General features: G+C 43.0%; 2 protein-coding genes across 4 annotated transcripts; one reads left to right on the top strand and one right to left on the bottom strand.

The window, feature by feature from the left end:
• Window positions 1-51761: 51761 nt before the first annotated feature.
• Window positions 51762-931356, top strand: GUCY2C (guanylate cyclase 2C). 2 transcript variants are annotated; one of them, XM_089687691.1, is made up of 29 exons: window positions 51762-51960; window positions 119558-119576; window positions 122829-122833; window positions 144883-144983; window positions 145074-145141; window positions 149574-149786; window positions 185112-185230; window positions 217096-217192; window positions 218618-218732; window positions 237748-237883; window positions 251921-252006; window positions 286879-286990; window positions 287073-287154; window positions 359348-359453; window positions 422327-422389; window positions 542448-542516; window positions 550781-550885; window positions 592713-592799; window positions 605061-605193; window positions 606992-607129; window positions 651125-651213; window positions 689862-689953; window positions 692258-692416; window positions 775629-775821; window positions 788097-788271; window positions 868324-868422; window positions 922205-922299; window positions 922579-922655; window positions 930633-931356. In XM_089687691.1, the coding sequence occupies exons 1-29, from the start codon at window positions 51762-51764 to the stop codon at window positions 930805-930807; spliced, it is 3207 nt and encodes a 1068-aa protein (XP_089543817.1). In that variant the 3' UTR covers window positions 930808-931356. The 2 variants fall into 2 exon arrangements, with proteins under 2 accessions (XP_089543817.1, XP_089543816.1); XM_089687690.1 differs by lacking the exons at window positions 119558-119576; window positions 122829-122833 and having other exon boundaries at window positions 144871-144983.
• Window positions 931357-988191: 56835 nt separating this feature from the next.
• ATF7IP (activating transcription factor 7 interacting protein) lies at window positions 988192-1130585 on the bottom strand. Of its 2 annotated transcripts, none has more exons than XM_089687693.1 (16): window positions 1130301-1130585; window positions 1070638-1072010; window positions 1065244-1065333; window positions 1056790-1056935; window positions 1045493-1045627; window positions 1045194-1045259; window positions 1036441-1036529; window positions 1032077-1032162; window positions 1027323-1027466; window positions 1026621-1027208; window positions 1022767-1022837; window positions 1016868-1016937; window positions 1004989-1005141; window positions 998626-998808; window positions 996850-996950; window positions 988192-989971 (listed from the first exon to the last, which is right to left on the bottom strand). In XM_089687693.1, the coding sequence occupies exons 2-16, from the start codon at window positions 1072001-1072003 to the stop codon at window positions 989555-989557; spliced, it is 3705 nt and encodes a 1234-aa protein (XP_089543819.1). In that variant the 5' UTR covers window positions 1072004-1072010; window positions 1130301-1130585; the 3' UTR covers window positions 988192-989554. The 2 variants fall into 2 exon arrangements, with proteins under 2 accessions (XP_089543819.1, XP_089543820.1); XM_089687694.1 differs by lacking the exon at window positions 1130301-1130585 and adding an exon at window positions 1078510-1078588.
• Between the last annotated feature and the right edge of the window lie 22848 nt (window positions 1130586-1153433).

Raw genomic sequence — 1153433 nt, forward strand, 5'->3', positions numbered from 1 at the left:
TTCCATAACAGTGACCCTACCTCATTAAAATTTATGGATATAGAGGTAATATCCCCGCATTGGAAGGGACTTCATAAGACTAGAACTGTTTCCCAGGCAGAGACCCGTTGGGTCTATGAACTACGTACCCTTTACCCTCATGGACACAATGTTGAGGTGGATATTAACTGCTTCATTGCTAATAGTTAAGACAATGACACATCCCCCACTGTGTTCACCACATACTTCGAGATATAGTGAAAGGTTTTTTACATATATTTTATATATTTTTTACACGATTTTTCTTAATCTTTTGGGTCATAGAGATATTATGTATATGTTTGTGATAAAGTGTTTAATAAGTGCATTTTCTGAACCTTTTGATACATAGCACCTAAATAGGTACCTTTAGTCATGGATGATCTAGCGAATATTAGGGGTATCAAATGGGGAAATGGGACACCTTTATACATTAAATTATAGGACCACATGTTTGTGAATTCCATATCCTATTCTGTATCAGCCTTTAGGATGGCGGAATAGGGACACTCATCCGGTTTAAGATTTTCCGCTTAGCGGAGAAATTCCCCTTTCTCTGTGATTATTATATAATCTCACTATAATTATGGTAATATGATCCATGACAAAGGGTAATTCATGATGTCAATAGGAAAATGCCATATTTTAATATTATACGTGTGTATCCTTTTAAATGCCTGTGTGCGTCTATGGGATTTTTAATGTAGAGATTGTTGATTCACTTTGCATATGTTTTTGGACATATGTTGGCCCACTTAACATATGGCTTTTACATATATATGGGTAACCGATTCTAGCACCTATGCCATGGATATAACTAGCATAATAAGGGGTATCTAGCTCTTGCAGCACCTTACTTATACGTTCTTTAATATTGTCTGTTACATATTTGAATAGTGGCTTACATTTTCGGCCACTTGCCTGGGGGGAGGGTATATAGTAAGATCGGATGACTCATGTTTCTCTGATCGGACCGCTCACCCTTCTGTCACCAGCCATGGGCAACCGACACCTGATTTATGTGCTTTATTTATATCCCCTTGGCAGTAGCTGTTGTTTTTCACAGCTCACTGCCTATGATCCATGGCAATATGGCGGCGATCGGGCGGTGCATGCGCAGATCATTTCTGCACAGCCACAACCCATGGCAAAATGGCGGTCATTCGCGCATGCGCAGTTCCACTTTTCGGATTCCGAACGATAGAGCGGGATTTCCGCCCATGCGCGAATCGCATTTAAATAGGAAGTCTTTCTGTCACACTGCTAATGGCGTCCCCCCTTTGATGAAGTGCCGTAGCACGAAAGGCCTCAGGAGGAGCCAGTAGCAAGTGTGACTTCCTGACCACTGGGACCACGAGGAGGTCCGGTGGTCTCTGATTCTTACCTTTGCCGGGTTAGTACATGTTTTATTTATCTTTCATACTTACCAGTCCGCTTGATGGCCGATGGTATTTGTGTGCACATGTGACCCTGGCTTAACTACTGTTGATCCAATAAAGTTCTTGAACCTACTACACTATTGGCGTTCCCTTTTTTCTTTGACCCTCTTGCTGGAGGGTTTCAGATCTACATCTACCACTTCTGGGGTACCTGGAACCAGGAGGGGGACCCCTGTCTACCTATCTTTTGGGGCAAGAGGGCTCTCTGGACCTGGAGGTATATTACTGCACCCAAGGCTGATGTCATTGTTTGAGAGGGATGATCTATGTGTTCTTTGGATCTGCATGCCTGGCTGGTCATCTGGATAAAATTACATACATGCGCATTTAAAATGCGCGGTCGGTGAGTGCGCATTTTTTCTGTTTGATTCCAGTCACCTAATGAGGAGGAGGCCTTCACATGTTTATGATCACTTTATTGTGAAAGGACTTTATGAACTATTTTACCTTTACTCATTTAATTATTTTATTTAATTACATTACAGCGCTGCTCTATATATACTTAATATTCTTGTTAGGAGGTCCAGTGATTCCTTGGAGTGTTTCAGCAGCTGATTTTTTGAGCGCTCGCTTTACTTTTATTCCATCAATATAAGACACCTGTCCACAACCTCAAACAGTCACACTCCAAACTCCACTATGGTGAAGACTAAAGAGCTGTCGAAGGACACCAGAAACAAAATTGTAGACCTGCACCAGGCTGGGAAGACTGAATCTGCAATAGGCAAGCAGCTTGGTGTGCAAATCAACTGTGGGAGCAATAATTAGAAAATGGAAGACATACAAGACAAGATATATAATCTCCCTCGATCTGGGGCTCCACGCAAGATCTCACCCCAAGGGGTCAGAATGATCACAAGAACGGAAAATCCCAGGACCACACGGGGGGACCTAGTGAATGACCTGCAGAGAGCTGGGACCAACGTAACAAAGGCTACCATCAGTAACACACTACGCCGCCAGGGACTCAGATCCTGCAGTGCCAGACGTGTCCCCCTGCTTAAGCCAGTACATGTCTGGGCCCGTCTGAAGTTTGCTAGAGAGCATTTGGATGATCCAGAAGAGGATTGGGAGAATGTCATATGGTCAGATGAAACCAAAATAGAACTGTTTGGTAGAAACACAACTCGTCGTGTTTGGAGAAGAGAGAATGCTGAGTTGCATCCAAAGAACACCGTACCTACTGTGAAGCATGGGGGTGGCAACATCATGCTTTGGGGCTGTTTCTCCGCAAAGGGACCAGGACGACTGATCCATGTACAGGACAGAATGAATGGGGCCATGTTTCGTGAGATTTTGAGTGCAAACCTCCTTCCATCAGCAAGGGCATTGAAGATAAAACGTGGCTGGGTCTTCCAACATGACAATGATCCCAAACATACCGCCCGGGCAACGAAGGAGTGGCTTCGTAAGAAGCATTTCAAGGTCCTGGAGTGGCCTAGCCAGTCTCCAGATCTCAACCCCATAGAAAACCTTTGGAGGGAGTTGAAAGTCCGTGTTGCCCAGCGACAGCCCCAAAACATCACTGCTCTAGAGATCTGCATGGAGGAATGGGCCCACATACCAGCAACAGTGTGCATAACGCACTAGGCTGGTGCACCTTTTTGTTTTTTGTTGTATTTTTTTTTGGACCCCACCTGAGGAAAACTGCAAGGTGTAGTGAACGCTAGATGAACTGTGATAATTCCAGTGAGAAAAAACATCAGGAATAGAGACCATCCACGTCCACTAGAGGTTTTACATTTGCAGTCAGAAGAGTTATTTACTTTCTCTCCTTTCTCAAACCCAAGTTTTTCATACAGGAGTAGATGGGCTTAGTTTGAGAAGGAAGTCTTCAGGTCAACAGGACTGTCTAACAGACTGATTTCAGCTATACGTAAAATCAGAAACCTTGTTACCTGTAATGTCTATTTTTAAAATTTTAATTTTTTTCTTTAGTGCCACTTGACAAGGATCAGTCTAAATATTCAGAAAATCCAGGACTTACAACATATTTCTTTACTGCTCTGGCTGACAATTCCAGGATTAAAAGATTCATGCGAGGGTAACTTAAAACTGAACTTCCTCTTTAAAACAAATGTTTGATCCTGAGCATACAGTAACCAGATAGCCTTGAAGAGTAACTTTTACAGCCTCATATAAATAAATTGTTAATCCACCAGAACATTTATATCTTAGCAAAATATTATTTATCTTTTTTATAACGCATGAGTGGAACACAAACCCTACTGACTATGAGGAATTATTATGGCCTGGTGTAACAAAAGCAAACATTCCCTTTTTTGCTGGGAAATGATTATGAAACAACAGCTCATCCTTATCCCTATGGTGTTTGTGGCTGTTAAACCTGGCTTTTAAGGGTAATTGTCAAATTCAAACACCACCCTTTTTTGCCACAGCTCCCACCTCCCCAAATCCCCCACACATACATTTCTCATCTGGTTTGTCCGAAAGCAAACTATAGACAAGTGCAGATTTGGAAGAGCAGAGCAATGGACATGTGTTAGGATTACAATACAAAGATAATAAACACACAATCATTGTACAATAACACACAAACACACTATAGAAGGAAAAAAATGCAAAACATTTACAGCTCACATCAAAACACAGAGTGAGTGTGGTCTGGGGCCACATCCACCACTGTCATTCATTTGGTCAGAGAAAGTGTTTGCACCTGATTAATTCTCTTCCCACCTGCGTTAACCTTTGGTATACAGGCCCCACAAATCAGAGTCAGAAAAAAAGCCACAGTGAAGTGTACCTGTGCAGCATACAACAGAACATTGAACAGGGATGTGAAAGGGAACCCCATTGGCAACATTTATTGGCATTATGGGCACAATTCACTCCAGATTATTGCATGAGTTAAGGCAGTCACATGACCACATCTCGCATGCAATACTGAAAATGTCAATTAACTTTTGCTAGTATGCGGGATTTCCCATAAATCGGAAAAACACTCAGGAAATCAAACCGAAAAAGGCTTTAGACCCCGGTCACATCAAAGCCGATTTAGAAATTGTGCGACTTACAGTGAAGATGGCGATTTCCTTGCGATTTGCAAGACATCTGACATAGATATCTATGCAAATTGCCACAAAAGTAGTACATGTACTACTTTAAAAATCAGTGTCGGAAACTCACCCATGTGACTGCTCTAATAGCAGACAATAGGGTGCGATTTGGCATGCGATTTACAAGTCGCATTTCATGCAAATCACATGCCAAGTTGCATTCAATGTGACTGATATTAGAGCGTTCATATTGGTGTGGTTCAAACTTGGTTGGAGCCGCAACAATTTCTAAAGTAATGAATACACTACTTTTTATGCGATTTGCAGAGAGATCTGTGTCAGATGTCTTGCAAATCACACTTTAAATCAGCATGTCCCCTGACTTTGAAATCATGCGACTTCACTGTAAGTCATGTGACTTGACTTGACATGTGACCGTAGTGTAAGTCGTACCACTTCAAAATCTGCTTTGATGTGATCGGGGTGGCCCCTAGTCACATCGGGTGCAATTTGACATGCGATTTGCATGCCAGGCGACTTGCAAATCGTAGGCGAAGTTGCACCCTATTATCCACTATAGGCACCATTCACATCCAATCTGATTTTGAAATTGCGCAACTTCACTGTAAGTTGACCAATTTCCAAATCGGATTAGATGTGACTGTGGTGTTAGCCACCGGTCACATCGGGTGCAATTTGGCATGCTATTTGCAAGTCGCAGGGCATGCAAATCACATGCCAAGTCGCATCCAGGGTGCATGATTTCAGGTGCGATTTGGGAATTGAAATTGTACCTGATATCGGATCTAATGAATATGGATGTGAGAGTCTTAACATAAGCAATTTGCTGCAGCACAATTTCAAAAGTAGTTCTTGTCTAACTTTTTCTGCATTTTGTAGCGATTTCACATCTAGACTACAATAGAAATTGTAATGCAAAACTATTGAAAATGCAATAACTCATTGGTAAATCTTCAGAAAACACGGTGAAATTGCCAACAAAAAGCACAATTTTAAATTGCATCTAGTGTGAACGAAACAGGCAATTCAACAAAGGAAATAAATCTTTGAAGGCATGCGGTATCTGCGTGCTTGGATAAGGGTCTGTTATGGATTTGGGGGGGGACTCCATGCTATTATTTTATTAATTATTTTTTTTATAACCTTTACTCTCTCTCTCAGCTCTTGGCTTGATAAACCCTTCCAAAAAGGAGGTGGAGTATAAACCAGCATTATCAAATCAATCATTAGTCCAGGCCCTTATCTCACCTCATCGTTTGACAGTCGCATAAGGTGCAGCATTGAAGGTGTTTAACAGACAAGGCCTCATTCTAGTTCACATTCTAGGGATCATTTAGACAGAAAGCAAAGATGCTGCCACCAGCAAATCTACGTTAGGGTAGTCACCCAGGGAGATCATGCAAATTATTTGCCTTGGTTGGGATTCAAACCGACGCCCCTAGTACTGTGAGGCAGCAGTGCTAACCACTAATTCACGGAGCTGTTGAACACTAATCCCGCCTGTGTTTCTGTGGTGTGAATCAACCCTAAGTCCCTGGGCAAGGTCAGTGTAACTAGCCAGATATCTCAAATGTGACACAAATGTTGTACTATGTTGCCAATTCAGATGTATGTTGGTTCTATGTATCCCAATACAAAGGACTGCAATACTAATACAGGCGTACCTTGGTTTACCGATGCCTCAGTTAACAGATATTTCAGTTTACGAAGGAAAATCCATTGAAAATAATGCTTCGGTTTACAATTTTTTTCACAATACGAAGTGTATGTCGGTGCTGATTTTTAAATGCAAATGCCAGCCTTTTTTTTTTCTTCACTATAGTTCACAAGCTTATCTATCACTTTCCCCGAAGTTACAGAAAACTTTGTATCTTTTAATAAACTAAAAGTAAACATTGTTTCCTTTAGGGAAATAAACTCAAAGAAAACTTTCTCTTTTAGCTGGGGGAAAGTGACAGCTGAATTTCTGAACTATAGTGGGGCAGGCTAAAACATTTAATGTGAAAATGGCTTAATGTAGTGTAACGTGTAATAAACTGCCTAAATCTCAATCAATTGACTTGAAACTTTGCACTGCCAAAGTTCTCAATGTCCCAAAGATGTGCTAGAAGTTTCCGAGATTTCAGCCTTCCACAATTGAAATGGGGGACATTAAGCTTGTTTTCTGGGGAGCTTAATGTGGCTTGACGTACAAAAAAGAGCTTAGATATTTACCAATTTCCCCCAAACTTTACACATTAGCAGACTCTATATATGGCAACATATTCTGAAAATGTCAGATCATTTAGTAAATCACACCAAAAGTTATTCACATTAAGCTATATTTTACAATGCTAAACCATTTAATGTGGGCAGCTGTCAAGGTCCTACCTTTCCTCAGGGAAAAAGCTGCTTCATGTGCTGGCATCCATCTTAGGTGTCTGCAAAGCATAGTGGGATCCTTTATACTTTCAGCCCCCTGCGGCTCCTCCCCCAGGAAGTGGCAGCTTATCACATATAAGTCTGCTGTTTGTACCTGTCCATTGCATTCGTGCCCTGTCTGTTGCACAGCAGCAAGCTCCTGTTTAGTTTCTCATTGCTCTCCTGCATACCGACTCGGCTTTGGCAAGACTCCTTCCTGGCTTCTGACCCGGCTCTGGCGACCATCCTTCCTGGCTTCTGACCCAAGCTCTGGCGATCATCCTTCCTGGCTTCTGACCCCGGCTCTAGCGACCATCCTTCCTGGCTACTGTTCTACCAAGTCATCCACTGTTGCTGTTGGACTTGCATAGACTCTGTCTTGTTTTTGTATAATAAACTTACCTTTAATTGCACCTCCTTGTGTGTCTGGCTCCTCGCTCCTTGACACTACATGAATGCCATGAATCATGATGGTGCAGGTACGCCCTCGCTCCCTATGTTGGTTGCCAGACTTGATCAGCAGGATCTCTTGTTGGTTCAGTTCGCTCAGGCGTTGCAGATGCTGCTTGCACGCACAGCACACCTTACTCCTGGTGCTATTAGGCCGGTTGTCACTCCTGTGGTCGCTTCCGCTGTTGCTCCGGTTGTTGCGCCTACCTCCACATCTGCTGCCGCACATGCGGTGCCCAGAGTTATGACTGGTTCAGCCCCCCTTCCACAGCGCTTTGGGGGTGAGCCGAGTCAGTGTCGGGGTTTCCTTAACCAAGTGGGCATATATTTTTAATTGATACCCCACTCTTTTCCTATGGAGAGGTCAAAGGTGGGATTCCTAATCTCGCTGCTCTCGGACAAGGCCTTGGCCTGGGCAAATCCCTTATGGGAGAACGATAACCCTGTGATTCACGAGTTTGCCGGTTTTGTTGCCTCCTTCCGTATGGTATTTGATGTGACTGCTCTCTCCGCCTCTGCTGCTAAGCTGCTCATGTCCATGCATTAGGGTTCATGAACCGTTGCCGAGTACGCCATAGAATTTCGTACCCTGGCGGCAGAGCTGGGTTGGAACAATGAGGCTCTGGTGGCTGCTTTCTCTCATGGTCTCTCAGATGCGTTGAAGGACGAGATTGCAGCCAAAGAACTGCCTGTGGAGCTCAAAGCACTCATTTCCTTCCTAATCCTGATTGACACCAGGCTCAGGGAGAGGCCTTCACTTAAGGAGCGTCTGCAGAGGCCTCCTAACTGATTGGCGCCTACGTTTTCTGTCCCACCCGTTCCTCCCTCTCCTCCCACGCCTCCTGGGGATGGCTTGTCTGGCAGTGAGCCCATGCAGCTGGGGTTTGCTCGCCTTTCCTAGGGGGAGCGGGCCTCTCGGCGTCAGGCGGGTCCCTGCCTGTACTGTGGTCTCGGTGGGCATTTTCGGCAGTCCTGTCCGTCCGGGAAACACTCGCACCTCAGATCCTGTCGGGGCAGATCTTGGGTGGAGTTTCCTCATCCCCGGTTTCCCGCAAAGATAAACCGCTAATCACCGTTGTCCTCTCTTGGGCGGAAGGCACGGTGACGGCCCAGGTGTTGGTAGACTCTGGTGCTGGCAGGTTGTTTATGGACAGTTCGTTTACTGCCCAGTACTCCATTCCTCTGCAGCCTCAAGTTACTCCATTGGTCCTCGAGGCGATAGATGGCAGGCCCCTGCAACTGCCGCAGGTTACCCACGAGACCCTGCCGATTGAAGTAGCTATTGGGGCTGTTCACAGGGAGTTGGCCTGTTTCCAGGTAATTTCTTCCCCGCACTACTCCATGGTTTTGGGATATCCCTGGCTTCAGAAGCACAATCCGACCTTTGATTGGCGGTCGGCCGAGATTCTCTCGTGGTCTCCACCGTGTGGGGCCGGTTGCATCCGTGGACCTGTTAAGGTATTGTGTGCCTCCTCGGACTCTGTGTTGCCTACTGACTTTGGGGAGTACCTGGACGTGTTTGACAAGGTGTGCGCCGGTGCACTGCCTCCTCATCGTCCATACGATTGTGCCATAACCTTACAACCCGGTGCCACTCCTCCACGTGGCAGGGTGTATCCTCTTTCGGTTGCGGAGAATCAGGCCATGGAGGAGTACGTTGCGGATGCGCTTTCCCGGGGGCACATTCGCAAGTCTACTTCTCCAGCAGGAGCTGGCTTTTTCTTTGTGAAAAAGAAGGGGGGTGAATTGAGGCCTTGCATTGATTTTAGGGGTCTCAATTGAATCACGATTAAGAATGCTTACCCAATTCCGTTGATTACCGAGTTGTTCAACCGCTTCAACAGAGCAACGGTCTTTACTAAACTCGACCTTAGGGCTGCGTACAACCTCGTACGGGTCAAGGAGGGTGTCAGGGCAGGAGCGGTGGAATGGGCAGGCAGGCCTAATGGTAGGGTCACGCAGCGACTGACAACAGCCGCTACTCACAGACCAGAGTCCCTCAGGGTGCGGAGTCTAAGCCCCAGGCTGCCCTTCACCAGGGCCCCTGATGGTGGGGATGGACTTGACGCAGCCTGAGACCAGGTCGCGGCCCCCGAGTAACCCCAGCTGCGGTAACGACTGCCACCAAGGGCGTACAGCTGGTGGGAGCCAGATCGAAAACATATAGCGTGGTCGGACAGGCCGGGTCGATAACAACGGAGCAAACAGTACAAGACGGTAGACAAGAATACTCAGGTCACGGGCCGGGTTCAGCAACGGGAGGTCAGGTAATGGGATAAAGCATAGAATAGTCCTGTCTAAGCTGAGTCAGTTACCAGGAGAGCAACGAGAACAGAACAAGAGCTTGCGGCAAAGGAACATACAGGACACAAATGCAAAGAGCAACTGCAAACAGCAGGCTTAAATGTGATCAGCCACACCCTTCTGGAGGAGGAGCCGCAGAGGCCTGAAAGCATAAAGGCTCCCACCATGCTTTGCAGGAACTTAAGATGGATACCAGCACATGGAGCAACACAATCTCTGAGGAAAGGTAGGACCTTGACAGAGGGCGACGAGTGGAAGGCCGTGTTCAACACCAGAACCGGCCACTATGAATCCCTGGTTATGCCCTTCGGGTTGTTTAACACGCCCGCGGTCTTTCAGGAGTTCATTAATGATGTCTTTCGTGACTTGTTGCAGCAGTGCATGGTGGTTTATTTGGACGACATCCTGGTTTACTCTGCGTCTATGGAGTCTCATATCCAGAATGTTAAGCGGGTGCTGCAACGGTTACGTGAGAACGAGCTTTTCTGTAAGGTTGCCTTTTTGGGCTACATCATTTCCGCTGAGGGATTTTCCATGGACCCTCAGAAGGTTTCGGCAGTTCTGCAGTGGCCTTGTCCCAGTGGTCTTCGGTCCATTCAGCGCTTTGTGGGATTCGGCAACTATTATCGGAGGTTTATCAGGAACTTCTCCATGCTGGCCAAGCCTCTCTCAGATCTGACCAAGAAGGGCAGTAATCCCCACGAGTGGTCATCCGATGCCATCTTAGCTTTTGAAGCTCTGAAATCCACCTTCGCTTCGGCTCTGATACTGTCTCATCCCAATCCTGGGTTGCCTTTTGTCCTCGAGGTTGATGCATCTGAGACGGGAGTAGGCGCCCTCCTGTCTCACCGTCGGTCGCCCGATGGACCCCTACTTCCCTGTGGGTTCTACTCCAGGAAGCTTTCCTCCACAGAATGTAACTATCAGATTGGAGACAGGGAGTTGTTGGCCATTATTCAGGCTCTCAAGGAATGGAGGCACCTGCTCGAGGGTTCTGCGGTTCCGGTCCTCATTCTCACTGACCACAAGAACCTGACATATCTCTCGGAAGCTAAGAGGTTGACGCCCCGTCAGGCCAGATAAGCTCTGTTCTTGTTGCGTTTTAACTATGTGGTCTCCTATTTGCCTGGCTCCAAGAATGTCAGGGCTGATGCCTTGTCGTGGCAATACTCTGAGCTGTCCAGGGAGGACTCTGAGCCGACCTCGGTCATACCTCCAGATCAGATCCTGGCTGCCATTCGTACCAGCCTGACTTCTCCCCTTGGGGAGCAGATTTTGGCGGGTCAAACTGATGCTCCCTCTGAGAGACCAGCTGGTAGATGTTTTGTACCTGAGGGATTGCGCACCCGCTTGCTGCGTACCTACCATAATTCCAAGACTGCTGGTCATCCAGGGAGGAACCAGTTGTCCTGGGTCATTTCTCATTTTATTCTGGTGGCCATCTCTCCGTTCCGACATTGCCTCATATGTAGTGGCATGTTCTGTCTGTGCCCAGAATAAATCTCCTAGGCATCTTCCATTGGGCCTTCTGCAACCCATTCCCAATGGGGAGCGTCCCTGGTCACACCTGGGCATGGATTTTATTGTAGACCTCCCTGTGTCTCAAGGCCATATGGTCATTCTTGTGGTCATTGATCGTTTCTCCAAGATGTGCCATTGTGTTCCGTTCAAGAAATTGCCGACTGCGCAAGAACTGGCTATGGTTTTCGCCAGGGAGATCTTTCGCCTGCATGGGTTACCTAAGGTGATTGTCTCGGACCGTGGGAGCCAGTTTGTGTCCAGGTTCTGGCGTGCCTTCTGCTCCCAGTTGGGTATCAAGCTCTCCTTCTCTTCGGCCTACCACCCGCAGTCCAATGGGGCTGCGGAGCGTTCCAACCAGACCCTGGAACAATTCCTTCGCTGCTATATCTTAGACCATCAAGACCATCAATTGGGTTGATCTCCTGCTATGGGCAGAGTTTGCGAGGAACTCGGCTGTCAACTCCTCCTCTGGGATGTCTCCCTTGATGGCCAACTATGGGTTCCAACCCGCTGTATTGCCTGAGTTGTTCTCGCCACAGGACATTCCGGCTGTGGAGAACCGTCTTGCTGCCCTGCGTTCCTCGTGGGGGCAGATCCAGAGGTCCTTGAAGGACTCGGCTCAGCGCCAGAGGCTCCAGGCTGATCGTGGACGGTTGCCCGCTCCTTCATACCAGGTCGGAGATCGGATGTGGTTGTCCACTCGTAACCTCAATCTTCGGGTGCCCACACCGAAACTGGCTCCCCGTTTTCTTGGTCCTTTCCGCATACTCTGCAGGGTGAACCTGGTTGCCTATGCCCTTGCTCTTCCTCCTGGGATGCGTATCTCCAATGTCTTCCACGTATCCCTGTTGAAGCCTCTGGTCTGTAATCGCTTTACTGCCTCTCCGCCTCGGCCTCGTCCTATCCGGGTTGACGGTCGTGAGGAGTATGAGGTGAGCCGCATCCTGGACTCTCGGTTGGTCCGTGGTCGGGTGCAGTTCCTGGTCCATTGGTGTGGTTATGGTCCCGAGGAACGTTCCTGGGTTCCTTCCGCGGATGTTCATGCTCCTGCCCTCCTCCACGATTTTCACGCCCGCTTTCTCCAGAAGCCTTATGTTGAGCCGTGGAGGAGGAGGGGCCCTTGAGGAGGAGGTACTGTCACGGTCCTACCTTTCCTCAGGGCTTGTGCTGCTCCATGTGCTGGCATCCATCTTAGGTGTCTGCAAAGCATTGTGGGATCCTTTATGCTTTCAGCCCCCTGCGGCTCCTCCCCCAGGAAGTGGCGGCTTATCACATATAAGTCTGCTGTTTGTAGCTGTCCATTGCATTCGTGCCCTGTCTGTTGCACAGCAGCAAGCTCCTGTTTAGTTTCTCATTGCTCTCCTGCATACCGACTCGGCTTTGGCAAGACTCCTTCCTGGCTTCTTACCCCAGCTCTGGCGACCATCCTTCCTGGCTTCTGACCCCGACTCTGGCGATCGTCCTTCCTGGCTTCTGACCCCGGCTCTGGCGACCATCCTTCCTGGCTACTGTTCTACCAAGTCATCTGCTGTTGCTGTTGGACTTGCATAGACTGCTTGTTTTTGTACAATAAACCTACCTTTAATTGCACCTCCTTGTGTGTCTGGCTCCTCGCTCCCTGACAACGGCTTAATGTAAAAAGAGCTTAACGTACCATAATGTGCCTAAATCTCAATCAACTGACTTGAAACTTTGCACAGCCCAAGTTCTCAATGTCCCAAACATGCCCTAGAAGTTTCATAGATTTCGGCCTTCCACAAAGAAAATGGGGGACATTAAGTTTATTTTTGGCGGAGCTTAATGTGGCTCAATGTACAAAAAAGAGCTTAGATGTTTACCAATCTCCCTAAAACTTCACACAATAGAAGACTCTATCTATGGCAACATATTCTGAAAATTTCAGATCATTTGGTAACTCACACCAAAAGTTATTCACATTAAGCTATATTTTACAGTGCTAAAACATTTAATGTGAACAGCTTAATGTAAAAACAGCTTAACGTACCATAATGTGCCTAAATCTCGATCAATTGACTTGAAACTTTGCACAGCCCAAGTTCTCAATGTCCCAAACATGTCCTAGAAGTTTCATAGATTTTGGCCTTCCACAAAGAAAATGGGGGACATTAAGTTTGTTTTTTGGGGAGCTTAATGTGGCTCAATGTCCAAAAAAGAGCTTGGATGCTTACCAATCTCCCCCAAACTTCAAAAAATAGAAGACTCTATCTATGGCAACATATTCTTAAATTTAAGATCATTTGGTAAATCAGACCAAAAGTTATTCATTTTACAGTGGTACTAAAGGCTGTTTTTGCAAAAAAATAACAAACGTGATGCTTACTTCCTCGGTTTCAGTTGGATTTGCACAGATCAACCTGGATCCTCCTCTTCTCGGGTCCCTCTTCTGTGCTCCTGGCCCCTCTTTCCTCTTCAGTGCCCCCACAGCAAGCAGCTTGCTATGGGGGTACCCGAGCTGTGTCATAGCTCCGTGTGTCCATTCAGACACAGAGCCCTGACTAAGCCCCACCCCCTCTCTCCTCTGATTGGCTACCTGACTTTGACAGCAATGGGAGAGAGAGGAAACTAAGCTAAGTGTTAGGGGGGCTCAGAGGGGCTGCTGCACATAGAATGCATTAAGATAAAAAACCTTCTGCCTTTACAACCACTTTAAGCTGTATTTTACATTGCTAAAACATTTAATGTAAACAGCTTAATGTAAAAAGAGCTTAACGTACCATAATGTGCCTAAATCTCAATCAATTGACTTGAAACGTTGCACAGCCCAAGTTCTCAACAACCCAAACATGTCCTAGAAGTTTCATGGGTTTTGATCTCCCACAAAACAAGTGAGTGACATTAAGCTTGTGTAGCCCCTACCACCTTGTGTAGTGGCCATAGCGTGGGACAGCCAATGGGGGAATATTATGAGTGTGTGTTTGTGGCTCACCAGCCAATCACTGGGGATTTCTTGGTTTTTGGTGCATGTTTGGGAAGTACATTCTTCCAAGTTCCAAATACCAGTCAATATTGGTACAAAACCTTCAGGCTTCTGCTAGAAAGCTGAACATGAAGAGGAACTTCATCTTTCGGCATGACAACGACCCAAGCATACATCCAAATCAACAAAGGAAGGGCTTCACCAGAAGATTATTAAAGTTTTAGAATGGCCCAGCCAGAGCCCAGATTTGAATCTGATTGAAAATCTGTGGCGTGATCTGAAGAGGGCTGTGCACATGAGATGCCTTCACAATCTGACAGATTTGAAGAGTTTTTGCAAAGAAGAGGGGCAAATATTGCAAAGTCAAGATGTGCCATGCTGAAAGACTCATACCCCAAAAGACTGAGTGCTGTAATAACATGAAAAGGTGCTTCAACAAAGTATTAGTTTAAGGGTGTGCACACTTATGCAACCATATTATTTTAGTCTTTTATTTTTACTTCCCTCCACCAAAAAGATTTCAGTATATTTTTCAACTGAGTTGTACAGTTTATAGGTCACATTAAAGGTGGACATTTTTCTGAAATTAATTTTTTTTTGTCTCATTTTCTTACATCACAGAAACCTGACTTTTTTAACAGTGGTATGTCAACTTTTTATATCCACTGTATATATTCATGAGAATGGCTATGTGCTCAATCTTAGTACAGTCTACCTCCAGGCTTGGCCAGGTGAGGTAATGCTTATGTGCGGGAAAGGTTTGACTAGGACTCAAGCCTAGAAGGGGCCTCACATGCTGATTGAGGAGGAGAATGAGAGAAGCTGGATGGCTACTGGAGGTACCTGGTACTGGAATGGACCTAAGGGGCAAGTCTGTCTGACCTATTAAAGATCACATGACTATCCATATTTAGCTGTTCCTCTAATAACCAGTGCCAGCTTGTGCTCCTATTGATTCTGCACTGTGAAATACTGAAAGGGTCTGGTGAGTCTGGAATTCTTTTCTAATATAGTTTTGACATGAATGTTCTAAACCTTATGCCCTATCTCCCAGTTATGGAGTTCCCCAATAAAGAATTCAAAGATGTACTTAAACTGACTGGCGCCCAACATTTCTTTGATTGCAGATCCCTTCACTGGCCTAGGATCTGTCCGAAAACATGTCAACCTTTCCTGCCTTTGAGGGTCCACGCTATGTCTCTCGGGGTCAGGGGGGTGCTGTACTTATTTTGAGGGGAACTAATTGTGGCTTAAAGTAAAAAAGAGAGCATGGATGTTATCCAATTTCCACAAAATGTATACAATAGAAGACTCTATCTATGCCAACATATTATAAAAATCTCAGGTTGTTTGGTAAAACAGACTAAAGATTATTAACATTTAAAGGAGAACTCTGGGCAAAACCTTTTTTTTACATGTTCTTGTTGCTTATCTTCTGCCTTCACTGAATATGTAATCCATCTTCTTGTTTTCTAAGTAGTTCTGAAATAGCCTGAAGATCTTTAAATCAAACCCTTAATTCCCAGTGGTTTCCTTCTAGTAAGACCGATCGCTGCTATGCTTCCTATTCCCACAGACACCGGTCTTGGTACGTCCCATCTGTAGTTCTGTTCTCCAGCAAGCAGGGATGTATTTACATCCCTGCTTGTTGCAGTGGGCGGAGCAAGATACACAGACTGCCGGTCTGTAGCGGCCATGGAGGTGGTGTCCTACGAATGACAGCCCCCCTGGGCTGCTCTGAAGGCTGCATCCAAGGGAGTCTGTAACCCATGCTGCCTGCACATTGGGGTAGCATCACAGCTGGCTCAGAATCCTCTGTTTGCTGTACCATCTGAAGACCAGCTTTTGGAAGACCAGCTTTCCGGTTCTGGTAGTCGCTGCCCAATGTCCCCCAGTGAAATCACTGGTTGCTACGACTGCCTTGGTGTCTAGCAACCAGTGATGTATATGCAAAGCTGCATAATTCACAGCCAGGAGGCTCCAACTTTATTCTATTGATCTGCTCCACCTCCTCCATTGTCCGCCCTGCTTACCATGACTATGGAAGAGTCTGAGAGCTGTGAGTGATTAGGGGAGCCAGGAAGAGAGACAGAGGATGGCATTCGATGCTGAAAGAACAAGAGAGTGTAACTAGAGATGGGGGGGGGGGCAGCCTGAGCAGAGCAAGCAGCTGGAGGAAGCAGGTGAACATCCTACACTGGCAGACCTGCAATATCCTCCATGAAAATTCTGCCTTCTCTGCTGCTCTGCATCAACAGCCCTCCTCTGCCTTTACTGACAACTGAGAGTATGGGAAAGGCTGACAGGCTTTAGTGATCGCTTTGCTTCATCTCCTTGTGCTGTGAGCTGAGCAATTGTAGCCTGTCATGCCTTGATATGCAGTGACATTGAGAGTCTCGTTCCCCAACTCCTTATTTCTCGCTCCCTCTTTCTCTCTCCCCTCCACCTCTCTCCCCCCCTCTCTTTATTCCTCCCTCTCTCTCCCTCCTCTCTCTCTCCCTCTCTCACCCCTCTCTCGTCGTCCTCTCTCACCTCTCTCTCTCCCTCTCTCACCCCTCTCTCTCTTTCCCTCCCTCTCCCTCTCCCCCTTCTCTTTCTTTCATCAGCCACATTTAATTGGTTCCGGGCTTACCGATGACTCCGGAAAGCTTTTAAATTACCGAATCCGCCGGTGAAACCACTTTTACCCACTTGCACTCCTGAGGATTTACCCCCCTTAATGACCAGGCCTTTTTTTTGCTGTTTGGCGCTGCACTAATTCAAATCATAATTGCGCGGTCATGCAATGCTGTACCCAAACGAAATTTACGTCCTTTTTTCACACAAATAGAGCTTTCTTTTTGTGGTATTTTATCACCTGTGCGCTTTTTATTTTTTGCGCTATAAACAAAAATCACGAAAATTTAAAAAAACCCCAATATTTTCTACTTTCAATTATAAAAAATATATCGTAAACTCAAAGTTAGTCATAAATTTAAGCCAAAATGTATTCTGCTACATGTTTTTGGTAAAAAATCCCAATAAGTGTATATTGATTGCTTTGTGCAAAAGTTATAGTGTCTACAAACTATGGTATAGATACTGTAATTTATCCAATTTTTTGCTATACAGCGCTGCACTAGTTTAACTGACAATTGCGCGGTCATGCAAAGCTGCACCCAAAAAAAATGTATGTCCTTTCTTTCACACTAATAGAGCTTTCTTTCAGTGGTATTTGATCACCCGTGTGCTTTTTATTTTTTGCGCTATAAACAGAAAACCCCCAAAATTTAAAACAAAAAAAACAATATTTTTTCATTTCCGTCATAAAAGATATCCAAAAATCTCAAATTTCATTTCCGTCATAAAAGATATCCAAAAATCTCAAATTTCGTCATAAATTTAGGCCAAAATGTATTCTGCTACATGTTTTTGGTAAAAAAAATCCCAGTAAGTGTATATTGATTGCTTTGTGTGTAAGTTATAGCATCTACAAACTATGGTATAGATAATTTGAAATTTACACAGCTTTTACTTTCTGACCGCCCATCACATCTCTTGAGGTGCTAAAATACCAGGATAGAACAAACACCCCCAAATGACCCCTTTTTCGGAAAGTAGACACCCTAAGCTATCTGCTGAGAGGCATATTGTGTCCATGGAAGATTTATTTTTTTTCCACAAGTTTCTGGAAAATGACAAAAAAGTTTTATTTTTTTACACAAAATTGTCATTTAAATGATTTATTTATTGCACAAGCCATGGGTATATGTGGAATTGCACCCCAAAATACATTCTGCTACTTCTACCGAGTATGAGGATACCACACGTGTGAGACTTTTTGGGAGCCTAGCCACATACAGGAGCCTGAAATCCAATGACCACTTTGAAAGCCTGAAGGTGCGTAACTTCTTTATTTCACTTCCTCACTACCTATCACAGTTTTGAAGGCCCTGGAATGCCAGGATAGCACCAACCTCCCCCCCAAATGACCCCTTTTTGGAAAGTAGACACTCCAAGGAATTTAAAAAGAGGCATAGTAAGTATTTTGCAGATCTCATTTTTTCTCACAAGGTTTTGAAATATAAAAAAAGAAAAGAAAAAATATGTTTTTGTTTTCTTTCTTCATTTTCCATAAACTTGTGGCAACAAACGAGATCTGAAAAATACTCATCATGCTTCTTATCAAATGCCTTGGGGTGTCTACTTTCCAAAAATTGGTCATTTGGGGGGGTTTGGTGCTATTCTGGCATTCCAGGGCCTCCGAAACTGTGATAGGTAGTCAGGAAGTGTAATGAGGAAATAAAGCCCTTTAAATGCCTGAAGGTACCGTATTTTTCGCTCCATAAGACGCACTTTTTTCCCCAAAAAATATGGGGGAAAATGTCTCTGCGTCTTATGGAGCGAATACTGACCAGTCCTCCACCTGTCACCGCCGCCGTGTTGGTGCCAGAGGCTGTCCCATCCCAGTGCAGCCTGTCCCCTCCCACTGCAGGCTGTCACCAAAGTTCACCTTGCCCTCTCTCAGCGGGCTGTCCCCGCAACTCTTCATAGCAGGCAGTCCCCTCGCTGAACCCAGCCAGCTTGCTCTGCAGTCCGGTCCGCCCTGCAGGCGTGGCCTGTCCTCGGAGCTCGTCCCCGCTCCTGGCATGTCTATGTACTGAGCTCCCAGCTCTGCAGTCCGGTCTGCGGGTGTGGCCTGTCCTTACAGCGCCTCCCCTTTCCTGGCATGTGTCCATAGTGTGCTCCCTGCTCTACAGTCCGGTCCTATCTGCTGGTGTGGCCTGTCCTCGGAGCTCAGTGCGCCCCCTGCCTTCTAAAGCCTGCCTTCTGTAAGTTAAAATGACAGATGCTGTGAGTTGTAGTCCTTTTCCTTGGTGTATGGTGTCAGATCATTTGATATTCTGGGTGGAGGGGCCCTGTTGGGACTTTATATGATGTAGTATGTCCGCAGTCTCTGGTCATCTCCTGTACTGTGTCCGCAGTCTCTGGTCATCCCCTGTACTATGTCCGCAGTCTCTGGTCATCCCCTGTACTGTGTCCGCAGTCTCTGGTCATCCCCTGTACTATGTCCGCAGTCTCTGGTCATCCCCTGTACTGTGTCCGCAGTCTCTGGTCATCTCCTGTACTATGTCCGCAGTCTCTGGTCATCCCCTGTACTGTGTCCGCAGTCTCTGGTCATCCCCTGTACTGTGTCCGCAGTCTCTGGTCATCCCCTGTACTGTGTCCGCAGTCTCTGGTCATCCCCTGTACTGTGTCCGCAGTCTCTGGTCATCTCCTGTACTGTGTCCGCAGTCTCTGGTCATCCCCTGTACTGTGTCCGCAGTCTCTGGTCATCTCCTGTACTGTCCGCAGTCTCTGGTCATCCCCTGTACTGTGTCCGCAGTCTCTGGTCATCCCCTGTACTGTGTCCGCAGTCTCTGGTCATCCCCTGTACTGTGTCCGCAGTCTCTGGTCATCCCCTGTACTGTGTCCGCAGTCTCTGGTCATCCCCTGTACTGTGTCCGCAGTCTCTGGTCATCTCCTGTACTGTGTCCGCAGTCTCTGGTCATCTCCTGTACTGTGTCCGCAGTCTCTGGTCATCCCCTGTACTGTGTCCGCAGTCTCTGGTCATCTCCTGTACTGTGTCCGCAGTCTCTGGTCATCCCCTGTACTGTGTCCGCAGTCTCTGGTCATCTCCTGTACTGTCCGCAGTCTCTGGTCATCTCCTGTACTGTGTCCGCAGTCTCTGGTCATCTCCTGTACTGTGTCCGCAGTCTCTGGTCATCTCCTGTACTGTGTCCGCAGTCTCTGGTCATCTCCTGTACTGTGTCTTCAGTCTCTGGTCATTTTCTGTACTATGTCTGCAGTCCATTGGTTCAGAATATATTTTTCCCCAGTTTTCTGCCTCTAAAACCTAGGTGCGTCTTATGGTCAGGTGCGTCTTGTGGAGGAAAAATATGATACTTATTGGATTTTGGGATCCTGTACTTGGCTAGACTGCCAACATGTCTCTCACATGTGGTACCCCCATACTCGGGAGAAGTAGCAGAATGTATTTTGGGGAGTAATTCCACATATACATATGGCTTGTGTGAGCAATAAATTATTTAAATGACAATTTTGTGTAATTGTTTTGTTTTTTTTTCGTCGTTTTCCAAAAACTTGTGGTAAAAAAATAAATTCTTCTATTGATTCAGCATGTCTCTCAGCAAATAGTATGGGGTGTCTACTTTCCAAAAAGGGGTCATTTTAGGGGGTGGGGGCATTTTATGCCCAGCATTAGAAGTTTATGCCACACATCACTCACTCTTCTAACCACCTGAAGACCAAGCCTTTTCTGACACTTTTTGTTCACATTAAAAAAATCAGTATTTTTGCTAGGAAATTAAAGTGAACCCCCAAACATTATATATTTTTTTAGAGCAGACACCCTAGTAAATAAAATGGTGGGTGCTGTAATTTTTTATCTCACATATTACTTACACAGCGATTTTTCAAACACAATTTTTTTGAAAAATATACACTTTTTTAATTTTAATGCACAAAAACACAATATATTGGCCAATTATTTGGTATGATATAAAATATGATGCTATGCTGAGTAAATAGATACCAAACATGACATGCTTTAAAATTGCGCATGCCCTGTGCAATGGCAACAAACTGCACACATTTTTAATATCTATAGGCAACGCTTTAAAAGCCTTTACAAGCTACCATTTTAGATTTACAGAGGAGGTCTAGAGCTATAATTACTGCCCTTGATCTGACATTTGTGGCGATACCTCACATGCATGGTGCAATCGCTGTTTCCATAATGGCACAGGGTCAGCGTTCACGACCGCAGGTGAGCGCATGCGCAGGTGGGCAAGGGTACTTTTTTTTTCCCTTCTGATTTATTTAATTTTTTTACACGGTCCCGTTAATTTTTTTTAATCACTTTTAATGCTATCTCAGGGAGGGGGAGGGGGGGGCATTTTCTTCCGCTGCTTGTAAAAGCAATCCTGCAGCTAATTAGCCACTAGGAATGCTTTTACATGAAAGCCCATCGCCAGCTGAAAAAAATGATACCAGGATGATGCCTGCAGCTGCAGGCATCACCCTGGTATAACCATTCAAAGTCCAGTGATGTACCAGCACATCGCTGGTCCTTGTTGGGTGTATATGCTATGTTCTTTTTATCTTTATGCAGCCTGTGGGCTGAATGAAAAAAAAGAGAAGAAATCTCTGCCAGAAAAAGTGTGTGGTATGCCCACCATTAGAATACCTCTCTGCATCCACCCACTTCTAATAGTGGGCACACATGAAATATGCCAACAAATATAAAATATATATACCGAAGCATAGGGGCCATCCACCCACTGGCCACCCCAGGCCCCCATGCTTCAGCATATATGCTCTTTTTTTTTAACTGCGGATGAAAAATCTCATCCGACAGCACTGCACACACCTACTTATGTCTATTCTGAAAGCAAGACCCTGTTGCTGTCAGAATAAACAAGTCGGTGCTGCAGTTTGACATTCCTGCAAAGAAATCAACAATGGTTAACAATAAAACATTAACTCAATAAAACAACTTTATAATTGAAATATCTCTGCAAGGAAAAGTGTGTGGTGGTATGCCCACCATTAGAAAACCTCCCTTCATCCACCCACTTCTAATGGTGGGTACACATGAAATGTGCCAACAAATATAAAATATATATGCCGAAGCATAGGGGCCATCCACCCACTGGCCACCCCAGGCCCCCATGCTTTGGCATATATGCTCTTTTTTTTAACTGCGGATGACAAATCTCATCCGACAGCACTTCACACACCTACTTATGTCTATTCTAAAAGCAAGACCATGTTGCTGTCAGAATAAACAGGTCAGTGCTGCAGTTTGACATTCCTGCAAAGAAATCAACAATGGTTAACAATAAAACATTAACTCAATAAAACAACTTTATAATTGAAATATCTCTGCAAGGAAAAGTGTGTGGTGGTGTGGCCACCATTAGAAAACCTCCCTTCATCCACCCACTTCTAATGGTGGGCACACATGAAATGTGCCAACAAATATAAAATATATATGCCGAAGCATAGGGGCCATCCACCCACTGGCCACCCCTGGCCCCCATGCTTTGGCATATCTGCTCTTTTTTTAACTGCGGATGAAAAATCTCATCCAACAGCGCTGCCCACACTGATTTATGTATATTCTGAGAGCAAGACCCTGTTGCTGTCAGAATGAACAGGTCGGTGCTGCAGCTGAAAGCATTCCTGCAAACAGAAATGGTTAACAATAAAACAGTAAAAGTAGAACAATCACAAAAATGACAACAAAAAAACTATAACTATGTTTGGTTTTTAAATTTTTTCATTTTTTGGGGGGATTTGTACTTTTAATTTTTTTTTTTCAAACTTTAAACATTTTTAAAACTGATGGTAGGGTCTCTCCAAATGCGATAGCCAGTTTCCTGACTACCTAACATCTTTCGAGACCCTGTGTAAATGTGCCCTGAACTGTGCCGTGCTGTACCCTATACTAATAGTTCACTAGTGTATGGTAGAGGCGGAAGCAGGGCTTGACGCAGAGGCCAGGTTCGCCAGGACAGGAGGGACAACAAAAGCGACTGTCACGCCTAATTCCACGTTTGCTACAGACACATCTTTTTTGGGGTCTTCTTTGGGTTGGGGTACCAGGAATGGTATCTGGAAAATGTCTCTCATGCAGCCGGCTAACTGCATCTGGGATGGGGGTTTTGGGCACAGCACCTTCTGGATACAAAAGGGCCCTGATGATCTCTAACTGGAATTTTAGGTAGAATTCACTATGTCCAGTTGCTTTGTAGAGAACAAAAGCGTTATATAAATCCAATTGAAATAAATAAACAGACACTTTTTTGTACCAGCGTCTGGCTTTTCGGGAAACTAAGTACGGCTTCATCATCTGGTTGTTGTACTCCACCCCTCCCATGTTAAGGTTATAATCGTGAACACAGAGGGGCTTCTCAACAACACCAGGTGCCGTGGCAATTTGGATGGTTGTATCTGCGTGAATGGAAGACAGGAGGTAAACATCCCGTTTGTCTTTCCACTTCACTGCGAGCAATTCTTCGTTTCTCAAGCAGGCTTTTTCCTCCTTTCTAAGATGGGTATTTACAAGCCATTGGGAGAAGCCCCGGCGATTAGATTGCACAGTGCCACATGCGCAAATTCCCAGATTGAACAAATGTCTAAATAGTGACACCCTTGAATAAAAATTGTCCACGTCTAAGTGGTACCTCATATGGAAAAAGGATGACACCAAGTCCCAAACTATCTTGCCACTGCTCCCCATGTAGTCTGGGCATCCGGGGGGCTCCAAGTGACTATCTTTTCCCTCGTAAATCCGAAACTTACATGTATAGCCTGTTGCCCTCTCACAGGTCTTATACATCTTGACCCCATATCTGGCACACTTGCTGGGGATATACTGTTTGATTACAAGGCGACCAGAAAATTGAATGAGGGACTCATTGATGCAGATGTTTTTATGGGGAGTATACACATCTGCAAATTTTTGGTTAAAGTGATTTACGAGGGGCCGAATTTTGTGGAGCCGGTCAAATTCAGGGTCACCCTGAGGACGACTGAATGTGTTGTCGTAGAAGTGCATAAAACGCATTATCATCTCATATCTATGCCTGGCCATAGCAGTAGAGAACACGGACATATGAACAAGCGGGTCTGTGGACCAATACAACCGCAATTGATTTTTTTTATTAATGCCCATGTTGAGGGTTAGGCCCAAAAAAACTTTAAATTCGGAAACCGTAATGGGTTTCCATGCGAATGGTCTGGCAAGGTTGAATTTGGGTTGGCGGCGATAAATTGTTGTACATATAAATTGCTTTGATCCACAATCAATGCATAAAGATCATCTGTGAAAAACAGCTAAAAACAATCAAGGGGAGTATTTAAATTTGCTGTTTCCACCTGAATTCTGGGTTGGGCAGTGAATGGGGGAAGTAAGTGTGCTGCAGAATTTGTGGGCTGCCAATCGGGATTTGCAAGCAAAAAATTTACCGACAAGTGCTAACAGAGATCAGGCCTGATTCTGTGAACACTGCGGTTTTGTGTGTAATGTATCAAGTGACAGTTATCTACTGACAGTGCACTTGCTGGAGAAGAAGGAAGGGGGTGTAGGGGCTAAACGCAGGTGCTGGCAGGTGTCGGGGCTGATCCCGCTAACACTGCGTTTGATCCAATCAGACACTATACTAGCAATGGAGGTTTAGCGTGCAAGTGAGCGTGTTTCTGGCAATCAAGGGGCAAATGTGATTACTTGTGTACTAGCGGGCAATCTGACGCTATCTGGGAGGGGTGCTAACTGACGCTAACACTATCGGAAGTCACCAGTGACACTAATACAGTGATCAGTAAAAATCTGTTCACTATAATCAATGACACTGGTGACAGGGCAGTGAAGGGGTTAACTGGGGGGGGGGGCAATCAAGGGGTTAAATGGGATTACTGGTGTACTAGTGGGCAAACTGGCGCTGGGAGGGGCACTAACACTATTGGAAGTCGCCACGGACACTGATACAGTGATCAGTAAAAATCTGTTCACTGATCAATGACACAGGTGACATGGCAGTGAAGGGGTTAACTGGGAGGGGGGGCAATCAAGGGGTTAATTGGGATTACTGGTGTACTAGCAGGCAAACTGGCGCTATCTGGGAGGGGCGCTAACACTATTGGAAGTCGCCAGGGACACTGATACAGTGATCAGTAAAAATCTGTTCACTGATCAGTGACAGGGCAGTAAAGGGGTTAACTGGGGGGGGGTGATCAGGGGTTAAATGTGTCCTAGCATGTTCTAACTGAAAGTGTAGTGCTTTTGTACTCACAGTTCTTCTTCTTCTTCTTCTCTCTCTGGGACGGAATGTGCCCAGGCAGAGAAGAATGACATCATATCCTGTCCTGTGTAACTGTCAACACAGGACAGGATAAGACAGTGGCCGATCATCCGATTTCAGCCAGACATCACTGGCTGAAACCGAATGATTGATCCCTCGAGGATCAAATCGTGACACCCGCGGGTCGGTGGGCGTGCGCGCCCCCTGCCCGCGAAAACCTCGGAAACGCAGAGCACGTTTAAAAATGTGGTTTTGCGCAGCCGTGCCACCCTGCAAACGTTTTAATGCAGTGGCTGGGCGGCAAGAGGTTAACCAATGCAGAATCACACATAGTACAGATATTGTAGTAGTATTTTATTGTTTTTGTCCACTATTTCTGTGGTGCTATGGATTAGAATGTACATACTTACTACCCTCACTACCTCCTGTGTAATGGAATTGCCATGTGTTCTTTCTTCCAGATGGTGCTTTCTATCATATATATAGGGACTGTAACAGACTCAACTGGGAAAGGGCTTTTGGAGGGGACTGCAGGTTAGCCTCTTGCTCATTGACTATGGGTCCTGTCATTGGATACAGACTGAAGTTTTCCTCCAAGATCACTTTCATGTTTTGGTTTATATAGTTTCATAGTTAAATGTCTTCTTGCAAACTAACTTGTTGCAATATGAAGGTAGCATTGACAGAAATTAAGAGATATGAACTCATGTCCCCAATGTCATATTTAAAAAATTGTGAATGTTCACTCCTTTTTTTAGAAAAACGACTGAATTTTTCAGGATATAGTTGAATAAATTAAGTTTTTTGTTGTGTGAGGTTTGTTTGAGGAATGGAATAAAATAGTTACATCAGATTAACTTTTGTTATGTTTTATCAAATGACCTGCAATTTTCAGGATATGTTGTAATAGATAGAGTCTTGTATTGTGTGAAGTTTAAGGGATATTGGTTAACATCATCAAATTCTTTTTTGTACGTTATGCCACATTAAGCTCCCCAAAAATCAAGCTTAATGGCATTCATTTTCCTTGAGGGAAATCAAAATCCATTAAACTTTTAGAATACTTTTGGGAAACTGAAAAGTTACAAAGAAGTTCCAGTCTCCTGTGAAAAAAATAAAAGTCAGCAGCTACAAACACTGTAGTTGCTGACTTTAAAAAAAACAACCACTCACCTGTCATGATCCAGCGGTGTATTCACCCCCTAGCCTGTTTCACCCACAGTCTTCTTTCATCAGTGCTGGCATATTAACCAAGAGCACCTGGCTGTAACAGCTTGCGGCTTCCCAGCCTGGTGCCCAGTGCATATGCATGAGGAGCGCTGCGCATCGTGAATGGTCAAGCAGTCTTCTGGGACCTGTCATGTGTTTCCCTGAAGACTGCAGAGGAGAGGGAAGGAGAACTTCCGCTTTCGATCGCCTAGGCAGCCGGAGTGGATGTGTGAGCAGTTATCTGTCAAAATTGGGTACCTGCTCTACCTGCTTGGGAAAAGTGGCAACAAGTTGTGCAAAGTTTCAAGTCAATTGATAAAGGTCTAAAAGCATTATGGCACATAAACCTATTTTTACAATAAGCTGTTTACATTAATTTGGAAAAAAAATTATTACATCTGAATAACTTTTGGCATGTTTTATGAAACAACCTGAATTTTTCACAATTTGTTGGTACATGTAGAGCAGGCTTCACTAAATGGCGGACTGCGGTCCATACACGGACCAAGTGATAGTTCAGTCCGGACCTCGGCCACATCACCCAGCAGCCTGAGCGGACTCCACTCCTCCCACCACTGCAGATGTTAAGGATTACTGCCCTACAGAGGGTGGGGAAAATGGCAAGGTAGACGGGGACCTGGACCCCCCCCCCCATGAACACTCTCCCCGCAGCAGAGCGGGCGGAAGGAATGGAAGGTCTACAGGGGGAGCAGCAGCTGCCCTCCCCCTAAATACACTCGTCACCACTGAACCCACTGCAAGGAGGACCCGAATCCCCTCCCCCCCACATTCACCCACCTGCCACCGCTGTTGAAGTCACAGCAGAGTGGCCTGGAGGAAAGGAAGGTATACAGGAGTATGCCAAACCTCTTCCCCCCAATGCACTTGTCCACCACTGAACCCACAGTAAGGAGGAGGGCAGGAGGCATGGAGCCTAGTGGCAGCAGCAAGTGTGCACACCCAGAAGAGGAGTCTACCCTGCCACTCTCCCCACCCTCCACAACACTGAGTTAAGCTAGGGGGAGATTATGGGGGGGCTGTGATGTCAGAGAGGGAGCTGTGATATAGGGGGCTGGGAAGTGAGAGGGGGGAGCTGTGAAGGATGAGCTCTGATATGAGTGGCTGTGAGAGAGGGGAATTGTAATACTTGGGGAGCTGTGATGTGATAGGGAGAATCTGTGATATGGGGGCTGTGATATGGGGGGGCTGTGATGGGATATAGGGGGCTATGATGTGAGAATGGGGAGCCGTGATATAAGGGGCTGTGATGAGAATGGGGGGGGCGTTGTGATATGAAGGTTTGTGAGAGGGGGTCAATGTGAGAGGGAGAAGCTGTGGTATGGGGGGGCTGTGATGTGAGAAGGAGGAGCTGTGATGCGGGAGGGGGAGCTGTGATATGCCAGGCTGTGATGTGAGAAAGGGGAGCTTTGATGCGAGATGCGGAGCTGTGATATGGCAGACTGTGATGTAAGATGGGGGAGCTGTGATATGGGCGGGCTGTGATGTGATATGGGTGGCTGTGACGTGAAAAGGGGGCTGTGATGTGAGGGGGTGCTATGATATGGGGGGGCTGTAATGTGAGAGGGGGCTGTGTTATGAAGGGTTTGTGATGTGAGGAGGAGGGCTGTGATGTCAAGAGGGGGTGAGCTGTGATGTGGGGGGTTGTGATTGCAAGGGCGACTGTGATGTGAAGGATGGGTCTATGATTGCAAGGGGGATGTGATGTAAGCGGGGCTGTTATTTTGGGGGCTTTGATGTGAAAGGGGGTTGTGATGTAAAGAGGGTTGTGATTGGAAAAGCTGGACTGAGGACATTAATTGAAAAGGGGCTGTGAAGTTAAAGACCTGAGTCATAGAAGAAAAATGAGATTCGGACCTCTGCAGAAAGAAAGTACTAAAAACCGGACCTTCATGAATTTTAATTCAGTACCTGGGATGTAGTCTTGTATTTTGTGAAGTTTGGAGGAAATTGGTAAACATCTAAGCTCTTTTTTGTACGTTAAGCCACATTAAGCCTCCCAAAAAAGCTTAATGTCCTCCGTTTTCCTTGTGGAAGGCCAAAATCTATAAAACTTCTAGGACATGTTTAGGATCTTGAGAACTTGGGCTGTGCAAAGTTTCAAGTCAGTTGATTGAGATTTAGGCACATTATAGTACGTTAAGCTCTTTTTACATTAAGCTGTTCACATTAAATGTTTTAGCACTATCAAATATAGCTTAATGTTAATAACTTTTGGTGTGAGTTACCAAATGATCTGAAATTTTCAAAATATGTTGCCATAGATAGTCTTCTATTGTGTGATGTTTGGGGGAAATTGGTAAACATCTAAGCTCTTTTTTGTACGTTAAGCCACATTAAGCTCCCCAAAAAACAAGCTTAATGTCCCCCATATTCTTTGTGGAAGGCCGAAATCTATGAAACTTCTAGGATGTGTTTGGGATGTTGAGAAATTGGCCTGTGCAAATTTTCAAGTCAATTGATTGAGATTTAGGCAGTTTATTACACGTTAAGCTACATTAAGCCATTTTCATATTAAATGTTTTAGTCTGTCCCAGCTATGGTGAAGGAAAAAAAAAGCCAGAATTACATTTAAAAAGCAGCACCATAATAAATAAAAAAAGGCGTGGGGTCCCCCTCCCATTCATACCAAGCCCTTTGGGTCTGGTACGGATCTTAAGGTAAAGCCCCACCCCAAAATAAAAAAAAACGGCGTGGGGTCCCTCCTCCCATCCATACAAAGCCCTTCGGGTCTGGTATGGATCTTAAGGGGTAACTCCACGCCAAAATTTAAAAAAACAACAACGTGGGGTTCCCCCCAAAATCCATACCAAACCCTTATCCGAGCATGCAACCCAGCAGGTCAGGAAAGGGGGGGGTGAGCGAGTGCCCCCCCCCCTCCTGAACCATACCAGGCCACATGCCCTCAACATAGGGGGGTGCTTTGGGCAGGGGGGCTTATCAGAATCTGGAAGCCCCCTTTAACAAGGGGGCCCCCAGATTCCGCCCCCCCACGTGAATGAGTATGGGATACATGTTACCGCTACTAATTCACAAATAATTCCTTTAATAAAAGAAAGTCCTCCGAAGTAGATCCAACGTCAATCATGGTGTAAGGCGCCGGCGACCCGAAAAACAAAACAAAAAAAAAAAAGGTTCTGCTTCTGACAATGGCTGCTCAGCCCTCTGCTGTAAGCTTGGGTGACCGTTCTTAAATATGTAAGGTAGTGTTAGATGTGCTTCTTAGCAAGTCTGATTTTTGAGACTGATTCCTGGATTGTGCCTGGTTAGTAAATTTGATTTTGCGTCTGCTTGTTGACGCTTTCTTTAGTAAATGTCTTTGCCATCTAAAAGTAGACGGTCGCTATCAAAAAGTAGACGTTAGCCCACGGAAATGCTCCTAAGCACATTTGTAAATCAGGGTCAGCATGTCAAAAAAAGGCCTGGTCCTTAACCGTTTCAATACCGTGCAATTTTACACCTTCCTGCCCAGGCCATTTTTCAGGTTTCAGCGCTGTCACACTTTGAATGACAATTGCGCGGTCATACAACATTGTACCCAAACTAAAATTTTATCATTTTCTTCACACAACTAGAGCTTTCTAATGGTGGTATTTAATCACCGCTGGGGTTTTTGCTAAATTAACAAAAAAAACCCAAAAATTTTGAAAAAAAACACATTTTTCTTTGTTTCTGTTATAAAAGTTTACAAATAAATAATTGTTCTTCATAAATTTAGGCCGAGATGTATTCTGCTACATGTCTTTGGTGAAAATAACCCAAATTAGGATGTATTTTTTAGTTTGTAGGAAAGTTATAGAGTTCACAAACTATGGTATAGATCTGAATATTGATCAATCCTGAAGTACTGACGGCCAATCTAATTTCTTGAGGTCCAAGAATGTCAGAATAGTACAGATATCCCCAAATGACCCCTTTTTGCAGAGTAGACAGTCCGACGTACTTCATAAGAGGCATGGCGAGTTTTTTAAAGTTAAAAATGGATAATAGTGAGCGCTCTTATAACACAGCAGCTAAAGCACCTAAGGCAACCACAATGCCTTTGAATGTAAATGTAAACGAAGGTAATATGGTGCAGCGCTACAAGAATGAAAACTGAAGACAGTCAGAAGTCAATGTAATAGTATCCGTGGTTTCTTATATAGGGTGCAAACTTCCAAAGCTCTTGCGGCCTTAAATAATAGCAATGCGCACTCACCAGAAACGCATGGGTTATGCGCATGTAAGAATAATCATTCCAGATGTCAGATCCTCCAACATTCAGATGGCAAGCATCCCTCTCACGGTGGGTCGCCGAAGACTCAAAGCCAGATCCTGAGGTCCTCCTTAAGGTATATCAGGCACTTCACAATGGTGGTGGGACTCTCTCCACTGAGTGGTAATGGCACCTTCTCTGTGGGGGTAACAGCTCCACAAGGGAGCCCCAGAAAAAACACAGGTGCCAGAGATAGTGTAGTATGTTTAAGAAAATGTATTTGCCTTAGCATAAAATATAGGGTAGCATGCAAATCCAGACCCATACAGGTTAAATAAGGATAAGGTAGCAGTGACTGACCCTAGTAAAGATGTCCGCCGAGCCTCCTCGTGGCTCCGGCGGTGCGAATGACGTCACGCTCTGTACAGCTCCTCCTTAGGCCTTTCGTGCCAAAAGCACATCATCAGAGGGGAGGCTGTACAGGAGCGTGACTGACGTCGGGAATTTATGCAGGGGAAGACGGCGCGTGCGCAGTTACGGCGCAGCCATCTTCCCGAAGTTGTAGACAGTGCGCATGCGCGTTGATGGCGGCGCCATTTTGCCGTGGATCCGCGATACTGCTGACAGAAAGGAAGGGACAGGGAGATTAATCCCATTAACCATTCAGGTCTAGCTAAAAGCTAGCCAGCCCTAGACCCCAGGGAACAAATATGTGGCTGGTATACACACATCTTCCTTATATTACAAAAGATCATAAAGTGACAGTGCTCAAGTATTTGTATGATATAACAGTGGTGTCTATGGCCTTAAAGTGGCCCCACGGTGATTGGCAAATGACTATATTGATGGACCACGGCAAGGTGGGTGCACTGGATATACATAATATGACAAATAACAAATACACAGTAAATAATAAAATATAGAATATAATGCATAAATAATATAAGAATAAAAATGATGTAAAAGTTGGTGCCTCACTCACTCTGTTACATAGAGTATGAGCGAATAAAAATGAAAAAACCATTGCACATAAAAGTGTGATATAGCACTCTATATTCACATATCCAATAAAAACGTAAATACTCTACAAAATTAAACACAGTATAAAATATGAATTTTGGGCACAGGTTAAGAGAAAGCATAAAAGGCATAGTGTATCATTCAGATATTGGCAATGAAGCAGTTAACATCTACTTCTATATTATGGCCTGCGGGATGTAATGTGTTAAGCTCAAACACCCACTTTGTTTCCACTTGGGAGACTGCTCATGTTTTATTTATACCTCTCCAGTGATGGCCAATCACATCTATGCCAACAAATTTCAAAGATGATGGGTCTTTGTTATGATGAATCCGGTAATGGTTGGATAATGAATGCTCTCTAAAGCCCTTTTTTATATTGGATACATGTTCACGCAAGCGATCACGTAAAGTAGAGTTTTTTAAAGTTGTATTTTTTTGTCATAATTTTTCGGCAAATGAAAAAATTAAAAAAATTATTTTCACTATTTTTTTTTTTTACATACTGTCACCAGTGCAGTATAGCATCATCATATAACTGGCATGGCGGTGAACAGGGACACTGACTGGTGACAGTATGAAAAAAAAAAAATATATATATTTTTTAATTTTTTTTAATGTTTTTATTATATTTAATTTTTTATTACATTTTTTTTTTTTTTAAAGATTTTTTTTCATATTTTACTATGACCAAAGTAGTACAATGTTACCATAGTAACATTGTACTACTTTGGGGAAGTGATCAGTATTTTTTTTTATTTTTTTATTTTTTTTAGAATTACTTTGCTGATTATTGCTTTGCAAGCATTTACCTGAATGAAATCGATTCATTCAGCTTTTTTTTTTTTTTTTTTTTTTTTTGTGCTTAGCTGTGATTTGGTCACAGCTAATCACATGACATGTGCATGTGATTAGCTGTGACCATTCACAGCTAGGCACTAGTATACAATGGATGGCATCATGAATGAAGCCATCCATTGTATACAACTGTCATGTGACCTGCTGTGATTGGTCACAGCAGGTCACATGGTACCAGCAACGGGAGCCGGTACTCGGATCTGTCATCGGCCGTGTCCGAGGTGCATGGCCGGTGACAGATCGCACTGCTGCACCGCTCTGCATTAGCGCAAACGGCGCATGTGCGGGAGCACGCCAAATGGCGTGCACCCGGAATGCAGGGACACATTTGAAGCCGCCAAACGGCCATTGGCCTGGCTGCTAATGGTTAATCACTTGCCCTCCAGAAGATTTAGCCCCCTTCCTGACCAGGCCATTTTTTGCTGTTTGGCACTGTGCTATTTCAACTGGTAATTGCACGTTTGTGCAATGCTGTACGCAAACAAAATGTATGTCCTTTTTTCACACAAATAGAGCTTTTTTTGGTGGTATTTGATCACCTCTGTGGTTTTTAATTTTTGCTCTATAAACAAAAAAAGATCGCAAATTTTGAAAAAACAAAAGATATTTTTCACCTTTGGTTATAAAAAATATCCAATAAACTCAAAGTTAGTCATAAATTTAGGCTAAAATGTATTCTGCTACATGTCTTTGGTAAAAAAAAATCTCAATACATGTATATTAATTGTTAATGTGAAAGTTGTCACCAAACAATGGCATATATATTGTAATTTACATAGCTTTTACTTTCTGACTGCCTATCACATATCTTGAGGAGCTAAAATGCCAGGACAGTACAACCCCCCCCCCCCTTCCCCCCAGGTGCACACACGCAAGGAGGCAAGGATGTTTTTTTTTTATTTTTTTTATCATTTTTACACTGTCCCTTTTATTTTTTTTATCACTTTATTGCTATCACAGGGAATGCAAATATCCCCTATAACTTCAAGGGGCATTGTCATATATTAGTTTTTGAGAAATCTGGGGTCTATCAGACTCTAGATATCTCCTCTGTTCTTACATTATCTAATCTCACTAAGATCGGTGTGATCAGATGCTTTCCCAATTTACAAATGGCGCTGTTTATATCGTGTGAAACTGAAGTGATAAAATGCTGGTAGCTTCCAGTCTCTTAGACTATAGAGATGGTTGGAGCCATTCTGGTCTCTGATCAGCTCTATGGACTGCCAGCTGCATTCTCAGATTCCCCTGTGGGACAGGGGAGCCCAAGAAAACTGTAGAAGGCAGCAGGAGGGGGGGTATCTGTCCCTTCCCACTGCTCGTAAAAAAAAAATTCAGCAGCTAATTGGCCACTAGGATTGCTTTTACATGAAAGCCGACCGCCAACTGAAAAAAACGATACCAGAATTATGCCTGTAGCTGCAGGCATCATCCCGATATAACCACTCAAAGTCCAGTGACTTACCAGCACATTACTGGTCCATGTTGGGCATATATGTAACAGCAGAGAACACGGGCATATGATGAATTGGCTCTGTGGATCAAGAAGACTGCAATTCATTCTTTTCTGTAATGCCCATGTTGAGGGTTAGGCCCAAAAGAGTTTTACATTCAGAAAACGTGATAGGTTTCCATGCGAATTGTTTGGAAAGAGCTGAATTTGGGTGGGCAGCCATGTATTGTGCGTATAAATTGCCTTGGCCCACAATCAATTGGTATAAATCTTCTGTGAAAAACAGTGAGGGGCTAAACACTAGTGCTGGCAGTGAACTAGGCCGATCCTACTAACTCTGCGTTTTTAGGGACACTGTACAAAGGAGGCGCTAGTATAGTTCTGTACGTGATCAATATCTTGATCCGTACAAACACTATACTAGTAATGATGGTGATCAGCAACCTATCGCATGAGTGCGATAGTGTGCGGCAATCTAATGCTAGATAACCCTGGCTGAGTGGGGCGCTAACTAACCCTGACGTTATCTGATGTCGCTAGAGGCAGGAATGCAGTGATCAGTGAAAAATTCTATATACTGACACTGTACTAATGGCACTGGTTGGGTGCCGGGTGATCAAAGGGTTAATAGGGGCGATCAAAGGGTTAAATGTGCCAATCGAATGTGTGTGTAAAATGTAGTGGTGCTTTTACTTCTCTCCCTGGACTGACGGGTGGGGGAGGTCAGGGTTCACACCCCAAAATCGGAAGCGACACAAGATTACGTCGCTTTGCCAAGCGCTTCTGCTTGCCCGCAAAATGCGGGTAAGAGGTTAACCCCTTCATGCCTAAGGGTAAAACAAATCTTAATGCCTAAGCACAATTCTGCAACGTTGACGTGATAGTAAAACCATACATATCACCACAACTACTTTGTACATCCAGGTGGATTATACCTTGATTTTTTCAGGACAAATTTGGCTTTCTTTTGGTGGTAAATGGTAATGGATAGCTCCTGATTTTTTTTATTATCAAAGGAAAACTGGAACCAAAATAGTAAAAAAACATTTTTTTTTTTTAAATTTAGCTGTGTTTCTTGTTAGGACCATAACCTACCACCAAAGAACAACCCAAAATAAATTCTCCAGCTCTTGACGATCGCAGCAATACCATATATGTGCATGTTATTTGTTGTTTGTACCCGTAGTACAGCCCAGAAACAATAGTGTATATTTTGTTTTTTTTTTTTTTTTTGTTTTTTTACCTAAAACACACTGACATTAACACTAACTGACACCATTTTTTTTAAATCCTGACCTTTGACCCTGACCCAAACACTAATCCTGGCACTGAACTAGATCAAACCTTGATCTAGGTATTTTTCTTTATTTTTTATTTTATTTTTTAATATTTATTTATCTTTATCTTTTTTTTTTTTTTTTATACAAACATTTTTTTCTCTTTATGCCATGAGGTAGAGAGAGAAAATGTATCTCTCTTCTCCATTCACAGAGAGAAAAAAAGCAAGGGGGCCGGGCTGTACAGTGACTGATCACTGTGATGGCCAATCACAGCAATCATGTGACCCGGAATCGGGAGTCCCGGGTCCCGATCGTTAGAACGGGACCCGGGGATCTCGGTGACACCGCGGTCTCTGTGCTGGGAGCGTGCTGAGTGGCACGCTCCCAGCCAGGGGCGGACTGACAACTCATGGGGCCCTCGGGCAAGAGAGGATCATGGGGCCCCTGTGTCTTTGCCCAAACTCAAAAAAGCCTATGAAAAAGGTACCAGGGGCATCTCATGGGGCCCCCTACTGACCCCGGGCCCTCGGGCAGTGCCCGAGTTTCCAAATGGTCAGTCCACCCCTGCTCCCAGCAGAAAGACAGGTACGCAAATATGTGGCCCCACGGAAAAAAGCCCAGTTCCATGAGGCCGCATTTTTGTGTGACGTTGGCATCAAGGGGTTAACAAGTAGTTAAAAAAGAAAAAAAAGAAAACTCTTTAAAAAAAATTCTCAATATGTTTTTTTTTTAACTTTAAAATTTTTTTTTTTAATACCTTTATCAGAATAGTACAATGTTACCACAGTAGCATTGTACTACTGTGTGTGTGTGTGTGTGTGTGTGGGGGGGGGTGATCAGGGATTTTTTTTTTTACACTTTGCTTTGCAGGAGAAATAATGAAAGGGCCAGGAACTGAATGCACAGCATACGTGTAGGGCCTGCATGACTGAGTTGGCTGGGAAGGCTAGGGACAGAATTGCGGATAGGTCAATTTAAAAGGGGATGGTAAGACTTACTTTATTGGTGGTCGAGAGGGTGGGTCCAAGTGCAGTTGGGAGTGGAAGATGTGGCTTAGTGGAAGGGAGTAGTTCCTTGAGGGTTAGTGGAAGCTTGGTCTGAGGAGAAGAAACTTGCATTAGTAAGTGCTCGCAGCCGTTTAGCTGTCATCGACTGGGATGGAAGTTATTGAACTTTTGCTCGCCCGTTTTCGGACAGCCGCTATGGTTAATGGCCCGCAGTGGCTGACTGCTCTTGTTCCGCCTGCCCCAGTGCAGTTATGGGCAAGGAGGTCACAGCCTCCTGCACGTCTTAGTCCTGAGGTGACCCCTAGGGTCAGCCAGCATTCTGGGAGCCCCTCTAGGCACCCTTCAGCCCCAAAGGCTAAGAGAAGGACTCCTCTGGCTGCTAGTGGGGCTGGGAGAAATCCCCATTGTGGGCGGCACCCTTCCGGGGGGTCTACTGCTATGGCATCCTCCCGGTCCTCTTCTCCTGGACAGAGGGATCATGCAGTTGGCGCTGGGGGTACCCTTACCCTTCTGGCAGTGTGGCCCGGCGAGGGAGCTCTGTTACAACTGGTTAGGGGCTTGATCCGGGGGGAAGCCGAGACCATCTGCGGCAAAAGATCTGGTCGGGGGCTGGTTGGCAGTCGGGCGCCATCAGCAAGGCTTCCCTGGCAGGATGATGCAGCTGTGCAGCACAGGAGGATCCAATCATGCGGCTTGTCAGTGAGGGAGGCAGCGGCCGATGACATCATCACAGGGCACCCTGTCACGGCAACCGCTTGTGTGGCAGAAGACCAGAGGAGGGAGGATCGCTCGGAAGGAGAACTGTCAGACTCTGAGGCTGGAGACGCACAGGAGCCAGAGACGGATGGGACCGGAACTCAGTGGGGATTCGGAGTGACGGCTGTGCGGCTTGTGGATCTGGGGCAGCCTGGTAAGTCCATGTGTCAGTGGTTGTCTGTACCCATTGTCCCTTCTTGTGTCAGTCAGGGTATTGCTGGGGGGCTTACGCATTGGGGTAGGAAGCGTGGGTGGACCCGTGGCTCCTGTTCCTGTGGGGGCTGGGCAGGATATGTGTCTGTCTAATGTCCTCCTGGCATTATTGATGGGATGTAGGGATTTATTGGATTGGAGGGCTTCTGGTGCGTCGGCTTTGACCAGTTGTTCACCGGTTTTGGCGAGGACGTTGTCGGGGGAGGGGGGTATGGCTGCTGTGGGTTCGGCTCATTTGCTGTCAGTGTCCATCTCGGTGGTAGCCCCCTCAGTTCCACCTGTGGGGGGTGCTGGGGTGTCCCTTAGCTCTGCTGTGTCTGATTCGTTGGCGGTTTTGCCCTCCTCCGGTGACTCGGTGTGGGACGTTGCTTTGCTTCATGATTCAACATGTGTGGGGGCTAGCATGTCGGACTCTGCGTGCCCCCTTGGGGCTCACCTGCAGTGCAACAATAAGGAAAAGATTTGGAACGGGGAATATAGTGAAATATTTTTCTTGAAGCCCTTGGAAAAATTTAATTTGGATAAATTTAGGGTGAATGAGAGCAGGAGGGATGAGGATGAGAAGCGGGATTTTCGTCTTATTCCCCAAACTTTCCCTAACTGGCTTCAAGGGTTCAACATTTTAGCTAGTGTCATTGGGGAAAAGGCGTCAGAAAACTGTTTGGCGCTTTTCTGTTATTTGGACTCCATTAGTGAGGCCCAGAGGGTATATGGGGGTGTGGCGTGGTTGCGCTTTGATGAGCATTTCCTCCAGCGAAAGGCTTTTAGACCCTCCATTAGGTGGGATCATAAGGATATCAGCTTGTGGATGAAACTTATGTCCCTGGCTAGGGCTGCTCCCTCTCCCTTTCTTGGGGGGTCTGTGGGGGTTGCTGCCTCTTCACTGTTGGCTGCAAAGCGTAAGGGGTTTTGCTGGCAATTTAATGAGGGGGCGTGTCGATTCAGGGGATCTTGCCGTTTTTGCCACAAATGCTCTAGTTGCAGAGGTTCACATCCATCATCACGCTGTTTTAAACTAGGCAGGTGGAGGTCGACTGATCCTGGAAAAAGGGATGATGCCGGTGAGGGTGGAAAAGCTGTCGTCATTCTTAAGTAGATACCCGGATCGGGCCGTGGCCCTGTTTCTTCTACGGGGCTTTACCAAGGGTTTTGAGATTCCAGCATCATTATCATCTGTTCCCCCGGTGGCGGCCAATTTCAAATCTGCTTATGCGCATTCAGATATGGTTTCGGCAAAATTGCGCAAGGAGGCGTCCCTGGATATAATGGCAGGCCCGTTTGCTCTTCCGCCTGTTGATCATTTAGTCATTTCTCCACTGGGGGTGGTCCCTAAAAAGGAACCTAATAGATTTCTCCTCATTCATCACCTGTCCTACCCGAGGTGGTTCGGTGAATGACGCAATTAATGATTCCTTGTGTTCGGTTTCTTACGCGTCTTTCGATGTGGCGGTGGGATGGGTGCGCAAGTTCGGTAAAGGCACTCTTATGGCGAAGACCAACATCGAGGCGGCATTTCGGTTGTTGCCGGTCCATCCTGACAGTTGCCGATTGTTGGGTTGCAGGTGGCAGGGACAATTTTATGTTGACCGTTGTTTGCCTATGGGCTGTGCGATTTCCTGTTCCTACTTTGAAACGTTCAGTTCCTTCTTGGAGTGGGTCGTTTGTGACTTGTCTGGTCTGCGATCAATCATTCACTACTTGGATATTTTTCTTGTTCTCAGCCCTCCCAATGATAGGACTTGTTTAACGTTATTGGTTACGTTACAGCACATGTTACAAGTCTTTGGGGTGCCGTTGGCATCGGAAAAAACTGAGGGTGGTAAGGCTACTTCGGCATTTAGTTTTGCGTTGCTTGCGTTTTAATGTTTTTGTGTATGCTGTGCATGTTCCTGGGCTGGAAAACAATGTGGCTGATGCACTTTTGCGCTTACAGTTGGACAGGTTTCGCCAGTTGGCACCGGAGGCGGAGCAAGTCAGACAGCCGTGCTCTAGTCATTTGTGGGATGTCGTATTGCCAACATCGATGATCTGATCTGTTGTTCTGTTGCGGACTCTACCTGGGTGGCTTATGATTGGGTGTGAGTGGCGTTCGTTGGTAAGTTCATTGGGGGGCTGTTTTGGTGATGAAAGGCTGCATGCTCTGTTATATTTTATCAGACAGAACTGTGAGAAGGGTGTTTCCATGTCAGCTCTGAGTCAAAAGATGGCCGGCCTGGCATTTCTTTTCTGGTTGGCAGGCATGGAGGACGTTACCAAGTCCTTTTTGGTGTTTATGGAATTGTTCGGATACCGTAGGGGCCGTGGGGTGAGGGATTCACGCCGTCCTATTTTGTTTGAAATTCTTGGGGTCTTATCTGACTGCTTGCCTACGGTGTGTTCGAGTGCTTTCGAGGTTGGGTTGTTCCAATTGGTGTTCGCTTTGGCCTTTTTTTGGGGCTCTGCGGGTGGGGGAGTTGGTTAGTCCTTCTGTGTGTAGGGACGGTGGTTTGTCTTTTTCCAATGTGTTGGTTGTTGTTGGTTGTTTTACTTCTTTACCAGTCTAAAACTGACCAGTTAGGTCGTGGGGCCCGGGTAGTTTTGGGTAGGGTTTCAGGTTTTTCCCTTTTGTCCGGTAGCTATTGTTCTCGCTTGGTTGCCTCTTCGGCCTGCGGGGCTAGGCCTTTCTTGAGACATGCGGATGGATCCGCACAGTCCCATTTTAGGTTATACAGTGTTCAGGAAGTGCCTGGTGGCGGCTGTTTTTATGCCATCAGAGTACACTTCTCATTCATTTCGGATAGGGACTGCCACAGAGGCTGCCTGGTGGGGCTTGGGCGACCAGATCCTGCAGCAGATTGGTTGGTGGGAATCCCAACGCTTTCGTTTATATGTGCGTCCGCATCTCTTGTAGTTGTGGTTACTGTGTTGTGTTTTTTCCTTCCTACTGTGGGTCTGTGCACTGTGCTCTGTTCTATGTCCTTTTTAGGGTCGTATTGTTGTTGGTGTTTTTTTGCGTTTTGTATATTATTTGTTTGGTGTCTGTGTTGCCTCACCTTAGTTTATGGGTCTTGGGTTTGCTGTTTATGTTTTTCAGACTTTTGCTTACTTTAGATACTTGGCACTCTTACATTTTTTGGGGTGCTCAGAGGGGGTTTTCCTTGCTGTGAAGCCAGGGTGAGGTTGACCGCTTTTCCGGGTATGCTGCGGTCTACTGTTTTCCCAGAGGTTCAGCATTATGCCAGACATGATCGCCCCCCGGATGTTTTGTTATTGCACGAGGGTGGGAATGATTTGGGTATATGGTCCACGATGGAGTTGATCAGGGACGTGAAGTTGGATTTTTTCCGTCTGCGCACGTCATTTCTGGGCACAATTTTGGTATGGTCTGATATCATTGGGAGGGTTGCTTGGCTTGGGTGTACGTTCTATTGCTAGGCTTAACAAAGCAATAATTAAGGGAGGTGGCTAGATTCTTTTGCTGGAATGGGGGTTTGGCGGGTAGGCACATGGAATTGGAAAGAGATAACTCAATTTATTTGAGGGGCGATGGTGTGCATTTGACTGCTGTTGGCACCGATATGTGGTTTTTAAGTTTGCAGGACGGCTTGCAGCGGGCTGTACGATTGTGGTGGGCCGCCCAGGCATAAGGTTTCATGCTGGGTGTTTGTGGCAGGGGTCTCAGGTTTGTGTAGACCAGTATGGTGCAGAATAGTATGTGGAGTGCAATGGGTAGGGCCCATCTCGGTATACCTTACCTATTGAAGTGACAGCAGTTGGGGCTATCGGTCATTGGGCTGTATCAGGTGTCAGAAGGGTCAACAAGTTGTCCCTGAGCCGGTGTAACTGCGGCTAGGGGCCGGAATGGGAATGTGGTGGATGATGCAGCCAATGCGGTAGTAAAAAGAGGGCCTTCATGAACCTGAGACAAAAGGAGAGGGTCAGAATTTATTTTTATTGCTGAAAAGTTGGTTATAAAAATTTGTTTTGGTTAATTTATGGTTATGTTAATTTATGTTTTGTTAATAAGGGCTGCTATGGCCATTTGAAATCCAAGTAAGTGTTTGGTGTCTTTTATTAAGGTATAGGTTTATGGGTTATGGTAAGGTGTCATGGCAGCCATACCTCAGTCAAGATCATTTCTTCTGTTACGTCAGCAATACCTCAGTCAAGATAATTTCTCCTGCAATGCAAAGCTTGCTGCCAGAACCAAACTCATTCATGAACTGTCTTAAATAACAACATAAAAATGTGTATAAAAATTATACACATTTTGGATTATATTGATTACTTGGCACATTGGTGTACATATATGAAGATTTCTTGAGCTATATTAATTTTTAGTACAGATTGACTTTATTATATTTACATATTTATAGATGTATTTATTTATTAATATGTTAATATATTAGATTGTTTGAGGATTTTTTAGCACATTTGGTATTGGAAGTATTTAAAATTTTTATACGCATTATTATGGTGTTATTTAATATAATTTAATTAAATTTAACAATTAGTATAATCTGGTGGAGCGCGACACATATTTAACCTCCTTAGCGGTTTTCCCGAGTGTAGCTCGGGGTAAAATTTCAATACCAAGAGCGGTAACCCCGAGCTACACTCGGGCTTACCATGCGGCATTGCTCAGGGGGTCCCTGCAGCACTTACCTTGTCCTTCGCTCCCGCAATGTGTCCCCTGCAGTGTCCCCGGCCATCTCCTCTGGCCGATGCCGGCATCCGGCTTCCGTGTTCCGGTCCCTGTGACATCGGGACATACGGGTGCCGGCGGGAAATTTGAAATTTTTAAAAAATGTCATTTTTGCTGTCATTGCTGTTTCAATGAATTTCACATACATTTTGTCCCTACTGCTTTGTCCTGTGCCCTGCCTGCATTTTGACTGTTCTTTCTGCCTGGAAACTTAGAAAAGTCCATGGCGTCCAAAAAGCGTCCCTTTACGTCAAAAGCGGTTTTAGAACAGCGATAGTAGATCAGAACCACTTGCAGAATTGAGTGATAATGATTTGTGGGGAAATTCGTCATCAGACACTAAAAACGATTTTGCGACTTTGCTCAGCGATGTGCGAATTTGCCTCTGTATTTCAAATTTCAGTGTTTTTGGTTTGATTATATTATTGAATTAAATTTATTATTATTATATTATTATTTTTTATGATTATTTATTAAATTATAATTTATGATTTTGGGTTTCAAGTTTTATCATATCCGGAATGTTTATTAGACTCTTGTTCGTACAGATTTCAGTGAGTTATTCCTAAAAATTACAGCCTACAATTAAAAATACATATTTCCATGCAAAAAAATGGTACCGCTTTCAGCACAAAAAATCGGAAAGAATCATACCGCCGAGGAGGTTAATGTTATCATCAATCAATTTTGCATAGTTTTATGGGTATGTGTATGTTGATGCACCACAATAATAGGTATAAGTAGTAATTTTAGTTAATAAATCAACTAATTTATTTATTTAAATACCACTTAGTAGCTCACAAGTATACACACATATTATTTCCATTCATGAACTGTAATGAATGTGTTAAGTTTTGACAGCTAAGGATAGTGATCTGTGATTGGCTGGAGCTGGTCACATGGTACAGGGTGCATCACAGCATGTAACATGTGACAGCTGTGGGCCAATCACAGCTCACTAGGAAGAGAAGCTCAGCTGTTATGAATTAGCTTTGCTTACACAGTGATCATGTGATCGCATTGCAATCACATAATCACCGGGTCCCATTCACCGGGATCTTCATTCTGCTGTGTCCGCTGGACACAGCAGTCGGAAGGGGGGAGCGCTGCACCCCCCTGTGTTAGTATAGCCAGAGTGACGTACAGGTACGTCGCTTTGCCTGTAGCTGTCACTCTGCCACAGTACATTGCAGGCAGGCAGGCAGACGGGAAGCGGTTAAACCAGAACTTTATTCTCGCAGTCAACATTGACTATTTTTAATTCTTATGCTGCTAGCATTAGTAAATACATATGAACGTATATCATATTGACTCGTTTTGAACTTTTTTAGCATTTCTTCTGTTACTTCCTGGTTTCCATGCCTAGGCAAATTATGTCATACATACCAGGAGTCTTCAGGAGGGGAGAGGGGTTTTCTCAGCTAAGTACACCCTCCTGCCTGCATTGCTGAGCGAAGGGCTTATGGATTCCAGGAAGTAAATGCTACATGAACCATGTGCCCTTACTCATGATGGCCACAGCCAGAAATGCCTGGGGGTGTTTTTCAAAGTAATCTCTCAGCAAAATAAAGCATGGAGACATGGATGGATGGGTGAATTTGCTTTAAATATAAAAATGAACTAAACTGTGTTTTTGGTTTGTGGTGCTAAAATGCAGTGAAGTTCCACTTTAAGTGGATAGTGTTATAGAGTTATTATGCAAATACTGTGACCCTACTTGCATATGGTAATATTGCATTGCCTTATACTTCCTGTTTCCTGTTCTATGCTGACCTGGATGTAGTTCTGTGTACAACATGATTCCTCATACCAGCATCTTGTGTTGTCTGCATTCCTGTACATGAAACATGGTGTCAGAAGTGACTTGAATCAGGACTGAGCCTCTTGTTTGGAGCACAGCAGCTTTGGGAAACACAGGTTTGTGAACTACAGCCTGAGACTGAGGATTTTCTGATATTTGATAGCTCAGAGGCTTACTGACAATATGACTGCCATGAACTGCATACCTCCCCCAGAGGGGATGAGTGGGGATTGGAGCAGCAATTGGGAATGTTTCAGAGCTGAATTTGAAGATTATTCTCTGGCTACAGGCTTGAATGAGAAATCTACAGTAGTGCAGGCAGCAACTCTGAGAAGAGTCATGGGCAGTGAATGCAGGCATGTGTATAAACACAATCTGACCCTCACAGCAGATCAGCAACACAATGTTACAGCCATTCTAAATGCAATGGAAGCTTATTTCAAACCTGCTAAAAATGTCATTTATGAAAGGTATGTGTTTGGATGCTGCAAACAAGAAGAGGGAGAATCTTTTGATAACTTTGATAACACGCTTGAGAGAAAAGGCAGCAACTTGTGAATATGGTACACTCAGAGATGAACTGATAAGGGACAAAATTGTTCTTGGTATTGCTAGCGAGAGCACACGCAGGCGCCTCCTAAGAGAACATGAGTTATCTCTAAACACGGCCATTGAGACGTGCCGTACAGCAGAGCTCACTGACAGACGTCTGAAAGTTATGGAACAGGGCAGACAGCAGACCGACAGCATAAACATTGCAATGCAGCATCGCAACATAAACAAACTTCAGCAACGCCGCCTGATGAGCACAAATACTGCCAACCCTACAGCTTGCAAATACTGTGGGACTGTGCATCAAAGAATTAAAGAGCAGTGTCCAGCTTATGGGAAGTCTTGTAAGTCTTGTGGAAGAACAAACCATTTTGCTAACGTTTGTTTGTCAAGTAAACGACGGCCATCAATAGGCAAATTACACAACGTGGAGAACACATCCGCATATGAGGAAGAGACACACACCACTGAAGTTATATACAGCAGTGAATTGATCGGCACTGTGCAATCCAGAGGAAAGAAATGGTTTGTCACTTTACATTTAAATAATAAGCCCCAATCCTGCCAGCTCGATTCAGGAGCAACTTGTGATGTAATGTGCTTAAGAGACAAAATGGTGTTAGCACCAGAAGCACGTCTACTGCCAAGTGACACCAGGTTAAAGTTATACTCAGGTGCGATTATGAAATCTCTAGGGCTCTTCAAGACAGAATGTGCCATACGTGGACTAACACACAAGCTGGAGTTTGAAATTGTGGAAGCCTGCCAAAAGCCATTGTTGTCTGGCTCAACCTGTGAGTGTCTAGGGCTGATACGTTTCTCCGTCCCTGCAGAGCTTAATGTGATGGACAATCTATCCAAGGGGCCCTTGACAAAACAACTGCTGCTAAAGGAATTTAGTGATGTGTTTACTGGGCCAGTGGAATCTGTACCAGGGGAAGTTCATTTCGACCTTGATGTGAGTGTCCCTCCAGTCCAATGTGCACCACGCAATGTGCCGGTGGCATTAAAACAAGCAGTTAAGGTACAGCTTGACCAGTATGAGGCCAATGGACACTTGGCACCAGTGAGTGACCCAACTGACTGGATAAGTAACATGGTGATTGTAAGGAAGCCAAATAAGCTACGAATATGCATAGATCCCAAATTCTTAAATATGGCACTGAGACGATCTCACTACATCATGCCAACTCTCGAGGATGTTTTGTACAAGCTGCCAAAGGCACGTCTGTTCACACTTGTTGATGCCCGGGATGCATTTTTACAGTGTAAGTTGGATGATGCAAGTAGTTACATGACAACCTTCTGGACTCCGTGGGGCAGGAAAAGATGGCTCAAACTGCCTTCTGGAGTATCAGTTGCACCAGAGGTGTATCAACGTAAACAACATGAACTATTGGCTGGACTCGGTGGTATTGAACCAATAGCTGATGACATCCTTGTGGTTGGCTGTGGGGACACAGATGAGGAAGCAGAGCAAGATCATGATGGCAAACTGCTGGAACTGATGAATCGTTGTAGGCAGGTAAAATTGAGACTTGGCATTAAAAAACTGCAATTCAAGGTCAAAGAGGTCCGCTTTCATGGACACATTCTAACCTGGGAGGGTTTGAAGGCTGACCCAGAAAAAATCAGAGCCATACTGGATATGCCGCAGCCAGCAAATGTGAAATCCCTGCAACGCTTCATTGGATTTGTTACCTACCTAGCAAAATTCCTACCACACCTCTCAGAGGTCTGCGAGCCATTGAGAAGGCTTCTGGACAAGGACGCTGTTTGGCATTGGCTTCCTAAGCATGATAATGCAGTGCAGGACATCAAACGCTTGGTCACGGACACACCTGTCCTGAAGTACTATGACGTTACAAAACCTGTAACTATTCAAAGTGATGCAAGCAAAACTGGACTTGGGTGTTGCCTATTGCAAGCTGGCCAGCCTATCGCTTTTGCTTCAAGGGCACTGACTCTTATGGAACAAAACTACGCACAAATAGAAAAGGAGTGTCTGAGTATAGTGTTTGCCTGCCAGCGCTTTCATCACTACCTCTATGGGCGCGACGAGATCACGGCAGAAACTGACCATAAACCTCTGATTTCTATTTTCAAGAAACCACTTTTGTGTGCACCCAAACGTCTACAGAGCATGTTGCTCACATTACAAAACTATTGCCTAAATGTTGTCTATAAACCTGGTCCTGAAATGTACATTAGTGACACTCCTAGCAGAGCTACAGCAGCAGGTGGTACACCTGAGTATGCACAACACATAGTTTGCAATGTTCAACGGGACCTGGATGTCCTGTCACAGATTAATCATTCAGACTATTTAAACGTCACGGACCAACGATTGCTTCAGATAAAACAGCACACTGAAACTGATGAGAGTTTGCAGGCTCTTAAATATGTTGTTCTGAATGGTTGGCCTGATTCCAAGTTGGAAGTGCCATTACTTGTGAGAGAATATTGGACTTTCAGAGATGAAATCGCCATTCAGGATGGTATACTGTACAAGGGGCCAAGGGTCATCATTCCTAAATCTTTAAGATCAGAGATGCTGACTCGTATTCATGCCAGTCACATTGGCGGAGAAGCATGCTATAGGCAAGCACGTGATACCCTATACTGGCCCAACATGCAGAATGAGATTAGAGACTTTGTTAGCTGTTGCTCGGCATGCAATGAATATGCGCAGGCACAACAGAAAGAACCTATGATGTCGCATGTGCTGCCCACCTGGCCTTGGCAAATTGTAAGCATGGACTTGCTGAATTATGCTGGCCAGGATTTTCTACTAATTGTTGATCACTATTCTGACTTTTGGGAGATTGAGCTACTTCCCGACCTGTCTGCTGATACTACCATCAAGCGTTGTAAAGCACAGTTTGCACGTTATGGCCAGCCGGATAGAGTAATCTCGGATAATGGACCTCAATTTGCATGTGAGCAATTCAGACGGTTCTCTAAAGATTGGGGATTCGAGCATGTTACCTCATCCCCGAGGCACCCGCAAGCAAATGGCAAAGCGGAATCGGCTGTCAAGATAGTGAAGAATCTTTGTAAGAAGGCCAAGTTTGATGGTACTGATCCGTGGAAGGCCATTCTACATTGGAGGAACACCCCATCTGAAGGCTTGGACAGTAGTCCTGCACAGCGCTTGATTTCTAGGAGACTGAAGACTTCATTGCCTGTGGCAAACATATTACTTGATCCTTGTGTGGTTACAGGTGTCCCGGCGAAACTGCAGCGGAGGAAACAGATTGCCAAGCTGTCATACGATGTGTCTGCTAAAGACTTACCTGAACTAAGCATTGGAGAGCCAATCCGTATGAAGCCGCTTCCAGGTGACAGGACCGGTCGCTGGAGACTAGGTTCCTGTGTGCAGAGAGTTGCTCCTCGATCATATCTTGTGGATGTAGAAGGCAGTCTTTACCGCCGCAATCGAGTGGACCTGCGTAAGGCAGAACGATTCACCACACAAGCCTATGAGCATCCTGCACGTGATCCTCCTGAGGTGCTCAATGCCCCGAGTCCTACTGGACCATATACTCAAAGCAGAGAGAACTCTGCTGTCATATCGGGATACAATGAGGATGACAAAATGCAGCCACATATCCCGTCAAGTTCTTCTTTGCCAAACACACCAGCCAGGAAAGAGGGTAGCTCCTTATCAACACCTTCTGGAGCTGAACGGATTTCCCCAGGCAAAATCCCTGTGGTCTTGCGTAGTGGTCGAGTTTCAAGACCACCAGATAGACTCAATCTGTAGTGTATCTACCAGTAACACAGTATGCCATGTTCAAGACTGTTCAGGATCTGTTTTAGTTTAATTGTTTATAAGGTTTGAATTGGATGTAAAAAAGGGAGATGTTATAGAGTTATTATGCAAATACTGTGACCCTACTTGCATATGGTAATATTGCATTGCCTTATACTTCCTGTTTCCTGTTCTATGCTGACCTGGATGTAGTTCTGTGTACAACATGATTCCTCACACCGGCATCTTGTGTTGTCTGCATTCCTGTACATGAAACAGATAGTTACCATCAATGTACTTTGGCAGCATAGTTCCTGTGTTCAGTAAATCAAGCTTTATCACTTTAAGTGATCTTCCTACAGTTTATGCTGATCTCTAGTGTCATTTTATGCCTAGTCCTTATTACTAATCACCCTGTATGCTAAACTGTGTCATTACCATACTTAATCCATTTCTAAACTTAATTTGTTACCAACCATATCAGTTGATAATGTATTAAGTTTGCCTTTACTAACTGGTTCAGTGCTTGATTTCTTTGATATAGTACTGGGAGCTCACTGAAACCAGAGACAACCACATTCTTATGCTATTTCACCTGTGTCAATGGCGACACTTTACAATGTGAGTGTTTTTATGATGTTTTATATAACAAATTAGTCTGATGGATTTAAACTATGTAAGCTCCCCTCTTCTTTTCCTTTTGAGCGATTGATAAGTGTGCTGTTATGAAAGATGTTATAGGATCAAGAGACTGCAGAACGTTACTCCCAGAGCAACATGCGTTTTTGCTGGTTTATGATCTTACCAGCATATCGCTCTGGTGAGTTTATTCTATGGTGGAATGGCACTTCTTTGGGGTGACATCAGAAGATTTAATTTATAATGGAAAAGTTTTTTTTACTGGTGGACTATTTCATATACTTAATAGACACTATAGTAAATGAGTACTTTTTGTATTATGTATGAAATATATGGTATTGTTATTTAAATAGGTTCTCATACAGTTATTTTGCACATTGATCGTTTGAAATCTATAAGGATATAATTGAATATTGATTATTTTTGCACATTTTTGTATATTGCACTTTTATAGTTATTGAGTATACAAAATACTGGGTTGGTTGTGTTTGGAATTTATGAATCATATGGGGTTTGTTATATTATATATTTTGCACATTGATTTTAAGCACTTTATAAAGATACCATTGGAGGTTATATAATGTGGTTTGAGGTTGCACATCTTTTTTTATTTTTGTTTCTCCTTTTGCACATTGCACTTTTATATCAGTGAAGTATACTACATAGAATATTGGGTTTTGGTTTCAGTGCATGTAGCACTGTTGTATATTTATTATTATTTTTATTGTTTGATGGTTACATCATTACCAACAGCAGCTTCCTTCAGTGATTTGACCAGGTTTGATGCACTTATATTTATACCTCTTACGTTTGGAAGGTACAGTGCACTGACAAGCTGATAAATACAGTTGTGTCCAAAATTATTCAACCCCCACTGAAATTGAGTGTTTTGGCCAGTTTGACATTGCTTTTGATCATTCAGTCATCTTGCTTACATTTACATTAAAGAGGCACTTGTAGGTCAGACAAATATAACATAACAGTTATAATGAAATAACCACAAATGTCTTTTCTGTGCTCACAGCATTATCAGTTTTATTCAACCCCCAAGTGACATTCAATCTTAGTACTTAGTACAGCATCCTTTTACAGTTATAACAGCTTTTAAACGTGAAGCATAGCTTGACACAAGTGTCTTGCAGCGATCTACGGGTATCTTCGCCCATTCTTCATGGGCAAAGGCCTCCAGTTCAGTCACATTCTTAGGCTTGCGCACTGCAACTGCTTTCTTTAAGTCCCACCAGAGGTTCTCAATCGGATTTAAGTCTGGTGACTGCGATGGCCACTCCAAAATGTTCCAGCCTTTCCTCTGCAACCATGCTCTAGTGGACTTGGAGGTATGCTTGGGATCATTGTCCTGTTGAAAGGTCCAACGTCTCCCAAGCCTCAGGTGTGTGACGGACTGCATCACGTTTCCATCCAATATCTCCTGGTACTGAAGAGAATTCATGGTACCTTGCACACGCTGAAGCTTCCCTGTACCTGCAGAAGCAAAACAGCCCCAAAGCATGATTGACCCTCCACCATGCTTCACAGTAGGCAAGGTGTTCTTTTCATCATAGGCCTTGTTCTTCCTCCTCCAAACATAGCGTTGATCCATGGGCCCAAACAGTTCTAATTTTGTTTCATCAGTCCACAGAACACTATCCCACAACTTTTGTGGTTTGTCCACATGGCTTTTGGCATACTGCAGTCGACTCTTCTTATTCTTTGGAGACAGCAAGGGGGTACGCCTGGGAGTTCTGGCACGGAGGCCTTCATTACGCAGTGTGCGTCTTATTGTCTGGGCTGAAACTTCTGTACCCACATCTGACAAATCTTTTCTCAGTTCCTCAGCAGTCACACGGGGACTTCTCTCCACTCTACGCTTCAGGTAGCGCACAGCAGTCGAAGTCAGCATCTTCTTTCTGCCACGACCAGGTAGCGTTTCAACAGTGCCCTTTGCCTTGAATTTGCGAATGATGCTTCCTAAGGTGTCTCTTGGTATGTTTAACATCTTTGCAATCTTCTTATAGCCATTGCCCTTCCTGTGAAGAGAAATCACCTCTTCTCTTGTCTTCCTGGACCATTCTCTTGCCTTCACCATGTTTGTAACCACACCAGTAAATGTCTAGAAGGAGCTGAGTATCACAGTCATTTTAAAGCTGCCTAATTGGTGCTTATTATGCTTGATTGCTGCTCGGTGACATCCACAGGTGTTTTCAATACCTGATGGAAAGCACCTGTATGAACCTCTGTTCTTCAGAGTGGTAGTCTTTAAGGGGTTGAATAATTGTGGCAATGAAGAAACCACATAAGAACCATTTACTACTGTATTACATAAACAATTGATGTCATTTTAGTTGCATTTGGGTAGTTACAACGTCCTTGTAGGATTTGATTCTGAATACAATTCCAAATGTACACTATAGTCCCTAAACCCCTTTACAGCATTGGGGGTTGAATAATTTTGGACACAACTGTAGTTGCTTTGAACACCATAAATGAAGAGCAGCACTGTACTGATTTTGGAGCTGGCAGATCATATCAGAGGTCAAAATCATTGAAACCATCTTTAATCAAGATAAGTAATTTTTCTGCATTTTATGTGTATATACATTTATTGTCATAGTCAGGCTATTTAGAATCCCATCATTTGACAAACAAGTATCATTTTTGTGAAAGCTTCATAGGTGTCCACTGGGTAATGTAATCTTTGAGCTTATCAACCCAAGAATGTAACCCAAGAATGAAAAACATATTTAAAAAAATTCTTCTAGATAACAGATCAAGCAAGAACTGCAAGGAAACACGATGGAGGCAGAGTATCCCATTGCAACCTATTCTGTTTCTTTGCATTTCCTTTCCAGTGCCAGTGATGGCCAACATGTAGTCCTTAGCATGTACATTCAGTATAGAAACAATCCTAATTTTACATAAACTATGTTTTTTAATTAAATAATAGTTAGATGACTTTTTCATTAGTTATCCAACTGCTTACTTGTTCAGTGAACTAGATGCTCAAAGCAACAACAACAACAACAACACACTGTAACATACACACTCAGTCTAAGTGGCATAAGTAAGCAAGAATCTAACCACCATTTAAAACATGCATTGTCCTCAGTGTATCAATAAAAATCAACTCTTTTATTGGCATGTACAGCTTTCTGCCAAGCTTAAAGGCTCTGACCTTTCTCTGTACAAATAGACAGCCTTAAAAAAAAAGTACATATTGTGTTATCTAAAGCTGTTAATAGGTGACCAGGCAAGTCTAAAATGGGAGTTATAGGAAGAAGCAGGTGATCACCAGACCTAGCAGTTCCTCTTATAAAGAGGGCATCACTGACATCTTCACAAACGGTTTAGTGAACTTAACTGATGTAATATGGTAAAGTCAACAGTATGTCTTTTTGTGCACATTCTTTTATGGCTACCAGCTCAGCTAACATCAATGTGCAAAAATGGCAGCTATACACTCCATGTGATTATGCTGAATGACTCAACAACAGAGTGGAATCTAGAAGCTATTAAAACAGCAGTGGAACTTGGATTTACAATACTCCACAGGGAACTACAAAAAGAAGGTATGGTCAATGTATTTGTGTTAGTATCTTTCATACCTCTAATATAATTAATATAAAGTTTTCTGTGTCATAGTGCAAAACAAAAGGTAAACACTGACTGATAATTTGATCATAAAGAAATTATTTTGTATATCCTTCCTTACTTAGGCTAGGTTCACATTTGTGTGGGTGGTTGTGGGTGTGAGACAATGTGTAAATCGAACCTGCTCCCACAACCGCAACCACCTGCAGCCAAACTACATTGCTCTTTTGCAGAAGTGTGGGACTGTCAATCATTCTTAAAAACACCCCCACGCATCTGAAAATGCAATGCGGTTTTAGTTGCGGGAAACCACATGGTGCAAAAAATGCAGAAACCTTTTCCGTGCATAAAATACAGGAAAAACAGCCCATTTAAATGAATGGGTTGTTGTGACCACGCAAACCCAGCTCGCAGAGCCACTTAAGTGTGAACCTAACCTTACAGAATACAATACAAAATACATTTTTTAAATAAAAAATTAATAAATATCAAAATAAATTATTTAGGAATTTCAAAAACTGAATATACAACCCCAAATAGGGCTCCTGGCAGCCTAATTGTGTTCTTTCCACACAATTAATCATTGTAATCTAAAGTGAAACTGAGGTTAGGTGATTGCAATCTAAAATTTGTTCTTGGAAGAAAAGCTAACAAGAAAGATGTTTGCGGGGTATGCAGGATCTCAGTAAGCACCCTTATCAGAGCTATTTGGGGAAAAAAGCTGTAGGGCTTGGCTGGAGTTTATATGCTAGCATGCAATATTGTTCCTTTGAGAGAAAAGGAGATATATTTGGATCCAATACAGTGTAATTTCCTTTACATTACAAACCCTAGATGAAGGGTCCCTTCTCTTTTCTAAATTCCTATGGCATCAAACGTGAGCTTCCAGATTTACTTCCAAGCTTATTTATTTATTTCAGGCATTTATATAGCACTCTCAATTTATGCAGTGCTTTACACATATATATATTGAACATTCACATCAGTCCCTAACCCTCAAGGGGTGTACAATCTAGCATGCAATATTGTTCCTTTGAGAGAAAAGGAGATATATTTGGATCCAATACAGTGTAATTTCCTTTACATTACAAACCCTAGATGAAGGGTCCCTTCTCTTTTCTAAATTCCTATGGCATCAAACGTGAGCTTCCAGATTTACTTCCAAGCTTATTTATTTATTTCAGGCATTTATATAGCACTCTCAATTTATGCAGTGCTTTACACATATATATATTGAACAATCACATCAGTCCCTAACCCACAAGGGGTGTACAATCTATGGTCCCTAACTCACATTCATACATACACATATTAGGGACAATTTAGACAGGATCCAATTAACCTACCAGCATGTCTTTGGAGCATGGGAGGAAACCAGAGTACCCAGAGGAAACCCACACAAGCACAGGGAGAACATGCAAACTCCATGCAGGAGGCGCCATGGTCGGGAATCAAACCCATGACCCATTTATTGCAAGGTAGAGGTGCTAACTACTAAGCCACTGTGCCGCCCTACTTAAAACCTTCTAGAGCTTTAGGCTGGATAAATGTCATATAAGACAGGGCTTTCCAACCATTAACATACATATACCTACATGAATTCCTGCATTTATTGTCACCTTATTTCAGTTACCCCTTGACATAACTACAACTGTGACCATTGCTTATCAATATTTTCTAAGCAATTCCTTATTGTATTTTAATGACAAAAAGTATTTAAATCTTTAATATACCGTACATTAGTTTTTAGATTGTAAAATATTAGAATGGAAAGGATCAGAATAGAATAGAATAGCAAGCCTTTATTATTGTATAAAGAAGACACTACAAAATGTGAATGCCATGCCACAAACAATGCTTTGCACACACATGAATACAACATAACAACCCACAAATCGCAATGCATATGAATAAATTAAATCAGTAACTTAAATACTAAATTAATCTTATTTAATTGTTACTTGCTGTACACTTGTTTATTAACACTCAGTGCATTTCTAACCCTGGGAAAGAAACTATCTCTAAATCTGTCTTTTTTCAATTCACCAGTAATGCCAGCTTCAGGGCAATAATTCAAATAAATAATCATCCTGGTACAAAGAATCCTTTGCAATGCAACTTGATCTACCCAGGCAGCAGGAACTAAAAAAATTATTTGACAGTCAATAATGTTTTGTGCGGAAAAAATATTTTTTTGGCAAACTAGCTTTGTCAGCTGCTGAGCAACTGACCTACCACACGAAGACACAGTATGCTAGAATGCTCTCAATAGAACAATAGAAGTAAAGGTTTCCCAGCAATTTTTCATCCACACCACATTTCCTGAGCACTTTCAGGAAATGCAGCTGCTGAAGAGAAGAGATCAAAGCTGTGCTATGCTTCCTAAAATCAATAATACGTTCTTTTGTTTTAGCAATAATAAACATCAAATTATTAACTGAACACCATTCTACAACTTTCTGAACCCACTCTCTTTAAGGCATGCTATCTTCCCCTGTAATTAAACCCATTACCGTAGTATCATCCACAAATTTGATAGTGGTATTAGTGGCGTGAATAGGTGTACAATCATAGGTGTAAAGAGCATAAAGTATATTACACTATTAACTTTAAAAGGAAGAAGTGATCACTGAACTTGTCATAATTACTGCTTGGGGTACATATACCAGTGGTTGAGAATTAGCAAAACGTAGTCTTAGCTCTCTGGTCTATGACTCCCATCTGGGCTTTCATTGAAGCTTCTGGGGCTATAGAGACAATTATAGTGTTCATGGATACTGAGAGAAGGCATCTTGTGAAACAGGCATGATCAGATTGTATGGACATACACAGAGAACACTAGGCATAAATACTGCATGTGATAGATATAAAATAATGTGGTTTATTAAGGAACAATGCCAGTGAAACCACAATGTAACAAGCATAAACCAGTAAAGCTTAATGACTGAAAGTGATTACACAGAATACACTAAACCAACTAACCAATCTAACTATGTACAGATGGCAGGATAAGACTAAGAAGAGTAGTCAGGATCAGAGTCAGGGTCATACATGGAAGATCAGGCAGAAGGAGCAGGGAGCAAGTCTGGACAGGGAGAGGGTATACGGGAGTAGGAACCTGCGCGTTTCAGAGAATATTAAACTATTCCCATACCTTCCTCTTGTCTTAAAATTATGAGGTTCACAAAGAAACAGTTCATAAGACAAAGATGTTGTCGTATATCAATGATGGAGGACGTATGACCAGTATATATTTATATATGTACTTTTTCCGCAGCAACTAGCAGTTCTTTTCCAGAGAGATGCATTTATTCGGATAAAGATACTTGTTACAGATGACAGAAATCCAGCTGAATACTTGTAAATATTACAATGAACAACAACCCTCAATGTCCCATTTAAGATACTTCATATCAAGCATAGAGATACTACACCGTCCAGCATACGTCAGATCTATAATATGCACCTAGGTAGCTTCCATGCATGCAATAATGTGAGTTATGATCTATACCTATGCTCCAATATTAATGACAGGAAAAATCTCCTCTCCCAGCGGAGGTACAGACAAGGCAGATGACCGGATACTTAGAACCTTCCTGTGCCCTGTCATATTTAACCAAAAATAAGCTTCCTTAATATATACATTTTTCCCATTCAGTACAATGGCATGCACTCTGATTGGCCACTGTTAGGAGCCCCTGTGATCTTCTGGGTGACAGGTAATACCTTTTGGGCTTGGACAGCTGAAGTAAAGTTGTCTAGATATTTCCTAAAGTGCATTCTTTTACTATTAATTAGATAAACAAGTTACCCTTTGAAGAATGCTATTTACCATACTTAATACCTTGGTTGGCCAACTCCTTTCATGTCTGACTGAGCTATCTGCATTCTATCACCCTTGAAAATTTGCAAATTACCTACTTTGAAGTGTAACAAGTCGACCCCCCAGAGTGCCCAGGTTATCTTGCATAAAATTAACATAGCAAAGAGTTCTTGGCTGCTTTTGTTGTATAAAATACATCTAGCTCAGTCATATTCTGGTTTGGTCAATAACTTGAGAATACACCACATAATATATATACAGTGGGGATCGAAAGTTTGGGCACCCCAGCTAAAAATTTGTATTAATGTGCATAAAGAAGCCAAGGAAAGATGGAAAAATCTCCAAAAGGCATTAAATTACAGATTAGACATTCTTATAATATGTCAACAAAAGTTATATTTTATTTCCATCATCTACACTTTCAGAATAACAGAAAACAAAAAAATGGCGTCTGCAAAAGTTTGGGCACCCTGCAGAATTTATAGCATGCACTGCCCCCTTTGCCAAGCTGAGACCTGCCAGTGTCATGGATTGTTCTCAATCATCGTCTGGGAAGACCAGGTGATGTCAATCTCAAAGGTTTTAAATGCCCAGACTCATCTGACCTTGCCCCAACAATCAGCACCATGGGTTCTTCTAAGCAGTTGTCTAGAAAACTGAAACTGAAAATAGTTGACGCTCACAAAGCTGGAGAAGGCTATAAGAAGATAGCAAAGCGTTTTCAGATGTCAATATCCTCTGTTCGGAATGTAATTAAGAAATGGCAGTCATCAGGAACAGTGGAAGTTAAAGCAACATCTGGAAGACCAAGAAAAATATCAGACAGAACAGCTCGCAGGATTGTGAGAAAAACAATTCAAAACCCACGTTTGACTGCACGATCCCTCCAGAAAGATCTGGCAGACACTGGAGTTGTGGTACACTATTCCACTATAAAGAGATACTTGTACAAATATGGTCTTCGTGGAAGAGTCATCAGAAGAAAACCTCTTCTACGTCCTCACCACAAAAATCATCGTTTGAACTTTGCAAATGAACATATAGACAAGCCTGATACATTTTGGAAACAAGTTCTGTGGACCGATGAGATTAAAATTGAACTTTTTGGCCGGAATGAGCAAAGGTACGTTTGGAGAAGAAGGAGCACAGAATTTAATGAAAAGAACCTCTGTCCAACTGTTAAGTATGGGGTTGGATCAATCATGCGTTGGGGTTGTGTTGCAGCCAGTGGCACAGGGAACATCTCACGAGTAGAAGGAAAAATGGATTCAATAAAATTTCAGCAAATTTTGGATGGTAACTTGATGCCATCTGTGAAAAAGCTGAAGTTAAAGAGCGGATGGCTTCTACAAATGGATAATGATCCTAAACACACCTCGAAATCCACAGGGGATTACATCAAGAGGCGTAAACTGAAGGTTTTGCCATGGCCTTCACAATCTCCTGACCTCAACATAATTGAAAATCTATGGATAGACCGTAAAAGAGCAGTGCGTGACAGACAGCCCAGAAATTTCAAAGAACTGGAAGACTTTTGTAAGGAAGAATGGGCAAAGATACCTCAAACAAGAATTGAAAGACTCTTGGCTGGCTACAAAAAGCGTTTACAAGCTGAGATACTTGCCAAAGGGGGCAGTACAAGATATTAACTCTGCAGGGTGCCCAAACGTTTGCAGACACCATTTTTTTGTTTTCTGTTATTTTGAAAGTGTAAATGATGGAAATAAAATCTAACTTTTGTTGACATATTATAAGAATGTCTAATCTGTAATTTGATGCCTTTTGGAGATCTTTCCATCTTTCCTTGGCTTCTTTATGCACATTAATACACATTTTTAGCTTGGGTGCCCAAACTTTCGATCCCCACTGTATATATTACACACAATATACTACACTTCCCACCAGTTATTCAGAAGGTTGCTTTTTTTGGATACAAGCCAAATAACCTACCGCTATATATTTGAATTGGGTAGAGAACACAAAAAAAGCTTATGCAAATAGTGTACTTGGTGAAAACTGAAGCCAGGAGCTAAAAATGCCAAAAATCTGTGGTGTACCCAGGATATGACATGTGCCATGGACTCAATTTGACGTGAGGCACCACTCAGGGGCAGCACTAGGGGATGTTTGGGTGTGCTGGTTATAGCACCCCCAAACATTTGATCGCTCCTCCATCAGATTAGCAGATCAAAGCCCCCCTATTCTATTGTGAAATCCTCTGTTTTTTTTATTGTGAAATACTTTATGTTATGGCACCACACAGCATCATGTATTTCGATGGTGCATGTACCATGGAAACTCATGATGCTGATCCAGGGCAGGTGGCATCCAGTGTCACCCCCAGCATTTAGAATAAGATGGATGTCCACCTTCGTCCACCTGCTCTGCCTCCCACCCTCTGCCATGCTGTACTAATATTATGATAGATCACTGATGTGACGGTGCTTGAGTAGTCTGATTTGGGGGGTTCTGAGGACACTGATGTGAGGATGTGAGTGGACCTGAGGACTTTGGTGTGAGGGAGCTTTGAAGACATTGATGTGAGGGGGCTCTGGGGATTCTGGTGTGTGGGGTTCTGAGGATTCTGATGTGAAGGGCTCTGATTACACTGATGTGAAGGGGGCTCTTAGGACAATGATGTGGGGAAGCTCTGATGTAAAGGGGACTCTGAGGACTCTGATGTGAAGGGCTCCTGATATAAAAGGGGGGCCGTGAGATGAAATCTCACTGACTTACAGAGGCAGGGGAGAGCAACTGTGTGATGTTCACAGCAGTTGAGTATTGCTAAGGCAACTGGCCGGAGCCTGAAGTGACTGCACTGCCGCTTAACACAAAGGTGAATTAGACTGCACTATACTGCAGAAAGCATGTTGGGTTAACAAATCAACAACTCTCTGTTATGGATATATTGTTAATTATAAGATTATTGAGTTTGACTTGCATTTTTGATTTGACATTATGGTAAGATGTTTGGACAGGGGTAGCTTCAGTGCTAGCTATAGGGGCTATTTTTCATAGATACTTTCCTGATGCAAGTCAAGAGCACTAACTACTGAACACCTATGCATTCTGTGCATTGTGAGTGTGTTGTTCAGTTTTGGTATATCTCACATGGATTAGCCTTCTTCGTTATGTAATGTGTTTTGGTGAGCAAAGATGCAGCACCTCCCTAATAAATGTATTACTCAGACAGCTATGAAACATACTGTATACCTTCTGTGCTGCACTCTCATGAGTTACCACCCACTTGGTGAAACCTGCTTTGGTTTTAGAAAAAAAAGTGTTATATATTGAAGTCTTTTAATTTCTTGGCTCTAAAGAAATACATTAATTACATTAAACCTGAAACCTGCTGAATTATAAATTTGCCATTTTCTCCCCCATTTTAGTGTCCTGAATAAGAATAAGCATCTATATATTTTATAAATATTGATTATTTTGTTATTAGAGATTTATTTTTATCATAAGCAACAATATTACTAGAACAGTGAATACTTTTTGAAGTATCTATCTATGCTGATTAGATATTTATTAATGAGTGCTGACTAGTAAACACAGCTTCCTGGGTGAATTCTGTATATGTTTTGTGAGTCATTGATGGGTAGGATTGTAGATATTTTATGTTATTCACTGTTTTTATTTTATGTTATTCAGCCATCAACTCACTTCAGAGTTGATGACTGATAAGCAGTAACCAAACTTTTGTTTTCTAGAATTTAAATCGGCCTAAGCTCTAGGTTCTGGAGTCCAGGGGCTTTGCAGAACTCTGGGTGGGAATAAGCCTTCACTCCCAGGACCACATTTAAGGCCCTTTTCACACTTGCGGACCGTTCGTTTCATCAGTTCAGTTAAATTTTATCAGAGAAAAAACAGATGAAGTCTACATAAGTTTTTCATCATTCTTTCATCAGTTTACCATTCATTTACCATCAGTTTACTATCAGTTTTACATCAGTTTTTACATCTATAGCAATGCAAAAATGGACAGTTTGTCCATTTACATCCATTTTTTGTCTGTTCCGTTTTTTGATGGACCAAAAATAGGGCTTTGATCCACTTAAAAAAACGGATGATGACGGAAGTGGACATAAATGGATGTAAACGGATTATCATCTTTTTACATCCGTGTTTACACAGAAAAGTATTGATATCCTTCTTTATCCATCAACAGGTTCATGAAAAACGGACAAATGGTCCGCAAGTCTGAAAGGGACCTTACCCGATTGCCTGATTGCTCATTATTAGTCTCAGCTGTGCTCAGGCCTTTTTATATGTCAAGTGACTGACAGGGCTGTCTTTCTTGATCTCTCTACTGTAGGAGCCTGTTGCTGGGAGTGCTGACAGAAAACTAAAACAGTATATGAGAAGCCTGTTTGTTTTGGGGAACCTATTAGGGGGATCTCTAAGGGATATACCCTTTAAAGAGGAAGGCTTATATTGACCTATTTTGAGCACAAATGATTCACTGACGTGGAACTGCGAATATTGGATGAGTATAGCACGAAGTTGAGGAAGAAGAAAACATTATTTTGCTTTGCGTTATACCTTGTTTTTGCACGTATTCACATGGTGTATAAAAGGGAGGGGGAGTCAACATATATATATTGTGACAGTATGAACGGCGAGGTGATAGATGGACGCAATGTGTCACCTCGCATGCGATCATACTTTGAGGTTTAAGGTGGAGTTCACTTTTTCGGGCCACAATGGTAGAGGTGGTTTCAGACCGGATTTTGTGCTCCACTGATGACCATCAACAGGTGGTATAAATAAGACAGGGCTGGAGCAAGGAGCTGCTAGTGGACTGGGACTCCGAGAACCATTCCTGAGAGAGCTGTGCATGAAAGTGATGGTTATACCACAAGAGAAAAGGATGGCTTCTTGTTTTGTTGGTGACAGGTAGAAGCCCTTCACCAGTGAGAGAGGAAAAACTTCCATGTTTAGTTAGTGCCTGGATGGCAAGGATTTATTTTGTGTTTTGTTTGGTTTTGATATTTTGCACCCTTTAATAAAACTGACGACCAGTCAGATTTTAAAGAAAGCCTGCTGTGCGGTCTACCATTTTCCTAGGGAAGGTGATCCCCCACATGAGCTAACCCCACTATATATATATATATATATATATATATACACACACTCATGGCAAAAAATACTGGCACCCCTGCATTTCTTTCAGATAATAGACCGCTTCGCCCAGAAAATTGTTGCAATCACAAATGTTTAGGCGTTCTCATGTTTATTTCTTTTGCTTGTATTGGTATGACAGAAAAAAGTGGAGAAACAAAAAGTCAAATCTGTCACATTCCATGCAAAACCCCCAAAATGGACGGGTCAAAATTTTGGCATCTTCTAAAAATTGTAAGAAATAATTGCATTCCAAGTTTGTGATGCTCCTGTAATTTGTAATTAAACTCACCTGTATCAATGAACAGTTACTAACAATATAGAAATCACAACAGCAACCAGTTAAAATGGTGAAAAATTTACTCAACCTGTTTGTTGTGTGTCTTCGTGTGCCACATGGAGCATGGAGAAGAGCAGCAAATAATTGTCTGAGGATTTGAGAAAACAAAATTGTGGAAAAGCATGGACAATCTCAAGGTTACAACCTCCAGAGATCTTAATGTTCCCGTGTCTACTATACACAACATTGTCAAGAAGTTTACAACCCATGGCACTGTAGCTAATCTCCCTGGACATGGATGAAAGGGAAAAATTGATCTGAGATTGCAACAAGGGATTGTTTGAATGGTGGCTAAAGAACCTCAATCAACTTCCATACAAATTGAAGCTGACCCTCAGGAACAGGGTACAACTATGTCAGCTCGCACTATACGTCGCAATCTGAATGAGAAGGGATGCTATGGTAGGAGACCCAGGAGGACCCCACTGCTGACACAGAAACATAAAAAAGCTATATTGGAGTTTGCCAAAACTTACCAGAGGAAGCCAAAACCTTTTAGGGAGAATGTGCTGTGGACAGATGAAACAAAATTACAGCTTTTTGGTAAAGTCCATCATTCTACTTTGGTACGTTTTCAGAAAAAGTAATGAGGCCTTTAAAAAAAGAATACAGTCCCTACAGTCAAATATGGTGGAGGTTCACTGATATTTTTGTGGTTGCTTTTCTGCCTCAGGCACTGGATGTATTGACATGGCATTATGAAATCTGAAGAATGAATAACAATAAAGTGTAGGACAACAGACTAAAACAGCAATGGGCAAACTACGGCCCTCGGGCCGTATACGGCCCGGCGGACCTTTTACTCCGGCCCGCGGAGCTAGGCTCCCGCTAGGCTCCTCTCACAGTCCGCCCTGAAGACCGGTGTAGCATGAAAATCTGTCTCCTATGAGGATCTGTCCCCCTCGACGTATCTGCGCATGTGCCGGAGATCGCCGATCGGCTGCTAATGCCTGAAACTGGCACATGCACAGATACGTCGAGGGGGACAGATCCTCATAGGAGACAGATTTTCATGCTACACCGGAACGGTGCGGGAACACTGCGAGAGGAACGCGCGGAGCAAAGGTAAGTGAATTGACACAGGGGGGACATGGGGACTTAATATGGGGGATGAATTAATATGGGGGATGAATTACTATAGTGGGGATGAATTACTATATGGGGGATGAATTACTATATGGGGGATGAATTACTATATGGGGGATTAATTACTATATGGGGGATGAATTACTATATGGGGGATGAATTACTATATGGGGGATGAATTACTATATGGGGGATTAATTACTATATGGGGGATGAATTACTATGGGGGATTAATTACTATGGGGGATTAATTACTATATGGGGGATGAATTACTATATGGGGGATGAATTACTATATGGGGGATGAATTACTATGCTGGATGAATTACTATATGGGGGATGAATTACTATATGGGGGATTAATTACTATGCTTACTATGGGGGAATATTACTATACTTACTATGGATGACACATACACATCATTCATCTACTCTTGGTCCGGCCCCCGGGTCTAATATATGAACCCATTGCGGCCCTCAAGTCAAAAAATTTGCCCACCCCTGGACTAATATCTCATATAAAAATAAATATTAAACAATAATTAAAGTCCCAGGAAAAAGTCACTTATAACACCATTGTGCAATGTGTATATGATAAATATTCTCTCTTCTTCAGTGTCAACTGTGTCACTACCATTAGGTGAAAAACCTGCTCACCTCAATTTATGAACTCATCAATAGGTCATTATGCGCTGAACATGTGGACAGACTTGTGTACCCCCTCTGTGATCTTCCTCCAGCACTCTTCCAGCACCGCCACAATCCTCCAGCTGACGAAAACAGAAAATTGGAACCATAGTGCTTTGTATTTATAAAACAATGTATTAGTGCCCAGATTAAAAACACTTATAAAATGTAAGTAACAAGCCAGCATATAATGTATAATTTCGTTATATGGCTCACCACCAAAACTCTCTTAGATGGTCATCAGTTCAAAATGTCTAGGGCTCAGCTCCTTCCACCTTAATGCTTTATGTACCAGATCTGGGCTTCCTCAGAAGGCAGGGAGCCTTTCTTCATTGGGATTAAATGTGGAATTTGATTTACACTATTTTATTAGTAATAGTTAGTGTACTATGTTATTAAGTCATATTTTGAATGAATTGTCCTTTTATCATTATTATGCTTTTTACAATTTACAAAGTGTATATTATTTCCAGCATGCAAGTTTTATTTGATATTTTTTCTGTTTCACGTGTTTTATGAGGGTTACTATAAACCATATATTGGTTAATTGTATAATATAGAGTGAGCTCCACTGTACTAGGGTAATACCATATTGCATATTAAGTTTTTTGATATTTTTTCTGTTTCACGTTTTTTATGAGGGTTACTATAAACTATACATTGGTTAATTTTATAATACAGTGTTTCTCAATCTTTTTTCAGTCAAGGCACCCTTTAAAATTATGGACAGTCTTGAGGTACCCCATTCTAAAATAGGGTGCCTCTAGACTGTTCATAATTTTAAAAAGGCACCTCATTCTGAAATGTGAAAAACTGTTCTAATAGTTTTATATAATGCAGCAACATCCACACACATAGGACACCCAACATTGGAGGTGATTTATTCTTCCAAAGCAAATACACTTTTGCACACGTGTACTGACTAGTATTCCAGTGTTTCTCTTTTCCCTCAGTTTTTCTCCATTACTGAGCTAATGTGACGCCAGCACTGAAGGAAAGGGACAGGGGAGGGTCAAACTAGGATGCTGTGCAGGCTGCCGACATCCTCCTTATCAACTGATGATGTCATTGGTTGTCAGAATGCCGGCGGCTAGAAGGTCGTAATGGTGCACAATGAAAGTTTTGAGCAATTTTTAGACATTTTGCCAAGGCACCCCTGAAGAAACCTTGAGAGTTGAGAGAGGCAGCTATAATATATAGAGTGAGCTCTACTGTACTAGGGATAACAGCATAACATTGATTATCTTGTTACAATGGCATCTGAAAATGGGTTGGATAAATTAGGAAGTAAGTAAATGTGTTGTCCATTGAGCTGATTTGTTGAAAGCAGACAAAATGGCCAGTGCAGTTTGCTCTGTATGGGGCTGCATAGCCGCATACTGGTCAGGATGCCCATGCTGACCCATGTCCACAGCCAAAAACACCTACATTGGTCATGTGAGCATCAGAACTGGACCACGGAGCAATGGGTGAAGGTGACCAGGTCTGATAAATCATGTTTCCTGCGTGTGCATCGCTGAGAGATGGCATCAGGATGCACTATGGGAAGGAGGCAAGCCAATGGAAGCAGTGTGATGCTTGGGCAATGTTCCTATAGAAAAACTTTGATACTGCCATTCATGTAGATGTTCTTTGACACATACCGCCTACCATAACGTTGTTGCTGACCAAGTACACCCCTTTATGGAAACATTATTTCCAGATGACAGTGGCCTCTTTCAGTGGGGTAATGTGCCCTGCCACACAGCAAAAATAGTTCAGGATTAGTTTGAGGAACACAACAATAAGTTTGAGGCTGAAACTTGGCCTCCAAATTCTCCACATCTCAATCCATTGCTGGAAAAACAAGTCCAATCCATGGAAACCTCACCATGCAACTTACAGGACTTAAAGGATCTGCTACTGACAACTTGGTGGAAGATACCACAGCATATCTTCAGCTCCTGTTTGTTACCATGTTACATAATTACAACTTGTACTGTAGATCATAAGCTTGATCACTTTTTAGTAGGTTTAGTTTTTGTAAAGATTTTTTACATTTAAAATTGAACATTGTACGAAATGGACAAGCACTGAATGAAAACCTGTAGTGAATCCTGAGCTATGGCCCCAATCCATTATCTGGCAGTTCCAGGTGCCTGCTTGCCTCCTAAGATACATTTGCTCTGTGTTCCAATAAGTGACCGATTCCTGGTCTTATTCTGGCTCACATATCTTCCTTTTGGTCACCAAATGTGATGGATTTTCTCTCTTGTTCACACTTCTTTTTAATCATTCTCTCACACCTCCATCTCATGCACTTGTAACACTACCCCCAAAGGGGCCACTTGATAATGCTTGCCCCAATAGGTTGCCTTAACCTTGCAAGCCTCCCAACACCTCTGACACTCTGGGTTCAGACATATTTCAGTAGTATAGAATATTAATGCATTTAGTACAGGAATAATGGGTTTTGGTTATGCAACCCCAGTTAATGCATAAAAGCAGAACACTGGTAAAATAAGAAGCATCAATTAGCAATGTTTAACAGGTTATACAGTCATGAGTAGTAAGTTTCAATGATTTAATTACAACTCCAGCAGCAAGGGGGGAGGGGAGACTTGTTAATTTATCAGCTCCCTCCATGTTACTGGCACAGCAAAGCAGAGAATGATGTAAATGTATACTCTGGCACAAATAGATATAAGTACCCTAAGCTGAATAACAATGGCCTTAGAAGAGAAGAGGTCCCTTTAACCGATTCCCCGCTGCCCTATGCTAGAAATTCTGCAACAGGGCGGCAGGGCTGCCCAAAATCATATATAGTTAGTCTGGCTGAAAAAAAGAAAAAAGTCCATCCAGTTCAACCATTAAAAAAAAAAAAGTTATAATCCTATACTCACAGTTGATCCAGAGGAAGGCAAAAACCCCAGTAAAGCATGATCCAATTTGCTCCTGCTGGGAAAAAAAATCCTTCCTGATCCCTTGAGAGGCAATCGGATATTCCCTGTGTCAACTTTACCTACAAATGTTAGTATCCAGTTATATTTTGTGTATCTAAGAAAGAATCCAGGCTTTTTTTGAAGCGATCCACTGAGCTGGCCAGAACCAACTCTTGAGGGAGTCAATTTTACATTTTCACAGCTCTCACTGTGAAGAAACCTTTCCGTGATTGGAGACTACATTTTTTTTTCTCCAGATGTAAAGAGTACCCCCTTGTCCTCTGTGATGCTCTCAGGGTAAATAGCTTTACACTGAGTTCACTATATGATGTTTTTATACATGTTGATCATTTCCCCCCTTAATCTCCTCTTCTCAAGAGAGAATACATTCAGTTCCTCTAATCTTTCCTCATAGCTGATCTCCTACATGCCTCGTATCAGTTTGGTTGCCCTTCTCTGTACTTTCTCAAGTTTCCCAATGTTCTTTTTGTGAATTGGTGCCCAAAACTGACCTGCATATTCCAGATGAGGTGTTACTAATGATTTGCACAGGGGTAATATGATATCTCTCTTTCTGGAGTCTATACCTCTTTTAATACAAGATAGGATTTTGCTCGGTTTAGAAACCGTAGCTTGGCATTGCATGCCATTATTAAGCCTGTGATCTACCAGAACTCCCAGATCCTTCTCCACCATTGATTCCCCCAGTTGTACTCTCTCTAGTAAGTATGATGCATGCATATTCTTATCCCCCAACATTAAACTTCATTTGCTACATAGTTGCCCAATTAAACAGTGCATTGAGGTCGGCATGTAAATTGAAAACATCCTGTAAGGACATTATACCACTGCACAGCTTGGTGTCATCTGCAAAGACTGAAATGGGATTTTTAATCCCAGACCCTATATCATTTATAAGTGTATTAAAAAGTAAGGGTCCCAACACTGAACCTTGGGGTACACCACTGACAACCCTAGACCATTCAGAGTATGAATCATTAACCACTACTCTTTGAATACAATCTTTTAGCCAGTTTTCTATCCATTTACATACAGATTTTTCCACGCCTGTAGACTTTACGTTACACATTAGCCGTGTGTGGGGAACTGTGTCAAACACTTTTGCAAAATCCAAGTATACCACGTCCACCGCCACCCCTCTGTCCAAGGTTTTGCTCAACCCCTCATAAAAATTAATCAGATTTGTTTGACAACTTCTGTCTTTCATGAATCCAGGCTGTCTGTTGCTTAAAATATTTTTTTCCAGCAAGAACTCATCTATGTGATCTTTTATTAAACTCTCCAGTATTTTCCCAACTATAGAAGCTGAACTAACAGGTCTAGAATTACTTGGTAAAGATTTTGACCCCTTTTTAAATATTGTCACCACATTGGTGGTATGTCAATCCAGTGGTACTATGTCAGCCATTAAAGAGTCCCTAAAAATGAGAAACAATGGCTTTAAAGCTTTAAAATGACAGAGCTCAATTCTTTAAGGACCCGTGGGTGTATGCCATCCGGTCCAAGTGCTTTATTCACCTTTATACTGTCTAAATATTTTTGGATCATATCAATTGTGAATACACACACACCAGCTAGGGGCGGGCGCACTACCCTACTCGCGCCACCACCATTGGCGGCTACAGATGTTAATCACAGAATCTTAGCCAGAGATTGCCTGCCGGCACCCGGCGATTGCCGAAAAACAGTGAAAGGGGAGAGACCTGTGTGGAAAAAAATACAGGTCACTCTCCTGCCAGCAGTAGCATGCTGCTGTGTATTCTTAGCTCTGAATCCCGCACCAGTCCCCTGCTGTAGAATATATCTGCTCTCCCAGCATCCTTCTGGTTCACCAGCTGTCTGATAGTTGTAGTTCAATCAGGACTCCGAAATACAGTAATTAGGCTATAGGACAACAAATCTCAGGATCCTCTGCTGTCAGAAGAACTGGATTCACTCTGCTAACAGGAAGTGATGTAGCAGTCCCAGTACTGGGGACTAGGGTAAAAGGATTAATAATAGTCTCATCTGGAAATGTCCCTGAAAGGCATAATAATATAGCCAGCACCTGGCTACACATGTATGCTTTCACTTTGTGTATTAAATTGGGACAAATATGTGAATAATTTATGGCAACTCTTCTTATTCAACTAACTTTGGTAATTACGCTGTATTTGTGCTGTATTCCACATCATTAGTACTCAGCGTATATTAATGCATTTAAAAATTGCAAGCAGTGCCCTGCTCCTATCTGAATTTACTGAAACTGTTATCACAACTTGTATACACAATATAGCTATAGCAAGTAGACAGAATAAAGCAAATTAGTTCACTCACTTATGAATAGCATGATTTGCCAAGAATTATGTGTGAACATTTTACAATTTTCAGTTAAGTTATAAATATCAGTATTTTCTTTTCTTGAAAAATACTTTATATATTTACATGATGGTGTACATGCGCTAATACAGGAATTAAATTTACTATATATACTAATCCTTCCCGCTGTATTTGGAAAAAAAATATGATTAAGCTGGTGTTTGACTTTAGTTTTGGTCAAAAAGTGTTTTTCCATCATCTGGCTATACCATAAATTTTTTATGTAAGCCACTGAAATGTTATTACTTGCAATACACTAAAGTGGACATTAGCTGGCAGTGGCCTGCTATTCAGGGTTACTCACATTAACAGAACAGCCCTTTGGAACTTGTAATTCTAAACAGCAAGACTTAGCTGATAAGCAGAGTGCTTAGGATTACAATTCCCAGTAGAGGTAGCATGTGGGTGGGGGCATATAAATATCAAAGCCCGGGAGAATGGCAAGGAGAGTGCGGAGGGAAATTGAAGGGGAAGGAGGAGTACTGACTGCTGAAGTGCTTAATTGAGAGTGAGAGAGCGCCAAGAACTCACTGACCACTTGGACTGCAACATTGCTAAGAAGGCAACTCTGACAGCAGGAGATAGATCGGTATGCCAAGTCTGATGGTCCGTGGACTGTCTCTATCCATCAGGAAAAGATGGATCACTGCAATCCGCCGAACCACATTGATCGGGTGAGAGAGGCCCATGCCTCCACTAAAAAAGTGAACATTAATAGTTCGCCACCTGCTAGCACATAGTTGTGAACATTACATACAGTTGCCCCTGTTTGCAGCCTAGTTATACCAGGGCCATTGTTGGAATATATCTGCAGTACAGTTATCGTTCAAGCTGACCTCAGGACATACAGTTACAGATCAAGATACTGCAGTCTATTTCCCTCTCTACAGAGCAGGATTCCTACTACTGTTCACCTTTTGCCTTTGACATTCAGAGGGAGTTGTCTTTGTCCATAGACAATTATGTCAATTGTTGCTATTTACTACTTCAACCTCAATTCATGGTTAGAGCTCCTAAAGGGAACCTTACACTATTTTGTTTACCATCAATCAGGGAAGTGTTGAATCATCTTCTTTTCCCTTACTGTCTTTGATGTGACCAACTTGAGGAACTATCATCCCCCCCCTCCCTGCCTGGACACAACTTCATACCGATTGGACCCCAACAGGTGTGCAAAAGACACTATAGAACTCTTAAAGCTACCAATTATAACTGAGATTTCTCTATTTTATATTTAATCCTTATCTGGTTCTGAGGACCCACAGTGAGCTTATCTGTCATTGATAGTCATTCCTGGGATTCAACAGTCCCCTCCGACTAGAGCCAATGGATAATTTCTGAAAGCAGGCCTGCTAACAGATACTGTTGTTTTATCGTGAATGGTGTTACTTTTGCTCATAGTTGCCAAGAATGATCAGATTTGCTGCCAATACCAGTGTTACTTTGTTATTCTTGGCTCAGTTACCTCCAAATTCAATACAAACTTCATTTTGGTTTATACTACTCTGTGTGTGAGTCCATTTTACAGGTTTGAATTATCTGGGTTACCATTGCACGGTGGTGTCAGCAGAAGTTAAGCTTTCAACGAAAGGTCCAAATTGACAGGGAACCCAAAAATTACTCAGCAATCCCTAAGGGGGTAGTGCTACATTTCCAAAACATGTTGCCAGAAAACTTTTGAAAATACTTCCAGGCACAAACACTTTACTTCATGTACTTCATGGGGGGGGGGGGTGACCCTGCAGGTCCACCTACTACAGGTTGACTACAGGAAATTAGCGGAGTCGGTGGATACAAAACCAGACACTCTGCACAAAGAGAGAGCAGCAGTGACTGGTCTCTATGAAGCTCCTGCGCAAGAGAAAAGTTTCACTCTAGACTACTGTACGGATACATGTGCCTCTTGTGTATATAGCCCCTATTCACACCTGAGCAGTTTTTAGTATGTTTCCCTACACCTGACTATGCTTAACATGAAGAATTCTGTTCCTTGTAATCGTGCCTGTTTACATTCTAACTACTCAGTTGCTTGTACAGTTGCAAGAAAAAGTATGTGAACCCCTTGGGATTACGTGGAGTTTTGCATGAATTGGGCATAAAATATACTCTGAACTTCATCTAAGTCACAACAATAGAAGAACACTGTCTGCTGAACATAATACTACACAAACATTAGATGTTGCCATGGTTTAATTGCACATAACATGTAAACATTCACAGTGCAGGGAGGAAAAAGTATGTGAGGCCCTAGCTTAATGACTTCTCCCAGAGCTAATTGGAGCCAGGAGTGAGCCAACCTTGACTCCAATCAGTGTGATGATATTGGATGTGTTGCTGACAGCTGTCCTGCCCTTAAAAAACACACACCTGTTTTGGGTTTACTGGTTTCAAGAAGCACTGTCTGATGTGAACCATGCCTTGCAGAAAAGAGCTCTCAGAAGACCTACGATCAAGAATTGTTGACTTGCATGAAGCTGGAAAGGGTTACAAAAGTATCTCCAAAAGCCTTGATGTTCATGCGTCCACGGTAAGACAGACTGTCTACAAATGGAGAAAGTTTAGCACTGTTGCTACTCTCCCTAGGTGTGGTCGTCCTGTAAAAATGACTGCAAGAGCACAGCGCAGAATGCTGCATGAGGTAAAGAAGAATCCTAGAGTGTCAGCTAAAGACCTACAGAAATCTCTGGCACATGCTAACATTTTTGTTGACACATCTACAATAAGGAAAACATTAAACAAGAATGGAGTACATGGGAGGACACCACGGAGGAAGCCATTGCTGTCCAAAAGGAATATTGCATCATGTTTGAAGTTTGCAAAAGAGCACCTGGATGTTCCACAGCATTACTGGCAAAATATACTGTGGACAGATGAAACCAAGATTGAGTTGCTTGGAAAGAACACACAACACTATGTGTGGAGAAAAAAAGGCACAGCGCACCAACATCAAAACCTCATCCCCACTGTAAAACATGGCGGAGGGAGCATCATGGTTTGGGGCTGCTTTGCTGCCTCAGGGCCTGGACGGATTGTTGTCATTGATGGGAAATGATTTCCAGAGTTTATCAAGACATTTTGCAGGAAAACGTACGACCATCTGTCTGCCAACTGAAGCTCCGCAGAGGATGGGTGATGCAACAGGACAATGACCCAAAGCATACAAGTAATTCAACAAAACAATGGCTGCAACAGCACAGAATACGCCTTCTGGAGTGGCCCAGTCAGAGTCCTGACCTCAACCTGATTGAAATGCTGTGGCATGACCTTAAGAGAGCGATTCACACCAGACATCCCAAGAATATGGCTACACTGAAACAGTTTTGTGAAGAGGAGTGGTCCAAAATTACTCCAGATCGTTGTGCAGGTCTGATCTGCAACTACAGGAAACGTTTGGTTGAGGTTATTGCTGCCAAAGGAGGGTCAACCAGTTATTAAGTCCAAAGGTTCACATACTTTTTCCTCCCTGCACTGTGAATGTATACATGTTATGTGCAACTAAACTATGGCAGCATCTAATGATTGTGTAGTGTTATGTTCAGCAGACTGTGTTCTTCTATTGTTGTGACTTAGATGATGTTCAGAGCACATTTTATGCCCAATTCATGCAAAACTCCACGTAATCCCAAGGGGTTCACATACTTTTTCTTGCAACTGTAGCTCTATACCCTATGCTTGAAAAAAGTACATTTGCTACTTTTGAGTGTAATCATGTTTGTACCCATAGACCTTAATGGGAGTGCCTGTAAACATGTGAAACATATGTGCATGGTTTTGAAAAACTGCTTGATATCTGTGCAAAAGTGCTTACACAAAGCTTGCATTTATGCATGCAAAAACACACTAAAAACTGATGTAAACTCCCCAGAAATACACTCTGTTCAGTGGTGAAGGCAAGCTTATATAGTATTGGATTATCCCAAAGTTCGGCTTTAAGAATTAGTATTGATTTTTGCTTTTTAATTTTGGCTAAGCACAACTAATTGCAAAAACATAACCTCATGCAATACATTGGAATGTATAATTCCGAATATAATTTAAGCATATGCTTAAAAGATATCTAAACCCTAGAACAAAAATGTAATATATTGCAGCTTACCAGTCCTTAGATGTGGCAGCAGCATTAGTTTCTCTACATTTATCAGCATGTACTGAAAATACCTGCTGATCTTACCAAAAATGCAATGTCCCTGTAACTTCCTGAGAGCTGAACTAGAAGCAAAACTATTATCTTTCTTTCAATCAATCTTCTCCAAACTATTAATTTCCCCTCCTCCCAATGTAGAGGAAATGAACAGAGCAAAATGGGTTTGTAGTGTAAATGAATAGAGTAGCCTATGGTGTCAACACTGTTACTCATCAGTTACAATACAGTGAGTGACCATTATCACCCTAGGGCAGAAATTGTGTTACTGGTAGGATCACCTGCTGATAATCCTGCTGCCTGGTAGGGAACAACAGAGATGACGAACCACCATAGTGTATGTTTGTAATGGCTTTGAGGACATAGCGATCATAGTAAGAACTGTTTGAGTTACCACTGTGCATAGAGGCACACCAGAAATACTGGTGTATATCAAGTCCTGCACAATTTTTTTTCAAATGTGTTTATTCATCAACTTATATACCACAATATATTGAAAAACAAAACACAGCACTGTTATAACACATAGACAAGTGCCATTTAGCATGTAATGATCATAGAACAAAACCACAGACACTCACTCACTCAATCATTTATATTTGTCCCAAACCAAGCTGCTGCAAACATAATTACTTTCATACAAACCTGAGATGAATGTTGTAACGGGATAGTAACCATTATTATTTATATACTAGAACCCTATTCTCTGCACAAAGCAATAGAAATTTGCTGAAACCATGGATCCCAAATTTTATTGCACTCATTTGAGCAACCATGGCCTGTTTCATTCCGGTCATCTATGGTTAATTCGGGCACATATTCTTGTAGGCAGATGCAGTCTGTACTGCCCTCTGTAGGTGTCTCTACATTTGAGCCGCAATGCAGAAGGGGAATGAAGTTGTGCGGAACCTAGTTCCTCTATGATTTCCTGTGGTCATCAGAGCATAGCTGTCTGATTGGATGCTGGTGCCCTGCTTGACCTCTGCTGCTATCTTTGGTGAGGGCAGTGCTTATTTAAGACACTGGCTCCCTGGTGTGGTGGGCATTTTATGAGTGGTTTGTTTACAGACAGGTTCCTTGTCTGTAAGGGAAAGTGGTTGAAGTTAGGAAGATGTTCCAGAGGAGTAGGGACAGTGCAGGGACTACGCCTATCCTCTGCTATAGAAAGCCTCCTCTTTGGGTATGGACCAGCAAGGCTGCATTCCTGTTCCTTGTTGAAGATGCTGTCCAAAGTTAACGGACAGCTGCTACAGTTTTGTGAGTGGATCCGGATGGCTGTGCTACCTGTCAATCCTCTTTGTACCATGTTGGAACTTTCTGTAAGACACAGTTCACCTTACTTGATTTTTGCCACTGACATACCATGCTGCACCCTTCTCACACTCTGTTTTAGAGCATGAGATACTAAAAGGGTTGTTTTCCTGCAGATTTCAACAGGTTGTAGGCATTGGTGAGAACTTTGGACTGAGTGGAGTCTCTCAGCAAAAAAGTGTCAAACTGGGTTTGAACAGTGTGCCATAAAAAAAATGCGTAAGAAATTCTTATGTGTGAATTATGTTAGATCTGTTAACAGTTGGAAAGATAAGCTGGTGAAAACACTTTGAGATATAATTAATCCACATGGAGACCCAACAAATTGTATCAGGGTACCCACATTGGTTTTCCAATTTGATTTGTACCACAGAGGGAGGTGTGGTGAGATGTTGAGGTTGCTCTACTAAAGGCAACTGGGCCCTTCGCTTTGCAAGGAAAGTTGTATTATGCAAGGGAATTTTACCCAGAACTTAGTGAATATGGTGAAGTATCACTCTGCAGACAATACCCAATCATGTGCAAAGAAAATAAAAAGAAACAGCATTTTAGCTTGCACATACTTAGACAATAGATATCATTAGAACTTTATCTCATTCAATTGCTCAATGGTAATTCCCTTCCAAAGTGAACAGTATATATGCTTTTAGTAACCCCATAGTGTGAATTGTTTTAGAACAAAAAATGTCTTATGCTATTGTTTTGCTTGGTGTCTAGTAAAGGTTACTTTGCGTATAAGCAAGGAAGCTTAGACCTCTGTGGTATCTTAATGTACTTTTACTAAACAAAAATTCTGTACATAGAAATAATTACAATTATAGGAATGCAATACAAGATTGGCAGATATGCATAAAACACACACAATGCTACCTACTTCCCAGCAAAACTACATTCCGTATGCAACAGGAAAAGTTACTTATAGATTATAGAGGCTTCACAATCTCTGTAGGCAACGCGGACCCCATGCTTACTCTAAAATGGTTGCAGGAGACTGGGCTAAAAGTGTCTTCAGGTTCTGGCAGAGATCTTCCTTGGTGTTAAATCATCATAGAGTCCTCATTTTCAGCATCTGTTGTTGGATTTTTGTTTGGGAAGTTTTTCCATCCTACATGGGTGTAGCTCCTTTTGCAATATTGTGTTTCAATGGGAGCAACATTCTCCAATTCGACCTCTAGATAGCGCTGTTGTTTCATATATGCCATAGGTAGGCAGTATATGTCTGAAGGCCAAGCTATTGTTAAGCATTGATTAACTTGACTTGTTGTTTTCAGTTACATAATTAAATGTAGACCAATAGAAGAACCTAACATACAACAATGGTATCTAAGTTCTTGTCATGCTTCCGTGCACATCGGTCCGGCACCAGGTTTTACCTCCTGTCCGAGTTGCTCAGATTCCTGCCAATCCACTCTGAACCTAAGTATTATTAAGCCTGTGAAACTGTGTTTTAGTATTCGAGCAACGTGTCTCCACGTAGAAGCTGGACCCCTCTTTTCCTTGTGGTGTTTACTGACGTTTGAGTATTTTCAGATTTTTTGTGTGTTTGATTCTGTCATTGTTCCTAGTGTTTCCCCCTGACTGTGCACCTGTACCCCCTTGCTCCCGATACCTGGATCCCTTCCTTTCATGTTGTTGTGTGTGTCCTTCCCAGCATTGTTTCTTGTTTGTTTGCCCTGCAGCCCTTCCCAGCTTGCTGCAGTTGTTTACCTTGATTCCTTGTATTGTGTGTACCCCATGTCCTTTCACCATGCCATTTGGTTGCACTGTGCCTGCACTGGTGTATTAGAGAGTCGCAACATGGGGGGCTGTCAAGCAGTACAACATCCACACCTCCAGTGGCTCTGGTGAAGACCAGGTGGCTCCTTAGATCCTGCAACTCTGACACACCGCTGTTTGTGTGTGGTTACACTTCTCCTGTAGCTCCTGTATATGAGGATCGATACCCAGGTGCACCTGTTTATTTGTTTACACTGGCTTACTAGCTCTTGAGCTGCAGTCTCAGGTGATCTTACCCTCTGATTGTGACAGTTCTCATTGTTGTAGAAGATAGCTTGTTTAATTGTTACCAAGGCATTGCTGAACACTTGTTTAATGTGTACCTCTATTTTGAATCTTTTTTTTTTTGTTTGGTGTATTAGCTAGAGCCTTTTAATTTTTGACTGCATGTGTATTTATGAGAGTTCTGCTCACTTTCTGTTCTGTTGATGCACTTTTCACCAGACAGGAAGTGAAGGAAACTCTCCAATGCCAATACAGTACTTGGGATGAGCTCAAGGTCCGTTCCAAACACCATTCTGACTGAATTTTGTACACGTTTGGCGGGAGACAAATGTCATGCATAATACCATTATTACTTCATCAGCATCAGGCTCCGACCATTACAACCTTGGCAGACTGACGACACCTGAAATCTTAAACGAAATAGTCGTGCGCTGGAGCGATTGTAGCGTAAATCCAAATCTCAACAAGCATTCACCCTATATAAATCTGCTTTCTTAACATACAATTTCTCCCTTCATGCTGCCAAACAAGCCTACTTTGTCACTCTTATTAATACCTTGTCATCCAGTCTTCGTCGTCTCTTCTCTACTTTTAACTCTCTACTTTCTCAACCTCCACCCAGTACCTCAATCAGTGCTCACGAGATTGCAAATCATTTCAAAAACAAGATTGATGCAATTCGTAGGGGCATCACCACTGCACAGACATCCATCCCACTTAGCATACCTTATACTAAACCTCCCTCAACAATTTCCTCTTTTGACCTTGCTAGTACCGAAGAGGTCACTAAGGTTTTCTCAGAAGCCCATCTCACTACCTGCCCCCTGGATCCTGTCCCTTCACAACTATAACTGTCACACTCTTCTTCCATTCTATGCTCCCTCACTCACATCTTCAATCTTTCCCTCTCTACTGGTGCCTTCCCCTCCCCTCTAAAGCATGCGCACATCACTCCCATACTTAAAAAGCCCTCCCTGGACCCCACCAACCTGAACAACTTAAGACCCATCTCCCTGCTGTCATTTACCTCTAAACTCCTAGAACACTTAGTCTACATTCGCCTGAGCTCCCACCTCACCGACAACAACCTTCTTGACCCTTTACAGTCTGGCTTTCGCTCACTACACTCCACTGAAACTGTCCTACTAAAACTCACTAATGATCTACTAACTGCTAAAACCAATGGCCACTACTCCATACTCTTACTACTTGACCTCTCTGCGGCTTTTGATATGGTTGACCATCCCCTCCTCCTCAAAAAACTCCACTCTCTTGGCCTCAGAGACTCTGCTCTCTCCTGGTTCTCCTCCTACCTATCACAGCGCTCCTTCAGTGTTACCTATAATGCTGCCTCGTCCTCTTCACTCCCCCTTTCTGTAGGGGTCCCTCAAGGTTCTGTCCTTGGACCCCTTCTCTTCTCCATCTACACCTCCTCCCTTGGTCACTTGATAAACTCCCATGGCTTTAGGTACCATCTCTATGCTGATGACCCATAAATTACAAATTAGGCGATGATCCAAAGGTATCCAGAGTTTCCCTTAAGGGATGGATGGGTGCCGCTCATGAAGTAACAGGATGGCTCCCTCTCTGGAATCCTGGGACTGGTGGTGGGTGTCTAGGGAATTCATACTCCACCTTATGTTATCAATCCAGCAATCAATTACAAGGGGCAACAGAAGCTCCAGGTTAAGCCAAAGAGTGAAGTAGTAATCAGTTTTCTTAGAACACATGTAATGTACAACTGATGGTTTATTCAACTTGGCTTCCAGCTGGTTTCCTAGGTCGCCAGGTACCCAGTGACTCCCGGCTCGCTCAGTCAGCAGCAGCAGGCGCACTTTCCGTGTGAACACTCCCCCTTCTCCGCTCCGTCTGCCTCCAGCGAACTCTCCATTCCTCGCATGTCTGCTGCCCGCTGAACTTCCCACTCTAGGCTTACTTATAAATGCAGCAACAAAGGAAAACGAAGTCTGAAATATAAGTTCGGTCACTCGGAGTACAGCTGCTCCTCCAAGCTCTGCTCTCCGGTCAAATCCAGCCTCTTTCTTACTCAATTTATACCATATGGACTTGGCACAAATATTTTAATCATTCTATATCAGTTTTTTTTATCTTTCTAATGCCTTTCTTCTTATTTTTGATGGGTACATCTTTTCTTCAAATATTTTATAAATTTCCTTGGCTTGATCTTCAGCTGACTTGATCTTCACTAAAAACTTTATGGTACAGTTGTGCTTAATTCTTTTTTTATCTCAGGGCTCAGTCACATATTAAGTTGGGGGGTGGTAAAACCCTGCAGCTGAGTCACTTAGCAAATGTAGCACCTTCCTAGTAAGGTGCTAGTATAGATGTTTGTAGGTAAATTTTGTTGTTTTTGGGGCTCCTGCATTCAGGAGTTTTGGTTCGCTTTCAGAAAGAGGCAGCGGCTTATATGGCTCCCTACTACAGCTCCAACTTTACAAGTAGTTCTTCTGCATTGCACTCTGATGCTCTGGGATGACAGGTCAGCAATCCCAGGCCAGGATCTACAGTCACTTGTCTGCATTCTACTGGTAGATCGCAATCTGCTGACCCCCAATCTAAAAAAACGAGGTCCACATGTAGTCAATCATCTTTTGTGTCAAACAGAATTAACATTCTTAGTTCAAATATTTTCCTTTCCTGAGCAGTTTTGAAGTTTTCTTTGAGGACTAAAACATTCATGTCCTTCATAGTGTGGTCTGGTTGTGAGAAATTATGTCCCACAGGTGTGCCGAAATCATATTCCTTATGTTTCCTGTATGTTCCTATGATATTAAAGGCCCTTTTGTGCGTTTGACACTTTTTGATAATTTATTTGGCTGCAGAGTTTGCAGCGTTTTTGGTTGCAGAGCTTGGTTCCTTTATTTGTGACTTCATAATCAGAATTACGCTTCCTGCAGATTAGTTTATGTCTGAGGTTGGTTGGTTGCCTATAAGCCAGTATTGGGGTTTGTTGAAATATTTCTTTCAGAGTTTCCCCCTCTATTATGATCAGTTGTAAATCTTTAATTATCTCTTTGGTTACTAGAGGTATAATTTTATTTTTTTTTCTCATTGTATTGAAGGAGATTTTCTCTTTGGGTCTTAAGGGCCGGATTTGCGCTTGTGTTGATGGTTTTGCCCTTGAAACCCTTCTTATGGAAAGAATCTGCTAGCATTCTGAGATGTTTATTTCTGTCTTCTGGGTCTGAGCATATTCAGTGGTATCTGATGGCCTGGCTGTGTATGATAGCCCGTTTGGAGTATTGGGGTGGAAACCATGGAGATAGTTACATCTGTTATTGGGTTTCCTGTATATTGAGGTGTGCAGCTTGCCATCCCTGATGTATACTGTGATGTCTAGGAAATTGACGTGTGTCTTCACCTTCTCTCCATATGATGAAAATATCATTCATATGCAGTAGCAACACCATCTATATGGCTTTTGTTGTATGCTATTTAGGAAATTGTCCTCCTGGTAAGCCATAAATAGGTTTGCATATTGGGGTCCCATTTTACTTCCCATAGCAGTACTTATACACTGAAAATAGATGTCAATATTGAAAGTGGAGTAGTTGTGTGTAAGAATGGATTCAATGAGCTGTGTCACAACCTCAATGGTGTATTTGTGGTTTGATGAGGATGATAAGAATCTGTGACATGCAGCAATGTCATCCTTGTGAGGGATATTACTGTCCAGAGATTCTGCATCCTTGGTGACTAGAAGTATATTTGGTGGTAACTGATGTATATTGTCGGTCTTGTTCAGAAAATTAGCTTTGTCTTGCAGGAAACTGGCAGTATTTATGATTAATGGTTTTAACAATTTATCTGTAAGGTCTGAAAATGCAGTAAATGTGTGCATACCAGTTATGATGGGTCTGCTTGGATTTCCTGACTTGTGGATCTTGGGCAGTAGAATGTAGAATGTACAAATGTAGAAGACCCCAACTTCTGGAGTATCCAGAATGGCACTGATAAATTCTGAATGTAGGTGGGTTGGTAGTCTTTTAATGAAACCTTTTAATCATTAAGTAAAAGTCTGGTTTGGATTATAATCCAGTTTTTTTAAAGTAAGCAGTATTTGCCAGTTGCCTATGGCCTTAGTGCATTTGTTTGTATCCATCACAACAACTGCCCCCCCCCCCCCCCCCTTTATCCACTGGTTTAATGGTGATGGCTTGATTATTGCATAAATTGTTCATAGCATTTTCGCTCCAGTGGTGAAAGAGTGTATAAACTTTTCTGCTGTTGGGTGGACTTCAGGGATGTAACTTGCAGTCTGAAGCTGTCAATATAGGTGTCCAGATTGGGGTTACATCCTTGTGGAGGTGTGAAGTTGCTGCTTTTTCTTTTTGTCACATTCTGTTACTACTATTATTACTAAATCTAGAAATTCTATCACCTTAGCATTCAAGGGCAATGTAAATTTAAGGTATGTTTCATTAGCATTTAAGTAGGTTACACCTTCATGAATAAGTGCTAGTTCACCTTGCATGTGCATATGATATAATCAGTCAATTGTTTATGGGTTACAAGGTTCAAACTGAATAGGTTGCCAGAAAAATAATCTTTTCCTTAAGCCAACCCATAACTAGTTTGGCAGAGCTTGGTACGAGTCTTGTCCCTATAGCTGTTCCCTTAACCACTTGCTGACCGCACTATAACCGAATGACGGCTACAGCATGGTAGTCCAGTTCTGGCAGGGTGTCATGACGTCCTCCCAGAACCATACCCGGCGCTCTCTGTGATCGCTGTGTCCTATGGACACAGCTGATCACATATCATGGTAAAGGGCCAATTACAGTGGTCCTTTACTCCGTGATCAGCTGTGTCCAATCAAAGCTGATCATGATGTAAACACAATTGCCAGTTATCGGAAGTACTTTTCTCACGCTGTCATGGGAAATGTGAAAGGAGACATCTACACTGATAATCAGGGCACTGATTATCAGTGCCCTGATTATCACTGCAGCCCCAACAGTGCCCATTATTGCTGACAATTAATGCCAATCAGGGTCCATCAGTGCTGCCAATTATTGCATAGCAGTGCTGCCAATCAGTGCCCAGCAGTGCTGTCAATCAGTGCCCAGCAGTGCTTCCAATCTGTCATGTACCTGGATAGTGAGCCTGACATGAAGAGGCAGGCCTCCCGTACAACTCCTGCTCAAGGACTGCTGATGATGAGACAACAGTCACAGGGGCACGGTGGGGTATGAGTGCCTATGATCAGTAATAGCTGGTAAGCTGATGAGTTGTAGGCAGGGAGCAGGGTTCTGATGCAGCCATGCTGGATGGATGGATACTCGAGAGCAGCGTGCTGAGGTTGCAGGGTCAGACGAGCTGGGTTTGGTATTGGTCATGCAGATCAGGCTTAAAGCGGCAGGAGGAAGAGTAGTAAGGTCACAGGCCAGGTCAGCAACAGAGGGTCAATAAGACAGGAGCAGAAACATAAAGATAATCCAAGGCAAGCCAGAGGTCAGGGCAGGTAGCGGTCAAGCGGAGGTCAGGAACAAGCTGGTTCGGTATCAGGAGACAATCACAGGAATTAGGGAACACGAGCAGGAATAAGCTCATATGGCAATGGGACAACTACTGCAGCCAGTTTAAATAGCCCTTTTGGCGCCAGCATTAGGATCACTTGCAATCTGTTTAGTGTTTTGCAAAGTAGCTTGTTGCAGATTTTCTCTTTGTGCCTTGGCTGAAGTGATGTGCTGAAGTGTGCCAGTACTTAATTCAAGATAATACTTTACGTAAGATCTTAATTGCCCATGTCACCCCAGCTTGTGCTACCCCAGCCTGTGCTTGCCCCTAAAGGTGGTCTATATTTATACTGAGATGGGTGAGAGTAGTACTTGCCAATTAATTAGTCAGGAGTTCATAAAAGACACATGGCTAGCAGAGCAAACTTCCCACACTAAATCAGACTACAGGAGAGCAGGAGGGCAGAGTTGTAAAGATTAGAGTCAGCTCATAATTTAGGGGAGACAAAAAGAGAGAGCAAAAATAAACTTCATAAACACAATAATAGCGACAGGGCTACAGATGTTTAAGAATAGCATAGGTTACCATGGAGAGCAGTGATAGTAATGAGTCAGTTTCCATCAGAGGGGGTTGTTGAGAACCTTGTTACAGTTTAATTCCATTACCAGCAGATGTGCTGTTATTAACATAGTACCAGAAAGGTCCGTTGAATCGACTATGCACATGTGCTGGATGATCAATGATGGATGTTAATGGTGTATAAAATTGCCCATGCTTCTGTGTGCTTTCACTCTATGACTAAGCTCTATATGAGCAAAATGCATTAGAGTGAAGAGTGCTAATGTTGTCAATAGGGATCAGCATTGGATTCGCCACTACCATGGGTTCAATGTGAATATCCTGTGCAAGCAGTTTGTGAAGCCAGCGAACAAATGCAAGAATCCACCATTTGCCACAATATGTAGTTTAGCCTTTCACCTTAAGTCAGATAGTTTAGAAGGGCTAATAAAGGGTCTTTTGGATTAGCCAACCCCCTCACTAAAGTAGGGTGGGTTCCCAGCAGCCATATTGACAATGTGCTTTTTGAAGTACATTGGAAGAAATTAGTTTAAGACTTGTAGGTACTGGCAGGTCTCTTAAAGTACAGTAGTTGTAAACCCTAATTCAGAGGTTTCCAACCTTCTGACTTTCCTGGGCCACAGAAGAAGAGGAATTGTGTTGGGTCATACTTATGATACACTAACTGGTAGCTGATAAGCAGAAAAAGTTGAGCAGATCACACGTTAAAAAATCACTGATATAGATAATGTACTTATCTGAGTAATAAAACTTCATTTTTTTGTAATATTTTTTATTAAAAAAGTAAAAGAGGGCAACATAAAACTAGTGAGATATTTGACACTGTTTTAGATAAACTAACGCACCAATGTCTTGTTCGATGAATGTAGCAATTCTCAATAATTCTCAAGGTGCTCATCATATATTTTGGTTCTAATTTTGCCCTTCATGTACTTCACCTTTGAAAACAGTCGCTCACAAATATAGGTGCTGCCAAAAATTGATGATGTGAATAAGGTCATGATTGTGAAGAGTGGGATATTTTTCTTTGGCAAGATAAAGCTTATAAAAGTTCACGTATTTGCAAAGTGTAAATGCATTTTTACAAAAAAGGTGGTGCAACTCAACCCACTGCTGTATCGGTACATACTTTTCTTAAAATAAATGTACTAATTTTATCTGTAACATCCACAGTGGGTATTTGGTAGTCCTCTTGGATGCAGGTCTGATTCATTTTATTAAAAGTTGGTTTCTCAGTCGCAAATTCCCTCTACTGTGCTGAAGGCCCACATGAGCAGCAGGGAAGGTTAGTACTTCAAGCACATATTGGGCCACCAGCTTCTTAGCATTTTAGTTACAGTCTTGCCTTTCTAGTTCAAGTTTGGTAGACAAGGCGACAGAGATAGCCTTACCAGGAAAAAAAATAAAAACAAAAAATTAAACCATAAAGTTTGAAACTTGTAAGTAACATAAAAAAAATAGTTTAAAAAAATTGTACTGTGGGACATGCCCAGACCATAAACTAGAGGACGGGGGCTGTTTTTGACAGCATTTGGTTCTGAGCACTATCAAAAGGTTAAGATTCTTCAATTTCTAGTTACAGATACCATTGACCTCTCACTTAAGACCTCTGAACAAGGAGTCTCAGATGTAGCTCACCCTCATTGTTTTCCTGTGACTACATGAAATTGGAATCTGAAACTACTTTCTGAACTCATTAGAGACTTCACTCTGCTATCATCTACAAGGTGGTATTCCTGTATCCATCACCTCTGCCTTATTTTGCAAAGAACCCAAAGTTTTTCATAGGGACAATGTGATTTTAAGGCCTGGAACGTTCTTCTTGGCTAATGTATTACCCATATTTACATTGCTGTCCTTGCTGTGTTTGCTTGAACAGGACAGGGACATATTTACAATGAAAAATATTTCGAGAAGTGAATAAAATAAGAATACATTTTTATAAATAAATAATAAAAGGTGTAAAAATACTCATAGGAGCTTGGAATATTTTACTGTGGGGGCCACACATGACACTGAATGTTAGCCACCAGATGCCTCTCTCATATGTTTGAAACACTGAAGGAAAATTTAGGGAAGGACAGAGAGCCAATGGTCATAGGATTCTATACTTAACTGTTTTCTATAGCCTGCCCATTCAGATGGTTGGTGAATCCCCCCCTCCATTTGCTGCTGTGTGTTCTTCCCCCTTGCATTGTGGAAAGAGGGTCAGCCTTTGGCCATAGGTTTTCTCCCTGCAGCTATGACTCTAATGCCCTGGCTGTGGTGCATTTAAAAATATTAATACAAAGTCTACCCTCTTTCCTTCTCCTTCTCATTACCCTAACTCAAACCCTTCTCTTCATATTCCTCCTCTGCCCCCTGCTACCTCATTGCATGCCACCTGCTTCATTTTAATATATGCTTACATTATAGATCAGCTTTCTTTATTGCAATTTTTACTATGTATATCCCTGGTATCTTTTAACATTCTCTCATGCAGTTGAGACAACTGAAGCTCATGTGAGTGTGTTGTTATTATGTGATGTTGTGGTATTTACTCATATGCATATCTAGACGTCATTTTTCATCATTATGGCTATGTTTTTTACTTATTCTTGTAATCCTGCTGAAGGGAGAGTGGTGCTGCCCATGAAACATGTTGGATGTCTTGATATGACTTTTTCCAACAGATAAAATTGTCTTGGACACTTTTATCTGGTTTTGGTCTTGCTCTTCTCCTGTATTTCTATGGTTTGATATGCTGGTGGTGGACAGGGATGACTTTCTGGGCAATTAAAGCAGCTGAGGGATTTTTGGCAAAATAATGGTGACTGAGAACAAATTGCACAAGCCATAGACTCATGGAAAGAAGTAATTGTACAAGCTGCAATAGGAGCAAATGCAAAGCCAGTAGTTTGGCTAAACTGGATGGATGAGTGACATTTATTTATTCCACTCCAGCAGCAGACACATTAAAAAAGACCCACACTGCAGAGCTCTATGGACTGGCCTGGTGATATCAGAGGCATGTTATGTTATTTCTGCTTACTCCTTATTGCCAGTTTTCAAGGCTATGGCATGATTAGTAGAAGAGGAATAAAAAGGTTCATTAGCAGCACATGCAGGGAAATGGCAGCTCTGCAACTGGAAGGAGTAAGCAGAGAAATACAGAGAAATACTTTGTCAGCCACTTCACTACATGCTGCATGATGAGCCACTGGCAGCATAATAACAAAACTCCAGCTCCCACAAGTTTATTTTCATGCCATTATCAGGAGGAGGAGGATAGGAAAAAGGATGAAAAGGAAGAGTAGAGGGAAGAGAAGTGTCAGGAAAATTGTGTGAGGAGCAGTGCACGGTTTGTACATCCAGAATGCTGGAGGTGATTGTAGCCGTATTAGTGCATTTGCGACAGAAACAATTGAGTACTGTCCATGATATTTTTTTTATTTGCACTAACATACAATTTTGGAGGACAAGCTTTCAGGGAGTGTCCCCTTCTTCAAGGTCCAAGCAGTACTATACAAATCACAAAGTTTTAGCAGAAGGGGGGGGGGGGAAGACAACACTCACATCACAGAGGGAGTCAAGCTTGAGCTGATAGTCATAAAACTGTTGGATAATGATTGAGGAATCCCATGTCCAAATTCAGGCTGTTTTCTCTTGTGTCAAATAGAATTATCATTCTTAATTCAAAAGTTTTTCTTTCCTGAATGGATTTGAAATTTCCTTTTAAGAAATAAAATATTGAGGTCTCCCATTGTGTGGTTTGGTTGTGCGAAATAGTGTCCCACAGGTGTGCAGAAGTCATCTTCTTTATGTTCCTTGATGGTATGTCTGTGCAAATTCATCCTTGTTTGCAACTTCTGTCCTGTTTCGCCAACATAAGATCCTTTGCTACACTTTCTGCACTGGATAAGGTACACAACATTACTAGAGGTGCAGCTGTATGATCCAGAGATACTGAAGATCCCTTTTGAGTGTCTGTGCAACCAAATCAATCCATCAAAAAGTGTCCGTTTGCAGCGTTTTTTATTGCAGGGTTTGCTTCCATTATTTGTGACATCTTGATCGGAAGGAAGTTTCCTACTGATTAGTTTATTTCTGAGGTTGGGGGGTTGTCTGAAGGCCAGTATTGGGGGTTGCTGGACTATTTCTTTTCAGAGTTCCATCCTCTGTTATGATGGGTTGTAAATCTTTGATTATTTTTCTTATCCCTTCTAGTGCTGGGTTGTATGTGGTTACTAGAGGTACACGGTTGTTTGTTTTTTTTCTCTTTGAACTGAAGTAGATTTTCTCTTCGGGTTCTCAAGGCTGTGTTTATGCTGGTGTTGATAGTTTTGTCCTTGTAACCTTTCTTATGGAAGGCGTCTGCTAGTGTCCCGAGGTGTTTATCTCTGTCTCTTAGGTCAGAACATATTCAGTGGTATCTAATGGCCTGACTGTGTATGATGGCACGTTTTGTGTGTTGGGGGTGGAAGCTAGAACTGTGGCGGTAGTTGCATCTGTCAGTGGGTTTCCTGTATATTGAGGTGTGAAGCATATCATCCCTGATGTATACTGTGAGGTCTAGGAAGTTGACCTGTGTGAGTATTCCATTTTTAGTTCGATTGATGGATGAAAAGTGTTGATCAATGAGTAAAATTGTTTTAGGTTTTCTTCACCTTCTGTCCATATGATGAAAATATCATCAATATAGTGATAGTATCTGTATGGTTTTTGTTCCATGCTGTTCAGGAATTTTTCCTCCAGATCAGCCATAAATAAATTGGCATATTGGGGTGCCATTTTGCTTCCCATCGCAGTACACATACATTGAAGATAGATGTCTTTATTGAAGGCAAAGTAGTTGTGTGTAAGTATGAATTCAATGAGCTGTGTAACATCCTCAGCAGTGTATTTGTAGTTTGGTGAGGATGATAAGGATCTGTGACATGCAGCTAATCCATCCTTGTGAGGGATATTACTATACAGGGATACTACATCCATAGTCACTAGAAGTGTATTAGATGGTAATTGCTGTATGTTGTTGTTCTTGTTCAGAAAGGCAGTTGTGTCTTGCAGGAAACTAGCAGTATTCTTGACTAACGGTTTAAAAAAATTTTCTACAAAGCCTGAGATTTGTTCGGTGAGTGTGTTCATACCTGTTATGATGGGTCTGCCTGGACTTCCTGGCTTGTGGATTTTGGGCAGCATGTAGAAGTCCCCGATTTCTGGATGATCTGGAATTGCATTTATAAGTTCTGAATGTAGATGGGCTGGAAGTGTTTTAATGAGACTTTTTAATTGCTATGTAATGTCCTGGGTCGGATCATAATCCAGTTTCTTATAGATTAATATGTGACGATTAATATGTGACGAGCGCGGCGTCAGACCCCAGCCCTTGTCACCAAACTTGTGACCGAAGGACTAGCCAATCTAAAACCGCGATGTCACGTGCGTAACAATGCCACACCCAGCTGCACCCTGCACACCGATTTTCCAGCTAATTGGACCACAATCGATGTACCGGCAGCCTGAATGCAATTGTTACTGGGTCAGGTTAATTACGCAATTAACCCTTCACACTGCCACCACCTCTCTTTTTTTTTTTTTTATACAGAGAAAGAGGAAACTCAGCAATACACTAGGATGAATGGTTAACTGTCAGTATCCAGCTATCTCAACAGACTGGTTATACGGAGGGTTAAATACTCATAGTAGCGCTCTCCAGCGGCAGGGATTCGTAAGTTACATTCAGGAGCTATAGAAACAGTTCAACACTTTTAGAAAGTAAGATTCATTACCAAAAGGTCGAAAGTGTGCAGTAAAAATATTTCAGAAAGAAGATGTAACCGATTTTATATATTTATATACACACACACACACACACACACACACAGAGCATAACCGCACAGCAAACAGATAACAGAAAGGAGTTTAAAGGGTTAAAGTACTTGCCAGTCAGCCTTGATTTTAAGCAGCTTCAAGTCTCATGACCAAAAGGTTGCTTTGATCTCCCACTGTTAGTTTCGATATTAACCTCCCTGGCAATATTCCTGAGTGTAACTCAGGGTAAAATTTCAGTACCACAAGCGGTAACCCCGAGCTACACTCGGGCTTACCATGTGGCGTTGCTCAGGGATTCCCTGCAGTGCTTACCTTGTCCTTCACTCCCACGATGTGTCCCCTGCAGCGTCCCCAGCCATCTCCTCCGGCCGATGCCGGCATCCGGCTTCTGTGTTCCTGTCCCTGTGACGTCGGGACAAACGGGCGCCGGAACCGGCGGCAAATTTGAAAGTTTTAAAAAATTTAGTTTTTTTAAAACGGTTATTACATAGCAAAACATTGCTGTTTCAAAGCATTTCACATACATTTTGTTCCTAATGCTTTGTCCTGTGCTCTGCCTGCATTTTGACTGTTCTTTCTGCCTGGAAACTGGGAAAAGTCCATGGCGTCCAAAAAGCGTCCCTTTAGGTCAAAATCGCTTTTAGACCAGCTAGAGAACAGCGATAGTAAATCAGAACCATTTGCAGAATTGAGTGATAATGATTTGTGGAGAAATTCGTCATCAGACACTGAAAACGATTCTGCGACTTTGCTCAGCGATGTGCAAGCTTGGCACTATATTTCAAATTTCAGTGTTTTTGGTTTGATTATATTAAATTTATTATTATATTTTTTATGATTATTTATTAAATTATAATTTATGATTTTGTGTTTCAAGTTTTATCATATCCGGAATGTTTACTAGACTCTTGATCGGACAGATTTCAGTGAGTTATTCCTAAAATTGACAGGCCTACAATAAAAAAACTACATATTTCCATGCAAAATAATGGTACTGCTTTCAGCACCAAAAATCTGAAATAATCATACCGCCAGGGAGGTTAAGGCAGGGAAATCTTCTTTTCTCTTTCTCTGCGAGATGTTGCACGCAGAAACTCCTCACTGCTTTGTGGGACACCATTTCTCACAACCAGACCACACAATGGGATACCTCAATCTTTTAGTTCTTTAAAGGAAATTTGAAATCCATTCAGGAAAGAAAAACTTTTGAACTAAGAATGATAATTCTATTTGACACAAGAGATAACAGCCTGAATTTGGACATGGGATTCCTCAATCATTATCCAACAGTTTTATGACTATCAGCTCAAGCTTGACTCCCTCTGTAATGTGAGTATTGTCTCCCCCCCCCCTTTTGCTGTGTCTTATCTCTAGCCTTTTTTTTTCTCATCTCTTCTAACATTCTGCTAAAACTTTGTGATTTGTATAGTACTGCTTGGACCTTGAAGCAGGGGACACTCCCCGAAAGCTTGTCCTCAAAATTGTATGTTAGAAACAATTGAGTACTGTCCGTGATACTTTTTTTTATTTGCACTGTTGCAAATGCACTAATACGGCTACAATCACCTCAAGCAAAATGGAAGATACTGCATATAGCCGCATAAAGAAGCAGTTAACCAACCTAATCACAAAGGAAACACAGATCAACAGAGATATTTTCTTTCTCTCACAATGCAAAAAGAGGAATCTCATACCACAAGGCCTCCGGATTAAAAATCCTTGTGTAAATACAATCAACTTTCCTTATGCACAAGGACTTTGCAGATGCACCAGCGAGAGATTAAGGTATAACCTCATCCACAAATTGTATGGAAAAAGGGTAATTATCAGGATACAAAAGCAGTCTTTGTTTGAAACCCTAACATCATTGGACCCTACCAACATTAACCAAATCAAGAATGAATTGGAAACTTTACAAAGACAAAACACAAAAACTTGCCATGAATGGGAAACAAAAAAACTTCAGAAGCTACACCAAGAGCAGACCTTTTGGATACAACCTAAACATAAAAGCAACCCAACATCTATACCTCCTACTATCAGTGACCTGGAATCTAATCCGGAATCCCAAGGTATCCCTTGTGTAAATGCTGACCTGACTGAAAATGTGGATATAACTGTCAGAGCTCCAGGGTGTGACCAGAGGTATGTGACTGACGCAGGGAAACACAGGCTTCAGATATGTTATAAATATAATTTATTAACACTAACAATACATAAACGCAGTGCAATACTAAAACATAACACAGTGCACACGAACCTAACCAAACCACGCACAGATAACAGTACATACAATGCAAGCGTCGTCAGGCAGGCCGGGATTATCAACAGGAGGTCAGAACGTATGGGGTTAAGCAGGAGAATGGTCAGACAAAGCCAGGGATCAGGAGCAGGAGAATGGTCAGACAAAGCCAGGGATCAGGAGCAGGAGAATGGTCAGACAAAGCCAGGGATAAGGAGCAGGAGAATGGTCAGACAAAGCCAGGGATCAGGAGCAGGAGAATGGTCAGACAAAGCCAGGGATCAGGAGCATGGTCAGACAAAGCCAGGGATCAGGAGCAGGAGAATGGTCAGACAAGCCAGGGATCAGGAGCAGGAGAATGGTCAGACAAAGCCAGGGATCAGGAGCAGGAGAATGGTCAGACAAAGCCAGGGATCAGAGCAGGGTCAGCAACGAATCAGACAGGAACAGGAACAGGGAGCAGGAACAGGATACAGGGCCCAGGAGAAACACACACCAAGGCCGAGTCTGCAGGTCTGGCCATCCCTTAAATACATCAGTATAAGCAGTTTCAGGTGTTTGGCTGGCTGCAAGGTTGAGTCTCTGATTGCTGGGAGCACCCGCTGGCCAGCCCTGGTACTGCAGCCCATAAGGCAGGTGAGTCCCACCATTGCTGGCCAGTCCATTCCTGACAGTACCCCCCTTCAAGGAGCGGCCTCAGGACGCTCCAAACAGTCTTAGCTGGGCAAAATGTTCCACCGCCCGGGTCTGGTAACTGGCGGGATAGCAAAGACTGGCACACCGGGCAGGACTCCGGGCAGCGGCACACCGGGCAGAGGCCCATCGGGCAGAACTCCAGGCAGAGGCACACCGGGCAGCGGCACACCGGGCAGCGGCACACCGGGCAGCGGCACATCCGGCTGGACTCCGGGCAGAGGCACATCGGGCAGGACTCCGGGCAGAGGCACATCGGGCAGGACTCCGGGCAGAGGCACATCGGGCAGGACTCCGGGCAGGGGCACATCGGGCAGGACTCCGGGCAGAGGCACATCGGGCTGGACTCCGGGCAGGGGCACATCGGGCTGGACTCCGGGCAGGGGCACATCGGGCTGGACTCCGGGCAGGGGCACATCGGGCTGGACTCCGGGCAGGGGCACATCGGGCTGGACTCCGGGCAGGGGCACATCGGGCTGGACTCCGGGCAGGGGCACATCGGGCTGGACTCCGGGCAGAGGCACATCGGGCTGGACTCCGGGCAGAGGCACATCGGGCTGGACTCCGGGCAGAGGCACATCGGGCTGGACTCCGGGCAGAGGCACATCGGGCTGGACTCCGGGCAGAGGCACATCGGGCTGGACTCCGGGCAGAGGCACATCGGATCACCAGGCGGGGCGGCAGGCAGCGGGCCCCCAGGCGGGGCGGCAGGCAGCGGGCCCCCAGGCGGGGCGGCAGGCACTGGGCCCCCAGGCGGGGCGACGGGCACCGGGCCCCCAGGCGGGGCGGCGGGCGCTGGAGCCCCAGGCGGAGCGGCAGGCGCCGGAGCCCCAGGCGGAGTGGCAGGCACCGGGCACCCAGGCGGAACGACAGGTCTCGGGCACCCAGGCGGAGCGGCAGGCGCCGGACCCCCAGGCGGAGCGACAGGTCTCGGGCCCCCAGGCGGAGCGGAGGGCGCCGGACCCCCAGGCGGAGCGACAGGTCTCGGGCCCCCAGGCGGAGCGGCGGGCACCGAGTCATGACAGTGGGCTCCGAGTCAACTGGGATGACCGCTGGCACTGGGTCAGACATTGGATCGTCTGGCTGGACAGCGGGCATCGGGTCACCAGGCATCAGGTCATTTGGCTCGACAGCGGGCACCGCGTCATCTGGCAAGGCAGTGGGCTCCGAGTCAACTGGCATGACCGTGGGCACTGGGTCAGACATTGGATCGTCTGGCTGGACAGCGGGCATCGGGTCACCAGGCATCAGGTCATTTGGCTCGACAGCGGGCACCGCGTCATCTGGCAAGGCAGTGGGCATCAAGTCACCAGGCACGACAGTGGGCTCTGAGTCAATTGGCACGACAGCGGGCACCGGGTCATCAGGTACCGGATTGTCTGGCTCGACAGCGGGCATCGGGTCACCAGGTATGACAGCGGGCACTGGGTCACCAGGCATCAGGTCATTTGGCTCGACAGCGGGCACCGCGTCATCTGGCAAGGCAGTGGGCACCGAGTCACCAGGCACGACAGTGGGCTCTGAGTCAATTGGCACGACAGCGGGCATCGGGTCATCAGGTACCGGATTGTCTGGCTCGACAGCGGGCATCGGGTCACCAGGTATGACAGCTGGCACTGGGTCACCAGGCATCAGGTCATTTGGCTTGCCAGCGGGCACCGCGTCATCTGGCAAGGCAGTGGGCACCGAGTCACCAGGCACGACAGCGGGCTCTGAGTCAATTGGCACGACAGCGGGCACCGGATCAGGTACCGGATCGTCTGGATCAACAGCGGGCATCGAGTCAACTGGCCTAATACGATCATCAGGCTGGGTAGAAGCATCAGGCTAAGTAGAGGCATCAGGCTGGGTAGAGGCATCAGGCTGGGTAGAGGCATCAGGCTGGGTAGAGGCATCAGGCTGGGTAGAGGCATCAGGCTGGGTAGAGGCATCAGGCTGGGTAGAGGCATCAGGCTGGGTAGAGGCATCAGGCTGGGTAGAGGCATCAGGCTGAAGTGCGGGTGCCGAGGCACCAGGCTGAACCACGGAAGGCCGGTTCTCAGACGGCAGGCTGACCGGTTTGGATACTGGCAGGATGGTACTGGTTGGAAAGAATTTTCGCTCTTTTCTAGTTTTAACTACTGGAGCACTGCAAGTAAACGCAGGTCTGCAAATGAATGGAGCAGCTGGAGACAGAGAAGAGCTGGAGGATGGAACAGGGGAGGGAACAGTTGCTATAGAGGGCTTCTTTACAGGGTTAAAGGCAGGATAGGTGCAGCGAGTGGGAACAGGGTACTGACATGCGGTAGATAGCAGGAGGAGCTGTTGGGAATGCAGGAATAGAGCTTTGAGGAAATAGATTAGAAGCAGGACTGGGTTTTTGTAAGCTGACTGAGGCTGGGTGCAACAAATCTGTCCATGTCTGCAGTATGGGTTGAACAAAGCTGAGCTTACACAAAGCCTGTCTGACCAAAGACTGCACTGCGTTTATACAATCCCTTAATACCTGTGGTGAACATGCAGAATAACGCTCCAGAAAGTAATCCACATCATCCTCTAATAACCATACCAGGGACTCTACCTGGTCGGCACTAAATGGTGGCAAAAATTCATCCCTGCATTCGGGGGTACCAGATGAAACCAACTCCGCACAAATCTGAATCAATGGCTGCACCTCAGAGAATTCTGTGCCCTGATCTACTAGAACATGAGCGAGCCGTATACATTCTAGCAGTTCATCCCGGGGATACTCCTTCAGAGTCTGATAAGCATACTCTCTGTCATCAAACACTAGCAGATATAAATACACAACCTCATCAAGATCCATCTTTCCCATCAACAAACCAAGATGGCTTCCCTGTGCAGCCACTTCTGGTCAGGATTGGCCTTGGTGTAATGTCAGAGCTCCAGGGTGTGACCAGAGGTATGTGACTGACGCAGGGAAACGCAGGCTTCAGATATGTTATAAATATAATTTATTAACAATACATAAACGCAGTGCAATACTAAAACATAACACAGTGCAAACGAACCTAACCAAACCACCCACAGATAACAGTACATACAATGCAAGCGTCGTCAGGCAGGCCGGGATTATCAACAGGAGGTCAGAACGTATGGGGTTAAGCAGGAGAATGGTCAGACAAAGCCAGGGATCAGGAGCAGGAGAATGGTCAGACAAGTCAGGGATCAGGAGCAGGAGAATGGTCAGACAAAGCCAGGGATCAGGAGCAGGAGAATGGTCAGACAAAGCCAGGGATCAGAGCAGGGTCAGCAACGAATCAGACAGGAACAGGAACAGGAACAGGATACAGGGCCCAGGAGAAACACACACCAAGGCCGAGTCTGCAGGTCTGGCCATCCCTTAAATACATCAGTATAAGCAGTTTCAGGTGTTTGGCTGGCTGCAAGGTTGAGTCTCTGATTGCTGGGAGCACCAGCTGGCCAGCCCTGGTACTGCAGCCCATAAGGCAGGTGAGTCCCACCATTGCTGGCCAGTCCATTCCTGACAATAACAGAGGAACTTGGAATCATCAACTTGTCAAATCATAAACTTTCTGAACCAGAATTAACCATCCTCTCCAAAGGCCTTACATTCTGCCCAACCACCAAATTGGATCATTTACAATTATTGTCAGATATGGAGGATTTCTTCAGGAGACTAAGGCTCAAAGAATATTTCCACAATAATGAAAGGAATCCTAGGACAATGGAGTGCTACACAAAGAAAAAGAACAGCTGCTTCACACCTCCACAAGGACGCAACCCCAAACTGGACACCTATATTGATAGCTTCAGATTGCGAGCTACATCCCTGATATCCACCCAGCAAAAGAAAATTCTGTACAATCTTTCACCACTAGAGCAAAGGGATATACACGATTTGCGCTATAAGCTGGAAAATGCCATCTACTATAAAAAAAAAAACTGGATTATGATCCGACCCAGGACTTTACATAGCAATTAAAAAGTCTCATTAAAACACTTCCAGCCCACCTACATTCAGAACTTATAAATGCAATTCCAGATCATCCAGAAATCGGGGACTTCTACATGCTGCCCAAAATCCACAAGCCAGGAAATCCAGGCAGACCCATCTTTACAGGTATGAACCCATCACCGAACAAATCTCAGGCTTTGTAGAAAATATTTTAAAACCGTTAGTCAAGAATACTGCTAGTTTCCTGCAAGACACAACTGACTTTCTGAACAAGATCAACAACATACAGCAATTACCATCTAATACACTTCTAGTGACTATGGATGTAGTATCCCTGTATAGTAATATCCCACACAAGGATGGATTAGCTGCATGTCACAGATCCTTATCCTCACCAAACAACAAATACACTGCTGAGGATGTTACACAGCTCATTGAATTCATACTTACACACAACTACTTTGCCTTCAATAAAGACATCTATCTTCAATGTATGGGTACTGCGATGGGAAGTAAAATGGCACCCCAATATGCCAATTTATTTATGGCTGATCTGGAGGAAACATTCTAGAACAAAAACCATACAGATACTATCACTATATTGATGATATTTTCATCATATGGACAGAAGGTGAAGAAAACCTAAAACAATTTTACTCATTGATCAACACTTTTCATCCATCAATCGAACTAAAAATTGAATACTCAAACACACAAATCAACTTCCTAGACACCACAGTATACATCAGGGATGATACGCTTCACACCTCAATATACAGGAAATCCACTGACAGATGCAACTACCTCCACATTTCTAGCTTCCGCCCCCAACACACAAAACGTGCCATCATTAACAGGCCATTAGATACCACCGAATATGTTCTGACCCAAGAGACAGAGATAAACATCTAGGGACACTAGCAGATGCCTTCCATAAGAAAGGTTACAAGGACAAAACTATCAACACCAGCATAAACACAGCCTTGAGAACCCAAAGAGAAAATCTACTTCAGTACAAAGAGAAAACAAACAAACAACCGTGTACCTCTAGTAACCACATACAACCCAGCACTAGAAGGGATAAGAAAAATAATCAAAGATTTACAACCCATCATAACAGAGGATGGAACTCTGAAAGAAATATTCCAGCAACCCCCAATACTGGCCTTCAGACAACCCCCCAACCTCAGAAATAAACTAATCAGTAGGGCACTTCCCTCTGATTAAGATGTCACAAATGATGGAAGCAAACCCTGCAATAAAAAACGCTGCAAACTGTGCCACCAAATCAATCCATCAAAAAGTGTCAGACACTCAAAAGGGATCTTCAATATCTCCGGATCATACAGCTGCACCTATAGTAATGTTATGTACTTTATCCAGTGCAGAAAGTGTAGCAAAGGATTTTATGTTCGCGAAACAGGACAGAAGTTGCAAACAAGGATGAATTTGCACAGACATGCCATCAAGGAACATAGAGAAGATGACTTCTGCACACCTGTGGGACACTATTTCGCACAACCAAACCACACAATGGGAGACCTCAATATTTTATTTCTTAAAAGGAAATTTCAAATCCATTCAGGAAAGAAAAACATTTGAATTAAGAATGATAATTCTATTTGACACAAGAGAAAACAGCCTGAATTTGGACATGGGATTCCTCAATCATTATCCAACAGTTTTATGACTATCAGCTCAAGCTTGACTCCCTCTGTGATGTGAGTGTTGTCTTTCCCCCCCCCCTTTGCTTTTGCTGTGTCTTATCTCTAGCCTTTTTTTTCTTGTCTCTTCTAACATTCTGCTAAAACTTTGTGATTTGTATAGTACTGTTTGGACCTTGAAGAAGGGGACACTCCCTGAAAGCGTGTCCTCCAAAATTGTATGTTAGTGCAAATAAAAAAAAATATCATGGACAGTACTCAATTGTTTCTGTCGCAAATGCACTAATACGGCTACAATCACCTCAAGCATTCTGGATGTACAAACCGTGCACTGCTCCTCACACAGTTTTCCTGACACTTCTCTTCCCTCTACTCTTCCTTTTCATCCTTTTTCCTATCCTCCTCCTCCCGATAATGGCATGAAAATAAACTTGTGGGAGCTGGAGTTTTGTTATTATGCTGCCAGTGGCTCATATATATATATATATATATATATATATATATATATATTTTTTTTTACACAAAGTTGTCAGTTTATAAGATATTTCTTATATACTCAAAAATACATTTTGCTACTTCTCCTGAACATGACAATACCACATGTGTGAGACTTTCACAGCCTAGCTGAAGAAAGGATAGACATAAGATTACCTGTGGTTTTAGTAGAGCAATTGTCCGCAGACAAGAGCATTGGACCAGGAAGCATGCAACAGCCACAGGAATCATCCAGGCAGCAGGCAGGAATATGGTGGATAAACAGGCCAGGGTCAGAACAGGCAGCAGGCTGAAATCCAGGAAGCAGGAAGGAGCATGGTCCATAAAAAGTCTTGGGTCAGTACAGGCAGCAAGAGGAAATATGGTCAGCATAGCCAAAGTATTGGTTCAGGCAGCAGGAAGGAACATAGCCTATAAAAAGTCTTGGTCCAGTACAGCTAGCAAGAGGATATATGGTTAGCATAGCCAAAGTATTGGTTCAGGCAGCAGGCAGGAACGTGGTTCATACAAGGTTCTGGGTCAGTACAGGTAGCAGGCAGATATATGCACAGTATTGGTTCAAGCAGCAGGCAGGAATATCAGGCTTAGGGCCTCGGTCAAGTAAGGGAACAGGGGTAGAGGCTTCGTCCTACCCAATTTCTTCAAATCCTCCGGACTAACAGACCCTGATACTGGAATTACAAAACGCGTAGCAAACAAAAAACTGTTTTTCTCTACTCTGAAGCCCCTCAGATAATAAGAATGGAGAAATGGCAGGCTGTTAAAAAAAAGGGGAATTAATATTTTAGTGGCCTGTGATAACATCGGAAGCAGTCTCTAATGCATAGGCCCGGTTAGGAGTGACATTGGGGACAATGAAAACTGGTGTCTCTCCCAACTCCCGCTCTGTTGCATACCCTACATTTTTTGGTGTCTTCTTCCTGTTTCTGATGGTGGAATGTTCTCAGCGAAATGGCGTTCATGAAGTCTGCTGACACAATCAGAGCAAATGCTTTCTGCTGGAGATTCTTCCTGATAGATTAGGGCAGTGACATCTATAAATTTGAGGAAGGTGGTGGGCCTTTCCATTGACTTTTGATAGGTGATGTGTGCATTAAAAATGGCCATATGGAAAAAGTATACTCCAACTTTTTTATACCAGAAGAGGGACTTCCTTGTTGATAAATAGGGCTGTAGCATCTGATAGTTTAAATCCACCCCCCCCCCCCAATGAATCGATTGTCATTTGTAGGTACACTCTGGTTTTCGGATGGGACCTTGTCTTCTGTGAATTTCCACCATGGTGTCATTGTGGATGGTGGACAGGGCCTAAACATCTTTTATCCCTCCACTTCACGGTCAACACTTCCTTGTTCCTCAGACTTGCAGATTACCTCTTTGTAGTCTTGTGTTCACTAGCATTTGTGGGAAGCCCTTCCTGTCTAGTGGTACCACAGGCCAAGGTTTTCTCATTGTACAGGTGGCAGAAAGGGGCAGGCTTGTGTAATAAATATCTAAGTAGATGTGATACCCTTTTGGAAAAGCGGAAAAGCCAGGTCCCAGACAAATTTTTCCACTAATGCCAATGTAAGTTGGGCACCCAGGGGGCTGGAGCTGGGAGTCTTTGCCTTCATACACGTGGAAGGCATGTACATATCCGTTGTACTTTCACAGAGCTTGCTGAGCTTCAGTCCATACCTGGCCCTTTCGCTGGGAATGTATTGCTTGATTCCCAGCCTGCCCGTAAAGTGGACAAGAGATTCGTCCACACAGATATCTTGGGCTGGGACAAGGTTCAGCAAATATTTTAGAAAAAAATTAATAGAGTTTGTCATAGCCAGGCTGATCTTGGGGAGGGCACGGTGAATTATCACTGAAATGCAGGAAGCGCATTATCATGTCATAGCATAACCTGGACATTACAGCTAAAATGATGGAAATGTGATGGATGGGATGGGTAGACCAATATGAATGTAATTTTTTTTTTCTGTAAACCCCATGTTGATTGTAGGCCCCAAAATCAATTAAAACTTCTTTATTGTTTGGCATTCAAATGGATCGGCACAGTATGAATTGGGGTGTCTGAGATAAATTGTTGGGCAAAAAAGGTTAGTCTGGTCCACAATAAATTGAAGAAAATTATTAGGAAAAAATAAATTAAAAAAAAAATCAATCGGGGAAAACGTTTGTGTTGGGCTGCACTCCTGGCTATACGGTGAATGGGGGGATTGTAACTGATCATGAGCTTTAAGGCAGCCATAATTGGTTTGGTAGAGCACCTGGCAGGTATGTTTGGGCCCTGACTCTTGGGGTCTGGCGTGATATTCCAGTGCTGTACTGGGCCTTTCATCCTGGTGTAACAGACCCCAGACACCCACGACTGGGTATTTGTCAAGAAGCTGCTTCTCAGGCTGTGGAACACGAGACCAGTTGTCAGGGACCATCGCGACGCATGGGTCTACACAGGTGTAGGTGTCTGCCAAGACATGTAGGTGGCAGGGCACTAGGACCCAGGCGCACCCGTCGTCTTGACAGTACTAGGCAGGCACAAGGACCTAGGCGGCGCCTGTCAGGTGCAGGGCGGGCTATTTAAACCAGCTCTGCACAAACACTTGTTGCCGAATGGTCTTTGTATGCTGTTACCTGTGTTGTGAGTATCTTGATCTGGATTGTTTGACCTTGCTGCCTTCTCCTGTTCTGACCCTTGGCCTGCCTGACTCTGCTCCTGGATGTTCCCCTTTAAATCTGATCTTTTGGTATTGACCCTGCGTGTGACCCGACTATCCTTTGCCTACCGTTTTGTACCTCACCGACCCGCTAGTTACTGACCCGGCCTGTATGACTCTGATTTAGCTCATCCATCCATCCATCCCGCAGGGATCACTAGGCTCCCTCACATCAGACTCTTAGCCCCCTGGAGCTCCTGTCAGACTCCTCTACCCCTGTTGGAGATACCTAGCAGCTGCGACCTGGTACCGGAGCGCTCCAATTCCATCCCCACCATCAGGGGGCCTGGTGAACAAGTGCTCTGGTGCTTAGACTCCGCACTCTGGGGAGGCTCTGCCAGGGGATTGATAGAGGTGCTGTCAGGCAGTCCGTTACACCAGTGCTTCTGGCTATTGTTAACACAAGATCCAGATAACACCAGATTTGAAGTAAACCAGAGGCAGACTACTTTATTTGAACACAGATACAAGATATATACACTCAGGGGACAATCCCCCCTCCCTGCATAATGACACAGGGTGGGGCAAAATACATTTAGTAACAAGAGACACACAGGTATTTAAACTTCACACCAGCAGACAGTCCCATCAGGAGAGAGGGCTGCTGGAGACACCCCCTACTAAGCTAATACACATAAAACACATCCCATAATAGTTTGCTCCCAAGCCAGACAAACATTAGAACAATGGGATGCAGCCACATAACATTAAACAATCAACAACCCCCACCCCACCTATCTCCTAAACATGTCTACGCAGTCTGAGACAAAGCCCACATATTAGGATAGATCACCCTGTACCCCTAACAGGCACAGGGTGATTTACACATAAGAGGGATATGGGGAGCTTAGACAGGGGTCTCCCCACCTCTCCAAAGTGAGCTGGGTTCCATGGGTCCCCCACCCAAAGTGACTCCCGTTACATATCTCCCCTTTTGGCAGGGGATTAACACAGGAGAAGACCCCAAACGGGTTGACACCGAAGTTAATCTGTACTTCCAGTCCCCCAATGCCAGCACCCACACAGTACCCCAAGCAAATTGTCCCACACAAAGCATTACTCACCCAGCCAACCTCTGCCTCTCTTGTAGAACATACTCGCCGCTGGGGCAAAGTACGGACTGGTCCTTCTCCCTGAAGTCCTCTCAGCCGCTGGAGAGAATACAGGGTGGCTGGGCCGACTCCATCATGCTGTTGGGGATCTGGGCCGACTGCCCAGCCTCCCTGGGGTATCCAGGTGGTGACTGTAGTCTCATCCACTTTGCAAACACTGGGGGATGTCCATCCAGTCAAAGTAAGGCTGACATCCTCCTGTCCCAATGCCAGACCCTTTTCTGAGGTTGTGTCAGTAGAGACCAAAGTACCATCCACGGACATCAGCTCAGGCTGCAGTTGTGAAGTGCCAATTGCATCATCTTCCTGTAGCTCCTGATTGTTGTGGGCAGAGGTCAACAATGCCATGCCCTGATGCCAGCTCTTCTGCTGCTTCCTCCTCAGCAGATAAGTCAATTAAATCCCCAGTCTCTGGAACTGGTGTCTGGGGATAGGGGTTCACCATCTCCTGTCTGTGGAACTCAGAAGATGTTACCAGTGCTGTCAGCACTTCAGGTTTGGGGATGGCAATCTCTGGAATTTCCACTGCTGATTCTTGGGCATGCTGCTGAACATGTTTTAGCAGTTGCCTGTATGCCCTTTCCAGATGCTGTTCTTTCATCAGCAGGTATCCCAGATCTGGTTCAAGCTCTGAGACCCCTGTGATGCCGAACATAGCCTGTCTTCTCACATGTCCTCAAGGGTAGGTTCTCCTTTATCGCCAAACACAAAATGATCAGTAAGGCTCTCTCACAGCAATCCAGGGCCACCAAAGTCATATCCCTCCGGAGAGAATTCTGTTGTCACCCCTAAATATTTCTGCTCTGCGTTCCATTGCAGAGCCCGATATAGGTTGTCCATCTCCTGCTGGACCCGCCCCTCCAAATCAGTCACTCATTGCTCCTGGGGTCACTCTCCCAGGAATGGCATCCGTAATTCCCATTGGTCCCTGGCCCGTTCCCTTGGGGTTGTATTGCACTTGCCTTTGTACATACCAGCAACCTGGAGGGCTCCAATCCAAAGCACCACCCGAATCTGCTGCCTGAGCTTCAGGTACTCATCCGCAGGCACAGTCCTGGGGTATGATGTAAGAACGATCCGCAGCAGCCCCGGGAACTCTGATGCCAGGTCCATATCTCCACTGGGGTGACTAACATCTACTTTCCTGATCTTGAATCCCGGTGGTGGTTTTGACGTGTTCACAGCCAGGAAGCACAATCCCATCGCTTGCCACTGATGTAATGGACCCCAGACACCCACGACTGGGTATCTCCATCAAGAAGCTGCTTCTCAGGCTCTGGAACATGAGACCACTGAATCTGGCTATTGTTACCCCAAGATCCAGACGACACCAGATTCGGAGTAAACCAGAGGTAGACTACTTTATTTGAACACAGATACAAGATATATACACTCAGGGGACAATCCCCCCTCCCTGCATAATGACATGGGGCAGGGCAATCTACATTTAGTAACAAGAGACGCACAGGTATTCAAACTTCACACTAGCAGACAGTCCCATCAGGAGGGAGGGCTGCTGGAGACACCCCCCCCACTAAGCTAATACACATAAACACATACATCCCATTATAGTTTGCTCCCAAGCCAGACAAACAATAGAACAATGGGATGCAGCTGCATAACATTGAACAATCAACAACCCCCACATCACCTATCTCCTAAACATGTCTACACAATCTGAGACAAAGCCCACACAATATTAGGACAGGTCACCCTGTACCCCTAACAGGCACAGGGTGATTTACACATAAAAGGGCTATGGAGAGCTGAGACAGGGGTCTCCCTCCCCTCTCCAAATTGAGCTGGGTTCCATGGGCCCCCCACCCAAAGTGACTCCCATCACACCTTGTGTCTAGCTCTGTTGGTGTTCGCTGATTGACCACTGGAGTGTATGGTGCTGCTCATGGTTGCCTGCTCTTCAGAGTGCCTCCTCCTCTGATTCGGTCATCAATCCACAACTTTCTACTGGCTCGTAATTGGATGGTGAGAGCTCCCCACTGCTCTTGTCCATCATACTTTGGATTTTAAATGCCTCCTCACTAGTGTAATATTTTTGGACATCTTGGCTGTATGACAGGTAAGCTTCTGATGGGCAACTGTGATGGGTACACTGCTGATTGTGTGTAAGGATGAGAAGTTGGTAACAGCAAGTTACCGCTGTTTGTTTACATTTGTGCTCAGCTGTGATAGGACACAGCCGATCACATGATAAACAGCCAGTTTCATTGGCTGGTTACCTTCATCGTAGAAGCTGTGGCCCTGATTTACTAAGACTTGAGTCTACCAGCAGACTCTGAACATTCAGGCAGACTCAATTAAATCAATCAAGACCTGTCAGTCTTCTGAGCGGCGTATAGCAATCTCATTGACGAACATCTACTTTGCTATTAGTAAATGTGATATCGCGTCTGGCACATTTTTAGGTGCAATACCGGCTATGTTCACTAGATGGCGCACAAGCACGGGCTTTGTCCCGTTGGCATTTTTATGTTAGCAAAAGAGAATACTTAGAATGTAACATAATTAGTACACCTATATTTTTTTTTTTGCTGTTTCTCCAAAATGATCAGACAACTAATGCATTTACTAATGAATGTCATACATTCTATTTTCAAATGTTAAACATTTTCACACTTATATCTCAAATATGTCTAGTTCTAATTTCCCAATATAATTAATGATATATCTTCATTCTCTTTAATCACGTAACTATTCTATGTTAAAGTCAAGTGCAGCGCTATAAATGCATGTGATCAATAATGAACGCATGTAAAAACCAAAAAGTGCAAATAATTGCAATAATTATGTAAAATGGTAAATGGTGCTAAAATAAGTTCATATAATCATTCCTGAATAATGGAATGTCCTTCGTGTGAGAGTACCAACTCAGAGAGTGCCTATGAATGGCACGTGTGGTTTCTCCGTGACGAACAGTAGTGCATGAACTCGTGAAAGATAAACCACCCTTGGGACTGGTCTACACTCACCAGAACAAAAGTATTAATGCGCATGGGTTATACACATCACACATCTGGGGGTGCAGTGGTACGCTGGCAGCTATGGGTTAGTCATCCAGTTCCAGCCATCCATCCGGGTGGGTGCCCAAATGGTCAATGGGGAGGAATTAGCCCAGCCACAGGAGCCAGAAAGGTGCTTAATAGTGTAGTACACTGTCACAAGGGTAGATGACCTTTCACGAGTTCATGCACTACTGTTCGTGGTTATATTTATCTTGTGTAATACCATTTTAGTAGTCTACATAATTTTACCAGCGCTCGCTTTATCATTTTTAAACAATGTAACTATTCTGCATTGTAGCTCAAACTATGTCTCCCACAGTGGTTTAGTGGTTAGAGCTCAGAACTTACAGCACTTTGGTCATGGGTTCTAATCCCAGTATGGATGCTTTCCCTGTATGGATGTGTTTCTGCCAACCCTCAGAAGACATGCTGTTAGGTTCATTGGACCTACAGTTGCAAGAAAAAGTATGTGAACCCATTGGGATTACGTGGGGTTTTGCATGAATTGGGCATAAAGTGTGCTCTGAACATCTTCTAAGTCACAACAATAGAAGAACACAGTCTGCTGAACATAATACTACACAAACATTAGACGTTGCCATGGTTTAATTGCACATAACATGTAAACATTCACAGTGCAGGGAGGAAAAAGTATGTGAACCTTTGGACTTAATAACTGGTTGACCCTCCTTTGGCAGCAATAACCTCAACCAAACGTTTCCTGTAGTTGCAGATCAGACCTGCACAACGATCTGGAGTAATTTTGGACCACTCCTCTTCACAAAACTGTTTCAGTGTAGCAATATTCTTGGGATGTCTGGTGTGAATCGCTCTCTTAAGGTCATGCCACAGCATTTCAATCGGGTTGAGGTCAGGACTCTGGGCCACTCCAGAAGGCATATTCTGTGCTGTTGCAGCCATTGTTTTGTTGAATTACTTGTATGCTTTGGGTCATTGTCCTATTGCATCACCCATCCTCTGTGGAGCTTCAGTTGGCGGACAGGTGGTCGTACGTTTTCCTGCAAAATGTCTTGATAAACTCTGGAATTAATTTTCCCATCAATGACAACAATCCATCCAGGCCCTGAGGCAGCAAAGCAGCTCCAAACCATGATGCTCCCTCCGCCATGTTTTACAGTGGGGATGAGGTTTTGATGTTGGTGTGCTGTGCCTTTTTTTCTCCACACATAGTGTTGTGTGTTCTTCCCAAACAACTCAATCTTGGTTTCATCTGCCCACAGTATATTTTGCCAGTAGTGTTGTGGAACATCCAGGTGCTCTTTTGCAAACTTCAAACGTGCTGCAATATTCTTTTTGGACAGCAATGGCTTCCTCCGTGGTGTCCTCCCATGTACTCCATTCTTGTTTAAAGTTTTCCTTATTGTAGATGTGTCAACAAAAATGTTAGCATGTGCCAGAGATTTCTGTAGGTCTTTAGCTGACACTCTGGGATTCTTCTTTACCTCATGCAGCATTCTGCGCTTTGCTCTTGCAGTCATTTTTACAGGACGACCACACCTAGGGAGAGTAGCAACAGTGCTAAATTTTCTCCATTTGTAGACAGTCTGTCTTACCATGGACACATGAACATCAAGGCTTTTGGAGATACTTTTGTAACCCTTTCCAGCTTCATGCAAGTCAACAATTCTTGATCGTAGGTCTTCTGAGAGCTCTTTTCTGCGAGGCATGGTTCACATCAGACAGTGCTTCTTGAAACCAATAAACCCAAAACAGGTGTGTGTTTTTTATGGGCAGGACAGCTGTCAGCAACACATCCAATATCATTACACTGATTGGAGTCAAGGTTGGGTCACTCCTGGCTCCAATTAGCTCTGGGAGAAGTCATTAAGCTAGGGCCTCACATACTTTTTCCTCCCTGCATTGTGAAGGTTTACATGTTATGTGCAATTAAACCATGGCAACATCTAATGTTTGTGTAGTATTATGTTCAGCAGACTGTGTTCTTCTATTGTTGTGACTTAGATGACGTTCAGAGAACATTTTATGCCCAATTCATGCAAAACCCCACGTAATCCTAAGGGGTTCAAATACTTTTTCTTGCAACTGTAGTTACATGGCTGAGTTTCTGCCCTTAGATTATAAGCTCCTTGACATTTATGAACATTAAAAAAATGGACATCAATTTTCTGGGTTGTGTCAGTGCCAGGAATATTGGTCAATCAATTATGATTTTGCCTAATGACTATAAAGTGGATGAATGTTACCTGCATCCTGTTCTTCTGCCAATTAGGAAATGTGCAAGTTTCATGCTGTGTATATTTCATTGTAACTTTTCTCTTCTTTTAAATCTGTCTCCTTATACAACTTGACCCCCACCCCATCATCACCTGTCCCATATGCAAATCTATGGATCACCGCCCCACTCTTTTTAACTATTTACTGATCAAGTGAATGTGTCTCATTTTCTATCAGCTACAGCTCAGATCTCACATTATTATACAATTGCTGATTGTATATCACCACTATTCTGATTGAATTCACAATCCCTGGTCAGTCCCGTTCCCTTACCTCTAATAATCTTTAGGACCAGTTCACACTACATGTGTTTCGGTTGCTTTTTTGGCATCACAAACGCACAGAAAGAAGGTTATATGGTTGTCAATGTCATAGTTCACATCAGCGCTTGCATTTTCAGTGCATTGCAGGTGTTGTAAACAAAGTTGACCACGCTGCATTGTTTCTGCACAGAACTGTACTGGAACACATTGAAACGTCCTTTAATGTACTAAAATGCACATGTCCCTAATTAAATTGAATAAAAAGAAAATAGAAAAAAACTAACTGGAAGGGATACAAAAATGCAATGCAACGTGTCCAAAACGCATCCAAAATGTACTGGAACACACTAAACATACATGCCAAAAGGGCATGCAAAAACACATCAGGAACACATCTAGACTGTTTCTATAGTGTGAACTGGCCCCTAGGACTTGTTCACACCATTGGTGGTGCAGAAACGCATGCAAGAACACACATTTTTCAGCACAGCAAAGAAATGCAATGCCCTTTGCAGATGTGCGCGGTTAGGTGCAACACACTTTTAAAATAATATGCCTGCAGTATTTTTGCATGTTCCCACACATTAGGCAGCCCATTGAAATGAACGAGCTAAGGAAAAAAAAGTAAAAAATGCCCCACACAGGTCCTCTGGCCTGTACAGCATGTATGAGTGGGTTGTTTATGTGGCTAGAGCCACCTGTTACACTATGGGGACACAGCAGCTGTATGAACACAGGTTTTAATCTGACAGGTGTGAAGGTGTGGGGAAGTGGCCCTGAATGCTCACTGTCTGTGTTCAGGGCTGTACACCTGCACCCATATGCTTGTCATATTATGACCTGCAGCAATTCCATAGTGTAACATAGGTTGCCTGCAAACGGCGATAGCCACAAAACAAACCACTGATTCACACTCTATAGGCCACAGCACCCATGAGCCCCAAAACCTCAATTACACCTCAGTTACACACAGCTTTATTTATGAACACAGTACAGTTTTATCATTTAGATTTCACAGAAATATGGTTGGGATGTCCATTAATAAATGGTTTTAGTGTATTTTTACCATAAATATAATTTGGATATTTTCTCTGGCGGTGGGGGGCTGTCAGGTATGCTGTACGGGGCCCCATGATATCTAACAGTGGCCCTGGGTGTATGCTTGTGTCTGTGCCACCTGTATAGTTAGGAAGAACCTTGAACCTCTGCTATGTACCTCAATGGATCTAGGAATTGGACATGTTTTCAACCGAAAATACAACAATTATTAGTAATGTTTCCCCAGCAAATGAGGATCAGCTCCTCGGTGGAGAACAGCGATCTCGCCATGTCCAAATGTGGTCTGGAATTCCACAAAAGAACAATTCACAAAACTAAAAAATAGACTTGCAAATTACCACTAAACTATCCTAACTACACTCCCATCCACTCACACTCCCCACTTCCACTTGCGGGTGTGTGCAAACATCCTTCCGCCAACATCATGAGGTATTTTCGTTATGACTGCTGCTCTAGCGCCTCCTCCAACAGCCGTCTTGGTGTTTATTTGTGCACCATAGGAATTTTACATGTGGCTCCATTGTGTATATGACATTCGCAAATATATGTTTGCAGTTCTATTGTAGATTTGGCATTGGTGAATGTATGCTTGCAGCTATACTGTGTATATGACATAGGCTAATGTATATTTGCCAGTAAAGGCCCAAAGTCAACATAAATTGTGGGCCCAATTTATTACTGTATTTATTACTGTTAAATTGTGGGCCCAATTTGTTACTGTTTTGGTTTGTTATTTTGGACATACTTTCACATGTGCGCTCTAACAAGGAAGATTTGGGCATATTATATAGCTAGCAAAAATCAGTGTTAGGGCTGCTAGTACAATTCAGATACTTATATAGCGCTGTCAATTTACACAGCGCTTTACATATAGATGTGGTAAATTCACATCAGTCCCTACCCCTCAAGGGGCGTACTAAGGGCCCTAACTTACATTCATACATATACTAGGGCCAGTTTTGACAGGATCCAATTAACCTACCAGCATGTCTTTAGAGTGTGAGAGGAAACCGGACTACCCAGAGGAAACACAGGCACAGGGAGAACATGCAAACTCCAGGCAGGAGGTGCCGTGGCTGGGATTTGAACCAACAACCCTAGTACTGCCCGGTGGAAGTGCTAACCATTTAGTCACTATACTTCTAATGAACTGTGCTTTCACAGGTTACAGCAGGAAACAAATGGTTAATATTAATCACTTTGGCTTATTCACAAAAGCTGCAGATCGAAATATAAAAATACATACGTGCCAAAATAAAAACACCTCCCACCTCCCCAAATCTCCCACACATACATTTCTCACCATGTTTGTCTGAAAACTGCATTTCATTCTAAATAAAGCAAACTTGGAAGAGCAGAGCAATGGACATGTGTTAGGATTACAATGCAAAGATAATAAACGCAATCATTGTACAATAACACACAAACACACCTTAGAAGGAAGAACATGCAAAACATTTACAGCCCACATCAAAACACACCACAGACAAGGACATGCAGAAATAATGTGCCTGTACAAGGCAAAATCGGCCGCTACTGCATCTCTTTATATAAGGTAGGCCACACCCACCACTGTCATTCATTTGGTCAGAGAAAGTGTTTGCACCTGCTTAATTCTCTTCCCACTTGCGTTAGGCCTTGGTATACAGGCCCCACAAATCAGAGTCAGAAAGAAAGCCACAGTGAAGTGTACCTGTGCAGCATACAACAGAACATTGAACAGGGATGTGAAAGGGAACCCTATTGGCAATATTTCTTGGCCCTATGGGCACAATTCACTCCAGATTATCGCATGAGTTAAGGCAGTCACATGACCACATCTCGCATGCAATACTGAAAATGTCAATTCACTTTTGCTAGTATGCGGCAATTTCCATAAATCGGAAAAACACTCAGGAAATCAAACATAAAAAGGCCTTACACCGCGGTCACATCAAAGCCGATTTAGAAATTGTGCGACGTACAGTGAAGATGCTGATTTCCTTACGATTTGCAAGACATCTGACACAGATATCTATGCAAATCGTCACAAAAGTAGTACATGTACTACTTTAGAAATCAGTGTCGGAAACGCACCCATGTGACTGCTTTAATAGCAGACAATAGGGTGCGACTTGGCATACGATTTGCAAGTCGCATGCCATGCAAATCACATGCCAAGTCGCATCCAGGGTGCACGATTTCAGGTGCGATTTGGGAATTGAAATTGTACCTGATATCCAATCTAATGAATGTGGATATGAGTGTCTTAACGTAAGCGACTTGCTGCAGCACAATTTCAAAAGTAGTTCTCATCTAACTTTTTCAGCATTTTGTAGCGATTTCACATATAGACTACAATAGAAATCGCAATGCAAAACACAATTGAAAAACGCAATAACTCATTGGTAAATCTACAGAAAACACGATGAAATTGCCAACAAAAAGCACAATTTTAAATCACATCTAGTGTGAACCAAGCAGGCAATTCAACAAAGGAAATAAATCTTTGAAGGCATGTGGTATCTGCATGCTCAGATAAGGGTCTGTTATGGATTGGGGGGGTGCACTCCATGCCATTTATTTTATTTTTTAATCCTTTTCTTTCTCTCGTTAACTCTTCTCATGGTTTGACAAACTTTCCCAAAAGGAGGTGGAGTGCAAACCAGCATTGTCCAATCAATTATTCCAGGCCCTTATCTCATCCCATCGTTTGACATTCACATAAGGTGCAACTTTAACCTCCCTAGCAGTATGATTATTTCAGATTTTTGGTGCTGAAAGCGGTACCATTATTTTGCATGGAAATATGTAGTTTTTTTATTGTAGGCCTGTAATTTTTAGGAATAACTCACTGAAATCTGTCCAAACAAGAGTCTAGTAAACATCCCGGGCATGATAAAATTTGAAACACGAAATCATAAATTATAATTTAATAAATAATCATAAAAAATAATATTATAATAATAAAACATTAAATAATATAATCAAACCGAAAACACTGAAATTTGAAATAGAGCGCCAAGTTCGTACATTGCTGAGCAAAGTCGCAAAATCGTTTTCAGTGTCTGATGATGAATTTCCCCCACGAATCATTATCACTCAATTCTGCAAGTGGTTCTGATTTACTATCGCTGTTCTCTAGCTGATCTAAACCCGCTTTTGACCTAAAGGGACACTTTTTGGACGCCATGGACGTTTCTCAGTTTCCAGGCAGGGAGAACAGAAAAAATGCAAGGAAGGGCGCCGGACAAAGCACTAGGGACAATATGTATGTGAAATGGGTTGAAACAGCATTGTTTTACTATGAAAAATTTGTTTTGAAAAAAATGACATTTTTTAAAATTTTCAAATTTCCCGCCGTCGCCCGTACGTCCCGACTTCACAGGGACCGGAACACAGAAGCTGGCATCGGCCAGAGGAAATGGTCGGGGATGCTGCAGGGGACACATCGCGGGAGCGAAGGACAAGGTAAGCTCTGCAGGTACTCCCTATGCAGCGCTGCATGGTAAGCCCGAGTGTAGCTCGGGGTTACCGCTTTTGGCACTGACATTTTACCCCGAGCTACACTCGGGAATACCGCCAGGGGGGTTAAAGGTGTTTGAACAGACAAGGCCTCATTCTAATTCACATTCTAGGGATCATTTAAACAGAAAGCAAAGATGCTGCCACCAGCACATGTATGTTAGGGTAGTCACACAGAGATCATGCAAATTCATTGCTGTGGTTGGGATTCAAACCAACAACCCTAGCGTTGTGAGGCAGTAGTGCTAACCACTAATCTACAGAGCTGTTGAACACTAATCCTGCCTGTATTTCTGTGGTGTGAATCAATCCTAAGTCCCTGGGCAAGGTCAGTGTAACTAGCCAGATATCTCAAATGTGACACAAATGTTGTGCTATGTTGCCAATTCAGATGTATGTTGGTTCTATGTATCCCAATACAAAGGATTGCAATACTAATATAGGCGTACCTCAGTTTACCAATGCCTCGGTTAACGTAATTTTTGGTTTACGAATGAAAATCCATTGAAAATAATGCCTCGGTTTACACAATTGTTAATTTTTTTCGCAATACAAAGTGTATGTTGGCGCTGATTTTCAAATGCAAATGCCAGCCTTTTTTTTTTCTTCACTATAGTAAACAAGCTTAGAAGTCACTTTCCCCGAAGTTACAGAAAACTTTGTATCTTTTAATAAACTGAAAGTAAACATTGTTTCCTTTAGGTATATAAATTCCAAGAAAACTCTCTTTTAGCTGTGGGAAGTGACAGGTGAATTTCTGAGCTATAGTGAAGAAAAAAAAAAAAAAAAGGGAAAATTACATTTAAAAACCAGCACCATAATAAAAACGGCATGGGGTCCCCCCTCCCATCCACACCAAGCCCTTCAGGTCTGGTATGGATATTAAGGGGTAACTCCACACCGAAATTAAATAAAAAACAGCTTGGGGTTCCCCCCAAAATCCATACCAGACCCTTATCTGAGCATACAGCCCGGCAGGTCAGGAAGGGGGGGGGGGAACGAGCGAGCGCCCCCCCTCCTGAACCATACCAGGCCACGTGCCCTCAACATGGGGGGGTGCTTTGGGGCATAGGGATCTCCCCCCCAAAGCACCTTGTTCCCATGTTAATGGGGACAAGGGCCTCTTCCATTAGTGGGATAATTGGTTGGCCGTTTTTCGGGATTTTGGCACATTTTGTTTATCAGTAAAGTTGGACATTTTTTTTTCAAATTTACTGATAAAAAATGTGCCAAAATCCCAAAAAACGGCCGACCAATTAACCCACTAACGGCCCGAAAATCGTTCGATTTTTTTTCGGCAGAAAAATCGGCCAATTTTAGACCCATCTATGGCCTGCTTTTGATGGGTCTAAAATTAGCCGTAAAAAAAAAAAAAATGGCTGATTTTCGGGCCATTAGTGGGTTAATTGGTCAGCCATTTTTTTGGGAATTTGCCACTTTTTTTAATTGGTAAATTTGGATAAAAATCGGTCGATTTTAGCGGCAATGATTGGCAAATTGGCTGATCTTTTTGCAGATAAAAAATCTGCGCATGAGCCATGACCTGCAAGAAAAAGAAGGAAAAGAATAAGAAAAAAGAAAAATGCAGGCCATAGATGGGACGAAAACTGGCCGTTTTACGAAAAAAAAAAAAAAAACACCACACACACACGACAAATTGGTTGTTCAATGGGCCGACGTTACCACCAACGGTAAAAAAAATTGTCCAATTTTTGCCCCGTCTACAGCCGGCAAATATAATAGCGAAGTAATTACTTCTGTCCCTGCAGAGAGCTGCGCTATTATATTTGTCATTAAAATGTATAAAGGTTGCAACATTGTATCTATATGTATCCGAATAAAAACATCTATATCCAAAATGGATACAAATAGATACAATGTTGCAGTCTCTATACTTTTTAATGTCAAATATAATAGCGGAGCTCTCTGCAGGGACAGAAGGAAAGTTTCAGCTGTCATCGGGATTTCCCACTGACAGCTGAATTTTAAATTATTTCCGTGAATTAAATTAAAAAAAAAAAAAAAAAAAAAAAAAAACAGCGTGGAGTACCCCCCAATATCCATACCAGACCCTTATCTGAGCATGCAGTCCGGCAGGTCAGGAAAGGGGGGGGCACGAGCGAGCGCCCCCCCCTCCTGAACCATACCAGGCCATATGCCCTCAACATGGGGGGGTGCTTTGGGGCAGGGGGGGGCTACCCCCCCAAAGCACCTTGTCCCCATGTTGATGGGGACAAGGGCCTCTTCCACACAACCCTGACCGGTGGTTGTGGGGGTCTGCGGGCGGGGGGCTTATCAGAATCTGGAAGCCCCCTTTAACAAGGGGGCCCCCCAGATCTCAGCCCCCCCCCTCAGTGAATGAGTCTGCGGTACCTGGTCCCGCTACTCATCCACAAAAAAACAAAGTGTGGTGTAAAAATAACACAGTACATGGTCTTTGACAAGTCCTTTATTAAAACAATGTCCCCTGAAGTAGATCCAACATCAATCACGGCGGTGGCGATCCGAAAAGAAAAAAAAAAAGTTCCGGTCCCGTCGGAGGCTTCCAGCCTTCCGAAAAAAGTCTCGCTGACAGTTCTTAAATAGGTTAGGGGCGGGGCCAGCCGGGGACATCATCCGAGAAACCCCGCCCCATGTAACATCATTGATTTTTTTCGAATCGCCGCCGCCGTGATTGACGTTGGATCTACTTCGGGGGACATTGTTTTAATAAAGGACTTGTCAAAGACCCTCTACTGTGTTTTTTTTACACCACACTTTGTTTTTTTGTGAATGAGTAGCGGGACCATGTACCGCAGATTCATTCACGTAGGGGGGGGGGCGGGATCTTCCAGATTCTGATAAGCCCCCCGCCCGCAGACCCCCACAACCACCGGCCAGGGTTGTGGGGAAGGAGCCCTTGTCCCCATCAACATGGGGACAAGGTGCTTTGGGGGGGGGCCTGCCCCAAAGCACCCCCCCATGTTGAGGGCATGTGGCCTGGTATGGTTCAGGAGGGGGGGGGTACTCGCTCGTCCCCCCCCCTTTCCTGACCTGCCAGGCTGCATGCTCGGATAAGGGTCTGGTATGGATATTGAGGGGGTCCCCACGTTGTTTTTTTTTTTAAATTTCAGCGTGGCGTTCCCCCTTAATATCCATACCAGACCTGAAGGGCTTGGTATGGATGAGAGGGGTAACCCACGCTGTTTTTTTTTTTTTTTTATTGCGGACCTTTATTTTTACATTCAGCTGTCAAAATAAATATTATCTAGACCTTCGAAATAAGTAAAATCATTACAGAAATAATTATAAAGGATAAGAAACAAAAATAGAATCACTAGAACTAAGGAAATCAAATTAGAATACATAAAGATATGCCTAGTGCTGTTTGTTAAACACAGTAGACGCGACCCAGTGCCGGCTGTCAGAGGAATCCACACTGAGATTTACTATTGAGCAGTGGCTAAAAAGCAAGCGCCCACAGAGGACGTCTAAAATGTGTTCTGCACATGCGCATTTATATCAGCCAAATAAGCTGCACGAGCGTCTAGTTTTTCACTGTGTCAATTTGCTTATTAAAAACAAAACACATTTAAATTTTTTTTTTAAATGGCAGATATTGTTTAAAGTGAAGTCCTGATATTTGGCAAAGCAAATTTCAAAGTGAACATGTCTCTGCAGTGATTTTTCATGGTGTTAGACATACCTCTTACCAAGTCTGCTTTGTGAGTCTAATTCCTGGTGTGTGTCTCGTTAGTAAATTCGATTGGGCGTCTACTTATGGACGCTGCTCAATAGTAAATCTCTTAGCGGGGTAAAAGTAGATGGTCACTCGTAAAAATTAGACATTAGCCCACGGATATGCGCCCAGGCACAATAGTAAATCAGGGTCATAGTGTCCAGGGGACACAGCACAGCTGGTATCACCGCACTGCATGCCGCAGAGGGTGTGCATGAGGGGCGTGGCCAGAAGGACATCATATGACACCCTTCCGAAGGGACGAGAGGCCTGCCCAGCCATAATTCTGCCATAGGTCGGGCAAGTTAAACAATGTACTGAGCTGGCCAGAACTAATTCTTGAAGGGATCTACTCCAAATTTCTATAGCTCTTACTGTGAAGAAGCCTTTCTAATACGTAGAGGTTTCATTTTTTTTCTTCCAGATGTAAAAAGTGACCCTTGTCTGTTTGACAATTTTAAGGTGAACAACTCCGGTCCAAGTTTACTGTATGGATGACTAAAAGCAGAGTTCCAGCCTTTTTTTTTTTCCAAAAAGAATTTTTATTGGAAGAGTTAAGGCAGATCAATATGAATACAAATATGGGTTACAGTCCAAACACAGACACAATATGCAGCATCCCGTTTCGCAGACGGGCTATGGGCTTGAATTGTAGTGCAAGGCATAATAAGATATAACTTTATATCCAAAAGTGTATAGCAAGCCATCAGATACAAAAGGTGCAATAGGTAAATTATATGTATATTAATTACCTCCCATCTACTTGTAGGCCCTTATGTTGATGGGATGTGAAATGCCGGGAAAAGATATTACATCTTGATAAGTGTGTTATAATTTGTGTGTCCATTTTGGGAGAGTGTGATCTACGTGAATCTAGTCACACCTGTATGAGAGATTACAAGTTATATTTTGTTGGGATATATGATTGATAAACTCATACAAATGGTGTGAGGGAAAGAGGAATCAGAGAGATTAAAAGAGAGAAGGAGATGCAAAGTGAGGTAGTAGGGGGGAATATAAGGAGACAGAAAAAAAAAAAAAAGGGGGGGTGGGGGGGGACTGGGTATGGAGTAGAGGGGATGTTAGAAGGGGCAGCCGCAAATAAAATAAATCACTCCATTCTAGACGAGCCAGAAAGATAGTTACTTAGCCAAGGAGCCAATATGTGCGAGATCATCCAATGGGTTAAGATGTGGGTCAAAAACCTGAAAAGGTAGGTTATGATGTTGAGTCCCAATCCGTCTAAGTATGCATCAAACGCGTCACAGATGGATAGGGTGTCGTATGACACAACATTGTATTCAGTTATTTAGTCAGGGGGTGTAGGCTGTTCATGCATTAGTAGGTGATTAGTGGTAGTGGTTTTGAAGCGACTCCAACAAGCCCATGTCTTCCTGAATCTCTCGGGATGGTCTTTTGCTACAGAAATCAGTTCCTCCATTTCCTCAATTTTGTGGATCCTAGCAAACCATTCTCGAATAGTGGGAACATGTGTTGTGCACCAGTGAACTGGGATACATTGTTTTGCTGCATTTACCATGTGCATGGTGAGTGATCTACAGTACATTCGAAATGGAAGTGTGGAGTGGTGGAGCAAGAATTGTGCAGGGGAGAGGTCTAGGGAGTACGTAGTTACTTGCGTGATTATGGGTTGAATTTTTTCCTAGAAAGATTGCAGCAGTGGGCAGTCCCACCCATGGGCGGACTGACTACTCATGGGGCCCCCGGGCAATAGGGGATCTTGGGGCCCCTGTGTCCTTGCCCACACTCCAAAAAGCCCAATGAAAAAAAAAGGTACCAGGGGCATCTCATGGGGCCCCCTACTGACCCCATGCCCTCAGGCAGTGCCCGAGGTTCCAAATGGTCAGTCCACCCCTGGTCCCACCAGATATGCAATAGTGTACCTGTCGCCTGGTGGCATCTCCAGCACGAATCTGAAATTTTAGGGTCAAATTTGTGAAGCAGGGACTGAACTCTGTACCATCTAGAGTATAGTTTAAAATTGTTTTCTTGTGTTGAGACACATATGGAACATTTATGTATATGGTCGTAAATGTGATCCCAGTCTTCTGGCGATAGTTGGAGTTGTAAGTCAGAGCTCCAGGCCTTGCAGGTTTTCCTAGACGGAAGGTCACTAGTGTTTGAGGCAGTAGCTTAGATACGACATGTCTCTGGGGAGAGTTGGTTGAGCAGTTTTTCAAAAGGGGTGAGTGGTCTAGTGTAATCTTTTAGGTGTGAGGAGCTATGTATAAAGTGGTGGAGCTGTCTGTACATTCACGGCGTCAGGGTTAGGGATGGCCATTTTTCAAAAGGTGGTCTCTGAGTAAAAATGTCCCATCTTTGAAGAGTTGATGCAGATTCAAATTGTCTGGGGATTTGACCTGGTGAGAAAGGCACGAGACATACCAGGGGGTTGGGGGAAGTGTGGGTTCATTTTGATAGGAGTGAGTGGACCAGGTGTTGAAGAAAAACCTGTTTTCTGACTTATCAGATGATAACACGATAGAGTAGGGCCTGTAAGAAGGTGTTCCCTGAACACAGACGGGATGTGGGAATTGTTCAGCCAGGGGGAAGTGGTGAGCGGGGTCCCCAAAAATGCAGCTTCCAAATTAACCCAAGCCTTACGGTTGCGGTTTGTAGACCAATCTACTATTCTTGCCATGTGACAGGCTCTGTAGTAGCGGGTGATAATCAGGCAGTCCAGTACCTCCGCCCGTCTTAGGCATGATAAGTTGTTCAATAACAATTCTGGGGCGTTTATTATACCATAGAAACGAGGTACATAATGTTTTATAGGACTTAAAGAAGGAATTGTATCTTGGGTTAGGGAAACAATGAGGGCCTGGGATTTATTGAAGTTAATTTTAAAATTGGCCAAATACTGGAATAATTTGAACTCGTGTAGTAAGTTAGGTAGCGTAATATGTGGGTCTGTCTGGAAACGTAAGATGTCAATCGGCAAAGGCAGCTATTTTGTGGATTTTGCCATTGATTAAAATTCCTTTGATGTTGTCATTCTGTTTAATGCAGTTCAAAAAAAGTTGTACAATAAGAATAAATAGGAGGGAGGGAAATTGGACATCCCTGTCTGGTCCCATTGCTTATCGAGAAGGCATCTGAAAGGAGGCCATTGACTCTAACTTTAGCCATTGGTGTTGTATATAAAGATATGATAAAGTTCAAGAGACGTGGAGGAAGCCCAAGGCCAGTCAGAACGGCCTCCATGTAGTCCCATGCCAATCTGTCGAAGGCCTTCTCAGCATCTAGAGAGGAAGAAGACAGATTGTTTCTTCTGTGTCAACCAATGATGTACATTTATCGCCCTGATCGTATTGCCTCTTGCCTCTCTACCGGGTTCAAACCCTACCTGGTCAGTGGAAATAATGGGGTCTATGATGTGTAGTAAACGATTGGCTAGTATTTTGGTGAAAATATTTAGATTAACGTTCAGGAGGGAGACTGGACGATAGTTAGCTGGCGATGTCTGGTCCTTATTTTCTTTCGGTATAAGCATGATGTGGGCTTCAGAAAGATGGCACATGGACTGTCCTGGGGTATCTAGTGAATTGAAGGCCTTTAGGAATGGGTGTGCGAGGATGTCTATGAAGGATTTGTAATATGTGGTTATAAGTCCGTCTGGGCCTGGGCTTTTACCTGGTTTTAATTGTGCGATAACCTTTTGTAGTTCTGTCAGTGTCAAAGCTCCATCTAGTTCTCTTGCTTGTGATTGGGAGATAGTTTTTGGAAGATATTGGGAGAGAAAAGTCTGGATAATGACCTTACGTGGTCTAATATCCCCTGTCGGTTTTGGGGCTAAGGGTAGGTTGTAGAGGGTAGTATAAGATTTCTCAAATTCAGCTGCAATATACGCAGAAGTTTTAAGTGACCTCGTTTGGAGTTGAATTGATGAATGGTGCGAGCCACTTTTTTAGATTGCAAGGCCCTGGCTAAAAATTTGCCGCTCTTATTTCCATGGTCATAAAAGTTTCTAAGATAAAGTAAAATTACGCTTGGTTTTCTTTTCCACTATGTCTCAAAGTTGTTTGCGTGCCTGATCAAGTTCAGTCGCAGAGTTTACAGCCTTGGAGTGTTTATGTGAGCATTCAAGGTTACATACTTTATGAAGTGTAGAAGTAAAAGATGCCCGAGCTATGCGTTTGAGAAGCAGTGATTGAAAGAAGGAGCCCACGTATCACACATTTGTGTGCTTTCCATTGAATGAGAGGTGTCGTTTCCGGGGACGTATTTTCCTTAAAATAATTGGTCAGAGATTCATGAATTTGGAGGGTAACGGATGAGTCCATAATGAGAAAGGGATCTAATCTCCATGTTTTGGACGTAGGTGGGGCATCGGGAAGATGTATGGTCATCATGATCAGGTGATGGTCAGAAAGAATCATTGGTTCAATAGAGGCCGACTTTAATGTGTGTAAGTCTTTGAGATAGTCAATTCTGGAATAACGCTTGTGAGGTGCGGAGAAAAAAAGTCTAGTCTTTGTCAGAGGGGTGTAGGGTACGCCATGTATCATGGAGAAGAAGGTCATTCAGTTCAATTTTAATCTGTTTAAGTGCTCGGAAGGGTTTCGATGAGGAGCCTGTCGAAGTGTCTTCCAATGGATTCGAGGCTACATTAAAATTGCCCCCAAGAATCAGGATACCCGATTGAAATGTTGCAAGTGTTTTAGAAACTTTATGGAAAAAGCTCACTTGTGCCGTATTGGGGCTGTAAATGTTGGCTAAAGTAAGCGGTTTGTTGTAGAGGGTGCCTTTAAGAAAGAGGAACCTTCCCTCCGGATCTTTGAGAGAATCAGTAATTGTGAGCGGGAGTGTTTTGGAGATCAAAATGCACGCACCTTTTGCTTTCACCTCTGTGTTAACTGAATGGTAGACTGTCAGGTAATTAACATTGGAAAATTTAGGGATATGATCAGCACGAAAGTGAGTTTCTTGGATGAAGAGCACGTCTGCTCGCAAGCTTTTCATGTAAGTCAAGAGTTGTGAGCGTTTCTCAGGTATATTTAGACCTCTTGCATTAAGAGATGCCACAGAAAGTGTATGGTGGGCTCGTACGGATGTGGTTTTAGTAGAAATTGTCTTGGATGGCAGAAAAAGTATTACTCAAGGTCTATATTGTGCAGCAGATGGCTGAGAAAAAAGGGAGGGAAACGAGAGGAGAGGGGAGGGGGAAAGGAAAGAAGAAGGAAAAAAAAAAAAAAAAAAGACACCAAACAGCCCCCCCAGGGGGCAGAGAAAATGAAAAGTAGAAATAGGAGTGAGAAAAAAAAAAATAGAGAGGAAGAGTCAAGAAATCAGAAAATAGTAGAGGTAAAAAGTGTTAGGTGTCCACAATAAAAACCCATACAAATATGGTGTTATGTGGTCCTAAAACTTCTCTTACGAACAAAATCCGGAGACAGTGTAGTCCGGCTACGCCGTCCTGTATTGAGAATCGTATGTGTTGGTGAGGTACTTAATGTATTGTGGGTGGATGTGAAATTCAAATCGGAGATGTGTCGGACCCAGAGGCGTCCGCTGTGGGGGGGGGGGGGGGGGGTCATGGGAGAGTCCCAGGAAGACTGTCTAGGACATACTAGGTATATCAAGGACGAAAAGTATGTGTAAGATAGGGTCCAATAGAAGGTAGCACACGGAGATAGTTGGATTTCAGCAAATTTTTTTAGGGAGAGGTATTCAATTTGTAATAAGGGGGCACGGGTAGGAGATGTTATATGTAGAGGTGTGTTGGTTAGAATAGTGTGAGTAATCGTGTGTAAATCTAGGGATGCTCACTAATAAGTATGAAGGTATGGTATTCTGTTCAAACAATTTTATTAACAATAAACCAGAATGACATAAACAAGGAGACATTACTAATGTACACTGGACATTGAAGTGGCAGTAGGACATAAAAAATGAATGAAGGTCACAGTAGAAAGGTCTATACATTTCTGACGGAAACAGGTAGTTAAGAGTTGATAGCAAATTACGTTATTGTTTCAGCCAATCAGAGTAGTGTCTCGCAAGGGCATTAAAGAAATAGGGGGAAGTTTGGAGGGGGGTCAGACAGGGGTGGAAAGGGGGAAGGGGAAGAGGAACAACAATGATGACTCCATGAGCATTCATCAAGTTTACAACAGCCCCTACGTGCTGCGTATGAAGGGCTATTGACAATACCCTTGGCGCACAGTACACAAATCAAGGGAGAAGGAGTGATTCGTCAAAGTTAGGCGGGAGGAAACGCTCTACCCAGGGGCTCCATATGCGCAAGAATTTAGGGATCGTGTCAAGAATTGTGCCTTCCACCTTTGCATGTATCATGGCTTGTGGTATGCTGGTTTTGACGGCCGCGATACTTAGGGTGAGGGATTTCCAGGATTTCGCTATAACCTGCTTGGCTGCCATCGTAACTTCCATAAGGAGCTTGAATTGCGAATTGGAGATGCCAGGGGGGCATTGATTGAGTAGGGCTGTTGTTGGGTCGGGTCGTAGAGTGATAGTGCTAAGTGTAGATATCATGGTGAAAATTTCATCCCAAAAGATTCGGGCCACTGGGCAGTCCCACCACATATGGTAGTGTGTTCCTGGGTCCGTACAGCCTCTAAAACAGTTGGGCGAGTAATTAGGGGTAAATTTTGCGATTCTCGCTGGGACCAAGTACCAGCGGGTTAAAACTTTATAATTAGTTTCCAATGCTACAATGTTCTGCGAAGATGATTTTGTGTTGGCCCAAATGTGGTCCCAATCAGATGGGTCGAATCTCTTACCTAAATCCACTTCCCACCTATGGGTATACAGGGGGGGGGACAACAACGACGTGGTAATCGAAGTAGTGAAGAGTGAGTACTAAGCAGGAGATAAGCCCACGTCTATGTGGGTCTTTGCAACAGGCTCGTTCAATGAGAGACATGGCGTCTGGTCGATTGGTTATTGTAGCGTAGGGGGCGTAGAAGTGTTGTAGCTGTAAGTATCTGAATATCTCGGAAGCTGGGAGGCTATGTGTTTCCCGCAGCGAGGCAAAGGATTTAAACTTATTCCTCTGTAGGAAAGGATGTGTACGGAGCAAATTAGCAGAGGACCAGGCTTTGAATAAAAGAGGTGTCTGCCAGGCCGGGGGAAAAGCTGGGTTTCGGAGACATGAGAGCATAAGATTATGTAGTGATTGGAGGAGGAGATAACGGGTTTTCAGTTTGTCCCATAAGGATAAAAAGTGAGAAGTGATGGGGTTGGTTATAGAACGGCGGTCTATTGGCCTCAACCAGAGTAAGTTAGCTGTAGATAAGGGGTCACATTCTATCGATTCAAGGGCGACCCATTGAGGGATTTTGAAGGTTGCATGATATTTAGGTAACTGGGCTAAATGCGCTGCTTGATAGTATTTGCTGATGTCGGGTAAGCCTAGACCTCCATTGAGCTTAGGGCGATATAAGGTGGAGCGAGGTATACGAGGACAAGTATTGCCCCATACATAGGAAAAGATGCAACGCTGCAGTGTGCGGAGGTAGTGAGGGGGGACTGGGACGACTCTAAACAGATATAGAATTTTTGGGAGGATTGACATCTTGATAACTGCTATTCTGCCTAGCCATGAGAGGGGAAGGGAAGACCATTTGGTCAGAAGAGCAGAAAGATGGTTTAGCATCGGAAGATAGTTAGCTGCGTAAAGGTCTGATAACTTAGGAGTCAGTTTGATTCCTAAGAAGGGGATATGACACTGTGACCAAGGGAATGGTAAAATCTGCTTCAGATGCGTCAGCTCTATAGGGGGGAGAGAAATGTTGAGTGCTGTTGATTTATTGGGGTTTATTATTAGACCAGAGAGCGAGCCAAACACCTCGAGAAGCCGGAGTAGGGAAGGAGAGGAAGTCAATGGAGATGTGAGAGAGCAAGACGTCATCCACAAAGAGACATAATTTATGATGTGTGCCCCCTATCTCGAGTCCCCTGACATCCAGGTTAGCTCTGATTAAGAGGGCCAGAGGCTCTATAGCCAGGGCAAAGAGCAAGGGGGACAGAGGACAGCCCTGTCTCGTGCCTCTAAAGATCGGAAACTGAGCTGACCTGTGCCCCAGATACCTAATTCTGGCCGAGGGCTCTCGATACAGCGAGAAGATCCAGGTTAAAAAGTGTGGGCCAAAACACCAACGGTGCAAAATATAGTTGAGGTATGGCCATGAGACTGTATCGAATGCTTTCCGGATATCTAAGGACAGGAAACAGGCGGGAATATTGCGAGACCTGGCTAAATTTGCCAAAAGAGATGCACGTCTGATGTTATCTCCCGCTTGTCTAGTTGGGATAAAGCCCACTTGGTCGTTATGAATTAGAGAGCCAATACACAGGTTAAGACATGAAGAGAGGATTTTTGCTAACAGTTTGATATCAATGTTAAGGAGAGAGATTGGCCTATAATTGGATCACTGTGTGTCATCAGAATTTGGCTTTGGGATCATTGAAATGTTCGCTTGTACTGTTTCATGGTTGAAGGTTTGGCCAGATAGTAAAGTGTTAAAAGCATTAGTGAGGATAGGTGTGAGGAGATGAAATTTTTTATAGTAAGTGGCTGAGAAGCCATCTGGTCCTGGGTGTTTACGTAGTTTTAGACTTTTAATAGCATCTAAGGTTTCGGCTGGGGAGATGGGTTGCTCAAGTGTCGCTAATTGGCACTCTGAGAGTTTCGGGAAAGAAATGGAAGTTAGAAGGGTATCAGCTTGTGTGGGGTCAAAAGGTGTGGAAGAAGAATAAAGCTGTGACAGGTGTTTATGGAAAGTCTGTAGAATGTGTTCTGGGTTACTAGTGAGGTTGCCAGAAGAGGTGCGTATCCGGATAGGTCTAGTGAGCTGGTTGAGCCTGCGAAGTGAGAGGGCCAGGAATGTATTGGATTTATTTGCCCTAGTATAATATTTGTGCCTAGATCTATGGAGTGGGAGTTCCGCTTGATCTGTGAGAAAGAGATCTAGAGCCAATCTAGATTGCTCCAGGGCCTCACGGTTGGTAGGCGTAGGAGCCGCCTGGAAGGCTTGATGGGAACGATCATAGGTTTGCTCCAGTGAGAGATGTTGTTGTCTTTTGGTTTTATTTAAGAAGGATGCTTTGCTAATGCAAAACCCTCGCAATACCGGTTTATGCGCTTCCCATAACAGGAGAGGGGAAATATCAGGCGATTGGTAAGGAGAAAAATAGTCTTTAAGGGCTGCTTCGATTTCTAGACAGTGAGCTGGATTTGCAAGCAGGTAATCGTTAATGATCCAAGAGGATTCAGCGGGGGGATGGGGCTAACAAGGTCATAGTCGTGAATACGACGCAATGGTCAGACCAAGGGATTGAAATTATTTCAGAAGTCAGGAGCCGGGGGGGAAGAGGCGGTGGTAATGAAAATATGATCTATCCTGGAGAATGACTGGTGGGGGTGAAAATAGAAGGTGTATTGGCGTTTAGTCTGGTTGAGTTCCCGCCATGTATCTATCAAAGAATAACGTTGTAGTATGGCTTGGAAGGTTTATTTAGAGGCAGGGACAGGGAATGGTTGAGGAGATTTGTCAAGAAAGGGATATATTACACTGTTAGAGTCTCCGCTAACAATTAAAGTTCCGCGCTTATGATGGTCTATAACCGAGAGTATGTGGGAAAGGAATGGTAAAGGGTCTTGGTTTGGGGCATAGTATGCAACAATGGTGACATCTACGTCTAGGAGTTGCCCTACTAACAGGAGGTAACGACCCTCCGGGTCTTTGATTTTGGTGCATAGCGTGAAAGGTGTTGTGCGATGGAAGGCAATCAGTACCCCCCTGCGTTTGGTGGTGGCAGAGGCTGTATAGACCTGAGGATATCAAGGGCCAAAAAAAAACAAAAACAAAAACAAAAAACACTTAGGGGTGGAGTTGGGAGTGAAGTGTGTTTTCTGTAGACAGACCACGTGAGCTTTAAGCGTAGCAAAGGTTCGGAAAGCCTTTTTACGTTTCTGTGGAATATTAAGGCCCTGTACATTCAGGGTAAGGATATTTAACGAGCCCATGGGGAAGGTGCATAGTGGTTTGGATAGCATGGCACTACCGCCTGACGATTACTGTGGGGGATGAGAACGTTGGAGTATGTTGCGCAAAGTCATGGAGTCATGTTGGGGGGAGGGAGGAGGGGTACGGTATGAGAGAGGTAACATGAAAGAAGGGGTGTAGGAGGCCATTTAAGGCCTAAAAGGTGGGTTCCCAAGGACACCCTGGATCAGGGTGGGCTAGGGAGCAATAGTAGCCCAAATGTTATTAAATAACCAATAACACGGGCTAGGGTGGAGTGTGCAGGTACGCAGAGCATGAGGATGACAGCAATGTGATTAATAAATGGTGGCGAGGTCCCGGTAGAAAAAAAATCCAAGAAAATCAGGGTGTCCCAGACTCAGACGGCACTAGCAGTATTAGTGAGACATCTTGGGTGTAGGGGTGTGGCATCACATGCCGCCAAAGCCTAGGCTCCCAAATATAAACTAAAATGGAACCCAGGAGGGCGGGTGCAGAACAATCCCCAGGTTGCGGGGCAACCAAAATTTAACAGGTAGAGGGAGAAAGGATATCAATGGTGTTAACCGCGATGATAGTCAAAAGAGTACACCGTTTGGTGTGTGGCGAAAAAAAAAAAAAAAGATAAGCGTGGGACATAGTTCAGTCCATGGTATCTTGCGAAGATAGGCCCGGAGACGAAAAACGCCCTCTTTTGTGGAGGCTGAGTTGACCGTCCGTGCGTCGTGATGCTAACGCCCTGTGAACTCTATCCAATTCTAATCTTTCGAATGGGATAGCTGGGGAAAGCTCTTAGAACAGAGCTGTTACCGTTGATTGGACATCGACAATCGTTTCCGGAAGGCCACGGATACGTAGGTTTGAGCACCGTGCTCGGTTTTCAAAGTCCTCCAGTCATGTTAATAATGTTGCGTTTTCGTCACGCAGGAGATCAAGGTCATCCGTATGTGTCTGAAGCGAGGCGTCAAGACCGTCTACTCTGTTCTAGGTCCACAGTGCGTTGTTCTAGTTCACGGATTTCCCTAGATAGCGTGGCAGTGATGCAGTCCAAGGTTTGCTTCAAAGCTTTGTGTAGTATTTTTTCAAAGTGTGACAATAGGTCAGGGGGTGTAAGGTCAGGCGTCAGGGCTTGTGCAGGGACATCTGTTTCAGTGTCAGACTCACCCTCAGACGTGCAGGGATGGCTGGGCTGCGGATCCTGCAAGGCTGCATATGCCCCTGCCGCCCGCTTGCTTCCACGAGCTGGGGCGGTGGCCATCTTTGTGGAGGCCTTTGCCAGGACCTCTTTGATTGTTTTGGTTGAAGGGGGGACCTGGTGCTGGGGTGCCCCCTTAACCATTTTGCTGCTTGTCGGGGGGGGGGCTGTTGTGCTGATCTCAGCCCCCCTGCTCTCCCTCCTCAGCCTCGGTGCAGTGTAGACAGCGGTGGGCGGGCCTGTGCACGGCTCACAATGGGGACAGAGTCCCCTGTCGGATTTCTGACCTGTTGCGGAGGATCCGCCGTAGACCAGGGTGGATCAGACCCTGGGAGGGTTGCCTCGGGGATCGGATCCCCCCAGGCTGTATTGCGGGCCGGGACCCACTGCTCCTCGTCACCCGACGGGGAGACGGAGCCTCATTGGGACATGTCCGTCCCGCCGGCCACGCATGCGCACTCCGAAGGTATGGTATTCTGAAGGACGGTTCCTATGTGTCTAGTTGTATGTAAAACTGTCTTGGGAAGGCATCAAGGTGGGGCTATGTAGCAGGATGTGATGTGTAATAGTCATACATTTACATTACTATAGTATCACAAGATAAACAGTATACATTAATAGTAAGTTTCGTTCTCTAGTTGCCCATGAGCCATAAAGTGCGATCACAAAAGACAATGCAAAAAGGTCTCATACTGTGTCAGTTCAGACTTAAGATATCAACCTTATATGAAACCTTGCAAGGAAACATCAATTAAATAAAGCAGTAAGATTCAGGGATGTAGGCCGAGGGCAAACCATCTGGTTAAACTGCATCCCTGAAACCCTGAGAGAAGAGAAATATTGGCCCCAACTGCGGCGTTCCACGTAGTGCAGCAAGCCGTTACCACAGGTGCAGGTCAACCCCAGAATTAGCAAGGTTGTGATTAACTGCTTGAGTGGCATCGTGATTCTGTGGCCTGTTGAGAGTGTGGTCCATAATAATCTATGTACACATATCAGAAACGTGCACAACCATAGAGTGAACCGGTAGTATGCATAACAGTTAAAAAAATCCTATGCCTTAGACATATCTTAACACCTTGGCCAAGGGCAGTTAGGAGGTTTGCATTTGAAGATGGCTTGGAACCTGGGTTTTGAAGGTGATCACACTACATACTGGGAAGAATGTGAAGGCAGCCAAAATATTGGGGGGGGGGGGGGGAAGTGTATGAGTGCATTGCATATAGTATCTCAGGTGTTCATGTGTAAATCTGGGGATGATCATGAATGTGTAGGAAAGTATGGTATTCAGAAAGGTTCCTATGAGTTCATATGTAGTTAAGAAGCTCATGAAGAGACACTATGGGTAGGATGTGTATCAAGGTATGGCATGGTCACACAATAACAGCACCACAGAACCACAATATAAGCATTAAATAAGTGAGAAGGCTCGTTCTGGAATTGCTCATGGACCATAAAATGTGTTCCCAAAGGGCAATTGCGAGAAGGCCTTAATAAACCGTAGCAGTTCAGACTCAAAATCTCAAATCGTATAAAATCCCCTGTATATCAATTGCAAAATGCAGTGAGATTCAGGGATGTAGGCCCACTTCGAGGCAACTGAGCAGTCTGCATCTCTGGATCCTGAACAAAGAGAAACTCCGGTCTCAACCAAGGCTACCAGTACAATGCAGTAGGCCATTACTGTCCAGACAAAAACTCCAGAACCAGTAAGATTATGAACCGTGGTTCTATTAGCACCGTTACAATGCAGCCCGCAGAGAGCAAAAGCTAATATAATATGAGTATATACATTCGAAATTGGCATACATAGGATGAACAGATAGTATACATGAGAGTTAGAACAATCTAATGCGATACACATACCCTAGCATCTTAGCCAAGGTCGGACAGAAGGTTTTCAATTGAAGGTGAAATGCAAGGGTTTAGGAGAAAATCACACTATATATTAGGTCTGGTGTGGAAGTAGCCATAGGATGGGGGAAGGGTGATGCACGGGTGGGTGGGGGAGGGGGAAAGGAGAAGTGTCATTCGTGACGTGCCTTGCGATGAGCTGGTGAAGCTGGTAAACTGTCCCCAATGATGAGCCTTCGTCGTACAGGAGAGGACGAGGTGTGGTGGGATGGTCTGCGTCGCCTTGCTCCGCCAGGGTGTCCAGCGGATTGGGCCTCCATTGGGTCTTCATCTGTCTGAGATGGGAGGTGAGATTCACTGGACCAGTTGGGCAAGTCCACTATTGGGATATCTAGAACCTCGCAGAATGGTGCGATATCTTCCGGGAATCTCAGGATAGCTGATCGCCCCATGTGCGTTGCTGAAAAGCCAAACGGGAATCTCCAGCGATATGCTATACCTCTGGAACGTAGTAGATCCAGTAGAGGGCGTAAATGCTTTCTGCGTTGTAGGGTGAAATGGGAGAGATCTTGAAATAATTTGATTTCTGCTCCGTTATATATCACGCGGTTTCGATCTCGCGCTCTGCGTAATATTTCTTCCTTGAGTCGGAAGTCGACTAAGCAGCAAATTATATCTCTCGGGGGATCAGTACCCCTACCTTTAGGACGTAGAGCCCTATGGAGGCGTTCGATCTCAATAGGAGGCTCCTGTGGTCTTTCCAAAAGATCATTAAAAATGGTTAAGAGCATTTGGGTGCGTTGGCCCGATTCATTTGCTTTAGGGACACCACGTACCCTTAAATGATGTCGTCTTCCCCTATTGTCCAGGTCCTTGATATGACGATCAAGCTCTCTTAGGTGCATAGTGTGTGTATCTACCAGTTTGCACATATCATGGATGGCAAGGTCTTGCGTGATAACTTTATCCTCCACTGCTTCAAGCCTTTGAGCTACTGCCTGCATATCGATATGTAGTTCTACAATTGCTGCAAAGAGGGTCTCTTTAATATCTGATGCTACTGCTTTCAAATCCCATATAGTGAGAGGGGAGGCTGCAGAATGGCAGGCTGTGGGTGCTGAGGCTGGGCTCTTGCTCTGCAAGTGGGACACTTTGTGAAGCGAGTGGGAGGAGGCAGCATGCGAGGAGGCCTCAGTGTGCTCTGGGGTCTGGGACCAGAATAAATCCGGAATGCTGCGACTGGCAGGTCTGCTCGTCTGGTGGGGAGACCGCGATCATGGGGCGGCGGGTCTCCTATCCGCTTTCCCCATGTCAGCGGTGTCTCTCCCTGCTATGGTCATGTGTTCCTACCTCCGTGTGTCAGGGCTCTGGGCACTAAGCTGCCATCTTCTCTGGGCGCGTTGTGATTATATGCAATTTGCAGGCCACCACAAGCCTCCAGGCACAATAGGGGCTGTGTGTATGATGATATAGGCCTCCGGGACTACAGACACCAGTCACAGTCCCCGGAGCACCAGCAGAGGTAGGCCGCAGTAGGCTCCAAAAGGCCAGGTATGCCAGCTGCTATTGAGATGGACCCAATCCGATTCGCTACCCTCATCCAGGCACGGGGAGGGTTGGGAGGATCTCCAGTGTCCACCAAAGGCTCTCCGCTGCCTGAATGGTAGCTGATTATAGGTGGAGGGTGTGATGCGGTAGGTCACTGTAGGCCCCGCCAGGCTGGGCACAATCGTCACCACAGAGAGGGGCCAGAGACACCCTGCCTCACTCCTCCAGGTGCTGGGAGGATCTCTGGAGCCCACCAGAGGCCCTTCAGTGCCCGGATGGCGGCGGATTATAGGGGGAAGGTGCGATGCGATATGCCGCAGTAGGCCTCGCCAGGCCGGGCACGATCAGTGCCTCAAAGAGGGGCCAGAGACACCCCGCTCTACTCCTCCTGATGCGGGCAGGGTTGGGGAGACCTCCGGTGCCCACCGATAGTTCACCGCTGTCTGGATGGCTGCAGATTCAGATGAGAGGCACCAGAGCCTGTGATTATGTGTCCGCCCTGGTCGCCATCTTGGACACGGCCCCCGACTTTTTTTTTTTTTTTTTTGATTGGTCACAGCAGGTCACATGGTATTGGCAACGGGGCCGGTACTCAGATCTGTCATCGGCCGTGTCCAAGGTACACGGTCGGTGACAGATCGCACTGCTGCGCGGCTCTGCAGGCAAGCAAACTGCGCATGCCCAGGAGGACGCCATATGGCGTCCACCCGGAACACTAATAGATTTTGCACGGCGCCATTCGGCCATTGCCGGCTAATGGTTAACCAGAACACTCAAGTCTTTCTTTACCACTGCTAGGAGGTGGCTAGGGGGCAGAGACAAGGGTGACTCAGAAGGGGGGAATTCCTGCACCTGTTCTCTGAGAAAAAATGGAAATGGTACTTTTCTCTTTCAATAGATTTTTATTTTCAATTTTAATAAAATACAAACACCTCCCTGAATTGCACAGGAGGAAAAAGGAAAACAAAACAAAAAAAAGTGCAATATTTCCATCAATGAAGACATATAGGCACATTCCAATGTGACCACCATAAGTAAGGGTACAATAGTACCAATCTGACAGTATATAAAAGGTTCCTCATGGGATTATATGTTAACAATAACAGTAATTAAAGAAAATATGGAATGAGAGAAGGGAAAAGAAAATAGAAAAGTGTGAGTAGGACAAGATAGAGAGAAGAGGGAGGGAAAAAAAAAGGGGGTGGGGTAAGAAAAGAGAAAGTAGAGGAGCGCCCCCCTCCCAGGTAGGTGGATTATCCCAATTCACTGAGAATTCGATAGGTATCTAAGCTATGGGACAGAAGAAAAGAGACAGGAGGCGACCGTCTGAGTGTAGTAATAACACTGTATTTAATAGAAAAGGATTAAAAACTCACAAAGGAAGTAATAAAACAAGCTCATCTGTGTATATGAGAGATGACTGTTCCTCAAAACGTCCTGCAGGCGCCACCGGTGGTTGGTGCAATAGCAGCTGGGCTGATGGAGATGGTGAGAGACACTGTAGTGGTCAATCCTACAGAGTGGTGGTGTTGTAGAGGCAATCCAGCGGCGTTTGTGCAGGAAGGAGCCTAGTAACCAGCCTGGAACACACCAGCAGGATGTGACATCACAGGAAGAGCAGAGGGTCAGTAGGGAGGAAGAACACAGACGTGGGAAAGTCAGGCTACGCGCTCGGAGCCTCTAGCTCCTTCTAAAGGTCCTCACCATGGCTGGTTTCATCAGCTGTCCTCTCTCCCTGGCGCTGGCATCTTCAGTGTGGACACCCGGCTGTGACAGCTTGCGGCTTCACAGCTGGGTGCCCACTGCGCATGTGCGAGAAATGCTGAGCTTTTTCCTGTGAGTCGCACGAGGTACCTGTAAATTTAGTGGCCAATATATCCAAAGAAAGGTACACTAGTGAAGAGACCTACAGGATTCTGAGTATGTCAGATGAGAGCAAAGGGGAAGCCTCATTCACAGAATACGAACCTGTAGAGAGCAGCGGCACCCTGACAGATAAGTCAGATGATGGAGAAGAGGTCCCTGCTAAGGTCAGGCATACCCGATTTCATGCCCAGGTTGCTAAGGTGTTAGAATTGTGTGATGATTCTCATATTCAGCAGAGTGCTAGCACTAGTGCCATGCTACCTTTTGGTGAACTGGTGAGCACCAGCAGCCTACTACATTCTGGCTTTTTACATACCAGCACTGCAGTATCACTTGGTGACATGGTGAGTCCCATAAGTGAAGTACAAGCTTGTGAGGTGGCTAGCACAAGTAGTGTACCACAACCACCAATAATGCAAACACAGGTCCGTAGAGCCCATAGTGTGCTCCCGGTCGTGCTTGCAAACCTTAATTGGCAGCCCACAGATTCTGCAGCACCCGTACTTCCCCTATTCACTGCCTAACCCCAAATTCAGGTGGAAACAGCAAATTTAACTAATATTAAGAGTTTACTTGTGAGCCACTGGAGTATATATTATAAACAATTGATATTTATTATGTCACAGGCTCCCTTGCTCACCCTCACAAAATGCGTGCCAACAAAATGAATGCCAACAAAATAATAAATTATAGGGTGCCGCGCTCTATTAAATATCCTAATCTATATGTTAGACAAAACTCTGTACATGATTCCAAGTATATGGTATTCTAATATCTACATGAACTACCACCATAAACATGCATATACAGTATAGCAGTAAAATGCTTACCTGAAACCAGCAGGATTGGTACACCAGCAGGTCACCCTAGGAAATAGCGCAGGCTCACCTGAGGTGCGGGGTCTAAGTATTAATCGGTTTTCACCAGAGCTCCTAGTGGTGGAGATGGATTTGGCTGCGTGTTAATACCAGGTCTCAGATCTCAGGATCACCCCACCAGGGAATGAGCAAGCTGGAAACCAATAGCGGATCAAACAGGTTAGGGATCAAACTGAAGTGGAGTCAGTCACAAGCCAAGGATCGGTCACAAATGGTAGCGGATGAGGCAGAATCTTAGTCAGTAACAAGCCAAAGGTCGATAGCGAAGATGTAGACAGCAGCAGGAAAGGCAGAGGCATGGCTTTTATCAGGAAGTTCATGGGAGGAGCAAGGAGTTCAACGGTTCAACAGAAAACAAGGCACAAGGCAGGATTGTCCAATAGATCTGGCAGAGTGTTGTCCAGCATCCCAGGTAGCTCAGTGAGAAGAAACATTGTCTCTCACCGCAGAAGGCCCAGGTTCGATCCCAGGCCCTGACAGTACTCCCCTCCTCACAGGACGTCTCCTGGATGTCTTAGGAACAGGCTTGTGGGGAAACCTCTGGTGGAATTCTCTTGTTAATCTAGGAGCATGGACATTTTCCTCAGGCTCCCAAGAATTTTCCTCTTGCCCATATCCTTCCCATTGGACAAGATATTGCGTTTTTCCTCTAAACATCCTAGAGTCAAGAATCTTTTCCCACCACATATTCTTCTTCACCCTGTACCTCAACAGGTGGAGGAGGTGGAAGAATTCTTCCAGAGAAAGGATTTTCATGAAATGGTTTGAAAAATGATGCATGAAAAACAGGGTGAATCTTCATACTGTCAGGAAGTTTTAAGCAAAAGGTGACTGGGTTGATCTGAGCAGAAATCTGGAAAGGTCCCACAAACTTTTGGCCCAACTTTGCAGATGGAACATGAACCTTCAGATTTTTAGTAGATAGCCAAACCTTGTCGCCCACGTGAAAGGTAGGAAGTGATCTGCGATGACTGTCGGCAGCCTTTTTATAACATTCCTGAGCCTCCCCCAAGGTCCTCATCAACTTCGCCTGAATCTCCTGCAATGTAGTTAATCTGTTGGCAACAGCAGGAATTTGAGTTGCGATAGGGAGATCAGGAATAAAAACTGGATGATACCCCGTATTGAGGAAAAAGGGGCTTTGGGAGGTGGAGCTATGTTTAGCATTGTTATAGGCAAACTCTGCCGTAGGTAAATAGTCCACCCAGTCATCCTGAAGATAACTGACAAAACACCGAAGGTACTGTTCTAAAGTTTGATTGGTCCTCTCTGTCTGACCATTAGACTGTGGATGAAAAGCAGAGGACAGGTTAACAGTTACCCCTAAAGCTGAACAAAAGCTTTTCCAAAATTTTGATGTAAACTGTACTCCTCTATCAGATACCACATCATCAGGAATTCCATGTAATTTAAAAACATCTCGAACCATCAACTCTGCAGTTTGTTCAGCAGAAGGTACCCCCTTAACAGGTATGAAATGAGCCATTTTAGTAAGGCAGTTCACGACTACCAAGATAGTAGTCATTTCTTTTGAGGGAGGTAATTGTCCATAGAAATTGACCCCCAAGGTCTTGATGGAACAGGAAGTGGCTGGAGCAACCCCAAAGGAGAAGCTCGGGGTGTCTTATGACGTGCGCACGTCAGACAAGAGGCCACATAGCGTTTGATATCCTTCTTGTAACTAGGCCACCAGAAGGAACGTGACAGAAAGTCATCAGTTTTGAAATCCCAAAGTGTCCTGCCAGTTTGGAGTCATGAACTAATTTGAGGACTTCCACCCGAGCAGACTCTGGTACATAGAGACGATGTGCTAGAGTCCAAAAGCCGTTCTTGTACTCAAGGTTTATGTCCCTAGGAGGATCCCTGAGAAGTGGGTCATTCTCATACCCCTCTTTGAGAAGACTCAAGAATGTTTTTGCACTTGTGGCCCCTAGGAAGTTCTTTTGAGTTAGGATTGAACATTTGGAGTTTCCCTCCTAGGGAGGCTCAGACAGCATCCTTGATAAAGCATCGGCCTTACCATTCCTCGATCCAGGTCGATATAACAAAATTGAATCTGAAAAAGAATAAAGACCAGCGTGCTTGTCTGGAAGACAGTCTCTTGGCCGAGCGAATGAATTCCAGATTTTTATGGTCAGTGAGAACAGTTACAGGATGATTAGCCACTTCTAGCAGATGCCTCCATTCAGAAAAGGCTTCCTTAATTGCCAGTAGCTCTTTATTCCCAATGTCATAATTTCTTTCGACTGAGAAAATCAAACGAGAAAAGTAGGCACAAGGATGAAGCTGCATTTTTTTCATCACTTCGCTGAGAGAGGATAGCACCCACAGCAGAATTGGAAGCATCCACTTCCACTATAAAGGGTAGTTCAGGATCGGGATGTACCAAAATTGGTGCGGAAGTGAAAAGAGTTTTCAGCTTTTTAAATGCAGCCTGTGCCTCAGGGGTTCACATGAAGGGTATCCCCTTCTTCGTCAGCTGTGTGATTGGAGCTATCACTTTAGAAAAATTTCTTATAAATTTTCTGTTAAAGTTGGAAAACCTGACGAAACGTTGAATTTCCTTAACATTTCCAGGGGCTGACCAATCTACCACTGCTTTGATCCTCTCGGGATCCATGCTCACTCCCTCTGGAGAAATGATATAGCCTAAGAACTGGATCTGGGTTTGTTCAAACTCCCATTTCTCCAATTTAATGTAAAGTCTATTTTTCCTTAATCTTTCAAAGACGGTGCAAACATGTTTGCGATGCTCCTCCCAATTATTGGAAAAGATAATATCATCCAGATAGGCAATTACAAATTACGAAAACATTGTTGATAAAATGCTGAAACGTTGCAAAGTCCAAACTGCATCACCAAGGATTCGAAATGCCCATACCTGGTTCTGAAGGTGGTTTTCCATTCGTCTCCTTGAGGTTATATGCCCCTTGTAAATCAAGTTTTGTAAAGATTTTGGCAGAACGAAGTCTTTCCAACATTTCTGAGATCAAGGGTAATGGATAGCGGTTTTTAATAGTGATTTTATTCATGTCTCTGTAGTCAATGCATGGACGCAAGGTGGAGTCTTTCTTTTCAACGAAGAACAGGGCTGCTCCTGCAGGAGAAGTTGAGAGTCTAATAAAGCCCTTCTCCAAATTCTCATCGATCCACACCCTGAGTACTTTTAATTCAGGTTCCAACAGATTGAACAGGCGGCCAAAAGGTATTTCTGCCCCTGGGAGCAGCTCAATGGGGCAATCATATGGGCGATGAGGGGGTAATTGATCCGCATTTTTCTTGTCACAGACATCCCGGAACTCATGGTAATGTGTGGGCAAATTGTCATGACTGGATAGCCACTATATCACTTTACTATTCCTTGGTTTGTGACGAACTTGGTCGGCAAGGTTTTTTGCAATATTTTTTACAGGAAACAAGGCACAAGGCTCAACAGGAAACAAGCACAAGGCAGGATTGTCCAATAGATCAGGCACAGTGTTGTCCAGCATCCCAGGTAGATCAGTGAGAAGAAACATTGCCTCTCACCACAGAAGGCTCAGGTTCGATCCTGGGCTCTAACAACTATCTAGTAATCATCAGATGGTGAATAAGGCCATATGAACTACAGTCAATGAGTGACACAGAGGTGGGAAAAACCAGGATAGCCATAGGTGCAAGACTGCTCATGGGTCTAGCCCAATAAGCAGGATCACGCACATAGCAGAAAATCCACCCCTGGTGCCGCCCCCTATCAGCAACAGAAGTGGGGCCAACTAAGCAAAGCTAACATGTCCACAAGGGCCTAGGCCCCAGTAAAAAAGGTAATGTATCACGTGACTACTCAGGATCTGGAATCTAACAAAAAAGAGCACTCAAGGGTAATGTCGCCTGTACTGCAATAATGGGAAAAAAGTAGAAAATGCCACAGGATACAAAATGTCAGCTCACAGAGACTTCCTGGAAACATTGAGCCTGAAGAGATCAAAGTGCTTGAGAGCTGTTTTGACTCAAGGGAGGTGACTTGCGTGAATATTGGGATCCCCGCAAAAATGTAGGGATAGAGGCCTCCTCAGCCTGGGATTGTGACAAGTCAAGTTTCAGTTCCTGGAAGTGGCGACGAAGATCCGCAGGAGAAGAAGCCTGGAACTAACTACCTTGATAGGAAAAGGAGAGCTTAAACAGAATGTGGAGATTATCCCTATGTGCCCTATTCTCTACATCTTCCAATTTATCCTTTAACGTGTCCAGCTCTGCATGTAAATCCTCCACCTCCTGCTCATGGCCTTCCAGGACTGTAGTTGCCAGATCCATACGCTGTTCTAATTGATGAGCACGACGACCCAATTCCTTTAGACCTTTTACCAGATTGGAGGACAGCTTGCGAGAGGCAGCTGTAATCTCTTCCCACACAATGGAGCAGAATTTTTGTAATAAAGCTTCAGGATTGTGCTCAAGAGAACTAGTTAAAACAGAGGGAAACTGGTGTTGACTATCCTCACCTGAGTCCAGATCCCCTGTGAGCCGCGTGGTGTCATCAGGCTCGGGAGGGCTGGGCACCATCTTGTCGGGCTGTCGGAGCAAGGAGTCTTTTTGCTGGGCCAGGTGTTTTGGCTTAGTGTGCTGGATTGCCTCAGTAGGCCTCGATCCTCCGGATCCACGTATGGAGCTCCAGCCAGCTTCAATCTCCCCTCCGGTCGTCAGCCGCAGCTCAAAGGGGGTCCTCGATGCTAGCGAGGCCCAAAGCGCTAGCTGCAGGTCCTGGGTATAGCGTAGGCCAGGTCAGGGCCTCGGTTAGGCCATGACAGGCCTCATAGGCCATGATCCGCCAGAATCGCGGGTGGGGGTCAATCTGACCCGGGTCCCTTCAGCGGTCGGCAGCTGATGTCCACGGGGATCCCCAAGATCAGTGGGACCCCGCTGTGTCCAGGATGGACACTGATTATATGAGAGGCAGCGGAGCTCTCCCCCCAATGCGACCACTCCCACCGACATCTTGGACACACCCCCCCAAGGGATTTCTTTTTAGGTTTTAATGCTGATGAACCTTGTAACTGGGGATGGGTATAGGACTCGGGATACTCCAATAAGTGTAAGTTCCAAAGAGGAGTATGTGGACCCCAACAACTGCTGTATTCTCAATCTAAGCCAGGAGGTAGGAATGTAAACATTTGGAGTAGATAACAGAAAAAGCTTACAGGTGATGGTTGCTAAGTGGTTTCCAACTATTTTCTACGGCCCTGTCCAGCTCTCCTAGAGTAACTGCCTGTCTCTTGGAATCTCAATGTTCTTGTGACTGTGCTGGGAGACACAGCAAACCTTCTGGCAATGGCATGTATTGATGTGCCATCCTGGAGTAGTTGGACTGCCTGTGCAACCTCTGTAGGGTCCAGGTATCATCTCATGCTACCAATAGTGACACTGACCCTAGCCAAATGCAAAACTAGTGAAAAACAGTCAGAAAAGATGAGTAGGGAGAAAAATGTCAGTGGCCTCCACCTCTAAAACCATTCCTGTTTTGGGGGGTCGTCTCATTGTTGACCATCTAGTACACCTGTTGTTAATTTCATTAACACCAAAGCAGCTGAAACTGAATAATAACCCCCTTGCTACTTAACTGACCAGAACAATATCCCAGGAGTTTAATTGAATTGATGCTATACTCTGATTAAAAAGTGTTCCTTGATAATTTAATGTTAATTTTTTTGATATATATGCTGTGATATACTGGCCTCCTGGATCCATATCCCGCTTCCTGCATGACTTTTCCTCCTGGCTACCCTTCTTCCTCTCCTCTGAGCTACCCACCATCATCCTTGGGAATTTCAACATCCCTGTCAACCTCGATAACCCGGCCACATCCCATCTCCTCCACATAACCTCCTCCTTTGCACTTGCACAATGCATACAATCCACCACCCACTCCGACGGTAATATCCTTGATCTCGTCTTCTCCAACCGCTGCGCTCCCCACAACCTCACTAACACCCCCTTCCCTCTCTCTGACCATAACCTGATTACCTTCTATATCTCCTTGTCCTCCAACGCCTACCCCTCCAAATGTCACACTACTACCAGCCGTAACCTCCGCAACCTTAACCCTGCCCCCCCCCCCCACTCTGCAGCTGATCAACTCCATGACAGCATCCTCCCCCTGTCCTGCCCCGACTTGGCTATGACTGCCTACAACAATGTGCTGTCAACAGCCCTTGACTCACTAGCGCCTTTAACCACACGCAACAACAGACCCCGACCGCTCCAGCGCTGGCAGACTGATCACACCAAAACCCTCAAACGACACAGTCATGCCCTGGAGCCACTATGGCGCAAAACCAAATCCCAACAAGCCTTCACCCGCTACAAATCTGCCTTCCACACCTACACCTCCTCCCTCCACGCAGCCAAACAAGCCTACTTCCTGACTCTCATCAAGGCCCTCTCCTCCAATCCTCGCCGACTCTTCTCCACCTTCAACTCTCTACTCTCGCCACCGCCACCTCCACCCAGCACCTCACTGACTGCCCTTGAGATTGCCAATCACTTCAAAACAAGATTGACACAATTTTCAAGGACATCGCCGCAACTCACATGCCCTCTCAACCCGTCCCCTCTCACACAGCTACCCCCTCATCCCCCCTCTCCCTCGACATAACCCGCAGGGACTTCGTTGCTGCTCAAACTCCCTCCAACCCTGTTCCCCCTCACTCAGCTACCCCCTCATCACCCCTCTCCCACGGCCCCACCACTGCTCTGACCTCCACTTCCACCCCACCCTTCATTCCTCATACTGAAGCCCCCCCAACACTTCACACCTTTGACCTTACTACCACTGAGGAAGTCTCCAAGATCCTCTCTGATGCCCGCCTCACCACCTGCCCCCTCGACCCTGTCCCCTCACAACTCCTACAACCTCCCTCCCGCTCCATCCTACACTTCCTCATCCACATCTTTAATCTCTCTCTCTCCTCCGGCACTTTCCCCTCCCCTCTGAAACATGCACACATCACCCCTATACTTAAAAAGCCCTCCCTGGACCCCAATGACCCGAACAACCTCAGACCCATCTCCCTGCTCCCATTTACATCCAAACTCCTCGAGCGCCTAGTCTACACCCGCCTATGCTCTCACCTCAATGACAACAACCTCCTCGACCCCCTACAGTCCGGCTTCCGTCCCCTACACTCCACCGAAACTGCCTTACTCAAACTCTCCAACGACCTGCTAACCGCCAAAGCTAATGGCCACTATTCAGTGCTCCTACTCCTTGACCTCTCTGCAGCCTTCGACACAGTCGACCACCCCCTCCTCCTCAAAAAAACTACACTCCCTTGGCCTCAGAGATTCTGCTCTCTCCTGGCTCTCATCCTACCTGTCACAACGCTCTTTCAGCGTTACCTATAATGCTACCACCTCCCCCTCACTCCCCCTCTCTGTTGGGGTCCCTCAAGACTCCGTCCTTGGGCCCCTCCTCTTCTCCATCTACACCTCCTCCCTTGGCCAACTCATACATTCTCACGGCTTCAACTACCACCTATATGCCGACGACACACAAATCTATCTCTCAACCCCCCCACCTCACCCCCTCAGTCTCTGCCCGAATCACACACCTACTGAGCAAAATATCTGGATGTCGCTCCACTTCCTTAAACTGAACCTCTCCAAGACCGAGTTTCTTGTCTTCCCCCCAGCCCGGACACCACCCCCCATTGACTTCTCCATCATGTCCAACAACGCCACCATCAAACCTGCCCCGCAGGCCAGAGTATTTGGTGTCATTCTGGACTCCAACCTATCCTTCCAGCCCCAAGTCCAATCTTTAACAAGCTCGTGCAGACTCCACCTCTGCAACATCGCCAAAATCCGCACGTTCCTAACCCCAGAAACCACTAAACAGCTCATCCACTCCCTCATCATATCACGACTCGATTACTGCAACTCCCACCTTACTGGCCTGCCTTGCCGCTGGCTATCCCCGCTTCAGTCGATCCTGAATACGGCAGCCAGACTCATTCACCTTTCCAACCGCTCCATCTCCACCACCCCCCTCTGCCAATCCCTCCACTGGCTCCCGATTGCGCAACGGATCAAATTCAAAATCCTAACACTGACGTACAAAGCTGTCCACCATACTGCCCCGAACTACATCACTGACCTAATATCCAAGTACCACCCAGCACGCACACTCCACTCCTCACAAGACCTCCTTCTCTCTAGTTCCCTGGTCTCCTCCTCCCATGCACGCCTCCAGGACTTCTCCAGGGTGTCACCCATCCTCTGGAACTCCCTGCCCCAACCCATCAGATTATCACCTACTCTCCTCTCCTTTAGGCGCACCCTGAAAACCCATCTCTTCAGGGAAGCCTACCCCACCCCCTGCTAACACACCGACCTCCTCCACTCTTCCTACCACTCCATCCCCCACAGCTATCTCCTCTTGTACCTCCCTCCTAGATTGTAAGCTCGAAAGAGCAGGGCCCTCAATCCTCTCATGTTTTGCATTGTATTGTTATTGTTCTGTCACATGTTCTGTCCCCCTTTGTAATGTACAGCACTGAGCGAACTATCGCTGCTTTATAAATACTGTATAATAATAATAATAATAATATATATAATTTTTTTTTTTTCTGGGTCTTGAGTATGCAGTCTAGTTTTGGTCACCAATTTTCAGTACAGATATCCTTGAATTGGAGAGAGTCCAGAGAAGGGCAACAAAGCTAATAAGGGGGCTGGAGGGCCCTAGTTATGAGGAACGGCTACAAAAATTAAACTTATTCTTCCTGGAGAAGGTGCTTAAGAGGGCAACTGATTACAATATACAAATCTTTAAATGGTCATTCTAGCATTGGGAGGAAACTATTTAATCTAAGATCACTATAAAAGACACACAATGAAGTTGGACAACAGGCAGTTCTATCTTAAACATTGGACGTCTAATTGACCCCCTTTGCTTAGAAGCATAGAAAAGTGACTGCAGAAAAAAATACCAAGTGGTCCATTGAGTCTGCCCTTTTATTTTTTTTATAAATGGGTGTTTTTGTATTTTTTTTGTTAACTTTTTGGCCTGACTATAGATCTACAGTATGTTTGTTCCAAGCATGTTTGAAGCCACCTACTGTTGACTGACTCACTACCTCTGCTGGAATTCTATTCCAAGTATTAAATACCCTTTCAGTAAAATAATACTGTCTAAGATTAATTTTGAACTTGCCTCCTGTTAGTTTGAGGTGTTCTTGATATTGGTTTGAGAATCCTGTCCTCTTGAACCTTATCCAGCTCCTTGATGTGTTAAAGGTTTCAATCATGTCTCCTCTTTCCCTTCTTTCCTCTAGATGATACATACTATATTTATTTCTTGAAGTCTGTCCTGATTTGTTTTAACTAAAGATTTATATAGAAGAATCAGGACCTCCTTCCTCTTACTGGCGACCCTTCTGGTGATGCATCCTAGAATTCTATTCACTTTTCCCACTGTGCTCATTTTGCAATAATCTAAGAAAAGAACTCCCAAATATTTTTCCTCTGTAGTGCTGGCCAACACTGTACCCCTAATCTTGTACCCTGTCAATTGATTCCTTTCCCCTAGGCAAATTATTTTATATTTAGAAACCTTGAACTGCAGTTTCCACTGTTTTGACCAATTTTCCAACAATGCCAAAGTATGTTCCATGTTACAGACACCTCCATGGATATCATACCTTTTTGTCATCAGCAAAAAGGCTTACCTTATCCAACAACCCTTTAGTTATATCATCTACATATAGATTAAATAGAACAGGACATTGTTCAGAGCCTTGTGGTACACCACTAGTGACTGGTCTCTAGTTTTTCTTCCTTTTACTCTTAATAATTTGCCAGGCATATAATCTAGTTGCCTCCTGGCATTTAATATAGTTGCCTCCTTTGCCACTGATTAAAGTGATTGTAAACTAATTTATTTAGTTTAAAATAGAAATGAAAGGTAAAACATCTGTGTATACAGTAGATATAAAAAAAAAACATTATAAATACCCTTTTCCCCCTGTTTTAAATAACCAATCACTTAGCCCTGAAGCTCTTTATGCAGTTTAGGATAGGGAGCTGGTGGAGAAACAGTGGCACACTGATCTTCCCAGGGAAAGGCTGTGCAGGAAGGGAATGTCAGGACAAGTGTGATCATTGGAGGGGAGCAGGCTCAGTTCCCAGCACAACTAGAGAACTGACCACAGTGTGCTCTCCTGCTTAGTATAGTTAGTTTTTAAAAGCAGGTGGACTGGCAGGAACACCTGGGACTTCACACAAAGGAAGCAATATAAAGTAAACAGGATACCTTTTCATACAAGTACATGGTACAGCAGGCACATATAAGGAATATGAAATGTTGGGTTTATATACTCTTTAATGACTCCTGTCATTTTACTGAAACCTTTCAATTATTTTTTTTAGAGATTCTCTCATTTCAGCAAAATTTGTCCTCTTGAAATCAAAAACTTTTGTTTTTGTAAATGATTTGTCAGTTCTTGTTTTAATATCAAACCAAAGACATTGGCGCTCAATAGAACCCACATTTTATCCCACCTCAGCATCAGACAGTCGATCCCCATTTGTCAGTACTGGGTCCAAAATATGATCACCTCAAGTTGGGCTTTTTACTGTTTCAGAGAAACCCCATATATTGCCTCCATTACATCACAGCTCCTGCTTGTAATAGTAGTTTGAGAATTCCAGTTCATGTCAGGCATGTTGAAGTCATCCATAATTAAAACCCCTCCCTTCATTGCAATTTGAGTTATTTCGTCAATCAACAAGTTATCATAGTCTTCAGTCTGTCCTGGGGGTCCATATACTACACCAATTTAAAGTGAATATCCTTCTCTAATTAGAAGGCAGACCCAGAGGGTTTCATTTGTTTTTTGAATTAACGTTAGTGTTCCGCTATTTTTGACTTATGGCAGCTCCACCTCTCCTCTTCCCTACTCTGTTATTCTTGTATAGTGTGTACCCTGGTATAATTATTTACCAATAATGTGAATCATTGAACCATGTCTCTGTAATTGCAGCAAGGTCCAAGTTGTCCCTAGACATAAGAGCTGCCAGCTCACAAAGCTTGTTGCCCACACTATGAGCATTAGTGCATATGACGTGGCAAACATTGCTGTCTACTGCTTTATTTATAGCACCCAAAGCTTTGCATGAAGCGTCTACTCCATCTGACCAGTCCATAGCAATAGAAACACTTACATTTATTTTAACTAGCTGGGGACATAAATGCTCCTAATCAATTTTTCTCTGCCCCCATTTCTCAGTCTCCATAAAGAGTACCATTCACCTGCCCATGCAATTGCATAGGGGGCTTGTTAGCCTCCTTGTGATAGCAATAAATATAAATGAAAAAAACAATAAAAAAGATAAAAAATTTTAATTTTAATAAAGTAAATAAACATCAAAAGCGCCCCCTTCACCCTCATGCATTCAGTGAGAGCAAAAATTATAGGGTCACAATTCATGGTTAACGCTAAACTTATAACCTGTAAAGTCTTTCAAAGCATCACCTATGAAAAAGTTTATGTACTGTTGGCCATTTAACAAGAGCACACAGTTTTGATCCCTGACATGTTTTGTACCTATTTACTTACTTTACTACATCTTTTCACCAAAAATTAATTTGAGTGTGTTTTAGTGTATTTTGTCCTGAAAATATGCATTTGATAAACATTTATGGAAATATTGTGTGATATAAAAAAAATTGCAACATCCATCATTTTAGTTTCCAGAGCCTCTGCTTTCAGAAAAACTGCATTTAATGTTTGAAGGGGGGGGGTTCTAAGTAATTGTCTAGCAAAAATGCTGATTGTAACGTGTTTGAAGAATTAAAGAATTGTCCGAGACATGAAGTGGTTACCAATTCAAAGCCCGGCCAATTCTGACATTTCTCATACGTATAAAAATCAGCATTCTTTTGCTAGAAAAATACTTAGAACCCCCAAAACAATATATATTTACTGAACACTAAATCCCTAGAGAATAAAATAGTGCGTATTGTAATTATTGTATGTCTCACAATATTTACGCAGCGGTTTATCAAGATCAAATGTTCAGGAAAAATACATTAATGAATTTTAGTGCACAAGAAGACAATATAATACCAAATTTTGGTAAAAAAAAAGATGATGCTACACCAAGTAAACAGATACCTAATATATCATGCTTTAAAATTGCATATGCCAGTGAAACGGCGACAAACTATAGTACCTAAAAATCTCCATAGGCAATGCTTTAAAAGTCTTTAAAGGTTGCCAGTTTAAAGTTAAACAGGAGGCCTGGCACTAGAATTATTGCTCTCACTCTGAAGTTTGTAATGATACTTCACATATGTGGTGCTATTACCGTATACAAATGAGTGCGGGACCTACATGTGCATTCATATTTGCATGTAAGCATGAGGGGGCGAGGGCACTTTTTTTTTTCAATTTTATTATTTATTTTATGTAAATTTATTTTTTCACTGTCTCTTTAATAGTTTTTTTTTTTAACTTTATTTTTAACTTTATTGCTATCACAAGGCATGAACAACACCCCTTGTGATAGCATGGGCCATGACAGGTCCTCTTTATGATGAAACCCTAGATCTCTCCTCAGCCTTCCAAAGCAACCAATCAAATTAATATTGGTTTGAATGACTGCTTTATAAGGCAGTAATGGCTTGTAAACAAAGAAACACACCAGAAGTGATGAAATCCTTGTTAAAGGATCCTGCTTAAAATGTAAACATTTATAAATTGACATCTTTACATCTTTGTTTTTACCATTTATTTAGAATATTTTTTTTATACATAAACAGAAAGTGTGTGTGTGAGAGAGAGAGAGAGAGAGAGAGAGAGACTGACATAAGCTTGTGTACTACTGAGCATGAGCTATTGATCTCTGTAAACAACAAACCTTTTCTTTTAACAAAACAGTTAAGATTAGGTTGGTAAATGTTCACCCTCTGGCTTGAAATAGGTAATTATTGCAAATATTAAATGCAATATGAATATTTATTTTTATCTGACTGAAAAAAATGTAATATATAATTTTTTAAATTGTACAATAAAGTCCTAAACAAATTGCTTGAAAGAAAACAAGTAAAATCTAATACATTATACAAACAAATATTATACATTCCCTTTTGAATTTAATTGTGTTAAGAAATGTGAATGCAAGCATAGAGCTGTAATGTTTCTCTTATTTCTTTTTTTGTTTAAATAGAAAAACATATAGCTTTAAACATAGACTATCAGGTCTTCACAACTGATATCTACTCCACACAAGGTTGTTTATCCAGTGGCTGTGAAGGAGTTGAAAAGCTCAAGAATCTTAAAGTAAGTCTTTTCTTAAACAGGAACATATCTCAACTATTAAATGAAGAATTAATGCCTAAAGACATCAATCTATGTTTCTTTTTTTCACAGCACTATAACTCACTAGGTTGTGCAATTCTTGGCCCATCTTGCACCTATGCCACCTATCAGATACTCTCGTGAGTAAGAAATACAGATAAGTATGAAGCAAAATAACTAAATTAATTTGTGACACAAATAGGTAATCATGGTTCATTTATTAAAGCTAGATATTACCTAGAAGTTGTCAGAATATAGAAATGTGCATACATTTTTTCTGCTTTTAACACAATAGAGGCTTTGCTGCACATTTATTAGCTGATACCAAGTGGCACGTTAATCTGTGGAACATCAACATACAGAGTATAAGCTTTAGGGTGCGTTGCCATAACATTTCCAAGACACCTCAAAGTTCATATATAGACAAAACAAATGCACCTGACCCTTACTCCACTGCAATGCATGCAATAAGAAACAAGAGTCAAAAGTGCTGGAAAAATGCAACACCCTCCAATGCACTAAAAGAAAATAAATGCATATCAACACACAAACCAAATCTTTGTGCCTGATAGACATAAATCTATCCTGTGGATTCCCTAAATACATCACTTCGAATGTCACACTTTAAAATGAAAAATGTTTGCAGATCCTCTTTGGTCATTTAAATGGTATGTCTGGACATAATAAGAAAAACAAAATAACGTATGCAATACATCTCGGCAATACATGCACACCGCCACCAGTTTATTCTCTTTAACCACTTCAAGACCGGACACTTTTACCCCCTTCCTGACCAGGGCAATTTTCAGCTTTCAGCGCTATCACGCTTTGAATGACAATTACGCGGTCATGCAACGCTGTACCCAAATGAATTTTTTACCATTTTTTTGAAACAGATAAAGCTTTATTTTGGTGGTATTTATTCACCGCTGGGATTTTTATTTTTTTTGCTATGTAAATGAAAAAGTCCAAAAAGTTTGAAAAAAAGTGTTTTTTTTTATAAAATTTTGCAAATAAATAATATTTAATCATAAATCTTTGCCAAAATTTATTCCGTTATCTTTTTAGTAAAAAAAAAAATCCAAATTAGTTTATAACAAAAATTATAATTTTTAAACATTTTTTTTACATTTTTATTTTATTTTTTTATATTATTTTTTATTTTTTAATTTTTTTTTACATACTGTCACCCTAGCAGTACAGTGTCACCATGGTGACACTGTACTACTTGTGGGGGGTGATGAAGATTTTTTTTTTTTTTTTTTTTTTTACACATTGCTTTTACACCCATATAGGATGTAAAAGCAATCATTTCTCTTTCTCTCTGTGTGCATTCATGCACTCATTGAGAATTACTGAGTGAGCTGTGAGTGGTCACAGCTTGTCACATGGTACAAGCCTGTTGTGAATAGGCTTGTACCATGTGACCTCTGTGATCATTCACAGATTTCACACGTAGTAAGCAATGATGTCACAAATGACATCTTGCTTACTACTTTGCATGTGATCACTGATTGGCCAATCAGTGATCACATGATCGGGACCTCGTACAGAGGTCCCGTCCGACGATCGGTGTGTCACTGTGTTCGGAGGACACAGCGGGCACCAGATCGCGGTGCTGCGCGCTCCCAGGGAGCGCACACAAGCAGGGTGCGGGGAGGCCGTTTATAGACGGCCACCCGACCCTGCAGTGCCACCGTCCGGCCGTTTATATGCAACGGCCGGTCGGGAAGTGGTTAAACTAGCTGCAACTACAGAAACCTATTGAGCACCCAACTTCCTGTAGTGAACTGACAACAATACCCATGCTGCTGCAGAATCCCTAAGATTGTTTCAGCCATGCTCAATTCTCTTTTGCTGTTCTAGAACTCCTTCCCCGTTCCTCATCCCCTATTAAACAAAAAGGTATTGTTCTACAGTCCAGGGGGTAAGATCTACAGCGGGGCTGAAATGACTGCTTGGGATTTCTGTATGGCAGAGGCAGCATTTTCAGCTCACTATTGGAAGTTATCGCCTAAGCTCCCACCTCACCGACCACAACCTCCTTGATCCCCTACAATCTGGCTTCCGTCCCCTACACTCCACCAAAACCGCCCTACTCAAACTCACCAATGACCTGATAACCGCCAAAGCCAAAGGCCACTACTCAGTGCTATTACTCCTCGACCTCTCTGCAGCTTTCGACACGGTCGACCACCCCCTCCTCAAAAAAAACTATACTCTTTGGCTCTCTTCCTATCTATCACAACGCTCCTTCAGTGTTACCTATAACACTGCCACCTCCCCCTCTCTGTTGGGGTCCCCCAAGGTTCTGTCCTCGGGCCCCTTCTCTTCTCCATCTACACCTCTTCCCTAGGTCAACTGATACACTCCCACGGCTTCAACTACCATCTCTATGCCGATGACACTCAAATCTATCTCTCCACCCCTCACCTCACCCCTTCAGTCTCCGCCCGAATCACTAGCCTTCTGAACGACATATCAGACAGAATGTCACTCCACTTCCTCAAACTAAACATTGCTAAAGCCGAGCTCCTAGTTTGCCCCCCAGCCCACGCCCCCCCCGACCTCTCCATCACGACCAACAACACCACCATCAGCCCCACCCCGCAAGCCAAAGTACTAGGTATCATTCTAGACTCCAATCTGTCTTTCCAGCCCCAGATCCAATCGCTGACAAACTCATGCAGACTCCACCCCCGCAACATCTCCAAAATACACTCGTTCCTAACTTCAGAAACCACAAAGCAACTCATCCACTCCCTTATCATATCTCGACTTGACTACTGCATCTCCCTCCTCGCCCGCCTACCCCAACACAGGCTATCCCCGCTTCAGTCTGTCCTAAATTCTGCGGCCAGACGCATCCACCTCACCAACCACTCCGTATCCACCTCCCCCCTCTGCCAATCCCTCCACTGGCTTCCAATTGCCCAATGCATAAAATTCAAAATATTAACATTGACGTACAAAGCTGTTCATAATACTGCCCCAAACTACATCACCGACCTGATATCCATCTACCACCCAACACGCACTCCTCGCTCCTCACAAGACCTCCCACTCTCCAGTTCCCTGGTCTCCTCTTCCCATGCCTGTCTCCAGGACTTGTCCAGGACTTCCCCCATCCTCTGGAACTCGCTACCCCAATCCATCAGACTGTCACCTACCCTCCTCACCTTTAGGCGCACCCTGAAAACACATCTCTTCAGGGAAGCCTACCCAGCCCTCACCTAATTGCTGATCTCCTCCGCTCTTCCCACACTCCATCCCCCACAGCTATTTCCTCCTGTACCACTCTCCCCTCCCTCCTAGATTGTAAGCTCCAAGGAGCAGGGCCCTCGAACCCCTTGTGTATCACATTGTATTGTTACTGTACTGTCTCCCACTATAATGTACAGTGCTGAGCAAACTATTGGCGCTATATACATACTGTATAATAATAATAATCCTGCATTCTGGCAGGATCAACAAACATGTTATATACTTGCAGCATTTAAAGAGAAAACACATGGGGAAATATGCATGTATTGCAGATATGCATTGCATGTTTTTCTTTACCCTCAGACTTGTGTATAGCAGGGCAAACAAAAACAAAACCCTTGTTTTATTACTTTGAAAACACAAGTATAAAAAATATTTAGGTTGGGTGCAAGACTAATGGTGGTGCCCTCTGTAAATAGCAAAAAATATCACATGCCAGCAATCCAAAGTGGAAAATTTTATATAGCTGAGTATAGTGTTAAGCAAGGTTTTGGAGACATTATTATTAATATTATTATTATTATAATCCAGGATTTATATAGCGCCAACAGTTTGCTTTGAAAAGCAACCATGTCCTACTAACCTCATGCAAAAGGGAGTTTTATAGCAATTGCATACATGCAATGTGTATGACAGAACATACACAATATAACACTTGTTTTAGACTGTTAATTATACTGTCTGTAATGCTATGGTTTGTGATGGCCAATTCTACCATCTTTATTCTAGACCTTTACATTTTTAAAACAGATTTATATGTATTTTCGGAAAATGTTCCTGCTTGCTGATCTATGATTTATAAAACTACTGGGCCATTGAACAGAATATTTCAAAAGCACAGGAATGACATCTTATTGACCCTAGAGTGTCACTGTGAGTGCCAAATTAAACCAGTCACTGTCCATTTTGTCTGGTGCACCGTCACATCAATTGCAAGCTATAGTAATGACCCTAAATGCTGGTGTCATCCCTGTGCACGTAACACAGGTATGCCCAGCGACCTCAATACCATGTTGTCACTTTCATGCTTTATATCTTTAATATTACTATGATGTTACTATGACATAACTGTGCTCTTCTATTGGCACTCATGCTATGCTAACATAATAATGCTTCAGCACAGTGACAGGTGTGGAATTTTACAACACTTCTATAGCACACTATTTATGATTTTTTATTGATTATTATTATTGCTTACATTTTTTGCTGATTGTATACACCATGTATAATAAGGGTATTGGCACTGACATTCTAACTCTTGCATATATTGTTTCCTGTTAATTCTATGTTGTGTTTTTTTGTAACTAGGCTGAAAACCACATTTGGTGTCCCACTACTTTCAGCAGGAAGCTTCGGTCTGTCTTGTGATTACAAACGGAATCTCACTCGTATTTTAATTCCAGCTAGAAAGATAACCTATTTCTTTTATGAGTTCTGGAAATATAGTGGACATTCAATAAAGCCAGTGTGGAATACTGTTTATATATATAAAAGGGAAGGCCATGCAGAATCCTGCTACTGGTAAGTAATACATGTACCCTTCTAAAGGAGACATGAAAATTAGTATCTATCTTAAGGTGGTCATACACTATACAATCTGATTATACAATCTCCTTTAGATTTATCAAAACTATATAATATGAACAACAATATGAAGGAAATTTCAATGCTGTGGCACAAGAGAAGGATGATGGAAATACGCAATATATACCCAGGAATAATCAAACCATGAAGTATAATGTGCATGTTCAGAATAGATATGAACCCCTTAGACAAGCATATACACCGGTCTCACCATATGGACTATCTTACACCCCACCTAATAGACCATATGGCCAGCCCCCAAGGAATCATATACCTTATAGAGGGAATTCCTATAAAGGAGGCTACAGGGCTGGGTTTCAAGAGGGGTTATGGAGGCCCTCCATAGAGAGGCAACAAAAGACGAAGGGGTAAGGGGGGTTACTATGCACCTCCAAGGGGATCCCCAGAATATTGAAAACATACAGAACAAAATTACACTCAGAATCAACCAAGAAACGTAGAGGGAGTCAGAGGAGAGAAAAGAAAAGAGAGGTCTTAATGAAAGTTATTTTCAATTTGAGTGATGCCACACTTTCAGCAGAGGAAATTTTAATTTAAAATTTAGGCCTCAAATATGCCCCACCCAAAAACATAGATAAGTTTAAGGTATATATGGACTTACAGAAATTTATGAGAAAACTGAATATGAAAAAGTTTTTTCTAGGAAAAAGTGTGTAATGTGGCTCCAGAGGAAACACATTACCAACATAGTGGATTGAGGAATCGGTCCACTTTCAACCCTAAATCCACTAGCAACCAATCTTTAGATGTGTTCACAATGATGGTCGAGAAAGAAATAGAGAATATAGAAGTCAACCAAAAAAATTAAACGGGGATTAAAGGAACTGGAAAAAAAGAGAAAAATTATTAGTAGACCGGTCGACAAAGGGTGGGGGGGGGGGGGGGGATAGTTGTTCTTAATAAGGATGACTATTTGAGGAAATTAAATAGATTGGTTTTGGATAAAGAAATATAAGAGAGATTAATAGGTGACCCTAGAAATAAACTGAAGGGAAACTAAAAAAAATGGTTAGGCAGACCCAAAAAGAAGGTATTTTGAATAAGAAAGAAGCCAAGTATATATTTCCCGAAGCACCAAAAACACCCATTATTTACCAAGTCCCAGAAATTCACAAGAACATCAAGGGCCCACCAGGAAGACCCATAATCAATGGAATCACTTTTCTCCAGGGAAGGAGAGTATTTGAATCATTTTTTGCATCCCATAGCACATAATTATCCTTCATACCTTAAAGATATTAAAGATCTTATTAAGTTATTGTTGACAAAGAAAATTAATGATAAATGCATACTAGCTAGCATTGATGTTAATTCTTTGTATACTAATATTAAACAAAAAGATGCATTATCCTCAGTAGAGTGGGCCCTAAACAGAGATACACCCATGAAACCCTGTGAACCCCTGTGACCCCTCTACCTGCAGAGGGGAGTGTCCAGGATGGCCTCTGTGACCTTTTGGTTCAACTAGTAGTGAGCATATAAAAGAGGGAGCAGACATTTGGTCAGTTGGCTCTGAGGAAGAGGCAAGTCCTTGAAACGCATCAGACTATTGGATGTCTACACTCCCTATTGCGGACTGTTTCTCAGCGCGGTGTTGACCCAGCTGTTCTTTTATGTCATGCCTTGACTTTATTGTCGTTTGTGAGTACAACACCTAATTTATTTCGTATTAAACATTTTTTATGGTAATGCACTAGGCCTGTGTGCCCTCTGCTTGTTATTTCCTCATTCAGTATATTTTGGATTTCCCCGGTCTATTGAGGGCAGCAAGGTGTGCATGTTCCAGGACATTCTTAATGTGGTTGTAGCCAGCATCGAGTCCATCACCAAGCGCAGGGGCATTTGTGTTTGCTGGTATAAAGTAGATTATGGTATGCCCTTCTGCACCACTTACAATAGACAGTATAAACAAATTGAAAGGGCATTAACAAAACACTGGCCTATTCTAATGAAATATCAAACATTAGTTACGGTTCTCCCCAAACACCCTCAATTTGTTTATAAATGCCTACCTACACTGAGAGATAAATTAGTAAAAAGTGTATCTGATCCACCCACAGGGGCGGACTGACCATTTGGAAACTCAGGCACTGCCCGAGGGCCCGGGGTCAGTAGGGGGCCCCATGAGATGCCCCGGGTACCTTTTTTCATAGACTTATTTGAGTTTGGGCAAGGACACAGGGGCCCCATGATCCCCTATTGCCCGGGGACCCCATGAGTTGTCAGTCCGCCCCTGTCCACCCATTAACCTTTTTGGATCAGACAGGTTTGTTAAAATGTGATAATTGTATGATATGTATATCTTGTACACAAGGCAACACAAAGACTACCCATTTTCAATCCAACAATACAGGAAGGAGGTATGAAATAAAAAAATTCATCACATGCAGTACCACACATGTTACTTATCTCCTAGAGTGCAGATTGGGATTACAGTATGTGGGTAGAACCACAAGGGAACTTGGGGTCAGACTTAGAGAACATGTTAATAACATTTAAAAAGGGCGTCCAACATCATAGCTTGTCTAACCATTTCAGAACACATCATAATACGGATCCAACTTCATTAAAATTCTGTGGCATAGATAGGGAGGCGAAACATTGGAGTGAGACTAGTATGAGGCAAACCATCTCGAGAAATGAATCTCAGTGGATATACTACTTGGGCACTATGGCCCCCAGAGGTCTTGACATAGAGATGGACATGAACTGTTATGTTTCTAATTTTTTAAAAAATATTTTTACATTTTTTATTTATATTTTTAGTTGTTCGGCTGATTTATGGTACATGTAGTACTTATGGAGCAAGATCTTTCTAAGCATTTAATGTTAGATGGGCACATGAGGGTATGCAGTTACATAGATCACCAGTAGGGAGATCTGTGGAGCATCTCAACTTATATTTCCACTATATCTTTTATCTGTAATTGGTGTTGTAGCGAAGTCCAGTTGGACTTCTATATAGCATAAAGTTAGCCCAGGATTGTGATATATGTAATTTAGAGTTTTCTGTTACCAGCTTAACCCAAATGTGTCGTACAGACATCGGGGTATACACTTATGAGAGTACCAAGATGGCGGAGGGCATTCTCTCCAGTCCTCGTGACTTACGGTTTCCTATTGAGAGTAGCAAGATGACTGACGTAACACATCTGGCCAAGCAATGCAATAGCTGGGTGTAGTAGGCAGAGCTACAGTGTATAAATGTATTTGCCAATCACCACGGCCCTATGCCTCTGAGGACTCCCAGTGGGAAGGGTGAAACGCATTAGTTACAGACCGTGATGACGTCACTACTGGTGTTTGAAGCTTTCCAAACTGACGTTTATGCTATTTTTACTCTGGAAACATGTGAGTGCAATAAATGTGTATCTACTTTTATTTAATAAATGGAATCACACTATTTGGATGCCTTCCTCCATTCTTTGCATGCACATACTCCACATAATGTTACCATGTCGGGATGATAGAGGATGACAAGCATCATTCGAACCAGGAGGATTACAAGACTCAGCAGAACTGCACATGCCCCACCAAAGCATGAATGACTCTTGTTTTCATTATAGGAGTCCAATACAGCTGGCGAGTTAGTGGGCACACAGGTGGGGAGCACTGAGCATGAATCCCTTATTGTTTGTGGAAGAAGCACATGCACCAATTTATTAATTATTTTCACATCAAGGACTTTATTTCTTTATTGAATTTATGTATAATGGTTATCTAGTTTATGCCATTTCTTATCAATTGTATTTGGGCAGCGCTTTCATATGTATGTTGTTTATTGGCGAAGGTTATACCTTTGGAGAAGCAGCAGCCTACCAATTCATTTTTTTATTTTTTATTTCATTTTTAAAATTAAATACACAATATTTGCTTATTTGTCCTGGGCGCAGGTAAATTACTATATATAACAGAACGGCACGCCTAATCTATCCAATAAATCTGTATGCAATCGTGAAGGCCCTTGCACTGTATACTTGATGGTAGAGCTAAAGGAGATTGTAAAGTCAGCTGCATGTTGTTGTAGTGGTGATGAATGGAGGAAGGTGCATTAGTGAAGAAATGTGCATTGTTGCAATGTTGATGGATACAGAAAAGCACTTCTGTGCATGTGGCGGCAGGTGTAGAAGGGTGTGTCAATGCAGTGTTGGTGGGTGAAGAAGTGTGCATTGTTGCAGTGGTGGTTGCAGAAGGGCATGTTAGTACAGTGGTGGCAGATGTCGAAGGGTGAATCTGTGCAATTGTGGCAGCTGGAATAGACCATGTTGCTGCAGAAGTGTGCATTGGCGGTTGGTGCAAAAGGGCACATTGATAGATCTATAGGCGTTTGGGGGATTTTACCAGGGAACTAAGTGAAAACTGTAAGTGCAGATACACCCATAATGCAGTGCTGCAACACATTTTTTGTAATAGGAGGTCATACTTCTGCTGTAACTTGTTACATTTAATGAAATTTAGCCAAACTGACTTCTAATTTTGCTTTGGTGCATAGCTGGCAGTACTGCAAAGTTAAATAAGACAAATATTAGTCATATAAGCTGATTGTGATAAGAGGGACGCTTTTTTTTTTTTTTTGCAAACTGTTGGTAAGGCCAGCTGTGTTCAGCTGTTCCCAGCTACCGTTTCCTAACCATAAGGCCATTCCTACCTTCCACCATCATGTGAAAGGTAATATTTCCAAATCACTGGACCATGGTCAGTTTGAGGATCCACCTGACCATGGACATTTGCTCCAACAAATATGGGCAGAAACATTATAAATCATTCATGACCCACTGGGTAAATCCGCTTCCTGAAAGGAAGCAGGGCAAGGCACTCCACTGCAGCAGGTTGTGTCGCCTCATGTCCTTTCAGCTGGTGATTTTGACAGCTCAGTCACCTCCATATCATTCTCCTCAATGCCTCCTCCTCCTCCTTTAAGGAGTCATCCTTTAAATCACCATTCCCCTGCAAACATCCAGAAGACTTTGCAATGGCTTGTGCAAAATGATACACCAGTGTTGCAGCTGGTATGCCTAGGGGACAGAAGCCACATCAGGGCAGAGATTCAGTCAGCTCTGCAGGGGCAGGCTCAGAAGTAAATAACCACAAGCCATCTAGTGCCAAGAAAAATCATGTATAACAACAGCACCAATTTGCTCTCTGCTCTTCAGCAGTGAGTAAAATCCCTGCGCTACCTCAATAATGAGAGAGAGAAAACAAAAACCCACACAAGCAGAAAATAAAATAAGTTGTGATGATAGTGGCTGCTGCTAACATCAACTTGTGTTCCCACAATAGTAGAGCAAATTAAACATACATAAGTGATGTAGCGCTGCTATATAATAGCTACAAAAAATGAAAAAGTGACATAACTGAATAAAACGTCCATAATGAGTCCATGAATGTAAAATCAATCAATTAATATTATATAATACATATTCTTTCATAATTCATGTGTTTTCTTCTTGTGCTGGTATACCAAACACCATCAAGTGAAACAGTGCACATAACTTATAGTGCCACCTCAGTGCTCACAGAACTCTCACCTCAGAGTACATGGAAATGAGCTTTATAATTAGAGATGAGCGAAGTATTCAAAAATTCGATTCGGCGAATTCGAGGAATAAATTCGATTCGAGGCGAATATATTCGCTGCGAAATTAACTTATAAAAAGGGTGTTTCTAGGCTTCAGAGAGCCTTTATATTAGTGCAGAACACTGTACCCTTAATTTAAATGCCCTTGGAGTCTGCTGGGGAAGAGAAATAATACTGTCAGTCAGTATGACATGCAGATGAGTGCCGTCGATCTTAGAATCACCGCACACTTCACTCATTTGGGCAGTCACGGGGCCAAAACCAGAGTGTGGAGCCACAGTGTGGCGGTGGAGGCAGCAGCAATGGGAGGCCATACAGCACCCTATGACAAAATGGAACCCACCAGCAGTGTGAGGAGACCTAAAAGTGGCACATGGCAGAGTGTGGCGATGGAGACAGCAGCAATGGGAGGCGGTACAGGGACCCATGACATACTATGGACCTGGCAGCAGCATGAGGAGGCGGTACAAGGGCCCATGACAGATTACGGGCCTGGCAGCAGCATGAGGAGTCGGTACGGGGGCCCATGGCAGATTACGGGCCTGGCAGCAGCAATGGGAGGCCCGTAATCTGCCAGCACCCTATGACAAAATGGAACCCACCAGCAGTGTGAGGAGACCTGAAAGTGGCACATGGCAGAGTGTGGCGATGGAGACAGCAGCAATGGGAGGCCGTACAGGGACCCATGAGACACTCTGGACCTGGCAGCAGCATGAGGAGGCGGTACGGGGGCCCATGGCAGATTACGGGCCTGGCAGCAGCAATGGGAGGCCCGTAATCTGCCAGCACCCTATGACAAAATGGAACCCACCAGCAGTGTGAGGAGACCTGAAAGTGGCACATGGCAGAGTGTGGCGATGGAGACAGCAGCAATGGGAGGCCGTACAGGGACCCATGAGACACTCTGGACCTGGCAGCAGCATGAGGAGTCGGTACGGGGGCCCATGGCAGATTACGGGCCTGGCAGCAGCAATGGGAGGCCCGTAATCTGCCAGCACCCTATGACAAAATGGAACCCACCAGCAGTGTGAGGAGACCTGAAAGTGGCACATGGCAGAGTGTGGCGATGGAGACAGCAGCAATGGGAGGCCGTACAGGGACCCATGAGACACTCTGGACCTGGCAGCAGCATGAGGAGTCGGTACGGGGGCCCATGGCAGATTACGGGCCTGGCAGCAGCAATGGGAGGCCCGTAATCTGCCAGCACCCTATGACAAAATGGAACCCACCAGCAGTGTGAGGAGACCTGAAAGTGGCACATGGCAGAGTGTGGCGATGGAGACAGCAGCAATGGGAGGCCGTACAGGGACCCATGAGACACTCTGGACCTGGCAGCAGCATGAGGAGGCGGTACGGGGGCCCATGGCAGATTACGGGCCTGGCAGCAGTAATGGGAGGCCCATAATCTGCCAGCACCCTATGACAAAATGGAACCCACCAGCAGTGTGAGGAGACCTGAAAGTGGCACATGGCAGAGTGTGGCGATGGAGACAGCAGCAATGGGAGGCCGTACAGGGACCCATGAGAGACTCTGGACCTGGCAGCAGCATGAGGAGGCGGTACGGGGGCCCATGGCAGATTACGGGCCTGGCAGCAGCAATGGGAGGCCTGTAATCTGCCAGCACCCTATGACAAAATGGAACCCACCAGCAGTGTGAGGAGACCTGAAAGTGGCACATGGCAGAGTGTGGCGATGGAGACAGCAGCAATGGGAGGCCGTACAGGGACCCATGAGACACTCTGGACCTGGCAGCAGCATGAGGAGGCGGTACGGGGGCCCATGGCAGATTACGGGCCTGGCAGCAGCAATGGGAGGCCCGTAATCTGCCAGCACCCTATGACAAAATGGAACCCACCAGCAGTGTGAGGAGACCTGAAAGTGGCACATGGCAGAGTGTGGCGATGGAGACAGCAGCAATGGGAGGCCGTACAGGGACCTATGAGACACTCTGGACCTGGCAGCAGCATGAGGAGGCGGTACAGGGGCCCATGACAGATTACGGGCCTGGCAGCAGCATGAGGAGTCGGTACGGGGGCCCATGGCAGATTACGGGCCTGGCAGCAGCAATGGGAGGCCCGTAATCTGCCAGCACCCTATGACAAAATGGAACCCACCAGCAGTGTGAGGAGACCTGAAAGTGGCACATGGCAGAGTGTGGCGATGGAGACAGCAGCAATGGGAGGCCGTACAGGGACCCATGAGACACTCTGGACCTGGCAGCAGCATGAGGAGGCGGTACGGGGGCCCATGGCAGATTACGGGCCTGGCAGCAGCAATGGGAGGCCCGTATTCTGCCAGCACCCTATGACAAAATGGAACCCACCAGCAGTGTGAGGAGACCTGAAAGTGGCACATGGCAGAGTGTGGCGATGGAGACAGCAGCAATGGGAGGCCGTACAGGGACCCATGAGAGACTCTGGACCTGGCAGCAGCATGAGGAGGCGGTACAGGGGCCCATGACAGATTACGGGCCTGGCAGCAGCATGAGGAGTCGGTACAGGGGCCCATGGCAGAGTGGCGAAGCGTAAGCAGCTTAAATTGAAGGCCATACAGAGGCCTATGTTAAAAATAATAACATGTTTGGGGCATGATTCATGGCGGATTTAGTCAGTTGTGTCAGGAACTGGTGGTTTGAAATCCAGACTAATCCACGCCTGATTCATTTTCACAAACGTGAGTCTCTCCACACTTTGGGTGGACAGTCGTGTCCTCCGCGGAGTTACAATACCTCCTGCCGCACTAAACACGCGCTCCGATGCCACGCTAGTGGCCGGGCATGACAGCCTTTCAAGGGCAAATTCAGCTAGTTTGGGCCAAAGGTCAAGTTTCGTTGCCCAGTAGTCAAGGGGATTGTCTACCTCGGTTGGCAGGGTGCTGTCCAAGTAGGCCCAAGCCTGTTGTTTGAGGTCCTGCTCCAGGTCCACCTGATGCTGCTGCTGCTGCGGCTGGTTAGTAGTTTCCTCACTGCGCTGGTGAAGAAAGCTACTCATCATCGACTGCAGACTGAGGCAGCCGCTGCTGGTGGAGCTGCCACTGCTCCTACCACCCCACCCCTCCCCTGCTGCCATGGCAGCGGAACGCGAGCGCACAGGGCCCACAGTGTCTGAGGATGGACGTTGGCGCAAAAAGGCAGAGACCAACTGACTACATAGGTGGTTTTTATAGTACGTTATTTTGGCCTCCCTCTCAGCAGGTGTGAAAAAGACCACCATTTTTGAACGGTAGCGAGGGTCCAACAAGGTGGACAGCCAAAAGTCATCCCTCTGTCTGATGGTTATTATTCGGCTGTCGCTACGCAAGCAACCGAGCATGCTATGGGCCATTTGTGCCAAGGAATGCGAGGGACTCCCTGCCTCCATCTCCACAGCATACTGCCACGGTGCGTCTGGGTCCTCTGTCTCCTCCTCCTCCTCTACCAGATGCTCCTGCTCCTCCACTCCTGTCCGCTGAGTGGAAAAACCACCCATTTCACTCAATAATTCCTGAGCACCAATGTCCTCCTCTACCTCCTCCTCTTCTTCCTGTCCTGCCCCCACAGGGGTCATGTGGCGTTGAGATCTGTGCGCCACGTCTACCGCACCCTGACCAGCCATTGTTAACAGCATTTGTTCCAGGACGTGCAACAGAGTAATGACGTCGTTCATCCCATAGTCCTGCCGACTCACGAATAGCGTGGCCTCCTCAAAGGGCCTGAGCAAGCGGCAGGTGTCACGCATGAGCTGCCAATGGCTGACATCTAAGTTACACAGGGGAGTACCTTTATCCGCTTGTAACATCAGGAAATCGGTGATGGCCTTTCGCTGTTCGTAAAGGCGGTCTAACATATGTAGGGTTGAATTCCACCTTGTTGCAACGTCGCAGATCAGGCGATGCTGTGGAATTCCGTTCTGCCGCTGCAGCTCAAGGAGGGTGTGCTTTGCGGTGTAGGAATGGCTGAAATGCATGCAAAGTTTACGTGACATTTTAAGGATGTCTTGCAGTGGGATGGTGGATTTTAGGAACCGCTTGACAACCAGATTGAACACGTGAGCCATGCATGGCGCATGGCACAACCTTCCTTGATGCAGAGCAGACACCATGTTCTTTCCGTTGTCGGTCAACATGGTTCCGATTTTCAGTTTGCGCGGAGACAGCCATCTGTCGATTTCTCTGTTCATTACACTCAGAAGTTCCTCCCCTGTGTGACTACGTTCGCCAAGGCATACCAGGTGCAGCACAGCGTGACACCGTTGCGCCCTGCACATGTGATATGCCGGTCGGGTAATGGGACTTGGCACGGGGGTGGCGGCTGAGGACACGGCGGAAGAAGAGGTGGTAGAGGCGGACATCTTTGCTGGACCAAGGACGTGCAAACGTGGAGGCAAAAGCGGCGTGACCTGTCCAAGTTGCTGGTGCGGCTGTGCCGGCACCACGTTCACCCAGTGGGCCGTAAATGACATGTACTGTCCCTGACCGTAGTTACAGCTCCACACGTCGGCGCTGCCGTGCACTTTGGCAGAGACCGACATGCTCAAAGACTGGCCCACCATCTCTTCTACATGTGAATGCAGGGCTGGCACTGCCTTTTTGGCGAAGAAATGCCGGCTTGGCACTCTCCACCACGGCTCGGCACAAGCCATCATTTCTCGGAAAGGTGCTGAGTCCACCACTTGGAAAGGGAGGGACTGCAGCACCAGCAACTTGGACAGGAGGACGTTCAGCTTCTGCACCGTCGGGTGCGTGCTCGCAAACTGTTGTCTCTTGGAAACGGATTCCAAGAAAGACTGCTGACGGAATCCGTGAAGAGGAGTAGCAGGAGAAGGAGCATCTGAACGAGCGGAAGATGCCAACGAGCGACAACTCCCCTCCGCAGAGGTGTTGGAGCCTTGACTGGCTGATAGAGGGCGATTGACGTCGGGTGACGGAGCAAGTAACGGAGCGGGTGATGGAGCGGGGGCTGGGGCAGGCAGAACCGCCGTATCTTTATCACGGTTTTCCCAGGCCACCAAATGGCGACGCTGCATATGCTGACGCAACGCTGTAGTCCCAACATGGGCCACCTGGCCACGCTTGACTTTCTGGCCACATAGTCGACATACGGCTACGTTTACTTCCTCGGGCGGCTTGACGAAAAATTGCCACACCGCCGAGTAGGAAACTTTGCCCCCGCTACTCCTCACTGGCTGACTGCTACTTCCTCCGTGCACACCGGCACCACTACTGGCCGTGGTGGTAGGCTGCAGTGGAGCTGGTGCTCTACTCCGTGCCTCCACTGACACTGCTGCGACCCTGCTGCCTCCTGGGCAACCCACTGACTGTTTTGCTCGCTGCCAAGTTGGCACCCTCTTCTCCTGATGATGCAGAAGCAATAGCCTGATGACGACGAGGCTGCCAAGTGCGATCAGCCTCATCATCATCAATTAGGGTCTCCGCCTCACTACTAGCCCCCTCGGCTGCGTGTGGGTCAGGAGACAGACCTGTCTCTAGACCGGCTACCGAGCCACTCTCCTCGCCAGTACTTCTTCGCCTGGCTGCTGAAGAGGCGGATGTCTCCCCCCGTTCCTGACCGCCCTCTGTTAGCTCTTCCTCACTGTACAGTGGGGCTGAGCCCACAGCATGCGATACTTCGCTTGGTGAGGGAACACCAAAGGACAGGGGCAGGTAGAGGACACGTGATTTCAGTGGGCTTGCTCCCGGGCCATGCCAACTAACGGTTGTGTCTGACGTACCCACCGACCGTTGGCTGTAGGTGTCAGAGGTGACCTGGGAAGAGGAAGACGACCGAGCCAACCAATCGATGACGGCAGGGTTGTCGGTGGAGACACGACCGCTGGATGACACTGGGAGCACTGGCCTCTGGCTGCGACTAGTGCTGCCTCGACCCCTTCCTCTGCTGCCACGTCTGCTCGCTCCTGAAACGTTGCCTCCTCTGCCACTCCTCTGCGTGTTGTCTGCCATACTCTTTAATTCAACGATTCTGTGTCCCTGAGTAACGATTCTGTGTCCCTGAGTAACAATTCTGTGTCTGTCCCTGAGTAACAATTCTGTGTCCCTCAGTAACAATTCTGTGTCCCTCAGTAACAATTCTGTGTCTGTCCCTGAGTAACAATTCTGTGTCCCTGAGTAACAATTCTGTGTCCCTCAGTAACAATTCTGTGTCCCTTAGTAACAATTCTGTGTCTGTCCCTGAGTAACAATTCTGTGTCCCTCAGTAACAATTCTGTGTCCCTCAGTAACAATTCTGTGTCTGTCCCTGAGTAACAATTCTGTGTCCCTGAGTAACAGTTCTGTGTCCCTGAGTAACAATTCTGTGTCCCTGAGTAACAATTCTGTGTCCCTCAGTAACAATTCTGTGTCTGTCCCTGAGTAACAATTCTGTGTCCCTCAGTAACAATTCTGTGTCCCTCAGTAACAATTCTGTGTCCCTCAGTAACAATTCTGTGTCCCTCAGTAACAATTCTGTGTCTGTCCCTCAGTAACAATTCTGTGTCCCTCAGTAACAATTCTGTGTCCCTCAGTAACAATTCTGTGTCCCTGAGTAACAATTCTGTGTCCCTGAGTAACAGTTCTGTGTCCCTGAGTAACAATTCTGTGTCCCTGAGTAACAATTCTGTGTCCCTCAGTAACAATTCTGTGTCCCTCAGTAACAATTCTGTGTCCCTCAGTAACAATTCTGTGTCTGTCCCTGAGTAACAATTCTGTGTCCCTCAGTAACAATTCTGTGTCCCTCAGGAACAATTCTGTGTCCCTCAGTAACAATTCTGTGTCTGTCCCTGAGTAACAATTCTGTGTCCCTGAGTAACAATTCTGTGTCCCTGAGTAACAATTCTGTGTCCCTCAGTAACAATTCTGTGTCTTTCCCTGAGTAACAATTCTGTGTCCCTGAGTAACAGTTCTGTGTCCCTGAGCAACAATTCTGTGTCCCTGAGTAACAGTTCTGTGTCCCTGAGTAACAATTCTGTGTCCCTGAGTAACAATTCTGTGTCCCTGAGTAACAATTATGTGTCCCTCAGTAACAATTCTGTGTCTGTCCCTGAGTAACAATTCTGTGTCCCTGAGTAACAGTTCTGTGTCCCTGAGTAACAATTCTGTGTCCCTGAGTAACAATTCTGTGTCCCTAAGTAACGATTCTGTGGCCCTATAGTCTCTTTGGCCCTAACTCTGTCCCTAATACAGAGAGGTCTGTCTCTCTTGAATGACCGGAGGCTAATGGAGAATTCTAAGATGGCCGCAATTTATAGCTCGACCATTACACAGTGCTGGCTGGCTGGCTGCTGATTGGCTAATGCGATCACATGTCATGAATGAATGCATTATGGGTCAGCGCGCCTTGTCTGCGCGCCTTCCCAGAGATCCCCGCTCCGTCGCCACACATGTCGCCGCCATTTTTGGAAAATTTTGATTCGCGCATCCGAAGTCTGCTAATTTTCGGATTCGGCGCGAAAATTTTTCCTAATCTTCGAAACGAATTCCACTTGGCCAAGTTCGATTCGCTCATCTCTATTTATAATATCAAATAGACAAAAGGATTCTTCACTTTTTTAATCCACAACCAAGTGATAGTAATCAGACACCTTTTGAGCTTTCAATAGATTGTCAAACCAGAGCCAGGGATCGGTCCCTTTAAGGGTGATGGAGGTCACACATTTTATATCTATTCATGTCTGCCCAGAGCTAAGCCCCTTACACGTTACATCATGCCCACCTGACTTTATCCCTCTGATACCAGCACAAGAAGAAAACACATGAATTATGGATGCATCGTTATTACATAATATTAATTGATTTTACATTTATGGATTCATTATGGATGTTTTATTCAGTTATGTCACTTTTTCATTTTTTGTAGCTATTATATAGCAGCACTACATCATTTATTTATTTTTTTAATTTCCTGAATAGGCATCCTGGCTTACTGGATCTTCTGAGGCAAGCCAGAATAGCTTGTTGCCATTTCAGGCAGTCATATCCAGCCAGTGTGCAACTGGGTGAAATTCTGCAGGAACTCCATGTGCATGCAAACCAACTCATATGTGACATACCCACCTGGTGTAACTCTACTTTTGGCTTGCTGCAGTAGCTTCACATGTATCAACAGTACCTTGCAAGTATGACACTAAGACAGGCTCAGGGGAGCTGAGTTTTTTCCCCATGTTAGTGGCTCCATATACAGGATGCATGCAGCCATTGCTGTATATTCTGGTGCAGTGGCAAGTGCAAGCAGGGCCGCATTCTCAGATGATAGGCCAGGCACTAGTAGCAGAGTGTCATGCCCACAACAGTGAAGTAGGGCACATACTAGCCTCCCAGACATTCTTTTATATCCCACATGGCTGCCTGCTAATTCAGCAGAACCTGCAATTTCCCCTATTACACCACAGCCGGGCCCTCAAAGACAGACAGAAGATGTTTTATTTATTTTTATTATATTATTATTTTTTTTTTCATTTATTTTTTGCTGATGATCTGCTAAATTACATTTTGGAGCAGTGTAATCTGTATGCCAGTCAATATATTGCCAGCAATCCTAATTTGTCATATGCCTGCACATTAGAGTGGAAACCCCTCTCCTCTCAGGCCTACTTTGAACATGGGACTGACAAAAAAAAATGTCCATGCCTACTGGGCTACCTAACCTATACATCATATGCCAGTCTATTCATCTTGTATGACCAGAACACGCTACGAGATGAGGTTTTTACATTTCAATAATAATACCCAGGGTCCTCCTCGAAATCATGATGATTATGACTAACTATTCATAATTCGGTCCCTAACCAACTTTTTCTGCTTTACCTTCAAGGAAATGTTTACTCCCAACAAAATTTCTTGTGTGGATAAATCCCTAGTCCACTTTACCAGGAGGCTTGGCATTAAAGTGGAATCTTCGCTTATTTGCCTCCTGCCCTCCTCCACTGCCATATTTGGAACCTTTTAGAGGGGAGGGGAGGGAAAAGCAGGTACCTGGTTTAGACAGGTGCCTGCTCCCATTTCTGGCTCAGTTTGCCGCAGCAGGTCACAGGTCCCAGGAGACTGCTGGACCAATAAGGAGACGTGGCACGACTCACACGTGCAGTGGGCACCAGGCTGTGAAGCTGCAATCTGTCACAGCCTGGTGCCCACAGTAGAGATGTCGGTGCCGTGGAGGACAGAAGGAGAGAAGGGATTGCGTGGGTGAGTACATCGCTGGACCCCAGGACAGGTAAGTGTGTGTTTATTAAAAGTCAGCAGCTACAGTTTTTGTAGCTGCTGACTTTTAATAAATAAAAAATGGCTGAAGCAAAATAGTATATCCCTAGTAACTGGACCAAATATGGGGTACAATTCTACAAGGCATGCAGCAGGGCCACAGGAAATAACTACAACTTAAAATTTTATGAGGGAAAAGATAGCCAGCTAGACTCCCCTGGATACCCTACCTATATGGGGACAAGTGGCAAAATTGTTGGGAACTTATAGAGCCACTGTTTGAGATGGGTTACCATCTGCATGTAGATAATTTCTATACAAGTATCCCACTATTCCACCATCTCCATCCAAACAAAAACTGTGGCCTGTGGGACAGCACGGGCCAACCGCAAGGGCTTCCCACAAAGATTGGCCACCACAAAACTAAAACGAGAGGAAACAGCCAGTTTGTGGAATGAAGAGATATTAGCCCTAAAGTGGAGAGACAAAAGAGATGTCTATATCCTTTCCTCCATTCATGATGACACCTGGGTAGCAGTGACCGTAACATGATTTCATTTATTGTTAACTGTAAACAGCAAGCACATACAGAAAAAATAAAAATGCTCAATTTTAAGATAGCTAATTTTCCAAGGCTGAGAGCTGCTCTCCAAGACTTAAACTGGGAGGGAATATTGGCATCGATGAACACAACACAGAAATGGGAGTTCTTCAAAAAGACTGTATGTGAACACACAAGTTTAAAAGGCTAAAAATCAAACCTATGTGGCTTATGGTCAAAGTTAAAAAAGCTATAGATAATAAGAAAAGAGCTTTAAATAAATATAAAAATGAAGGAATGCTATCATCGTTTAAACATTCCAAAGAATATAACAGAATATGCAAAAAGGAAATAAAGGCCACAAAAATTGAAAACAAACAACAGATTGCAAAAGATAGCAGTACCAACCCCAAAAAAGTCTTCAAATATATTAATAGTAAAAAGGTCAGGTCCGAGCATGTAGGCCCTTTACAAAATAATCTAGAGTGGATGACTGGGGACAAACAGAAGGCAAATTTATTAAATACCTTCTTCAGCTTTGTGTATACAAAGGAGCATGGGGGAGCTCTTGTCCATAAAGGGCATGGTATTGGCACAGCTCCAGATGATCCACATTGGCTCACAATTGATATGATCCAAAAATATTTAAACAGAATAAAAGTGAATAAAGCACCTGGACTGGATGGACTACACCCACGGGTCCTTAAAGAACTGAGCTCCGTAATTTCAAAGCCATTGTTTCTAATTTTTAGGTACTTTTTAATGACTGGCATAGTACCACTGGATTGGCATGAGGTCAATGTGGTGCCAATATTTAAAAAGGGGTCAAAATCTTTACCAATTAATTATAGACCTGTTAGTTTCACTTCTATGGTTGGGAAGATACTGCAGAGTTTAATAAAAGACCACATAGATGAGTTTTTGGTGCAAAAAAATATTTTAAGCAACAGACAGCATGGATTCGTGAAAGACAAAAGTCAAACAAATCTGATTTCTTTTATGAGAAGGGGAGCAAAACCTTGGACAGAGGGGTGGCGGTGAATGTGGTATTCTTGGATTTTGCAAAAGCTTTTGACACAGTTTCCCACACACGGCTTAGAAAAATCTGTATGTAAATGGATAGAAAACTGGCTAAAAGATCATATTCATAGAGTAGTAGTTAATGATTCATACTCTGAATAGTCTAGTGTTGTTAGTGGTGTACCCCAAGGTTCAGTGTTGGGACCCTTACTTTTTATTATATTTATAAACGATATAGGGTCTGAGATTATAAATCCCATTTCAGTCTTTGCAGATGACACCAAGCTGTGCAGTGGAATAACGTCCTTACAGAATGTCTCCAATTTACAAGCCGACCTCAATGCACTGTTTAATTATATAGCTACTGTATGTGGCAAATAAGGTTTAATGTTGATAAATGTAAGGTTATGCACTTGGGGGCTAAGAATATGCATGGATCATACATACTAGGGGGAGTACAACTGGGGGAATCAATGGTGGAGAAGGACCTAGGAGTTCTGGTAGATCACAAGCATGGCATGCAATGCCAAGCTGCGGTTTCTAAAGTGAGCAAAATCCTTGCTTGTATTAAAAAAGGTATAGATTCCAAAGAGAGAGATGTCATTTTACCCCTGTACAAATCATTAGTGAAACCTCATCTGGAATATGCAGTTCAGATTTGGGCACCAATTCACAAAAAGAACATTGGGGAACTGGAGAAAGTACAGAGAAGGACAACCAAACTGTTAATAGGCATAGAAGAACTCAGCTATGATGAAAGATTAGAGGAACTGAATTTATTCTCTCTTGAGAAGAGGAGATTAAGGGGGATATGATCAACAAGTATAAATACATCAACGATTCTTATAGTGAACTTGGTGTAGAGTTATTCACCCTGAGGTCATCACAGAGGACAAGGGGGTACTCTTTATGTCTGGAGGAAAAGAAATGTAATCTCCAAACATGGAAAAGTTTCTTCACAGTGAGTGAAAATGTGGAATAGACTCACTCAGGAGTTGGTTCTGGCCAGCTCAGTGGATTGCTTTAAAAAAGGCCTGGATTCTTTTTTAGATACACAGAATATAACTGGATACTAAGATTTATAGGTCAAGTTGATCCAGGGAATATCCAATTGCCTCTCTGGGGATCAGGAAGGAATTTTTTCCCCTGCAGGAGCAAATTGGATCATGCTTTGCTGGGATTTTTTTCCTTCATCTGGATCAACTGTGGGTGTAAGATTATAACTTTTTTTTTTGTTTGTTTACAAATGATTTTATTTCCAAAAAATAGACCGTAGAGTGACATTACAGCTTTAAACAGTATGTAAAACAGAAACAAGGCACCACTGAAATGTACATTGCAGAAAGTACAATCATGTAGAGTAAAGAAGAAGAGAAGAAAAGAGAGAGGGAGAAAAGAATTTAAGTACATGAGTAATATAAGTAGAAATGTAGATAGAATTATACTACTAACAAAAGAGTGACTTTATCAATCCAAACATGATTTTTCCCTAATCATGAAGTAAATGTCTGAGTTCTCCAAAATTCACATTTTCTATCGAATAAGTGCATCTTGTCGAGTAAAGTGTAATGAATTCTTTCCATGAGCATCACAGCATCAATCCTATGCAGAACAGAGGCCAATGGTACTATGGGAGATTTCTAATGTAGGGCAATAGCCCACAGGGTGGATATACAGTACAAATGGTGTGGATCAGCCTCATAACCTCAGCCTGAACTCCCGAGATATGAGCTCCCAGTAGGCAGGACTGCACAGTCAGATGCACAGGTACACCCGCCAGCGCAAAAGCCACCTCCGAGATCTTACGCCAACCAAGGAAAGGCTCGGGCAGGCCCAAAATGTATGCACCAGAGTACCGGCAAGGCCGTAGCCATGAAAACAAAGGGGAGACATGTCTGGATACAAAACATGTAGTCTGGATGGGGTATAATACCATCTGGTTAATACCTTGAGGGCTGTCTCATAGACAGAAAGGGATGTGGAGCTCTTACGTATGTTATCCACTATAGAATCCCAATCTTCATCCGAAAAGATGGTATCACTATCAGTTACCCATTTTTGTCTATAAAGAGGGGGTGTGGGAAAAGAACTAACCAAAAATTGGTGATACAAATCTGAAATAAGACCCCTACCCCTAGGAGAGTCACGGTTAATACATACGAAAAACAAAATCGGAGATGAAGATATAAGACCAAAATGTGAACTAAAAAAATGTCTGATTTGTCGATAATGATGATATTCACGGAGTGGGATATCAAAGGTACTATAAGAACCTCCTCTCTGAAAGTCAGATAACCTAATAAAGGATCTATCATACCACCAACGGAATGCCTGTGGAGATGAAAAAGCTGTCATAAAATTCAGGTCGCCAAAAAATTATGAACCTGGAGAGACAGAGGAGACCAAATTCAGTCTAAGTTTACATCGAGACCAAAGCATCAATGATTGGGCCACAATTGTATTATGGGTCCATAACGAGCAGGGGGGAATTCTAGACCACAATATGCCTGGTAGATAGAATGGAAATATAAACTGGGATTCAAATCTGATCCACGGGATCTGGGAGTTAATAGTCGCCCATTGTGATAATTGTGTGAAACGGGCCGACAGGTAGTAAAGCCAGAAATTGGGGAGACCGAAAACCCCCACCCATTGCGACTGGTATAGGACCGATGAAATAAAACGAGGACGTTTATTACGCCAAATAAAACTGTTATTGGACCATTGAAAGCGATCTAGGAATGTTTTCGAAACAGGGAGTGGGAGTACCCTAAAAAGACAAAGTAATTTAGGCAAGACATTCATTTTAACTGCCGTGACTCTGCCCAAGAGTGAAATAGGGTATCCATGCCAGATCTTCAATAGTGTAGAGAGGCGTGGCACACATGGTGGGTAATTAGCATCAAATAGTTTTGAATATCTAGGAGTGAGGTTATTACCGAGGTATGAAATCCGATCTGTGGCCCAGCGGAATGGAAAGGAATTGCGGAGAGATGCACTCAGGGAATCAGGAACATCGATAGGCACAACTACTGACTTAGTAAAATTTACAGGATTGTTAACTCATTGTAAAATTGTAAAATTTACAGTAAGACCTAATACTGAAGCAAAATCCTTCAACACTGTGCATAAGTTAGGCAATGATACAAACGGATTAGTAAGGAAAAGCATAACATCATCAGCATACATACATATTTTGAAATGTGAAACCAATAATGGGTAACCAGAAATGTCCGAATGTGATCTTATTGCAATTGCCAAGGGTTCCAACACTAGCGCAAATAATAAGGGCGAAAGAGGGCATCCCTGATGGGTGCCCCTGTCCAGTGTAAAAAAGTCTGAATTACAGCCTGGAAGTCTTATTCTTGTTTTGGGGGAGTCGTATAAGGCATGTACACCAGATAGAAATTCTGCACTAAAGCCCATCTTCTGCAGTAATGAAAATAAATAGGGCCAGAGAACACTGTCAAAGGCCTTGTTTATGTCGAGGCTCAGCAGCAAAACCTCTTTAGAATGTAAATTGGCATCCTGAATAATATTTAGTGTGAGATGAATATTGTCCGTAATAAATCTATATGGGATATTATCCGGAGAGATAATAGGGGACAACCTATCTGCCAGAATGCGGCTGAATATTTTCAAGTCATTGTTCATTACCGAGATTGGTCTATAGTTTTGAGGTAGATGATGGTCTTTTAGTGGTTTAGGTAACAGAGACATGTTAGCCAACAGCATCTCTTCAGGAAACCTACCTCCCTGCAAAACATCATTAAATAAGGACATCAAGAATGGAGCCAATGTAGGGGCGAAATGTTTATAATAACTGGATGTAAATCCATCAGGGCCCGGAAGTTTTTAGTTTGCTAATCGCACGGGTTATTTCCTCCAAAGTACATGGGGCATTGAGCGCGGATATCTGAGTGGATGTAAGAGCAGGGAGGGGTATAGCATCTAACCATGAGCCGTTTGGAGAGACGGAGGTTGGTTTTGGGGGCGCTAATAGGGTGGAATAGAAATTTTCAAAAATTCCCAGGACTTCATGGGGAAGAGAGGAGATACTGCCAGATTTAGTACGTAGCTTGTAGATATGTGGGGGTCGTATAGAGTGGTTTAACTTCCGTGCAAACATAGTAGGGTTACTATGTAATAAAAATGAGGCCTTTGACCAGCGCAGAGCTTTTTCAGTTTTCTTAGAAAGTAAAGTATTCAGTTCTAGGCACTTTTGCGATAACATCGTTTTGTTAAGGAGAGATGGATTACCAATATGGGCTCTATAATGTGCTTCCAATTCTCGAGTAAGGTTCTGAATTTGTTTCCATTGCTCTCTATTTTTAGAAGAAGCCATGGAAATGAGGCGGCCTGCCAGACCGCTTAATGGGCTACCCACAAAATGGCCGGGGAGATATCAGGAGTTGTGTTTGACTGAAAGTATTCTTGACTGGAGGTAACTATTGCTTGGCGAGAGGTAATATCTGTAAGCATAGAGTCGTTAAGTCGCCAGGAATAAGGAATAGGTGCTAAACCTATGGAAGTGATAGCGCAATAATGTTATGATCTGACCAGGAGCTTAAGTGAATGCAAGCTTTCCTACAGTTAGCTAGCAGGATGGGGGAACAGTAGATATAATCTAGCCTTGCATAAGAGTCATATGGGTGGGAGTAAAATGAATAATCTCTGGCTCCTACATTGTGTGCCCTCCGGGAGTCCACCAGCTGAAGTGCATCCAACCGTTTGATGAGAGATTTAGGGAAGGCTTGGGAGGATGATGAGGCCGAACTTCGGTCTAAAAGGGGATTAGCAACCAAATTAAAATCACCTCCCACCAATAAATGAGGGGATAGAAACCCGTCAAGAATTTTGAAAAAGTGGGAGAAAAAGGATGCTTGCACCGAATTTGGTGCATAGACATTGGCGATCGTGAGTTCACAACCCGAAAGGGTACCTTTAATAATGATAAATCTGCTCTCAGGGTCGCGATAAACATGTTGAATATCAAAGGGAAATCAGTTATGTAAAAAAATACTACTCTTAGAGGAGTGTAAGGTGTAGAACCCCTGTCTGTAAGATCTATGGAAGTATGTCAGGTGATTAGCGGTTGCAAAATGAGTTTCCTGTAGTAAAATAATTTTTGCCCCTAGGCGTTTGTACTGAAGGAAGGAAGTTTTACGCTTGTTAGGTGAGTTGAAACCCTGGGCATTATGTGAGATACACTGGATTACCATGGCAAATAAGAGTCACATTGTTCAGCATTAAAGTAATCATCCGAAAAGTATCCAATGTATTTGTCTAATTAGTGGAACATCTGGAACCACATCAATTAAGGCAAAATCAGCCTGTATCAATTTATGGAGCATCCAAGTCACAATATAGCGACCAGGAGGTCCACAAACCGGTGAATAAGCAAGTTCATGTACCAAAATTATCACAGAAATAGAAACATAAAGCAATAGGAATGGAGCTGTAAGAGCCCCAACAACTAAAGAAAGCACAATTAACCATGGATCAGGTAGGCCATCCGCCCTTCCTGAAAAGACAGAAAGAATAAACATCAAAGGGCCAATCGGGCCCAAACTCTGCCACCGTAAGACATGGGAGGTGGATCGGCCAACACGCAACAGGGCGCTGACTTCTCCAGCCATGCTAGGCAGCAGGGTGGGGTAACATTTCCAAGAGTCCTACAGCACCAGCATACGGGCGCTATGTGAAGGCCTGATGACCTTTGCTGAATTTTTGCTCGTTCATATAGACTAAGAGGAGATCAAACATAATACACATATATAAGTATAAAGAACTTGCAGCCTTGACCAAAAACCCATCCAAAGAGTGAATGACATGTAACTAAGCAAAATCCTTTCATCCTGGGTCTTGCCTGACTCTCCTCCTTTCCCTTCGTGTGGATGGGGTGTGACAGATTGGAGATACTCGGGGAGTGGAAGTAGGGCGTCGAGGTGAAGGAGCATCCACCAGGCCTAATTTAGCCAGAATTTCACAGCCTTCAGAGAGAGATGTAGCTATATATTTGCTACCATTGTGCAGGACTATCAGCTTAAAGGGGAAGCCCCATTTGTAACGAATACGAACCGAAAAAAGGATGGATGTGATTCCTTCATTTTACTGCGTTTCTCCAACGTAGCCGGAGAGACATCTGGGAATATTTGCAAAGTTGAGCCTTCAAAAGTGATTGTTGAAGTATTGCAGGAAGCCCTAAGTATATCTTCTTTGGTCAGGAAATCTTTCATACATAGGACAATGTCACGAGGTGGTTTATCAGTAGGAGATTTTGGACGCAGAGCTCTATGGATGCGATCACAAGCAAAGGATCCAGTATCGTGGTCCGGAAGGAGGGATCTGAATAGCTTGGTTGTAGTTTGTAAAAGGTCAGTCAGTCTCAGGTTATTCCTGCAGTTGCGGTTGTCAAAATCTTAAACTTGTGCCTGCATAAAGGCCGTCTGTACAGTAAATGATCGTGATCTCTGGAGAGCTCGCCATAAGCTAAGCTGAGCTCATCGTGTTTGGTTTCTAAATGGTCAGTTCTGGAGCACAACGTGGCTATTTCCTGAAATTTAGTGGCTAACTTGGTGTACATAGTTTCCAGGCAAGATTCCAGATCTCCTTTTGTAAGTTGCTGTGCGTACTCACTGTCCTGAGCTGAAGGATGGGCTGCGGTATCCTGTGTGGAGCCGGATGGAGATGCTCTTTCGGTGATATCCTGAGACATGCTGCAAATCTCGTTTGTTTTAATTAAATATGTCATAAGGGATTTTTGAGCATTACCCCTACTTTTCTTTTTGGTGGACGGCATGCAGGAAATCTCCTGGGGGTGATCAATTGAATTATGTATAATCAAGAGTAGTATTGACCCCAGGGGATCTAACGCCTGGTACCGGTGCAAAAAAAGTAGTTACATAGATGCAATCAAGCTTCAATTTCTATATTGTACAATTTCCATATTGTAAAAATTAGATTTAACATGAAGAAGTGAGGGATGGATATCAGCTGTAGTAGTTATGTGCAGTAGGAGCAAGGGAACCAGACGCTGGTCCGGCCTCTGTTATGGGGTCAGATGAGGTACAGGAAACCACGAGGTACAAGATTTCCCGGGCACCAGGATCCAGAGTGAGTCAGAATATGTGTAGGGAGGCCAAATACCTGACTCCCAGGCCACTGCAAGCCCCCAGGCCCAATTGAGGCCTTGCTGGCAATATCTCAGGCCACAGATACCAGCCACTGCCACCGGAGTACCCACAGGGGGGCTGATGGGTGCTGCATGCCCCCCCACACCATCTGTGCTCACAGGAAGGATGGATGGACTCCAGGTGTGGGCCAGGCTGTGTCGCGGCAGGCCTCACTAGGGGAGAGACCCGCTCCGATCCCCTCCTCCAGGTATGGACAGGACAGTGGAGGCCTCTGATGCCCGCCAAGGGCTCACCGCCACCCGGATGGCCGCGAATGAGATCGCGGTAGGCTGCAGATGAGATTGCGATAGGCCGCGGCAGGCCCCGCCAGGCCGGGCACGGCAGCTGCCTCAGAGAGAGGCCAAAATTGCTCCGCTCCCCTCCTCCAGGTATGGGCAGGGTCAGGGAGAGCTCTGATGCCCATTGGTGGCACGCCGCTGCCCAGATGGCAGTGGATTAGTGGACGAGGCGCCGGAGCTGTGGATTATGCGGCCGCTCCGGTCGCCATCTTGGACACGCCCCATAACTTTTTTTTTGAATGGGTTAACTGGATGGACTTTTGTCTTTTTTTAGCCAGACTAACTATGTAACCTCAGTGGAACTTCAAACAAGACAAGGTCCCATCCAGAAACCAAAATGCATACACGACTATAACCAGTACGTTAAGGGGTGGGGGTGTTTATGAATGACTAGATGTTACAGTCCTACTTAGCCACCAAGAGAAATCTATTGGTATAAAAAGATCACCATCTACTTGTTTCAGTTAGCCCTGTACAATTCGTATGTCATCTTTTCTGCACACAAAGATCCCTAACCTACCGGAAATACCAAGAGGATATTGTTACAGTCCTTCTCTATCTGCATGGTCATGCCTCTGAACAAATTTGCTCTGATTCAGTGACCAGACTCCATGAGAGGTATTTTCCCTATATATTCCCTCATACCCAATAGGTCGCAAACCCGCCAAAAAACTATCGTGTATGTTCCAGTAATGGAATTTGCCGTGACACCCAATACTACTGTACCTGATGCCCCTCCCAACCAGGCCTCTGTATTGGAGAGCGAGCTTCCGGATTTATCACACAACACTACACTATTAGTGACGTATATGTGAAGTGAAAATATTTTTCCAGTGTCCGCTCTCTGCTTTCCCTGTATGTCCTGGACTGTTTATTGACAATGCCTCTGCTTGCCACCTGAACTGACCCTGGACTGTTTATTGACAATGCCACTGCCTGTCGCTTGAACTATCAATCACGTTTCTGCCTTCCACGTGAATTGACCTCGACCATGTTTTTTGCCAGCCTCCTGAACTGATCTTTTTCCCTGCCACTGTATTAGTGGGATTCAAGACAACACAAGGGTCTCTTGTATGTGAGGTACCCCAGAATAGTTTTTCTGAGTGGAAAAAAACTAACTTTTTGGCTTTGTAATTCTCAGATTAGAGTCTGCAGACCAGAGGCTTTGAAGAGATTTGGGTGGGAAGAAGCCTTTACCGCTCCAGGTCTTACCTGACCGAGTCCCTAAGCCTGATGTTTCTGCAGCCATCTGACCTTGGCCTGTTAATTAACCACTTGCCTACTGGGCACTTATACCTCCTTCCTGCCCAAGCCAATTTTCAGCTTTCGGCGCTGTCGCACTTTGAATGACAATTGCGCAGTCATGCAATACTATACCCATATGCAATTTTTATAATTTTTTTAACATAAATAGAGCTTTCTTTTGGTGGTATTTAATAGCCATTGGGTGTTTTATTTTTTTGTGCTATAAAAAACCCCCAAAAATTTGTTTATATTATAAACGTTTGCAAACAGGTAATATTTCTCCTTCATTGATGTGCATTGATGAGGTTGCACTGATAAGCAGCACTGATGGGCACTGATAGGCAGCACTGATGGGCACTGATGAGGTGGAATGGATAGGCAGCACTGATGGGCACTGATAGGCGGCATTGATAGGCAGCACTGATGGTGTCTTGGACTAGGTCACTTACAGACCATTTACCATGATCTACCAGTGAGCCAAATTAATATGAGAATACGTGCACGTGGAAGTAAGACACTGACACTTCGCAGTTTGCCAACTTCCTAAAATTCTGTTTTATTGAGGAACTAACAGTATCATTTATAGGGCATATGATGCAGGCAAAGCATATACATTGATTGGGTGAGAAGTCCACTGGGTTTCTGCGTGTTCTTCCATCCGTGTTGATATCTTCCAATCATTGTCCCCAAAGAGACTCATTCCCTTTTATGGGGGTTGTTTACATAAAAGATACTTTTCTCCTAATGAGTCACCAAGGGTGAGACTCCGGATGAAGGCGCCATCTTAATTATCATCATTGTTCTGTCAACCTATATCTGATTGTTTACTTGAGAGTAAGGAATTTAAAGAGCAAGAAACAGACATTAGCAAGACTATAAAATTGTCATTTTACTGATCATCTAATAAAACGTGGACTGTCTATCACAATACACTACAATCCCCCCTTAAAATGGCTATTTTATTCCTGACTGTCCCTATGTCTTCTGATGTCCTAACTGCCTGGTGGCCCTCCCTCTGGAACTCTTTTAAGACGCATTTAGAGCCCCTGAGTGGCCAATCCATCCCTAGAGTCTCGATACGTCCTGAGAAGGCCACAGTCAGGCACTGTCTTTCCCTGCTTATAGTTGTCTGTTAGGGGGGGGGGAAATTTGTAGCATTCCCTTTTTTTTTTATAAATCTGAAATATGATGATCAGGGGCCATGGTCTGTAAGGGAGTATAGGATTCCCTTTCTTCACGGGGGAATTCAACATTGTTATAGTTCAGGAATGTAGGGGAGATCTCGTTCACAGCTTTCCCTATTAGCCTCTTAATGCAAGGGATCACACAGCAGGCGACTATTGCCATTAGAATGATAATACCCAGGATAACCACCCCTGCTTGGGCGAGGGCTTTCTGCCAGCCACTCAGCCATCCAAACCACTGATCCCAGGGATGTGTAATACCAGAGTTTTCCTTAAGTTCATTTGACAGGTCCTCCAACCTCTTGATGGCCAGTGTCACCTTCCCATTTGGGCCTGTGTTATCTGGGATATATGTACAGCAGGTCATGGTCTTTGGTATCATTTTACAAACCCCCCCTTTTTCAGCTAATAACATATCGAGTGTCATACGATTTTGAAAGACCATGTTAGAAGTAGCCTCCAACTGCTCTGCTATCCCCTTTAAGGCATCTTGTGTGTAGTTTGCAAACTGTTGTTGATTATAGTAGATGTAGTTTATCCAATCTACATTCTTGTTCTCAGTGATGAAGAGGAATAGGGATTCAAATCCTGCGGCCACCTGGTCTCTGGCCTTGAATTCATCGGGTACCCCCCTTGGGACTCCTATCGCATCTATATAGACATGGGGGTCAAAACTCCCTTGTGGGGCACTTCGTTTGTGCTTGGTTGCATGGGGGGGGGTTGGGCGGCCCCTTAAGTAAGGGATCTGAGAGGATGTGCAATGGCATTATGGCATTGGCAAGGGTACAGTTGCAAGAAAAAGTATGTGAACCCCTTGGGATTACGTGGAGTTTTGCATGAATTGGGCATAAAATGTGCTCTGAACGTCATCTAAGTCACAACAATAGAAGAACAAAGTCTGCTGAACATAATACTACACAAACATTAGATGTTGCCATGGTTTAATTGCACATAACATGTAAACATTCACAGTGCAGGGAGGAAAAAGTATGTGAACCTTTGGACTTAATAACTGGTTGACCCTCTTTTGGCAGCAATAACCTCAACCAAACGTTTCCTGTAGTTGCAGATCAGACCTGCACAACGATCTGGAGTAATTTTGGACCACTCCTCTTCACAAAACTGTTTCAGTGTAGCAATATTCTTGGGATGTCTGGTGTGAATCGCTCTCTTAAGGTCATGCCACAGCATTTCAATCGGGTTTAGGTCAGGACTCTGACTGGGCCACTCCAAAAGGCGTATTCTGTGCTGTTGCAGCCATTGTTTTGTTGAATTACTTGTATGCTTTGGGTCATTGTCCTGTTGCATCACCCATCCTCTGCGGAGCTTCAGTTGGCGGACAGATGGTCGTACGTTTCCCTGCAAAATGTCTTGATAAACTCTGGAATTCATTTTCCCATCAATGACAACAATCCGTCCAGGCCCTGAGGCAGCAAAGCAGCCCCAAACCATGATGCTCCCTCCGCCATGTTTTACAGTGGGGATGAGGTTTTGATGTTGGTGTGCTGTGCCTTTTTTTCTCCACACATAGTGTTGTGTGTTCTTCCCAAACAACTCAATCTTGGTTTCATCTGTCCACAGTATATTTTGCCAGTAGTGCTGTGGAACATCCAGGTGCTCTTTTGCAAACTTCAAACGTGCTGCAATATTCTTTTTGGACAGCAATGGCTTCCTCCGTGGTGTCCTCCCATGTACTCCATTCTTGTTTAATGTTTTCCTTATTGTAGATGTGTCAACGAAAATGTTAGCATGTGCCAGAGATGTCTGTAGGTCTTTAGCTGACACTCTGGGATTCTTCTTTACCTCATGCAGCATTCTGCGCTGTGCTCTTGCAGTCATTTTTACAGGACGTCCCTGCTTAGGGAGTGTAGCAATAGTGCTAAACTTTCTCCATTTGTAGACAGTCTGTCTTACCGTGGACACATGAACATCAAGGCTTTTGGAGATACTTTTGTAACCCTTTCCAGCTTCATGCAAGTCAACAATTCTTGATGGTAGGTCTTCTGAGAGCTCTTTTCTGCGAGGCATGGTTCACATCAAACAGTGCTTCTTGAAACCAGTAAACCCAAAACAGGTGTGTGTTTTTTAAGGGCAGGACAGCTGTCAGCAACACATCCAATATCATCACACTGATTGGAGTCAAGGTTGACTCACTCCTGGCTCCAATTAGCTCTGGGAGAAGTCATTAAGCTAGGGCCTCACATACTTTTTCTTCCCTGCACTGTGAATGTTTACATGTTATGTGCAATTAAACCATGGCAACATCTAATGTTTGTGTAGTATTATGTTCAGCAGACTGTGCTCTTCTATTGTTGTGACTTAGATGACATTCAGAGCACATTTTATGCCCAATTCATGCAAAACTCCACGTAATCCCAAGGGGTTCACATACTTTTTCTTGCAACTGTACATTCCCCTCTCCATTTCCCTATCAGTCGGGTCCTAATCTTCTGATCACCACAGATCCAGAATATATCCCCCAATGATATGACCTGGTTCTGGGTTATATCTGACCGGGCTGTACTATAAGCAGCACAGAATCCCTTTGTGAAGTTCCCCAGGAACTTTCCTCCTCCCTCATAGTTTGCATAGCAGGTATAATTACCGGGATATATAGTTAACCCATTTGGGGCCTTTTCGTCTCCTTGGATTAGGGGGTAACGTTTCTTCCAGTCCTCACATAAAGACTGGTTCGTAGAGACGTTAATATACAGGCTTAAGACACACTCCTCTATGGAATCTGGTAGGGTTAGTGGCACCGTCCCCAGATGTGGTCTGGCATGCCCACACACATAGCAGTTGGACTTATTATGCGAGTTTGCATTGTATCTCATCCATTCTAACCACAGATTAGTGTCTGAGAGGCCGGTTTCTACTGCTATAGTATCTTCGTATGTAGGGTTTGCTATGGCCACCATCTCTGCCAACGTTTTGATCTTTGGCATAAGTGGGTTATAGGTGGGAGCAGTATCTCTGGAAGATTTCCATCAGTTTGATCTATACATATCCCTTATCCAGAATTTTCCCATCACTCCCCCATGTCCCCAGTATCCCAACAAGTAAAATTTTTTTTTTTTTTTTTTTTACCCTTTTTCTCCCCACAAGATCAATCCCTGGCTGTGGTTATTTCCCTCGAGCCACCATTACTGCGACTACGAGTTCCCCTCGTCAGTCACCATTACTGCGACTGCGAGTTCCCGGCACCCTCTCTCATATCAGGGTGTATCCTGTCCACTCCTGACGAGGAATATTTTGCCGTAATTCTCCCCTCCCTCACAGGCGCATCAACAACAACCCAACCAATCACACTGGTACACACAGACAACACAAAAGACAAGACATATCACACTGGTAGATGACGTTACACTGACAGGTGGGTTCAAAGGAGCCCCGGGCAAGTATACCTGTCACTTTGCTGATCAACGGACAGCCAGACGGGTGAGTAGTCCCGCTGGGCAATTCCAGACTACGCAGGTAAGGAATTATTAGACATAAAAATTCACTTACCGCTTTTGGAGGTGATCAGTCTCCGCGTCTGGAATGCTCCACGGTCCCCCTCATCCACTCTGGGTTGGCTGATCCCGTGTTCAGAACCCGGGCTCCACGCTGGGCAACAAATGTCTTGGACTAGGTCACTTACAGACCATTTACCGTGATCTACCAGTGAGCCAAATTAATATGAGAATACGTGCACGTGGAAGTAAGACACTGACACTTTGCAGTTTGCCAACTTCCTAAAATTCTGTTTTATTGAGGAACTAACAGTATCATTTATAGGGCATATGATGCAGGCAAAGCATATACATTGATTGGGTGAAAAGTCCACTGGGTTTCTGCGTGTTCTTCCATCCGTGTTGATATCTTCCAATCATTGTCCCCAAAGAGACTCATTCCCTTTTATGGGGGTTGTTTACATTAAAAGATACTTTTCTCCTAATGAGTCACCAAGGGTGAGACACCGGATGAAGGCGCCATCTTAATTATCATCATTGTTCTGTCAACCTATATCTGATTGTTTACTTGAGAGTAAGGAATTTAAAGAGCAAGAAACAGACATTAGCAAGACTATAAAATTGTCATTTTACTGATCATCTAATAAAACGTGGACTGTCTATCACAATACACTACAATGGGTGGCACTGCTGGGCAGCAGTAATAGGGTGGCACTGCAGGGCACAGATGGGTGGCACTGATGGGTACAGGTGGGAGGCACTGATTGGTACAAGTGGGTGGCACAGGTGGGCAGCACTGCTGGGCACTGATCAGTGCCAATCCCTTCGCTGACAATGGCTGGTTCTTGGCAGTACTTTCCTCACGCTGTGACAGCATGAGGAAAGTGCAGCCGATAACTGGCAACTGCATTTTCCGGTGATCTGCTGTGTCGTTGGATACAGCTGATCACGTTGTAAAAGGTCGCCATGATTGGCCATTTACTGTATCCCGTGATCAGCTGTGTCCGTAGGACACAGCGATCACCTATGGCGCTGGGGGTGTGCGGGGAGCATGTTCTGGAATGACGTCTATGGACGTCGTCCCAGAACCAGACAACCACACTGTAGCCGTCCTTCGGCTATAGCGTGGTTGGGAACTGGTTAACCTTGCCTCTGCCTGCCACCTGAAGTGACCACACCACTGCCCGCTACATGTACTGCCTGCTTATGGACCATGTTCCTTGCTACTGCCAGGACCAATACTTTGGCTGTGCTGATCATGTCTCTGCCTGCTGCCTGGACAATTCCTTTGGCTGTTGCTGACGAAATCTCTGCCTGCTTCCTGGACCCATGCTTTGACTGTGCTGGCAATATCTCTGCCTTCTGCCCGTACTGATTATGGACAGTATTCCTGTCTGCTGCCTGGGCAATTCTTTTCCCTGTCCCTGACCACATCCCTGCCTGCTGCCTGGACCAATGCTCTCCTCTGTGGACAACTGCACTACTAAAAATCACAGGTAATCTTTTGTTTACCTTTTGCTCAGCAGAATGTATTTTTGGGTGTAATGCTTGGTATGTACATGCTGTATTAGAAGCCTGAAGGTGCTACTTGGATGTTGGGCCTCAGTATGTGGCCAGGATGTGGAAAAGTCTTACACATGTGGTATCCCCATACTCAGGAGAAGTATCAGAATGTATTTTGGGGTGTAATTCAAGGTATGCACATGCTATGTGTTAGAAATATCTTATAAATGGACAACTTTGTGTAAAAAAAAAATTAGTTTTCATTTTCTTTCCACATTCTCCAAAAACCTGTGGAAAAAAATGACATGTTCAAAAGACTCATTAGGCCTCATAGAATATACATTGGCATGTTTGACTCTCAAAAAGGGGTAATTTTGTGGGAAATTATATTGTCCCTGTGCTTCAGGGGCTTCAAACGTGTAATAGGTAGTCAGGAAATTACAGTAAATGTTTAATTTATGCCTCTAGAACACCTGACAGTGCTCCTTGCATGTTGGGCCTCTCTATGTGGCTAGGCTGTGAAAAAGTGTGGTATCCCCATACTCAAGAGGAATAGCAGAATGTGTTTTGATGTGTAGTTGTAAGTATGCATATGCCATGTGAGAGGAATAACCTGTTAATATTACAATTGTGTGGGAAAAAAATGTATTTCTTAATTTTCCAAAGAACTGTGGAAAAAAATTACAGCTTCAAAAAACTCACCATGCTTCTTACTAAATACTTTGGAATGTATACTTTCCAAAAAGGGGTCATTTGAGGGGTATTTGTACTGTCCTGGCTTGTTAGTGTCTCAAGAAATGAGATGAGGCCATCAGTACATTAGGTTTGATCAGGTGTGATCAACTTTCACTGATGGGTACCATAGCTTGAGCTAGGCTCTATAACGTTTACACAGATCAAATAATATACACTGATTGGTGTTATTTTTTTACCAAAGCAATGTAGCGGTATAAATTTTGGTCAAAATTTATGAAGAAAAATTACTTATTTGCAAAATTTTATAACAGAAACAAAGAATTTATTTTTTTTATTTTTGGTCTTTTTTCATTTATAGTGCAAAAAATTAAAAACAACTGTGCTGATTAAATACCACTAAAAGAAAGCTCTATTTGTGTGAAAAAGGGCAACAATTTCATTTGGGTTAAGTGTTGCATGATTGAATAATTATCATACAAAGTGTGAGGGCACTGAAAGCTGAAAATTGGTCTGGGCAAAATATCTACTTCTTTTATTACTGCCCCAGGCCCAAACCGATCTGCTTCCATACTCCTTCGACAATATGGCATATGCTTAGCTGCTGTCTCTAAAACATGGCAATGTTATTTTTAGTGATGGGCTGAACACCCCTCTATTCGGTTTGTGGTCGAACATTTAAGCCTACCAAAAGCTCGACAACGAACTTCGAACAGGGACAATTTACTTAGTGGTATCTTACCACATCTGAGTATGTGGTAAGATAGCGCACAGTTAGTAAAATACTGCATGAGTTTTATTATTAAGTCATGCGGTATTTTAGTAGTGAAACATTCATTCATGTTTCAGCTGCCAGTGGAGTTCCCTTCTGACAGCTGAATGTCAAAAGAATTGTCGGCATTGCCTGACAATTAAAATTAAACCAAAAAAAATTATTGGGGTCCCCCCCCTCCCATCCATTCCAAGCCCTTCTGGTCTGGTATGGATTTTAAGGGGAACCCCCATGCCAAAATGTAAAAGAAAATGGCGTGGGGGTCCCCCACAAAATCCATACCAGACCCTTATCTGAGCATGCAGCCTGGCAGGTCAAGAAAGGGGGGGATGGGCGAGCGACGCCTCCTGAACCATACCAGGCCACATGCCCTCAACGCGGGGGGGGTGCTTTGTGGCAGGGGTCCCCCAAAGCACCTTGTCCCCATGTAGATGGTGACAAGGGCTTCTTCTGGCCAGGGTTGTGGGGGTCTGCGGGCAAGGGGGCCCCAGATCCCCCCCCATGTGAATGAGTATGCGGTACCCATTCACAAAAAAAAAGTGTAGTGTAAAGAAAGACAACAGACAGTCTTTGGCAAGTCCTTTATTAAAAATAAAAATAAATGTCCCCTGAAGTAGTTCTGCTGCTACCGCTGACCCGAAAAAAAAAAAAGCTCCAACCTCGATGCTGGCTCCTGCCGTCTGACAGTTCTTAAATAGGGTGATGATGTCACAAGGGGGTGAGATCATCCCCACACCCCCTTGTGGCATCATCTTGCCCTGTGATGCAATGCTTTGGCCAGGGCGCAGTGCATTGTGGGACGTGGTGTAGAATAGCTCGCAGAACGCTCGTACTGTTTGTGTGTTCAGTGAACAAACGAACGGCCCATGTTCGAGTCAAACTTACGTTTGACTCGAACATGCAGCCCATCATTAGTTAATTTTCATTGGCTTAACAACTGCCTCATCTCGGGAATGTGGGTTTGTGCTTTGGTGCTGTTTTTGTGCACACTGGGTTGACATTAAGTTGAACTTTGCACACAAAATGGAGTGGTCCTTTTGCCACTGTTTGACAATTTGTATGACGTGAATATCAATAACATTCTCTTTTTTTATATACGGCACTTTAGACATTAGCTATATTGCTTCTATTGCTACACAAAAAACTGTTGTCTTTGAAAAAACTACTAATAAAGACTTCTTGGTATGAAAATTAACCATATTGGGTTGCTGCTGCTGTATTTAAGCAAATGATGCTGTCTCTGAGAGTTGTAATGTTCTGTGAAACTACTGTATATACAGCTATCCCTCAAGCATTTATTCCAAAAATATTTTTGTATTTTTAATGTTACCTTTTGAGCTGCTTGAAAAGATCCTGTCTTTATCTGTACGATAATTAAAATATTTTTTTTTGCATTGGTACATGTCCCCGAGGCCAGCCTCCCAAGACCTTGCTTGACAATACGTTACCTATTAACCTAGAAAATTGGCATTTCAACATAGAAATATAAACTGCTCATTTGCCACATCCATAATTATTTGTACATCCATAGAAAAAGAGCAAATGGACTTTACTGTCATTGAAAGGGAACACACTTTTTTTTTTATAAAACATAAATCTTTATTACAAAAAGTAAAAAAATACAACAGGTTGAATAGCCATGTTAAAATCAAGAAGCCTCACATTGCATACTAACAAGCTTAACTGCTGACTCACTAGACCACTACATACAGTGTACTACGGTACTAGAGAATACACTTAAAATGTTTAACTTGTATATAGATGTGTAATGTGGTTGTGAGTCCTCATGGGTCAATACACTGACCCATGAGGACTCATGACCACATTACACATCTATATACAAGGTAAATATAATGCAAAGGGGTACTATAATTAAGAAAGAAGGGTAATTTTTACTACCACAATTCAGAACCAGAAAATGTTATATTATTTCCTCAGCTCAGTGAGTAAGCAAAGTCCTGTATAGTTTGCTGACTATAGGGTATCATGGGAGAAGGCGCTATAAACCCCTAGATACAATTGGTAAGAAAAGAGGTCCAGTGTGGTGATGTATTGGGCTGGGCATGGGATACCTTTTAAACATAGACACTTCATTATGATTTCCAAAGTCATTGTAGCTATGCGGGGGTGCCATTGGGCTTTGGTACTAACACAATTGGGCCTAACCATTTGCTCTACAATACTTCAGTAACATCTATGGGCTTCCAGGATGTGATACATTTTTACGGTCTCTCCAGTGATTCAACAAATTGACATGGCAAACCTGCCTAGTGTTTTTTCTTTCCAGGCTGGTGTATCCTGTGATTTACTTCCCCTACCTTTTCCCTAATATATTTTTTAAAATATTTTTATCACAAAAATCTAGCCATAGAATTGTGCATGTATGGCATTATTAGATCTACAGTAGTGTTAGTGGGGTATTTTATTGTACAGAATACTTTAATAGCGAACTACCGAGCAGCAAGACTATGCATGCTAGTTCTTGATAATGGGAATCCTGTGCCTAAAAACATGCTCTAGATGCCAATAACAAAATATTATTTCTTTATATAATGTATCCTGACAAGATGTGATAATGATTTGGTATTCTCTAATGTGATTTTTTGACAGGTATATTAATGCATTGGAGCCTACTGTCTCCTATTTCACTGGAGCCTTGAATTTCAGACAAATCTTGAAAGAAAATGATGTGAAAAAGGTTGTAGAAAATCCAAACCGAAAAAGCAATGGTATATCACTAATACATTTTTAGTGTTTTTATTAGTTCTAAAGGAAAAATTGCTGTTTGATATGTCAATGTGCCCAATCATTTTCTATCAGTCCTCAATGAGTGTGCAGGCACCAGAGAACAGACCTGACTTTTTTTTCCCCAATGCACTACAAAACAGCTCTAGTGTTGTCACATGTACTGTATGTGTTAAAGTGTCAGGTGCTTGTTTACCGTGTACCTGTGCATTGGGGGCCAAAACTGGAGCTTCTCCAAAATACACGTACAACATGGTATTACAATGCATGCATGTAGGTGTGAAACTGCCAAAGCAAGTTACAACTGTAGACCTGTCTGGGTAAAGGAGGTTGTAAGCAGCTAATATTATTAACACTGTTAATCATATCTGAGCTCTGTTCCTGCTTCCTGAAATCAGTGGCATGTCTAGCATATCTGGCCTTCAGAGTAGATCATTTTTTTAACCTCACCCCCCACCATGCACCAAAATTATTTTCAGTAATACTCACAGAATTTAACATCCATCATGCATGTTGTGGTTGGCAGTAAAACTGGCCCATGGTTTGCAGACAGCAGAAGTTGTAAGTGCGGTTACAACTGTATGCAGATGTAATGAACTTAGCAAATCAATCCACTCTACATGCAAGAGCTGAGAGATGCTTTGTGAAAGTACTTAGGAGGGGAGGCCTTCAAAGGAAAAATGTGGCACATGTGGTGTACCACCAGCCAAACACCCAGGGCTGTGCCCATTAAAGAAGGTGTCACTTTATGGTGGATGGGTTGTAGTGTGGAAGTAAAATAAGATCCATCATTGGTGTGAATGGCAGTAATTGTAAACCCCCCCACCCCACTGGTGTAAGTGGCCAGAATATTCCCCCTTCATTACTTGTCAATAGTGATAAAGTTTAACACCCAATCATTGGTTATCAGTGACAGGCTCAGACTATAATAATAACCCCCCCTCCAGCATCTGTGATCAGTGGTAGGCTCTGGCTGCAATAAAACCTCCAGCATCAGTGGTCAATGACAGGCTCAGGCTATATTAACCTTCCACCAGCATCAGTGCTTAGTGGAAGGCTTAGGCTGTAATAGCCACCCCCCATCTCGAGCATCAATAGTCAGTGGTAAGCTCAGACTGTAAAAGACCTCCCAGACATCAGTAGTCAGTGGCAAGCTCATACTGTAAAAATAACTCCCCTCAGCATCATTGTCATGCTCAGGATGTCATAACCCTTGCCAGCATCAATGGACAGTGGCAGGCTCAGGCTGTTATAAGCCTTAGCATTGGTTGTCAGTGGCAGGCTCAGTCTGTAATAACCACTCCACCCCCTCTCTCACACTGTTGCCTCTCTCTCCTTCAAGACTAAACTTTTATTGCTGGGCAAACATCACTTCACCTGACAGTTCTTCTTCTTTCAGTGCCAGGTGCATGAACACAGAGAGCACTCTTGCACCTGCCAAACTGTAGCCACTCCACATGTCACCAATGGCTGCACAAGGCATCCTCTGAGTGATTATAACCACTGTGGACCACCCTGTCCTCCCCTAGGAACTCCACTACTAGAACTCAGATGTGGACACTACACTGAGACCACCCACAGGCAGTCCCTGCCAGGGCTCCTCTGCTGACCCCATGTGGGTCTGGGCATGGTACAGGACATGGTACTGCCTGTATCCCCTATCAGTGGCCCTGAGGATGATTACCTATAAACAAAATAGAAAGTTCAGTAGCACTTAGCCCTGGTATCCAAGCAAAATAAACCTACTTAATATATTCATCTAATATATCAGTGAAAGTAGAGGCCTCACTTGCAAATAGATGAGAAATACAGCAGGAAAATCAGGAAAGGACAAAGCAGCCATAGCTTTACAGAGATTCTAACCCTTCCCAACACCAGTAAATTGGTCTTTGGCTATGACAGTTCAGAACTAATATCTTTTGCCAACTAACAATGAAAACCAGTTCCTTTAATTATGAACATTTATCAATAAGCCTGACCCTATCACTAAAGTAATGTAACCCCTAAACGAACACCTATTGTTCCTGATTTAAAAGTACTATAACAAAAATATAGGATATTTAAAGGATAAGTTCACCTTTTGGGAATATGTTACATGTTCCACCCATTTTTAGGGTGGAACATGCAACATGTTCCCATAGTCTCCCTGTACGATCTTTCAAATTTGAAAATAGCACGGCTGTGTGGGGCTCTGCCCACATGATCGCATAATTCATTCACGGACTTAAGTGAATGAATGAACTTCCAAGTCCCTGCAGCCTTAGCGGCTCTCGGCTTGTAGTTTTCAATGAACTATCACGGCGCTGTGGAGCACCGTAGTAGTTCATTAAAGCTTCCTGTCAGAATATCTGCTTGCTCGTAAATCCCTTACGGCAAGCAAATTTTCTGACAGGTGTGCAGGAGACCTGCATGGCATCAGCGATCTACTGATCACTGGTCCAATGCTTTCCAGGCTCCTGTAGACAAAAATTATAAATGCACATTTTTTTACCTGCACAAAAATGTGCATTAATTATTTTTGTCTAAAAGGTGAACTTATCCTTTAAGTCTGAAAGCCCAAAAATGATTAAATAGTTTTTAAACAGATGCATTACTTACTAAGGAAATTGTAAAATAGCAGTTATTATTATAACGACATACTGAGTAGAGAGTTCCGCCATGATTGTGGTTCCTATGCATATGCAAGGGAGTGATGTCATCATGGCTTGGCCATTCAAATGACCAGAGCCTGCAAACATGGAAGGAACACTGGGTGAAGATGGAAGCCCTGTCAGCAGTGACTGTGCGCCGCTGGAGAGCTTCATTTAATGTGTGATGCATACTAACTCATTATGCCCTTATCTTGCAGGGTGGTTTTTTTTTTCATAGCTTGCTACCCCTTTAACACACATTGTAACATGCATTAATTTTGGTTGCATTGTCCACGCATCTCAACAAAGCAGTTAACGGACAAGCAGCATTTTTGCTAAAACAGCACATTACAATGCTCAGTATGTGTTGTGTGTTCAGAAGCTACTGTATTGTGTGCTGGGGCTATCTACAAAAATGCCATTGACAATTAATGTAACCATAATGCACTGTACATACAGGCGAGCACTGATGCACAATATGGTAACGCATTAAAAAGTAAATTCTACATTTTACTACAGAAATTATAATAGAAAAGGTTTGAGTGGCTCACCAGAATAAATTAAAACTAAACAATCCAAATGAATTTGAAGTGCAGACTTTCAGCTTTAATTCAAGGGGTTGAACATAAATATCAAGTACAAATTTTAGGAACTGCAACCACTTTTATACACAGTCCCTCCATTTTCAGGAGCTCAAATCTAATTGGACAAATTAATATGATCATAAAAAAAATGTTCATTTTTTATTATTTTGTTGAGAATTCTTTACTGGCAATGACTGGTAATGTCTATGGGTTCCAGACTTCAGGCAAAGACTGGGTTTCCTCCTTTCTTATGCTTTGTCAGGTTCTAACTGCAGCTGTCTTCAGTTGTTCTTTGTTTGTTGGTCTTTCTGCCTTTAGTTTTGCCTTCAGCAAGTGAAATGCATGCTCAGTTGGGTTGAGATCAGGTGATTGACTCAGCCATTGCAGAATATTCAACTGCTTTTCCTTCAAAAGCTCCTGGGTTGCTTTTGCAGTGTGTTTTGGATCATTGCCCATCTGTACTGTGAAGAGCCATCCAATCAACTTTTCTGCATTTGGCTGAATTTGGGCTGACAGTATATCTCTAAACACTGTAGAATTCATCCAGCTGCTTCTGTCTTCTGTCACATTATCAATATACACCAATAACCCAGTGCCACTGGAAGCCATGCATGCCCATGCCATCACACTGCCTCCACCATGTTTTCCAGATGACGTTGTGTTCTTTGGATCATGAGCTCTTCCAAGCCTTCTCCACACTTTTTTCTTCCTGTCATTCTGGTACAGATTAATCTTAGTTTCATCCGTCCAAAGAATGCATTTCCAGAACTGGTCTGGCTTTTTTAGATGTTTTTTGGCAAAGTCTAATCTGGCTTTTCTATTCTTCAGGCTTATGAATGGTTTGCACCATTCATAAGCCTGAATGACGTATTCTCTTTTTTTTTTTTTATTTAAATATTTATTCATTTTCAAATATGACAATACAAAATCCAAAAAGGAAATACAAAAACATTCTCATAAAACCACTTATTTCATATCATTTTCCTCCCCTTAACCCCCTTCCTTCAACCCACCTCCCCCCTTTCAGTGGACCCCTGGCATCTATCTGATTAACTTTTATCTCACATTCTCTGGATACAAAGATTTAAAAGAAAGAAGAATACATTTCTATATATTTTTTTTTGGTACTTAATTACAAATTTATTTATTTCACCTTTACCTTAAACTCCTCCCATTTCTCCCATTTCATATAATATGCCTCCATTCTATCTTCCTGTATATAATATAATTTCTCCAATCTAGCAATCTGATCCACCCTACTCATCCAATCCTCTTCCCCTGGTGCCTCAACTTTACGCCAAAACCTAGGTATCAAACTTTTTGTTGCATTTAGATAGCACCATATACCCAGTTCTTTATATTTATTCACTGGTATTTTCGTATTATAAAAAAGGCAAGTTTCAGGGTCCAGTCCAATCTCAATTCCAGTGATAATCCTAATTTGATTTATAACCTTTCTCCAAAATACTTGTATTTTTGAACATTCCCACCATATGTGATATATTGTGCCCAGCCCTCCACACCCTCTCCAACACCAAGGTTGTTTCTCCCCACTCATCTTGTGCTCTATCGTCAGTGTTTTATACCACCTTATCAAACATTTGTAGTTCATTTCCACCTCACGCATACTGACATTCTCGTGTACCAATCTATATATTTTTCTTTGTGTGTGCTCCTCCCACTCCACCCCTAAATCCTTTTCCCATTTTTCTATGTACCTTAATTTTACCTTATTATCTAAATCAGTGAGAATTTTATATATTTTAGCAGTGCTGTGCTTCCCATCACCTCGAACTTCCAAATACTTCTCAAATAAATTCCAATCTTTTCTAATTCTAAGAGGCTTCATCAATTTCCCCACAAATTGTTTCAATTGATTATACCTCCATATATCTATCTTTGTGAAAATCCCTCCCTCTTCCCTTTTCAAATCCTCCAGTGTTCTTAAGTTTACCCCCTCCATTACATCTCTCAACTGAGCGTCTTCCTTCTTGATCCATTTTCCTGTAATCTCCTCTTTACCTGGGGGAAAAAACTCTGAATTTCTTAATGGCATTAACAGTGAATTAAAATCCCAATTCCTCTGTTTGTGCTTTCTATCCCACTCCCTTAATACCATCAAAGTATAAGGACTCATACTCTCAGCTAATTCTCTAAACTGTGTTGACACCCAAACAATCCTACTCAAATCCTTTCCACTGAGTGTGTTTTCTATTGTGACCCAATTTTTACCCTCTGAATTGTGCATCCAATCAAAAATTCTTGCTAGTATAACTGCCTTGTAATATCTTCTAAATCCGGCACTCCCAACCCACCTTTTTCTTTATTTCTACTTAGCACTTCGTATGATACTCTAGGTTTTTTATTTTTCCATATATCTTGTTACCATTCTCTTAATTATCCTAAAATACAGCTCTGGGAGTTTAATGGGAATCATCTGGAATTTATACAGGATCTTGGGGAGAATTACCATTTTTATCAAATTAATACGCCCTAACCAGGAAGGATTTCCTCCACCAATTTTCTTCAATTCTCGTTTAACAATGGGATATAATTAGCTTTATATAGGTTTTTCTGTGAAGAAGTGAGTTTCACTCCCAGGTATTTATTTCTCTATCTTTCTATATAAAGGGAAATTCTCTCTGTATCTTTTCTTTTTCACTCCTTGGAAGATTTATATTTAATATCTCTGTTTTACCCGGGTTAATTTTTAGGTTTGACAATTCCCCATATTCCTTCAATGTTTTCATTAGGTTTGGAAGTGTTATCCTAGGGTTTCCAATATAGAACAATAAATCGTCCGCAAATGCGGCTACCTTATGCTCTATCTTTCCTACGCTAATTCCCCTTATATCTATATTTTTCCTAATTGTTGACAGCAGGGATTCCAAAGATAAAACAAACAACAATGGGGACAGTGGGCAACCCTGTCTGGTTCCGTTTGACATCGCAAAAATCTCTGATCTCTCCCCATTTACCATTACCATCGCGGAAGGTCCTTCATACAACCTTCCAATCCACTTCCTCATCCTAATACCCAATCCCAGAACCTCTAATGTATCCATCATGAAGCTCCAGTTAACCCTGTCAAACACCTTCTCCGCATCTATCGAGAGCAACACTACTAGATTTCTTCCTTTTCTACTTTTCTGCATAAGCATCAGGGATCTCAAGCCATTATCTCGAGCCTTTCTTCCCCTAACAAAGCCCACCTGATCCCCACTCTGGCATCAGATCTTTTAACCTATTCGCCAAGACCTTTGCATACAACTTCGTATCTGTGTTCAAAAACGATATCGGTCTATAGCTTGAGCACTGAGAGATATCTTTACCTTCTTTATGTATTAGAACCAACTGGGCCAGTAGGGATTCCTGTCTCATCTCCATCTATCCCCCTAACGCATTCATATATGTCTTTAACTTAGGTAACAGTAAGCCACTATATTTTTTATAATACCTCACAGTATACCCATCTGGACCAGGACTTTTTCCCGTCATAAAGCTTTTTAATGCTATTTTTAATTCTTCCTGTGTAATTTCAGATTCTAAGGAGTTTAATAGTTCTCCACTTAATTTTGGTAGTCCTGCATTTCTTAAATACACCCTTCTTTTTTCAATATTTACCATTTTATCCTTATTTGTAGCATCATTGGGGGCAATGTTATACAACTTACTATAGTAATCCTTGAATACCTTTGCGATATCTTTGGTTGAGTGGACTAACTCTCCCTTGGAATTTTTTATTTTATCTATATAATTCCTATTCTTCTTTTTCCTCAAGGCTCTCATTAGGTACTTTCCCGGTCTATCTCCCCATTTATATCTTTCCCCCGTAATTTTATTAAAAATTCTCATTTTTTCTTCCTCCATCGCTTTCTCTAGTTCTTCCCTCTTTTTTATCACTTTTTGCTCTATCTCTTTCATTATATTATTTTTATGTAGGAGTTGCATCTCAGCTAATTCGTTTAAAAGCCCACTGATCTTCTCTCGCCTTTCCCTTTTTTTTTTTGCCCCAATCGCAATAAAGATTCCTCTTATGTATACTTTATGCGCCTCCCACACTGTAGCCAATGATACATCTCCTGTTTCATTCTCCTCAAAAAATCTCTTTATCTCCTCTCTAATCTTCCGTTCAGTGTCTTGGTCCATGAGAAGTGCCTCATTCAACCTCCATGATAGACCTCCCGATGACTTCCCTCCCCATCTTAATTTCATTACAACAGGAGCGTGATCCGAAAAAGTCATTGCCTCTATCTTTACCCCAACCAAATCCTCAATGAGTCGATGGTCTATCAATATATAGTCCAATCTAGAATATGTCTCGTGTACTCTAGAGAAGAAAGTATAATCTCTATCCCTCATATTCACAATTCTCCAACTATCCACCAGTTGACTCTCTCTCATCACCTTCTTCAATAATCCCATTGACTTATTCCCCCCTCTCTGCACTAAAGAAGTTGTATCTATTTGTGAATCCATACATAGGTTAAAGTCTCCAGCCACTATTAAATATCCCTTTCCAAAGTCCATCAATTTCTTCAGAACCCCTTTCAAAAACATCTCCGGCTTCCTATTTGGGCAATATATGTTAGCGAGCTTGCACTCAATGTCCTGCAGTTTACCCTTCAAGAACAAAAACCTCCCATCCGGATCCGTCTTCCTATCCTCCAGTTCAAACCTAATATTATTTTCAAATCCTATAGCTACCCCCTTCGCTCTCTTAACTGGGGAATCTACATAGTACCATATCGGATAGTATCTAGAGTTCAACTTAAGGTTTTTTTTTAACTCAATGTGCGTTTCCTGTAAAAATACCACTGAGGCCGCTCTATGCTGTAGTTCTCTAAATAGCCTAAATCTTTTACCTGAGCAATTTAACCCATTTACATTATGGGTTACAAACTGTACTTCCTCCATATTTCATTTGTCTTCTTCCTATTTTACCATCTACTTTCTTCTTCCCAATCCTTATACCTCTTCTCTTATGCAGGATGTCAGCTTTAAAACCCCCTCTTCCCCCTCCCTTACCACCTCCCCCCCTCCCACCCACTCCCTCCTCCCCCCCAGCCCCCCACCCCCCAACCCCACCTCCCTTCCCTCCCTCTCCCACCCCTCCCTTATTTAGGCTTTCCATTTGCCTATTCATCTTTTGAGGGCCCCACCCCTCCATAGATTTATGCCTTGGGGTTGACTATGAGTCACCATGCATAGCTAAGTTCAAAAATTCAATTCCAAATAGAAACGTGATGATAGGTGACAGTCTATATATAGCGAACGGACGATATTCGTTACATCAATGGTGAAGAAATGAGAATAGGTTGCACTAACCAGATAGCGCTATGTTAAGCATATAGATGATAAGGTCATCTGGGTATGAACATCTGGACCCAGGTGTTCTGACTAGTAGCAGCATATATCACAGCATGTCAGCAGGGTTTCTGAATAGCAGAGTTCTGATTGAAGACCACCAGAGGGAGCCAGCAACCAGGATCTCTTCAGACCAGGTATCCCAAAGTGTATGATGTATTCACAGACCAACAGAGGGAGATAGAGCTCTGGAGAGTGTCCAGCGATTTCCTTGGGGAAAATTTGCTCAAAAAAAAAAGAGCCAGAAAACAAAAATATCTAAGTGCAACATTGCTTTATTAAAATGCAGAGAAATGGTAAACAATGCAACTCACATGATATGCAAAAGGCCTATTGGCCCGACAGAAGAAGTCTACGTGGATAGAAAGTCACTGAGGGTAGCTTTCTGACATGTTTCGTGCCAGGCACGTTCTCAAAGAAAGCTGGCCCCCTCAGTGACTGATCATTCATATATAGGGGAACACATGCCCTTCAATTAGTTCTAATTGGCGTTCCCGCCACTCGTGCATGCGCAGTTCGCGCCGGCGGTGGCCATTTTGTTGAAGCTCAGTATATGTCATAGCTTCTCAATGAGGACATAGCAGGTAATTAGAAGGAGTGTGTAGATAGTCACTCTACTTCTGCTTGTCTTTTTCCTTAACAATAATATGTCAGACCGCTGTTAAGCCTTGCAATATGCCGAATTTAGAACAAGAGAGGCTGTATGAATCCTGAAGATAGGTATTTGGGAAAATATGAACTTATAAGGAGGACCCAGTTATAAGTAATCTCCTATTAATTCAATATGAGGATCTATTTATTTAACAACCCTGTGGAACTACAGGTGCCAGAATCTCCTTCAAAGGCATGTGCACAACCTCACATCAATATTACACAATACAATAATATAGAGCTTTTTAAGAGACATAAAAGATACACAATAATATAGAATTAAAAGATACTAAACAAGTAATAATGGACTTGAAAACTATTAAGATCCAACAACCGACTTATGTTTTAACAGCCGACGTAGCTTCATTGTACAGCAACATCAAACATTCAGATGGAATGCTGGCGGCTAAATTATACTTGAACACAGCAGTAGATATCCCAATTCTACAAAAAGACTTTATATTAGACCTTCCTGACTTCGCCATGAAGCATAACTATTTTTGGTTTGGAGATAAATACTACTTGCAGATTACGGGCGTTGCCATGGGGGCAAAATTTGCCCCCAGTTTAGCTAATTTGTTCATGGCAAATTGGGAAGAAGAAATTATCTATTCTAGAGACTGACCGGATGTTATGTTTTACAGATGCTATATAGATGACATTTTACTGCTATGGAAAGGGGATGAATTTTCTCTAAAGAATTTTTTTAAGACCCTTAACTTCAATAATCTTAATATTAAGTTGACATACGAATACAGCTATTTAGAAATCAATTTCCTGGACTTAACGCTTTTTATTGAGGATAACAACATTTTAACTAAAAGCTTTTTTAAAAAAACAGATCAGAACGGTTTTATCCCAAAAAATAGCTGCCATCACCCAAGATGGTTGAATGGGATCCCAAAAGGACAGTTTCTGCGGATACGTAGAAACTGTAACAAATTAGAGGACTATAATGTTCAAGCTAATATACTCAAATCACGTATTGTGGAAAAAGGATATGATAGTTGTATCCTAGATAAAGAAATCGAAGAGGTGGGAAATATAGACAGAGAAAATCTCAAAAAAGACAAACGGTATAATGAAAGATTTTGTCCTTTCACCACTCAGTTTTCCGTCCATTATAAGGTTTCTAGAATCATTAAGAAACACTGGTCTATACTTAAGAATGACCCCATACTGGGAGAGGCTTTACCTGAACATCCAGAGATTACATTCAGGAAAGCCCCCCCCTTGAGAAATATGTTAGCACCAAACATTGTGAATTCACCTAGACAACTCTCGTTTAATTTTAATCTGAACCGAAAAGGTTTTTACCCTTGTAATCATTGTATGCTATGTACCCATAATGGTATTCACAAAAAAACGATCAAAAGTTTCCAACCGAATGTCACCGGGAAAACTTATGATATTCAAACGGTAATAACATGCTATAGCACTCATGTAGTGTATCTACTCGAATGTAGCTGTGGAAAACAATACGTCGGTAGAACCACCAGACGTTTACGAGACAGGCTTAGAGAACACCTAACTAACATCAAAAAAGGATACAAAGACCATTCTGTCTCAATGCTTTTTCGCACTGCACACAATAAAAATCCACACAATCTTAAATTTATGGGGATTGACATTGTCAACAGCCACTGGAGAGGCATTTTTAAAAAACGAGTAGTATCCAGGTTAGAAACAAAATGGATATACCTACTACGTACCTCAGCACCATCCGGCCTCAACATAGAATGGGATATCACAAAAATAGAGCAGAAACAAGCCACCTAAAATGACACGAATAGCTGGTGTCATTATCATATCTCCGACTCACTTGTATAAGTGTGGATCCATAAACCCAGAAAATGCATACTAAACAATATGGTAGTGTGACAAGAGCACCCCTACCTGGAAACAGAAGGTTACTAAATGATCCACGCGGAGTAATATGAATTCAAAAAATTCAGACAATACTTTATTTGATCACATAGATCATAGGGAGGTTAAACATAAGCACCGTGAACATGTCAAACAAATAAAATCATGTTAAAAAGCACTAGGCGTCTTCATTATAGGGTCATTTTAGCAAGTAGAGCACCATATATGGCAATATAGGGTAATGGTGAGGTAATTCTCCTAGATTTCCATGAATTTCCAGCTTATATTAGAGTAAGCCATGTATACAGCAGTAAACATAAAATTAGTGAAGCGCTTGTATCTCATGAATACAATCATGTGTCTCCATAAAGTATAATAGTAAATCAAAGTGACCACGATATATATTAAAAATATGTGAACTCCCTCTAGTGGATAGAAAAAATAATGTCAACCGAAATGACTATAATGGCTAAATATCACACATTAAGAACCTAAATAAGTAGTGCATAAATCAGATATACTAAACAAAGTATATATACATGAAAACAGAATAATTGGCCACATACAATGGTGTCTAAATCAAACATAACTAATATATGCCATAAGTGAAAAAGACAATATCAAAGGTGAAAAAACATGTGAGTGGTTTACTTTGTCACTTTTTACTTTGCCTATTAAAACTTACTACACTATGGAAGGCTTTCTTATCTTTTTATGAGTTGCATAAGAGAGGAGGAGGATTAAGGAGTCTGCCAGAGGAATACACCACTGAGGTGGTAACTGCTTTGAGGCCCTGTGTGGGTCGAGGAAGGGAGGTGAGCAGGCATTGCTGCCATTTGAAGGAGAGTACTTGCACTTAGAAGTGGAGATCACGTGTGTGTTCCAGCTTAAAGCACAGTCACATGCATGGAATATTTTTTCACCTTTCATATTGTCTTTTTCACTTATGGCATATATTAGTTATGTTTGATTTAGACACCATTGTATGTGGCCAATTATTCTGTTTTCATGTATATATACTTTGTTTAGTATATCTGATTTATGCACTACTTATTTAGGTTCTTAATGTGTGATATTTAGCCATTATAGTCATTTCGGTTGACATTATTTTTTCTATCCACTAGAGGGAGTTCACATATTTTTAATATATATCGTGGTCACTTTGATTTACTATTATACTTTATGGAGACACATGATTGTATTCATGAGATACAAGCGCTTCACTAATTTTATGTTTATTTCTTGCACTTATTGGTATTAGTTAAAGTGACAGCAGCTGTATTGTGTCAGTTATTCCCATGAGCGCAGGAGGATCCCATACCATGTATACAGCAGATATATTCCCAATATACGTCAGGAACCTCCTGGTATGTGAAAGCTGGAACACAAAAAATACACAATGTATGTATGAGAATATAGGAGCTAAATCGCATCCAGGCCTCATCAAGCGTCCCTCTACAGAAATTAGTGGACACTTCAATTACCTTCTCAGTTGTAAGACTGTCATACCCGCTTCTCAAATATAGGGACTTCCTGGGTAGCCACCCCAAGTGAAACAAAGTCCACAGTACCAAATGATTCTGGGGATATATATAGAAATAAATATAAATGTATAAATCACAGGCATCAAGTAGACCCTGAAAAAAAGGAACACAATATGGGTATATTACCATCAATGAAGATCAAGAAGACTCCCGTCGACTTGAAATAAGATCAGGTCCTTGATGCTTGTTCAGAGGTGCATATGGGGGTGGGAAGCCAGGTAGTCACAGTACGTAGATTCCAAACACATATAATATGTATGTAGCAGGCCGTGAGAACCTAAGTCTATATACCCAATAAAGGGTTTCCAAAAATTACTCAATCTGAGAAAATTGAAGCGGTTTCATTAGGATATGGCTATGTCACAGCATACAATGCCTAAATAGGATAGCGTGTATATATGTATATATATGTTATCCTCTGAAGAGGATTTCAAAAAATTCCCCGTGTATACAGGGTAAATTAGGCCCATATGAGATGTGCTTTTTAACATGATTTTATTTGTTTGACATGTTCACGGTGCTTATGTTTAACCTCCCTATGATCTATGTGATCAAATAAAGTATTGTCTGAATTTTTTGAATTCATATTACTCCGCGTGGATCATTTAGTAACCTTCTGTTTCCAGGTAGGGGTGCTCTTGTCACACTACCATATTGTTTAGTAGAATGGGATATCAACTGCTTTATAGATACCAGTTGAGGAGAAAGGTATTATACAGGATCTAATACAGAATCACGACATACAGTTTTAATGAACACCTTATTACAGCACAAGATATATTGCTGTTTATGATAAAACATTTCGAACAGCAACAATGCAGCGTGATGCTCATTTTTATACTATTAATTTGAGCGTTAGGGGAGAATGCTGGAGGCCAATTAACATACCATATATCTACTACTAATTACCAATGAAATATGGGCACTGCCAGTATTTATTTATGACAGATCCTCTTTGCTGCTTGTTATTTTATTTTATACCATTTTTATCAGGATTTTTTAGATTGGGGCATCTATATTATTCTTATGGATTTATTTTATTTTTACATTTTATTATTGTTTTTTTAATAATTTTATTTCCATATCATATATGTGATTCATAAACTTTAATCGTCGGATCACAATTTTTAATTCTATATTATTGCGTATCTTTTATGTCTCTTAAAAAGCTCTATATTATTGTATTGTGTAATATTGATGTGAGGGTAAGGGTGTGCACATGCCTTTGAAGGAGATTCAGGCACTTGTAGTTCCATAGGGTTGTTAAATAAATAGATCCTCATATTGAATTAATAGGACATTACTTATAACTGGGTCCTCCTTATAAGTTCATATTTTCCCAAATACCTATCTTCAGGATTCATACAGCCTCTCTTGTTCTAAATTCGGCATATTGCAAGGCTTAACAGCGTTCTGACATATTATTGTTAAGGAAAAAGAGAAGCAGAAGTAGAGTGACTATCTACACACTCCTTCTAATTACCTGCTATGTCCTCAATGAGAAGCTATGACATATACTGAGCTTCAACAAAATGGCGCGAATTGTGCATGCACGAGCGGCGGGAACGCCAGTTAGAACTAATTGAAGGGCATGTGTTCCCTATATATGAATGATCAGTCACTGAGGGGGCCAGCTTTCTTTGAGAACGTGCGTGGCATGAAACATGTCAGAAAGCTGCCTTCAGTGACTTTCTATCCACGTGGACTTCTCCTGTCTGGCCAACAGGCCTTTTGCATATCATCTGAGTTGCATTGTTTACCATTTCTCTGCATTTTAATAAAGCAATGTTACACTTAGATATTTTTGTTTTCTGGCTCTTTTTTTCTTGAGCCAATTTTCTCTAAGGAAATCGCTGGACATTCTCCAGAGCTCTATCTCCCTCTGTTGGTCTGTGAATACATCATACACTTTGGGATACCTGGTCTGAAGAGATCCTGGTTGCTGGCTCCCTCTGGTGGTCATCAATCAGAACTCTGCCATTCAGAAACCCTGCTGACATGCTGTGATATATGCTGCTACTAGTCAGAACACCCGGGTCCAGATGTTCACACCCAGATGACCTTATCATCTATATGCTTAACATAGCACTATCTGGTTAGTGCAACCTATTCTCATTTCTTCACCATTAATGTCACGAATATCGTCCGTTCGCTATATATAGACTGTCACCTATCATCACGTTTCTATTTGGAATTGAATTTATGAACTTATCTATGCATGGTGACTCATAGTTGTGTGTGCTATACACAATCTTGCATTTATATATGCTCAATATCATTTTCTGAGTAGTATACATATTTCTACATTTATATTTGCATAATATCATTGATGGGAGTGCTGCATGTTTGTTTTTTATATATATTTGTCATTCTAAGAGGTTTTCTGAGGTTTTACCTTTTCTTGCTAGCTGCTCCACTACACAGATCTAGCACTCGTTTCTTTTAGATATTTAATTATATCTCTTGGTTTCTCTATTCCACTTCTTTGTTGTATCCTTCCTAGTCTATATACACCTTCTAGATTCACCACTTCTGTTTCTGGTTTATCCATTATAGAGTTTATAATTTTACATATTATGCTTCGTATCTCTTCTCCCTTTGCGGCCTCTGGGACTCCTCTTACTCTGAGATTGTTTCTCCTATCTCTATTTTCTTGTACCTCCATCTTATAAAGTAGTTTCTTTTGCTCTTTCCTGATACCAATTGTTCTTTTTTCCAGTTCAGATATGTCTTGGGTATGGTTTTTAACTCTTTCCTCCGTCTCCTCTACCCTCAATAACATCTGCCCCAGGTCACTTCGGATATTTACCAGTTCTTGCTTTATCATTTTTTCTAAATTTTTAAACATATCCGCCATCTCCTTCTTGTTTGGTACTTGTAGCTCATTTTCTAGTTCTCTTATCTCCAAATTTTCTGTTGTTTGTTGGCTACTATATTGCGTTCCCACCGAGGGCTTAGGGCTACCTTCCAAGCTTATTTCCAGTTCACTTTTTTCCCTAACAGCTTGAGACCTTTCTGGAGTCACATTACCTTGAGACGTATATTTTTTTATTGTACCTGTCTGAGACCCCTTTAGCCCACTACTTTTAACACTTTTGTTTTTCATCTCTTAGACTCATCTTTTCCTCCTTCTTCTCTCCTTACTCTCGCTTTAAATACTGGAACCACAATAAGATCTAGACACTTTAGGCCTGGGACTCAGATTTCAATCCTCTCTTTAAATTGTCCACTTTTCCAATATATTTCCTTTCTGTATCTTCTTGTCATTTCATTAGATCACTTGAAGACTCCCCCAGGGAATCCCCCCTTTTACTAGTCCTCTTTATCTTTCCAGCAACAATATACTTTTATGCAATTTCGGCCGCCCCAAGCTGCCCACACTCACCCTCTCCTTACGATTCCCTCCATTGGATTTATTAAGACAGTGCAGGCCTCCAACAAAGAACTTCAATCATCTCTTTTTCTCTTCAGGGGGATTCCTCTGGGCTTCTCCTCCAGCAGTTCACTTCCCAGTCCTCTCTGGTTAGAATCTTTTCACCCAGGGGTGCTAGGGGCTCACTGTCCATACTGTATTACTATGCTGGGGGGGAAAAACATCAGCGTCTTTCCATTTTCTCGGATGCCGGCCGGCTTTTCCCCTTCCCAGAGCTCCTCTGCGGCTGATCGCGAGATCACGCCCCGTCTCTTCGTCCTCCCAGCAGCCCCCCTCCTCGGGTCGTTCTTCCTCCAGCGTTCCTCGTCTCTGCAATCTCTCTCTCCGCCACACCCGGGACCGCCGACCTTAAGTCCCTGGCTCAGTGCCTTTACCCCAACAGGTATCCAAGGCGAAGCGGAGGCATCAGGGAGCACTCACCCCGTGCTCGTCTACGCCGCCATAGCCAGGCTCCGCCCCCGAAGATCTTCCTTCCTGGCGTCCTTGACGTCTTCTCTTGATTGTAGACTTTGACAATGATACGCCCAACTCCTGGAGAGTGTCCTTCACTTGTCTGGTTGTTGTGAATGGGTTTTTCTTTAACATAGAGAGGATCATGCGCTCATCCACCACTGTTGTCTTCCATCAATGCCCATGCCTTTTTATGTTGCTGAGCTCATCATTACATTCTTCTTTCCTCAGAATGTACCAAACTGTTGATTTGGCTACTCCTAATGTTGCTGCTATCTCTCTGATGGATTTGTTTTGTTTTTGAAGCCTTACAATGGCCTATTTCACTTGCATGGAGAGCTCCTTTGAATGCATGATGTAGGTTCACAGCAATAGATTCCAAATGCAAAAATGCAAATACCACACTTAGAATCAACTCCAAACCTTTTACCTGCTTAATTGATATATATATATATATATATATATATATATATATATATTATATTACATAATATAATGCAATGTAGTAATGTATGTACACTATGTAATATGCCCAATTGAGCATTGCTGGTTTGTCTGGGAGCATTCCAGCATGCATATAAAGAGGGGCATAATTTCCTGATACATTCAGCACAAAAATTCTACTATTTAAAATCTCATTTCACCTTTTTAGGCAGAATTTCACCTTTCATAATAAATAGAAGCCCTTTTTAATGTCTTTTCTGCCCTCCAGCTGTTGGTGAACTACAAGTCTCATCATACCTCTGCCTTTGGGAGTCATTCTTGTAACTGTCAGTTTTGCAATGCATCATGGGACTTGTAGTTCTACAACAGCTGGAGGGCCACAGTTGCCCACCCCTGCCTTAAAGGCTTCTTATCTCAACTAGAGAGAGACTTTGTGCAATTCGAAGAATAGCTCCAAAAGCAGTTAAGTGACAAAAATGTAAATGACCAGGTGAGACAAGAGCTAAACACATTAAAATCTGAACACAAATCTGTGTAGAAGAAATTTGATGTACAATGCAAAGTCTACAACAAGAACTGAGGGAAGAGATAGTGATATTAAAAACAAAAATTAAGCTCAACAATCAGGAAAGAGAATCCAAGGGAATGGTTTCTACAGACAAAGTGCCCACCAACAAGCAACAGACCGCTGAGACTAATCAACTTCCAAAAATGAACAAGACAAAGACCAGTAATTGCCAAAACAACTAAAATAATCTGGAGACCACAAAGACAATCAATAATCCACAAGAACAGGCAACAAACTCCTGAAATAATTTAATGATAGCCTCAAATGGGAAATACCTAAACACTAAACGGCTCTTCCCAGGAACAAGAGTCACGAAAATTCATTGTTCAACAGAACAGACAACAAGAGTCATCAATGATCCATATTGCACTAACCCCCATAATATCATTATACACACAGGCACAAACAACATCCTGGGACAAAAGGAGCTATCATGGACAAACTACTACAACTAACATAGGCTGCACAACAAAAATTCCCACACTCCAGAGTAATACTGTCTTCCTTTGTTCCATGGAAGGACATACCAAACAAAATAATCCAGTGTATCAACACAGAGCTGGCAGACAAAACTAGGTCAAAGCCTACCATTCACCTGGCACAACATCATTCTATAATGCCCCAAAATCTCTATGACAACAAATACCTGAACACACAAGGGGTCAGTCATCTGGCAACATGATTTATAGACATAGTACTGGATAGAATTCACAATCCAGGATCTGGCACAAACCATTCAGACAAACACAATTACAATTACAAGAAGACCCCAAACCTCTCTATTAATCCAATACAACAAAAATAAAATCAACCCAAAAACAGAGCCACGAAGATGGCAAGAATGGAAGAAGCCGCCTACACTAAGATAGACATCAAGACACCCACAGAGCAGAGACATGGAGGAGATAAGGACCCTCCTCAGCACATTATGCAATAAACCAATGTGACTGAGCTCAAAAGCAAAAAAGACAGCGACAACCACCCATAATCCAGTTTGTCCAAGGTAATTTACTCATTACAAGGTATATAAACACAAAATTTCATCATTAGTAATCAGTAGCTGGAAAATTAAGTGTCTTTACGCTTCAGCCTTTAGATGCAAAGTAAATGATACAGATTTCAAACAAAGACTATGTGAGACTGACATACAAATTCTCCTGGAAATATGGACCTGGATGAAGCACTAGTACCTACTGAATCTGTGTTGGAGCCTGAGGCTCTACATCCTCTACAGACTTACCAATGGAGACTCTCTCGGAAGATACAAATTAAGCTCCCACATAGGGAGCAGTGTGATAGATTATACCATCACAGATACTGTGTGAACCCTGCACTGATAAATCCCTTTACAGTCAGTCCAAAAAGGAACTCCACTCCACACTTGTCAGACCACAACCAACTATTGCTATATATTAAATTTTCAAATAAACTCTCCAAATCTCCATCGGACTTCTGTCTGCAACCTGCCACTATCATTTAAATGGTCCATACAGTCTATCACAAAATACAGAGAGGTAGCTGACAGACCTGACATCAAAAACAGCTTGAAAACTTCCAAAACAACACCTATTAGTTAAGCCCATGAGGTGTGAATCAGGCAGCAAAGGATTTCCACAATATATTACACACCATTGCCGAAACAGCCCAGCTGAGAAAAGTCAACTACAAGAAACCATCCAACAAACAATCCAATAAATGCTTTGACAAAGAGTGCAAAGCACTAAGAAACACCCTAGAACATTCTCAAATAACAAACACAAATACCCTGGCAACAAAGACCTAAGGATAGCCCATGGCATTCTACAGAAAATTACAAACAAGCCCTAAAAAGAAAAAATAAAACTTCATCTCCCACAGTCTACAACAGTGTCAAGGTCCTACCTTTTCCCAGAGGTTATGCTGCTCCATGTGCTGGCATCCATCTTGGATTTCTGCAGAGCATGGTGGGAGTCTTTTATGCCTTCAGGCCTCTGCGGTCTATCCCCCAGAGGGGTGTGGTTGATCACATATAAGCCTGTTGTCCTCACGTGCCCTTTGCATTCGTGTCTTGTGTGTTAGTGTGACTATAGCTCTGTTTATACTCTCGTGGCTCTCCTGGAATCTGAGTCAGCTTTTGACTGACCATTCTCTGCGTTTTCCATTGATCTGACCTTCCGTTGCTGAACCCGGCCTGTGACCTGTTATTCTTGTCTACCGTTCTGTACCGTCTGTCCCGTTGTTATCGACCCGGCCTGCCCGACTACTCTTTGTCTATCTGGTCCCTACCAGCTACACGTCATTGGCGGCGGCCACTACCGCAGCTGGGGTGTCTCAGGGGCCGCGACCTGGTTCCTGGCTGTGTCAAGTCCATCCCCACCATCAGGGGCCATGGTGAAGGGCAGCCTGGGACTTAGACTCCGCGCCCTGAGGGACTCCGGTTTGTGGGTGGTGGTTGTCGTCAGTGCGTGACCCTGCCCTGAAATTACACGAATGCCATGAATCCTGACGGTGCAGGTACACCCCAGCTTCCCATGTTAGTCGCCAGACTTGATCAACAGGATCTCCTGTTGGCTCAGTATGCTCAGGTATTGCAAACTCTGCTTGCACGCACCACGCACCTTACTCCAGTTGTCACTCCGGTGGTTGCTCCCGCTGCTGCTCCGGTGGTTGCACCCACCTCCGCGTCTGCTGCTGTACCCAGAGGTATGACAGGTTCAGCCCCTCTTCTCAAGCGCTTTGGGGGTGAGCCGAGTCAGTGTCGTGGATTCCTCAACCAGGTGGGCATTTATTTTGAGTTAATACCCCACGCTTTTCCGACTGAGAGGTCAAAGGTGGGTTTCCTCATCTCGCTGCTCTCAGACAAGGCCTTGGCCTGGGCAAATCCCTTATGGGAGAGGAATGACCCGGTGATTCACGAGTTTTCCGGCTTTGTCGACGCCTTCCGTAGGGTATTCGACGTGCCGGCTCGCTCCGCCTCGGCTGCCAAATTACTCATGTCCATGCATCAGGGTTCATGGACTGTTGCGGCCATGCATCAGGGTTCACGGCCTTCCAACCGACTGCTGCCTGCGTTTTCTGTCCCACCCATTCCTCCCTCTCCTCCCACGCCTCCTGGGGATGGCTTGTCTGGTGGTGAGCCCATGCAGCTGGGGTTTGCTCGCCTTTCCGAGGGAGAGCGGGCTGCGCGGCGTCGGGAGGGTCGCTGTCTGTACTGGCTGTCACTGATTGGCTGTCGCTTTCGGCAGTCCTGTCCAGTCCGTCCGGGAAATGCTTGCACCTGAGATCCTGTCGGGGACAGATCTTGGGTGGAGTCTCCTCATCCTCGGCGTTCCGCAAGGATAAACCACTGATCACCGTTGTCCTCTCTTGGGCAGAGGGCTCGGTGACGGCCCAGGCGTTGGTAGATTCTGGGGCCGGCGGGTTGTTTATGGACAGCTCATTTGCCGCCCAGCACTCCATTCCCCTGCAGGCTCGAGTTACCCCATTGGTTCTTGAGGCGATAGATGGCAGGCCCCTGCAACCGCCGCAGGTTACCCACGAGACTCTGCCGGTTGAAGTAGCCATTGGGGCGGTTCACAGGGAGTTGGCCTGTTTTCAGGTAAATTCTTCCCCGCACTATTCAGTGGTTTTGGGGTATCCCTGGCTCCAGAGGCACAATCCGACCTTTAATTGGCGAACGGCCGAGATTCTCTCGTGGTCTCCACAGTGTGGGGCCGGGTGCATCCGTGGGCCGGTTAAGGTGTTGTGTGCCTCCTCGGACTCTGCGTTGCCCACTGACTATGGGGAGTACCTGGACGTGTTTGACAAGCTGCGCGCTGGTGCCTTACCTCCCCATCGTCCTTACGACTGTGCCATATCCTTGCAAACCGGTGCTACCCCTCCGCGTGGCAGGGTGTATCCCCTCTCGATTGCGGAGAATAAGGCCAATGGAGGAGTATGTTGCGGATGCGCTTTCCCGGGGGCACATTCGCAAGTCTACATCCCCAGCAGGAGCGGGCTTTTTTTCGTAAAGAAGAAGGGTGGTGAATTGAAGCCTTGCATCGATTATAGGGGTCTCAATCGAATCACCATTAAGAATGCCTACCCTATTCCATTGATTACCGAGTTGTTCGACCACCTCAAGGGAGCAACGGTCTTTACCAAACTCGACCTTAGGGCGGCGTACAACCTCGTACGGATCAAGTAGGGGGACGAGTGGAAGACCGCGTTTAACACCAGAACCGGGCACTATGAATACCTGGTGATGCCCTTCGGGTTGTGTAACGCGCCCGCAGTCTTTCAAGAGTTCATAAATGATGTCCTTCGTGACTTGTTGCAGCAGTGCGTGGTGGTCTACTTGGATGACATCCTGGTTTACTCTGCCTCCATGGAGTCCCATATCCAGGATGTCAAGCGGGTGCTGAAACGGTTACGAGAGAACAAACTTTTTTGTAAGCTCGAGAAATGTGAATTCCACCGATCCCAAGATGCCTTTTTGGGCTACATCATTTCTGCAGAGGGATTTTCCATGGACCCTCAGAAGGTTGCAGCGGTTCTGCAGTGGCCTCGTCCCAATGGTCTTCGGCCCATTCAGCGCTTTTTGGGTTTCGCCAACTATTATCGGAAGTTCATCAGGAACTTCTCCACGCTGGCAAAACCTCTCTCAGACCTAACCAAGAAGGCCATCGTAGCTTTCGAGGCTCTGAAATCCACCTTCGCCTCGGCTCCGATACTGTCTCATCCCAATCCTGAGTTGCCTTTCGTCCTCGAGGTTGATGCATCCGAGACGGGAGTAGGCGCTCTCTTGTGTCAGCGTCGGTCGCCCGATGGACCCTTACTTCCCTGTGGGTTCTACTCCAGGAAGCTTTCCTCTGCAGAGTGCAACTACCAGATTGGAGATAGGGAGTTGTTGGCCATCATTCTGGCTCTCAAGGAATGGAGGCACCTGCTCGAGGGCTCCACGGTTCCGGTCCTCATTCTTACCGATCACAAAAACCTGACATATCTTTCGGAGACCAAGAGATTGACGCCCCGTCAGGCCAGATGGGCCTTGTTCTTGTCACGTTTCAACTATGTGGTTTCCTATTTGCCTGGTTCCAAGAATGTCAGGGCTGATGCAGTGTCGCGGCAATACTCTGAGTTGTCCAGGGAGGACTCGGAGCCAACCTCGGTCAGACCTCCGGATCAGATCCTGGCTGATATTCGCACCAGTCTGACTTCCCCCCTTGGGGAGCAGATTTTGGCAGCTCAAACTGACGCTCCTCCCGAGAAACCGGATGGTAGATGTTTCATACCTGAGGCATTGCGCACCTGCCTGCTGCGTACCTACCATAACTCCAAGACTGCCGGGCATCCGGGGAGGAACCAGTTGTCCTGGGTCATTTCTCGTTCATTCTGGTGGCCAACTCTCTGTGCCGACATCGCTTCTTATGTAGCGGCATGTTCGGTCTGTGCCCAGAATAAATCTTCACGGCATCTCCCATTGGGTCTTCTGCAACCCAGTCCCAGTGGGGAGCATCCTTGGTCACACCTGGGCATGGATTTTATTGTAGACCTCCCTGTGTCTCGGGGTCATACGGTCATTCTCATGGTCGTCGATTGTTTTTCCAAAATGTGCCATTGTGTTCCGCTCAAGAGATTACCAACGGCGCAAGAACTGGCCACGATTTTTTCCAGGGAGATTTTTCGCCTGCATGGGTTGCCCAGGGTAATTGTCTCGGGCCGTGGGAGTCAGTTCGTGTCAAGGTTCTGGCGCGCCTTCTGCTCCCAGTTGGGTATCAGGCTCTCCTTCTCTTCGGCCTAATACCCGCAGTCCAATGGGGCTGCGGAGCATTCCAACCAGGCCCTGGAACAATTCCTTTACTGCTATGTCTCGGACCATCAAGACGATTGGGCTGATTTCCTGCCATGGGCGGAGTTTGCCAGGAACCCAGCTGTCAACTCCTTCTCCGGGATGTCTCCCTTCATGGCCAACTATGGGTTCCAACCTGCGGTATTACCTGAGAGGTTCTCACCACAGGACTGTGGAGAACCATCTTGCTGCCCTGCGTTGTTCATGGGGGCAGATCCAGAGGTCCTTGAGGGACTCGGCACAGCGCCAGAAGTTTCAGGCTGATCGCAGACGGCTGCCCACTCCTTCATACCAGGTCGGAGATCGGGTGTGGTTGTCTACTCGCAACCTCAATCTTCGGGTGTCCGCACCCAAACTGGCCCCCCATTTTGTTGGCCCTTTTCGCATCCTCCGCAAGGTGAATCTGGTTGCCTATGCCCTTGCCCTTCCTCCTGGGATGCGGATCTCCAATGTCTTCCATATATCCCTGTTGAAGCCTCTGGTCTGCAATCGCTTCACTACCTCTCTGCCTTGGCCCCGTCCCATCCGGGTTGACGGTCAGGAGGAGTATGAGGTGAGCCGGATTCTGGACTCTCGATTGGTGCGCGGCCGGGTGCAGTTCCTGGTTCATTGGCGCGGTTATGGTCCCGAGGAGCGTTCCTGGGTTCCTTCTGCGGGTGTTCATGCTCCTGCCCTCCTCAACGCTTTTCATGCCCGCTTTCCTCAGAAGCCTTTTGTTGAGCCGTGGAGGGGGAGGGGTCCTTGAGGAGGAGGTACTGTCAAGGTCCTACCTTTTCCCAGAGGTTATGCTGCTCCATGTGCTGGCATCCATCTTGGATTTCTGTAGAGCATGGTGGGAATCTTTTATGCCTTCAGGCCTCTGCGGTCTATCCCCCAGAGGGGTGTGGTTGATCACATATAAGCCTGTTGTCCGCACGTGCCCTTTGCATTCGTGTCTTGTGTGTTAGTGTGACTGTAGCTCTGTTTATACTCTCGTGGCTCTCCTGGAATCTGAGTCGGCTTTTGACTGACCATTCTCTGCGTTTTCCATTGATCTGACCTTCCGTTGCTGAACCCGGCCTGTGACCTGTTATTCTTGTCTACCGTTCTGTACCGTTTGTCTCGTTGTTATCGACCCGGCCTGCCCGACTACTCTTTGTCTATCTGGTCCCTACCAGCTACACGCCATTGGCGGTGGCCACTACCGCAGCTGGGGTGTCTTGGGGGCCGCGACCTGGTTCCTGGCTGCGTCAAGTCCATCCCCACCATCAGGGGCCCTGGTGAAGGGCAGCCTGGGACTTAGACTCCGCGCCCTGAGGGACTCCGGTCTGTGGGTGGTGGTTGTCATCAGTCAGTGCGTGACCCTGCCCTGACATTCAGTTAGAAGAGTAAAACTCTTTCTGGGAAATATGGAAAATTATTGGCTCAGCACCCAAGAAATATGACCACATCCAAGATGGCAACATCTGGCTCAACTACTTTAAGAATCTCTATAAAGATATTTCAGAAGAGGCGCTAACTGTGCAACAAACAGACATCATCAAAAGACTAAATGATATGAAGGAAAAAAATCTAGGACTTCCAAAACCCCCTAGTTGTACCGGTTACACTGCAAGAAATAATGGAGAAAAACACCTACAGACTAAAAAGGTAAGTGGGATGGATTTATTCCTGCGAGAAATGAATAAACATCGCTCCCCAGATGTACATGCTGTAATATGAAAATTGTTCAACATGGTCCTAAGTGCTGGTTATTACTCTAAAGTATTGAACTAAGGCCTCATACCACCCATCCATAACATGGAGACCAGTAGCACCTAGACAGCTATAGAGGGATATGTGTCAGCAGCACACTGGGAAAACTATTCAACAGTATCCTGATCAAAAGGATACTCAACTTCCTTACACAACATAACGTCCTCAGCAGGCAGGGTTCATGCCAAACCATCTTACCACAGACTACATCTATACCTTGCTCAGTAACACGTACCTGGTATGATGAGAAAGGCCTCTCTTCCACCTCTGACTTGGCATCCCTGATAGTGTGGACAGAAGGTGCTGGAGTGCAGAGTGGCACAAGTGCTTATAAGTCTTGCTAGCACAGCAGGTGACCACACCAGGCAGGGGTGGTTTCCAGAGATCTTCAGTGAAGTAGGCAGGCTAGGTGGCAGCTGGTGAGCAGCAAACCAAAGCAGGCTGGCAGTAGCAGACAGGCAATGTGTATACTGGTTGCAGACAGTGGGTAAGCAGTCACAACCAGTTGGCAGGAAGATCCTGACAACAGCAGGAGGAATAGCAGAGTCAGGCAGGCTGAATCATACACTGGCAAGACAGATCAAGTACAGGGGCACAGGCAAAAGTGTGGTCCAGCTACACTGGATCAGTAGCCGATCAGTGGAGCAGTAGTAAATGTGGCAGGCAGAAGTGGTAGTCAGAAGGCAAGCTGAGGTCAGTACAGGCAGAATTCAGGGAGTAATCAAGACGATCCGGGTCAGCAACTGGAGTCAGGATACAGGATCAAATGTTCTCAGGACACAGAAGGCTGAAAACAAAGCAGCACTGTACCAGAGCACTGGCTCAGTTTAAATAGCCCATTTGGCACCACTATCTGTCACGGGTGCACATGAGCATGCCGCCATGCATGGGTATGCGCATAGATGAGCGTGCTCGAATATTCGCGCATGCGCATGCACATGCACATAAGTATAAGCATGTGCCAAATTACTATGTCCATGAGAAGGAATGTAGAATAGCTTGTGAAGATGCACAGAAGTCTGTCCAGAGGAGCCATCTTCTCTACTGGCATGCCCATTCTGACACTCAATCTCATTAAAACCATGTTCACAATACAAAACATGGAATGCTATTCGCTTTTTTGTGAACTTTTGATTCAGTGTGGCACCCAGGCCTATTCCTCAAACTATTAGAGAGTGGAATAGGAGGAAAAACATATGATGTCATCAAGAGTTTATATATTGAGAACAGCTGTAGCATAAAGATGAATGAGAAAAGAACACAGCACTTTCAACAGGACCGTGGAGTCAGACACGCCTGAAGTCCAACCCTTTTTATCATCTACATCATTGAACTGGCTGCAGCTTAAGAATCCTCCACAGCACCTGGGACATCATTACATGACACTGAGATGAAGTTCCTGTTGTATGAAGATGAACTTCTATTACTGTGATCAACAGAGAGAGCCTAGAAGTGCTGGAGAAATCCCGTGTGACATGGGCACTACCTATCAACTTAAAGAAAACAAAAATCGTGGTGTTCCAAAGGAACACAAGGGCACAAAATCTAACAAAGGGCCCTTCCTTTACATTAAGCAACTGCACTCTTGATTCAACTAACAGCTACACATACCTCGCACCTAGAAATTAACCAATCAGGAAATTTCAAGCCAGCCATAGACGCTCTAAAAGTCAAGGCCTCTATGAGCCTTCTATGCTAGAGTCTGGCTTATATATTTAATAGCGTCATTACCCCAATCCTTCTTTATGGTAGTGAAGTTTGTGGTCCTGTTACCTACCCAGACCATTCCAAATGGACTCAGCCCGACAAAAATATTTCATATGGAATTCTGCAAGCACCTACTCCAAGTCCATTGGAGCACCTCCAACAGTGCTTGCTGTACTGAGTTTGGCAGATTTCCCTCACTTCTCACAGAACAAAAGAGTGCTCGACCATATGAAAACAGCAGTCCTAACTTATACCACCATAAAGCCTTACTGACTAATAAGGACCAGCCCAAGTCATATGGCCTGCAACAACTCATCAGTGCCTTGTCTATCCCATACTCCCAGCAATTCAGCCTGACAAAATCTCAAAAAAATAAAATAGCAAACTCCAAAAAACTAACTATTTACGAGTCACGGCAGAGAGTGACCCCATACCTGGAGGTGCTACAACACACCAAAGACAGACAGACCCTGTGCCTGTACAGACAGAGCACCCACAGCCTGGAAATCGAACTAGGATGGCATAGACAGACCTACAAGCCCAGGGAGTTTAGACTGTACCAGTAATTTGACCAGGGGGTCCTGGAGGATGAAGACCACTTCCTGATACATTGCCCCAAGTACTAATCTATGTGGGCCACTTACTTGCTGCCACTACCTGCCAAAAAAAAGCGTATTTGAATTTGAGAGAAAGAGGCAGTGAGAGACAGAGAGAGAGAGAGAATGAGAGACAGAGAGAGAGAGAGAGAGATAGTGTGTTAAGTGGGAGGGAGATAGTGTGATGTTAGGTCTCCGTCCCCCAAGCTTTGGTGCAATGCCACACTGCATTAGTTGTCTTTTTTTAAACTTCTTTCCTTGATTTTCATTTGGTAAGCCTGCCATGAGCCCTATCCTAGAGTGGCAACTCCCATTCATCATTCTGTATCTGTGGAGTAGCATTATCACTGAGTCTGCTTTCCTGTTTTGGACTACAAACACCACTTCCTCCTCATCTCTATTACAAGGAGGCAGATGAGGAGGAGGGGCGCTGCCAGTGGTGTATTTTGGTTTTGTGCTGCCCTAGGCAAGGCTAAAATCGGGCACCCCTGCATCTAAATTTGCCCCACCCTTTCATCTGCAAACTCCACCCCTTCCTCTTTAGGTGCCACCTCTTCCTATTAGAGCTCCACCCACTGACAACGATAGGGCGCTTTTCCTCCCACTGACACCAATGATGGGGCACGATTCCTCCCACTGACACTAATGATGGGGCACTATTCATCCCACCGACACCAATGATGGGGCACTATTCCTCACACTGACACCAGTGATGGGGCACTATTCCTCCCACTGACACCAATGATGGTGCCCCATCATTAGTGTCAGTGTGTGAGGAATAGCGCCCCATCATTGGTATCAGTGGGAGGAATAGTACTCCATCATTAGTGTCAGTGGGAAGAATCGTGCCCCATCATTGGTGTCAGTGGGAGGAATCGTGCCCCATCATTGGTGTCAGTGGGAGGAATCGTGCCCCATCATTGGTGTCAGTGGGAGGAATCGTGTCCCACCATTGGTGTCAGGGGGAGGAATAGTGCCCCATCATTGGTATCAGTGGGAGGAAGTGCCCCATTATTAGTGTCAGTGGGAGGAATCATGCCCCATCATTGGTGTCAGGGGGAGGAATAGTGCCCCATCATTGGTATCAGTGGGAGGAAGTGCCCCATCATTGGTGTCATTGGAAGGAATAGTGCCACATCATTGGTATCAGTGGGAGGAAGTGCCCCATCATTAGTGTCAGTAGGAGGAATAGTGCCCCATCAGTGGTGTCAGTGGAAGGAATAGTGCCCCATCTTTGGTGTCAGTGGGAGGAAGTGCCCCATCATTGGTATCAGTGGGAGGAATATTGTCCCATCATTGGTGTATCGGGGCAGTGGGACAGGAGGAGCACAAAGGGATAGGTGAGGGGCAGTGGGACAGGAGGAGCACAGAGGGACAAGTGAGGGGCAGTGGGACAGGAGGAGCACAGAGGGACAGGTGAGGGGCAGTGGGACAGGAGAAGCATAGAGGGACAGGTGGGGGGCAACGTGATGGGGGGCATGGGACAGGATCAGGGCAACAGAACAGGAGTAGCGCAGTGGGACAGGAGGAGCACAGTGGGACAGGTGAGGGGCAGTGGGACAGGAGGAGCGCAGTAGGATAGGTGAGGGGCAGTGGGACAGGAGGAGCCAGAAGGATAGGAGAGGCACAGTGGGACAGGAGGAGCGCAGAGGGACAGGTAGGGGGCAGCGTGACAAGGGGCATGGGACAGGAGAAGTGCAGTGATTCAGGAGAAGTGCAGAAGGATAGGTGAGGGGCAGTGGGACAGGAGGGGCGCAGAGGGACAGGTGGGGGGCAGCGTGACAGGGGGCATGGGACAGGATCAGGGCAGCGGGACAGGAGGAGTGCAAAGGGACAGGTGAGGGGCAGTGGGACAGGAGGAGCACAAAGGGACAGGTGAGGGGCAGTGGGACAGGAGGAGCGCAGAGGGACAGGTAGGGGAAAGCGTGATGGGGAGGCATGGGACAGGATCAGGACAGCAGGACAGGAGAAGCACAGTGGGACAGGAGAAGTGCAGAAGGATAGGTGAGGGGAAGTGGGACAGGAGGAGCGCAGAGGGACAGGCGGGGGGGCAGCGTGACAGGGGGCATGGGACAGGATCGGGGCAGTGGGACAGGAGGAGCGCAAAGAGACAGGATAGGGGAGTGGGACAGGAGGAGCGCAAAGGGACAGGTGAGGGGCAGTGGGCAGGAGGAGCACAGAGGGACAGGTGAGGGGTAGTGGGACAGGAGGAGCACAGAGGGACAGGTGAGGGGCAGTGGGACAGGAGGAGAGTAGAGGGACAGATGGGGGGCAGCTTGACAGGGGCATGGGACAGGATCAGGGCAGCGGGAAAGGAGAAGCACAGTGGAACAGGTGAGGGGCAGTGGGACAGGGGTAGCGCAGTGGGACAGGAGTAGCACAGTGGGACAGGTGAGGGGCAGTGGGACAGGAGGAGCGTAGTGGGACAGGTGAGAGGCAGTGGGACAGGAGGAGCGCAGTGGGACAGGTGAAGGAGCACAGAAGGACAGGAGGAGCGCAGAAGGATAGGTGAGGGGCAGTGGGACAGGAGGAGCGCAGACGGATAGGTGGGGGGCAGCAGGACAGGAGGAGTGCAGAGGAACAGGTGAGGGGCACCTGGACAGGAGGAGCACAGAAGGACAGGTGGGGGGAAGTGGGGACAGATGGGGGGTAGTGGGACAATGTGGGGGACAGGAGAGGGGAAGTGGAACAGGTGGGGGGCAGTGTATCGGGGGACAGTGAGACAGGAGTGGGGAAGCACCAGTCCTCCAAGCACTTACCTGTCCAGCAGCGGCTCCTCCAGATGGTGTCAGCATCACTCCAGGACGGCTGCCTGTGTCCCTTCTCCCCCAGGATCTCCGGTGGCAAAAGAGCGGGTGGGCTCCTCCACCCTGACCTCGTCCTCTTCTGCTTCCTCCTTCGCTGGCACCTTCCTGCACATCCCGGCACACTGACAGCGGGCCCCGCCCCTCACGCGCTTCGAGCGCTCACCGCTGATCCGCCCAGCACTCCGCTCTCCTCTGCAGCCGGTCCTTTGGCCCGGGTGACCCTCCTTGCTGTACCCTCAGCCATGGCGGCCCTGCCCCTGTCCCTTTCCCATGGAAGTCTCGCTTCCATGGGAAAGCTGGGGCGGCACTGCCGCCATGCCGCCGCCCTAGGCAAATGCCTTGTTTGCCTCATGGCAAACATGTCCCTGGGTGCTGCTCATAGAAGATAGCTGAAGAAACTGAAAAACAGTGTTTGAGATATCAGCTCAGTGCACAGTATGTTTGAAGGGTATTGGAATTCTGGCACGATCAACTGGTATTTTCTGTACTTGAAAAAAAACACTTATGCAGCCACCACATTTAAGGACTGTTGTGCTACAATATATTGAATGTTTGTTTTGGGGTTTTAATATCATTAAAATACTGTGCGGACAATTTGGATGATATCTGCGGATGAGGTTGGTGATGTAGCTAGGGGCAGTGTTGTGGATGGCTTTGTACTTTGTGGTTAGTACTTTTTTATACGTTGGGCTAGTAGAAGTCAGTGAAGGGATTGGCAGAGAGGGGCAGCAGTCGCTGATCGGTTAGTAAGGTGAATAAGTCTAGCAGCAGCATTCATAATAGACTGAAGGGGGTATAGACTGTGTAAAGGTAGTCCATTGAGGAGAGAGTTGCAGTAATCAAGGCAGGATATAACCAAGGTATGGGTTGCAGTAATCAAGGCAGGATATAACCAAGGTGTGGAAAAGTTGTTTTGTGGCTTGTTGTACTTGACTGCCTAGTGAATAATTTTCCCTAAAATGGATATACAGCCTGGAAAATCAGAACTTCCAAGTACTGTATGCTTGTACTTGGTCCATTACCAGGCAGTTAAAGAAAACCGAGGAAAACAACCCTAAGGCTAGGTTCACACTAATGCAGTGTGGTATATCGCAAGTGATTCGCACAGGAACCGCACCGGATTCCTGATCAAATCACATGCGATTTGTGTGCAGTGCGATTGCATCGCACCCGTACCAAAAAGGTGCAGGAGCCATTTTTGCATCCGCACTAGAATTGGATCACATGGGTATTCACACCTATGCGATCTGAATCTGCACATCGCACCGCGTTTTGGGGTGTTGTTAACTTAACATACACACCCGCATCGGTTCGCATGAACAGGGTGCGATTCTGATGTGGTGCGGAATTCGCACAGAAAACACTGCAAATTCTGTACCACATCAGTGTGAACCCAGCCTCAATCTCCAGCCTTCAAAAACAAGTTATTGTAACAATGGAAACACTTTTCTGTTGTTAGGTTTTCAATAGCACACTGAAAACATTGCTGATCACTCATTTTGTATAGCAAGACAAGTTATTTTCTCTTGACCTATACAATACGTTTTTATAATACTCATAAAAGAAAAGGTAATTAAGCATTCAATCACATTATAGAAATTTTATATCTTCTTAAAATCAAAGTATTTAGTACATAAACATTGATACTGTATTTTGCAGTGCTCCTTATGTGTGGCTCACCATCAGATGTTGAAGCCCTGTCAAAAAAAGTGGTATTTCCTGCAGAAATGGTTATCATTCTGATTGACATTTTTAAGTAAGTACTTATTTATTGTAAAATATCTTGAAGAGAAATATATTTTATTTTCTAAGATGGTAGTTCTAGACTATTGTTTTTTTCCATGAGCAAAAATGTGGTTATAACAGAATAGATAATGTTAAAAAGAATGTAGTGTTTTGTATATATTTTTTCTTTATCATCTCATATACTGTATAGATTGTGTTCTAGACCACTTGTAACATGTTTAAAAGGGTAATCTAAGAGCTAAATGTTCTAAACACTATGAAGCTGTGTTCTGTACAATATTTTTTCCACTGCTGATTACTGAAAATGTAAAATTAGATATTAAAAAAGAAAAAAAATGCTCATTGAGTATACATACCCTGCTGCTCCCTACAGTGGCTAATCTATAAATATTTATATTTAATATAACTGTTTTGGGGGCTATGAGAGATAACCCTCTCCTGGCAGGTTACATCCACTTTATTTCTGTAGCATCTGGGTAAACTAAAGGATCTGAGCTTCCATTTGGATGAGAGCTAGTGAACTTTCATGAATTCTCTCTACAATATTATCCCCTCTAAGAAGGGCCTTTTAGCTTTGCAAATGGGATCCTTTTCTGTGAACTCCTTGTCCCCAGACAGTTAACTTACTTCCTTTCTTGCAGTAATGCCGGTTCAGTCTTGGGTTATTTGTCAATGCTTTATTATAACTTGAGTTGGAGGGATGAGAAGGTGGAATAGCCAGATTGTAGTCACTTATAGCTTCTTCTCTTGACAGTTTTACCAGACAGGAACTCTCCAACAGCAATACAGATACAGTAGAAAAATTATTTTCTTTAATAGGCAAACGCAAATTTTTCTTTGTCAGATTAATTAATTCTGTCCCTACATGATTAGGAAAACATTTTTGGCTTGAAAAAAACTTTAAAGCCTAGTACACATGAGTCGAATGTCGGGTGGCATCGTCCAGTTCAATAGAAACTGGCCAATATTCGGCCCGTGTGTACGGCAGCTGGTCCGTCAGAAGCAGGCCGCTCGGCTTCTGTCAAAGGGGCATGACTTAAAAAGCTTCCTGATCAGCGCTTTTAGCAGATGGCTGAGAGTACTGAACAAATGTTTTGGCGGTGTGGCTGTCCCCCATCAGATCACAATAGTATAGCAGGGGAGATTGCTGTACTAACATTGGATAGTTGGTAAAGCAGCTCCTCCTGCTGAGCTGTCAGTTTTTTTTTCATAAAGCCTGCTGGGTTGAACGGAAACAAAAAACTAGTAGTGTGTACTAGGCTTAAGGCTTGGCTTGGTTCAACCTCCTGATGACAAGTCACCAAGAATTGTCTAGCCTGCAAGGCATATCACATCCCTGTCTGTCATAGCAATATGCAGCTAGATAGTCTGGCATATAGCGTAGCACAAGGCACTCTGAAAAAGTTTTTTTTTATGTTTTTTTTTCTTCCAACAGCCCTGTGTACTATGAAGATAGTAGCTTTCAGCCATACATGAGAAATGTGTTGGTGCTAACAATGCCTCAATCTAATTTTAGTGAATTGTCAAACGGTTCAAATACTCACTGGGAGGTAAGTCACAGCAATTCATCAAAAGAGCATTTTATTCAGAAAGAATAGTTTTAGAGGAGAAACATACCTGGCATACAACTTTTTTTTTGTTGAAATCAGTTATCACACAAAATAGACATGCAATGAAAATATGTTTACATACAATGATGCACACAAACCATAAAATAGTTGAAAGAGGTTGTGGCAGGCTTGATGCATAATTTTAAAGAATTTCTTAAAGAAATAAGATAAATTATTTCCTTTTACTTAGAAGTCGCTTGTAGTAGAGTGCCCCTTGACTCACCATGCTCAGATATACCTCTCCAGTAGAGACAAAATTCATTAGATAGATGTGACCACTTAAAGTGATATTAAACCTCCAGTATTTTTAGTTTAACATAAAGAGCACAGTGAAATAAACATTCCCCAGTAAACTATTTCTTAATATTCTTACCCAAGCACTTTCAGTTTACAACTTTTAATCGTGCTGGGTCCTGGTCTCCCACTTCTGTTTCCCTGAATGTTTGGTCTTCATAGGAAAGAGTTACAGTGGACAGTGCAGTCTCAAGTCTGTCTGTTAGCTCAGAGAAGAGAAGGGGAGAAGGAAGGAATTGCAGGAAAGTTCCTTGTCATCCAAGGCTACAAGGCTGTGTGCTTCTATTGATACATGCAGGGACTACACAGTATCTGGAGATCCAACTCTAGTCCCTGCATGCAAGAGTGGCTCCTTAGAATGCTGCAAGAAAAAGGAGCTGTCCTGAAATAGGAAACCTGGGGCATCAGTCACGGCACCAGCTTATACTGCAACATAGGCACGGATTAAATGATAAAGAAGCTGCATACTCAGTAACTGATTAAATCAGCTTCTGAAAGTGGCTAAAAACTGAAAGTTTAATATCCATTTAAATCAATAGGTTGGTCAATTTGGGCCAAACTTACCACAGGCTGTTAAGTTGCCTCTTGTGACTGCAGTCTGCTCTGATCCACAGGATTTGAAGGTCTGTACCTCCCACATAATGCACAGGGAAATGACTGGGAAACACAACGTTGTTTAGCTATTGAACAGTCTGTACTATATCTGACCTGTGACAAAAGTCAACTGACCAACCTATCAATTGCCTCTCACACCCGTTCACCCCTTATGGACCAGATAAATGTTTACATTTCTGCTATGAATCTGCTTATTCATCAATAACTTTGTAATTACTAAAGATAACAAGGTAATATATATATATATATATATATATATATATATATATATATATATGTAATTTTTTTTTTTTAAGGACAAGGCTTTCACTTCATGATATTGTTTTGCAGCAAAGATTTTGTTTTCTCACAATCCGTAGACAATAAAACACACTTTTTCTTCTTTCTTTTTTTTCAGTATAAGTTTAAAAATATTTAGTTAAAAATAAAAAGTGCTACTGCACATAAAAAGTAACAAACAGAACATGAATGTTTAAATATTAAAAGTTAATAAAATAGAAACAAACAGAAAATTAGCAGGACAATAATACACTGCTCAAAAAAATTAAAGGAACACTTTTAAATCAGAGTATATCATCAAGTCAATTAAGCTCCTGCGATATAGATCTGGTCAGTTAAGTAGCAGAGGGGGTTGTTAATCAGTTTCAGTTGCTTTAGTGTTAATGAAATTAACAGGTGCACTAGATGGACAACAATGAGGCAACCTCTAAAACAGGAATGGTTTTACAGGTGAAAGCCACTGACATTTTTTTCCCTACTCATCTTTTCTGACTGTTTTTCCTTGTTCAAATATTTTATTGGCATTTTAACAAGGGGAAAAAGACAAAAGACATTGGAAATATACATTTCTCAGACATGAAATCATAGATATTGGCAACTGCGGTAGTAATGTCTTTACAGAGAAGGGGAGAGGGGGAAAGGAAGGGAGTGCTGATATAGCAATATGACGTTTCATATGACATAAAGTGAGCAAAAGCTGCAAGCAAAAATACAGACAGAATTTTGACAAATGGAGAAATGTGCTCAACAACGCTTCGTAAGGGGATCATAACATCGGAGTATAAAATTATACAGGATGGTTAGAGAGAGAGGGGTCAGAGGGTAGAAAAAAAAAGAAAAAATAAGGGAGGGGGGAAGGGGGAATAGATTGGGGAGGTCAAAAGGAAAGTGGGGAAGGGTGGGATGGGGTAAATGACTCCACAATTGGCAACAGTGAATGGGGTAATATGTGAAATCGGTAGGAAATGATAGCAGAGTGGTATAAAGTATATGTGTTTATCATGGGTTAAGAAATGAGTCATCAAAGTTTGGCAGGAGAAAACACTCTACCCAAGGGTTCCAAACATTCAGGAATTTAGGGATAGTATCTAGGATAGTAGCTTCCACTTTAGCGTGAATCATAACCTGAGTAACTTTATTCTTAACAACTGCAATGCTTAAGGAGGGAGATTTCCAAGATTTAGCTATGACCTGCTTGGCTGCTGTAGTAACTTGTAGAATATGTTTGAATAGCGAGTTGGTAACACCGGGGGGCGTAAGTTGAGTAGAGCTGTAACTGGATTCGGCTGGAGCGTTTTTGCTCTAAGTTTGGACAGTATGCCGAAGACATCAGCCCAGAAGGCTTGGGTGATTGGGCAATCCCACCAGATATGAAAATGTGTACCCAGGTCAACACAGCCTCTTTACCAGCGGGTTAAAACTTTATAATTGGTTTCAAAAGCTACAATATTTTGTGATGATGACTTGGTGTTGGACCAAATGTGGTCCCAGTCACAAGGGTCCAATTGCCGGCCATGGTCCGTTTCCCACCTATGAGAGTATGAAGGAGAAGACGTGGTGACCGAGGCTGTGAGAAGGGAGAACAGCCATGAAATGAGGCCTCGTCTATGGGGGTCTTTGTGACAAGCCCTTTCAAAGGGAGACATGGTGTTCGCTTGGTTGATTGTTGTAGTGTATGGGGCGTAAAAATGTTGCAATTGTACGTATCAAAATATTTCGGAAGCTGGAAGATCATATGTCTCATGAAATGAGGCAAAGGATTTAAACGTATTCCTCAGCATGAAGTAATAGGTCCGGAGAAGGTTGGCTGCGGTCCATAGTTTGAATGTGAGTGGTGAAGACCATGTTGGGGGAAAGGCCAGATTTCGGAGATATGAGAGCAAGGGGTTATGTAGTGATTGCAGGAGATGGCGGGATTTCAGTTTATCCTAAAGCAACAGAAAGTGAGATGTGATGGGGTTTGTTATCGAGCGGCGGTCTATGGGTCTTAACCATGGAAGGTTAGCAGTAGACAAGGGGTTGCATTCTATGGATTTGAGGACAACCCATTGAGGGATTTTGTGGGTCGCATGATATTTTGGCAATTGTGCTAAGTGTGCCGCCTGATAGTACTTGCTAATATCTGGGAGACCAAGACCGCCGTTAAGTTTGGGGTGATATAGGGTTGAGCGAGGTATGCGGGGGTGGACAGTGCCCCAGACGTAGGAAAAAATGCGATGCTGTAGGGTGCGAAGGTAATGGGATTGGGAGAACTCTGAATAAGTATAGAATTTTGGGGAGAATTGACATCTTCACGACTGCTATCCTGCCTAGCCATGCAAGTGGTAGGGAGGACCATTTTGTCGTAAGGGTAGTAAGGTGGGTTAACATAGGAGTATAGTTAGCTGCATATAGATCTGATAAATTGGAAGTCAGTTTTATACCCAGAAAAGGAATAGAGTGCTGGGACCAGGAAAACGGGAGAATTAGTTTTAAATGGGCCAGATCTCTAGGGGGGAGAGATATATTAAGTGCTATTGATTTCTGGGGATTAATTAAAAGGCCAGAGAGTGAGCCAAACCTCTCGAGGAGCCGGAGGAGCGAAGGAATAGAAATCAAGGGAGAAGTGAGAAAAAGTAGAACGTCATCCGCAAAAAGACATAATTTGTGGTGAGAGCCACCTATCTCGAGTCCAGGAACATCCGGATTAGCCCTAATCAGAAGGGCCAACGCGAAGAGTAGGGGGGACAAAGGGCATCCCTGTCTGGTGCCACGGGAAATTGGAAATTGAGCAGACCTATGTCCCAGATATCTAATTCTGGCCAAGGGCTCACGGTAAAGTGAGAAGATCCAGGATAAAAAGTGAAGGCCAAAGCCCCACAGGCGCAGAATGTAGTGCAGGTATGACCACGAGACTGTGTCAAACGCCTTCCCGATGTCTAAGGACAGGAAACAGGTGGGAATGTTGCAAGATCTAGCTATATGTGCTAAGAGTTGCACGTCTGACGTTATCACCGGCTTGTCAAGTTGGAATGAAGCCCACTTGGTCATTATGGATTAGGGATCTTATGCACGAGTTGAGGCGCGTGGAAAGAATTTTTGCTAGTAATTTGATATCTATATTGAGGAGGGAGATTGGCCTATAATTGGACCACTGTGTATCGTCTGAATTCAGTTTTGGGATCATAGAGATGTTGGCTTGCACTGTTTCTGGGTTGAAGGTATGGCCCGATAGTATGGCATTGAAAGCATTAGTAAGGACAGGCGTTAGGAAGTGAGCAAATTTTTTGTAATATGTGGCGGAAAAGCCATCAGGTCTTTGGCGTTTATGAAGCTTTAAGTATTTGATAGCGTTTAAGGTTTCAGTTGGGGTAATGGGCTGCTCCAAAGCTGTCAGCTGGTGCTCCAAAAGCTTCGGAAAGGAGAGGGAGGCCAAGAGAGTGTCAGCCTGCGAAGGGTCAAAGGGTGTAGAGGAAGAGTAGAGTCATGAAAGATGTTTGTGGAAGACTTGTAGGATGCGTTCTGGGTTAATAGTGGGGTTGCCAGAGGAGGTGGATAATCGAATGGGTCTGGTGATCTGATCAAGAATATGAAGCGAAAGAGCTAAAAAGGTACCAGGTTTATTTTTTGTGTAATATTTGTGCCGGGATCTGCGAAGTGATAGCTCCGCCTGATCCATGAGGAGAAGATCAAGGGCCAATCGAGACCGTTCCAGAGCTTCTCGGTTGGCTGGAGAAGGGGTCGCTTGTAAGGCTTGATGAGATTGGTTGTAGGTTTGTTCAAGGAGAAGGCATCGTTGTCTTTTCTCTTTATTTAAAAAGGATGCTTTGCTAATGCAGAACCCACGTAGAACTGGTTTATGTGCTTCCCAAAGTAGGAGGGGAGATGTCTGGGGTCTGGTTTAGAGATAGGTAGTCTTTGAGAGCGGCTTTGATATCCAAGCAATGTGTCGGATTTGCTAACAAGTTGTCGTTGATGATCCAGGGGGAGTCAGGAGGGGATGGTGCCAGAGAGGCAATGGATGTAAGTACAGCACTGTGGCCTGACCAGGGAATAGGGAGAATTTCAGAGGCCAATAGCCGGGGGGAGGAGCTAGCAGCCATAAGGATGTGGTCTATTCTTGAAAAGGTCTTATCGGGTTTAGTTCTCTCCAGGTATCTATCATGGAAAAACACTGTAATATGGCTTGGAAGGTTTATTTGGAGGTAGGTGGGGGGGGGAGTTGAGGGGATTTGTCTAGGAAGGGGTATAAGGAACAGTTTGAATCCCCGCAAACAGAGTACCACGTTTATGGTGATCAATAACTGATAATAGGTGAGAGAGAAACGGTAGGGGACCTTGGTTCGGGGCGTAAAATGTAGTGATGGTGACTTCTACATCCAAGAGCAGTCCGGTAAGCAGGAAATAACAACCTTCAGGGTCTTTAATCTCATTATACAGTGTAAAGGGTGTCGTGCGATGGAAAGCAATGAGTACCCCTCTGTGTTTGGTTGCAGCGGAGGCTTTGTAGACCTGTGGGTAGCGGGGGCCAAAGAACTTGGGTGTAGAGGTAGGAGTGTAGTGTGTCTCTGTAGTCAAACTATAGGAGCTTTATGTGATGCAAAAGAACGGAATGCCTTATTGCGTTTCTGTGGTATGTTGAGGCCCTGAACATACAGGGTGAGAATATTTAAAGAGCCCATGGGGGGAGTGTTTGGCGTATTGGATAATAAGGTATTACCAGCTGGAAGGGAATCTGGTAGTCCCGGTAGAAAGAAGTTGGGTGGTATAGGAGGCTAGATAGGGTTGTGGAGTCATGTAGGAGGGAGGGGGGAAGGATAGTTAGGGAAAGGTGTCAGGAGGAGGATGTAGAGGGCCATTCTAGGCCTAGAAGGTGGTCCCCAGTCACCCAAAAACAGGGTGGTCTAGGGAACAGTAGTAGCCCAAGCAGTATTAAAGTTACAATACTACTGGGGCTAGTGGTGAGTGCACAGGTACGCGGGCTGTGGGGACGACAGCATTTGGATAAATGGTGGTGAGATCCTGGGGAAAAGGCAGAAAAATAATTTCCCAAAGGAGCCAAGGGGTCCTGAGTCCGGGCTGCACCGGCCGTCAAGGTAGGCCAGTAGGGATGAGGAGATGTGGTTTCCTGTGCCACCAGAACTGGGGTCTTCGTACATATATTTAAATACAACCATTAGAAAATAGTGCAAAAAGTAACATGTAAGGCACAACAAACTCTCAAAGATATAGGAGAGAAAAGAATCAAGATAGTCTTTAACTTGCGGGAAAAATAAAAAAGATTTTTCCCAATACATATAAAAACATAAAAAATAGGAAAAAAGACAAAATGGGCCCTGAGGGCTAGCATAAGGATACATGATGCCAGCATCTGAGTGAGGGGTGAGAAGAACAGACACCATGGGTGTCAACTACTGGATTGGCAGAATTCAGCGTTGTCATGTGTAGGTGGTAAGGCAGGGGTTGATTTGCGAGACTCAGTCCATGGAATCTTGTGGAGACGGAGTAGGTGATGAGAAACGCCCTCGTTTGTGGGTGTTAAGTTGACCTTTGGTGAGGTGTGGAGGGTGGGATTTCTGTGGTGAGCAAGACGTAGATCGCCGTCTGGAGCTTTCTGACGGTTTTGTTGGTGGGTGTGGCTGGAGGTTCCGCAGTGTGTCCAGTAATTCATCAGGGGTCTTGCAGATGTAGTCTCAGGTCTGGTAATGGAAACGCGAAGGGGAAGCTCCATTTATATGGTATACCATGTTGCTGGAGCGCTTGCAGATGAGGTTTCATAGCCCCGCGTTTAGGGATAGTGGAGGGGCAGAGGTCTTGAAACAATTGGTAGGTGTGACCCTGGAACGTTAGAGATTCCGCATTGCGGGCTGCTTGTAGGACTTGCTCTTTAGTGCGAAAAAAGTGGAGTTTGGCTATAATATCGTGTTACGGGCCATCAATGCGTCGTGGAGCTAGTGCCCTATGAACCCTGTCCATTTCCAGGCATTCTATTGGAATAGCGGGGACAAGCTCTTGGAACAATGCTGTGACGGTTGATTGGACATCAATGACCGATTCTGGGAGGCCATGAATTCGCCTAGCCCAGTTTTCAAAGTCCTCAAGACGTGTTTGCAGTGCTTCATTTTCATCGTGCAGAAGGTCAAGGTCATCTGCATGTGTCTGAAATGAGGCGTGAAGGTCATCCACTCTCTGTTCCAGGTCAGCAGTGCATTGCCCTAGTTTGTGGATTTCTCTGGACAGCTTGTCTGTGATTCGGTCAGAGGTTTGTTTCAGGGCTGCTTGTAGGACTTGCTCTTTAGTGCGAAAAAAGTGGAGTTTGGCTATAATATCGTGTTACGGGCCATCAATGCGTCGTGGAGCTAGTGCCCTATGAACCCTGTCCATTTCCAGGCATTCTATTGGAATAGCGGGGACAAGCTCTTGGAACAATGCTGTGACGGTTGATTGGACATCAATGACCGATTCTGGGAGGCCATGAATTCGCCTAGCCCAGTTTTCAAAGTCCTCAAGACGTGTTTGCAGTGCTTCATTTTCATCGTGCAGAAGGTCAAGGTCATCTGCATGTGTCTGAAATGAGGCGTGAAGGTCATCCACTCTCTGTTCCAGGTCAGCAGTGCATTGCCCTAGTTTGTGGATTTCTCTGGACAGCTTGTCTGTGATTCGGTCAGAGGTTTGTTTCAGGGCTGCTTGTAGGACTTGCTCTTTAGTGCGAAAAAAGTGGAGTTTGGCTATAATATCGTGTTACGGGCCATCAATGCGTCGTGGAGCTAGTGCCCTATGAACCCTGTCCATTTCCAGGCATTCTATTGGAATAGCGGGGACAAGCTCTTGGAACAATGCTGTGACGGTTGATTGGACATCAATGACCGATTCTGGGAGGCCATGAATTCGCCTAGCCCAGTTTTCAAAGTCCTCAAGACGTGTTTGCAGTGCTTCATTTTCATCGTGCAGAAGGTCAAGGTCATCTGCATGTGTCTGAAATGAGGCGTGAAGGTCATCCACTCTTTTCCAGGTCAGAAGTGCGTTGCCCTAGTTTGTGGATTTCTCTGGACAGCTTGTCTGTGATTCGGTCAGAGGTTTGTTTCAGGGCTTTGTGTAACATTTTTTCAAAGTGCATGAGAAGGTCAGGAGATGTAAGGTCAGGAGTAGTAGCATGTGTAGGGGTCTCTGGGTCGATATCTGACTCACGATCAGACGTGCAGGAATGGCTGGGTTGTGCTGTTTGCAGGGCTTCATATGTCTGTGCAGCATTCTTGCTGCCAGGTGCGGTGGCCATCTTGGAGGAGGCTCGAGCTAGGGCCTCCTTAATGGGTTTGCTGGGTCGTGGAGCCTGATGTCGGGGCACTCCCTTGACCATGCTGGTACATGCCAGGGGGGTTGCCAAGGAGACCGGAGCCGCTTATATTGGTGTGCGAGCCGGAATCTGTGAGCTGGTGGCTGTCGTCCCTGCGGTGTGACAGAGCCTCAGGGAGATATATCTGTTCCGCCGGCCGTGCATGCGCACTCCCTCTTTCTGACTGTTTTTCACTAGTTTTGCATTTGGCTAGGGTCAGTGTCACTACTGGTAGCATGAGACAATACCTGGAACCTACAGAGGTCCAACTCCTCAAAGATGGCACATCATTGCCAGCAGGTTTTTTGTGTATCCCAGCACTGTCTCAAGAGCATGGAGGAGATTCCAAGAGACAGGCAGTTACTCTAGGAGAGCTGGACAGGGCCATAGGAAATCCTTAACCCATCAGCAGGTCCGGTATCTGCTCCTTTGTGCAAGGAGGAACAGGATGAACACTGCCAGAGGCCTACAAAATTACCTCCAACAGACCACTGGTGTGAATATCTCTGACCAAACAATCATAAACAGACATCATGAGAGTGGCTTGAGGGCCTGACGTCCTCTAATGGGCCCTGTGCTCACTGCCTGGCACCATAGAGCTTGATTGGCATTTGCCATTTAACGCTAGATTTGGCAGGCAGCCACTGGCTCCCTGTGATCTTCACAGATGAGAGCAGATTCATTCACATGTGACAGATGTGAAAGGGTTTGGAGAAGCCATGGAGAACTTTATGTTGCCTGTAACATCGTTCAGTATGACCGTTTTGGTGGTGAGTCAGTGATGGTATGGGGAGGCATATCCATGGAGGGATGCACAGATCTCTACAGGCTAGACATTGGTACCCTTACTGCCATTAGGTATCGGGATGAAATCCTTAAACCCATTGTCAGACCCTACACTGGTGCAGTGGGTCCTGGGTCCCTCTTGGTGCACAACAATTCCCAACCTCATGCAGTGAGAGTATGCAGGCAGTTCCTGGAGGATGAAGGAATTGATACCATTGAATGGCCTCCAAAGCTTGTCTGACCTAAATCCAATAGTGCACTTCTGGGATATCATGTTTCAGTCCTTTCGACACCGCCAATTTGCACCTCAGACTGTCCAGGAGCTTAGTGATGCCCTGGTCCAGATCTGAGAGGAAATACCCCAGGACACCATCTGTTGTCTCATTAGGAGCATGCCCCAATGTTGTCAGGCATGTATACAAGCACGTGGGGGCCATACAAACTACTGAGTACCATTTTGAGTTGGTGCAATACAATTTTAGCAAAATGGACTAGCCTGCTTCATAATTTTTTCACTTTGATTTTCGGGGTGTCTTTGAATTCAGTCCTCTGTAGGTTGATAATTTTAATTTCCATCAAGCGATGGGACATCCTTACATTCCCAACATATTACCCAGTCCATATCAGTATAGATATCCAGCATGATATTTTTCCCCATTGAGATCTGATGTATTTTCAAAGTGTTCCTTTATTTTTTGAGCAGTGTAGTTGAAGAAAGAATGAGAATAAGAAGTTAATTAGGCTTAATAAGAATTTAAACAGGAACATTTTATTAAAAAAAAAAAACCCAAAAAACAGATTTTTTACTTTTCAGGTTCCTTCAACTGCCATCATTTGCAGATCTAAGTTCATTCCTTTGATCTGCAGATGAATGAACAGAAAGATACAAGAGTAACAATGTGTAACTTTGTATCTTTTTTATAATCATGATCTGGAGCTGTGTTGTTTATAAACACTGATTCACACAATTTTCTTGACAGGTACAGCTTCCGACTTCTCCTCTGAGTGTATTGTAATGCCAGCTATGATTAATCACAGCCAACAATTACAGTATACTGGAAAAGGGGGTCCCAGCAGCTGGGAATAGAGACCAGACATGCTACACATGCCCTGTGTACAACTATTAAGTGTTTTTGGGTGTGCGTAACACACCCAAACTCTGAAACTAGTTAAAGTGGTCACATCTATCTGGTGAGCTTTGTCTTCACTGCGGATGTGTGGAGGAGTAGACACTGATTGCTGCCACTGTTTTTTGGAGCACACATTTGATATGGAACCATTATGGGGAATTAAATTGATGCAAGCACCATGCTTGCACCACTCTCCTAAATATAAGAAAACTGAGCAAATGCTGCTCCTAATTGACAAAAGGAGTGATTTGTTAATTAGGAGTGATCAGTTCTCTGCTCTGCCGTGTCTGACAGGCACAGCACAGAGAATGGAGAGCTGGAGCTGCATGCTCTGATCTCTCTGTCTCTCTCTGGAGGGGTAGTTTACTCTGCATGTTTAGCTTGTGTAGTGTAATCACTGCTTGAGCAGAGAGAGGGATATGAGCTGCTGACAGCGCACATCCTGTACAAAAAGTCACACCTGTTGGGAATCTAGAGCAGTAGTAGTATAGTTTACATTCAGTACTACTATATTCCCTTTGTTAATTAAGGGCAGATCTGTGCTATTTCATTCCGAAACATAAACTGGCGCAGGCTGAGCAGATGGACCTGAAATAGGTCTATCTGCTTAGTTAATGTGGTGCACACCACTCCTGACAATTTTCTGCTCCTTTATAATAGCACAGGAAGTGTAATTAATACCCTGGAGTATATCTGTGAAACGTTTTCAACACTCATGTACGCATTTGTCAGCACCTTGTGCTTAATGACTTGAATTTATTTTGCCATTTATCGCATTATTGATTCATACGCTTAAGCATTTTTCTTGTGCCTTGCAATAAGGTGGAAACCTTTAATTTGGAAGGCATGTGGTCTGGTATGGTTCAGGAGGGAGGCACTTGCTGCCCTCCTTTTCTTGACCAGCTAGATTGCATGTCTGGGTAAGGGCCTGGTGTGGACTTTGGGGAGAACCCCGCACTGGTTTTTCCCTTTTTTGTTAAATTGTGTACTTCCCCTGAAAAAAAAAAAGAATGCATAGAGTATCCCATAAAATTAATAACACAACCATGCAGCATGGGTGTCAGGAAAAGGAGGGCTGCAAGCATGCACCTGCCCCCCATTCCTGAACAATAGCAGGTAACAAGCTTTCAACATTGGGTGGGTACCTTGCAAGGAGATGCAGTGAAGCCTTGCAAAGCACCTTGTCTGCATCTTGAGGGGGTGAAGGCTTCATTCCCACATCCAGTTCCAAAGGATGTGTGGGTTTGTGGGAGGAGACTTATCAGAATCTGAGACTTGACAAAGCGCAACTGCGCGAAACATGTCGTCTTGGTAACCCCACATATGCTCCCAGCTGAAGCCAACGCCGGACACTGCCTTCGTTTGCCATGGTGACACCACCCAGGACGCTGGTACGCTGACACCACGTGATTTGAAGCCGACAGGAGCATTCTCTGATCTCAGCTCCCCTCAGAGCGGACGGGCCGTCCATTGGAATCACACTGTCCACTTCAGGCTGGTTAATTTTATTATACTTGCTACTTTATCTCACCCAATAAAGATGCACCTCCACTAAGGTGCTTGTCTGAGAGCATTTTCCACAGCGCCTTTTTTTCCAGTTCTCTTCATCATGCATATGATTAACAAGGCAGCAGTGGTGAGCTCATGATTAACTGTTCACATGTTTCCACCTGGAGTGGCCTCTCTGCGCTCATTTGTATGAGTTTTCCTTATCAGAATCTGTAGCTGCTCTTATAATAAGGGGGCCACCCAGTTTTCCCACTCCATCCTTAAAGGAATGAGTACTGGGTACCAGTGGTGTATTTAGGTTTTGTGCTGCCCTAAGGCAACACAAAAATCACTGCCACCCCCCCTCCCCAGTGCACCCCCACTGTCTCTAGTGCGCCAACGTTTGCTGAGAGGAACTTAGCGGTCGGCCACATCTTTCAGTGAAGGTGTCAGTTAGTGGCATGAGCGGCGAGAAGGTGTCATTAGTGGTATGAACGGCGAGAAGGTGTCAGTTAGTGGTATGAGCGGTGTGAAGGTGTCAGTTAGTAATATGAGCGGTGCCTAGGTGTCAATTAGTGGTATGAGGGTGCCTAGGTGTCAGTTAGTGGTATGAGCAGTGTGAAGGTGTCAGTTAGTGGTATGAGTGGTGTGAAGGTGTCAGTTAGTGGTATGAACAGTGCCTAGGTGTCATTTAGTGGTATGAGTGGTGCCTAGGTGTCAGTTAGTGGTATGAGCGGTGCCTAGGTGTCAGTTAGTGGAATGAGCGGTGTGAAGGTGTCAGTTAGTGGTATGAGTGGTGCCTAGGTGTCAGTTAGTGGCATGAGTCAGTCACTTAGCATTCCCTGGTCAGTCTCTATCAGCTCTCCGCCCCCCCCAATAGTATACATGGTATACACAGTAGTAGGATGGAGATCACTCACCAGGCCTGGTGGAGGGGCGGAGACTGAGGGGGGGAGCCATGTACTGCTGGTATGTATTCTCCTAACAGCCACATTTCCCTTCCCTCTTCCATCTCTGTGACAGAGATCCCTGCCTCCCCTCCCCTGGACACTGCCATCCTTCAGGATCATCAACTCAGCCCTGGCTCCCCACCACCATCCACTGCGGAGAGCTCTGACAGCCTACAGCCTGGTCGGGGGCACTGCATGCTGGGAGTTGTTGTCCTTCCTCCGCCTCCGACCTGCCACCTCCTTAGGAGCGAACTACAATCCTGGCAGACTGTGAGGGTAAACACTGTCAAGCGGTGGGTTGTTGTGACAGTGTGAAAATTCTTTGGGAAGCGGGTTGCTGTAATTAACAAGAAGCTACATTACTGGATGACATCAGAATCAGATTTAGACCAGGGGACATTATTTACTTTCGTTTTTCAAATAGAGGACTGTCATGGTGTCTATGTGGCTATTGTTTGTAAACAAACCAGCCAGGGATCCTGGGTGACATCTTTGACTAAATATGGTAATTTTTCTTCCTACCACCACAAAATAACAGATCCCTTGCTAGTTTTTTTTACACAGAGGAACCAGCCAGGGATTTGTCATTTTGTGGTGGTAGGAGGTAAAATGATCATATTTAGTCAATGATGTCACCTAGGATTCATGTTTGTTTTGTTTACAAACACCAGCCAGAGAGGAATCTATCATTTACCTGGCCAGGGATCTGTAATGCCAACAAACTAGCCAGGGATCTGTCTTTTAGTTTCAGCAGTGCTGCCACATCTACAAGACAGATCACTGGCTAGCTGTTGTTTGCAAACAAACCAAACAGGGACAATAGATGACATAATTGATGAAATATGATCATGATCATATTTGGATATTGACATCACCCAGAACCCCCAGATGGTTTGTTTACATGTAGCAGGCAGTTGGAGATCCATAATTTTGTGGCGTTAGTGCAACAGGTCAATGTCATTGGGAGGCAGGTCATTGTTACAGTAGAGAAATATCATCAGATGGCATCATGGGTATGTGATCTTCCCTTCCTCCCAAGTTTAGTCCCTAAGACTGTCAGAGGGAAGGTCATTAGCCCTTTGTGTGCTCTGACACAGGCTGGCAAAGAATTACACAAGGATTTATACTTAAGGATCTAGTGAGCGAATAGGGCACTGGAAGGGTGCAGGCAAGATATCAATGGAAAGGGAAGGGTATTAAAAGAACCATTTCCAATTCCAACCTTTTCCAACTCAGTTTTCCAACTGGAAAAAAATTTAAAACTTTAAGACATCAATCCAGCTTGCTTTTGAAGTGTAAATTGATTGTTAGCAATCACACACAATTTTTCTGTGGATTCATATTGAATAAAGGATTTTCATGATTCTGCTGTGAAAATGTAGAGGTTAATATTATAACTGTATATTTTTTAATCTATAATATTATTATTTTATATCTAGTAATAAAAAAAGTATCTAGTAATATCTAGTAATAAAACAAATATATGTGTCAACTGTAAAAACAGTGTATGTTGTGGTACTGTTAAAGTCTGTCTTTTCTAATGTATTTGATATTCAGTGAGAGTAGCCTGAGATGAAGACAGACACAGTTTTTGTTTTATCCATCTGTGTTGTATTTAAGTGCAACTTATAACATCCAAGTGAGAGATATAATATCGACTTGTCAGAAACCCCCCCCCCCCAAAAAAAAACTGAATCACTGAGTTGGAAAGAGGATCACCCCCTTGTGTCAGTATTTTGTTGAACCTCCTTTCGTTTTAATTACATCCTTTAGTATGTTGAGATATGTCTCTACTAACTTTGCACATGTAGACTTTGCAATATTTGCCCATTCTGCTCAAATTCAGTTAAATTTGAAGCTGACCACTTGTGGACTGCAGTCTTAAAGTTATTCCACAGATTTTCAATGGGATTTAAGTCTGGGCTCTGACTAGGGCATGCAAGGACATGTGTGTTTTGACAAAGCTGCCAAAACTGCATCTGGCCTTTCTTGAGGAGTGGCTTTTTTCTTGCAACTCTCTCATACAAGCCACATTTGTGGAGAATTAGTGATATTGTCACATGCACAGAATGACCACTCTTTGTCAAAAATGTCTGCTACTGCTAGGCCTCTTGGTAGCCTCTCTCACCAGTTTTCCTCTAGCTCTTTCATCCAATTTGGAGCGATGTCCTGATACAGGGAGTACTACCAAATACCTTCCACTTCTTAATAATAGCCTTCACTGTGCTTCTAGGCATTGATAAATCCCTTGCATATTTGTTTTTATCCATCTCCTGACCTGTGCCTGTGTATAACTTTATCCAGGAGATCTTTTGACAGTGTCAGGTCACCCATCCATAGTTGATTGATTGCTTCATTTGCACTAGCAGGAAATGAATGATCCAGAAAAACTCCTTTCATAATGAGCTAATCAAAATGACCACAGCTACACCTGATTGAGTTTACAAGTACATTTTAGGATAGGGGTGATCTTTTTTCCGACACAGTGATTCTGTTTTTGAATTTTTTAAATGTTGTTCTGATATGTTGGTATTATATCTTTTACTTGGATGTTATAAGTTGCACAGCTGGATAAAACAAAAACTGTGTCTATTTTAATTTCAGGCTGCAAACAATTATTTGGGGGGGGGGGGGGTGTGATTCTTTTCTATTCCATATATATATATCTATATATATATACACACACAAACACACTATATTGCCAAAGGTATTGGGACACCCCTTGAAATCATTGGATTCAGGTGTTCCAATCACCTCCATGGCCACAGGTGTATAACATCAAGCACCTAGGCATGCAGACAGCTACTACACACATTTGTAAAAGAATGGGTCACTCTTAGGAGCTCAGTGAATTCAAGCATGGTACTGTAATAGATTGCAACCTGAAGTGCACAATGTGCAGAAGTCGCCAACTGTCTGCAGAGTCAATAGCTAAAGACCTCTAAACTTCATGTGGCCTTCAGATTAGCACAACAACAATGCGTAGAGAGCTTTATGGAATGGGTTTCCATGGCCGAGCAGCTGCATCCAAGCCTTACATCACCAAGAGACATGCAATGCGTCAGATGCAGTGGTGTAAAGCACGCCACCATTGGACTCTAGAGCAGTGGAGAAATATTCTCTGGAGTGACAAATCATGCTTCTCTGTCTAGCAATCTGATAGACATGTCTGTATTTGGCATTTGGCAGGAAAACGGTACTTGCCTGACTGCATTGTGCCAAGTGTAAAGTTTGGTGGAGGGGAGGTGTGGGGTTGTTTTCAGAGGTTGGGCTTGGCCCCTTAGTTCCAGTGAAGGGAACTCTTAAGGCATCAGCATAGCAAGACATTTTGGACAATATCATGCTCACAACTTTGTGGGAACAGTTTGGGGATGGCCCCTTCCTTTTCCAACATGACTGTGCACCAGTGCACAAAGCAAGGTCCATAAAGACATGGATGAGTGAGCCTGGAGTGGAGTCCTGACCTCAACCCGATAGAATACCTTTGGGATAAATTAGAGCGGAGACTGCGAGCCAGGCCTTCTCGCACAACATCGGTGCCTGACCTCACAAATGCACTTCTGGAAGAATGGTCAAACATTCCCATAGACACACTCCTAAACCTTGTGGACAACCTTCCCAGAAGAGTTGAAGCTGTAATAGCTGCAAAGGGTGGGCCAACTCAATTTTGAAACCCTACAGACTAAGTCTGGGATGTCATTAAAGTTCATGTGCTTGTAAAGGCAGGCGTCCCAAAACTTTTGCCAATATAGTGTGTGTATTATATATATATATATATATATATATATTAGTTATGTATATGGATTGAACTTGAAAGAACCAGTGTCTTTACACCATTGTTTTTATATCATTAATTGATTTAGAAAGATTACAATTATTACTGCTCAACACAGAGTGCGTAGGCCCAGATCCCCAGTAATCTGCCAGATCTCTGCTTCATGCTCCAAAGAACAGCATTGCACCGGAAGCATGAGTGCAGCTGATTGGAGTGCTGGGTAGAGGACAGACCACTGGATTCCTAAGCCACTGTCTCTGTGTTAAGCAGTGGTCCGCCTCCCTAGTATGCTGCTAGCACAAGGTATGTTAATCTGTGCTGCATCACAAAGTAAATAAGTGAAAAAAAGTCAGACATCTTTATTGCTGTATATGAGCCTGACTACATTACAGTAATACATGTTGAAGCTTCAATTGGGCTTTAAATAAAGGGGAATATACTTTCCAAAATTGCATCCAAAACACATTTACATTTTACACTAAGGGCTCGTTCACACTTGGCTGTTTTACCAACGCTTGCCAAACGCCCCTATAGCGCTTGGCAAGCGTTGGTCCGGCGTTTGCGGAACGTTTTTTAACGCTCGGCAAATGCTCCGCAAATGCCGCATGCACAGTTTAGCGGCGGTTGCTAGGCGTTTGCCAAGTGTTAAAAACACCCCACAAACGCCTATAATGCAGTTTGAATGGTGTTACCGCTCCGCAAATGCCCCGCAACCGCATCGCATCGAGCGGCACCATAGACTAGAATAGGAGGCTTCAACGCCTCCTGACTCGACCAGAGGCATCCGTTTTGCCACGATGCGACGCGACGCGACGCGACGCAAATGCTCCCGTTAGAACAGCACCATGTGCTGTAATGTGCAGAATTGGCAGAGGTGCTTGGGAAACGGTAAAAACGCTTCCCAAATGCCTCTCTGCCGCCTTCACACAATGCTAGTGTGAATGTAGCCTAACAGTTCATAGAAGGTTGGTAAACATATTAATTTATTCAGATGTGTTTTGCCATCTGACATGCTGCTAGCACAGGGTATGTTAACCTGAGCTGGAGCCTAAAGTAAGTAAAAAAAAGATACTCCAATCAGCCATTGCATTATGACCACTGGCAGGTAAAGTGAACAACATTAAATAGCTTGTTACAATGGGTGTGATATTAGGCAGCAAGTGAACATGTTATCCCTGACGTGTTGAAAGTAGAAAAAAAGCACAAGCATAAAGATTTAAGCAATTTTGACAAGAGTAAAATTATAATGGCTAGATAACTGGGTCAGAGCAACTCCAAAACTGCAGCTCTTGTAGGATTTTCCCGGTCTGCAGTGGTCAGAACCTACCAAAAGTGGGCCAGGGAAGGAAAACCAGAGAACTAGTGACAGGGTCATGGGTGGCCAAGGCTCCTTCATGCACATGGGCTGAAGGCTGGCCGTGTAGTCTGATGCAATAGAAGAGCTACTGTAGCTCAAAATGCTGAAAAAGTTAATGCTGGTACTGAGAGAAAGGTGTCAGAAAACACAATATATCGCAGTTTGGTACATATGGGGTTGCTTAGCAGCACACCAGTCAGGGTTGTCATACTGACCCGTGTCCACAGCCAAAAGTACCTAGAATGGGCACATGAGCATTAGAGCTGGACCATGAAACAGAGGAAGAAAGTGGCCTGGTCGGAAGAATCACGTTTTCTTTTAAATCAGGCAGATGTTTGGATGTATGTGTGTCGCTTACCTGGGGTACAGCTGGCACCAGGATGCACTATGGGAAGAAGGCAAGCTACCGGATACCACAGAATACCTTCAGAGGTCTGGTGAAGTCCATGTTTCAATGGGTCAGGACTTTTTACATGGTAAAAGGGGAGCCTAATTAATATTAGGTTGGTGGTCATAGTGTTATGGTGGGTGGTCATAATGTTATGGCTCATCAGTGTATGAATTACTATTTCTTCAGCCTGACTACAATAAATATTTAAAGAAAAACGTCAGAACTTTAATTCATGATATTGAATTTGATGCACTGGTCATGTGTGCATGTGTAAATACAGAAGCACTGTACAAGAGAAAGGCTGAAAGAAAAGATTACTTATTATTTTTTGTATCTATGATGCCTGCTAATATCATTCCTATTAAAGAAAATAGAACACCATTCTGATCCCGTTTTCTCTCTCAGGCTTCATTTATATAGTATTGGAGTATTGGAACTGACAAAGGAGTAAACAGTTTTTACAAGAACTGTATTCATAGATAGTTTTGTTGGGTTGATAATATCCAAGTATTTTTTTCTCAGAGCTCATAATCTGTATTTTTTTGCAACTTCATCCCAAAGTTTTTGTCTAATTTTAGTTACAAGATGACTATGCTGCTGGCTATCTAGATGCGGTGCTCCTCTTTGGCCATGTTCTGAAGATGTTTCTGAGGACAAAAGATATCAATACAAACTTCAGCTTCATAGATCAGTTTCGGAGCATCTCTTTTCAAGGTTAGCTGTGACAGCAAAGTGTCAAAATGCATGCCTAGTTCAAGATATTACGTTTATTTAATAAGGAAAAGAAATAGCAAGGCAGGGACTGGGGAGCACATCATTACACTTTAAACTGCATTATTAAACATGTCAAAACCTGATTCATTTTAACTGGACATATGATTAAACATTTATAAGCAAATGCTACAAAAAAAGAAGCATATTAAAACAGTTAGTACATGCAGATATACAGTAAAAGCAGCTGAAGAGAGCAGCACAGTGGCTTAATGGTTAGCACTGTGCAGCCCTAGCGGCCTTGGTTCAAATTCCTACCAAGAAAATATCTGTGGAGTTTGCATGTTCTCCTTGTGCTTGCATGGGTTTCCTCTCTTACTAGCTCAACTTAGTGCATCCAAGATTGCTGCACCACCTCTTAAGCTCTTTAGCCACTCGCCCTCCAGAGGATTTACCCCCCCTTCCTGACCATGTACTTTTTTGCGATATGTGCGTGCCCCCTACCTGGAAATGCAAATCATGTATATATACATGATTTTGCGCAGCTCTGCTGCCCTGTAGCAGTACTTCTGCTATAGGGCTGTGGGAAAGGGTTTAAGCCCCAGGGGGAAAAAGTGCTACACAAATACAAATTAAATTATATGAACATCTCAGCTTTCCTGTAACAGTTGACCTTAAACCTTAACCACCTCTTTAATTTCGCTACTGGAACTTTATGGTGGTGGATAACCTCACTGACCAGTATGGATACACAGAGGTTGACAGGGACAGGCCAAGTTCAGTATTTGAAGGAAAAGTTACAGTTGTGTTCAAAATAATATCAGTGTGTTGAAAAAAGTGAATAAAGCTCAAAATCCTTCTAATAGCTTTTATTTCCATACACACAAATGCATTGGGAACACTACACATTCTATTCCAAATCAAAACATGAAGAAAAATATATCAAATGTGTGTTGTTCCTCTAAAAATAAAATTGAAGAAAAGTGAATATTAGACTGTTCAAAAAAATAGCAGTGTTTGTATTCTTCTTTACAAACTCAATTATTCACTATATAAACTGAAAAATGTTTGAAGATTTTGCTTTCCTTTGAATCACTTAATATTTAGTTGTTTAACCACTGTGTTGCATGGAGTCAACCAACTTCTGGCACCTGTGAACAGGTATTCCAGCCCAGGATGATTGGACTGCATTCCACAGTTCTTCTCTATTTCTTGGTTTTACCTCAAAAACTGCATTTTGGATGTCACCCCACAGATCCAGGGATTGGGCTGGCCACTCCATAACGTCAATCTTGTTCTTCTGGAACAAGATGTTGCACGTTTACTGGTGTGTTTGTGGTCGTTGTCTTGTTGGAACACCCATTTCAAGGGCATTTCCTCTTCAGCATAAGGCAGCATGACCTCTTCAAGTATTCTGATGTATTCAAACTGATCCATGATCCCTGGTATGCGATAAATAGGCCCAACACCATAGTATGAGAAACATCCCCACATCATGATGTTTGCGCAACCATGCTTCACTGTCTTCACAGTGTACTGTGGCTTGAATTCAGTGTTTGGGGGTCATCTGACAAACTGTCTCTGGCCACTAGACCCAAAAAGAACAATCTTACTTTCATCAGTCCACAAAATGTTGCGCCATTTCTCTTTAGGCCAGTCAATGTGCTCTTTGGCAAATTGTAACCTCTTCAGCACATCTCTTTTTTTCAACAGTGGGACTTTGCGGGGGCTTCTTGCAGATTCCTCCCTTCTTCTCACAGGTAACTTTAGACCTTCTTTGACCTTCCTGGAGCTGATTGTTGGCTGAGTCCTTGCCATTTTGGCTATTCTTCTATCCATTCGAATGGTAGTTTTTCACTTTCTTCCACGTCTTTCAGGTTTTGGTTGTCATTTTAAAGCATTTACGATCATTTTAGCTGAGCAGCCTATAATTTTCTGCACTTCTTTATATGTTTTCCCCTCTCAAATCAACTTTTTAATCAAGGTACGCTGTTCTTCTGAACAATGTCTGGAATGACCCATTTTCCTCAGAATGTCAGAGAAAAATGCACTGTAACCAGCATGTACAACATTTGCTGCCTTCCTTCCTAAATAAGGGCAATAATTGCCACCTGTTTTTCAAAGAATGAATGACCTCACTAATAGAACTCCACACTGCTATTATTTTGAACATGCCCCTTTCAATTAGTGATTCAATTACACAGAATCAGCAGCATGCATGTCATGACTGTTGGGTCTGTTGGATTTCTATTACTCTACTACACCTGCTAGTAAATTATTTGCCATGAAGAAATATCATTTCTACCAAAAACAGTGATTGATCAGGTTAGTGATGTCTGACTGCTATTATGTGAGATGGGGAAACAGCTCTCATTGTTTGAACACTGTGTGGAAGTAAATTAATGTTTTGACTGACATTCTGTAGTTTAGCCAGAAGATGTCACTGTTTTTCTAACACAGCCTCAGACTGCATAGATATTTGTATATTCATGAAGAGGTGGGGTTTTGCACACAGAGTTGGAGAGAACAGGAAGGAGAGAGAGAAGCCATGTTTTGGAGCATGGTGAATAAGGGGCCATGTGAGCTGAGAATCTGATGACATCCAGGTGTGAAAGCGTCCCTCAGTAACCAGAGATTGTTGCCAGGAATGCTGATGAGATTGTTGCCAGGAAGCTGATGAGATTGCTGCCAGGAATGCTGATGAGATTTCTGCCAGGAAGGCTGATGAGAGCAGAGGAACTAAGCAACATATACAGCAAGACCGCATGCTTGTTGGAGAGACATTTGTTCTGTTCAGAGTTACCAGCAGATTATAAGCAGACCCGGGTCGGTAAGATCGTGCACGCACCTCATTTCAGTATTGGCGCCTTGAGACTGAGTCCAGGCCTATAGTTAGTTAGTTAGGGTCTCTGTTTGTGTCAGGCCACAAGTGTTGTTACTGATTATTGGAAGGACTCCACAACTTAAAGTGACATTTCACATTGGAGAGCTGATAAAATCCTACAAACTCAAGCCAGACTGGCGTTTTGCTCAGAAAGAATACTCAGGCACATGCTACAGGACCAATTATGGGAGGGGGAATACTGTAGATTTGTGTAAGATTGTAAGCTGTTGTGCTGCACCACAGGCTAGCCCATACTGTACACCCATACACTGATTCCTGCTCTTTTAGGGTAATAACAGGTAAGGTGTGGCAGCTTATTTGTGCCCGCCAGTAGGTAAATTACTTCACTTTCTACCTTCATCCATCAGAAGGCGCCATGCTGTGCAGCACAAGGGTCTCAGCCTTTGGGCTGGGTGTATGTAAATTTATTGTAGGTTTCCAGCATTTGTGGTTGTGCTTATTTGCCACATCTAAGTAAAATTCTGTTGTGGCAAAAGCTGGTGTTGGGGTTGCTTTCCTCGTTCGTGACTTCACTGTATCCTGGGGAGCCCACCGCGGTACATGGCTTACAACTTGGCGTAGTTGGCAGGATACAGTGACTGTTATGGACGGGAATGCGGTGGGAGATCCCCGGCGCCAATGGCACCGGTCCAGGACCCAGCTCAGGGTGCGCCGGTGCAAGGCCAAGTTGCCCCAACACCGCTGATACAGCTTGCCCCCGCCCTGCCCGTACCAGTAGGGTACATTCCCATGGGGGTGCTGTTGAGTCACCTGCCAAAATTTGACGGTAAAAATATGACGTTGCAGGACTGGACTGAAAGAGTGCGAAGTGCGGTTAGAATGTGTAACCTGACATCTGAGCTGAGGGCAGAGGTTGCATTGGGGGCTCTAGAGGGTGACGTCAGACGGACAGTAATGGTAAGGCCCGAATCTGAGAGAGGCACCCTAGAGAAAATCTTCTCCCTGCTGGAGAAAGCCCAAGGGGGGCATGCTAAAGTAGTGCAGCTGCGGAGCCACTTCAACTGACCACAGCAAGAGGGCGAGACCCTGATGCAGTACTCCAATGCCCTAAAGGAGACGCTAAATGAAATACAGCGGCGAGATCCAGAGGCCATGGGAGCTTTCCGGGAGGTGGACCAGCTACTATGAGACCAGTTCATAGTGGGGCTCTCCAACAAGTTCTTACAGGACAAATTGCAAGAGATGACCCGGACGGTGCCCAACATGACATTCTACAGAATCTACTTAGCCGCCGTGGAGAGAGAGGAGGAGTGCATACCTGTGGCGGCGAGAATAGTGAGTAGTACCCATGCTGCAAGAGGTCAGTCTGCATCTGACGACTCAGAATCCTTAAAGGATGTGGTCCAGGACCTGCGGACAGAATTAAGAGAACTTCGGCTGGAAGTGTCCCAGATGAAGGCAGAATCTCCCCGGTCTCCGGAAATGACCTCAGCACCTCGCGCCACTCCACTCAGGATAACTCAGCTGCGGGGGCACATCAAAAGGGGACCCCTCTGTTGGGCTTGTCGACAGTACGGCCACATGGCCAGAGAGTGCCCAGAACAGATGAAGTCAGAGCCGACGTTAAACTTCTGACCACCACAGTAGCTGGGCGTCCTGCGGCAGTATACCAGAAGCTAAGCCCTAAGCATGAGGAACACGACCTGTATGCCAGCAGCCCCGTTATGGAAGCCGAGTTGGAAGGCCAGAAGGTACGCTGCCTAGTTGATACAGGGTCGGAGTGCACCCTTATGCCTCTGGAGTTCTTCAAAAGACACTTTGGATATATGATGGACCCGGAAGACGGAGCGTCATCAAGCTGAAGGCTGCCAATAACAGAGAGATGGACGTCCGAGGAATAGTCTGGATGCGGGTCCGGCTGTGTGGGCAAGATTTCAGCAAGAAGGGGGTCGTGCTGGTGGATCATTCGTCCCGGAGAGGGATGGACGTGACACTAGGTATGAACATGCTGAGGGACCTAGACCATCAACTTTATGCCAAAGAAGGGCCGAGGTATTGGCAACGGGCCACCACACACCGGCCAACCCAGAAGGGTCTACAGCAGGTGGTGAGGAGCTGTAGTCTGGAAAAGGGCGACATGTCCGGTCGACCGATTGGACATGTGAGGGTGCCGCGGAGGACCCCGGTGAAGATCCCGCCTCGACATGAGCGAATATTGATGCTGCCGGGACTGGATGACGACTGAATGGACTGGAGGTCCTGATTGAGCCCGCTTACCAAGAAGAAATGCAGACTCATCCACTGGTAGCCCGGGCCCTCGCTATTGTGAAGGATGGATGTGTGCCTGTACGCTGCCTCAACATTGAAGACTGTGAGTTAACCGTTCCTGGGAATACCTTGCTTGCCAAAGTTTATGTGTCTGAAGGGGATATTCCTCGATGGAGGAGCTTCACGCTACGGGCAGATAGGAGATCAGCCTGGACCTATGCTGTAGAGGTCCATCAAAGGGAGACCCCGACAGCGGAGTGGAACGGTCGAGTGATCATGGCCTGGATAGGGGTGGACTGCAAGATCCTGACTCCAGGACAACAGAAGTTGCTGGAAGACACCGTTTGGGAGTTTCAGGAGGCCTTCTCGAGACATGATGAGGACTTCGGGTGTGCCTCCACCATCGAACACAAAATCCCCACCGGCAATGCTGCACCGATCAGGGAACATTACCTGCAAATCCCGCATAAAATGTACCAGGAGGTAAAGGATATGGTGGCCAGCATGTTGGAAAACCAGGTGATCCAGGAAAGTCAAAGTCCTTGGGCTGCTCCAGTAGTCTTGGTGCGAAAGAAAGATGGGAGTCTCCGTTTCTGCGTGGATTATCGGAAGATGAATGCCCAGACCACCCGGGATGCCTGCCCCCTTCCGCGGATTGAGGAGTCATTGTCCGCCCTGAGTCATGCGAAGTTCTTCTCGACTCTTGACCTGGCCAGTGGGTATTGGCAGGTACTGGTGGCCAAGAAGGACAAAGCGAAGACGGCCTTCATCCTACCTATGGGTCTCTACAAGTTCAACCGGATGCCATTCGGCCTGTCCAATGCCCCAGGAACATTTCAGCGGTTGATGGAGCATTGTCTGGGAGATCTCAGCTTCGAGTCTGTATTAATATACCTGGATGACGTAGCAGTGTTTGGGGCCTCTTTTCAGGATCACCTCCAGAAACTGCGACAGGTCTTAGGACGGCTGCGAGACCATGGGCTCAAAATCAAGTCCAAGAAGTGCCAACTGTTTCGACAGCAGATAGAGTATTTGGGACATTTGGTCACCCAGGAGGGGGTAAAGCCAACCCCGGACAAGGTGGAGGCCATCCAGAAGTGGCCCCAGCCGAGTACACTACGAAAGGTGCGGGCGTTCATTGGACTGGCCGGCTACTACAGGAGGTTTATACCCAAGTTTGCTCATTTGGTGGGCCCGTTAAATGAGTTATAAGGGGCACTGCAGGGGGCCCAAAGAATCGTCCCTCGAGTGGGAACCCCAGCAACAAGGGGCCTTTGAAGCAGTAAAAGGGGCGCTGATCAGTGCCCCGATTCTGGCTTATGCGCAGTTCGACACCCCATTCCTGCTGTACGCTGTCGGAAGTCTACATGGTCTGGGGGCTGTGTTATCCCAAGTCCAGGATGGACGTGAGAGAGTCATTGCCTATGGCAGCCGGGCTCTGAGGGAGTCAGAGCGCAACCCCGACAACTACAGCTCCTTTAAATTGGAACTACTGGCACTGGTGTGGGCCATGACTGAAAAGTTCGTGGAGTACCTGACTGGTGCAGAGGTGACTGTGATGACGGACAACAACCCGTTAGCACATCTGGAAAATGCCAAACGCGGGAGCAGAGGTGGTTGGCTCGCCTTTCTAAGTACCAATACCACATCAAGTTCCGGTCAGGTAGGGAGAACAGCAACGCTGACCCATTCTCCCGCGTCCCTGTAGGGTTGTCAGCTCAGAGTGCCGATGAGGAGCTAGAGGACACTGAAATTCCTGACCTTGGTCGATTACCCATGTTCCAGGACGTGGCACATTCAAGTGGGGTGGTGTCCGGGATGCCATTGGTGCTGGGAAAGACATTGGCTGATTGGGAGAGGGTCCAGGATAGCTGCCCGGACCTGTGGAAAGTGAAAGAATGGGTCTGGACCAAGATCTGGCCTCGGTCAGAAGAGCGGGCTCGTCTGACTCCAGGAGGGCCAAAAGTTGTTGAGGCAGTGGGATAAGCTAACTGTTACCCAGGGCCTCCTGTGTCGGACCATATACTTGCAGTCAGAGTTGCAGTACCGGCGACAGATTGTCATCCCCATGTCATTGGGACCGGAGGCTGCCCGGGAGGCCCATGAGAGGGGTGCCCATTTTGGGAGCGATAAACCGTTCAAGTGGCTCCAACGGCTCGTGTACTGTGCCGATTTGGCAGACATGGTGGCCGAGACATGTCTTAAGTGTCGGCCCTGTGGGCTGAGTAAGAGTACTGAACAGCGGGCTCCTGTCCAGGCCATCCGGACATCAGCACCCCTAGAGCTCCTTATGATCGATTATGTGCAGATTGGGTACTCTACCTCGGGACACTCGTACTGTCTAGTCATGACATATCATTTCACAAAGTATGCGGTGGCTGTACCCACCGGAGACCAGACGGCAGAGTCGGCCTCTGAAGTGGTCTTCAAACACTTTATACAGGTGTTCGGGTGCCCACAGAGAATACATTCGGATCAGGGGGCATGTTTTCAGGGTACTCTAATGAATGAGTTGTACCAACTGTACGTGATCGAATGTTCCCCCACCACCCCGTATCACCCCCAGGGAAAAGGGGCATGTGAGCGGTTCAACCGTACCTTGCTCCAGATGCTGTGGACTCTGGAGGACCGTCAAAAAGCTTGGTGACCCGAATACCTAGCTGAAGTGATGTGGGCCTATAATACCAGGGTACACAGTACCACATATGCTCATGTTTGGGAGAGCCGGACGGGAGATTGAAGATCTCCACATGCCCGATCCGATGGAGCCACCACCAAGAAATACTACTGCCTGGGTGCAAGAGCACTGCCGCCGGCTGAGAGCAATCCACAAGGTTGTGGGGGAGCGCCTTAGACAAGTGGTATACCCCAATCCAAGACCAGTGCAGAAGGAGGGGTATGCCCCGGGTGATTGGGTGATAGTCAAAGCCAAGCGGCCATCTGGAAAGTTGGATGGGTGGTGGGAGGCGGTTCCTTACACGGTGAAGAGGAGGGTAGACCCTGCCATCCCGGTCTATGAGGTTGAGCCAATAGGGACTGGGGGGCCCTCACAAAACTTGCACCGTAACATGTTGAGGCATTGTAATTTTGATGAACCAGTGTGCGTGGAGGGGATCCTCCTGCTCAGAGTACTGAGGAAATCCCCTTAGAGGAGGGGGAGGAATGGTGGGTTGTCCCTGCCCCGGTACCCACAGAGGCTCCAACCATAGCAAGTTTGCCACCAAGGGAAAGTGTTGAGCAGTCGGCAGCTCCTCTCCCATTAAATGTGCCTGACGTCCCCAGTGCTTCTGAGCCTGTCACTCTACGAAGGTCATCAAAGCCCAATGCTGTTGTGCCCCCACAGCGTTATGCCCAGAATAAGTTTGTATGGGGAGGGTTGCCGAGGACGGCAACCTCTAGTGGGGTGGCATGTGAGATGGGGAAACAGCTCTCATTGTTTGAACACTGTGTGGAAGTAAATTAATATTTTGACTGACATTCTGCAGTTTAGCCACAAGATGTCACTGTTTTTCTAACACAGCCTCAGACTGCATAGATATTTGTATATTCATGAAGAGGTGGGGTTTTGCACACAGAGTTGGAGAGAGAGAAGCCATGTTTTGGAGCATGGTGAATAAGGGGCCGTGTGAGCTGAGAATCTGATGACATCCAGGTGTGAAAGCGTCCCTCAGTAACCAGAGATTGCTGCCAGGAATGCTGATGAGATTGCTGCCAGGAAGCTGATGAGATTGCTGCCAGGAAGCTGATGAGATTGCTGCCAGGAATGCTGATGAGATTGCTGCCAGGAAGGCTGATGAGAGCAGAGGAACTAAGCAACATGTACTGCAAGACTGCATGCTTGTTGGAGAGACATTTGTTCTGTTCAGAGTCACCAGCGGATGCAAAGCAGACCCGGGTCGGTAAGATCGTGCATGCACCTCATTTCAGTGTTGGCGCCTTGAGACTGAGTCCAGGCCTATAGTTAGTTAGTTAGGGCCTCTGTTTGTGTCAGGCCACAAGTGTTGTTACTGATTATTGGAAGGACCCTACAACTTAAAGTGACATTTCACATTGGAGAGCTGATAAAATCCTACAAACTCAAGCCAGACTGGCGTTTTGCTCAGAAAGAATACTCAGGCACGTACTACAGGACCAGTTATGGGAGGGGGAATACTGTAGATTTGTGTAAGATTGTAAGCTGTTGTGCTGCACCCCGGGCTAGCCCATACTGTACACCCATACACTGATTCCTGCTCTTTTAGGGTAATAACAGGTAAGGTGTGGCAGCTTATTTGTGCCCGCCAGTAGGTATATTACTTCACTTTCTACCTTCATCCATCAGAAGGCGCCGTGCTGTGCAGTACAAGGGTCTCAGCCTTTGGGCTGGGTGTATGTAAGTTTATTGTAGGTTTCCAGCATTTGTGGTTGTGCTTATTTGCCACATCTAAGTAAAATTCTGTTGTGGCAAAAGCTAGTGTTGGGGTTGCTTTCCTCACTCGTGACTTCACTGTATCCTGGGGAGCCCACCCCGGTACACGGCTTATCATTATATTGAACACAACTGTAGCATTGGCACTTTACCTAGCGGATTTAAATGTAAAAATTAAAAAAAAGTAAGGCTTTTTATTGCAGAAGAGACACACAATGGATACTAAGATGCATGCAGTTATGTTATCCCATGCCAGTCAAAATGCCTGAGGACTGGAACCCAAAAGAACCCTGCTGTCTTTAGCTCTGTGTCATGTCATATTTATAATATTGGGTTTGTTATAAAAAGCTATCTCCTCTTTTGTGGCAGGTTAGATGGACTATTTTAACCTTGTATGTCATACTATCAACTGTTAGTAGCCAGGCCAAGTAACAATCATCTCATGGGTGACCTACAGTAAGTAAGGGCTCATTCACACTTGACTGTTTTTCCAACTCTTGCCAAACTCCCCTATAGCGTTTGACAAGCGTTGGTCCGGCGTTTGCGGAGCGTTTTTAACGCTCCGCAAACGCCGCATGCGTGGTTTAGCGGCGGCTGCTAGGCGTTTGCCAAGCATTAAAAATGCCCCACAAACGTCTATAATGAAGTTTGAATGGTGTTAATGCCCCACAACCGCGCCGCAACCGCATCCCAACTGCACCGCAAACTGAGCGGCACCATAGATTTGAATAGGAGGCTTCAACTCCTCCTGACTCGACCAGAGGCGTCCATTTTGCCGTGATGCAACGCGATGCTAACGCTCCCGTTTGAACAGCACCATGTGCTGCAATGTGCAGAATTTTCCCAGGCATTTGGGAAACTGTAAAAATGCTTCCGAAACGCCTGTCTGCCACTTGCTAACAAGGCAAGTTGATGGTGAGGTCTTATGCCTCTCATGTTGATTAAAAAGCTAGTGTTTTGTAGCTAAAATACATACATTTAAAGCTGAACAGGACCCATCAATTAAAAGTGGAACTTTATTCAGAAAATTAAGTTCGATAGATCACTTCATATTGGTCCCTTTTGCAGGTATAGCTATGTAAAACATTAAAACTAAGTGCCTATACTGTTTAAAATCCAGTAATGCACTTGCTTGCCCTACTCTGAACATGCTCTAGCTCTCTATTCTCAGCACTGTGCTTAAAATCAGAGCCAATAGAGGCCCATCAGCTGACAGCTTTAATATTTACTGTTGCTCAAGGGGAAAGACCCAGATGGTGCTGAGGGAACACACACAAGGGAGGGAGTAAAGAAAAGCAGAAGAGCTGACAGGACAAACCCTGCTGCCATATATATATCATCTTTGCTGGATTCCCTGATATCTCTGTGAACCTACACAGACTATCCATATTATTCTCTTTCTTTCTAAGTTGGAAACCATTTTTTCACTCAAGTGGATCCTGTAAATAGACTCATCCCAGTTTATTGTGTTCTTATAGGTTTCTCTATAAGCTTGCTTAGATTGTGCAAGTTTTGACCTTCTATCTCACACAATATTTCTCTTAAACGTTTGTGCATTGATTATTATTGTTGGTAACGAGAGATATTGTATGGGATCTTTATAGTACAGTATAACTAAATTAAAAAATTATTAAGGCTTTTGTAGGATCACTTGCAACACTTTTTCATTTTTCTTTTTTTCTTTTTTGCATTTAATATGCAAAACTTTTATTTTTATTTTTTCACTTATTGTTTTTAGTCCCTACTTATCTTTGCTCCTTATTATTTATATCCTAGCTATTTAGGCAGCTAATGGTGGTATTTATTTTCCTGCCAAAAGCAGACCCTCATCTCCATGATTAAGTCCCCAGGGCAGGGAAAAATATGTTGGGGACGTGGCCTGGATGAATCCAAATGAGGCTGCTTTTATTTGCTGACCACTTGGGCTGGGCAAAGTGTGCAGCACCTAGGCTGTCTCTTCCTATTTTTGCAGCATGCTTCGGGTCTAGACAGACCTCTCCTCAGCCTGCACCCTCACTAGTCAGCGGCATCTGACCTTGATAGCCTGAGCGGGGACCCTTAGAGTGTTACTAAACCCAGGACCCTGCATTCACTGTATATGGTCTCCCACAGTACACAGAACATGGAAGTGCAATTATTTTAGTAAAAATAAATTTTCTCATCAGCAGTATATATCAGTCTTGCGACTTCTATCAATGTCCAGCTGAGCACTGGTTAATCTTGTAGGATGATTTTTCATTCTCCTCTGACTGTCCTATGAGGCTGCATGACCCCTGACCCTCTGTCTGGACAGTGCGGATTGGCCTTGTGCTGATCACATGCACCCTCCCAAGAAAAAGAAAAAAACTCTCTAGCAGTCACATCAAACTGAGTGTGCAGAGTGTACCCAAGGCTGTGTTCTATCAGGAGATTATATGGGGAACCTGGAAGAAGGGGAGGATCAGAAAAGACAGAATCAAACATCCTTTTTACACAATGAAGATTATTAACCCCTTAAGTTCCACAGTGAGTATAACAAGCATGCTTTACTGCATATACAGACTGATTTTACTGTTGTAGGTTTAGTAACACTTTAAGCATTTATCGTCTGCTGCCCAGGAAACAAAAAACAGTGTTAAACTTACAAGGATAGTGTCTTATCTTATCTCCCTGAAATTCTATCATTTCTCCCTCATCAGCAGCCTGTAAAGCTTCTGTCAGCTTACCTCTCTACTCTCTCTACCTCCAAGACATACAATTAAGGCTGGAAATGTACATATTTTAATTAGAGAAAGTGACATATAGTTTCTGAGAACAAGGAAAGGGAGAGAGTTTCCAGTAAGGAAGTGACTGCTCTGGGCTTCAACAAAATGGCAGCCTTCAGCAAGAAGAAACAGGAGCAATGCTGGAGTCACCACACACACTAATTTTGGTACATTAATTATTAGGGCTCATTCATACCATGGTGTAGAGACATCAGTTTTTCTGCACACAGAATCAATTGTTCTCTATGTGCCCTGTTCACACCACAATACTAGTATCACAAGCAGATTTTTTTCTGTGCAGGAATGTGTGCAATGCGTATAAACCTTATTGACACGCACATAAAAACTGATGTAAACTGATGTCTCTGCAAGTGAAATCAGTGCATCAGTTTCCATCAGTTTTTCTGCACGTATGGTGTAAACAAGGCCTTAATGTTGAATGTTTTGTTAAAGAACATTCATTATTATCGAAGTGCTATAGGCAAAGTTCCGCTTTAACTGTTTCCCAAGGCATGTTGTGCTTCATAACTGCCACATCTGCTTGTGCTCTCCAACGATCAAACTATCAAATGGCTGGAGTCATAACTGACTACTTGCAAAGCACCATGTCAACTGCAGATCAAACAGAGTCTAAGATGGCAGGTTCCTTAGCTTTAAGGAATGGGAGGGGTTTAGTTCCACTTTAACCTCCTTGGCGGTGTTCCCGAGTGTAGCTCGGGGTAGAATTTCTATACCAAGAACGGTAACCCCGAGCTACACTCGGGCTTACTATGCAGCGTTCTCTTGGGGTCCCTGCAGCACTTACCTTGTCCTTCGCTCCCACGATGTGTCCCCTGCAGCGTCCCCGTCCATCTCCTCCGGCGGATGCCGGCATCTGACTTCCGTCGGAACGTTCGGGCGGCGGAACCGGCGGGAAATTTGAAATTTTTAAAAAATGACATTTTTACTGTCATTGCTTTTTCACTGCATTTCACATACATTGTGTCCCCACTGCTTTGTCCAGCGCCCTGCCTGCATTTTGACTGTTCTTTCTGCCTGGAAACTTAGAAAAGTCCATGGCGGCCAAAAAGCGTTACATCAAAAGCGGTTTTAGAACAGCGATAGTAAATCAGAACCACTTGCAGAATTGAGTGATAATGATTTGTGGGGAAATTCGTCATCAGACACTGAAAACGATTTTGCGACTTTGCTCAGCGATGTACGAATTTGCCTCTGTATTTCAAATTTCAGTGTTTTTGGTTTGATTATATTATTGAATTAAATTTATTATTATTATATTATTATTTTTTATGATTATTTATTAAATTATAATTTATGATTTCGTGTTTCAAGTTTTATCATATCCGGAATGTTTAATAGACTCTTTTTCGGATAGATTTCAGTGAGTTATTCCTAAAAATTACAGCCTACAATTAAAAACTACATATTTCCATGCAAAAAAATGGTACCGCTTTCAGCACAAAATTCCTGACATGATCATACCGCCAGGGAGGTTAAGAATGTCACTGCAGTTGTGAACATCAAGTCTATATTACATTTAGTTAAATATTGTAAAATGACTGATGTGTTTCCTAACAGTCCAAAACATTTGTGGCTTTGTAAACTAATCAATGCTCTAAACTGTAAAAAAACAACAACAAAAAAACAAAAACAAACTCTTGGTTATTGTGTGATATATGACAACATTATTTATTTATACTGAAGAGCCATAATGTTTATCTACTCATTGCACTGTAGTTTACACCTAAATATTCATTTGTTTTTTCATTCATTAGGTGCTTCAGGTCCAGTACTACTTGATGAGATGGGTGATCGAGATCTAAATCTGACTCTTCTCTACAGTTCTGTGGCAAAAAATAAAGTATGTAAATGATGCTGAAACAGGTTAGACATTAGAAAATGTTTTGTGTGAAGTTATAAAAGGAGAGAAATTACATGCAGTATCATCTTTGAGGTAGTATGTCTAGAATTATCCATGGACCAGGATTGTCACATCGTTGGTTTTTCAGTGTATGAAACAGTAGCAAACAAGGAGGAAAAACCAATAAATGTAAACAGTTGCATAAGAACAAGAGTATCCACTGACATAGCCCAATCCAGCTATTATTTTTCAGATCATGGAAAAGTGCACACATATATCTATGAGCCATTTTTAGACACTCTTGGGGTGAATCATTCTCAATTAAATAAATACTTTTCTGGGATGTCTTTTGTCTAGACTATTCTCTTTCCTGAACATAAGGATGGTGTTGGGGGGGGGGGGGGGTCTGTGCAGACCAGAAACAATATGTCACAGGTTGATTTATACATAAGTAGTAACAAATTCAGGCTGCCACCGAAGTGTTCAAAACAGTGTTAACATGTTTTCTTAGGCTGGTTCTTACAGTTTTGACTCTTCCCATAGATAATGCTTTCAACATTTACACTTGATCTAAAATTTTTTTAGTTATTGTAATGGCTTTCAACCAAAGTCCTATTCCAGGAAATAGCATGGAGGTTTCCATAAATTTCTTTGGGAAGACCATTGGAGTCCTGGGTAAGGATTCCTCTTTTTCCTATTAAGCAGCTCACTTGATTGGACTATCCCCCAGCCATGACACTTGACTGTTAGCTTGGTACTGGGTTCGTATAGTGCTATGCAGTTCTTGCCTTAATGTAATCTCAAAGCAGACATTTTGATTTATATAGATTCATTGGGGACACTAATAAACCTAAAAGAGTCCTGCCAGTGAGTGGTTGACCAATGGCAGTGCACAGCTTTATCCATTATTGGATAAGTCTAAAGACAGGAAGTCTTCAGTCACCAAATCCTAAGGGGTATTATACACCTACCACATTATGCTAATTTCAGCACCATTACCCTCACTGCCTCTACACTGAGTATTTTATACAGAAAAAGTACACTAACAGGTGGTGAATAAAGTTATATGACCACTCCCAGGGCCAGTTTGAAGTCTTAGCAGCCCATAAATGTTCAAGTACCCTAGATGGAACTACTTGCCAAGTAGTCCCACAAAGTGGTTCTTAAAGTGGTTCTAAAAGCTCAAGGTTTTTTACCTTAATGCATCCTATGCATTAAGGTAAAAAAAACCTTCTGGGTGCAGCCCCTCCCTTATACTTACCTGGGCCACATCTCGATCCAGCGATGTGCACAAGAGCACCTACTCACCCGGGTCTCTCTCTGCTCATCGTCTCTCACTGCTGTCAATCACTGCCAGTGAGCCCATGAGGAGAGAGCGTGGTCAAGCCACGCTCTCTATGTCAATGGACACACAGAGCATGGCTCAGGAGTAAGCCTGCTTGAGTACCCCCATAGCAAGAGATTTGGTACTGGGGCACCTGGCAGGGGGGAGGAGCCAGGACTGTCGACAGGGGACCCAAAAAAAAAGAGGATCGGGGCTGCTCTGTGCAAAACCACTGTATGGAGAAGGTAAGTACAATATGTTTGTTATTTTTTTTTTAATTATTTCCTTTAGAATCACTTTAAATTTGGTGTAAAATATGAAGTTTTTTTTACCTTCATGCATTTTATGCATGAAGGTAAAAAACCTTCTGTGTGCTACTCCCCCCACAGCCCCTCCTAATATTTACCTGAGCTCGGTCTCAATCCCACGATGTACAGGTAGCAGCAGCTCCCCCGGGTCTGTCTCTCCTCATTGGTTGAGACACAGCAGTGGGAGCCATTGGCTCCCATTACTGTCAATCACAGCCAGTAGGGAGAGAATGGGGGGAGGGTCTGAGATGCACTCTGTGTGTCTTAGGAGCACGCACCAGTGCATCCATAGTAAGCAGCTTGCTATAGGGGCGCTTGGCAGGGGGGAGGGACCAAAAATAGGGACCAGAGAAGAGGAGGATCGGGCCTGCCTTGTGCAAAATCATTACATAAGACAAGTAAGTATGATATGTTTGTTATTTTTTTTAAGCCTGAGCCTTTAATATCACTTTAATACTGAGACTGAATCTGAACCTGAAACCATTTAAATTTCAGTCTCTCCCAAAGCTGCAGTGGATACTTACCTTCTGTTCTCCAATTTTGCACCTTCCTATTGCGCTCCACTATTTCTGTCAGGTGTTATAGTTACATAGTTAGTCTGGCTGAAAAAAGACAAAAGTCCATCCAGTTCAACCATTAAAAAAAAAAAAGTTATAATCCTATACCCACAGTTGATCCAGAGGAAAAAAAAACCCAGCAATGCATGATCCAATTTGCTCCTGCAGGGAAAAGAAATCCTGAGGAAAGGTCTTTTCCAGGATGGGGGGGGAATGGACCAAAAATGTGTTTTCTTGATTACAGCCCAGTACTTAATACAATAAAAATTAAAGTGATGTTTTTCCACCTATGCTCAAGAATCCCTTGTTTAGCATTAGGTGTGTATTTAAGCCGATGATTTATTGACTGTGACTATGGTAAAGGGAGCCTTAGACAAATACTAGCACAAATCTTCTATTGATTTTCCAGATTACTCACAGCAATCAGTGAAGCACCTAATCAGTGGGTGCTGGCGTACCATGATATCTCCGAAATAGTTAGAAAAATCTAGGACCGAGGCTAAAGGCAGGCTCCAGGTTACTCTTATTTTTTCCCTGCAATGTGCCTGGATTGGAGTGGCATGCCAAGCAGCGTCTTTGATAAGGTATCTGAAATAAACAACTACCCCCTGTGCTTTTTGGAGAAGCAAGATACTGAAGAAAGTGATGCACCAATCCTTCCCCACAGCTGATGTCACACCCATCCCATGTGTGCTGTCCAAGCTGGTCAGTGACCGTTTCAGGATTACACACAGCGTCCCCAGCTCTTTGGATACAGTCAACAGCTGCATTGCTTCCATTGGTGGGTCTAGTAGGAAAGGGTTACAGTGACGGTGCCATTCTGTTTTGATGAGCATCACTTTCTTCAGTATCTTGTGAGTTTTTATCACTGCTATTCTATTAAAGGTTGTTTTTAAAACTCCATTCAGATGGCTCTTCCCTTGTTTTCTTTCTTACAATTCTACTACAGAGCTGGCTTATTCTGGGGATAGCTACTGCTGATGCTTAGTTTTTTATGGACTTTTTTTATGGACATTCTATGGACTTTTAGCTGAATTGGACTGATTATTTTGTATGTTGCATTTTGCCTATGTGGCATTTTATTGCATGGGCAATTAACCCCGTCTTCACAACCTTTCCAAAACTGAGCTTCTAGTATTCTCCCCAGCCCGTGCCCCCCCCCGACTTCTCCATCAAGATCAACAACACTACCATCAGTCCCATCCCTCATGCCAGGGTACTAGGTGTAATCCTAGACTCCAATCTGTCCTTTCAGCCCCAGGTCCAATCACTGACAAACTCTTGTAGACTTCACCTCCGCAACATCTCCAAGATACGTCCGTTGCTAACCTCGGAAACCACTAAGCAACTCATTCACTCCCTCATTATATCACGCCTTGACTACTGTAACTCCTTCCTCACTGGCCTACCGCAGGCTATCCCCACTCCAGTCTATCATAAATGCTGCTACCAGACTCATCCACCTTACTAACCACTCTGTATGTGCCACCCCTCTTTGCCAATCCCTCCACTGGCTTCCGATTGCCCAACGGATAAAATTCAAAACACTAACACTAACGTATAAAAGCCGTTCATAACACTGTCCAGAGACAAGGTCGGTGATGTAAATACATCACCGACTGTCAAGGTCCTACCTTTTCCCAGAGGTTATGCTGCTCCATGTGCTGGCATCCATCTTGGGTTTCTGCAGAGCATGGTGGGAGTCTTTTATGCCTTTAGGCCTCTGCGGTCCATCCCCCAGAGGGGTGTGGTTGATCACATATAAGCCTGTTGTCCGCACATGCTCTTTGCATTCGTGTCTTGTATGTTCGTGTTGCAACAAGCTCTGTTTCTACTCTCGTGGCTCTACTGGAAACTGACTCGGCTTTTGACTAGACTATTCTCTGCGTTATCCCTTTATCTGACCTCCCGTTGCTGAACCCGGCTTGTGACCTGTTATTCTTGTCTACCGTTCTGTACTGTCTGTCCCGTTGTTATCGACCCGGCCTGTCCGACTAGTCAAAGTAATGTGTTCTAAAGCTAACCCATCTGCATGTACGCTATGCTGCCCCTAATCAATCAAATGTAAATATCATTGATGGAGAAAGTAAATTGGTCAACAAGAGGATGATATCCCCCCCCCCCAAGTCAAAATGAAAGTGTGTCTGTTTATTTTGAGGCTGATAGTGGGAAATTTTCTATCAATTTTTATTAAGCTCTCAATGGGTAGGCCTAGAAACAAAACTGTACAATTCATATTGGCCTGTCAGTTTAGATAGGGGTTTGCTAAATTCTTTCCAGAAAGAGGAGATACTACGGATGACCATATGACACAGAAGGTGGATCCAGCATGATAATGACATCTTCAGCCCCTGTTACCATCCTCTGGGTGAATGGCATTCAATGTTTCACCTGTGTAATACCAGCGCATGAGAATTTTGCAACTAGTTTCTTTAAAATATGTGCATGATGAGCTTTAGCGTACCTGTCTTTAAATGAACTTCCAAATTGAGAGTGGGAATACAAAATGTTCTTGTTCGCCCATTTTCTTATATTAGGCATGGGTAATGCTAGCATTGGGCACACTGGGTACACTGGGTACATGTTCCACATTACTTGCTTGGTTCTCTGGATTTCAAGGTCACAATAGCTTGACTTCTGGGGGAGGGGCCAGAACATGGCACCAGCAGGACACTAGAGCTTGGAGATCCCAATGCCTGTGGTACTATAGAAGCTTTCTGAAACCCCCCTACTCGCTTACCCTCCGTGGTGGTGGGGTGGGGGTGTACGCAGTGTGGAGGAGGCAGTTTTTCCCTGGAGCCCTGGAAGAGCATTGGTGATGCCTGACTAGCAAAGCACCGGACACAGCACCCACGTGACTGCAGAGAGGAGCACTGGGAACTGGCACAGGACACCCGAACGCCGTGGAAGGGCTGTTTACACGGGATGCCAAGGACAACCGCCACCGACTGAACCAAAGAAACGGGAGCCTCGATACCCATGACCCCTCTAAACCACCCTCTAGTCCACCAGTGACCCCCCATTACATCCTCAGTAGGACCACAGCAGGACCCCAAGACATCCCATATACAGAGACCAGAAGGAAAGGGTGAGTGGCTGCGAGTAGCATCAAAAAAGAGAAAATATAAATAAAAGCTGTTTTCTGTTTTTTTTTTTTTATATAAGGGGGACGGAGGTGGACTCGGGTGCTTGATGGGACTATTTGAGTCAAAGGAAGAAAAAGGAATAATATCAAACATACTATTTGAAAGAAGGGGTATAAAGAAGAAATAGACATCTACATGGATATCTAATGCCCAAGTTTAATTAGCGTGAATTTGAAGATAATATTCTGACTTAGAGAAGGAAAGGAAATAATCATCGTAATGAAGAGTAGATCAGCAAAAGCCGGAGGAACAAAAACTCCACGGTCAAGTACAATAAAGAAATATATGCTCCTACAGGAGAAAAGCCCAGTGGTGAATCCCCCTGTGAGACAGAGGGACAAGGAGAAGTTAAGAACTGAGAAATAATACTGGGGATCAGGCTAGACTGTCACTAGGAGTACCGAATTTAAATCAGACTGAAGATTCTATAAATATGGAAACAAGGATGGACACTAGAAATAGTGAAGAACAAGGAATAAGTCTGCAATGCCTACAAAAATGGAAATTGCAGAGGTGTTTGCGAAACTATAGCACTCAATAAAGAATTAATTGACAGTATTACACAATGATCTGGGGCAAGTTTTATCCCGAGTAGAAGAAATGGAAGAAAAATTAGAGAAACATGCGCAAGTAATTATTAAGATAGAAGCGCAGGTGGACTAAATGAAAAAAGAGCAGAGGGAACTGGCATACAAAATGGAAGATCAGGAGAATAGAGATAGAAGGAATAATCTGAGGATCCGGGGCCTACCAGAAGCTTACTCAGGAGAAGATCTATGGGATAAAATGAGGAAAGTATTTAATCAATAATGGGTAGATCAGTGACAGAACATCTGAAAATAGATAGAATACATAGGATTAAACGTCCCCAAGGAGTGGCACTAGATGTCCCTAGAGATGTGTTTGTGAAATTACATCATTATGAATTACGGGGAATCCCAGAAGTGAAATGTGGAGAAGCGAGTTTTAAAATCTATACGTATGTAGCGCCAGAGACATTGGATAGAAGGAGATCTTTGAAACCATTATTAGAGTTAATGCGGAAAAAAAATGTTCGGTACAAATGGGGCTTTCCAGCATGCCTGATTGGGAGGAAAGATGGACAATTGGCAAGACTGAGATTCCCAGAAGACCCAAAAGCCTTTTGTGAAAAACTTGATCTACAGATAATAGATATCTCCGGATGGTCTGTTGGGGTTAAGGAGAGTGTAGACCTAGGAAAGGAAAAGTGGTAATTAGGCTCTAAAAAGAAAATATGATAGAAAGGTCATAAGTAGTAGTGTGTTTTCCCCCTTTCTTTGTTTTATGTCTGCTGTCTTGTTTTTGTTTTCTTTCTTTTTTTCGTTATTCAGATAATTGGTACAATGGTAGAACATAACTGAAAGGTAGGACAGGGGTGAGGTTGAGGAGAGGAGAAGAAAAAAAAATTTTTTTTGTTTGTTTGTAGGGCATCGGAAGGCTCAATAGAGGTTACATGGGACCGTGACCTAAGGATTGGAATAGCTGTTGGGTCTGGTGTACGTGTTCTAAGTCTTACCCTGATGAGGAATCGATAGTGGGAGAAACCACAGTAGACTCCAGGGCTAGGATATGAGCCAAAGGGTTTTAAAAAGAAGGGGGGGGGGGTTGGAGGGGAGAGAAGGGGGATTAGATTGGTTGGGGGGGAGGGGGAAGGGAGGTAAAGGTCACTCTGAAAATGTATGCCTGTTCCAAAATGTATTCAGTCGTACTCCATGATGTTGGAATAAGGAGGAAGAAGAGTCAGTAGTAGGAATGAGTAATTTTATGACATATAATGTGAAAGGTCTGAATACCCCAATAACAAGGCAAAAGATCCTTAGGGAAATACATCAGCATTCTGTTGATGTGGTATTTTTGCAAGAGAAGCATATATCACAAGATACAAATGTTAAATTAACTTCCAAATATTACCCTACGTGGTATTATGTAAAACATGCAAAAGGGGTAGCAATTGGCCTAGCAAAAAACGTAAGATTTATTGTGGAAGACAGGCTGGTAGGTTGGTTCCTATTTTTGAAAGGGAATTTACAAGGAATAGATTGCACATTAGAAAATATTTATTGTCCTAATAAAAACACAATGATATATCTAGAAGGCCTGGTAAGAAAACTCTTAAAAAAATAATACATCAGTGTCAATTGATGGATCTGTGGAGAATTAAAGATTATACCTTCTTCTCACCAGTGCACGGGATGTATTCAAGATCGGATTACATAATGATAGAGCATAGACTCTTGGAATCAGTATTAAATTTCAAAATTGAGGTAATGCCATTATTAGACCATGCACCTGTCACAATGAGACTAAGGTTGGGAAAGGAACAGAATAGAAGCAATACATGGAGATTAAATGAGACACTTCTACAGGATGCTGAGCTGGAGAAGAGAATAAAGAAGGAAATAGAGCTATATTTTACACTTAATGAAATTGAAGAAGTATCTTTTGCAACACTCTGGGAAGCGCATAAGGCATATATTAGGGGACTCCTGATATCGATGGGGGCTGAAAAAAACTATTTGACTTAGAACAATTACATAAGAGGAAACTAGAAATAGAGATACAACAGAAGATTACTCATAAGAGAGAAGAGTTGAAAGATCTAATGGAACAGGAAACAAAAAGAGTTTTTAATATGGTGGCAAAAGAAAGATACCAGTGGGGGAATAGACCAGGGAAATATTTGATAAGAAGGTTTAGGGAGAGGAAATCAAGAAATTATATTGAGAAAATAAAGGAAGAGAGCAGGGAAATGGTATTTTCAACCACTGATATCGCTAAAACGTTCCAATATATTATAGTAAGTTATATAAAATAAAATATAGGAATCCGAAAGAACTAGAGGGAGAAAAAAGGAAAGAAGGCAGGTATACTTGAAGGAGGTTAGACTACCTAGCATAGAAGAAGAAAGATTAGTAGCCCTAGATAAATCAATAACGCAGGAAGAAATTTATGCTGTATTAAAGAGTACAGCCACAGGAAAGAGCCCCGGTCCAGAACCAAATGAACTACAAATGTTTAGCAAGGTGGTACATCGCCCCTAGTGTGGCACATAATTTACGAGCAAAGAGTTCACTTTGATGTTGGAGGGGATGAAGGGGACAATGGCACATATTTGATGGGAATGTCCTAAAATACAGGAATTTTGGCAAGGAGTAATACAACAAATACAGGAGATACCGGGTATCGGTGTATTGAAGGACCCTTGGGTATGTTTATTTCAAAATTCAGAATATACAGTGAAACAAAATAAGAACATAAAGATATTTTGTTTATTAAATGAGGCTAAAGGACTAATCCCTAGATTCTGGCAGATACAGCAAACCCCAAAATTAAAACATTGGATAATTAGAGTGGAGTATATACATAGGATGGAGGAATTATATCACACTGGAGAGGATAAAACTGAAAAATTTAAGAAAACCGGGGGCAGATGGGAGGACTTTAAAACCTCTATGAGATATTGGAAACTAATTAGTGTGTAAAAGGGATTGATAGGGAAAGAAACAAGCACCCTAATAGTAGTCAGAAGGTAGAGAAGGAGAAGGGAGTGAAAAAGCAATATAGTAGGCGTAAATAATGAAACAGATACAAAAAGATACAGGAAAAAGAAATATGAGGAGGTGAGGTGGGTGGGGGAAAAATGTAAAATATGTTATGGAAATTGTGTTTGTCATGTTTCGAAATGTGTTGTATTTATAATTTAAAAGTAATAAAAATATAATTAATAAAAATAACAATAGCTTGACTTCTGACTCCATTGTCTGTCAGACCTCAGATACAGTGGCAGTGCAGGGCTGAGGGAACCTGTCCAAGGCTCCTCAGCTCTTATGTAATTTGTCGCTTGACACAGCCAAGAGGAAAGGAAGCCTGGGAGGACCTTCTCTCACTCTGCAGGGTGCCACTTTATTTGAGGTTCAGTGAGCACATCTCAAGAAGGCAGGGAAAATTTGTGTTGGGGCGATTTTGGCTTAGGAAAAGTGATGGGGAAGGTCTGTACTAAAGGAGATAGGAGCTTGGGAGGGGGGGGGGGGATTTATGATGGGAGGAAGGATTTTTGCTTTGGGGATGGAATTTTGCCTGTGGGGAATTAAGCTTTCAGGAGAGAGATTTGTACTGGGAGGAAGGGGAATTTTTTCTTAGGGAGGGAATTTGTGCTAGCGAGAAAGGGATTTTTGTTTGGGGTAGATTAGAAGGATGCTTTGCTTTGAACCTTTGCTGACATCAATTACTGACCACTGGGTAAATGGCATGCAGAAATTCAGATGTGTAATGCCAGTGCATGATAATTTGAAAAACATTTTCTTTAAAGGTTGTGCATAGTGCACTTGTGTACCTGAGTAGGGGGATTTTCTTCGGGGGGGGGGGGGACGATTTATTATTTTTATTATTATGATACAGGATTTATATAGCGCCAACAGTTTGCTCAGCGCTTTACAATATAACAGGAGACAATACAGTTCAATACAAGAGGGATAGGAGAGCCCTGCTCCTTGGAGCTTACAATCTAGGAGGGAGGGGCTAGTGGTACAAAAGGTAGTAACTGTGGGAGATGGACTGGTAGGAAGAGTAGTAGATTCCATTATTATCTGAGGGCAGGATAGGCTTCTCTGAAGAGATAGGTTTTCAGAGATCGCCTAAAAGTGAGCAGAGTAGGCGATAGTCTGATAAATTGGGGTAGAGAGTTCCAGAGGCTGGGGGAAGCTCTGGAGACATCCTGGAGATGAGCATGGGAGGAGGAGACAAGGGAGCTAGAGAGCAGGAGTGGAGAGTATGGTTTAGGTGATATCTGGAGACAAGATTGGTGATGTAATTTGGGGCAGAGTTATAAATGGCTTTATATGTTATTGTTAATGTTTTGAATTTTATCCGTTGGGCAACAGGAAGCCAGTGGAGGGATTGGCAGAGAGTGGTGGCTGATGCAGAACGGTTAGTGAGGTGGATGAGTCTGGCAGCAGCATTCATGATAGACTGAAGAGGGGATAGCCTGAGCATGAAGTAGGCCAATGAGGAGGGAGTTACAATAGTCAAGGCAAGAGATAACAAGGCAGTGAATAAGTTGCTTAGTTGTTTCCGAGGTTAAGAACGGGCGTATCTTGGAGATGTTGCGGAGGTGAAGTCTACAAGATTTGGACAGCGATTGGATTTGGGGCTGAAAAGACAAATGGGAGTCTAGGATTACACCCAGCACCCTGGCATGAGGAGAGGACCTGATGGTTGTGTTATTGATCTTGATGGAGAAGTCAGGGGAGGGGGCACGGGCTGGAGGGAATACTAAGAGCTCAGCTTTGGAAAGATTGAATTTGAGGTAGTGGAGTGACATCCATGCCGATATGTCGCTTAGTAGGTTAGTAATGCAAGAGGAGACTGAAGGGGTGAGGTGAGGGGTAGAAAGATAGATTTGTGTCATCAGCATAGAGATGGTACTTACAGCCATGGGAGTGACCAAGGGAGGAGGTGTAGATTGAGAAGAGAAGGGATCCAAGGACGGAACCTTGTGGGACCTCTACAGAAAGAGGGAGTGATGAGGAGGAGGCAGAGTTATAGGTAACGCTGAAGGAGTGCTGCAATAGGTAGGAGGAGAACCAGGAGGGAGCAGAGTCTCAGAGGCCAAGAGAGTGGAGTTTTTTGAGGAGGAGGGGATGGTCAACCTTATCAAACGCCGCAGAGAGGTCAAGTAGTAAGAGTATGGAGTAGTGGCCATTGGTTTTAGCAGTTAGTAGATCATTTGAGTTTTAGTAGGACAGTTTCAGTGGAGTGGAGTGAGTGGAAGCCAGACTGTAAAGGGTCAAGAAGGTTGATGTCAGTGAGGTAGGAGCTCAGGCAATTGTAGACTAAGCGTTCTAAGAGTTTAGAGGTAAAAGGGAGCAGGGAGATGGGTCTTAAGTTGTTCAGGTTTGTGGGGTCCAGGGAGGGTGTCAGGGCTCCGGGGTGAGACCAGAGGTATGTGACTGACGCAGGGAAACGCAGGCTTCAGATAAGTTATAAACAATATAATTTATTAAAGACTAACAATACAAACATAAACGCAGTGCAATACTAAAACATAACACAGTGCAAACGAACCAAACCAAACCACCCACAGATAACAGTACATACAATGCAAGCGTCGTCAGGCAGGCCGGGTCAATAACAATCGGGCAGGTAGGTACAGGGGGTCAGGCAGAGAATGGTCGGGGTCACAAGCCAGGGATAAACAGGAGAAGTCAGCAGAGGTCCGGATCAGGCAGGGTCAGCAACGAATCAGTCAGACAGGGACAGGGATGCAGGTAACAAGATACAGGGCCCAGGAAAAACACACACCAAGGCAGAGACTGCAGGTCTGGCCATCCCTTAACCGTTTCAATACCGTGCAATTTTACACCTTCCTGCCCAGGCCATTTTTCAGGTTTCAGCGCTCTCACACTTTGAATGACAATTGCGCGGTCATACAACACTGTACCCAAACTAAAATTTTATCATTTTCTTCACACAACTAGAGCTTTCTTTTGGTGGTATTTAATCACTGCTGGGGTTTTTATTTTTTGCTAAATTCACAAAAAATACCAAAAATTTTGAAAAAAAACCCACATTTTCTTTGTTTCTGTTTTAAAAGTTTACAAATAAATAATTGTTCTTCATAAATTTAGGCCGAGATGTATTCTGCTACATGTCTTTGGTGAAAATAACCCAAATTAGGATGTATTTTTTAGTTTGTAGGAAAGTTATAGAGTTCACAAACTATGGTATAGATCTGAAAATTGATCAATCCTGAAGTACTGACAGCCAATCTAATTTCTTGAGGTCCAAGAATGTCAGAATAGTACAGATATCCCCAAATGACCCCTTTTTGCAGAGTAGACAGTCCGACGTACTTCATAAGAGGCATGGCGAGTTTTTTGAAGTTGTATTTTTTTGTCATAATTTTTCGGAAAATGAAAAAATGAAAAAATTATTTTCACTATTTTATTTTTTACATACTGTCACCAGTGCAGTACAGCGTCATCATATAACTGGCATGGCGGTGAACAGGGACACTGACTGGTGACAGTATGAAAAATGGCGTGCACCCGGAATGGAGAGACACTTCTGAAGCCGCCAAACGGCCATTGGCCAGGCGGCTAATGGTTAAATACACCTGCATGATCAACTTCAGGTGTTTGGCTGGCTGCAGGGTTGAGTCTCTGATTGCCGGGAGCACCCGCTGGCCAGCCCTGGTACTGCAGCCCACAAGGCAGGTGGGTCCCACCATTACTGGCAAGTCCATTCCTGACAGTACCCCCCCCTCAAGGAGCGGCCTCAGGACGCTCCAAACAGTCCTAGCTGGGCAAAATGTTCCACTGCCCGGGTCTGGTAACTGGCGAGATATCGGGCAGGACTCCGGGCAGCGGCACACCGGGCTGGACTCCGAGCAGCGGCACACCGGGCTGGACTCCGGGCAGCGGCACACCGGGCTGGACTCCGGGCAGCGGCACACCGGGCTGGACTCTGGGCAGCGGCACATCGGGCAGGACTCCGGGCAGCGGCACATTGGGCTGGACTCCGGGCAGGACTCTGGGCAGAGGCACATCGAGCTGGACACCGGATCACCAGGCGGAGCAGCAGGCGCCGGGCCCCCAGGCGGAGCAACAGGCGCCGGGCCCCCAGGAGGGGCGACAGGCACCGGGCCCCCAGGCGGGGTGACAGGCACTGGGCCCCCAGGCGGGGCGACAGGCACCGGGCCCCCAGGCGGGGCGACAGGCACCGGGCCCCCAGGTGGGACGACAGGCGCCAGGCGCCAGGCCCTCAGGCGGGGTGACAGGCATCGGGCCCCCAGGCGGGGCGACAGGCGCCGGGCCCTCAGGCGGGGCTGCAGGCACCGGGCCCCCAGGAGGGGCGGCAGACACCGGGCCCCCAGGCGGAGCGGCGGGCACCGAGTCATCAGGCACGACAACGGGCATCGGGTCACCAGGCATCAGGTCATTTGGCTCACCAGTGGGCACCGCGTCATCTGGCAAGGCAGTGGGCACCGAGTCACCAGGCACGACAGTGGGCTCCGAGTCAACTGGCATGACCGCGGGCACTGGGTCAGACATTGGATCGTCTGGCTGGACAGCGGGCATCGGGTCACCAGGCATCAGGTCATTTGGCTCGACAGCGGGCACCGCGTCATCTGGCAAGGCAGTGGGCACCGAGTCACCAGGCACGACAGTGGGCTCTGAGTCAATTGGCACGACAGCGGGCACCGGGTCATCAGGTACCGGATCGTCTGGCTCGACAGCAGGCACCGGGTCATCTGGCACTGGATCGTCTGGCTCGACAGCGGGCATCGGGTCACCAGGCATGACCGCGGGCACTGGGTCATCAGGCATTGAATCGTCTGGCTCGACAGCGGGCATTGGGTCACCAGGTATGACAGTGGGCTCCGAGTCACCAGGCATGACCGCGGGCACTGGGTCAGACATTGGATCGTCTGGCTCGACAGCGGGCATTGGGTCACCAGGCATCAGGTCATTTGGCTCGACAGCGGGCACTGCGTCATCTGGCAAGGCAGTGGGCACCGAGTCACCAGGCACAACAGTGGACTCTGAGTCAATTGGCACGACAGCGGGCACCGGGTCATCTGGCGCTGGATCGTCTGCCTCGACAGCGGGCATCAGGTCACCAGGCATGACAGCAGGCACTGGGTCATCAGGTACCGGATCGTCCGGATCGACAGCGGGCACTGGGTCATCAGGCATTGGATCGTCTGGCTCGACAGCGGGCATCGGGTCACCAGGTATGACCGCGGGCACTGGGTCATCAGGCATTGGATCGTCTGGCACGACAGCGGGAATCGGGTCACCAGGCATGACAGTGGGCAACGGGTCATCAGGTACCGGATCGTCTGGCTCGACAGCGGGCACTGGGTCATCAGGCATGATAGGATCATCAGGCTGGATCAGTTCATCAGGCTGGGTACAGACATCAGGCTGGGTACAGACATCAGGCTGGGTACAGACATCAGGCTGAAGTGCGGGTGCCGAGGCACCAGGCTGAACCACGGAAGGCAGGTTCACAGACGGCAGGCTCACCGGTTTGGATACTTGCAGGATGGTAGTGGTTGGAAAGAATTTCCGCTTTTTTCTGGTTTTAACTACTGGGGCACTGAAAGTAAACGCAGGTCTGCAAACGAATGGAGCAGCTGAGGACAGAGAAGAGCTGGAAGATGGAACAGAGGAGGGAGCAGTTGCTACAGAGGACTTCTTTACAGGGTTAAAGAAAGGATAGGTGCAGCGAGTGGGAGCAGAGGACTGGTATATGGTAGTTAGAGTATACTGGGCAGTCACTGGGGGTGCTGTCGGGGATGCAGGAAGAGTGCCTTGAGCGGAGGAATGATGTTGTAAGCTGACTGAGGCTGGGTGCAACAAGTCTGACCATGTCTGCAGTATGGGTTGAACAAAGCTCAGTTTACACAAAGCCTGTCTGGTCAATGACTGCACTGCGTTTATACAATGTTGTATACAGTACCTGTTGTGAACATGCAGAATAATGCTCCAGAAAGTAATCCACATCATCCTCTAATAACCATACCAGGGACTCTACCTGGTCTGCACTAAATGGGGGCAAAAATTCATCCCTGCATTCGGGGGTACCAGATGAAACCAACTCAGCACAAACCTGAATCAATGGCTGCACTCCAGAGAATTCTGTGCCCTGATCTACTAGAACATGAGCGATCCGTATACACTCTAGTAGTTCATCCCTGGGATACTCCTTCAGAGTCTGATAAGCATATTCTCTGTCATCAAACACTAGCAGAGATAAATACACAACCTCATCAAGATCCATCCTTCCCAGCAACAAGCCAAGATGGCTTCCCTGTGCAGCCACTTCTGGTCAGGATTGGCCTTGGTGTAATGTCAGGGCTCCGGGGTGAGACCAGAGGTATGTGACTGACGCAGGGAAACGCAGGCTTCAGATAAGTTATAAACAATATAATTTATTAAAGACTAACAATACAAACATAAACGCAGTGCAATACTAAAACATAACACAGTGCAAACGAACCAAACCAAACCACCCACAGATAACAGTACATACAATGCAAGCGTCGTCAGGCAGGCCGGGTCAATAACAATCGGGCAGGTAGGTACAGGGGGTCAGGCAGAGAATGGTCGGGGTCACAGCCAGGGATAAACAGGAGAAGTCAGCAGAGGTCCGGATCAGGCAGGGTCAGCAATGAATCAGTCAGACAGGGACAGGGACAGGGATGCAGGTAACAAGATACAGGGCCCAGGAAAAACACACACCAAGGCAGAGACTGCAGGTCTGGCCATCCCTTAAATACACCTGCATGATCAACTTCAGGTGTTTGGCTGGCTGCAGGGTTGAGTCTCTGATTGCCGGGAGCACCCGCTGGCCAGCCCTGGTACTGCAGCCCACAAGGCAGGTGGGTCCCACCATTACTGGCAAGTCCATTCCTGACAGTGGGCTTTTTAAGTATGGGAGTGATGTGTGCATGCTTTAGAAGGGAGGGGAAGGCACTGTTAAGAGAGGGAGAGATTGAAGATGTGAGTGAGGGAGCATAGGATGGAAGAAGAGGGTGACCGTAGTAGTTGTGAGGGGACAGGATCCATGGGGCAGGTAGTGAGACGGGCTTCTGAGAAAATCTTAGTGGCCTCTTCAGTAGTAGCAAGGTCAAAAGAGGAAAGTGTTGAGGGAGGTTTAGTATAAGGTATGCTAAGTGGGATGGATGTCTGTCCAATGGCAATGTCCCTACGAATTGCATCAATCTTGTTTTTGAAATGATTTGCAATTTCGTGAGCAGTGAGTGAGGTACTGGGTGGAGGTGAAGGTGGAGAAAGTAGAGAGTTAAAAGTAGAGAAGAGACGATGAGGACTGGATGACAACCTATTGATGAGAGTGACAAAGTAGGCTTGTTTGACAGCATGGAGGGAGGAATTGTATGTTAAGAAAGCATATTTATATAGGGTGAATGCTTGGTTAGATTTGGTTTTACGCCACAATCACTCCAGTGCACAACTATGTCGTTTAAGATTTCTGGTGTCGTCGGTCTGCCAAGGTTGTAATGGTCGGGGCCTGATACTTTGTGTTGTTAGAGGAGCAAGTGAGTCTAGTGTAGATGAAAGCAAACTGTTGTAGACAGCAGTGGCCAGGTCAGGGCAGGACGGGAGAGATTCTGTCAAAGAGCTGGTCAGTTGCAGAGTGGAAAGGAGCAGGGTTCAAGTTGTGAAGGTTTCTGCGGGTAATTGTTTGCTGCTTGGAGGGATAAGTGTTTGAAGATGAGGACACTGTGAAGGTGATGAGATTGTGATCAGAGAGTGGGAAGGTGGTGTTTGTCTGGTTGTAGGGAGTGCAAAGATGGGAGAAAACAAGGTCTAATGTATTCCCATCAGAGTGAGCGGAGGACTGTGTTCATTGTGCTAATGCAAAAGATGATGTTAGGTTGAAGAGTTGGGATGTAGCCGGGTTGTTGACATTAATGGGGATGTTAAAATCTCCGAGAATGATAGTGGGTATTTCAGAGGAGAGAAAGTAGGGTATCCAGGCGGAGAAATCATCAGTAAAGCACAACACCAGTCCAGGAGGCTGATAGATCACTGCAAAAGAAATGGGAGAAAACAGCCGAATGCAGTGAGTCACAAAAGAAGAGAAGCATAGAGAGGGAGGGTTACGGAGGACTCAGGGGCGGACTGACAACTCATGGGGCCCCCAGGCAATAGGGGATCATGGGGCCCCTGTGTCCTTGCCCAAACTCAAAAAAGCCTATGAAAAAGGTACCAGGGGCATCTCATGGGGCCCCCTACTGACCCCGAGCCCTCAGGCAGTGCCCGAGTTTCCAAATTGTCAGTCCGCCCCTGGGAGGACTTGAAAGGTATAAATCAAAAATGCAGCGCTAAAACACATATAACTAACAGTATATCTGACATAAAATGAAATGCAAAGTGACAAGTGATAATTCATATATCAAAGCGTTGAAGATGAGCGCAATAAAATCGTGCATCATCTTAAATTAGACGAATAGCAGTGAGGTAAACGCACATTATAAACATATAGCAGTCCATAAAATAACTTTTCCTTATAGGTGCCAAAATTATCCTGGAAATAGACTCCAGACCTCTCAGTGGGACCCTCACAGCAGACTGGGACAGCTCCTTGGTTTCACTTACCCCGGCGGGTCACGCATCACTGCAGTGACGGCTACTTTTAGCTGATGGTAAATGATTACCCCCTGATCACTTATGACATACTTTTATATTACACCCGGCTTCACATCAGGTCAGCACCAATGGATGTCCACCTTTAAGGAGCTCCAGGAATAAGCCACCAAACAAAAGAGCTCATATGGTGTAGTATGTTTTATTGAGCCAAAGGTATTAGTAAATCAGCTTAGTTCAGCCATTGCAAATGGTATTGCAGCTATTATCAGAAATTGCAGAAGTACAGCAGCTAAATTCAGCAGTTGTAAATGGTAATGCAGCTATATGAGGTAATTGCAGAGATTCCAATATATAAAAATAACAAAGATGGCTGGCAGCCTAGGGTGTGGACCTGGCAGCGAGTGACGTCAGCGCGGCAAGCTCCTCCCTGACCCGTTTCGTGCACCAGCATGTTGTCAAAGGGGTGGCTTGCTGCCAACGTTCGCCATTTTAAATAGCCCTCCGAGCATGCGCGAGTTGGGCGCCATTTTGCAGAAGTCCGGCAGATCAGCCGCATCACTGCTGGGACCTGGGCCAGGAAGAAACCAAATGGCATAATCTATACTCTATAAGGAATACACTAGTAGATCGAGCTGTGTGTACAAATAATAAAATAAGAATAACAGAAAAAAGCGGAGCCTTGACGAGTTTTGAAAGCCACTCGTGACCACGTGCCATTTTCCTGTAGCCTGGGATTTCATCAATTGCTGTTATGGTGGCCATTTTAGCGTAGCCCACGTTTTCAATACTAATGTCGCCATTTTACTGTGGTTTCGTTTGTGAGAAAGACATGACACCACAATATGCAAAACAATCTCGGAATATGCAAAACCTGATATCGAAAAATGTTTGCCCTTTATAGGCATGTTATAGCAGCAATCAAAATTTTATAAATATATGTAAAAAACTTTTATAAAAATATATATATCAAAAATAAATGAGTGATCCTAGGGGTAAAGTCTATACATCAACTTCCGATAGTACACCATATTTAAAAAGGTAAAAAAAAAAGGGGAAGAAAGGGTCTAGCGACTTTTATTGACCTACATAAAAATATTGCTAATAGTAAAAAAAATTTAAAATTGAAATAAAATAAAATTCAATATCATCTCAAAAGAGAAAATGATATGTTTACTATCCATCAACGTAAAATAACTATAAAACATTCCATAGAGATGGTTATTATGGGCCAATATGAAAATATAAAAAGATAATATGTAATATAAAAAGATAGTATGTAATATAAAATTATGTCATAAGCGATCAGGGGCTAATCGTTTACCATCAGCTAAAAGTAGCCGTCACTGCAGTGATGCGTGACCCGCCGTTTACACAATAGGAATCAAATTAAAACATATCAATAACAACTAGAAATCTAGATAAAGATTAAATATTACCTCTAAATAAACTTATTAATATTATAGAATAGAATTAAAAAATAGACCAGGATAACCAGAAAAATGCGAAACAATAAAATCACCGATAAAATTATATATTAACTGCTATCAATAAAGCAGTTGATATCCAATTCAACATTATGCCCTAAGGGAAACAAAGATTTGACCTCATAAATCCATTTTGTTTCTAACATCGAAACAGCTTTTCTTTTATTATTGCCCCTCCAGCAATGTCCAATGAGGTCAATTCCCACAAATTTAAGATCCGTTGGATTCCTATGGTGATAGTACCTAAAATGTTTGGACTGGGCATGATCTTTCAGTCCTCTCTTCATGTTGTAAACATGTTCACGCAGTCGATCGCGCAATCTTCTAGTTGTTCTCCCAATATATTATTTGCAGAGACATTCTAACATGTATACAACATAAGTACTGTTGCAGGTGATTAAGTTCTCCATTTCATAACTCTTATTAGTAACATTGGACTTGAAATTACTAATTTTCCTTTTCCTGGTCCCATTGCAGGTACATATTATGAAATACTGGTAAAGAAAAGGATCAGAGGCTCATTAATATAATATATCGCCAGACGTATATTTTCTGCTCCAAGGGGTTTTTTTTCACCGCGGCATGCGGGCTGTTAACCACCTTAGTATTGATGTGATTGTGTAAATTGCTGGGTCCTCCGTATCTTGTAATAAATATAGGGTGCCTTGCACCTATATAGTGAAACATACTGTCCCCATCCTGTAACAAATAGGTAACATATGGACAGTCAATCAATGTATATTCCTTGCAGTAAACGTATTAAATGGCAGACATGCGCCTTATTCCTTGTTGCTGTGCAACAATTTACTCATCACCCAAGCCATATTCCTTCAGAGTTTCCTATATCTTGGTTACCAGGCGTAGTCCTGGAGGCAGCCGCCACCATCAGGACTATTATCCGGTGGGTTCTGCTCCTCCCTTGGTGCTTGTACAGCCTTGCACCACCGTGGCCAGCATGTATGGCTGGCTTCCCTGCTGGTCAGTGTGTATGGTTCTAATATTACGCAATGATTACATGGATAAAAACCCTTTAACCCCCCAAGAGTGTAATCCTAGTAGGCGGGTTAACTACATTATGGGCTATTTGGTGCCTAAGGGTCAGGGCTTTTCGGAAAACTATTTCTGGCTAATCAGAAAGGATACTACCCAAAACTGGGTCTTGCTTTAAGATCCCCCAATTTTTCTTAAGGATCTTCACAATATCTCTATGTTGAACTGAGAAGCCGCTTATAAAGGAACAAACTCATGAAGCTTTGACAGTATTGTTGGTTACCAGAAGATCATCCTTATTCAATTTAGCAACCTCATCAATATTTTTATAAATGTAGGGTGTTTATCAAGGTCCTACCTTTCCTCAGGGATTGTGCTGCTCCATGTACTGGCATCCATCATAGGTCTGCAAAGCATTGTGGGATCCTTTATGCTTTCAGCCCTCTGCGGCTCCTCCCAGTAGGTGGCGGCTTATCACATTTAAGTCTGCTGTTTGCAGCTGTCCATTGCATTCGTGTCCTGTCTGTTGCTGTTGGATTTTAGACACATATAATACTTCTTCTAGTGTCTTGAGGCGATTATGAATGAAAGACCAATTGAAATAAAAAATGAAGTGTGATTTTATTCTATCACACAATGGTGCAAAATAACAATGTAAAGCGTATTATGAACAGTTCCATGTAAATAAAACTACTGTAGAAATAACAAACAAAAGTTTAAAGACAAAGTCACCATTATCTGTCATGGCTGTCCTGGCCATGTGCAATTCTCCATGTCCTTGTCCTTCTAATACTTTGTGAAGAAGCAGGAAGTAGACGGAAGTGATCTCGTAACAGTATGCACCTGTTGCAGCTTCTCAGACATGTATGTATGTGTATGCAAGTGTCAGTGTTAGCGTGTGGGTGTCTGTGTCTCTGTCCCTAATGGCCCCCTTTATGCAGCATGAATGTGTCATAACGAGAGATTCTTAATACCTTGTATGGCATAGAAGGGAGGGGAAGACACTCACATAATGTCTTTGATGGACAGGAACATATGTATGGTGATGTACATAATATTATAAGCTAATGATGTAACCCTCAGCTATATATTTAAAGAATAATATAGCTTAAGAACATATCAATGTATAATCACTAAACTATATATGTATCAATGTTAGAAACGTATACTAAATACACACAGATACTATTAAAATACATAATGTAATAGTAAGTCACTTCTAATAACCTTGACATATACTACCAGAGACGTATATGCCTAAATATAGTATACTCAGCCTTCAGCTAGTTAGCTGTCTCAGCTAACTTACCCATATTTACTGTCTCAGCTTAACTTGTATATCTTTTGGTCTCAGCTATAATTGAAGAATTGTAATACTACCATTTGTCAAAAGACCATTCACACATATTAATATTAATTATGACTAATCATAAAAACCAAATATTTTGCAAGCTTGCCATCAATATAAGTGCCGAATCATAATTTAGATTTATTAACAGTTGCACAGCAGCAAGCTCCTGTTCAGTTAACTCTTTGCTCTCCTGGATACCGACTCGGCTTTGGCTAAGACTCCTCCTGGCTTCTGACCCCGGCTCTGGCCACCATTGTTCCTGGCTTCTGACCCCGGCTTTGGCTACGATTCCCGCTGGTTCTCGACTTGATTATCCTGGAAGACGACCTCGGCAGGAGAACTTCTGTCCTACCAAGTCATCCGCTGTTGCTGTTGGACTTGCATAGACTCTTGCCTTGTTTCTGTGTAACTAAATCTACCTTTAATTGCACCTCCTTGCGTGTCTGGCTCCTCGCTCCCTGACAGTGTTGTAACCTTTACCAATGAATCTATTCATTAAGAATACTGGCTTGGATATAAAAGTCATCCAAATTATTACAGTTCCTCCTCCTCTTAGGAACTGTCCTTTACGGATGTTATTCAGCCACAAAGGATGGTGTAAGCTATCCATGGGGGATGTAACTGTTATGATCCGTACATTTAAAACAAGTCTTAGTAATGATTCTATTGTCGTTATTGATGAGAGTTAAATCTAAAAAATTGATTTCAGTATGGTTATATTGGTATGGGAGATTAATATTATAATTGTTAGAATTCAAAGTATTAAAAAAATTAATTAGAGCAAATTCACTGCCTCTCCAAAGTAAAAAGATGTCATCTATATATCTCCTATAGAAGGTAAATTCCGGCCATTCTCTGGCGTAAATAATATCTTCCTCCCAGTATGACATAAACAAGTTTGCAAGGCTGGGTGCAAATTTTGCACCCATCCCCACTCCAGTAGTTTGCAAATAGTACTTATTGTCGAACCAAAAGTAATTGTGGTGCATTGCAAAATTTAAAAGCTCTAATATAAAACCTTTTTGTCTTTGTGGGATGTCTTCTGCTTTGTCTAAATAAAATTCAGCAGCAATCATCCCATCATTATGCCTAATATTACTGTATAATGAAGCCACATCCGCTGTTACAAGATAAGTGGATGCGTCAATTTTAATATCTTTTAGGTCAATTAACATTTGCTTCGTGTCCCTAAGATATGCTGGAGTGGTAGTTACTAGGGGTTGAAAAAAGAAATCAATGTATTCCCCTATACGTGAGCAGAGAGATCCAATTCCACCTGGAGGGTGTAAAGGATCTTTGTGTATCTTCGGTAGACAGTATAATACAGGAAGTTTAGGTGCAATAGGACAAAGGAATTATTTTTCTTTTTTATTGATGATCCCATTATCATAGCCTTTTATGATCAGAACTTTTAACACTTTTTTATAAGGTAATAAAGGATTGTTTGATAAAATCTTATAAGTATTTCCATGTACTAAAAAATCTTGTACTTGCTTCATGCACATAGATTTGTCTAGTACCACAACACCACCTCCCTTATCTGCAAGGCGTATTACAAGGTCTTTATTTTCCAACAATGTTTTGATACCTTCATTGATGTTCTGCTGTTTATGCCAATTCTTAATTTTCAGTTTATCTAGGTCCTTAGTCATCATGCTTCTAAAAATATTAATATGGGAATGAGGTGGGGGATTAAAAAGAGATGCATTTCTGAGATGTGAGTTCTTAATTTCAGTTCGACGTGCACTTTCTCTAATCAATGGATTACTTATAAAGTGTCTCTTAATTGCCAGTTTCCTAGTAAATTTGTGCACGTCTATAGATGTCTGAAATTTATTAAGCTTTGCTCTAGGTGCAAATTTAAGGCCTCTGTTCAATAAGCTTAATTTTTTGGCTGTTAGATTAGTTTGGCTTAAATTGAAGATGCCATTTTTATTCAGGTCTTCCTTTTCTTTGAATCTATTTGCCCTCTTTCCCCCTTGTTTTCCTCTATTCCTGAATTTCTTTTCCGTGGTTTGCTTCCCCCTAAAAAATGGCCCTGTTGTGTAATTGGGTACTAGAATTTTGCTGAAAATCTCGATGTGGAGTGTATACATTAGAATCATTATCGGGACCATTGTATTCATAATCTTAATTGTCATAATTGTGGTTCCGATAACTACCACACTGTTGATAGTATGATCCACGATTATTGTTACGAAAGTGAGGTGAAGAGTAAGAATTGCTATAGTCGTGGTAGGGTCTAAAATTGTTATTCTTAAAATAATTTTGTTGTACAGAGTGGTCAGTCCTTCTGGGACTTCTCCAAGAATTATTCCTTGGACTAAACTGACCTGGGTGTCCTTCTATATTGGACCTAGGTCTATTAGATCTCATGAATTGTTTATATTCATTATTTGGTTGATACCTAGGATTTTGAGGGTGGGTTCTTAAATCCCTGTCACCAATATCTCTTTCATTATAATCCTGAATAGTTTCAAACCTATTTTTTACTGGGATTTTGTATCTTGGATTCCCATTTCTGGGAGGTGTATTATATAATTTCTGTGGTGTGTGAAAAACTTTATTGGCTCTATTGTGGGAGTTATGTATATGAGTTACATTGGACCCATTCTTATGAATAGTCCTGCAAGCAATAGAGGGATGGGGGGTTGGATTCTCCCCGGATGAATTGAGTAGAGTAGGTTGTTTGGTTACTTGCCATTTAAATACAGTATTACTTTTGTAATCATTAAGGTCTCTGGAAAATGTTTTCTTTTTCTTAATTTTTTGTTCTTTATCTATATTTTCCATATATGATTTGAGCTTATCAGACTCAACCTTATACTCTTCCCTATTCAAGTGGGGGACCAGTTTCTTCCTGGTTTTATTAATTTCTGTATCCAAATAATCAGAAATTTGATAATATCTAGTCCTAGATTATTAAAAATTTGATACCATTTGATATCGCTATCCTCCGTTTCAGGTAGGAAATCACATCTTAAGGACCTCGGGACTATTCCTTCTTTTACATGTTTTTCAAGGAATGAAATATCCCATAGTGTTCTGATTTCTGAGGTGGTATGATTAGCTAAATGGATAAAGAGACCATGTAGGTCATCACTTTCTCTGAAATAGTAGATCTATTAGATCTAAGTTCAAAAACATCCATCCTAAAAGATTACTAAAATTGCTTAAAATGTTCAAAAGGGCTATTAGCAGCTCAGCTAATAGAGGTAAAAATTGTAGTCTAAAAATGAATAAGCGAGCGCTTCTTAAATAGAAATAAAAGCCGCTTGCATAAGGAAAAAACCTCTAAATCCTTAAAAACATATAAATAAAAAATACAGCGCTAAAACACATATAAATAACAGTATAGCTTGCACTCACCAGACACACAATCAAATTGCGCATAAATATGACACTCAGAAGGGCACTAGTGGGCATCTGGGATTAAGGGATAAGGCACTTCTCAGGTACTTAGTGCACCCTGGAAACGGACTCCAGACCTCTCAGTGGGACTCTCACAGCAGACTGGGACAGCTCCTTGGTTTTACTTACATCGGCGGGTCATGCATCACTGCAGTGACGGCTACTTTTAGCTGATGGTAAATGATCAGCCCCTGATCACTTATGACATACTTTTATATTACATACTATTTCTTTATTACATATTATCTTTTTATATTTTCACATTGGCCCATGATAACCATCTCTAGGGAATGTTTTATAGTTATTTTATGTTGATGAACAGAAAACATATCATTTTCTCTTTTGAGATGATATTGAATTTTATTTCAACTTTTAATTTCTATTTTTACTATTAGCATTATTTTTATGTAGATTAATAAAGGTCGCTTGACCCTTTCTTCCCCTTTTTTTTATACCTTTTTAAATATGGTGTACTATGGGAAGTTTATCTATAGACTTTACCCCTAGGATCACTCATTTATTTTTGATATATATATTTTTATAAAAGTTTTTTACATATATTTATAATATTTTAATTGCTGCTATAACATGCCTATAAAGGGCAAACATTTTTCGATATCAGGTTTTGCATATTCCGAGATTATGTTTTGCATATTGTGGTATCATGTCTTTCTCACAAATGAAACCACAGTAAAACGGCGACATTAGTAATGAAAACGTGGGCTACAATAAAATGGCCACCGTAACAGCAATTAATGAGATCCCAGGCTATAGGAAACTGGCGTGTGCTCACAATGAGTGGCTTTCAAAACTCGTCAAGGCTCCACTTTTTCCTGTTATTCTTATTTAATTATATGTACACACAGCCCCGATCTACTAGTGTATTCCTTATAGAGTATAGATTATGCCATTTGGTTTCTTCCTGGCCCGGGTCCCAGCAGTGATGCAGCTGATCCGCCGGACTTCTGCAAAATGGCGCCCAACTCGCGCATGCGTGGAGGGCTATTTAACGCGGCGGACATTGGCAGCAAGCCATCCCTTTGACAACGCACTGGTGCACAAAACGCGTCAGCGAGGAGCTTGCCGCGCTGAAGTCACTCGCTGCCAGGGCCACATGCTAGGTTGGCAGCCATCTTTGTTATTTTTATATTGGAATGCAATTTCCTCATATAGCTGCATTACCATTTACAACTGCTGAATTTAGCTGCTATATTTCTGCAGTTCTGCACTTACCTGCAGTACCATTTGCAAATACTGAACTAAGCTGCTGTACTTCTTCAATTTCTGATAATAGCTGCAATACCATTTGCAATAGCTGAACTAAGCTGCTATACTAATACCATTGGCTCAATAAAACATACTACACTATATGAGCTCTTTTGTGTGGTGGCTTATTCCTTGAGCTGCTTAAAGGTGGACATCCATTCGTGCTGACCTGATGTGAAGCCGGGTGTAAGTGAAACCAAGGAGCTGTCCCAGTCTGCTGTGAGGGTCCCACTGAGAAGTCTGAAGTCCATTTCCAGGGTATACTAAGTACCTGAGAAGTGCCTTATCCCTACCGGTTCCTAGATGCCCACTAGTGCCCTTCTGAGTGTCATATACATGCGCAATTTGATTGTGTGTCTGGTGAGTGCAAGCACACCTCTTTTCTTATCCACAGAAGTCACCAGCACCTTATTAATGCAATTCTAGTGAGAAGCAACCATTATCCCCAGACACTGGATGATTTAGGCACCTATAAGGAAAAGTTATTTTATGGAGTGCTATACGTTTATAATGTGCGTTTACCTCACTGCTATTCGTCTAATTTAAGACGATGCACTATTGTCACTTTATTGCGCTCATCTTCAGTGCTTTGATATATGAATTATCACTTGTCACTTTGCATTTAATTTTATTTCAGATATATTGTTATTTATATGTGTTTTAGCGCTGCATTTTTTTATTTATATGTTTTTAAGGATTTAGAGGTTTTTTCCTTATGCAAGCTGCTTTTATTTCTATTTAAGAAGCGCTTGCTTGATTATTCATTTTTAGGACTTGAAAGGTGCTCAGTGGGGATGGAAAAAAACTAACCCCACCTCCTTTCCGATCACTGGGTCTGGGTGCGTGGGTCCAGAGGAGGCCTCCATAGGAAAGTGCTGCTGGAGAAGAAGAATCTGCTGCTTAAAGCCAGGTTTCTGTAATTGCTAGTAAGTTAAGGGAGCGGGAGACAAAAAGGTCATGGACAGAGGTGAGCTTATTACAGACAGAGCAGGCATTCCAGAGTGCACATGAATAAGGGAGGGTGGTTTTTGGGAGCATGGGGACTGATATTAAATTGAGGGGATTGCAGCTATTCCTGGAGGAAAGAGGGTACCTGGTGTGGGGGTGAAATAATGGAGGACCAGGGTTTGGGGAGATATCCCCAGAGGTTAGGAGAAGAAGAAGGGTGAGGAAAGTAACATGGGAGTGGGATGTACACGAGTGTGCATGCCTTCCAGTCCAGACATTATCATAAGTGATAAAGTGTGTGTTACACGAAACGCGTTAGAGAGGTGCCCCTAACCTTTACCAGCACACCACAGGGCTTTACCTATGGCCGGTGTCTCTATGGAATTTTTTATGTAGGTGTCTGACTTTTTTGTTTCTCTTTGCTTTTGATGTCACCTTCACCTGGATTAATAAATACTACACTATTGGAATTTTTCTTCTCTTGGGCTCGTTTTTTCATTGGCAAGCCCTACTTCTCCTAAGATGCTTCTTCATACCAGATCTATGCTTACTGGCATGATCCCCTGATGGCTGAGATCTGTACTGAGGGATATTATATACCTGTCCTGATGGTTGAGATTTCTACTACTGGATACTGGTAACCTGTCCTGGATGGATGACCCCTGGTGGTTGATTCCTGCCTTGATGACTTCAGCCGTGTGAAAGGTTCCATTCCCTGAGTACCAAGGAGTAGGTCTTATATACTCCAACGCACAATCATTTGTGCTGTCTGGTTAGTGCAATAGACATCTATTTTCACAGCCACAGCAATCACGGATATTCGCTATTTATCATGTGGTCTAGAGCACAATTTTCACCATATTCACCTTATGGGATTTTACCATAGACTGGTTTTTCACCATTTAGCGTTGTTAAATGCCAGTTTGATTACTATTGTTTTGTTTACTAGATATATTCATATATGCTTATATATTGCTTATCATTATTCTACCGCTGCATATTTTTACTTGTTTACATTCTTATTGGAGGTTCTTGAGGTTTCCCTCTTTATCCTGGCAGCTCTTTACCCATACTGCAACCCAGCGCCAGGGGTGGACTGACAACTCATGGGGCCCCCGGGCAATAGGGGATCATGGGGCCCCTGTGTCCTTGCCCACACCCAAAAAAGCCTATGAAAAAGCCAATGAAAGGTACCAGGGGCATCTCATGGGGCCCCCTACTGACCCTGGGCCCTCGGGCAGTGCCTGAGTGCTCGAATGGTCATTCCGCCCCTGCCAAGCGCTCATTCAGCTTGTCCATTTATACTCTGTATATTGTACTTACTGTATGTTACATACTGTACCTATAGTTGCTGTACTCTGTACTTTATATACCCTGACCCTTGCACTCTGCATATTGGACTGTACAAATGTTTCTTAACCACTGAACTCTGCATACTAGTCTTTGTTATACATACTGCTGACCCCTGCACAACAACAATGCCCCTGTGGGAATGGTTTATTTAGCAATGCAATCAGAGTCTAATATATTTCTGAAAACCCTTTCTACAGAGGCCCTCTTTGCATGCCGTTTCAAAGGAAGTAAATTCCAAAATGCAGCTTCCTTTTTAAGGAACTACCAAAGTGTCTTACATTCATTTTACTCAAAAAAGCCTTGCTTGTTATATAGAATGTTTTCTTACCTAGTTACATAGTCCATCCAGTTCAACTTTAACATCTGTGTAAATACTGTTTTCCATATCCCTATACATTGTGTTTTCTAAGAAACACATCTAAACGTTTTTTGCACTTTTTTACATTCTCCACTAACACTACCAACTGTGGGTGGCAGTTGCACATCCTTAACACCCTAACAATAAAGATCCCCTTACACAGTTTAGGATTGAACCATTTCTCATCCAACTTCATAAGTATCTCTTATCCAGGAGGAATAAGTTTACATTTGTTGTTGTTCCTCATAAGGGAGGCCCTCGAGCCCCCTTATTAGCTTTGTTGCCCTTCTCAGGATTATCTCCAGTTCAAGCACATCCTTCCAGAGGACTAGTGACCAGAACTGGATGATGATACTCAAGAATAGCTTGAATCAGAGTTTTGTAAATTGGTAGAATTATAGTTTTAACTCTTGAGTAAATACCCTTTTAATGGATCCTAATAGTCTGCTAGGGCGCTTCCCTGGAGAACATGTACCAAAGCAATTTTTTTTTTAACTCTGTTTGACAGGGAGCAGTGCTTTTAGTAATGCCTAAAGTGAAACAGCACCCAGATATTAGCCCCTCATATGATGAGTAAAGGGTACATAGTACCCCTACTCATTCAACAAAAAATATAAAGTGTATATAAAGACAGACACAGTTTTTGACATTTCCTTTCATAAAAAAACACCCAAAAAATGTCCCACTATGTACATCCATGGTCAGTGATGTCATCTGTGTTATAAATCTCAGTCAGTCAATCACGATGTCTGGTGCCTACTGATTTTTTTTTTAATAAAAGACAAAAACAAATATAATATAATATATTATATAAAATATAATTTTCTATAATATATTATATATATATATATATATATATATATATATATAATATATTATATTAAAAAAATGGGTCCTAGTGTTCTATCACCCTTTAGGATAGGCCAATTTTTAAAATAATTTTTTTTATCTGTTTATACTGGAATTTGAATTATGTAATGAAACCCAGTTCCTCTTGTTTTTTTGCTTCACTATTTTTACCTTTACCCATGATCAATCCATTTCCTTTATTTGTTTAATTTTATTCATCAACATGTCATTGTTTTATTCTTTGTCCCTAAATTTATTTCTTAGAATATTGGTCTAGCCAAAAAAATCCTTCGCTCTTTTTAAATTCCTTTTTATATGTACAGTTTGTCCCCTGGGAATACTGGACAGCAATCTGGGATAGTGATAGCTCTTAACAATAATATACCTGTTCCTGTCAGTGGATTTGAAATATGTGCTGGTATAGATGGTCCTTCCTTTTACCCCTATATTTATATCCAAAAATCTTATATTCTGTCTATTCACTGCTGGTCACATACTTGACCGGAGGCTGAGGTGACGAGAGGACTCCCCTTACGGCTAAGTGCAAAGCACCCCTTGAAGGTGGTGACAGAAGGTGCTGTGCCCAAAGAAGCTCAGGTTGCCAGTGATGAGGTTGCCTAGTGGTTCCAGAAGAGAAGACACCCAAGAACAGAGACGACATGGCAGATAACTCTCTGGAAGACTGGCAGATCCTGACAGCTGGGCAGAATAGGAAGTGTAGTCGAGAGCCAGGGCCAAGGGTCAGACACAGGCTATCAATCAGGAACAGAGGCAGAAGCAAAGTCAAGAACAAGCCAGGGTCAGACACAGGACATCAATCAGGAACAAGACAGGAACAGATCTGTGTAGCAGGCCGGGGTCAGAGCCAGGAGAGAAACATGAACAGGTCAGGGTCAAGCTGCATTGGTAATGGGTAATCAAGCAGAGTAATAAGCACAGGAACAGAATTGCTAATCCAGCAATTACTGAGAAGAACTGCAGTCCTTATAAAGGCCACAGATGCAGATGCACCACTGTGTGACATGCGACATTTTTGTACAAATTAGCTCGGCCATATTGAGCATTGACACATTTGCCAGGATTTCTCCACGTTCTTCCCTGACATTGCCCACAATAATTTATTACCAAACCTATTAATATTGGCTTCCTCAAGATAAGAGGGGATTTTTCATCCCCCTCTCCTATCTATCCATGCACAAATTCACTAAACTGGGTTAAAATTTCACACCCTTGGCCGCACTTATTTGTTGTGAATAAAATTTCCCAGAAAAATATTATATTTCAAACAAAAAAAAAATCAAGCAATCTAAGATAAATTCTTTTTGTGTAGTTGACAAACTATTTTCAGATTCCAGGACAATCCTAACATCTTCTGTTCCATGCTAATGTTTAATTATTGTATACAAAGTGGACACATCTGCATTTGCAAGTATAAATTCTTTGTTATATCGATTAACATCTAAAAGTTGTAATTAATGTTTTTGTCCTTTGCATATGCCTTTGTGGAAACAAGGGGAGACTGCAGGAAACAATCAACATACAGTTAGGTCCATGTATATTTGGACACAGGCACAATTTTATTTTTTGTTGTTAGGTATTTAACAAATATATTCATACTATAGTTATAGATATATAGTTAATGGATATGGGCTGAAAGTGCACACTCTCAGGTTTAATTTGAGGGTTTGTACATCCAAATTGGAGGAAAGGTTTAGGAATTGCAGCTCTTAAGAGTAGTCATGCCCCCTTTTTCAAGGGACCAAAAGTAATTGGACAATTGAATCAAAAGCTGTTTCATGGCTAGGTGTAGGCTACTCCTTCATTATTTCTTCATCAATTAAGCAGGTAAAACGTCTGGAGTTGATTCTAAGTGTGGTATTTGCATTTGGAATCTATTGCTGTAAACCTACATCATGCGTTCAAAGGAGCTCTCCATGCAAGAGAAACAGGCCATTGTAAGGCTTCAAAAATGAAACAAATCCATCAGAGAGATAGCAGCAACAATAGGAGTGGCCAAATCAACAGTTAGGTACATTCTGAGGAAAGAAGAACGAATTGGTGAGCTCAGCAACATAAAAAGGTATGAAGACAACAGTGGTGGATAATCGCAAGATCCTCTCTATGGTAAAGAAAAACCCATTCACAACATCCAGACAAGTGAAGGACACTCTCCAGGAGGTGGGCGTATCATTGTCTACAATCAAGAGAAGACTTCATGAGAGCAAATACAGAGGGTTCACCACAAGGTGCAAACTATTCATAAGAGTGAAGAATAGAAAAGCCAGAGTAAACCTTGACCAAAAAACATCTAAAAAAGCCAGACCAGTTCTGGAAAAGCATTCTTTGGATGGATGAAACTAAGATTAATCTGTACCTGAAGAACAAAAGTGTGGAGAAGGCTTGGAACACCTCATGATCCAAAGCACACAACGTCATCTGTAAAACATGGTGGAGGCAGTGTGATGGCATGGACATGCATGACTTCCAGTGGCACTGGGTCATTGGTGTTTTCTATTTATGTGACAGAAGACAGAAGCAGCCGGATGAATTCTGCAATGTTTAGAAATATACTGTCAGCCCAGATTTAGCCAAATGTAGAAAAGTTTATTGGACATGTAAGGGAATTCTTGTGAGACGGCTGGCTAATAGACGTGTGCATGCACACAGAAATGGCGATGCACACGCACGGCGAAGATTGGTTCCAGACGGACTATTTAAAGGGTGCCTCTGCCTGTGCTGAGTGCTGACTGGTCTTCAGCTGTTCCCCGTTTCCTGCTAATTCTTGTGTGACTACCTTGTTGCTGACCCGGCTTGTTCCTGACCTGACTCTTGATTACTCTCCTGCTTGATACTTGTTCCTGACCTCGGCTCTGCTCCTAACTTTGGCTTGCTTATTATTTGGTACCTCACTGTCTGCCCGTTGATGACCACGGCTATTCCTATGACACTGCTCCTGTCTCCCATCCCAGCTTCCTGCCTTGCTCTGGTGCATGCCTGGTGATCTACCATACCAGCACTGCATATCGCTACTGTTCCTGAATCGGTGGTCCATCAGTCTTTTAAAGGACTGCAGCTGCAAGTGCTGCAGACAACATCTGCTGGCACTCTTGTCCCCCTGGTCCCTAGACACCCTCTGTTCCACTTCCAGTGGGGTCAGGGCTAGTGACACAAGTGAGGCCGACCTCATCATTTCAGTCTCCAATCAGGTACGTGACAGGACAGCGCTTCACAGTACACATGGACAATGATCCAAAACACACTGCAAAAGCAACCCAGGAGCTTTTGAAAGAAAAGAAGTGGAATATTCTGCAATTGCTGAGTCAATCACCTGATCTCAACCCAATTGAGCATGCATTTCACTTGCTGAAGGCAAAACTAAAGGCAGAAAGACCCCCAAACAAAGAACAACTGAAGACAGCTGCACTTAGAGGCTGGCAAAGCAGAAAGGAGGAAACCCAGTCTCTGGTAATGTCCATGGGTTCCAGACTTCAGGCAGTCATTTCCAGTAAAGGATTCTCAACAAAATATTAAAAATGAACAGTTTATTTATGATTATATTCAATTGTCCGAATACTTTTGGTCCCTTGAAAAAAGGGGGGATGGCTATTCTTAAGAGCTGTAATTCCTAAACCTTTACTCCAATTTGGATGTACATACCCTCAAATTAAATAAAATAAAGTGCAGCGCTAAAATATGTCAGAAAGTTCGTTCTTAAAAAATTTGTTATCAAAAGTTCATGAGATATTTCAATTGATGACAATCAGATGGTAGACACAGCTGTGAAGGATCCAGTAGAAATGACAGAAATGCGCACTCACCGACCGCGCATAGGAAATGCACATGTGTGTATTAAAATCCACAGGTATCGTTCTCCCTCAGGAAGGGGTGTCATCAGGGGATGATCTGCTGGGCTCCCAAGACCTCTTTAGGATCAGGATAAAGCGACCAGGAGAGGGCTCCCTCCTCTTGGTGTGGCTGTGTCTGCTGGTCTGGTAACCCCTCAGTGAGGGGCTGCAGCTGCTTGAACTCCGGCAATGCTGGGTGTTGGATCTGGGACTCTGGAATCTTGGTCTGGGATGATGAATATTCCTTACTCTTTGTTATCCTAAAAAACATTAACTACCTCTATTATATCATATACTTGTTGATTCTGTTTTAAATTTTTCTGAGTGTAATTTTCTCTTCTTTTTTGTGATAACTCTTGAAAAACATCAAATCTAATGTAATGTATGCAGATAAGTTACTAATGCTCCCTTCTCCTTTTATTTCCCTTCATATTGCGATTTTTCCTTTTTTTCCCCTCATAATATTCATGAGAGGGGTCCCCTTTATCTATAGAAGAAGAGGCTGCTCATTGGGTTTCCTTTTCCTCATTTTGGTTCTGCCATGTTTATACTTTATTCTCCTTGAACTCTCTTATATTTCTTTGGAATTTTTTTCTGTTAGTGTGTGCTATTTCATGATCAATATTACTCAGATTTTTCTTTAATTTTACTGAAAGCTCTGTATATTCTTTTAAATCCATAAATTGCTCTAAATTTATTTTTTACATTCTTTTATGTTAGCATTCAAAATATAATGCTCTAAAAAACCTGTGATGCTGGATGATACTAGAATTCACCTTTAGACCAGAACACCTGCCTTATTACAGAAACACCATTTATCTTTCTGTGGCAATGCTTTGTTTGAATTTTAGTTTATAATTAAGTCATTTTGCTCACCATAACATGTTCTAGCCTGGTCAGTCCCAGCCTCTGGCACATGTGGGCTTTATTTTCCAATGATGCTCTTTAGCCAACGTCTAGCCCTGCAAATTATTTGATAATTTCACAGTAGGTTTCCATGTCTACATTGTATGAAATGTTATTAATTAGAAATTATTACAGAAATATTCTAGTTATTTTTTCCTGGAAAAAAAAAACAATATAACATAAAATGTAATTTCTCATTAGTTTTAAGAAGGCCCATAATAGCCTTCCTAAAACAGAAGGTGCTTGCAGGCCTCGCTTCCATTGCAGATCCAAAAAATAAGGGGTTTATTGCTTAATTAAAGATAGTGAGCAGACCTAAGCAAATTATTCTTTTCTGTTCATGTGGTCAAATACACATCCAGAACCACTGTTTATAGTACATATACAGCACATATTAGAGAGCCATGTATTTCATACAGCTTGTTACTTGACCATCATCAGTGCAGGCTAAAGGAATATCTTGCTTGGCTCTGCCCACTATCTTACAATGAGGAATAACCCACTTATTTTTTTAATCTGTGATGAAAGTGAAACCTGCAATTACCTTCCTTTTAAGAAGTCTCTACTGTGTTTCTCAGTAATTAAGTGGGCTCCTTTAAGGCCACCTCATAATAACATGTCTGCTTGTCTCATCAGTATACAGAACTTCTTCGGTTTGACACCAGCACCAATGCAACAACTGTAGTGGATTTACGTCCTTCATTTACCTGGAAAAATCAAAGACTCCCAAGTGATGTTCCTGGGAGTGGTAAGCTCTTCTCTCCTTTTTAAAGGAGGTTGCATTGTAGCAATAAACGTACCTGTATTTTTAATGTTTTTTTCTGTTTCAGGTCCTAACATTATGACAATTGCAGTCTTCACTCTGGCAATTGCTATCATACTTATTCTCATCACTGCACTTCTTGTGTTTCGGTAGGTCCTTTATTTGAAGTGTTTAGAACTAAATATATTAATCTGCCCCTAAGAAGCAATAGCAGGCTCCATCCAGTGCCTGTGCATAGTATCAGATTTCATCCAGATTCTCCCTAAACTCTTGTGTGTTCCAATATGCAAAAAACAAATGTCTACTTGGCCCCTCCCCTTCTACACTGCTTTACTGACTCTTCAGTAGAGGCAGGAGTTAAAAGCCAAGCACTCGCTCTGTGTTTCATATTAGTTTGCCCTGGGTTAGTGGGTCCATGCATACTCTAGAACAGTGTTGGGCAACTTAAGGCCTCAAATGCAGCCCCTGATATGACTGGAGGGCTGCATAATAGTTTTGTTTTTGAAAATGTACCACTATCATTTATTAGGGTGCCATTCATAAAATATTCAGATAAAAGTGTTCAACCTTTATTTTGGACAAACTGGCTAGATTGCTATATTTTGGCAGTTGGTGATTATTGGGAGGTGGGATCATTTTAAAACGGATTTAAGTAATTTATTCAATTAGATTTTTTGGATACTTTATTGTTAGTATAGTTTATAAATAAGGAACAACTCATTGCATGCCTGCATTTCTGTCTCTTTACTATTAAGTCGCTATTTGTACTCCTTTTTTCCTTTTTGTATTAAATACCTCAAATAAAATATAATTAACTGCTGAGACTGAAACAGCTTGACTGAGGTTGCGGAGACCGAAACAGTTTTGAGTGGAGGTGGCCGGGAAAGGAGCAGCCTGGGAAAAGATTGCAAGGAACAGAACAGGCTAGGGAAAAAAAGCAGCTGGGAATGGAGTTGGCTGGGAGAGAGGTAGCCAGGAACACAGCAGGCTACCAGAGAGAAGGCTATTAACAGAGAATACTAGGGGAAAGGCAACTAGGAATGGAGCTGACTGGAAGAGGGGTGACTGCTAACAGAGCAGACTGGGTTAGAGGTGGCCTGGAACATAGCAGGCTGTGGGAAAAGGACTGCACATAGAGCACTGGCAAACCACATTTCAGGGCTCTGGAAGGAAGCTCATAGTACATACAGATACCTGAACCTACTGTTGCTCCTGATTAAAGGTGAATAGGACTTGGATCCTCAAATTATTAAAAATCAACAAACCAAGAGAATAAGCTATCACAATCATATAAAACGTAGATAGACGTTACCATATCTACTAACATAATAACAACAATGCAGAGTACAAAAGTACCTTAAGAATGTTACAAAATTGTCCTTTTGTTAATCAAAACTTTCCAAAGCCATTTGTTAGCATTGCTAACAATAATTTCCTACCTACTTCATATTTCAGACTTGGGGTATAGTACCCCAGTGACATTGAAAGGTCATTCACAGTGAAGGCAAAATCTGAGCACTGAAAGCTTAGATAAACCCAAAAACAAAACATTTGATATTTTGCAGCTTACCAATCCTTAGATATGGTGGCTTTCATTTGAGCAAAACAATACTTTTGCTAAAAATACAATAAAATCATTATTAGTGGACACAAACACATGACAAAATACACCATTCTTCCTATATCCCCACTAAATATAAAATCTAAAACTGTATTGAGTTAATAACAAATATTTGTAAATCCTAAATTGCGCCTTTTTTTGCTAAATGGTAAAAATCAAAGATACTCAAAACTGAAAATAAGCAATTTATTTAAAAAATCTGGAGGTTATAATTTTTCATTTACAGCTGATTTTGTAAAAGCACACAACCAAACATTTTCTTAAAGCATATGACCTGTAGAATAAAAAAAAAATGGCTACTGATTTTTTAGGACCCGCAATAATTGCGCAAATGTTTATCAAATCACCATTTTCAGTAAAAATACATTAAAATCATTTTACACTAAACTAAAAGTTTACTATTATTCATTGATGAATGAACATAGGAGTGATCAGTACCGATCACTCACTGTGTTTATTCAAGGAGGGGTTGGTAAATATGACAAGTTTACCAGCCCCCCTGCTCTCCACCCTGATACTGATTTCCCACCCCAGCAGCAGCTGCAGCAGGCGGGAGAGGGAAAAGGGGAAGCAGGCCAGCACTGCTACGGGGATTGGGGATGTGGGGGATCGATGCTACTGGGGGGGAATTCCAGGTTGGAGAACCATGGTGGGGATATATTTTGCGCATTTTATGTCCCCTGACGCTCCCCTACTGTAGCTGAGGCCAGCACGAGGGGGAGGAGGGAAGCCAGTCAGCAGCGGTGCAGAGAAGAGGCACTGGGGGATGGGGGAGGATGGGGCCAATATGGGGGAGGGGGGTGTCAGAGCAGCTGGGGGATCTATTTGCAGAGTTAAGTCCTCTGTGGCTCCCCTACAGCTCTCAAATCTGGAGGGATGGAAGACAAGACAAGAAGAGAAGAAACTGACAGTTGCATGGGAGACACAGGGCAGAGCAGCAGCAAGCAGTATTGGAAGGGGGGGGGTCACATTTTAGGTAAATGTCTGTCTACCTGGCCAGCTGGAAGCAGTTCTGTAGGTCAATATGCTGTCCTGACCTGGCAGTGGGTAATTATGGCAAACACAGCTCCCCAGCCCACTCATAAATATCAGACTGAAAAAGGAGAACAAAGTGTAATTTTTTTTTTTACTTTTTGGTTTTCAGAAAAGAGCATGTAAATAGGGAAGCAGCAATGTCTAAATATTTTTAACAGTATGCTTTGTGAAAATGAACATGTTTTGCACTAAGTTGGTTGTATGTCAATTTAACTGCAAAAGTGGAAATACACTTTAAAAGAAAGAACCTTATCTTTATTGTTTCCCATCATCTCACCATGTAGTAAAAGGGAACAAAGGCAGGCTTGACTTTCATGGATTTTTAAAAAGTTTTTACATTTCACAGATGTTAAAATCTGCATTTTTTCCAGGAAATTACTTAGCACCCCCAAAAAGTATGTTCAGAAACCAGCGGCCCTGAAGAATAAAAACGGTGGCTGTTGCAATTTTTTATGTCACTTAAAATTTGCAAAGCCATTTTTTAAATGAAAAATTTCAGGAAAAAATACATTTAAATGGATTTTAGTCCACACAAACACAACACCCATTTTTTTTTATTAAAATGCGAAATATGATGCATTTAGTAACTAGATACCAAATATGTCATGATTTAAAATTGTGTATGCCTGTGAAATAGGACAAACTACGGTACCTAAAATTGTCCATATACAGTGTTTTTAAAAGCTCTTACAGGTTTTCGGTTTAGAGTTAAACAAGAGCTATGATGCTAGAATTATTGATCTCATTCTAATGTTCATGGCAATACCTCACACATATGGTGCAGTCACCATTTACATATGCATGTGCTGGACCTAGGAGCACCTAGGGGTGCTTTTAAAAATGTTTTCATTATTTTTATTTAGTTTGTTTACATTTTTTTACACTTTTTTTTGTTTAACTTAATTTTTCTCACAAGTGAACGAGCCCCTTGTGATAGCTTTGGGCAGTGACAGGTACTCTTTATGGGGACATCAGGAGGTTATTAAAACCCAGATGTCTCACATAGTCATAGTCATAGTTCGTCCATCCAGTTCAATCAATAGAAGGGAAAAAAAATGATATACAATCATATAAATACATGATCCTATACCCATGGTTGATCCAGATGAAGGCAAAAAAAACCCCAATAAAGCATGATCCAATTTTCTCCAGCAGGGGAAAAATTCCTTCCTGATCCCCCAAAAGGCAATTGAATATACCCTGGATCAACTTTACCTATAAATATTAGTATCCAGTTTTATTTTGTGTATTGAGGAAAGAATCCAGGATGTTTTAAAACAATCTACTGAGCTGGACAGAACCTGATCTTGAGGGAGTTTATTCCATATTTTCACAGCTCTTATTGTGAAGAAGCCTTTCCGTATTTAGGTTAAATCTTTTTTCTTCCAGACATAGAGAGTGCCCCTTGTCCTGTGTTATGACCTTAAAGTGATTAACCATAAGCCAAGTTCACTATATGGATCAGTTATGTATTTATACATGTTGATCATATCCCCCCTTAATTGCCTCTTCTGAAGAGAAAATACATACAGTATCTCTAATCTTTCCTCATAGCCGAGCTCCGCTATACCTTTTTATTAGTTTGGTTTCCCCTCTGAACTCTCTCCAGTCCCCCAATATCATTTTTGTGACCCATCTCCCTGCTCCCGTTTGCCTCCAAGCTTCTCGAAACGCCTTCTCCACAACTGTATGAACTGCTACCTCACCGACAACAACCTTCTTGATCCCCAACAGTCTGGCGTCCGCCCACAACATTCCACAGAAACTGCCCTACTAAAACTCACTAATGACCTACTAACTGCTAAAACCAACAGCCATTACTCCATACTCATACTCCTTGACCTTTCCGCTGCCTTTGACACAGTTGACCACCCGCTCCTCCTCAGTAACCTCCACTCCATCGGCCTCTGTGACTCTGCTCTCTCCTGGTTCTCCTCTTACCTTTCCCAGCGCACTTTCAGTATCACATACAACTCCTCTTCCTCTGCTCCTCTTCCTCTTTCTTTTGGGGTACCCCAAGGTTCTGTCCTTGGGCCCCTCATTTTTTCTCTCTATACCTCCTCCCTGGGCCAATTTATAATCTCCCATGGCTTCCAATACCACCTCTGTGACACCCAGATCTATCGCTCCACCCCCTCAATCTCCTCAACTATCACAAATCTACTAAGCGACGTATCAGCATGGATGTCACATCACTACCTTAAACTCAATCTTTCAAAAATTGAGCTTGTAATATTTCCTCCTCCCCGATCCCCCACTCACCACTTTACCATTAAGATCAACAGCACAACCATTGGTCCTTCCCCTCATGCCAGGGTGCTAGGTGTAATCCTAGACTCTGACCTCTCCTTTGGGCCCCACATCCACTCACTGGCTAAATCCTGTCGCCTCAACCTCTGGAACTTCTCCAAAATCCGCCCCTTTCTGACCAATGACACCACAAAACAACTTATCCACACCTTGGTTATATCCTGCCTTGATTACTGCAACTCCCTCCTCACTGGTCTATCGTTACACAGGCTATTCCCCCTTCAATCCTTTATGAATGCTGCTGCTAGACTTATATACCTTACCAACCAATCAGCGACTGCTGCCCCTCTCTGCCAATCCCTTCACTGGCTTCCACTAACCCAATGTATAAAATTCAAAATACTAACCACAGCTTATAAAGCCATCCAAAACACTGCCCCTAGCTACATCGCCAACCTCATCCACAGATACCGGCCAAATCGCCAACTCCGCTCCTCCCAAGATATCTTCCTCTCTAGCTCCCTCATCACCTCCTCCCACGCTCGCCTCCAGGACTTCTCCAGAGCCTCTCCTATCCTCTGGAACTCCCTACCACAGCATGTCCGGTCAGCCCCCACCCTGTCTGCCTTTAGGCGATCTTTGAAAACTCACTTCTTCAGGGAAGCCTACCCCACCTCCACATAAGAACTGTACTTGAATCACCTCCACCGGATCATCCCCCGCAGCTACCACCTTTTGTATCACTTCTCCCTTCCTTTAGATTGTAAGCTCCACGAGCAGGGCCCTCCTATTCCTTCTGTACTGAAATATATTGTAATTGTACTGTCTCCCTTATATTGTAAAGCGCTGCGCAAACTGTTGGCGCTATATAAATCCTGTATAATGATAATAATAATAATAACTGGTGCTCAAAACTGAACTGCATATTCTAGATGAGGACTACTAATGATTTATACAGGGATAAAATGATCTCTCTCTCTGGAGACTATACCTCTCTTAATACAAGAAAGGACTTTGCTCAGTTTTGAAACCGCAGCTTGGCATTGCATGCCAGTATTAAGCTTGTGATCTACCAGAACACCCAGATCCTACTCCACTATTTATACCCTCAGCTTTTCTTCTAGTGTGTATAGCCTCCAAGTGCATAATTTTACATTTATCAACATCAAACCTTATTTGTCACATAGTTGCCCAATTAAACAGTGCATAGAGGTTGGCTTTTAAGTTGGAGACATCCTGTAAGGACATTATTCCACTGCATACAGGGGCGGACTGACCATTTGGAAACTCGGGCACTGCCCGAGGGCCCGGGGTCAGTAGGGGGCCCCATGAGATGCCCCTGGTACCTTTTTCATAGGCTTTTTTGAGTTTGGGCAAGGACACAGGGGCCCCATGATCCCTATTGCCCGGGGGCCCCATGAGTTGTCAGTCCGCCCCTAACTGCATAGCTTGATCTGCAAAGACTGAAATTATACTTTTAATCCCAGACCCTGTATCATTTATAAATATATTAAAAAGTAAGGGTCCCAACACTGAAACCTGGGGAACACCATAAATAACCTTAGACCATTCAGAGTATGAATCATTATCTACTACTCTCTGAATACAGTCTGATTTTTCCAACCCTGTAGACTTTACCTTACACATGACACACAGACGTGTGTGGGCAACTGTGTCAACGCCTTTGCAAAAACCAAGTATACTATATTCACAGCCTCTCCTTTGTCTAAGTTTTTGCTTACCTTTTCATAAAAAGGCATCAGATATGTTTGACAACTTCTGTCTTTCATGAATCCATGCTACCTATTGCTTAAAATGTATTTTTTCTAGCAAGATCTATGTGGTCATTTATTAAACGCTCCAGTATATTTCCAACTATAGAAGGTAGACATACAGGCATACAAAGCAGATGGTAATGACTTTGATCCCATGAAGGCTTCGCTTATCTGTGATGGGAATGTACAAAAGATACAAACTTTTTGGGAGGAGGTGGTTGAGTTAATTTATGAAATAGCAGGAGAATATATACAGGTTGAGCCTTGGAAAGGTTTGTTTCATTGTACAGAGAAAACTATCGCACAATACCAGAGGTCCTTTGTTCCACACTTATTAAATGCTGCTATAAGCCTGATCCCTAAGTCTTGTCGATCACAAAAAATTTCGAGCATGAGAGATTGGGTTCTGCAAATTGCCCAGACATGGTTTATGGAGGAGATTATATACAGTATATAGGGGAGGATTTATTAGAGAAATATCATGCCATCTGGGAAAAATGGTTAGAGTTTAAGAAATCAAAGAGGCGTGTATATGCTGAATACATGAATTGAGAAGGGGCTGGAGAAATAATATTTGGCGAAGATAGAGGTTTTGATATTTGAGAAGTTTGAGAAATGCATGTCCTGGGTTGGGGGAGGAGGTTAAAGGAAGGGACTGTTATTAAATTATAATTTTTTTTTTTTGAGGGGGGAGCATCAGGAGGTAAGGGTTTACAAGATGTTTAAGGTTTAAAGATTGTAGAATGTGATTGATGATTAAAAATTTGTATTATCGTATGTTGTTTCTACAATAAAGGAAAAAAAGAGAATGGAAAAAAAAAAATGGAAGACTTTGATCACTTTTTAAATATAGGTACCACATTGGCCTTATGGCAATCCAGCGATACTATGCCAGTCAAATAAGAGTCCCTAAAAATTAAAAGCAGTGGCTTTGAAATGACAGAGCTCAATTCTTTTAGGACACATGGGTATGTGCCATCTAGTCCAGGTTCTTTATTCACCTGTATTCTGTCTAAATATGTTTGGATATGAGCTCCCTGTGCTCCTTTGTATACACAGAGCTAAAGAAATTGCTTAATAAATTTGCCTTCCCTTTGTCCCCAGTCACCCACTCAAGATTATTTTGTAAAGGACCTACATGCTGAGACCTGACCTTTTTTCTATGAATATAGCTGAAGAAGTTTTTGGGGTAGTCCTACTTTCATTTGCAATCTGTCCCTCATTTTGATTTTAGAGGCCTTGATTTTCTATTTACATATTCTGTTATACAGTATTTGTTGTAAAGTTCAAACAATTAGTGTTCCTTCATTTTTATATTTTTTAAAAGTTTTTTTTCTTATTATTTATAGGTTTTTGTTAACTATGGTCATGAGTAGAGATGAGCGAAGAAATGAAAAATTCGATTCGACTGATTCGGCGAATTCGTGGACAATATTCGATTCGAGTCGAATAAATTCGCTGTGAATTTAACTTAAAAAAGGGTGTTTCTAGGCTTCAGAGAGACTTAATATTAGTGCAGAACACTGTACCTTTAATTTAAATGCCCTTGGAGTCTGCTGGGGAAGAGAAATAATACTGTCAGTCAGTATGACATGCAGATGAGTGCCGTCGATCTTAGAATCACCGCACACTTCACTCATTTGGGCAGTCACGGGGCCAAAACCAGAGTGTGGAGCCACAGTGTGGCGGTGGAGGCAGCAGCAATGGGAGGCCATACAGCACCCTATGACAAAAATGGAAACCACCAGCAGTGTGAGGAGACCTGAAAGTGGCACATGGCAGAGTGTGGCGATAGAGACAGCAGCAATGGGAGGCCGTACAGGGACCCATGACACACTCTGGACCTGGCAGCAGCATGAGGAGGCGGTACAGGGGCCCATGACAGATTACGGGCCTGGCAGCAGCATGAGGAGTCGGTACAGGGGCCCATGGCAGATTACGGGCCTGGCAGCAGCAATGGGAGGCCGTACAGGGACCCATGACACACTCTGGACCTGGCAGCAGCATGGGGAGGCGGTACAGGGGCCCATGACAGATTACGGGCCTGGCAGCAGCATGAGGAGTCGGTACGGGGGCCCATGACACACTCTGGACCTGGCAGCAGCATGAGGAGGCGGTACAGGGGCGCATGACAGATTACGAGCCTGGCAGCAGCAACTTGGACAGGAGGACGTTCAGCTTCTGCACCGTCGGGTGCGTGCTCGCAAACTGTTGTCTCTTGGAAACGGATTCCAAGAAAGACTGCTGACGGAATCCGTGAAGAGGAGTAGCAGGAGAAGGAGCATCTGAACGAGCGGAATATGCCAACAAGCGACAACAGTGGCCCATGACAGATTACGGGCCTGGCAGCAGCATGAGGAGTCGGTACGGGGGCCCATGGCAGATTACGGGCCTGGCAGCAGCTATGGGAGGCCCGTAATCTGCCAGCACCCTATGACAAAAAATGGAACCCACCAGCAGTGTGAGGAGACCTGAAAGTGGCACATGGCAGAGTGTGGCGATGGAGACAGCAGCAATGGGAGGCCGTACAGGGACCCATGAGAGACTCTGGACCTGGCAGCAGCATGAGGAGGCGGTATAGGGGCCCATGGCAGATTAGGGGCCTGGCAGCAGCTATGGGAGGCCCGTAATCTGCCAGCACCCTATGACAAAAAATGGAACACACCAGCAGTGTGAGGAGACCTGAAAGTGGCACATGGCAGAGTGTGGCGATGGAGGCAGCAGCAATGGGAGGCCGTACAGGGACCCATGAGAGACTCTGGACTTGGCAGCAGCATGAGGAGGCGGTATAGGGGCCCATGGCAGATTAGGGGCCTGGCAGCAGCTATGGGAGGCCCGTAATCTGCCAGCACCCTATGACAAAAAATGGAACACACCAGCAGTGTGAGGAGACCTGAAAGTGGCACATGTTTGGGGCATGATTCATGGCGGATTTAGTCAGTTGTGTCAGGAACTGGTGGTTTGAAATCCAGACTAATCCACGCCTGATTCATTTTCACAAACGTGAGTCTCTCCACACTTTGGGTGGACAGTCGTGTCCTCCGCGGAGTTGCAATACCTCCTGCCGCACTAAACACGCGCTCCGATGCCACGCTACTGGCCGGGCATGACAGCCTTTCAAGGGCAAATTCAGCTAGTTGGGGCCAAAGGTCAAGTTTCGTTGCCCAGTAGTCAAGGGGATTGTCTACCTCGGTTGGCAGGGTGCTGTCCAAGTAGGCCTAAGCCTGTTGTTTGAGGTCCTGCTCCAGGTCCACCTGATGCTGCTGCTGCTGCTGCGGCTGGTTAGTAGTTTCCTCACTGCGCTGGTGAAGAAAGCTACTCATCATCGACTGCAGACTGAGGCAGCCGCTGCTGGTGGAGCTGCCACTGCTCCTACCACCCCACCCCTCCCCTGCTGCCATGGCAGCGGAACACGAGCGCACAGGGCCCACAGTGTCTGAGGATGGACGTTGGCGCAGACAGGCAGAGACCAGCTGACTACATAGGTGTTTTTTATAGTACGTTATTTTGGCCTCCCTCTCAGCAGGTGTGAAAAAGGCCACCATTTTTGAACGGTAGCGAGGGTCCAACAAGGTGGACAGCCAAAAGTCATCCCTCTGTCTGATGGTTATTATTCGGCTGTCGCTACGCAAGCAACCGAGCATGCTATGGGCCATTTGTGCCAAGGAATGCGAGGGACTCCCTGCCTCCATCTCCACAGCATACTGCCACGGTGCGTCTAGGTCCTCTGTCTCCTCTTCCTCCTCCTCTACCAGATGCTCCTGCTCCTCCACTCCTGTCCGCTGAGTGGAAAAACCACCCATTTCACTCAATAATTCCTGAGCACCAATGTCCTCCTCTACCTCCTCCTCTTCTTCCAGTCCTGCCCCCACAGGGGCCATGTGGCGTTGAGATCTGTGCGCCACGTCTACCGCACCCTGACCAGCCATTGTTAACAGCATTTGTTCCAGGACGTGCAACAGAGGAATGACGTCGTTCATCCCATAGTCCTGCCGACTCACGAATAGCGTGGCCTCCTCAAAGGGCCTGAGCAAGCGCAGGTGTCACGCATGAGCTGCCAATGGCTGACATCTAAGTTACACAGGGAGTACCTTTATCTGCTTTTAACATCAGGAAATCTGTGATGGCCTTTTGCTGTTCGTAAAGGCGGTCTAACATATGTAGGGTTGAATTCCACCTTGTTGCAACGTCACAGCATGAGGAGTCGGTATAGGGGCCCATGGCAGATTAGGGGCCTGGCAGCAGTTATGGGAGGCCCATAATCTGCCAGCACCCTATGACAAAAAATGGAACACACCAGCAGTGTGAGGAGACCTGAAAGTGGCACATGGCAGAGTGTGGCGATGGAGACAGCAGCAATGGGAGGCCGTACAGGGACCCATGAGAGACTCTGGACCTGGCAGCAGCATGAGGAGGCGGTATATAGGGGCCTACGGCAGATTAGGGGCCTGGCAGCAGCTATAGGAGGCCCGTAATCTGCCAGCACCCTATGTCAAAAAATTCAACACACCAGCAGTGTGTGAGGAGACCTGAAAGTGGCACATGGCAGAGTGTGGCGATGGAGACAGCAGCAATGGGAGGCCGTACAGGGACCCATGACAGACTCTGGACTTGGCAGCAGCATGAGGAGGCGGTATATAGGGGCTTATGGCAGATTAGGGGCCTGGCAGCAGCTATAGGAGGCCCGTAATCTGCCAGCACCCTATGTCAAAAAATTCAACACACCAGCAGTGTGAGGAGACCTGAAAGTGGCACATGGCAGAGTGTGGCGATGGAGACAGCAGCAATGGGAGGCCGTACAGGGACCCATGACAGACTCTGAACTTGGCAGCAGCATGAGGAGGCGGTATATAGGGGCCCATGGCAGATTAGGGGCCTGGCAGCAGCTATAGGAGGCCCGTAATCTGCCAGCACCCTATGTCAAAAAATTCAACACACCAGCAGTGTGAGGAGACCTGAAAGTGGCACATGGCAGAGTGTGGCGATGGAGACAGCAGCAATGGGAGGCCGTACAGGGACCCATGACAGACAATGGACTTGGCAGCAGCATGAGGAGGCGGTATATAGGGGCCCATGGCAGATTAGGGGCCTGGCAGCAGCTATGGGAGGCCCGTAATCTGCCAGCACCCTATGTCAAAAAATTCTACACACCAGCAGTGTGTGAGGAGACCTGAAAGTGGCACATGGCAGAGTGTGGCGATGGAGACAGCAGCAATGGGAGGCCGTACAGGGACCCATGACAGACTCTGGACTTGGCAGCAGCATGAGGAGGCGGTATATAGGGGCCCATGGCAGATTAGGGGCCTGGCAGCAGCTATGGGAGGCCCGTAATCTGCCAGCACCCTATGTCAAAAAATTCAACACACCAGCAGTGTGTGAGGAGACCTGAAAGTGGCACATGGCAGAGTGTGGCGATGGAGAAAGCAGCAATGGGAGGCCGTACAGGGACCCATGAGAGACTCTGGACCTGGCAGCAGCATGAGGAGGCGGTATATAGGGGCCCATGGCAGATTAGGGGCCTGGCAGCAGCTATGTGAGGCCCGTAATCTGCCTGCACCCTATGTCAAAAAATTAAACACACCAGCAGTGTGAAGAGACCTGAAAGTGGCACATGGCATGAGAGACTCTGGACCTGGCAGCAGCAGGAGGAGGCGGTATAGGGGCCCATGGCTGATTAGGGGCCTGGCAGCAGCTATGTGAGGCCCGTTATCTTGCAGCACCCTATGTCAAAAAATTTAACACACCAGCAGTGTGAAGAGACCTGAAAGTGGCACATGGCAGCAGAGTGTGGCGATGGAGACAGCAGCAATGGGAGGCCGTACAGGGACCCATGAGAGACTCTGGACCTGGCAGCAGCAGGAGGAGGTGGTATATAGGGGCCCATGGCAGATTAGGGGCCTGGCAGCAGCTATGTGAGGCCCGTAATCTGCCTGCACCCTATGTCAAAAAATTTAACACACCAGCAGTGTGAAGAGACCTGAAAGTGGCACATGGCAGCAGAGTGTGGCGATGGAGACAGCAGCAATGGGAGGCCGTACAGGGACCATGACAGACTCTGGACTTGGCAGCAGCATGAGGAGGCGGTATATAGGGGCCTATGGCAGATTAGGGGCCTGGCAGCAGCTATGTGAGGCCCGTAATCTGCCTGCACCCTATGTCAAAAAATTTAACACACCAGCAGTGTGAAGAGACCTGAAAGTGGCACATGGCAGCAGAGTGTGGCGATGGAGACAGCAGCAATGGGAGGCCGTACAGGGACCATGACAGACTCTGGACTTGGCAGCAGCATGAGGAGGCGGTATATAGGGGCCCATGGCAGATTAGGGGCCTGGCAGCAGCTATGTGAGGCCCGTAATCTGCCTGCACCCTATGTCAAAAAATTTAACACACCAGCAGTGTGAAGAGACCTGAAAGTGGCACATGGCAGCAGAGTGTGGCGATGGAGACAGCAGCAATGGGAGGCCGTACAGGGACCATGACAGACTCTGGACTTGGCAGCAGCATGAGGAGGCGGTATATAGGGGCCCATGGCAGATTAGGGGCCTGGCAGCAGCTATGTGAGGCCCGTAATCTGCCTGCACCCTATGTCAAAAAATTAAACACACCAGCAGTGTGAAGAGACCTGAAAGTGGCACATGGCATGAGAGACTCTGGACCTGGCAGCAGCAGAAGGAGGCGGTATAGGGGCCCATGGCTGATTAGGGGCCTGGCAGCAGCTATGTGAGGCCCGTTATCTTGCAGCACCCTATGTCAAAAAATTTAACACACCAGCAGTGTGAAGAGACCTGAAAGTGGCACATGGCAGCAGAGTGTGGCGATGGAGACAGCAGCAATGGGAGGCCGTACAGGGACCCATGAGAGACTCTGGACCTGGCAGCAGCAGGAGGAGGTGGTATATAGGGGCCCATGGCAGATTAGGGGCCTGGCAGCAGCTATGTGAGGCCCGTAATCTGCCTGCACCCTATGTCAAAAAATTTAACACACCAGCAGTGTGAAGAGACCTGAAAGTGGCACATGGCAGCAGAGTGTGGCGATGGAGACAGCAGCAATGGGAGGCCGTACAGGGACCATGACAGACTCTGGACTTGGCAGCAGCATGAGGAGGCGGTATATAGGGGCCTATGGCAGATTAGGGGCCTGGCAGCAGCTATGTGAGGCCCGTAATCTGCCTGCACCCTATGTCAAAAAATTTAACACACCAGCAGTGTGAAGAGACCTGAAAGTGGCACATGGCAGCAGAGTGTGGCGATGGAGACAGCAGCAATGGGAGGCCGTACAGGGACCATGACAGACTCTGGACTTGGCAGCAGCATGAGGAGGCGGTATATAGGGGCCCATGGCAGATTAGGGGCCTGGCAGCAGCTATGTGAGGCCCGTAATCTGCCTGCACCCTATGTCAAAAAATTTAACACACCAGCAGTGTGAAGAGACCTGAAAGTGGCACATGGCAGCAGAGTGTGGCGATGGAGACAGCAGCAATGGGAGGCCGTACAGGGACCATGACAGACTCTGGACTTGGCAGCAGCATGAGGAGGCGGTATATAGGGGCCCATGGCAGATTAGGGGCCTGGCAGCAGCTATGTGAGGCCCGTAATCTGCCTGCACCCTATGTCAAAAAATTTAACACACCAGCAGTGTGAAGAGACCTGAAAGTGGCACATGGCAGCAGAGTGTGGCGATGGAGACAGCAGCAATGGGAGGCCGTACAGGGACCATGACAGACTCTGGACTTGGCAGCAGCATGAGGAGGCGGTATATAGGGGCCCATGGCAGATTAGGGGCCTGGCAGCAGCTATGTGAGGCCCGTAATCTGCCTGCACCCTATGTCAAAAAATTTAACACACCAGCAGTGTGAAGAGACCTGAAAGTGGCACATGGCAGCAGAGTGTGGCGATGGAGACAGCAGCAATGGGAGGCCGTACAGGGACCATGACAGACTCTGGACTTGGCAGCAGCATGAGGAGGCGGTATATAGGGGCCCATGGCAGATTAGGGGCCTGGCAGCAGCTATGTGAGGCCCGTAATCTGCCTGCACCCTATGTCAAAAAATTTAACACACCAGCAGTGTGAAGAGACCTGAAAGTGGCACATGGCAGCAGAGTGTGGCGATGGAGACAGCAGCAATGGGAGGCCGTACAGGGACCATGACAGACTCTGGACTTGGCAGCAGCATGAGGAGGCGGTATATAGGGGCCCATGGCAGATTAGGGGCCTGGCAGCAGCTATGTGAGGCCCGTAATCTGCCTGCACCCTATGTCAAAAAATTTAACACACCAGCAGTGTGAAGAGACCTGAAAGTGGCACATGGCAGCAGAGTGTGGCGATGGAGACAGCAGCAATGGGAGGCCGTACAGGGACCATGACAGACTCTGGACTTGGCAGCAGCATGAGGAGGCGGTATATAGGGGCCCATGGCAGATTAGGGGCCTGGCAGCAGCTATGTGAGGCCCGTAATCTGCCTGCACCCTATGTCAAAAAATTAAACACACCAGCAGTGTGAAGAGACCTGAAAGTGGCACATGGCAGCAGAGTGTGGCGATGGAGAAAGCAGCAATGGGAGGCCGTACAGGGACCCATGAGAGACTCTGGACCTGGCAGCAGCATGAGGAGGCGGTATATAGGGGCCTATGGCAGATTAGGGGCCTGGCAGCAGCTATGTGAGGCCCGTAATCTGCCTGCACCCTATGTCAAAAAATTTAACACACCAGCAGTGTGAAGAGACCTGAAAGTGGCACATGGCATGAGAGACTCTGGACCTGGCAGCAGCAGGAGGAGGCGGTATAGGGGCCCATGGCTGATTAGGGGCCTGGCAGCAGCTATGTGAGGCCCGTTATCTTGCAGCACCCTATGTCAAAAAATTTAACACACCAGCAGTGTGAAGAGACCTGAAAGTGGCACATGGCAGCAGAGTGTGGCGATGGAGACAGCAGCAATGGGAGGCCGTACAGGGACCCATGAGAGACTCTGGACCTGGCAGCAGCAGGAGGAGGTGGTATATAGGGGCCCATGGCAGATTAGGGGCCTGGCAGCAGCTATGTGAGGCCCGTAATCTGCCTGCACCCTATGTCAAAAAATTTAACACACCAGCAGTGTGAAGAGACCTGAAAGTGGCACATGGCAGCAGAGTGTGGCGATGGAGACAGCAGCAATGGGAGGCCGTACAGGGACCCATGAGAGACTCTGGACCTGGCAGCAGCAGGAGGAGGTGGTATATAGGGGCCTATGGCAGATTAGGGGCCTGGCAGCAGCTATAGGAGGCCCGTAATCTGCCAGCACCCTATGTCAAAAAATTCAACACACCAGCAGTGTGAGGAGACCTGAAAGTGGCACATGTTTGAGGCATGATTCATGGCGGATTTAGTCAGTTGTGTCAGGAACTGGTGGTTTGAAATCCAGACTAATCCACGCCTGATTCATTTTCACAAACGTGAGTCTCTCCACACTTTGGGTGGACAGTCGTGTCCTCCGCGGAGTTACAATACCTCCTGCCGCACTAAACACGCGCTCCGATGCCACGCTACTGGCCGGGCATGACAGCCTTTCAAGGGCAAATTCAGCTAGTTGGGGCCAAAGGTCAAGTTTCGTTGCCCAGTAGTCAAGGGGATTGTCTACCTCGGTTGGCAGGGTGCTGTCCAAGTAGGCCCAAGCCTGTTGTTTGAGCTCCTGCTCCAGGTCCACCTGATGCTGCTGCTGCTGCTGCGGCTGGTTAGTAGTTTCCTCACTGCGCTGGTGAAGAAAGCTACTCATCATCGACTGCAGACTGAGGCAGCCGCTGCTGGTGGAGCTGCCACTGCTCCTACCACCCCACCCCTCCCCTGCTGCCATGCCAGCGGAACGCGAGCGCACAGGGCCCACAGTGTCTGAGGATGGACGATGGCGCACAAAGGCAGAGACCAACTGACTACATAGGTGGTTTTTATAGTACGTAATTTTGGCCTCCCTCTCAGCAGGTGTGAAAAAGGCCACCATTTTGGACCGGTAGCGAGGGTCCAACAAGGTGGACAGCCAAAAGTCATCCCTCTGTCTGATGGTTATTATTCGGCTGTCGCTACGCAAGCAACCGAGCATGCTATGGGCCATTTGTGCCAAGGAATGCGAGGGACTCCCTGCCTCCATCTCCACAGCATACTGCCACGGTGCGTCTGGGTCCTCTGTCTCCTCCTCCTCCTCCTCTACCAGATGCTCCTGCTCCTCCACTCCTGTCCGCTGAGTGGAAAAACCACCCATTTCACTCAATAATTCCTGAGCACAAATGTCCTCCTCTACCTCCTCCTCTTCTTCCTGTCCTGCCCCCACAGGGGTCATGTGGCGTTGAGATCTGTGCGCCACGTCTACCGCACCCTGACCAGCCATTGTTAACAGCATTTGTTCCAGGACGTGCAACAGAGGAATGACGTCGTTCATCCCATAGTCCTGCCGACTCACGAATAGCGTGGCCTCCTCAAAGGGCCTGAGCAAGCGGCAGGTGTCACGCATGAGCTGCCAATGGCTGACATCTAAGTTACACAGGGGAGTACCTTTATCCGCTTGTAACATCAGGAAATCGGTGATGGCCTTTCGCTGCTCGTAAAGGCGGTCTAACATGTGTAGGGTTGAATTCCACCTTGTTGCAACGTCGCAGATCAGGCGATGCTGTGGAATTCCGTTCTGCCGCTGCAGCTCAATGAGGGTGTTCTTTGCGGTGTAGGAATGGCTGAAATGCATGCACAGTTTACGTGACATTTTAAGGATGTCTTGCAGTGGGATGGTGGATTTTAGGAACCGCTTGACAACCAGATTGAACACGTGAGCCATGCATGGCGCATGGCACAACCTTCCTTGACGCAGAGCAGACACCATGTTCTTTCCGTTGTCAGTCAACATGGTTCCGATTTTTAGTTTGCGCGGAGACAGCCATCTGTCGATTTCTCTGTTCATTACACTCAGCAGTTCCTCCCCTGTGTGACTACGTTCGCCAAGGCATACCAGGTGCAGCACAGCGTGACACCGTTGCGCCCTGCACATGTGATATGCCGGTCGGGTAATGGGACTTGGCACGGGGGTGGCGGCTGAGGACACGGCGGAAAAAGAGGTGGTAGAGGCGGACATGCTTGCTGGACCAAGGACGTGCAAACGTGGAGGCAAAAGCGTCGTGACCTGTCCAAGTTGCTGGTGCGGCTGTGCCGGCACCACGTTCACCCAGTGGGCCGTAAATGACATGTACTGTCCCTGACCGTAGTTACAGCTCCACACGTCGGCGCTGCCGTGCACTTTGGCAGAGACCGACATGCTCAAAGACTGGCCCACCATCTCTTCTACATGTGAATGCAGGGCTGGCACTGCCTTTTGGGCAAAGAAATGACGGCTTGGCACTCTCCACCGCGGCGCGGCACAAGCCATCATTTCTCGGAAAGGTGCTGAGTCCACCAGTTGGAAAGGGAGGGACTGCAGCACCAGCAACTTGGACAGGAGGACGTTCAGCTTTTGCACCGTCGGGTGCGTGCTCGCAAACTGTTGTCTCTTGGATACGGATTCCAAGAAAGACTGTTGACGGAATCCGAGAAGAGGAGTAGCAGGAGAAGGAGCATCTGAACGAGCGGAAGATGCCAATGAGCGACAACTCCCCTCAGCAGAGGTGTTGGAGCCTTGACTGGCTGATAGAGGGCGATTGACGACGTCGGGTGACGGAGCAAGTAACGGAGCGGGTGATGGAGCGGGGGCTGGGGCAGGCAGAACCGCCGTATGTTTATCACGGTTTTCCCAGGCCACCGAATGGTGACGCTGCATATGCTGACGCAACGCTGTAGTCCCAACATGGGCCCCCTGGCCACGCTTGCATTTCTGGCCACATAGTCGACATACGGCTACATTTACTTCCTCGGGCGGCTTGAGGAAAAATTGCCACACCACCGAGTAGGAAACTTTGCCCCCGCTACTCTTCACTGGCTGACTGCTACTTCCTCCGTGCGCACCGGCACCACTACTGGCCGTGGTGGTAGGCTGCAGTGGAGCTGGTGCTCTACTCCGTGGACGTTTGGCTCCACTGACACTGATGCGACCCTGCTGCTGTCTCCTGGGCAACCCACCGACTGTTTTGCTCGCTGCCAAGCTGCCACCCTCTTCTCCTGATGATGCGGAAGAAATTGCCTGATGACGACGAGGCTGCCAAGTGCGATCAACCTCCTCATCATCAAGTAGGGTCTCCGCCTCACTACTAGCCCCCTCGGCTGCGTCTGGGTCAGGAGACAGACCTGTCTCTAGACCGGCTACCGAGCCACTCTCCTCGCCAGTACTTGTTCGCTTGGCTGCTGAAAAGGCCGATGTCTCCCCCCGTTCCTGACCGCCCTCTGTTAGCTCTTCCTCACTGTACAGTGGGGCTGAGCCCACAGCATGCGATACTTCGCTTGGTGAGGGAACAGCAAAGGACAGGGGCAGGTAGAGGACACGTGATTTCAGTGGGCTTGGTCCCGGGCCATGCCAACTAACGGTTGTGTCTGACGTACCCACCGACCGTTGGCTGTAGGTGTCAGAGGTGACCTGGGAAGAGGAAGACGACCGAGCCAACCAATCAATGACGGCAGGGTTGTCGGTGGAGACACGACCGCTGGATGACACCGGGAGCACTGGCCTCTGGCTGCGAATACTGCTGCCTCGACCCCTTCCTCTGCTGCCACGTCTGCTCGCTCCTAAAACATTGCCTCCTCTGCCACTCCTCTGCATGTTGTCTGACATACTATTTAATTCAACGATTAGGTGTCCCTGAGTAACAATTCTCTGGCACTCAGTAACAATTCTGTCTGTCCCTGAGTATGAATTCTGTGGCCCTGAGTAACAATTCTGTGTCTGTGCGAGTAACAATTCTGTGTCTGCGCGAGTAACAATTCTGTGTCTGTGCAAGTAACAATTTTGTGTCTGTGCAAGTAACAATTTTGTGTCTGTGCGAGTAACAATTCTCTGGCACTCAGTAACAATTCTGTCTGTCCCTGAGTAACAATTCTCTGGCACTCAGTAACAATTCTGTCTGTCCCTGAGTAACAATTCTCTGGCACTCAGTAACAATTCTGTCTGTCCCTGAGTAACAATTCTCTGGCACTCAGTAACAATTGTGTGTCTGTGCAAGTAACAATTCTGTGTCTGTGCAAGTAACAATTTTGTGTCTGTGAGAGTAACAATTCTCTGGCACTCAGTAACAATTCTGTCTGTCCCTGAGTAACAATTCTCTGGCACTCAGTAACAATTCTGTCTGTCCCTGAGTATGAATTCTGTGGCCCTGAGTAACAATTCTGTCTCTGTGCGAGTAACAATTCTGTGTCTGTGCAAGTAACAATTTTGTGTCTGTGAGAGTAACAATTCTCTGGCACTCAGTAACAATTCTGTCTGTCCCTGAGTAACAATTCTCTGGCACTCAGTAACAATTCTGTCTTCCCTGAGTAAGAATTCTCTGGCACTCAGTAACAATTCTGTCTGTCCCTGAGTATGAATTCTGTGGCCCTGAGTAACAATTCTGTCTCTGTGCGAGTAACAATTCTGTGTCTGTGCAAGTAACAATTTTGTGTCTGTGAGAGTAACAATTCTCTGGCACTCAGTAACAATTCTGTCTGTCCCTGAGTAACAATTCTCTGGCACTCAGTAACAATTCTGTCTGTCCCTGAGTATGAATTCTGTGGCCCTGAGTAACAATTGTGTGTCTGTGCAATTAACAATTCTGTGTCTGTGCAAGTAACAATTTTGTGTCTGTGAGAGTAACAATTCTCTGGCACTCAGTAACAATTCTGTCTGTCCCTGAGTAACAATTCTCTGGCACTCAGTAACAATTCTGTCTGTCCCTGAGTAACAATTCTGTCTGTCCCTGAGTATGAATTCTGTGGCCCTGAGTAAGAATTCTCTGGCACTCAGTAACAATTCTGTCTGTCCCTGAGTATGAATTCTGTGGCCCTGAGTAACAATTGTGTGTCTGTGCAAGTAACAATTCTGTGTCTGTGCAAGTAACAATTTTGTGTCTGTGAGAGTAACAATTCTCTGGCACTCAGTAACAATTCTGTCTGTCCCTGAGTAACAATTCTCTGGCACTCAGTAACAATTCTGTCTGTCCCTGAGTATGAATTCTGTGGCCCTGAGTAACAATTCTGTCTCTGTGCGAGTAACAATTCTGTCTCTGTGCGAGTAACAATTCTGTGTCTGTGCAAGTAACAATTTTGTGTCTGTGAGAGTAACAATTCTCTGGCACTCAGTAACAATTCTGTCTGTCCCTGAGTAAGAATTCTCTGGCACTCAGTAACAATTCTGTCTGTCCCTGAGTAACAATTCTCTGGCACTCAGTAACAATTCTGTCTGTCCCTGAGTAACAATTCTGTCTGTCCCTGAGTATGAATTCTGTGGCCCTGAGTAAGAATTCTCTGGCACTCAGTAACAATTCTGTCTGTCCCTGAGTATGAATTCTGTGGCCCTGAGTAACAATTGTGTGTCTGTGCAAGTAACAATTCTGTGTCTGTGCAAGTAACAATTTTGTGTCTGTGAGAGTAACAATTCTCTGGCACTCAGTAACAATTCTGTCTGTCCCTGAGTAACAATTCTCTGGCACTCAGTAACAATTCTGTCTGTCCCTGAGTAACAATTCTCTGGCACTCAGTAACAATTCTGTCTGTCCCTGAGTAACAATTCTCTGGCACTCAGTAACAATTCTGTCTGTCCCTGAGTAACAATTCTGTCTGTCCCTGAGAATGAATTCTGTGGCCCTGAGTAAGAATTCTCTGGCACTCAGTAACAATTCTGTCTGTCCCTGAGTAACAATTCTCTGGCACTCAGTAACAATTCTGTCTGTCCCTGAGTATGAATTCTGTGGCCCTGAGTAACAATTGTGTGTCTGTGCAAGTAACAATTCTGTGTCTGTGCAAGTAACAATTTTGTGTCTGTGAGAGTAACAATTCTCTGGCACTCAGTAACAATTCTGTCTGTCCCTGAGTAACAATTCTCTGGCACTCAGTAACAATTCTGTCTGTCCCTGAGTAACAATTCTGTCTGTCCCTGAGTATGAATTCTGTGGCCCTGAGTAAGAATTCTCTGGCACTCAGTAACAATTCTGTCTGTCCCTGAGTATGAATTCTGTGGCCCTGAGTAACAATTGTGTGTCTGTGCAAGTAACAATTCTGTGTCTGTGCAAGTAACAATTTTGTGTCTGTGAGAGTAACAATTCTCTGGCACTCAGTAACAATTCTGTCTGTCCCTGAGTAACAATTCTCTGGCACTCAGTAACAATTCTGTCTGTCCCTGAGTATGAATTCTGTGGCCCTGAGTAACAATTCTGTCTCTGTGCGAGTAACAATTCTGTGTCTGTGCAAGTAACAATTTTGTGTCTGTGAGAGTAACAATTCTCTGGCACTCAGTAACAATTCTGTCTGTCCCTGAGTAAGAATTCTCTGGCACTCAGTAACAATTCTGTCTGTCCCTGAGTAACAATTCTCTGGCACTCAGTAACAATTCTGTCTGTCCCTGAGTAACAATTCTGTCTGTCCCTGAGTATGAATTCTGTGGCCCTGAGTAAGAATTCTCTGGCACTCAGTAACAATTCTGTCTGTCCCTGAGTATGAATTCAGTGGCCCTGAGTAACAATTGTGTGTCTGTGCAAGTAACAATTCTGTGTCTGTGCAAGTAACAATTTTGTGTCTGTGAGAGTAACAATTCTCTGGCACTCAGTAACAATTCTGTCTGTCCCTGAGTAACAATTCTCTGGCACTCAGTAACAATTCTGTCTGTCCCTGAGTAACAATTCTCTGGCACTCAGTAACAATTCTGTCTGTCCCTGAGTAACAATTCTCTGGCACTCAGTAACAATTCTGTCTGTCCCTGAGTAACAATTCTGTCTGTCCCTGAGAATGAATTCTGTGGCCCTGAGTAAGAATTCTCTGGCACTCAGTAACAATTCTGTCTGTCCCTGAGTAACAATTCTCTGGCACTCAGTAACAATTCTGTCTGTCCCTGAGTAAAAATTCTGTGGCCCTAATAACGTTTCTGTGGCCCTAAGTAACAATTCTCTGGCACTGAGTAACAATTCTGTCTGTCCCTGAGTATGAATTCTGTGGCCCTAACTAGCGTTTCTTTGTCCCTAAATAACGATTCTGTGGCCCTCATTAACAAGTCTGTGTCCCTGAGTAATGGTTCTCTGTCCCTAAGTAACTTCTCTCTGTCCCCAATTCTCGTTTCTGTGGCCCTAACTCTGTCCCTGTCCCTAGTACAGAGCGGTCTGCCTCTGTTCAATGACTGCAGGCAAATGAAGATTTCCAAAATGGCCGCTATATATACCTCGACCATTACACAGTGCTGGCTGGCTGGCTGCTGATTGGCTGATGCGATCACATGTCGTTGAGGAATGCATTATGGGGCAGCGCGCCTTGTCTGCGCGCCTTCCCCGACATCCCCGCTCCGTCGCCGCACATGTCAGCCGCCATTTTCGGAAAAATTTCGATTCGCGCGTCCGAATTAGGCTGTTTTTCGGATTCGGCACGAATCGAAATTTTTCCGATATTCGACTCGAATTCCACTTCGGATACTTCGATTCGCTCATCTCTAGTCATGAGCCACATAGGTTTTATTTTTAGCCTTTTAAACTTATTTCCCATGGGAACATATTTTGCAGTGTGTTCTCATATAGTCAATTTGACATATGCCCATTTTGTTCTGTGTTCTTTGATGCCAATATTCCCTCCCAGTCTAAGTCTTGGAGAGCAGTCCTGGTCTTTGGAAAATTTGCTCTCTTAACCACTTGCTGTCCATCCGCATTGTACTGCAGCAGGCAGAGCGATATACCCATACTTCGCTCTGCTCTTCTGGGGTTTGGAGTGTGCATGCGCAGGTGCATGTATATCAACAGGTCCCGGCTAATTTTTTTTTGCCCAGGATTCTGCTGATCTGCAATGAAGGAGAAGCAGAGCTGTATCTGTATTTGTAAAAACAGGCACAGGATTTAGCTTGATCTTCTCTCCCTGGTATCATTTCGAAATGGTATCTAACCCTATGATCACCCCCCTGTCACCCAGCCAGTGCCATTATTACAGTGTCAGTGTATAGTATTTTTCATTGATCACTGTAACACTGTCATCCCTCCCAGCCAGGGTCAGCTATTGCACTCATGTTATAGGTCACTGATCACTGCTATTACTAGTATAGTGTTTGTATGGCTCAATATATTGATCACAAACAGAACTATACTAGTGCCCCTTAGTATTAGTGTCCCCAAAAATGCAGTGTTAGCAGGATCAACCCCATTTGCTGCCAGCACTTGCTCTGACCCCCACCTCACCCCCAAAAGGAAGTGCAGTGTCAGTGTAATTTCTGATCACTTTCACCTGTGATACATTGCACACAAAACCATAGTGTTAGCAGAATAAAACCTGATCTCTGCTAGCACTAGCAGGTGAATTTTATTTGTAGTGGTTAAAGCAGTCTCTGACAGCCAGATGCTCTTTTTCCCATGAGTTGCATTAGGTACCTGTAAATTTAGAGCCCATAATAGGTACACTAATGAAGAGGCCTACAGGATTCTGAGCATGTCAGATGAAAGCGAAGGGGAAGACTCTCTGACAGAATCTGCCTCAGAATACAAACCTGTAGAAAGCAGCGGCACCCCGAGAGGTATAAAGAAATTACAGCAGCAACCAGTTAAAATGGTGAAAAATTTACTCAACCTTTCTGTTGTCTGTCTCTATGTGCCACTTGGAGCTTGGAGAAGAGAAAGAGCAGCAAAGAATTGTCTGAGGATTTGAGAACAAAAATGTTGTAAAAGCATGGACAATTTCAAGGTTACAAGTCCATCTCCAGAGATCTTAATGTTCCTGTGTCTACTCTGTGCAACATTGTCAAGAAGTGTACAACCCATGACACTGTAGCTTATCTCCCTGGACCTGGACGAAAGAGAAAAATTGATCAAAGATTGCAAGGAAGGATTGTTGAAATGGTGGCCAAAGAACCTCGATCAACTTCCAGACAAATTCAAGCTGACCTTCAGGTGCAGGCAGAGGAGTCCCTAGGGTTGGTGTCACCCGGTGTGGGAACACTTGGCGACACCCCCTACGACGAGCCCCACAGAATGGATCGGATCTGCGGATTAAGCATAATGGATCGGACTCCGATCCTTTATGCTCAATCCGCAGATCCGATCCATCCTGCGGGGATTGTCGGCATGCAACCTATACGGGCTGACACCGGACCCGCTCCAAGAAAAGGTAAGATGTAAAGAAAGCAGACAACCCTTCAGGATGGATCCGATTGTCGGCTTGCTTTGTCACCCCGTGCGGTCGGTGTCACTCGGTGCGGACCGCACCCCCCGCACCTGCCTCGTGACGCCACTGGGTGCAGGGTACAACTGTCTCAGCTAGCACCATACGTTGCCATCTGAATGAAAAGGAACATTATAGTAGGAGACCCAGGAGGACCCCACTACTGACACGGAAAAATATAAAAGCCGAATTGCACAGTTTGACAAAACTTACCTGAGGAAGCCAAAATCCTTGGGAGAATGTGCTGTGGACAGACTAAACAAAATTACACCTTTTTGATAAAGGCTGTCATTCTACTCTTTTCAGAAAAAGCAATGAGGCCTTTAAAGAAAAGCATACAGTCCCTACAGTCAAACATGATGGAGGTTCACTGATGTTTTGGGGTTGCTTTGCTGCTTTAGGTACTGGATGTCTTGACTGTGTGCATGGCATTATGAAATCTGAAGACTACCAAAGAACTCTGGGGTGCAATGCAGGGCCCAGTGTCAGAAAGTTGGGTCTCCATCATGGGTCTTAGAGCAGGAGAATGACCCAAAGCACATGTCAAAAAGCACCAAGAAATAGTTTAAGACAAAGCGCTGGAGGGTACTGAACTGGCCATCAATGAGTCTAGATCTCAATCCCATAGAACACTTGTGGAGAGATCTCAAAACAGCAGTTAGGATAAGGAACCCTTCCAATCTAAGAGGCCTGGAGCAGTTGGCAAAAGAATAGTGATCCAAAATTCCAGTAGAGCGGTTTAAGAAATTCATTGATGGCTACAGGAAGTGAAAGTGTTAATTTTTTTTTTCAATGGGTACATATACTGTGGCAGGGCGGCACCGCTGCGCGAAATCACATATATATACACGTGATTTTGCATATCGGGTAGGGGGCGCGCGACCGCCCTACCCGCGACAACGATCGCACCCGCAGGTGTCAATCACCGGGATGTCAGTGACTCCAAGTCAGTTCCTCCCCAGTGTCAGAATTAGAGATGAGCGAATCGAAGTATCCGAAGTGGAATTCGAGTCGAATATCGGAAAAATTTCGATTCGTGCCGAATCCGAAAAACAGCCTAATTCGGACGCGCGAATCGAAATTTTTCCGAAAATGGCGGCTGACATGTGCGGCGACGGAGCGGGGATGTCGGGGAAGGCGCGCAGACAAGGCGCGCTGCCCCATAATGCATTCCTCAACGACATGTGATCGCATCAGCCAATCAGCAGCCAGCCAGCCAGCACTGTGTAATGGTCGAGGTATATATAGCGGCCATTTTGGAAATCTTCATTTGCCTGCAGTCATTGAACAGAGGCAGACCGCTCTGTACTAGGGACAGGGACAGAGTTAGGGCCACAGAAACGAGAATTGGGGACAGAGAGAAGTTACTTAGGGACAGAGAACCATTACTCAGGGACACAGACTTGTTAATGAGGGCCACAGAATCGTTATTTAGGGACAAAGAAACGCTAGTTAGGGCCACAGAATTCATACTCAGGGACAGACAGAATTGTTACTCAGTGCCAGAGAATTGTTACTTAGGGCCACAGAAACGTTATTAGGGCCACAGAATTTTTACTCAGGGACAGACAGAATTGTTACTGAGTGCCAGAGAATTGTTACTCAGGGACAGACAGAATTGTTACTGAGTGCCAGAGAATTCTTACTCAGGGCCACAGAATTCATTCTCAGGGACAGACAGAATTGTTACTCAGGGACAGACAGAATTGTTACTGAGTGCCAGAGAATTGTTACTCAGGGACAGACAGAATTGTTACTGAGTGCCAGAGAATTGTTACTCAGGGACAGACAGAATTGTTACTGAGTGCCAGAGAATTGTTACTCAGGGACAGACAGAATTGTTACTGAGTGCCAGAGAATTGTTACTCTCACAGACACAAAATTGTTACTTGCACAGACACAGAATTGTTACTTGCACAGACACACAATTGTTACTCAGGGCCACTGAATTCATACTCAGGGACAGACAGAATTGTTACTGAGTGCCAGAGAATTCTTACTCAGGGCCACAGAATTCATACTCAGGGACAGACAGAATTGTTACTCAGGGACAGACAGAATTGTTACTGAGTGCCAGAGAATTGTTACTCAGGGACAGACAGAATTGTTACTGAGTGCCAGAGAATTCTTACTCAGGGACAGACAGAATTGTTACTGAGTGCCAGAGAATTGTTACTCTCACAGACACAAAATTGTTACTTGCACAGACACAGAATTGTTACTCGCACAGAGACAGAATTGTTACTCAGGGCCACAGAATTCATACTCAGGGACAGACAGAATTGTTACTGAGTGCCAGAGAATTGTTACTCAGGGACAGACAGAATTGTTACTGAGTGCCAGAGAATTGTTACTCTCACAGACACAAAATTGTTACTTGCACAGACACAGAATTGTTACTTGCACAGACACACAATTGTTACTCAGGGCCACAGAATTCATACTCAGGGACAGACAGAATTGTTACTGAGTGCCAGAGAATTCTTACTCAGGGCCACAGAATTCATACTCAGGGACAGACAGAATTGTTACTCAGGGACAGACAGAATTGTTACTGAGTGCCAGAGAATTGTTACTCAGGGACAGACAGAATTGTTACTGAGTGCCAGAGAATTCTTACTCAGGGACAGACAGAATTGTTACTGAGTGCCAGAGAATTGTTACTCTCACAGACACAAAATTGTTACTTGCACAGACACAGAATTGTTACTCGCACAGAGACAGAATTGTTACTCAGGGCCACAGAATTCATACTCAGGGACAGACAGAATTGTTACTGAGTGCCAGAGAATTGTTACTCAGGGACAGACAGAATTGTTACTGAGTGCCAGAGAATTGTTACTCTCACAGACACAAAATTGTTACTTGCACAGACACAGAATTGTTACTTGCACAGACACACAATTGTTACTCAGGGCCACAGAATTCATACTCAGGGACAGACAGAATTGTTACTGAGTGCCAGAGAATTCTTACTCAGGGCCACAGAATTCATACTCAGGGACAGACAGAATTGTTACTCAGGGACAGACAGAATTGTTACTGAGTGCCAGAGAATTGTTACTCAGGGACAGACAGAATTGTTACTGAGTGCCAGAGAATTGTTACTCTCACAGACACAAAATTGTTACTTGCACAGACACAGAATTGTTACTTGCACAGACACACAATTGTTACTCAGGGCCACAGAATTCATACTCAGGGACAGACAGAATTGTTACTGAGTGCCAGAGAATTGTTACTCAGGGACAGACAGAATTGTTACTGAGTGCCAGAGAATTGTTACTCTCACAGACACAAAATTGTTACTTGCACAGACACAGAATTGTTACTCGCACAGAGACAGAATTGTTACTCAGGGCCACAGAATTCATACTCAGGGACAGACAGAATTGTTACTGAGTGCCAGAGAATTGTTACTCAGGGAAGACAGAATTGTTACTGAGTGCCAGAGAATTGTTACTCTCACAGACACAAAATTGTTACTTGCACAGACACAGAATTGTTACTCGCACAGAGACAGAATTGTTACTCAGGGCCACAGAATTCATACTCAGGGACAGACAGAATTGTTACTGAGTGCCAGAGAATTCTTACTCAGGGCCACAGAATTCATACTCAGGGACAGACAGAATTGTTACTCAGGGACAGACAGAATTGTTACTGAGTGCCAGAGAATTGTTACTCAGGGACAGACAGAATTGTTACTGAGTGCCAGAGAATTGTTACTCTCACAGACACAAAATTGTTACTTGCACAGACACAGAATTGTTACTTGCACAGACACACAATTGTTACTCAGGGCCACAGAATTCATACTCAGGGACAGACAGAATTGTTACTGAGTGCCAGAGAATTGTTACTCAGGGACAGACAGAATTGTTACTGAGTGCCAGAGAATTGTTACTCTCACAGACACAAAATTGTTACTTGCACAGACACAGAATTGTTACTCGCACAGAGACAGAATTGTTACTCAGGGCCACAGAATTCATACTCAGGGACAGACAGAATTGTTACTGAGTGCCAGAGAATTGTTACTCAGGGAAGACAGAATTGTTACTGAGTGCCAGAGAATTGTTACTCTCACAGACACAAAATTGTTACTTGCACAGACACAGAATTGTTACTCGCACAGAGACAGAATTGTTACTCAGGGCCACAGAATTCATACTCAGGGACAGACAGAATTGTTACTGAGTGCCAGAGAATTGTTACTCAGGGAAGACAGAATTGTTACTGAGTGCCAGAGAATTGTTACTCAGGGACAGACAGAATTGTTACTGAGTGCCAGAGAATTGTTACTCTCACAGACACAAAATTGTTACTTGCACAGACACAGAATTGTTACTCGCACAGAGACAGAATTGTTACTCAGGGCCACAGAATTCATACTCAGGGACAGACAGAATTGTTACTGAGTGCCAGAGAATTGTTACTCAGGGACAGACAGAATTGTTACTGAGTGCCAGAGAATTGTTACTCTCACAGACACAAAATTGTTACTTGCACAGACACAGAATTGTTACTTGCACAGACACACAATTGTTACTGAGTGCCAGAGAATTGTTACTCAGGGACAGACAGAATTGTTACTGAGTGCCAGAGAATTGTTACTCAGGGACAGACAGAATTGTTACTGAGTGCCAGAGAATTGTTACTCAGGGACAGACAGAATTGTTACTGAGTGCCAGAGAATTGTTACTCGCACAGACACAAAATTGTTACTTGCACAGACACAAAATTGTTACTTGCACAGACACAGAATTGTTACTCGCGCAGACACAGAATTGTTACTCAGGGCCACAGAATTCATACTCAGGGACAGACAGAATTGTTACTGAGTGCCAGAGAATTGTTACTCAGGGACAGACAGAATTGTTACTGAGTGCCAGAGAATTGTTACTCAGGGACAGACAGAATTGTTACTGAGTGCCAGAGAATTGTTACTCAGGGACAGACAGAATTGTTACTGAGTGCCAGAGAATTGTTACTCGCACAGACACAAAATTGTTACTTGCACAGACACAGAATTGTTACTCGCACAGACACAGAATTGTTACTCGCACAGACACAGAATTGTTACTCAGGGCCACAGAATTCATACTCAGGGACAGACAGAATTGTTACTGAGTGCCAGAGAATTGTTACTCAGGGACACCTAATCGTTGAATTAAATAGTATGTCAGACAACATGCAGAGGAGTGGCAGAGGAGGCAATGTTTTAGGAGCGAGCAGACGTGGCAGCAGAGGAAGGGGTCGAGGCAGCAGTATTCGCAGCCAGAGGCCAGTGCTCCCGGTGTCATCCAGCGGTCGTGTCTCCACCGACAACCCTGCCGTCATTGATTGGTTGGCTCGGTCGTCTTCCTCTTCCCAGGTCACCTCTGACACCTACAGCCAACGGTCGGTGGGTACGTCAGACACAACCGTTAGTTGGCATGGCCCGGGACCAAGCCCACTGAAATCACGTGTCCTCTACCTGCCCCTGTCCTTTGCTGTTCCCTCACCAAGCGAAGTATCGCATGCTGTGGGCTCAGCCCCACTGTACAGTGAGGAAGAGCTAACAGAGGGCGGTCAGGAACGGGGGGAGACATCGGCCTTTTCAGCAGCCAAGCGAACAAGTACTGGCGAGGAGAGTGGCTCGGTAGCCGGTCTAGAGACAGGTCTGTCTCCTGACCCAGACGCAGCCGAGGGGGCTAGTAGTGAGGCGGAGACCCTACTTGATGATGAGGAGGTTGATCGCACTTGGCAGCCTCGTCGTCATCAGGCAATTTCTTCCGCATCATCAGGAGAAGAGGGTGGCAGCTTGGCAGCGAGCAAAACAGTCGGTGGGTTGCCCAGGAGACAGCAGCAGGGTCGCATCAGTGTCAGTGGAGCCAAACGTCCACGGAGTAGAGCACCAGCTCCACTGCAGCCTACCACCACGGCCAGTAGTGGTGCCGGTGCGCACGGAGGAAGTAGCAGTCAGCCAGTGAAGAGTAGCGGGGGCAAAGTTTCCTACTCGGTGGTGTGGCAATTTTTCCTCAAGCCGCCCGAGGAAGTAAATGTAGCCGTATGTCGACTATGTGGCCAGAAATGCAAGCGTGGCCAGGGGGCCCATGTTGGGACTACAGCGTTGCGTCAGCATATGCAGCGTCACCATTCGGTGGCCTGGGAAAACCGTGATAAACATACGGCGGTTCTGCCTGCCCCAGCCCCCGCTCCATCACCCGCTCCGTTACTTGCTCCGTCACCCGACGTCGTCAATCGCCCTCTATCAGCCAGTCAAGGCTCCAACACCTCTGCTGAGGGGAGTTGTCGCTCATTGGCATCTTCCGCTCGTTCAGATGCTCCTTCTCCTGCTACTCCTCTTCTCGGATTCCGTCAACAGTCTTTCTTGGAATCCGTATCCAAGAGACAACAGTTTGCGAGCACGCACCCGACGGTGCAAAAGCTGAACGTCCTCCTGTCCAAGTTGCTGGTGCTGCAGTCCCTCCCTTTCCAACTGGTGGACTCAGCACCTTTCCGAGAAATGATGGCTTGTGCCGCGCCGCGGTGGAGAGTGCCAAGCCGTCATTTCTTTGCCCAAAAGGCAGTGCCAGCCCTGCATTCACATGTAGAAGAGATGGTGGGCCAGTCTTTGAGCATGTCGGTCTCTGCCAAAGTGCACGGCAGCGCCGACGTGTGGAGCTGTAACTACGGTCAGGGACAGTACATGTCATTTACGGCCCACTGGGTGAACGTGGTGCCGGCACAGCCGCACCAGCAACTTGGACAGGTCACGACGCTTTTGCCTCCACGTTTGCACGTCCTTGGTCCAGCAAGCATGTCCGCCTCTACCACCTCTTTTTCCGCCGTGTCCTCAGCCGCCACCCCCGTGCCAAGTCCCATTACCCGACCGGCATATCACATGTGCAGGGCGCAACGGTGTCACGCTGTGCTGCACCTGGTATGCCTTGGCGAACGTAGTCACACAGGGGAGGAACTGCTGAGTGTAATGAACAGAGAAATCGACAGATGGCTGTCTCCGCGCAAACTAAAAATCGGAACCATGTTGACTGACAACGGAAAGAACATGGTGTCTGCTCTGCGTCAAGGAAGGTTGTGCCATGCGCCATGCATGGCTCACGTGTTCAATCTGGTTGTCAAGCGGTTCCTAAAATCCACCATCCCACTGCAAGACATCCTTAAAATGTCACGTAAACTGTGCATGCATTTCAGCCATTCCTACACCGCAAAGAACACCCTCATTGAGCTGCAGCGGCAGAACGGAATTCCACAGCATCGCCTGATCTGCGACGTTGCAACAAGGTGGAATTCAACCCTACACATGTTAGACCGCCTTTACGAGCAGCGAAAGGCCATCACCGATTTCCTGATGTTACAAGCGGATAAAGGTACTCCCCTGTGTAACTTAGATGTCAGCCATTGGCAGCTCATGCGTGACACCTGCCGCTTGCTCAGGCCCTTTGAGGAGGCCACGCTATTCGTGAGTCGGCAGGACTATGGGATGAACGACGTCATTCCTCTGTTGCACGTCCTGGAACAAATGCTGTTAACAATGGCTGGTCAGGGTGCGGTAGACGTGGCGCACAGATCTCAACGCCACATGGCCCCTGTGGGGGCAGGACTGGAAGAAGAGGAGGAGGTAGAGGAGGACATTGGTGCTCAGGAATTATTGAGTGAAATGGGTGGTTTTTCCACTCAGCGGACAGGATTGGAGGAGCAGGAGCATCTGGTAGAGGAGGAGGAAGAGGAGACAGAGGACCTAGACGCACCGTGGCAGTATGCTGTGGAGATGGAGGCAGGGAGTCCCTCGCATTCCTTGGCACAAATGGCCCATAGCATGCTCGGTTGCTTGCGTAGCGACAGCCGAATAATAACCATCAGACAGAGGGATGACTTTTGGCTGTCCACCTTGTTGGACCCTCGCTACCGTTCAAAAATGGTGGCCTTTTTCACACCTGCTGAGAGGGAGGCCAAAATAACGTACTATAAAAAACACCTATGTAGTCAGCTGGTCTCTGCCTGTCTGCGCCAACGTCCATCCTCAGACACTGTGGGCCCTGTGCGCTCGTGTTCCGCTGCCATGGCAGCAGGGGAGGGGTGGGGTGGTAGGAGCAGTGGCAGCTCCACCAGCAGCGGCTGCCTCAGTCTGCAGTCGATGATGAGTAGCTTTCTTCACCAGCGCAGTGAGGAAACTACTAACCAGCCGCAGCAGCAGCAGCAGCATCAGGTGGACCTGGAGCAGGACCTCAAACAACAGGCTTAGGCCTACTTGGACAGCACCCTGCCAACCGAGGTAGACAATCCCCTTGACTACTGGGCAACGAAACTTGACCTTTGGCCCCAACTAGCTGAATTTGCCCTTGAAAGGCTGTCATGCCCGGCCAGTAGCGTGGCATCGGAGCGCGTGTTTAGTGCGGCAGGAGGTATTGCAACTCCGCGGAGGACACGACTGTCCACCCAAAGTGTGGAGAGACTCACGTTTGTGAAAATGAATCAGGCGTGGATTAGTCTGGATTTCAAACCACCAGTTCCTGACACAACTGACTAAATCCGCCATGAATCATGCCCCAAACATGTGCCACTTTCAGGTCTCCTCACACTGCTGGTGTGTTCCATTTTTTGTCATAGGGTGCTGGCAGATTACGGGCCTCCCATAGCTGCTGCCAGGCCCCTAATCTGCCATGGGCCCCTATACCGCCTCCTCATGCTGCTGCCAAGTCCAGAGTCTCTCATGGGTCCCTGTACGGCCTCCCATTGCTGCTGCCTCCATCGCCACACTCTGCCATGTGCCACTTTCAGGTCTCCTCACACTGCTGGTGTGTTCCATTTTTTGTCATAGGGTGCTGGCAGATTACGGGCCTCCCATAGCTGCTGCCAGGCCCCTAATCTGCCATGGGCCCCTATACCGCCTCCTCATGCTGCTGCCAGGTCCAGAGTCTCTCATGGGTCCCTGTACGGCCTCCCATTGCTGCTGTCTCCATCGCCACACTCTGCCATGTGCCACTTTCAGGTCTCCTCACACTGCTGGTGGGTTCCATTTTTTGTCATAGGGTGCTGGCAGATTACGGGCCTCCCATAGCTGCTGCCAGGCCCGTAATCTGCCATGGGCCCCCGTACCGACTCCTCATGCTGCTGCCAGGCCCGTAATCTGTCATGGGCCACTGTTGTCGCTTGTTGGCATATTCCGCTCGTTCAGATGCTCCTTCTCCTGCTACTCCTCTTCACGGATTCCGTCAGCAGTCTTTCTTGGAATCCGTTTCCAAGAGACAACAGTTTGCGAGCACGCACCCGACGGTGCAGAAGCTGAACGTCCTCCTGTCCAAGTTGCTGCTGCCAGGCTCGTAATCTGTCATGCGCCCCTGTACCGCCTCCTCATGCTGCTGCCAGGTCCAGAGTGTGTCATGGGCCCCCGTACCGACTCCTCATGCTGCTGCCAGGCCCGTAATCTGTCATGGGCCCCTGTACCGCCTCCCCATGCTGCTGCCAGGTCCAGAGTGTGTCATGGGTCCCTGTACGGCCTCCCATTGCTGCTGCCAGGCCCGTAATCTGCCATGGGCCCCTGTACCGACTCCTCATGCTGCTGCCAGGCCCGTAATCTGTCATGGGCCCCTGTACCGCCTCCTCATGCTGCTGCCAGGTCCAGAGTGTGTCATGGGTCCCTGTACGGCCTCCCATTGCTGCTGTCTCTATCGCCACACTCTGCCATGTGCCACTTTCAGGTCTCCTCACACTGCTGGTGGTTTCCATTTTTGTCATAGGGTGCTGTATGGCCTCCCATTGCTGCTGCCTCCACCGCCACACTGTGGCTCCACACTCTGGTTTTGGCCCCGTGACTGCCCAAATGAGTGAAGTGTGCGGTGATTCTAAGATCGACGGCACTCATCTGCATGTCATACTGACTGACAGTATTATTTCTCTTCCCCAGCAGACTCCAAGGGCATTTAAATTAAAGGTACAGTGTTCTGCACTAATATTAAGTCTCTCTGAAGCCTAGAAACACCCTTTTTTAAGTTAAATTCACAGCGAATTTATTCGACTCGAATCGAATATTGTCCACGAATTCGCCGAATCAGTCGAATCGAATTTTTCATTTCTTCGCTCATCTCTAGTCAGAATGTCCGCCGCAGTCCTGCCATAGGTCACTGATCGCTGCCATAAGTCGTTGATCGCCACCATTATTAGTATAAAAAAAATATAAAATTCTAGTATATATACCGCCATTTGTAAACGCTATAAATTTCACGTAAACCAATTAATTTACAGATATTGAGATTTTTATAGCAAAGACATGTTGCAGAATACATTTTGGCCGAAATTTATGACAAAATTTTATTTTTAAATTTTTTTACTGGACATGTTTTATAGCAAAAAGTCAAAAATATTTTTTTTTCTCAAAATTGTCGAACTTTGTTTTTATAGTGCAAAAAATAAACACACAGTCGATCAAATACAGGAAAGAAAGCTCAATTTGTGAGGAAAAAAAGATGTAAATTTCTTTTGGATGCAGCGTTGCATGACTGCGCAATTGTCAGTTAAAGCAACGCAGTGACGTAACACAAACTGCTTCTGTAACCGCTTCCTGACTGCCCTATAGCAGAAATACTGCTACAGGGCGGTACGGGTGTGCAAAATCACATATACAGTGAGGAACAGAAGTATTTGAACACCCTGCGATTTTGCAAGTTCTCCCACTTAGAAATCATGGAGGGGTCTGAAATTCACATTGTAGGTGCATTCCCACTCTGAGAGACATAATTGAAAAAAAAATTCAGGAAATCACATTGTATGATTTTTAAAGAATTTATTTGTCTTGCACTGCTGAACATAAGTATTTGAACACCTAAGAAACAGCAAGAATTCTGGCTCTCAAAGACCTGTTACTGTGCCTTTAAAAAGTCCACCTCTACTCCACTCATTAATCTAACTTAGTAGCACCTGTCTGAGCTCTTTAAAGACACCTGTCCACCCCACAGTCAGTCAGATGCCAACTACTACCATGGGCAAGACCAAAGAGCTGTCAAAAAACACCAGAGACAAAATTGTGGACCTCCACAAGGCTGGAAAGGGCTACGGGGCAATTGCCAAGCAGCTTGGTGAAAATAGATCAACTGTTGGAGCAATTGTTCGAAAATGGAAGAGGCTATGCAAGATCTCACCTCGTGGGGTATCACTGATGATAAGAAAGGTGAGGAATCAGCCCAGAACTACAAGGGAGGAGCTGGTCAATGACATGAAGAGAGCTGGGACCACAATTTCAAAGGTCACTGTTGGTAGAACACTACGCCGTCATGGCTTCAAATCATGCATTGCACGGAATGTTCCCCTGCTCAAGTCATCACATGTCCAGGCCCGTCTGACATTTGCCAATGATCATCCATCTGGATGATCCAGAGGAGGCATGAGAGAAAGTCATGTGGTCAGATGAGACCAAAGTAGAACTTTTTGGTCTAAACTTCACTAGTCGTGTTTGGAGGAAAAAGAAGGATGAGTTGCATCCCAAGAACACCGTCCCTACTGTGAAGCATGGGGGTGGTAACATCATGCTTTGGGGGTGCTTTTCTGCGAAGAGGACATGACGACTGCACTATATTAAGGAGAGGATGAATGGGGCCATTTATTGTGAGATTTTGAGCAACAACCTCCTTCCCTCAGTAAGAGCATTGAAGATGGGTCGTGGCTGGGTCTTCCGACATGACAACAACCCAAAGCACACAGCCAGGATAACCAAGGAGAGGCTCCGTAAGAAGCATATCAAGGTTCTGGAGTGGCCTAGCCAGTCTCCAGACCTAAATCCAATAGAACATCTTTGGAGGGAGCTGAAACTCCATGTTGCTCAGCGACAGCCCCGAAACCTGACAGATCTAAAGGAGATCTGTGTGGAGGAGTGGGCCAAAATCCCTGTTGCAGTGTGTGCAAACCTGGTCAAGAACTAGAAGAAAGTTTGACCTCTGTAATTGCAAACAAAGGCTTCTGTACCAAATATTAACACTGATTTTCTCAGGTGTTCAAATGTTCAGCAGTGCAAGACAAATAAATTCTTTAAAAATCATACAATGTGATTTCCTGAATTTTTTTTTTAATTCTGTCTCAGAGTGGGAATGCACCTACCATGTGAATTTCAGACCCCTCCATGATTTCTAAGTGGAAGAACGTGCAAAATCGCAGGGTGTTCAAATACTTCTGTATATATGTGATTCGCACTCCCATGGTTTTCACGCCCCACCCAGATATCGTCAGATTGCCCTCCAGTATACCAGTAATCACATTTTACCCCTTGACTGCCAGGAACACGCTCAGACACAATAAACCTCCATTGCTAGTATAGTGTCTGAACGGATCAATATCTTTGATCAGATCAGCACTATACCAGCGTTCACATTAGTATAGCGTCCCCAAAAATGCAGCGTTAGCGGGTTCAGCCCCGGCACCTGCCAGCACCTGCGTTTAGCCCCTATGCTTACCCCTCCCCCTACTCCCCCAGTAAGTGCAGTGTTAGTAGGTTACTGTCACTTGATACATTGCACACAAAATTGCAGCGTTGGCAGAATCAGACCTGATCTCTGTTAGCACTTGTAGATAAATTTTGATGACTTTCATGTGCAGAAGAGTGCCAGTACTAGTGCCGCTCTACCTTTTGGTGAACTGGCGAGCACTAGTGGCCTAGTACATCCTGGTCTTTCACATACCTGTTAGATTGTAAGCTCCAAGGATCAGGGCCCTCCTAACCCTCTTGTATTGAACTGTATTGTTGCTGTATTGTCTCCCGTTATATTGTAAAGTGCTAAGCAAACTGTTGGCGCTATATAAATCCTGTATAATATTAATATTACCAGCACTGCAGTATGACTTGGCAAAGTGGCGAGTACGATAAGTGTAGTACAAGCTGGTGCGGTGGTGAGCACAAGTATTGTCCTGCAACCACCAAGAATTTTTACACAGGCCCGTAGAGCCCCTAGTATCCTTCCGGATGTGCTTGCAAATCCCGATTGGCAGCCCACAAATTCTGCAGCAACCGTACTTCCCTCTTTCACTGCCCAACCCAGAATTCAGGTGGAAACAGCAAATTTAACTACTCCCCTTGATTTTTTTGGAGCTGTTTTTCACAGAAGATCTGTATGCATCGATTGTGGATCAAAGCAATTCATATGCGCAAAAATTTATCGCCGCCAACCCAAATTCAAACATAGCCAGACCATTTGCATGGAAACCCATTACGGTTTCCGAATTTACTTATTTTTTGGACCTAACCCTCAACATGGGCATTACTAAAAAAAATTAATTGCGGTTGTATTGGTCCACAGACCCGATTCATCATATGCCCATGTTCTCTGCTGCCATGGCCAGGCATAGATATGAGAGTATAATGTGTTTTCTGCATTTCAACAACAACACACTCTGTCATCCTCGTTGTGACCCAGAATTTGACCGGTTCCACAAAATTCAGCCCCTCGCAAATCACCTTAACCAAAAATTTGCAGATGTCTATACTCCCCAGCAAAAAATCTGTGTTGATGAGTCCCTCATTAATTTTTCAAGCGTGCCAGATATGGGGTCAAGCTGTAGAAGACCTGTGAGAGGGCAACAGGCTATACTTATAAGTTTCGGATTTATGAGGTAAAATATAGTCACGTGAAGCCCCCCGGATTCTCAGACTGCATGGAGAGCAGTGGCAAGATAGTTTGGGACTTGGTGTCATCCTTTTTCCATATGGGGTATCACTTTAACGTGGAAAATTTTTATTCAAGCATGCCACTATTTAGAAATTTGTACAATCTTGAAACTGGCGCATGTGGCACCGTGTGACCTAATGTGTGCCCACCATTAGAAGTGGGTGGATGCAGGGCGGTATATTTTAATGGTGGGAATACCACACACTTTGTCTGGCAGAGATTTCTTCTCTTTTTATCATTCAGCCCACAGGCTGCATACAAAAAAAAAAAAAAAAAAGAACATAGCATATATACCCAACAAGGACCAGGGACGTACTGGTAGATCACTGGACTTTGAATGGTTATACCAGGATGATGCCTACAGCTGCAGGCATCATCCTAGTATAATTTTTTTCAGCCGGTGATCAGATTTCATGTAAAAGCAATCCTAGTGTCTAATTAGCTGCAGGATTGCTTTTACAAGCAGCGGGAGATGACGCCCCCCTATCCCGCTGCCTTCCACGGCCTTCTCGGGCAATCCCTTGCCATTGGGGGGACCTGAGAATGCAGCCGGTGTTTCTGCCAGCTGACCATAGAGCTGATTGGAGACCGGAATGGTGCCAATCATCTCTATAGTCTAAGAAATCGGAAGCTACGAGCATTTCATCACTTCAGTTTCGCAGGATATAAACAGCGCCATTTGATCACACCGATCTTGGTTTGATTGGATAATGTAAGGGCAGAGGAGATATCTAGAGTCTGATAGACCCCAGATTTCTCAAAAAAGATTATATGACAATGCCCATTGAAGTTATAGGGGATATTTGCATTCCCTGTGATAGTATATCAAAAGTGATAAAAAAAATGTAAGGGGCAGTGTAAAAATAATTAAAAAAATAAAAAAACAATGTAAAAATGCCTTGCCCCCTTCACGCGCGCACACCTGTGTGTTCGAGTGTTGACACTGTGCCAGTATGTAATGCATGTGAGGTATTGCTGCGAACGTCAGATCAAGGACAGACCTCCTCTGTAAATCTAAAATGGTAGCTTGTAAAGGCTTTTAAAATGTTGCCTATGAATATTAAAATTGTATGCAGTTTGTCGCCATTGCACAGGGCATGCGCAGTTTTAAATCATGTCATGTTTGGTATCTATTTACTCGGCATACCATCATCTTTTATATTTTACCAAATAATTGGGCAATATATTGTGTTTTTGTGCATTAAAAGTAAAAAAAATTTAATTTTTTTTAAATTTGCTTTTGAAAAATTGCTACATGAGTACTATGTGACATAAAAAAAATTGTAGCACCCAACATTTTATTCACTAGGGTGTCTGCTTTAAAAAAATATATAATGTTTGGGGGTTTAAATTAATTTCCTAGCAAAAATACTGATTTTTTTTCATGTGAACAAAAAGGCCCTGATTTACTAAGAATTGAGTCTACCAGCAGACGCTGAACATTCAGGCAGACTCAATTCAATCAATCAAGACCTGTCAGTCTTCAGAAAGGCGTCTAGCAAATCTGGAATCATTAGTAAATCCGGAATCATGTCTAGCACATTTCTAGATGCAATGCCGTATATGTTCGCTAGGTGGCGCACAACCAAGGGCGTTGTCCCGTTGGCATTTTTCTGTTTGCATATGAGAATACTTATAATTTAAAATAAAAAGTACACCTATATATTTTTTTTTTTTTTGGGTTGTGTTTCTCCAAAATGATCAGACAACTAATGCATTTAATAATGAATGTCAAACATTCTATTTTCAAATTTCAAACATTTTCACACTTATATCTCAAATAATTGGGAATGTCTAGTTCTAATTTCGCAATATAATTATATATCTTCATTCTCTTTAATCATGTAATTATTTTATGTTAAAGTAATAGTGCAGTGCTATAAATGCATGTTATAAATCATAAAAAATAAAAAAAAAGGCAAATAAGTGCGATAATGATGTCAACTTGTAAATGGTGCTAAAAATAGTTCATATAATCATTCCTGAATAATGGAATAAAATATCCACGTGGAGTAATAAAAATAATAGCAAAGTGAGTACCAAGATGGCGGACGTTCCTCAATGGCGGTGGCGTGGTGTCAGCAATAGGACTCCACCCAATGCATTTCATGTACCAACACGTCCTCAGGGGCACATCAATAGGACGTGTTGGTACACAAAACGCATTGGGTGGAGCCCTATTGCTGACGCCATGCTGACACCATTGAGGAGCGGCCGCCATCTTGGTACTCACTTTGCTATTATTTTTATTACTCCACGTGGATATTTTAAATTGTTGCTCGTGACCATTATAATAAAGTACTACACTATTAAGCACCTTTCTGGCTCCTGTGGCTGAGCTATTTCCTCCCCAGGACCATTTTGGCACCCACCCTGATGGATGGAGCTGGATGACTATCCCATAGCTGCCAGCATACCGCTGCACCCCCAGATGTGTGATGTGTATAACCCATGCGCTGTAATACTTTTGTTCTGGTAAGTGTACACCCGTCCCAACGGTGGATTACCTTTTACGAGTTCATGCACTACTGTTCATCGCAGATAAACCACACGTGCCATTCATAGGCACTCTCTGAGTTGATACTCTCACAGGAAAGGACATTCCATTATTCAGGAATGATTTTATGAACTTTTTTTAGCACCATTTACCAGTTTACATCATTATTGCACTTATTTGCACTTTGTTGACTTTACATGTGTTTATGATTGTTAACCCGCATTTATAGCACTGCACTAATACTTTAACATATTACTTTGACATTATTCAGGAATGATTATATGAACTTTTTTTTAGCACCGTTTACCAGTTTACATCATTATTGCACTTATTTGCACTTTTTGGATTTTACATGCATTTATGATTGATAACATGCATTTATAGCTCTGCACTATTACTTTATCATATTTCTATTCAGGAACTGTTGCCAATACCCTGAGTGCTAGCTGCTACCTTCATATCTATACCTATATTTATCTTGTGTAATACCATTTTAGTAGTCTATATAATTTTACCAGCGCTTGCTTTATCATTATTTTTAAACAATGTAAATATTCTACATTGCAGCTCAAACTCTCTCTCCTACAGTGGCTTAGTGGTTAGAACTCAGAACTTACAGCACTTGGGTCATGGGTTCTAATCCCAGTCATGTCTGCATCTCAGTTTGCATGCTTTCTCTGCACAGGTGTGTTTCTGCCAACACTCCAAAGACACGCTGTTAGGTTAATTGGGCCTAGTATATGTCTGAGTTTTTGGTCTTAGATTGTAAGCTCCTTGACATTTGTGAATGACCAAAATATGGAGATCAATTTCCAGGGTTCTGTCAGTGCCAGGAATATTGATCAATCAATTAAGATTTTGGCTACTGACTAGAAAGTGGAAAAGTAGTGAATCTTACCTGCATCCTGTTCTTCTGACAAGTTTGAAACTTTCAATTTTCCTTCTGTTTATATTTCATTACAACTTTGTTTATCTTTTCTAAGGCTACATTCACACTAGCTTTGTCAGCAGGCGTCAGACAAGCGTTTTTTACACTTCTCAAATGCCTATGAAAATTCTGCACATGGCAGCACACAGTGCTGTTCACACTGAAGCGTTAGCATTGCGTCACGACAAAACTGGCACCTCTTGTCGAGTCAGGAGGAGTTGAAGCCTCCCATTCAAGTCTATGGTGCCGCTCCTCAAATACCTGGCAGACGTTTGCGGTGTGGTTGCGAGGCGTTTTCGGAGCGTTAATACCATTTAATTTCATTATAAGCATTTGTGGTGTTTGTGGTGCAGTTTTAATGCTTGGCAAATGCTTATCACATGCCTCAAAACCGCACATAGGGCATTTGAGGAGCATTAAAAACGCTTTCCAAACACCTTTCAAATGCTATAGGGCCATTTGGCAAGAGTTAGAAATAAAGTCAAGTGTGAACAAGCCCTTAAACCTCTCTTCTTATACAACTTGACCCCCCCGTCATCACCTGTTCCATCTGCAAATCTATGTATCACCGCCCCACTTATGATTTAACTATTTATTTACTGAGCAAGTTAATGTGTCTCATTTCCTATCACCTCCAGCTCAGATCTCGCATTTTTATACGATTCCTGATTGGTTCTCACCACTAGTCTGATTGAATTCACAATTCCTGGTCAGTCCCGTTCCCTGACCTATAATAACCTTTAGGGCCAGTTCACACTACACGTGTTTCAGTTGCTTTTTTTGCATCTAAAATGCACAGAAAGAAGGTTATATGGTTGTCAATGTCTTAGTTCACATCAGTGCTTGCAGTTCCAGTGCATTGCAGGTGCTGCCAAAAAAGTCGAACAGGCTGCATTGTTTATGCATAGAACTGTACTGGAACGCTGTAAAATGCCCTGGAACGCACTAAAACACACATGTCCCTAATTAAATTTAAGAAAAAGAGAGGGGAAAAAATTAATTGGAATGCATAAAAAAATGCACTGGAACACGTCAAAAACGCATCCAAAATGCACTGTAACACACAAAAAACGCATCCAAAATGCAGTGGAACACATCAAAAACGCATCCAAAATGCTCTGGAACATGCTAAACATGCATCAAAAAAGTGCATGCAAAAACGCATCTGGAACACATCTAGACTGTGTTCTGTAGTGTGAACTGGCCCTTAGGACTTGTTCACACCATTTGTGGTGCAGAAACGCATGCAAGAGCACGTTTTTTCCAGCACAGCAAAGAAATGCAATGCTCTCTGCAGATGTGCTCAGGAACCATGATGAAAACTTTATTGCACCTCCACATGTCTAGTAAACAGACGCATTCACAGCCACCAAAACGCATGGTACCACACTACTGTGCGGTTAGGTGCAACACACTTTTAAAATAATATGCCTGCAGTATTTTTGCATGTTCCCACACTTTATGCAGCCCATTGAAATTAATGAGCTGAGAAAAAAAAAAGTAAAAAAATGCCCCATTCACACAGGTCCTCTGGCCTGTACAGCATGAATGAGTGGGTTGTTCATGTGGCTGGAGCCACCTGTTACACTATGGGGACACAGCAGCTGTATGAACACAGGTTTTAATCTGACAGGTGTGAAGGCGTGGGGAAGTGGCCCTGAATACTCACTGTCTGTGTTCAGGGCTGTACACCTGCACCCATATGCTTGTCAAATTATGACCTGCAGCATTTCCATAGTGTAACATAGGTTGCCTGCAAACGGCGACAGCCACAAAAACAAACCACTGATTCCCACTCTACATGCCACAGCAGCCATGTGAATGAGCCCCAAGACCATTACACACACAGCTTTATTTATGAACTCAGTACAGTTTTATTATTTAGATTTCACAGGAATGTGGTTGGGATTGTGTCCAATAATGTTTTTAGTGTTTTTTTACCAGAAATATAATTTGGATATTTTCTCTGGCAGTGGGAGGCTGTCAGGTATGCTGTACGGGGCCCCGTGATATCTAACAGTGGCCCTGGGTGTATGCTTGTGTCTGTGCTACCTATAGTTAGGAAGAACAATAACTTCTTCTATGGAATACCTTGAACCTCTGCTATGTGCCCAGGGGCGGACTGATAACTCATGGGACCCCCGGGCAATAGGGGATCATGGGGCCCCTGTGTCCTCACCCACACTCAAAAAAGCTTATGAAAGGTACTAGGGGCATCTCACGGGGCCCCCTACTGACCCTGGGCCCTCGGGCAGTGCCCGAGTGCATGAATGGTCAGTTTGCCGCTGTATGTACCTCAATGGATCTAGGAATTGGACATGTTTTCAACTGAAAATACAACAATTAGTAATGTTTCCTCGCCATGTCCAGATGTGGTCTGGAATTCCACAAAAGAACAATTCACAAAGCTAAAAAATAGACTTGCAAATTACCACTAAACTCTCCTAACTACACTCCCATCCACTAACATTCCCCACTACCAGTTCCGGGTGTGTGCAAACGTCCTTCCACAAACATCATGACGTATTTCCGGTATGACAGCTGCTCTAGCCTCCTCCAACAGCCGTCTTGGTATTTTTGCACCATAGCAATTTTCCATGCGGCTCCATTATGTATGACATTCACAAATATATGTTTACAGTTCTATTGTGGATTTGGCATTGGCGAATGTATGCAGCTCTATTGTGTATATGACATTGGTGAATGTATGTTTGCAGCTCTATTGTGTATATGGCATTGGTGAATGTATGTTTGCAGCTCTATTGTGTATATGACATTGGCGAATATACATTTGCAGATAAAGGCCCAAAGTCAACATAAATTGGGGGCCTAATTTATTACTGTTAAGAGGATTGTAGAAAAAGAATAGCTAGCTGCACATTGAACACAACCTATTCATTGGTACATAACATGGTCTTGTGTTGCAATAGGGGGCTTTTGGTTTGTTAGTTTGGACATTCTTGCATACAGGGGCGGACTGACCATTTGGAAACTCGGGCACTGCCCGAGGTCCCGGGGTCAGTAGGGGGCCCCATGGGATACCCCTGGTACCTTTTTCATAGGCTTTTTTGAGTTTGGGCAAGGACACAGGGGCCCCATGATCCCCTATTGCCCGGGGGTCCCATGAGTTGTCAGTCCGCCCCTGCTTGCATATATGCACTCTAACAAGGAAGATTTGGGCATATTATATAGCTAGCAAAAATAAGTGTTAGGGGTATTAGTACATTCAACTAGAAAATGAAATAATCCCCCCAAAAAATACATAGTCCAAATGTTTATTGATCAAATACACATTCCACTTTTTTTTGGACAGCAACAACAAGTAGGTACATTCAATTTCTTGGTGAAAAAAAAAGCAGCATTGAAGTTGCTAAAATAGAACGGTCCTGCTCATAAGAGCTTACAATCTAAAAGATTATACTTCTAATGAACTGTGCTTTCACAGGTTACAGCAGGAAACAAACAGTTAATATGAATCACGTAGTAGGCTTATCTATCCACAAAACAGGCTGCAGATCAAAATATCAATATAAAAATACATATGTGCCAAAATAAAACACTTCCCACCTCCCCAAATCCCCCACGCATACATTTCTCATCAGGTTTGTCTGCTTTATTTAGACTGAAATGCAGTTTTCAAACTATAGCCAAGTGCAGATTTGGAAGAGGAGAGCAATTAACGTGTTAGGATTACAATGCAAAGATAATAAACACACAATCATTGTACAATAACACACAAACACACCTTAGAAGGAAAAAAATGCAAAACATTTGCAGCCCACATCAAAACACAGCGTGAGTGTGACCTGGGGGAATTCACCACAATATCTCTTCCTCCCCAAACCACCACAGGGAAGGACTTGCAGAAAATAATGTGGCCTGTACGAGGAAAAAATTACCCACTACTGCAACTTTTTATATAACATAGGCCACACCTGTGATGATCGCACGTCAGACCCTTGACCTTCTCACCAAACTCATGACAGAAGGACTAGCCAATCTGAAACCGCGATGTCACGTGTGTAACAATGCCACACCCAGCGATTGCTACTAGGTCAGGTTATCTACGCAATTAACCCTTCACACTGCCACCAACTCCTTTTTGTACAGAGAAAGGAGGAAACTCGGCAATACCAGCAATAGCACTATGATGGTTGAGATAATCGTCTGTATAGCACTGTCACCGCAGACAGGTTATACAGAGGGTTAAACAAACACAGTATTATTATTATTATTATACAGTATTTATATAGTGCCAAAGGGTAGCTCTCTTTTAGAGGCAGGAATTCGTAAGTTGCATCAATGAGCTATAGAAACAGTTCAACACTTTCAGAAAGAAAGATTTATTACTAAAAGGTGAAAAGGGTGCAATAAAAAGATGTAACCAATATATATATAAATATACAGAGAACAACAGCACAGCAAAGAGGTAACAGAAAGGAGGTTAAAGGGTTAAAGTACTTGCCAATTAGCCTTGGGTTTGCAGATCAAGTTTCAGAGCGAAAGGGCACAGTCTCCCAAGGTGGTTCTGATGTTAAAAGGGAGAATTCTTCAACTTCACTTTCTTAGCCCTGACAGCCCATTTTGTTGTCTCCCAGCAGGGGGTGTCTCTGAAGCCAAGGACCAATGCCTCATTTAGGGCGGGATTGTCTGGGTGGAGACCCCAACTAGAACCAAAATCTCTCCTAACTCATATTTTGGCTCATAACTTTTCCTAGGCCCAAGTACCATTCCACCCGCGGGTAGATTAGTATGCAGACGCATCTGAGGATCGATTACATATGAAATATGAAATACATATTTGAAGGGTTCAAGAGATGTAATTTTCTGATTTCCTAGGTATTCCAGTCAGGGAGTGTGACCTATCAAACTGTTTTTCTTCTCGTGGGCAATCTGAAGATAGGCCTGGTTTTTATGTAAGTCTCTCATATTCCAGGATATGAGACATAGGGTAAAAATGGATTTTAAAAGTGTTATCTAGTCTCTACTCCTCTGGAATGTGTTTGAACTCAGGGGAAGGCTTGGGTGATCTTTTTATGATGTGCTAGATTGCACAGGTTCCTTGGACAGCGAGGCCCCAGCTCCCTTGGGGGTTTTATAGCTTGGGGCTCTCTGCTGTGCTCCAGCCTCCTGTGACACTGCCAACACACAGGCCATATGTCATTGTGGCTGAACAGAGAGGAAGAATGAGAATGAGGATGAGGGGGATATGTTTGTACAAGATGGAGGATCCTTTGCCAAGATGGAGATTGGAGCCAAAGTGGTTGAACTGCGTCCATCTCTGTGGGCATGATTGCTACAACACCCACCACTGTCATTAATTTGGTAAGAGAAAGTGTTTGCATCTGAATAATTCTCTTCCCACCTGCGTTAACCCTTGGTATACAGGCCCCACAAATCAGAGTCAGAAAGAAAGCCACAGTGAAGTGTACCTGTGCAGCATTCAACAGAACATTGAACAAGGATGTGAAAGGGAACGCCATTGGCAATATTTATTGGCACTATGGGCACAGTTCACTCCAGATTATCGCATGAATTAAGGCAATCACATGACCACATCTCGCATACTGAAAATGTCAATTCACTTTTGCTAGTATGCAGGATTTCCCATAAATCGGAAAAACACTCAGGAAATCAAACATAAAAAGGCCTTACACCCCGGTCACATCAAAGCCAATTTAGAAATTGTGCGGCGTACAGTGAAGATGCCAATTTCCTTGCGATTTGCAAGACATCTGACACAGATATCTATGCAAATTGCCACAAAAGTAGTACATGTACTACTTTAGAAATCAGTGTCGGAAACGCACTCATGTGACTGCTCTAATAGCAGACAATAGGGTGCGACTTGGCATACGATTTGCAAGTCGCATGCCATGCAAATCACATGCCAAGTTGCACTCAATGTGACCGCTATTAGAGCGTTCATATTGGTGTGGTTCAAACTCGGTCGGAGCCGCAGCAATTTCTAAAGTAATGAATACACTACTTTTCATGCGATTTGCAGAGAGATCTGTGTCAGATGTCTTGCAATTCACACTTTAAATCAGCATGTCTCCCGACTTTGAAATCATGTGACTTCACTGTAAGTCACATGATGTGACCGTAGTGTAAGTCGCACCACTTCAAAATCCACTTTGATGTGACCGGGGTGGCCCCCAGTCACATCGGGCACAATTTGGCATGCGATTTGCATGCTAGGCGACTTGCAAATCTTAGGCGAAGTCTCACCCTATTGTCCACTATAGGCTCCATTCACATCCAATCTGATTTTGAAATCATGCAACTTCATTGTAAGTTGCCCAATTTCCAAATCGCATTAGATGTGACTGTGGTATTAGCCCCCGGTCACATCGGGTGCAATTTGGCATGCGTTTTGCAAGTCGCAGGGCATTCAAATCGCATGCCAAGTCGCATCCAGGGTGCATGATTTCAGGTGCAATTTGGGAATTGAAATTGTACCTGATATCGGATCTAATGAATGTGGATGTGATTGTCTTAACATACGCGATTTGCTGCAGCACAATTTCAAAAGTAGTTCTTGTCTAACTTTTTCTGCATTTTGTAGCGATTTCACATATAGACTACAATAGAAATCGCAATGCAAAACACAATTGAAAACACAATAACTCATTGGTAAATCTACAGAAAATATGGTGAAATTGCCAAAAAAAGCACAATTTTAAATCGCATCTAGTGTGAACCAAGCAGTCAATTCAACAAAGGAAATAAATCTTTGAAGGCATGCGGTATCTGCATGCTTGGATAAGGGTCTGTTATGGATTTGGGGGGGGGGGGGGGGAGGACTCCATGCCATTATTTTATTAATTTTTTTTTTAAATCCTTGCTCTCTCTCGCTCACTCTTTTCTCTCTCTCAGCTCTTGTTTTGACAAACCTTCCCAAAAGGGGGTGGAGTGCAAACCAGCATTATCAAATCAACCATTAGTCCAGACCCTTATCTTATCCCATCTTTTGACATTCACATAAGATGCAGCTTTAAAGGTGTTTGAACAGACAAGGCCTCATTCTAATTCACATTCTAGGGATCATTTAGACAGAAAGCAAAGATGCTGCCACCAGCACATGTATGTTAGGGTAGTCACCCAGGGAGATCATGCAAATTCATTGCCATGGTTGGGATTCAAACCGACAACCCTAACGCTGTGAGGCAGCAGTGCTAACCACTAATCCACGGAGTTGTTGAACACTAATCCTGCCTGTATTTCTGTGGTGTGAATCAACCCTAAGTCCCTGGGCAAGGTCAGTGTAACTAGCCAGATATCTCCAATGTGACAAAATGTTGTGCTATGTTGCCAATTCAGATGTATGTTGGTTCTATGTATCCCAATACAAAGGATTGCAATACTAATACAGGCGTACCTCAGTTTACCAACGCCTCGGTTAACAAAATTTTCGGTTTCCGAATGAAAATCCATTGAAAATAATGCTAATTGTTAATAATTTTTTTCACAATACAAAGTGCATGTCGGCGCTGATTTTTAAATGCAAATGCCAGCCTTTTTTTTTCTTCACTATAGTTCACAAGCTTAGATGTCACTTTCCTCGAAGTTACAGAAAACGTTGTACCTTTTAATAAACTAAAAGTAAACATTGTTTCCTTTAGGGATATAAATTCAAAGCTTTCTCTTTTAGCTAGGGGAAGTAACAGCTGAATTTCTGAGCTATAGTGAAGAAAAACAAAGGGAGAATTACATTTAAAAACCAGCACCATAATAAATAAAAAACGGCATGGGGTCCCCCCTTCCATCCATACCAAACCCTTCAGGTCTGGTATCGATATTAAGGGGTAACTCCACGCCCAATTTAAAAAATATAAATAAAAAACAGCGTGGGGTCCCCCCAAAATCCATACCAGACCCTTATCCGAGCATGCAGCCCGGCAGGTCAGGAAAGGGAGGGGAACGAGCGAGCGCCCCCCCTCCAGAACCATACCATACCAGGTGCCACGTGCCCTCAATATGGGGGGGTGCTTTGGAGCAGGGGGGCTCCCCCCCAAAGCACCTTGTCTCCATGTTGATAGGGACAAGGGCCTCTTCTCCACAACCCTGGCTGGTGGTTGTGGGGGTCTTATCAGAATCTGGAAGCCCCTTTTAACAAGGGGGCCCCCAGATCCCGCCCCCCCCTACGTGAATGAGTATGGGGTACATGGTACCGCTACTAATTCACAAAAAAACGGAAAGTGCAGTGTAAAAAAACACAGTACATGGTCTTTGACAAGTCCTTTAATAAAAGAAAAATCTCAAAGAAGGACCCCCGAAGTAGATCTAACATCAATCACAAAGCCCGTGGCCGGCAACCGAAAAAAAAGGTTCCACGTCCGAAGCTGGCTGCCAGCCTTCTGCTGTGAGTCTGGGTGACAGCTCTTAAATATGTAAGGGGTGGGGCTACCCGGGCACATCAGGCATGTGATCCCACCCCGTGTGACATCAATGATGTCACATGGGGCAGGGTCACTCGGATGATGTCCCCGAGTGGCCCCGGGGACATCAGGCATGTGATCCCACCCCATGTGACATCAATGATGTCACATGGGGCAGGGTCACTTGGATGATGTCCCCGAGTGGCCCCGCCCTTTACATATTTAAGAGCTGTCACCCAGACTCGCATCAGAAGGCTAGCAGCCAGCGTTGGACGCGGAACCTTTTTTTTTCGGTTGCCAGCGGCGGGCTTCATGATTGACGTTGGATCTACTTCGGGGGACATTCTTTGAGATTTTTCTTTTATTAAAGGACTTGTCAAAGACCGTGTCCTGTGGTTTTTTACACTACACTTTTAGTTTTTTTGTGAATTAGTAGCGGTACCATGTACCCCATACTCATTCACGTAGGGGGAGCCGGGATATGGGGGCCCCCTTGTTAAGGGGGCTTCCAGATTCTCATAAACCCCCCACCCACAGACCCCCACAACCACTGGCCAGGGTTGTGGGGAAGAGGCCCTTGTCCCCATCAACATGGGGACAAGGTGCTTTGGGGGGAGCCCCCCTGCCCCAAAGCACACCCCCATGTTGAGGGCATGTGGCTTGGTATGGTCCAGGAGGGGGGCGCTTGCTCGTCCCCCCCCTTTCCTGAGCTGCCGGGCTGCATGCTCGGATAAGGGTCTGGTATGGATTTTGGGAGAGGGGATCCCACGCCATTTTTTTTACATTTTGGTGTGGAAGTTCCCCTCTAAATCCATACCAGACCCGAAGGGCTTGGTGTGGATGGGAGGGGGAACCCCACACCATTTTTTAAATTATTTTTTTTATTCCCTGCAATGTTTTTACATTCAGCTGTCAGTGGTGAACTCCACTGACAGCTGAAACATGAACGCTGCATTGGTTTTCACTACTAAAACGCTGCATGACTTGATAAAATAACTCATGTGGGATTTTAGTAGTGACAACCATGTGTTAATGTTTCAGCTGTCAGAGGGGTTCTTCACTGTCACGACTTGCTTTAAAAAACTATTTTTTTACACATTTTAAACTTTTTTTGAAATGTCAGATATTGTTTAAAGTCCCGATATTTGGAAAAGAAAATTTCAATGTGAACATGTCTCTGCAGTGATTTTTCATAGTATTAGACGTGCTTCTTAGCAAGTCTGCCTTTTGAGACTGATTCCTGGATTGTGCCTGGTTAGTAAATTTGATTTCACGTGTACTTGTTGATGCTTTCTTTAGTAAATGTCTTTGTTGTCTAAAATTAGACGGTCGCTATTAAAAAGTAGATGTTAGTCCACGGAAATGCGCCTAGGCACATTAGTAAATCAGGGTCAAAGTGTCAGAAAAGGCTTGATCTTCGGGTGGTTAGAAGAGTGAGTAATGTATGGCATAAACTTCTAATGCTGGACATAAAATGCCCCCACCCCAAAATGACCCCCTTTTTGGAAAGTAGACACCCCACTCTATTTGCTGAGAGGCATGTTAAATCAATAGAAGAATTTATTTTTTTACCACAAGTTTTTGGAAAATTACAAATTATTTTTTTTTTACACAAAAATGTCACTTAAATGATTTACTGCTCTCACATGCCATGGGTATATGTGGAATTACTCCACAAAATACATTCTTCTACTTCTCCTGAGTATGGGAGTACCACATGTGTGAGACGTTTTGGCAGTCAAGCCAAGTAAAGGTCCCCAACATCCAATAAGCACCTTCAGGCTTTTAAAGGGTTTTATTTCCTCATTACACTTCCTTAGTACCTATCAGTTTCAGAGGCCCTGACATGTCAGGATAGAACCAAACCCCCCCAAATGACCCCTTTTTGGAAAGTAGACACCCCAAGGAATTTGATAAGAAGCATGGTGAGTAGTTTGCAGATCTCATTTGTTGCCACAAGTTTTGGAAAATTAAGAAAAAAAAAACAAAAACATATTTTTTGTTTTCTTTTTTTTAATATTTCAAAACCTTGTGAGAAAAATGAGATCTGCAAAATACTCACAATGCCTCTTTTTAGGGGGGGGGGGTGATATCCTGGCATTTCAGGGCCTCTGAAACTGTGATAGGTAGTATAGGTAGTGAGGAAGTGAAATGAGGAAGTTACGCACCTTCAGGCTTTCAAAGTGGTCATTGGATTTTAGGCTCCTGTGGCTGGGCTCCCAAAAAGTCTCATACATGTGGTATCCTCATACACGGTAGAAGTAGCGGAATGTATTTTGGGGTGTAATTCCACATATACCCATGGCTTGTGCGAGAAATAAATAATTTAAATAATAACTCTGTGTAAAAAAAAAAAAAATGTTTTTGTCATTTTCCAGAAACTTGTGGAAAAAAAAATAAATCTTCCATGGACTCAATATGCCTCTCAACAGATAGCTTAGGGTGTCTACTTTCCAAAAAGGGGTAATTTGGGGGTGTTTGTACTATCCTGGTATTTTAGCACCTCAAGAAATGTGATAAGCAGTCAGAAAGTAAAAGCTGTGTAAATTCCATTATCTATACCATAGTTTGCAGATGCTATAACTTTCACACAAAGCAATCAATATACACTTATTGGGTTTTTTTTTAACCAAAAACATGTAGCAGAATACATTTTGGCCTAAATTTATGATGAAATGTTAGGTTTTTTTGGATATTTTTTATGACCGAAATGAGAAAATATAGTTTTAAGAAATGTTTTTGTTTATAGCGCCAAAAATAAAAAGCGCATAGGTGATTAAATACCACCAAAAGAAAGCTATATTTTAGTGAAAAAAGGACATAAATTTAATTTATGTACCGTATTGCATGACCGTGCAATTGTCTGTTAAGCTAGTGGAGCACTGTCTAGCAAAAAAAATGGCGTAAATTGCAGTATCTATACCATAGTTTGTAGACGCTATAAAGTTCACACAAAGCAAATAATATACATTTATTAGGATTTTTTTTACCAAAAACATTTTGGCCTAAATTTATAACTAACTTTGAGTTTACTATATATTTTTTATAGCCGAAAGTAAAAAATATTGTTTTTCTTCAACATTTTCGGTATTTTTTTGTTTATAGCGCTAAAAAGTAAAAGTGCATGGGTGATCAAATACCACCAAAAGAAAGCTCTATTTGTGTGAAAAAAAGGACGTAAATTTCTTTTGGGTACAGCATTGCACGACTGCGCAATTATCAGTTGAATTAGTGCAGCGCCGAGTGGCAAAAAGAGGCCTGGTCAGTAAGGGGGGTAAATCTTCTGGAGGGCAAGTGATTAAATTGAGGGTGCCAATAATTTTGTCCAGTCAATTTTGGGAGTTTTTCGTGGAATGTGTCAGATTTGGCTTTTTCTTTCTCCACTTTTTTGTGTTATACCAATACCAACAAAAGAAATAAATATGAGAATGCTTAGCCACCTCCCGCCCGCCATATAGTACAATGACGGGCGCAAGGCGGTTCTCTCGTTCTGGGAGGATGTCATATGACGTTGTCCCATTCTAACCACGCATGCGCGGCTTCGGGAACACGCAGCGCAGCGATCGGTGGTGCGCTGTGTCCAATCACAGCTGATTACATGTAAATAGGGAAATGCCGGTTATCGGCATCTCTCTCCTCACGAGCTGTCACACTGACAGCTCAAGAGGAGAGCAGAGCCGGTAATCGGCATCCCTCAGAGGGGACATGTGCACTTAAATTTGTGCGTAACTTGCGAGCCACTATTAAAGTTTTCTCTGGATCGCTTACATAAATCACATACTCAAACTGTGTGTGTAGAAAACAATAATACCACCTATATGTCACGCTCCCAATATACAACAAACTTAAAATATATCATATGATGATAACTACAAAATATATATCCAAAAACAGAACAAATAATATTATGCCACCTTTTGAATTATACTCATAAAAATGTGAATCTCATAATAGTCCCAAAAAATAAAAATAAAATAAATCAAACCAAAAACGTCCCATTGATCAAATAATAAAAGATAAATAAATAAATAAATAAATAGTCCAAAAAATTGAAGTGATTGCGTGATCCAAAAGTAACAATAGTGACTTTTTGTGAATCCTTACAATAGTAAAGTTGTACGCTCACCTCCTTGCAAGCCTAACAGATAGGCTTAATGCACTTTTTGTTCACATAAATGGAACCTGCTATAATTTGCTGCAGCATGGGTTGAATGGGCTATATATAACCCTTTGTAATTTACAAAGTGTCAAGGTCCTACCTTTCCCCAGAGGTTATGCTGCTCCATGTGCTGGCATCCATCTTAGGTTTCTGCAAAGCATGGTGGGAGCCTTTTATGCTTTCAGGCCTCTGCGGTCCATCCCCCAGGCGTGCTTGATCACATTTAAGCCTGTTGTCTGCACTTGCTCTTTGCATTCGTGTCCTGTATGTTCCCTTGCAGCAAGCTCTTGTTCTGTTCTCATTGCTCTCCTGGTAACCGACTCGGCTTGGACAAGACTATTCTCTGCTTTAACCCTTTACTTGACCTCCCGTTGCTGAACCCGGCCCGTGACCTGAGTATTCTTTGCCTACCGTCTTGTACTGTCTGCTCCGTTGTTATAGACCCGGCCTGTCTGACCACGTTTTCCCATCTAGCTCCCACCAGCTGTACGCCATTGGCGGCAGTCATTACCGCAGCTGGGGTTACTCGGGGGCCGCGACCTGGTCTCAGGCTGCGTCAAGTCCATCCCCACCATCAGGGGCCCTGGTGAAGGGCAGCCTGGGGCTTAGACTCCACTCCCTGAGGGACTCTGGTCTGTGGGTAGTGGCTGTCGTCAGTCGCTGCGTGACCTTACCTTAGGCCTGCCTGCCCATTCCATCGCTCCTGCCCTGACACAAAGCAACTGGACGAAGTGGATCCTTCCTGAAGTTTCAGGAAGGGATCATCATGGCGCTTTTGTATCCAGAAGGTTATGTGGACCATTCCCCAAATAAAAGATACAGTGAGCCAGCTGTATGAGAGGCATTTTGCTGGTGTCCTCTCAGGTACCCCAACCCAAAGGTTACCCCAAAGAAGATGTTGTGTCTGTAGCAGACATGCAATGAGACACAACACCCTCTTGTTTTGTCTCTCCTGTCCTGGCTAACCTGGTCTCTACATCAAGGACTGCTTCTGTCACTACCACACATTATTAATATAGGGCAGGGGTCTCCAAACTTTTGAAACAAAGGGCCAGTGTTCTGCCCTTCAAACTTTAAGGGGGGCGGATTGTGGCCAGTGGGAGTAGAAAATGCCCTGGCATCAGTGGGCATAAACAATACCCTAGGCTTGGTGGTCAGTGGGAGGAACAGTGTCCCATTGTTGGTATCAGTGGAATAATTAGTTCCCCATTTCTGGTATCAGTGGGAAGAACAGTGCCCCATCGCTGCTGTCAGTGGGAGGAACAAAGCCCTGATGCTGGTGTCAGTGCTAGGAACAGTGTCCTATCGCTGGTGTAAGTGGGAGGAACAATGCCCCATCATTGGGGTCAGTGGGAGGAACAGGGCCCAATCGTTTGTGTCAGTGGGAGGAATAATGCCCAATCATTTGTGTCAGTGGGAGGAATAGCTCCCTATCGTTGGTGTCAGCGGGAGGATTAGTGCCCAATCGTTGATGTTAGTGGGAGGAATAGCGCCCCATCATTGGTGTCAGTGGGACAAATAGTGCCCCATCACTGGTGTCAGTGGAAAGAATAGTGTCCCATCATTGGTATAAGGAATAGTGCTTCATTTTAGTGGAAGGAAAAGTGCCCCAAGGGCCAGGTAAAAGCAAGCAAAAGGCCACATCCGGCCCACTGGCTGAAATTTGAGGACTGGTATAGGGTACAGCATGGCACAGTCTAGAGCACATTTTCACAATTCTCACACAAGGGTTTTAAAAGGTGTTACTGTAGATACTCAGTAAACTGTCTATCATATTTTGAGAGACCCTAAAATCAGAAGCTAACATATGGACTGGGCCCTCATTTTTGTGGCATTTTAAAGGCACATAAACACAAAAAAGGTTATTGTGTATAAAACGTATTTTAAAGTTTTATTTACAGAAAATGTTTAAAGTTCTTTTTAGGGATTTCACAACTTTTCACCTGAAATAAATAACCTTGCAGACGAGAGCTCAAAATCATATATTTATTAGCGATAATACAATTGTATGAGAGCACCCATGCCCTGCCCATCAGATGCTCTGGTTACATTGATTACAGTTCTCATTTTTATAGGGGTCCTTTAATACATGTTACACCCTTTTTCATTCCTTATCAGTTTACAACATTTATGATGTATAGCGGACCAGTCTGCACATTTTATCAGTATCAATGGTGTGTTCGTTCTTCGCACGCCCAATAGTGCAGTGGACCCGCATGTGCTCAATGCAGCTGAATACACAAAAACAACTGAATATATATGTTTTAAAATAAAAGTACATATTTCTTTATATGCCTTATAATAGCCATTTCTAAAGCAATAAACTTTGCTCTAAAGCACTTATATATATATATATATATTGACTTAGTTGAACACTCTTATCATTACTATTTCTCTATATATAGTATTATGATGTAGGATATAGTAAGGATCACCTTTATTCCTATTCGTTATTCCCTCCTTTTGATCCTTATTAATCATACATATCACTCCTAGTACACAAATGTGCACTGAAGGGCTTATTCCTTAATTTCAGTATTCTTAATTTCTTATCATATATTAGGTTTCCACAATTACAAGCAGATAAGGGACATGCAGTCCAGCTGATCCACACATGACCATTAGAAAGGCTGCAGAGAATGTCAAGGCTCCCTACATTCTTCTTCTGACCACTTGCCAATCACTAGACCCATCTCCCTTTATCATCCACTGGTTACGAAACTCAGTAGCATGACACTCAGAGGTGGTGAGCCCTGTGATACCTTGCTTGTCTCTCACAGGTATGGCTCTCCACCTTCTGCGTCCTTTTGCCACTCGGCTCTTCCCCAGTGGATGTTACAAAAGCTTCCTTACTAACTTGCCTTTAGGTGGACAACATCCCATCCCTGTCCTTTACCGGGACATACAGGTAGTCTAGACCCACCTGTATGTCGGAGGAATGCCTCCAACCAGGGCAGGCACATAACAAAAAGATGCCGTCCTTATGCAATCACACCACACCAGCAAGCACTCATCTTTATTTGATTTCACGCTTAGCGATTCGCAAAGCTTTCACACGATAACTGAAGAATATTTTCAATTCTCATTTTCTTGTAAGTCACCCCTCCTTTCCCAGGCACATAGTCACTACCTCAGGTGCACTCTATCAGACCCGAATAGACGTTGGTCCTGCTCATCTGCTATGGTACAGTTGTGGCCAAAATTATTCAACCCCCAATGCTGTAAAGGGGTTTAGGGACTATAGTGTACATTTGGAATTGTATTCAGAATCAAATCCTACAAGGACGTTGTAACTACCCAAATGCAACTAAAATGACATCAATTGTTTATGTAATACAGTAGTAAATGGTTCTTATGTGGTTTCTTCATTGCCACAATTATTCAACCCCTTAAAGACTACCACTCTGAAGAACAGAGGTTCATACAGGTGCTTTCCATCAGGTATTGAAAACACCTGTGGATGTCACCGAGCAGCAATCAAGCATAATAAGCACCAATTAGGCAGCTTTAAAATGACTGTGATACTCAGCTCCTTCTAGACATTTACTGGTGTGGTTACAAACATGGTGAAGGCAAGAGAATGGTCCAGGAAGACAAGAGAAGAGGTGATTTCTCTTCACAGGAAGGGCAATGGCTATAAGAAGATTGCAAAGATGTTAAACATACCAAGAGACACCTTAGGAAGCATCATTCGCAAATTCAAGGCAAAGGGCACTGTTGAAACGCTACCTGGTCGTGGCAGAAAGAAGATGCTGACTTCGACTGCTGTGCGCTACCTGAAGCGTAGAGTGGAGAGAAGTCCCCGTGTGACTGCTGAGGAACTGAGAAAAGATTTGTCAGATGTGGGTACAGAAGTTTCAGCCCAGACAATAAGACGCACACTGCGTAATGAAGGCCTCCGTGCCAGAACTCCCAGGCGTACCCCCTTGCTGTCTCCAAAGAATAAGAAGAGTCGACTGCAGTATGCCAAAAGCCATGTGGACAAACCACAAAAGTTGTGGGATAGTGTTCTGTGGACTGATGAAACAAAATTAGAACTGTTTGGGCCCATGGATCAACGCTATGTTTGGAGGAGGAAGAACAAGGCCTATGATGAAAAGAACACCTTGCCTACTGTGAAGCATGGTGGAGGGTCAATCATGCTTTGGGGCTGTTTTGCTTCTGCAGGTACAGGGAAGCTTCAGCGTGTGCAAGGTACCATGAATTCTCTTCAGTACCAGGAGATATTGGATGGAAACGTGATGCAGTCCGTCACACACCTGAGGCTTGGGAGACGTTGGACCTTTCAACAGGACAATGATCCCAAGCATACCTCCAAGTCCACTAGAGCATGGTTGCAGAGGAAAGGCTGGAACATTTTGGAGTGGCCATCGCAGTCACCAGACTTAAATCCGATTGAGAACCTCTGGTGGGACTTAAAGAAAGCAGTTGCAGTGCGCAAGCCTAAGAATGTGACTGAACTGGAGGCCTTTGCCCATGAAGAATGGGCGAAGATACCCGTAGATCGCTGCAAGACACTTGTGTCAAGCTATGCTTCACGTTTAAAAGCTGTTATAACTGTAAAAGGATGCTGTACTAAGTACTAAGATTGAATGTCACTTGGGGGTTGAATAAAACTGATAATGCTGTGAGCACAGAAAAGACATTTGTGGTTATTTCATTATAACTGTTATGTTATATTTGTCTGACCTACAAGTGCCTCTTTAATGTAAATGTAAGCAAGATGACTGAATGATCAAAAGCAATGTCAAACTGGCCAAAACACTCAATTTCAGTGGGGGTTGAATAATTTTGGCCACAACTGTATGTATTGTGCATTCTCCAATTGAACTCATTGCCTTGACACACTCCTCATTGAATATATGAGCTTTCTTAATCCTGGCTTCTCTCCATAGGGGCCTGATTATTATTAATGACATCACATGTGGGCTTTAGGGAACCTTCCCACTTTTCCAATATGCATCCTCCATCATTCTTCTCACTAGGCCCTCCACTCGATCTCGATTGGATCTGAAATCATTACCCCCCAGGTGTATAATCACAGCATATGGGTGTGGGTGAGGATAGGGTACTACTTTTCTTATGAGGTCTCATAATCCTCTCCACACTAACCCTGGCCTCCCCTCTCACCTTACTCTGACTCCGTGTTTTTCACATCCCAGATTCTCTAGGCCCATCCAAAGAGCCCTAGCATATGCTCTATACAGTCATGGCCGAAATTGTTGGCACCCTTGATATTTCTCCAGGAAATCATGTATTTCTCACGAAACGTATTGCATTAACACATGTTTTGCTATACACATGTTTATTCCCTTTGTGTGTATTGGGACAAAACAAAAAAAGGGAGGAAAGAAAGCAAATTCGACATAATGTCACACAAACCTCCAAAAATGGGCTGGACAAAAGTATTGGCACCCTTTCACAACTGCGGATAAATAAGAATGTTACAAGCATGTGATGCTCCTGTAAACTCACCTGGGGCAAGTAACAGGTGTGGGCAATATAGAAATCACACCTGAAAGCAGATAAAAAGGAGAGACGTTCACTTAACCTTTGCATTGTGTGTCTGTCTGTGCCACACTAAGCATGGACAACAGAAAGAGGAGACGAGAACTGTCTGAGGACCTGAGAACCAAAATTGTGGCAAAATATCAACAATCTCAAGGTTACAAGTCCATCTCCAGAGAACTAGATTTGCCTTTGTCCACAGTGCGCAACATTATCAAGAAGTTTGCAACCCATGGCACTGTAGCTAATCTCCCTGGTCGTGGACGGATGAGGAAAATTGATGAAAGATTGCAACGCAGAATAGTCCGGATGGTGGATAAGCAGCCCCAAACATGTTCCAAAGACATTCAAGCTGTCCTGCAGGCTCAGGGAGCATCAGTGTCAGCGCGAACTATCCGTCGACATTTAAATGAAATGAAACGCTATGGCAGGAGACCCAGGAGGACCCCACTGCTGACACAGAGACATAAAAAAGCAAGACTACAGTTTGCCAAAATGTACTTGAGTAAGCCAAAAGCCTTCTGGGAAAACGTCTTGTGGACAGATGAGACCAAGATAGAGCTTTTCGGTAAAGCACATCATTCTACTGTTTACCGAAAACGGAATGAGGCCTACAAAGAACAAAACACAGTACCTACGGTAAAATATGGTGGAGGTTCAATGATGTTTTGGGGTTGTTTTGCTGCCTCTGGCACTGGGTGCCTTGACTGTGTGCAAGGCATCATGAAATCTGAGGATTACCAAAGGATTTTGGGTCGCACTGTAGGGCCCAGTGTCAGAAAGCTGGGTTTGCGTCCAAGATCCTGGGTCTTCCAGCAGGACAATGACCCCAAACATACGTCAAAAAGCACTCAGAAATGGATGGCAAAGAAGCGCTGGAGAGTTCTGAAGTGGCCAGCAATGAGCCCAGATCTAAATCCCATTGAACACCTGTGGAGAGATCTTAAAATTGCTGTTGGGAAAAGGTGTCCTTCCAATAAGAGAGACCTGGAGCTGTTTGCAAAGGAAGAGTGGTCCAAAATTCCGGGTGAGAGGTGTCAGAAGCTTATTGATGGTTATAGGAAGCGACTGATTTCAGTTATGTTTTCCAAAGGGTGTGCAACCAAATATTAAGTTAAGGGTGCCAATACTTTTGTCCAGCCCATTTTTGGGGTTTTGTGTGACATTATGTCATATTTGCTTTTCTGCCTCTGTTTTATATTTGTTCCAATACATACAAAGGGAATAAACATGTGTATAGCAAAACATGTGTTAATGCAATACCTTTTTTGTGTGAAATACTTGATTTTCAGGAAAAATATCAAGGGTGCCAACAATTTCGGCCATGACTGTATATAAATGAATGTCCGACAATTAAAATGGGTTTTTCTTCCATTGGTTGTTGCATCCAGGGTCTTGGATTGGGATGCTGACTTCGTCCACTGCTGGTTGATGATAGGTCAATTAATGCAGGTTTAGTCCATTCCATTTCAGGATACATCTGGTGAGAAACTGTGATTGGAGGGCTTTGTGTACTGTTAACCTGAGGCTTTTCATGGAGCATAGGTTCATGCCTTAAATACATCCCCAAATACTGATATGATATATTTTTTGTAATTTATGTTAGTCATAGCATCTGAAGCAGTCTCTATTGAATAGACCTTACTTTCTGTAGATCTTTTCTGTCTATGTCATTTTCGTTCCTTTAACAAATCAGACATATTCACTGGTCTTGAGGCATAAATAACTTCTGCTATGACACAGGTACCATTGACTTTTAGGGGCAAACTTTTCCTTGCTTTCTGTCCACACACAAAATAATATGGGTTAGGTAGGACTCTTGCCCCAACATTTTTTAATTCTGACATCACTAATTTAACTTTAGAGATCTATTATATTTGTTCACATCACTATCTATATAAGTTTCATTACACTCGTCTGGTAAATCCAAAGCCTTTAATGATTGCTTCAAGGTTTTATTAAAACAATTGGAGCAATCATCTTTACACGGACACATAGTCTGATTCAATACATTATAACACCCATTTAATATAACTTGGATCTCACCTGGCTCCTGATAATAATCTGTGATACCTACCCTAGTTGTCACATTTAAAGTGATACCTATCCCTTTTCCTGATATACCCTGGATTAACAGGTATGCCTCTGTTTCCCTATTACAGTCATGCTCCCATTCTTCTGGCGGGTCAGGCATGACAGGTTGCTGGGTTCAACACATTACACCTTTTAATTGTTCTATTACTTGGTGTGAGTAATGCTAGTTTATATCTGGTCAATCTGGCAGCAGACAGATGTTTAGTATTGATATTATTCAACACCTGTTCTACTGCATGAGGGACCGTTAAAATCAAAATATTTCCTAACACTATTTCATCAGTTTTTTCCACCATCACTTCTGCAGCAGCTGTGGCTTTTACACATGGTGCTGCTGCACAAATGACAGGATCTAGTGGTTGAGAATAATAACCTACCGGTTTGTATTTGTCTCCATGTTTCTGTGTTAACACTCTAGATGCTTGATTGTTTGCCTCATGACAAAACAGATAGTAATCATTCTTGTACTCAGGCAAAGCCAAACATGGACTTGTCATAATAGCTTCCTTTAATGTTTCTACTGCTTGTTTTTGTTTTTCTGTTAAGTCAAAATGTGTAATTTTACTAGATGTCAATGTATATAAAGGCTGGGCAATCGGTGACATATTTGGGATCCAGGTTCTGCAATAACCTACAAGACCCAAAAATGCCCTGAGTGCCTTTTGATTCTTTGGTAGGAGGTATGCTTGTATTACAGCCTTCTTCTCTGATGTTAAGTGTTTACCCCCCTTAAAGATACAATATCCCAGGAACACCACTTTTTCCTGGCACCATTGTAACTTTTCTTTTGAGATTTTACATCCTTGCTCTGCCAAAAATCGCAATAAACTCAAAAAGGATCTCTCACAATTTTCAAAAGGTATCTGCACATAGGCAGAGAACATCTACATATTGCAGCAAGGTACATCCTGGGGGTATCCGCCACTGATCTAACGCCTGTTTTAGTGCTTGATTAAACACACTAAGTGAGATGGATAAGCCTTGTGGAAGCCGCTTCCAGGTGTAAGCAGTATTTTCGAATTGAGATGAGAAAAGATATGTACATGACTCTTCTAATCTTACTGAAAAATATGCATTTGCAATGTCTATCACTGTGGAAAATGATGTGTCATTAGGGATTTCAGAGAGCATTGTATTTGAGTTTGGTACCAAAGGGACACTCTCTTTTATCACCTTATTTATTGCTCTCAAATCTTGTACCATTCTATACTTAACAGGTGCAGCACGGTCTAAAGGTTTCTTCTTTACTGGGTATAGTGGTATGTTGCAAGGAGAATTTACCTTCTCTAACAATCCTTTTTCTAAATTCATTTTAATCTGTTCTCTGATACCGTCCTTCTGCTGCTGGGATAATGGATACTGAGGCAGTCTTGGCAGTCGAACTCCTGGCTTTACCTCTACATTGACTGGAGGCACATTTAGCACCCCCACATCCTCTCTTGAGGTGGTCCAGAGCATCTCTGGCAACTCTTCAAGCACTGGGAGATATTCTGGGTGTGATGCTGCTGCGACTAGCACATGTAGACTGTCACATACATCTTGTTCTATTTCAGTCAATGGTGAGGTTGCAAAGACTCCCTCAGGTGTATAAGTTATAGTACATTGTAATTTTGACAAAATATCTCTTCCCAGCAGGTTATAAGGCACTGTATCAGACAACAGGAAAGTGGATTGTAAGGAAACATCTCCTAATTTTATTTGGAGGGGAGGGGTTTCCTGTAACATTACTGTAGAACCATTCAGTCCTACAACTGACACACTATGCCCTGCAGGCAGAGGGGGAGCAGACTGTGTTGATATAACACTTTTGCTGGCCCCTGAGTCCACAAGGAAAGTGAGTTCTTTTTCCCCAAAGAATGGCATCTTTTCCAGTGTTAACCTTACAAATGCATAATTACCGTCTGTTTCTGATATTACTGGCAAAACTGGGGTTAGTAACTTTCTTTTGACCCATGGCTTTCTGACTTGCTTCCTTGGTCCCCGACAATCTCGGGCCATATGACCAATTTTACCACAGTTGAAGCAAGTTAGATTGGGGAACCATTTTCTTCCCCCCCCCTTGCTCAGGTCCCTTTGGAACCTCACTGGTCAACATCAAAAGCTGAGGCTTTTTCCCTTCCATATCATCCATATTCTTTTGTATATTGGATGCTATGGTGGTCAAAGCTTGTAGGCTCATAGTTTTCCATTCTGGATAGTGTATAGTCAGCTTATCTCTGATGGGTTGGTGCAAACCTGTTCCCCACATGGTAACAAGCATAGGCGCCAAGGCAGTAGAGTCTGCATCCTGTACTGTCTCTGTGGCAGCTATTTTAAATCTGTCTGTGTATTCATGTACTTCTTCTTTACTACCCTGTGTAATTGTACTCACCTTGGTCCAGGAAGCTGCAGGGAATATTTTACTTATTTCTGCCTTTAGCTTAGTGCACTGAGTTATTGCCATCTCAGAGGAATCTTCTGGGGTCACCAGTGTATTCCCCAAATCCTCTGGCTTGTACAACCCTGCTTCCCATATCATTAACTCATAATCACTAATCCCAGCTACTCCCTCAATAATGCGACACATGTCTGTCCAATTTGTTGCATAGCTTGTTGCTATATTACATATTTGTTGGGCAAACAAGTAAGGACTGTGTCTTGGATTTCGGATAGTATTCAAGAAGGTATTCATGTCCCCAGGAGTCCAGGGGACATGATGAGTTATTACTTCTGTTAATTTACCAGCTTGGTCAAATACTCTTTGCTCCCTTACTGGGTTTATTCTGTCTACCCCTTTTCTTCCTCTCCTAAGATTGTAATAGGGCCCCCTACTTACCTCCTGTGTGGTATCCAGAGTGTCCTCCTTTTCCCATTCCTCATCAGGCGGCAGAGGGGGATATAAAGGGATATCATATGGATTCTGTCCTCCTAATGAGGTACTGTATCCACTTGCTTCCCTTATTGTTCCCATATTCGATTCCCTTTTTTTCCCCCACTCCCTCCTTCCACTGGGGGCTTCTCTTAGGTGCAGAGGGAGCTGCTGCATATGGGGGTGGACAACTACTACTAGTGTCCTCACTACTGCCTGGAGACACTCCCTCTATTACTGGCTTGTTGGGTCCCTTATGAGTGTTTTGCTAATAAGTGGGTACTCATTATCAATTCCTCTGATATGTCACCCTCTTCTTCTACCTCTTTTGGCACCACTGCCAGTAAGAGTTTTACTGACTTATTGTAAGATTCACTATTCCATCGTGCCCAAGCTGCCATTTCATTTGGGGCTGTCATTTTACTTTTAAAATTATGAAGTAAGGCTATCCAAGCACGAATATCATATGTTCCTTGGATTGGTATGGGTTAGTCTGCGATCTGTGTCAGTTTGCACTATTTCTTTAAAAATTTTATTACCCACGGGGGCATGTCCAAGATGGCGACCGGAGCGGCCGCAAAATACAGAGCTCTGGCGCCTTAACTTGTAATCCGCTGCCATCCATGCAGCAGCGGACTCCAGCGGGGCACCGGAGGCTCTCAGTGGTATCCCCTGCATCTGAGAGAGGGACTCCGGGCTGTGTTGCCTCCCTCTGTGAGGGCTGACGTCCGCGGGCTGCTGTGGCCGCATGGTCCTGGGCTCCGGCGCCTCGGACATAAATCTATTGCTATACGGACAGTGGTGGATCATCCGGAGGGCATCGGAGGCACCCTCTGCATCCCCTGAGTCTGGGAGGGATGCACCGGGGAATATTGCCCCTCCCTGTGGCAGCGGACGTCTGCGGCCTGGTGCGGCCTACTCCTTCCGACCCAGATTCCTTCCATCCGGGCCACAGTGAGTACAGGTGGCAGGGGGGCTGGTAGATACTGGCCATCGGGTCCTCCTCCAGTGATCCGGGGTCTGGGGCTCCCATTTTTTATCCTGGACACCATCTCCCTCTGTGACCATGGCCCCTGCTGGGCTTGGATGCCCACTGTGGCCGTTACACTGCTGTCGGTGGGGTGCTGGGGCTCCCTGTATCTGTCCTAGAGGACCCTGAGACCAGCATAAGGTGATTTCTGTTACACTGAGGTCTCTCATCCCTCTCAGACCTTGTGGTGGGAATTGGAGCCAGTATCTGGGTCTTGGGCCTTATTAATGGTGCATGCCACAGCCTATGTCCACTCTACATTTCCACTGATTGCTAATTATCTTTACAATATAAAGAATTTGCAGATAAGCCTGATAGCCTCTATGTAACTATAACCTTAAACCTGTTACGGGCGTTATAGGTCTCCTGGGGTTATTATCTCCCTTGGCTATCCAATTTTCAGTTGATCACCCCCAGGAGACTCCTTGTATGCCGTCCACCAAGAAAAAAAAGGGACAAGCTCAAAAGTCCCTTACGACATACCTACTTAAAACACATGAGATTTGCAGCTTGTCTCAAGATAATACAGAACGAGCATCCCCATCTGGTCCCATGCAGGATACTGCAGCTCACCCATCAGCTCTGGATAGTGATTATGCACAGCAACTTACAAAGGGGGACTTGCAATCTTGCTTGGAAACTATGTACACTAAGCTGGCCGCTAAATTCCAATCAGAACTCCATAAGAGCACTAATGTTCTCTCTCAGGAAATAGCCACATTGGGCTCCAGAGCCGACCGCTTAGAAACCAAACACAATGAACTCAGCCTGACTTATGGTGAACTTTCCAGAGATCACGATCACTTACAAACGGCCTTTTCACAATTGCAGGCACAGGTTGAGGACCTTGACAATCGCAATCGCAGGAATTTGCGAGTCAGGAGAATTCCGGAGTCAGTGTCTGACCTTTCACAAACCATAACCAAGCTAATCAAGTCACTCCTTCCGGATCGCGACCCTGGGTCCTTTGCTTGTGACCGCATTCATAGAGCCCTGCGCCAAAAACCTCCTAATGATAAACCGCCTAGGGACATTGTTCTTTGTATGAAGGATTTCCTGACCAAAGAAGACATACTTAGAGCTGCTTGCAATACCCCAACGATCACCTTCGAAGGCTTGGTTTTATAAATCTTTCTGGATGTTCTCCGGCTACGTTGGAGAAATGTAGAACAATGAAGGAAATTACAACTGTCCTTTTCTCAGCTCGTATCTGCTACAAATGGGGCTTTCCTTTTAAGCTGATAGTTCCACATAATGGGAGCACATATACAGTCAGGTCCATAAATATTGGGACATCGACACAATTCTAACATTTTTGGCTCTATACACCACCACAATGGATTTGAAATGAAACGAACAAGATATGCTTTAATTGCAGACTGTCAGCTTTAATTTGAGGGTATTTACATTCAAATCAGGTGAACGGTGTAGGAATTACAACATTTTGCATATGTGCCTCCCACTTATTAAGGGCTCAAAAGTAATGGGACAATTGACTTCTCAGCTGTTCCATGGCCAGGTGGGTGTTATTCCCTCATTATCCCAATTACAATGAGCAGATAAAAGGTCCAGAGTTCATTTCAAGTGTGCTATTTGCATTTGGAACCTGTTGCTGTCAACTCTCAAGATGAGATCCAAAGAGCTGTCACTATCAGTGAAGCAAGCCATCATTAGGCTGAAAAAACAAAACAAACCCATCAGAGAGATAGAAAAAACATTAGGCGTGGCCAAAACAACTGTTTGGGATATTCTTAAAAAGAAGAAACACACCGGTGAGCTCAGCAACACCAAAAGACCCGGAAGACCACGGAAAACAACTGTGGTGGATGACCGAATAATTCTTTCCCTGGTGAAGAAAACACCCTTCACAACAGTTGGCCAGATCAAGAACACTCTCCAGGAGGTAGGTGTATGTGTGTCAAAGTCACCAATCAAGAGAAGACTTCACCAGAGTGAATACAGAGGGTTCACCACAAGATGGAAACCATTGGTGAGCCTCAAAAACAGGAAGCCCAGATTAGAGTTTGCCAAACGACATCTAAAAAAGCCTTCACAGTTCTGGAACAACATCCTATGGACAGAGGAGACCAACATCAACTTGTACCAGAGTGATGGGAAGAGAAGAGTATGGAGAAGGAAAGGAACTGCTCATGATCCTAAGCATACCACCTCATCAGTGAAGCATGGTGGTGGTAGTGTCATGGCGTGGGCATATATGGCTGCCAATGGAACTGGTTCTCTTGTATTTATTGATGATGTGACTGCTGACAAAAGCAGCAGGATGAATTCTGAAGTGTTTCGGGCAATATTATCTGCTCATATTCAGCCAAAAGCTTCAGAACTCATTGGATGCTGCTTCACAGTGCAGATGGACAATGACCCAAAGCATACTGCAAAAGCAACCAAAGAGTTTTTTAAGGGAAAGAAGTGGAACGTTATGCAATGGCCAAGTCAATCACCTGAACTGAATCTGATTGAGCATGCATTTCACTTGCTGAATACAAAACTGAAGGGAAAATTCCCCAAGAACAAGCAGGAACTGAAGACAGTTGCAGTAGAGGCCTGTCAGAGCATCACCAGGGATGAAACCCAGCGTCTGGTGATGTCTATGCGTTCCAGACTTCAGGCTGTAATTGACTGCAAAGGATTTGCAACCAAGTATTAAAAAGTGAAAGTTTGATTTATGATTATTATGCTGTCCCATTACTTTTGGTTCCTTAACAAGTGGGAGGCACATATGCAAACTGTTGTAATTCCTACACCGTTCATCTGATTTGGATGTAAATACCCCCAAATTAAAGCTGACGGTCTGCAGTTAAAGCACATCTTGTTCGTTTCATTTCAAATCCATTGTGGTGGTGTATAGAGCCAAAAATGTTAGAATTGTGTCGATGTCCCAATATTTATGGACCTGACTGTATAGCCACATCCCTTCCCAAAGGCAGAGAAATCCTGATCAAATTGGGCTTGGCAGGCGCCCCATCGCCTCAATGTCCACCTTCCACCCCTCGAGTCTCTCCCATTTGGCAAACTCCATCTCCACGTAGGGATAGAAGGAGAGTCCGACAAGACCTTGCTCACTTGCATATTACCTACTGTTTTGATAGTCTTTTATAGGATGCTGCAAATTGTTACACGTTTATATATCATTATTTTTATTTTTGTTCTACTATTTAGCTACTTGGACATGCAAAAATCTAGCATGGGTTTTCGGACCCACATTTTGCTGCCCATATGTTCATGGAGATTCCATCACCCTATATGGCTAAACAACATCCCAATGGGACAGTTTCTCAGATTAAGGAGGAACTGTTCCAACCTGTATGACTACTATAACCAAGCTACCACCCTCAAAACCAGCTTTACAGAAAAAGGTTATAACGTTGAAGTTTTAAACCAAACCATAGAGGAAGCTGGTTCCCTGAATAGATCAGACTTATTGACATCTGGAAAAATAAGATCAGAATGTTTTTGTCCCTTTATAACAGACTTTTCCACCCAATATAAAGATGTGGTGAAAATTATCAAAAATAATTGGGTTATACTTAAGAATGATCCAGTGTTGGGAGAAGTATTACCTGAATACCCAGATCTACACCTTTAGTAAAGCACCTTTACTTAGGCTTATGTTGGCCCCGAACATGATAGACCCACCAAACAATATGTCTTCTTCGTTTGGTTTAAATGGGTTCTACCCGTGCAACAAATGTGTCGCTTGTCGATACAACGGCCCCCACAAGAGTAATATTAAGGAGTTTATATCAAATACCACGGGTAAACGTTATATGATCAACCCACTAATTACGTGCAATAGTACACATACAGTGTACCTATTAGAATGTTCTTGTAAGCTACAATACATAGGGAGGACTACGAGGAGACTAAGAGAACATTACAACAACATAAAGAAAGGCTATAAGGAGCATTCACTCTCCAAGCACTTCCGAGATTGTCATCATAGAGACCCAACTCATTTAAAATTTACCGCCATAGATCTTATCAAACCACAATGGAGAGGAGGACACAAAAGTAGAGCAGTCTCGCAACTTGAAACAAAATGGACCGTAGAATTAAAATCTTTGTCCCCCCATGGTCTCAATATAGATCTAGACATAAATTGTTTTATTGATAATAGCTGATTTTCAATACATTCTATTCCATTTTTCCTCTTGAGTATTTTTATTAAATTTTTTCATATTTTCATTATTATTTGTCTTTTACCATTCAAGATATTTGTAGTTATATTCATCCCCTATACTCTCCATCGCTAGAATTTTGAGATCTTACCTCCCATTATTTTAGTTCATACTGTAAATTTTATATCAATTATATTCTATTTGCAATTTTATTTTTATTTTTTATCATAATATATTTTTATTTATAATATATACATTTATCATACCTTTTAATTCTTTGTCACATATATATGATTTTTTTATATTTTATATTTCATATTTGTTGTTTTTAGTAACATTAGTTTATGGCATTTATTTGTGTTTTATATATGATCCAGTTCTATTTATGTTTTATTGTTTAATTGTAAATGTCCAATCGGATGTGGACATATTAATTGATCTCTTTATGCTAATTTATTCTGGAATATGCTCTTATAATATGGAATACTTAAACCAGTTGTATTTGTGGCACTATAGTTTGCAACCCTGTGTATATTGCTATTGTAGAATCCACAACAAAATGGAGTCCAGGCATTCTGTATATACATAAAACTGGTCTCCTATACAATGGCGATTTACTTTTGATCATTGTATTGCTATTGAAAAATCCACAACAAAATGTAGTCCATGTATCCTGTGTAGTATACACATAAAACTGATCTCCTATATAATGGTGGTTCATTCTCTGCCATTATATTGCACTGTTTTAATTCTATTTCCCCCAGTAGCTATTTATATGCGATATGCATTCAGTCCATATCCGGTTGGATCTAACACTCTATTGGTGTTTATGAAGTGACGTTTCGTCACCTCCCGTTGGCAAATCCGCACATGCGCATAACCTGGAGGTGACGTGGTCACGCGTGCGCACGCTGCTCCGCATAATGCGGCTAATGACATGTCCGAGCATGCTCCCGTCCCTCAGTGCGGCGCATGAGATTGTGCCCGCACATGCGCGGATGCCTATTTAAACTCGGTGTCTTCTGGGGGGCTTCACCCCTTTGACAAAGTGCTTGTTGCACGAAACGCGTCAGAGGAGCCCACCACTTTGACGCCGAGCTGCACATGGCCACGAGGAAGGCCATCTTTTAACCACATGTGAGTTTTCTACTTTACTCTGGATTTATTTCATATCTGAATAAAACATACTACACTATTAGTACCATTTTCTGCCCTTGGCTTGTTCATTGCGAGCCTCATAAGGTGGAGCCACTTGGGAGTGTGGAGTTAATGCCTAGAGCTGCCTGATGAGTCTGTGAGCGGAGTGAGACCCCCGAGTGTGAGTTATCATCTTGTGCGTCCACAGTTGAGCCTGATGACACCGCAGCCCTGGACCAGATCCTGATGACTCCATCATAAGGATTTACATATAATGCTTATATTATATATACTTATGGTAAGTGCATCACCTCACCAAATCTTGGCACCAATATTATGGTCATGCAGCACGGATCACCCTGCATTATGGACATCATTATTCTGTGATTGGACTTACTAGCATTGTCACGATATCACTAATATTGCAGACACATTTTTCACTGCACTATTTTTGCGCTCACACCAGCGCCCACTTATACTATAGTTTTTATTACATGTTTATTACATTTATTTGGGAGGGAACAGGTGTTACCGCTTAGTAAATGTCATAGCCATCCTTACAGTGTAGCAATCTCCATGTGTAATCTCCAGGACTGAGCTGTCGCAAAAGTGACCTTCATCCCGATTTGCTCTGATTCATCAGGAGATCTATTCATGGATTCCCAGCTGAATGGATCAGACAAGGCCTGTGCAAAAGGGAGTTTTAGCTGTAAAACTACACAACAGATAGAAAAGTTAATATCCTTGAGAAGTCTGCAAATGGTTTTATTAATACAAGTGGTACTGAAAAGGTTGTGATAGTGGTACACAGCTGAAGTTTGGGTACTCTTAGATTGTAAGCTCTAATGAGCAGGGCCCTCTGATTCCTCTTGTACCAAATTGTATTGTAACTGTAATATCTGCCTTTATTTTGTAACGCGCTGCACAAGCGTTTGGCGCTAAATAAATCCTGTATTATAATATTAATAATAATAATACAATGTTCTGCAAAAAGTCTTGTTTTCTTTGGTGAAAACTGTTGTTTTTTTTTCTAGAAAGTACCGCAAAGCCCGTGAACTGCAACAGAAGAAATGGTCCCATATCTCAACAGAGAAGATTTTGCCTCTAGAAACAAATGAAACCTCCCCAGTCAGTCTAAAGGTACAGTATTAGCATTTTTTTTGTAATTTGAAAACTTTTGTTTTGCACAGCATTAAAAAAAAAATAACTTGTCATGTTCATAACAAAAGAAGCAAATTGGTAATATGTACTTTGCAAGCTGAAAAGGTGGAAAAAACAGAGTGTTAAACTCTTTAGTTGTATATGCTGCTTGGCCCATTGCCTAAAAGCCCATGGAAGCCTATTGCTGCTAGATGCTAAGGGGGCAGAGAAAAATTCGGCAGTTATGCTTACTAGCATACCTGGGAACGTACCAGAATTGACATGAAGAATTTTGATCAGGTTGCTGGAATCAATAAGGGCAGCATGCATGACATTGTACACACTCTTATGCTTGTGACTGCTCTGTGCCCCATTGCAGAAAGTAGATAAGGAGTGTGTGCAGTTGCACAGCTGACTGGGGAAGTGTAGGAAGAGCGAAGTTGGCGAGGCACAGTGATCAGTAAGTGTGAACCTGAGAGGCCAAAATGGAGATGGTGGCCCCATCCTTACTGGTGGTTCCCAGCGCAGCTAAAGAACTGACCATGTTGTGCTCGCATGCCTAGTGTGTCACTTTTTGATAAGAAAGCAGAGGGACTAGCAGAAACACCAGGGATTCCACACAAATAAAGCAATACAAAGAGAACACAATACTTTTTTTCATACAAGTACATGGTACAGCAGGCACATATCAGGAATATGAAATGTTGGGATTACATGTTCTTTAAGGGTTCTTAAGCCGCACAGAAAAAAATCACAGTTAAAATTATTGGCTGGGTTCACATCTATGCAGGTTGTGATTCATGCATTTTTTGGCGTGTATTGCTGTGCATTTGCATTTATCAAACATGTTTTTTATGTGTTTTGCTTTTTGTTATTGTTGTCTAATAGGAAAGTATGACAGTTCTGTTCATGTAATGCGACTTTACACTCTCTGGCGCTCAAAGTCTCATCAAAGTAGTGCAGGAACGTTTATGTGTCCAATGTCACTTTTTTTTTGCTAATAGGAAACTATGACAGTTCTATTCATATAGTGCTAGTACTTTAATGTGACTTTACACTTTCTGGCACTCAAGTAGCATCAAAGTCACATCAAAGTAGTGCAGGAACCTTTATGTGTCAAAAGTTGTATGTTAGGGTTAAGGGCTAGGGTTAAATGTTATGGTTAGGGTGAACGGCTAGGGTTAGGGTTAATTGTTAGGGTTAGAGGTAATTGTTAGGGTTAGAACTTGTGACTTAGGACACATAAAAGTTCATGCACTACTTTGATGCGACTTGAGTGCCAGATAGTATAAAGTCATATCAAAGTCACACTACATGCACAGAACTGTCATACTTTTCTATTAGCCCCTCCCCCCACACAAAAAACATGTAAAACACTATCTGCTGTAGAAAAAAAGCCCTTGAACCTTTCCAAAAAACACACCTGCTCAAAACACACAGATGTGAACTAGATCCATAGGAAATCATGTTAAATGGAGTGTATGTAGGATATTGTGTTTATATATATATATATTTATATATACATGTAGTGCATATTCACATTAGTAAGGATTCCTTACTATGTTAATTTATGTGCAAGGTAATTACCGTACCTTTGTTATATTGCATTAACCTGTTTTTGGATACATATGTGAAGAGTCAGGGGGAGTTTCAGAGCAGATTATTTGAAAATCTACCAGCATTGTAAAATGCAAGTTTGTGTGATTAGATTTGGAAAGGAATTTCAACGTGGGTGTCGTGTCCACCTATGCACAAGGATGTTAAAGATTGCAATTTTGCCATAAACAAGACAAGGAGTATCTATTTGGTCAATTTTGATCAATGGGAAAAGGTGCATATTAGGGAAGGTTTTTTGTTGAGTTGGGTCAGGAGAAAATGTGATAGGAGAAAGTGGGTCCTCTGAAGGTTTTTGATGATTGCATGAATATTCTAGGTACCCTGTCATCTGCTTTCTCTGTACATCTGTTTTATGAATTGTTTCTGAGCTGATTAAATGCATCTCTCTGGAAAAGAACTGTTGGACTAGTTGCTGTGGGAAAATACATTTATAAATATACACTCATCCGTCCTCCAATGGAGATAAGTGTAGAAACGCATAGGTGTGAACCAAGGCTTATGCAGATACCTTGTAGGGACTTGCATTAATTGCTTGTGGTTTTTAGGTGAGGGCTGGCAGATTGCTATATTTATTACATTAGTTAATTTTCCCTGCAGTATAATTAAAGGCATTTTTTTTTTCGTTTTGGATAGAGGGCAGAGACACCTGTCAGTTTTTATTGCTGTCTGTGTCCCCATTAGGAAAATTCATCCTCTCTATTTGTCCTGTTTACAATTATCATTGAAAGTTAAATAAATCACTAATTTTGTGTTGTTCCCAGAACAGTAATGGATAGGAAATCTTCCAATGGGGACACTAGTTCTAGTGACTTGGGGGTCCCAAAGGAATTCCCTTAATTTGCAGGGATTTCCTATCACTTCTTGTTTGGCTATGGGATAGGAAGTGAAGAGGAATCTCCACAATGGGACACAGATTATACAAAAGAATCTGACAGGGGTTATAACCCTCCCTTATTCTATCCACAATAAAAAAAAATGTTGCCTATAGTTCTACTTTAAGCCATTGTTTATTGATCTCAGTATAGTAGTTTAATATGCTGCCATCTTGTGATTATTTTTGTTATAACACCATCTTTTTCTGTGTTCCCTCCCATTTTTATAATGTATATCGTCCTTCCTCTCGCTCATCCATGTCTTTATGAACCTTACTTTGTGCACTGGTGCGCAGTCATGTTGGAACAGGAAGGGGCCATCCCCAAACTGTTCCAACAAAGCTGGGAGCATGAAATAGTCCAAAATGTCTTGGTATGCTGACACCTTAAGAGTTCCCTTCACTGGAACTAAGGGGCCCAACCCTTGAAAAACAACCCCACACCATAATCCCCCTCCACCAAACTTTACACTTGGCACAATACAGTCAGGCAAGTATCTTTAGCTATTCACTCTTGCAGACAGTTGGCGACTTCTGCGCACTGTGCATTTCAGCACGCGCAGACCCCGCTCTGTCATTTTACGTGGCCTACCACTATGTGGCTGAGTTGCTGTTGTTCCCAGTTGCTTCCACATAATACCACTAACAGTTGACCGAGGAAAAGGGGGTATATGGTTCACAGTGCTAGCAGCCATTAATCAGTAGGAACACCATAATAATAGCATAAGAGTAGGATCTTTGTAGTTTTTCACCAATGTTTATTACTTATTAACTACGTCTGCCTCCTAGTAGAACAGACTCTCATCCATGAGAATGGGCTAAAGTCACAAAAGTCCATTTTAAGATCAGCGTTAAAATAGCTCATGTTAAGTTAAGTGAATAGCTAGGTGTTAAGGAGCTGGCACCTGCTGCATCCTTAACAACCATGAGTCATTTGCTGTCAGATGGATCCTGCCAATGAAAGTAAAATATAGCCAAAGAAGAGCTGGCATTTAAAAAAAAAAAAAAGGAGGGGAGAAGATCTCCCAAAAGGCCTGGTTTGGATTTTGAGGGAAACCCCATGACAAAATAAGAAATAGTTGTGGGGATCCCCCAAAAGCCATACCAGACACTTATCAAAGCATGCAACTCAGCAGGCCAGGAAGGGGGGGACAAGCGAGCACCCCCTCCAAACCATACCATGCCACATCCTTCAACATGGGGGGTGCTTTGGGGGGGCACTCTCACCCCCAAAGCACCTTGTCTCCATGTTGATGAGGAGAAGAGCCTCTTTCCCAAAACCCTGGCCCAGTGGTTGTGCGGGATCAAGGGGTGACTTATTGGAATCTGGAGGCCCCCTTTAACAAGGGGACCCCCAGATCTCAGCCCCCTCCCATGTGAATGGGTAACTCTACTCATTTAGTATACAAACTCATAGCGCTACCCCTAACGTGTTATTCACAAATAATTATAAACACATCATACCACTTGCAAATAAGAATGAGAATTAAAACATATACAGTTGCAAGAAAAAGTATGTGAACCCCTTGGGATTACGTGGAGTTTTGCATGAATTGGGCATTAAATGTGCTATGAACATCATCTAAGTCACAACAATAGAAGAACACAGTCTGCTGAACATAATACTACACAAACATTAGATGTTGCCATGGTTTAATTGCACATAACATGTAAACATTCACAGTGCAGGGAGGAAAAAGTATGTGAGGCCCTAGCTTAATGACTTCTCCCAGAGCTAATTGGAGCCAGGAGTGAGCCAACCTTGACTCCAATCAGTGTGATGATATTGGATGTGTTGCTGACAGCTGTCCTGCCCTTAAAAAACACACACCTGTTTTGGGTTTACTGGTTTCAAGAAGCACTGTCTGATGTGAACCATGCCTCGCAGAAAAGAGCTCTCAGAAGACCTACGATCAAGAATTGTTGACTTGCATGAAGCTGGAAAGGGTTACAAAAGTATCTCCAAAAGCTTTGATGTTCATGTGTCCACGGTAAGACAGACTGTCTACAAATGGAGAAAGTTTAGCACTGTTCCTACTCTCCCTAGGCGTGGTCGTCCTGTAAAAATGACAGCAAGAGCACAGCGCAGAATGCTGCATGAGGTAAAGAAGAATCCCAGAGTGTCAGCTAAAGACCTACAGAAATCTCTGGCACATGCTAACATTTTTGTTGACACACCTACAATAAGGAAAACATTAAACAAGAATGGAGTACATGGGAGGACACCACAGAGGAAGCCATTGCTGGCCAAAAAGAATATTGCAGCACGTTTGAAGTTTGCAAAAGAGCACCTGGATGTTGCACAGCACTACTGGCAAAATGTACTGTGGAAAGATGAAACCAAGATTGAGTTGTTTGGGAAGAACACACAACACTATGTGTGGAGAAAAAAAGGCACAGCACACCAACATCAAAACCTCATCCCCACTGTAAAACATGGCGGGGGGAGCATCATGGTTTGGGGCTGCTTTGCTGCCTCAGGGCCTGGACGGATTGTTGTCATTGATGGGAAAATGAATTCCAGAGTTTATCAAGACATTTTGCAGGAAAACGTATGACCATCTGTCCGCCAACTGAAGCTCCGCAGAGGATGGGTGATGCAACAGGACAATGACCCAAAGCATACAAGTAATTCAACAAAACAATGGCTGCAACAGCACAGAATACGCCTTCTGGAGTGGCCCAGTCAGAGTCCTGACCTCAACCCGATTGAAATGCTGTGGCATGACCTTAAGAGAGCGATTCACACCAGACATCCCAAGAATATTGCTACACTGAAACAGTTTTGTGAAGAGGAGTGGTCCAAAATTACTCCAGATCGTTGTGCAGGTCTGATCTGCAACTACAGGAAACGTTTGCTTGAGGTTATTGCTGCCAAAGGAAGGTCAACCAGTTATTAAGTCCAAAGGTTCACATACTTTTTCCTCCCTGCACTGTGAATGTTTACATGTTATGTGCAATTAAACCATGGCAACATCTAATGTTTGTGTAGTATTATGTTCAGCAGACTGTGTTCTTCTATTGTTGTGACTTAGATGACGTTCATAGCACATTTTATGCCCAATTCATGCAAAACTCCACGTAATCCCAAGGGGTTCACATACCTTTTCTTGCAACTGTAGGGGGTTATTTACTAAAGCTGGAGAGTGCAAAATCTAGTGCAACTATGCATAGAAATCAATTAGCTTCCAGCTTTTATTGCCAAAGCATAATTAAACAAGCTGAAGTAGTAAATCCCCATATAGTGTTCAAATAAAAGTGACCAATATCCCAATAATGCATTCTCTACAATAAAGTGCTGGTGCGTAAATAAATCCTGTGCAATCTTACAGGCACTTGTGCTGGTGTGCTACATATGCAATGATGTCAGTATAGTAGATAAAAAAAATAGAACCCCTGAGCTATTAGTACTTAATTAAATACATAAAAAATAAGTCAAATTGAATCAGGAAAGCTGAAAGCTGCCACCCAACTGTGCAATCACTCCACTGTGTTAATGAATCTAAAACAAATATTGGTGAAGCACTTCCAATATGGCATAACAAATCAAATATCATATATCTTCATACCATAACTCATAAGCAGATCCCCCCAGTATTCCGTATCCGTGCAAACAAAAAATATATATAGCTCTTAAAGTATAAAAAACAAAAAAATGTACAGTCCAATGTAGGAGTCCCATGCACCAACCAATTTCCTTGCAATCTTCAGTCGATATATTCATTCTTTTCAGAACAGCAATATGACTTTCTTCAGCATGAGCAAACACCACCATGCCCTTCACCACACCTCATGGGTTTTTCTTCACCTTATATCATGGACCCCACTGCAAATGGAGGGTCAATTGCACATTTATATTAGAGACCACGATCCTCTTCAGCATGCACCTGGTCATTACCAATCTCCCAGGAATAGATATATTAAAAGGAAGCAAAGAAACATCTAATAGTGCAAACTGCTAGTTTATTTCCATAAGAAAGTTAAAATTTCACTCACATGGTAAAAAGTTTATAGTGGCATGGAACAGGCTATTAGCATAGCATTTGGAAAGTCGAGCATTAGTTGTTAACAACGCGGCAGCCGGCTTACCGAACCGCTCCTTAACAACTAGCTATTTTTTCACACAGAATTCAGATTGGTCGATCAATTGTTGACTGATTTGAATCCTAATCATGCAGAAAATGTGGAATTTATTAGAAAATGAATAAACAAAACTGAACAAAGTTCAATATAATTCATTATCATTGTAATTCGTATACATCTGAATCTCCGAATAACCAAAACATTTTTATGAATTTAGATTTGGACAGAAGCGAATTGCACATGTCTAACACTCAACAGCCTTACAGCTATAAAGCTAACACATTGATAAAGAAATAGAGATCATCTGCCTATCTATACTGTGAGAGTAGCGCTAGGTGCAAGAGAAGAAATGAGGGATTATAGGAAAAAAATGGAACAAGTAGAAAAGATATAAATATGGTTGGAAACAAGAACCATCATCAATGGTAATGCAGGGCAGTGGTGTATTTTGGTTTTGTGCTGCCCTAGGCAAGACTAAAATCGGGCACCCCCCGCATCTAAATTTGTCCCACCCCTTTCTGTTTAAGATCCAACCCTTCATATGTAAACCACACCCCTTCCTATTTAGGCTCCACCTCTTCCTATTAGAGCTCCGCCCACTGACAACGATGGGGCGCTATCCCTCCCACTGACATGAATGCTGGGGCACTATTCCTCCCACTGACACCAATGATGGAGTACTATTACTTCCACCCTGACAACAGTGATGGGGCACTATTCCTCCCACACTGACACCAATGATGGGTCACTATTCCTACCACTAACACCAATGATGGGGCACTATTCTTCCACTGACACCAATGACGGGGCATTATTTCTTCAAATGACACAAATAATAGAATAAAATAATCTAATTCTGCGCTGCTATAAATAGATAACATTACATACAGTGTTTATAATTAAAATAAGAAATGTATATTAAGGTAATAGAAAATTAATTAATAAAAAGAAATATATAAAAAAAAAAAATTATCAAATTTATCATCCTATCAAATCATTATTTGTGAAATCTCCATATAAATGTGCCAATATTTCATTTATGAATCACCAGAAAAATAACAATAAAAAATGTAATGAGAAATACAAAAGGTTTACTTTGAAAAAAGCAACAATAGTGTCCCAAATTGTGCTGCCACGCAGCTGTACTATTTAGCAGTTTTTATTTACATGTTATGTTATAATGTTATTTGGTATCATCCACACACCCCTGCTGTTTCTGACTAGTTGGTTGCTTCCACCCTTCATTTCCTGTTGTAACCCATTTTTGTTTAGTGGTTATCAAGATACTGTAGAGTGAGGAAGCTATGTGACATCACTGGAAATTTACCTATGAAAACACCTTTATGTTCATACCTTTGCTACCTTGAAGCATAAAGAAGCATTGGAAAACACCTATGAAGTTGTTATTCATTGAGTAAACTATCTGTTAAGGTGATCATTCAACTTGCTGCACACATTCTGACAGACTGGGTCTAAACAAATCTCACCACAAGTACAACCATGCCAAGACAGAACACAAATATAACTGTGTAGATGAGTGTCCAGCCAAAACAAATATACTCTCCTTTGATATGCAGATAAGATCTTTGCAGGAATGTAGTAAACCTGTGTGGCTGCAGGGCTGTGAGGGAAACGCCCTCCTCTAATCCTCTCCTTAATCCTCTGTTTTACATTTCCTCATGTGTCTCATGAAAAAGAGAAACAAAGAATATGGTGTCTTATCCTAGGTATAAAATCAGCTTTAATGTGCTTCCACAATGCACTCACATTTCATATAATTTATTAGCGCTTATAAGTGTGACAGAAATCCACAGTTTACAATGAAAGAAGATTGGAGGGTGTGTATCCACACACCTTCAGTACTCGCCTTATAGAAGATAGATTGAGTGGTGACCTCACTGCAGCTCCCCAACGCGTATCGCTACAGGGATTGCGTAGCTTCTTCCGGGGGATGATGAGTGTCACCATGCTTAATTGCCTTATATAGTAATATTCCGGCGCCATTTTGTTGAATAACTCCTGGGTGCGGCCATGTTTTTGGGGTCTGTTAACTTACCAAATACATTAGTGTAATGAGTCTAATTTTTGTGCACTTTTTGATTGCATTTACTCGCTTTATAAGCACTGTGCACTTTTAGATTGAATTTCTTGAGGGTATTGGAGCGTGGTAATTATTTAAATATTTTGTTGATAAACGCACATCATATGAGAGTGGGCATTTTTTACCAGCGACCTAATACTCACATTTTTAAATATACCTCAGTGGCTCACAAGTTAATTTATTGTTTTTTAATTACATACAGGGTGTTGTTCATTCCAAACATCTAATAAAATATGCACATATTATCAAACCAATACAACGATACATAAACGATACCTCTTAGACAAAAAAAAACTGCACATTTTTTTGGCAGGTTAAAAAATGTGCATTTATTATTTTTGTTTGAAAGAGCCTGGAAAGCATTGCACCAGCGATTAGCAGATCTCTGGTGCCATGCAGGTCTCCTGTAGATCTGTCAGAATATCTGCTTGGCTGGCCCGTACGGAATGTATGACCATGCAGATATATTGACAGGAAGATTTAATGAACTACCACAGCACTCCACAGCACCATGGTAGTTCATTGAACACTACAAGCCAACAGCCGCTAAGGCTGTTGGGACTTGCAGTTCATTCATTCACGAAAGTCTGTGAATTCCTCCCACTGACACCAACGGTGGGGCAGCACTATTCCTCTCACTGATACCAACGGTGGGGCAGCACTATTCCTCCCACGGACACCAACGGTGGGGCATTATTCCTCCCACTGACACCAACGGTGGGGCATTATTCCTCCCACTGACACCAACGGTGGGGCATTATTCCTCCCACTGACACCAACGGTGGGGCACTATTCCTCCCACTGACACCAACGGTGGGGCACTATTCCTCCCACTGACACCAACGGTGGGGCATTATTCCTCCCACTGACACCAACGGTGGGGCACTATTCCACTGACACCAACGGTGAAGCACTATTTTTTTCACTGACACCAACGGTGGGGCACTATTCCTCCCACTGACACCAACGGTGGGGCACTATTCCTCCCACTGACACCAACGGTGGGGCACTATTCCTCCCACTGACACCAACGGTGGGACACTATTCCTCCCACTGACACCAACAGTGGGGCACTATTCTTCCCAATGACACCAACGGTGGGGCACTATTCCTCCCACTGACAACAACGGTGGGGCATTATTCCTCCCACTGACACCAATGGTGCCCCGTCATTGGTGTCAGGAATAGTGCCCTGTCCTTGGTGTCAGTGGGGGGAGGAATAGTGCCCCGTTCTTGGTGTCAATGGGGGGAGAAATGGTGCCTCATCCTTGGTGTCAGTGGGGGGAGGGGGGCATAGTGCCCCATCATTGATGTCAGTGTGGAGGGGAATAGTGCCCCGTCATTGGTGTCAGTGGGGGAAGGAATAGTGTTCCATCATTGGTGTCAGTGGGAGGAGGAATAGTGCCCCATCGTTGGTGTCATTGGGGAGAGGAATAGTGCCCCATCGTTGGAGTCAGTGGGGGGGAAATAGTGCCCCATCATTGGTGTCAGTGGGAGGAATAATGCCCCATCATTAGTATCAGTGACCCCAATGATGGGGCACTATTCCTCCCACTGACACCAATGATACTTAACTTGCTGACCCCTGCTCCAGCCTAGGTGCTGCTGCAGCCAGCATACCTGGTTTCAGGAGCACCATCTGCACGGCACACTTACCGGGCGGTCAGCTGTCCTCCTTCATTCACTCCTTCCGCTCCCTTACTTGATGTTCGTGCTGCCGCTCGGCTCCGCCTCCTCGCAGGTGATTGGCCGCCTTTGTGCCTTTCCTGAGCTACAGTTCTGGCGCCCAATCACCGGTGAGGAGGCAGAGCTTGCAGAGGGTGTCATCCCGCCCACACATTGTGTCCAGGCACCAGACCTGTGGACCTCTCTACCCCTCCTCCAGCAGTGCTTCCTGGACTGGATCGTTGTGGGACTGGGACCGGAGCAAGGTAAGACAGAGCAGCCCCCTGCCCGCCCCTGTACTAAATGTCCCTTCCGTTGGAAGGGGGGGCAGCGGCACCACGCCACCCCCCTAAAAAGTGCCGCCCTAGGCAAACTCCTTGTTTGCCTCACGGCAAATACGCCCCTTATGCAGGGGTTTTACATTCAGCTGCAGCTGGCAGTTCCATTAGGAGGAATAAGAAGGTAGATGGGCAAGCTTTTTCATGTTATGACCTTTTGTAGTGAACCTATGTTGATACTGGGAGGAGGGTTAGCACTTGAAAAACCATGATATCAGGCAGGCATCTGAACTGTCATAGAGTTAAGTGTAGAGGGGCAGGCCAGACCTTGTGTCAGGGCTCTGTCCTCGGCAGAGGTGTTAGGAGACCTGGCACCCCTGCTAGTACCTTGCATGGCCGCAGAAGTTCCCATCAGCTCAAATTTGGCTCCAAACGGCCTTTATAAGGAAGCCCTGCCCTACTCTCAGGTGCTGGTTGATCTCTGGCTTCCCAGTACCTTGTTCCTGTGCTATTGTGATCTGTGATTTCCTGATACCGACTCGGCTTGCTCTTGGACCTGTCTGCTCTGCTTAACCCCTGATCTGACCTCAGCTTGGCTAACGGATATTCCCTCTTTGCTCCTTTGTGTATGACCTCGGCTATCCTATCTGACTACGTCTACTCTGATTCCCACCTGGTATCTGACCTTGGCTTTGAACTGGCTATCCAGTAATCCTCTGTTCCCAGGAAGGGCTTGCATACCTCGCACAGGTGCCACCTGTCTGCAGACCTCATCTCAGTGCATCAGCTGTGCTCCTGGGTGGACCACCAACAAGCACTCCTACAGGCGACCTGTGCCACTTTGGGCCTGACTCCTGCTGTCCCACTCTCAGGGGAGACTGGAACTTAGCCGCAAGGGAAGCCCTCTCTCCATGGGCCTCTCACACCAGGTACGTGACACCTTGTAATTGGCAGCTCATTAGGCACTGTGGCAGTGCGGAGTGGCAATGTAGGTAGCAGTCAATGGGCTAGTCTGAGCACATGCTACGGGACAATATTCCAGGTACTACCAAAAATGACATTGTGGCCCTGATTTACTAAGACTTGAGTCTACCAGCAGACTCTGAACATTCAGGCAGACTAAATGAACTCAATCAAGTCCTGTCAGTCTTCTGAGAGGCGTCTAGCAATCTCATTGACGATTGTCTACTTTACTATTAGTAAATGTGGAATCGCGTCTGGCACATTTTTAGGTGCAATACCGGATATGTTCGCTAAATAGCGCACAAGCGCGAGCTTTTTACCGTTGGCGTTTTCCTGTTTGCATAAGAGAATACTTAGAATGTAACATAAAAAGTAGACCTATATTATTTTTTTTTTTTTGCTGTTTCTTCAAAATGATCAGACAACTAATGCATTTCCTAATGAATGTCATACATTCTATTTTCAAATGTTAAACATTTTCACACTTATATCTCAAATAATTTGGAATGTCTAGTTCTAAGTTCCCAATATAATGATATAGCTTCCTTCTCTTTAATCATGTAACTATTCTATGTTAAGGTATTAATGCTCATGGGTTATACACATCACACATCTGGGGGTGCAGCGGTATGCTGGCAGCTATGGGTTAGTCATCCAGCTCCATCCATCCATCAGGGTGGGTGCCAAAATGGTAAGGGGAGGAATTGGCTCAGCCACAGGTGCCAGAAAGGTGCTTAATAGTGTAATACACACGTCCCAAGGGTGGTTTACCTTTCACGAGTTCATGCACTACTGTTCGTCATGAATAAACCACACGTGCCATTCATAGGCACTCTCTGAGTTGGTATTCTGACACAAAGGACATTCCATTATTCAGGAATGAGTATATGAACTTTTTTTTAGAACCAGTTTACATCATCATTAATGGGCGGCACAGGGGCTTAATGGTTAGCACATCTGCCTTGCAGTAAATGGGTCATGGGTTCGATTCCTGACCATGACACCTCCTGCATGGAGTTTGCATGTTCTCCCTGTGCTTGCATGGGTTTCCTCAGAGTACTCCAGTTTCTCCCACACTCCAAAGACATGCTGGTAGGTGTATTGATTCCTGTCCAAATTGGCCCTAGTGTATGAATGTGCGTTAGGGATCCTAGATTGTACACCCCTTGAGGGTTAGGGACTGATTTGAATGTGCAATATATGTGTAAAGCGCTGCATAAATTGACAGCACTATAAAAGTACCTAAAATATTGCGCGGCCGGCACCCGGATGGACGTGCTTTGCTAGCAGCTCCGTCCACCCGCCAGCATTAAGCGGCACACTCCGGCTCTGGGGACAACAAACGGCTCTCAGCCCTACCTAACAGACACCCGCACCTCGGTGATCATGCCCCGCAGGAGGAAAACCCCGGGGAAACTCACCAATTTCTTCCCGGCCATCGGGTCGGGAATCCAAGATGGCGCCCGCAGCAGCATGCAGGGAGGCAGAGGCAGCCACGAGGAGGACTACAGGGACCAGCAGACAGATCCCAGGCTGAGACAGTCATTGTATCCAGGGGACCCTGGTGAGTTATCACCTCCATTATCCCCCACATCCAGCAGCCCAGCCAAATCTCGGCCACGACTAGACCATGACCCTGACCCCTCATATCAGGCCTTAAATCTTCCACCTCAGCCACCTCATGCACCATTTCCTGACATAGATGCGTTCCCTGCATCTGATCAACCGCTGACAGAAATCTGCATGAAAAATATGCTATCATCACTACGGCAGACCCTGCATACAGATATCTCCACATCGCTCAACCAAATTACTTGCGTTATAAATCAACAAGAACGCAGAATACAACACATTGAAACAAGTATGGAAGATATCATAACGGCACATAATGATCTGATTGACGCTCATACGGACCACACCTCTGACATCGAACAAATCAATCTAAAATTAGCCGACCTAGAGGACAGATCACGCCGCAACAACATTAAATTTAGAGGGATACCTGAATCAGTTACCAACGAGACACTGCTCCCTTATCTACAACAATACATCAAAACCCTCATCCCATCGATTCCTGACCTGGAGCTTGCGATTGATCGGGCCCACAGACTACCCAAACCTTCATTCCTACCAGCGGCTATTCCAAGAGATGTATTGGCCCGTATACATTTTTACCATATCAAAGAGAGAATCATGACAGCGGCCAGAAACCCACCACCACTCCCGCCAACGCACGCTAATCTTAGATTATATGCGGATCTATCAAAAGCCACACTTCTCAACCGGAAAAAAATGATTTCCATTACCAAGGCCCTAAGAAATCATAACATAGCCTACCAATGGGGTTTCCCTACAAAGCTAACAGTGCGGCACCAAGGCAGGCTTTTCACAATCAGATCCCTTGAAGCAGGCCTAGATCTACTTAAAGCATGGAATATCATACCCATAGACGCACAGGGAACTGCTCTCCCTCCTATTCAACATATGGAGGCGTCATGACTAATAACGGACAACAAGATACACGAAACTAAGCTATATAGAAACTCGTCCCCAGAGATTCTTTTTCAATACCGAAATACTGGCGATCGGCCTAAAATTGCTGAAACTCGCTCTACAAGTTTACACTTGGCCTGACCCCATAGGTGGTCAAGATTTGTTCAACCCCCCAGTTTTGAAGTAGCTATGGAAGCTACTCGATTTCCTTGTATTTTCCAAAAGGTCTTTTTTATCATTTTATGTTACCCTCCCCCTCCTCACACGTGGCACCATTTCTTATCTACCCTCAATCTCAGATCTAATCACTTCGAATTTACATGGAAAACTAAATTCTGCTTACCATTCGCACCCAATATATGCTGCAGTGATATAAATTTTATCTCTCACAAACGGACATCCATTGAAAAACACCTCTATCAAATAACAAACCATTTAATTACACACCTCAGGAATAGACTATCAAATGATTAACATCACATCCCTCAATGTACGAGGCCTTAATTCTCCCTTCAAGAGATCAATGCTCTCCAAAGAAATAAGGAAATCCCAAGCCGACATTATCTTCATACAGGAGACCCACTTAGCCACGGGGAAAATTCCAAAATTACAGCTTCATCACTTCTCCCAAATATTTATGGCAACTGAAACCAAAAAGAAGAATGGAGTTCTCACCGCCATTAAAGACTCTATCTCACTCCGTACTATTTCAAGCATAGCCGACCCACATGGCCGATATCATATCTTAGTGTGTCACATAAATGATATGATCTACACCCTAGTGAATGTTTACGGCCCAAACAGTAAACAACTGTCTTTTTTCCGCAAGCTTTACAAAATCATATTACGCCACAAACAAGGCAGACTCATCATTGGAGGCGATCTTAATGTAATGGGTAATCCGCTCTTAGATTCATCTTCCAATAAAAAACCCACCAAACTTAACTTTAATCATTTCCTACATGATCACGATCTATACGACATATGGAGATGTCAACATGGCACCGAGAGAGATTACACCTACTACTCCCCTCCTCACCTCTCGTACTCGAGAATCGACAATTTCATCACCGACAAGTGGACATTACAACATGTGAGATCATCCAAAATCGGAATCATAACTTGGTCAGACCACGCTTCGATCAGTATATCCTTAGACGACGATCTACGCTCCGCAATCCCACCTATTTGGAGATTGGATTCTTCACTTCTGAACAACCCAGAAAACCAGAAGCATATCCTAGACGCCCACAAATTTTTTTTCGACACAAACTCTACCCCAGATATCTCAATCACTACACTTTGGCTAACATACAAAGCCTACATGAGAGGTATCCTCATACAATTGAAATCCCGCACAAATAGACAGAGATCCCAACAGATTGACCAACTACTGACCTCCATCCGCTTACATGAAACAATAAACAAACAGACCCCAAACCCTTCTACATCCGCGGCCCTAAATTTAGAAAGAAACAAACTACGTTCTATTTTACTCCACAATTATGATACTAATCTTCAAAAAACCAAAACCAAATTCTATGCTGTAGGAAACAAGGCAAACTCACTCCTCGCAAAAATTGTCAAACAAAAGCGAATCAAAGCTAAAATCTCCACAATCCAACATCCTAACACTCACACCACATTAACTAATCCGCAGGATATAGCTAATGCTTTTGCAATATATTACCAGAAGCTATACAATATAAAAGATGACCCAAATACAACCCAGCCAACGACTCTCTCCATTAGCAACTTCCTACAGGACATAAATCTCCCCCACGTTACCCCTCCCCAACTTGAATCGCTTTCTGTACCAATATCACCATCAGAGATTAAGAAAGCCATAAACACTCTCCACCTAAACAAATCGCCAGGGAACGACGCCTATACTAATGAATTTTACAAGTCACTAGAACCCAACCTTACTTCTCACCTATCTGCACTGTATAACCATGCCGCAACCAATGGGGAATTCCCCTCTGACATGCTACAGTCCATAATCACTACTATCCCAAAACCGGGCAAAGATACCCAATTCATACAAAACTACAGAACGATTTCATTACTCAATATGGACATAAAAATATACGCCAAAATAATTGCCCTACGATTGCTTCCATATTTACCTACGCTAATCCACCCAGACCAAGTGGGATTTATACCTGGTAGACAAGCTCCTGACGCTACAAGACGAATTATTTCCCTACTACATCATCTTGAGACCAAAAATCAACCCTCCATCCTCCTATCATTAGATGCAGAAAAAGCATTTGATCGAATACACTGGAAATTTATGAACCTCACTTTACAAAAATTTGGAATAACAGACTGGATGCTCTCAGCGATCCTATCTCTCTACTCCAAACCCACTGCCAGAGTACTGACCAATGGCACACTCTCACAGCCTTTCTGCATATCAAATGGCACCAGACAAGGATGCCCTCTATCCCCCATAATTTTTGCCTTACTTATTGAACCATTGGCAACTAACCTTAGAAACGACCCAACCTTCACGGGAATTACACTCCACCAACATGAACACAAACTTAGTCTTTTTGCAGACGATATTATCCTTATGGTTACGAACCCCTATAATTCACTTCACTCAATACGTACACATATACACAGATACGCGGATGTCTCATACTACAAACTTAATGAACCAAAATCATCTATACTAAACCTGCACACACCTATTGAAACCCAAGCCTTAATATCCACACATTTTCCCTTTACCTGGGAAACACATAGCATACCCTATCTAGGGATCAAACTCACTGCCACTACTAACCAACTCTACGCAACTAATTTCAAGCCTTTATTGGAAACCATTCCTCAAGAACTAAAATGCTTATGCACATCCACACTGTCAACTCTAGGTAGAGTAGCGACCATGAAAATGTGCATATTAGCTAAAATACTATATATATTTCGGACGCTTCCTATACCAATCACCCACACCTTTTTCGCTAAACTTCAAGCTATATTAAACAAATTTCTTTGGAACTCTAAAAGACCCAGATGCTCTACGAACCTATTACTACGTCATCCCTCCATTGGTTGAGCGGGTCTCCCTCACTTAAAATCATATTACCAAGCTGCTTTACTGGACCAGCTCTACTTCTGGTGGCACCCTACCGATGAAAAGATTTGGACCAAAATAGAAACCTCCTTGGGCCTACCACACTCAATAACAGACACATTATTCATACCCAGAGCAGCTCAACCTAAAACCCTACAAACACACCCCTGCATACAGGCTTCTCTAAATGCTTGGTCTGATTTCTCAACCCGCGCTCAAGGAAACACAAGCAATGTAAAAATCCCTACCCCCTTCTCATCCCTACACTTCCTTACTCCTCACTTAAACATATCAACATGGAGAAGCCTAGGTATACTTCACATAAAGGATATTTACACATACCACAAATTAGACTCCTTCTCTGTTATCCAGCAGAAATTTCGTCTTCCTGATAGGGAACAATTTACTTATATGCGCATATCCCACTCCATTTACAAAACACAAATACCATTTGAAATAGAAATTCCTGCAACCGCACAGCACTTCTTTCAAAGGCAACAGTATCCTAAGAAAGGAATTTCGACTTTCTATTCACTCATTACCGAGACACAATTCACTACATATACCTCTTCCTTAACCAATTGGGAACAAAATCTCTGCCAAACAATAACCCCAAACATTTGGGAAAAAACATTCGCCATCACCTTTAAAGCTTCCAAATGTAGTTCCCATTGGGAAACATATTTAAAAATACTACATCATTGGTACTTAACCCCAACCAAACTATCCTTATTTTACCCTCAACATTCGCATACATGCTGGAGACATTGCGGAGAAAAAGGAACACTTCTACACATTCTCTGGACATGTAAATCGCTCAATTCGTACTGGAACAAGGTCTTCCAGATAATCTCCTTACTCACAGGAACTTTAGTAACTCCCAATCCCGCCTTGGCGCTTCTCCACATTGGAATAGACACATTCCCTATATATGTACGCACCATTATCATCCACATTTTAGCAGCCGCAAAAACTAACATCACCAGACTATGGAGATCCATCACCATCCCATCAGTGTCCCGCCTCATATCTGACCTTAACCTCCAATGCGCAATGGAGAGAAGAATAGCAATTTACAATTCCTCCTTCCACAAATTTACAATCCATTGGTTGCGATGGTTAAATAATCCCAGATGCGTAATAAAATGATATGAGTACAATACTTCCTACCCGTACTTCATTGGTGCTTTTCCTCCCCTCCCCCCTCTTCATGTTTTTTGTTCTTACGTTCCTTTCCCCCCCTCAACCTCATACTTCCCCCATCCCTACACCTCACTAGTTCTCTAGAACGGTTCACAATATACTGAGCATACCTCTCATGTAAATAAATTAAGGACATATTGGTTCCCCGGCCACTAGGTGGGGAACCCCCTCTTCTCTCTTAACTCTTCTTTCCACATATTGTTTCTCTCAAATGTGAATCGAACAAGGTTGATCCTCTCATATTATTTTGTTCTTTTTTCTTCTTTGTATGTTGAAATTTCAATAAAAATATTTGAATATAAAAGTCAGCAGCTACAGTTTTTGTAGCTGCTGACGTTTAAGAAACTCAAAAAAAAAAAAAAAAAAAAAAAGAGTACCTAAAATAAATCATTGCACTTTTTGGATTTTACATGCGTTGATGATTGATAACATGCATTTATAGCACTGCACTATTATTTTAACATATTTCTATTCTGGAACTGTTGCCAATACCCTGAGTACTAGCTGCTACCTTCATATCTATACCTATATTTATATTGATCTTGTGTAATACCATTTTTGTAGTCTATATAATTTTACCAGCGCTAATTATCATTATTTTTAAACAATATAACTATTCTACATTGCAGCTCAAACTCTGTCTCCTACAGTGGCTTAGTGGTTAGAACTCAGAACTTACAGCACATGGGTCATGGGTTCTAATTCCAGTCATGACTGCATCTCAGTTTGCATGCTTTCTCTGCACGGGTGTGTTTCTGCCAACACTCCAAAGACATGCTGTAGGTTAATTGGGCCTAATATATGTAAAAAATCGGTTGTTCATTCAGCTGACGTTACCACCAACAGCAAAAAAAATTGTCTGGTTTACGGCTGGCATTTTTACTTCTGTCCCTTGCAGAGAGCTCCGCTATTATAATTTACATGAAAAATATTGCGGTTGCAACATTGTATCCATTTTGGATACAGATGTTTTTATTCGGATACAAATAGATACATTGTTGCAACCGCAAGACTTTTCATGTAAAATATAATAGCGGACTGGAATTCTTCTTCTTCCCAACTTTACCAATAGAAAAAAAATGTGCAAAAACCCCGACTACATGGCCGACCAATTAACCCAGTAACGGTGCAAAAATTGGCCAATTTTTTTTTTTGGCCGATTTCCGACCCATCTATGGCCTGCATTACATTGTAAGCTCCTTGACATTTGTGAATGCCCAAAATATGGAGATCAATTTCCAGGGTTCTGTCAGTGCCAGGAATATAGATCAATTAATTAAGATTTTGGCTACTGACTAGAAAGTGGAAAGGGAGTGAATCTTACCTGCGTCCTGTTCTTCTGACAAGTTTGAAATTTTCAATTTTCCTTCTGTTTATATTTCATTACAACTTTATTTTCTCTAACGGTGCATTCACACTAGCTTTGTCAGCAGGCATCAGACAGGCATTTGGGAAGCGTTTTTTATGCTACTCAAACGCCTATGAAAATTCTGCACATGGCAGCACACAGTACTGTTCACACTAAAGCGTTAGCATTGCATCACGGCAAAACTGGCGCCTCCTGTCAAGTCAGGAGGAGTTAAAGCCTCCCATTCAAGTCTATGATGCCGCTCCTCAAATGCCTGGCAGACGTTTGCGGTGTGGTTGCCAGGCATTTTTGGAGGCTCAATACCATTTAACTCCATTACAGGCATTTGTGGTGCAGTTTTAACGCTTGGTAAATGCTTATCACATGCCTCAAAACCGCACATAGGGCGTTTGGGGAGCATTTGAGGAGCGTAAAAAACGCTTCCCCAACACCTGTCAAACGCTATAGGGGTGCTTGGCAAGAGTTATAAATAAAGTCAAGTGTGAACGAGCTCTTAAACCTCTCTCCTTATACAACTTGACCCCCTCCCCCACCCCCCCGTCAACACCTGTTCCATCTGCAAATCTATGTATCCCTGCCCCACTCTTTTTATTTAACTATTTATTTATTGATCTTGTTAATGTGTCTCATTTCCTATCACCTACAGCTCAGATCTAGCATTATTATATGATTCCTGATTGTATCTCACCACTAGTCTGATTAAATTCACAATTCCTGGTCAGTCCCGTTCCCTGACCTATAATAACCTTTAGGGCCAATTCACACTACATGTATTTCAGTTGCTTTTTTTGCATCCAAAACACACAGAAAGAAGGTTATATGGTTGTCAATGTCATAGTTCACATCAGCGCTTGCAGTTCCAGTGTGTTGCAGGTGCTGCCAAAAAAGTCAAATAGGCTGCATTGTTTATGCATAGAACTGTACTGGAACGTGGTAAAATGCCCTGGAACGCACTAAAACGCACATGTCCCTAATTAAAATTGAGAAAAAGAGGGGAAAAAAATTAACTGGAATGCATAAAAAAAATGCACTGGAACACGTCAAAAACGCATCCAAAATGCAGTGGAACACATCAAAAATGCATCCAAAATGCTCTGGAACACGCTAAACATGCATCAAAAAAGTGCATGCAAAAACGCATCTGGAACACATCTAGACTGTTTCTATAGTGTGAACTGGCCCTTAGGACTTGTTCCACCATTTGTGGTGCAGAAACGCATGCAAGAGCACGCATTGTCCAGCACAGCAAAGAAATGCAAGGCCCTCTGCAGATGTGCGCAGGTACCATGATGAAAACTTAATTGCACCTCCACATGTCTAGTAAACACAGATGCATTCACAGCCACCAAAAACGCATGGCACCACACTACTGTGCAGTTAGGTGCAACACACTTTTACAATAACATGCCTGCAGTATTTTTGCATGTTCCCACACGTTAGGCAGCCCATTGAAATTAATGAGCTGAGGAAAAAAAAGTAAAAGATGCCCCATTCACACAGGTCCTCCGGCCTGTACAGTATGAATGAGGGGGTTGGCTGGAGCCACCTGTTACACTATGGGGACACAGCAGCTATATGAACACAGGTTGTCATCTGACAGGTGTGAAGGCGTTGGGGAAGTGGCCCTGATTGCTTACTGTCTGTGTTCAGGGCTGTACACCTGCACCCATATGCTTGTCAAATTATAACCTGCAGCATTTCCATTGTGAAAACATAGGTTGCCTGCAAACGGCGATAGCCACAAAAACAAACCACTGATTCCCACGCTACAGGCCACAGCACCCATGTGAATGAGTCCCAAGATGTCAATTACACACAGCTTTATTTATGAACTCGGTACAGTTTTATCATTTAGATTTCACAGGAATATGGTTGGGATTATGTCAATAAAGTTTTTAGTGTATTTTTACCATAAATATAATTTGGATATTTTCTCTGGCGGTGGGGGGCTGTCAGGTATGCTGTACGGGGCCCTGTGACATCTAACATTGGCCCTGGGTGTATGCTTGTGTCTGTGCCACCTGTATAGTTAGGAAGAACCTTAAACCTCTGCTATGTACCTCAATGGATCTAGGAATTGGACATGTTTTCAACTGAAAATATAATTATTAGTAATGTTTCCCTGGCAAAAGAGGATCAGCTCCTTGGTGGAGAACAGCGATCTCGCCATGTCCAGATGTGGTCTGGAATTCCACAAAAGAACAATTCACAAAACTAAAAAATAGACTTGCAAATTACCACTAAACTCTCCTAACTACTCTCCCATCCACTAACACTCCCCACTACCACTTCCGGGTGTGTGCAAACGTTCTTCCGCCAACGTCATGACGTGTTTCCGGTATGACAGCTGCTCTAGCGCCTCCAACAGCTGTCTTAGCGTTTATTTGTGCACCATAGCAATTTTACATGCAGCTCCATTGTGTATATAACATTCGCAAATATATGTTTGCAGTTCTATTGTGGATTTGGCATTGATGAATGTATGCTTGCAGCTCTACTGTGTATATGACATTGGCAAATATATACTTGCCGGTAAAGACCCAAAGTCAACATAAATTGGGGGCCCAATTTATTACTGTTAAGAGGACTGTAGAAAAAGAATAGCTAGCTGGACATTGAACACAACCTATTCATTGGTACATAACATGGTCTTGGTGCAATAGGGGGCTTTTGGTTTGTTAGTTTAGACATACTTGCATATGTGCGCTCTAACAAGAAAGATTTGGGCATATAATATAGCTAGCAAAAATAAGTGTTAGGGGTGCTAGTACATTTTTTTTTAGATACTGTACTTATATAGCGCTGTCAATCTATACAGTGCTTTACATATATATGTGGTAAATTCACATCAGTCCCTAACCCTCAAGGGGCATACTATCTAAGGGCTCTAACTTACCTTCATACATATACTAGGGCCAATTTTGACAGGATCCAATTAACCTACCAGCATGTCTTTAGAGTGTGGGAGGAAACCAGAGTACCCAGAGGAAACACAGGCACAGGGAGAACATGCAAACTCCAGGCAGGAGGTGCCATGGTTGGGATTTGAACCAACGACCCTAGTACTGCCAGGTGGAAGTGCTAACCATTTAGCCACTGTGCTACATTCAACTAGAACATGAAATAATCCCCCAAAAATACATAGTCCAAATGTTTATTGATCAACTACACATTCCACATTTATTTGGACAGCAACAACAAGTAGGTACATTCAATATTTTGGTAAAAAAAAAAAAGAAGCAGGATTGATGTTGCTAAAATAGAACAGTCCTGCTCATAAGAGCTTACAATCTAAAAGATTATACTTCTAATGAACTGTGCTTTCACAGGTTACAGCAGGAAACAAACGGTTAATATGAATCACTTAGGCTTATCCACAAAACAAGCTGCAGATCAAAATATCAATATAAAAATGCATACGTGCCAAAATAACACCTCCCACCTCCCCAAATCCCCCACACATACATTTCTCATCATGTTTGTCTGAAAACTGCATTTCTTTCTAAATAAAGCAAACTTGGAAGAGCAGAGCAATTAACATGTGTTAGGATTACAAAGCAAAGATAATAAACACACAATCATTGTACAATAACACACAAACACACCTTAGAAGGAAGAACATGCAAAACATTTACAGCCCACATCAAAACACAGTGTGCGTGTGGCCTGGGGCAATTCACCACAATATCTCTTCCTTCCCAAACCACCACAGACAAGGACTTGCAGAAATAATGTGGCCTGTACAAGGCTAAATCAGCCACTACTGCATCTCTTTATATAAGGTAGGCCACACCCACCACTGTCATTCATTTGGTCAGAGAAAGTGTTTGCACCTGATAAATTCTCTTCCCTCCTGCGTTAACCCTTGGTATACAGGCCCCACAAATCAGAGTCAGAAAGAAAGCCACAGTGAAGTGTACCTGTGCAGCATACAACAGAACATTGAACAGGGATGTAAAAGGGAACCCTATTGGCAATATTTCTGGGCCCCTATGGGCACAATTCACTCCAGATTATCGCATGAGTTAAGGCAGTCACATGACCACATCTCGCATGCAATACTGAAAATGTCAATTCACTTTTGCTAGTATGCGGCATTTGCCATAAATCGGAAAAACACTCAGGAAATCAAACATAAAAAGGCCTTACACCCCAGTCACATCAAAGCCGATTTAGAAATTGTGCGGCGTACAGTGAAGATGCCGATTTCCTTGCGATTTGCAAGACATCTGACACAGATATCTATGCAGATCTCCACAAAAGTAGTACATGTACTACTTTAGAAATCAGTGTCAGAAACGCACCCATGTGACTGCTCTAATAGCAGGCAATAGGGTGTGACTTGGCATACAATTTGCAAGTCGCATGTCATGCAAATCGCATGCCAACTCGCATCCAGGGTGCACGATTTCAGGTGCAATTTGGGAATTGAAATTGTACCTGATATCGGATCTAATGAATGTGGATGCGAATGTCTTAACGTAAGCAATTTGCTGCAGCACAATTTCAAAAGTCGTTCTTGTCTAACGTTTTCAGCATTTTGTAATGATTTCATATATAGACTACAATAGAAACCACAGTGCAAAACACCATTGAAAATTCAATAACTCATTGGTAAATCTACAGAAAATATGGTGAAATTGCCAACAAAAAGCACAATTTTAAATCGCATCTAGTGTGAACCAAGCAGGCAATTCAACAACGGAAATAAATCTTTGAAGGCATACGGTATCTGCATGCTCGGATAAGGGTCTGTTATGGATTTTGGGCGGGGGGGGGGGACTCCATGCCATTATTTTATTAATTTTTGTTTAAATCCTTTTCTCTCTCGCTCACTCTTCTCATGGTTTGACAAACCTTCCCAAACGGGGGTGGAGTGCAAACCAGCATTATCAAATCAATCATTAGTCCAGGCCCTTATCTCATTCGGTCGTTTGACATTCACATAAGGTGCAACTTTAAAGGTGTTTGAACAGACAAGGCCTCATTCTAATTCACATTCTAGGGATCGTTTAGACAGAAAGCAAAGATGCTGCCACCAGCACATGTATGTTAGGGTAGTCACAGGGAGATCATCCAAATTCATTGCTGTGGTTGGGATTCAAACCAACAACCCTAGCGTTGCGAGGCAGCAGGTGAAGGAAAAAAAAAGGGAGAATTACATTTAAAAACCAGCACCATAATAAATATAAAACGGCATGGCCCCCCCCCCAAAATCCATACCAGATCCTTATCCGAGCATGCAGCCTGGCAGGTCAGGAAAGGGGGGGGGGACGAGCGAGCGTCCCCCCCTCCTGATCCATACCAGGCCACATTCCCTTAACATGGGGGGGTGCTTTGGGGCAGGTTGGCTTATCAGAATAATTTCGGCGTGGAGTTACCCCTTAATCCATATCAGATCCGACGGGCTTGGTACGAATGGGAGGGGGGACACCACGCCGTTTTTTATTTAAAAAATAAAATGAAAGATCAGTTGTTCAATCAGCTGACGTTACCACCAACGGAAAAAAAATCAGCCAATTTTCGCTTGTCTATGGCTGGCAAATATAATAGCGAAGTAATTACTTCTGTCCTTGCAGAGAGCTGCGCTATTATATTTGACATTAAAAAGTATAGAGGTTGCAACATTGTATCTATTTGTATCCGAATAAAAACATCTATATCCATAATTGATACAAATAGATACAATGTTGTAACCTCTATACTTTTTAATGTCAAATATAATAGCGCAGCTCTCTGCAGGGACAGACTTAATTACTATTAATAATAAAAAAACTGCATGGGGTCCCCCCTCCCATCTATACCAAGCCCTTCGGGTCTGGTATGGATATTAAGGGGGATCATGCCGAAATTAAAGAAAAAAACAGCGTGGGGTTCCCCCTAAAATCCATACCAGACCCTTATCTGAGCATGCATCCCGGCAGGTCAGGAAAGGGGGGGGGCGAGCGAGCCATACCAGGCCACACGCCATACCAGGCCACACGCCCTCAACATGGGGGGGTGCTTTGGGGCAGGGGGGGCTCCTCCCCAAAGCATGTTGATGAGGACAAGGGCCTCTTCCCCACAACCCTGGCCGGTGGTTGTGGGGTCTGCGGGCGAGGGGCTTATCAGAATCTGGAAGCCCCCTTTAATAAGGGGGCCCCTAGATCCCGGCCCCCCCCCCCTACTGAATGAGTCTGCAGTACATGGTACCGCTACTAATTCACAAAAAAAGCAAAAGTGAAATGTAAAAAAACACAGTACAGGGTCTTTAATAAAACAAAGTCCCCCAAAGTAGATCCAACGTCAATCACGGCGACCCGAAAAAAGAAGAAAAAAAAAGGTCCGTTCTAGACTGAGGCTAGATGCCTTATGTAGGAGCCAGGCTCGCTGCAAGTTCTTAAATAGGTAAGAGGCGGGGACAGCTGGGGACATCATCCGAGTGACCCTGCCCCATGTCACATGCTTGCCGTGATTGACATTGGATCTACTTCGGGGGACATTGTTTTATTAAAGGACTTGTCAAAGACCCTGTACTGTGTTTTTTTACATTACACTTTTGCTTTTTTTGTGAATTAGTAGCGGTACCACGTACCGCAGACTAATTCACGTGGGGGGGGCGGGATCTGGGGGAATCTTCCAGATTCTGATAAGCCCCCCCGTCCGCAGACTCCCACAACCACCGGCCATGGTTGTGGGGAAGAGGCCCTTGTCCCCATTAACATGGGGACAAGGTGCATTGGGGGGGAGCCCCCCTGCCCCAAAGCACCCCCCATCTTGAGGGCATGTGGCCTGATATGGTTCAGGAGGGGGGGCGCTCGCTCACCCCCCCCCCTTTCCTGACCTGCTGGGCTACATGCTCGGATAAGGGTTTGGTATGGATTTTGGGGGGGAACCCCATGCTGTTTTTTCTTTAATTTCGGCGTGGAGTTACCCCTTAACATCCATACCAGACCCGAAGAGCTTGGTATGGATGGGAGGGGGGACCCCACATCGGTTTTTTTAAAAAAAAATTTATAATTCCCTGCAATACTTTTACATTCAGCTGTCAGTGGGGAACTCCACTGACAGCTGAAACATGAACGCTGCATTGGTTTTTACTACTAAAACACCGCATGAGTTGATAAAATAACTCATGAGGGATTTTAGGAGCGACAGCCATGTGTTAATGTTTCAGCTGTCACTGGGGTTCCCCACTGACAGCTGAATGCAAAATAATTTCCTTTATTAAATAAATAATAAAAAAAACAGCGTGGGATCCACCCTCCCATCCATACCAAGCCCTTGGGGTCTGGTATGGATATTAAGGGGTAACTCCACGCCGAAGTTAAAAAAAAACCAGTGTGGGGTTCCCCCCAAAATACATACCAGACCCTTATCCGAGCATGCAGCCTGGCAGCTCAGTAAAGGGGAAGGATGAGCGAGCGCCCCCCCTCCTGAACCATACCAGGCCACATGCCCTCAACATGGGGGGGTGCTTTGGGGCAGGGGGGGCTCCCCCCTAAAGCACTTTGTCCCCATGTTGATTGGGACAAGGGCCTCTTCCCCACAACCCTGTCCGGTGGTTGTGGGGGTCTGCGGGCGGGGGGGTTTATCAAAATCTGGAAGCCCCCTTTAACAAGGGGGCCCTCAGACCCAGGCCCCCCCCCACATGAATGAGTCTGCGGTACATGGTCCTGCTACTCATTCACAAAAAAACAAAAAAGTTTAGTGTAAAAAAAACACAGTACAGGGTCTTTGACAAGTCCTTATTAAAACAACTGATCTAACGTCAATCACGGTGTCACGCGTCAGCGACCCGAAAAAAAAAAAAAAAACGTTCCGCACTCGACGAGGCTTACTAGCCTTATGCAGTGATCGAGGGTAACATTTCTTATATAGGGAAAGGGGCGGGGCCAGCCAGGGACATCATCCGAGTAACCCCGCCCCGTTGATGTCACATGGGGTGGGATCACATGCTTGATGTCCCCAGCTGGCCCGCCCCTTACCTATATAAGAAATGTCACCCTCGATCACTGCATAAGGCTAGTAAGCCTCGTCGAGTGCGGAACGGTTTTTGTTTTTTTCTTTTTTCGGGTCGCCGGCGCGTGACACCGTGATTGACGTTGGATCTACTTCGGGGACATTGTTTTAATAAAGGACTTGTCAAAGACCCTGTACTGTGTTTTTTTACACTACACTTTTGTTTTTTTGTGAATGAGTAGCGGGACCATTTACCACATACTATTTCACGTAGGGGGGGCGGGATCTGGTGGCCCCCTTGTTGGCCAGGGTTGTGGGGAAGAGGCCCTTGTCCCCATCAACATGGGGACAAGGTGCTTTGGGGGGGGAGCCCCCCTGCCCCAAAGCACCCCCCCATGTTGAGGGCATGTGGCCTGGTATGGTTCAGGGGGGGGTCGCTCATCGACCCCCTTTCCTGACCTGCTGGGCTGCATGCTCGAATAAGGGTCTGGTATAGATTTTGGGGGGAACCCCACGCTGTTTTTTTTTTTTCATCTTCGGCGTGGAGTTACCCCTTAAAATCCATACCAGACCCGAAGGGCTTGGTATGGATGGGAGGGGGGACCCCACTCTGTTTTTTTTTCTTTATTTTTACATTCAGACATTTATTTTTACATTCAGCTGTCAAAATAAATATTATCTAGACCTTCGAAATATGTAAAATCATTACAGAAATAATTATAAAGGACAAGAAACAAAAATAGAATCAATAGAACTAAGGAAATCAAATTAGAGTACATAAAGATATGCCTAGTGCTGTTTGTTAAACACGGTAGACGCGACCGAGTGTCAGCTGTCAGTGGATTCCACACAGAGATTTACTATTGAGCAGCGTATAAAAAGCAAGCACCCACAGACGATGTCTAAAATGTGTTCTGCACATGCGCATTTATATCGGACAAACACACTGCACGCGCGTCTAGTTCTTTACTGTGTCGATTTGCTTTAAAAAAACTATTTTTAACACATTTTAAATTTTTTATGAAATGGCAGATATTGTTTAAACTGAAGTCCTGATTTCTGGCAAAGCAAATTTCAATGTGAACATGTCTCTGCAGTGATTTTTCATGGTGTTAGACGTGCCTCTTAGCAAGTCTGCTTTTTGAGTCTGATTCCTGGTGTGTGTCTCGTTAGTAAATTCGATTGGGCGTCTACTTGCTGCTCAATAGTAAATCTCTTAGCGGGGTAAAAGTAGACGGTCGCTAGTAAAAATTAGATGTTCGCCCACGGAAATGCGCCCAGGCACAATAGTAAATCAGGGCCTGTATGTCAGCCCTGGCTCTCATGTCTTGCTTGCCTATCTATGGTGTATCCCTTTGCGGTTATCCAAATGTATCAATTCTGCAAATTGAACAAGTAGCCCATTCACACAGTTCGAAGTGCTAAATCATTTAAAGCATTTAAGGTACTTCGTGTCCCTTCATTTCAACAATCACTTCTACGTAGTATCTATGGGAAGGGCCATGGTTGTCACAAAGACTTGACTTTCAACATGTTTGCCTTTGTTCATCTCTATTACATGGCGGACTGATGGGACTAGAAGTTTAGAAAAGGTAGAACATTTTTTGTGCTGTCTGTTTATATCATAGGAAGTAAAAAAGGGCCTGCATTTTTGGGAAGATCAACAAGTATTTTCTACACTTGCTAAAAATACAAACTAATGCAACCACATCTATGGAGTGATATGTTTCAATATACTACATTTTTGTTTTTAGGTTTAGGTATACTGTACTTTGATTGGACTGTGGACTTCCCTCAACCATTATTCTTCTGTTCACTCAACCATCAATCATTTTTCTTTTGCCATCACAGCTCCTCTGCTTTCCACATTCAAGATCCCATTTTAATACCCCACCCTGATTCTGTGATATCTTGTGCTCATGGCTGCTTATGGTTTTGTGCCTAATAACATGTTTCTACCTTATGATCTTTTCTCTCCTTAACCCAAACTTATGTCCCACCTTTGATATTTTGTGTTTTTCATGTTGCCTTACAACACTGTTTGTTTTCCATAGTAGAGTATAAAAAAGGGCACTAGTCCCTTTTACTCTTTTTGCCTTCTTAGCTCTGATGCATACTTTTTTCATTTCTATAAAAATTTCTGCATTAACATGCCCCTTAGTGTCTGTTTCCTGTACACTAATTGCTCTATCCTACTGCACCTCAGTTTGCATTTTAAAGACATACAGTATACCATCACAAAGGAATTACAGTGGATTCATCTGGGCTTTTTCACAATGTTTTCTTCACATTTATTTTGTTCTCAACTCTAACATGCAAACCAAGCTGACAGTTAAAGTTACATTAATGCATTATAATAAAATATAATGATAGGTGGAAAAAAGCAGAAAGACAGGCTTTTAAGGCACCCAACACAGTCTAATTAATAAAATCAACTCAGTATACTGCGCAGTGCTCACAGTAACCAGGTGCCGCTCCAGACTCTGGGGTAGATGCCAGCTTTGAAGTCAGTATCTTTCCCCAGCCTGGACCTGCTGAGTGATGACAGCCGACAATGGATTTCAGTCCGCTGTCAGCTGAAAATGGGTCACAGGAGTGCAGAACAAACTACACTCATGTGATGTATAGGAGATGTACAGCCAAAAAAGTGTTGGCTGTACTTCTCCTTTAAGGAGTTTGAACGAGGCCAGAGTTCTCCACAGAGGCACTGCTGGAACAACAGCCTCTGCTAGTTAAGAGATGCAGAGCTCCTGACCATGTAACAGAACGAGCTCTGCAGCCACTACCAAACTTGCTGCACATCTGACTAAACAGAATTGCTATTGTAGCCCTGTTTGGGGGGGGGGGGGTTATGTGAAATGGCCCACACCAAACAGGCTATGGCGCTAACCTGTATATGAGTAGGCAATCCTGAGCCTTCGCTATATGGAAGAGGGGGTTGTGATAATACAAATGGCAGTGCCTCCACCTAGAATAGGGATCCTGCAATTGAGGAGACTCACCCCTTTCTAGGAATGTAACAGGTAGACAACTTAAAGTAACTATGCATAGCACTATTATGGACAACTGGTGCATCTTTCTATTCCCACCTCTGTGGGAGCCTAGGATTTAGGCACGGATGTGATGATACTGAGCTTAGGAGCTTTGTGAAATACTAGTGACCTAGTATTGTACATTTGAATATTCATGCATATTGTATCTTGAAACATGTGAGTGCAATACCAGTGTGTCTGCTTTTACTAATAAACAGAATTACACTATTTTGGATGCCTCTCTCCATTCCTTACATGTATATATCTATCGGCTCTACATTTGAATCACTGGGAATGACAAGCAACATTTAATCAGGAGGACTACAAGCTCCAGCATGACTTCCCCACCAAAAGCGTGAAAGACTCTTCTTTCACCATAAGAGTCCATTAAAGTTGGTGAGAGAGGGGGCACACAGGCATGGAGCACAGAGCACTTATCACCTTCTGGATGTGAAAGGGATTTTTATTCATTTGATTTCACATTTGGGACCTTATTTCACTATTGTTGTGTGTTCATTATTTATTATGAAGCATGTTTTTCACTTATATTGAGGCAGGGCTCCTGCTATTTTGTGTATTATATTTTTCCTTCTTTTGTCTTTTCCTGTTTCCTTCAGGTCCTTGGGGCCCGTCATCGCAACTCCCTCCACCTTCCTGGGGAACTGACCCTAGATTCTTTACAGTCTTGCTTGCCTTTGGTAGGCTGTTGCCTTATGTATTTGTCCCTTTTCTCTATCCCTTACTTCTGTCTTCCCTTTCCACTCTCTAGGTACATTTACAGTAGGCCCCTTATTTTGGAGCAGCCATGTGTTCGGTGGTCAAGCTCCCTCACTTACATGTCCCATATAGTTGCAATGCTTTTGACATTAGGTGTGGTTTTTGGCCTTGTTTCATTCCTGACTACATCTTTCCTTTCTCTCTCTCTACCCACTCTTACCTTCCCCACAGATTCATTTAAGTGGTCACAGTGACTGCAGCCGAGAGTGTTATTTCACATCTTTTGCCATGGATTAAGGCAGGTTCTGACAGGCTCTTGTATGGGTTCCTTCCCTAATTTTTCCTGAGGTTTATTTAAAGCTTATACTCCCCTACCTATTATGGTCACAAATCCTAGAAGGATCTACTCACAATATATTCATCGCTTCAATTCTCCTATTACAAGGTCTAAAGTTTTCCACACCTTAAATCGCAACAAATGGACATTGTCTGCCTACAACAGACCAGGTTTTCCTCCTTGTCATCACCACGATGCCTATCCCTGCATTTCCCTTCCTTCTGTACATCATCAGGTCCAGAGAAAGACAGAGGAGTCCTAATAGAGTTTTGATGCCATCTTATGTTGTCCTGTGTCCTTGAGATCACTGACCTGACTGGAGGATATTTGATACTACAGGGTACACATTGTGATCAAGATGTCACATACGTTACCTACTATGCCCCTAATAAATTTTTTAAAGTGATATCTCATCACAGAAAGGAAATACTCATTTTAATGGAGGATTTGAATATTATCTTGTACTCAGGATACTACTCAGGAAGCCCAGATGCCTTCTCCAAACTTTTGGTCTTGTGGACATCTTGTCAAGGTCCTACCTTTTCCCAGAGGTTATGTTACTCCATGTGCTGGCATCCATCTTGGATTTATGCTGAGCATGGTGGGAAGCTTTTATGCCTTCAGGTCTCTGAGGTCCATCCCCCAGAGGGGTGTGGCTGAGTACATATAAGCCTGTGATCCGCACATGCTCTTTGCACTTGTGTCTTGTGTCTTTGTCTTGCTACAGCTCTGTGTATATGCTCGTGACTCTTCTGGTATTTGACTCGGCTTGTGACTAGACCATTCTCTGTGTTTTCCTTCGATCTGACCTTCCGTTGCTGAACCCGGCCCGTGACCTGTGATTCTCTGTCTACTGTTCTGTACTGTTTTGTCCCATTGTTGTTGACCCAGCTTGCCTGACTACGCTATTGTCATTCTCACCAGCTACACGCCATTGGCGGCGGCCATTACCGCAGCCGGGGTGTCTCGGGGCCGCGACCTGGTTCCTGGCTGCGTCAAGTCCATCCCCACCATCAGGGGCCCTGGTGAAGGGCAGCCTGGGACTTAGACTCCGCGCCCTGAGGGACTTCGGTCTGTTGGTGGTGGTTGTCGTCAGCCAGTGCGTTACCCTGCCACTAGGCCTACCTGTCCGTTCCACAGCCCTGCCCTGACATTACACAAGTGCCATGAATCCTGACGTTGCAGGTACGCCTTCACTTCCAATGTTGGTCGCCAGACTGGATCAACAGGATCTCCTGTTGGATCAGTTCGCTCAGGCGTTGCAAACTCTGTTGGCACGCACCGCGCACCTTACTCCTGGTGTTATTAGGCCGGCTGTCACTCCGGTGGTCGCTCCCGCTGCTGTTCCGCTGGTTGCGCCTACCGCCGCGGCTGCTGCGGTACCCGCGGCGCCCAGAGGTATGACTGGTTCAGCCCCTCTTCCACAGCACTTTGGGGGTGAGCCAAGTCAGTGTCGTGGTTTCCTCAACCAGGTGGGGATTTACTTTGAATTAATACCCCACGCTTTTCCGACTGAGAGGTCAAAGGTGGGTTTCCTAATATCGCTACTCTCAGACAAGGCCTTGGCCTGGGCGAATCCCTTATGGGAGAGGAATGACCCAGTGATTCACGAGTTTTCCGGTTTTGTCGATGCCTTCCGTAGGGTATTCGACGTACCGGCTCGCTCCGCCTCGGCTGCCAAGCTGCTCATGTCTATGCATCAGGGTTCACGGACTGTTGCCGAGTACGCCATAGAGTTTCGTACCCTGGCAGCAGAGGTGGGTTGGAACAATGAGGCTCTGGTGGCTGCGTTTTCTCAGGGTCTTTCTGATGCATTGAAGGACGAGATCGCAGCCAAGGAATTGCCTGTGGAGCTGGAAGCACTAATTTCCTTCCTGATCCTGATTGATACCAGGCTCAGGGAGAGGCCTTCACTCAAGGAACGCCTGCGGAGGCCTTCCAATCGACTGGCACCTGCGTTTTCTGTCCCACCCATTCCTCCCTCTCCTCCCACGCCTCCTGGGGATAGCTTGTCTGGTGGTGAGCCCATGCAGCTGGGGTTTGCTCGCCTTTCAGAGGGAGAGCGGGTCGCTCGGTGTCAGGAGGGTCGCTGCCAGTACTGTGGTCTTGGTGGGCACTTTCGGCGGTCCTGTCCGGTCCGTCCGGGAAACGCTCGCACCTGAGATCCTGTCGGGGACAGATCTTGGGTGGAGTCTCCTCGTCCCCCGGCGTTCCGCAGAGATAAGCCACTGATCACCGTTGTCCTCTCTTGGGCGGAGGGCTCGGTGACGGCCCAGGCGTTGGTAGATTCTGGGGCCGGCGGGTTGTTTATGGACAGCTCGTTTGCTGCCCAGCACTCCATTCCCCTGCAGGCTCGAGTTACCCCATTGGTTCTCGAGGCGATAGATGGCAGGCCCCTGCAACCACCGCAAGTTACCCACGAGACTATGCCAGTTGAAGTAGCTATTGGGGCTGTTCACAGGGAGTTGGCCTGTTTCCAGGTGATTTCTTCTCCGCACTATTCGGTGGTTTTGGGGTATCCCTGGATCCAGATGCACAATCCAACCTTCAATTGGCAAACTGCCGAGATTCTCTCGTGGTCTCCACAGTGTGGGGCCGGGTGCATCCGTGGGCCGGTTAAGGTGTTGTGTGCCTCCTCGGACTCTGCGTTGCCCACTGATTATGGGGAGTACCAGGACGTGTTTGATAAGGTACGCGCTGGTGCCTTACCTGCTCATCGTCCTTACGACTGCGCCATATCCTTGCAACCCGGTGCCACTCCTCCACGTGGCAGGGTGTATCCTCTCTCGGTTGCGGAGAATAAGGCCATGGAGGAGTACGTTGCGGATGCGCTTTCCCGGGGGCACATTCGTAAGTCTACTTCCCCAGCTGGAGCGGGCTTTTTCTTTGTAAAGAAGAAGGGTGGTGAATTGAGGCCTTGCATTGATTATAGGGGTCTCAATCGAATCACCACTAAGAATGCATACCCGATTCCATTGATTACTGAGTTGTTCAACCGCCTTAAGGGGGCAACAGTCTTTACCAAACTTGACCTTAGGGCGGCGTACAACCTCGTACGGATCAAACAGGGGGATGAGTAGAAGACCGCGTTTAACACCAGAACCGGCCACTACGAATACCTGGTGATGCCCTTCGGGTTGTGTAACGCGCCCGCAGTTTTTCAGGAATTCATAAATGATGTCCTTCGTGACTTGTTGCAGCAGTGCGTGGTAGTTTACTTGGATGACATCCTGGTTTACTCTGCCTCCATGGAGTCCCATATCCAGGATGTCAAGCAGGTGCTGCAACGATTACGTGAGAACGAACTTTTTTGTAAACTTGAGAAGTGTGAATTCCATCGATCCCAAGTTGCCTTTTTAGGCTACATCATATCTGCGGAGGGATTCTCCATGGACCCTCAGAAGGTTTTGGTGGTTCTGCAGTGGCCTCGTCCCAATGGTCTTCGGCCCATTCAGCGTTTTTTGGGTTTTGCCAACTACTATCGGAAGTTCATCAGGAACTTCTCCACGCTGGCAAAGCCTCTCTCAGACCTAACCAAGAAGGTCAGTAATCCTCACGAGTGGTCATCCGAGGCCATCGTAGCTTTCGAGGCTCTGAAATCTGCCTTCACTTCGGCTCCGATACTGTCTCATCCCAATCCTGGATTGCCCTTCGTCCTTGAGGTCGATGCATCCGAGACTGGAGTAGGCGCTCTCCTGTCTCAACGTCGGTCGCCCGATGGACCCCTACTTCCCTGTGGGTTCTACTCCAGGAAGCTTTCCTCTGCAGAGTGCAACTACCAGATTGGAGATAGGGAGTTGTTGGCAATCATTCTGGCTCTCAAGGAATGGAGGCACCTGCTCGAGGGCTCCGCGGTTCCGGTCCTCATTCTTACCGATCATAAGAACCTGACTTATCTTTCGGAGGCCAAAAGATTGACACCCCGTCAGGCCAGATGGGCCTTGTTTTTGTCGCGGTTCAACTATGTGGTCTCCTATTTGCCTGGTTCCAAGAATGTCAGGGCTGATGCATTATCGCGGCAATACTCTGAGTTGTCCAGGGAGGACTCTGAGCCAGCCTCGGTCATACCTCCAGATCAGATCCTGGCTGCCATTCGCACCAGTCTGACTTCTCCCCTTGGGGAGCAGATTTTGGCGGCTCAAACTGACGCTCCTCCCGAGAGACCGGAGGGTAGATGTTTTGTACCCGAGGGGTTGCGCACCCATCTGCTGCGTACTTACCATAACTCCAAAACTGCCGGGCATCCGGGGAGGAACCAGTTGTCTTGGGTCGTCTCTCGGTTGTTCTGGTGGCCAACTCTCCGTGCCGACATCGCCTCTTATGTAGCGGCATGTTCGATCTGTGCCCAGAATAAATCTCCACGGCATCTTCCAATGGGTCTTCTGCAACCCATTCCCAATGGGGAGCGTCCTTGGTCACACCTGGGCATGGACTTTATTGTAGACCTCCCTGTGTCTCGGGGTCATACGGTCATTCTCATGGTCGTCGATCGTTTTTCCAAAATGTGCCATTGTATTCCACTCAGGAAATTACCAACAGCGCAAGAACTGGCCACGGTCTTTTCCAGGGAGATTTTTCGCCTGCATGGGTTGCCCAAGGTGATTGTCTCGGACCGCGGGAGTCAGTTCGTGTCCAGATTCTGGCGCGCCTTCTGCTCCCAGTTGGGTATTAGTCTCTCCTTTTCTTCAGCCTACCACCCACAGTCCAATGGGGCTGCGGAGCGTTCCAATCAGGCCTTAGAACAATTCCTTCGGTGTTATATCTCGGACCATCAGGACGATTGGGCCGATCTCCTGCCTTGGGCAGAGTTTGCCAGGAACTCAGCGGTCAACTCCTCCTCCGGGATGTCTCCCTTCATGGGTACCAACCCGCGGTATTACCTGAGAGGTTCTCACCACAGGACATTCCGGCTGTGGAGAACCATCTTGCTGCCCTGCGTTCTTCATGGTGGCAGATCCAGAGGGCTTTGAGGGACTCGGCTCAGCGTCAGAAGTTCCAGGCTGATCGCAGACGGTTGCCCGCTCCTTCATACCAGGTCGGCGATCGGGTGTGGTTGTCTACTCGTAACCTCAATCTTCGGGTGCCCACACCCAAACTAGCTCCCCGTTTTGTCGGTCCTTTTCGCATTCTCCGCAAGGTGAATCCGGTGGCCTATGCCCTTGCCCTTCCACCTGGGATGCGGATCTCCAATATCTTTCATGTATCACTGTTGAAACCTCTGATCTGCAATCGCTTCACTACCTCTCTGCCTCGGCCCCTTCCCATTCGGGTTGACGGTCATGAGGAGTATGAGGTGAGCCGGATCCTGGACTCTCGATTGGTGCGCGGTCGATTACAGTTCCTGGTTCATTGGCGCGGTTATGGTCCCGAGGAGCGTTCCTGGGTTCCTTCCGCGGATGTCCATGCTCCTGCCCTCCTCCGCGCATTTCATACCCACTTTCCTCAGAAACCTTTTGTTGAGCCGCGGAGGGGGAAGGGCCCTTGAGGAGGAGGTACTGTCAAGGTCCTACCTTTTCCCAGAGGTTATGTTACTCCATGTACTGGCATCCATCTTGGATTTATGCTGAGCATGGTGGGAAGCTTTTATGCCTTCAGGTCTCTGAGGTCCATCCCCCAGAGGGGTGTGGCTGAGTACATATAAGCCTGTGATCCGCACATGCTCTTTGCACTTGTGTCTTTGTCTTGCTACAGCTCTGTGTATATGCTCGTGACTCTTCTGGTATTTGACTCGGCTTGTGACTAGACCATTCTCTGTGTTTTCCTTCGATTTGACCTTCCGTTGCTGAACCCGGCCCGTGACCTATGATTCTCTGTCTACTGTTCTGTACTGTTTTGTTCCATTGTTGTTGACCCAGCTTGCCTGACTACGCTATTGTCATTCTCACCAGCTACACGCCATTGGCGGCGGCCATTACCGCAGCCGGGGTGTCTCGGGGGCCGCGACCTGGTTCCTGGCTGCGTCAAGTCCATCCCCACCATCAGGGGCCCTGGTGAAGGGCAGCCTGGGACTTAGACTCCGTGCCCTGAGGGACTTCGGTCTGTTGGTGGTGGTTGTCGTCAGCCAGTGCGTTACCCTGCCACTAGGCCTACCTGTCCGTTCCACAGCCCTGCCCTGACACATCTGGAGGGAACTGCATCCCAAATTCCAATACTTTACTTATTATTCTAACCCACATAACAGTTTTTGCAGAATCAACCATGGTTCCATGTACCTGAACCATTTAACTTTAGTGGAAAGGAAATCTGGTCGGATCACTACCTCATCATTTGCCTCGCCATGTTTGTTGGCCTGACTTGCCCCACTAATGGAGATTAAAAAATTCCTTCCTATGGCTCAAGCAACATATCTCCAAATTTAGTCTCATATTCAAACTTTTTTTCCGTTAAATTTGACTAAGTGTCTTCTGTAGTTTCACTATGGGAGGCCCAATAGGCCATTATCCAGGGCCACCTAATTCACCGCACCTCATCTAGAAAGCATGTAAGGGAACGTAAGATAAAGGAGTTAATCTCCCTCCTAACTACACCCCAGTCTTGGAAGTCGTGGTCTAGATCTCCTTTCTACAGAGAAGGCTGAAAAAGCCTTATGGTGGACCAAACATTAGTTCTACACATATGCAAACAAAGTGGGAGTGATGCTTGCCAAGAAACCTAACTCTGCAGCAAGGTCAAATAAACCGTTATAATTAAGAACAAGCGATGGAGGTCTTACCTCTGATCCCTCCAAGATTACCACTTTGCAGACTTTCTTTCATGCCTATAAAACAATTCTACTCCCTCCTCTCAAAAAGAACTGACCTTTTTTTTCCAAAAACCTGCAACTCCCATTGCTTTCTGGAGCCGCTCGTGATGTCCTGGAATGCAGTTGTTACCTAGATGGAAATTAAATCCCTGAACCCTATAAGGCCCCAGGCCTGGACTGGTTTTCTGGATTGTATTATAAGAAATTCTTGCCTGTTCTGATACCCACCTAGCCAAAATTGTCAATGCTTTAAAAAGGAGCTCTATACCATCCCTGGACCTGCTAAGATCGCACATTACTATGATTTTTAAGAATATGGACAAGGCGCTTGACTCTCAAACCTTTAGCCAATTTCCCTCTTGAATGTGTACCTGAAGATTCTGGGAAAGGTCCTGAGCATCCAAATCAACTGATACCTTCACTCACTCTTTCATAGGGACCAGGTGGGTTTTGTCCCAGTGTGACAAGCCAGGGACAACATCCACAAGGTAATCCACTTGATCCACATACTGAACCATTGCAAGATACCTGGTTTCCTCCTTTCATTAGGCATTTTCAAAACTTTTGATTCCCTTTCTTGGGGTGATTTACAATACCTCTTGAAACCATATGTGGCTCCTGCTGTTGTCTCTGCCAATTAGGGCGGGAATGCTGCTGCACACAGAAGGTTTTTTTTACCTTGCATGCATAGAATGAATGAAGGTTAAAACACTTGAGCATTTGCAACCACTTTAAGCTAACAAGCTAACCCCTACCTACTCAACTCTTATTGTATCTAATTATTGTCCTCTACTATGTTCCTTAACCTTTCTTATGCAGTTGTGGCAATTCCCCTCTCTCTCATGGATAGGTTGCGATAATGCGATTAAAATAATGATTCTGCCTACAGCCCTTTATTGTTTTAGCACCTTGCCTATTTAGGTCCCCTCCTTTTACTTGTGTTTTTTACAAAACAGGATACTCACATGCAACATGCATTTAAGCTTATAAATGCCCTAGAATCCCTTGTTACACTCCAAATTTTTCAGCTGTCTATATTAAATGCTACTTCTGATGTTCCACTTTAGGTACTCCTGGAGCTCTCGACCTGTGAACCCTTCCCTGTTACTGCCCTGCCCTGACTCCAACACAAATTACACCCACTCTTATTGAGCCACTTAACCTCCCTAGCAGTATGATTATGTCAATATTTCTGTGCTCAAAGTGGTACATTTTTTTTTTGCATGGAAATATGTTGTTTTTTTTATTGTAGGCCTGTCATTTTTAGGAATAACTCACTGAAATCTGTCCGAACAAGAGTCTAGTAAACATCTCGGGTACGATAAAATTTGAAACCCGAAATTATAATAAAATAAATAATCATAAAACATAATAAAATAATAAATTTAATTAAATAATATAATCAAACCAAAAACACTGAAATCATAAATATAGCGCCAAGTTAACACATCACTGAGCTTAGTCGCAAAATCGTTTTCAATGTCTGATGACAAATTTCCCCATGAATCATTATCACTCAATTCTGCAAGTGCTTTAATTTACTATTGCTGTTCTCTAGCTGGTCTAAAACCACTTTTGACGTAAAGGGACGCTTTTTGGACGCCATGGACTTTTCTCAGTTTCCAGGCAGAAAGAACAGTAAAAATGCAGGCAGGGCACAGGACAAAGCACTAGGGACAAAATGTATGTAAAATGCTTTGATACTTGATGCTTTGATGTTTTACTATGTGATTTTAGTGTATTGAGTGAATGTCACTTTTAAAATTTTTGAATTTCCCACCGGTTCCGTCCCGACGCTCACAGGGAACGGAGGAGATGGCTGGGGACACTGCAGGGGGGACATCGCGGGAGTGCAGGACAAGATAATTGAAACAGGGATTCCGGAGCAATGCTGCAGGGTAATCCTGAGTGTAGCTCAGGGTTACCGCTTTTGGTACTGAAAGTTTACCCCGAGCTACAGTTGGGAACACCGCCAGGGAGGTTAATGCTGCATAGCTTGAAAACCTGGGATTTTGCCCACTACTCTGGCAGTCTGATGTCTCCTTTTTTACTGCTGTTGCTGATCTTGAATAACCCTCTGTTTCCATCGCATATGGAAAAACCAAGGATGTTTACATGGTGGTCTCCTCTTTACCATTTACACTTCCTAAGCAACAGTCACTCCGTGGCCCATTGGGAATGAGATCTTGTGACTTCGATAGATTTTGACGACTGGAGCAAGGCCTGGTCAACCATAGTGAAATGTTCCTGTAATACTGCTACCCTTGAATCAGTCTACAAAGTCCTTTTGAGGTTGTATTGGGTCCCTGCCCACATAGCTCATGCAAATCCTGTGTACAGTGATAGATGCTTCAGGAACTGTGACCAGCTAGGGGATGTCCTACATATTTGGTGGTCCTGCCCACGGTTGATTTGATCCTGGTCCAGGGTCTTTGGCCTACTGCATGTTTTATTCCACTTATCTATCCACAAAAATGCCAAATGGGCCCTGTTACATTGTCCAATTCCGGGTCTTTTTCACATTTCAACAAAACTGGCAACCTACTTATTTCTATCCACCAAACAAGCTATAGCTAAAATCTGGAAGAAATCCTCCATTTCCTTTCAGGCGGTAAAAAAGTGCATGATCACCTTAATGATTAACAAAAAAATGTCCAATGTTCGAAATTGTCAGCAGGGGTTGGACTTTTAGAGTGGGGTCCAGATCCACATGGAACCCAGAAACAATCCAGCAACTCCTAAGGGGGTAGTGCTACACATGGGGGCTTGTCCAGGACTTCCCTGTCCAGAGAGCCTGTGAACCCCAGGAAGAAAGCATGGAACCCAGGCAGATCACTGCCTGGAGCCAAGAGGAGAATGGAAGACCAGAACAGTGTGTGGTGCTGAGCCTCCCTGGAGATGACTAGACTGAAGAGTGGGTTGAGCAGATGCTAACAGCTTGCATCCTTGATCAGGGAGTGAGTATCCTTGACATCAGAAGTATTCCAGATGTTCCTAATGTGCTGATACTGATGGACTGGAAAAAAGGAATTCCTCCTCTACTAGAATGAGAGAATGTACACCTGTCTGATACAGTAATGGCCCAGGTGCTTTAACCAATCCTCCCTGATGGCAGCACAGATAGTTCAAGGAAAGGAACCCCGGAACCCAAGGCATCCACCTCAGCAGACATAGTGTGAGGCATACCTGCTACTTCACTGCCTGAAGTGGGAAAGTTCATAGAGACCCTGTTAAAGAAATCTACCTCTGTCACCAGTCACAATTACTGGAGGCTGAGATTTTTCTCTAGTAGGAATTCCACTCCTCTGAGGGAGATTGAGTTCAATACGTGGGTCTATCAGGGCCTCCAGGCTATCGAGGATTGGAAGTAGCCAATGCTGTGAAGAGACGGAGAGTCATGGAAAGCCTACGGGCTCCTATTTCTGACATTGTGTGTAAGTTGAAATGGATTAAGCCAGGCTGTATTTGGGCGAGTCAAAAACTGTATAGAATTGACCTATCTGTTCAAACACATGTATCAGTGAGAAGGAGAGAAATTGACTACATGCAAAGGCTGTACAAGATCCTGCACCAGGTAGTTGTCCAAGGGGGAGTAAAGGTGGTTGGCATTAGCAAGGCCCTCTGGACCCAAGTACAAGAGGGGGGTCAGCCACTCGATCAGATTGCACAGAAGCTGATAGTCAGTTACCCTTATTGGGCTCTGACCTATTCCAAGCTGTTGAAGACTACCAGGAGGAAGAAGCTTTGATGGTGGCCAAGGATAGGAAGACAGAAGCTCAGAGTGGAGCCCGATACAGGGACCACAGAGGGAGTGCCTGAGGCACAGGTCATGGCCTCAATGGATGACATTGTGAAGACCCTATCTGGCTCAGGCCCAAGCCATGATTCAACAGACCTGTGAGGTCCAAAGAACAGTGGGACAGGTGATAGAAGCTCATGTCGCCATGCAGAAAACTGTCAGTGCTGAGGAAGAGGAGACTGCTCCACGAAACACATCAGCCACAAGAGGATCCTCATGAGATTGGGAGCTGATCCTGTGTATTGATGCTTTTTTAATCTGATACACCTTTGTTGCCACAGTGTTTGTGAATATATTTTAACTTTGGATTTAAAAAAGCTATCATCCTAGGTAATGCACTAGGCTGTTGTGCCCCCTTTTTTTCCTTGTCTTTATGGAAATGGAACAAACAGTGTTGGCATTGGCAGCCGGACAAGGGGAATCCAGCCCTGGATACTTCAGACGTTGCTTTCAGTGTGGAGAACCAGGGCACTTTTGGGCCCAATTCCCACAGACGGAGCCAATGGCTGACATTACGGCTGAAGTGATACAAGTCTTAAAGAAATTGTTCTTTCCAAATTCAGCGGAAAACTTCTGGGGTCTGAAGTGATACAAGTCTTAAAGAAATTGTTCTTTCCAAATTCAGCGGAAAACTTCTGGGGTCCTCAGTGAAGGAACCAGCTGAGGGCCTAAAGAATACCTTGAGCTCCAACTCTCAGGGAACACAGACTTTAGACACTAAAATCACTAAGACTTCTACTAGCAATTGTTCTTCCAAGTCCATTCAGCTCCCAACTTTGTTGACTGGAACTCTGGCTCAGGGAAATTAATACACACCACTCCAGAAAATCGGGAATACCAAATCCCAAGAAGCAAATCACTCAGTCTGGGAAAGCTCAAATCAGAATTGCAAAGCTTACTTCCAGATGAGTTAGTAGGCCCATCTCCAGTGGTCTCCATTCAAGTGGTGGAAGTGTACACCAATGCTTTGCTGTGCACTGGAGCCCAAGTAACCCTACTATATAGGGATTTATTTGACAAGCATTTGAAACACATACCGTTGTGGTAACTGGAAGATCTAGAGATTTGGAGAATCAAAACCCAGAAATGTCCCTACGATGGCTACATACCCATCCAACTAATTTTCAGCCCAACCTTGATGGGGAAAACTGAGACCTTTGACACCCTGGCAATAGTCTGCCCTAGGCCTTTGGGGATAAAACAGTGTTCCCTATTAATTGGGACCAATACCAACTTAGTCCAGCAGCTGCTTACCCCATTGGACGAACAGAACACTTTGCCACTAGAAAGCATTCCCCCACAGTTACGTCAGGTTTATTAGAGAGTCATTCGAGAATTGAGGGCTCCAGAAGAGGAAATGGGGAAGGTTTGGAAGATTGGGCCTGAAGAGAAAGTGCTCGAGCCGGTTGCTGTCACATGTGTGCAAGCCCGAGTCAAATTAAGCCAGGGTCCTTCGTAGTGTTGGAGACTGAAAGCGGAGGAGAGACGGATGGGATAGAGATAATCCCTGAAGTGATCACCACAAGGGCCCTACAGTGGAGCCAGGGTAATGTGTATGAGTCTGTAACAACACCGCTGCTCCCATAACTCTAAGACCTTGAGCTCTGTTGGGGCAAGATTCCCCTCTGTCAGAGGAGTGGAAGAGAGAGAGGGAGACTGACAAGCGGCGAGAGAGTGTTTTCCAGGAATGACTATGATGTTGGGTGTGCCAAGAGTGCTCAACATTGAATTTGATTAAAGGAAGACAAAACATTTCAGGAGCTGGCCCAACGGGTCCCTCTGGGAGACCTAGAGGATCTCGGGGAGCAGTGGAATCCAGGAGTCCCTTTGCCTCCACTATTGTAGTATTACGCAAGAAGAATGGTACCCTACAAACGTGCAATGATTATAGAACCTTGAACAAGCGGAGTATCCCAGATCAAGAGACAACCCCACGGATTGAGGATGCCTTGCAGTGCCTTTCTAGAGCCAAGTGCTTTAGTGTGCTGCATTTGAAGACAGATAGAAAATTGCTGTCATGAGCCCACTAGGGTTTTTCGAATTTGAGTGCATGCCTGAAGGCCTATCTGGGGAACTTTCCAGAGGCTGATGGAGTGTGTGGTAGGGGACATGAATCTGACTGAGGTCCTAGTTTATCTGGATGACATAACAGTGTTCGGGAGAACCTTGGAAGAGCATGAACAGCGATTGGAAAAAGTGTTCCAGAGGCTTCATGAGGAAGGACCGAAATTATCCTTGGAAAAATGTAAATTCTACCAGAATTCCATTACCAATCTGGGCATGTATTCTCTGCAGATGGAGTGTCCACTGATCCCTGCAAGATTGAAGCTGTGACTACCTGGTCCATGACCCAATAACATTACTGAATTGAGGTAGTTCCTGGTATTCTGTTCATACTACCATCGGTTTGTGGAGGGAATTGCTAGAACTGCTGCACCCCTCACCAACCTTCTAAAAAATATGGAAGGGGGCACTAGTGAGCCAAACAAAGGTCCCCCAAAGAAAGGACCTTGAAGACCTCGGGAATCTATTATTGGCCAGTGGCAGTGTGAGCAGGCCTTCATCAAGCTGAAAAATCACAAAAAAGAAAAAGAAAGCGCCAATCAATAATATCAATACTATAAAGCAGCAAACCTCTAACCCAAATTTGGTGTAAAATCAAAAATCGGAATGCGCTAAAATGATATAAAAAAATCCATATATTGTGCAAAAAAAGTCCAAACACCATAAATTCAACATATGCAAAATTCCCCAGTGAAACAATTCATAAATTATTATTAGTGCGAAAAGTCCAACTCCCCAAAGAAATTTCCTCTTAAACGTATTATAACACCGTGCTCAATCCACCACCAGATGAATGGAATAAACTCACCAGAGCTCAATGCTGATCAAATTATAAATCAGCACAAGCGTATTTGCTCTGGGAGCGATGAGAGAATTCAAATCATGAAGCAATACTCTGTGGTTTGAAATCATCCAGATACCAGGAGCAATACTCTGCAGCCACTCTGAAATATGGCCAGGACCCTTTATATACCGATCATCCTCCAAGTATATGGCAATACCACTCAGGAATAAAGGAAAGGCATGATGGTGCAGTAAGTAAAAACTGTTTTTATTTATTTAAAATCTCATATTACTCACAAGTCAAGTGTCCACCTGACACTGGTATAAAAACAACAGGATAGAGGAATGGACGAGCCCTGCTCACCGCGGACACCTTGCCGACAGCCACAGGGAACGTCCCGACGTCATCCAATAGGCTCCACCCTACGCGTTTCGTCACTCTGACGTCCTCACGGAGCGGCATCATGTCGCTCCGTGAGGACATCAGAGTGACGAAACGCGTAGGACTAATTTGGCTGGCTAATTTCTTTGTTAGATATATATATATGTTATATCAAACGTTATCAGTTTGTGTCTTTTTTTGCTGTTCTTGGGGACTAAAGACTTTAAGAGGGAGGAGAGTGTAACACTCTGCTAATAGGATGCAGGATGTTAAAATGTACACAAGATGGCAGTGTTCTGCAGAACCTTGGCATTCACACTCTGTATAGCAGCCCTATGGAACTTGTATACTGAATCGCAGTACTTTGCTAAAAAATAATGTAGTAGATAACTACATTTTCCAGAGGAGCTGGCTTGTGGGCAGGGGCATATATATATATATATATATATATATATATATATATATATAAAAGCCCGAGAGATGAGACAGGAAGTGAGAGGGGAGAGATCTGGAGTGAGGAGTGCACTCTTGTGGAAGGATCAGACCAGGCCGTGGAAAGGGAGAAAGAAAGGAGGCAAGGAGAGTCCGCTGATCACTGACCTTGCCGCATCATAAAGAAAGTTTATCTGCTAGCAGGTGACCGGACAGAATGCTGCAGGCAGGACTGGAGAGTCAAAAGAGAGAGAGATCGCTAGAGTTCGCCAGACGCCATCCCTTGGGTGAGAGTGTTCCCTGTCCTTGACAATGCTTGGGACTCTAACACCTGCTCTTCTTTTGCTATTTTCCTGCACACAGTTGCAGACACTGCAGATAATTATTAGAAGTTGCGGCCTAGTTCCTTTAGCTGCTATTATCTGACTACACTTAGCACAGCCTTATCAGAACAGATAGCAGGATAGTCAGTCCACTGGCTGAACCACCGCTGTGTAACCATCATCAATTCACTCTGCTAAGGAGGCCTTTTCCCTATTGTGCCAAAAATCTTGTAGCCTAAAGAAGAGTTACTCTGTGCCACCAACCACTTTTACCACATTGACCACTTGTTGCTTTAGATTCGCTAGTAACTAGTGCCTTAAAGGAACATTACATCTGTAAAATTGCTGCTGACAGGGGGAGTGTTATTCTTCTTTCTTTTTATTGCACTGTTCCTCAGAGAGTTACAGTCCACCCTTCCCTTCATTGTGCACCAACTGAGCCCCATCACGCACGCAGTAGACTCTTCCTTGCCTTTAAAGAATATTATTTGTTTTGGGGTAAAGAGCTCTTTTCCTTCATGCTCCTTGCCATCGGGCCCTGAGGGCCCAAAGTGAACTAGTCTACCTGTTTGATAGTCCTAGCTGCTCACTGGGGACTGTAGGACCACCTCAGGTTGAAGGTATTGGGTTAGTTCCTGAAAATCAGGCCTGCTAATACTAATTGAGATTCTGTGATAAGTAACAATTGATCTTACACATTCTGTTTATGCTGTGTAACCAAGTCATATTGAAGATTGCTATAAACCTCTTACTGAATTTACTTCAATCTGTGTGTGAATACACTTGATGGTGGTGATTTATTTAAGTTACGAGTGTACTGTGGTGTCAGCAAGGGATGAGCTTTGAGTGGGGTCCAGATCCACAGGGAACCTGAAAACAATCCAGCAACTCCTAATGGAGTAGTGCTACACACACTACATTTTTCTTTACCTCTACTCCTGGACACCCTGTACTTTCCTCTCTACTTGCTTCATCTTTCTTTGGTACATTCAACCCACTGGGATATCTGGTCTTAATGGACCTCTATAGGTTACTGGATGATGACCAACCAAACTCCCGAAATGTAATTTTCAGTTGATTTTGTTTATGTTTTCAATTTAGTGCAATTGATAACCTGTGCAATTGATCTTGTCTCCCTGCATGGGCAAACCTGAAGCTCGCTCTGTTATCATTTTTTTAAAAAAATTTAAATATTTATTAGTTTTCCAGATAAAATACATATTTCCATCATATTCTCATAAAACATACAAAACCATTATTTATTTCCCTTTCTATATCTATTTCCCACACCCTCCCATCCAATTCCCTTCCATCCCTCCCTCCTCACCATACTACCCACCCTGCATTTCTCCACGTCTTCCCTACAAAAGTAAGAGGCTCTTTCACATATCACACCCTATAGCTTCCTATATTTCGCCTTCAGTACAAATTCTTCCCATTTTTTCCATTTCACATAGTATAATCCCATCCTGTCTTCCTGCATATGGTAAAGTTTTTTTCCATCCTACAAATCTGGTTCACTCTATCTACCCAATCTTCTTCTTTCGGCACCTCTGTCTTACGCCAGAACTTGGGTATCAAACCTTTTGCTGCATTTAGATAGTACCATATACCCGATTCCTTATATTTATTCACTGATATGGATATTTATTCACTGTCTCTGGATCCAATCCCATATTCATACCAGTAATCATATCAATTAAATGAACTATTATCTTCCAGAATACTTGAATTTTTGGACACTCCGACCATATGTGATATAACGTGCCTATCTCTCCACACCCCCGCCAACACCATGGTGAATTCTTCCCACTCATCTTATGTTCAACATTTGGTGTAATGTGCCATCTTATCAAGCACTTGTAATTTATTTCCACCTCTCACATACTTATATTCTTGTGAATTAATCTAAATATTTTCTTCTGTTTATCCTCTTCTATCACCGCCCCCAAATCTCTTTCCCACTTCACTATATACATTGGCTTTGTGTTTGTGTCTAATTCAGTGAGGATCTTATATATTTTAGCAGTGCCGTGTTTCCCATCTCCCCGTGATTCCAACAGCCTCTCAAACAAATTCCAATCCTTTCTAGATCTCAAGGGCTTCGGAAGATTCCCAACAAAGTGTTTTAATTGGTGATACCGCCACTCATCTATCTTAGTTAAAGTTTCTCCCTTTTCCTTTCCCAAATCCTTAAGTGATCTCAATCCCCCCCCCCCCATTATATCTCTCAATTGGACATCCTCCTTCTTAAACCATTTTCCTGTAATCTCCTCCCTACCTGGAGGAAAAAACTCTGTGTTCCTCAGTGGCATTAATAGAGAATTAAAATCCCACTTCATATATTTGTGCAATATATCCCAAACACTTAAAACATTTAAAGTATATGAACTTGTGCTATCTTTTAATCCTCTATAGTGTGCTGGCACCCATATAATTTTACTCAAATTAGTTCCACTAAGTTCATTTTCAATTTTGACCCAACTTTTCCCTTTTGGATTATGCGTCTAATCAAAAATTCTCGCTAAAACTACTGCTCTGTAATATCTCTTAAAATCTGGCACTCCCAATCCACCCTTCTCTTTATTTCTACTTAAGAATTCATAGGATATTCTAGGTTTTTTATTCCTCCATATATGTCTTATCATTTTTTTAATTGCCTTAAAGAAAACCTCTGGGAGTTTAATTGGGATCATTTGAAATCTACATAGGATTTTGGGGACAATTACCATTTTTATCAGATTTATGCATCATATCCAACACGGGTTTCCTCCTTCTAACTTCTTTAATTCCTCCTAATCTCATTTAACAGTGAAATGTAATTTGATTTATACAAGTTCTTATACGAAGCTGTGAGTTTTACCCCTAAATATTTTATTTCTCTATCTTTCCATATAAATGGGAATTCTTTTTGTATCTTTTCTTTTTCACTATTTGAAAGATTTATATTTAAAATCTTAGTTTTTGTTGGGTTGATTTTTAAGTCTGATAGCTCCCCATATTCCTTCAATATCTTCATTAAATTTGGGAGTGTTATCCTGGGGTTAGCCACATAAAGCAACAGGTCATCCGCAAAAGCAGCCACTTTATGTTCTATATCTCCTATCTGTATTTTATATCTATATTCTTCCTAATTGTTGACAGTAAGGATTCCAATGACAAAACATACAACAATGGGGACAATGGGCAACCCTGTCTTGTTCCGTTTGACATCCCAATAGACTCCGACATTTCCCTACTAACCATAATAACTGCAGAGGGCTTCCTATACAACTTTCCTATCCACTCTCTCATTCTAACTCCCATCCTCAGGGCTTCCAAAGTGTCCATCATGAAGCCCCAATCAACTCTATCAAATGCCTTTTCGGCAAGAATTGAAAGCACCACCATCGGAGTTTTTCCCTTTCTACTTTTCTGAATAAGCAACAGAGATCTCAGCCCATTGTCTCTGCCCTCCTTCCCCGGAACAAATCCCACCTGATCTCCATATATCCATTCGGGCATTAAATCTTTCAGCCTATTTGCTAAGACCTTTGCATATAGCTTAGTATCTGTGTTCAATAATGAAATTGGTCTATAACTAGAGCACTGAGAAGCATCTTTTCCTTTCTTTTCGATAAGCACCACATGAGCCTGTAGAGATGCTCGCCTCATTTCCATCTCTCCCCCCACACAGCATTCATGTATATCTTCAATTTAGGTATTAACAATTCATTGTATTTTTTATAGTACCTCACAGTATAACCATCTGGCCCTGGGCTTTTTCCCGTCGTAGTACTTTTTTAATGCTACTTTTATTTCTTCCTGTGTAATTTCTGAATCTAGGGAATTCAATTGTACTTTGCTTAATTTTGGTAGACCCGCGTTTTTAAATATATCCTTCTTTTTTCGATATTCGCATTTCCAGTATTATTTAAAGAGTCGTGGGAGATAATATTATACAACTTACTATAATATTCCTTAAACACCTTAGCAATCTCTTTAGTTGAATGAACCAATTCTCCCTTGGAGTTTTTTATTTTTTCTATATAATTCCTATTTTTCTTTTTCCTCAGGGCTCTCATTAAGTACTTTCCTGGTCTATCTCCCCATCTGTACCTCTCACTTAATACTTTATTGAAGGCTCTTCTCTTCTCCTCTTCCATCAAAATCTCTAATTCTTTTTTCTTTTTTATTACCTTCTGTCTTATCTCTTTTGTTCTATTTTTGTGTATCTGTTCCAAATCAAATATTTCCTTTAAAAGCCCACTAAGTTTCTCTCTTCTCTCTCTTTTCTTTTTTGCCCCAATCGCGATCAGAATTCCTCTTATGTAAACGTTATGGGACTCCCACACTGTGGCTACCGACAAGTCTCCTGTATCGTTCTCCCTAAAAAAATTGCTTAATCTCTTCCCCAATCTTCTGATCAGTCTCCTTATCCAGGAGAAGTGCCTCATTCAAATTCCATCCTGAACCGCCTGTCAACCGCCTTCCCCATCCTAGTTTCATTGTAACAGGGGCATGATCCAAAAAAGACATTGCTTCTATTTCTACTTTAGCCAAAAACTCAATAAGTTGATGATCTAACAATATATAATCCAATCTCGAATACATCTCATGTGCATTTGAGAAGAAGGTATAGTCTCTATCCTTCATATGCGTAATTCTCCAGATGTCCACCAGTTGGCACTCATGTATCACCTTCTTCAAGGTGACACACCTCCTTCTCTCTGCACAGAAGATGTTGCATCCATTTGTGGATCCATATAGAAATTGAAGTCTCCAGCCAATATCAAGCGGCCTTTTTTAAAGTCCATCAATTTTTTCAATACACCTTTCAGAAATATCGCCGGTCTCTTATTTGGGCAATAAATGTTAGCTACTGTATACTCAATTTCTTGTAGTTTACCTTTTAAAAATAAAAATCTCCCTTCAGGATCTGTCTTTCTATCCTCCAACTCAAACCTTATATTCTTTGAAAACCCTATTGCTACTCCCTTTTCTCTCTTCATTGGGGAATCTGCGTAGTACCACGTTGGATAATATCTAGAATTCAACTTAACACTTGACTCTATCTCAAAATGTGTCTCCTGCAAAAAAAACACCGAAGATACTCTGTGTTGTAACTCCTTAAATAACCTAAATTTTTTCCCAGGACAATTCAACCCATTTACATTATACGTTATAAACTGTAGTTCTTCCATCCTTCTTATATCTCTATTCTTCACCTCCATCCCCTCTCTTCCTCTCTCTTTACTTTTATACCTCCTCCCTTCATGCAGAGTGTTAGCCTTAATAACCCTCCCCCGCCCTCTCCCACCCACCTTCCTATACTACCCATTTCCCAGTCCATTCCCTCCCGCCCCCCACTCCGCTCCCCCCTTTTACTACCCTACCCATTTTTAGACCTCTAATGTGCCTACTAATCATTTGTGGGACCAAACCCACTTTTGATTCAAACCTTGGGGCTAAACTCCTTCCAACCTTCCCAATTACCCTCTGTCTATCTATTTAGCTCAATAAATTTCCGCCAAACTCCTAAAAAAACGGAACTCTGAAAGAGATACCATAAAGAGGAAGAAAGAGAAGAAAAAAAAAACACCCCCCCTCTCCTCCTTACTTCCCCCTTCTAACAAACTGCCAGTTCTCCTTTCTCCTTCTTCCCATCCAGAAATCTCTATTCTTTGCAAATTAAGTCTATCACAGAAGTCTCTCAAGTCCTCAGGGAATCTCAGATAAGCTGTAAATCCATTCTTCCATCCAATTAGGCACGCTGGAGTACCCCATCTATAATGCACATTCTGTTTTCTCATCTGCTCTAACAGAGGTTTCAAAGATCTCCTTCTCCACAGAGTCTCAGGTGTTAAATCCGCAAAAATCTGAGTGTTTATTTCTCCATACTTAATAATTGTTCTTCCCTAGATCTTCCTCCAAATCTCTTCCTTATCCCCATACTTATGGAATTGAACAATTATGTCTCTCGGTTTTTCCTTCCCTTTTTTTGTTGTTGAAACTTTCCTGTTCTAAAGACTTCATCCAATTTAACCAACTCTGTATCAGGTCTGTCCATTATGGAGTTTAAGATTTTAAAAACTAATTCTTGTAATTCTTCCCCTTTTGAATCTCTGGGACTCCTCGTATCCTAAGATTACTCCTCCTATCCCTGTTTTCTTCTACCTCTATCTTATAAAGCAATTTTTTCTGAACTTTCCCAATAACTTTTCTAATTCGGAAATATTTTGGGCATGATTTTTAACTTTTTCCTCCGTTTCTTCCACTCTCAATAACAAATGCCCCAAATCTTTCCGTATAGTTGCCATTTCTTGCTTTATTGTTTTTTTCCAGATTTTTGAACATTTCTGCCATCTCTTTTTTATTCCGTACTTGTAGATCACTTTCAGGTGTGTATTTTTGATCGGGACGTGTATTTTTTGATCGCACCAGTTTGGGACCTTTTGAGCCCCCTTCCTTTAGCGCTTTTGTTCTTTATGTCTTCTTGTAAAACTTGTTCTCTTCTAAGAAACCAGGGTAAGTACATATTAACAATATACAGTCAAGTCCATAAATTTTGGGACATCTACATAATTCAAAAATGTTTGGCTCTATACACCACCACAATGGATTTAAAATGAAACTAACAAGATGTGCTTTAACTGCAGACTGTCAGCTTTAATTTGAGGGTATTTACATCCAAATCAGGTGAACGGTGTAGGAATTATAACAGTTTTCATTTGTGCCTCCCACTTGTTAAGGGACCAAAAGTAATGGGACAATTGGCTTCTCAGCTGTTCCATGGCCAGGTGTGTGTTATTCCCTCATTATCCCAATTACAATGAGCAGATAAAAGGTCCAGAGTTCATTTCAAGTGTGCTATTTGCATTTGGAATCTGTTGCTATCAACTCTCAAGATGAGATCCAAAGAGCTGTCACTATCAGTGAAGCAAACCATCATTAGGCTGAAAAAACAAAAAAACCCATCAGAGAGATAGCAAAAACATTAGGCGTGGCCAAAACAACTGTTTGGAACATTCTTAAAAAGAAGGAACGCACCGGTGAGCTCAGAAACACCAAAAGACCCGGAAGACCACGGAAAACAACTGAGGTGGATGACCGAACAATTCTTTCCCTGGTGAAGAAAACACCCTTCACAACAGTTGGCCAGGTCAAGAACACTCTCCAGGAGGTAGGTGTATGTGTGTCAAAGTCAACAATCAAGAGAAGACTTCACCAGAGTGAATACAGAGGGTTCACCACAAGATGTAAACCATTGGTGAGCCTCAAAAACAGGAAGGCCAGATTAGAGTTTGCCAAACGACATCTAAAAAAGCCTTCACAGTTCTAGAACAACATCCTATGGACAGATGAGACCAAGATCAACTTGTACCAGAGTGATGGGAAGAGAAGAGTATGGAGAAGGAAAGGAACTGCTCATGATCCTAAGCATACCACCTCATCAGTGAAGCATGGCGGTGGTATTGTCATGGCGTGGACATGTATGGCTGCCAATGAAACTGGTTCTCTTGTATTTATTGATGATGTGACTGCTGACAAAAGCAGCAGGATGAATTCTGAAGTGTTTCGGGCAATATTATCTGCTCATATTCACCCAAATGCTTCAGAACTCATTGGGCGCCGCTTCACAGTGCAGATGGACAATGACCCAAAGCATACTGCAAAAGCAACCAAAGAGTTTTTTAAGGGAAAGAAGTGGAATGTTATACAATGGCCAAGTAAATCACCTGACCTGAATCCGATTGAGCATGCATTTCACTTGCTGAAGACAAAACTGAAGGGAAAATGCCCCAAGAACAAGCAGGAACTGAAGACAGTTGCAGTAGAGGCCTGGCAGAGCATCACCATGGATGAAACCCAGTGTCTGGTGATGTCTATGCGTTCCAGACTTCAGGCTGTAATTAAGTGCAAAGGATTTGCAACCAAGTATTAAAAAGTGAAAGTTTGATTTATGATTATTATTCTGTCCCGTTACTTTTGGTCCCTTAACAAGTGGGAGGCACATATGAAAACTGTTGTAATTCCTACACCGTTCACCTGATTTGGATGTAAATACCCTCAAATTAAAGCTGACAGTCTGCAGTTAAAGCACATCTTGTTCGTTTCATTTCAAATTCATTGTGGTGGTGTATAGAGTCAAAAATGTTAGCATTGTGTCGATGTCCCAATATTTATGGACCTGACTGTATACTAGGAAGCTAGATTTGACCTACTATTTGTCCATTTGCACTTTCATTTCCTCTTCTAGGGTCAATCAACCACTTTTCCTCTTCCACACCTTCACATCCCCCCCCTTTTCTCCTTTACACAATATTTAATTATATCACACAGTCCAATATGCAGCTAGCCTAGGCCGTTCTCACTCACGCTCCTCTCTCTCGATTCTCCTGTGAGGCGGCTCCAGGCTGCAGTTGTCAGATATTCCTCCTCTGTTCTATTTCTTGGGGGGATTCCTCCAGGGTCTCTTCTTGTCTTGTGCAGCTATCTGTAGACCTCTAACAGGCGAACTGAGGTACAGGCTGGGAGACGAGTTAGGGAGCGGATCGGCGTCTCCTTCTCCTCTCGGGACACCGGCCGGCTTCTCCTCCTCCGAAAGCTCCTTCGCGGCTGACCACGTGGTCACGCCGCGTCACTCCGTCTCCCCGGCAACCCGATGCTCAGTCCTGGACACAGGTAGGTCTCCGGTATCTTCCGCTAGGAGGGCTCTTGGGGTGGCTGGAAGCGGAGTTTGTCGGAGAGCACTTGCATCATGCTCTCCTGCACCGCCATGTTCAGGCTCCTCTCCTCCTGCCCTCTCCCTCTAGCTGTCACTGTCTTCAGCTCTGTTATCTTTTAGCATTCAAAAAAATGTTTTGCGGAAAAAAGACTAGAAAACCTATTTGAATAAAACACCAGGACCAGATGGTTCCTAAAGTTCTTAAAGAACTCTTTAATGTTAGCTGTAAACAGCAAGCACATACTGTACAAACACTTTAAGCCCAGTATACACGATGAAAATATCAGAAGAGTAACCGTTCATTTTTTTTTTGCATGCTTTTCTCATATCGAAAGTGCACAGGTTACTAAAGTTACAAAAATTTATGTAAAAAGTGATGTAATGTATTATATTGTATTTTCTGGAGAAAACTGTACTGATTAAATGAAAATCGTACATTATGGTATTGTACGAAATACATTTTCATGCTTGTCCCTTTGAATCATTTCATACAAAAGCTGTGTACTAACGATCGGATCACCATACGATTGCTTCAAAAGCTGTATTTTTCATACGATTTTCTGAGCACATTTGCCAAGGCTGAGGGCTGCTCTTCAAGACACAGACTGGGAGCAAATATTGGCATAGAAGAACACAGAACAGAAATTAGAATTGACTACAAAATATATTCCCATGGGCAATAAGTTTAAAGGTTAAAAATGAAACCTATGTGTCTCATGGCAAAATTTAAAATAGCTATAAATAATAAGAAAAGAGCCTTTAAAAAAAGATTCAAAAGGAACGACAGATAGCAAAAGAGAGTAGGACAAACATTAAAAACATATTTAAATATGTTAATAGTAAAAAAGTCAGTTCTGAGCATGTAGGCCCTTTACAAAATAATCTAGAGTGGGTGACTTGGGACAAAGAGAAGGCGAATGTACTAAATACCTTCTGCAGCTCTGTATATGCAAAGGATCATAGGGGAGTTCAAGTCCATAATGGGGATGATATTGACATAGCTCCAAAGGAACTACTTGGCTCAAAATTGATATGGTCCAGAAATATTAAGGTAGAGTAAAGGTGAAAAAGGCACCTCGACCAGATGGCATACACCCACATGTCCTAAATGAATTGAGCTGTCATTTCAAAGCCATTGTTTCTAATTTTTAGGGACTCTTTAATGGGTAACTTCACTTTCGTGGGAAAAAAATAGCAGTTAAAAAAATATTAATATAGCATATACAATTGTGACACAAGTCATATTGTAATTGAATTTTATTAAAAATTACCTTTCCTTTTCAAACTGCAGCACTGTCATTTTCTGTAAAATGCAATATAATATGGCTACCTGGAGGTGTCCTAAACACAGAATTGCCCCCCAGAAACACCATTTCCTGCTTGTGTGAAGGACTTACTGATTTTCCCAGAAGCCTGCACTAAGATACAAGTCAGATGTCAGGCATCCCTTGAAACAAAAATGTCATTTATGGTGAGATACTCCCAATAGGAAATCACATCTAAAGGGAGGCAGACCCTGCAATGTTTCTTATTAAAGCCCTGCAAGTGCAGTCACTAATTAATAATTATGAAACCACTCCCATTAGATCCACTTTCCACATGGACACAGAAACAAACTGCTCTTTCTTCAGAATAACAAAAGGTAGGAATCCGCAACAAAGTTTGTTCAAATCCTTGCAATGTACATAGATCACCCAGAGTGGAATGTTTTTCTCAGCAAAAGTGGATTTATTCTTTTATGACTGGCATAGTACCACTATATTGGCATGAGGCCAATGTGGTTCTTATACAGTATTTAAAAAGAGATCAAAGTCTTTAAGTAGCTACAGGTCTGTTAGTTTAACTTCTATAGCTGGGAAGATACTAGAGAGTTTAATAAAAGACCACATACTGTACATGAGTTTTTGCTAAAAAAAAAAAATTTAAGTAACAGACAGCATGGTTTCATGAAAGACAATTTGTCAAACAAATCTGACTTCTATTTGAGGAGGTGAGCAAAGGAGTGGCTGTTGATGTAGTATACTTTGGTTTTGCAAAAGCATTTTACAGTTTCCCACACACGGCTAATGTGTAAGGTAAAGTTTACAGGGTTGGAAAAATCAGGCTGTATTCAGAGAGTAGTAGTTAATGATTCATACTCTGAATGGTCTAAGGTTATTAGTGGTGTTTCCCAAGGTTCAGTGCTGGGACCCTTACTTTTTAATATATTTATAAATGATAGAGTCTGGGATTAAAAGTACCATTTAAATCTTTGCAGATGACACCAAGCTGTGCAGTGGATTAACGTTCTCACAGGATGTCTTCAACTTACAAGCCAGCCTCAATGCACTATTTAATTGGGCAACTATGTGGCAAATGAGGTTTAATGTTGATAAATGTAAGGTTATGCACTTGGGGGCTAAAAATACATACTAGGAGGAGTAGAGGAGGATCTGAGTGTTCTACTAGATCAGTGGTTGGCAAGCCGCGGCTCGCGAGCCACATGCGGCTCTTTACAGGCTTTAATGCGGCTCTTGTGTGCCGGGCGCCCGCTCCCCTCCCTCCTCTCGGGCAGCAGGGACTCTGCAGCGTGATCCAAAAAAAAAACAGCCAGGGCAGCGCGCTCAAATGCAATGATTGGCCAGTCTCGCTGCCACTCACATCCTGATAGCCAGTGATTGGCTGTCAGGATGTGTGTAGGCGGGGCAGCGTGACGAACCTGAGAGGAGCTAGGCTCCTCTCACAGTCCGCCCTGAAGACCGGAACGGCGCGGGAACACGGCTAAAGGAACGCGAGGAGCAAAGGTAAGTGAATTAACACAGGGGGGACTTGGCTTACTACTTGCTACTTACTTACTACTACTATATGATGAATTAATATGGGGGATGAATTACTATAGGGGGGATGAATTACTATATGGGGGATGAATTACTATAGGGGGGGATGAATTACTATATGGGGGATGAATTACTATGGGGGATGAATTACTATATGGGGGATGAATTACTATATGGGGGATGATTGTAGCCGTATTAGTGCATTTGCGACAGAAACAATTGAGTACTGTCCGTGATACTTTTTTTATTTGCACTAACATACAATTTTGAGGACAAGCTTTCGGGGTATGTCCCCTTCTTCAAAGTCCAAGCAGTACTATACAAATCACAAAGTTTAAGCAGAATGTTAGAAGGGATTGAGAAAAAAAAAAAAAAAGGGCTACAGATAAGATATATCAAAAGCGAGGGGGGGGATACAACACTCACACAGAGGGGGTCAAGTTTTAGCTAATAGATGGTCATAAAGCTGTCGGATAATGGTTGAGGAATCCCATGTCCAAATTAAGACCGTTATCTTTTGTGTCAAATAGAATTATCATTCTTAGTTCAAATGTTTTTCTTTCCTGGATGGATTTAAATTTTCCTTTCAGAACTAAAATATTGAGGTCTTCCATATTGTGGCCTGGTTGTGAGAAATGGTGTCCTACAGGTGTGCAGAGGTCATCTTCTTTATGTTCCTTGATGGTATGTCTGTGCAAATTCATCCGTGTTTGCAACTTCTGTCCTGTTTCACCAACATAAGATCCTTTGCTGCATTTTCTGCACTGGATAAGGTATACAACATTACTGGAGGTGCAGCTGTATGATCCGGAAATATTGAAGATCCCTTTTGAGTGTCTGACACTTTTTGATGGATTGATTTGGTTGCACAGCTTGCAGCGTTTCTTATTGCAGGGTTTGCTTCCATTATTTGTGGCATCATAATCAGAAGGAAGTTTCCTACTGATTAGTTTATTTCTGAGGTTGGGGGGTTGTCTGAAAGCCAGTATTGGGGATTGCTGGAATATTTCTTTCAGAGTTCCATCCTCTGTTATGATGGGTTGTAAATCTTTGATTATTTTTCTTATTCCCTCTAGTGCCGGGTTGTATGTAGTTACTAGAGGTACACGGTTGTTTGTTCTTTTCTCTTTGTACTGAAGTAGATTTTCCCTTCGGGTTCTCAAGGCTGTGTTTATGCCGGTGTTGATAGTTTTGTCCTTGTAACCTTTCTTATGGAAGGCGTCTGCTAGTGTCCCAAGATGTTTATCTCTGTCTCTTGGGTCAGAACATACTCGGTGGTATCTGATGGCCTGACTGTGTATGATGGCACGTTTCGTGTGTTGGGGGTGGAAGCTAGAACTGTGGAGGTAGTTGCATCTGTCAGTGGGTTTCCTGTATATTGAGGTGTGAAGCGTATCATCCCTGATGTATACTGTGGTGTCTAGGAAGTTGACGTGTGTGAGTATTCCATTTTTAGTTTGATTGATGGATGAAAAGTGTTCATCAATGAGTAAAATTGTTTTAGATTTTCTTCACCTTCTGTCCATATGATGAAAATATCATCAATATAGCAAAAGTATCTGTATGGTTTTTGTTCCATGCTGTTCAGGAATTGTTCCTCCATGTCAGCCATAAATAAATTTGCATATTGGGGTGCCATTTTACTTCCCATCGCAGTGCCCATACATTGAAGATAGATGTCCTTATTGAAAGCAAAGTAGTTGTGTGTAAGTATGAATTCAATGAGCTGTGTAACATCCTCAGCAGTGTATTTGTTGTTTGGTGAGGATGATAAGGATCTGTGACATGCAGCTAATCCATCCTTGTGAGGGATATTACTATACAGGGATACTACATCCATAGTCACTAGAAGTGTATTAGATGGTAATTGCTGGATGTTGTTGATCTTGTTCAGAAAGTCAGTTGTGTCTTGCAGGAAACTAGCAGTATTCATGACTAACGGTTTTAAAAATTTTTCTACAAAGCCTGAGATTTGTTCGGTGAGTGTATTCATACCTGTTATGATGGGTCTGCCTGGATTTCCTGGCTTGTGGACTTTGGGCAGCATGTAGAAGTCCCCGATTTCTGGATGATCCGGAATCGCATTTATAAGTTCTGAATGTAGGTGGGCTGGAAGTGTTTTAATGAGACCTTTTAATTGCTTTGTAAAGTAAACTATGAAACTATATATTATAGACAGACCATTATTCATATTTTTAAGGACAAGTTACTGACTGGAATGGCAAGGTTACCAACACCCCATAACATTTGTTACTGACAAAACACAGAAAAGTTACTGACAGAGCATGTAGTTAACTGCCTATCTGAAATATGACAGAAAGTTCCATTATAGGACTAAGACATGCAATATTTAAAGGCTAAGTTCACATTTAAGAGAGCAAACATGCACTTATACTGTATTTGTAGAAAAAATGTGCATTTATAATTTTTTTCCTCCAGTCACCTATAAAGCTGTGCACCTGTGATCAGTGGATCACTGGTGTAATGTCAGGCTCCTGCAGACACTTTCTCCAGCTTTTTGGGCTTTCAGTTAGAAAGCTGAAGGAAGTGTCCATTGACAACAAATGTGCTGATCAGCCAACTCATAGTCCATGGAGAATTATAAGCATGTCTGCCACTTTGGTCTCTGCTAATGAATGACGTGGTTGGGCGGGTGGAGCACTAAGCTTTGCCAATTTTGTGTGACAGTGGTTGTGGGGGAGAGGAACCCCCGAACACTGTCACAGGGAGGGGGGCTCTGCTGGTGGAAGGCAGGTGTTCCCATAGAGACTGCCAGTGCTCCCAGATAATGCTCCCACAAAAATGCTCCCACAAAGACCATCAGTGCTTCCAGAGACTGTTCCCACAGAGACTACCATTACTTCCAGAGACTTCTCCCACAGAGACTGCCAATGCTCCCACAGACTGCTCCTATAGAGACTGCCATTGCTTACAGAGACTGCTCCCATGGAGACTGCTGGTGTTCCCAGAGACCTGTACCACAGAGACTGCACTACAGAGGCTGATCCCACAGAGATTGCCAGTGTGCTCCCACAGAGACTGCCACACAGAAGAAGACTGCTCCCAAAAGGACTGTGTTACTTAATCCCGACCCCTGAACTCTGTGAATTACTTATTCCTGACCCCTGAACTCTGTTCATTACTTAATCCTGACCCCTGAACTCTTTGCAATACTTAATCCTGATCCCTGAACTATGTGTGTTACTTAATTCTGACCCCTGAACTCTGTTTGTTACTTAAGCCTGGCCCCCTGAACTCTGCATTACTTATTCCCGAGTCCTGAATTCTGTGCATTACTTATTCCTGACCTCTGAACTATGTGTGTTACTTAATCCTGACCCCTGAACTATGTGTGTTACTTAATCCTGACCCCTACAATGCAATGCTTAATAATGACCCCTGAACTCTGTGCATTGCTTAATCTTGACACCTGAACACTGCATTACTTATGACTCCTCCAAGGATAAGTTCACCTTTATACTGTCAGTGTAAGCTGTTTGCTTGTACCTCGTATGAGCAGTCAGTTACACAATGACAGGGAGAAACGAAAAAAACTACCTAGAGTGCTCAACAGCGCCCTGGTAGTTAATTAAGAACTACAAGCTGACAGCCACAAAGGTTGTCGGTACTTGTAGTTCTCCCATTTTCAGAACTATGTGAATAAATTATGTGGCCATGTGGGCAGAGCCTCACACGGCCACACTCTTTTCAAATAGTGACAGCAGGTACGGGTAGAAGATCCCCGACCTACTATCACAGGGAGTGCTGGGATCAGGAAGCGGCTGCAGGAGCGGGAACATGTTACATGTTCCACCTTAAAAATCATGTAACTTTCCTAAATCCTGACCCCTGAACTCTGTGCAATACTCAATCTCGGCCCTACCGCACGTTATGTTGCATATCTATTTAGTCGCCGTAACAACATCTTTTTATAATTTACAAAAAATTGGGTATTATATTGTGTTTTGTGTGCATTAAAATTCATCAAAGTGTATTTTGTCCAAACAATTTGCATTTGAAAAACCGCTGTGCAAGTATTGTGTGATATAAAAAATTGTAAAATTCACCATTATATTCTCTAAGGCCTCTTTTAAAAAATATATATATTGTTTGGGGGCTCTAAGTAATTTTCTAGCAAAAAAAGATGATTTTTACATGTAAACAAAAAGTGTCAGAAAAGGCATGGTCTTCACACTTGTTTCTTTTTTTATACTAAAAAAAGTAAGCATAACTTTTTTGTTCTGTATATATTTGAATTCTGTATTTTGTATTGAATTCAGCATTAAATTGTTAAATTGACATATAAGCATTTGGTGCAAAATAAAATTTCCTAATAAGCCTGCAAAGTGTCCATAATTTTTGCCACCATTGTATATTGTACACTCCCAGGCACGGAAGTTTTTTTTTTTACTATAATTGTACAATCCCAGGTACAGAATGTTTGTTTTTTACCTTATTGAATAGAATGCATTAAGGTAGCAAACCTTAAGGCTTTACAACCACTTTAAACCTTGGGAATAAAATAAATTACAGTTTCTTATACACATTTTAAATTTACTGTTGTGGTCATTACCTGAAAAAAATTCAAAATGCTCAAGTGTGCTTGTTTGCCGTTCCATGTTTAGATTCCTGTATTTGATAAAGCATGTTTAAATGTTTCTTTTGTAGTCCTCTGTATTTCAGGGAAGGGGGACTTTGCACATACTAGTTGGCTTTACAGGAGCGACCATAAGCATTTAGTACTCAACTTCCCTGTGCTCCCATACTTCCCCAATTCACAGCTGCTTGTATAGGCAAAGTAAACAGGAAGATATGCAGATGATGGTAAAGTGTAATGCAAGCATCTCTATTAGCTGTAAAGATAGTCTCTTTTCAATCAGTTGTAATGTAACACTCAAGAGTTGCAGTACCAGAAAAGTTATTATGCAATACTACTAAGCAAGAAACAGTACCTGAATATTTATTAAGAATATATTACATTCATGTGCAAGTTTTGTCCTATTAGTGTTGTAATCTGAAAAAAATGGTTCTTCATTGCTGCGATATTGAGAGTTTTTGTTTGCCCTCTAGATTGATGAGGATAAATGGCGTGACTCAGGACCACGACTGCGCAAGGGAAAATATGACAAGAAGGTATGCAAAACAATCTATTCCCTTAAAGGCTAATTTTACATCTGTTTCAATATTTTTATAAAATTTTTCACATGAAAAAAACACAATAGGCATATAGTTATTACTCAAGTACAGGATCGAGTGGAAGCCCGTATTGTAGGCGCAATAAACTTCAAACCAAAATGTGAGCATGATATTGATAACAAATTTGTGCATATATACACAAATCATATCATAGAATGGAAGTATCACCAACATTGCTCAAAATTAGTAAAAAAATTTAATGTAGGCTGCAGGCAATTCCAGATGGAAAGGGACAAGTCCCAAGCGAGAGGTGTACGCATCGAGGTACAAAGGTTAAGTAGAACCACGAAAACCAGTATTGTACGGGAAAGGTATTATCCAATAAGAAGCAAAAAAACATCACCTGTAAAGGAAAGGAGAGAAAAAAAGAAGAAAGTGAAGGAAAAATGAGAAAAGGGAAGAGAAGGAAAGAGTCCATGACCCTGTCTGGATGCCTTCTCAACAGGTTCATTAAGTAAAGCTACTCTGGGGTCCTTAACAACAGTTATCATTGTCACAGAATATATTAGGGCATGAACTTGTATCCAGAAGTGCTTTACCTTGTGGCAAAACCACCATATACATTGAGCCTATGTGCCTGCAAATCCAGAAGCATAGAGGTGAAAAACCTTGATACATTTTTGATAGATGCTCGGGTATCAAATAACAGTGAGAAAGTACATTGAAGCCTTCTTCCAAAAGGGAAACATTCATAACTCCCTTATAAGTCCTAATTGACCAGTCCTTCCAATCATCTACGTCTATCTCAGACCCTGTGGCCCTGATTTACTAAATTGAGTCTACCAGCAGACGCTGAACATTCAGGCAGACTCAATTCAATCAATCAAGACCTGTCAGTCTTCAGAAAGGCATCTAGCAAGCTGATTGAAAAGAGTCTACTTTGTAGACTCTTTTCTGTTCATAAATACGGAATCGCGTAAGACACATTTCTAGATGCAATGCTGGATATGTTCGCTAGGTGGCGCACAACCGCAGGCCTTGTCCCATTGGCTTTTTTCCGTTTGCATATGAGAATACTGAAAATTTTAAATAAAAAGCACACCTGTTTTACAATTTTTTTTTTGCTGTTTCTCCAAAAATTATTGACCCACTAATGCATTTCCTAATGAATGTCATACATTCTATTTTCAAATGTCAAACATATTCACACTTTTATCTCAAATAATTTGAATGCCTAGTTCTAATTTTCTAATATAATGATACATCTTCATTCTATTTAATCATGTAACTATTCTACATTGCAGCTCAAATTCTGTCTCCTACAGCTGCTTAGTGGTTAGTACTCAGGACTTACAGCACTTGGGTCACGGGTTCTAATCCCAGTCATAGCTGCACCTATCTGGAATTTGCATGCTTTCTCTTCACGGGTGTGTTTCTGCCAACACTCCAAAGGGCCCATTCACACTTGACTTTATTTCTAACTCTTGCCAAACATCCCTATAGCGTTTGGGAAGCCTTTTTAATGCTCCTCAAATGCTCCCCAAATGCCCTATGCATGGTTTTGAGGCATTTGATAGGCGTTTGCCAAGCGTTAAAACTGCACCACAAATGCCTGTAATGAAGTTAAATGGTTTTAACGCTCCGTAAACGCCTCGCAACCACACCGCAAACGCCTGCCAGGAATTTGAGGAGCGGCACCATAGACTTGAATGGGAGGCGTCAACTCCTCTTGACTCTACATGAGGTGCCAGATTTGCCGCAATGCAACACTAACGCTTCAGTGTGAACAGCACTGTGTGCTGCCATGTGCAGAATTTTCATAGGCATTTGAGAAGCATTAAAAACACTTCCCAAACGCCTGTCTGAGGCCTGCTGACAACGATAGTGTGAACATAGCCAAAGACATGCTGTTAGGTTAATTGGGCCTAATATATGTCTGAGTTTCTGGCCTTAAATTATAAGCTCCTTGACATTTGTCAATTCCCAAAATATGGAGATTAATTTCCAGGGTTCTGTCAGTGCCAGGAATATTGATCAATCAATTAAGATTTTGGCTACTGACTAGAAAGTGGAAAGGGAGTGAATCTTACCTGCGTCCTGTTCTTCTGACAAGTTTGAAACTTTCAATTTTCCTTCTGTTTATATTTCATTACAACTTTGTTTCTCTTCTCTTAACCTCTCTCTTTATACAATGGTCACTGTTTGTGTTCAGGGCTGTACACTTGCACCCATATGCTTGTCAAATTAGGACCTGCAGCATTTCCATAGTGTAACATAGGTTGCCTTCAAACGGTGACAGACACAAAAACAAACCACTGATTCACACTCCACAGGTCACAGCACCCATGTGAATGAGCCCCAAGAACTCAATTACACACACAGCTTTATTTATTAATTCAGTACAGTTTTATCATTTATGGTTGGGATTGTGTCCATTAATAATGTTTTTAGTTTATTTTTACCATAAATATAATTTGGATATTTTCTCTGGGCTGTCAGGTATGCTGTACGGGGCCCGTGATATCTAACAGTGGCCCTGGGTGTATGCTTGTGTCTGTGCCACCTGTATAGTTATGAAGAACAATAACTTCTATGTAATATCTTGAACCTCTGCTATGTACCTCAATGTATCTAGGAATCGGTCATGTTTTCAACTGAAAATACAATTATTAGTAAAGTTTCCCCTGCAAATAAGGATCAGCAACTTGGTCAAGAACAGCAATCTCGCCATGTCCAGATGTGGTCTGGAATTCCACAAAAGAACAATTCTCATAGCTAAAAAATAGATTTGCAAATTACCACTAAACTCTCCTAACTACACTCCCATCCACTAACACTCCCCATTACCACTTCCGGGTGTGTGCAAACGTCCTTCAGCAAATGTCATGACGTATTTCCGGTATGACAGCTGCTCTAGCGCCTCCTCCAACAGCCATCTTGCTGTTTATTTATGCACCATAGCAATTTTCCATCAACATGGGGACAAGGTGCTTTGGAGGGGAGCCCCCCTGCCCCAACGCACCCCCCCATGTTGAGGGCATCTGGCCTGGTATGACCTGCCGGGCTGCATGCTCAGATAATGGTCTGGTATGGATTTGGGGGGACCCCACACCTTTTTTTTTGTATTGTGGTGTGGGGTTACCCCTTAAGATCCATACCAGACCTGAAGGGCTTGATATGGATGGGAGAGGGGACCCCACGCTGTTTTTTTTTTATTTTTTTATTTTTTTTTTTTATTGCCAACCTTTATTGTTAGATTCAGCTGTCAAAATATATAGTATCTAGACCTTCGAAATATGTAAAACCATTACAGAAATAATTCTAAAGCATAACAAACAAAAACAGAATCAATAGAACTAAGGAAATCATTTAGAATACATAAAGATATGCCTAGCTACAAATAGTGCTCTTTGTTAAACACAGTAGACGCGATCGAGTGCCGTCTGTCAAAGGACTCCACACTGAGATTTACTATTAAACACCATCTAAAAAGAAAGTGCCCACGGCAGACGGCTAAAATGTGTTCTGCACATGCGCATTTATATCCATGCATAGACGCTGGAAAAGCGTCTAGTTCTTGACTGTCAGGAATTCCTTTCAAAAACTATTTTTTACACATTTAAAAATTTTTTGAAATGTAAGATATTGTTTAAAGTGAAGTCCCGATATTTGTGAAAGCAAATTTCAATGTGAACATGTCTCTGCAGTGATTTTTCGTTGTGTTAGACGTGCTTCTTAGCAAGTCTGCTTTCTTAGACTGATTCCTGGATTGTGCCTGGTTAGTAAATTCGATTTTGCGTCTACTTGTTGACGCTTTCTTTAGTAAATGTCTTTGCTGTCTAAAAGTAGATGGTCGCTATTGAAAAGTAGACGTTGGACAACGGAAATGCGCCTAGGCACATTAGTAAATCAGGGCCTACGTGTTTTCCTATTCAAGCACGTTGGGTAATTTACCATGAGAGTAACAAAATGTTTGTATAGCTCTGAGATGCCTCCTCTACGATCCTCACTGTGATAAAATCTGCTTTCAATAGCTATGATCTTTGCAAGGACCTAAGATAATGTAATATTTGTTGTGAGCATTAAGTCTCGGAGCCCAGCATGTCAAGCTGCTGAGTAAAATAGGAAGTCAGACACAAGCCCCTATGATCAAGGAAATCTCAAGTGCAACAAAGATCTTTTGTCCAGTACCACTGAAATTCATGGGGGCATAGGCCAGGTAGGAATGCTAGGTTATTAAAAAGATGCACTACAGGCATGTTGGGGTATTGGAGTGAGGTCAATTTACAGGAGTCCCAAAATTGCAGAGGATGGGATAAAGCAGGGCAAAGGATTGCCCTCCTTTGCTTAGATGGGATCCATATAAGGAGATTGATGGGCTAGGGAGTGCAGGCCTGAGCTTCCAAAATTATCCAATCTGGTCTGTAGGATTTGGAATATATTTAAGACAGTTGAGTAAGTTGAGCGACACTATAACTTTTATTAAGGTCTAGGACACCCAGCCCAATGGGCTCTCCTGTTGTATAAAGTGAGCGGCTCAAAAGTCTGTGACCCCGACAGTGCCAGATGAATTTCAAAGGTCAATTTCGGAACCACACGGGTAAGGTGTGCAAATAATGCAAAATTCTGGGCAATAGCACCATCTTAATAGCAGCAGTCTTACCCATATAGGATAAATTACCCAAAGAGGATCACATGTCATGTCCTGTAGTAATTGTGGAAATAAATGCAAATAGTTGGCCTTATAAAGGGATGTCATGGTTGAAGTCAATTTAATCCATAAGTATGGCAGGGATCTCAGTTGCCAGGAAACTGTATTATTATTTCAAGCTCTGCAGAGCATCCTCATCCAGGTTGATGTTAATGGCTTCTGATTTTCCCCATTTTACCTTCAAGCCTGAAATATTGTGAAAGTGAGCTAACAGATCCATGAGCAATGGGAGGGATGAATTGTGCAGAGAGGTGAGGAAAAGGGAGCAAATTATAGATTAACAATGCGCATTTATGCTGTTTCCCTCCACTCTCCACACCAGGAATATGTGATGTGACCGAATGGCTATAGCTAAGGTCTTGATAACGATGACAAATAATAATGGGGGGAGGGGATAGCCATGTTGAGAACTCGATTAGCATTTTTTTCTGCTCCTAGAAGCTAAAATTGTTATCCTATATGTCCATGCACACTACTTTATGCTAGAAGTGTTTTTCAAGCTTCAGGGTTTAGGAGCAGAAAAAAATTATTTTTGTAGAGTTCTTGAGCAGAAAAAAAATACTGAACATTCCTTAACCCTACTAAAATGCTCCTAACAGATTTTTTTGAGTTTTGTTTTTTTTTCATGTACTGTAAAAATGCTAATAAAATGCTAACGCTCCTAAATGCTACTACAAGCTGGCACAAAAACGCTATTATCAGTGTTTTTCGTCCACTGTGTTTTTTCTGTGGAAATCAACATCCCGTTTCACACCTGCCCACCGTCTCAAAAAGATTGGAGAGTGCAAATGAGATTGATAGCCCATCAAATTTGATCAGGTGCCTGTTTCTGTGGTATAAAGCCGATCTGCTCATCAGCGTACGCTGTTATGTAGTAAATCCTAGAGTAATACTACCGAACCTCGTGAGAATACTAAACCACTACGGAGAATTATCAAATTTTAAAATTAACCTTTCAAAATTGGAGATATTGGATATTAATATACCAAAAGCAGAAAGACAGTCTCTACAAGAAAAGTTCCCATTTACCTGGAGGGATAAAGAACTTAATTACTTATGAGTAAAGCTGACTCCATAACTTAGGAATAGAGTTACATACTTAGTCTGGCTGAAAAAAGACAAAAGTCCATCCAGTTCAACCCTTAGAATAAAAAAAAATTATAATCCTATACCCACAGTTGATCCAGAGGAAGGCAAAAAAACCCAGCAAAGCATGATCCAATTTGCTCCTGCTGGGGAAAAAATTCCTTCCTGACCCCCTGATAGGCAATCATATATTCCCTGGATCAACTTTGCCTATAAATGTTAGTATCCAGTTATATTCTGTGTATCCAAGAAAGAATCCAGGCTTTTTTTTAAAGCAATCCACTGAGCTGGCCAGAACCAACTCCTGAGGGAGTCTATTCCACATTTTCACAGCTCTCACTGTGAAGAAACCTTTCCATATTCGGAGATTACATTTCTTTCCTCCAGACGTAAAGAGTGCCTCCTTGTCCTCTGTGTTGACCTCAGGGTGAATAGCTCTACACCGAGTTCACTATATGAACCACTGATGTATTTATACACATTGATTATATCCCCCTTAATCTCCTCTTCTCAAGAGAGAATAAATTCAGTTCCTCTAATCATTCTTCATAGCTGAGCTCCTCCATACCTCTTATCAGTTTGGTTACCATTCTCTGTACTTTCTCCAGTTCCCCAATGTTCTTTTTGTGAATTGGTGCCCAAAACTGAACTGCATATTCCAGATGAAGTATTACTAATGATTTGTACAGGGGTAAAATGATATCTCTCTCTCTGGAGTCTATACCTCTTTTAATATGAGAGAGGATTGTGCTTGCTTTAGAAACCGCAGCTTGGCATTGCATGCCATTATTAAGCTTATGATCTACCAAAACTCCCAGATTCTTCTCCACCATTGATTCCTCCAGTTGTACCCCCCCTAGTATGATGCATGCATATTCTTAAAAATATATACCATTATTAAATGAGATTAAGGATGAGCCGAGGAAAATCTCAAAAAGATCACTTTCCTGGTTAGGACGAATAAATATGGTGAAGATAGTGATAGTGCCTATAAATTCCAAATGTTACCAATATACTTGCCACAAACGTATTTTAGAGTTTTAAAAAGAATGGTAATGAGATATATATGGGTAAATAAAAAACCTAGGGTGAAATACGAGGTATTATGTAAAGACAAAATAAATGGGAGTTTAAATATGCCGGATCTTAAAAGATATTATTTTGCAGTATTATCACAAATAATGGATTGGGTATATAATGCACGGGAAAAAAGTTGGGTAGGAATTGAACAAACATTAAGTGAAGCACAATTAAATAAAATTATTTGGGTTCCACAACAATATCAGATATTTTTGGTAAACAATAGCACTTTAACAAAAAATGTATTTAAGGTATGGGATTTAATTCCTAAACAACATGGATGGGGGTTTAACTCAACAATAATACCACTAGAAGGAACAATTTTTTTTTCAGCCAGGTAAAACTATTATAGCAGGAACTTAGATTAAATATAGAAATACATGATTAAAGGATATTATGAGTAATGGAGAAATAGGCACGTTACAAGAGTTGAAACAAAAAAAGTACACGTTTTATGTACTTGATGATTAAAGCACTTTGTCACAACTCTTCTACAGCCATTAAGAGATTAAAAATATGTATCCATTTGAACAATTGTTAAACTCAGATGGAATACAAAAACATGCTACTTCACGTATTTATAAGATACTTACTATAACATCTGAACAGGTTATACCAGCATTTATGGTAAAATGGGAAAACAAGTTGGGAATTCAGTTGAGTGAGCAACAGATAGAATTTAGAATTGCACATGGAGCAGTGGGCCTGAATACTATAGAGATGAATTAAAAATTGCTGAGAAGATGTATATTACACTTAGTAGAGCTCATAAAAGCATCCAGAGAATTCTATGTATTGTTGGAGGAGATATGGGATGTAGGGTATGTTCTGTCTCTCCAATCTAAGCATTGATAGTGTGATCTCTGTAACTTACAGTTGTGATGAGATAGCGATAACTTCAACCTCAGTTGGATACCACAGTCAGTGACTCAATCGATAAGACATCTTGTGAAGTTTATTCCATAAACTGAGAGAATCTTACAACAATGAACATTCGATAGGTCAAAAGATCATAATGTGATCTACTTCATGACATGAGGCTAGAGCTGCAATGCATTTCCGGGAAAGGGGAGGGCTATCTATACAGCATTAACTAAACCAAAGGAAAGGGAGGAGCAGAAATAAAATACAGAAACACTTAAAAGCATATGACAGTCATGTGAAACATGACGCTCCCCGGCAAAATCTGTTATTTCTATTATATTGAACTTTAGTTCAAGTCCAATATACATAATGAAGATTCTTTCCAGGAACATCTGCAAAACAAGAGGGAAGGGAAGAACAAAGGAAAGCAATGCAAACATTTAGCAAAATACTTGCAGATGTTGATCTCGAAAGTCCAGGCTGAGACATGGAAATACATATTCTTTGGGCAAAAGAAGTACTAGTTCCTTTATATGCCTGAAGTAAAGGTGTGCAGAACCTTCTTTCATGGTGGATATAGCCAAGATGTGTCCAGGAATGCAGTAGTAGGTACTGAATGACTGCCGCGGTCAGCAGGGTTGAGGCTAGTGGGAACATAGTGCCATTGTTCAGGCGTAGAGAACTTCCTTATGCATTCCACTCTGTTGCCAACATACATGTAGAAATGTCTTGTGCGATTGTGTATATATCCTAGAACTATTTTGCTGTCTGTATAAAAGTCAAAGGAGTCTATTTCAACATCTGTTTCAAGTTCTATAAGCTCAGCAATTTCCACAGCTGCACAAAGTTCAAGCCTTGGAATAGTATGTGCAGGTTTTGGTGTGAGCTTGGTCTTGCCCATGATAAATCTTACACCCACTTCACCACTGGGATCCGTAACTTAAAGATAAGCCACTGCAGCAATGGCTTCGTTGGAAGCATCAGAGAAGACATGAATCTCTCTTCTGGTGGCATTCTTTAAGGATGCTTTGGTGTAAGAGCATGGTATCTGTAGTTGTTCTAATGCTTTTAGAGACTGTTTCCAGGATTCCCACCTTGTTTTTCCTTGGGTAAGGGGGTTTCCCAGTCTGAGCTTTCAGAAGTAAGTTGTCTCAGCAGTATCTTACACTGAATGGTGAGAGATGTAATGAAACCTAACGGATCATAAATGCTGTTTACTGTAGATTATACTTCTTGGTTTGTGAAGGGCTTGTCACAGGCTGATGCTTGAAATGTGAATGTGTCTTGTTTAACATTCTAAAGCAATCCAAGACTGCGTTGTGTAACAGAAAGAACAGATCCTAGTTGGAATTTCTTCACACTGACAGCATGGTCATCAGAAGGAAAGGCTATCATGACCTTGTCACTGTTAGAGATGATTTTGTGAAGTCTGAGGTTTGCAGTGGCAAGCATGTTCTGGGTTCTAGTAAGAAGGTCAATAGATTCTTCTTCATTGGGCTTTGATTTGATTTGAGTTCTTTGTCTACATAGAAATTCTTTTCGACAAACTGTCTTGCATCAGATCCAAATTCTTTCTCACCCTCTTGAGCTGTTTTCCTCAGTCCATAAATTGCTACTGCGGTTGAAGGACTGTTACCAAAAACATGTACCTTCATTCGATAGTCTATGACTTCATCATTGACATCATTATTGCGGTACCATCAGAAACTGAGGAAGTTTCTGTAGTCTTCACAGACGATGAAACAGTGGAACATCTGCTGAATGTCAGCCATAATAGCAATTGGTTCTTGTCTGAAGCGAAATAAAACTCCTATGAGATTGTTGTTCAGATTAGGCCCAGTGAGAAGATTGTCATTGAAGGAGACACCTTCATGACGAGCACTTGAGTCAAAGACCACCCTAATCTGATCAGGCTTGCGAGGATGGTAGACACCAAAGCATGGTAGATACCAACATTCTTCTCCTTCCATAAGAGGAAGTGCAGGCTCAGCATGATCTCTCTCAAACACCTTCTGCATAAAGTCCACAAAGTGCTTTTTCATTTCAGGCTTCTGGTTCAAACTGTGATTTAAAGAAACAAACCGTGATTCTGCATGTACCCTGTTGTTTGGTAGTCTCTTTCTTTGGGTACGAAATGGTGCTACCCAACTGTTGGAATCATCTTGGTAGAACTCTTTACTCATGGTTTTCAAGAATTCTTTGTCTTTTATGGTAGCTGCCAACTCATTGTCTTTAGTGGTTACCTGGAACACTGTGTTGCCGATGTTGTCATCCCAGAGATTAAGAGCTTTCTTATTGTCTTGTATGATGTGCTGTTGTGCACCTTTTTCAAACAGTCTTTCTTTCACAATATATTTATGTGGTCGTAGTGCAGAACAAGTTGTTCGTCCATTTGACAGGAAATGTGTTTTAAAGGAAGAGACTGAGTAGGACCTCCTGTCCTTATCTAGGCAGACATTGCCTATGATGACTCATCCTAGATCCAGACGCTGAGCATATGGTGCATTGTGTGGACCGTTGATTTGATGACGAACTTTGTGCACCCTTAGGATGTCCCAACCAAGTAACAGCAGGATATCGGCACTTTCATCGAGGGCTGGTATTTGGTTGGTTATGTGCTTTAAGTGAGTATGGTAAAAATCAGCTTCAGGAGTAGGGATCTCCTCTTTGATTCTTAGAATCTGGTTGCACTCAGTGATAGTGGGCAAAGATATTTCCACATTGTCATTCAGAGGAGCAACTACAAGACCACTGGCTCTCCTACCTAAGACTTCTGTAGTGCCGGAACAAGTGCTTAGAGTATAAGCACTTTCTTAGAGCAGAGCATCTCCAGTTATGTTCAACAGTTCAAAAAACTGTGTTCTTGCAAGAGATCTGTTACTCTGATCATCCAGAATAATATACAGTCTTATGGCCTTTTCAGGTTGACCTTTTGGGGTATACACGGACCAAGCATATCTTTGCACAGGATTTGTCGCAGAATCCTTCTGCACAGACCTCTGTACATGTAGAGAACACTGGGGTAGTAGGTGCTGCTTGATCTGGGCACTCCCCACCTTGCTTTGCCTCAGGAAGATCGTGAGTGTAGTAGAGTTGTGCGAATATTGATGAAGAGCTTGCACATGGTCATCACTGTCACACTCTATACATTTGATGATCGCTTTACAGTCCTTTGCAAAGTGTTCTGTGGAGGCACAGCAGTGGTAGCAAACCCCAAATTTCTTCAAACGTTCCTTGCGTTCTTGGAGGGTTTTATTTCTAAAGCCGATACATTTCTTAAGTGGATGTGGTTTATGTATTGGACACTGGCGATTTGGGTCCTCAATTCTCTTTTTTTGATCAGTCTTTTCAAGAACTGTAGCAGGTGCAGGTAGAACATTAGTCCTTTTCACTAACGCTGGACCTCTACGGTCTCTGTGCGACATACGTGTGTTCATAGGTCTTGGAGAGAGTGTACTGAGAAGGTTACAGTCCCCATATGAGAAACTTGGGTCATTCTTAGTGTCTGCAATTCTTTTGATGAACTCGCAGAAGTAGGAGTAAAGACAACTCTATGTTCTTCCTTATACTTTGATCCAAGCGCTGCCCATCTTTCTTGAATTCCATATGGTAGCTTGAGAACAGTAGATTTGACGCCATGAGAGGTGTCAAGGTAACTGAGACCAGGTAAGTTGATGTCAGCCTTAGCAAGCTGAAGCTCTAACAGAACATCGCTGAGTTCTTGAAACTTTAGATTGTCGCTAGCAGAAATCCTTGGGAAGCTTTGCAATTTTTTGAATAAAGCATCTTCAATGGCCTCTGGGCTGCCAAAGGTATGTTCAAGTCTGCCCCAAGCAGCAATAAGGCCTGCAGCAGGGTTGTCAATATGAACTGCTTTGAGCCTCTTTATGCTTTCAGTAGACTGGGGACCTAGCCATCTGATGAGTAGATCTAATTCCTCTGTGGCATTGATATCTAGGTCACTCATTGTGGCCTTAAAAGTGGATTTCCAGCCTCTGTAATTTTCAGGCTTGTCATGAAACTTGGTGAGGCCTGTCTTAACATGCTCTCTGCGGAGCATGTATTTAGCAAACTGTGACATGTCCGTGTTTTCATATTTTGGGTGCATAACTGCAGGTGGAACAGAGTTGATTGTGATGGTTGGTGGACTTACATGGAGTGACTTGGTTAACATATGTTGCTGCTAAGGCATTCAATGCCGGAACTGGCTTAAAGTCCATTGGCATGTTGGTTTGTAGAGTAGTGCGTTTGCTAAGAGGTACTCTGTTGGTGCCAAGTATGATGGACGGTCTATTAAATACAGACCAGTATCTGCAGCAGCTGAGATGCAGCAGTCTGATGTGTTGGATATAAGGGCAAATCGTCTTGAGGTACAGTAGGTGCAGAGAAGAGACTTTGAGTACTTTGGCTGCAGTGACAGGAAGCTGATGTTCTGGAGAGGTGTGTGAAGAATCTGAGACATAAGATACAACTGAGTGTCTGGAACTGTTGTCTCTTTCGTTTTCACTTAGTGGCTTGTTCTAAGACCCTTAACCTTGCTATGGCTGTGGCATGCTCACATTGTTTTTCTAAAACTTCAATTTCTGCCTTTTGACGTGTGGCTTCAGCTTCTTTCTCTGCTTTTTGATGTGCGGCCTGAGCCTCCATTTCTGCTTTCTTATATGCGGCCTGAGCCTCTTTCTGCTTTCTGATGTGTGGCCTGAGCCTCCATTTCTGCTTTTTTATATGCGGCCTGAACCTCTATTTCTTGCGGCCTGAGCCTCTCTTTCTGCTTTCTGATGTGCGGCCTGAGCCTCCATTTCTGCCTTCTTATATGCGGCCTGAGCCTCTATTTCTGCTTTCTTTTGGGCGAAAGCTGCCTGAATTTTTGAAGCTTCAGCATCAGCACGGGCTTTTATTAGTTGTTGACTGAGTGTAGAAGACCTTGAGTGTAGGGATTTGGAAGATCTTGAGCATCTAGTAGATGCAGAGCGATAAGATCTAGATTTTTTAGAGCTGCGTTATTCTCACTTCTGCCTTTGTCTTTGTTCGCACCACTAAATTGTCTTTCAAGATTGAGCTCCTCAAAACTCATTAATTCTTCCAATGACCTTTTGAGTGTTGTACCGCTTTAACAGAGCAATATATTTAACACAGTCTTTGATAATTCTCATAAGCAACATTCAATTGCAGGATAGCACCCTCTAGTTGTATTGGTTCATGAGATTGTTGAGAGAGAGAGCAGACATGCATTTAACAGTAATAGACCATAAGTCAATAATATTAGACAGCAATTCTAACTTGTCAGCATTAAGATTTTCTTTCACTTTCAAGGTTGGATTTCTTAAGCGGTTTCTCTTTTATCTAAGTCCTGCTCTGGATGAAGCTCTGATTGTGGTTGTGTATTGGTTTCCCCAGACTGTATATTACTTTCCTGAAACATCATGTTAGCAAGGAGAGGGGTTGATAAAAAGTTTACAGAGAAATGTATCACTTTTTCTGTGGGTGAGCTCAAGTTTCCTAAGCAATGATTGCAGAAAGGTTTTCTTTTTCTTTCTTATAAGTTCACAGACAAGCCATGTGGTAATGCATACAGATGCAGTGAATAAACTTGCAGTTGTAAAACATTCACATCAATAATTTGTCCTGACACTGATGAGTGTTATGCTGGGATATACTTGGAGACATGTACAGACTTGCGTAGAGGTGGCTGCACTCTCTATAGCTGTTATATCCAGTATCCATATAACATCTCACTGTGTATTCTAGCTATCCAGTATCCATATAACATCTCACTGTGTATTCTAGCTAGCAAGGATTCTTATGAAGACATTTCACTGATCTTTTGACTAGCCAGGATCCTATGAGGCATTCCACAGATCTTTTGACTAGCCAGGATCCTATGAAGCATTCCACAGATCTTTTGACTAGCCAGGGTCCTATGAAGCATTTCACTGATCTTTTGACTGTTCTGCCTCTCCAATCTAAGCATTGATAGTGTGATCTCTATAACTTACAGTTGTGATGAGATAGCGATAACTTCAACCTCAGTTGGATACCACAGTCAGTGACTCAATCGATAAGACATCTTGTAGATCTTGTGAAGTTTATTCCATAAACTGAGAGAACTTTACAACAATGAACATTCGATAGGTCAAAAGATCATAATGTGATCTACTTCATGACATGAGGCTAGAGCTGCAATGCATTTGTGGGAAAGGGGAGGGCTATCTATACAGCATTAACTAAACCAAAGGAAAGGGAGGAGCAGAAATAAAATATAGAAACACTTAAAGGCATATGACAGTCATGTGAAACATGACAGGGTACAATAAAACACATATGGTGGGAATGCCCCAAAATTCAGGAATTCTGGCAGGAGATAATACAACAAATAGCTGAGATTACGAGGGAAAGTATATTAAAAGACCTGTGGGTATGTCTATTTCATAATACTGATCTAACAAAGAAACAATATAAAAATGTGATGATACCCCATTTAATTAAAGCAGCAAAAGGGCTGATCCCTAAATTTTGGAAGGCCCAAGAGATCCCAAGAATGAAAGACTGATAAAAAGAGTAGAATTAATATACATGAATGAAGAACTTTTATTTTAGTGTGGAAGATAAAATGGGTAAATTTAGGAAAATATGGGAAAAGTGGGGAGAATTCAAAACTACACAGAGATTGGTAGAACTGATGGAGTAGAAGAGAAAAGGGAAATACAGGAATGAGAAGTAAGGGGTAAAAAGTTGATATAATGATAAGAAGATACATCTGATTTAGAAGTAGATAGTAGGTGAGCGAAAACTATTAGAGGGAAAAAGACAGGGAAATTGAGGGGGAAGTAAGGGTGGAGAGGGGGATTGGGTAATTTTTAATAAATGTCTGACTACTGTATATTAATGTATTTATGATTATATTGGTTTTGTAATTAATAAATATATAATTTAAAAAAGGCTGACGTGCTCAACATGGATGTAGCGGGCAATAAAGCTGTTCAGCCCAGTAGCAATTTTAGAGAGTAATTTTAAATCGGTGTTTATCAATGAGATTGACCTATAGTTGGTCACATCCTTGTTGGGTTTTGGCTGATAAAAGCTCTATTGTAATGTACATCCATTGGACCACCCTCCCTGAGAGCAATAAAATATTTCACCAGATGTGGGAGTAATATTGGGGTACATTTCTTGTATTACAGGGCCATGAAGCCATCGGGCCCAGGAGCCTTAGGTGATTTGAAATGCTTAATGTCCTGGAGGCCTCTGACAGAGGCCTTATGTGCTGCCCAATTAATCTGTGGGGAAGTTTGTGTCGGGTCATTTGTTTTAAAGAATTCCTTCAGATGCAAATCAATGTTGAAGCAGATGAAGGGGTTGCTCAGTAGATTAATTCAGTCTAAATGAGTAGGAAGAGTTAACACTGCAGACGGCAGAGACTGTCACTATAACTGGGGGGTGATGGGACCAAGGTACCTTTAGACTTTTAGAGGAGACAAGCAGAGATATGTCCCAGGAGGGGGTGAAGATGTGGTTGTTCCTGGAATAGGTGGAGTGTATGTGCGAGTAATATGAAAAATCACGATTAGAGTGTCTAAATTCCCTGTGGGCTAATTTTACTTCTAAGAACCTCAGTATAGCTTTATTAAATTAAAAAACCTAAGTACAGCAAATCAGAAAAAATGTCACTTAAGGGCTTATTCACACTGGCATAAATACAGGCATATGGGTGTACAGTATAAAATAATTCTGTGCCTGGGAACCCTAGCTGTCCATTGGACTATATCAACACAATACGCTGTACGTGGGTATATCATATAGCAATATGAATGAGTCCCCACCTTATAAAATCCCCACCCTATAATTAGTGGCAAACAAATCCTAGGAAATAAATCTCCAAAAATTACAAATACAAAAATAAATGAATAAAATTAAATAAAATAAATAAGATGAAATGAAAAAATGAAGTAAATATAGTCCTATTCACAAATATAGTGGAATTACTACCCAGTGTCATTAAAGTCCAAAATTATAAATAAATAAAGCAATGTCCAGACTCCAACTTGATAGTCCTTTAGAGATGTTGAGCCCTTCCTCTGGCTCCCAAGAAGTTGGAGAATGCCTAGAAAAAAAAACAAACTCACAATAGTGTATTACCTCAATACCTGGTATATAACAATATTCCATATCACTCTATTTAGTGCAAAAAAATGTGCAAAAAACAAAAATTTTTTGTGAAATAAACCAACACTGTGCAAAATCAGTGATGTGCTTCACTCTGTGCCAAAAACAACTCCAGTGATGTGTCACCTCTACTGAAATCAGCAAATATACCCTTACCAGAAATCATAAGATAAAACGCCTTGTAAAGCAATAGAAGGTATCATCAGAAACGCTTCTTCTCCTCTCCTCCACTCCTGAAGCTTTCCACTTTTATTACCTTCCCATCATAGTACCACATGAGCCTTGCCCAGATCTCATAAAGATTCCTCCAAATCGTATATAGGTGAAAAGCAATAATATAATAGTATAACACCGTTTGGAAAATGGAACAATACCTTTTAATCAATCTGCTTACATCAGACAAATAAAAACAAGCGTAGTAAGTGTATTCCCAGTTCAAAGGGTTACCAGGCAGCTTCCAGGTGGATTTCTCTGCGGTCTCCAGACTCTAAGATGGCCACCGTACCACTTCCGGTTCCTGCTGTACGTCCGACGTCACTTCCTTTGATGCGTTTCGTCACATCCGGGACTTAGTCATAAAGGATAGACACGTCGGAACCACCAGCCGCAATTTATCTCACTCCTCATCCTATTAGCGATGCATCGGCCGCCATATTGGATCAGGGAAAATTGCCCAAACTCCAACTATTGCCCAAATTCCAACTATTTTTTTAGCAAAATGGAAGGAGACAGAAATATTTGGAAAGTACAGGAAAGAGGAAAGAATTGGTATTATGGAAGAGCTATATGGATGATATCTTGGTTATGTGGGATGGTTCTATGCAGTCTTTACAAGAATTTTTTCAGATCTTGGAAAATAATGATTTGAATCTTGAATTTTCCTTTAATGCTGATTTATTGTCCGTAAATTTTTCAGATTTGAATATTTTTAAAGAAAACGACAGATTATGTACTAAAACTTATTTTAACCGCTTGCCACCCTGCCACTGTATATATACGTGTGCAGGGCGGCAGTGGAGCGCAAAACCACGTTTTAAAACGGGCTCCGCGCTCCCGACACTTTCGTGGGTAGGGGGCGCGCGTGCGTGCTCCCGCCGACCCGTGGGTGACACCATTCGATCCAGGAGGGATCAATCATTAGATTTCAGCCAGTGATTTCTGGCTGAAATCAGATGATCGGTCCCTGTCCTATCCTGTCCTGTGTTGACATTTACACAGGGCAGGATATGATGTCATTCTTCTCTGCCTGGACACATTCCGTTCCAGACAGAGAAGAAGAAACAGTAAAAGTGAGTAAAACAGCACACTGACAGAACACACTAGATGACACATTTAACCCCCTGATCGCCCCCCCTCCCCCCCAGTTAACCCCTTCACTGCCCTGTCACCAGTGTCACTGATCAGTGAAGCGATTTTTACTGATCACTGTATCAGTGTCGCTGGCGACTTCCGATAGTGTTAGCGCTCCTCCCAGATAGCGCCAGATTGCCCGCCAGTAATCCCGTTTAACCCCTTGATCGCCCCCCCCAGTTAACCCCTTCACTGCCCTGTCACCAGTGTCACTGATCAGTGAACCAATTTTTACTGATCACTGTATCAGTGTCGCTGGCGACTTCCGATAGTGTTAGCACCCCTCCCAGATAGCGCCAGATTGCCCGCCAGTACACCAGTAATCCTGTTTAACCCCTTGATCGCCCCCTCCCCCCCAGTTAACCCCTTCACTGCCCTGTCACCAGTGTCACTGATCAGTGAACCAATTTTTACTGATCACTGTATCAGTGTCGCTGGCGACTTCCGATAGTGTTAGCGCCCCTCCCAGATAGCGCCAGATTTCCGCCAGTACACCAGTAATCCCGTTTAACCCCTTGATCACCCCCCCAGTGCCCGCCAGTACACCAGTAATCCCGTTTAACCCCTTCACTGCCCTGTCACCAGTGTCACTGATCAGTGAACCGATTTTTACTGATCATTGTATCAGTGTCGCTGGCAACTTCCGATAGTGTTAGCGCCCCTCCCAGATAGCGCCAGATTGCCCACCAGTAATCCCGTTTAACCCCTTGATCGCCCCCCCAGTGCCCGCCAGTACACCAGTAATCCCGTTTAACCCCTTCACTGCCCTGTCACCAGTGTCACTGATCAGTGAACCAATTTTTACTGATCACTGTATCAGTGTCGCTGGCGACGTCCGATAGTGTTAGCGCCCCTCCCAGATAGCGCCAGATTGCCCGCCAGTACACCAGTAATCCCATTTAACCCCTTGATCGCCCCCCCAGTTAACCTCTTCACTGCCCTGTCACCAGTGTCACTGATCAGTGAACCAATTTTTACTGATCACTGTATCAGTGTCGCTGGCAACTTCCGATAGTGTTAGCGCCCCTCCCAGATAGCGCCAGATTGCCCGCTAGTACACCAGTAAACCCATTTAACCCCTTAATCCCCCCCCCAGTTAACCCCTTCACTGCCCTGTCACCAGTGTCACTGATCAGTGAACCGATTTTTACTGATCACTGTATCAGTGTCGCTGGCGACTTCCGATAGTGTTAGCGCCCCTCCCAGATAGTGCCAGTATGCCCGCTAGTGCACCAGAAATACCATTTAACCCCTTGATCGCCCCCCTCCCCCCCCCCCAGTTAACCCCTTCACTGCCCTGTCACCAGTGTCATTGATTACAGTGAACAGATTTTTACTGATCACTGTATTAGTGTCACTGGTGACTTCCGATAGTGTTAGCGCCCCTCCCAGATAGCACCAGTTTGCCCGCTAATGCATGGGATTTTTTTTACCAAAAACATGTAGCAGAATATATTTTGGCTTAAATTTATGACTAACTTTGAGTTTACGATATATTTTTTATAGCTGAAAGTAGAAAATATTGTTTTTTTTCAAAATGTTTGTGGTTTTTATGTTTATAGCTCAAAAAATAAAAAGCGCACAGGTGATAAAATACCACCAAAAGAAAGCTCTATTTGTGTGAAAAAAAGGACGTAAATTTTGTTTGGGTACAGCATTGCATGACCGCGCAATTATCATTTTAATTAGTGCAGTGCCAAACAGCAAAAAAAGGCCTGGTCATTAAGGGGGGTAAATCCTCAGGAGCTCAAGTGGTTAAAGAAACGGACAGAAACGGGTATATACCGACAAGTAGCTGCCACCATCCCACAATAGTATACCGAAAAGCCAATTTGTTAGGATTATGCGCAATTGTTCAAGACTTAAAGAATATATTGAACAAACTGAGATGATTAAAAATAGATTCATTCAAAAGGGTTATAATCCAGTGATATTAGAAAAAACTAGGTTTGAAGTAAGTAAAAATTATATTGGGGATATAATTTTTACTCTTCTCTTCCACAATACCAATTCTTTCCTGTACTTTCCAAATATTTCTGTCTCCTCCCATTTTGCTAAAAAAATAGTTGGAATTTGGGCAATAGTTGGAGTTTGGGCAATTTTCCCTGATCCATCACTGGAGTTTTTTTTGGCACAGAGTGAAGCACATCACTGATTTTGCACAGTGTTGGTTATTTCACAAAAAAATTTAGTTTTTTGCACTAAATAGAGTGATATGGAATATTGTTATATACCAGGTATTGAAGTAATACACTATTGTGAGTTTGTTTTTTTTTGAGGCATTCTCCAACTTCTTGGGAGCCAGAGGAAGGGCTCAACATCTCTAAAGGACTATCAAGTTGGAGTCTGGACATTGCTTTATTTATTTATAATTTTGGACTTTAACCTCCCTAGCGGTATTTCCGATTGTAGCTTGGGGTAAAATGTCTGTACCAAAAGTGGTAACCCTGAGCTACACTCGGGCTTACCATGCGGCGCTGCATAGGGAGTCCCTGCAGAGCTTACCTTGTCCTTCGCTCCCGCGATGTGTCCCCTGCAGCATCCCCGGCCATCTCCTCTGGCCGATGCCGGCATCCTGCTTCTGTGTTCCGGTCTCTGGGACGTACGGGCGCCGCCGGCGGCGGGAAATTTGAAAATTTAAAAAACTTTAATTTTTTTCCAAACAAATTTTACATAGCAAAATATTGCTGTTTCAACCCATTTCACATACATTTTGTCCCTAGTGCTTTGTCCTGTGCCCTGCCTGTATTTTGTCTGTTCTTTCTGCCTGGAAACTGAGAAAAGTCCATGGCGTCCAAAAAGTGTCCCTTTAGGTCAAAAGCTGGTTTAGATCAGCTAGAGAACAGCGATAGTAAATCAGAACCACTTGCAGAATTGAGTGATAATGATTCGTGGTGAAATTTGTCATCAGACACTGAAAACGATTTTGCGACTTTGCTCAGCAATGTGCAAACTTGGCGCTCTATTTCAAATTTCAGTGTTTTTGGTTTGATTATATTATTGAATTAAATGTATTATTATTATATTATTTTTTTATGATTATTTATTAAATTATAATTTATGATTTCGTGTTTCAAATGTTATCATACCCGGGATGTTTAATAGACTCTTGTTCGGACATATTTCAGTGAGTTATTCCTAAAAATTACATCCTACAATAAAAAAAACTACATATTTCCATGCAAAATAATTAGAGATGAGCGAAGTATTCAAAAATTCGATTCGACTGATTCGGCGAATTCGTGGAAAAATTTTGATTCGAGTCGAATATATTCGCTGTGAATTTAACTTAAAAAAGGGTGTTTCTAGGCTTCAGAGAGACCTAATATTAGTGCTGAACACTGTACCTTTAATTTAAATGCCCTTGGAGTCTGCTGGGGAAGAGAAATAATACTGTCAGTCAGTATGACATGCAGATGAGTGCCGTCGATCTTAGAATCACCGCACATTTCACTCATTTGGGCAGTCACGGGGCCAAAACCAGAGTGTGGAGCCACAGTGTGGCGGTGGAGGCAGCAGCAATGGGAGGCCATACAGCACCCTATGACAAAAATGGAAACCACCAGCAGTGTGAGGAGACCTGAAAGTGGCACATGGCAGAGTGTGGCGATAGAGACAGCAGCAATGGGAGGCCGTACAGGGACACATGACACACTCTGGACCTGGCAGCAGCATGAGGAGGCGGTACAGGGGCCCATGGCAGATTACGGGCCTGGCAGCAGCATGAGGAGTCGGTACGGGGGCCCATGGCAGATTACGGGCCTGGCAGCAGCAATGGGAGGTGGTACAGGGACCCATGACACACTCTGGACCTGGCAGCAGCATGGAGAGGCGGTACAGGGGCCCATGACAGATTACGGGCCTGGCAGCAGCATGAGGAGTCGGTACGGGGGCCCATGACACACTCTGGACCTGGCAGCAGCATGAGGAGGCGGTACAGGGGCGCATGACAGATTACGAGCCTGGCAGCAGCAACTTGGACAGGAGGACGTTCAGCTTCTGCACCGTCTGGTGCGTGCTCGCAAACTGTTGTCTCTTGGAAACCAAGAAAGACTGCTGATGGAATCCGTGAAGAGGAGTAGCAGGAGAAGGAGCATCTGAACGAGCGGAATATGCCAACAAGCGACAACAGGGGCCCATGACAGATTACGGGCCTGGCAGCAGCATGAGGAGTCGGTACGGGGGCCCATGGCAGATTAGGGGCCTGGCAGCAGCTATGGGAGGCCCGTAATCTGCCAGCACCCTATGACAAAAAATGGAACCCACCAGCAGTGTGAGGAGACCTGAAAGTGGCACATGGCAGAGTGTGGCGATGGAGACAGCAGCAATGGGAGGCCGTACAGGGACCCATGAGAGACTCTGGACCTGGCAGCAGCATGAGGAGGCGGTATAGGGGCCCATGGCAGATTAGGGGCCTGGCAGCAGCTATGGGAGGCCCGTAATCTGCCAGCACCCTATGACAAAAAATGGAATACACCAGCAGTGTGAGGAGACCTGAAAGTGGCACATGGCAGAGTGTGGCGATGGAGACAGCAGCAATGGGAGGCCGTACAGGGACCCATGAGAGACTCTGGACTTGGCAGCAGCATGAGGAGGCGGTATAGGGGCCCATGGCAGATTAGGGGCCTGGCAGCAGCTATGGGAGGCCCGTAATCTGCCAGAACCCTATGACAAAAAATGTAACACACCAGCAGTGTGAGGAGACCTGAAAGTGGCACATGTTTGGGGCATGATTCATTGCGGATTTAGTCAGTTGTGTCAGGAACTGGTGGTTTGAAATCCAGACTAATCCACGCCTGATTCATTTTCACAAACGTCAGTCTCTCCACACTTTGGGTGGACAGTCGTGTCCTCCGCGGAGTTGCAATACCTCCTGCCGCACTAAACACGCGCTCCGATGCCACGCTACTGGCCGGGCATGACAGCCTTTCAAGGGCAAATTCAGCTAGTTGGGGCCAAAGGTCAAGTTTCGTTGCCCAGTAGTCAAGGGGATTGTCTACCTCGGTTGGCAGGGTGCTGTCCAAGTAGGTATAAGCCTGTTGTTTGAGGTCCTGCTCCAGGTCCACCTGATGCTGCTGCTGCTGCGGCTGGTTAGTAGTTTCCTCACTGCGCTGGTGAAGAAAGCTACTCATCATCGACTGCAGACTGAGGCAGCCGCTGCTGGTGGAGCTGCCACTGCTCCTACCACCCCACCCCTCCCCTGCTGCCATGGCAGCGGAACGCGAGCGCACAGGGCCCACAGTGTCTGAGGATGGACGTTGGCGCAGACAGGCAGAGACCAGCTGACTACATAGGTGGTTTTTATAGTACGTTATTTTGGCCTCCCTCTCAGCAGGTGTGAAAAAGGCCACCATTTTTGAACGGTAGCGAGGGTCCAACAAGGTGGACAGCCAAAAGTCATCCCTCTGTCTGATGGTTATTATTCAGCTGTCGCTACGCAAGCAACCGAGCATGCTATGGGCCATTTGTGCCAAGGAATGCGAGGGACTCCCTGCCTCCATCTCCACAGCATACTGCCACGGTGCGTCTGGGTCCTCTGTCTCCTCCTCCTCCTCCTCCTCTACCAGATGCTCCTGCTCCTCCACTCCTGTCCGCTGAGTAGAAAAACCACCCATTTCACTCAATAATTCCTGAGCACCAATGTCCTCCTCTACCTCCTCCTCTTCTTCCTGTCCTGCCCCCACAGGGGTCATGTGGCGTTGAGATCTGTGCGCCACGTCTACCGCACCCTGACCAGCCATTGTTAACAGCATTTGTTCCAGGACGTGCAACAGAGGAATGACGTCGTTCATCCCATAGTCCTGCCGACTCACGAATAGCGTGGCCTCCTCAAAGGGCCTGAGCAAGCGCAGGTGTCACGCATGAGCTGCCAATGGCTGACATCTAAGTTACACAGGGAGTACCTTTATCCGCTTTTAACATCAGGAAATCTGTGATGGCCTTTTGCTGTTCGTAAAGGCGGTCTAACATATGTAGGGTTGAATTCCACCTTGTTGCAACGTCACAGCATGAGGAGTCGGTATAGGGGCCCATGGCAGATTAGGGGCCTGGCAGCAGCTATAGGAGGCCCATAATCTGCCAGCACCCTATGTCAAAAAATTCAACACACCAGCAGTGTGAGGAGACCTGAAAGTGGCACATGGCATGAGACACTGTGGACCTGGCAGCAGCATGAGGAGGCGGTATATAGGGGCCCATGGCAGATTAGGGGCCTGGCAGCAGCTATGGGAGGCCCGTAATCTGCCAGCACCCTATGTCAAAAAATTCTACACACCAGCAGTGTGTGAGGAGACCTGAAAGTGGCACATGGCAGAGTGTGGCGATGGAGACAGCAGCAATGGGAGGCCGTACAGGGACCCATGAGAGACTCTGGACTTGGCAGCAGCATGAGGAGGCGGTATAGGGGCCCATGGCAGATTAGGGGCCTGGCAGCAGCAATGGGAGGCCCGTAATCTGCCAGCACCCTATGTCCAAAAATTCTACACACCAGCAGTGTGTGAGGAGACCTGAAAGTGGCACATGGCAGAGTGTGGCGATGGAGACAGCAGCAATGGGAGGCCGTACAGGGACCCATGAGAGACTCTGGACCTGGCAGCAGCATGAGGAGGCGGTATATAGGGGCCTATGGCAGATTAGGGGCCTGGCAGCAGCTATAGGAGGCCCGTAATCTGCCAGCACCCTATGTCAAAAAATTCTACACACCAGCAGTGTGAGGAGACCTGAAAGTGGCACATGGCAGAGTGTGGCGATGGAGACAGCAGCAATGGGAGGCCGTACAGGGACCCATGAGAGACTCTGGACCTGGCAGCAGCATGAGGAGGCGGTATATAGGGGCCTATGGCAGATTAGGGGCCTGGCAGCAGCTATAGGAGGCCCGTAATCTGCCAGCACCCTATGTCAAAAAATTCTACACACCAGCAGTGTGAGGAGACCTGAAAGTGGCACATGGCAGAGTGTGGCGATGGAGACAGCAGCAATGGGAGGCTGTACAGGGACCCATGAGAGACTCTGGACCTGGCAGCAGCATGAGGAGGCGGTATATAGGGGCCTATGGCAGATTAGGGGCCTGGCAGCAGCTATAGGAGGCCCGTAATCTGCCAGCACCCTATGTCAAAAAATTCTACACACTAGCAGTGTGAGGAGACCTGAAAGTGGCACATGGCAGAGTGTGGCGATGGAGACAGCAGCAATGGGAGGCCGTACAGGGACCCATGAGAGACTCTGGACCTGGCAGCAGCATGAGGAGGCGGTATATAGGGGCCTATGGCAGATTAGGGGCCTGGCAGCAGCTATGGGAGGCCCGTAATCTGCCAGCACCCTATGTCAAAAAATTCAACACACCAGCAGTGTGAGGAGACCTGAAAGTGGCACATGGCATGAGACACTGTGGACCTGGCAGCAGCATGAGGAGGCGGTATATAGGGGCCTATGGCAGATTAGGGGCCTGGCAGCAGCTATAGGAGGCCCGTAATCTGCCAGCACCCTATGTCAAAAAATTCTACACACCAGCAGTGTGAGGAGACCTGAAAGTGGCACATGGCAGAGTGTGGCGATGGAGACAGCAGCAATGGGAGGCCGTACAGGGACCCATGAGAGACTCTGGACCTGGCAGCAGCATGAGGAGGCGGTATATAGGGGCCTATGGCAGATTAGGGGCCTGGCAGCAGCTATAGGAGGCCCGTAATCTGCCAGCACCCTATGTCAAAAAATTCTACACACCAGCAGTGTGAGGAGACCTGAAAGTGGCACATGGCAGAGTGTGGCGATGGAGACAGCAGCAATGGGAGGCCGTACAGGGACCCATGAGAGACTCTGGACCTGGCAGCAGCATGAGGAGGCGGTATATAGGGGCCTATGGCAGATTAGGGGCCTGGCAGCAGCTATAGGAGGCCCATAATCTGCCAGCACCCTATGTCAAAAAATTCTACACACCAGCAGTGTGAGGAGACCTGAAAGTGGCACATGGCAGAGTGTGGCGATGGAGACAGCAGCAATGGGAGGCCGTACAGGGACCCATGAGAGACTCTGGACCTGGCAGCAGCATGAGGAGGCGGTATATAGGGGCCTATGGCAGATTAGGGGCCTGGCAGCAGCTATAGGAGGCCCGTAATCTGCCAGCACCCTATGTCAAAAAATTCTACACACCAGCAGTGTGAGGAGACCTGAAAGTGGCACATGGCAGAGTGTGGCGATGGAGACAGCAGCAATGGGAGGCCGTACAGGGACCCATGAGAGACTCTGGACCTGGCAGCAGCATGAGGAGGCGGTATATAGGGGCCTATGGCAGATTAGGGGCCTGGCAGCAGCTATAGGAGGCCCATAATCTGACAGCACCCTATGTCAAAAAATTCTACACACCAGCAGTGTGAGGAGACCTGAAAGTGGCACATGGCAGAGTGTGGCGATGGAGACAGCAGCAATGGGAGGCCGTACAGGGACCCATGAGAGACTCTGGACCTGGCAGCAGCATGAGGAGGCGGTATATAGGGGCCTATGGCAGATTAGGGGCCTGGCAGCAGCTATAGGAGGCCCGTAATCTGCCAGCACCCTATGTCAAAAAATTCTACACACCAGCAGTGTGAGGAGACCTGAAAGTGGCACATGGCAGAGTGTGGCAATGGAGACAGCAGCAATGGGAGGCTGTACAGGGACCCATGAGAGACTCTGGACCTGGCAGCAGCATGAGGAGGCGGTATATAGGGGCCTATGGCAGATTAGGGGCCTGGCAGCAGCTATAGGAGGCCCGTAATCTGCCAGCACCCTATGTCAAAAAATTCTACACACCAGCAGTGTGAGGAGACCTGAAAGTGGCACATGGCAGAGTGTGGCGATGGAGACAGCAGCAATGGGAGGCCGTACAGGGACCCATGAGAGACTCTGGACCTGGCAGCAGCATGAGGAGGCGGTATATAGGGGCCTATGGCAGATTAGGGGCCTGGCAGCAGCTATAGGAGGCCCGTAATCTGCCAGCACCCTATGTCAAAAAATTCTACACACCAGCAGTGTGAGGAGACCTGAAAGTGGCACATGGCAGAGTGTGGCGATGGAGACAGCAGCAATGGGAGGCCGTACAGGGACCCATGAGAGACTCTGGACCTGGCAGCAGCATGAGGAGGCGGTATATAGGGGCCTATGGCAGATTAGGGGCCTGGCAGCAGCTATGGGAGGCCCGTAATCTGCCAGAACCCTATGTCAAAAAATTCTACACACCAGCAGTGTGTGAGGAGACCTCAAAGTGGCACATGTTTGAGGCATGATTCATGGCGGATTTAGTCAGTTGTGTCAGGAACTGGTGGTTTGAAATCCAGACTAATCCACGCCTGATTCATTTTCACAAACGTGAGTCTCTCCACACTTTGGGTGGACAGTCGTGTCCTCCGCGGAGTTACAATACCTCCTGCCGCACTAAACACGCGCTCCGATGCCACGCTACTGGCCGGGCATGACAGCCTTTCAAGGGCAAATTCAGCTAGTTGGGGCCAAAGGTCAAGTTTCGTTGACCAGTAGTCAAGGGGATTGTCTACCTCGGTTGGCAGGGTGCTGTCCAAGTAGGCCCAAGCCTGTTGTTTGAGGTCCTGCTCCAGGTCCACCTGATGCTGCTGCTGCTGCTGCTGCTGCGGCTGGTTAGTAGTTTCCACACTGCGCTGGTGAAGAAAGCTACTCATCATCGACTGCAGACTGAGGCAGCCGCTGCTGGTGGAGCTGCCACTGCTCCTACCACCCCACCCCTCCCCTGCTGCCATGGCAGCGGAACGCGAGCGCACAGGGCCCACAGTGTCTGAGGATGGACGTTGGCGCAGACAGGCAGAGACCAACTGACTACATAGGTGGTTTTTATAGTACGTTATTTTGGCCTCCCTCTCAGCAGGTGTGAAAAAGGCCACCATTTTTGAACGGTAGCGAGGGTCCAACAAGGTGGACAGCCAAAAGTCATCCCTCTGTCTGATGGTTATTATTTGGCTGTCGCTACGCAAGCAACCGAGCATGCTATGGGCCATTTGTGCCAAGGAATGCGAGGGACTTCCTGCCTCCATCTCCACAGCATACTGCCACGGTGCGTCTGGGTCCTCTGTCTCCTCCTCCTCCTCCTCTACCAGATGCTCCTGCTCCTCCACTCCTGTCCGCTGAGTAGAAAAACCACCCATTTCACTCAATAATTCCTGAGCACAAATGTCCTCCTCTACCTCCTCCTCTTCTTCCTGTCCTGCCCCCACAGGGGTCATGTGGCGTTGAGATCTGTGCGCCACGTCTACCGCACCCTGACCAGCCATTGTTAACAGCATTTGTTCAAGGACGTGCAACAGAGGAATGACGTCGCTCATCCCATAGTCCTGCCGACTCACGAATAGCGTGGCCTCCTCAAAGGGCCTGAGCAAGCGGCAGGTGTCACGCATGAGCTGCCAATGGCTGACATCGAAGTTACACAGGGGAGTACCTTTATCCGCTTGTAACATCAGGAAATCGGTGATGGCCTTTCGCTGCTCGTAAAGGCGGTCTAACATGTGTAGGGTTGAATTCCACCTTGTTGCAATGTCGCAGATCAGGCGATGATGTGGAATTCCGTTCTGCCGCTGCAGCTCAAGGAGGGTGTGCTTTGCGGTGTAGGAATGGCTGAAATGCATGCAAAGTTTACGTGACATTTTAAGGGTGTCTTGCAGTGGGATGGTGGATTTTAGGAACCGCTTGACAACCAGATTGAACACGTGAGCCATGCATGGCGCATAGCACAACCTTCCTTGACGCAGAGCAGACACCATGTTCTTTCCGTTGTCGGTCAACATGGTTCCGATTTTCAGTTTGCGCGGAGACAGCCATCTGTCGATTTCTCTGTTCATTACACTCAGAAGTTCCTCCTCTGTGTGACTACGTTCGCCTGGACCTGGCAGCAGCATGAGGAGGCGGTATAGGGGCCCATGGCAGATTAGGGGCCTGGCAGCAGCTATGGGAGGCCCGTAATCTGCCAGCACCCTATGTCAAAAAATTCAACACACCAGCAGTGTGAGGAGACCTGAAAGTGGCACATGGCATGAGAGACTGTGGACCTGGCAGCAGCATGAGGAGGCGGTATAGGGGCCCATGGCAGATTAGGGGCCTGGCAGCAGCTATGGGAGGCCCGTAATCTGCCAGCACCCTATGTCAAAAAATTCAACACACCAGCAGTGTGTGAGGAGACCTGAAAGTGGCACATGGCAGAGTGTGGCGATGGAGACAGCAGCAATGGGAGGCCGAACAGGGACCCATGACAGACTCTGGACCTGGCAGCAGCATGAGGAGGCGGTATATAGGGGCCCATGGCAGATTAGGGGCCTGGCAGCAGCTATGGGAGGCCCGTAATCTGCCAGCACCCTATGTCAAAAAATTCTACACACCAGCAGTGTGAGGAGACCTGAAAGTGGCACATGGCATGAGAGACTGTGGACCTGGCAGCAGCATGAGGAGGCGGTATAGGGGCCCATGGCAGATTAGGGGCCTGGCAGCAGCTATGGAAGGCCCGTAATCTGCCAGCACCCTATGTCAAAAAATTCAACACACCAGCAGTGTGTGAGGAGACCTGAAAGTGGCACATGGCAGAGTGTGGCGATGGAGACAGCAGCAATGGGAGGCCGAACAGGGACCCATGACAGACTCTGGACCTGGCAGCAGCATGAGGAGGCGGTATATAGGGGCCCATGGCAGATTAGGGGCCTGGCAGCAGCTATGGGAGGCCCGTAATCTGCCAGCACCCTATGTCAAAAAATTCTACACACCAGCAGTGTGAGGAGACCTGAAAGTGGCACATGGCATGAGAGACTGTGGACCTGGCAGCAGCATGAGGAGGCGGTATAGGGGCCCATGGCAGATTAGGGGCCTGGAAGCAGCTATGGGAGGCCCGTAATCTGCCAGCACCCTATGTCAAAAAATTCAACACACCAGCAGTGTGTGAGGAGACCTGAAAGTGGCACATGGCAGAGTGTGGCGATGGAGACAGCAGCAATGGGAGGCCGAACAGGGACCCATGACAGACTCTGGACCTGGCAGCAGCATGAGGAGGCGGTATATAGGGGCCCATGGCAGATTAGGGGCCTGGCAGCAGCTATGGGAGGCCCGTAATCTGCCAGCACCCTATGTCAAAAAATTCTACACACCAGCAGTGTGAGGAGACCTGAAAGTGGCACATGGCATGAGAGACTGTGGACCTGGCAGCAGCATGAGGAGGCGGTATAGGGGCCCATGGCAGATTAGGGGCCTGGCAGCAGCTATGGGAGGCCCGTAATCTGCCAGCACCCTATGGTAAAAAATTCAACACACCAGCAGTGTGTGAGGAGACCTGAAAGTGGCACATGGCAGAGTGTGGCGATGGAGACAGCAGCAATGGGAGGCCGAACAGGGACCCATGACAGACTCTGGACCTGGCAGCAGCATGAGGAGGCGGTATATAGGGGCCCATGGCAGATTAGGGGCCTGGCAGCAGCTATGGGAGGCCCGTAATCTGCCAGCACCCTATGTCAAAAAATTCTACACACCAGCAGTGTGAGGAGACCTGAAAGTGGCACATGGCTTGAGAGACTGTGGACCTGGCAGCAGCATGAGGAGGCGGTATAGGGGCCCATGGCAGATTAGGGGCCTGGCAGCAGCTATGGGAGGCCCGTAATCTGCCAGCACCCTATGTCAAAAAATTCAACACACCAGCAGTGTGTGAGGAGACCTGAAAGTGGCACATGGCAGAGTGTGGCGATGGAGACAACCCACCGACTGTTTTGCTCGCTGCCAAGCTGCCACCCTCTTCTCCTGATGATGCGGAAGCAATAGCCTGATGACGACGAGGCTGCCAAGTGCGATCAGCCTCATCATCATCAATTAGGGTCTCCGCCTCACTACTAGCCCCCTCGGCTGCGTGTGGGTCAGGAGACAGACCTGTCTCTACACCGGCTACCGAGCCACTCTCCTCGCCACTACTTCTTCGCCTGGCTGCTGAAGAGGCGGATGTCTCCCCCCGTTCCTGACCGCCCTCTGTTAGCTCTTCCTCACTGTACTGGATGACACCGGGAGCCCTAGCCTCTGGCTGCGAATAGTGCTGCCTCGACCCCTTCCTCTTCTGCCACGTCTGCTCGCTCCTAAAACATTGCCTCCTCTGCCACTCCTCTGCATGTTGTCTGACATACTCTTTAATTAAACGATTCTGTGTCCCTGAGTAACAATTCTGTGGCCCTAAGTAACGGTTCTGTGGCCCTCAGTAACAGTTCTGTGTCCCTGAGTAACAATTCTGTGTCTGTGCGAGTAACAATTCTGTGGCCCTAAGTAACAGTTCTGTGGCCCTCAGTAACAATTATGTGTCCCTGAGTAACAATTCTGTGGCCCTAAGTAACGGTTCTGTGGCCCTCAGTAACAATTCTGTGTCCCTGTGTAACAATTCTGTGTCTGTGCGAGTAACAATTCTGTGGCCCTAAGTAACAGTTCTGTGGCCCTCAGTAACAGTTCTGTGTCCCTGAGTAACAATTCTGTGTCTGTGTGAGTAACAATTCTGTGGCCCTAAGTAACAGTTCTGTGGCCCTCAGTAACAGTTCTGTGTCCCTGAGTAACAATTCTGTGTCTGTGCGAGTAACAATTCTGTGGCCCTAAGTAACAGTTCTGTTGCCCTCAGTAACAATTCTGTGGCCCTAAGTAACGGTTCTGTGGCCCTCAGTAACAATTCTGTGTCCCTGTGTAACAATTCTGTGTCTGTGCGAGTAACAATTCTGTGGCCCTAAGTAACAGTTCTGTGGCCCTCAGTAACAGTTCTGTGTCCCTGAGTAACAATTCTGTGTCTGTGCGAGTAACAATTCTGTGGCCCTAAGTAACAGTTCTGTTGCCCTCAGTAACAATTCTGTGGCCCTAAGTAACGGTTCTGTGGCCCTCAGTAACAATTCTTTTTCCCTGTGTAACAATTCTGTGTCTGTGCGAGTAACAATTCTGTGGCCCTAAATAACAGTTCTGTGGCCCTCAGTAACAGTTCTGTGTCCCTGAGTAACAATTCTGTGTCTGTGCGAGTAAGAATTCTGTGTCTGTGCGAGTAACAATTCTGTGGCCCTAAGTAACGGTTCTGTGGCCCTCAGTAACAGTTCTGTGTCCCTGTGTAACAATTCTGTGTCTGTGCGAGTAACAATTCTGTGGCCCTAAGTAACAGTTCTGTGGCCCTCAGTAACAATTCTGTGTCCCTGATTAACGTTTCTGTGGCCCCAAGTAACAGTTCTGTGGCCCTCAGTAACAATTCTGTGTCTGTGCGAGTAACAATTCTGTGTCTGTGCGAGTAACAATTCTGTGGCCCTAACAGTTCTGTGGCCCTCAGTAACAATTCTGTGTCCCTGATTAACGTTTCTGTGGCCCCAAGTAACAGTTCTGTGGCCCTCAGTAACAATTCTGTGTCTGTGCGAGTAACAATTCTGTGTCTGTGCGAGTAACAATTCTGTGGCCCTAAGTAACAGTTCTGTGGCCCTCAGTAACAATTCTGTGTCCCTGATTAACGTTTCTGTGGCCCCAAGTAACAGTTCTGTGGCCCTCAGTAACAATTCTGTGTCTGTGCGAGTAACAATTCTGTGTCTGTGCGAGTAACAATTCTGTGGCCCTAAGTAACAGTTCTGTGGCCCTCAGTAACAGTTCTGTGTCCCTGAGTAACAATTCTGTGTCTGTGCGAGTAACAATTCTGTGTCTGTGCGAGTAACAATTCTGTGGCCCTAAGTAACAGTTCTGTGGCCCTCAGTAACAGCTCTGTGTCCCTGAGTAACAATTCTGTGTCTGTGCGAGTAACAATTCTGTGGCCCTAAGTAACAGTTCTGTGGCCCTCAGTAACAGTTCTGTGTCCCTGAGTAACAATTCTGTGTCTGTGCGAGTAACAATTCTGTGTCTGTGCGAGTAACAATTCTGTGTCTGTGCGAGTAACAATTCTGTGTCTGTGCGAGTAACAATTCTGTGGCCCTAAGTAACGGTTCTGTGGCCCTCAGTAACAGTTTTGTGTCCCTGTGTAACAATTCTGTGTCTGTGCGAGTAACAATTCTGTGGCCCTAAGTAACAGTTCTGTGGCCCTCAGTAACAATTCTGTGTCCCTGATTAACGTTTCTGTGGCCCCAAGTAACAGTTCTGTGGCCCTCAGTAACAATTCTGTGTCTGTGCGAGTAAAAATTCTGTGTCTGTGCGAGTAACAATTCTGTGGCCCTAAGTAACAGTTCTGTGGCCCTCAGTAACAATTCTGTGTCCCTGATTAACGTTTCTGTGGCCCCAAGTAACAGTTCTGTGGCCCTCAGTAACAATTCTGTGTCTGTGCGAGTAACAATTCTGTGTCTGTGCGAGTAACAATTCTGTGGCCCTAAGTAACAGTTCTGTGGCCCTCAGTAACAGTTCTGTGTCCCTGAGTAACAATTCTGTGTCTGTGCGAGTAACAATTCTGTGTCTGTGCGAGTAACAATTCTGTGGCCCTAAGTAACAGTTCTGTGGCCCTCAGTAACAGCTCTGTGTCCCTGAGTAACAATTCTGTGTCTGTGCGAGTAACAATTCTGTGGCCCTAAGTAACAGTTCTGTGGCCCTCAGCAACAGTTCTGTGTCCCTGAGTAACAATTCTGTGTCTGTGCGAGTAACAATTCTGTGTCTGTGCGAGTAACAATTCTGTGTCTGTGCGAGTAACAATTCTGTGTCTGTGCGAGTAACAATTCTGTGGCCCTAAGTAACGGTTCTGTGGCCCTCAGTAACAGTTCTGTGTCCCTGATTAACGTTTCTGTGGCCCCAAGTAACAGTTCTGTGGCCCTCAGTAACAATTCTGTGTCTGTGCGAGTAACAATTCTGTGTCTGTGCGAGTAACAATTCTGTGGCCCTAACAGTTCTGTGGCCCTCAGTAACAATTCTGTGTCCCTGATTAACGTTTCTGTGGCCCCAAGTAACAGTTCTGTGGCCCTCAGTAACAATTCTGTGTCTGTGCGAGTAACAATTCTGTGTCTGTGCGAGTAACAATTCTGTGGCCCTAAGTAACAGTTCTGTGGCCCTCAGTAACAATTCTGTGTCCCTGATTAACGTTTCTGTGGCCCCAAGTAACAGTTCTGTGGCCCTCAGTAACAATTCTGTGTCTGTGCGAGTAACAATTCTGTGTCTGTGCGAGTAACAATTCTGTGGCCCTAAGTAACAGTTCTGTGGCCCTCAGTAACAGTTCTGTGTCCCTGAGTAACAATTCTGTGTCTGTGCGAGTAACAATTCTGTGTCTGTGCGAGTAACAATTCTGTGGCCCTAAGTAACAGTTCTGTGGCCCTCAGTAACAGCTCTGTGTCCCTGAGTAACAATTCTGTGTCTGTGCGAGTAACAATTCTGTGGCCCTAAGTAACAGTTCTGTGGCCCTCAGTAACAGTTCTGTGTCCCTGAGTAACAATTCTGTGTCTGTGCGAGTAACAATTCTGTGTCTGTGCGAGTAACAATTCTGTGTCTGTGCGAGTAACAATTCTGTGTCTGTGCGAGTAACAATTCTGTGGCCCTAAGTAACGGTTCTGTGGCCCTCAGTAACAGTTTTGTGTCCCTGTGTAACAATTCTGTGTCTGTGCGAGTAACAATTCTGTGGCCCTAAGTAACAGTTCTGTGGCCCTCAGTAACAATTCTGTGTCCCTGATTAACGTTTCTGTGGCCCCAAGTAACAGTTCTGTGGCCCTCAGTAACAATTCTGTGTCTGTGCGAGTAAAAATTCTGTGTCTGTGCGAGTAACAATTCTGTGGCCCTAAGTAACAGTTCTGTGGCCCTCAGTAACAATTCTGTGTCCCTGATTAACGTTTCTGTGGCCCCAAGTAACAGTTCTGTGGCCCTCAGTAACAATTCTGTGTCTGTGCGAGTAACAATTCTGTGTCTGTGCGAGTAACAATTCTGTGGCCCTAAGTAACAGTTCTGTGGCCCTCAGTAACAGTTCTGTGTCCCTGAGTAACAATTCTGTGTCTGTGCGAGTAACAATTCTGTGTCTGTGCGAGTAACAATTCTGTGGCCCTAAGTAACAGTTCTGTGGCCCTCAGTAACAGCTCTGTGTCCCTGAGTAACAATTCTGTGTCTGTGCGAGTAACAATTCTGTGGCCCTAAGTAACAGTTCTGTGGCCCTCAGCAACAGTTCTGTGTCCCTGAGTAACAATTCTGTGTCTGTGCGAGTAACAATTCTGTGTCTGTGCGAGTAACAATTCTGTGTCTGTGCGAGTAACAATTCTGTGTCTGTGCGAGTAACAATTCTGTGGCCCTAAGTAACGGTTCTGTGGCCCTCAGTAACAGTTCTGTGTCCCTGATTAACGTTTCTGTGGCCCCAAGTAACAGTTCTGTGGCCCTCAGTAACAATTCTGTGTCTGTGCGAGTAACAATTCTGTGTCTGTGCGAGTAACAATTCTGTGGCCCTAACAGTTCTGTGGCCCTCAGTAACAATTCTGTGTCCCTGATTAACGTTTCTGTGGCCCCAAGTAACAGTTCTGTGGCCCTCAGTAACAATTCTGTGTCTGTGCGAGTAACAATTCTGTGTCTGTGCGAGTAACAATTCTGTGGCCCTATGTAACAGTTCTGTGGCCCTCAGTAACAATTCTGTGTCCCTGATTAACGTTTCTGTGGCCCCAAGTAACAGTTCTGTGGCCCTCAGTAACAATTCTGTGTCTGTGCGAGTAACAATTCTGTGTCTGTGCGAGTAACAATTCTGTGGCCCTAAGTAACAGTTCTGTGGCCCTCAGTAACAGTTCTGTGTCCCTGAGTAACAATTCTGTGTCTGTGCGAGTAACAATTCTGTGTCTGTGCGAGTAACAATTCTGTGGCCCTAAGTAACAGTTCTGTGGCCCTCAGTAACAGTTCTGTGTCCCTGAGTAACAATTCTGTGTCTGTGCGAGTAACAATTCTGTGGCCCTAAGTAACAGTTCTGTGGCCCTCAGTAACAGTTCTGTGTCCCTGAGTAACAATTCTGTGTCTGTGCGAGTAATAATTCTGTGTCTGTGCGAGTAACAATTCTGTGTCTGTGCGAGTAACAATTCTGTGTCTGTGCGAGTAACAATTCTGTGGCCCTAAGTAACGGTTCTGTGGCCCTCAGTAACAGTTCTGTTTCCCTGTGTAACAATTCTGTGTCTGTGCGAGTAACAATTCTGTGGCCCTAAGTAACAGTTCTGTGGCCCTCAGTAACAATTCTGTGTCTGTGCGAGTAACAATTCTGTGTCTGTGCGAGTAACAATTCTGTGGCCCTAAGTAACAGTTCTGTGGCCCTCAGTAACAATTCTGTGTCTGTCCCTGAGTAACAATTCTGTGGCCCTAACTAAAGTTTCTGTGGCCCTAAGTAACAATTCTCTGGCACTCAGTAACAATTCTGTCTGTCCCTGAGTAACAATTCTGTGGCCCTAATAACGTTTCTGTGGCCCTAAGTAACAATTATCTGGCACTCAGTAACAATTCTGTCTGTCCCTGAGTAACAATTCTGTGGCCCTAATAACGTTTCTGTGGCCCTAAGTAACAATTCTCTGGCACTCAGTAACAATTCTGTCTGTCCCTGAGTAACAATTCTGTGGCCCTAATAACGTTTCTGTGGCCCTAAGTAACAATTCTCTGGCACTCAGTAACAATTCTGTCTGTCCCTGAGTATGAATTCTGTGTCCCTAACTAGCGTTTCTTTGTCCCTAAGTAACGATTCTGTGGCCCTAATTAACAAATCTGTGTCCCTGAGTAATAGTTCTCTGTCCCTAAGTATCGTTTCTCTGTCTCCAAGTATCGTTTCTGTGGCCCTAACTCTGTCCCTGTCCCTAATACAGAGCGGTCTGCCTCTGTTCAATGACTGCAGGCAAATGAAGAATTCCAAAATGGCCGCTATTTATAGCTCGACCATTACACAGTGCTAGCTGGCTGGCTGCTGATTGGCTGATGCGATCACATGTCGTTGAGGAATGCATTATGGGTCAGCGCGCCTTGTCTGCGCGCCTTCCCAGACATCCCCGCTCCGTCGCCGCACATGTCAGCCGCCATTTTCGGAAAAATTTCGATTCGCGCGTCCGAATTAGGCTATTTTTCGGATTCGGAAATCGAAATTTTTCCGATATTCGACTCGAATTCCACTTCGGCTACTTCGATTCGCTCATCTCTAAAAATAATGGTACCGCTTTCAGCACCAAAAATCTGAAATAATTAGACCGCTAGGGAGGTTAATGACACTGGGTAGTAATTCCACTATATTTGTGAATAGGACTTTATTTACTTCATTTTTTCATTTCATCTTATTTATTTAATTTAATTTGATTCATTTATTTTTGTATTTGTAATTTTTGGAGATTTATTTCCTAGGATTTGTTTGCCACTAATTATAGGGTGGGGATTTTATAAGGTGGGGACTCATTCATATTGCTATATGATTACTTACACTTTCAAGGGTGAAAGTTTTCTATGAATATTGGGATAGTTTAGTAGATCTATTGGGTACCGTATTTCACATTTATATTGTACGTGGGTATATGCCAATAAGTGCCAGCACTTGCTTTTGCAGGCACATGTGTATGGATGTAATTTCCTGAACATGAAACTTCATTACAAATATGGCAGGTGCTGAAGGTCCAAAGAGGATGTGGAAATAATATTGAGGTAATTACAAATGGTGGAGAAGGAGAATGGGTATTTTTCAGTCAGAGGATATGCAAAAATAAAAGGAAAAGTGTCAAGACAGCAGTGTAGCATGGTGACGTCACATGAAGCTCCATCCAAGATGACAAAATCTGTTGGGTGGAGCTTCATGTCATCTTGGATGGAGCTTCATGTGACGTCACCACGCTACATGCCCCTTCTGGCCAGAACTTCCATACACCGGGATTGCTGCAGCTCCGGTATTGCTTCCTTGACGGCTATGCAAGTTTCAACTATTGTGAGAGCATTGGTTTACTTTTAATAAAGTTTTATGTTTGGGTATACTACACTATTAGTGCTTATTCTTCGCATGATTCATTGGCGGTAACGCAGAGTTGAAGCGGAGCCAAGGAGACTATCTCTGTGCCACAGACCAGAGGGTAGTTAACCCCTAAAGCGCTGTTGACTTTTTTAATGAAAAAGCCCAATAGCTCTGGTAAGAGCTCTTGCATGTCTGTTTTTCACAAACCTTATAGAATTATCATCTTCCTCCCTTCTTGATGCACTGAATGTGGTTTTTGTTGGACTTTTTTTCTGATGGACTTTCACACTAATTAGCACTTTTTTTGTATGAATCAATTGTTTTTCACACTATCCAGCGCTGCACTTTTTTTGTTATTTATTATGTTGAGGGATTGTATCCATTTCTATGTCAGCTGCTTTTCATGTATTGTTTAATCTGAGTGCAAAGATTTATTTTGGTTTTGAGAATATACACTATATTGCCAAAAGTATTGGGATGCCTACCTTTACATACACATGAATTTTAATGGCAACCAAGTCTTAATCCATAGGGTTCAATATTGAGTTGGCTTACCCTTTTCAGCTATGACAGCTTTAACTCTTCTGGGAAGGCTGTCCACAAGGTTTAGGAGTGTGTCTATGGGAATGTTTGACCATTCTTCCAGAAGCGCATTTGTGAGGTCAGGTACTAATGCTGGTAGAGAAGGCCTTGCTTGCAGTCTCTGCACTAATTCATCTCAAAGGTGTTCTATTTGGTTCAGGTCAGGGCTCTGTGCAAGCCAGTCAAGTTCTTCCACCCCAGACTCGGTCATCCATGTCTTTATGGGCCTTGCTTTGGTGCGCAGTCATGTTGGAACTAAGAGTTCCCTTCACTGGAACTAAAGGAACAAGCCCAACCCCTGAAAAACAATCCCACACCATAATCCCCCTCCACCAAACTTTACAATTGGCACAGTGCTGTCAGGCAAGCACCATTTTCCTGGCAACAGCCAAACCTAGACATGTCTGTTGGATTGCCAGACAGAGAAGCATGATTCATCACTCCAGAGAACATGTCTCCATTGCTGTAGAGTCCAGTGGCGGTGTGCATTACACCACTACATCTGACGCTTTACATTGTATCAGGTGATGTAAGGCTTGGATGCAGCTGCTCGGCCATGGAAACCCATTTCATGAAGCTCTCTACACACTATTGTTCTGCTAATCTGAAGGCAACATGAAGTTTGGAGGTCTTTAGCTATTAACTCTGCAGCCAGTTGGCGACTTCTGCGCACTATGCGCTTCAGCATGCGCTGACCCCACTCTGTTATTTTACGTTGCCTACCACTTTTTGGCTGAGTTGCTGTTGTTCTCAGTTGCTTCCACTTTGTTATAATACCAACTAACAGTTGACCGTGGAATATTTAGCAGCAAGGAAATTTCATGGATGAACTTACTGCACAGGTGGCAACCTATCAGTAAAACGCTTGAATGCACGAAGCTCCTGAGAGCGACCCATTCTTTCACAAATGTTTGTAGAAGCAGTCTGTATGCCTAGGTGCTTGATTTTATATACCTGTGGCCATGGAGGTGATTGGAACACCTAAATCCAATGATTTGGAGGGGTGTCCCAATACTTTTGGCAATATAGTGTATATACAGTTAGGTCCATATATATTTGGACACAGGCACAATTTTGTTTTTTTTCAGGTATTTACCAAAACATATTCAAGCTTTAGTTATATAATGGATATGGGCTGAAAGTGCACACTCTCTGGTTTAATTTGGGGGAATGCACATCCAAATTGGAGTAGCCACCCCCACTTTTTCAAGGGACCAAAAGTAATTGGACAATTGAATCAAAAGCTGTTTCATGGCCAGGTGTGGGCTACTCCTTCATTATTTCTTCAATTAAGCAGGTAAAAGGTCTGGAGTTGATTCTAAGTGTAGTATTTGCATTTTGAATCTATTGCTGTGAACCTACATCATGCATTCAAAGGAGCTGTTCATGCAAGTTTAACAGGCCATTGTAAGGCTTCAAAAATGAAACAAATCCATCAGTGAGATAGCAGAAACATTAGGAGTGGCCAAATCAACAGTTTGATACTTTATGAGGAAAGAAGAACGCACTGGATGTCCACAGAAGACAACAGTGGTGGATGATCGCATGATCCTCTCTATGGTAAAGAAAAACCCATTCACAACATCCAGACAAGTGAAGGACACTCTCCAGGAGGTGTGCGTATCATTGTCAAAGTCTACAATTAAGTGAAGACTTCATGAGAGCAAATACAGAGGATTCACCTCAAGGTGCAAACCATTCATAAGCCTGAAGAATAGAAAAGCCAGATTAGACTTTGCCAAAAAACATCTAAAAAAGCCAGACCAGTTCTGGAAAAGCATTCTTTGGCCGGATGAAACTAAGATGAATCTGTACCAGAATGACAGGAAGAAAAAAATGCCACTAGTTTAAGAAATGACGACAGTAGTTGTAAAAAGTATCCTTGAGTTAAATGGTGAAAAAAGTCCCGTTGTAAGTGTGATCTGGGGCGGACTGACAACTCATGGGGCCCCCGGGCAATAGGGGATAATGGGGCCCCTGTGTCCTTGCCCAAACTCAAAAAAGCCTATGAAAAAGGTACCAGCGGCATCTCATGGGTCCCCTTACTGAGCCCGGGCCCATTGGCAGTGCCCGGGTGCCCGAATGGTCAGTCCACTCCTGAGTGTGATAGAAAAAAAATGCCCCACGTCAGTATAAGTGGAAGAGAAAATGTGTGTGTGTGTGTGTGTGTGTGTGTGTGCCAATGGACCTCAGATCAGACCCCCCTCCTTTTTCCTTAACACCTTCAGACCTTAGATCATTCCACCTTCCCACCTCAAATCAGCACCCCCTTGTTCTTTAACATGTTCAGACCCCAGATCAGTTCTGCCCTTTCCTCCTTTACTACGTAAGCCATCATGTAGGCAGGTGCCCATTGTGTGCTTTGATTTCAATGTGTTTTGCCATGCTATTGCATTTATGGTGTGATGTCTCTTTAAATATCTGGCTGATTGCTGCAGGAGTCCAGGGTGTGACTTCTTCCGCTTCAGATGTGACACATTCTCTGTGTAAATTTGGAGTATAAATATCTGTAGAGGACTGCCCCCAGGTCAGAGTCCTATGGGAGTAGAGCCGTGAGGACCTACTGCTACAATGTGTTTTCTATTCTGCATTATTTCTTCCTCAAATGGGCTTGTTCTATAGGGAATCCAGCTTCATATGCATTTGTTATAGACATTATTTATTACAAGTATGGGCCGCACTGTGTTCTTTGTGCACCTTATGAAACCGCTAGGGATAATGTTATGTTACTTCAGCACAGCCGTAGTGGCAATCCGATTATGTGATTTGTCTGAATATGTGTGGAGAGATTAATGAAGAATTCATCTGTCATTTGTTTAACTGCCTCAGTAAAAAGGAACTTTATTGATGAGAAGAAGTGTCCGTGTCTTTTACTTACTTCAGGAGAACTAAAGTAGAGTTTATGTAACATTGGTGTACTTAGAGAACCTCACACTAGTAATCAAGCCATGCAACCCTATGGGTTGAGGGACCTTAAGCTGCAATTGGACAGTGTACAAAGGAGATTTCCTAACTTAAATACATCTGCATTATCACACACTTTAATCTTCAAGATTAAGATGCACTACCAAGGATTATGGCCAGTCTGGAGATGGAAGGCAGTGACCAGGGGTGGACTGACCATTTGGAAACTCGGGCGCTGATCGAGGGCCCGGGGTCAGTAGGGGGCCCCATGAAATGCCCCTGGTACCTTTTTTCATAGGCTTTTTTGAGTTTGGGCAAGGACACAGGGGCCCCATGATCCCCTATTGCCCGGGGGCCCCATGAGTTGTCAGTCCGCCCCTGGGAGTGACCATGGCAGGTGACTGTGTCCGTACTGGAGTGGGAAGATAGGTGCACTTTATATCCCTCAGCTCACAGCTGGACTTCCCATACTGGGATGCACTGAGGCACAAGGTCCCCTGAGTTGCCAGGCCTGGAAGGTCATGGACCAAGGCCTTGCAACAAGTGTAAAGTAGTAGCTTCTTAAAATATGTGAAAAGTGAGATGAATTCAGTATACAAGTGACTCTGGAGTTCATGTAAAGTGCCTGTGGAGACATGGGGACTCTGTGCCCCCATCTTGTAATAGTTTATTCACCTGGTAGAGATATAGTGGAAGGGGAGATATTGTGTCTGTTTGTTCCTGGCCAGACATGGGGAACCGTAGTGTGAAGAGTTAACTAATATGGCTGCTTGTCTCTGACCTGCCCTGCAGAGCGCACAAGTCTTATATATGCATTGGCTTCAGTACACGTAGCACCTCCTGGACTCAAATCAGTCTCCAATTCCCTTTCCTCCTGAACATCTTCAGACATCAGATAAACTCCCCACTTTCCTCATTAACCCATTCAAACTTCAGATTAGCCTCCTTTTCTTTTTAACTTTTAGACCTCAGATTACCTCCCCCCCTCTTTATCTCTTTAACCCTTTCAGACCTCACATCAGTCCTCCTCCACAACTCCTTCAGAAAACGAATCACATTAGGGAAGTCTGTTGTAGTCTTCTCTTGCAACTTTCTGATATGATGCTTCATTCTATGACCAGAAACAGAAAGTGGCAATAGATTTCCCCACTCTGCTGTGCTGATCTGCTGTGAGCTGTGTTGCTAGCATCAGGTGGTGGAATCAGCTTTCCTGCACCTGGCACCAGGACATGGGAAACAGCATGGTGGGCAGCAGAAGCTGGATGGATGGGCAGCCCCAACAGACTACAAGGGCACTGACCATATCTGCAGCTGGGCCCAGGCACTCCCTGTTCCCTGGGGAAATCAGGCCCCCCTGCTGCATGGGCTGATATGGTGGTAGTTCTGCCACTGGCAAATAACGTTTGAAAGCTTTTTTTAAGGAAAACTATGCTTAAAGCAGTATTAAACCCAAAAGCAAATATTTATTATATTCCCGATATGATGGCTGCACCCATTTTCTTTCAAGGCTTTTTTTCTTCTATTTTTATCTGGTGATCCAGCCAATAACTCTGTTTTTCAAAAGAATAAGCTCTCTTGTGAATGTATCAGTTACAGGAATGAGACAATATATAAACAAAGTGTTGTGCCAAAGGGAAAATGAGAAAACAAATATTCCACATATCATAAAACCCTTTTAAAAGTTTTTAATATACTTAAAAAAAATCACTCACAAATAGTTAAACCAGTTACTTAATAAGAAAAACCTTACAATTGTTATATATATACAGCATTTCTACCATCACTTTTGGTTTACGCAATGACATCAGCATGCTGCTCCACCATATGTATTCATAACTCTACACCCTTAGTAGTTGCTGAAGATTTGGGTCCCCCTATAGACCTGCACAGCCAGGCAACATGCATTCCTCTCCAGACTTGCACTCCAGAGACAGTAAACAATCCTTGACCTTGTGTTTTTTGTTTTTTTTTTCTTGTTTTTTTTTTTGTATTAGGGGATTTGAACTTGGATGGGAATGAGGGAATGGGATGCCCAAGGAACTGCAAACTGAGGACAACTTCCTTAAACTATGTACAAGTGCTCAGAATGGTTTCTCTTCTTTGGAGAGCTGTCCAGCCTCTCCTGGTGTACCACCCCAAACCCAAGATAGTTCTCCTCTATCCACCTATCTCTGGAAATTGGCATTTAGAGTCTGTAACTTTGAAGCACAAGCCAGCTGGGGGCTAGTTGGGTTCCCACCCAAATGCCCTCTCCCCTACTCCAGTCCAGGAGGTGTCATTCTTCTGCAAGCTGCAGATTGGTAGCTGCCTTCAAGCCTTCTGCTGGTTTGGCTCCTTCCTTAGTCTCAGGGGACTGGTGAGGTCCAGCTTCCCTCCTTCCAAAATCCTTCCTGGAGGCAGGCCCCTTCCCACTGGGTCTCCTCCCAGGCTCCACACTCTAATTCCTGCTCTCACATCTTCCACCCAAACTCTCCTGCCACTGAGCAGGCTCAGTCACTCTTACGTTTTGTCCTAACCCCATGCCAGGCCTCCTGCTTGGGGATTGTCCAGGATCCCTCAACAGTGCAGACCAGCTCCTCCTCACACCCACCCACTGAGTTCTAGAGTCTTATCCAAGTCTCTAGATCAGGGGAAGGTAATCTTCAGAGCCTCTCAGTCCTGACCCACATTTTACCCCCCTCTGACTATTCTCCCTGGCTGCTATTCAGCCTTGTAACCAAAAAAATAACTAGCTAGCTCCCCTAGCTAACTAGGAGGGTGCTACACATTTCTTCACAAATGACTTCTTCTGGAGCATGGATGCCATGCTGCATCTTATATACCCAAATCCTCCCAACCAAGCCTCGCTTTAGATTGCCTTGCAGAAAAAACAACCGGGACCAAACCTCATTATGAAAGTGGCCATAGCACACCATGTTTTATTATGACACCAAATAGCCAAGCAAGGCCACATTAAAAAGTCATACTGAGAACACAAATGGAATAATAGAGGCCAAATCGACGCCATCAGGTGGACAAAAAATAGCTGTGAAAATGCGAGGCAATTCAACAGGGAAAACTGTGTCATTTCCTTAATACAATAGAATATAAATGAAAAAAAATTAAACCAAATAAAAATTTATAAAAATTCCATACATTTAAAAAATGAAACAAAATAATGCAAAACAGGATAAAATGTAGGAATATAAGGGATATCCAGACAACGGGCATTGAACCACATCCTCAAAACACTATCCCAATGAGAACGAGCACAGAAAACATACCCTAAAAATTTCTTAAAGGGACCCCAACAATCGTTATGAAAATTGGGTTTTAAACCCTATGACGTTCTCTTCACTAATTTAATAAATCAAAAGGGAAGCTGCAAAGATGAAACACCCAATGTCATGCATTAATAATTAAGGCATTCACGTCCCAATCGATGTTTAGCCCATAGGGTGAATATGATTTGACAATGTATATCCACCTAATTTCCAACTTAGAGGTCTCCCTCCTGGTGGCACTCCCTCTCCAATGTGGGGTAGATTTGTTTATACCCAAAAACACTGTACCTGAGGGGTCATTGTTGTGAACCTCCGCATAATGCTTCGGCACACTATGACCTTTCAAGCCCCTCTTAACACGGGTAATGTATTTTTTTAACCATACATTCAGTGCCACTGTGGGCCTGCCCAAATATTGCAGGTCACATGGGCACTGCAACATATAAACAACATTGGTGGTGGTGCAAGTGACAAAATAGTTAATAGTAAACATTTTAGCTGTCACAGTGAAGGTAAAGATGTTAGTTTTCCTAGCTTTACATTCATTAATAGTGCATACCTGACCTGAACTAACGAATTGTGTCCCCCAAAGTGTCAGCATCCTACCCCTTATCAATAAATCTATCTTTCAGAATATTAACCTGAGCCATAAATTCCTCTAATTTAATACAATTGTATTTTAAAAGCATAAACTGACTGTGAGGTACTGATTTAAACCCTCTCAGTAGTGTTAAATGTCTCCATAAATAACTAAAGAGATTCAAAACTGCCACCTCAAAAGAGGAGGATGTCATCAATATATCTAAGCCACACACCAACTCAGGTCTATATTGGGCAAGATATCATCCTCCCACTTGGTCATGAACAAATTGGCCAAGTTGGGGGCATATTTAACCCAGATCACTACTCCCTTAGGGCCGGCTCACACCACCAAAATGTACTGCAGATCAGTTCAGGATGTGTTTCTGCATGTGCGTTTTTAACACTTTTTGATGCGTTTTATTGCTTTTTTATGCATTTCTGAATGCTTTTCTTCTTTTTTCTTGTTTTTTTTTCCACTGTTCTGGCGTCCTGTGCATTTATGATGCGTTCTGGTGCATTTTTTATGTGTTTTACCACATTTCAGTACAGTCCAGTGCAGGAAAAATGCATCATGTTATACTTTTTTTTCTGGAATTGGAATACATTGGAACTGAAATATAAAGAAAACAATACGGCGCTTTTTTAAAAATATCATGCAAGCCACTCAATATTGTATGGCCCAGATGTACAAAAAACCATATGCACAAATATATATATCATCGGTGTGAGGTGAAGCAAACAGATATAAGGATTTCATGCATTAAGGTGACACAGATGTAACTTAGTGAATAGTGTCCTTGTGTATCAAACAAATTCCATGCAGATGTGAACTGCAATGTGCCAATCCTCTATAGCTGGGGTGCCCCCTCACCTTCCTGCCCAGGCCCCTAAGGACCAATGAGCCTTGGGTAATGAGTTGAGTGTCCCTCCGGATAAAAGGTGGATCCCTCCGGCAGTAATGGTGGAACTCCCTCCTCTTGGCTATATCATTAATGGTAGATGGTACCGGTAGTAACTCTTCAGCATATGCTCTCCAACACGGTCACCAGTAAGGCAAGAGAGACTCATATAGTGTAAAACCTTTTTATTAAATTCCAGAAAAAACTAAAAACCTACTTACACAAAGCTGCAAGCAGACAGGCCTTCACACCACTCAAAGGGTGTACTGTATGTCAGGAAACGGAGCACCAAGATGGCGCCCGCGCCGGATGTGACGTCAAGCCGTTGATCGTCAAAAGCTCCTCCCACTAGCGTATCTACGCGTTACATCACTAAGACACGTGACTTCGTCAGGATATACGCCTTCTGCTGGTGGAGCTTAATTTATCTAGCCGATTGGCCAATCAACATTCCTAATAGGTGGATCTCAGCCACCATTAAAGTGAAGTGCAAACCCCGATCACAGGAATGGGCACGCTTAAGGCGGCCCTCTACGGATACATACGGCAATATATGAATGCAATGCCTAAATGCATAGCAAGTGGGGTACTTTTGAATTAATAATGAATAAAATGTAATTAAACATGTGTTAAATAAAAGGTAATTATACCAAAATAGGGATAAATACTGTTGTACGATAGTACACAGAAAGTATAAATGAAGGATAAGAATAGAGTAGTAAAAAACCGAAAAATGCTACAAGAGCCCTCTTATACAGTACACCATTGTAATGGCTACTTTATATGACATATTTGTATATATACATATAGACACTAAGAATACCTAATATATAATAAAGACCTTAGAGTCATGAATAATGGGATGATTAGGACCTGATTAAAAATTACTGATGAAGCAATTCAGGTCGAATTCTACATTAAGACCCCTTGGGGCTTGAGACCTCATAAGGAAAATCCATTTGGATTCAATTTGGCTAATTGATCGAACCTTATTATTCCCTCTCCAGTGACTTTTAAACTTCTCTATACCCCAGAATTTAAGTTTAGAGGGATCGCTATGATGGTGGGTAGCAAAATGTCTGGAAACACTATGTTTAGAGTGGCCCTTTTTTATATTTTGTGCATGTTCCCTGATCCTCTTCCACATAGGCCTCTTTGTTCTTCCTATGTACTGTAACCCACACTCACATTGTAGGCAATACACTACTCCCTCAGTGTGACATGTTATAAAATCCTTAATGGTATATGTCACTCCTGTGGTGGTTGCTTGAAATTGTTTCGTTCTCATGTTAACCCCCTTTGTTGCCTTACACGCGTAACATGTAAAAGCCCTTTAGATCAAAAAGAGTAGTACTACGATTAGTCTGAGGAGGATCGATCACATTTTTAACTATACTGGTTCTAATATTAGGGGCCTTCCTGTATATAAATTTTGGTTTAGCAGGTATAACCTTTTCTAAATGAGGGTCCGATTGGAGGATGGGCCAATATTTCCTAAATAATTTCTCGATTTTCTTATAATGCATATTATGGTCCAAGATAATAGATACATGGTCATCTAGATGTTCCTTCCTTTTCTTGTCCCTAAGTAATTGGGCTCTATCCATTTTCTCCACTTCTTCAATCTTCCTAGAAATAAAGTGTTTACTATAGCCTTTTTGTTCAAATCTATCACCTAGCTTTTGGACCTGGTTATTGTAATCTTCTATAGTAGTGCAATTTCTCCTCAAGCGGACAAATTGCCCTTGGGAATATTCAGGAGCCACTGGGGATAGTGGCAACTGTCCAAGGCAATGTAGCCATTACGGTCTACATTTTTGAAATAAGTGGTGGTGACCAATTTGTTTCTTTTAATTGAGATATTGAGATCTCAATTAAAAGAAATTGCATAATGATTGTTGGGGTCCCTTTAGGAATTTTTAAAGGTATATTTTCTGTGCTTGTTCCATTTAAGATAGTGTTTTGTGGATGTGGTTCAATGCCCGTGGTCCGAATATCCCTATTATTCCTACTTTTTATCCTATTTTTTTTTTTTATTTATTTTAGCGTTTTTTAATTTTTGAAAAAAAATTATAAATTTTTATATGGTTTAATTTTGTAATTGTTTTGTACATCTATATTCTATTGTATTATGGAAATGACACAGCCTACCTTGTTGAATTGCCTTGCAGTCTTACAGCCATTTGTCCACACGATGGCACAGATTTGGCATTTAGAGTTTTTATTGTGGCCTTGATTGGCTATTTGGTGTCATAATGAGGCCATGGTGTGCCTGGTCCCTGTTGTTTTTTTTCTGCAAGGCAATCCAAAGCGAGGCTTGCTTGTGAGGAGTATATAAGGCAATGATACAGCATGACACCCCTTTGACCGGAAGGAGTAATTTGCGATGAAATGCATAGGATGGAGCAGCATGCAGACGTCATCGTATAAACCAGAAGTAATGGTAGAAATGCTGTATGTGCTGGTTGTGAAGTTTTTCTTATCGCACAATTGTTTTTAACTGTTTGTGAGTGCATTTTTAAGTATAATAAATACTTTTAAAAGGGTTTCATTCTATGTGGAATATTTGTTTTCTTATTTCCCTCTGAGTGCTGGTTGGATGGTGAGGTGAGGAAGACACATTGGATATTTGCTATCGAGGCTACTGAATATCGCCAGCGGGAGTGATGTGTTCTGGATGCCGATTAATTTTCGAGCCATTATTGACGCTTTAATTAGAGGGTCCTCTAATGCTGGTAAGCTTACAGCTGTACCTTCAAGGTGGTAGTTTTTCCAGAAAGTAGTGGTGGTGTAGTATTGTTCACTTATCTTCATATGGGACTTTGACTGCATCCTGCAAGTGGACTGTCCTTCAAATGGATATACTGTATACGGACACATCGTGCTATCTTTTTTGTTTTGTTTTTCATCTTTACAAATAAATTTAGGTCTGTTTCTAATTTATTTTAACAGGAAAAAAAAGATGAGGGAATAATAGGAACCTTCACTGATTGCCTCCTCACTTTAAAAGTGTTGCTGTCTAAACCATAAGTCAGAGCAGAAACCAACAAATATTGCATGGACGAGTAAAGCCAATTCCATGAGACAAGTGGTTAATTGGACAGCAAATGAGCCTTGTATCAGATTATAGTAAATAAAAATTATATTTTTCAGTTTTAGCAAAATCATTTGCAGTAGCATCAAAAAAGTAACACACCGCGTGGTTCAGCAACCACATATAGACATACACAACTTCAATTTAAAAACAATGTCAATACAGATGTCCGGACGTCAATACTGGTATACAGTATATGTTTATAGGTCTTGCAGAACCTCAACCCAAATGGGATATTACATTATCAATGAGTGAACATTAGAGCTTTACAAGAATATCATGCATACACATATATACCCCTGGGCCCATCTAATACACTGGTAAGTGCATGGATGAAATGAAACAAGAAAGTTGAGATCTCAAGATACGTAACCACGGAACAGAAAAAAACAATTGACGTGGTCAGTTAGTGGTAGACTAGTCAAAGCAATTCCAAGTCCCAAAATCAGCTGTAAAATAGTACGCTGCATGAGACGGTGAATGAAAAGCCCTTCAATCGTATCAAACACAATTTCCAGTTAGGCAGCAGGAGGTAGTGAACTCATTGGTACTGACATACAGCCACTTAATCATCTGTTACCCCTTATGAGGGTCTTATGCAATTCAAGGTGCAAAGTGTGGACACCTGTATGGAAGGTGAGCAGTCTCCCGCTATATGTAAGAAGTCAATACCGAGTTATGTACAGCAATATCTGTTATAATGTGGGATACTGGACACAATGTGCATACCACTGTGCAAGGTAGTTGGACATCTGCTTCAATACAACCCTATAACAGGGTCCAAGGAGTCATATATGCAAAATGTGGTTGACTCATTCACAGGTCTTAAGGTGGCGTCCCACCGATGCTAGCAATCGTCTTCCACCCGATAATGTATGCAACGGGTCTGTGCTGTAAAGTTCTTGATTATCCCAAGGTGCCTCTATGTGGGTATAGGGAATGGTCTTACCGCTATGCAGTCATCTCCGTTGCAGTGGTATGTACGATAGCTTGCCGCCAAGTGTCCAAGAAAGCCGCATCCTGGATTGTAGTGTCTCATCCGTCTCTCTGTCCATAGTATACTGTCACCTTCGTGGTCGGGCCAGTGGGGCGTGATAACGTGACATCACGGACGTCTCATGACATCAACGCATTTCACTTATGTACAAGTGTAGCTTCGTCAGGATAACTTGTAGGTGGCACCATTACTCATTTTAAATGTTGGTTTGTCCCACCTCTCTCTACACTAGATTGTTCTCTTAAAGGTGACATTGAGTTTTTAATACCTGATCAGGAAAATAATACAATGTTAGTCAAACCTAAATCATTGAGTAAAAAATCAACTGGATATAATTTCTAAGTTCTTCAAATACTGAGGATATACTGTAGTTATAACATGCATCATCCTCTAATATTGATTTCACTGTTTATATTGGATATAAATTCAAATATCAATTCTCATTCTCAACAGAAAATAAAGAATATATTGCATACAGCTTATTCTTAAAAAAAATATCTAAAGGTTCGGTTTGGTATTAAGGCCAAGTGGAGACAGAAATCTCAATTTATAAATCCACCATTTTTCTTTTTTAAGTAACACCATATTGAAATCACCTTGTCTCTGAGATAGTTTTAGGGCAAAAATGCCCTAATCTTCATTTCTTCCAGGCTACCTTGCTGGAATTTTAAAAAATGTTTAGCAAGTGGTTTTTCCTTATTCCTAGGATTCCTATCTTTAATTTCTCGTAGATGTTCTCCTATTGTAATTTTCAATTGTCTCTTAGTCTTACCAATATGGATTTTATTACAAGGACAGGTGATCATATAGAGCACCCTGCTGGTAGAGCAATTGATTAGTTCTCTGATTTGAAAGGTATTTTCACTTTTTGAATCCTGAAAGAAATTGGACCGATCCACATATTGGCAAATCTGACACTTCCCACATGGGTACATTCCTCTTGTTCTAGGGCAGTCAGAAAGCCAATCACATGGTGATGTCTTAACAGATTCAGAGTGGATCAGAATATCTCTAAGGTTTTGTTCTCTTCTGGCTACCATTTGGGGAAACTGTCCCACAATGGTGTCCAGGTCAGGGCTATTAGACAATATTTCCCAATGCTTCTGGAGTACTTCTCTTACTTTATCCCACTGGGATCCAAAGTAGGTAATTAACCTTACAGGGCCACTGGAATTTTCCCATTCTTCCCTAGTTTTCTCGGTAAGTAGGCTATTTCTATCATAATTAGCTACTTTTCTTTCAGTTCTATGTAATTGTCTGTGTAAATAGCCTTGTTCTCGGAAGCGGGCATAGAGGTCTCTAGCCTCATTTTTATAGTCGGCCTGTCTAGTGCAGTTCCGCTTGATGCAGAGAAATTGTCCCACTGGGATTCCATTTGTTAGACAAGTTGGATGGTGGCTATCTGCTTGTAAAAGTGTGTTTTGCTGCTGTATCTTTTCCGTAGGTATGTGTAATCAATTGAATTTCTTCTATAGATATGGAGAGGTCAAGAAAGGAAATCTGTTTACTATCATATGTATAGGCTAAACAAATGTTTTTATCATTCTGATTCAAGTAGTCCATAAATTGAACAAATGTTTCAATGTCTCCTTTCCATAATACAAACACGTCATCGATTGTACCTAAGCCATGTAAAAATGTGGCTTTGGTACATCGATGAGGTGTATACATCCTGTTCTTCCCACATGCCAAGATGAAGGTATGCATAAGCTGGAGCCCAAGGTGCACCCATGGAGGTACCTCTAACTAGTTGATAGTATTTTCCAGAAAATTTAAAGAAATTATTATACAGGGCTAACTCCAAAAGATCCAAAATAAATTCATTTTGGTGGCCCATTTGTGGAAAATAGTGACTGAGGAAGTACTCCACTGCTTTTAGTCCAGAATGTTGGGGAATCGAGGAGTGATTCAACATCAATCCCTATCAACCACAATTTTCTTCCACTTTTAAATCAGCTATTTGGGACAGAACATCACTAGTATCCTGTACAAAAGATTTTATTTGGCACACCATATCTTTTAATAGAAGGCCAAGATATTTCCCAACCCTCTCCAGTGGTCCCTTAATCTCAGAAACTATAGGTCTTCCTGGGGGATTTGTTAAGTTCTTATGTACTTTCGGTAATATGTAGAAAATTGGTATATTGTAGTCTGGAACTTTAACCACTTGCCTACCAGGCACTTATACCCCCTTATTTACCAGGCCAATTTTCAGCTTTCAGCACTGCCGCACTTTGATTGACAATTGCGCGGTCATGCAACATTGTACCCATATGAAATTTTGATCATTTTTTTCTCACAAATAGAGATTTCTTTTGGTGGTATTTAATCGCCACTGGGCACTTTACTTTTTGCGCTATAAATAAAAAAAGTGCAAAAAATTTGAAAAAAAAAAAAAAGTTTCTTTGTTTCTATTATAAAATTTTTCAAACAGATATTTTTTCTCCTTCACTGATGTGCGTTGATGAGGCAGCACTGATGGGCACTGATAGGCGGCACTGATAGGCAGCACTAAAGGGCACTGATAGGCAGTACTAATGAGGTGGCACGGATAGGCGGCACTGATAGACAGCACTAATGAGGTGTCACGGATAGGCGACACTAATATGCAGCACTGATAGGCGGCACTGATAGGTGACACTGATGATGGGTACTGATAGACGGCACTGACTGGCATCACTGCTGGGCACTGACTAGCGGCACTGACTGGCACAACCCCTGGGCACTGACTGGTGGCACTGACTGGCAGCACTGCTGGGCTGCACTGGTGGGTGGCACTGGTGGGCAGCACTGGTGGGTGGGCACAGGTGGGTGGCACTGGTGGGCACAGGTGGGTGGGCACAGGTGGGTGGCACTGCTGGGCACAGGTAGGTGGCACTTCTGGGCACAGGTGTGTGACACTGCAGAGTGGCACAGGTGGGTGCACTGCTGGGCACAGATGGGTGCACTGCTGGGCACAGGTGGGTGATCTGCTGGGCACAGGTGGGCGGAGCTAGTGGGCGCACTGCTGGGCACAGGTGGACGGAACTTGCGGGTGGCACTGTTGGGCACCGATCATCAGGGCACTGATCATCAGTGCCCTGATGATCGGTGCCGATCCCCGCTCTGGCAACTGCCGAGAACTGACAACGTGAGGAAAGTGCAGCCGAGAACCGGCACTTGCATTTCCCTCTGATCAGCGTGTCATTGGACACCGCTGATCACGTGGTAAAAGGCCGCTGTGATTGGCCTTTTACCACATCACATGATCAGCTGTGTCCGTAGGACACAGCGATCACGGAGATCGCGTTCTGGGAGGACGTCATTTGACGTCCACTCAGAACTGGCCGGCCGCAGTGTAGCCGTCATTCGGCTATCTGCGGTCGGCAACTAGTTAAGGTAATTCAATTCACGATTGGTGATTAGGGCTGCTTCCTTTGCCATATTTAGTTTCTCATTGATCATATCTGCGAGAGCAGGGAAGGGATTAACATCTACCTGTTTATATGTCTTACTGTCATCTAATTGTTGTCTTATTTCTTTTAAATAGAGTGTCTCACTCAGTAAGACATTTCCTCCTTTATCACTTCTCTTGATTAGGAGATGCTTAGTTTATCTTAATTCAGGAAGTGCCTTCCTGAATTAAGATAGTTGTCATTATTACTTATGGTCCAGTCAATTTTATCTAAATCCCTTTGTACCAATTCCAGGAATAAGCTCAACCATTTTGCATATATGACTCCTTGGACTCTATTATGGGGTTGTATTGAAGCAGATGTCCAGCAACCTTGCACCGTAAACAGTGGTATGCTGCCACATTGACCCTGATTTACTATTGTGCCTAGTAAATCTCTTTTTCCGTGGGCGAACGTCTAATTTTTACTAGCGACCGTCTACTTATAACCCTGCTAAGAGATTTACTAAAGAGAAGCGTCAACAACTAGACGCCAAATCAAATTTACTAACGAGACACAGATCAGGAATCAGACTCAAACAGCAGACTTGCTAAGAGGCACGTCTAACACCATGAAAAATCACTGCAGAAACATGTTCACTTTGAAATTTGCTTTGCCAAATATCAGGACTTCACTTTAAACAATATCTGCCATTTAAAAAAAAAATTAAAATGTGTTAAAAAGTTTTTTTTTTAAGCAAGTCGACACAGTGAAAAACTAGACGCTCGTGCAGCTTATTTGGCCGATATAAATGCGCATGTGCAGAATACATTTTAGACGTCCTCTGTGGGCGCTTGCTTTTTTGCCGCTGTTCAATAGTAAATCTCTGTGTGGAATCCTCTGACAGACGGCACTGGGTCGCATCTACTGTGTTTAACAAACAGCACTAGGCATATCTTTATGTATTCTAATTTGATTTCCTTAGTTCTATTGATTTTATTTTTGTTTCTTATCCTTTATAATTATTTCTGTAATGATTTTACTTGTCAAAGACCCTGTACTGTGGTTTTTTACACACTTTTGCTTTTTTTGTGAATTAGTAGCGGTACCATGTACCGCAGCCTCATTCACGTAGGGGGGGGGGGCGGGATCTGGGGGCCCCCTTGTTAAAGGGGGCTTCCAGATTCTGATAAGCCCCCCGCCCGCAGACCCCCACAACCACCAGCCAGGGTTGTGGGGAAGAGGCCCTTGTCCCCATCAACATGAGAACAAGGTGCTTTGGGGGGGAGCCCCCCTGCCCCAAAGCACCCCCCCATGTTGAGGGCATGTGGCCTGGTATTGTTCAGGAGAGGGGGGGCCCTCGCTTGTCCCCCCCCTTTCCTGACCTGCCGGGCTGCATGCTCAGATAAGGGTCTGGTATTGGGGGGGGGCTCTGTTTTTTTTTTTAATTTCGGCGTGGAAATATCCATACCAGACCCGAAGGGCTTTCTTTTTCTTTTTCTTCTTTTTCCTATTCTTTTTTTTTATTCTTCTTTTTCATTTTCTTCTTCTTTTTCTTCTTTTTCTTGCAGGTCACGGCTCATGCGCAGATTTTTTATCGGTAAAAAGATCGGACGATTTGCCGATCATTGCCGCTAAAATCGGCCGATCTGCAAAATTGGCCGATTTTTATCCAAATTTACCAATAAAAAAAGTGGCAAAAAATGGCCGACCAATTAACCCACTAACGGCCCGAAAATTGGCTGATTTTTATCCAAATTTACCAATTAAAAAAGTGCCAAAATCTCAAAGAATGGCCGACCAATTAACCCACTAACGGCCTGAAAATCAGCCGATTTTTTTTTCGTACGATTTTAGACCCATCTAAAGCAGACCATAGATGGGTCTAAAATCAGCCAAATTTTCAGCCGAAAAAAAAAGGCCGTTAGTGGGTTAATTGGTCGGCCCTTTTTTGGGATTTTGGCACATTTTTTATCAGTAAATTTGGAAAAAAACTGCCGATTTTGCTGATCATTGCCGCGAAAATTGGCCGATCAGCAAAATCGGCCGTTTTTTTTCCAACTTAACCGATAAACAAAATGTGCCAAAATCCCGAAAAACGGCCGACCAATTATCCCACTAATGGAACGGGCCCTTGTCCCCATTATCATGGGGACAAGGTGCTTTGGGGGGGAGCCCCCCTGCCCCAAAGCACCCCCCCATGTTGAGGGCATGTGGCCTGGTATGGTTCAGGAGGGGGGGCACTCGCTCGTCCCCCCCCCTTTCCTGACCTGCCAGGCTGCATGCTCGGATAAGGGTCTGGTATGGATTTTGGGGGGAACCTCAAGCTGTTTTTTATTTAATTTTGGCGTAAAGTTACCCCTTAATATCCATACCAGACCCGAAGGGCTTGGTGTGGATGGGAGGGGGGACCCCACGCCGTTTTTTGTTTATTATGGTGCTGGTTTTTAAATGTAATTTTCCCTTTTTTTTCTTCACTATAGCTCAGAAATTCACCTGTCACTTCCCCCAGCTAAAAGAGAAATTTATATCCCTAAAGGAAACAATGTTTACTTTGAGTTTATTAAAAGGTACAAAGTTTTCTGTAACTTCGGGGAAAGTGACTTCTACGCTTGTGAACTATAGTGAAGAAAAAAAAAGGCTGGCATTTGCATTTGAAAATCAGTGCCGACATACACTTTGTATTGCGAAAATTATTAACAATTGTGTAAACCGAGGCATTATTTTCAATGGATTTTCATTCGTAAACCGAAAATTACGTTAACCGAGGCTTTGGTAAACTGAGGTACGCCTGTATTAGTATTGCAATCCTTTGTATTGGGATACATAGAACCAACATACATCTAAATTGGCAACATAGCACAACAATTTCACCGTGTTTTCTGTAGATTTACCAATGAGTTATTGCGGTTTCAATTGTGTTTTGCATTGCGATTTCTATTGTAGTCTATATGTGAAATCACTACAAAATGCTGAAAAAGTTAGAAAAGAACTACTTTTGAAATTTTGAAATTGTGCTGCAGCAAATCGCTTACGTTAAGACACTCATATCCACATTCATTAGATCGGATATCAGGTACAATTTCAATTCCCAAATTGCACCTGAAATCGCGCACCCTGGATGCGACTTGGCATGCGATTTGCATGACATGCGACTTGCAAATCGTATGCCAAGTCGCACCCTATTGTCTGCTATTAGAGCAGTCACATGGGTGCGTTTCCAAAACTGATTTCTAGCCCTGAAGGTTATTAGAGGTAAGGGAACGGGACTGACCAGGAATTGTGAATTCAATCAGACTAGTGGTGATATACAATCAGCAATCGTATAATAATGTGAGATCTGAGCTGTAGCTGATAGAAAATGAGACACATTCACTTGATCAGTAAATAAATAGGCCCAGGGGTGTATATGTGTATGCATGATATTCTTGTAGAGCTCTAATGTTCACTCATAATGTAATATAGCCATTTGGGTTAGCTTCCGCAAGACCTACAGTATCTCACAGAAGTGTAAATATATATAATGTCTAAACCACTGGCAACAAACGTGAGTACACCCCTAAGTGAAAATGTCCATGAAGTTGCATCAACTTTTAAAAGATGAATCGCTCTTACCCAGAGACCTCCTTCTAATCAAGTGGCCATCCTTAACCTTGATGCCATGGATGTACAGACAGCTCCACCACTTTGCACATAGCTCCTCACATTTTAAAAATTAAACTAGGCCACTCACCCCATTTGAAAAACTTTGCTCAACTGACTCTCCCCAGAGACATGTTATATCTAAGCTCTACACATGCCTCGAAGACACCATTGACCTGCCTTCCAGGAAAGCTTGCAAGGCCTGGTGCTCTGACTTACAACTATCGCCAGAAGACTGGGATCACATTTACGAACATATACACAAAGGGTCCATATGTGTTTCTACACAAGAAAACAATTTTAAACTATACTCTAGGTACAGAGTTCCATCCCTGCTTCATAAATTTGACCCTAACATCTCAGATTCGTGTTGGAGATGTCACCAGGCGACGGGTACACTCTTGCATATCTGGTGGGAATGCCCATTGCTGCAGCCTTTCTGGGAGAAAATCCATCCCATAATCACGCAAGTAACCTCATATTCATTAGACTTCTCCCCCGCACAATTCTTGCTCCACCACTGCACGCTTCCATTTAGCATGTACCGTAAATCACTTGCCATGCACATGGTCAACGTGACAAAACAGTGTATCCCAGTCCACTGGCGCTCAACACATATTCCCACTATTTGAGAATGGTTTGCTAGGATCAATAAAATTGAGGAAATGGAGGAATTGATTTCTGTAGCAAAAGAACATCCCGAGAGATTCAGGAAGACTTGGGCTTGTTGGAGCCATTTCAAAACCACCACTACCTATCGCCTCTTAGTTCATGCACAGCCTATACCCCCTGACTGAATGATTAGACACTATGCTATTTTAGGGAATGCCCTGTCCACCGAAGACGCATTTGGTGCATATTTGGTTGGGTTGTGACTCAGCATCATGGCCTACATTTCAGATTCTTGACCTACGTGTTACCCCTTTGACTGACCCGGCATACATTGCATCCTAAACTATAAGACTATTTTTTTTTTGGCTTGTACCAAATGATGTGAATTATTTTATCCACAATTGTCCACCTTAATATCCCCCTTACTCTCTACCCATTCCCTCCATTTCCCCCCCCCTTTTTTTTTTCTTTTTGCCTCTCATTAACCCCCCCCCCCCCACCACTACCTCACTCTACATTTCCATCTCTTTCTCTAGCTATTCTCCTTTCTGACTTTTCTTTATCTCAAGTTTTTTTATGCGCCTTCATTATTCATAACAACAAATATGGCATTTCATCTCGCATACAGGTGTGCCTGATTTCACATGGCTAACACGCTCCTAAAATTTGTATGTACATTGCTATACCTTACTTTTTCTAATAAAAATATTTTTGGAAAAAAAAGAAAATATCCAATTGGGTCCAAATAGCCATTTTCCCTCCCCAGTGTCATTAGTGTTACAAGGTCTCGTTAGTGTTACAAGGTCTCAGGTGTGAATGGGGAGCAGGTGTGTTAAATTTGGTGTTATCACTCTCTCTCTCATACTGGTCACTGGAAGTTCAACATGGCATCTCATGGCAAAAAACTATCTGAGGATCTGAAAAAAAAAAATTGTTGCTCTACAAAAAGATGGCCTAGGCTATAAGAAGATTGCCAAGACCCTTAAACTGAGCTGCAGCATGGTGGCCAAGACCATACAGTGTTTTAACAGGACAGGTTCCATTGAGAACAGGCCTCCCCATGGTCGACCAAAGAAGTTGAATGCACATGCTCAGAGTCATATCCAAAGGCTGTCTTTGGGAAATAAACATGTGAGCGCTGCCAGCATTTCTGCAGAGGTTGAAGGGGGGGGGTCAGCCTGTCAGTGCTCTGACCATACGCCGCAAACTGCATCAAATTGCTCTGCATGGCTGTTGTCGCAGAAGGAAGCCTCTCCTAAAGATGATGCACAAGAAAGTCTGCAAACAGTTTGCTGAAGACAAGCAGACTAAGGACATGGATTACTGGAATCATGTCCTGTGGTCTGATGAGACCAAGATAAAATTATTTGGTTCAGATGGTGTCAAGTGTGTGTGGCGGCAACCAGTTGAGGAGTACAAAGACAAGTATGTCTTGCCTACAGTCAAGCATGGTGGTGGGAGTGTCATGGTCTGCTGCCGGCACTGCGGAGCTACAGTTGATTGAGGGGACCATGAATGCCAACATGTACTGTGACATACTGAAGCAGAGCATGATCCCCTCCCTTCGGAGACTGGGCCGCAGGGCAGTATTCCAACATAACGACCCCAAACACAACTCCAAGACGACCACTGCCTTGCAAAAGAAGCTGAGGCTAAAGGTGATGAATTGGCCAAGCATGTCTCCATACCTAAACCCTATTGAGCATCTGTGGGGCATCAATGGATGCCCCACAATGGAAGGTGTTGGAGCGCAAGGTCTCTAATATCCACCAGCTTCTGAGGTCATCATGGAGGAGTAGAAGAGGACTCCAGTGGCAACTTGTGAAGGTCTGGTGAATTCCATGCCCAAGAGGGTTAGGGCAGTGCTGGAAAATAATGGTGGCCACACAAAATATTGACACTTTAGACCCAATTTGGACATTTTCACTTAGAGGTGTACTCCCTTTTGTTGCCAGCGGTTTAGACATTAATGGCTGTGTGTTGAGTTATTTTGAGGGGACAACAAATTTACACTGTTGTACAAGCTGTACACTCACTACTTTACATTGTAGCAAAAAGTCATTTCTTCAGTGTTGTCACATGAAGATACAATAAAATATTTACAAAAATGTGAGGGTTGCACTCACTCCTAGGAGATACTGTATATACACATACACTATTATTGACGTTCAGACGTCTTTGTTGACATTGTTTTTAATTTTATGTTGTTTATGTCTACATGTTGTTATGGTTGCTGAACACTGTGTGTTACTTTTTTGATGCTACTGCAAATGATTTTGCTAAAACTTAATAAATATAGTTTTTATTTACAATAATATGATACAAGTCTCGTTTGCTGTCCAATTAACCACATGACTCATGGAATGGCTTTACCCATCCATGCGATATTTTTTGGTTTCTGTTTCTAATTTAACATATGGTGTTTAGTGCATTTCTTTAGCGAAACACTTTGTTTATACAGTATATGTTCTAATACTATCTTATCGTGTTTTTGCAGCTTATACAATTATTCCATCATTTATTTTGTGTCACTTTTATAATTTTTTCTTGGTACACTAGATCAGTTTCCTTTTCTGTTTTTTTCTTTTATGTTCTAACAGGAATGAGACAAACCATTTAACACTGACAGGGGTGCTAACATTAATCAGTTTTTTAAAAATTTTATTTACCGTATTTGCCGGCGTATAAGACGACTGGGCGTATAAGACGACCCCCCTACTTTTCCTGCTAAAATGTAGTGTTTGGGCTATACTCGCCGTATAAGACTACCCCTCTTCCAATGCACACCAGTGGGAGGAATAGTGCCCCATCATTGATATCAGTGGGAGGAATAGTGCCCCATCATTGGTGTCAGTGGGAGGAATAGTGCCCCATCATTGGTGTCAGTGGGAGGAATAGTGCCCCATCATTGGTGTCAGTGGGAGGAATAGTGCCCCATCATTGGTGTCAGTGGGAGGAATAGTGCCCCATCATTGGTATCAGTGGGGGGAATAGGTGCCCCATCATTGGTATCAGTGGCAGGAATAGTGCCCCATCATTGGTGTCAGTGGGAGGAATGGTGTCCCATCATTGGTGTCAGTGAGGGGTGGAATAGTGCCCCATCATTGGTGTCAGTGGGGGGAGGAATAGTGCCCCATCGTTGGTGTCAGTGGGGGGGGGGAATAGTGCCCCATCGTTGGTGTCAGTGGGGGGGAGGAATAGTGCCCCATCGTTGGTGTCAGTGGGAGGAATAGTGCCCCATCGTTGGTATCAGTGGGAGGAATAGTGCCCCATCATTGGTATCAGTGACACCAATGATGGGGCACTATTCCTCCCACTGACACTTGCTGACCCTGTTCTAGTACGGTGCTGCTGCAGCCAGCATATGTGGTTGCAGCAGCACCTCTACACAGAGCACTTACCTGTTGCTCCGGCACTCAATTTTCGCGGGGCCGCTCGGCTCCGCCCCCTCGCCGGTGATTGGCCGCCTGTGTGCCTTTCCTGAGCTACAGTTCTGGCGGCCAATCACCGGTGAGGAGGCGGAGCCGCGCAGCCGCACGAACATCCAGTGGCCGAACTGAAGGAGACGCCGCGCTTCCTGGACCGGATCGTCGTGGGACTGGATCCAGGTAAGAGACGTCAGCCCCTGCAAACCCCTGTACTTAATGCCGCAGCCCCCCTAACATGTGTACCGGCGTATAAGACGACCCCCGACTTTTGAGAAGATTTTCAAGGGTCAAAAAGTCGTCTTATACGCCGGCAAATACGGTATGTAAAACCTTTATCACTAAAGGAAAAAAACTATTTTCTGTAACTAAATAAAAAAGAATGGCGCAAAGGGAATGTGATGGCTCCTGGTATATTAAATAAAAGTCCAATGGTATAATACAGTCCAACAGCACTTTTGGCAGCTAAAGGATGAGTTCACCTTTCGTAACATGTTACATCCATATTCAGGGTGTAATATGTATCATGTTATGAAAGGACCGGCCCCCACTTTGCTCCGATCACTTATTTTGACACCTAACGGGGGATCTTCACTGTCACAGTTGTTAAAAACGTGGCCGTGTGTCACTCATTCACAGTATTCTGTGAATGGGAAAATGACAAGTTTCGACAGCCTTTGTGGCTGTTGGCTTGCAGTTCATAAAGAACTACGACAGCACTGTTGAGCACTGTGGTAGCTCATGAATTCTTCCTGTCTGTGTGTATCTGCTTACCCGTACATGGTACACCCGCGCAGATACACTAACAGGTCTGTAGGTTCTGCATGGTTTACAGGCTCCCAAAACAAAAAATAGTATATGCACATTTTCTTACCTTGCAACAACTTGCAACAAGCCCTCATTCCCTTCTGTAGATACAGTTGTGTTCACAATATTAGCAGTGTGTTGAAAAAAGTGAATAAAGCTCAAAATAACTAATAGCTTTTATTTCCATACACACAAATGCATTGGGAACACTACACATTCTATTCCAAATCAAAACATGAAGAAAAATATATCAAATTTGTGTTGTTCCACTAACAAAATTGAAGAAAAGTGAATATTAGACTGTTCAAAAAATAGCAGTGTTTGTATTCTTCTTTACAAACTCAAACATTCACTATATAAACTGAAAAATGTTTGAAGATTTTGCTTTCCTTTGAATCACTTAATTAATATTTAGTTGTATAACCACTGTTTCTAAGAACTGCTGTACATCTGTGTTGCATGGACTCAACCAACTTCTGGCACATGTGAACAGGTATTCCAGCCCAGGATGATTGGACTACATTCCACAGTTCTTCTGTATTTCTTGGTTTTGCCTCAGAAACTGCATTTTTGATGTCACCCCACAAGTTTTCTATTGAATTAAGATCCGGGGATTGGGCTGGCCACTCCAATCGTCAATCTTGTTAGTCTGGAACCAAGATGTTGCACGTTAATTGGTGTGTTTGGGGTCGTTGTCTTGTTGGAACACCCATTTCAAGGGTATTTCCTCTTCAGCATAAGGCAGCATGACCTCTTCAAGTATTCTGATGTATTCAAACTGATCCATGATCCCTGGTATGCGATAAATAGGCCCAACACCGTAGTATAAGAAACATCCCCATATCATTTCAATTAGTGATTTAATTACACAGAATCAGCAGCATGCATGTCATGACTGTTGGGTCTTTTGGATTTCTATTACTCTACTACACCTGCTAGTAAATTATTTGCCATGTAGAAATATCATTTATACCAAAAACAGTGATTGATCAGTGATCATTGGTTAGTGATGTCTGACTGCTATTATTTTGAACACAACTGTATGTGCATAGTACATAATTTCTTCTTAAAACTTTACAACAAAGATATTGAAAGTACAGCTCTTTTCCACTTTACTTTCTATTGCTACAGGATTTTTTCAGCCTTCCATGTTTCTAATGTGAACAAACACCAGGTGCTTGTAAGCTGCAAACTGCCTTAAGGCTGGTACACATGGGTCGAATATTGGCCGGTTAACCACTTGAGCCCCAGAGGATTTACCCCCCTTAATGACCAGGCCTTTTTTTGCTGTTTGGCGCTGCACTAATTCAAATGATAATTGCGCGGTCATGCAATGCTGTACCCAAACAAAATTTACGTCCTTTTCTTCACACAAATGGAGCTTTCTTTTGGTGGTATTTGATCACCTGTGCGCTTTTTATTTTCTGCGCTATAAACAAAAAAAACACGAAAATTTTGAAAAAAAAACAATATTTTCTACTTTCAGCTATAAAAAATATATCGTAAACTCAAAGTTAGTCATAAATTTAAGCCAAAATGTATTCTGCTACATGTTTTTGGTAAAAAAAAATCCCAATAAGTGTATATTGATTGCTTTGTGTGAACGTTATAGCGTCTACAAACTATGGTATAGATACTGTAATTTATGCCTTTTTTTGCTATACAGCGATGCACTAATTCAAATGATAATTGCGCGGTCATGCAATGCTGTACCCAAACAAAATGTACGTCCTTTTTTCACACAAATAGAGCTTTCTTTTGGTGGTATTTGATCACCTGTGCGCTTTTTATTTTTGGCGCTATAAACAAAAAAAACACGAAAATTTTGAAAAAAAACAATTTTTTCTACTTTCAGCTATAAAAAATATATCGTAAACTCAAAGTTAGTCATAAATTTAAGCCAAAATGTAATCTGCTACATGTTTTTGGTAAAAAAAATCCCAATAAGTGTATATTGATTGCTTTGTGTGAACGTTATAGCGTCTACAAACTATGGTATAGATACTGTAATTTATGCCTTTTTTTGCTATACAGCGCTGCACTAATTCAAATGATAATTGCGCGGTCATGCAATGCTGTACCCAAACAAAATTTACGTCCTTTTTTTCACACAAATAGAGCTTTCTTTTGGTGGTATTTGATCACCTGTGCGCTTTTTATTTTTGGCGCTATAAACAAAAAAACACGAAAATCTTGAAAAAAAACCAATTTTTTCTACTTTCAGCTATAAAAAATATATCGTAAACTCAAAGTTAGTCATAAATTTAAGCCAAAATTTATTCTGCTACATGTTTTTGGTAAAAAAAATCCCAATAAGTGTATATTGATTGCTTTGTGTGAAAGTTATAGCGTCTACAAACTATGGTATAGATAATTTGAAATTTACACAGCTTTTACTTTCTGACCGCCCATCACATCTCTTGAGGTGCTACAATACCAGGATAGAACAAGCACCCCCAAATGACCCCTTTTTGGAAAGCAGACACCCTAAGCTATCTGCTGAGAGACATATTGGCCCTGATTCACTATTGGGCGTGGGCGCATATTTATCGGCTTAAGCCCAATTTTCATGGGCGTCTGTCATTTTTTACCCTGCAACCTAATTCACTATTGAGCAGAGCCCATAAGCAGATGCCCAATCTAATTCACAAAAAGACACACGCCCGAAATCAGACTCACAAAACAGACTTGCTAAGAAGCAAGTCTAAAACCATGAAAAATCACTGCAGAGACATGTTCACTTAGAAATTTGCTTTGCCAAATATCAGGACTTCACTTTAAACAATATCTGCTATTTCCAAAAAAATTAAGAATGTGTTAAAAATCGTTTTTTACAAGGAAATCGACACAGTAAAAATCTAGAAGCCCGTGCAGTGTCTTTGGCAGATACAACTGAGTATGTGCAGAACACATTTTAGACTTCTGCCATGGGCGTTTGCTTTTTAGCCTGGGACTGGAGCGGAACCTTTTTTTTTTTTTCTTTTTTCGGGTCCCTGCCGCCGCCGCTGCGATTGACGTTGGATCTACTTCGGGGGACATTGTTTTAATAAAGGACTTGTCAAAGACCCTGTACTGTGTTTTTTTTACACCACACTTAGTTTTTTTGTGAATAAGTCTGCGGGACCATGTACCGCAGACTCGTTCACGTGGGGGGGGCGGGATCTGGGGGCCCCCTTGTTAAAGGGGGCTTCCAGATTCTGATAAGCCCCCCGCCCGCAGACCCCCACAACCACCGGCCAGGGTTGTGGGGAAGAGGCCCTTGTCCTCATCAACATGGGGACAAGGTGCTTTGGGGGGGAGCCCCCCCTGCCCCAAAGCACCCCCCCATGTTGAGGGCATGTGGCCTGGTATAGTTCAGGATGGGGGGGCGCTCGCTCGTCCCCCCCCCTTTCCTGACCTGCCGGGCTGCATGCTCGGATAAGGGTCTGGTATGGATTTTGGGGGGATCCCCAAGCTGTTTTTTTTTTATTTCAGCGTGGAGTTCCCCCTTAATATCCATACCAGATCCGAAGGGCTTGGTACGGATGTGAGGGGGGACCCCACGTTTTTTTTTTTTGTACATTCAGCTGTCAGTGGGGAACCCCTCTGACAGTTGAAACATTAACACATGGCTGTCGCTCCTACAATCCCGCATGAGTTATGTTATCAAATCATGCAGCATTTTAGTAGCGAAAACCAATGCAGCGCTCATGTTTCGGCTGTCGGCGGAGTTCCCCACTGACAGTTGATGTAAAAGTATTGCAGGGAATTATAAACAATTTGTAAAAAACCCGGCGTGGGGTCCCCCCTCTCATCCATAATAAGCCCTTCGGGTCTCGTATGGATGTTAAGGGGTAACTCCACGCTGAAATTAAATAAAAAACAGCATGGGGTACCCCCCAAAATCCATAACAGATACTTATCTGAGCATGCAGCCCAGCAGGTCAGGAAAGGGGGGGGGGGACAAGCGAGCGCCTCCCCCCCTCCTGAACCATACCAGGCCACATGCCCATACCAAATTATTCAAACATTTGTAAACAGACCAATTAACTGAAATGGTTTGGCATTTGTACCCCAAATATGACGTTCCCTGAGGCATTGGTAAACCGAGGTATGCCTGTATTAGTATTGCAATCCTTTGTATTGGGATACATAGAACCAACATACATCTGAATTGGCAACATAGCACAACATTTGTGTCACATTGGAGATATCTGGTAGTTATACTGACCTTGTCCAGGGACCTAAGATTGATTCACAGCACAGAAATACAGGCTGGATTAGCAATGTAGCTCCGTGGATTAGTGGTTAGCACTACTGCCTCACAACTCTAGGGTTGTCGGTTTGAATCCCAACCCTGGTGAGGAAGTAGCATGATCTCTGTGTGTGGCTGTCTTCAAATAGATGTTCTGGCAACATCTTTGCTTTCTGTCTAAATGATCCCTAAAATGTGAATTAGAATGAGGCCTTGTCTGTTGAAACACCTTCAAAGCTGCACCTTATGTGAATGTCATACAATGGGATAAGAGCCTGGAGCACTAATAGATTTGATAATGATGGTTTACACTCCATCCACTTCTGTGAAGGATTTGGCAAGCAAAGAGCTGACAGAGAGAGGCAAAGTCGCACCCTATTGTATGCTATTAGAGCGACCACATGGGTGTGTTTCAAACATTGATTTATATAGTATGTAGTATATAGTAGTACATGTACTACTTTAGTGGCAATTTGCATAGAGATCTGTGTCAGATGTCTTGAAAATTGCATTGAAATGGTCAATTTTACTGTAAGTCGCAGGATTTGTAAATCAGCTTTGCCCAGAGTGTAATGTTTGGTGAAGTTTGATTTCTGGAGTGTTTTGCCAATTGATGGGAAATTCACCATACTAGTCAAATCAATTTGTCATTTTCAGTATTGCATACAAGATGTGGTCATGTGACTGTCTTAACTCATGCGAGAATCTGGAGGGAATTGTGACCATAGTAGCAATAAAGGTTCCAATTGGGGTTCCCTTTCACATCCCTGCTCAATGTTCTGTTGTATGCTGCACACGTACATTTCACTGTATATTTCTTTCTGATTTGTGGGGCCTGTATACCAAGGGTTAATGCAGGTAGGAAGCGGATTCATCAGGTGAAAACACTTTCACTGACCAAATTAAGGTCAGTGGTGGGTGAGGCTTCATTGGGTGTGGGGCCTTGTTTGGCACACTCCAAATACAACCTAGCTTATATAAAGACGTTCAGTAGTGAGTAATTTGGCCTGTTACTAGGCCGGGTGGTTTTTGACTAAGTCCTTGCATGGTGTGGTTTGGGGGAAGAAGAGATTTTGTGCTGAATTGCCCCAGACACCACTCAGGCTGTGTTTGGAAGTGGGCTGGAAATGTTTGCATATTTTTGGCCTTGTAAAGTGTGTTTGTGTGTTATTGCACAATGATTGTGTTTTTTCTCTTTGCATTGAAAGCCTCACACATGTCAATCGTTTTGTTTAAAATCTGCTCTTGTTTTAATTTTGTTTGCTTATTTAGACTCCAATGCATTTTTCTGACAAACCTGCTGAAAAATGTATGTGTAGGGGGTTTGTAGAGGTGGGAGGGGATTTGTAGAGGTGGGAGGGTTTTTTTTCACATGCTTTGTTTTCTTGATATTTTGATCTGTAGACTTTTTTTTGTGAATGGATCTTCATACTAAGTGATTGTGTAAGTAAATCTTATGTGCACGAAAATGTTATTTGATTCATCTTCCCCTTTGTTTCCTGCTATAACCTGAGCACACACAGTTCACTAGAAGTATCTTTAGATTGTAAGCTCTTATGAGCAGGAGTGTTTTATTTTTTCCACGTGAATCATATTTTTGGGACTCACCAAGATATTGACTGTACCTACTTGTTCCTGCTGACCAAATAAATGAAGATATATTTGATCAATAAATGTTTGACCGATGTTTTTGTGTTTATTTTATGTTCAATATATGAACAACCTTAATAGTTACTTTGTATACTTATATAATCTGCTCAAATGTAGCTTGTAAGAGCGTGAATATGCAAGTGTGTGCAAACTGGCTTTTTCAAAACCAAAAAAAAAAAAACCCACTTGCTCCACAATATTGTTATGTACTAATGAATATGTCACATTCACTGTGCAGCCAGCTACCGGTTTTCTACAATTCGATTTACAGTAATAAAATAGTCCACACTTTGTTGATTTTTGGCCTTTGGCAACAAATATTAGCCAAGGTTAAAAAAAACAAATCAATAAGAAACACACATTTGCGAAAGCTATCATAGCCGTGCATAGAAATGCGCGATTGCAAACAAATAAGCACCAAACAGGTGTTCAATGGCGCATGAACGGCTATCCTGGAAGTCCGTCATCTGGTGCGCGCGCACCCGGAAGTGATTGTGGGGAGTGTAAGTGGATGACAAGTGGTTGGAGGTTTTGTGTTGGTTGAAAATTTTGATAACTTTATTGGCATTTGGACATGGCGAGAGCACAGTTCTCAACTGAGGAGATGATTCTTATATGTAAAGTAAGTGTGGCCATTGCAAATATGTTTATAACATGTGAGGGACAGGTAATTGCAATTTTGTGGATGGGGCCTAGCAGAATCTCACTTGGTGCACATGCTACTTATCTGTACATTAGCTCCTGGGTATTGATGGGTCAATGATATTAACCACTTGCCTACTGGGTACTCCTACCCCCTTCCTGTCCTGGCCAATTTTCATCTTTCTGCACTGTTACACTTTGAATGACAATTGTGCGGTCATGCCACATTGTACCCATCTTAAATTTGTATCAGTTTTTTCAGACAAATAGAGCTTTCTTTGGGTGGTATTGACTTGCTGCTGTGAGTTTTACTTTTTGCTCGATAAACCACAAAATAGCTCATAATGAATAAAAGTCTGTTTATATTATAACATTTGGTAAACTGATAATTTAGCAACACTGATGTGCGTTGATGAGGCAGCACTGGTGGGTGGCACTGCTGGCCACAGGTGGGCGGAACTGTTGGGTGGCACTGGTGGGCACTGATCATCGGGGCCGACCCCTGCTTTGATAACTGCTGGTTCTCGGCAGTACTTTCCACACATTCTGACAGCGTGATGAAAGTGCAGCCAAGACCCGGCAAATGCATTTCCCGGTGATCAGCGTGTCATTGGACATGGCTGATCACATGGTAAAAAGCCGCTGTGATTGGCCTTTACCACATCACGTGATCAGCTGTGTCCTTAGGACACAGCAATCACAGAGAGCGCGTTCTGCCAGGATGTCATATGACGCCCTCCCAGAGCTGCCTGGATGCAGTGTAGCGTTATTCGGCTATCTGCGGTCGCCAAATAGGAAACCAGCTAGGCCTTCATGGCTAATCTTTGAATATCTGGACATGTATACTGCGTATAATGCATTACATTCTACAATGTGTTGGTGTACATGGTATTACAGTGTGCAATGCGTTGCTGGATTCTGCATGACAGTGGATAGCGTATCACAGTGTGCAATGCGTAGCTCCAGCCTGCATGACAGTGTACAGTGCATTACAGTCTACAATGTGTGGGTGTACACGGTATCACAGTGTGCAATGCGTTGCTCCATCCTGCATGACAGTGTACAGTGCATTACAGTCTACAATGTGTGGGTGTACACGGTATTACATTGTACAGTGTATTACAGTGTGCAATGCGTTGTACACTGCAGTGTGCACTAAAGCATTTTACACTCATGCACTGTACACACTAACGCATTTGACATTTCTAGTGTGCAATGCGTTGGTGTGCAATGCCTTGGACAGTACAATGCATTTGCAGTATTGGTGTATGTTTATTAAGCACAGATAATTACTCTGATTTTAGTTATCAAGGAGAAGTCTTCTCTGTCCCCCTGTTTATGAGGTGGAGGACAATTGTTTTCCGAAGAAGAGAGGAGACATTTTTTCAAGGAGATCTGTATAGATTTCCAGAGATATATGTAGATGGTTGAGGGGCTGCATGTGATCTCCGGAGATAATTGTGATTAACGATCACCTGAGTTAAACCAGTGAATGAAAAGTGTAAAAAAACATGGATTGAAAATAATCTGCACTGACCACTGTGCTTTGTCAAGCCACATATTGGCACATTCTGGTGTCACACAGATGCGATGTGAAATTTGCAGTGTTTTCTGTGCAAGCGCTGCACCGCATCACAACCGCAACCCCTTCATGCCACCTGCTGCGGCTTTCTAGGTGAAGTTACCAACACACCAATATTGGTACACAAAGCGTATTGCAATTTGCCAAATTGGATGGCATGCCTATTCACACCCATGTGCATACCCTGAAAAAGGGTCCTGCACATTTTTGGCCCGGATGCGGTGCAATTTGAGGTGTGCAAAATGTTTGTCTCTAATTGCAACGCACACAAATTGCATGTGATTTGCCCAGGAGTGCGGTGTTAGACCACAATGCATGTATGTGAAGCCAGAATAAAAGGATGTGGATTTTGTCTATTTTTACTTGCGCATGTTAACATTATGTAAGTGCATTTTTCTTCTGTTTAACATGCTATAGAAATGCAACATGCATTTGGATGTAGTGTTTTTGTATGTGCATTTTGGAAGTATTCTAAACACACATTGACCCTAGGGCCACACCATATCTTATGCAGGCCAAAGATGGGTCGAAAATCGGCCGATTTTTCGGCCGAAAATAAAATCGGCCGATTTTCGGATCGTTAGTGGGCTATTTGTTCGGCCGTTTTTCGGTATTTTGGCAGATTTTTTTTTTCGGTAAAGTTGGAAAAAAAACGTCCGAATTTGCCAATCGGCCGATTTTCGCGGCAATGATGGGCAAATCGGCCGATTTTTTACTGATAAAAAATCTGCACATGAGCAGTGACCTGCAAGAGGAAGACAAAAAGAAGAGGATGAAGAAGAAGATGATGAAGAAGAGGATGATGATGAAGAGGATGATGATGAAGAAGAAGAGGATGATGATGATGAACAAGAAGAGGATGATGAAGAAGAGGATGATGATGATGAAGAAGAAGAAGAAGAGGATGATGATGATGAAGAAGAAGAGGATGATGATGAAGAAGAGGATGATGATGCAGAGGATGATGATGATGATGATGAAGAAGAAGAAGACGATGAAGAAGAGGATGATGATGAAGAAGACGATGAAGAAGAGGATGATGATGAAGAAGATGATGATGAAAAAGAAGAGGATGATGATGATGAAGAAGAAGAAGAAGAGGATGATGAAGAAGAAGAAGAAGAAGAAGAAGAAGAAGAGGATTATGGTGGTGAAGAAGAAGATGAGGATGATGAAGAAGAAGAAGAGGATGATGATGAAGAAGAAGAAGAGGATGAAGAAGAAGAAGAGGATGATGATGATGAAGAAGAAGAAGAGGATGATGATGATGAAGAAGAGGATGATGATGAGGATGATGATGATGAAGAAGAAGATGATGAAGAGGAAGAAGAGGATGATGATGATGAAGAAGAAGAAGAAGAAGAAGAGGATGATGAAGATGATGAAGAAGAAGAGGATGATGAAGAAGAAGAAGAGGATGATGATGAAGAAGAAGAGGATGATGATGAAGAAGAAGTAGAAGAGGATGATGATGAAGAAGAAGAAGGAGGAAAAATGAGAGGAATTCCAGTATGGCAAAAAGTGTCCCTGCAGAGAGCTCCGCTATTTCTTTGACAGTTCCTTGACATTTACAGCGGTTGCAACATTGTATCTATTTGTGCACCTGCAAGAGGAAGACAAAAAGAAGAGGATGAAGAAGAAGATGATGAAGAAGAGGATGATGATGAAGAGGATGATGATGATGATGAAGAAGAGGATGATGATGATGAACAAGAAGAGGATGATGAAGAAGAGGATGATGATGATGAAGAAGAAGAAGAGGATGATGATGATGAAGAAGAAGAAGAGGATGATGAAGAAGAGGATGATGAAGAAGAAGAGGATGATGAAGAAGAAGAGGATGATGATGAAGAAGAGGATGATGATGCAGAGGATGATGATGATGATGAAGAAGAAGAAGACGATGAAGAAGAGGATGATGATGAAGAAGATGATGAAGAAGAAGAGGATGATGATGATGAAGAAGAAGAAGAAGAGGATGATGAAGAAGAAGAAGAAGAAGAAGAAGAGGATGATGGTGGTGAAGAAGAAGATGAGGATGATGAAGAAGAAGAGGATGATGATGATGAAGAAGAAGAAGAAGAAGAGGATGATGATGATGATGAAGAAGAAGAAGAGGATGATGATGATGAAGAAGAAGAGGATGATGATGAAGAAGAAGAAGAGGATGATGATGATGATGATGAAGAAGAGGATGATGATGAGGATGATGATGATGAAGAAGAAGATGATGAAGAGGAAGAAGAGGATGATGATGATGATGAAGAAGAAGAAGAGGATGATGATGAAGAAGAAGAGGATGATGAAGAAGAAGAAGAGGATGATGATGAAGAAGAAGAGGATGATGATGAAGAAGAAGTAGAAGAGGATGATGATGAAGAAGAAGAAGAAGAAGAAGAAGAAGAAGAGGAAGAAGAAGGAGGAAAAATGAGAGGAATTCCAGTATGGCAAAAAGTGTCCCTGCAGAGAGCTCCGCTATTTCTTTGACAGTTCCTTGACATTTACAGCGGTTGCAACATTGTATCTATTTGTTTCCGAATAAAAACATCTGTATCCGAAATGGATACAAATACATTGTTGCAACCGCTATAAATGTCAAAGAACTGTCAAAGAAATAGAGGAGCTCTCTGCAGGGACACTTTTTGCCGGCTGTAGACGGGATGAAAATCGGCCGATTTTTTTTTTTACCATTGCTAGTAACGTCGGCTGCTTGAACAACCGATTTTTCATTTTTTAAAAGAAAAATCGGCTGTTTTTCTCCCCGTCTATGGCCTGCATAAGCATTAGTGTGCCTGGGGGAGGGGGGGACCTTTGGCCTTTCCAAACACAGTAGATGCTCCAAGAATGTTTCCTTGAACTCTTGAAATGGTTAAAAAGGAAAGACACTCTAGATAGCCTGCACTGAGAATTGACTGTCATGATGACGTGTCAATGATTATTTGCTCTCATTTTTCAGGAGTGGTAGTGCTTGCGGTTGAAGGTGGTAGAAATCCACCTTCACGTCCTCCACTCACCTTCACTTGTGGCCAGTGGATGTTTTGTGGCCGCAGGCAAGAACTGGCATCGAGGACCTGCATAATGACCCTGGCATGCCAGAGGTGGTTTGGAAGCAGCACAGCAATTTGACCATCCCTTTCCTCTATGTTGGTTTTAGGGGTGCAGAATTGCTTCTCGTTCGTGAACGGACTGTCGCCGGATATCAGAGTCCCCATATTTTCAAGATATGTTTTAGCCATGTTGGCTTATTTTTATGTTATTTTCCAAGTGTGTCGCACCTAACCGCACAGTAGTGTGGTGCCATGCGTATTTGTGGCTGTGAATGGGGCTGTTTTTAATAGACGTGTGTAGGTGCAACAACGTTTTCATCATGGTACCTGCGCACATCTACATAGGGCATTGCATTTCTTTGCTGTGCTGGAAAATGTGTGTTCTTGCATGCGTTTCTGCACCACCAATGGTGTGAACAAGTCCTAAGGGCTGGTTCACACTATAGAAACAGTCTAGATGTGTTCCTGATGGGTTTTTTTCATGCCCTTTTGGCATGCATGTTTAGTGTGTTCCAGTACATTTTGGATGCGTTTTGGACATGTTTACATTGCATTTTTGTATCCCTTCCACTTATTTTTTTCTATTTTCTTTGTATTCAATGTAGTTAGGGACATGTGCGTTTTAGTACATTCAAGGACGTTTCAATGTGTTCCAGTACAGTTCTGTGCAGAAACAATGCAGCGTGGTCAACTTTGTTTACAGCACCTGCAATGCATTGAAAATGCAAGCGCTGATGTGAACTATGACATTGACAACCATATAACCTTCTTTCTGTGCGATGCTGAAAAAGCAACTGAAACACATGTAGTGTGAACTGGCCCTAAAGGTTATTAGAGGTCAGGGAACAGGACTGACCAGGAATTGTGAATTCAATCAGACTAGTGGTGAGATACAATCAGCAATTGTATAATAATGTGAGATCTGAGCTGTAGCTGATAGAAAATGAGACACATTCACTTGATCAGTAAATAGATAGTTAAAGAGTGGGGCGGTGATCCATAGATTTGCATATGGGACAGGTGATGATGGGGTGGGGGAGGGGGTCAAGTTGTATAAGGAGACAGATTTAAAAGAGAAAAAAGTTACAATGAAATATACACGGTATGAAACTTGCACATTTCCTAATTGGCAGAAGAACAGTACGCAAGTAACATTCATCCACTTTCTAGTCATTAGGCAAAATCATAATTGATTGATCAATATTCCTGCCACAACCCAGAAAATTGATCTCCATTTTTTTGGGATGTTGCCAAGACTGGGATTAGAACCCATGACCCAAGTGCTGTAAGTTCTGAGCTCTAACCACTAAACCACTGTGGGAGACACAGTTTGAGCTATAATGTAGAATAGTTACATTGTTTAAAAATGATAAAGCGAGCGCTGGTCAAATGATATAGACTAGTAAAATGGTATTACACAAGATAAATATAACCACGAACAGTAGTGCATGAACTCGTGAAAGGTCATCCACCCCTGTGACAGTGTACTACACTATTGAGCACCTTTCTGGCTCCTGTGGCTGAGCTAATTCCTCCCCAGGACCATTTGGGCACCCACCCTGATGGATGGATGGATGGAGCTGGATGACTAACCCATAACTGCCAGCATACCGCTGCACCCCCAGATGTGTGATGTGTATAACCCATACACATTAATACTTTTGTTCTGGTGAGTGTAGACCAGTCCCAAGGGTGGTTTACCTTTCACAAGTTCATGCACTACTGTCCGTCACGGAGAGACCACACGTGCCATTCATAGGCACTCTCTGAGTTGGTACTCTCACACGAAGGACATTCCATTATTCAGGAATGATTCTATGAACTTATTTTAGCACCATTTACAATATTACATCATTGTTGCAATTCTTTGCACTTTTTGGTTTTTACATGCATTCATTATTGATCACATGCATTTATAGCGCTGCACTTGTCTTTACCATAGAATAGTTACGTGATTAAAGAGAATGAAGATATATAATTATATTGGGAAATTAGAAGTATATAAATTATTTGAGATATAAGTGTGAAAATGTTTAACATTTGAGTACAGAATGTATGACATTCATTAGTAAATGCATTAGTTTCCTGATCATTTTGGAGACACAGCAAGAAAAGAAATAGAAGAAAATAGAAAATTCTAATACAGGTGTACTATTTATTACATTCTAAGAATTCTATTTTGCCATCATAAGAACGCCAATGTTAAGAAAGCCCGTGCTTGTGCGCCATCTAGCGAACATATCCGGTATTGCACCTAAAAATGTGCCAGAGGGGATACCACATTTAGTGATAGCAAAGTAGTCAGTAGACGCTCGTCAATGAGCTTGCTAGACGCTGGTCAGACGACTGATTGATTGACCGGAGTCTGCCTGAATGGTCAGTCTCTGCTAATACACTCACATCTTAGTGAATCAAGGCCATTGTGTCCATGGAAGATTTATTTTTTTTCCACAAGTTTCTGGAAAATGACAAAAACTTTTTTTTTGTTTTTTTTTTACACAAAATTGTCATTTAAATGATTTATTTCTTGCACAAGCCATGGGTATATGTGGAATTATACCCCAAAATACATTCTGCTACTTTTACCGAGTATGAGGATACCACACGTGTGACACTTTTTGGGAGCCTAGCCACATACAGGAGCCTGAAATCCAATGAGCACTTTGAAAGCCTGAAGGTGCGTAACTTCTTCATTTCACTTCCCCACTACCTATCACAGTTTTGGAGGCCCTGTAATGCCAGGATAGCACCAAACCCCCCCAAATGACCCCTTTTTGGAAAGTAGACACTCCAAGGAATTTAAAAAGAGGCATGGTAAGTATTTTGCAGATCTAATTTTTTCTCACAAGGTTTTGAAATATAAAAAAGAAAAGAAAAAATATATTTTTATTTTCTTTCTTCATTTTTCAAAAACTTGTGGTAAAAAAATAAATTCTTCTATTGATTCAACATGCCTCTCAGCAAATAGTTTGGGGTGTCTACTTTCCAAAAAGGGGTCATTTTGAGGGGTGGGGGCATTTTATGCACAGCATTAGAGGTTTATGCCACACATCACTCACTCTTCTAACCACCTGAAGACCAAGCCTTTTCTGACACTTTTTGTTCACATTAAAAAAATCTGTATTTTTGCTAGGAAATTAAAGTGAACCCCCAAACATTATATATTTTCTTAGAGCAGACACCCTAGTAAATAAAATAGCGGGTGGTGCAATTTTTTATCTCACATATTACTTACACAGCGATTTTTCAAACGCAATTTTTTTGAAAAATATACACTTTTTTTAATTTTAATGCACAAAAACACAATATATTGGCCAATTATTTGGTATGATATAAAAGATGATGCTATGCTGAGTAAATAGATACTAAACATGACATGCTTTAAAATTACGCATGCCCTGTGCAATGGCGACAAACTGCATACATTTTTAATATCTATAGGCAACGATTTAAAAGCCTTTACAAGCTACCATTTTAGATTTACAGAGGAGGTCTAGAGCTATAATTACTGCCCTTGATCTGACGTTCATGGCGATACCTCACATGCATGGTGCAATCGCTGTTTCCATACTGGGAAAGGGTCAACGCTCACGACCGCAGGTGTGCGCGTGCGCGGATGGGCGAGGGTCCTTTTTTTTTTTTTTTTTTCTGATTTATTTAATTATTTTTACACTGTCCCTTTAATTTATATTTTTTTAATCACATTTAATGCTATCTCAGGGAGGGGGAGGGGCTTGTAAAGGCAATTCTGCAGCTAATTAACCACTAGGAATGCTTTAACATGAAAGCCCATTGCCGGCTGAAAAAAATGATACCAGGATGATGCCTGCAGCTGCAGGCATCACCCTGGTATAACCATTCAAAGTCCAGTGATGTACCAGTACGTCACTGGTCCTTGTTGGGTGTATATGCTATGTTCTTTTTTTTCTTTATGCAGCCTGTGGGCTGAATGAAAAAAAAGAGAAGAAATCTCTGCCAGAAAAAGTGCGTGGTATGCCCACCATTAGAAACCTCCCTCAATCCACCCACTTCTAATGGTGGGCACATATGAAATGTGCCAACAAATATAAAATATATATGCCGAAGCATGGGGGCCATCCACCCACTGGCCACCCCAGGCCCCCATGCTTTGGCATATATTCTCTTTTTTTTAACTGCGGATGAAAAATCTCATCCGACAGCACTGCACACACCTACTTATGTCTATTCTGAAAGCAAGACCCTGTTGCTGTCAGAATAAACAGGTCAGTGCTGCAGTTTGACGTTCCTGCAAAAAAATCAACAATGGTTAACAATAAAACAAACTCAATAAAACAACTTTATAAGGAAAGGTGTGTGGTGGTATGCCCACCATTAGAAACCTCCCTCAATCCACCCACTTCTAATGGTTGGCACACATGAAATGTGCCAACAAATATAAAATATATATGCCGAAGCATAGGGGCCATCCACCCACTGGCCACCCCAGGCCCCCATGCTTTGGCATACATTCTGTTTTTTATGCGGATGAAAAATCTCATCCAACAGCGCTGCCCACGCTGACTTTTGTCTATTCTGAGAGCAAGTACTTGTTGCTGTCAGAATAAACAGGTCAGCGCTGCAGCTGAAAGCATTCCTGCAAACAGAAATGGTTAACAATAAAACAACAATAAACCAGTGAAAGTCGAACAATCACAAAAATGACAACAACAAAAAAAACTATAACTATTTTTGGTTTTTACATTTTTTTATTTTTTTGGGGGGTATTTGTACTTTTATTTATTTTTTTTATTTTTTTTAACTTTTTTTTTCCAAACTTCAAACATTTAAACAGCTGGTAGGGTCTCTCCAAATGCGATAGCCAGTTTCCTGACTACCTAACATCTTTTGAGACCCTGTGTAAATGTGCCCTGATCTGTGCCGTGCTGTACCCTATACTAATAGTTCACTAGTGTATGGTAGAGGCGGAAGCAGGTCTTGATGCAGAGGCCAGGTTGGCCAGGACAGGAGGGACAACAATAGCGGCTGTCACGCCTAATTCCACGTTTGCTGCAGACCTGACATCTTTTTTGGGGTCTTCTTTGGGTTGGGGTACCAGGAATGGTATCGGGAATATGTCTCTCATGCAGACGGCTAACTGCATCTGGGAGAGGGATTTGGGGCGCAGCACCTTCTGGATACAAAAGGGCCCTGATGTTCTCTAACTGGAAATTTAGGTATGATCCACTATGTCCAGTTGCTTTATAGAGAACAAAAGCATTATATAGAGCCAATTGAAATAAATAAACTGACACTTTTATGTACCAGCGTTTGGATTTTCGGGAAACTAAATACGGCTGCATCATCTGGTCATTGAAGTCCACCCCTCCCATGTTAAGGTTATAATCGTGGACACAGAGGGGCTTCTCAACAACACCAGCTGCCGTGGTAATTTGGACGGTCGTATCTGCGTGAATGGAAGACAGGAGGTAAACATCCCGTTTGTCCTTCCACTTCACTGCAAGCAATTCTTCATTTCTCAAGCAGGCTTTTTCCCCCTTTTTAAGACGGGTATTTACAAGCCGTTGGGGGAAGCCTCGGCGATTAGATCGCACAGTGCCACATGTGCAAATTCCCAAATTGAACAAATGTCTAAATAGTGGCACGCTTGAATAAAAATTGTCCACGTATAAGTGGTACCCCATATGGAAATAGGATGACGCCAAGTCCCAAACTATCTTGCCACTGCTCCCCATGTAGTCTGGGCATCCGGGGGGCTCCAAGTAACTATCTTTTCCCTCGTAAATCCGAAACTTACATGTATAGCCTGTTGCCCTCTCACAGGTCTTATACATCTTGATCCCATATCTGGCACGCTTGCTGGGGAGATATTGTTTGATTACAAGGCGGCCAGAATATTGAATGAGGGACTCATCGATGCAGATGTTTTTCTGGGGAGTATACACATCTGCAAATTTTTGGTTAAAGTGATTTACGAGGGGCCGAATTTTGTGGAGCCGGTCAAATTCAGGGTCACCCTGAGGACGACTGAGTGAGTTGTCGTAGAAGTGCATAAAACGCCTTATCGTCTCATATCTATGCCTGGCCATGGTAGCAGAGAACACGGACATGTGAACAAGAGGGTCGGTGGACCAATACAACCGCAATTGATTTTTATCATTAATGCCCATGTTGAGGGTTAGGCCCAAAGAAACTTTAAATTCGGAAACCGTAATGGGTTTCCATGCGAATGGTCTGGCAAGGTTTGAATTTGGGTTGGCGGCGATAAATTGGCGTGCATATAAATTGCTTTGATCCACAATCAATGCATAAAGATCTTCTGTGAAAAACAGCTCAAAAAAATTAAGGGGAGTATTTAAATTTGCTGTTTCCACCTGAATTCCGGGTTGGGCAGTGAATGGGGGAAGTACGGGTGCTGCAGAATTTGTGGGCTGCCAATCGGGATTTGCAAGCACATCCGGAAGGACACTAGGGGCTCTACGGGCCTGTCTGCGAATTCTTGGTGGCCGCGGGACACTACTTGTGCTCGCCACCGCACCAGCTTGTACTGTACTTATGGGACTCACCACGTCACCAAGTGATACTGCAGTGCTGGTATGCCTACGACCAGGACGTACTAGGCCGCTGGTGCTCGCCAGTTCACCAAAAGATACTGCGGCACTAGTACTGGCACTCTGCTGCATATGAGAGTCATCATGCATTTGTACCACCTCAGCAACCTGTGAATGGGATCGGGTACGCCTGACCTTAGCAGGGACCACTTCCTCGTCGTCTGAGCTAGCTGTCAGGGTGCCGCTGCTGTCTATAGGTTCGTATTCTGAGCCTGGTTCTGCCAGTGAGTCTTCCCCTTCGCTCTCACTTGACATGCTCAGAATCCTATAGGCCTCTGCACTAGTGTACCTTTGCTTAGACATTTTGGCCACTAAATTTACAGGTACCTAGTGCGACTCACGGGAAAAAGAGCGCCTGGCTGTCAGGGACTGCTTGAACCGCTACAAAAAATTTACAGACAAGTGCTAACAGATATCAGGCCTGATTCTGTGAACACTGCGGTTTTGTGTGTAATATGTATCAAGTGACAGTTATCTACTGACACTGCACTTGCCGGGGGAGAAGGGTGGGGCGTAGGGGCTAAACGCCGGTTGCTTGCAGGTGTTGGGGCTGATCCCGCTAACACTGCGTTTTTGGGGATACTAAAGTAATGTGAATGCTGGTATAGCGCTGATCTGATCAAAGATATTGATCCAATCAGACACTATACTAGCAATGAAGGTTTAGCGTGCAAGTAAGCGTGTTCCTGGCAATCAAGGGGTCAAATGTGATTATTTGTGTACTAGCGGGCAAACTGGTGCTATCTGGGAGGGGCGCTAAAACTATCGGAAGTCACCAGTGACACTAATACAGTGATCAGTAAAAATCTGTTCACTGTAATCAATGACACTGGTGACAGGGCAGTGAAGGGGTTAACTGGGGGGGGCGATCAAGGGGTTAAATGGGATTACTGATGTACTGGCGGGTAAACTGGCGCTATCTGGGAGGGGCGCTAACACTATTGGAAGTCGCCAGCGACACTGATACAGTGATCAGTAAAAATTGGTACACTGATCAGTGACACTGGTGACAGGGCAGTGAAGGGGTCAACTCAGGGGGGAGGGGGGGGCGATCAAGGGGTTAGACGGGATCACTGGTGTATTAGCGGGCAATCTGGCGCTATCTGGGAGGGGCACTAACACTAACGGAAGTCACCAGCAACACTGATACAGTGATCAGTAAAAATTGGTTCACTGATCAGTGACACTGGTGACAGGGCAGTGAAGGGGTCAACTCAGGGGGGGGGGGGCGATCAAGGGGTTAGACGGGATCACTGGTGTATTAGCGGGCAATCTGGCGCTATCTGGGAGGGGCACTAACACTAACGGAAGTCACCAGCAACACTGATACAGTGATCAGTAAAAATTGGTTCACTGATCAGTGACACTGGTGACAGGGCAGTGAAGGGGTCAACTCAGGGGGGGGGGCGATCAAGGGGTTAGACGGGACTACTGGTGTATTAGCGGGCAATCTGGCGCTATCTGGGAGGGGCGCTAACACTAACGGAAGTCGCCTGCGACACTGATACAGTGATCAGTAAAAATTGGTTCACTGATCAGTGACACTGGTGACAGGGCAGTGAAGGGGTCAACTCGGGGAGGGGGGGGGCGATCAAGGGGTTAGACGGGACTACTGGTGTATTAGCGGGCAATCTGGCGCTATCTGAGAGGGGCGCTAACACTAACGGAAGTCGCCAGCGACACTGATACAGTGATCAGTAAAAATTGGTTCATTGATCAGTGACACTGGTGAGAGGGCAGTGAAGGGGTCAACTCAGGGGGGGGGGGGGCGATCAAGGGGTTAGACGGGACTACTGGTGTATTAGTGGGCAATCTGGCGCTATCTGGGAGGGGCGCTCACACTATCGGAAGTCGCCAGCGACACTGATACAGTGATCAGTAAAAATCGCTTCACTGATCAGTGACACTGGTGACAGGGCAGTTAAGGGGTTAACTGGGGGGGGGAAATTAAGGGGTTAAATGGCTTTATTGGTGTACTGGGGGGCAAACTGGCGCTATCTGGGAGGGGCGCTAGCACTATTGGAAGTCGCCAGCGACACTGATACAGTGATCAATAAAAATCGCTTCACTGATCAGTGACACTGGTGACAGGGCAGTGAAGGGTTAACTGGGGGGGGGGGCAATCAGGGGGTTAAATGTGTCCTAGACTGTGTTCTAACTGTCAGTGTGCTGTTTTACTCACGTTTAAATGTCTCTTCTTCTCTGTCTGGAACGGAATGTGTCCAGGCAGAGAAGAATGACATCATATCCTGCCCTGTGTAAATATCAACACAGGACAGGATAGGACAGGGACCGATCATCCGATTTCAGCCAGAAATCACTGGCTGAAATCTAATGATTGATCCCTCCTGGATTGAATCGGATCACCCGCGGGTCGGCGGGAGCGCGTGCGCGCGCCCCCTGCCGGCGAAAGTGTCGGGAGCGCGGAACCCGTTTTTAAACGTGGTTTTGCGCTCCACTGCCGCCCTGCACACGTATATACACAGTGGCAGGGCGGCAAGCGGTTAAACAGAAACTTGCCGACAAGTGTGTACAGCAGTCTGTCTGGCTTCTGTCAAACGGGCATGCTGGAAAACCAGTGTGATGGATCGCCTGGAACCCCGCCTGGGTGATTCCGTCAGAGAACTACCTCCTTGCCACTGGGACACAGGATCAAGATATTATAGCCAGGCATTGCCCCCAAGGACTAGAGGACACTAGCTTAGGTGTAACTGGAACTCAACTTCACACAGAATTTATACCACACAAAATCAGAAAAGAGCTTGACCACATGATCCTACACAATGCAACCTGTAAACAGTAATATCACCAGTACATCTAACAGTACATCTAATTAACAGCTAACATTTAACAGTGATCTAATCAAAGAGTAATCAAATTAACAGCCAGGCACCCAGACAAGCCAGGAGCCCACCCCAGAGAGTCCAGCAACAAGTCTACACCGCTGGATATACAAAGTACATTACACATGCTGTCTTTCAGGTGTTTTCACTTGTGTAATCTGTCCACTAAAAAATTCATCATAAGACAATACTCATACAATAGTCCAACAGTCTGAAACCTCGCGTGTGCCCCCTACCCAGGAGTGCAAAATCACGTATATATACCCCTTTAGTAGTATATCTGCTATAGAGCGGTCGGGAAGCAGTTAAAAAAATAAGGTTCTTTTCCTAAGAATTTTTTTTTAAATTCTACCCATCTATTGCCAGTTTTAGGCCCCATTCACACCTGAGTGTTTTGCAGCTCAAAGGTGGAAGTTCCAAAAAGTTCAACATCCAAAATTTGTATGGTATTCAATTGTGCCTGTATGTGCACCTGAGTGTAGTGTCACTTGAAACTTGCAGCTTGAAAAAGTACATGAGCTTCTTTTGAGCTACAAGTATCAAACCTCAAGTGCTTTTGTTCCAATAGACTTTAATGATAATGCCGATAAAATGTACATATAGTGCTTTTTACCCCAGTAACGAGTTTTGCATTGGGTAAAAATAATTTTTAAAAATGCTCAAACCTCAGATGCCTGCAAACACTTTAATAAAAGCCTGCAAAACCGTTAAAGATGCTCAGTTCAAGTTTGAATACAGCCAAAAAACAAGTTGTGAGTGCATGTTTTTTATCATTGTACATAAAGCAAAAAAAGAAAAAGAATGCATATCGTAGGCATACAGTGCCTCCTGCACCTCCACCCAGCCCACTCGGAGTCCATGAATCTCAGATGAGGTTTGAAGAGCTTCTGCGATAAGTTCTACTACCAGGGCAAAGAGGGTTGGACAGAGCGGGCAGCCCTGCCTAGTGCCGCAAGCCAACAAGAAGGATGCTGAAAGGCTACCCCCAAGTATTATTGATGCAATGAGTTGAGTATATAAAGTATGGAGCCATTGAATGAAGCGTAGATGCCCCATCCTACGCAACACCTCCCAAAAGGAATGGCCATTTGACCATGTCAAATGCCTTTTCGATGTCAAGAGAGGCAACAGCCCTAGTGTGGAGGTGCTGTGTGTGTATGTTGGTAAACAATCTATGAATGTTTATCTCTGTAGACTTGCGGGGCATAAAACCAGTCTGATCTGAGTATATGACGGAACCTATAACCCTGCCAAGTCTGGTATTTAAGAGTTTTGTTAAAATTTTGATATCCGAATTAAGGAGGGCAATAGACCTGTAGGAAGCACAGGTCATAGGGTCCTTTGAACTCTTGTAAATTAGAGTAATATGGGCAGTATTCATAGAGGGGGGTTGTGAATCATCCTCCAAACACTTTGTGAACAGGGAAGCCAATCTAGGGGCTAGAAAGTCACCATGACCCTGATTTACTATTGAGCCTAGGCGCATTTCTGTGGGCGAAAGTCTAATTTTTACTAGCGACCGTCTACTTTTACCCTGCTAAGAGATTTACTATTGAGCAGCGTCAACAAGTAGACGCCCAATCGAATTTACTAACGAGACAAAGATCAGGAATCAGACTCAAAAAGCAGACTTGGTAAGAGGCACATCTAACACCATGAAAAATCACTGCAGAAACATGTTCACTTTGAAATTTGCTTTGCCAAATATCAGGACTTCACTTTAAACAATATCTGCCATTTCAAAAAAAAATTTAAATGTGTTAAGTTTTTTTTTAAGCAAGTCGACACAGTGAAAAACTAGACGCTCGTGCAGCTTATTTGGCCAATATAAATGTGCGAACACATTTTAGACGTCCTCTGTGGGCGCTTGCTTTTTAGCCACTGTTCAATAGTAAATCTCTGGCTGGATTCCTCTGACAGCCGGCACTTGGTCGCGTCTACTGTGTTAAATAAACAGCACTAGGCATATCTTTATGTATTCTAATTTGATTTCCTTAGTTCTAGTGATTCTATTTTTGTTATCCTTTATAATTATTTCTGTAATGATTTTACTTCTTTCGAAGGTCTAGATAATATTTATTTTGACAGCTGAATGTAAAAATAAAGGTTTGCAATAAAAAAAAAAAAAAAACAGCGTGGGGTCCCCCCTCTCATCCCTACCAAGCCCTTCAGGTCTGGTATGGATATTAAGGGGGAACTCCATGCCGAAATATAAAAAAAAAACAGAGTGGAGTCCCCCCCAATATCCATACCAGACCCTTATCTGAGCATGCAGCCCAGCAGGTCAGGAAAGGGGGGGGCGAGCGCCCCCGCCTCCTGAACCATACCAGGCCACATGCCCTCAACATGGGGGGGGTGCTTTGGGGCAGGGGGGCTCCCCCCCTAAAGCACCTTGTCCCCATGTTGATGGGGACAAGGGCCTCTTCCCCACAACCCTGGCCGGTGGTTGTGGGGGTCTGCGGGCGGGGGGCTTATCAATATCTGGAACCCCCCTTTAACAAGGGGGCCCCCAGATCCCGTCCCCCCACGTGAATGAGTCTGCGGTACATGGTCCAATGTCAATCACGATGTCATGACGGTGACCCGAAAAAAGAAAAAAAAAAAGTTCCGCACCCGTCAGAAGCTAACCAGCGTTATGCAGGAGACAGCCTGACAGTTCTTATATAGGTAAGGGGCGGGGCCAGATGGGGACATCAAGCATGTGACATGGGGCGGGGTCACTCAGATGATGTTCCCGGCTTGCCCCGCCCCTTACCTATATAAGAACTGTCACACTGTCTCTCCACAGAGACTAACCAGCGTTACGCAGGAGACATGGTGACAGTTCTTATATAGGTAAGGGGCAGGGCCAGCCAGGAACTTTTTCTTTTTTTTTCTTTTTTCAGGTCGCCGTCGTGACATCGTGATTAACGTTGGATCTACTTGGGGGGACATTGTTTTAATAAAGGACTTGTCAAAGACCCTGTACTGTGTTTTTTTACATTACACTTTTGCTTTTTTTGTGAATTAGTAGTGGTACCATGTACCGCAGCCTCATTCACGTAGGGGGGGCGGGATCTGGGGGCCCCCTTGTTAAAAGGGGCTTCCAGATTCTCATAAGCCCCCCGCCCGCAGACCCTCACAACCACCGGCCAGGGTTGTGGGGAAGAGGCCCTTGTACCTATCAACATGGGGACAAGGTGCTTTGGGGGGGAGCCCCCCTGCCCCAAAGCACCCCCCACATGTTGAGGGCATGCAGCCCCCCCCCTTTCCTGACCTGCTGTGCTGCATGCTCGGATAAGGGTCTGGTAAGTATTTTGGGGGGAACCCCACACTGTTTTTTTTCTTTAATTTCAGCGTGGAGTTACCCCTTAATATCCATACCAGACCCGAAGGGCTTGGTGTGGATGGGAGGGGGGACCCCACGCTGTTTTTTATTTATTATGGTGCTGGTTTTTAAATGTAATTCTCCCTTTTTTTTCTTCACTATAGCTCAGAAATTCACCTGTCACTTCCCCCAGCTAAAAGAGAAAGTTTTCTTGGAATTTATATCCCTAAAGGAAACAATGTTTACATTGAGTTTATTAAAAGATACAAAGTTTTCTGTAACTTTGGGGAAAGTGACTGCTAAGCTTGTGAACTATAGTGAAGAAAAAAAAAGGCTGGCATTTGAATTTGAAAATCAGCGCTCACATACACTTTGTATTGCAAGAAAAAATTAACAATTGTGTAAACCGAGGCATTATTTTCCATGAATTTTCATTCATAAATCAAAAATTCCATTTACCGAGGCGTTGGTAAACCGAGGTACTCCAGTATTAGTATTGCAATCCTTTGTACAGGGATACATAGAACCAACATACATCAGAATTGGCAACATAGCACAACATTTGTGTCACATTGGAGATATCTGGCTAGTTACACTGACCTTGCCCAGGGACCTAGAATTGATTCACACCACAGAAATACAGGCAGGATTAGTGGTCAACAGCTCCGTGGATTAGTGGTTAGCACTACTGCCTCACAACGCTAGGGTTGTCGGTTTGAATACCAACCATGGCAATAAATTTGAATGATCTCCATGTGACTACCCTAACATACATGTGCTGGTGGCAGTATCTTTGCTTTCTGTCTAAACGATCCCTAGAATGTGAATTAGAATGAGGCCTTGTCTGTTCAAACACCTTTAAAGTTGTACCTTATGTGAATGTCAAACGATGAGATGAGATAAGGGCCTGGACTAAAGATTGATTTGATAATGCTGGTTTGCACTCCACCCCCTTTTGGGAAAGTTTGTCAAACCATGAGAAGAGTGAGCGAGAGAGAAAAGGATTAAAAAAAAATTAATAAAATAATGGCATGGAGTCCCCCCCCCAAATCCATAACAGACCCTTATCCGAGCATGCAGATACCACATGCCTTCAAAGATTTACTTCCTTTGTTGAATTGCCTGCTTGGTTCACACTAGATACGATTTAAAATTGTGCTTTTTGTTGGCAATTTCACCATATTTTCTGTAGATTTATCAATGAGTTATTGAATTTTCAGTTGTGTTTTGCACTGCGGTTTCTATTGTAGTCTATATATGAAATCGCTACAAAATGCTGAAAAAGGTAAACAAGAACGACGTTTGAAATTGTGCTGCAGCAAATCGCTTATGTTAAGACACTCACATCCACCTTCATTCGATCCGATATCAGGTACAGTTTAAATTCCCAAATCGCACCTGAAATCGTGCACCCTTGATGCGACTTGGAATACGATTTGCATGACATGCGACTTGCAAATCGTATGCCAAGTCGCACCCTATTGTCTGCTATTAGAGCAGTCACATGGGTGCGTTTCCGACACTGATTTCTAAAGTAGTACATGTACTACTTTTGTGGTAATTTGCATAGATTTCAGTGTCAGATGTCTTGCAAATCGCAAGGAAATCGGCATCTTCGCTGTATGTCGCACAATTTCTAAATCGGCTTTGATGTGACCAGGGTGTAAGGCCTTTTATGTTTGATTTCCTGAGTGTTTTTCCGATTTATGGGAAATGCCGCATACTAGCAAAAGTGAATTGACATTTTCAGTATTGCATGCGAGATGTGTTCATGTGACTGCCTTAACTCATGCAATAATCTGGAGTGAATTGTGCCCATAGGGCCAAGAAATATTGCCAATAGGATTCCCTTTTACATCCCTGTTCAATGTTCTGTTGTATGCTGCACAGGTACACTTCACTGTGGCTTTCTTTCTGACTCTGATTTGTGGGGCCTGTATATCAAGGATTAACGCAGTTGGGAAGAGAATTAATCAGGTGCAGACACTTTCTCTGACCAAATGAATGACAGTGGTGGGTGTGGCCTACCTTATATAAAGAGATGCAGTAGTTGCTGATTTTTCGCCTTGTACAGGCCACATTATTTCTGCAAGTCCTTGTCTGTGGTGGTTTGGGGAGGAAGAGATATTGTGGTGAATTGTCCCAGGCCACACTCACGCTGTGTTTTGATGTGGGCTGTAAATGTTTTGCATGTTCTTCCTTCTAAGGTGTGTTTGTGTATTATTGTACAATGATTGTGTGTCTATTATCTTTGCATTGTAATCCTAACACATGTCCATTGCTCTGCTCTTCCACATTTACTTTATTTAGAATGAAATGCAGTTTTCAGACAAACATGATGAGAAATGTATGTGTGGGGGATTTGGGGAGGTGGGAGGTGTTGTTTTGGCACGTATGCATTTTTATATTGATATTTTGATCTGCAGCTTGTTTTGTGGATAAGCCTAAGTGATTTATATTAACCGTTTGTTTCCTGCTGTAACCTGTGAAAGCACATGAGCAGGACCATTCTATTTTAGCAACATCAATCCTGCTTTTTTTTTTTTATTTTTTTTTTTTCACCAAGATATTGAATGTACCTACTTGTTGCTGTGCAAATAAATGTGGAATGTGTATTTGATCAATAAACATTTGGACTATGTATTTTGTGGGGGGATTATTTCATGTTCTAGTTGAATGTAGCACAGTGGCTAAATGGTTAGCACTTCCACCTGGCAGTACTAGGGTTGTTCGTTCAAATCCCAACCATGGCACCTCCTGCCTGGAGTTTGCATGTTCTCCCTGTGCCTGTGTTTCCTCTGGGTACTCTGGTTTCCTCCCACACTCTAAAGACATGCTGGTAGGTTAATTGGATCCTGTCAAAATTGGCCCTAGTATATGTATGAATGTAAGTTAGGGACCTTAGATAGTACGCCCCTTGAGGGTTAGGGACTGATGTGAATATACCACATATATATGTAAAGCGTTGCGTAAATTGACAGCGCTATGTAAGTATCTAAAATGAATAAATGTACTAGCACCCCTAACACTTACTTTTGCTAGCTATATAGTATTCCCAAATCTTTCTTGTTAGAGTGCACATATGCAAGTATGTCCAAACTAACAAACCAAAAGCCCCCTATTGCACCACAAGACCATGTTATGTACCAATGAATAGGTCGTGAGAGAAAACACAGGTGGCGCACACACCTAGTGCATTATCCAAGGTTTATTGTAGGAATTAAATCATAAAAACATACTCACAGACGAAGCATGTATCTAAAAAGCATAGAAAAATGACAATGGCCACAACGGCGGGCAAGGTGTTCTCACAGTCAGTGCGGTCAAATGGCTGACGCGTTTCGGGGACGAATCCCTTTCCTCAGAGCTGATGACCAACCATATTGGAAGCAGCCTCTGAGACATCACTTGATAGGGGAAGTTACCTCTAAGTCAGGGGCGTATTTGCTGCGAGGTTTTGCCTCGCAGCAAATACGCCCCTGACTTAGAGGTAACTTCCCCTATCAAGTGGTGTCTCAGAGGCTGCTTCCAATATGGTTGGTCATCAGCTCTGAGGAAAGGGATTCGTCCCCGAAACGCGTCAGCCATTTGACCGCACTGACTGTGAGAACACCTTGCCCGCCGTTGTGGCCATTGTCATTTTTCTATGCTTTTTAGATACATGCTTCGTCTGTGAGTATGTTTTTATGATTTAATTCCTACAATAAACCTTGGATAATGCACTAGGTGTGTGCGCCACCTGTGTTTTCTCTCTATCCAGTGGCTGATTTCCCCGTCTGAGGAGGGCTGCACCCCTGGAACATTTCCTTTTGGTTGTCGCTGTCCTGGTACCCTTGGCTTCCCTTTTGGCTGTGCATATCCTGAGGCGCTGGAGAGTACATACGCTAATGAATAGGTCGTGTTCAATGTGCAGCTAGCTATTCTTTTTCTACAATCCTCTTAACAGTAATAAATTGGGCCCCCAATTTATGTTGACTTTGGGCCTTTACCCTCAAATATATATGCCAATGCCAAATCCACAATAGAACTGCAAACATATATTTGCGAATGTCATATACATAATGGAGCCGCATGTAAAATTGCTATGGTGCACAAATAAATGCCAAGATGGCTGTTGGAGGAGGCACTAGAGCAGCTGTCATACCAGATATACGCCATGATGTTTGCAGAAGGACGTTTGCACACACCCGGAAGTGGGAGTGTTAGTGGATGGGAGTGTGGTTAGGAGAGTTTAGTGGTAATTTGCAAGTCTATTTTTGAGCTTTGTGAATTGTTCTTTTGTGGAATTCCAGACCACATCTGGACATGGCGAGATCGCTGTTCTCCACCAAGGAGCTGATCCTCATTTGCCGGGGAAACATTACTAATAATTGTTGTATTTTCAGTTGAAAACATGTCCAATTCCTAGATCCATTGAGGTACATAGCAGAGGTTCAAGGTTCTTCCTAACTATACAGGTGGCCAGGGCCACTGTTAGATATCACGGGGCCCCGTACAGCATACCTGACAGCTCCCCACCGCCAGAGAAAATATCCAAATTATATTTATGGTAAAAATACACTAAAAACATTATTAATGGACATAATCCCAACCATATTCCTGTGAAATCTAAATGTTAAAACTGTACTGGGGGGGGGGGCGCGGTTTTCCGCGAGCGGAGATGGCAGCTTAATCCCTGAGCTCCCGCCGGCTGGATTCAGCCTCAGCTCAGCACGGAGGAGATGGGTGAGACAGCCTTTCCTAAACATGGGGAATTCAGACCGGACATCCTCCAGTGCCCGATCACGGTCCCCACGGGGCCCTAATCAGCAGAGGAGGCACATAAAGGAGCTCTTCCGCTCCCAGCAGGGAGAAGGGCCGCAGCCCTCTCCATCTCCATCCCCCTCCCTTTGCAGCTGCAGACACGAACAGCTCTCCCTGCTCTGCTGCACACGCTGCTCTGGATACAGTGCCTCAACATGATTTCTCTTCTGCCACCCAATCTCTATCACTAACGGATCTCCAAGTTGTGGCTGCTGACATCAAAATCACTTTAACTACCACACTAACGCCCTTAATGAATTGCTTGAAGATATTCGGTCAATAGGCTCAAGATTGGATCAGGTGGAGTCCTCTACCAGACACAATGAGGCTGCCATAACTGATATACAACAACAGTCAGCAATACACACCACGACTATTTCCAGCTGTCATACCGAAAATACGTCATGACATTTGCGGAAGGATGTTTACACGCACCCGGAAGTGGTAGTGGGGAGTGTAGTTAGGAGAGTTTAGTGGTAATTTGCAAGTCTATTTTTTAGCTTTGAGAATTGTTTTTTTGTGGAATTCCAGACCACATCTGGACATGGCGAGATCTCTGTTCTCCAGCAAGGAGCTGATCCTCATTTGCTGGGGAAACATTACTAATAATTGTATTTTCAGTTGAAAACATGTCCAATTCCTAGATCCATTGAGGTACATAGCAAAGGTTCTTCCTAACTATACAGGTGGCACAGACACAAGCATACACCCAGGGCCACTGTTGAATATCATGGGGCCCCATACAGCATACCTGACAGCCTCCCACCGCCAGAGAAAATATCCAAATTATATTTATGGTAAAAATACACTAAAAACATTATTAATTGACATAATCCCAACCACATTCCTGTGAAATCTAAATGATAAAACTGTACTGAGTTCATAAAGCTGTGTGTGTAATTGAGGTCTTGGGGCTCATTCACATGGGTGCTGTGGCCGGTAGAGTGGGAAACAGTGGTTTGTTTTTGTGGCTATCGCCATTTGCAGGCAACCTATGTTACACTATGGAAATGCTGCAGGTCATAATTTGACAAGCATATGGGTGCAGGTGTACAGCCCTGAACACAGACAATGAGCATTCAGGGCCACTTCCCCACGCCTTCACACCTGTCAGATGACAACCTGTGTTCATACAGCTGCTGTGTCCCCATAGTGTAACAGGTGGCTCTAGCCACATGAACAACCCACTCATTCATGCTGTACAGGCCAGAGGACCTGTGTGAATGGGGCATTTTTTACTTTTTTTTTTTTTCTCAGCTCATTAATTTCAATGGGCTGCCTAACGTGTGGGAACATGCAAAAATACTGCAGGCATATTATTTTCAAAGTGTGTTGCACCTAACCGCACAGTAGTGTGGTGCCATGCGTTTTGGTGGCTATGAATGGGTCTGTTTTTAATGGACGTGTGTATGTGCAATTACATTTTCATCATGGTACCTGCGCATATTTGCAAAGGCCATTGCATTTCTTTGCTGTGCTGGAAATGTGTGTTATTGCATGTGTTTCTGCACCACCAATGGTGTGAACAAGTCCTAAGGGCCAGTTCACACTATAGAAACCATCTAGATGTGTTCCTGATGCGTTTTTGCATGCCCTTTTGGCATGCATGTTTAGTGTGTTCCAGTACATTTTGGATGCGTTTTGGACACGTTGCATTGCATTTTTGTATCCCTTCCAGTTAGTTTTTTCTACTTTCTTTTTATTCAATTTAATTAGGGACATGTGCGTTTTAGTACATTCAAGGGCTTTTCAATGCGTTCCAGTACAGTTCTGTGCATAAACAATGCAGCGTGGTCAACTTTGTTTACAGCACCTGCAATGCACTGAAAATGCAAGCGCTGATGTGAACTATGACATTGACAACCATATAACCTTCTTTGTGATGCTGAAAAAGCAACTGAAACACATGTAGTGTGAACTGGCCCTAAAGATTAGAGATAAGGGAAAGGGACTGACCAGGAATTGTGAAATCAATCAGGCTAGTGGTGAAACACAATCAGCAATCATATAATAATGTGAGATCTGAGCTGTAGCTGATACAAAATGAGACACATTCACTTGATCAGTAAATAAATAGTTAAAAAGAGTGGGGCGGTGATCCATAGATTTGCATATGGGACAGGTGATGATGGGGTGGGGGAGGGGGTCAAGTTGTATAAGGAGACAGGTTTAAAAGAAGATAAAAAAAAGTTACAATGAAATATACACAGCATGAAACTTGCACATTTCCAACTTGTCAGAAGAACAGGATGCAGGTAAGATTCAGCCCCTTTCCACTTTGTAGTCATTAGGCAAAATCTTAATTGATTGATCAATATTCCTGTCACTGACACAACCCAGAAAATTGATCTCCATTTTTTTAACATTCATAAATGGCAAGGAGCTTATAAGCTAAGGGAAGAAACACCACCATGTACTAGGCCCAATTAGCCTAACTGGATGTTTTTGGAGTTTTGGCAGAAACACATCCATACAGGGAAAGCATGCAAACTGTGATGCAGCCATGACTGGGATTAGAACCCATGACCCAAGTGTTGTAAGTTCTGAGTTCTAATCACTAAGCCACTGCAGGAGACAGAGTTTGATCTCCAATGTAGAATAGTTACATTGTTTAAAAATGATAAAGCAGGTGTACTACACTGTTAAGCACCTTTCTGGATCCTGTGGCTGAGCTAATTCTTCCTCAGGACCATTTGGGCACCCACCCTAATGGATGGATGGAGCTGGATGACTAACCCATAGCTGCCAGCATACCACTGCACCCCCAGATATGTGATGTGTATAACTCATGTGCATTAATACCTTAACATAGAATAGTTACATGATTAAAGAGAAGGAAGCTATATTATTATATTGGGAACTTAGAACTAGACATTCCAAATTATTTAATATATAAGTGTGAAAATGTTTAACATTTAAAAATAGAATGTATGACATTCATTAATAAATGCATTAGTTGTCTGATCATTTTGGAGAAACAGCAAAAAAACCCCCCCAAAAAACAAAATATAAGTGCACTTTTTATTTTACATTCTAAGTATTCTCTTATGCAAATAGAAAAACGCCAAAGTTCTTGGTTGTGCGCCATCTAGTGAACATATCCGGTATTGCACCTAAAAATGTGCCAGATGTGATTCCACATTTACTAAGAGGAAAGAATCTAAAAGTAGACGCTTTTCATTGAGTTTGCTAGATGCCTTTCAGAAGACTGACAGGTCTAGACTGTTTGAATTGAGTCTGCCTGAATGTTCAGAGTCTACTGGTAGACTCTATTCTTAGTAAATCAGGGCCCATGTGTCTTGTAAAATTCATTTGGGATGCCATCGTGGCCAGGAGCTTTCCCAGATGGGAAAGAGTGGATAACAGTATGTACCTCTTCAGTGGTAATGGGACATATCAACCCATTCTCCCATTCTTTGTCTGGAAGCCAACCTAGCGCCAAGGGATCTAAAAGATTTGTAAGGCGGGAGACATCAAAATCTGGGGATAAAGAGGAAGCATATAATTGGCTGTAATAATTAAGGAATTCCTCCAGAATCTTTTCAGTAGAGGAAATCATAGAGCCATCAGAGGAACGGAGTTCAGAAATGATGGTAGGAGGTCTATCATTTTGAGCAATGTGACAGTAGGCAGGTGAAATCACCTGGTTGCGTCCTGGATGGACGATACATTTGTCCAAGGTATAGACTCTATGTGGATTTGTTCCACTAGGGGGGAAGTGCTGAGTCCTGCAGCACTGAGGTAATGAGCCCAGCTGAAGGTAGTGGGCTCATTAAGGCCGTTATAAAACTTCCCAGCCTGCTTAGGGAGTTGCTCTAGCCTGGAACCAGATCTGTGCCTGAACTGACTGGGGAGCAACATACTATCTGAGTGCAGTGAGACAAAAGCCTGTGTGGCTAGCCTCCAACTAACAGGGACTAAGTATAGCATCAGGCTGTACCTAGTGGATAGCTAGGGAAGCCATTTGTACAGTAAGTAGCCAATTTGGCCAGGATTTGATGTTTCTTTTTGGTTTGACGTTTTCCTGTAAATATTGTAAATAAACTGCACCTTTTTGTTTTTCACCTCCACTGTTGTTGTGCTGTGCCTGTGTTTTTGTGTTGTGCACCCATCCAGGTGGTCACACACACCCGCTGCTGAGCGAACCCCGTTACATCAAGCATAGCCAAAAATCTCCAATTTTTATCCTCCTGTTCAAAAAAACTTTGCTCTGTCATAAATCCTCCTTAGTAACTTCAGCCATGTAAAGGCGAAGGTCCCTCTTAGTGGTCAGTAGATGTGCAAAATCCTCTGGGGTATGCGAAAGAGCATAGGATGCAGCTTTCTCTCAACCTCCCATTGTTAAGCCAAAATCTTAGAAGTCTGATCAGCACGTATAGCTGCAAAAAGACAGATAAATTGGCCTCTAATATAGGCCTTAAAGGCATCCCACACAAGACCTGGAGTTGTGGACCCCTCATTCGTCAGCCAGTAGGTTTGACTTTAATTGTTGTTAGCAAATCTTTCAGTTTAACTGCTAGTAACTGACATTTCATTATTCAAAAAAGAACTGCATATTGACATTTATAGGAAATAATATCAGAGATTCTTGCAGCCTTGAGAGTGTATGACACACTAGCAATGTTGGGGTCAATGTTATTCAAATACCCTATGTGAATAACAAAAATGTTTTTTCCTGGATTTTCTTTGGCTCAGATTAATCTGTACGGAGGAAAAGGAAAGGTGCAAATGAGCATGACAATACACAGAACAATACAAACATTATCCAGCACACGTTCCAGGTAACCAGCACAAAAAGCCTCATTAAAATGAGGAGGCACAGAATGAAATGGGTGCTAAATGTCCAATCCACAGGTAATCAGATCTTGTAGAAGGTTGTGGATGTGGCTTGACTGTGAGGTGCGCTCATACATAAATGTGGAAGACCAATTTGAAGATATCATTGAAGAGCAGACTTCAGAAGTATTCATCGCAGTGGCAGGGTGCTGACTGGAACAGCAACTGGCAGGAACACAGGAGCAAGCAGCAGGCTGGATGCATAGTTGGAGATGAAGCTGAAATGGGTAGATATTGGAGGTAGACAACAAGCAGGGTGTTGGTCAGAAGGCAAGCTGAGAACACATAGAGGAATCAGTAGAGGCAGGCCATATCAGGAAACTGTTGGGTAAGCAACAGAAAGGTAAGGAAGAAGCAGGTCCAAGACAGACTGGGTGAGCAACAGGCAGACAAATGGAGCTGGATCAGCAATGGATAAACAGGTACAAAGATAAGGCAGGTCAACAACTGGAAGGCAGGGTAGTAGCAGATCTAAATTTAAGCTGGGTCAGCAATGGATAAGCAGGTAATAGGGGCAGGTTCAGGTTGCAGAATAATAGCTGAAGACATTACCCCAAACTCCTATCTCAGCTCTTAAATAAACTTTCTTGCACAAGGGCTGGAATTTGGGCTTGAGTACTTGCGCACAAGCATGCCCAGGAGTCTGGGCAGCATGCCCGCATGAATGAGCATGTTTGCTTGAATGTGTGTAATGTTTTCATGGGTGGCTTTGGGATACCACATATTCCAGTACTTTGTGCACATGCAAATTTGAAAATAATTTGTCACCGAGTAAATTAGTTGCAAACCCTTCATGGTAATTGTTTAGCAGGCAAGAAGGGTATGAATGTTAACCAATATCTTTTTTCCAAACTCATTTCTGCACCACTGACCTCTGCATGCACTTTGTTGTTTGAAACATTTTGAGAACAACATTTTGGTTACTGTCACCACATCCCAATCATTCATGCCGGAATCTTGTCCCTTCTCCAATTGCTGTCACCAAGGCCCTGATTTACTAAGAATTGAGTCTACCAGCAGACTCTGAACATTCAGGCAGACTCAATTAAATCAATTAAGACCTGTCAGTCTTCTGAGAGTCATCTAGCAATCTCATTGAAAAGCATCTACTTACCTGTTAGTAAATGTGGAATCGCGTCTGGCACATTTTTAGGTGCAATATTAGATATGTTCGCTAGGTGGTGCACAAGCGTGGTCTTTGTCTCCTTGGCATTTTTCTGTTTGCATATGAGAATACTTAGAATGTAAAATAAAAAGTACACCTATATTATAATTTTTTTTTTTGCCGTTTCTCCAAAATGATCAGACAACGAATGCATTTACTAATGAATGTCATACATTCTATTTTCAAATGTTAAACATTTTCACATTTATATCTCAAATAATTTGGAATGTCTAGTTCTAAGTTCTGAATATAATGATATAGCTTCCTTCATATAACTATTCTGTGTTAAAGTCATAGTGCAGTGCTATAAATGCATGTGATCAATAATGAACGCATGTAAAATCCAAAAAGTGCAAATAATTGCAATAAAGATGTAAAATGGTAAATGATGCTAAAATAAGTTCATATAATCATTCCTGAATAATGGAATGTCCTTCGTGTGAGAGTACCAACTCAGAGAGTGCCTATGAATGGCACGTGTGGTTTATCCGTGATGGACAGTAGTGCATGAACTCGTGAAAGGTAAACACGAAGGACATTCCATTATTCAAGAATGATTATATGAACTTTTTTTTAGCACTATTTATCAGTTTACATCCTTACTAATGGATAGCACAGTGGCTTAATGGTTTGCATGTCTGCCTTGCAGTAAATGGGTGATGGGTTCAATTCCTGACCATGACACCTCTTGCATGTTCTCCCTGTGCTTGCTTGGGTTTCCTCCAGGTACTTCAGTTTCCTCCCACACTCCAAAGACATGCTGGTAGGTGAATTGATTCCTGTCCAAATTGGCCCTAGTATGTGTAAGTATGAATGGGAGTTAGGGACCTTAGATTGTACTCCCCTTGAGGGTTAGGGACTGATGTGAATGTACAATATATGTGTAAAGCACTGCATAAATTGACAGCACTATATAAGTACCTGAAATAAATTATTGCACCTTTTGGATTTTACATGCGTTTATGATTGATAACATGCATTTATAGCGCTGCACTATTACTTTAACATATTTCTATTCTGGGACTGTACCCAATACCCTGAGTGCTAGCTGCTACCTTCATATCTATACCTATATTTATATTTATCTTGTGTAATACCATTTTAGTAGTCTATATAATTTGACCAGCACATTGTTTTTAAACAATGTAACTATTCTACATTGGAGCTCAAACTCTGTCTCCCACAGTGGCTTAGTGGTTAGAACTCAGAACTTACAGCACTCGGGTCATGGGTTCTAATCCCGGTCATGGCTGCATCTCAGTTTGCATGCTTTCCCTGTATGGATGTGTTTCTGCTAACACTCCAAAGACATGCTGTTCGGTTAATTGGGCCTAGTACATGGCTGAGTTGCTGCCCTTATATTATAAGCTCCTTGACATTTATGAATGTTAAAAAAATGGAGATCAATTTTCTGGGTTGTGTCAGTGACAGGAATATTGATCAATCAATTAAGATTTTGCCTAATGACTAGAAAGTGGAAAGGGGGTGACTTTTAACTGCATCCTGTTCTTCTGACAAGTTGGAAATGTGCAAGTTTCATGCTGTGTATATTTCATTGTAACTTTTTTTTATCTTCTTTTAAACCTGTCTCCTTATACAACTTGACCCCCTCCACTACCCCATCATCACCTGTCCCATATGCAAATCTATGGATCACCGCCCCACTCTTTTTAACTATTTATTTACTGATCAATCTGAATGTGTCTCATTTTTTATCATCTACAGCTCAGATCTCACATTATTATACGATTGCTGATTGTATCTCACCACTAGTCTGATTGAATTCACAATTTCTGGTCAGTCCCGTTCCCTTACTTCTAATAATCTTTAGGGCCAGTTCACACTACATGTGTTTCAGTTGCTTTTTCGGCATCACAAAGGTTATATGGTTGTAAATGTCATAATTCACATCAGCACTTGCATTTTCAGTACATTGCAGGTGCTGTAAACAAAGCTGACCACGCTGCATTGTTTATGCACAGAACTGTACTGGAATGCATTGAAACTCCCTTGAATGTACTAAAAACGCACATGTCCCTAATTAAATTGAATAAAAAGAAAGTAGAAAAAACTAACTGGAAGGGATACAAAAATGCAATACAACGTGTCCAAAACGCATCCAAAATGTACTGGAACACACTCAACATGCATGCCAAAAGGGCATGCAAAAACGCATCAGGAACACATCTAGACTGTTTCTATAGTGTAAACTGGCCCTTAGGACTTGTTCACACCATTGGTGGTGCAGAAACGCATGCAAGAACACACATTTTCCAGCACAGCAAAGAAATGGAATGCCCTTTGCAGATGTGTGCAGGTACCATGATGAAAACGTAATTGCACCTACACACATCTATTAAAAACAGACCCATTCACAGCCACCAAAACGCATGGCACCACACTACTGTGCAGTTAGGTGCAACACACTTTGAAAATAATATGCCTGCAGTATTTTTGCATGTTCCCACACGTTAGGAAGCCCATTGAAATTAATGAGCTGAGAAAAAAAAAAGTAAAAAAATGTCCCATTCACACAGGTCCTCTGGCCTGTACAGCATGAATGAGTGGGTTGTTCATGTGGCTAGAACCACCTGTTACACTATAGGGACACAGCAGCTGTATGAACACAGCTTTTTAATCTGACAGGTGTGAAGGCGTGGGGAAGTGTCCCTAAATGCTCACTGTCTGTGTTCAGGGCTGTACACCTGCACCCATATGCTTGTCAAATTATGACCTGCAGCATTTCCATAGTGTAACATAGGTTGCCTGCAAACGGCGATAGCCACAAAAACAAACCACTGTTTCCCACTCTACCAGCCACAGCACCCATGTGAATGAGCCCCAAGACCTCAATTACAAACACAGCTTTATTTATGAACTCAGTACAGTTTTTTTTTTATTCCATAAAAGTTTATTAGTAAAATACAGAATGGTACAGGAAATATGCGTATAAAGCGGATACCAGACAGCTGACAATGCGTAAAACAAGAAACAGAAAAGCATGGAATGAAATGCAAAACTGTGGGTATTATTAATATATTAGGCCACGACAGTGATAAGCTTGTAATACTCAGGCGTTATTATAAAGCGATATGGAGGATTGTAGCGCCGTACCTCCTTCAAATACATGTCGAAGTGCAGATCTGTAAAGAACGGAAGGATAGATTCGGAGCATATGTAAAAAGTATTACCACAATCGTAAGACGATAGATTTATCGGAATGCAGGTGTAAGTTATCGTGAGGGCCGCTAATAAAAATAATAAGGGGGGTATGCTATCAACATGCCAAATATTCCTGTAATGAGTAACTAAAATGTATAGGAGCATGTAAGAAGAGCAAGAAAAGATGGGAGCGAGAGAAAAGAAAAAAAAAGGGGGGGGGGAGCACTGGGAAGGAATAGAGTATAGGAGATGGTGACTTGCAGAGTTTGTGTCATCGTCAGTACAATTGGTCATAAGTGGATGAGTCTGTAATCTAAACTATCACCAGTGTAGAGCAATTGGGTGGAGAGCACAGAAGGGAAATCGTTGTTACCCATTCCATTAAGGGTAAAGGAATATCACCAGCGGTAGGGCTAAGGTAAGTCAGATAGTTAGACCCATGAGGGATCGATATGTAGGAGTGGTTTGAAAGTGAGTCCAACAGGCCCATACATGGGAAAATTTAGTCGGTGTATCAAGTGCTGACGCAATCAGTTCTTCCACCTCCGCCATTTTGCCCACTCGAGTAAGCCAGGCATGTATTGAGGGAGGGCGGGTGGGGTCCCATAGGACAGGAAGACAGTCTGGCTGCGTTGACCATATGCATGGCTAAGGATTTGAAATACTGTCTCTTGGGAACGGAGGAATGATGGAGCAGAAGCTGAGCTGGAGAGAAATCTATGAGCAAGGTGGTTACAGACACCACAAGTCGATGGACCTCTTGCCAGAATGGTTGGATAATCGGGCAAGACCTCCAGATGTGGAGAAATGATCCATCTGATGTCCCACATCTCCAACAGCTGTTGGGAAAGTAGGGATTGAAACGATGAATTCTGGAAGGCGCTCGGTACTATCTAGAGGCCAGTTTATAGCCGTTTTCCTGCGTCGAGACATTGATAGAGCCTTTATGGGAGTACATAAATATTAGAGACCAGTCTGAGTCCGACAAGTCAGCCTCTAGGTCTCTGCTCCACGCACAGCAGGAGGGAAGTGAGTTGTAGGTCCTGTTCTCCACGAGGAGAGGGTAGATCGCTGAGATCAAATATTTCCGTGGTTCAAAAGGAGTAAGAGGGCGGAACCAATTATGACGGAGTTTATGTGAAAGCAGGAGGTGTCTTATCTGAAAATAGGCCCAAAAAGGGAATTCACGGATATCCAGGCTAGCAAGCAGATCATGTAGTGATTTCACCTTACCTTTGTGGAGAAAATGTTTTACTAAGATCTGGTCATACGGCCAGTGTTTGGATAGGAAGTCTTTGTGCATGCCAAGGGGGATGTCTGGGTTGAGATGGATGGAAGTCAAGAGATTAGGTGAGTTGGAGATGGAAGCAGATTTACATGCCAAGCGGAAAATTTTTAACGTGGGCCCCACCAGAGGGTGAGTGAGAAGAGTTTGAGGCTTATGCTTTGGCAATAGCCATGGGATCGAAGCCAGGGGTGAGGGTAAGAAGGCATTTTCTAAATGGACTCAGTCTTTGGAGGCAGTGTGGATGTGCCAGTCGACTATACGGGAAAGATGACATGCCTAATAGTAGCGGTGTAGGTCAGGGAGCCCAATTCCCCCTCTAAGTTTAGAAAGGGTCAGCTGAGAGAAAGCAATGCGCGGACGCCTGTGGTTCCACAAGAATAGTGAGCACATTCTCTTACAAGAGGTAAAAAATGCAAGAGGTAGCTGAATTGGCAATGTTTGAAAGAGATAGAGAAGGCGAGGGAGTATATTAATTTTAATTATCGCTGCCCTTCCAAAACATGAAAAACAAGGGCGGTGCCATTTGTTGAGATCCTCTTGTATGGAACGAAGAACAGGAAGGAAATTTTTGGCGTAAAGGTCATCGATGTTACGGGTTAGCTGTATACCAAGATAGGGAAGGGCTTCCCTTTCCCACTGAAAAGGGAAATGGGACTCACAGAAAGCGACTAGTTCAGTGGGAAGGGTGATGTTAAGGGCGAAGAACTTAGAGAAGTTGATTTTGAGATTCGACAAGAAACGAAAGAAAGCAAAGTCTTTCAGTAGGTTTGGCAAAGTGGTATGTAGATCAGCTAGAAACAGGAGGATATCGGCCGCATAAGCAGCGAGCTTATATTCTTTGTCTGCTACCTTGATCCCTTTGATATCGGGGTTAGAACGAATTTTCTGTAGTAGATGCTTAAGGGATAAGACAAACAGGAGCGGGGAGAGGGGGCACCCCTGACGAGTTCCGTTTCCAAGGTGGAAAAAGTTTGACAGATGCCCGTTAACCCGCACTCAGGCTGTTGGGCCAGAATATAGGGTCATTATGAAGCTCAACATCTTCTCACCCAGTGCCATCAAAGACCCCTGCAAGTAATCCCATGAAATCCTGTCAAAGGCCTTTTCTGCATCCAAAGAAAGGGAAAAACCGGGAGAGTTAGATTTATGAAGCCAGTGGTGGAGATTAGGGGCCTTAATAGTATTGTCCCTAGCTTCTCTGCCAGGGATAAATCCCACTTGATCCAAATTGATCAGGGAGGGGAGCAAAGGATGGAGTCGGTTAGCGAGTATCTTCGCGAATAGTTTGATATCCACATTCAGCAGGGAAATGGGTCTGTAATTGGAAAACTGGCTATTCTGTGGCCTGGGCGATTGAGAAAGAGTATTAAAAGCAGAAAGGAAGGGAGTGCCCAGGATATCTAGGAAAGATTTGTAATAAGCTACTGAGAACCATCCGGTCCCGGACTCTTGCCAGGTTTCATCTGCTGTACAGCACACTGCAGCTCATTCAAAGTCAAATCTTGTTCCAACAAAAGAACCTTCTCCTCGGGGAGAGCATTCGGGCCGTGGAGATGGAGGAATTCAGAGATCAAGGAAGCTCTAGACTTGTCAGTATGCAGCGGAGGCCGTTCAGGGGGAAGATTGTATAAGGATTTATAAAAGTGTTCGAAATGGGGGGCTATGTCAGGGTTAGATGTAGCCACAGTGCCGTCGGAGCCTCTTATTTTATGTACCGTCATATTCAATCGATTCTCGCGGAGGGCTCTAGCTAGAAACTTCCCGCTCTTATTAGCAAATTCGTAGTATAGCTTTTGTGAGAGAATACATTTTTTTAACCACCTTGACCAGCTCTGTGAGAAGTTGTATGCGGGTATTCGTAAGTTCTGAAAGAGTCGATGCAGCCAGAGTCCGCTTATGTGCTCCCTCCAATGAGTGGATCTTATCTGTAAGGAGGTTCAGGCGCTTCTGTCTGTCTCTTTTACGTCTCGACGCAGTAGCTATGAGGATACCACGGATAACACACCTTTGGGCTTCCCACTGCGTGTGGGGGGAGGTATCCGAAGAGCAATTCAAGGAGAAATATTCAGTCAGATTAGAGCAAATCTCTTGTTTGACAGCAATATCCTCAAGAAGCGTTGAGGCGCCAAAATTTTGAGCGTATAGATTTCTCAGGGAACCGCAGCATTATGGTTATGGGGTGATGATCGGAAAGGACCATCGGCTCTATGGAAGCTGCATGGAGAAGTGGGAGATCTGATTGCGACAAAAAGAAATATTCTATCCTCGAGTTTTTATTATGTGGCGGGGAGTAAAACGTGTAGTCCTTAACAGTGGAGTAGAGGGTTCGCCAGGAATCGTGTAGCTGCAGGTGCTGTAATTGTATGCGTATTTGCTTGAGGACCTTGAAAGGTAAAGAGAAGCTTCCCGAGGAGGAGTCTAGCAGTGGGCTTAAAGGAACATTCAAGTCACCCCCCAATATCAACATACCTGATTGGAAATCTGCCAAGGCAGTGGTGAGTGAGCGCATGAAAGAAACCTGTTTGGTGTTGGGAGCATAAATGTTAGCAAATGTGATGGGTCTATTGGCAAAAGAGCCCTTTTATAAACAGATATCTACCTTCGGGGTCTGCGAGGGAGTCTGTTACAGTGCAAGGAAGATGTCTGGCGAACAGGATAGCTACCTCTTTTGATTTAGCCAAGGGGTTGGTGGCATGGAGGACAGTAGGAAAGCAGAAGTTAATAAGCTTGGGAATGGAATCTTGGCAAAAGTGCATCTCTTGGAGAAAGACTACATCCACTGTTTGTTTATGCAAATAAGAAAGTAGCATGGAGCGCTTTTCAGGAGTGTTCAAGCCCTTGACATTGTGTGAGAGAATTTTTAAAGACAGTGGTCCCGAGACTGAGGTGGGAGAGGGCATGGCTACAGATCAGTATTGTGTAAAACCGATGACACAACGCACAAAGGGTCAGAGAAATGGGGAGGACAGAGAGGAAAAGAAAAAAAAAAGGGGGGTGGGAGAGAAAGAAGAGGGGAGAGGAGAAGGAATGTGAGTACTCCCAGGAGAAAAAGTAGAGAGAGAAGAAAAGGTGTAAGTACTAAACGGCTTGAGGAGAAGTCCCGCTAGTCCACATGAGGGAGGAAGAAACTGGAAAGGGGGGGAGAGCTAGACAGGAAAGGGAAAAACAGAAAGAAGAGGGAAGCAAATAGAAAGAAAGGAAATAATGATAGTAGTCAGAAATAACAGTTCAGTGAGAGCTCACAGAGCTCACTGTGTGGGGAATGAAGTAGGCGTTGAACCGAGAATAGAGCAACCTCCGGCCGGTCGCCTCTTATGATGAGTTAAGGGGAAAGGAGTAGATCTTGGAGAGGATGGGTTTGAGAGGGGCGGGTATTGCAGTTAGACCTTGGGGCTGAGTAAATAGGATGAATCACTGAACATCTGGAAAATGGCATGATGTGTGGTGTACAGGGGTGCCCGCGAAGAAAATGGTGAGTGCAACAGTAATAATAGGATTCCAAGCATGGAGTATATCTATTTGTTGTATGGAAGAAATGCCCGGGTGTGAACGAAGCAGGTGTGATTGTGAAGCAAACTAAGCCGAAACGAGATCAGAACAGGTGTGGGAGACATGTTTCTAAATAAGGTAGTGGAAAGGCCGCAGTGAGTATTACAGGCATACCTTATCGAAATGCAGAGGTATAACGAATCACATACTCCATACAGATAAAAGTCAGTGCAAAAACAAGAAGAAAAAAAAAAAATTGAACCCCAAATCTGCATACATTAACCATCTAGGCTCCAAAGAATCAGGACCCCGGCATATTACCCATAAAACTGGGCGCAGCCAAGTATTATATGAAAGGGAAAAAAAAACAAAAAGAGAAAAAGTAGTGTTTAAGGTCCCTAAAGTGACAGAGGGGACGAGCATAATCTCTCACATGTCTGAGCAGTGGGGGGAACAAGAAGGTGGGAGGACGATCTATGGGGAATGTCGGAGGTGCAGAATACCCCAACTCTACCTCCTCAGTAAAGTCGGTAAATGAAGATAAACCACAAGGGGGAGGACAACTCCAATCAGAGTGGTCTAGCAGGGAGTGTGGAGAGGTGATGCTCGTTCACAAAGCTAGAGTCAAAGTGAGGTGATAGCTACATCAATCCCCTAGGGGCTTCCACATTTTCTTATAATCAACATCCCCACCTCCCCAAACCCCCCCCTAGGGGAGGCAGAGAGCCCTCAACACATTCCCACATGTTGTATACTGTACAAAGTAGGGACAGGTCGCTTCTGGGGGATCAGGATGGGCGAGAAAATTCTAAACAGGTGGAGGATCACCCGGGTTCGTCTAGACAGTCCCTTAGGAGCAGCAGGACACCTTCAAATGTAGCAGGACAAGTGTCTGGAAGTGCAGGGTAGAAAAAGCTAAAAAATGCTGATCGTCCAGAGAGCTTTCGTCAGGCTGGAGCATGAAGCAGTTCGGATAGGGAAGAGGAATGGAAGCCAGATGGACGCGGAAGACTTGCTGTGGGTGCAGAAAAGCTTTGCAACAGCAACTGGGGTAGAGCTGGGAATTGGCTCGCCAGTATGGGAGGTAGAGATATCTGTAGCATGGTCAGGGCTCGTCCCCTTGTATGCAGAAATGAAGGCGGGAGGCCTGTCGGATGATCACCGGTTAATGACTGTAGGTGTATCTCCCGGAACATTAGCTATATTTTGGCAGGTATATAGCATAGGGAGAAAGAAGAAGAAATTGGAGGTCCAATGCGTGTTGAAAAGGGCATAGATACATAGCAGGAACTCTCGGAGCAGGAACGGTAAGGCCCTTCGAGGAGCAGTGGTGAGAGGCCAGACACATACTAAATTGTGTGTAAAGAGGTCTGGAGTCGGTGTCTGTTGCAGACTGTTAAATCTCTTGCAGTGGCTTTCTGTGCGCAAGGGAGGCCGTTGGGCTGGAGGTGGCCATGGAGCCCCCTGTGGGGAGTCGTGGAGGAGTCGATGGGACCATCCGACGCCTGCGGTGGGAATGGCTTTGCCAGACCATTGTGCTGTCTTCCGATCTCGTATCCTGGGCACACGGTAGTCTCATGGACCTGTACCAGTCAGGTAGGTCAGTCAATGGGATATCCAAGGTGGTGCAAAAAGGTGGCAATTCTTCGGGGACTCGTAGGTTGAAGGTTTGTCCGTTCGCTTGTGCAGAGAGGCAGAAGGGAAACCTTCATCTGTAGGGAATATTACGTGAGCGGAGAGTATCCAGTAGGGGACGCAACGCACGCCTTTGTCGTAAGGTCAGACTGGATAAGTCCTGGAATAGTTGTATCTCTGCCCCCTCATAAAAAAGATGTCTTCTTCCCCTGGCACATTGAAGGATATCTTCTTTGAGCAGGAAACTGACAAGGCAGCAAATTATATCTCTAGGTGGGTCTGCGTCTCCGCCCCTAGGACGGGTCGCCCTGTGCGCACGTTCAAGATCAATCATGGTTGAGGGTGGGAGACCAAGGAGGTCATTAACAATGGCCACTACCGCCTTAGGGACATCACTAGGTTCCACTGATTCTGGTAGGCCACGGAGTCTAATATTATGTCTGCGTCCACGGTTGTCTAAATTCTCAATATGCCTGTAAAATTCTCGAATAGTCGAGGTGTGTATTGGTGACTGTTGATGTATATCAGTTATGGCAGCCTCATTGTGTCTGGTAGAGGACTCCACCTGATCCAATCTTGAGCCCATTGACTGAATATCTTCAAGCAATTCGTTAAGGGCGTTAGTGTGGTAGTTAAAGTGATTTTGATGTCAGCAGCCACAACTTGGAGATCCGTTAGTGATAGATTGGGTGGCAGAAGAGAAATCATGTTGAGACACTGTGTCCAGAGCAGCGTGTGCAGCAGAGCAGGGAGAGCTGTTCGTGTCTGTGGCTGCAAAGGGAGGGGGATGGAGATGGAGAGGGCTGCGGCCCTTCTCCCTGCTGGGAGCGGAAGAGCTCCTTTATGTGCCTCCTCTGCTGATTAGGGCCCCGTGGGGACCTGATTTCCCCATGTTTAGGAGAGGCTGTCTCACCCGTCTCCTCCGTGCTGAGCTGAGGCTGAATCCGGCCGGCGGGAGCTCAGGGAATCCGGCCGGCGGGAGCTCAGGATCCCATCAGGGATGGCCGTTTATCTCCGCTCGTGAAAAACCGCGCCCCCCAGTACAGTTTTATCATTTAGATTTCACAGGAATAAGGTTAGGATTATGTCCATTAATAATGTTTTTAGTGTATTTTTACCATAAATATAATTTGGATATTTTCTCTGGCGGTGGGGAGCTGTCAGGTATGCTGTACGGGGCCCCGTGATATCTAACAGTGGCCCTGGGTGTATGCTTGTGTCTGTGCCACCTGTATAGTTAGGAAGAACCTTGAACCTCTGCTATGTACCTCAATGGATCTAGGAATTGGACATGTTTTCAACTGAAAATACAACAATTATTAGTAATGTTTCCCCGGCAAATGAGGATCAGCTCCTTGGTGGAGAACAGCGATCTCGCCATGTCCAGATGTGGTCTGGAATTCCACAAAAGAACAATTCACAAAGCTCAAAAATAGACTTGCAAATTACCACTAAACTCTCCTAACCGCACTCCCATCCACTAACACTCCCACTTCCGGGTGTGTGCAAACGTCCTTCTGCAAATGTCATGGCGTATATCTGGTATGACAGCTGCTCTAGTGCCTCCTCCAACAGCCATCTTGGCGTTTATTTGTGCACCACAGCAATTTTACATGCGGCTCCATTGTGTATATGACATTCGCAAATATATGTTTGCAGTTCTATTGTGGATTTGGCATTGGTGAATGTATGCTTGCAGCTATACTGTGTATATGACATTGGCGCATATATATTTGCCGCTAAAGGCCCAAAGTCAACATAAATGAGGGGCCTGATTTATTACTGTTAAGAGGATTGTAGAAAAAGAATAGCTAGCTGCACATTGAACACGACCTATTCATTGGTACATAACATGGTCTTGTGGTGCAATAGGGGGCTTTTGGTTTGTTAGTTTGGACATACTTACATATAGTGCTGTCAATTTACGCAGCGCTTTACATATACATGTGGTAAATTCACATCAGTCCCTATCCCTCAAGGGGCGTACTAAGGGCCCTAACTTACATTCATACATATACTAGGGCCAATTTTGACAGGATCCAAATAACCTACCAGCATGTCTTTAGAGTGTGGGAGGAAACCGGAGTACCCGGAGGAAACACACAGGCACAGGGAGAACATGCAAACTCCAGGCAGGAGGTGCCATGGTTGGGATTCGAACCAATGACCCTAGTACTGCCAGGTGGAAGTGCTAACCATTTAGCCACTGTGCTACATTCAACTAGAACGTGAAATAAACCCCCAAAAATGCATAGTCCAAATGCTTATTCATCAAATACACATTCCACATTTATTTGGACAGCAACAACAAGTAGGTACATTCAATATCTTGGTGAAGAAAAAAAAAAAAAAAGGATTGATGTTGCTAAAATAGAATGGTCCTGCTCATAAGAGCTTACAATCTAAAAGATTATACTTCTAATGAACTGTGCTTTCACAGGTTACAGCAGGAAACAAACGGTTAATATGAATCACTTAGGCTTATCCACAAAACAAGCTGCAGATCAAAATATCAATATAAAAATGCATACATGCCAAAATAACACCTCCCCAAATGCCCCACACATACATTTCTCATCATATTTGTCTGAAAACTACATTTCATTCTAAATAAAGCAAACTTGGAAGAGCAATTGACATGTGTTAGGATTACAATGCAAAGATAATAAACACAATCATTGTACAATAACACACTAACACACCTTAGAAGGAAGAACATGCAAAACATTTACAGCCCACATCCAAACACAGCGTGAGTGTGGCCTGGGGCAACCACAATATCTCTTCCTCTCCAAACCACCACAGACAAGGACTTGCAGAAAATAATGTGGCTTGTACAAGGCAAAAAAATCAGCCACTACTGCATCTCTTTATATAAGCTAGGCCACACCCACCACTGTCATTCATTTGGTCAGAGAAAGTGTTTGCACCTGATTAATTCTCTTCCTACCTGCGTTAACCCTTGGTATACAGGCCCCACAAATCAGAGTCAGAAAGAAAGCCACAGTGAAGTGTACCTGTGCAGCATACAACAGAACATTGAACAGGGATGTGAAAGGGAACCCTATTGGCAATATTTCTTGGCCCTATGGGCACAATTCACTCCAGATTATCACATGAGTTAAGGCAGTCACATGACCACATCTCGCATGCAATACTGAAAATGTCAAATCACTTTTGCTAGTATGTTGCATTTCCCATAAATCGGAAAAACACTCAGGAAATAAAACATAAAAAGGCCTTACACCCTGGTCACATCAAAGCCGATTTAGAAATTGTGTGACGTACAGTGAAGATGCTGATTTCCTTACGATTTGCAAGACATCTGACACAGATATCTATGCAAATCACAACAAAAGTAGTACAGGTACTACTTTAGAAATAAGTGTCGGAAACGCACCCATGTGACTGCTATAATAGCAGACAATAGGGTGCGACTTGGCATACGATTTGTAAGCCGCATGTCATGCAAATCGTATGCCAAGTCGCATCCAGGGTGCACGATTTCAGGTGCAATTTGGGAATTGAAACTGTACCTGATATCGAATCTAATGAAGGTGGATGTGAGTGTCTTAACGTAAGCGATTTGCTGCAGCACAATTTCAAAAGTAGTTCTTGTCTAACTTTTTCAGCATTTTGTAGCGATTGCACATATAAACTACAATAGAAATAGCAATGCAAAACACAATTGAAAACACAATAACTTATTGGTAAATCTACAGAAAATATGGTGAAATTGCCAAAAAAAGCACAATTTTAAATCGCATCTAGTGTGAACCAAGCAGGCAATTCAACAAAGGAAATAAATCTTTGAAGGCATGCGGTATCTGCATGCTCGGATAAGGTTCTGTTATGGATTCGGGGGGGGGGGGGAAGCCATGCCATGCCATGCCATTATTTTATTAATTTTTTTTTTTAATCCTTTTCTCTCTCTCGCTCACTCTTCTCATGGTTTGACAAACCTTCCCAAAAGTGGGTGGAGTGCAAACCAGCATTATCCAATCAATCAATCATTAGTCCAGGCCCTTATCTCATCCCATCTTTTGACATTCACATAAGGTGCAACTTTAATGGTGTTTAAACAGACAAGGCCTCATTCTAATTTACATTCTAGGGATCATTTAGACAGAAAGCAAAGATGCTGCAGCACATGTATGTTAGGGGAGTCACACAGAGATCATGCTAATTCTTTGCGGAGGTTGAGATTCAAACCAACAACCCTAGTGTTGTGAGGCAGCAGTGCTAACCACTAATCCACGGAGCTGTTGAACACTAATCCTGCCTGTATTTCTTTGGTGTGAATCAACCCTAAATCCCTGGGCAAGGTCAGTGTAACTAGCCAGATATCTCATATGTGACACAAATGTTGTGCTATGTTGCCAATTCAGATGTATGTTGGTTCTATGTATCCCAATACAAAGGATTACAATACTAATACAGGCGTACCTCGGTTTACCAATGCCTCAGTTAACGTAATTTTCGATTTACGAATGAAAATCCATTGAAAATAATGCCTCGGTTTACACAATTGTTAATTTTTTTTCGCAATACAAAGTGTATGTCGGCACTGATTTTCAAATGCAAATGCCATCCTTTTTTTTTCTTCACTATAGTTCACAAGCTTAGCAGTCACTTTCCCCGAAGTTATAGAAAACTATGTATCTTTTAAGATTCACACCAAAGAAATACAGGCAGGATTAGTGTTCAACAGCTCCGTGGATAGGCGGTGGAGAGTGGGCCTCTCCTCATGTCCTCCAAGGTGGTGGAGAGCGGGCCTCTCCTCGAGTCCCCCGCAGCGGTGGAGAGGGTGTCTCCTTTCAGTGGAGGAGAGTGGACCTCTCCTGCACCTGTCCCCTCAGCAGCGCTGCCAGTGTAATGGCGGTGCCAAAGAAGCCGGAAACCGGAAGTTGGAAACCGGAACTCGGCTTCACAATGAGGCTTGGAGCGCAGGTGCAGCCACTCCATCATCTATGCTCGGCGCATTTGGCGAGCAGCTTTTTCAAGCCCTGCCCTAATGTATCGTGTTACAGCCTGTCCTAGTCCCACACTAATAATCTTCTGCAATGAAAAACCAGCACGGTGAGTTCTGCATCTATTTCCAGAAGTGCATACATACTTTCCTGACTTCTTTCTACTGGCCGTCAGTCCCAGGACACTGCTCTGCCTCCAGTCCCTGCAGCATACTGCTCAGAGCTCTGCTGTACCCCACCTGTAATAGACATCTCCTGGAATCTTCCTGACCAAGTGCACTGTGGTATGTGACACTCAGCATGTGCAGTACAGTCACATAGGGCACACTACACTCACCCCCTACCCCACTTATCTTCAATGTCCCCCTCCCCCACTAATCCCCAATGTCCCCCTCTGCTCCATTTATCCCCAATGTCCCCCCTCTCCCCCACCCACTTATCTAAAATGTCCCCCTTCTCCCCCCACTTATCCTTAGTGTCCCCCGCCTCTCCCACATATCGCCAATGTCCCCCTTCTCTCCCACATATCCCCAATGTTCCCCCTACACTCACCCCCACTTATCCCCAATTTCGCCCTCTTCTCCACGTATCACCAATGTCCTTCCTCCCCCCCACTTATCTAAAATGCCCTCCCCTCCCCATCACATATCCCTGAAGTCCCCCCAGTGTCCCCCCTCCTCTCCTACTTATCCCCAATGTCCCCCCTGCCACTAATCCCCAATTTCCCCCTCTGCTCCACTTATTCCCAATGTCCCCCTCTCCCCACCACTTATCTAAAACTGTACTAGAAGGGGGGATTGTAAACTGGCCTGTGAGATATGCATTCATGAGCCCTGCACTCTGTATGCAACTCACCCATGAACTCTGCATTCTGTATGTAGCACACTCATGAACTCTGCACTCTGTATGCAGTGCACTCCTGAAATCTGCACTCTGTACGCAGTGCACTTTTGAACTCTGTATGCAGTGCTCTCCTGAACTCTGTACATAGTGCACTCCTGAGCTCTTCACTCTGTATGCATAGCATTCCTGAACCTTGCACCCTGTAAGCAATGCACTCCTGAACCTTGCACCCTGTATGCAGTGCATTCCTGAACTCTGCCCTGTGCAGTATGCACTACTGGTATTTCACAATGCTCCATTAGGACCCTGCCACTATTAGGTAGTGGTGTGGTCAGGGCGTGGTTGAGTTCCTGCACCTATTCTCTGAGGAACAAAAAGCCTTGGCGGACTGTCCCGTATGATCTGTCAACCGGCTCAGAACTAAAGCCACTCTGTCCAGGAAACAGGAATCAATGAGCATACATCACCACCGGTTTCCTCGGCACCATTCTTAAAAATAGAAAGCATTTGATCACCCGATTTGGGTGTGATCAAATGCTTTTAAGGGCAGAGAAAGGATCTGGGGTCTTATTGGCCCAAGATCTCTCCATAAAGAGTACCTGTTACTGCCTATTACTGTCAGGGGATGTTTAAAAAAATATATATATATATAAACGTTTGAGGGTTCTAGGAAATTTTCTGCAAAAACTAAAAAAGATTAACAGTTTAAGTCACCATAATGCCCTTTTCATTTTTAAAAGGCCCAATAATTCCTACAAGCACCTTTGCCTAATAGGAAACATCAACCCTTCATATTTACCATTCTGGGGAAAAAAAATAAATATTTTTTTATGAAAACACGTAGGTTGTCATAAGGGACCAGTAGGTTGGGACCCCAATTTAGTCCCTTGGACGAGTAATTTTTTTAAAAATTTCCACACCCCCGAATGTATGCTATAGCGAGTGGCCAAGTAAACACCCAACTTGTGTCACGGCTGACACGCTTAAATGGCAGAAATCCACAGTACATGTCACATAGATGTTCAAAAACACATTCCGAGATTTGGTGTGCTACTCTCAACATAAGTAGTGCTGCCAATTGGGAGTGATATTCACCTTATAGTCTATGTGAGTTAAAATCCACTGAGGTGGTGAAAAAAGAATGCAGGAAGTATTTTTCAAACCGCTCTACTTGAAATCGCACCTATCAAGACATGGCCATAGAAATACATTAAAAGAGACTTCAGGTGCGATTTTTAAATTGCATGTCGCACCTCAAGTCGCAGTGGTGTGAATTACGATACCAGTGATTGTTACAGGGGGAACTCAGAGAAACAACAAATTGTATGTAGTGTCCATAGTTACACTTTGCCTACTTTCACACCTCTCAAAATGAAAAGCTAATGTCATTTCCCCAAGCTCTGTTGGCTAATATTACTGCTGTATAGCTGTAACTGCAAAATGATTATCCTTCCTAATGTTCTTTCTCCTCATGCTTCTTACTTCTGTCTGTTCCTCTTGAACTGCTCAATCCTATTCTTTGTGTAATGCTACCCTCTTGAGAGCAGCTGGTCTTGGGTCCGCCTACTTTCCTGCACAGCCAGGTAGCGTGCATTTTTCCACTCTTGCATTCAAAGTCAGTAAACAGTACATGAGCTTGTTGTTTTATCAGGGGTTAAACAACTTGGATGGGGTCTAGGGGTATATGACATGACCAATGGAACTGAAACAACTTGGAGGACAAACTTCTTCTTTACAAAAAAAACAGATCAGTGCACATCTTGGAGCACTTAGTCCTCTTTAAATGAATCTTCAGACCCCAACTGAAAATCTCATCATCCACCTGGCTATTGTAAAGAGTATTGCAGGGCAAAGGATTCTGAGACACATACAGTCATGGCCGAAATTGTTGGCACCCTTGATATTTCTCCAGGAAATCATGTATTTCTCACGAAACGTATTGCATTAACACATGTTTTGCTATACACATGTTTATTCCCTTTGTGTGTATTGGGACAAAACAAAAAAAGGGAGGAAAGAAAGCAAATTCGACATAATGTCACACAAACCTCCAAAAATGGGCTGGACAAAAGTATTGGCACCCTTTCACAACTGCGGATAAATAAGAATGTTACAAGCATGTGATGCTCCTGTAAACTCACCTGGGGCAAGTAACAGGTGTGGGCAATATAGAAATCACACCTGAAAGCAGATAAAAAGGAGAGACGTTCACTTAACCTTTGCATTGTGTGTCTGTCTGTGCCACACTAAGCATGGACAACAGAAAGAGGAGACGAGAACTGTCTGAGGACCTGAGAACCAAAATTGTGGCAAAATATCAACAATCTCAAGGTTACAAGTCCATCTCCAGAGAACTAGATTTGCCTTTGTCCACAGTGCGCAACATTATCAAGAAGTTTGCAACCCATGGCACTGTAGCTAATCTCCCTGGTCGTGGACGGATGAGGAAAATTGATGAAAGATTGCAACGCAGAATAGTCCGGATGGTGGATAAGCAGCCCCAAACATGTTCCAAAGACATTCAAGCTGTCCTGCAGGCTCAGGGAGCATCAGTGTCAGCGCGAACTATCCGTCGACATTTAAATGAAATGAAACGCTATGGCAGGAGACCCAGGAGGACCCCACTGCTGACACAGAGACATAAAAAAGCAAGACTACAGTTTGCCAAAATGTACTTGAGTAAGCCAAAAGCCTTCTGGGAAAACGTCTTGTGGACAGATGAGACCAAGATAGAGCTTTTCGGTAAAGCACATCATTCTACTGTTTACCGAAAACGGAATGAGGCCTACAAAGAACAAAACACAGTACCTACGGTAAAATATGGTGGAGGTTCAATGATGTTTTGGGGTTGTTTTGCTGCCTCTGGCACTGGGTGCCTTGACTGTGTGCAAGGCATCATGAAATCTGAGGATTACCAAAGGATTTTGGGTCGCACTGTAGGGCCCAGTGTCAGAAAGCTGGGTTTGCGTCCAAGATCCTGGGTCTTCCAGCAGGACAATGACCCCAAACATACGTCAAAAAGCACTCAGAAATGGATGGCAAAGAAGCGCTGGAGAGTTCTGAAGTGGCCAGCAATGAGCCCAGATCTAAATCCCATTGAACACCTGTGGAGAGATCTTAAAATTGCTGTTGGGAAAAGGTGTCCTTCCAATAAGAGAGACCTGGAGCTGTTTGCAAAGGAAGAGTGGTCCAAAATTCCGGGTGAGAGGTGTCAGAAGCTTATTGATGGTTATAGGAAGCGACTGATTTCAGTTATGTTTTCCAAAGGGTGTGCAACCAAATATTAAGTTAAGGGTGCCAATACTTTTGTCCAGCCCATTTTTGGGGTTTTGTGTGACATTATGTCATATTTGCTTTTCTGCCTCTGTTTTATATTTGTTCCAATACATACAAAGGGAATAAACATGTGTATAGCAAAACATGTGTTAATGCAATACCTTTTTTGTGTGAAATACTTGATTTTCAGGAAAAATATCAAGGGTGCCAACAATTTCGGCCATGACTGTAAGTACAATGTCCCAGGGAGAGCTAGTTGGGTATTGCACTTGACTGCCTTCTCCCTTGTAGGCCCAGTGGGTGTAGAAGTACTCACACTGTCCTGTTCTTGTAGCTTGAAAAGGAGAAGCTACTTTCCGGCCTTACATTGGGCTGGCTTCATCCCCTGCTGACAGGCTGTCCATTAGTGGTGACTCTAGGAACAATATATGGGGGGGCACATAAGATACCATAGTCAAAATGTGGGGGGATGACTAATAATTTTCACCACTAAATCACACCACTGAAAAAAACTAAAGTATTTATCAATAAGATTACAAAATATGGAAGTAATGCAGTATGCAATGATATGAGACTGCAGACATGGCACAAGAGACAATGAGAGACTGCGAACATAAAACAAAAGACAGAGACCGCAGACATGGCACACGAGATGGTCAGAGCCTGCGGACATGGCACAAGAGACGGTCAGAGACTGTGTAGACATGGCACAAGAGACGGTCAGAGACTGCGGACGTGACACAAGAGACGGTCAGAGACTGTGCTGACATGGCACAAGCAGTGGTCAGAGACTGCGGACGTGACACAAGAGATGATCAGAGACTGCAAACATGGCAAAATAGATGGTCAGAGACTGCAGACATGGCACCAGTGATGATCAGAGACTGCAGACATGGCACAAGAGAGGGTCAGAGGCTGTGCGGACATGGCACAAGAAATGATCAGAGACTGTGGACATGGAACAAGAGATGATCAGAGACTACAGATCTGGCACAGAAGATGATCAGAGACTGCGGGGGCATGGCACAAGAGATGGTCAGAGACTGTGTGGCATGGCACAAGACACGGTCAGAGACTGTTCTTACATGGCACAGGAGATGATCGGAAACTGCAGACTTGGCATAAGAGAAAGAGATTATGCAAACATGGCGCAAGAGACGGTCAGAGACTGTGCAGACATGGCACAAGAGACGATCAGAGACTACAGACATGACACAAGAGATGGTCAGAGACTTTGCGGACATTGCACAAAAGATGGTTAGAGACTGCAGACAGATCATGTCCCTGAAGGGCAGAGCTGGTACAACAGTATACACAACCAATCAGACTCAGCCATCATAAAGCTAAAAGCAGCATCGATCTTGCTTGTACTACCATCCACAGTGATAATCTTGGGCCAGTGCCACTCATGCTCCTCCTGTGCCTTCTGCTGGCCATGTGCCCTCCCCTTGGCCCCACTCGGCTCCTCCCCGGGCTCCCCAAAATCTCACACACCATCCAGTTCAGCAGCAATTGTCTGTGTGCTGCTGAATTGGAAGTGTCTGTTTTCCTCTCTCTGCTACTGCCCAGGTGGGAGGAGGGATTTTTTTCTAGTATAGTGAGCCTTGAGGGCTGAAGGGAGAGGGGGTCTCTCTGAGTCTGAAGAAGGCCATCTTGCTCTCTCTGCCCTGCATCTATCAGAGAGGAGGAGGTGGAGTGGAGTCGGCAGGGCCGAGACTCAGGAGAGCAACTGCAGCCTGCAGCTGTGGAAGTCAGTGGAACCTGGAGGCAGTGGCTGAAGTTAACAGCTGTACTGAACCACCTGTGTGCTGAGCTGGGTAAAGATGTGAGCAGGGCTGGCACCAGCATAAGCCTGGCAGCCTAATTTAGTAAGGGGGGGAAAGAATAACCTGGGGGGGCAATTGCCCCCCTTGACCCCCTGTAGTGACGCCACTGCTGTCCTTTCCTGTAGACTGTAGAACAGTGGAGGTCCCTCTTTCTTGCTCCCAGACTCCACATCAACAGTACTTCCTCACTCCATCTTCCACCACACTACCCTGCTGGCCAAGCTCTCTCATATTTATGTGCTGATCTCCCACACTGCTAGACCTCCTGCCTGGGATTGGTCAGACTCCTATAAATATGCAGATCAGCCCCTCCTCTCTTCCACCTACTGGCTTCTCGAAACTTCTCCAAGTTTCTAGGGCAGGGAGAGGTACCAGAGGACTGACCTGTACTGCCCTTCAGCCCTAACCTGAAGCAACCTTGCTGACTCACTCCCAGGCTGACTCACACCCAGGCTTCTAGCAAACCTCTAACTACACACAAAAAAACTAACTGCACTAGAGGGTGTTACACTTGTTACGTCATTTTTGTTTTTTTCCCTTCTCAACTGACCCTGGTCATGTACACTTTCCCTTAGCTGGCACAATTTAAGGTATTCTTTTTGAGCTGCTTCAAGCTTCTTTTACATTTCAGTTGACATATAATAATAATATTATTATTATTATTATTACTGAGTGATATAGTCTTCTACCATGTTAACCACAGATTACTGCAGAAAGCTTGGAGTTTAATTGTTACCCTTCATTGGCTAACTTACATTAATAAGGATGCAAGTGTAATGCCTGGGAAAACAATATAAGGAAGGTCTGAAAATTTTTCATGTTTCCAGGTAATGCTGCGGGCTAGCTCTCTCCTTTCCTTTTCACATTGGCCAAACTTGAGGCAAGGGTGGAAATTTACTATGGGTGTTCTTTAGTATTTGAATAACGTGTCATGAGTAACTAGTTTTGTAAGAGATCTAAGAAATATCTAAAGCTAACTTTTTTCTTAGTTTTGGATTAAGAAGGGAATAGTCCAGAAATGTATTTTGCTTCTGTCTTTAAGATATGACAGAAAGTGAAAGGAAACATCTTCAAAGTAAGGGAAATATGGCTCTAGATGTTACCAACATTAAATGGAAGGTATTCTCTCTATTCCAGTCCTGGTGATAACACGTTTCATATGTTTTCTCACAACAAGCACCAGGACAAATAGGGACAGTGAATCTTCCCAACAGGGACACAGACAACAATCAACACCTGAAAGAAATGTAAACCATTCCCTACTCTATCCAAAGCTTAAAAAAAAGTTTGGACTTTAAAACAACCCTGAGCCCAGCTTGTAAAAAGAACTGCGCCCTAAAACTCTGCCACATTCTTGATCTCTAGTGCTTCTCAATGACACTGGCCTTCTATGTGTGCCCTGCTGAAAGAGAGAGACCTGCAGCGGTTGGTGATCATCCGTGTGATTAAGTTTTAGGACCTGGGCTCAATGGAAATATATTTACCTTCTTCTCTTACAGGCTGAGCTAAGTTTAAGTTGTTCCACTTATCTACAAGGTCACTTTAAGGCCACTTTCACATGGGCGGACTCTGCCAGCAGATCCTCCTGCTCAGCAGGGAATCTGTTCGCTGATCCGCTCTGATTAGGTGGATAATAGGTCCATGTCTGCATCACTTTTGCAAAGTGGACATGGACACAGCCCGCTTTTCTCTATGGGCAGTCAGATGTACACGGACCACCTGTCCATGTACATCAGACCGTCGTCCAATCTGATCAGCTAGTGGATTGGATGCAGATGGGTGTAACTGAACAGATGGTCTGTTTATATCCAACTGTCCATGGAGAAAGTGGGCTGTGTCCGTGTCAGCTCTGCACAAGTGGATCAGACACGGACACAGCCTTCTTTCCTGTATGGGCGGTCCGATGTAAATGGATTGCCTGTCTGTTTACATCTCACTGTCATTTGATCTGATCTGGCAGAAGGTTGGGGAACTGATCCTCATCCATCTGTTTTTAGCAGATTGGATGCAGGTGGATTAACCATTTGCCGCCCGCCCTATGGCCGAATGGTGGGCGGAAAATGTCATCAGCGTTCCAGGTGGACGCCATATGGCGTCCTCCCGCTCATGCGCAGATTGCGCTCCTGCAGAGCGGCGCAGCGGCGCGATCTGTCACCGGCCGTGTACCTCGGACACGGCCGATGACAGATCTGAGTATCGGCCCCGTTGCTGGTACCATGTGACCTGCTTTGACCAATCACAGCAGGTTACATGACAGTTGTATACAATGGATGGCTTCATTCATGCCATCCATTGTATACTACTGCCTAGCTGTGAATGGTCACAGCTAATCACATGCACATGTCATGTGATTAGCTGTGGCCAAATCACAGCTAAGCACAAAAAAAAACAAAACACAAAACCCTGAATGAATCGATGTCATTCAGGTAAATGCTTGCTTATAGCAAAGTAATTCTTTGCTATAAGCAAATTGTGTAAAAAAAAAAAAAAAAATACTGATCACTTCCCCACTACTTTGGTCATAGTGAAATATGAAAAAAAAATCTTAAAAAAAAGAAATTTTTCATAAAAAATAATAAAAAAATAAAAAAAAAATATATATATTTTTTTCATACTGTCACCAGTCAGTGTCCCTGATCACCGCCATGCCAGTTATATGATGACACTGTACTGCACTGGTGACAATATGTAAAAAAAAAATAGTGATTTTTTTAATTTTTTCATTTTCCGAGAAATTATGACCAAAAAAATACAACTTCAAAAAACTCGCCATTCCTCTTATGAAGAACGTCGGACTGTCTATTTTGCAAAAAGGGGTCATTTGGGTGATATCTGTACTATTCTGACATTCTTGGACCTCAAGAAATTAGATTGGCTGTCAGTACTTCAGGATTGATCAATATTCAGATCTATACCATATTTTGTGAACTCTATAACTTTCCTACAAGCTAAAAAATACATCCTAATTTGGGTTATTTTCACCAAAGACCTGGAGCAGAATACATCTCGGCCTAAATTTATGAAGAACAATTATTTATTTGCAAACTTTTATAACAGAAACAAAAACTTTTTTTTTTCAAAATTTTTGGTCTTTTTTTGTTAATTTAGCAAAAAATAAAAACCCCAGTGGTGATTAAATACCACCAAAAGAAAGCTCTAGTTGTGTGAAGAAAATGATAAAATTTTAGTTTGGGTGCAATGTTGTATGACCGTGCAATTGTCATTCAAAGTGTGAGAGCGCTGAAACCTGAAAACTGGCCTGGGCAGGAAGGTGTAAAATTGCCCGGTATTGAATTGGTTAAACAGACACATGTCCGTTTACATCCGCATCTGCAGTTCCATAGAGGGCAATGGATGGTCTGATTGGGTCCACCTGAAAAATGGACATTACAGGAAAATTTCTGTGCATCGACCATCTTGCAAGTTCTGTATTTTTCAAACTTCTGGAACTTCATAATTTCAGACTTGGTTCCCAGTTCATTCAGAATAGTCTTCTCATCCCTAATCATGAATTATAACTTTGTGGTAAAATCCAATTTACAACATACAAATATTTCACATTTGTTTTAAGGTCATTATACTGAAGGATCTGAAACATGATGGAAATTTCACAGAAAATCAGAAAGTGGAGCTAAATAAAGTAAGTCCGTTTTTATAATGTGTTTGTGTTTATTATGTGTGCTATGTATGCAAAGATTAGTCATCAGTTTTACTGTTCAAATATGCAGATCATATATAAGATCACAGAAGTGCAGCTATAGTGTAAAGTATGTGGTGACTGAATTATGAAGACAGGTAAATAAGAACATAACATGGTTTCCTATGGAAACAATCAGGGTGTAGCTTTTTGTTCTCTAGTCTATCCAAGGCCAATTATTTTCTACTATGAACAACATTTTGTTTGATCAGGAATGTTTTTCAGAAGCAGAAATATGCAATATGTAAAATAGAGGAGTAAAGAAAAGAATAAGAAATATGAAAACAAAACTTTTTTTTTTTGTTTATGCAGTATTACTTTGTAGTAGTTATAATACAGAAAAGGACTAGGTGCTTGCGTGAATGTTTAAAACATAACATTTAAAGTGACTCATGCAAGAAAATGCTAGTTACCTGGGTGTAATGCTAACATGCTAGGTTTGGTATCTTCTTTGTCACTGACAGAAGCAAGTATTCAGATCAGCAAAGTCAGAGAAAAGTGAGAAATCTTTATCTGCGTTCAGTACTTGTTTCATGGCAGGTGCTCAAGCCTCAGAGCTAGCATGACATACAGGCAGGTAGCATTTGAAGAGAGATTATCAATGCAAAGCAGTTTATTCTGGTTACAGAATCTCGGCACTGAGATATTTTTTATGTAGGTCATACATGCTATCAGTGCACAATTATTTGTGGTTATTTCGCTTTAGAGTCTGCCTTAAGTTTGTTAGGCTTAGGGATTCATTGTTTAAGGAGTTAAGTGTTGTGTGGCTGAAGCTGACTATATACTGATGAAAATTTGGCGGGTTCAGCAGGGACTTCTGTCATACAGACAAGTTGGAAAACTTTTCTCTTTCAGTAAGGATGCCGCTGTTGGAATACAGTCCTAACAGGGGGGATTCCTCCATCCACCTAATTTGTGTAGATGGAGGAATCTCTTTGCTTTTTTTATTCAGCCTTCACAAACAAAGCTAATAGTGTATGACCAACTTAACAGTTAGTAGGGTTGAGAGGGTTTATTTTTAAAGCGGTAATAAACTCAAAACCAACAATTAAATATATTACAACTTACCAATCATGAGATGTGGGCATCCATTTTCTTTTCTTAGGCTCTCTTTTCTCTAGACAGCAGCATTGCTAATCTTGGGGGGGAGTATTAAATGTACTAGCAGATACACTACTAAATACACTAACAAATTGAAGCCAAACTCCAGCTTGCACTTTATAAGCAGTTACAGCAAACAGTTATTTTTCCTTTTGGGGTTTTACATAAATAAAAGCTGATCATTGTCAGTGGTTTGTCTCATCTCTGCAAATAATTATTTCTGTTGGAGAGGTTGTTGATTTGAAAAACAACAGACTTACTGTCTGGATCACCTGGTGAAAATAGAAGAAAGAAAGCCTAAAAAGAATGTTAATGCAGCCACATCTAAGAAACAGTGAATTGCAATATAATACATATTTTCTTTTGGGTTTCATATAATTTAAGGACAAATTAAGTTGTTTCTGAGATAACAAAGAGGGACACTGTTTAGCACAACTTGTATAGGAGAAGGAGACACCACCTGCCGTGCCCCCATTTATGTGGTTCACAAAGAGTTATTAAGCAAACAATTATTGGCTAAACCCAAACTTGTTTTTTGTTCATCACTATATATTCTTTAAACTGTCCTTTAAAAATAATATAGTGAAAATAAAAATATATGTGTGTAAGATTTAGTGTAATGTAACACTTTTTGTATTTAAGCATTGCATTTTTATAGAGGCATATGCATTTGTCCAACTGTAACTGAGAAGGTAAGAGGGACAAAAGAATTTGGTTCCAAGAGAGCGGCAGTCCCTCCAAGTGATGGACAGTTGACATGTATGGTTTTAAGTAAGATCTTAAAGCTGGCCATATATGGATCAAAATTCCTGCTAAAATTCGATTCATGCATGGAGGCTGGAAGTACATAACTTGATCTTGGCAAGGTAGTCTCGCTGCCATCAGAACACAATAGCTCAGTGGGAGGGGTTGCACCATTCACCTAGATTGTGTGGCTGCGGGAATCAGGTCATTTTTAGCTCAATCTGCTAGTTGATTGAAAAAAAAATTACTAATTTATGGGCAGCTTAAGTGTGTAGTGTTGGGAGTCAAAGTTAATTTGAGGTGTGAGACCAAGTGTTGAATATTTAGGTAAGGGAGTGTTAAGTATTAAAGGGTGTTTAATGTATATATTTTTTTTTATTTTACTCTTACTGTTAGAAGAACTGTGCATTTTTTACTTATTCTCAGTGCTTGGAACCCCCTGCAGGAAACTACCAGTGCAGGACTCCTGGTAATGATAACAAATGCATCACCAACAATGGCAGCCTCCATGTTTATCTCATGACAGGTTTTCTTAAAGCAAAGCCCCAGGCAGGGGGGACTGACCATTCGAGCACTCGGGCACTGCCCGAGGGCCCGGGGTCAGTAGGGGGCCCCATGAAATGCCCCTGGTACCTTTGTTATAGGCTTTTTTGAGTGTGGGCAAGGACACAGGGGCCCCATGATCCCCTATTGCCCGGGGACCCCATGAGTTGTCAGTCTGCCCCTGGCGCCAGGCAAACATTTTTAAAAAAAATATTGTGTGTGAAAAAACAATTCACATAATGTATATGCCACTTTTATGCTGGCTGCCTTTTCGTTACTATTTACAACTTGTTGGATAGTATAGTCTTTGCTATAAGAGTGCTGAGTGAACTATTGGCGCTTTATAAATACTGTATAATAATAATAATAATAAGAGTTATAGCTCTCATACTTGGAGACTTTTGTGTCATTTATCCGCCTTCCCCCTCCCCTTATGAACTTACTAAAAGCTTGTTCTTTGTGAATGGTTCACAAAATGCAAGGACTAGAAGTTTGGACTGAGAGGGTATTAAATGTTAAGATTTAGGTTTGTAGAGACTCTAGACGAAAAGGAATTAGAGGGAAATATTGAAGGACACTGATTGCCTCTTCACTTTAAAAGTGTTGCTGTCTAAACTGATAAACCATGCAAAAAGCATAAGTGGGTATAGCCCTTCCCATGAGATAAGTAACAGCAAACAATGCTTGTATCAGACTTTAGTGAATTAAAATTGTATTTATTCAGTTTTAACAAATAATTTGCGATATTAAAGTACCACGCAGTGCTCAATAACCACAACTTCCATGTGAACATACAAGACACAATTAAAACCAATGTCAAATAAGGACGTCCAGCCGTCAAATATAGTATATGTATATAACTTTGTGGAAGCATGACCCGAATTGGGTATAATAAGGCTATCAATTGTTGATTACGGCTCCACAAATTCTATATGCATACACATATACACCGCAAGGGGGCCGATGGTAGTGGGACACTTCTCCGTGATCCATGCATGACTTAAAAATACTGTATATTGAACTTATCAGATCTTCATTAGGGTTAACGGATGAAGAGATGGTCCGTTACCTCTGTATTCAACTTAGTAGCGACACACATACCAACACGGGATAGATGTGTGTGGACATTCATATTGCCATAACCGATACATATTGCTACCCATGAGCTAATCGCTCTCTGCAGTAAATCTGGGCCTATACACCTCTTTTTGTTGACATGTTGGTGGGGATCTCCTTCACTGATCTGAGTGCCATATCATATCATAACCCTATCCATGGACTTGGATAACGTTCTTGTCCCATTATTTTACAATCAAGTTGATATATCCAATATTCCTCATTTTCAAGCATAGAATTCCATCCTTTATTCATGGACCTGTCATCTCATCCCTACAGTTATCCTTCTAGAGGGATCTATTTATGTATCATTACCATCCATGCACCCACCTGATACTGTGTATGGGCCTTGGGGTGTATATGTGTATGCATATAGAATTTTTGGAGCTGTAATCAACAATTAATAGCCTTATTATACCCAATTTGGGTTGGGCTTCCACAAAGTTATATACATATGCTATATTTGATGGCCTTATTTGACATTGGTTTTAATTGTGTCTTGTGTGTTCACATGGAAGTTGTGGTTATTGAGCACTGTGTGGTACTTTAATATGGTTATGTCACGGATCAAACCCACATGCACATGCCCACAGTGACTAGCTAACTGAGGCTTGCACGTCCGGCCGTGACCTGGGGTAAGAGGGAATTAGGGATACTTAATTTATTCTGAATATATATAAATTGTAACGGGATTAGCTCGGCAGTGGGTGTGTGTGACCCTGGATGGGTGCACAACACAAAAAGACAGGCACAGCACAACAACAGTGGAGGTGAAAAAACAAAAAGGTGCAGTTTATTTACAATATGTACAGAAAATGTCAAACCAAAAAGAAACATCAAATTAAATCCTGGCCAACTTGGCTACTTACTGTACCAACAGCTTTCCCTAGCTACCCACTAGGTACAGCCTGATGCTATACCTAGTTGCTAGTAGTTGGAGGCTAGCCACACAGGCTTTTGTCTCCCTGCACACAGATAAGATGTTTGCTCCCCAGTCAGTTCAGGCATAGATCTGGTTCCAGGTTGGAGCAACTCCCTAAGCAAGCTGGGAAGTTTTATACCAGCCTTAATGAGCCCACTACCTTCAGCTGGGCTCATTACCTCAGTGCTGAAGGACTCAGCACTTCCCTCTAGTGGAACAAATCCCCATAAAGTCTGAACCTTGGACAAATGTATCGTCCATCCAGGACGCAACCAGGTGATTTCACCTGCCTACTGTCACAATATATATATATAAGACCAGCCATGATACACTTTCACAGCCCGCACTACCTCTGGCCACCACTAGAGAAAGACTCCAATCCAGCTGGCTGACCACACACACACAGGCAGATACGAATCTTATATATAATCTGGTGCACTCTAAGGGTTGGGGAGCAGTCTAGCAATTGGCACACCATTCTAGGATTCCAGCTATCCTACAAGCTAGAACCCCGGTGTTAATCACTCTTCCACTGTCCACACACCCTCGCACCAGACACACAACAAACAGTAGCTTGCCACCACCCAACAGTTTATCCGCAGACTGGTCTGCTGGGCATCCAACACACACACAGATATCCTAATTTACAATATGCATGCAATCTGCCAACACGCAGTGCAATTGCATACAAATAGGCAATGAACTTGAACAAAAATATAAAGACACTGAAATACAATACAATCTCTCCGGAGATATGAGCCCGAGCTTAAGTACACAGAAGTCACTTATTAATTTTATGATTTAATATCCCGAAAGTGGGCAGTGCATAAAATATGTACAAAGTATAAAGAGTTACAAATAATACGGAAAATACAAAAAGACACACAATTAGCTATTGACTATAAAATAAAAGGGAATAAAAACAGAAATAAAACTTTTACCAAGAGTTATCCTACAACTGGAGCAAGTCAGAAAAAGTCTGCGATTCGCCAGTCAAATAGAACAGGCTCCGTATGAATCACACTGTCCATATCTCAGGTCCTCAATTTATGGGAATATGGATGTAGGCTGGACATTAGCCCTTGGCCAATCAACTCTGGGGGGTGTTCCTGTACCAGCCCACAGGACATACTGGGTACTGAAATGCCCAAAGTCGATTGGACCAGGAACGGTTTGAATCACCAAGTCAGGGATTAATTTCCGACACCAGCACATCAGTCCGATCGCGACAGTACCAATCACGACAGTACCAATCACTGTTCAGCTGTTGCAATCAGGCACCATATAACCGTTTTCTGCATTTCTCTGGGATTCTACATAGGCTACAAATACAGTTTTACATGCAGATGTAGCCTACACTGTGTCCAATCAGAAAGAAGTGTTTTCATCTCTCTGCAACTAATATTTTAGCTTTTATGAGAGATGAAATATATTCCTTTGATCTGCTGATATAAGTTATAGCTTGACAGACAAATTAGAGCCACTCCTGGTCTCCTGCTGTTTTCGAAGCGGAAACATCTGGGGTTCCTCTTTTAAACTTCCAGAAGGTAACAAAGTCTGGCTACATAGGTGACAAGGTTTTATTGGCATCTAGGTGTCACCTCCAGCCTAGAGGATGCTTTGTCCTTTCAGATGATAATTGGTGACCATATGTTTCTGACTGAATCCTGAACCCATCCTATTATTAATATGGAATGAAGCTAAATCTACAATGTCATATTTCTACAGATCACATCTCAGCTACTCAAATCTTACATTTATGTCACAGGTTACATCGCAGATTTTTTGTTAAAATTGAATATATACAATTTTAATTCACTATAGTCTGATACAAGCCTTGTTTGCTGTTTAGTATACCCACTCATGCAATATTTTTTGTTTTTGCTTTGTTTAACGGTTTAGACAGCAACACTTTTAAAGTGAAGAGGCAGTGTCCTTCAATATTTCACTCTAATTCTTTTTTGTCTAGAGTATGTTCTTTTGGGTACAGCCCACTTGTCTCATGGGATGGGCTATACCCACTCATGCGTTATTTTTTTTAGAGAAACTGAAGTAAAAAGGCATTTGAAGCTGCCTATATTTTGGATAGAGGTTGCAAGAGATAGAATCTTTCCAGTAGCATTAACAGGGCAATGTTAAGGAATAGGCACTTCTCAGGAACCCGAGGTGCATGGGGGGGTGCCATGATCAGGGACTGGACAAGATTGGGGCCCAGACACTGTGTTGGATGGGGAGGCACTAGCGATTTGGCTGCTTATGCTGCTCTTCTTTAACAGGAGTAACTGTATTGTTACTCCTGTGAGAAGGCGCAACAGCTGGCTTCTGCTGGAGAGAGGATTCCGCTTTCTCCTCCCTCCTGCAAGAGGCGATAGAGAGCATCACTGAGACTGAGAACTCACCTTAGCCTCAGCGTGGGAGAGGAGTTGCCTTCATTGCAGGTGCAGCATTTGTGATCTGTGAGTGCAAGGGGGAAGGGGGGTACAATGCTGATGTACGGGGGGTACAATGCTGATGTACGGGGGCACTGTGATAGGGACTCCTGATGTATGGGGACAGTGTGATAGGGACACCTGATAGATGAAGACACTGTGATCGGGACACCTGATGGATGGGGGTACCTGATATATGGGAACACTGTGATGGGAACACCTGATGGATGGGGACACTGTGATGGAGACACTGTGATGGGGACACCTAATGAGTGGGGACACTTGATGGATGAGGACACTGTAATGGGGGCACCTGATGTAAGGAGGCACTGTGATGGGGATACCTGATGTATGGGGACACTGTGATGGGGACACCTGATAGAAGGGGAGACTGGATGTAAGGGGCACAGTGATGGGGACAGCTGATGCAGGCTGGTATGGGCCCAGTGCATTACTTTGCCCAGGGATCCATGATGCTATTAAGGTGGCACTAAGCATTATTGCTGCATATATCCCCATAATGGAGGCTATCCTCACTTTTGTGTAGTCATTCATTTCCCCCTAGTAAGGATATAACGAGCAAGACAGAGGTTTTAAATATTCCTTTCACTGTACAAAAATTGAAAGTCTAGTGCAGAATTGTCTTCTTTACACAAAAAATATTGACACGTCACCAACTTAATTACAGAAAGGCTAACAAGTTATTATTTTGTGCCCCAGTTTCCCCCACAGGATAAAATCATAAGGTCCATTATTCATCTTTCAGAGAGCTGTTCTAGGTTATAAAGCTATTGTTCTGCTCCTTGGATCATTGTCTAGTGAGTCACTGACTAGATACAAGCATGCCATCAGTGAAGTCTAGGGGCTCGTTTGCACCTATGGTTGGGAGCTGCCCCCTTTAAGCTGCAAAAGCTGTAGACAAGGGTATATAAATGCCACAGTTGTGTCAAAAATTATACCCCCGTCATGTTTGGTGGGCAGTACTTCCACTAAACCTGACCCTCTCGTACAAATAGGGCCACAATCGATCTGTGGTGATGTGGCATTCACAGGTTTAAAAAAGGCAGCGGTAGATTTACTTTCTACAGGTACAAGTCAAAAGTATCATATTGTGCTTGTTATGTTTTCTATAATCGGCATAACCATTAATCTTTGGAATTTTGGTGGAAGAGATGGACTCTAAATACTTTCAGTGTTAATACAGCAATGTTGCACTCAAGTTTTGTGTATAAGCTTACAAGGTTTGCTTTGCTTTGCCAGCTGTGAATAGTTGTTTTAATGTTTTTTTGAAAAATGCTTGCCAGCTGAACTGTTTAAAATAAGCTCAGAGTAGACCAACTTTTTCCCTGCAGCTTCTTCTAATAGATTACTACAATCTGACTAAATTCTACGGTACAGTGAAAATGGATGCAACAATATATGCTGTTACTGAGTACTGTGAAAGAGGTTCACTTCGTGTAAGTATTCCATATCTGTTTTTATTACTGTTTTAAATATGGAGGTTATAAGACCTAATACAATGAACTTTACCCTAAAGATTCTTATAATTCCTAGATTATGTGTGTTAAACATAGAGAAGCAAATGATAGAAATACCATATAAAAAGGGAATTTAATTTTTGGGGTACCAAATTGCATTTGCAAAGGCAGATGCAAGTTATGCATATTAACCTGATGACAAATCAGACCTATGGGGTACATTTACTAAAGGCAAATAGGTTGCCAAAGTTTCACTTTGCAAGGAAATTTACCACAAAGCTTAGGTGAAGCTTACTTCCATTATCCAATCATGCAAATATGCATTTTTTAATTTTTCTTGCATGTGATTGGGTATTCTTTACAAAGTGAAAATTCACTACACTAGTTAAGCTCTAGGAAAATTTCCCATACATAATGCAACTTCTATTGCGAAGTGAACAGCCTGTTGCTTCCCCTTTAAAAACTGCATGGTGCAACTAACAAGATTCCAAAGAGTTGGTGTTTGATTTGTTTTACATTGTTAAAAGTGGTATGTAATGTTAATAAAAGTAATTTAATGTGATAAGAAGAGGAGTCTCAAAAGTGATGGCAATGCATGATGTACAAACTGTTGCATGATAAAACAAACAACAGTCACAGGGAGACAATGTTTAAAAAATCGTTGTAAAATGCTACTAAAGTACAATGTCTAATATTACTGTTAAATTGAGCCAGAACTTGTAGTGAGCTTAGTAAGCTAGAATTCATGACAGGGCTGATATCAGACATACTGTATATTCAAGTCTAATGCACAAAGCCACAAAAATGGTGTAAGGAGTAGTGATGAGCAAACCATGCAAAATTCAAGTTGACCTACATTTACTGAATTTATCAAAATACTTTCCAAACTTGAATTGCATTAAAGTCAATGTTCACCTTTAGCCTTTTGAAGGGCTTCTAGGTAAGTTGCTGATACCCAAATGGCAAGAGAAGCCAAGCACAACTGTGGGGCGCTTTTGCTAATACAAAAGAGAAAAGAAAATGTAATACAGTAGTAGAGAGGGACCTTTTAACTTCTTCCCGACCAGCCACTGTAGAAATACGGTGGCAGGGCAGCACGGCTGCGCAAAACCACGTTTTAAAACGTGCTTTTGCAAAACAGGTAGGGGGCACTTACGAGGAGCGCCACAGCCCTACCTGCACCGCCGATCGCGGCTGCGGGTGTCAGTTGCCGGGTCATGGCCGGTCATTACCGACCATGTCCCGGCGATTAGCGGCAATCACTGACAGAGAGAACGGCTGCAGTGTTTACACTGCACCTCTGCTTTCTGTCAGTTCCCTGTCAGCTCCTGACATGGTGATCCGGAGAGAAAAGTTTATCTCTCTGGATCAGCGTGTTCCCGTGCAGTACACACCCCTGCCCCCTAGTAAAACACTCCCCTCACACAGTTAACCCTTTCAGTGAATAAAAAAAGTTAACCCCTTCCTCCCCAGTGCCATTAGTACAGTGTCAGTGTTTTGTTTTGTTTTTTGCACTGATCACTGTATTGGTGTCACTGGGGATGTCAGTGACCCCAAGTCAGTTCCCCCTCAGTGTCAGAATGTTTGCCGCAGTCCCGCAGTCCTGCCATAAGTCGCTGATCGCCGCCATAAGTCACTGAACGCTGCCATAAGTCGCTGATCGCCGCCATTATTAGTATAAAAAAAAATTTAAAATCCCCGTATCTTTCCCGCCATTTGTAAACGCTATAACTTACTCGTAAACCAATTAATTTAAAGTATTGGGGGTTTTTTTTAGCAAAAATGTCGCAGAATGCATTTTGGCTGAAATTTATGACAAAATTAGATTTTTAAATTTTTTTACTGGACATGTTTTATAGCAAATAGTCCAAATAATTGTTTTTTTTCCTCAAAATTGTCAGCCTTTTTTTTATAGCGCAAAAAATAAAGAATGCACAAGCGATCAAATACCACCGAAAGAAAGCTCAATTTGTTGGAAAAAAGGATGTAAATTTAATTTGGTTGCAGTGTTGCATGACCGCGCAATTGTCAGTTAAACTAACGCAGTGCTGTAACACAAACCTCTTCTGTAACCGCTTCCTGACCACCCTATATCAGAAATACTGCTACAGGGCGGCATGGGTGCGCAAAATCACATATATATATATATATATATATATATATACATGATTTGCGCTTCCATGGTTTTCACGCCCCTGTCAGATAGCATCAGATTGCCCGTTAGTACACCAGTGATCACATTTAACCCCTTGATTGCCAGGAGCTCGCTCATGTACAATAAACCTCCATTGCTAGTATAGTGTCTGAATGGGTCAATATCTTTGATCAGATCAGCACTATACCAGCGTTCACATTAGTATAGCGACCCCAAAAATGCAGCGTTGGCGGGATCAGCCCCGGCACCTGCCAGCCCCTGCGTTTAGCCCTTACGCTTACCCCCCCTTCTCCCCCAGCAAGTGCAGTGTCAGTATCCCTGTCACTTGATACATTGCACACAAAACCGCAGTGTTCGCAGAATCAGACCTGATCTCTGTTAGCACCTGCCGGTAAATTTTGATGACTCTCATATGCAGCAGAGTGCCAGTACTAGTGCCGCTCTACCTTTTGGTGAACTGGCGAGTACCAGCGGTCTAGTACATCTTGGTCTTTCACATACCTCCTTGATTTTTGGAGCTGTTTTTCACAGAATATCTGTATGCATTAATTGTGGATCAAAGCAATTTATATGCACAACAATTTATCGCCGCCAACCCAAATTCAAACCTTGCCAGACCATTCGCATGGAAACTCATTACGGTTTTCGAATTTACATTTTTTTGGGGCCTAACCCTCAACATGGGCATTACTAAAAGAAATGAATTGCGGTTGTATTGGTCCACACATCTGATTCATCATATGCCGTGTTCTCTGCTGCCATGGCCAGGCATAGATATGAGAGTACAATGTGTTTTATGCATTTCAACAACAATACACTCTGTCATCCTCGGGGTAACCCTGAATTTGACCGGCTCCACAAAATTCAGCCCCTCGCAAATCACCTTAACCAAAAATTTGCAATGTCTATACTCCCCAGCAAAACATCTGCGTTCATGAGTCCCTCATTTATTTTTCTGGCCGCCTTGCATTCAAACAATTTCTCCCCTGCAAGCGTGCCAGATATAGAGTCAAGATGTAGAAGACCTGTGAGAGGACAACAGGCTATACTTATAAGTTTTGGATTTACGAGGGAAAAGAGAGTCACATGGAGCCCCCTGGATGCCCAGACTACATGGGGAGCAGTGGCAAGATATTTTGGGACTTGGTGTCATCCTTTTTCCATATGGGGTACCACTTATACGTGGACAATTTTTATTCAAGCGTGCCACTATTTAGACATTTGTTCAATCTTGGAACTGGCGCTTGTGGCAAAGTGTGACCTAATGTGTGTCCACCATTAGAAGTGGGTGGATGCAGGGCGGTATATTCTAATGGTGGGCATACCACACACTTTTTCTGGCAGAGATTTCTTCTCATTTTTGTCATTCAGTCCACAGGCTGCATACAAAAAAAAAAGAACATAGTATATACACCCAACAAGGACCAGCGACGTACTGGTACATCACTGGACTTTGAATGGTTATACCAGGATGATGCCTACAGCTGCAGGCATCATCCTGGTATCGTTTTTTTCAGCCGGCGATCAGCTTTCATGTAAAAGCAATCCTAGTGGCTAATTAGCTGCAGGATTGCTTTTACAAGCAGCGAGAGATGATGGCCCCCCTCCCCTGCTGCCTTCCATGGCCTTCTCGGGCAGTCTCATGCCATCAGGGAACCTGAGAATGCAGCCAGTGTTTCTGCCAGCTGACCATAGAGCTGATTGGAGACCAGAGTGGTGCCAATCATCTCTATGGCCTAAGAATTCAGAAGCTACAAGTATTTCATCACTTCAGTTTCGCAGGATATAAAAATGTCATTTGTAAATTGGGAAAGCATCTGATCACACCGATTTTGGTTTGATTAGATAATGTAAGGGCAGAGGAGATATCTAGAGCCTGATAGACCCCAGATTTCTCAAAAAAGAATATATGACAATGCCCATTGAAGTTATAGGGGATATTTGCATTCCCTGTTATAGCATTAAAAGTGATCAAAAAAAAAAATTAAAGGTAAAAATAATAAAAAAGAATCAAAGTAACTAGAAAAAAAAAATCGCCCCTTCCATGCGCGTACACCTGTGGGCACAAGCCTTGACCCTGTGCCGGTATGTAAACAGCGGTTGCACCATGCATGTGAGGTATTGCCGTGAACATCAGATCAAGGGCAGTAATTCTAACACTAGACCTCCTCTGTAAATCTAAAATGGTAGATTTTTAAAGGCTTTTAAAGCGTTGCCTATGGATATTAAAAATGTTTTCAGTTTGTCGCCATTGCACGGGGCATGCACAGTTTTAACCATTTCAATACCGTGCAATTTTACACCTTCCTGCCCAGGCCATTTTTCAGGTTTCAGCGCTCTCACATTTTGAATGACAATTGCGCGGTCATACAACACTGTACCCAAACTAAAATTTTATCATTTTCTTCACACAACTAGAGATTTCTTTTGGTGGCATTTAATCACTGCTGGGCTTTTTATTTTTTGCTAAATTAACAAAAAAAGACCAAAAATTTTGAAAAAAAAACACATTTTTCTTTGTTTCTGTTATAAAAGTTTACAAATAAATAATTGTTCTTCATAAATTTAGGCCGAGATGTATTCTGCTACATGTCTTTGGTGAAAATAACCCAAATTAGGATGTATTATTTAGTTTGTAGGAAAGTTATAGAGTTCACAAACTATGGTATATATCTGAAAATTGATCAATCCTGAAGTACTGACAGCCAATCTAATTTCTTGAGGTCCAAGAATGTCAGAATAGTACAGATATCCCCAAATGACCCCTTTTTGCAGAGTAGACAGTCCGACGTACTTCATAAGAGGCATGGCGAGTTTTTTGAAGTTGTATTTTTTTGTCATAATTTTTCGGAAAATTATAAAATTAAAAAAATTATTTTCACTATTTTTTTTTTTACATACTGTCACCAGTGCAGTACAGCGTCATCATATAACTGGCATGGTGGTGAACAGGGACACTAACTGGTGACAGTATGAAAAAAAAAATATATATATATATATATATTTTTTTATTATTATTATTTTTAATTTTTTATTACATTTTTTTTTTTTTTAAGATTTTTTTTTCATATTTCACTATGACCAAAGTAGTACAATGTTACCATAGTAACATTGTACTACTTTGGGGAAGTGATCAGTATTATTATTATTTTTTTTTTTTTTACACAATTTGTTTATAGCAAAGAATTACTTTGCTATAAGCAAGCATTTACCTGAATTAAATCGATTCATTCAGCTGTTTTTTTTTTTTTTTTTTTTTTGTGCTTAGCTGTGATTTGGTCACAGCTAATCACATGACATGTGCATGTGATTAGCTGTGACCATTCACAGCTAGGCACTAGTATACAATGGATGGCATGAATGAAGCCATCCATTGTATACAACTGTCATGTGACCTGCTGTGATCGTGCTGCTGCGCCGCTCTGCATTAGCGCAAACTGCACATGTGCGGGAGCATGCCAAATGGCGTGCACCCGGAAAGCAGCAACACATTTGAAGCCGCCAAACGGCCATTGGCCGGGCGGCTAATGGTTAAAGCATGTCATGTTTGGTATATATTTACTCGGCATACCATTATCTTTTATAGTTTACAAAATAATTGGCCAATATATTGTGTTTTTGTGCATTAAAAGTAAAAAAAGTGTGTTTTTTTTTTTTTTTAAATTTGCTTTTGAAAAATCGCTGCACGAGTACTATGTGCCATAAAAAATTGTAGTACCCCCCATTTTATTCACTAGGGTGTCTGCTTTAAAAAATATATAATGTTTGGGGGTTTAAATTAATTTTCTAGTAAAAAATACTGATTTATTTCATGTGAACAAAAAGTGTCAGAAAAGGCTTGGTCTTCAGGTGGTTAGAAGAGTGAGTGATGTGTGGCATAAACTTATAATGCTGGGCATAAAACACCCCCACCCCCCAAAACGACCCTTTTTGAGATCTGCAAAATACCCCAAACTATTTGCTGAGAGGAATGTTGAATCAATAGAAGAATTTATTTTTTTACCACAAGTTTTTGGAAAATGACAAAAAAATATATATATTTTATTTTACACAAAATTGTCACTTAAATAATTTACTGCTCACACATGCCATGGGTATATGTGGAATTACTCCCCAAAATACATTCTGCTACTTCTCCCGAGTATGAGGGTACCACATGTGAGAGACGTTTTGGCAGTCTAGCCGCGTACAGGACCCCAAAATCCAATAAGCCCCTTCAAGCTTTTAAAGGGCTTTATTTCCTCATTACACTTCCAGACTACCTATCACAGTTTCGGAGGCCCTGAAATGCTAGGATAGCACCTAACCCCCCCCCCAAATGACCCCTTTTTGGAAAGTAGACACCCCAAGGAATTTGATAAAAAGCACGGTAAGTATTTTGCAGATCTCATTTGTTGCCACAAGTTTTTGGAAAATGAAGAAAAAAAACAAAAACATATTTTTTTCTATTCTTTTTTTATATTTCAAAACCTTGTGAGAAAAAATGAGATCTGCAAAATACTCACCATGCCTCTTTTTAAATTCCTTGGGGTGTCTACTTTCCAGAAAGGGGTCATTTGGGGGGATTTGGTGCTATTCTGGCATGTCAGGGCCTTCGAAACTGTGATAGATAGTGAGGAAGTGTAATGAGGAAGTTACGCACCTTCAGGCTTTCAAAGTGGTCATTGGATTTCAGGATCCTGTATGTGGCTAGGCTCCCAAAAAGTCTCACACATGTGGTATCCCCATACTCAGTAGAAGTAGCAGAATGTATTTTGGGGTGTAATTCCACATATACCAATGGCTTGTGCGAGAAATAAATAATTTAAATGACAACTTCATGTAAAAAAAAAAATGTTTTGTCATTTTCCAGAAACTTGTAGAAAAAAAATAAATCTTCCATGGACTCAATATGCCTCTCGGCAGATAGCTTAGGGTGTCTACTTTCCGAAAAGGGGTCATTTGAGGGTGTTTGTACTATTCTGGTATTTTAACACCTCAAGAAATGTGATAAGCAGTCAGAAAGTAAAAGCTGTGTAAATTCCATTATCTATACCATATTTTGTAGACGCTATAACTTTCATACAAAGCAATCAATATACACTTATTGGGAATTTTTTAACCAAAAACATGTAGCAGAATACATTTTGGCCTAAATTTTTTGACGAAACTTTAGTTGTTTTGGATATTTTTTATGACCGAAATGAGAAAATATTGTTTTTTTCAAAAAAATTTTTTTTTCTTCAAAACTTTTTCTGGTTATAAAAAATGCACAGGTGATCAAATACCACCAAAAGAAAGCTCTATTTGTGTGAAAAAAAAGTACATAAATTTAATTTATGTATCATATTGCATGACCGTGCAATTGTCCGTTAAACTAGAGCAGCGCTGTATAGCAAAAAAATGGCGTAAATTGCAGTATCTATACCATAGTTTGTAGACACTATAACTTTCACACAAAGCAATCAATATACACTTATTGGGATTTTTTTTTACCAAAAACATGTAGCAGAATACACAATTTTGGCCTAAATTTATAACTAACTTTGAGTCTACTATATATTTTTTATAGCTGAAAGTAAAAAATATTGTTTTTCTTCAAAATTTTTGGTCTTTTTTTGTTTATAGCATGAAAAATAAAAAGCGCACAGGTGATCAAATACAACCGAAAGAAAGCTCTAAAAGGACGTAAATTTTGTTTGGGTGCAGCATTGCATGACCGCGCAATTATCAGTTGAATTAGTGCAGTGCCGAGTAGCAAAAAGAGGCCTGGTCAGGAAGGGGGGTAAATCCTCAGGAGGGCAAGTGGTTAATTTGGCTTTAAGGACAACATCAGAAATACACAAAACACCAGTTTTCAGAACTGCCTCTGCAATAGGTAAATTTTTGACTCTGGAATTTAGTCATCCAGCAACATTTTTTTTTTTTGGGGGGGGGATAAAGGTTTTACATGAATTTAAAAAAAACAAATAGAAAATGCAGCGCAACACTAAAACTAATCCTTAATATATTCAACCAATCACTTATATAACTGTGAAAGTTACCATAAAATTGCATGTATAACCTAGATGGCAATACAATGTGGGTATGTGTTATGCCATATCATTGTATCAACAAAATACAGTATAATCCAAACCATTATATATATATATATGTAAATACGTATTTGATCCCCTGCTGATTTTGAATGTTTGCCCACTCACAAATAAATGATCAGTCTAAAAATCGAAAGGTAGGTATATTGTAACACTGAGAGACAGAATAGCAACAACAATTCAAAAGAAATGCATGTCTAACAAATTATGCACTGATTGCATGTTTATGAGGGAAATAAGTATTTGATACCCTATCATTCAGCAGGATTTATGGCTACCTGGTGTCTTTCATACAGGTAACAAGCTGAGATTAGAAGCAGTCTAAGGGAGTGCTGCTAATCTCATTTTGTTACCTGTATAAAAGACACCTGTCCACAGGAGCACTCAAACAATCAGATTCCAAACTCTCCACCATGGCAAAGACCAAGGAGCTGTCCAAGGATGTCATGGACAAGATTGTAGACCTACACAAGGCTGGACTGGGTTACCAAACTATCGCCAAGCAGCTTGGTGAGAAGGTGACAACAGTTGGTGCAATAATTTGCAAATGGAAGAAACACAAAACAACTGTCAGTTTCCCTAGGTGCACCATGCAAGATCTCACCTCGTGGAGTGTCCATGATCATGAGAACAGTGAGGAATTATCCCAGAACTACACATGAGGATCTTGTCAATGATCTCCAGGCAGATGGGACCACAGTCACCAAGAAAACAGTTGGTAACACACTACACCGACAAGGATTAAAATTCTGCAATGCCCACAAGGTCCCTCTGCTCAAGAAAGCACATGTCTAGGCCCGCCTGAAGTTTGCCACTGAACATCTGAATGATGCAGAGGAGGACTGGTTGAAAGCGTTGTGGTTAGATGTGACCAAAATCGAGCTCTTTGGCATCAACTCAGCTCGCCGTGTTCGGAGGAGAAATGCTGCCAATGACCCCAAGAACACCATCCCAACTGTCAAACATGGTGGAAACATTCTGCTTTGGGGGTGTTTTTCTGCTAAGGGGACAGGACAACTGCACCGCATCAAAGGGACGATGGACAGGGCAATGTACCTTCTTCCCTGCACCAGGGCATTGAAAATGGGTCGTGGATGGGTGTTCCAGCATGACAATGACCCAACACACATGGCCAAGGCAACAAGGGAGGGGCTCAAGAAGAAGCACATTAAGGTCCTGGAGTGGCCTAACCCGTTTCAGGGCCCGTTCTAGACCTTAATCCGATTGAAAATCTATGGAGGGAGCTGAAAGTTTAAGTTGCCAAATGTCAGCCACCAAACCTTCATGACTTGGAGAGGATCTGCAAAGAGAAGTAGGCAAAAATCCCTCCTGAGATGTGTGCAAACCTGGTGGCCAACTACAGGAAATGTCTGACCTCTGTGATTGCCACCAAGTACCAAGTCATGTTTTGTGAAGGGGATCAAATACTTATTTCCCTCATGAACATGCAAATCAGTGCATACTTTGTTAGACATGCATTTCTTTTGAACTTTTTTTTGCTATTCTGTCTCTCAGTGTCACAATACATCTACCCTTCAATTTTTAGACTGATGATTTCTTTGTGAGTGGGCAAACATTCAAAATCAGCAGGGGATCAAATACTTATTTCCTTCACTGTGTGTGTGTATATACAGATAAATCATGGCAGGAATGACAGCTACTTGTGCCCCACCTGCATAGAAAAACACAAGAAGAAGCTCCATCACAGACCTTGCTGGGATCAGAACATGGCACAAGGCAACTCTGCAAGAATAGTCCTATTCTCCTAATTCTTAAAGTGGAACTTCACTCTCTCAATCAACATTGACTATTTTTAATCCTTACATTGCTAGAATTAATAGATAGGAAAGTGTATCATATTTACTTGTTTTAAACTTCTTTTTTTTTTACATTTTTTAAGTTACTTCCAAGTTTCCATGCCTAGGCAAATGATGTCATACATCCAAAGAGTATTCAGGAGGGGTTTTCTCAGCTAAGCAGTCATCTGTACTTACTCAAGATGGCCATGGCTAGAAATGCTAGTTTTTCTATCTATTTTTCTAGGAAGTGATTTCTCTGCAGAATAAAGCATGATGACATGAGTGGATGGGTGAGTTTGCTTTGAATATTAAAAATGAATTAAATAGCACTTTTGGTTTGTTGTGCTCAGATACAGTGTAGTTCCACTTTAAGCTGTTACATCTCCTTCCCACCTCACATTTCCCTGGTGCATCAAGAAGTACCTTACTTCATCTAGTGAGAGAGAAACAAGGTTTGCTAAAGCTAAGATTCCAGCCTACATTATACGTTCTTTCTTGCTTCCTGTCCCTCTTTGCTGCTGGAGGTAGAAAGGGACAAACAGGCTGTATAGTGTAGGGTGGAACTGAAACGCTCTTTACCACCTACCATAACATCTTTACTAGTAATCTTCACCTTCAGACTTCCTTCTCCATTACTAAAATGTAAAAGAAAAGGCCTAGAGTCTGAGCATGAGTTCGGTCCAAAGCTCCTGTTGCTGCAAACCTTTCATCCCACTGTCAAACTCTGACTCCAGTGTCCTTGGAACTGACCTGTACTGGTGTCACTGATGAGTCTTTGCATAATCAGCCTATTTATCACTTGGGCTCCACGTTTGCTTATTGCTTGTTTCCTCTTCTTCTTCCCCTAAATAAGGCTATTTAATCCTACCTGGGTATTTGTGCCAAAACTTTACTTAGGAATTATCATAGTTGCCAACATTTGAAAAAAGCTTTTAAGGACACTTTTTTTTCTGTGTGGGCAGAAATCATCTGTAGATGGTGCATTACATTAATTAGGGGCGGAGCATCCATATATTATGAGTGTTGTGTGCAAGGAATAAGATAAGTAATAATGTGGTTTAAAATACGCTAAATATGGGCATAGCTTAAAGGGGGTGCGGTAAAATAGAGTCTGAGATTACTTTCATAGTGCATAATGTGGTAATGTTAAATAGGGAATGTACAGTGCAGAATGAGAGAGGATTGAGGTGTGTGTGTGTGTGGTGAGTGGATGGAGGGGTGTTTTGCAATACTGAGTTAACTAGGCTGCTGACTGCCTTAATTTTTTTGATTCTGCCCAGGACAAGGTCTGAGCGGGACATCAGTCGGTTTTCTGTGAAGCAATTAGGGACTGTTGGCAACTATGCATTATTAAACCCCCAAAGATGTATACTATTGTAGCTCACCAACGTTAGATATGGTGGCTACAGTAGTTTCTCTTTTTTAGGCTTTTTGCTTTATATTTACCTATTGATGTGGCCAATAAGTCTGTTGATTTTCAACTTTCTTTAACAGTCCAGACAGTCCAGCAAAAGTGGTAGTTAGAGAGTTGAGAAAAATTATTCAGCGCTGACAGGAGTGATTACAATGGCCAGCTTTTATTAATTTATGAAAACAAAAAAGGAAAACCACCACGCTACCTAAAAAATGTGTAATATACAAATACTGTGTAAATGGGTATTGTTGCCACTAAAAACACTGATCTGCATTCCCACACCTGGCTGAAACAAAAATCCAAAGTGCAGAGCAACACAAACTAATCCTTAATATACAGTATTCAACCAATCACTTAGGGTTCCCTATGAGGAAGTCACTGTACGGAGTGATGAAATGCGCATGAATTCACCATGCCAAGAAGGCTGTGAGTGGCCATTTTACCATATCTCCAATTGATGTCCACACTTAAAGGAATAGCTTGTCATATATAGAATACATCAAACTGATTCAGTGTACTGGATTACAGAGTGTGCTCTGCTTGTGAGTAATATTTTATATTTTATTAATAAAGGTCTGAATAGTTTCATACTACACTATGAGGTCCCCTATTCTTTATGTTTCCTGGTGAGTGGTTAAGCCTTTGCACTACTGTGAGCAGCAAGTACCGGGAAGATTGCAGCATTCTTTTTAACCCAGTGATCTGGAAAGGCATTATTGACCTTCAATTACGATTCAGCATGGTTTGGAGGTAAGAGTCAGTAAATACAGGTGGTGAGACACAACGTTGGATTGCTTTGAACTCTTTGTGGAGAAACACAGATTGTTCTACATTTTTGTGGATAAGCACGCATGCCACTACAATATGTGCTATTGATTATAGAGGAATCACATTTACACTCAGAAGAGAGTTTTGTGGTCTCTTATTTATTACACAAGGACTAAGCACTTTTCTCTCATCTTTTGGATTGGATTGCACTTTAATATATATATATATATATATATATATATATATATATACAGTTGCAAGAAAAAGTATGTGAACCCCTTGGGATTACGTGGACTTTTGCATGAATTGGGCATAAAATGTGCTCTGAACGTCATCTAAGTCACAACAATAGAAGAACACAGTCTGCTGAACATAATACTACACAAACATTAGATGTTGCCATGGTTTATTGCACATAACATGTAAACATTCACAGTGCAGGGAGGAAAAAGTATGTGAGGCCCTAGCTTAATGACTTCTCCCAGAGCTAATTGGAGCCAGGAGTGAGCCAACCTTGACTCCAATCACTGTGATGATATTGGATGTGTTGCTGACAGCTGTCCTGCCCTTAAAAAACACACACCTGTTTTGGGTTTACTGGTTTCAAGAAGCACTGTCTGATGTGAACCATGCCTCGCAGAAAAGAGCTCTCAGAAGACCTACGATCAAGAATTGTTGACTTGCATGAAGCTGGAAAGGGTTACAAAAGTATCTCCAAAAGTCTTGATGTTCATGTGTCCACGGTAAGACAGACTGTCTACAAATGCAGAAAGTTTAGCACTGTTGCTACTCTCCCTAGGCGTGGTCGTCCTGTAAAAATGACTGCAAGAGCACAGCGCAGAATGCTGCATGAGGTAAAGAAGAATCCCAGAGTGTCAGCTAAAGAGCTACAGAAATCTCTGGCACATGTTAACATTTTTGTTGACACATCTACAATAAGGAAAACATTAAACAAGAATGGAGTACATGGGAGGACACCACGGAGGAAGCCATTGCTGTCCAAAAAGAATATTTCAGCACGTTTGAAGTTTGCAAAAGAGCACCTGGATGTTCCACAGCACTACTGGCAAAATTTACTGTGGACAGATGAAACCAAGATTGAGTTGTTTGGGAAGAACACACAACACTATGTGTGGAGAAAAAAAGGCACAGCACACCAACATCAAAACCTCATCCCCACTGTAAAACATGGTGGAGGGAGCATCTTGGTTTGGGGCTGCTTTGCTGCCTCAGGGCCTGGACGGATTGTTGTCATTGATGGGAAAATGAATTCCAGAGTTTATCAAGACATTTTTCAGGAAAACGTACGACCATCTTTCCGCCAACTGAAGCTCCGCAGAGGATGGGTGATGCAACAGGACAATGACCCAAAGCATACAAGTAATTCAACAAAACAATGGCTGCAACAGCACAGAATACGCCTTCTGGAGTGGCCCAGTCAGAGTCCTGACCTCAACCCGATTGAAATGCTGTGGCATGACCTTAAGAGAGCGATTCACACCAGACATCCCAAGAATATTGCTACACTGAAACAGTTTTGTGAAGAAGAGTGGTCCAAAATGACTCCAGATCGTTGTGCAGGTCTGATCTGCAACTACAGGAAACGTTTGGTTGAGGTTATTGCTACCAAAGGAGGGTCAACCAGTTATTAAGTCCAAAGGTTCACATACTTTTTCCTCCCTGCACTGTGAATGTTTACATGTTATGTGCAATTAAATCATGGCAACATCTAATGTTTGTGTAGTATTATGTTCAGCAGACTGTGTTCTTCTATTGTTGTGACTTAGATGACGTTCAGAGCACATTTTATGCCCAATTCATGCAAACCTCCACGTAATCCCAAGGGGTTCACATACTTTTTCTTGCAACTGTATATAGTATATATACCTACATGGAAGAAAAATATATTTTAAATATACTTTAAAAATATTCTTCCCAAATATATTGGCATGTATTTGAAATACTACAATTTTGGCCATATTCAATATATTTCAAAATATATTTTATATATATATATATATATATATATATATATATATATATATATATATATATATATACAGTTGTGTTCAAAATAATAGCAGTGTGTTGAAAAAAGTGAATAAAGCTCAAAATCCTTCTAATAGCTTTTATTTCCATACACACAATTGCATTGGGAACACTACACATTCTATTCCAAATCAAAACATGAAGAAAAATATATCAAATTTGTGTTGTTCCTCTAAAAAAAATTTAAGAAAAGTGAATATTAAAGTGTTCAAAAAAATAGCAGTGTTTGTATTCTTCTTTACAAACTCAAACATTCACTGCATAAACTGAAAAATGTTTGAAGATATTGCTTTCCTTTGAATCACTTAATTAATATTTAGTTGTATAACCACTGTTTCTGAGAACTGCTGTACATCTGTGAGATGGGGAAACAGCTCTCATTGTTTGAACACTGTTTGTGTGGAAGTAAATTATTTTGTGGAGTAAATTAAATGTTTTGACTGACAGTCTGTGGTTTAGCCACAAGATGTCACTGTTTTTCTAACACAGCCTCAGACTGAACAGATATTTGTATATTCATGAAGAGGTGGGGTTTTCACACAGAGTGGCGAGAGAACAGGAAGGAGAGGGAGAAGCCATGTTTTGGAGCATGGTGAATAAGGGGCCCTGTGAGCTGAGAATCTGATGACATCCAGGTGTGAAAGCATCCCTCAGTAACCAGAGCTGCAGCTAAGTGAAGCTGATTGTGTCCAAGACCCTGATCCTGTTCAGAGAAAGGAAGATTTCTGCCAGGAATGCTGATGAGAGCAGAGGAACTAAGCAGCATATACTGCAATACCACATGCTTGTTTGAGAGACATTTGTTCTGTTCAGTCACCAGCGGATGCAAAGCAGACCGGATCGGTAAGATCGTGCATGCACCCCATTTCAGTGTTGGCGCCTAGAGACTGAGGCTAGGCCTATAGTTAGTTAGTTAGGGTCTCTGTTTGTGTCAGGCCACAAGTGTTGTTACTGATTATTGGAAGGACTCCACAACTTAAAGTGACATTTCACATTGGAAAGCTGATAAAATCCCACAAACTCAAGCCAGACTGGCATTTTGCTCAGAAGGAATACTCAGGCATGTGCTACAGGACCAGTTATGGGAGGGGGAATACTGTAGATTTGTGTAAGATTGTAAGCTGTTGTGCTGCACCGCAGGCTAGCCCATACCATACACCCATACACTGATTCTTGCTCTTTTAGGGTAATAACAGGTAAGGTGTGGCAGCTTAGTTGTGCCCGCCAGTAGGTACTTTACTTTCTACCTTCATCCATCATAAGGCGCCGTGCTGTGCAGCACAAGGGTCTCAGCCTTTGGGCTGGGTGTATGTAAATTTATTGTATGTTTCCAGCATTTGTGGTTGTGTTTATTTGCCCCATCTAAGTAAAATTCTGTTGTGGCAAAAGCTGGTGTTGAGGTTGCTTTCCTCGTTCTTGACTTCACTGTATCCTGGGGAGCCCACCCCGGTACACGGCTTACACATCTGTGTTGCATTGAGTCAACCAACTTCTGGCACATGTGAACAGGTATTCCAGCCCAGGATGATTGGACTACATTCCACAGTTCTTCTCTATTTCTTGGTTTTGCCTCATAAACTGCACTTTTGATGTCACCCCACAAGTTTTCTATTGGATTAAGATCCGGGGATTGGGCTGGCCACTCCATCACGTCAATCTTGTTGGTCTGGAACCAAGATGTTGCACGTTTACTGGTGTGTTTGTCGTTGTCTTGTTGGAACACCCATTTCAAGGGCATTTCCTCTTCAGCATAAGGCAGCATGACCTCTTCAAGTATTCTGATGTATTCAAACTGATCCATGATCCCTGGTATGCGATAAATAGGCCCAACACCGTAGTATGAGAAACATCCCCATATCATGATGCTTGCGCAACCATGCTTCACTGTCTTCACAGTGTACTGTGGCTTGAATTCAGTGTTTGGAGGTCGTCTGACAAACTGTCTCCGGCCTCTAGACCCAAAAAGAACAATCTTACTTTCATCAGTCCACAAAATGTTGCGCCATTTTTCTTTAGGCCAGTCAATGTGCTCTTTGGCAAATTTTAACCTCTTCAGCACGTCTTTTTTTCAACAGTGGGACTTTGCGGGGGCTTCTTGCATATAGCTTGGCTTCACATAGGCGTCTTCTAATTGTAACAGTACTCACAGGTAACTTTAGACCTTCTTTGATCTTCCTAGAGCTGATTGTTGGCTGAGTCCTTGCCATTTTGGCTATTCTTCTATGCATTCGAATGGTAGTTTTTCGGTTTCGTCCACGTCTTTCAGGTTTTGGTTGCCATTTTAAAGCATTTGTGATCATTTTAGCTGAGCAGCCTATCATTTTCTGCAATTCTTTATATGTTTTCCCCTTTACAATCAACTTTTTAATCAAGGTACGCTGTTCTTCTGAACAATGTCTAGAACAACCCATTTTCCTTAGAATTTCAGAGAGAAATGCACTGTAACCAGCATGTACAACATTTGCTGCCTTCCTTCCTTAAATAAGGGCAATAATTGCCACCTGTTTTTCAAAGAATGACTGACCTCACTAATAGAACTCCACACTGCTATTATTTTGAACATGCCCCTTTCAATGAGTGATTCAATGACACAGAATCAGCAGCATGCATGTCATGACTGTTGGGTCTTTTGGATTTCTATTACTCTACTACACCTGCTAGTAAATTATTTGCCATGTAGAAATATAATTTCTACCAAAAACAGTGATTGATCAGGTTAGTGATGTCTGACTGCTATTATTTTGAACACAACTGTGTGCATATATATATATATATATATATATATATATATATATATATATATATATATATATATACTATAGTGCCAAAAGTATTGGGACTGGTTGAATATTGAGTTGGCCCACCCTTTGCAGTTATAACTCCTCTTTGGGGAAGGCTGTCCACAAGGTTTAGGAGTGTGTCTATGGGAATGTTTGACTATTCTTCCAGAAGCGCATTTTTAAGGTCAGGCACTGATGTTGGATGAGAAGGCCTGGCTCATAGTCTCCGCTCTAATTCATGCCAAAGGTGTTCTATTGGGTTGAGGTCAGGACTGTGCAGAACAATCAAGTTAATCCACCCCAAACTCACTCTTACATGTCTTTATGGTCCATACTTTGTGCAGTGGTGCGCAGTCATGTTGGAACAGGAGGGGGCCATCCCCAAACTGTTCCCACACTATAATCCCACTCCACCAAACTTTACACTTGGCACAATGCAGTGAGGCAAGTACCGTTCTCCTGGCAACCGCCAAACACAAACACATCCATTGGATTGCCTGACAGAGAGGCATGATTCGTCACTCCAGAGAACCGCTCCACTGCTCTAGAGTCCAATGGCGGTGTGCTATTCACCACTGCATCCAGCGCTTTGCATTGCACCTTTTGATGTAAGGCTTGGATGCAGCTGCTCAGCCATGGAAACCCGTTCCATGAAGCTCTCTATGCACTATTGTTGTGCTAATCTGAAGGCCCCATGAAGTTTGGAGGTCTTTAGCTATTGACTCTGCAGACAGTTGGGGGTTTATTTACTAAAGCTGGAGAGTCCAAAATCAGACTCCCTTCTGCATAGAAACCAATCAGCTTCTAACCTCAGCTTGTTCAATGAAGCTTTGGCAATGAAACCTGGAAGCTGATTGGTTTCTATGCAGAAAGGAGTCTGATTTTGGACTCTCCAGCTTTAGTAAATAAACCCCTTAGTGTCTTCTGCGCGCTGTGCACTTCAGCATACGCTAAATGACTTTTTTATATGTTAAAAAAAATCTGAAGAATATATTTAAAAAATATATATATTGAAATATATTCTTCAGATTTTTTTAACATATATGTCATTTTAACATATACCGTATTTTTCACTCCATAAGACGCACTTTTTTCCCCCCAAAAAAGGGGGGGAAATGCCAGTGTGTCTTATGGAGCGAATGTAAAGCAGCCGGTCCAGTATTTCTGCCGCCACCATGTCAGAATATCGGGCCGGCCGCTCAGCTCTTCTCTCCAGCAGGACCTTACCTGTTCTTCGCTCCAGCGCTGCAGTCTTCCCGCAGCGGCTTCTGTGACAGCCGGGTGCCCACTGCGCATGCGCGAGAAGCGCTGCGCTTTGTGAATGGTCTGGCGTCTTCTGGGACACATGACAGGTCCCAGAAGGCTCCGGGCCATTCACAAAGCGCAGCGCTTCTCGCGCATGCGCAGTGGGCACCTGGCTGTCACAGAAGCCGCCGCGGGAAGAAGAAGGAAGGACAACTCCGCGGAAGTGGGAGCGGGTACCTGTCAAATTCCCTTCCCAAAGGTCCGCAGTCTCTGGTAATCTCCTTTACTGTCTGCAGTCTCTGGTCATCCCCTGCACTGTCTGCAGTCTCTGGTCATCTGTACTATGTCCACAGTCTCTGGTCATTCCCTGTACTATGTCCACAGTCTCTGGTCATTCCCTGTACTATGTCCACAGTCTCTGGTCATTCCCTGTACTATGTCCACAGTCTCTGGTCATCTCCTGTACTGTGTCCGCAGTCTCTGGTCATCTCCTGTACTGTGTCCGCAGTCTCTGTGTCAAGGTCCTACCTTTCCTCAGGGTTTGTGCTGCTCCATGTGCTGGCATCCATCTTTGGTGTCTGCTAAGCATTGTGGGATCCTTTATGCTCTTAGTCCTCTGCAGCTCCTCACAGGAGGGTGCGGCTTATCACATTTAAGTCTGTTGGTTGCAGCCGTTCTTTGAATTCGTGTCCTGTATGTTGCATTGCAGCAAGCTCTTGTTCAGCTCTCGTTGCTCTCCTAGAAACCGACTCAGCTTTGACCAAGACTCCTCTGGCTCTGACCCTTGGCCCATTCTGACCATTCTCTGCTTTATTCCATTACCTGACCTCCCGTTGCTGAACCCGGGTCGTGACCTGAGTATTCTTGCCTACCTTCTTGTACTGTCTGTTCCGCTGTTATCAACCCGGCCTGTCCGACCATGCTATATGTCTTCCCATCTGGCCCCTACCCGCTATACGCCATTGGCGGCAGCCGTTACTGCAGCTGGGGTTACTCGAGGGTCGTGACCTGGTCTCAGGCTGCGTCAAGTCCATCCCCACCATCAGGGGCCCTGGTGAAAGGCAGCCTGGGGCTTAGACTCCGCGCCCTGAGGGACTCTGGTCTGTGAGTCACCAGAGGCTGTCGCCAGTCGGTGCGTGACCTTACCATAAGGCCTGCCTACCATTCCACTGCTTCAGCCCTGACATTACACGAATGCCATGAATCCTGACGGTGCAGGTACGCCTTCGCTTCCCATGTTAGTCAGCAGACTTGATCAACAGGATCTCTTGTTGGATCAGTTCGCTCAGGCATTGCAGACTCTGCTTGCACGCACAGCGCACCTTGCTCCTGGTGCTATTAGGCCGGTTGTTACTCCGGTGGTCACTTCTGCTGTGGCTCTGCTGCTGCACCCACGGTGCCCAGAGGTATGACTGGTTCAGCCCCTCTTCCACAGCGCTTTGGGGGTGAGCCGAGTCAGTGTCGGAGATCACCTCCGCGATGGGCTCGGCGCAGGCGCAGTGCACCACCCTGTACAGGAACGCGGGCGCTGGGACCTGGCCGGCCGCAACGAACGAGTTTGCGCATGTGCAGTAGGGACCGCGGGCGCGCGCGTGGCACCAATGACTGCGCAGGGCGGGATATTTAAATGGCCCTGAGCTGTCATTCAGTGCCTTCTGGTCTTTTCTGTATCCTGTACCTGCGAACCTGTGATTTGTAAGTTGCTGACCCGGATTGTGCTCTGACCTTGTTATATTCTCCTGCCCAGACCCTTGCTTTGCCTGACCTCTCTCTTGAATGTCCCCTATTGGATCTGACCTGCTGTTGCTGACCTGGCGTGCGACCCGACTATTCTCTGCCCGCTGCCTTGTACCGTACCGTCCTCTCTGTTACCGACTCGGCTTGTCTGACTTCGCACCTGCTCAGCCATCCATCCGTCCCTCCCAGTGGGGTCTTCGGACCTCCTCATATCAGGCTCTTCCCCGTGGGAGCCCTCGGCGTATACCACTACCACTGACGGGTTTACCCAGTAGCCACGACCTGGTCTCGGGGTGCTCCAAGTCCATCCCCACCATCAGGGGCCCTGGTGAACAAGCACCTTGGGACTTAGATTCCGTGCTCTGGGAACGCCTATTCAGTGGAGTGCTAGTGGTACCGCCGGGTGGTCCCTTACAGTACCAGAAGGCCATGATTGAGCCTCGAGGAGGACCCTCCCCGCTGGAGGAAGTTTGTAGGCACCTGGCTACCCTGACACAAGCTGTAAACGTATTACAGGACAGATGTTTACAAATTGAAAATCGGTTCCAGGCTTGCACTATATCTGCCCCTGCACCACAGGCCCCGGTCCCCGCACCCCCGCCCGTAGCGACCCATGAGCCTGCTTCAGGGGCTCCCGCACCACTTCCTATGGCAGAACCCCGAGTACCCTTACCAGAGCGTTTTCACGGGGACCGCACACGCTTCAGGTCGTTCCGTGAGTCCTGCCTTCTCTATTTTGAGTTACAACCTTGTACCTTTTTGACGGAATCAGTGAAGGTGGGGTTTGTCATCTCCCTCCTGCAGGATGACCCCGAAGACTGGGCCCACCGACTGAGGGGAAACAACGACCCCCACCTAGGCTCAGTTAAAGTTTTTTTTGATGCAATGGCCATCTTATACGATGACCCACAGCGGGCAGCCTCGGCCGAAGCAACCTTGTACACGCTCCGGCAGGGCCGACGAGCAGCAGAGGAATACGCCTCCGATTTTAGGCGTTGGATGGGGGACACACGCTGGAACGAGTTTGCTCTAGTGCACCAGTTCCGTATGGGCCTGTCAGAGGCCCTGAAAGACGAGCTCGCCCGGGTGGAGATGCCTGAGGCATTAGAAGACTTAATTGCACTAACCATCAAGATTGACCGTAGACTGCGGGAACGCAGGTTTGAGAGGTCCGGTCAGGGTCGTGGAAATACCTGGGGGTCTTTCCAGGGTCCCAGCCAATCCACTAGGCCACATTTCCAGAACCCGCCGCCTGAAGATACTCCTGAACCTATGCAGCTAGGCCTGGCACGACCTAAGTTATCTCCAGAGGAACGCCAGCGCAGACGCACCCAGAACCTGTGCCTCTACTGTGGTGAAGCCGGTCACATGGTACGATCCTGCCCGCAGAAACTGAGTAAGTGCACCTCTTCTTCCTTGTCTATTGCGATGTTAATTCTTCCCAATACTTAGTTGTGCCCCTCTCCTTTCAGCTTCCAGAAAGGACCGTGGAAGTAACGGCCATAATTGACTCGGGGGCATGCAGCTGTTTTGTAGATATTAATTTTGCTCACCAGCAGGGTATTCCCCTCCAACCAAAAGAAAAAGGGTTCAACATATTTTTGGCCGATGGGTCCCGGATAAAATCAGGGGTGGTTAACCAGGAGACCCCTTCCATTGCCACCACCATTGCCAGCCAACACCAGGAACTCCTCCGCCTGGATGCTATCGCATCACCCCTTTTTCCAGTCATTCTGGGGCTCCCATGGTTACGGGCTCATAACCCCCAGATTGACTGGGAGACCAGGGTAGTCTCGTTCCCCTCCCCATACTGTCGGGAACACTGCCGCACTTCGGGCCCGGGGGTCCCCCAGGTCCTCGTGTGCTCAGAAGGGGATGCCGCCTTAAGGCAGGTCATTCCTGCAGCCTATCATGAGTTCCTAGATGTATTCAGTAAACGGGGAGCAGATATTCTACCCCCCCACCGCCCGTATGACTGTCCTATTGACCTGTTACCTGGCTCAGAGATTCCTTTTGGGCGAATCTTCCCCCTTTCGGAGTTCGAATTGGGGGCCCTGAAGGAATACATTGAGGATAGCCTCCAGAAGGGATTCATCCACCCCTCTACTTCTCCGGCAGGGGCGGGGATTTTCTTTGTAGAAAAAAAGGACAAGACCTTGAGACCGTGTATTGATTACCGGGAGTTGAATAGAGTCACAATCAAAAATCGTTACCCCCTGCCATTGGTACCAGAGTTATTCCAGAGTTTAAAGGCTGCAGTGGTGTTCACAAAGCTGGATTTAAGGGGAGCATACAACTTGGTTCGCATAAGTGAGGGGGATGAGTGGAAAACGGCATTCGTTTTGGCCACTTTGAATATTTGGTCATGCCTTTCGGTTTGTGCAATGCACCGGCCACTTTTCAACACTTTGTGAACAACATTTTTAGGGACTTCCTGGATGTCTTTGTTATCGTTTACTTAGACGATATTTTGATTTTCTCACCTTCCCTGGGAGAGCACAGAGTACATGTAGCAAGGGTATTGGGGCGGTTGCGGCAGCACGGGTTGTACGCCAAGGCTGACAAATGTTGCTTTGAACAATCCAGCATTACTTTTCTGGGCCTGATTATCTCCACCGCGGGGGTCGCGATGGACCCTCAGAAAGTCTCTGCAATTCTGGATTGGCCTGAACCCACAGACAGGAAAGGCGTCCAACGGTTTGTCGGGTTCGCAAATTTTTACCGCAAGTTCATCAAGAACTTCTCGGGTCTGGTCTCCCCCATTACTCAGCTAACCAAGCTTGGAGCTCGGTTCAGATGGACGCCAGAAGCGCAGGAAGCTTTTGAAGCTTTGAAGAAGCTATTCACCTCGGCACCCATCCTGGGTCACCCAGATGCCGCCTTACCCTACATCTTGGAGGTAGATGCATCGGAGAATGCGGTAGGTTCCATTCTATCCCAGCGAAAGGGCACCAGGGAATTGCTCCATCCTGTAGCATTCTTCTCACGGAAACTCACCCCGGCGGAAAGAAACTACGATATCGGTGATCGTGAACTTCTGGCTATTAAGACAGCATTAGAGGAATGGAGGTACCTGCTGGAAGGTGCCTCACACCCCATCTTGATATTTACAGATCACAAGAATCTGGAGTACCTGAGGACCGCCAAACGCTTACGCCCACGACAGGCGAGATGGGCTTTATTCTTCTCGAGATTTAATTTCCATATTACGTACAGGCCTGGATCAAAGAATACGAAGCCAGATGCGTTATCACGCATGTACGAGGATGTCAAGGAGATCCCTGTGCCCGACACTATCCTGTCTTCGGGAAACTTCTTGGCGCTCCAGACAGACCTTCGTTCCAAGATAATGGAGGCATCCACGGCCATATCCATCCCAGCCGGGGTGCCCCTCCAGAACAAGGGGGGACTCCTATGGAAGGAAGATCGGATTATGGTGCCAGAGGAAACCCGAACCCTGGTCTTGGGACATTGCCATGACCACCCGATGGCAGGGCACTTTGGCCCAGCCAAGACCCTAGAGCTGCTCTTCTCTGTTACCGACTCGGCTTGTCTGACTTCGCACCTGCTCAGCCATCCATCCGTCCCTCCCAGTGGGGTCTTCGAACCTCCTCATATCAGGCTCTTCCCCGTGGGAGCCCTCGGCGTATACCACTACCACTGACGGGTTTACCCAGTAGCCACGACCTGGTCTCGGGGTGCTCCAAGTCCATCCCCACCATCAGGGGCCCTGGTGAACAAGCACCTTGGGACTTAGATTTCGTGCTCTGGGAATGCCTATTCAGTGGAGTGCTAGTGGTACCGCCGGGTGGTCCCTTACAGTCAGTGTCGTGGTTTCCTTAACCAAGTGGGCATTTATTTTGAGTTAATATCCCACGCTTTCCCTACTGAGAGGTCAAAGGTGGGCTTCCTAATCTCGCTGCTCTCAGACAAGGCCTTGGCCTGGGCAAATCCCTTATGGGAGAACAATAACCTGGTGATTCACGGCGGTTTTGTTGGTCCTTTCGCATCCTCCGCAGGGTGAACCCGGTTGCCTATGCCCTTGCTCTTCCTCCTGGGATGCGGATCTCTAATGTCTTCCATGTATCCCTATTGAAGCCTCTGGTCTGTAATCGCTTTACTGCCTCTCTGCCTCGGCCCCGTCCTATCCGGGTTGACGGCATGAGGAGTATGAGGTGAGCCGCATCCTGGACTCTCGATTGGTCCACGGTCAGGTGCAGTTCCAGGTCCATTGGTGCGGTTATGGTCCCGAGGAGCATTCCTGGGTTCCTTCCGCGGATGTTCATGCTCCGGCCCTCCTCCGCGCTTTTCACGCTCGCTTTCCCCAGAAGCCTTATGTTGAGTAGCGGAGGGGGAGGGGCCCTTGAGGAGGAGGTACTGTCAAGGGCCTACCTTTCCTCAGGGTTTGTACTGCTCCATGTGCTGGCATCCATCTTGGGTGTCTGCTAAGCATTGTGGGATTCTTTATGCTCTCAGTCCTCTGCAGCTCCTCCCAGGAGGGTGCAGCTTATCACTTTTAAGTCTGTCGGTTGCAGCCGTTCTTTGCATTCGTGTCCTGTATGTTGCATTGCAGCAAGCTCTTGTTCAGCTCTCGTTACTCTCCTAGAAACCAACTCGGCTTTGACCAAGACTCCTCTGGCTCTGACCCTTGGGCTGTTCTGACCATTCTCTGCTTTATTCCAATACCTGACCTCCCGTTGCTGAACCCGGGTCGTGACCTGAGTATTCTTGCTTACCGTCTTGTACTGTCTGTTCCGCTGTTATCAACCCGGCCTGTTCGACCACGCTATACATCTTCCCATCTGGCCCCTACGCGCTATACGCCATTGGCGGCAGCCGTTACTGCAGCTGGGGTTACTCGGGGGTCGCAACCTGGTCTCAGGCTGTGTCAAGTCCATCCCCACCATCAGGGGCCCTGGTGAAAGGCAGCCTGGGGCTTAGACTCCGCGCCCTGAGGGACTCCGGTCTGTGAGTACCAGAGGCTGTTGCCAGTCGGTGCATGACCTTACCATAAGGCCTGCCTGACCATTCCACTGCTCCAGCCCTGACACTCTGGTCATCCCCTGTACTGTGTCCGCAGTCTCTGGTCATCCCCTGTACTGTGTTCGCAATCAATGGTCATCTCCTGTACTATGTCTGCAGTCTCTGGTCATCTCCTGTACTATGTCCGCAGTCTCTGGTCATCTCCTGCACTGTGTTCGCAGTCTCTGGTCATCTCCTGCACTGTGTCCGCAGTCTCTGGTCATCTCCTGCACTGTGTTCGCAGTTTCTGGTCATCTCCTGTACTGTGTCCGCAGTCTCTGGTCATCTCCTGTACTGTGTCCGCAGTCTCTGGTCATCTCCTGTACTGTGTCCGCAGTCTCTGGCCATCCCCTGTACTGTGTCCGCAGTCTCTGGTCATTTTCTGGTACTGTGTCCGCAGTCTCTGGTCATTTCCTGTACTGTGTCCGCAGTCTCTGATCATCCCCTGTACTGTGTCCGCAGTCTCTGGTCATTTTCCGGTACTGTGTCCGCAGTCTCTGGTCATTTCCTGTACTGTGTCCGCAGTCTCTGATCATCCCCTGTACTGTGTCCGCAGTCTCTGGTCATTTCCTGTACTGTGTCCACAGTCTCTGGTCATCCCCTGTACTGTGTCCGCTGTCTCTGGTCATCTCCTGTACTGTGTCCGCAGTCTCTGGTCATCTCCTGTACTGTGTCCGCAGTCTCTGGTCATCCCCTGTACTGTGTCCGCAGTCTCTGGCCATCTCCTGTACTGTGTCCGCAGTCTCTGGTCATCTCCTGTACTGTGTCCGCAGTCTCTGGTCATCCCCTGTACTGTGTCCGCAGTCTCTGGCCATCTCCTGTACTGTGTCCGCAGTCTCTGGCCATCTCCTGTACTGTGTCCGCAGTCTCTGGCCATCTCCTGTACTGTGTCCGCAGTCTCTGGCCATCTCCTGTACTGTGTCCGCAGTCTCTGGCCATCTCCTGTACTGTGTCCGCAGTCTCTGGCCATTTCCTGTACTGTGTCCGCAGTCTCTGGTCATCTCATGTACTGTGTCCGCAGTCTCTGGTCATCTCCTGTACTGTGTCCGCAGTCTCTGGTCATCTCCTGTACTGTGTCCGCTGTCTCTGGTTATCCCCTGTACTGTGTCCGCAGTCTCTGGTCATCTCCTGTACTGTGTCCGCAGTCTCTGGTCATCCCCTGTACTGTGTCCGCAGTCTCTGGTCATCTCCTGTACTGTGTCCGCAGTCTCTGGTCATCCCCTGTACTGTGTCCGCAGTCTCTGGTCATTTTCCGGTACTGTGTCCGCAGTCTCTGGCCATCTCCTGTACTGTGTCCGCAGTCTCTGGCCATCTCCTGTACTGTGTCCGCAGTCTCTGGTCATCTCATGTACTGTGTCCGCAGTCTCTGGTCATCTCCTGTACTGTGTCCGCAGTCTCTGGTCATCTCCTGTACTGTGTCCGCAGTCTCTGGTCATCCCCTGTACTGTGTCCGCAGTCTCTGGTCATTTTCTGGTACTGTGTCCGCAGTCTCTGGCCATCTCCTGTACTGTGTCCGCAGTCTCTGGCCATCTCCTGTACTGTGTCCGCAGTCTCTGGTCATCTCATGTACTGTGTCCTCAGTCTCTGGTCATCTCCTGTACTGTGTCCGCAGTCTCTGGTCATCTCCTGTACTGTGTCCGCAGTCTCTGGTCATCCCCTGTACTGTGTCCGCAGTCTCTGGTCATCTCCTGTACTGTGTCCGCAGTCTCTGGTCATCCCCTGTACTGTGTCCGCTGTCTCTGGTCATCCCCTGTACTGTGTCCGCAGTCTCTGGTCATCTCCTGTACTGTGTCCGCAGTCTCTGGTCATCCCCTGTACTGTGTCCGCAGTCTCTGGCCATCTCCTGTACTGTGTCCGCAGTCTCTGGTCATCTCCTGTACTGTGTCCGCAGTCTCTGGTCATCTCCTGTACTGTGTCCGCAGTCTCTGGTCATCCCCTGTACTGTGTCCGCAGTCTCTGGTCATTTTCTGGTACTGTGTCCGCAGTCTCTGGTCATTTCCTGTACTGTGTCCGCAGTCTCTGATCATCCCCTGTACTGTGTCCGCAGTCTCTGGTCATTTTCCGGTACTGTGTCCGCAGTCTCTGGTCATTTCCTGTACTGTGTCCGCAGTCTCTGATCATCCCCTGTACTGTGTCCGCAGTCTCTTGTCATTTCCTGTACTGTGTCCGCAGTCTCTGGTCATCCCCTGTACTGTGTCCGCTGTCTCTGGTCATCTCCTGTACTGTGTCCGCAGTCTCTGGTCATCTCCTGTACTGTGTCCGCAGTCTCTGGTCATCCCCTGTACTGTGTCCGCAGTCTTTGGCCATCTCCTGTACTGTGTCCGCAGTCTCTGGTCATCTCCTGTACTGTGTCCGCAGTCTCTGGCCATCTCCTGTACTGTGTCCGCAGTCTCTGGCCATCTCCTGTACTGTGTCCGCAGTCTCTGGCCATCTCCTGTACTGTGTCCGCAGTCTCTGGTCATCTCATGTACTGTGTCCGCAGTCTCTGGCCATCTCCTGTACTGTGTCCGCAGTCTCTGGTCATCTCCTGTACTGTGTCCGCAGTCTCTGGTCATCCCCTGTACTGTGTCCGCAGTCTCTGGTCATCTCCTGTACTGTGTCCGCAGTCTCTGGTCATCCCCTGTACTGTGTCCGCTGTCTCTGGTCATCCCCTGTACTGTGTCCGCAGTCTCTGGTCATCTCCTGTACTGTGTCCACAGTCTCTGGTCATCCCCTGTACTGTGTCCGCAGTCTCTGGCCATCTCCTGTACTGTGTCCGCAGTCTCTGGTCATCTCCTGTACTGTGTCCGCAGTCTCTGGTCATCCCCTGTACTGTGTCCGCAGTCTCTGGTCATCTCCTGTACTGTGTCCGCAGTCTCTGGTCATCCCCTGTACTGTGTCCGCAGTCTCTGGTCATCTCCTGTACTGTGTCCGCAGTCTCTGGTCATCCCCTGTACTGTGTCCGCAGTCTCTGGTCATCCCCTGTACTGTGTCCGCAGTCTCTGGCCATCCCCTGTACTGTGTCCGCAGTCTCTGGTCATCTCCTGTACTGTGTCCGCAGTCTCTAGTCATCCCCTGTACTGTGTCTGCAGTCTCTGGTCATCTCCTGTACTGTGTCCGCAGTCTCTGGTCATCTCCTGTACTATGTCTGCAGTCCATTGGTTCAGAATATTTTTTTTCTTGTTTTTCTCCTCTAAAACCTAGGCGCATCTTATGGTCAGGTGCGTCTTATGGAGCGAAAAATACGGTATTTGTACATATATTTGTAAATGCATTCCAAACATGTAGATTTGTATTTTTAAAGACATACAGTATGTTTGAAATTTATTTTTAAAAATATTTTTCATTTATGTTGTAATAAAAACGCATTTCAACATGCAGTGTGTGTGTATATGTGTGTATATATATATATATATATATATATATATATATATATATATATATACCGCGTTCCAAATTATTATGCAAATTCTATTTAAGTGTCACAAAGATGAAATATTTTGTTTTTCAGTGTAACTCATGGATGGCATTGTGTCTCAGGGCTCTTTTGATCACTGAAAACAATCTCGGACACCTGTGATAATTAGATTGGCCGGTGAGCCCAATTTAAGGAAAAACTACTAAAGGACGGTGTTCCACATTATTAAGCAGAGCACCATTTTCAAGCAATATGGGGAAGAAAAAGGAACTCTCTGCTGCCGAAAAGAGTGAAATAGTTCAATGCCTTGGACGAGGTATGAAAACATTAGATATTTCACGAAAACTTAAGCGTCATCATCGCACTATTAAGAGATTTGTGGCTGATTCAGAGCACAGATGGGTTCGTGCAGATAAAGGCACATTGAGGAAGATTTCTGTCAGATCCATGCATCGGATCAAGAGAGCAGCTGCTAAAATACCATTACACAGCAGCAAACAGATATTGGAAGCTGCTGGTGCCTATGGAGTCCCACGGACATCAAGGTGTAGAGTCCTCCAGAGTCTTGCAACTGTGCATAAACCTTCTATTCGGCCACCACTAACCAATGCTCACAAGCAGAAACGGCTGCATTGGGCATAAAAATACATGAAGACTAATTTTCAAACAGTCCTGTTCACTGATGAGTGCCGTGCAACCCTGGATGGTCCAGATGGATAGAATAGTGGATGGTTGGTGGACGGCCACCCTGTTCCAACAAGGCTGCGACGTTAGCAAGGCAGTTGTGGAGTCATGTTTTGGGCAGGAATCATGGGAACAGAGCTGGTGTAAAGATGACCTCTGCAAAGTATGTGGAGTTTATGACTGACCACTTTCTCCCCTGGTACAGAAGGGGAGAAACGCTTTACGTAATAAAACCATCTTCATGCATGACAATGCACCATCTCATGCTGCAAAGAGTACCTCTGCATCAATGGCTGTTATGGGGATAAAAGGAGAGAAAGTCATGGTGTGGCCTCCATCCTCCCCTGACCTCAATCCTATTGAGAACCTTTGGAGCATCCTCAAGCAAAAGATCTATGAGGGTGGGAGGAAGTTTACATCCAAACAGCAGCTCTGAGAGGCTATCCTGACATCTTGCAAACAAATTCAAGCAGAAACTTTCCAAAAACTCACAAGTTCAATGGATGCAAGACTTGTGAAGCTGCTATCAAATAAGGGGTCCTATGTTAAAATGTAATGTGATCTGTTAAAATGTTTAAAAAGTTAAAATGTTGTTAAAGTTTGATTGAAATAGCTTTTGATTTCAGTAAATATGCTGCAAACACAACAAATGACAATTTTCAGTTCTTTACAACCTATAAAGTGTTTTGAAACTTACTGTGCGTAATAATTTGGAACAGTGCATTGTAAGTTTTTTATGTTTAAAAAAATACTGTTATCATTAGGAGGTTTGTTCAATAAAATTTGAATTGTACTCTTAATAGTTGATAACATGAGAATTATGATGACTGTTATTTACATCAATTATTTAGGTAAATGAGAAAAATATAATTTGCATAATAATTTGGAACACGGTGTGTGTATGTATGTATATATATATATATATATATATATATATATATATATATATATATATATATATTGTATTTTGAAATATATTGAATATGGCCAAAATTGTAGTATTTCAAATACATGCCAATATATTTGTGAAGAATATTTTAAAGTATATTTAAAATATATTTTTCTTCCATGTGGGTATATATACTATATATATATTAAAGTGCAATCCAATCAAATAGATAAGAGAGAAAAGTGCTTAGTCCTTGTATATTAAATAAGAGACCACAAAACTCTTCTGAGTGTAAATGTGATTCCTCTATAATCAATAGCACATATTGTAGTGGCATGCGTGCTTATGCTAAAGAATGTAGAACAATCTGTGCTTCTCCACAAAAAGTTCAAAGCAATCCAACGCTGTGTCTCACCACCTGTATCTACTGATTCTTACCTCCAAACCATGCCGAATCGTAATTGAAGGTCAATAATGCCTTTCCAGATCACTGGGTTAAAAAGAATGCTGCAATCTTCCTGGTACTTGCTGCTCACAGTAGTGCAAAGGCTTAACCACTCAACAGGAAACGTAAAGAATAGGGGACCTCATAGTGTAGTATGAAACTCTTCAGACCTTTATTCATAAAATATAAAATATTACTCACAAGCAGAGCACACTTTGTAATCCAGTACACTGAATCAGTTTGATGTATTCTATATATGACAAGCTATTCCTTTAAGTGTGGACATCAATTGGAGATATGGTAAAATGGCCACTCACAGCCTTCTTGGCATGGTGAATTCATGCGCATTTCATCACTCCGTACAGTGACTTCCTCATAGGGAACCCTAAGTGATTGGTTGAATACTGTATATTAAGGATTAGTTTGTGTTGCTCTGCACTTTGGATTTTTGTTTCAGCCAGGTGTGGGAATTCAGATCCGTGTTTTTAGTGGCAACAATACCCATTTACACAGTATTTGTATATTACACATTTTTTAGGTAGCGTGGTGGTTTTCCTTTTTTGTTTTTATAAATTAATAAAAGATGGCCATTGTAATCACTCCTGTCAGCGCTGAATAGTTTTTCTCAACTCTCTAACTACCACTTTTGCTGGAGTGTCTGGACTGTTAAAGAAAGTTGAAAATCAACAGACTTATTGGCCACATCAATAGGTAAATATAAAGCAAAAAGCCTAAAAAAGAGAAACTACTGTAGCCACCATATCTAATGTTGGTGAGCTGCAATAGTATACATCTTTGGGGGTTTAATAATGCATAGTTGCCAACAGTCCCTAATTGCTTCACAGAAAACCGACTGATGTCCCGCTCAGACCTTGTCCTGGGCAGAATCAAAAAAATTAAGGCAGTCAGCAGCCTAGTTAACTCAGTATTGCAAAACACCCCTCCATCCACTCACCACACACACACACCTCAATCCTCTCTCATTCTGCACTGTACATTCCCTATTTAACATTACCACATTATGCACTATGAAAGTAATCTCAGACTCTATTTTACCGCACCCCCTTTAAGCTATGCCCATATTTAGTGTATTTTAAACCACCCCCACTTTTCAATGTGACGCGTGTGCACACCACATTATTACTTATCTTGCTCCTTGCACACAACACTCATAATATATGGATGCTCCGCCCCTAATTAATGTAATGCCCCTTTAAGTGTCCTTAAAAGATTTTTTCAAATGTTGGCAGCTATGATAATTCCTAAGTAAAGTGTTGGCACAAATACCCAGGTAGGATTAAATAGCCTTATTTAGGGGAAGAAGAAGAGGAAACAAGCAATAAGCAAACATGGAGCCCAAGTGATAAATAGGCTGATTATGCAGAGACTCATCAGTGACACCAGTACAGGTCAGTTCCAAGGACACTGGAGTCAGAGTTTGACAGTGGGATGAAAGGTTTGCAGCAACAGGAGCTTTGGACCGAACTCATGCTCAGACTCTAGGCCTTTTCTTTTACATTTTAGTAATGGAGAAGGAAGTCTGAAGGTGAAGATTACTAGTAAAGATGCTATGGTAGGTGGTAAAGAACGTTTCGGTTCCACCCTACACTATACAGCCTGTTTGTCCCTTTCTACCTCCAGCAGCAAAGAGGGACAGGAAGCAAGAAAGAACGTATAATGTAGGCTGGAATCTTAGCTTTAGCAAACCTTGTTTCTCTCTCACTAGATGAAGTAAGGTAATTCTTGATGCACCAGAGAAATGTGAGGTGGGAAGGAGATGTAACAGCTTAAAGTGGACCTACACTGTATCTGAGCACAACAAACCAAAAGTGCTATTTAATTCATTTTTAATATTCAAAGCAAACTCACCCATCCACTCATGTCATCATGCTTTATTCTGCAGAGAAATCACTTTCTAGAAAAATAGATAGAAAAACTAGCATTTCTAGCCATGGCCATCTTGAGTAAGTACAGATGATTCATGTAGCATTTACTTCCTAGAATCAACCTACCCTTCGCTCAGGCATGCAAGCAGGAGGGGGTGCTTAGCTGAGAAAACCCCTCCTGAAGACTCTTTGGATGTATGACATCATTTGCCTAGGCATGGAAACTTGGAAGTAACTAAAGAAATGTAAAAAAAAAAGTTTAAAACAAGTAAATATGATACATTTTCCTATCTATTAATTCTAGCAATATAAGGATTAAAAATAGTCAATGTTGATTGAGAGAGTGAAGTTCCACTTTAAGAATTAGGAGAATGGGACTATTGTTGCAGAGTTGCCTTGTGCCATGTGCTGATCCCAGCAAGGTCTGTGATGGAGCTTCTTCTTTTTTTTTCTATGCAGGTAGGGCACAAGTAGCTGTCATTCCTGCCATGATTTATCTGTTGATGAAAAGGATATTAGAGGGCATTGGAGGTGCTAAAAAGGTCCCATGCTGCTGTGCTCTACTAATGCAACTTGTCCCGTGCCAACAAATTACTTTTGACAGCTGGTCTATGTAATCTACTGCCTTGTTCTCTTCTCCACAGCACCCAGGTATGGTCTTGATACATCATTATCTACTGTCTATTCTCAACTGGAGCCCAGTTTAAATAAAGCAACATACGCTGGCAGTTGCTGCTACGTTGTGTCTCTTGTTTCCTGTATTGCAAAGTGTCTTATTTAGGAAAACTGAAGGACACTGGTCTCCTGCTATTTGATAAACCTGCTTTCTTCCTCTTTATGCCACTGCCAATATTTATTTTAAGAAAAAAGGAAGACCTGCACAACATTATTCCCTTCCTGTATTGCCCCTGCTGAAACCATTCCACTGATGTCCCATAGCCAGTTTCAATGGGTCTGACTGGATTACTTGCGAAGGAGGCAGAAGAGGGGGTCTTGCCAATGCTGGCTGAATACTGGCTGCTCTGTGCTTTGGAGAAGGAAGAAGATGCAGGCTTAGTGAGCCATCAATCACATCCTCTGCATGCCATGGCTGGATTAGTCTTCCAGTATAGCTAAGGAAGACACATCTGGTCTCTGCTGTTTTCAGCTATATAACCTCTTTGTGGTATGGAACTTGCTTGAGGAGCCAGTTTGCTTCACTAACCTCAAGTTAACTGTTGCCTTTCCTTTTTATGCCTATATGCCATTTTAGGTATATTTGCAAAAACATCTCTAACTTTTTTAGTTATTATAGCTATAGGAGGTTCAAGGAATGTAAGTGATAGTGTTTTCGATTAGACATGTGCAGTTTGTTTTGTTCCAAATCAAAATTTTAACAGATTGTCTGTTATTCGGAGATTCGGATGTATCCAAATTCTGAATTACAATAGTAATGAATTTAAACGAATCTGAAATAATGAAATTAAATTCAGCCAAAATTCAAATCGATTAGAATTCGAAAACACATTCAAAACCAATTTGAAAACAAGAATAGAATAAAATAGAACAGAAAATAAGGAAAGATAAAATATAAGAACAGAATAGAGGTAAACAGAATAGAAAATAAAAGAATAGGACAGAATACAGTAGAAAATAATTAAAACAGAACAAAATAGAATAGAAAATAAAGGAATAGAAAAGAATAGAATCCATTAGAATAGAATAGAGAAGATTAGAATAGAAAATCAAAGCATAGAATAGAAAATAATAGAATCAACTAGGATAGAATAGAAAAGATTAGAATAGAATTCTATGATTTTCCTGAGTTTCCTCTGGATTTTCCTCTGGATCAACTGTGGGTATAGGATTATAACTTTTTTTTTTTCTATGGTTGAACTGGATGGAATTTTGTCTTTTTTCAGCTAGACTAACTATGTAAGAATAAAAAAGTAGAGTAAAACAGAGCAAAATATTACGGATGTTGCGGAGGTGAAGTCTACATGATTTGGACAGTGATTGGATTTGGGGCTGAAAGGATAGATGGGAGTCTAGGATTACACCTAGTACCCTGGCATGAGGGGAGGGACTGATGGTTGTATTATTGATCTTGATGGAAAAGTCAGGGGAGAGGGCACAGGCTGGAGGAAATAGTATGAGCTCAATTTTGGAAAGATTGAGTTTGAGAAATTGGAGTGCCATCCATGCTGATATGTCACTTAGTAGGTTAATAATGTGAGAGGAGACTGAAGGGGTGAGGTGAGGGGTGGAAAGATAGATTTGTGTGTCATCAGCATAGAGATGGTACTTAAAGCCATGGGAGTTTATCAAATGATCAAGGGAGGAGGTGTAGATGGAGAAGAGAAGGGGTCCAAGGACAGAACCTTGAGGGACCCCTACAGAAAGAGGGAGTGGAGGAGCACGAGCTATAGGTAACACGGAAGGAGCATTGCGATAGGCAGGAGGAGAACCAGGAGAGAGCAGAGTCTCGGAGGCCAAGAGAGTGGAGTTTTTTGAGGAGGGGATGGTCGACAGTATCAAAAGCCGCAGTAGTAAGAGTACAGAGTAGTGGCCATTTGTTTTAGCAGTTAGTAAATCATTAGTGAGTTTTAGTAGGGCAGTTTCAGTGGAGAGTAGTGATCGAAAGCCAGACTGTAAAGGATCAAGAAGGTTGTTGTCAGTGAGATAGGAGAGCAGGCGATTGTAGACTAAGCATTCTAAGAGTTTAGAGGTAAACAGGAGCAGGGAGATGGGTCTTAGGTTGTTCAGGTTGGTGGCGTCCAGCGAGGGCTTTTTAAGTATGAGAGTGATGTGTGTATGCTTTAGAGGGGTGGGGAAGGCACTGCTAGAGAGGGAAAGATTGAAGATGTGAAAGAGGGAGCATAGGATAGAAGAAGAGGGCAGTAGCTGTGAGGGGATGGGATCCAGGGGGCAGGTAGTAAGACGGGATTCTGAGAAAACCTTAGTGACCTCTTCGGTAGTAGCAAGGTTAAAAGAGGAAAGTGTTGAGGGAGGTTTAGTATAAGGTATGCTGAATGGGATGGATGTCTGTGCAGTGTAGAAGCCCGTAGGAATTGCATCAATCTTGTTTTTGAAATGATTTGCAATCTCGTAAATGAGTTACTGGGTGGAGGTGGAGAAAGTAGAGAGTTAAAAGTAGAGAAGAGACGACGAGGACTGGATGACAAGCTATTGATGAGAGTGACAAAGTAGGCTTGTTTGGCAGCATGGAGGGAGGAATTGTATGTTAAGAAAGCAGATTTATATAGGGTGAAAGTTTGCTGAGATTTGGTTTTACGCCACAATTGCTCCAGCGCACGCTTAAGATTTCTGGTGTTGTCAGTCTGCCACGGTTGCAATGGTCGGGGCCTGATACTTCTGATAGTTAGGGGAGCAAGTGAGTCTAATGTGAATGAAAGTAAACTGTTGTAGACAGCAGTGGCCAGGTCAGGACAGGACAGTGGAGAGATTCTGTCATAGAGGTGGTCAGTTGCAGAGTGGAAAAGAGAAGGCTTAAAGTTTTGAAGGTTTCTGCAGGTAATTGTTTGCTGCTTGGAGGGATAGGTGTTTGAAGACGAGGACACTGTGAAGGTGATGAGATTGTGATCAGAGAGAGGAAAGGGGTTTTGTGAGGTTATAGGGAGAAAAAAAGGTCTAATGTATTCCCATCAGAGTGAGTGGAGGACTGTGTCCATTGTGTTAAGGCAAAAGATGAGGTTAGGTTGAAGAGTTGGGATCTAGCTGGGTTGTTCACATTAATGGGGATGTTAAAATCTCCAAGAATGATAGTGGGTATTTCAGAGGAGAGAAAGTAGGGTAGCCAGGCAGAGAAGTCATCAAGAAAGTGAGACACCAGTGCAGGAGGCCGATAGATCACTGCAATCCTCAGAGAAATGGGAGAAAACAATCGAATGCAATGAGTCTCGAAAGAAGAGAAGGATAGAGAGGGAGGGTAAGGGAGGACTTGAAAGGTGCTCAGTGGGGATAGAAGCAAACCAACTCCACCACCTTTCCGACCACTGGGTCGGGGTGATTGGTCCAGTGAAGGTCTCCATAGGAAAGTGCTAAAATAAAGACTAAAATACTTTACAAAAAATTGTAAGCTGCTCTATGGTGATGTGAGTGGTGATCACTGAAGGCACTGTGAACATTTTGCTGAAATAGAAATTTCCAATATGGTCAAGCAACTCTTCATATAGCCCATATACCATCAAAAACACATATATGTTGTGGATTATGGATTGTAACATTAGAATTATTATCACATCATTATTTTCTAACCTTTTAGAATTGTTTTGGAATCCGTTGGAATTATTTTCTATTCCATTAGAATTATTTTTGAATCTGTTAAAATTATTTTAGAATCTGTTCGAAATTTCAAATTCGGTCGAATCTGAATAAATAAAACAAATTCTGAAAATTGAATTAAATGAATTTAACTAATCAAATTAAACTAAAGTAGTCAAAATCGAAATGAAAACTAAATACATTTTTTCATTTTGCATGTCTGTTTTCGATTTACAGAATTTTTAGTTTGTATTCTTTAATTTTTTTATTTAATGTTTAAATTTAATTTCAAATGTGCTTTTCCTTTTGCATGCAATGTTTCCTCCCACTCTTCTGTGTGCTGGAGATGCTACCAAGTGAAGGGGTACTATGTTGCATAGTTTTTTAGGAATGCCTATTGTTACAAACTCATTGAGAAGACACCCAAAGACTAATGACTAATCTCACAGATGTTTCCCCACAGGATAGGTCTGTGGCATTTCTTTTGCATCTTACTCCGCCTCCTAAGAACCACTATAAGCATTCCATCCTAATTGACTTGATGAATACGACAGGAGCCTGTAATCTCTAAAATGAAAAAGTACTGACCCTCCTTCTGTTGGGCAGTGAGGATTTTAGAATCTCAGTGAATCACAAGGAAAGAAGTTTCATAACACATGGATGTATTAGCATGATTTCCAATTTTCCAAGGAATATCTTTCCCTCCTACCTCCAGGGGTTCCAGACCACTAAGGCTTTACTGCACACACTTTTTCCAAGAACACATACCTGGACTTTACATGTATTCTTTTATGTCAGATATGATTTAAAAAAAAAAAAAATCTTGCAAACAAAAATGACTGTATTTTTCGCTCCATAAGACGCACTTTTTTTTCCCCCAAAAAAAGGGGAAATGGTATTTCCACCGCCGCCGTGTCAGAATACTGGGCCGGCTGCTCAGCTCTGCAGCAGACCTTATGGAGATGACTGCTGACCTTTGGGGAGGTGGGGAGCGGGTACCCGAATTTGACAGGTACCCGCTCTTACTTCCGCGAAGTTGTTCTTTGACCTTACCTGTTCCTCTATCCAGCGGCGCGCTGTCTTCCTGGCTTCTGTAGTGTCGGCGCTGGGCTTGACAGCCGGGTGCCAAGTGCGCAAGAAGTGGTGCTTTTTGTGAATGGTAAGGCGGTACCTGGGACACATGACAGATCCCAGAAGCCGCCGGACCAATCACAAAGCGCAAGTGCTTCTCGCTCATGCGCACTGGGCACCCGGCTGTCATGCCGAGCGCCGACACTACAGAAGCCGGGAAGACAGCACACGACTGGATAGAGGAACAGGTAAGATCAAAGAACAACTCTGCGGAAGTAAGAGCGGGTACCTGTCAAATTCAGGTACCCGCTCCCCCCCTCCCCAATGGTCAGCAGTCATCTCCTGTACTGTCCGCAGTCTCTGGTCATCCCTGTGCTGTCCGCAGTCTCTGGTCATCCCTGTGCTGTCCGCAGTCTCTGGTCATCCCTGTGCTGTCCGCAGTCTCTGGTCATCCCTGTGCTGCCCGCAGTCTCTGGTCATCCCTGTGCTGTCCGCAGTCTCTGGTCATCCCTGTGCTGTCCGCAGTCTCTGGTCATCTCCTTTGCCCCTTTCCATCACATGTGCCCATAAGAGTGCCCCTTTCCACGGTATGTGTCCATATGTGCCTCCTTAACATAAAATGTGCTCGTCAGAGTGCCCCTTAACATAAAATGTGCCCATCAGAGTGCTCCTTTACACAAAATAAGGGGCATGCTGATGGGCACATTTTATGTTAAGGGGCACTCTGATGGGTACATTTATATTAAGGGGCACTCTGATGGGCACATTCTATGTTGTGCCCATCAGAGTGCACCTTAACATTAAATGTGCCTGTCTGAGTGCCCCTTAACATAAAATGTGAATTTTCAAATTCGGATTGAATTTGAATACTGGGAATTTGGGGAAGGCTGTTAAACATTATTCTAAAAGAGTATTAGCAGGAAAACTAGTAGTTTCTCTGCATGGTTGTTTGACATTTATGAAAAGTTCTGGGGCAAAAAGTGCAAAAGCCTCTTTATTCCATCAAATAACTCAAAAAATAGTAAAAAATTACACTACACACAATGAAAGACTTGTATGTTAGCAAGGAACATGCAGTTCCAGGCACTAGGCAAGTAGTTTGCTGCTGCAGGGTTTACTTGTCAGAGGGAAGCATTTGGGTGGTTGCGCTGCCGCTCAAATGCTTCCACACACCCCGGTAACGTGCCCACATGAAACCCCACTATGTATTCCAGGCTCCATATGTATTCAGCGAGTGACTCCGGGTAGAGGGGAGGGAGGAGAACAGACATTCATTGATTCTTCCTGTCAGTGTGAAACTGACAGTGTGCAGGAGTCCTACATTGCACCAGCAATCTGCTAATTGCTGCTGCAATGCTTTCCAGGCACAGTAAATGCACATTTTTTTACCTACAAATAAATGTGCATTTATTTATTTATTTTAAAAGGTGAACTTATCCTTTGACAGAGTGGACATTGGAGCTTGATTTGGCTGCTCAGCGTTTACTTGTACTGAACACCCAAGTGCTTCTGTGTGAAGTATTTTTTCTCAGCGGGGCTCGCACCTTATTTATTCGCTCAGCAGATGCGCTTCTGCTGGGTGTTAAGAGAGTCCGACACTCTCCTTTCCTGACAAGCACCCAATCGGTGCTTACCACACTGCAAGATCTTTCCCCTCCCTGCTAGTCCCTGGGGGCAGTGCGTTATCAGGTCAAGTAGATTGTGATGAGGGACAAGTAAATTAGGACCCTGAATTAGTCTCTTGGACAAGAAGTTTTTTTTATTTTAAATTCCACACCCCTGATGTTAGTGTTCTAAGAAAAGCATGGCCCTATGTCTTATCGGGTTATCAATATTACCTTTATATTTGGTGTTTTCATAAGTTTGTTCAACTACTAAGGTTTCAAACTTGAAGATATTTGTGATGTGGTTCTACCTTATAAAAAGGAGCAACCTATAAGTCTACAGTGCATTATGTGGTTGTACATTAATTGTGTGGATTAGCACACAAAAAATGCTAAAAAAAGTGTAAAAATAACAGATGTCCTGGCAGGATTAACAGACAATAAAATGTTAAAGGGGAAACCCTGAATAACATAAACTGCTGTACTAATGCTAATGACCGCATCATATATGTCTTTTTTTATTTTGCACATAGTTCCACATGAAGGGGGATATATATATATATATATTTATACACAGTTGCAAGAAAAAGTATGTGAACCCCTTGGGATTACGTGGAGTTTTGCATGAATTGGGCATAAAATGTGCTCTGAACGTCATCTAAGTCACAACAATAGAAGAACACAGTCTGCTGAACATAATACTACACAAACATTAGATGATGCTATGGTTTAATTGCACATAACATGTAAACATTCACAGTGCAGGGAGGAAAAAGTATGTGAACCTTTGGACTTTATAACTGGTTGACTGGTTGTAATCCCATGGGGTTCACATACTTTTTCTTGCAACTGTATATATATATATATATATATATATATATATATATATATTACACGCCAATACACCCAGTGAAAGTGCATGCGCATAGATTTGGTGCAAATAAGGCATAAAATGTGAATGTTATTAGGTTATTTACTGTGCTGGGCAAATGTTTTTTATTCATTGGAAATGGGAAAATACTGCATTTGGCCATAGGAATCATCCTTTTATAGGATCCTATCATAGGAATTTCCTTTTATATGTTTTCCCCCCCATTTGTACAGAATGCATGTACATGCTATTTCACTGGGCAAATTTTTATGATTTAAAAAAAAAAAAAAAACCCCTGGAGTGATCTTTGAGTAAAATACATATACATGCTTGTGATGGAAATAAAAGATTTCCTAAATGACATTTATAGGTAAATGCACTTTATTGTAATAATTTCATGAACCTTAAATTCATTTTGTGAATCCTAAAAATCATTTCAGTGTTCAACTACTGCATGATAAAACTTTATTATGAATACCATACAGGTTGTAATGCAAGCAGAATTAGTCACTACCTATGCCGTAATACATTATATATCTCTAGTTACAGCAAAAATGCGTAACATTTAACCAATCCATATGCAGTTTGATTTATTCATTTCACAATTTGGTACAAGGGAAAAGATCAATCTGGAAAAAGGGAATAAATCAAACTGCATATTGATTAGTTGGACAGCATCCCCCTTTTTGTTGTATACTTGACTTCATTGGTGAAAGGTGTTTTGGTGGTTGTGCCACCTCACTTATTCACTTGATGATACATATATTAAGTGATTACAACCTTTTGTCTATGTAAGAATCTAGCCAGTCCTGATGTAGCTATTATCAATAAAGTTATTATCAAATGATAACTGTGCAAAAATAAATATTTACACAGAAAAGAAGCTTGCTATTAATCAAATATAACAAAATATAAAGTAGCTGGTATAACTTTAAAAGAAGTTATATTACAATGTAAATACAGAATGTTACCAATACATAGAGACAACTACAGGAAAGGAAGTTACAGAAAAAGGATAATGATGATACGTTACGCAGACAACTTTATGTTCCCATTGTGCTCAGTGATTAAGAGGTCCAGTGAAGAGAAAGTGGAGGCCTTGCATTTGTGTTTATATAGTCTTGCAAAGACCACCCTAGACTCACCCACCCAGGTAAAGTCACACCCTTCCACATATCTTAACCTCTAATGGGTGGTGCTCAAGATATAGATGTTATAAAAGACAAAGTCCCAGCTGCCTTCCTTCCCCCTCACCTCAATCGAGTCCTTTGAAGTGGCATCCCCCACAGTTATTTGTTACATACCCCTTTACTGTTATTTAACATGAGAGTTAGATTACACTACCAGGTGGCCAGAGAATTCCAAGGCTGGGTTATAATGTCCTTTTATTGCAGCAGTTCTCAAAATGTCCAGTTCCTGGAATTTCTTTAGAACTGAGACTTAGATACCTATCAAAGGTTTACCATAATGTTCATGAAGGTAAAAATTATTGTAGGTCCAAAATATCCATTACAAAGGCAGCCCACTTGGTACATGTACCAACGCAGGAGGAACTATAACTATAACATACAGCCCTCCCTTCAACTGTTATTTTATTGTATGCCTGTTTTTATTGCAGATAACAAGTTATTTGTTTTTTTTACCCCCTTTCAGGATGTTTTGAATGATAAAATATCTTACCCTGATGGTACTTTTATGGACTGGGAATTCAAAATCTCCGTAATGTATGATATAGCTAAGGTAATTTTTTTTAGATGAGTGTATATTCATGTTTAATTTGACTCATAGTAAATTAAAGGAGAAGTGTGGGATTCTGAAAAAAAAATACATACTGTACCTCCATGCTGCAGCTTTAGTCTGATGCCTGAGAACTGAATGACTACATGACTGTTGATCATTCACTTCTCATTCTGCTCTGAGCAGAGAATGGTGACAATGAGCTATCGCTTTCTGCACTTCCCATTAAGTGTTCATTTATCTGATGACTTGTAGAGGATGTGCGATGGGTATTCAGGGAGATTGATCAACAGAGCCTTAGATCGATAGTCTTGTTGGAACACTCAGTGATTGAGATGGTCCTTTAGGTGGAGAGTAATAAACCTCCTGATGATCATCAATGGAGTTTGATCCCTTTCCTCTCTGTTCCATTTTTATTTCCAAAATCCCCTTATCTATGGAATAGCCTAGAGGGTGCAGTTCAGAATATTTATCCATATCTGATTGAAAGGCACTTCTATAAATTAGCCCAATATTTGTTTAGGTGTTGTCTGTACCTGTTCATCAGATTGTGCTCTAAAACTAGGAATTCCTATTTTATGTCTTTTGGTAATAAAATTTTATTTATTCACGTCAACCCTATCTGGGTCGTTCATATTTGTAACCCTGGGTTAAATCTAAATATGTTATCCTTATGATAGAATGTATAGGGTCACTGGTGTAGGTCATATTACTTGTCCTGTTACTTGTTAATGTTCTATAATTTAAATCATGTGATATATGTTAAGATATGTGATTTATTCAGAGATTGATTTCTATAGGTATTAAATATTAATTAAGGAGATCTAGATAAATATTACGTATTCATTTCCCATCTCACTTCCGAATCCATATATGAAAACACACGTCTTTCTTATTTTAAGTATTATGATAATACATATACATGGTACAATATTTTTTTACATCATTGAGTCTTTTAGATAGTAAGATGTCCTACATATACATAAATAATTTGCAAAGCATGTAAGCATGTATAGTTATTATTTTTCAACAGAGTCTCTAAGGTCTAAAATTTTTGCCTTATAAAATAGTGAAATAAATTTAATTCATGTTTATTTGACCTCTCTCTATTTTTTAGGTCACTTGTATTAAGATTCCATAAGGTTGTACTTTGTTAATGATTTCTTGTGTACGCGTCTCAGTTTATTACCAGTTACTGTATATCAACAGAACAACAATGAGCCCAGCTGGACAGGCAGAGAGTGTTGTTTCTTGCTAGCTTAGCTAAATAAAGTCATAGACTTGTCTTTCTTAGTTGGCATGTCTCGAATGCTTAAACAATGCAAGACGTTGACACTATGCAATAAATGTGCTTTGTGCCAGCTGGACAACAGACTTTGTATATTCCCAGTAATAAACTGGTTGGGTTTGGTTTGGATATACCTGTAGCACTACCAGCTTAGGAGTCACTAGAGATTTGGGTCCCCCTGTAGTGCTGCACAGCCAGGCAACATGCATTTTCCTCAGACCTTGCACACAGGAGGAAATACACAGTCCTTGAGCTTGTTTGTTTTTAGTTTTTATTAAGGGGTAGTGGATGGGGTAGTGGGGTGTATGGGATGCCCAAGGAACTGTTAAACTGAGAACAATTTCCTGAAGCTATTTATAAGTGCTCAGAAGGGTTCTCTTCTATTTGTGGAGAGCTAGCCAGCCTCTCCGGGTGCAGAAATCCCTGGACAAGGGGATCTGGAGTCTGACTCTTTAAAAAGCACAGTCCAGCTGGGGCTAGTCAGGTTTCCCACCCAAATGTCCTCCCCCCTATTCCTATCCAGGGGGTGTAGAATTACTCACTGTCCCTCTTCTGTAGGTTGCAGGTCGGTAGCTGCTTTCAGGCCTCCTGCTGGGCTAGCTCCTTCCTTAGCGTCACAGATTGTCCTCTCTCCGGGTGCTGGTGAGGTCCAGCTTTCCTTTTGTCAGCAATTCTCCTGAAGCCTCTTCCCAGACTCCACTCTCCAGCTCCTGCCCTCACATCTTCCACCCGAACTATACTGCTTCTGAGCAGGCTCTCACTATTAAGGGCTGTCCTGCCCTAATGCCAAGCCTCCTGCTTGGGGATTGGTCAGAATCCCCCAAGGGTGCAGACCAGCTCCTCCTCACTCCCGCCCGAGTTCTAGAGACTTCTCCAAGTCTGTAGATCAAGGGGAGGTTTCAGACAGCTGATCTGAAGAGCATCTCAGCCCTGACTCACATTTGACCCTCTGACTATTGCACAGGCTGCTATTCAGCCTCTAACTAAAAAAAAAATATCTAGCTCCCCCTAGCTAACTAGGAGGGTGCTACATTCACCCCCCCCCCCCCACACTGAAAAACAGCCCTGTCCTCACTGGCTGGGGGAACAACAAAAACAGCCCAGGAACAAGGGGAATTACATACAGAAAAAAAGGGTAGGGGACAAGGAAACAAACTTGGATGGGGACAAAAATATTTACACATAAATATTTGTAGAAAAATACAGCTTGCCTGCATTTTGCTTGCTGGACCTTTGATAAAGTGGACATTTGATTACAGTGCCTTTAAAAAGTATTTATACCCCTTGAACATTTCCACATTCGGACATTTCTGGTTACCCATTATTGGTTTCACATTTCAAAATATGTATGTATGCTGATGATGTTATGTTTTTCCTTACTAATCCGTTGGTATCATTGCCTAACTTATGCACATGAAGGATTTTGCTTCAGTATCAGGTCTTACTGTAAAATTTTACTAAATCAGTAGTTATGCCTATCAATGTTCCTGATTCCCTTAGTGCATCTCTCCGCAATTCCTTTCCATTCTGCTGGGCCACAGATTGGATTTCATACCTCGGTATTAACCTCACTCCTAGATATTCAAAATTATTTGATGCCAATTACCCACCATGTGTGTCATGCCTCTCTACACCATTGCAGATCTAGCATGGATACCCTATCTCACTCTTGGGCAGAGTCACAGCAGTTAAAATGAATGTCTTGCCTAAATTACTTTTTAGAGCACTCCCACTCCCTGTCTCAAAAACATTCCTAGATCGCTTTCAACGGTCCATTAACAATTTTATTTGGCGTAATAAACGTCCTCATTTTACTTCATTGGTCCTATACCAGTCGCAACAGGCGGGGGGTTTCGGTCTCCCCAATTTCTGGCTTTACTACCTGTTGGCCCGTTTCGCACAATTATCACAATGGGCAATTAAGGCAAAATCAGCCTGTATCAATTTATGGAGCATCCAAGTCACAATATAGCGACCAGGACGTCCACAAACCAGTGTATAAGCAAGTTCATGTACCAAAATTATCACAGAAATAGAAACATAAAGCAATAGGAATGGAGCTGTAAGAGCCCCAACAACTAAAGAAAGCACAATTAACCATGGATCAGGTAGGCCATCCGCCCTTCCTGAAAAGACAAAGAATAAACATCAAAGGGCCAATCGGGCCCAAACTCTGCCACCGTAAAACACGGGAGGCGGATCGGCCAACCCACAACAGAGCGCTGACTTCTCTGGCCATGCTAGGCGGCAGGGTGGGGTAACGTTTCCATGAGTCCTACAGCACCAGAATACGGGCGCTATGTAAAGGCCTGATGACCTTTGCTGAATTTTTGCTCGTCCATATAGACTAAGAGGAGATCAAACATAATACACATAAGTATAAAGAACTTGCAGCCTTGACCAAAATCCCATCCAAAGAGTGAATGACATGTAACTAAGCAAAATCCTTTCATCCTGGGTCTTACCTGATTTTCCTTCTTTCCCTTCGTGGGGATGGGGTGTGCCAGATTAGAGATACTCGGGGAGTGGAAGGAGGGCGTCGAGGTGAAGGAGCATCCGCCAGGCCTAATTTAGCCAGAATTTCATGGCCTTCAGAGAGAGATGTAGCTATATATGTGCTACCATTGTGTGGGATTATCAGCTTAAAGGGGAAGCCCCATTTATAATGAATACGAGCCGAAAAAAGGATGGATGTGATTTCCTTCATTTTTCTGCGTTTCTCCAACGTAGCCGGAGAGACATCTGGGAATATTTGCAAAGTTGAGCCTTCAAAAGTGATTGTTGAAGTATTGTGGGCAGCCCTAAGTATATCTTCTTTGGTCAGAAAATCTTTCATACATAGGACAATGTCGCGAGGCGGTTTATCAGTATCAGGTTTTAGATGCAGAGCTCTATGGATGCGATCACAAGCAAAGGATCCAGTATCGTGGTCCAGAAGGAGGGATCTGAATAGCTTGGTTGTAGTTTGTAAAAGGTCAGTCACAGTCTCTGGGACTCCCCGAACTCGCTGGTTATTCCTGCGGTTGCGGTTGTCAAGATCTTCAACTTGTGCCTGCAACTGCGTAAAGGCCATCTGTAAATGATCATGATCTCTGGAGAGCTCGCCATAAGCTAAGCTGAGCTCATCGTGTTTGGTTTCTAAACGGTCAGTTCTGGAGCCCAACGCGGCTATTTCCTGAGCGAGGACGTTTGTACTTTTATGGAGTTCTGATTGGAATTTAGCGGCTAACTTGGTGTACATAGTTTCCAGGCAAGATTCCAGATCCCCTTTTGTAAGTTGCTGTGCATACTCACTGTCCTGAGCTGAAGGATGGGCTGCGGTATCCTGTGTGGAACCAGATGGTGATGCTCTTTCTGTGATATCCTGAGACATGCTGCAAATCTCGTGCGTTTTCATTAAATATGTCGTAAGGGTTTTTTGAGCATTATCCCTACTTTTCTTTTTGTTGGAGGGCATGCAGGAAATCTCCTGGGGGTGATCAATTGAATTATGTATAACCAAGGGTAGTATTGACCCCAGGAGCTCTAGTACGCCCGGTACTGGTGCAAAAAACGTAGTTACATAGATGCAATCAAGCTTCAATTTCCATATTGTACAATTTCCATATTATAAAAATGAGATTTAACATGAGGAAGTGAGGGATGGATATCAGCTGTAGTAGTTATGTGCAGTAGGAGCAAGGGAACCAGACGCTGGTCTGGCCTCTGTTATGGGGTCAGATGAGGTACAGGGAACCACGAGGTATTTCCCGGGCACCAGGATCCAGAGTGAGTCAGAATATGTGTAGGGAGGCCAAATACCTGACTCCAAGGCCACTGCAAGCCCCCAGGCTCAATTGAGGCCTGGCTGGCAATATCTCAGGCCACAGATACCAGCCACTGCCACCGGAGTAGCCACAGGGGGCCTGATGGGTGCTGGCCACCCCCCCCCCACACCAACTGTACTCACAGGAAGGATGGATGAACTCCACGTGTGGGCCAGGCTGTGTTGCAGCAAGCCGCAGTAGGCCTACTAGGCCGAGCTCGTCCGCTGCAGCCCACGGGGGACAGACCCGCTCTGATCCCCTCCTCCAGGTGTGGACAGGACAGTGGAGGCCTCCAATGCCCACCAAGGGCTCGCCGCCACCCCTACAGCCGCAGATGAGATCGCGGCAGGCCCCGCCAGGCCGGGCATGGCAGCTGCCTCAGAGAGAGGTCAAACCTGCTCCGCTCCCCTCCTCCAGGTACAGGCAGGGTCAGGGAGAGCTCCAATGCCCGTTGGTGGCACGCCGCTGCCCGGATGGCAGCGGATTAGTGGACGAGGTGCCGGAGCTGTGGATTATGTGGCCTCTCCGGTCGCCATCTTGGACAGCCGCCCACTATCATCGTTTAAACATTACGAAGAATATAACAGAATATGTAAAAAAAGCCACAAAAATTGAAAGAGACAGATTTCAAAAGATAGCAGGACAAACCCCCCCCCAAAAAATTCTTCAAATATATTAATAGTAAAAAGGTCCGGTCAGAGCATGTAGGCCCTTTACAAAAAAAAAAAGAGTGGGTGATTAGGGTCAAAGGGAACACCTTCTTCTTCTTTAAATACCTTCTTCGGCTCTGTGTATACAAAGGAGCACGGGGAAGCTCTTGTCCTGCAAGATTCCCCATGGTATTAACATTAACACAGCCCCAGATTATCCACATTGGCTCACAATTGATATGATCCAGAAATATTTAGACAGAATAAAGGTGAATAAAGCACCTGGAACGGATGGCATACACCCACAGATCCTTAGAGAACTGAGCTCTGTCATTTCAAAGCTATTGTTTCTAATTTTTAGGGACTCTTTAATGACTGGCATAGTAACACTGGTTTGAGGTAAGGCCAATGTGGTGCCTATGCTTAAAAAGGATCAAAATCTTTACCAAGTAGTTATATACTTGTTAGTTTAATTTCTATAGTTGGGAAGAAACTGGAGAGTTTAATAAAAGACCACATAGATGAGTTCTTGGTTGAAAAAAAATATTTTAAGCAACAGACAGCATGGATTCCTGAAAGACAGAAGTTGTCAAAAAAATCTGATATTTTTTTATGAGAAGGTGAGCATAACCTTGGACAGAGGTGTGGCTGTTGACGTGATATACTTGGATTTTGCAAAAGAGTTCCCCACACACGGCTAATGTAATATAGTTATATAGTTAGTCTGGCTGAAAAAAGACAAAATGTCCATCCAGTTCAACCATAGAAAAAAAAAAGTTATAATCCTATACCCACAGTTGACCCAGAGGAAGGCAAAAAAAACCCCAGCAAAGCATGATCCAATTTGCTTCTGCTGGGAAAAAAATTTCCTTCCTGATCCCCGGAGAACCAACTCTTGAGGGAGTCTATTCCACATTTTCTCACTGTGTAGAAACCTTTCCGTGTTTGGAGGTTAAATTTCTTTTCTTCCAGATGTAAAGAGTGCCCACTTGTCCTCTGTGATTACCTCAGGGTAAATAGCTCTACACCGAGTTCACTATATGAACCACTGATGTATTTATACATGTTGATCATATCCCCCCTTAATGTGTAAGGTAAACGTGGAAAAATCAGTATGTAAATGGATAGTAAACTGGATAAAAGATCGTATTGAGAGTAGTGGTTAAGGATTCATACTCTGAATGGACTAGAGTTGTTAGTGGTGTTGGACCATTACTTTATAATATATTTATAAATGAAATGGGGTCTGGGATTAAAAATACTGTTTCAGTCTTTGCAGATGACACCAAGCTTTGCAGTGGAATAATGTCCTTACAGGATGTCTCCAACTTACAAACCAACCTCAATGAACTGTTTAATTGGGCAACTATGTCACAAATGAGGTTTAATGATGATAAATGTAAAGTTATGCACTTGGAGCCTAAGAAAATGCATGCATCATACATACTAGGGGGAATACAACTGGGAGAATCAATGGTGGAGAAGGATCTGGGAGTTCTGATAGATCACAAGCTTAATAATGGCATGCAATGCCAAGCTGTGGTTTCTAAAATGAGCAAAATCCTCTCTTGTATTAAAAAGAGAGGTAATGAAGAAGATATGAAGCACCTCCCCCTTAAGGGAAATCCTTCATGGCATAGAGAAGTCTCTTGTTCTTGAAGCAAGGAGACAGCCATCTTGAAAAACAGTGGATAAAGGCATATATAGAAAAAAAATGCAGCCCTAACACTGGCTGACTAACTAAATTACAAGGCACTTTAATGTAAGCAAAGTTCTTTAAGTGTATATTTGGGGAGGAGCCCCTCCCAAGGAAGTAGTAGGTACTAAACAGTCTCCTAGACAAATCCCAGGCCAGCACATCTGGGAACAACGGAGTAAAGTATAGGCAATCTGACAATGGAGCTGTCAATCAGTTAGGCAGTGATAGAGTAGACCACCTTAGGTTGCCCTGCCTTAATGACCACTATCCTGTCCTTGTAGATAGCCAGGTCCCTGCTCCATTCCTGTTTAATATCCTGAAAATGTTTCCAGGCTATTGTTACATAAGGCCCCTCAAAGGCTTGGGGGCATGAAGATAGTTCCAGACGAGATCATCTTCACCACTGCTGTCTGGAGCTATCATCTTGAGGAACATAGGGGTAGTCCCATCCCCTTCCAGGGCCACTCACTTCCCTACAGTTCTCTGGAACCTGGAGAACCTGGGTAGTTTATCCTTGTTCCACAAACCTGGATAGACGCAGTGGTTTTGGGGCCCTGCAAATCAGTTTATAAAGTTCAGAGTTCCTAACTCTGGTCCTAGCTCAAGGTGTAGCAAATTCAGGCTTTGGCCAGGAGGCATATGAATGGGCTCAATCCTGCAGGGAGATCCAGCAGAGTCTAGGGTACAAGACCTTTCTGGCTGCTCTGTCAGTGACTCAAAATCCTCAGTAGTAGTATCTCCCCAATCCCATTACTTCTCAGAATCCTCAGGGGATCAGTCTTCCTGTTCCTCTACATCTAGGTGCCCAAACTTTGCTAATATTCAAGGTGACCCCCAACCTACTTCCCCACAACTGGCACTCTCCACTGACTCACCTGAGGACTAGCATTCCTTGCTGACTGGCTCCTTCCAGGCAGATCAGTCAGGGCTGGAGTGCGAGGCTGGCATCTCCAGAACTTCAGCTGTCTTTTGCTGGGCAGTACTTATGGGCACCAGCCCATCAGCAACATCTCTGGGTGCTGGGTAGGTCACAGCAGTCCATCCTCTGGTGCATAGGTCTGTTAAGGGTGCGAGGGAGTCACAGTCCCAAGACTCAAACCCTCTCTAGATCTCCAATACAAGACACTTTCTGACCTTCCATCACCCTAGCTTCTCTGTGCACAGTCCTGTATGCAGATTCACTGTATATGTTTGTGGGGCCAGATTGCTGGGCAGCCGGCTGGTCAGCAAGCACCTCACAATGACCCACATGCTCCACGCTCTGATCAAGGTGGCTGGTCTCCTGAAATCAGAGCACAGCAGACACAGTATCTCCACTTCTTTCAGAAGTCCCAGAGCAAAGCTGTCACTATACTCCAGGTGGACTCCGGTATCCACCAGGGTAACTTCCGGTAGAAAACTCCTCTGACCAATCGACAGTGCAGCCTCCATCTTCCTCCTCTCATGCTCTCTCACAGCATGCTGTGTGTACTTGGCAAGCTTGAGGGCATGGTCACACCCCTCCTTGAGACACTTTGGCACCAGTGAGACTGACTTGCAGGAACTTTCCCGTGCTGGGGTTAACCCCTGTTGTTCTGAGCAGAGGTATGCTGGCTGGATTGCAGGCGTTGTTAATGCTAAATCCGGACAGAGACACAGAGGCAATTCGCTGGCAAGGACAGGACATTTAGCTCCAGCCATTGTTGGATGACTGGGTATCAGTAGTAACTGTAGAAGCCATGAACTGCAGAGGTTGCTATGGGCAACAGCAAGGCACGGGACACCCACTCCCCCTTCCCCACTGAACACTGTTGAATAAAGAGAGTCATCAAGCCCAACTGGTACAAGTTAGCTGAGCATTTGTAACCCACTGGGTAGCAGGCTGTTCCCGTTGCCCCAGGCAATGACAAGCAAGGACACGTGGTAAACACTGACTTTAGCAGGCATTGACATGAGTAGTAGAACATAGGCCTCAGCCAGGGATGTGTAATCAGACATTTGTAATCCACCTGGGTACCGTAGCGCTCCTCGGTTGCTACGGGCAACGATGAGAAGGGTAAAAGCAAGACACACTTTACTGTAATAAGCAGGTACTTGAAGAACAGAGTCTTTTGTAATATCCACCTGTAGAGCATCAAAAAGACTTGTAGACACTGATGAGCCTCTCCGGTTGCTCCAGATAACAGCAAGGAAATAACGGACATTTTACTGTCATTTGCATGTACACAGCATACATAATCTCTTTTAGGAGCCACCTGTACAGCAACAAAGGGACTTTTTTGAACTGGCGAACTGTTCCGGTTGCTCCAGGCAATGGCAAGCAGGACAGTAATAACAGACAGTTCACAGTTGCCACCAAGCTCTGTGACACTTCCACTGCTGCAACACTTTTCCTGGCTCACTGGTTGCCAGTTGCTAGGGGCAATGACCTTGCAGGTTACTATAAGAGAATTATGAGCACCCACATGTAGCACTACCCCCTTAGGAGTTGCTAGAGATTTGGGTCCCTCTATAATCCTGCACAGCCAGGCAACAATCATTTTCCTCAGCCCCTGCACACAGGAGACAGTAAACAGTCCTTGAGCTTATTTTTTTTAGTTTTACTCTCTCCAGCTCCTACCCTCACATCTTCCACCCGAAATCGCCTGCTGCTGAGCAGGCTCAGTCACTCTTAAGAGCTGTCCTGAACCCATGCCAAGCCTCCTGCTTGGGGATTGCTCAGTATCTCTCAAGAGTGCAGACCAGGTCCTCCCCACCCCTGCCCACTGAGTTCTAGAGATTTCTCCAAGTCTCTAGATCAAAGGGAGGTTTCAGAGAGCTGATCTGCAGAGCCTCTCAGCCCTGACCCAAATTTGACCCTCTGACTATTACACAGGGTGCTATTCAACCTCAAACTAAAAACATAATTATCTAGCTCTCCCTAGCTAACTTGGAGGGTGCTACATACCCTCTATTCATTGTCCAGAGATTGGTGTGTCTTTGACTTTAATCCTTCAAGGCCTTAGATTTGAGGTTAGTGAACACCTGCAATCCAGAGTGCATCTGAAGTTCAGGCTACATATCTCATCAGTATTCTGTTTTCTTGATAATTCTATGCCAGAGAAACCCTGAAGGGGATATTGTATTGAAATCTGATTGATAGGGAGATGTCCTCATATATTTTCTAGCCCTGATGAAGGGGACTTCTTGGATCCCTGAAACACATTGGATTCTTTTTTGATTGTTCCCCTGATTTTATTGGAATAAATTTGTTTCTGGATTTCTTAGCAGTGGTGTGGTGCTTCAATTTCTATTTCTGTTACATTACACTAAAAGCCAAGGAGACCATTCAGATGCTCTGAAGTGTAGACGCTGCCTGCCTGGGAACAAGATCATTTACATCAACATCAATACTTTAACACCTTCCCACCTGGCCTATTGCAAATTGAATGCCGGGCGGGACACTCCTTATTGTGACTGGGCATCATATGACGTCCTGTCAAAACGAGCCACAGCAGCGCGATCTGTCGGTACACAGCCGATGACATATCACTTCACCATCCCCTTGCCAGTGTCATGTGACCGCTGTGACCAATCACAGAAGATCACATGTCAATTGTATACAATGGATGGTTTCCTGTCATGCCATCCATTGTATACAATTATGGTGTTAGATGTGACTGGTCAAAGCAGTCACGTGATACAGACAGGGCCATTCACAGGCCATCTGTATCAGCATGTGGTCAGCTTTGCCCAATCACAGCTAATCACACAGCTAATCACAACAAAAGACTGAATGAATCAGTTTCATTCAGTAACAATGATTGCAAATATCAATTAAATACATTGGTATTAGCAATCATAATGTGTTAAAAAAATAAAATTCCTGATCACTTGCCCAGAGTAGTTCAGTGTTACCATGGTAACATTGTATTGCTTTGGTCACAGTGTGTTGAAAAAAAAATATGTAATAAAAACATTTAAAAAAATAGAAAAATTTGAAAAAAAATACAAATTAAATTATTATTTTTATTTTTTTTACCAAATAAATGTAGCAGAATACATTTTGACCTAAATTTATGAAGAAATGTTATTTGCAAAGTTTTATAACAGAAACTGAGTAAAGTGCGTTTTTTTCAAAAGTTTCAGGTTTTTTTTGTTTTATTTAGTAAAAAATAAAATACTCAGTGGTGATTACATACCATCAAATAGAGCTTATTTGTGTGAAAAAAATTGTAAAAATGTCATATGGGTACAGTGTTCAATGACCACGCAATTGTCATTCAAAGTGCGACAGCGCTGAAAGCTGAAATTGCCTTGGGCAGCAAGGGGGTAAAAGTGCCCGGTATTGATGTGGTTAACATTGGCAATACCAGTGATATATCCTATGGGTCCTGTGCTATTTTTCCATCTACAACTCATGGTACATTATTGTGATGGTCAGTGGGAAGAACATTCTTTATATTTGTGGTAAATAGGAAGAATCCCCTCTTGCGGATAGCTAAAAAGATAATTGGTGGCAGTAGGAACATATTTGATAGGAAGAAACTGCCCTTTATTCAAGAAACCCCTATAAACTCATGAGGAACCCTAGGGCTCCATGAAGCCCTGTTTGATAAAGGCTACTCTAATGGTATGAATATCATAGTGCACAAATTTCAGGATTAAGTTTTTTGATTGAGGTTTTTTGCTTTCTCCTTTAATTAATGTTGTTTTATTGGTTTGCCTTTACATCTTTGCAAACTGTGTATAAGATATTTAATATATTTGGGTTAATTTAATTAAATTTGCGCTGTCAATGGTTTTTATAGATAAATAACATATATTCTATATTTATTACAAAATACATTTTATATATGACAGGGCATGTCTTATCTGCACTCCAGTAAAACTGAGGTCCATGGCCGCCTAAAGTCAACCAACTGTGTTGTAGACAGCCGTATGGTGGTAAAAATCACAGACTTTCTCGGTAACTCCATTCTATGTCCTAAACAAGGTAAAATCATCTTAAAACTGATTTATAGCTTGTAGCTCCAACCAGTTTTTTTAGTACTGAGTAGAGTCGCAAATAGTTGGAACCATTGTTGTATTGTTTTTGTTCTCATCCTGGCAACACAGACAGCAAAAAAGCAACAGTTTCTACTTATTTTCCTTTGTACTAAAATAGTGTATTTAGGTTTTTATTTGAGAAATGTTCCCTAATTTCAAATCTCTATGAGAAATTTATTAGGCAGGAATAAAAAAACATTTGACAAAGATTCTAGACCATCTCTACTTGAGCTAAAATTAAAAATTTTTAGCCTAGAGTTGTCAGATCCACCAAAGTGTATAAATTAACATCAGTGTTACACCACATGGCCATAGCCTGTCTTTAAGTTGTGTTTAAAGTGGACTTCCACCCAAAAGGGGAAGCTCCACTTTAAGCACTGGTCCCCCGCTCCCCGTTAAGGATTGACACTTTTGGGGAGCTGGTACCCAAAATTGACAGGTACCCGCTCCCACTTCCGCTGCAATCGCCTAGGCCCCCCCTTCCTCCCACTAGTTTTCTGGGACACATGACAGGTCCCAGAACACTACAGGACCATTCACAAGGCACAGCACTACTCGCACATGCGCAGTGAGCACCCAGCTGTGAAGCCGCAAGCTGGTACAGCCGGGTGCCCACACTTTAGATGCTGGCGCTGGGAACACAGGGCAGCTGGTGAAACTAGCTGCGGGGGGGACCCCGCGGGATCAAGAGACAGGTATGGGTCCATTTTTTAAAAGTAAGCAGCTACAGTTTTTGTAGCTGCTGACTTTTTATCTTCACTGGAACTCCACTTTAAGGAGTTGATTTACTAAAGGCAAAATAGGCTGTTCACTTTGCTAAGGAATTTTCACTTTGCCTCACCCCATCCATTAAACTGTCAGTTATATATGTACAATAGAGTATATAAATGATACTAGGATACTGTTCACCACTGGGAGTGAGGAAACATAAGCCGTTCCTTGTGAGTAGAGTTCACAGATCAGTGAGGAATGACTGGGATCCTGCAGCTTCAAAATCTCTATGGGATTGCTATTGAGCCATTGATGTGTAGAAAAGCACTTCATTTATAATCATCTATGTTTTACTGTGATATTACCCTTAGAAGTTCAGAAAGACAGATAAACCATCTTCTGGGGTCATGACACTTTGTACAGTCTTTAGTTCCACTTCATAATTTGGTGTCTTGGAATGCCAAAAACAGTTCTACTGTAACTAAGAAAGTTTGATAACCCTATTTTCCATGTAACATGAATATTACCTTCATCTGTATTCTCCAAAGAAAGTGAATCAATCTCACGATACACATAGAGAAAATATAGTCTCAGTGCTTTATATGCAATAACAAATCTACCTGGTCTAGTACAACAGTGAGAGAGACTTTGGGTTCAGGTTTTTTTCCATGTTTTGTATATCTTGCAATTTGTGGCTTTTTTTTATTGCATTTATGTATGTGTAGTATATATTTTGAAATATGTTATAATAAATATTTAAATTTTTTATTGGAGTAGTAATGTAAACTCTTACCTTTGGTGCCAGGACAGTCTCACTTTTTGGTATTTGTATAGTATTTATAGCATTTACCAGCGCTGAGTATTTATAGCATTACACAGCGCTGAGCAAATTTATTGGCGCTATATAAATACTGTATAATAATAATTTACCAAGGAATGGTGGCACCCCTCTAATACATATCCACGGGAGACTTTTGAGTGATACTTTGAGGTATACCTCATACTTATTTTCTTAACTATAACCTTTTCCCCAGATTTGTGGATATGCCCTGAACACCTGCGTCAAGATGGTGTTTCTCAGAAAGGTGATATCTACAGCTATGGAATCATAGCACAGGAAATCATCTTACGGAAAGATACATTCTATACAGAACAATGCCATGACACCAAAGGTAAAATAAGAATGCACAATTACATTTTAATTTAGCAGTTTGTGTGCAGAACAACTGTGCACTGAATTTATATAGCCTTAGTGCCTTCTGTACAGTCAGGGGCAGACTGACAACTCATGGGGCCCCCGGGCAATAGAGGATCATGGGGCCCCTCTGCCCTTGCCCAAACTCAAAAAAGCCTATGAAAAAGGTACCAGGAGCATCTCATAGGGCCCCCTACTGACCCGGGCCCTCGGGCAGTGCCCGAGTTTCCAAATGGTCAGTCAGCCCCTGTGTACAGTATATAAACTACAAACATATATTGTATATGAATTTGTTTGCATACACAGTAGCTAAGCCTACAATAATTTATTTGATTCTATATGATTTCTAGTATTGCAGCATTAAACAATAATGTTCCATACTGAGTAAATGTTTACTTGAAAGCTGAGTTTCTGCAAATCTCCTAATAGTTTTTGTCTAACACTGGCAAATGCCAACAGTTTAAAATTAGCTTCCTTTTTAGGGAAGATTATTTGCAGCTTCTGGTAGTATAGACTTTTTGAAATCTGAATTGCAAGTGTGTTTTTTATAGCATAGTTTCAGCTTGGACCAATGCATGTGTTCATATCTCAAACCTGTTAAATCTGTAGAGGATAGAAATCACTGTAGTAGTCTCCAGGTACTGTGCCAAGTAACTGCCCTGCTGAATAGTGAAGATGGGGGGTTGCTTGGCAGGCACAGGCGCCATACACACCTTGCATTTTTCTCAGTGAATGTGAGCTGTTCCCTGATTGGACTAGGCGGGGATTGTGACCCTAGCCCTAGCTCTCTACCTCTTTTTATTTTTTTTTTTAACTTCTTTTTTTTCAAACTTTAACATTTTAAAAACAGATGGTAGGGTCTCTCCAAATATGATAGCCAGTTTCCTGACTACCTAACATCTTTCGTGACCCTGTGTAAATGTGCCCTGAACTGTGCCGTGCTGTATCCTACACTAATACTCCTCTAGTGTATGGTAGCGACGGAAGCAGTCCTTGACGCAGAGTCCAGGTTGGTCAGGACAGGAGGGACAACAAAAACAGCTGTCACACCTAATTCCATGTCTGCTACAGACACAACATCTTTTTTGGGGTCTCCTTTGGGTTGGGGTTCCAGGAATGGCATCGGGAAAATGCCTCTCATGCAGCCGGCTAACTGCATCTGGGTTGGGGGTTTGATGCATAACACCTTCTGGATACAAAAGGGCCCTGATGATCTCTACCTGGAATTTTAGGAAGGATCCACTATGTCCAGTTGCTTTGTAAAGAACAAAAGCATTATATATATAGCCAATTGAAATAAATAAACAGCCACTTTTTTGTACCATCGTCTGGCTTTTCGGGAAACTAAGTACGGCTTCATCATCTGGTCGTTGAAGTCCACCCCTCCCATGTTAAAGTTATAGTAGTGGACACAGAGGGGCTTCCCAACAACACCAGCTGCTGTGGCAATTTGGATGGTCGTATCTGCGTGAATGGAAGACAGGACGAAAACATCCCGTTTTTCCTTCCACTTCACTGCGAGCAATTCTTCGTTTCTCAAGCAAGCTTTTTCCCCCTTTCTAAGACAGGTATTTACAAGCCATTGGGAGAAGCCCCGACGATTAGGTTGCACAGTGCACATGCACTGTTCAATTCAAAGATTGAACAAATGTCTAAATAGTGGCACGCTTGAATAAAATTTGTCCACGTATAAGTGGTACCCCATATGGAAAAAGGACGACACCAAGTCCCAAACTATCTTGCCACTGCTCCCCATGTAGTCTGGGCATCCGGGGGGCTCCACACGACTATCTTTTCCCTCGTAAATCCGAAACTTACAGGTATAGCCTGTTGCCCTCTCACAGGTCTTATACACCTTGACCTCATATCTGGTACGCTTGCTGGGGATAAACTGTTTGAATGCAAGGCGGCCAGAAAAATGAATGAGGGACTCATCGATGCAGATGTTTTGATGGGAAGTATGCACATCTGCAAATGTTTGGTTAAAGTGATTTACGAGGGGCCGAATTTTGTGGAGACGGTCAAATTCAGGGTCACCCTGAGGATGACTGAGTGTGTTGTCGTTGAAGTGCATAAAATGCAATATCGTCTCATATCTATGCCTGGCCATGGCAGCAGAGAACATGGGCATGTGAAGAATCGGGTCTGTGGACCAATACAACCGCAATTAATTTTTTTTATTAATGCCCATGTTGAGGGTTAGACCCAAAAAAACTTTAAATTCGGAAACCATAATGGGTTTCCATGCGAATGGTCTGGCAAGGTTTGAATTTGGGTTGGCGGTGATAAATTGTCGTGCATATAAATTGCTTTGATCCACAATCAATGCATAAAGATCATCTGTGAAAAACAGCTAAAAAAAATCAAGGGGAATATTTAAATTTGCTGTTTCCACCTGAATTCCGGGTTGGGCAGTGAATGGGGGAAGTATGGGTGCTTCAGAATTTGTGGGCTGCCAATTGGGATTTGCAAGCACATCTGGAAGAATACTAAGGGCTCTACGGGCCTTCTGTGCAAATTTTTGGTGGCCGCGGGACACTACTTGTGCTCGCCACCGCACCAGCTTGTACTGCACTTATGGGACTCGCCACATCACCAAGTGATACTGCAGTGCTGGTATGTATAAGACCAGGACGTACTAGGCTGCTGGTGCTCACCAGTTTACCAAAAGGTAGCACGGCACTAGTACTGGCACTCTGCTGCATATGAGAGTCATCATGCGTTTGTACCACCTCAGCAACCTGGAAATGGGGTCGGGTACACCTGATCTTAGCAGGGACCTCTTCTCCATCATCTAAGTTAACTGTCAGGGTGCTGCTGCTGTCTACAGGTTCGTATTCTGAGGCGGATTCTGTCAATGAGTCTTCCCCTTCGCTCTCACCTGACATGCTCAGAATCCTGTAGGCCTCTTCACTAGAGTACCTTTGCTTGGACATTTTGGCCACTAAATTTACAGGTACCTAGTGCGACTCACAGGAAAAATAGTGCCTGGCTGTCAGGGACTGCTTGAACCGCTACAAAAAATTTACCGACAAGTGCTAACAGAGATCAGGCCTGATTCTGTGAACACTGCGGTTTGTGTGTAATGTATCAAGTGACAGTTGTCTACTGACACTGCACTTGCTGGGGGAGAAGGGAGGTGTAGGAGCTAAACGCAGGTGCTGACAGGTGTTGGGGCTGATCCCGCTAACACTGCGTTTTTGGGGACACTATAGTGAACGCTAGTAAAGCGCTGATCTGATCAAAGATATTGATCCAATCAGACACTATACTAGCAATGGAGGTTTAGTGTGCAAGTGAGCGTGTTCCTGGCAATCAAGGGTTAAATGTGATTACTGGTGTACTAGCGGGCAATCTGACGCTATCTGGGAGGGGCGCTAACTGACGCGGACTGATGCTAACACTATCAGAAGTCGCCAGCGACAATAATACAATGACCAGTAAAAATCTGTGCACTGTAAACAATGACACTGGTGACAGGGCAGTGAAGGGGTTAACTGGGGGGGGGGTGATCAATGGGTTAAATGTGACCTAGGTGTGTTCTAACTGTAAATGTGTGCTGTTTTACTCACGTTTACTGTGTCTTTTTCTCTCTCTGGGACGGAATGTGCCCAGGCAGAGAAGATTTACATCATATCCTGTCCTATGCAACTGTCAACACAGGACAGGATAGGACAGGGACCGATCATCCAACTTCAGCCGGACATCACTGGCTGAAATTGAATGATTGATCCCTCGGGGATCGAATCGTGACACCCGCAGGTCTGTTGAATGACTTGATATGAATAAGGAAGAGTAGATACAAAGGAGCGCCTGATGTCCAGTAAATACAAGTTGGAAGGTAAGTTTGAAGGCATTTATTGAAACATTGGAACAAAGACTCCCCCTTCTTCAGGGCTATTGGACAAAAAGAGGTGTACAAAAAAAAATAATATATATATATATATATATATATATATATATATATAAATGGAAAAAGGAAACTAAAAGCATAATTTGGGTAACATTTCAATAGATAGCGTAAAATAGATCATATACAAATCTTATAAAAATATATATATATATATATATATATATATATATATATATATATATATATATATATATATATAACATTGGAGCAGATAACTCCTGTTATATTGCAAATCTTATCTGTTGAGGATCTCCTTAATGGTGGGCTCCCATAATTCCACCCATATAAAGCATCCAAAAACAAATAAGAACAAGATCTCCAAGTTGCAAAAATTCTTTCTTTACTTGAAGTGTATCTTCATAGAAAAATGTTTCAGTTTCAAGCATAAGGCTGCTCTTTATCAAGCTACAATTGTAAAGCTAGTCATCATAAGATCACTCTACAGTATATACTTAAACATAGGGTGTGGTTGCATCTCACCTACACCACTATAGCAGCACTATAGCATTACTCTTATATTAGGAAATACCTTTATATAACAGAATAAAAATAAACATAAATAATTTCTCATATGTTACAGCATATTATAATCAACATACTGTGATTCCAAACTCCAAACAAAAACTGAAGAATTAATTAACCATCACCATAAATCCAAACAAACTGATACAAGAAATTCATAATTTCATCCCAGCCTTTCCATTTCATTTTTTCTAGGTCTGAAAGAAGTCATGGAAAATCAAGGTAAATATAATTATACTACGGTACATTACAAAAATAAATACAAATTATAATCCCTATTCAATCCAAAAGGGTGGAGAGAATTGGATTGATTAATCCACCATACCTCCCTTTGTTTTAATTTAACAATTCTGTCTCCACCTCTCCTATCTTTTTTTTTATCTCTTCCAATATCATTGCCAAATATCAGGCAGTTTTAGAGACAAAGGAACACAATAAATTTGATTGAGATAATGAAGACTACCAAAGTAAACAGGTATACACAAACAGAGGTTGTGCAGATACTGGTTCTATGAGAAAAGAGGGTATGCCTGGCTCCTGTATGACAACTACCACCAATACAGATTACTCCTCTACCTTTTTTTTTAAAGTTGGATGCTGAGAGGGTACTATGATTAGACCCACCATGTTGCAACCAATGAGGAAATGGAAAATATAATACACAATATTTCAGCAAGTGTTTTGTCTCCAGAAGAGGTAGGTCTTTTGAATATAGGTTTGTCAGTTTTCCCAAAAAGTTATCTTGATAAATTCACATTAGATCAAGATCTATATAGAATATTTAGAAATATCAGATGGAAGGTACATTTTCTGCACAAACCAAGTTTAACCATTAAAGTCCCTGAAGGGTCCTTGGATTGTAAACAACTGGGGCTATGAGTTAAATCTACAGCGGTACTACTTACCAAGTATGCACCAGTAGAAGCTTTTGTCAAAGAGATTAAGTGGGATGTACAGAACTTTGTTTCAAATATGAATTGCTGTGATCACATACCTAATAACCTCCCTTATGTAGAAAGAACTGTTCTGTAACAATTAGGCTTATGTGAAGAGATTTTAGTGAAGCCAGCAGATAAATTTGGATCAGTTATGATAATGGACACTCAGGCATATGAGAGAAAGATTATTAGACAAACTACAAGATCAGGAAGTTTACAATAAATTCTAAAATAATTTAGAAAAACAATTGGAAGGAGTTCTTAAACAAGCTTTAAAGTGTTACTACACCCAGGACCCTGCATTCACTCTATCTGATTTCCCACAGTACACAGAACATGGAAATGCAATTATTTTAGTAAATATAAACTGCTAAATACCTTTTCTCGTCAGCAGTTAGAGCAGTCTTGTGACGTCTATCAGTGTTCAGCAGAGCACTGGTTAAAGCTTGTAGGAGGAGTTTTCTTTCTGCTCTAGGTTGATGCAGAATCCCTGACCTCTGCCTGGACAGTGCTGATTGGCCCTGTGCTGATCACATGCACTCTCCCAAGAGAAAACAAAAACCTCTCTAGTAATACACAAACACCAAACTTAGCTTGTGCAGAGTGACTCCATCCGATATGCCATATCAGGAGATAAGAGGGGGACACTGGAAGAAGGGGAGGGTCAGAGAAGTCAGGATCAAACAGAATTTTACACAATATTGAGGACTAACCCCTTAGGTTCCACAGTGAGTATATCAAGCATGCTTTCCTGCATCTGCAGACTGATTTTGCTGTTGTGGGTTTAGTAACACTTTAAGAGATAGTGCTATCACTTGAGGGCTAGTTGAATATTTTTTACCTACACATAAAACTCCAGTATTGTATATTCTGCCAAAAATACAACAGGACACCCTATTGTGTCCGGGAGAGATTCCATTTTTGTACCAAAATCTAAATTTTCATGTGATACAGCATCATACATCAAATATACTAATGATTTTTTGCAAAGGTTAAAATTGATATTGGAATTCCAAGAGGATGAAATCCTGGTAACCTGGGATGTTTAAAGATTTTACACTTCTATAGCACATAAAGCAGGAACTTGAAAAAATGAATTAATATCATTCTGAATAACAACTTTTTTCTTTTTCGGGATACCTATTACCAGGGGAGTTGCAATGGATTCCAATGTCGCCCCGTCGTATGCATGTGCATGATTTTAAACAGAGTTATATGTACATGGATGATTTATTTAAAAAACATTGTCCCAGTTGGTGGCGCTATATTGATGATGTGTTTGTGGTGTGGCAGAGCAACATTGGGATCCTTCAGGCATTTAATGGAATATTACATTCTTTCAGTGGTGATATAAAGTTCACCATGTGCACTGGGGGTAAAGCAGTGTCTTTTCTAGACACTATGGTTTACATTGGGAATAGAAAGATAGAATCGGATCGATATGTTAAACCAAAGGATAGAAATCAACTCCTATTATTTGATAGTTTTCACCCCCCAATGTTTTCAGGTCAATTGTACGTAGCCAATTATGCAGAGACAAGCGTATTGTGAGTAATCAAGAGAGATGTAGTAAAAGATTGGGTGATGTGCCAGAAATTTGAAAATAGAACTTACTCATAACATCTTATACAACAGGAACCTGAGAAGTTGAATCCCCAGTATGAAAAAGGAACCTGCATCAGAAATAAGAGACAGCAAAATAAATGCCTACCTTTCTTTATGCAGTACCATAGTCATAGTGAGGATAGTTTTAAAATGATAAGGAAACAGTGCCTCTTATTACAATGGTCAGATCCTGATGTTGATTATTTTCAACAGGTACCTTTAAAAGCTTACCGCAGGAATGAAACAATAAGATGTATTAGTACATTCGGATTTTAGAAAAAAAAAAGTGTTGTGTATGCACTATTGTGTCCATGTAATTTAGTTTTATGTTGGGGAAAAAAAAAATCAAGGATTGCATATCGCAGCATTACTCTTTGTTCATGCTAAACAGCCCAGGGTTGCCAGTTCCCCAAATATTTTATGGAATATGATCATGAAGACACTGATTTAAAATTTATGATATAAAAAAAAATAGGAAAGGTGGAGACAGAATTCTTACATTAAAACAAAGGGAGGTATGGATTAATCAGCTCAATTCTCTGCACCCTTTTGGTTTGACTAGGGATTATGCTTTGTATTTAATTTTGTAATGTAGTATAATTATATTTACTTTGATTGTCTCCATTTAAATTTTTTATAGCTCTGAAAGAAAATTGTTATGGCTGGGGTGAAATGATGGATTACTTGTATCAGTTTGTTTGGATTTATTATAGTGATGGTTATTTAATTCTTCAGTTTTTGTTTTTATATAGTTTGGAATCGCAGTATGTTGATTATAATATGTTGTAACATATGAAAAATTATTTTTATTTTGTTATATAAAGGTATTTCCTAATAAGAGTAATTCTATAGTACTGCTATATTGGAGTATTGCTATATTGGTGTGGATGAGATGCACCTGTGCAAAAACACCCTGTGTTTAGGTATATAGAGTGATCTTATGATGTCTAGCACTACAATTGTAGCTTGATGAAGAGCTGTGTTATGCTTGCAACTGACTTGAAACTGCGCAGTCTTGCTAATTTTTGTATGAAGATACACTTCAAGTAAAGAAACAATTTGTTTTCGGAATATACTGTATATATATATATGTATATATATATATATATATATATATATATATATATATATGTAATTTAATGTTAATGAGGAATCAAAAAATGACATATATATTTATATACCCTAGCTTATTGTAATATTGGTTTGTGACTGACCTGGTGCTGTGGAATAATCCCAAACAGGTGTGACTCTTGCACAAAGTTCTGAAGGTGGGGTGGGATAGGAGTTGGGGAGTGGGGGTGAAGAGGTGGTTGGGATGGAAGGTGCTGCGATCCTATGATCGCTGGGTGGGGGGGGGGAGAGAAAGGAAAGGTTGTTGGAAAATCTCTAGATTGGAAGATTGGGAATGATGCTGGGCTAGAGGTATTGGTGGCTGTGGAATGAGTGAAGGAATGCATAGTCAGCCGGTTTCATTTGCAGTGGTGGGTGACAGTATAGGGAGGCATCAGGCAAAGGTGACAGCTGGCAGGAGGAAGATGCAGCTGAGCAGGAAGGCATTGGGCAAAAATGACAGCTGGAAGGAGGAGGATGCAAAGAGTGGCGACAGCTGGTGTGAGAAAAATGCAGTGAGCGAGGAGGCATCGGGCAGAGGTGACAGCTGGCGGGAGGAGGATGCAGTGAGCATGGAGGTATCAGCAAGAGGTGACAGCTGGCAGGAGGAAGATGTATGAAGCTGGCTGGTTGTAGTGGCAGAGGTAGATGACAGGACTGGATATGTAGAAGGGTGCAGAGGAAGTGGGCCGGTGATGAGAGGACTGATCAAGTGTTGGACAATGGTATGGACTATTCCATGCAGAATAAGGGAAAGGGGTGAGTAGCTTCAGGAGTGTGAGTGATGCTGGTGGGGGAGGGGGAGAGAAGGAGATATCGCTGGGACATTGAGCAGTGGGGGGAAGTCATACTTGTCATACCCCAGAAGATAATGCAATTTTTTACACCTCCAAGAACAAAGCACCAGCACACAGATATCAGAGAAGAGGATGCAAGGGAGGAGCTGGAAAAGGCATCAAAAGTGGAAAGTCAGAACAAGAAACAGTGAAAATGTTCAACTTAGCAACGCGCAAACTCCCCCAGGCAGAAGAGATGCTTTTTTACCCGTCAGCCAAACGAAACACGTGCGTTATTTATGGACTTACAAGGCTATATATATATATATATATATATATATATATATATATATATATATACAGTATATAGAACTGACTCTCAAAAAAGTACCACACATCCAAAAAACTCAAACAACAGAAAATTACAAACAAGACCATTCCAATTGTGACCAAAATAATATTTTGAAAATCCCAAAATATATGCAGCGCTCTATAAATCATGAAAATGAATTGTATAATAAAACATTATATAAAATAAATAAACAAAAAGTCCATCAAAAAAAGTCCTGATTGAATCCACCGAGTGAATTGAATTAAATAAAATCACCACGTGACTGTAAAAAATCTCCAAACTTGTGCTGTGCTCCTCTTTAGGTGTGCACTCACCAGCTATATTTGTCTCCCACTCTCATGGTTGGCAAAATGCGCTTTTGTTTAAACATATTTCTTCAGATCAGGATATTTGCTCATGTGCATTGACTATTTTCAGAGTGATTCCAGCACTTCCAATCAATAGCCTCAATATCAGACTTTCCACAATAAATTCCCCCAGAATGGCTCCAACACTCCAAACCTACAATTCTTGGAGATGATTCTCCATATCAAGCAAAAGAGAGGAAATAGAGACCCAACATAGTGTAGTATGCTTTAAAACCTTTTAATCTCTGCTCAAAGAAACTCACAAGAACAAAATTCAAGACAAGCCCAAAGATATATCTCTTTAAATGCAGTGAAGGTAATGTCAGAGAGGGAAGACCACACAACGCCCTCACCGATCCTTGCTCTCAAACAATGCGTGTCATTTCCGGTTCCAAAGATCGTCACTTCTGGTTTTTGTTCAACCAATCCCTGACTTGTTTTTTCACAGCCGAACTTATTCATAGGGAGTGGCTAAGTAACAACAGCTCCACGCTTATATAGCATGCTTATCAAACAGAGTTGCTAATTGGTTGACTACATTACAGCGGAAATTCCGCCCATAAACTGGCGGATGTCAATCGCCATTGCTGCCATATTTAAGGGCATATAGAACCTATACATACACAGATGTATTTACCGATTTATACACCACAAATATGGTAATGTAAACAGTATAATCTACATAACGATGTCATAATAGTATATCCCTAAGTATACAAACATAGTTGGTAATACCTTCTTACCATGCTTACAGCCTGGCAGAAATATTAATCAGTTTAAAGGCAGTTAATCTGTTTATTAAAAACACAATAAATATATCATTCACAAAATATAAGTATGCCATAATAACATACTTCTTTGGGCTTTTACAAATGTATTACACAACCAAGGGCGAACTGACCATTTGGAAACTCGGGCACTACCCGAGGGCCCGGGGCCAGTAGGGGGCCCCATGAGATGCCCCTGGTACCTTTTTCATTTGAGTTTGGGCAAGGACACAGGGGCCCCATGATCCCCTATTGCCCAGGGGCCCCATGAGTTGTCAGTCCGCCCCTGTACACAACCATATATTATAATCCTAAACTTTAATCATAAAATTTTTTATATATAAAATAAAATTTAAAAATATTGAATTTAAAATAAAAAATAAACTAAAATAACACAGTACAATATTTCGTATTAAAAGGTATATAGCATACCATAACTTCAAAAATCACTAATGAAGCAGTTTAAATCTAATTCAACGTTTAAACCATGTGGTGTTAATGATTTAAGAGGATAGATCAATTTGGTTTCACGTCTAGACAAATCTCTAACTCTATTTGACCCTTGCCATTTTGGGGGGTACCTAATCGATTCCCCAGAATTTTAATAGGGAAAGATTCTCATGATGAAATTTAGAAAGATGTTCTGAAACACTGTGATCTTTGAATCCTATTTTAATATTTTTCATATGTTCCGCTATGCGTGTTTTAAATGGTCTTTTAGTTCTCCCAAAATAACTTAAATTACATGGACATTGTAATAAATATACTACATGGGTGGTATCGCAAGTAATAAATTCAGATATAATAAATTTATGCTCCACATTTGCAACAGTGAAAGTAGTTGTCATCGTTTTATTATTTTTAACAGTACGGCACGCCCGACATTTACCGTATTTTTCGCCGTATAAGACGCACCTGACCATAAGACGCACCTAGGTTTTAGAGGCAGAAAACAGGAAAAAAAAATTCTGAACTAATGGACTGCAGACACAGTACAGGAGATGACCAGAGACTGCGGACAGCACAGGGATGACCAGAGACTGCGGACAGCACAGGGATGACCAGAGACTGCGGACAGCACAGGGATGACCAGAGACTGCGGACAGCACAGGGGTGACCAGAGACTGCGGACAGCACAGGGATGACCAGAGACTGCGGACAGCACAGGGATGACCAGAGACTGCGGACAGTACAGATGACTGCTGACCTTTGGGGAGGTGGGGAGCGGGTACCTGAATTTGACAGGTACCCGCTCTTACTTCGGCAGAGTTTTTGTTTGATCTTACCTGTTCCTCGATCCATCCGCACGCTGTCTTCCCAGCTTCTGTAATGGCGCTCGGCATGACAGCCGGGTGCCCAGTGCGCATGAGCGAGAAGCACTTGCGCTTTGTGATTGGTCCGGCGGCTTCTGGGATCTGTCATGTGTCCCAGGTACCGCCTTACCATTCACAAAAAGCACCGCTTCTTGCGCATGCGCACTTGGCACCCGGCTGTCATGCCCAGTGCCCACACTATAGAAGCCGGGAAGACAGCACGCCGCTGGATAGAGGAACAGGTAAGGTCCCGCTGCAGAGCTGAGCGGCCGGCCCGGTATTCTGACACGGCCGCGGTGGAAATACCGGACCGGCCTCTCCATATTCGCCCCATAAGACGCACTGACATTTCCCCCCCAGTTTTGGGGAAGAAAAAGTGCGTCTTATACGGCGAAAAATACGGTACCACATGTTTTGAACCCCTTATTATGAGGGAACATAGATGTAATACTAGGGGCATCTATTATTTTCCAAACAATTTTTTCCCCAAAATTTGGGGCTCTCCTATAAATAAATTTAGGTTTTTTTGGCAAAATTTTTCCCAATGTTTTATCCATTAACAAAATATGCCAATGCTTCTTAAAAATATGTTCTACAGATTGTTTATCCAACAGACCTTGTTCTCTGGGTATCTCTAGGACATCCCTTTCCACCTGATTTAAAAAGTCAAGGGGTATCCCTTCTGTTGAAATCTATCAGAAATTATCTTAACCACTTGAGCCCCAGAGTATTTACCCCCCTTAATGACCAGAACTTTTTTTGCTATACAGCGCTGCACTAATTCAAATGATAATTGCGCGGTCATGCAAGGCTGTACCCAAACGAAATTTACGTCCTTTTTTTCACACAAATAGAGCTTTCTTTTGGTGGTATTTTATCACCTGTGCGCTTTTTATTTTTTGCGCTATAAACAAAAAAACCACGAAACTTTTGAAAAAAAACAATATTTTCTACTTTCAGCTATAAAAAATATATCATAAACTCAAACTTAGTCATAAATTTAAGCCAAAATGTAATCTGCTACATGTTTTTGGTAAAAAAAATCCCAATAAGTGTATATTGATTGCTTTGTGTGAAAGTTATAGCGTCTACAAACTATGGTATAGATACTGTAATTTATGCCTTTTTTTGCTATACAGCGCTGCACTAATTCAAATGATAATTGCGCGGTCATGCAATGCTGCACCCAAACGAAATTTACGTCCTTTTTTTCACACAAATAGAGCTTTCTTTTGGTGGTATTTGATCACCTGTGCGCTTTTTTTTTTTTGCGCTATAATCAAAAAAATATCGAAAATTTTGAAAAAAAACAATTTTTTCTACTTTCAGCTATAAAAAATATATCGTAAACTCAAAGTTAGTCATAAATTTAAGCCAAAATGTATTCTGCTACATGTTTTTGGTAAAAAAAATCCCGTGCATTAGCGGGCAAACTGGCGCTATCTAGGAGGGGCGCTAATCGGAAGTTACCAGTGACACTAATACAGTGATCAGTAAAAATCTGTTCACTGTAATCAATGACACTGGTGACAGGGCAGTGAAGGGGTTAACTGGGGGGGGGAGGGGGGCGATCAAGGGGTTAAATGGGATTTCTGGTGCACTAGCGGGCAAACTGGCGCTATCTGGGAGGGGCGCTAACACTATCGGAAGTCGCCAGCGACACTGATACAGTGATCAGTAAAATTTGGTTCACTGATCAGTGACACTGGTGACAGGGCAGTGAAGGGGTTAACTGGGGGGTGGGTGATCAAGGGGTTAAACGGGATTACTGGTGTATTGGCGGCCAAACTGGCGCTATCTGGGAGGGGAGCTAACACTATCGGAAGTCGCTAGCGACGCTGATACAGTGATCAGTAAAAATTGGTTCACTGATCAGTGACACTGGTGACAGGGCAGTGAAGGGGTTAACTTGGGGGGAGGGGCGATCAAGGGGTAAAACGTGATTACTGGTGTACTGGCGGGCAAACTAGCGCTATCTGGGAGGGGCGCTAACACTATCGGAAGTCGCCAGCGACACTGATACAGTGATCAGTAAAAATTGGTTCACTGATCAGTGACACTGGTGACACGGCAGTGAAGGGGTTAACTGGGGGGGGGGCGATCAAGGGGTTAAACGGGATTACTGGTGTACTGGCGGGCAATCTGGCGCTATCTGGGAGGGGCACTAACACTATCGGAAGTCGCCAGCGACACTGATACAGTGATCAGTAAAAATTGGTTCACTGATCAGTGACACTGGTGACAGGGCACTGAAGGGGTTAACTGGAGGGGGGGGGGCGATCAAGGGGTTAAACGGGATTACTGGTGTACTGGCGGGCAAACTGGCGCTATCTGGGAGGGGCGCTAACACTATCGGAAGTCGCCAGCGACACTGATACAGTGATCAGTAAAAATTGGTTCACTGATCAGTGACACTGGTGACAGGGCAGTGAAGGGGTTACCTGTGGGGGGGGGAGATTAAGGGGTTAAATGGGATTTCTGGTGCACTAGCGGGCAAACTGGCGCTATCTGGGAGGGGCGCTAACACTATCGGAAGTCGCCAGCGACACTGATACAGTGATCAGTAAAAATCTGTTCACTGATCAATGACACTGGTGACAGGGCAGTGAAGGGGTCAACTCGGGGGGGGGGGGGCAATCAAGGGGTTACACGGGATTATTGGTGTATTAGCGGGCAATCTGGCGCTATCTGGGAGGGCCGCTAACACTATCGGAAGTCGCCAGCGACACTGATACAGTGATCAGTAAAAATCGGTTCACTGATCAGTGACACTGGTGACAGGGCAGTGAAGGGGTTAACTGGGGGGGGCGATCAAGGGGTTAGACGGGATTACTGGTGTACTGGCGGGCAATCTGGCGCTATCTGGGAGGTGCACTAACACTATCGGAAGTCGCCAGCGACACTGATACAGTGATCAGTAAAAATTGGTTCACTGATCAGTGACACTGGTGACAGGGCAGTGAAGGGGTTAACTGGGGGGGGGGAGATTAAGGGGTTAAATGGGATTACTGGTGTACTAGTGGGCAATCTGGCGCTATCTGGGAGGGGCGCTAACACTATTGGAAGTCACCAGCGACACTGATACAGTGATCAGTAAAAATTGGTTCACTGATCAGTGACACTGGTGACAGGGCAGTGAAGGGGTTAACTGGGGGGGGGGGCGATCAAGGGGTTTAAACGGGATTACTGGTGTACTGGCGGGCAATCTGGCGCTATCTGGGAGGGGCGCTAACACTATCGGAAGTCGCCAGCGACACTGATACAGTGATCAGTAAAAATTGGTTCACTGATCAGGGACACTGGTGACAGGGCAGTGAAGGGGTTAACTGGGGGGGGAGGCGATCAGGGGGTTAAATGTGACCTAGAGTGTTCTAACTGTCAGTGTGTAGTGTTTTACTCACTCTTTGGATGTCTTCTTCTCTGTCTGGAACGGAATGTGTCCAGGCAGAGAAGAATGACATCATATCCTGCCCTGTGTAAATGTCAACACAGGACAGGATAGGACAGGGACCGATCATGTGATTTCAGCCAGAAATCACTGGCTGAAATCTAATGATTGATCCCTCCTGGATCGAATCGTGTCACCCGCGGGTCGGCGGGAGCGCGCACGCGCCCCCTACCTGCGAATGTTTCGGGAGCGCGGAGCACGTTTTAAAACATGCTTTTGCGCTCCACTGCCGCCCTGCACACGTATATACACAGTGGCAGGGCGGCAAGCGGTTAACCTGTGAAATATAGTCACTTTCATCTGAACAATTCCTCCTAATTCTCATATTGACCTCTAGGTAATTTTTTTAAAAAGGTAGGGTGATGTCCACTCCTAATAGAAAGATAACTGTTTCTATCAGTAGGTTTAAAATAAACCTTTGTGGCAAATCCATTACCCCTTCTAATAATAGTAACGTCTAAAAAATGAATAGATTCAGAGCTGAATTGATATTCTAATTTAATATGATTATTATTATTATTTAGATGTGTCATAAATTGATGTAATTTTACTTCTGATCCTTTCCAGATGAACAACAGGTCATCAATGAATTTTTTATAGAAGATCAATTCAGGCCTGCGTTTATAAAAAAACAAACCTGCCCTCCCATTCTGCCATGAATATATATGCTAAGGTGGGCGCAAATTCCCATAGCCACGCCACTCAGCTGTTCATAATGTCTATTATCAAACCAAAAGTATTTGTGTTTTAAACAAAAATCCAAGGCTTTCCTCAAAAAGACTTTTTGAATATGAGGGAGATCCTCCATTTGGCTGACAGCCCAATCAAGTGCCAACATAGCATCATCATGACTTATAATGGTATATAGTGATGATACATCAGCTGTTACCATATACGTCTGTTGGTTTATGTCACTTTGAACACATTGCAATAAGATTAATAAATCTTTAGTATCATTTAGGTATGCCTTGGTTTGTACAACACTGGTTTGCAAAAATAAGTCTAAATATTTTCCTAATCTTGCTGACAGAGACCCTATGCCATTGACTATGAGCCTGGCTGGAGGGCAGGTTATATCCTTATGTATTTTAGGAAAAGTGTATATCACAGGTAATCTGCAACAACTAGGTAGCAAATACTTTCTCTCTCTCTTATTTAAAACATGATTCTGATAACCCCACTTTATTAGTGATTTGAATTCATCCCTATACCTATGTGTAGGATCTTTCAAAAAAAATGTATATACTTTATCACCATTCAACATAGTTTTCAACTGTTGCATGTAGACCACTTTATCTAGAACAACCCCCCCCCCCCTTATCTGCAGGTCTAATTATAATGTCTTTCCATTTCTCTAGATTTTTTTATCCCCTCCATGATATATGGTGCATTGATATATTTATTTGGATTAATAAATTCCAAATCTCTAATGATCACATTTTTTAATACATCTATACATTGATTAGCTGCATATGGAGGGTTAAATGTGGATTTATTATGAAGACCACTATCTAAACAAATACCATCTTGGGTTTGTTTAATAATATGAATTTTCGGATTGTTGAGAAAATATTTTTTCAAATTTATATATTTATGTACGTCTATGTAAACATTGAATTTATTAATGGATTTTTTAGGAGCACATTTCATACCCGAATTTAAAATATTATTCTCTTTATGTGTCAATATTGTACTGCTAAGATTGTAAATGCCTGCATCTTTTACTCCATTCTCCATTTTTTGCGTTGGACCCTCCTCCCTGCTCTACACCCTCTTGTTCTCTTTCTGTATAATAACCAAGGCATACCTAAAGGATACTAAAGATTTATTAAACTTATTACAATGTGTTCAAAGTGACATAAACCAACCAGGGGCGGACTGATCATTTGGAAACTCGAGCACTGCCCGAGGGCCCGCGGTCAGTAGAGGGCCCCATGAGATGCCCCTGGTACCTTTTTTCTAGGCTTTTTTGAGTTTGGGCAAGGACACAGGGGCCCCATGATCCCCTATTGCCCAGGGGCCTCATCAGCCACAGCTGATGTATCATCACTATATACCATTATAAGTCATGATGATGCTATGTTGGCCCTTAATTGGGCTCTCAGCCAAAGGGAGGATCTCCCTCACATTCAAAAAATCTTTTTGGGGAAAGCCTTGGATTTTTGTTTAAAACACAATTACTTTTGGTTTGATAATAAGTATTATGAACAGCTGAGTGGCGTGGCTATGGGAGCCAAATTCGCGCCCACCTTAGCATATATATTCATGGCAGAATGGCAGGATAGGTTTGTTTTTTTATAAACGCAGGCCTGAATTGATCTTCTATAAAAGATTCATTAATGACCAGTTGTTCATCTGGAAAGGATCAGAAGTAGAATTACATCAATTTATGACACATCTAAATAATAATAATAATCATATTAAATTAGAATATCAATTCAGCTCTGAATCTATTCATTTTTTAGACCTTACTATTATGAGAAGGGGTAATGGATTTGCCAAAAAGGTTTATTTTAAACCTACTGATAGAAACAGTTATCTTTCTATTAGGAGTAGACATCACCCTACCTGGTTAAAAAATATACCTAGAGGTCAATATATGAGAATTAGAAGGAATTGTTCAGATGAAAGTGACTATACTTCACAGGTTAAGATTATTTCTGATAGATTTCTGATAGATTTTTTAAATCAGGTGGAGAGGGATGCCCTAGAGATACCCAGAGAACAATGTCTGTTGGATAAACAAAAGGTAGATACCAATCAACATCAGTGGAGTTTTTTATCTGACTTCCATTGTCAGTATAAGGATGTAGAACATATTTTTAAGAAGCATTGGAATATTTTGTTAATGGATAAAATATTGGGAAATATTTTGCCAAAAAAACCTAAATTTATTTATAGGAGAGCCCCAAATTTTGGGGAAAAAATTGTTTGGAAAATAATAGATGCCCCTAGTATTACATCTATGTTCCCTCATAATAAGGGGTTCAAAACATGTGGTAAATTTCGGGCATGCTGTACTGTTAAAAATAATAAAATGATGACAACTACTTTCACTGTTGCAAATGTGGAGCATGAATTTATTATATCTGAATTTATTACTTGTGATACCACCCATGTAGTATATTTATTACAATGTCCATGTAATGTAAGTTATGTTGGGAGAACTAAATTTCATCATAAGAATCCTTCCCTATTAAAATTCTGGGGAATTGATTAGGTACCCCCTAAATGGCGAGGGTCAAATAGAGTTAGAGATTTGTCTAGACGTGAGACCAAATGGGTCTATCTTCTTAAATCATTTAACACCACATGGATTAAACGTTGAATTAGCTTTAAACTGCTTCATTAGTGATTTTTGAAGTTATGATATGGCATGTACCCTTCAATACGAAATATTGTACTGTGTTATTTTAGTTTATTTTTAATTTTAAAATCAATATTTTTAATTTTTATTTTATATGATTTAAAAAATTTTATGATTAAGGTTAAGGATTATATTATATGGTTGTGTAATACATTTGTAAAAGCCCAAAAACGTATGTTGTTATGGCATACTTTTATTTTGTGAATGATATATGTATTGTGGATTTGACAAACAGATTAACTACCTTTTAAACTGGTTAAATATTTCTGCCAGGCTGTAGGCATGGTAAGAAGGTATTAACCAACTATGTTTGTATACTTACGGATATACTATTATGACATTGTTATGTAGATTATACTGTTTATATTACCATATTTGTGGTGTATAAATCGGTAAATACATCTGTATATGTATAGGTTCTATATGCCCTTAAATATGGCAGCTATGGCGATTGACATCCACCAGTTTATGGGCGAAATTTCCACTGTAATGTAGTCAACCAATTAGCAACTCTGTTTGATAAGCACGCTATATAAGCGTGGAGCTGTTGTCGCTTAGCCACTCCCTATGAATAAGTCCAGATGTGACGAAACGCGTCAGTAATTGGTTGAGCAAAAACCGGAAGTGACAATCTTTGGGACCGCAAGTGATGCACATTGTTTGAGAGAGAGGATCGGCAGCGGTCTTCCCTCTCTGACATTACCTTCACTGCATTTAAAGAGATATATCTTTGGGCTTGTCTTGAATTTTGTTCTTGTAAGTGAGTTTTTTTGAGCAGAGATTAAAAGGTTTTAAAGGATACTACACTATGTTAAGTCTCTATTTCCTCTCTTTAGCTCGATATGGAGAATCATCTCCAAGAATTGTAGGTTTGGAGTGTTGGAGCCATTCTGGGGGAATTTACATGAGCGAATATCCTGATCTGGAGAAATATGTTTAAACAAAAGCGCATTTTGCCAACCATGAGAGTGGGAGGCAAATATAGCTGGTGAGTGCACACCTAAAGGGGAGCACAGCACAAGTTTTGATATTTTTTAGTCACGTGGTGATTTTATTTAATTCAATTCACTCGGTGGATTCAATGAGGACTTTTTTTGATGGACTTTTTGTTTATTTATTTTATATAACGTTTTATTATACAATTCATTTTTCATGATTTATAGAGCGCTGCATATATTTTGGGATTTTCAAAATATTATTTTAGTCACGTTTTTTATTTATAGAAAAAAGTAGCAGCTTAATATGGTTTATTTATTTTATTATATTTAATTTTATTATATACTATTGGGAGAGTGGATTATATGTATTTGCACTGTATGTATATATCTTTCACTCGGGGATATACAGTTTGAGAAAACCATTCCAATACGTCTTGACAGCCTCAAAAAATCTGAACACAAAGCACTAATTAGCTCAAAAGAGAGATTGTCATAAAAAGCGTGGTGTCCAGCAGTCACTTCCACAGCATGCCCCACAGGCTGTGGACAAAGCCAAGGACACTGTGAACAAAGCTGGTAAGTCCTCACGCCCAGCTGGGAAGGAGGCACTGCAAGACATGCTGTATTATATTCACATACTGCCAAGCTCTTCTGAACAGCCACTGCCCGATAACACGGACTCTCTCTATGATGCACAGGCAGCCTCCCCCAGAGAAAGCTACAGCCTTAGACTCTGCAGGCAATACAGGACAGCCAGAGGATTCAGTCTTGGTGCAATACTTTGTGCTCTACATAACTGCACTGCTTCTGTGCAAGTTCTCTGTGATCAAATAGGGGGTTTAAAGGAGGAAGTCTCCCTCATCATCAATTTGTATTCCTAGGCTGCACCCTCAGAAGCATGTTTTACTGCCGAAATACTCAGCATCTTCTCTACAATGCTGAAATAGCTCCATTACTTTATGATCTCCAGCAGACTCACAAAGCAATATCTTTCTCCTACTGTTTGTATTCTGTCCGGGAGGTCCACCTGTGAGGAATTCATATGGTCCTCTGTCAGGGCTGCAGTTGATAGTTGGTCTTGGGGCCTCTTCTGCTTATTCTCCTGTTGCAAACTTTTTCCTGATACGTCGCTGTGCTTTGTTACATTGTTGTTCATCTGCCTATCATCCTGAAGCTCACCAGTTTTTTTTTATGTTTACCTGTGTGTTGACTATGGTCTACATACCCCTTCTCTACAATCATTCTGAGACAGCTTCTCTCCTTTCTGTTAGACAAACCTGGTGTTCCCCTGGTACTCATGGGTGACTTTAATGGATATCTATGTCTCCAGCTGGACAAACATCCACCTCCAACTGTGGGGCCCCACTACAGTGGTACTACCCTTTTGTATTTCAATGTTTTTATTAATTTATAAACCGTTTAAGACAGGAGCAACAAAACACGCCCACACAGGGTCTATGAATTACATAAAAAAACAAATAAAAAACCAGTGCTCTAACACCAACAGAGCAAAAGGTGCGCCCACACAGGGGCTATCAATAGCACATAAATGACAAAAACATTAGTATAACACCGACAGTAACTCAAACTAAAGGAGCTATCCACTGCCACACCAAAAACAAACAGAAAAAGAAAAGGAAAGAGGAGTACAAAAGGAAAAAGATAAGACCAAGAGCAGGGATCCAAGAACGCCAATACCGAGCAACGTCACAACCCCATACTAGCCGGGGGGAGCGTGGGAAATCTGTTCAATGAGCATCATAGTGGTCATATGGTCCCGCACCCCCTGAAGAGGGACAAATGGGCTCTTCCAGGCCTGAGCAACTGTTCTAGTGGCTGAAAAAAGCAAATAGGAAGCCAACTTCTGCTGGTGAGCCAAGAGGCCCGGTATGGGACAACAAAGCAAAGCATCCTGAGCATCCCAACGTATGGAGAGATGGAACAAGGTGAAAAGGAGGCCAAACACATGAGACCAAAAATAAAAGTCTCGGGCATGACCACCAGATATGCAATACATCACCATGATGGCCACAACCCTGAAAGCATCAATCACTGTAGGCAAGGTTCGCCTGGGCCAAATGAGCCGGAACCCAATATACACGAAACAATACCTTGTATGCCACCTCCAGCGTGGTTGTTTTAAATGAACATTTAGCTATAAGCGACCAGGCCCTATTCCAGTCCTCCAGATCCACGACTGCCCCCAGGCCGTGCTCCCACTGAGCGACATATGAGAGAGAAGTATATGTCGAGCTTCTGTTCAAAGCTGCATAAAGAAGGGAAATAAGGCCCGGGGCACCCAGACGCTGTTGGCAAAGCAGTTCAAAGGCAGATTTCCCCAAAGTGAGGTCAGGCAATGCCGCAATTGAAGGTAACAAAAAAATTCCACCGGAGGGACATCCCGTGACTCCCAAAGAAAAGAGACTTCCAAGTGGGGAAGGACCGAGAAGTCAAAAAGTGTCGCACCTGTGAAAAACTATTGGCCACCCACCAGGAAAACACCCTTGGTTGATCTAAACCCGGTGGGAAGAGAGGGTTGTTAATAATTGGGAGCAAAGGTAGGAAAGGTTACATCAGGCCACTGGAGTAATGTACCAAGTCCCACGCTTGTAAGCCATGACTCAGTGCCATTGGACATAGGGCAGGGGGAAGCCATAGAAGCGTCGATGTCGCAGTAGGGGCACAGTTGGGTCATTCCAACAGGACCCAAAGAGGAATGTCTGAAGAAGCGTGCAACATAGACTGTGGGGCAATCTGTCTCGCCTGATAATACTTAGTTACATTAGGCACCCCAAGACTACCCTGGAGTCTATGAACAAAAAGCGTATTTCTGGAGACTCTGGGACACTGATCAGCCCAGATAAAATGCATAATCTTCACCTGAATCAACCGAAGGAAATGAGGAGGAACCCGCACTGGGAGGGTGCGAAAATGGTATAACAATTTCAGCAAGATGGTAATTTTCACTGAATTAACCCGTCTTATCCAAGACAGGTGTGGAAATTGCCAAGAGTACATAAGAGAGGACACAGAATGAAGCAATGGATAATAATTTGCAGCAAACGTGCCATAGGTAAGGGTCAAGTGAATGCCTAGGTATTCAAGAGTACAGGAAGCGCATTTGTACGGGAAGTGGGACTGTAGGCGCAAAACCAAATCTGAGGCCAAAGTAATATTGAGAGCGACAGTCTTATCCAAATTAATATGGAGACCCAAAATCAAGGAGAAGAACCTGTTGCAAATTTGAAAGCGTCATCAGGGGATTAGTGAGAGTCAACGGGGCATCATCCGCAAAAAGGTTCAACTTAAACTTCTGTCCTGCGTATGGAACACCCGATACATTACAATTGGTCCAGAGTGCTAAAGCCAGCGGCTCAAGCACCAGGACATAGAGTGCTGGGGACAGGGGGCAGCCCTGTCTCGTCCCTCGCCAAACAGGAAAGGGATCTGAGAAATACGCAGTGTATTTAACGGAAGCCGAAGGGGAAGAATACAAGGCTTGAATCCAAGAAAGAATAGAATCCCCAACGAGAAAACACAAACCGCAGATATTCATAGGATAGAGAATCAAAGGCTTTATATATGTCTAAGGACAGTAAGAATCCTGGAATTTTCCGCTGTTGTAGAAAATGTATAAGATGGACCACCTTACGAATGTTATCACCCGCCTGCCTCCCAGGGACGAAACCTACTTGGTTCCTGTGGACCAGACTATGCAAATATTTATTGATATGAAGTTTAAGGTGTCACGATAGCGGCATCAGACTCCAGACCTTCTCACCAAACTCGTGACCGAAGGACTAGCCGCTCTAAAACCGCGATGTCACGTGCGTAACAATGCCACACCCAGCTGCGCCCTGCACAACGATTTTCCAGCTAATTGGACCACAATCAATGTGCCGGCAGCCTGAGCGATTGCTACTGGGTCAGGTTAATTATGCAATTAACCCTTCACACTGCCACCACCTCCTTTTTGTACAGAGAGGAAACTCGGCAATCTCAGCAATAACACTATAATAGTTGAGGTAATCGTCTGCATAACACGGTTATACAGAGGGTTAAACAAACACAGTAGCGTTCTCTTTAGAGGCAGGAATTTGTAAATTGCAATAAAGTGCTAAAGAAACAGTTCAACACTTTCAGAAGGAAAGATGCAACAAAAATGCAAACAGAAAAGAGGTAACTAAGATATATATATATATATATATATATATATATAAACATACAGAGACCAACAGCACAGCAAAGGGATATCAGAGAGAGATGAAAGAGTTAAGTCCCGGGTTAGCAGATCCAAGTTTCAGAGCAAAAGGGCACGGGTCTCCTCAGGTGGTATTGATGTTAAAATGGGAGACGTCTTCAACTCACACTCTTAGGCCTGACAGCCTATTTTGTGGTCTCCAGCAGAGGGTGTCTCTGAAGTCAAGGACCAATGCCCCATTTAGGGCGTGTAGGTATGTGTGGATACCTCAACTAGAGCCAAAATCTCCCATAACTCATATCTTGGCCCATAACCTTCCAGCTGCACATTCCACCCGCGGGTAGATTATTATGAAGACACGTCTGAGGATTGATTAGATATGAATTATGAAATTATACACTGTACGGTTCACGAGATCTACTTTTCTGTTTTCCTATGTATCCGAGACAATGCGAGTGACCTATCAAACTGTTTGCCTGCTCATTGCCCATCTGACGATATGCTTGGTTTTTATGTAAGTCTCTCATATTCCAAGATATGAGACATAGGGGAGAAATGGATTTTAACAAAGGTTATCTGATTCTGTCACCTACGCTGAGTTAGGTTTATTAGGTTGGAATCTCTTTTAACTTCTGGGAAAGCTTGCCTTATCTCTTCCGAGGTGTTACAATTTGTAGGTTATTTGGACAGGGAGGCCCCAGCTCCCTTGTGGGGCTTTATAGCTACTATGACCCTCCTGTGACATTCCTAACTCACACACATCTGGCCAAATGTCGCTGGGCCTCTCTAAGGCGGGAGGGGCGAAGAATGAGGGAGAAATATATTTGTCAGGATGGTGAATCCCTTTGCCAAGATGGAGGTTGAAGCCAAAATGGTTGAACCGCGTCCATCTCTGGGTATACGCTGTTACATAAGGATCTTGCCCAATATCTTCAGGTCTTCATTAAGAAGAGAAATGGGCCAGTAGGCTTGCTGTTCCTGCACATCATCGGTCATTTTAGGAATCATGGAGATATGAGCTCTAAGCGCATCCGGAGAGGGCAAAGAGCCCTGTCGTAACTCACTGAAGCCAGCCAAGAAGGGCGCCAACAGGGTTGCAAATTTTTTAGAATAGAGAAGCTGTCGGGACCTGGGGCCACGGTGGACCGTAGAGATTTGATATGGCACTTTCGATACGTTGAGGGCCATCTGTGCTGCCTCGGATAATCCAGGAAGTCAGAGATCTTGGAATAATGCCTTTGCCTGAGCCACAGGGAAGGGATCTGTTTTAGCGTAAAGGCGCGAAAGGAAGTCTGCGAAACAGGAAACAATCTGCTGGGGATTAGAAGTACAGCCACCCGCAGGAAGTCGCAATCGGATCGGTTTATGGGGTTTCCCCACAGACTTGAGTTTCCTGGCCAGCATTGGACCCGGCTTATTAGCACAGGTATAAAATTTGCATTTGGTCTAACGCAGGGCCCGTTCCACCTCCGAAGAAGCAAGTAGATCCAACTCTGCAACCAAAGCGTCCCGGGCACGTTTATGTACCGTGGATGGAAATTACTTCCAATGAGCATCCGCAAAGGCCAGTAGAGAATGAAGCTCCAAAAGTTGGCGCTCTAGTTACCGCTTCCGAACCGCTGCCAGCTGTATAACATGACCCCGCACCATGGCTTTATGCGCCTCCCACAGGGGCACTGCCAAACAGACAGATCCCAAGTTTTCCATAAAGTAGGTAAGAGATTCTATTTGTTGGCAGGTAACCTGAGTAGTCAATAGAGAATCATTAATGCGCCTGTGAAAGGGGCGCCGTACCGACCCAGAGAGGGCAAGGAGGAGTACCAGGGGATCATGGTCCGACCAGGGCTAGGAGGGAATAGATATTCGCCTGACCAAGGGAAGCTGCTGGATATGCATGAATATATGGTCAATTCTACAAAAACTGTCGTGAAGATTGGAATAGAATGTAAAGTCGCGCTCAGTTGGGTGAAGTTCCCTCCAGACGTCCACCAGCCCCGCTGTCTGCAAAAGAGAGCGCATACGTTCCTCTAGCATGAAGTCATGAGAAGGGGCCGCCCCCCAGGCATAGCGCCTATCCAATGTGGAATCCAAGGTAACATTTGAATCGCCCAAAAGAAGAATACTCTTGGAGTGTTGGGAAACTATGGTGGAAAGATGAGAAAATAATTTGTGCTGAAAGCAATTGGGCGCGTAGTAAGAGACAAAAGTAACCTCCTGGTCCCAGAGGGTGCCCTGCAGGAGCAAATACCTACCCGTGGGGTCCGCTATATTCCGAGCACAGACAAAATGGAGATTGCGTTTGAAAGCTATCAGTACACCCCGGCATTTCTCAGGAGCCGAGGCCTTGTAAAAAGTGGGATAATGAGGCGAAAGATACCGTGGGGCGGAGGACTGAGAAAACCTTGTCTCCTGTAAACATACCACATCAATTTGTTGCGATTTGAGGTGATGAAAAACTTTAGCCCGCTTCTGAAGCAAATTGAAGCCTTGAACATTTTGTGAATGTACTTTCAAAAAGGGTGAGGCCATGGTGGCATTAGCACAGCACGCTCAGCAGAAAGAGCATAAGTCAGCTAACACTTTCCACTCCCAATGGCAATCGGTCCATGGCGTCCCAAAACCCTGCATAAAACAAAAACAGAAAAAACTGAGAAAAAAAGAAAACAAGAAAAGAAAAGAAAAATCGACACAAGAAGTATGTACAACAGTACAATCGCATCATACCAATAGTGACGTGCATCCTACACTTGAAGGATACCAGTTGGTGGTGGCTCTACCACCGGACACATGGCTGCAAATGAAAACATCAAAAACATAAGCCATCAGGGGGCAAAAAGGCAATAAACGCAATATAACGGGGTACCAAAAGTTATATAAATATGAGTCCCAGAAGTGAGAACATCTGCGGTGACCTCCCCATGGAACCCCAGCTAAACTTGGGGGCCAACCCCCTCCAGAAGGACGACTACAGGCCGTGGTACCCCACAACACAGCCCAATTGGTCCCCCACCAACCTCCCAGTAAGTGGTACTACCCTTTTGAAATTCCTCTTGGAAGTTGGGTGGATGGATGTAAGGCGACATAGACACCTGCAGGAGTATCAATTCTCATGTTTTTCCAAATTTTGCATGTCACTGTCTAGAATTGATTTGTTTTTGACAAACTCACTTAGTAATCCTGCATTTACTAAAATTTGCTATGCTCCTTGAGGGGTTTCCAACCATTCCCCCCTGGTGGCCTGGCTAACTTCTAGATCTTGTACTACGCTATCTAAAGCTTCCTGGAAATGAATGCCTTCTGGCTCACTCTATTTGCAACTTATGAGACCATCCAAGCCAAAATTGCGGAATGCTTTGCTTTGCACAAATAATTCCAGGATGTGTTGAGCATGTGGGAGGCCTTTAAATGTTTTTTAACAGGTATTTTTATTTCTGAGATAATGGCAAGACAGCCACCAGGGAGCAGGAATCTCACCTGGCCCTCCAGGTGCAACAACTGGAAAGGGATTATATTTTTGACCCTTCGGAGTCTAACAGGGGAGAGTGGTTATCGGCCCAAGATATGTATAACTATGTCATTACCACTACAGCACAGCACAGCACAAGCGGTTCTTTCAAAAACAGGCATTCTACGAGGAGGGAAAGCAGACCATTCGCCTATTGGTCAAAATTGCCCAACGCAAACCTCATCTCAGACTGCCTCTGGTGCCTTGGTTAACTCTCCTTATGACTGAATTGGTCCAGTTCTACACAGTCTAAGGTATGCCCCTCTAAAACCAGCCTTAAGCAGTACCTAAGTTCCATTAACCTGCCTACTCTTCCCCTACCGTGTCTGTAGCACATATTATTCTTCTTTTAAAACCTGACAAACCCCCTACGAGCCCGGGCTCTTACAGGCTTATTTCAGTACTACAGACAAATGTCAAAATACTGGCCAAGGTTTTAGCTAACAGGTTGAACAAGGTAATCACCAGCATTGTCCATCCAGATCAATCTGGCTTTATGCCACAAAAATCAACAGCAATTAACCTGAGAAGCCTATTTATTAATATGCATACACCAGCGGATAATACCGGAGGCAGCTCACTGCTGTCGTTGAGCGCCAACAAGGCACTTGACAGCTTTGAGTGGCTGCAATTCTGGAAATCCCTTGAACGCTTTGGATTTGGGGATAAATTTATTTTTTGGGTGCGGCTACTGTATTACACTCCAAGTGCTGTCATCAGAGAGGGGGGTAGAGTTTTGGAGGCCTTTTAACTGGAGAGAAGCATTAGGCAGAGGTGTCCACGGTTTCCCCTTCTCTTAGCCCTCTCCATTAAGCCATTGTCAGCCCTCATTAGATCCGCTGAAGGTATTGCGGGATTTCAATATGGTCCCTTAAATGAAAAAAATAATGCTTTACACAGATGATATGCTCCTCCTACTAGGTGACACTGGGCCTTCGCTGTGTACTGCCATATCTATTATGTCTACTTTTGGTACCTACTCCAACCTTACTATCAATTGGTCCAAATATGCTTTGCTGCCACTGGATGGCTCCATTGACCCCACTCTTTCTGTCCAGTGAAAATTACATCCTTGTTTAAATATCTAGGGGTCTTTATTATGCCTTCCCTAACTGACTATTGAAACTTAACATTTTACCCCTACTACTTAGGTTCATAGCGAAGGTCAAAATATGGGGGACACTATGGCTCTCCCTCATTAGCAGGACCAAACTAATAAAAATGACCCTTTGCCCCAGCTGTTATATTTATTCCACAATACACCTATGGTGATACCCTTATGGATCTTTTGCACTGTTAATTCTATTTATAGGTCCTTACTGTCAGGGCAGGGCTGTGGAACGGACAGGTAGGCCTAGTGGCAGGGTAACGCACTGGCTGACGACAACCACCACCAACAGACCGAAGTCCCTCAGGGCGCGGAGTCTAAGTCCCAGGCTGCCCTTCACCAGGGCCCCTGATGGTGGGGATGGACTTGACGCAGCCAGGAACCAGGTCGCGGCCCCCGAGACACCCCGGCTGCGGTAATGGCCGCCGCCAATGGCGTGTAGCTGGTGAGAATGACAATAGCGTAGTCAGGCAAGCCGGGTCAACAACAACGGGACAAAACAGTACAGAACAGTAGACAGAGAATCACAGGTCACGGGCCGGGTTCAGCAACGGAAGGTCAGATCGAAGGGAAACACAGAGAATGGTTTTAGTCACAAGCCGAGTCAGAATACCAGAAGAGTCACGAGCATATACACAGAGCTGTAGCAAGACAAAGACACAAGACACAAGTGCAAAGAGCATGTGCAGATCCCAGGCTTATATGTACTCAGCCACACCCCTCTGGGGGATGGACCTCAGAGACCTGAAGGCATAAAAGATTCCCATCATGCTCAGCAGAAATCCAAGATGGATGCCAGCACATGGAGTAACATAACCTCTGGGAAAAGGTAGGACCTTGACAGTACCTCCTCCTCAAGGGCCCCTCCCCCTCCGCGGCTCAACAAAAGGTTTCTGAGGAAAGCGGGTATGAAACGCGCGGAGGAGGGCAGGAGCATGGACATCCGCGGAAGGAACCCAGGAACGCTCCTCGGGACCATAGCCGCGCCAATGAACCAGGAACTGTAATCGGCCGCGCACCAATCGAGAGTCCAGGATCCGGCTCACCTCATACTCCTCATGACCATCAACCCGAATGGGACGGGGCCGAGGCAGAGAGGTAGTGAAGCGATTGCAGATCAGAGTTTTCAACAGTGATACATGAAAGATATTGGAGATCCGCATCCCAGGTGGAAGGGCAAGGGCATAGGCCACCGGATTCACCTTGCGGAGAATGCGAAAAGGACCGACAAAACGGGGAGCTAGTTTGGGTGTGGGCACCCGAAGATTGAGGTTACGAGTAGACAACCACACCCGATCGCCGACCTGGTATGAAGGAGCGGGCAACCGTCTGCGATCAGCCTGGAACTTCTGACGCTGAGCCGAGTCCCTCAAAGCCCTCTGGATCTGCCCCCATGAAGAACGCAGGGCAGCAAGATGGTTCTCCACAGCCGGAATGTCCTGTGGTGAGAACCTCTCAGGTAATACCGCGGGTTGGTACCCATGAAGGGAGACATCCCGGAGGAGGAGTTGACCGCTGAGTTCCTGGCAAACTCTGCCCAAGGCAGGAGATCGGCCCAATCGTCCTGATGGTCCGAGATATAACACCGAAGGAATTGTTCTAAGGCCTGATTGGAACGCTCCGCAGCCCCATTGGACTGCGGGTGGTAGGCTGAAGAAAAGGAGAGACTAATACCCAACTGGGAGCAGAAGGCACGCCAGAATCTGGACACGAACTGACTCCCGCGGTCCGAGACAATCACCTTGGGCAACCCATGCAGACGAAAAATCTCCCTGGAAAAGACCGTGGCCAGTTCTTGAGCTGTTGGTAATTTCCTGAGTGGAATACAATGGCACATTTTGGAAAAACGATCGACGACCATGAGGATGACCGTATGACCCCGGGACACAGGGAGGTCTACAATAAAGTCCATGCCCAGGTGTGACCAGGGACGCTCCCCATTAGGAATGGGTTGCAGAAGACCCATTGGAAGATGCCGTGGAGATTTATTCTGGGCACAGATCGAACATGCCGCTACATAAGAGGCGATGTCGGCACGGAGAGTTGGCCACCAGAACAACCGAGAGACGACCCAAGACAACTGGTTCCTCCCCGGATGCCCGGCAGTTTTGGAGTTATGGTAGGTACGCAGCAGACGGGTGCGTAACCCCTCGGGTACAAAACATCTACCCTCCGGTCTCTCGGGAGGAGCGTCAGTTTGAGCCGCCAAAATCTGCTCCCCAAGGGGAGAAGTCAGACTGGTACGAATGGCAGCCAGGATCTGATCCGGAGGTATGACCGAGGTTGGCTCAGAGTCCTCCCTGGACAACTCAGAGTATTGCCGCGATAATGCATCAGCCCTGACATTCTTGGAACCAGGCAAATAGGAGACCACATAGTTGAACCGCGACAAGAACAAGGCCCATCTGGCCTGACGGGGTGTCAATCTTTTGGCCTCCGAAAGATAAGTCAGGTTCTTATGATCGGTAAGAATGAGGACCGGAACCGCGGAGCCCTCGAGCAGGTGCCTCCATTCCTTGAGAGCCAGAATGATTGCCAACAACTCCCTATCTCCAATCTGGTAGTTGCACTCTGCAGAGGAAAGCTTCCTGGAGTAGAACCCACTAGGAAGTAGGGGTCCATCGGTCGACCGACGTTGAGACAGGAGAGCGCCTACTCCCGTCTCGGATGCATCAACCTCAAGGATGAAGGGCAATCCAGGATTGGGATGAGACCGTATCGGAGCCGAAGCGAAGGCGGATTTCAGAGCCTCAAAAGCTACGATGGCCTCCGATGGCCACTCGTGAGGATTACTGCCCTTCTTGGTTAGGTCTGAGAGAGGTTTTGCCAGCGTGGAGAAGTTCCTGATGAACATCCGATAGTAGTTGGCAAAACCCAAAAAGCGCTGAATGGGCCGAAGACCATTGGGACGTGGCCACTGCAGAACCGCCGAAACCTTCTGAGGGTCCATGGAGAATCACTCCGCCGAAATGATGTAGCCTAAAAAGGCAACTTGGGATCGATGGAATTCGCACTTTTCAAGTTTACAAAAAAGTTCGTTCTCACGTAATCGTTGCAGCACCTACTTGACATCCTGGATATGGGACTCCATGGAGGCAGAGTAAACCAGGATGTCATCCAAGTAAACTACCACGCACTGCTGCAACAAGTCACGAAGGACATCATTTATGAATTCCTGAAAAACTGCAGGCGCGTTACACAACCCGAAGGGCATCACCAGGTATTCGTAGTGACCGGTTCTGGTGTTAAACGCGGTCTTCCACTCATCCCCCTGTTTGATCCGTACGAGGTTGTACGCCGCCCTAAGGTCAAGTTTGGTAAAGACTGTTGCCCCCTTAAGGCGGTCGAACAACTCAGTAATCAAGGGAATCGGGTATGCATTCTTAGTGGTGATTCGATTGAGACCCCTATAATCAATGCCTCAATTCACCACCCTTCTTCTTTACAAAGAAAAAGCCCGCTCCTGCTGGAGAAGTAGACTTACGAATGTGCCCCCGGGAAAGTGCATCCGCAACGTACTCCTCCATGGCCTTATTCTCCGCAACCGAGAGAGGATACACCCTGCCACGTGGAGGAGTGGCACCGGGTTGCAAGGATATGGCGCAGTCGTAAGGACGATGAGCAGGTAAGGCACCAGCGCGTACCTTATCAAACACGTCCTGGTACTCCCCATAATCAGTGGGCAACGTAGAGTCCGAGGAGGCACACAACACCTTAACCGGCCCACGGATGCACCCGGCCCCACACTGTGGAGACCACGAGAGAATCTCGGCAGTTTGCCAGATGAAGTTTGGATTGTGCATCTGGAGCCAGGGATACCCCAAAACCACCGAATAGTGCGGAGAAGAAATCACCTGGAAACAGGCCAACTCCCTGTGAACAGCCCCAATAGCTACTTCAACTGGCATAGTCTCGTGGGTAACCTGCGGTGGTTGCAGGGGCCTGCCATCTATCGCCTCGAGAACCAATGGGGTAACTCGAGCCTGCAGGGGAATGGAGTGCTGGGCAGCAAACGAGCTGTCCATAAACAACCCGCCGGCCCCAGAATCTACCAACGCCTGGGCCGTCACCGAGCCCTCCGCCCAAGAGAGGACAACGGTGATCAGTGGCTTATCTCTGTGGAACGCCGGGGACGAGGAGACTCCACCCAAGATCTGTCCCCGACAGGATCTCAGGTGCGAGCGTTTCCCGGACGGACCGGACAGGACTGCCGAAAGTGCCCACCAAGACCACAGTACAGGCAGCGACCCTCCCGACGCCGAGCGGCCCGCTCTCCCTCGGAAAGGCGAGCAAACCCCAGCTGCATGGGCTCACCACCAGACAATCTATCCCCAGGAGGCGTGGGAGGAGAGGGAGGAATGGGTGGGACAGAAAACGCAGGTGCCAGTCGATTGGAAGGCCTCCGCAGGCGTTCCTTGAGTGAAGGCCTCTCCCTGAGCCTGGTATCAATCAGGATCAGGAAGGAAATTAGTGCTTCCAGCTCCACAGGCAATTCCTTGGCTGCGATCTCGTCCTTCAATGCATCAGAAAGACCCTGAGAAAACGCAGCCACCAGAGCCTCATTGTTCCAACCCACCTCTGCTGCCAGGGTACGAAACTCTATGGCGTACTCGGCCACGGTCCGTGAACCCTGATGCATAGACATGAGCAGCTTGGCAGCCGAGGCGGAGCGAGCCGGTACGTCGAATACCCTACGGAAGGCATCGACAAAACCGGAAAACTCGTGAATCACTGGGTCATTCCTCTCCCATAAGGGATTCGCCCAGGCCAAGGCCTTGTCTGAGAGTAGCGATATTAGGAAACCCACCTCTGACCTCTCAGTCGGAAAAGCGTGGGGTATTAATTTAAAGTAAATCCCCACCTGGTTGAGGAACCCACGACACTGACTCGGCTCACCCCCAAAGCGCTGTGGAAGAGGGGCTGAACCAGTCATACCTCTGGGCGCCGCTGGTGCCGCAGCAGCCGCGGCGGTAGGCGCAACAAGCGGAACAGCAGCGGGAGCGACCACCGGAGTGACAACCGGCCTAATAACTCCAGGAGTAAGGTGCGCGGTGCGTGCCAACAGAGTTTGCAATGCCTGAGCGAACTGATCCAACAGGAGATCCTGTTGATCCAGTCTGGCGACCAACATTGGAAGTGAAGGCGTACCTGCACCGTCAGGATTCATGGCACTTGTGTAATGTCAGGGCAGGGCTGTGGAACGGACAGGTAGGCCTAGTGGCAGGGTAACGCACTGGCTGACGACAACCACCACCAACAGACCAAAGTCCCTCAGGGCGCGGAGTCTAAGTCCCAGGCTGCCCTTCACCAGGGCCCCTGATGGTGGGGATGGACTTGACGCAGCCAGGAACCAGGTCGCGGCCCCCGAGACACCCCGGCTGCGGTAATGGCCGCCGCCAATGGCATGTAGCTGGTGAGAATGACAATAGCATAGTCAGGCAAGCCGGGTCAACAACAACGGGACAAAACAGTACAGAACAGTAGACAGAGAATCACAGGTCACGGGCCGGGTTCAGCAACGGAAGGTCAGATCGAAGGGAAACACAGAGAATGGTCTTAGTCACAAGCCGAGTCAGAATACCAGAAGAGTCACGAGCGTATACACAGAGCTGTAGCAAGACAAAGACACAAGACACAAGTGCAAAGAGCATGTGCAGATCCCAGGCTTATATGTACTCAGCCACACCCCTCTGGGGGATGGACCTCAGAGACCTGAAGGCATAAAAGATTCCCATCATGCTCAGCAGAAATCCAAGATGGATGCCAGCACATGGAGTAACATAACCTCTGGGAAAAGGTAGGACCTTGACACTTACTCTGGAGGGACAGGTCACCCAGAATCAGATTGGATCAGTTACAGAGACCCAAAGACAGTGGTGGCATTGACTAATCCATGGCTTTATTACCTGGCCGTTCAACTACAGCACCTTAGCACCGATGTTCAGAATGATGCGAAAGACCCTTCCTCCTGTAAGGATTCCACTTTTGCCATAGCCTTAATTTTCACTAAAGCTCAGGATCTGCTAGGTGGGCTGGAATCACTCAGTTTCTGCAAACCCAATAAGCTCTATCCCACTTATGTGTTGATGCATACAATCTGGAACAAATTTAAACAACTAGAAAGCATTCAGGCTTTTACCAGTTTTGCTCCTATTTGGCATTATGAAACTGGCCAAACTTCAGGATGCTCCTAGATGGCAGGCTCAGGGCATCACACACCTATGCCACATTTTTCCGGATGATGTCCTGCTTTTTTTTTCTGAAGCCGCAGGCTAGGTATTAACCTCTCAAAATTCATGTTTTTTTTTATTATATGCAGCTTGAACATGCTGTGGCAGCCCAGGGTCCTTCATGGGACTGGGGTATATCCCTTACCCCTATCTTCCACCTCATTCAAAATTCATCTTCTACAAAAGGTCTTATCTTTCCACTGGAAGGTCTTGGAAAGTTGGGAGAAATAAGTAGTCACCTTTGAGGAAGATCAATGGGAACCCATCTTACCCCCCACTACTCAGACTCATCTTCAGGAGAGCCAAAACTATCAAAAACCACCTAGCCCCTAGTAGAATATCCTCTATCCAACAGCTCCCCAAGCCAAAAAATGATGCAGGGTGCTATAGATGCAGCCACTCCAGATGCCTCTCTTGCACCATACTAACTAATGGGAACAAAACCTTCCAGTTGGCAAACCACTCTCAATCTTGGATATGCTCCTCCTACTAGGTGACACTGGGCCTTCCCTGTGTACTGCCGTATCTATTATGTCTACTTTTGGCACATCGCACAAAAACTGCTCCTTCCAGTTCATCATATAGTACTTACTAACATGCCCATGCAATATGCAATACGTCAGAAGGACCATTCAAACCTTCTGCCAAAGATTCAACAAACATAGGTTCAACATCCAGAATGCAGTCCTGGAACACAGCATCTCCCTCTCACTTTTCCACGTATCACAATAGAAACCAAGACTTATTAATTGCCATAATCATTGAGCACATCCCAGAATCCATCAGCTATAACAGATACACCAGACTGTGTCAAAGGAAATCCTACTGGATACACCAGCTTAACACACTTACTCCACGCAGACTAAAATAAACCATAGAATCATGTTAAAAACAAAAAAAATGTTCGGTGAAACTGCCATATTCATCCATTTCCCTTGTCCACCAGCCATCTACAGTGTACTTCTTTTCTCATCATTTCCACTAGGTATTTACATTTTGCTTTGTTTTTCTTCTTATCTCCAGTTATACTTTTATTTAATTATTTATTATTCATTTATTGAGTGATTTGGTTGTTATTTTTTCAAACTTTTTTTTTGTTATTGTAATTTAAAATGTAAATATGTATTGTTGTCTTTGTATTTTGATTAATTTTAATTAATTTATTTTATTATATTAACATTTTTAGCATTATTGTTAATTTCTTATTTAACTAGAATTTTTTAATATACATTTGTTTTTTATTTCTTTTTATTTTTATTTTTTTTTCTCATTTTCATTTCCATTTGTATAATTCTTACTTTTACCCAGCTCCGTTTATATATACATGTGTTTATTTCTAATGCCTGGTGTTATACAGTGAATATGAAAAGTCTACACATCCCTGTTAAAATGTCAGGTTTCTTTGATGTAAAATAAAAGAGATGAAGATAAATAATTTCAGAACTTTTACCACCTTTAATGTGACTTATAAACTGTACAACTCAATTGAAAAACAAACTGAAATCTTTTAGGGGGGGGGAGTAAACATAAAAAAACTAAAATATTGTGGTTGCAGAAGTGTGCATACCCTTAAACTAATACTTTGTTGAAGCACCTTTTGAGTTTATTACAGCACTCAGTCTTTTTGGGTATGAGTCTATCAGCATGGCACATCTTGACTTGGCAATATTTGCCCACTCTTCCTTGCAAAAACACTCCAAATGTATCACTCCTTCCATGTCTCCACATTACTATCTTTACGGTCATGCACTCTCAATCCACCAGCATGTATGACCACCGCTCAATGTCCCACCAATATCTCCTCCTTCTCTTCTCCCTCCCCCACCAGCATTACTCCTGTTCCTGAAGCCACTTACCCCTCTCCCTTATCTTGCACAAAATAGCGTGGCTACTAACACCTGATCAGCTTTCTCATCACCGGTCTCCTTCCTCCGCACCTAGAATTTGCCAGGGCCAATGCTGAAAAAGAAAAAGACTACTGGAACTCTGTACTCTGGAGTGATGAGACCAAGATAAATGATTTTGGAAATGATGGCTTCAAAACTGTATGACATCTCAAAGGTGAGGAGTGCAAAGAAAAATGCATGGTGCCCACAGTGAAACGTGGTGGCAGTGTCCTTCTTTGGGGCTGCATGAGTGCTGCTGGTATCAGGGAGCTGCATTTCATTGATGGTATCATGAATTCACAGATGTACTGCTTTATATGGAAAGAGTTGCTACCATCTCTCCATGCCCTTGGTCGTTGTGTACTTTTCCAACATGACAATGATCCAAAACACACATCCAAGGATTGCATTTCTGAAGAAGAACAGGGTGAAAGTGATTCAATGGCCAAGTATGTCTCCTGATCTGAATTCAATTGAACACTATGGGGAATTCGGAAGAGAGCATCACTCTCCATCTAGCATCCAGACTCTAAAAGAGGTTGTTCTTGAAGAATGGAAAAAGATAGTCGAAATGTTGGCAATTTATTAATTCCAAACCTAAAACATATGGTGCTGTCCTTACAAATCATGGAGGTCATACAAAATACTAAATGTAGTAGTTTTTATTGTGGGGTGTATTAGTTTTTGCATCAGCTAATTTGAGTAAAACTGAAGATTTTGTAATCTAAGTTATATTATTAATCTTTTTAATTTTGTCAAAATTTGGAAATTGTTCTTGTTTTCATTGAGATATTGATTAAGATCTTACTTTTCAAAAGAGATGTACTCATTTATGCTGAGCACTGTATATGTGTATATGTGTGTATGTGTATAAATTATTTATATGTTTTCTATTCATACAATTTGTAAAAGAATTTTATAAGATTTCTTTTAAGCTATCTTGAAATGATACCCAAATAACGCTTTTAGTTGCCTTTTTCCATTTCTATATATTTCTATATAATTTTTGTACACCTCTGTTTTTGTCTAATAGCCCTGAAGAAGGGGGAGTCTTTGTTCCTCTGAAATGCAATAGCTTGCTAAGCTTGTTGCGTTTTTCAAAAAACACCTACAAACTCACATTCCAACTTTTATTTACTGTACGCCAGGAGCTACTTTCTACCTACTCTTCTTAGTTCAGATGCAGAAATGGCCAAAAGGCTGTACCCATAGGTAGCAGCCCAGGCCCCAAAAGGGCTATCCTTCACTTTCTTTCAATTTTGCAACAAATCATTGGAAGTGAACCCTTCCTACTCACCCTTTTTAAGCACCCACCCACGACCAGTGACTGAGTCAGTCCAGCGCAGTCTCCAACGCTAACTTGATATAAATAAAGTGTTTTTTAAAAAATGGCCACAAGATCGTTTCAGAATGCAAACCTGTAGACAGCAGCGGCACCCTGACAGGTAGCTCAGACGATGGAGAAGAGGTCCCTGTTAAGATCAGGTATACCCAACCTCATGAAGCTGAAGTGCTAGGATCACATGACTTGTCTCATATGCACCAGAGTGCCAGTACTAGTGCCGCACTACCTTTTGGTGAACTGGCGAGCACCAGCGGCTTAGTATATCCTGGTCTTTTTTATATCAGCACTACAGTATCACTTGGTGACGTGGCGAGTTCCATAAGTGCAGTACAAGCTGGAGCGGTGGTGAGTGAGTAGTGTCCCAAGAATTTGCACACAGGCCAGTAGAGCCCCTAGTGTCCTTCCGGACGTACTTGCAAATCCTGATTGGCAGCCTACAGATTCTGCAGCACCCGTACTTCCTCCATTCACTGCCCAACCCAGAATTCAGGTGTAAACAGCAAATTTTAAATACTCCCCTTGATTTTTTGGAGCTGTTTTTCACAGAATATTTGTACAATTTGATTGTGGGCCAAAGCAATTTATATGCTCTACAATATATCGCCGCAAACCCAAATTCAAACCTTGCCAGACCATTTGCTTGGAAAGCTATTACGGTTTCCGAATTTAAAACTTTTTTGGGCCTAACCCTCAACATGGGAAATACAAAAAAGAATGGGTTGTGGTCCACAGACCCGATTCATCATATGCCCGTGTTCTCTGCTGCCATGGCCAGGCATAGATATGAGATGATAATGCGTTTCATGCATTTCAGTGATAACACTCTGTCATCCTTGGGGTGACCCTGAACATGACAGGCTCTACAAAATTCAACCCCTCATAAACCACCTCACTGAGAAATTTGCAGATGTGTATACACCTCAGCAAAACATCTGCGTGAATGAGTCCCTCATTCACTTTACTGGCCGCCTTGCATTCAAACAGTACATCCCCAGTAAGTGTGCCAGACATGTGGTCAAATTGTATAAGCTCTGTAAGAGGGCCACAGGCTATACATACAAATTTAGGGTTTGTGAAGGAAGAGACAGCGAAGTAGAGCCCCTCAACTACCCAGACTACATGGGGAGCAGTGGCAAGATAGTTTGGGACTTGGTGTTGTCTTTGTTCCATAAGGGGTACCACTTATATGTGGACAATCTCTATACAAGCATGCCACAATTTAGACATCTGTAGATCTTGGAATTGGCTCATGTGGCACCGTGCGACCTAATTTTCGGGGCTTCCCCCAACGGCTTGGAAATACCCGACATAGAAAGGAGGAGAAAGACTGCTTGATGAACAAAAAACACCTACAAACTCACTTGCTATACATATCGCAGTGAAGTGGAAGGACAAACGGGATGTTTTCATCCTGTCTTCCATTCACGCAGACGCGACAGCCCAAATAAACTAATTGGCTATATATAACGCTTTTGTAATTTACAAAGCAACTGGAGCAAGCTGATCCTTCCTAAAATTTCAGGAAGAGATCATCATCGCTCTTTTGTATCCAGAAGGTGCTGTGGCCCAATCCAAATGCAGTTAGCCGGCTGCATGAGAGGCATTTTCCGGATGTCCTCTCTGGTACCTCAACCCAAAGGTCACCCCAAAGAAGATGTTGTGTCTGTAGCAAACACTGAATAAGACGTGACACCCGCTTTTTATTGAGTTAATGTTCTATTGTTACTTTGTTTTATTGTTAACCATTGTTTGCTTTGCATGAACACCATTCAGCAGCAGCACCGACTTGGTTATTCTGACAGCAACAGAGGCTTGCTCTCAGAATATACATAAGTAGGTGTGTGCAGTGCTATTGGATGAGATTTTTCATCCACAGTTAAAAAAAAAAGAGAGCATATACAGTATGCTGAAGCATGGGGGCCTGGGGTGGCCAGTGGGTGGATGGCCCCTATGCTTCGGTATATATATTTTATAATATTTGTTGGCACATTTCATGTGTGCCCACCATTAGAAGTGGGTGGATGCAGGGAGGTATATTCTAATGGTGAATTTGAATATACCACCATTAGAATATACCTCCTTGCATCCACCCACTTGTAATGGTGGGCACACATGAAATGTGCCAACAAATATTATAAAATATATATGTCAAAGCATGGGGGCCTGGGGTGGCCAGTGGGTGGATGGTCCCTATGCTTTGACATATATATTTTATAATATTTGTTGGAACACTTAATGTGTGCCCACAATTAGAAGTGGGTATATTCTAATGGTGAGCAAACCACACACTTTTTCTGGCAGGAATTTCTTCAGAAAAAAAAACATAGCATATACACCGTGAATGCCAGATCAATGGCAGAAATTCTAGCAATAGACCTCCTCTGTAAATATAAAATGGTAGCTTGTAAAGGCTTTTAAAGCGTTGCCTATGGATATTAAAATGTATGCAGTTTGTCGCCATTGCACGGGGCATGTGCAGTTTTGAAGCTTGTAATATTTGGTATTTATTTACTTGGCATAACATCATCTTTTATACTCTACCAAATAATTGGCCAATATACTGTGTTTTTATGCATTAAAAAGTAAAAAAAGTGCATTTAAAAAAAAAATTGTGTTTGAAAAATTGCTGTGTGAATACTATGTGACATAAAAAAAATTGCAGCACCCACCATTTTATTCACTAGGGTGTCTGCTTTAAAAAAATATATAATGTTTGGGGGTTCAAAGTAATTTCCTAGCAAAAAATACTGATTTTTTTCATGTGAACAAAAAGTGTCAGAAAAGGCTTGGTCTTCAGGTGGTTAGAAGAGTGAGTGAAGTGTGGCATAAACCTCTATTGCTGGCCATAAAATGCCTCCACCCCCCAAAATTACTCCTTTTTGGAAAGTAGACACCCCAAAATATTTGCTGAGAGGCATGTTAAGTCAATAGATGAATTAAATTTTTTACTGCAAGTTTTTGGAAAATTACAATTTTGTGAAAAAAAAATATTTTTTTTTGTCAATTAAATGATTTATTGCTCACACATGCCATGGGTATATGTGGAATTACTCCCCAAAATACATTCTGCTACTTCTCCCGAGTATGGGGGTACTACATGTGAGAGACATTTTGGCAGTCCAGCCAAGTACAGGACCCCAAAATCCAATAAGCACCTTCAGGCTTTTAAGGGGCTTTATTTTCTCATTACGCTTCCAGACTATCTATCACAGTTTCGGAGGCCCTGAAATGCCAGGATAGTATGGTGAGTATTTTGCAGATCTTCATCAAAGTATAGTAAACTTGATTACCATCTAATCACAATATAGTGTAAACATAATAGCAAACCCCAAAAATTAAATAATCATCCCAAAAGAAATATATATAAAAAAAAAAAAAAAAAAAAAAAAAGGCACAATTCAAACACCCAAAAAAGATGTCCAAAAAGGAGTCCCAAATTTTCCAAATCTTTATCTGTGATATCTTAATTCTTCATATCTTCCAACATTCTTAGTGATATACTTCAAACCCGATCTTCATATACCTCAAGAAAAAAGAGCTCAACATGTGTGATATCTTCAAAAAAAGGTTATCTAAACAACCGTGCCACACGTGTATCATGCACATAGAGAATAAATGTGCCACCATAACCGTGAAAAAGAAGATAACCTTCAGCCTTAGGAGTCAATCCACTGCATACCACCAACGGGAGTTCATAGTTACCCTCAAAATGATATCAAGGGTCTGAATATTTCCTTCCACTTTATAGGTATTCTTTCAGCCTTTCCAGCCACTTCCCACAGACCTCAATAACAGACCATGGATCAGTATATATCAAAAAACTTATAGCACTTTATTGTAGTAACTTACATTCAAGTAAGATGACATCAGCTTCACAAACGGTATGTTCACAATCCTTCCTCTCATAGCAAGTGTACAGATTGCCACACTATATCACCTCCGCAGGAGGAGCGATTGCCGTGGGTTCCCAGTTCCTCAAAACCCCATGAGGATTGCAATACACACATCCACATGCACCAGGATCAAAGATGGCCGTCGCCGCACTTCCGGAAGAGCGTACCTACGTCACCACGTCACGTGCCCCGGACGCGTTTCGTCACATCCGGACTTTATCAACAGGGATCCCTGTTATAAAGTGCTATAAGTTTTTTGATATATACTGATCCATGGTCTGTTATTGAGGTCTGTGGGAAGTGGCTGGAAAGGCTGAAAGAATACCTATAAAGTGGAAGGAAATATTCAGACCCTTGATATCATTTTGAGGGTAACTATGAACTCCCGTTGGTGGTATGCAGTGGATTGACTCCTAAGGCTGAAGGTTATCTTCTTTTTCACGGTTATGGTGGCACATTTATTCTCTATGTGCATGATACACGTGTGGCACGGTTGTTTAGATAACCTTTTTTGAAGATATCACACATGTTGAGCTCTTTTTTCTTGAGGTATATGAAGATCGGGTTTGAAGTATATCACTAAGAATGTTGGAAGATATGAAGAATTAAGATATCACAGATAAAGATTTGGAAAATTTGGGACTCCTTTTTGGACATCTTTTTTGGGTGTTTGAATTGTGCCTTTTTTTTTTTTTTTTTTTTTTATATATATTTCTTTTGGGATGATTATTTAATTTTTGGGGTTTGCTATTATGTTTACACTATATTGTGATTAGATGGTAATCAAGTTTACTATACTTTGATGAATTTTTGTACTTCAGGGGAAGGATTGTGGTGGTAACTTGATGGGGAGTCTGTTTTGAGAGAGGATAGTGCTATTCTTTTTATATTGATTTTGCAGATCTTGTTTGTTGCCACAAGTTTTTGGAAAATGAAGAAAGAAAAACAAAAACATGTTTTTTCTTTTCTTTTTTTATATTTCAAAAACTTGTGAGAAAAAATAAGATCTGCAAAATACTCACTATTTTAAATTCCTTGGAGTGTCTACTTTCCAAAAAGGGGTCAGTTGGGGGGGTTGGTGCTATCCTGGTATTTCAGGGCCTGAAATACCAGGATAGCACCTGAGGAAGTGAGGAAGTGAAATAAGGAAGTTACGCACCTTCAGTCTTTCAAAATGGTCATTGGATTTCAGGCTCCTGCATGTGGCTAGGCTCCCAAAAAGTCTGACATGTGGTATCCCCATACTCGGTAGAAGTAGAAGAATGTATTTTGGGGTGTAATTCCACATATACCCATGGCTTGTGTGAGCAATATATCATTTAAGTGACAAAAATATGTTTTGTCATTTTACAAAAACTTGTGGAAAAAAATAAATCTTCCATGGACTCAAAATGCCTCTCAACAGATTGCTTAGGGTGTCTACTTTCCAAGACGTGGTCATTTTGGGGTGTTTGTACTGTCCTGGTATTTTAGCACCTCAAGAAATGTGATAGGCAGTCAGAAAGCAAAAGCTGTGAAAATTCCATTATCTATACCATAGTTTGTACATGCTATAACTTTCACACAAACCAATTAATATGCAATCATTGGGATTTTTTTTTTTACCAATGACATGTAGCAAAATACATTTTGGCCTAAATTTATGATGAAATTTTAGTTTTTTTAATATTTTTTATGACAGAAATGAGCAAATATTGTTTGTTTTTTTTTCAAATTGTTTGGGCTTTTTTTTTTATAGCTCAAAAAAAAAAAACAGAGGTGATCAAATACCACCAAAAGAAAGCTCTATTTGTGTGAAAGAAGTACATACATTTAATTTATGTACACTATTGCATGACCGCACAATTGTCAGTTAAATTAGTGCAGTGCTGTATAGCAAAAAATGGTGTAAATTGCCATATCCATACCATAGTTTGTAGATGCTATAACTTCACATAAAGCAATCAAAATGCACTTATTGGGATTTTTTTTTAACCAAGAATATGTAGCAGAATACATTTTGTCCTAAATTTATGACTAACTTTGAGTTTACTACATATTTTTTTTATAGCCGAAAGTAAAAAAAAGAAAAAAAATTTTCATAAGTTTCAGTCTTTGTTTATGGCGTGAAAAGTGAAAAGCAGGTGATCAAATACCACCAAAAAAAACCTCTATTTGTATGAACAAAAGAACGTATATTTAATTTTTGTTGCAGTATTGCATGCCTGTGCAATTGTCAGTTAAAGTAACACAGTGCTGAATAGCAAAAAGAGGCCCAGTCAGGAAGGGGGGTAAATCCTCAGGAGGGCAAGTGGTTAAATATACATGCAACAGGGAAGGTGTATTTTCCAAGACAAAACATTTTTATAAAATAAGAAAATAATAGTGATTTTAATCATATTGCCATGTTTTTATTATTCGGAACTTAGAAAAACTTGCAAGAGTGCAGAACTTTAAAGGAGACTGTGCCTTTCGACCCGACCTTAATTTAGATTCAGCAGAGGAGTGGAAAATTGAGGTGAGTTTCTATTTACATTTATTTCTTAATTAGCTTTATAGTTTAAAAAAATATTTAAAAATGATCAACCTATGACTGTGAAGCCATAGAAACTACTTTTAATTTTTCAGGTAAAAATTAATTTAACTTTTTTATATAGAAGATCTAAGGCAATGCTTATGGCTAGATGCTAATAGGTTGAATCGCTCACTGGATTGTTATACATTTTTAGAATTCTTGTGTGAATATATCTCTATTTCTCTCAGCTATGAAAACTGACTTCCCTTTTTGCCAAAACTGCAATCTCCATCATACTACTGCAATTTCTGAATAACTTAAGATGCATAATTGGCTGAGGAGAAGAAGTGGGCAGATGTTGTCATGAACGTCACCTCAGCCAATTATAGATAGCTTTGTTTTCATTCATAGGATATGAAGCTCCCTGTGACTGGCTGAACTGCACCCAACCTAACTCAATTTTGTTCCAGGAGTGGGACGAGAAGCCAAGGCTACATACATCTTTTACAGCTCTCACATCTGTTAGTGAAGTAAATAGTTCAATTAGACCAGCTTGGTCCAAACAAACTTTAAAGTTCACTAAAACCTAGAAATCAGCTTTAAACTCTGTTGTATTGACTGCCACGTAAGCAAGTACAGATATCTTTTGACTAGAGTTTCCAAGAAGTACCCACTAGCATCTATTCAAAACTGAACTATACTGTAAGTCTGGATTGGGCTGACATCTAAGTTCTCCTTTTATTCATTGTAAGCTTCTTATGTTTCCTAAACATACTGTATAAAAATGCCTAACTCTCTGCAACATGATGATACCCAATATGATATTTTACATTTTCAGAACCAAACCCTGAAAAATACACTATTTCAAGTGTAAATGCTTATTACAAGAAACCCATAAATTATGATAACAAACCTGAATAAACAAATCAACATATTTTTTCCCAAGACAAACTACAGAAACACTAATTAGGCCACTGTAGTGAAGAACTATTAGTGCAACCCCCTATATGGAAATAATACTTCAAATCTATCACAACGCATATATTTACAAATGGGTTCACATTTAGGTGTCCGTTTATGAACCAGTGGTAAATGATCTCTGCTCAGTTCTCTGGTATTCTCGGAGAACACAGTTCTCCTGTGAATGCCGTTTATGAAGCGGTGTAGATCAGTTCTCCGAACAAAGGGAGAACGGTCTACAAACGCTGGAAAATGGCTGCTTTTACTATAATCTCACAAGATTACAGTAAAAGATCAGTTTACTAAGCAGAGGTAAATTATCGCTGCTTAGTTTTTGGTTCCTCCGATTCTCCAGCTCTGGGCTGGAGAATCTGGAGAGAGAACACAGATCTCCAGTGAAGGGCTGAACATGTTCTCCACTGATCTCCTGAGTTGCATAAACTGTGAATGACCAGAGAATAGCTGCGATCCTCTGAATCGCAGCTATTCTCTGTGTCATAAAGGGACACCTATATTGGGACTAATTTGGTCCACTTTCTATCCAATGTGTGGACCTCTTTCATGACTTTTGAGGATATGCTAAGAATAAAAGATTCTGGCAGTCAATAATCCAATACTTGCTTACTTATTTGGCAAAGTATCTATCATTAACACCAGAATGGGCTATGTTTGGGGTGATGGGCATCCCTGGGATTAATAGCTCAAAAGGCTGTAAATATCATCTCTATGGCCACTATTCTTACATACAGTAAGGCAAAGTGTATGTTATCCTTAAATATAAAAGTTGGGGGCTACTTTGCTTTGCCCCTATCTACAGTGGGGATCGAAAGTTTGGGCACCCCAGCTAAAAATTTGTATTAATGTGCATAAAGAAGCCAAGGAAAGATGGAAAAATCTCCAAAAGGCATCAAATTACAGATTAGACATTCTTATAATATGTCAACAAAAGTTAGATTTTATTTCCATCATTTACACTTTCAAAATAACAGAAAACAAAATAATGGCGTCTGCAAAAGTTTGGGCACCCTGCAGAGTTAATATCTTGTACTGCCCCCTTTGGCAAGTATCACAGCTTGTAAACGCTTTTTGTAGCCAGCCAAGAGTCTTTCAATTCTTGTTTGAGGTATCTTTGCCCATTCTTCCTTGCAAAAGTCTTCCAGTTCTTTGAGATTTCTGGGCTGTCTGTCACGCACTGCTCTTTTAAGGTCTATCCATAGATTTTCAATTATGTTGAGGTCAGGAGATTGTGAAGGCCATGGCAAAACCTTCAGTTTACGCCTCTTGATGTAATCCCCCGTGGATTTCGAGGTGTGTTTAGGATCATTATCCATTTGTAGAAGCCACCCTCTCTTTAACTTCAGCTTTTTCACAGATGGCATCAAGTTACCATCCAAAATTTGCTGAAATTTTATTGAATCCATTTTTCCTTCTACCCGTGAGATGTTCCCTGTGCCACTGGCTGCAACACAACCCTAAAGCATGATTGATCCAACCCCATGCTTAACAGTTGGACAGAGGTTCTTTTCATTAAATTCTGTGCCCCTTCTTCTCCAAACGTACCTTTGCTCATTCCGGCCAAAAAGTTCAATTTCAACCTCATCGGTCCACAGAACTTGTTTCCAAAATGCATCAGGCTTGTCTATATGATCATTTGCAAAGTTCAAACGATGATTTTTGTGGTGAGAACGTAGAAGAGGTTTTCTTCTGATGACTCTTCCATGAAGACCATATTTGTACAAGTATCTCTTTATAGTGGAATAGTGTACCACAACTCCAGTGTCTGCCAGATCTTTCTGGAGTGATCGTGCAGTCAAACGTGGGTTTTGAATTGTTTTTCTCACAATCCTGCGAGCTGTTCTGTCTGATATTTTTCTTGGTCTTCCAGATCTTGCTTTAACTTCCACTGTTCCTGATGACTGCCATTTCTTAATTACATTCCGAACAGAGGATATTGACATCTGAAATCGCTTTGCTATCTTCTTATAGCCTTCTCCAGCTTTGTGAGCGTCAACTATTTTCAGTTTCAGTTTTCTAGACAACTGCTTAGAAGAACCCATGGTGCTGATTGTTGGGGCAAGGTCAGATGAGTCTGGGCATTTAAAACCTTTGTGATTGACATCATCTGGTCTTCCCAGACGATGATTGAGAACAATCCATGACACTGGCAGGTCTCAGCTTTGCAAAGGGGGCAGTGCATGCTATAAATTCTGCAGGGTGCCCAAACTTTTGCAGACGCAATTTTTTTGTTTTCTGTTATTTTGAAAGTGTAAATGATGGAAATAAAATCTAACTTTTGTTGACATATTATAAGAATGTCTAATCTGTAATTTGATGCCTTTTGGAGATTTTTCCATCTTTCCTTGGCTTCTTTATGCACATTAATACAAATTTTTAGCTGGGGTGCCCAAACTTTCGATCCCCACTGTAAGTGCATTACAAATTTTGTATTGTCTATGAGATGTTTAAAAGTTATTAAATACCTGGAGATCCACAAGTCACCTTATAAAAGAAACTCTTCCTGTTTGTTACTGATCATGCCAAGCCTCATAACAAATATGTTGTAGTGTGGTCAGTTTACATTCATGCATATGGCTTGAGCACAAAAGGATGCTATGCAGACACATGACATGCCTGTGGACTTGAAGTCAAATTAAAACTGCTATGCCCCCTGTCCAACTCTGCTGTAGCAAGTTCAGACTGCTGTAGGCAGAGAGTGGAAAGGGCTGTTTTTCATGCCTTTATCCAGGCTTACAGGCTGGGGATGTTTCAGATGTCTCCATGGAGCAAAAAGAGCTTCTAGGATGTCCACAGGAAGCTACATTGCATTTTTTTAGCCACGCCCCCAGCCCTCTGCAGTGGGGGGAGAAGAGGGGACCAAACTGTCACATGACTGCTGATGAAAGTGGCAAAAATGTTTTTGCAGTCACTTTTTATCATTGAAAACTAGGCATCATAATTGTTTGCTGTATGAGGTCTGATATCATTATGAATTGATATTACTTTTCAAATACTTTGACCTTTGTGTTACGCTTGAAGTGGAAAGAAGGTTCCTTTCAAAAAGTAACAAATTTTATAAAGTTTGTAAAACACATGAATTGTTTAATTATATTTTATTCACCCCAACTAAACAAAAATAGCAAACTCCTAAGCACACTCACTGGCATTTAGTCAGAATAGTTGCTAATGACCCTCTGATTATCATTCCATAAGTCCAGAGGACCAACTAACCTGACCTTATATACTCCATGTGGAATGTAAACAACATCTAAAGCCAACATTTCATATTCCTGATATGTACCTGCTGTACTTAAAACGGAGTTCCAGCTGACAAAAAAAAAATCAGCAGCTACAAAAACTGTAGCTGCTGACTTTTAAAATACAGCCACTTTCCTGTTCCTCGGTCCAGCGGTGTCCTCACCACCGCTGGTTTCACCGGCTGTCTTCTCTCCCTGGCGCCGGCATTTTTAGTGTGGGCACCCGGTTGTGACAGCTTGCGGCTTCACAGCCAGGTGCCCACTGCGCATGCGTGAGAAGCGCTGCGCTTTGTGAATGGCCCTGTAGTCTTCTGGGACCTGTCACGAGTCCCAGAAGACTATGGGGAGTGAGAGAGGGAGGAGGACAACTTGCGCTTCTGATTGCCTAGGTGACCACAGTGGAAGTGTTAGTGGGTACCTGTTAAATTCGGGTAACTGCTCCCCAAAGGTGCCAATCCTGAATGGGGAGCAGGGGACAAAGCATTAAAGCGGAACTTCCCCTTTTGAGTGGAACTCCGCTTTAAATGAGGAGAACACACCATGGTCAGTTCTCTAGATGTGCTGGAACTCAGCCTGCTCTCCTCCAATGATCAGACATGTCCTGACACACACCCCTGCACAGCCTTTTACTGGGAAGTCCAGTGTGCTACAGTATCACATCCCCCATTTCTTGCCGAGAGCTGCAGCTGAGAACAGAGGATATGTGACCACTTTTAAAAAAGGGAAAAAAAGGCGTTTATAATGTTTTTTCATATCTATGTATAAATGTTTTGCCTTTCATTTCTATTTAAAACAAAATGGGCCCTTTCACACTGGCGGACCATTGTTCTCTATGGGGAGGCAGATGTAAATGGACATGTGGGGGTTCACACCCACCTGCAACAGATCCGATCCTCTAAAAACAGATGGATGGGGATACGTTCTCTATCAATCTAGCAGATCAGATGACCGCCTCATAGAGCACAGTGGGCTGTGTCCGTGTCTGCTCTGCACAAGCAGATCAGACACAGACCTGTCATTTGCCTGCTCAGCGGGGATACATGGACAGATCCCCTGCTGAGCAGGAGGATCTGCTTGGTTGGTGTCTGCCCTTGTGAAAGGGGCCAATGGATTGTTTTACAAGGTGAGGGTTTACAATCACTTTAAGGCATCAGTGGTAAATTTCACTTACCTTGCCTACATCTTTTTTCAACTATCAAGTTGTTACTATAGGAAAACTTTGACATGTATACCCTTATGTATATTATGTTGAACATAACATGCTGAACATGCATAGTTGCCAACTGTCACGGATTAATTGGGACAGTCACGATTTCTAGTAAGGTGTCCTGCTAGAGCTCCTTCCCAGCCTTTGTTCCAGAAGCTGAGTGGTGCTTGAAAGCAGCTGCACTGTCATTGTTTCTAAAGATATATACAGTCGGCAGTGTATCTACTTAGAAGCTCTGAATTTCTTTTCTGTCTCCCCCAAGCAGTCTCTTACATGCTTGCGCCAATCACCAATACAGAAAGAGCTCAGAGCAGAGTTACTGCTGGCCTCTGCTGATTGCAAAGTGGTGAGCTGAGCCAATGTTCTAAAAGTCTGCGGAGGTAAGCTGGCAGTCTGTCAGGTCAGAACACAGGAGGACTTCTTAACAGGACATGAGAAGGGTGACAGGGAGGGTCGGAGGAGAAAGTGAGTGTGTGCAGCCCCCCCCCCCCCTTCCTCCCCCACAGACACAAATTACAAACACCTCTCATGCAGGAACACATTGGGGTTGATTTACTAAAAGGCAAATACACTGTGCACTTTGCAAAGTGCAGTTGCACTCCGCAAGTGCAATTGCTCCAGAGCTTAGTAAATGAGCAGGTCTGCTGACTTCCATCATCCAATCATGTACAAGCAAAAATGCTGTTTTTTTTTATTTCCTTGCACAAGATTGGGTATTCTTTGCAAAGTGAAGCTTTACCTCGTTTACTGAGCTCTGGAGCAATTGCACTTGCAGAATGCAACTGCACTTTGCAAAGTGCACAGTCTGTTTGCCTTTAGTAAATCAACCCATTGTGTCTATATAGGCATCCCAAGCACTCTGTACGTCCAGATATTGTGAAGTTAATTCATGGCCATGTGTTATTTATAACTATGTGTTATCCAAATGTAGAATGAAAATTGTAAGCTTAGCACATAAACTTACTATCTGTGAGTAAATACAGAAAAACAACCCTCAGTTAAATAGAGCTAAGCTGTTTGCATGGGAGCACAATTGTATGAGCGTTGATTATTTAGAACACAATGTGTGTTTATTGAGAATTATTTTGTAACTGCTCACAGTTAGGCTTGGCTCACACATACAGGTGCAACCAAGCGCAAGCATGTTTTTCATGCGTCTTGTGTAGGGCAGCCCATTCATTACAACGAGCTGCCCTATTAGTGAGCAACACAGACAAGAAGCCACTGAATCTTTTCCAAAAACGTGCCACACCAAACCACAGCTTGCTGCAGCACCATGTAGTTTGGCGCATGCATTTCCAGATGTATGGTGTGCCATCAACAATAAGTCATGTAATGGTTGCATTCGTTTTCTGTACTGCTCTCCTGCACATGATACACTGTCATACATTCCACATTCATCTCCTGCACAGCCTGCCATCATTCCTTCCACTCCTGCACTAAATACCCACCAGCATACTCTTTGCCTTCCTTGCCTGCACATAACACCATACCCTGCATATTACTCTCCTATACATACTGCTCGCTGTCATATCCTCCAAACTCCTCTCCTGTACATACTGCCCAATGTCATACCCTCTACACTCCTCTCCTGTACCTACTGATCACTGTCCTACCCTCCACACTCCCCTCCTGTACCTTCTACCCACTGCCATACACTCCACACTCCTCTTCTGTCCATATGAACTACACATTCCTCAATGTTCCTGCATTTATTGCCCAGCATCCTCCACACGGCTTCCTCACACATATGGCTTGCTTTCATACCCTCCACACTTTCCTCCTGTACATACTGCCCACTGTCATACCCTCTACACTCTTCTGTACCTACTGCCACTATCATACCCTCCACACTCCTCTCCTGTACGTACTGATCACTGACATACCCTCCACACTCCTCTCCTGTACCTACTGATCACTGTCCTACCCTCCACACTCCCCTCCTGTACCTTCTACCCACTGCCATACACTCCACACTCCTCTCCTGTACATACTGCTCACTGTTATATCCTCCACACTCCTCTCCTCTACATACTGCCCACTATCATACCCTCCACACTCCTCTCCTGTACATACTGCCCACCGCCATACCCTCCACACTTCTTTCCTGTACATACTGCCCCCCGTCATACCCGCCACACGGCTCTCCTGTACATGTCGCCTTATGTCATACCCTCCACACTCCTCTCCTGTACCTTCTGTCCATTGCCATATGCTCTGCACTCTTCTCCTGTACCTACTGCCACTGTCATAACCTCCACACTCCTCTCTTGTACATACTGCTCACTGTTATAACATCTCCTCTCCTGTACATACTGCCTACTGTCAAATCCTCCACACTCCTCTCCTGTACCTTCTGCACACTGTCATACCCTCCAAACTCCTCTTCTGTACATACTGCCCACTGTAATACCCTCCACACTCCTCTCCTGTACTTACTGCCACTGTCATAACCTCCACACTCCTCTCCTGTACATACTGCCCACTGTCATAACCTACACACTTCTCTTCTGTACATACTGATCACTGTCATAATCTCCACACTCCTCTCCTGTACATACTGCCCACTGTCATACCCTCTACACTCCTCTCTTGTACATACTGCCCACTGTTATAACCTACACACTCCTCTCTGGAACATACTGATCACTGTCATACCCTCCACACCCCTCTCTTGTACATACTCCTTGCTGTCATACTCTCCACATTCCCCTACTGTACCTTCTGCCCACTGCCATACCCTCCACACTCCTTTCCTGTACATACTGCATACTGCCATACCCTCCACACCCCTCTCCTATACATACTGCCCACTGTCATAACCTACACACTCCTCTCCGGTACATACTGATCACTGTCATACCCTCCACACTCCTCTCCTGTACCTTCTTCCCACTGCCATATCTTCCACATTCCTCTCCTGTACATACTACCCACTGTCATACCCTCCACACTCTTCTTCTGTACATACTGCCCACTGTCATAACCTACACACTCCTCTTCTGTACATACTGATCACTATCATACCTTCCACACTGCTCTCCTACACATACCCACCTGTACATACTGCCCACTATCATACCCTCTACATTCCTCTTCTGTACATACTTCCCACCGTCATACCTTTCACACTCCTCTCCTGTTCATACTGCCTGTACATACTGATCACTGTCATACCCTCTACACACCTCTCCTGTAGATACTGATCACTATCATACCATCCACACACCTCTCCTGTACCTTCTTCTCACTGCCATATCTTCCACACTCCTCTCCTGTACATACTACCCACTGTCATACCCTCCACACTCCTCTCCTGTACCTACTGATCACTGTCCTACCCTCCACACTCCCCTCCTGTACCTTCTACCCACTGCCATACACTCCACACTCCTCTCCTGTACATACTGCTCACTGTTATATCCTCCACACTCCTCTCCTCTACATACTGCCCACTATCATACCCTCCACACTCCTCTCCTGTACATACTGCCCACCGCCATACCCTCCACACTTCTTTCCTGTACATACTGCCCCCCGTCATACCCGCCACACGGCTCTCCTGTACATGTCGCCTTATGTCATACCCTCCACACTCCTCTCCTGTACCTTCTGTCCATTGCCATATGCTCTGCACTCTTCTCCTGTACCTACTGCCACTGTCATAACCTCCACACTCCTCTCTTGTACATACTGCTCACTGTTATAACATCTCCTCTCCTGTACATACTGCCTACTGTCAAATCCTCCACACTCCTCTCCTGTACCTTCTGCACACTGTCATACCCTCCAAACTCCTCTTCTGTACATACTGCCCACTGTAATACCCTCCACACTCCTCTCCTGTACTTACTGCCACTGTCATAACCTCCACACTCCTCTCCTGTACATACTGCCCACTGTCATAACCTACACACTTCTCTTCTGTACATACTGATCACTGTCATAATCTCCACACTCCTCTCCTGTACATACTGCCCACTGTCATACCCTCTACACTCCTCTCTTGTACATACTGCCCACTGTTATAACCTACACACTCCTCTCTGGAACATACTGATCACTGTCATACCCTCCACACCCCTCTCTTGTACATACTCCTTGCTGTCATACTCTCCACATTCCCCTACTGTACCTTCTGCCCACTGCCATACCCTCCACACTCCTTTCCTGTACATACTGCATACTGCCATACCCTCCACACCCCTCTCCTATACATACTGCCCACTGTCATAACCTACACACTCCTCTCCGGTACATACTGATCACTGTCATACCCTCCACACTCCTCTCCTGTACCTTCTTCCCACTGCCATATCTTCCACATTCCTCTCCTGTACATACTACCCACTGTCATACCCTCCACACTCTTCTTCTGTACATACTGCCCACTGTCATAACCTACACACTCCTCTTCTGTACATACTGATCACTATCATACCTTCCACACTGCTCTCCTACACATACCCACCTGTACATACTGCCCACTATCATACCCTCTACATTCCTCTTCTGTACATACTTCCCACCGTCATACCTTTCACACTCCTCTCCTGTTCATACTGCCTGTACATACTGATCACTGTCATACCCTCTACACACCTCTCCTGTAGATACTGATCACTATCATACCATCCACACACCTCTCCTGTACCTTCTTCTCACTGCCATATCTTCCACACTCCTCTCCTGTACATACTGATCACTGTCATACCTTCCACACTTCTCTCTTTTACATACTGCCCACTGTCATACCCTCCACACTCCTCTCCTGTACTTACTGCCACTGTCATAACCTCCACACCCCTCTCCTGTACATACTGCCCACTATCATACCCTCTACACTCCTCTCCTGTACATGCTGATCGCTGTCATACTCTCCACACTCCTCTCTTTTACATACTGCCCACTGTCATACCCTCCACACTCCTGTACTTACTGCCACTGTCATAACCTCCACACCCCTCTCCTGTACATACAGCCCACTGTCATATCCTCCACACTCCTCTTCTGTACATAATGATCACTATCATACTCTCTACACTCTCCTCCTGTACCTTCTGCCCACTGCCATACCCTGCCTACTCTCAAATCCTGCCTACTGTCAAATCCCACTGTCATATCCTTCACACTCCTCTCCTGTACCTTCTGCCCACTGTCATATCTTCCACACTCCTCTCTTGTACATACTGATCACTGTCATATCTTACACACTCCTCTCCCGCACATACTGATCTCTGTCATACTCTCCACATTCCCTTCCTGTACCTTCTGCCCACTGCCATACACTCCACACTCCTTTCCTGTACATACTGATCACTTACATACTCTCCACACCCCTCTCCTGTACATACTGCACACTGCCATACCCTCCACACTCCTCTCCTATACATAATGCCCACTGTCATAACCTACACACTCTTCTCCTATACATAATGCCCACTGTCATAACCTACACACTCCTCTCCGGTACATACTGATCACTGTCATACCCTCTGTAGCAATCATGCCACAGAGATGGACGCGGTTCAACCATTATGGCTCCAACCTCCATCTTGGCAAAGGATCATCCATCTTGTACAAACATATCTCCCCTCATTCTCCCCCTCCCTCTCTGAGAGTCACAGTGACATTTGGTCTGTGTGTGTGTTGGAAGTGTCACAGGCCTGCCAGGGCACAGCAGTGAGCTCTGAACTATAAACCATCTCGGAGCTGGGTGCCAGGCTGGCTGGGAAGCTGAGCAATCTAGCACCTCGTAAAAAGATAACCCAAGCCTTCCCCTGAGTTCAAAGACATTCCAGAGGAGTAAGGAACTAGATAACACTTTTAAAATCCATTTTTCCCCTATGTCTCATATTTTGGAACAGAAGAGACTTATATAAAAACCAGGCCTATCTTCAGATTGCCCACGATCAGACAAATCGTTTGATAGGTCACACTCCCTGACTGGAATACCTAGGAAAGCAGAAAATTACATCTCTTGAACCCTTCAAGTATGTATCTCATATTTCATATGTAACCATTCCTCAGTTGCATCTGCATATTAATCTACCCGCGGGTGGAATGGTACTTGTGCCTAGGAAAAGTTATGAGCCAAAATATGAGTTAGGAGAGATTTTGGTTCTAGTTTGGGTCTCCGCCCAGACAATCCCTCCCCAAACGAGGCATTGGTCCTTGGCTTCAGAGACACCCCCTGCTGGGGGACTACAAAATAGGCTGTCAGGCCTAAGAGAAGAAGTTGAAGAATTCTCCCGTTTAACATCAGAACCAACTTGGGAGCCCTTTTGCTCTGAAACTTGATCTGCTTAACCCAAGGCTGATTGGCAAGTACTTTAACCTCCTTTCTGTTACCTCTTTGCTGTGCTGTTGTTCTCTGTATATTTATACAGTCAGGACCATAAATATTGGGACATCAACACAATTCTAACATTTTTGGCTCTATACATCACCACAATGGATTTTAAATGAAACGAACAAGATGTGCTTTAACTGCAGACTGTCAGCTTTAATTTGAGGGTATTTACATCCAAATCAGGTGAACGGTGTAGGAATTACAACAGTTTGCATATGTGCCTCCCACTTGTTAAGGGACCAAAAGTAATGGGACAGAATAATCATAAATCAAACTTTCACTTTTTAATACTTGATGGAAATGCTTTGCAGTCAATTACAGCCTGAAGTCTGGAATGCATAGACATCACCAGATGCTGGGTTTCATCCCTGGTGATGCTCTGCCAGGCCTCTACTGCAACTGTCTTCAGTTCCTGCTTGTTCTTGGGGCATCTTCCCTTCAGTTTTGTCTTCGGCAAGTGAAATGCATGCTCAATCGGATTCAGGTCAGGTGATTGACTTGGCCATTGTATAACATTCCACTTCTTTCCCTTAAAAAACTCTGGTTGCTTTTGCAGTATGCTTTGGGTCATTATCCATATGCACTGTGAAGCGGCGTCCAATGAGTTCTGAAGCATTTGGCTGAATATGAGCAGATAATATTGCCCGAAACACTTAAGAATTCATCCTGCTGCTTTTGTCAGCAGTCACATCATCAATAAATACAAGAAAAGCAGTTCCATTGGCAGCCATACATGCCCACGCCATGACACTACCACCACCATGCTTCACTGATGAGGTGGTATGCTTGGGATCATGAGCAGTTCCTTTCCTTCTCCATACTCTTCTCTTCCCATAACTCTGGTACAAGTTAATCTTGGTCTCATCTGTCCATAGGATGTTTTTCCAGAACTGTGAAGGCTTTTTTAGATGTCGTTTGGCAAACTCTAATCTGGCCTTCCTGTTTTTGAGGCTCACCAATGGTTTACATCTTGTGGTGAACCCTCTGTATTCACTCTGGTGAAGTCTTCTCTTGATTGTTGACTTTGACACACATACACCTACCTCCTGGAGAGTGTTCTTGATCTGGCCAACTGTTGTGAAGGGTGTTTTCTTCACCAGGGAAAGAATTCTTCGGTCATCCACCACAGTTGTTTTCCATGGTCTTCTAGGTCTTTTGGTGTTGCTGAGCTCACCAGTGCGTTCCTTCTTTTTAAGAATATTCCAAACAGTTGTTTTGGCCTCGCCTAATGTTTTTGCTATCTCTCTGATGGGTTTGTTTTGTTTTTTTAGCCTAATGATGGTTTGCTTCACTGATAGTGACAGCTCTTTGGATCTCATCTTGAGAGTTGACAGCAACAGATTCCAAATGCAAATAGCACACTTGAAATTAACTCTGGACCTTTTATCTGCTCATTGTAATTGTGATAATGAGGGAATAACACACACCTGGCCATGGAACAGCTGAGAAGCCAATTGTCCCATTACTTTTGGTCCCTTAACAAGTGGGAGGTACATATGCAAACTGTTGTAATTCCTACACCGTTCACCTGATTTGGATGTAAATACCCTCAAATTAAAGCTGACAGTCTGCAGTTAAAGCACATCTTGTTCATTTCATTTCAAATCCATTGTGGTGGTGTATAGAGCCAAAAATGTTAGAATTGTGTCAATGTCCCAATATTTATGGACCTGACTGTATCTTCCACACTCCTCTCCTGTACATACTGATCACTGTCATACCTTCCAAACTCCTCTCCTGTACATACTTCCCATCATACCCTCTACACTCTTCTCCTGTACATACTGATTGCTGTCATACTCTCAACACTCCCCTCCTGTACCTTCTGCCCACTGCCATACCCTCCACACTCCTCTCCTGTAAATATTGCCCACTATCATATCCTCCACACTCCCCTCCTGCAACTTCTTCCCACTGCAATACCCTCCACACTCCTCTCCTGTACATACTGATCACTGTTATATCCTCCACACTCCTCTCCTGTACCTTCTGCCCACTGCCATATCCTCTACACTCCTCTACTGTACACATTGATCACTGTCATACCTTCCATTATCCTCTCCTGTACATACTGCCCACTACCATACCCTCCACACTCCTCTCCTGTACATACTGCCCACTGTCAAATCCTTCAAAATCCACTTTTGTACATACCGATCACTGTCATACTCTCCACGCTACCCTTCTGTACCTTCTGCCCACTGCCATATCCTCCACACTCCCCTCCTGTACCTTGTGCCCACTGCCATACCCTACACACTCCTCTCCTGTACATACTGCTCACTGTCATAACCTCTAAACTCCTCTTTTGTACATACCAATAACTGTCATACTCTCCAAACTCCTCTTCTTTACAAAACACCCACTGCCATATCCTCCACATTCCCCTCCTGTACCTTCTACCCACTGCCATACCCTCCACACTCTTCTCCTGTACATACTGCCCACTGTCATATCCTCCACACCACCTATCCTGTACATTCTACCCACTGTCTTATCCTGCACACTTCTCTCCTGTACATACTGCCCAATGTCATACCCTCTATGCTCTTCTCCAGTACCTACTTCCACTGTCATAACCTATACACTCCTCTTCTGGACATATTTATCACTGTCAAACCCTCCACACCACTCTACTGTACATACTGCCTACTGCCATTCCCTCCACACTCCACTCCTGTACATACTACCCACCGTCACACCCTCAACTCTCCTCTCCCTTAATACTGATCACTATCATACCCTCCACACTCCTCTCCTGTATGTACTGCCCACTGTCATACCCTCCACACTCCTCTCCTGTACATACTGCCCACTATCATACCCTTTATACTTTTCTCCTGTACACACTGATCAAACAGAAAATTGATGTTGTGCTAATCATAAAAATGCCACAGACATTCCAAAACAAATAATGAGATGAGAAGACAATGGATAATACACCATAACATAATCAGTAAATGGAAGGAATATGGGAGTGAAGGGAAAGGTGAAATAATAAAGGTCCAAAATGAGGACCAAAAATTGTAACAGACAATAAACTGTGACCGTGGGCAAAATGCATGAAAATGATAAGGGAAAAATAAAATATTAACAAAATCACAGTAATAGTGGGACATATGAGTCCGTCATAACATAAATGAAATAACGTGAATACAACTGATGAGAAAGTGGAGCAAATTGTGAAAAATACAAAATGAAGTGCTTAATATTAAAAGTGGACAAACCACTTATCACAGAAGAATGACAATAACAACGCACAGTGAGGCCAAAAAATGTGACCATGCGACTAAAGAGTCATAACACAATGTTTTTATTTATATTGCTTTGTGGGTTTTGCGCTGGTTTAAGTAGAAATAAGTTTTTTGGTTTTGCACCTGTGTACAGCAGCATCTCACGGGGAATAGTGTGTGGGGGGTAAGGGAGTCCTGGGCGCTGAGGTTTTTTCTTTCTTTACTAAATTGAGGTGATAACACAATGTGCATCAAAAGGCCATGTGACATAAAACGACCTATAAGTGACCATATAAATACTATAAATAAAAGTGGCAAACATATATAGAGTGCAACTAGTATAAAACAGAAAATGGTGATACAAACACACAGTGAAACTAAATGAATGTATTATTGTACACCTTAAAATACAATAACACGGGCGCATGCGCGGCCAGGATCTATGGCAGCCGCACTTTAAGTGAGCTCCGCTCATCCCCGGCCAGTAAAGACTCACCCGACAGCCGCTTCCACTCCTCTTCAGCTGTGGGTGAGTCCTACGTACCCCGCACCCGGCCCGGCACTTGAGGAGACTTGATGGGGAAGATAGGGCGCTGGAGGCCCCCCTCCCCGCAGTCACGTGACCCGCGGCCGTCGCCGCTCCGGCGGTTCCTCTCCAGGCCGCAATCCCCGGCCTCTAGTATGGCTGGGAGCCCAGGAAGGGATCGCGGCCCCCTGGTGGTCGCAGAGGGTACTGCACCCACGGATGTTTCAGCCTCTGCCCTGACACAATCACTGCTGGAGGACTATGAGCCCCAGCATGCTACTGGGGGGGTTGCGGAGCAGTCTGCATCAGGGAAGCATCCTCCCTCCATCCAGGCACCTCAGCAGGCCACCTCATCAGCTTCCCTCACATTGTCGGCGTTGGATGATAAGTTACAAAATTTTTTGCGCAACATTACTGCGTCCATATCCACGGAGGTGGGAAAGCTGGCCTTGGAGCTTAGAGGGGAAATTGCCCAGATTGGAGACCGCACGGACAGATTGGAAAACGAGTTTGATAATTTGGTACAATACGTCCATGTACTGGAAGAAGATAACGCTTACCTGAAGCACTCCATGTCCCAAATGCAGCTCCAGCAAGAGGACCTGGAAAACAGGGAACGGCGCCAAAATATCCGTATTCGCGGTATGTCCGAGTCTATTGCAGATGCACAGCTGCACCGTCATCTTCTGTCCTTCTTTACTGCCACTGCCCCCTTAGTTCCAGTAGCAGATTGGCGTATGGATAGGGCTCACCGCTCCTTGGGCCCAAAACCTGCTGAAGGCACCAGACCACGCGACGTTATTGTTCGCTTTCATTTTTTTCAAAGCAAAGAAGCTCTACTTTCTGCTGTTCGTCATAAATCATCGCTGGATTTTGAGGGTGACAGACTCCAACTCTTCTGCGACCTGTCCCCGATTACGCTGGCTAAGCGACGAGACCTGAAGCCGATTACCATGCACCTTCAACAACACCATGTCCCTTACCGTTAGGGGTTTCCCTTTCAGTTGGTCGTAAATAGGGACAACACCCAAGTTGTGCTCCGTGATCTTCATGAGGCGTACTCCTTCCTAAAACGCCTGGGACTTCCGCCTCTGTCAGAGGATGGGTCCTCTCTGCCACCAACTCCGTCTCGTCCGTCCGCCACCCCCAGCGGGATTTGGACCCCGGTTCGCAGAGGTCGGAAGAGACCTTCACGTACCCCACAACGTCCGCGCCATCCTCGGTCAACTGATCCACCTGCTTGACGAATCTCTGGGGCTACCTTCTGGATCTGGTGATGAACCTTTTCTTCCTGGGTTTTTGGTTCTCTCTTGCATTTTTTTTTTTTTCTTCTCTACATAATTTTCCCACGGGTTTCCCTTATCTGTCCGGCCAAATTGTGTTGGGTGCTTTTTTCATTTTTGATTACTTTTTCTTTGCTGGCCGGGTTTGACGTCCTCTCCGATGTTCTGGTTGTCGTGCTGCTCCCGATTTTGTCTAGCCATAGGCCTAGACGACTTGGGTCACATTGTTGCTCCCGAGTTTATATCCTTGCGGATGCTTATTTCTCTGTTTTTTGTTCTTTACACTATTGCCTTGCAAAGTATTGTGTTCAACTGTGTGATGTTTTTTGTTTTTTACTGTATTACATCAATGGTATTCCTTTCATTTTTCATGCTATTACATGTAAAACCGTTGTCGTTATTTTATAATGGCTTTGCGGTTTCTGTCATATAACGTCAAGGGCCTCAACTCCATTCAAAAACGGTGGATGGCTTTGAAGGAATTCCGATCCTCAGGAGCAGACATTATTTTTGTCCAAGAGACCCATTTCAAATCGACTGGCTCTTTCCGTTTTGCCTCGAGATTTTTTTCCCAAGCGTACTCGGCCTTTGATCCCTCTGGGAAGGCCGGGGTGGCAATCCTTATTGGGTCACACTGCTCCCTTCGGGTTGTTTCCTCCAAAGTTGACCCTCAGGGTCGTTATATTATTTTAGAGTGTATGCTTGGCGAGACTCCCCTTGTTCTGTTGAATTTATATGCTCCCAATACAGGTCAACTGCAATTCCTGTCCCAAACGCTCGCTAATCTGGATTCCATTACTACCTCACAGGTGATTGTAGGGGGTGATTTCAATCTGATTGTTTCCCCTCATAAAGATAGGAAGGTGCTTTTTGAATCCACCCCCTCGAAGCGGCAATGCTCCTCTTCAAAATCGTTTCGTAAATTGATTAGGGAGCATCGTCTCTTTGACGCTTGGCGGATTAAACACCCTCTTCATAAACAATTTACATTTTACTCCAACCCTCACCGTAGCTATTCGCGCCTAGATCATTTTTTCATCTCTACCTCTTTGCTCCCACTTCTGGTTTCCTCTGAAATCAATCCCATCACTTGGTCTGACCATGCCTCTTTGACCTTAAATCTTTTTTTTCCCCCTGCTGTGTCCAAACCGTGTCACTGGCGCCTTAATGAGACATTTCTTTCCACAGATCATCTTAGGGATGAATTGTCACGGGGACTCGATTCATATTTCACTCTTAATGTCGGTTCCGTAGCTTCTTCTTCATCTCTGTGGGAGGCCCACAAGGCGGTTTTTCGTGGACTTTGTATTTCCATGGGTTCTCGTTTAAAAAAGTCCTCGGCGAGTGCTAGGGCCTCTCTCATACAACGGCTCTTGGTGGCGGAACGTCGGTTACTGAATAGGCCATCTATTTCGGGGCTTCAGAGGGTGGCATCTCTACGTGCCCAAATTAAAGCTTTTGACTCCAGTAAGACTGCACAGTCTCTCCTTTGGGTTAAACAGAAATTTTACGAATTTTCTAACAAGCCACACCGTATGTTAGTCAACCGTCTCAAAACTCAGTCCCCTTCTACGATGCCCGATCTTCTAATACAGCCAGATGGAAGCCCTACTTATGACCCTCGGGCCATGGCAACACTTTTTGGCTCATTTTATGGGAAATTATATAATTGTCTGACCCCGGACCTTCACCCGTCTCTCACACAGTCATCATTTGACAATTTTTTTGACCCCTTGTCACTTCCGAGAGTAACATCCTCAGACATGGACGCCCTTAATGCAGACATTACACTAGAGGAATTATTGGACACAATCAAACACCTCCCTTCTCGTAAAGCCCCGGGACCGGACGGATTGCCTTACTCCTACTATAAACCTTTTATTGGTATTTTGGCCCCGCATCTTCTCTCCCTTTACCGAGATCTTTTTAAGGGAATCATACCCCAGACTGACTTCTCCCGTGCATATATCTCGGTTATCCCTAAGCCTGATAAGGATCACTCTATCGTAGATAACTATCGCCCTATTGCCCTACTTAATTCCGATTATAAGATTTTTACTAAAATCTTGGCCAATCGACTCTCCGGTATTATCTCCAAGCTCATACACAGGGATCAGGTGGGCTTTGTACCTGCCAGACAGGCTGCAGATAACACCAGGAGATCTATTGATCTGGTTGATTTGGTCAATCGTTCCTCTACCCCTGCTGTGTTATTGAGTCTGGATGCTCAAAAAGCCTTTGACCGTTTAAGCTGGCCCTATATGTTCATGGTTTTGGAGAGATTTGGTTTTAGGGGTTCATTTGTAGCAGCTTTGAAGGCCCTTTATTCATCCCCTTTTTCACAGGTCAGATTAGCCTCCTTTCTCTCACCACCCTTTCAGATGTCAAATGGCACTCGTCAGGGCTGTCCACTCTCTCCCCTGCTGTTCATTCTCTGCCTGGAGCCATTGGCTATCGCCATCAGGTCGGATCCGGATATCCGGGGAATACAATCCCATTCTCGTGAGTACAAATTATCATTATTTGCAGATGACATTCTCCTTACACTTACGAGTCCCCACACCTCTTTACCGATTTTGCACAAAACTTTGAAACAATTTGGGGCTTTATCAGGCTATAAGGTCAACACGTCCAAAACTGAGGCACTTCCAATACATGTCTCTCCTGACGTTCTTTCCTCCCTTCAGGCAGCTTTTTCCTACCGATGGTGCACCCACTCTTTAAAGTATTTAGGTACCAACCTCACCTCCTCTTACCAATCCATATATGAGGCCAATTTTCCCCCACTGTTTGTAGCAATTTCTCGCTCTCTGAAACACTGGGATGCCTTGCCCATTTCCTTCCTCGGTCGTATTAATGTCCTAAAAATGACCGTGCTACCCAAACTTTTATATCTGTTTGCAACTCTGCCCGTGCCCGTTCCTATGTCCAAGCTCCACTCCCTTCAGAAATCTTTCTTACACTTTATTTGGCACAACAGGCGGCACAGGATTGCTCGTTCGGTTCTGCTTTCCCCACGTTCTAGGGGAGGCTTGGGAGCGCCGGATATAATAACATACTACTTTGCAACCCACCTTCGCTTTCTCATGTCATGGTCCACCCACTACCCTCCCAATACATGGACTGAGATTGAGTCTTTGCAATTGTCCCCTGTTCATCTGTGTTCCCTTCTCTGGTCGACCTCAGCAGTGGAAGTCCTTTCTTTTCGACACTTATTCCTAGGTCCCATGCTTTTCTCATTGAATGTTTGGCAGAAATGTAAGGCTAAATTCACATTGGCCTCTGATTGCTCCCCACTGACAAATATCCTTTATAACCCTAATCTTCCAGACAATGTGGCCAAGTCCCGGATGTCTCTCTGGGTAGGATCTAACCTTTTTCAACTACGTCACTTGGTACACACGGTGACTCGTAAGTTGCATTCATTCTCGGATCTCCAGAGGAAAGCCTCTTTACCCTCTCGCCATCTGTACATATACCTTCAAATACGCCACTTTTTCTCTACTCTATCTCCCTCATTGAGCTTAGGGAAACCTACCCCTTTTGAACGTCTATGTATGGAAGGTCCCCACCAAAGGGGTATTGTCTCTAGCACCTATAAAGTTCTTATGGAGGCCCCCCCTTTGTCCAATGACGCTCACCTCTATATGCGTAGATGGTCTCAATTTATACAACGTGATATTGACTTATTGTCATGGAAGAAAATATGGGACAATGCATCTAAATCCTCTATTTGTGTGGTTTTTAAGGAAAATATATACAAGATTATGATGTTGTGGTACAAAACACCAGAAGTTCTTCATGTCTATAATCCGAGTGCTTCTCCTGCTTGCTGGCGCTGTAGTAGAGCTTCTGGCTCTCTTTATCATATTTTTTGGACCTGCAGCTCCATTGCTCCTTTTTGGGAAGAGGTTCGCTCCTTGTTGCAATCGTTGTTGCATGTTTCTCTTCCATTTGACCCATTGCATTTTTTGCTGGGCTTGCCATTCCCGGGTCTACCTAAACTAGCCAGAAAACTTGCTGCACATGTGCTAACAGCGGCCAGGAGAAGTATTTCTATGTGTTGGTTATCCTCTACTCCACCTTCCTTGCCAACTTTGTATAAACTTATTGCCGATGTAAGACAGATGGAGTGTTTGACTGCTTCACATAGTGGTTTGTTTGCTGTATTTGAGATGATCTGGCTCCCGTGGGATTTCTCTTCCTCTATGCTGGCCTGAAATGTAAGACCCTGATTATTAACGCACTGTTAATATATGACTCTATTGGTCTTGACTAAATGTAATCCTTGCCATCGATGTACTTCTCTGTTTTGCTTGTCTTTTTTGTTTTTCTCTCCTTGTTTTCTGTAACATATGATTTCTTTGAAAACCAATAAAAATTGTTAATATAAAAAAAAAATACAATAACACAATGAAAAAATAAATAACGTGACAAAAAAAAATCATAAATGAGACATAAAGTTCATGTGCAAAAACATCCAAAAAAAACGCATAAAAAAAAAACACAACATGGATAGGTAAATGATTGTCACCTCCGCACCCAGACCCCAAGGGGCCAAAAGGCTTTCAGGACACTCACTGGAGGGGCCCTTTAAGTGGAATCCCAAACAGTGATTTAGGGATGATATCCCCCTCACTGGTGGACCATACTGTTCTGCGGTGGTAATATATCTTTCACCTTTGGACACGGAAATCCGCCAGCGCACAGAACTCCTGCCAGGGGTTTGTTGGACCAGAAAAAGCAGCCAGCTCACAGCACTCCCAGGGAGACAAGAAAAAGTGTTTCCATAGTGTAATATTGTAAAGACAAATGCACACTTACACGGGAACAGATCAAACAAGGCATCAATCACATGTACTCACATAAAATAAACCCAATCCCTAATGCAGGATAAAAAACCAATTGTGTCCACAGTGACTCCCAAAATTGGTATAGAAGTACAACAACAAAATATATAGTGCTGTAAAATGTATACACCAACCTGTGTATACTGTGAATCCCAAATGCGGGATATAATACAATTCAGTGACAAGATGCTCAAACAATAAACATATGATAAATAAACAACTGCATTCAATAGATCAATATGTGAAAGAGTAAATAACAATAAATAAATTGATAATAAAGTCCAAAAAATGTGAAAACTCAATCAAGGTGCTTCACTGCTCCAGAGCATGCAATATGTGCAGTGTGTGCGCACAGCACATCAATAAAATATCCTTCACTGGTTGCAATGACCTCCCACCTCAAGTCGGCAACCTCAAAGGGCCAATGCACCTTTTGGATCACCCCTGGATCCTTCCTGAATGTGCACTCCTTATTGCCCGATCTCCAGATTCCCCGACATAGGCTCGCCATTCCTTCCAGGACACAGGCTACATGAAAGTAAGTTGGTGCTTGTGAGGGTTCCTACCTACCTACCTATCCAGTGGAAGTGAAACCGGTATTGCTGTATGGTGACAGTGTGGTTAAAGTCCTAGGACATTGGGCAATAAGGAGTGCACATTTAGGAAGGATCCAGGGGTGATCCAAAAGGTGCATTGGCCCTTTGGGGTCGCTGACTTGAGGTGAGAGGTCATTGCAGCCAGTGAAGGATATTTTATCGATGTGCTGTGCACACACACTGCACATATTGCATGCTCTAGAGCAGTGAAGCACCTTGATTGAGTTTTCAAATTTTTTGGACTTTTATTATCAATTTATTACATATTGATCTATTGAATGCGGTTGTTTATCATATGTATATTGTTTGAGCACCTTGTCATTGAATTGTATTATATCCCGCATTTGGGATTCACAGTATACACAGGTTGGTGTATACATTTTACAGCACTATATATTTTGTTGTTGTACTTATATCCCAATTTTGGGAGTCACTGTGAACAAAATTAATTTTTTATCCCGCATTAGGGATTGGGTTTATTTTATGTGTATATATATCACTGATATTTTATAGGTCACTTATTGGGTTCAAGCCTAGGACCTTTTGTGTGGATTCACATACAGTTGCAAGAAAAAGTATGTGAACCCCTTGGGATTACGTGGAGTTTTGCATGAATTGGGCATAAAATGTGCTCTGAATGTCATCTAAGTCACAACAAAAGAAGAACACAGTCTGCTGAACATAATACTACACAAACATTAGATGTTGCCATGGTTTAATTGCACATAACATGTAAACATTCACAGTGCAGGGACGAAAAAGTATGTGAGGCCCTAGCTTAATGACTTCCCCCAGAGCTAACTGGAGCCAGGAGTGAGCCAACCTTGACTCCAATCAGTGTGATGATATTGGATGTGTTGCTGACAGCTGTCCTGCACCAAAACACACACCTGTTTTGGGTTTACTGGTTTCAAGAAGCACTGTCTGATGTGAACCATGCCTTGCAGAAAAGAGCTCTCAGAAGACCTACGATCAAGAATTGTTGACTTGCATGAAGCTGGAAAGGGTTACAAAAGTATCTCCAAAAGCCTTGATGTTCATGTGTCCACGGTAAGACAGACTGTCTACAAATGGAGAAAGTTTAGCACTGTTGCTACTCTCCCTAGGAGTGGTCGTCCTGTAAAAATGACTGCAAGAGCACAGTGCAGAATGCTGCATGAGGTAAAGAAGAATCCCAGAGTGTCAGCTAAAGACCTACAGAAATCTCTGGCACATGCTAACATTTTTGTTCACACATCTACAAAAAGGAAAACATTAAACAAGAATGGAGTACATGGGAGGACACCACGGAGGAAGCCATTGCTGTCCAAAAAGAATATTGCAGCACGTTTGAAGTTTGCAAAAGAGCATCTGGATGTTCCACAGCACTACTGGCAAAATATACTGTGGACAGATGAAACCAAGATTGAGTTGTTTGGGAAAAACACACAACACTATGTGTGGAGAAAAAAAGGCACAGTACACCAACATCAAAACCTCATCCCCACTGTAAAACATGGCGGAGGGAGCATCATGGTTTGGGGCTGCTTTGCTGCCTCGGGGCCTGGACGGATTGTTGTCATTGATGGGAAAATGAATTCCAGAGTTTATCAAGACATTTTGCAGGAAAACGTACGACAATCTGTCCGCCAACTGAAGTCCTGCAGAGGATGGGTGATGCAACAGGAGAATGACCCAAAGCATACAAGTAATTCAACAAAACAATGGCTGCAACAGCACAGAATACGCTTTCTGGAGTGGCCCAGTCAGAGTCCTGACCTCAACCCGATTGAAATGCTGTGGCATGACCTTAAGAGAGCGATTCACACCAGACATCCCAAGAATATTGCTACACTGAAACAGTTTTGTGAAGAGGAGTGGTCCAAAATTACTCCAGATCGTTGTGCAGGTCTGATCTGCAACTACAGGAAACGTTTGGTTGAGGTTATTGCTGCCAAAGGAGGGTCAACCAGTTATTAAGTCCAAAGGTTCACATACTTTTTACTCCCTGCACTGTGAATGTTTATATGTTATGTGCAATTAAACCATGGCAACATCTAATGTTTGTGTAGCATTATGTTCAGCAGACTGTGTTCTTCTATTGTTGTGACTTAGATGATGTTCAGAGCACATTTTATGCCCAATTCATGCAAAACTCCACGTAATCCCACGTAATCCCAAGGGGTTCACATACTTTTTCTTGCAACTGTATGTTGACTATTTTATATGTATAATATAGAATTTATAAGGATCGTATCACTATTTTACATTATTTATTATTTGTAGCGCTACACAATTTTATAATTGTTTGCATTTGTTCACCTATAGGTATAGGATCTAGGTGTTAGCTGCTTAGTCACTTTTTAGGTACATATTTAGCGCAGGAGGAATACTCTAAATTTGTCAATCACATGTGCTGATATAGGTGTATTGGGAATAAATAGCTAGACTGGATGGACAAGACCCTCAAAAACAATCCAAAATTGACATAGATGGATGAATACAAATAACACTAGAGTGAAGAATCAATAAAGGGGAATAATACAAGAGAATGGGGCAATACTAGTTTGGGGTAAAAAATCTCTATGTCTAAAAAATGCATGAAAAAATCGCAGCTTAGAAAACGCATGAACAACCGCACATAAAAAGGAGGAAAAAATATATGATAAAAAATTCATAAAAATATACACATACATATATACATATAAATAAATAAATAAAATGGAAAACCAGATAAAATATCTATATGAATACATGCTAGAATAACAGCACAAACTTTAATGTAAGAAAATGCAGAGGAATAGATATTAACAAAGATGACACACATAATGGTAAATATAAAAACGCTCCCAATAAGGTGACAGATGATAGGGGATACAACCATAGTTATCATCCCAATCATTATCAGAATTATCAGACCCCCAAAAAGAGTTGGAGACCTAGGAATGGTGTTTCCTTTCGTAGGAGACCATCAGGTAAAGGGCATTGGAATAATGTTAGGCCAGGTTATAACCATCAACAATATAGACCCTACCCGTCCAATCAATATCAGAGGACAGACACGAGATATGATGATAGGAGCCCAAAACCATCCTATAGACCACGTTACCCTCCAAGATTAGAAGAAAGGAGTCCAGTTCCCCATTATAATAAATATGAGCCCCTTAGGGAGGATTATGGGCCCTCATTCGATTATCCCACAAGGGTTTTTTAAAGCAGGTTCCGGACAGAGGAGTCCAGGGAGGGATGAATGGGGAAGAAGAAGCCCACACAGAGGAGGGGGTGCCAAGCAGGGCGGAGGAAAAAAATGGAAAAGAGAGCAATAGGGGATGGAGTTTTTAATCTAAGTGGGGCCCCTCTAACTAAAAATGAGTTACTGGTTTTTGATAAAGGCCTTAAATTTGCTCCACCTAAACCGGCCAATAAATTTGACATTTATGTAGATGTCCATAAATACATTCGTAAGCTTATTATTTACAAATATCTCTTGGATCATCTAGCCGCCACAGAGGTTACAAATGGTGCCCCAAGGGGGAACATTATACATACCTCCTTTAGAAATATATCCCTTTTCAACCCACAGCTAAGTGACAACAGTCAAATTGAAGCCTTCAAAAAGATGGGGAGGAATTGAAAATACCTAAGAGTAACCCTAATAGAGGTATTGAAATTGGTGTAAAAAGATTAGAAAGATGTAATCACATCATCATCGGACCTGCTGATAAAGGAGGAGGCATTGTTGTCCTTTCCAAAGAGTATTACATGAAGAAATTGACAAGCTAGTTGTCTGATGCCAATACCTATCAGAAGCTCCCAAATGATCCCACGGTTAAAAATAAAAAAGAACTGGAAAACCTAGTTAAGAAGTGAGTGAAGAAAGATTCATTAAATAAAAAGGAGTCCAGATTTTTAGTGCAAGATACTTGACGGTTACCGGTTATATATACTTTACCCAAAATTCATAAAGATAGTCATGGCCCCCTAGGCCGTCCTATTAATGGCATCCAATCTGTGGGGACCAGATTTGGCTAGTATATTGATTTTTTCTTGCAGCCACTAGTTCAGAAAACTAGATCATATCTGAGAGATACTAATCATCTGATTCAGTTATTAGAGGACTTACAGTTTGAATCGTCATCTATTTTTTTGGCTAGTGCAGATGTAGCCTCACTTTATACTATTATCTGCCATCAAGACGCCATAGAAGCCACTGGGTCGGGCTTGAGGTAATTAGGTGAACTGCAGTGGTCACAGAAACAATATATTTTGGAATGCTTAGATTTTTGTCTACAGCACAATTATTTTTGGCACGATAAGCAGTTTTTTCGTCAGGTGAAAGGCATGGCTATGGGGGCTCATTTTGCCCCCAGTGTAGCCAATCTCTTCATGGCACGATGGGAGGAAGATGCTGTTTATAGCCAATCTCCTGAAGGACTGAATTTATACAAGAGATAATTATGACATCTTTATATGGGAGGGGGAGGAAACCCAGCTCTTCAGCTTTCTGAACCAATTGAATGCAAACTCCAGGAATATCCACTTTTCCTGGGAATCCAGTGATGTTAGCATTATTTTTTAGATTTAACCATCTCACTTGAAGGGAGTCAGCTAGTCACTAATACTTATTTTAAATCTGTTGACAGGAATGGTTATATCCCTATTGACAGCTACTATTATCCACCATGGTTGCTTAATATCCCGAAGGGTCAGCTGGTACGACTAAGGAGAAATTGTACCCACCAAGAGGTTATTATGGAACAGGCTTTAGCTGTAGGCGAGCGATTTCCCCTGGCCCCCATTTTTTTAGCTGTTAATATATTTACCATTATGTGTGTCATCTTTGTTAATATCTATTCCTCTTCATTTTATTTTATTATATTAAAATTTGCGTTTTTATTCTAGCATGTATTCATATGGGTATCTGGTTTTCCTTTTTATTTATTTATTTATTTATATGCATATATACTGTATATATATATGTGTGTGTGTGTGTGTGTATATTTTTATGTATTTTTTATTATTATATATTTTTTTCACCTTTTTATGTGCAGTTGTTCATGCGTTTTCTAAGCTGAGATTTTTCATGCGTTTTTTTAGGCTTAGATTTTTTACTCCGAACTAGTATTGCCCCATTCTCTTGTATTATTCCTCTTTATTTATTCTTCACTCTAGTGTTATTTGTATTCATCCATCTATGTACATTTTGGATTGTTTTTGAGGGTCTTGTCCATCCAGTCTATTTATATTTTTATTTACACTATTTTCATACAGTATTTTCGTGCCTTTAGTTGCCCCTTAGTGTATGTGTATATGTATATATATTTGTATGAATGTGTGTGTGTATGTATTTATATATATATATGTGTGTGTGTGTGTATGTATATATATATTTATATGTATATATGTTTTTTCTTATCTTGCTTTTCCTTTTTTCCCCGATTTTTTAAAGTTCCATTAAAGGATTGTTTTTATCCAGCCTGTGCATGTTTCTATGCAGTGGTTGTCCCTATGGTCTTCAAAATTATGGCTGCTGGACATCGGGCTCCGGGAAAATGGCCACAGGTCACCTGCCCCCTAGATTAGTTTCACCTATGACCTCGCTATAAAAGGAGCCCAGTGTCACCACTACCGTACCCTGATGAAGTCATGTGACAGTGATGTAACGCGTAGGTCGGAGAGCTGAATGTGGTGACGTCATTTCCAACACGAACAACCGCAGCCATATTGGTACACCCAGTACACCCATAATAGCACATGTGATTGATGCCTTGTTTGATCTTTTTTTTTAATACATATTTTATTGATTTTACCATTTTAAATTTTACATTCACTAGAAAAGAGAAAACATATCTACATATCTAATAAATAATGTTTTAACATATACATAAACTAATTTACATTTTCTATACCCATTCCCCAATTCCACCCTCCCCATTCCCTTTCCCCTCAACTCCCTCCCCGTTCCGCTCTCTAATATCCTCTTTCCTGGGAATCTTACGCGATATTATTCTACTTTTGACTTCTTTTCTAATTTGTTTGTTTCTCCTCGTCTTTCTATTTCAGGGTACTATAGTTTGATTTGACCTTCTATAATCCTCCCATTTTTCCCATCTCTACCGGAAGATCTCCATTCTATCCTTGTTTATATGGTAAAGTTCCTCCATTCTGTATATCTGATCCACTTTTCCCAACCAATCTTTTATTTTTGGTGCTTATCCACCTTTTTCTGCATTTAAATAATATAATAAGTTTTTATATTTTTCTACTGAAAACATAGTATCATGGAAGAGACATATCACTGGATCTTTTGGAATTTTAATCTCAGTTATCTTCTGAATCTCGTGAATTATTTGCTCCCAATACTCTTTTATTTTAAAACAATCCCACCATATATGTAACATTGTGCCCCTTTCCCCACATCCACGCCAACATAAAGGTGAATTATCTACACTTTGTCTATGTGCTATATTTGGAGTGATATACCACCTTTCCAAAAATTTGTAATTCATTTCCACATCCTTCATGTTTACATTCCCATGTGTAATTCTATATATTTTCTTTTGGTTTTCCTCTTCTATTTTCACTCCTAATTCTTTTCCCCATTGCTCTATATATGGAGGAGTTGTGTCCGTTAATAGTCTAGTGAAAATTTTATATACTCTAGAAGTCCCGTGTTTCCCATCTCCCCGTGTATTCATTAAGTGTTCATATGGATTCCATTTATCCTTTGTTCTTAAAGATTTGGGGACCTTCCCAACAAAATGTTTTAACTGAAAATAACGCCACTCATCAAATCTAGTGAATAACTCTTATTTTTCAATTCCGTGAATGAATATATTTCCTCTCCTTTCATTATATCCCTTAATTGTGCATCTTCCTTTTTTAACCACCTCCCTGCTATACGTTCGTTCCCTGGGTGAAAAAACTTTGTGGACACTATTGGCATTAACATGGAATTAAATTCCCATCCCATTTAGGACATCGGGCTCTGGGTAAATGGCTGCTGGTCACCTGCCCCCTAGCTTAGTTTCACCTATGAGCTCCCTATAAAAGGAGCCCAGTGTCACCACTACAGTACCCTGATGAAGTCATGTGACAGTAATGTAACGCGTAGGTTGGAGAGCGGAATGTGGTGGCGTAATTTCCGACACGAACGGCCACAGCCATATTGGTACACCCAGTACACCTATATCAGCACATGTGATTGATGCCTTGTTTGATCTGTTCCCATGTAAGTGCGTATTTGTCTTTACAATAAATTTGATTCATTTACAATATTACACTATGGAAGCACTTTTTCTTGTCTCCCTGGGTGTGCTGTGAGCTGGCTGTTTTTTCTGGTCCAACAAACCCCTGGCAGGAGTTCTGTGCGCTGGCGGATTTCCATGTCCAAAGGTGAAAGATATATTACCACCGCTGAACAGTATGGTCCACCAGTGAGGGGGATATCATCCCTACATCGCCATTTGGGATTCCACTTAAAGGGCCCCTGCAGTGAGTGTCCTGAAAGCCTTTTGGCCCCTTGGGGTCTGGGTGCAGAGGTGACAATCATTTACCTATCCACGTTGTGGTTTTTTTATGCGTTTTTATTGGATGTTTTTGCACATGAACTTTGTCTCATTATGATTTTTTTTAGTCACATTATTTATTTCTTCATTGTGTTATTGTATTTTACGGTGTACAATAATACATTCATTTAGTTTCACTGTGTGTTTGTATCACCATTTTCTGTTTTATACTAGTTGCACTCTATATATGTTTGCCACATTTATTTATAGTATTTATATGGTCACTTATTGGTCATTTTATGTCACATGGCCTTTTGATGCACTTTGTGTTATGACTCTTTAGTCGCATGGTCACATTTTTTGGCCTCACTGTGCGTTGTTATTGTCATTCTTCTGTGATAAGTGGTTTGTCCACTTTTAATACTAAGCACTTCATTTTGTATTTTTCACAATTTGCTCCACTTTCTCATCAGTTGTATTCACGTTATTTCATTTATGTTATGACGGACTCATATGTCCCACTATTACTGTGATTTTGTTAATATTTTATTTTTCCCTTATCATTTCAGTGCGTTGTGTCCACGGTCACAGTTTATTGTCTGTTACACCTTTTGGTCCTCATTTTGGACCTTTATTATTTCACCTTTCCCTTCACTCCCATATTCCTTCCATTTACTGAGTATGTTATGGTGTATTAGCGCAACATCAATTCTCTGTTTGTTGTTTTCTGCTGGTGGTATAGCCAGGTGTGTGCTGCTGCCCCAATAGTCCCATCTTTTCTAGTAGCAGCGCAAAACTTTTTTAAAAATTTTGTACATACTGATCGCTGTCATACTCTCCACACACCCCTCCTGTACCTTCTGCCCACTGCAATAACCTCCACACTCCTCTCCTGTACATACTGATCACTGTCATACTCTCCACACACCCCTCCTGTACCTTCTGCCTACTGCCATACCCTCCACACTCCTCTCCTGTACATACTGATCACTGTCATACCTTCCACACTCCTCTCCTCTACATAGTGCCCACTGTCATATCCTCCAAACCCCTCTCCTGTACATACTGCCCACTGTCATATCCTTCAAACTGCTCCTTTGAACATACCGATCACTGTCATACTCCCCACACTCCTCTCCTGTACTTACTGCCCACTGTCATATCCTCCACACTCCCCTCCTGTACCCTCTTCCCACTGCCATACCCTCCACACTCCTCTCCTGTACATACTGCCCACTGTCATATCCTTCAAACTACTCTTTTGTACATACCGATCACTGTCATTCACTCCAAACTCCTCTCCTTTACATAAAACCCACTGTCATACCCTCCACACTCCCCTCCTGTACCTTCTACCCACTGCCATACCCCACACTCTTCTCCTGTATATACTGCCCATTGTCATATCATCCACACTCCTCTCCTGTACATAATGCCCGATGTCATACCCTCTACACTCTTCTCCTGTACCTACTGCCACTGTCATAACCTCCACAGTCTATCCTGTACATAATGCCCACTGTCATACCCTCCACACTCCTCTCCTGTACATATTGCCCACTGTCATACCCTCCACACTCTTCTCCTGTACATACTGCCCACCATCATACCCTGCACACTCCTCTCCTTTACATACCACCTACTGTCATACCCTCCACACTCCTTTCCTGTAGATACTGGTCACTATCATACCCTCCACACTCCTCTCCTGTACATACTGCCCCTGTCATATCCTCCACTTTCCTCCCCTTTACCTTCTGCCCACTGCCATATCTTCCACACTGCTCTCCTGTACATACTGATCACTGTCATACCTTCTACATTCCTCTCCTGTACATACTGCACACTATCATACCCTTTACACTCTTCTCCTGTACATACGGATTGCTGTCATACTGTCCACACTCTCCTCCTGTACCTTCTGCCCACTGCCATACCTTCCTCTTCTGTACATACTGACAACTGCCATGTCCTCCACACTCCTCTCCTTTAACTTCTGCCCACTGCCATACCCTCCACACTCCTTTCCTGTACATACTGATCACTGTCATACCTTCAACACTCCTCTCCTCAATATACTGCCCACTGCCATATCCTCTACACTCCTCTCCTATACATACTGATCACTGTCATAGTTACATAGTTAGTCTGGCTGAAAAAGACAAAAGTCCATCCAGTTCAACCATAGAAAAAAAAATCCTATACCCACAGTTGATGCAGAGGCAAAAAAACCCAGCAAAGCATGATCCAATTTGCGCCAGCTGGAAAAAGAAATTCCTTCCTGATCCCCCGAGAGGCAATCGGATATTCCCTGGATCAACTTTACCTATAAATGTTAGTATCCAGTTATATTCTGTGTATCTAAGAAACAATCCAGGTCTTTTTTGAAGCAATCCACTGAGCTGGCCAGAACTAACTCTTGAGGGAGTCTATTCCAGATTTTCACAGCTCTCACTCTGAAGAACCTTTCCGTGTTTGGAGATTAAATTTCTTTTCCTCCAGACATAAAGGGTGCCCCATTGTCCTCTGTGATAATCTCAGGGTGAATAGCTCTACACCGAGTTCACTATATGAACCACTGATATATTTATACATGTTGATAATATCCCCCCTTAATCTCCTCTTCTCAAGAGAGAATAAATTCAGTTCCTCTAATCTTTCCTCATAGCTGATCTCCTCCATGCCTCTTATCAGTTTAGTTGCCCTTCTCTGTACTTTCTCAAGTTCCCAAATGTTTTTTTTGTAAATTGGTGCCCAAAACTGAACTGCATATTCCAGTTGAGGTGTTAATAATGATTTGTACAGGGGTAATTTGATATCTCTCTCTCTCTGGAGTCTATACTTTACCTCTTTTAATACAAGAGAGGATTTTAAATACGATCTTTTAGCCAGTTATCTATCCATTTACACATTAGCTGTGTGTGGGGAACTGTGTCAAACACTTTTGAAAAATCCAAGTATACCAGGTCCACCGCAAGCCCTCTGTCCAAGGTTTTGCTCACCCCTCATAAAAAGAAATCAGATTTGTTTGACAACTTCTGTCTTTCATGAATCCATGCTGTCTGTTGCTTAAAATATTTTTTTCCCACAAAAACTCATCTATGTGGTCTTTTATTAAACTCTCCAATATCTTCCCAACTATAGAAGTTAAACTAACAGGTCTATAATTACTTGGTAAAGATTTTGACCCCTTTTTAAATATTGGCACTACATTGGCCTTACGCCAATCCAGTGGTACTATGCCAGTCATTAAAGAGTCCCTAAAAATTAGAAATAATGACTTTGAAATGACAGAGCTCAATTCTTTAAGGACCCGTGGGTGTATGCCATCCGTTCCAGGTGCTTTATTCGCCTTTATACTGTGTTAAGAAATCAAAATTATGATTCGGCACTTATATTGATGGCAAGCTTGCAAAATATTTGGTTTTTATGATTAATCATAATTAATATTAATATGTGTGAATTGTCGCCTTAAACCGATGATATTATTTAATTCTTCAGTAAAATAACTGAGATCAAAAGATATATAAGTTAAGCTGAGACAGTAAATATGAATGAGTTAGCTGAGACTAGCTAAACTAGCTGAAGACTATATTTAGGCATAGCTGGTTAAACGTCTCTGGTAGTATATGTCAAGGTTATTAGAAGTGACTTACTATTACATTATGTATTTTAATAGTATCTGTGTGTATTTAGTATACGTTTCTAACATTGATACATATATACCGTATTTTTCGCTCCATAAGACGCACTTTTTTCCCCCAAAAAAAGGGGGGAAAATGTCAGTGCGTCTTATGGAGCGAATATGGAGCGGCCGGTCCGGTATTTCCACTGCCGCCGTGTCAGAATACCGGGCCGGCCGCTCAGCTCTACAGCGGGACCTTAGAGATGACTGCTGACCTTTGGGGAGGGAGGGGGAGCGGGTACCTGAATTTGACAGATACCCGCTCCCACTTCCGTGGAGTTGTTCTTTCATCTTACCCGTTCCTCTATCCAGCGGCGCGGTCTTCCCGGCTTCTGTAGTGTGGGCATGACAGCCGGGTGTCAAGTGCGCATGCGCAAGAAGCGGTGCTTTTTGTGAATGGTAAGGCGGCACCTGGGACACATGACAGATCCCAGAAGCCGCCGGACCAATCACAAAGCGCAAGTGCTTCTCGCTCATGCGCACTGGGCACCCGGCTGTCATGCCGAGCGCCATTACAGAAGCCGGGAAGACAGCACGCGGCTGGATAGAGGAACAGGTAAGATGAAAGAACAACTCTGCGGAAGTGGGAGCGGGTATCTGTCAAATTCAGGTACCCGCTCCCCCCCTCCCCAAAGGTCAGCAGTCATCCCCTGTACTATCCACAGTCTTTGGTCATCCCTGTGCTGTCCGCAGTCTCTGGTCATCCCTGTGCTGTCCGCAGTCTCTGGTCATCTCTGTGCTGTCCGCAGTCTCTGGTCATCCCTGTGCTGTCCGCAGTCTCTGGTCATCCCTGTGCTGTCCGCAGTCTCTGGTCATCCCTGTGCTGTCCGCAGTCTCTGGTCATCTCCTGTACTGTGTCCGCAGTCTCTGGTCATCCCTGTACTGTGTCCGCAGTCTCTGGTCATCCCTGTACTGTGTCCGCAGTCTCTGGTCATCTCCTGTACTGTGTCCGCAGTCTCTGGTCATCTCCTGTACTGTGTCCGCAGTCTCTGGTCATCTGTACTATGTCCGCAGTCTCTGGTCATCTCCTGTACTGTGTCCGCAGTCTCTGGTCATCTCCTGTATTGTGTCCGCAGTCTCTGGTCATCCCCTATACTATGTCTGCAGTCCATTAGTTCAGAATTTTTTTTTTCCTGTTTTCTGCCTCTAAAACCTAGGTGTGTCTTATGGTCAGGTGCATCTTATGGAGCAAAAAATACGGTAGTTTTGTGATTATACATTGATATGTTCTTAAGCTATATTATTCTTTAAATATATAGCTGTACATCAGCATACATATGTTCCTGTCCATCAAAAACATTATGCGAGTGTCGTCCCCTCCCTTCTATGCATGGAACTGTTCATAATACGCTTTACATTGTTATTTTACACCATTGTGTGATAGAATAAAATCACACTTCATTTTTTATTTCAATGGCTCTTTCATTCATAATCGCCTCAAGACACTAAAAGAAGTATTATATGTGTCTAAAATCCAACATACTGTCTAAATATTTTTGGATCATATCAATTGTGAGCCAATGTGGATCATCTGGAGCTGTGTCAATACCATGCCCATTATGGACAAGAGCTCCCCCATGTTCCTTTGTATACACAGGGCTGAAGAAGGTATTAAATAAATTTGCCTTCTTTGTCCTCAGTCACCCACTCTAGATTATTTTGTAAAGGGCCTACATGTTCGGACCTGACCTTTTTACTATTAATATATTTGAAGAATGATTTGGGGTTGGTCCTGCTATTTTTGCAATCTGTCGTTCATTTTCAATTTTTGCGGCCTTTATTTCCCTTTTGCATATTCTGTTATAGTCTTTGTAATGTTTAAACGATGATATCGTTCTGTCATTTTTATATTTAATAAAAGCTTTTTTCTTATCTATAGCTTTTTTAACTTGGCCGTAAGCCACATAGGTTTGATTTTTAGCCTTTTAAACTTGTTGCTCATGGGAATATATTTTGCAGTGTGTTCACATACAGTCTTTTTGAAGAACTCTCATTTCTGTGTTGTGTTCATCGATGCCAATATTCCCTTCCAGTCTAACTCTTGGAGAACAGCTCTCAGCCTTGACCTTGGAAAATTAGCTCTCTTGAAATTGAGTGTTTTATTTTTCCTGTATGTGCTTGCTGTTTACAGCTAACAATAAATGAAATCATGTTATGGTCACTGCTACCCAGATGTTCTTTTATATGGACATTTGTAATAAGCTCTGCATGGTTTGAGATTACCAGGTCCAGCAGAGCATAATTCCTAGCAGGGGCTTCTATGAACTGTAGCATAAAATTGTCCTGTAGTAGGGTTAAAAATGTTTGCCCTTTAACTGTTCCTGCAGTACCAATACTCCAGTCAATTTCTGGGTAGTTAAAATCCCCCATTATTTTCACTGTCCCAGCCTTTGCAGCCCTTTTGATCTGTGCAAGGAGCTGAGTCTCCACCTCCTCATTAACACTGGGAGGCCTATAACAAACTCCAATGATTACCTTTGTAGTACGCACCCCCATGTGCAGTTCCACCCATAATACTTCAGCCTCATCACACTCTCCATCAACTAGGTCCTCTTTCACACTCGCTCAGAGATCACTTCTCACATAGAGACACCACCACCTTTCCTATTTACTCTGTCTGTCATACCTTCCACACTCCTTCTCCTGTACATACTGCCCACTGTCATATCCTCCAAACTTCTCTTTTGTAAATACCGATCATTGTCGTACTCTCCACACTCCTCTCCTGTACATACTGCCCACTGTCATACCCTCTACACTCCTCTCTTGTACATACTGCCCACTGTTATAACCTACACACTCCTCTCTGGAACATACTGATCACTGTCATACCCTCCACACCCCTCTCTTGTACATACTCCTTGCTGTCACACGACTCTCCTTTGCATACTGATTACTGTCATACCCTCCACACTCCTCTCCTTTACATACTGATCACCGTCATACCCTCCACTCTCCTCTCCTGTACGTACTGCCCACCATCATACCCTCCACTCTCCTTTGCTGTACCTTCTGCCCACAACCATACCCTTCACACTCCTCTCCTGTACATACTGTTGAATGTCATAGCCTCCACACTCCTTTCCTGTACATAATGATCAATATCATACTCTCCACACTCTTCTCCTGTACATACTGATCACTGTCATATCCTTCAATCTCCTCTTTTGTACATACCGATCACTGTCATATCCTCCAATCTCCTCTTTTGTACATACCGATCACTGTCATACTCTCCACACTCCCCTCCTGTACCTTCTGGTCACTGCCATACCCTCCACACTCCTCTCCTGTACATACTGCCCACTGTCAAATCCTCCACACTCCTTCCCTGTACCTTCTACCCACTGCCATACCCTCCACACTCCTCTCCTGTACATACTGCCCACTGTCAAATCCTCCACACTCCTTCCCTGTACCTTCTACCCACTGCCATACCCTCCACACTCCTTTCCTGTACATACTGCCTACTGCCATACTCTCCACACTCCTCTCCGGTACATACTGCCCACTGTCATACCTGTCACACTCCTCTCCTGTACATACTGCCCACTGTCATAGCCTACACACTCCTCTTCTGTACACACTGATCACTGTCATACCCTCCACACCCCTCTCCTCTACATACTGCCCACTGTCATACCCTCCACACTTCTCTCCTGTACATACTGCCCAATGTCATACCCTCCACACTCCACTCCTGTACATACTGCCCACTGTCATACCTTCCACACTCTTCTCCTATACATACTTATCACTGTCATACTCCCACACTCTCCTCGTGTGCCTACTGCCATATCCTCCACAATCCTCCCCTGTACCTACTGCCACTGTCATAACCTCCACACTCCTCTCCTGTACATACTGCCCACTGTCATACCCTCCACACTCTTCTCCTATACATACTTATCACTGTCATACCCTCCACACTCCTCTCTTTTACATACCACCCACTGTCATACTCTCCAAACTCCCCTCCTGTACCTTCTGCCCAATGTCACACCCTCTACACTCTTCTCCTGTACATACTGTCCACTGTCATAACCTACACACTCCTCTCCGGTACATACTGATCACAGTCATACCCTCCACACCCCTCTCCTGTACATACTGGCTACTGTCAAATACTCCACAATCCTCTCCTGTACATACTGCCCACTGTCATATCCTCCAAACTCCTCTTTTGTACATAGCGATCACTGTCATACCCTCCACACTCCCCTCCTGTAGCTTCTACCCACCACCATACCCTCCACACTCCTCTCCTGTACATACTGCCCACTGTCATATCCTCCACACTCCTCTCCTGTATATAATGCCCACTGTCATATCCTCCACACTCCTCTCCTGTACATACTGCGCAATGTCATACCCTCTACACTCTTCTCGTTTACCTACTGCCACTGTCATAACCTCCACACTCCTCTCCTCTACATACTGCCCACTGTCATACACTCCACACTCCTCTCCTGTACATACTGCCCACCGTCATGTCCTCCACACGCCTCTCCTGTACATACTGCCCACCGTCATATTCTCCACACTCCTTTCATGTACATACTACCCGCCATCATACCCTCCACACTCCTCTCCTGTATATGCTGATCACTGTCATACCTTCCACACTCCTCTCATGTACCTTCTACCCGCTGCCATACCCTGCACACTCCTCTCCTGTACAGACTGCCCACTGTCATACACTCCTCTCCTGAACCTTCTGCCCACTGTCATACCCTCCACACTTCTCTCTTGTACTTACTGCCCACTGTCATACCCTTCAGACTCCTCATTCTCTGCCTATAATGGCTTGCTGAACGCACATTAAAAAAAGGTGTCCCTAAAAATGTTTTTGAAATGTTGGCAACCATGAACATGTTGTGTTCTTCAATGCAAAATAAATAAATAAACAAAACATTTTACCTAAATTTGAAGCAGAATAAATATGCTATAATTAGTCTAAACAATGTTTTATTATTTGTTTTAACTGAAGGACACCTGGCTTTTTGAGAATATGGGGGAGATTTACTAAAGTTGGAGCATGCAAAATCTGGTGCAGTTTTGCAGTAGAAACCAATTAACTTCCAAGTTTTATTGTCAAAGCTTATTGAACAAGCTGAAGTTAGAAACTGATTGGCTACCATGCACAGATGATCCAGATTATGAGTACTCCAATTTTAGTAAATCTCCCTCTATGTCTTCTTTCATTGTATTTTCTCAGGTTTATATGCTTGTCAAGAGCTGCTGGGAGGAGGATCCAGAGAGGAGACCTGACTTCAAGAAAATTGAAAATACCTTGGCTAAAGTCTTTAGGTATTGTTCTTGCGAGTACTGGAAAAAAAGTACATAACTTCCTAAGATTTTTAAAGACTAGTCTTCTTTGAAATGAGTGACCCCAAAGAACCTATTCATAGTTTAAAAAATATATACTTTTTTATTCAGTTTATCAAATTCTAACTTATCAAGTTTGACAAGTTTAATCTAACTTTTTTGGGGATGTTTAGGATAGAGTAATGATGGGTTAGAACAGTGGTCTTCAGTCTATGGATCATGGGCCAGAAACAAGCTCATATTTTAAAGTTCTACTTGCCTTACATGCAAATTGTTCCAGCAAGCAGAAATTTACTTCAGCTGGCTCTGTTGGATGATTCTCACAATGGGACAATATTCCTCCCTTTGACATAAAAAAGGGCACCATTTTTTACCCTCTGGCACAAAATATGGGACACAATTCTCTCCCCTCTCCCTTCCTGCTAACACTAACAATGGGGCACAGTTCCTCCACCCATTGACAAAGAAAATGGGGTACTATTTCTCCCAGAACTATGTCTACTTTAACTGACACCAATATTGTGGGATTTTTTTTGCTACCACTATTCCTCCAAATGGAATCAATGATGGTGCACTGTTCCTTCCCTCTCCCCTCTCCCCTTATTAACACATCAATGGAACATTATTCTTCCCCCCACTGATGCCATTGATGGGGCACTATTCCTCCTCCTCTTACTGAAACTAATCATGGAACACTATTCCTCCTACTGACACCAGTGATGGAGCACTATTCCTCTCCCCACTAGCACCAACATTGGGGCACTATGCATTCCTCCATTTACACTATAGATTAGCCACTGTTCTTCTCAGTACTGACACCAATGATGGGACACTATTCCTCCTCCCACTGTCCCCTAAAATGGGGCAGTAGTTCTTCTTACACTATTGCCAATGATGAGGAACCATTTCTTCTACTGACACTGGCGGGGCAATTTTTCTTACCCCACCAACACCATGAACGGGTTCTCTTCTCTGACTGACACCAAAGAAAAGGCATTATTCCTCCCAAGGGTTAGGGTTAGGAACACCCCGTAGGATTAGGGAAGGAGTACTATTACACCTATTAAGACCAACGCTGAAGCATTACTACTTCCAGTGACATCAACAAAGCCAGGCAAGTGTAAAGCAAGGCAGTCACATCCCTTAGATGCAATGCTACAGTGGGCACAGCTGGGATTGGACCCTTTCCTGCTTCTGCATCACATGATAGTCTCCTGCACTGTGCATGTCTGACCTGTCAAACTGATAGCTCAGTTCTGCAGATTACACAGGGAGATTACTGCTGTCCCTGTGCAAACAGTGTCTCTTTGCACCACTGTCAGCATGACAGTCACCCTTTATTTTTCAGGAGCTCTGTGCGGCCCTGTTAAGCAGAGCTTATCACCCATTATACATGAAAATTCATGTTCTCCATGTGTAAACTGCAGGACTAAGCTATCAGTTTGACAGTTTGGGTCTTGCTCTGTAACGTGTAAATAGAGAATATGTATAAAATAATACTTTTGTAACCTCCTATTAAACCTTAGTGAACACTAATTAGTTTTAATTAATGCCTTCATTCCTTCTTCCCTTATTTTGTGATTAAAAACCCGCTATGCCTAAATAGCATAATACAGCTGCTGCAGTTAGTCACATAAAATTGACTTTAAAAGCAAATTTCAGGAATTGGAGTGCTATAATAAATAACCTACAAACAAGAAATTCCAAAATTAATGTATATACACACTCCTACTACACTTATGAATAACGTGCTAAGCGCTTAAATCACAAATAGATAACAAGTGAAAAAACAGCAAAGCCACATAAAAGTGCCCAGTGCAAAAAAGATCTGTCTCTGATTAATTGCACAATAGTGTTCACATGTAGAGGTTTTCACCACTCCTCCACAATAGTCCCACACGCAACACCCAGAATACACATGCCTCTTGTAGTGTTGTCCTACTTACATATATAAAGCCAATGTCAGTGGTATGTCAGGGCTTTCATCCAGCAAAGGGGCAGATGGAACATGTCTTTTCGGTGCTGTACATAGCTGCTTGAATTTGGAGAACGCTGAAACTATGGAACAATATATTTAAAAACTGAAGTTCCATCTTAAAAGTCAGCACCTGTCAATTGGCCAGATTTACCTGTTGCAAAGAAACAAAATATTTAATACTTGAAAGTAATTTTTTTTTTACAAAGATCAATTCTGATATGGATGGTTACCTAAACATTTCCTTGTATGTATTTTATGATTGTTTGTTTTCCCATTTTACAAGTATTATAATTATTTTCTTCATGCAGCAACTTTCATAACCAGACAAATGAAAGTTACATGGATACCTTAATAAGGCGGCTGCAAATGTACTCAAGAAACCTCGAGCATTTAGTAGAGGAACGCACACAGTTGTACAAAGCAGAAAGAGACCGTGCAGATCGTTTGAACTTTATGCTGCTACCAGGGTTAGTGAACATTTTTAAATGTATTTTTTTCTATAATACATAGTTTTTTTTTTCAAAATCTTCTGTGATGATAATTCCAGTTCCAGTGAAAAGTGAATATATGGTTTTATACATACATTGGAATATTTTTGTACTTGCTGGTTGTTTAGAGTTAAACATTTTATTTGTAAAAGTTATAATATATTTAAAGCCTAACTATAGGTTTCTTGTGACTTTAAACTGTTCAAATGGACCAAGCTGATCTAAATAAACTATTTGCTAAATTAAGAGATGCACTCGCTGGGAGCTCTGTATAAACTGTACACAGCGTCAGTATATACAGTATACAGCACTGTTTGATTTCATGAGATCAAAATAGACCTTCCATAAGTAACTCATTATAGTATCACCTAAATTGCTGGTTACATGACAAGCAAATGCAATAAAGGAATGGAGATGGACCTTTCCTTCTGTCTAGGCACAATATCTGCACACCTCTGTTACCGAGTCCCTAGTGCTCTTATTTAGGAATGAAGTATGACAATTCATATGGTGCTCATTATTCACTATATTCACTATGCCCTGGCCCAATCCTAGCTCTCTCAACGCAGGTTTATCTGCATCATTTGAGATAGGGGACGCAGCCACTTAAAGATCTTCAGATCTTCATTGAGCAGAAATTGTGTGACAGTGGTAGCAGGAATGGGCATTAGCACAGCTAGCATCCCTATTTTAGAAAGACCAGGCCCTTAGGTGAGGTTATTTGCAGAAGCTATAATGGCAGCATCACTTGAACAATTACCATTCCCCCTATTCAACCTGATTGTAGATAAATTCCAGTGTGGCAAAAAATATCAACCTCTTTACATCAGCAAGCCCCACTGGTACAGCTATAAAAATTTAAATTTATAGATACTTTCCAGAATGCAGAAAGATTGGCAGCAGCACCTCTCCATTTCAAGAATTACAACATTTCTTACATAAATTCCAGTAAGCACACAGAAAAACAGCAGACATCAGCATTTAACCACTTCCCGTCCCTAGCATGTAAACATACAGTTAAGTGGTTATCATTTTTAAGAACTATTAAATCTATTTCCTGTATACGTGAACCAAATGGATCTTCAAGCACACACTGTTACAGGTGCGAAAGGGGGCTCCCTCACCACACCCCACCACCATTCCTAGGCTCTACCATGTTATCAAGGAGACCAAGACTGCTATACTAAAGCCTAGTATACATGATGAGAAAATCGGACAGAAAAAAAAATGCATTCAGAGCAATTGTCTGATAAGCTGCTCATTAGTTCACAGCTTTCGAGAGACGATCAACAGTTCATGCAAAAATATCCGAAGGGAAAAGCAGAAAAAATGTTCTCATAAGATAACAAAGCGAACAATGTTTGTGTAATTAATATAGTTTGTACAAAAAATCAAGTGACCAAGACCTTGCCTACTCAGAAATGAAAGAATACATTACAATACAATACATTACATCACTTCTGAAGTTGTATTCTCTCTTACAAGAATGTTTGTAACTTTAGTAACCTATTCATTTTCGATATGAGACTAGCATGCAGAAAAAAATGAACGACCATTCGCCCAATATTTTCATCATGTGTACTAGGAATTAGTTGGGCCAGCTGAAGACAGAAGAGAAGGAATATCCTTTCCTTCCCCTTCTCAGTGACAAATGAAGCTGGAAGCTACATGTCTTATGTCCGTTCTGGTTTCAGTTGTTTGTTATCGGTTTGGTCAGATGATTTTGAGGGCAGAGTAGAGATCAGGGGTCTAATAGATTCTAGATTTCTCAGTAAAGAGTATATTTCATTCCCCATGCTATCATGTTGCTAAGCCCAACTTTTTTTGGACCAACTTTATAGCATTAAAGTTGGTCCGAAAAAATTTAAAGAGACCATGTAAAAGAAAAATTAAATCAAATAAATAAATAATAAAATCTAAAAATCTAAATTAAAGCACCCCTGTCCCCCAGTGCTCATGCGCAATTGCAAATGCACATGTACAGTATCTCACAGAAATGAGTACACCCCTGTAGGTCTCGCACGCATATGTAATCAATAATCGTACCACAAACATCAGAGTTAAAATAATAATTTTTGTGCCTGACCTCCTGCTTAAGTCTAAACTGGTAAATGGTAAAGGATGTTAAAGCATCCATAAAGTCTATGTATAATTTACAGTATTGTGCCATAATTTGTCACCTTTCCAGAGGAATTTGCAATTTTAAAGCATGACATTTTAGGTATCTATTTACTTGGCATGACATCATCTTTAATATTTTACCAAAAATTTGAATTATATTGTGTTTGTGTGCACAGTGAACAACATGCATTCATTCAAGTGTATATTTCCTGAATATCTGCATTTGATAAATGGATGCACAAATATTGTGCAACATAAAAAAAATTGCAACAGCCACCCTTTTATTCTCCAGGGCCTCTATCAGAAAATATATAATATTTGAGGGTTCTAATGAGCAAGCCCTGCTTGTTATAAAACACTAAAACTGTATAGATTATTTCCATCCACATATTGTAAGTCCATTCTTGACAGGGCAGTAACAGCTAGTAGAAACACAGTGGCCAAAGCATTTCAGGGGTGAAAAATCCCCATAAACTATAAAAAAAATAATTCATATGATGTATATGGATATGTAAATATCAAAAGTATGAAAAATATATAGAAAAAGCTATAAAAAATGTAATATGTGGGTATAATAATTTAAAAAAATTAAATATATCTTTATAAAAATAGGTAACAATATCTTAGGTGTATACAGTATATGTAAAAAAAAGTTTTTTATAATAACTAAATGTATATGGACATAAATGTCTAAATACATTTGATCGTATAATGATAGTATAATTTTGAACTATATGGAATAAAATACAGTCTCACCAGAATAAATAGAAACTGACTGCTAGAAAACGAACGTAGGTTGAAAATGTCAGTTTAGCCGCATGTACATAGCACGTTTATGCGCGTTCAGCCATGTTTATGCGCGTTTGTGTTTAGAAGCGTTTTTAAAAGATAACCTCAGGAGACCCTCCCAAATGCCCAGAATGCACTGAAAAATAGTAAGAAATTAACTATTTCAGACATTTTGTGAGAAATAGAGAGAGCAGAAGCAGATTGAGAAGTATGTTTTGAGATTACCTGTCTTTTCGGGTTGTATTCACTATGGTTCCCATCATGAGCATAATACAGCACGTTCTACCATTTTATCCTTTGCGCGAAACCTGGAACTGACTGAACCGGTGTATTAGGTCCATTTGAATACATGGGAAAGGCTGTGCTTGCATTTTTGATGACGAAAAAAGTCACTGGACAGCATCTGGATATGAACCAGCCAAAAAAAGTCTAAATGCAAATGCGCATAAATGCGTTTACAAGTGTTTTGCGCTTGAAATGCCGGTAAACTCTACTCCTGAACGCGTGTACATGAGCCCTAAGTGATAATTGACCAGATGTCCACATTATTCTCAATGAACATCTCAAACAAAAGCAAAATAACACAAACAGAATACATTCTTCCCTGTACCTTGGTCTAGCTTGCTTGAGTTACTATGGTGAATCCTCTTGAAAGGGGATCTGGTTGTTTGGCCCGTACACTTTATCAGCATGTAGTAAACTATATTTCAGTAAAAATGCCTTAAGTTTGGTCACCTATCTAAAGGTCGCTACACCTGGCTATTTGAATTTTCATTTTTCACCTTATTATTAATTTTTACTGCATGCCAATACAGTGTGTGAACTGGTGCGAGTTTGTTGAGGCTTGAATGTGTTAATGTGTTTCTGTTGACACAAGGGGATATTTACCACAACTGGTGCACACAGAATCTGGTGCAGCTGGGTATGGTAGCCAATCAGCTTCTAACTGTTGGTTATGTGTTAGAGAAGACACTAGTAGCTTGTGATGAGGCAGAACTTGGTTTACTTGTGTGGCTTAAGTTGCAAACATACAAAACATTTCAGCAAACTGTAACAGCAGACATCTTGGTTATACAGAGAGAGAGAAAAGAAAAAGAACCAACAAGTTTTACAGATATGCACAACTGGTAACCTTAGTGTACAGTGCCATCTACTGGTCAAGTGATATTAACACAAAATACTGTATATAGTACATGCTGTTGCATCCCCAGAACCCCTTCTCAATGGCATGTGCATAATTATATGACATTTAGCCTCTTTTGTAGAAAACAATGACGTTCCCTTGGCAAAGGTTTGGTGAGTGCATCTGCAGTCATCTCCTCTGATGGGCAGTACTGGATGTCGATAACCCCTTGTTTTTGCATGTCTCTGAGCAGATGATATCTTACATCAATGTGCTTGGTTCTTGGGTAAATCTTCTCAGAGTGTGTAAGCTTTATGCATCCCTGATTGTCTTCAAAGATGGGTGTGGGTTGTGATATATTCAGTCCCATGTCTAGTAGAAGTTGACGAATCCAAATGGCTTCTTGACATGCATGTGCTGCTGCTATGTATTCCGCTTCAGTTGAAGAGAGTGCAACAGTCACTTGTTTTTGATGGTTTTGCGACCAGAAGGAAGTTCTGTTAGTGACCAAGTTTTATTTTCTTGAAGTGATTTTATTTCTTCTTCAGCTGCTTTTCTCCACTGATCGGCTTCCCTTCTCGGCAAAGTTTCTATGTCTTCCCAGGATGTTGGCTCCTGTGTTTGATGTGTTTTAGCAGCGTATGATAACCTGCGTGGTGGTATCCCTTTTGTCATTTGAGAGGATCTTCTGATTTCTTGTTGTTCAGTGGGTTCTATTGGCTCGTTGATTGTAAGTTCCACTTCTTGTTCTGGCTCTTGTCCTGCTTCACATGGGTCGGTGTCTCTTGCCGATTCAGTGCGTAAATCCTCTCCACATTTTTCAAGAATTGTATTATCTGGTGCTTCACTTTCATCAAAATAAACACTGCGGCTTACTGTGACCTTGTTGGTCTTTGGACAAAGGATTCTATATCCCTTACTCTGCTCACTGTAGCCCACCAGAATGCCTTCTATGGCTTTGTTCTCCAACTTGGAGCACTTCTGACTTGGAATGTGGGCATATGCTTTACAGCCAAACACTCTAATGTGTCCTACGTTAGGTTTTGATTCATTCCACATTTCCTATGGTGTACTCTCAATAGCTTTTGATGGGAGCCTGTTTTGTAGGTATGTTGCAGTCATTATTGCTTCTCCCCAGTATTTGTTAGGTAAGGCAGCGTCTGCAATCATACATCTGGTCATTTCTACAAGAGTGCGATTCTTTCTTTCAGCTACGCCGTTTTGCTCAGGAGTGTATAGTACAGTTGTTTGGTGTATAATACCTTGTTTCTTTAGGTATGATTCCATCTCTTTATTCATATATTCCCCTCCATTGTCAGTGCATATTATTCCAGGTTTCCTTTGAAACTTGTTGCTTGTCATAGCTACAAACTCTTGAAGTTTTTCTAATGTCTCACTTTTGTTCTTCATTAGATACGTTATTGTGTACCTGGAATAATCGTTGATGAAAGTCAGTAAATATCTGTTCCCGCCAGGTGTGATGGTTTTCATTGGTACGCACACATCACTGTGTATCAGTTCCATGGGTTTAATGGTTTTACTCTGACTGGTCTGTGGAAGAGAGGTTCGGGTGGCCTTTGCTTTGATGCAACACGTGCACTTGCTGAGTGTGTAGCAAGGCAATATTTTCATGTCTACTGATAGACCTCTCTTTACAAAGTCCTTTATAGCTTCTGGGTTTCGATGCCCCAATCTTCTATGCCACAGGTGGATGCACTTGTCATGTGGGTCATGAGTTGCCGCATTAGCCTTCTCACTTTCAGTGACGATTTTGTACAGATGTTCATTTAACCTTCCTCTTGCTAGAATTTGCTTTCCATTTTGAATTGTGCATTCATTATCTCTGAACTGGACAGTGAGTCCATTGCTTGCAAGGGTTTTAACTGATAAGAGGCTTCCTTCTAGCCTTGGAACATATAGAACATTCTTTACAAGGATGCTCTGCTTGCCCCCTGATGGCGTTTTGCAGTTCAGAAATCCCTGATCATTACCTTCCGCTGTAATACTTTTCCCATTTGCTAGGAAGACTTTATCTTTTACACTAAAATCAATTTCTGTGAAGAATGTCTCATCGCTTGTCATGTGACTTGTTGCCCCTGAATCAATGTACCATCCGTGTGAGGTACTATTCTGAGTCACTTTAAAAGTACCACTCATGATGCACTTTCATTTTCTTTCATGACCGCTTTAGCTCTTTTTCTTGTGGGTAGCTGCTCAGCTTTCCAGATTGAACAGTTCTTTTTCAGGTGACCGGCCTTTTTGCAGCAAAAACATACCCTGGTTTCTTTGCTTTGTCTTATGCCTTCATGCACCTTCAGAGCTGCCTCTGGTCTCTCGTTCTCTTCACTATGCAAATTTTCCTTTCTTCTTCTGTATTCATCAATTAATTTTCCCTTACTATATTCCAGCATCAGTTCAGTTTCTGGTCTAGTTTCTAGAGCATTTATAAGGCCACTGTATGATTCTGGAAGGCTGCATAGCAGTAGTGCTACTACATGATTGTCTTTCATTTCTTCACCTATTGCACACAGCTGGTCCACAATTTCTAGCATAGCATTTACATGTTCACCCATTTCCTGCCCTTTTTCCAGCCTCATCTTATACAGTTTGCGCAGCAGATATAGTTTACTGTGTTTAGGTTTGCACGTTCATGCAGTTTTTGTAATGCAGTCCACATACCTTTAGCTGTGTTTTCTTTCCTTATATGAATGAGTTGATCGTCCTCCACTAACAGGCTTATGACTGCTTTTGCTTGCCTGTTTTTTTCTGTCCCATTCTTCCGGGTTGTCATTGGGTCTGTGTGTATCTAGTACCTGCCACAAGTCATCTTTGGAGCTTTGCTATTGTAAACTTCATATCTGAAGCACTTGCCATTTGTCAGTGAATTGGATACAGCTCTTGTTTCCTCATACAGGATTTGGTAGGATTGTAAATGCAGCACTTACTTGCTTGTAGTTTTCCTTTTTTCAGTGTCTTGAGCTGGGCCCATAACCTGTTGTTTATGTGTTAGAGAAGACACTAGTAGCTTGTGATGAGGCAGAACTTGGTTTACTTGTGTGGCTTAAGTTGCAAACATACAAAACATTTCAGCACATGCTACAGGAGATAATTAGAGACTGCAGACGTGCTATCGGAGATGGTCAGAGACTGCAGACATGAAACAGAAGAGGGTCAGAGACTGCAGAGAGGGAACAGAAGAGGGTCAGAGACTGCAGACATGGAACAGGAGAGGGTCATAGAGGGGGGGATGGATAAAGTGACTGACAAGGAAGCACACTATTTCTCCAAATATATCTTGATATCATCTTTTTAATCATCTTAAAATATACCTCTGGAAGCTTAATAGGGACCATTTGGAATTTATATAGGATTTTGGGGACAATTACCGTTTTTATCAAATGTATACGTCCTATCCAGGAATGATTTCCTCCTCCTAATCTCTTTAATTCCTCTCTAATTTAATTTAACATTTCTATATAATTTGATCTATAAAGGTTTTTATATGCCGAAGTGAGTTTTACCCCCAAATATTTTAATTCTCTCTCTTTCCACACAAAGGGAAATTCCCCTTGTATCCCCTTTTTTTCCTTACTTGGAAGATTTATGTTTAATATCTCTGTTTTAGCCAGGTTAATTTTTAAGTTTGACATCTCTCCATATTCCTTCAATGAATTCATTAAATTAGGGAGCGTTGTCCTAGGATTTCCAACATAGAACAATAAATCATCTGCAAAAGCGGCAACCTATATGCTCTATATTTCCTATACATATTCCCTTTATGCCTGGGTTTTTCCTTATTGTTGACAACAATGGTTCCAAGGACAAAACGTACAACAATGGAGACAACGGACAACCCTGTCTTGTTCCATTTGTCATCCCAAATGACTCTGACATCTCTCCATTTACCATAACCCTGCGGAGGGACTCCTGTACAACTTTCCTATCCATGCTCTCATTCTAGCCCCCACTCCCAGGGCCTCCAATGTATCCATCATGAATCCCCAATTAACTCTATCAAATGCATTCTCTGCATCCACTGAAAGAACCACCACTGGAGTCCTTCCCTTTCTACTTTGCTGAATAAGCAACAAGGATCTCAACCCATTGTCTCTACCCGCTCTCCCTTGAACAAAACCCACCTGATCTTTGTGTATCCATTCGGGCATTAACTCTTTCAGCCTATTCGCTAAGATCTTTGCATATATCTTTGCATATATCTTCGTATCTGTATTCACTAATGATACTGGTCTTATTCCTTCTTTGTGAATAAGAACCACCTGAGCCTGCAGGGATTCTCGCCTCATATCCATCTCTCCCCCCAAAGTGTTGAAATAGGACTTCAATTTAGGTATTAACAATTCACTGTATTTTTTATAATATCTAACAGTGTATCCCTCAGGCCCTGGGCTTTTACCCGTCATGGAGCTTTTTAATGCTGTCTTTATTTCTTCATATGTAATTTCAGAATCTAGGGAGTTCAATAGTTCTTCATTTAATTTCGGTAGACCTGCATTTTTTATATATATCTTTCTTTTTTCAATAGTTGCTGTTCCATTCTTATATATTAAGTCTTGTGGGGCAATATTATAAAGTTTACTATAGTAATCCTTAAATACCTTCGCAATATCTCTAGTTGAGTGAACCAGTTCTCCCTTGGGGTTTTTTATTTTATCTATATAATTTCTATTTTTCTTTTTCTTCAGAGCTCTCATTAAAAACTTTCCTGGTTTATCCCCCCATCTATACCTTTCACATAATACTTTATTAAAGACTCTCCTCTTCTCCTCTTCCATCATATTCTCTAATACTTCTTTCTTTTTTTTAACTTTCTGCATTATCTCTTGTGTTATATTCTTTTTATGCAACTGTTCAAACTCAGCTAATTCCTTTAGGAGCCCACTAATTTTCTCTCTCCTCTTTTTTCCTTGCCCCAATTGCGATAAGGATTCCTCTTATATATACCTTATGGGCCTCCCAAACTGTAGCCACCGACACATCTCCTGTTTCATTTTCCTCAACATATCTCCTAATCTCCTTTTCTTTCTCCCGGTCTCTTGATCCGTTAAAAGTGCCTCGTTTAACCTCCATACCAACCCTCCTGGAGGCCTCTTTCCCCATCCCACTTTCATTACAACAGGGGCATGATCTGAGAGTGACCTTACCTCTATTGTTACTTTAACCAGAGACTCTATTAATCAGTGATCTATCAGTACATAGTCCAACCTAGAATACATCTCATGAACCTTTGGAAAGAAGGAATAGTCTCTATCTTTCATGTGCATGATTCTCCAACTGTCTACCAATTGGTATTCCCTTATCACTTTTCTCAGTAATCTTAGGGACTAACTCCCCTCCCTTTGTGCAGTGGAAGTTGTATCCATTTGAGGGTCCATACATAAATTAAAATCCCCAGCTACTATCAAATATCCCTTTCTAAAATCCATCAATTTTTTAAAAACTTTTTTCAAAAATAGCTCCGGCTTCTTATTTGGGCAATAATAATTAGCAACTGTACATTCAATATCTTGTAGTTTACCTTTCAGGAATAAAAACCTCCCATCCGGATCAGTCCTTTCTATCCTCCAGCTCAAACCTTATATTCTTTGCAAATCCTATAGCTACTCCCTTTGCTCTCTTAATTGGGGAATCTGCATAATACCATGCTGGGTAATATCTGGAGTTCAACTTAACGTTTGTCTTCAATTCGAAATGCGTTTCCTGCAGGAAAACCACTGAGGCTGTTCTATGTTGTAATTCCTTAAATAATTTAAACCTTTTCCCTGGACAATTCAACTCATTTACATTATAAGTTATAAACCTTAAATCTTCCATTTTCTCTATAACTTTTCCTTTCTCTCTATCTTCTCCTCTCCTCCCCTCTCTCTGCCCTTATTACTCCTCTCTTTATGCATGCTATCAACCCCACTCCCCTCCTCCCTCCCCTCCCCCACCCCTCCTCCCTCCAATCCATCCCCCCTCCCACCCCTCCCTTCTTTTAGGCTTGCATTTTGCTTATACATCTTTTGGGGGTCCAAGCCCACCATAGATTTACCACCTTGGGGTTGAACTCCACCCATGGATGGTCCCCTCTACTTCCCACCACCTCAGATACCCCGTATCTATCTAGTTAGTTCGATATGGTCCCAGCAGCTCTTGAAGCCTAGGAGAGAGAAAGAGAGAGGGGGGGAAAGAGAGAGAGAGAGAGAGAAAAAGAGAGAGAAAAAAAACAAAAAACGACAATAACTATACCCATCTCCTTCCATCCCCTCTCTCAATTCCCTATCTCCCTCCTCTAACAAACCTCCAGTCCTCTCTCCCTCTAACTCCAAAATCTCCCTCTTCACCTTCCCAGCCAGGAACCTCTGTCATTTGTAAATCAAGTCTGCCACAGAAGTCTCTTAAGTCCTCGGGGAATCTCAAATACGCTGTAACTCCATTCTTCCATCCACTTAAACACTCCGGAATACCCCATCTATAGTGCACGTTCTGTTTTATCATCTGTTCTAACAGGGGTTTCAGAGATCTTCTTCTCCATAGTGTCTCTGATATTAAGTGCGCAAAAATCTGTATATTCATTTCTCCATACTTAATAATTGATCTTCCCTTAATCTTTCTCCATAGCTCTTCTTTATCTCCCAAGTTCTGGAATTGGACAATTATATCTCTTGGTTTCTCTTTTCCACTTCCTTGTTGAATCTTTCCTATCCTGAATACACCTTCCAGGTTAACCAATTCTTTTTCTGGTCTGTCCATTATGGAGTTTACAATTTTACAGACAAGGCTTCGAGTTTCTTCTCCCTTTACAGACTCTGGTACTCTTACCCTGAGATTGTTTCTCCTCTCTGTTTTCTTCTACCTCCATTTTGTAAAGCAACTTTTTTTGGTCTTTCCTGGTATCCCTTATCTTTTTCTCTAGGTCAGAGATATATTGGGCATGATTTTTAACTCTTTCCTCCGTCTCCTCCACCCTTAATAGCATCTGCCCCAAATCACTTCGTATATTTACCATTTCTTGCTTTATTGCTTTTTCTAAGTTCTTAAACATATCTGCCATCTCTTTCTTGTTTGGTACTTGTAATTCACTTTCCATATCTCTTGTCTCCAAATTTTCTGTTGCTTGCTGGCTACTATATTTCTTTCCCAGGGAGAGCCTAGGGCTGCCCTCTATACTCATTTCCAGTTCACTTTTTTTCTCCAACACCTAGAGATCTTTCTGGAGTCACATTTCCTTGGGACGTATATTTTTTTATCGTACCAGTTTGAGACCCCTTTGGCCCACTATTTTTAACATTTTTATTCTTCATCTCTTCTATGTGTCTTGTTTTCTTCAATAACGGGACCACAAAATTACCACAAGTAAGCGCCAAGGACCCAAATTTTATCCATGCTTATTATTATCCATTTTTCCACTTAGTTCTCCTTCCAGGCTACTTTAATTCCTCCTTATCTCCTTCAAAATCTCCTGGGAATCCCCTTTTTCAAATTCTCTTCTTTACCCCGCACACAGTCACTATTGCATAAAAATGACCAGTCCAGGCTGCTCACACTCACCATCCAGTTGCTCTTCTTCTAATGAGACAGCCGCAGCCACCAGCAAATTCCTCAGCTTTCCAGTTCCATTGCTCTCTTCAAAGGGGGATTCTTCTGGTTCTTTTAAATCAGGTTTGCTCGCCTGTGGATAGATCCCTTCCACTCCGGGGGGGGCATACTGCTGAGAGGCTTTTTTGCCGCCTTCAATAGCCATGCACTGGGGGGGGAACCGGCGTCTTCCTCTCTCCTCTGAATGCCGGCTGGCTTCTCCCCTACCCAGTGCTTCTCTGTGGCTAGCACGTGATCAAGCCGCGCCTCCTCATCTCCCCGGCAACCCTGCACTCAGCCTGCACCTCCTCCAGTGGATCTCCAGCATGTCTCCGTCCTGTCCCGATGCCACGGTCCACCTACTCCTCACCGCTCCCGGGACCACCGTCTCCACTCCAGGACCCACCTCACTCTGGTAGGTCCCCCAGCCCCTGCGCCACCGGAGTATAGGTATCCGAGGTGGGGAGAAGCATGGGGAGCTCACACTCCGTGCTCTCCTACGCCGCCATAGTTAGGCTCCGCCCTCCCCCACTCTCCTCACTTGATCTGACCAACAGAAGCCTCCTGGGGTCGGTTGAGCAGCATCCATGATATAAGCCCAATCTAATCTATCAAATGCTTTCTCAGCATCTATCGACATTAACAAAATAGGAGACTTTTCTCTTTTACTTTTTTGTATAAGCAACAATGATCTTAATCCATTGTCCCTACCCTCTCTCCCGGGGACAACCCCCACCTGATCCATATGAATCCACTCCGGCATTAAGTCTTTTAGCCTATCTGCTAGCACTTTTGCATATAGTGTCTATATTTAACAGGGATATTGGTCTATAACTAGAACACTGCGTACCATCTCTCCCATCTTTTGGTATTATTGTTATATGGGTCTGTAGGGATGCCTCTCTTATCTCCATCTCCCCTCCCAATGCGTTCATATATACACTCAGTTTAGGCACCAGTTGATCTTTACATTTTTTATAATACAGTTGAAAGAAAAAGTATGGGAACCCCTTGGGATTACGTGAAATTTTGCATGAATTGGGCATAAAATGTGCTCTGAACGTCATCTAAGTCACAACAATAGAAGAACACAGTCTGCTGAACATAATACTACACAAACATTAGATGTTGCCATGGTTTAATTGCACATAACATGTAAACATTCACAGTGCAGGGACGAAAAAGTATGTGAGGCCCTAGCTTAATGACTTCTCCCAGAGCTAATTGGAGCCAGGAGTGAGCCAACCTTGACTCCAATCAGTGCGATGATATTGGATCTGTTGCTGAAAGCTGTCCTGCCCTTAAAAAACACACACCTGTTTTGGGTTTACTGGTTTCAAGAAGCACTGTCTGATGTGAACCATGCCTTGCAGAAAAGAGCTCTCAGAAGACCTACGATCAAGAATTGTTGACTTGCATGAAGCTGGAAAGGGTTACAAAAGTATCTCCAAAAGCCTTGATGTTCATGTGTCCACGGTAAGACAGACTGTCTACAAATGTAGATAGTTTAGCACTGTTGCTACTCTCCCTAGGCGTGGGTGTCCTGTAAAAATGACTGCAAGAGCACAGTGCAGAATGCTGCATGAGGTAAAGAAGAATCCCAGAGTGTCAGCTAAAGACCTACAGAAATCTCTGGCACATGCTAACATTTTTGTTGACACATCTACAATAAGGAAAACATTAAACAAGAATGGAGTACATGGGAGGACACCACGAAGGAAGCCATTGCTGTCCAAAAAGAATATTGCAGCACATTTGAAGTTTGCAAAAGAGCACCTGGATGTTCCACAGCACTACTGGCAAAATATACTGTGGACAGATGAAACCAAGATTGAGTTGTTTGGGAAGAACACACAACACTATGTGTGGAGAAAAAAAGGCACAGCACACCAACATCAAAACCTCATCCCCACTGTAAAACATGGCGGAGGGAGCATCATGGTTTGGGGCTGCTTTGCTGCCTCGGGGCCTGGACGGATTGTTGTCATTGATGGGAAAATGAATTCCAGAGTTTATCAAGACATTTTGCAGGAAAACGTACGACCATCTGTCCGCCAACTGAAGCTCCGCAGAGGATGGGTGATGCAACAGGACAATGACCCAAAGCATACAAGTAATTCAACAAAACAATGGCTGCAACAGCACAGAATACCTTCTGGAGTGGCCCAGTCAGAGTCCTGACCTCAACCCGAAATGCTGTGGCATGACCTTAAGATAGCGATTCACACCAGACATCCCAAGAAAATTGCTACACTAAAACAGTTTTGTGAAGAGGAGTGGTCCAAAATTACTCCAGATCGTTGTGCAGGTCTGATCTGCAACTACAGGAAACATTTGGTTGAGGTTATTGCTGCCAAAGGAGGGTCAACCAGTTATTAAGTCCAAAGGTTCACATACTTTTTCCTCCCTGCACTGTGAATGTTTACATGTTATGTGCAATTAAACCATGGCAACATCTAATGTTTGTGTAGTATTATGTTCAGCAGACTGTGTTCTTCTATTGTTGTGACTTAGATGACGTTCAGAGCACATTTTATGTTAATTCATGCAAAACTCCACGTAATCCCAAGGGATTCACATACTTTTTCTTGCAACTGTAGGTGAGAGTAGGGTAGCAACAGCCTGTGCTCTTTTGTCATATTGATCTGCCTGGATATGAGTGTCAGGTTGTGCTGAGACTGCTGGAGTCTGTCTCTGGCATACCTGTTTCTATGATGTCAGCTGCCATCTTGGCTGCAGAAGAGGGAGAGCTGTACGCCTCGGGCTGTGGAGCGGGTGAGGAGCCGAGAGGAGCCGGCAACAGGTACCGGTCCATGTGGGGGGGTTACCTGGGTGCCGGGGGAGCGATCTCGAGGCTCGTGGCAAGAGTCGCAGGAGCGGGAAGTCGGTTTTGTAAGCCAGGGGATCCGGAGTCGCGAGTCCGAAATCCCTTACATGCGGCATCGGAACTGGAAGTCAGGGTTGGTCTTGATGTTCGAGTCGAACATAAGTTCAGCTCGAACATTGGGTGTTCGTGTGTTCAGCAAACACACGAAAGGTAAGGGTGTTCAGTGCCCCAAAAAGCATTGCACTCTCACATTGCATTTTGAGAGTCATGATTGGCCAAAGCAATGCATCTGACCACAGATCATGTGCAATGCTTTGGTCAATTACAGCACAATGTACTGTGAGAGCCATGACTGGCCAAAGTCACGGTGACTATGGCCAATTATGATTCACAGGCTAACTCCACGCCCCACACTATATAAGGCTGAGTAGTGCATAAGCCTTGTGTAGTGTGTTGGTGGAGTTTAGTGAAGTTAGTTAGTGGTGTGTTAGGAGGCAGTGTAGTGTTGTCAGTGTAGTGCGGTGTGAAGAGCAGTGTAGTGGTGTCAGTGAAGTGTCAGTGTTTTTTACAGCACTCTGGTGTCACCACTGCTCCAATTTTTTTTTTCTTTGTTAAATTTTTATTTTTGCAGCATCAGGTTCTGATGCTACATCATTAGTGTTCCCCCTTCTGTGTTGCAGGTGTTCCTCGTGCGTTAGCAGTGGTTCCCTTTTTTTTTTTCAATTTAGTTAATTTATTTTTTTTGCCGCAGCAGCACTAAAAATATTTAGGGCATAATTGCTGTTCCCCTTTCAGTGTCGCAGGTGGTGTTCCTCCTTCTGCGTCAGCAGTGGTTACCTTTTTGTTTTTATTGTTTATTTTGTTTTTCTTAAAATGTATTTTAAATAAAAAAATTTTGCCGCAGTAGCAGCAGCACTAAAAATATTTAGGGCATGATTGCTGTTCCCTCTTCTGCGTCACAGGACAGGTGTTCCTCCTTCTGCATCAGCAGTGGTTCCCTTTTTTTATAGTTAGATAGTTAGACTGGCAAGACAAAGGTCCATCCAGTTCAACCATAAAAAAAAAGTTATAATACTACACCCACAGTTGATCCAGTGGAAGCTAAAAAAACCCAGCAAAGCATGGTCCAATTTGCTCCTACAGGGGGAAAAATTGCCCCCGAGAGGCAATCGGATATTCCCTGGATCAACTTTACCTATAAATGTTAGTAACCAGTTATATTCTGTGTTTTTGGCTTTATGATTTTTTTTTTCCAGAAGCAGCAAAACATTTTTCTCCATAATTGCTGTTCCTCCTTCTGAATCACAGGTGTTCTTCGTTCTGCATCACCAATGTTTTTTCTTTTTTGTCTTTCTTAATTTTCTTTACATTTATTTTCTTTTAACTTTTTTTGCAGCAGCAGTAAAAAAAAAAGTTCTCCATAATTGCTGTACCCCCTATTTTCTTTATTTAAAAAAAAACAAAACACAATAATAAAGCAGTTTATAGTACACCAAGCACAAAAGTATTGCATCCAAGCACCAAATTCCCATCCCACACTCTAAAATAAAAAATTATAAAAATCCCTGAAAAAAAATCCTCATGTCCAAAAGGTCAACAGGCAGCTAAAAGAGGGCAAGCAGCCTCTGTGCCCAGAGTGAAAAGTGGTGGTCATGGACAGTGTATCCACTGCAGGCAGGGCACGCTTGTCTTTTTTTCCAGTGCTGGCCATGGTATTGAGCCACAACATGCAGTATAGGTGGTGGAGTGGAACACTAAGCCATCCTTGTTTTGTTAGTCGATCCTGCTCAGATGCTCACACACTGTGGTTAGTAGCAGACATTTTATTAGTTGCTCATAGCTGCCATTAAACATGTGTCTGCTTTTAGAACTACAACCAAAGAGAGGCAATAACACAGTTGTACCAGTATCTAAGTAGTGAGTCCCCTAGAGGCCATACACAGCATATAACATATTGCTACATCCTTTCTCTTTTAAATAAAAGAACAATGAAATATAACAAACACAAAATGGTGAAGTAGAACATAGCTATAAGTTAGATATAATCCTTGAGGTGAGCCGGCTTTCTGATTGTTCTGCCAGCTCGAGTAACATATGAGGTTTCTTCACAGAAATCTTGGTGTTCTTCTGATTCTGGCAGTCTATTTTCTAGGACTGTCTCTCTCTGCCTAGAGACCTCCCTATGCTCCTCAGCAGTCCCTGTTTCTTTGTTGCTGGTATTCTAGATCATCACCTTCCCCAACTATTAGTATATCGTCTGCTATTATTTTTACTCCAGACAGTCATTCCAAAGCTTGCATCAATTTTTGTTGGAACACTTCTGGAGCCGGGCTTAATCCCATTGGCATTCTCAGCCACTTATAGCATCCAAATGGGGAAGAAAATGCTGTTAAAAAACTTGATTCTTTATCCAGTTCCACGTGCCAGAACCCATTTTTCACATCACATACCGAAAATATTTTAGCCTTTGATAGATCTGGTAGAATATCTTCTATTGTTGGCATTGGATAGTGATTTCTTTTAAGGGCCTTGTTCAGTGGCTTAGGATCAATGCATATTCTTAACTTGCCTGATGGTTTTTTCACTACCACCAAACTGCTTATCCAGTCTGTGCTTTCCTGTACTGGTGCTATCATACCTCTGCTGTGCAAATCCTGCAGTTCCTCTTTAAGCGGTTGCATTAAGGCTACAGGTACTCTTCTTGTAGGCAGTCTGGTAGGCTGTATTGTATGATCAATTTCTAGTTTGTATTTACCTTCCAGGCACCCATCACCTTCAAATAAATCAGCATACTCTGTTTTTATGTGGTGAAAATCCAAAATGTATTCTGCCTTTTGTTTAGGATTTTGAGTATTCTCAGAAACTTCCAGAGCCATGATGTTATGGGACTGCACCTTTATTAAGTCCATAGCCTGAACTGCTTTAACTCCCAGCAAAGGAATGTGATCGTCCTCCTGCAACACAGTAAACTCCACTCTGTAGCTCTTTCTGTTACGTGGATTTCTTAATTTTAGCTTGCATGTTCCCATGGGTTTCAGAACACTTTTGTTGTACATGACCAGTACCTTATCAGTGGGCTCAATGGGAACCTGTTTGTTAAGCAGAGTAAATGGAATGACATTGCAGCTTGCTCCACAATCCAGCTGAAATCTTATGGGCTGTTCATTCACCATAAATATGGCAAAGAGCTGCTTTGCATCATTGGCTACTGGCTGTTTGACTACATTGACGTTCTCTGTTGCAGACTGCAGCTGCAGCCATGTGATGCCCTCTGTGCTGTCCTCGTCTGTGTCCTGGGTCACTGTGTGGACTTGTCTGTACTGTTTGCTGGTTTTGAATCTGCACACAGCTGAAAAGTGGTTCATCTTGCCACAAGTCCTGCAGGACTCCCCATACGCTGGACATTTATCTTTGTCTCTTTCATGTCTTTTGCCACAGTATTTACACTGGACTGAGCTCACAGGGAGCCTGGACCTTGCTCTGCCTTTCACAGATACTGCATGTACTGAGGCATCACTGGTGCCCTCCATCATCTTCAGCCTGTCTTTAGTCAGCTCAGCAACCCTGCAGATTTGTATACATTTCTCCAAAGCCAGCTCTTCCTCCCTCAGTAATCTTTCTCTGAGGTGAGAGTCTCTGATGCCACACACTATCCTGTCTTGGATAAGGGAGTCCCTGATGTCCCCAAATCCACAGGTTGCAGCCAGTCTCCTCAGCTCTGTCACATATCTGTCCACACTGTCCCCAATCTCCTGATTCCTTGAGAAGAACTTGTATCTCTCCACTGTCTCATTCTTTTTGGGGTCACAGTGCTTATCAAATGCTTGCAGTATGTCTGTCAGTGCCATGCTGTCTGTGAGCAGGGTCTCGGCTAGTTCTCTGCCTTTTTCCCCAATCAAGTAGTAAAACAGCTTTACTTCCCTCTGCTCATCTCTGGGTGCCACTGTCAGGTCCACATACAGAGTAAACTCTTCCTTCCAGTGTCTCCATGTCTGTGAGAGATTGGAAGAAGTGACATCCAGTCTCTGAGGGGGTTTCAGGCCACTCTCCATAGTGCAGTCTGATAGGGACTCTGTACTTACAGTTGCTGATTCTCTGTACAGTTCTAGTGTCCCACAATCTGTATTTGTAGACAGAAGACTTGCTGTTCAGAGGTCCAGTGCCCAGCTGCCACCATGTTCTGTTAGTCGATCCTGCTCAGATGCTCACACACTGTAGTTAGTAGCAGACATTTTATTAGGTGCTCATAGCTGCCATTAAACATGTGTCTGCTTTTAGAACTACAACCAAAGAGAGGCAATAACACAGTTGTACCAGTATCTAAGTAGTGAGACCCCTAGAGGCCATACACAGCATATAACTTATTGCTACAATCCTCATCCTCCTCATCCTCTGTCACCCATGCTCATACTAGTTCACCTTCCACAGCAGCTGCCAAAGCGGCCTATTCCACAGGCTCCTTGTCCACAGCTACTTCTTCCGTAGCCCCACCATCATGCACAGAGGTGTCAACTGAATTATTCGCTCATAGTATCAGTTCCATGCTGCTGGAGGATGTGCACATTTTGAATGATCCAATGCTGGTTCCCAGGCTGAGGAAGTGAGTGACATGAGCCTAGATAGAGGGGGTGCCAATGACAGACAAGAAATTGGCAGTCATGTTCCCCCAGCTGAAGCATACTGCCAGAGAGAACAGAGAACAGAGGAGGAAAGTGAGGAGGAGGCACAACTGCAACAAGGTAGGATATCTTCCAGGGGCAGGCATAAGGGCAGCCACCCTACTGCATCACACAAAAGAGCTCCACAGGTACAGGTCACTGCTGACTCCCCGCCGACTTCCAAAAGTTCATTGGTGTGGGCTTTTTTCAACACGTGCAGCAGACCGCAGCGTTGCTGTTTTGCAGTCTGTCTAAAGCAGATCAAGCGTGTCCAAAACACCACCTGCTTGGGCACCACATGCATGACAAGACATATGATGACCTGCCATACAGCCCCTTTGGCAACAGCACTATCTGGGATCTCTACCTCAAGTCTTCTCAACAGCCTCCACTATTGGTATAGCAATGGGTGCCACAGGTCCTTGCACCCAATCTGCTAGCAGTACACCACCTGTTGATTTCACCAGGCAAATTTCGCTATCCCAGTTGAAACCATAAAAAAAATACTGTTCCACCCATCCACATGCTCAGCATCTAAATGCTAATGTTACAGCTGCTGCCTGTCCATCTGGTTAACTCTGCCCCCTTCTGTGAATTTGCGGAATGTGCTGTACCACAGCGGCAGATTCCAAAAATACATTTCTTTTAAAGCCATTCCAGCTCTGTACCATCATGTGGAAGGCAATGTTTTGACCTCGCTGGGCAGGGCCGTCAGCAGCAAGGTCCACATTACTGCTGACACGTGGTCCAGCAGGCATGGTCAGGGACATTACATTTCCTTGACGGAGCACTGGGTAACTCTGGGTAAGCTGGGAGGGATGCGGGACAGGGTTCAGTGCTGGAACTTTTTCCTCTACCACGCCTCCAAAAAGCTGGCGTTGATTCTGCAACATCTGTCTGCTCCACCCCCTCCCCTTCTCTATGGCCTCTTGTGCTGAATTGTCCTCTGAACCAACAGTGCTCCATAAGCGTTCAAGAGGCTACACAAGCAGTCAGAGTAAAAGATGCCATGAGGTGCTGCAGCTGGTTTGTCTAGGGGACAGGAGCCACATCAGGGCAGAGATTCTGTCAGCTCTGCAGGGGCAGGCTCAGAGGTGATGGACGTCATGGCAGCTTGAACCACAAATGGTTGTTTGCGACAATGGCACCAACCTTCTCTCTGCTCTCCAACAAAGATACTTGACACATGTTCCATGCTTGGAACACGTCCTAAATTTGGTGGTACAGTGTTTCTTGAACAGGTACCCAGGTTTACAAGGTCTTCTGAGGCAGGCCAGAAACATCTTTGGCCATTTCTGGTGGTCAAACATGGTCAGTGTTCGGCTGTCTGACATTCAACGGGAATTCAACCTGCCCACCAACCACCTCATTTGTGACATGCCCACCCTGTGGAACTCAACAGAAGGCCATCAATGAGTACCTGTGTGAGTATGGCACAAGGGCAGGCTCAGGGTAGCTTGGCTTCTTTTCGCCACGCCAGTGGCTGTTGATAAAGGATACATGCACTGTCCTGTCACCATTTGTGGAGGATGGCGAGCCTCGACAATGCATGCATCAGTGACTTTATCCCTCTAGTCTTCATTCTGGAGCACACACTGCATGGAATCATGGACAGGGCACTTGAGGTAGAACAGCAGAAGGAAGAGGAGGACTTCCTTTCCTCTCAAGGCCCCCTTTATGCAGATACCATTCCTGCAGGGTCATAGAACAGACAGGAGGAAGAGGAGGAGGATTGCGGCAGCATGGAAGTAGAGGATAACATAGGCACTTTTCAAGGGATGGTTTTCAGTCCCCAGAAACCCAGCCAAGAGTAGCATGTGTCTGGGAGGAGGTGGCTCCTGACAGTGTCATCCTCGGTGACCCAGAGGACTCCGGTTCTCATGCCTCGGTTTTGTGACTGATAGAAGAGTGCGTCTATCCACAGATTCCATTTACTGGCTGACATTTATTAAAGTGAATCAGTCCTGGATCAAGAGGAGCTATCAAGTCCCCGATGCTGATGTTAAGGATCTGGTATCCCTTGAATACTGTCTATGCTGCCTATCCTATTCCTGAATCCTGATTATTATAGTTTCCAACAATGTTTTTGGTTTAGGGAACCACCAACTGGTGCATGTAATTTAAATTTTATAAAAAAAAATTTCTAACTTTTAAAAATGTTTAACAGCAGGGCCCATTCCTGAGCACAGCAAGAGTAACTGTGAGGGGTTACAGTGTTCAGGCACCACCAACACCCAAGGCCCAATTTTTCCACATCTGTGTGACAGATACATAGAATTTCAGTTTGTTTAGAGCATTACCAATTCCTGCGCTCATCAAGAGCAACTGTAAGGGGTTACAGTGTGGAGACTCCAATACCCAAGGCCCATTTTTTCAACACACTGTGTGACAGATGCATATAATTTGAATTTTTAGAGCAGGGTCCAATCCTGAACTCGTCAAGAATAACTCTGAGGTTATGGTGTGAAGGCACCACCAACTGTTTGCCCACAAAACACTCCACAATGCACTGCACTCTCAGTGCACAGTCCCCACGTCATACTACAGTATATAAGAGGAGGATATTCTCCCTGAAAAAAAAAAAAAAAACAAAACAAAAAAATACATTAAAAAAAAAACAACCCAGCATGGGCCCCCCCCAAGACCTAAAAGGTCTTTAGGTCTGGCAGGAAGGTTAGGAGGGACCCCACAGTAAAAAAAAAAAAAAAAAAAAAAACATTTTAAAAAGTGCGTGCGGTTCCCCCTAAAAGCCATACCAGGCCCTTTAGACCTGCTAGAACTTTTAAGGGGAATCCCACCCCCAAAAAATGGGGTAAAAAAAGGGTGGGGTCCCCTCTAAATTCCTACCAGACCCTCGATCCATGCACAGGCCTGGCAGGAAAAGGGGGGATCGAGTGCCCCCCCCCACGGCTTACCAAGCCACGTACCCTCGACATAGGGACTGTGTCCCCAGGCCGATGGGGACAAGGGCCTCTTCCCCACAACCCTTGTTAAGTGGTTGTGGTGGTCTGTGGGCAGGGGGGTTCATTAGCATCATGGTACCCCTTTAAATAAGAGGGCCCCCTGATGATGCCCCCCTTTGTGAACCCGGCTGGTGCAGACAGGTGAATTGGCGTTATCTTGATGCCATGGGTCTGGTAGCAATTTAGGGGGTACCCCAAGCTTTTCCCCCCATTTTTGGGGGGTGGGGTTCCCCTTATAAGTCCTACCAGGCCTAGAGGGCCTGGTATGTGTTTTAGGGGAACTCCAAGCTTAGAGGGGGATCCTCATTTAGAAATGGCTTCATATACCCAGACTCTCAGGCCTACAGCGGACTTATGATTTAATGTAAAGTGTCTGGGCACTCTGTGATCCAAGTCTCTCTGTTCTATTAGCTTTTATAAACATAAGGGTAACTTTGTCCCTATAATAATGTCATATAATTTATTGAAAATTGCAATTATTGCTAGTTCTATTTCACAGGTACTGTTTTGTTCCTATGTAAAACTGTATAGGTTGTTGTTGTTGTTACCTACATACAGTATATACAGATAATATATTCTAGGATTTCATGCTATTTTTATGCCATTTTCTTATCACTCAGAGCTGTGTTAAGTATATCACTTATTATAAACAGGAAATGTTATTGGATTGTTATTTTATTTTTAGATTGATTTTATTGACATTTATTGGTTTTTGTTTTTGCTGAGCCCTATAGTTCTCTAATCATTGTGCCTTGTCTAAATTACTCTCCTTTTAATGTCATTTTATGGTGGTTTGCTGCACTGTGTCATCTGCCAGCTTTCCACTGAAATGTTAAGTCATGTGTTCAGTGGCATGCAGCACCATTCCAGAGTCCCTTAGTATAAATATCCTGGTCAATCAGCTATGGGCAAGCTTGACAAAGGAGTATCCTTAGAAATGTGTTGCCACTTGCTGCCCTGTCTTTCTATACAGCTGTTTCCAAACACAGGCCCAGGGGCGGACTGACAACTCATGGGGCCCCCGGGCAATAGGGGATCATGGGGCCCCTGTGTCCTTGCCCAAACTCAAAAAAAGCCTATGAAAAAGGTACCGGGGGCATCTCATGGGGCCCCCTACTGACCCTGGGCCCTCGGGCAGTGCCCGAGTTTCCAAATGGTCAGTCCACCCCTGAACAGGCCTTAGATGCTGCTCCTTGACAGCTTGTCAGGAATGGACTTGCCAGTAATGGTGGGACTCACCTGCCTTGTGGGCTGCAGTACCAGGGCTGGCCAGCGGGTGATCCCAGCAATCAGAGACACCACCTTGCAGCCAGCCAAACACCTGAAGTTGATTATGCAGGTGTATTTAAGGGATGGCCAGACCTGCAGTCTCTGCCTTGGTGTGTGTTTTTCCTGGGCCCTGTATCTTGTTACCTGCATCCCTGTCCCACTGATTCGTTGCTGACCCTGCCTGATCCGGACCTCTGCTGACTTTCTCCTGTTTCATCCCTGGCTTGTGACCCCGACCATTCTCTGCCTGACCCCCTGTACCTACCTGCCCGATTGTTATTGACCCGGCCTGCCTGACGACGCTTGCATTGTATGTACTGTTATCTGTGGGTGGTTTGGTTCGTTTGCACTGTGTTATGTTTTAGTATTGCACTGCGTTTATGTTTGTATTGTTAGTCTTTAATAAATTATATTGTTTATAACTTATCTGAAGCCTGCGTTTCCCTGCGTCAGTCACATACCTCTGGTCACACCCCGGAGCCCTGACACAGCTGCTGAAGCAGGCTGGCTCAGTGCTGTCTCCACCAAGGCTTAACAGCTGTCACTCTGTAACAAAATCTCTGTCTGCCTGCACATCGTATTGTGTATGTGTTCCAGATGGACTACCTTTACTGTAAGGATGATAGCATTTTGTTTCAATAAAACGTACTGAGTGTTTAGGTTTTTAAGTTTTTTTTGAGTTTTCGTGCCCTTGCCTGTGAAAAGGGCACAATAGCTACTTTTCTTTGCAACAGCAATTTAATGTGGCTTCCACAAATGTGTCTGCCTTTTCTCTGCTTCAAGGTGATCACCCTGGATCTTCATGAAGAGCTACAGGACTGGGTTTGTTATGGACTTTATCAATTAATGGACTTTCCCTTTGCTTTTATCATTGTCATAAAAGTGTTGCATGTGTGCTAATTTACATTATTATATTTATTGCCCCCGTTTTTGACTGTAATAGTAGCAAGCCTACAATAGTGGCAAGAAATGTTAACAGTGATAGGTAGTGGGATGCATTACTGGTGGCTAGGTCTGCTCATGGAGCACAGACATGGAAATGGTGGCGGCATGTGAGATATTTTTTGCGTCCTGCAACAGTGAAAGGAGCAGATTTGGAAGAAACAAAAAACAATGGGGGGTGGCAGAATCCCTCAAATTTTTCATTAGAAGTACCTGATGAAATATTTGGGGGAAGTATCTCCTAGGTTTTGCTGGTACATATCTATTCTAAAATGTCACTCACTCATTGTTCACACACCCACTTCCCTAGAACAAATTATTATTCTTGGCCAAGGGATGACATCTATTTATGCTCATCCCTGGCTGACAGCTGAGATGACCCACTGGATGCTAGAATGCCAGTGGGTGGCGACTCCTCAACCACGTGCCCTCCAGAGGATTTACCCCCCCCCCCCTTCCTGCACAGGCCATTTTTTGCGTCACAGCGCTGCATTACTTTAACTGACAATTGCGCGGTCATGCAACTCTGCACCCAAATTAAATTTACGTCATTTCTTCACACAAATGGAGCTTTCTTTCAGAGGTATTTGAGCACCTGTTATTTATTTTTTGCGCTATAAAAAAAAAAGAGCGACAATTGTGAGAAAAAAAAAGTATTTTTTACTTTTTGCTATTAAACATGTCCAGTAAAACAATTTAGGTCAAAATGTATTCTGATACATGTCTTTGCTAAAAAAAATCCCAATACGTTTAAATTAATTGGTTTACATTAAAGTTCTAGCTTTTACAAATGGCAATATGGATACTGGAATTTTGTTTTCTTCTTACTAGTAAGGGCAGCGATCAACTACTTATAGCAGGACTGCGGGACTGCTGCAGGCATTCTGACACTGAGGGGAACTGACTTGGTGTCACTGACATCCCCAGTGACACCAATACAGTGATCAGTGCTAATAAAAAGCACTGACACTGTGCTAATGACGCTGGGCAGGAAGAGGTTAACATGTGGAGTGAGCAAAGGGTTAACTGTGTGCTGTTTCACAGTAAGCTGTGTCTGTGCTTCCAGCTGCAAGCACATTGCTTTGTATGATTCTGCTATGCAGAGTCATACAAAGCAGTGTGCAGGAGCTGACAGGGGAGAGAACTATATTGTTTACATACAGTTCTCTCTCCCTGTTGGGAATACTCAGTGATCACGGGTGCTGGCGAGTAATCACTGGCCAGGACCCACTGATTGACAGCTGAGGCCGTGAATAGCGGCGTGAGTAGGGCGCATGCACGACTCGTGCGTGCCTCCTATCTGGAAGTGCAAAATCACGTATATGTACGTGATTTCGCGCATCCCTTTCGCCCTGTAGCAGTACTTCTGCTATAGGGTGGCAGGAAAGCGGTTAATAACCAGTATCTGTGAACTGAGCAGTCTCTTTCCCCTACAAAAAAAATGCAACGGAATGAAAAATGCATCTACAACACCTCGAAATGCACCAATGTTGCACTACAAAATCGAACTGAAAATCGCAGCTGCACTAGTGTGAGCCTAGACTAACACAGACATATTAATTTTATCTATCCACTGCATAAATGTGCATATTTCATTATCACTCCATTTTACTTACACACACATTCTAATCAGCAGTTCATTGATTTTTAGTATACGTTTAATACTTAACTATTTTTCTGCATGAGCTATTTTATGTCTTTGCACCACACAACTTTATTCACACTTGATTATTTCATATTTCATTAGACCTTTATGTACGAGTGACCCATAAGTGCATAGCTGATAGAGCCATTGCTTTGTACCCATTTGATACATGCCAGCGATGGGAATTCACCATTCTCCCCTGATTTTCACATTTAATTTTTCTTAAGTTGCTCCATTTCAGCAATTATAACCTCATCTGTAATTTTTCCCTCAGTGTCTGCAGTTGTTGCAGAGATGATTGGACAATGACAGTTTCAATCTAATATGATATCCCTACCCTTCCATCATATGACTGTAGCTATCAGTTTAAAAATCGTTTCCAATGTTGGTCCTCTCAAGAGTTAGTGTTACTAAACCCACAATCGTAAAATCAGTCTGTATATGATGTAAAGCATGCTTGTTATAATCATTTTGGAATTTAAGGGGTTAATCCTCCACATTGGGTAAAAAGGCTGTTTGATGTTGTCTTCTCTGATCCTCCCCTTCTTTTACCATTCCTAATCCATCTGCCATAGTACAGAGCAGCAGTGGCAAGTCTACACATGCTCTGTTTGTTGTGTATTGCTAAAAAGGGTTTTTTTGTTTTTATTTGGGGGGGGGGTGCATGTCATCAGAACAGGGCCAATCAGCTCTATCCACACAGAGGATAGGGGTCATACAGTCTCATAGGACAGTCAGAGGAGAATAAAAACTCCTCCTACAAGATTAATCAGTGCTCGACTGAACACTGATAGAAGTCACAAGACTGCTATATGTTTCTGATGAGAAAAGGTATTTGGCAGTTTATATTTACTAAAATAATTGCATTTCCATAAGCTGATGTGTAAAATGTCTTGGCACTGCTCAGAAGCTAAATTCTAGATAAACTTTCACCTCCCACAGGAGAACGGTGTCTGCATCAAAGTCCATTCACTTGCGATTAGGAAAAGGGATGAAGAACATTGCTCTGACCGCCTGTGTAATCCTGTATATGGGGGATGGCCTCAGCCGTCACACCGACCACGGCCACTGACGCGTTTTGCCCTGGCCAGCGGGGGCTGTGATCAAGCCCCTGGTAATTGCATTTCCATGTTCTGTGTACTGTGAAGGACTTGATATAATGAATGCAGGGTGATGGGTTTAGTAACACTTTAGGCAACAGAAAAGACACTTCCCCTTACTTCCAATATGAGAAGACACATTTAAACTCCAAAACAACCAGGATTTCAGACCCTGGCAATACCTTTACACAGCCACTGAGCCTTTAACATTTCCTCGCTCTCAGATCAAAGTAATTATACAGCATCTCCAAGAAAGAAAATTCTTCACATTATTATACAGGATTTATATAGCGCCAAAAGTTTGCTCAGCACTTTACAATATAAATGGAGACAATACAGCAACAATACACATCAATACAAGAGGGTTAGGAGGGCCCTGCTCCTGGGAGCTTACAATCTAATAGATTCAAACAACACAATATTCTTCTTCTTTCTGTGCAACTTTGTTATATTGACATTTTTTTTTTTCATTTCTCTTTTTATGTTAAACAGCCATATCCTTTTTCAGGAGATATTGCCATAGTCCATTTAGAAGATCTAGCAAGCTAGCCCAAAGTACAGATAACATCATTATGCTCCTTTTACACACAAATATTTTAGTTTCCTTTTTTTTTTTCTTTTTGAGCTTTCCACACTGGAACATGGACAGAGCTGTTTGCGAACTCATTTATAACTGAGATGTAACATTTCTTTATAATGGTTCTAGAAACAGTCTTTTGTTGTAGAAAGATCTCCTGGCATAGCTGCTAGACTGTATTTTTTAAAGACACCTATAGCTTTGTAGCAATTGACATCAGTTTTGGTTTTCCATATTGATTTTCAGTTATGGATCTGTGTTGTAGCCCTAATGAAGGGGGATACTACACTGTCAATAATAGAGATATTTAGCCTGTTTAGGTGATCATTTGGTGTTCTGTTCCTTCTGTTCAGCAAAACTTCTCAAGTTGGGGGGGTTCTCATTTAGTGGTATTATCCCCACACTTGAAGAAATCCAATCTTTAGCCCAGCTCTTCATTTTTATTTACTTGTATTTCATCCAGAAATGCAGGAAGCAACAGCCCCAAAGTATGGACGACCAGACTCCCTAAAAAGATTTAAATATATGAACAGGTCTGAATCGGAATCTGAAAGATATGCAGCCCACATTAATTTTTTCCATTAAAATTTAATGGCTAAATCCCTGTATACATATAGACTGTTTATACCAACTCTACAAGAGCAGGCACTCATTGTTTCTCATTTAAAATAAATGACCTTCCCTCACTGGCATACACTTTTAAAAAAATGTATTTCATATAAATAAAATACTGTGTATTTCAAGGTGGCTAATAGAATTTTGAGTAAGCTGCACTGGAAACAAAGTTGGTTGCTTAGCAAAGAAGGCAAGCATTACAGATTTAAAGTAGAACTAAACTCTCTCAAATCAACATCAGAGTGATACTAAACACACACTGTTTCATTTACATTATCCCTTCTCTTTCTGTACGTGGATAATAGTACTGTTGTTATTTTAATAAGAAAAAAAAATCAAAGTACCTTTTTCCTAATTGATATACAGCTGTCACATAACTGTTTTAAATTGCCATTCAAATATATTTGAAATCAAATCTTTATTATTTTTGGGCAATAACATAGTGTGGTGGGATTTCTGCCAGTCACAGGTTGTCTCACACCCCTCCAGCCTGTGTCATAGAAGAACAGGGAGGTGAATCCTCCATTATGTAGTATCCCATCCCTATTGTGTTTAGCAGGTTAGTGGGCATAGAGGAGGAGGGTCATTTACCAGTGTATACGTGACTCTGAAAAATCCCTAGCTGGATTGGGGACGTGGACAGAAGGGGGTGAGAGAGAACAATAGGATTAACCAGGTTTTTTGCAAAATACAGAAAACGAATCTCATAGTGGCTTGAGTATGAACAGTTTTTAATACAACAGTTTTTAATGTTGTGGATTTAGTGACACTTTAACTATTTTAAATCCTTATCCTACTAGCTTTAGTATATAGATAGGAAACTATACTGTATATTTACTTGGTATAACCTTTTTGTTTATTACATTCCTTCGGTTGCTTCCTGGTTTCTAGCTTAGAACAAAATGATGCCATGCAGCCCAGGAGTGCATTTTTATATTCTTTCATCCAGAGGATGGGAAGAGGGGTTTTGCTAAGCATAGCCTCTTGCCTGCATGCCTTAGCTAAGAGCAGATGGATTCCAGAAAGTAAATGCTATGTGAATCATCAGCCCTTACTTAAGATGGCAACAGCTATAAATGCTGGGGGGGGGGGGGTCGAGTTTAAAGTGATTTCTCAACAAAATAAAGCATGGAGACATGGATGAAAGGGTGAGCTTTGAACACTAAACATTATTAAAATAGAGTTTCCAGTTTGTCTTTGCTCAGTTACAATTTAATTTTTGCTTTAAGTGAAACCTCGATAGGTAGATAAAGCAAAAAATAAAGGATAGATCGCTGTAAAAAATAAAAAAAGAACACCAGAGGGCACCAGACTACTGTAGCAATAAAAGAACCTTTAACCATTTGCCCTCCAGAGGATTTGCCTCCCATTCTGACCAGGCCATTTTGTGTGATACGGTGCTGCGTTATTTTAACTGACAATTGCGTGGTCATGCAGTAGCACACCCAAATTAAATGTGCGTCCCTTTTTTCCCACAAATAGAGCTTTCTTTTGGTGGTATTTGATCGCCTGTGCGTTTTTTACGCTATAAACAAAAAAAGACTGTCAATTTTGAAAAAAAACAATATTTTTTACTTTTTGCTATTAAACATGTCCAGTAAAAAAATTTTTTACAAAATCAAATTTCGTCATATATTTAGGCCAAAATTTATTCTGCTACATGTCTTTGCTAAAAAAAATCCCAATACATGTAAATTAATTGGCTTATGTAAAAGTTATAGTGTTTACAAATGGTGGTATATATATACTGGAATGTTTTTTTTTTTTTTACTAGTAATGGCAGCGATCAGCGACTTGTAGCGGGACTGCAGTGGGCATTCTGAAACTGAGGGGAACTGATTTGGTGTCACTGACATTCCCAGTGACATCAATACAGTGATCAGTGCTAATAAAAAGCACTGACACTGTGCTAATGGCACTGGACAGGAAGGGGTTAACATGTGGGGCGATCCACGGGTTAACTGTGTGCTGTTTTACTATGTGGGTTCTGTCTGTGTTTCACTGTAAGCACACTGCTTTGTATGGCTCTGCTATGCAGAGCCATACAAAGCAGTGTGCAGGAGCTGACAGGGGAGAGATCTGTATTTTTTACATACAGGCCTCTCTCCCATCGGAGATACTCAGCGATCACCAGGTGCCAGTGAGTAATCACCACCTGGGACCCAGTGATTGACAGCCGAGGCCATGAATGGCGGCACAGGTAGGGCGCGCGTACGCCCCCTACCCAGAAATGCAAAATCATGTATATATACATGACTTTGCAAACCCATGCCACCCTGTAGCAGTATTTCTGTTAATGGATAAAAAGACAACTCAATGGAGGAAGTAAAAACAGCTCCTATCATCATTTATTCTGCTAGCATCTCTGCTATGGAGAACGTGCTTAAATCCATTAATAACCACTGCTGACTGGGTGGTGTATTATATCCAGGAATCATCTCAGGACCAGAAAACAAAAGATCTCTGTGGGGCTCATGCGACATGACGTCACAGGCTGTTGAAGTGCATAGGTTGCGAGTCTACGTGTTTTGGAGCCACTCGGTCCATTTTCAAGCCTGTGTATGAATAATCAGTGGGTGGTATATATAGCATTGCTGCCATACATAAAATGTGTATCTGAGATGCCCCATAACATCTGGATGTTCTGGTAGATCATAAGCTTAATAATGGCATGTGAAATTAAAGGAATGCGCTAAATGAACATATATTCAATAAATAAAGAAGTGAAAAAAAGTATTAATAAATAAATAAATGTCCAAAAAATAAATGTGTCCAGGAAAATATATATATGTGTCCAAAATATATATATATATATCCAAAACAAATCTTTTTACAAGTCAAATTAGTGTCCACACCATGTCAAATCCACCACCAAAGAAGTTGGATCACTCACCAGAAATCAATGCTGATCAACAATTGGACCAGCAAACAACACTTTTGCTCTGGGAGCAGTAGATATCAATTAAGTTCTTAGATGCAATACTCTTCAGACAACCGATATCCTATAGGATGAATCACCACCATTCAAACCTATGGCTAATTTCCAGGGGTATATATCATCTCTAGATCGTATGTCTCCGTATCATTGGGGCCATATTCAAAGGTAAAAAGAAAAGATCATAGTGCAGCAAGCTTTAAAACATATAAAAGCTTTAATATATAAATCGCACTCACATTTTAAGGTGTCTACACCGACACCAGTATCATGGGCATTGAATCGAGCAAACGATGTATAGGCACACCACCGCACACCACGAATCTTCTAATCGTAGACCCGGCGCTTATTCCCAGACATCGGCATCCAGTAGGCCATGTAATGCTAAGCTGTCGTTTCCAAGGCAAGCAAAATCACTTTTATTAAAAGAGGTATGGACTGCGGAGAGAGATATAATTTTTCCCCTGTACAAATCATTAGTAAGACCTCATTTGGAATACGCTGTTCACTTATGGGCACCAATTCACAAAAAGGATACCGGGGAACTGGAGAAAGTGCAGAGAAGGGCAACCAAACTAATAAGGCTGCATGGAGGAGATCAGCTATGAGGAAAGATTATTGGAACTGAATTTATTCTCTCTTGAAAAGAGGAGATTAAGGGGGGGACTTGATCAGCATGTATACATACATAAGTGGTCCACCTAGTAAACTCAGTGTTGAGTTATTCACCTTAAGGTCATTACAGAGGATAAGGGATCACTCTTTATATTTGGAGGAAAAGAGATTTAATCTCCAATTAAGGAAAGGCTTCTTCTCAGTAAAGCTGTGAAAATGTGGAATAGACCTCCTCAAGAGCTGGTTCTCTCCAGCTCAGTAGATTGTTTTAAAAAAAGGCCTGGATTCATTACTAAATGCACATAATATAACTGGATACTAATATTTATAGGTAACGTTGATCCAGGGAATATCCGATTGCCTCTTGGGAGTTCAGGAAGGATTTTTTTTCTCCTGCTAGAGCAAATTGGATCATGTTTTATTGGGTTATTTTTTGCCTTTCTCCGGATCAACCGTGGAAATGGAATGGTGTATAAAGGGCTGCTGTAAGAAGCCACGGGGTTTATACAGCCAACCTGACAGGGACACCACCCCCCTGCCCAAAAAAAATAAAAACACAGCTTACTATGTTTCAGTCATGAATTAACACAGTAGCTGATTGGTACTGGTCACTCACTGTGTTCACTCAGGAAAGGAAGGAGCTAGCAAATGTGACATATTTACCAGACCCTTTCCCCACTCTCCATCCTGAAGGATCCTATTGTGTGCTTGCAGCTGCCAAAAGAAAGGAGAGGAGGGAAGCTGACAGCACCGTGGGGGTGGGGGCACAGGGGGAAACCTAGAGTGCACAGGGATAGTGATGGGTGCAGGTGGGGGGGAGCAATTACTGTAACTAATCCCCTGTATGGCTCTCTCTGCAGCAGCTGAAAGCCAGCCAGAGGGAGAGGAGTAGAAGCCAGCTTTCAGATGCTGCAGAGAGAGCCATACAGGAGATTGTCCGCCCCCCCCCCCAATCTCCCTCTCTGCCCACAACCGATTCACCGAGCTTCCTGGGCCCCCCTCATACAGGAGGACTGGTGGTACCTCCTTATTCATGGCTGCGTGTGTGTGTTTTTCCTCTGTTGGTTCAATTGAATGGACTTGTGTCTTTTTTTTCAACCAGATTAACTATGCATCTAATAAAAAGAATACCAAAAGACTGCATAGGAAATCATTCATGCAAGAAATCATAAACATGACAAAACAAAGTTAGCTAAATGAGTATAGAGATATATAAATTGATAACGTAAAGAGGGATCTTTAAAAAAACAAAAAGAGTAAAGAAAAATATTTTTATTATATAAGATATAAAATAGGCAACTAAAATGATATATCACAAAATGGTGACCAGATGGAACCATATTACTCAAAAAAATATCAAAGATGGCGATACAGAAATTATAGTAGCAGCAACTAAAATTTTTAAGGAAAAAAGCAAAACATGTATAACAATCATGGAAAATCTGTATGAAAAAACATACACTGCTTGAAAACACATCAGATCTCAGTGGGGAAAAATATCATGCTGGATATCTATATTGATATAGACTGGGTAATGTGTTAGGAATGTAAGGATGCCCCATCGTTTGATAGAAATGAAAATTATAAACCTACAGAGGACTGAATTCAGACACCCCGAAAATCAAAGTGAAAAACTGATGCAGCAGGCTAGTCCATTTTGCTGAAATTTCATTGCAACAACTCAAAAAGGTACATACTCAGTAGTTTGTATTGCCCCCATGTTCTAATGAGATAATGGACGATGTCCTGGGGTATTTCCTCCCAGATCTGGACAAGGGCATCACTGAGCTCCTGGACAGTCTGAGGTGCAACCTGGCGGCATTGGATGGACCGAAACATGATATCCCAAAGGAGTTTGATTGGATTTAGGTCAGGCGAGTGTGGGGGCCATTCAATGGTATCAATTTCTTCATCCTCCAGGAACTGCCTGCATAATCTCGCCACATGAGGCCGGGCATTATCGTGCACCAAGAGGAACCCAGGACCCACTGCACCAGCGTAGAGACTGGCAATGGGTCCAAGGATTTCATCCCGATACCTAATGGCAATTAGGGTGCCATTGTCTAGCCTATACAAGAGGTCTGTGGATCCCTCCATGGATATGTTTCTCAAGACCATCACTGAACCACCATAAAAACTGACATGCTGAACGAGGTTTCAGGCAGCATAACGCTCTCTACCACTTCTCCAGTCCCTTTCATGTCTGTCACATGTGCTCAGGGTGAACCTGCCCTCATATGTGAACAGCACAGGGTGCCAGTGGTGGGCCTGCCAATTCTGTTGTTCAATGGCAAATGTCAATTGAGCTCTATGGTGCCAGGCAGTGAGCACAGGGCCCACTAGAGGATGTTGGGCCCTCAGACCACCCTCATGAAGTCTGTTTCTGATTGTTTGGTCAGAGACATTCACACCAGTGGCCTGCTGGAGGTCATTTTGTAGGGCTCTGGCAGTGCTCATCCTGTTCCTTCTTGCACAAAGGAGCAGATACCGGTCCTGCTGATAGGTTAAGGACCTTCTTTGGCCTTGTCCAGCTCTCCTAGAGTAACTGCCTGTCTCCTGGAATCTCCTCCATGCTCTTGAGACTGTGCTTGGAGATACAGCAAACCTTCTGGCAATGGCACATATTGATGTGCCATCCTGGAGGAGCTGGACTGCCTGTGCAACCTCTGTAGGGTCCAGGTATCACCTCATGCTTCCAGTAGTGACACTGACCCTAAGCAAATGCAAAACTGGAAAAAAGAAAAGATGAGTAGGGAAAAAAAATGTCAGTGGCCTCCACCTGTAAAACCATTCCTGTTTTGTATCAATATCCCAGGAGTTTAATTGACTTGATTCTCTACTCTGACTAAAAAGTGTTCCTTTATTTTTTTTGAGCAGTGTATAAAGAAAGATTGAGAAGGTGATAAAAAGGAGATTCAAATAAAAAAATTAGTATAAAGTTACATATGTGTACAAAATAACAAAGGTAGTTGCTAACCATTTAAATGCATAAATGCCAAAGCATGCAAACTTAAAACAGAACACCCATAGGTGTCTCAAAGAAATATTGCCAACAACTAATGTCCATACAGTGTCCTTATCATGTGCTTATTCTCATAAAATGATAGTGAAGATACACTCCTCACTCACCAGACCCTTGTAGCCACAGAGCAGCCACAGAGCGTTAGAAGTATTACCCAGGATGTGGTAATCAATAGCAGAAAGCAATAAGCCCAGATTTTAAATTGTAAACCAGTATGTCTCTTGCTTACACAATCTCTTAAATCGTTCAGCTGAGGGAAATTCAATATAGAAAGAAAAGATGCCTAACTTGCAAACATATAACTTGAAGCACTACTCTGTTAGGAGTTGCTGAAGATTTGGATCCCCCTATGATCCTGCACAGCCAGGCAACACGCATTTTCTTCAGACTTGCATTCCAGCTTGCATACAGGGGACAGTAGACAGTCCTTGAGCTTGGTTTTTAAGTTTTATTAGGGGTATTTAAACTCGGATGGGGTAAGGGGTATATGGGACGCCCAAATAACAGTAAACTGAGGACAACTTCCTGGCAACTATGTACAAGTCTTTTTACAGCAAAAAGTTATTTTCTTGGAGATCTCTCCAGCCTCTCCTGGTATACCACCCCAGACCCCAGATGAATCCTATTTTCATCCAGCTATCTGAGGGAAGTCCCTGGGCAGGGGATCCAGTGCCTGACACTTTAAATTGAAATAGTCCCAGGTAAAGAGCTAGTCAGGTTTCCCATCAGAATGGCCCTTTCCCCTTAACTGGCCCAGAGGTTGCATGATAACTCACTCTTCCCCCTCCTGTGTGCTTGTTGGGTTGGTGGCTGCCTTCAGGCCTTTCATTGGGCTGGTTCCTTCCCTGCTGCACAGGTAGTCCTCTCCTTATGGGAACTCCTTAGGTAGAGTGATCCTCCTTTTCAGCTCCTCTGCCTGGATGTAGGCCCCCCCACGCTGAGCCCCCTCCCGAACTCTCCTGCTCCTGAGCAGACTCAGTAACTCTTAAGGGTTGTCCTGATCCTATGCCAAGCCTCCTGCATGGGGATTGGCCAGGATCCCTCAAGAGTGCAGACCAGCTCCTCCTCACCCCTACCCACTGAGTTCTAGAGACTTATCCAAGTGTCTAGATCAGGGGTAGGTATCAGAGAGCTTATCTGCAGAGCCTTTCAGTCCTGTTCCAAATTTGACCCTTCCGACTATCACCTAGGCTGCTACTCAGCCTTCCAACTAAAAATAATTAACTAGCTCCCCCCAACTAACTAGAATGGTGCTACAAACAAATGACCAAAAAAACATTTATGGGTAATGGAAAAATGGTCACCATCAATTCTTTCCATAATTGCTTGTCACAGTGGGGTTTAACTTACTAAAGATGAAGAGTGCAAAATAAAGCTCAGTTCTGCATAGAAGCCAATCAGCTTCTAACCTCAGATTGTTCAATTGACCTTTGACAATAAAACCTGGAAGCTGATTGTTTTTTATGCAGAAGTGAGCCTGATTTTGCACTCACCAGCTTTAGTAAATAAGGTCCAGTATGTAGTGTATTGCCTAACATGCCTGTATGTGAGGATGACTATCAGTACCCTATGTAAGATTCGGGGAACATCGCAAGTTTGTGGAAGAGGGCAGTACTAAACACAGTGTGCTTAGACCAGCCTTTGCAGCACAGAGAAACCCTTGAAATTATTTTCTGGTGTCAAAGAACCTCTGTTAAAAATGACTTTATCTACAACTTGTGATACAGTAGTGTGATGGTCAGCGGGACGGATGCTCCTTACACTTGTGGTCATTGGGAAGATAGATCTCTTACAGATAACTTAAAAGATCAATGGTTTTAGTGGGAATTTTTTCAGAGAGGTGGAAATTGCTTGTTGCTCAATGAAGCCCTGGCTTAGACATTTTACTGAATATCATGGCAAATCCTCTAAAGGTTTAAAAATGTATCTGCAGTGAATTTCTCCCAGCTGAACAAGACATACTGGATTCACACTTAAAATTCCCTCAATCCAGGTGGTCTCAGTGATGAACTAGAGATACATACGGTTATTTAAGTTTGGGATTATAGTATAGATTATATATGGAATTTTATACAGTTTTTAATTTGAATCCCCTTTTTATATCACCTTCTCCATCTATGTATATATATTGATTATTTGTATACAAATTTTCCATAATTGTTATATATGTTTTTTTTTTAGAAGTCTAGTTGCTGTTATTTCTGTAACACCATCTTTGATAATTTTTAGTAATATGGTGCCCTCTGATGGCCATTTTGGGAGAGAGCATTTTAGTTGCATATTTCATAACTTATATGGTAAAAAATAAATGTTTTCTTTATTCTTTTTTTTATAAAAAAAGATCTCTATTTTACGTCAAGTGAATGATTTCCTATGGAGCTATTTGGTATTCTTTTTATTCCTAATTTACTTTTAAGTGTTTCTTTTATTTATTTATTGATTCACTTGACACTTATTGTATGTCTCCCCCTCCATTTAATGTTGTGAGGCATCTCAGATACACTTTTTATCTATGGAATAAATGCTGACTCTTGTAGTTCCATCGCGTTATATATACTGCCCACTGATTATTCACACACAGGCTTGAGAAAGGAGCCACGAGGTTTGAAACATCTAGCCATGCTCCCTGTGTGGTTCAATAGCATGTGATATCACATCCGGTTTGTGCTCCACAGAGGTCTTTAGCTTTCTGCTACTGAGACACTTCCTTGATACAATACACCACTCGACCAGTAGAGGTGACCTGGTTTCCTGGCATGGATTAGAAAATACTCCCTATATCAGAGATGCCGGGAGAAAGAATGTTGATGATAGGCGCAATTTTTACTTCCTCCATGTGAGTTGCCATTTGTCTTTTTATACATTAAAGTTCTCTTATTGCTACACTTTACCTGGTGCCCTCTGGTTTTCTTTTTTACTTTGATAGATAGAGGTGTTCTTTTAAAGTAGTCACTAATGAAGAACAATAAAATTGCATTATTGGCAGTATCTAGCCTTTATTTTAGTACTAGATCAAAAAGGCTTGACATCATGCTACCCTTAAAAAGGTAAGCCACTCCAGGCCCCCTCCAGCCTGCCAAGGGTGCAGGTCCAGCTCCCACGTTCATCTTTGCTCTCAAATCACAACCCAACTGAAGGAGTCATACTCCAAAAATTGTTGGTTGCAGACATTCCTTTTTAGAATTTGTGATCTGAGTCAGCCCGAAATGTAGGCTGAAATCACCAGTTATTATACATTATGTATTATATTATAATAATAAGTTCAATGACGCAGGCTATCCCCTCTTCAGTGTATCATTAATGCTGCTGCCAGACTCATCCACCTTACTAACCATTCTGTATCAGCCACCCCTCTCTGCCAATCCCTCCACTGGCTTCCCATTGCCCAACGGATAAAATTCAAAACATTAACAATAACATATAAAGCCATTTATAACACTGCCCCAAATTACATCACCGATCTTGTCTCCAAATACCACCCAAACCGTACTCTCTGCTCCTCGCACGAACTCCTGCTCTCTAGCTCCCTTGTCTCCTCCTCCCATGCTCATCTCCAGGACTTCTCCAGAGCTTCACCCATCCTCTGGAACTCTGTACCCCAATTTATTAGACTATCACCTACTCTGCTCACTTTTAGGCGATCTGTGAAAACCTATCTCTTCAGGGAAGCCTATCCTGCCGTCAGCTAATAATGGAATCTTCTACTCTTCCAACCAGTCCATCCCCCACAGTTACTACCTTTTGTACCACTAGCCCTAGATTGTAAGCTCCAAGGAGCAGGGCCCTCCTATCCCTCTTGTATTGAACTGTATTGTTGCTGTATTGTCTCCTGTTATATTGTAAAGGGCTGAGCAAACTGCTGGCGCTATATAAATCCTGTATTATAATAATAATAATAATAATAATAATGGCAATAGAAGCCTTCAAATGTGTGTCATTCAAAGACACACATTTATTTCTATGGAGGGCGGGACAATAAAAAGGGCAAGAAGATGAGATAGAAGACCTATTCGCTTCTGAAACAAGTGGCTGGGGGACGCAAAACAAACACTGATCTAGGATTCCTTCATCTTAAGGTGTGTCAGTTTGACCAAACTTCAGCAAATCCAATGTCACTAGCACAAATGCTCAGGCAATAAAGGAGCCAAGTTCTCTGAGACCTCGTTCTTACTGTGATCAATAATAAAGTTCTTCTCTGAGCATACAGTGTACAAATGAGTTTGGACTTCCTGAGGATTTCAGCCAAGCAGTAAGATCCACTGTATATCACTGCAGCACTTGTCACAGCAGCACTGAAAAAATGTTTGATGTGCACCTTTTCCCTGTTCAACTGTCTGGGACTACTTCTCCTTCTTCTACTGCTCAAACAGCACACTGCAGGCTAAACAAGCCAGAACTTCCAGAGAATTCTAAAATAGCTTTATCCAGGGTTCAACCTGGTCTCCCAGAATTCCATGGGGTCATTGTTGAACATTGTATGAAGCACACCTCCAGACTCCATGTTGCCATACACTGGTTGCTTTAGCCACTGCTGGAGGTCAGTGCTAAGCTCTGCACCATGAGGTTGCCAAGGTTAGAAGTAGTGTCAGATTGCCACTACCTTGTCTGGTGTTAGTGATGCTGTAGATGATGTTACTGTGTGATCCTACTCTGAGGTGGGTGTCTGGTAGCCAGCATAGGGGCAGGCTTTTGCCGCCTGGGTTTTAGGAAGTGCACAGAAATACCACAGGGGTTAACCATTTGTGGACTTTAGCCTGAAAGGTGGCAAGGATCTCTAGTGTGCCACTTCTCCCCCAGGTTGAGCAGCTGCAGCACAGCCTAATAGCATCTGTGTTGAACTACTTTGTAGATACATGGATACTTACTGGGGGGGCTCGGCAGTATTTTGGCATAGTATTTGGGCCACAAAGGATGAGGCGGTAGCACTTGTAACGTGGACTCACTGAGATAGTGTGGGATGGGGAAACAGCTCTCATTGTTTGAACACTGTGTGGAAGTAAATTAATGTTTTGACTGACATTCTGCGGTTTAGCCACAAGATTTCACTGTTTTTCTAACACAGGCTCAGACTGCATAGATATTTGTATCTTCATGAAGAGGTGGGGTTTTTGCACTCAGAGTTGGAGTTTAGTAAACAGGAAGAGGAGACTGCAGCCATGTTTTGGGACGATGCTGAATGAAGGGGCCGTGTGAGCTGAGAATCCGATAACATCCAGGTGTGAATGCGTTCCTCAGTAACCAGAGATTGCTGCCAGGAATGCTGATGAGATTGCTGCCAGGAATGCTGATGAGATTGCTGCCAGGAAGGCTGATGAGAGCAGAGGAACTAAGCAACATATACGGCAAGACCACATGCTTGTTGGAGAGACAGTTGTTCTGTTCAGAGTCACCAGCGGATGCAAAGCAGACCCGGGTCGGTAAGATCATGCACGCACCTCATTTCAGTGTTAGTGCCTATAGACTGAGTCCAGGCCTAGAGTTAGTTAGGGTCTCTGTTTGTGTCAGGCCACAAGTGTTGTTACTGATTATTGGAAGGACTCCACAACTTAAAGTGACATTTCACATTGGAGAGCTGATAAAATCCTACAAACTCAAGCCAGACTGGCGTTTTGCTCAGAAGGAATACTCAGGCATGTGCTACAGGACCAGTCATGGGAGGGGGAATACTGTAAATTTGTGTAAGATTGTAAGCTGTTGTGTTGTACCGCAGGCTAGCCCATACCGTAAACCCATACATTGATTCCTGCTCTTTTAGGGTAATAACAGGTAAGGTGTGGCAGTTTATTTGTACCCGCCAGTAGGTAGATTTTCTAGACTTCACTTTCTACCTTCATCCATCAGAAGGCGCCGTCTCAGCCTTTGGGCTGGGGTATGTAAATTTATTGTATGTTTCCAGCATTTGTGGTTGTGCTTATTTGACACATCTAAGTAAAATTCTGTTGTGGTAAAAGCTGGTGTTGGGATTGCTTTCCTCGTTCGTGACTTCACTGTATCCTGGGGAGCCCAACCCGGTACAAGGCTTAAAACAGCACAACAAGCTCCATTGAAACACCCCTGACTGCACCTTACCCAGCACTCAGGAAACTCAACCAGTAATCAGTGCCTGCTGATCCATGTGGTTGTGGTGGTCTCCAACCTGTACTGATAGCATGACTCAGCAAGGCATACATTTTCCACTATGTACTGGTAATGTTGAAGAAACAAATTATATATGGAAGTGCAAGTTAACTTGAGAACAGCTAAGGGAGCATTCATGCTTTTATACTTAAACCACTGAGAGCCACAGAGAAGGACCAAGAGGGTCACATACAGACCACAAAACATCCGTTCAGCATGCCTGATCTAATTGAAAGACACAGCACTTGCAATAATAAGTAATTCCTTTCTTTAGTAAGTGTCAGTTTAGATTTTTGTTTTTTCTCAAAGAAAAGAGAGAAACAGGTAGGCTGCCATTACTGACCTCTTAGTTTACCTGACTTAAATTCTGATTCTTTGGTTTCATTAGGCCCTGACACAGAGCAGGTTTGTACTGTAGATGTGTTCTTCCTTCGTGCTGAAATCACTTGATGTACAGTATACTTGTTTTGTGCCAGTGATTCAATATGACAGCCTGCCAACTAGCACATTCACAAGAACAGCAGTGGCAATTCCAACATTTATCTAAACACAGATTTGTTTTAATGGAAGAAGAATGCTGAATACTTTGGCTTACAGGGCAAGGGTCATTTAGCAGGATAGTATAAGATTCCTCATCACTGAATATTACTCTGCACCAAAGGCATTGTCCAGTTAAATTTGGTTGAAAATCATTTATCCCAAACTAAAATCAGTCATTACTTAGGATATGTATGGCTCATGTTTAAAGAATAAATGAACAAAATCTAGTAGAACAGTCGACCACTCCCTCCTCCTCAAAAAACTACACTCCCTTAGCCTCAGAGATTCCGCTCTCTCCTGGCTCTCGTCCTACTTATCACAACGCTCCTTCAGCGTTACCTATAACGCTACCACCTCCCCCTCACTCCCCCTCTCTGTTGGGGTCCCTCAAGGCTCTGTGCTCGGGCCCCTTCTCTTCTCCATCTACACCTCCTCCCTTAGCCAACTCATACACTCTCATGGCTTCAACTACCACCTCTATGCCGACGAAACACAAATCTATCTCTCGACCCCTCGCCTCACCTCCTCAGTCTCCGCCCGAATCACAAGCCTACTGAACGCCATATCAGATTGGATGTCGCTCCACTTCCTTAAACTGAACCTCTCCAAAACCGAGCTCCTAGTCTTCCCCCCAGCCCGCGCACCACCCCCCACTGACTTCTCCATCACGCCCAACAATGCCACCATCAGGCCCGCCCTGCAGGCCAGAGTACTTCGTATCATTCTTGACTCCAATCTATCCTTCCAGCCCCAAGTCCAATCACTAACAAACTCATGCAGACTCCACCTCCGCAACATCGCCAAAATGCTCACGTTCCTAATCCCAGAAACCACTAAGCAGCTCATCCACTCCCTCATCATATCATGACTCGATTACTGCAACTCCCTGCTAACTGGCCTGCCGTGTCACAGGCTATCCCCGCTTCAGTCGATCCTGAATACGGCAGCCAGACTCATCCACCTTACCAACCGCTCCGTTTCTGCCACCCCCCTCTGCCAATCCCTCCACTGGCTTCTGATTGCCCAACGGATCAAATTCGAAATCCTAACACTGACGTACAAAGTGGTCCACTACATCACCGACCTAATATCCAAGTACCACCCTACACGCACTCTCCGCTCCTCACAAGACCTCCTTCTCTCTAGTTCCCTAGTCTCCTCCTCCCATGCCCGCCTCCAGGACTTCTCCAGGGCGTCACCAATACTCTGGAACTCCCTGCCTCAATCCATCAGACTATCACCTACTCTCCTCTCCTTTAGGCGCACCCTGAAAACCCACCTCTTCAGGGAAGCCTACCCCATCCCCTGCTAATTCCTGACCACCTCCACTCTTCCTACCACTCCATACCCCACAGCTATTTCCTCCTGTACCACTATCCCCTCCCTCCTAGATTGTAAGCTCCAAGGAGCAGGGCCCTCGAACCCCTCGTGTATTGCATTGTATTGTTATTTTACTGTTGCATGTTCTGTCTCCCATTGTGATGTACAGCGCTGAGCAAACTGTTGGCGCTTTATAAATACTGTATAATAATAATAATAATAATAATAAATGTTTAAAATTACTTTGGTATACAGAGCAAGGCTCATACTGTGGTACATTACAAAACGTATTTCTCATTTTATAAAAGATCTTGATTATGAGTTTGCTACTCATGCTCTGTGGAGAGGGCAGTGTTAGGTGCACTAGCAGATTCAAATGAACTTGACTAACAAATTAATGCCAAACTCCAGTTAACGCATTTTAGACAATTATAGCAACAGTTTTTTTTTTTACTTTTTGAATAACTGTTTTATAATTGAAAAAAAGCTGACCAATATAAGCACCCTTCTCACGTTAAAGCAGTATTAAACCCCAAACCACAAATGTAATATATTGCAGTTTACCAATCCTTGAATGTGGCGGCTGCATTAGTTTTAAGGCTTTTCCCTGTTTTCACCTGGTGATTTGGCCCAGGGGCGAATTTGCCGCGACACTTTTCAGGGGGGGCGGCACGGCAGCAGCGCCGCCCCCCCCTTTCCTATGGAAGGGACACTTCTGTGGGAAAGGGACAGGGACTGCTGTGTCTTACCTGTGTCCGTGACTCCGTGTCCCACGTTGATCCGGTCCACAAGGCGCTGCTGTAGGAGGGGTGCAGAGGGTGTCCGTCCGGTGTCTTCATCTTCCTGGATCTTGATCGTGATGTGGGCGGGATGAAAAGCCGCCCCTTGAATCTGGCCACACCCCTGGAATCACTGGGCAGCCTTTGGCATCCTGTCCCTCTCTGCAAGCTCCGCCTCCTTGCCGGTGATTGGCCTCCAGGTCTGTAGCTCAGAAAATGCACACAGGCGGCCAATCACAGGTGAGGCGGCGTAGCTTGGAGAAGAGGGGTTGAGCGGCAGCGCAAAGATTGAAGATCGAGTGAGGGAGCAGCTGGAGCCGGTGAAGAGGAGGAGAGACAGCTGATGGGTAAGTGTCTGTGCCTGAAGGAGGGAGCCCGGGCTGGAGCAGGGGTCTGCACAGCAATGTAAGTATAATTGGTGTCAGTGGGAGTAATAGTGCCCCATCATTAGTGTCAGTGTGGGAGGAATAGTGCCCCCTCATTGGTGTCACTGACACCATAGAGGGGGCACTTTTCCTCCCACTGACACCAATGATGGGGCACTATTCCTCCCACTGACACCAATAATGGGACACTATTCCTCCCACTGACACCAATGATGGGGCACGATTCCTCCCACTGACACCAATGATGGGGCATGGTTCTTCCCACTGACACTAATGATGGAGTACTATTCCTCACACTGACACTAATGATGGGGCACTATTCCTCACACTGACACTAATGATGGGGCACTATTCCTCACACTGACACTAATGATGGGGCACTATTCCTCACACACTGACACTAATGATGGGCACCATCATTGGTATCAGTGGGAGGAATAGTGCGCCATCATTAGTGTCAGTGGGAGGAATCGTGCCCCATTATTGGTGTCAGTGGGAGGAATAGCGCCCCATCATTGTCAGTGGGCAGAGCTCTAATAGGAAGAGGTGGAGCCTAAAGAGGAAGGGGTCCAGTTAGCAGATGAAAGGGTGGTACAAATTTAGATGCAGGGGGGTGCCCAATTTTAGTCTTGCCCAATTTTAGTCTTGCCTAGGGCAGCACAAAACCAAAATACACCACTGATTTGGCCAGTAACACACCTCCTGTATTAAAGTGCTTCCACTCTGGACAAATGAGTACAGGGGTGACCTTTGGACAGCAGCATTGTAAATCTGACAGGAGTGGAAATTTTGGTCTGGTTTACACTAGTGCAGGCCATGAGACCCGTATTTGCTTGGGAACGGCAGCCTATTCCTTTGATTAGCCTGCTGTGCTGTGTGTCCCACTCAAAAAAGGTGCATGCACCTTTTCAAAAGCACATCCACAGGGAAACAGCATGGTTTTTTTGAGCATGCAGTTTCCTTGCGGTTTCTGCACTCGCAATCGTGCTGTGGCCTGAGATGCCTATGGGTGCCATTCAGAATGAGCAGCGTGGTTTGGTTGCAGGTGCAGGAACAGGTGCAATTCATCGGTCCCAGGGCCTTTTCCTCTGGTCCCGTGGCCCTCCTCACTGATCTCAGGATCATTTACTCCTGTTGTGGGGCCCTTTATTATGAGCCTTTCACATGTTCTGCAGTGGCCCCCTTCCTATTGTCTAGGCCCCCCCATGGTGGCAGAGAGCAAGAGATAGGTCACCAACACACCAGGAAACTCCATATAAGGGTCCAAAGCAGTGCAGAACTGCCATGGTTGCAAAGGTCGCACTTGCGACTAGTCCCTAGTGTTCTGCCACCAAGGGGGTTCCCAGCCACCTCTTGCTGTCCTGACCCTACTAATTACAGCTCAATTATATATATATCAACCATATGTTCAGCAGCTGTGTGTGCTCCATGTCAGTAAGGTGGGGACTCTGATCAATAAACCACTATCATATTTAATATTAGATCTGACTTTGAGCATCACCTGGATCTCATCCTAATTAGCATGTCAGAGAAGGCTATGCAGCATCACCACTGATAAGTGACCTACATAGGACTCAGCTGTCTACAACCAATTGTACTGGCCCTCCCATGCATGCGCTCATCAGCCCCATAAAGGACCACCACTGGGTCCTAATGTGCTGCTGCCACTGCCATGGTGGAAGAGACCAGAACGATCAATAGCAGGAGCAGGACAGCAACCCTGGTTGTTTGGCCACTGTGGGAGGATTCCCCCATCCACCTGGAATGTGTAGATGGGGGAACTGGATAATTTTTTTTTTGTTCAACCTAATAGTCGAAGGAAAAAAAAAGCGATCAATGCATGGGCTGCCTAAGTGCTAACTGGAATTGAAGTTTGTGAAGCTCTTGGAACAACTGACGGGGAGGAAGATAGATGGGGGGAGATAAGGGAGGGAGATAGGGACAGTTCAGTGATCACAGTGTGCTGCAATGCTCAGTGTTGGGCTGAGGCTGCAAGCTGGTGACTCAGGCATCATTGACATAGCTAGGAATCTGTAGAAGGCTGCCACTTTTATATTTTCCGCTGTGACATTATGAAAGGCGAGGTGATCAATGGACACTATGGCCTTGATTCACTAAGATGTGAGTGTATTAGCAGAGACTGACCATTCAGGCAGACTCCGGTCAATCAATCAGTCGTCTGACCAGCGTCTAGCAAGCTCATTAACGAGCGTCTACTGACTACTTTGCCATTAGTGAATGTGGTATCCCGTCTGGCACATTTTTAGGTGCAATACCGGATATATTCGCTAGATGGCGCACAAGCGCGGGCTTTATTAACATTGGCGTTTTTCTGATAGAAAATTCTAATACAGCTGTACTATTACATTCTGAAAATTCTCTTTTGCTATTTTTTTTTTTGGCTGTTTCTCCAAAATGATCAGGAAAGTATTGCATTTACTAATGAATGTCATACATTTTATTTTCAAATTTTTCACACTTATATCTCAAATAATTTATATACTTCTAATTTCCCAATATAGTTATATATCTTCATTCTCTTTAATCACATAACTATTCTATGTTAAAGACAAGTGCAGCGCTATAAATGCATGTGATCAATAATGAACGCATGTAAAAACCAAAAAGTGCAAAGAATTGCAATAATGATGTAAACTGGTAAATCGTGCTAAAATAAGTTCATAGAATCATTCCTGAATAATGGAATGTCCTTCGTGTGAGAGTACCAACTCAGAGAGTGCCTATGAATGGCACGTGTGGTCTCTCCGTGACGGACAGTAGTGCATGAACTCGTGAAAGGTAAACCACCCTTGGGACTGGTCTACACTCACCAGAACAAAAAGTATTAATGTGCATGGGTTATACACATCACACATCTGGGGGTGCAGCGGTATGCTGGCAGCTATGGGTTAGTCATCCAGCTCCATCCATCCATCCATCAGGGTGGGTGCCCAAATGGTTCTGGGGAGGAATTAGCTCAGCCACAGGAGCCAGAAAGGTGCTCAATAGTGTAGTACACTGTCACAGGGGTGGATGACCTTTCACGAGTTCATGCACTACTGTTCGTGGTTATATTTATCTTGTGTAATACCATTTTACTAGTCTATATCATTTGACCAGCGCTCGCTCTATCATTTTTAAACAATGTAACTATTCTACATTATAACTCAAACTGTGTTTCCCACAGTGGTTTAGTGGTTAGAGCTCAGAACTTACAGCACTTGGGTCATGGGTTCTAATCCCAGTCTTGGCAACATCCCAAAAAAATGGAGATCAATTTTCTGGGTTGTGGCAGGAATATTGATCAATCAATTATGATTTTGCCTAATGACTAGAAAGTGGATGAATGTTACTTGCGTACTGTTCTTCTGCCAATTAGGTCATGTGCAAGTTTCATGCCGTGTATATTTCATTGTAACTTTTTTCTTTTAAATCTGTCTCCTTATACAACTTGACCCCCTCCCCCACCCCATCATCACCTGTCCCATATGCAAATCTATGGATCACCGCCCCACTCTTTAACTATCTATTTACTGATCAAGTGAATGTGTCTCATTTTCTATCAGCTACAGCTCAGATCTCACATTATTATACAATTGCTGATTGTATCTCACCACTAGTCTGATTGAATTCACAATTCCTGGTCAGTCCTGTTCCCTGACCTCTAATAACCTTTAGGGCCAGTTCACACTACATGTGTTTCAGTTGCTTTTTCAGCATCACAAACGCACAGAAAGAAGGTTATATGGTTGTCAATGTCATAGTTCACATCAGCGCTTGCATTTTCAATGCATTGCAGGTGCTGTAAACAAAGTTGACCACGCTGCATTGTTTCTGCACAGAACTGTACTGGAACACATTGAAACGTCCTTGAATGTACTAAAACGCACATGTCCCTAACTACATTGAATACAAAGAAAATAGAAAAAAATAAGTGGAAGGGATACAAAAATGCAATGTAAACATGTCCAAAACGCATCCAAAATGTACTGGAACACACTAAACATGCATGCCAAAAGGGCATGAAAAAAACCCATCAGGAACACATCTAGACTGTTTCTATAGTGTGAACCGGCCCTTAGGACTTGTTCACACCATTGGTGGTGCAGAAACGCATGCAAGAATACACATTTTCCAGCACAGCAAAGAAATGCAATGCCCTATGTAGATGTGCGCAGGTACCATGATGAAAACGTTGTTGCACCTACACACGTCTATTAAAAACAGCCCCATTCACAGCCACAAATACGCATGGCACCACACTACTGTGCGGTTAGGTGCGACACACTTGGAAAATAACATAAAAATAAGCCAACATGGCTAAAACATATCTTGAAAATATGGGGACTCTGATATCCGGCGACAGTCCGTTCACGAACGAGAAGCAATTCTGCACCCTAAAACCAACATAGAGGAAAGGCATGGTCAAATTGCTGTGCTGCTTCTAAACCACCTCTGGCATGCCAGGGTCATTATGCAGGTCCTCGATGCCAGTTCTTGCCTGCGGCCACAAAACATCCACTGGCCACAAGTGAAGGTGAGTGGAGGACGTGAAGGTGGATTTCTACCAGCTTCAACCGCAAGCAGTACCACTCCTGAAAAATGAGAGCAAATAATCATTGACACGTCATCATGACAGTCAATTCTCAGTGCAGGCTATCTAGAGTGTCTTTCCTTTTTAACCATTTCAAGAGTTCAAGGAAACATTCTTGGAGCATCTACTGTGTTTGGAAAGGCCAAAGGTCCCCCCCTCCCCCAGGCACACTAATGCTTATGCAGGCCATAGACGGGGAGAAAAACAGCCGATTTTTCTTTTAAAAAATGAAAAATCGGTTGTTCAAGCGGCCGACATTACCAGCAATGGTAAAAAAAAAAATCGGCCGATTTTCATCCCGTCTACAGCCGGCAAAAAGTGTCCCTGCAGAGAGCTCCGCTATTTCTTTGACAGTTCTTTGACATTTATAGCGGTTGCAACAATGTATTTGTATCCATTTCGGATACAGATGTTTTTATTCGGAAACAAATAGATACAATGTTGCAACCGCTGTAAATGTCAAGGAACTGTCAAACAAATAGCGGAGCTCTCTGCAGGGACACTTTTTGCCATACTGGAATTCCTCTCATTTTTCATCCTTCTTCTTCTTCTTCTTCTTCTTCATCATCATCCTCTTCTTCATCATCTTCATTATCATCATCCTCTTCTTCTTTTTCTTCTTTTTGTCTTCCTCTTGCAGGTCACTGCTCATGTGCAGATTTTTTATCAGTAAAAAAATCGGCCGATTTGCCCATCATTGCCGCGAAAATCGGCCGATCGGCAAATTCGGCCGTTTTTTTCCAACTTTACCGAAAAAAAAAATCTGCCAAAATACCGAAAAACGGCTGAACAAATAGCCCACTAACGATCCGAAAATCGGCCGATTTTATTTTCGGCCGAAAAATCGGCCGATTTTCGACCCATCTATGGCCTGCATAAGATATGGTGTGGCCCTAGGGTCAATGTGTGTTTAGAATACTTCCAAAATGCACATACAAAAACACTACATCCAAATGCATGTTGCATTTCTATAGCATGTTAAACAGAAGAAAAATGCACTTCCATAATGTTAACATGCGCAAGTAAAAATAGACAAAATCCACATCCTTTTATTCTGGCTTCACATACATGCATTGTGGTCTAACACCGCACTCCTGGGCAAATCACATGCAATTTGTGTGCGTTGCAATTAGAGACAAACATTTTGCACACCTCAAATTGCACCGCATCTGGGCCAAAAATGTGCAGGACCCTTTTTCAGGGTATGCACATGGGTGTGAATAGGCATGCCATCCAATTTGGCAAATCGCAATACGCTTTGTGTACCAATATTGGTGTGTTGGTAACTTCACCTAGAAAGCCGCAGCAGGTGGCATGAAGGGGTTGCGGTTGTGATGCGGTGCAGCGCTTGCACAGAAAACACTGCAAATTTCACATCGCATCTGTGTGACACCAGAATGTGCCAATATGTGGCTTGACAAAGCACAGTGGTCAGTGCAGATTATTTTCAATCCATGTTTTTTTACACTTTTCATTCACTGGTTTAACTCAGGTGATCATTAATCACAATTATCTCCGGAGATCACATGCAGCCCCTCAACCATCTACACATATCTCTGGAAATCTATACAGATCTCCTTGAAAAAATGTCTCCTCTCTTCTTCGGGAAAACAATTGTCCTCCACCTCATAAACAGGGGGACAGAGAAGACTTCTCCTTGATAACTAAAATCAGATGAATTATCTGTGCTTAATAAACATACACCAATACTGCAAATGCATTGTACTGTCCAAGGCATTGCACACTAACGCATTGCACACTAGAAATGTCAAATGCGTTAGTGTGTACAGTGCATGAGTGTAAAATGCTTTAGTGCACACTGCAGTGTACAATGCATTGCACACTGTAATACACTGTACAATGTAATACCGTGTACACCCACACATTGTAGACTGTAATGCACTGTACTCTGTCATGCAGGATGGAGCAACGCATTGCACACTGTGATACCGTGTACACCCACACATTGTAGACTGTAATGCACTGTACACTGTCATGCAGGCTGGAGCTACGCATTGCACACTGTGATACGCTGTCCACTGTCATGCAGAATCCAGCAACGCATTGCACACTGTAATACCATGTACACCAACACATTGTAGAATGTAATGCATTATACGCAGTATACATGTCCAGATATTCAAAGATTAGCCATGAAGGCCTAGCTGGTTACCTATTTGGCGACCGCAGATAGCCGAATAACGCTACACTGCATCCAGGCAGCTCTGGGAGGGTGTCATATGACATCCTGGCAGAACGCGCTCTCCGTGATTGCTGTGTCCTAAGGACACAGCTGATCACGTGATGTGGTAAAGACCAATCACAGCGGCTTTTTACCATGTGATCAGCCATGTCCAATGACACGCTGATCACCGGGAAATGCATTTGCCGGGTCTTGGCTGCACTTTCATCACGCTGTCAGAATGTGTGGAAAGTACTGCCGAGAACCAGCAGTTATCAAAGCAGGGGTCAGCCCCGATGATCAGTGCCCACCAGTGCCACCCAACAGTTCCGCCCACCTGTGGCCAGCAGTGCCGCCTCATCAACGCACATCAGTGTTGCTAAATTACCAGTTTACCAAATGTTATAATATAAACAGACTTTTATTCATTATGAGCTATTTTGTGGTTTATCGAGCAAAAAGTAAAACTCACAGCAGCAAGTCAATACCACCCAAAGAAAGCTCTATTTGTCTGAAAAAACTGATACAAATTTAAGATGGGTACAATGTGGCATGACCGCACAATTGTCATTCAAAGGGTAACAGTGCAGAAAGATGAAAATGGGCCAGGACAGGAAGGGGGTATGAGTACCCAGTAGGCAAGTGGTTAATATAATTGACCCATCAATACCCAGGAGCTAATGTACAGATAAGTAGCATGTGCACCAAGTGAGATTCTGCTAGGCCCCACCCACAAAATTACAATTACTTGTCCCTCACATGTTATAAACATATTTGCAATGGCCACAGTTACTTTACATATAAGGATCATCTCCTCAGTTGAGAACTGTGCTCTCGCCATGTCCAAATGCCAATAAAGTTATCAAAATTTTCAACCAACACAAAACCTCCAACCACTTCTCATCCACTTACACTCCCCACAACCACTTCCGGGTGCGCGCGCACCAGATGACGGACTTCCAGGAGGATAGCTGCTCGTGCGCCATGGGGGACACCTGTTTGGCGTTTATTTGTGCACGATCGCTCATTTCTATGCACGGCTATGATAGCTTTCGCGAATGTGTGTTTTAGTGATTTTTTTCTTTTTAAACCTTGGCTAATATATATTTGTTGCCAAAGGCCAAAAATCAACATACAGTGGGGACTATTTTATTACAGTAAATCAAATTGTAGAAAACCTGTAGCTGGCTGCACAGTGAATGTGACATATTCATTAGTACATAACAATATTGTGGTGCAAGCAGGTTTTTTATTTTTTTGTTTGGTTTTGAAAAAGCCAGTTTGCACACACTTGCATATTCACGCTCTTACAAGCTACATTTGAGCAGATTATATAAGTATACAAAGTAACTATTAAGGTTGTTCATATATTGAACATAAAATAAACACAAAAACATCGGTGAAACATTTATTGATCAAATATATCTTCATTTATTTGGTCAGCAGGAACAAGTAGGTACAGTCAATATCTTGGTGAGTCACAAAAATAGGATTGATGTGGCAAAAATAAAACACTCCTGCTCATAAGAGCTTACAATCTAAAGATACTTCTAATGAACTGTGTGTGCTCAGGTTATAGCAGGAAACAAAGGGGAAGATGAATCAAGTAACATTTTCGTGCACATAAGGTTTACTTACACAATCATTTAGTATAAAGATCCATTCACAAAAAAAGTCTACACATCAAAATATAAAGAAAACAAGACATATGTGAAAAACCCCTCCCACCTCTACAAATCCCCTACACATACATTTGTCAGCAGGTTTGTAAGAAAAATGCATTTGAGTCTAAATAAGCAAGCAAAATTAAAACAAGAGCAGATTTTAAACAAAACGATTGACATGTGTGAGGCTTTCAATGCAAAGAGAAAAACACAATCATTGTGCAATAACACACAAACACTTTACAAGGCCAAAAATATGCAAACATTTCCAGCCCACTTCCAAACACAGCCTGAGTGGTGTCTGGGGCAATTCAGCACAAAATCTCTTCCTCCCACAAACCACCCGGCCTAGTAACAGGCCAAATCACTCCCTACTGCACATCTTTTTATAAGCTAGGTTGTATTTGGAGCGTGCCAAACAAGGCCCCACACCCAATGAAGCCACACCCACCACTGACCTTAATTTGGTCAGTGAAAGTGTTTTCACCTGATGAATCCGCTTCCTACCTGCATTAACCCTTGGTATACAGGCCCCACAAATCAGAACGATATATACAGTGAAATGTACGTGTGCAGCATACAACAGAACATTGAGCAGGGATGTGAAAGGGAACCCCAATTGGAACCTTTATTGCTACTATGGTCACAATTCCCTCCAGATTCTCGCATGAGTTAAGACAGTCACATGACCACATCTTGTATGCAATACTGAAAATGACAAATCGATTTGACTAGTATGGTGAATTTCCCATCAATTGGTAAAACACTCCAGAAATCAAACATCACCAAACATTACACTCTGGGCAAAGCTGATTTACAAATCATGCAACTTACAGTAAAGTTGACCATTTCAATGCAATTTTCAAGACATCTGACACAGATCTCTATGCAAATTGCCACTAAAGTAGTACATGTACTACTATAGAAATCAGTGTTTGAAACGCACCCATATGGTCACTCTAATAGCAGACAATAGGGTGCGACTTTGCAGACGATTTACAGCTTGCATGTTGTGCAAATCACATGCCAAGTCCCACTCAATGAGCACGCTATTGGAGCGTTCATATTGTTGTGGTTCAAACTTGGTAGGAGCCGCAAGTAATAATAGAGTAATGAATACACTACTTTTCATGCAATTTGCTGAGAGATCGATGTCGAATGTCTTGCAAATTGCACTTGAAATCACCATGTACCCCGACTTTGAAATCATGCAACTTCTATGCAAGTCACATGATGTGACTGTGGTGTCAATAACACCACTTAGAAATCTGCTTTAATGTGACCGGGTGGCCCCCAGTAACATTGTTTGCGATTGCCATGCAATTGGCATGACAGGCGACTTGCAAATCGTAGACCAAGTCGCACCCTATTGGCCACTGTAGGCTCTGTTCACATCCAATTGGATTGTGAACTCGTGCAACTTCACTGTAAGTTGGGCAATTGCCGCACGATTAGATGTGACAGTGGTGTTGGCCCCCAGTAACATTGGGTGCAATTTGCCATGCAAAGAGCAAGCTGCTGGCCATGCCAAACACATGACAAGTCACATCCAGGGTGTGCAATTTCAGGTGCGATTTGTGCATTGACATCGTACCTGATATTGGATATAATGAATGTGAGTGTATTAACATACACCATTTGTTGCAGCGAGAGTTCAAAGGTATTTGAGAATTGTGGCCATTTATTAGCAATTTAACATCTAGACTCAAATAGAAATCGCAATGCTACACACAATTGAAAACACAACTAGTTAGTAATTCTCTAGAAAACACAGTAAAATTGGCAACTTAAAGAGTAATTTTCAATTGCATATAGTGTGAGCGAAGCAGGAAAATCAACAAAGGAAATAAATCTTTGAAGGCGTGCGGTACCTGCCTGCTGGGATAAGGGTCTGCTATGCATTTGGGGGAAAAATGCACGCCAGGATTTGTTACAAGTTTGATGTGTGGATTCACCAACCAAGTCTTTTCTCTCTCGTTCACTCTTCTGAATGTCTCTCTTTATCACTCTTCAGTATGTATCTCTTGCTCACTCTTCTTTGTCTCACTGGCTCGCTCTTCTCTCTCGCTCACTCTTCTGAATGTCTCTCTTTATCACTCTTCATATGTATCTCTCGCTCACTCTTCTTCGTCTCACTCTTCTCTCTCTCTGTCAGCTCTTTGCTTGCCAAATCCTTCACAAAAGTGGGTGGAGTGTAAACCATCATTATCAAATCTATTAGTGATTCAGGCCCTTATCTTATCCCATTGTATGACATTCACATAAGGTGCAGCTTTGAAGGTGTTTCAACAGACAAGGCCTCATTCTAATTCACATTTTAGGGATCATTTAGACAGAAAGCAAAGATGTTGCCAGAATATGTATGTGAAGACAGCCACACACGGAGATCATGCTACTACCTCGCCGGGGTTGGGATTCAAACCTACAACCCTAGAGTTATGAGGCAGTAGTGCTAACCACTAATCCACGAAGCTACATTGCTAACCCAGCCTGTATTTCTGTGCTGTGAATCAATCTTAGGTCCCTGGGCAAGGTCAGGGGGGGGGGCCGGGATCTGGGGCCAGATTATGATAAGCCCCCCGCCCGCAGACCCCCACAACCACCGGCCAGGGTTGTGGGGAAGAGGCCCCCCCCATGTTGAGGGCATGTTGCCTGGTATGGTTCAGGAGGGGGGGGCGCTCGCTCGTCCCCCCCCCCCTTTCCTGACCTGCCGGGCTGCATGCTCGGATAAAGGTCTGGTATGGATACTGAGGGGGACCCACGCTGGTTTTTTTTTAAATTTCAGCATGGAGTTCCCCCTTAGTATATCCATACCAGACCTGAAGGGCTTGGTATGGATGAGAGGGGGGACCCACGCGGTTTTTTTTTTTATTATTTTTATTGCGGACCTTTATTTTTACATTCAGCTTTCAAAATAAATATTATCTAGACCTTCAAAATAAGTAAAATCATAACAGAAATAATTATAAAGGATAAGAAACAAAAATAGAATCACTAGAACTAAGGAAATCTAATTAGATTACATGAAGATATGCCGAGTGCTGTTTATTAAACACAATAGTCGCGACCGAGTGCCGGCTGTCAGAGGAATCCACAATCAGATTCACTATTAGTCAGTGGCTAAAAAGCAAACGCCCATGGCAGAGGTCTAAAAGGTGTTCTGCACATGCTCAGTTCTATCTGCCAAAGACACTGCACGGGCGTCTAGATTTTTACTGTGTCGATTTCCTTGAAAAAAACAATTTTTAACACATTCTTAATTTCTTTGGAAATAGCAGATATTGTTTAAAGTGAAGTCCTGATATTTGGCAAAGCAAATTTCTAAGTGAACATGTCTCTACAGTGATTTTTCATGGTGTTAGACGTGCTTCTTAGCAAGTCTGCTTTTGTGAGTCTGATTCCGGGCGTGTGTCTTTTTGTGAATTAGATTGGGCGTCTGCTTATGGGCTCTGGTCAATAGTGAATTAGGTTGCAGGGTAAAAAATGGACGGACGCCCATGAAAATTGGGCTTAAGCCCATAAATATGCGCCCACGCCCAATAGTGAATCAAGGCCTATGGCTCTGATTTACTAAGACTTGAGTCTACCAGCAGACTCTGAACATTCAGGCAGACTCAATGAAATCAATCAATACCTGTCAGTCTTCTGAGAGGTGTCTAGCAATCTCATTGACCAACGTCTACTTTACTATCTACCTTGCAGTAAATGGGTCATGGGTTCGATTCCTGACCATGGCACCTCCTGCATGGAGTTGGCATGTTCTTCCTGTGCTTGCATGGGTTTCCTCCGAGTACTTCAGTTTCCTTCCACACTCCAAAGACATGCTGGTAGGTGTATTGATTCCTGTCCAAATTGGCCCTAGTGTATGAATGTGAGTTAGGGACCTTAAATTGTACACCCCTTGAGGGTTAGGGACTTATGTGAATGTACAATATGTGTAAAGCACTGCATAAATTGACAGCACTATAAAAGTACCTAAAATAAATAAATGCACTTTTTGGATTTTACATGTGTTGATGATTGATAACATACATTTATAGCACTGCACTATTATTTTAACATATTTCTATTCTGGGACTGTTGCCAATACCCTGAGTAGCTGCTACCTTCATATCTGTACCTATATTTATATTGATCTTGTGTAATACCATTTTTGTAGTCTATATAATTTTACCAGCGCTCGCTTTATCATTATTTTTAAACAATATAACTATTCTACATTGCAGCTCAAACTCTGTCTTCTACAGTGGCTTAGTGGTTAGAACTCAGAATTTATGGGTCATGGGTTCTAAATCCCAGTCATGGCTGCATCTCAGTTTGCATGCTTTCTCTGCACGGGTGTGTTTCTGCCAACACTCCAAAGACATGCTGTTTAGGTTAATTGGGCCTAGTATATGTAAAAAAACAGTCATTTTTTAAAAAACCAAAAAAAATTGGTCGTTCAATCGGCCGACGTTACCACCAACAGCAAAAAAATCGTCTATTTTTCGTCCCGTCTACGGCCGGCATTTTTACTTCTGTCCCTTGCAGAGAGCTCTGCTATTATATTTTACATGAAAAGTATTGCGGTTGCCACATTGTAATAATTTTGGATACAGATGTTTTTATTCGGATACAAATAGATACATTGTTGCAACCGCAAGACTTTTCATGTAAAATATAATAGCGGACTGGAATTCTTCTTCTTCTTCTTCCCAACTTTACCAATAGAAAAAAAAAATGTGCCAAAACCCTGATTAAACGGCCGACCAATTAATCCATTAACGGTGCAAAAATTGACCAATTTTTTTTTTCGGCCGATTTTTGACCCATCTATGGCCTGCATTAGATTGTAAGCTCCTTGACATTTGTGAATGCCCAAAATATGGAGATCAATTTCCAGGGTTCTGTCAGTGCCAGGAATATAGACCAATTAATTAAGATTTGGGCTACTAACTAGAAAGTGGAAAGGGAGTGAAACTTACCTGCGTCCTTTTCTTCTGACAAGTTTTACATTTTAAATTTTCCTTCTGTTTATATTTCATTACAACTTTTGTGCTGCCTTGTATTACACAAGGCATTCTTTAGCATTCAGCAGTGTCTGTCCCCTTAAGGCCTGAGACTTCCTGTTTGCTAACTTGGGAGGAAGTGACCTCATCTCTTCAGACTGAAGAAATTCTACAATGCAAGTACATGTGGGATGCTGTTCCCTCTTCATATATGGGCTTGATTAGACCCCCAAAGTCTGTAAGTACCCCTCCTATATACTGAGGAATGTTATGTATATAGCTAGGTAGTTAGATATGTACTCATGTCTGTTTATTCTGTTTGTATTTCAGTTTTACCATTTATTCACATTCATCCGCACATTTATTCATTCATTCTCATTATGATCACATGTTATCAGTAAAAGATCATCGGTTATCAATCATCGACTCTTTACTGTGTGGACATCAAAGGTTATACTGCCTGTAATCCTCTGTAACCCTTTCATAACTGCAGAGAAGGCAGGACAGTAAAAAGACTTACACGGTTACTTCAGAGCACATTGTGTGAAAAATCTACAGCAAGCCCCACAACACAGAAAAGACTCTTAACTGTTAATACAGCAGCACGTGTGTGTGAAATCCCCACAGCACAGCCAGTCTAAGGCATAGCAAATGTTATGATCCACCAGGCGGAGCCTTCCTGCTGCCAACTGATAGACCAACCCAGAGCGTGGGGTCTAAGCCCGGGCTGTGCCTTCACCAGGGCCCCTGATGGTGGGGATGGACTTGAAACAGTCCCGGGCCAGGTCACGACCTCTGGGCGGGCCCACCAGCGGCTGGGAAGGCCTCCGGGGATGCGTGTAGGTACCGGGGGAGCCAGGTATGAGGCGGATGACGGCCCCAGCAGGGTGGCACGGATAGTGGTTCCGTGGGGGGTAAGCGGGGTACCAAATCAGCGGGCAAGGAGTAGTCAGGTCACATGCAGGGTCAGCCAGGTAAATCAGTCCGTAGAATAGTCAGGATATCCGAGTCAAAACGCAGGAGCAGGCAGAGTAGTCAGGACAAGCCGGGTCAAACACAGGGGCAGGCAGCGTAGTCAGGGTTGAAAACAGGGTCACAGAACAGGAGCAGGTATCCAGGATCACATAAGACCTTGCGGCAATGGGTGACAGTGCAGGGCATCTTTAAATAGTGCGCCCTGCACTGTCATTGGCTGGCTGGGACGCGCCCCCGGCTGTCATTGGACGCCTGAGGCGCGCCCTCGACTCTCTACTGCGCATGCGCGGCGTCCTGTCAGCCGCGGCTCGCCGCCAGTGCGCATGCGCGGGGGGACGGCGCCGTGATGCAGGATTCCGGCGCCGTGATCCCTGACAGCAAAGTGAAACTAACTCCGCTTTATGAAAGATATGAAAGATATCACTAAATTAACCCTTCCTAAAATCTCGTGCAAACAGGAAGAAAATATGCACAGTACGCTGGAAACTAGGTCACAATGCAGCACGCCGAGAACTTATAACAAATCGGATCTGTCGTCATCCAAAGCAGAAACCGCCAGATCTAAGCGTTCAAGTTCCAGGCATTCAAACGTCACAGACCTATCGTCAGTCAGTGCTGGGGCAGCCAGGAGTAAGCATACAAGTTCCAGACATTCTAGCGTCACAAACTTGTCTTCAGTCAGCGCTATCGCCGCCAGGGCACAAGCCAAGGCCGAGGCCGCATGCGCCATGGCCTCCTATGCCATACAGGAAGCAGAGCTTATGAAAGAGCAAGGCTACCTAGATGAAGAGCAGAAGAAGAGACAAGCTGAAGGGGAAGCTGAAATAAAAAAGAGACAAGCCGAAGGGGAAGCTGAAATAAAAAGGAGAGAAGCAGAAATGCTTAGGAGAAAGGCAGAAGTACAAGCCTCTTTACACATACTTCAGCAACAGAAAATAGCTGCAGCAGCCATAGCTGAAGCCGAAGTTCTCGCGAGAGCTGCAGATATTCAGTTTGTAGAGAGCGATGTACTGGAAACCCTGATAACACCTCTCAGTACATTCCAACACACCCGTGAGTACGTGCAATCACAAGCAACCCTGTACCCTGATAAACAGCCTAGTGATGCAACGAAACCATCAAGGACCCAGTTGGGAGCAGACAGCTTTGATGTTACGCATCACTATAAGACTGAACCTGAACCGCCACGTGATAAGTCAACCAATCACGGGCTCAGATACCAAACCGCCAACACGCTAAGAAACCAAGTAGATGGCGATATAACCTCTCCTCGTGCAAAACCAGATCTAGACTACAATAGAGGAGAGCAACCATCTGACCAAAATAGACTTAGTCAAATACCTCAACGAACTCATCAGTCACTATCAGCCAATAGTCCCGCGTTTGTACCCAGAACAAATGCACCTGACACAGCAAGGGTTACAGACATGTCGAAATACCTGATGCGCCGTGAGATGGTGAGCACTGGTCTCTTGAAGTTTGACGATCGTCCTGAAAACTACTGGGCCTGGAGGTCATCCTTCCTAAGCAGCACCCAAAACTTAGAGCTGACAGAGAGAAGCTCGACCTACTCGCCAAATACCTAGGACCAGAGTCCTCAGAGCAGGCCAAAAGAATCAGGTCAGTGCATGTCCATGATGCAACAGCAGGACTTGCGATGGTCTGGCAGAGAATGGAAGACTGCTATGGGTCACCTGAAGTAATAGAAGAAGCACTTCTAAAGAAAATTGAAACTTGCCCAAAAATGACAAACAAAGACAATCAGAAGCTGAGAGAGCTTGGAGACCTACTCCTAGAGATAGAAGCAGCAAAGACTAGTGGAACTCTGCCAGGTCTCTTATACTTAGACACAGCACGTGGAGTAGAGCCCATAATCGAGAAGCTCCCTTTCAACCTGCAAGAAAGGTGGGTCTCTCAAGCATCCAGATACAAGAAAGACTATCGAGTTGCATTTCCACCGTTTGTCTTCCTTGCTGAATTCGTTGTAGACCAAGCTAAGACACGCAATGACCCAAGCTTCGCCTTCCTGAACAAGAGAGTTGCAAGCTCCCCAAGGACAGAGAAGCAGCCACCAGTACACTACAAAGAACGCAGAGCAACAGTGTCTGTGCAGAAGACAGAAGTCCCGCCTGAGGCTGCAGCCAATCAGGAAGACAACACAAGAAAGGAAGTTGAGGATCCAGACAAACAGTGCCCAATACACAACAAGCCTCATCCACTAAGAAAATGTCGCAGTTTCAGAAGTAAGACATTAGAGGAGCGCAAGGCTTACCTTAAAGACAATCACATTTGTTTCAGATGCTGCGCCTCAATGCAACATCTTGCAAAAGACTGTAAGAGAGAAATACGGTGCACAGAATGCAACAATGACCGACATCTGTCAGCACTGCACCCAGGACCACCACCATGGAAATCAGAAGTTCCAGCAACTCAAGAAGATCATGGTGGGGAGCAAAAAGAAAGTGCAACACCAGCGATAACTTCAAAGTGTACTGAGATCTGTACAGAACCAGGACTCTCTAGATCATGCTCCAAGATATGCTTAGTCAAAGTGTATCCCAACGGTCTCAGAGAAAAGGCAGTGAAGATGTATACAGTCCTAGACGAACAAAGCAACAGGTCTCTAGCAAAGACAGAGTTCTTCGACATCTTTGGTGACAAAGGAAGTTCAACTCCATACACCTTGAAGACATGTTCTGGAGTTATAGAGACATCAGGGAGAAGAGCAAACAACTACACCATCGAGTCATTAGATGGCAAGACGCAGCTGACTCTTCCTACCCTCATAGAATGTGACATGATACCAGATGACAGGTCAGAGATTCCCACACCTGAAGTGGCACGTCACTACCCTCATCTCATGCGAATAGCAGACAAGATCCCAACACTCAACCCAGATGCTGCAATCGTCCTACTAGGAAGAGACATACTGAGAGTGCATAAGGTCAGAGAACAATACAATGGGCCGCACAATGCACCATTTGCTCAACGTCTTGATCTTGGATGGGTTATCGTTGGAAATGTATGTCTGAACGGACTTCACAAACCCGCAAAGGTGAATGTCTACAGAACAAATCTGCTGCAGAACGGTCGCACATCATGTCTTTGCCCATGTAACAACAGCATGGAGATTAAAGAGAAACTATCTAACCCAACACATCCCCAGAACATCCAGAGGTTCCTGGAAGATACAGGCTCAGCTGAAGATTCAGATCAGCTAGGCCACAAAGTGTTTGAGAGAACTCAAGATGATGACAAACTAGCACCATCTGTTGAAGATAACCTCTTCCTTGAGATCATGGACAGAGAAGTCTTCAAAGACAAAGCAGGCAGTTGGGTAGCCCCACTACCATTCCGTACACCACGGCATCGTCTTCCCAACAACAGAGTGCAAGCAGAGAAACGCCTTGCGCTATTGCAGCGCACTCTTGAAAGAAAGCCAGACATGAAAGAACACTTCCAAGAATTAATGCGGAAAATCTTTGACAAAGATCAAGCTGAAAAAGCACCAGCACTGCATGAAAAACAAGAACGCTGGTACTTGCCAATATTCGGAGTGTACCATCCTCAAAAACCAGGTCAGATACGTGTAGTATTTGATTCCAGTGCAAAGCATGAAGGTATTTCCCTTAATGATGTACTTCTCAGCGGACCAGACCTGAACAACACACTTCTTGGAGTCCTTATCAGATTCCGAAGAGAACTTGTTGCAGTAACAGCAGATGTACAGCAGATGTTCTACTGTGTCCTTGTCCGTGAAGACCACAGAGACTACCTGAGGTTCCTATGGTGTGAAGACAACGACCTCAAAGGTATTATAGAGTATAGGATGAAAGTACATGTGTTTGGGAACAGTCCCTCACCAGCTGTCGCTATCTACAACTTGAGACGAGCAGCGCAGCAAGGTGACAGACACAACCCTGAAGCCAAACAATTTGTTATGAAAAACTTTTATGTAGATGATGGACTTGCTTCCTTCTCCAGTAGTGGAGAAGCCATTAACATTTTAAAAAACACTAGAGACTTGCTAGCAGAATCTAACATAAGACTGCACAAAGTGGCTTCCAACAACAGCAAAGTAATGGAAGCATTCCCAGCAGAAGACCGTGCAAAAGACCTCAAAGACCTAGATCTAGGTACAGATTCACCACCCCTTCAAAGAAGCTTAGGGCTTAGTTGGGACTTGAAAACTGACAGCTTCACCTTCCGAGTATCCAGGGAAGAGAAGCCTTTCACAAAGCGAGGTGTCTTGTCTACGGTCAACAGTCTTTACGATCCCTTGGGGTTCGTAGCACCCATCACCATGCAAGGCAAAGCTCTTTTGAGAGAGATTACAACTGAGCTAGAACAAAGTGATTGGGACACACCTCTACCTGAAAAGAAAGAAATGCAGTGGAAGTTGTGGAAAGACTCTTTGCTGGAGCTTGAGCGATTTAGCATCCAAAGACCATACGTCTGTTTCTTTGTCTGTTACAAATCGAAGAGAGATACACGTGTTTTCAGATGCATCCACCGTGGCTATAGCAGCTGTAGCCTACCTTAGAGTCATAGACACTCAGGGACAAAGCCATGCAGGATTCATCTTGGGAAAGTCCAAACTGGCTCCAAGACCTGCTCACACGATCCCACGCTTAGAACTTTGTGCTGCTGTCCTAGCTGTGGAGATAGCAGACTTACTCATTGCGGAACTGGACATCGAGATCCATGCAGTGAACTTCTACACAGACAGCAAGATTGTTTTAGGTTATATCCACAACGCTTCAAGAAGATTCTACACATACGTGTCAAAGAGAGTAACACGTATCAGAAAGTGTACAAGTCCAGAACAGTGGCATCACATCAGTACAGACAAGAACCCTGCTGATCATGGGACTAGACTGGTACCAGCTGCTGTCCTCAAACAGACTAACTGGTTCACAGGTCCATCCTTCTTGACTGGACCAGAAACTGAAGAGACTGATCAGAAAGGAACTTTTCAGCTTGTAGAACCAGACCAAAACAAAGAGGTAAGACCTCTAGTTGCAGTTTACAAGACTCTAACCACCAGAGAAGGTCTTGGCTCATGTAGGTTCGAAAGGTTTTCCAGCTGGAAGTCACTCATCCGTGCCATAGGGAAACTCATCTGCTTGGCCAGATCCTTCAGCAAAACAGCCAGTGTTGACCAGGGTAACAATGACTCTCTTGAGCGAGCCAATGTCACCATTATCAGATGTGTTCAGCAGGAAGCCTTCAAGGAAGAAATTCAAGGTCTTCTCAAGAAAGAAGAACTTTCTAAACACAGCCCGCTCAAAAAGTTGAACCCTGTCCTTGATGAAGATGGAGTGATGAGACTTGGAGGTCGTCTACCCGCAGCTGATACGACTATTCTAGAAAAACATCCCATTGTCATACCCAAGAATCATCATGTTGCCGTTCTTCTGACAAGACATCACCATGAGCAAGTTGCACATCAAGGTCGCCACCTCACTGAAGGAGCAGTCCGCTCAGCTGGATTGTGGATCCTAGGAGGTAAAAGACTAGTCTCCAGTGTGATTAACAAATGTGTAACTTGCAAGAAAATCAGAGGAAAACTTGAAGTCCAGAAGATGTCAGACTTACCTCCAGACAGGCTGGCTTCAGATCCTCCATTCACAAATGTAGGCCTAGACGTTTTTGGTCCTTGGAACATTTCTTCTCGCAAGACCAGAGGAGGCAGTGCAGAGAGCAAACGCTGGGCTGTTCTTTTCTCGTGTATGAGTACCAGAGCAGTTCACATTGAGGTAATTGAGTCTCTATCTACCTCAAGCTTCATCAATGCCTTGAGAAGATTTTTCTCTATTCGAGGACCAGCAAAACAGATTCGTTCTGATTGTGGCACAAACTTTATTGGAGCCTGCAAAGAATTGAAGATCATTGCAACAGACTCAGAGACAAGTAACTATCTTCAAAACCAAAGATGCACTTGGATCTTCAATCCTCCTCATGCCTCACATATGGGAGGAGCTTGGGAGAGGATGATTGGAGTAGCTCGTCGCATTCTAGATGCAATGCTTCTAAAGATTGGATCTACTCGTCTCACACACGAAGTCCTAACCACGCTGATGGCTGAAGTCATGGCTATCATGAACGCCAGACCTTTGGTCCCAGTGTCTACTGACCCAGAGATGCCAACCGTCTTGACACCGGCAACGTTGCTGACCCAGAAGATGGAGATGGTGACAGCTCCCAACGGGGACTTTGATCTTAAAGACTTGTACACCAAGCAATGGAAACAAGTTCAAAGCCTTGCCGATATCTTCTGGAAGAGATGGAGGCAGGAGTACCTGACGACCCTTCAACCACACAACAAATGGCAAGCCGACAAGCCCAACTTACAAGTTGGAGATGTTGTTCTACTAAAAGACTCTCAAGCCCACAGGAACGAGTGGCCAATTGGACTCATTGTGGGGACTGATGCTAGTAGTGATAGCAGAGTCAGGAAAGTAGAGGTCAGAGTAGTAAAACAGGGCACCCCTAAGGTGTACCTTAGACCCATCACGGAAGTCGTTTTACTCCTTCCAAGAGTTTAATAGTGGCATATCATTATTATGCCAGGTGGGGAGTGTGCTGCCTTGTATTACACAAGGCATTCTTTAGCATTCAGCAGTGTCTGTCCCCTTAAGGCCTGAGACTTCCTGTTTGCTAACTTGGGAGGAAGTGACCTCATCTCTTCAGACTGAAGAAATTCTACAATGCAAGTACATGTGGGATGCTGTTCCCTCTTCATATATGGGCTTGATTAGACCCCCAAAGTCTGTAAGTACCCCTCCTATATACTGAGGAATGTTATGTATATAGCTAGGTAGTTAGATATGTACTCATGTCTGTTTATTCTGTTTGTATTTCAGTTTTACCATTTATTCACATTCATCCGCACATTTATTCATTCATTCTCATTATGATCACATGTTATCAGTAAAAGATCATCGGTTATCAATCATCGACTCTTTACTGTGTGGACATCAAAGGTTATACTGCCTGTAATCCTCTGTAACCCTTTCATAACTGCAGAGAAGGCAGGACAACTTTATTTTCTCTAAGGGTGCGTTCACACCAGCTTTGTCAGCAGGCATCAGACAGGCATTTGGGAAGCGTTTTTTACGCTTCTCAAATGCCTATGAAAATTCTGCACATGGCAGCACACAGTGCTGTTCACACTGAAGCATTAGCATTGCATCACGGCAAAACTGGCACCTCCTGTCGAGTCAGGAGGAGTTGAAGCCTCCCATTCAAGTCTATGGTGCCGCTCCTCAAATGCCTGGCAGATGTTTGCGGTGTGGTTGCGAGGCATTTTCGGAGCGTCAATACCATTTAACTTCATTACAGGCATTTGTGGTGCAGTTTTAACACTGAAAATCCTTATCACATGCCTCAAAACCACACATAGGGCATTTGGGGAGCATTTGAGGAGCGTAAAAAACGCTTCCCAAACACCTGTCAAACGCTATAGGGGCGTTTGGCAAGAGTTAGAAATAAAGTCAAGTGTGAACGAGCTCTTAAACCTCTCTCCTTATACAACTTGACCCCCTCTCCCACCTCCCCGTCATCACCCGTTCCATCTGCAAATCTATGTATCCCTGCCCCACTCTTTTTATTTAACTATTTATTTATTGATCTTGTTAATGTGTCTCATTTCCTATCACCTCCAGCTCAGATCTAGCATTATTATACGATTCCTGATTGTATCTCACCACTAGTCTGATTGAATTCACAATTCCTGGTCAGTCCCGTTCCCTGACCTATAATAACCTTTAGGGTCAGTTCACACTACATGTGTTTCAGTTGCTTTTTTTGCATCCAAAACTCACAGAAATAAGGTTATATGGTTGTCAATGTCATAGTTCACATCAGTGCTTGCAGTTCCAGTGTGTTGCAGGTGCTGCCAAAAAAGTCAAAGAGGCCGCATTGTTTATGCATAGAACTGTACTGGAACGCGGTAAAACGCCCTGGAATGCACTAAAACGCACATGTCCCTAATTAAATTTTAGAAAAAGAGGGGAAAAAAATTTACTGGAATGCATAAAAAAATGCACTGGAACACACCAAAAATACATCCAAAATGCAGTGGAACACATCAAAAACGCATCCAAAATGCTCTGGAACACGCTAAACATGCATCAAAAAAGTGCATGCAAAAACGCATCTGGAACACATCTAGACTGTTTCTATAGTGTGAACTGGCCCTTAGGACTTGTTCACACCATTTGTGGTGCAGAAACGCATGCAAGAGCGCGCATTGTCCAGCACAGCAAAGAAACGCAATGCCCCCTGCAGATGTGCGCAGGTACCATGATGAAAACTTAATTGCACCTCCACATGTCTAGTAAACACAGATGCATTCACAGCCACCAAAACGCATGGCACCACAGTACTGTGCAGTTAGGTGCAACACACTTTTACAATAAAATGCCTGCAGTATTTTTGCATGTTCCCACACGTTAGGCAGCCCATTGAAATTAATGAGCTGAGGAAAAAAACTGTAAAAAATGCCCATTCACACAGGTCCTCTGGCCTGTACAGCATGAATGAGGGGGTTGTTCATGTGGCTGGAGCCATCTGTTACACTATGGGGACACAGCAGCTGTATGAACACAGGTTATCATCTGACAGGTGTGAAGGCGTGGGGAAGTGGCCCTGAATGCTCACTGTCTGTGTTCAGGGCTGTACACCTGCACCCATATGCTTGTCAAATTATAACCTGCAGCATTTCCGTAGTGTAACATAGGTTGCCTGCAAACGGCGATAGCCACAGAAACAAACCACTGATTCACACTCTACAGGCCACAGCACCCATATGAATGAGCTCCAAGACGTCAATTACACACAGCTTTATTTATTAACTCAGTACAATTTTATCATTTTTATCATTTAGATTTCACAGGAATATGGTTGGGATTATGTCAATTAATATTTTTAGTGTATTTTTATCATAAATATAATTTGGATTATGGAGTGGCCCTGGGTGTATGCTTGTGTCTGTGCCACCTGTATAGTTAGGAAGAACCTTGAACCTCTGCTATGTACCTCAGTGGATCTAGGAATTGACATGTTTTCAACTGAAAATACAATTATTAGTAATGTTTCCCCAGCAAATGAGGATCAGCTCCTCGGTGGAGAACAGCGATCTCGCCATGTCCAGATGTGGTCTGGAATTCCACAAAAGAACAATTCACAAAACTAAAAAATAGACTTGCAAATTACCACTAAACTCTCCTAACTACACTCCCATCCACTAACACTCCCTACTACCACTTCCGGGTGCGTGCAAACATCCTTCCGCAAACGTCATGACATATTTCCGGTATAACAGCTGCTCTAGCTCCTCCTCCAACAGCCGTCCTGGTGTTTATTTGTGCACCATAGCAATTTTACATGCGGCTCCATTGTGTATATAACATTCGCAAATATATGTTTGCAGTTCTATTGTGGATTTGGCATTGGTGAATGTATGCTTGCAGCTATACTGTGTATATGACATTGACAATATATATTTACTGGTAAAGGCCCAAAGTCAACATAAATTGGAGGCCCAATTAATTACTGTTAAGAGGATTGTAGAAAAAGAATAGCTAGCTGGACATTGAACACGACCTATTCATTGGTACATAACTTGGTCTTAGTGCAATAGGGGGATTTTGGTTTGTTAGTTTGAACATACTTGCATATGTGCACTCTAACAAGAAAGATTTGGGCATATTATATAGCTAGCAAAAATAAGTGTTAGGGGTGCTAGTATATTTATTTCAGATACTTATATAGCGCTGTCAAGCTACACAGCGCTTTACATATATATATGTGGTAAATTCACATCAGTCCCTAACCCTCAATGGGCATACTATCTAAGGGCCCTAACTTACATTCATACATATACTAGGGCCAATTTTGACATGATCCAATTAACCTACCAGCATGTCTTTAGAGTGCAGGAGGAAACCAGAGTACCTGGAGGAAACAAAGGCACAGTGAGAACATGCAAACTCCAGGCAGGAGGTGCCATGGTTGGGATTTGAAGCAACGACCCTAGTACTGCCAGGTGGAAGTGCTAACCATTTAGCCACTGTGCTACATTCAACTAGACTATGAAATAATCCCCCAAAAATGCATAGTCCAAATGCTTATTCATTAAATACACATTCCACATTTATTTGGACAGCAACAAGTAGGTACATTCAATATCTTGGTGAAGAAAAAAAGGATTGATGTTGCTAAAATAGAACGGTCCTGCTCATAAGAGTTTACAATCTAAAAGACTATACTTCTAATGAACTGTGCTTTCACAGGTTACAGCAGGAAACAAACAGTTAATATGAATCACTTAGGCTTATCCACAAAACAAGCTGCAGATCAAAATATCAATATAAAAATGCATACATGCCAAAATAACACCTCCCACCTCCCCAAATCCCCCACACATACATTTCTCATCATGTTTGTCTGAAAACTGCATTACATTCTAAATAAGGCAAACTTGGAAGAGCAGAGCAATGCACATGTGTTAGGATTACAACGCAAAGGTAATAAACACACAATCATTGTACAATAACACACAAACACACCTTAGAAGGAAGAACATGCAAAACATTTACAGCCCACATCAAAACACAGCGTGAGTGTGGCCTGGGGCAATTCACCACAATATCTCTTCCTCCCCAAACGTCCACAGACAAGGACTTGCAGAAATAATGTGGCCTGTACAAGGCGAAAATCAGCCACTACTGCATCTCTTTATATAAGGTAGGCCACACCCACCACTGTCATTCATTTGGTCAGAGAAAGTGTTTGCACCTGATTAATTCTCTTCCCACCTGCGTTAACCCTTGGTATACAGGCCCCACAAATCAGAGTCAGAAAGAAAGCCACAGTGAAGTGTACCTGTGCAGCATACAACAGAACATTGAACAGGTATGTAAAAGGGAACCCTATTGGCAATATTTCTTGGCCCTATGGGCACAATTCACTCCAGATTATCGCATGAGTTAAGGCAGTCACATGACCACATCTCGCATGCAATACTGAAAATGTCAATTCACTTTTGCTAGTATGCGGCATTTCCCATAAATCGGAAAAACACTCAGGAAATAAAAAAAAGGCCTTACACCCCGGTCACATCAAAGCCAATTTAGAAATTGTGCGACATACAGCGAAGATGCTGATTTCCTTACGATTTGCAAGACATCTGACACAGATATCTATGCAAATCGTCACAAAAGTAGTACATGTACTACTTTAGAAATCAGTGTCGGAAACGCACCCATGTGACTGCTCTAATAGCAGACAATAGGGTGTGACTTGGCATACGATTTGCAAGTCGCATGCCATGCAAATCGCATGCCAAGTCGCATCCAGGGTGCACGATTTCAGGTGCGATTTGGGAATTGAAATTGTACCTGATATCGGATATAATGAATGTGGATGTGAGTGTCTTAACATAAGCGATTTGCTGCAGCACAATTTCAAACGTCGTTCTTGTCTACCTTTTTCAGCATTTTGTAGCGATTTAATATATAGACTACAATAGAAACCGCAGTGCAAAACACAATTGAAAATTCAATAATTCATTGGTAAATCTACAGAAAATATGGTGAAATTGCCAACAAAAAGCACAATTTTAAATAGCATCTAGTGTGAACGAAGCAGGCAATTCAACAAAGGAAATAAATCTTTGAAGTCATGCAGTATCTGCATGCTCGGATAAGGGTCTGTTATGGATTTGGGGGGGGGAATCCATGCCATTATTTTATTAATTTTTTTTTAATCCTTTTCTCTCTCGCTCACTCTTCTCATGGTTTGACAAACTATCCCAAAAGGGGGTGGGGTGCAAACCAGCATTATCAAATCAATCATTAGTCCAGGACCTTCTCTCAACCCATCGTTTGACATTCACATAAGGTACAACTTTAAAGGTGTTTGAACAGACAAGGCCTCATTCTAATTGACATTCTAGGGATCATTTAGACAGAAAGCAAAGATGCTGCCACCAGCACATGTATGTTAGAGTAGTCACACAGAGATCATCCAAATTCATTGCCATGGTTGGGATTCAAACCAACAACCCTAGCATTGTGAGGTAGCAGTGCTAACCACTAATCCATGGAGCTGTTGAACACTAATCCTGCCAGTATTTCTGTGGTGTGTATCCATCCTAGGTCCCTGGGCAAGGTCAGTGTAATTGCCAGATATCTCCAATGTGACACAAATGTTGTGCTATGTTGCCAATTCTGATGTATGTTGGTTCTATGTATCCCAATACAAAGGATTGCAATACTAATACAGGCGTACCTCAGTTTACCAACGCCTCGGTTAACAAAATTTTTGGTTTACGAATGAAAATCCATTGAAAATAATGCCTCGGTTTACACAATTGTTAATAATTTTTTTTCGCAATACAAAGTGTATGTCGGCGCTGATTTTCAAATGCAAATGCCAGCCTTTTTTTTTTCTTCACTATAGTTCACAAGCTTAGAAGTCACTTTCCCCGAAGTTACAGAAAACTTTGTATCTTTTAATAAACTCAAAGTAAACATTGTTTCCTTTAGGGATATAAATTCCAAGAAAACTTTCTCTTTTAGCTAGGGGAAGTGACAGGTGAATTTCTGAGCTGTAGTGAAGAAAAAAAAGGGAGAATTACATTTAAAAACCAGCACCATAATAAATAAAATATGGCGTGGGGTCCCCCTTCCCATCCACAACAAGTCCTTCGGGTCTGGTATGTATCTTAAGGAGTAACTCCACACCAAAATGTAAACAAAAAATGGCATGGGGTCCCCCCTCCCATCCACACCAAGCCCTTTGGGTCGGGTATGGATATTAAGGGGTAACTCCACGCCGAAATTAAATAAAAAACAGCGTGGGGTTCCCCCCAAAATCCATACCAGACCCTTATCCCGAGCATGCAGCCCGGCAGGTCAGGAAAGGGGGGGGGAACGAGCGAGCGTCCCCCCCTCCTGAACCATACCAGGCCACATTCCTTTAACATGGGTGCTTTGGTACAGGGGGGGCTCCCCCCCCAAAGCACCTTGTCCCCATGTTGATAGGGACAAGGGCCTCTTCCGTTAGTGGGATAATTGGTCGGTCATTTTTCGGGATTTTGGCACATTTTGTTTATCTGTAAATTTGGAAAAAAATCGGCCGATTTTGCAGATCATCCAACTTTCGCGGCAACGATCGGCAAAATCGGACTAATTTTTTCCAAATTTACCGATAAAAAAAATGTGTCAAAATCCCAAAAAACGGCCGACCAATTAACCCACTAACGGCCCGAAAATCAGCCGATTTTTTTTCGGCTGAAAAATCGGCCGATTTTAGATCCATCTATGGCCTGCTTTAGATGGGTCTAAAATAGGCCGATTTTTTGGCCAAAGAAAAAATCGGACGATTTTTGGGCCTTAGTGGGTTAATTGGTCGGCCGCTTTTTGGGATTTTGCCACATTTTTTTAAGCGGTAAATGTGGATAAAAATCGGCCAATTTTGCAGATCGCCCGATTTTCACGCCAATGATTGGCAAATCGGCTGATCTTTTACCGATACAAAATCTGCGCATAAGCCATGACCTTCAAAAAGAAGAAGAAAAAGGAAAAGAAGAAAAAGAAAAATGCAGGCCATAGACCGTCCGTTTTTATTTAAAAAAAAAAATGAAAAATCAGTTGTTCAATCGGCTGACGTTACCACCAACGGAAAAAAAATTGGCCGGCAAATATAATAGCGAAGTAATTACTTCTGTCCCTGCAGAGAGCTGCACTATTATATTTGACATTAAAAAGTATAGAGGTTGCAACATTGTATCTATTTGTATCCGAATAAAAACATCTATATCTGAAATGGATACAAATAGATACAATGTTATAACCTCTATACTTTTTAATGTCAAATATAATAGCGCAGCTCTCTGCAGGGACAGAAGTAATTACTATTAATAATAACAAAAACTGCGTGGGGTCCCCCCTCCCATCCATACCAAGCCCTTCGGGTCTGGTATGGATATTAAGGGGGAACTCCACGCCGAAATTAAAAAATTCCCGGCAGGTCAGGAAAGTGGGGGGGCGAGCGAGCTCCCCCCCCCAAAGCACCTTGTCCCCATGTTGATGGGGACAAGGGCCTCTTCCCCACAACCCTGGCCAGTGGTTGTGGGGGTCTGCGGGCGGGGGGCTTATCAGAATCTGGAAGCCCCTTTAACAAGGGGGACCCCAGATCCCGGAACCCCCCCTACATGAATCAGTCTGCGGTACATGGTCCTGCTACTCATTCCCAAAAAAAGCAAAAGTGTAGTGTAAAAAAAACACAGTACAGGGTCTTTGACAAGTCCTTTAATAAAACAATGTCCCCCGAAATAGATCCAACGTCAATCACAATGTCATGGCGGCGACCTGAAAAAAGAAGAAAATAAAAAGGACCGTTCTAGACTGAGGCTAGCTGCCTTATGCAGGAACCAGGCTCGCTGACAGTTCTTAAATAGGTAAGGGGCGGGGCAGCTGGGGACATCATCCGAGTGACCCCGCCCCATGTAACATGCTTGATGTCCCCGGCTGGCCCCGCCCCTTACCTATATAAGAAATGTCACCCTCGATCACTGCATAAGGCTAATAAGCCTCGTCGAGTGCGGAACGTTTTTTGTTTTTTTTTCTTTTTTTGGCTCGCCACCATGACATCGTGATTGACGTTGGATCTACTTTGGGGCACATTGTTTTATTAAAGGACTTGTCAAGCATGTGATCCCACCCCATGTGACATCAATGATGTCACATGGGGTGGGGTCACTCGGATAATGTCCCCGGCTGGCCCTGCCACCTAACCTATATAAGAAATGTCAATGAGACTCCCTGCATAAGGCTAGTGAGCCTCGTCGAATGCGGAACGTTTTTTTGTTTTTCTTTTTTCCCCCATGTTGAGGGCATGTGGCCTGGTATGGTTCAGGAGGGGGGAGGCGCTCGCTCATCCCCCCCCCCTTTCCTGACCTGCCAGGCTGCATGCTCGGATAAGGGTCTGGTATGGATATTCGGGGGGACTCCACGCTGTTTTTTTTTTTTTAATTTCGGCGTGGAGTTACCCCTTAATATCCATACCAGACCTAAAGGGCTTGGTATGGATGAGAGGGGGGACCCCACACTGTTTTTTTTTTGTTTTTTTTTTATTGCAGACCTTTATTTTTACATTCAGCTGTCAAAATAAACATTATCTAGACCTTCGAAATAAGTAAAATCATTACAGAAATAATTATAAAGGATAAGAAACAAAAATAGAATCACTAGAACTAAGGAAATCAAATTAGAATACATAAAGATATGCCTAGTGCAGTTTGTTAAACACGGTAGACGCGACCGAGTGCTGTCAGAGGACCCCACACAGAGATTTACTATTGAAGAGCGGCTGAAAAGCAAGCGCCCACAGAGGACGTCTAAAATGTGTTCTGCACATGCGCATTTATATCGGACAAATACACTGCACAAGCGTCTAGTTCTTGACTGTGTCGACTTGCTTGAAAGAATTTTTTTTAACACATTTAAAATTTTTTTGAAAATGCAGATATTGTTTAATTTGAAGTCCTGATATTTGACAAAGCAAATTTCAATGTGAACATGTTTTTGCAGTGATTTTTTATGGTGTTAGATGTGCCTCTTAGCAAGTCTGCTTTTTGAGTCTGATTCCTGGTCTGTGTCTCATTAGTAAATTTAATTTGGCGTCTACTTGTTGACGCTTCTCTTTAGTAAATCTCTTAGCGGGGTAAAAGTAGACGGTCGCTAGTAAAAAGTAGACATTCGCCCACGGAAATGCGCCTAGGCACAATAGTAAATCAGGGCCTATGTGTCACCTCGCATGCGATCATATTTAGGACATTAAGGTGGAGTCCAGTCCAGGTTTTCCAGGCCACTATGTCAGAGGGGTTACCGGACCAGGTTTTGTGGTCCACTGATGACCACCAGCAGGTGGAATAAATAAGGCAGGACTGAAGCAAGAAGTTGCTCTTGGCCTGGGACTCAGAGAGCTATATCTGAGTGAGCTGTGGATGAAAGTTTGCATTGTACAAGAAAGGAAAAGGTTTGCATACTGGTTTCATTTTCTTCGTGACAGGGAGAAGACCTTCACCGTTGAGAGAGGAATCTCCAATGTTTAGTTAGTGCCTGGATGGTGAGGGTTTATTTTCTGTTTTGTTTTTGTTTATGATGCTTGCAACCTTTTAAATAAAACTGACGACAAGTCAGATTTTAACCACTAGGGGACCGCCCACAGTAGATATACTGTGGCAAAGTGGCCCCTGTAGGGAGGATCACGTATATAAATGTGATCCTTGTTTAAATGGTAGGGGGCGCACGCCCTCCCTGCCTGCGGCACGGATCGTGGCTGCGGGTGTCAATCACCGGGTCCCGGCAAACAATAAACAATTAATTGGTTTCACGTAAACCAATTAATTTACACGTATTGGGATTGTTTTAGCAAAGACATGTTGCAGAATACAGTTATGATGAAATTTGATTTAAAATTTTTTTTACTGGACATGTTTTATAGCAAAAAGTCCAAAATATTGTTTTTTTTTTTCTCAAAATTGTCGGGGGGTTTTTTATAGTGCAAAAAATAAAAAACGCACAGGCGATCGAATACCCCAGAAAAAAAGCCCAATTCATGGGGAAAAAAGGATGTAAATGTCATTTTTGTGCAGCATTGCATGATCGCGCAATTGTCAGTTAAAGTGACGCAACGCCATAACACAAACCGCTTATGTAACCGCTTCCTGACCGTCCTATAGCAAAAATACTGCTACAGGGTGGCACAGGTGCTCAAAATCACATATATATATATATATATATATATATATATACATGATTTGCGCCCCTGTGGTATTCACGCCCCTCCCAAATAGTGTCAGATTGCTGGTCAGTACACCAGTCATCACATTTAACCCCTTGATTGCCAGGAAGACGCTCATACACAATAAACCTCCATTGCTGGCATAGTGTCGGAACGGATCAATATGTTTGATCAGATCAGCACTATACCAGCGTTCACATTAGTATAGCGTCCCACAAAATGCAGCGTTAGCAGGATCAGTCCCGACACCTGCCAGCCCCTGCGTTTAGCCCCTACGCTTACCCCCCCCTTCTCCCCCAGCAAGTGCAGTGTCAGTAGGTCACTGTCACTTGATACATTGCACAAAAAATCACAGTGTTTGCAGAATCAGGCCTCATCTCTGTTAGCACTTGCCGGTAAATTGTGATGACTCTCAATGCAGCAGAGTGCCAGTACTAGTGTCGCGCTACCTTTTGGTGAACTGTCGAGTACTAGTGGCCTAGTACTTCCTGGTCTTTCACATACCTCTTAGATTGTAAGCTCCAAGGAGCAGAGCCCTCCTAACCCTCTTGTATTGAACTGCATTGTTGCTGTATTGCCTCCCATCATATTGTAAAGTGCTGAGCAAACTGTTGGCATTATATAAATCCTGTATTATAATAATAATAATAATGCCAGCACTGCAGTATGACTTGGCGATGTGGCGAGTCCCATTAGTGTAGTACAAGCTGGTGCTGTGGCGATCACAAGTATTGTCCCACAACCACCAAGAATTTGCACACAGGCCCGTAGAGCCTATAGTATCCTTCCAGATGTGCTTGCAAATCCCGATTGGCAGCCCACAAATTCTGCAGCAAATTTAACTACTCGCCTTGATTTTTTGGAGCTGTTTTTCACGGAAGATCTGTATGCATTGATTGTGGATCAAAGCAATTTATATGCACAACAGTTTCTAGCCGCCAACCCAAATTCAAACCTTGCCAGACCATTCGCATGGAAACCCATTACGGTTTCCGAATTTAAATTTTTTTTGGACCTAACCCTCAACATGAGCATTACTAGAAAAAATGAATTTCGGTTGTATTGGTCCACAGACCCGATTCATCAAATGCCCATGTTCTCTGCTGCTATACCCAAGCATAGATATGAGAGTATAATGTGTTTTATGCATTTCAATGACAATACACTCTGTCGTCCTCGAGGTGACCCTGAATTTGACCGGCTCCACAAAATTCAGCCCCTCGTAAATCACCTAAACCAAAAATTTGCAGATGTCTATACTCCCCAGCAAAAAATCTGCGTTGATGAGTCCCTCATTAATTTTTTTGGCCGCTTTGCATTCAAACAATTTCTCCCCAGCAAGCGTGCCAGATATGTGGTCAAGATGTATAAGACCTGTGAAAGGGCAACAGGCTATACTTATAAGTTTCGGATTTATGAGGGAAAAGATAGTCATGTGGAGCCCCCTGGATGCCCAGACTACATGGGGAGCAGTGGCACGATAGTTTGGGACTTGGTGTCATCCTTTTTCCATATGGAGTACCACTTATACGTGGACAATTTTCATTCAAGCATGCCACTATTTAGACATTTGTACAATCTTGGAACTGGTGCATGTGGCACTGTGTACCCACCATTAGAAGTGGGTGGATGCAGGGTGGTATATTCTAATGGTGGGCATACCACACACTTTTTCTGGCAGAGATTTCTTCTCTTTTTTTCATTCAGTCTACAGGCTACATGCAAAAAAATTAAAAGAACGTAGCATATACAGTATACCCAACAAGGACCAGTGACATACTGGTACATCACTAGACTTTGTATGGTTATACCAGGATGATGCCTACAGCTGCAGGCATCATCCTGGTATCGTTTTTTTTCAGCCGGCGATCGGCTTTCATTTAAAAGCAATCCTAGTGGCTAATATGCTGCAGGATTGTTTTTACAAGTAGCAGGAGATGATGCCCCCCCCCTCACTGCCTTCCACGGCCTTCTCGGGCATTCCTGTGCCATTGGGGCAACCTGAGAATGCAGCCGGTGTTTCTGCCAGCTGACCTTAGAGCTTATTGGAGACCAGAATGGTGCCAATCATCTCTATAGTCTAAGAAATCAGAAGCTACGAGCATTTCATCACTTCAGTTTCGCAGGATATAAACAGCACCACTTGTAAGTTGGGAAAGCATCTGATCACATCGATCTTGGTTTGATTAGATAATGTAAGGGCAGAGTAAAGATCTAGTGTCTGATAGAACCCAGATTTCTCAAAAAAGAATATGACAATGCCCATTGAAGTTATAGGGGATATTTGCATTCCCTGTGATAGCATTAAAAGTGATCAAAAAAAAAATGAAGAGGACAGTGTTAAAATAATTAAAAATATCAAAATAACTTTAAAAAAAGTACCCTCACCTCCCCCCCCCGCACACGCGCACATCTGCGTTCGTGAGCGTTGACCCTCTGCCAGTATGGAAACAGGGGTTGCACTATGCATGTGAGGTATCGCCACGAACGTCAAGGACAGTAATTCTAACACTAGACCTCCTCTGTAAATCTAAAATGGTAGCTTGTAAAGGCTTTTAAAACGTTGCCTATGGATATTAAAAATGTATGCAGTTTGTCACCATTGCACAGAGCATGCCAGCAGTTTTAAAGCATGTCATGTTTGGTATCTATTTACTCGGCATACCATCATCTTTTATATTTTACCAAATAATTGCCCAATATTTTGTGTTTTTGTGCATTAAAAGTAAAAAAAAGTGTATTTTTAAAATAAAATTGCATTTGAAAAATTGCTGAGCGAGTACTATGTGACATAAAAAATTGCAGCACCCACCATTTTATTCACTAGGGTGTTTGCTTTAAAAAATATATATAATGTTTGGGGTTTAAATTCATTTCCTAGCAAAAAATACACATTTTTTTCATGTGAACAAAAAGTGTCAGAAAAGGCTTGATCTTCATGTGGTTAGAAGAGTGAGTGATATGTGGCATAAACTTCTAATGCTGGGCATAGAATGCCCCCACCCCCAAATCGACCCCTTTTTGGAAAATAGACACCCCAAACTATTTGCTGAGAGGCATGCTGAATCAATAGAAGAATTTCTTTTTTTACCACAAGTTTTTGGAAAATGACAAACAAAAAATTTTTTTTTTACACAAAATTGTCAAATGATTTATTGATCACACATGCCATGGGTATATGTGGAATTACTCCCCAAAATACATTCTGCTACTTCTCCCGAGTATGAGGGTACCACATGTGAGAGACATTTTGGCAGTCTAGCCAAGTACAGGACCCCAAAATCCAATAAGCACCTTCAGGCTTTTAAAGGGCTTTATTTCCTCATTACACTTCCTGACTACCTGTCACAGTTTGAGGCCCTGAAATGCCAGGATAGCACCAAACCCCCCCCCCCCCAATGACCACTTTTTGGAAAGTAGACACCCCAAGGAAATTGATTAAAAAAAAGCATGGTATGTATTTTGCAGATCTCATTTGTTGCCACAAGTTTTTGAAAATTGAAGAAAAAAGCCAAAAACATATTCTTTTCTTTTCTTTTTTTATATTTCAAAACCTTGTGAGAAAAAAGGAGATCTGCAAAATACTCACCATGCCTCTTTTTAAATTTCTTGGGGTGTCTACTTTCTAAAAAGGGGTCAGTTGGGGGGTGCTATCCTGGCATTTCATGGCCTTCAAAACTGTGATAGGTAGGGAGGAAGTGAAATGAGGAAGTTGCGCACCTTCAGGCTTTCAAAGTGGTCATTGGATTTCAGGCTCTTGTATGTGGCTAGGCTCCCAAAAAGTCTCACACATGTGGTATCCACATACTCAGTAGAAGTATCAGAATGTATTTTGGGGTGTAATTCCACATATACCCATGGCTTTTTTTTTCAAAAACATTTTTTTTCTCAAAACCTTTTTTTGTTTATAGCGCCAAAAATAAAAAGCACACGGGTGATCAAATACCACCAAAAGAAAGCTCTATTTGTGTGAAAAAAGGACATAAATTTCATTTATGTGCCATTTTGCAAGACCGTGCAACTGTCAGTTAAACTAGTGCAGCGCTGTATAGCAAAAAAATGGGGTAAATTACAGTATCTATACCATAGTTTGTAGAAGCTACAACGTTCACACAAAGCAATCAATATACACTTATTGGGGTTTTTTTTCTACCAAAAACATGTAGCAGAATACATTTTGGCCTAAATTTATAACTAACTTTGAGTTTACTATATATTTCTTATAGCCAAAATTAAAAAATATAGTTTTTCTTCAAAGTTTTTGGTCTTTTTTTTGTTTATAGCCCAAAAAATAAAAAGCGCACAGGTGATCAATTACAACCAAAAGAAAGCTCTATTTGTGTGGAAAAAAAGGACGTAAATGTCATTTTAGTACAGCATTGCATGACCGCGCAATTATCAGTTAAATGTTTGCAGCGCCGAGTAATAAAAAGGGGGTAAATCCTCTAGAGGGCAAGTGGTTAAGAAAGCTCTGCTGTCTGGACTACCTTTTTCCCAGGGAAGGTGATCCCCCACACCGCCCACACTTCCCTTCTCTCTCAGGCACAGCTGCACATTGGGGATAGGACAGTGGGAGCAGACAGAGGGGGAACAGGGGCAGGAGGAGGACCAGCCTTATTCCTCTCTGCTCTCCTGTCTGTGAGGGGGAAGGGAGAGTGCTCGCTGGGCTAGGAGAGTGCCATAGACACTTGGCTCAGTTGCAGCCACCGGTCCCTACATTCACAGACTGATTTCCCCCCCTTGAACTCCAGGGCCTGGTCGTAAATATGACTTCTGCAACCCTGGTAGTCCAGCCACTGTCTGGGGTCCCTGAGGGCCCCCCCTCACAAAGGTGAACACCAGGGTTGGTCCCCTACTCATATGTAAACAGCATTCGCACATGAGAGATATTGCTGCAAACGTCAGAGTGAGAGCAATAAACTAGTCCTTCTGTGCAACCCTAAACTGGCAACATGTAAAGACTTTTAAAACGTGTCCTATGGAGATTTTTAAATACCATAGTACACGGCTCGGATAGGTCAAAAGATCATAATGTGATCTGCTTCATGACATGAGGCTAGAAGCTGCAATGCACTTCTGGGAAAAGGGGTGGGCTATCTATACAACATTAACTAAACCAAAGGAAAGGGAGGAGCAGAAACAAAATACAGAGAACACTTAAAGGCATTTGACAGTCATGTGAAACATGACAGTGCTCATCATTTTTTTTTTTTTCTTTTTTTTTTATATAGTTAGTCTGAAAAAAGACAAAAGTCCATCCAGTTCAAGCATTAAAAAAAAAGTTATAATCCTATACCCACAGTTGATCCAGAGGAAGCCAAAAAAAACCAGCAAAGCATGATCCAATTTGCTCCTGCAGGGGAAAAAAGTCAAGCAGATATATTGACTGAAAGAATCAGTAAACTACCATCGCGTTCAACGGTGCCAAGGTAGTTCATTGAGAACTACAAGCTGACATCCGCTTATCCTTTAAGTGTTTCTAAACCTCAGACATGAAAAACAAACAAAGAATATCCCATTATGGTGTGCACTTGTCTCTATCCAGACCACTGAGTGTTAATTCTGTCTATCTGCATCTGAGAGTCACTTCTCACAATTTCCCCTGGCACCAAGAGATAAAATGGTGACAGGTGAGGGGCCTCCAGCAGATTGACAGCCTCAGCTCTGTTCCTGTGTGCTGTGTGAAGAGGGGGTATCCCTTCCCTCCAATCAGGTCTCAGAGCTCTCCTCACTGAGCTCTTCAGTTCTGTGCCCCTTTTTTTTCTGACAGGTCAGACAAGCTTTCTAAATTCTGCATTTTGAATGGATGTAGAGAAGACTGTAGATAAATAGGTACAACTTGCGTATGAGGATTTGTTTAATCTCTGTGTATCATCTGAGGCTAGTTACTTCACTGGGAATATGTAAGGATTTACAACCACTTTAACTTATTTCTCACTCTCTCGGGCTTCCTCCTCTTCATGTGACCATTCCTCAAGGTCTCCTCCCTTCTCTGCCTGATCAGTCAAAGCTCTCTGTTTTCATCCAATACAAGGCAAAACCAGCAGCCTCACACTGCAAGAGAGGGCACTGAGGGCTCGCTCACAACTTGTCATGTCAGACAACACAGGAGAGAGCTGGCTGCCTGTGAAGTGAGAAATAAAGTAAGTATAACACCATAGTTATCATCACCCAGCAAAATGGAGTGTTTGTAAACCTTTATATATACCCAGTGAAGTGACTACCCTCAGATGGTATTCAACTTCTCTTCTCTACATCAGTTCAAAGTCCAGAATATCCACAGCTTGTCTGAGCTTTCAGAAAGCAGTGGAGCTGAAGTTGCATTCTGCAGAGATGAGTGAGGAGAGCTAATAGCTGATTAGAAGCAAGCAACACACCTCCTCCACACAGAACACAAGAACAGAGCTGAGGCCGCCAATCACAGGATATGTGCTGGAGCTCCCTCCTTGTCACCTTTTTACTTCTTGATGACAGTAAAATCTGAGCAAATAGCAGAGGAATGATGAGGCAACAGACAGTAATGATGCTATAGAGTTATGTGCTTTGTTCATATTTCATGTCGGAGGTTTTCAAAAACGTTAACCCTTGTACTGGGGAGGGGGACCCACTGCAAGGGGAAAATATTTTTCTTCATTGGAGTTCACCTTGAAATACATTATATTTCCAAAAGTATTAGAATGCCTGTCTTTACACACACAGGAATTTTAATGGCATCCCAGTCTTAGTCCATAGGGTTCAATATGGAGTTGGCCCACCCTTTTGTAGGTATGACAGCTTCAACTCTTCTGGGAAGGCTGTCCACAAGATTTTGGAGCGTGTCTATGTGAATGTTTGACCATTCTTCCAGAGGCGCATTTGTGAGGTCAGGCACTGATGTCAGATAAGAAGGCCTGGCTCGCAGTCTCCACTTTAATTCATCCCAAAGGTGTTCTATCGGGTTGAGGTCAGGACTCCATGCAGGCCAGTCAAGTTCCTCCACCCAAAACTCACTCATCCATGTCTGTATGGACTTTGCTTTGTGCACTGGTGCACAGTCATGTTGGAACAGGAAGGGGCCATTCCCAAACTGTTGCCACAAAGTTGGAAGCATGAGATTGTCCAAAATGTCTTGCTATGCTGATGCCTTAAGAGTTCCCTTTACTGGAACTAAGGGGCCAAGCCCAACACCTGAAAAACAACCCCACACCACAATCCCCCCTCCACCAAACTTTACAATTGGCACAATGCAGTCAGGCAAGTACTGTTCTCCTGACAACCACCAAATACAGACATGTCTATTGGATTGCCAGACAGAGAAGCATGATTCGTCACTCCAGAGAACACGTCTCCACTGCTCTAGAGTCCAGTGGTGGTGTGCTTTACAGCGCTGCATCCAAAGCTTTGCATTGCACTTGGTGATATAAGGCTTGGATGCAGCTGCTCCGACATGGAAACCCATTCCATGAAGCTCTCTATACACTGTTGTGCTAATCTGAAGACCACATGAAGTTTGGAGGTCTTTAGCTATTGACTCTGCAGGCAGTTGGCGATTTCTGCGCACTGTGCCCTTCAGCATGCACTGACCCCGCTCTGTCATTTAACGTGGCCTACCATTTCGTGGATGAGTTGCTGTTGTTCCCAGTTGCTTCCATTTTGTTATAATATCCCTAACAGTTGATCGTGGAATATTTAGTAGCAAGGATATTTTACGGATGGACTTATTGCACAGGTGGCAAGCTATCACAGTACCACGCTTGAATTCACTGAGCTCCTAAGACTGACCCATTTTTGCACAAATGTTTGTAGAAGCAGTCTGCATGCCTGGGTGCTTGATTTTATACACCTGTGGCCATGGAAGTGATTGGAACACCTGAATCCAATGATTTGGGGGGTGTCCCAATACTTTTGGCAATATAGTGTATGTTTGTTTATGAGGCTTTTACACTTTATTTTTATATTTGAAATTTGAAATGTGATTATTACCGCTTATTTTCATAAAAACTCAAATTTAGATTGGTGCTAATTTACTATTTATTCATAAAATGATCATGTTATTTGTGGTTATTTTAGGCCTGTTGTGAAGTCACTTAAAGAAACTGGATTAGTGGAACCAGAATTTTTTGAGGAAGTTACAATTTACTTCAGTGATATTGTTGGATTTACCACAATCTGCAAGTACAGTACACCAATGGAAGTTGTTGACATGCTGAATGATATATACAAGGACTTTGACCACATTCTGGACCACCATGATGTGTACAAGGTACTCAATGCTACAAATAAGAATGAATGACATGATGACACGATACCTGACTAAGTATAACTGTATTTTTTCCATTTTAGAACCTGTTTTTCAGTATTTTACCTATTTATTTTCAGCATTAAGCCCTGATGAAGGGGGAGTGTTGAACCCCTGGCAGTATTCAGCTCCCCATAAGATTTATTTGACAAACCCTTGCCTATTAGCCTTGAAAATGGCCAGAACCAAGTTTAAAGATTTGATTTCCAATGACTTTAATATGGTTTGGATTTACATTCCAGCTTTGCCCAGGTACATTCAGCTCATCACTGTTTTTCCCTGTGCATTGCACATGTCAATGTCAGAGGGCACAAAGTTATGATATTACAGAGCAAACGTGCGGCATCTTAGCTCCTGCCTTCACAAGTGCATCCTGACCTTGATCGGCTATATGCTACTGAGCTTGGCAGTGCATTGCGTCTCCCATTTGATAGCTATCTCACAAGAACCTTGGAAAAACATGCTTCTCCCCTGATCGATAATGGCATATCTTACACTGGCTGGGATGACAAAGAAGGGGAGAGAGGAGATGCGCACGTGGCAAGGATATCAAGATGATATCGATGCAGTAATTGGTGTAGGGGGGTGGGACACCTGAAGAAAAGGTGATGGTTGTCAAGTTAGCACAATGTGCTCACAGGCAAGTTCTATCCCTTCTCCCAAACTGATAGATCTAGCTCAGTGTGCTATATCTGACATTGGCTCATATGGCTCTGTAGGTACACTTAACTTGCCACTGTTGTAAATATAAAATGATAATTTAATTTATTTATTAGTATTGTCGAATCTAAAATAATTTCCAGAAAGCAACTTTGTTTTCCAGAGAGAATATTGTGTTTATTGGATCCCAGAAGTACTTGCAAATAGTATGAATCAGAAGCGTTTGGAGTTCCATTCAAAATGGAATTCCTTTTCTGTCATATTCATATAAAGCACACCACCACTGGACTCGAGAGCAGTGGAGACATGTTCTCTGGAGTGACAAATCACACTTCTCTGTCTGGAATTCCAATGGACATGTCTGGGTTTGGTGGTTGCCAGGAGAACGGTAGTTGCCTGACTGCATTGTGCCAAGTGTAAAGTTTGGTGGAGGGGGGATCATGGTGTGGGGTTGTTTTTCAGGGACTGGGCTTGGCCTCTTAGTTCCAGTGAAGGGAACTCTTAAGGCATCAGTATACCTGTCAGGGATCGCGGCGTCCTGTCGGCCGGCGCATGCGTGCTGGCAACGGCTCACGCCGGGACACAAGCACCAGGTCCCGGCGAGCCGCGGATGACAGGACGCCGCGCATGCGCAGTGGGAGCCGCGGGCGCGCCTCGGGCGGCCAATGACAGCCCGGGGGCGCGTCCTGGGCGGCCAATGACAGTGCAGGGTGTGATATTTAAAGATGCCCTGCACTGTCACTGATCGCTGCAAGGTCTTTTGAGTTCCTGAGTCCTGTACCTGTGTTTTTGATCCTGCATTTGACCCGGATTGTCCTGACTACTCTGCCTTCTCCTGCATTTGACCCGGATTGTCCTGACTACTCTGCCTTCTCCTGCATTTTACCCGGATTGTCCCTGACTACTCTGCCTTCTCCCATCCTGATCCCCGGCTTGTTGAACCTATCTACGGACTGACTTATCCTGCTGACCCTGCGTGTGACCTGATGATTCTCCGCCTGCCGATTCTGTACCTCGCCTACCCCACGGGACCACTGCTCGCGCTCTATCCTGCTAGGCCCTGCCGTCCTCCTTACATCTGGCTCTCCCGGTACCAATACATCCCCGGAGGTTCCCCCTGCCACTGGTGGGCCTGCTCAGAGGTCGTGACCTGGTCCTGGTCTGTTTCAAGTCCATCCCCACCATCAGGGGCCCTGGTGAAAGAACAGACCGGGACTTAGACTCCACGCTTTGGGTAGGTCTGTCAAGTGGGCAGCCAGAGGCACCACCTGGCGGATCATAACAGTACCTTGCGGCCATGACAGAGCCAGGAAGAGGACCGGCGTCCCTAGAGGATATATGCCAGCACCTGGCGACTCTGACCCAGGCCGTCCAGAACTTTCACAGCCGCTGCACCCGTCTTGAGGACCACATGGAGACATTAGCCACACAGACTCCCCCTGCTCCAAGTTCCGCAACTGCGGAGTCACCCGCTACCCCAGCATCCGGAGCAGTTGCTGCACCCCTAGCTCCCGAACCCTGTGTTCCCCTGCAGGAACGATTCCGTGGAGACCGAAGCCGCTTCCGGGCCTTCCGGTACGCGTGCACTTTATTTTTTGACCTGCAGCCCCGCACGTTCACCACCGAGACCGTCAAGGTGGGGTTTATAATCTCTCTCCTTCAGGATGAGCCCCAGGATTGGGCTCACCGCCTGATGGAGAAGTGCGACCCCCATCTGGATTCCATGACTGAGTTCTTTCAGGCCATGGCCGTCCTATATGACGACCCCCATCGGGCTGCCTCCGCAGAGGCTACTTTATACTCTCTGCGGCAAGGCCGCCGGGCAGCCGAAGAGTATGCGTCCGACTTTAGGCGTTGGATGGGAGATGCCAGATGGAACGATGCGGCATTATGTCACCAGTTCCGTATGGGGCTGTCTGAGTCGCTAAAAGACGAATTAGCACGAGTAGGACTACCGGACTCTCTTGAGAAACTGATAGAGTTGGCCATCCAAATTGACCGCAGACTGAGAGAGCGTCGCCTGGAAAGGAGCAGCCAGGGTCAAAGGGTGGCATGGATTCCACCGAGAGAAGCAGCTCCAACCCCAGGGAACCATACCCGAAGCAGGGGACACCTCGGAACCCATGCAGCTGGGACTGGCCCGTTCCACTTTATCGGCCGAGGAACGTCAGAGGAGACGATCGCAGAACCTATGTCTGTACTGCAGGGAAGCTGGTCACCAGGTGCGCTCCTGTCCTGCAAAAATGAGTAAGTCCGCTTCCTGTTTTCCTTTACCTACAGAAAGGGGTGATCAATCTAGTTACCTGGCAATACCTGTGTCTTTACAGCTCCCCGGAGGAACCCTGTCGGTGACCGCAATCATTGATTCGGGAGCATGTAGTTGTTTTATCGACCTTACTTTTGCTCACCGGCAAAAAATTCCCCTCCAGACCAAAGAAAGGGGGTTTAACATCTTCCTGGCAGACGGGTCTAGCATAAAGTCGGGAGTGGTGGATCAGGAGACTCCCCCTATTTTTACCACGATGGCTGACCATCATCAGGAGTTCCTCCGTCTGGATGCCATCGCATCCCCCCTTTTCCCAATCATTCTGGGGCTTCCTTGGCTGCGGGCCCATAACCCCCAGGTTGATTGGGAGAAGGGAACGGTTCAATTTCGGTCACCATACTGCCGGAATCACTGCCACGTCCCAGGGCCCGTGTCTCCCCGGTTTCTCCTTTGCATGGATGGTGATACGGATCTTTCTCAGGTTATCCCTCCGGCCTACCACGATTTCCTAGACGTGTTCAGTAAGCGAGGAGCAGACATTCTTCCCCCGCACCGTTCATACGATTGCCCCATAGACCTCCTACCTGGATCTGAGATTTCGTTTGGTCGCATTTTTCCCTTATCTGAACTAGAATCAGGAGTTTTGAGGGAGTATATTGATGACAATCTGCGGAAGGGATTTATTCGCCCGTCCACCTCCCCGGCCGGGGCTGGGTTGTTTTTTGTGGAAAAAAAAGACAAATCATTACGGCCCTGTATTGACTACCGTGACCTGAATAAGATCACAGTAAAAAACCGCTATCCGTTACCCCTAGTCCCCGAGCTCCTCCAGAGGTTAGGGTCAGCAGCGATTTTTACTAAATTAGACCTGCGGGGGGCATATAACCTTGTTCGCATCAGGGAGGGGGATGAATGGAAGACAGCCTTTCGTACGAGATTCGGTCATTTTGAATATTTGGTGATGCCGTTCGGGCTCTGTGTCAAGGTCCTACCTTTTCCCTGAGGTTATGTTACTCCATGTGCTGGCGTCCATCTTGGATTCTGCTGTGCATGGTGGGAATCCTTTTATGCCTTCAGGTCTCTGAGGTCCATCCCCCAGAGGGGCGTGGCTGATGACATATAAGCCTGTGGCCCACACATGCTCTTTGCACTTGTGTCTTGTGTCTTTGTGTTGCTATTACTCTGTTCTGACTCTCGTGACTCTCCTGGTATCTGATTCGGCTTGTGACTTGACTATTCTTTGTATTCTCCTTTGATCTGACCCTCTGTTGCTGAACCCGGCTCGTGACCTGTGATTCTCGTCTGCTGTTCTGTACTGTTTTGTCCTGTTGTTGTTGACCCCGGCCTGTCTGACTACTCTTTTGTCTCTTCCACCAGCTACACGCCATTGGCGGCGGCCATTACCGCAGCTGAGGTGTCTCGGGGGCCGCGACCTGGTTCCTGGCTGCGTCAAGTCCATCCCCACCATCAGGGGCCCTGGTGAAGGGCAGCCTGGGACTTAGACTCCGCGCCCTGAGGGACTTCGGTCTGTGGGTGGTGGTTGTCGTCAGCCAGTGCGTTACATTGTTAGGCCTGCCTGTCCGTTCCTCGGCTCCTGCCCTGACACTCTGTAATGCACCGGCCACCTTCCAACACTTTATCAATGACGTCTTTCGTGATTTCCTGGATGTCTTCGTGGTTGTTTACCTAGATGACATCCTGATATTTTCACCCTCACTGGAGGCTCATAGGGAGCATGTGGCAAGGGTCTTAGCACGTTTACGTCAACACGGGCTTTACGCCAAAGCAGAAAAATGCTGTTTTGAACAGTGTAAAATCACGTTCTTGGGACTGGTCCTCTCTCCCGCGGGGGTCGCGATGGATCCCCAGAAAGTCACGGCGATCTTAGATTGGCCAACACCCACCGATAAGAGGGGGGTACAGCATTTCATTGGATTCGCAAACTTTTATAGAAAGTTTGTCAGGAACTTCTCAGGGCTGGTCTCCCCAATCACGCAACTGACTAAACAAGGGATCCGTTTAAGATGGACTCCCGAAGCTCAGACCGCGTTCGACACGCTCAAGAAATTGTTTACTTCCGCTCCCATTCTCTGCCATCCAGATTCTTCTCTTCCATATGTTTTGGAAGTGGACGCCTCCGAAAACGCGGTAGGAGCGATTCTTTCCCAAAGGAGTGGTACCAAGGAATTACTGCATCCTGTGGCGTTTTTCTCCAGAAAGTTGACTCCGGCGGAGCGCAATTACGATATTGGAGATCGGGAACTCCTGGCCATCAAGTCCGCTCTAGAAGAATGGAGGTATCTCCTGGAAGGAGCCACACACCCAATCCTAATATTCACGGATCACAAGAACCTCGAGTATTTAAGGACGGTGAAACGACTGAGACCACGCCAGGCGAGATGGGCTCTTTTCTTCTCTCGGTTTAACTTTCATATAACGTACTGACCTGGGTCTAAGAATACGAAACCAGACGCTCTGTCCCGCATGTTTGAGGACCCGGACGACACGGTGTTACCTGACACAATTTTGCCATCCGGAAGCTTCCTCGCCCTGCAAACAGAACTTTGCTCCAGACTGATTGATGCTTCCGTTGGACTGCCAGTCCTGCCTGGGTCGCCTCTCCAGAACCGTGAGGGTCTGCTTTGGAAGGAAAATCGGATCGTGGTGTCAGAAGGAGTTCAAACTTTGGTCCTGGGGCACTGCCATGACCATCCAATGGCAGGGCATTTTTGGGTGACGAAGACTCTGGAGCTACTGCAGCGCTCATTCTGGTGGCCAAACATGGTCAAGGACTGCGAGCGCTACGTCCAGACCTGTCCCACCTGCCATAGGAACAAGCCCTCCAGAAGCAAGGCCTGGGGATTATTGCGTCCATTGCCGATACCCAAACGGGCCTGGCAAATGATTGCCATGGATTTTGTAGTTGAACTCCCACCGTCTCAAGGCTACACTGCTATAATGGTGATCGTGGATCGCTTTTCAAAGATGGCCCATTTTGTGCCCCTGGAAAGGACCCCGTCGGCGCCGGAGACTGCCCAGATATTCATTAAGGAAGTAGTGAGGCTACATGGGATTCCCGAGGACATAGTATCGGATCGGGGAGTCCAGTTCACATCAAGATTCTGGAAAGCCTTATGTGAAGCATTAGGAATCAAACTATCACTGTCATCCGCTTACCATCCACAGACAAACGGGCAAACGGAAAGGACCAATCAAACGTTGGAACAGTATCTAAGATGCTACACCTCCTACCTTCAGGACGACTGGCTAACACTGTTGCCTTCTGCAGAGTTCGCCTATAATAACTCGAACCACTCAGCTACGGGACAATCATCATTTTTTACCAATTTCAGATATCATGCTACATTTCTCCCCGACCTAATGCCCGAAAATCCGGTACCCGCATCTCAAGATGTCTTGCATTTCTTTTCTGTCAATAACAAGACGATTCAGGAGGCCATCACTAAAGCCCAAGAAGACAGTAAAAAGGCGTTCGACAGGAAGAGAAGAGGAGAGCTGCTGCTCCAGCCAGGGGATCAGGTTTGGTTGGCTACGACCAACCTAAAAATGCTGTGTCCTTCGAGGAAGTTAGGACCGAAGTACCTTGGTCCGTTTCCAATTAAACGGGTAATCAACGAAGTGGCCTACGAACTCAAGCTCCCGGAATCTTTTAAAATACACCCTGTGTTCCACGTCTCTCTCCTGAAACCATCCAGACCAGATTCCTTCCCAGATCGCCAATCCAGACCTCCCGAGGCAGTCACCATAGGTGAACAAGAGGAATATGAGGTGGAATCTATTCTCAGTTGCCGAAAGAGGGGGGGCCAGATGCAGTTCCTGATAAAATGGAAGGGTTATGGCCCTGAGGAGAACTCTTGGGAACAAATTTTTTCGTGGCCACCCACGGTGGAGAGATTAGTGTGGCTCCCGTAGGGTGCCCATGGGGGGGGGCAATGTCAGGGATCGCGGCGTCCTGTCGGCCGGCGCAACGGCTCACGCCGGGACACAAGCGCAGTGGGAGCCGCAGTGGGAGCCGCAGGCGCGCCACGGGTGGCCAATGACAGCCCGGGGGCGCGTCCTGGGCAGCCAATGACAGTGCAGGGCGCGATATTTAAAGATGCCCTGCACTGTCACTGATCGCGGCAAGGTCTTTTGAGTTCCTGAGTCCTGTACCTGTGTTTTTGATCCTGCATTTGACCCAGATTGTCCTGACTACTCTGCCTTCTCCTGCATTTGACCCGGATTGTCCTGACTACTCTGCCTTCTCCTGCATTTGACCCGGATTGTCCTGACTACTCTGCCTTTTCCTGCATTTGACCCGGATTGTCCCTGACTACTCTGCCTTCTCCCATCCTGACCCCCGGCTTGTTGAACCTATCTACGAACTGACTTATCCTGCTGACCCTGCGTGTGACCTGACGATTCTCCGCCTGCCGATTCTGTACCTCGCATACCCCACGGGACCACTGCTCGTGATCTATCCTGCTAGGCCCTGCCGTCCTCCTCACATCTGGCTCTCCCGGTACCAATACATCCCCGGAGGTTCCCCCTGCCACTGGTGGGCCTGCTCAGAGGTCGTGACCTGGTCCTGGTCTGTTTCAAGTCCATCCCCACCATCAGGGGCCCTGGTGAAAGCACAGACCGGGACTTAGACTCCACGCTTTGGGTAGGTCTGTCAAGTGGGCAGCCAGAGACACCACTTGGCGGATCATAACAATACCATTTATACAATTTCATGCTCCCAACTTTCTAGGAACAGTTTGGGGATGGGCCCTTCTTGTTCTAACATGGCTGCGCACCAGTGCAATGTCCATAAAGAAATTGATGAGAGAGTTTGGGATGGAGGAACTTGACTGGCCTTCTCAGAGTCCTGACCTCAACCCGATAGAACACCTTTGGGATAAATTAGAGACTGCCAGGCTTTCTCGTGTGACATCAGTGCCTGACCTCACAAATGCATTTCTGGAAGAATGGTCAAACATTCCCATACATACACTCCTAAACCTTGTGGACAGCCTTCCCAAATGAGTTTAAGCTGTTATAGCTGCAAAGGGTGGGCCAACTCAATATTGAACCCTACGGACTAGGACTGGGATGCCATTAAATATCATGTGTGTGTAAAGACAGGTGTCCCAATACTTTTGACAATATAGTGTATATTGGGAGTTACTCTAGGTGTTTTACTTCTTTTTCTTGTATTTGGGATAATTATATTTCATAAAGTGGTGGCAAAGTTGAAGGGATTTATTCTATGGAAACAATGACTTTTCAGGTAATTACAGAGGACAAAGGGGAACTCTTTACATCTGGAGGTAAAGAGATTAACCTTCACATACAGAGAGGCTTTTTCATCATAAGAGCTGTGAAAATGTAGAATAGACTCCCTCAAGAACTGGCTCTGGCCAGCTCAGGATATCATTTAAAAAAAGAGCTGGATGCATTCCTAAATGCACAAAATATAACTGGATCTTATTATTTAGAGGTAATAATGACAGGGTAGTTGATCCAGGGAATATCCTATTACCCAATGGGGGATCAGGAAGGATTCTTAAAAGAACATGACTGCTAAGGTATACTCTGATATCAGTAATGGGGGACATAGTGATTTTTGATTGCATGGTGGGGTTTTTCTTAATAACTAATCACTAGTAAAAATAATTAAAGTGGTTGTAAAGGCTCAAGGTTTTTTACCTTCATGCTTTCTATGCATGAAGGTAAAAAACCTTCTCTCTGCAGCAGCCCCCCCCCCCCCAATACTCACCTAAGCCCCCTCTCAATCTAGCAATGTGCATTGGAGTCTTGGCTATCCCAGGACTCTGCCTCCTCATTTGCTGAGACAGCAGCGGGAGCCTATGGCTCCCGCTGCTGTCAATCACAGCCAGTGAGCCAATGAGAAGAGAGAGGAGGCGGGGCAGAGCCACAGCTCTATGTGATTGGACACACAGAGCAGCGGCTGGAGAGTGCGCATGCTCCTTGCTGTTGGGGCAGCCAACAGGAGGGAGGGGCCAGGAGCGCTGGTGGGGGACCCGACAAGAGGAGAATCTGGGCTGTTGTGTGCAATACCATTGCACACAGCAGGTAAGTATAGACATGTTTGTCATTTTTTTTTTAAATGTAGACTATTCTGTTACTTCGGTTTACTTTATAAATGTTTGGTGTGATGATATACACACAGATACAGGTATACCTGAAAACTTTACTACAGCTGTGCTTAAAAGTTTGCAAACCCTTGGATAATAGGTAGTATACAGTATGTACCATTTTGTGAGGAAACTTGACTGAGCAGGCAAAACACATTTTTTTTTTTTTCATTTCTTTTGGAATTTATATTCAACTATAGGTCATAACACAATTGCACAATCATAAAGCAAGCATGGCAACAATAAACAAAAATGACCCATGTTCAAAAGTCTGCATACCCTTCGTTCCTAATACTATGTATTGCCCCCTTTAGCAACAATGACAGCGTGCAGTCTTTTGTAATATTTGTCTATGAGGCCCCGAATTCTTGCAGGTTTTATAGCTGTCCATTCGTCTTGGCAAAATGCATCCATGTCATGCAAAGTCTTTGGCCGCCTTGCATAAACTACGTGTTTGAAATCTCCCCAGAGTGGCTCGATGATATTAAGGTCAGGAGACTGTGATGGCCACTCTAGAACCTTCACCTTTTTCTGCTGTAACCACTGGAGAGTCAACTTGGCCTTGTGCTTAGTCATTGTTGTGCTGGAAAGTACAAGAGCTTCCCATACATAACTTTCATGCAGAAGAACACAAATTGTCTTCCAGTATTTTCTGATAACATACTGCATTCATCTTGCCATCAGTTTTCACAAGATTCCCCAAGTTCACCCCCCCCCCCCCAAAAAAAAAAACATCAGTGAGCTACAACCATGCTTCACACTGGGGGTGGTATTCTTACTGCTATAGGCCTTGTTGACCCCTTTCCAAACATGGCACTTATGGTTGTGACCATAAAACTCTATTTTGGACTCGTCTCTCCAGATCACAGTTTCCAGAAGCTGTGAGGCATGTCAAGGTGTGGGCTTTTTATGTGGCATTGGTGCAGTAAAGGCTTCTTTCTGGCAAATCGACCATGCAGCTCATTTGGAGGTACTTGTGGATTTTTCTTTGTATCCTAAACAATTCTTTTGCCAGTTGTGGCTGCAATCTTTCTTGGTCTACTTGACGTTGGTTTGGTATCAAGAGATCTCCAAAACTGGAAAACAGTAGTGACTGGTATATTCAAGGCTTTGGATATCTTTTTTTTTATACCCTTTTCCATGTTTATAAAGTTCCATTCCCTTGTTACATAGGTCTTTTGACAGTTCTTTGTTGCTCCCCATGGCTCGGTATCTAGCTTGTTCAGTGCATTCATCTCAGAACTAACAAACTCGACTATTTATACACAGACACTAATTGCATTTTAAAAAGCCACATATGTGTCAAATTAACCTTTTAATTGCCATTTTAACCTGTGTGTGGCACCTTGTGTGTCTGTACCAAGGCCAAACATTCCAGGGTATGGGTACCTTTTGATCAGGGCCATTTGGGTAATTTCTGATATTATGAGTTTAAAAGGAGCCAAACAACTATGTGATAATAATTGGCTTCATATGATCATTATCCTTGAATAAAAGAGTTTTTTGGCACGATTAGTCATATTTTCAATATCAATGCTAACATTTCACAATTTCTGTAAGGGTATGCAAATGTTTGAGCACAACTGTATGCCTTTTTATTCCTGTGTTAACCACACATCACACATTTCTAGAATTAGATTGTCCCTACACTACATTTCTGCTTCACCTAACCCTTTTCATGTACTGTAATTCATGACCTGTAACTATGGAAGTATACACATCCAGAGGAATTCCTGTTAACGTTTTGTTCACAGTCCTGATCTGGTGACATCTCTGGCATTAAATGGCAGACCATGATCCAAAAACAGACCGATCAGTGCTCTTGTCCAGACCGTTAGCTCACCAGTCTAAAATGTTAGATGGCTGCCGCTCAGCAGTCATTGGTTGCTGGGACCGTAGGCATCCCAGCAACCAATGGAGCCACGTGTGCGCCCCACCCCCGTAGCTTATTGTCTCTCCCGGCTTTCGGTCCCTGCCTTTTCGCAGGGTATGGTGTGATGTGCCCCGCCCCCTTCAGTAAGGTTCCCGGCACAGCTCCTGCCCCCTGCAACATGCTACTTTAGCCGGCTCCCGCTCCTCGCCTGCCCTCAAGGTAGGGTGTGTTTGTATTTACAGGGGCATGCTGATTGGCAAATTTAATGTTAAGGGGAACTCTGATGGGTACATTTTATGGTAAGGGGGCACTCTAATGGCATATATGTTAAGGGGGCACTCTGATGGCACATATTGTGGAAAACGGGTACTCTGATTACACAGGTAATGGAAAGGGGCACTCTGATGGGGGAATATGATGGAAAGGGGCACTTTGATAGGGACACCTGGTGTAAAGGGGCACCCTGATGGGGACACCTGATGTAAAGGGGCACTCTGATAGGGACAACTAAGGTAAAGGGGCACTCTGATGGGGACACCTGATGTGATGGGGATACCTAATGTAAGGGGGCACTCTGATGAGGACATCCTATGTAATGGGTCACTGTAATGTGCTCTGTTATGCGCTCTGATGGGGATAACTGATGTAAAGGGACGCTCTGATGGGACACCTGATGTAAGGTGGCACTGTGATGGGGACATGTGATGTAAAGCAGCCCTCTGATGGGGACACCTGATGTAAAAGGGCACTCTAATGGAGACACCTGATGTAAAGGGGCACTCTGGTGGGCACACCTGATGTAAAGGAACCCTCTGATGGGCACACCTGATGTGATGGGGCACTTTGATGTGAAAGGTGTCACTGTAATGGGAGAACCTTATATAACGGGGCACTCTGATGGGGACAACTGATGTAAGGGGGCACACTGATAGGAGATACCAGATGTAAGAGCACCTTCGGATGCAGAAAGCTGGTGTAAGTGGGCACTCTGATGGGGACACCTGATGTAAGGGGGCACTCTGATGTCATAGCACAATCTTGAGATTCGAAGCTTGGCCAGAAGAAAATTTTAGTGACTGGACCTCCTTGGATTTAAATTCAGTACCCTTGCTATAGATAAACCTATGCAGGGGATGCCTTGTGTTGTCAGTTTGTGCTCTTCAATGATCAAACAAATGCAAACACCATCTATTTTTCAAAGTTTCAGATGGGTTAAACTTTATTTAGAATAACTTTGCAAAAATAGTTTGTTCTGGTGAAATACATCAGTCTTAAATATCCATGTCTTAACATATTTTAGGTGGAAACAATTGGAGATGCCTACATGGTGGTTAGTGGTCTTCCAAATCGGAATGGAAACAGGCATGCGGTGGATATATCAAGGATGGCTTTGGATATTCTTAGCTTTATGGGAACTTTTGAACTACGTCATTTGCCAGGTTTGCCTGTCTGGATACGGATTGGAGTTCATTCAGGTATATGTTCTGTTAAAACCTTACAATTTTTTGTTTTATTCTATTAAAAACCTTGAGAAAACAAATTAAAATACTATCGACATAGAGGTTCACAACATGTATAGATTTAAAACATAATTCACATGTAGACTCGAGTTTTGGAAATCAGTCTTCAGGAGCACATTTGAGAGACTCTACAGAGTATAAATACATTAAATATATGAATCTTTCAAATGCAGGTTTTTTCTAAGCAGATACATTATATACAAATAACATACCAATACACTGGAACCCACACCTGATCTTTGTAGAAAGATACCAGAAGGTATGATTAACTGGAATTTACAACATGACAATGTTTTCCATGGAGATGCATCTGAAAAAACAAAAGATGAAACCGCCACCTCTCACGTAAGGATACCCATATATCGCCAAAAAGCAATTAAAAGTATTCTATCAAAGATACATGTGTATATATATTTTAAGGTATAGAAAGGGCAAAGTACCCATATAAATTCAAAGTACTACAATAATTACGTCTGTGACGTACCTTCACAAAAAGGGACCAACTCCCCAGTAATATAGCTGTAGAATCACAAAACAAAAGGGTCATCGGTATAACAGGATAGTAGTCTAGACTTGTACATTCAAATAGTGGTAGAGGTTCCCAGTTCATGCCCATCATAGTAGAAAAATCTATAAATGATATAGAAATGAATGGACAGCTATATCTCCAGATAGGTTCTGCTAGTGACCAACTTTTTATATCTTCCCAGCACCAAAAAAGTATTTACCTCCAAGTCCTGCAAGGTTCACATCATTCCAGCATGTGTAATCTGATCTCACTTACCTCTAAAGTATAAATAGTCAAATAGACAATCCCACCTCCATACCACCTGATCACTGTGTGCCAATGGTCCCTCAAAGGAGGGTGATTGCTAGATACAAATACCCAACACCTGACAACCTCAGATGTTGGTAGCTTGATATTTCAATGAATCTGGACCAAAGTACAATCTTCAAAGATGGCGCCGATTGGCTTACACCACGCTGATCCAATTTGCATATAACGTTAACAATGGCATCAGTGCGCACATGTCACTTGCTTTTGCACATGTGCATATGGCGGCTGGAAAGGATGCCAAAATGCATGCGTGCAGCTTGCAGTTACCCCCAAATATACGACACGAGGGATATGAAAACCACCCAACATCCAACAAAGGAGTCAACCATCTAATAGCCACAATACCCCCCCAAAAAATGCCAACCTAGGAGAAAAAAGAAAAAAATGAGAAAAAACCCTAAATAATTAAAGGTAGGGGAAGGCAAACCTAAGGGAACCGCAGGAAACCGAGGCATCAGCAAGGGAAAACAGTGACACCTCCAATTAGAAAACAAAGATATGCATAAACAAAAAACATGCAATATACTCACTGACAATATACTCAGTATTATTTTGGTATTGTTAACACTTTAAAATAGTACAGCAATCAAAACGATCACATCTTAAACGGCCAAAGCCAACCAAAAATACAATGGGGGCCAGGCCCATTTTTTTAAATATTTTAAAAACTAATGGCAGAACAAAGGACAATAGACAGGGTCCACACTCAAATTTATAAGAATATATGTTTCACACGGACATATTTCCTGTTCCCTGAGACAGAACTCTCAAGGAATATTGCTAAATTTATTGCTTCATTCAACCCCGAAGGGGAAGTTGTTTTTAGAAGGTGAATCCATCTCGCTTCACATTGGAGAAGACTTTGCTTCAGTCTCCTTCTTGTATGCATTGATGAAATCGATCAAGGGAAACAAATATTACTAGAGGTGCCTGATATCCATGGTTCACTGCAATATGTCTGCCAAGTGGGCTGTAGATGTCACCAATATTTATTGCCGAGATATGATCGTATAATCTTTTCCACAAGGGCCTCTGTTTTTTGCCCACATAGAAAGCCCCACAGGGGGCACAAGAACATGTACATTACTCCAGCTGTATTACAGTTAACAAGATGTCTAGGACACAAATTCCTTCCATTGGGGAACACTATATTTTTATTGATGCAGACATAGGGGCAGTATCGACATCCATCCCAATGAAAAGTGCCGCAGAATGTACAGAGATCACCTCTTTTGTCACCTTTATATTCACTATGTTTGATGTTATCCCAAACTAAGGGAGTCCTGCAAAATATGATCTGAGGTTTATCTTTTATGAATTTGCTTACTTTTGAATCAGATTTTAACAAAGGCTAATACTTTGTGATTATTTCCTTAATCTTCAAGTGTTGTTCCATATATTGCATAATACAGGTATCTGCATCTGATTTTTTAACTCTAGTTTTGTAGATTAGATCATGACGTGACCTAGTTATTGTCCTATTAAAAGCTTTTTTGAGGCACATTTTTGAATATCCCCAATCCAATAGACTCTCACACAGGGCTTGCTTAAATACTTTATTACTAGAACATACACTATAAAGTCAGAGGTATTGGCTATATGGGATAGATCTCAATAGGGGATTAGGATCGAAGCTATCTGCTCTTAAAATGATGTTACCTGCAGTGGGTTGTCTGAACTGAGAGCTTTCCAGATTGCCCACACTATTTATTTTAACCTCCACGTCCAATAAAGTAATTCCGTCTACCTTGTATGACATTGAATTTTAAATTGTAAGTATTAATGTTAATAAACTTCAAAAATGTCTTTAGCTGCATTTCAGAACCATCCCAAAATGAGAAAAATAGTGTCTATGTACCTGTGCCACACCAAAATGTGGCACAGGAACATAGACAAAGACTCACCCAGGAAGAGCCCCACTCCCCCACGTACAGAATGGCAAACATTTAGAGTGATCAGCTAGTAAACTAGGAATAACCCCATAAAATGAATGTTTCTACATTTCTGTGTTGTCTGAGCCCTGTCACATGGAAGTAGAGGAATGTGCTGAGCATTTTGCAAGTGCTGACTTTCAGCAAAGCTGGACTTAGTTTATTCATTTTTTCAATCAGCCAGCAGGCCCTTATCAGTCCTTGCTGAGTCCTTTGAATTTTGATCCAGCAGATTTTCAGCAGCATGACACCGCAGATCAAGATACGGGCATGCCTTCATGCTGCTGTATATTGCCATGAGTGGCAGTCTTCCAGTGCTGTGTTGGTTAACAGTAACTACTGCTAGTGTGAAAAGTTGCAATACCCATCTGCTCCCTTCTGCCCTCTCTATCATTCATAGACCTTGTACTACTATTCTTCCACTAGAATGCAGCATGTTCTGAGTATGGAAAACTTATGCAAGCCATACATACTCCACGTTTTCCCATTTGGTCCCACAGGCTGAATTAAAGAAATCAATAGATTCTTTTATGATGTTTTTTATGGAACATGAAATTAAAACTACCATATTTTATTTCTAAAGGTCACCTGCTTACTAAAATATATGGTTTGAGGTTCTTTAGTAAACTGTCAAGCCCATGCATTTTATTGGTGCAAATGAAAAATAAAAAAAAACATATTTCCAGCCAATTAAAATACAACATTTGAACCATCTCCTGAAAGTGAAAGGGATGAATGTGTATTATGTTTGGGTTCTTTAAAGTTTTGTGAGATACTGGCTGTTAGGGTTGTGGAAGGTATATATGTGTCCACTGAATTCTTTACCTACACATGGCGAGGGGCTCAGGTATTTTCATATGTTATGGAGAAACAGCTTTTGTTTTCTCATATCTAAGTATGTTATGGTCTGTGTCCTGGAATGTGGAGGCTTTGTGGAAACTTGCGTAGGATAAAGCCACGTTTACTTGTTTATGTATTACCTGTTAGCCAGACCGCACTGACTAGTCAGCTGTGCACATGTCTTTTAAATACAGGTATGTGAGCTAACTGAGGCTCAGGGGCTCTCACTCAGAGTCTGCTGCAGGGGAAAGGCTAATTACAGTTGTGCTCAAACGTTGCATACCCTGGTATAAATTGTGATATTTTGGCATTGATATTGAAAATATGACTGATCATGCCAAAAAAATGCTCTTTTATTGAAGGATGATGATCATATTAAGCCATTAAGCCAAATCGTTGTTTGGCTCCTTTTTAAATCATAATGACTGCATCAATGACACAAAAGGTTAGGCATGTCAAGGTGTTGTCAGGCATATTGTAACTGGGCTTTTTTGTGGCATTGGTGCAGTAAAGGCTTCTTTCTGACACCTCGACCAAACAGCTCATTTTTGTTCAAGTATCACCATAATGTACTCCTTAAAAACAACCACACCATCTTTTTTCAGAGCAGCCTGTATATCATTTGAGGTTACCTGTGGGTTTTTCTTTGAATTCTGGACAATTCGCTCAGTCATGGCTGCAATCTTTCTTGGTCTACCTGACTTTGGCTTGGTATCAAGAGATCCCCGAACTTTTCACTTCTTAATAGGCGATTTACCAGTACTGACTGGAATATTCAAGGCTCTGGACATCTTTTTATGTCCTTTTTCCATCTTTATAAAGTTCCATTACCTTGTTACGCAGGACTTTTGACAGTTCTTTTTTGATCCCCATGGCTCAGTATCTAGCCTAGTCAGTGCTTCCACGTAAGAGCTAACAAACTCATTGACTATTTATACACTGACACTAATTGCAATTTAAAAAGCCACAGATGTGGGACATTATCCTCTAATTGGCATTTTAACCCGTGTGTGTCACCTTGTGTGTCTGTACCAAGGCCAAACATTCCAGGGTATGTAAACTTTTGATCATGGCCATTTGGGTGATTTCTGTTATTATGATTTAAAAAGGAGCCAAACAACTATTTGATAATAAATGGTTTCATAAGATCATCATCCTTTAATAAAAAAGCATTTTTTGGCATGATCAGTCATATTTTCAATATCAATGCCAAAATTTCACAATTAATGCCAGGGTATGCAAACTTGTGAGCACAACTGTACTTACAAAATGCTTCAAAAGGCAAATGAACTCTTTGTTTGGGGAACCTACAGTAAAAGGGGGTACTCGGTTAGCAATGAATTGACAAATATTGTAAAGTTATTTTACATCTAGTATAAAAGATGCTGCATGGTACAATATTCATGCTCCAAGGTCCTCTTAGAAAATATTATATAAAGTTCAAGTACTATTCAGAAGAGGAAGTTCAGATATTGGCAACTAGGAAGTAAAGGGAGAAAAGTAAACTACCTCGTCTTCCTAAAATCTGTTTGCTAAAAAGAAAATGTGCCCATTTAGAATTCTGTTTGGATGCTGCACCAATATTCTCAGTGCTTGTGCTCAATTGTTGTATCTGTCAGAGACAGGTACATACAGTACATACAGTATTTCAGAGTCCAGCACTATCAATACTGGGAACCCCTGCCTCAGCACAATCCCCCCCCAGCCAGTGCACCCCTCACAGACTGACAAGTACATGGCCAAGTAGTTTTGCAGTGGGGAAGGGCAGAACCCGATCGGGAACCAAGAATCTAATTCCCTATCAGGTTTGTCTTGCTGTTGATTGACAGCGCACGGCAGTGCGTGGATCCATAGCCACTATTCATTTCAATAGCTGCACCAAAATTTATTGATGCTTGCACCCAATTCATGTCAAACAACAAGGAAAATTCCCAGCTCAGCTTGCATAGCAGCCTGGAACCAACCACACATTTGCAAATACATGCCTCTTCACGGCACCCCAGTATTCTGCAGTCCTAACCAAACTGAATTGCCCTGTCTAACAGGCTCTGCAGCTTACACATGTATTTGCAAATGTGTGCTAACTAAACCCCTGGTTTTAATGTGAACTGTTAGACAGGACATTCTGTTGGTTGCTGGTTGGTTGGTAAGTTGAGCTGGGAATTTTCCTTGTTGTTGTTTGACATGCGTTGCCCATCCATGTGCTCCTTGCTGCAAAGGCCAGTTAGAGGTTGGGGCAGTTGCCGTTGGTTTGTCATGTCCCCTTCAGAGACAGTTACCTGAGTCTGTCAAAGACCAGTACTGAGGTTGGAGTGTACAGGACATTACTTCCTCAGTGCACTCCCTGTCCAGCCACTGCACCCATCTCAGTGACAGGTGCATGGCCAAATAATTTTGTAGTAGGGGTAGGTGAAGCCTAATGGGCTGCTGAGGAACTGTCTTACTACTGATTAACATCGCATAGCAGTAGGCAGATCCACAGCCACTATTCAGTCCAATAGTGGCTTTCAAATCCACCCATTGTCATGCACTAGCAATCCAAAGTAAGGTGCACCTGATGGGGAAGTAGTCTCTCACTTCCAAATCAGAATGTACTGATCCAGGGATTCAGTTCATTTTCTTAATATGGGCATTGCCATAATTGGGTAATTACATTACCACTATCCCCTGTTCCTTTGTGTACATTTAGCTTTCAGTTAGGGAATCTCCTGGCTAACAACTGAATGGGGCTGAAGCCCTGTGTAGGAAGCTGTCAGACTTATGATAGCTTTCCAACACAGACATACCCATCTCTGCCTCAGTACATCAGCTCAGAGTGGGTTTTAATTGCCACCAGTTTCCTATTCTGTGAACTGGTGGTAATTCTTTAACCACTTGCCTACTGGGCACTTATACCCCCTTCCTGCCCAGGCCAATTTTCAGCATTCAGCACAGGTGGGTGGCACTGATGGGTACAGGTGAGCAGCACTGATGGGCACAGGTGGGTGGCAGTACTTTCCTCACACTGTGAGGTAAGTGCAGCCGATAACCGGCAACTGTATTTACCCGGTGATCTGCTGTGTCATTGGACATCACCGGGTAATCACGTGGTCTGATCACGTGGTAAAAGACAGCTGTGATTGGCCGTTTATCATAACACTTGATCAGCTGTGTCCTTAGGACACAGCTATCACCAGCGATGCTGGGTGCGTGCCACTGGAGGCGCGCAGGGGGCGTGTTCTGGGAGAACATCCATGGACGCCCTCCCAGAACTAGACAACCGCGCTGTAGCTGTCTTTCGGCTATAGCACGGTAGGGAACCGGTTAAAGAGCTGTCAAGCCATAGCAAAAGATTCCTAAAGTGGCAGTAGTTAGATCTACCTGAATTTAGTGCACATGTTGATAATGTTAATAAAACTGGTGCAAATGCACAGCCTGAATTAGGTGCAGGTAGATCTAAAGGACTACCACTAGAAAAGTGCCCTAAAAGCTTTACTGAATCCCCCTAAGAATATATACAGTATATTTTTTTTTGGATAACCTGAGACATATGTAGAGCTACTCTGTGGGGGCTGCTGAAAGATGATGGACCCTAAAGGTTGCCCTGGCCTTGCAAGCCCTCTGACACCCTGAATTAAGACATGGTATACACAGGATCACACTTACAATGACACCAAATTGTAGTAAAGCAATTGGATATTTACTAGAAGCTTTGAAGTCAACAGACAAAGGCAAAAATTATTAAGGGGGTTAACTCTTGATAAGAGCCATATCGTCCCAGGGGACTCAAATTACAGATGTACAGTAAAGGTGAATCAAACAGCAACTACAATTAGACCTTTTACAGAACATATGACCCCGGGCATTAAAAGAGTAAGACTTTTCTGTGTCAAACCTTCTTAAAATCCTGATGCCACAGGCCTGACAAATATCAACACAAGTTATAATTATTCAAAATAAGATTATTGCAGTGAACTATTGCTGAGTGTCCATTCCATCTAATACATGAAAAAATTAAGCACAAAGTTCTTTAAGTGTAGGCAAAAAGAAATGAAAGAGAAAAGGGCAGAAGAGTCTTGACAATGGAACCTATCCCAGAATCTTCAGCTAGCTCAATTAGGGTCCAAAGGGGATTGCTGTGCAATGGCGATCAGCAATGAGGGAAACACAGGATAGTGTTTCCTGTAAGAGGCCTTGTGATTATAGATAACATAGTTACATAGATGGTAAGATTGAATACAGACACCAGTCCATCCAGTTCAACCCATGAGGGTGTGTGTATGTTCATGTTAAAACTCATATCCCTGTATACTGTGTTCTCTAAAAAGCCCATCCAAGAGTTTTTTTTTTAAACTATCAGTACTTACCACTGACCCCACTGATTGTGGAAGTGAGTTCCATATCCTTACAGCTCTCACAGTGAAAAACCCCCTACGCAGTTTAAGGTTAAACCACTTTTCCTCCAGTTTCAATGAGTGGCCCCGTGTCTTCTTACACTCCCTGAGACTGAATAGTTTATTCTTTGTTCCAGGATCACTATTGAGATATTTGTAAATCATATTTCCTCTTAAGCGTCTCTTCTCCAGGGAGAATAGGTTTAAAGTGATTTCTAAAGGCTTAAATTTAAAAAAAATAACAAACATGTCTATACTTACCTGCTGTGTGCAGTGGTTTTACACAGAGCAGCCCGGATACTCCTCCTCTCAGTTCCCCACTGACACTCTTGGCCCCTCCCTCCTTTCAGGTGCCCCCACAGCAAGCAGCTTGCTATGGGGGTATCCACTGCTCCATGTATCCATTTACACACCGAGCCGAGGCTCGCCCGTTGCCCCTCTCTTCTCATTGGCTCACTGGCTGTGGTTGACAGCAGTGGGAGCCAATGGCCACTTTATTAGGTACACCCGTTCAATTGCTTCGTAACACAAATTCCTAATCAGCCAATCACATATCAGCAACTCAATTCATTTACTGTAGGCATCTAGACATGGTAAAGATGACTTTCAGAAGTTAAAACCAAGCATTGGAATGGGGAAGAAGGGGGATTTAAGTGACTTTGAACGTGGCATGGTTGTTGGTGCCAGATGGGCTGGTCTGAGTATTTAAAAAATTGCAGATCTACTGGGATTTTTACACACAGCCATCTCTAGGGTTTACAGAGAATGGTCCAAAAAAAAGAGAAAATATCCAGTGGGAGATATTTTATTACCACTAGCAAAGTGTACCTAATAAAGTGTCCGGTGAGTGTATCTCTGCCCTTTTTATAAATCTTGGAACCACGTTGGCCCGTCGCCAATCAGCTGGCACCATTCCTGTCAGTATGCTGTCCATAAAAATTAGGAATAACAGCCTGGCTATAACATGACTGAATTCTTTGAGAACTCTCGGGTGTAAGCTATCTACTCCAGGTGATTTATTTGCACTAATCTTTTCAAGACTTTTACAGACACTGGATTTTGTTAGCCACAAGGGTACACTCTGTGATGTGTTAGTAATGATGAAATCTTGGTTACTATACCCCTCTGTTTCCTCTGTAAAAACTGAGGAGAAGAATGCATTTAATACAGTTGCCTTCTCCTTATTCTTTGTAACCAACTTCCCTTCACCATCTTTTATGGGGCCAATATGTTCTGATCTCGCTTTTTTACTGTTAATATACTTTCAAAAATATTTGGGATTATATCTAGAGATGAGCGAATCGAACATGACGAAGTGGAATTCGTTCCGAAGATTTGGAAAAATTCTATTCGCGACGAAGATTAGCAAACTTCGGATGCACGAATCGAATTTTCCCAAAAATGGCGGCGACATGTGTGGCGACAGGAGAAAATGGACAGAGAAGATGGGGTGGGGATCTCTGGGAAGGCGCGCAGACAAGGCGCGCTGACCCATAATGCATTCATGAGTCATGAATCATGACATGTGATCGCATTAGCCAATCAGCAGCCAGCCAGCCAGCACTGTGTAATGGTGGAGCTATAAATCGCGGCCATCTTAGAATTCTCCATTAGCCTCCGGTCATTCAAGAGAGACAGACCTCTGTGTATTGAGGGACAGAGTTAGGGCCACAGAGACTTTAGGGCCACAGAATTGTTACTCAGGGCCACAGAATTGTTACTCGGGGCCACAGAATTGTTACTCGGGGACACAGAATTGTTACTCGGGGACACAGAATTGTTACTCGGGGACACAGAATTGTTACTCGGGGACACAGAATTGTTACTCAGGGACACAGAATCGTTACTTAGGGCCACAGCTATCAAAGAATCGAAAATTTAAAGTGACATACACCATTTTTTTTTTTTTGGTGGCTGTCGTGCACAGTTGGTGCTGCAGTTTGCCGATTGTGCAAAATAAACTGACTTTCTGCTTCACAACCACTACTGTACGTTCAAAGAGTTAAATCCATTTACACGCCGGCTGGCGGTAATATTTTTTGGGTGATTAGTGCATTCCAGTGACAGAAACGTACAGTTTCCAGCCAACGGCAAGCTGCAATTGACCGATTGTGTACAATAAACCGACTTTCTGCTTCACAACCACTATTGTACGTTCAAAGAGTTAGATCCATTTACACGCCGGGTGGCGGTAATATTTTTTGGGTGATTAGTGCATTCCAGTGACATAAACGTACAGTTTCCAGCCAACGGCAAGCTGCAATTGACCGATTGTGCTAAATAAACTGACTTTCTGCTTCACAACCACTATTGTACATTCAAAGAGTTAGATCCATTTACACGCCGGGTGGCGGTAATATTTTTTGGGTGATTAGTGCATTCCAGTGACATAAACGTACAGTTTCCAGCCAACGGCAAGCTGCAATTGACCGATTGTGCTAAATAAACTGACTTTCTGCTTCACAACCACTATTGTACGTTCAAAGAGTTAGATCCATTTACACGCCGGGTGGCGGTAATATTTTTTGGGTGATTAGTGCATTCCAGTGACATAAACGTACAGTTTCCAGCCAACGGCAAGCTGCAATTGACCGATTGTGCTAAATAAACTGACTTTCTGCTTCACAACCACTATTGTACGTTCAAAGAGTTAAATCCATATACATGCCGGGTGGCGGTAATATTTTTTGGGTGATTAGTGCATTCCAGTGACATAAACGTACAGTTTACAGCCAACGGCAAGCTGCAATTGACCGATTGTGCTAAATAAACTGACTTTCTGCTTCACAACCACTATTGTACGTTCAAAGAGTTAAATCCTGTTTTATTTTTGGGGTGCTTATTGAATTAAAGAGTATGTCAGACAACACGCAGAGGAGTGGCAGAGGAGGCAATGTTTCAGGAGCGAGCAGACGTGGCAGCAGAGGAAGGGGTCGAGGCAGCACTAGTCGCAGCCAGAGGCCAGTGCTCCCGGTGTCATCCAGCGGTCGTGTCTCCACCGACAACCCTGCCATCATCGATTGGTTGACTCGGTCGTCTTCCTCTTCCCAGGTCACCTCTGACACCTACAGCCAACGGTCGGTGGGTACGTCAGACACAACCGTTAGTTGGCATGGCCCGGGAGCAAGCCCACTGAAATCACGTGTCCTTGACCTGCCCCTGTCCTTTGGTGTTCCCTCACCAAGCGAAGTATCGCATGCTGTGGGCTCAGCCCCACTGTACAGTGAGGAAGAGCAAACAGAGGGCGGTCAGGAACGGGGGGAGACATCCGCCTCTTCAGCAGCCAGGCGAAGAAGTACTGGCGAGGAGAGTGGCTCGGTAGCCGGTCTAGAGACAGGTCTGTCTCCTGACCCACACGCAGCCGAGGGGGCTAGTAGTGACACGGAGACCCTAATTGATGATGATGAGGCTGATCGCACTTGGCAGCCTCGTCGTCATCAGGCTATTGCTTCCGCATCATCAGGAGAAGAGGGTGCCAGCTTGCCAGCAAGCAAAACAGTCGGTGGGTTGCACAGGAGGCAGCAGGGTCGCAGCAGTGTCAGTGGAGCCAAACGGCCACGGAGTAGAGCACCAGCTCCACTGCAGCCTACCACCACGGCCAGTAGTGGTGCCGGTGTGCACGGAGGAAGTAGCAGTCAGCCAGTGAGGAGTAGCGGGGGCAAAGTTTCCTACTCGGCGGTGTGGCAATTTTTCGTCAAGCCGCCCGAGGAAGTAAACGTAGCCGTATGTCGACTATGTGGCCAGAAAGTCAAGCGTGGCCAGGGGGCCAATGTTGGGACTACAGCGTTGCGTCAGCATATGCAGCGTCGCCATTCGGTGGCCTGGGAAAACCGTGATAAAGATACGGTGGTTCTGCCTGCCCCAGCCCCCGCTCCATCACCCGCTCCGTTACTTGCTCCGTCACCCGACGTCAATCGCCCTCTATCAGCCAGTCAAGGCTCCAACACCTCTGCTGAGGGGAGTTGTCGCTCGTTGGCATCTTCCGCTCGTTCAGATGCTCCTTCTCCTGCTACTCCTCTTCACGGATTCCGTCAGCAGTCTTTCTTGGAATCCGTTTCCAAGAGACAACAGTTTGCGAGCACGCACCCGACGGTGCAGAAGCTGAACGTCCTCCTGTCCAAGTTGCTGGTGCTGCAGTCCCTCCCTTTCCAAGTGGTGGACTCAGCACCTTTCCGAGAAATGATGGCTTGTGCCGAGCCGCGGTGGAGAGTGCCAAGCCGGCATTTCTTCGCCAAAAAGGCAGTGCTAGCCCTGCATTCACATGTAGAAGAGATGGTGGGCCAGTCTTTGAGCATGTCGGTCTCTGCCAAAGTGCACGGCAGCGCCGACGTGTGGAGCTGTAACTACGGTCAGGAACAGTACATGTCATTTACGGCCCACTGGGTGAACGTGGTGCCGGCACAGCCGCACCAGCAACTTGGACAGGTCACGCCGCTTTTGCCTCCACGTTTGCACGTCCTTGGTCCAGCAAAGATGTCCGCCTCTACCACCTCTTCTTCCGCCGTGTCCTCAGCCGCCACCCCCGTGCCAAGTCCCATTACCCGACCGGCATATCACATGTGCAGGGCGCAACGGTGTCACGCTGTGCTGCACCTGGTATGCCTTGGCGAACGTAGTCACACAGGGGAGGAACTTCTGAGTGTAATGAACAGAGAAATCGACAGATGGCTGTCTCCGCGCAAACTGAAAATCGGAACCATGTTGACCGACAACGGAAAGAACATGGTGTCTGCTCTGCGTCAAGGAAGGTTGTGCCATGCGCCATGCATGGCTCACATGTTCAATCTGGTTGTCAAGCGGTTCCTAAAATCCACCATCCCACTGCAAGACATCCTTAAAATGTCACGTAAACTTTGCATGCATTTCAGCCATTCCTACACCGCAAAGCACACCCTCCTTGAGCTGCAGCGGCAGAACGGAATTCCACAGCATCGCCTGATCTGCGACGTTGCAACAAGGTGGAATTCAACCCTACATATGTTAGACCGCCTTTACGAACAGCGAAAGGCCATCACCGATTTCCTGATGTTACAAGCGGATAAAGGTACTCCCCTGTGTAACTTAGATGTCAGCCATTGGCAGCTCATGCGTGACACCTGCCGCTTGCTCAGGCCCTTTGAGGAGGCCACGCTATTCGTGAGTTGGCAGGACTATGGGATGAACGACGTCATTCCTCTGTTGCACGTCCTGGAACAAATGCTGTTAACAATGGCTGGTCAGGGTGCGGTAGACGTGGCGCACAGATCTCAACGCCACATGACCCCTGTGGGGGCAGGACAGGAAGAAGAGGAGGAGGTAGAGGAGGACATTGGTGCTCAGGAATTATTGAGTGAAATGGGTGGTTTTTCCACTCAGCGGACAGGAGTGGAGGAGCAGGAGCATCTGGTAGAGGAGGAGGAGGAGACAGAGGACCCAGACGCACCGTGGCAGTATGCTGTGGAGATGGAGGCAGGGAGTCCCTCGCATTCCTTGGCACAAATGGCCCATAGCATGCTCGGTTGCTTGCGTAGCGACAGCCGAATAATAACCATCAGACAGAGGGATGACTTTTGGCTGTCCACCTTGTTGGACCCTCGCTACCGTTCAAAAATGGTGGCCTTTTTCACACCTGCTGAGAGGGAGGCCAAAATAAAGTACTATAAAAACCACCTATGTAGTCATGCAGTATATAGCCCTATCGGCCACTTTCTGGCATCCAGTTGCTGTAGCCCCCATCACCACACTGTGCCACGGGCCCCTGTACCGCCTTCTCATACTGCTGCCAGATCCATCCTCTGCCATGTGCGTCTTTGTCGTCTGCTCACGCTGCTGGGTTCCAGTTTTAAACCTAGGCCTGTGTATGGCTTCCGAATACTGCTGCCTCCACCGCCACCCTGCGCCATGTGCCTCTGTCGTCTGCTCACACTGCTGACGGCTTCCGCTTTTTAAACTAGTCCTGTGTATGTCTTCCGAATACTGCTGCCTCCACCGCCACCCTGCGCCATGTGCCTCTGTCGTCTGCTCACGCTGCTGACGGCTTCCGCTTTTTAAAATAGTCCTGTGTATGTCTTCCGAATACTGCTGCCTCCACCGCCACCCTGCGCCACTTTCAGGTCTCCTTACACTGTTGGTGGGTTCCATTTTGTGATCGGGTGCTGTATGGCCTTCCATTGCTGCTGCCTCCACCGCCACCCTGCGCCATGTGCCTCTGTCGTCTGCTCACGCTGCTGACGGCTTCCGCTTTTTAACCTAGGCCTGTGTATGGCTTCCGAATACTGCTGCCTCCACCGCCACCCTGCGCCATGTGCCTCTGTCGTCTGCTCACGCTGCTGACGGCTTCCGCTTTTTAAACTAGTCCTGTGTATGTCTTCCGAATACTGCTGCCTCCACCGCCACCCTGCGCCATGTGCCACTTTCAGGTCTCCTTACACTGTTGGTGGGTTCCATTTTGTGATAGGGTGCTGTATGGCCTTCCATTGCTGCTGCCTCCACCGCCACCCTGTGCCATGTGTCTCTGTCGTCTGCTCACGCTGCTGATGGCTTCCGCTTTTTAACCTAGGCCTGTGTATGGCCTTCAATTGAAGCTGCTTCTGCTCCGCCACTCTGCCATTGGACTCTTGATAGTCGTCTCCCCACGTTGCTGCTGGGGGGACTTTTTAACATAGGCCTCTGTATGGCCTTCAATTTTAGCTGCTTACGCTCCGCCACTCTGCCATGGGCCCCTGTACCGCCTCCTCATGCTGCTGCCAGGCCCGTAATTTGCCATGGGCCCCCGTACCGACTCCTCATGCTGCTGCCAGGCCCGTAATCTGTCATGGGCCCCTGTACCGCCTCCTCATGCTGCTGCCAGGCCCGTAATCTGCCATGGGCCCCCATACCGACTCCTCATGCTGCTGCCAGGCCCGTAATCTGTCATGGGCCCCTGTACCGCCTCCTCATGCTGCTGCCAGGTCCAGAGTGTGTCATGGGTCCCTGTACGGCCTCCCATTGCTGCTGTCTCCATCGCCACACTCTGCCATGTGCCACTTTCAGGTCTCCTCACACTGCTGGTGGGTTCCATTTTGTCATAGGGTGCTGTATGGCCTCCCATTGCTGCTGCCTCCACCGCCACACTGTGGCTCCACACTCTGGTTTTGGCCCCGTGACTGCCCAAATGAGTGAAGTGTGCGGTGATTCTAAGATCGACGGCACTCATCTGCATGTCATACTGACTGACAGTATTATTTCTCTTCCCCAGCAGACTCCAAGGGCATTTAAATTAAAGGTACAGTGTTCTGCACTAATATAAAGGCTCTCTGAAGCCTAGAAACACCCTTTTTATAAGTTAAATTCGCAGCGAATATATTCGGCTTGAAGCAAATTTTTTTCGCGAATTCGGCGAATCAGCCGAACCGCATTTTTGAATAATTCGCTCATCTCTAATTTATATCCTCTGCTATGTGTCTCTTGTGGTCTATTTTAGCTGCCCTGATTGTGCTCTTACACATCTTATTGCATTTCCTGTAGTGTTGGAATGCTGACAATGACCCCTCTGCCTTATATTTTTTATATTCCTTTTTTTGTTAGTTTAGCCACTGATGCTTAACCTTCACTCTTTTATATTTAGTGCCCATTGGAATACACTGGATAATACCTTTATTTAATATGTTCCTAAAGTTATCCCATTTTCCTCAGTGTTCAATGTTTCTAGGATTTGATCCCATTTAATATCTTGTAGTATTGTACAAAGTTTAGAAAAGTTGCCTCTTCTGAAATTTAGCATTCTTGTACTACCCATGTGCCTCCTTATCCTATGATTTACACTGAATGTAACTATCCTGTGATCACCTATTCCCAAGCTGTCCCCTATTTCCACATCTGCGACCAGATCAGTGTTACCTGTAATTAATAAATCTAGCAATGCATTATTTATAGTCGGGGCATCCACCAATTGGCACATGAAGTTGTCCTGTAAGACATTTAAGAAATGATGAGCTTTAGATAAGTGAGCTGTTCCTTCAGCCCAGTCAATTTCTGGATAGTTAAAGCCCCCTTTATGATGCCATTGCCCTGCCATGCTGCTATATCTAACTGTGATAGGAGATCCAACTCCTCCTCATCCTTTAGGTTAGGGGGCCTGTAGCATACCCCCACTATTAATTTCCTAGTTTCTTGTTTTTCTTTGTTTCCCTCTTCTACAGTCCTTGTCCCTCCGATACAAGGAATATCCCTGAATGGTTGCCAGCCAGTCTTGTGAGCTGTCAAACCAAGTTTCTGATATTCGCCCAAAGTCAAAATCCTCCTCGTGTATCAGCAGCTGCAGTTCTTCCATTTTGTTAGCTAAGCTCCTGGCATTTGTGTACATGCATTTCAGTTTTATACGGGCACATATTATTTCCTTCTTACTTTATCTGTGGCTGTATTTTTGTTTTGCCAACCGACTTACCCAGGGTTTAGGTATTATGGTTATTGCACCTTCTGGCTTTCTCTCTGTGCTGGCTATTACTTCCTCTGATCCCTTCCCTCTGCTAACCAGTTTAAAAGCCCCTCCAATCCTTTGGCCACCCTCTCCCCCAACAGAGCTGCACCCGCCCCATTAAGGTGCAGTCTAACCCTACTATAGAGCCAGTATCCAAATGAGAACTCAGTCCAGTTCTCCAGGAACCTGAAACCCTCTTTCCTGCACTGATTCTTCAGCCACTTGTTAAGTTCTCTTAGCTCCCGCTGCCTCTCTGGTGTGGCTCGAGGCACAAGCAGTATCTCTTAGAATACCACCTTGGAGGTCTTTTTTTCTTCAATATAGCCCCTAGGTCCCTGAAAAATTTTTTTAGGACACTCCACCTTCCTCTAACTTGGTTATTGGTACCAACATGTACCATGATGGCTGGGTCCTCCTCAGCCCCCCCAATAATCTGTCCATCCAATCCGTGATATACTGAACCCGAATGCCCGGTAAACAACACACTGTTCGGTAATCATGGTCTTTGTGACAGATTGCCCTATCTGTCTTTCTAATAACTGAGTCCTCTACCACCAGTATCTGCCTAGCCCTGCCTGTATCCTTGCCCCTCTCCTTGCAGGAGCAGTCATTCCCCTGGCAGCTAGGGGAGGAGGCCTGCTCCAGCCGTGCCACCCCTTAGCTGATATCCCCAACATCATGCAATTTGGCATATTTATTGGGATATACCAATTCAGGGCTAGCCTCTCTAAGGCTCTTCCCTCTACCCCTCCTCCTGTCACCCAGCTACCTACCTCTGGCTCCTGTACCTCAATTTCCCCTCCCCCCTCTATACTGACCTCCACCAGCGCCTGCTGGGTAATGTCCAAGCTCCTTTCAAGGTTGTTGATGCTTTGCAGTGTTGCCACCTGATTCTCTAGATCCAGGATCTGGGCTTCCAGAGAAACAACTAGCTCACATCTTACACAGCAGTATTTGCCCTCAAATTGTTTGTTTATCAAGGAATGCACATATGGAACAAGATGTGCACTGGCTCACGTCACCAATCCTGTTGGACATTTTACCCTTCTACCCAATGGGGAAGAAACCCCACAAATTAGATTTTTTTTTCTTTTATAATCCTATATATAATTTACTGTTGAAGTGGCTCTAAAGGCTCAAAATTATTTACCTTCATGCATTCTGTGCATGAAGGTAAAAAAACCTTCTGTGTGCAGCGCCCCCCCCCCCCAATTCTCACCTAAGCCCCCTCTGATCCAGCAATGTTCTCTACAGCCTCTGCTGTCTGGGGACTCTTCCTCCTCACTGACTAAGAAAGAAGCAGGAGCCAGTGGGCTCCTGCTGCTGTCAATCACAGCCAGTGGGTCAATGAGGACAGAGCGAAGTGGCGCGGAGCCACAACTCTGTGTCTTATGGACGCAGAGAGAAGCAGCTTGGGGATGAGCCCGTAGCGGTGCCCCCAGGGTGAGCGGCTTTCCCTGGAGGCACTGCTTGAGGGGGAGCTGCCAGGTTCAAAGGGGGGGGCCAGAAAGAAGAGGATCAGAGCTGCTGTGCGCAAAAATACTGCACAGTGAAGGGAAGTATAGACATGTTTGTTGTTTTTTTTTTTTCAGAGAAGCTTTAGTGTCACTTCAAATCTCCCTAATTAATCCTAATCTGAGCAGTATCTGCCTTTTTCTTTTTAATTTAGTACTTCAGATTACTCCAAAAATACTCCCAAGTACTGTAAATTACTTTACATTATTCCCAGCTCTCCAAGTTAATCCAAAAGTATTCCTGAGTACTCCGAATGACTCCCAATTACTCCAAGATACCGCAAAATACTCCCATGTACTCCCAAGATGAGATAAAGGTGTCTGAATGCAGCTTCCTTGAAAGGGTGTACTCAGTATGGGCCTCCGCCCGCTCACCAATTCTGAAGGGATGAAGATGTCCTGGAATAGGCTCTTGAAGATTCCAGACACAGAGGGAAATGCCTGATCTGTGCACCTGATCACAATGAACTGCAATTCGGCCTGTCATGGTTATGAAGAGAGTGACTCCGGACAATCACTTGATCAGCAAGGGGCTGGACAGAAGATCTGCCTGCAGGTATGTAGTTCACCTTCTAATGGTTCTCCATGCTGTAGCAACTGAGATGCCTGTTCTAACTCTCCAGAGTGGCCAAGCCCCTGCTTTCAGCCTCCAGCGGTGGTCCCAAGAGAGTGAGCTTCTCCTGGGTCTGGCCCTAAATATCCTCTCCCAGCATTCTCCACTTTCTAGCCAGCTGGACCTTGTAGTTTTTGGCAGCATCAGCTTCATGCAGTTACTTGACTCCTCGGACTACATATCCCACAATTCCCTGCTTTCTGGGCACAAGATTACGGCTGCTAAACTGGACACTAGGAGGAAACAAGCCCCAAGCTACCATTGCAAAAATATCTCTTGGTCATGCGGGTGAATTTAGCCAGCACATGGCTACACATGTGAGACTTTAACACAGTAAAGGTTTTGGGTAACTTTTATTCATTTTTTACATGTTTATAAAGAGGGCCTGAACTTTGAAAGCATTACCCCAACCCCCCAAAAAAAAAAAATAGCAGGCAGAGATCAAATGATTAATCACCAGTATGGTCTTTATGTAGCTGATCTTTTCCCAGGACTGACTTACCAATTCCTGTCTCTTTATTGTGGTAGCAATTTTTGTAGAGCTTGGACTTTACTTTTAGGGCTCATTCACACCATGGTGCAGAGAAGTCAGTTTTTCTGCACACGTTCTGCAAGGGCACAACAACATTAGTTGTTCTCTGTGTCCTGTTCACACTACAACACTAGTATCACATGCAGATTTCTTCTGCACATGAATTTGTAACATGCAAATAACTAATTTAAGCGAACATGAAAACTAATGTCTCTGCAAGTGAAATCTTCTCGTCAGTTTCCATCAGTTTTTCTGCACGTATGGTGTGAATGAGGCCTTAACATCAGCGTTGCCCTGATTAAGACTAATGATCTTGTGATTGATGAAGGAAGACCAAGATCCAGATTGCATAAAGCAGGAGAGTATTGACAAATTTCACTCCAAATCTCAGACTTATCAGTCTCAAGTATACAGTGTCATAAAATCTCACACTTCAGACTTATAGCTGTGAAACTGACAGGAAGTGAGCTGCTGTTTCAGAAGGAGTTCAGACAAAAGGTGCATTTCTCGATGTTCCATATCGGATAACAAATTATTTTTTGAGTTTATGCCACTTTAAACTGAGGCTTCATCTCTTTTTTAATATTTCCATTAAACATTTGTTTTACAAACAAGCTTTTAATGCAGGGTGCACCCATAAGACAGTATTTACACAGGTGCGGTATGGGTTTTCCAAAGAGAGAGGGTTGGAAATATAGGTTTGAAAGGGGAATACTAAATATTAATCTACAAGATTTCATGACAAAAAGACAAATGTTTATTTTTAAATGTTCTGTTTCAGTCCTAACCATAGTCAAGAAAGAAAACATACACAAAACATTTCCTATATTAAAAACAATCTGATCAGTACATTTTAATGGTCTTTGAATATACTGGTAAGTTTATTCAATACATACTGTATATTGCTGTGCTTCCTGCTATGTAGTTCTGAACAGTGATTGTGCCTTACTGTTCGTCTACTTCTCACTGATTTCTAAATGACTAAATGAAAACAATAACGTTTCCATATCCACTTCCCATCCACCCGCATTATAATGTGGACGGGCAGCAGCTACAAACACAGCATACCAGTACGTCGCTGTGGCTGTACCAACACAGAAGGGTGCTACTGCCCCCCCCCCCCGGGACCACTGGACACAGCAGAATGCAGATCCCAGCAATTGGGACATGATGATCATGTGATCGCTATACAATCAAATGATCACGATGTTAGAAAAGCTGTTATGAATCAATTTGATTTATAACAGCTTTGCTTCTCTTCCTGGTGAGCTGTGATTGGCCCACAGCTCTCACAAGGTACATGGACCAATCACAGCACCCTGTACCTTGTGATTAGCTATAGTCAATAACAGATCATTATTTTGAACTGTCATGATGTTAACCCATTCATGACAGTTCAAAACAAGCATTGCATTGCAGGAGCAATAATCTTTTGTTCCTGCAATGAAAAGTGTTAAAAAGAACAAAATCCCCGATCACCCCTCCCAGGGTAGTACAATGTTACTATGGTACCATTGAGCTACTCTGATGACCGTATTTTTAAAGAATAGTAAAAAAAAAGCCCCCCCGTCAGTCCAAGGAGGGAAGAGAAAACACCACACTGTAAGTAAAAGCACTACATTTTACAGAGATATGTTAGATTAGCGCATTTAACCCTTTGATTGCCCTTATTAACCCTTTGATGACCCCTTCACCCTGCCAGTGCCATTAGTACAGTGTCAGTATATAGAATTTTTCACTGATCACTGTATTACTGCCACTAGAGACATCCTATAGCATCAGGGTCAGTTAGTGCCCCTCTCAGCCAGGGTCAGCTAGTGCTAGATTCCCTGCACGCTATCACCCTCACTGTATAGGTCGCTGATCACAATTACTAGTATAGTGTTTGTACAGATCAATATTTTAATCATGAACAGAACTTCACTAGTGCCTCCATTGTATAGTGTCTCCAAAAATGCAGTGCTAGCATGATCACCCCATTCGCTGTCAGCACTATCATTTAGCTCTGCCACTGTTTTTGTATCAATTGATTGTGGGCCAAAGCAATTTATACGCACAACAATACATGGCCGCCCACCCAAATTCAGCTCTTGCCAACCAATTCGCATGGAAACCTATTACGGCTTCGGAATTTAAAAATGTTTTGGGCCTAACCCTCAACATGGGCATTACAAAAAAGAAGGAAGAATTGCAGTCATATTGGTCCACATACTTGATTCATCATATGCCCATGTTCTCTGCTGTTACATATATGCCCAACAAGAACAAGCAATGTACTGGTTTGTTGCTGGACTTTGAATGGTTATACCATCATGATGCTTACAGCCACAGGCATTATCTTAGTATGTTTTTTTTTCCACTGGCATTCGGCTTTTATGTTAAAGAAATCCAGAGGCTAATTAGCCACTGGATCACTTTTGCAAGCAGCGGGAAGGGACATTACCGCCGCCACCTTCCATGGCTTTCCTGGGCTCTCCCATCCCACAGGGAATGGCTCCAATCCAATCATCTCTATGGTTTAAGAAACTGGACGCTATGAGCATTTCATCATTTCGATTTTGCCTGATATAAACAGCACCATTTTTAAATTGAGAAAGCATCTGATTACACCCATCAGAGGAGACATCTAGGCCCTGATTTACTAAGACTTGAGTTTACCAGCAGACTCTGAACATTCAGGCAGACTCAGTTAAATCAATCAAGACCTGTCAGTCTTCTGAGCAGCGTCTAGCAATCTCATTGACGAACGTCTACTTTGCAATTAGTAAATGTGGAATCGCATCTGGCACATTTTTAGGTGCAATACTGGATATGTTTGCTAGATGGCGCACAAGCGCGGGCTTTGTCCCCTTGGCGTTTTCCTGTTAGCAAAAGAGAATACTTAGAATGTAACATAATTAGTACACCTATATTTTTTTTTTTTTTTTTTTTGCTGTTTCTCCAAAATGATTAGACAACTAATGCATTTACTAATGAATGTCATACATTCTATTTTAAAATGTTAAACATTTTCACACTTATATCTCAAATAATTTGGATAGTTCTAATTTCCCAATATAATTATATATCTTCATTCTCTTTAATCACGTAACTATTCTATGTTAAAGTCAAGTGCAGCGCTATAAATGCATGTGATCAATAATGAACGCATGTAAAAACCAAAAAGTGCAAAGAATTGAAATAATGATGTAAAATGGTAAATGGTGCTAAAATAAGTTCATATAATCATTCCTGAATAATGGAATGTCCTTCGTGTGATAGTACCAACTCAGAGAGTGCCTATGAATGGCACGTGTGGTTTCTCCGTGACGGACAGTAGTGCATGAACTCGTGAAAGATAAACCACCCTTGGGACTGGTCTACACTCACCAGAACAAAAGTATTAATGCGCATGGGTTATACACATCACACATCTGGGGGTGCTGGCATCTATGGGTTAGTCATCCAGCTCCAGCCATCCATCCAACCATCAGGGTGGGTGCCCAAATGGTCCTGGGGAGGAATTAGCTCAGCCACAGGATCCAGAAAGGTGCTTAATAGTGTAGAACACTGTCACAAGGGTGGATGACCTTTCACGAGTTCATGCACTACTGTTCGTGGTTATATTTATCTTGTGTAATACCATTTTAGTAGTCTATATAATTTGACCAGCGTTCGCTTTATCATTTTTAAACAATGTAACTATTCTACATTGTAGCTCAAACTGTGTCTCCCACAGTGGTTTATTGGTTAGAGCTGAGAACTTACAGCACTTGGGTCATGGGTTCTAATCCCAGTCATGGCTGCATCCCAGTTTGCATGCTTTCCCTGTATGGATGTGTTTCTGCCAACACTCAAAAGACATGCTGTTAGGTTCATTGGACCTTGTTACAAGGCTGATTTTCTGCCCTTAGATTATAAGCTCCTTGACATTTATGAAGGTTAAAAAAATGGAGATCAATGTTCTGGGTTGTGTCAGTGCCAGGAATATTGATCAATCAATTATGATTTTGCCTAATGACTAGAAAGTGGATGAATGTTACCTGCATCCTGTTCTTCTGCCAATTAGGAAATGTGCAAGTTTCATGCTGTGTACATTTCATTGTAACATTTTTCTCTTCTTTTAAATCTGTCTCCTTCTACAACTTGACCCCTCCCCCACCCCATCATCACCTGTCCCATATGCAAATCTATGGATCACCGCCCCACACTTTTTAACTATTTACTGATCAAGTGAATGTGTCTCATTTTCTATCAGCTACAGCTCAGATCTCACATTATTATACGATTGCTGATTGTATATCACCACTAGTCTGATTGAATTCACAATCCCTGGTCAGTCCCGTTCCCTTACCTCTAATAATCTTTAGGACCAGTTCACACTACATGTGTTTCAGTTGCTTTTTTGGCATCACAAACGCACAGAAAGAAGGTTATATGGTTGTCAATGTCATAGTTCACATCAGCACTTGCATTTTCAGTGCATTGCAGGTGCTGTAAACAAAGTTGACCACGCTGCATTGTTTCTGCACAGAACTGTACTGGAACACATTGAAACGTCCTTGAATGTACTAAAACACACATGTCCCTAATTAAATTGAATAAAAAGAAAGTAGAAAAAACTAACTGGAAGGGATACAAAAATGCAATGCAACGTGTCCAAAACGCATCCAAAATGTACTGGAACACACTAAACATGCATGCCAAAAGGGCATGCAAAAACGCATCAGGAACACATCTAGACTGTTTCTATAGTGTGAACTGGCCCTTAGGACTTGTTCATACCATTGGTGGTGCAGAAACGCATGCAAGAACACACATTTTCCAGCACAGCAAAGAAATGCAATGCCCTTTGCAGATGTGCGCGGTTAGGTGCAACACACTTTTAAAATAATATGCCTGCAGTATTTTTGCATGTTCCCACACATTAGGCAGGCCATTGAAATTAACGCGCTGAGAAAAAAAAAAAAGTAAAAAATGCCCCATTCACAAAGGTCCTCTGGCCTGTACAGCATGAATGAGTGGGTTGTTTATGTGGCTAGAGCCACCTGTTACACTATGGGGACACAGCAGCTGTATGAACACAGGTTTTAATCTGACAGGTGTGAAGGCGTGGGGAAGTGGCCCTGAATGCTCACTGTCTGTGTTCAGGGCTGTACACCTGCACCCATATGCTTGTCAAATTATGACCTGCAGCAATTCCATAGTGTAACATAGGTTGCCTGCAAACGGCGATAGCCACAAAAAACAAACCACTGATTCCCACTCTACAGGCAACAGCACCCATGAGCCCCAAAACCTCAATTACACCTCAATTACACACACAGCTTTATTTATGAACTCAGTACAGTTTTGTCATTTAGATTTCACAGGAATATGGTTGGGATTATGTCCATTAATAATGTTTTTAGTGTATAATTTGGATATTTTCTCTGGTGGTGGGGGGCTGTCAGGTATGCTGTACGGGGCCCCATGATATCTAACAGTGGCCCTGGGTGTATGCTTGTGTCTGTGCCACCTGCATAGTTAGGAAGAACCTTGAACCTCTGTTATGTACCTCAATGGATCTAGGAATTGGACATGTTTTCAACTGAAAATACAACAATTATTAGTAATGTTTCCCCAGCAAATGAGGATCAGCTCCTCGGTGGAGAACAGCGATCTCGCCATGTCCAGATGTGGTCTGGAATTCCACAAAAGAACAATTCACAAAACTAAAAAATAGACTTGAAAATTACTACTAAACTCTCCTAACTACACTCCCCACTTCCACTTCCGGGTGTGTGCAAACATCCTTCCGCAAACATCATGATGTATTTCCGGTATGACAGCTGCTCTAGCACCTCCTCCAACAGCCGTCTTGGCGTTTATTTGTGCACCATAGCAATTTTACATGCGGCTCCATTGTGTATATGACATTCGCAAATATATGTTTGCAGTTCTATTGTAGATTTGGCATTGATGAATGTATGCTTGCAGCTATACTGTGTATATGACATTGGCGAAATATATATTTGCCAGTAAAGGCCCAAAGTCAACATAAATTGGGGGCCCAATGTATTACTGTTAAGAGGATTGTAGAAAAAGAATAGCTAGCTGCACATTGAACACGACCTATTCATTGGTACAGAACATGGTCTTGTGGTGCAATAGGGAGCTTTTGGTTTGTTATTTTGGACATACTTGCACATGTGCGCTCTAACAAGGAAGATTTGGGCATATTATATAGCTAGCAAAAATAAGTGTTAGGGGTGTTAGTACATTTCAGATACTTATATAGTGCTGTCAATTTACGCAGCGCTTTACATATAGATGTGGTAAATTCACATCAGTCCCTAACCCTCAAGGGGCGTACTAAGAGTCCTAACTTACATTCATACATATACTAGAGCCAATTTTGACAGGATCCAATTAACCTACCAGCATGTCTTTAGAGTGTAGGAGGAAACCGGAGTACCCGGAGGAAACAGGCACAGGGAGAACATGCAAACTCCAGGCAGGAGGTGCCGTAGCTGGAAATCAAACCAACGACCCTAGTACTGCCAGGTGGAAGTGCTAACCATTTAGCCACTTTGCAACATTCAACTAGAACATGAAATAATCCCCCCAAAAAATTGCCCCCAGGCCACGCTGTGTTTTGATGTGGGCTGTAAATGTTTTGCATGTTCTTCTTTCCAAGGTGTGTTTGTGTGTTATTGTACAATGATTGTGTTTATTATCTTCCACTGTATCCTGTCTTACCGAATGCATCTTTCCATGAGGCTACAACATTAACGTTTTTCTACCTATGACTATTCTCCATTAAATGGAACATTCAAATGGGTTTCCTCATCTGACTTCCTCAACATGTGCGTTTATTCATTGAGTTAAACTGTCTGACCTAATGCAAGGGATAAATTCAACGCCATGTGGTATAGCTGTATACATGGCTGGAGATAAAGTTTATGGCCTCATAGTCTGAGTCAAAACAGTAGAAACACGGAGTTACAGCCTAATTACAAGATTCCTGGGTGACAGTACTGATACAGACAAGATTTATTGCTTTAATTGCAAAGCAAGAAGATGGCATGTGCAAGCCTCCATAACTAGCCCAGGCCGTCTGGTTTCCCGCTTGTTTATCTCTGTTATTATCTGTTTGTGTCAACATGAGTTACAAGTGCTCCCTCTGTGAAGAGATGTCACACACAGCAGAACAAGCACAAGAATCTGATCCAGCTGTTTCCCAAACGCTCAGTTAAACCAACTTGGAAAATTATGAAAAATTATGAGACTTTAAGAACTGAAATAACTACTAGCCTGAAATTATTATGGGAAAAGATTGTTACTCAGTCTAACACACTGTTGAACACGAGGTACGGTCACTATAGGGCGCCATCCAACAACTTTCTGCCTCATATGAGCTTTATCAGTTTACCGGCAACAAGTTCAGCAATGTTTTACAGAGCATGCACATGGAAGATTTGTTAAAGGAATTATATAACTTCCAAGTTCTTAATCTAGAAAGAGAGAGTTTTATCCAGCAAACCAAATTAAAGGCAGAAGCAAAGATAAAGCTGCTACAAGACACTGCATCTCACAGATCCGTTTCACATAGTTCAAGATGCTCTACACTCAGTGAGTGACTTATTAGTGCCTGCACTGAAGTGGAAGCCAGCAAGTTGCAGGCCGCATAATGCAAAAAGAGCAGAGTTGGAAACTCAGTCAGCACGCCAAAAGGCAGAGTTGGAAACTCAGTCAGCACGTCAGAAAGCAGAGTTGGAAACTCAGTCAGCACGCCAAAAAGCAGCAATAGAAATTTTTCGAACGAATAGTGTAAACATGATACAGCTATAGAAAACTAAGGGTCCTAGAACAAGCTATCAGTGCAGACAGAAGTGCCAGTGAGAAAGACCGCATTAACCTAAACATAGCGGATATGGAAGATCCCCTCAAACGCACTACAGACTATGTTATAAGCCACTGCAGTGGACACTCTATCGTCTCCAATGCTCCTGACAACATTGAGACTTCTTTTCAGCATCAAGGTAAAGAGGTTTCAGCAATTTTCTGCATGCAAAATCACTCCAACACCTTTCTTGCCTATCTACCTAACCTTCCTTCATATGTCAGAGACCCTGATTTATTAATGAGCTTAGGTGCATTTCCGTGGGCTAATGTCTACTTTTTAATAGCGACCGTCTGCGGAGACATGTTCACATTGAAATTTGCTTTGCCAAATATCAGGACTTCACTTCTAACAATATCTGACATTTCAAAAAAATTTAAAAATGTGTAAAATATAGTTTTTTTAAAGCAAGTCATGACAGTGAAGAACTAGACGCTTTTCCAGCTTCTATGGCCGGATATAAATGCGCATGTGCAGAAAACATTTTAGCCGTCTGCCATGGGCGCTTTCTTTTTAGACGCTGTTCAATAGTAAATCTCCGTGTGGAGTCCACTGACAGACGGCACTCGATCGCGTCTACTGTGTTTAACAAACAGCACTATTTGTAGCTAGGCATATCTTTATGTATTCTAATTTGATTTCCTTAGTTCTATTTATTCAGTTTTTCTTATCCTTTATAATTATTTCTGTAATGATTTTACATATTTCGAACGTCTAGATAATATATATTTTGACAGCTGAATCTAAAAATAAAGGTTCGTAATTAAATAAAATAAAAAAACGGCGTGGGGTCCCCCCAAATTCCTTACCTGACCCTCATCCGAGCATGCAGCACGGAGCGCCCCACCTCCTGAACCATACCAGGCCACATGCCCTCATTATAGGGGGGGGTGCTTTGGGGCAGGAGGGCTCCCCCCAAAGCACCTTGTCCCCATGTTGATGGGGGCAAGGGCCTCTTCCCCACAACCCTGGCTGGTGGTTGTGGGGGTCTGTGGGTGGGGGGCTTATCAGAATCGGATCCCGGCCCCCCCTACGTGAATGAGTATGGGGTACATTTCAATTTTAATTCCCAAATTGCACCTGAAATCGTGCACCCTGGATGCGACTTGGCATGTGATTTGCATGCCCTGCGACTTGCAAATTGCATGCCAAATTGTACCCGATGTGACCGGGGGCTAACACCACAGTCACATCTAATCCGATTTGGAAATTGGGCAATTTACAGTGAAGTCGCACGATTTCAAAATCAGATTGGATAAGAATGGAGCCTATAGTGGACAATACTTTGCAAGTCGCCTAGAATACAAATCGCATGCCAAATTGCACCCGATGTGACTGGGGGACACCCCCCAAAACGGATTTTGAAGTGGTGCGACTTACACTATAGTCACATCATGTGCCTCACAGTGAAGTCACATGATTTCAAAGTCAGGGGACATGCTGATTTTAAAGTGCGATTTGCAAGACATCTGACACAGATCTCTCTGCAAATCGCATGAAAAGTAGTATATTCATTACTTTAGAAATTGTTGTGGCTCCAACCAAGTTTGAACCACACCAATATGAACGCTCTAATAGGGGTCACATTGAGTGCGACTTGGCATGTGATTTGCATGACATGCGACTTGCAAATCGTATGCCAAGTTGCACCCTATTGTCTGCTATTAGAGCAGTCACATGGGTGCGTTTCCGACTGATTTTTAAAGTAGTACATGTACTACTTTTGTGGCGATTTGCATAGATATCTATGTCAGATGTCTTGCAAATCGCAAGGAAATTGGCATCTTCACTGTATGTCACACAATTTCTAAATTGGCTTTGATGTGACCGGGGTGTAAGACCTTTTTATGTTTGATTTCCTGAATGTTTTTCCGATTTATGGGAAATGCCGCATACTAGCAAAAGTGAATTGACATTTTCAGTATTGCATGCGAGATGTGGTCATGTGACTGCCTTAACTCATGCGATAATCTGGAGTGAATTGTGCCCATAGGGCCAAGAAATATTGCCAATAGGGTTCCCTTTCACATCCCTGTTCAATGTTCTGTTGTATGCTGGACAGGTACGCCTTACTGTGGCTTTCTTTCTGACTCTGATTTGTGGGGCCTGTATATCAAGGGTTAACGCAGGTGGGAAGAGAATTAATCAGGTGCAAAAAATTTCTCTGACCAAATGAATAACAGTGGTGGGTATGGCCTGTTCTGCAAGTCTGCTTTGGGGAGGAAGAGATATTGTGGTAAATTGCCCCAGGCCACACTCACGCTGTGTTTTGATGTGGGCTGTAAATGTTTTGCATTTTTTTCCTTCTAAGGTGTGTTTTTCAATCATTGTACAATGATTGTGTGTTTATTATCTTTGCATTGTAATCTTAACACATGTTAATTGCTCTACTCTTCCAAATCTGAACTTGGCTATAGTTTGCTTATTTAGACTGAAATGCAGTTTTTGGACAAACCTGATGAGAAATGTATGTGTGGGGGATTTGGGGAGGTGGGAAGTGTTTTATTTTGGCATGTATGTATTTTTATATTGATATTTTGATCTGCAGCCTGTTTTGTGGATAGATAAGCCTACTACGTGATTCATATTAACCATTTGTTTCCTGCTGTAACCTGTGAAATCACAGTTCATTAGAAGTATAATCTTTTAGATTGTAAGTTCTTATGAGCAATACCGTTCTATTTTAGCAACATCAATCCTGCTTTTCTTTTTTTTTCACCAAGAAATTGAATGTACCTACTTGTTGTTGTCCAAATAAATGTGGAATGTGTATTTGATCAATAAACATTTGGACTATGTATTTTTTGTTGGGATTATTTCATGTTCTAGTTGAATGTACTAGCACCCCTAACACTTATTTTTGCTAGCTTTATAATATGCCCAAATCTTCCTTGTTAGAGTGCACATATGCAAGTATGTTCAAACTAACAAACCAAAAGCTCCCTATTGCACCACAAGACCATGTTATGTACCAATGAATAGGTCGTATTCAATGTGCAGCTAGCTATTCTTTTTCTACAATCCTCTTAACCGTAATAAATTGGGCCCCCAATTTATGTTGACTTTGGGCCTTTACTGGCAAATATACTGTATATTCGCCAATGTCATATACAGTAGAGCTGCAAACATACATTCACCAATGTCACATACACAGTAGAGCCGCAAACATACATTCACCAATGCCAAATCCACAATAGAACTGCAAACATATATTTGCGAATGTCATATACACAATGGAGCCACATGGAAAATTGCTATGGTGCACAAATAAACGCTAAGACAGCTGTTGGAGGAGGCGCTAGAGCAGCTGTCATACCGGAAATACGTCATGACATTTGCGAAAGGATGTTTGCACACACCCGGAAGTGGTAGTGGGGAATGTTAGTGGATGGGAGTGTAGTTAGAGTTTAGTGGTAATTTGCAAGTCTATTTTTTAGCTTTGTGAATTGTTCTTTTGTGGAATTCCAGACCACATCTGGACATGGCGAGATCGCTGTTCTCCACCAAGGAGCTGATCCTCATTTGCTGGGGAAACATTACTAATAATTGTTGTATATTCAGTTGAAAACATGTCTGATTCCTAGATACATTGAGGTACATAGCAGAGGTTCAACGTATTCCATGGAAGAAGTTTATGTTCTTCCTAACTATACAGGTGGCACAGACACAAGCATACACCCAGGGCCACTGTTAGATATCACGGGGCCCCGTACAGCATACCTGACAGCCCCCCACTGCCAGAGAAAATATCCAAATTATATTTATGGTAAAAATACACTAAAAACATTATTAATGGACACAACCCCAACCATATTCCTGTGAAATCTAAATGATAAAACTGTACTGAGTTCATAAATAAAGCTGTGTGTGTAATTGAGGTCTTGGGGCTCATTCACATGGGTGCAGTGGCCTGTAGAGTGGGAATCAGTGGTTTGTTTTTGTGGCTGTCGCCGTTTGCAGGCAACCTATGTTACACTATGAAAATGCTGCAGGTCCTAATTTGATAAGCATATGGGTGCAGGTGTACAGCCCTGAACACAGACAGTGAGCATTCAGGGCCACTTCCCCACGCCTTCACACCTGTCAGATTAAAACCTGTGTTCATACAACTGCTGTGTCCCCATAGTGTAACAGGTGGCTCCAGCCACATGAACAACCCCCTCATTCATGCTGTACAGGCCAGAAGACCTGTGTGAATGGGGCACTTTTTTTCCTGAGCGCATTAATTTCAATGGGCTGCCTAACGTGTGGGAACATGCAAAAATACTGCAGGCATATTATTTTAGAAGCGTATTGCACCTAACCGCACAGTAGTGTGGTGCCATGCGTTTTGGTGGCTGTGAATGCGTCTGTGTTTACTAGACGTGTGGAGGTGCAATTAAGTTTTCATCATGGCATCTTTGCACATCTGCAGAGGGCATTGCATTTCTTTGCTGTGCTGGAAAAAACGTGCTTTTGCATGTGTTTCTGCACCACAAATGGTGTGAACAAGTCCTAAGGGCCAGTTCACACTATAGAAAAACAGTCTAGATGTGTTCCAGATGCGTTTTTGCATGCACTTTTTTGATGCATGTTTAGCATGTTCCATAGCATTTTGGATGCGTTTTTGGTGTGTTCCAGTGCATTTTGGATGCGTTTTTTATGTGTTCCACTGCATTTTGGATGCATTTTTTGTGTGTTCCAGTGCATTTTGGATGCGTTTTTGGTGTGTTCCAGTGCATTTTTTATGCATTCCAGTTAATTTTTCCCCTCTTTTTCTTAAATTTAATTAGGGACATGTGCGTTTTAGTGCGTTCCAGGGCATTTTACCGCTTTCCAGTACAGTTCTATGCATAAACAATGCAGCCTGTTCGACTTTTTTTGGCAGCACCTGCAACGCACTGGAACTGCAAGTGCTGATGTGAACTAAGACATTGACAACCATATAACCTTCTTTCTGTGCGTTTTGGATGCAAAAAAAGCAACTGAAACACATGTAGTGTGAACTGGCCCTAAAGGTTATTATAGGTAAGGGAACGGGACTGACCAGGAATTGTGAATTCAATCAGACTAGTGGTGAGATACAATCAGGAATCATATAATAATGCAAGGTCTGAGCTGTAGGTGATAGGAAATGAGACACATTAACTTGATCAGTAAATAAATAGTTAACTAAAAAGAGTGGGCGGTGATACATAGATTTGCAGATGGAACAGGTAATGACGGGGGGGGGGTGTATCAAGTTGTATAAGGAGAGAGGTATAAGGGCTCGTTCACACTTGACTTTTTTTTTACTCTTGCCAAATGGCCCTATAGCATTTGACAGGTGTTTGGGAAGCGTTTTTAACGCTCCTCAAATGCTCCCCAAACGCCCTATGTGTGGTTTTGAGGCATGTGATAAGCATTTGCCAAGGGTTAAAATGGCACCACAAATGCCTGTAATGAAGTTAAATGGTATTAATGCTCCGAAAACGTCTTGTAACCACACCGCAAACGTCTGCCAGGCATTTGAGGAGCGGCACCATAGACTTGAATGGGAGGCTTTAACTCCTCCTGACTCGACATGAGGCACCAGTTTTGCCGTGATGCAATGCTAACACTTAGTGTGAACAGCACTGTGTGCTGCCATGTGCAAAATTTTCTTTTGAGAAGTGTAAAAATGCTTCCCAAACGCCTGTCTGACACCTGCTGACAAAGCTAGTGTGAATGTAGCCTTAGAGCAGATAAACAATGTTGTAATGAAATATAAACAAAAGGAAAATATTAAGTTTCAAACTTGTTAGAAGAACAGGACATAGGTAAGAATCACTCCCTTTCCACTTAGTAGCCAAAATCTTAATTGATTGATCAATATTCCTGGCACTGACAGAACCCTGGAAATTGATCTCCATATTTTGGGCATTCACAAATGTCAAGGAGCTTACAATCTAAGACCAGAAACTCAGACATATACTAGGCCCAATTAACCTAACATCATGTCTTTGGAGTGTTGGCAGAAACACACCCATGCAGAGAAAGCATGCAAACTGGGATGCAGAGGTGCAGCCATGACTGGGATTAGAACCCATAACCCAAGTGCTGTAAATTCTGAGTTCTAACCACTAAGCCACTATAGGAGGCAGAGTTTGAGCTGCAATGTAGAATAGTTACATTGTTTAAAGATAATGATAAAGCGAGCGCTGGTGAAATTATATAGACTACTAAAATGGTATTACACAAGATAAATATAGGTATAGATATGAAGGTAGCAGCTAGCACTCAGGGTATTGGCAACAGTCACAGAACAGAAATTTGTTAAAGTAATAGTGCAGCGCTATAAATGCATATTATCAATCATAAACGCATGTAAAATCAAAAAAGTGCAAATAAGTGCAATAATGATGTAAACTAGTAAATGGTGCTAAAAAAAAGTTCATATAAAAAAAAGTTCATGTAATCATTCCTGAATAATGGAATGTCCTTCGTGTGAGAGTACCAACTGAGAGAGTGCCTATGAATGGCACGTGTGGTTTATCTGTGACAAACAGTAGTGCATTAACTCGTGAAAGGTAATCCACCCTTGGAACAGGTGTATACTCACCAGAACAAAAGTATTAATGCGCATGGGTTATACACATCACACATCTGGGGGTGCAGCGGGTATGCTGGCAGCTTTGGGATGGTCATCCAGCTGCATCCATCCATCCATCCGTCCATCAGGGTGGGTGCCAAAATGGTCCTGGGGAGGAATTAGCTCAGCCAGAGGAGCCAGAAAGGTGCTTAATAGTGTAGTACTTTATTATAATGTTCACGAGTAACAATTTAAAATATCCACGTGGAGTAATAAAAATAATAGCAAAGTAAGTACCAAGATGGCAGCCGCTCCTCAATGGCGTCAGCATGGCGTCAGCAATAGGGCTCCACCCAATGCGTTTCGTGTACCAACACGTCCTATTGGTGTGCCCCTGAGGACATGTTGGTACACGAAATGCATTGGGTGGAGCTCTATTGCTGACGCCATGCCAACGCCGTTGAGGAGCGACCGCCATCTTGGTACTCACTTTGCTATTATTTTTATTACTCCACGTGGATATTTTAAATTGTTACTCGTGACCATTATAATAAAGTACTACACTATTAAGCACCTTTCTGGCTCCTGTGGCTGAGCTAATTCCTCCCCAGGACCATTTTGGCACCCACCCTGATGTATGGATAGATGGAGCTGGATGACTAACCCATAGCTACCAGCATACTGCTGCACCCCCAGATGTGTGATGTGTATAACCCATGTGCATTAATACTTTTGTTCTGGTGAGTGTACACCCGTCCCAAGGGTGGATTACGTTTCATGAGTTCATGCACTACTGTTCGTCACGGATAAACCACATGTGCGATTCATAGGCACTCTCTGAGTTGGTACTCTCACCCGAAGGACATTCCATTATTCAGGAATGATTATATGAACTTTTTTAGCACCATTTACCAGTTTACATCATTATTGCACTTTTTTTATTTTTCATGTGCTTATGATTGATAACATGCATTTATAGCGCTGCACTATTACTTTAACATAGAATAGTTACATGATTAAAGACAATGAAGATATATAATTATATTGGGAAATTAGAACTAGACATTCCCAATTATTTGAGATATAAGTGTGAAAATGTTTGACATTTGAAAATAGAATGTATGACATTCATTAGGAAATGCATTAGTTGTCTGATCATTTTGGAGAAACAGCAACCCAAAAAAATAAATATATAGGTGTACTTTTTATTTTAAATTATAAGTATTCTCATATGCAAATAGAAAAACGCCAACGAGATAAAGCCCGTGGTTGTGCGCCACCTAGCAACCACATACGGCATTGCATCTAGAAATGTGCCAGACGCGATTCTGGATTTATTAACAGGAAAAGAGTCTACAAAGTAGACGCTTTTCAAGGAGTTGGCTAGATGCCTTTCTGAAGACTGACAGGTCTTGATGATTGAGTTGAGTCTGCCAGAATGTTCAGCGTCTGCTGGTAGACTCAATTCTTAGTAAATCAGGGCCAGAGTGTCTAAGTACTTGCTTGCAGCTTGCTCTATCTCCTGTCATCAATACAGCTTCAAATAAACATACCACTGGAGCAACTGACTTCAAGCAAAAAACTCGCCTGAATGCATCTGCTGCACCATATTTCCCTGTGTCTTATAACAGCGATGTGAAAGATAGCCAATCAGCACTGTTCAGCCAACAACATCTTGCATACAGTCAGAGACAACTGAGACAGCAGAGTTTGGGAGGTACATACTTCGCAGAGAGCTCACAAAACCTGGTCTTACATGTTTTGATGACCAACCTGAAAACTACAGAAGTTATAAGTGTGCTTTCAGAACTGCAATCAATGATCTCGGTATTACAGCTGCTGAAGAGTTGGATCTGCTGATCAGATGTCTTGGTCCTCTATCTGCTACAAGTGTTAATCCATTAAGATCAGTTTTCATGGACAATCCTACAGCAGACCGCACAGCTGTATGGGATCGACTAGAGCAAAGTTATGGCAGTCCAGAAGCTATAGAGAATGCTCTATTCATGCGTCTGGAAACTTTTCCAAAGATATCTGGTAAGGACAACAAGGAGTTCCAGAGACTGAGTGACCTTCTTCTTGAGCTTCAGCTAGCCAAGGTAGACCCAAAACTACTTGGACTCAGTTACCTGGGCACTGCTAGAGGGATAAGCGCAATCATCTCCAAGCTCCCATATGGTTTTCAAGAAAAATGGTCCGCACTAGAGTCATCATACAAAAAAACAGAACAATGTTTCCTTCCCTCCTTTCTCTTTCTTCTGCAAATTCATCAGGAACATTGCAGAGACCAAGAATGACCCAAGTTTTTCCTACGGTGAGTATAGTCTCTTTTCATCCTTTCCTAAGAGTACCAGTCTTCAGGCCAACTATAGGAACCGTAGAGGCCCAGTATCCATGAAAAAGACTGACATCCTTCCCACTACCACCACAGTTGTGGCTGCAAATAAACAGAGTAGAAATATTGAAACCCCTAACCGAGAGTGTCCCATTAACAAGAAGCCACACCCCCTCAAAAAATGCATTGCTTTAGGCAAAAGCCTCTTGAAGAGTGTAAGGAGCTTTTAAAGTCATTTGGGGTATGTTTCAAATGTTGTGCTTCTACCAAAATTTTGCTAAGGACTGTAATATGTCCATCAAGTGCATAGAGTTTGGCTCAGGAGAACATGTGCAAGCCCTCCATCCACTTCAGCCCAGCTCTGCACAACCTGTTAACTCTCCTCACAGGTCAAGGCAGGGAGAATACAGACCAAGTGCCTGATTCCACCATAATTTCTTCATCATGCACTGAAGTTTGTGGGGAAGACCGCTGGGATAAGTTGTGTGCTAAAATATGCCTGGTGAATGTATACCACGAAAGTAAACCAGAAAAGACTCTAAAGGTGTATGCAATCTTAGATTATCAGAGCAATAGATACTAGCAAGATCCAAACTGTTTATCTATTTGAAATAAAGGATGAAAGTTATCTTCACACTTTGGGTACTTGTAGTGGAACTACAGAGGTTTTTGGAAGAAGGGCTCGTGGACTCATGGTATCTCCTCTCAAAGGTAACCTGCAATTACTCCTACCTACACTTGTTGAGTGCAACCAGAGACCTGCTAACAGGAAAGAAATCCCTACACCAACTGCAGCTTTCCATCACCCTCACCTGAAGGTAATAGCAAGTGAGATACCACCACTTGACAAAGATGCTCACATCCTTTTTCTGTTAGGAAGAGACATTCTAAGGGTTCACAAGGTACACAGACAATCAGTGGAGCCCCAGATGCCCCATTTGCCCAATGCACAGATCTAGGTTGGGTCATCATAGGCAACGTCTGTATAGGCAAAATGAAGAGACCTACCAACGTTTCATCATTAAAGATAAATATTCTGCCAAATGGATGAAACACACTTTTGAGCCATGCCCACATCACTACTGGGTGAAAGAGAAGATAGCCAGCTGCAAATGGCAACAGTGTCCCAGGTACACAAGCCCTTTCTCTCACCATGATGACGACCTCAGCTCTACAGTGTTTAACACAACCAGTGAAGATGATATACTGGCTCCTTCAATGGAAGACAAAAAATTTATCAGAGTAATGGACAATGAGTTCTTTCAAGATGACTCCAATAACTAGGTAGCACCCCTACCTTTTCGTCTCCCTAGAGAGAGATCGCCCAACAACTTGCAGTAGGCCATCAGTAGATTCTCCTCAAAGTGCAACTTAAGCAGGAAACCAGAGATGCAAAGGCACTTTGTAGACAGAGATCATGCAGAGCCTGCACCCCCACTAAAGGAGGGAGAAGAATGCTGGTATCTTCTATCCTTTGGCGTGTATAACCCACACAAACCAGACCAAATCAGAGTTATCTTTGATTCCAGCTCTCAGTATGAAGGTGTTTCTCTTAACAACATGCTCCTTACTGGGCCCAACTTGACAACAGTCTAATAGGAGTCCTGATCCGCTTCAGACAAGAGTCCATAGCAGTAATGGCTGATATTCAACAAATGTTTCACTGCTTCGTTGTCAAAGAAAACAGAGACTACCTCAGGTTTCTATGGCACAAAGACAATGACAGCAACAAGGAAGTGATAGATTGTCGAATGAAGGTACATGTCTTCGGTAACAGTCCTTCCCCTGCAGTGGTAACTTAGGGGCTAAAGAGAATGGCTCAGGCTGGAGAAATGGAATATGGATCTGATGCCCGCCAATTTGTTGAAAGAAACTTCTATGTTAACTACACACTCAAATCCTTTCCATCTGCTAAAGAAGCAATTGATCTTCTCACCAGAACAAAGGAAATGCTGTCTTTAGCAAACTTTAGACTTCACAAGGTTATATCTAACAGCCAGGAACTTATGAATGCCTTTCCCTCTGATGACTATACAACTAGTATAAAAAAAACCTTGATTTAGGTACAGATGTGCCTCCCATACAACATCAAACAAGACACATTCACCTTCCAAGTGTCAACTTGTGACAAACCCTTCACTAAGAGAGGAGTCTTGTCGGTGGGGAACAGCATCTATGATCCACTGGGTTTCATTGCTCCAGTCACCATTCAAGGTAAGATCCTGCTAAGACAGTTATCTACTGAGAACATAGACTGGGATACTCCTTTACCTAGTGATAAACAACACAAGTGGGAAAGGTGGAGATGTTCTTTGGGGTCATTAGAAAAACTTCAGATTTCACGTTGCTGTGTTCCAATTTCCATTTCAGCTGCTGACCATAGAGAGATTTATATTTTCTCCAATGCATCAGTTGAAGCTATTGCTGCAGTAGCCTATTTAAAGACCTCTGGGATTAATGGAGAATCACACTGTAGTTTTGTTCTAGGCAAGGCAAAACTTGCCCCCAAACCTACACATACCATACCAAGACTTGATCTCTGTGTGGCTGTGCTAGCGGTAGAAATTGCCGAAGTCATACAAAGTGAAATGGACACTAGAATTGATTATTTCACCTTTTATACAGACAGTAAAGTAGTGCTTGGTTATTTGAATATAAAGGTGCCGCGCTAAGACATAATGTGCAAAATAATGCGTATTAAATCACATAAAGTGCAAAAATAGAATGTCACCAAATGGTGAGCTTGGTGAATAAATGTCCCAAATAAAACAGCCCACGTGAGGATCTAGTATGATCTCAATACTCGTGCGTGGGAATCTGGTCCAGGGTGGCAGATGATAAATCCAATTAAATATATTGCGCACTCACCAGAAGTGCGTAAAAACACACATTTGAGATATAGCCTGTCTCATCAGGTATCAATCAGGTCATCTGCTCCCAGGTCAGGTCAGGTTCCTACACCTTCTGATCACATCTGAAAGGGTGCTCAGGGGTCCTTGAAGTGTATCACCATCTGGGGTCACCTTTGAAGAAGGGTCTGCGAATGGCGGCACTCTCAAGGAGAGCCAAATAAGGGACACCACATAGCGTGATACTGTATAGGGGACTTTATTCCGTCAAGGGTAGGTGTAAAACAATAATAACAAGGTATTAAAATAAGAAAAAAGACTGACCATATGTTAATAAGGATGGCCACCAGCGGTGGCTAGACGTCCAGTTGCTGTAGCCCCCGTGACGCGTTTCATGCTATGCACATACTTATAGGGTGCAGGGCATTCCAGACATAGTACTTGGTTATATATACAACCAAACAAAACTGTTTTACATGTACGTCAGCAACAGGGTAGAACATGTAAAGAGGTTCTCTCTAACAAGTCAATGGCATTACATTCCCACTGAACTCAGCCAAGTTGACTGTGGGACCAGAGCCGTGTCATCAGCAGCTCTTCAGAACAGCTTATGGCTTTCACCTTCAAGGTTTTTGTGTGAGAACTCTTACTCACTCCTTACTGACGAAACCTATGGACTAGTAAGTCCTGAAGATGATAAGGAAATAAGAACTATGAACATCTCACTCCACACTTCTGTGAGTATAAAACAGAAACTGCAGTCACGCCATTTTGAGCATTTTTCTACCCGGTAATCTGCTGTAAGAGCTATTGCTCACCTAATTCACATTGCTTGTTGCTTTGCAAAGAACTCCACATCAGAGTGTCATGGCTGGCACATTTGTTCTGGATACCCCAGAGCAGCAGATATTGCACGTGCAGAAGAGGTAATTATCCGTTGTGTGCAACAAGAGGTGTATCAGAAGGAATTTGAGCGAATCAGAAATGGAGATGAATTGTCCAAAAACAGTTCACTCTTCAATCTAAACCCTATAGTTGATGCCAATCAGCTTCTGAGAGCTGGTGGTTGTATAGGGAAATCTGACCTATGCAGCAAAGAACAGAAACCTATAATCATACCATATTAACATCCTGTTGCTATTTTTCTGGTTTGTCACCACCATGAACGGGTGTAACACCAAGGCCGTCAGTTTACAGAAGGTGCTATCAGATCAGTAGGCTTGTGGGTTGTTGCTATGAAAAGGTGCATCTCCTCCCTGCTCTTCAGGTGTGTCAAGTGTCACAAGTTAAGAGGAAGACATCAACAGCAACAAATGGCGAGTCTCCCAGCTGATTGCCTAAGTACAGATCCACCCTTCACCTATGTTGGAGTAGATGTTTTTGGTCCATGGTCTGTCATCACTCGGAGAACTCGTGGTGGACCTGCCGATAGTAAAAGGTGGGCTGTAATGTTTAAAAAAACAAAATGGCTGTTGACTAATGCAAAGCCACCTGAAAGATGGTTAATTAAATCCTATGCGGAGTAATATATCACTACATGAGTGAATGCAATAATGAATTTATTAGATCACATGGATCATGAGAAAGGTAGACATGGACATGGTGAACATGTTGCAATCCTTTTTAAAATCAAAGAATTAAAATTAAAAAACCATTCAGCGTCTTCAAAATGGCTGTATGGGCAACAGTGATCAATGCGAGGCTGTAAATATTCTTCTCTGTTCATATGATAAGTTCCATACTGGATGACCTAGTAAATTTGTTTTCTTCTTTAGCTGTTCCTTCATGAACATCAAAATATGTATGGATAGATTCCTAGGAATTAAATAGTGGATTATCATGAATTCAGGAGAATCAAAGCCTTGTCATCTTCATGTCAGCATAGTAGGATGCACATATGCAGCTTAGTTAGATTATTGATATACATCTAATTTCCTTCTTTGTGGGTGTGCCATATCAAATAAATAGTGGGTAAAAATCTTCTTGAGTGACAAGCATAGATGGAAATGAATCCAAAATATTAAATGGTTCTAAAAATAGATTGAATAAGAAATATAATGAAAAGGATATATAAAGTGGTGCATGAGTGTTATACATATATGACTAATGTGAATTACCATTAAGGAAACTAGAAAAAATTCCCACTGATGAAATGAAGAACATGAATTTGTGGGTAATGGTGTTGTTGGAGTCCAAGGTTGTAAATATAAAGGTCTCAATGGATTGCATTCAGACATTCATGGTTCCTTTAGATGTGCCCCTCTAGGGGTTCCAAAAATTCCTCTTATGTAAGAGCTGATGCGGTTCCTATAGGGATACATGAGACTAATATTCCATTCCACTGACTGTGCAACACACGGTATGAATATATCTATTACATCCAAAAATTCCCCTCAATAAAGGGGTTAAAATAACTCTGATTACATTATGTATAAATCCCGTTTCAAAAAATTGCGGTCCGGGTCTACGTATCAACTTGGATAAAACCGTCGCTCTCAATATTACTTTGGCTTCAGATTTGGTTTCGCGCCTACAATCCCACTTCCCTTACCGGTGGGCTTCCTCTTCTCTGGAATACTTGGGCATTCGCTTGACCCCCACCTATGACTCCCTTTTTGCTGCAAATTATTATCCTTTGCTTAGCTCTTTATCTTCTCTTATGCATTCCTGGCAATTTCCGCACCTGTCTTGGATAGGACGGGTTCATTCAGTGAAAATGACCCTCTTGCCGAAATTGTTATATTATTTTCGCACCCTCCCGGTGCGGGTTCCCCCTCACTTTCTTCGGTTGCTTCAGGCAAAGTTTATGCGTTTTATCTGGGCCGATAAACACCCCAGAGTCTCTAGAAATACGCTCTTTGCTCATAGACTCCAGGGTGGTCTTGGGGTACCCAATGTAACTAAGTATTATCAGGCGAGCCAGATTGCCCCGCTGTCTATGTTGCACGCTTCCTCCGATGTTCCTCTCTGGGTCCTGCTGGAACTACCTAATTGTGCCCCTATCGCACTGTCGACACTCCTATGGCTTCCCCCTGCCCTGCGCCCTATGGCGCTGAGTCTGATGTTGCTCCATGGCCTACAAGTCTGGGACTCGGTACGTTACTCCAGTGGCCTGATGTCACCCTTTTTGCCCTTGCTTCCAATTGTTAACAACCCTCTTTTCCCACTGGGTCTAGATCGCCCGAGGGCATTTTCTTGGTGGGTGGCTCATGGTTTCTCACAGGTGCAACACTTTTTGACTTTTCGGTCCTTTCCCACCTGGAATGTCCTTCGGGAGTCTCGGGATGTTCCTCCAGCGGAATTTTTTCGGTACCTTCAATTGCGGCACTGGCTACTTTCGCTGAGGGCCACTTCTGCTTTCCCATATCAGAAATCTGCCTTTGAACGGCTTTGCCAGCAGCACCCGGGCCCCCCGGGCCTTATCTCCCTTCTTTACGCAGCTTTGAACAGACGCTCGTCTCACACTCCTCTTTCATATGTTGTTCAGTGGGAACGCGACCTGGGAGTGGCTGTGGATCCGGAGGACTGGAGTAGGGCCTGGTCACTCATAGCTAAATGTTCATTTAAAATGACCACGATGGAAGCAGCCTACAAGGTATTGTTCCGTTGGTACTGGGTTCCGGCTCGTCTGGCCCAGGCTAACCCTGCCTGTAGTGATCAATGTTTTCGGGGTTGTGGCCATCGTGGCGATGTACTGCATATCTGGTGGTCATGCCCGAGGTTGGTTCCTTTTTGGTCTTGTGTGTTTGGCCTCCTTTTCACTTTGTTCCATCTCTCCATACGCCGGGATGCTCGGTATGCTTTGCTTCATTGCCCCATACCGGGCCTCTTGGCTCGTCAGCAGCGGTTGGCTTCCTATTTGTTTTTATCGGCTACTAGGACAATTGCTCAGGCCTGGATGAGTCCGTTTGTACTTTTCCAGGGGGTGTGGGATCGTATGACTACTATGATGCTCAACGAACAGATGTCGAGTATATGCAACGACTCTCAACATAAATTTTTGAAAGTATGTGAGCCGTGGTTGCAATACGCCTTTCCCACGCTCCCCACGGCCAGTGTAGGGAGGTAATGGAGTTTGGTATTGGCGCTCGTGGACCCCTGCTCTTTGGTGTGGTTTTTTTTTTTCCCCTTTCTTCTCTGCTCTTCTTCTCTCCTTTTCTGTTTGTTTTGATGTGACAGTGGACAACTGTCTTTAGTTGCGATAGTCAGAGTCTCACTGATGTTATTGTAACCTATGTGCCATTGATAGCCCCTGCGTGGGCATACGTTTTGCCTTATTGGAATTAGAGCGTTGTCTGCTCTTTTATGCCTTTTTTATTGGTGCAATTGATAGCCCCTGCGTGGGTGTGTTTTGTTGCCTGTGTTTTATACTGTTTAAAATGAATAAAAACCATTGAAATACAAAAAATTGCGGTCTATAGTGACTCAGCTTAACACTCTAGTACTTGCCACCAGCGGAAGTGAACTGAGTCACTTAAAATCGCCTTTAAAGTTCCTCAGAGTGATTGCCTTGTAGTTTTCCATTTTGCCTCATGCTTATCCAAGATGGAGCTGCATTGCTTGCATCTTTCCCCTCGCGGATACCGCAGCCTATGAAGACGCCGAGCGTGATGTCATTACGTTGACGCGTTTCATCTGCCAATAATCACAGACTGGGAGGGGACATCTCTTACATTACTTTATATAGTGCCTTAATTCCACCTTCTTAACAGCATATGTCACCCTCTTGTGTTGAAATGTCATTACTACATTGAAATCAAAAATTCCATAGAAAAACATATGATTGAGAAAGAACATCAGAAAAATGGCCCAATTCACTCAGATCTATTTCAGATAGAGTTCTTTTTTCCATAATATATTTTCCATTCATAGTCATCAAATAGCAGTGTGGATATCAATATTCATATAGTCTTATATCTCAATCTCCAAAGTTCTCTGAGTAAATCTGTTCCTGTTATATTTTTTGTTCTTTTTAGTTCAAAAATACTTTGAAATTCAGTTCAGTATTTAATCCATATGGCAATAAAGTACCTAAAGTATATATCCAATATTTCTCTTTCTGTAGAAGTATTTTATCAAAATCGCCTCTACTTAAAGAGATATTTAACAGAAAAATTCCCTTTACTTTCAAACCTTTCATTTTCCCTTGATGTACATCCTTAAAGTGCTGAGCTAAGGGATTCTCTTTCTCCTTTTCATTTCTATTTTTATTTTCATTCCTAATATCTCTCAGATGTTCTCCAATTCGTTTTCTTAGTGGTCTTTTTTAGTTTTTTTTTTATACCCAATGCAATCATAGAGTTATTTGAGCCCTATATTGAGGGGAATTTTTGAAATTAATAAGTATATTCATACTGTGTGTTACACAGCCAGTGGTATGGGATATTAGTCTCATCTCCTAGATTGTAAGCTCGAAAGAGCAGGGCCCTCGATCCCCTCATGTTTTGCATTGTATTGGTATTGTTCTGTCACATGTACTGTCCCCCTTTGTAATGTACAGCGCTGAGCGAACCATTGGCGTTTTATAAATACTGTATAATAATAATAATAATGTATCCCTATAGGAACCGCATCAGCTCTTACATAAGAGGAATTTTTGGAACCCCTAGAGGGGCACATCTAAAGGAACCATGAATGTCTGAATGCAATCCATTGAGACATTAGTCATATATGAATAACACTCATGCACCACTTTATATATCTTTTTCATTATATTTCTTACATCTAGACAATTTCCTAGCCAACAGTGGATGTACTTTTTTAACCCTCCACATTCTTCACGCATGGGAGGATCCTGGGAACGAATGATTGGAGTAGCACGAAGAATTCTTGATTCCATGTTGCAGAATCATAAGTATCCACTCACCCATGAGACTTTGTCTACCTTTCTTGCTGAAGTGTCTGCTATAGTGAACAAAAGACCTTTAGTACCGGTATCTTCAGATCCTGATGCTCCAGTGAGCCTTACTCCAGCTTCACTTCTTACTCAAAAGATTGGTGCTGCTGCAATATCTCTAAGTGAAATTGACTCCAAGAATATCTACAAGCGTCAATGAAAACAGGTGCAACATCTAGCCAATGTGTTTTGACATTGCTGGAGGAAGGCGTATCTTCATATTCAAGGTTGTCTCAAGTGGCAAACATCTAAGCCTAATCTTAAGGTTGGAGATTTCATTCTCCTAAAGGAGAAGGAAGTTTGTCGGAATGAATGGCCTATGGGTCTTATTACTAAAGTTATGCCCAGTGATGATGACAAGGTCCGGAAGGTAGAGGTCAAGGTAACTAAGAGAGGATCAACATGAACATTTGCTCATCCAATTACAGAGTTAGTACTTCTTTTGCCAGGTAACTGACATATGATACCATTCTGCAATGCTATTGCACGGTGGGCAGTACATTGCTGATAACCACGGGTATTTTACTTGGAACTTTGTTACTCTCTGAAGATGTCCCATGTTAGATTACTACATGTTCTGCCATCAAGTTGAACTTATGTTTATGTTTGCTTGTTGCATGTTTCTTGTTACAGGTTCCAAGACATTCATCAGAATTGGACTTATTGAATATATATACATACATATATATACATATATATACTGTATATAGAGAGAGAGAAGTTATGAAATCTAAAGATTTCAGATGGGGAGTCTTGTGTTACACTATTTGATTTATTATTATTTCTCTGTGATCATCCCTTGTTTATTATTGCTCTGCGTCTTTAAGCTGTAACCTTCTGTCTAAGCTGAGCTCTTTCTCTCACCGTACCTGTGTATACTCCTCCCCCCTGCCTCTCTCTGTAATCATTCCACTGTATCCTGTCTTATCGAATGTATCTTTTCATGAGGCTACAACATTAATGTTTTTTCTATCTATGACTATTCTCCATTAAATGGAATATTTGAATGGGTTTCCTTATCTGACTTCCTCAACATGTGAGTTTATTCATTGAGTTAAACTGTGACCCGATGCAAGGGATAAATTCAACGCCATGTGGTATAGCTGTATGGCCTCGTAGTCTGAGTCAGAACAGTGATAAAATGAAAACAAACAATATGAAAAATTATACTGATAATAATGAAAAAAGTCCACTGTCCCAAATTAAACGGTTACACAGTGCTCCACTTCTTGAGTTAGGACTCAAGTATGCTCCAGGTAAGAAATTGGATACATACATAGATTTACAAAAATGTATCAGAAAGCTAAATATTAAGAAATATTGGGACAAGAAAGGAATAAGTGAAAGGCAGGCTGAAGGGAATATTTACATATGGCTTTAAGAAACAAATCAATTTTCAATCCCAAGATCAGCAATAATTGCTGTGTTGTTGCTTTTAAAAAAAAATGGTTAAACATGATTTAGAGACTCTCACCATTCCTTACAATAGGCAAAAAAAGAGATATTATTCAGGGTTTAGAACAATTAGAAAAAAATAAGGAGATTGTAATAAGGCCAGAAGATAAGGGGGGGAGGGGATGGGTAGTTATTCTTAATAAAAAAGATTATAATGAGTAACTAAATAGGTTAGTAGGTAATTGTGGAAACTATGAAGCAGTAAAGGGAAACCCTACTACTAAATATAAAGCTAAACTAAAGAAATTAGTTGCATTGGGTGAAAAGGAAGGTCTTTTAAACAAAAAAGAAAGCAGATAACTGATCCCTGATGCTCCCATCACCCCGGTGATTTATCATTTACCGAAAATACATAAGGATTTTAAAAAAACACCGGGAAGACCCATAGTAAGTGGGGTGGACTCCTTGTTTGCAAGGATGGGGGAGTATTTGGATAAATTTCTTCAACCCCTTGTTCAAGAACCTCCGGCTTATCTTAGGGATAGTGGAGATCTTAGAAATATCCTGAAGGGGTTGCGAATTGAGAAGTGTGTTATGGCAAGTATAGATGTAAATTCTCTATATACGAATATCAGGCATAATGATGCTTTGGAAGCAGTAAAGTGGTCCTTACAAAAGAATACTCAAAGAATAGACAAAGATTTTTTGGTACAAAGTTTGGATCTAGCCATGAGCCATAATTTTTTTTCTGGCATAATGGAAAGTTTTACAGACAGAAGATAGGAGTTGAGATGGGAGCAAAATATGCACCCTCCATAGATAATCTTTTTATGAGTAAGTGGGAATATTAGTTGATATATAGTAATATGAGATCAGAGCTAAGGCTTTATAAGAGATTTATTGATGATATCTGCATTATTTGGGAGGGAAGTCAGGAATCCCTTGAAGACTTTTTTTTTAAAGAAATGGGAATTAAGAAATATAACAACTCGTTCACTGAGAGTATTAGTACTGATTCTATCAAGTTTTTGGATCTTACCATATTTAGGAAAGGGAATAGATTGTATACCCATACTCATTTTAAAGAAGTGGACAGGAATGGGTACATTCCAACTCATAGCTGCCACTATTGTGGATGGCGTAAGGCAATTCCAAAAAGCCAATTCATGAGAATTAAGCGGAATTGTGATGAGTAGAAAGACTATGAAGAGCAAACAGATATTCTATTACAGAGATTTGAGGAGAAGGGGTATAGAAATAAGGATCTTAGGGTAACAAGGGACCAGGTAATAGCTCACCAGGTATACAGGAAGCTCCTTCTCTGGAGACTGGATGCTGGGTTGTCTGAAAAATAATTCAGTCAGTATGATCCCAGCTCCACTCTCCCTGCACCCGGCATGCTCCCTCCATGTGACTGAGTGTGCCAGGTGCAGGGAGAGCGGATCATTATACTGACTGAATTAATTTTCAGACAACCTAGCATCCAGTCTCCAGAGATGGAGCTTCCTGTATACCTGGTGAGCTGCACCCATCCATCCCATAAAGGGGACTCTGGCATTCTCCTGATCTACGCCAACAGCCCCAGGTTCCATATATTCTGTGAGGGATTCATCCCCATTCCTGCCCCAATTCAGATGACCTTGATGACATCAGGATATATTATATAAAGGTGCATTTTGTTATGCGCTCCGGTGAGTGCGCATTTCTAACATACCTGACTGCACAAACACCAAATTAAAGTGAACGCAGGATTTCTAGGAACACTTTAGTCACCTTATGAACTTTTACAATTTATCATGATGCTTTTTATATTTATCTTTTTATTGTAATTTATTTTAGCACTGCACATTTTATATATTTTGGTAATTTGAGGTTTATTTGGTTACCTTGGTGCATAGCGGCTGATTGTTTTTATGTGCGCTCACATATATTTATTATTTATGATTAGGAAATGAGTTTGTAGTGTGGGGAGCCGTGGACTTGAAGTAATTAATGATAGGGGAGTCACATAGGTGGGAGGAGTAATGCCCTGGAGGAGGGGTGAAATGCGTTGACGTAATTTCCATTGCCCGCAAAGGCTTTGTGACGTCACATCCATTGAGTGGAGCACATGCTACCCTTGGCGCTCCGGAGCCATCTTTGTTGATGTGGGAGCACACACTTTCCGGTCTTAGCATTCTGTGATGTGGGGACCACACAGTTGCCGATCTACCATCCTTTGATGTGGGAGCAATTAATTGTTGCCGGTCCAAATGCTTACTGATGTGGAAAAGTTATATACTTAAGGCTTCTTTTTAACTTAAGAAATGTGAGTGCAATATTGCTTCAGTTTTAATTATATTAAAGAGTATTACACTATTAGTGTCCCCATTGTCTGTTTGCATCTCATCTGTCCTTTTGGTGGTCGTTGGAGATTGTCAAGCAAGCATTTTCTGCTCTGATCTGGTTCATTCTGGAGAACAAACTTCACCATAAAAGCTTATTTGACTCTTAAGCCACACAAGCCAAGAGTCCATCAAATCTGATGAGTGTGGATTGTACTGGAAGGTGATCAAGGATGGTGTGGGGATATTATTTAAAGAACACATTTGATTTTCTTCAACACCGTTTTTTTCTGATTGGAGCACTGTGTCACCATTTAAATTGGGACAGTGGACTTTTTTCATTGTTATCAGTATAAATGTTTCATATTATTTGCTTTCATTTTATCACTGATGGAATAATTATTGTTATTTTAATTTTTGCTCTGAAATATTATTTTTATGTTTGGTGGTTTTTTACCTTATGAACAGCAGCATTAATTATTTGCATTATAGTATAATTTTTAGGCATGGGTTAATTTTATACACGTTTTTTAATATTGGGATGTACTTCACCAGTGAATTTAAATATGATAGCATAAATTTTTGTGACTTGGAGATTAAAAGGGGTGAAGGAGGCAATATTAATAAAACAATCTATCGAAAACTGACCTCCACGAACAGCCTGTTACATTGGGGAAGTTCACGTCCAGCAGCCTTGAAAAGAGGAATCCCCACTGGCCAATTTTATGAGAGCAAAGAAAAATTGTTCAACGGAAGGGGCATTCCAAATTGAGAGTCAAAAACTGTTTGACAGATTTAAGAGACGTGGCTATCATAAGACTGATTTGATTAAATCCTATGAGAAAGTGAAAGGGGTTCCAAGAGAATCTCTGTCGGGTCAGAGGACCATAAAACTGGATGACCAGCAAGGCATGTGTATCATAGGTACATACTCAAATCAATCAGAGCAGATTTTCAGCATCATAAAGAGATATTTGAACATTTTGCATGAGGACAAATATCTATCACAGATCCTATCTAAAGACCCTAAGATAACCTATAGACGGGGTAGGAATTTGAGAGATATGTTCATACATAGTCACCTAGAAAAAACCTCTAAAACATCAATGAAATACACTTGGCTACACGAGAAACCAAAAGGTAGTTTCAGGTGTGGTCACTGTAAAGCATGTACTTTCTTGAGCAATATCAAGGAGTTTGTAAACCCTAAAAATGGGGAGATTATAAAAATAAGAGATTTCTATAACTGCAGTACAGAGGGGGTGATTTATGCTTTAAAATGCCCATGTCCTCTAATATATGTAGGAAAAACAATTTGCCCTTTCATGAGACGAGTTCTTGAACATGTGAACGATATTGCTCGAAACAAGGATAGACCAGTAGCAAGACATATGATACAAAAACATGATGGTAAGGCTGTTCTCTTAAACTCTTGGATTATTGACAAATATACTGTATTTTTCGCTCCATAAGACGCATCTGACCATAAGACACACCTAGGTTTTAGAGGAGAAAAACAAGAAAAAAAAATATTCTGAACCAATGGACTGCATACATGGTATAGGAAATGACCAGAGACTGTGGATCTACTGCAGGAGATGGCCAGAGACTGCGGACATAGTACAAGAGATGACCAGAGATTACAGACATAGTACAGGAGATGACCAGAGACTACAGAGCTGGTACCCAAATTTGACAGGTACCCTCTCCCACTTCCGCTGCAATCGCCTAGGCCAGTGGTCGGCAAGCCGCGGCTCGCGAGCCACATGCGGCTCTTTACACGCTTTAATGCGGCTCTTGTGTGCCGGGCGCCCGCTCTCCTCCCTCCTCTCTGGCGGCAGGGACTCTGCAGCGTGATCAAAAAAAAAACAGCCAGGGCAGCGCGCTCAAATGCAATGATTGGCCAGTCTCGCTGCCACTCACATCCTGATAGCCAGTGATTGGCTGTCAGGATGTGTGTAGGCGGGGCAGCGTGACGAACGTGAGAGGAGCTAGGCTCCTCTCACAGTCCGCCCTGAAGACTGGAACGGCGCGGCAACACGGCGAGAGGAACGCGCGGAGCAAAGGTAAGTGAATTGACACAGGGGGGACTTGGCTTACTACTTGCTACTTACTTACTACTACTATATGAGGGATGAATTAATATGGGGGATGAATTACTATATGGGGGATGAATTGCTATGGGGGATGAATTACTATAGGGGGGATGAATTACTATATGGGGGATGAATTACTATATGGGGGATGAATTACTATGGGGGATGAATTACTATATGGGGGATGAATTACTATATGGGGGATGAATTACTATGGGGGATGAATTACTATATGGGGGATGAATTACTATATGGGGGATGAATTACTATGGGGGATGAATTACTATATGGGGGATGAATTACTATACGGGGGATGAATTACTATATGGGGGATGAATTACTATATGGGGGATGAATTACTATATGGGGGATGAATTACTATATGGGGGATGAATTACTATGGGGGATGAATTACTATATGGGGGATGAATTACTATGGGGGATGAATTACTATATGGGGGATGAATTACTATGGGGGATGAATTACTATATGGGGGATGAATTACTATATGGGGGATGAATTACTATGGGGGATGAATTACTATATGGGGAATGAATTACTATATGGGGGATGAATTACTATATGGGGGATGAATTGCTATATGGGGGATGAATTACTATATGGGGGATGAATTACTATGGGGGATGAATTACTATAAAAACTTATTGAAACTAAAAACAGTGTACCATCCTATGTATTTTCAGTTTTAAAAATGTGGCTCTCAAAATAAATTTCAATCGTGGTTTTGGTGAGATTTGGCTCAGTTGAAAAAAAAGGTTGCCCACCACTGGCCTAGGCGATCGGAAGTGGAAGTTGTCCTCCATCCCCGTAATCTTCTGGAACACTTGACAGGTCCTAGAAGACTACGGGCTATTCACAAAGTGCAGCGTTTCTCACGCATGTGCAGTGGGCACCTGGCTGTAAAGCTAAACACAAATTCCAGCCACTATGTGACCTATTTTAATTCTTTATATTCCTGACAAAGCTCTGGTTTTTGGAGAGAAACATGTCGAGTTTTTTTTCTTTGGGTCTTTTTTTGGGAGCACTTTTTGAATGCACATGGTATTCGCTCCTCTCCCCCCCTTTTTTTTTGGAGAGGTCTGTACTGTGTTTTACAGTGCATCATTTGCATTCCTCAAGACAGTGAGGTAGTTTTGTCTGGATATGGTAATGTATGGGACTTGTCCATGAGAGTCTGACATTTTAAGCCTGTGGATAAGTGTACCCGTATTACATATCTGTAGCAAAAAAGATTATACTATCTAATTTGTTTTGTCCATGGGACAAAATAGAGATTATATATTCAAGTTGATAGGTTTATGATCAAACTGCTGTGTCTCTTTTTATGCTGTCACTTCATCTAAAATGGTATGGTATTTGATTTTGTCTGGTGTTATTAACCATTTGGATGTAAGGTAAATAATTGCAATGGTATCCAGTCATATTGTGCGCAGTACATTCCACTCCAAGAGGCATTAATTACAGCTGAGAATTTGAATAAAGGTTATATTTTAGATTCATCAATTGGCCAGATGGTGCATAGGGACATGCACCCTCATCCGGCATAGATTTATTATTTGCCAAAGATGTTGATTTACAATTAGGGCTTAGTTCAATAGTTGATTGATATTGAGTCCTTTGTTTTATGACTGAGCTGTTCCAGAACCTCTCACCCTGTGTAGGTGAGAACCCGGAGTACACAAAACCATCCCCTTTAAAGGGACCACAACCCAAACACAGGTGAAACTTAGGACATATTCAGGACCCATCCTCGGCATCCTGTACACCCTGCTCTGACTACTGGTCATTAATACCTATATTTGTGCTATATTTAGCAGTGTTGGTTATTTTTACAATAACTCTCTGGATAATTTGCCTTCCTAAAAATCATATATATATATATATGTGTGTATGTATATTTAAAGGACATATAAGGCTTTTATTTGGTAAACTGTTTTATTTAAAAAAAATATACTGCTCTATTTTTATCATAGGTTGACAAATGCAATATGTAAAAAACAAAAATGTAGGCTGCTGGCTTTCAAAAAGGGAGGATTTTGTTCATGTCTCCCTGGCATGGTGCATCATGCTGGGAAAGTTAATTGGCAGTTTGCAGGTGAGAAAGGGTCCACCTCTGCAGCTGTGGATATGCGTATATAAACTGATATATAGTCCACTACTAATGGATAATCTATAAATCATCAATTAAATAGAGCAGTTCAAATTATGAATAAAACCATGTAAAATGTTAAAACATTCATTTTCCAGCGAATGCTATAAAAGTTTCAAAAATATCCTAATCTAAGCCAACTATACACTGATGCGTTTTCTTCCGCCTCATTACCTTCTGAAATGCTACAAGCATTAATCGTAACAATCCCCAAATCAGGTAAAGATCCAGACAACCCACAATTTCAGGCCTATTCCTTTATTAAATACTGATATTAAGATCTACGCTAAAATTATAGCATGCAAACTGGCCAATATACTCCCAGATTTGATCACGCCTGATCAGTTAGGCTTTACTAAAGGTAGACAAACATCTGACACGCAACCCGGAGACTAATCAACATAATTAATTATGCAGACTCACATAAAATTCCCTCCTTATCGCCTTTTTATTTGCTCTGGACGGCGAAAAGGCTTTTGATAGAATACACTGTACATACATGTTCCAAGTACTGCATAAATTTGGATTTTCGGGAACAATTATTAATGCTTTTTCAGCACTTTACTCAAATCCTTCCGCCCAAGTCCATGTATCTAATATGCTATCCAAACCATTCTTAATTACAAATGGTACCAGACATTCTTAATTACAAATGGTACCAGCCCATTGTCGCCACTAATTTTTAACCTATCAATTTTTTTTTTTTTTTTTTTATTTAAATATTTATTCATTTTTCATTTAAAAAACAATACACATTTCCATATATTGAAAATATAATATTACAATTTCTCATAAACCATTGGTTTCGTATCATTTTCATTTTCTCCCCATAGCTCCCTTAACCCATTACCCGCCCACCTCCCACCCCGCTACTATATGCCCCTGACATCTGACTGATTGGCTTGTATCTCATATTCTCTGGAAGCCTAGGTTTGAGAACCGAAGAGAAAGACTAAGAAAGAGAGAGATGCTAATTTCTATATTCTCTCCCTTTTCCTAATCCTTTCCCCACCTCTTTTCTCTTCGTTTCTTCTTATCCTCTCTTTCCCTTTTCTTTATGCTTACTTACTCAGTACCTTTCTTTACCTTTACTTTGAACTCCTCCCATTTCTCCCATTTCGTATGGTACATCACCATCCTATCTTCCTGTAGATAATAGAGTTTCTCCAATCTAGCAATCTGATCTACTCTATTCATCCAATCTTCTTCACTCGGTGCCTCGACCTTACGCCAAAACCTAGGAATCAGACTTTTTGCTGCGTTTAGGTAGCCCAGTATACCCAGTTCTTTATATTTATTTCCAGATATCATTGAGTTATGGAAAAGACAGATTTCAGGATCCAATCCTATCTCCACTCCAGTGAGAATTTTGATTTGGTTTATAACTTTTTCCCAGTATATGTGTATTTTTGGACATTCCCACCAAATGTGATACATCGTGCCCAACCCTCCACATCCTCGCCAACACCAGGGTTGCTTCTCCTCACTCATCTTGTGCTCTATCACCGGTGTGACATACCACCTTGTCAAACATTTAAAATTCATTTCCACTTCACGCATACTAATATTTTCATGTACCATTCTATATATTTTCCTCTGTGTGTGTTCTTCCCACTCCACACCTAAATCCTTTTCCCATTTTTCTATATACTTTAATTTAAACTTACTATCTAAATCCGTGAGAGCTTTATATGCTTTGGCAGTGCTGTGTTTCCCATCACCTCTATCTTCTAAATATTTCTCGAGTTCATTCCATTCTTTCCTAGTTCTAAGGGGCTTCGTTAATTTCTCCACAAATTGTTTTAATTGATTATATCTCCATTTATCTATCCCAGTGAAAATCCTTCCCTCTTCCTTTTTCAAATCCTCCAGTGTTCTTAAGTTCACCCCCTCCATTACATCTCTCAACTGAGCGTCTTCCTTCATAATCCATCTACCTGAGATTTCCTCTTTACCTGGGGGAAAAAAATCTGAATTTCTTAGTGACATTAATAATGAATTAAAATCCCATTTCCTCTGTTTGTGCATTTTATCCCATTCTCTTATTACAATCCTCGTGTATACACTCGTGCTCTCCTCTAATTCTCTAAATTGTGGTGGCACCCATACGCTCCTACCCAAATCCTTTCTACTAAGTGTATTTTCTATTGTGACCCAATGTTTACTCTTTAAGTTGTGTGTCCAGTCAAAAATTCTCGCTAGGATGGCTGCCCTGTGGTATCTTTTGAAATCCGGGACTCCCAACCCTCCTTTTTCTTTATTTCTGCTTAGCACTTCATATGATATCCTAGGTTTTTTATTTTTCCATATATATTTAGTAACCATTCGCTTGATTGTCCTAAAATACACCCCTGGAAGATTAATGGGAATCATCTGGAATTTATACAGTATCTTAGGGAGAATTACCATTTTTATCAGATTAATACGGCCCAGCCAGGAGGGATTTCCTCCACCCATTTTCCTCAATTCCTCTCTGATTTCATTTAACATTGGGATATAATTAGCTTTATAGAGAGTCTTCTGTGAGGGAGTGAGTTTTACTCCCAGGTAATTTATTTCTCTATTTTTCCATATAAAGGGAAATTCTCTCTGTATATTTTCTTTTTCACTTTTTGGAAGATTTATATTTAATATCTCTGTTTTGCTCGGGTTAATTTTTAAATTTGACATTTCCCCATATTCCTTCAGTGTTTTCATTAGGTTAGGAAGTGTTATCCTTGGGTTTCCAACATAGAATAATAAATCGTCCGCAAATGCGGCTATCTTATGTTCTATCTTTCCAACATTTATTCCCTTTATATCTATATTTTTCCTAATTGTTGATAACAGGGGTTCCAGTGATAAAACAAACAACAGTGGGGACAGTGGGCATCCCTGTCTGGTTCCATTTGACATTGGAAAGGTCTCTGATCTCTCTCCGTTTACCATTACCATCGCAGACGGTCCTTCATACAATCTTCCAATCCACTTTCTCATCCTACTACCCAGTCCCAGGACCTCCAGTGTATCCATCATAAAACTCCAGTTAACCCTATCAAACGCCTTCTCCGCATCTATCGAGAGCAGCACTACTGGATTTTTTTCCATTTTACTCTTCTGTATAAGCATCAGGGACCTCAACCCATTATCTCGACCCTCTCTTCCTCTAACAAAGCCTACCTGGTCTCCATGAATCCAATCTGGCATCAGATCCCTTAACCTATTCGCCAATACTTTTGCATACAACTTCGTATCTACGTTCAATAGCGATATCGGTCTATAACTTGCACAATGGGTGATATCTTTACCTTCCTTATGTATTAGGACCACCTGTGCCAGAAGGGATTCCTCTCTTATTTCCATCTCTCCCCCCAACGCCTCCATATATCTCTTTAATTTAGGTAGCAGTAAATCACTGTATTTTTTATAATACCTCACAGTATATCCATCTGGGCCTGGGCTTTTTCCCGTCTTAAAGCTTTTTAATGCTATTTTTAGTTCTTCCTGCGTGATTTCGGATTCTAAGGAGTTTAATAGTTCTTCACTCAATTTTGGTAATCCTGCATTTCTTAAATAATCCCTTCTTTTATCAATATTTGTCATTTTATCTTTATTTATAACATCCTTAGGGGCAATATTATATAATTTACTGTAGTAATTTTTAAATACCTTTGCAATATCTTTAGTTGAATGGACTAACTCTCCCTTGGAGTTTTTTATTTTATCTATATAATTCCTATTCTTCTTTCTCCTCAAGGCTCTCATCAGATATTTTCCTGGTCTGTCTCCCCATCTATATCTTTCACCAATGATCTTATTAAAAGTTCTCATTTTTTCTTCCTCCATTACTTTCTCTAGTTCTTCTCTCTTTTTTATCACTCTTTGCTCTATCTCTCCCCTTATGTTATTTTTATGTAGGAGTTCCATCTCAGCTATTTCCTTCAACAGCCCGCTGATCTTCTCGCGTCTTTCCCTTTTTTTCTTTGCCCCAATCGCAATAAGGATTCCTCTTACATATGCTTTATGTGCCTCCCACACTGTAGCTAGTGATACATCCTCTGTTTCATTTTCCTCAAAGAACCTCTCTATCTCCTCCCTGATCTTCCGGTCAGTATCTGGATCTGTGAGGAGTGTCTCATTCAACCTCCATGATAAACCACCTGACCTTTTCCCTCCCCATTTTAATTCCATTACTACAGGTGCATGGTCCGAGATAGTTTTTGCTTCTATTTCTGCTTTAACCAAATCCTCAACAAGTCGATGGTCCAGCAAAATATAGTCCAATCTAGAGTATGTCCTATGTACACTAGAGAAGAAAGTGTAATCTCTCTCTCTCATGTGGACAATTCTCCAGCTATCCACCAGTTGGCACTCTTTCATCACCCTTTTCAATGGTCCCATGGACCTATTTCCCCCTCTCTGTGCTCCAGATGTTGTATCTATTTGTGGATCCATACATATATTAAAGTCACCCGCCACTATTAGATATCCCTTTCCAAAATCCATCAATCTTCTCATAACCCCTTTCAAAAACATCTCTGGCTTCTTATTAGGGCAATATATGTTAACAAGCGTACATTCTATGTCATGTAATTTACCCTTCAAAAACAAATACCTCCCCTCCGGGTCTGTCTTTCTCTCTTCCAGTTCAAACCTGATGTTTTTTGTAAATCCTATAGCTACTCCCTTAGTTCTCTTATCTGGGGAATCTGCATAATACCATGTCGGGTGTTGTCTAGAGTATAACTTAATATTTTTTTTTAACTCTAGATGTGTTTCCTGCAAAAAAACAACTGAGGCCTCTCTATGTTGTAGTTCTCTATATAGTCGAAATCTTTTACCTGGGCAGTTTAATCCATTTACATTATGGGTCACGAAGCGTATTTCCTCCATATTTTATTTACCTTCTTCCTATTTTACCATTTCCTTTCCTCTTTCCCTTCCCTATACCTCTTCTCTCGTACCAGATGTCAGTTTTGAAACTCCCTATCCCCAATCCCCTCCCTCTTCTCTCCCTCCCCCTCTCCCCCCCCCTCCATCCCCCCCACCTCCCTCTCCCCCCCTTCCCTCCAACACCACGAACCCCTCCCCCCTTCCCCCTCCCCCCTAATAGGTTTTTTATTTGCCTATAAATCATCTGTGGAAAGAGAGTCCCACTTTTGATTCCTATCTGGGGGCTCAGCTCCGTCCATGTGCCGCTCACCTTCCCCCCCTCCTCCCCGTTGTCCCTCTATCTATTTGTTCTCTGTTTTCTCTTCTAACTAGCTGCCATTCTTCTTTTCCCAACATAAATAACTCTCTCTCCTCCTCTTCCCATCCCGGTATCTCTATTCTCTGCAGTTCAAATTTATTACAAAAGTCCTTCATATCTTCAGAGGATCGCAAAAAAGCTGTGACTCCATCTTTCCATCCAATTAAGCATGCTGATCGACCCCATCTATATTGCACATTCTGATTCTTCAACAGTTCCAATAATGGTTTCAACGATCTCTTTCTTCTCAATGTCTCGGCTGCTATGTCTGCAAAAATTTGAATATTTTTCCCTCCATAATTGATATTCGTTCTTCCTTTAATCTTCCTCCATATCTCGTCCTTATCTCTATAATTATGGAACCGAACGATTATATCTCTTGATTTTTCCGGGCCTTTTTCTTGTTGAAGCTTTCCTATCCTGTATATACCGTCTAATTTATACATTTCCGCACCAGGTCTGTCCATTATGGCATTCAAAATTTTTCCTGTGATCTCCTTTAGATCTTCCCCCTGTTGCAGCTCCGGGACTCCTCTTATTCTAATGTTATTTCTCCTGTCCCTATTTTCTTGATCCTCCATCATATAAAGCAGTCTTTTTTGTTCCTTCCGAGTATCTAATATCAGTTTTTCTAATTTTGGGATAATTTGGGTATGGGATTTAACTGTTTCCTCCGTTTCTTCCACTCTAGATAGCAACTGTCCCATTTCTTTCCGAATTATCCCCATCTCTTGCTTTATAGATTTTTCTAAATTTCCAAACATCTCCGCCATTTCCTTTTTATTTGGCACTTGCAGTTCTCTTTCAGTTTCTCCTAACTCCATACTTTCCAGTGTTTGTTGGCTATTGTTAGCTGGTCCCAGGGAAGATCTTAAGCTATTGTCTAAGCTTATTTCCAGTTCACTTCTATCACTTATTTCCTGGATTTTTACTGGAGTTAGTTTTCCCTGCGACGTGTATTTTTTTATTGTTCCAGTTTGGGAGTTCTTAGACATATTTCCTTTGCTATTTTTCCCTTTCATGTCGCATATAAGATTATTAGAACTTTTTCAAGATTCTGGGGTATATACTTAAAGCTGTCACTGCGTTCTTCAGACCCTCTCTGGGAATTCCCTTCTTATTCTTTATGTTGGATGTCAGTTGGTCAGTAGCACAGCTTGAAAAACTAACACTAACACTTGGGGGAGACCCACAGCTCTCACTCACCCTTCTGTAGTAGCTTCCGAGTTGCAGTCCTGGGATGCCCTTTCTCCTGCTGCCTTGTCCTCCTCTTCCAGGGAATTCCCTTGGGTCTCTTTGTCCTCCTCTGCATATACCCCGAGATATCCCTGGAGACAGCTCTGCTGTGAATGTCGGCTCTTCCCCTGCCTCCTAAGACGCCGGCCGGTCTCTTTCTCTCCCAGCTGTACACCTCGGCAGCCCACGTGGTATCGCCACTCCTCCTTGTCTCCTGGCAACCTCACACTCTCTCCCCAGGATCACCGCTTGCAGAGTTCATAGGGGAAGGACACGCTCCTTCTCTACTCTCCGGTCAACAGCCGCATCACCGCCGGGATCTCCCCTCTCCTCAGGTCAGTCTCCAGCCGCCCTCCGACTCAGCTAGTCAGTCTCTCGGGACAAATTAGGGAGGATAGGTGGGGGAGGCTATCGGAGAGTTCCTATACTCCGCTCTCCTGTGCCGCCATGTTCGGGCTCCGCCTTTTAACCTATCAATTGAACCTTTTGCTGAAACTATAAGAAACAATCCAGATATACATGGCTTCTATATAGGTAAAAACCACCACAAAATAACGCTTTTTGCGAATTACATCATTTTAATGCTAACTAATCCCTCTATTTCTTTAGCAGCAATTCAACAAACTCTCATACAATTCAGTAATCATTTTAGAAAAATGCATGCAAATCTAATCCTAAATCTGGGTATAGATCACATTATAAAAATGCACCTCCAAAACACATTTCCCTACATCTGGGAAAATTAAGCCATTCCTTATCTTGGAATATTGTTGACAAACAAAACCTCTGACCTTGGAACTCTTAATTATTCTAAATTCATTCCAAAAATTCAAACCCAACTTAATCAAATGGTTAAACATGAATTATCCTGGTCTGGCAGACTAGCCGCATTTAAAATGTTCATATTGCCACAGATTTTATATCTATTTTGATCTATTCCAATCCCAATTAAATCGTCATATCTAACAAAACTACAATCTATGCTTAAAAAATACATCTGGGGAAATATGAGACCTAGATGCTCACATAATATATTAATCAAACACAAAAAAATAGGAGGAATGGGATTTGTTGACATTAGGGACTATCACAAAGCATCATTATTAGACAAAATCAAATATTGGTTTATAGTGGAAGATGACACAAAATGGGATGACATTGAAAAAACTCTAGCCTCTACTACAGATTTAAGCCCCATACTGCTGTTTTGGAGTAGACCAATTGTCTAGTGAGTATCTGCCCCCGTCCTGATTCGCTGTATGGTAATGGAGCATGCACAAGAAGAATCACACTGAAGCCATGTTCAGTCAAATGACACTTCCTTTATTGAGATAAGGCACCGAGGGTTTTATGGGCAAGCTGCTATTGCTGTGTGCAGAGGTCAAGTGAGCGTAGTGTCACTAGACTGCGTATAAGCTTCTGATTGGTCATGTCCGTATAAGGTAAGCTTCCTCCAGGATCCAAACATCATCGTCTTGGGTGTAATCCCGGATGGAGGTGCCATCTTAGTTACACATTCCTCTCTCGATGGGAGGGGGTGCTGCTAGCGGCCATTTTGAGCAAGGAAATAGAAAGAATAGCCGCACATATATATACATTACAAAATGGTCATTTTACTTAATTCCATCACAGTCCCCCCTTAAAATGACTATTTTACTCTGTCCCTGTGAAACCATGGAACCTGACTCATCTGTTCTTATGTGCCTTGGAACTCTTTTGTGCTGCACGTTAGACGAGTGATGGCTAGTCCATCACCCCCCTTGCCACAGACTCTGCACATAAGAAGGTCAGATGCTGTCCCTACGCTCCCTACGCAGAAGTGCTAAGGTAGGTGGTAGGGAAGGACTGTAATGGAGTGTATGGTTTTTCTTCTTCTTTCACGAGAAAATCCCCTTCTTCCTGATTCAGGAGGGTTGGGATACTATTGTCTACAGTTTTTTCCATCAACTTCTTCAGACAGGGTAGGACACAGCAAACTATCAAGGCAAGAAGAACAAGAATAATCAGCACAGTTACTCCTATCTGTGCTAGGACCTTCTGCCACCTGCTCATCCAACTAAAATACTGGTCCCATGGGTCTGTGATACCTGAGTTCTTTTTCAGTTCCACTGACAGGTTCTCTAACTTCTTGATTGCTAATGTAACTTTACCATTTGGGTCAGTATTGTCAGGAATGTAGGTACAACACGTCCCTGTGCCTTCTGTTATTTTACAGACACCTCCTTTCTCTGCTAGAATCATGTCCAGGGCCATCCTATTCTGAAACGTCATATAGGAAGTGGGGGCCAGCTGATCAGCAATTCCTTGGAGGGCATCCCTGGTGTAATTTACAAATCTCTGCTGGTTGTAGTATATATAATTTATCTAGTCAACATTATTATTAACGGTTATTATGGGAATTAGGGACTCGAAGCCTGCCTTCACCTGGACTCTTGCTTTGAACTCATCGGGGACCCCCCTTGGAACTCCTATGGCATCTATATACTTGTGAGGATCAAATCTTCCTTCTGGGGCGTTCCTTTTCCTGTGGTTAGGGGATGGGCTGGATAGTTCTAATGAAGTCTCAGCTGGTAGAATGTGGAGGGGCATGATGGCCTTTGCAAGAGCACATTCGCCAGTCCAGGACTCTTCTAATCTGGTTCTAATTTTTAGGTCCCTGCAGATCCAATATATATCACCAAGGGACTGGTCTGATTCTGTACTGACTCTCCTGAGACACTGCTGTAGTTAGAGCAGTAGCCTTTGGTGAAATTACCCAGGAACCTTCCTCTGCCTTTATAGTTTGAATAGCAGGTGTAATTTCCTGGGTATATGGTAATACCCTCCCCAGACCTTAGGGTTTTGGTGACTATGGGATACTCCTTTTTCCAAGTTTTGCATGCAGAGTGATTGGTGGATGTATTGATGAACAGGTTGAGGAAGCATTCTTCACTTTCTGTGGGGATTGGGAGGGGAACAGTACACAGATGTGGTCTGGCACTGCCACAGAAATAACAATTGGTCTTATTATGTTTGTCTGCACTGTACTTCATCCATTCAAGCCACAAATTAATGTCAGAGAAGCCAGTCTCTGCTGCCATAGTGTCCTCAAAGGTGGGATTTGCTATTGCCACCATGGTATTCAAGATGTGCCTGTGGGGTTTGCGAAGGTTGGCTGCTAGCTGGGTTGATTGCCAGTCTGGCGAATTATACATATCTTTTAGCTGAAATTTTCCTCCCTGGTCGTCTGACCCTCCCTTCACCCACATTCCTAGGACATAGACACCAGCGTCCCCAGGGCTGGGGTTCTCTATAGTCAGGGTGAGTGGGATTATCCCTTCACTCTTCCTCTGTTTTATTCGTCTCTCATCCTCTGTCTCTCCTCTGGGTGAACACCTTCTTGGGGGCATCCGCAGGGTCATCCTGCTAATCAGCAACTTCCCATTACTATCTTTCCTTTCCAGCGCACTCTGTGGCCTGTACCCCCAGTCTGTTCCTGTACTTCATCCTACCGATCCCCAGCAGTCGCAATTCTGCCCCCAATAATTGTCTGTGACACATATGTACAGATCCCTAGAGTCAGGGATATCCCTAGACCACATGCACTGCCATCTCGGGTCTGGGCACGGACTACATCACAGTAATCAAATGAGAAGGTAGCGACGTGTGTTGGATGAGTTGTACCAGAAAGTGGTTAGCTTATCTTTGTCCTGGGTTATAGCTACCTCCTGAGCCCCTACTAGGCTTAACAGAAAAAGATATGGAGCACAATCATTATGGAGCTGGCGGGATATGGTCCACGGGGGTTGGGATCTTCTTGCAATGTGAGGCGTGTATCCAGGTGTTCTTCCCTGCCAGCTTGACAGAAGTGGCTGTGGTCAGCAGGACTTGGAATGGACCATCATATCTCAGCTCAAGGGAATGTTTTCTCACAAATTTCTTTACTAACACCCAGTCTCTGGGCAGTAGGCCGTGAGTTACTGTATCTGACTCAGGATCTGGAATGGAAGAAAACACTTGGGCATTTATTCGAGTTAATTCTCGTTATAATGCAGTTACATAGTTAGTTAACACATCAGATTGTAATTGCAACTGTTGTGGAAAATAACAACCAAGTCTGGGGGCCGAACCAAACAAAATCTCATAAGGGGACAGGGAGTGTTCTCCCCTTGGTGTGTATCTGACGCTAAATAGGGCAATGGGCAGACTGTCCGGCCAGCTCATACCAGTCTCTTGGGCCATTTTCAGCATCCTGGCTTTCAGGGTGCCATTCATTCTTTCTACCTTCACGCTACTCTGAGGGTGATAGGGGGTGTGGAATGTTAAGGTGACCCCTAGTGCTGTCCGTATTTCTTCGGTCACTGAGGCCGTGAAGGTGGGGCCCTGACCACTCTCTATCACTTCTGGGACTCCATATCTACAAATCACTTCAGTGAGTAGTTTCTTGGCAGTCGTTTTTGCAGTCAAATTGGTTACAGCATAGGCTTCTGGCCACCCGGAAAATATGTCCACCACCTCTAGAGCATAGTCGAATTGTCCACTCTTAGGCATCTGGATATAGTCGATTTGTATCCTCTTGAAGGAATACAAGGGTTTTGCCAAGTGTTTCTGTGGCGTCTTCTCTGTGCGTCCTGGATTGCACTTTGCACAGATGGCACATAATCTGCAAAAGTTGTTTGTCAGTGGAGTGATCCCTGGTGCCACATAGTACTTGTTGATGAGAGAGTTCATAAGGATTTTGGACAGGTGGGTTGCTCCATGTGCCCACTGCACCACAGCTGGGTATGGGTTTTGGGTAGACAAGGTTTCTTGTTGCATTCAAACAATCCATCCTTGAGAGTCACTCCCCTTCGTTTCCAGCTTTCCTTCTCTTCTAGGCTTGCTGTTTCCTGGAGTTCCTTCAGGTAACTCCTGTCCACTGTTAAAGTTTGCAGATTCAGTACTGGGTGTGGGGTCAACGCTGGGTGTGGTGGGTATTCTTCTGACTCTACCCCTCCTTCCACTTTCCACGGTCCTCTGGCCACTTGTTTGGCCGCCATATCTGCCAAGTGGTTCCCTCGGGCCTCTTTTGAGTTCAGTCTACCGTGTGCTTTTACTTTCAAGATAGCCACCTGCTTGGGAAGGAGTAGGGCATCCATCAAGTCCTTGATGGCTGCGCTTTGCTTTACTGGCGTGCCTGCCGCTGTCAGGAATCCTCTGGCCTTCCAAATGACTCCAAAATCATGAGCTACCCCTAAGACGTATCTTAAATCTGTGTGAATGTTGGCTCTATTGTCTTCTGCCAGTTTACACGCAGTGGTGAGCGCTTGTAGCTTGTAGCTTTGCCTCTTGTGCAGACATCGTCGGTGGTAAAGATTCAGCCTGTAGGACTGTGTCTTTGGTGGTAACAGCGTATCCTGTATGATATCTGCCTCCTCCGTCGGCAAATCTGGAGCCATTGACAAAAATCGTAAGGTCTGGATTCTCCAGGGGCGTGTCACTCACAGTAGGGAGGTGTGTGGTTTCCATTTCCATCAGTTCAAAGCAGTCATGGGTCAGATCAGTCTCTTCAGAACCGGAGTCTTCTCCCCCCTCGGGAAGTGGGAGGAGGGTGGCAGGATTCAGTGTCTGGCAGCGTATCAAGGTGATGTTATCCAGCAACAGGAGAGAACACTGAAGCCTTAAGTGTCTGGCGGTGGACAGGTGCTTCAGCTGGACTTGATTGAGTATGTCGGCATTGTCATGGGGTGCAAGCAGGATAAGGTAGTGGCCCAGTGTTAGGGATCCGGGTATGACCAGAAATGTGTGGACTGACACAGGGAAGTAGCAGGCTTCAGGAACACAGGCGTAGTCAGGCTGGAGAGGTGGAATGGTCAGGCAGGCCGTAAGGTACTGTCAGGTGCCACCTGGCAGTGTCTCTAGCAGCCCACAGCACAGATTTCCTCATGGCGCGGGGTCTAAGTCCCAGCCTGCTATTCACCAGGGCCCCTGATGGTGGGGATGGACTTGGTGCAGACTGGAACCAGGTCGCGACCCCTGAGTGCGTCCGGCTGTGGTAGAGAGTACTGACAGGGGAGTGCAGGAACGGAGTCTGATGGGAAGAGGCAGGCAGACTTACTAAAGGTGATCCGTGCGGGATGGATGGATCGTCGGGTGAAGTAAGCGTAGCCAGACAGGCCGGGTCGGTATCGTGCGGGCAGCGTGGTACAGGAGGAGCAAGCAGAGAATGGTCGGGGTCACGAGCCAGGTTCAGCAGGTAGCGGGCAGCGCGGTACCAAGGATCAGGCAGAAGGATGGTCAGGCAAGCCAGGGGTTCAACAGGAGACGGTCAGCAAAGGTCAGGATCAAAGCAGGGTCAGCAACGAGGCAGGAACACAGGAAACCAGGTACAGGGGCTCATGGGAAACATACACCAAGGCCCAGATCACAGGCCTGGTCATTCCTTAAATACACCTCCTGCAATCAGCCCAGGTGTTGGCTGACTACAGGAGTGAGCTTCTGGCTGCTGAGAGCACCCGCTGGTCAGCCCTGGTACTGCAGCCCACACGGCAGGTGAGTCCCACCACCAGTGCTGAGTCCATTCCTGACACCCAGGACCAAATCCGAAGATTTGTCAAGCAGGGCCTGTGCGGCAAAAACAGCTCGCAAACATGAGGGGCCTCCTCTTGCTACCGCATCCAGCCTGCAGGAATAGTAGCCCACCGGACATAGGCCGTTGCCATGTGATTGGGTGAGTTCCCCAGCAGCATGTCCTTGGCGCTCTGATATAAAGAGCTTAAAGGGTTTGTCATAGTCCGGGAGCACTAGTGCTGGGGCCGATGAAATGACTTGTTTTAGAAGTTCAAAGTTGGATATTGCTTCCTGGGAGAGCTGGAAAGGGTCAGACTTTAGGGCATCATAGAGAGGTTGCATCAGCAAGGAAGCTTCCGGAATCCACGCCCTGCAGTAGGAGATTAGGCCAAGAAAGGCTTGAAGTGGCTTCTGGACTGGAGGCAGGGGAATGTCCAGGACTGCTTTGACTCCATCCCCTGTGATATGTCTTACTCCATGAGATAGACACTGGCCGAGGAAAACGACAGAAGTGGAGCACCATTGTAGCCTGGGTTTTGAGGCTTTGCAGCCCTGCTCTGCAAGGTAAGATGAGAAAAGGAGAGAAGCGGCTCTAAGTGCAATAAGTCTTTTTATTCAAGTCTAAATGTAGAAACACTCACATGTGTGAAGTAATCATAAGCTTTTTCTCTGTTTCCTTTTTTATTCTGTATTCTTATTACCCCCCATCAACTTTTTTCACATAGCCTCTTTGATTTTCAGCTGTTCAAAAATCTTTTATTAATGTCATTTTTCATTTCATTAATTTTTTTTCATTTTTCTTTTTTTTTTTTATTTTTTCATCATTTTTTTCATTTCATCATTTTTCTTTCGTCTTCTGTTTTCTTATTTATTAAATCCTCTCTTTTTTCCATTTGGTTTCCTTAACCCCCCTGTACTGCCTTGTATTACACAAGGCATTCTTTAGCATTCAGCAGTGTCTGTCCCCTTAGGGCCAGAGACTTCCTGTTTGCTAACTTGGGAGGAAGTGACCTCATCTCTTCAGACTGAAGAAATTCTACTATGCAAGTAGATGTGGGATGCTGTTCTCTCTTCATATATGGGCTTGATTAGACCCCCAAAGTCTGTAAGTACCCTTCCTATGTACTGTGGAATGTTATGCACATAGCTAGGAAGTTAGATATGTACTTATGTTTGTTTATTCTGTTTGTATTTCAGTTTTACCGCATTTATTCACATTCATTCATTCTCATTATGATCACATGTTATCAGTAAAAGATCATCGGTTATCAATCATCGACTCTTTACTGTGTGGACATCAAAGGTTATACTGCCTGTAATCCTCTGTAACCCTTTCATAACTGCAGATAAGGCAGGACAGTAAAAAGACTTACACGGTTACTTCAGAGCACATTGTGTGAAAAATCTACAGCAAGCCCCACAACACAGAAAAGACTCTTAACTGTTAATACAGCAGCACGTGTGTGTGTGAAATCCCCACAGCACAGCCAGTCTAAGGCATAGCAAAGTGAATCTAACTCCGCTTTATGAAAGATATGAAAGATATCACTAAATTAACCCTTCCTAAAATCTCGTGCAAACAGGAAGAAAATATGCACAGTACGCTGGAAACTAGGTCACAATGCAGCAGGCCGAGAACTTCTAACAAATCGGATCTGTCGTCATCCAAAGCAGAAACCGCCAGATCTAAGCGTTCAAGTTCCAGGCATTCAAATGTCACAGACCTATCGTCAGTCAGTGCTGGGGCAGCCAGGAGTAAACATACAAGTTCCAGACATTCTAGCGTCACAAACTTGTCTTCAGTCAGCGCTATCGCCGCCAGGGCACAAGCCAAGGCCGAGACCGCATGCGCCATGGCCTCCTATGCCATACAGGAAGCAGAGCTTATGAAAGAGCAAGGCTACCTAGATGAAGAGCGGCAGAAGAGTCAGGCTGAAATAAAAAAGAGACAAGCCGAAGGGGAGGCTGAAATAAAAAAGAGACAAGCAGAAGGGGAAGCTGAAATAAAAAAGAGACAAGCCGAAAGGGAAGCTGAAATAAAAAAGAGACAAGCTGAAGGGGAAGCTGAAATGAAAAGGAGAGAAGCAGAAACGCTTAGGAGAAAGGCAGAAGTACAAGCCTCTTTACACATACTTCAGCAACAGAAAATAGCTGCAGCAGCCATAGCTGAAGCCGAAGTTCTCGCGAGAGCTGCAGATATTCAGTTTGTAGAAAGCGATGTACTGGAAACCCTGATAACACCTCTCAGTACATTCCAACGCACCCATGAGTACGTGCAATCACAAGCAACCCTGTACCCTGATAAACAGCCTAGTGATGCACCGAAACCATCAAGGACCCAGTTGGGAGCAGACAGCTTTGATGTTACGCATCACTACAAGACTGAACCTGAACCGCCACGTGATAAGTCAACCAATCACGGGCTCAGATACCAAACCGCCAACACGCTAAGAAACCAGGTAGATGGCGATATAACCTCTCCTCATGCAAAACCAGATCTAGACTACAATAGAGGAGAGCAACCATCTGACCAAAATAAACTTAGTCAAATACCTCAACGAACCCATCAGTCACTATCAGCCAGTAGTCCCGCGTTTGTACCCAGAACAAACGCACCTGACACAGCAAGGGTTACAGACGTGTCGAAATACCTGATGCGCCGTGAGATGGTGAGCACTGGTCTCTTGAAGTTCGACGATCGTCCTGAAAACTACTGGGCCTGGAGGTCATCCTTCCTAAGCAGCACCCAAAACTTAGAGCTGACAGACAGAGAGAAGCTCGACCTACTCGCCAAATACCTAGGACCAGAGTCCTCAGAGCAGGCCAAAAGAATCAGGTCAGTGCATGTCCATGATGCAACAGCAGGACTTGCGATGGTCTGGCAGAGAATGGAAGACTGCTATGGGTCACCTGAAGTAATAGAAGAAGCACTTTTAAAGAAAATTGAAAGTTGCCCAAAAATGACAAACAAAGACAATCAGAAGCTGAGAGAGCTTGGAGACCTACTCCTAGAGATAGAAGTAGCAAAGACTAGTGGAACTCTGCCAGGTCTCTTATACTTAGACACAGCACGTGGAGTAGAGCCCATAATCGAGAAGCTCCCTTTCAACCTGCAAGAAAGGTGGGTCTCTCAAGCATCCAGATACAAGAAAGACTATCGAGTTGCATTTCCACCATTTGTCTTCCTCGCTGAATTCGTTGTAGACCAAGCTAAGACACGCAATGACCCAAGCTTCGCCTTCCTGAACAAGAGAGTTGCAAGCTCCCCAAGGACAGAGAAGCAGCCACCAGTACACTACAAAGAACGCAGAGCAACAGTGTCTGTGCGGAAGACAGAAGTTCCGCCTGAGGCTGCAGCCAATCAGGAAGACAACACAAGCAAGGAAGTTGAGGATCCAGACAAACAGTGCCCAATACACAACAAGCCTCATCCACTAAGAAAATGTCGCAGTTTCAGAAGTAAGACATTAGAGGAGCGCAAGGCTTACCTTAAAGACAATCACATTTGTTTCAGATGCTGCGCCTCAATGCAACATCTTGCAAAAGACTGTAAGAGAGAAATACGGTGCACAGAATGCAACAATGACCGACATCTGTCAGCACTGCACCCAGGACCACCACCATGGAGATCAGAAGTTCCAGCAACTCAAGAAGATCATGGTGGGGAGCAAAAAGAAAGTGCAACACCAGCGATAACTTCAAAGTGCACTGAGATCTGTACAGAACCAGGACTCTCTAGATCATGCTCCAAGATATGCTTAGTCAAAGTGTATCCCAACGGTCTCAGAGAAAAGGCAGTGAATATGTATACAGTCCTAGACGAACAAAGCAACAGGTCTCTAGCAAAGACAGAGTTCTTTGACCTCTTCGGGGACAAAGGAAGTTCAACTCCATACACCTTGAAGACATGTTCTGGAGTTATAGAGACATCAGGGAGAAGAGCAAACAACTACACCATCGAGTCATTAGATGGAAAGACGCAGCTGACTCTTCCTACCCTCATAGAATGTGACATGATACCAGATGACAGGTCAGAGATTCCCACACCTGAAGTGGCACGTCACTACCCTCATCTCATGCGAATAGCAAACAAGATCCCAACACTCAACCCAGATGCTGCAATCGTCCTTCTACTAGGAAGAGACATACTGAGAGTGCACAAGGTCAGAGAACAATACAATGGGCCGCACAATGCACCATTTGCTCAACGTCTTGATCTTGGATGGGTTATCGTTGGAAATGTATGTCTGGACGGACTTCACAAACCCGCAAAGGTTAATGTCTACAGAACAAATCTGCTGCAGAACGGTCGCACATCATGTCTTTGCCCATGTAACAACAGCATGCAGATTAAAGAGAAACTATCTAACCCAACACATCCCCAGAACATCCAGAGGTTCCTGGAAGATACAGCCTCAGCTGAAGATTCAGATCAGCTAGGCCACAAAGTGTTTGAGAGAACTCAAGATGATGACAAACTAGCACCATCTGTTAAAGATAACCTCTTCCTTGAGATCATGGACAGAGAAGTCTTCAAAGACAAAGCAGGCAGTTGGGTAGCCCCACTACCATTCCGTACACCACGGCATCGTCTTCCCAACAACAGAGTGCAAGCAGAGAAACGCCTTGCGCTATTGCAGCGCACTCTTGAAAGAAAGCCAGACATGAAAGAACACTTCCAAGAATTCATGCGGAAAATCTTTGACAAAGATCAAGCTGAAAAAGCACCAGCACTGCATGAAAAACAAGAACGCTGGTACTTGCCAATATTCGGAGTGTACCATCCTCAAAAACCAGGTCAGATACGTGTAGTATTTGATTCCAGTGCAAAGCATGAAGGTATTTCCCTTAATGATGTACTTCTCAGCGAACCAGACCTGAACAACACACTTCTTGGAGTCCTTATCAGATTCCGAAGAGAACTTGTAGCAGTAACAGCAGATGTACAGCAGATGTTCTACTGCTTCCTTGTCCGTGAAGACCACAGAGACTACCTGAGGTTCCTATGGTATGAAGACAATGACCTCAACAAAGGTATCATAGAGTATAGGATGAAAGTACATGTGTTTGGGAACAGTCCCTCACCAGCTGTCGCTATCTACAACTTGAGACGAGCAGCGCAGCAAGGTGACAGACACAACCCTGAAGCCAAACAATTTGTTATGAAAAACTTTTATGTAGATGATGGACTTGCTTCCTTCTCCAGTAGTGGAGAAGCCATTGACATTTTGAAAAGCACTAGAGACTTGCTAGCAGACTCTAACATAAGACTGCACAAAGTGGCTTCCAACAACAGCAAAGTAATGGAAGCATTCCCAGCAGAAGACCGTGCAAAAGACCTCAAAGACCTAGATCTAGGTACAGATTCACCACCCCTTCAAAGAAGCTTAGGGCTTAGTTGGGACTTGAAAACTGACAGCTTCACCTTCCGAGTATCCAGGGAAGAGAAGCCTTTCACAAAGCGAGGTGTCTTGTCTACGGTCAACAGTCTTTACGATCCCTTGGGGTTCGTAGCACCCATCACCATGCAAGGCAAAGCTCTTTTGAGGGAGATTACAACTGAGCTAGAACAAAGTGATTGGGACACACCTCTACCTGAAAAGAAAGAAATGCAGTGGAAGTTGTGGAAAGACTCTTTGCTGGAGCTTGAGCGATTTAGCATCCAAAGACCATACGTCTCTGTTTCTTTGTCTGTTACAAAACGAAGAGAGATACACGTGTTTTCAGATGCATCCACCGTGGCTATAACAGCTGTAGCCTACCTTAGAGTCATAGACACTCAGGGACAAAGCCATGCAGGATTCATCTTGGGAAAGTCCAAACTGGCTCCAAGACCTGCTCACACAGTCCCACGCTTAGAACTTTGTGCTGCTGTCCTAGCTGTGGAGATAGCAGACTTACTCATTGCAGAACTGGACATCGAAATCCATGCAGTGAACTTCTACACAGACAGCAAGATTGTTTTAGGTTATATCCATAACGCTTCAAGAAGATTCTACACATACGTGTCAAACAGAGTGACACGTATCAGAAAGTGTACAAGTCCAGAACAGTGGCATCACATCAGTACAGACAAGAACCCTGCTGACCATGGGACTAGACTGGTACCAGCTGCTATCCTCAAACAGACTAACTGGTTCACAGGTCCATCCTTCTTGACTGGACCAGAAACTGAAGAGACTGATCAGAAAGGAACTTTTCAGCTTGTAGAACCAGACCAAGACAAAGAGGTAAGACCTCTAGTTGCAGTTTACAAGACTCTAACCACCAGAGAAGGTCTTGGCTCATGTAGGTTCGAAAGGTTTTCCAGCTGGAAGTCACTCATCCGTGCCATAGGGAAACTCATCTGCTTGGCCAGATCCTTCAGCAAAACAGCCAGTGTTGACCAGGGTAACAATGACTATCTTGAGCGAGCCAATGTCACCATTATCAGTTCAGTGTTCAGCAGGAAGCCTTCAAGGAAGAAATTCAAGGTCTTCTCAAGAAAGAAGAACTTTCTAAACACAGCCCGCTCAAAAAGTTGAACCCTGTCCTTGATGAAGATGGAGTGATGAGACTTGGAGGTCGTCTACCCGCAGCTGATACGACTATTCTAGAAAAACATCCCATTGTCATACCCAAGAATCATCATGTTGCCGTTCTTCTGACAAGACACCACCACGAGCAAGTTGCACATCAAGGTCGCCACCTCACTGAAGGAGCAGTCCGCTCAGCTGGATTGTGGATCCTAGGAGGTAAAAGACTAGTCTCCAGCGTGATTAACAAATGTGTAACTTGCAAGAAAATCAGAGGAAAACTTGAAGTCCAGAAGATGTCAGACTTACCTCCAGACAGGCTGGCTTCAGATCCTCCATTCACAAATGTAGGCCTGGACGTTTTTGGTCCTTGGAACATTTCTTCTCGCAAGACCAGAGGAGGCAGTGCAGAGAGCAAACGCTGGGCTGTTCTTTTCTCGTGTATGAGTACCAGAGCAGTTCACATTGAGGTAATTGAGTCTCTATCTACCTCAAGCTTCATCAATGCCTTGAGAAGATTTTTCTCCATTCGAGGACCAGCAAAACAGATTCGTTCTGATTGTGGCACAAACTTTATTGGAGCCTGCAAGGAATTGAAGATCGTTGCAACAGACTCAGAGACAAGTAACTATCTTCAAAATCAAAGATGCACTTGGATCTTCAATCCTCCTCATGCCTCACATATGGGAGGAGCTTGGGAGAGGATGATTGGAGTAGCTCGCCGCATTCTAGATGCAATGCTTCTAAAGATTGGATCTACTCGTCTCACACACGAAGTCTTAACCACGCTGATGGCTGAAGTCATGGCTATCATGAACGCCAGACCTTTGGTCCCAGTGTCTACTGACCCAGAGATGCCAACCGTCTTGACACCAGCAACGTTGCTGACCCAGAAGATGGAGATGGTGACAGCTCCCAACGGGGACTTTGATCTTAAAGACTTGTACACCAAGCAATGGAAACAAGTTCAAAGCCTTGCCGATATCTTCTGGAAGAGATGGAGACAGGAGTACCTGATGACCCTTCAACCATGCAACAAATGGCAAGCCGACAAGCCCAACTTACAAGTTGGAGATGTTGTTCTACTAAAAGACTCTCAGGCCCACAGGAACGAGTGGCCAATTGGACTCATTGTGGGGACTGATGCTAGTAGTGATAGCAGAGTCAGGAAAGTAGAGGTCAGAGTAGTAAAACAGGGCCCCCCTAAGGTGTACCTTAGACCCATCACGGAAGTCGTTTTACTCCTTCCAAGAGTTTAATAGTGGCATATCATTATTATGCCAGGTGGGGAGTGTACTGCCTTGTATTACACAAGGCATTCTTTAGCATTCAGCAGTGTCTGTCCCCTTAGGGCCAGAGACTTCCTGTTTGCTAACTTGGGAGGAAGTGACCTCATCTCTTCAGACTGAAGAAATTCTACTATGCAAGTAGATGTGGGATGCTGTTCTCTCTTCATATATGGGCTTGATTAGACCCCCAAAGTCTGTAAGTACCCTTCCTATGTACTGTGGAATGTTATGCACATAGCTAGGAAGTTAGATATGTACTTATGTTTGTTTATTCTGTTTGTATTTCAGTTTTACCGCATTTATTCACATTCATTCATTCTCATTATGATCACATGTTATCAGTAAAAGATCATCGGTTATCAATCATCGACTCTTTACTGTGTGGACATCAAAGGTTATACTGCCTGTAATCCTCTGTAACCCTTTCATAACTGCAGAGAAGGCAGGACACCCCCATTTAACATCCATGACTTTACACTATTCACCTTACAGCAATGGTTAATCACTGGTTAATAGATCAATTAGACTCACGTTCCCTATATATTCACCCCTGTTCATCCATCTCCCCCTGCTTGAAAAAGGAGCGCACTTCCGCCTTCCACAGACAGTGCATGCTCCGAAACGCGTCGCAGTGCACCCTGGGATCTGACGTCATCACGGCCACGCCGTTCCAGCGTGCGTTCCAGCCGGCTCTGAGGGAGGACGTGCACGCCGGCCGGCCTCACCGCTGTTCCCCTCCAGCCACCACGCTGTTCCAGCCGAGAGCTGACCTCCCCACATCGCAGTAAGATGACGGCTCTTCATCCGGGTTACCACCCCACCGTTAACTATTGTTAACCACGTTTTTTAAGCTTATGATTACTTCACACATGTGAGTGTTTCCACCTTTAGACTTGAATAAAAAGACTTATTGCACCTAGAGGCGCTTCTCTCCTTTTCTCATCTACAGAAGTTGCTACAGCTTATTTGGAAGCCTTGCCCTCAGTGCCACACGGAATCCTACGCTCTTCATACAGTAGCCACTAATACCACGATCACCCCATAATACCATTTCCCAGGACTTTGCAGTGTTTGCGCTGTTACAACCCTTCCTCATTTTTTCTGCTCTGCAAGGTAGCACAGCAGACTTTCTGAGGTGTCTAGGGCGGTGGACAAGTCATCAGCGCAGAGGAGGAGATCGTCTACATATTGGAGGAGGGTCACTGCCGGATGTTCCTTTTGCCATGTGTTAACACTGGCATACAGAGCTGTGCATAATACTGCCCCAAACTACATCACCGACCTAATATCCAAATACCACCCAAAACGCACTCTCCACTCCTCACAAGACCTTCTTCTCTCTAGTTCCCTGGTCTCCTCCTCCCATGCCCGCCTCCAGGACTTCTCCAGGGCATCACACATCCTCTGGAACTCCCTACCCCAATCCATCAGACTATCACCTACTCTCCTCTCCTTTAGGGGCACCCTGAAAACCCACCTCTTCAGGTAAGCCTACCCTTTCCCCTGCTAATTGCTGATCTCCTCCACTCTTCCTACCACTCCATCCCCCACAGCTTTTCCTCCTGTACCACTATCCCCTCCCCCTAGATTGTAAGCTCCAAGGAGCAGGGCCCTCGAACCCCTCATGTATCGCATTGTATTATTATTGTACTGTCTCATGTATTGTCTCCCATTGTAATGTACAGCTCTGAGCAAACTGTTGACGCTTTATAAATATTGTATAATAATAATGTGTCAAGTATGGTGTTCATGGCTTTGGCGAAGTGGCTCGGAGAACTTTGCGCCCCTTGTGGCATAACTGCCCAGGTGTATTGCTGTCCGTCGTGGGAGAAGGCAAAAAGGTAGCTGCAGGAAGGATGCAGGGGAACGCTGAAGAATGCATTTGCCAGGTCCACCACTGTGAAGTATTTAGCTGTTGGGGGTATTCCTGCAAGTAGAGTGTGGGGATTTGGGATGATAGGTGTCTCCAGGATGGTGGCCTCATTCACTGCTCGGAGGTCTTGGACCATTCTGTACTTCTCTGGCTCCCCTTTAGGTGTCCGTTTCTTGGCAGGAAACAATGGTTTATTGCAAGGGGAGGTACAAGGAGTAAGGGCCCAATTTACCACGAGGGATTTGATCTGCTTTGAAATGGCGGCAGATTGTGCTGGCTTTAGTGGATATTGTGGCTTCCGGGGTAGGGGAGCTCCAGGCTTCAGCTGCACAATGACCGGCGGGACTTTTAGGTGTCCAATATCTTCAGGTCCTGTGGACCACAGGCAGGCACAGACACTTCCTCCTGGCGATGCGCACACCGCGCTGCCGCAGACAAGAGGATCCCTGTGTCAATTCAACACCCTCTGCACAGAGGCTTCTCCTTCTTCACTTCCCCCTCCCGGGACCAAACTACACAGACACAAAAACCCCCACACCAGCTGAAATGGAACAGACACACTCAGGACATGACATATCAGCCGGTCATGGAGGAAAGAGAGATTTCAAGCAGGAATAACTTTCACAGAGTCACCGCACTGTCGCCGCCTGTGACGCGCTCCCGACACCCCCTCCCGGTGACATGCACACCGCACTGCCACGATCGGGAGAATTTCTCCCAGCAACGCGCACAACGCACTGCCGCAGTCGGGAGAATTCCCATGTCAAAAATCCGCTCTGTGAATAAACCTCCCTCTCTTTGCTCCCTCTCCCCGAGGCCGGATGACACATAAACACAAACACAAACTGGGCAGCAGATAGTCAAGTACAGGTTCTAATAAAACTGGGCTCCGTGCAAGTTATTACCTGTCTTTGGTGACCGCCGGCAGCCGAATTAGACACAGGAATGGACCAATGACAGAGACAGGATATGCACTGGTAAGATATCAAAATATGTCTTACCGTACTTCGGAGGTGATCAGTCTCCATCCCGTCCGCGTTGGTCCACCTCGGCGTCCTCTCGGTCGGCTATCCGTTGGTTCACAACCCGGAGCCCCACATTCGGGTGCCAGCTGTTTTGGAGTAGACCAATTGTCTAGTGATTATCTGCCCCCGTCCTGATTCGCTGTATGGTAATGGTGCATGCAAGAGAAGAATCACACTGAAGCCATGTTCAGACAAATGACACTTCCTTTATTGAAATAAGGCACCGAGGGTTTTATGGGCAAGCTGCTAGTGCTGTGTGCAGAGGTCATGTGAGCATAGTGTCACTAGAATACATATAAGCTTCTGATTGGTCATGTCCGTATAAGGTAAGCTTCCTCCAGGATCCAAACATCATCGTCTTCGGTATGGTCCCGGATGGAGGTGCCATCTTAGTTACACATTCTTCTCTCGATGGGAGGGTGCTGCTAGCGGCCATTTTGAGCAAGGAAATAGAAAGAATAGCTGCACATATATATATATACATTACAAAATGGTCATTTTACTTAATTCCATCACACTACTAGCGAGCTTGTGGCAAAGTATTCCCACTAGTAAAACAACACCAACTGTACGAGCCTCAATTGAAGCCTGGAAATCCTTAAGCTCCATATAGATCCTCTCCGAATAAGCCCTCTTCCTATACCTATAACAGCGTTAGAAGTTGTATTGCCTAGCATAGATATCTCAAATTGGAAACATAATGGCATACGCACAATACAAGATATTTGTGTTAAAAACGACATAAAAAATTTAACCTCCTTCCTTCTGAAAAATCAACCTATACATGCGTCAGTCATTGCCTATCGAAACATCTAGTAAAAACAATATATATAGCTAAAGTATCTTTACAGTTCTATAGCTCCGCTACTCCTAAATCAGGTGGTATAACCCTATTTTATAAAATTCTACAATGTAAAAAAGAATTTAATAAGACTACTCTCTTAATCAACTGAAAAAAAAGACTTAGAGACTGAAATCTCTAATGAACAGTGGGAATGTGCATTTGGTTATGTGTTTTCAGCTACTAAATGTGTTAACCTTTGGGAGCTAACGCACAAAATTTTCACAAGATGGTATCTAACTCCTTACCAAATGGCCAAATTCTCAGAAAAACATAGTCCTCGATGCTGGAAAAACTGCAGTCAGATTGGTACTCTATTACATATATTATGGACATGTAAAAATATTAGAAGCTATTGGTATAAAGTTTTCCACATGATATCAGAAATTACTGGGATTTTAAAACAACCTGATCTTACCCTAACCATTCTGAATATAAATATAGACACATATCCAATCCATTATCCACTTTTAGTGATACATATTCTTCTAGCATCAAGACTTACCATTACTAGACACTGGAAAAAAGACTTAGCCCCTTCTCTAAAAGAAGTCATTGAGCTAGTCTAGACCCACTTCATCTATGAGAAATATTTAGCTTACCTAAGCAATAGAATTACCAAATTTGACAAAGCTTGGAAGCCCTGGTCCGACTGGTTCAGAACTGTAACCTAAGATATTATTATGTTTAACCTTTTCTTGGATACTCTAAAATTATTATTCTGTGGAACTAGTAGGATTGTTATGATTTATTCAGTATTTCCTTTTTTCTCTTTGTTAAACTTTACCACACCTATACTGTGATATTGGGTAGCTTTTATCTGTCCTGTTTTATGTATTTGTTGTTGTTGTAGCTATATTTGTAAAACCAAATAAAAATTTATTATGGAAAGACAGATTTGGATAAAATCCATACCTTTCAGAATAACAGCATTTCACTTGAATGATCTAGAAAATCACTGCAATGGCAAATCACATGCCTGTAAGTTGCACAGGAGGAGCAGGAATATAATTTGACTGTTCATCAATTCAAGTATCCCCGAAGCCATGGCAGGTAGCATCCTGGAGGCTACAGTACCTGGCATCTTAAATATGTTCCTTTGCAAACCCTGCGGCAGTCCAGCTCAAGTTTGATCAAATCCATCAAGCCCTGAGACCACAAATAGAACATCAAAATAAAGCTTGCGATGTCCTGAGTTTTTTTGTAATGCAAAAGAATATTTTGACTTAAGCAGGCCATACACTGTAATTTCCCTTCTGAACTGGCTGCATTTCTACTCATGTATGGGCATGCTGACCCATCAAAGGACTTGGGTGCAACCAGCCTGTAGGATATTTTATACAGAGGCTAGCAGTAATCATTGTGTTCTGCCTGCCGGGAAGGCTCCCCATGACCCCCCCCCCTCCTCCTAGCAGAACACAATACCGCTGCGGGGGCTGCTTTAGGATATAAAATACTCTTCAAGGAAGCTACCATTTACACAGAAAAAAGATGTACAGAGTGATATCCATACTGAACAGAAAGATATGACAGATGCTGATTACATTAGGGCATCAAAAATGTACATATAAAAATAGTTAACTATTCACGCATACATAAACATGCATTCAAATCAAGCTATCTAAGCCCTATTTATGAATCCAACAAAACTAAGAATTTGTTACGTATTTTTATTTTTTTCTGCATACATTATAAAATATGCATTTTTGTTTAAAAAATTATTTAAACCCCTAAACATTATAAATTTGAAAGCAGAACACCTGTTGAATAAAAGTTTGGTAGCTGCAGTGTTTATATTGCATGATAAGTGGGCACATTTTTATCAAATTCTATATTTTCAATAGTCTGCTCCACGGGCTGTTCCTGCTTTTACAATTTTGTTTAAAATGTGCCAGAATGCAACAATATTTTATTAATTCAGTGCTAGCCACTCCAGAAAACCAAGAGGCACTGTAATACCTATAGAAATGGCCAAATGATATTCTCACACAGTCTTTTCAGAAAAAAAAAAAAATTTTTGGCAGATATTCAAATGTCATCTGATACCATGAAGCTGGTTTTAAATTATTCTTATGGTCGTGTAGAGTCCAAGTGACCTTCCATGGAATCTACCCAGAGTTGTCTCCCCTCTGCTAAAGGTATAAAAGGGAAGAAGGGAGGTCCAATGATGTGCATTTCATGTGACTGTCCTATTATTTGAGAGTTTCAGAAATTGACCACAGAAATATAAGAGCTCTATTTTAATCCAATTGCTAAAAACTGTCAGTCCATGCACTTCAACTCTTTGAAAGTAACCATACCCTTAAAAAAGGGTACTCCTGTGTTATTACCAAAACTAACAATTATCAATTGTAAAATCCAATATTACAGAACTGGCTTTAAAAACTCCACAGAATATCCTGCCTATCTTTCCCCACAACAGACAGTCCCACAACAGGCTTACTTTTGTTCTCTGAAAATATGACATTGCATGAGACTCAACACCTTCCTACCCTTTTTTTAAATTATCTTTGTCTCCTCAGTTCCATTTCCACCTATTCTGCACTTGCGCCTCTTCCTTCCCCCTCACTTCCATTTCTGGCTCTATAGCACTTCTTTTCTGGTCCCAACATCTACCAGCAAAAATCTAAAAAGTAATCATGTTCTGTCCATGCACTTTTCCAAGTTACTGCCTAAAAATAAAAAGTATTCAACCTAGTCTGTGGTTCATGGTCACGTCATGGTAACATGCTCCTGCTCTCTTCATTATGTTTTGTTGACATATTTGCTTGGTATTGTATAAGTACATTGTGTTGATTATGTTTTAAAAACTCGAAGTGAAAACAGGCAAACATTGCAATAGTAACTCAAAAAGTGTTAATGAAAATGCACTAGTTTACATTTACATTATTTTACTTGATAATTGTGAGTTACAATCTTATCTTTGCACTTAGGTCCATGTGCTGCCGGTGTAGTTGGCGTTAAAATGCCAAGATATTGCCTGTTTGGAGACACTGTAAATACAGCTTCCCGGATGGAGTCCACAGGACTGCGTAAGAAAAAAATAAATACTAACAACTAACACATCCCTCATGAATCTGCTGATAATATGTACATAATGTAAGCATCCTAAAAACTGAAGTTCTGTAATGGCATAAAATAATTCCCAAGTCTTTTCTAGTTTTTGTAATTCACATTTTAGTAAATGTGTTTAATCCATAGTGAACATTCTTGTAAGTTTTCAGTAGGAGAGAAGTATTTATTGATTGAAGCTGCATCCAAGCCATTGGTAGTCAAGGTGTGTAAATGTATGAAGAGATGTAAACAATTGGATAGAATACAATGGGAATTAATGTATGTAGGACAAAGGTGGAGTTAAAATATTTATACACAGAATAAAGTAATGTCTATGCATGCATATATGTATGTGATACATCAACAGAATGGAGATGGTAAAAAACAATTGCATAGCCAAGAATGGATTCCTATAATCTTACATCTATTTTTGGCGGTACTTACTAAAGTTATGACCACCCATGGATATTAGGGTATGGATCACCTCCAAGAGAAAAGATGAATAAACCACGTGAACAAAAATTGATGTAGTTAAATGACAGGATGACCATCCTCATTGAGGCCAACTGGGGACATGGTATCAAGGGTATGTATCCAAAATGTCTCCCTGTGGCAGAGCCTATGAAAGCGCTCAGGGAGATCAGTGGGCATGGCCTCGATAACCCAAACCTAAAGTCCAATGGCGGATTTTTGATGGGTCTCTAGAAAGTTTCTGGGAATGCTATGTTCATCTTTGCCCCCTTTGATTAGGCGACGACGATGTTTGCCAAATCTGGACGGGGTGCGGGTGGTGCGACCTACATAAAGGAGGCCACATGGGCACTTAAGGCAATATACTACAAAGGTAGATGAACAATTCTAGAAGTCATTTAGTTTATATTGATTGCCTATGTTGTAAAAATCCTTTTGGCCATGTTGAACAAAAAAACAAGTTTTGCATAAGACCTTGCGACACTGATACATGCCCACAATGGGAGTGGGGAATAGGGAAGGTGCTGAGTTGCACTGTACGGATTTGAGTTTGCTGGGAGCTATTTTATTTTTTAAGTTAGGAGCTTTTCTATAGGTGATGGTGGGGTTATGAGGGATGATATCTTTTAGGTGAGGGTCTTCCAGTAGGATGTTCCAATGTTTGTTTAGAATGTTTTTCATTTTCCGATGTTTCCCATGCAATCTGGTGGTGAATCTGACTATAAGGTCAGAATCATCCGTTGGTCTGTTTTTTTTCGGGGTTTGCCTAATAGATTATCTATTATAGGCTTCTACTATTATAGGCTTCTACTATAAGTGTATCAAGGTATCCTTTTTCAACAAATGTTTTCTTAAGTGTGTTGTTCAATGTAGTCAGATTATCTAGTACAGTTTTGTTGGAGACTTGACTTTTAGCAATGTTTTGTTTCCAGGTGGGGTAATGGCAGCTCTGGTAATGTAAAAATGAATTACCTGATGTGTACTTTGTGTAGTTTTGGACTAAAATAATGGCCATTCTCATGATTCACTTCTAAGTCTAAGAAGGCAAAACGGTCTGTATTTATCTCTGTTCTGTCTTAGAGGACTATGCCACCTCCTTTTATCTTCAGGTTTGATGATTTCGTCAGTGTTATTGGTAAGGTTATTTAAGGCTGTTTTCTCGGCTGGCTTGAGATTTATCACATAGGGATGTTTTGGTATTGCATAGTGTCAGTAACTCAGAATAAACAACTTTGTAGAAGGTCTTGACAAAGGGACCGTTGGCATGGGAGGGAAAAAAAGTGGACTTAGGTCTATAGGAAGTATGTTTTATGGATGAAGAGGTAGCTAGATGTCGGGTTAATAAGTCAAGTTCAGGATCTTGGTGGTCATCATGGAGTTGTTGGAGTATGGAGAGAATGTCTTGATCAAGATCAATATCGAGCAGTAAGGGGGAAGTTAAAGGAGCAGGGGAGTTGGTCTCAGGTAGAGGGGAGGCTGTTTAACTAGTTGCCGACCGCAGATAGCCGAATGACGGCTTCACTGCGGCCGGCCAGTTCTGGGTGGACGTCATATGACGTCCCCCCAGAACGCGCTCTCCTGCGCGCCCCAGGGGGCGCGTACCCGGCGATCTCCGTGATCGCTGTGTCCTACGGACACAGCTGATCACGAGATGTGGTAAAAGGCCAATCATACCGGCCTTTTACCACGTGATCAGCGGTGTCCAATGACACGCTGATCACAGGGAAATGCAAGTGCCGGTTCTCGGCTGCACTTTCCTCACGCTGTCAGATCGTGAGGAAAGTACTGCCGAGAACCGGCAGTTGTCAGAGCGAGGATCGGCACCGATCATCAGGGCACTGATGATCATTGCCCTGATGATCGGTGCCCAGCAGTGCCACCGGCAAGTTCCGCCCACCTGTGCCCAGCAGTGCGCCCACTAGCTCCGCCCACCTGTGCCCAGCAGTGCACCCACCTGTGCCACTCTGCAGTGTCACACACCTGTGCCCAGAAGTGCCACCTACCTGTGCCCAGCAGTGCCACCCACCTGTGCCCACCCACCAGTGCCACCCACCTGTGCCCACCAGTGCCACCCACCAGTGCTGCCCACCAGTTCCACCCACCAGTGCAGCCCAGCAGTGCTGCCAGTCAGTACCACCAGTCAGTGCCCAGCGGTTGTGCCAGTCAGTGCCGCCAGTCAGTGCCCAGCAGTGATGCCAGTCAGTGCCATCTATCAGTACCCATCATCAGTCACCTATTAGTGCCGCCTATCCGTGACACCTCATTAGTGCTGCCTATCAGTGCCGCCTATCCGTGCCACCTCATTAGTACTGCCTATCAGTGCCCTTTAGTGCTGCCTATCAGTGCCCATCAGTGCCACCTATCAGTGCCCATCAGTGCTGCCTCATCAACGTACATCCGTGAAGGAGAAAAATTACCTGTTTGAAAAATTTTATAATAGAAACAAAGAAACTTTTTTTTTTCTCAAATTTTTTGCACTTTTTTAATTTATAGCGCAAAAAGTAAAGCGCCCAGTGGTGATTAAATACCACCAAAAGAAAGCTCTATTTGTGAGAAAAAAATGATCAAAATTTCATATGGGTACAATGTTGCATGACTGCGCAATTGTCAATCAAAGTGCGGCAGCGCTGAAAGCTGAAAATTGGCCTGGTAAGGAAGGGGGTATAAGTGCCTGGTAGGCAAGTGGTTAAGGGACTGGATGTGGTAATATCTTTTGATGGTCAATTGTCTAATGAATCTGTTGAGATCTTTGAACAGTATGAATGAGTTGGGGCTAGTGGTAGGGGCAAAACTGAGTCCACGTTTCAGAAGAGAAACGTCTTCTGGCAGAAGATTATGAGTGGATAGGTTGAAGATTTTTACAGATTGCGTATTTTCTGCACACGTTTTGGCTTGTTTTCGTTTTTGTCTCCCTCGGCATCCTCTTTTGTGAATTTTCTTTTTAGGTTGCTGTTTATGTTTTGAGGGGGACTTGGGTATAAAAAAGGTAGTGAAGTGGAGGTGGAACCAGTCTGAATAGTTAATGGTGGTGTAGTGATAAATGGACCAGTGGTCGCATTATATTGTATGGATGGTTCCAAAATATTGTCAGGTAGATCATGGGAAGGAATGTTAATAGTGTTGCAATCAGGAATATAAGAAGAAATGTTGTTAATAATCAGGGGGAGGTTTGAAGTTGAGTAGAGGGTTGTGAGCTAAGATGGGCATAGATGGTACAGCTGCTATATGAGGTATTTAACCATTTCAATACCGGGCAATTTTACACCTTCCTGCCCAGGCCATTTTTCAGGTTTCAGCGCTCTCACATTTTGAATGACAATTGCGCGGTCATACAACATTGTACCTAAACTAAAATTTTATAATTTTCTTCACACAACTAGAGCTTTCTTTTGGTGGTATTTAATCACCGCTGGGCTTTTTATTTTTTGCTAAATTAACAAAAAAAGACCAAACATTTTGAAAAAAAAACACGTTTTTCTTTGTTTCTGTTATAAAAGTTTACGAATAAATAATTGTTCTTCATAAATTTAGGCCAAGATGTATTCTGCTACAGGTCTTTGGTGAAAATAACCCAAATTAGGATGTATTATTTAGTTTGTAGGAAAGTTAGAGTTCACAAACTATGGTATAGATCTGAAAATTGATCAATCCTGAAGTACTGACAGCCAATCTAATTTCTTGAGGTCCAAGAATGTCAAAATAGTACAGATATCCCCAAATGACCCCTTTTTGCAGAGTAGACAGTCTGACGTACTTCATAAGAGGAATGGCGAGTTTTTTGAAGTTGTATTTTTTTTGTCATAATTTTTCGGAAAATGAAAAAATTAAAAAAATTATTTTCACTATTTATTTTTACATACTGTCACCAGTGCAGTACAGCGTCATCATATAACTGGCATGGCAGTGAACAGGGACACTGACTGGTGACAGTATGAAAAAAAATTATATATATATATTTTTTTTTTTTTATTATTTTTTATTACATTTTTTTTTTTTTTTTTTTAAGATTATTTTTTCATATTTTACTATGACCAAAGTAGTACAATGTTACCATAGTAACACTGTACTACTTTTGGGAAGTGATCAGTATTTTTTTTTGTTTTACACAATTTGCTTATAGCAAAGAATTACTTTGCTATAAGCAAGCATTTATATATATAAAATGCAGCGCTTGAAAAAAAATGATGATAAAACACAGTCCAGTGAAAAAAGTGCTCCGTATTTCCTAGTGCAAGTGGTAAAGATTTACACTAACCAGATAGCGTAAAAATATACGCATGTGTATATGTATCCTGTAGAGTCCCCTTCTCCACTCAGATCTGGTCAAATAAATAGCCGGAAAAGGTAGGCATCCTACGCCCTCTTGTGGTAAAAGAGTGGTCCAGCAGATCAGAACGATGCCAATCAGAGTAAGCCTTCCCCCTTCACAGGAGTTGACAAGGAGATCCCTTGGGGCTGTAAAAGTTGAGGAAGCTTTTCCCTGAGGTTATGTTACTCCATGTGCTGGCGTCCATCTTGGATCAAGATGGACGCCAGCACATGGAGTAACATAACCTCAGGGAAAAGCTTCCTCAACTTTTACAGCCCCAAGGGATCTCCTTGTCAACTCCTGTGAAGGGGGAAGGCTTACTCTGATTGGCATCGTTCTGATCTGCTGGACCACTCTTTTACCACAAGAGGGCGTAGGATGCCTACCTTTTCCAGCTATTTATTTGACCAGATCTGAGTGGAGAAGGGGACTCTACAGGATACATATACACATGCGTATATTTTTACGCTATCTGGTTAGTGTAAATCTTTACCACTTGCACTAGGAAATACGGAGCACTTTTTTCACTGGACTGTGTTTTATCATCATTTTTTTTTTCAAGCGCTGCATTTTATATATATGAATTGTGGGACTTTATATGCGTTTTCCTTTATGTTCAGCTGCTGCCACTACTGATGAGCGCTTACTGTATATTTTACCTTATAAGCAAGCATTTACCTGAATGAAATCGATTCATTCAGGTTTTTTTTTTTTTTTTTTTGTGCTTAGCTGTGATTTGGCCACAGCTAATCACATGACGTGCATGTGACCTGCTGTGACCATTCACAGCTAGGCACTAGTATACAATGGATGGCATGAATGAAGCCATCTATTGTATACAACTGTCATGTGACCTGCTGTGATTGGTCACAGCAGGTCACATGGTACCGGCAACGGGGGCCGGTACTCAGATCTGTCATCGGCCGTGTCCGGGGTACACGGCCGATGACAGATCGCGCCGCTGCGCGGCTCTGCATTAGCGCAAACTGCGCATGTGCGGGAGCACGCAAAATGGCGTGCACCCTGAAAGCTACAGCATTTTTGCGGCCACCAAACAGCTATAGGCCGGGCGGCTAATGGTTAAAGTCAGTTCCTTGGTGCTGGTCTTTTTAGAGACAGGTTTGGGGTTCGTGGATATAGTGTTCTGAGTAGGTTTGGGTAATGGTGTTGGTTTTGATAGAACAATGGGGAAACGGGGAGACCGAGAGACAGATGTGGATGAATGCGAGCCATGTGTATGGGCAGATGAGTAGATGGGATGTATAACGGAAGGGTCTATGATGAGAAGGGAAGGGATATCATGGCGTTGTTTATTCCAAGTGAAAACTGTATTAGGATTGTAGTCATCAAGATCTCAAAAGAATTTATTGAGCTTGGTTTTGATAAGATGGTCTTCTTCTTTTTTCTTGGTGTTCTTTTTGAGGGTGTTAAGCCAAGAGGTAGGTATGGGGCTCTTTGATTCAGTGATTTATGTAGCTAAAATATGTATTAGATTAGTCAATTGTTCAAATTGGAATGTCTGTGTAGGATGAGTATGTCTATCCATTTGAATGTACAAAATTCAAAAATGGCTGTCCATTCTTTTAGGGTGCCAGGGGTGAGAAAGGGACAAGTTTTGAGAATCCTGAAGCCTCTGGATGTCATCTTTTACAGTCTATACTTTCTTAGAAAAAATTCATCCCACCATTGGTTGTTAGTGGAATGAATAATTCCAATTGTTTTAATTTTCCACATAGGGAAAATCTGATTTTCCCTTTGAGTGTACAAAGGGGAGAAAATATGGTATGGGGTAGAGCAGAATAGAGGTCCTCTAATTTGCCAAACATTCTTCCTTATGGAAGCTCACATTAGAGATCTGGAAGAGCAAAGAGAAACATTGAGTGGACCAGACAACCTTGAATATAGTCTGTTGCTCTTTGAGCAGGTGGTTAATGGGGTTGATGTGAAGGGGTAAATCAGAATAGATTTAGTGAAGGGGTAAATCAGGACTATTAAGTAGGAAGATGGATTACTGTAGTTAAAGAGAGTAGCAGGAGCTCTTAGAAAAGGAAGGTCAGTCCTGTTGATATTGCAGGTTTGAAATCATTTTGAAAAATGCACCCTGGCATTTATGGCAGTGGCCATCTTGAGTAAGGGCAGATGATTCATGTAGCATTTACTTCCTGGAATCCATCCAAGCTCAGTCATTGGCTGATTTGAGAACCCTTCCTCCCCTCGTGAAGACTCCTGGGGTGTATGACATCATTTGCCTAGGCATGGAAACCAGAAAGTAACTGAAGAAATGTTAAAAAAAAAAAAAAAAAAAGTTTACAACATGTAAATATGATATACTTTCTATCCATTTACTAATGCTACCAGCATAAGGATTAGAAATAGTCCACGTTGATTGAGAGAGTGAAGTTCCACTTTTAATAGGGATCAAATTCTTTATCAGGTAACTACAGGTCTTTAGGACACTAGGGAAGACATGCTCTCTGGAGTGATGAATCATGCTTCTCTGTCAGGCAATCTGATGGACATGTCTGGGTTTGGTGGTTGTCAGGAGAACAGTACTTGCCTGACTGCACTGTGCCAAGTGTAAAGTTTGGTGGAGGAGGATTTTGGTGTGGGGTTGTTTTTCACGGATTGGGCTTGGCCCCTTAGTTCCAGTGAAGGGAACTCTTAAGGGGTCAGCATACCAAGACATTTTGGACAATTTCATGCTCCCAACTTTGTGGGAACAGTTTGGGGATGGCCCTTTCATTTTCCAACATGACTGTGCACCCGTGCACAAAGCAAGGTCCATAAAGACATGGCTGAGTGAGTTTGGGGTGGAAGAGTCCTGACCTCAACCTGATAGAACACCTTTGGGGTGAATTAGAGTGGAGACTGCGAGTCAGGCCTTCCTGTCCAACATCAGTGCCTGACCTCACAAGTGCACTTCTGGAAGAATGATTAAACATTCCCATAGACACACTCTTAAACCTTGTGGACAGCCTTCTTAGACGAGTTGAAGTTGTTACAGCTGCAAAGTATGAGCCAACTCAATGTTGAACCCTACGGATTAAGAATGGGATGCCATTAAGGTTCATTTGCGTGTAAAGGCAGGCAGCCCAATACTTTTGACTATATAGTGTAAATCCAAAGGCCTTTTTTAAAGCACAGTTGCTGAGATCACGCCAAGCTAAGTGTGACACTACAAACATGCATAAACAATTACTTAGAAACTGCTAACCTTCCCAAATGAACTAAAGCTCAGGTAGATTTCACCAGTCACTCTTCAGAAATTCAAAAATTTACCAAGGTCATCATAAATCTACCAAACCACAAAGCATGGACTGGACGGACTTCCCTGTGTAAACTATAAGACATTCTGACACATCCTTACAGCCCATCTCTTACAAAAGTTTAATAACTATAACTAATAACTAAATATTCAAGGTACACCAATTATTCCCTTTATGGCTTACTCACACTTATGTACTAGAGACAACACAAGGAATGCAGCAATATTCACCGGTCCTTCTTACCTCTCTTTGAAACAAGTTTTTTAGTGGTGAAGGCAGCAACATGTACCAGTTCTTCTTACCTTCCTCTGGATCAAGTGATGGGTATGGAAAAGAAATCCTCTTCTTTTGCCAAAAGAAGTACCAGTTTGCTAATAGGCCTGAATTAGAGTCACACTGATTACCTTAACCTATACTTTCCAAACCTTTCCATCATTACTTGGTGCAATCTTTGTAATGAGACCCATAGGCCAATGGTTGTGACTGGTATCCTTTTCATTCAAGAGAACTGTCGCCCACGTGTAGGTTGGGTTTCCTAGTTTTCTATTTGGCATGACCTTGCAAATGTACTCCTTTTTCCAATGACTCCAGAAGACATTGGAAACCTGCTTGTAGTGATGTCGAACCAGCAGTGCAGTGATGTCAGCCTGGAATAATAAGGCTATTCTGTTCCTGATTGAACATATTGGATAAGTCATTGGGTTCACTTTGTAGAGCGGGATATCCTTAGAAAGGTTAAGTCACTTTGATAGGTTATCAATCTCCTGTTAGTACATTTCATTTTGAACATGTTAAATGATGACCTTTTCTTCTTGTGAAAATTTTCTTGATGCTGGGAAACCCTTTACAGATGTGCCATCCACAGCATTCTTTATGGTCCTCAGCATTTGTTGTAAATCGATGAGCAACATGGATAAGTCATATAGCAAACAATAGCTTGTACAACAGAAGACCACTTTGAAAAGAGTTCAGAACATAGCATTGTCTTTGATTTCAAAGAAGGTGTTGAGTATAACTGTGTTAGCTATGATTTCCTTATAAGACTCAGGATTAACCAGTTTAAATGTAGAAACAGTGTGAATTGTGATGCGTTCATGATTCTTTCAATACTTTTGGAACCTGAGGAAGTTTCTTCTTGAATGGTGAAACTGTGGAACATTTGCTGAATGTTGACCATAACAGCAACTGGTTCTTGTCTGTAGTGGAGCAAAAATCCTATAAGTTGTTGTTCCGATTAGGCCTGGTGAGAAAGACATCAAGGGAAACACCTTCATATCGAGCACTGTTAACCTGGTTAAGTGTATTTGTGAATACACCCCAATCCTTGTAGGAGTATTTACAAGTACACAGCTAGATCTGAGAGTTCCTACACAAAAGAGGTAGCTCCATCTGCAATATATATTTATTGATAGAATTACATATTATATACAAATTACACACTAAACAATATTTACAACACAATGTACAGTTTAAGTCCCTTGACTTATATGATATTTACAATTTACCCACAATACCATGTTTACAATACAATGTACAATACAAGTGTGAAGTTAGTTTACTTCTCAACTTCAGGTCTGGTCATGCTGCCTGCTGTGTGTCCCAACACAAAGAGACTCAAGGCTTAGTGACCAAGCATTATATTCCCCCCTCCTTTCTGTACTGTGGCTAATATAATGCTCTGTAATTGGTTATTGTACCTAGCAAATGTATATTGGGCACAGTCTGATTGAAAGTTCAAAGAAGGCTGCTATTTACAAATCATGTGAGATGTGATAAAGGGACAACAAAATACAGGAACTTATATAGTGGAAAGCTATATACATTTGCACCAGTATGGAAGCTAGGAATAGTTTGATGCTGGAAAACACTCAATGGTTTAAATACTGTATATTTCCATCTAACTAAAATATACTTGTAATTATAATATTATTTACATCTGTTAATGAAAATTTCACATAAATTAAATTGATTATCTAACAAGCACTTGAGTCAAATACCACTTTGATATGATCTGGCTTGCGAGGATGGTACACTCCAAAGCATTGGAAGGTACCAACATTCCTCTCCTTCTCTAAGAGGTGTTTCACACTCAGCATGATCTCTTGCAAACACCTTCTTCATAAAGTAAAAAAAGTGATTTTTCATCACAGGTTTGGAAGAATGTAAATCATGCTTATGCATGGTGAACATTACTTGGCAGTTCCTTTGAGGAATGAAATGGTAGTGGTGCCACCCAGCTATTGGAATTGACCTGATAAAACTCCTTACTCCTCATTTTTAGGATACCCTTATCTTCCATGTTGGCTGTCAGCTCATTGTCTTCAGTTGTTACACTGTGATGCCAACATTATCATCCCAGAAATGTGGACCTTGTTATCACCTTGTGTGAAGAACCGCTGCATACATTTAGTGCAAAGCCTTTCTTTGACATGGTAGTGATGTGGGCATTGTTCAAATTAAGTAATGTGACCATCTGGCAGGATACATGTCTTTAAAGAAGAAATTGTGGAAGACCTCCTGACATTACCTAGACATACATTGCCCACAATGACCTAGCCTAGGTACATATGTTGGACATATAGTGATTCGTGTGACTTATTGCTTTGTTGCCGAGCGTTGTGTATACTCAGGATATCTCTGCCAAGAAGCTGGAAAATATCAGCATTTATATCAAGAGCTGGTATGTGGTCAGCTATGCCTCTCAAGTGAGAGTGGTGAGGTGGCTACAGAAATATGGATGTCCTCTCTGTTGGTTAGAATCTGGTTGCACTCCATGAGAGTGCGTAATGGTAATTCTACACTGCTACTACAAGGGAGCTACTACAAGACCAGTGTCTCTCCTGCCTGAAACTTCTGTAATGCCAGCACAGGTGCCCAGGGTATATGGAAAGGCATCTCCTGTTATGTTTAACAGGTCAAAAAGCTTTGTTATTGCATCTAAAATAATCTTACAGCCTTTTCAGGTTGACCCTTGGGGTATACACGAGAATATTTTGTCACAGGATTTGTCACAGAGTCCTTCTCCACAGGTATCTTTACATGTAGAGAAACCTAGAGTATGGGACACCAATTGGTCGATGCTCTTGCTGCCATGATTTGCCTCGGGAAGATTACCTGTAGTCAGAGTGGGACGGTCTTGAAATGGATGAAATGCTTGTATGTGATCATCACTGTTGCATTCTATGCATGTAATAGTAGCCTTACAGTCTTTAGCATGGTGTTCAGGGGAAGCACAGCATTTTATGCAAAAGTTTTTTTTGTTCTTGAAAGGATTTCTTTCTGAAGCTGATACATTTCCTATCATCTCTGCTCTCGTGTGTGTAGCTTCTGCATGCATCTCTGATTTCTTGAATTCAGCTTCTGCATCCATCTCTGCTTTCTTGCGTGCAGCTTCTGCTGCCATCCCTGTTTTACTGCATGCAGCTACTGCTTCCATTGCTGCTTTGTTTTACATGAAGCCTGTCTAAATTTAGAAGCTTCAGCAGCGGCACTGGCTTTAATAAGTTGTTGGCTAAGAGTGGAACATCCTGATTGTAGGGACTTGGCAGGTCTTGTAGAGTGTCTTGCAGATGCAGTAAGATTTAAATTAATAAAGTTTTGTGATTCTAACCTTTGCCTAAGCTTACATTACTACATTGTCTCTCTCTAGAATATGCTCATCAAAGCCCTTTATTTCTTTTTGTAACTCTTCAGTCTTGTTCCGCTTTAAGAGATTAGTATATTTGAGGCACATTCTTTGATAACTCTAGGTAGTAATTAATTGTTTTATTGCCCTCTAGTTGCAGTACCTCATGGAAAAGTCATGAATGACATGCAATCAACTGTTTTAGACTATGATTGATTAGCATTAACCAGCTGATCTTATTTATCAGCCTAGGTAGGTCTTATTAGTGACCTTAAGGTCTTTGATGTCAACTAATATCTGATTCGTATCTCGTAGGTAAACAGGAGTAGTGGTGACTAAAGTAAAAGTCGATATACTGTCCAATGCGAGAACTTAGTGACCCAATACCGCTGATGATAGGTCTCCCTGGGGGGCAGACTGGATCTTTATGAATTTTGGGGAGGCAATATAGGACAGAGAGTCTTGGGGCTACTGGGCATAGATATGCCTTTTCTTTTTTCGTGATTACCCCATTCTCGAATCCCTGTTTAATTAGATTCTTTAACTCCTTTTTGTATGCAATTAATGTGTTTCTTGGAAGTGGCTTATAGGTGTCCAAGTCATCCAGTATTTTATGAACTTGGACCATATAGTTTGTTTTATCCATTATTACAACCTCTCCCCCTTTGTCAGCCGGTCGTATGACTAGATCTTTGTTGGACAAAAGTGACTTAATGCTTTTATTAATTCTGTGTTGATTATTAAAATTTCTGACCTTTAGTTTGTCTAAATTGTTTAAAACTATGTTTTTAAAAGTGCTGATATGCGAGTGTGCAGGTGCGTTAAATAGTGAGGCATTTTTAAGGTTGGAAATTTGTATATCTCCACTCATTATTTTAGGTACATCTCGTGTTAAAGGTGTGCTCAGAAAGTACCTTTTAAGGGATAGTCTACAGGTATATTTATGTACATCAATATACGTGTGAAATTTGTCCAATTTTTTATTTGGAGCAAATTTCATTCCTTTGTTATGTAGGTTGAGTTCATCATCAGGGGAACTTTGCTAAGATTAAAAATACCATCATTTGTTACAGTTTTTTCTTTTTGGGATCTATTGACCCTCTTTCCTCCTCGTTTTCCTCAGTGAGCACACTTCTCTTTCTTGCTGTGCTCACCCCTAAAAAATGATTTTGTCGGGGATTAGATGGTTCCGGAACCTGATTAGAACTATAGTTGGAATTATTCTAGTGTCTTGAATGATCATTAGGATGGTACGGAGGATAGTATGTATTGGGGTCTTTACTATTATGTTGCCTGGGTTGGGAGACATATGTGGACTGACGATGAAAGTCGTTACCCTTATGTTTAGGGGATCTCCAATATGGTGTGGTTGGTCCATTGTGATCCCTTCTGCTGTTATGTGGAAAGGGTAAGTGATTAGAGTGGTGATTATTATAATAATAATCCTCTTCAGGATCTTTCCACAAAACTTTTCTTGGTCTAAATTGTCTATTTTTGTTTCCCAAATTTTTGTAATTGTTGTTAAATTTGTTTGGCGTACCTTTGGGGCGATGTTGCACAGGATGTGTTCTTAAATCTCTCATACCTATGTCATCGTCATCATAGTCGTAAAGACTATCATATCTATTATAAGTGGTAATATGATTATATCCATTACTATTTTGTCTATAAGGTTTGGATGTGGGGTTGGGATGAGACCTCCCTCTCGGCAGGGTATTCGTATCCTTAGACCAAAACAGTGGTTTTAAATAATGTTAGATTGTAATAGAGGAGTAGAGTCATTATTAGTAGTTTTTTTGGGGATTTGCCATTTAAATACTGTATTTTCTTTATTCTTTAGTCTGTGATGACTCTATTATATTTCTTCCTTTTCTTATTCCTTTGTTCTTTTTCAGTTTTATCCAAAAGGTTTTTCAATCTTTCTGATTCAAGCCTATATTCATCTTTATACATATAGGGTACCAGTTTTTCACGGGTATTATTGATTTCTTGGTCTAAGTGTATTAATGTTTTCTTTTTATGTATGATAAGGAATTTCAATAAATCCAAACCCATATTGTTAACCCTTTGAGGACCAAGGGACATATTTGTCCCATGTTTTTAATTGCATGTATCATCTGATTAAGAACTTAAAATGTTTTTTTTTTTTTTGGTTTGAGTCAAAATATTAGTTCTTATCAACAAACAACAAATGGATCTAGCGTTTTGCCAATTATTTCATGAAATGGCTTAGTTACAGCAACTGAAGTGTACGAACTTTAAAAACAAAAAAATTGATTCTTTTGGCGTTCCAAAACCTTATGGTCCTCAAAGGGTTAAAGAATGTGTACCATTCTGTTTCACTATTAATGTCCTCGTTTTCTGGTGGATAGTCCCACCTTAAGGATCTAGGTACCATTCCTTCCTTGACGTACTTTTTGGGAAGGAAATGGCCCAGAGGGTTCTTATTTCTGATGTTGCGTGGTTAGTTAGATGTAAAAAGATACCATGAAGATTTTCATCAATAACATCTTGTGCAAAAACATCCTCAGTTATGACAGAACTTTTTGATCTTAACTCAAATATATCCATTATGATAGAACTAATCGCAGCTCAACATAAAAAGAGGTAAAAAATTCAGTATATACAGGTGAAACTCAAAAAATCAGAATATCGTGCAAAAGTTCATTTATTTCAGTAATGCAACTTAAAAGGTGAAACTAATATATGAGATAGACTCATTACATGCAAAGCAAGATAGTTAAAGCTGTGATTTGTCATAATTGTGATGATTATGGCTTACAGCTCATGAAAACCCCAAATCCACAATCTCAGAAAATTAGAATATTGTGAAAAGGTGCAATATTCTAGGCTCAAAGTGTCCAACTCTAATCAGCTAATTAAGCCATAACACTTGCAAAGGGTTCCTGAGCCTTTAAATGGTCTCTCAGTCTGGTTCAGTAGGAATCACAATCATGGGAAAGACTGCTGACCTGACAGTTGTGCAGAAAACCATCATTGACACACTACATAAGGAGGGAAAGCCTCAAAAGGTAATTGCAAAAGAAGTTGGATGTTCCCAAAGTGCTGTATCAAAGCACATTAATAGAACGTTATGTGGAAGGGAAAGGTGTGGAAGAAAAAGGTGCACAGGCAGCAGGGATGACCACAGCCTGGAGAGGATTGTCAGGAAAAGGCCATTCAAAAGTGTTGGGGACTTTCACAAGGAGTGGTCTGAGGCTGGAGTCAGTGCATCAAGAGCCACCACACACAGATGGATCCTGGACATTGGCTTCAAATGTCCTATTCCTCTTTTCAAGCCGCTCCTGAACAACAAACAATGTCAGAAGCGTCTTACCTGGGCTAAAGAAAAACAGACCTGGTCTGTTGCTCAGTGGTCCAAAGTTCTCTTTTCTGATTAGAGCAACTTTTGCATCTCATTTGGAATTTAAGGACCCAGAGTATGGAGGAAGAATGGAGAGGCACACACTGCAAGATACTTGAAATCCAGTGTGAAGTTTCCACAGTCTGTGATGATTTGGGGAGCCATGTCATCTGCTGGTGTTGGTCCACTGTTCTTCATTAAGTCCAGGGTCAACGCAGCCGTCTACCAGGGGATTTTGGAGCACTTCATGCTTCCTTCCGCAGACGAGCTTTATGGGGATGCTGACTTCATTTTCCAGCAGGACTTGGCACCTACCCACACTGCCAAAAGCACCAAAACCTGGTTCAATGACCATAGGATTACTGTGCTTGATTGGCTAGCAAACTCACCTTACCTGAACCCCATAGAGAATCTATGGGGCATTGCCAAGAGAGATGAGAGACATGAGACCGAACAATGCAGAAGAGCTGAAGGCCGCTATTGAAGCATCCTGGTCTTCCATAACACCTCAGCAGTGCCACAGGCTGATAGCTTCCATCCCACGCCGCATTGAGGCAGTACTTGCTGCAAAAGGGGCCCAAACCAAGTACTGAGTACATATGCATGCTTATACTTTTCAGAGGTCCGATATTGTTCTATGTACAATCCTTGTTTTATTGATTGTATGTAATATTCTAATTTTCTGAGATTGTGAATTTGGGGTTTTCATGAGCTGTAAGCCGTAATCATCACAATTATGACAAATTACAGCTTGAACTATCTTGCTTTGCATGTAATGAGTCTCATATATTAGTTTCACCTTTTAAGTTGCATTACTGAAATAAATGAACTTTTGCACGATATTCTAATTTTTCGAGTTTCACCTGTATAACACGTAAATTCGAGCGCAATATTGGAAATGGAAGAGCAGCAGCTAGCTGCAGGTAAAACCTCAACACCTTAAAACGACAAATAGAAATAAATATGCAGCGCTAAAAATGTATATCTAATGAAGGTAAGTATAATCCTATAGTATAAGTGGGCGCTGGTGTGAGCACAAAAATAGTGCAGTGAAAATGTGTCTGCAAATGATTTATTAGTGTTATCGTGACAATGCTAGTAAGTTCAATCACAAAATAATTATGTCCATAATGCAGGGTGATCTGTGCTTCGTGACCATAAATATTGGTACCAAGATTTGGTGAGGTGATGCACTTACCAGAAGTACATATAATATATGCATTATATGTAAATCCTTATGATGGAGTCATCGGGATCTGGTCCGGGGCTGTGGTGTCATCAGGCTCAACAGTGGACGCGCAAGATTATAACTCACACTCGGGGGTCTCACTCCGCCCAATAGATGCCATTGCTAGAGGGTTGTCTTCTTAAAGTAACCATGTCTGAGGACAAGAGACCGCGGTTTGGAGTCATTATATAGAGCTTGAATGTTGCCTATAATGTATGCAGCCATACATTTTGGTGAGTGCAGTGTGCTGGTAGTGGTTGTCACAGTGGAAGTATTGAAAAGCACCTGAATCATCTGGATGTTCTTAAAGAAAAAATACCCACAATTTGGAGCTGCTATAGTTATCCCTATATTTTCACAGACTTTAGTATTTTATACTTATGAGCATAAACGTTTCACACTTATATTTGTCACTTAATGGAAACATATTTTGTTGATTGACCTGTAGTCACTTGACCTTCATATTTTTATTTTTTCAATTACCATTTTTACTTTACAAATGGTTCTTTCCATTTTGCACTTTATTTACACTTTTTTGAGCGCTGCACTGTTATGTACAAAATATAGAAAGCTTTAATCTAAAACTTGTGCAGATCTTCACAGATGAACATCACATAGGTAAAAAATATCATAGTATGTCTACCTACAGCAATTACATGTGCTCAGAACAGAAATTAAAGGCACACTGAAAAGAGGGTGGGACTAGCTATACAGAGCATCTCCTAGCTACAGAATGAAGAAATTATGTAAAGGAAAACAAATGCATGTGTAAAAGCAATGTATGTGTAACATAATAATGACAGGCAACTGTGTTCAAAAAGGGTCCAGGGATTCCTCACTGACAACAAAATTTAAACAAAAGAGCTGGCATTACCAAAAAAACCACTGACCACCGAACAGCATACAAAAAAACAAAAAACAGCCACCCGCTGAACACGTCCGCTCCCATTGCTTGGCACTCGCCGAATGACAGCACCCCTTCTGCCTGACAATAAATAAACAATGTCTTAGGGGTGGGTTACCTGGTGACTGTTTTTTTTTTTTGTATTAACAATTTTTATTGATTTTCACATGAATATATATATATATATATATACACAAGAAGCAACACAAAAGAAAGAAAGAGCACATCGATGGTGAGGTCTGCATGGTTACAAACATATTAATGTCATATAGCTACAATGGGAAGGCCATCAGAACTGTACATTTGTAGAAAGGTGGGAGGAGGAGAAGTTGTCCCATGGGTGCCAAACTGCCTCAAACACAGTGGTCGAGCAGGCATGTATAGCAGTTAGGTACTCCATCCGTCTCACATCAGCAATAATTTGAAACAGAGTTGACATCGAAGGAGGTGTAGCAGATAGCCAACACATAGGAATGCTTCTTCTGACTGCAGTCAGAATATGTGTGGTGAGTTTCCTGGCCAGTCTGGGAAGACCTGGGAATGGCAGGCTCAATAAAAAATATATAGGCTCAAAAAGGGAGAGAGGTATGCAATAACAATTGTAAAAAAGACAAAATCTCTTCCCAAAAAGGGACAATGGATCCACAGGTCCAAAAAATATGAAAGAGGGTGCCAAAGCAAACAGAAGAAGCATTCAGGTTAAAAGCATGAATAACCTCGGGAGTTTTGTACCACAGCATCAGAATTTTGTATGTATTTTCTTTATAAACCACACAGACAGAAGATTTAGATGTGTTGTCCCAAATTTTCTTCCATTGCATAACACCAATGTCACATTGCAAAAACTGGGACCATTTGCGCATGTAATGGTGAGTGTCGTTAGAGAGGGGGCGGCATCCATAAGATGTCTATATATATTGGAAATTAAACCCTTTTGATGTGGACCTTGTATGCACAGACGCTCAAAGGGAGTAGGTTTCCTAAGAGTCAGTGTGGGGGACATGGTGCAAAAAAAAGGTGCATCTGGAGATATATATATAAATGTTGGGAGGGCAGGTCTTTTTTTCTGGAAATATGAGAATAGTTGCAGCTTCCGAGTAACAGGATGTACTAGGTGGCACAGTTGGAAGAGCTTGGCCAAGGCCCAAGGGGACATCTGGGACACGGCCAAACTATCTGGAAGGTTAGGGTTAAAGAGGATATTAGTTTGTGGGGAGCAGTCTGAAGTCAATGCAAACCTAGTCTTACATTTCCACCATATACTCGTAGAAAATTGCATAGGGCCAAGGAACAGACGACGGATAGGGGTAGGGTCTACCGCCAAAGACGACCAGAGGAGAGAACAGGGATGAATTGTAGTCAGTTGTAAAGACTCGATCTCAGTCCACAGATTTGGGGGGGACTGAGTGGACCACGATGTAAGGAAACGAAGGTGGGTAGCAAAATAGTAGGTCACAATATTTGGTGCCCCAAGGCCTCCTCTAGAACGCAGAGAGAGCAGCACACTACGTGTGATTCTATGTCGCTTATTATGCCAAATGAAATGCAGAAGAGATTTCTAGAGGGAGTGTAGCTTGGACATAGGAACAGGTACAGGGAGAGTCGCAAATAGATACAAATTTTGGGTAATATAGTCATCTTTATGACATTGATACGACCCAGAAACGATAAGGGTAGGGTATCCCAGGATTTCAAAGAGCGGGAAACAGCTAAAAATAAGGGGGGGGAGTTGGCGTCATATATAGAGGTGTAGGAAGAAGTAAGGTTAGTACCCAAATATTTTAAAGAACGGGAGCACCATCAATATGGAAAAGATTCTTGGAGGGACGAGAGGACAGCTGGTGGGATATGGAGTGGAAGTGCTACAGTCTTAGAAGTATTAACCCTGTAACCCGGGAGAGTCTCGAACTGTGGTAGAAGTTTATGTAATGCTGGGAGGGAAATTTGGGGATTCGAGAGTGTAAGGAGGATATCATCCGCAAATAGGGATAATTTGTATTCATGGCCCTGAGATATTATCCCTTTTATGTCAGGATGGGACCAGATTGCAATAGCCAATGGTTCCAAACAGAGAATAAACAGTAGGGGAGAGAGTGGGCATCCCTGTCGTGTACCATTCTGACCTGTGAGGAGGGATGGGAATAGAGAGCTTTTAAAGCTGCCATGAAAGGGCCACGGAAGCCAAACTTCTCCAAAACTACAAACATATAGGGCCAGCTGAGGCGGTCAAACGCTTTTTGAGCATCTAAGCTTAATAGAGTGGATGGAATAGAACACTGGTTAACCAAGTCAACCAGATCAATGGATCTCCTGGTATTATCCGCTGCATGTCTGGCAGGGACAAAACCTACTTGGTCTCTGTGTATGAGTTTAGAGATGAATCTAGACAGCCGGTTGGCTAGGATTTTGGTAAAAATCTTGTAATCGGAATTCAATAAAGCAATAGGACAATAATAATCTAAGATAGAATGGTCCTTGTCAGGTTTGGGAATTACAGAGATGTAATGCACGAGAAAAGTCAGCTTGGGCAGTAATACCTCTGAAAAGATCGTGGTAGACAGAAAGAAGGTGGGGAGCCAGGATACCAATGAAAGTCTTGTAATAAGAGTAGGGAAGTCCATCTGGTCCTGGGGTTTTACGTAAGGGGAGATGTTTGACTGTATGAAATAGTTCTTCAGATGAAATGTCAGTGTTGAGGGCCTCAATGTCAGAAGAGTTTCGGTAATAATAGAGGGTCGAAAAACCTATCCAAAGAAATCTCTGTGAGAGGAGGATAAAGGTCTAGGGTCAAACAATTGTAAAGGGACTCAAAATACGAGCCAAAAAGGGAGACCATTACACGAGGGTCATAAGTAGGGCTCCCATTCGGCTGGACAAGATGGTTCGGCAATGTACAGGGGGACTGTGCTTTAAGACTATTGACTAGCATACGGTGAGGTTTGTTAGAAAATTTGTAGAATTTTTGCCTGACCCAAAGGAGAGATTTTGTAGACTTACAGGTATCAAGGGCCTTGATTTGGTCACGAAGAGGTCACTTTATACAGCCCAGGAATAGACGGCTTTGCGAGACGTCTACGTTCAGCTAGGGTCATAAGTAGGGCTAGGGCAATCCTGGTATTCTCTGAGGACTTCTTTAGGCGGTAACCCATGGAGATACAAAGAACTTGAAATACCGCCTTGTGGGCTTCCCAAACAGTCGAGGTAGATGTTACAGAGCCTACATTATGTTGGAAGTACGCATCATGTCCCTGTGAGAACTCAGCACGGAGATGTTCCGTGTTCAAAAAGGTCTCATTGAGGCGCCAGTGGCCTGTTTTTGGCATAATATTAGAATATAACATGTTTAAGGTCAAAGAAGCATGACGAGACCAAGTGATAGGATTGATGTCAGAGGACACTAGAAGCGGGAGAAGAGGAGCAGAAATGAAAAAGTAATCTAAGTGGGAGTAACTGCGATGAGGTATAGAATAAAAGGTGAATTGTTTGTGAGTAGGATGTCGAATTCGCCAGGCATCAAATAGACGATGCTCCCTGATCAGTTTGCGAAAGGATTTTGAGGAGGAGCATTGCCGCTTCGAAGGGGTGGAGTCAAAGAGAACCTTCCTATCCTTGTGGGGTGAAAGGATTAAGTTAAAATCCCCTCCTATAATCACATGTGGGGTGGAAAAGGAACCTAGTTTAGTGAGTGTTTGTGTAAGGAACTGCAGTTGACCTGAGTTAGGGGCATAAAGATTCATCAAAATAAGGGGGGTGTAACCAAGCATACAATCTAAAATAATATAGCGACCAAGAGGAATGACCCTGGAGGAAACGACCCAAAGGGAGCAATGTGTCCGAATCAGGGTTGCCACACCAGCCTTACCAGATGGGTCAATAGGATTGAGAAAAAAACCTTGAGACAAAACGAAAGGAGCCTGGTGATTTAAAATGAGTCTCCTGGACAAAAATAATATCTGATAATGAGGATCGGAAATCCTTCAAAGCCATCCATCGTTTCTGGACAGAATTAAGGCCTTTAACATTATATGATAGAAGGCGTAAAGCCATCACAAAATGACAATAGGTAAGGCATGTGTACCAGAAGAAAAGATAAGTGAGATACCATCGATGAGACAAAACAGAAAACTAATAGTAATAATAGATAAACCAAAAACATTACAGTAGAGAACATAGATATCCGTTGGGATATGTACTTGGGAAAAACATCAATACCCAAGTCATCCAGGCAAAGGACTGGACGGGATCGGGGACAACATGACAACCGAATCATAACAGTCATCAAACCCGGCCAAAAAAAATGAAAAAAACCCTGACAAATGAAAGCACCCAGCACAGAAGGGGGGAAGGGAGGGGGAGAGAGGAAGCGTAGGGGGGAGGAAAGGGAGAGAGAAGGATGGGGTAGGGGGGAGGGAGAAGGGAGGTGGGGGAGAGGGGAAAAGGATATAACCCTGAAGAGACCACAGATGTACACCCCAGAGAAACTTCAGGCCGGCTCATCGCCGGGACGAGGGGGACAAGAACGTTGAGGTGTACATGAAGGACGCTTCCGGCCCCTACGAACTGGTGTCCAAATCTTATTGGGGGTAACGGAAGGACGGGATGGAGTAGGTGGTAGAGAGGAAGCATCTTCCAGTAGCGGAGGTAGTCCCATCTGCTTCAGACAGGAGTCCGCCTCGAGAAGATCACGTAGAGTAACTTAAGAGTTTTCTTTGGAGACGACCAGCTTGAAGGGGAAACCCCAGCGAAAGGGGACCCGGTGATGTTGAAGATGTGTGGTAATTGGCTTCAGTGCCCGCCGTTTAGCCAGGGTAATTGGAGAGAGATCACAAAAAAGCTGAAGCTTGTCCCCCTTAGATTTCAGGAAAGGCTTGTTGTGTACAGAGGCTACCAATGCTTCTTTGCTCTCAAAAAAATGAAAGCGTACGATGACATTACATGGTCTGGTGCCGTCAGCAGGTCTGGGGCCTAGTGATCGGTGGGCCCTGTCCAGGCGCCACTCCGCCTCTTGGACCATCCTACGCTCCCTCACCCACATCTTCAATCTCTCCCTCTCCTCCGGCACTTTCCCCTCCCCTCTGAAACATGCACACATCACCCCCATACTTAAAAATCCCTCCCTGGACCCCAATGACCCGAACAACCTCAGTCCCATCTCCCTGCTCCCATTTACATCTAAACTCCTCGAGCGCCTAGTCTACACCTGCCTAAGCTCTCACCTCAACGATAACAACCTCCTCGATCCCCTACAGTCCGGCTTCTGTCCCCTACACTCCACCGAAACTGCCTTACTCAGACTCTCCAACAACCTGCTACCTGCCAAAGCTAATGGCCATTATTCAGTGCTCCTACTCCTTGACCTCTCTGCAGCCTTCGACACAGTCGACCACCCCCTCCTCTTCAAAAAACTACACTCCCTCGGCCTCAGAGATTCTGCTCTCTCCTGGCTCTCATCCTACCTGTCACAACACTCTTTCAGCGTTACCTATAATGCTACCACCTCCCCCTCACTCTCCCTCTCTGTTGGGGTCCCTCAAGGCTCTGTCCTTGGGCCCCTTCTCTTCTCCATCTACACCTCCTCCCTTGGCCAACTCATACACTCTCACGGCTTCAACTACCACCTCTATGCCGACCACACACAAATCTATCTCTCAACCCCCCACCTCACCCCCTTGGCCTCCGCCCGAATCACACACCTACTGAGCGACATTTCAGACTGGATGTCGCTCCACTTCCTTAAACTGAACCTCTCCAAAACCGAGATTCTTGTCTTCCCTCCAGCCCGGACACCACCCCCCATTGACTTCTCCGTCACATCCAACAACGCCACCATCAAAACCGCCCCGCAGGCCAGAGTACTTGGTGTCATTCTGGACTCCAACCTATCCTTCCAGCCCCAAGTCCAATCTTTAACAAACTCGTGCAGACTCCACCTCCGCAACATCGCCAAAACACGCACGTTCCTAACCCCAGAAACCACTAAACAGCTCATCCGCTCCCTCATCATATCACGACTCGACTACCGCAACTCCCTCCTCACTGGCCTGCCTCGTCGCTGGCTATCCCCGCTTCAGTCGATCCTGAATACGGCTGCCAGACTCATTCACCTTTCCAACCGCTCCATCTCCACCACCCCCCTCTGCCAATCCCTCCACTGGCTTCCGATTGTGCAACGGATCAAATTCAAAATCCTAACACTGACATACAAAGCTGTCCACCATACTGCCCCGTACTACATCACTGACCTAATATCCAAGTACCACCCAGCACACACACTCCGCTCCTCACAAGACCTCCTTCTCTCTAGTTCCCTGGTCTCCTCCTCCCATGCCCGCCTCCAGGACTTCTCCAGGGTGTCACCCATCCTCTGGAACTCCCTGCCCCAACCCATCAGATTATCACCTACTCTCCTCTCCTTTAGGCGCACCCTGAAAACTCATCTCTTCAGGGAAGCCTACCCCACCCCCTGCTAACCTGCCGACCTCCTCCACTCTTCCTACCACTCCATCCCCCACAGCTATCTCCTCCTGTACCACTATCCCCTCCCTCCTAGATTGTAAGCTCGAAAGAGCAGGGCCCTCGATCCCCTCATGTTTTGCATTGTATTGGTATTGTTTTGTCACATGTTCTGTCCCCTTTTGTAATGTACAGCGCTGAGCGAACCATTGGCGCTTTATAAATACTGTATAATAATAATAATGGGGGCAGTTGCAGTGAAAAAAGACAGGAGATGTCGACGGAGGTCGGAATCCGCAATAAATTCGGACATACCGCGAATACGGATATTCTGCTGGCATTCCCTGTTTTCTAAATCCTCTTGTTGGAGCTGAATTTGGGAGATGGTGTTCTTCAAATACGCGTTATCTTCTTCTAAGACATGGACGTATTGCACTAATTTGTCGAATTTATTCTCCAATTGGTCTGCACGTTCACCGATCTGGGCAATTTCCCCTCTAAGATCCAAAGCCAATTTGCCCACTTCAGCGGACATAGAGGTGGTAATGTTGCGTAAAACTTTTCCTCCAATGAAGATACAGAGAGCAGGTGATACAAGCGGGCTGGCATTAGCAGAGGAAGGCTTGCTTACAAACAGTTCTCCTCCCCTTCGGAGATGCTCGGCAATCATCGGCCAGGACCCGGTGATTGACAGCCATGCCCTTGAATGGCGGCGCGGGTAAAGCGCATGACCGCCCCCTACCCGGAAATGCAAAATCACATGTTATATATACATGATTTTGAGCACCTGTACTGCCCTGTAGCAGTATTTTTATAGGGCAGTCAGCGGTTAATAAGGTGTCATCATTCTCAGAGGGCAGGTGTATTACAGGACAAGTGTTTCTTTTTACAACTATTTGGTATATAGGTATTTGGTATTTTAATGTGTATGTGTGGGCACAATTTAATAAACGACAATTATCACAGTTCCGCAATACATTTTATATTGTTTTCAAAATACCTAATGATCCTGCAGTTAGGTCCTAACTTCCTGTAGTGGGCTGCCAATACCGCCACAGCTGCTGTGAAATAGCAGGAGATGGGAAGGCAGCTGGTATGGGAGGGAACAATTGATGGGTATGTAAACAAGGAGTTATGGAGATGTGAAGAGAGGAATGTGTTGACATAGCCCAGTAAAGGAGAACTCAGGCAGGGTTGGCAACACTGCTTAAAGGCATTAAAAACCTTCCAACCTGCACCTTATGTGTTTTTCCCCTGCATAAGATGTGCATTGATCATGTAATTTGCTCTTTGGGAGTGCAGCAGGAAAAAAGTGCATAGTGTGAACAGCAGTAGCTGGATTAGTAAGTTTAAGTTATTTCTAAATTCTTTACAGTTTTTCTAGTTGTTTTTCTTAAATTGTTTACTTTTTTTAAACCTTGATATTGGGTCTGTGTTGCTACTGGTGATTCTTTCCTAAGTACTGGAGTAATTGTTTTTGTGTTGCTGAGGTGTTGAGTACTGGGTATTATCAATTAGCATATGTAAGAGAAGTGACCTGTTGTACTGAAGAGGGGTAGCAACTCTGTAGAGTTTACTCCCTGGAAGTGCAGCTGTACAAAAGTGCATACTTTGAAAACAGCAGGAGTTTGAAGCTGAAAAACTGAAGGTTTTGGTATGCTAGTCATGATGCTATCAGGTAGTCTGACATTGAACTGTACAAACGAGATGGGCTGCATCCCTCACACAAGGGCGCTAAGCTTCTTAATATGGAATCTAGGAGCTTTTTGGACATGCATTTAAAATGAGAAATGCAGGCAGAGATGGAATTGTTGGCAAGTGATGGCATTTCTGTCCCCAGCAGGGTGAAACAAATGTGAGGGTTTGTGTTGCTAAGGACTGGGTGATGGGGTTACTTCAGTTAAAGTTTATGGTGGTAAAAATAAAGCAGTAGATAGCAGTGTTTGTCATGTTATGTGCACTAATGCTCGTAGTTTAGGCAACAAGCTTTGTGAGCTGACAGCTCTTATGCCTAGGGAAACCCTGGGCATTGTTGCAGTTACAGAGATGTGGTTCAAGTATTCAAATGACTGGGAATAACTATACCAGGATATATACTCTACAGGAAAGACAGAGTAGGGAAGAGGGGGGATGGAGTTGCCATATACCGTAGGTCAAAAATAGCATAAGGCTAACATTAATTAAAAAAGCAAATGATATACTAGAAACCCTCTGGGTCGGCCTTCCAACCAGAGAGGGATTTTACCTTAGAATTGGTGTAATATACAGACCCCCAGGACAGACTGAAGATTCTGATAACTTGTTGATTGATGAGATAACTCAAATTGCAATGAGGGGGAAGATTTTGATTATGGGTGACTTCAACATGCCAGACATTAACTGTAATTCTCAAACTGCTATTACAAGCAGGAGCCGGGATGTAATGGAAGCACTGAATGAGCTTTCCCTAAAGCAGTTTTAAAAAGTCCAACCCGAGGCGATTATATTCTAGACCTAGTACTGACAAATCCCGACAGTCTAATGTTGAGGTGGGAGAAAATGTGGGCTGTAGTGATCACCAATGTCTTTAGTTTGATATTAAAATAAGAACTGAAAAATCATATACAAAACAAAATATTTAGATTTCAAAAAATTTTGCTGAAATGGGTGAATTTCTAAAAAATTTGTTGAAAGGTTGGAGAAAGTAATCAATGGGCACTGTTAAAGTCTACCATCCTGGCACCAACTACTGTAGATTATATGTCAGGCACTAATATGGTTCACTAATGAGATAAGTAGGATAGTAAAGGAAAAAAATCAACACATAGGAGATTTGAGGAAACGGGAGGCGTAGCTGACAGAGAAGAGTATAAGAATAGACAAAAGGAGGCCAAACACGTTATCAGTGCAGCCAAACCACAGAAACAGGAGGAAATTGCTAAATCAATTAAGAAAGGAGATAAAACCTTTTTTAGGTACATTAGTGATAGAAAAAATACAATGGGATCACTAAAATGAAAACTGGACACAACACTTATGTTAAGGAAGACCTGGATGTAGCAAACCACTTAAACAATTACTTTTGTTCAGTCTTCTCAGAAATAAATTATACTAAGAATAATAAGTTTGGAAATCATATTGCTTCGAGTAATGATGGTTAATTTTTAAGATTTCCAGAGACTGAGGTTGCAGAGGGACTGGCTTGGTTAAAGATTAATAAAGCATTGGGCCCTGATGGTATTCATCCCAGAGTTCGAAGAGAACTTTGAGGTATAGTTGTTGGACCATTAACTGATATTTTTAATCAATCTCTTCTAACAGGAGAAGTTCCTCATGACTGGCGGACAGCTAATGCTATACCTATTCAGAAGAAGGGTAGCAAGGAAGAAGCTGGCAATTACAGACCAGTGAGTTTAACATCTGTTGTAGTCATATTAATGGAATCACTCCTGAAAAGAAGGATCATTGATCACTTAAAAACACACAACTTGCTGGATCCAAAGCAGCATGGCTTTACCGAGGGCAGATCATGTCAGACAAAATCTGATTGGATTTTTTGGCTATATTACCAATATTTTGGACCAGGGTGGTGCTGTTGACATAGACATACAGTGAGGAACAGAAGTATTTGAACACCCTGCGATTTTGCAAGTTCTCCCACTTAGAAATCATGGAAGGGTCTGAAATTCACATTGTAGGGGCAATCCCACTCTGAGAGACAGAATTTAAACAAAAAATCAGGAAATCACATTGTATGGTTTTTAAAGAATTTATTAGTCTTGCATTGCTGAACATAAGTATTTGAACACCTGAGAAAATCAGTGTTAATATTTGGTACAGAAGCCTTTGTTTGCAATTACAGAGGTCAAACGTTTCCTGTAGTTCTTCACCAGGTTTGCACACACTGCAACAGGGATTTTGACCCACTCCTCCACACAGATCTCCTCTAGATCTGTCAGGTTTCAGGGCTGTCGCTGAGCAACACAGAGTTTCAGCTCCCTCCAAAGATGTTCTATTGGATTTAGGTCTGGAGACTGGCTAGGCCACTCCAGAACCTTGATATGCTTCTTATGGAGCCACTCCTTGGTTATCCTGGCTGTGTGCTTCGGGTCATTGTCATGTTGGAAGACCCAGCCACAACCCATCTTCAATGCTCTGACTGAGGGAAGGAGGTTGTTGCTCAAAATCTCACAATAAATGGTCCCATTCATCCTCTCCTTAACCTCCCTGGCGGTATGATCATGTCAGGAATTTTGTGCTGAAAGCGGTACCATTTTTTTGCATGGAAATATGTAGTTTTTAATTGTAGGCTGTAATTTTTAGGAATGACTCACTGAAATCTATCCGAAAAAGAGTCTATTAAACATTCCGGATATGATAAAACTTGAAACACGAAATCATAAATTATAATTTAATAAATAATCATAAAAAATAATAATATAATAATAATAAATTTAATTCAATAATATAATCAAACCAAAAACACTGAAATTTGAAATACAGAGGCAAATTCGCACATCGCTGAGCAAAGTCGCAAAATCGTTTTCAGTGTCTGATGACGAATTTCCCCACAAATCATTATCACTCAATTCTGCAAGTGGTTCTGATTTACTATCGCTGTTCTAAAACCGCTTTTGATGTAAAGGGACGCTTTTTGGCCGCCATGGACTTTTCTAAGTTTCTAGGCAGAAAGAACAGTCAAAATGCAGGCAGGGCACAGGACAAAGCAGTGGGGACAAAATGTATGTGAAATGCAGTGAAAAAGCAATGACAGCAAAAATGTCATTTTTTAAAAATTTCAAATTTCCCGCCGGTTCCGCCGCCCGAACGTTCCGACGTCACGGGGACCGGAACACGGAAGTCAGATGCCGGCATCCGACGGAGGAGATGGACGGGGACGCTGCAGGGGACACATCGTGGGAGCGAAGGACAAGGTAAGTGCTGCAGGGACCCCCAGAGAACGCTGCATGGTAAGCCCGAGTGTAGCTCGGGGTTACCGTTCTTGGTATAGAAATTCTACCCCGAGCTACACTTGGGAACACCGCCAAGGAGGTTAATACAGTGCAGTTGTCCTGTCCCCTTCGCAGAAAAGCACCCCCAAAGCATGATGTTACCACCCCCATGCTTCACAGTAGTGATGGTGTTCTTGGGATGCAACTCATCCTTCTTTTTCCTCCAAACACGACGAGTGAAGTTTAGACAAAAAAGTTCTACTTTGGTCTCATCTGACCACATGACTTTCTCCCATGCCTCCTCTGGGTCATCCAGATGGTTATTGCCAAACTTCAAACGGCCTGGACATGTGATGACTTGAGCAGGGGAACCTTCCGTGCAATGCATGATTTGAAACCATGACGGTGTAGTGTTCTACCGACAGTGACTGTGGTCCCAGCTCTCTTCATGTCATTGTCCAGCTCCTCCCTTGTAGTTCTGGGCTGATTCCTCACCTTTCTTATCAGTGATACCCCACGAGGTGAGATCTTACATGGAGCCCCAGTCCGAGGGAGACTGACAGTCGTCTTTAGCCTCTTCCATCCTCTTCTAACAATTGCTCCAACAGTTGATCTATTTTCACCAAGCTGCTTGGCAATTGCCCCGTAGCCCTTTCCAGCCTTGTGGATGTCCACAATTTTGTCTCTGGTGTCTTTTGACAGCTCTTTGGTCTTGCCCATGGTAGTAGTTGGCGTCTGACTGACTGTGGGGTGGACAGGTGTGTTTAAAGAGCTCAGACAGGTGCTACCAAGTTAGATTAATGAGTAGAGTAGAGGTGGACTTTTTAAAGGCACAGTAACAGGTCTTTGAGAGCCAGAATTCTTGCTGTTTCTTAGGTGTTCAAATACTTATGTTCAGCAGTGCAAGACAAAAAAATTCTTTAAAAATCATACAATGTGATTTCCTGAATTTTTTTTTTTTTAAATTCTGTCTTTCAGAGTGGGAATGCACCTACAATGTAAATTTCAGACCCCTCCATGATTTCTAAGTGGGAGAACTTGCAAAATCGCGGGGTGTTCAAATACTTCTGTTCCTCACTGTATCTTGATTTCAGCAAGGGATTTGATACAGTTCGACATAATGATCTAATGCAAAAATTGTACAAGCTAGAACTTAGCCCTTGGGTGGTTCAGTGGATATGCAGCTGGCTCTCGGGATCCCTGGATCAACTTTACCTATAAATAGTAACCAGTTATATTCTGTGTATCCAAGAAAGAATCCAGGCCGTTTTTAAAGCAATCCACTGAGCTGGCCAGAACCAACTCTTGAGGGAGTCTATTCCACATCTTCACAGCTCTCACTGGGAAGAAACCTTTCAGTGTTTGGAGATTAAATTTCTTTTCCTCCAGATGTAAAGTGTGCCCCCTTGTCCTCTGTGATGACCCCAGGGTGAATAACTCTACACCAAGTTCACTATATGAACTACTGATGTATTTATATGATGTTGATCATATCCCCCCTTAATCTCCTCTTCCCAAGAGAGAATACATTCAGTTCCTCTAACCTTTCCTCATATCTGAGCTCCTCCATGCCTCTTACCAGTTTGGTTGCCCTTCTTTGTACTTTCTCCAGTTCCCCAATGTTCTTTTTGTAAATTGGTGCCCACAATTGAGTTGCATATTCCAGATGAGGTCTTGCTAATGATTTGTACAGGGGTAAAATGATATCTCTCTCTCTGGAGTCTATAACTCTTTTAATACAAGAGAGGATTTTGCTCGCTTTAGAAATCGCTTGACATTGCATGCCATTCTTTAGCTTGTGATCTACCAGAACTCCAAGATCCTTCTCCACCATTGATTCCCCAGTTGTAGTCCCCCAAACATGTATGATGCATGCATATTCTTAGCCCCCACGTGCATAACCTTACATTTATCAATGTTAAACCTAATTTTCCACATAGTTGCCCAATTAAACAGTTCATTGAGGTCGGCCTGTAAGTCGGAGACAACCTGTAAAGACGTTATTCCACTGCACAGCTTCATGTCATCTGCAAAGACTGAAATGGGATTTTTAATCCCAGACCCTATATCGTTTATAAATATATTAAAGTAAGGGTCCCAACACTGAACTTTGGGGTACACCACTAACAATCCTAGACCATTCAGAGTATGAGTCATTAACCACTACTCCCTGAACACAATCTTTTAGCCAGTTTTCTATCCATTTACTTACGGATTTTTCCAAGCCTGTAGATTTTACCTTACACGTTAGCCATGTGTGGGGAACTGTGTCAAACACTTTTGCAAAATCCAAGTATACCATGTCCATTGCCACCCCTCTGTCCAAGGTTTTTCTCACCTCCTTATAAAAAGAAATCAGATTTGTTTGACAACTTCTGTCTTTCATGAATCCATGCTGTCTGTTGCTTAAAGTATTTTTTCCAGCAAGAACTCATCTATGTGGTCTTTTATTAAACTCTACAGTACAGAAGTTATAGTACAGAAGAACCCTACTACAGACGTTAAACTAACAGGTCTATAATTACTTGGTAAAGATTTTGCCCCCTTTTTAAATATTGGCACCACATTGGCCTTATGCCAATCCAGTGGTACTATGCCAGTCATTAAAGAGTCCCTAAAAATTAGAATCAATGGCTTTAAAATGACAGAGCTCAATTCTTTAAGGACCTGTGAGCGTATGCCAGCCGGTTCATGTGCTTTATTCACCTTTATTCTGTCTAAATATTTTTGGATTATATAAATTGTGAGCCAATGTGGATCATCTGGAGCTGTGTCAATACCGTGCCCATTATGGACAAGAGCTCCCAATGTCTTGGTAGAGACAGAGCTGAAGAAGTGTCAGGGAGCGAGGAGCCAGACACACATGGAGGTGCAATTTAAGGTAGGTTTATTAATATAAAAATAAGACAAGAGTCTATGCAAGTCCAACAGCGGAAATCGTAGCCAAAGCCGGGGTCAAGAGCCAGGAAGAATCGTCACCAGAGCCGGGATCAGGAGCCAGGAAGAATCGTCGCCAGAGCCGGGATCAGGAGCCAGGAAGAATGGTCGCCAGAGCCAGGGTCAGAAGCCAGGAGGAGTCTTAGCCAAAGCCGAGTCGGTATCCAGGAAAGCAATGAGTAGCTAAACAGGAGCTTGCTGTTGTGCAACAGACAGGACACAAATGCAATGGACAGCCACAAACAGCAGACTTATATGTGATAAGCTGCCACCTCCTGGGGCAGCTTATCACAGCATAAAGGATCCCACAATGCTTTGTAGACACCTAAGATGGATGCCAGCACATGGAGCAGCACAAGGTCTGAGGAAAGGTAGGACCTTGACAAGAAGGTATTTAATAAATTTGCCTTCTCTTTGTCCCCAGTCACCCACTCTAGATTAGTTTGTAAAGGGCCTACATGCTTGGACCAGACCTTCTTACTATTAATGTATTTGAAGAATTTTTTGGGATTGGTCCTGCTACCTTTTGCAATCTGTCGTTCATTTTCAAATTTTGTGGCCTTTATTTCCTTTTTACATATTCTGTTATATTCTTTGTCATTTTTAAATGATGATAGCGTTCCTTCATTTTTATATTTAATAAAAGCTCTTTTCTTATCTATAGCTTTAACTTTGGCCGTAAGCCACATAGGTTTGATTTTTAGCCTTTTAAACTTGTTGCCCATGGGAATATATTTTGTAGTGTGTTCACATAGTCTTTTTGAAGAACTCCCATTTCTGTGTTTTTTGGGGTTTTGTTTATGGTTGAACTGGATGGACTTGTCTGTTTTCAGCCAGACTAACTATGTAACTATGTGTTGTGTTTATTGATGCCAATATTCCCTCTCAGTCTAAGTCTTGGAGAGCAGCTCTCAGCCTCGGGAAAATTAGCTCTTAAAATTGAGGGTTATTATTTTTCCTGTATGTGCTTGCTGTTTACAGCTAACAATAAATTAAATCATGTTATGGTCACTGCTACCCAGATGATCTTTTATATGGACATTCATAATAAGCTCTGCATGGTTTGAGATTACCAGGTCCAGCAGAGCATCATTCCTAGTAGGGGCCTCTATGAACTGTACCATAAAATTGACAGGAAGTGATGTCAGGTACAGACAGGAAGTGACCTGAATAAAGACAGAAAGCTCCATGTGGCACAAAGAAGATTAGACATTGGTGGAAGTGGCAGCAGAGGAGATGTAGAGTTTTCCTCCTGTGAAGTCTGGAGATCATATGACATCACATTGCCTCCACCTCCCTCCCTGATAGAAGAGAGAAAGAAGAAGAAGATTCTAGAAGTCACCAGAGAGATCACTGAGCTGCTGACAGGAGAGAGCTCCTGTGGGAGCCAGGTACATCCATAGAGTGGTCATCACCTAATGAGAAGGCTGAGTACAAAGTATGGGATAACGAAGGGGACCTGACCAGATCTGACCAGACCTCTGATGACATATTGTAAGTCTCTATATTATATAAAAGCGCATAAAGTTTGCGCATCTGGCGAGTGCGTAATCTCACTGTTTCACCGTGTGCACAGTCTGTGTCGTTTGGAAATCTATAGATCGGTTGAGATCTTGCTCACATCTTCACGTTGGACTTATCTGTGGACACAGCAATTTTTTCCTCACGTTATATTAGCCACCATATAGTGGCATATATATGAGTGCACAGTATCACTTTAAATTTTTGCATGATTTTGTGCATGTGTATATACGTTCATTTATTTGTGCTTTAGCGCTGCACCTTTTTTGTATATTATTGTGTCCTGTAGTAGGTTTAAAAATGTTCCTGCAGTATCATTACTCTATTACCGTTATAGAACAATAACAAAGGGAAATGTGCACGTATTGGACAACTGTACCAAATATGTTTTTTTTAGATTTTGCCCACCCATGCACTGTTAATTCAACTTGCACTGCTGAAGGATTCTGCCTTCAAGCAGAGGATTGCATGCACCTTCATTCAGATCCCTTCCCCAGTAATGCACTACATTGCTGATAATTCCACAATACACACATTGTCTACGCAGCAGTGCACGTAACCTGGCAGAGACATTCCACACCATTGCTCCCACAGTAGTGTCCACAGGAGGACTCACATCTTTTGCACCATTTTCCCTAATGTGTGTAGAAAGTCTGCCACAGCTCACCCCACATTGGGCACAGTCACTTTTCTGGCTGCTCTCTCCCATTCACTGTCTGTACTTCATTTTCCATCAGCTCCACTCTTCTCCACTATTCTGGCTGCTCCCCTTAGCATCCACAGTACTTTCTCTTGCAGCTCTTCTCCCACTATCCATGTTTTGCTCTTTGGCAGCTCTTCTCCAATGTCAGTACTTCAATTTCTGGCAATCGTCTCCCCTCTCCGTCTACAATACCTTCTCTGAAAATTCTCCTTTTCCAATCAGACTGGATTCTTTGGCAGCTCATTCCCTTACTGTCCACACCATATTTGTAAGCAGCTTTCCCTCAACCTTCTATAATATCCTGTAGCTCTTGCTTCACCTGTCTGCAGTAGCTACTATTGAAGGTCTCATCGAACTGTCTGCAGTAGTGATACCTCATCTCTAAGTTTCCAGGCTGCTGCCTTATTGTAGCTTTTTGTACTATGATAACTGCCATATTTCTGTCTGTGCTATGGGATCATCTGCATCTCCCATTGTAACCAACATGTATATGAAGGAGGTGAAGAGAGCTTCAGCTCTTTCAGGGGAATAAACACCAAATCACCAAATCATTGGTTGAGGTATATGGACGTTGCATTCCACCAGGAAGCCTGGGACTGAACCCGGCGGTTCTGCCAGCTTACTATAAAGATGACCGAGGACCGGATCTTCCCTGATCATCTCTATTGGTCTAAGAAACTGGAAGCAATGAGTATTTTGTCACCTCCGGTCTAATGTAAACAGACTGTTACAGCCCATGAAAGCATCTGATCAAACTGATCTCGGTTTTAAGGGCAGAGGAGAGATCTGGAGTATAATAGACCCCAGATGTCTCAGTAAAGACATCACATTTTGCAGGCTGGAAGCTGAAGAATAGGAAATGTGAGGGGGGGAGTGAAAAACAGTTTTGACTGCTGGTGATTGCTTGCGACAGCAGTTCTTTTATTTTCTTCTTTGAGGTCCTTGCTAGCCGCTTTTTAAGTACATGCCGCCCAGCCACTGTACATATACGGCGGCAGGGCGGCACTCACAGGCAAAACCACGTTTTAAGACGTGTGTTTTGTAAACAAATAGGGGGCGCGCCGCCGCCCTATCTGTCCCACGGATCACCGCCGCAGATGTCAGTCGCCGGGTCACAGCCGCTCGTTAGCGGCTATGTTCCGGCGATCGACGGCAAACAGTGACAGACAGCACAGCTGCAGTAGCTGTGCTGTCTGCCACTTCCCTCTCAGATTCTCGATCAGCCTTGTCCCGTGCAGCACACACCCCCGCCCCCTAGTAAAACACTCCCCTCACTCCTATAACCCTTCCCTGCAAAAAAAGTTAACCCCTTCCTCCCCAGTGCCATTAGTACAGTGTCAGTTTTTTTTTTTTTTGCACTGATCACTGTATTAGTGTTTTTGGGGATGTCAGTGACCCCAATGTCAGAATGTCCGCCGCAGTCCCGCCATAAGTCGCTGGTCACTGCCATAAGTCCCTGATCGCCGCCATAATTCGCTGATCGCCGCCATTATTAGTATAAAAAAAACCCCTAAAAATCCCAGTATCTTTCCTGCCATTTGTAAACGCTATAACTTTCACGTAAACCAATTAATTTACACGTATTGGGTTTTTTTTTTTAGCAAAGACATGTCGCAGAATGCATTTTGGCAGAAATTTATGACTAAATTAGATTTTTGCATTTTTTTTTTACTGGACATGTTTTATAGAAAAAAGTCCAAAATATTGGTTTTTTTTCCTCAAAATTGTCAGCCTTTTTTTTATAGCGCAAAAAATAAAACCCGCACAGGTGATCAAATACCACCAAAAGAAAGCTCAATTTGTGGGGAAAAAAGGATGTAAATTTCATTTATGTACCATATTGCATGACCGCGCAATTGTCCGTTAAACTAGCGCAGCGCTGTATAGCAGAACAATGGTGTAAGTTGCAGTATTTATACCATAGTTTGTAAACGCTATAACTTCCACACAAAGCAATCAATATACACTCATTGGGATTTTTTTTACCAAAAACATGTAGCAGAATACATTTTGGCCTAAATTTATAACCAACTTTGAGTTTACTATATATTTTTTATAGCTGAAAGTAAAAAATATTGTTTTTCTTCAAAATTTTTGGCCTTTTTATGTTTATAGCGTGAAAAATAAAAAGCGCACAGATGATCAAATACCACCAAAAGAAAGCTCTATTTGTGTGAAAAAAAGGACGTAAATTTCGTTTGGGTGCATGACCGCGCAATTATCAGTTGAATTAGTGCAGCGCCGAGTAGCAAAAAGAGGCCTGGTCATTAAAGGGGTAAATCCTCTGGAGCTCAAGTGGTTAAAACACCTTTTTCTGTCATCTTTTAAATAGCATTTTATTTCTTCCTTTAGTCTGCTAATTAAGGGAAGTGGTTAATTGTTCATTCTACTCACAAGATCCTGGCACACAATCAGTCCATAGATGCAGCCTCTCTCAAAAAAGTCCAGCATTCAGTTCCCCACCACCACCACCTTCTTGCAGCTCATACATCCATCCCCACAGAAGGAAAAAGACAATCTGCTCAGGGCTCCAGGCTATTTAACAGCATTGCAGCCACCATTTGGGCACACTCAGGGATTGGCTAGGCCTTGCTCAATATTTAAGCTGGTCATTTGAATTTTCCCACTCCGAACTCTAGAAGCGTCTTCTAGAGGCAGGGTTAAGAAATCAAACTCTCAGCTTGTGAAGCCCTAAACAGACCAAACCAAATAACCCCTGCTCCCCTAACTAGAAGGGTGCTACACTAGGACATTAAAAGACCTAAGACACCTTTAGACACCCCAAGGACAGCAATATTCCAGTGGGAGGGGCTTAAGGGGCATAGTTAAACAAAATTAAGCCTCCTTGTACTCATAAAATATTCTTTGATTGCCACAAGAAAGAGTCTCACAGTACACATCAGCACAATAAAAAAAATCTTCCATTAAATATGATTTTTGTGCACACTAAAAATAGAGCAAACACTTTTTCTGAGTCTGCCTTAAAGAAGAACTTCATTAAAATAGTGAGGGACTGCTTAGCAACCAGCAACTGCTGGGACAAGGAACAGTTTGGTGAAAAATATGTAAGGTACATAATCGTGTGTGTATAATGCAGGAGTCTGTAAGGCAAAATTCAGAGGATTTTGATGTGCAATGCACAGAGTGCAGGGGTCAGGAATACATAACACACAAGGGGTGTGTTAAAAGAGTTCAGGAAAGTACAAAATGCCCCCTACAAGCAATACACTCCCCCACATCAATCTTTCATAAAAAATCCCAACCCCCCCAAAAAAAACAAAAAAACAAAATTCAGCACCAGTCTGCATGCTTACCCCTCCCAGACCAAATCTTTGTTCCTCCCTTCTTCTCAACACAAATCTTTGCCTCTCTCCCAGCACAAATACTCTTCTTCCACCCAGTCCACCCTACCAGCACAAATCATCTCACCCTCTTTAGCACAAATCTTCACCATACCTATCCCCCATCTTAGTATAAATCATCTTACACTTCCAGCACAAACCCCTTACCCCCAAGTCCCCCTTCTAATAGAAATCCTCTTCAATTCCAAATACCCCCAAAACAAATCATGTCCCCTTCAATCTGCCCTCTCACCACAAATCCTCTCCCTTCCCAAAATTTACTCCCCCCTTCTAGCATAAACCTCCCAAATTCTCCTCCCAGAATGAATGCTCTTCCCCTCAAAGCAGAAAACCTCACTACCCCTCTCAAAATAAATCACCTTACTCTCCTCCTCCAGTGGTAAAATTCCTCTTCCTCTTTAAGCCCTCCATCACCTTTTCCACCACTTCCCAGCTCCCCAGACAACATAGCCCCCCCCCCCCCCCAATCCCTCCTTATAGCTAAAACCTTGTATCCCTCTCAAATTCCCCTTCCCCGACACAAATTATCCTGTCAAATCCCCCACCCAGCCCACCAATGAACAAACTGCAATGCCCTGGTAGGGTTGACAGTGATTGTATCCAAATTAAAGGACATGGTGGGGCAGGCAGTCCTGCCACAAATAACCAATCTGTGTCTTCCTAATAGGATGGGTGGTGATTGAATTAACAGGGTGGAGGGGGAATAGAGAGTGCTGCTGAGAAGAATCAAGGGAGGAGTTCTCAGTCCTTTGCTAGGCATACAGAGCTGCATGTCTGCGTGCACTCAAAGTGCATAGGTGCCTGCCAATTGTGATTGCACCAGCACCCCCTCTTGTTGATTTAGTGCATCTGTCTTAGTTATGCTAGGGAGCCCTTTATATTAGAGTCCTTTAGGAAAGCTGAGTATTTTTCAGACAGTCACTGGTAGCAATCATACTCTACAGATAGATGATCTATAGAGTCTCTTAATTCAACCGGTTTATCAATAAAGTGCTGCAAAACTAACATGCAGTGCGTAGTTCTGTCCCATAGATCTGACAGATTGCTGGAGAACTCATCTCTAGTGGTTTCATAGTTTTCTCTAAGTTTCTGCATTGGTATTATCATATGTTTGGGTCTTACACTTCGCTCTGCAATATCTGCAGGATCTGCTCCCTGTACATCTGTGTGGTCAGAGACAGGATGTATCTGCATTGATTCAGTGATGATAGAGTGCTCAGAACCTTGTCTAGACATTTTTTCTAAGTTTTGCAAAAAATGGTTACTGTCTCTTTAAGAAGAATAGCAGCTTAGATAGGTGGGCTAATGCAGGCCATAGACGGGTCGAAAACCGGACTTTTTTTATAAAAAAAAATGAAAAAAATCGGTCATTCGATTGGCCAACGTTACCACGAACAGTAAAAAAATCGGCCGATTTTCGTCCCATCTACGGCTGGCATTTAATTAAAACTGTCCCTTGCAGAGAGCTCCGCTATTATATTTGACATGAAAAAGTATTGCGGTTGCAACAATGTATCCATTTGTATCCATTTCGGATACAGATGTTTTTATTTGGATACAAATAGATACATTGTTGCAACCGCAAGACTTTTATAAAATAGCGGACTGGAATTCCTCTTCTTCCTTTTCTTCTTCTTTTTCTTCTTCTTCTTCTTGCAGGTCACGGCTCATGCGCAGATTTTTTATCGGTAAAACAATCTGCCGATTTGCTTATCATTGCCGGGAAAATCGGCCGATCGGCAAAATCGGCTGATTTTTTTTCCAACTTTACTGATAAAAAAATGTGCCAAAACCCCGAAATACGGCCGACCAATTAACCCACTAACGGTGCTAAAATTGGCCGATTTTTTTTTTTTTTTTCGGCCGAAAAAGACCTGTCTATGGCCTGCATAACACAGTCCAATCCAGAGAAACAGTTTTCAACATTCACAGGTGAAATGTAGTAAGCTTATGCGACATGTTTTCACAAGATGGAGGATGGCACTGAGCTTGATTGCAGATTAGACACACATATACACAGCAGGCTGTAGGAATTCTGCCATGTTTTGACTATTCTGACTCCAACTGTTGTAATAGCGACTTATCTCTTGCTGAGACCTCTATGCCTGGCCTGTATATGCAAATACAATCACTGCAGATAGTCTTTATTAGATTGCTGAACTCACCAAACACCGATTTTTCTCATCCACTGATCTTTAGTAGAAAATTATTGAAAAGATGGTATTTTCAGGTCAAAACATGGTAATGTGTACCTGGATGAGAGCATATTGCCTGAGGCCTAGAAACAAGTGGCCATATTCATTCCAAAAAGACAGAGTGAAGCAGGAAGAGGAAATGCTTCACAGTGAATGTTAGGGGACAAGATGTAAGACAGAAAAGGGAAGTATCCAAACCAAAATATCCACAAGATGGCAGTATATTAATATCAACTATAACTATGCATTTCATTATATTGCTAAACAAGTGTAACAGCACACTCTGCATAAAAGGGCACCCCACTTGAGTGGGAGACATCTATTGACCTTTGCTGATGCTTCAACAGCTTACATTCCTAATACCTGTGTGCAGGGGCTGGTGTCCCAGGGCTACAAACTTCTTTCTTCACTACTGAGCTTCCTGTGTCTTTGCATAAATAAGAAGGCCTTTTCAGGTCTTCTGGATCAAGTTGTCATTGCTACAGTCTGTGACAGAACGGTCTGTAACAGAATGGGGTTTTTCTCCAACCTTTTTGCTGTTCCCAAACATAAAAGGAACATTCACCCTATCTTTGATCTCAAGACTCTGAATGTTTACATTTGAAATTGCAAATCCCAATTGGATTCCACTAGGTATATCATTGCCTTCCTCAACAGTGGGATTTTCTGGCTTCTGTGGACATCGAAGATGCTTGCTTCCATGTGCCCATCTTTCCAGCACATCACTAATTTCTATGCTTTGCCATGGGGTTCCTGCATTTCCAGTTCACATTTTTTTCCTTCTGCCTCTCCTCTGCATCTTGGATGTTCACCACGGTGCTGGCTCCAGTGTTAGCCCTGTTGCATTGTGGGATACTTAGATGACCTCCTGTTAGGGAAAAGGTTGGTAAGGACTTTGTCAGACAACATGCCTCTCACTGTTCAGAAATTGTTACTGGAACATTGGGACAGACTCATTTCTTTGAGTATCTGGGTCTGGTCCTGGACACAAGGATGAACCATCTCCACATCTTTTACAGGAAAATCTTCTCCGGGTCTAGGGAGAAGTCATGGGCACCTTGCTGGTGCAGGATTCTTAGTCATTAATATTATCCTGTTTATGTCTATAAATATTCTGGAGCTTTGGGTGATTTGGCTCTCCATTCAGAATTGTACCAGCCTGTTGGAGGGTCATTCAATCTAGATTCAATCAGACAGTGCCATGACAGAGGGAGAAAGGGAGAAACCAGAAGCCTTGCTGTGGCAAGAGAGGAAGCAAAGACAGAATTTCACATTCCAGCCTTGTAAGCCATGTACATTCCAGGAGTACCACTGGCAGACAGGTTTCCTCAGCCAGTAGTGCCTTGACCTAGGAGAGGGGTCCTTGTACTCAGAAGGGTTCCAGGACCCATGTCAGAGGTGGGGGATGCCAGATGTGGACCTTCTGGCCTCTATATTCAAAATCAAACTGGATAAGTTTGTATCTAGGTACAGAGACCTCTGGCAGACACCCTATGGCCATGGCAGATTGTTACAGACTTCTGTTCTGAGGGCCAATTTTCCATCCTACTTCTTGGTCACTAGCTTTACTGGCATTGTTTTCATAGCCCATGTTCTTAGGGGCATCTCTAAGCCTGTTATTCCTACAATGCCTAAAGCTAGGTTGTCTACTTCCTGCAAGGTCTATCATTTGATGTTGAAGGAAGGAGCTTTTGAGCATGGCTTTTTCCCTAGCAATCAGTACCCCACATATTGGGTCCAATATTTAAGCACAGGGCTCCCTAGGGACCTAACCTGAATGTCACGGTGGGATTAAGGAGTGAGGCCTCGAGTGTTAACAGAAGCTCATATGTGAAGTAAGAACAGCTTCCTGGTGTCCAAGAATAAATGTTGGCCAAAGTCACTGGGAGTGAGGTAACTGGAACCTGTGCTGGTGGGGTTGGGTGCAAGCTCTGCAGTACCAAACTAGAAATGCTACATCGATCAAGGGGAAATCTGTTTAGAAGTTCAGAGCATAGGTAGGACATCATAACTACCGTATGTTGGAGTCTAAATTATTTAAACAAACACGTGGAGTAGAGTTGCTTTTAAGCGTAGTGCTGCTTTAACATTCTACCAATGTGACTGGTGGCCTCAGCCTGTAGTTCAGGCATTAGCATTCAATACATCCAGGTTCCCTAAGTGGGTGTGTTAAGCCCCACCAAAATGTCTACAGTTTTTCTTTACTTTTCACAATAAGAGGTTTATGAGCTCCAAAAGGTGAGAAAATGGTGTCAGCAGAGGCACCCAAATGTGAAGGAGAAGCTGGGAAATGTTTTCTTCATTTATTCAATAATAATTGCTCACAGAATAATATAAAACACCATTAATGCGTTTTGTGGCACTACACAGGCGACTTCCTCGGGATAGTGAATAAAACACTGATAAATAAATGTAGGTAAAAAAAATATGTAAAATGTATGTGTGTTTTGTATATACAGTTGCAAGAAAAAGTATGTAAACCCCTTGGGATTACGTGGAGTTTTGCATGAATTGGGCATAAAATGTGCTCTGAACATCATCTAAGTCACAACAATAGAAGAACACAGTCTGATGAACATAATACTACACAAACATTAGATGTTGTCATGGTTTAATTGCACATAACATGTAAACATTCACAGTGCAGGGAGGAAAAAGTATGTGAGGCCCTAGCTTAATGACTTCTCCCAGAGCTAATTGGAGCCAGGAGTGAGCCAACCTTGACTCCAATCAGTGTGATGATATTGGATGTGTTGCTGACAGCTGTCCTGCCCTTAAAAAACACACACCTGTTTTGGGTTTACTGGTTTCAAGAAGCACTGTCTGATGTGAACCATGCCTTGCAGAAAAGAGCTCTCAGAAGACCTACGATCAAGAATTGTTGGCTTGCATGAAGCTGGAAAGGGTTACAAAAGTATCTCCAAAAGCCAAATGGAGAAAGTTTAGCACTGTTGCTACTCTCCCTAGGCGTGGTCGTCCTGTAAAAATGACTGAAAGAGCACAGCGCAGAATGCTGCATGAGGTAAAGAAAAATCCCAGAGTGTCAGCTAAAGACCTACAGAAAGCTCTGGCACATGCTAACATTTTTGTTGACACATTTACAATAAGGAAAACATTAAACAAGAATGAAGTACATGGGAGGACACCACGGAGGAAGCCATTGCTGTCCAAAAAGAATATTGCAGCACGTTTGAAGTTTGCAAAAGAGCACCTGGATGTTCCACAGCACTGCTGGCAAAATGTACTGTGGACAGATGAAACCAAGATTGAGTTGTTTGGGAAGAACACACAACACTATGTGTGGAGAAAAAAAGGCACAGCACACCAACATCAAAACCTCATCCCCACTGTAAAACATGGCGGGGGGAGCATCATGGTTTGGGGCTGCTTTGCTGCCTCAGGGCCTGGACGGATTGTTGTCATTGATGGGAAAATGAATTCCAGAGTTTATCAAGACATTTTGCAGGAAAACGTACGACCATTTGTCTGCCAACTGAAGCTCCGCAGAGGATGGGTGATGCAACAGGACAATGACCCAAAGCATACAAGTAATTCAACAAAACAATGGCTGCAACAGCACAGAATACACCTTCTGGAGTGGCCCAGTCAGAGTCCTGACCTCAACCCGATTGAAATGCTGTGGCATGACCTTAAGAGAGTGATTCACACCAGACATCCCAAGAATATTGCTACACTGAAACAGTTTTGTGAAGAGGAGTGGTCCAAAATTACTCCAGATCGTTGTGCAGGTCTGATCTGCAACTACAGGAAACGTTTGGTTGAGGTTATTGCTGCCAAAGGAGGGTCAACCAGTTATTAAGTCCAAAGGTTCACACACTTTTTCCTCCCTGCACTGTGAATGTTTACATGTTAAGCGCAATTAAACCATGGCAACATCTAATGTTTGTGTAGTATTATGTTCAGCAGACTGTGTTCTTCTGTTGTTGTGACTTAGATGACGTTCAGAGCACATTTTATGCCTAATTCGTGCAAAACTCCACGTAATCCCAAGGGGTTCACATACTTTTTCTTGCAACTGTATGTTAACTCTTACAATGGTTATCAAATTCAAATGATCAAACATCAATAATACTTCATATGTTCACATGGTAGTCCGAAGAACAGTCTGACAAAATATGATCAATATGTAAATGAAAAGGTAATATAAAATAATATACACTAAATAAGTAACTTTAGCTTTCCACATCAAATATAAAAATGTATTCACTCCAAAAAAAAACCTAGCATTATAATAGAACATGTCAATATAAATATGTGTACAGCAAAACATAAAATTAATTATATAGACCATTATAAAGAGATGATAAAAAAAGTAATAGATATCATTAAAACAATTTTTTGCATTGACAATCCAGGCAAATGCACTTCTGGAGTGAAGCACAGGGCTGCCTTGTTTGCAATAGTCCCAGCAGTAGTGAATGCAGGTGTCACGATCGTGGCGTCAGACCCCAGACCTTCTCACCAAATGTCACGTGCATAACAATGCCACACTCAGCTGCACCCTGCACAACGATTTTCCAGCTAATTGGACCACAATCGATGCACCGTCAGCCTGAATCGATTGTTACTGGGTCAGGTTAATTACGCAATTAACCCTTCACACTGCCACCAGCTCCTTTTTGTACAGAGAAAGAGGAAACTCGGCGATATCACCAATAACACTATAATGGTTGAGGTAATTGTCTGTATAACACGTTTATACAGAGGGTTAAACAAACACAGTAGCGTTCTCTTTAGAGGCAGGAATTCGTAAATTGCAATAAAGCGCTATAGAAACAGTTCAACACTTACAGAAGGAAAGATTTATTACTAAAAGGTCAAACGGGTGCAATAAAAATATTTACAGAAAAATATGTAACTAAGATATATATATATATATATAAATATACAGAGACCAACAGTACAGCAAAGAGATATCAGAGAGCGATGAAAGGGTTAAGGTACTTGCCAAAGTCCTAGGTTAGCAGATCCAAGTTTCAGGGCGAAAGGGCACGGGTCTCCCCAGGTGGTACTGATGTTAAAATGGGAGACGTCTTCAACTTTTTTCTCTTAGGCCTGACAGCCCAATTTGTAGTTCCCCAGCAGGGGGTGTCTCTGAAGTCAAGGACCAATACCCCGCTTAGGGCGTGGAGGTCTGGGCGTAGCCCTAAACTAGAACCAAAATCTCTCCTAACTCATATTTTGGCCCATAACTTTCCATCTGCACAAGTGACATTCCACCCGCGGGTAGATTATTATGCAGACACGTCTGAGGATTGATTAGATATGAATTATGAAATTATACACTGAACGGTCCACGAGATCTATTTTTCGGCTTTCCTATGTATTCGAGACAAGGCAAGTGACCCATCAAATTGTTTGTCTTCTCTTAGGCAATCTGACGATATGTCTGGTTTTTATGTAAGTCTCTCATATTCCAAGATATGAGACATAGGGGAAAAATGGATTTTGAAAAGTGTTTATCTGATTCGTACTTCGTTGGAATGCCTTGAACTCCTGGAAAGGCTCCGTTATCTTTTTCGAGGCGTTAAATGGCACAGGTCGCTTAGACAGCCAGGCACCTTGCTCAGAGAGGTGTTTTATAGCTCTGGGCTCCCTGCCGTGCTATAGCCTGCCTGTGACCCTTCCAACACACATATGTCCCTGTGGATTAACAGAGAGGAAAGGGGGAAAAATGAGGGACAACATGAAGATTCTTAACAAAATGGAGGACTGCGTCAGTCTCTGGTGCGCAGGTTTGCGACAGCAGGGGTGCCAGGTAAGTAAAGGCTGCATGGGGGTGCCGGAGTGTGCTGCTCCCCCCCTCCAGGTTTCAATTGCGCCTCCCCAAGGTCCCCCACCCAAAACCTCTACCTCACCACACAGCACAAACATAGACTGCATTCATACCAGCGATTAGGACCGGTGCAAATTGTAGCAGCAATTCCTCCTGTGGCTCTCAGGATGTAGATGACAGATCACCGATGGATGCACCTATTTATGGCAATCTGCATAGCCAGAGATAACCTGTTGTGATCACTGCTGGACGCACTTTGTGTTCAGCAGTGATCACTGCAGGTAATTGCTTGCTGTACAGAGAGCCATGAATAGCTGCGGTGGCTGGTGACCTGTCATTACAGTGAACAGGGCCAGCCGCTGCACCTACCGACAGAAAGCCGCAGTATACATTTTCTCTTCTTCCAATGTGGCCCAGGAAGGCCAAAAGGTCGGGCACCCCTGCTGTATAAGGTAATACATCTCTTGTGTCACAGGTACACTATGTAAGCACTATACAAGCAATATAGGACTCAAGTAGTTAAAGTGTATCTCTTTTATACAGATAAAGTGGGGATTGTTTAGACCAGGTGTAGGTAACCTTTAAGAGGTGGAGATCTACCTGAACAACATGGAGGAGATCAAAGATCTCTGTGGTATGCCCTTTTATTTATAGAAAAAGAAATTTACTAGCAAGTCCCCAATAATAATTAAAGACTTATAATTCCTTCATTGGCCACAAACCAAAGCATCATGACTATGTGTGTACTACCCAGGCTGCTGCCTCTGCAGCTAAAGGAGAGTGGTTGGGAGGTGGTAAAATTGCGGTTCAGCTGAGGGGTTTACTGCCCCCCAACCACTAGTGTGAACAAGCCCTAATGCACAGACCACTTTACAAAGTACCACTAAAATTACCCCCTCTGCTCAATGGAATTCACTCCCCACCTATATTCCTTATATTAGAGATCCCCCTTAACATCTCTTACTTTCCTTCCCAGCTTACTCCCTCAGTACAGAATCCCTGTCCAGTACAGAACAACCAACTTTATAACACTGACCCCCCCCCTCCCCAGTACAGACCCCCTTGCCAATTCAGGTGCCTCAATACAGAAAACCCTTTCATCACTTCCCTATCACCCTCAGGGTATAGAACTGGAAGAACAGAAGACACTTAGCTCAGGATGAGAAGTCTGAAGCATTGGAGGAGACTTCCTCTGGCACTGAGCTAACTCTCTCACTGAAGCAGCACAGCAGGTTTGGGCTCAGTGGGGCTTTGTGTTTTTTCTTTGCGTTACACAGCGCTAAAGAAACATTGGCAGCCCCAGTGAACCTACATCTGCTGCTTCAGTGAGAGAGGAGCTCAGTGCCAGAGCAAGTCTCCTCCACTGGTCCACCCACCCAGTCTCTCCTTCACTGCTCCACCTGCTCAGCTCCCTCCTCACCTGCTCCACCTGCCCAGCTCTCTCTTTTCCTGATCCTCCCACTGGTTCTCTCCTCCCCTGCTACGCCTGCCTCTCTCCTCCCCTGCTACACCTACCCGTTTGTTAGGAATCCGGGTATGACCAGAAATGTGTGGACTTACACAGGGAAGTAACAGGCTTCAGGAATGATATAATAATATAATTTATTATTAGCTACCCAAATATACAATAAACAAACCAACCTTCCACTAATCTTAGGAACTAATCTGTGCAGGAACACAGGCGCAGTCAGGGCTGGAGAGGTGGAAGGGTCAGGCCGGCCGTATGGTTCTGTTAACGACCGTCTGGTGGTACCCCTAGCAGTCCTCAGGACAGGATTCCCCAGGGCACGGAGTCTAAGTCCCAGTCTGCTTATTCACCAGGGCCCCTGATGGTGGGGATGGACTTGGAGCAGACAGGAACCAGGTCGCGGCCCCTGAGTACACCTGCTCGTGGTAGAGGGATCCGCCAGAGGTATATGCAGGTAGGAAGCCTGATGTGAAGAGGCAGAAGGTGTGAGCAGGGATGGCTGGGTCCGTGCAGGATGGATGGATCGTCTGGGTAGCGTAAGGCGTAGTCAGGCAGGCCAGGTCAGAAACGTGTGGGCAGCGAGGTACCGAAGGAGCAGGCAGAGAATAGTCAGGGTCACAAGCCGGGTTCAGTAACTCACGGGCAGCACGGTACAGAGGATCAGGCAGAGAATGGTCAGGGTCACAAGCCGGGTTCAGTAACTCACGGGCAGCACGGTACAGAGGATAAGGCAGAAGGATGGTCAGGCAAGCCAGGGGTTAAACAGGAGACGGTCAGCAGGGTCAGGAACAATGCAGAGTCAGCAACAAATCAGATAGGCAGAGGAACAGGAAAATAGGATACAACGTACAGGGGCTCATGGGAAACAACACTGACTGCAGGTCTGGCCATTCCTTAAATACACCTCCTGCAATCAGCCTCAGGTGATGGCTGACTGCAGGAGTGAGCTTCTGGTTGCTGAGAGCACCCGCTGGCCAGCCCTGGTACTGCAGCCCACACGGCAGGTGAGTCCCACCACCAGTGCTGAGTCCATTCCTGACACCGTTTCTCTCCTTTTCTGATCTGCCAGCTGGCAATCTCCTCCCCTGCTCCGTCTCACGTCTCACCCTGGTCTACACCACTTGGGAGGAGCAGTTTAGCCCAAGGGTGGCAATGCAGAGACACAATCTACCCGTCACCTAGCCGCGATCAACTGGTTGCCGACCCCAGGTTTAGACCCTCTGTCAAGTTTTTGTTACTGTTAAAGTCCCCATTGGTGAGATTTGCCTCACTGTTTGTACTGATGACATTGTTACTGAGAAAGAAAATTAGTAAAATCCCAAATTTTAGAGCTGACCCCAAAACCGGGAGTAAAAATCTTTCAATGGGGACACCTGTTCCAGGGACAGCTGTCTAGGAGAATTCCCCTTATGTATTCTAACTTCCTGTTCCATCTCTGGACAGGAGTTGAGATATCCTTAATGGTACACAAGCAACAAAAAAAGAAACCGAGAACCCTTTTTTGACCCTTTCCCACTCAATTAAAAACTAAAAAGAAGTTTTTGCTATACACAAGTTAATTGTTTTCCGTCCATGATAAATATGAGTCCTTGAAACACACTGATGGCCTCTACAGGAAGGATTTTCAATACATGCACATGCTGCCACTTCTGCACTGATCTGCAATTCTCTGGCCACAAGCAGTAGTAGAGTATATATCACTGAATTTCCCACCTAGGACTTATTTATCTTCAATAGAGATGAGCGAATTTCTCAAAAATTCGATTCGGCTGATTCGGCGAATTCCAGTATGAAATTAGATTCGATGCGAATTAATTCGCTACGAAGTTAACTTATTAAAAGGGTTTCTAGGCTTCAGAGAGCCTTTAAATTAGTGCAGAACACTGTACCTTTAATTTAAATGCCCTTGGAGATGAGGAAGGAGAAGGAGAAGGATGAGAAGAAGGAGAAGGAGAAGGATGAGAAGAAGGAGAAGGATGAGAAGAAGGAGAAGGAGAAGGAGAAGGATGAGAAGAAGGAGAAGGAGAAGGATGAGAAGATGGAGAAGGAGAAGAAGGAGAAGGATGAGAAGAAGGAGAAGGATGAGAAGAAGGAGAAGGATGAGAAGAAGGAGAAGGATGAGAAGGAGAAGGATGAGAAGAAGGAGAAGGATGAGAAGAAGGAGAAGGATGAGAAGAAGGAGAAGGAGAAGGAGGAGGATGAGAAGAAGGAGAAGGAGAAGGATGAGAAGAAGGAGAAGGATGAGAAGAAGGAGAAGGATGAGAAGAAAGAGAAGGAGAAGGATGAGAAGAAGGAGAAGGAGAAGGATGAGAAGATGGAGAAGGAGAAGGATGAGAAGAAGGAGAAGGATGAGAAGAAGGAGAAGGATGAGAAGAAGGATGAGAAGAAGGAGAAGGATGAGAAGAAGGACAGTTCTGTGACAGTTTCTGTCTATTTCTGACAGTTCTGGGACATTCACTCCATACAGCGGTTTCAACCGCTGTATGGAGGGAATGTCATAGAACTGTCAGAAATAGACTATTTCTAACAGTTCTGGGACACTCACTCCATACAGCGGTTGAAACATTGTATCTATTTGTTTCCATAAATGGATCCATTTATGGAAACAAATAGATACAATGTTTCAACCGCTGTATGGAGTGAGTGTCCCAGAACTGTCATAAATAGTCTATTTCTGACAGTTATGGGACATTCACTCCATACAGCGGTTGAAACATTGTATCTATTTTTTTCCATAAATGACATTCTGCAGATACACTTTGTGCCGGCTTGGAATTATTCTTATTTTCATCCTACTTCTTCTTCTTCTTCTTCTTCTTCTTCATCCTCATCCTCTTCTTCTTCTTATGAGGATGAGGATGAAGAAGAAGAAGATGAAGAAGAAGTAGGATGAAAATAAGATTAATTCCAAGCTGGCAAAAAGTGTATCTGCAGCGCTCCTCTAAGTGTATTTGCAGAATGTCATTTATGGAAAAAAATAGATACAATGTTTCAACCGCTGTATGGAAGGAATGTCCCAGAACTGTCATAAATAGTCTATTTCTGACAGTTCTATGACATTCCCTCCATACAGCGGTTGAAACCGCTGTATGGAGTGAATGTCCCAGAACTGTCAGAAATAGACTATTTCTGACAGTTCTGGGACATTCACTCCATACAGCGGTTTCAACCGCTGTATGGAGGGAATGTCATAGAACTGTCAGAAATAGACTATTTCTAACAGTTCTGGGACATTCCTTCCATACAGCGGTTGAAACATTGTATCTATTTGTTTCCATAAATGGATCCATTTATGGAAACAAATAGATACAATGTTTCAACCGCTGTATGGAGGGAATGTCCCAGAACTGTCAGAAATAGTCTATTTCTGACAGTTCTGGGACATTCCCTCCATACAGCGATTTCCGGCAAAAAGTGTATGTGCAGAGTTCCTCTATTCTGCAGATACACTTAGAGGAGCTCTGCAGATACACTTAGAGGAGCTCTGCACATACACTTTTTGCCGGCTTGGAATTATTCTTATTTTCATCCTACTTCTTCTTCTTCTTCATCCTCATCCTCATCTTTTTCTTCTTCTGAGGATGAGGATGAAGAAGAAGAAGAAGTAGGATGAAAATAAGATTAATTCCAAGCCGGCAAAAAGTGTATGTGCAGAGCTCCTCTAAGTGTATCTGCAGAGCTCCTCTAAGTGTATCTGCAGAATAGAGGAACTCTGCACATACACTTTTTGCCGGCTTGGAATTATTCTTATTTTCATCCTACTTCTTCTTCTTCTTCTTCATCCTCATCCTCTTCTTCTTCTTCTGAGGATGAGGATGAAGAAGAAGAAGAAGAAGAAGAAGTAGGATGAAAATAAGATTAATTCCAAGCCGGCAAAAAGTGTATGTGCAGAGCTCCTCTAAGTGTATCTGCAGAGCTCCTCTAAGTGTATCTGCAGAATAGAGGAACTCTGCACATACACTTTTTGCCGGCTTGGAATTATTCTTATTTTCATCCTACTTCTTCTTCTTCTTCTTCATCCTCATCCTCTTCTTCTTCTTCTGAGGATGAGGATGAAGAAGAAGAAGTAGGATGAAAATAAGATTAATTCCAAGCCGGCAAAAAGTGTATGTGCAGAGCTCCTCTAAGTGTATGTGCAGAGCTCCTCTAAGTGTATCTGCAGAATAGAGGAACTCTGCACATACACTTTTTGCCGGCTTGGAATTATTCTTATTTTCATCCTACTTCTTCTTCTTCTTCTTCTTCTTCATCCTCATCCTCTTCTTCTTCATCCTCATCCTCTTCTTCTTCTTCTGAGGATGAGGATGAAGAAGTAGGATGAAAATAATATTAATTCCAAGCCGGCAAAAAGTGTATGTGCAGAGCTCCTCTAAGTGTATCTGCAGAGCTCCTCTAAGTGTATCTGCAGAATAGAGGAACTCTGCACATACACTTTTTGCCGGCTTGGAATTATTCTTATTTTCATCCTACTTCTTCTTCTTCATCCTCATCCTCTTCTTCTGAGGATGAGGATGAAGAAGAAGAAGTAGGATGAAAATAAGATTAATTCCAAGCCGGCAAAAAGTGTATGTGCAGAGCTCCTCTAAGTGTATCTGCAGAGCTCCTCTAAGTGTATCTGCAGAATAGAGGAACTCTGCACGTACACTTTTTGCCGGCTTGGAATTATTCTTATTTTCATCCTACTTCTTCTTCTTCTTCATCCTCATCCTCAGAAGAAGAGGATGAGGATGAGGATGAAGAAGAAGAAGAAGAAGTAGGATGAAAATAAGAATAATTCCAAGCCGGCAAAAAGTGTATGTGCAGAGTTCCTCTATTTCTGACAGTTCTCTGACAGCTTCTTCACATGTACAGCGGTTGAAACATCTGTATCCTAAATGTAAACTAATAGATACAATGTTTCAACCGCTAAACATGTGTTCCTTCTGTCAGAGAACTGTCAGAAATAGCGGAGCTCACTGCAGGGACACTTTTGCCGGCTGATCGGGAAATATTCGATTCGCGCACCCGAAGTAGGCAAAATTTCGGATTCGACGCGAATCGAATATTTCCTGAAATTCGACTCGAATTCCGGTTCGCCTGGTTCGATTCGCTCATCTCTAATCTTCAAGATTGTGGAAGGATATTTCCAATACTCTTCTAAAATTTTGCACATAGGAACTTTACAGTGAGCATGCTGTAACAAGAAACTGTATTTGACTTGCTGACACCAAAGACCAAGAAAATATGATTCAGGTAAATACCTAGCAGGCAATGATACATCTTTATTAGTAGTGATGGACCATTTCTTAAAAGAAAGTTTTTACTAATCGATCATTAAGAGACCAAAGATCATTCCATCTCAGTTAAATAATTTATGAATGGAATCACATTTGCTAGTCTAATTGTAAATTACAGTCCTCAAGCTATCTTCTAGTGACAGCCATGCAGGGTTAAGGATTACTGTAACTATGACTACAGCAAAATGCTTAAAGTGGTATTAAACCCAAAATCAAAAATGTATTAAATCTCATCATATCTTAGTTGAGGTGACAGAATTAGGTTTCTTTTCAGGCTTTTTTCTTTTTTTTTTACCTGGTGATCTAGCCAGTAAGTCTGTTATTATTCAACTTACTTTAAGGTGGTTGGAAACCTCAGAAATTAAATGGAAACAAAGCATATCCCTTTATAGTGTGTTCTTGTCTCATTTAAGTGCACCAAGTGTAATTTCTCTCTGCTACTTCCTTCCTCTGCTATCTACATGAATCACTTCTGACAGATTTTCCTGATACCAAGAGAAAAAGGTAATGGGGAGGGATCTCCAGCTCACAGCCTGTGATTGACAGTGTCAGTCCTCTTCCTGTGTGCTGTTTCAAGGAGGTATGTCCCTTCCCTCCAATCAGCTCTCAGAGCTCGTCTCACTGAGCTCCGCAGTGTGTAATTTAATCTCTTTGCCCCCTGATTTCTGAAAGCTCAGACAAGCGTTATAAATTCTGGACTTTGAATGGATGTAGGGAAGACCGCAGATAGACAGGTACAACATATGTAGGAGAATTTGTTTCATCTCTGTGTATCACCTGAGGCAAATCACTTCATTGGGTATACAGTATGTAAGGGTTTACAGCCACTTTCACAGACCAAGCTGTTCAGACAAAGTAGCTAGTAGAGGGCTGTGCCAAACCATTTACCACAGGCAGGGGTCCTTACAATGGTCAGCTTTTATCACGTTAAATAAAACTTTTATGCCAAAGAGAAAAAAACTATTTTCTGTAACTGCTTTAAAGTGTTAGCTGGAGTTCAACTTCAATTTGTTTAGTCAAGGCTATGTAAATGTGCTAGTCCAACACTACCCTGTCCCCAGACTGACAATACTGCTGTCCAAAGGTGTTTGCTTTACTATTTCATACAAAATGCAAGACGCCCCAAGATAGGAAGTATGTTACAGGTTGGATCACCAGGTGAAACAAAGAAGTCTAAAAAAAGGAACCTAATGCAATCATCAAATCTAAGGATGGGTAAGCTGCAATATATTAAATTTTAGTTTTTGGGTTTAAAGTGGTTGTAAACCCTAAAAATATAAATTTAGTTAATCACATTACCATAATCTGCACAGCAGAACAATGCATACACCCCCAGTCTGCCTAAAAAAGCACCCGTCACTCTTCTGCTATTTTCCTCTTTGTCCCTCATTGAACAAAACCATCACAGGCCTTAAAATGGTGTTGCCACGCTCTCTCTCCTTTGATTGACAGCCTACATAATACTTCTCATGCACTAGCATGAGAAGTGTCCATGTCTTCTGTGCACTCATGCACAGATCTCTATCTCTCGCTCCCTCCCCCTCCTCCTCTTGCTGCACCTGGATTGGCAGCTCTGTCCCTCAGCATTGTGGAAGGAGAGGTAGTCAGGTGGTGCAGATCCAGGTGTCTGATTGGACAGGACTTGTCAGGGGTCATGGGCAGCACTCCCACAGTGTGCGCCACTATGCCAGGGATGAGGGCGTGTAAAGCGGGGAGGGGATTCTGGTGACATCACTACTACACCGCCCAAGCTCCAGACTGCCGCCACGCCCACAGAAAGGAAAAACTTCAGAGGGCTACATCTCAAAAATGGAGTGACAGAAACATTTTACAAAGAGGCGATCAGACACAGAGCACTCAAAGCTATTCATGGATGACAGTATTCAGCATTTGACCATTAGGTGACAGTCCTAACTATAAACTAATAACTTTTTTTTTTTTACATAACAGCACTTCGAATACATGTAAGTAATTCAACTGTGTCCATTTTGAAAAGGACAGACTGTGGATTTCAATTTGAAGTAAGAGGAGAGACCCATCTGAAGGTATGAATCATACAGCAAAATAAAAGCATTGCAATCAGTAAAGAAAGATTTGTCACTTTGGAGATCAAGCTTACCAGAATTACCAGAAAATCAGAAAATTATTACTGAAAACTGCATATTGTGAAATATATTAGAAATGAATAGGAGAAGAAAATGTATGATTTTGTACTGTATATGATTTTGTATTATAAATAACACATACAATATGTTCTGTTTTCCCTCAAGCATTACAATGCCTTGGCTCCCCATTTATATATATTTTTTCGCATTAACTTTTAGGGTAAGGGAACAGAAACCACCTACTGGCTAACAGGAGAGAAAGACCACAAATATAACCTCCCTGTGCCTCCAACTGTGTAAGTAATCAGTTATTCTAAAAAAAACAAAAAATAGTAAAATAAGCCTTTTGCTTAAAGTAAACTTTACTATTATGATTTAATACACTTCTCAAAAATTTAAATAAGCACTTTGAAAACACATCAGATCTCAATGGGTAAAAATATGCTGGATATCTATACTGATATGAACTGGGTAATGCGTTAGGAATATAAGGATACCCCATCGTTTGATGGAAATGAAAATGATCAACCTACAGAAGACACCCTAAAGATCAAAGTGAAAAAATGATGCAGCAGGCTAGTCCATTTTGCTGAAATTTCATTGCAGCAACTCAGAATGGTACTCAGTAGTTTGTATGGCCTCCACATGCTTGTATGCATGTCTGACAACGTCGGGGCATGCTCCTAATGAGATGACGGATGGTGTCCTGGGGTAATTCCTCCCAGATCTGGACCAGGGTATCACTGAGCTCCTGGACTAAGGTGCAACCTGGCGGTGTTGGATGGACCAAAACATGATATCCCACAGGTGTTCTATTGGATTTAGGTCAGGCGAGAGTGGGGGCCATTTATTGGGATCAATTTCTTCATCCTCCAGGAACTGCCTGCATACTCTCGCTACATGAGGCCAGGCATTGTCATGCACCAGGCGGAACCAAGGACCAACTGCACCAGCATAGGGTCTGACAATGGGTCCAAGGATTTCATCTCAATACCTAATGGCAGTCAGGGTGTCATTGTCTAGTCTGTAGAGGTCTGTGCGTCCCACCATGGATATGCCTCCCCAGACTATCACTGGCCCACCACCAAAACGGTCATGCTGAACGATGTTACAGGAAGCATAACATTCTCCACCACTTCTCCAGACCCTTTCACGTCTGTCACATGTGCTCAGGGTGAACCTGCTCTGTGAAAAGCACATGGCACCAGTGGCGAACCTGACAATTCTGAGGTTCAATGGCAAATGCCAATCGAGCTCTATGGTGCCAGGCAGTGAGCACAGGGCCCATTCGAGGGTCTCAGGCCACCATCATGAAGTCTGTTTCTGATTGTTGGTCAGAGACATTCACACCAGTCGCTTTCTGGAGGTCATTTTGTAGGGCACTGGCAGTGCTCATCCTGTTCCTCCTTGCACAAAGGAGCATATACCGGTTCTGCTGATGGGTTAAGGACCTTCTACGGCCCTGTACAGCTCTCCTAGAGTAACTGCCATCTCCTGGAATCTCCTCCATGCTCTTGAGACTGTGTTGGGAGACACAGCAAACCTTCTGGCAATGGCATGTATTGATGTGCCGTCCTGTAGGAGTTGGACTGCCTGTGCAACCTCTGTAGGGTCCAGGTATTGCCTCATGCTATCAGTAGTGATGCTGATCCTAGCCAAATGCAAAACCTAGTAAAGAACAGTCAGAAAAGATGAGTAGGAAAAAATGTCAGTGGCCTTTACCTGTAAAACATTTTTGTTTTGGGAGTCATCTCATTGTTGCTCATCTAGTACACCTTTTGTTAATTTCATTAACACCAAAGCAGCTGAAAATGATTAACAATCCCCGCTGCTACTTAACTGACCAGATCAGTATCCCAGGAGTTTAATTGACTGGATGCTATACTCTGATTAAAAAGTGTTCCTTTAATTTTTTTGAGCAGTGTATTAACAGGACCTAATAAGCACTTATTTTTACAGCTGACCATGTACAGTAGAGCCGGCCATAGATGAACTGGCTGAAATTTTAACCATCTAATGAAAGGCTAATTGTACCCAATTCAATTGTTGTACAACTTGGGTACAACCAGCCTGTCGGAATTTTTCATGACATTATTGCCAGCAGCTATAGCCACTAGTAATAATCACTTTGTTCTCACTGCGGCCCCCCCACCACCACTGGGGGGAACACAATAGCTCCACCGAAGGGATTCCCCCATCAACACTGATCGTGTTGATGAGGAAATTGAGTAAAGTTGCATCATCTATAGCAGGCTTAAAGCGGAACTACACTGCATCTGAGTACCACAAACCAAAAACGCTATAAAAATTAATTGTTAATACTCAAAGCAAACGCCCCATCCATCCATGTCTCAATGCTTTATTTTGCTGAGAATTACCTTTTTAAAACACACACTAGCATTTCTGGCTATGACCATCTTGAATAAAGTAGCATTTACTTCCTGGAATCCATCTTCCCTTAACTTGGGCATGCAGGCAGGATGGTGTGCTTAGCTAATAAAACTCCTCCTCCCCTTCTCCACTGCTGAAGACTCCTGGGATGTATGACATCATTTTCCTAGGCATGGAAACCAGAAAGTAACTGAATAAATGTAAAAAAAGTTTAAAACAAGTAAATATGATATACTTTCCTGTCTATTTACTAATGCTAGTAGCATATGGATTTAAAAAATTCAGTATTGAAGTTCCGCTTTAAAGGCTGACCATCCTTGAAGTATTTGTGTTTCCCTATGCTCATAGACTGTTTTATTACTATCACTACTTAGAGACCTAAGGTGACTTTTGATGGTCTTCAAGTATGAATTTTGGTTTTATGGTACCTTGGGGTTATGAATGTTCCTTTATCCCATATCTGACCTTGTTAGCTAGAAGCATGATGATATTAAGGATGTTGAAGAAAATTAATACAACCAAGATTCCTTCTTAAGGACAATAAGTACACTGATAAACTAGGCTTTACAATCCCCATTATTCCTAGAGCTCTACTGCTTGGGATTATTAAAGACTTTATCCCATGTTCATATTTCAAAAGTATGTTTCGACTAATCTTATTCTTTGCGAGTAAAGTGATCATCCTAAATTGAAAAACTCTTACCCACTTACTTTGGATAAGGGCATTCGACTAGTCAATGTGGCCTCTGATGTAAGCAGTCATGCCTGCCACACAAAATTTTAAACCATTGGTCCATGATTGCATCAATCAGCTGCTACATCTGCATTTAACTGTTCTCATAATGATACCTGATGCTGATGTTTCAATTTGCTCTGTCATGTTGTCTCAGGGAGAATATAATGAAATGAGCAGAATGAATAGTTGTATGTGTGGATGTCACTTTATCTGTCTGTTGGCAGGTGCCAACTGTTGTCTGCAGTTGGTTATGTGCATTAATACGTGGGAGCATTAGGATTAACTGCGTGCAGTTATGCATCAGCTGGAGGCTAGATCACATCCTGCTAGATAGGTATATAAGCATAGGAAGTAGTGTCCTCATGGGGAAAAAGTCATAGGAAGTAAGGAAACTCCATAGTGCCTCCCATGTAGAGACACAACATGGGGTGTGGTCTACCTGAGACGGGACCCAGTGTAAGGGAAAGTGAGAGAATGAAAGCCATATATGTGGAGGTGGATCATGCTTAAGGTATGCACACCATTGCACTAGTCAAACCATTGTACCACTCTAAATCATTACACCAGGTAAACTTTGTATCAGTTAGACCACTGTTTTGTCCTAAAGCTGCCTCAGAGAGACTGTTACTGTGAGCAATGTGATTTCCGTGGAGATCTACCGTAAGTGTTAAGTTTGTGCCTGGAGGTGTTAAATACTGAACTGTGTGAGATCAATGTACAATGTCATGAAGAGAAACTCCAGTAAGCTAGGTTGTTTATTCTGCAAAGTCTGGTCTTGTCATTTATTGACAATCAGCTTATGTGGCCAATACAGTATGTGTAAAGAGGGGAACGAAGAGTGTTTTAAGTGCTTGAGTAACATCGGTATACAGAAGAAAGAGCAGCCAGTTCAGGATGGGGAAGGTGGTGGCCAGTGATGGAGGGTTCCAGTTGGAAGAGTGGTTTGGTGTCAGTCTAAGCATAGGGGTGGGGGTACATAAATTTTTCAGGGACAGGGCCTGGACCAGAGAAGAAGCAAGTTCTTCCATGTGTATGGTAATCCCCTTTCACACCCATGGTTGGAGCAAGACAAATGTGCTGTGCTACAAAAGTGGTGAAGGGTATCTAGTGGCTATATTGTTTACCTCAGAATGCTCTGTAGTCTAGTGCTGGGACGGGTAGGAACAGACCCATGTCATTGGTTGGAGTGGAGATGGGATCCTTCTAGCGTGGAGCCTGGCAGGATCATTCAAGACTGGCCATTTGGCTGAGGATGATACAAAGGCAAGCAGTGATGGCAAAGGCTTTACACAAGACTTTCCAAAATTTGAAGGATGATTAGACCCCTTTCAGATTTATTGTGCATGGGCAGACCATAAAAGGCAGAAAATGTCCCTGATAAAGACAGGAACAAATGTACAATTTTTGAATATCTGTCTACAGCCACCCAGATGATAGTGCAATCTTCAGAAAGAGGGATGTCTGTGAGGGAAGTCCATAGAAATTTGTGTCAGGGGTTTGACTAGAATTGGTATGGTCTATAGGAGAAGAGTTGAAGACATGTTGGTCATTTTAGTTTGAGGGCACACAGGGCAAGCTAAAATTAAATCCATGATATCACATCAGATGCTAGGCCACCAATAGGAGTTTGCAAGGAGCATATAGCTGTTGTGAATGCCCAGGAGTACAGGGAATTTTGAGTCATGGGACCAAGTAGAGTCTGTTTGCCCACTACCAATGCGTATCCGCATGGAACCTCAATCATGCACTTGACTTTTGGACCTCTGAAATGCAGTTCTGTTTCATTGCTAAGTGAAACAAAATGCGGCATTGGGTATGCCGACAACATCTCCCTCGCAGCTAGAAGCAATTCCACCCATAACAGGTACATGCTAATGGCAGGTTAGTTGTTGACTGTACCTTTGTTGCCCATGGCAACCACATGTGTAACTTGCACTATGATGGTCTGAAATGTGCTACCTCTTCATACCCCATATGCTAGTGACCCAAGTGTGGAACTGTGCCAATTACTTTCAATGCACTCCTTTCAAGCACTTCAGACCAGGCCAAAGGCACGCTTTCAACATTTTACTGTAGAAAATCAGGCACAGTACTAAAGGGTACAAAACAGACAGGACAGTCGAACAAAACTTCAGTAAAAGTGTAAGTCCCTAGTCCTTACTTTTAATCAGGCTATGTACTGCCCCGGCATACCTGCGAAGGTGGAGTCCATGCGAATAAAGGTCCATTCATGGCATTTCCAAGTACCTTGTATCTTTGGGGCAAACCCCAGGCCGGTTAGTTTCATATCTTTTTTGTGTTCTCAAACTCCTCCAGGGTTACCTTCTCCTTTCTCCAGGAGCCTTCTCATTCACAATTGCCTCTCCCTCTGGCTCTGGACCACGGGAACAGTGGGTCGGACCCAGGGGCGGACTGACAACTCATGGGGCCCCCGGGCAATAGGGGATCATGGGGCCCCTGTGTCCTCGCCCACACCCAAAAAAGCCTATGAAAAAGCCAATGAAAGGTACCAGGGGCATCTCATGGGGCCCCCTACTGACCCGGGCCCTCAGGCACTGCCTGAGTGCTGGCATGGTCAGTCCGCCCCTGGTCGGACCCAATGATCCCGCCAAAAAAAAAACCCAGGAACTAAGTTACCCCAGCCCCTAACTAGCTAGTACTGGCTTGCTGACACGCCACCTTCCTATACCTTTCCTTTTCCTGCCGCCCCCTTTTTATATTTTCTTGGTTTCTTTTTTTACCTTCCCTTATGCATTCTCTAGTAATTCAGTTATTACAAGGAAAGCTGTTACAGGAAGATGTAGGAGCTATAGAAAGATGCCCAGAAATGAATGCCTGTTTTGTCCCAAATTTACATTAGAAAACAGAAATTCTACTGTAAAATAGAAAACTAGAAAGTTTACAAGAGCATTTCAAATGAAGATTGATGTTTTTAAAACAAGGGTATTTGGTTAGGAATAAAATTCCATCCAATATAGATCAATGATAATAATTTACTGGTAATTATGAATAAACTATATCTAATTGGGCAGTGTTGTTTATACCAATTGACATGAACCAGAATGTAGTTTGTTTGGGATGCAGAGATTGATTTTATATGAAATAAATGCAAAGAATAATATAATGTAAGAATGTATTCATTTTAATTGTGGTTTGCTTGTATGCTCCTGTGATCCTTCTGGGTATTTCACTTTAAGAAAAAATACTGATGCTCCATGCATAGAATAATTATTAATTCGCCTGTTCTTCTGTTAACTCTGATTAAGGCCAGTAGGTAGGGGAAAATGCACGGGTAGGGACCATAGAGCGTGGTGCTTTTCTACTTGTTTTTAATAAAACATAGATGCAACTGAGAAGGTTATGCTGTGCTTCAGTGCTTGATCCAGCTTAATCTGGAATTTTTAAAGTACAAGTCAAACCAAAATATTTCATTTTGTTTTGGATAGAGTGGGAAAGGGTTAGAACCTGTCAGGTTTTTCTTACTAGTATAAATAATAGTAAAGTGAGCGCTCCTAAAAGTAGCCACTAAAACACCAAGAGGTACCAATAAAACTCCAAAAAGATCAGAAATGTATAGGGTGTAGCGCTGTATATAAAAATTCAAAATAAACCAATATGTCCACATATATTGATCATAAACGCATGTAAAAAGGAAGGAACCAGACAGCACAGCACACTACAGCCGCCTGGAGCTGGAAAGAAGCCCGGGCGGCCTTTTTTAATAGAGGTATAGTGCTTTTTTCTTGCTCATCACTATACCCTGTCTGTTTTATATTCGGTACTACAATAAAGTATTTTAATATACTACACTATGGGCACCTCTTTTGTGGCTCCTGTCTGGAGCTATTAAGCCCACAGGTACCTGTTAGTATCCAGCATATCCAGAGGAATAGGAGCCCCATATCCAGGCTGACCACCTCACTAATCTTAAGGAGGACCTCTGGAACCAGTGGATTTAATTACTTCCCTAACGGCTTGATGACTGCACCATAGGAAAAAGTTCACCAGATTGACCAGTTTACCTTGAGAATTTTCATATATGCGCATTATCTATGTGCTTCCGGTGAGTGCGCACTTTTCACTTTTGGCTGGAGTCACAAGTTCATCTGCTGCATTTTCTTCTGTTTACAGACTTTTTATCCGTTTACGTATTTACCTGCGTTTATGATCAATATATGTGGACATATTGGTTTATTTTGAATTTTTATATACAGCGCTACACCCTATACATTTCTGAGGTTTTTCTTACTGTTTGTCTCAATATTGAAGAAATTGTCCTTCTCTTGCTGTTAAGGCAGGAAGAGATGAGAAATTTCTCCAGCAATGAAGCAGACAGTAGTGTGCAAAAAAGTTAGAACATCTGACAATGTTTTCATTGTTGCCTGAGCCTTTATGTAATGGTGTAATCTGCAGCCCTCATTACTTGCATGAGCATCACAAGAACAATAGGTGAGATAAAATCTCCTCAATGAAGTCACATAAAGCAAAAATAATATTTGTTAAAGTCAAGCTCAGCCTTGTACAGCAGCATAGCCATTAGAATCACTTTTAGTAGTTAAATAAGGGAGGAACTTAAATGTCCCACAAAAACAATTAAAAAAAACCAAAAAAAACAGTTACTATTCAGCTCACAAATGGGAGACACTGATCGTTCCATACTTTGTTGCAAAATCCCTAAAAGTATGGGCCTAGCCATACAGCTTGGGTTGGGCTGTAAAGTGGAGTTCCAGATGTTTTTGTGTTTATTAAAATTCAGCAGTACAAAAACTGTAGCTGCTGACTTTTAATAAACACAGCCAACTGTCAGCTGAAAACCTGTCACAGGACTGAAGAACGAAATGTACTGCTGTGATCCACAGGAGAAGTAAAGCCAAACAAGTTTGGCTGTAGTTCTACTTTAAATCTTTGTGTTGTGATGTGCTTACTTCGATGGGAATTCATTGTCTTGGTCACTAGCCTTAGTAGATTAATCAGTTTATCCTGGGTTCACATATGATTGGCAGATGTTGTGGACTTGTCTGACTGATATTCAAAATATGTGCTTTCACAAAATACATCATACCTTTCTTCTTAGAGTGTTTACATGGCAGTTTCAGTTCACATATACCACTTTCATTATTTCTTCTTTTCTTCATATTTTATATAGAGAAAATCAGCAGCGTCTTCAGTCAGATTTTTCAGGTATGATAAAGGACTCTTTGAAAAAGAGAGAAGCAGAAGGGTTCAGTGACAGACCGCTAACTCGTGTGGCTAGTTACCGGAGCGGTACTTTGGAGTATCTTCAAATTGCCACAAGTGACCAACCCAGCACATATCTCTAGAAAGGTCTTCACCCAACTACACAAAGTCTGCAAATGTTAAATCCTAACCAAACCTTTAGATTTATTACCTTTTAATGAAGTAATTTTCAGCTGCTGTAATGAATATGGGAATCTTTTCCTTTTTTAACCACTGTAGTAAGAATTAAAATAACCTGTGCTCATGGTATTGGTGAAATCCAGCATGGGATAGAGAATATGGGAATCACATGCATTTTGATTTTGTTGTCTCCCTTAACCCTTACGTATGCTTCCCCCTTCCCTTTTCCCCTTCCAAAGTAGTCACTTACCCTCTGGAGTCAGAAATTTAACAGATGTGAAGATTACTTCTCAGACAGGTTGTTTATTTTTTGATGGTTATTTCTCCTGCCATTCCCAATTGTTGATTCTATGCTGTTATGCACATACTTCACCAGCATTGTAACCTCACAATGTGTATTGTACTTGTTGCTTTTCAATGTAAGACACATATGACATTCTTTTTCCTGTGATTTATCTTTGCCTGGATTGTATCCTTGTAAAGTTATAATAAAGCCTTTATGGAAGAAAAAAATATAACCTGTGTTACTCACAGTACCCTCAGCATTCACAGTCCTCTCAGTGCTTAGAGTGCCCTCAGTACTCCTTAATACTCACAGTGCCCTCAGCATTCGCAGTGTTTTAAGTACTCACCGTGCTCTCACAGTGCCCTCAGTGCTCACAGTACCCTCAGTACTCCTTGGTGCTCACAATGGCCCTCAGTACTCACAGTGTTCCTTCAGCAGTCACAGCACCCTAAGTACTCCACAGTACTCACAGTGCCTTCACATCAGTACTTACGGTGCCTTCACAGTGCTTTCAGTACTTAGTGCTCTCAGTACTCCACAGTACTCACAGTGCCTTTGGTTCGACTTGGAAGTGACAGTGCTCTCAGTACTCGCAGTGCTCTCGGTAAAATGTTTTTGGCACATTTTGCTGGCTGAAGCTGAAGAGTAGGAAATTTGAGTGGAGAGTGAAAAACAGCTTTGCTTCTGACTGCTGGGGATTACTTGTGGTTGTAGGTGTTTTATTTTCTTCTTTGGGGTCTTTTCTAGCAGTTTTTTCTTTTTCAGTCACCATTTTTATTACTTTTTATATAGCATTTTTTCTTCATTTAATTTTTTTCCTTAAGTCTACTAATTAAAGGGAAGTGTTAATTGGTCACAGGTGCTCCAGGTACTATATAACTTTCTGTCGAACTCACTCTGAGCTTGCTCATACTTGAGCTTTCCTGTATTTTGCTTGCTGGACATTTGATAACGTGAAAATTTAATTGGGTGGAGTTAAAAACCAGAGTTTAAACAGGAGATTATAACAGGAGTCTTCGGACCTGTAAGTGACATCTGATATCTACAATATTAATAATAGCAATATTAATATTGTAACTGGAATAATGAGTGCTAGCAAAGTAGAAGGTTTTGTGCAGTGCACAGTGTGCTGCATGTATACAACAGTAGAGCAACATCTCCAGGATGGATATCACTGAGACAGCTGTGAACAGGTTGCCCTTCCGGAAGCTCACATTAGTGATCTGGAGGAGAAAGTTACAACACTTGGGAGAACTGACAACCTTGAAAGTGGTCTTCTGCTCACTGAGCAGGTAGTTAATAGCATTGATGTGGAGGGTGGAGAGGTAAGTCAGGATTATCAGGTAGGAAGATGGGTTACTGTAGTTAGAGGGAGTGGTAGGGGCTCAAAGAAAAGGAATGCCAGCTCTGGGTTTGAGCACCCACACAGATTTGCCAAGTTGAGTAAAAATGTGGGGGTGGCCAGCTCAGAGGTGGCAGCCCTAGATGTCACTGCTATCCTTAACAATGGTGAGCAGCCCATCTAGGAGGGATGGTGAGGGTAGTGCAGGAAGGCTTAGACAGCTGGTGGTAATAGAGGATTCTATAATGAGGACTGATAGAATAATTTGTTTCCAGGATCGCCTCAAGTGAATGGTTTGCTGTCTGCTTGGTGCCAGGATTTGACATGTGGCAGACCGGGTTGATACATTTTTGGGAGGGGCTGGGCATGACCCAGCTGTCTTGGTCCATGTTGGAACCAATGACATAATGCATGGAAGGTGGAGGCTCCTTAAGAATCAATTTAAAGAACTAGGCTGCAAATTGAACGGAAGGACCTCCAAGGTGATATTCTCTGAAATATTGCCTGTGCGATGTGCAACATAGGAAAGACAGGGGAGATTAGAGAACTGGATTCATGGCTAAAGACCTGGTGTAAAAAGGAAGGATTTAGGTTTCTAGAGCAATTGGCTGACTTTTCATTGGGGTACAACAGAAATGCTAAAGATGGTTTGTACCTAAATGGAAGGGGATCTGCTGTGCTAGGGGAGAGGTTTATGGGAAGGTTGGAGGATTATTTAAACTAGGATTGGGAGTGGGGGGGATTAGATAAATTTAGTGCAGACACATCAGACTAGGGTCAGTCCCTTTTGGTGATAGAATGGGGAAGGATAGGGGGAGAACTATGGCAGATGACAAGAAGGTTACCATGTTGCAAACAACCATTGGAATTAGTGGTATTTGTGTGAAAATAAAAACATGCAAAATGCGTGTGCAAAATGTGACAATGAATTAAAGTGTTTGTTCACCAATGCCAGAAGTCTGCCATGCTAAATAGGTGAGTTAGAAGCTTTGGTGCATGAAGAGAACTATGGTTTAATTGGTATTGCTGAATCTTGGCTTCATTTTTCACATGACTGGGGTGTTAATATTCCTGGCTATGCTCTCTTTTGGAGAGACAGGGTAAAAAGGAAAGGTGGTGGTGTCTGTCTTTATGTGAGAAGTGATCTCAAAGCGAGCATGAAGGAGGATCTGGTTGATGGAGAGTGTGTTGAGGCTCAGGCATTATGGGTGGAACTGCACATGGATGTGCGTACTTCAAAGGTAATCATTGGAGTTTGTTATAGGCCACCCAGTGTTAAGGAGGAGGTGGAGAATCAGCTCTTGCATAGATTGAAAGGGCAGCAAGGGCTGGGTCAGTGATAATAATGAGAGATGTTAACTACCCGGGACATTGACTGGAGTAATGGCACTACAGGAACAGTTAAAGTGCAAACATTTATAAACCTAATTAAAGACAATTTCATGGTACAGTTCATAGAGGCCCCAACTAGGAATAATGTTCTGCTGAACCTGGTAATCTCAAATCATGTAGAGCTTATTACTAATAGCAGAGACAATAACATGATTTTGTTTAATGTCACCTGTAAACAACAAGCACATATGGGAAAAATAAAAACATTGAAATTTAAGAGAGCAAATTTTCCAATGATGAGGGCTGCTCTCTTCTTTCCTAGATACACATAATATAACTGTATGCTAACATTTATAGGTAAAGTTGATCCAGGGAATATTCGATTGCCTCTTGGGGGACCAGGAAGGATTTTTTTCCCCTGCAGGAGTAATTTGGATCATGCTTTGCTGGGGTTTTTTGCCTTCTTCTGGATCAACAGTGAGTATAGGATATACATTTTATGGTTGAACTAGATAGACTTGTCTTTTTTCAGCCAGACTAACTATGTATCTATGTAAGTGCTCACAATGCCATCAACACCTTTAAATTAAACAATGGAACCCTGTTAGAGATGATTAAACATAGTTCCCCAGATATATATGCTGAAATTTGTAAAGTATTCATTCTTGTTCTGACTCAACTACCAAGCCATAAACTTTATCTCCAGCCATGTATACAACTATACCACGTGGTGTTGAATTTATCCCTTGCATCGGGTCAGACAGTTTAACTCAATGAATAAACTCACATGTTGAGGAAGTCAGATGAGGAAACCCATTTGAATGTTCCGATTAATGGAGAATAATCATATGTAGAAAAACGTTAATGTTGTAAGCCTCATGGAAAGATGCATTCGGAAGACAGGATACAGTGGAATGCCTATCAGAGAGAGGCAGGGGGGAGGGATATACACAAGTACGGTGATAGAAAGAGCTCAGCTTAGACAGAAGGAAACAGCTTAAAGACACAGAGTAATGATAAACAAGTGATGGTCACAAAGAAATAATAATAAATCAAATAGTGTAACACAACAATCCTTGTTCCGAGTGCTGGGTATTACCTTCAAGTATGTAAAAAGGCCTTATAACCATAAGGATGAAGACCAGTATGATCTAGCCAACTACAGAGGGATATGTGTCAGCAGCACACTGGAAAAACTATTCAACCGTATTCTGAACAAAAGATTCCTCAACATTCTAACACAGTATAATGTCTTCAGTAGAAGCCAGACAGTGTTACTGCCAAACCACTGCACCGCAGACCACATCTTCCTCAACCTGCACAGTCTCATCAAGAACCACGTAAGCAATAGAAAACAAGGACAGAAATTTGCCTGTTTTGTTGATTTTTAAAAAGGAATTCAATTCAGTGTAGCATTCAGGCATGTTCTTCAAACTACTAGAGAGTGGAATAGGAAGGAAAACATATGATGACACTAAGAACGCATACTGTATACTGAAATTAGCATAAAGGAAAAAGAACAGAGCACTTCTGTCTGGCCCATAAAAAAGAACTGGCTAGTTCTAGAATCGTCCTTAGCACCTGGGCTAACTTTACATGACACTGAAGTGAAGTTACTGCTGTATGCAGATGACCTCCTGCTACTGTCACTAACAGATAGGGGTTTATTTACTAAAGCTGGAGAGTCCAAAATCAGACTCCCTTCTGCATAGAAACCAATCAGCTTCCAGGTTTCATTGCCAAAGCTTCATTGAACAAGCTGAGGTTAGAAGCTGATTGGTTTCTATGCAGAAGGGAGTCTGATTTTGGACTCTCCAGCTTTAGTAAATAAACCCCATAGAGTCTGCAAGCTAGAGAAATACAGTGCGAAATCGGCACTGTCCATCGACCCAAAGAAAACAAAAATTCTATTGTTCCAAATAAAGAACACAAAACAAATAAAGATTCCTTCCTTTACAATAAGCAACTGCACTCTTAATGCATCTACACATACCTCAGACTAGAAATGAATCAAGAAAGAGGACATTGTTAATGAATGATGCTGAAATGTTATGGGTAGAGTTGCATATGGGTGCTTGTACTTCAAAGTTAATTACTGTAGTTTGTTAAATGCCACCCAGTGTTAATGAGGAGGTGGAGACTCAGCTACTTGCACACATCGAAAGGGCTGCAAGGGCTGGGACAGTGAAATAAAATGAGCAATTTTAACTACCCCAAAATTAACTGAAGTAATCGCACTTTTAGAACATTACAGGGCTGAAACATATAAATCTATTACAATACAATTTTATGGTACAGTTCATAGAGGCCCCAACTAGAAATTATGCTATGCTGGACCTGGTAATCTCAAACCATGTGAGGCTCATTACTAATGTTCATATAAAGGAACATCTGGGTAGTAATGACCATAACATGATTTCATTTAAAGTGTTTCTAAATGTTCAGTTATTTATTTTTTTTAAATCACAAACATGTTATACTTACCTGCTCTGTGCAATGGTTTTTGAGCCTCCTCTGCTGGGGTCCCCCACCGGAGGTCCTGCCCACCCCCCCCTCGAGTGCACCCATAACAAGTAGTTTGCTATGTCATGCAACACTGTACCCAATGAAAATTTTATCATCTTTTAGAGACAGATTGAGCTTTCTTTTGGTGGTATTTAATCACCACTGGGTTTTTTATTATTTTATTATTATTTGCCATATAAGCAAAAAAATACTGACAATTCTGAAAAAAAAACAAATTTTTCTAAGTTTCTGTTATAAAATGTTGCAAATAAATAATCTTTCTTTATAAAATTAGGCCAAAATGTATTCTGTTACATTTCATTTAAAAATAACCCAAATCAGTGTATACTATTTAGTCTGTGTGAAACTTTTAGAGTCTACAATCTATGGTATATATATATATATATATATATATATATTTGAAAATTATGCAGAGTAAAAGTCCGTTCTAGAATGAATAATGCTGGCAGCTAGCAACGCAATTCAATATACAATATACCTCTCAAATGGTATACTTATATGGAGTGCAGCGCCAAAGTACAATATAAAACAAACCAACAAGTGAGAAGAAAAGAAGGAATAAATAAAAAACTTTTCACCATAAATACAAGTAAATATTAAAGAGACTGTCCCTTTAAGAACAAATATATAATGTAATATAATAAAGCCCACTAATTAAATCCATGTGTTCATGTATTTCTTTCACCAAATAGAGGACAATGACACCACTGTGTTATCCAGCCACCATTAATGCACACTCGCCGGCTCCCAAGCTGCATATATACCTTATATCAGCAGCAAACAATGGATGTAAAGCTTAAAGACATAAACTTCTGTAAAACAGTCACAGAAGCAGAGCGAATCTCTTCTTCAGAAAGCCATCCACATTTGAGAAGAGCTGGGTGGAAAAAAGCTCAGAAAGTGGAGCCAAAAAAGACTATATGATGTAGTGGTATTAAAGAGATCAAACTTACATTATTTAGAAGTAAAACGGCATTTAGGTATTATATAAAGCTATAAAAATGAAAAACTGCCATATCCAGCAACATACTGTAGCAATATAACAACAGTAGTGCACTCACTAAGATGGCCTCCGTTCCTGGAATCGGAGGCAGCTGAGAAAGTCAGCATGTAGCTCCGCTCTAACACATTTCGTGCAATAGCACATCTTCAAGGGACACTGCTATGCTGATGTGTAAGATCCTGTCCCACAAATAGCCTGCTGATTCCCCTGGATTGATTGCAGATGGATCAGGAAAACAATATCGTAGCCATTTTGTCAAAGACCTCTTACATTCAATAGAATTCGGCAGCCATTTCCCTAAAATCTATTCATGAAAGCAAATGAAAAACAGCCAGCAGAAGGCAAGCAGCAGGTGAGGTGACCTGCTACCGAAGGGTACAGGACATTTCTACATCTAAGAAATATGATGCCTTGTATGACTTGGAGGATGAAAAAACAGGCAGAAGGGACTAGAGGTATTACCTTCAAGACACATGGAAGCAAAGAGGCCAGAAAACTTACAATAAAAGAGGGCATCAGTATCACTCAGGAAGGGATGAGGGTGTAAAGAGGGTGAATATTATAGACAACCTCCCTCTGGTAATTCCTATAATCATTCTTACCACACACCCCATCAGGAAACCCCAAGAAGTCCTTCAGTATGAGGGCAGACAGTGGATAGAGGTAGGGAGATCCAAAGGATTGATAGAGGGGCTGGTTCATCTTATGGTGGTAACGGGAACTTCCAGCAAAAGAGGTATATACGCAAAAGAGGAAGATGAGTAGGCAGGAGGGTCAATAAAGGCAATAAAGAGGAGTCTAGTTAGTAATGACATTTTTAACCTTAGCAAATCCAGCATAACCTGTGAGGGGGCACAATAGGTCTATTGAATAGAGGCCTAACATTTGAGGAATAATAGTGTTGGCTCATGCTATAGACATACTGAAATAAGAAACACTTCTGTCTTTAACACTGTGGTGTCAAATGCACATATATCAGTCTTTAAAGACATGGTACTAAAAGATCTTGAATCCTTAAAAGTAAAGAGTCTTAGAAACAACCAAAAGATTAATAGTGGGTTTGGGAGCCTGCTGAAAAGAAAAGATAAGACCTGCTGACAAAGGGGGTGGCATTGTAGTGTGGGACAAAAAAGACTACATGAACAAGAAGGATAATATCCTTGGGCATAAGGAAACAAACAAAGTTTAACCATAAGATCCTATGTAAGGAATTTCCGGTAAAAAAATCACTATCGGGAACGCGAATGCGCATAGGAATTCCTGAAGAAGAATTGCCGGTTGTGCGCATGCGCGCAGGAAGGCGCAATCGCGCACATGCACACGCACACACACTACGAAGATTGGCACCAGACGGCCCAATTAAGGAGTGCCTCTGCTCAGGTTCAGTGCTGACTGGTCTTCAGCTCCCCCCGTGTCCTGCTTGTTCCTGTACGATTCCTCCGTTACCAACCTGGCTTGTTCCTGACCCGACTTCGATTACTCTCCTGCTACCGGTTCCTGACTTTGGCTCTGCTCCTGACTTTGGCTTTTCCTTCTGATTCTGTACCACGCTGCCTGACTGTTGATGATCCTGGCTATCCTATGACTCTGCTCCAGTCTCTTGTCCTTACTACCTACCTTGCTCTGCTGCATGTCTGGCAATCCACAGAACCTGCTCTGCCTATTATTACGGTGCCTAAATCAGAGGATCATCTGCCTTCCAAGGTCATCATCAGCAAGAGCTGCAAACAACCACTGGTCCCTAGACTCCCTCTGTTCTAACATCAGAACATCAGCGGGTTCAGGGCTAGTGACACAAGTGAGGCCGACCTCGTCAATTCAGTCTCCCATCAGGTACGTGACATCCTACCTGCAGGTATAAGAAAGATTAAAAAAATAGTGAATAAGGGTTATAAAAGAATAATGTTGAATACAAAAATAAAAGCAGTATTTAATCCCTTCAGCACTCAGACTACCTGTTATGTATTGGCTCCCTAAGATACACAAGGATTTGAACAATGCCCAAGAAACAGCGCTAAGAAGACTGTGGCTATAAGTCAATATAAACCTCACATAGAGGTATGTCTTTTTTTAGCAAATTGTTAAAAATGTATCCAAACGTGTAGAGCAATAATGTCCCCAGGCTGTAAGGTGGAATGCCCGCTCACCTACATCCCTGGACTGGGAAGAGATGCTTCTCCTCAGTGTGTTCCTGGACAGGCAGGGGATCGTGGCGCTCCGGCAGTGACATCACTTCCGGAGCGCCGCAATCCCTGGCCGGTCCAGGAACACATCAAGGAGAGGCATTTCTTCCAGTATAAATCATTAACCACTACTCTCTGAATTCAGTCTTTTAGCCAGTTTTCTAAATGGTAAATGGTTACATACAGATTTTTCCAAGCCAGTAGACTTTACCTTACACATTAGCTGTGTGTGGGGAACTGTGTCAAAACGGTTTTGCAGAATTCAAGTATACCATGTCCACAGCCACCCCCTGTCCAAGGTTTTGCTCACCTCCCCATAAAAAGAAATCAGATTTGTTTGACAACTTCTGTCTTTCATGAATCTATGCTGTCTGTTACTTAAAATATTTTTTTCAAGCAAGCAGTCATTCATGGGATCTTTTATTAAACTCTCCAGTATCTTCCCAACTATAGAAGTTAAACTAACAGGTCTATAATTACTTTGTAAATATTTTGATCCCTTTTTAAATATTGGCACCACATTGGCCTTACGCCAGTCCAGTGGTACTATGCCAGGCATTAAAGAGTCCCTAAAAATGAGAAACAATGGCTTTGAAATGACAGATCTCAATTCTTTAAGGACCTGCGGGTGTATGCCATCCTGTCCAGGTGCTTTATTCACCTGGACAGGTTATTCTGTCTAAATATTTCTGGTCATATCAATTTTGAGGCAATGTGGATCATCTGTGGCTGTGTCAATACCATGCCCATTATGGTCAAGAGCTCCCCCATGCTGCTTTGTATACACAGAGCTGAAGAAGGTATTTAACAAATTTGCCTTCTCTTTGTCCCCAGTCACCCATTCTAGATTATTTTGTAAAGGGCCTACATGCTCAGATTTGACCTTTTAACTATTAATGTATTTAAATAATTTTTGGGGGTTTGTCCTGCTAGCTTTTATTTTATTTTTGCGGTCTTGATTTTTTTTTTACATAATTTGTTATCTTCTTTGTAATGTTGAAACGATGACAGCGTTCCTTCATTTTTATATTTTATAAAAGCTCTTTTCTTATTACAGGTCTATAGAATGATAATGATAATATGTTTGTATGTTAATGTATTTTTTTTGTCTATAGCTCTGGATAATCAGCTGTCATTTTCCCTGAAGAAGCCCTAATGGGCGAAACACGGGACCACAAACAAACTCATGTACTGCTGTATAAAATTGTTGTAAACTATACTATGTGTAAGGTTGAATTTTTATGGATATAATATTTTAATAGTGTAACTTAATAGATCTTAAATCTTAAAGAAATTCCCTGTGAAATACCTTACGTACTGTTAGGCATCTTTAAAGTTTAGGATCTTTCAGCACAGCCATTTATATTAATGAGATGCAGGTGCAGATCCTTACAAATCAGTATTAAACTATATGTAAATGTAAGGTGTTTAATCACACCAGTTTTTCAAACGCAGAGTTATCATTACAAATAACTCTATCACTATTACTTTGATCGACTTCACATTTTGTTTTACAAATGTATTTGTAGTGCTTACATCCTGTTTATATTTGAACCAATTCTGTTTTCCTCTGTAGAAGTGGTGTTACTCTGTTTGCTTTAATGGCCGATTTTTGTAGGGAAGCATGGGATGGTTTCAGAACCAGCAATCCCAAGATACATCTGAGATAAAAGAGGCTGATCTTGCCAAATCTTTTATGAGGATACAATGAATGTTAGAGAAAAAAGTTAGCATTTTTTGAAATTTTTTTGACAAATATAATGAAAATAAAATTATACCATGGTGGCTACGAATCCAAATTTTTCCTAATTTGAAAAGAATTGATGATACCCTAAAGTTAGCCTGGGAACATAATTTAAAGCAATGCTCTTTGGGGATGATCTCCAAGTTTTCCAACAATATGAGGTTAAATGTTTAGAATTAGACAGCCAAATTCAAAAATTGTACTGTATATTAAATGCATGTCATTGACTTCTTCCCCATTGTTTTCCGAAAGAGAAATGCAGCTAAAAGAACATACTGAAAAATATTAGATGTTATTAACAGTAAGGAAAGTAAATACCTTAGAGATAAAATGGTGTATGACCAAGGGTACATGTATAAATAGAATCAGAAATCACGGCCTAGATATCCATCAAAACAAATAATTGTTTAATTTCTGACCAGCATGAATGTGATTCTGATGTATCTTCTGTTTCCTCCATATTCTCCAGTCAGTCTACGGTACATCACAATTGACTGAGGAAAGGTCTTCTAAAAAAAGTAAAAGGTGATATATATATCACTCAGTCTAAGGTGAGTGAATCTTGTTTTACCAGGTCACATGTCATCACTTCACACAAAGTTGCACCCATATTTTTAGGAGCCAATGCCCCTGAACACTGCAAAACTTTAATTCTAGAAACCCAGCCAATGAAGGTACAGAAGGACAAATCTAGTTTGAAATGACAATTTATCATCTTATAAATTATCTACTGTAGAAGCTCAGGTATTACAATTGTGCTTGACCTTCTGAACTTTTGAAATTATAAAAGACATCCATTTGTTTGCAAGATGACTTTATGACAAACCCACTTCAATAGATACAGTTAATACATTGGTTAATCATGACAATGTCAACGTTAATCTTTCAATTAATGAATTGAAAGCTATGCAGAATTTGATGGGCGGAGGGACATGTCGACGATGAGGCAGCTCCTCCTGATTTATGTGGAACCCACCTCGTCCTCGATAGGTCTCTTTCCCCCACCCCATTAATTTAAACTAAAATCTAAATCTTTTCCCGTGTTAAGTAACAATCCCATTATCTGGGCATTGTCCAAAAATTGTCCAACAATTTACCAATGAAATTGAAAAGTGCAACTGGAAACAGACCGGTCCTAGTAAGCACAAGCCCTCAAATGAAAGTGCTCACTTCTTTACAGAAAAATTTTGATTTAGTGATAAAACCAGCAGACAAAGGAGGAAATTTGGTATTGTGATTAATAGTTATAATCTTGAATATTGAAATATTATTAACACAGCATACCATTCCAATATTATAGATAAGGACACATGGACATTTCTATGTGTGAAAGAACCAAAAATTCAGATTTTCCGCTCTATGCCTAAAGTACACAATTCTTTAACTGATCCTCCGGAACATTTGTCTCTGGTTGTGAATGACTGACAGAGAACGTCAGTCGTCTGGTTGATGACTATTTGAATTCCCATGTTAATCACCTTTTCCCCTATGTAAAGGATACTATTGACTTACTCAGAATAATTGAATGATTACATGTTCATTCCTCAGGATGTATGGTTGTGGCCATTGATAGCTTGTAGAACACCATCGAAAGCTTGTAGAACACCATCCCTCATGACAAGTGACTTCAGGTTATAGCCAACATACTGTAGGAACGTGGCCAATTGGCCTATCATTATTATAAGTTTGTTTTGGATCTATTGAAGTTCATACTCACAAGAAACATTTTTATGTTTGGACACTCCCACTAACTCCAGGTGTAGGGGGTGGCAATGGGGACACAGTGTGCCCCATCGTACACCAACCTGTACCTGGGGGGGTGGGAGCGTAACCTTTTTGCTCAAGATTATATTCATTATTATCTCAGTCTGATGGATGACATATTGCTTGTATGGTCAGGCACACATTTCTAGACATTCTTGGCAGAAATTAGTTTAATCTTAAATTTACCATGAGTTGTCACCAAAAGACTATCACCTTTTTTGGCATACAAATCTTTGTTAACGCAGGTGGCTCCCTTGGTTCATCATTGTTCAGAAAGCCATCTGCGGGGTACACAATTCTCCATGTGTCTAGTTCCCATCCTGATCCTTTGAAAATGAGCATTCCTTACAGCCAATATCTTCATCTTAGAAGTAATTGTAATAGAGATGAAGACTGCTAGGTTGAGGCCAATAACCTCTATGAGCAATTGAGCCATTGGGGCTATAGCTGAAACTGCCTGAAAAAAAGCATATAATCAAGCCAAACAACAAAACCAAAGTTCTTTCATTTTTACAATGAAAACGAAAGACCCACAATCTGTTAGAATAATCACAAAGTATTCCAAACAAGTGGGACAAATTATTAACCACTGTGCTGACTGATGGCAATGCCTGGCGGCACTGCTGGGCAGCTTTGATGGGCGCAACTGCTAGGCACTGATGGGTGGCACTACTGGGCACTGGTGAGAGACACTGTTGGATGGCACTGTTGGGCACTGATGATCAGTGCCCTGATCATCAGTGCCGATCTGCTCTGTGACAGTTGCTGGTTATCGGCAGTACTTTCCTCAATCTGTGACAGCATGAGGAAAGTTCACCCGATAACTGGCAACTGTATTTACTTGGTGATCTGCTGGGTCATTGGACACAGCTGATCATGTGGTAAAAGGCCGCTGTGATTGGCCTTTGACCTCATCATGTGATCAGCTCTGTCTGTAGGACACAGCGATCACAGAGATCGCCAGGTGCGCACCACTGGGAGCGCGCGGGAGGGCGTGTTCTGGGAGGACATCATATGATGCCCTGCCAGAGCTGGACAACCGAACTGTAGCCCTCATTTAGCTATAGAACGGTTGGCAAGTGGTTAACAGGAAAAAGCATATTATTTAACACCTTCCCGCCCGGCCGTCAATCTGTTAAATTACACTTGCCGTTGTGACTGGACATCATATGATGTCCTATCAAAACGAGCCGCTCAAGGGGCCGCGGGGGCCGCACAGCGGTGCGATCTGTCACCGGATGTGTCCACGGGACATTGCACCGGCCCATTGTCAGTGTCATGTGACCAATCACAGCAGATCACATGTCAGTTGTATACAATGGATGGTTCCTGTCATGCCATCCATTGTATACAATTATGTTGTTAGCTGTGACTGATCAAGGCAGTCACATGATACAGACAGGGCCAATCACAGCCCATCTGTATCATGTGATCAGCTTTGCCCAATCACAGCTAATCACAACAAAAGACTGAATGAATCAGTTTCATTCAGTAACAATGACTGCAAATATCAATGAAAAACAATGGTATTAGCAATCATAATGAGTTAAAAAAATAAATAAAAAATCCTGATCACTTGCCCAGAGCAGTTCAATGTTACGGTAACATTGTGTTGCTTTGGTCTCAGTGTGCTGAAAAATAACATAGTAAAAAAAAGAAAACATTTAATAAAAAATAAAAAAATAATAGAAACATTTGAAAAAAAATACAAATTCTATTATTATTATTTTCACCAAAGAAATGTAGCAGAATACATTTTGACCTAAATTTATGAAGAGATGCTTTTTATTTGCAAAATTTTATAACAGAAATGAAGAAAAGTACATTTTTTTTTCAAAAGTTTCAGGTGTTGTTTGTTTTATTTAGCAAAAAATAAAAAATTCAGTGGTGATTAAATACCATCAAAAGAAAGCTCTATTTGTGGGAAAAACATTATAAAAATTTCATATGGGTACAGTGTTGCATGACCGCGCAATTGGCATTCACAGGGCAACAGCGCTGAAAGCTGAAAATTGGCCTGGGTAGGAAGGGGGTATAAGTGCCCAGTACTGAAGTGGTTAAAAACAGGTGTATTCTGTTGTGGAGCTTGTAACTTTTGTGGTTTTATTCTAACTGGTCAGAAAGTCTTGCTCCCGGGTGGGAATATTCATTTAATCAGACATAGTAAAATGCCAGATTCCTGGTGTTGTCTAAATAATGAAGTGCCATTGTGGTTGTTTCTATAAGGCAAAACTAAACGTCCACAAAATCAACCAATTATACCCAAGAGCAATCATTCCTATAATTCCACTTATGAATATGCTGTATGTATACTTTATGTACTGCTGCACACACTCATGTGTTCCCACAAGTTAAATAAATAAAAAATAAATATAATCAGTGCTGTGCAGTACTATGCAATAAACAGACCAATCCATACCCTTCAATTCAAAAACAAAACAAGGTCAGCGCTAATCCAGAAAAATAAACAAATAATAAGTATAGCTGCATGAAATTGATACCAATATATCAAGATCCTATAAGTGCTAAAAAAAAAGCAGAAAGCAGCGCTGCAATTTCTCTTTTTATACCCTTTAATTGCTCTTCATAAAGTGCTCTATGCCACTGAGTGATCAGATTACATTTTTTTAAAAATATCCACATGTACCAAAAATGTGTCTGTGTGTACCGCTTTAAATATAAAGGTCTCTTTAAAGTGCAATTATACCTTTCCTATTAATTCCTTGTCAAGTATTAGGTGCCCTTAACAAGTTCTGTGCAATATACAATATCAGTGTATATACATTCTTCTCCAATAATACTAGGTATCCATAGATTAGTTATCCATATGTACCAACCAACAAAACGTGGTCACTCTCTTTGCACTCTCTTTAGTCACTCTCTTATAAGTGGAAATTTCAGAATATAATGTCCATGTGTACACAACTATCCATATATCCACAGTGTATTCCTTTATTATGTTATAGTGTCTAGTATATGTGAAGTTTAAAAGTTCTTCGTTTCAAAATTAAATTCTTATCACCAGTGTTTTGTGATGTATCCTCCATACAAAGTGCACATTCCCGTCACCACAAAACTTATGTATAGGAACACTTTGAAAACACATCAGATCTCAATGGGGAAAAATATCATGCTGGATATCTATACTGATATGGACTGGGTATGTGTTAGGAATGTAAGGATGCCCCATCGTTTTATGGAAATGAAAATTATCAACCTACAGATGACTGAATTCAAAGCCGCCCCCCCCCCCCAAAAAAAAAAAATCAAAGTGAAAAAATGATGCAGCAGGCTAGTTAATTTTGCTGAAATTTCATTGCAGCAACTCAAAATGGTACTCAGTCGTTTGTATGGCCCCCACGTGCTTGTATGTATGCCTGACAACGTCAGGGCATGCTCCTAATGAGATGACGGATGGTGTCTTGGGGTATTTCCTCCCAGATCTGGACCAGGGCATCACTGAGGTCCTGGACAGTCTGGGTGCAACCTGGTGTCATTGGATGGACCGAAACATGATATCCCAGAGGTGTTCTATTGAATTTAGGTCAGGCGAGCGTGGGGGCCATTCAATGGTATCAAATCCTTCTTCCTCCAGGAACTGCCTGCATACTCTCGCCACATGAGCCCGTGCATTGTCATGCACCAGGAGGAACCCAGGACTCATTGCCCCAGTGTAGGGTCTGACAATGAGTCTAAGGATTCCTTCCCGATACCTAATGGCAGTCAGGGTGCCATTGTGTAACCGTAGAAGAAGATGAAAGAAAGAGCGCACAAACCTTGCGCATTACCTCAATAAATAGTGACTAATTTTATTATTAAGGAAATATACTCACAAAGTGATGGTATAACAGGCATAAGTAACCATAATCCACATAGGGTTACAGGTAAATCCAAAAGGGGGGGGGGGTGAAGGCTAACGCGTTTCGAAGGGTGCTCCCTTTTTCATCAGAGCTGGGTTGAGCAGATAGAGACTTCAGTATGGCAGAGTTCCCATGGCAAGGAGACATTCAGCCATTGAGTGTCAGTATTACAGCAGTTCAGCCATTATGTAGCCTGTAGAGGTCTGTGCATCCCTCCATGTATATGCCTCCTCAGACCATTACAGGCAGCATAATGCTCTCCACAGCTTCTCCAGACCCTTTCACATCTGTCACATGTGCTCAGAGTGAACCTGCTCTCATCTGTGAAAAGCACAGGACACCAGTGGCGGACCTGCCAATTCTGGTGTTCAATAGAAAATGCCAGTTGAGCTCTATGGTGCTGGGCAGTGAGCACAGGGCCCACTAGAGGACGTCGGGCCTTCAGGCTACCCTCATGAAGTCTGTTTCTGATTGTTTGGTCAGAGGCATTCACATCAGTGGCCTGGTGGAGGTAATTTTGTAGGGCTCTGTCAGTGCTCATCCTGTTCCTCCTTGCACAAAGGAGCTAAAACCAGTCCTGCTGATGGGTTAAGGACCTTCTATGGCAATATCCAGCTCTCCTAGAGTAATTGTCTGTCTCCTGGAATCTCCTCCATGCTCTTGAGACTGGGAGACACAGAAAACCGTCTGGCAATGGCACATATTGATTTGCCATCTTAGAGGAGTTGGACTGCCTGTGCAACCTCTGTAGGGTCCAGGTATCGCCAGGGTGTCGCCAGGGAAAAAAATGTCAGTGGCCTTCATCTGTAAAATATTCTTATTTTGGGGGTCATCTCATTGTTGCCCATCTAGTGCACCTGTTGTTAATTTCATTAACACCAAAGCAGCTGAAACTGATTAACAACCCCCTCTGCTACTTCACTGACCAGATCAATATCCCAGGAGTTTAATTGGCTTGATGCTATACTCTGATTAAAAAGTGTTCCTTTAATTTTTTTGAGCAGTGTATTAAAAAGCTTTGAAGCAGAGTTCCAGTCATTTTTGTGTTTATTAAAAGTCAGCAGCTACAAAAACATTACGTCAGTCACATGACTTTCTCAGGGGAAGAGTTAGGTCCACAGTATACAGAGGACCCTTGACACGGGACTGTGGCTTATACATGTAATTGCAAATGTGTGCAAACAAAGCCCTCTGTTTTTAACACAGACTGTTAGACAGGACCAAATTGTTTTGCAGGCTGGCTGGTAAGTGCTGCTGGGAAATCCTTTGTTTGCAATGTGCATTGCCCTTTCATGTGCACCTTACCGCTAAGGCTGGTTATAGGTTGGGACGGTTGCCATTTTTTGTGCAGTTGGCTAATTTGAATGCAGGGACGCACTGGATGTCTTTGCTGTCATTTTGCTATAGCTGGACATCACATGCGTCCTTGTACGTTTAAGGTGGGATGGACTAACCAGGCACACCCCCCTTACCCTATCCATTGATACATGTGCTCCTGCTGTGGAGGCTCTGGAAATTTTAGAGTTAGGTCCACAGCATACAGAGGATCCTTGACTGTGGCTTGCGCATGTATTTGCAAATGTGTGCAAACAAAACCCTCTGTTTTTAACATAAACTGTTAGCCAGGGCCATCTTGGTTGTTTTGCAGGTTGGCTGGTAAGTGTTGCTGGAAAATCCTTTGTTTGTTTGTGTTGGTTACATGGTAAACAATCCATCATAATCTGTTGCTTTATGCAGAAGCCCATTCAGTGAAGCTGGGACTAGTGTTTCTTCATTATTTGAGCGCCCTCTTGTGGTCTTTTTTCAGGACTGAAGTAAGTTTAACTGGAACTATTGTCTTAGTCTACTGCATGTTTTTTATTTTATAGACCTGTACTTTTTCTAATTATTTACACCTTGGTCCTTTTATACCCCACGTGATCACTTATAGACCTCAACTGATGCCATTTTCTGAAAAATCATGTTTTAAATGTTTATTGAAAAGAAATATACACTTTGGGTAAGCATGATGAGTTAATCTATATACACATTGTGTAGTGTGGGAAACTTAAAACCAATCTCTGGGTATTCTTCTTTGCAATGTTTTGTTTTACAGTGAACAAAAGTACAGTTGGAGGACAATAAAAATCTATAAAGGGTGGAAATTGCAGTGAATAATATTTCCTATTGCAAGTACTGGACATGTACCAGATAAACAATAGACAATACGTTATACCTAATGTCGGTACAACTAGCCACTGCATAAGAGTCCTCTATTTCCGTTTAGTCCTCCCATATATCCAGTATTGAAAAAATAACTCTACAAAGCAGCAATCATCATGTTAGAAGGTAAAGTAATCTATAACAATACAAATTTGCCTGTAGTCCTGAACTGTACAAACAGAATACCGATGTACATTATAAACGGAAGGGGGAAAAAAGAAAGAGGGAGGGGAGGAAAATGAAAGAAAGGGGAAAGAGTAGAAGAATAGAGGAAAAGGGGAAAAATACAAGGGTTTCTCTCCTCAGTTCTGGTCCTAGTCCCCCATCCTGCCCTCCACTTCATGTTAGCGGTTCAAGGAATCACAGCCAAGGGTTCAAAATCCTTTCAAATCTGGACTGTTTGTTCTGAAGGATAATGGCCAGTTTCTTATGGAGTATAGTCCGTGAGATATTTTTGTGCATTGCAGTTAGATTAACTACTGGCAATTTCCATACTTTTGCAATGGTCATTTTGGCTGCTAAGACCACCATTGGAAAGAAAAAGAGGCTTTAGGAGTTGATAGAGTCGATATTGGGAAGTTGGGGAAGTGCCACGGATTTATTCTAATTAGCCCAATGTCAACAGACAAAATTTTGTTAAACATTTGAATAAGTTAGGCAAAGTAGTGATTGACGACATTATAAACAGCAGTAAATTATCAGCAAAGAGAATGCACTTATGGAGGATGTCAACACTTTGGACTCCCTATATATCCAGATGCAATCAAATTGCTGATGCCAATGTCTCTATCGCTTTTACAAATAATTGTGTCGATAAGGGGCATCCCTGTTGAGTGCCTATTTGTATGTGTATTAAATTGGATTTGTGGCCGCCAGCCATAAAACAAGCTGTGGGATTCAAATATAAGGAGCAAAGGAGGGTGAGAAATTTGTGACCGAAATTCCATTTCTGTAGTATCTGGAAAAGATAAGGCCAGAACAGTTAGTCGAAAGCAAGAAGCTGTAGATGTAGGGAGAGTACCATCCCCTGTCTCTCTCTGGTTCTGTCCCAGTTGGAGCATAGTATGGAGATAATGTTTATGGCTTGTCTGATCTGGTCTGTCACTTAATGCTTGGGGACAAATTCCACATGGTCTATGTTTAAGGAATTGATTGATTCTGTTAGAGCAGTTTTAAGTCACAGTTAAGAAGCGATATGGGCCTATAATTTGATACGATACCAGGGTACTTGTCTGATTTAGGTATTATGCAAATATATAACCTATTCAAATCAGTGTCAAGGGGAAAACTGTCCCAAAGAGCATTATTAAAAACCTGTAGATGGGTTATAACCCATAGATGTGGAACAAACTCTTTGTAGTACAAAGCTGTGAAGCTATCTGGGCCTGGTGTTTTAGATATGTTAGCATTTTTGATTGCCTGCACAATCCCCTTTCCCATGATATCTTTTTCTAAAGCTCTTTGTAGGAGTTGGTCAAAATGGGCAATGAAAGACGTGAAAGAAAAGCATCAGTTGCATTAGTCATAACTCCACTTGACTGCGTGAAGAGTTTAAAGTAGTACAAGTGTGTAAAATGGATTGTGGGTTCTGGGTAAAAGATCCTTCAGAGTTTATGAGTTTGGGAAGGGTGGTGTGCAGAGGACTCAGATTAAGCTTCCTAGCGAGAAATGTACCTGGGCAATCAGCTTTGGTGTAAAATGTAGCTAGTGTCCATCAAAGATTCTTTCCTGCTTTTGTGGTTTGACATATGTTTAGCTGTAAGCAAGCTGAATGTATCTTGTCCCTTAGAACTATATAGGGGTTTTGTTTGCTTGCTGACTTTAGGTCCAGCAGAGCTTGTTCTTTTTGTTTAATGAGTGTTTCTAAAACCTTTTTTAATCATGATGTAACGGACCGCCTGACAGTACCTCTATCAGTCCCCTGATAGAGCCTCCCCAGAGTGCGGAGTCTAAGTACCGGAGCACTTGTTCACCAGGGCCCCTGATGGTGGGGATGGACTTGGAGCGCTCCGGGACCAGGTTGCAGCTGCTAGGTATCTCTACCAGAGGTAGAGGAGTCTGCCAAGGGCTCCAGCGGGTTAAGAGTCTGATGTGAGGGAGCCCAGGGATCCCTGAGGCATGGATGGACGGATGAGCAAAGTCAGAGTCAAACAAGCCGGGTCGGTAACTAGCGGGTCGGTGAGGTACAAGACGATAGGCAAAGGATAGTCGGGTCACACGCAGGGTCAATACCAAAAGATCAGATCTATAAGGGAACATCAGGCAAGCCAAGGGGTCAGGACAGGAGAAGGCAACAAGGTCAGACAATCCAGATCAGAGTACTCACTACACAGGCAACAGGATACAAAGACCATTCGGCAACAAGCGTCTGTGCAGGGCTAGTTTAAGTAGCCCGCCCTGCACCTGACAAGCGCCGCCTAGGTCCCAGTGCCTGCCTAGTACTGTCAAGACGACGGGTGCGCCTGGGTCCTAGTGCCCTGCTACCTGCACGTCTTGACAGAGGCCTACGCATGTGTAGACCCATGCGTCGCGATGATCCCTGACATTGCCCCCCCCTATGGGCACTCCCGCATAAGTCTGGGGGCATGAACATTTTGAGCAGGTTCCCAAGAATTCTCCTCAGAACCATAGCCTTTCCACTTAATCAAAACCTGAGTCTGGCCCCCCCTCCTACGACAGTTCAGAATTGCTTCCACCTCAAATTCTTCCTGTCCCTCCACTGTAATAGCCTCAGGGGGCCTGGATTCCCGGTCCGGAAATGGGTCTGCGACCATTGGTTTCAGCAATGAGACATGAAACACCGGATGGATCTTAAAGGTCTCCGGAAGGGCAAGCTCATAAGCCACCTCGTTGATCATGCGTTTAACCTGGAAGGGGCCTAAAAATTTTGGTCCTAGCTTTTTTGACGGACAACGTAATTTTAGGTTAGTTGTTGCCAGCCAGACCTTATCTCCTGATTGCAGCACCAATTCTCCCCTTCGCTTCTTGTCAAACGCCTCTTTGTTGTCTTCCTGGGCTTTAGCCATGGCCTCCTGCAACAGTTTGTTGTTATCTGAGAAAAAATCGATCATGCTTTGGGTAGCTGGAACTGTGCTTTCAACAACCAGATCAGGCATGAATGTGGGGTGGAATCCGTAATTCGCAAAAAATGGCGATTGCCCTGTGGAGGAGTGGTTTGCAATATTGAAAGCAAATTCTGCTAAGGGCAAGAGGGTCAGCCAGTCATTCTGTAAAAACGATGTGTAACACCTCAGGTACTGTTCCAACATTTGGTTGGTTCTTTCCGTCTGTCCGTTGGTTTGTGGATGAAAGGCGGAGGAAAGTGAGAGCTTAATGCCCAGAGCCTTGCATAGGGCTCTCCAAAACTTGGAGGTAAATTGTACCCCCCGGTCAGACACTACATCTTCTGAAACCCCATGTAATCTGACCACTTCTTTGATGAAAATCCGAGTGGTCTCTTCAGCTGTTGGGGTACCTTTCAGGGGTACAAAATGGGCAATCTTTGACAGACGGTCCACAATAACGAAGATTGCCATATGGCCCTGGGACAGGGGTAGTTCCACTATAAAATCCATTGCTATCATCTGCCAGCATCGAGCAGGAATGGGTAGTGGGCGTAGCAGCCCCCAAGCCTTATTTCTGGTTGGTTTATTCCTCTGGCAAATCGCACAAGACTTTACGTAGCGTTTGCAATCCTAGTTCATGTCAGGCCACCAGAAGGTGCGTTTAAGCAGCTCCAGCGTTTTTGCCACTCCAAAGTGCCCAGCCATTGGGTGATCATGACAGTGCCCTAACACCTGCGTCTGCACATCTTCCGGTACCACAATCAATCCCTCCTTTCGTAACAATCCTCCTTCGAGGGAGAGTGGTATTCCTGGTAGAGGGGGGCAAGTCCCAGATGCGTCTTGCAGCTTAGCACGCAGCTCCGTTTGGAGGGCCAAAACGTTTCCTGATGACAGAATGGTATCTGGCCTGAGTTCTTCCTTGGGATCCTCAAACATGCGCAAAAGGGCATCTGGCTTTGTGTTCTTTGAACCCGGCCTGTAGGTGATGTGGAAGGAAAAACGTGAGAAGAAAAGAGCCCACCTGGCTTGGCATGGCCTTAAGCGTTTAGCTGTTCTCAGGTATTCAAGGTTCTTATGGTCAGTAAAAATGAAAATTGGGTGAGCCGCTCCTTCCAGCAGGTATCTCCACTCCTCCAGGGCGGTTTTGATGGCCAATAGTTCTCGATCCCTGATGTCATAGTTGCGTTCTGCCGGAGTGAGTTTCCTGGAGAAGAATGCCACTGGGTGCAACAATTCTTTTGGTCCTTCCCTCTGGGATAAAATTGATCCCACCGCGTTCTCGGATGCATCCACCTCTAGCACATAAGGTAGTGCAGTGTCCAGGTGACCCAGAATGGGGGCGGTGGTAAACAGTCGTTTCAGAGTCTCGAATGCTTCCTGAGCTTCTGATGTCCATTTGAAGTGGGTCCCTGACTTAGTCAACTGCGTGATAGGGGAGACCAGACCTGAAAAATTCCTAATAAACTTCCTGTAGAAGTTGGCAAACCCAATAAACCGTTGGACGCCTTTTTTATCGGTTGGGATCGGCCATTCAAGGATTGCCGAGACCTTTTGGGGATCCATTGCAATCCCCGCAGTGGAGATGATCAACCCCAGAAAGGAAATGCTCTGTTGCTCAAAGCTACATTTATCGGCCTTGGCATATAGGTCGTGTAGGCGCAACCACTCCAGAACCTTAATCACATGGACTCTGTGGGTGCGTAGGGATGGTGAAAATATCAAAATGTCATCCAGGTAAACAATGACAAAAATGTCCAGAAAGTCCCTAAAGACATAGTTCACAAAATGCTGGAAGGTGGCTGGAGCATTGCAGAGCCAAAAAGGCATGACCAAATACTCAAAGTGGCCAAACCGAGTACGGAAGGCCGTCTTCCACTCGTCCCCTTCTCGGATGCGTACCAAGTTGTATGCCCCACGGAGATCCAACTTAGCCAAGCAAACCGCTGCCCTTAGGCTTTGAAAAAGTTCGGGGACAAGTGGTAGAGGGTAGCGGTTTTTAATTGTAACCCGATTCAGTTCCCGATAATCAACACAAGGCCTTAAAGTCTTATCTTTCTTCTCCACGAAGAAAATACCCGCCCCTGCCGGTGAAGTGGAAGGACGAATAAATTTCTTCTGGAGATTCTCTTCAATATACTCTTTCAGTACCCCCAACTCCACCTCAGATAACAGGAATATGCGACCAAAAGGGATCTCGGATCCAGGCAGTAAGTCAATGGGACAGTCATATGGTCGATGAGGGGGCAAAGTGTCGGCCCCACGTTTGCTAAATACATCCAGGTAATCATGGTATACCACTGGAACAACCTGTCTCAAGCTGGAATCCTCCTCTGCACATAGGAGGATTTGGGGGGCCCGGGGCCCGAAGGCATGACAGTTTTCCAGACAATAGGCCGAGGGAAAACTGAGGGAACCGGTTTCCCAATTGATCTGAGGGTTGTGGGCTTGTAGCCACGGAAGCCCCAAGATCACTGGGAAAAGGGGTGAAGCGATAGCGTCAAAACGTAATAACTCCCGGTAAAGGCCCATTATGGTGGTGAGTATAGGGGGAGTTTCTTGGTCAACCAAACCCAATTTAATCTGGGAACCGTCAGCCAGGAACAAATTAAGTCCCCATTTCCTGGCCTGTAAAGGTATTTCTTGCTGACGGGCAAAATCAATGTCCAAAAAGCAACTGCAGGCCCCCGAGTCAATGATTGCAGTGGTCTCCACGGTTCTCTCCGGAAGCTGAAAAAAGAGGGGTACTGCTAAGTAACTGGATTGACTCATATTACCCAGGGAACAAAAGGGAACTGTAGTTCTCGACTTACGTGCCTTCACCGGGCAGTTCCGCACAACATGTCCAGTTCCTCCACAGTAGAAACAGAGGTTCCTGGTGCGTCTTCTCTGGCGCTCCTCTGGGGTGAGGGCCTGCCGAGCCAATCCCAGTTGCATGGGCTCTGAAGTATCCACAGGAACGGCTGATGGAACATCGTTAGGGGCGAGATGACCTGTGCCCCTGGGAGGTGCCTATGTGACTCCTTGACCCTGGCCTGACCTCTCAGACCGGCGTTCCCGCAACCTGCGATCGATTTGGATCGCCAGGGCGATCAGATCTTCCAAGGACTCTGGGAGGCCAACCCGGGCTAACTCATCCTTTAGCGCCTCCAAGAGTCCGACTCGGAATTGGTGACACAGGGCAGCGTCGTTCCAACGCGTGTCCCCCATCCATCGCCTGAACTCGGAGGCATATTCCTCCGCAGCTCGACGACCCTGTCGGAGGGAGTAGAGGGTGGGTTCAGCTGAAGCCACCCACTGGGGGTCGTCATAGAGGACGGACATGGCCTCAAAAAATGTGTTTATGGTCTGTAACTGGGGGTCCTGCATTTCCCTTAATCTATGGGCCCAGTCCTGGGGTTCATCTTGTAGTAGGGAAATCACGAATCCTACTTTAACCGACTCAGTGGTGAAGGTACGAGGTTGCAGGTCAAAATACAGCAGACATGCGTTTTTGAAGGACCTAAACAGTGCACGATCTCCCTGAAAACGTTTAGGCATGGGAACACGAGGTTCGGCTGGTGAAGCTGCAGCCGCAGCCCCTATGGGAGATCCAGAGGCTACCTCAGGGCTAACAGTTGAGGCCTGGCTCTGAGGAGGAGCCTCGGACATGGTCATGGTGTCAAACCAATTTTCTAACCGGGAGCATTTGTCCTGGAGGGCAGTTACTGCCTGGGTTAGGGCGGACAAATGCCGGCAAATCTCTTCTATGGGAGAAGGCCCCCCTCCAGACTCAGTCATGGCCGAATGGTACTGTAACGGACCGCCTGACAGTACCTCTATCAGTCCCCTGATAGAGCCTCCCCAGAGTGCGGAGTCTAAGTACCGGAGCACTTGTTCACCAGGGCCCCTGATGGTGGGGATGGACTTGGAGCGCTCCGGGACCAGGTCGCAGCTGCTAGGTATCTCTACCAGAGGTAGAGGAGTCTGCCAAGGGCTCCAGCGGGTTAAGAGTCTGATGTGAGGGAGCCCAGGGATTCCTGAGGCATGGATGGACGGATGAGCAAAGTCAGAGTCAAACAAGCCGGGTCGGTAACTAGCGGGTCGGTGAGGTACAAGACGATAGGCAAAGGATAGTCGGGTCACACGCAGGGTCAATACCAAAAGATCAGATCTATAAGGGAACATCCAGGAGCAGAGTCAGGCAAGCCAAGGGGTCAGGACAGGAGAAGGCAACAAGGTCAGACAATCCAGATCAGAGTACTCACTACACAGGCAACAGGATACAAAGACCATTCGGCAACAAGCGTCTGTGCAGGGCTAGTTTAAGTAGCCCGCCCTGCACCTGACAGGCGCCGCCTAGGTCCCAGTGCGTGCCTAGTACTGTCAAGACGACGGGTGCGCCTGGGTCCTAGTGCCCTGCTACCTGCACGTCTTGACAGACGTCTACGCATGTGTAGACCCATGCGTCGCGATGGTCCCTGACACATGATGCTAACTGAATTATGAATACCCTGACAGTGGCCTTGTAGGCCGTCCAATTAATTAATTGGGAAGTGTCCTCTGGGTTGCTCTGTGCAAAAAATTTATTTATTTTCTCTTCTATGTCGAAGCACACTGAGGGGTTGCAGAGGAAAGCATCATTTAGCCTCTAAGAGTAGTCACTATGTCTACCAAGGGAGGTGCAGACTGCCCAGAGTATTGAATGATCTGACCAGGCAAAGTCTACTTTTTGATATAGTTTTTGATATATTGGAATGATGGTACATCTGATAAGGGAGTGAAGAGATGGCCAATGTGGAAGTAAGAGCCGTGCACATGGGAATAATAAGTATAGTCTTTCTTAGAGGAATTCATTTCTCTTCAGACATCCACTGAAATATGATAGTATAGCATTTTGGCTAATATTATATCTAGTTTAGATGTGTAACTAAGTTGGATGGAGGTTATTTGTTTTTTTTTTCTAGGACCAAGCCTATTGCTACAGTAGAATCTCCTCCAACCAAGACTATGCCCTCTTTTTTCAGAAAATAAGGTATTGAGTATGGTTTGGAAAACATGGTAATTGTCAAATTGTTTGAAGTGTAATATGATACCAGGGTGGCTAAAGTGTCTTCCAGGTTGCTCTTAAAGCTAGATACACATGGTCTGAATATTGGTCTGTTCAGCAGGTACCGGCTGACATTCAGACCATGTGTACAGCTGTCTTTCCAAGAGAAGCCAGTCTAAGAACTGGCTTTTGTCAAAGGAACATGCTTGAAAACCAGCATCCGATCAGGGTTCACAATCAATGGCTGTGAGCACCAATTAGTGTGTTCTAGTGGGTGAAGCCCCCATCAGAACAGAAAGGTACAGTGGAAGATATTGCTGCACTGACATCGCTTAGTTAGTACAATGACCTGTTATTTTTTTCCATTCAGCCTGCTGGGTTGAACTAAAAAAAAACTGAATGTGTGTACCAGGCTTTACAGAGAACAACATTCACTTAGAAAAACAGATATCCATTCCCCCTTTTTTTCTCTGGGCCATTTGCTAGGTAAAATTGAGAGAAGTGTCTGTGGAGAAATGTAGGGGTGTAGAAGGAGGAGAAATATGTTTCCTGTAATAGCAATATATTTGCATGTATTAAGTGATAGTATTGAAAGTCTTTGTGTCGTTTGACTGATGAATTTAGGCCTTGCACATTATGAGTAAGGATTTTAGGTGGGCAATTAGTTGGTGGTCTAGCCATAACGAGGGAAAAAAAATCACATTTATTACATACCATATGTTCCACACAAGCTTTGAAACTTTTATCAATAAAAATGGTCTGCTGAGGGGATGGGAACCGACCAAGCAGAAGCAGACGAAGATAGAGGATAGACAAAAGAAATATACTCAGAGAACAGGAGGTGAGAGTAAAGACTATAGGGGTTGTGGGTTTACGCTGTCCAGGAAACAAGTCCTGAAAGCAAAATAAAACACAGAAAACACAAAAAGGTGAGTAACAAAATATCAAGGAAAATATTCAATAATGGAGGGATAAAAACCCTAACTAAGACACGTGGTAGTGTCAGTACAAGACTCAACACCTAGTCTTTGTTCAGTCCCTGCATGAATGGAGGGATCAGAGTCAAACAGGGGCCCAGGTCTGCCACAAACAGCCTTAGCTGAACATAATAACTATAAGTCATTATCACAGGTAATAAACAGTAACTTGCTTAGAAGAAAAACAGTAAGGCCAGGCAACTGGTATAAGTTTTAAGCAGCCCTGATCCCTCCTGGGTGTTCGCATGAACCAATCCAGCAGGGCAGTGTGGTTGCTGGGAAGGGGCTCTGCATTGGAAGTTGCTAAGAGGAACTTTTGATAATCCCAGACATCTCCAAAAGAGATATCACTCAGCAGTTCAGTTATCATAAGGTGGGATAAAGTCTGAATCGTAGATGGCAGGAGGTTTTGGTACAAAGTCCAGGAGAGGAAAATGAGCTAAAGCCTCATTTTACTTGTTCAGGGCCAAAAAGTCCCCAATGGGAGTGTGCTATTGCTGATGGAATTGCAATGTTACGTCTGTCAATCTGAGAAGGTAAAACTTAACATTAGGAGAAAGCAATGAGATGAAAAAAAACATCCTCAATAACAACAGGCAAGGTGTCAGAAACCCGCAGACAGATGGAAAAGAGGAGAAGACCCGAGGGGGGTTAAGGCTTTGTTAAGGAGGCAGGTCTGGAAGTCGGGTGCAGCTTCTGCTGGTTTCCTACATACTGTAGGTGAAAGTGGAGTCTCCGATGGTGAGTGATTTCTGATAAGTTCTTTTTGGGGGGAGTAGGTAAGCATGCTGAGTCCCAATTTACGTAATAAGGCTTCACTTTTTGGAAGCATTGAAAAGGAGTTTGGGTTTTTTTGCCATATAAATAGAAGGCAAAAAGGAAAAAGCCAGCAATATTTGATGCCTTTAGCAGTGAGGTGTTGAAGCAGAGGTTTTACAAATCTGTGTCTTTGAACTGTGGTAGATGATATGTCTGTGAAAATTTGGATTGGGTGACCCCTCAGCTGCAGATCTGTGGATTATCTGGCTTTAGCCATTATCTGTTCCTTTACAGCATAGAAATGTGGTTTGACAATAATGTCCCTGGGATTCCTGTCTGGACATCGAGCGTTGAGGGCTCTATCGACTCTATCCATTGTATTACCTCATGAATAACCTCTTCAGAGTTAGTTATAGATTCTGGGACATCTTGGACATGAAAGTTATAGTAATGTGACCTTTTCTCAAAATCATCAATTTTATTCAGGGCTTCATCTAATTGTTGTTGCAAATCCTGGATATGGTTTGTATTCTGGTTGCCCTACATATTGTTGTGTCAAGCTTATTTTCTATGAGCCCTATACGAAAGCCTAATGCTTTGAATTCGGCTATCAATTCTAACATAATTTAATTTCTGGCTTTCTCTAGACATTGAGTGGAAAATCTAGCTATGTTAAGGGAGTCACCAGAGTATTCCAACAGAGAGGTGACTTGAGCACTAGGTGTAGATGAAGGACTGCCCTCAATGCTATCTTGACTTGCCATCATTTCACACACAGCTCTATCCAAAGCAGATGATTGTGAGTAGAAAAGATCACTCCATGGAGAATTAGTTGTTAAATGTAAAGGAGAACCTGTTTGCTCACCCTCTTGGTCTGGCTGTTGCTGTTCAGAGCCCTATGTAGGTTGCTTTGACTTTGGCTTCTGCTGTGGTTCTGGCGTCATGCTTCAAGTCTGTGTGTTTCCCATACTGTGTTCAGGCTGTTGGGTGGGAGCCATTTTCTGCCTTTAGCCATAGAAGTGTAGCCAGGGACTGTGGGAGGCAGACTGGGCTTTTTGCAGGTGTTGGTGGGTCCTGTATCATCTGGGTTCAGCGGCCGGCATGAAGCAGAGTGGGACAACTAAACAGCCACCATGTCCAGCTGGGCGCATGCTCCATATCTCCAGGTATTCTTATATACAAATTTAGTCTTATAAAATTTGCCACTTGGAGGGAGGCTGCAAAATTGTCCAAGGCTGTCATGGGCACAGAAGTACAGTTTGTTCAGGACTCAACTTTAGACAATCAGATAAACTGGTTAGCACTTCAATCCCAATTGCACCAGCTTCTTGATAATAGAACCAAAAACAAGCAATTTGCAAAGACACCTTACATGGGCAGAGGGAGAGGCAACGGGTAGACTCTTGGGACAGATTGCTCATTCTTAAATTACTTCAACGTGTCTGTGCTTTTGAAGAACAGCGATAGAATTTTAAATACACAGGCAACATACAGTATATACTGTATATATTTAAGAAATACTATCACACTCTATATTCCACCAGGGCCCATTATACCCCTGCTTCATAACAGATATTCTTGTATCATATCTCTTTTCCAGTACTCTCAGATGCTGATCATATTTTTTTAAATTCTCACCTTTCCCTACAGGATCTTGAACTAGCAGTTTCTAGTTTTCCTAATCATAAAGCTCCGGGAACGGATGGTCTTTCCATAGTAATTTAAGGTACAGTGTAGTACCGTTACCTAATTTATTTGTCTACATTGAATGAGGCTTTTACTACTGTAATCGCCTTCTTGTATGTATGAAACTGCAATTGTGGTACTCCCCGAAAAGGGCAAGGGTCCCCTGTTCCTGGATTCTTATAGGCCAGTTGTCTTATTGTCCACATACTATGTAAAGGTCCTAAGGGCCTTGCAAATAAGCTTTAATAAATTTCAACAATTATTCATCCAGATCAAACTGGCTCCATGCCTAATCTTTCTACAGCCACCAATACAGGATAGACTTTTTAAAATATCCAGGTTCTGATTAATATTCCAAATAAATGTCTTTGTTCGCATTAGATGTGATTAAGACTTTTGACAGTGCGGAATGGAGTTATTTGTAGGCTGTCCTAAATAAATTACAAATTCGGGACAATTTATTCAACTGGATAAAGCTGTTATATGTTATGCTGGTTGCTTCTATCCATGTGCACAGCTTAGAATCTAGCCCACTCACACTGTTGCGAGGTATGAGACAGGGCTCTCACTTTCCCCATTTCTATTCGCATTGGCCATTGAGCCTTTTGCATGCTTGCTATGAAGTTCTCCTACAGTGTCTGGGTTTTGCAGAGGTTCACACGAAGAGAACAGTGCTCTCTATGGCAGTGACATTTTCTTAGACAGGGCTAAATTGGTTGTTTTGCAAGCGGGCTGGTAAGTGTTGCTGGGAAATCTTTTGTTTGTCTTGTGATGTGCATTTCCCTTCCATGTACACCTTACTGTTAAGGCTGGTTATAGGTTGGGATGGTTGCCATTTTTTGTGTAGTTAGCTAAAATGGATGCAGGGACACGCTGGCTGCCTTTGCTGTTATTTTGGTATAGCTGGGCATCACATGCGTCCCTGTACCTTTAAGGAAGGATGGGCTCCTCCAGGCACATCTGCACTTAACCTATCAATTTATACATGTGCTCCGACTATGGAGGCTTTGGAAATTTTAGTTAGGTCCACAGTATACAGAAGACCCTTGATGTGGGACTGTGGCTTTAGCATGTATTTGCAAATGTGTGCAAACAAAATCCTCTGTTTTTAACGCATACTGTTAGACAGGGCAAAATTGGTTGTTTGGCAAGCTGGCTGGTAAGTGTTGCTCGGAAATCTTTTGTTTGTCTGGTGATGTGCATTGCCCTTCCATGAGCACCTTACTGCTAAACCTCGTTATAGGTTGGGATGGTTGCCATTTTTTGTGTTAGTGACACTTTCTTGTACCTCCTCCAATACTCACAAATCAAATTCCTCTGTAATTTCAATTATCAAAATGTTTGGGTACTTCTTAAGCTTCCATATTAAGTGGGAGAAATACATGTTGTTGCCCCCCAATCTGTTTCCCTTCCCACTACCTCCAACTTTGGCACAATTGAAAGTAGTTAATTCTTTGAAACACCTGGGAGTTTATACTTGTTCTCCTCCTTTGGACTGTATCTCATTAAATATTTCTTATCTATTGACTAAATTCCAAGTTCAAAGCAAAGCTTGGTGTAAATTACCTCTATTTGTTAAAAATGATTTGGATGCCACCACTTTTATACTTTTTGCATATTCTGCCATCTGGATCCATTGAAACACTTTATTAAAATCATGCCATTTTTAGAGATTTAATCTGGAAGAAAATATCCATTGGGATTAAATTGCAGCATTTACAGTATCCCAAACTTTCAGGTGGATTTGCAGTTCCGAATGCATGGATTTATTTTATAGCAGCTCAGTTGCAACATGTGGCTGGTTGGGACTGGTGATTGCTTTAGTTCCTCATTTAGAATTCTCAAGGCGTTATGTAATGGTAAGCACCCATTGCATACTGTATATTGGAGACCCCTCTTTATACTAAATTTAAAAGGATAAGTTCACCTTTTGGAAAAAAAATAATAAATGCAGATATATATATTCCTCTGACGTTAAGGTGCGACCCATGATCAAACATTCCAGGTGACATTCGGTAAACAAATGTATATGTTTATCTATGAATGATTCAGTATGCTATTTTCTGTACAGACTTTACTGAAGACTACCTTCATGTGCCTTGAAGAAGTTTACATGTGATGGGGAATGGTTGTTATACACACTATACAAAGCAAAATAGCCTTTTTATATACAATATACTATTGTATATAATTGGCAAAATGCAGTTGGTCTTATCTATATAGAGCAAATTTAGCATACTTTTTACCTTTTCTACTTTTGTACAATTAATGTATTTTAATATGTTTGAAATAAAATTAACCTTTTAATGAATGATTCATGTGTACCCCTCGTCATGCCACTAAAGTCCGACATACCTTTTTTTATTTTATCTATATGATCAGTCAATATTATTTTTTTATTTTGTAATTCAGAGGGACTGCTTGTAAAGTTGGAGATGTAGTAGCAAGCCAAATCCGCATAAGCCGATGCCATATAGTGCTTGCTCCTGTCCCATGTGGAGTGAAACCAACTGCGCTCCACTTCTTATCTCGGCTAGCAGTCTCCAGAGTGGTGCCAACAGCATGAAAATCAAAGTTACACTTACTGGTAAAGTCTTTTCCAGCAGTCTCTCAGGAGAGCACCCATGAGAGACCAAGGCTCCTCCCCTCTTCAGGAAATGCCACCTCCACCAAAAATAAAGAGCAGTCTCCCTGCCAGACCTCATTTTTTGGCTTAGCACCTCTGGTTGACTGGGGAGTCACAAACAGGACACAGCAGCCAACCAGTCAGAACCTTTGTAACGTACTAAACCACCAACAACGTGCCACTAACAATGGGTGGGTAACTGGCACTGTCCTGAAAGACTCCTGGAAAAGACTTTACCAGTAATTGTAACTTTGATTTTTCCCTAGCGTCTTTCAGGACAGCACCCATGAGAGGATAAGCAAGCACTTACCATTAGAGTGAAACATCTGCATGCAGGACCTTACGCCTGCAGGCCTGCTCCTTCACCGAGACCAAATCAAGTCTATAATGTTTTAAGAAGCTGTTGAAGTTGGACCAAGTTGCGGCTCTGAAAATCTGTTTAGGCATAGCACCAGCCAACTTTGCGTAAATAGCTGCCAGAGCCCTTGAAGAATGCACCACAATGCCCTCAGGAACCTCCAGCCCTTCTACCAGATAAGCTTGTCTAATAGCAAGCTTCAACCAACTTGCCAAGGTGTATCTAGTGGCCTTAAAACCCTTTTTTGCCCCAGAAAATAGCACAAAAAAGGAATCTGTACTCCTCATATCCTTGGTCCTATCTAACGTATTCAAGTATGCACCTTTTAACATCCAACGTGTGGAAATTCCTTTCCTGGTGACATGAAGAGTTAGAACAAAAAGCAGGTAAGGTAATTTCTTGACTTTGAAGAAAGCTTGAGGCCACCTATGGCAAAAAAAGCCAGATCCTTTCTGAACATTACCCAGTCCAGAAAAATCTGAAGGAAAGGTAATCTAACTGATAAAGCTTCCAACTCACTCACCCTCCTTGCTGTGGTAATCGCTACCAAAAATACAGTTTTAAGGGTCAAGACTCGCAGAGAGCCCGACTCCAATGGTTCGAAGGGAATATCCATCATTGCATTAAGTACTGTCATCAGATCCCATTTAGGAAAAGGTCGCCCTTTCTCCGGATTTTCTCTGGGACAGGACTTAAAAAACTTGACTATAAGTGCATTCCCTGGGACAGGGCTTAAAAAAAACTGATTATGACCTCATCCCTAGCCAAGGAAGTCTCCAGAAACGCACTGAGTGCCAAGACTTGGCTCTTTAAAGTACTCCGTGCTTGTCCCATACTGAAGGAATTCTAGAACCGAAACTAAGCTATGCACTTCCGAGGAATTTTCAGCACATCATTTATTAAAGAGCTTCCAAACCTTTAGGTAAATTAAATAAGTCTCCTCCTTCCTACTATTTAGGAGTGTAGACACCACTCTGGTTTCTGAGGAATAGTTGCTGAGGAGAAAAGGGTTTTCAGCCAAAGTGCTAGACTCACCCTCTCTACCTGGGGGCACAAGAGAGGACCCTGAAAGAGAATATCCTCCCAGCATGGCAACATTCAAGGAGCATGCATCGCCAGAGCCGACAGGGTTGAAAACCACACTCTTCGGGGCCAATGTGGGTCTATAAGGATTAGCGAGGTCCGCTTGGTCCTGAACGTTCTCAGTTCTGCTGGCAACAAAGCCAGCTTTGGCAATGTTTAGCATAGGGGCGTCAGAGCATCCACTGCGTTGAAGAATCTTTGCAACTATTTGCGTCTACCACAGATAGATGGGCCCCAACCACATGTGCCTTTACAGGGTTGTACTGCATGAATCCATAATTATATTACTGGGGTCTATCCCCCCTTTTTTTCATTAAATTTTTTACCCATATTGCCTTGTATAGGCTTAGGGTTATGCTTCTCTCCACGTGGTAACTGTATTTGTTTTTATGCATAGCATGTGATATTATATACCTATGGTACAATTTTTTGAAAACACCTCCTACAGGGAGTGTAACCAATGTGCGGTGCTGCAAATGCTTTAGACTATGGTTGTCATAGCCTTTGCAGCACATATATATCCAGACCGGTCTTGGTGTGATTTTAATGGTTTTAGGTCTGTGTGTATTGTCTCATACTGAGGTGATGGTAAACCAGGGTGATTGCCCGATTGTCAATCATTAATGTGTAATAAAGCATAATTTTTGGAAATTTTTCTGAGTATCGCATTCTGTCCATAATGTAGCCGCTTTCTTGTGAATCTCTTTTCACAAATCTCTTTTTTGGTCTCTTCTTCAGGTCCCCCCCCCCCCGCCCCACCTGTTGACGTATGCCTCTACAGAGAAATTGTCCAAGAGAACCTGCAGCTCTCCTTGGAAAACTGAGAGAACCAGCAACACTGCACTTCACTGCACTCTCTAGTTCTAGGATTTTCTTGACTCCATAGCCTGCCATGAACCCTGCGCTACTCTCCCACCCAGGTTGGCTCCCCACCCACGGGCAATTTAGTCTGTTGGTACTTCTCTGAAGATGGGGAAAAACCGCAGAAGTCCCTGGGACAGGTTGACTGACCTCCTTCACCACCAGAGTGTTCTCTTTACAAGGGGTGCGATCTGTACCAACTAATCAAGCTACTCCCGGCTACACCTGTCCTCAGTCATGTGACTCTGTTGGTCTGGTCTACAGGACAGAATTGGGGCAGGTTAGGTATGTTACACTGAATTTCAGAAACAAGAACTGCAATGTACTGTATATGAGAGGAAATGTCCTCTCCTGTGATGGGCGGAGCCTGAGCATGGCAGTGCAGGAGAGCACGTTGTGAGTGCACTTCTGCAACCTCCATAGCTGCCACCCCGAGAACCCCCATGAAATGGTGCGAGGAGCCCTACCTGGGTTAGTGGAGCCTTGGCCGTGAGATGCTGGAGCTGGGAGAGGGGCAGGAGAGGAAGCGGGTCCCGATTCCCAGGAGACGATCGATCGGCGATCCAAGAGACAGCGGTGGGGTTGCCGAGGCGACGGAGTGACGCGGCGTGACCACATGGTCAGCCGCAAAGGAGCATAGGGAAGGGGAGAAGCCGGCCGGCGCTCAGAGAGGAGAGGGAAATGCCGGTCTAATCCCTAACCCGCCAGGCAGCAGAGACAGTGGTCAGACATCCGTCGGCAGAAGGCAGGAGACTGCAGGGACCATGAACGGAATCCCCCTGAGACACATTCCAGGAGAGAGAGGCAGACCGCCATGGCCTGGGATCAGCTCACAGGAGATTTTCATGAAGAAGGGTGAGTGAAGACTGCCCAGGTCGATAATTAACTGTAAATGTATGGTGTCTTGGACTGCAGGATGAGTACTTAAAAATCTTGTAAAGGAGAGCAGGGGGATTCCCAGGGGGATTTAAGACTTTGGAAGAAGACAAGAGGTTATTGGCTCTGAAAGAGAAGAGGAAAGGAAGGGTTAACTGTTATCTGATAAAGAACAGACCAATGCTGGCACCCTAATATATATCCTAAAGCCTCCCTCTAGGTTGATTAAAGAGAAATAGCTACACAGAAGAGATGAAGAATAAGGGTGCTAAAGGAAGTGGACTTAAAGGATCCCAGACGGGTACAATTAAAAAATATACGGCCCAGGGGAATGTGACTCCAGAAAGGTCCCAAGGTGGAAGTGAAAAAGGGGAAATGGAAATTAGCCTGGAAAACAGCCCTAGACTATCATTGGACCTGAATAATAGTAGCCAACAAATGTCAGAAAACATAGAAAGGAAGAGCCTGGAAAATGATTTACAAGTACCGAATAAAAGAGAAATGGCAGAAATGTTCAAAAAGCTGGAAAAAGCCTTAAAGCAAGAAATGACAACCATACGGCAGAATTTAGGGCATTTGTTACTGAGAGTGAAAGAAACGGAGGGAAAAGTTAAAAATCATACCCAAAATATCTCAGATCTAGAAAAAAGGACTGCTACTATTGGGAACACTCAGAAAAAATTGCTGAATAAGATGGAAGTACAGGAAAACAGGGATAGGAGAAGCAACCTTAGGATACGAGGAATCCCAGAAATCTTTAAAGGAGGAGAATTGAGAGAAACAGTTTGTAAAATTTTTAACTCCATTCTGGATAGACCTGAAACAGAGTTAGTCAAGTTGGGAGTCTATAGATCAGGAAAGTTTCACCAAGGAAAGGAGAAGGAAAAACCAAGAGATACAATTGCTCAACTGCACAAGTATGGGGATAAGGAGGAGATTTGGAGAAGGATCAAAGGAAAAACAATCATTTAGTATGGAGAAAGGAACATTCAGATCTTTGCGGACTTATCGCCTGAGACTTTGTGGAGAAGGAGATCTTTGAAGCCCCTGCTAGAGCAGATGAAAATCGGAATGTACATTATAGATGAGGTAACCCAGCGTGTTTAATCGGATGGAAGAATGGAGTTACAGCTTATCTGAGATTTCCAGAGAACCTGAGAGACTTCTGTGATAGACTGGAATTACATAGAATAGTTATTAGTGGGTGGGAAGAAGAGGGAGGATGAAGTTTCCTCTAGTTGATGTCTCATTGGGGCCTCATGTGTTTTTTTTTTTTCTCACGCAAAAAGATAAAGATAAAGTTAATAGAAATAAACAGATAGATGGAGGGTAATTGGGGTGGTTGGAAGGAGGGAGAGCCGTTCATGAGTGGAGTTTAGCCCTATGGTTCAATCAAGGGTAGGTATAAACCCACAAATGATTAATAGGCAAATTAGAGGCCTAAAAATGGGAAGGGTAGTAGGGGGGGGGGGTATTGAGAGGAGAGGGGAGGGGAGTGGGATGGGAGGGGAGTAACAGAGGAGGGTGGGTGGGAGGGAAAGGGGAGAGGGTATTAAAATTAACACTCTGCGTAAGAAAGGGAAGCATAAGGGAATTGAGGGTGGAAAAGAGGAAATTGAGGAGAAAAAAAAAGAGATACAAGAAGTATGGAAGATCTACAGTTTATAACATATAATGTAAATGGGTTGAATTGTCCTGGGAAAAGATTTAAGCTATTCAAGGAGTTGCAACATAGAGAAGCTTCTGTGGTCTTTTTGCAGGAGACACATCTTGAGATTAAGTCAAATATTAAGCTAAATTATAGAAACTTTCCAACATGGTTTTACGCAGATTCCCCAATTAAGAGAGCTAAGGGAGTGGCAATAGGGTTTGCAAAAAACATAAGGCTTGAGCTGGAAGAAAGAGAAATAGACCCTGAGGGGAGATTTTTGTTTTTGAGAGGTAGGTTGCAAGAAATGGAATGTACAATTGCAAATATTTATTGCCTAAATAAGAGACCGGAGTTATATTTGAAGGGTGTCTTGAGGAAATTGATGGCCTTCAAAAAGGGGCGCTTGATAGTAGCAGGGGACTTGAATTTCTGTATGGATCCACAAATGGATATGACCTCTTCTGCGCAGAGAGAGGGAGGTAGGTCTCTGAGAACTTTAAAGAAGGTGATGCATGAGTGCCAATTGGTGGATATTTGGAGAATAATACATGGAAAAGAGAGAGACTATACCTTCTTCTCTAATGCACACAAGATGTACTCGAGACTGGACTATATACTGGTGGACCATCAACTTATTGAGATGGTTAAAGTAGAGATAGAGGCAATGTCTCTCTCAGACCATGCCCCTGTTACATTGAAATTAGGGTGGGAGAGGCGGTTGACAGGTGGTATAGGATGGAAGTTGAATGAGGCTCTTCTCCTGGATCAGGAGATTGATCAGAAGATCAGGGAAGAGATTGAAATATTTTTTCAGGAGAATGAGACAAGGGAAGTGTCGGTGGCTACAGTATGGGAGTCCCACAAAGCCTACATAGGAGGTATTTTGATTGCGTCCGGGGCAAAAAAGAAAAGGGAAAGAAGAGAGAAACTTACTGGGCTGTTAAAAGAAATATTTGACCTGGAGTAGATACATAAAAATCGAATAACAAAAGAGATAAGACAGAAGGTAACAAAAAAGAAAGAAGAACTAGAGATACTGATGGAAGAGGAGAGCAGAAGAGTTTTTAATAAAGTGGCAAGTGAGAGGTATAGATGGGGAGATAGACCAGGAAAATGTTTGATGAAAGCCTTGAGGAAAAAGAAAAACAGGAATTATATAGAAAAAATAAGAAACCCCAAGGGAGAAATGGTTTATTCTACTAAAGAGATCACCAAGGTGTTCAAGGAATACTATAGCAAGCTGTATAATATTACGTCCCTGGATTCAGTAAATAAAAGTGGAAATGTGAGTCGAGAAAAAAGAAGGGTTTATTTAAAAAACGCAGGACTATTGATGTTAAGTGAAGATCAACTAAATTCCCTTGATTTAGAAATTATGCAGGAGGAAATAAAAATAGCATTAAAAAGTACCATGACGGGGAAAAGCCCAGGCCCAGATGGTTATACTGTGAGGTACTATAAAAAATATAGTGAATTGTTAATACCTAAATTGAAGAAATATATGAATGCCCTGGGTGGGGAGATGGAGATGAGGAGAGAATCTTTACAGGCCCATGTGGTGTTTATTCAAAAGGAAGGGAAGGATGCTTCTCAGTGCTCTAGCTATAGACCAATCTCACTTTTAAACATATACACTAAGTTATATGCAAAGGTTTTAGCAAATAGGTTGAAAGTTTTAATGCCAGAATGGATCCAGGGGGACCAGGTGGGATTTGTACCAGGGAGGGAGGGTAGAGACAATGGGTTGAGAACTTTGTTGCTTATCCAGAAAGCTAGGAAGGGGAAAACTCCGGCGGTGGTACTTTCAATCGATGCTGAAAAGGCATTCGACAGAGTAGATTAGAGCTTCATGGTGGACACTCTGGAGACTCTAGGACTGGGAGTTAGAATGAGAGAGTGGATAGGAAAATTGTATAGAGAACCCTCCGCGGTTATTTTGGTTAACGGAGAGAGGTCAGAACCTATTGGGATGTCAAATGGAACAAGACAAGGATACCCACTGTCCCCATTGTTGTATGTACTGTCATTGGAACCTTTACTGGCAACAATTAGGAAAAATATGGACATAAAAGGAATACAGATAGGAGGAATTGAACATAAAGTGTCAGCCTTTGCGGACGACCTGTTGTTCTATGTGGGAAATCCTAGGATAAGGAGCTTAAAGGATTATGGGGAGTTATCAAATTTGAAAATTAACCCAACAAATCTGAGCTCTTAAATGTAAACCTTCCAAATAGTGAAAAAGAAAAGATACAAAAAGAATATCCTTTTATATGGAAAGATAGAGAGATAAAAAATCTAGGGGTTAAACTCACTGCTTCATATACGAACTTGTATAAATCAAACTATATCCCACTTTTAAAAGAGATTAAGGAGGAACTAAAGAAATTGGGAGGAGGTAACCCATCTTGGGTAGGGCACATAAATCTGATAAAAATGGTAATTGTACCTAAAATCCTATATAAATTCCAGATGATCCCAATTAAACTTCCGGAGGTTTTTTTTAAGGTAATTAAAAAGATGTTAACAAGATACATATGGAAAAATAAAAAACCTAGAATATCTTATGATTTGTTGAGTAGAAATAAAGAGAAGGGAGGATTGGGAGTGACAGATTTTAAAAGGTATTATAGAGCAGTAGTTCTAGCAAGAATTTATGACTGGACACACAATCCAGAGGGGAAAAGGTGGGTCAAGATTGAAAATGAATTAAGCGGAGTTAACTTAAGTAAAATCACATGGGTACCAGCACAATATAGAGAATTAAAAGATACGAGTGTTTATACAATAAATGTTTTAAAGGTTTGGGATAAACTGCACAAGTTTATGAAATGGGATTTTAATTCACAATTAATATCACTGAGGAACACGGAGTATTTCCCTCCAGGTAGGGAGGAGAGTACAGGAAAATGGTTTAAAAAGGAGGCTATTCAACTGAGGGATATTATGGAAGGGCAGAAATTGAGAACACTTAAGGAGTTGAAAACTTTTGATTAAGATAGACGCGTGGAGATATCACCAATTAAAACACATTTGTTGGGAGTCTTCCGAAACCTTTGAGATTGAGCAAGGATTAGAATTTGTTTGAGAGGTTGTTGGAATCACGTGGAGATGGGAAACGGGGCACGGCAAAAGTTTATAAGATTAGTTAGACACACACACAAAGCCAATGTACATAGTAAAATGGGAAAGGGATTTGGGAATAGAGATAGATGAAGACAAACAGAGAAAAATATATAGACTAACACATGAAAATGTAAGTATGAGAGAGGTGGAGGTAAACTATGTGTTTAGCAAAATGGCACATTGCACTGAACGTTGAATATAAGATGAGTGGGGAAAATACACTAGAGTGTTGGCAGAGGTGTGGAAAGATAGGTACGTTATATCACATATGGTGGGAGTGCCCAAAGATTCAAGGTTTTTGGGAGACAATGGTTCATTTAATTGGGATAATCTCTGGGATAAAGATAGGATTGGATCCAGAGTTGTGTCTATTACATAGTACAGAGCTATCAGTGAACAAATACAAGGATTCGGGTATATGGTACTATCTGAATGCGGCAAAGGGTCTGATACCTTAGTTTTGGCATAGTTTAGAGGTGCCGAGAGAAGAGGATTGGGTAGAAAGAGTGAACCAGATATGTAAGATGGAGAAACTGTATTACATGCAAGAAGACAAGATGGGGTTATATTACAGGAGGTGGGGATTATGGGAAGATTTTGTGCCCAAGGAGAAATATATGAAGCAGTAGAGAGGGATATGTGAAAGTACCCCTTATTTAGGAAAAGAGGTAATGGAGAAATGCAGAGTGGGCGGTTTTATTTTTGGGGGGAGGGTGGGGGTATTAGGTGGTGGGGGGTAATGGGAATAAAGATAGAAAGGGATATAACTGATGGTTTTGTATGTTTATGAGAGTAATGATGAAATATGTATTTTATATGGAAAATTAATAAATATTTAAATTTAAAAAAAAAATAATCAAGCTACTCCCGGAGGCGGTCCTATACGTTGAGAATAAACATCTGCAGGGATGGATGAGGTCAAAAGAACCAAAACTGACATGGCCTCTTTTAAGGACACTGCCTGATCCCCAGCAGCTGCCTGACCCCTTGTTTAATTTCAGGATCTTCTCCTGGGGCAGAAACATCTTCTGTACTGTGGAATCTGATTTGTATCCTAGGTACACCATCCTCTGATTAGGAAGCAAATTGGATTTGGCCAAGTTTAGGAACCAACCCAGGCCCTCAAAGTGTCTTATCGCCAGTTTCCTGCAACAGCAGATCTGCCTAGTCTGTGAACAGAAGGAGATCATCTAGATATGGCACGACAGAGATGCCTTTTAGGCGCAAAAAGACCAGAGCCTCAGCCATGACTTTTGTGATGAGGAAAGCCCGAAGAGCATTACCTGTAACTGCAGGGGAACTTTCCCCTTGGGCCCATGTACTGAGAAGTTTTTAAACAGTTCTGCAATGGGAATGTGTAAGTTGGTATCCATTAAATCTACTGAGGCCATAAAGCAGTTCAGAGGAAGAAGAGACCTGAAAAAAAATACGAAACTTGTATGCTATGGACTCGTTCAGAGGTCTGAGATTCATAATGAGTCTGTACTTCCCTGAAGGCTTCCTGACCACAAAGACATAGGAATAAAATCCCCCTGCCTGAAGGTAGAACCAGGACCACTACCTTCTGTTCCTGCAAGGAACTGAGCAAAGCTGACGCCTTTTCTGCACACCTTGGGAGTTCTGTGAATAACCATCTCTGTGGCGGGGTTTTGAGAACTCCCTCCTCACAATACCCAGGATAAACTGATTGGGAGTAACCGCTTCCCATTGTGGAAGAAAGACCCCCCAACCTTCCTCCCACCATGGGAACACCCTCTTTGAGAGTTTTGGGGCTGTTCAGGAGGATGAAAAATTGCTCCTCCTTTACCTTTCCCCCTCTGCCCCCAGGACTGCCCTTCCTGTTCTACTGACCTGAACCCATCTTTGGGGATGAAACCTCTTCTTCCCCTGCTCCAGGGGCCTTTTCTTAATAAGAAAGGCCTTCTTTTTGTCAGCGGTATGATCCAACACCACCTCAAGACTCAGCCCAAACAACAGGTCCCCTGTAAACGGGTTCCCACAAAGTTTAACTTTAGAAACAGCATCCCCCTGTGAGGTCTTAAGCCACATGGCTGTTAGTCAAAGCCGCTGATCTTGTTGACATCTCCTTCCCTAGGACCCATCAATTTTTTCCCACTGGTCAATGGGGAGACCTGGAGGGCCGGTGTCCTGACCTACTGGGCTGGTGGGGGGACATTCTGGAACTGAGGAAAAGTTATCTACCAGAGAATTAAATGCCTCAAAGGTGGGCATTACCCTAGTCCCTGCACTGAGAAGGTGCCTCCTCCTTAAAGCAGAGCTCCACCCAAAAGGGGAAGTTCTGCTTTAAGGACTTCTCCTCCACTCCCCATTAAGGTTTGGCACCTTGGGGGGGAGCAGGTAATTTGAAAGGCACCTGCTCCCATTTCCCACCTAGGCGATTGGAAACGGAAGGTGTCCTCCCTCCCTGTAGTCTATTGGGACACGTGACAGGTCCCAGAAGACTACAGGACCATTCACGAAGTGCAGCACTACCCGCACATGCGCAGTGGGTACCTGGCTGTGAAGCTGCAAGCTATCACAGCCGGGTGCCCACACTGAAGATGCCGGCTTCCTTGAATACAAGACAGCCGGTGAAATGGGCTGCAGGGGACACACCGCGGGACCGAGGGACAGGTAAGTGGCTGGTTTTTAAAAGTCAGCAGCTACAGTTTTTGTAGCTGCTTTTATTTTTTGAGTGGAACACCGCTTTAACTAGCCCCTCAATACAAGCCCCAAACAGCATTATAGTCCAGGGGTCCCTTAGAGTAACCCTGAAGGAAGGGCATTTCCTCTTAGTCCCATGATGAGGTTTGGTTTTTTCTTGGGCTTTAGAGAGAGAACTGGAGGGTGACCCATCAGTCCCTGGTCAACAAGTCCAGCTTCCCTAAGAGGAATGTAGATTACCAGCTATCCTGTCCTAGTTTCCTGGCAGTGTCTCCCCGCTGAAGGAAACATCATAATTGAGGTCTGCTCTTTATTTTGGGTGGAGGTGGTGTTTCTTGAAGAGGGGAAGAGCCTTGGTCTCTCATGGATGCTGTCCTGAAAGACGCTAGGGGAAATAAGAAGTCTTCAAGTCAGTGTGAAGCAATACACTGGGCATAATAGTATAGGGCTGATTTCACAATGATGCGGTGCAGTTTACCCACATCGTGGGTGCAGTGCAGTGTACCTGCAGCCTTCCTGCGGGTTTGCTGCACTTAGCCATAGACTTCTGTTTTATCCTGTGGGTTTTGTGCACTTTCTGAACGCACACCAAAACTTCTGAATGCAGGTATTTTGTGGCACTTTAAAAAAAGCACCACATCTGTAGGATATAATAGAAGTCTATCACAAAGCTCAGCTAATCCAGAAAGGACGCAGATGCCTCAGCCCATCAGGGTGAAAGCAGCCATATAGGGGGCTCAGTACAATAAGGGTTCATTTACATTTGCAGTTTGGGGGGGTTAAACTCCATATTTAAAATGCATTTTTACCACCCCCTTCCCAACTGCATCCCCTTTAGCTGCAGAGGCCAGGGGTGTACACGTCACAGCCGCAGCAGGAGTTAAACGTCCTGTTAAGGTTGGTGGGCATAGCACCTGCCAAGCATGACCCAATCAAGTGAATGAGGCAGTTCTGTAGATGACCTGCAACCTAGCTCAGTACAGTATAAAAGCGGTTAAAGCAGGCAGCGTTGTACTGCTTTCTTGTCATCTGCTTTAACCCCTTGGACCCCACAGAAGCATGCAGTTGTGGGGCACTTGCAGAGTGGTCCCATTTTCTTGAATGGGTCATGAATGGCAGGCAGTAGCACCCATGAAAAGCAACAGGGGGTTTAATTCCTGCTGTGGCATGTACACAACTTTGGCTGCTCCCTCAGCAGCTAAAGGGGATAGGGATTGGGGGTGGTAAAAGCACAACTCAACCACAGGGTTTTACCACATCCAAACGATACGTGTTAATAAGCCCTAAAGGTGACACTGCCAACTAAGGACTCATTCACAAGTGCAGCAGGCACTGTGGCTGCTCTGAAAAACGATCCTAGTGTTTGACAAGTGGTGAGGAGGCGATATGTTGCCTCCTCACCACCTTATTTAAACCCATGATTGCTGTACAATGCATGCAATTGCAACACAGCTGTAGAGCAATTAAAGGTTTAAATCAGATGCGAGGAGGTGACACTGGGTACCATGATCTTTGACTTCTCAAATTCAGGTAGACCTCCACCTCTTTGAGGTAGCCTACCCCTGCTTTAAACCATTCATTGTCACCAACCTCCTGCTGGGTAAAAACTGGACAACTGTTACAAAACGAATACGTATTAATAACTTTACAGGATTTACCCCTATTTGGGATAACAAACTTTGTCCCGAATGTTCTGAACTGCCAGGGTTTGAAAAATGGCTAAAAAGTGGATATTCTGACCTTGTCACAACTTTTTTTTCAAATGGACTTTTAAAATCACATTCTTAACTGCCCTCCGAGTTTGCCCTAATCTTGAAATGGTGCTATCAATATCTTAAATTAAGGCATGCCATATCTCCTTCTCATCCATTGTTTATAAATATCCTGGTACAAGATACCATAGGTATTTCAGGAGGACATCACTCTTTTAGATAGATTTCTATTAAGGTTTCCTTTGAAGTGCAGGTTGAAGTGGGAGATCAATCTTGGACCCATTACAGATAATGTCTAGGAAGATATTCTTTAATCTGAGCCAGCAGTTTCTTTGCCCTCCTCGCATAAATTGACTCAAATATTTGAGTCCATCATCCCCCTTTATGTTTACATAAGATTGGAGCTAGAGCCGACGCTCGTGACAAATGTGGGCATTTTTTTTGTACATTTTCTATGGCGCTGCCCTAAACTAAAGAGATACCGGGCTGAGGTAGAAGGCACTTTAAACAGTCTTTTTAGTTCAAGTTGCTTGTAGAACCCATTAAATGTCTTTTAGATCAGTATGATGCCTTCTATAGTTATGCATCTCAGACTATGTTCACACATGGGCATTTTGCATCGCCGCGATTCTGTTCGGTTTCAAAAACACAGTTAAAATGTGAAATCACCCATCAGCATGTTCAGGTACCATTCATTTCATTGGCACCTGAAACCGCAGGGTGATCTTGCCACACATCCAAAGGAAGTTCTGGAACTTTTTGGGCAACACACCATTGAAATGAATGGCACCTGAATATGCTGATGAGCGATTTCACATTTTAACAGCGCGTTTTGAAATCGCAGGCAGAATCATGGTGATTCCACCTGCATTTCAAAACGGACCCAAATAGTTACTTCTTCTATCTAGAGTATTGTGTGTGACTCATAGAATGATCACTTTGAAATGGACCTCACCCTGCCCACCTTGTCTTTCAGAATGGATTTGTAAACTTCATAAAAAAAAATTGTACACAATGTCTAAATTTGACACTATTGGGTCTCACTGGATGAATTGCATGTTTTCTGTTATTACTTGGGAAAGGAGTCCTCAGTTTTCATTTTATGTTGAATTATAGGTTTATCGCTGTTTTTTTTTTTTTACATAACAGTATGTATTACAATGTGAATTGTTTTAGAGGGAATGCTGTGGATACATTACACCGTTATGCATTGTCTTTTCTCCTTTGTTTTTAGCCACTTACCACTTATTTTTGTAGTTTTAAATTTATCCTCCACATAAAAACTAACCCAACTCAACTTTTTATTTTACATAAGGGTTATAAAAAAAAAAAAAAAAAAACACCTAGTAATACTACATAGTTGGGGTAGAAGGTAGTCTTCTCCATATGTTATGCAAACATCCTAAGTTGATAAGGTATTGGTTAAATATATATAACTGACCCTACGAGGGCGATTTACTAAAGCTGGTGCACTCAGAATCACAGCAGCTGTGCATGGTAGCCAATCAGCTTCTAAACTCAGCTTTTTCAATTAAGCTTTGGCGATAAAACCTGGAAGCAGATTGCTAAAACTGGAGAGTTGCACTCTCCATAGAAACCAAACACCCCTTGTCTAAAGTTTTCCTACACTGCTGTTCATCTAAACCACTTACTATGTTTACATTAAGTGTTGGATGAGGAACAATATCAACCAGCCATTGCTGTTACAAAACAAAGACTTAGGCTGGCCATACATTGTAAAATTTTCTTTTAGATTTACCAAAACCACATACTATGAGGTCAAACAAACACTTCCAATTTGTATGCAAACCCTTATACTACATTGTTGAAGGTAAATCTAAAGGAAATTGAACAAGAAAATTGTACAGTTGCAAGAAAAAGTATGTGAACCCCTTGGGATTATGTGGAGTTTTGCATGAATTGGGCAGAAAATGTGCTCTGAACGTCATCTAAGTCACAACAATAGAAGAACACAGTCTGCTGAACATAATACTACACAAACATTAGATGTTGCCATGGTTTAATTGCACATAACATGTAAACATTCACAGTGCAGGGAGGAAAAAGTATGTGAACCTTTGGACTTAATAACTGGTTGACCCTCCTTTGGCAGCAATAACCTCAACCAAACGTTTCCTGTAGTTGCAGATCAGACCTGCACAACGATCTGGAGTAATTTTGGACCACTCCTCTTCACAAAACTGTTTCAGTGTAGCAATATTCTTGGGATGTCTGGTGTGAATCGCTCTCTTAAGGTCATGCCACAGCATTTCAATCGGGTTGAGGTCAGGACTCTGACTGGGCAACTCCAGAAGGCGTATTCTGTGCTGTTGCAGCCATTGTTCTGTTGAATTACTTGTATGCTTTGGGTCATTGTCCTGTTGCATCACCCATCCTCTGCGGAGCTTCAGTTGGTGGACAGATGGTCGTACGTTTTCCTGAAAAATGTCTTGATAAACTCTGGAATTCGTTTTCCCATCAATGACAACAATCTGTCCAGGCCCTGAGGCAGCAAAGCAGCCCCAAACCATGATGCTCCCTCCGCCATGTTTTACAGTGGGGATGAGGTTTTGATGTTGGTGTGCTGTGCCTTTTTTTCTCCACAGATAGTGTTGTGTGTTCTTCCCAAACAACTCAATCTTGGTTTCATCTGTCCACAGTATATTTTGCCAGTAGTGCTGTGGAACATCCAGGTGCTCTTTTGCAAACTTCAAACGTGCTGCAATATTCTTTTTGGACAGCAATGGCTTCCTCCGTGGTGTCCTCCCATGTACTCCATTCTTGTTTAATGTTTTCCTTATTGTAGATGTGTTAACAAAAATGTTAGCATGTGCCAGAGATTTCTGTAGGTCTTTAGCTGACACTCTGGGATTCTTCTTTACCTCATGCAGCATTCTGCGCTGTGCTCTTGCAGTCATTTTTACAGGACGACTACACCTAGGGAGAGTAGCAACAGTGCTAAACTTTCTCCATTTGTAGACAGTCTGTCTTACCGTGGACACATGAACATCAAGGCTTTTGGAGATACTTTTGTAACCCTTTCCAGCTTCATGCAAGTCAACAATTCTTTTTCGTAGGTCTTCTGAGAGCTCTTTCTGCGAGGCATGGTTCACATCAGACAGTGCTTCTTGAAACCAGTAAACCCAAAACAGGTGTGTGTTTTTTAAGGGCAGGACAGCTGTCAGCAACACATCCAATATCACCACACTGATTGGAGTCAAGGTTGGCTCACTCCTGGCTCCAATTAGCTCTGGGGGAAGTCATTAAGCTAGGGACTCACATACTTTTTCCTCCCTGCACTGTGAATGTTTACATGTTATGTGCAATTAAACCATGGCAACATCTAATGTTTGTGTAGTATTATGTTCAGCAGACTGTGTTCTTCTATTGTTGTGACTTAGATGACGTTCAGAGCACATTTTATGCCCAATTCATGCAAAACTCCACGTAATCCCAAGGGGTTCACATACTTTTTCTTGCAACTGTATAATGAAAGGTCAGCTTTATAAGCGTGCAAATTAGGGGCACAGTTCTGGTTGTCCCCACATCCTCCGACTACACAATTATGGATAGAACAGGTTAGCGCTACACTATTCTGAACAAAAAAAAACAAACCAAAAAAAAAAGATTTACCAACATAGGAATGCACCCCAAAAATGTTTAGGTTTGTTTAGAAATTCCAGAATGAGCTTCACTATACTTGTTAGACCATTTATTGTAACAACCATAACTCAAATTGATGTCATTTATTAATACTGTTGCTGTAAAAACAGTATATATTCAAAATGTATGAAGCTACAAAAGGCCTAGTTCAGTATGTGTAAGCAATTTACGTCTAGTTATACTGTAACTTTATTGGAAGAGTGCAGTGTGCTAACAGTGGATTGGGGAGGGAGGGAATGGGTATTGTATTATGTTAAAAAAAAAAAAAAAATTGATTAAAAGTTATTGCCAAAACAGAACAGAAAGCCACACAAGTTAATTCAAACTAGGATTTTGGAAGGAGTGCAATTACCACCTATAAGTGAAATTCTTAATGTGAGCACACCACCCACCTTCTTGGTCGTCTGCCTCTTCAGGTGATCACTAACCACAGTGGGAAAGAACCAATTTGTGAATTCCCCCTTAAAAGGAAAAAGGTTCTGACACTCATTGGAACCCCAGGAATTATCAGGGTGTTTCCAATCCTCACAGGATCAGAAAAAGGAATCAAATAGATGAAATGGCAAGGTCTTTGGAGACACAGGAGCTCCAAAAGGGTGTAAAACCACAGGATACTGTGGGAACCCAAACACTGCCACTGGTAGACCATTGGGACTCTCAATCTAAGACAGTGACAAGGGCCACAGGGTAAGGCTGAGCTGTGAGCTCAGGATCTGCACATGCAGATATACTGCAAGTCCAAAGATGACAAGGAGGCTCTCAGCCAAACCTAGTTAGATGCCAAGTAGGATGATCCTATGACAATTGGGGTCCTAGGTTCCACCTGTAACACAACTAAGCCCAAAGTGCCCAGAGTACTCACAGACCCAGTCAAGCTGGGGCTGCTGATAGTTTTGGAGGGTCAAAGGTGACCAGTGGATGATGCCAATGTTCAATCCCTCAGCCTCAACCCTTCCTACAGTAAACTGTGGGTGACCAATATATTTATAAATGATATAGGCTCTGCGAATAAAAATTATAATTTCAGTTTTTGCAGATGACGCCAAGCTTTTCAGTGGAATAACCTCCTTAATGTTGATAAATGTAAGGTTATGCACTTGGGGACTAAGAACATCAGAGGACAAGGGGGCACTCTTTACGTCTGGAGGAAAAGAGATTTAATCTTCAAATACAGAAAAGGTTCCTTCACAATAAGAGCTATGAAAATGTGGAATAGACTCCCTCAAGTGTTGGCTCTGGCCAGCTCAGTGGATTGATTTAAAAAAGGCTTGGATTCTTTGCTAGACACACAGAATATCACTGGTTACTAACATTTATAGGTAAAGTTGATCCAGGGAATATCAGATTGCCTCGGGGGGGGATCAGGAAGGAATTTTTTCCCCTGCAGGAGCAAATTGGATCATGCCTTCCTCTGGAACTGTGGGTATAGGACTTTAACTTTTTATGGTTGAACTGGATGGACTTTTGTCTTTTAAAATATTAGTCTGACTGAAAACTGTACAGCAGTGAGGTATCTCACAGTGCTTTAGCCCAACTGACCCTACTTTCCAAAGTCTTTAGAGACAGGGTCTGTGTCATGATGCCAGATGTTCTCTGCGGTCAACAGCACATTAAAAGTCTGTAAAGCACCACAATGCAAAGCCCAGTACCTGAAGATCCTGTTTTCAGGCCAGTCCAGCTACCAAACTTGGTGCCGAGAACTGCAAATCTGCACAACTGCTGTGTAGAGACCAGTAAAAGCAGCAATGCAGCAAGTAATCTTGATTGAGATCAAACAAAAAAAAAACCCATAAAGTTGTTTAATAAAAATGAGTTTGAACACCTTTTTCTTCAGCTCTACAAATATAAAAATCCAAACTACTATCAAATAATTGAGGCATGGTGGGTTACGAAGGGATTACACAAAGGCTGGCTTAGTTTTTCTATTTGTCAATGTCCCAACCTCCTGCAAATGGCAGTATAAGCAGACTTTCTGAATTCCTGTCTTTCAAAAAGGACAATAAGCATTTTACACTTGCAGGATCTCTTATGGAGGAGTTTCCTATGTTTCTGCCATCGCATCACTATAGTTCAGATCCCTTTTTCTAGCAGTCAGTGGGAAGAGTTAACCGTTTGCCATACGCAACCTTCAGAGCATCCTGCCAGCACCTCCCACCCTCACTCTGTTTACCCCAGCACACTGCTGCTTCCTTCCTTATCTGACTCACTGCTAGATCCCTCATCACACTTTGCTTGTTCACTTTTCTCTGCTCCTATCATAGGTATCATAGCTCTGTTACACATAGGGTTTGTAAGTAATGCAAAACATTTGCAGCTCCTAGGCACAAGACACTAACCACTTTGACAAGGCAGCTGGCAGGGAAACAAGGAGCAGCTGGGGGTGGCATGGTGCATCGTGACAGGAGAGTAAAGAACTACCCTGTCATCTCTGTAGTAGTGTGATAGTCCTGTTCATGATTTAACCTTTGCCTTGTGTTAGGGTCGGCAGCGACCCGTTTTTAGGTTTTAAATGCATAAAATAGCCATATACAGTTGCAAGAAAAAGTATGTGAAGCCCTTGGGATTACGTGGAGTTTTGCATGAATTGGGCAGAAAATGTGCTCTGAACGTCATCTAAGTCACAACAATAGAAGAACACAGTCTGCTGAACATAATACTACACAAACATTAGATGTTGCCATGGTTTAATTGCACATAACATGTAAACATTCACAGTGCAGGGAGGAAAAAGTATGTGAACCTTTGGACTTAACTGGTTGATCCTCCTTTGGCAGCAATAACCTCAACCAAACGTTTCCTGTAGTTGCAGATCAGACCTGCACAACGATCTGGAGTAATTTTGGACCACTCCTCTTCACAAAACTGTTTCAGTGTAGCAATATTCTTGGGATGTCTGGTGTGAATCGCTCTCTTAAGGTCATGCCACAGCATTTCAATCGGGTTGAGGTCAGGACTCTGACTGGGCCACTCCAGAAGGCGTATTCTGTGCTGTTGCAGCCATTGTTTTGTTGAATTACTTGTATGCTTTGGGTTATTGTCCTGTTGCATCACCCATCCTCTGTGGAGCTTCAGTTGGCGGACAGATGGTCGTACATTTTCCTGCAAAATATCTTGATAAACTCTGGAATTCATTTTCCCATCAATGACAACAATCCGTCCAGGCCCTGAGGCAGCAAAGCAGCCCCAAACCATGATGCTCCCTCCGCCATGTTTTACAGTGGGGATGAGGTTTTGATGTTGGTGTGCTGTGCCTTTTTTTCTCCACAGTGTTGTGTGTTCTTCCCAAACAACTCAATCTTGGTTTCATCTGTCCACAGTATATTTTGCCAGTAGTGCTGTGGAACATCCAGGTGCTCTTTTGCAAACTTCAAACGTGCTGCAATATTCTTTTTGGACAGCAAGGGCTTCCTCCGTGGTGTCCTCCATTCTTGCTTAATGTTTTCCTTATTGTAGATGTGTCAACAAAAATGTTAGCATGTGCCAGAGATTTCTGTAGGTCTTTAGCCGACACTCCGGGATTCTTCTTTACCTCATGCAGCATTCTGCGCTGTGCTCTTGCAGTCTTTTTTACAGGACGACCACGCCTAGGGAGAGTAGCAACAGTGCTAAACTTTCTCCATTTGTAGACAGTCTGTCTTACCGTGGACACATGAACATCAAGGCTTTTGGAGATACTTTTGTAACCCTTTCCAGCTTCATGCAAGTCAACAATTCTTGATCGTAGGTCTTCCGAGAGCTCTTTTCTGCAAGGCATGGTTCACATCAGACAGTGCTTCTTGAAACCAGTAAACCCAAAACAGGTGTGTGTTTTTTAACGGCAGGACAGCTGTCAGCAACACATCCAATATCATCACACTGATTGGAGTCAAGGTTGGCTCACTCCTGGCTCCAATTAGCTCTGGGAGAAGTCATTAAGCTAGGGCCTCACATACTTTTTCCTCCCTGCACTGTGAATGTTTACATGTTATGTGCAATTAAACCATGGCAACATCTAATGTTTGTCTAGTATTATGTTCAGCAGACTGCGTTCTTCTATTGTTGTGACTTAGATGACGTTCAGAGCACATTTTATGCCCAATTCATGCAAAACTCCACGTAATCCCAAGGGGTTCACATACTTTTTATCAACTGTAAATTTGTATATTGCATCAAGGCTTTATGACTGTCAGGAACCTCTATTTCAACAAAATTAACAAAAAAAAAAAAAAAAAATTGTTCTCACTTAATTATAAAATGCTCAAGTTGAAATTATGACCTTTGTGTTGTTAGGGTCGGTTTCAACCCAGTTATAAAAATAAGATTATAAAGTAATAGAAGCAAAACTGAAATCATAAGTTCACTGTCAACCAGCACACTGACAGCCAGCTCCTCTCCCAATCATATGAGCTTTAGGGGATTCTCATTTTGCCTTGTTTTCCAGTATACCTGCACAAAAACAAAACAAAGACGGGCATGTCCAGACATGTGAGGCCAATTCAGTATAGAATTGGTGACTTGCAGAGTGCACATCTCCAATTTGTAGCATGCAAAAATGAGAAGATTTTCATTGAGCCAAGTTCTGGATAATATTTTTGGTGAAAATGAGGGAGAGGACACAGAGGAGCATAGTGATTTGGATGAGCAGGTTTCTGAGGAGGAAGACAATGTGGAATATCATCCAGAAGACACAGACATCTGATAGGTCTGATGAGGAGGCCACAGGTGCTGAAGCTGCTCCCGCTGAAATATTCAAGTCCAAAAATGGTAAGATCTGTTGGAGCTCAGTACCTCCTGATGTACAGTGGGGATCGAAAGTTTGGGCACCCCAGCTAAAATTTTGTATTAATGTGCATAAAGAAGCCAAGGAAAGATGGAAAAATCTCCAAAAGGCATCAAATTACAGATTAGACATTCTTATAATATGTCAACAAAAGTGAGATTTTATTTCCATCATTTACACTTTCAAAATAACAGAAAACAAAAAAATGGCATCTACAAAAGTTTGGGCACCCTGCAGAGTTAATATCTTGTACTGCCCCCTTTGGCAAGTATCACAGCTTGTAAACGCTTTTTGCAGCCAGCCAAGAGTCTTTCAATTCTTGTTTGAGGTATCTTTGCCCATTCTTCCTTACAAAAGTCTTCCAGTTCTTTGAGATTTCTGGGCTGTCTGTCACGCACTGCTCTTTTAAGGTCTATCCATAGATTTTCAATTATGTTGAGGTCAGGAGATTGTGAAGGCCATGGCAAAACCTTCAGTTTACGCCTCTTGATGTAATCCCCCGTGGATTTCGAGGTGTGTTTAGGATCATTATCTATTTGTAGAAGCCATCCTCTCTTTAACTTCAGCTTTTTCACAGATGGCATCAAGTTACCATCCAAAATTTGCTGAAATTTTATTGAATCCATTTTTCCTTCTACTCGTGAGATGTTCCCTGTGCCACTGGCTGCAACACAACCCCAAAGCATGATTGACCCAACCCCATGCTTAACAGTTGGACAGAGGTTCTTTTCATTCAATTCTGTGCCCCTTCTTCTCCAAACGTACCTTTGCTCATTCCGGCCAAAAGGTTCAATTTTAACATCATCGGTCCACAGAACTTGTTTCCAAAATGCATCAGGCTTGTCTATATGTTCATTTGCAAAGTTCAAACGATGATTTTTGTGGTGAGGACGTAGAAGAGGTTTTCTTCTGATGACTCTTCCATGAAGACCATATTTGTACAAGTATCTCTTTATAGTGGAATAGTGTACCACAACTCCAGTGTCTGCCAGATCTTTCTGGAGGGATCGTGCAGTCAAACGTGGGTTTTGAATTGTTTTTCTCGCAATCCTGCGAGCTGTTCTGATATTTTTCTTGGTCTTCCAGATGTTGCTTTAACTTCCACTGTTCCTGATGACTGCCATTTCTTAATTACATTCCGAACAGAGGATATTGACATCTGAAAATGCTTTGCTATCTTCTTATAGCCTTCTCCAGCTTTGCGAGCGTCAACTATTTTCAGTTTCAGTTTTCTAGACAACTGCTTAGAAGAACCCATGGTACTGATTGTTGGGGCAAGGTCAGATGAGTCTGGGCATTTAAAACCTTTGAGATTGACATCACCTGGTCTTCCCAGACGATGATTGAGAACAATCCATGACACTGGCAGGTCTCAGCTTGGCAAAGGGGGCAGTGCATGCTATAAATTCTGCAGGGTGCCCAAACTTTTGCAGACGCCATTTTTTGTTTTCTGTTATTTTGAAAGTGTAAATGATGGAAATAAAATCTATTTTGTTGACATATTATAAGAATGTCTAATCTGTAATTTGATGCCTTTTGGAGATTTTTCCATCTTTCCTTGGCTTCTTTATGCACATTAATACAAATTTTTAGCTGGGGTGCCCAAACTTTCGATCCCCACTGTACATGGCAGGGCAGCTGCTGCAAATGTCATCACAATGACCCCTGGAATCACAAGGTTTGCTGTGATGAGAGTCAGTGACAAAGACATGTTTTGAGCCATTTATGCCATTGTCACTAAATAGAGTCATCATTGCTATGACAAACCTTGAAGGAAAAAAAGTCCATGGCAGCATGTGGAAAGACATTGATGAGGAATACCTGGATGCATATATTGGTGGTGTTCTTCTTGCTGGAGTGTACAGATCCTGCAATGAGGCCACTGATAGTCTGTGGGACGCATTGACAGGCAGAAATATTTTCTGGGCAACATCACTTCAGACCTTTCAAATGATATCAAGAGTCCTCAGATTTGACAACAGAGATACCAGAGCAAGATCTGACAAGCTTGCCCCCATCAGGGATGTCTGGGAGAGATGGGTGCAGCTCCTTCCACTGATGTTCAACTCCGGGCCAGAGGTGACAGTGGATGAACGTCTTTGTCCCTTTCCGAGGAAAATGCCCCTTCCGGCAATACATACCTAGTAAGCCAGGGAAGTACGGCATAAAAATCTGGGCAGTCTGTGATGCAAAAACCAGCTATGCCTGGAATCTACAGATTTACACAGGCAAAGCTGCAAGTGGCATCCCTGAGAAAAACTAAGGAAAACGTGTGGTCCTCGATAAGACTACTGGACTGCAGCGTCACAATATCACTTGTGACAATTTTTTTTCACCAGCTATGACCTTGGACAAGAACTTCTCAGGAGAAAACTTACCATGGTGGGCACAGTGAAGAAAAATAAACCTGAGCTGCCTGCTGAAATCTTGCAGGTGGACAGGGCTGCACTGTCCACAAAGTTTGCTTTTACAGACACCACCACTGTTGTCTCAAATTGTCCAAAAAAAAAAAAAAAAAAACTGAATGTGATACTTATGTCTACTCTTTACAAAGATGCAGCTGTGTCATCAGGAAGTGACAAAAAGCCCAATATTATCCTAGACTATAACAAAAACAAAGGAGTGGACAACCTGGACAAGCTGACTGCCACCTAGACTTGCCAGCGAATGACCAGGAGATGGCCAATGGTTGCGTTTTACAACATCCTTGATGTGTCTGCATATAATGCATTTGTGTTGTGGACCCACATCCACCAAGGATGGAACTCAACCAAAAAAAAAAACAAGCGGAGAATGTTTGAGGAGCTGGGAAATTCCCTTGTCAAGCCACACATTGAGAGAAGGGAACGGGTGCCTCGAGACCCAGATGCTGCAGTCTTGGTCAGACAGCTGCAGAGGTCACCTAGCACTTTGTCCACGCCAGCATCCTCCTCAGCCAGCCCTGCCTCAACATCATCCACAACCACAACCCCACTCAGGCCACCTGATTCTAAAAGAGGTGTCAGGTCGGCCCAAGCAGTAAGGACAGAAAGACAAATGTACTGTGCTTCAACTGCAACAAATATCTCTGCAAAGAACACACTAAAAGTGTCACTTTTTGCCACACATGCATCTAAAAACACACACACAACATTCTTGCACACAGACTTTTACTCTGATTTTGTTTTTTATTAGTGTTGGAGCAAGTAATTGATTTCTATTGGTTTGATTTGCTTGATTAGTTGTTGGTTTGACCTTGCAAATCTATATTTTGTTATATTTATGATATATATATATATATTCTGTTTTTAATTTTGTGTTTGTACTAACGTTCTATTGCTGAAAAAGACTTTTTTGCCTTTTTAAAGTAATTATATATATGGGTCGAAATTGACCCTTAACACCATAGATGTTACTATAGTTGAAATACATTTTTTTTATTTTTTCATTTTAATATTAGAGATGTGTTTTAAATCCCCTCAGTAATAGTCAGGTGACAACTATTTATTTATATGATTCTCTTGAGGTTCATTTTACATTGATTTTTAATTGAAATCGAGGGGTATACTGACAAAAAAAAGGCCCAGGGGCCCACACCAAAAATATTAAAACCAATATTTTCATGGATAAGGAAGCCTAACAAGGTAACCAAGAGATGAGAAACAAATTTGATGATAGATAATGGTTTTTAGTGTATTTTACAGCTGATTTAAGACACGGGTCAAAACCGACCCGTTAACATAAGAGATGGTAACAGGAAACTAACACAAGAGGAAGGTTAAGCCAAGGTGGTAGCTGGGGGTGGAGGAGTGAACCTTAGCAAGTTTGGGGGTGGCATGGGTGGGGGGGATTTGAAGCTGAAAGAAGGGAGGGAGCTGAGCAGGAAGAAACTGCATATACTGTTCTATTACAGACAAGGTGACAAGTTCTCTCCACTCCATACAGTGGTTAGATGGTCTGTTGCTTTGCAGACAACACGATGGCAGCAGCAACTGGGGCCTCTTCAGATAAAAAAAAAACAAAAAAGAAAACACCAATTTGACATTTTGAGAAATAGGAAACTTAGTAGACAAGTTTGTGTAATATGCAAAAGCTCTAATTACCAAATATTTGGTTTGCTTGGAATTCAGCTTTAAGGGTTCCCTCTGTGCAAAAAATTGCATAGCCACATATTTATAAAGCACATAACACATTTTTCAAGAGCATTAAGTATTACCAATCAAGAAGCTAAAGATATGTAAAAAATATTTTATTTACATACAATGTAACAATATTTCTTGCAAGCAGAGTATTTCTCCCAATGTCCAGCACTTACTGAAAATTATATTTTCCAACATCAGGAGGTGGAGTGTGAATTTACAAGTTACTGGAAGAATTACCAGTTGGTTAAATCTAATGTCAAGTTTCTGGAGAGTTAAATGTCCATTCCTAAAAACTGTACTGCAATTGCAGTAACAAATATTCTTGATTAAAAAAACAAAACAAAACAAAATCAGAAATATACAGTGGGATTTACATTGCACAGAACAGACATATCATCTGAATTATAGCTAACAAAACTATTTCTCCTGTAATGAAAGTGTTAATTTGCAGCCGGGAAAATCTATACTAATACAAAAATACTTGTCCTCACTTACTAGTGAGGATGCACTGTACATATGAATTCATGCATTTATACCGAAATATGATTTTAAAAAATCCTTTTTGGAGGCACAATCACACTGTAAAATAGCAATATGTGCAACTAATCCCAAATTGTTCAATTTATTATTAAAAACATCTGAAAACACAATAACAAGGTAACTGCAGGTGGATGACCACTGTGCTATACAGCATAAATGAATAGGGAAAGGAGGGTAAACAAAGTAAACATTCACAGATTCAGGGGGTAAAAAAAAAAAAAAAAAAAGAAAAAAAAAAAGCAAGCTCTTTGGCGCTCGGATGTGGATAGATTTAATTTTCCTCCCAAAGAGAATTAATCCTTAGAACCAATACTGAAAGCATTTAAGTAAATTTAAGGCACAAAAAAAATAAACAAACAAACACTATATTTATATATGTACACATACAAATCCACTAGAGAAGACATGACCTTGCTATTTTTTTTGTAAATGCCATAGACAATTGTTCACCAACAAACTCACCAGCTAGCCCAGCCAGCGGGGAAAAATACCAATTTTGCCTTCATATGTATGAAACAGACTGAAAGTATTGAATTACTCTGTAATACTTGTCTTGTTGAGCTAAACTTGCCAAATACCAAAGCAAGGTTTCGCACTATTAAATAATATACAAATGCTTTTACATTGATAACCATGTCATATGCGCAAGTTTTAAAACCTGTGCAATTACCTGTTTTATTCTAGATTTGTGTTGATTTACTGATTTATAGACTTTCATACTAACATAAGAGAAGAAACCGTTTCAATAAGGTTTTGCAGACCAGTCCAAGCAATGATCCAAGACTAGAACTTTGTTGTGATTTTCTTACACTGGAAAATATATTTCAACTCAGTAATTACTCCAAAGCAAAGTTCATGCATGATGTTAATGTAGAGAACAATGTTGGCAAATGGTAGTACAGACACTGGTTGAAATTAACTGCTCTGAGTGGAAATAACATCTGTTGACTGTGGATCACAAAATGGTCCAAAGCGGCCGTAAATGTCTTTTGCCCTAACAGCAAAATAGTACTTGCTGCCAGAAACAAACTGTGTTAGAGTGCATGCCATAGGAAGAGGTAGTGCCTTCACCTCCCCAATTTTTTTCCATTGTGAAGGAGATGTTGCAGATGGGTCTTCATGGTAAGCATAGAGGTGGTAGCTATCTACTACAGCACAGCTACGATCCACTTCCAATACACTCCAGGAAAGAACAATTCCATTTTGGCTTTGAACTCTGGCAAGTTTCAAGTGAGGTTTTTGAGGTGGAGAAGTTGAAGCCGCTTCAGGAGGAAGGCGTTGGGGTTGAGGAGCCTCAGGAAGTGGTGCTGGATGGATTGGCCTTGCTGGCTCCTATTAGGAATAAAAACATTTGTAAGTGCACAAATAGCTTTAAATCTGCAAGTATTTCTACATTTGAGTGACCGTTTTTTGAAATCCCCATCCAATGTATTTCAGTTGCTGACATTAATCTACCTCTATTCTGAATGTTTAACCAGTTCCCGCCCAGCCTATAGGTGAACAGCAGCTGAGCAAGACTCTTGTCGATCCTGGTGGGCTTCATATGATGTCCTCCAGGATCGCTGCCTTGTGCATGCCCACGGGGCCTCGCTGCGGTGACATCTGTCACTGGCTGTGTCTATAGGACATGGCCGATGACCGATCTGGCCCGTTGCCAGTATCATGTGACTGCTGTGACCAATCACAGCAGGTCACATGACAACTGTACACAATGGATGGCATGAAAGAAAGCCATCCATTGTTTACAATTATGTTAGCTGTGATTGATCACAGTGATCACATGTACAGAATGGGCCAATCACAGCACATTGTGTCACGTGATCAGCTGTGGCCAGTAACAGCTAATCACAACAAAAAACACTGAATGAAGTCAATTTCAGTCAATTAAATGCTTGCCTATAGCAGTGAAATTCATGTGTTAAAAAAAAAAATAACTTCCCCGGGGGGGCATTTTTCAGGGGGGCAGCACTGCCCCTTGAAGGAACGGAAAACGGGACACATGTGGCATGGGGACCTGGTGGGTTCCGAGAGAGGCTGTAGATTTCATGATGTATGCACAGCCTGACTCGTTCCCGGAGATGACCGGACCTGTGAAGGTGAGTGTCTCTCTCGCCATGGGGGATGGTGGCTGGTGTATGGGGGCAGTAGTAGTGGAAGGATCTCTCAGGTGGGGGGCAGCTTTTGTGTTGCCTAGGGCAGCACAAAACCTAAATACACCACTGCCCCAGAGTAGTACGTTACTCTGGTAACATTATATTACTCTAGTCAGTGTGTTATCTAAAAAAAAAAAAAAAAAAAAAATTACTGTAAAATAAATGGGAAAAATTCATAAAATTTAAAACATATATACACACACACACACATATATATACATACATATATACACACACACACACACACACACACACATATATATATATACACACACACACACACACACACACACAGTTCTGTTCAAAATAATAGCAGTCAGACATCACTAACCTGATCAATCACTGTTTTTGGTAGAAATAATATTTCTACATGGCAAATAATTTACTAGCAGGTGTAGTAGAGTAATAGAAATCCAACAGACCCAACAGTCATGACATGCATGCTGCTGATTCTGTGTAATTGAATCACTAATTGAAAGGAGCATGTTCAAAATAATAGCAGTGTGGAGTTCTATTAGTGAGGTCATTCATTCTTTGAAAAACAGGTGGCAATTATTGCCCTTATTTAAGGAAGGAAGGCAGCAAAATGTTGTACATGCTGGTTACAGTGCATTTCTCTCTGAAATTCTGAGGAAAATGGGCCGTTCCAGACATTTAGAAGAACAGCGTACCTTGATTAAAAAGTTCTTGGGTAGAACACCTCCTCCTGCCAATATGCCAGTTTAGTAGCAAAGCAGTACTAAGAGTAGGATTATAAAACACAGAGCAGGACCTGAGTATCTCAATGGACTCTGAGAACTGGATTTTTGTACTCCTTTTCTGGAAGTCCATTGTGGGATTTAACTTTATTAAGCAACCCAGAGTTACATTTCTGGCTACAGAAGATAAGACACTATGAAGAAAGAAAAGAAAAAAAAAAGGAAAGGAAGACACACTGGAGGCTACTAGCCCTAGGGACTATAACCCCTACTGACAGATTTTTGGTGTTCTGCTTTGTGTCCTCAAGTAAAATTAGGTGTTTCCCTCCCTTTTCCGGTCTTATACTTGGATTGGAATTTTTTTTTTCAACTGCTAGTAGGTCCAAGCCAAAATCTAAGGTTTCTGGAAGTCTCACCATTCAGCCAATATTTGTGGGTTTTTTCACTGTACCAAGTTTTCTCTGTGACAGCCCTGCATTCCCTGCAGTGGCAACCCAGTCTAACGCAGGCCATACATGGGTCGAAGTCCGAACGATGTGTCGATTGAAATTGAAAAATTATGTTCTGTATTCCGGATGGTGCCACCAAAGATTTCAAAACTCAGCCGGCGTAGCCTTCAATTTCACCTCAAGTTGTTACGGAAAAGAAATTGTATCCGGGAATATTCTTTTCTTTCCAGGTCACAGCTCATGTGCATTTCTTTTTCTGATTACTTGCACAAGCCTCCCATCATTGATTAGAAATTTGTTCCTTTTTTAAAAAAATTTCCAACAGGCCTGATCACTCAAATTCAATGGCTACACATAAATTGGCCTTTGCTTGCAGCCCCATCAATAGTCCAAATTTGAGCAATATTTCAAAATTACGATTTTCAACAGAAAAATCACTCAAACCATGCATGGCCACTCTAAACTCCAGCTAGCACAGAACTCTGCAGTTAAGTTTAGGCTACCCTGGGAATTCCTATCGAGTTGCTGGGTCAAATTTGTTGAAGTGTTTCTGTCCCATGTGATTTTCCTACAGCCAAACCCAGGACCTTTATTGTGCAGTTAAGCACAGGAAACTATTGTGGCTTCTTGCAAATCTGAGCAGACTGTATCAGCATTCATTTGAGCCCTCCCATCCTTCCTTAGGCTCTCATTTCTCTAAGTGCCTCAGGTAAGAAGTATTTTGTTCTGTTATGCAGGGGTTTATGACACAGCTGACCCCAATCGCAAGCCTTCCCAAAACACACTGCCCTGGTAATCATTCACAGTTCACTGCAGTGCTCTGCACAGAGTAGCAGGACACGTGCAGCGGCTGCAACAGGATAAGCACAATAGCTTGACTACTGCAGATTGATCCCATCTTGCCTGGATTTACAAGAGCTCTGGGATGGATAAAAGGGCTGTCTTTACTACAGTGCTGGATCCTATGATAACCCTTCCCATGTGGCCATTAAAGCATTATTATTAAAAAAAAATAAAAAATTAACCTTGGTTTTAATCAAAGTGTTTCACTGTGCCAGATATATGCACTTCCCATTTCTTCCTTTTTGATATTCTTAGACTCTGGGTTATAGGCTTGTACCTCAAGGTACAGAGCTTTTGAGGATAAACCCCCTCAGCACCCCTTATATTCCTACATCACTTTTAGTCTTTTAGCAAGCAAGGCAGAGAACACAAAAACAGAGCACGGCCCTCTAAACATTTTTTACAATTAAAAAAATTATATATATTGCTCTATATATACACAAAGGAGCAAGGGGGAGCTCTTGTCCATAATGGGCATGGTAATGACACAGCTCCATATGATCCACATTGGCTCACAATTGATATGATCCAAAAATATTTAGACAGAATAAAGGTGAATAAAGCACCTGGACCGGACCTCAATGCACTGTTTAATTGGGCAACTATGTGGAAAATGAGGTTTAATGTTGATAAATCTAAAGTTATGCACTTGGGGGCTAAGAATATGCATGCATCATACATACTGGGGGGGGTACAACTGGGGGAATCAATGGTGGAGAAGGATCTGGGAGTTCTGATAGATCCACGGAAAGAGCCGAAGATGTCGGCTCGGTCATGTGATCAGCTGTGTCCAATCACAGCTGGTCACATGTAAACAGGGAACTGCCGGTTATCGGCATTCCTCTCCTCTCGAGCTGTCACGCTGACAGCTTGAGAGGAGAGGAGAGCCGGTAATCAGCATTCCGAGGAGGGGACGTGTACACTGATCATCAGAGCACTGATGATCAGTGTGCCCTGATCAGTGTAGCCCCAGCAGTGCCACGTGCCAGCACCCATCAGTGCCACGTGCCAGTGCCATATAGGAGTCTTTCAGTGCCCATCATTGATGCCTGTCAAAGCCCATCAGTGCCACCTACCAGTGCCCATCAGTGCAGCCTCATTAGCGCACATCAGTGAAGGAGAAAATTCACTTATTTACAACATTTTATAACAAAAACGAAGAAAAAACTTTTTTTTCAAAATTTTCAGTGGTTTTTGGTTTAAGAAAAAATAAACCCAGAGTTGATTAAATACCACCAAAATAAAGCTCTGTCACAAAAAAAAAAAAAATGATAAAAATGTCATATGGGTACAGTGTTGTATGACCGCACAACTGTCATTCAAAGTGCAACAGCGCTGAAAGCTGGAAATTGGCCTGGGCAGGAAGGGGGTATAAGTGCCCTGTAGGCTTGTGGTTAAAAGAGGTATAGACCAGAGAGAGATATAATTTTACCTCTATACAAATCATTAGTAATACCTCATCTGGAATATGCAGTTCAGTTTTGGGCACCAATTCACAAAAAGAACATTGGGAAACTTGGGAAAGTACAGAGAAGGGCAACTAAACTGATACGAGGCATGGAGGAGCTCAGCAATGAGGAAAGATTAGAGGAACTGAATTTATTCTCTCTTGAGAAGGAGATTAAGGGGGATATGATCAACATGTATAAATACATCAGTGGTTCATATAGTGAACTCTGTGTAGAGCTATTCACCCTGTGGTCATCACAGAGGACAAGGGGGCACGCTTTACATCTGGAGGAAAAGAAACTTAATCTCCAAAACACGAAAAGGTTTCTTCACAGTGAGAGCTGTAAATATGTGGAATAGACTCCCTCAAGAGTTGGTTCTGGCCAGCTCAGTGAATTGCTTCAAAAAAAGGCCTGGATTCTCTTAGATACACAGAATATAACTGGACACTAACATTTCTAGGTAAAGTTGATCCAAGGAATATCAGATTGCCTCTCGGGGGATCAGGAAGGAATTTTTTTCCCAGCAGGTGCAAATTGGATCATGCTTTGCTGGGGTTTTTTTTGCCTTCCTCTGGATCAACTGGGTATAGGATAACTTTTTTTTTTTTTCCTATGGTTGAACTGGATGGACGTTTGTCTTTTTCAGCCAGACTTACATTGATAACCTTTCAAGATTTTTTATTCATCTGCTTATCCATTCATTGTTAGACTGAAATTGGGATACTCCACTACGCTCAGAGGAGTTATGCTGAAGCTCTGTATATCTGATACTCAGTTTACACAAGAGAGTAGTTCGTGAGCGGTCATACACAGCTCTGCAGAGGCTCTCAGGACAGTAACTTCAGCTATTGAAGATTCAACTGACAGGCATCCTCCAAAGCTTTGACAGTGTCCAATCACCTGAAGGTACCATCCTATAAAACGAGGGCCTATAAATATCAAACCCATGTCCTGTAAGTTATCCAATTCTCTTGTTCATCCATGGAGGGACACTGGAATCCTAAAACCTGGTATGCTAAATAGAAGTCCAGCTGAGGGGCGGTCAAACCAACCACACAGCTAAAAGGCCTTCAATTTGTGTACCTAAAATCTGCAAGTCCATTTAACAATCCCCTCTCCCCAGAATAACAATGCTGCTGTCCAATAGCATCTCTGCTTGCGACCTTATCCAGAGTAAGTGCAGGGTAAGAGTAAGGAGATGTGTTACTGGCAGGATCACCAGGCAACAAAAAAAAAATAAAAAAAAATAAAAGAAGGGGGGGGGGGGGAAGAGAAACAAAATTGGAGGGGGGGGGGGGAAAGGGAGGCATTCACTGGTATATTGACAGAAGAGAGATGGACCACAGTAGAAATGGACCACTTTGTGACAAACTTCTCACTAAGTAGATGCAGAGTCTGCAAGTGTTTGGAAGCAGCAAAAATCCAACCAGGATGCTTCTGACCTTTCTGCATTAACAACTGAAAATGTGAGTGCAAAGGGAAAGTCACTGAGGTCCTAGGTACCCTGTACGACCAAAAATCAGACACTGCACTGGTAGAAGAGACACACTGATCCTAACAGTTCCTGAGTGGTGTGCACCACATCAATGAGGACCAACACTGTCTCCTCCAACTTAGGAATGTAAGCCGAATACTGCAAGCAGATCATGCCTTGACTCAGCAGAGCTGAAGACAGAAATCCATCCCTCTAGGTCACAAGCAAGTGTTGGTAGGAGGAGATTATAGCCAGGAGACTTTTTTCTCAGAAATACAGTCAGGTTAGCACTGCACATATTAAATTATGGACTTAAATAGGACTGATATATAGGTTTAATCACTGCTGACAAATATACAGTATTGGAGACAGTTTCCAGAGTATGCTTGGGGGGGGGGGGGGATAACTAGATATTTATAGCCTTTTCATATTTTACAATATCTAAGGTGTACAATATGGAAATGTATACGTTATAGTCATACCCAGTCTCCTTCAAAACTTTTTCCCCCCCACTTTGGATAAAGGGAGAGTTATAACTCGCCTGTTTTTTTGCGAACTGTGTGCCATTGGGAAAATTTCCCTGCACTTTCTCGCATAGCCACAACAGGAGGCAAGAAGAAATCCCCCTCCCCAAATGAAGGAAAAACCCTGGTAGTCAGCAAAATTGACAGAACTAGTTTACCAGTTAGAATATTTTCTGTCTATTTCGATAACCACTCAAAATTTGGGAAATTTTCACTTTTCGTTAGAATGATCACCAGAACAAAGAGGGTGAATCTCCCTAAAAAGGACAGATGGCAAAAAAAAAAAAAAAAAAAAAAAAAAAACACACACAACAGATTTTACCTTCAGTTACAGTCTAAATGAGCAGATGAAGTGTACTACTAAGCATCTGATGTGGTTCAAAAAAGGTGAACTCCACAAGAGTGCTTCTCAATGTTCTCACAAAAAAATCGTGTACAGATTTTATTTAACTGGAGGATATATAGTTTGTTTAATTTTAATTCAATCCAGTGACAGTCAACCATTTTGAATAGCCAGAGGACCTGCAGTGTGTACACAGATAGTTTTAACAGCTGCAAGGCACAGCAGTGGTCTTATCTGAAAAATAGACATTGCAGACAAGCTGCATTTACACTTACTTGTGGGGGACGATGATGAACTGTGAGCTGCGGTGCAGAGCCCATAGGTACTCCATTATTTACTACATATGCAGCTGTTTGCGGCATTCTTACAGGAACACCTAAAAAAAAAAGATATACATATTAAAAAAAGAAAAAATCATTAATCTTTTGAAAACAAGTGACTAAATGCAAAATCAGACAAAAAAAAAAACCAAAAAAAAAACTGTGCTGTTACCAAGGCCTCCTTTGGATATAGGCTTGTTTAATAGGCCATCTAATAAATAATCAAAGTTTCTGTACGGTGTTCATTTTGAAAAGAAATAGTTTAAATAAAAGGTAAAGTCGTGCCATCCACCAATTTTTAGTAGCGCCACCACACTAACAATTTAGAGAGTGGTAAACAAATTACAACACAGATTAGCTGTTTAACCAATGCACTGCTATGGTGTTAATCAGTGTGTAGTAAAGACTGCTACTAAATGATTTCACAATGCTGCAACTGTCTGATTGAATTGCCAAATTTTGTGAGTAAATGCTTATAAATTTTAGGCAACACAGCTAAGCCACTATCCCCAAGTAGCTCCAGCCTTAGACCATTTTGGAAAGTTCCTGGAGTTGCTGTCTGTTCACATGAATTATGTAACTGGAGGCAGGACCAAAAGGGTAGAGCAGAAGAATGCTGTTTGTGGGTTATGATTTGACAGCTGAGTAACAATTACACTGGAAATAAAAATGTGACAATACAGGGGATCATTGGGTCATCATACAAAATACAGGTATCACTGCCTGGGAAGAAAGCAGAGAATCTGAAGTCTCTGAACAGAAAAAGTTGAGATACAACAAATCTGAAGTAAAGGAGCTTGTTTATATAAAAAGGTGTGGAAAGCTTGATTGTGGCCAGCATGATTTAGCTCTTGTTTACACGGGGCCGACTACATTGTACACCCATGCAGGGCCATGTTTACATGATGAACATTTGTTTTGTGCATCCCTGTGCAGGCAGTCCCACCAATTTCTTCTGTGACAGCAGCTGCATGGACCTAGCTAAGATTACAGTGCCTATGTTTTGAACTTTGTTCATGATATCTAAAAAAAAAACAAAACACAATTTAAAAGAGGTTTCTAAACTGCCCCCCCAAAACACCACACGAACACCGTCTCCCCCTTTCCCTCCCAGTGCTGCCTACTCTGAGCTGCACAATCTCGCTTCTCAAAAATGGCTGCTGTGTACTGCACTCTGATCAAAAATTTGAGGCTGCTATGAGTATGGATAGAAAATAGCTTTCCCATAGAAACAAACTGGGTCACAGCAAGCAGGTGCAGTATGGAGCAACCATTTTTTCAGGGGAAAGGTTGTGAGGCTTATGTCAGGACAGCACAGTGAATCAGGGCTAAAGACAAGTATAAAGCCAAGAAAAAAAAAAGGAACATTTTGAGGGCCGAGAGGGAAGAGATGTTAAAAAACAAAAAAATCTAATAGTGCAGCTGTACATAAGGAATTTTCACAGGACAAGGTTTTAAGTAGGGTCACATTTTACTACACACAACATTCATAGGGAGTTTTTAGTTGCAAATCAAAGAGTTAATCCTGTAGTTAATCTTTCTAATTTGAAAATTAAAATTCCTAAATCCACAAGGTTAAGAATTCATTATTACATTCAGTAAGAAAATACTGGGGTGAGAAAATCTATAGTTGTGGCAAACCTAGCAACTTCAGATTTGTGCATAATTCTGGAAAACTGTGCAAATGTCAAGGTGGTTAATATTTCTCCTCATACTATAGGATTGTCTTACCTCCTGCTTGTGGGGTCATCTGTCGTAGGTTCTGGTTTTGCATGACAGTATTACGTACAGGTGTCTGTGCAGGGATAGTGGGCAATGTAGTTGTAGTGTAAACCATATGTGGCGCTCGAGGAGCTGAGGCCCTTGTTGCCGTTTGTGTACCAGGCCGCTGTGTTATATTAACAGTTGTCTGAGCTGAAAAACAAAAAGTTGTAGATCTAGTTGTGCAATCTCTGCATGTCTTTGAGAACTGTCACCACATAAATATAGAATAAGAGTAATTACATACAGTAGTTAAAATCTGGTTAAAAAAAAAAAAAAAAAAAAAACCCATGTCTTATTTCCTGCTCATGTGATTGGATCACTGCTTTACCCGCCTGCCAGGTTTCATAGTTGTAAGCATGGATAAAGACAAATCCATCCATTTCAACCTGTGTGTGCGTGCATTTATGTCTCTACCACTTCCCATAACCCTTTATATTATGTTCAATAAGATGCCCATTGAAAAGTGTTTTTGAAATTGGGGACACTTCCAGCTGAAACCAAGAGGAAGGGACCACCCACATGGTTTAAGGTTAAACTGCTTCTCGTCCAACTTCACCGAGTGGCCATGTGTCTTCTTGAGTGACCTGAGGCTGCACAGTTTCCTCCCAATATTGGAGTCACCATTAAGATATTTGTAGATTGGCATCACATCACCTCTTAAGCGTCTTCTTCAGGAAGAACAAGTTTAACTACCTGACCTCTGGAAGGTTTTCCCCCCTTCATTCAGGCCATTTTTTGCCATTTTGCACTGTGCCTGAAAAATTAAACATGAGAAGCAATATGATCTGGTGAGCTACACTGGATTGGGGTGATTGGTGGTAGTCACTTAAGACACCATTGGTGATATACAGTTATGGCTAAAAATATTGGCACCCCTGCATATCTGTCAGAATGCACCACTCCGCCCAGAAAATTGTTGCAATTACAAATGTTTAGACATGCTCATGTTGATTTCTGTTGTCTGTATTGCTATGACACAAAGTGGAGAAACAAAAAGCCAAATCTAATACATTCCATGCAAAACTCCAAAAATGGACTGGAAAATTGTAAGGCATAATTGCATTCCAAGTTTGTGATGCTTCTGTAATTAAATAATTAAACTCATCTGCATCAATTAACAGGTATTTAACAATAGAAACCACGCTAGCAACCACTTAAAAATTGACTCAACCTTTCTGTTGCATCTCTCTGTGTGCCACATGGAGCATGGAGAAGAGAAAGAGCAGCAAATGGTTTGAGGATTTGAGAACAAAAATTGTGCAAAAGAATGGACAACCTCAATGTCAATTTTACAAGTCCACCTCCACAGATCTTAATGTTCTTGTGCCCACTGTGTGCAACATTGTCAAAAAGTTTACAGCCCATGGCACTGTAGCTAATATCTCTGGACGTGGATGAAGAGAAACATTGGTCAAAGAATTTGTCAAACGGTAGATAAAGAACCTCAATCAACTTCCAGACAAATTCAAGATGACCTTTAGGCACAGGGTACAACTGTGTCAGCTCGCACTATACGTCACCATCTGAATGAAAAATGGAAGCTATAGTAGGAGACCCAGGAGGATCCCATTGCTGGCACAAACATAAAAAAGCCAGATTGCAGTTTGCCAAAACTTACCTGAGGAAGCCAAAATCCTTTTGGGAGAATGTGCTATGGACAGACAACACAAAATTACAGCTTTTTGGAAAAGCTCACCATTCTGTTTTCAGGAAAAGAAATGAGGCCTTTAAAGAATAAAATACAGTCCTTACAGTCAATCATGGTGGAGGTTAACTGATGTTTTTGTTGTTCCAGGAAGCAATTGATTTCAGTTTATTTTTTCCAAGGGGTGTGCTACCAAGATGAATTGGAGGTGCCAATAATTCTGTCCAGTCCATTCTTGGGGTTTTTCATGGATTGTGTTAGATTTGACTTTTTGTTTCTCAATTCTTTGTATCATACCAATACAAACCAAAAAAAACATGCGAATGCCTAAACATTTGTAATTGCAACAATTTTCTGGGTGAAGTGGTGCATTATCTGACAGAAATGCATGGGTGACAATATTTTTGGCCATGACGATGTTTAAAGTTGAAAGCCGACAGTTTCTTGGGACTGAATGTACTGGACTCTTAAGCTTGGTTTAAAAAACACTTTTCCCGCTTTGAGCAAAGTGGACTTTATATATATTTTTGCACTTTTTGTGTTTTTTTTTTTTTTTAATAATGTTACTAGTGATTTGAGCACTATATTGTTGGACTACTTTATATTTGTTTAAAGAGGGGTAAAATCACAGCGTAATATTTTGGGGATATTTTTATTTTTTTTCCACTATCTGAACTGTTGAGCAGGGGTTGTATATAAACTATAGTGTTTATATTTGAAAACTGATCAGTCCTGATGTACTGATGGCCTATCACTTCTGGAGTCCCTTAAAATGCCAGGACAGTGCAAGTACCCCTCAAATGACTCCTTTTTGGAAAGTAGACAGTCTGAGGAATTTATTCAGTAAGAGGTATGGCGAGTTTTTTGAAATTGTAATGTCACGTTTTTGGAAAAATTAAGATATTAAATAAAATGTGTTTATTGTTTTATACATACTGTCACCAGTGCAGTTCAGCGTTATATGACCGGTGTGCCAGTGATCAGAGATACTGACTAGTTTAAAATAAAATTAAAAATGTATTTATTACTACATTTTTAGCACATTTTTTTTTTTTTTTAACATTTGACAGTTACACTGTAGTACTCTGGGGGAGGGTGATCAGGGTTTTTTTTTTTATATACTTTTATTGCCATTGATTATCAATAAAAAGGTTTTGAGCTGCCATTAAATCAGTTACATTAACAGCTATAATTGCATGTGCTTTGATTGGCTCACATCTATCACATTGTACAGGATTCTGTGATTGGCACAGGTACCATATGATAGCTGTGGGCCAATCACAGCATCACTGTATAGAAAATCACAGCGGTTACGAATTAAATTCATATATAACCGCTTTGTTGACATTGAGATCCGGTGGTCGCATAGCAATCGCACGATCCCTGGGCCGGTCAAGGTGGCCGGGTACCAGGAGCCGCACTCCACTGTATCTGGCGGACACAGCAATCACAGGATCAGCACACTGATACATGTATGTTATCCAGCCTGCCTGTGCCTCCTGTCTGCAGTAAAATGTACTATGGCAGGCAGCAAAAGGTTAATGTTCGTATTGTTCCTCATTTTTTTGTTGCCCTTCTCTGGACACACTCCAGTTCTAGCACATCCTTCCTGAGTACTGGTAACCAGAACTGGAAGGAATAACTCAAGATTCATCCGAATCAGAGTTTGGTAAAGTTGCAGAATTATAGTTTAGCTCTTGAGTAAATACCCTTTTTAAATGGTTTATTATATTCTACTGGCCTTGCTTGCTGCAGCTTGGCATTGCATGCTACTGCCGAGTCTGGCATTAATTAGATTATTTTTTCCCCCATCCTCGATTTCCCCAGGTTCTTCCCCCAGCTTGTATTCATAATTTTAGCTTCCAAGTGCATTACTTTACATTTCCCTGTACTGAACTTAATTTGCCATGTGTCTGCCCACTCCTATTTTATTGAGGTCCATAAAGTTCCTATATCCTGTTATGAAGTTATTACCCTGCTTAGCTTTGTATGATCAGCAGATACTGAGATTAAACGATTTATCCCAACCTCTATCATTTATGAACAAGTTAAACAGGATTGATAGCAGGACAGAGCACTGAGGTACCCCACTTATAACTCTAAATCATTCTGAAGATATACTATTTATCACCACCCTTCGGATGCACCCCTGTAACCAGTTTTCTATCCAGGTACATATACAAATTGTCAACGCTTACAGACCTCAATTTTTAGATTAGGTGTTTATGGGGTACCGTGTCAAATGGTCTGGTGATGTCTAGATACAGTGCATCCACAGGCCTTTCTTTATCCAGAGTACAGCTCAATTCCTCATACTAAGCTTTAATTAAAGATTAGGAATATTGGTCTAGCAAAGACCTGACTAACTTTGAGGACCTTTATTATTACACAGGATTTATATAGCGCTATATATAACAGTTTGCTCAGCGCTTACCTGATGGGTTTGTGCACATTACGTTTTTTTTAAATCTTTTTAGAACACAGGCTTCTGTTAGCCACAAGGGTACACTACTTGGTGTGGTTTTTGACTATTGATATATTTAAAGTGGTTCTAAATCTTAAAGGTTTTTTACCTTCATGCATTAAAAGGTAGAAAATCTTCCGTGTTCAGCTGCCCCCTACTCACCTTAGCCTGATTCAGCAATGTGTACGAGAGCAGACGCTCTCCCTGGTCTCTGCCTCCTCATTGATGGACACAGAAGCGGAAGCCATTGATTCCTATAGTAGCTCCCCCCTACTCACCTTAGCCTGATTCAGCAATGTGTACGAGAGCAGACGCTCTTCCTGGTCTCTGCCTCCTCATTGATGGACACAGAAGCGGAAGCCATTGATTCCTATAGTAGCTCCCCCCTACTCACCTTAGCCTGATTCAGCAATGTGTACGAGAGCAGACGCTCTCCCTGGTCTCTGCCTCCTCATTGATAGACACAGAAGCGGAAGCCATTGGTTCCCGCTGCCATCAATCACAGCCAGTGAGGAGGGAGCGGGGACGGTGCCGAGCAGTCTCAGACACTCTCCCCTCTGCTATGATCCTCTTGTGGTCTTTTTTGCTGTCATTTCTTATTGCATTCTTTGTAGTGATGGAATGTTGAGGGTGTCCCCTCAGCTTTAAAGGACAGCCTTTTCTCTTTAAGGTGCCTTTTTACATTCAAATTTAGCCACTCAGGTTTAAACCTTGGCTCTTATATATTTGTTGCCCATTGGAATACACTGGCTAATGGCATTAACTAAAATATTTCCTCCGTGTTTTTAGTTTCTAGAAATGCCTTCCACCTAATGTTATGAAGTATGGAACGTATTTTGGTAGTTTTCTCTTGAAATATATGTACTTATCCCACCCTCGTGTCTGCTTTTCCTGTGCTTTATAGTGAACATAACTACCCTTAGATCACCATTTTCCAAGTGATCTCTTACTTCCACATCCGTTACGGGTTGTTTGTGATTAGGAGGTCAAGCAGACCTTGTTTCTAGTTTGGGCATTCACCAATTCACGCATAAAATTGTCCTGAAAGACATTTAAGAAGTGCCAAACCATAAAGTGAGCAGTTTCATCTGCCCAGTCAATATATGGATAATTGAATTCCCTCATGATAACATTGCCCTGCCTCACCACCATTTCTAACTGGGAAAGGCGATCAACCTCCTCTTTCCTTCAGGGTGTATGCCTGTAGCATACCCCCTACTATTTCTCCTGTTTCTTCTCTTTGAAGCTCCAGCCAACAAGGATTCCACCCCTTCTATTGCCTTGTTAGTAATATGATCCCTTGCATTCACCAGCACATGCACACCCCTTACTTTCTTTTACCTACCCTGTCATATGTGCTGTCACTAGGTCTGTTACTTCCATGAAGTCAAAATCCTCCTCATATCAGTAGTTCCAATTCTTCCACTTTGTTCTCCAAACTGCTAGCACTAGTGAACATGCTGTATGTTATTTTATCCCTGTTTATTCTGGGGCTGCAAAGGGATTTTGCCAGCCCTCACCTGTTGATCCTAGTGTTACCTTGACCCCCATAGCACTTTCAGCCCTTTGTTCCCTAACTGGAAAAGTTTCCGATTTCAAACACCTCCCAGTTTAAAAGTTCTAAATTTTTGCCCATCCTCTCTCCCAACAGAACTGGGCCCTCCCCATTTAGGTGCAGTCTTTCCCTGCTACGCAGCCAGTAACCAACTAAACAGCCCAGTTCTCCAGAAACCCAAAACCCTCCTTCTGGCACCAGTTCCTCAACCACTTGAGTTCCTAGTGTGGTTCGAAGTACAAGGAGTATTTCTAAGAATACCACCCTAGAGGTACTTTTCTTTAATAAAGTTCCCAAGTTTTTTTTTTTTTTTCAATATGTATCAATATGTACCATGACAGCTGGGTCCTCCACAAACCCACCCAAAAATGTGTATACATGATCCACAATATGCTGAATCAGAGTATCCGGTAAACATACAGTTCGATGATCACCGTCTGTGACAGATTGCCTTCTGATAACTAAGGCTGTGACTACAACGCCAAAACTGATCATGCGATTCTAATGGGCACATCCTTTCAATTGTAAGGAGAAAATTAAAATAACTCCTCTACAGAATAGAATCAGCTAACAGTCTGCAATAGTGCTTGTAAAGGATTAAATTTAAAAACTGAATTGCACTCTACATTCCGTTTTAGAGCAAAACAAAAAGGTGTAAAACAGTACCTGTTGGTAAAACATGTATGGTAGCCTGAGAAGATAGTCCTACAGGTGTAGATGACTGAAGATTGTTCATCTGAGAAGGCTGTGACTGGCGACCAACTGATTGGGATGGCTGAACATTTGCAGACACTGTCGTAGAGCTTGTCCTTCTCGAATCTGAAATCAACATAAAAATATCTGTGAAGGAAAGGTATAGCTACCTGAAGGGGATTGTGGGAAGTAGTGTGAAGATTTCAAAAGCGGTTATGTCATTGGAAACCTTTGCAGTGAAAGTCAAACAGATTGTAGTGCAGTGCACAGTGCTGGCAATCAAACATGCTTTGAGCTACTGAGCACTTAAGCGCCCTCAGGGATGTTGGATTCCTATCTCCCGACGCCCGGGAAATGTAGTTCCGGCAGGTATTTTTTTTTCCTCCTTTAGCTCTGCTGCAGGCAAGCAGCAGGCTCACCTGTCAGGTGAAGCAATTGGCGGTAGCGCTGCCACCAATTGCTTTCACATAGTGCCAGCCACTCTGCGTCCCCGCCGTAAGGTTTCCCAGGCTCCGCTTGCCCATCTGCGGGCACGGCTTGCCGATGGCTAGAGGGGAGGGAGAAGAGCGGACAAGTCCACTTACCTTCCCTTCTTGTGCTGACCCCAGAAGTGACGTTACAATGTCACTTCCAGGTCCCCGATGAGAGATTGCAATACAATCCCTGGGAAAGAAGGAAGAATTATTGTAAAAATGAGTTACACCCATGCACATACCATCCCCCCCCCCCCCCCCCAAGAGACTTTTGAGGCACCCACATATATGCACATACAAACTTAAAAGCACACACTGGGACGCCTACACATGAAACCGTCGATTGCGATACTCATGTCACATATCGCTGCGCACGCCAGGATGAAAGTGATAATTCTAGCACCAGACCTCCTCCGTACACTATACTGCTGACCTATAAGGAGCTTTAAAAGTGTCGACCTATAGAAAATATAGGGTACTGAAGCTAGTCACCATTTCATGAGTGCACACAAATTTAAGGTTTGACAAGTTGGATATCCATTTACTTGCTGCAACCTTATCTTTTATATTTTACAAAAAATAATAGGGTAATTTATTGCTTTTTTGTGCTGTTAAAATTAAAAACAAAACTTGTATTTTTACCAAAATTTTGCAGTAAAATCATGCGACATAAATTGGAACTACCACCATTTTATTCTCTAGGGTCTCTCCCCTCCCTGCTAGTCCCCGGGTGCAGTGCTGGAGACCGGCAGGGAGGAGAGGAGATAAACAGCGCAATGTTAAAAATATTACACGTTTAAGTCACAATAAAGCCTCTTGTTTTTAAAAGCCCCAGACATTCCTAAAATCACCTCTGTCTTAAATACGGTTTTGGTTAAAAAAAAAAATGTTTTTGTATTATCAGAACAAGTAGATTGTCATGAGGGACCAGATTGGGGCCCCTGAGCCCTGGTGCCCAACCTGAGGCCTTTGGTATGCGATCTGCAGCCCTCAGCAGTGGGAACAATGGATTAGGGTAATAGCTTTGATCTCTACTAGCCTCATGTAACATGCTTCTATATTTTTGGCATGGGATATGCTGCATTAGACAATACGAAACTAGCATCTCCACGCTCTGGCCCCCATTTCCTTTATTAGGTCAGCAGTTTCTGACAGTATGTGCAGCCCTTTGGTGATGTCACGGGCCCCATTTGAGTAACAAAGGAAGCAAAAACTGGAAAGAATGCAGTTACTGCTGCCTAAGCAGTGGAGATGACAGTGTATTGGGATCACAAGAATAGCTAAATAAAATTGAATACACAGTTAACTGCTTCCTGACCGCCCTTTAGCAAAAATACTGCTACATGGCAGCACAGGTGCACAAATTTTGCATTTCTGGGTAGGGGGTGCGCTCGCGCCCTACCCATGCCACCATTCGCGACCGTCAATCACCGGGTCCTGGCTGGTGATTTCTCGAGCAGCGCCCGGCGATTACCAAGGATCTCCGACAGGGAAAACTGTTTTGTTTACTAACAGTTCTCCTTCCCTGTCAGCTCGGGAACACTGCTTTGGAAGGCTGTGCACTGCACAGCCATCCAAAGCAGTGTGCTTAGAGTGAAGCACACAGACACCGCCCCATAGTAAAAACACACACAGCACACACACACCCAGCACACAGTTAACCCTTTGATCACCCCTCATGTTAACCCATTCTATAAGTCACTGATCGCCACCATTACTAGTAAAAAAAAAAAATCCTAATATATATACCGCCATTTGTAAATGCTATAGCTTTCACGTAAACAAATTCATTTACACGCATTGGGATTTTTTTTTTTTTTTTTAAGCAAAGACAAGTAGCGGAATACATTTTGGCCTAAATTTATGTTGAAATTGGATTTTTTTACTGGACATGTTTGTTTAAATAGCAAAAAGTCCAAAATATAGTTTTTCTTTCTCAAAATTGTCAGTTTTTTTTTTTTATAGCGCAAAAATTAGAAAATGCACAGGCGATCAAATACCCCCAAAAGAAAGTTCAATTTATGTGTGGGGGGGGTAAAGACATAAATTTAATTTGGGTGCAGCATTGCATGACCATGCAACTGTCAGTTAAAGTAACGCAGCACCGTAACGCAAAAAGTGGCCTGATCAGGAAGGGGGGTAAATCCTCAGGAGGGCAAGTGGTTAAAATGCATAAATTTGTAAACAACTTCTGCAGTGATTTAGCTGGTGTTATGCTTTAACCCAGGGGTGGCCAACCTGCGGCTCTCCAGCTGCTGCAGGACTACAAGTTCCATCACGCCTCTGCAAGTCAGTAACTTCCCATCTTTGCAATGCCTCATGGGAAATGTAGTTCCACAACAGCTGGAGAGCCACAGGTTAGCCACCCCTGCTTTAACCCCTACATGCCCAGACCAAACATAGCATCAGGTTAAAGATGAACTGAAATCTGGAAGAGGTGTCCAAAAGATTGGCAAAGGACTAGCCTCAGTTTGTGCTTGTGATCTCCCTGATGCAGTTGATCTTTCATTTCTAACTTACCAATTTATCATGCTGTTGTGCATGGCGTCTTGTTTCCTCAGGTCAGAGCCTCAAGCAAGGAAAACATTGAGAAACAGAGTAGCAATATCACCAAAACTCAATACAAATACCCCAAGACTAGAAGTAAAAGCACACTACAAATATATAGCCATGTGACCGTATGCACAGGATTGGCTAGGAACCCTCACATAGCAGGAAATGGGCAGTTCTTTTTCAGAAAAAAGTCAAGACCAGACAAAAGCTTAACTTATTCAGAGAACTCTTTATGCACAATTAGTATTTCCATAATGTTCGGGTCGAAATCTTACATAATAACTAACCTACCAACAACGTTACTTTTTTTTTTTTAAAGGATTTAAGGTTTTTATTTGGGTTGCTGTTCTAATAACGATCTGGGCTTGTGTCATAAGCTGATAAACATATACTTCTCTTTTTCAAACACTGAGGCATGCAAGAAGTTTTTAACCTCTGGGTTCTACTGCTGCATAAAAGGAGAATTTGGACACTGGCAAAATGACAGTAACAATATTACTGAAAGTAGGCCAGTCCAGAATAACTCCTCCTACCTCCAAGCAGGTCTTCGTTTTTTTCTAGAGTCTAGGAAGATGGGCGTATTTTAAACGTTTCCTGTGTGTTGGTAAAAATTACACAGGTCTGTGACTAAAAAGCTGTTTGATTATTTTCATCTAATTTCCATGTATTTTGGTGTGCTGAAAACAAATATTGAAAAAACTCCTAGACGTCATGATTTGCCACAAAATGCAAAATTGTCTTCAAATTTATCAAATTTTTTTAATTTTTGGTATTTTTTTTATATTATGGGTTTTTAACCAAATTTAAAGTCCAAATTACTATTAATTCACATAAGTGCATTTAAGATATAAAATGGCAAAAAAACCTAAAAAGGGGTTGTTCGAGTTATGTAAAAAAAAAAATATAGCACTGTAAATCTGATGGTCAGCAATATATCGATAAGCTAATTAATTTTTAGGGGAAAAAAAAAAAAAAAAAACTATTTCCTCATTTCCCTTGTTCTCTTCTGGCCCTTTGTTGCTATTTTCAGGTAAACAATCTCTGCCCTCCCCCCCCCCCCCCCCTGCAAAGGGGGTGAATGCAAGTGCTGCTCTGAGTGACATGTCTGACTACTGGAATACTCAGCAGCATGCTGTATGTGTAAGCCTCAGCCCTGAGTCTGTGCTTCTAATGGTAGAAGGGGTTAATCTTTCCTGAAGAATACCAAATACCCTTGTTTTCTGTGTCGAGACCGACAAAATCACTGGACCAAGAAGAGTTGGCAGCTGAGGGTGCTAACAGTCGGTGAAAAAAGTGTCCTCCGAGAAACTTTGGTACCTTCCCATAAAGTTCTTCTACCACCTCTCCACATAAAATTGGGATTGATGAAGCAATTCGTAAAATCACTTCCAAGAGATGGAGAATGCTTCAAATACTTGGTCACCAAGTTTCCAGGCCTGTCGGAGGCAAAATTGAAGGAAGGTGTGTTCGTCGGACCAGACATTAGAAGGCTTAAAGTTGATCAAGAGTTTGTCAATACCATGACGGATCCTCAAAAAGAAGGGTGGATTGCATTTAAAGAAGTCGTACAGACATTTTTAGGCAATAACAAAGAATCTCACTACAAAAAGATTGTCGGACGAATGCTGAAAGCATTTCAAGCTTTAGGTTGCCTGATGAGTTTGAAAGTGCATTTCCTCCAGTCCCAGCTTAACTACTTTCCTGAAAATTTGGGAGCTGTGAGGAACAAGGGGAACGATTCCACCAAGACATTAAAGAGATGGAAAGGAGATACCAGGGAAAATGAAGTATTACAATGATGGCAGACTACTGTTGGATGCTTCAGAGAGACATTCCAGATACTACTCACAAGCGTAAATGCACCAAGAGGAGCCTCACAGGGAAGAAGAATCGAGTTTAGTGTGTGTAGGTGAGCTCATTTTAGTTCAAAAAAGGATTTATGAAAAAATTGTAATAAAACTTTAATTTTATAAGTCTATTTCCATTTATTTTGAGGTATTGCCTTATTTAACATAGTTACCTAAATTGACAGGAAACGTGATGTTCTATGACAAAATGGAGGTCATTTTCGGATTCAGCGCACCAAAAAACAAAGGATTACGTGGAATAATCAAAACAGGCTCTTGGAAAAAAAATTTGTTGCAGACCTGTGTTACCAATTTATTACTATATGCCTTTAAATAATTTCACTTCCTTTATTACATCAGTTTCTGTGTGTTAACATGAACAGTCATTAATTTGGTTACCATGTGGCTTTGATAAAGTGGCAAGTCTGAAACGTGTTGCTATGTTAACCTGTTAGATTGCTGTTCAAGCCTGTATTCTGGTGTCAGCCTCTTCCGGGCCCTCCGGTGAGGTCACTTCCAGTCTGTGGGTCCGTGGCTAGCTGCCGTTTCACACACAAGCTCTGAGTACTTCTAGGCTATACACCATTTGGGCTACATGCCATCTGTCTTCTCAGCAATTCAAATAGCTTATGGGCTGGTATGCAAAACCGTTTAACTTTTGCCACCATTATACAATTTATGATTAAGCTATCAATTATGGTATACTGTATGTCTGTTTTAAAGTTTTAATGAATTTTATCACTGTGGAATATTTTGGCACATACTGTTCTTTGGAAACCCAAGGAAACAGTGCAAATAAATATCAGCACAATCGCATAGTGACTTTCCTTACAGCAGTCCGGTGTAATTTACTTTGTGTGATTATTCCACAAACTTCAGGTGGATGATCCTGAGCAGCTGGGCTAGTGCCTGCTATTATTCTTGACATTGAGCAAGCACACCCACAACAAGCCTGTAGCACCTGGATGTTGGCATTTTTTTGTATTTTAAAGAAACCCACACTTGGTTTCCCCTCCAACTGGCAGTTATCTGACATGGTTGCCTTTAGTCTGGCTTTTGAAGTTGAGCATCAGGACCATGCAGGAGTGAATGTTGCAAATATAGCCTAGGAGTGATCTTCAGTCACTGGGTTTTAAGTGGGGTGCTTTCCAAACTCCCTTCTGATAAAAGTTTTAATGCCTGCCCTGTCTCTGCAGACTCGTTTACTGAGTAGGCCAATTGAGCCAAAGATTGGGAGCTACTTCATTGTTAAATCGGTCACTGGGCGTCATTTCCTGTTCCAGCTGGATTTTACCACAGAAAGAAAAATGCTGTGGAACTGAGCGCTGATGTTATCTGTTGGGTGGAGTGTCACACACATTCACTTCCTTCCATAAAGCATTAAGTATCGCCCAGCTGTTCCTCCAACTTGCAAAGAGCCACGTGGAACTTTGAGCCATTCTCACTGCCAACCATCAGTTACTGGCCATCTACAGCCATCTAAATTTCATCCATTAGCTGTCCAAATTGCGTACTGGATGCATTGTCTTTTACCCTAAGCCTTTACGTTGCCTTACAACATTGAGGCTGCAACATGTTGAATTGTAGATATGGAGGGTAAGAGGAATAGCCCCACTGTACCAACTTAGCAGCCACTGATCCCAGAGTCTGATGCTTTGTTTTATGTTTCACCCATAAGTTGCAAATTTCTCAGTGATGCTCTCCTGGGAAGAACGCCACATTGCAGCCTTTTCAGCCAAGTAAACTTCAGGAACATAATATTGGCAGGGCTTCACAGCAATTTGCAAATGTTTGCATTTAGGTACAGGATTCCCTGGCAGTGATAGTGAATGCTCTGGTGGCTCTTTTGCAGTAGTACACCCTGAACTAGGCTTTTCCTTCCATAAAATTTCCTCCTCTGCATTGAGTGTTGAGTTGGAGGACGTTCCAGGCATCATTGCCAGAAGCCTTACCTATGTTGGAGGCACCCCATTCTTCTAGGCTAGTTCTTGGTAGACAGAGCGCTGTGGGGCCTTGTTTACACGTGTGGCCGAGGGGTGGTAAAAGTATGATCAAGCTGTGTTTTTACCACTCCCCCAACCTTCCCCCCTAAGCTGCAAGGACAGAGGATGGGGGTGTACACATGCCGAGGTGCTTTGTGGGAAAAATTATCCCTCCATTGTGTTTGGCAAGCTCTACCAGCCACATTAAGTAAATGGGGCCACGCTGCTACCTCCCTTCAACCACTTGCAATGCATGCGCCTCCTAAAGGCCTGTCAAGCATCTCTGTAGAGGAGCAGTCGTCCATGCTGCATGTGTAAACAAGTCCTCAGGTTGTCAGATCTACAAAAAAGGACAGACGTCCCCCTACAATGGAAAGTAGGGGCTTAGGGGACTTGGAAGTCAAGGGTTTAGGCCTAGTTCTGGAGGTTGAGAACTGGAAATAACCAAAAGGAACTCTTCTTGGACAAAAAGAGGGGTGAGGCTTCCCAGACGGAGATTTAGGTTTCTTTTATCAGAGCAGATGTGTAGTGTTGTCCTCAGTGACATCCTTGATTGTGTCCAGGGCAGCTCTGAAAAGACGCGGTCCCTCAAATGACATACAAAAAAGGTGCTTTTTAGTATGCCATTTACAGTCCAGTACTTAAGCCAAAGCGTCGTCCTCATGTTCACAGACGTGGGGGCTCATATGAGAAAGGAAATGAGACCTTTGTAAGGAAACAGACTAGAATGGCACGAAAGGCACACTGCAGCTGAGAAAAGGTTGGGGGTATGTAGTGGATCCTTCGCTTGGCTTGTGGGAGGCAAGTGCTTCTACCGAAGTAACATTTTCTTACTCATCCACTGAATCTTTAAGACACTATTTCTAATGAGGATAAAAGGGACGCTGTTGACACTTTTTTCATGCATAGAATTGTCTTAGAAGCCAGTTCTGCTGTTCTCAGTTAAAGCATAAACTAAAGGAAAAAAACTTTATTTTTTAGTTTTGGATAGAGTGGAGAAGCATTAGAACCCCTACCAGTTTTTATTGCTGTCCATGCCATTAAGAGAGATTTCCTTCTTTATTTGTTGTGTTTCTTATTATTGAAAGTGAAAGAAAATCACAAATTTTGGGTTGTCCTCGGTAAAATAGTTGAGAAATCTTCCAATGGGTACAGTGGTTCTGGGGGTTCCCAAGAGATTCCCATAATTTGCCGGGATTTCCTCTCACTTCCTGTTTGGCTATGGGACAGGAAGGGAAATCCCTGAAATGGGACACAGATGGTGGAAATGGAAATAAAAAAAAAAAAAAAAAAAAAAAAAAGTTTCCTATAGTTCTACTTTAACCACTTCCCGACCGGCCGTTGTATATAAACGGCCGGACGGTGGCACTGCAGGGTCGGGTGGCCGTCTATAAACGGCCTCCCCGCACCCTGCTTGTGCGCGCTCCCTGGGAGCGCGCAGCACCGCGATCTGGTGCCCGCTCTGTCCTCCGGACACAGTAAAACACCGATCGTCGGACGGGACCTCTGTACGAGGTCCCGATCATGTGATCACTGATTGGCCAATCAGTGATCACATGCAAAGTAGTAAGCAAGATGTCACTTGTGACATCATTGCTTACTATGTGTGAAATCTGTGAATGATCAGAGGTCACATGGTACAAGGCTATTCACAAAAGCCTTGTACCATGTGACAAGCTGTGACCAATCACAGCTCACTCTGTATTTCTCAATGAGTGCAGGAATGCACACAGAGAGAAAGAGAAATGATTGCTTTTACATCCTATATGGGTGTAAAAGCAATCAGTGTAAAAAAAAAAAAAAAAAAAAAAAAAAAAAAAAAATCTTTATCACCCCTCACAAGTAGTACAGTGTCACCATGGTGACACTGTACTGCTAGGGTGACAGTATGTAAAAAAAAAAAAAAATAAAAAAAAAAAAATATAAAAAAATAAAAATGTAAAAAAAAATGTTAAAAATTATAATTTTTGCTTATAAACTAATTTGGATTTTTTTTTTTTTTTTTACTAAGAAGATAACGGAATAAATTTTGGCTAAGATTTATGATGAAATATTATTTATTTGCAAAATTTTATTAAAAAAAACACTTTTTTAAAAATTTTTTGGACATTTCATTTACATGGCAAAAAAAATACAAATCCCAGTGGTGAATAAATACCACCAAAATAAAGCTTTATCTATCTAAAAAAAATGGTAAAAAATTAATTTGGGTACAGTGTTGCATGACCGCGCAATTGTCATTCAAAGTGTGATAGCGCTAAAAGCTGAAAATTGCCCTGGTCAGGAAGGGGGTAAAAGTGTCCGGTCTGGAAGTGGTTAAGCATAGCATTTTTCTGCACGAGATTACAACTGAATGATGCCAGATTCAAATGCCTAGCAACCAACTCCATGTCACACAAAAGCACAATACGACAGTAGCCTGGTCCACACGGTCTACCATTTACTGATCCTGCTAGCACTGGTCAAGTTTGGCTTCAGGTACTTAATCTGCATGGGGTTTCAGAACCATCCAAAACCAGTTGCAGAGTAGTGCTAGCAAGTCACTTGGATGAGGAAACAGCAGGGTGTTTTGGATCTTTGTACAGAAAAGCAATCTGAGGGTGATGAGTAGACCTTGCACTTCCTATATGAGTCAAGACCTGAAACTGAGCTGCTAGAGGCAACAAGTTAATCTTTCAGAAGCAGAGTAGTATGCAGGTCAGAAAAAACACAAGTTACCATATTTGGGGTGATGGCTACAGGCTGCACATTATCTGATAAAGGCTCCTTGCCTGGGGATAGTTGTGAGTTCGGAAGGGTGGGGGGAGGAGTTTGCAAAAAGCCCCAACTAGCAGCAGAGAGGAGCAATAAGGTGTTTGCTCCCTATTAACCTTGGAAAAGTCTCTGCTGTGATCTTTCAGGATAAATTCAGTGTTTTTGCAAACAGAGATCAGGGAGGACCCTTTTACTACAGGTCAAGATTTTTTTTTTTCTCTTTACAAACACACCACACACTTTAGCCTGAGAACACTATTGCATTGAGGTAATGCATGCAGTATTGTACTAGGCAAGCATTAGGTACAGGCCATGAGCAGTTCTGGCCCAGCTTAAAGGATAAGTTCACCGTTGGAAACAGGTTACATGTTCCCAATGCTGCAGCCACTGCCCAATTACACAACCGTGGTAGTTCATGGAATACTCTCATCATATCTGCAGGAGGCCTTCCTGGCACCAGTGATCTGCTGATGGCTGGTGCAATGCTTTACAGGTTCCTGCAACCAATACTTTTTTTTTTTTAACCTGTAAATTTTTTTTGGTCAAAAAGGTGAGATTATCCTTTAACCACTTGCCATCCAGAGGATTAACCCCCCTTCCTGACTAGGCCATTTTTTGCAATACGGCGCTGTGTTACTTTAACTGCCAATTGCGCGGTCATGGAACGTTGTACATAAATGTCCTTTTCTTTCCCCCACAAATAGAGCTTTTCTTTCAGTGGTATTTGAACACCTGTGTGGGTTTTATTTTTTGCACTACAAAAAAAAAAAAAAAAAATGGGTTTTTCGTTTTCTGATGTTTTGCTATAAAAAATATCCATTAAAAAAAAAAAAAAATCAAACATTTAGTCATACATTTTAGACCAAAAATGTATTCTGCTACATGTCTTTGCTAAAAAAAAAAAAAATCCCAATGCATGTACATTAATTGGTTTACGTGAAAGTTACAGCGTCTACAAATGGCGGTGTATATATACACTGGAATTTTTTATTTTTTTTAATATATACCAAGGCAGCGATCAGCGACTTGTATAAATCAGGACTGCAGCAGGTATTCTGACACTGGGTGGGAACTGACTAACTGCCACTGACATCCCAATGACACCAATACCGTGATCTGTGCTAATAAAAAAAAGCAATGGCTATACAGGAAGGGGTTAACATCTGGTGCGATCAAAGGGGTTAACTGTGTGCTGTTACACAATGTGCTGTGTGTTTTACTAGGGAAACATGTCGCTGTGCAGAGAAATACAAAGCAGCATGTTCTTGCCGGCAGGAGAGAGACCTGTGTTTACACACAGGTCTCTCCCCTGTCCGTGTTACTTGGTGACTGCCGGGTGTCGGCAGGGAATCTCCGGCTGGGACCCAGTGATTGACATCTGTAGCGGAAATGCAAATCACGAATATATACACACATGATTTTGCGCAGCCCTGCTGCCCTGTAGCAGTAATTCTTACTATAGGGCGGCAGGAAAGCGATTAATGGGCTGACATATAATGAGCATTGACATGCTGCCATAATACTCCATGTAAGAGGCCACAGGTGCACTTTAAGGTAGGTGGGTGGTGTGTTTACTCCAACAGTTACTAATTAATTTCCAATTTTAGCCAATATATACACATACCCCAACAGATAAAAACAAACATTTAGCAATTTTAAATCCATATTCAATTAACAGAAATCTATTTCCTGGTAAGCATAACACATTTCAAGGTTGAAGACACTGGCAAGTTGAACAATTTATCATTTGCCCTGACCAGATTCCTGGAAGGCGTTACATATGGTAGGCAAAACCAGAAGCATAGATAACGTATGAAAACTTTTTTTTTTAAGGAGAAATGTTATTCTTTACGTACATATTTTTTATATCAGTCTGCTCTATTCCGTTACATAAGAATACTGTGCATCTAAATATTCAATGAAATCTCCCAATTTTTATTCAGCCCAGTTTCCATGCATTTCACAGCTGGAAATATAAGCCCCTGTTTAATGTTAAACATATACAGATTACTATTTTGACAAATCCGTATTACATTATATGCAATAAAAAAAAAAAACACACCACAACAACAAGCAAACAAAAAAAAACAAAAAAACCACACACTTGTTTAATGTCATTCGCTATAGATTATAGTGTCGTCACCCATTGAACTACAACTAAAAATTATTTGCATTATTCGCAGAACATAACTGGATGTTTACCTATGTGTAAATCAAGGACAACAATGGTCTTTTGTGCTCACCTTGAGAGGACAGTTCAGGATCTTCATCATCCAGTGTAAGATCAATAACACCAGCTGCAGATTTCGCACTCTAGAACAGAAATTACAATTGACTTTACACAAATTTGCACCGCTTTATAGAAGTATGAAAAAAAAAAAAAATATATATATATATATATATATATATATAATTTTTTTTTTTTTTTAAATAAAATATGCTTATGAAAATTTTGTCATTTTAAACCATCAGACACTTAAAATTGACAGCACAAAAAACACAACCTATGATAATCAGAATACATACTGCATATAGGATAAGGCAGGCAAAAAAAAAAACTTACCCAAAAGATTAAAACAGTTGCTCCCTAGACACCACAGAAAGGTTTGCGTAATACTGTAAAGCCGGCCACAGACCGATCAAAATTTTGCGTAATACTGTAAAGCCGGCCACAGACTGATCAAAATTTTGATCCATGTATGGGCAAGGCTAGCTGGTTGTACTTAAGTCAGTCAGTAGCTTGGGTGTTTTCATTCGATCGTTGCCAGCGGCTATAGCAGCAAGCAGTGATCATTGTATTTTGATGGCAGGGAAACCTCCTTCTGTTGGAATACAATAGCACAGCATAAGGGACTCCCCCACCAGCACTGAATGTATTGGAGGAATATAGCAATTTCCTTGCAACCTGTGGTTGCAGAAAAGAAAAATGGTTAATGTGTGCCTGCCTAAGAGTACACTTCTTTGAGGAAGGACTTGCAGGCAAAACAGTGAGTCAGACTGTAGACCTCAAATAAAGCTGAACAGCTTTAACATCATTCAAAGAGCAAAGCACCTTCTGAACCTTGCATATAAGGAGCAAAAAAGTTAATCTATTAGAGTTTTAAAAGGAAGAAGTCAGCAATATAGACAAGACCAGGTTGAAGCTCTGCAGAGCCAAAGGGTGCTGTACAGGCAGAGCAAGCCATGTGGCACCCTGCATGAAAAATTAACTAAAGAAAGACAGGGTAGGTCTCAAAAAGCATGGAGAGGGAAAATTCTTGCAGAGAAGTTTCGATAAGGTACACTTGAGCCATGGGATCCTTTTATAAGGACAGACATCACCCCTGAAAACTGCCTTATGGAGTTTTCCAAGGCATCCATTGAGAAACGCAAGGCTCTAAAAGTCTCCTAGGAGCTGCCAAATGGCAGGATCTTCTGGGCTTCATTCTCTGGAATGGAGCGTACATTTCACCCATACTGTAAGGACTTGGCAAACTCCCACAACAGGCTGAAGAGCCACTTCTTCAGAAGGGACACCTTAAAGAGGGCCTCTAACTGCTTATCCATGAAATCTTTAAAGACTAGGACCCCATACAGTGGGTCTGTCAGGGTTCCATTTAGGTAGGAAATAGCTGTGTATAAACCAGTAAGAACCCCATTTCTAGCAGAATTCCTCCTCCATGTGGCACTGATGAGCCTCAGTGGCAAAAACACCTTCTTCAGGTTGGCCCAATAAGCATACATCACCTTTTGTGACGGTGCACTGGAAAGTACTTGGGAATTTTTGGTGGCTGCAAGGCCCCAAAACCAGTGACTTTAGGGGAAGGGGGTTCAGGCAGTGGTAACTAAGTTACAGTGCACCACATCTACCAGAAGCCCACCACACTCTGAGCCCTGGACTGTAAGATCCCTTTTGGGAAGACTCAGTTGAAGGGGATTCCTGATCTTTAAAAGCTTCTACCTCTTCCTTATCCTGAGCTATGGTAGCTTTCTAGCAGTGACATTCCTGTGGGAAGCCTGCAATCGCTTGAAGAAAAAAAAAAAAAGTGGGCCCAAGCACACAGAACTGGTCCTATAAACAACACTATGCACTCAAGGCACTAAACTCTAAGGGGGAAATTACCAAGTGCCTACATCACTTACAATGGCAATCACCAAACCATGCTGCAGGGCCAGATAGCCCAATCTTCACCCATCATGGCTAGTTGTGGTAATAGTAATAAATACACAGCTAAATTTAAAAAATAAATCTATAAATTGACTTTTATTTTAAAGGAAAACTGGCCCAAAAGAAAGCCCAATTTGTCCTGAAAGAAAGATGAATAATCCACCCAGACACAAAGTTGCAATGATATGTACAGTTTTACTAGCACATGTCAAAATTGTGATTAGGCATTAACATTTGTTTTACCCTCAGTCATGAAGGTGTTAAAGCACCTATCTAAATGCTGTTTGCAAGTAACACCTACTGCGGGTTACCAGTCCTTAGATGGGGTGGCTGCATTAATTTCCTCTTTTTTTTTAGCCAATAGCATTTTCATCAAGTTCAGAAAGTTTGCTAACTTTTTAATTTTTTTGCAAGTGTCCCTTATTGGATTCCAAAAAATGGAGGTGAAGTAAAAAACAAAAAAACGATAACCCTGCAAACAATCACCATGCCTCAGCTTTGCAGCAAAGTAGTACCAAAAGCAAACCTATAAATACAGAGGGGTGGTACCCATGGTTCCTCAATGGGAGCGCAGAAATCCTAGCATGGCTGCCAATAACTTAGTGAAAAGTGCAGAAGACAGAGCAAAAGCCAGGGGTGGGGGTAAACTGATCGTGAAAAGAAAAAGAGAGGAAGGCGCCTCTAAGTGCAGTATTAACAATTAGTAGACTCAATAGGCTCCTTCAGGAGGTCTGAAGAAGGAGCCTATTGAGCATGCTCCAAAATGCATTACTGCCCCCTTTCACCTGCTACATCTGACTCTGCTCTCCAAACTTCATTTTTGATGCACAGGCACATCATGGACTCTACTTCCTGATCCTATAGGCATAGCTTGCTGCTGGACGGCTGGATGTCCCACCTGGATCCAATTACCACACGATGAGTCTTTTTAACCGTTTATCTTGTAAGTGCAAATTTTCCATTGTCTACTAATTGTTAATACTGCACTTAGAGGCGCCTTCCTCTCTTTTTCTTTTCACGATCAGTTTACCCAAACCCCTGGCTTTTGCTCTGTCTTCTGCACTTTTCACTAAGTTATTGGCAGCCATGCTAGGATTTCTGCGCTCCCATTGAGGAACCATGGGTACCACCCCTCTGTATTTATAGGTTTGCTTTTGGTACTACTTTTTAAAAAAAAAAAATACAGCATATTTGCAGAAAACTCCTCCCTGGATAAGGCAAAGGAGGAAGCCACACCTGATAGAGCCAAGGTAGAATCTGAGGAATTTACAAAGTCAAGCAGGGGACAATGTGTCAGATCCCTGAGGAGGCTGCCCTAATTTATTAATAGATCATGACATGGAAAGACCCGATGCAGTGGGGGCCTGTTCCTTTTGAGCTTGGGATTGAACATGTTATACAGCCTAACAGGGACAACTTGGTTGAGAACACCAGGTAAAAACTACACAAACTTAAGTACTGAAAACTGGTGGCTAAGAGTCCGAAATGGCTGGAGGTGACCATGTCACAGTAGGGGGCACCAAGGACTAAAAGAGGTGAAACCACATGTCTCTTGCAAATAGGGGCAATTGCACGAAGATGCTAACTCTCGCTGAAATGCGTTAAAAAGTGTTGAGTATGTGAGCATATGAAACTATCTAGTAAACGCAGCACTTAATTGTGTTCAGCCTTTTTGTGGAATCAACGAAAGAGGAGGTTAGTATATCGCTACATTACAAGTGTAGTAACTGATGATGCTCTGTCCAAGTACAAGGTGTATTCATTAAAAGGGTCTTCAGTGACTCGGTCATACCCAAGGCTGCGCCATGGATCTGGAAATGGAAAGTGTTCTGCCACCAATAGTGCACAATGGTCTGGAAAGTGCCATAAGCAGAGCTTAGTGCCCGACTGTTGCATTCCATGCAATCTTAGGTCCAGGGAAAAGAAAAAAAAAAACAAAAAAAACCTGAAGCATGTTTGTAGTAGGCAGAAGGGTTATACTTGGCTGGTCAATGTAAATATGTTTGCCAGTTTAATCAGTTATTGCATGTAAATAATGGAATCTCTAACAAATGAGAAAAAGTTACACACACATATATATACAGTCGGGTCCATAAATATTGGGACATCGACACAATTCTAACATTTTTGGCTCTAAACACCACCACAATGGATTTGAAATGAAATGAACAAGATGTGCTTTAACTGCAGACTGCCAGCTTTAATTTGAGGGTATTTACATCCAAATCAGGTGAACGGTGTAGGAATTACAACAGTTTGCATATGTGCCTCCCACTTGTTAAGGGACCAAAAGTAATGGGACAATTGGCTTCTCAGCTGTTCCGTGGCCAGGTGGGTGTTATTCCCTCATTATCCCAATTACAATGAGCAGATAAAAGGTCCAGAGTTCATTTCAAGCGTGCTATTTGCATTTGAAATCTGTTGCTGTCAGCTCTCAAGATGAGATCCAAAGAGCTGTCACTATCAGTGAAGCAAGCCATCATTAGGCTGAAAAAACAAAACGAACCCATCAGAGAGATAGCAAAAACATTAGGCGTGGCCAAAACAACTGTTTGGAACATTCTTAAAAAGAAGGAACGCACCGGTGAGCTCAGCAACACCAAAAGACCCGGAAGACCACGGAAAACCACGGAAAACAACTGTGGTGGATGACCGAAGAATTCTTTCCCTGGTGAAGAAAACACCCTTCACAACAGTTGGCCAGATCAAGAACACTCTCCAGGAGGTAGGTGTATGTGTGCCAAAGTCAACAATCAAGAGAAGACTTCACCAGAGTGAATACAGAGTTCACCACAAGATGTAAACCATTGGTGAGCCTCAAAAACAGGAAGGCCAGATTAGAGTTTGCCAAACGACATCTAAAAAAAGCCTTCACAGTTCTGGAACAACATCCTATGGACAGATGAGACCAAGATCAACTTCTACCAGAGTGATGGGAAGAGAAGAGTATGGAGAAGGAAAGGAACTGCTCATGATCCTAAGCATACCACCTCATCAGTGAAGCATGGTGGTGGTAGTGTCATGGCGTGGGCATGTATGGCTGCCAAAGGAAATGGTTCTCTTGTATTTATTGATGATGTGACTGCTGACAAAAGCAGCAGGATGAATTCTGAAGTGTTTCGGGCAATATTATCTGCTCATATTCAGCCTAATGCTTCAGAACTCATTGGACGCCACTTCACAGTGCAGATGGACAATGACCCAAAGCATACTGCAAAAGCAACCAAAGAGTTTTTTATGGGAAAGAAGTGGAATGTTATGCAATGGCCAAGTCAATCACCTGACCTGAATCCGATTGAGCATGCATTTCACTTGCTGAAGACAAAACTGAAGGGAAAATGCCCCAAGAACAAGCAGGAACTGAAGACAGTTGCAGTAGAGGCCCAGCAGAGCATCACCAGGGATGAAACCCAGCGTCTGGTGATGTCTATGCGTTCCAGACTTCAGGCTGTAATTGACTGCAAAGGATTTGCAACCAAGTATTAAAAAGTGAAAGTTTGATTTATGATTATTATTCTGTCCCATTACTTTTGGTCCCTTAACAAGTGGGAGGCACATATGCAAACTGTTGTAATTCCTATACTTTTCACCTGATTTGGATGTAAATACCCTCAAATTAAAGCTGACAGCCTGCAGTTAAAGCACATCTTGTTTGTTTCATTTCAAATCCATTGTGGTGGTGTATAGAGCCAAATATGTTAGAATTGTGTTGATGTCCCAATATTTATGGACCTGACTGTATGTGTATATATATATATATATATATATATATATATATATATATATATATATATATATATATATATTTTAAGCACAGAGATGTCAGATTTTCATTTAAGAGCAACCTTTTTTCTGTGGCAAGTATCCAAACCACAAACCCAACAGTATTCAAATAAAAAGGATACCGAGACATCAAGGGGAAAAAAAAAAAAAAAAAAAAAACACCCCACACACTTTATTCAATTTTATTGTTCTACAAACATTTAAAAATATACCTGTGCACTGCCCTCAGGTGTACGCTTGCTTGCTGCTGGCTCTGCTGCAGAAGCCCGACCAGCTTGTAAATCTGAAAATGAAGTACAACAACCGAGACACATTCTTTAGGAAAGCTTTTAGCGAAATTAGAATTAAAACATTGCACAAATATTTTGGTTTAAACACACATTTTATATTTGTGTATTGTGAGAATAAGGCTTCATGTACACTAGCAGCTCCTAAAAACTTGAGTTTAGGAGCTTTTGGCTTTTTTGCCAAAGTTCCTAAACTCAACTCCATAAAAGCCTATATGTCCACATAAGCTTTTAACAGAGTTTAGGAGCTGCTGCGTTTAGGGGAGGTTAAACCTCCCTCTCCTGAATGCAGAAGAATTGCATTTTTGACCTTTTTTTTTTATTTTTACTCCATTTTTACATAATTTGTATTCCTTACGTTTATATATTATCAGTTGTGATCTGTGTCTTTCTTGTGTTTGGTATATTAATGTTTTGTGGATTTCAGGTGTGATTTTTTAAATATATTTTTAATCACATAATTCACCATTTTTAATACATTTTTCTATTTTCATATGGTCTATTAATTTTATATAGTTTATATGATTTATCAACAGGGTGTAATACACATGAACTACAGATGCATCTCAATAAAGTAGAATGTCATCAAAAAGTTAATTTCAGTAATGCAATTCAAAAAGTGAAACTCAAAAATTGGATAGGATTCATGACACAGCGTGATGTATTTCAAGCATTTCTCTTTAATTTTGATGGATTATGGCTTACAGCTGGTGAAAACCCAAAATTCAGTATCTCAGAAAATTGTGAAAAAGTTCAATATTGTAGGCTCATTGTGTAACACTCTAATCAGCTAATGAACTAAAAACATCTGTAAAGGTTTCCTGAGCCTTTAAATGGTCTCAGTTTGGTTCAGTAGGTTACACAATCATGGGGGGGAAGACTGCTGATTTGAAAGTTGTCCAGAAGACAGTCATTGACACCCTCCACAAGGAGGAGTGCTGTATCCAAGCATATTAATAGAAAGTTGAGTGGAAGGAAAAAAAGTGGCAGAAAAAGATGCACAAGCAACAGTGTTAACTGCAGCCTTGAGAGAATTGTGAAGCAAAGACCACTCAAGAATTTGAGGGAGATTCACAAGGAGTGGACTACGGCTGATGTCAGTGTTTCAAGAGCCACCACACATACAGACGCATCCAGGACATGGGCTACAACTGTAGCATTCCTTGTGTCAAACCACTCCTGAACCAGACAACGTCAGAAGAGTCTTACTTCGGCTAAGGAGAAAGGACTGGATAGTGGTCCAAAGTCCTCTTTTCAGATGAAGTACATTTTGCATTTCATTTGGAAATAAAGGTCCCAGTGTCTGGAGGAAGAGTTGAGAGGCACAGAATCCAAGTTGCATGAGGTACAGTGTGAAGTTTCCATAGACAGTGATGATTTGTGGAGCCATGTCATCTGCTGGTGTTGGTCCACTGTGTTTTATCAAGTCCAGAGATGGAGCAGTCCTCTACCAGGAAATTCTAGAGCACTTCATACTTCCCTATGCTGACCAGCTTTATGGAGATGCCTGACCATAGAAAATTTGTGGGGTATTGTCAAGTGGAAGATGAGAGACACCAGACCCAACAATACAGACAAGCTGAAGGCCGATATCAAAGCAATCTGGGCTTCCATAACACCTCAGCAGTGCCACAGGCTGATCACCTCCATGCCACACTGATGCAGCAATTCATGCAAAAGGAGCCCTGACCAAGTATTGAGTGCATACTATACTGCACATGGACATACTTATCAGTAAGCCAACATTTCTGTATTAATATTTTTTTTTATTGGTCTTATGTAATCTAATTTTCTGAGATACTGAATTTTGGGTTTTCACTAGCTGTAAGCCATAATCAAAATTAAAAGAAATGCATGAAATATATCTGTGTGTAATGAATCTATATAATACATGCGTTTCACTTTTTGAATTGAATGAATTATTATTATACAGGATTTATATAGCGCCAACAGTTTGCTCAGCGCTTTACAATATAACGGGAGACAATACAGTAACAATACAAGAGGGATTTGAGGGCCCTGCTCCTTGGAGCTTACAATCTAGGAGTGATTACAATCTAGAATGAATGAAATAAATTAACTTTTTGATGATATTCTAAATTTTTTAAGATGCACCTGTATATATACACACTTCTATAATAATAGATACCCTTTTCATTTCAGCTATAATGGAGTCCTTTTATGCCTTTAACATAATGGGACATCATGGCAATGTTGCAGGGTGGCTCTCAGTCCTGCCCCAACCATTCAAGTTCCCCTGCTATTTCCACTCTTTAGTTTGAGAAAAGGGCTGGATCCCTCAAAACGTGTTGCTATAGAGACAGTTTGATGCTCCCTGTCACCAGAAGTGCCAAGATTACAACAGTCAACTGATATGGTTTCCAGTCCTTGCTCCATTTGCTTGTGCCACTTGTGTGCAGCACCTTCCAGCGTTCAGTGGCACAGAATTTCCCTTTGGCTTTGTCCATTTGCTTTCTCCCTGACTGGTAACAAGCCAAGAAACTGATATCAGTCTTCCACATCACAGCGGTGCAAGCAGTTTTTGGAGTGTCTACCTCTTGTAAGTGGATTTTATCACTCATTACACTGCTTGATTCACCACCCTTTGCAGTACCCTCTGTATCTTCTGTGGAGTGTATATTGGGAGTCAACCTTGCCCAATGTCTGTGAAAGGAGTAGGCCTCCCACTGGACTGATTGTCTTCTTATTCAGATCCTGCTATTGCACCCACCCAGCATAACCATATTTGTTTTGACCATTAGAATGGTGGCTATTCAAGTGACTATAGTGCTCCAGGACCATCGATAGCTGTATTACACGTCTTTTGGAGACTTTCAATATCACTGGACTGTGCTGGGTTTCTTTGTGTATATGCCTATTCCACACATCAATGTGCATCATGACACCAATACAGGCACCCCCCCCCCAAAAAAAAAAAAAAATACGATTGATAGGAGAGAAGAAAGAGAGAGAGAGAGAGAGAGAGAGAGAGAGAGAGAGAGAGAGAGAGAGAGAGAGAGAGAGAGAGAGAGAGAGAGAGAGAGAGAGAGAGAGAGAGAGAGAGAGAGAGAGAGAGAGAGAGAGAGAGAGAGAGAGAGAGAGAGAGAGAGAGAGAGAGAGAGAGAGAGAGAGAGAGAGAGAGAGAGAGAGAGAGAGAGAGAGAGAGAGAGAGAGAGAGAGAGAGAGAGAGAAAGAGAGAGAGAGAAAGAGAGAGAAAGAGAGAGAAAGAAAAAGAGAGAAAGAGAGAGAGAGAGAGAGAGAGAAAGAGAGAGAAAGAAAAAGAGAGAAAGAGAGAGAGAGAGAGAGAAAGAGAGAGAAAGAAAAAGAGAGAAAGAGAGAGAGAGAGAAAAAGAAAGAAAGAAAGAAAGAAAGAGAGAAAAAGAAAGAAAGAGAGAGAAAAAGAAAGAGAGAAAGAGAAAAAGAAAGAGAGAAAGAGAGAAAGAGAGAAAGAGAGAGAGAGAGAGAGAGAGAGAGAGAGAGAGAGAGAGAGAAAGAAAAAGAAAGAAAGGAGAAAAATAACGACATTGCACAGGATTGTGACTTGAAATCAAAAAACAACTGTTGCAAAAGTGACTGCAGAGCTCAACCACAGTCCCTGAAGAGGGCTAATACTGCACACACACACACACACATTTTCATAACTGAAAAGATAGAACATTTGCTGAAAGTGTGAATGCTAAAGGGTGTCCTGCAGATTTGAAATTTTAGAATACATTCACTTTAATACAGATTTACAGTTTGAGATTAAGTTGATAGATTTATTAAACACGTTTACTTACCTGTCCTAACAGATGATTCAGATGAATTGTTAAAGCCAGATACCGGCGATTTCAACTGTGCTGTACTTCGATTACTAGTTTGGCTATAGATGCCAGAAGATCCCACAGATGGCAGGGATTGCCTGGAAGATAATGTAACTGGATGATTTGAAGGGATAGCCTGTACAGCCAAAGTAGAAGGAACAGAACTGGAGGCTGGCGAATTCCTCTGAATGCTTGGACTAGGCATTGAAGTGCTGTTGACTGCTTTTGTTACAGGTAATGTCACAGGTGTCTTTGTAAGATTACCGGTTGTAGACTGATTTTGTACTGGGATGAATTCAACATTGCCAGACTGCTGATTAGTCACCAATGTCCCTGTGGTACCTTGGAGGATCTGCGACTGAGAAGGCATAGCAACTGGAACATGCAGAATAACTGGCAAAGACTGTAGGGAAACAGACACTGGCTGGGTGCTGCTGGTTGATACCTGACTGTTTCCAACAACTGTTGCAGTACTAGATGCAGCGAGAACAGAAGGAATAACTGGAGATGAAGTAACTGGTGGATTAGGTTTGGACTGAGCGCTTTGAGTGTTTTGAGCGTTAACTGTAATGTAAAAAAATATTTGCATTAACAAGCATCTAGACATTAAAAAGTATTTTTAAAGGTTTATATCATTGGCAAAGAAAAAAAAAAAAGTTGAAATAGTTAAAAACCTACTTTTTTGCTGAATAAGCTTCCAATCAGGTGGTGCTCTGGTTTGAAGAGTACTACTAGATGACTGGCTGACTGGTATTTGTGGAGCAGTTGATGTCCGTAATGGTAAATTAGAAGAGTTTGGGGTAGTAGATGTAGTAGGCAGCACTAAAATGTAAAGAAAACAACTTTGAATACATAAAACGTTTTTACTGTAGTTTGTAAATAGCTCTTTACAATCATAAAAAACACAAACATACAGAACGCCTCCAGATTGCCATATTGAATTTTACAGAACATTACAGGGCTGCAGATTGAAAAGGAAAGGTAATTTTTAAAGAACACAGCTTGTGTATATGCTATATATTTTTTATTGGCTTATTTATGCTTTAAGTGCAGGGATTTAGCTTGATGGCTTCAGGGGGGGACCTGAGCCCCAAATGCTGGGGAGGCACACTGCCCAAAAACACAGATGGCTAAACAAAATAGAACTCCACCTGAAGTGGGGATAAACCTTTATGCAGAAGGGTTACCAGAGAGGTTGGAAGACACCTCTGATTGAGAAGCAAGCTATGAGTGTCTACATGCAACAACTGCAGCTGTAAAAGAGGGAGCAAAATGGGGTACTTCGACCCCCTACAGACTCTCCACTGAAGCAGGAGCACGCCCCTGCCACTGCTGGCATCATTAATGACAGTGTCAATAACCAAAGGAAAACATTTGCATCCCAAGCACACAGCCCTACATATTTGAACCATCATTAGTTCTATGCTAGACACAAGCTTAGATGCTTGTAGCAAGGCAACAAAACTGAAGCACAAGTCTTCAGACATTTGTTCCAATCTCTCCATGACAACAGAACCTGCCCTAGTGATAGAGGAATCCTCAAAAATGAGTTCATCTATTCTGACAGTTTGGCAGATAAGGGCACTGCTAAATTCCCTCCTCATAACCCAGTTTCACTAGAGTGGCTCTCCATCCTATTTTTGCAACCTGCCTTAGAAGAGAACACCTCTAACCCATCTGGTAGCATGTCTGTTAAATGTGGATAACTGGTGCATCTACACTTGGGAGATATCACAATCTATAACTTCTGATACATTGTCAGGAGGGGCCAAGGATCTTTCAGGGGCATTTCCAGCTCTCAGAGGAGTGATTCAAACAACAGGTGTAATAGGAAGGTTTTAGGAGCAAAAGCTCCCAAACAGGAAACAGTCCATCAAATGCTCTAGCTAACTGGCAAAGCATGCAGCAGTACCCGTGCCCTTTCCCAGCTCCCAAAACAGACCCCATTCACTGAAGCATAAAAAAGGATGGAGGCTGTATCTGTTAGGCCTCCGATCCCCATCGCCTGTCCACACTCCAATCCCCAGCGTGTAATAGGATAATCTAATGCATGCCGAAACTATCTGTAACAGGGTTGTTGTGAAGGAATGCAAGCAGCAGAATTGAAACAAAGCACTTGGCTCTAGAGGATGGTTGCTTGTGGTTACTGCCTGAGCCTGGGTCAAGTCAGTAATTTAATGTCGATGTAAGCCAAGAGGCCCATAGCAACTCTGGGGGAGTTGCAGAGATCCACAGCTCAGGTGGGAGAATCTGTCCATAGGGCAACTATTAGTCGTACACTCCACAAATCTGGCCTTTATGGAAGAGTGGCAAGAAGAAAGCCATTGTTGAAAGAAAGCCACAAGAAGTCCCGTTTGTTTTGCTGTGTCCCCCACATGGCTTCTTGCAAACTGCAAAGTCAGAAGATGCTCTGGTCAGATGAGACCAAAATTCAACTTTTTGGCCTAAAAAACAGATATGTGTGGGGGAAAACCAACACTGCACATCACCCTGAGCACACCACCCCCACCATGAAACATGGTGGTGGCAGCATCATGTTGTGGGGATTCTTTTCTTCAGCAGGGACAAGGAAGCTGGTCAGAGTTGATGGGAAGATGGATGGAGCCAAATACATATTTTAGAAGAAAACCTGTTAAGTCTGCAAAAAAGACCTGAGACTGGGGCGGAGGTTCACCTTCCAGCAGGACAACAACTCTAAACATACAGCCAGAGCTACAATGGAATGTTTTAGATCAAAGCATATTTATGTTAAAATGGCCCAAAGTCCAGACCTAAATCCAATTGAGAATCTGTGGCAAAACTGCACAATTGCTGTTCACAGACGCTCTCCATCCAATCTGACAGAGCTTGAGCGATTTTGCAAAGAATGGTCCAAAATTTCACTCTAGAGACATCCCCAAAGAGACTTGCACCTGTAAATGCTGCAAAAGGTGGCTCTACAACTTATTGACTCAGGGGGGCTGAATACAAATGCACGCCACACTTTACAGATATTTGTAAAACATTTTGAAAACCATTTTCATTCCACTTTACAATTACATGCCACTTTATGTTGGTCCATCACATAAAATCCCAATAAAATACATTTATGTTTTTGGTTGTAACATGACAAAATGTGGAACATTTCAAGCGGTATGAATACTTTTTCAATGAACACTATGTGCAGTGTATACAGCAAACAGGCAAGGGTTCTGTTTAATCATCCCCATTTAACCCACTCCCACTATAGGCACAAACTTGCCATGTCTAGGGTTTGTCACAGATTGATGTAGAACTTGCTTACCCACTGTATCCCAGGGTGCCTCAAGTATATAATGCTTCTGTTCTTTACATTTTGTCCCGCTGTTTTGACTTTGGCCATTTTAAACATTTGTTTATACCAGTGTTTCTCAACCTTTTTCCAGTCAAGCCACCCTTTAAAATTATGCACAATCTTTAGGCACCCCATTCCAAAATGTAACTAAACTAATAGTTTTATATAATGCAGCAACATCCACACATGTAGGACACCCAACAGAGAAAATATATTCTTTCAAAGCAAATACACCAAAGCAAGGGAGGGGCAAGCAAGGATGCTGTGCATGTGCTCGACGTTCTCCTTACCAATGACATCATTGGTTGTTAGAACACCAGCTGCTAGAAGGTTGTAATGATGCCCAATGAAAACCTGTGGCTTTGCATATCTAAAAGGCAAGCTTGATCCACCCACTGGCTTGAATACAATTTTTGGGCAAATTTATTTTGCCAAGGAACTCCTGAAGAAACCAAAGCACCCTGAGTGAAAAAGGCTGGTTTATACTGTGTAAATATAAACTAGTTTCTAATAGGCATTTGTTGCATCAAATTGTCAGCAAAATATGCACCACCAAAATCGTCAGCAAAACACAAAACCACAGAGAGTTCTGTTTTTGGATGGATGGCATCGGAGCTGAAACCCATGCTGCAGTAAGCCAGTAGTGACAGGAAATTAAAAAAATGGTGCCCCGACAGTGCATCAATGAGGTAGCCCCTGATGTTTCAGCCCAAAAGACCTTACTCACAAGTAAGGCTTCAGAGAGGGGGGGGTCACACCAAGGGCTGTGTCATGGCACTGGAACCTGACAGTGCTCCGCAGCACCAAACAGGGAGAACAGTGCCCCCAGGCTAGCCCTGCACTTGTCTGGTAGAGTTTGGGTATTGCCTTCAAAGCCATTGCTGAGCATCTGCTAATCTGGAGAGCAGCCATGTACAGACTAGTGGTGCACCGAAATGAAAAATTCTGGTGCCGAAACTGATACTGAAAATTCAGAATGCATGCGGCCGAAAACCGAACCGGAACCAAAACCGAAATGTCTGCGTATGTGGGGAGGCTCCAATTTGTTTTGTATTTTCTACTTTCATGTAGATATTTTTAACTTATGATTTTATTGCTTTCACATAGGAGACCAATAGTCCCCTATGTGATAGCATATGAGTGAAAGGTCCTCTTTGTAGGGGGCAGTGTTTGCAAGGAGGGAGCAGGAGAGGAGCAGTGTATACAGAAAGGCTCCCTCACTGGCTGTCACTATATACCAGTGACGGATTTTAAAAGGCAATTGCTGGCTTCTTTTTTTCTTCACTATAGCACAGATAATGAGCTGTCACTTTCCCTGGAGCTAAAGCAAAACAGTTTCTTTTAGCTGAAGGAGAGCAACAGCTCATTCTCTGAGCTATAGTAAAGAAAAAAAAAAATCTGTTAATTACATTTAAAAATTGGCACTGACATATAGTGACAGCCAATCACTATATGTATACACTGCTCCTCTCCTGCCTTTCTCTGCCCCCCCCCCCTCCCCCCACATCTGCAGTACATACAGTCCCCTGTATCAGCACAATTTTTCCTATTATCAACATGCCGATAGAGCAATTTTCGGCCGATAGGTTTCGGTTTCCAAAATTTCGGTGCATCCCTAGTACAGACCTGCCTAAAGTATAACTGAAGGTAACTTTTTGTAAGATTTTGGATGGAGTGGAGAGGGATTCGAACACCAGTCAAGCTTTTATTGCTGTATGTGTCCCCATTTGGGAAATGTATCTTCTCCATTTGTACTGAAAGTGAAAAGAAATCTCAAAACTGAAGACAAACAACAGAGTTATAACCCTCCCTTAATCTTATTCAAAATGAAAAAAAAAAAAAAAGTTTTGCCTTTAAGCAGTACACAAGGAACTGAAGTAAAAAAACAAAACAAAAAAAACCAAAAACAAAAAAACACCACACAACACATTAGCAGCGAAGCAACTAAATCTTGATTCAAGTAAAGGCTTGCAAGAAAAGGGGTTACTGTTTTCAATGTAGCTGAAGAAGGTATCCAATCCCTTTGAAACAATGGAAAGTGTCCCAACCTTCTGTAGGTGCAGAAAAACTCGATTATAGAGTTCCTGTTTCCACCAATGGGTGATAAAAAGTGCCTTACCAGCAGCTGACATCTGCATATTTGTTGAAGTTGTTTCCCCCACACTTCGTTTTGATTCTAACATTTGTCTCACAGTGCCTGAACTCCTACAGAACAAAGCGGAAACAAATATTGTAACTGGGGAGAAAGCAGTCAAAAAGGTTCTAGAAATCAACAATAGCTTCCTGTTAATAAGATTTTTTTACATTTAAAAAAAACGTTTTAAAATGTTATGGCATTGAAAGTAATGATCTGACCCTTTTCGTTGCCAGGAACCCCCCTGCCCCCCTCAATTTTTTTCCCCCCACACATGATAAAGTACTATTTTGCATGGAAATTGACTTAACATCCAAAACAATATATACTTTCTGGAAGCAGAGGACATTTAGAATAAAATTATGGTAATTTTAATACATGTTGAATGGTTTATAAAATTTGTGCAACAGTATCAAATCTATACAGTACATCTATATGTAAATCTACACAAAATCCAAATTCACTGTTCAGCTTGAAGCAGAGCTTCAATTTTAAAAATTAAATGTCAGCAGCTACAAAAACGGTAGCTGACTTTTAAAAACCGCCACTCACATGTCCCATAATCCAGTGGTGTACTCACCGCAGCCGGTTTCACTGGCTATCCTCGCTCTTCGGCATCCTAAGTGTGGGCACCCGGCTTAGACAGCTTGCTACTTCACAGTCGGGTGCCCACTGCACATGTGCGGGTAGCACTGCGCTTTGTGAATGGTCCCGTGTCCCAGAAGACTATGGGGAGGGAGGACAACTTCTGTGTTCGATCACCTACATGCATACTCCCCTGCTGGGGAATCAGAAAATCACTGTAGTACTCTTGCACTATTACAGTGAAAGCAGTGATCTCCAGGTCCTGTGTCACCATTCACAGAATGGGAATAATTCACCCTAATACACATTAAGGAAATACACCTTTAACCGCCTCCCGCCCGCCATATAAGGTAATGACAGGCATAAAGCGGTTCTCTCATTATGGGAGGACGGCATGTGACGTCCTCCCACTGTAACTGTGCGTGTGCAGCTCCAGGATCACCGATCAATGGAAAGAGCCGAAGATGTCAGCTCGGTCATGTGATCAGCTGTGTTCAATCACAGCTGATCGGATGTAAAATAGGGAAATGCTGGATATAGGCATTTCTCTCCTCACAAGCTGTCACGCTGACAGCTCAAGACGTGAGGATAGCCGGCATTCCTCGGAGGGGATATGTACACGGATCATCAGGGCACTGATGATCAGTGTGCCCTGATGATCAGTGTAGCCCCAGCAGTGCCACCTGTCAGTGTCCATCAATGCTAGCTGTCAGTGCTCATAATCAATTCCACCTGCCAGTGCCCATGAGTGCCACATATCAGTGCCTACCAGTGCACATCAATGGCACAGTACCCATCTGAGCTGCCTTTCAGTGCCACCTATCAGTGCTGCCAGTCAGTGCCACCTAACAGTGCCAGTGTCGCCAATCAGTGCCATATACGAGTGCTGCCTTTCAGTGCCACCTACTAGTGCCTCATCAGTGCCCATCAGCCTCATTAGCGTACATCAGTGGAGAAAAATCACCTATTTACAAAATTGTATAACAAAAACTAAGAAAAAACATTTTCAAAATTTTCAGTTTTTGGTTTATAAAAAAAAAAAAAAAAGAACCCAGAGGTGATTAACCATTTCAATACCGTGCAATTTTACACCTTCCTGCCCAGGCCATTTTTCAGGTTTCAGCGCTCTCACACTTTGAATGACAATTGCGCAGTCATACAACACTGTACCCAAACTAAAATTTTATCATTTTCTTCACACAACTAGAGCTTTCTTTTGGTGGTATTTAATCACCGCTGGGGATTTTATTTTTTGCTAAATTAACAAAAAAAAACCAAAAATTTTGAAAAAAAACCCCACATTTTTCTTTGTTTCTGTTATAAAAGTTTACAAATAAATAATTGTTCATACATTTAGGCCGAGATGTATTCTGCTACATGTCTTTGGTGAAAATAACCCAAATTAGGATGTATTATTTTGTAGGAAAGTTATAGAGTTCACAAACTTTGGTATATATCTGAAAATTGATCAATCCTGAAGTACTGACAGCCAATCTAATTTCTTGAGGTCCAAGAATGTCAGAATAGTACAGATATCCCCAAATGACCCCCTTTTGCAGAGTAGACAGTCCGACGTACTTCATAAGAGGCATGGCGAGTTTTTTTAAGTTAAATTTTTTTGTCATAATTTTTCGGAAAATGAAAAAATTAAAAAAAATTTCACTTTTTTTTTTTTTTTTTTTTTTTACATACTGTCACCAGTGCAGTACAGCGTCATCATATAACTAGCATGGCAGTGAACAGGGACACTGACTGGTGACAGTATGAAAAAAAAATATATATATATTTTAATTTTTTTTTATTTTAAATTTTTTATTACATTTTTTTAAGATTTATTTTTCATATTTTACTGTGACCAAAGTAGTACAATGTTACCATAGTAACATTGTACTACTTTGGGGAAGTGATCAGTATTTTTTTTTTTTTTTACACAATTTGCTTATAGCAAAGAATTACTTTGCTATAAGCAAGCATTTACCTGAAAGACATCGATTCATTCAGCTTTTTTTTTTGTGTGCTTAGCTGTGATTTGATCACAGCTAATCACATGACATGTGCATGTGATTAGCTGTGACCATTCACAGCTAGGCACTAGTATACAATGGATGGCATGAATGAAGCCATCCATTGTATACAACTGTCATGTGACCTGCTGTGATTGGTCACAGCGGGTCACATGGTACCAGCAACGGGAGCCGGTACTCGGATCTGTCATCGGCCGTGTCCGAGGTGCACGGCCGGTGACAGATCACGCTGCTGCGCCGCTCTGCATTAGCGCAAACTGCGCATGTGCGGGAGCACGCCAAATGGCATGCACCCGGAATGCAGCAACACGTTTGAAGCCGCCAAACGGCCATTGGCCGGGCGGCTAATGGTTAAATACCACCAAAAGAAAGTGGTCTAAAAAAAATGCTAAAAATGTCATATGGGTACAGTGTTGCATGAGCGCGCAATTGTCAAAGTGTGACAGCTGAAAGATAACCACTCAGACAGTTTTCTCCATAAAAAGGTCTTCCCCCTCTACTCCTGTTAAAGTGACAACACACAATTCTGAAACTACTCTCTCCTATTGAGTCCCAGTTACAATAGTTACAAGGACAAAGCTTTGGTTTTAGATGTACTGCACACTTCAAACATCCACATATGGCAAATATTCTAGGGCTATCCTTAATGCTAAAGCGATAAGCAGTAAAAGGTTTGTAATATATTACCAATTTACAATTGGACACATTTTTGTCTGTGCACATGTGATTTTGAGGCTAGGTCTATGTGGCATTAGTCTATGACTGGACGCAGTCTATTTTATATTTAATAGTAACACTTAGAAGATTATATTGTGTGAACACTAAAGAGGTGTGTAGGTTTTACGGATTTTGATTTAACAAACATTTGCTCTAATACTGCATGGCAAACAGCTGAGACAACTATGGCGTCAGTCAACGCTAATTAACTATGCGCCAAAAATGAATTCTTGTAATGCAAATACTTATACTACCCCCCCCCCCTTTCCCCTAGGGAAAAATGGATACATGTATGCCTAATGCCAAGGGAGTCTAAAGAACACATACAAATAGTATTTTCAGGGTATGTTTGCTGTATGTGATTAGGAGACACTTTATTAGAAAACCAAAAATGATAATTTGAACATATGGCTTAAAAAAATAAATAATTAACACGTCTGCTACCAAATGCCTGCCAATATGAAGAAATATGAAGAAAACAATAAATGACAAACAGTGTTTGCAATGTTTGGGTTTAAAAGGCTTCAGTTTGGTTTTTTTTTTGTTTTTTTTAAATCTTAATGCATTCTCTGCATTAAGGTAAAAAACCTTTTGCAACAGGGATTCCCCCCAGCTTTCTTCAATACTTAACCAAGCCTGAACTCATTCCAGGGCTGTGCCTGAGAGCAGCAGCTCTCCCTCCTCACAGGGCAGACTGATAGCAGTGGGAGCCATTGTTTCCGGCTGCCGTTAACTAAATCCTGTGATGAGGGAACAGGGGAGGGGGGCCTCGCTTCGCTGTCTATGGACACAGGCAGAGGGGCTCAGAATTGAGTCTGCACAAGTGCCATCATAGAAAATAGTTTCCTACTTGCCGAAGAGAAGCCAGGAGTGCCAGAGGGAAACCCAAGAAGGATCAGGACTACTCCATGCAAAACCATTTCAGAGAGCAGGTAAGCATGATGGACAAAAAAAAAAAAAAAAAATAAAAGTTCAGCATCTTAATACCACATTAAAGTAATCACTTGCTACATTCCAGCTTACCTGTAAGCTACTGAATTTGGGCTAGAGTTCGAAGTTAAATCCATTACTGCAGACTTTCCTGGTGATGCAGTCTGGTTAACCGTGGTTTGCTGTATTTGACATGCAAAAATTTTTTTATTAAAATAGTGATCAGTGAAGCAAAATATTCCAGGTATGGAAAAATATTACAAAATGACTGCTACATTTAGTCTCTGTTCTCCACGTGGCATTGTTTTGTCCCTATATTACATGCACATTTTTTTCATTCACACACACACACACACACTCTATTTCCAAGTCTGGGATATAGACTGCTACCTTCAGGTGATCACAGGCAAAGCTTTGCTTGACATGCCCCCTGGGTGTACCCCATAACCCTACCTCACTCAGTGAAACCCTTTTTTGTGTGTGTTCTAGCAAGCAATGCAGAGTAACACCGTAACAAAGGGCAGGGTGGCCTGTGTCATCCTAGCAAGCAATGCAGAGTAACACCGTAACAAAGGGCAGGGTGGCCTGTGTCATCCAAGATACAAGTTAAAATGCCTCTAATTTTAGAATTGTACGGGACAAGCTGGATATTCATAGAACCTGGGACGTCAACAAAGCAATGCACAAGGGTGGGCAACAAGGAAACAGAACCGTGCTAATAAGTCAATAGACCCAATTCAGAGTGCTGCTGCAAGAACCTTGCAGCCAAAAGCTACACAGACGTTTAGACAGCTACCTGGTGGAAACCGGGAGAATGTACTGAACATCAGGCAGCGACCTGGCAAAGCTGGGAAATGGGCTTGAAATCAGAATGCTCAAGAAACACCCAGTGATCTGTTAGTGGGGGCACATAAGAGTGCTGGAGGGGTTTTATCCCTTAGTTCAGGGTTTCTCAACCTTTTTTCAGACAAGAAACCCTATAACCATTTCAGCTCTGGAAGGTTTTACCCTCCAGCACTGTGCTTTGACAATTGCATGATCATGCAACACAAATTGAACTCTTTTGCTGGTATTTGATCACCACTGGGTTTATTATTTTTTTGCAATATAAAATGAAAAAGACTGGACTAAATTTCTGAAGAAATGTTTTTTTTCTTCAAAACTAAGGTATATATTACACACACTGGAATTTATACAGCTATGACACTATACTAGTAATGGCGGTGATCAGCGACTTATAGTTGGCCTTCAATAGCGTGGTGTGCTACAAGACACTGGCTGGGACGTACACTAACTGACTCCGACATCAATAGTGACTAACACAGTGATCAGTGTCAATACTGTATAGTCACTGTACTGACACTAGCTGGGAAAACACCAACAACAGCTAAGAGCAAGCTTCTAGCAGGCTTCAATAAGCTTCGATAAGTTTGGCAATGACTCTTGGGAGTCAGTCTTGTCATGGTTAACCCAAGTTTCAAATTGCCAATCTATTTGTTCATTAATAGGAAAGTGCTGTAGACTAAGCAGGTCTTTTAATTCCCAAGGGTGCATAGCAAGACAGAGAAGAATTGAGTGTGACAATGCAAAGGCTTTTTGCACACAGCAGAAGTCATATCCACATTGGCAAGCACATTTTGTGAAGCTATAACATCAGGTGTCTGAGAGGCTTGGGGTAAGAAATCTACTGTGGCCTTCTCTAACACCACCTATGGTGGTCTGCATCCTCTAGAGGAGGTATTTGACTTTCCAACTCCAGAAAATATTGGAGAAGAAGCTTAATACTTTTAGGTTCTGGACAGCGATAGTTAAAGTCATTAGTTGTCCAAAAAAGTCTATCAGTTGCAGAAAAATCTGCTTTAGTCAGATAGAGCTCGAAGCAGATGTAGAACTGGTCTTAAAATAGAGTTTTTTGCTGGTGGAAGGGAAGCATCCTGAGTAAGGATGCACCAAAATTCCATGGCCGAAACATATTGGCCAAAAATAACCCTATCGGCAAAATGCCGATAATTGCAGCCTGAGGGGTGGATGGACGGTTGTATTTGGAGAAAGGCAGGATAGGTGGTAAGCAGTGTATACAAATAGGCTCCCTCACTTGCCACCGCTAAATATCATTGCCGGTTTTTAAATGCAAATAGCCATTTTTTTTTCCCTTCCTTCACTTTATAGCTCCAAGAAGGAGCTGTCAATTTGCCAGTGACCACGCCCCTTTGTTTACTTTAGCAGCAGGGCTAAAGAAAGCTCCTTATCAGAGCTATAAAGTGAAAGAAAAAAAAAAAAGCCAGAAATTGCATTAAAAAAACGGAAATGACATTTAGTGGCAGAAAGTGAGGGAGCCTCTCAGTATCTACTGCTAATAGTGTAACATGTGGTGTGATTTACACCTAGTCCTTTCCAATACAACACCTTGTTAACTGATTACATTTCAAACACAGATGCAAACACTATTCAGAGTACCCTGCAAGAAATGAGGCTACAGTACTGGTCCAATACAATGTAAACCTGGTTTCATCCTTTCACGTTGCTGGTCCCTATTTCGGGTCCAGTCTTTGCCAATCATGGTGGGCATAGCTACAGAGGGGTCTTCAAGGTCTAGGCTTTATGGAGGAGGAACAATGACCCTGGTTCTGTACAGCATCCTGCGGCTAACTACACATATTGTACCAAATGCCAAGGTAGCGCCAAAGCAGGATCCTGTGCCTGAAGGAACATTACAGGCTGTCCCCCACAATGTGGAGCCTGGGTACAGCCCCCAAAGCTTTTACAGAGGTTGCACCAATCTGGATGCACTGCTTCTACTGTTGTATTAGAAGAAATTGAGTTAATTAAATAATCCAAAGTAAAATAATACAGAAGGTAAGCACAGAATTTTTCTGTAGGGAAGTAGTAAGACATCACCTAAGGACGGACAGGGACAGACACACACCTATCTCTATGCAAAAGCTTTAAGCAGGTGTGAAAAATGCTGTAGACGAAGAATGCTTTCAGGAATATAAATGTCAACAGTTGATTAAAATAAATAAAAAAAATGGAAAGTAAATGAACAAAAGAAAAATACAATGCAATATTTGGTATGACCACCCTTTGCCTTAAAAACTGAATTCTTCTAGGTACACTTTCACAGTTTGTGAAGGTAAATGAACAGGTAGGTTGTTCCAAACCTCTTTGATAACCAACCACATTTTCTGTGGATGTAGATCAAATCCTTCTGTCTTATGTAATCCTAGGCAGACAATACTGTGATCAGGGCTCTGTGGGGGCCAATCACTTCCAGGACTCCTTGTTCTTTACGCTGAAGATAGTTCTGAAAGACATTGACTGATAAGTATTTACCTGTATTTCTCAGCATTGATCCTGCCCAATCTCCAATGCCTTTGCAGAAATGCAGCCCCAAACTTGCAAAGATTAAAAGTACTATTTCAGTGTTTGCAGGTGACACCAAGCTATTTAGTGGAATAATGTTCTTACAAGAGGTCTCCAACTTACAAGCCGATCTCAATGCACTGTTTAATTGGGCAACTATGTGACAAATGAGGTTTAATGCTGATAAATGTAAAGTTATGCACTTGAAGGCCAAGAATATGCATCCATCATACATACTAAGGGGGGAGTACAACTGGGGGAATCAATGGTGGAGAAGGATCTGGGAGTTCTGGTAGATCATAAGCTTAATAATGGCATACAATGACAAGCTGTCATTTCTAAAGCAAACACAAATCCTTTGTATTAAGAGGTAAAAACTCCAGAGAGCATTTTACTCCTGTACAAATCATTAGTAAGACCCAAGAATAGTATGCAGTTCAGTTTTGGACACCAGTTCACAAAAAGGATATCAGGGAACTGGAGAAAGTACAGAGAAGGGCAATCAAACTGACAAGAGGCATGGAGGAGCTCAGCTATGAGGAAAGGTAAGAGGAAATGAATTTACGCTCTCTTGAGAAGAGAAGATTAAGGAGGGATGTGATCAACATGTATAATAAATACATTATTTATGAATACATAGGTGGTCCATATGCTGAACTGCGTGTAGATTACTTTAAGGTCATCACAGAGGACAAGGGGCATCCTTTACATCTGGAAGAAAGGAGATTTAATTTCCAAATACAGAAAGGCTTCTTCACAGTAAGAGCAGTGAAAATGTGGAATAGACTTCAAGAGCTGGTTCTGGCCAGCTCAAATGGTTTTTAAAAAGGCCTGAATTCTTTCAAAAATTTACAGAATATAACTGGATACTAATATTTATAGGTAAAGTTGATCCAGGGAACATCAGATTGCCTCTTGGGGGCTCAGGAAGGATTTTCTCCCCCTGCTGGGAACTGGGATCAAGCTTTGCTGGGGTTACTTGCTCTCCTCTGGATCAACTATGGGAATAAGATTGTGTACAGTATATATGATTATATCTTTTTTCCCCACCTTTTAAATAGTCTGGTTGAAAAGACACATGTCCATCTAGTTCAACCATGTAGTTATGCTTCACTGTTGCCTGCAGACACTCATACCACTCTCCAGCCATTTGGTGAACAAACTGCCTCCTGCTACAGCCAAAATATTTAAAATTTTGACCCATCAGTCCAGAACATCCGCTGCCATTTTTCTGCACCCCAGTTCCTAGGTTTTCATGCATAGTTGAGTTGCCAGCCTTGGTTTTCACATCAGTGGTATGACGTTTTGGCTGCAATTCCTCCATGAAGACCACTTCTGGCCAAACGTCTCCGGACAAACGATAGGTGCACCTGGTTCACACTGGTCTGACAGTTCTGTGCTGATGGCACTGCTGAACATCTTCCAAAGTCGAAGGGAAGCAAGCATATGTCTCATCTGCTGCGTTAAGTTTCCTTGGCCGATCTCTGTCTACAGTCCTCATTGTTGCCCATTTCTTTGTGCTTCTTCAAAAGAGCTTCAACAGCACATCCTGAAACCCCAGTCTTCTTTGAAATCTTTGCTTAGGATAGACTGATTATGTAGTAGAACTACCTTGGTTCTTGTTGCTGTGGTCAGTATTGCCAGGCATGTGACCTGTGACATGAAACGGTCTTCCACAACCTCACCTTAGTAACAGAGTTTGGCTGTTCCTCATCCAATTTTAGGCCTCCTACACAGTTGTTTGAGTTAATGACTGTTTCAACCTACATATGAAATTGAGGACCATTAGGCACCTGCTTGATATAACTGGTCAATCATACACCTGACTAATCCTACAAAATCCCTGACTTTGTGCAAGTGCACAAAATGTGCAAGTGTAAGAATTGTTGCTGGTTTGAAGCCAAAAGGTTGACACGCCAAATATTAATTTGACTTGGATTTTTCTTCTGTTTGCTCACTTTGTTGTATATTGATAAAAACAATTAAAATAAATATATTTTGAAAGCATTCTTAAGCCTAGATTCACACCTATGCAGTTTGCATTTGATCTGTCTCTGCAGTGCTTTTTGCGTTTTTTGCACATGCGTTTTTGCAGAGTTTTGTTTCCCCCCCCCCCCCCCCCCAACTTGATGCTGGGCAGGTTAAAAACGCATCACATGCTTTTCTGCAGCGTCCCACTGAAGTCTATAGAACAAAAACAACCCATGCAATCCATACATACAAGGGAACCAAAACAAAGTTCAGAAATTAAGTTATGTGTAATAAAACAGAATGCAGGGGGAAAAAAAAAAAAAAAGTATTGAACATGTGAAGAAAGGGTGGTGCAAAAAAGGCATGGAAAGTCAAGACACCAGCTGAAATCTCCGTAATTGAACAATCCTGCCCCTTGTCAGAGCAAATTAATCTCAACTCATGGTCTATAAAAAGGGGTCTCATTACCAAGGTGTCACACAAGAAAAATCTCATGATGGGTAAAACCAAAGAGCTCTCTCAAGACCTTCGCAAACTTATTGTTGCGAAATATACTGATGGCATTGGTTACAGAAGGCTTTCTAAAATATTCCAGTGAGCACTGTTGGGGCCATAATCCAGAAGTGGAAAGAACATTTCACCGTAAACCGGCCACGACCAGGTGCTCCTCGCAAGCTTTCTGACAGAGAAGTGAAAAGAATGATCAGAAGAGTTGTTAAAGAGCCAAGGACAACTTGAGGAGAGCTTTAGAAACACTTGGAATTAGCAGGTATAATTATTTCAAAGAAAATAAGTAATGCATTCAACCGCCATGGCCTGTATGCACGCTCACCATGCAAGAGTCCATTGCTGAAGAGAAAGCATGTTGAATCTATTAAATTTCGCTGTACAACATTTAGACAAGCCTGTGAAAGACTGGGAGAATATAGTCTGGTCATAGGAGACCAAAACTGAACTCTTTGGATGCCATAATACACACCATGTTTGAAGGTCTAATTGCACTGCACATAACCCCAAAAACACCATACCAACAGTGAAGTGTTGAAGTGGGAACATCATGGTGTGGGGCTGTTTTTCAGCATATGGTACTGGCAAACTTCAGGTCATTGAAGGAAGGATGAATGGTAAAATGTACCGAGACATTCTTGATAAAAATCTGCCATCTACCAGGATTAAGATGAAACAAGGTGGACATTTCAGCAAGATAATGATCCCAAACACAAAGCCAAGGAAACTCTCAATTGGTTTCAAAGAAAAAAATAAAGCTGCTAGAATAGCCAAGCCAATCACCTGACTTGAATCCAAAAGAAAATCTGTGGAGATAACAAAAGATCAGAGTTTACAGAAGAAGCCCACAGAACCTTCAAGATTTGAAGACTGTGTGGAAAAATGGGACTAAATCACATCTGAGCAATGCATGCGACTAGGTTCTCTATACAGGAACCGTCTTGAAGCGGTCATTACCAAAGGATTTTGCATGAAGTATTAAATAAATTTCAGTTAGCGTGTTCAAACACTTTTTCCCTGTGTCATTCCATTTTATTACACATAAATTTAATTTCTGAACTTATTTGTTTTGGTTTCTTTGTATGTATGGATTTTAAGGGTTGTTACAGACATGTGGTGAAAATTTAAAATTTCATGTTAATAGCACTGTGAGAAATATATTTAGCAAGAAAAAAGGTGACGTGTTCAATACTTATTTTCCCGCTATATATACAGTCAGGCCCATAAATATTGGGACATCGACACAATTCTAACATTTCTGGCTCTATACACCACCACAAGGGATTTGAAATGAAACGAACAAGATGTGCTTTAACTGCAGACTGTCAGCTTTGAGGATATTTACATCCAAATCAGGTGAACGGTGTAGGAATAACAACAGTTTGCATATGTGCCTCCCACTTGTTAAGGGACCAAAAGTAATGGGACAGAATAATCATAAATCAAACTTTCACTTTTTAATACTTGGTTGCAAATCCTTTGCAGTCAATTACAGCCTGAAGTCTGGAACGCATAGACATCACCAGACGCTGGGTTTCATCCCTGGTGATGCTCTGCCAGGCCTCTACTGCAACTGTCTTCAGTTCCTGCTTGTTCTTGGGGCATTTTCCCTTCAGTTTTGTCTTCAGCAAGTGAAACGCATGCTCAAATCGGATTCAGTTCAGGTGATTGACTTGGCCATTGCATTACATTCCACTTCTTTCCCTTAAACTTTGGTTGCTTGTGCAGTATGCTTTGGGTCATTGTCCATCTGCACTGTGAAGCGGCGTCCAATGAGTTCTGAAGCATTTGGCTGAATATGAGCAGATAATATTGCTCGAAACACTTCAGAATTCATCATCAATAAATACAAGAGAACCAGTTCCATTGGCAGCCATACATGCCCACGCCATGACACTACCACCACCATGCTTCACTGATGAGGTGGTATGCTTAGGATCATGAGCAGTTCCTTTCCTTCTCCATACTCTTCTCTTCCTATCACTCTGGTACAAGTTGATCTTGGTCTCATCTGTCCATAGGATGTTGTTCCAGAACTGTGAAGGCTTTTTTAGATGTCGTTTGGCAAACTCTAAACTGGCCTTCCTGTTTTTGAGGCTCACCAATGGTTTACATCTTGTGGTGAACCCCCTGTATTCACTCTGGTGAAGTCTTCTCTTGACTGTTGACTTTGACACACATACACCTACCTCCTGGAGAGTGTTCTTGATCTGGCCAACTGTTGTGAAGGGTGTTTTCTTCACCAGGGAAAGAATTCTTCGGTCATCCACCACAGTTGTTTTCCGTGGTCTTCTGGGTCTTTTGGTGTTGCTGAGCTCACCAGTGCGTTCCTTCTTTTTAAGAATGTTCCAAACAGTTGTTTTGGCCACGCCTAATGTTTTAGCTATCTCTGTTGGGTTTGTTTTGTTTTTTCAGCCTAATGATGGCTTGCTTCACTGATAGTGACAGCTCTTTGGATCTCATCTTGAGAGTTGACAGCAAAAGATTCCAAATGCAAATAGCACACTTGAAATGAACTCTGGAGCTTTTATTTGCTCATTGTAAATGGGATAATGAGGGAATAACACACACCTGGCCATGGAACAGCTGAGAAGCCAATTGTCCCATTACTTTTGGTCCCTTAACAAGTGGGAGGCACATATGCAAACTGTTGTAAATTCCTACACCGTTCACCTCATTTGGATGTAAATACCCTCAAATTAAAGCTGACAGTCTGCAGTTAAAGCACATCTTGTTCGTTTCATTTCAAATCCATTGTGGTGGTGTATAGAGCCAAAAATGTTAGAATTGTGTCGATGTCCCAATATTTATGGACCTGACTGTATATATCTATCTCAAAGTACATACTGCCCCCAGAACCACCATTTACATGTTTCTAGGGTAGAATGAGAAACACAACAAAAACTATATATAAATACCACTCCCCCAAGTAATTTCCCCAGTTACTGCATGTACCAATCAAGGAAAAACAGTCACAATGGAGATTTTACAGAGATATCCACTACCTCAGGTCTCCTCTTAAGGTCCTCCTTAGCAGCTCCAAAGCGTTTTGTCAAGCGTGTGATTTTAGCCTTGAGGGGGGGAAAGGGGAGAAAAAAAAAGTGTATATATCTCATTATCAAGTTTGGAAATACTGCTCTGAAAGAATGTTTTACATACAAATTCTACATGCACCTTTCTAGTGCAGGTTAGAAAATGGGCTTTTCACCCCTTGTAAAGTTGACCAGAGAGTACACATAAAAAAACTTGTCACTTAGAATATATGTAATATTAACAGACATTAGTATTAAACATTATACATTACCTGTATGGAATGCAGAACATTCTCGTGTTTTTTGCATTCAATTTTTTCCACCCGTGTTTTCAAATCTGCTATTGCTTTATCAAAGTCTGCACACTGCAAGGCACTTAGTTTTTCCTCAAACATCCTCTGGATCACCTACAGATGAAAAATGTGTTATTGCAGTTTTTTTTCACAACCATGCAATATATTTGCAGATTGCTAAGAATGTTCTTAACTGGTTTTCTAGGCAGCAGCTAGAGTGACTTTGAATTGTATGAGTATATCCCAAAAGCCATATTCAGCCTTTAACACAGCAATAGAATGGCTCGTTAAAAGATCATTGCATTTTACATTTTAATAGCATTTAAAAAAATAGCATTAGAATTGCTAATTACTTCATGTATCAACCTTCAGTTCTTGCTTTCATAAAATTTCCCCCCACATTTGCCTGCAGACCAAGCGGAGAGCAAAATATTACAGTGAGAAAACAAAAGTTGACCTACACTATTAAACTACCAAATGGTGCTTCAGAAGTTGAGTAATTTTCTTTTAACTCAAAAGCAGCATTAACTCAAAACACTATTTTTGCAGCTTACCAATCCATAAACCCAAAACATTAATATATCGCAGCTTACTTTTACATCTCCTCACTATGCAATCACATGATCACAATGCCAATAAAGCTGTACTTCCTATAGTGATGCGGTTATTGGCCCACAGCCATCACATGGTACCTGGGCCAAACAGCACCCTGTACCATGGATTTAGCTTTTTGTGCAAACTCAAATCAGGTTTTCAGGTGTTTTGCACAGAGGAAAGGCTTTTGTCTAGCCACTCTGCCATAAAGGTCAGATTGGTGGAGGGTTTCAGTGACAGTTGCCCTTTTGGAACTTTGTCACATCTCCACACAGGATCTCTGAAGCACAGAGTGGCCATCGGGTTCTTGGTCACCTCTCTTACTAAGGCCCTTAACCCAGATTGCTCAGTTTGGCAGGTAACCAGTTCTTGGAAGAGTCCTGGTTGTGTCAAACGTCTTCCATTTGAGAAGTATGGAGGCCACTGTGCTCTTGGGAACCTTCAGTGCAGCAGATTTTTTTCTGTAGCCTTCCCCAGATCAGTGCCTTGCAATAATCCTATTTTAGAGCTCTGCAGCAGTTCTTTTGACCTCATGGCTTTTTTTCCCTGACAGTATGCATTGTCAGCTGTGCAGCCTTTTATAGAGAGGTGTGTGCCTTTCCAAATCATGTCCATCAATTTAATTTACCACAAGTGGACATTAATCAAGGTGTAGCAACACCTTAGCAACAATAAAGAGAAATGGGAGACACCTGAGCTAAGTTTCAAGTGTTACAAAGGGTCTGAATACTTATGACTATGTGATATTTAAGTTTTCCTTTAAAATGTCCAAATGTTTCTAAAATGTTTCTTCACTTTGTTATTATGGGGTACTGCGTTAATGAGAAAAAAAAAAAAAAAAAAAGGAATTTAAACAACTGTAGTATCAGGCTACAACAAAACAAAAATGTAAAAAGTGAAGGGGGTCTAAATACTTTAAAAACAAAACAAAACATGTTTTTAGAGTGGATCCATAATTTCCAGTAATTTTCCATTTGTATAAAAAAAAAAAAAAAAAAAAAAAAAAAACAGTGGTGATTAAATACCACCAAAAAGCTCTTTAACAGTGTACCCAAATTAATATTTGTTTTCCACAAAGTTGCGCAGAACTGAATAGCAAACAAATGCCCTCGTCATGAAGAGGGTAAAAAACTTTCCAGAGGTTAAGTGGTTGAATATCCAAATGGCAGCTTCAAACACATTAGTTCTTCACAATTCTTATATGCAGAACTTTAAACAATGCAAAGGCACAGGGCAATGGCCAGTTTAGTCAATTAAAATATTATTCTTTTTTAAATCTGACACTAACAACTTTTACTTGTTGCAATGCAAAGGCTTTCTACAATACATTTCTATTTGACACAAGAGATAACGGCCTTAATTTGGACGTGGGATTCCTCAATCATTATCCAACAGTTTTATGACTATCACCTCAAGCATTACTCCCTCTGAGTGTTGTCTCTCCCCCCCAGTCTTTGCTTTTGCTGTGTCTTCTCTAGTTTTTTTTTTTCCATCCCCCACATCTCTTCTAACATTCTGCTAAAACTTTGTGATTAGTACTGCTTGGACCTTGAAGAAGGGGGCATTCCCCGAAAGCTTGTCCTCAAAATTGTATGTTAGTGCAAATAAAAAAAAAGTATCACGGACAGTACTCAATTGTTTGTTACAATACATTCGAAATGGATGAATATTTAATAACACCTTCCCTCTCAAACTGTATACTCCATGGGAGAGCTTGCTTGACATGGAAAAGTGCCACCCTTTAAGTGTTCAAGTCAAACCTTTTCATAGTTTTGCATAGAGTGGAGAGGGATTAAAACACTTTTAATTGCTGTCTCTGCCCCCATTAGGGAGATTCACCCATTCCATTTGTCCCGTTTACCATTGTCCTGTTTATCATTACCATTGAAAGAGAAAGTAAAAGAAAATCTCAAAATCTGGTTTGTCTACAGAAAAAGTAAAAGGGAAATCCTCCAATGGAGACACTAGTTCTGGTGATCCTGGTGGCACACCGGGATTCCCTCACTTTGGAGATATGTCCTCACTTCCAGTTTTGGCTATGGGACAGAAAGGGAGAGAATCTTCCCCAAGACACAGATTTGGGAGGGGGAAATTGCTATTATTTTGAACACAACTGTATAATCTCCATCAGACATCACTAACCTGATCAATCACTGTTTGCCATGTAGAAATATCATTTCTACCAAAAATAATTTACTAGCAGGTGTAGTAGAGTAATAGAAATCCAACAGATCCAACAGTCATGACATGCATGCTGCTGATTCTGTGTAATTGAATCACTAAGTGAAAGGGGCATGTTCAAAATAATAGCAGTGTGAAGTTCTATTAGTGAGGTCATTCATTCTTTGAAAAACAGGTGGCAATTATTGCCCTTATTTAAGGAAGGAAGGCCGCAAATGTTGTACATGCTGGTTACAGTGCATTTCTCTCTGAAATTCTGAGGAAAATGGGTCGTTCCAGACATTCTTCAGAAGAACAGCGTACCTTGATTAAAACGTTGATTGGAGAGGGGAAAACAAGGAAGTGCAGAAAATGATAGGCTGCTCAGCTAAAATGATCGCAAATGCTTTAAAATGGCAACCAAAACCTGAGACGTGGAAGAAAGCGAAAAACTACCAGTCGAATGGATAGAAGAATAGCCAAAATGGCAAGGACTCAGCCAACAATCAGCTCCAGGAAGATCAAAGAACGTCCAAAGTTACCTGTGAGTACTGTTACAATTACAAGTCGCCTATGTGAAGCCAAGCTATCTGCAAGAAGCCCCGCAAAGTCCCACTGTTGAAAAAAAAGACATGTGCTGAATAGGTTACAATTTGCCAAAGAGCACATTGACTGGCCTAAAGAGAAATGGCGCAACATTTTGTGGACTGATAAAAGTTCTTCTTGGGTCTAGTGGTCCCTAGTGGACCCCCAAACACTGAATTCAAGCCACAGTTCACTGTGAATATGGGGAGGTTTTGCATACTACGGTGTTGGGCCTATTTACTGCATACCAGGGATCATGGATCAGTTTGAATACATCAGAATACTTGAAGAGGTCACGCTGCCTTATGCTGAAGAGGAAATGCCCTCGAAATGGGTGTTCCAACAAGACAATGACCCCAAACACACCAGTAAACGTGCAACATCTTGGTTCCAGACCAACAAGATTGACATTATGGAGTGGCCAGCCCAATCCCCGGATCTTAATCCAATAGAAAACTTGTGGGGTGACATCAAAAATGCAGTTTGAGGCAAAACCAAGAAAGAGAAGAACTGTGGAATGTAGTCCAATCATCCTGGGCTGGAATACCTGTTCACAGGTGCCAGAAGTTGGTTGACTCCATGCAACACAGATGTACAGCAGTTCTCAGAAACAGTGCTTATACAACTAAATATTAAGTGATTCAAAGGAAAGCAAAATCTTCAAACATTTTTCAGTTTATATAGTGAATGTTTGAGTTTGTAAAGAAGAATACAAACACTGCTATTTTTTTGAACAGTCTAATATTCACTTTTCTTCAAATTTTTTTTTTTTAGAGGAACACCACAAATTTGATATATTTTTCTTCATGTTTTGATTTGGAATAGAATGTGTAGTGTTCCCAATGCATTTGTGTGTATGGAAGTAAAAGCTATTAGAAGGATTTTGAGCTTTATTCACTTTTTTCAACACACTGCTATTACTTTGAACACAACTGTACATCTCCCTTACTCTACCCAACATGGAAAAATACCAATTGTTGCAATTATACTTTAACCCACATGAAAACACTGTTCCAGCATTTGATTTAAAAACCGAGCCACAAATCTTGGTGCTGGTATATCTCAGTACCAATTTATATACCTACCCCACCCCCTGCTAACTTGCCTCCCTCCTCCACTCTTCCTACCACTCCATCCCCCACAGCTATCTCCTCCTGTGCCACCACCCCCTCCCTCCTAGATTGTAAGCTCGAAAGAGCAGGGCCCTTGATCCCCTCATGTTTTGCATTGTATTGGTATTGTTCTGTCACATGTTCGGTCTCCCTTTGTAATGTACAGCGCTGAGCGAACTATTGGCGCTTTATAAATACTGTATAATAATAATATACAGGAACTATGCCTCTACAAAAAGTTTGGTTTAGTTTGATGTTTGTGTTCAGGTTTTTTTTTTTTCTTCCCTTTTATTGAAGCAAGGAGTTTAAGGTGTTTTTATATTAAAGTGTTTGATTTTAATAGAGAAACCCTTGACCCATTATAATTAAATAAACTCAGGCAGAATGTTGAAGGCTTTTATATAAAAATGTACCCAATTTTTCCCCCCTCAGAGCTCTCCTCTTTAGATATCAATACAAAGACTACAAAGTTTCAATTATTTCGCTAGAGCTATGATCGCTGCTAGCTATAGTCGCAGGTAAAAATCCTACAGGCTAGTTTTCCAAAGTCTGCCCATATATTGTTCGAATCTCGTCCGGTCCCTACTGAACCATCCAAGATCTGAACAGTCTATGGCTGGCTTAAAGACTTGTTCTACACTAGAAAAGGGATTAAAATGGAAGGACCCCACTGAACACAATGTTCAGACAGTTATCAATGATACACTGCCCAAGTATAAACAGTTTTATATTAGAAGGGCTTGCACAATGTTTGGCACGTAATGCAGATTGCCTCTCCCTTCCAGCAAACCATATTATACACCATCTGTAAAATATTGGATGAACATTAGTTGACCATAGCAGGAAACTTAGATATCATTCTTGACCCCAATTTAGATCAAATCCTAAGTTGATGGGCTATTCATGGTCCAATGCAACAGTGTTTGTGGAAACTTCTGAAGGAATTTGAATATTCTTGTTTTGCCCTTCGTGCACAGATCAGCCTTTGTATTGTATTCTACTGCCAAAACACTATAGGACATGTATCTTTTCCCAAGGGTGAGCTTACTATTACTCTTGGTTTCAAATCTCATATCAGTTCGAACAAAAACCTAGGCTGGACCTATATATTAGCAGAAGAAATAATCAGCCCAGAAGTTATCCTTTTTGGCCATGTTGGTTCTGTCATTTCACAGATAACATGGTATGCTTTTAATTTTTTAATTCAACTATAAGAGGTGAATACATTTTTGCCATCAAGGTTACTAGGAGAACTTCTTACCATAAACTTGAAGAAAAAAAAAACCCTGAAAAGGAAGAGGAAACTTTTTTTGCTGAAGGTTAAGCTTCCATTTGGGTGCGTGCCTATTTTGACACATTACAAGCATGGAGAAATTAGAAACTAGTTTTTACCACCTTAGCATAATGTGCCATCAGGAAACAGGCAGAATCACTGAGAAAGGAACATGATCCAAACTTTTAGCTATTCCGGTAGCTAATTGGTCAAGCAGACACACCATACATTCAAAACAACCCGATATGACTAGAACACCAGTGACCTGCAGGAAACACTGCAAACGCTATAAACTACCATCAGGAATTGAACAGAGCGATACCAGGTTATGAAATCAAATGCCTAGCTGCCATGCCAGCCAATACCCTCTTTATCTAGACTGTCTGCCCTTTTCAGATACTTCTACTAGGATAGTTTCCTTAGCAAGACTCAAGGCCCTGATGGTTTTTGAACTTCTATCTAAAGTTGGAAGACTATATGCTCATTAACTCCTTGAATATACATTACCAAATAAAAATTTACTAAATACAGCCATTATCAAAGCAGAAGCTAGACAACTCTGGAGGCTCTGTACACACATTCCACTCTCTCACAAAAACGCTGGCAACCAAGTTATGCAGAAAGTGTTTGATGCTACATGTGCAAGGCAAAAAAAAGGGGCTTGGTCCTCTCTTCTGTAAAAGGACAGATAATAAAAGCACTACTAATATGTATAAAATGTGTGTTAATCTCCCTGCACATTTACCTGATAAATAAGGGCCAGGCAAGTAAGTTTCCTTTCACAGATTATTTTTATCCTAAAGATTCAATCTATTTTAACAGCCCCCTGAATTGTTCCCCAATTTATGGTTTAGAGGTGGGTCAGCTAGAGGAACATCTTATCTTGTAATGTTGCTGATAAACAGATTTTTTTTTTTTTTAATTTATTCAAGATCCGGTTCCATCTTTACTGGGAGATCTACAAATTCTAAATACCCACTTACTCCAATTTCTCCAGAGTAAATAAATTTGTTTAAACCTAATGTGCTACATATACATCCTGATGCAGCTGCATGAATGGATCCTTTCCCTATGCCATATTGCAAACTTGGGTCAAGCTAAAAGTTGGGAGACTACTCTCTCTGCTAGATTAGCTGAACTGTAGAAAGCTTTTTCTAATGTCTGTTGTGTAAAAAGGTTACCTTTGAGGTTTATATCCCATGTCCATTTTGCTGTTCCTTACAGTAAAATTAACACTTTTTTGGAACTTCCAGCTTGCTGTGGCTATAAGAGCTGCAGCTCTTGCTAGTATTTGTGTGCCCCCACTGCCCTTGTCCATAAACAGAACACCTAATATCTTGTAAATTGTTCCCTCACAGAATGGAGCTTAGACTGAACTAAAAGGGGAGGCAAATAAACGACAACAGCGTGAACCACAGCAGGCAAGAGGGAGGAACAGTGAAACCTGTACTATCTGGCATGAACAAAAAATTATTGATTTTACAATGGCAGCGATTTGGAGGTGGAATAAAACTCTGCAGGTTAAATACCAGCATTTCCAGCCACCCAGGAAGCACAGGTGCAACATCCAGTCCTGCTGCAAGCAGCCTGTCAAAAAAAAGTGCAAGAATACTGAACCCAGCTGTACATGTCTGCATGCATTTAGGGACATTACCCAAACGCAGGAATTTTGCATTCAGAGCACATGTCACTAAACTCATACAGCCCTTAATGTGACTGCAGCTCAGTACAGCATACCACATTTTAGCTGCACCTGTGCTTCCTGGCTGGTCGAAACCACCAAGGACGAGTGGGACCTAAGGGCCCACACCAGTTGACTTTGTACTGCACTGGTGACAGTTGACAAAAAAAAAAAAAAATCTATTTATATTTTCATTATTTATATATATATATATATATATATATATATATATATATATATATATATATATATATATATAATATTTTAAACAAACACTTTGAGATCTGATGTGTTTTCAAATGGGGAAAGAAAATAATATCATGCTGGATATCTATACGGATATGGACTGGGTAATGTGTTAGGAATAGAAGGCTGCCCCATCATTTGATGGAAATGAAAATAATCAACCTACTGAGGACTGAATTCAAAGACATTCCGAAAATCAAAATGGGAAGAAAAAAAGAAAAAAAAAAAAAAAAAAAAAGGTTGCAGCAGGCTAGTTCATTTTGCTGAAATTTCATTGTATGAATTTTGTATGGCCCCACGTGCTTGTATGCATGCTTGACAATGTTGGGGCATGCTCTTAATGAGAGCATGGATGGTGTCCTGGGGTATTTCCTCTCAGATCTGGATCAGGGTGTTGCTGAGCTCCTGGACAGTCTGAGGTGCAACCTGGCAGCGTGGGGGCCCATTCAATAATATCAATTCCTTCATCCTCCAAGAACTGCTTGCATACTCTTGCCACATGAGGCCGGACATTGTTGTGCACCAGGAGGAACCCAGGACCCACGGCACCAGCATAGGGTCTGACAATGGATGCAAGGATTTCATCTCAATACCTAATGGCAGTCAGGGTGCCATTGTCTAGCCTGCAAAGGTCTTTGCATCCCTCCACGGATATGCCTTCCCAGACCCTCGCTGACCCACCACCAAAACGGTCATGCTGAATGATGTTACAGGCAGCATAATGTTCTCCACGGCTTCTCCAGACCCTTTCACCCTGAGCACATGTGACAGATGTGAACCTGCTCTCATCTGTGAAAAGCACAGGGTGCCAGTGGCAGACCTGCCAATTCTGGTGTTCAATGGCAAATGCAAATCGAGCTCTATGGTGCCAGGCAGTGAACACAGGGCCCACTAGAGGATGTCTGGTCCTCAGGCCACCATCATGAAGTCTGTTTGATTGTTTGGTCAGAGACATTCACACCAGTGGCCTGCTAGAGGTCATTTTGTAGGGCTCTGGCAGTGCTCATCCTGTTAATACTTGCACAAAGGAACAGATTATGGTCCTGCTGATGGGTTAAGAACCTTCTTCGGCCCTGTCTAGCTCTATTAGAGTAACTGCCCGTCACCTGGAATCTCCTCCATGCTCTTGAGACAGTGCTGGAAGATACAGCAAACCTTCTGGCAATGGTGCGTTTTGATGTGCCATCCTCGAGGATTTGGACTGCTTGTGCAACCTCTATATACGGTCTAGGTATCACCTCATGCTACCAGTAGTGACACTAACCCTAATAAATGCAAAACCAGTGAAAAAACAGTCAGAAAAGATGGAGCAGGGAAAAGAAAAATCAGGAAAATAATCTGATTAAAAAGTGTGTGTGTGATTTTTATACTATATTTATATCAGGGGTGAGGAAATTTAAAAGACTACTTGTCCAAGGGACTAAATCAGGGTCCCAATCTACTTGTCCTGATACAGTTTCAATAAAAAAAAAAAAAAAAAAGTAATTAAGGCTGACCATCCTTGCAATCACACCTCTGACCATCACGTCAGAGGCGGCCTGCCCAGCGTGGGGGGTGGCCAGAGGCGGCCTGCCCAGCGTGGGGGGTGGCCAGAGGCGGCCTGCCCAGCGTGGGGGGTGGCCAGAGGCGGCCTGCCCAGCGTGGGGGGTGGCCAGAGGCGGCCTGCCCAGCGTGGGGGGTGGCCAGAGGCGGCCTGCCCAGCGTGGGGGGTGGCCAGAGGCGGCCTGCCCAGCGTGGGGGGTGGCCAGAGGCGGCCTGCCCAGCGTGGGGGGTGGCCAGAGGCGGCCTGCCCAGCGTGGGGGGTGGCCAGAGGCGGCCTGCCCAGCGTGGGGGGTGGCCAGAGGCGGCCTGCCCAGCGTGGGGGGTGGCCAGAGGCGGCCTGCCCAGCGTGGGGGGTGGCCAGAGGCGGCCTGCCCAGCGTGGGGGGTGGCCAGAGGCGGCCTGCCCAGCGTGGGGGGTGGCCAGAGGCGGCCTGCCCAGCGTGGGGGGTGGCCAGAGGCGGCCTGCCCAGCGTGGGGGGTGGCCAGAGGCGGCCTGCCCAGCGTGGGGGGTGGCCAGAGGCGGCCTGCCCAGCGTGGGGGGTGGCCAGAGGCGGCCTGCCCAGCGTGGGGGGTGGCCAGAGGCGGCCTGCCCAGCGTGGGGGGTGGCCAGAGGCGGCCTGCCCAGCGTGGGGGGTGGCCAGAGGCGGCCTGCCCAGCGTGGGGGTGGCTGTGTGTGCATGCGTGTTCTGCAGCAGAGTGTATGCAGACGGAGGGATATAAATGGAGAGGAGAGTGAGTGCTGAGGTGAGAGGTGCGGGAAGAAGAAGGAGGAGGAGAGTAAAGTGTGGGAGTGGCCAGGACTATACGGGGCCGCCGTGCGGAGTGGATGGGCTGACTGAACTGCCGAGCTAGTGAGAGACTGGCGGAAAGGGGACTGCCTGCACAAGACAGCAGCACGGATAAGTGGAGTGCCTGCTAACTCTGGTGTAGCATGAAGATCTGTTCATGCTTCACCGGTGTCTGCTCCACAAAAAAAAAAAAAAGTAAACCCTGCTGCTTGCCTAGCAGGGCTAAAAACGTAAAAAAAAAAAAAAAAAAAATTACATGTATATAAAACTCCATAAATGCCAATATGTATTCTGCTACATATTTTTGGTTAAAAAAAAAAAAATCCTAATGAGCGTATGGATTGGTTTCCACAAAAGTTAGTGTCTACAAATGGCAGTATATACACACACAAATTTTTTTTTTATACTAGTAGTAGCGGAGACAGACAAAATCGGACTAACTGGCACCTCGTGGGTACCAGTGACACCAATACAGTGAACAGTGCTTAGAAATATGCACTGACACTGTACTGACACTGGCTGGGAAGGGGTTAAAAGGATAAGTTCACCTTTTTACCAAAAATAATTAATGCACTTTTGCAGGTAAAAAAAAAAAAAAAAAAAAAAAAAAAAGCAGGAACCTGGAAATCACTGCACCTGCGATCAGATCACTGGTGCCATGCAGGTCTCCTGCAGATCTGTCAGTATATCTGCTTGCGAGCAAGAATCAAACTACCACGGCGTTCCACAGCGTCGTGGTAGTTCATTCACTGAGAACTACAAGTCGACAGCCGCTAAAGATGTCAGGACTTGTAGTGTCTTATTCACAGAGGACTGTAAATGAGTGACAGGGCCAGGTGGGTGGAAGAGAGGATCCCCTGTTAGCTGTCAAAGCAGGGCCAGTGTATTCAGTGGCAACCTCTGTTCCACAGAACAATTCTCTGGTGAGGTGTATCAGAAGGGATGATTTTCACAAAAAAAAAAAAAAAAAAAAAAAAAAAAAAAAAAAAAAAAGGAACCCATGCAATATCTATAGGTGGCTGGATGTAGGTGATGTTCATCCACCTATATTCACCCACATTCATTCAGGTTAGTCAAAGCTGACCTGGATGCATACTTATTGAATTCAGTCTGACAAACCTGAACAGATCTAGATGAGGGAGGATATAGCTGGTTGCACATCCAGCCACCCACAGGGACACCGCAGTCAATTTTTGATTTGTTTAATCACAGGTCAAACATTTAATGCTCATGTGAAAGGGCTTAAAACACTGGGGTAACATTGTTTACCATTCTGTAACAATTCAAACTTCATACCTTTTGCAACTTCTGGTTGAGATCATCTCCTGCAGTTATTTTAACTTTAAGCTCTGCTTCATATTCTTCACCTTCAAAGCGCCTACGCTTGGAGCTCTGGCCATCCAAGTCTTCAGACTTTGAACGCTTTCGGTGGGGTGCTTCACCTATCAACAAAATCTAACCATTAATATGTACATTGTTGCATGTCAAAAAAACCAAAACCAAAAACACATACCTAAAACGAGAGTCTACTTTAAGATAATCAGAACCATCCATTAATTATTTCAGGTACTTCTACAGCACCGTCAACTTGCGTAGCTGTGGAGTGTGAGAGGAAATTTGAGTACCTAGAGAAAACCTACGCAGGCACAGGGAAAACTCCAGGCAGGTAGCACCACGGTTGGGATTCCAACCGATGACCCTAATGCTGCTAGGCTGAAGTGCTAATCACTTAGCCACTGTATATTTTACATGATACAGCACCTAGAAAAATATGTCAACTATCAGTTAATCTAAAAACTAAAGCTAGCTATAGAGGGATCAGAATTCGGGTTCAGCAGGGACTGACCGAATATCGATCCATGTATGGGCGGGGAGGTCGACATCGGCACAACCGGATTTTCCCTGCTTGATTAGTGCTGCTTGCTATAGCCTGGAAAGTCTATCAGTGTATTCTGACAGTGGGGAAATTTCCAAATACAATAACTCACAGGGGAGGATTCCACCATCCACACACTGAGTCCGTTTTTGCAAGCTCCTTGAATAAAACAAAAATTATGATTAGTCTATAGACTATCGAAGATAGTTGCGCATTAGGGATTTTGCAGGGGTTCCTAGGCATGATAGCAGGACATGTTTGCTATGAGATTGTGCAAACTGTGTATAGGAATACCTAGGTTTACAACTAATTCGTTCTGCAGGACGGCGTGGGGTCCCTCCTCCCATCCATACCAAGCCCTTCGGGTCTGGTCAAAGACAGTGTCCTGTCTTTTCACACTACACCGTTTCTTGTGAATGTGAACCCCATACTCATTCACATAGAGGGGGGCGGGATCTAGGGGCCCGCTTGGTTTCCAGATTCCGATAAGCCCGCCTGCCCGCAAACCCCCACAACCACCGGCCATGGTTGTGGGGTAAAATCCCTTGTTTCAATCAACATGGGGACAAGGTGCTTTGGGGGGGGGGGGGGGGAGCCCCCCCTGCCCCACAGCACGCCCCCCATGTTGAGGGAATGTGGCCTGGTATTGTTCAGAAGGTAGGGGGGTGCCTTTTCTGATGGGCTGCATGCTCGGATAAGGGTCTGGTATGGATTTTGGGGGGACTCCCACGCCATTTTTTTTTTTTCTAATTTTGGTGTGGGAGTTCTTCAAAATCCATACCAGATTCAAAGGGCTTGATATAGATGGGAAGGGGGACCCACGCAGTTTTATTTATTATGGTGCCGGTTTTTAAATTTAAATTACTGCTTTTTTTTTCTTCACTATAGCTCAGAAATTCAGCTCTCACTTTCCCCCCCAGCTAAAAGAAAAAGTTTTGTTTTAGTTTATTTTCTCCTGAGTTCAGAGAAAAAATGTTTCCTTTAACTATGGGGAAAGTGACAGCTAATTCTGTGAGCTATAGTGAAGAAGAAGAAGAGAAAAAAAAAAAAAAAAAAAAAAAGCACCGGCAATTGCATTTAAAAATTCTGCACATACACTTCGTGTTTAGCTAAAGAAAAGTGACAGGATGACACCACTCAGTCCACAGAAATCCTGTTGTCCCTGCACGACATGACTTTGGACCAGAATGATTATAAAAGGGCTTGGTCCCACTATGTGTGGTGACCTGCATTTTACCATGCAGGCTAGTGTGAACATATTCTATATTTACAGAGCCTTTAAAAGAATAGAACGTGGGAAACTGTGCATGTATTGGATATACAGCATATAGTTATTGCCCTAACATACACTGCTATTTTGTTATGGGGGGGGGGGGGGGGGGGGGGAACTACTGTGTAATAAATAGACACACGAGGATACATATATTCCATCCAGAGACCATACGACATCAATATTTACACAGAGTTTCCCGAATATGTTTTTCACAGGAGCTCTTTTGGATGTATTTCTGTGGATCACAAGGGTGAAGTTCATTCTGCACTACTGTGACCCATTTTCAGCTGAAAAGCACCACTTAGCCAGGTCTGGGCTGGGGAATGACCCTGACTACAAAGTTGGGATCTTTATGCAGAGTCTGGAGCGGCACCTGTCTATGGAAGAGATATGTCCTTATGAGAAAGAAAATTTGTTGCAGGGATTGCAAGACATTTCAGATTTCATCTGAGAGCACATGTATGTCTATATCTACATACTAATAGGAACTTCAGTAAAAAGCCATCCAATAGCATCACATATGCTAACAGAAATCCATCCTTTAGTTAAGGGTGCCTGTACAATATCAACTATGGGCTTGGAGAGAGACGCTAGGTTAAGCTGCGCCCGTATGCCGTGTTATAACTGAAGAAACGGATAAAACCACTTGCTTTTATCCTTTCGTAGTCCGCCATTTTTTTGCAAACATCTAAAAATAATTTTAGGCCTGAAGATTAAAAGGCCCCAAAAAACACACTTTCTGAAAGCAGACACCCTAGAGAATTTAAATAGTGGTGGTTCCAATTTTTTATGCCACATGACATTACCGCAAAGGTCTAGGAAGTGCAAAAATTTCAGTAAAAACACACAAGTGAATTTTAGGGCAAACAACTGGTATCAGGGGCTATTGAAGCAAATCAGGCAGGAGTATGCCTGTCAGTTTTATACACAATCCTAGTGGATTCAGCAAAAAAAAAAAAGCCACCCTTTTTAAGAACAATCATAAGCCTTCCATTCATGGAGTGTCTGTTTCTTGATCTGTTGAGATCACATTTTTGTGCAGCAGCAATCACAGCCTCCCAGACAGTTCAGAGAGGTGTACTGTTTTCCTTCACCATAAATCTCCCATTTAAGAAGGGCCCACAAGTTCTCAATAGGGCTTAGGCCAGGTGAGGAAGGGGTTCATGCCATTCATCTTTAAAGGCATTTACTGGCAAGCCACACAGTGGAGTACTTTGAAGTATAGAATGGAGCACTGTCCTGCAGAAATATCGTGGTCTTCTTGAAAGATGCAGACTTTTTCCTGCATCACTGCTTGAAGTAAGGGTCTTCTAAAAACTGGCAGTAGCTTTGGGAGTTGATTTTCAATCCATCTTCAACCCGAAAAAGGTCCAACTAGCTCATAATTAAATACCAGAACCCCACCTCCACCTTGCTGGCGTCTGAGTCGAAGTGGAGCTCTGTGCCAGTTACTGATCCAGCCAGGGGCCCATTCATCTGGTCCGTCAAGAGTCACACATCTCATCAGTTCATAAAACCTTTGACAAACCGGTTTTCAGTTATTTCTTGGCCCAGGCTTGAGGTTTCAATTTATGTGTCTTATCCAATGGTGGTCGAGTTTCAGCATTCCTTACCTTGACCATGTCTCTGAGGTAGGTTGTAATAAACCGCTAAGTGCGGTGGGAACCAGCCTCGTAGGTGTGCACACACTGTCCGTACTCGCCGTGCCAGGTAGTCGGATACGTAGTGACGTCACTGCCCCTCCCAAACGCGTTGCGCCACTTAGTTTATTAGAAACACAGGCTCACACTGCAGCTTCCTATCTACACAATCCCACCTATACAACCATAGGCTACTGTAAGGAGAGTATGCTGAAGTTACCTACTTGCTGAACTCTGCATTAAGTTTGCTTTTACACAGGAATCAATTGGATTTTTTATTTTACTAATATCATTAACTGATGGGATTTTGTTTCTGGCACATTTCGTTTGGATTCTCACTTTTTTATATTTTTTAATTCATCATTTATCAATATTTTTATCATCAACTTTGTTTATTTTATGTCACTTTATTAAGCATGAATCAGTTTTCCCGCTTTCTTCATTCTTCACCCGCCTTCCTCCTAGTCTCCGGCTTTCCCGGTAGACCAACTTTCTCCTTCTTGCCTTGGAACTGTACAACTCATGCTTACACACAAATGAGGGTCGCTACAGACATATCAAGGCCTTCAGGTTAAAAATTTGAGGGCGCTCTTCCACAGTCTGATATCCTTTTGGATCTCGCTTGAACGGTTATAAGACGGACTCCCACATCTGCTCCTGTCGCACTAACTGGACATTCTTTACCTGCTGCATCCTGTTGCTTCGACATGAGACCACACGGTCGGATGGTATGGTCACAAAAACTATCACCATACTTTTCACCAATAACCAAGCATGTACCGATTCTTGCCATCCCTTATCAGAATCCCGGAAGACGGAGGTGAGGGACACCCCTGAACAGAACGCGAAAAAGGACCAAGTGATGTGAGGCCATACTGTGTCATTCCTCCCAGTATTCAACTTAGTCTCTAGCCTCCATTCTGTCCTAAGCGGGGGCCCTCACCCATAGTCCCCTTTTCTTGAGCCTCCGCCTTCTTCCTGGCCCACTCTATTCATCCTTGCCCCTGGTGAGGTTATGTCCATTATTTAGGCTGTCATCTACAGGAGAAACTCAAAAAATTAGAATATCGTGCAAAAGTTCATTTATTTCAGTAATGCAACTTAAAAGGTGAAATATATGAGATAGACTCATTACATGCAAAGCAAGATAGTTCAAGCCGTGATTTGGCATAACTGATGATTATGGCTGACAGCTCATGAAAACCCCAAATCCACAATCTCAGAAAATTAGAACATTGTGAAAAAGGTGCAATATTCTAGGCTCAAAGTGCCCCACTCTAATAAGCTAATTAAGCCATAACACCTGCAAAGGGTTCCTGAGCCTTTAAATGGTCTCTCAGTCTGGTTCAGTAGGAATCACAATCATGGGAAAGACTGCTGACCTGACAGTTGTGCAGAAAACCATCATTGACACCCTCCATAAGGAGGGAAAGCCTCACAAAGGTAATTGCAAAAGAAGTTGGATGTTCCCAAAGCACATTTCTAGAAAGTTATGTGGAAGAGAAAAGTGTGCAAGAAAAAGGTGCACAAGCAGCAGGGATGACTGCAGCCTGGAGAGGATTCTCAGGAAAAGGACTTTCAAAAGTGTTGGGGACTTTCACAAGGAGTGGACTGAGGCTGGAGTCAGTGCATCAAGAACCCCCACACTCAGACGGATCCTGGACATGGGCTTCAAACGTCGTATTCCTCTTGTCAAGCCGCTCCTGAACAACAAATGTTAGAAGCGTCTTACCTGGGCTAAAGAAAAACAGACCTGGTCTGTTGCTCAGTGGTCCAAAGTCCTCTTTTCTGATGAGAGCAACTTTTGCATCTCATTTGGAAACAAAGGACCCAGAGTATGGACACCTCCCTCCCTGGACGTTTGTATCTTGAAGTCCAGTGTGAAGTTTCCACAGTCTGTGTTGATTTGGGGAGCCATGTAATCTGCTGGTGTTTGTCCACTGTGCTTCATTAGGTCCAGGGTCAACGCAGCCGTCTACCAGGAGATTTTGGAGCACTTCATGCTTCCTTCCGCAGACAAGCTTTATGGGGATGCGGACTTCATTTTCCAGCAAGACTTGGCACCTGCCCACACTGCCAAAAGTACCAAAACCTGGTTCAATGACCGTGGGATTATTCGCCTGACCTGAACCCCATAGAGAATCTATGGGGCATTGCCAAGAGAAAGATGAGAGACATGAGACCGAACAATGCAGAAGAGCTGAAGGCCACTATTGAAGCATCCTGATCTTCCATAACACCTCAGCAGTGCCACAGGCTGATAGCTTCCATGCCACGCCACACTGAGGCAGTAATTGCTGCAAAAGGGGCCCAAACCAAGTACTGAGTACATATGCATGCTTCTACTTTTTAGAGGTCCGATATTGTTCTATGTACAACCCTTGTTTTATTGATTGCATGTAATATTCTAATTTTCTGAGATTATGGATTTGGGGGTTTTCATAAACTGTAAACCATATACCTCACAATTATGACAAATCACGGCTTGAACTATCTTGCTTTGCAGGTAATGTCTCATATTAAATTTCACCTTTTAAGATGCATTACTGAAATAAATGAACTTTTGCACGATATTCAAATTTTTCGAGTTTCACCTGTAGGTCACGTTGATATGGGTCATTTGCCTGTTGTCATATGATTGTTTTGTAATTTGTTTGTATTTCTCATGCTCCCTCAATTTTTGCATAATGTTCATGCATGGTTTCAGTATTTTGCCTTATTCTTTTCAGTGTGCTCTTCTCCAGCTCTGCTAGGCCTCTACCCCGATTCCCATTGACGCAACTGGCCTGGCAGCATACACACCACCACTGCTTCGCCCCCTGGGGGACATCATGCAAAACTCTGTTTCCTATATCCTTATTCACACACTTAATGTCTCACAATCAGTAGATTGATTCCAGATTTCCTGCTGTGCCTACTCAGTTGCCCCTACCCCCCTCCCAGAATACACTACCGCCGGATGATTTAGCCATACACTTTATACCATATATCCCCCTTTACAAAGAGACTGCTGAGAGATACTCTCACCCACCCCTTTCAAAGATCTAGGGCTCCCCCTGAATGCGGTGACTCCCCATTTGGATCTATGCCACTCTCGTTCCCCACACAGTAGGCTCTGTGAGCGGTTACTGATCACTTCCAGTAAATCTCTTCCTGTCTCATTTTTGACATAGTTGGTCTATTCTCACTTCCAAAACCTCTTTTCTCTCTCTTATTCCCCCCTTTCTTACTGACCAATCCTGTATACTCCCCCCTCCCATCTCCTTCCCGCCCCCCCCTCTAACCCCAACCCCCCCCCCCCCTTTTTCCCCCAACCCCCATCGATTGCCCTTCTATACAACCCTATTGGAGGGAGGTGCATCAAATTACTTCCTCAGTCTCCACCCTCGAATACACTGCGGCCCAGCTTCTTCATCACACCTCCCTCCCTGGACGTTTGTATCTTAAATTGTTAGCAGTGCATATGATCAATGCTGCTAGACTCTGTATTCCTGTCCTGTGAGGCTCTACTAGTGTCCCTTCAGTACGTGATTAGCTTATCCGCCTTGGTATAATTGCGGATATGGAAGAATTGATCACTACGTCTTAGGACAATCCTACAAAAATTTTCCCACACCTGGTCCTGTTGGATTCACTTTCAAACTACCTCGGAATACCATAGCCTTATGGGCACTCCCCACCAGCATTCTACCCGAGGAGAGCTCAAGTTGAGAATAACGCATATATACCCATAGGCGCTCTCTCTGACCCCTTTACATTGTACGTCTACAAATCCCGATCTGTCGCTGGGACCGTAGCGCTGCATTATATAAAACAGATGGCATTGGTTTTGATCGGGCTCTTTCTCAAGGGTTTGCGAGTACTTCACGGTCTATACTATAACTCACCGTCCCCCTTCCCCCTCCCTCCTATTGCGTTACCAAACCTCCTCTCTCTGCAATCTTCCCCTGCCCCTTCTCTGCCACTGTACCTCATCTCTTCCCCTTAGTTTCCTTTTCATACCCTTCACCAACCCCTCCCTCCTCACACTTCTCTCCCCCCCCCCCCCCTTTTTTTCCCCTCTCTTTTTCCCTACCTCTCATGCTCCTCTCTCTCTCATCTATGATTCTCTCTCCTTTCCTTCCGTACTTTTTTTCCTGTACCCGTTCCTCGGCCGATTTCTGTGATACTCCCGTCTGTCATCCTGGTTGCAACTACTTTTCTTGCACTTTTCCGAAGTCCCCACTGCCTATACTAACACAGCTTGCAAGGCAACATGCCCTTCATCGCGCAGGACCCTGCCTTGTTTAATTTACAATGCACCGTATGTCATTTGGGGATTACGGTGTGGGGTTGTTTTTCAGGGCTTGGGCTAGGCCCATTCATTCCAGTGAAGGGAGCTCTTAAGGCGTCAGCATACCAAGACATTTTGGACAATTTCATGCACTGTTTGTGGGAAAAGTTTGGGGATGGCCCCTTGCTATTCCAACGTGACTGCGCACCAGTGCACAAAGCAAGGTCTATAAAATAGATGGGTGAAAGTTTGGGGTGGAGGAACGTGACTGGCCTGCACAGAGTCCTGACTAAAACCCGACAGAACACCTTTGGCATGAATTAGAGCAGAGACTGCGAGCCAGGTCTTCTCATCCGACATCAGTGCCTGACCTCACAAATGCGCTTCTGGAAGAATGGTCAAACATTTCCATAGACTCTGAAACCTTGCAGACAGCCTTCCCAGAAGAGCTGAAGCGGTTATAGCTGCAAAGAGTGGGCCAACTCAATAGTGAACCCTACGGACTAAGTCTGGGTTGCCATTAAACTTCATGTGTGTGTAAGGGCAGATGCCCCAAATACTGATAGGGAGATAGAGATGAGATCTATCTCACACACAGTGTGTGAGATACATATAGAGATATACTATCCCCAGGCCCAGCCTGGATTACCAAGATATACACTTTAATAAATCACTGTTAAATACTTACTCTTCTCTGTTTCTGTATCACTTGCATTTTCCTGTGGTTTCTGTTGCTCTTCAGCTACTGCTGCTTCTGTTGAAGTAAGTTTACTAGAATCTACAAAAAAGTAGAAAAAGGACTAGAATTAGATTTATGGTAATATTACTTCCCAATTTCAAAAAGATACAAAGCTACAGTATATTGCTATATACTTAAACCACTTGCATACCAGCTCCTCCTGTTTAGAAGGATGAATCGGCATGCACATTAGAGTAATTCTTGCTTACATCATTGCTTTAAATTATTTATGCTGTCATTTAATATTTAGCATCAGCATGAGCTTAAATAATTGCAGTTAAATAAAGTTAAAAAATCTTCATACCAATCTAAATTATTTCAAGGGAAACTACATACGCCTTGAATATATAGAATTTGAGCATTCACCTGACCTGCAGAGAATCTAGTAGTCCAGGAACACCAGCTGCTGAAAATTAAGAATTGATTTGCCGAGTCTGGAGAACTGCATAAACTCCACATCAAAGCCCCACAAAAGACAATATAGGATTCTCCCTCATCCCTCTCTCATTCTCCTCTAAACCCATCCTGCAAGGTCTTTATTGTCCTCAACTGGTGAAGCGCATTATACTCCCCAAAACCTCCAACTAGATCCCTTCCCAATGCAGTTTCCTGGTGCCACCGATTCCCTAATCAGTCAGTCAGTCTCCTTGCTAGAATAATCCCTCCTCCTTCTAGATCCTGAAAGGGCCTTGCCACAGGACACCCAATTAGAAGTGTCCACATCACTCACGCAGCAATGTGGACACCCAAAGAAGGAACTCACCAGAAGTAAACAGAAGAGACTGTAGTGTCACATGACGGACGTTAAGTAGAAAGCTTTTTTTCCCCCTCTTAATCACAGAAATCAGAGGAGAAGAATTGAAGGGGGGCAGGCAATCTTTAGTCTTGAGAAGAACTTCAGTACAACTCTTATGCCTAAAAATGCAACCGATTCGCCTATTCTACCAGCTAATAGTAATTTATAGATTAAAGTGGTATTAAAACACAAAAAAAATATAATGCAGCTTATCGATCCTTAAATGTTGCAACTGAATTTGTTTTCTTTAATTTTTTTGTCACCTGGTGATTCTGCCAGTAAGACTTGTCTTAGGACCTCTCTCTCTACTTTGGATGGAGGCACACCAGAGACATCTTTGGGCAACAGCATAGTAAATCTGGGGAGAGGACAGCATTAGATGCACTTAAGCAATAAATTAAAGCTAACTGTAAAGCGCTGAGCAAACTGTTAGCGCTATATAAATCCTGTATAATAATAATAATAAAACTAAAGCTAACACTAAGCAGTTACAGCAACAGTTTTTATTTTTTAATATAGCAGTGATCTGTTGCAGCAAAAGAATGGCTAGACAAAGCTGAATCAGCACTGCCTGAACTTTCTTACTGACAGGAAGTGGCATGACATCACTCCATTTTTAACAAACACAATATGGAAGAACTGTATTTGTATTGCCTGTTACACAACGCTCCTATGAAGCTATAAGTAGCAGGATCAGAAATCCAACAGCTAAAAAGGTTAAGCATTAATGGGTTCCAGTGCCCATGTTAGTCGCTGGAACAAATACCTCCTGTCCCAATGCAGTTGTAAGATGGTACCTGGGTACCAAGGTGCTAAGACCAAAGCAGCAAACGCCTACTGGAAGCAAAAGTGTTAGAAAGTTGCATAACGGTCATTTAATATATCTTTTGGGTGTGGAGCATTTTTATATGTATTGCATACATTACCATTTATCCCTATGTTGTGTTTTGCTAAAACCGATCACGGAACAGGCAAGATTTTGTTTTCTTTTTAATGCATCACATCAATACACAAAAGGTGCGACTGTGTGGCTGGTCTGGTTTTGACCAACCTCACCCCAAATTCATGTGATCCTTATCAGTTTCTTATTGGGGCGGAGAAGAGTTGCTCATTTGATTATCTCCCTATAAATTTAGACCAGCTTATGGGGGATGTCACAGATGGGGGGCATTTTTCCTGCGTGAGTACACTTTCTGCTGGAGTGTGAAGCAGCAGTTGAACAGAGCAGTTCAAAAAGCAGGATAACTCAAGCAGCAAGAAGATACAACAAAGAACTCTACTGCACGCTGAAGGGACTGCAAGCAAACACCCTGGGAAACATCTCCTACAAACGTTTGATTCCCACTCCATGTACCTTTTTAATATGCCGCCTCTACTCCATTTCATATTACTATCCTCTGTTCTCAAAATCTCATTTCTTTACCCCTCTGCTCCACCTGAAAGCTTGTACATCTCACCCTCACTGCTACCATCTCCCTACTACTGCTCTCATCACCTCCTGCTGACACTTTACTCACCTGCTGACCCAAACACCAGGACAGGAAGGCATGTGCACTCATACATCCCGCTCTCATTTTACTTTCTTCACCCTCCTCCTAACCGCTGGGGATATCTCCCCAAACCCTGGTTCTCCAGTATCTCACCCCAACACCAGGCACCCTTCTTCCTACAGGAAAAGCCGCAATCCACGCAATTTAATCTCAATCCTCGTGCTCCTAAAAATCACCCTCCCTTTTTCATGTGCACTCTGGATTGCCCACTCTGTAATAAGCTCACCTATGTCCATGACCTTTTTAGTCTCCCACTTCCTTAACCTACTAGCAATTACAGAAACCTGGCTTTAAGCAACAGATTTTGCTTCTCCCACAGCACTTTCCCAGACCCAGTGGTCAAAAAGGTGGTGGAGTTGGTTTGCTTCTATCCCCACTGAGCACCTTTCAAGTCCTCCATAACCCTCCCTCTCTATCCTCTTCTTTCTAGACTAACTGCATTCGGCTGTTTTCTCCTATTTCTCTGAGGATTTCAGTGATCTACTGGCCTCCTGGATCGGTGTCCCACTTTAATGACTTCACTGCCTGGTTACCCTACTTCCTTTCCTCAAAATCTCCAAGAATGATAGGGGGCGTTTCAAACATCCCCATTAATGTGAACCCAGCTACATCACAACTCATCTTTGACAATGGACAGTCCTCCACTCGCACTGATGGGAATACATTAGACTTTGTTTTCTCCCATCTTTGCACTCCCTATAACCTCACAAACACCCAGATTCCTCTGAAGATGACACTGAAGTTGATGAGATTGTGTATCAAACACCTATCCCTCCGAACAGCAAAGATCTACCCGCAGAAACCTTCACAACTTAAACCCTTCTCTTGTCCACTCTGCAACTGACCACCTCTATGGACAGAATGTCTCCCCTGTCCTGCCCTGACCTGGCCACTGATGTCTACAACATTTCGCTTTCATCCACACTAGGCTCACTTGATCCTTTAACTACACGAAGTATCAGGCCCCAACCATTACAACCGTGGCAGACTGACACCAGAATTCTTAAGCGACATAGTCGTGCACTGGTGCGATTGTGGCGTAGAACCAAATATCACCAAGCATTCACCCTATATAAATCTGCTCTCTTAACATACAATTCCTCCCTCCATGCTGCCAAACAAGCCTACTTTGTCACTCTTATTAATACATTGTCATCCAGTCCTCGCTGTCTCTTTACCACTTTTAACTTTCTCCACCTCCACCCAGTACCTCACTCACTGCTTACGAGATTGCAAATAATTTCAAAAACAAGATTGATGCAATTCGTAGGAGCATTTCCTCTGCACAGACATCCATCCCACTTGGCATACCTTATACTAAACCTCCCTCAACACTTTCCTCTTTTGACCTTGCTACTACCTAAGAAGTCACTAAGTTTTTCTCAGAAGCCTGTCTCACCTACCTACATCCTGGATCCTGTCACCTCACAACTACTATGGTCACCCTCTTCTTCCATCCTATGCTCCCTCAATCACATCTTCAATCTCTCCCTCTCTAATGGTGCCTTCCCCACCCCTCTAAAGCATGCACACATCACTCCCATAGTTAAGCCCTCGCTGGACCCAACGAAGCCTGAGCTGCTACCTCACAACCACCTTCTTGACACTTTACAGTCCGGCTTTCACTCACTACACTCCACTGAAACTGCCCTACTAAAAAACGCACTAATGAACTGCTAAAAACAATGGCCACTACTCTAGACTCTTACTACTTGACCTCTCTGCAGTTTGATACAGTTGACCATCCCCTCCTCAAAAAACTCCACTCTTAGCCTCCGAGACTATGCTCTCTCCTGGTTCTCCTCCTACCTATCGCAGCTCTTTCAGCGTTACCCATTTCTGGCTCCTCCACTCCACCTTTCTGTAGGGGTCCCTCAAGGTTCTGTCCTTGGATCTCTTTTCTCCATCTACACCTCCTCCCTTGGTCATTTGATAAACTCCCATGGCTTGAAGGATCATCTCTATTCTGATGACACACAATCTTATCTTTCTACTCCTCACCTCTTCAGTCTACTCTCTCATTACTAACCTAATAAGTGACATATCGGCATGGATGTCACTCCGCTTCCTCAAACTTTCTAAAACGGAGCTCATACTATTTCCTCCAGCCCGTGCCCCCTCCCCTGACTTCTCCATCAAGATCAATACAAACGTCAGTCCCTCCCCTCATGACAGGGTACTAGGTGTAATCCTAGACTGTCCTTTCAGCCCCAAATCCAATCACTGTCCAAATCTTGTAGACTTCACCTCTGCAACATCTCCAAGATACGACAGTTCTTAATCTCTGAAACCACTAAACAACTTATTCGCTCCCTGGTTATCTCTCGCCTTGACTTTTGTAACTCCCTCCTCATTGGCCTACTTCATCGCAGGCTATCCCCGCTTCAGTCTATAATGAATGCTGCTGCCAGACTCATCCACCTTACTAACTGATCCATATCTGCCATCCCTCTCTGCTAATCCCTCCACTGGCTTCCCATTGCCCAACAAATAAAATTTAAAACAATAACATAAAACCATTTATAATTCTGCCCCAAATTACATCACCAATCTGGTCTCCAAATATCACCCAAACCATCCTCTCCGCTCCTCCCACGACCTCCTGCTTTCTAGCTCCCTCGCCTCTTCCTCCCATGCTTGTCTACAGGACTTCTCCAGAGCCTCCCCCATCTTCTGGAACTCTCTACCCCAATCTATCAGACTATCGCCTACTCTACCCACTTTTAGGCGATATCTGAAAACCTCTCTTCAGGGAAGCCTATCCTGCCTTCAGCTAAAAACTGAATCTTTTATTCCTCCTACCAGTCCATCCTCCACAGTTACCTTTTATATCACCAGCCCCTCTTTCAGACTGTAAGCGCTAAGGAGCAGGGCCCTCCTAACCCTCTTGTAGTGAACTGTATTGTTGCTATATTGTCTCCCTTTATATTGTAAAGCACTGAGCAAACTGTTGGTGCTATACAAAGCCTGTATAATAATACATTAAAAACAATTTACCTTGATCACTGTTGGCTGCGATTTCTTGGGCTGGTGCAATTTCACAGGGTTCTTCTTCATCAGAAAGAACTAAAAATGCCTCACTTGGTAAACTTTCACTGACATCATTTTTGCTAGGAGAATCAGTAGTATTTTCAACCTTTTCTGGATTAGCAACAGAATTTTCAGAGCTCAATACAGACTTAGAAAAACACTGCAAATCATCCTGCACTGGTGCCAGCTTTTCTAGAATAGGTATAATTTCATCTGTTTCCATAGCATCTAGACATTCTACTCCAGAACCTTGCTCCAATTCTGAAACGGTTTTATCAAGAGAGACTTCTTCAGCTAGAGGTGGAGTCTGCTCTACAGATTTCAAAGTATGGTCAACCTCCATACTGCTGGATATGGCTTCTTCACCAACATCCTCCTGTAATGATGAAATGTCCTCAGTTTTGCATTCATTTTTTTTCTCAGAACACTCAGATTCTTCCACATCCATATCAATCATGTTTTCTTGTAGATTTATTGACTCTACAATTTCCTCCTCCTCCTCCTCGTTATTTTCAGCTTCTTCAGAGTTTTGTATTTCACTGGCATGAAAGTCTTTTTCATTTTCCTGATGGTCCTTATCTGAACTCTCCTGGGTTTCTACGTTACCACAAGATATACTCTCTGCATCAAGAGACTCAAGGGCATGCATATCTGACAGGGTCTCTGCTTTATCAATAGGTATGTTCTCAAATGTGCCTGTATCTGCACACTCTTTTTCAACAGATGTTTCCACAGGATTTACGTCTTCTGAATCATTTAAGGATTCTTCAACAATGCCATCATCCTCCATGGGAATGTTTGAGTGAGAGTGTCCTTCTGAAGACTCGTCATCAGGTAAGCTCTCAAGCAATGGCAATCCTTCTGAAACAATTTGGTCATTAGTCGCAGGGGTTGAATTTTTTTCATCATGTATTGGATCACTGTTATCCACAGAGGTCTGAATAGCTTCTTCACATGTTACATTCCTGCTTGCATCTTCACAAGCTATACTTTCAGGAAGATTAAGTTCAGCTGGCAGCTTACTAACCTGGTCAACATTTCTTAAGCCATCCTTAAGGTCAGACAGGTTGACTTTCACAACATGCCTGTTGTCACAGTTAATATCTATGATACCATTTAGATCACTTTTTTCCTCCAAAGAGTCTGTTTCATTATGAACAGAATTCATGTCTGAATCACCATTTTCATGGTTTCCGTTAACAAGTTTCAGCTCCGTAGGTTTCAACAGGTCCTCTTTAACTTTGTGTATAGCTTCTAACTGTTGACGATCACTTGTTTTCATTGTTTTACGAGCTTTAAAGACCTTTTTTTGGGGTTCTTCTGCAGCATCCATCTTAAACCTAGATTTAGAAAAAAGATTGTTTAAAATGTGATCATGAATGTGTGCTCACGCACAATAAACATTATTAGAATGGTATTTTGCAAGCAAATTCACATCTTTTCACAAAGTAATTTGCCAATGGAACATCTCAGATTATACATTTCTCTTCAAGAACATATTCTGCAGAATACAAGAAAAAATATTTACAAACTAAGATGCATATGCAACCGTTCTGCAAAAATCAACTTTACTGTCAGATGAGCCAATCTAATGACATCATCCCTTATTCACAAATTGGGTGCACAGATTTTCCAATCCATGGACAACCCAAGTGCAAGCCAGACCTAAAAAAAAAAAAAGAAAAAAAGAAGAAGAAGTGTAACATTGCAAACAGACAGGCTTCTATATTAAAGAAGAAGAGGCATGCAATTTATTTTACCTGCCTGTTCGCAATCTTCAGAATGTACACAGAGTTGTGCCTGAGCAACTCACTTGACATTCCGTCAAAGTGCCTGTGTGCAAGGATTGTTGGATTTCTGTGCGTGCACAGGAGTGACGACATCCTGCACAGGTCATTCAAGGCGGCTGAAGACTGACGCCCAGAAGAAGGCAGGGAGAAGATCCCAGCATTTTGCGGGCATCAAACTGTTGGAGCTAAAATGTATTTTTAAATTTAGTTCTTTAAGCCTTCACACACACAAAATGCTGTTCTACTGTAATGATTTTAACTTTAGAATAGGTCTAATACACACTGTCATGTCAGACAGGGATATAACAGGAGGTTACAATCTAATACTGATCTTCAAAGACAGACAAGAATTGTACAAGTTCTGGATAAGCGCATTAGAAATGTGGGTATTGGTCCGTTAGAGGAAATCTATCCTTTTATGCAGACAATACTGTGTCCTCTTTAGGGACACAGCATCTTCCCTGCAATCAGCCCTGTGGCTGAGAGAGGAGTTCAGCTCCTTCTCAGGGATTTAAATGAACTGTTCTGCTTACCCCTTCACAACCAAAAGAAGAGACAAAACGCCACTTTGTTTTGTTAATGGGATCAAATACTTTATTAGTTTAGAACTTTGGTTCAGCGGTAATACGCTGCTTAGACAAGTGACCGAAAGATGTAACACTTGGAAATCTCTTTGGTTGAGTTCCCAAGGCAGAGCTGATTTTCTAAAAATGGTTTTCTTACCAAAGTTTACCTACTTCTTTAGGACCTCAACCCCCAAACCTAAAACTTAAATGGATGTTATTTTCTTTGTCTGGGCTGGGAGGACCCCCAGACTTTCAAGAGAAGACCTTGAAGAGCCAGTTCTCCCCGACAATTTTAAATTATACAACTAGGCAGCTAGTTATGTGGTGACATTGAGGCAGCCCTTTTGGAATTGTACGCTACACTACTCAATCTGGGTTTAGAGGCATTCAATACAACTCTAATGTCATTCTTCCTATGCAAACTACCCCCGTGAAGTATGGACTAAAGCTAGGACTAAAGTATTGCACCAACATTCTCTCTGCATACCCCTCTGGAGAAACACTACTCATTCGCACATCTCAGTGATAATAGATCCAGAGGTCTGGGACAGCTGGGGCATTGAGATCTTTAAACACATCATTTTGGGTGGGAAGTTAATGGAATTTCATGATTTAAAATGTTTCAGCTACCCAATTGGAGGTTTTTCCTGATTCCTGCAATAAAAGACATGCAGGTTGGAGGGTGAGGGTGGAAACAGGCCATCACTTAAAACGTATGTATTTATGCAGCTTTCTATGCAAGAAGGGAGACTACTGGCTACCTGCAGCTCCCCTTGCCACAGAAAAACCATTTACATTTTTATGCCTATATAGGTCTGTGTGCAGATAGCCCAATTTTGACTGCAATGTATCTTTAAACAAAATACAGTTAGTAGGTTTAAATACACAAAAGGCCTGTTAAAACCATGTTAACTCAGAAAGCCATAATAAATTCTTGTAAAAAATGAGGGTGAAAAATCTGTATATAATTGACCCCATTTGTGGCTGTAACAGTCATTCTGCCAGGCCTTAAATAAATCTCCTTCCCAATTTTAAAATAAGAGGTAGCCTATTGGCCTCCCACTACCAATTCTGGCACATCAATCAAGACATACTTTGTCCCTAAAAACTTTTTTAAAAATTATCCTGCGTAATCAATAAGGGTTAAAAAGACAGTGTTTGTATGTACTCCCAAGTTCACACAAGCAACCAGTACTTTAGCTCTGAAAGGTTGCCTAGAAACAGCAGAGGAAAAGATCTCAAGCTAAATGCACAGGCATACTTATGGCCATGATCACAATCTTTACTTTACTTACAAATCTCCAAATTTTGCTGTACAAATATACTTGCACAATTCCTCTCAGAGGTTATATGCGCAATTCAACAGCTTGCTAATTAGGACTGAACCAAATAACCACTAGCGTGCTGCATTTAAAAAAAAAAATCTACACTGAATAAATGCTTATTAAACTCATATCCTTGCAATTACATAACATATTTGTGATCCCTCACATTGTAAAACAACCCATTCAGTTTCAAACAGAAATAAAAAAAACAGGCAAAACCTTTGGTAATATATGAATACATATAAAAACACTTGTTTTCCCTTTTTTCTAAGTGATCACACAATCTCTATTCTTGGCTGCATAAGGGGCTGTGGAGGAGAAACTGCAGTACAATGGTCTTCTTCCCAGTGAATGGCTGTGTGTGTAAGGGGGAGTTGAAAGGCCTGATCATTGGAGGACAGCAGGCAGAGTTCCAGCAGAGCTACAGAACTGACCATGCTGTGCACTGATAACTACTGTTGTCAGCTTTTAATAGGAAAGAGGGAATGGCAGGAACACCAGGTATTTTACACAATGGAAGCAATACAAAGAACAGGATAAATTTTTATACAAGTACATGGCACAGCAGGCACATCAGGAATATGAAATGTTGGGTTTACATATTCTTTTCAGGAACACAGGAATTGTTAGAATCCTTAAGACAGCTCAAACTAAAATCCATCGACAAGTACAGGATAACCCTGCCCATACCCATTATGCATCCACTTTGTAGCCTAGAGATACCAATAGCATGAAAAAGATGGGAAGCACCTGTATTCCTGGGGCAAAATATCCAAACAAACAATCTGACAGCCTACGAAGCATTTTCTACATTATACCAAGTTGGTGCATCATATCCATCCGAGCCAGGAAACCTTACCCATTTACTTTTAGCAACAAGGCCCTAAAAGTAGTAATTTGTTGCAGCAAGTCAGCAACGTTATGGACCGTGTCTTCCGTTTGGCAGAAATCCGAGGGTGTGGGTTTGTGTGAACTTTTTGAAACTTCTTGCTGCATAATGCACAAATTTACCATAAGTTAGGTTATTTGGGATAAAGCATCAAGCTAGCCCAAATAGTAAATTTTAAAATGAAATGTAGAAATTCAAAATATTTCTTGGCACAATTTTGGAATCGCAAAGAAAAATTGGGTCTAGTAATAAAAATGTCATCATTAAAACCCAAGTAAAAAAAAAAAAAAAAGAAAATTAAACACCGCTTTGTAATCAAGGGCTTGTTCACACTGCCTGTACAACAAATGCTCAATTTTGTAACATACATGAAGCCGTCAGGTTTGCCCTTAAGTGTGCTGCAGTAAAAAGGTGGTACGATGCATGTCGCATGGTTTATGCTTTATTTGAAGTGCACAAAGTGACCATTCACGTACCTGCACAGCATCAGGTGCAGTGTGCCACAGTGTGTTGACATGTGGTGCCATCCAGTGTACTGCAGAAAAATGTACTTTTCAGAACTACACTATGACAGCATTGTGGAGGAAACAGAACACACAGAAAAAAATTTCTATGTCATTTTTGGTTGGCGTTCTGCTTTAAAAAGTGCACTTAGCAATCATGGGAGCCCAAATTGCTAATCTGATTGCACCATGAGCTATGGTTTTGTCCTTTGGCAGACAAAACAGGATAGTGACATAGGTGTGCATGTTTTTATTTCATTAAATTGTATTAAAAAAAAAAAATACTAAACTCCAAGACCCTAAAATCTATATTGGTCCACTCATAGAATACCTTGCATTTATTAAAAAAACAAAAAAAAAAAAAAACACCACACAGGAATTTGTCGGAATGGTGCAAGTTCGGAATAAAGCAACTACCTTCTGTTTCTGGTGCTGCAAAGATTTCCCACCTGGTATACTGGACAGCGTTTATGTATGTGACAAAAGACTACTATGATGAATGCGAGAATCCTCAGTGGTTTTGAAAATCAATTCCTAGAGTTCAGTTTTAATATATTGCAGATTCTTTGATGTGGTGGCAGCATTTAATTTCATATTTCAGGCCCGCACCCCTTCATTTTCACCTGATGATCCTTCCGGTAACACTATACTTTTAGCTTCATTGGTTGTATGGAAGAGCAGCACTGTCACCCTAAGCTGGTCTCCTGATTTAGACTACAAAACACATGCTCAGCTCATCTCCTCTCCATTACATTGCTTTGTAGTCCACAGAAGATCTCTGGGAAGTCAGAGGTTCAACTGATATTTGTTTAGTGCACGGGAATGTCAAGGACATTGGTCTGCTTGTAAGGGCAACAGGTATGTTTCTGTACTTGCAGAAAATATGCTTTGCCTATATATAAAATAAAAAATTAAACCCTAATGTGGCCACCGCATCCAAGAACTCTAGTAACAAACCAATACTACAATCATAACAATTACCAAATTTTGTCTTTGTACTTCTCTTTTTAGGACCATCCCACAAACAAATAAACCTAATTTTATAAAATCAAATAACCTTTTCTGAAAAAAAAAACAAAAAAACAATTCCAACCATCTACAGCTGCCATATACATTTAATTTTCCTGTCTGCAGCACATCAAGGCAAATGTAGTCCAAAATAAGAAAGAAAAAAAAATCCTCCTGCCAGGACATTGTATTCTGACCGTGGGATCCAAATAACTTGTTATTTTGACAGAAGTTGATCCAACAACTTCTGTGGAGCAGGGAGGGCCACACTGAACAAAATTTGGGCAGTCTCCACTGAACTGGCAAAATTTAGATTTCTCTATGGTCAGCTTTAAATATTGGGGGTTAGGTGAAAAGAACAATTTTCCCCATGTCTTTTGCTACATCCAAGTTTTTTTTTTCCAAGCCCGAATGAAAAAGTTGTACCAGCAAGGCTTGTATTTCCATCTATAATCAGTGTTTGGGATATATGCCCTCTACTTGTCCCGACGATCAAGGTCTCAGACACAGAAAGAGAAATGGAAAGCCAAAGTTTGATTCATCATGGGAATTTAGGCCTCATGCATACAACGTTTTCTCAACTGCTCTAAGAAAAGTCTGGAGTTTTTTTTTTCTGCCTCTAAAACACCCCTGCATGTTGACTATGTATTCACGCACACATAGGCTTTTGGAGAAGTTTAGAGGTAGACGCATTTAGAGGCAAGAGAAAAACAAAAGAATCACTGCCAGCGCATCCCGGAACAGCGTTTTAGCAGCAAGACACTCAATTCCTGTAAATATGTCCAAGTGTGTTAATGCTTGGCACGTTTGGCACTTGAGCGTTATATAATTTCAATGGCCAGAATAACGCTTTGACGTGGCTAAATCCACCTAAGCTCCTTACACACTTACAGGAGTCAAGCGTTTTGATCTTCCTAAATGCCGCTGGCATTTAGGAGAGAAAATCGTCCAGTGTGCATGAGGCCTAAAATTGATGGAAGAATCTACCGACGTGGACACGTTGAAAAGATTTAGTAATACTTCCTGTTCTGTCCCTGGAACAGAAAGTAAAGGAAAGCTGACAGGATAGATAAAAAGCCAAAAACGAAAACAAAAAATAAAACAAATGCCTCACATTCATGCTCAAAGTGTTGGCTTTACAAAAACTAATTTTCCTGACAAAAAAAAATAAAATTATATATATATATATATATATATATATATATATATATATATATATATATATCTCCATCTCTCATGTAAGGATTTGCTCTACTTCCAGCTTTGGGCCAATCAGATTTTTAAAACAGATAGTGTCCACTGGGAACCAAGTACAAAATTTGGGAGCTCAAAATATCTTTAAAATGATATAGATCCACTGATTGCACATGTGGTTTCAAAAAGTTAGAACTTGAATAGTTCAATGCTGCTAAGTGCATGGCTAATATTTCCTTAATGTAGAATGTGCTAAGGCCTACAGACAGGATAGGTCAAAAGCCTGGTTACTAAAAAAGCCAGATAACATTCCTTTTTGCATTTTCCTAAACTCTTAAAAAAAAAAAAAAAAAAACACACAATTTACATTCACACCATCTATATACATACAGCATATACAATACTAATATATTATTGACCCTTTAAATTAAAGTCTAAACAGGCCTCATTTTATCTCAAGCTAAAAGAAACATGTTGGTTAAAACAACTTATACCTTAAACATTCCAGTTTCCTGCATTAGGATCAAAAGGTTAGAACATGGCTTCAAAAAGACAAAAACATACCAGAAAGGGAGCCCCCTGCAGCCATGGTGCCGTCAAAGATCAGCTCTCCCGGCAAATAACTGTAACAGCCTGTCTGATGTCAACTGAACGAATGTTGAATTTGCATAGAGCCTACTATTGGTTTTTGAGCCTGACATTATGCAGACCAATCAAGATCCACAGTAGAGAGCTGACTGCACAAAGGAGGAGGGGATGGAGAAATCTGCCTAGTAACAATAAGACAGGGAAAAAATGTCCCGAGATTTTGATCAGGGTGTGAAAATGGAGGAAATATAAGCCTGATATAGTTTTTAAAGCTACACACACACACACACACTTAGGTACACTATATTATTTACACATGCATTTACAATATTAACTGCATCATGGATAAAGCTTATTGTTAGCAAAAAATCATTTGAGAGGGGGAAAAAAAAAAAAAGAAAAAACCCACTTAGCCAAGCGCTATATGTATTCAATATTTAGCATTTATCTGGCATAGAATGTCACAAATAAATGCAATACGTTAACTTTTAATACAGACAAACTAGATCAACTTCAATTCTCACACCTCACATTCCTTCTGTACTGAAATGTATTGTAATTGTACTGTCTCCCTTATATTGTAAAGCGCTGCACAAACGGTTAGTGCTATATAAATCCTGAAGAATATTAATAATAATAATAATAATAATAATAATAATAAAACGGCATACTTTGGAAAGATTTGTTTACTAAAGACAGAAATTCAAAGGTTACCACACAAAAAATAGGTTATTGCTTTCTTAAAATGTCCATGACTTTTAGGAAGTACAGTCTAAAGGAAAAGGATACTGGCTTAAATCAAGCTTCACTGGTTAATTTAGCTTTTAACCCCCTCTTACCCTTAACACTGGGTTATGCCCAAATATATACACGCTCAGTGAATCCAGCATTGTCCTGCAGTGATCCAACATGGCATGCCAGCGTCTATCCTCACAAGATCGGGAGTTGGTCGTCTCTTCTAGGTTCTTGCAGCCAGCCCCCTGATGACACCACCAGATCCACCCACCTCTAGCCACTTTCTGTAAGCGGAGGATTCCTGGGACAACTGAAGTGGATACATCAGGAGGCTGTTGGAGCAGAGTAAACAATTTTTTCCTGGGCAAAAATGGAGGCAGAGGCGGCTGACAAATATAAAAAATAAATCAATCTTTGAACCTCCCCTTTTTCCAGTGTCCCCCTTTTATCTCCTGACAGTGTGTGGAGTCACTCTGCACATGCTCAATTTTGTGTGTATTGCTAGAGATTTTATTTCTTGGGAGAGTGCATGTGATCAGCACAGGGCCAACCAGCACTCTCCACATAGAGGTCAGGTGTCCTGCATTCTCTTAGACCAAAATGAAAACTCCTACACGCTTTTACATGTGCTTGTTTAGACACTGATAGTCACACTGATGTTATAACTGCTGATAAGAAAAGGTATTTAGCAGTTTCATTTTTTCATTTAGTTTCATTTTTTTGCCATGGTGCTGAAAACCTGCACAACCTAGATGTCAACCTGCTGACAGCCTAAAGATTTACTGCTACTCCCCTACTCTGAACTTCAGCAAAATGGCAGTCTCCAGCAAGAAGATACAGGAGCAATCATGGAGGCAATTTACAGAACACACTAATTTTGGTAGCAAAATTATTTATGTGGAATGTATGTTCCTTACTAAAGAACATTTTTTTTTTTTAATCAAGTTATGGGTAACATTGCACTTTAGGATTTTGGAGAGGAAAAAGGTTGCAAAAGACGTAAAGTGCTCTCTGGGAGTGTTGGTCCAGTTAATTTTGAAAGAAGATTGCTTATATCAATAAGCATATTTATTTTTCATGCAGCTTTTAGGAGAAAACTCTTGGAACATTGCTGGCCTTCACTAAAAGGCCAAACTTTTTTTTATTTTATTTTAGATAGTGTAAAGGGAGGGTTATAACTCTCGTCAGGTTTTTGTGACATCCATGTCCCATTGGGGAGGTTTCCCTTCACTTTGCTCCATAGCTAAAATAGCAAGCAAGAGGAAATCCTTCTAAAGTGAGGAAATCCCAGTATGTCACCAGAGTCCCCAGAACTAGTATTCCCATTGGAGAGTTCCCCTCTATTAGTGCTCCGATGTCAACCCAACATTTTGTATTTTCTTTTACTTTCACTTTAGATAATGGTAATAGAGGGTGAAATCTTGCTAACAGGGGCATAGACAGCAATAAGGACCCAATTGTGTACTAGTCCCTCCAATCTATACAAAACTAAGAAACCGTTTTGCCTTTAGTTACACCAAAGTTTGAGTTGCCTGGCTGTTGATTGCTTTAAAACTTAAATCACTAAAACCAGGGACAAGTAGATCAGTTAAGATAGGTAACACACAAAATTCCCTAACACCCCAGTCACATCGGGTGCAACTTGGCATGCGACTTACAAATTGTATGCCAAGTTGCACCCTATTGTCCGCTATTAGAGTGGTCATATCTGTGCGGTTCTGACTTGGTCGGAGCCGCATGCACTACTTTTGTTGCGATTTGCATAGACATTTGTGTCAGATGTCTGGCAAATCGCAACTGAAATCGGCAGTTCACCCAATTTTGAAATCATGCAACTTCATTGTAAGCTTTGGGGTCCCTGTATTAATTTGTATTGCACAGGTAGGGCATTCTGATAAGAAAGGATACAACACATACAGTCAGATTGTAAGCTCTAACTAGCAGGGCCCTCTGAATATTCGTGTAATAATTTGTATTGGAATATCTGCCCTTATGTTGTAAAGCGCTGCGTAAACTTTTGGCGCTATAAAAATCCTGAATAAATAATAATACATCCACTGCAGTCAGTCACTAGTGTGAATATCATGGGCTAAAAGTTGAACCAAAGCCTCCAACATGAACACATTAGGCCCATGTCACTGGCCTCAAGAAATGAGGCCATCAGAACATCATGGTTACAAAATTTCTAAATCTATAGTACTTAGCGTTTGCATTTAGTTTATTTTTTTTTTTTTACAAAAAAAAGAAAAAAAAAGTCCAAAAACACCGCTTTGTGGCGATTTACGCCATTTTTCAGCGTTAGAGCATTTTTACAGCTAAAAAACTCCTCTAGAAACCCACTAGTCCGGTTTTTTTTTTCCAGCCAAAAAACTTTGATTACTGTCTATGTGTGCATGGACACATAGGATAACATGCTGGGGAGTTTACTGGCTGTAGAAAAAAAAACATCAAAAGCCAAAAACAGCAACTGTAAAAAGCCCAGTGTGCATGAGGACTAAATACTCATTTGTTTTTGCTTTTATTTTTAAACAAAATATAGAATACATTTTGATTTAAACTTAATGAAAAATTATTATTTGCAAATTTCTATAGCAGAAACTAGCACAAATCACCTTTTTTCTGTAGATAGTAAAAACAAAAAAACAAAAACAAAACAAAAACAGTGGTAAACACCACCAAAAAACACGGTCTCAAAAAAAGAAAAAATAAATTGAGTAGTGTTGCATGACGAGTCAAAGTATCACTGTGCTGAAAAAAAACGGGACAGGAAGGGGGTTTAACATACCAGTCTTCAAACCATACCATTTCCATCACCATGCTTCACAGTCGGTATGACATTTTCCTGAAATGCTGAATTCAGTTTGTGCCAAGCATGACTCTGGGATTTGTGATCAAACTAATATTTCATATCCACAGCACATCGATCTAGAAGGCACGGTAGTTGTCTAAATATGTAGTGACAAACTAAAGTCTAATAGCCTGTAATATTTTTTGGACAATGAAGGCTATTTTCCTGGCACACCTACCATGCAAGATAAATTGGTGCAATTATTTTCTTATTGAAGATTCATACTGTGGCAAGAGTTGCCTACAGACGCTGCAATTATATTTTTGGGATTCCTGGAGTGCATTTCAGCATCCAGTAGTCAGATCTTGGGTTGAATTTGCTTGGCTGGCCAATCTTGGAAAAATTTGTGGTAATTCAAAATTACCACCAGTAGTAAATCTGCAAATTGTAATATTTCATAACAAAAATCAAATTATCAATTATAATAGGGAGAGAAGTAGGCATTTTAGATGTTTGTAGTACAAAATCAGGAGAGAAGACTAGGGTGACAATGATACTTCTCCATACAGTGCCTTGAAAAAGTATTCATACTCCTTGGAAATTTTTCACATTTTTTCATGTTACAACCAAAACGTAAATGTATTTTATTGGGATTTTATGTAATAGACTAACACAAAGTGGCACATATTTGTGAAGTATAAGGAAAATGTTAAAATGGTTTTCAAAATTTTTTACAAATACAATATCTGAAAAGGGTGGCATGCATTTGTATTCAGCATTTACTATGATACCCTTAACTAAAATCGAGTGGAACCAATTGCCTTCAGAAGTCAATTCGTAAATAGAGTCCACCTGTGTGTAATTAATCTCAGTATAAATACAGCTGTTCTCTAACAAACCTCTGAGGGCTTCACAGAATATTAGTGAACAAACCGCATCATGAAGGCCAAGGAACACAAGATAAGTCAGGGATAAAGTTGTGGTGATGTTTAAAGCAGGATTAGGTTATAAAAAAGAAAAAAAATCCCAAGCTTTGAACATCTCACAGAGCACAGTTCAATCCATCATCTGAAAATGGACAGCATATGGCACAACCGCAAGCCTACCAAGACAAGGCTGTCCACAGGATAACCATTAGTTGTGCACTCCACAAATCTGGCCTTTATGGAAGCAAGGGTGTGGAAATTTTTTAAAAACTACTTGTCCAGGGACTAAAATCAGGACCCCAATTACTTGTCCAGATAACAAAAATTTAAACAAAACTATTTAAATTGGAGGTGATTTTTGGAATGTCTGGGGCTATTTAAAAACATAAATGGGCTTTCTTGCAACTTAAACATGTAATATTTTATCTATTCCACCCCCTGCCTGTCTCCAGCACCGCACCCAGGGACTAACAGGGAGGTGAGAGACCTTGCAGTGTCATGAGCACAGATTGGCTGCTCGTCAGGAAAAGGGGGAGGGGGGGGGGGTGTCAGGGCTTATACTTTATCCCATTCACTGCCGGAGCCATTTTTGCACACGTTTAAAAAATAATTTTTACGCCTGAAGATTACATAAAACCCCCAAACATTTTCTGAAAGCAGGGACCCTAGAAAATAAAACAGTGGTAGTTCCAATTTTTGGACGCACCTGACCATAAGACGTACCTAGGTTTTAGAGGCGAAAAACAAGAAAGAAAAATGATGACCAGAGACTGCGGACACAGTGCAGGGGATGACCAGAGACTGCGGACACAGTGCAGGGGATGACCAGAGACTGCGGACACAGTGCAGGGGATGACCAGAGACTGCGGACACAGTGCAGGGGATGACCAGAGACTGCGGACACAGTGCAGGGGATGACCAGAGACTGCGGACACAGTGCAGGGGATGACCAGAGACTGCGGACACAGTGCAGGGGATGACCAGAGACTGCGGACACAGTGCAGGGGATGACCAGAGACTGCGGACACAGTGCAGGGGATGACCAGAGACTGCGGACACAGTGCAGGGGATGACCAGAGACTGCGGACACAGTGCAGGGGATGACCAGAGACTGCGGACACAGTGCAGGGGATGACCAGAGACTGCGGACACAGTGCAGGGGATGACCAGAGACTGCGGACACAGTGCAGGGGATGACCAGAGACTGCGGACACAGTGCAGGGGATGACCAGAGACTGCGGACACAGTGCAGGGGATGACCAGAGACTGCGGACACAGTGCAGGGGATGACCAGAGACTGCGGACACAGTGCAGGGGATGACCAGAGACTGCGGACACAGTGCAGGGGATGACCAGAGACTGCGGACACAGTGCAGGGGATGACCAGAGACTGCGGACACAGTGCAGGGGATGACCAGAGACTGCGGACACAGTGCAGGGGATGACCAGAGACTGCGGACACAGTGCAGGGGATGACCAGAGACTGCGGACACAGTGCAGGGGATGACCAGAGACTGCGGACACAGTGCAGGGGATGACCAGAGACTGCGGACACAGTGCAGGGGATGACCAGAGACTGCGGACACAGTGCAGGGGATGACCAGAGACTGCGGACACAGTGCAGGGGATGACCAGAGACTGCGGACACAGTGCAGGGGATGACCAGAGACTGCGGACACAGTGCAGGGGATGACCAGAGACTGCGGACACAGTGCAGGGGATGACCAGAGACTGCGGACACAGTGCAGGGGATGACCAGAGACTGCGGACACAGTGCAGGGGATGACCAGAGACTGCGGACACAGTGCAGGGGATGACCAGAGACTGCGGACACAGTGCAGGGGATGACCAGAGACTGCGGACACAGTGCAGGGGATGACCAGAGACTGCGGACACAGTGCAGGGGATGACCAGAGACTGCGGACACAGTGCAGGGGATGACCAGAGACTGCAGACAGTGCAGGGGATGACCAGAGACTGCAGACAGTGCAGGGGATGACCAGAGACTGCAGACAGTGCAGGGGATGACCAGAGACTGCAGACAGTGCAGGGGATGACCAGAGACTGCTGACCTTTGGGGAGGGAGGAGGAGTGGGTACCTGAATTTGACAGGTACCCGCTCCCACTTCCGCGGTGTTGTCTCTCTTCTTCCCGCACCGGCTTCTGTGACAGCCGGGTGCCCACTGCGCATGCGCGAGAAGCGCTGCGCTTTGTGAATGGCCCGGCGCCTTCTGGGACCTGTCATGTGCCCCAGAAAACACTGGACCATTCACAAAGCGCAATGCATGCGCAGTGGGCACCCGGCTGTCACAGAAGACAGCGCGGGAAGACTGTGCAGCGCTGGAGCGAGGAACAGGTAAGGCCCTGCAGGAGAGAACAGCTGAGTGGCCGGCCCGGTATTCTGACATGGTGGTGGCAGAAATACCGGACCGGCCGCTTTATATTCGCTCCATAAGACGCACTGACGTTTCCCCCCCTTTTTTGGGGGGAAAAAAGTGCGTCTTATGGAGCAAAAAATACGGTAGTTAATTTTAGGGCACAAAAAAAATAAAATAATAATTTACCATTTTTTTTGTAAAATATAAAAAGATGAGGTTGCAGCGAGTAAATAGATATCCAACTTGCCAAACCTAAAATTTGTACGCACTTGTGAAATTGTGATGAACTTCAGTACCCTATATTTTCTATAGGTCAACACTTTTAAAGCTCCTCATAGGTCACAAGTGTAGTATACGGAGGTGGTCTGGTGCTAGAATGATCGCTCTCATTCTGGCGTGCGCGGCAATATGTGACATGAGTATTGCAATCAACGGTTTCATGCATAGGCACCCCAGCGTGTGCGTTTATGTTTGTACGTGCATATATGTGGAGGTGGAGGCCTCAATATTTTTTTTTGGGGGGGGGGGTGTATGTGCTTTGATGTAACTATCATTTTTACAATTAAAAAAAAATTATCTCGTCACATAAGGAACAAAGTCCCCCATGTGATAATTTTTGGTGACAGGTTCTCTGAGAAATCTTAGGTCTAAAAGACCCTGCATATCTCCCCTCTGCTCCACTGAATGTAATGTGGTGCACACTGCACCATATTACATTCTTCCCCTGGGATTGTATTGCAATCTCTCATCGGTGGCCCGGAAGCGACATTGTAACGTCACTTCCAGGTCAGCACAAGAAGGGGAGTGGACTTGTCCGCTCTTCTCCCTCCCCTCTAGCCGACGCCGAGCCAGACCTGCAGATGGGCAAACTGAGCCTGGGAAACCTCACAGCGGTGATGCAGAGTAACTGGCGCTGCCGCCGATTGCTTCACCTGACAGGTGAGCCCACTGGTTGCCCGCAGCAGAGCTAAAGGAGGAAAAAAAAAAAAAAAACTACCTTCCCGGAACTACATGTCCCGAGCGTCGGGCGATAGGAATTCAACATCCCTGGGAAGAGTGGAAGGAAGAAAGCAATTGTTGAAAGAAAGCCATAAGAAGTTCTGTTTGCAGTTTACGAGAAGCCATGTGGGGTAAAAGCAAAAAACACTGGTGGAAAACGAACATTGCACATCACCCTGAACACATCCCCACCATGAAACATGGAGGTAGCAGCATCATGTTGTTGGTATGCTTTTCTTCAGCAGGGACGCTGGTCAGAGTTGATGGAAAGATGGATGGAGCCAAATACAGTGCAATCATAGAAGAAAACCAGTTCGTCTGCAAAAGACTTGCGACTGGGGTGGAGGTTCACCTTCCAGCAAGATAACAACCCTAAACATACAGCCAGAGCTTCAATGGAATGGTTTAGATCAAAAGCATATTTGTGTGATTGAATGGTCCAGTCAAAGTCCAGACCTAAATCTAATTGAGAATCTGTGGCAAGACTTGAAAATTGCTGTTCACAGGCACTGTCCATCCAATCGGAGAGCTTGAGCCATTATGCAAAGAAGAATGGGCAAAAAATTCACTCTCCAGATGTGCAAAGCTGGTAGAGACATACCCAAGAAGACTTCTAATTTTCCTTCAACTTTACAATAATGTGCCACTTTGTGTTGGTGTATCACGTAAAAACTCAAGAAACTACATTTATCTTTTTGGTTGTAAAATGACAATGTAGAAAACTTCAAGGTGTAAGAGCACTTTTTCAAGCATTGTAGATATTATACAGGATTTATTATAGAACCAACAGTTTATGCAGCGCTTTACAAGGGCAACTCCTGGGCCTTGACCAATACCAAGTAAAACTTGCCTTCCACATTGACAGTTCTTGTGGCAGACTTCTTGGGGCTCATGTACACTGCAGCTGCTAAACTAACGTTTAGGAGCTGTTCAGCGTTTTTCTCAGCAGCCCCTGAACTCTCCATGTTTTCCTATGTGTCCATGTACACAGTCATTTACAGGCAGTTTACAGTAGTTTATTTTAATGCACCAAACTTGCATTCAGGAGTAGATTTTACCGGCATTTAAAACACCAAACGCATGTAAACGCCTTTATAAGTGTTTAACTGTTCCATATCCAGATGCTGTCCAGAGCCTTTTTCATCAGAAATGCATGCAAAGCGTTTTCCATGTATTCAAGTGGACCTAGTACACCAGTGCAATCCATTCCAGGTTTCGGGTAAAAAAAAAAAAAATGGAACATGCTGCATTTTGCTCATGATGGAATCCATAGTGAATACAACCAGAAAAGACAGGTAATCTCAACACATACTGCTCTCCGTTTCTGCTCTATTCCTCTCAAAATGACTGAAATAGTTATTTACTATTTTTCAATGCATTCTGGGCATTTGGGAGGGTCTCCTGAGATTATCTTTTAAAAACGCTTCTGAACGCAAATGCACATTAAACGCGGTATGCAAACGTGGCTAAACTGATGTTTTTTTAACCTACATTTTCAAGCAGTCGTGTACATGAGCCCTTCGGATCATAGGCATCACAGATCCAGATAGGTCCCTCTTCCTCAAAACATGGGTACACAGTGAACAAGGCAAGAATGTAGGTTCTGAGAAAACAGGATCTGAAATACCTGTCCTGCCACAGTAACCCTTCCGGATTTATTTGGACAACACCATGAACATCAGGAAAGTACCAGATCAGATGACCTTTCAGCAGGATGGTCAGACGCTGCAGAGATGGTCAAATCACTGGAAGTTCCAGGATGTTGATCAGGAGAGTAGACTGACCATGAACAAATCAGCTGCAGGGAGAGAACGCTCAGAACACCTCTCCAGCTTGATAGCCTGGCATCTGTTGTGAGGAAAGAAGATGAAAAAAGGAAGGCCTTCCCTAATACCAAAACTAGATTACTGAGTCACCAGTGCCAAACAAGTAAGTCAATCCTGTCTAAGCAATTGACTGACTTGTCCCACAACAGTCTAGATCAGGGGTCTCTAAACTTTTCAAACAAAGGGCCACTTTATTGTCCTTAAGACTTTAGGGGGGCCAGTGATGGTAGAAAATGTCCCAAGACTTTAGGGGGGCCAGTGATGGTAGAAAATGTCCCAAGCTCTGCATCAAATGAGAATAAACATGGTCTCAGGGTTGTTGGTCAGCAAGAGCAGTACTGGCCCATCAATATTAGTGGGGGGGGACAGTAACCCATCATTGTTATCAGTACAATAAATAGTGCCTCATTGTTGGTGTCAGTAGGAGGAATAGTACCTCATATCTTTGGGAATAATATTGCCCAAAAGGCCAAATACCGGCTAATAAAGGGTCACATCTGGCCTTCAGTCCGCAGTTTGACAACCCCTGGTCTAGAATGAAACTGCACAAATAGAATTTCCTTTAAAGTGTTACTAAACCCAGGACACTGCATTCACTATATCTGGTCTCCCACAGTACACAGAACATGGAAATTCAATTATTTTAGTAAATATAAACTACTGAAAACTTCTCATCAGCGGTTAGAGCAGTCTTGTGATTGGTGTGGTAATTTGTTTTTTTTAAAGAATTCTCAGAATGAATCCCGCGTGATTTTTGATTTAGACGCACTAAACCCAGGATTAAACATAGATATTGGCTTTAATTGCTTTACCTTTACTTATTTTTAGATCAATGATTAAAGTGTATATAAAAACTGTTTTTACCTTTGTCCAAATAGTAATTGGTAGCAAGGTGGACTGTGTATTTTATTAGGTTTTTATTGTTTTATTTCAATATAAATGCAAAAATTGGAATATTACAACTATATAAATGTAACACTGCCAGTATTTGTGGCAATTAAAGTGTTAACCTTCCGAGATTTATACACTGGAGGAGAGCAGTGCAGTGATGTCTGAGCACATCTGGCTTTGGACGAAACATGTAGAGGCATGGTTACTGCACATCACTTCTGATTTTCAGCTTACACACACACACACACAGGTGAAACTCCAAAAATTTGAATATCGTGCAAAAGTTCATTTATTTCAGTAATGAAACTTAAAAAGGTGAAACTATTATGAGATAGACTCATTACATGCAAAGCAAGATAGTTCAAGCCGCGATTTGTCATAACTGTGATGATTATGGCTTACAGCTCATGAAAACCCCAAATCCACAAACTCAGAAAATTAGAATATTACATGCAATCAATAAAACAAGGATTGTACATAGAACAATATCGGACCTCTAAAAAGTATAGGCATGCATATGTACTCAGTACTTGGTTTGGGCCCCTTTTGCAGCAATTACTGCCTCAAGGCAGAGTGGCATGGAAGCCATCAGCCTGCGGCTACAGCTCTTCTGCATTGTTCGGTCTCATGTCTCTTTTGCTTGGCAATGCCCCATAGATTCTCTATGGGGTTCAGGTCAGGCGAGTTTGCTGGACAATCAAGCACCGTAATCCCACGGTCATTGAACCAGGTTTTAGTGCTTTTGGCAGTGTGGGCAGGTGCCAATTCCTACTGGAAAATGAAGTCAGCATCCCCATAAAGCTAGTCTGTGGAAGGAAGCATGAAGTGCTCCAAAATCTCCTGGTAGACGGCTGCGTTGACCCTTGACTTAATGAAGCACAGTAGACCAAACACCAGCAGATGACATGGCTCCCGAAATCAACACAGACTGTGGAAACTTCACACTGGACTTCAAGCATCTTGCAGTGTGTTCCTCTCCATTCTTCCTCCATACTCTGGGTCCTTTGTTTCCAAATGAGATGCAAACGTTGCTCTCATCAGAAAAGAGGACTTTGGACCACTGAGCAACAGACCAGGTCTGTTTTTCTTTAGCCCAGGTAAGACGCTTCTGACATTTGTTGTTCAGGAGCGGCTTGACAAGAGGAATACGACATTTGAAGCCCATGTCCAGGATCCATCTGTGTGTGGTGGCTCTTTGAGAATATCCAACTTCTTTGGCAATTACCTTTTGAGGCTCTCTTCCCTTATGGAGGGTGTCGATGATGGTTTTCTGCACAACTGTTAGTTCAGCAGTCTTTCCCATCATTGTGATTCCTACTGAACCAGAGACCATTTAAAGGCTCAGAAACCCTTTGCAGGTGTTATGGCTTAATTAGCTGATTAGAGTGGGACACTTTGAGCCTAGAATATTGCACCTTTTCACAATATTCAAATTTTCTGAGATTGTGGATTTGGGGTTTTCATGAGCTGTAAGCCATAATCACCACAATTATGACAAATCACGGCTTGAACTATCTTGCTTTGCATATGAGTATCTCATATATTAGTTTCACCTTTTAAGTTGCATTACTGAAATAAATTAACTTTTGCATGATATTCTAATTTTTCGAGTTTCACCTGTATATTTGGACACAGGCACAATTTAGTTTTTTTCAGGTATTTTCCAAAACATATTCAAGCTATAGTTATATACTGGATATCGGCTGAATGTACACACTCAGGTTTAATGTAAGGGTATGTACATACATATTGGAGGAAGGGTTTAGGAATTACAGCTCTTAACAGTAGCCACCCCCACCTTTTTCAAGGGACCAAAAGTAATTGACAACTGAATCAAAAGCCGTTTCATGGTGTGGGCTACTCCATTATTTATTCATCAATTAAGCAGGTAAAAGGTCTGGAGTTGATTCTAAGTGTGGAATTTGCATTTGGAATCTATGGCTGTGAACCTACGTCAGGTTTTCAAAGGAGCAGTCTGTCCATGCAAGTGAAACAGGTCATTGTAAGGCTTCAAAAATTAAACAAAATCATCAGAGAGATAGCAGCAACATTAGGAGTGGCCAGATCAACAGTTTGGTACATTCTGAGGAAAGAAGAACGTACTGGTGAGCTCAGCAACATAAAAAGGCATGGATGTCCATGGAAGACAACAGTGGTGGATGTTCCATCCTCTGGAATGCTCTACCCCAATTTATCAGACTATCGCCTACTCTACTCACTTTAAGGCGATCTCTGAAAACCTCTCTTCAGGGAAGCCTATCCTGCCCTCAGCTAATACTGGAATCTTCTACTCTTCTTACCAGTCCATACCCCACAGTTACTACCTTTTGTACCACTAGCCCCTCCCTCCTGGATTGCAAGCTCCAAGGAGCAAGGCCCTCAAATCCCTCTTGTATTGAACTGTATTGTTACTGTATTGTCTCCCGTTATATTGTAAAGCGCTGAGCATACTGTTGGTGCTATATAAATTCCGAATAATAATAATAATCGCAGGATCCTCTCTACGGAGAAAAAAAAAAAATCCATTCACAACATCCAGACAAGTGAAGGACACTCTCCAAGAGGTGGGCGTATTATTGTCAAAGTCTACAATTGAGAAGACTTCACGAGAGCAAATACAGAGTGTTCACCACAAGGTGCAAACCATTCATAAGCCTGAAAAATAGAAAAGCCAGATTAGACTTTTCCAAAAAACATCTAGAAAAGACAGACCAGTTCTGGAAAAGCATTCTTTGGACGGATGAAACTAAGATTAATCTGTACCAGAATGACGGGAAGAGAAAAGAAAAAAAAAAAAAAAAAAAAAAAAAAAGGGAAGAAGGCTTGGAACAGCTCATGATCCAAAGCATACAACATCTGTAAAACATGGTTGAGGCAGTGTGATGGCAAGGGTATGCATGGCTTCCAGTGGCACTGGGTCTTGGTGTTTATTGATGATGTGACAGAAGACAGAAGCAGCCGGATGAATTCTGCAGTGTTTAGAGATATACTGTAAGCCCAGATTCAGCCAAATGCAGCAAAGTTGATTTGACGGTGCTTCACAGTACAGATGGACAATGATCCCAAACACATTGCAAAAGCAACCCTGGAGCTTCTGAAGGAAAAGAAGTGGAATATTCTGCAATGGCCAAGTCAATCACCTGATCTCAGCCCAATTGAGCATGAATTTCCTTTGCTGAAGGCAAAACTAAAAGGCAGAAAGACCCACAAAGATCAACAGAAGACAGCTGCAGTTAGAGCCTGGCAAAGCATCAGAAAGGAGGATACCCAGTCTTTGGTAATGTCCATAGGTTCCACACTTTAGGCAGTCATTGCCAGTAAAGGATTCTCAACAAAATTTTAACCACTTGCCTACAGTGCACTTATACCCCCTTCCTGCACAGCGCTGTCACACTTTGAATGACAATTGCACGGTCATGCAACACTGTACTTATTGGCATTTTTATCTTTTTTTTTTTTTTTAAAGACAGCTATATTTTTGTGGTAACAACCTCTGGGGTTTTTTATTTTTTGCTAAACAAAAAAACTGAAAAAAAAAAAAGAAAAAAATTCTCTTAGTTTGTTATACAGTTTTGTAAATAAGTGATTTTTCTCCATTACTGATGTGCGCTAATGAGGCTGCAGTGATGGGCACGGATAGGTGGCACCGAAAGGCAGCTCAGATGGGCACTGGCAGGTGGCACTGCTGGGGCTACACTGATCATCAGGGCACACTGATCATCAGTGCCCTGATGATCAGTGTACATGTCCCCTCTGAGTAATGACAGTCACCGGCTCTCCTCTTTTCACGTGCTGTCAGCGTGACAGCTCGTGAGGAGAGAAATGACGATAACTGGCATTTCCTTATTTACATGCTATCAGCTGTGGTTGGACACAGCTGATCACATGACAGAGCCGATGATTTCGGCTCTTTCCATTGATCGGTGATACGCTGTGTCCCTCGCCGTGCTGCGTACCCCCAGGGCTGCGCATGCGCGGTTAGAGTGGGAGGACATCATATGACGTCCTCCGAAAACAAGAGAACCGCCTTGCGCCCGTCATTTCCTTATATGGCGGGCAGCAGTTAAAAAATGAACATTTTATTTATGATTATATTAAAATTTGTCCAATTACTTTTGGTCCCTTGAAAAAAAAAAAAAGGGGGGGTGGCTACTCTGAAGAGCTGTAATTCCTAGACCCTTCCTACAATTTGAATGTACACACCCTCAAATTAAAAAACTTCCAGCCCATATCCATTATATAACTATAGCTTGAATATGTTTTGGTAAATACCTAATAAAATAACTAAAATTGTACCTGTGTCCAAAAGAAATAAATATATATATATATACACACACACATACACACACACACACACATATAAATATATATACATACACACACATACATATATTACACACACACACTGTAGCAGTATTTCTGCTATGGGCGGAGATGAAGCAATTAAAGAGAAACAAACCTCTCAATTAACATCAAAACTTTAAACGATTAATCTGCCAGCATTAGCAAATAGATAGAAAAGTAGATTTCTTTTTTTTTTTTTGCATTTCTTCAGTTGCTTCCTGGTTTCTGGCCTAGACCAAAATTATGTCATACATCTCAGAAGGTTTGATGGGCATTTATGCTTTTATCTGGAGGAGGGGCACTCAGCTAAGCACACCCTTGCTTGAGAAAACAGTGAATGGATTCCAGGAAGTAAATGCTACATGAATCATCTGATCTTATTTAAGATGGCCATAGCTAGAAATGCTAGGTGGTGTATTTCAAAACGATCTCTTAAAAAAATAAAACATTGAGACATGGATAGATGGGCAAGTTTGCCTTGAATATGAAAAATGAATAAAATTGTATTTTAGGTTTATGGTGATCGTGTACAGTTTACTTCCGCTTTAAGGGTCTATTCATATTAGTGCTTTGTATTTATTGCATGCATTCAGTAAAATGATAGAACCAGAATAAATTGTATAAATATATACACACACTGTGTGTATATATATATATATATACACATACATATATACACACACACCCCTCCGATCATATAGTTACAATTGGCTCAACTCTATGTACAGCTAGCTATGCTTGACAACTAGGAACATTGCAGAAAACATTGCAGGGAGGCACCACACACACACACACACACACACACACACACACACACACACCTAATCTCTCACAGAAAGGCAGGAGACGTATTTCTCACTAAATTCCAACGCTTAACAAAAAGGTATTACATGTGGACTTTCAGAAAATCCAATTAGCTCAATTCTCTTCATGAAGCATTTACACGAGTTGTACACCAACTAGTTATACCAAAGCAGTACAGTGTCATCTTATAACTGGTGTGGTGGTGATCAGGGACACTGATTTAACAGTAAGAAGAAGAAGAAAAAAAAAAAAAAACCCCACACACCACACCTTTATTACTATTTTTTTTTATTTTTTTAGAAAAAACACTGACCCAGTAATATGTTACCATAGGAACATTGTACTACTCTGGGGAAGTGATCAGTTTAAATACACATTATGATTGCTTATAGCAATTAATGTCATTGCTATAAACCAGCATTTTACTAAATGAAATTGATATATTCAGTTTTTGTTGTGATTAGCAGTGATTGGCCTCAGCTGATCACATGACAATGAATTGCATGAAAGGATGCCATCCATGGTTTAGAATGGTCATGTGACCGGTTGTGATTGATCACAGCGGTCTCACATGGTACCGGTAACAGGCCGGTACACAGATCAGTCATTGGCTGTGTACGATGGACACCAGAGCATGGCCCCACACGAGGTGGAGATCTGGGAGGTCGGGCAGGAAAGTGTTAAATACCACTGTATTTATTCCATTGGGAGATACTGGGGTTAATTTACTAAAAGGCAATAAAACTGCACTTTGAAAGTGCAGTTGCACTTGTTTTCTCTAGAGCTTAAAGAGTAACTCCACTCGAGGGAAAAAAACAAAAAAAAAAAAAAATTGCTCTCTGGGTGATCTTTGTACATTCCAGAGGTTAACAAATTTTGTTGCAAATTCCTACCTTTTGCTGTTGTGAAGAAAGAGCGTCTTGTCTGTGTCCATGTGAAAAGTAAATCTAATGGGAGTGGTTTCATAATTATAACAGCTGCTACACTTAACACGGCTCTAATGGAAAAAAAAAAAAAAACAGCAGGGTCTGCATCCCTTTAGATGCAATTTCCTATTGGGAGTATCTTACAAAAATGACATTTTTGTTGCAAAGGATAGAGAGGGAAAAAAAAAAAAAATCACCACCTTCGGGAACATGTTATATTTTCCACCAGTGTTTAGGGTGGAACATGTAACATGTTCCCATAGCTGCAGTCGCACCCACCACCCCCCCCCCTCGGGGAAACGTGTCCATGTACTGTTAGATGTGAAAACAGCACAGCCATACAGGCTGTCTCTTGTAGTTTTCAGTGAACTACCACGGGCGCTCTAGAGCACCATGGTAGTTCATTGAAGCTTTCAGTCAAGAGTATCTGCTTGCTCGTAGATCCCCGTATGGCAAGCAGAAATTCTGACAGGTATGCAGGAGACCTGCATGGCATCAGCACTCTACTGACCTCTGCTGCAATGCTTTCCAGGCTCCTGAAGACAAAAATAAAGGTTTTCTTAAAACTGCAAAAAAAAAAAAAAAAAAAGTGAGCGCATTTATTATTTGTCAAAAAAGGTGAACTTTTCCTTTAAAAAAAGGAGTTGTTCACATTTTAACAAAAATAAAATGCTAATGTTTTTGCAGGTGCGGGGCCCAGTCTATTCGTAACATGAATATGGATGTAACAGGTTACAAAAGGTGAACTTATCCTTTAAGCTCTGGAGGAAACTAGTGCAACTGCAAAGCTTATTTGCCTTTAGTAAATCAACCCCACTGGCTGCAAAAAAAAAAAAAAAAAGTTTGTTACTCTGCAAATGGTTGGCTCCCAAAGACTTACTGTACAATTGTATCATACTTGCCCTTCTTATGTGATCGCTAGTGGTTTTAAGGGCCCCTTCACACTGATGGGACTTTTGATTCCAATTGACCTACAATGGAAGGTGCCTTTTTGGTGTGCATTTGAGAAACTGTACCATTGATGGAGCATGTAGGGCTTTTCAAAGCACAGCACACCTGCAGTGTGAAGAGTTACAGAAGATTTAAATAGGCAATAGTTTTCATGTGCTTTAGTAGCCCTGCAAAAGCATGGCAAAAGCACACCCGTGTGAAAGTGGCCTTGGGAATATTGCCATTTGGCTCCAGCCTCTTTGGTTTTCTGTCCCGTTTTTTTCCCCCCTCTATTGCAGGTCATAGACTGTTCGTTTATCGTCTGAATTTTCGTCAAAAAGAATAAATCGGCCGATACTCGCACCTTTAGTGGGACAATGTCGTCGGCCAATTTTCGCGGTTCCTCCTGGTTTCTTTTAGCGGTCATGCTGGAAAATGGCTGATTTTCGTAAGCATTGGTGGCAACAGAAAGACCGATTTTTTGTTTTTTGGCCGAAAATTCGGCCGATAAACGAACAGTCTATGGCCTGCATTAGGCTGCCTACAATCTTAGATTTTTCTCATTTCATTCCACCTGAGGGCTGACTGAAAAACATTTAACAGATTCCTCCAGCCATGCTATACAGCATGGATAGAATAATCTGATGTGTGTAAGGTTATTGGCAGGCAATGCCACCAGCTGTCAATACCTGAACAGTGTCTCCATCTAATTCGATGCAACCAGAGTTAGGCCAACAATTTTCCATCCAGTTCTTTTGATTTTTTCAATCTTAGGATTGTGTTGGGATGGAAGCAGCCAACAGGACCACCAATAAACTGGACAAAACGTTGACAGTGTAAAGCTAGGTTTTCCAATCTTCTGTTTATTTATTTATTTTAATTTAGGTCAGCGATTTTCTCCTTTTTGTTATAAGTGTAAATGGTTTTAGCACTACCAAGTACCCTGGACCTTATTGTGACCACCTTTTTCAATTTTTGTGTTTTGACTGCCAGATCGCCATTCCTTTTGCCCAAGTTCTCACTTCCCTAAATAATGAAGGCCCCCATTACCAAGGAGGCTGTGGGTGAAGGGTGTTGTTCACCTATTCACTGGGCGTCTAAGTGTGCACATTTAGTGCTAGGACCATTTCCTATTTGTGGAATGCAAACCACGATCACTTCCCAACAGACTTAGTCTGCGATTCTAATGCAGGAGTCTGGAAGGTCATAATTAAAGTTTTGGTGTTCAAGACTTTACATCAAATAGTCAGTTCCTGGGTGGAATTTGCTGGGCCAGCCAGTCCTTCAGCCAAGGATAGGCTTCTGTGGTCCTCTAAAAAACAAACGAAACTAGCGCTCCAATCCTCATGCAGACTTAAAAAATATCAGGATGCCAGACAAAGAGTTGCTGCCCTTCAAAGATCGGGAAATCTGACCACTGGTGAAAAAGAACAGACAAGGGCACACTCTCATCGTGCATTACCGTGGTATACCACGTGTTTATCAAAAAGACAAAATGGATGTATACTCACAAACCAATGATATTAAAAGCAGTGTACGTGGTCCACAAAAACAAACAGTGTCCTTGATAGGATAAGTTGACGCGTTTCAGGAGCTAGACCCCCTTCCTCAGAGCTAAAAATATACCTACTGGCCAGTAGGTATATTTTTAGCTCTGAGGAAGGGGGTCTAGCTCCCGAAACGCGTCAGCTTATCCTATCAAGGATACAACATCTTTGTGACTGTTTTTGTGGACCACGTACACTGCTTTTAATATCGTTGGTTTGCAAGTTTTTTGTGCTCCTCTCTTACACCTAATGTCCTGATACAGAAGTGTGTTACTGGCAGAAAGGCAGCCACCACAGGCCTGGAAAGACTAAAAATATTGTGTTTTATTCCTGTTTAGTTTAGATACACTTTAAGGCTAAATTGAACTTGCATACACACGAAAAAAGGTGGACATACACATTTGACTGATTACTTTTCTGATCAATCTATTCCAATAGAAACAAACAATCTATAGTTGACAATCCATTCGATATGCGACACACAGGGAAGGCTATTTCAGTCAATAGCTGAGATATGATCACAACGTATGATTGTAAGTCATCACATCTTGATTTCCACTGTGTAATCACATGACTGCACTGACCAATCAGAACCACTCAGATCTGTCCCAGCGTTCCCTAGGGGAAGAAGAAAAAAAAAAAAAAAGAAAAAAAAAAAAAGGGGGAAGAACAGTTTGTTTTTTCCTTATTTTGGGTGCTTCTGTTTGTTGATGTTTTTACAATTTCTTTTTCACCCTTTTACCTTGGCAGGTTTTATATGCTTTCACACACTGTTTGGATTTTATGGTTTCTTCATTTTATATCAGTAATATTGGCAGCTTTATCCTATGTACTTTTCTACATCTCACTTGGGTGGGACTGGTCACCCTTCTTGGTACTGCAAGTCACATTGTGTAGAAACAATTAGCTTTTCATTACATATATACCTTTTTACACACGTTTCTAGCCATCCACTGTGTAAAGCTAATACTACGATTTCTATTCTATTCCCTAGTTTGTGTGGCCTCCTGCCCTTTCCACAGGTGCCCGGCAAGACTGACCTGATGGGGCCCCTCCATTGCACTCTGTTCGGCTAGAGATGGTCCTGCAGTCATTTGAGGTCAACTAGTAGGTGTAAAAGTAAAATTGGTTACAGGTATTATTTACAGATTAAAGGTGTTGCTATGGGGGCTAAGTTTGCCCCCAGCCTAGTGAATCTCTTCATGTCGCGTTGGGAGGAGGATGTAATATATGCCAGAGATTTGCCTGAATTAATCATGTACAAAAGATATATAGATGACATCCTCCTCCTTTGGGACGGAGAAGAAGATGCTTTGATTAACTTCTTCACAACAATTAAGAATGATTTGAATATTAATCTTACTTATACATATAGCCGATAAGAGAAACTTTCTGGATCTCACATTGATCAACTATAATTGAAAGATAGTGACTAAGTCATTCTTTAAAGCCACTGACCGAAACAGCTACATTCCAACTAATAGCTGCCACCATCCGAACTGGCTGGGGAATATCCCGAAAGGCCAGTTCATGCGTATAAGGCGCAATTGCACAGAAGTAGAGACATATCGGACTCAAGCGAATATACTAAAAGGCAGGTTCCTTGAAAAGGGCTACAAAGAAGCCATGCTGGATAACCCCTTACAATTGGTGGCTGAATTAGACAGGGATGATATGCTCTCATACAAACCTAAATTTACACAAACGAAAGTATGTCCTTCGTAACTACCTTCTCTGTGCAATTTAGACAAGTGGGGAGAATAATTAAGAGAAACTGGGATATCCTAAAAATGGACCCTGTTTTAACCCAAATATTGCCTAACAAACCAGAAGTCATATTTCAGAAAGCTTCTGCTATTAGACACCAAATAGCATCAAACGTTGTTGATCCCCCCTACCAAGATAACATTTTTCAATGGACTAAGGGTTTCATCCATGTAATAAGTGCATCATATGTAGGTGTAATAATATGAGAAAACGCAGATTGGATACATTTGATTCATATATGACGGGGAGATCTTATACTACTAAACCATTTAGATCATGCCATAGCAGGTTCGTGGTATATCTCCTCCAGTGCCCTTGCAATAAACAATATGTAGGCCGGACTACCAGACACTTACGTGATAGTCTACGAGAACACGTTGCAAACATAAAGAAGGGCTACAGGGAACACACTCTCTCCAACCACTACTGACTTTTTCATAAGGATCCTTCTTTGAAATTTGTAGGCATAGAAGTAGTTTCACCATATTGGAGAGGTCTGAATAAAACTAGGGCTGTTTCACAGGCGGAAACACGATGGGTTTATGAATTGGATACCTTGCATCCATGGGGGTCACAATATTGAGGTTGACATTAACTGCTTCATAGCTAATAGCTAAAGTAGCTATTCTGCCCCAACTCTAATGTGCTCTATTTTAAAATGAATTTTATATTCTGGATTTATATATATATATATATATATATATATATATATATATATTTTACAACTGTCTTATAAATTTATTTGATATTATTATTTAGTTATATTTTACACACTATATTCTAATGCAAATATTTATTATAATGTTTTTTCATAATGTTTTACCTATGGATTATATCTATTTGATGTATTATTCCCTATTATATGGATTATGGACTTAGGGTATTTGAAAATAATATTTAATCATAAATTTTTATCAATGAAGTTTGTATATAATGTATTTAGTGCTGAGTACCTTTATGCCGTGGATGATGTAATACTTTTTATTCTAGAATTACACATCAGGTATCCCCTTTACTACAAATGGTTAAATGCCTTTAATATGTATATTAGGAGGAGGGAGTTAGTTGGTATCTAGCTTCGGTTGGTGTTGATATCACCGTAATTCATGATTATTTACACTCTTCCCCTGGGGATTGGCACTGACCTTTTGTGCCCGGCATCATGTTTCAGAATGAACTGACGAGGTCTGTGTATTTACACATATCGCATTATGAGATCCACAGCAAAATGGAAGCTCTTTAGGCGCACGTGCGCCGTTTCCCCCGCTCTTCGGGAAGTTGGCGGGGATCTGTGTGCGCATGCGCCGGTTCCCCTGCTCTTCGGGAAGATGGCGAGGATCCGTGTACGCATGCCTTATAAGGATAGACGTCCAGTCACACTGCTGTTGGCCTCCCCCTCTGATGAAGTGCCGTAGCAAGAAAGGCCTCAGGAGGAGCCGACAGCACGTGTGACATCATCCACCGCCGCGACCACGAGGAGGTCCGGCGGCCATTTTCCTTTCTGGGTCAGTACACCATTCACTCCCATTCATGCTGGTAGTTTGTTTACCTGTACCCATGGATTTTACTGCATGTGACCAATAAATAGTTTAAACCTACTACACTATTGGCACTCCCTCTTTGTCTTGACCCTCCATTGAGGGTTTCAGATCCACAGCAGCTGGTTTCCAGTTCATCCTATATCGAGAAGAGGGAGCCCATTCATCTAGGCTGTCCATTCACTGGCTAAGGGGGATCTCTGAGTTCTACAGTATATTACTACAACCAAGGCTGATTATTTACCTCTGAGGGATGAACCGTGTGATTGCTGGCTACCTGGATTGATGGTCATATACATGCGCATTTACAATGCGCGGTCGGTGAGTGCGCATTTTTTCTATAGAGTTCCAGTCACCAACACATTGCAAGGAAGAGATTTTCTTCAAGGTTTTCTTCAGGGTCTCTATATAAGATCCATATGAAGATTGTACAAACTATTCTTTTATCCTAGATTGCAACGCTGCACTTTATTTTCTATGAAAAGTAAAATCACCAATTGACTGATTTTTTTTTATCTAATTGGTTTTCACTGCATATATGTCCCTTTGTGGGTACACACTATTGATCATATTAATGACAGTTTCTCTGCAGATATTTTTTACCAGTATGATTACCATTATCTCCTGAAAAAGATTATAGCTTTGTTAAACGCATTGATATTAATGACATTGCCTGCTTACTTTTATGTGCCCATAATATTAGTGTTTTGTATATGAAATGTACATCAATGATTATTTGGGTATGCTTAAAATGTATTTCTAACAAGTTGTTTTAAATATTAATGCAGAATGAGAACAAAAAAAATGTATGACTTTCTGGCATAACTCTTCAAAAAGTCCCATTGGCATTTATCAAATAAGATTTCATTCATTTGCTGCATCTACATCTAGGAACTCTGGACTCTAGTATCTTGTTAGAATAGTGCAGTTTTCAAACCCCAGGACTGCTGCACTGGGCTACATGAACAGTAAAACTGTATCATCCTTAGAGACAAGCACAGTGGATGCGGGGGGGGGGACCATAGAAGTATAAGGGTATTGGTTCAACTTTTTTTTTCTGAAAAAGGTGAATTATCCCTCAAATTCCTTTGAAGATGCCCAGCAAACAATATTATTCATTGCTGGCAGATGCCACTGGGACCCTTAGTGCCCTCTACACGAAAATCATATAAGATGTGGTTTTTATGGAGGAGCCGTCTTAAAGCCATACCTCCAGGGTGGAATCTATGCCTAAATGATTCAGTACAGTGCCTTGAAAAAGTATTCATAGCCCTTGAAAAATTGCCACATTTTATCATGTTACAACCAAAAACGTAAACGTTTTTTCTTAGGATTTTATGCGATAGAACACCACAAAGTGGCACACAATTGTGAAGTAGAAGGAAAATGAGCAATGGTTTTCAAATAGTTTTTTTTTACAAATTTTCTGAAGTGTGGCGTGCATTTGTATTCAGCCCCCCTGAGTTCATACTTTATAGAACCACCTTTCGCTGCAATTACAGCTGCAAGTCTTTTTAAGTATGTCTACCAGCTTTGCACATCTGGAGTGAAATTTTTGTGCATTATTCTTTGCATAATAGCTCAAGTTCTGTCAGATTGGATGGAGAGAGTCTGAACAGCCATTTTCATGTCTTGCCACAGATTCTCAATTGGATTTAGGTCTGGACTTTGACTGGGCCATTCTAACATAAATATGCTTTGATTTAAACCCTTCCTTTGTAGCTCTGGCTATATGTTTAGGGTCGTTGTCCTGCTGGGAGGTGAACCTCCGTCCCAGTCTCAAGTCTTTTGCAGACTCATAGGTTTTCTTCTATGATTGCCCTGTATTTGGCTCCATTTTCCCATCAACTCTGACTTACTTCCCGGTCCCTGCTGAAGAAAAGCATCCCCACAACATGATGCGGCCACCATGTTTTATAGTGGGGATGGTGTATTCAGGGAGATGTGCAGTGTTCGTTTAACGCCACACACAGCGCTTTGCTTTTAGGACAAAAAGTTCAATTTTGGTCTCATCTGACTAGAGCACCTTCTTCCACATGTTTGCTGTGTCCCCCATATGGCTCCTCATAAAACAGTATTTCTTATGGCTTTCTTTCAACAATGGATTTCTTCTTGCTACTCTTCTATAAAAAGGCCAGATTTCTGGAGTGCACAATTAATAATTGTACTGTGGACATATTCTCCAACCTGAGCTGTGGATCTTTGCAGTTTCTCCAGAGTTACCATGGGCCTCTTGGTTGCTTCTCTGATTAATGCTCTCCTTGCCCGGCCTGTCAGTGTAGGTGGATGGCCATGTCTTGGTAGATTTGAAGTTGTGCCACAATCTTTACATTTTTCGGATGATGGATTGAACAGTGCTCTGTGAGATGTTCAAAGATTGGGATTTTTTTTTTTTTAATAACTCAACCCTGCTTTACACTTCTCCACAACTTCATCCCTGACCTGTTTGGTGTGTTCTTTGGACTTTATGCCGTTTGTTCACTCATGTTCTCTACAGCTGTTCTGTGAAGCCCTCAGAGGTTTGTTATTTATACTGAGATTAAATTACACACAGGTGAACTGTATTTACTAATTAGGCGACTTCTGAAGGCAACTGGTTCAACTCGATTTTAGTTAGGGGTATCAGTCAAGGGGGCTGAATACAAATGCACGCCACACTTTTCAGATATTTAGAAAACAATTTTCCTTCCACTTCAAAATTATGTTCCACTTTGTGTTGGTCTATCACAAAATCCCAATAAAACATGTTTTTGATTGTAACATGACAAAATGTGGAAAATTTCAAGGGGTATGAATACTTTTTCATGGCACTGTAGATTATTATTATACAGGATTTATATAGCACCAAACAGTTTACAACATAAGGGCAACTCCTGGGCCTTGACCTATGCCATTGACAAATAACTACACTGCCAAGTGGTACATGCAGATTCTTATACACCATGCAATGTCATTTTGAAATTGTGATCTCATCTGAATTTTATTTTTCAGCATGACTGTACTTTATTTCTACTTAAACCAGCGCAAAACCCACAAGCAAATTAAATAACCCAGCCCATAAATAATATTAATCAAAATACATTGTGACACATAAAAAATAGTAATAATTAAAGTGATTTAAAAAAATTTCTGAAAAAAAAAAAAAATCACTGAGTTTTTTTCAGAAATTTTTTTAAATCACTTTAATTACTATTTTTTATGTGTCACAATGTATTTTGATTAATATTATTTATGGGCTGGGTTATTTATTTAAATTGCTTTGTGGGTTTTGCGCTAGTTTAAGTAGAAATATGTTTTTTGGTTTTGTACCTGTGTACAGCAGCATCTCAAGGGGGAATAGCGTGTGGGGGCAAGGGAGTCCTGGGCGCTGAGGTTTTTTCTTTTACTACATGACTGTACTTTAACTCATTGACAAAAATTATAAATAACCATCTGCAGTAAAAAAGAACGAAATTGGATCGTACGATCCCAAGACATCGCTGCTCAAAGTCTGCAACGTAACTGTGGCATGTTTTTCAGAATGTTTGAACAACCTACCAAGTAAGCATCTTCAGAAAACAGATTTCCAAGAAAATTGTGGCGGTTTCAAAGGAAAGGGCAGTTATAGCAAATATATATGTGTCCCCCACCCCCATTTACTGCATTTTCTGTGAAGTTCAGTTTATAGGTATTCATGGCATACTTTGTGTGCATTCACGTGTGGTGCAGATTGAAGCTCAGGTTTCACAGCTAATTGATAACAGTAGTCAGCGGGTCAGGTTTACATTAGGGTCAGGTCAGGATTTTATCCTGTTCACAACTGATGACGTGCGGTCTAGAAACTGTTCCCATGGAAGTCAATAGCCTGTACCTGAACAGAACCGCACTGCACAGAAATACAGAATTAGTTTTCAATCCAACTGAATCAGCAGAGAATCCACATTGTCAGTGCACCAGTCAAATGTGAACATGCACCATAGGAAGCAATGTTATTTCACATGTCATGCAGAGTGGATGCGGTTCAAACCACATCCAATCCGCATTTATGTAAACCGGCACTAAAGTGTTGCTGCTGAGGCTGTAGTCCATTAGGTTAATTTAACAAAGTGGTGGTGTGCCTTTTTAGGCTGCCTACATTCAGTCTAGCAGCTCATGATCCTTTCTTTCAAAAATTAATTGTACAAACATGCACAGGTGTATACAGCAAATATGCATGTTTGTGCCTGTGGAATGTAAAATGGAACACTACCAACTTTTCCCCATCAATGGCCTCTTCTTGGGAAAGCCAGAAATTAACAGCAAGGAAACAAACGAAACCTGAAATTTAACTATACCTTCAAAAGGGCAAGTAGAGTCTTCTGCAGTTGAAAAGGTCCTATAGTCATACAAACATTTCATAATTTAACAGTACACAACTGAAATGGTTGAGTGTTGTCTAAAGATGTCTGTTGGTCACCTTTAGTAAAGTGCTACATAAAAGTTTATCACGTCTTGTTTTCTGTAAAGAACAAGTTCACCTTTCACAAAAAATAAATGCATATTTTTTGCAGGTAAAAAATATTTATTTTTGTTGCAGGGGCCTGTATAGAATTGCACCGATTCTGCAGACCTATCAGTATATATGCATGCCCATATGGGAAGAACTGAATGATTGATGCGGCCATGTGGGCAGAGGCCACATTTTTAAAAAACCTGACATCTGTTATGGGAAACTTCTCCCCATACTGCTGTCACAGGGAGGGGAAATCAGGCAGCAGCTGCAGCATTGGGAACATGTCCCACCCTAAAAATGGGTGGAACATGCTCCTAAAAGTGAACTTCTCCTTTAACTGAAAATTACAGTACACAGGCTCCTCATGAATTACTGCATCATCTTAAAGTGCAGAGCAAAAAAAAAGTACTCTAAAATGGTCACACACTGTGTTTAAAATATTTTACAACCTTCAGAATCATAGCTGCGAAAAAGCTCTTGCATGACTTTTGAGGTTAAAAAATTTACTTGGATAACTGCCTAAATATATGCAATTTTCTACATCAAGCTTGATTCCAGAGCATGTCAGGCAAAACTCGAGTACAATAACTGCCAAAAGTAAATAGCATTTTGTCTTGTATCAAATGTTAAAAGAAAACCTTAGTAATAAAAAAAAAAAAGTGTGTGAAACTAGCATTATTAAAAGGCTACATGCCTGCAAGTTCTTGTTACGTTCAAAAGCAGTTGTAAACCTCAGACCTGAAATATGAACAAAGCATATACCTCTATAGTGTGTACTTGTCTCGATCCAGAGCACTAAGTGTCATTCTGTCTGCTGCCTCCTTCCCCTGCTATCGGCATGAATCACGTCTGACAATATCCCGACACCAAGAGAAAAATGGTGACAGGGAAGGGAGCTCCAGCAGATTGACATTCTCTGTTCTGTTCCTGTGAGCTGTGTGAAGTGGGAGGGGGGGTCTCTTGCCTCCAATCAGTTCTAAGAGTTCTCCTCACTGAGCTCCAGAGTGCAATTTCAACTCTCTGGCCCCCCCCCCTTTTTTTTTTTTTTTTTTTAACTCTCAGGCAAGCTTTATCAGTTCTGGACTTTTGAACGAATGTAGAAAAGACTGCAGATAAACAGGTACAACTAATGTACGAGGATTTGTTTCATCTCTGGGGGGTGGAGGAGAGGTGCAAATTGCCCAATCCAGTGCATTATTGCCAAGCCCTGTTACAAATTCACTCTTGTTCAGATAAAGACATGCACATCTCTAATTAGAACATAATAGTTATATTTTCAATTTGTATTTTATAGTTTCAATCTGTATTTATATACATAGCTTCTATCTCAAATTAAACTAAGTATTGCTAGGTTACAATTTCTAGACATTCTGAAATTGAAAAAAAAATTTAAATACACTGAGAAGAGGAAAATAAAAACGCAAGTTCTTGAAAAACCACCTACTGCCCAAAATGGTCATGCGGTAGTAAACAGCAAGAGTAGCACAGCGTCACATTTATATCAAGAGGCTGATTTATTAAAGGAATAGTATTACCCTATTTTTTGTTTTCTCCTGATCCTTACTGAGCATTTGTAGTACCATACAGGCTGGATGAAAATTTTTGCAATAAACTGTCCAAATAAAATAGAAAAAAATAGAACATTTCCTATAAAAGATACTAACAAAATAGGTGAAGTCTCAAGACACTATCAGTGTACATCTGAACCACATTTTATACACAGGAATAAATCATATCAATCTACTGCAGCGGTATTCCACTCATTATGACTGAAGATCTGCCGCTTACCAACAGCAGTTCTTTTCTGCCTTGTGCAGTGACTCATCGGAAAAACACAGCTCCACCCCAATGCATTCCATCCACCCTTCACCCAATTTTTTCTTTTTTTTTCTTTTTTTAAACTCGAACAAGCTTTACTCTTTTGAAGAGTAGGATGCCAAAACACCCTTGAAGTGCCGTTACTGCAACAGCCTTTGCTGCATCTATAGGAATGCATTTTTGCAGCAATAAAATTAGCAAGGTCAATTTCAAATTCACAGCAGAAGCAAAAGTCTTGGCCAAGGATTAAAAGCCAGCCATTCTTACATTTTTTTTTTTTTAAACTTAGATTATCCTTTTAATATCTAAATACTGCTTAGTATGGATGGACATGCAAAATACAGTTTTCATAGTTTAAAAATAAGTTTCATATAAAATTAAGAATTAAGCTGAGCGATGTGAGTAATTTTATTCTTGCCTGGAGTGGCAAAAGTAGCAATTTTAAAAAGCGTGTGCCAAGATCTTTAGATCTACAGTTTTAATCAAAACATGCAAATTGCAAGGTAACAATTTTGCAAATATATCCTGATATTTTGCCCTGTGTTTTTGGCCATATACACCTTAATGCATATTCATGCCCTTTATAGCTCCACATTCACTTGGCATAAAAAACACAAAACAACAAAAAAAAACCCTACATCTTATGAAGCATTTTTGTAGATGTGTTTTCCTGCCTCCAAAACGCTGAGCTTAAAATATGCTTCCTCACGTCCTAATGTGCATGAACAGATAGTATAACATTAAGCAGCATCTACAGGCAAAAACTCCTGTAGAAGCAACATTTAAGCCAATGTGCATGGATCCTTAACCACTAGGGGACCGCCGCAGTACATATACTGCTACAAGGCAGCTCCTGTGTGCAGGATCACTTATATAAACTTGATACTGCATTCCGGGGTAGGGGGCGCGCGCGAGGCGTGCAACCGCTCTACCTGCGGCACCGATTGTGGCCGCGGGTGTCAATCACTGGGTCCCGCCCGGCGATTACCCGCTGGAGCCCGACGATTGCCGACAACCACTGACAGAGGAAGGCTGCATTGTTTTCAATGGAGCTTTCCTCCCTGTCAGCTTTCAGCACACGGTTCCGGGATCCCTGGACACAGCCTTCCGGAATAGTGTGTAAAAGAGGCGCACACCCCCGCCCCCTAGTAAAACACTCCCCTCACACAGTTAACCCTTTGATTGTCTCCAAACGTTAACCCCTTCTTCCCAGTGCCATTAGTACAGTGGGTTTTTTTTTTGCACTGATCACTGTATTGGTGTCACTGGGGATGTCAGTGACCCCAAGTCAGTCCCCCCCCCCAGTGTTAGAATGTCCGCCGCAGTCCCGCCATAATTCGCCGATTGCCACAAAAAAAAAAAATACAGTATCTATACCGCCATTTGTAAACGCTATAACGTGCACGTAAACCAATTAATTTACATGTATTGGGATTTTTTTTAATTAAAGACATGTCGCAGAACACATTTAATTTTTAAATTTTTTTACTGGACAGGTTTTATAGCAAAAATTCCAAAATATTTGTTTTTCTCAAAATTGTCGGTCTTTTTTATAGCGCAAAAAATAAAAAAAAATTAAAAAAAACACATGCACAGGTGATCAAATATCGGCAAAAGAAAGCCCAATTGGTGGGGAAATAAAGATGTAAATTTAATTTGGGTGAAGTGTTGCATGACAGCGCAATTGTCAGTTAAAGTAACGCAGTGCCGTAACACAAGCCGCTTATGCAACCGCTTCCTGACCATACTATAGCGCATACAATATATATATACACACACACGCACCTGATTCGCGCTCCTGTGGTTTTCACGCCCCTCCCAGATGGTGTCAGATTGCCCTTCAGTACACCAGTAATCACATTTAACCCCTTGATTGCCAGGAAGACACTTATACACAATAAACCTCCACTGCTAGTATAGTGTCGGAATGGATCAGCACTGTACTAGCGTTCACATTAATATAATGTCCCCACAAACGCAGCGTTAGCGGGATTAGCCACCAGGACCGGCCCCAGCACGCCGCCTTCTGGGACCTTGTCCTGTCCTGAGCTATTTATTCATAGAGCCTGCCTGATCCAGCCATCCTAAAGATTCCAGAGAAGGGAGTTCCTGTACACAGGCATCTGCACCCATCCATCCCTTAAAAGAGACCTCTGGTCAGCTGGATCTCTATACTACCCTGTGCGTTCCTGACAACACTACCCATTCAGAGGGAGGATTATCTCTGTGCGTTCCTGATTACATTACCCACTCAGAGGGAGGATTTTCTCTACCCCAGACCAAATCTTTAAAGGAGACTTCTACTGGTTTACATAATGCAAACTTACATTACACATCTGGTGAGTGCGTAATCTCTCTATACTACTTGGAACACCACCACTGTATTTTAAAAAGGAGTATCTAGAACTGCACAGACTGTCACCTTCATCTTAAGTCACTGGTCACCATTCATTTATGATTACCTGCTGCTACTTTATAGACTTGACGTATGATTATATCATTTCTCTTAGCGCTGTACTTCTATTTTTTATTGTTCTTATAAGATTTATATAGTTTGCCTTGAGTGCTACAGCTGCTTAAAGAGCTCTAGCTTTTTTTATTGTACTTTACAGTTTGCTGCCATTGCACAGGGCATGCAGTGTTTTAAAGCATGTCATGTTTGGTATCCATTTACTCAGTATACCATCATCTTTTATATTTTACCAAATAATTGGCCAATATATTGTGTTTTTGTGCATTAAAAGTAAAAAAAAAAAAAAAGTAAATTTTTTTTAAAAATTGCGTTCGCAAAATAGCTGCGTGAGTATTATGTGACATAAAAAATTGCAGCGCCCACCATTATATTCACTAGGGTGTTTGCTTTAAAAAAATATATATATAATGTTTGGGGTTTAAATTCATTTCCTAGCAAAACATACGGATTATTTTCATGTGAGCAAAAAGTGTCAGAAAAGGCTTGGTCTTCAGGTGGTTAGATGAATGAATGTTGTGTGGCATAAACTTCTAATGCTGGGCATAAAATGCCCCACCCCCCAACAACCCCTCTTTGGAAAGTAGACACCCCAAACTATTTGCTGAGAGGCATGTTGAATCAACAGAATTTTTTTTTTCCACAAGTTATTGGAAAGTACTTTTCTTTTCTACTTACACATAATTGTCATTTAAACGATTTATTTCTCACACATGCCATGGGTATATGTGGAATTAGTCCCCAAAATACAGTCTGCTACTTCTCCCGAGTATGGGGGTACCACATGTGAGCAGTTTTGGCAGTCTAGCCAAGTACAGGACCCCAAAATCCAATAAGCACCTTCAGGCTTTTAAAGGGCTTTATTTCCTCATTACACTTCCAGACTACCTATCACTGTTTCGGAGGCCCTGAAATGCCAGGATATCACCAAACCCCCCCCCCCAAATGGCCACTTTTTGGAAAGTAGACACCCCAAGGAATTTGATAAGAAGCATGGTGAGTATTTTGCAGATCTCGTTAGTTGCCACAGGTTTTTGGAAAATGAAGAAAAAACAAAAAAACTTTTTTTTTTTTATATATTTCAAAACCTTGTGAGAAAAAAAATAAGATCTGCAAAATATTCACCACTCCCCTTTTTAAGTTCCTTGGGGTGTCTACTATCCAAAAAGGGGTTATTGGGGGGGGGGGGGGGGGTTTGGTGCTATCCTAGCATTTCAGGGCCTTCGAAACTGTGATAGGTAGTGAAATTAGGAAGTTACGCACCTTCAGGCTTTCAAAGTGGTCATTGGATTTCAGGCTCCTGTATGTGGCTAGGCTCCCAAAAAGTCTCACACATGTGGTATCCCCATATGCGGTAGAAGTAGCAGAATGTATTTTAGGGTGTAATCCCACATATGCAGATGGCTTAGGGAGTCTACTTTCCAAAAAAGCAGTCATTTGGGGGTGTTTGTACTGTCCTGGTATTTTAGCACCTCAAGAAATGTGATGAGCAGTCAGAAAGGAAAAGCTATGTAAAATTCCATGATCTATACCAGGGGTGGCTAACCTGTGGCTCTCCAGCTGTTGTGGAACTACATTTCCCATGAGGCATTGCAAAGATGGGAAGTTACTGACTTGCAGAGGCATGATGGAACTTGTAGTCCTGCAGCAGCTGGAGAGCCGCAGGTTGGCCACCCCTGATCTATACCATAGTTTGTAGACGCTATAACTTTCACACAAAGCAATATACAACTTGTGATTTTTTTTTAACCAAAAACATGTAGCTTAAATACATTTTGGCCTAAATTTATAATGAAATTAATTTTTTTTATATTTTTTTATGACAGAAACGAGACCTTTTTTAAAAAAAAAGTTCTCAAAACTTTGTTTATAGCATCAAAAATAAAAATGCGCACAGGTGACCAAATACCACCAAAAGAAAGCTCTATGTGTGTAAAAAAAGGACAAATTTCATTTATGTACCGTATTGCATGACTGCGCAATTGTCAGTTAAACTATTGCAGCGCTGTATAGAAAAAAAAAAAAAGGTGTAAATCTATACCATAGTTTGTAGACTAACTTTCACACAAAGCAATCAATATACACTTATTGGGATTTTGTTTCTACCAAAAACATGTAGCTGAATACATTTTGGTCTAAATTTATAACCAACTTTGAGTTTACTATATATTATTTATAGCCGAAAAAAATAGCCTGGTCATTAAGGGGGGTAAATCCTCTAGAGGGCAAGTGGTTAATGCAAAATACACACTTCTAATAAACTCACTCCACAGACCTCCTTTGACCACTTAACAACTAAAAAGGTAGAATTGAACTTTTTAAACCTCCACCAGTGAGTCCTCTCATCCACCACTACCTTTTGCTTGTTCCATTTTCAGTCAATTCGTATGCACCTCTTGTGGAGCCAAAATGACCTGTTTACTCCATTTCCAACTGGTCATTTACAGTTTGTAAGTCCAGTTGCATATATAAAAACGCAATCTTTTACATTTTGCTGTAAAATCTCCTTGTACTATAAGGGTCTGCACACCACAAATTTCCAGGTATAGCGAGAGAACGCAACTAAAAACTCTTCCTCTGTTTCATCAAATTGGCTGCCTCGGGAGCATATCCATCTGAAGTGAATCATTCCTTCTCAAATATTTACAGAGAAATTTTCTTTATTCTTTGCCAGCAATTGGGCTTCTATCTTTTCAATCCTCCCGGTCTTCTCTTTTAAAAAAACTTTTTGTAGGCCTCATGCACACAGGGTGTTTTTGCCAGGGTGGGTAAAAAAGGATTTAAAAAAAAAAAAAAAAAAAGTTTACTTTTTTTAATTTAACATTGGATTTTTTTTTTCCCCCCCATTTAAAAAGATTAGGAGGAACTGAATTTATTCGCTCTTGAGAAGAGGAGATTAAGGGGGGATAGGAGCAACATATATAAAATACATCAGTGGTTCATCTAGTATTGAGAAAACACAGGTGGCGCACACACCTAGTGCATTATCCAAGGTTTATTGTAGGAATTAAATCATAAAAACATACTCACAGACGAAGCATGTATCTAAAAAGCATAGAAAAATGACAATGGCCACAACGGCGGGCAAGGTGTTCTCACAGTCAGTGCGGTCAAATGGCTGACGCGTTTCGGGGACGAATCCCTTTCCTCAGAGCTGATGACCAACCTGCTGATTAGATTGATGACCCACCATATTGGAAGCAGCCTCTGAGACACCACTTGATAGGGGACTCTGTGAGTATGTTTTTATGATTTAATTCCTACAATAAACCTTGGATAATGCACTAGGTGTGTGCGCCACCTGTGTTTTCTCTCTGTCCAGTGGCTGATTTCCCCGTCTGAGGAGGGCTGCACCCCTGGAACATTTCCTTTTGGTTGTCGCTGTCCTGGTACCCTTGGCTTCCCTTTTGGCTGTGCATATCCTGAGGCGCTGGAGAGTACATACGCTATCCGGTTCATATAGTATTAACCCTGAGGTCATCACAGAGGACAAGGGGGCACTCTACATCTGCAGGAAATTTAATCTCCAAAGATGGAAAGGTTTCTTCACAGTGAAAGCTGTGAAAATGCAGAATAGACTCCCTCAAGAGTTGGTTCTGGCCGGCTCAGTGGATTGCTTTAAAAAAAAAGCCTGGATTATTTCTTAGATAGATACACAGAATATAACTGGATACTAACATTTATAGGTAAAGTTGATCCAGGGAATATCCGATTGCCCCTCGGGATCAGGAAGCAATTTTTTTTCCGTGCAAGAGCAAATTGGATCATGCTTTGCTGTGGTTGTTTTTGCCTTCCTCTGGATTATTGTGGGGATAGGATTATAAAACTTTTTCTTTTAATGGTTGAACTAGATGGACTTTTACCGTTTCAGCCAGACTATGCAACTATGTAAAATTGGATTTTTTTTGATTTACATTTATTTTAATAAAATGCTTTGAGTAAAAATCTGTCTAAAGATATTTTTCGATTTAAGATAGATTAATAAATTTAGTTTATTCAGCATGAAATGGAGCTTAGTTATGCAGCATGAGGCTGTATATTCTGCAATATTTACATTTTTGGTAAACTCGTTCAATGAATCCAAGCTCTGCAAGCTGAGATAACATGCACTGCATTGATGCATTCACACAATTTCACAGTAACCATGAGAAAAAAAAATGGAAATAAAAGAATTTGAGTAGTTCAACTATGTGTGATTAACCTATTAACCTAAAATTGGTTCTGATATCACCGTTTTACTAACCTGACAGCTTATTATTCTAAAAAGGAAACCTTCATTTGGTTTGCAAATATGAACAATTCTAACTACCTGCAAGAATGAGTTGGATTCCTTACATTTAAAGAGCACCTGCCATTTTAGATCCATCATGGTAGCGCCTGTTAGCGGGCAACCACTCACCTGCTGCTGCCGCCACGTCCCTCACCTTGTGGTATCACTGCCGCATCATCAGCCGTCCCATCACCATATTGTACTCCTTAAAAACAACCACACCATCTTTTTCCAGAGCAGCCTGTTTTTTCTTTAAAAAGGTTGCCTGTGGGTTTTTCTTTGAATCCCAGACAATTCTTCTGTCAGTTATGGCTCCAATTTTTCTTCATCTACCTGACCTTAGCTTAGTATCAAGAGATCCCCACACTTTCCACTTCTTAATAGGTGATTTAACAGTACTGATTGGCATATTCAAGGCTTTGGACATCTTTTTATGTTCTTTTCCATCTTTATAAAGTTCCATTACCTTGTTACGCAGGACTTTTGACAGTTTTTTTCTGATCCCCCTGGCTCAGTATCTAGCCTAGTCAGTGCTTCCACATAAGAGCTAACAAACTCATTGACTATTTATACACTGACACCAATTGCAATTTAAAAAGCCACAGATGTGGGACATTAACCTCTAATTGGCATTTTAACCCGTGTGTGTCACCTTGTGTGTCTGTACCAAGACCAAACATTCCAGGGTATGTAAACTTTTGATCATGGCCATTTGGGTGATTTCTGTTATTATGATTTAAAAAGGAGCCAAACAGCTATTTGATGATAAATGGCTTCATATGATCATCATCGAATAAAAAGAGCATTTTGTGGCGTGATCAGTCATTTTCAATAGCAATGTCAAAATCCCACAATTTCTGCCAGGGTATGCAAACTTTTGAGCACAACTGTATATACTGGAATTTTTCAATTTTTACACACACTAATAATGGCGGCGATCAGCGACTTATAGCGGGACTGTGGAGGGCAAGGACATTGAGGGTGAAATTCGCAGTGACACCATTGCAGCGATCAGTGCTGGAGGAAAAAAAAAAAAAAAAAGACTGCTAATAGCACTGGGCAGGAAGGGGTTAACATGAGGGGAGATAAAAGGGTTAACTGTGTGCTTTGATTGTTTTACTGGGGGGCGGTGTGTTGGTGCTTCACTGTAAGGACACTGCTCTGGAGACAGGGAGAAGGACTGTTAGTAAACAAAGCAGCCCTTCTCCCCGAAGATACTCGGTCATTACGGAGCGCTGGCGGGTAATCACCGGCCAGGACCCGGTGATCAACAGCCGCAAATGGCGGCGTGGGTGGGGTGCGCGTGCCTCCTACCCAGAAATGCAAAATCACGTATACACACACACACGCGTGATTTTGCGCACCCCTGTAGCAGTATATCCGCTATACGGCGGCAGTGATGTTGTCAGGAGTGGACTCGCCAATAGTGTTGGGACTCACCTGCCTTGTGGTTTGCAGTACCAGGACTGGCCAGCGGGTGCTCAGCAACCAGAGGCTCACATCTGCAGTCAGCCAAAACACCTGAGGCTGATTGAAGGAGGTGCATATAAGAAATGGCCAGACTTGCAAGCAGGGCCTTGGTGTTTTTTTTCCCAAGAGCCCCTGTACCTGCATCCTGTCAGCATCCTGTCTGGTCCTGCTTTATCCCTGACTGATTGTACTCCGCCTGTCCTGACCTCTGCTATTCCTGACCACTCTCCAGTCTGCTCCTTTGTAACCTTGTCTGCCTGATTATCCCTGACCCGGCCCGGCCCCGGCCCGTCCGACTACGCTTAGTATTGTTCTTTTGTGGTTATCTGTTGGGGGTTTTGGTTTGGTTTGTTTGCACTGTGTTTATGTTTAGTCTTGCACTGCATTTATGTATTGTTTAGTCTTAAATAAATTATATTGTTTCTACTATATCTGAAGCCTGCGTTTCCCTGTGTCAGTCCACACACCTCTGGTCATACCCAGAGCCCTGACAGATGTGGTTAAAGTGCATGGGACTGTCAGTGAGTCAACAGTGGGTCAGACGAGGAGCAGCTGCAGGACAGAGATGAAAGTTCTTTAAAAAATTATGATAAAAAAACACCACGAGCCGTTTCACTAGTGATTCAAATCAAATCCCCCCTGGTTCTTGCAGCCACTTTTACGGGCGTCAGGCGGGTTTTTTTTTTTACTGCTTTCAAACAGCCCTCTATGTTATCTTATGTCTCCATGCACATAGACTTTTAGAAGCTTTCAGTAGCATTTACTGACAGGAAAAAAATCCAGGGCCAGTGTGTCCAGGAACAGCAGTGTTTTGAGAAAAAAAAAAAAAAAAAAAAAAAAAAAATATGGACAGAGCTGGGGTCAGCACATGCTGAAGTGTGCAGTAGTCACCGGTCTGTAGAGTCAAAAATCCAAAAGAGCTTTATGGAATGGGTTTCCATGAAAGAGCAGCTGCATCCAAGCCTTACCTCACCAAGTGCAATTATATAGCGTCAGATGCAATGGTGTTAAGCACGCTGCCACTGGACTCTAGAGCAGTGGAGACGTGTTCTCTGGAGTGACGAATCACACTTCTTTCTGGCAATCCGACGGACGTGTCTGGGTTTTGGAGTTGCCAGGAGAAGGGTACTTGCCTAACTGAATTGTGCCAAGTGTAAAGTGGTGGGGGTTGTTTTTCAGGGGTTGTGCTTGGTCCCTTTGTTTCAGTGAAGGTAACTCTTAAGAAGTCAGCAAACCAAGACATTTTGGACAATTTCATGCTCCCAGCTTTGTGGGTAAAGTTTGGGGATGGCCCCTTCCTGTTCCAAAAAAGGACTGCGCACTAGTGCACAAAGAAAGGTCCATAAAGACATGGATGAGGGAGTTTGGGGTAGAGTAACTTGACTGGACTGCATAGACTCCTGACCTCAACCCGACAGAACAGCTTTGGAATAAATTAGAGCTGAGACTGCTGTGACGGTGCATGGCGTCAGACCCCAGCCCTTCTCATCAACTTGTGACTGAAGAAGCAGTCAATCTCGCACCGCGCTGTCACTTGCGTAACAATGCCACTCTCAGCTGCGCCCTGAACAAAGATTTTCCAGCTCACGGGACCACAATCTATGTGCCAGCAGCCTGAGAGCAATTGATACTGGGTCAGGTTAATAACGCAATTAACCCTTCACACTGCCACCACCTTTTTACAGAAAAGGAGGAAACTCACAAATCTTAGCAGTAACACTATGATATTAGTATAAGCGTTTGTAATAAACACTGTCACCACAGACAGATGTATTCAGAGGATTGTTACATACAGTAGCATTTTTCAGAGACAGGGATTGCATTAAAAGCTTTAGAGACAGTTCCAACATTTTTCAGAAAATAGGATTACTAAAAAGGTCAAAATAGTGCAATTAATATATTTACAGAAAAGGATGTAACAAAGATATAAAGAGAGCAATAAAAACAGAGAAATAAAAGAAAGACGTTCAGAAGGTAGAATACTTGCAAAAGTTCTTTTATTTGAGCAGAGTCCAACTGTCCGAACAAAAGGCTGCTTTGGCTCTCAAGTCACTTAGGTGGTTCCTAGTCGATGTTATAAGGAGAGCTATTTTTTATCCAGGCTGTCAGTCTATCATCTCATAGGGGTGTCTCCTGAGAACAAATGACCAATTGTCCAGTTTGGGGATGGGTGTTAGGCGGTAACCAAGGTTATTACCAAATCCCTTACAATTTCATACTAAGGTCAATAACCTTCAAAAAGGTACAGGTAACATCCTAGCAACTGGCAAGATTAATATTTAAAATTATATTCTAAACGCACAGATAGCAAACTTAGCATATCTTTGCCACTCCGGATAAAAGACTGCTTTATTTTCTTTTGTAGGTACTGATATAGTCATGCAAAGTCTTGACTCATTAAAATGACCTATCCGAATATGTACTTCATATTAATGTGCCCAGTTCCTGCTGAGGTGTATGAATTTGTATGAAAAATGACTCGTGTGGAATGTACGTTTTATCGCATGCTTTAGCCCTAATGGCCTAACAGGTCATGACTGACAGTTGTTTTACGAATGGGCAGAGGAAAGCGGTTTTTCAAAGAAGATTCCCTGAGACCAGACTAATTAGTGGTTTGCAGCCATGGAGCTCATGTAGCTGTGTTTATTTAGGACAAGAGGCACTTTTGAACTTCGTTCACTTACAGCCTCACATTCCATTCAAAAGGGAGGCGGGAGGACAGGAGAGACAAGATGGCTCTCAGTGTCCATGTCTCTATTTTGCATAATCATAACTGCGAGCCAGGCCTTCTCGTACGACATCATTGCCTGACCTCTCAAATGCGCTTCCGGAAGAATGGTCAAAAACGCCTAAACCTTGTGGACAGCCTTCTCAGAAGAGTAGAAGCTGTTATAGCTGTAAAGGGTGGGCCAGCTCAATATTAAACCCTACGGATCAAGACTGGGATGCCATTAAAGTTCATGTGTGTAAAGGCAGGCATCTCAACACTTAGCAATATAGCGTATGTTCCCTGTTCATAGCAGCCTTGGAAACTGTGCCCTACATTGCCTAAGTGGTCTAGTCAGGTAAGGACCATATAACAATATAGTTGGTTGGTTTCTCATGTCAAGACATGTTGTGAACATGATTTTGTCTCACAAATATGGGTCAATTGTTATTCTATTTCGATACGGAGGTCCGCAGCCCACTTGACCATATAAGAATGATGGCAGTGAAAGGCCACTTAGGAGTAAGTTGCACAACAAGATCAGCTTTGGGGAGTGGGGGTTATCACAATTCGGTCTGAAGGAGGTTAAAATTGTCCTACTTGAGCGGGGATTAACCATAACTAACAAAGTTGTATGCATCAAAACAATTCTGAGTCTCTGATGTAAAGGCATTTAAATGCCAAAATAAACACTGTTGAGCTAGATAGTGCCAAAAGGGCCACCCATGGCTGAACGTCTTCCCACAAAATGCCTATAAATTGGGACATCAGAAGGGGATGGGGCTACAGCCGGCACAGAGGTGCATTTTGGGGACAACAAGGCCACCAATTAGAACAGGACAAAGTGTAATATGCAAGACATTTCTGCTGTCACCAATGCCAAAACAGTCAGGATACATGCTGCTATTTTTGTGGAGCGTACACACTTAAGCCTCAAAGATGGACCCTGACTGGACTTGTGTCCCAAAAAGTACTGAACAGCCTCATACTCCTTTTTAACAATGATATAATTGACTATTTTGGAATGATTAGAGAGCAGATTCACACATGTGCAGCGTGGATTGAAACTCAGGTTTCACAGCTAATTGACAGTAGTTGTTCAACAGTTCATGTCAGGTTTACATCAGGTTCAGGACAAGATTAGCTCAGGATTTTATCCTGTTCACACATATGCAGTTTAAAAACAGTTCCCATAGAAGACAACAGCCTGTTCTCCACACATGAACCTGAAGGCACTGCTCAGAAATTGTACAGGACTCTTTCAAACCACGCTGAATCCACACCACCAGTGCACTGGACATACGTGAAAAGGAACCATTAGGAAGCAATGTTATTTCACATATCATTTCAAAGGGCAATTCCTCCATATGAGGCTGATCTGTTCTTCAGTAAGAGGATTATATCTCTAAAGCAGAAATCCTTAGGGAAAAAAATGGTTTGTAGAAAAGGGGGGTACAACACCTTCCAACCTGACCAAATCATAAACAAATATTTCTTACTGAACGTGATTTGCTGTTACAAGCTAAAACATCAGGAAAGTTCTAATAAATCTGAATGGTCTCCTATTACTACTTTAACCCAATATTATGTAGCCAAGAAGTGAATTGAAAAACACGGTCCAGTTTTGAAAAGCAACAAAGTACTAGGCCCATTACCTCTGGAGAACTCAACTGTGATATTTAGGAATGTTCCATCTTTAAAGAATAGAATTGCTAACTTAACCACTTGCCCTCCAGAAGATTTACCTCCTTCCGGATCAAGCCATTTTTAGTGATATGGCGCTGCGTTACTTTAAGTAAAAATTGAGCAGTCATGCAACACAGTACCAGAGTTAAATTTATGTCCTGTTTATCCTCCACAAATGGAGCTCTTTTGGCGATAATCGATCACTCCTGTGGTTTTTACTTTTTAGGTTATAAACAAAAAATTTTTTAGGGCAAAACGTATTTTTGGAAAAAACATCCCAATAATTGTATATTGATTAGTATGGGCACAAATAGTCCAAAAACTATGGTACCTATACTGGAAATTTTTTTTTTTTTATTTTAACACTAGTAATGCAGCGATCAGCGACTTATAGCCAGACTGATATTGCGGTGGACATTTTTACACTGACATTTTGTGGGAACCAGTGACACTAATATAGTGATCACTGCTAAAAATATAGCCACTAATAACTACTAATAACACTGGTTGGGAAGGGATTAACATCTAGGGTCAAAGGATTAAGTGTGTACCTAGCGTACACTAGATGGTGCTTTTACTATGGGAAGTTATAGCTCGTGTTCTCCACTCTGCAGAGACGTGCGTGTGTTAAAACCACTATAGGGCAGATGTTAAGTGGTTAATGGGGGAACCTAAAAAGACTAAGGGTTGTGGGTATTTTTCTCGTTTGTAGGTGCAGGGAATATAATATAGCTATAGTATTTGAATTTACACGATTTGTCCTCCTTTTCCCTAGTTTATGCGTTATCCCGTGACAATGTCTACTGAGCTTTTTAGGAATCTTGTGTGAAATCGATGTGCAGGCTTTTCATCAGCCTCCTCACAGTGACCCATTCTGTCTCACAGCTGCAAATGACTGTAGGTTATTAAGGTTATGCTTTGGCAAGATGCTTTTCATGGTGATGGGGGAAAAAGCCACTGCTTTGGAAATGCATGAAGATTACCAGCGCAATCTTATGATTCCAATCTGGATGGTCACTACTTTTAGAAGTATAGAAGTTTACACTATGCCGATTATGTTTACACTAGAATAGGTTAATGCAGTGGTTCTTAACCTTGTTGGAGGTACTGAACCCCACCAGTTTCATATGCGCATTCACCGAACCCTTCTTAATTGGAAAAATAAAATATGATTTTTAAAATTCAAAACATAGGTATATATTTAGGTATATATTTATACATAGGTGCACAAAATGAACAAAACCGTTAAGAACAAAACCATTAAAACATGATTTTCACACAAAAACATAATAATATTTACTGCACGAATCATACGAGTCGGGTGTGGGTCTTCACCTCCGCCGAACCCGCGAGACTGACTCACTGAACCCCTGGGGTTCGATCGAACCCAGGTTAAGAACCACTGGGTTAATGTGTTTGTTTCAATCGATAGAAATTTCACATACAAGGGAATCGAAGTTTGGCTCAGAAGAACTCAGAAGTCAAAATATCATTTGCGATCAAGATGATAGTCATGTGCCAACTTTTGTCTGACTAATGTCTCCGACTTCTTAACCTGCCAATACCAAATCCACCAGATAAAATGGATCTTAGACAAAAATGGACAAAGATGCTGCAATGCACCAGCCAGATCTTGACAGTGATCAGGATTTTGAACATTACATTTGGTGAGCCCCATCCTAACAAATAGTCCAACTTGGCTTTGTCAAAAAAGTAGGCATCCCAAGGTAGTCCTTTTTGGAAATTAACAAAATATGCGTTTTTTGAAGTGGTTAAACCACTTCAATGCCAGGCATTTTTACCACCTTCCTGCCCAGGCCAATTTTCAGTGCTCACACTTTGAATGACAATTGCACGGTCATGCAACACTGTACCCAAACAAATTTTATCATTTTGTTCACACAACTAGTGCTTTCTTTTGGTGGTATTTAATCACCACTGGGGTTATTTTTTACTAAATTAAAAAAAAAAAACAAAAACAAATTTGCACATAAATAATGGTTCTTCATAAATTTAGGGCAAGATGTATTCCTGCTACTTTTTTTGGTGAAAATAACCCAAATCAGTATTTATTATTTAGTCTGTAGGAAAGTTATAGAGTTTACAAACTATGGGATATATCTGAAAATGTATCCATCCTGAAGTACTGACGGTCAATCTAATTTCTTGAGGCTCAAAAATGTCAGAACAGTACAGATATCCCCCAAATGACCCCTTTTTGCAAAGTAGATAGTCCGACGTATTTTATGAGAGGTATGGCGAGTTTTTTGAAGTTGTAATTTTTTTGTCATAATTTTTCGGAAAATGTACAAAAAAGTGAGACTTTTTTTAAATTCATACTGTCACACGTGCAGTACAGTGTCATCATATAACTGGAATGGCAGTGATCAGGGACACTGGTGACAGTACAAAAAAAAAAATGTATTAAATTCTCAAGATTTTTTTTCATATTGCACTATGACCAAAGTAGTATAATGTTACTATAACAACACTGTACTACTTCGGTGAAGTGATCAGTCCCCGTCCCCCCACACAATTTGATTATAGTAAATAATTTATTTGCTATAAGCAAGCATTTAACTGAATGAAATGGATTCAGGTTTTTTTGTTGCGATTAGCTGTGATTGGCCTTGGCTAATCACATTACACAGATGGGCTGTGATTGGCCCAGCCTGTGCATGTGATCGCTGTGACCATTCACAGCTAGACACACTTGTATACAATGGATGGCATGAAAGGAAGCCATCCACTGTATATAAAATGTCATGTGACCTGTGATTGGTCACATGGTACTGGCAACAGGGCCGGTACACAGATGCGTCATCGGCCGTGTCTGAGGTACACGGCTGGTGACAGATCTCGCCACAGCAAGGTTGGGGTTTCTTCTTCCCCCTCTGCTGTCCAAAAAACACACCACGTGGTCATGCGGGGCTCCACCCTTACAGACGTGTCATTCATTCACATGTGATGTCTGTGAATGAAAAACTACAAGTCCCAACAGCACTGCGGTAGTGCATTCTCTCTTCCTGTCTGTATATCTGTCAAAGAGATACAAACAGGTCTGCAGGAGCCCTGAATGGGACCCGTGATCTGCACAGGTGCAATGCTTTCTAGGTTCCTAAAATCAATAAATGCAGATTTTTTATTTTTTTTTAACCTGCAAAAAGATGTGCATTTTATTTATTTTGAAAAGTGAACTTATCCTTTAAAATCTCCTTTTCATACTTTGATTTGCTATGCCCTTCTGATTCTTGTCTCTTCGCATTCACCCCACAAATTTTACTCATGGCAATAGGTAATCTGTATACCTCACACACTGCACACCCAGATAGATAACAATGCACAATCAGGAAGCAAGTCACATATACAATTATAATTCAAAGTAGATTTATGCCTTAAATGAATGACACTTAGTTTGTTCAAGTGCTAGTGTTGCTGTTCTTCCCCTACAATAGGAAATACCTGCACAAAGACCTTCATGGCAGGATTGCCAGGTATTTAATTAAAACTACATATTTCAAAATATTGGCACTTTACAGTATCCTGATATTTTAGTAAGCAGACTATTTTAAATTTCAGAAAAAAAAAAACAATCTTAAAAAGTGTTACCAAACCCAGGACCCTGCATTCACTATATCTGGTCTTCCACAGTACACAGAACATGGAATTGCAATTATTTTAGTAAATATAAACTGCTAAATACCTTTTCTCATCAGCAGTTTGAGGAGTCTTGTGACTTCAGCTGAGCACTGGTTAAAACTTGTAGGAGTTTTCTTCCTGCTCTAGGAGGATGCAAAACCCCTGACCTTTGTAAGGACAGTTACGATTGGCCTTGTGCTAATCATATGCACTCTCCCAAGAAAAAAAAAAACTCAAGCAATACACACCAAACTGTGCATGTGCAGAAGAGCTAAAGGTTCAGTTTATCTTAGCATGGACATCTGAACAAGAGGAGGGGCAGACAAGTCAGGATCAAAGCCTTTTTACACAATGCAGAGGACTAACCCCCTAGGTTCCACAGTTAATATAACAAGCATGCTTAACTGCATATACAAATTGATTTTACTGTTGTGGGTTTAGTAACACGCTAAAGCTCCATGCACACTGGCTTAAAGTGCCAGTGCTCTTTGCAGAAAAAAAAAAAAAAACCCACGCTAATTAAGAGGTTTTTTTTTTTGTACTAGCGTTAAAGAGCATTTTCACAGAATTTGGCCTTTTTCTGTCAGAAAAACACTCTCAAAAACCCAAATCAGAAGTGTTTTTTCTGCATTTAAAACACCAAGCCTAAAAACGCCTCTAGACTACCTAATGTATGTGAATACATAGGATAACAATTGCTTTTACAGGAAAAATGCTAAACTCCTGTAGGAGCAGCGTTTAAGCCAGCGTGCATGGATCCCAACTATTCAAAAAAGCATAATACATCACATCTACAACACACAAAATATGAGGTAGCACTGTGAATTTATATAAATTCCATTATGACTCCCTTAAAATTATAAACAAATGGGTAGAAAGGGAAAAAGTGAAAGTACCATTTCAGTGTCTGCAGTTGACAAAGTTACAGTCAGGTCCAATAAATATTGGGACATGGACACAATTCTAACATTTTTGGCTCTATACACCACCACAATGGATTTGAAATGAAACGAACAAGATGTGCTTTAATTGCAGACTGTCAGCTTTAATTTGAGGGTATTTACATCCAAATCAGGTGAACGGTGTAGGAATTACAACAGTTTGCATATGTACCTCCCACTTGTTAAGGGACCAAAAGTAATGGAACAATTGGCTTCTCAGCTGTTCCATGGCCAGGTGTGTGTTATTCCCTCATTATCCCAATTACAATGAGCAGATAAAAGGTCCAGAGTTCATTTCAAGTGTGCTATTTGCATTTGGAATCTGTTGCTGTCAACTCTCAAGATGAGATCCAAAAAGCTGTCACTATCAGTGAAGCAAGCCATCATTAGGCTGAAAAAAACAAAACAAACCCATCAGAGAGATAGCAAAACCATTAGGCGTGGCCAAAACAACTGTTTGGAACATTCTTAAAAAGAAGGAACGCACTGGTGAGCTCAGCAACACCAAAAGACCCAGAAGACCACGGAAAACAACTGTGGTGGATGACCGAAGAATTCACCCTTCACAACAGTTGGCCAGATCAAGAACACTCTCCAGGAGGTAGGTGTATGTGTGTCAAAGTCAACAGTCAAGAGAAGACTTCACCAGAGTGAATACAGAGGGTTCACCACAAGATGTAAACCATTGGTGAGCCTCAAAATCAGGAAGGCCAGATTAGAGTTTGCCAAACGACCTCTAAAAAAGCCTTCACAGTTCTGGAACAACATCCTATGGACAGATGAGACCAAGATCAACTTGTACCAGAGTGATGGGAAGAGAAGAGTATGGAGAAGGAAAGGAACTGCTCATGATCCTAAGCATACCACCTCATCAGTGAAGCATAGTGGTGGTAGTGTCATGGCGTGGGCATGTATGGCTGCCAATGGAACTGGTTCTCTTGTATTTATTGATGATGTGACTGCTGACAAAAGCAGCAGGATGAATTCTGAAGTGTTTCAGGCAATATTATCTGCTCATATTCAGCCAAATGCTTCAGAACTCATTGGATGCCGCTTCACAGTGCAGATGGACAATGACCCAAAGCATACTGCAAAAGCAACCAAAGAGTTTTTTAAGGGAAAGAAGTGGAATGTTATGCAATAGCCAAGTCAATCACCTGACTCCAATTGAGCATGCATTTCACTTGCTGAAGACAAAACTGAAGGGAAAATGCCCCAAGAACAAGCAGGAACTGAAGACAGTTGCAGTAGAGGCCTGGCAGAGCATCACCAGGGATGAAACCCAGCGTCTGGTGATGTCTATGCGTTCCAGACTTCAGGCTGTAATTGACTGCAAAGGATTTGCAACCAAGTATTAAAAAGTGAAATTTTGATTTAGGATTATTCTGTCCCATTACTTTTGGTCCCTTAACAAGTAGGAGGCACATATGAAAACTGTTGTAATTCCTACACCGTTCACCTAATTTAGATGTAAATACCCTCAAATTAAAGCTGACAGTCTGCAGTTAAATCACATCTTGTTCTTTCATTTCAAATCCCTTGTGGTGGTGTTTAGAGCCAAAAATGTTAGAATTGTGTCGCTGTCCCAATATTTATGGACCTGACTGTATGTAGTGTAATAACATCCTTACAGGAAGTCTCCAACTTACAAGCCGATTTCAATGCACTATTTAGATGGCCAACTACTATATGTAGCAAATGATGTTCATGGTTGATAAAATGTAAAGTCATGCACTCGGGGCTACATTCAAGGAAAACAGCTGGGGGAGTGAATGGCTGAGGGGAATCCCCCCACCTATCGGAGTGAACAGGATTAGGTTTTTCTTTTTGGCGGGGGTTGCTTTCCTCCAGATCAATTGTGGGTATAGGATTGGGTATGAAGACTTTTTCCCTGTTGGTTGGACTAGGTCAGTGATCTACAAACTGCAGCCCAAAGGACCAGATGAAGACTGACATTAAGAATGTAGCAAAATCCCTACCACTGACACCAAAGATGCTGTATTGCTATCAACACCAGGACATTTTCTACTCACAATGGCCACAGTCCATCCCCTCTAAAGTCTGAAGGATAGTAAACTGGCCCCTTGTTTAGACAGTTTGGAAACACCTGGACTAGATGGACTTGTGTCTTTTTTCAACTTGACTATATAATGGGCCATGGAAATGTAGCCATCCGCCCTGGATGTGGTCAAAATTCAACCCCAAATTAAACAAAAAGGATGTCTCAAATCATTGACAGAGTGAAGAAAAACTTCCAAAGAGAAATACAATCCGAAATCCAAGGTCAAAAAGGTACAAGCTCAATCTAAGTCGCAGGTCATGGATCCTCCAACAAGAGAATGAACGAGGCTGGAAGATGAAGCCTGGAGAAGGCACCCTTCAAACTTGGAGACAGCTGGAGCAGTGTTCAAGCAGTATGCAACGATTTCCTCTAAAAGGTTGTGCAACAAAATATTAGGTAATGGTCCCATTGTTTTTGTCTATACCATATTTGTTTTATTTTTTCAAATTTGAATCAATCGTGAAAAGCAAAGTCTGATTTGTATTAAATATGGAATAAGCAATGATAATTGAAGTTACTCTTGTAATCCTAGGAAGTCAACTGCCATATATTTGCAAATGCCTGTAATAGATTTTCACTTTAAACAGATGCAGAACTAAAAAGTAGTCAGGGTCAGGTGTCATATTACAGACAGCAGAGGAAGAAATTCATGAATCTGTAACCTTCTAGAAAATGTACCACATAATCTGCATTAATATTCCTGTTAAAGACCAAGTTCACCTTTTACCAGAGGAAAAAAAAAAAGGGACTACGCAATCAAGGGGCCCATGTAGATATTAAAGTGTGCGTATTCAACATGCATCTTTACAGCATCACTTTAAAATACATGTCTATTACCATTTCCACTGCCAGTGAATCCAATATTTGTCTCCTTGCAGCACTAGAAGGGACGATAGAATCATCCAGAATTGCAAACTGCTACAACAAATGCCTGGATCTCCCTACGGTGCGTGGCAGTTCCACACATCTGCCGCTACGTGACTTGAGTGCCTCTGTGGTTCTCCCAACTCCACCTACATGCCACATCTATTAGGATATTATGAGGATTACCATTTACACCATAAAGAATGAAGAAGTGCTGGCCATACACGTGGCTAAAAGAGGTCAGCTTTTAACCACCACAGTAATCTGCCACCTATGTATGCCATTTTTTGCCACAGCTTTAAATGAGAAGTCATTAAAGTTGTATTAAAAACCCCAAAACAATTATATTGCAGCTTACCAGTTCTTAGATTTAGTGGCTGAATTCCCCCCCTCCCCTCATTTTCACTTGGTGATCTGCACAGCAAGTGTTCTTTTCCAACTTCCTTTAACCATTTGTCTACCAAGTTACTTTTATAAACAGCATGATAGACAAGTGGTTAAATCAAGCTCACAGCTGCTACTGGTCTCAAAGTCCCCTGGCCAATAGTACCCACGTTCCACTAGGGACTGAAAAACTGCTTCCCCAGTGATAATAGGAGGAACTCAGGGAATGTCCCTCCGGCAACTAATGACCCTGCAAGAGAAGTCATTCCTTGGGCAGTGTAGTTGAGGAGCAGCTATTCAAATCTGATCTGTATTTAAATAGCAGCACTGGAGGGCAGGGGTACTGCTGGGAGTCCAAAACCCCTAATGTATTTCCATAGAGGGCTTTTTAGCCCCCCCATGATAGCAATAAAGTGTAAAAAAAACAAAACAAAACAAAAAAACACATACAAATAAAAAAAAAAAAAAAAAGAAGGTGGAAAAAAGAAAATTGCAATTTTTAAGGCAAGTACATGTATGTAAACAAAGTGCGCCACACTTTTTTTTTAAGGTAAAACAAAGAGGGAGGGGTATAATATGTCATATTGTGTTTACACTAAATTTCAATTTGTTATTCTATTCAAATCTGTTGACACATTTAACACTCCCCCATCCCCCTCCCAACTGACAATGCTGCTGTGTCCTGTGCTCATTTCTCCAGTTGTGTCCCACTAATACAGGAGATGGGTTACTGGCCAGATCACCAGGTTAAAACAGAGGGAAAGCCAAAGAAAATAAAACTGATGCAACTACCACATCTAAGGATTTGGTAAGCTGCAATATATTACATTTTTGTATGTGGGTTTAATACCGCTTTAATAGGAAAGGCTGTATCGCACAAGTGCCAGAATGTTGAGACAAAACCATTTAACACTGACAGGGGTGCTTACAACAGTAAGCTTTTAATCATTTATATAAAACATGTATACCAAAAGGAAAATAAAACTTTTACTGTAATTGTCTAGAAAAAAAAAAAGTGTTAGCTGGTGTTTAGCTTTAATTTGTTAGTCGGTGGTAGGAGCCAGAAAAAAAAAAAAAAAAAAACACGGTCTTGTGCGGGGAGAATTGGTAAGTCAGGTGACCATATCTTTGCTCTCCTCTCCCCTAGAAAAAGGGCACTTAACCTGGGCAACCCCTCTGCATGGGCAAACAAATAAATATTGCATGTAATTCTGCGCTTTAGAAAAGCAGCTGCAAAAATGGCAGCTGCTGACTAAATAAATAAAAAAAATACACCTGTCCTTCAATCCAGCACTGTCCTCACCACAGTTGGTTTCACCAGCAGTCCAGCTTGCACCTTCACAGTTGGGTGCCCACTGTGCAGTAGTGCTGCGCCCGGTGAACGGCCCCCCTAGTCTTCTGAGACCTGTCACAAGTCCCTGAAGACTACAGGGAGGGAGGACAACTTCCGCATCAGATCGCGAATGCAGCAGAAATTAGGTAGCCACTCCTCAAAGGTGCCAATCCTTAACGGGTGGGTCCTAGGCCTTAAAGCGGAATAATAAGGCTACATTCACACCGAACCATCTGGGTGCACTGTGTTAAAATCACAAGCATTTTTTTGTGTGTAATGGGCTGGCACTGCACTTTAACACCCCCCCCCCCCCCCCCAAGATACTTGCCCCTTTTCTGGTAGCCACACCCCGTTTGTTTTGCACTGGAGCAAGGTGAGTTGGGGGGGGGGGGGGTGTCATTCAGAAAGAATGGTACATTGCACCAACAAAGAATGGTGAACACAGCCTGGAAAAATACCTTCAACTTTCAGAGACTTTGATATTCCCACCGCAGTACTGCTCATGGGGTTGTTTGAAACCAAATGAGCAACATATCCATGGGCACAGACTGTTCTAACTGTAAGCTAATGAAAAGTTCCAGGAAGAACAGCCAGAAGTGACACTGACAGCGTGGATCTCCATGGCAACAAGGATCCTGACAGAGATCCACCCATAACAAATAGTTCTGAGTCCACTTACCATCACACAACAAGCTTTGCTGAGTTAAGAGCTCACTCTAAATAAAAACAAACATTCTACTAACTGAAAATAACTTGTACCCAAAACAAGGCCTGGCATGCATTAAAAGCTCTCCTGAGACATACATTAGGAATCTCAAAATGAGAGAAATGCAAAGTTTACTCTTACAAGGGGAGCTTTCAAGCAGTGAGAAAATGGGAACATTCACCTTGCTGTGATTTTAGGACCTCTGGACTGACTACTGTCTGACACTAGCTTTCAATTTTAAAAAACCCATGCTGGAATTATTCCCGCCCCCTACTTATCTATTCACGAAATGTTGCTAGAAAATGGCGGCTGTACTTGTCAGCTAACGCATGCAGAACGGGACAAACAATGCAGCAGCGTTAACATCGAGTCACGTGTTCCTGTTCCCCGAAGCCACACCTACCTCCTGTGAAAGGGAGAGGGCGCTGCGCACCATTTTCTTTCCTTCCTAGAGCGGGCGCCATCTTGAGTACAGCGAGGAATACGATAATAGCGCGCTTCTATCACGATATAGCGCAATTAAAACGGCGATACGAGAACAATTTACCTTTGCTGATCTTGGCAGGACCACTAAACGAGAGATGCACGGGAACCGAAAACGAAGCGTTTACTCGCCGCCGTTCCAGAACCTCCTTCCTACGAGCCCTCTTCCTCCCTCGGCTCCTCCAGCTCCGGCATTCAAACGCGAACGCCGACCGCTCCGCCCACTTCTAGACCCACGATCACGTGCCCAGCGTTATGCAAATTAGCGGCTTATGGAAAAATACTGCCGACCGGCGATAAGCAACGCCCACATGTAGCTGCCCTTCCACCGTGGGCTGACGTTTATACGGACAGGCGTTGAGAATATTTCAATGAGAAACAAAATGGACTGACGGGGGTAGAAGGTAGGTAAGCTCCGCCTTATCACGTGTGCCACAAAAAGGAACATTTGCAGGAGCAGTGTGAATGCTGATAGCTGGCTGTTTGCTTTATGTGTGAGGGGAGAGCTGCCTTGTCTGAGGAGATTTGCAGCCAGTGCCACCTACACTTAGTGGGGCACCTACCATGACAATTATTGTGGGCTTGTGGCTTTATTACGACTTTAAGAACGAGAAGCGGAGAAATGTACTTAACCGTTTTATTAGCGCACAAAATTCACTGATTTTTCTAACATTTTCTACCTTTCTAAAATGGTAACTTTTGGTGATCGGTTAAAAATCCATCTGCTTTTATCAAAGGTGTGATAAATAAAAATGTCAAACTTTAAAAATGGTCCACTTGTTTTTTTTTGTCAAAAAGCCTGTTTTCCTCATGTTACTGGGAAGGTCATATGAACTGTAATACAAGCACAAGGGACCTCTCCATAGGCAGCTTCCAGGGAAATGGTGGTTTTTATAGGCATTTTATTTGGAATGACATTTCCTGAATGGAATTAGAAGGAAGTACGGAGACCTGCAAACATATTTAAAGAGACACCTTCCCTTGACCAGTCTAGAACACAGGACCCGTGTCTGCTGTCAGCCCGCACCCAACAAAGTACTCACCGGTCTGCCTTCCTTCACCTCTTCCTATAATGGAGCAGGGCTGTCCAGTATGTGACCTCCCCCCAAGTGATGGCACTCAAGCCTGAGCAGCCAATCATTAGGCCCATACACTGTCACATGGTTGGGGTTAATAACATCATCCAGAAAAGCTTACTCTAGGTGGACCAGTAGGGAGGCGGGGCCTATGAGCAGACACTGGGGGGGATTTACTGAAACTGGAGTGTGCAAAATGTGGTGCAGCTGTGCACAGAAGCCAATCAGTTTCCATTTTTTTTCACAAAGCTTAATTACCCAAGCTGAAGTTAGAAGCTGATTGGCTACCATGCACAGCTGCACCAGATTTTGTGTGCTCCGGTTTTAATAAATCTTATCCACTATCTCTTTAAGTTGAATGTACCAGCAGCTGTGTGATGTTTGCAGCTTTCTGAACGATCTTTATAAATGCCGTCCAGTCAGGCAATCCCTTGCAGCACACAATTTTAGTCCATTTTGTAGATCTGGGTTATTAAATCTGATGGTGTGTGGCCAGCTCAGATATGCTGGTTGATGCATTGTGGGTTATTTACTAAAACTGGAGAGTGCAAAATCTGCTGCAGCTCTACGTATAAACCAATCAGCTTCCATGTTTTATTGTCAAAGCTTAATTGAACAAGCTGAAGTTAGAAGCTGATTGGCTACTATGCACATCTGCACCAGATTCTGTGTGTTCCGGTTTTAGTAAATTTTACTGTCTGTTTAAGGAGAACATACCAGCAGCTGTGTAATGTTTGCGGCTTTCGAAACTATCTTTATAAATTCCATCCAGTCAGGCAATCCCTTGCAGCACACAATTTTAGTCCATTTTGTAGATCTGGGTTATTAAATCTGATGGTGTGTGGACAGCTCAGATATGCTGGTTGACGCATTGTGGGTTATTTACTAAAACTGGAGAGTGCAAAATCTGCTGCAGCCCTACATGTAAAGTGCTGAGCAAACTGTTGGTGCTATATAAATCCTGTATAATAATAATATAAACCAATCAGCTTTCAGGTTTTATTGTCAAAGCCTAATTGAACAAGCTGAAGTTAAAAGCTGATTGGCTATCATGCCCAGCTGCACCAGATTCTGTGTGCACAAGTTTTAGTAAATCCCCCCCCCCCCACTCTTTGTTCCTCTTTTATGTTTATCTCATACCACTCACATTTGTCCATTCAACACTGTCCTTGTGTCTCACTCCCTACTTTTTCAAATTCTCATGTTTGCTGTGGGGGCCACAGGGGCTAAGGTTTCCAACTTTTCTTTTTGTTTATGGACAACTAAAACATTTTAGGGCCAAATATTGCTGTCAATAACCATAGTGGCTGCTTTATATCGTCCACATAGTTATAATACATACACATATATTTTACTGATGATAGTATGTATTAAAACCTTAGCGTTATGTGTGGCCATAGTTGTGTTTGGGCAGGAGCAGGTTGGCAGCAAACCTACAGAGACATATCCAGGGTCCGTAGGTGTCTAAATTATGTATGGTCCAACCTGCATCAGATTCAAATATGCTAAAAACACTGCAGTTGGCTGATATATAATTGCTAGGGAAAACAGTACTTGTTACAAATATTTACATAGTTTATGGACTTTATACACAACCTTGTTGGGCCTGCATTTTTTTACATTATGTTCATACATTATAGGATGGTTGGTAACCCAGAGAGGGGTCCCCTGATATACAGGGGAAAATACTGATTGTGGCAGTCAGTTATTCACAGTGCAGCTTACAGCTGCTTTCAGAGAGGCAGGCAGTGTTTGCATAGAAGTCTTTTTTTTTTTTTTTCATTGAAGTCCTGCCCACATAATACCAGACTCTGAAAGGATTGCACATACAGACTCACATGAGAAAATAAAAATCTGGGGTAAAATAAATATCTAAACAAATGTACATGGGAAACATCAGTGAGTTTATTTTCTTTGTGAAAATGTAGAGTTTCACTTACAGCTAAGTATAATTATAGTAATGATTAATTATTTTATTTAGTACTAAAAATAATGTAAGATTGCTACATATTTAGCAGCTGTTTCCTGTTGAGGTAGCTAATTTTCATTATATATTATTTATTACATTATATTTGGGATAAGAATACAAACTAACACCATACATACTCTAACACATTACTAAACTGTAAATTGCATTATATATCATTTTGAATTGCTTTTAAGAAAACAGTGTGTAGAAAAGCAAAAAGGTAAGTCTTCCAGTGTTAGTTTTTCTTCCCCCCCCCCCCCTATAATCATATATCAATACCAAGACAAGAGCATACAAGGTAAACAATTTTGTTAATGTGGGGATGCAGCGTCTTGTTCAGCTGCTATGTTGTACTATAATGAAGTGCCAGCAAAAAGTAATTGTAGATAGTCATACCGCCAAACAACAAGTAGCTGCACACATCTTGTACAAAATCGTTATTTTTTTACTATTATTTGTGCTATTGGAGTGTGTACTTTTGTGTGATCATTTTTAACATCTTTGAGATACTGTTGCCCATGATAAGTCTGTAAATGTCACATTTTTATACTTCTACCGCAATCCTGGTTTTCTGTAATTTTGATGTCTAGATTCCCATTACACTAGAGCCAATCAGATTTAAATTTTTATTTCCATTTATATAATGCATACATTTGTAGTGTTAAACTCTAGATCTGAATAGGCAATTTTACTAGTTTATTCACGCTACTAAAATTATTGGTGACTATTCACTAAGGACTGCAGTTGATCCACTATACAAATGGAACAAATGACCACTTATGGTGCAAACTACACAAATAGCATGCAGATTAATTCACAAGATTACACAAGGCTCCAATTGTGTGAGATTTATCACTACAAACTGCTACCTGGGTGCCTTATACCATAGTGAGCTCTTTGTTTCATCTGATAGTAATCAGTCCGTACTTTTAGCAGTTAACAGCTCGCTGATTTAGTATCACAGTTGAGCTATCAAAAAATACTCATGTAGCTTTAGACTTGCCACTTGCACTCATTTTTGCTGACAGCTTACAAATAACGTGGCATTTACAACATGTTTTGGCAGGTTAGCAAATATTCGTTGCTGAAAAAATATCATTTGTAATTTTTGCATATGCATAGACATGTATTTACACAGCAAATCCCTGAACTGTTTTATCTGGAAAATGTGGGGGTCTATTTATAAATGTTTTCACACAAGATTCACACAGCTTTTACTGCAAAACTACACATTTTTTCTAATGGGATTCACTTTGAAAAATATGTGAATCCTGAGTGAATGTTGTGTGAATTTGGTGTGGGAAAAAATTAAAATAGATCCCTTAAAACATAGTTTTGTTTTTTTACTGAAGTATACTAAATATTAGTTATTTTGTTTGAACAAATCTGCTGTAGAAATATACACATTCAAGGCCACATGAAGTGAACTTGCCTTTTTTTTTTTCGTCTGAAAAGAGTGGAAGGGGTTGGTAGGTAAGGATGTTAATTGCAATTGGCTGTGAAAATTTGTGTTGGCCAATGGCTTTGAACTCCAAGTTTGCTCAGCCAGCCAGAAGAGGTAGGGAGGACCCAAGATCTATGATCCATGCTGACCAAAGAAAGTAAGTATCTACAGAAATGGTAAATGATGATTATAGTATGGTTATGCCGTTTATTTGGATTGCAGAATACGCAGATATTTAATTGACTAAAACCTGAACTGGACAAGCTGGATATTCTGACCTTGTTATGTGAATATGTTTTTGTTATATACAGATAAAATTACAAGCTATACGTAGAAGCTTTTATAACATTAGTACATAGTGATAAGATAATAGCGTGATTATACCTCAAAGACACTCTCACTAGATTAAAGAGAATTTAAAAGGTCTGCCTGTAAAGATGTTAAAAAAGTTAATACCTGTTGCACTGCTGACCTTTTGAAGTTCGCTCTCTTGAGGATGAAAAGTCTTTATCGTCTGACAGATTTCCAGCTGTCGTGGATGCCTGGTCCTCCACTGTTCGCTGTAGTTTTATCCGCTGGTCCCTACTTTGCCATGTAGTGCTGCAGCAATCAGCTGCTAAGGAGCAAGTCTGTTAAATAACACCATTATTTGGAGCCTTCGCTATTCCCATGTTTGTTTCAAACCATTTTTTATTAGAAAAAACACTAAGAGACCCTTCCACAAGCTGCTTTCCCAGTGTCTTTACACTTCTATCAACTAACTGCATGCTACTCCATGGAATTGGACATATTCTGAAAAACATATGACTCTAGTAATATATTAATAGTAAAAAGGTTTGGTCCGATCATGTAGGCCCTTTACAAAATAATCTACAGTGGGTAACCAGGGACAAAGAGAAGGCAAACTTATTTAATACCTTCTTCAGCTTTGTGTATACAAAGGAGTATGGGGGAACTCTTGTCCATAATGGGCATGGTATTGACACAGCTCCAGATGATCCACATTGGCTCACAATTGATATGATCCAAAAATATTTAGACAGTATAAAGGTGAATAAAGCACCTGGACCAGATGGCATACACCCACGGGTCCTTAAAGAATTGAGCTCTGTCTTTTCAAAGCCATTGTTTCTAATTTTTAGGGACTCTTTAATGACTGGCATAGTACCACTGTATTGGCGTAATGCCAACGTGGGGCCAATATTTTAAAAGGGATCAGAATCTTTACCAAGTAATTATAGACCTGTTAGTTTAACTTCTATAGTTGGGAAAATACTGGAAAGTTTAATAAAAGACCACATAGATGAGTTCTTGCTGAAAAAAAATATTTTAAGCAACAGACAGCATGGATTCATGAAAGACAGAAGTTATCAAACAAATCTGATTTTTTTTTTTTATGAGAGGGCGCGCAAAACCTTGGACAGAGGGGTGGCGGTGGAGGTGGTATACTTGGATTTTGCAAAAGCGTTTCACACAGTTTCCCACACACGGCTAATGTGTAAGGTAAAGTCTACGGGCTTGGAAAAATCTGTATGTAAATGGTTAGAAAACTGGCTAAAAGATCATATTAAGAGAGTAGCGGTTAATGATTCATACTCTGAATGGTCTGGGGTCGTCAGTGGTGTACCCTAAGGTTCAGTGTTGGGACCCTTACTTTTTCATATATTTATAAATGATATAGGGTCTGAGATTAAAAATCCCATTTCATTCTGTGCAGATGACACCAAGCTGTGCAGTGGAATAATGTCCTTACAGGATGTCTCCAACTTACATGCCGACCTCAGTGCGCTGTTTAATTGGCCAACTATGTCGCAAATGAGATTTAATGTTGATAAATGTAAGGTTATGCGCTTGGGGGATAAGAATATGCATGGATCATACATACTAGGGGGAGTAAAACTGGGGGAATCAATGGTGGAGAAGGATCTGGGAGTTCTGGTAGATCATAAACTTAATTAGTTTCTAAAGCAAGCAAAATACTCTCTTGGATTAAAAGAGGTATAGACTCCAGAAAGAGAGATATAATTTTACCCCTGTACAAATCATTAGTAATACCTCATCGGGAATATGCAGTTCAGTTTTGGGCACCAATTCACAAAAAGAACATTGGGAAACTTGAGAAAGTATAGAGAAGGGCAACTACACTGATACGAGGCATGGAGGAGATCAGCTATGAGGAAAGATTAGAGGAACTGAATTTATTCTCTCTTGAGAAGAAGAGATTAAGGGGGGATATGGACAACATGTATAACTACATCAGTGGTTCATATAGTGAACTCGGTGTAGAGCTATTCACCCTGAGGTCATCACAGAGGACAAGGGGGCACTCTTTACATCTGGAGGAAAAGAAATTTAATCTCCAAACACGGAAAGGCTTCTTCACAGTGAGAGCTGTGAAAATGTGGAATAGACTCCCTCAAGAGTTGGTTCTGGCCAGCTCAGTGGATTGCTTCAAAAAAGGCCTGGATTCTTTCTTAGATACACAGACTATAACTAGATACTAACATTTATAGGTAAAGGTGATCCAGGGAATATCCGATTGCCTCTCATGGGATCAGGAAGGAATTATTTTCCCAGCAGGTTCAAATTGGATTGTGCTTTGCTGGGTTTTTTTGCCTTCCTCTGGATCAACTGTTGGTATAGGATTATAACTTTTTTTTTTTTTTTTTCTATGGTTGAAGTGGATGGACTTTTGTCTTTTTTCAGCGGGACTAGCTATGTAGTACACAAACAAGTCAGGTTTATAGCTCAATTCTACATTATAAATAGAACTAATTGCATGTGATAAATAATCTAAATTACCTATATCATTGCTTTAGATATCGGAAATGCTTTCAGTGGTCTCTCTTGCTCTTACAAGTAAGCATAACTTAATTTTTCATATCAGGAAAACTTGCTGATAAAATAAGTCCACAGTTCCCCTACTCTAGAAAAAGTACCTAAAAGTACCATTTCATGTGGTAAGAAGCCAAGAATTAATAAACAGCTGTTGCAATACCACAAAGTTATCAGGATTCTCCATTCCACAGTTTACAGTTAATCTTAAATAGTCTCCATTCCACCTGCTAATATAACAGCCAAGAACCCCTTATGGACTGCCTCACCCCTTTCTCCATTTTTATCTCAAGGGGAGGTACACACACCCATATATATATATATATATATATATATATATACCACCCAATGGTTGGTCCAACATTAGCAATTTCAAACATTCAGTGTATTCCTAACATTTCCTCACACTGCTCACATATTTTACCTTTTATAGGAAATACTGACTTTTCACCAGGGAACATGCTTATAGGCTTCCAGTCCTTTTTCATGAAAGGAGGAGTGTATAGTATCTGCTACTTAAATGTCTCTCAAAGATGTCCCTCTGTATCATACATGATCTCAGATCCACAGTTTATAGATCTCAGATTTTGAGGAACTATTAGGCTCCATGCACACTAGCATTTTTTAAGCTCCTAGAAGCTGTTATTGGCATGTTTTTATAAGCTGAATAGTGTTATACTGTGTGTCCATGTGTCCATGTGTCCATGCACACTACTTTAGGCTATTAGCATGTTTTGAGCTTCAGCGTCTAGGAGCAGAAAAAAAAATAGTTTTTTGGAGTGTTTTTCCAGCAGAAAAAAATGTTAAATGCTCCTAACAGCTTTTTTTTCCTCTACATGTACTGTAAATACACTAATAAAGCATTAACGCTCCTAAACGCTATCACCAGTGTTTTTTATCCAGCGTTTTTTCCAGCATTTTATTACCTTAAAAAAAATGCTAGTGTACTTGGAGCCTTAATTCTCCTTACTTGCACGGGCACAAGAGTTCGACTCCCTTTGAATAACTATGCATTGAAACTGGAGCCATCAGACACTTTTTATCCAGTATATCTACACTAGCATTAAGACCTGACAGAGGTGCTAACCTTTCCATATTCTATCCAAAAGTTAAAAAAAAAATACGTTTGTGGTATAAATACATTTTAAAATGGAAAGAAGGCCTACAAGCTACATTCTTTCTTGAACAATTGGGAAGAGAAAAACTTTTTTCACCCATAAATTATCAATAAGCTATAACTACCAGGAATCTGGATACAAATTACTTAGACAATGATATTGCTTCCCCCAGGCCCTACATGCATTACAACCCTATATCCCCAACACATGCTGGAGATGCAACTATACTGATAGACCTTTACTCCTACTTACTGTATGTGTTCCAGTCTTCAAGATTTTAATGTAGTCTGATACAGATCCCCTGGGGATATAGATATAGATCCCCTGGGGCCAGTATTAACCTTGGTTATATGATATTCAATTGATCACCCCCAGGAGATTTCCTGCAGTTTCTTGCAAGTAGGGGTAATGCTGAAAATCCCTCACGACATATTTATGAAAACGCACAAGATTTGCAGCATGTCTCAGGATATCACGGAAAGAGCATCCCCATCCGGTTCCACACAGGATACCGCAGCCCATCTTTTAGCTCAGGACAGTGAGTACGCACAGCAACTTACAAAGGGGGGATCTATAATCCTACCTGGAAACTATATACAACAAGTTAGCCGCTAAATTCTAATCAAAACTCCATAAAAGTACAAACGTCCTCTATCAGGAAATAGCTGCGTTGGGCTCCAGAACTGACCGTTTAGAAACCAAACACGTTGAACTCAGCTTAGCTTGCACTAAAGCAGGAGAACTCTAGCAACAGGAAGAGACAACAACAAGAAACTCTACTGCATGCTGGACAAACTGCAAGCAAACACCCTGGGAAACATCTCTCCAAGGCTGATTCCCACTCCGTGTACCTTTAATATGTCCCCTCTACTCCTCCTTTTCATATTCCTTTCCTGCGTTCCTAAAATCTCACTTCTTTATCCCTCTGCTCCACCCCAAAACTTGTACATCTCACCCTCACTGCTTCCATCTCCCTACTACTGCTCTCATCACCTCCTGCTGATACTTCACTCTCCTGCTGACCCAAACACCAGGACTGGAAGGCATGTGCACTCATGTACATCCTGCTCTCATGCCACTTTCCTCACCATTCTCCTCACCTCTGGGGATATCTCCCCAAACCCTGATCCTCCACTATTTCACCCCCACACCAGGCATCCTCTTTCTTCCGGGAATAGCCGCAATCCCCTCAATCTAATATCTGTCCCCGTGCTCCCAAAAACCACCCTCCCTTTTTCATGTGTCTAAATATCACCCAAACCGTACTCTCCGCTCTTCACAAGACCTCCTATTCTCTAGCTCCCTTGTCTCCTCCTCCCATGCTTGTCTCCAGAGCTTCCCCCATCCTCTGGAACTCTCTACCCCAACTTATCAGACTATCGCTTGCTCTGCTCACTTTTAGGCGATCTTTGAAAACCTCTCTCTTCAGGGAAGCCTATCCTGCCATCAGCTAATACTGGAATCTTCTACTCTTCCAACCAGTCCATCCCCCACAGTTACTACCTTTTGAACCACTAACCCCTCCCTCCTAGATTGTAAGCTCCAAGGAGCAGGGGCCTCAAATCCCTCTTGTATTGAACTGTATTGTCTCCCGTTATAATGTAAGGCGCTGAGCAAACTGTTGGCGCTATATAAATCCTGTATAATAATAATAATAATACACGGTGCTGTAACCAAAAGAACTTTATTACAAATGCCTGTCTGTCTGATTTACTGTTCACACTTTTTTATGTATACAATTTTGTCTTTGTTATAAATAGTAAACATAAAAAATCTATAGAAAAAAAAAAGAAACACTGGGACTAGCTGAGGGAAATACATTTTTAAGGGACCTCATTATGTCTACTGAAGGACACACCAATGTTAATTTATAATTTACTCATAAATAACAGTTCAAACTTAACAGCGTTTTATCCCATAAAAAAGAGCCATAAAACATTTCCTGAAATAATCTAATATAAAAGTAAGTGCGGCCTTTCTGAAACCAGATGAGGGCTGCAAGGAAGTGATAGGACTGCATTTGGCCCCAAATAAACACCAATTTGACATGCATGGTCTACAAATTATATTCTAGATTAGGAATGCATCTCCATTTTACTTTTATATTGCACAACAATAAGTTCACTATAATACAGATTTGCAAAAATGGAAATACTGTACATTCAGTGCCTTTCTTTCACTCCTTGGTTCTATCAAGTCATTGGGAGTGAAAAGAAAGCCCTGTGTAGCTGCTTGAGAGGTCTGCATTGTGATTTCCTTTCACTGCCAATGACTTAATAGAGCAGAGCAGTGAAAGGAAGGAACAGACTGTACAGTACTTGCATTTTTGCAAATCTGCATTACAGTGAACTTATTGTGCAATATAAAAGTAAAATGGGGATACATTCCTGTAGCTTTTCTGCTACCCTGTGTGCTGGCTGTGCTCAATCACATATATATAAAATGTGATTTTGCTTATCCGGGTAAGGGGCTTGCGCTTGCCTACCCACGCTATCATTGGCTCCCTGACATGCTGATCAGGTCCCAGCCAATGATTCACAACCAGGACAAGCTTATCATCAGAGCTAGTAACAGGAGAGGGATCTGTGTTGGTAAACAACACAGATCTCTCTACTAACAGCAGGGATGTGCTGGTTTTTGTCTCCCTGCAAAGCAGGTGACATTGCTAATTTGCATAAATCTATCATATGGAGTAAGGCCTGGTTCACACTTATGCATTTTTTGGTGCATTTTGCAGAATTTCACTACAGTCCATTTAACATGGTTTCCTATGGGACACATTCACATCTATGTTTTTTTCAGCCGCATCAAAAAGAACTGCAGAAATGGATTAAAAGCAAACTGCATGTGTGTGAACCAGGCTTTATTCACACAGCCTTAAAAATGCATGTACAAGGGTTTTTTAATTATGGATCTGAACACAGCTGCATTGTTTTCATTTGCGCCAGTAACACAGATGTGTAAACATGCACTGCATCACATGCTCCACATAGCTTATCTTTTGTAAATTTGCTGTTATTTTTTTGAATGGTATTATTAGCTCTTGTAGTCAGCCCAAGCATATTAATTATTGTAGTATTAGGAAAATAAAATTAAAAACACACTTTCCTCTTTCATGTTATTTGTGCAGCCCCACACAATAAGCCTTCTGTCTGAAAGAACATCATATAAAAGGAATTTGTAACATTGTTTCTTACATTGTTAATTGCACTGGGGTTGATTTTTGTTTTCAAACTGGAGAGTGCAAAATCTGGTGCATCTCTGCATAGAAACCAATTAGCTTCCATGTTTTTTTTTTTGTCAAAGCTTAATTGAACAAGCTGAAGCTGGAAGTTGATTGGCTACCATTCATAGCTGAACCAGATTTTGCATTCTCCCTGTTTTAGTAGATCAACCCCACAGTGTTGGTAACCTTTAGATAAGATCAAGCTGGGTTTTCCCTGGTCAAAAATTAGCCTGACAGCAACATTTTCACAGGCTTGTGGCAGTTAGATTTCTAAATACATTGCACTCTCATAAATGGGTATTTCACACTTGCGCATTAAATACAAATACCATTGGAAGCATCCAATGTATTTGTTGTGAACTAAGACATAAGGGTATTTTTAATATAATTTTTTATTAACGCAATGTGAGAAGAGACAGTTTGGCAAGGAAAGGGTGCAGTTTGCTCCTGAGAATATGTCCTAATCAAAGGTTGGTTATTCAAGGGCTGTGGTGGTTCTTTCATACAGGTAGCCAGGGTGGGACCACCCCAACAGCTGCCTACCTAAGTGCTAATATTACAGGTGGACAGGGCTATACACATGCCGCAGCTGTGATTCTTTTTGCAACTGCAGCATTTTGAACAGGTTGTCAGGCAGCATCACCTATACTCAGCCATTGAGCTCAATAGGGGTGAGCTGTAACTGCGAGCCAAACACTCGGCTTGCAGTTGCAGTGCAATTTTGTTTAAATACAAAATCCCTCTTGGGATTAAGAAAAAAAAACACGTTAGCTGCCTCTGAAAAGTGTTCTGTGATATGTTACTTTTCAGAGGGCAGTAGGCACTGCCACCAGTGTGAAACATACAAATGTTGGGGAAGTCTAAGCACCTGGCGCTATGGAGAGATTTTATGAGGCAGCAGTTTTTGCAAGCAAAATAAACAGTTTGTGGATCTGGACATGAGGTTCAATTACTTGCTTGAAAGGGACCTAATATGCAGCTACAGCAGGATTCATTTTTATGTTTTATTGCTGTGAGTAAGCAAGAAAGACTTGCTGTGACGAGTTTAATGCGTGACTTTCGGTGTGGACTCTTGCTACTTGCGCAAAATGTTTTTATATTTGAGGCTGTCTACCCCATGGGATAATTGCTGCTCTGCTGTCCTTGCAGAGTTTGTTTTGTCTTTTTTACATTAGTTTTTACACTGATGCAGCCCCAATGCACTTCTGCATCAACAAATCCCTATTATAATAGTACATATATATTGCTTAGTCTCATTATAATGGCAGTTGATCACATTTGCAGTAATTTATTGCTGCAGGAGTAAGCAAGGCAGAGCTGCATAGGATGACGTCACAGCACTTCTTAAAGAGGATTGTAAGCTGATCGGTTTAGTTCCTAGACTTATTGCTGGACTGCTGCACTGACAGCTGGCAGTTCTAGTACTTAACCCTGACGGGACCTGCCAGAGCTGCTGAAACCTAGCATTGTGGAGTAAGTCTGGAGCACAGCAGGATGCATAGTGAGCACTGGTGAGCTGTGTGTTTGGCACCACTGCTCTACATCCTTTACAATTTTAATTCAAATTAATTGCGATTGACTGCCTTGTTCCTAAATTCCAGGCATTGTTCAATCTCTCTTCTCTTTACAGCTGTCTTAGTGGCATATTTTAGGCATACCTATACCGTGTCCAGTATAAAATATGTCTATTGTGGTGCTCAAGAGCCTGCAGCATATTTTTGCCCATTGGCATGCATTACAGAAAATTCTGCCTGTGTGTACCCACCGGTAGCACCATGTACTCGCACATGAGTATAGGTGTATTTCCTTAAATGTAAAATGTTACATTTTGAAAAATATTCCCATATGCGTGTGCAAGTACACACTGGTGCTGGCAGTTACACGCACATTTTCTGTAAAGCATTCCTATGAGCAAAAATAAGTTACAGCTGGGGCTCCTTGGTGCCACAACAGACATAATTTGCACTGTACACTCATATTCTATACTTTACAGCTGTGTGCAAGAAGCCTACGCCTGGGCATTGAAAACTGAGCATTGATTATAAAATGCATAAGCACAGGTTACCTTCAGGGAAACTAATCAAAAATTAAATGTATAACTAGCTTTTAGCCCCGGTTCACATTGATGCAACTTATCATGTGATTTGCAAGACAAAATGGCGTCAAAACATAATCATTTTAATGAATGCCATCTTAATCTATGCAACTCAAGTCACAGCGACTTAAAAAGAAGCTCCTGCACTATTCTGCATCCGTGGTGCGACTTCAGTGCCATAGACTGCAATGTTAAACTCACAAAAGTCGCAAATATTGTCTTTAACTATGCAACTTTGATGTAACTAAACAATGTCAGAGAGTTTTTAACCAAAGCATATAACATCACAGTCAGATTAATGTTGCATCAAGTCTTAAGCAAGTCGCAATGCAAAGTCGCAGCAGTGTGAACCCAGCCTTAAACACTTGCCGCCCTACCACAGTACAGGCGGCATGTGCACACTCAGTCACATACTGTGTATATATAGATTATATATATATATATATATATATATATATATATATATATATATATATACATGTGATTGACCCTGCACCTGTTTAGGAGCGCAGCAGGGTGCCCCTCCTGTGATGGACACAGTGGATCACTGTTACCGGTAATCGGGTATCGTGATTGCTATGATTGGTCATAGTGATTACACAGTAACTAAATAAAAAACTTGCCATGCCCCTTACTAAATAACTCAGGCCGTCTACTTTCCAAAAAGAGGTCATTTGGGTGGTAATTGTATTTTCCTGGCATTTTAGGGCCTCAAGAAATCATCAGTACATCAGGATTGATCCATTTTCAAATATATATACACCATGGGGGACTCGAGGAGAGGTCTGCTATCCTCCGCCGCGGGGGGACATGAGGAGTGGCCTGCTCTCCACCGCCTTGGGGGACACGAGGCCCTCTCTCTACCGCCTTGGGGGACACGAAGCCCGCTCTCCACTGTCTTGGTGGACATGAGGCCCGCTCTACACCACCTAGGGGGACACGAGGCCTGCTATACACTGCCTTGGGGGACACGAGACCCGCTCTCCACCGCCTTGGGGGACACGAGGCCCGCTCTCCACCACCTTGGGGGACATGAGGCCTGCTCTACTCCTCCATGGGGGACACGAGGAGAGGCCCACTCTACACCGCCTTGGGGGACATGAGGAGAGGCCCATGATACACCGCCTTGGGGCACACGAGGAGAGGCCCGCTCTACACCGTCTTTGGGGACACGTGAAGGAGGGCCCTGCCAACGGTGCACATCACTACACCCACCAGCTTAAGGTAAATGACATTTTTTGTGCTGCGCTCTGGGGGCAAAATGATTTAGAAAAGGGTAAAAAAAAAACCACCAGCAATGCTAAAAAAAACAACCACGCCATTTTAGTGCTGCTCACTGGGGCCTAAATATTTCAAAAAGTAAAAAAGAAAAGAAAAAAAAAAGCACAGCACACCTATGCACAATCAGCTACAAATTTAATATAAAATTAAAAATATATTTTCAATAAAATTGGTAGCTGACTGTGCATAGGAACACATCCTCATATGGTAGTGATGAAAATTATCAGTGCCCTCCCAGTTTTGACTGTGGTATCTTATATGCACCATGTTTATTTTCCTAGGGTTGCCATTGGTCCCTCACAATTGTATTGCGTGGACAGACCCACCAAGCAAGCAGCTGTGCTCCTCCCTTCTTCGGAAAGGCAGCCCAGGCAGCAGACACACCAAGCCACCAGAGGAGCCTTGAAGCAGGCCAGCCTTTAATCTGAACTGCCTTTAATCTGAAGTGCCGTTGAGCTGAACAACTGCCGTTGATCTGAACTGCCTTCAATGTGAACTGCCTTCAATGTGAACTGCCGTTGAGCTGAACTGCCTTTGATCTGAACTGCCATTGATCTGAACTGCCTTGTTTAATCTGAACTTCCGTTGAGCTGACCTGCCGTTGACCTGAACTGCCTTTTTTAATCTGAACTGCCTTTAATCTGAACTGCCTTTGAGCTGAACTGCCTTGTTTAATCTGAACTGCCGTTGAGCTGAACTGCCTTGTTTAATCTGAACTACCATTGAGCTGAACTGCCTTGTTTAATCTGAACTGCCTTGTTTAATCTGAACTGCCGTTACTCTGAACTGCCGCTCAGATTACCTGCTGTTAATCTGCCTTCAAGCAGACCAGCCTTTTAAGCAGGCCATCAATCAGACCAGCCAGCAGACCAGACTTTAATCAGGCCATCAATCAGACCAGCCAGTAGACCAGACTTTAATCAGACCATCAATCAGACCAGCCATCAATCAAGCCAGCCAGCCTTCAATCAAGTCAGCCATCAATCAAGCCAGCCAGCAGACCAGCATTTAATAGGCCCAGCCAGCAGAAAGGCCTATAGGCAGCCAAGACCTGCCTTGACAGTGCAACTAGCATGATCACATGTCATGGAGGATCTTCTTCAGCCTGAGTCATCTGTGGTAGCCCAGACGTAATACAAAAAAGTGGTCCTAATTTCCAGTATTCAACCCATATCTCATGCCTGTGAGTTTTTCCTTATTTTTTTTGGTCTCCTTGTTTACACTGCAACATGAAACAGGGCAAATTAAATATTTTTTTTTACAGAAAAAGATCATCCTACTATTGTGTCAAACCCTATAGAAAAAGAGAATGAATCAATAGCTAATTCAGTTGCTAGTTGTGGTTTGCCACAAACTTCCACTGCTGTAATAACTAAAAAGACAAATGATGGTGATGCTGGAAAGACCGTGAAAAAACGCTGTTTTAGTACATATTGGCTGGATCAGTTTTCATGGCTTGCTTACTCCAAGGAAAATGATACAGTTACAGTTGCAAGAAAAAGTATGTGAACCCCTTGGGATTACGTGGAGTTTTGCATGAATGTGCATAAAATGTGCTCTGAACGTCATCTAAGTCACAACAATAGAAGAACACAGTCTGCTGAACATAATACTACACAAACATTAGATGTTGCCATGGTTTAATTGCACATAACATGTAAACATTCACAGTGCAGGGAGGAAAAAGTATGTGAGACCCTAGCTTAATGACTTCTCCCAGAGCTAATTGGAGCCAGGAGTGAGCCAACCTTGACTCCAATCAGTCTGATGATATTGGATGTGTTGCTGACAGCTGTCCTGCCCTTAAAAAACACACACCAGTTTTGGGTTTACTGGTTTCAAGAAGCACTGTCTGATGTGAACCATGCCTCGCAGAAAAGAGCTCTCAGAAGACCTACGATCAAGAATTGTTGACTTGCATGAAGCTGGAAAGGGTTACAAAAGTATCTCCAAAAGCCTTGATGTTCATGTGTCCACGGTAAGATAGACTGTCTACAAATGGAGAAAGTTTAGCACTGTTGCTACTCTCCCTAGGTGTTGTCGTCCTGTAAAAATGACTGCAAGAGCACAGCGCAGAATGCTGCATGAGGCAAAGAAGAATCCCAGAGTGTCAGCTAAAGACCTACAGAAATCTCTGGCACATGCTAACATTTTTGTTGACACATCTACAATAAGGAAAACATTAAACAAGAATGGAGTACATGGGAGGACACCACGGAGGAAGCCATTGCTGTCCAAAAAGAATATTGCAGCACGTTTGAAGTTTGCAAAAGAGCTCCTGGATGTTCCACAGCACTACTGGCAAAATATACTGTGGACAGATGAAACCAAGATTGAGTTGTTTGGGAAGAACACACAACACTATGTGTGGAGAAAAAAAGGCACACCAACATCAAAACCTCATCCCCACTGTAAAACATGGCGGAGGGAGCATCATGGTTTGGGGCTGCTTTGCTGCCTCAGGGCCTGGACGGATTGTTGTCATTGATGGGAAAATGAATTCCAGAGTTTATCAAGACATTTTCCAGGAAAACGTACGACCATCTGTCTGCCAACTGAAGCTCCGCAGAGGATGGGTGATGCAACAGGACAATGACCCAAAGCATACAAGTAATTCAACAAAACAATGGCTGCAACAGCACAGAATACGCCTTCTGGAGTGGCCCAGTCAGAGTCCTGACCTCAACCCGATTGAAATGCTGTGGCATGACCTTAAGAGAGCGATTCACACCAGACATCCCAAGAATATTGCTACACTGAAACAGTTTTGTGAAGAGGAGTGGTCCAAAATGACTCCAGATCGTTGTGCAGGTCTGATCTGCAACTACAGGAAACGTTTGGTTGAGGTTATTGCTGCCAAAGGAGGGTCAACCATTTATTAAGTCCAAAGGTTCACATACTTTTTCCTCCCTGCACTGTGAATGTTTACATGTTATGTGCAATTAAACCATGGCAACATCTAATGTTTGTGTAGTATTATGTTCAGCAGACTGTGTTCTTCTATTGTTGTGACTTAGATGACGTTCAGAGCACATTTTATGCCCAATTCATGCAAAACTCCACGTAATCCCAAGGGGTTCACATACTTTTTCTTGCAACTGTATATGTAAAGTTTGCAGCCGGTTCCCCCAAATTTCAGATGAAAAATGGGCAAATGGCATAAAAGCTCCATTTAAAAGGGAAACTTTTGTATGGCATGACAAATGTAATAAACACAAAGAGAATATTGATAACGCAAAGGCTAGAGACAACCCTGAAGAAAGACCTTTAGCTATGTGTATCAGAAAAATGGACGCAGCAATGTTTCAGCACATGACACACACGTTTAACATTGCTTATTACATAGCTAAATGTGAAAAGCCATTTCTAGATTTCCCTGATTTATTAACATTGAGTGCCAAACTAGATGTGCCAGTTCTGCAGAAATATGGAAGTAATGTTCAATGCAAACAATTTATTCATTTCATTGCAAGAATAATCAGAGAAAGTCTTGTGGCAAACATTAAAAAGTCACCTTTTGTTGGTATCATGATTGATGGATCTACAGATTAAAACCTACACTGAACATGCAAACATTTATGTCCGTTATGTTTTAGAAGGAGACGTCAAAGAAAATTTTTTGGGTACATTTGCGCTAGAAAGTGCTGCAGCCAAAGGTTATTTCAAAGGATTGACTGCCTTTATGTATAATTTGCATCTTAATTACAGAGGCTCTTCATGGGTTGCAGGCTTGGGAATGGATGGAGCTGCAAGCATGCTTGGCCATAAGTCAGGTTTAGCAGTCCAGATGAAATAAGTCTGCCCACAGATGATCAGGATACATTGTGTGGTTCATCGCTTGCAGCTTGCGATCTTGGATGTGTGCAAGGAAATGCCATACCTACAAACATTCGATGAGGTGGTACGGCGTGTTTTCAAATATCATTGCTCAGCAAAACGCCTTATGCAACTTAAAGATCTTTCAAACATTGTAAGTGAGGAAATCTTGAAAATGAAAGATGTACACACAGTGCGCTGGTTATGTAGCAAAGTTGAGGCCTTGTGTGCTTTTCTGCAAAACTGGAAGACAGTAGTGAGCCATTTTGAGCAGATATCAACTGAAGGATCATCTGAATCTGCTAAAGTTAAAGGCATCCTGAAAGACCTGAAACAGCTGAAGTTTGTGAAACTTTTGCATTTCCTATTCGATTTTTATAGCAAGCTAAAACCTTTGTCAGAGGGTCTTCAGAACAAGGAACTTATGATCTGTCAGGTAAAAAACAAACTAGAACATGCAGTTAAAACTCTTCAGGATCTTTCTGATGGGAAAGGAAAAAACGAACTTGAATTTCTTAGTAAGTTTACAGAAGATGGAAAACTACATGGACTGCAGCTGACTGCTGGTGACAGAGAATTTCAGTCTATACGCCAATCTGTATTGGTCAAAGCAGAAATATATTTAATTTTGAGGCTTTCCTCATTCTCCTCAGATATGGTACACTCTTTCAATATATTTAACAGCATGTCTTGGCCAGACAAAGCACACATCCTCGACTTTGGATTGACTGAGTTGCACAGAATTGCAAAACATGTTTTTGATAATCAGTTTGAAGACAAAATTTACCTGTTAGAAGCAGAGTGGGCTGACCTAAAACTCTCCATTCAAAATTGACTCTTTTTTAATGAGATGCTAAAAAGATTGAATCAGCAGAAAGAAAGATTCAGCAACATACTCTCTCTGGTCAATTTCTGTGCCGTACTTCCCCCAACAACCACCTCATGTGAACGTGGCTTTAGCTACCAAAACAGAATAAAGGCGGTCTATCGGTCATCACTGACATTGTAGACTTTGGATGATCTTTTGATGATTGCTGTTAATGGACCACCACTAAAAGATTACAATCCAAACACAGCTATTGATAAGTGGTATTTTTCATCAGAAAGGGGATGTTACACAAGGCTTGGTCCTGCTGTACAATGAAAACCATAGCAAATCTTGATGTGAAACTGGATTCCTACTGCTTTTTGGCATCCAAAAAATAATTTTTGGGTTTTTTTTTCTTTATTGAATAGATTGCAATCCACACACAGCCATTGAAGTGGTATTTTGCATCAGAAAAAGGGTATTACACAAGTCTTGGTCCTGCTGTACAACACAAACCACAGCTGCTCTATTAGCACATCTTTGTTAAAATGTTTACTATTGTTATGCCATGTTTTTTTGCATCTAAAGAAGCACTTTTTTGTTTTTTCTTAATGCACTATTTCTCTAAGCTCTCTTTTAATAAGATGCTGGAGATAAAAAATGCAAAATGTTTACTTTTGTTATTTATTTTATGCAATGTTTTTTTAGCCATCAAAAGAGGCACTTTTTTCTTAATGCCACACTTCTCTAAGGTCTCTGCTGGAGATAAAAAGTACAACATGTTTACAGTAACTATTATTCCATGTTTTTTTACATCAAAATAAGCACTTTTTCTTATGCTATACTTCTGTAAACTAAACTTACATCTTTTAAAAGAGACTTTAGTTACTAAACTCTCTTTTTAAAGATGCAGGAGATAATAAAAAAAAATACACAGTGTTTACTAAAGGTTTAAAGCTGTAAAACTTGATATTTTGATTACACCCTTTTGCTATTAAGCTATTGCTGTTATGTTTAAATTGACATAATAAAACTATGTTATAATTGCAGTTTTTTGTATTTTGGACTCTTTATCCTAAAGAAAAATGTAATTTCATAAGCTTTAAGGGGACATGGTTGGTGACAGGGCTGGGGGCGGGTTGGGGGGGCGGGCCAGGGGTGGGGTTGGAGGCGGACCTGGGCAAGTTTGGGTGGGGCAACTGGTGGAGAGTAAGGTTTGTGCCTGGCTAGTAGGTCTAGACTCAAAATTTTAAGCCCTGCTATAACGGTCATACAAACCAATTCACATACACTTATTGGGATTTATTTTTTACCAAAGATACATTTTGGCCTAAATTTATGAAGAAATTTGATTTTTTTAATTGGATATGTTTTATAACAAAGTAGAAAATATAGTTTTTTTTCCAAATTTTATATATATATATATATATATATATATATATAAAATTAAAAAACCCCAGTGGTGATCAAATACAACCAAAAGAAAGCTCTATTTGTGTGAAAAAAATATGTAAATTACCTTGGGTACAGTGTTGCATGACCGCGGAATTGCCAGCTAAAGTAGCGCAGTGCTGAATAGCAAAATTACCTGGTCATGAAGGTGGTAAAATCTTCCAGAGATCAAGTGGTTAAGTAAGATGCCCATGTAAGGACTTTGCACATAGCAAACAAAACAGAATTTATATCCCATCACAGGTACCAGTTAGCCCACCACAAAGAAAGAGAAAACATATTACACTGTCTAACAATTTGTGTTTATTGCTATCACAAAGGGACAGGATGGCACATAGATGTAAAAGTGATTGGGCAGTGTTTTATCCAGACGCTTAGTCATAAATTGAAGGAGAAAAGGTATGTGGGATTTTTAAGGTATAAAAGTTCCCTCAGGATCCCACAATAAAAATACCACATACCTTTTCTCCTTCAATTTGGGACTATTCCAATGGGGATGTAGTGCAGATGGATCCACTATACCTATTTTACATGCTTGACCAGAAGCTTAGCATACAAATATAAACAAACTGACAACTTCTGTAGCAGCTGTGAGTTTGTTTACGTGCTGGTACTGCCACCCCAGGATCGGAATGTTGGTCACAAAAGGGTTAAAGCCCAATATCAGCATTGTAATCGCAATACAAACAATAGTTCAGATATTTCAATATTGAAAAATCTCCTTTCATGTTGTGAGTTCTGCCTGTCTGCTGTCCCTCTCTTTCCACAACTTCCTAGATTCCCTGCATGCCTTGCGGCTTCTCCTCTGCTGTTTGCTTTCAGATTCTAAAGAATGCATGTCCCATGGTACCCTGATTCCTGAATAGGCTCGCTTTAGCAGGCCAGACGCGATGTCATGTAGGACCTGGAATTCCATTGGCCAAGTTTGACTTTCCTCCTGCTATACGGCAAGCAGCACACACCCTCCTGCAGCATCGCCAATGACGGTCATGTCTGGCCCGCTAAAGCGAGGCTTGGCGTGCATGCTGGCTTTCTACAGTGAGATCGATGTTCTCATATTGTCTGCACAGACTGGTGCCGGGATATAGGCACCTTAATATGTGAGGGCATTTTTATTCATTATTTGAACCATGATTCCTAAAAAATATTACACTTAGAACAATTTTATGAAATTTGCTTTTATTTGAGTTTCCTTGAGAGCTACTAGAAGAAGGGGAGTTTGGAGATCCATCGTATATGAGCCTGCAGTTGGGAATCCATACACTATTTGATTACCTAGCGTGAATAGACCACCCAAACTGGAGGTCAACACCTTCTGGTGAATGTGACACCCTCCTATGGGACTCTCATTCATTTACAAGTTTTTGGACTATATTATACACTGTATTTACATAATTGTTAAAGGTGGTATTGGGAGAGCACTTTATATATAATTTTGTGACTCCACATTTATGTCACAGTATATATATACTCTATTGATCAAGCGCCTATCTATTTATGGCTTGTTATCTAGAGTGTTTTTTCACTTTATATGGGCAGCTAACGCTACTGCCTGAATATTGCAGAAATTATAATTTCATTTTAGCACATACTTACACTAGGTTTCAAAGGCGCCATGATATTGCTTTTTTGATTGTTATACTATGTGTCCATGCACATTAGGTAGTCTAGAGGCATTTTTTAATGCTCAACATTTATAAGCAGAAAAAAAACCCTTCTGTTTTGTGCTTTTCTGACAGGAAAAAAACATTATATACTCCTAAATGCTAGTGTGTTTTTGTTCTGCAAAGAGCAGTGGTTTTTTTTGGGGGGTTTTTTTGTAAGCCAGTGTACATGGAGCCTCAATGTGAATTACTTGCTAATATTTGGAACTGTTATCCCCAATATTTAGGAAACAAGTAAAGTTTTGAAAATGCACCATTTTGCTTGCCTTCAGTCTCTATGGGGTGCTTACACATGCCCACGTGTCATAGAATTCAAGGAAGTAAATGTATTTGAATTGTTACAAAATAAGCTTACAAATTTCAGGATCATACATATTAATAGGATTAAAATACAATCTAGAAATGAATGTATG

Source organism: Staurois parvus, unplaced genomic scaffold (genome assembly GCF_062004578.1).
Source record: "Staurois parvus isolate SC_StPar_1 unplaced genomic scaffold, SC_StPar_1.0 ptg000436l, whole genome shotgun sequence".
Taxonomy (NCBI): domain Eukaryota; kingdom Metazoa; phylum Chordata; class Amphibia; order Anura; family Ranidae; genus Staurois; species Staurois parvus.

Coding starts and splice junctions, on each gene's coding strand:
- ATF7IP (XM_089687693.1), bottom strand. CDS start 1,072,003: ATGGATGCTGCAGAAGAACCCCAAAAAAAGGTCTTTAAAGCTCGTAAA. Junction 1,065,334..1,070,637: donor CGCAGCCAACAGTGATCAAG/GTAAATTGTTTT, acceptor ACTTTTTTGTAG/ATTCTAGTAAACTTACTTCA. Junction 996,951..998,625: donor GATGACCCCACAAGCAGGAG/GTAAGACAATCC, acceptor TTTTTTTTTTAG/GTGTTCCTGTAAGAATGCCG.
- GUCY2C (XM_089687691.1), top strand. CDS start 51,762: ATGGTAAAGTCAACAGTATGTCTTTTTGTGCACATTCTTTTATGGCTA. Junction 149,787..185,111: donor CATGCAGAATCCTGCTACTG/GTAAGTAATACA, acceptor ATTTTTTGACAG/GTATATTAATGCATTGGAGC. Junction 237,884..251,920: donor TCGGAGCATCTCTTTTCAAG/GTTAGCTGTGAC, acceptor TTCATTCATTAG/GTGCTTCAGGTCCAGTACTA.